Source organism: Schistocerca nitens, chromosome 5 (assembly GCF_023898315.1).
Source record: "Schistocerca nitens isolate TAMUIC-IGC-003100 chromosome 5, iqSchNite1.1, whole genome shotgun sequence".
In the NCBI taxonomy this organism is placed as follows: domain Eukaryota; kingdom Metazoa; phylum Arthropoda; class Insecta; order Orthoptera; family Acrididae; genus Schistocerca; species Schistocerca nitens.
The window spans coordinates 315427820-316541902 of NC_064618.1; the positions used below are offsets into that span (position 1 = coordinate 315427820).

The 1114083-nt window shown below is 43.1% G+C and overlaps 2 protein-coding genes and 1 long non-coding RNA gene across 4 annotated transcripts; 2 read left to right on the forward strand and 1 right to left on the reverse strand.

The window, feature by feature from the left end:
- Positions 1–516: 516 nt before the first annotated feature.
- LOC126260021 (uncharacterized) lies at positions 517–31977 on the reverse strand. Its single transcript, XR_007546593.1, has 3 exons — positions 31837–31977; positions 5064–5211; positions 517–645 (listed from the first exon to the last, which is right to left on the reverse strand). It is a non-coding gene; the product is annotated as an uncharacterized LOC126260021 (long non-coding RNA).
- An 87-nt stretch (positions 31978–32064) lies between these two features.
- Positions 32065–103256, forward strand: LOC126260020 (protein fem-1 homolog B). 2 transcript variants are annotated; one of them, XM_049957183.1, is made up of 10 exons: positions 32065–32513; positions 33863–34040; positions 34126–34491; positions 37571–37763; positions 51647–51968; positions 53063–53206; positions 80518–80735; positions 84830–84946; positions 85265–85371; positions 101478–103256. In XM_049957183.1, the coding sequence occupies exons 1-10, from the start codon at positions 32388–32390 to the stop codon at positions 101633–101635; spliced, it is 1929 nt and encodes a 642-aa protein (XP_049813140.1). In that variant the 5' UTR covers positions 32065–32387; the 3' UTR covers positions 101636–103256. The 2 variants fall into 2 exon arrangements, with proteins under 2 accessions (XP_049813140.1, XP_049813141.1); XM_049957184.1 differs by lacking the exon at positions 32065–32513 and adding an exon at positions 32742–32798.
- Positions 103257–194310: 91054 nt separating this feature from the next.
- LOC126260424 (gametogenetin-like) lies at positions 194311–919759 on the forward strand. The gene is made up of 8 exons (XM_049957753.1): positions 194311–194480; positions 413602–413692; positions 639384–639418; positions 758538–758747; positions 771755–771980; positions 786507–786895; positions 790987–791251; positions 915700–919759. The coding sequence occupies exons 4-8, from the start codon at positions 758611–758613 to the stop codon at positions 915883–915885; spliced, it is 1203 nt and encodes a 400-aa protein (XP_049813710.1). The 5' UTR covers positions 194311–194480; positions 413602–413692; positions 639384–639418; positions 758538–758610; the 3' UTR covers positions 915886–919759.
- Positions 919760–1114083: the final 194324 nt, after the last annotated feature.

Below are 1114083 nucleotides of genomic sequence, written 5' to 3' on the forward strand. Positions count from 1 at the left end.
TAAATAATCTGATATAAAAACATTAACAAACAGCTTTTGGAAACAAAGATAAGCAAAATATCTATTTAAACAAAAACACAATATTGATTAATAGCAAATACTGGATATTATAAAGGAATTAAAATCAAAATTTTCTTCTGACGTAGACAATGTTCCTCATTATATATTGAAAATGTACTGACTAAGCTCTGAACACATCTTTTCAACTCCTAATTGTGTAGTGGTAGTTTTTTTTTCAGAAAAATTAAAAATGGTGAAGGAAAAACTAAAAATGGCAAAGGTAAGGCCCCTGTTCAAGAAGGGAGACAAGACAAATGAAAAGAACTACAGAACAGTAACTCTGCTGTATTTTTTTTTTTTTTTTTTAGTATTGGAAAAAGGTGATTTGCAAAAGACTCATTTCATTCACATACAAAAATAATTTTGTATTAAGTACCCAATATGGATTTAGAAAATAGAAGTCAACAGAAATTGTCACTTTTTATTTTTTTAATGGACGCTTAATTGTAACAGACCAGAGAATATGTATTAGCAATATTTATGGACCTCAAAAAAGCCTTTGATGTGATCAACCACAACTTACTGCTTGAGCAATTGGAATATGTAGGAACTAGGTGGTTGGCACTTGAATGGGTGACATTGTACCTGTAAAGCAGAGAGAAGATGGTTAAAGTAACACATCAGGAAGAAAATATCTACACCTATCAATCAAAAGGAAAAGAAATCATGTACAGTGTGCCCCAAGGTTCTGGTTTGGGCCCAGTGTTGTTACTGATGTTAATCAATCACCTTGAGTCATCCAGCAACACCCAAAAATAAATAAAATTTGTGTGTGACACAAATGTGTTGATGAAAGGCAACACTGCTGCTGAACTACAATATGAAATACAAAACTACGTCTCACACATTTGTGAGGTTACAAGGGATACTGTAATAGTATAACTAATTTGCTGGATGTGGTAATGTTTACTGTGGAAGAATAGTGGGGGTGTAGCAAGTACAAGTCAATATATTTATGGAGTCACCTTCTTGATACAGAGAGGAGGCATCATATAACAGTTTCACATTGAATTACTTACTTACATAATTGTCTATGTCTCAGTGAATAACTTGGTACATATGTTAATAATGTAAGGTGTGCTTGTCTTGCTAATCATTGGATTTGCCGGGTATCTGATCACTGAAATAGGAGTACTCCATAAACATAAGAGATCTTCAAAATAGATAAAAACTCAAATTTAAAGCATAGTAGAAGGGATAATATTTTGGAAATTAAAGAACATGTTTTATATAAAAATTAAGTTGTAAGGATATTTGAGAACCTCTGCATAATAAGTTATTGTCTTTTATTGTGAAGGTACTGTTCAGTTTTCGATCAATGTAGAGCAAACTGAGTATTTCGTATGCCACACCTTTCAGGCAAAGAAGTGATTAAACAAAAGAAGAGGAGTGAAACTGCCAAATAGTGGAGTGCCCTTAAATATGTAAATAATCTGATGATTGTCTACAAAATAATATAAGGTATTTAGTTTTGCATATTTTAATATTGTAACATTGTAAATGCATGATCTACATCTACATCTACGTCCATACTCCACAAGCCACCTGACGGTGATGGCCATGTTTAGAAATAATATATCTGACTAATGTAGTGTCACGTGACCAGACACAGGACAGAGGATAGGGGACAAAGGTCGAGGTCTTTTGATCGTGGTCCGTTGGTGCGGTAAGGTCGGTGCGGCTAAGAGCCGCCGACATAGTATCACATGGCCATCAGTTTGTTTTGTGGATGTGATTTAGTAAAATAAAAAGGTTTTCATTCTAAACTGTTGTCGGTGTAAATCATTTGTGAATGATTGTGATTTAGACAAATAGTTGAATTCATTCATTGCTGTACTTAGGCTGGCTATTTACTCAATATAGGGCACGAATGCAATTGTGCACAACCGAACCCCTTTTGTAGACGAGTCATGATAAAAGATTGTGTACAAGCCTGAGTGAAGTTGCACATTGCAGAATGGTTCACCAGTAGCAATACTGTTGTTGAAACAGAGAGAACTGTTACAATGCATCTTCATGCCATTAAAATATACCTTCATACCACACAGGACAAACATCTATTAACATTAAAGAATTCTTTGAGATGCCTGAGGAATATATTAGCATTTAAAAGCTGTCTGTAGTTAAACATATTATTGTTTGCTGTGGTTTATCATGTGTAATTACATAGTGTATACAAGAAACAATACAATACTATATTACATTATATTATATTATAGTATAGCTTATTGCATGAACTTTTAGGATCTATCCTGATGTGATTTGGTACACTACCATGCTTGAAATGTATTCTGTAATGTACTGAGACTTGTTTATTATATTATTCTGTATGCACTAGTACATCCTTTATGACGAACCCAATGTCATTGTAAAACGATCTGTGATGAATAAAATTCTAAATTCTTAGTTCTTAACCCCTATTTAAATCTATTGCACGAATAATAAGCAATCGTGAACTGAACAAAATTTCTAGAAATGTGGATTCTGGAAAACATGAAGTGGGACACACACATCTATTACTTCAGGGAAAAGCTAAGCACAAATGCTATGGCATAAAAATAATTGGTAAGTGTACAACAAAAGAAACATTTAAAAATGTATGTTTTGCCGCAGTCACTGCTGTGATATGGGATAATTTTATGTTTTTGGGGTGGGGACTCAGCGATAAGCAAAAGCTGCTCCATGGAACAAAATAGGATCATAAAGGCAATTGAAATTACTGCACCCAAAAACTCTTGGAATCCCCTTTTTGAAGCACTCCTGATACTATCAGTGGCATGCCTGTGCTTTCTTGAGTTATTCACTTATGTACAGAAAATTTCAGAGGCTAAAAACAACTTAGTATGTACAAATCAAACAATCCACACACAAGACACCTGGCAAAAATTGGACGTTCACAGTCAGTAAGCAAACACAGCTCTCAGACGAAATGGACCACTTAACAGCTAAGTTCCACACCACATCAAGATAATAAAAAAAATACAAATTTCAGAGTGACTCTAAAAACACATCTGTAAGATAGGTGCTATTACACTCTTAAATGAATATTTGTTGGCATAAATTTAAATTATTTCCTTCTTTGTGTTATGTACGTAAAATTGCTTTTGTTATCTATTGTACTATATACAGTGTGGTCAGATAATGTCTGAAACGCTTGTAGGGATGTTGCAGGGCAGGTTGTACTTAGACATAAATGTTAAGAAAAAAGTCTGATATGTTGCACCATTTCAGAGTTATTTAGCATTGAAGTTAGCCAATCAGGTCATCGAGCATGCAAATTCAAGTTTCAGTTAATCAAAAAAAGCACTCGTTGGGCAACACCGCCCCTCGCAGGCTGCTTGAATGTGACCACACAATGCCCCAATTGGCTGATTTCAGTGCTAAATAACTCAGAAATGATGCAGCATATTGAATTTTTTTAAAACATTTATGTCTCAGTATAAGCTGCCCTGCAACATCCCTACAAGCATTTCAGACATTCTCTGACAATTCCGTATTGGATTGTATTATTATTTTAAGGTATTATTGCAATGGTTTGCTTTAGGGCTGTTCCATGAGAACATGAACATAAATAATAAAAATTTAAAAAAAAAAACTTATTATTATAAATCTGACTACCAGTTCTATTAGCTGAAACATCATTATTTTTTTTTTTTTTATTTGAAGCTTCTTTCTTATGGTAAAAACTGCTGGAACTGAACAAATATCATTATAACTTATCTAAAATTTCAGCTTCTAGTTACTGTTGAAGTCTAATTTCTTAAAGCAATGCAACAAAGCTTTGTAAATGCAAAAATTAACAAAATCTCTGAAAGACTATACAAATATCCTAAGCCAGTCCATTGCAATATTATTAAACTTAATTAATTAGTACAGTCTCCAGGCTGATTCATTTTTTGTTGCTGTCTCCTATCATTCCATTACTGAAAAAGCCTAAAAGTTGTTATTGAGTATCAATGCAATTTCATGGAAGGTTGAAAACAGGAATGCAAATATGGATTTGTGAGACAACTAGAAGCGTCATGGCAGGAAAAAGGAGTACTCATTTTAACTATATTTTATAATGGTAACAGAATGAAATACATGCAGTAAAGGTATGATATAAATGTAGTAATGTCATTATATTAATTTTATAATGGAATGACATTTATTTTACAATGGAATGACTGACATTTCTTGACTCTTCAGATGTTGCACATCAAATACAGAATGTTATATGTTGGCTATACTGCACTTTCAGGCAGTTGTATTTTGGGTATGCTGTTAGTGAAAAGGAAGGAATGTGTAAGAATAGGAGGGAAGTGCTGTAAACCAAGGACATAATTTTCAGGGAGAAAAAACACATATATGCAGTCTGTCTGAAGAGTAACTGCTGAAAAGTGAGCTAATTATCCTCTTTAGAAAACAGTTACAATGAAATGAGTAAATGGATGCATACTAAATGTAGAATGTGATTAGTTATTTTGAAGAATAGTCTTTCTTCTTCCATAATCTAGTGAATCACTGCACATACAAATTATAAACAAACTCAATATAGCCTTAAAAATTTACTAACTTCCTTGTTACTATAACAGAATGTTGGCTAGCTTTGAAGGTCACCATGAATTAGCCCTTAATGGTAAAGACATTTTTATCTATTGCGTTGTTAGAAGTCAAATATAGTGATGGTGCAGCCAGGCAATTTAAACAGCATTTCCTCTTTGCCTTCTTGGTATTTTTCGGGGAATATTGTGGAATAAACAGTTATGGCTGTCACATCACTTGGTCAAGGTGTCGTTGACAGGATTAGTGAAACGGTAAAGTGTTGATAATGGAATATCTGCAAAGCTGGGAAAAACACACTATCTGACACTGAAAAATTGCAAGTGAAAGATGTTGCACCATACACAGTTTTTTAATCTCTCTGCCATGCAAAATGCAGAGAATAAGAAGGAATATTGTCAACTGAGGATGGGAATAGTTCTAGTAGAGCAGAACAAAATCATCCATGTTGTTACACCTACGGTATTTCTCCTTTTATGGTTGAATACCAATATTACTCATTAGGGAATTAAACACAATTTCAAAAAGCAAGCTTCATCCAAATCAAATTCACATGATCTGATAATCCAGCTGTCTTTCTTCAAGGGGATTATGCTCTGGTTGCCTATGCTGTAAAAAAATATCAAGATTTTTGTGGTGATTTATGTTGAAATTATAAATATATAATTATAAATAAAAAATATAAAATATAAAAAATATAAATAATATTATATAATTATAAATATATAAAACAATAAAATTTAATTTGTTAGAAATAATTATGCAAACAGAAAGACATTTCAAAGGAAGATAAATGTTGCGTGGAAAAGACCAAACTGTAGAGAAAATGGCTGCACCAGCAATTCAGATCAGAGGAATAGTATCATTTTTAGCACACAGCAGCAAATGCAGTTTCCAAGTGAGAGCACCATTCTGTTATTATAAAGTGTGATTACACTGCCAGAGATTTTTTTAATTTCATTATTAAACTATTTGGTTAATGCCTGTATCTTCCATAACTTCTTGTTTCCCATTTATTCATCTCCATGATGGAATTTTTGTGGATTTTTATAGAAAATAACTGAGTTGAATTATTGTTGTGTTATAAATGAGAAAAATATGCATGTCTGAAGTATGTTATTCTTTTACCAGCAAGATTTTTGTGAACAAGTTTCATTATATGAACGAAATAAAAACTGTTACAATAAGAAAATTATATTTTTTTGCCTATGTGGAAAAACAGAAAAAACATTTGTCCTTTATAAAGATTTTTGGTAACTTTATTCCTTAAAGTGCAAAAAAAAAAGAAAAAAATATTGTATTACATGCTTAAAATTATTTATGGTACTGAACCAGTTTACTGTAATGCATCAGGTATTTAAGATTGTGTATTAATATAATAGAGGGAAACATTCCACATGGGAAAAATATATCTAAAAACAAAGATGATGTGACTTACCAAACGAAAGCACTGGCAGGTCGATAGACACACAAACATACACACAAAATTCAAGCTTTCACAACAAACTGTTGCCTCATCAGGAAAGAGGGAAGGAGAGGGAAAGACGAAAGGATGTGGGTTTTAAGGGAGAGGATAAGGAGTCATTCCAATCCCGGGAGCGGAAAGACTTACCTTAGGGGGAAAAAAGGACGGGTATACACTCGCACACACACACACACATATCCATTCACACATATACAGACACAAGAAATATGTCTGCTTGTGTCTGTATATGTGTGGATGGATATGTGTGTGTGTGTGTGCGAGTGTATACCCGTCCTTTTTTCCCCCTAAGGTAAGTCTTTCCGCTCCCGGGATTGGAATGACTCCTTACCTTCTCCCTTAAAACCCACATCCTTTCGTCTTTCCCTCTCCTTCCCTCTTTCCTGATGAGGCAACAGTTTGTTGCGAAAGCTTGAATTTTGTGTGTATGTTTGTGTTTGTTTGTGTGTCTATCGACCTGCCAGTGCTTTCGTTTGGTAAGTCACATCATCTTTGTTTTTAGATATAGATTGTGTATTAACATACACAAAACGACCTGTGTGCTATATCAAAGATTTCACTGAATGAAAACAGAAGAAAGATGGATGTGCTGTCAGGCAGCATCGTGGACTGCTGCCCCCATAAAGGAATCTACTAAGAACTAAGGCAAAAAATGCAACATGTTCTTCTAAGAATACAAAATTACATTGAAATTGGTTGCTTGAAATTTTGAGAATATGTCATGACTACTTGAAACTAATTGTGAATAGATACAAATTTCTTGTAGACCCCTGCCAAGTTAGTTGGTGCAGTAGTTATAATACTCAACTCACATTCAGTAGGAAGACAGTCAAAATCCTCACCTGGCCATTCAGAAGTAGGTTTTCCACAGTTACTCAAATTTATTTAAGATAAATGTCAGGATGGATCCTTTGAAAAAAAGATACAGTCTATTTCCTTCCCTGACCTTGTTCTTTTGAGCTTGAGCTCACAAAATGGATGTACACAGCAGCAATGGGGGAACATGCACACCTTAAAAAACAGTTTCCCAAATTTGTTTAAGATGAACATCAGGGTGCACCATTTGAAAAAAAAGATACAGTCTATTTCCTTCCCTAACCTTGTTCTTTTGACCTTGAGCTCACAAAATGGGTGTACACAGCAGCACTGGGGGAACATGCACACCTTAAAAAACAGTGCTCTTCACGAACAGAACACACACCTGGCCCCACCACACATGTAGAATGTATATATTTATGTAGTACTGGGAAGTCCTAGGTAGAACACAAAACTATGAAAGGCATAGAGGTAACTATTTGCTGTACAGTTAAGGCATTGAGTGGTCAACAACCCAGGGGCAGTACCAGGACACTGTCACTTGTGTGTGTGTGTGTGTGTGTGTGTGTGTGTGTGTGTGTGTGTGTGTGTGTGTGTTTGCGTGTGTGTGTGTGTGTGTGTGAAAGAGAGAGAGAGGGGGGGGGGGGGGGTTGTGAGTTGTTACTTCACTAGTAAGGCTTGTTTTGTGTTTTTCTTCTCTATTGCTTATCTTCAAACGAAGCTCACATATCTTTGCCACTATGAAACCACAGCATTGAGTCCATAGTTGACTATTCACTACTTTATATGAATGTGATTTATTTGAGTGCATCAGAGTAGCTATGTCACTGTTCAACTGACCACTAAAAATTCCAGTCATTTTCATTAATGAAGAATATGCAGATATGGTGTTCCTTTACAGCATCTGTGATGAAAGTGCTCCTGTTGCTGCTGAAGAATACTGTTCAGGCATGTTGAGTCCCACACCATCACATTTTTGCGAATGGTCTTACATATCGCATGAAATCAGAAAGCTGCACAGTATACATTTACCATCTGAATAAGCAGCCCAACAAAATCTGTAAAACAGCAATATATTTCTGTCATAACTCAGCATAGACCTACAAATGGCCTGTGATGACTTCATGTGCATCTTTATGTTCCATGAAGATGTTTAACCCAATGTTTGCTGACATAGTTACATTTAGAGGGGACAGAATCGGTAACACACATATTAACAATCCAAAGTCATAGCACAACAAACATGGAATGCAAGAAACTAATTTCTATCTTAATTATGTGTGGAGCAGCATGTTTGTGCATGTGGAACAGCATGACTGGTGATACATTCATAGGCATTGTTACTGGCAAAATACAATCACGTCCAGCTTTTCAAGAATAGGTTACTTGAGAGGATGTTCCTCTAACCACTTGGAATGCCCTGTATCTCCAGCTTGAAAGAGATCCTGCACATTTTACCATGTGTGTGGTGTCACATCTCAACTAAATGTCCCTGATCAGTGGACTGCTTGTGGTAGTACCTGTTTCAAAGGTCTCCAGGTGTAATAAAATTAGATTTTTGTTTACTGGACTGAATGAAAACAGAAGAAAGATGGATGTGCTGTCAGGCTGTATCATGGACTGCTGCCCTCATAAAGGAATGTACTAAGAATTAAGGCAAAAAATGCAACATGTTCTCCTAAGAATACAAAAGTACATTGAAATTGGTTGCTCAAAATTTTGAAAATATGTTATGACTACTTGAAACTGATTGTGAATAGATTCAAATTTCTTGTAGACCCCTACAAAGTCAGTTGGTGCAGTAGTTATGGTACTCAACTCACTTTTGGTAGGATGACAGTTAAAATCCTCATCTGGCCATTCAGAACTAGGTTTTCTACGGTTTCTAAAATTTGTTTAAGATGAATTTCAGGGTGGAACAATACAGTCTATTTCCTTCCCTAACCTTGTTCTTTTGAGCCTGAGCTCACAAAATGGATGTATACAGCAGCAATGGGCAAACATGCACAACTTCAAAAACAATGCTCTTCACAAACTGAACTCGCACCTGACCCCACCACACATAACAGCTGTAACACTTTTTCAGTAGTACACTTTTTTCCTTTCAATATTTCTTGTTCATTGATTTAGCATTAATTCTTGTGCATGTTGCATTCACATTGTAGACTATGTATTTGTGATTCCCCTTCGAATCAAGTACTCAGTGAGGTGGCTACAGAAGTCTCAATATAAATGATTTGCATTCGGGAGTACTGGGATACTAAAGTGAACACTGGGAACAATCCTTGGATTAAGCCATGGCCAACTTTATGCCCTATCCTCACCTATTCCTATCCTACTTTGCTAATGTTCTACATATGTATATATTGTTTCTGTAATGTATCTGACATGTCCAAAACTTTTGTATGGATAAATAAATAAAATAAGAGTAAGCGTGTGTGTGTGTGTGTGTGTGTGTGTGTGTTTTTTTCACACATTCGTACACAATATTTGTACTGCTACCCACAATTTGGAAAGATTTTTTTGGATGAATGGATGAATACACTACTGGCCATTAAAATTGCTACACCAAGAGGAAATGCAGATGATAAACGGGTATTCATTGAACAAATATATTATACTAGAACTGACATGTGATTACATTTTCACGCAATTTGGGTGCATAGATCCTGAGAAATCAGTACCCGGAACAACCACCTCTGGCCATAATAAAGGGTCGTGATATGCCTGATCATTGAGTCAAACAGAGCTTGTATGGCATGTTCAGGTACAGCTACCAATGCAGCTTCAACACGATACCACAGTTCATCAAGAGTAATGACTGGCGATTTGTGAGGAGCCAGTTGGACGGCCACCATTGACCAGACATTTTCAGTTGGTGAGAGATCTGGAGAATGAGCTGGCCAGGGCAGCAGTTAAACATTTTCTGTATCCAGAAAGACTCGTACAGGACCTGCAACATGCGGTCATTCATTATCCTGCTGAAATGTGGGGTTTCACAGGGATCGAATGAAGGGTAGAGCCACAGGTCATAACACATCTGAAATGTAACATCCACTGTGCAAAGTGCCGTCAATGTGAACAAGAGGTAACCGAGACATGTAACCAATGGCACCCCATACCATCACGCCGGGTGATACGCCATTATGGCGATGACGATACACGCTTCCAATGTGCGCTCACCGCGATGTCGCCAAACACGGATGCGACCATCATGATGCTGTAAACAGAATGCGGATTCTTCCGAAAAAATTTCGTTTTGCCATTCGTGCACCCAGGTTCGTCGTTGAGTACACCATCACAGGCGCTCCTGTCTGTGATGCAGCGTCAAGGGTAACCACAGCCATGGTCTCCAAGCTGCTAGTCCATGCTGTTGCAAACGTCATCGAACTGTTCGTGCAGATTGTTGTTGTCTTGCAAACATCCCCATCTGTTGACTCAGTGATCGAGACGTGGCTGCACGATTCGTTACAGCCATGCGGATAAGATGCCTGTCATCTCGACTGCTAGTGATACGAGGCCGTTGGGATCCAGCGCGGCGCTCCCTATTACTCTCCTGAACCCACCGATTCCATATTCTGCTAACAGTCACTGGATCTAGACCAACGCGAGCAACAATGTCGCAATACGATAAACCGCAATCGTGATAGGCTACAATCCGACCTTTATCAAAGTCGGAAACGTGATGGTACGCATTTCTTCTCCTTACACGAGGCATCACAACAACGTTTCACTGGCAACGCCGGTCAACTGCTGTGTGTGCATGAGAAATCGGTAGGAAACTTTCCTGATGTCAGCACGTTGTAGGTGTCGCCACCGACGCCAACCTTGTGTGAATGCTCTGAAAAGCTGATCATTTGCATATCACAGCATCTTCTTCCTGTCGGTTAAATTTCGCGTCTGTATCACGTCATCTTCATGGTGTAGCGTAAATTAATAACTGAAAAAGCTGATTGTCGTGTGAGAAGGAGAAGTAAACCTTATTCACAACTGAGAGCGCTTGGGCACTGGCCAGTAAAGTGAAACACCTGTGGTGAAACGTGTTCCTATTTGCAGTATGACGGAAAAAAAAAAATACTTGGTTGCATTTCACTTTATAGGTCCTTTTCGACCGTATGAAGTCACCTAGATGTATTAGGGAAACAAATTATGCACTTAAAGACGTATGAAATGACCTAGAATCCCGTTTTAATAATAAATTCATGCAACGCTGTGACTGAATGTTGATTTATTAAATTCCTCTCAAGCATGCAATTAGTAGGCATGGATCAAGTTAGCATAAATATTCGCCAGTCATCAGTGTCCATGTTTTCCTATTCGAATTTTTCACCGTTGAACATTTAAGAAATTTTCTTTCTGTGCCTGGGACAAGTAAGTGCTCTCAAGTTACGTTTGTTTCTAGGTATTACACGTATTACGACCCAGTTCATTTGCAAACTCGGTTTTAAGTGAGCAAAAGCAAAAAAAAATGTCTCCACTCTTTGAAGTAGCGTGGTTACCACACATGTAATTCATATATACACGCAGTTGTGTGCTGTGCTATTGAGCTAACAAGTGATGCAGCGGCCGTGACACACGCTCCTTTTCACGGTTATCACGCTGGCTGTGCACTTTCTTTGATGAAACCGGTCCCAAACCACTTTCTCTTCAGTCGTAAAACTGTTAGGTTTAGTAGGGCGGATTTATTAAATTCTCTTGTGAAATCCGTCGAGAGTGTCATGGACTCGCCTATACGTGAGATATTTTCTGAATCTGTCCTTCGAACTACCGCGCCGAGCGTGTGTACAGTACTTGCTTTCTCAGTGCGCTTAAGCAGAGGTCAACAAGCTTCGAAGGATGTTTCAAGATGACCGTGCGAACATTAACGCTTTACAGCAAGAAGTGTGGCCAACAAACGGTGCCCGCCAAATTTGGGTAGGCGTAGACCACAGCGACGTCAATCGAACATTCAACTGGTATCGTGAAACGAAACCTTCAAGATCTGCGTCGGAGTGGGTGCTCGTCATCAATAATTAACAATACAAGCGGATGATCGCTACCTGCAAATTATGGCTCGCATGTAACCAAGAAGAATACAACAAAACAGCGCGTTTCTTTTTTTTATGGGGAACTGGGAGAAGTGTGTCGGTCCAGGCAGTAGGCAGTCGTTTCCATAGTGTCAATCTGGTCTTCAGGCATGCATGACGAACAGCAGTAGAAACCCATCAGGGGAGGGGGGCGGGAGGCAGATATTCCAAGAGAGCAAGGGAATCTCGGCATAATCACAATTTTTAAAAATGCAGGAAACCCGGAATTAACGGAACACAAGTGTGACTTATTGTGTTATGCCTTCTTCTTCTTTTTTTGCCAGAATTTCAGAATTTACGATAAAAGTACAGTAAAATATGACGTGGTATATCGTTTCGTGATTGCGTAGCTGTTGTGTAGGTGTTTTTCGCTACACTAATAAAGTTAAATCTTCTACTTTGTGAAAAACTTATAAATTACTAGGGCTGCGCTCAAGCTCACACATTCAGATATTTTCGGTAAACGTTTATCTTTCTGAATTCTTTTCCTAGTTAGTAAGAAATAGTACAGCCATGTTTCGATTTTTCATTATCGTCAGAGTTCTTACCGTCGGTACGTTTGTTGTCCTATGCGACTTGACATTTCGCAAAGGTCGTCTTGTTGGCAAATAGTATCTCGTGTCCTGTTTGGCGTTTTTATGAGGAACCAGCATGTTTCTGTCATGATACAGCACTTCACTTCTTGTTGAAAGGAACAGTGAGTAATCCATAACGTAACAATATCATAAACGAAAATAACTCTTATCTCCCTGTTCTGTCACCTTTTCATGGCAGAACCACTGAATTGAATCACAAAAATGGTGATTGTGGGTGAACCATAAAATTTAACATATGTTCCGGCGAAATTTCTTGTGGACATATTTGAGACCTATATTGCGGCATGACTGACACTAGAACGAAGCCGCGGGTAAAAGCTAATTGAATATATAAATAAATAGGAAATGCTTACAGGTTCCACTCTCTTCATGTAGCAGGGTACAGCTGTGCTTCGAACAAACCAACAGACCCAATTTTCGGACACAGCCTGTAATAATAACAATGGCGTGTGACGAGTGCCTCCCGTCGGGTAGATAGGCCGCCTGGTGCAGGTCTTTCGATTTGACGCCACTTCGGCGACTTGCGCGTCTATGGGGATGAAATGACGATGATTAGGACAACACAACACGCAGTCCCTGAGCGGAGAAAATCTCCGACCCAGCCGGGAATCGAACCCGGGCCCTTATGATTGACAGTCCGTCGTGCTGGCCACTTTTTTTTTTTTTTTTTTTAATCTCATTTGGTTCGTTTTCGTTCGTTTCATCTGCTCGGTTCGGACGTCGCAAGACACCCGTTTCAGTTCGTCGTTGATCCATTAACTCAGTTTCTTTATTACAGAGGGCAGCTAACCCTCTGACCGAACACGCTGAATCTGGGATTTATCTCAGGCCGCCTGCATCGTGAGCAATGCCCTTTTTTTCTCATTTTGTTCTATATTGTTCGTTGTATTTGTTCATGGCGCTCGTCCAATGACACCCGTTCAGACCGTTCGTTTATCTGTCCACTCAGTTTTTTATTACAGAGGGTAGCTAAACCATGTGACCGAACACGCTGAGCTACCATGCCGGCACCACTCAGCTACTGCGGGCGGACACAGGCTGTAGAAAAGTTGTTATTACTTTTTCTCGATCATTTATTAAATGAAATGTCATTAAGACTCCCTGCAACTCAGCTACAAAGGATCGGAAATCTACAAAAATAGCTGACGCATAACTTTAATGATAAAGGTATAGAGCATGTTTTGCATATCTCCCTTGTTTTGTAAGTTTGAAGGGAGAGCTACAGACCTGACAAGAATATGGAAAATTCTCCAGTAGCGGTCTATCAAAGAGCAACGGCATTGCCAAATTTTACAGTCTTGTGTCAGTTGTACACATTTCCTGTAGCAACCAACACTACGAAGAGATCTTTCTCAATCATACGCCGTCCTGAAGACGTGTCTTCTCAGCAGGATGGCAGAAGATCGTTTAAATGGACCTGCACTGATGCATATCCCCTTGTGTGGGAAACACAATATGAAACTTTCACTGAATCATATGTAATAATGGCTATGATAAAATTATGACTGTAATAAAATTATAGTTCTAATATGTGTATCATAAGGGATAATGACTTATATATATATATAAGTTCTGGGAAAATTTGGAGAATATAATGGCCAAGATTCCAAAAGATGATACAAAAGTTCTACTCGGCGATTTTAATGCCCAAATTGGTAGAGAGAAAATCCACCAAAAAACCGTAGGCAAATATCCTGCACATAAATTTACCAATAAAAATGGTACAAGGCTCGTCGAACTATGTAAGCAGAATAACCTGAAGATAATGTCAACATCTCTAAGAAAATGTCCAAGAAAACAAAAGACGTGGAGATCTCCTATACAAGAAATTGGCGAGTTTCAAATAGATCATGTGGCGATTTCATACCCAGTACAAAAAGAAATTTACGACGTCCAAGTACGCAGAGGAGCAAACATTGATTCAGACCATTACCTAACTAGAATTAAAATCAAGTTTACAGCACGAAGAAGTCATCAGAAGAAAACAGAAATACAGAAATATGACACCAACAAGATTAAAGAATCTAAAGTAAAAGAAGAATGGGAGAAGGAAAAGGCAAACACATGGGAAGAATTTCATTCTAAAATCACGCGAATAGCTAAGGAAACTATTCCCTTGAAAAAGATATTCAAACACCCTTGGTGGGATTCAGACTGTGAAAATGCATTGGAAAGGAGAAAAAAGGCATTTCAAGAATATAACAGTAAAAAATCACAAGAAAGTCTACATTTATTTAACGAGGTTAGAAAACAGGTTTCAAAATCTATTAGGCAAGCAAAAAGGAAGTACACAAAGGCACAACTGGATGCCATAGAAGAAAATTTCCAAAACTATAATACAAGAGACTTCTACAGAACTTTCGCAGATAAAATACGAGGATATATCCCTCAAAATTTATGTTTCAGAAAACCGGATGGTAAATTAGCCCTAACAAACCAGGAAAACTGTCAAGTATTGGCTCAATATTTTTCTAACCTACTAAATTGCCCAGAACCTAGTTTAAGGTTTCCCAAAGAAATCTGTGCCAACGCTCAACCGGATTCATTACCACCAACACAGGAAGAAATCAAATGTCACATTAAAAACTTAAAAAATAATAGAACATCTGGCGAAGATGGCATTGTTGCAGAGCTATTAAAGAACCTAGGACCAAAGACGTTGCAAGAGCTCACAAAAATAATAACAAAAATATGGGAAACAGAAAAATTACCAGAGGAGTGGAAATGTGCCCTTATTCACCCATTACATAAAAAAGGAGACAGAACAAATGTCAATAACTACAGGGGAATCTCACTTTTACAAGTCACCTACAAAATTCTCTCAACATGCCTGCTGAAAAGAACACAAGAGCAGCTGGAATGCCAAATTGGTGACTATCAAGCAGGCTTCCGCCCCGGTCGCTCATGCATAGAACAAATATTTAATTTAAAGACAATATTAAAACACAAAGCAATTAGAAATGCCCCCATAATTTGTACATTTGTAGATTTTAAGAAAGCCTATGACTCAATTGACCGGCAATCTTTGTTTAACATTTTAGAGGAACTTGGACTTGACTCCAAAACACTAAGGCTTATCAAAGAATCACTGACAGACACTGTATCTAAAGTTAAATTCAGGGGAGAAATCTCTGAACCTTTTCTCATAAAAACTGGAGTACGTCAAGGTGACGGGCTATCTCCACTTTTGTTTAATATAGTCCTGGATAAAGTCATTAAGGAATGGGAAAAAGAATTTAAAAATCAATCCTACTGGAAACCAATCCATCTTGGTAGAACCAAAGACAACGTGGAGATATCTTGTTTAGCATTCGCGGACGACTTGGCCATACTTGCAGATGATGAAGAAATCGCCACTAAACAAATAGAGATCCTTAAGGAATGCGCGGATAAAGTAGGCTTACAAATTTCGTTTCAAAAGACAGAATTTTTCTGTACGAAATTCCATATACACAGTTTGAACACAAAATATGGAAAAATAAATAGAGTAAAACATTTTAAATACCTAGGTGAAATTTTGGAGCCAACCGGAGGAGAGAAAGTTGCACAGAAGATCAGACAACAGAAAATGAAGAGAGCATATGGTATGACACATGAAATATACAATAAAAAATGCATCTCCTCGAACACAAAAATCAGACACTACTGCGCAGTAATTAAGCCAGCAGCACTATATGCTAGTGAAACGCTCACACTCCACACAAAATGTGATTTAGAAAAAATACTAAAAGAAGAACGCAAAATTATGAGAAAGATTTTAGGTCCAAAATTAACAGAAGAAGGATACCGGATACAATCAAGAAGAACCACAGAAACTATATCAAACCTGGCAGCAGACATAAGAAGGCGAAGATTAAAATTTTATGGACATGTCACTAGACTTCCCCCCACACGACTCACCAACAGAATTCTCACTTACATAGAAAAAGTCAAATCAACAACACCTTGGATTAGCCAAGTAAAATTAGATTTACAAAAAGCAAATATTGAACTTAAAGATGTCAAAGATAGAAAAACTTTTAGAAATAAGGTGGAAAAGTGGAATGTATTGTCGGAGAAGGAAGCACTAAAGAGACCAGGAACAAAATGGACAGAAGAAAGAAAAAGAAAACATGGAGAACGAATGAAAGAAGTATGGAAGAAACGACGTCAGAAAGCTTTGCGTGATCCTTCTGGGTCCATTCGCGATAAGTATATATATATATATATATATATATATATATATATATATATATATATATATATATATATGTGTGTGTGTGTGTGTGTGTGTGTCTTAAAATTAGACTCACAGAGCCTAGAAGGACACGTTCACGCTTCTAACCCTTGTGCCCCCCACCCCCGCCCACTCCAAGAAAAAAATACTTTATCTGCCTCTGACCACGGTGCTTCATTAATAAGACTGGCGCTTCAAACAAGTGCTTTTCTTCAGTTCGAGAATATGTTATTGACGAAAGTGTTGTTCTTGTCGTAGTTTTCAGTCGGAAGTCTGTATTGCTACAACTCTCCACGCTAACATGGACAGATAAATTATATGGTAAATTATAATCCTATAGTCGAGACGGCCGAGGGAGATCCCTGACAGCTAGAACTGTTGCCAGATTTCAACAGCGAAGCGCATACGACTGCAGACGAAATCAACATACGTCTATTGAGCAGTGACATTAAAAAAATTTTCAATACCTTTGCTTATTGTTTCATTGAGTAGTCGTAAAGAGTGGAGTGTACGTAAGAAAACATCACGTTGAATTCTTGTTTTTGTTTCTTTTATGTGACTTGGGTCATACGTCTATAGGGCTGTGACATAAACGTTTTCAATACCTTTGCTTCCTGTTTCATTGAGTAGGCGTAAAGAGTGGAGTGTACGTAAGAAAACGTCACGTTGAATTCTTGTTTTTGTTTATTTTATGTGAATGGGTCATACAAGGAAGAGATAAACCCTCTTAAAACAGACGGTTGGCATGTTGTACTCTAGTATTTAACGAAACCGCTTTCATTCAAATGAGAACGACTGCATAAATAATGTTCCTGTGTTTCCCCGATTTAAAAATTGTTTTCTTGTTAAAAAACTGAAAGAAAACTGTAAAATATTTGATAGTGGATGAAAATCACACCGGTATATTCCAACTATAAAGAAGATTGTTTGTATGAGTATTGCTCTAGACAGTGTCCAACGGAACGAAACTCTTTATTCACGTATTGTTCTGAGACTGGCTAGAATTAAAGTTATGGTTATCTCAGTAAGAAATAATACTGGGTATTTTGTGGTAAGAACTGTGTAATGAATGTTAGTAAAATTTTTCTTTAAAGACTACGACAGATAATCTTGATTAGGAAGAGCGAGAATTTCTACGATTTTATCTGTGGAGAAGTAATTTTAGGATCTTTGTAGGCCCTGTTGCTCAAACCCGTAGACATAGTTCGTCGTTCCAATTTGCATTAAACTTAAAGTTATAATTGAAGAGTGCATTTATATTGCTTTTCCTTTTCATTATTGAAGGAAAACATCAATTATGTCTACAAAGCGTATTTCACTACAACAAAATTACTGCTCATATTGTTAAAATTTAACGATTCGAATGCAAACGCGACGTAACATCTTATTTCAGTGTCAACTCGTTGCCACGGATGGAGAAACTTATGGAAGAGAGAACTATAAGACGTGGCAGTCCACAATGAAGACGTAGCCTGTAGTATGGGTCTGCCGGCAGTGGTGACCGTGCGGTTCTAGGCGCTTCAATCCGGAACCACGCGACTGCTACGGTCGCATGTTCTAATCCTGCCTTGGGCATGGATGTGTGATGTCCTTAGGTTAGTTAGGTTTAAGTAGTTCTCATTTCTAGGGAACTGATGACCTCAGATGTTAAGTCGCACAGTGCTCAGTGCGCCAGTGCAGACATTATGGGTAACATAAATATACCTACAACGGGTGACAAAAATATAAAAAACACCAGAACACAATAAATCACAATGCCTAACGCGGTGTAGGAAAACCGTTGGCGTTCAAAAACAGCTTGGAACGGATAAATACTGGTCCTGTATGTTTTTCAAGGGAACCTTGTGCCATTCTTTCAGCAAAATAATGGCAAGTGCAGGTAAAGATCATGAATGTTTGTAGTGATCACGTACACTTCTCGCCAAAGTAGACCACAAAGACTAAATAATACTGAGATCTGGTGACTGTAGTGATCAGGAGGAGATGCGACAGCTCTCTCTTGTCTTGTGCTCAGAAAACCAGTCCTAGATGATGGGAGTTGTCGTCCTGGATCACAATCGGGGAGCAAATATTGTACCATGGGACGGTCAGTCAAAATGGTCATATAATACTCGGCAGTAATGCAACCTTGCAGAGCTACCATGGGGTCAATGGAATACCATGACATGGCTGCCCAGATTATTACCGAACTCCCAACATGCTTCTCTGATGGACCGTAAACAGAAGTTGTTAACGGTGTGGAGCAAAATAGGCACGATCAAATGAGTTTCTTCCTTTGCTCCATAGCACAGGTTTTATGGCCTGAGCACTACGTTTTCCTGCTAAGGGCATTTACGTCGCTAATGAGTGGTTTAGCGGATGAGTCTTTCCTCAGTATGCGACGTAAATCTTTGATAAGGTGCCTCTTGAAACACTGAAAGTTCGGGCACCTTGGTTATGGACAAGCACGCACCATACGAGCACCAGCAATTTGCTTGCGTTCGAATTCAGTTAGCTTCGACGTAATGAACTCACAACTGCACAGAACGCTGTTCTAACCACGACTGACACTTGCAAAGTGTTGAGGACAGGGCACAGGGTGCTGTTCGCGGCCAAATACACTACTGGCCATTAAAATTGCTACACCGCGAAGATGACGTGCTACAGACGCGAAATTTAACCGACAGGAAGAAGATGCTGTGTATGCAAATGATTAGCTTTTCAGAGCATTCACACAAGGTTGGCGCCGGTGGCAACGCCTACAACGTGCTGACGTGAGGAAAGTTTCCAACCTATTTCTCTTACACAAACAGCAGTTGATCGGCGTTGCCTGGTGAAACGTTGTTGTGATGCCTCGTGTAAGGAGGTGAAATGCGTACCATCACGTTTCCGACTTTGATAAAGGTCGGATTGTAGCCTATCACGATTGCGGTTTATCGTATCGCGACATTGCTGCTCGCGTTGGTCGAGATCCAATGACTGTTAGCAGAATATGGAATCGGTAGGTTCAGGAGGGTAATACGGAACGCCGTGCTGGATCCCAACGGCCTCGTATCACTAGCAGTCGAGATGACAGGCATCTTATCCGCATGGCTGTAACGGATCGTGCAGCCACGTCTAGATCCCTGAGTCAACAGATGGGGACGTTTGCAAGACAACAACAATCTGCACGAACAGTTCGACGACGTTTGCAGCAGCATGGACTATCAGCTCGGAGACAATGGCTGTGGTTACCCTTGACGCTGCATCACAGACAGGAGCCCCTGCGATGGTGTACTCAACGACGAACCTGGGGTGCACGAATGGCAAAACATCATTTTTTCAGATGAATCCAGCTTCTGTTTACAGCATCATGATGGTTGCATCCGTGTTTGCCGACATCGTGGTGAACCCACATAGGAAGCATGTATTCGTCATCACCATACTGGCATATCACCCGGCGTGATGGTATGCGGTGCCATTGGTTACACGTCTCCGTCACCTCTTGTTCGCATTGACGGCACTTTGAACAGTGGACGTTACATTTCAGATGTGTTACGACCCGTGGCTCTACCCTTCATTCGATCCCTGCGAAACCCTACATTTCAGCAGGATAATGCACGACCGCATGTTGCAGGTACTGTACGGGCCTTTCTGGATACAGAAAATGAACAGACTGCTGCCCTGGCTAGCACATTCTCCAGATCTCTCACCAATTGAAAACGTCTGCTCAATGGTGGCCGCGCAACTGGCTCGTCACAATACGCCAGCCACTACTCTTGATGAACTGTGGTATCGTGTTGAAGCTGCATGGGCAGCTGTACATGTACACGCTATACAAGCTCTGTTTGACTGAATGGCCAGGCGTATCAAGGCCGTTATTACGGCCAGAGGTGGTTGTTCTGGGTACTGATTTCTCAGGATCTATGCACCCAAATTGCGTTAAAATGTAATCACGTCAGTTCTAGTATAATATATTTGTCAAATGAATACCCGTTTATCATCTGCATTTCTTCTTGGTGCAGCAATTTTAATGGCCAGTAGTGTATAACAGCGCAACCTGCAACCTTGGCATGCATCCTCATATATGTTCAAGCATGCATTTCTCGCGAGGTTTCCAAACTCTTCTCCAACCCCTGTATGTACCGCAGAAGTAAATATAATTTTATCCGTTCATCTGTCGATTTTTAAGAGCGTGTCCAGAACACTGTAAAAGCAAAGGAAATATGTGATAAATTGACAGAAGTCTATGAAAATTCTGAACTTTCAAGAAGGATAGACTTGTTGAGAACACTTCTTACGATACGAATAGAAAATTTCTATTCTGTGGAAGATTATTCATAGTTCTAGCAAGCTGAATCGTCTTTCCAAGTAAGATGTGATGGTTCGCTTACATTCAGCTCACTGGGCTAATCCTGTACAAGTCGATAATCAGGGGTTTGAAAAATTCAAATATTCCAGTCAAAGAAGATTCGTTTAAGACAAAGTTACTGCAAGAGGTAAACGACAAGGTTTGCTGAAAATAATCGTTTGGTGGCATACCGGTAACTGCTAAGACTAAAAGCAAAGACTACCGGAATAATGTACGCCACATTTCCGAAATATCAAGACGTTACAAACGTGATAAGTATGGCACTTTGGCAAAAAACTGTTGGAGCAAAACCAATACTTGAGGCATCTGCAAAAGCAACAGTAGATGAGACGTTCTTCATGGCACCAGCACCAAGTAAGCTATTAAAACAGACTAGTACAGAGACTCAGGAGCATCTACACGTATATGGGAATTAAATTCGCCCAAGACAATAATCAGTTACCAAGTTATTGTAGCCAACAACGAAAATGTACCTTCACAAGAAATCGGCTGCACACACATGGCCTTGCGGGCGGTACTAAGGGAAGAATTAAAAGTAGGATGTATTTTATATTTCAAAATTAACCAAGAACTTTCTTTTCAGAAAGGAAAATAATAGAAAAAGACCTGTGACAAAAGAGGCTGTCGTATTTGTGAAATAGTGAAGATTCGTCTTGGCACCGCGTCTCTTATCAGTGGAATGTACAGCTGAAGCAAAGATGGCATCTTCATCACATTATGCTAATCTATGGCACAAGAAGCTGGGATGATCACATTCTGATATAATGGAAACGCTGTGTAAGAGTTTGGTCAAAAGAATGACAGATAAAGGGGCTATCAACAACCCCTGTAATGTGTTTGGTAGGTAAGCAGACCACACTTTTCCAGCGTTCTGCTTCTACAGTTAAGAGGAATCTCGAATTAATTCATGGAGATCCGTGAGGGCTAATGCATAAGATGTCAGTTGGAAAACCAAAACACTTACTAACTCTAATAGACGGAAATGGAAATGAACGTTCGGCGTCATTGGCCGGGAGGCCCCTTACGAGGCAGGTCCGGAAGCCTTGGTGCAGGTCTTATTACATTCGACGCCACATTGGGCGACCTGCGCGCTGGATGGAGATGAGATGATGATGAAGACGAACACAACACCCAGTCTCTGAGCGGAGAAAATCCCCGACCCAGCCGGGAATCGAACCCCGTAGGACGGCAATCCGTCACGCTGACCACTCAGCTATCGGGGCGGACTCTCTAATCGATGAATAAGCCTATTTGAGGAAGGTTTTAGTTTACACACTTAAAAACACGCATCAGGTACCAAACATAAATCGAGCTTTCAAGGAATCTGTCGTAAATCGAACACAAGAAAAGATTCATATCTTACGCATCAACAACGGAAAGGAGTTTTAAATGAAAATTAATGAATTTTCTGAAAAAAGAAGAAATCAGACATTAGACGACTGTGCTTCGCTCTGCATAATAAAATAAGACAATTCTTGATATGGCACAATTATTGAGGCTAACTCATTTGCTGAGTTCTGGGGGAATTGTCCATTAGCAGGCTACGCAGTCGCAACACAAAACAACGGTCGAAAAAAGCGTGGTCAGAATTTAGGCCATCGAAGTATATGTGGCAATAAAGCGCCACATTCCAAATGACATCAGGCGAAAAAGACACCAAAAACTAGTCAGAAATTTATAAAACAAAGGGATGACATTTACAGTGAAGAAATGGTTGGCAAAGATAGAGAAAATCAATCACGTCTAATTATTTATAAAAACAGAATTAACTATTCTTTCCAAACCCAAATAAAAAGGAGGACTAAGCAACAGGAAAAGGTAAGGAAGAAGTGGAATCAGAACCTTGTCCCCTTACTACTGGAACAAATACCAGTACACAGTGGTTAGACACTGGACTCACATTCGGGAGGACGACGGTTCAATCCCGCGTCCGGCCATCCTGATTTAGGTTTTCCGTGATTTCCCTAAATCACTCTAGGCAAATGCCGGGATGGTTCCTCTGAAAGGGCACGGCCGACTTCCTTCCCCATCCTTCCCTAATACGATGAGACCGATGACCACGCTGTCTGGTCTCCTTCCCCAAACCAACCAACCAACCAACCAGTACACAGTAATTTACATACACAATTACGAATGAAAGCAACACAGAAGATGGATAAGTGTGTTTCTCATTGTATTAAGAGTTACCTGGCTCAGACTCATATTCTTCGACAGTAAAAGAAGCATCATAGCTGCAAATATCGACACAATAAGTATCGCCAATTTCTGAAGAACATGCTATTAAACTTTTTTGCGACAGCAAAGAAGTGATCGAATTGTCAAAAACAAATGAATTTCTTAGGGTGACATCAAAGAGTTGTAATGAATGCTCGGCGCTATTTCATTCTATGTGCCAGGTGTTCACTTACATGTGTTCGTTGCATAAGGCATAAATAAATTAATATCTATCAAGCAAAACCGCCCGAACCATAAAAAATCGTGGGTTTCATTTAAACCGTCAGTGACTCCAGAATCTTACATTTCCTGTAACAAATCCAGCTTCACTGGGATACATCCCAATTTACAAAATTCGGTGAAGGATTTTGGATTTTCTTTTAAGAAAGTCATATTCACTTTGAGCTTGTGTAGCGAAAGTAACTTGGTCGACATTAAAAGTGGTGGTAAAGTATTGAAAGAATTCAGAAGTTGACGAAATAAATCTCGGGTGTACATCAGCACACCTGATGATGGCAACAAGATCGGTTGCCGAAATATTGTGTCCTTTGCACACTCACACCAGGCTGTTCACCCGAGATCTATTTGGTCATGAAATACGCCTGGAGAAATTGAAGAATCACCATTCATAAGTTAATGATGTCACAGGCGAGTCATGGTACAGCGTAAATAGCAAACACATGCAGTAATCGAGGGGCTGAGAGTACAAGTGGTGCAATTGCTTGCTAAAGTGAACTGAGTAAATGAGTCCCGAAGTTAAGTGGCTATTTATTGATTATGTGAGTTAATATCGAAACATCAGAAACTGTTTTCTAATGGTCAGTCTGTGTGTGTAGACTATAGCTGTAGGTATGGTTCGAGATTGTAGTGCTTCTGCGTTACTTTTTTTATAATATATTAAAAATACTTATACTCCTTGCATTTTTGGAGCAAAACAGGTACAAGTGCTAAAACATTTCCTTTGCTGTGCTTTATTCCGAAGATTTTTTTTGATATGACACACATGATAATCGTAGTACAACATGCGCTCATTATAAAACAAGAATATGTACATAATAAATGAAAAATTAATTCATAAAGCTGAAAAACAAAAGTTAAGTTAATAAATAAAGTAAAAACACCAAAACGAAAATATACTGGTGTGGTTCCAGCACTAAGAGAGATTATTCACTGTCAACTTCTATAATCCTCTCACGACCAGTGTCTTAACATAGAACCAGACATTTCCTTCTGTGGTATCACTTGGAAAATGCCCTTTCTGGGGCAAAACTCGTGATGCTGTATCACTGTGTTGTGCATCTTTCAACCTTCCTTGACTCCTTCTTTGACCATGTCCTCGTCTTTCTCCACTCCGTGCTTTTACATCCGTGGCACTGCTGTCTGGGAACCGGGTACATTGCTACAGAACTCAAACTAAATTGGAGGGATGTAGTTCCCCATTTCCCAAAGATTTTTCGACATTGCAAATTTTATTGCATACCCATCTTGATGCAGAGGCTACAGGACAGTTGCTGATGGTCGACCAATATTGTGCCTCCTAAAACCAACTTCAATAATTTCAAGATGACGTTTTAGTGAAAACTTTAAATGCACTGTTAGAGGATTTTCTTGGCTAATTGTGATCCTACTACTATTCCTCCACTATATTTTGTATACTTGAGTGTCTTCAGCAGCTTTGCCCTTTGTTGTGGCATTCATGGCTTTAGCTGAGAGAAAGTTTTGTGTTTTCATTTCCACTACGGAAGACTTTAGACTGACCTTTATCGTTGCTTCATTCATTCATTCATTCATTCATTTATTGGTCCATTTGATTAATTACATACTTAAACAGTACATTGAATATAGGACAAGTCAAAATTGCGAAAGGAACAGAAACACACACACACACACACGGAGAGAGAGAGAGAGAGAGAGAGAGAGAGAGAGAGAGAGAGAGAGAGAGAGAGTATGACAAAATTAATTACAGATAACAATCACAAATTACAAGTGACAAATATAGCTATTTGAATTTAACCATTATTACATAATCATGGTTTACAAGGCTATTTTTTGTAATTTAAAAATTCTTTTGCAAAGTAAAAACATTTTTCCACTAGAGATGACTTAAGATTATGTTTAAAAAAATTTTATGTTGCTGCGATTTTAAATCACTGGGTAGGTTGTTATATAGCTGAATTGTTATCTGTGATACACTTTTTTGGTACAGTGCTGTTCTATCCTGTATTGGGGAACAAATACATATTTTAAGTGTTTCATTGCATTATCAAATTGCATGCACGTCTGGCCAGGTTCAATGAACTTGTGAGTAATTGTGTCACTATGCTGAGTTTGCCCCAAGATGTACATCCACTATTTCAAAACTGTAACTATTTATGCAGACAGTAAATACTGCTATAACTACTCTTAAAAACGTACGTATCAGTCTACTGGACTGCTTTCAAAACACCGGTATGTGTATTGAAGCTTCATTAGAGATAGCAGCAATTCTCCTTTCGATCGCCGTTTCACTTGTACTAATTAGATTCTAAATGCGCTCCAGACAATAGCTTAGAGCCTAATCTTTATCATCACACAGTGTAGAAGTATGTTGGAAACTGCTTGTAGTCCTTTTACTCTGAAGAGACCGCTTAACAAATGTGCACTTAGATTAATTTCTTGTGAAATGTCACTTGTACATCTTGTACTCTCAGTCCCTCGATAAATTATTACCATAATCTAACGGTGGATTATTCCAGTGACGTTGCTCAAGTGCATACCGTCCAACACAGATTTTTATTTCTGTTTTTTTGTGCACTGAGTTGCACCTCTTGAAGCAACTCCACAGTGAATCGGTTTGCGACTTGTGGCCTTTCCTGAGCACTAGGATACTGTTAATATGCTCTTTTATCTTGATAAAATATATGTTCGTTATTTTTAGTGCGTTAGCCACTGGTTGCAATCGGTCAAATACTTTGTAAGAACGAAAGTAAGGAAGTTCCTTAACGCCCGTTTGTATCGAGGTCACTAGCGACGGAGCACATGCTCGGAATGTTTCAAGGATGGGGAGGGAAATCGACTGTCCCATTTCAAAGGAACCATCCCAGCATTTACCTGGAGCGATTTAGGGAAATCGCGGAAATCCTAAATTTGAATGGCCAAACGTGGATTTGAATTGTCGTTCTCCCAAATTCGAGTCCCGTCTGCTAACCACTGTGCCACTTTGCACGGTCGGTACAATGAAGGATGCCAGAATGAGACTTCCACTCTGCAGCGGAGTGTGCGCTGATATGAAACTTCCTGGCAGATTAAAACTGTGTGCCGGACCGAGACTCGAACTCGGGACCTTTGCCTTTCGTGGGCAAGTGCTCTACCATCTGAGCTACTGAAGCACGACTCACACCCGTTCCTCACAGCTTTACTTCTGCCAGTATCTCGTCTCCTACCTTCCAAACTTTACAGAAGCTCTCCTGCGAACCTTGCAGAACTAGCACTCCTGAAAGAAAGGATATTGCGGAGACATGGTTTAGCCACATCCTGGGGGATGTTTCCAGAATGAGATTTTCACGCTGCAGCTGACTGTGCGCTGATATGAAACCTCCTGGCAGATTAAAACTATGTGCTGGACCGAGGCTCGAACTCGGGACCTTTGCCTTTCGAGGGCAAGTGCTCTACCAACTGAGCCTCCCAAGCAAGACTCACGCCCCGTCCTCACAGCTTTACTTCTGCCAGTACCTCGTCTCCTACCTTCCAAACTGGTAGAGCACTTGCCCGCGAAAGGCAAAGGTCCCGAGTTCGAGTCTCCTTCCGGCACACAGTTTTAATCTGCCAGGAAGTTTCATATCAGCGCACACTCCACTGCACAGTGAAAATCTCATTCTGGAAACATCCCCCAGACTGTGGCTAAGCCATGTATCCGCAATAACCTTTCTTTCAGGAGTGCTAGTTTTGCAAGGTTCGCAGGAGAGCTTCTGTAAAGTTTGCTAACCACATAATACAATTGGTATTCTGATTTCCTCCAAGCATAATCTTCCTCAACAGATAGTTTTTCAAATTTTCGCAAGTTTGGAGACATTTTGCGCGAATAGTCGACTGCTTTTACGTTATTCGAACCACCTAGTTCACAGCCGATTCTCTGAACAACTTTATGTTATCCTTTACAGAGGCGACACTGTTTCCAGCGGCGGCTGCTGAGTCAGAGCACATAAGCACGTGAACACCCAAACTTTTGGCACCTTGCGGATTTATTGGTTATTTTTCTTTGAATGTCATTAAATGTAATGTAGATTCAGTAATCTGAAATACACGGCACTTATATCTACCCCGCTATGTCACATTGCTACCCCCTCTAGACTCTATGAAACTTGGTATCAGGGGCGCGAGCACGTCAGTTGTGCACGTTTTAAGAAGCTTCTGCACATGCGTGACTGGCATGACGTAATTGCCTTGTGTGTCAAATATATGCGGATCAGATAAACAATGTGCATGGGTTGTGGCGTGTACAGCTAGGCCTTACCACTCAACTACAAGTCAATGACACTAAATGGTAGCATACTCCAATCGCTTGGTAATTGGCGTAAATCCCGTTAGTTGGTAGCACACTCGTCAAATGCGTCAATTCACTCGACATATAGTAAAATTAAATCGGACGTCAGTATATGTTATAGCTATAGTGACAGAAAAAACTGTTTTGTGGGCTTCTGAATGAGTTATAGTATAATAAGTTTTGGATTTTATCATATAGTAATCCTTTTATATTCCAAACAGGAAGTGCACCAGTTTAGTTGGTTTTATCTACCTGTAGTCAGGTTACTATATTTGAAGATATTAAGGCGTTACTACCTGAATTTTATTATATCATTGGTGATGTAATTGGTTGGGTACTGTGTGGGTGACTGTACGGACAGGAAAAAGTGAATCGGCTTTCGTGTACAGTGTCGAGATGAATCGATTTTAAGAGCTGACAGAAAACTAAATTACCAGGATCTTGTACATTTGTCTGATAAAATAAAAAAAAGCACGATAACTCCCTCTTCCACAAAAATGCGAACATTGAATTCTCAGTGGTTGGTAAAGTAAACATCAGTACTCAGCTTGACAGTGTATAAGAGAGTCTGTCACGAAACATAACGAGCAAGTGGACTGGAATAGACATATCTTCTCCAGGACTGTATAACATTTTGCGGGCGTTTGAGTTAGCTTTACATCGTTATGATGAAACGGAAGATTCAGAAAACCTGGGGGTGTTTCGTAGGCTTGTGAAGTTTGAAGTTTGCTATTGACAGCTCAATGAAGGAACACTTAAAAACTGCAACTGTGTTTAAAGGTACTTCCAAAACAGTTCAAAATGAACTTCTGGACTGTATGCTAAATGTGTGCAGAGAAATAATAACGCAAGAAATTTTAACTGCGCATTATTTTGCTATAATGGCGGACAAAACAACAGATGTGTCTATGTACCATGCAACAGTGGGTGATTGTGCATAGATACGAACTTCATGGCTGTGTTGTGAAGAGATTTTGGGGCTTCATTAACTCTGACGCACAGGATGCTGAGACGTTATTTAAGGCGATAAATTCTGAACTGCAAAAGCACGCAAACGGAAAAAGGAAAAGGTGGTCGATCAGTGCCCTGATGGTGCTGCTGTTATGAGCGGAGGCATTAACGGTATTCAGGCAAGGACTGAGCAGGTGTATCCTAGGGCTTATTGTGTTCATTGCTATGCTCATCAATTAAATCTGGTCCTGCAAAAAGCTGCATCTATAAACTAATCTGCTTGAATATTTTTTTCTAATCTCTCCGGCTTTCCATCTCGTTTCTCCCGGTCGTCACACAGAAAAGTGTGCTACACACAGTTGTGTAGACTATACCACCATGGACAGCAGCTACAAGATGGGTGTTCAATATTCGGACAGTTAAAACAAAGGAAAGTCTGATAGAGTGTTTAGATGAAATTACCCTCTCTGATCGTGCAGATGGTTTAACCAGACGAGAAAGCTACGACCCGCTCTCCAGTTTGAAAGATTCTGCGTTCTTATTTTGGCTAGAATTTTTTCATTGGATCATGCCACATGCAAACATACTCTTCAGGCAACTACATCATCGGAATCTTGAAGCAATAACCGCTAGACAATATTTATTGGAGTTTGAAGATGCAATTACAGGAATAAGAAATATTGCCATTGCAGAAATTTCGTAATCTTGTGCAGAACAAATTCAGAAGAAAAGACAATAAGAAAATGAAGTAGCAGATACGAAAAGAAAGTTTGTGACGCCGTAATAAGTCATATGAATGAAAGATTTTTCATTCAAGAATTATCTTATGGCATCAAAATTGTTAGTTGTGAGCTCATTTTCTCTATTTTCGACAAATTTACTGAGAGGGAACTTGACATTACCGTTGAAACGTACCCGTGGTTATCGAAGGGGCAATGGAGAACAGAGCTAGAAGTTCTCTACAGCAGAAAACACTTTCAACGCGCAGGGGGCGCTGTTTCAGTGCTGCAGCTTTTACTACACAACAACTTGTATCTAGACACATTTCCGCAGTTATGTCAACTAATGAGGATAATTATAACAACTCCTCTTACAACAGTGGAACCTGAACGTTGTTTCTCAACAATGAAAAAGATAAAAACCTTTCCTCGAAATACAGTGGAAGAAAACGGGCTTTCGCCATTGGCAATGCTTGCAATTGAGAAAAAGTTTGTGAATCATATTAAAGATTTCAATCACAGAGTGATCGAGACGTTTGCACTATTGAAAAACAAACGCATGGATTTTCTTTACAAATAGGCACCGTTAATAATGTTGCTGAATAGTTTTCTTTATATAATGTGTACCTGCAGTACAGTTAGCGAATATTAATATTAACTTTTGTGTGGACTATACGGAAGGATAGGACATTTCATAAGAGGTGATTACACCGTTCTCCTGTATCAGAAACTGAGACTTGGTGAGTGATAAAACTTTAGTAATTTTAATATTTAGCTGACGAGACGGAGAGTAGTGAAAGCATATACATTATTTCGTTCTTGCCCTAAACTCTACTTAATTATGTACAAAACCACAAAATTTCACAAAACCGAGTCTCTCTTTCGTCAGACAAGTTATACATATTATTATTATTATTATTGACAACAGCTGCAGTTGTGTAAATTGATTTATAATAATAACTGTTGTATAGCAGATGCTATTTCACATATTCAAGTTGATATGAGTCTAAAAACTTGTGAACTCCCAAAACGTATACTCACGAGCCGTCACTGACTATTTCTGGCTTTCCGTACATTTCTAATTATTTTATGGCTTGCGCAACAGAAATATGACGCTGTATGCGGCTACATTAATACGAAAATTGCTATCGATCACAGCTGAAACCGGTAAAAAAAAACCAAAAAGATTATCGTCAGTTATAATAGAACAAAAGAGAGTCATCATATAATGTTTTGTGTGTGTGTTCTCAATTATGTATGATTCTGGCATGTTGCTTTGTGTACTTATATTCTTGAACTGGTTACAAAATCTGCGTATGAGTTTTCCTTACTGGTCAAATCGCACGTCTTAAAAGACCAATACTCGCATAATGATAAGTCGTCGTACCGTACTTACAGAAATAATAAGTGAGAATGAGGACTGTTTTTATACATATGCCTAAACAGGCTATATTTCTTTCTGACAGTTGCACAAAATGATAAACGGTAGAATTAGGAAAGTATGTAGATTATAAATGGGTTTTCATTAACATTCAGATATATACAAGGAATGGTGCGGATACACTGAGCACAAGTTTCCAGTATTTGCTAAGCAAAAGCTCTAGTTCTGTTTATTATAAATAAAAACTGCTTACAGTGATCCGCGCCTTATATTCTTGGGCAGACCTAATCTTCAAAAAGATCCACGCCAGAATCACCCTGCAACATTTATCATTCTAGTTAAGTTTGTTGTTGTTGTGGTCTTCAGTCCTGAGACTGGTTTGATGCAGCTCTCCATGCTACTCTATCCTGTGCGAGCTTCATCTCCCAGTACCTTCTGAATCTGCTTGGTGTCTTCATCTCTAGGTCTCCCTCTACGATTTTTACCCTCCACGCTGCCCTCCAATACTAAATTGGTGATCCCTTGATGCCTCAGAACATGTTAAGTTTAAACCCGTTAAATTGATGCTTAAATTTCCAGAAATGAAAAAGAAGTAACTTGCGAGGTTTTTCATAGATGATTAGTCCGTTTCAAAATTCACTCTTCATGAGAGAAATCATTATTTCCGCTATCAAATAAGATTTCTTGTATCACACACGTGCCGTATATTGCTCTAGTTGCACATACATATTTACAGTTAGTGAACGCCTATTATATTCGGGACAGTCCTGTCTCTACAAGGAGTATAAAGTCCATACTTCTTGCCGTTATTGTTATTAATGATTTTTCGTTCGTTCTTGTTTGGTCACGTTGCTCTCCTTTGGTTGACTTGCAGGTTGAGGTAAGTAAATGTACAGCAAGACTTACGCGCCGACTGTAATATCTCACATGTATTACCTACCTTTCGTAATTCGCACGTGTAGTTGTTCACGAATTAGATCGATATCCGCATGAGTATATCAAAGATCCAAGGATGGCGTAGCAAACTTAAAACGATTTTTCTGTGCTTAAAAACACTGCATGCGAGTCTCTCTGTAGTAAACTTTGGTTTATTACACCAGAAGTAGCGATAAAGCGTAATTGTTTTCTTTCTGGTGTTGACAATCAGATTGGAATTTAATTTTGTCCTGTGACTCTTCTACATAGAAGGCAGTGACTCAGCTGACTATTTTGCGCACAAAAAGCAGAAGTTCGCAGAAAGCAGTTGTGGTTCAGCAGTGTTGAGAAGTGGACGAGTGCGTGTGGTGCATTGCGGGGTTCCTATACACGAAGCATCCTTTCCCACTTTTTTGAAAAATCATACCCTTGGTGATACTTTTCGTGAGAAAGTTATTCATGTGTCTAAGGAGCCGCAGCATTTGCGGAGAAATTGTTCTATACGTAAACCTGCTTAATGTATGATGCATAAATCTATTGCGTGTCTTTGGACTCAAATTAGAACGTTTTTATAAAATGAGTGAAGTGTCAGAGACTCTAAAAAATAAGGTTTATTTCGCTGCTCGTGATGGGTGTGCTGTCCTTCTGTGCGCAATTTTATCAGAGAAAACGCCAGCAGAAGTACAAGAACTACTTAATCAAGTAAGTACTCCCGAAGATTCACACTATAAAACCATAGCTGATCGTCCTTAAGAATATTTTAATTAATAATTGTTTGTCGGTAATAGATTGAAACTGCACCTGCCTACGATAAAAATTAAAATACAGTGGACAAGCTTGGTGTGCATGGTAGAATTTGATATTGATGGTACGCGGAGTACGAAACATACACAAATAATGTAAACAATAGAAAGAGGTGACTGTAAGAAGTGTTAATGAGAGGATTGTGTACAGTGGTGTGTCTGTACCATACTGTTAGCCACATTGGTGAGCCTTCAGAGCCATTTTGTACTACAGATACTATAAATTAGCAAATGCTGGAACAAAAGAACATGTGCATTGTTAAAGTAGCGAGCTAGGCTCACGTTCCCTCACGAAAGGGTGACTCAGCATAGGCAACACTGCTTGTGACATACTTGTCAGTCTGCCAGGAACTACATTAAAAATTTAACAGGCCTTTGTCATGGGAAAGAAACTTGTTAACAGTGTAGATAAAATATGTATCCCAAGCTGAACTGGTTACCTATATACTCACACAGTAAGAACTGTTGTCATGTAAGGAAATATTAATATACAAACATTTTTTTTATGAAAATGCAGAAGTAGCATTGCCTTATATCATTCAAGACCTCATACCAGATGACTGGAAAGAAAATAGTGTAATTAACTAAAGACAGTGGACTAGACAGAGCAGAATTCTTTGTGGCACTTGATCTCCTCTCTTCTACTTCTTCTTCTTCTTCTCCAGCTGCAGGGTACATTATGAAAGATTGTTGAAAAGAATTGTATTGTATGTGTGTGCTTGGAACTTTACTTTTTTTTCCTATTGGGAATTTTTGGAGAAAACTGATTATACATTGCTCAGACTAACTCGTTGCATATATTAGCATCCCAAATAGTGACTGCACTTAGTGGCTTAAAGTCTAGATCACTGCCAGAAAGTCACAGAAGCAGTTTTTCTTCTGCTCATTGCTATATAGGCCTAAAATTTATTTTTCTTTGGTGGCATTAACATGGTGCACTGAGCTGGATTGAGTGTAGAAATATGAAAACAATATAAAAAGTTATGTATTTTTTCTAAACTGATGTTCCTTGCCTCAGGAATGAACCCTGTCTTATTTGCTTTTTAAGGATAGGATATTGCATTATTAATGTTTAAATAGTGCTGAAGCATAACTTCAATTGAAGTATGGCCACAGTTAACATGATACACCTGTACATTTGTTTAAAACAGTCTTGAAGGTTAAAGCTAAGTTTTACTAGTTGTGAAAGTGACATACAACTGCATAATATTTGAAAATTGCGTAATGATAGGCTTATTGTAATTGTAGCAGGTGATAGAGGAAGATGGACAGAAATGTACACCTCTTATTGTAGCAGCGAGACATGGACATGACAGGTTAGTCAAGATGCTGCTTTCCAAATGCCAACCTGACATAGAGCAAGAGGGAACTGTGAAGTTTGATGGCTATGTTATAGAAGGTGCCAGTGCATTATGGTGTGCAGCAGGTATTGTTTGACAAACAGTAAAAATAAAATTATAGTAGAACAGTTTCATTTCTTGTTGTTTTTATGTTCACTTCTTGTTTTCCAGGAGCCGGCCATCTAAATGTTGTCAAAACATTGGTTAAATCAGGTGCTAATGTTAATCATCCTACTAGAACAAATTCAACTCCATTGCGTGCAGCATGTTTTGATGGTCGGCTGGATATTGTGAAGTATTTAACAGAGCACAATGCTGATATTCACATAGCAAATAAGTATAATAATACCTGCTTAATGATTGCTGCCTATAAAGGTCATCTGGATGTAGTGAGCTTTTTGTTGGAAAAAGGTGCTAACCCAGATGAAAAGGCACACTGTGGAGCTACAGCTTTACATTTTGCCGCTGAGTGTGGACATGTTGCCATTGTCAAGGAGCTGCTGGACTATGGTGCACTTATAACAAAAAATGAAAATGGTACATTTGTAAGCTTATTTTTTGCATAAGATATTTGTGCATTTTTCATTATTGCTGTGTGTTGTTGTCATTGATACTCAGGAAGACTCATTGGAAAAAGTGTTAAATACATGTCCATAAAAGACAAAGTACTTTTTATTTTAACGAAACAGTAATTAAAATGGATGGTTTTTCCTTTGTAGGCTTATAAAAGTGAAACTCTCCCTGCCGATTCAGGTTTTTCGTCACGTCACTCACTCACTCTCTCCCACCTATCAAACCAACCTGTGACAATTTGTGTTGCCCTTCTTTGTGTAGATTCAGTATACCTGGATAGTCATATTTGATATTGATCCCACTCAACTGAGAAATTTTCTTGGGTGGATTGCCACAGTGTTACACTATAGGATTGGTATGTACCACAAGCTTTTATCTATGATTGTGCCTTTGTGATCATTCCATTGCATATCCCTACAAATTATTAAACCCAAGATAGTTATTACTGCTGTGACGGATAGGTCATCAGTGAACGTGATGACAGTTGAATAAGATAGCTGAGGATGACTTGTTTACCTCTCCACCTACATGCCACTGACATGCAAAGTGATTTTTGTAGATATCATCTATATTGTTGTTATTGTACAATGATCTCTTATACTATTACATAGGAACCATGCTATTCAGAAATGCACAACATTGTATAGAGCATTGGTCACCTTATGCATTCATATGTTCCTAATGTACCTGTCATTATGCGTTCTTATTGAAAACGTATCTGATTAACAAGTAGTAGTGGAGCCAGGTCCCTATACAGTTGGGGACGTGGGTGGAAAATAGTTTATTAAACCAGAAGTTTCTTTGCCAAGTAAAGGAGAGAAACACAATTAAGTAAATCAGGCTTACCAGGGATAAGTGAGGAAAATCTCAGAATCTTGTATAATGTGACATGCATATTAAGGCAAATCTGGGTTTTTATGTGTGACATTTTTCTATATCTACATTGGATGTTCTTTGTTTGGGTACATTGGTCTTTGTGGAACACCTTGTGACCGATTTTGGGATGGCATCTTCATCAGGCTCAAGCTTCCAACTTGTGTTTCACCATTATTCAGGCGGAATCATATTATAAACCGTTTATTAAATGGGAACTTCTTCTGGCCTTCTCCTCTTCCCACAGTTCAGTCACTGGCCCTCATTCTATCCAAAACCAATTGCTTCATCTCCTCAGCCATCCACAATGACAATATCTCCTCAGTATTTTCCCCTCTCAATGGACGGGTAGTATTGTGCCTCTTGTCCTAAAGCCCAGTAAGGATCCATCGTCCCTCAATAGTTACTGGGCAGTTAGTTTTACCAACATCCCCTGCAAGTTATTTGAACAGATGGTGGGTCATTGGCTCAATTGCATCTTTGAATCTCAGGACCTCGTGTCCTTACCAGTGTCCCTTTCAGGAGGGACGGTCTCTGGTCAAACATCTACTTTAATTGGAAACCTGTGGCCGGCAGGCCTTTTCCCAGCACCGCAATCTTGTTGAAGTTTCCTTTGATCTTCATCAGGCTTGTGACAAGGCTGGGCACCATCACATCATACTTACACTCCATGAGTGGGCTCTTTGGGGCCCTCTCCCAATTTTATGCACCATTTCCTGTCCCACCAGTCATTCCTGGTTTGGGATCACAAGATTCTCAGCTCTCTGGAGACCCATTAGAATGGCATTCCACAGGGCCCCAATTTTGCGGGATCCTTGCGGCTTCATGTAAATTACCTTTTTGCTCATTAGTGGATTGACGTCATATGGTCTAGGAGACTCCCATCATGTGGTGGTGTTCTTCAGATTCCCCCCATCAGGAATCTACCATCCTCTGCCGTCTTCATATTGGCTGTACCAGATTGACCCATGGTTTTTTCACTCCGTAATGAGCCACACCTCTTTGTAGTTGCCGGGCCCCTCTCGTGGTGATCCATACTTTAGGACTACCCCGCATGTTTTGGCCCTTCACTCTCAATATGGCCTCCTAGGTGTTAGTGGATAACCATCACATGGTTACGTCCGTCCTCCAGTTTTCTTTGCACAAGTGGTTTGTTCTTTCAGAGTTAAATACCTGAATTTTCCTCCGTAAGTGAAGTCCCTTGGTTAGGATTGGTGTTGGTTTGGGAGACCTTTGGTCTTGGCTCCACACTGATCAGTGTTCTCTCCCCTCCCCCCCCCCCCCCTTTTCCTCCACATTTTATCTGGTCTTCTGTGCTGTTTTGTTTCCCCTTTTCTTGTGTTTTCTTCTCCTGGTGTTGTCCCAGTTGCTCATCGTGCGTAGTGCCTGCGGGGCGGGGCACCTCCTGCTGCCCCCCCCCCCCCCTCATATTCTTTACTCTTCCTGCCACCCCACTGTTCCTTTTGCCTCTTTGTTTTCCCATTTTCTTGTTCCATCAACTCGACTGTGCTGTTGGTGTTGCTCCTCGCTCACTTTCTGTCGCCTCAGATCATGGGACCGATGTTCTCGATGTTTGGTCCCCTCTCCCTCCTTCCCAGTCAACCAACTAACACGAATAACATCTATATACAGAGTTCTCTTGAATTCTTTAATTGTATTGTTTTGAAGATAAAGTAGTTTCATCCATTGTTTCATTATTTGGCTCTAGCTTTATGTTCTTCTGTGATGATGTAGTTGCTTGTCATACAGAGGCCAATAATTTATTCATGCGGGCAGTGAAAAAGTGAAGACATTTCCATGTGGGTGAAATTTAGTTTTGTATCGTGGCATTACTTGTTTGATTTGCCAGAAATTTCCAACAATCATTGAGCAAAAATTATGGATACTTTGCTAATTTTCATTCTGTACATTTACCTACTAATACATGTGAACAAAAGGTGTCAGGAAAGTTGTCTTGTGGAAAAATGGTCATTTCATCCATATCCATTTTCAGAGAGGGAACTCCTACTCCTGAAAGCTGAGATATTGTTAGTAAAAAATTTATTGGGTGGAAATCCTCTGTATCTTTATTCAGTTAAAATTGGTGCATATATAATAACGGAATAACTCTGAAATCACATATGTATTTGAATCACTGCACAATATCAAATGTTGCACTTTGCTCTTTCAGGTATGAGTCCACTGATTGCTGCAGCTGAAAGAACAAGAGCAGATGTTGTAGAATATCTCATTACGAGGCCAGAAGTTTCTCGACAAGAGAAAATAGATGCATTAGAGCTGCTGGGGGCCTCATTTGCAAATGATAAAGATAATTACTGTCTTCAACGAGCTTATTACTACTTACATCATACTATGGAAATGAGGTTTGTACAAACACACTGCAATTTTATTCAAGGGAATGATTTGTAAGTGGCTATGCTAGGAACAGGCCATTTGGCACAAAGCCTGTGTAAAGTGAGGATTTCAGTTCTTAGAAATGGGTAGTTGACATAGATTTGCTCGGGTGTAGTAAATCCTTGAATCTGTTGCATTATATGGCCATTCAAGAGTGGTTTGTTTCGTGAATATATGTTCTCCACACATTACTACTGTATTTTGCAATTCTAATGAAATTCACATAATATTTTGGACCCACACTTGTAAAGTTAGCCAATAATGGATGAATATCTCGAAGATTTTTTATACGTTCAGAAGTTTTACACCATTCTTCAGTTCTTTGGCAAGGAAAATCAACAAACTAAAGACAAAAAGTGTTTGTTTGGCATGAAGGTGATGGCCACTGTGATTTCACCCTTGTACGAGTTCTGTTCAAAAGTTCTGGAACATTTGTAATTTCGTGCCAGTGGTGTATTGGAGTGAAATGCAGTTGGCATCCCTGCACATGGCTGTGTATGTGTAACTGCCAGAAGTTTCATTGTTGTATGTTAGTTAGTTAGTGTGTAGTGCTGCATTGAGTAGAACATTGTCTTGCACCATTGACAAATTTCAAGCTGGCAGAGCCAGAGGGACAATGCATCTTCATTCAGTTTTGCACAAAATTCAAAAAAACTTTTACAGAGGCACACGAAATCATGCAGGAAGCCTATGGTGATGAATGCTTAAGTCATAACCAGTGTTACAAATGGTTCACACTGTTTAAAAGTGGCTGGATGGAAGTTACAGATGACCCTCATTCAGGGTGCTCTTTGACGTCTACCGATGATGGTCATGTCAGAAATGTCGACAAAGTCATGTGTGCCAATCGCAGGCTGACTGTCCGAGAGAGTGCAGAAGAATGTAACATTTCAGTTGTCATGAAATCCTGACACAGCACCTTGTAATGCATTGTGTTGCTGCCAAGTTCATCCCACAGCTTGTGAGTCAATTTTGGAAAGACCTTCACCTTACAATCTGTGAAGAGCTTTTGGGTCGTGCAAATGAGAATGAGATGTTCCTTAAGAGAGTCATAACAAATGATGAGATGTGGGTCTACGGTTATGATGTTAAGACTTAAGTTCAGCCTTCACAATGGGTCATGAAAGGTTCTCCAAGACCAAGGATAGCTCGTCAGATCAGGTCAAATATCAAAGCCATGCTGATAGTTTTCTTTGACTTTGAAGGATTAGTTCATCATGAATTCACACCATAGGGAAAATCTGTTAATTGATGGTATTATCGGGATGTGTTGCAATACCTGCAACAAAATATGAGAAGGTAATGGAGTGAAATGTGGTGAGACAATTCACTGTTTTGAATCACAATAACGGACCCATGTACTCATCCTTGTTAGTGTACAACTGTTGCACAAAAAACAAAATCGCTGTGCAGCCTCATCCTCCTCACTCTCCAGACCTGGCCCCTGCGGACTTTTTTTTTTTTATATCCAAAGTTGAATACCCCATTGAAAGGATGAAGGTATGCAATGATAGACAAAATAAAAGAAAATTCACGGATGGCACTTCACACGATCTAGCAAGAGGCATACCAGGATTGCTTCCAGAAGTGGAAACAGCATTGGGAGCAGTGTATCTGTTGTGGAGGAGAGTATTTCAAAGGAGAGCATGCACAAGTAAAAGGTAACAGTAGAAAAATTTTGTGGACAGAGCTCCGGAATTTTTTGAACAGACCTCGTACATTATATCTACAATGATGTCACACATTAGAGACATGAACAAATAAAAATAATGCAGAATGTAGTTAATTAAAAAAAACATCAAACCAACTGGACAACTGTGGGAATTAGGGCATTTGGGGCAGGGACATATGAAATACACAACATTCCTAACTCTAAATTTATATCAAACCAAAAACTTATGCAAAAATCCAGCCAGCAAAGTCCTCCAAATCCCACAAAACCCAAGTAAATATAAATAGAGAAAGTGAATTCTTGGATACCAATATTCAAATAAATTTGCAAGATTCTGATACTGGTATCTGAAATTATTCTTGACCTATATAGCTCAGATGCAGTCCATGGTGCAACTCTGGTGTCTGTAGACAAACCAGTGGCCATGGCCTTCGTTTGTGTAAGAACTGTTACTATGTTTTGCGATAAAAATAGTAGGTGTAATAGTAGAGCAATGAATTGTGAAGTTTCACATTACCTAGAAAAACTTTTACTGAAACCTATCTTTTACTAAAAAACGTGTGTGGTGAAGACTGTTTATCACGTACACAAATTGTTGAATGGTTTAGGCGTTCCCAAGATGGCTGAGAAGATGTTGAAGGTGACTCACCCAGGATGCTCTCCAACATCAACAATGAATAAAAATCAGACAATCAGTTGAACTTTCGATTGATTGCGAAAATTTAGAAATTGACAAGGAATGCACAAAGCAAATTTACATAACCAACTTAATGTGAGAAAAGTGTGTGTGAAACTGGTGTTGAAAATTATCATGATTGAACAAAAAAAAGCTCATAAGAATGTTTGTACTGACATATTGAACCAGTGAAAATGATCCTGGTGTCTGGGAAAGAGTGGTAATGTGACAAATCTTGGTTTTTCACTTATTATCCAGAAACTAAGCACCAAACCTAACACTGGAAGGACTCAACCTCAGTGAGAGTGAAAAAAGTTCAAATGAGCAAATCAAGATTCAAAGCAATGACAGTGTTTTCTTTTCCATGGAATTTTGTGTCTTCACTGGGTTCCTGAAGCTCAGACTATTAATCAACATTGCTACCTTAAGGTTCTTGCTCAACTCCATCTAAAAATAAGGGGAAAAAAACCTAAATTGTGGATGAACAAATCATGGGTTCTGCATCAAGACAATGAAGTGGCTCATACCGCATTGTCTGTTACGAGGTTTCTAGCAAAGCACAGTGTTCCTCTGTTAGACCACCCGCCTTATTCACCTGACCTAGCACCATGTGACTTTATCTGTTCCCCAAGGTCACATTTGCATTAAAAGGAACATGATTTCAGTCCATTGGACTCGAGAAAGAAAAAGTGGCACATGTCATTAACGAGCTCACAGAGGGAGACTTCCAGCACTGTTTCCATCAATGGAAAATCCATCTGGAGCTTTGTAGGGTTAGATGAGGGAAATATGTTGAGGCTGACAGTAACTAAGGATGCATGTTTTTGAAGTAAAAGATTTTACAGCAATAGTTCCATTATTTTATAGCCACACCTTGTAGCTATTGTTGGAAAGCTAACCTGATTGAAATCACTAGAACACTCTCTGCACTACCCACTACCCACTAACCACAATAAGTCAAGATTAACTTTGACTAACAACGCAAACCAATTGTTCATAAAAAAGAAAAAGAACAACACCGGTCAAGTGTGATTAGGACTCTGGCTCTGAGGATTCTGTGCAAACTTAATTATGTATATTATATGTGTGATTATATATATAATTTTGTGTGGCTTAATGGCCTGGTGCAAGTCTTTCTATTGGGCGCCACTTTGGCAACTTGCATGTCCCTAACCTAGCCCAGTTATCCATCTTGGGCAAGGGGACCTACAGTTTCATATGGAATCTGAGCCAGATGTTGTTTATGGGAATTCCTCACATCACGATGTCAAAGGCTAGGTTGAAACAAAGACTGAAAAATCAATAATCTGACCAAGATTCGATTCTGCAACCCCTTGGTGTTTCCAGGCATGTGCTTTACTGCTAAACCACCAGGTCCTACTTGTATGTTGATTGTTGTATATAGGTTTTGATGAGTGGTATTGTGGTTATCAAAATGTGTGACATATGGCCTTATCTTTAGATTGCATTGATGTAGAAACTTAAATTTATCATACCACCAACCGACTGTAGAACTTGGATGTGATATAAATTTGCATCTGCCAATTCCTGAGAAAATGGGATCTTAACAGTCGGACAGACAGACAGACAGACAGACAGATGGACAACATAGTGATCCTATAAGGATTCTGTTTTTACCAATTGAAGTATGGAACTCCTAAATTACATTAACATCAATTTTGATATACGAGTAGCTCTCAATTACACACTTAAACATACATACATACATACATACATAAAACAGCTAAAACATATAATTGCACTTACCAGTCAGTCAACAACAAACCAGTCATCAACACAAAACCCAAATAATATATAATTAACAAAACTTACATTATTTATGCCTTCAGAATTAAAAAAAGGTGCATACAAAATAATCTTAATACCAATCTAGCACACAGCTCAATTGAAGTGTGACAGCAAAAGTAATATTTTATGAATACTGCTTTACAAATGGCCAGCCTAAACTTCTCAAACCAGGAACCCCTCCAAACAGATCACCAAACATTGTCATGCGAATAATGTACTCATTCTTGGTTTGAAACAAAGCAGCTTCGATTCATCTGGAATAATTCTCAGATATTCAGCCGGGTTCCATCATCTAAAAGGTGCGATATTTTGGCAAGCCACCTTCTTGCTATCTTCAGGTGTTTCTAGTGATTGGGTAAATCTGCTGGGTACCGCCTTTATATCGTCTCCCCCCCCCCCCCCCCCCTTGTTGCCGTCTCCAGCCAGCACCTCTGGCCTCTGGTATGGACCTGGTGTGGTAGTGGGGCAAGCATGGCACCAGGTTTCAATCCAGCATCCAAGACCTTCAGTAGTGCCAAGGCCAAATGTGGATTGCTGTGGGTGTGGTAATGATGCTTCTTCATCTTGTTCAGTTGTGATGGGAATGGACCTCCACATAGACTGCTGCTATGCTCATTTTCAAGTATGGGTCTCAGGCATTGCTTAATTGAAAGTCACTGTACTTATTTATGGGTCTGTTGCGCTGTCGGAACTCTACAGCTTCTTTGACAATAAAGTTTGGATTGTTGCACATCATAATTCATTGTATGTCTGTGGGAGATGCACTGCTCTGACTCAGCATACTGTGTCAGCTGAATGTTGTCTGTGCGATGTTTATGATCAGTGCATCTTTCCTGTATTGTCCAGATAGTATGGCATACATGCATTTTCCCACATTGGCAAGTTGTGCAGTAGACACCTGCTTTACTAAGTTTTAGGTTGCCCTTGACTGATCCTAAGAAGGTTTCCATCTTGTTGATGAGTGGAACATGCAGTTGATGTGTTTCCAGAGTATTCTTCTGATCACACGTCAAGTACCTCTATGAGAGAAGATGGATAGCAAAGTTAAGAAGCTTGACAAACTTTGGAACAGGAAGGAGTGCCTTTTGGCCCCCCTTGTATTTCCGCTGGGATGCTAAGAGGACTGAATCGTACCACCTTTTGTGAAGGTAATTGATCACATCAGAACTCCCGCCACCAGCCAGATCACCAGAAGAGCCAGCTTGGCCGTAGACAGGGAGAGGGGTCAGTACACCCGATGCAGACTCAATGAGACCTCAAGAGAAGTCTTCTCGTTTCACCTGCTGTTTGTGTCGACACTGTCCCATGACTTGTGGGTGTAGAGGGGTGCTTTTTGCTGGTCCCAAGCCAGCAAGACATGCAGTCAGCCACCTGCAGACAAGCTGCTAAGTATGAAAACCTTGCAGCTATACTATTGCAAGAAGAACCTTGGAGAACTGTTATTAACTGTGCAGAGAAAGTAATTTATGATGTTACCTCATCTGTGCTAGGGAAGGGGCTAAATTTTGCACTGACACCAATGGCCATACCAACAGCAGACTTTACCAGCACTGGGGAACAGGTTGCCGTTGCACTTCCACAAGATTCTGTAGAGGAATAAGATGTGAAACATGCTGTGCATTTACCAGGGCAGTTCCGCCAAGGAAGAAGATTATGATGCAGTCATCGTCCCAGTAGACAGAGGAAATTGTATGGTCCTGCTACCACTTCACATTTACAAACAAAAATTGTATGACCTATCAGAGTGTGAGACACAGGAGAACTGAAGATGATCCTACGAACAGAATGAAGAGTAAGACCATTGAGCTTCTCCAACACACATTCCCAGACAAGAAGGTGGTGAAGAAACTTTCTCTTCAAACAGCTGCACCACATAGACTTTATTTACTACCTAAAGTCCACAAGCAAGAAATACCTCTTCGTCCAATTGTTAGGAACATTGGCAAACCAAAATATGAATTAGTGAAACACCTGACAGCAATGCTGAACCCCTTTGTGGGCAAATGTTGGCACCACATATGAAATTCGGCTTATTTCATACAGCAGCTTCAGAACTTTAGACTGGGCCAAGAAAACCTCATGGTGAGCTTCGGCATGGTGTTGGCCGTCGAATGGCGCTAGCTGCGCAGCATTTGTGCACCGCCGCCGTCAGTGTCAGCCAGTTTGCCATGGCATACGGAGCTCCATCGCAGTCTTTAACACTGGTAGCATGCCGCGACAGCATGGACGTTAACCGTATGTGCAGTTGACGGACTTTGAGCGAGGGCGTATAGTGGGCATGCGGGAGGCCGGGTGGACGTACCGCCGAATTGCTCAACACGTGGGGCGTGAGGTCTCCACAGTACATCGATGTTGTCGCCAGTGGTCGGCGGAAGGTGCATGTGCCCGTCGACCTGGGACCGGACCGCAGCGACGCACGGATGCACGCCAAGACCGTAGGATCCTACGCAGTGCCGTAGGGGACCGTACCGCCACTTCCCAGCAAATTAGGGACACTGTTGCTCCTGGGGTATCGGCGAGGACCATTCGCAACCATCTCCATGAAGCTGGGCTACGGTCCCGCACACCGTTAGGCCGTCTTCCGCTCACGCCCCAACATCGTGCAGCCCGCCTCCAGTGGTGTCGCGACAGGCGTGAATGGAGGGACGAATGGAGACGTGTCGTCTTCAGCGATGAGAGTCGCTTCTGCCTTGGTGCCAATGATGGTCGTATGCGTGTTTGGCGCCGTGCAGGTGAGCGCCACAATCAGGACTGCATACGACCGAGGCACACAGGGCCAACACCCGGCATCATGGTGTGGGGAGCGATCTCCTACACTGGCCGTACACCACTGGTGATCGTCGAGGGGACACTGAATAGTGCACGGTACATCCAAACCGTCATCGAACCCATCGTTCTACCATTCCTAGACCGGCAAGGGAACTTGCTGTTCCAACAGGACAATGCACGTCCGCATGTATCCCGTGCCACCCAACGTGCTCTAGAAGGTGTAAGTCAACTACCCTGGCCAGCAAGATCTCCGGATCTGTCCCCCATTGAGCATGTTTGGGACTGGATGAAGCGTCGTCTCACGCGGTCTGCACGTCCAGCGCGAACGCTGGTCCAACTGAGGCGCCAGGTGGAAATGGCATGGCAAGCCGTTCCACAGGACTACATCCAGCATCTCTACGATCGTCTCCATGGGAGAATAGCAGCCTGCATTGCTGCGAAAGGTGGATATACACTGTACTAGTGCCGACATTGTGCATGCTCTATTGCCTGTGTCTATGTGCCTGTGGTTCTGTCAGTGTGATCGTGTGATGTATCTGACCCCAGGAATGTGTCAATAAAGTTTCCCCTTCCTGGGACAATGAATTCACGGTGTTCTTATTTCAATTTCCAGGAGTGTAGTTACTGTTATGTTTTGTTGTTTCAACCATAAGATTCAGCCATAAAATAAAGATTAATGATAATCGCCCCAACTGTAACACGTTGCGTTGTACAAGGAATGTGTAATAATACAGCTGAAGTGGTTTGTGATAATCATTAAAATTAGTGTCCGCCATGGTGCTAAACACGATCAAGATCATAAAATAGAGAGAGATACCATTATAAGTTACATCATTAGAGGCTCTTTTATAAGAAGATTTGCCTAATTAATTGTCATTTCAGGTTGCTTTTAGGTTAGATCAATAGATAAAGTGACGCTGCTATCACCAACAGAAATGATAACAGTACTTGATACCACTGTGCAGAATTTGAAGATGAACAACGAACTGTCCTGTCAGTACCCTTCTTCAACTCAAAGCATTAGGTTGTTGTTACTTTCTTCTTGTTTACAGATAAAGTTGACCTGTTAGTATGTTAGACACATTCTCTGTTTCAGCAAGGTGTTTCATCCAGATTCTATTGTTAAAACTTAAGCTGCGGTATTCCAGTGGCAGTTTAGTGATGGTGCAGTCAGAATAAGTCATGTGATTTGTTAAGTTTCGGAGGTAGATTATTTAATCATTCTCATCCGACACGCATCTGGGGCATCATTACTTCACCCTCCCACCATTGACAAGGAGAGCCAATGCCTGTCTGTTCATTGATGAATCATAATCGTTTGACCATATGGGGGAGTTAGCATAAGATCACCAGTCACGTATAAAATTAGGTGATAGACAAAATGATGTAAGCACCACACACAAAAAAATTGAGTTATTCAAGAAGCAACAAACCCATAACAGTTGAGTGAATTAGTTTGTTACTCGAATTATTGGGAAGTGTGAGAATACCAAGTAACAAAAACTCAAAACATAAAGCCCCATGGGTAGTGAACCCATTGCGATGTTGCAGGGTACTGAATCCCTCCCTCTCTGAAAAGGCCACGTAGGGTCGAAAATGGCCAGGCTTGGGTCTCAACCTCTGGTGTGGAACCAATGAGGCCAACAGAGAACCCCTCAGCAGGCCGACAACCGAAGGAGGCAATGCTGATGCCACAGGCTCTGCTAAGGGAACGGAGGCTGAGGCAACGAGGAGTCCGCCAATAGCAGTTCAGGCTTCAACTCCATCGGCGAGGGGGGAGGAGGGCAGGGGAGGAGGAGAGAAGATCAAAATCTGTGGTTTCCACATCAACAGGTGCAGGTGGGAGCCTCAATGGGGCCCAAGGCTGCAGATGCAGGGAGGAATGTGGAGGGTGTGGCAATGGAGAGACACATTGCTGCAAGCAGGAGCCCACCCTGGACTGATGACGTGATCATCCCTGCCACCCAACTGACCAGAAGAAGACTGTATGATGATGCCCCAACAGGGTGCAGATGCATCTGAGTTGTATCATGGATCTCCTGCTCCCTACTAACATTTGTCACAAACAACTGCTGACCCTTGTAGCCCACCACAACACCTGACAGCCAACCCTGCCACCAGCCAAAGGACTGGGCACAAATGGCCGCCACAAGAGGAAAAGTGGCGGGCCACAGTGGAGAACACTCTGCGGCTGGCTCCCACTCAAACATTCCGCTGAACCTGTTAACTGATGTCACGCAGTGTGTAGTCGAAAAACTTAAATACACATCACTGGAAGAGGCAGACACAGACCACTTCATTTGAGCCTTGAATACATGTACAAAACACTCCAGAGTAGAAGGCAGGTGAAATGGGGCCGAGTAATGTTATGAATTCAAAAGTCTGCAAACCCCCATGACACAAATCGCCTACCATTATTGAACACAGGATCCTGGGGGTCCCTAAGTGGCAAAAATAACTCCCATGGAGCAGCCTACTACATGGAGAACAGCTTGGCTATGTTCCGGACATTCAACAATGTACTGACCAACAACAGCTGCACGCCGTCCAAAATTGGACCTGCAAAATTGATTTGCACCCTGTCCTGAGGGTGATCTGGGACTGCCAAGGGAGAAAACTGGTGTGGTGAGGCAGCGTGGTTCTGAGCACAGGCTCCACAAGCATGCACCAGTTATTCGGTGTCATGATCGATTGCTGGCCAGTAGGCATGATATCGTACCAACAACTTCATGTGAGTTGTAGTCCTCTGCAGTGCGTGCAGTAACTGGATTATGTGAGGACACAACGCTGGGGATGGGGAAATAATCACTCGACAGCATTGCTCTTCTGTGGCAAGCATGAGGACCCCCTGGACAAGGATGAGTTGGTCACACAGGAGAAAAAAATATAAGCTATGCCAGATTCACATCCGAAGAGATGCATTTCGACCAGTGCATCTAGGATGCTGAAATAATTTTTTGGAAAAATGGGTCAGCAACCTTGGTGGTCATGACCTTCTGTGCTGCCAATGGAAAATCTGACAGGATTTGCTGCAACGCATCATCCAAAGTGAACGTGAAAGTTTCCTGCTGATGGAATTCTGGATCGGGTGCCCTCGGTAACTGCGATAGCACATCAGCATTGGCATGCTGGGCAGAGGAGTGGTAATGAATGCCATAGCAATAGTTGCTGAGAAGGAGGGTCTGTGTCCGCATTTGGTGGACAGTCCTGTTAGACAGCTTAGAATGAAGACCAAAATAAGGTAACCAGCGGCTTGTGGTTGGTGATGAGAAGGAACCTTGCTCTTTAAATAATAGCTAGTTCTGCCTTTTCCACCTGTAATTACTTGCACTGCACAGCTGAAAGTGTCTTCAATGCATGTATTGTGGGCTGTTCAGTGCCATCTGGGTTCCGATGGGACAGCACTGCACTGATGGCTTGCTGTGATGTCACTGGCAGGGTTAAAGGTTTACCTGACATAAAAGAAGTCAGGCAGGGAGCACAGCACACACACTGCTTGAGACTGAAAAGCCTGTCCACAAAACTTAATGCCCTTTTGGTGGAGCTGGTTAAGAGGATGAGAGATGTATGCGCCTGGGGAATGAACTAACCATTATGTGAAATCTTACCAAAAAAACGACTGGAGCATGTTCAGGTTCATGGACATTAGGAGGTTGAAGATGACTTTGATGTGGTCTCCAAAAAATGCACCTTTGGAGAGGAAAAAACTACACTTTTCCAGCTTGCAGTGAAGGCCATTCTCCAGGAGGTGTTGGAAGACTGACTGCAGGTTTTGTTAAATGTACCTCTCGTACTCTCTTGTATGGCCCATTACCTTCATGTCATAAAGGTAATTGATGCAACAGGGAACATACTGAATCAGCTGCTTCAATTACAGTTTGTAAATGCTCCACACCCCCCCGACAACCTCACCAACATCACCGCTGTCCATGTAAATGGATACAAATCCGCAATACATTGCGCATTGATCATCTGTTTAAAATTGTCGCAAAGGCGCATGATGCCTTTGGTCTTCTGACTCACCACCAACAGGTGCAATGCCTATATCCTGCCAATGCTATAACTTGGCTTTTACCTTGTCGTACATGGAGAAGGGAATGCTGTGGGGATGACAAAATTATGGCTTAAGAGAAAGAGGTGGCTCAAGATTTGTAAATGAGTGGATTCAGGCAATAATTGCACTTTGTCAACTATCTGGAAGTCAAAAACAGAAGGTGTTGAGTCCAAAAATAATTCTCCATCTTTTTGTGGACTCTTTGAAACTAGCAAATGGCCTCATGGGCGACAGGTACAGGGATGGAAACAGCACAACGGCTGCCTGGCTTGTGATCAGCAGAGCAAGGACACAAAGCTAATTTGCATTCTGGTTCATCAGTGCCTGCACCTGCTCCTCTTGCTGCTGCTGCTGCTGCTGCTGCTGCTGCCTCAGCTGTTCTTTCTGTAGGTGCAGCTGTTCCTGCCAACTTTGCAGAAATGCCATGGCAGCCCAAAATTAACACTAGGAAAATGGAAATAAAAAAATAGGGGTGTCACAAGCATAACAACATCTCTTTTCACCATTTTAGTATTGTGACAACATTGCAACACTACATTTTCTGCACAAGTAGTTCATGGGCCGACAGTGGCTTCATAACAACTGGGGAACAGAAGCCCATGAGAGGAATTGAAAACTTACTGTGTGAATCAATCTATGGGAAGCAAAAAGTCCAAAACCACATAGAGAGTTGCATGGAGATAAACTCAGCAAGTGATGGGCGTCGGCACCTAATGACTGAACACTCAGCGCTTGGCAGCTACACTTGGTGTGAAGGGAAATGCGAGTCCCCATACTACTCATAGCTTGCATCCCCCATGGCAGGTTTGCCCACTGTGCCAACTTGTGCACCATGAAGGAATTATCTGAATGGGACAGATTTTTGTAGATGTGATGTACACGTACAGACAAAGAAATGATTACAATTTCAGAAAAAAAATAATTTGATGATTTATTCAAGAAAAAGAGTTTCTCAAATTCGGCAAGTCAATAATGCATTGGTTCACCTCCGGTCTGTATGTAAGCAGTTACTTGGCATGGCATTGATTTAGTTGTTGGATGTCCTCCTGGGGGATAGGGATATCATTCCACATTCTGTCCAATTGGCATGATAGATTGTCAAGATCCCAAGATTGTTGAAAGGCCCTGCTCATAATGCTCCAAATATTCTCAGTTGGGGAGAGATCTGGTGACCTTGCTGGTCAAGGTAGGGTTTGGCAAGCATGAAAACAAGTAGTAGAATTTCTCAGCATATGCAGGAAGGCATTATCTTCCTGAACTATAAGCCCAGGATGGCTTGCCATGGAGGGCAACAAAACTGGGTGTAGAGTATTGTTGACACATTGCTGTGCTGTAAGGGTGCTGCGGACAACCAAGCAGGACCCTTCTGCCATGAAAAGAAATGGCACCCAGACCATCACTCCTGCTTGTCAGGCAGTATGATAGGCAACAGTCAGTTTGGTGTCCCATTGCTGTCCAGAGTGTCTCCAAACCCCTCTTTGTCCTGGAATCTTATTGTTGGAGAGGATTGTCTTCAGTGACAAGTTCCACTTCAAATTGAGCCCTGATGGCCAGTGAATGAGCACATCTTGTCTCATTTTAATCCTCCTCCTCCCTCTTTTTGTTCTTGTTCTTCAATACAAACTCTTCCCCACTACAAGCCCCATAAGATATTCTGGAATGATTCTGTGATGTCAGACAGGAGTCTAATGACATCGCAACCAGACCATGGCATGGGTATGACTGAACAGTTTGGTGTATTGTGCGCATTTAAGTTTGAAACTTCTGTCTAAGTCTTTATATCCTCTGATGATGTCTCCAGCATTAGAAAGTGAAAATGTTATGCATGGAAATATGGCTTGGAAAGTGGCCTAGTGCCACAAAACAAAAGTTTCCGGTGGTGCAAATACCAGCATCGAAAGCCTGACTTGTATTATTCTGTCATTTGCATTAAGCAGTTTTGGCAAATTGTGAAGAAACTAAGCTGACTTGTGATAAGAAGATTTGAACTACATTGCAGTGCAGTGCGATACCACAGGGCCACCGTGCTCAGTGACTCCCAGTGCAACCAAGTGAAGTTGCATCACCTAAAGATAAGGCCAGGGCAGCCCAAAAGGCCCCAGTGAATGTAACATATTTCTGAATGTTATTTTTGTTTCACACCATTTTGTGTTATTTTTCCTGTCAAAGAATGTAAGATGGTGCTGATTGTGGGCTAATTGTATTAACAAAAGTGTATCACATGCACTAAAACTTAAGGCAGTTATAAGCAGTATTCAAATTAAAAGGTACATAACATTGTAACAACTAAATTGGTTGAAATTCGCATATGCCGTTTTGGGATAACATAGTGGGACATGTAGGCAGTGGGAGCATGTGTCATCACCTCCCCCTAAAAAATTCAAACCTGTGCTCTCTGCAGGCAGGGTGATGCTCACCGTCTTTTTCAACACTCGAGTTCAGATACTCATTGAATTCCTTGAGATGGAAAAACCATTACCAGTGTCATGTACTGTGAGGGCTCCATAGCCTACTCATGTCCATCAAGAGCAAATGACCAGGGCTGCTCATATGGGTGGTGATTCTGCTCCATGATAATGCATGTCCATGCATCTCCAAGGTCACACAAAATGTAATGGCCAAGTTCAAGTGGGAACAACTTGAGCACATCCACCTTGCAGCTCAGACAGGGAATCCTGGCTCATGAAGCAGTGGGACAGTTGTGCTCAGGCTTCTGGTGATTACTTCGTCAGCTATACCTACAGTGTTGTTTCATATGTTTTCTTTTGGACACCCCTTATATTTAACTTTGTTTTATTTGCCTTTTCCTGGTACTGCCATATGGTGTGTTAAAAGTGATTTGACAGTCGTTTTCTTCTGTTCTACTTTCCAGGTACAGTGATCCAAATGACGTTGTGCAGAAGAAGCTCTGCAAACCAGTTCCAGCTTATGAAAACTGGGTGGAATGTCAAACACTAGAAGAACTGGAAGCCATTCAAAATAACCAAAATGCTTTACATATGGAATCCTTGGCGATTCGGGAGAGGATATTGGGTACTCATAATCCTGAAGTGCCTCATCCTGTTATCTTTCGTGGGGCAGTCTTTGCAGATAACGCTAGATTTGATCGCTGCATTGAATTGTGGCTCCATGCTCTTCATCTTCGTCAATTAAATAAAGTGTCAGTTGTCAAAGATCTACTAAGATTTGCACAGGTAAGTGTAGTTCTAATGCAGCTGTACAATCGGTCACATATATTTAGTTTATATTATGGCAAAAATTATGAACTCTGAATAACTGTGAGAACACTATGTTGCAAAATAATTATTGCTTGTTCTCAGTAACAAGCATTGTTTCCTGATTTTAAATTTGCTGCCATACTACATAATCTCTCTGCATTGTATTAGCAGCATGGCTTCTCATTATATTCTGCTCCATTTAAAAATTCATTCTCTTAATGTATTCGTACACAATGTGTTGTCTGTTTGGTGGTACAAAACATGTCTTTCCTTTTTGTTAGTTTTGACACAATAATGGCTAGAAATGTCAACAAGGGATTGATCAAAGGCAGGCACTTACCATGTGGATGACATGTTGGGCATCTCACACAAGTGTAAAGAAACAGACTGAAACACCTGTAAAAGTTGTGTGTGTGGGAACAGTGAGAGAGCAAAATAAGAAAAATTAAGTTGGTAGCTTCCACTTAGGATTTAATGAGCTACAGTAGGGAGATCTTAATGAGCAGCTATAATATGATTTAATATTTCGTTGAAGCAGTCTCTATACATATCCAAGGCTAATGTTCTCGGTGTTAGCAGGAGCTTCTTTTTACTGATCCCGTCACCTTCATTTGGACATGATACAGCAAATCTGCTCTCATAGTTTGTACATTACAGCAATATCTGTCTAAGTAGGAGGTTCTTTAGTAATGTCATTGGTGATAAAAGCTGATGGTTCATGGATTATTGGTAAATTATTGTGCTCTCATTAGGGTGGTAATGTTGGTAAGGATGTTTTTGCTTCAAAAGGTGTTCACTTCTAAGAGAAGTTAAGTATTTACAAGGGACAAATGACTGAAATTCTGATGTCTATTCCTTGTTCTTCCTTTTTACTGAATATATGCAGTGCTCAAGTCTGTAGTGAAGAAAATGGAGATCCTTCCTGATAACATACTGGTCATTAAACAAATTGTATTTGTTCCATTTTTAAAAACTTGTTGCAGTTTTGTAGGTACTATTATTATTTAGCTATTTGCTGTTTCTTTAATTCAGGACTCACTACAAAAATAAAATTTAATATTTGTTTACAGGTATTTTCGCAGATGGTTCATGTTGGAGTTGAACTGACATTTCCACATGTCGAAAATGTGTTAAATGCATGTGTTATTGAACTTGAAAGGAATAAAGAAAAGATGATCAATCCTGGTCCCAAGGATGATGTAGAGCAAGTAATGGTAAGAATGAATAATTAATGTTGGAAAGGAGTTAGTAATTATGTGTAAATCAGTTTGTTCAGTCATTCATTACTTTTTCCATACTCAATTTCTAACTATTGTATAAAGAGAGACAGTATTTAAAATTTGCAAAATGAAGATTAATCAGGGTGTCTATGACCGCGGACAACTGGGACATCCAGGAAAAATCCGGGAAAACCTGGGAATTTTTTTGAATTCCGGGAATTTCTCATTGTTTTTGCTCTCAGTTAAATTTTTGTAATTTTCACTGGTAAGAACCAATAATACTCTAACAAAGGATATTACTGTATCCTGCCACTGCAGCAATAAAACACGAACGAGAGAAAGAACTAAAATAAAACTTAAATTGCAAAGGAAATGCGTCATATACAGCAACAAAACACAGTGCTCATACAAGCATCTGCTAACAGAAAAATGTGTCATAGGCCTTAGGAAGACTATGCAATGCTTTGTAACAACAAATTGCCTCCGATGAGCATGACGTCACAACTGTTAATATTAGATTTGTTTTAGCAGTTACGAGTGGTATCATGCGCATGCGCGGTTGAGTAGTATCTTCTTCCGCTTCTGGCTACAGAAACGTGGCTGTTGGCTGTGTAAGCAGTCACAGCAAAAAAAAAAAAAAAAAAAAAAAAAACCACACAAAAGAGAGAGAGAGAGAGAGAGAGAGAGAGAGAGAGAGAGAGAGGTGCTAGGTGATATCAGGAAAAATGTTGCTGGCACATCCAAGCTGCCAAAGCTACCAGATTGCGCAGCAGCCCTGGATCTAGAGGAGGGGGGCTCAAATTGATTTTTTTGAGGAAAAAAATCTTGTTTCACAAAGCGCCTAGCATCCGGCGCACGTTGGTCTCTATCGATTATTCGTATGACTTGAAACTTGTCCCTGTTGGTTTGAACATTGTTGAACACATTCTAAGTTAATTTCTGAATGAATCTTAAGTTGATTTGTGAATGTGTGCATAGTGTACGTGATGTCTCTGTCAGTGGAAACCTCATCACATCTAGAAAGAAACTTTTCTGCAGACAAAAGGGGCTATATGAGCTGAGCAGAGTATAGCCGAACGAAAGAAAGCCAACCACTGTCTGATTATGTGGTTGATTTGGTTTGCGAATGACGAGCATTGTTATGATTACCAACGAAATCCATAGATTCAGAGTGCGAATAAATGACTAACAGGAATAACATGTAAGAAAGATTACGTATTATCTTCGCGGTGTATCCAAGAAAATGAAATTTTGACAGAAAATTTTTGGCCAGATCACTATACTAGCAAGGGCCAGTTTTAGTGTCCGGCTAGCAGCCGCTTTAAGGTTTATTCTGGAAGTAGCACGAAAAACACGTTGTATTAACACGTAACAAGGCCTAACCGGAGAATAATCGCGGGATAACTAAACTGGTGATTCTGGCAGAGTTAGTGAAGTTAACCAGCAAATAAGCTCTGACATTGGCAGGAATAGATAAAGAATTAATGATGACAACATTGTTTGTTAGAACGAGGAACGAGAAGAAACTGTGACATCACATAAATTATGGAAGAATATGACGATTCCAATTTTATATAAAAATTTCGCACTACTACTTTTCTATCTCATGCTTGAGAAACTGGAGTGTATGAATGAAGTGTAAAACTATTTCCTAACGTTAAGCTTTTTGCTTGTAGTAGGCCTAATAGGCATTTGATATGGATACTTTGTGAATTATATTCTGCCGTGTTATAAAAATGACCATTTCTGCCAAAACAGTCGTATTTATTTGGCGTGTGTTACAATTGCTGCATTATTATAAAGGCCTATTTTGTTTTATCTTGCAGACAGTGACAAAATACAGGTAATCAGGTCGAGAAACCACACCAGTCTTGGGCCTATTTGTAATTACAGCTTTTTCAGTATTAGACAATGACATTTCAATTTTTTTATGTAGCAAAACATTTGATGAACTGTGATGAGGTAACAGATCCTTTCACAGAAAGGAAAGCACACCATGTAAAGCTGTAGCAAGATCAGAGAGAAAAAAATTCTAGGATCTAAGGACTGAAGAAATGTGTACCGTCTTGCTTGTCTGTTCTCTTTACTGGTTTTATGTAGCCTAGACTTAATTTCATGTAACACAAAGCAGAAAGTTGTTAGCTAATAGGGAATAAAGAGTGCAGATTTTCTGAAGAGGTTTATTTTTTTAATTTTTTTTATTTTTATTTATTTTTTTTTTTTAAAGAAAGGAGTCTCAGGATGTCAAACCGGCCGACTGGAAGCAGGAGAGGCACCTTAGGACATTTTAATTTCCACTGTCCTGAATATGGTTTGATGGCATCCAGTACAAAATATACATGTTTCAATTCCACAGACCAAAATACAGTGACGTGCGATAGAAGAATGCTGTGTGAAGAGGTGTGGCACTGCACTTCGGCACTTTGGCAAATAACATGTTTTACAATCCTCGGACACATATGCTTTATGTATCAGATTCTTCAGAAAGATGTGTGCTACAAAATGAACATATTTTTGAAAATTCGATTTTTTTAAAAATTTTTGATGTCCTATCTCAAATGCTCGAGGGACGCCACTATCTACTATTGCCCCGGTTTGGAAATATCGTAGATATGGGTCTGATGTGCAGAGCAGTCTGAGTTACAATAGGGAACCAATAGGGAAGCGGGTATTCTCCATGTGACCCGTGTTTACATGTAGTGATTTTGCTGTTTCCTCTTTGTCTACTGCACTCACGTCAAATGAAAACAAAATTGATTTCTTTGGCTGGGAGCTATCACGTGAATTAAAACACATTCACATAATTAGGGAAGTCTAAAATATGTTATTAGTTTCAGATTTTATTTTATTTCCACTTTTCTGACAGTTGAGCATTAATTGTCACGCAAAACAATGAAGTTATTTTTATCGGTTTGCTGAAGAAATTTTCTTTTATTAATCTTTTCCACTAAGGCAGTCAATATATTTGTTTAAAAGGGTTTAATTTCAAACTAATTGCTAGTTTCAACTGTTCGGTGCATTTCGAGTGTACATTTTCATCTTCTAGCACGTATGGCAGTATGCCATAACAAAGAACCAGACATGAGATAACAAAGTACTGGTACCCAAGGAAATTTACATCGCGAAACCACATTGAAAAGCTTAATATCAGGTCGATGCCTACTTCACTGGGAATCTGGGACTCGTTTAAAAATCAGCTCGTTGATGACGAGCCATTTAGAAGAATTTATAGCCCAGAAGATCATACTTTTATGTCGTTATTAAAAAGTTTACTGGCACATTTGTGCCAGATGTGTGATACATCTTAAAATGTAATACGTGCATAAAAGACCAACATTATATGTGAAAGCTTAGCTTCTCTAGCAGCGTATCGGCCTTAGAGACCAATATTGTATGTGAAAGCTTTGTTTTTCTTGTATCAACATTATACAGGGTGTTACAAAAAGGTATGGCCAAACTTTCAGGAAACATTTCTCACACACAAAGAAAGAAAATATGTCATGTGGGCACGTGTCCGGAAACGCTTACTTTCCATGTTAGAGCTCATTTTATTACTTCTCTTCAAACCACATTAATCATGGAATGGAAACACACAGCAACAGAACGTACCTGCGTGACTTCAGACACTTTGTTACAGGAATGTTCAAAATGTCCTCTGTTAGCGAGGATACATGCATCCACCCTTCGTCGCATGGAATCCCTGATGAGCTGATGCAGCACTGGAGAATGGTGTATTGTATCACAATACGAGCACGAAGAGTCTCTACATTTGGTACCGGGGTTGCGTAGACAAGAGCTTTCAAATGCCCCCATAAATGAAAGGCAAGAGGGTTGAGGTCAGGAGAGCGTGGAGGCCATGGAATTGGTCCGCCTCTACCAATCCATCGGTCACCGAATCTGTTGTTGAGAAGCGTACGAACACTTTGACTGAAATGTGCAGGAGCTACATCGTGCATGAACCACATGTTGTGTCATACTTGTAAAGGCACATGTTCTAGCAGCACAGGTAGAGTATCCTGTATGAAATCATGATAACGTGCTCCATTGAGCTTAGGTGGAAGAACACGGGGCCCAATCAAGACATCATCAACAATGCCTGCCCAAACGTTCACAGAAAATCTGTGTTGATGACGTGATTGCATAATTGCGTGCGGATTCTCGTCAGCCCACACATGTTGATTGTGAAAATTTACAATTTGATCACGTTGGAATGAAGCCTCATCCGTGAAGAGAACATTTGCACTGAAATGAGGATTGACACATTGTTGGATGAACCATTCGCAGAAGTGTACCCGTGGAGGCCAATCAGCTGCTGATAGTGCCTGCACACGCTGTACGTGGTACGGAAGCAACTGGTCCTCCCGTAGCACTCTCCATACAGTGATGTGGTCAACGTTACCTTGTACAGCAGCAACTTCTCTGACACTGACATTAGGGTTATTGTCAACTGCACGAAGAATTGCCTCGTCCATTGCAGGTGTCCTCGTCATTCTAGGTCTTCCCCAGTCGCGAGTCATAGGCTGGAATGTTCCGTGCTCCCTAAGACGCCGATCAATTGCTTCGAACATCTTCCTGTCAGGACACCTTCGTTCTTGAAATCTGTCTCGATACAAACATACTGCGCCACGGCTATTGCCCCGTGCTAATCCATACATCAAATGGGCATCTGCCAACTCCGCATTTGTTAACATTGCACTGACTGCAAAACCACGTTCGTGATTAACACTAAACTGTTGATGCTACGTACTGATGCGCTTGATGCTAGTACTGTAGAGTAATGAGTCTCATGTCAACACAAGCACCGAAGTCAACATTAGCTTCCTTCAATTGGGCCAACTGGCGGTGAATCGAGGAAGTACAGTACATACTGACGAAACTAAAATGAGCTCTAACATGGAAATTAAGCGTTTCCGGACACATGTCCACATAACATCTTTTCTTTATTTGTGAGTGAGGAATGCTTCCTGAAAGTTTGGCCGTACCTTTTTGTAACACCCTGTATATATTAATTTAAACCATTAACTTATCCTGTTCATGTGTTTGCGCTACTTAACAGTTATGTTGCTATTGGCTGACTATGCCACGTATCTGAAGCTCTGAATATCCGCTGTCGTCGGCTGACGAGATCACGTGACATGAGCTATGACTGGCTTACAAATATGCATCGCAATCTCGATTTCAATGCTTCGGAAAGTAACATGCGGTGTTTGGTGGAATTCGAAATTATACTTTTGTAATACAAAAATATGCAGCTTACATGTTACTGCACATCAAACATCTTTTCAAAAGGTGTTTTTTCCCGAGTTTTGTTTTCTAAAGCGCCGGGAAATTCTACGCCCATGTATAAAACCATAACCATTCAAAGGACTGATAAGTTATACAGTTCTGAGAGAAAATATACTGTCAGTTAAAAGGGAAAAGCTATGTTTCCACGCAGGAGAAAGTGTATTTTTAACCGGGAAATCCAGGAGAAATCTGGGAATTTTTTTTTTCCTTGTGCACGTATACACCCTGTTAATAGAACAAAATAGGATTTGCAAATATTTCAGTAACTAATATGATGCTTGTTGCACTTCAGAAGTAGTACTAGACGTAAGTAGAGAAGGGAGGGAGAATCAGTATATAGGTGACGTGGTGCATGCGTGTTGAGGTTATATAAATCCCAGGTGAAGCGAGTCTTCCAAGTAACAGGAGAAAGAACCAGTGACTGAAAAGAAATAGCAGATGGTATCGCTTATGACCTACCTTCTAAAATTTGTAACATTCTACGCAATGGTAGATGTTAAAATTATAACAGAGATTTATGTAATGTAACTGCTCCACACCTGGGCTGAGTCGTCAGTGTGTGTGACTGCCACGCAGTGGACCCAGCTTCGATTCCCACCCGGTTTAGAAATTTTCTTTGATTGGGGCATGAAAGGGAAGCAGTGGTTGGGAAGGGAGTGAGACAGGGTTGTAGCCTCTCCCTGATGTTATTCAATCTGTATATTGAGCAGGCAGTAAAGGAAACAAAAGAAAAATTCAGAGTAGGTATTAAAATCCATGGAGAAGCAATAAAAACTTGAGGTTGTGATTCTGTCAGAGACAGCAAAGAACTTGGAAGAGCAGTTGAATGGAATGGACAGTGTCTTGAAAGGAGGATATAAGATGAACATCAACAAAAGCAAAACGAGGATAATGGAATGTAATCGAATTAAGTCGGGTGATGCTGAGGGAATTAGATTGGGAAATGAGACACTTAAAGTAGTAAAGAAGTTCTGCTATTTGAGGAGCAAAATAACTGAAGATGGTCGAAGTAGAGAGGATATAAAATGTAGACTGGCAATGGCAAGGGAAGCGTTTCTGAAGAAGAGAAATTTGTTAACATCAAGTATAGATTTAAGTGTCAGGAAGTCGTTTCTGAAAGTATTTGTATGGAGTGTAGCCCTGTATGGAAGTGAAACATGGACGATAGTTTGGACAAGAAGAGAATAGAAACTTTCGAAATGTGGTACTACAGAAGAATGCTGAAGATTAGATGGGTAGATCACATAACTAATGAGGAGGTATTGAATAGAATTGGGGAGATGAGGAATTTATGGCACAACGTGACAAGAAGAAGGGACCGGTTGGTAGGACATGTTCTGAGGCATCAAGGGATCACCAATTTAGAATTGGAGGGTAAAAATCGTAGAGGGAGACCAAGAGATGAATACACTAAGCAGATTCAGAAGGATGTAGGTTGCAGTAGGTACTGGGAGATGAAGAAGCTTGCGCAGGATAAAGTAGCATGGAGAGCTGCATCAAACCAGTCTCAGGACTGAAGACAACAACAACAACAACAACGGGGACTGGGTGTTGGGTTGTCATCATTATCATTGACATGCAAGTTTCACAATGTGGCATCATCTGAAAAGCTTCCAACTCGGCGGCTGAAAGTTGTGACAGTTGAACAACACCAGAGAGAGTCGCTTAAATAAAATCTAAAGAATAATAAAATTGAAAATAAAAATTTAGAGAGTTATTTAGTAGATATTTGATTTAAATTTTTATGGGAGTCCATTGGTAAATAAAGACAGTAATAAGGACATACTGAGGTGATGGATTGAAATGGATTTGTAGAGAACAGAATGTTGGGATAAAAATGTAAGGGAGGTAAAATACGTAAGTGAAGAAGAGAAGACATCATTGCATAATGGAAGGAAAAGAGGAATAAGTGATAAACGAATCTAACTGTTAATGGAAGGAGTAAGATGGCATCAGTACTGCAAGACAAAATGGAATGAGTGAGGAGCATGGTGGATTGGATACAAAGGAGGAGAAATATAAACAATAATGTGATACAGCAAGGACCTGTGATGTACAGAGAAGGCAGCATTACATTTGGTTTGTGCTGAAAAAAAGATGACATGTGAAGTGATAAGGAAAGGAAGTGGACTGTGAGGAATTTATTGAATTTAAGTATATTTGGATCTCTCTCCCCCCTTCCCTCCCTCCCTCTTCTCCCCCCCCCCCTCCCTCCCCTGCTTATTGCTATTTTGGATTATTTCCTTCTCATTTTTGTGTTGATGTACTTAATTATTCATCTGCTTCTCTGTTTCTTCCTCACTGCCATGCTTTCCTCTATTTATTCTTCCTCTTCGTACCATGTCTTGTCTCACTTGACACGAGTATTGTGATCCTCCTTCCTTGATTATGCAATGTGCTACTGTTTCTCTTCTGTCTTTTCTGTCAGTTGTTCCTGATCATAAAATTTTGATGATATTATTTCTGACCCCCCTGCGGGTTCGGGGGTAAGAATAGGCCCGCGGTATTCCTGCCTGTCGTAAGAGGCGACTAAAAGGAGTCTCAAATGTTTCGGCCTTATGTGATGGTCCCCTCTCGGGTTTGACCTCCATCTTTCTAAATTGTTCCGAAGAGCGAGCCAATTGGGGAAGGGCGCCTTACATGGTGCACTGTATCTGTCGTGCATTGAGACCTTTAGCTGGCTTTCTCATTGTTGCAATGGTGTCCCGCTTGTTTTCCATCTCTTGGGTGAGGATACGTCCCTGGGTGCGATTACCACGCTGGACTGTGCAGTGTTGCTTTTCGCTGTGACAACGACCTTATACATTTTTGCACCTAAGATCCAGCATGGTAGTCAGTCCGTTGTGGTGGGGCCGCCATGTACCCTGTTGGTTGTAGCCCCCTGACAACACAGGGATCGCTCTACTGATGCCTGCGCCGTTTACTCCCCATGTATGCCAAGGAGTAGATGCCCATCTCCCTGGGGCATCAGGACTTCCGGCAATGGCCATCCTGCCAGGTGGCCCTTGCTGTGGCTGGGTGGCGCCCATGGGGAGGGCCCTTGGTCGGAGTAGGTGGCATGAGTGTGGATGACACGCAATGAAGTGTGGCACATCATCTCTTGCAGGTGGTCAGCCACCAGCAGTCTCTAAGCGTTCAAGGGCTCATTTTAAAGGTAACGTTTATGACCCCAAATCGTTCCCATCCCTGGCCACACCATGGGAGGAACGAAAGCCAATGAATGACAGTGACATGTACTCGCCCAGGTATTTCGTCTGTACCAGAGCTGATGGGGAATCCTTTGTATCCGTGAAGCCTCAGTTCTTTGTAGAGCATTTAGAGGACAAGTTTGGGGAGGTAGAGGGCTTGTTCAAAATGCGCTCTGGTTCAGTTTTGATAAAAACGGCATCCTCCGCCCAGTCACGCAGGTTAGTTGCTTGTGACAAGTTGGGGGATGTTAACATTACCATCACACCACATAAGAGTTTAAATATGGTCCAGGGTGTTATTTTCCATAGGGACCTACTTTTGCAGTCTGATGACGAGCTGCGCGCCAACTTAGAGCGTAGGAGTGTTCATTTAGTCCGGCGCGTTCATTGGGGTCCGAGGGACAATCAGGTTGCTACCGGTGCCTTCATCTTGGCCTTCGAGGGTGATACATTACCGGAGAAGGTCAAGGTGATGGTCTACCGTTGTGACGTCAAGCCCTATATCCCTCCCCCGATGCGGCGCTTTAAGTGCTGGAAGTTTGGCCATATGTCTTCCCGCTGCACTTCCAGCCTCACATGTCGAGATCGTGGACGCCATCTCATCCCGATACTCCATGTGCTCCGCCTCCCATCTGTGTCAACTGTGGAGAGCCTCATTCACCTTGCTCGCCAGACTGCAGGATCTTACAGAAAGAATGCAAAATCATGGAATATAAGACCCTGGACCGACTGACTTACACTGAGGCTAAGTGGAAATATGAACGGCTACATCCCGTGCGCATGATGGCATCTTATGCCTCAACTGTCACTCCTGCTCCAGCTCCTTTAGCTGCACCACAAACAGTCAGCTCTCAGAATCAGAGGACCTCACCTGCCCCCTTGACGATGTGGGCACCTTCTCTCACTGTTGCTCCCACACCATCTACCTCAGGAGCAGCACCCACTAAACCACCGGGGACACCAGTTCCCACTTTTAAGCCGGAGAAGCGTAAGTCTTCTTCGGCTTCTCTCGCTCGGAAGGGATCCCTTGGGTCACTCCCTTCCCAGGTTCCTCCCAGCGGCACAGCAGACACCAACCAGTGGCTGAAGACGCCACAGGTCGCTGGTCGTCGAGCTTCGCAATCATCTTCGGTCCCGGAGACTGACTCCAATAAGCCCTCTCAACAACGACAACCAAAGGAACAGCGAGAGAAAACGACATTGAAGACCCGTAAGACCAAGGCACCTGCGGTGGCACCTACTCCACCGGTACCTACAAGCTCTGCGTCTGAGGATGAGGTGGAGATTCTTGCGTCCGCTGAGGACCTCGATCTCGCCAGTCCCTCAGACGCCATGGAAAGCACTAGCACAGGTGCTCAATCGGAGGCAGCAGATGACCCAGCGGCGTAATCTGCTTTCCCAGTTTAGTCACGCCTTTCTCAGACATGGACAATACCATCCTCCAGTGGAACTGCAGCGGTTTCTTCCACCATCTAGCTGAGCTCCGCCAACTTCTCAGCCTTCACCCTTTCTTCTGCATTGCACTTCAGGAAACTTAGTTTCCAGCAGTGCGAACCCCCACCCTCCGTGGCTATCGGGGTTATTACAAGAACTGGGCAGCTTATGTAAGGGTGTCTGGTGGCGTCTGCGTATATGTCCTTAACTCTCTGCACAGCGAGTCTGTCCCTCTACATACAGCTTTAGAGGCTGTCGCTGTTCGGGTGTGGACACCACAGGCTGTTACTGTCTGCAGTCTTTACCTTCCACCGGATGGTGATGTCGCGCAGCATGTCCTGGCTGCACTGATAGCCCAATTGCCGCCACCTTTCTTGTTACTGGGCGACTTTAACGCCCATAACCCTCTGTGGGTTGGGTCAGTGGCAACAGGTCGAGGCGCCACCGTTGAGCATTTATTGGCGCAGCTCGATCTTTCGATTTTAAATGATGGTGCCTCCACACACTTCAGTGTGGCACATGGCACATTCTCTGCCATTGACCTATCGATCTGTAGCCCCAGCCTCTTACCTTCTGTCCACTGGAGTGTGCATGACGACCTGTGTGGTAGTGACCATTTTCCAATCTTTATGTCACTGCCACGGCGTCACTCTTCTGGGGCCCCAGCAGATGGGCTATGAATAATGCTGACTGGGACTTGTTCTCCTCCATTGCCGCTATTGAGCCTCTCTCTAGTGCCGACATTGATGCGGTGGTTCACTCCGTCACCACCAGCATTGTTACTGCCGCAGAATCTGCCATTCCCAGTTCTTCTGGGTCCCCTCGGCGGCGGACTGTGCCCTGGTTGTCGCCTGAGATCGCTGAGGCGATTAAAGATCGCCGGTGGGCGCTACAGCGTCACAAGCGACATCCCTGCATTGAACACCTTATTACCTTCAAACGGCTGCATGCACGGGCCCGCCGCCTTATCCGCCAAAGCAAGCAGGAGTGCTGGGAGCGGTATGTGTCCACCATTGGCTTCCATGTCTCTACATCGCAGGTCTGGGCCAAGATCCACCGCCTCTATGGCTATCGGACCCCTGTCAGCGTCCCTGCGCTCTCAGTGAATGGGGCAGTTTGTACAGACTCCGACGAAATTGCCAACAGCTTGGCGGAGCATTTTGCTCTTAGTTCCGCTTCTTCCAATTACCCACTGGCCTTCCGCTCCATTAAAGAGCGGATGGAACGTCGGAGCCTTTCTTTTCGCATCCATCATTCTGAATCCTACAATGCTCCATTCAGTGAGTGGGAATTTCACAGCGCCCTTGCCGCTTGCCCTGATACCGCTCCTGGGCCGGATCGCATTCACTGTCAGATGCTGAAACACCTTTCAGTGGACTGCAAGCGACGCCTCCTCGACCTTTACAACCGTCTCTGGGTCGAGGGTGAGTTTCCGTCGCAATGGCGGGAAAGCATTGTCATCCCCGTTTTGAAACCGGGCAAGAGCCCTTTGGAGGTGGACAGCTACCGCCCCATTAGCCTCACCAACGTTCTTTGCAAGCTTCTCGAACGGATGGTGAGCCGGCACTTGGAATTGGGTACTGGAGTCTTGGGGCCTTCTGGCTCTGTCTCAGGGTGGGTTCCGTAAAGGCCGCTCCGCCACCGACAATCTGGTGAGTCTGGAGTCGGCCATCCGTACTGCTTTTGCCCGCCGTCAGCATCTGGTCGCTGTCTTCTTCGACATGCGGAAGGCGTATGATACGACATGGCATCATCACATCCTTTCTACGCTTCATGGATGGGGTCTGCGGGGCCCTCTGCCAATCTTTATCCGCAATTTTCTGTCGATTCTTACCTTCCGTGTGCAAGTCGCGGCCTCTCATAGTTCCTCCCGAGTCCAGGAGAACGGGGTACCACAGGGATCTGTCCTCAGTGTCTGCCTGTTTTTAATCGCAATAAACGGGCTCGCTGCAGCGGCGGGAAATTCTGTCTCCGCTTCCCTGTATGCTGACGACTTCTACCTTTACTACAGCTCTACTGGCATTGCAGCTGTTGAACGTCGGCTACAGGGCGCTATCCGCAAGGCGCAGTCTTGGGCTGTAGCGCATGGTTTTCAGTTTTCGACTGCCAAGACCCGCGTTATGCATTTCTGCCGGCGCCGAACGGTCCATCCTGAGCCGCGGCTTAATAGGCGTGTTGGCGGCATCTAAATGCTCTGAGATGCTTGATCCACACCCGCTGGCGCGCCGACCGATCTACCCTGTTACGGCTCTACCAGGCGTTAATCCAGTCCCGTCTGGATTATGGGAGCCTGGCTTATGGCTCAGCATCCCCATCTGCGTTGCGGGTGCTGTACTCCATCCTCCACAGCGGGATACGACTGGCCACTGGTGCCTTCCGGACCAGCCCTGTGGACAGCCTACTTGTGGAGGCTGGTGTCCCTCCACTGCGATTGAGGCGCCAAAATTTACTGGCCGCTTATGCTGCCCATGTTTTTAGCTTTCCCGGGCATCCAAACTATCGCCTTTTGTTCCCGCAATCGGTCGTCCATCTGCAGAACGTCGACTCCGGTCAGGTTGTACGATCGCGGTCCGCATCAAAGAGCTTCTCTCCGGGCTTAGGGTTTTCACTGTTCCACCTCCTTTTCGGGCCACTTTGCGTGCACCCCCATGGTGTGTTCCTCGCCCTTGCCTTCGGCTCGACTGGGCTCAGGGCCCGAAGGACTCAGTCCCTCCAGAGGCCTTCCGCCGCCGCTTTTATTCCATCCTGGCCACGTATCAGGGCTCTGGTGTTGTTTACACTGACGGTTCGTTGGTTGCTGGTCGGGTCGTTTATGCGCTAACTCTGGGGGACCATTCCGAACAACGTTCATTGCCGGCTGGCTGCAGCGTTTACACTGCTGAGCTGGTCGCCATCTTTCGTAACCTAGAGTATATCCGCCCCTGCTCAGGTGAGTCCTTCGTTATCTGTAGCGATTCCCTGAGCGGTTTACGAGCTCTCGACCAGTGTTTCCCTCATTCTTGTTTGGTGATGGCTATCCAGGAGTTCCTGCATACTCTTGCCCGTTGCGGCCACTCTGTGGTCTTTGTGTGGACCCCGGTCATGTCGGTATCCTGGGCAATGAACATGTAGACCGCCTGGCGAAAGAGGCCACCAGTAAACCATCTCTGGAGATTGGCCTCCCGGAGACTGATTTGCGGGCAGTCTTACGCCGCAAAGTTCTATCGCTTTGGGACACTGAATGGCGCAATCTGCCCTTGCCAAACAAACTCCGTCCAATCAAGGCGACGACGACTGTGTGGCGGTCGTCCATGCGGGTCTCCCGCCAAGTGTCTGTTGTCCTCCGCCGGCTGCGCATTGGGCACACTCGGCTGACGCACGACCACTTATTGCGCCGTGAGGACCCACCTCTATGTCGCTGCGGCTCCATTTTATCTGTGGTCCACATTTTATTGGAGTGTCGTCTTTTAGGTGTGCTCAGGCAGACGTTCGCACTGCCCGACACGCTCCCTGCCCTTTTAACAGATGACCCTGCTATGGCCGGCTTAGTTTTGCGTTTTATTCAGGCAGGGGTTTTTTATCATTTAATCTGAGTGTTTGTGTTTTATTTTATTGTTCTGTGTTGATTCTGGCCTTTGGCCTACGATTTTAATCTGAGTTTTTAATGTGTTTCTCGGTGGTTGGCTTGTCCTTTTTTTTCTCTATGGTCGGCCAACCACCGTCACACTCTGTGTGATTTTAGTTCGTCTTGTCTGGTCTTTGTCTCAGTTTCTCTTGTTCTGTGTCATCTGTGATCTATTCTGTTAATCGTTTTTATTCTCTGTGGGTGTTTTTAGTATTTGGAAAAAGGGACCGATGACCGTAGCAGTCTGGTCCCTTTAATCCCACAAACCAACCAACTATTATTTCTGGAATTGGAAACCCTGATTGTAAAAATTTGACACCCAGTGCTGCTTCAAAATTGAAACACTTCATAGAATTTTCTTGCAGCTGTTTTATACTGCTGCTGGTATCCCCATAGGAGGCAGATCATTGTGGCATTTCTTACAGTTGTGTTTCTTTAAATGAGTCATTCTTGACAGGAAACACAATAATAGAAGACATTTTATGCAAGCTGCATACCCAATAGACTTCGTTTTCATCTGCCACGAATAAAAAATTTATTCAGATTTCGCATTTTAGACCCTCCCATTTCTTCAATAGTTACACATTGATTTCAGTTTTGCTTCTTATTGAACTTGCTCCCCACAGTTCCCAATTTCATTTGGACACCATGAATGAGGAGCCTGTGCTGGCTGTAGTCACACAAGTCACAATTGTTTAACGTCTGTGGGTTTTGAAAGTACTTGGTATTTGATCATGGTGTCTACTCATCATTTGATTATGAATCTTGTGCTTTGTGCTGACTTAATCAGTCATGCAAGACTCTAATTGTGATGTTCCATGGAATCCACATTGTGACAAATCACAGCAGAATGGGATGTTTGTGTTGGTGAGTGTACACTTGAGTGGGGAGAAATGAGTCTATAGTCTGATTAAAACTACTTGATAGTTGATTTCTGACACTTGCCACTACAGTGTTGCCACATCAGCTACCAGCTGTCGCTCAGTTACAGGTGACATATAGACGTGGCAAATCACTTCACAAATGCTGTCAATGTATACGCTGTGAGGTATGACAGAAATGCAGGATGCTATGTTGACAGCTGATTTTAAGTATTCAAGGACTGAACTGCGGCAGACGACACATTTTGTAGCTCTGAATTTAAACTCATGTCCTAACCTGACGACAGTCTTGTGACGTGCAATCTGAGGAAAGGATGGTAAACAATCGTCGGCAGATGTTCGCTTTGTTCACCTACATAAGTAAGAACTGGAACGCAAGCATTAGATCATTACCAAGGCCCTTATATTCAGAATGCCAATGTATTCCACAATAGCGGTGAGGAAGCTACAAATTGGGCATCCATCAGTGTTTTCCGTAGGAATTCACAGAATGGCCGAAAATATTAGACTGTCACCAAATACAGTAGGTAGGGTGACATAATGTGTTTGGTGTACTCTAGTTGGTGTACTTCTAGTTGGACAGCATAGGCCAGCATAGAAGCTCTTAGCTGAGACAAATTCCTGGATAAACTGAAGAAAATGTTTGGCAACAATCAGCAGCAAGTCCACGTAGCAGAAGAACAATTGAAGAACAAGGCCAATATCATGGGGAATAACTAAGTCCTATGTACAGAATGTTTTGGCTCTATGCCACACTGTGAATCTGAATGTGACAGAAACTGACAAAATACCACACTTAATGAAAGGCGTCATAGAAGACATGTACCAAGCTCTTCTGGCAAAGAACATCAAAACAACTGAGAAATTGATAAAGTGGTGCTAGGACTTCAAGGCAATGTAACAGAAAAGAATTGGCTGAAAGAAGCACAACGAACTTCCAATGTGGTCCCTATGGCAGGTGTAGAAGATCACTCACAAGATTGAGTAAGCAATAGGTAACAGCCACGAGTGTTGACCTGTTATGTAACGTGGTGAAATGAAATGATTGTATGGCATTGTTGGCCGGGAGGCCCCATGCGGGGAAGTTCGGCCGCCGTATTGCATGTCCTTTTTAGTTGACGCCACTTCGGCGACTTGCGAGTCAATGATGATGATATGATGTTGAAGAACACCCAACACCCAGTCATCACGAGGCAGAAAAAAAAATATCCCTGACCCTGCCAGGAATCGAACCCGGGGCCCCGTGCGCGGGAAGCGAGAACACTACCGCAAGACCACGAGCTGCGGACATGTAAGGAGATAATAGAGTATGTTGAAGAAGAGGTGTGTTATCTTTCGTACCAATCTCCGCCAATGATTGAATGTGCCAGGAAGAATGGACTCAGCCAGTTGGACTTTTGCTGCAGCCGTCAAATGACAACCCAGCACCTGACCAACACAAATACAACCCACTCCTCTGCCAAGTATAATGCCCCACACAGGGTGTATACGACCCAGGACAACCGGGAGATCCGGGAAAGACCTGGGAATTTTTCATTGTTTTAGTTGTCAGTTAAATTTTTGTAATTCTGACTGTTAAGAACCGATACTGTAACAAAGGATATTACTGTATCCAGCTACTGCAGAATAATACTGCAGCAATAAAACATGAATGACAGAAAAAAGTGAAAGTAAAACTTAAATTGCAAAGGAAATGCGCCGTACACAACAACAAAACACAGAGCTCGTACAGGTACAAGCGTCTGCCAACAGCAAAATGTGTCAAAGGCTTTAGGAAGACTATGCAATTCTTCATGACAGCAAATTGCCTCCAATAGGCATGACGTCACAACTGTTTACATTAGATCCATTTCAACACTTAACGAGCGGGCTCATGCGCATGCGCTGTTGAGTCGAGTATGAGTAGTACCTTCTACCGCTTCTGGCCACAGAAATGTGGCTGTTGGCTGTGTTAGCAGGTGCAGCAAGCAGCTGCTAGATGCTTCCGGGAAAAACTTTGCTGGTGCGCCCAAGCAGTCAGATTCAGGCATGCACAGCAAGTCTGGATCAAGGAGGAGGAGGGGGGGGGGGGGGAGGGAGGGGAGATTAACTGAGGTATGTGACCTGGGTGGCAAGCATACAGTGCACATTGGTCGATCGATTATTTATAGATTTTGAAACGCATCCCTGTTGGTTTCTCAACATTTTTGAACAAATTCTAAGTTTCTTTCTCAATGAATAATAAGTTGATTTTTGAATGGTGCATAGTGTATGTGATGTCTCTGTTGAGGGAATCCTCGTCTCATCTAGAAATAAACTTCCCTGCAGACAAAAGGGGACAGGGCCATACAAGCTGAGCGGGGTAAAGTGAACGGATGAATTCCAATCACTGTCTGATTATGTGGTTGATTGGATTTGTGAATGATCAGTGTTGTTATAATTAATAGCAAAATCCATAGATTCAGAGTACCAGAGTGGAAATAAATGACTAACAGGAATAACAGGTAAGAAAGATTTTGTATTATCTTCTTGTTGTGTCGAAGAAAATGAAATTTTGACAGAAAATTTTTGGCCAGATAGCTACACTAGTAAGGACCGGTTCTACAGTCCCCCGGCTAGCAGCCACTTAAGTTCCATTCTGGAAGTAGTGTGGAAAACGCATTGCACGAACATGTAACAGCGCCTAACTGGAGAATAATCGAGGTAACCAAACCGTGATTCTCGTGGGGCTAGTGAAGTTAATCAGCGAATAAGTTTTGACTGTGGCAGGAATAGTTACAGAATTACTAATGACAAGATTGTTTGTTAGAACAAGGAAGGAGAAGAAAAGGGGACATCACACAAATTACGGTAGAAAATGACGATTCCAATTTTATATAGAACTTTCGTACTACTACTTTTCGATCTCATGGTTGAGAAACTGGAGCATATGAATGAAATGTGAAACTATTCCTAACATAAAGCTTTTTGCTTGTAGTAGGCCTAATAGTCATTTGATATTGGTACATAGTGAATTATATACTGTCATGTTATAAAAATGACCACTTGTGCCAAAACAGTCTCATTTATTTGGTGTGTGTCACAATTGCTGCAATATTAGAAACACTTGTTTTGTTTCATCTAGCAGACAATGACAAAATATACGTAATCAGATCAAGAAACCACACCAGTCTTGGGTACTATTTGTATTGACAGCTTTTTCAGTATTAGAGAAAATAATTTCGATTTTTCAAGTAGCAAAACATTTGACAAACTTTTATGAGGTAATAGACTCTTTCGCAGAAAGGAAAGCATGTCATGTAAAGCTTTAGCAAGATAGAGAGGGAAAAAATGCTAGGAGCTAAGGATTGAAGAAATGTGTACTGTCTTGATTGTCTTTACTTGTTTTATGTATCCTGTATCTAATTTTGTATCACACACAACAGCAAGTTATTAGCTAATAGGCAATAAAGAGTGCAAATTTTTGAAAGAATTATTGTTCTCCAGATTACAAATAATCCCGTCCAGTTCTCTCTCTCTCTCTCTCTCTCTCTCTCTCTTTCTCTCTTTTTTTTAAAAAAAAAAAGATGGGCAGGATGTGAGGCCAGCCATCTGGATCAGGAGAGGCACCACAGGACATTTTAATTTCTGCTGTCCTGACTATAGTTTGATGGCATCCATTACAAAATGTATACGTTTCAATTCCACAGGGTGAAATACAGTGACGTGCATTAGAAGAATGCCGTGTAAAGAGGCGTGGCACTGCACTGTCTTAAGTTTCCTCGAACACATATGTTTTATGTATCAGACTATTCAGAAAGATATGTGCTGCAAAATGAACATATTTTTGAAAATTCGATTTTTTAAAAGTTTTAACATCCTATCTCAAACACTCGAGGTGGGGCCCCATTATCTAATATTACCCCAGTTCGGAAATATTGTAGATCTGGGGCTGATGCACAGAGCAGTCTGAGTTATAGTGGGGAAGTGGGTAGTCTCCACGTGACCCGTGTTTACATTTAGTGATTTTGCTGTGTCCTCTTCGTTTACTGCCCTCACGTCAGATGAAAACAAAACGGATTTCTGTGGCCAGGAGCTATCCAGTGGATTAAAATACATTCACTTAATTACGGAAGGCTAAAATATGTTATTAGTTTCAGTTTTTATTTTATTCCCTCCTTTCTGACAGTCAAGCATTAATCGCCTTGCAGAACAATGAAGTTATTTTTGTGGGTTTCCTAAAGAACTTTGGCTTTTATTAATCTTTTTCTCTGAGGCAATCAATGTATTTGAAATGAAGTGTTTAATGCCACACTATTAGCTAGTTTCAAATGTTTGCTACGTTTCAAGTGCACAATTTCATCTTCTAGCACATATGGCATTATGCCATTGTAAAGAACGAAACATGGAATAATACAGTACTGGTACTCCAAAAACATTTACATCCAAAAAAAACACCCTGAAAAGCTTAATATCAGGTCAAGGCCCACTTCATTGGGAATCTGGACATATGAATGTGCACTTTAAATATGCACTTTAAATATGCACTTTAAATGTGCACATTTTAGTATTGTTCACGAAATTCTGATGCTCTTGGAGTATCCTATGACGTCTTGTTTCTTTTATGACATAATGTAAGATCTTTTAATGTTATACACATACGAACAATCCGGGCTTCCTATGTCATTGTAGCTGTGCAAGCGCAGTGGGGCCTGTTATCTGGTACTTTCTGGCAACTGCTGAAACGAACCTATTTCTAACAGGTTGCAGGAAAATATTGCAAATGGTGGTTTGAAAAGCGTTACTTTCAGAGTAAATTTCCTTTTATGTAAGTTGAACTATGTGCAAGAATGCATGATGAATTTCTTGAATCTCAGAGCATTTGACTCTCATTTAAAAATCAACTCTTTGATGATGAGCCATTTAGAAGAATTTCGAGCCCAGAAGATCAGACATTTATGTCATCAAAAAATTTTACTGGCAGCTCTGAATGATATTTCGTAAAGTGTAACACACACAAAAAGATAAACATTATATGTGAAAGCTTAGCTTCCCTTACAGTTTATTAACCTTAGAGACCAGTATTATTTGTGAAAGCTTTGCTTTTTTTACAGCAACACTATGTATATTAATTAAAACAATTAACTTTTTCTGTTTGTGTATTCGTACTACTGACTATATCTCTGCTCTGAATATCCATTGTCATCAGTTGGCGAGATCACTTGATGTGAGGTATGACTGGCTTACAGAAGCGCATTGCAATCTCGATTTCAGTAGTTCGGAAAGTAACATGCAATGTTTGGTGGAATTCGAATTTATACTTTCGTAATACGTAAATATGCAACATACTTGTTGCTGCCATCATAGATCTTTCCAAAAGGTTCCCCCCCCCCGTGAGTTTTGTTTCCTAAAGTGCCGGGAGATTCTACGTCCTTGTGTGAAACCATAATCATTCAAAGGATTGATAAGTTTTACAGTTCTGAGGGAAAACATATTGTCACTTAACAAGGAAAAAGTGTGTTTTCACCCGAAAGAAAATGTGTTTTTTTTTACTGGGAAATCCGGGAAAAATCTGGGATTGTTTTTTCCTTGTCCGCGTATACATCCTGCCACAGAAGAATAGACATTTGGAGAACAGAACATCACACTGATATTTTTTCACTGTGGGGTATGTTACTGCAAAGAGAGAGAGAGTATTTGATGCCAGTACACCACCAAACATCAACCATTGCAACAGTTTTTATTCATGCCAGTCAACTGCAGATGTTTAGTCAGCCTGTGGGACAAAACTCACACTGTACTCTGGGTGGGGTCACTTGCCAGCACACGATAGCTGTTCCTCGTCACCATACAGAGGTATCAGCCACTTGCCTAACTGCTGAATCTATCAGATGAAGTCATCACAGATAGAAATTCTCCATTCATGACAGTTACCAAGATGTCAAGAAATACCATTGAACTCATCAACAGCAGGCAACCTGTCCAGACATTGGTTGATGGGCTTACTTATCTGTAATATTGAACGCTTTGTTGCCAGATAAAGAAGATATGAAAGCTGTTGCCCTGAAAGTTGCAAATGGGAAATACATCCAGCTGAGAGGAACACGTATTGTGAAACCAATGTCCATTGACAGAACAAAGCCTTTCGAATTTGTCATTTTAATAGGCGGTAATCATGATTTTATTCTCAGTTAGTGCTTCTTGCCTGCATCACAAGCAATCATAGACAGCAGAAGATCAACTCTCCAGATGTGTAAAGCTGTTCAAACATGCACACGTAAGAGATTGCTCGGGGCAGTTGTTTGTCATCAGTTGTTTGTTTGTTATCACACCACCATCAATGACATGAGTTCCAGTCATCAATTGAGAAGCTCAGTTAAACTGTGAAGCTTTTGTGATTTCAAAAAGCAGTTCAGATTCACAAAAGAAATCATCAGTGATGATTGGATCGTCAAGGAAAACTTTGGATCATTAATTTGTATACAAGCAGTCACAACTCACTCCTAAAAGTCTGTGCATAGTGGCAGCAGAAACAGTCCAGGAAGGACATCTTGATGCCACTGACAAAGAATTGTGCCCCTCTGCCACTGCAAACAACGCATGGGAGGAAGCAGCTATCAAACTACCATTAGGATCTGGCCTGACTGAGGAAGAAAATCACAGAGAGTTCACCACTGAGTGCCAAATTTTGGTTGTCTTTGAATCTGGAGTGGAGAGAAAACAGACAAAGTGATCCATGGTAAAATATAGTAACAATACTGAGACTCGCCCACTGATAGGCAGCGCTCACTTAGGGCATCATCTGCTGGACGACTAATGATCCTGAAAGAAATGGAGAAGATTCTTCAAGATGACATTATTGAACATTCAGTGAGTCCTTGGTCCTCTACTGTGATCCTTGTGAAGGAGGACGATGGCACGTGGTGTGTCTGCATTGATTTCTGACAACTGAATAAAATCATGAAAAAGATGCATACATATGGCCAAGCATTGATAACATGCTATACTGCCTAAAGGAGCAAAGTGTTTATGAACTATGAACAAGCAGACAGGCTACTGGTAATTCGAGGTTGATGAGGCTGATGGCCAAAGAGGCTGCCTTCAAAACAGCTGATGGCCTCGACAAGTTCAAAGCTACATAATGTGGACTGTGTAATGCTCCAGCCACCTTCAGATGTTGATGGACTGTCAGCTTTGACACCTAAAATGGATGATGTGTCTTTGCTATGTGGATGACACCATTTTTTTCTAAGAAATTGAACATCTGAATTGCCTGACAAACATGTTGAACTGTCTTCAGACTGCAGACCTCTGCCTAATCTGAAAAGTGCCTCTTCCCCACCAAGGAAATAACTATCTTGGAGTACCTAGTGGAATGCCAGTGGATCACATTCTGATCCAGAGAAAGTGAGAGTACTCACAGATTATGACTCCCTGGCACATTCGTGATATGAGAAGTTTCCTTGGAATGTGCTCATACTACTGGCAGTTCGTAAATGTTGGCATATTCCTTGCAAGAACTACTGCAGGGAGGTGCCAAATTTTCCAGGAAACAAGTGCAAGAAAGATCTTTTCTTGTCCTTAAGCAGGCACTAACATCTCCTCCAGTCCTAGCACTGTATGGCGACAATGCAGGGACAGAACTTCACATTGACGCTAATGATTATGGGTGAAGTACAGTTCTAGAGCACTTCAGAAAGGTGCTGAAAATTTGACAGATTCCATTTCCAGAGTACTCCCCAAGCCTGAGATGAACTACTCTACAACTGAGGAAAAGTACCTTGCAGTTGTTTGGGTCAACAACTTGTCTGAGCTCCACTTATTTAACAAACCATTCACTTTTGTGATGGACCACCATTCTCTGTGCTTGCTGACTAGCATGAAGGATCCATTGGGTCGAGTGGCAAGCTGCAATGAGGCTTCAGGGGTGCTATACAAAAGTGGGAGCAAACACAAACACAAGGACAAGGACTGCTTTGTGAGGAATCCTTTGGCGGAACACAGCAGTGTGGGTGAAATCTGTCATTGCTGCACTTAATCACATTGCTGCTGAACAGAAGGAATATCCAGCACTGGTGAAAACCAGAGAGACCTTGAAGAAGGTGCAACCAGCCAAAAGAGAATTCAGATTAATAAATGGGACAGTGTATGAGAACTATGATCCAATGTAGCAAAAATGGTTGCTCATCGTCCCATTTCATCTATGGCAAGCTATCCTGAAGTTTTTCCATGATGCTCCTGCATCTAGTCACCTGGGATTTCTGAACACTCTAGACAGACTCAGATGCAGTTGTCACTGGCCAGGTGTCTAGCGACCCATTAGACATTACGTGAGCGTCGACAGGAGGTGCTTCCTCAGATGCTGATCGTAGTGACCAGAAAGTGAGGCTCTGCCAGTGCTGCCATACAGAGGATTATTAACAAGATGTAGATCCAGGGTACTGCAGTCAGCTCCGGAGAGAACTTCTGAAACAGTGGGTCGCTGTTTCTCCAGGGGAGGAAGCAATGCCGTGAGGTGTGGTTCGTGCAATGTGGCATAGTGGTTAAAGTTGCTGACTAGTGTGCTGCAGGTTGCCTGTACAGACCCTACCACCAGCAATTATTTATTATTTATCAATTCTGGAAGCTTCTCAAAATTCCTTGTGTTTATAACCTGATTGCGGTTATTACTTGACAATATTATGTCCAGTGTTAGGTGCTGTGTTATGGAGTCCCTTAGGGAAATAGTACCCAGGGCTGAAAGAAATGCATTGTGTAGTAGGTATATCTGCTGGAGGACCTCATCAGAGATGTTTGGGAAACTCTGCCTGCAGCTATTGAGGGTGCAAGATCCAATCATCTTCAAGTTGTGGCACATTTCGACATCAGTGTTGTCTCAGTTCGGAGGCCATCCTCAGTTCGTATGTGCAGGTGGCAGCAGTGGTGAAGACATCTCGCCTAGCACCCAGTGTGCAAACAGAGCTTACACTTTTGCAGTACCATGCCCTGAGGTGATTGTGGTCCTATGATTTGCAGCTGAATGGAGGGTCTCAACCAGAGGCTGTGATGATTCCATGACGGTCTTGGCTGCAAATTTCTGGACCTGTGTTGTGGGGTGGAAGGTTGTAGGATTCTCCTAGATAGGTCTGGGGGCACATCACACAGAGAAAGCAACTGATCAGGCAGCAGAGTAAATGTGGGGTACACATGGCTTTTTGTGCTAGGTTTTAGGTTGAGGTCCTATGACGAACGATTGCGAGTCAGTGCCCAGAGAACAAAATCAGATAATGTACAAAGTAGATATGATTCGAATGGAAATATTTTAACAGCAAATTGCCTGAGAATTTGTAACAAAGTCATTTGAATTTATATCCGTCCAGGAAAGCTCGCATCTGTACTTAGAACTGAAAGCTGGATGAAACCCAAAGCAGAAAGCTTGAATATTTAACAAGACATGGAGCTTACATCAAAAGACAATTAGACATCACAGTGAGTGCTCATTGCAGTGAACAAAAACATTACGTTTATTGAGGTCGAAGTTGGGTCTGACTGCAAAGTTATCTAGATGCGAGTAACTGACATAATTGAATTCAGATTGTCATTCAGGTGTGTTTTGAGAGTTTTGGAATCAGTCAATAAAGTCTATAAGTAGTAGCTTGGAATTACCCCGATTGTGCCAGTTTTACTTGGAAGCTAATTCAACCTGTTGAGTATATACTGGGACATACATGGATTTGTTGCAGGTGGTATGGGGCATAGTCTTTTGAAGTAGTTCTGAACACTTACTCCAAAAACTGTTTTGAGCAGCTAATGTGATAACATACCCGTAGTGGAAATATTTTAGACCTTGTAGGTACAAACAGGTCTGACCTTATCAGCATAGACAGGTACCGTAGCTACAATGGTTACTGAAAGTTAATACATCCATTAAGAATGCTAGAAGAGTTTTTATGCTGGAAAGAGAAGATAAGCTATTGTTACCACCCTAATTTTACGATTAATAGACATCATTTAATTCAAATATGAGTAATGTAGAGGAATTATGGGCAAAGTTGAAACTGATTGTAAATCACATTCTGCAGAAGCTGGTGCCCACTGAACAGGTTAAGGACAGAAAATAGCCATTATATAGCGCTGGTAGATAGACACAATAAAAAAAACACACACACACATTTCAAGCTTTTGCAACCCATGGTTGCTTCATCAGGAAAGAGGGAAGGAGAGGGAAAGACGAAAGGATGTGGGTTTTAAGGGAGAGGGTAAGGAGTCATTCCAATCCCGGGAGCAGAAAGACTTACCTTAGGGGGAAAAAGGGACAGGTATACACTCGCGCGCGCACACACACACATATCCATCTGCACATATACAGACACAAGCAGACATATGTAAAGGCAAAGAGTTTGGGCAGAGATGTCAGTCGAAGCGGAAGTACAGAGGCAAAGATGTTGTTGAGTGACAAGTGATGTACAAGGGGCGGAAACTTGAAATTGGCGGAGGTTGAGGCCTGGTGGGTAACGGGAAGAGAGGATATATTGAAGGGCAAGTTTCCATCTCCGGAGTTCTGATAGGTTGGTATCAGTGGGAAGTATCCAGATAACCTGGACGGTGTAACACTGTGCCAAGATGTGCTGGCCGTGCACCAAGGCATGTTTAGCCACAGGGTGATCCTCATTACCAACAAACACTGTCTGCCTGTGTCCATTCATGCGAATGGACAGTTTGTTGCTGGTCATTCCCACATAGAATGCGTCACAGTGTAGGCAGGTCAGTTGGTAGATCACGTGGGTGCTTTCACACGTGGCTCTGCCTTTGATCGTGTACACCTTCCGGGTTACAGGACTGGAGTAGGTGGTGGTGGGAGGGTGCACGGGACAGGTTTTACACCAGGGGCGGTTACAAGGGTAGGAGCCAGAGGGTAAGGAAGGTGGTTTGAGGATTTCATAGGGATGAACCAAAAGGTTACAAAGGTTAGGTGGACGGCGGAAAGACACTCTTGGTGTTAGCAGAAATTAATGTTCTTACAAAAAGATTGATTCATAGAGCATACAACTTCCACTGTCACATGTTAATAGAATATCTTGCCAAGAACCTGAGAAAATTCTGGTCCTACATAAAATCACTAAGAAGGCTCAAGGTTTCTTTTCAGTTGCTCATTGGGCAGTCTGGTGTGACAGTAAGAGACAGTGATAGGGAAGTTGAAACTTTAAATTTCATGCTTTAAAAACCATTCATGCAGGAGGATCATATGGAGATGCCATCATTTTACCGTGCCCTGGGCTCACGTATTGAAGAAGTAGAAAAAGGCATCGCTGATTTTGAAAGGCAACAGAAAGAGTTGAAAACAAGTAAGTCGTCAGGTCTGTGTGGAATACAAATTCTGTTTTATAGAAGCCGTCTCCCACACTGTCCCCATACTTAACTTGCATTCTCACAAATCTCTTACCTAGCTCAGTCCCAAGCGACTGGATAAAAGTACAGGTGACTCCTGTGTGTATGAAGAATTAAGGAACAGACCCGCAAAATTACACACCAGTGTCCTTAATGTTCGTTTGCTGGAGAATTTTTGAGCACATTGATATAGAAAGCATCACTCATGAAAAACTCATCTTGCTCTTTTCCCACATCATATCCTGAAAACAATGGGTGATTGACCATGGGCAGATTCCACATTCTTTGATTTCCGGGAAGCGTTTGATGTGTTATCATACTGTAGACTGTTAACGTAGGTTCGAGCTTATGGAACAGGTTCCCAGATATGTGACTGACTCAGAGACTTCTTAAGCAATAGAACCCAGGATGTTGCCGTAGATGGCAACTGTTCATTAGAGACAAGGGTATTGTCAGGTGTACCCCAGGGAGGATGCGACAAGGCCACTCTTGTTCTCCTCGATCAAAAACGATTAGACAGATTAGGTGAGGAGCAATCTGCAACTGTTTGCTGATGACACTGTAGTGTATGGAAAAGTGTTTGTTGTTGAGCGACTGTAGGAGCTATAGTATCACTTGGATATAATTTCTGCTTTGTGTCCTGTAGTATGGAAAAATGTAAGTTTATGTAGATGAGTGCCAAAAACAATCCTATAATGTTCAATATGGTTTTGTTGGTGTGCTTTTTGACAAAGTCACAGTGATTGAATATCTAGGCATAACTTGCAAAATGATGTGAAGTGAAATGAGCACATGAGATCAGTAATAAGGAGGAGCAAGTAGTCAAACTGAGTTTATTGGGAGAATTCCAGAAGCACATCTGTAAAGTAGACAGTATACAGAACATACGTATGACTCCTTCTTGAGCATTACTTGAGTGTTTGGGATCCCCATCAAGTCGGATTAAAGGAATAAATCAAAACCATTCAGGATATACTACCTGATATGTTAATAGTAGGTACATGTGAGTACTTGATAGGTACATGCTAGTACTATAGAAATGCTTCATGAACCAGATGGTAATTCCTGGATGGAAGAAGATGTTGTTTTCACAAAACACTGTTGAGAAAGTGTAGAGAACTGGTATTTGTGGCAAACTGCAGAGTGATCCTACTGCTACCCATGAACATCTTGCATAAGGACTGTGAAGAAAAGATAAGAGAAATCACGGCTCGTACAGAAGCATACAAACAGTTGGTTTTTCCTCGCTCCATTTTCAAATGAAACTGGATAGTGAATGATTAGCAGTGGTGCAAGGTACTCTGTGCCAGGAATGGCAAATGTACCTGTAGGTGTATAATATTTTATCTTGGTTTCAATTATGCAATTAAAAGTGTTCCCCTGTCATGCAACTCTGTGTAAGATTGGATAACTGTTTTTCAGAGAAACTGGATAGAGTGATATGCTGTGGTATTATTTGTTACATTGTGATGTATAGCTTTGTTTCAGTAAATATTTAGTGATTTGTTTCCACCTTGCTTATTTCCATATTCCTTTCACATCTTGATTGCTTCCGAAATTCTCTAAAATATATATTTCTTTTTGCAGGAAGAATTTGAAAGCAACATTACAACTGTTTTGTATATACTGGTCATCATAACAAAATTAATGAGAACATGTACAAAAAAAGAAGAGTTTCGAGTAAACAGTTTAGTTTATAGACTGAATAAGTTGAATGTAGCAACAAGAGAAGGAAAAACTTTACTACATTTATGTGTTGATGCGGAAACACCCGTTGATGATTTCCATACCAATGATGTATGCAAGTAAGTACTTTTATTGGAAAGAAATATCCTTAATTTCTTATGATATGTTACTTTATCTAATTTTTGGTCAATAATTTGAGAAATGGAAATATTGATGGTAAAGACGAAAATAGTAGCAGTGGCAACAACAATAGTGTTTGCTTTTGTTCAGGAGATTAGGGTGCTGCTCTGAAGTGGTCTTCATACTTCACATGTGAAATAATACTGACATCATACAGTCTGTCTTAAAGGTTTCCTTTTAGTTTAGAATGATGTCTCACAATTAACCACAGATTAATAAGTATGATAGTGTAACAATAGCTGTAAGAGCAAGAAAACTTAGCTTATTTACTGAAGCTGTACTACTATTTTGGCACCTACAATTTGAGCGAGCAGTATGCTGTTGAGCTTAACGAGTTTTAGTAAAAAATAAGAGGAGTCAGGTATGAAATTTCAATTGGTCTTGTGTAAACTGAAACTAAAGATGTCAGTGACTGTACACCAGGTTTCGTGATGCAACTTACATATCATGTTTGTTGCTGAGCCATTCTTATAAAGATTGCTACAGTATAAAATCTGACAGGATGTATATCCATTTTGTGTTGTGGAGTTACACCTCCAACCTGCCCTCAACATCCCTCCCCAGGTTCCTTCCCAAGAACCTTTCAGCAAAAGACAAGACAGCCATGCACAACTTTAAAACAGATCCAGACCTCATCATCCTCCCTGCAGACAGAGGCTCCCACCACTGTTGTGATGAGTCACAGTGACTACCTGACAAGAGCTCTGCCAACTGTCTTGACTCCTCCACCGACAAGCTCTGCCAGAGTGGTCCCATCCCAGAAGTCCAACATAACCTCAAATCCCTACAGAAATCTGTAGGCCCTTCCCAGAACCTGCCCCTGAGTCCATCACCCTCTTCACCCCAACAACACCTTGCACACCCACCTTCTACATCTTCCTCCCCAAAATCCACAAACTCAACAATCTTGGATATCCCATTGTTTCTGGCTTTTGTGCTCCCATTGAAAGAATTTACATTCTTGTTGACCAACACCCCCAACAAATTGTTGGAAACCTACCCTCCCACATCAGATATACGAACCACTTCCTTCACTGGCTTTCCACTATCCCCATCCTTTTACCTCATAGATCCCTACCCACCACTGTTGAGGCCACCTCCCAATACATGAACAGCCCATAAGCCCATGGCGTTGCTGCTCTCAAACAGTTTCTCTCGCAACATCCTTCAGAGTCCAAACTCATCATCACATTCCTTTTATACCTCCCAACTACTGAGCTACAACTACTTTTCCTTTGGCTGGAAGGTTTTCAAACAAATCTGCAGCACAGCCATGGGCAGCCGCATGGCACACTCCTATGGCAACCTCTTTGTGTGCCATCTTCCTAATTTCCCAAAACTCCCAATCTCAAGTCTGGTTCAGGTTCATCATCTGGCTCAAGTTGAAGACTCCATTTCCACATTCCTTCTCAACCTCAGTGCCTTTTCTCCAATCTGCTTCACATGGTCCTCCTCTATCCACTGTATCAGTTTCCTGGACACCCTCCACCTCTCTGATGGCTCCATCCACAACTCTATCTACACTAAACTCACTAACCACCAGCAGTACCTGCATTTCAATGGCTGCCATCCCTTTCACACCAAAATGTCTCCCTCGTACTGCCTAGCCACCCATGGATGACATACCTGCAGTGACAACTCCCTTGCCCAGTATGCTGAAACCCTCACAAAGGTCGTCGCATACAGGAAATACACCCCATACCCAGTACACAAACAGACTTCCTATGCCGTATCTTCAAACAGCCTCAATCCTCCCACCACCCCCAAGAACCAGCTACAAAGGAACGTCCTCCTCGTCATTCAGTATCACCGTGGACTAGAACAACCAAACCATATCCTTCACCAGAGCTTTGATTATTTCTCTTCCTGCCATGAAATGAGGGACATCCTACTGAATATTCTTCCCTCCACTCCTATAGTAGTGTTCCATCACCCACCCAAGCTACAAAACATACTAGTCCATCCCTACACCACTCCCCCTCACAACCCTTGTCAAATGTATCCTCTCCCTGTAGCAGACCAAGGTGCAAGATCGACCCAATCCACCCATCCAGCGCCTCTTATTTTTCTCACAGGATTATCCTATCCCATCAGAGGCTGTCATATACCAACTGTGCTGCAAACACTGTACAGCCTTTTATGTTGGTATGACTACCAACCAGCAAAACTTTTAAGGGAAAAAATAAGTTAATAAAATGTTGTGGTATAGTCTTAAATATGTTAAGGTATTTTCACAGTGTGAAAATAAGAGACGTGGATTTTCTTTCTTTCCCAGAGTTGACAGTCAGTCCATTCAAGTATGGCATACTTGAATGATCATGAGGGAAGTCGAATGCAGTTGTTCCCTGTGTGCAAAGTGTCTACATTGACATGTGCCAAACTTTCATGGAACATGCACCAAACAGTTTGAGCGAATATAAGCATCAGTTGCAGACCTCTGTTGAGAAGGAGCTGCTGACCATTGTACTCCATTTTTTTAAACTTCCTATGCTCGGTCATTGTGCTAGTTGGTCTACTGGTGGCACTCTGCAATTCATGAATGATTCCCTCTGCTGGTTTCATGCGATTTTTTTACAACCAACCTCTGCAATGCTCAGCATCGCAGTTCGTCATTGTATGAAGTCTGCCAGGTCTTGGTTCAATTGTGAATGTTCCTTCGCATTTACACTTTAGAGTCACATAATCAGCAATTCACTTGGGCAGCTTTAGAAGTGTTGAAATGTCTCTGATGGATTTGTTACTCAGGTGACATTCAGTGACTAGTCCACCTTCCAAGTTGCTGAGCTCTAATGACCAATCCATCCTGCTGTTATTGCTTCTCTACTGACAATACAATACTCTTCATCTACTTTTAGACTGGGAGATCCACCTTTTGTGAGATCAAGTGGTAAACTCAGCATTAACTATGGAGGTCTGGATACTTTTGGTCAAATAGTGCAGATATATTTTGCATTTATTTTTTGTGGGTTGGGATGTTATGGTATTCGGTCTCGCTACACTGACCTCATGGTTAAATAAGTCGTGTATCTGTCATGATGTCATTGATACTTCCATTTTTTTTCTTTTTTGCCCACTTTGCCTCCACATCTCCCCACCCCCTCTCCCCACTAGTGCAAGTAGTTCAGGTGTTGTCAGATGAGTAGATAAACCAGATTTTTGGAAAGCTTAGCAAATATTCATTCTTGTTTATATGCCCATCAGCCACTCAATCCTTTGTCTATTTGTTGAATGTTACCTACATTTCTCCCATTGTTTGTAGTTCATTAACGACTTTCCACTATCATATTAATAGTGTTTTTTTACTTATTTTTGTTTTATCATTTAACATCTTGTCAACAGTATGAACATAGGATCAGTCATCAGCTTAATTTTGAGCTTAACCAGAGGAAACTCAGTTGTGGCCTCACTGAGTATACATACATGTTAATTCTTTAGGAGATCCAAAGAGAAACTGGATCTCAATATCTGTGCCAGTTCTTGAACCTAGCACTTCTGATTCGTACCAAGTTAGTATCAGGACACTTTTATGACAGCTAAGTGTAGGATGTATACATAGTAACAAAAAATATTTACAACTTCTATTGTATGCCAGAGATACTTTGCAAGGTTTTTAAAGATAGTTGCATGTGAGGCCAGAAACTTTGTCTAAAGTTGAGCTTCACTTGGGTACGACAAAGGAACTATGGCTGTAGATAGAGGCATTTGGAGAAGAAGTTACCTGGAAATTGGATGCAAGGATATGTTTTACATGAGCAGAAATATAAGAATTACCTTTAATGTTCAAAATCATTATTGAAATCAGAAACTTAATATTTTTGGTTCACCTACTGTTGTATGATTATCAGAAGATTGTCAATGATTTATGGATGATTCATAATATGACAAGAAGTACATTTTTTAACTGTAAATATGGTACTGCATAAAATGAATGGGGAACAGCAAGACTGGATTATTTAAATTTGTTAGATAGAGCTTTGTGTTCAATGCATATCTTGAATCAATGGCTATACAAGTACTCGCAATTTATCCACAGATTCCCCTGTGCAACAACAGCTAAATTACTGATTCAGTGTGGTGCAGATGTGAACGCGATGGACAGTAACAGAAATACTCCATTACACGTGATAGTTAGCTATCAGAAGCCAATTAGGTAAGTTTCTTGTATCAGGTACATACATTTGACTCTAGAACAAAAATATATGATGTCATTTAGTGAATGATCTTATTTTTCATGTAAGTGTGCACACATGTAAAAAAAGAACTATGTGCTTGGGAAGCTCATTGACCTACCAAATTAAAATTTGTATTTGATATGATGAGTAGTATTTTGTTAACAGAAATCAGTGGCAACTGTGATTTCTTGGTGGTATTGTAATAATATTGTATCTCCAAAATTTAACATTCAATTCTCTTTTTTCCTGAAATATTGAGAAAAATGGATTCATTGTGTCTCACTTTCATTTTGCAGTGACTTCTTGACGCTCCATGCAATTATAATGGATTTGACTGAAGCTGGAGCTCATATGGACACAGTCAACAATCATGGGGAAACACCATTTCAAGCAGCAACATCAGGTATATGGCAGTTGTGAATTTTGTGGAGACATGTTGTCGTTTCACTACATGACCTGCAACACTACGACAGAGAGAGATTGAAATCAAGTAATCTAATATAAAAATGATGACATACAGTAATGAAAGTGTCTCTACAGCATGTATCATATAGTGTATTATGATGACCTCATCTTGTTCAGTTATTTTGAAATATAAGTCCAGCTGATTTGGCTTTTTATGAAAAGGAAAGTTGGTACTCACCGTACAATGGAGATGCTGAGTTTCAGATGAGCACAACAAAAAGACTGTCACAAATATGGATTTCAGCTGGTAAGGCCTTCATCAAATTTAGGCAAGAGACAAACACATACAAACTCGTGCAAACACAACTCACATACACGTAACTGCAGTCTCGGGCAACTGAGGCCACACTGTGAGTAGCTGCACCAGTGCATGATGGGAGTGGGTGGGGGTAAGGAGGAGGCTGCGCTGTGGAGGGGGAGGGATAATAGGGTAGGGGTGGTGGACTGTGATGTGCTGTTCCAGAATGCACAGGGACAAGGTGTAAAGAGGGTAGGGCAGCTAATGCAGTCAGGAGATTAGACGGAGGGCAGTGGAGTTTTGGGGAAAGAAGAGGAGGAGGAGGGGGGGGGGGGGGGGGGAATATAGCGGAAAAGAAGAGAAGTGAAAATACTGGGGGGATGGGGGTATAGCAGAATGGGTGCGATGGTGGAATGAGGGCTGTGTTGGACTGGAATGGGAGAGGACAATGACTAATGAAGGTTGAGTCCAGGAGGGTTACGGGAACGTAGGTTATACTGCATAGCAAGTTCCCACCTGTGCAATTCAGAAAACCTGCAGTCATTAAATGAAGGATGTCATGTTTGGCAATGTGCTCAACGACAGGGCGGTCCACTTGTTTCTTAGCCAGTTTGTCGGTGGCCCTTCATGTGGACAGACAGCTTGTTGGTTGTCATGCCCACATAGAATGCAGCACAGTGGTTGCAGCTTAGCTTGTAGATCACATGACTGGTTTTACGGGTAGCCCTGCCTTTGATGGGATAGGTGATTTTTGTGACCAAATTGTAGTAGGTGGTGATGGGAGGATGTACGAGACAGGACCTGCAGCTAGGTCTATTACAGGGGTATGAGCCAGGAGGTAAGGGGTTGGGGGCAGGGGTTGTTTAGGGATGGGCGGGTATATTGTGTAGTTTCGGTGGATGGCAGAATACCACTGAGGGAGGGGTGGGAAGGATAGTGGGCAGGACATTTCTCATTTCAGGGCACGAAAAGAGGTGGTTGAAACCATGGCGGAGAATGTAATTCAGTTGCTCCAGTCCTGGGTGGTACTGAGTTATGAGGGGAATGCTGCACTCGTATCTTCTACATGTTTCCTAAAGTCCATAAACCCAACCAACCAGGACGCCCCATCGTGGCCTGTTACTGTGCCCCCACTGAGAGAATCTCTGCTCTTGTAGACCAACACTTTCAACCTGTTACCCAGAACTTAACTGCCTATATAAAAGATACTAACCATTTCCTCCACTGACTCTCCACAGTTCATGTCCCTTTACCTCACGGTGCCCTGCTCATTATTATTGCTGCCACCTCCCTTCACACTAACATCCCTAATGCCCCTGGCCTTACCGCTATTGAACACTACCTTTCTCAACACCCAACAGATTCCAATCAATTAACCTTCTTCCTAGTCACTATGACTAACAATATCCTCAACCACAATTTCTTTTCCTTTGTAGGTATTGCCTGCAAACATATATGGGGTATGGCTATGGGCATCCACCTGGCCCCATTCTATGCCAACCTATTCATGGGCCACCTAGAAGAATCCTTCCTAAACATCAATAATCCTAAACCCCTCCCTTGGTTCAGACTCATTGATGACATGTTTGCAATTTGGATCGAGGGTGAAGACACCCTATCCACATTCCTCCAGAACCTCAACATCTTCCCCATTTGCTACACCTGGTCCTACTCAACCCAACAAGCCACCTTCTTAGATGTTAACGTCCACCTCAAAGATGGCTACATCAGTACCTCCGTCCATATCAGACATACTAACCACCAGCAATACCTCCACTTCGACAGCTGCCAGCCGTTCCATACCGAGAAGTCCCTTCCATACAGCCAAGCCACCCGTGGTCGTCACATATGCAGTGACGAGCGGTCCCTCTCGAAATATACTTCAGGGTCTCACTGAAGCCTTCACAAACCGTAATTATCCTCCCAACCTTGTACAAAAACAAATCTCCCATGCCTTATCTTCCCAGTCTCCCACTATCCACAGAGCCCCACCATCCAGCCACAGAGGAGCATTCCCCTCGTAACTCAGTACCACCCAGGATTGGAGCAACTGAATTACATTCTCTGTCAGGGTTTCGACTACTTTTCACCATGGCCTGAAACGAGAAATGTCCTGCCCACTATCCTTCCCACCCCTCCCACGGTGGTATTCCACTGTCCATTGAACCTACTCAATATACTCGTCCATCCCTATACAACCCCTGCTCCCAACCCCTTACCTCCTGGCTCATACCCCTGCAGTAGACCTACCTAGATGCAAGACCTGTCCCATACATCCTCCTACCACCACCTATTCCAGTCCAGTCACAAATATCATCTACCTCATCAAAGGCAGGGCTACCAGTGAAACCAGTCATGTAATCTACAAGCTAAGATGCAACCACTGTGCTGCATTCTATGTGGGCATGACAACCAACAAGCTGTCTGTCCACATAAATGGCCACCGACAATCTGTGGCCAAGAAACAAGTGGACCACTCTGCTGCTTAGCAAGCTACCAAACATGACATCCTTCATTTCAGTGACTGCGTCACAGCCTGTGCCATATGGATCCTTTCCACCGACACAAGGTTTTCTGAATTGTGCAGGTGGGAACTTTTTATGTGATATATCCTACGTTCCCATAACCCTCCTGGGCTCAACCTTCGTTAGTCACTGTCCTCTGCCATTCCAGCCCAACACAGCCCTCATTCCATCATCACACCCAGTATTTTCACTTCTCTTCTCTTCTTTTCCACTATATTACACCCCCCCCCCCCCCTCGCCCTCCTCTTCTTTCCCCACAACTCCACTGCCCTCGATTTAATCTCCTGACTGCATTAGCTGCCCTAGCCTCTTCCCACCTCGTCCCTGTGCATTCTCAAACAGCACATCACAGTGCGCCACCCCTACCCTACTATCCCTGACCCTCTCCAGCCCAGCCTTCTTCTTACCCAAACCCACTCCCATCATGCACTGGCACTGGTGCTGCTGCTCGCAGTGTGGCCTCAGTTGCCTGAGACTGCAGTCGTGTGTGTGTGTGTGTGTGTGTGTGTGTGTGTGTGTGTGTGTGTGTGTGTGTGTGTGTGTGTGTGAGTTGCATAAACGTTTATATGTGTCTGTCTGTTGTCTAATTTTGACAAAGACCTTACCGGCCAAAAGCTATCTTTGTGACAATCTTTTTGTTGTAACTATTTGTGACTCAACATCTCCGCTATATGGTAACAACTTTCCTTTTCATAATATTGATACGTTCCATCCTGGATCTTCCATTGCTTGATTTGACTTTTTATAACGTCACTGTAGCTATAGTCATTTTATTGGGGCAGATATTGCCTTGACCCTTTAAACTGTAATATGGTGTGGTATTACTTTGCACTCTAACCAACTGAATATTAAAGACAACTGATTTTCCTACAGTGGATCACGTCAGTGTGATGTATGGGGGGAACCCACAAGTAACCAGAATTTCTTTATAAAAATTGTACACCCCCCCCCCCCAATCCCCTCAAATGCACCTCAAGTATCCTTCAAAGTCCTCTGCATTACTGTTAAAGAATTTGTCCAGATGTTCATTCCAGTGTTGGAAGCATCTTTTAATTTTGTCCTCTGTGACATTTGCTGGCACCCTGTAATGTTGCGTTTTACATCTTTGACATCTGCAAAACACTTTCCTTTAAAGTCCCTTTGCATCCAAGGGAACAGGAGGAAATCGGAGAGAGCTGGATCTGGCGAACAGGGTGCAGTGTCAAGATAGTCACCCTCCCCCCCCTTTCCTGCGGGTCCGGGGGTTAGATTAGCCTCTGGGTATTGCTGCCTGTCGTAAGAGGCGACTAAAAGGAGTCTCTCACATTTCAGCCTTTATGTGATGGTCCCCTGTAGGGTTTGACCTCCATATTTCCAAATTTTCTTGAAGAGCGAACCAATTGGGGAAGGGCGCCTTACATGGTGCATTGTGTCCATCTTGCATTGAGATCTTTAGACCCCTTTCTCATCGTTGCATTGCAGTCCCACTCATTCTCCATCTCTTGGGCGAGGATACATTCCCAAGTGTGATTTCCGCCATGCACAGTGCAGTGTTGCTTTCTGCGCCGACGACGACCATGGACTTCTCTGTGTCTGATATCCAGCACGGTAGCTGGTCTGTTATGGTGGGGCCGCCATGTACCCTGTTGGTTGTAGCCCCCTGACAACACAAAGATCGCTCTGCTGATGCCTGTGCCGTGAACTCCTCACATATGCCAAGGAGTAGATGCCTATCACCCTGGGGCATCGGGACTCCTGGCAATGACCATCCTGCCAGGGTGGCCCTTGCTGAGGCTGGGTGGCGCCTGTGGGGTGAGCCCTTGGTCGGAGTGGGTACCGTCAGGGCGGATGACAAGCAATGAAACGTGGCACATCTTCTCTTGCTGGTGGCCAGCCACCGGCAGTCTCTTAAGTGTTCGAGGGCTCACTACAATGTGCAGATGTATGATCCACACCATGGGAGGGGTAAAAGGCTAAGGATGGCAGTGAGACTTATTTGCCCCAGTTCCTAGTTTGTATGAGAGCTGATGGGGAGTCTTTCATGACGATGAAGCCTCAGTTCTGTGTCGAGCATTTAGAGGACAAGTTTGGGAAGGTGGAGGGCTTGTCCAAAATGTGCTCTGGGGCAGTTTCAGTAATAACAGCATCCTTTGCCCAGTCACGGGCATTACTCACTTGTGACAGGTTGGGGGACGTTTCTGTTACCATAATGCCCAGTAAGAGCTTAAATATGGTCCAGGGCATTATATTCCACAGGGACTTTCTTTTTCAGTCTGATGACTATCTGCGTGCCAACTTGGAGCGGTGAGGTGTACATTTCGTGCGGCGCGTTCATCGAGGTCTGAGGGATAATCAGGTTGCCACCGGTGCCTTCATCTTGGCCTTCGAGGGTGATACATTGCCTGAGGAGGTCAGGATGATGGTCTGCCACTGTGACGTCAAGCCCTATATCCCTCCCCCGATGCTGGAAGTTTCGCCATATGTCTTCCCACGGTACTTCCAGCCTCACATGTCGAAATTGCGGAAGCCCATCACATCCCAATACTCCATGTGCCCCGCCTCCCATCTGCAGACGTGCCAACTCTCCCGATTTAAGCGGGAGACTCCCTATTTTTCCTTCTTCCTCCTGATCTCCCGACCGTGATGACTGATCTCCCAATTTTCAGAGCAGTTTCAATACTTTTCTTACTATTTGAAAATCCTGCGCCTTCAATATATTGGTGGATGACAAGGTATGGCTGCTACTTGTCTATGTTAACTTGGAATATTCGTGTTTGGAGTCGAATGAATATCTTTCAACTGGTGTCAATTTCCTCCGCTTCTGGTAGCACCAGCGCAATCGTAAAGTTATCATGGACAAGGAGTAGTCGATGATCGTTCCAAATGAAGTGATTAGCATTGTTGTGTCTACAAGGCAGTGTTGCCAAGTTGGGGGATTTCCCTAGGGGGAAGTTAAGAGGGATAGATGTTTCATGGGGAAAAATATTAAGGATTACTACCCTCCCCTCACCGCCCCTCCACTCGACATTTCATTCTTGACTCCCGTTTACTGCCCCCCCCCCCCCCCCCCCCCGTTCACTTACCTGACAGTGTGATAAATTATTTAGGGGAATTTGAAGTGCAATATAGGGAGAAACGGCGCGCTGGGGTTGGCATCACTGCTACAAGACCATTGTCTAGAACACAGGACCATTGTGTTCTCGGTTCTGCTGCGCGATTTGTGTGCTCTGTCGTAGTTGTTGGCTGCGTATCTTGGAGGTATTGATTATTTTTCGTGCAGAATGGCGAAGAAATACGATGCAGTGTTCATAAATGTGTATAAGGAAGAGTTTCCATGTTTAAGTGAATCTAGGAAGGGACAAAATTACGCATTTTGTAGTGTATGTAGATGTGACTTTTCAGTGGCTCATGGCGGGAAATGCGACTTTCTTAAACATGTGCAAACTAAAAAACACAAGGAGGATGTCCATTGTGTAGAACGGAACCAGAAGCTTAACTTCTCGTGTAAACCCCAAAATGTAGATTCTGTGTCCAATGCAGAGGCTTTATTTATCTCATTTATTGTAGAGCATAACTTGACTATAAACTGTGACGTCCATGCTGGGCCTTTCTTCCGCAAAATGTTTCCTGATTCCGAAATTGCAAAATGATATGGGTGCACCAGAACAAAAACAACCGCTATCCTTAGGGAAATGTACATGGAAGAAAAAGCAAAACTTATTACCCATTTGCAGTCGAATCCATTCGCTATTGCTACCGATGGGATTAATATAACGGACTTAAGTTATTCAGCCCTGAACTCAGTGAAATTCAAAATTGCCTACAATCTGCGCCTAATTTAAAAGGGGATGCCACTGGAGCTAATATTGTTTATCTTCTACTTTCAACTTTACGAGAATTCAGTATTCCATTAAAAAACTGTCTGGCTTTTTGTGCCATGCCAATATGGGTTGCATTATGAAATGAAAACATGTGATCATTTAACAGTGATTTATTCATCCAAAAACTGTGCCAATGTCAAAACAGAAATCTAATAGACTTTAATTTGTTTCCTCGGGTCATAATTTCGAACTGTAGTTCTCTCGAGAGTGCTTCACTTGAATGTGTGTGAATCCAAAGAAACCTGCAGAGCTCATCATTCATGTTGTTCAGCATGTTGAATGACAAATTATACAGTACGAAGGCTCAGGTATGTCCATTATTTGCTATTTACATGTAAATAATAAGGCAAACGTAATTGAGTTGTTACAGGTATTGAATTATTGCAACTTTAATCATCAAAGATGTGTTGTAATTCACAATAGTACACCGCTAAAATTCTCCTGATTTTTCACTTTTGAAAGTTGGCATGTCTGCATCTGTGTCAACTGCAGAGATCATAATTCATCTAGCTCGCCAGACTGCAGGATTTTACAGAAAGAAAGAAAAATCGTGGAGTACAAGACCCTGGACCGACTGACCTGCACTGAGGCTATGAGGCTAAGAGGAAATTCGAACGACTCCATCCTGTGCGAATGACTTCCTCTTATGCACCACTATGACAACAGTGATAGGTCAGTGAATCCCAGTCAGCTCTCCAAGCCATAAGACTACACCCCCCCACCCTCTTCCGTGGGGCCTCTACCCTCCCTGTTGCTCCTGCACCAACTACACTCCCCCCCCCCCCCCGCCCCCCCCCCAAACCATCGGGGACATCTGTCCCCACTTCTAAGCCAGAGCAGCATACTACTTCTTTGGCTCCTCTTGCTAGGGTCCTTGAGTCACTCACTTTCCAGGTTCTTACCAGTGGTACAGCTGACGCCCGCCAGTGACTGAAGCAACCACAGGCAGCTCGTCATAGGGCTTCACAGTCCTCCTCAGTCCCTGAGACTGAATCAGTGAAGTCCTCCCAGCGGGACAAACGTAACGGGCAGCGAGAGAAACCAAAAAAGCAAAAGACCCCCAAAAGCCAAGGCACTGCAGTGGAACCCACACCACCACTACCTACAAGAGATTCTGGCGTCCGCTGATGATCTAGATCTCACCGGACCCTCAGACACGATAGATATAGATTGTTCAGGCCGTGAGTCAGTGGCAGCAGGTGACTCTGAGATGTAAACTGCCTCTTTGAATGTTCAATGCCTTCCCAGCCTCACAATGCTATTATCCTCCAATGGAATTGCAGCAGTTTTTTCCACCATCTTGCTGAGCTCCGACAACTCCTCAGCCTTCACCCTTTCTTCTGCATTGCTCTCCAGGAAACTTGGTTTCTGGCGATGCAAACCCCCACCCTCCATGGCTATCGGGGTTATTATAAGAATCGGGTTGCTTATGAAAGCGTATCTGGTGGAGTCTGCATCTGTGTCCTTAACTCTCTTTACAGCGAGTGTGTCCCTCTTCAAACACCTGTAGAGGCTGTCACTGTTAGGGTGTGGACACCTCAGTCTCTTACTGTCTGCAGTCTCTATCTTCCACCAGATGGTGATGTCCCACAGCATGTATTGGCTGCGCTGATAGCCCAACTGCCACCACCTTTTCTGTTACTGGGTGACTTTTACACCCATAACCCTGTGTGGGGTGGATTGGTGGCAACAGGCTGAGGCACTGTCATTGAGCAAGTGTTGGCACAGCTCGACCTTTCTCCCTTAAATAATGGTGCCTCCACTCATTTCAGTGTCGTGTATGGCACATACTCAGCCATCAACCTTTCGGTCTGCAGCCCTTGCCTTCTACCCTCTGTCCAATGGAGTGTACATGACGACTTGTGGAACACCTCATCGCCTTTAACGGCTCCATGCCCGAGCCTGCCACCTTATTCACCGTCGGAAGCAGGAGTGCTGGGAAAGGTATGTCTCCACCATTGGCGTTCATACCTCTCCATCGCAGGTTTGGACCAAGATTAGGCAGCTCTATGGCTATCACACCCCTGTCAGCTTCCCTGGGCTTTCCCTGACTGGAGCAGTCTGTACTGAATCAGACATGATTGCTTAACTCATAGCAGAATTATCCACTGGCCTTCTGCTCCCTGAAGGGGCAGTTGGAATGTCGGAGCCTTTCATTTCATATGTGCCACCCCAAATCGTACAATGCTCCATTCAGTGAGTGGGAATTCCAAAGTGCCCTAGCTGCCTGCTCTGATATGGCTCCTGGGCCAGATAGCATCCACTGTCAAATGCTCAAACCCCCCTCGGTGAACTGCCAATGATACTTCCTAGACCTTTTCAACCGTATCTGGGTTGAGGGTGAGTTCCCATCTCAGTGGCGGGAAAGCATTATCGACCCAGTGTTGAAGCCTGGCAAGAACCCACTGGAGTTGGACAGCTACCGCCCCATTAGCCTCACCAACATTCTGTGCAAGTTGCTCGAACGCATGGTGAGCCGGAGGTTGAGTTGGCTTCTTGAGTCTCGGGGCCTTCTGCCTCTGTCTCAGGGTGGGTTCCGTAAGGGCCGCTCAGCCACTGATAACCTGGTCTGTCCGGAGTCTGCCATTTGTACGGCATTTGCCCTTCGTCAGCATCTGGTTGCCGTCTTTTTTTGACATGCGGAAGGCGTATGATACAACATGCTGACATCATCCTCACCACGCTTCATGGGTGGGATCTTAGGGGTCTGCTCCCGATTTTTATTCAGACTTTTCTGTCGCTTCGTTCCTTCTGCGTGCAAGTTAGTCCCTCCCATAGTTACTCCAGAGTCCAGGAGATTGGGGCCCCGCAAGGCTCTGTCTTGAGTGTCTGCCTCTTTTTAGTTGCCATTAATGGGCTAGCTGCAGCTGTGGGAACGTCCGTATCGGCTTCTTTGTATGCTGATGACATTTGCCTGTACTATAGCTCCACTGGCATTGCAGTTGCTGAACGGCAGCTACAGGGTGCTAATCGCAGGGCGCAGTTGTGGGCTGTCATGCACGGCTTTCAGTTCTCAGCCGCCAAGACCTGCGTCATGCATTTCTGCCGGTGTCGTACTGTTCACCCTGAGCCACGGCTTTATCTTGATGGCGAACCTCTTGCTGTGGTGGAGACGCATCGGTATTTGGGCTTGCCTTTTGATGTCCAGTTGACTTGGCTCCCTCATATTCGGCAGCTTAAACAAACATGCTGGCGCCATCTTAAGTTCTTCCTTGCTTGAGTCACACCAGCTGGGGTGCCGATCGGTGTACCCTTCTACGACTGTATCAGGCCTTGATTCAGTCCCGTCTTGATTATGGGAGCCTGGCTTACGGTTTGGCATCGACTTCCACGTTGCAGTTGCTTGACTGCGGGATCCGATTTGCAACTGGACATTTCCGCGTCAGCCCTGTAAAAAGCATTTTTGTATAGGCTGGTGTCCTTCCATTGCGGATCTGCTGTCAACATCTACTGGCCGCTTATGCTGCACATGTTTGTAGCTTTCCCGGGCATCCAAATTACCGTCTCCTGTTCCCCAACTCATTCGTCCATCATCCAGAACAACGGCTCCTGTCAGGGTGTCCGATTGTGGTTCGCGTCCGGGCTCTTCTCTCTGGACTTGAGTTTTTCCCTCTCCTACCTATTTTCTGGGCCTATATATGTCTACCCCCCTGGTGTGTGCCCTGCCCATGTCTTCAGCTGGATTTGGCACAAGGCCTGAAAGATCGGTCCCTCCTGAGGCCCTTGCATTGTAAAATCTGATAAGAATTCTGTCATGAGCTAGTGTCTAAAAATGTGTGTGTGTGTGGGGGGGGGGGGTGCAAGTGAGCACCAATGGCCTGGCCACACTGGTAACACCCGTTTCCATCAGATCACTGAAGTGAAGTGCTGTCTGGCTTGGCTAGCACTTGGATGGGTGACTATGGGTATGCCAAGTGTTGTTGCCAACTGGGGTGCACTCAGCCCTTCTGTGGCCAATTGAAAAGCTACTTGATTGAGAAGTAGCAGGTCCAGTCATGGAAACTGACAATGGCCAGAAGAGTGGTGTGCTGACCACGTGCCCCTCCAAATCAGCCTATTGACTGAGGATGACACAGCGGAATTTGATATTTTGCCTATCATTTATGAGGTCTGTTCAAAAAATTCTGGAACTTTGTCCAAACAATTTTCTGCATTTATCTATTACTAATTGTGTACAGTATCCTTTGAAATATTGCACTCCACAATTGATACACCCTCCCAGCGCCATTTCTACTTCTGGAAGCAGCCTTGCTATGGATCTTGCTGGAACATGTGAAGTGCCATTTGAACATTTTCTTTTATCTCGTCTATTGTTGCAAGTCTTCTTCCTTTCAATTGGTTTTCAACTTTGGAAATAAAAACCAAAGTATGGAGGATGAGGCAGCACAGTGATTAGCACAGTCATTTCGTTTTTTGTCCAGTAGGCAAGGATGAATGTGCAGTTATTTGATCATGGTACAAGAGCCTTGAATTGTCTTGCCATATTTCGGGCAGTTTCCTCTCACATTTTCTCACAGGCATCACAACACTTTCTGATAGTACCATCAATTAACAATTTGTCCCTACGGCTTGAATTTACGATAAACTAATCCTTCAAAGCCAAAGAAAACGATAAGCATGGCTTTGACACTTGACCTGGCCTGAAGAGCTTCTTTTGATCTTGGAGAACGTTTCCTGATCCGTTGTGAAGATTGAAACTTGGTCTCAACATCTTAACCATAGGCTCACATCTCATCACCAGTTAAGATTCTCTTAAGGAACATCTTGTTCTCATTTGCGCAATCCGAAAGCTCTTTACAGAGTGTGAGGCGAAGGTCTTTGTGGTCTTGACTCATGAGCCATGGGACAAACTTTGCAGCAACACGATGCATTCTAAGATCCTGTGTCATCCTGAAATGTTGTATTCTTCTGCCTTCTCTTGGACAGTCAGTTTATGATTGGCACACACAATTTCGTTGATGTTCCTGACATGAGCATCTTCAGTAGGCATAGAAGGGTGTCCTGAACGAGGGTCACCTTTAACTTCTGTCCGGCCATCTTTAAACAATGTGAACCATTCATAACACCAAATACTGCTTAAGCATTCATCACCATACGCTTCCTGTTTTCTTGAGTTTCATGAAAAATTGAATGGAGACTGTGACAAATTGAAATTCGCAAACTGTGCGGCACAACATTCTACTCAATACAACACTGAACGAGAAGAACAGACATACAACAATGAAACTTCCGGCTGTTACACATTAAACACAGGCATGTGGAAGGATGCTAACTGCATTTCTCTCCAACATACCATTAGCACAGTATTACGAATGTTCCAGAATTTTTTGAACAGAGATCATATTTCCAATACTGAAATGATACTGAACAGACTAGATGGAGTCTGTGGACCTGCTCATTGGCTTTACATAGGAACTTAATTTCCTAGTATTTTCTGAAACATCTTTTGCCAAAATGTGACAGTGAAAAGTGTTCTAGGCTTAACACATTGCTACACAAGTCGAAACATTGTAGCCATTTTTATCAATTTGAGATTCTACATTCTTAAAGGTTGAGCAAATTATGTATAAGCTATTTTTTGTGAAGCAGGATTAAATCCAGCAAGCGGCTCACTGTAATTGCAAGGGATCATGTCAGAAAGATCACTTTTCCTAAATTTTATATTAATTTACAAGATCATCTTGTTATCTTCACATCATTTCATCTATAACAGAATAAGGTTCCACACACAGATGCTAATATAACAACAAAAATAATTGTTTTTTAGTAAAATGTAATAGGATAGATTAAAAAATGTGCTCGCCAAGCAGAGGCAGGACAACACAAATGGAAGGTAAACCCATTTTTATGTGTGTGTTGTCCTGCCGCCACTTGGCGAGTAGATTTTTTTTTTAATGATCCAATTACGTTATAACTTCCCAATACGCTAGGGACCTGAAACTCTGACACCCGGATGACAGTGTAATATTAACTTGCTTCCTTGTATGGTGTGTGGTGAAAGGTAGTTTGTGTACCACTGTTATTTCCCCCTTTGCTGTTCCAGCCACAAGTGTATCGTGGTAAGAACAATTATTGGTAAGCCTCCTTGAGAGCTCAAGTCTCTCTTATTTTTTACGTTCATGATATTTTTGTGATATACACTGAGGTGAGAAAAGTCATGGCAGTAGTGTGATGTACACAAGGTATAAAACAGCAGCTGTCATTTGTACTCAGGTGATTCATGTGAAAAGGTGTTTGATGTGATTATGGCTGCATGACAAGAATTAACAGACTTTGAACATGGAATGGTAGTTGGAACTAGATGCATTGGATATTCCATTTTGGAAATTGTTAGGGCATACAATATTCTGAGATCAGCAGTGTCAAGTGTGTGTCTAGGATACCAAATCTCAAACTTTACCTCTCACCATGAACAGCGCAGTGGACGAAGACCTTTAGGTAACGACCAACTGAGAGTTGTGGCGTTTGCATAAAGTTGTCATTGATAACAGACTGGAAAACTGTGGTATGGTCAGATGAGTTCTGATTTCAGTTGGTAATAGCTGATGGTAGAGTGAGAATGTGTTGCAGGCCCCATAAACCCATGGACCCAAGTTGTCAACTCAGCACTGTGTAAGTTGATGGTTTATCCATAACAGTGTGGGCTGTGTTTGTGTGGAATGAACTTTGTTCTCTAGTTCAACTAAGCTGATCATTGACTGGAAGTTGTTATGCTCAGCTACTTGGAGACTATTTACAGTCATTCAAGGATTTCATGATCCATACAGCGATGGACTTTCATGGATGACAATCTGCCATGTTACTGCGCCACAGTTGTTCACAATTGGTTTAAAGAACAGTCTGGACAGTTCAAGTTAATGAGTTGGCCACACAGATTGCACAACATGAATCCCATTCAACATTTATGACGACATAATCAAGAGGTCAGTTCGTTCACAAAATCCTGCACCAGCAACACTTTCACAATTATAGATGGTCATAAAGGCAGCATGACTCAGTATTTCTGCAGGAGACTTCCAGTGACTTATTGAGTCCACGCCACATCAAGTTGTTGCATTGCACCACACAAAAAGAGGTTCGTCTACCTTCATCTACATGAATACTCTGCAAATCACATTTAAGTGACTGGCAGAGGGTTCGAAATGATATGAGGAGGTATCCCATGACTTCTCTCCCCTCGGTGTATACACAGTAGGAAGCACTATGTGGGTTGACTCGGATGAAGAGAAACTGAAATAAACATGAAATTTACCACATGTCTCTGTTGTAGTCTCAATATAATGTTTGAAATTGATTGAAAAATTTCACACACTTAAGACTAAAAACGAGAAATTGTTTAAATAAAAACTTTTTAATGTAACATGTTTGTAAAATGAACTAAAAAGTACAAAATAATTTCTACTTGTCCGATACAGATTCCTAATCCCATACAGATAATTCTTAAAATTTCTACCTTTGAATTTTTAATAGCCGTGATAATAGCTGTATAATTTAAAATGAAAGAATGTGGGGTACATGCAGCAGATAATAGTAAGGAGCAAAGAGAGTAGTTGTTGAGAAACTTTGGTAAACTATTCATTAATCAATTATCTATTACATGCACCCCACATTTTTCATATTTTTACAAGCACTGTCATAGCTGTTAAAAATTCATAAGCACAAATTTTCAAGACTACCTGTATAGGGTAAGGAATCTGCATGGGACTAGGAGAAATTATTTTATACTTTTTAATCCGTTTTAAAAATGTGTAATATTAAATGGTTTTATTTAATTTTCTGTGGAATAAGTTTGTGTCTAAGTATTTGGATTTTTACATTTTATCTAAAAATATACAATTATGACAACAATATTTGTTAAAGCTTATATATGCTTGTTAGCACCAGTACTGGAAAAAAGAAATGAATTGATGTTTGCAGCCACAGGTGGGTGAAAATAACAGTTAAAGTGTGTTTTGCTGCAAATACAAAACTACCAGAAAGTGAAGAGCAGAGATGAAAGTAATTGTGACATGTGCAGGTACATAACCTACACTGATTTAAGTGAGGGAAAAATGGAAATAAAATTGAGATCACACATGATAATTGTGTGAAAAAGTCCTGAATTTTCAAAGTATATAGTAAATGAAATTTTATGGTGATTTATGGAAGACTGGTGAAAATACTGGGTTGTCTCATAAGTTTGTTCACTTTTCATTACAGTGCAATCACAAAGAATGGCTGGAAACACACCTCACTGCAACACAGCTTACACACTTCACACACAGGGTTGTGCACAGTAATATAAAGGCAGATTGGTTTTTTTCACAAACTAATTACTTTCTACAGTATACACCATTATTGTCGACAATACATTGCCATTTCTCTGGAAGCATCATGTCCCAAATCCGGTCATTTCTCATCAATAGCTGCCTTGAGACGATCCAACTGCGAACGGTGTTTATCAGAAGTGATAGTCTCATTCAGAAGTAGTTTGTAATACAAGATGGCTGATGCCTTTGTAAACCCACCAAAGCAGTACCTTTATTGGATGCAGCCCCAGTTTAGGAACCATAAGTGGTGGTTGCCCTATCTTGCACCACAATTTACTCTTTCGGGTGTTATTGTACATTATCCACGTCTCATATCCAGTTACCAGCCATTCCATGAAAGCAGCATTCTGATTGTATCTCAATAAGGAGTCACAGATGGACAAGTGCGGAATCAAATTTGCTTCACTCAGTTCACAAGGAACCATTACATTGTGAATATTTACGTAAACCGGTTTCAGTTTCTGGCTGCAGTAGAATGAATGACATTGAGCTCCAACGCCAACACCTACATTGTCATTTGTAGATTGCTAACTACCATGTAATCATGATGCTTCACACCCATAATCATCTCCCCCCCCCCCCCCCCTGCCCCTTCTAGATTGCGGTTTGTCTGTTAGGGCGAAATTCCCAGCTCAAAATAACTAAACCACTTTTGACAAGCTTGAGCTGTTACTGTATCAGCCCTGTATTCAGTACAAATTTTATGCTGGCATTGTGATGCCATTTTCCCCTTATGATAGTAAGGTAGTGTGTAAGCAGTGAGATGTCAAAAATATTCCTTCTGGCTTTCCATAGCTTGTAAACACATTTTCTTGCTGTTCCATCCACCACCAGCACAAACACACACTGGCATATCCTATTCATGTTATTGACCTCTATATCAGACGAATGGTTAGGCAACTGTGTTACTCGGGAGGGGGGGGGGGGGGGCAGTTATGTGCAGAGTTTTCAGTAGCTATATATAACTTGTGGGCAAAACAAATGAACTTATGAGACAGCCCTACAGTCCTATACATTAAAATGTGTGGAACCTTAGAAGGTAAACATATAGTGTAGTTGTTACTTTGGTACTGTTCTTACATATTTTGACATTTTGACATTGTGTGTTACAGGTGTGGCAGAAATAATTCTGCGAACCCAAACAAAGTTAAGTTTAAAGTGCATGGCTGCAAAAGCTGTGAAATCTTTCAACCTGACCTATCAAGGACATGTACCACAGTCTCTGGAAAGTTTCATTGAATTGCATGGGCCTGCAGTTAAACAAGGATGACATAAATGATGTTCCTAGGACAAAATGCCTGTCGGGCACCATTAGTGTGAATTAAGTGTAAAATCACGACTTGCCAATTATTTTTTACTTTTTTACATTTGTAAAAAGTTTCATATTAGTGCACAGAAAAGTGACAAGACCTGAACTTTCATTGTAGCCTATTTACAATGGAGTTGTGTGAGTGTAAGGACTTGTTTGAATGTGAATTTGTGGACATCCTTTTTAATTTATTATAAGTAATGTTTGTGCTGTGCTGTTTGGATGTATGTACATAGGATTTGAAGCAGAAAAGGCCAGACAGATAGCCAGTATGTAATTTATTGTAAGAAATGTTTTTACATGAAGTTTGAGTTATTATTGGTGTTGACGTAACTGTTTCTGTGATATTATCTGAAGATAAGTAGATTAATGGCAGCATTTTTGAAATGGAATTGTCAGTCTTCAATAGCAGATTCTCTTGAAGTATGTTGTTAACATTCAACATTGCTTTGCTCTTGCATGATATACTGGAGCAAGTGAAATAAAAATCACTGTGATACTAAAGCAATGTTATTTTACAAAAATTCATTATTGGGTTCTTATGAACTGTATTTGATTCATTCTTGTAGATTTTCATCTCTTGTTTTTAAAAATGGTGCATTTCCCGTATAGTGTTGGTATTTTTACTCACTGATCAGTACCCATTGCAAAGACATGCAGTGTCTTCCTTTTTTCTGAGCATTTTGCAGAATATTCTGTTTTGAATGTTTTTTTACAGTGAAATAGTGGTGCTGTGTGTATTTTCATAGGATGGTGGTGACATTTCTGTATGGTTCTTAAACATGTGGACACTATGTACATTGAATTACCAGCAGAAAGATCATGAATATTCATTCGATAATGGAACTGGAAAGCTTTCACAGTTACACATATTTCATATTTTTCATAAATTTCTCTTGCACATACTCTCATTTTTTATTTTTCTTTAATGTGGCAGAAGTATTGACAAAATGTCATGTTGCTATGCTGTATCTGATGGTTGAAATCAGTTGATGTGGAAGGATCGAGAGGAAGGTGGGAGTCCAATACCCTCACTCTGTAATACATCACAGAAAAATTTGGGATTTAGTGTGCAATATTGACACAGACCCTGGTTATGAGGAATTGCCTGGCCTAAGCTCTCCTACTCTTTGTTAGCTAAATTTTGATAATGTTTCCACTACTCATACTTGAAAGTGTGCTGTGTTGGATTCCACTTATCACAAATACTTAATAACATTTTCAATTATTGCATACTACACATAAACTATATTAACAGTGCTGCATCATATAAAAAACTTTGTACTGCCTCTAACTGGTCAGCTACTACGTTTGTAAATTTTTCATTACAAATATGATGCTTTTATTCTGTGATGAAAACAAAAATAATTATTTACGTGTGGTTTTTGTTAGCTATCGGTGTTACTGCTTTTAAAAATATGAATTTCGGATGTATGTTCATGTTGGTAACTTTAGTGTTACCAGTCACAGTTATTACATTATTATCAACTTAAAACTAAATGAAGTACTAATGACAATAGTATCAGAATTAAAATTTTAGCTTGACTACATATATGGCCACTTCCCCCCCCCCCCCCCTTTTTTTTTTTTTTTTTTTTTTTTTTTTTTTTTTTTTTTTTTTTTTTTGAAAAAAGCAAGTTTATGTCACTGCTCCCTGTACGTAACATCTCCTGTCCCTCTCTCCTGTGCCCCTTTCCCCATGTTTCATGTTTCATGTTTCATATTTGCAATTTATTAATTAGTTTTCATTGTAATATGTGTGTTAATATTTTGATATAAACCAACATTGAACTTCCAAATGAATTTGTGTAGCAAAAGGATGTTTTGTGTATACTTGAGTCATAGCTTACCTTGAAAATTTTTGTTGTTTTAAGCTTTGTGGTACCTCTCTTTTACTGTCTTCAGTAATTCTGTGCTAAGTGGAACATCAACCTCACATTGTGTAGTTTGTTTCATCATCAGGAACACTGATCAGTAAGTGACCATTACTGTGCAGTGGTAAATGAATTTGAAATGAATGTCAGAATTATGGAAATTATCAAAGAAAAGCATATACCCTATTCCTCATACTTGTTGAATTGTAACATTGTCTACGTGATCATTAGCAAAATTTACATCTAAATGTAGAATTATCCAATTACGCCATTTAACTATGATTATTTGGCAGAGATCTTGCCTTACCTTGGTTAAAATGAATAATGAAAGCAATATGTTAACAAAAATTAACCCTTTCGCTGCTGTGTGTGTGTGTGTGTGTGTTATGTTGCACATCATCATCTGCTTGTGTCTGTATATGTGTGGATGGATATGTGTGTGTGTGTGTGCGCGAGTGTATACCCGTCCTTTTTTCCCCCTAAGGTAAGTCTTTCCGCTCCCGGGATTGGAATGACTCCTTACCCTCTCCTTTAAAACCCACATCCTTTTGTCTTTCCCTCTCCTTCCCTCCTTCCTGACGAAGCAACCGTTGGTTGCGAAAGTTAGAATTTTGCGTGTATATTTGTGTTTGTTTGTGTGTTTATCGACGTGCCAGCGCTTTCGTTTGGTAAGTCACATCATATTTGTTTTTAGATATATTTTTCCCACGTGGAATGTTGGGAAACATTCCACATGGGAACAGTTTGTTGCGAAAGCTTGAATTTTGTGTGTGTGTTTGTGTTTGTTTGTGTGTCTATCGACCTGCCAGCGCTTTCGAAACATTCCACATGGGAAAAATATAATATATTAAAAACAGAGATTCCATGACTTACCAAACGGGAAAGCGCTGGTAGATAGGCACAATAAAAAACACACAAACACACACACAAAATTTCGAACTTTCGCAACCCCCGGTTGCTTCATCAGGAAAGAGGGAAGGAGAGGGAAAGATGAAAGGATGTGGTTTTTAAGGGAGAGGGTAAGGAGTCATTCCAATCCTGGGAGCGGAAAGACTTACCTTAGGGGCAAAAAAGGACAGGTATACACTCGCGCACACACACACCTATCCATCCACACATATACAGACACAAGCAGACATATTTAAAGGTTTTTAAATATGTCTGCTTGTGTCTGTATATGTGTGGATGGATATGTGTGTGTGTGCGAGTGTATAACCGTCCTTTTTTTCCCCCTAAGGTAAGTCTTTCCGCTCCCAGGATTAGATTGACTCCTTACCCTCTCTCTTAAAACCCACATCCTTTCGTCTTTCCCTCTCCTTCCCTCTTTCCTGATGAGGCAACAGTTTGTTGCGAAAGCTTGAATTCTGTGTGTATGTTTGTGTTTGTTTGTGTGTCTGTCGACTGCCAGCACTTTCATTTGGTAAGTCACATCATCTTTGTTTTTAGATATATTTTTCCTACATGGAATGTTTCCCTCTATTATAACCATATATATAAAATCTCCTGCTACAACATTCCTCACAATCATGGGACATGCATACGTGCGCCACTTGGGTTTTCCCACAGTCTGAATGCATCCGGAGCCACTGAGTAGTAAGAGTACTGTGGATGAGTTACTTCTGTTTCTTGGTGAATAAAAAGTTTTGAATATTGTAACATATGTGGCTTGTTGCATGCTATCATTTGCCAGAAACCTCATTTTGACATCTTGAATGGTTTATGAGACATGATGATCGTTATGACAACATAATTCACTATGAGCAAGGACGTGAATGGGCATCCTTTGGATATAAAACCTAGTAACTTGAGGATGAAATGAGATATCCTTCTGCTCCCAACTTTATTTGAAGTTTCAATATCGTACCTACATTTCATTCGCTGCAATATCGGAGCTAAAATCAAACCATATGCAAATTTTATGCTATGTTTTTTTTTTTTTTTTACCTCTGCAGACTCTCTTAAAATTTTGTGCAATGGTTTGCTTTGATGCAACACAGTATGTATTACGGATAATGAAGAGAAAATCAGTTCTTTATTGAGTGAAGATATCAGACTGTAAGATATGCAAAAATCAATTTTTTTTCACCTTATGGTGTTCAAAAATTCAGATGATAAGTATGTCATATCACCCAGAACGCCATCTCTCGGCACAGGCACCAGCATTTTGAGCAGTACAGCCATAACAAAAGGCACCTCAGAACAGAATGCAAAGAGCATGTCTGTAGCAGCGAAAGGGTTAAATCTTTCACTGAAAGAACTTTTACCAAGTTGCTATTTGTTACATAGCACTCCTTCTCTGCCTCAAAATATAGTTACGTAGTAGGATGGAGATTGTCTCATGGCGAGTAGGTAGGTTGTTGAAAGCAGAGCAGTAACTTGCTTCACGCCATGATAGTATAAAGATTTTTTCTCAGCATTTCCTTTAAACCAAGGGAGTCATGCCGGGATTTGAAGCTGGTGTCTTAACCGCACACTGGTTTTTTTTCCTCCATTGTGTAAGCTGTGTTAATGCAGATGTGAAATTGTAAACCTGTTATACTACACTGTTGAGATTCACCATTTTCAAATGCAGTGCTTATACAAGTACCTTTCTTGAAGCTGATGGCTTCCTGGACAGCACAGTCAGTTTTTTAATAAAGTAGCTATTATGTTTATGAAATGTGACCAGTTTTTAAAATGTGATGGTATATATAAATGGATTAGGTGTATGTTAATTGTGCTTGATGTTGTATTGAGTGAGATTCCCAATTACAACTGTAATGTGGTCCATTCTCTCCTTCCTTCTTTTGTAATGATGGTGAAGTACAAATGCTGTGAACTTTTTGGCAAACACTGTCTCATTTACAAAAGTGTCATACACATAATAAAATAATGTACATGTTGTTTTGAAACTGTTGATATTTTTTTCCCTGCTTCATGACAGTTACTTAATTATGACGGAGAGAGCTTGGTTTAGTGTTACATCTATCAATTCTGTTTACAGTGTCCTTAGAAGAAACTACAATATGATGTTGCTTAGTAGATTCAGGAGTATTGGTAAACAGATTTTAAAATTTTCTTGGCATTGAAATGTAGGCCCCCTCTCTCCTCCTATCTCATCATCCCTATCCCATTACATTGTATAGCAGGTGTAGACAAAGAGAGCAATCTTATTATAGGGTGTGTACGACCCGGGACAACCGGGAGATCTGGGAAAAACCCGGGAATTTTTTCATCCGGGAGAAAACCGGGAAAAACCCGGGTTATTGTTTTTAGAATTCCGGTAATTTTTCCTTGTTTCAGTTTTCAGTTAAATTTTTTTTACATTCACTGGTAAGAACCAGTACTCTGACAAAGGATATTACTGTATCCCACTACTGAAGAATAACCCTTCAACAATAAAACATAAATGAGAGAAAAAAACGAAAATAACTTAAGGAAATGTGCCATAAGCGACGACGACACATAGTGCTCATGCAAGTGTGTGCCAACATCAAAATGTGTCAAAGGCTTTAGGAAGACTAAGCAATGCTTCATAACAACAAATTGCCTCCGATGAGCGTGAAATCACAGCTGTTTACATGAGATTCGTTTCAGCAGTTGCGAGCGGACTAGTGCGTATGCGCAGTAGAGTCGCGTTTGAGCAGTAGATGGTCCTGCTTCTGCCAACAGGAATGTGGTTGTTGGCTGTGCAAGCAGTCGCAGCAAGCAGCTAGATGCTACCGGGAAAAGGGGGCGCCAAATTCATATTCGCGTGGGGAAAAAAAAAACTTGTTTCACAAAGCGCATAGTATCCAGCGCACATTGGTCTATCGATTATTCATATGATTATGAAACGCACCCCTGTTGGTTTTTGAAAATTTTTTGAACACATCCTCGTCGCATCTAGAAATAAACTTTCCCCAGACCAAAGGGGACGGGGCTACACGAGCTGAGCAGAGTAAAGCCAAACGGATGAATGCCAATTGCCGTCTGATCATGTGGTTGATCGGGTTTGCGAATGATCAGCATTGTTATGATTACTAGTGAAATCCTTAGATTCAGACTACCAGAATGGAAATAAATGACTAACAGGAATAACAGGTGAGCAAGATTATTTATTTATATCCCATAAATCCAATACTGCGAGGCATTCGCATGGATGTAGGACGTGTCAGAATTATTACAAATAATACAAAAGAAATACATAAAAGTACCTCTTGAAAGAGACATTAAAAAATGGTAGATCTTAATAGTTAAATTAAAGACACAGTAATGTTAACAGTGATTGTGAGTATCGTAATGCACAATAGCACATCAAATTAGTAAATTAAAAAATCAATTACAGTTAACTCTACTGAAATATTATTCTACCGAATAAAAGGAATTATCTAATAAATACTGTTTGAGCTGTTGTTTAAATTTAGGAAGCTCGTGGATAAGTAATTTCAGTGATGGTGGGAGAGTATTTAACACCTTGCAGCTGATGTAATGGATTCCTTTTTGTACAATAGTAAGGTTTTTTGATGCATAATGGAGGTCCATCTTCCTCCTGGTATTGAGGGTATGGTATTGTACGATTGTCCATTTTAATCAATGAAACATTAATAGGGAGTAGATATATTGGCATGCAGTTGTCAGTATCCCTAATTTTGTGAAAAGGTTCCTACAGGAACGTCTAGGCTGGACTCTGCTCATTATCCTAATAACACTCTTTTGGGCAATGAATATTTTTTTGGATGGTGGCTGATTACCCCAGATTACATATTGTCTTATCGGTGAATCCAAGAAAATGAAATTTTGACAGAAAATTTTTGGCCAGATCGCTACACTAGTAAGGACCAGTCCCCGGCTAGCAGCTGCGTAAGTACTATTCTGGAAGTAACGCGGAAAACGTGTTGCACGAGTACGTAACAACGCCTAACCGGAGAATAATGGTGGATAACTAAAGCTGTGATTCTAGCAGGGTTAGTGAAGTTAATCAGCGAACAAATTTTGACCGTGACAGGATTAGCTACACAATTGGTGATGACAAGATTGTTTGGTAGAATGGGGAAGGAGAAGAAACGGGGACATTATACAAATTATGGAAGAATAAGACGATTCCAAATTTATATAACAATTTCTTAATACTACTTTTCGATCCCATTCTTGAAAAACTGGTGTGTGTGAATGAAATGTGAAACTGTTTCCTAACATTAAGCTTTTTGCTTGTAGTAGGCCTAATAGGCAATTTGATATCGGTACTTAGTGAGTTATAGTCTGTCTTGTTATAAAAATGGCAATTTGTGACAAAACAGTCTCCTTTATTTGGTGTGTGTTACAAAATTGCTGCAACATTAGAAAGGCCTATTTTATTTTATCTAGCAGACAGTGACAAAATAGACATAATCAGATCGAGAAACCACACCAGTCTTGGGTAATATTTGTGTTAACAGCTTTTTCAGTATTAGATAACGACATTTTGGTTTTTCATGTAGCAAAACGTTTGACGAACTTTGATTAGGTAATAGATTCTTTCGCAGAAAGGAAACCACGCCATGTAAAGCTGTAGCAAGATGAGAGAGGAAAAAAAGGCTAGGAGCTAAGAATTGAAGAAATATGTAGTTTCTTGCTTGTCTCTTGTCTTTATTGGTTTTATGTATCCTATATTTAATTTTTTGTCACACAAAACAGAAAGTTATTAACTAACAGGCAATAAAGAGTGCATATTTTCTGAAGAGTTCTTGTTCTCCCGACTACAAATAATACCATCTGCTATTAATCGCTAGGTGTGTTTTTTTTTTTTTTTTTTTTTTTTTTTTTTTTTTTTTTTTTTTTTTTTTTTTTTAAGAAAGAGGGCCAGGCTGTCAAACCGGCCGAATGGGAGCAGGAGAGGCACCATAGGACATTTCAGTTTCCACTGTCCTGAATATAGTTTGATGGCATCCATTACTAAATATACAAGTTTTAATTCCACAGAACGAAATACAGTGACGTGCGATAGAAGAATGCTGTCTAAAGAGGCGTGGCACTGCACTTTGGCACAAACATGTCTTACATTTCCTCGAACACACGTTTTATGTTTCATATTTTTCAGGAAGATGTGCGCTACAAGATGAACATATTTTTGAAAATTCGATTTTTTTTTTTAGTATTAACCCGGTTAGCAAATATCGTAGATCCGGGGATGATGCGCAGAGCAGCCTGAGTTTAGTGGGTAGTCTCCGCGTAAGCCATGTTTACGTTTAGTGATTTTGCTGTTTCTCCTTTGTTTCCTCTTGCGTTATATGAAAACAAAACTGATATCTGTGGCCAGGCGCTATCAAATGAATTAAAACACTTTCACTAATGACGGAAGGCTAAAATATATTATTAGTTTCACATTTTATTTTATTTCCACCTTTCTGACAGTCAAGCATTAATCGCCTTGCAGAACAATGAAGTTATTGTTGTCTGTTTGCTAAAGAACTTTGACGTTTATTAACGTTTTCGGCAGAGGCAGTCAATGTATTTCAAACGAAATGTTTAATTCCACAGTACTGGCTAGTTTCAACTGTTTGCAGCATTTAAAGTGCGCGTTTTCATCTTCTAGCATGTATGGCATTATGCCATAATAAAGAACCAAACATGATATAATACAGTACTGGTGCCCCAAGAAAATTTACATCCCGAAAACCACACTGAAAAGCTTAAGGTAAGGTCGAGGTCTACTTCACTGGGAATCTGGATATACGAATGTGCACTTGAAGTATGCATTTTAAATGTGCACATTTTAGTATGGTTCACGAAATTCCGATGCTTTTGGAGTATTCTCTGATGTCTTGTTTCTTTTATGACATAATGTATGCCTTTCGATGTTTTACACGTACGTACATACGGGCTTCCCACGCCATGGTAGCTGCGCAAGCGTGGTGTCGCCTGTTATCTGCGCTCTCTGGCAACTGCGGAAATGAACCTATTTCTAACAGGTCGCGCGATACTATTGCGAATGGTGGTGTGAAAAGCGTTACTTTAAAAGTAAATATCCTCTTACGTAAGTTGAACTACGTGCGAGAATGTACAGGGTGTTTCAAAAATGACCGGTATATTTGAAACGGCAATACAAACTAAACGAGCAGCGATAGAAATACACAGTTTGTTGCAATATGCTTGGGACAACAGTACATTTTCAGGCAGACAAACTTTCGAAATTACAGTAGTTACAATTGTCAACAACAGATGGCGCTGCGGTCTGGGAAACTCTATAGTACGATATTTTCCACATATCCACCATGCGTAGCAATAATATGGCGTAGTCTCTGAATGAAATTACCCGAAACCTTTGACAACGTGTCTGGCGGAATGGCTTCACATGCAGATGAGATGTACTGCTTCAGCTGTTCAATTGTTTCTGGATTCTGGCGGTACACCTGGTCTTTCAAGTGTCCCCACAGAAAGAAGTCACAGGGGTTCATGTCTGGCGAATAGGGAGGCCAATCCACGCCGCCTCCTGTATGTTTCGGATAGCCCAAAGCAATCACACGATCATCGAAATATTCATTCAGGAAATTAAAGACGTCGGCCGTGCGATGTGGCCGGGCACCATCTTGCATAAACCACGAGGTGTTCGCAGTGTCGTCTAAGGCAGTTTGTACCGCCACAAATGCACGAAGAATGTCCAGATAGCGTGATGCAGTAATCGTTTCGGATCTGAAAAATGGGCCAATGATTCCTTTGGAAGAAATGGCGGCCCAGACCAGTACTTTTTGAGGATGCAGGGACGATGGGACTGCAACATGGGGCTTTTCGGTTCCCCATATGCGCCAGTTCTGTTTATTGACGAAGCCGTCCAGGTAAAAATAAGCTTCGTCAGTAAACCAAATGCTGCCCACATGCATATCGCCGTCATCAATCCTGTGCACTATATCGTTAGCGAATGTCTCTCGTGCAGCAATGGTAGCGGCGCTGAGGGGTTGCCGCGTTTGAATTTTGTATGGATAGAGGTGTAAACTCTGGCGCATACGTGGACGTTGGCGTCATTTGGACCGCAGCTGCAACACGGCGAACGGAAACCCGAGGCCGCTCTTGGATCACCTGCTGCACTAGCTGCGCGTTGCCCTCTGTGGTTGCCGTACGCGGTCGCCCTACCTTTCCAGCACGTTCATTCGTCACGTTCCCAGTCCGTTGAAATTTTTCAAACAGATCCTTTATTGTATCGCTTTTCGGTCCTTTGGTTACATTAAACCTCCGTTGAAAACTTCATCTTGTTGCAACAACACTGTGTTCTAGGCGGTGGAATTCCAACACCAGAAAAATCCTCTGTTCTAAGGAATAAACCATGTTGTCCACAGCACACTTGCACGTTGTGAACAGCACACACTTACAGCAGAAAGACGACGTACAGAATGGCGCACCCACAGACTGTGTTGTCGTCTATATCTTTCACATCACTTGCAGTGCCATCTGTTGTTGAAAATTGTAACTACTGTAATTTCGAAAGTTTGTCCGCCTGAAAATGTACTGTTGTCCCAAGCATATTGCAACAAACGGTGTATTTGTATCGCTGCTCGTTTAGTTTGTATTGCCGTTTCAAATATACCGGTCATTTTTGAAACACCCTGTACCATGAATTTATTAAATCACAGAACGTTTGACTCTCATTTAAAAATCAACTCTTTGATGGTGAGCCATTTAGAAGAATTTCGAACCCTGAAGCTCAGACATCTGTCATTATTAAAAATTGTACTGGCACATTTGTGTGATATATCTTAAAGTGTAACACGCGCAAAAAAGCACAACATTGTATGCGAAAGCTTAGCTTCTGTTGTAGCCTATTAGTCTCAGAGACAAATATTATATGTGAACGCTTTTCTTTTCTTGTAGCAACCATAGAGTAAATATATCTGGAGTGAGCACTCACATGCGCAGAACAGATTTTGTGTTGTCAACATACATTGCCGGCCTGGTCACGTGATCTCGGGACGTCGTGTGTGTGTTCGTATAGCGCCCTGTATATTTAGAATGTCACTACATCCCTAGTACAGACGGATTCTTTTCGTACATGTCGTGGATTATTTATATATGTTGCGCAGACATTTTAACAGTATCCATTTGATACCGGGAACAAACCAGCTACGTAACTTTTAAGGGCAAGTGATATTACATTCAGCTTCTTTGCGATAGGTGTCATAGTTCAGATGCACTCGATTTTTGGTAGTTTTTGGTATGATACCGCACTTTATAGTATTACAGAGCCTGAAGTACATTTTTGCAGAGATAGTCCGGCAAAACGACTTGACAGTACGTTAGTACCTATGTTAGACTGTGTTAGTACTTTCGCACGAATTTACCACACATTAGCGATTATATCCCTGCTAATTCGTCCTTTTTTCTTGTATTGCTGCGTATTTATTTTCTCGTTTTTGCGACCTAAAGCACAATTTTTCATACTGGTGGCACATTGAGGTATTTATTTAATGCATTTTAAGTACTTGCTCCCAGTTCATTAAATAAATAGTAGACTGAGTAATCTATATACATAATTGACAAGTCACTGATAAATGCATGGAGGATAGTATTTACTGAAACAACTAACCTTTCCCTTTCCTGATCCACTAACAAATTTACGAGAGGAAGCGATTGTTTGTAAGCTTTTGTACGAGCCGCAATAACTATTATATAGTCATAAAATCGTAGAAAAATAGGTCTACAGAATCAAGTCTTAATTATAATGCGTCTCGAAATTTTTAAACGTATACAGTGTCTCTTACTAAAATGAAAACTATAATTAGAGGTATATGGAATGTACCCATGAAAAGTTACTATCCCTCCTTTCACATATTTTTCTTTGCATCCGTAGCAACAACAGTAATTCACCATCGCTATTACACTATCAACAAACGGTGAAACACAACAAAAACTCTTGGTATTATAAACTTCAAACGCTGCAGAAAGCACACACGCACAGCGAAGTCCCGAGATCACGTGACAATCCTGGTTTAATGTTGACAACATGCGCAGAACGCAATGCTCACTCCAGAGATATTTACTCTATGGTAGCAACCATGGAGGTATAAGGAGGGGAGATGGCACTATGGACGTCTGCTGTACGTCTGTTTGAAGCCGGTGGGCCGCCATGTTAATTGGTCAAAACAGTGACAGAGCTCTTGTTAGAATTGCGTGTTCTTCATATTTAACGTTATGTCTGCGAAATAATTTCAGATGATGAGTGTTACAATGTTTACATGCATAACACAACGTCAGAACAGCTTTTTCAGGTGTTTTCGTTTTGTTTTTAATGCGTTTTTGCCCCAGCAATACAACTGATTTGGTCTCGTTAACTTAAGTGTTTCTTTTGGATAAGAACTTCGAATGATGAAAAATAACAGTGTACAAAGCTCTTTTCAAACTCAAATCACCTTTTACTGTATTTGTGTCGATGTAAACTGAAAGCAGAACCCGAAAGCTATGCTAGTTTACATACCGGATGATATTTCTTACTCGTTTACACACTTATACAAAATTTCATTTGTAAATACAAACATCGTTTGTGCTTTGTCAAGAAAAATAAGCATATGAACCCACAGAGCCCTACGAGCTTCATTGATCGGAAATCTGAAATAAAATAAGAAGAAAATAGTTTCACAAAACGTAAACAATGCCGCACATCTCACGAATATAAACGACAATATTTTACGAACGGGGCCACTTACGCATGGAACGTGATTCCTTTTAACTTGGTAGCACTATTCCAACGGTTAGTACACCCGTAAACAACGCAAACCGGCATTTTAAAATGAAAAAACCTTCAGCAGCTCTAGACAGTAGCACAATCGGAAACGAGTCTTCTGACCAAACTGCAATGGCGGAGCTCGGTTTCTGTCGGCTTCAAGTTTGTGACGTCATGGCATCTCCCCTCCTTATACCTCCATGGTAGCAACACTATGTATATTAATTGAGACTATTAACTGTCCCTGTTCGTGTGTTCGTGCTACTCAACAGTGACGTTGCTGTTGGCTGGCTACATCACGAGTCCTATGCTCTGAATATCCGCTGTCATCGGCTGGCGAGATCACGTGACATGAGCAATAACTGGCTTACAAAAGCGCATCGCAATCTCGATTTCAATGATGCGGAGAGTAACATGTAGTGTTTGATGGAATTCCAATGTATATTTTCGTAATACGAAAATACACAGCATACATGTTGCTGCACATCAAAGATATTTTCCGACCGAGAAATTCAACGCCCTTGTATAAACCCATAACTATTCAAAGGATCGATAAGTTTTGCAGGGAGCATATACTGTCACTTAACACGGAAAAGGTGTCTTTTCACCCGGGAGAAAGTGTATTTTTTTAACCGGGAAATCCGGGAATTTTTTTCCTTGCCCATATATACACCCTGTTATTAACAGAAACAAAATTACATTATTTTGATGCGGTTTAAATACCATAACTAAAGGACAGTTTACACATTTTCATGTCAAAAGTTGATAGGAGTGCAGACATACTTTAATTCCTTAGTGCAGCAGAAACATAATCATTACAAGGATGACTAATATTTTGTCAGTTCCCCTATTACATATCTATTGCTACGCTTTGGGATAGAGACACTGAGAGCTACACTAGCAATTCAGTGAGCTGTGTCTATGTTAGTTGGAGTCATCCTTTCTGAGAGGTTGTAGTGACGTCATTAGGAAGGTACAATAATCAAAATTATTGGAATTGTTGAGTGACATTTAGCACAATAGTAAGTAGCTGTTCTAGACTAGTTATAAGTTTATTTGCCTTTTTAGTTGAATGCTGGTATTGTCAAGGCATGGAGGCAAACTTACTCAAATCATTTAAGCTTACCAATGAAAATTTAAATAGTAAACTAGATGCAAATATCGAAAATTTAAAATCTTAAGGATAACTGAGACTGATTTAAGTAACGAGCTAGGTTCTTGATTTGACAACTCTAAGGCTAGGCATACACTAAAGTAGAAATGAAAAATGTTAATCTAGAGACAGACACTGTGAAATCTTGTCATGCAAACAAACAAACAAATAATCATTTGTCAAATTCAGAATACACTATTTAAAATATTATAGATAAGTTACTTTCTGATGTAACCAAACTGACTGATCCTGTCACACGTCTATTAACTACAGAATTTGTAGAATTAAGTACCAAGTTAAAACAAACCTCAGGCTTTGATGTTATTTTATGTATTTTGAAACTGATACCTATTTACATCATGTAGACGTTACTGGCACTGCTGTTGCATCTTAGGTGTGGTGTGATAGTGTTTTCTTGGAACTGAAGATTTAACATGAAGTGAAATTTGTTATTAACACACCTGTTTCCTCAGAAATGGTGGATGATAAATCTATTTCAGAAAAATTGTTGAATTTCGATGTGCAGTGGCAGTTGAATTGATGGGACACGTATGTCACAGAATGTTGTTGTCAGTTTCATAGTCAGTGCACAGATTTAATTTACTACCATACCAATTCATGCGAAATGCATAGCAATTTTAGTATTATTCTTCATCAACTTTTTAATACTTTTGCGGTATTAAATGTAGATTACATGAAATGTAGAACGTATATGACAATGAATGTAGATGTAATTTCCACTGGAATGAGCCACTTATGAAAAGAGTGATGTCAAATTCACTTATACATTTAAGCTTAGATTCTATGCTATGTCAGTTAATGATTTCGAATACTTAAGTAACCTTAGAAGAAAGAGAAAAGGCATGCTTGAAGGCAGAAGGCCTAGAGCCTATATTAAGCAAATGGAGATTTTTAGCTCGACTAGATATTTGTATGAAATTCTTTTGGGTTCTCTTTTAGTGCCACCGGTGTACAGAAGTGCTGATTAAATGCACCAAAACTTTAGGTGACTCTTTCACCTGGACACATCAGCAGGTACAATTCTACATGTTATCCTGTTTTTGACTTCCTTCGACTGTCTTATATATTTTTTTTTTTTTTTTTTTTTTTTTTTTAGTACGGAAGAATATTGTTGAACTAGCCTAAGATGGTGATACAAAAAGAGGTGTACTTAGAATACAAATAGTGCGTAATGGCTTTCAGGTTTATGCAGGATAATAGACTAACACAGACTGATTCAAACTAGTCTAGAAATGAGAGAGAAGATATAGTGAGACAGTGCTGTCAAAAATAGGGCATTTCACTTTCTCTCACAGGCAGTTTGCGATGTCAGTACATACAGATGCAATAAATTACTGCTCAAATGTACCAGATCACTGCTGCTATTTAAAAGTACTACTTACATTGCATAGGGCAAATAAACTATATTAAATTAAATATGAAACATGAAAGCTTAGAGAACAGATTAAAGAAGAACCAAGTCTATTAGCAATGTGAAGTAAACATGGGAGTTAACCCTATATAGATGAGAAAATGACATGCTAACAATCAGTTTTAGATCCTATGTTAATTTAGCTGTGGGACATTTGAAGCTGCAATATCATGGAAAGGAAGTAATAAAAATATGTGCCTGGTGGTCTAGCAATAAAGCACTTGACTGGAAACCAAGATGTTGTGGGATCAAATCCCGGCTGGACTTTTGGATTTTTCATTCTGTGATTTAATCTAGCCTCCATCTCTCAATGATCTGAGGAGTTGCCAGAAATAACACATGGTTCGTATTCTACACTAAACTGTAGGTCCCCTTTTCCCGGTTGGATAACTGGGGTAGGTTAAGAATGTGAAAGTCGGCAAAGTGGTGTCCAAATGAAGACTTGCACTTGGTGAATGAGCCACACACAATTATTATTAATAATAATAATAATAAGCAACATTAAATCAGCCAAGCAATTGATTCTACGCACAATTGGAAAGCCCCTGAAAAAGATAAAATAGCAAATTTCTGGCTAAAGAAGTTCACCTCAACACATTCACATCTAACTACCCAGGCCTGCCAACCCAAAGTTTGGTACAGATTTATTGATGACATCTTCATGATCTGGACTCACAGTGAAAAAGAACTCCAGAATTTCCTCTCCAACCTCAACTCCTTTGGTTCCATCAGATTCACCTGGTCCTACTCCAAATCCCATGCCACTTTCCTTGATGTTGACCTCCATCTGTCCAATGGCCAGCTTCACACGTCCGTCCACATCAAACCCACCAACAAGCAACAGTACCTGCATTATGACAGCTGCCACCCATTCCACATCAAACGGTCCCTTCCCTACAGCCTAGGTCTTCGTGGCAAACGAATCTGCTCCAGTCTGGAATCCCTGAACCATTACACCAACAACCTGAAAACAGCTTTCACATCCCGCAACTACCCTCCCGACCTGGTACAGAAGCAAATAAGCAGAGCCACTTCCTCATCCCCTCAAACCCAGAACCTCCCACAGAAGAACCACAAAAGTGCCCCACTTGTGACAGGATACTTTCCGGGACTGGATCAGACTCTGAATGTGTCTCTCCAGCAGGGATACAGCTTCCTCAAATCCTGCCCTGAAATGAGATCGATCCTTCATGAAATCCTCCCTACTCCACCAAGAGTGTCTTTCCGCCGTCCACCTAAGCTTCGTAACCTCTTAGTTCATCCCTATGAAATCCCCAAACCACCTTCCTTACCTTCTGGCTCCTACCCTTGCAACCGCCCCCCGGTGTAAAACCTGTCCAATGCACTTTCCCACCACCACCTACTCCAGTCCTGTAACCTGGAAGGTGTACACGATCAAAGGCAGAGGCACGTGTGAAAGCACCCACGTGATTTACCAACTGACCTGCCTACACTGTGAAGCTTTCTATGTGGGAATGACCAGCAACAAACTGTCCATTCGCATGAATGGACACAGGCAGACAGTGTTTGTTGGTAATGAGGATCACCCTGTGGCTAAACATGCCTTGGTGCACGGCCAGCACATCTTGGCACAGTGTTACACCGTCCAGGTTATCTGGATACTTCCCACTAACACCAACCTGTCAGAACTCCGGAGATGGGAACTTTCCCTTCAGTATATCCTCTATTCTCGTTATCCACCAGGCCTCAACCTCCGCTAATTTCAAGTTGCCGCCGCTCATACCTCACCTGTCTTTCAACAACATCTTTGCCTCTGTACTTCCGCCTCGACTGACACCTCTGCCCAAACTCTTTGCCTTTACAAATGTCTGCTTGTGTCTATGTATGTGCGGATGGATATGTGTTTGTGTGTGCGAGTGTATACCTGTCCTTTCTTCTCCCTAGGGCAAGTCTTTCTGCTCCTGGGATTGGAATGACTCCTTACCCTCTCCCTTAAAACCCACATCCTTTCATTTTTCCCTCTCCTTCCCTCTTTCCTGACGAAGCAACCATGGGTTGCGAAAGCTTGAATTTTGTGTGTATGTATGTGTTTGTTTGTGTATCTATCAACCTACCAGCGCTTTCGTATGGTAAGTCACATCCTTTTTGTTTTTAGATATATTTTTCCCGCGTGGAATGTTTCCCTCTATTATATTTATATCATTAATTTGAACCCAACAATTACGTTTGTTATTGTCACTGTTGCATTTCGAAATCTTTTCTGGTGTCTTATTTTCTCTTTCTGTTTTTGCCAGTAGGTTCACTTTGTATTCACCTTCTCCTTTTTACCGTAATCTACTATACAATTTTATCCCCCCTATATATACTCAATAATACGTAACCCACTTCCAAACCATAACCAAAAAATTTTTTTCCGCTTTCAACACTACCGCTGCTATAAAATTCACCGTTACTAGTTCACAAACAGTTCCTTTCACCTATCAAACAACCATTTCGGCTAATTCTAATAACTTTCGTTTTACGTCCATTTCCGTTTTTCCCACATCATTGATCATTTTTAGCCGCTTCCCACAGGTTTCAACGTCATTATTTCTTCGTCAGACAATTGTTAGCCTCATTCTCATAATCTGCCACCATAAAACCACTCCCTTTAATACAGTTACACGTAGTTTTTTCGAAATTTTCCCGAATTTCTCCACCCTTTAACGTGTTTTGGCGGCAACACAACCACCTAACCTTTATGCACATCGTTGTCTACCAACCCAAGTTCACCACAGGTTCAACACAGCCCAGCTTTAACCAACACTATTTCGCCTTTTTCACACCAGATCTCCAGTTGCTTTCTAGTTCACCTTTATCTCCCCATATGTTTTTTTTTTTTTCATTTTCATTTCAGCCTCATGTTACACATTCCACCTTCTAATACCATGTCACCCTCACAACACCCCCACAACGACCCCATTAAATTCTATTTACATTCCCTCCGCAAACATGCCTTCTCCCTAGCCAGATTACGCTCCCATATTTTATTTTCTCAGGCATGTCTGACATTTGGCATTACCCCCAAAGGCCTCACATTTAAAGTTCCCATCTCTGGCTGCAACCCTTCTTTCCATCAGTCCCTATACCAGTTCCAAACTGAACAATCCATTTCCCTCACCCACCTAATCCTGCACCTTCACATCAACTCAGCCTCAATCTTTCCTCTCCCACATCCACACCGGCTGTTCAAAGCATCCTCGTACAGGCCAACCGCAAATTAGAACAGCATGCCACCCTCCACCTCAAAAAACTATCCAATCTCCTGGTTTACCACCTCCGGAAAGGCAACTCACTCACCCTTCACAACCTTTCCAGCAAACCTCAACCTCCTCTCATTGCACACAAACCCAGTCTGTCCCATCTACTCAATCTCCCACTTCCAGCTCCACTCCATCCAAAACCTCAAATTTCCAATCAACACAATCTGGAACCACAACACCATAATTCAGTAGTTAACCTTTCCTCCAAACCTCTCTCCCAATCTGAAAACTCTGTCCTATCCAAAGGCCTCACCTTCAGCCCCACTCCCAGATTCAACCAAAAAGCCCTCGTCAAAGATTTACTGTCCTAAACTCGTACTCTCTGCTGGAAATATCACTTTGCCACGAAGAAAAATGATCCTAATCCTACTCCTAATGATCCAACTCCCCAAGACACTATCCAAATTGAACCCTGCCTGGAACAGTTCCGTCCTCCGTTACAGCGGGACCCACCTCCTCTTCCTCAAAATCACCCTCTCCAAACCTTCCAGGAATTTCTGACTTCCAGCCTTGCTTCTCAATCCTTCTTAAAAAACCTTAATCCTACTCCCAACATCACCACTGCTGAAGCCCAAGCTATCCGTGATCTGAAGGCTGACCGATCCATCGTCATTCTTCCGGCAGACAAGGGTTCCACGACCGTGGTACTTGATCGTCGAGAGTATGTGGCTGAGGGACTGCGTCAGCTTTCAGACAACACCACATACAAAGTTTGCCAAGGTAATCCCATCCCTGATGTCCAGGCAGAGCTTCAAGGAATCCTCAGAACCTTAGGCCCCCTACAAAACCTTTCACCTGACTCCATCAACCTCCTGACCCCACCGACACCCCACGCTCCTACCTTCTACCTTCTTCCTAAAATTCACAAACCCAATCATCCCGGCCACCCCATTGTAGCTGGTTACCAAGCCCCCACAGAACGTGTCTCTGCCTACGTAGATCAACACCTTCAACCCATTACATGCAGTCTCCCATCCTTCATCAAAGACACCAACCACTTTCTTGAACGCCTGGAATCCTTATCCAATCTATTACCCCAGAAACCATCCTTGTAACCATTGTGCCACTTCCTTATACACAAATATTCCGCACGTCCAGGGCCTCGCTGCAATGGAGCACTTCCTTTCACGCTGATCACCTGCCACCCTACCTAAAACCTCTTTCCTCATTACCTTAGCCAGCTTCATACTGCCCCACAACTTCTTCACTTTTGAAGGCCAGACATACCAACAATTAAAGGGAACAGCCATGGGTACCAGGATGGCCTCCTCGTACGCCAACCTATTCATGGGTCGCTTAGAGGAAGCCTTCTTGGTTTCCCAGGCCTACCAACCCAAAGTTTGGTACAGATTTATTGATGACATCTTTATGATCTGGACTCACAGTGAAGAAGAACTCCAGAATTTCCTCTCCAACCTCAACTCCTTTGGTTCCATCAGATTCACCTGGTCCTACTCCAAATCCCATGCCACTTTCGTTGACGTTGACCTCCATCTGTCCAATGGCCAGCTTCACACGTCCGTCCACATCAAACCCACCAACAAGCAACAGTACCTGCATTATGACAGCTGCCACCCATTCCACATCAAACGGTCCCTTCCCTACAGCCTAGGTCTTCGTGGCAAACGAATCTGCTCCAGTCTGGAATCCCTGAACCATTACACCAACAACCTGAAAACAGCTTTCACATCCCGCAACTACCCTCCCGACCTGTTTCAGAAGCAAATAACCAGAGCCACTTCCTCATCCCCTCAAACCCAGAACCTTCCACAGAAGAACCACAAAAGTGCCCCACTTGTGACAGGATACTTTCCGGGACTGGATCAGACTCTGAATGTGGCTCTCCAGCAGGGATACGGCTTCCTCAAATCCTGCCCTGAAATGAGATCCATCCTTCACGAACTCCTCCCCACTCCACCAAGAGTGTCTTTCCGCCATCCACCTAAGCTTCGTAACCTCTTAGTTCATCCCTATGAAATCCCCAAACCACCTTCCTTACCCTCTGGCTCCTACCCTTGCAACCGCCCCCGGTGTAAAACCTGTCCTATGCACCCACCCACCACCACCTACTCCAGTCCTGTAACCCGGAAGGTGTACACGATCAAAGGCAGAGGCACGTGTGAAAGCACCCACGTGAGTTACCAACTGACCTGCCTACACTGTGAAGCTTTCTATGTGGGAATGACCAGCAACAAACTATCCATTCGCATGAATGGACACAGGCAGACAGTGTTTGTTGGTAATGAGGATCACCCTGTGGCTAAACATGCCTTGGTGCACGGCCAGCACATCTTGGCACAGTGTTACACCGTCCGGGTTATCTGGATACTTCCCACTAACACCAACCTGTCAGAACTCCGGAGATGGGAACTTTCCCTTCAGTATATCCTCTCTTCTCGTTATCCGCCAGGCCTCAACCTCCGCTAATTTCAAGTTGCCGCCGCTCATACCTCACCTGTCTTTCAACAACATCTTTGCCTCTGTACTTCTGCCTCAACTGACATCTCTGCCCAAACTCTTTGCCTTTACAAATGTCTGCTTGTGTCTATGTATGTGCAGATGGATATGTGTGTGTGTGTGTGTGTGTGCGAGTGTATACCTGTCCTTTTTTCTCCCTAGGGCAAGTCTTTCTGCTCCCGGGATTGGAATGACTCCTTACCCTCTCCCTTAAAACCCACATCCTTTCATTTTTCCCTTTCCTTCCATCTTTCCTGACGAAGCAACCATGGGTTGCAAAAGCTTGAATTTTGTGTGTGTGTATGTGTTTGTTTGTGTATCTATCGACCTGCCAGCGCTTTCGTATGGTAAGTCACATCATCTTTGTTCTTAGATAAATTATTTAACAGTTACATTGCACTTCAGTCATTACACAGAAATTAATGACACATACAACACAGAACAAAATTATAAATGTAGAACAAAAAGGCTGTTGTAAAGGAGCACGAGGATGTAAAGAGCAACTGATAATAGATGCAGGGGTGACATATCAAGCTAAAACTAAACAAAGTTCGCTACACTACGCATACATTGATTACCGAAAAGCTTTTGATAGTGTACCCCACTCATGGTTACTACAAATATTGGAAATATACAAAGTACTAAATATACAAAGTAATAAATATACAAAGTACTAAATTGATACAGTTCCTAAACATGGTAATGAAAAATTGGAAAACCACACTTAATATCCAAACAAATTCAAATAATATCACATCACAGCCAATACAGAATTAAGCATGGAATATACCAAGGGGACTCATTAAGTCCTTTCTGGTTCTGTCTTGCTCTGAACCCACTGTCCAACATGCTAAATAATACAAATTATGGATACAATATTACTGGAACATACCAACACAAAATCACACATTTGCTATACATGGATGATCTAAAACTACTGGCAGCAACAAATCAACTCAACCAATTACTAAAGATAACAGAAGTATTCAGCAATGATATAAATATGGCTTTTGCAACAGACAAATGTAAGAAAAATAGCATAGTCAAGGGAAAACACACTAAACAAGAAGATTACATATTGGATAACCACAGCGACTGCATAGAAGCGATGGAAAAAACAGATGCCTATAAATATCTAGGATACAGACAAACAATAGGAATAGATAATACAAATATTAAAGAAGAACTAAAAGAAAAATATAGACAAAGACTAACAAAAATACTGAAAACAGAATTGACAGCAAGAAGCAAGACAAAAGCTATAAATACTTATGCTATACCAATATTGACCAACTCATTTGGAGTAGTGAAATGGAGTAACAGACCTAGAAGCACTCAATACACTTACACGATTACAGTGCCACAAATATAGAATACATCACATACATTCAGCAACAGAAAGATTCACATTAAGCAGAAAGGAAGGAGGAAGGGAATTTATCGACATAAAAAACCTATATTATGGACAGGTAGACAATTTAAGAAAGTTCTTTATAGAACGAGCAGAAACTAGCAAAATACACAAAGCAATCACTCATATAAATACATCGGCTACACCATTGCAATTTCATAACCACTGCTACAACCCTTTAGATCACATAACATCAACAGATACGAAGAAAGTAAATTGGAAAAAGAAAACATTACATGGCAAGCACCCGTATCACCTAACACAGCCACACATCAATCAAGACGCATGCAACACATGGCTAAGAAAAGGCAATATATACAGTGAGATGGAAGGATTCATGATTGCAATACAGGATCAAACAATAAACACCAGATATTACAGCAAGCATATTATTAAAGATCCCAATACCATAACAGATAAATGCAGACTTTGCAAAACAACAAGTAGAAACAGTAGATCACTACACAAGCGGATGTACAATACTAGCAAATACAGAATACCCCAGAAGACATGACAATGTAGCAAAAATAATACATCAACAACTTGTCATACAACATAAACTAATAAAACAACACGTTCCCACATACAAGTATGCACCACAAAATGTACTGGAGAATGATGAATACAAATTATACTGGAACAGAACCATTATAACAGATAAAACAGCACCACACAACAAACCTGACATCATACTCACCAATAAAAAGAAGAAATTAACACAACTAATCCAAATATCCATACCCAACACAACAAACATACAGAAGAAAACAGGAGAAATAACTGAAAAATACATCCAACTGGCTGAGGAAGTCAAAGACATGTGGCATCAGGATAAAGTTGACATTATACCAATTACACTATCAACTACAGGAGTCTTATCACACAATATCCACCAGTACATCAATGCAATACAGCTACATCTAAACGTATACCGGCATATACAACTACAGAAATCTGTAATTATTGATACATGTTCAATTACCCAAAAGTTCGTAAATGCAATGTAACATATACCACACAGTTAGAAGGAAGTCACGCTTGATCAAGGTCCGCATCACTTTCCATTTTTAACCAGACATAACGTCTGAGAAAGGAAAGAAATAATAATAATAATAATAATGATTATTATTATTATTATTATTATTTCTCTTTCCTGTCTCAGACGTTATGTCTGGTTAAAAATGGAAAGTGACGCGGACCTTGATCAAGTGTGAATTCCTTTTAACTGTACGGTATTATTATTATCATTATTATTGCTGACAGTCAGTCAGGTGCAGAGGAGAACTTTTTTTTGTACAAAAGTAAGAAGGCTTAAATTTAGAAATCAAGTATGTGTTTAAGTAAATAATAAGTGTATTACCTCAAAAGTATATGTGAAAAATAGAAAGATAGGAAGATGCTTCTTACTGGACCCTTGTATATAAATTGAAGAAATTATTAGTTGTGTGGCTGGACAAATAGGATGATGACCCACACCAAAACGGGGCTTATAAGGATATATATACAGAGTCACTATCACTTTGAAAATTAAGTATTATTTGAGAGTATCTTTCTGCGGAAAATGAGGTATTTGATGGTTCCTGTAGAGGCAGGATACCAACTTAATTCAAAGTTGTAACATAGATTACCATACCTGTGCTTGGAGTCCAGTTTTAATAATGATCCAAGTGTTGGAACTTTGTAAATGGCAGTGCAACAACAAACTAAGGTATTATAATACTTGTAGAGATACTATAATACACCCCTAAAATATCTGGTAAAAGTAGCAGCTCAACAGTGCTAAATTAGTGGATCTTTATGATGTCTTAAGCAAGCACAATATGTGGATATCTCTCGCACATTTGTAATGCCTTTTTTATATAATTTTTTATGAATAAGAGTAAACTTATTTATTGAAGAACTCATACTGGCAAGCTCTATGCCTTTTATAGTCAGGTAGACATTATGATTGGGTTAATATAAAGTTTTGTAAGGGATGTCATTTTAACTAAGATTAGGTAGTAATCCTACTAACTTATGGGGGAAGACATCAGATAACCTCTGGAAGATGTAGAAACATAAATATCAAAGTAATGAAAATTGATAACCACTAGTCATCCAGTGGACATGGACAAGATACAATTAAGTTCCCTAAGATTATTACTCAATTAGTAGTCTTATTGTTGGCCATGCTGCATGTACGCTGAAACAGAAGCAATACATACTTTATTTCACAAATGGCAGATCATATGGATAAACGAAGTAATGTGTAACTCATTTATAGACAACACATTGTTGTAGCTATAATTTGAGATGCAAATATTAATTTATTATGGAGAAATGAACATTTGACAGAGAAATTTATATGCATTGGAACAAAATTCTCAATAACAAGTACATTGCAAGGATTTATGACAGTCTGCATGGGTAACCACAAGTAGACCATAAAAAGTGTGAGGAGATATAATGATAATAGCGGCAATCTGTAAAACATTTAATGACATTTAATTTTCTTAGAGGCAACATGGTGATGTTAGTTCACAATATTGCAAGAGAGCAACATAAGAGATTTATATGCTGTCCATGTTGAGCCGTGCGTGGCTTGTGTTCCTGCCATCATGTATTTTACTCCCTGTTTTTAACGTACTTCCACCTCACTATGTTAATTTAAATTACTACTGTCACTGAGTTGCTGCTTTGCCTGACTGTGGCCGGCACTAGCAGCGCGTATCAATATATCCCCTCTCGTAGAATCTTTGCTTGATTGCTATTGCTTCCTGGTCATTGTCTGTCGTAAGGCTGTTCGGGTTGCAAGTTTGAGTTGCGAGTTTGGGTCTGCCAGTCAGTTGGAACGCGTCTGGAGTGCAGTCCGGACATGCCAGTCGGGGAGTTGCAATGAGGCTCTAGTGCTGTTGGGATGGAGCAACAGTGAGGTCTGTGTTGACATGGCTTGCCCGACCCTTCCTGCGACGCGTCATTTGAGCCGGGCCATGGTCTTGGTGGATCGTCGGTCGGTTGTCCTACCAGACGACGCGTTTTGGCTCGCCGATCATTCATGACACCAAGTGTTCGTATTGCTGAAATTTAGCTGCCATGCAGTGGAATTAACTATATCGGTTGACTATAATTCAAGTGCACCAGCGGAATTTTTCTGCTTTGTGACCGCTAGTGTTCAGGTTACCTGCCCTGGCCACTAATGTAATTTCAGGCAGCATCCTTTCCTCACCTGTTGTCACTGTCCAACATGGTGTGTAGTTGACAGCTTAGTACATATTTCATTGTGGATAATCACGTTTGTAACATTTTGTGTTTCAATTCTCATATACTGATTGGTGGCAAACAAGTCGTTTTTTCGGTCGGTCTGTGGATCTCCTTCGGTTTGGTTACTGACGGATCAAGTGTAGTTCGACTCACTACTTGTCTCACCTAAGTGAACGAGGGCAGACTGACCCCCTGGAGGCTTCTGAGTGCCGTTGTCTTCATTGTCTTTCTCACCGTTGTTTAATTGTCTGTTTATAATCTATCATAGCCAATGATTAAAAAAATTCTTGGTTTTACTGTATATTATGTAAATTAAAGGCCTTCAGCTGCGTATGAGTAAGTTTGAATTTCGGCAAGTGGATATTTGCTGAAAGGTTATTGTCGTTGTGTTGTCTTTTCTTTTAGTGCATTTGAGCCACCTAAAACTTAAGGCTTATGGTTATAGTTTTTTTTTTAAATTTTGAAAAATTAATTGTGGGCCTTCAGCTTTGGAAACCTTATTCTTAAACTTACCTTTCAAGCTTAAACAGTGTGGGTTTCTGCCTTTGAACGGTTATGGTAATTTATTTTAAAATCTTGAAAGTTTTATTGTGGGCCTTCAGCCGTTTGTATTGCATCTTGTTTATGTTTGTCTGTCCACTTTTGCCTTGAGGCTTTCCACCCAGCTGCCACATATGTATATATATTTTTATTATTTTATTTGCAATTATAACTGCATGTTTTTACCACTTGAGATTATCTTATTGCTTTTAAGATTTCTTGTTTGGAGGCCTTCAGCTGTGAAAAATTGCTTTTTGGAACTCGTAGATGTAAAGGTTTGGCTATGTGCTGTTTTGGTTTAAAGGTGTTATTAAATTACAATAAATTCAATTTTGAAGTGAAACTGACCCCAACCTTATTTGGCCCTTTCCACAATCCTAATCGCCTGTACTGCCCAGCAGGCTTAGCGGGCGTATCACATGTTAACTATTATAAATATAAACAGTTTGTTATTAATTAAGGTAACTCTTTGTTTATTTAAATTACAGAATTATCATGATGGAGTCATCTCAGTGGGGGAGTATGAGGTGCAACATATCACATCAGGGAAAGTGATGTGTTAGTCCCATGTCTTTTTAACCGATGATGATTGTGACCTCTGGGAGTATTGTTTCATGTTTGTTAAATATTGTGTTTCGAATACTGTGGGAAAGTTTGTATATTTCTTATGTGCATGTTCACTAGTTGAGATGGCTGCAGCATATTTTCTGGTCGGGATGCCGAAGGCAGTATGTCTGCATGTTGAGGTACTTGCTGTTTGGCTGATTACTCTGTTCCATTTCTGTCCCACCTAGGAAATGCACTGCGGGCCATGGAAGAGTAGATAGTGATGTCAACGCTAAAGTCATGCAACATGTTATTACCCTCAGTGAGATATATTTGCTATGCATGGAAAAGAATTGTCAGTTGAGTGACAATAACTATTTAACTTGCAAGCATATTTCATGTGTACAAATATGTATGAGCTGTGATGAATTGTAACTGGTGGTACAATATATTTACATGTGAAAAGAATTGCTTTTTCCTTATTCATTAATTAGTTGAAGAAATAGGTGAGGACTCATTGTTTCCAGTACAGACAGCAAAATAGTAGCAGTCCACCACCATAAAATTATACAGTTTAACAGAAAATCAAGAGATATTACTTCGTCATTCAAAAGGTATCGTAACTTGACATATGATTACAATACCATCTAGTACCAAGTGGTGTTTTGCCCCAAGTTATTAAGACAGTGAACATACATTTGGTAGGAGCTGCATTCAAATCTCTGCTTGGCAATCCAGCTTTAGGCTTTTCATGGTTTCCAATTATCACTTAAGGAAAATCCACAAACAGCACTTTCAAAAGGAAATGTTTTTCTTCCCTGTTGTAATTTATTCAGTGACCATAAGATTGGCATGACAACTGAAGCATTCCAAATCATTGAAAATATACCATATATATTCATTTTTAGATATACCTTTGCATATTCCCTGAAATGACATTTTTCGGCATTGATTTATATTACAATTTATGCCTAACCATTATATCACTTCATTACCTCACATTTTTTATTTTTTTCTCATTTTTTTGTTGCAGTGTGTCTTCATTCTTGATCAATCCATTTTGCCAACAACTTTCTGTACCACCATATTTCTAATGATTTAATTTCTGTGTTTCTCGTTACCCCTGTGCTTCGAACATAGCTTTTTGTGAATCTTTTGTTTCTGGTTTCAGATTTTATACTTCCATTTGTTAGCAGCTGTTAATCTTTATAGAAAGTCCTTTTGCCATGTACTATCATCATACTTTGTTTAATTTCCTTATTTGTGTTGTATACTCTACTTCCTACGTAGCAAAATTTGTCCACCTCTTGAAGAATCTCTAGCTTAATTTTAATATTCACCATGTCCTCTTGCTTTGGATACTATGGCCTTTGGTTTCTTTTTGTCTATGTGGGTATTGTAGTCATCATCCAACAGCTGTTCCATTTCATTAAGCATCCAACTCAGAACCTAATCACTGTCACAGATTACTGCTGCATTGTCAGTGAACTGTATCACTCTGATTTTCTGTCCATGACAAACCATTCCTACATTGAAATATTGATCCACAAAAAAGATTACTGATTTCCTTTCTATCCTTGTAGTTGATATCACATTGCCCAAGAAAAAAAAGACATTATACTGTATTCTGTTCTACATTATTAAAAGCTTTCTCCTGATTAATGTATGCAATGTGTCTTTGTTTCCATAACTATACCTTCCATCATTATAATTAATAAATTTTTTTTCGAGATCCCCTGCTCCCTCCTACAAGCCAACAGGTCCTCCCATAATCTACATTCAGTTTTTTGTTCAATAAAATACTCTTTTGATGAATGCAATAGTTACCTGACTGTATCATGACTTTCACATCTACTTGCTGGTGCTTTCTTTCGAAGCATAACAATTACATTCTTTCCAAAATCTGATGCAATTTTCCCAGTTACACAAATTTCATTGATGAGCTCATATATTCATATGGTGCACTTTTGTCTCATGCCCATAAGATGCCCTCAGGTTTTTCTTTAGTGCCAGGTCATTGGTTTTTTGAAATTCACAAGTAAATCATGAAAGACCCCTATCTTCTTTGACTGTGTCCTCATTTTTCATTGGCCTGATTTCTAGTGGGCATGTATATAGACTTTGGCAGAATGTTGTTTCCATTGTATCACCATGTTTTACACATTCACTACCATTTGCATCTCTAAACATCATGTTCTGTGCTCCTCAAGTGACAGTCTGCGGGATCGCGCTATAGTTCTAACTAAGCGCGATCCGCCGAATTGCTCGACTTCCGGCGCCGCCATTGCAGTTTATCAGGGCGCTACTTCCTGCCGCGCCCAGCCGGCTGCTCATTATTTGCAGGAAGCGTGATGTTTGGCTCTGCTCTTATCAGTACTCGTAGGCAGCTACTGTATGTTTCGACGGTTTGCAGTTGCAAACATCTTTTAATCTTACCACATCTTTCATCCATCCATTCTTCAAAACTTTCCTACCCCTTGGTTAATTTCATTTCTGATTGACCTAAATTGTTGCTATTCATTCAGACATTTTTCATTCATTACCCTTTTTATATTAATTTCAGTAACTTATTGTTTATCCATGGCTGCATCTTTTCTGCCTTTCGACAATTCTAGTACTTTTTCTGCTACATTTATGACACTCCTTTCTAAGGCCATTCCATCAGTTTCCTGCATTAATATATTGTTCAACTGTTCCTCTTTCTTTCTTTCTTTCTTTTTTTTTTTTTGCATGTTGTTCTAAGGAAGTTTTTGTTTCCTCCAACTTTGCTTTGTTCTCATGTTTTGACTTTTTGAAATTTGTGACAGTTCATTCATACTAGCTTATAGATTGCTCTTGGAGTCCTTAACTTGATTTCTGAAGCTTTGTTGTACCAATATATTGTCAGTCCAACATCATTTTTGACCCCACAGCAACTTTCATGTCTACTTTTTTCCAAAAAAGGCACTGAAAAAATGTATTGGCATAACTTGTACCCAGCACATGACTCAGTGAATTTTCTGTCCTCTCATTTTGCTTGCTGAAGTTGAACTCTCTTTTTAAGTGTGGTTCCCTATCTTCATTGGCAACTGCATTCCAGTTTCTTGTAATAATGAAATTCTTGCCCCCCACTGACATATTTTACAAGTTATTTAATTACATTGTTATCTAAATTGTTGTATGTGTGCTTGTATGATTACAGTGTGTGTTAGATATCCATTTAATTTGATCTTAACATTATTTCTGTTTGCTGCAGATAATAATTTACTTTATTGTCAGTTTTCCTATTCCTTATTATTGTTACTCCTGCTCTGCCACTCTGTCACTACAAACATACCTCTTCTGATCAATGCATCTCGTGAATGCTTAAAATATCCCTCTGCCATCTGCATCCATTCCAGTTCTACATAGAGATTTTCAAGTTTCTGCCACTACCTTGGTATACAATGTTCCCCACCCTTATGTGAGACATTGAAATCTTTCTTCCTAAACTTTATTACTGAAAATATCTCATCCAGTCATAATAGTGAATTTCTTGTAGTGTAAAAGGCTGTGAAACAGTAAAAATTGAGTGCAAAATTAATAGGTCCTGGCTTGTTTTGGGAGATAAATATCATTAAATCATAATTGCTGTAAAAAAGCTTGAAAATGAGTTTGAAAAATTGAAGTGCGTATGGTAACTTGAAGGTTGTGCAGTGAAAGATAATCTTACAATCTTAGAGTGAACTAGAAGGAATAGAGAAACTGAATTAACTTGAGACATGAAAGGAGTAATTAATAAATCCATTATATATAGAAAATAGTGGAGTATCAAAGCAGGGAAGGACATTCCATTAATACACATCAAAAATGTAAGATCAACAATACAGGAAAAGATAGATTGCTACTTACTATAAAGATGACGCATTAAGTTACAGACAGGCGCAATTAAAAGATGCATACTCATAAAGTTTAGGCCACAGTCTTTGTCAGGAAAACAAAGGGAAACACACGCCATTAATTCACACAAGCAAGCACACCTCACACAAACAAGACAGCCAACTCTGGTAGCTTGGACCAGAATGCAACTATCAAGTGGAATGGAAGCAGTAGTCTGGAGGGGGTGGGGAAAGGGAAGGGATAGCAGTGCAGGAGTGGGGGGGGGGGGAGGTGCAGAGAGGAACACTGTGTGGCAGTGTGTACAGGGACATGAATGCCAAGAGATACAGTGTGAGGAGGTTGCGGGATGGGGAAAACAGAATAAGAAAGGAGAGGAGCAGGGAAAGACAGGTAGGTGCACTGGCAGAGGGTCGCAGATGAGAATGGGGAGCAGATGATAGGACAGAGAGGTGCAAATCATTGGGTGTATGGTGTGAGGCAGTATGTTACCATAGGTTGAGGCTGGGTTAATGAAAAGGAGAGGAAAATGTATTGTAAGGATAACTACCATCTGAACAGTTCAGAAAAGCTGGTGGTGGAGAGGAGGACCCAGATGGCTTGGGGTAGTGAAGCAGACATTGAAATCAAATATGTTATATTCAGCTGAATGTTGTGCCCCAGGTTGGTGTACTTTGCTCTTGGCCACAGTTTGGTGGTGGCCATTCATCCTGGTGGACAGCTGGTTGGTGGTCATACCCCTATATAAAGCTGTGTAATGATTGAAGCAGAGCTGGCAAATGACATGGTTGCCTTCACAGGTAACTCAGTCCCTGATGGGGTAGGATAAACCTATGACAGCAGTGGAATAGAAAGTACTGTGTGGATGGATTGGTTAGGTCTTGCACCTGGGTCTTCCCCTGGGATATGATCCTCGTGGCAAGGGGTTGAGACTGGTAGTGGCATAGGGACAGACAAGAATGTTGTGTGGGTTCGATGGGTGACAGAATACAACTTTAGGAAGGTTGGCAAGGATCTCGGGTAGGATTTCCTTCATTTCAGGGCATAATGATACGTAATCAAAGCTCCGGCGAAGAATGTGGTTCGGTTATTTCAGGCTGTAATGGTATTGGCGGGGGGGGGGGGGGGGGTTGGTGGTGTGAGGAGAAATGGCACAGGAGATCTGTTTGTGTACTAGACCTGTGGGGTAGTGCCTGTCTGAGAAGGCCTTAGGGAAACCCTCAGCATACTGGGCAAGGAGTTGTTGTCACTGCAGATGTGCCATCCCTGGGTGGGTAGGCTGTGCGGGGGGGAATTTTTGTTGTGAAAGGGATGACAGGTATCAAAATTCAGATACTGTTATTGGTTGGTGGGTTTAATACATGGCTGTGCTGTGGATTTGTTTGTATACCTTCTCTTCAATGGAGAAGTAATTGTGGGTTAGGATAAAGTTAGTAAGGAGTGTGAGAATGATATAGTGGATTTGGAGTCTGAAGGATATTGTGAAAGGTAGTGTTCAATAGCAGTAAGAGGACAGGTATGCGGGATGTCGGTCTATAGGGAGGTATCATCAACAGTGGTGAGTAGGGCTCCTAGAGATAAAGGGGTGGTGATGGTGAAGATTCGGTGAAGGAAGTGGTTGGTATCTTTGATGTTGGATGCTACATTATGGGCAACTGATTGGAGGTGTTGATCAATGAGGGCTGAAATTCTTTCAGTGGGTCCACAATAACCAGCCACGTCAGGGTGGAATGTGTGTTCTTATAGGACAACTATCCAAGGGTTTCCACCCAATAATATCCAAACAGCAGACTCTGCACACAATTTATTAAATTGCCAATACTAAACTCTTTTAAATAACAACAAATTCAAATAACTTGCAGAACTTAACAAATGGTTAAAAGAATGAGCTTTACAAACAATAACGGCGGCTTGCAACCATAAAATCAAAGAACCTTTTACAATAGTGCTTTTAGAGTTTACCCAAGAGACAAAATGCAGAAATAAGTTAACTTGGCAATACAACTTAAAATCATTTACCAAGACCTTTAAGAATGATAATGACACTTGGACCATAAAATCGGAAAACATGAAGAGCAGTAATAAAGTAAATAATAATAATAATAATAATGGCAATTTGGCACCATAAAATAAGAGAAATTTCTTCTGCAAGAACAAATTACAATGGTACTTCAAAAGATTTTACTCCACAGACCAAGATCCAATAATAAGTTAACTTGGCATTACAATTTAAAATCATTTATATAAAAATACTTTGAGAAAGATAATGGCACTTGGCACCATAAAATCAAGGAAGCACAACACACAACGAATAAATGTAATAACAAAATACTAATTTGATGCAACCAAAGGGCAAGAGCAACTCCCAATGCAATCACAGACAAGGAGCTCTTAACACTTCGGAGCCTTCCCACTAGAAACGATCCCTGAAATAAACCGCTGAGAGCTCGCTGACATGCCTCCCACAACAAACCAAATTGACGCGATCGTGTTGTTCAGGTCCCTAAAGACCACATATACCAAGCAGCAGTAGTTCACCATGCATATACTGTCCAAAACCCCCTTTCTTAGGCAGACTTTACCTAACACATCAAATGCCAAATATACCATACATGAACGCAACTCTGGGCAGGTAACATGATCCACCTACGTGAATTCCTTCAAAAAGGAACAAACAGGCACCACGAAAGGTAACACTGAGCAGACCGGGTGGGCAACGATCCACTCTGCGAGATAACCAAAAGATACTCCAGTTGAGCAAATAAATTAGTACCAACAAATATCGTAATGTGCCACAAACCCACAGCAAAAACTTCCAACGACGCCATCCCACATCAGAATGAAGTTCAGAAACCGCTGCTGGAGCTTCCAGCGGAAAATCTGACGAGTCAACCGAGCCCACACCCTAACCTGGCAGATGACTCCAAAATTAAGCGACTAGTTGTCTCCGGGTCAGAGTATCACTGGACCCCACTGGACCTCCACATCAGACAGGCAGGCAGAACAAGCACGCCGACTCCAATTATTCACCACCGCATGGCCAGCACCGCGGCAAGTCGCCTCCGCCCCAGACCAATCTGCTCATATTGCGAGGCACAACAACCTTAGCGCTAGTCACCAGTAGTTCAGGTAGAGATCCGTGCAATACCTGGAGACCGACTACCCTCTCGCTTTCCGCCGGCCACCGCAAACACACGCCAGCATCGTAATAGCAAATCACCACTGGAGCGCCACCCTCACCAGAACAGTGAACTATAATCGATTATAGCATGTGCTCTAAACAAGATCACAGTATAGCTGTGCGCGCCATATCACAGGGAATCTATGTTTGATTGGTTTGTGGATTTTGGGGAGCATGTAGAAGGTGTGTGTGTGTTTGGGGGGGGGGGGGGGGGTCACAGGGGTGAGGATGGAATTGGATCCAGGGGAGAGGTTCTGTGAAGGGCCTAAAGCTTTAAACAGGGTTTGGACTTCTGGGATGGGATCACTCAGCTACAGTTTATAGTTATAGATAGGGGAGTCAGATAATTGGCAGAGTGACTACCTGGCAGAAGGCCTAACCCATTTATCTGTCTGCTCCACCTATAAACCCTGCCAGAGTGGCCCCATCCCAGAAGTCCAACTCAACCTCCATTCCCTACTTAAATACTTAGCCTCTCCCCTTAATTCATTTCCCTCCTCATCCCTATGATACCCCACACACCCACGTTCTACATGCTCCCCAAAAACCCAGCAATTCTGGACACCTCATTGTGTCTGGTTATTTTGACAGAAATGAAATAATTTCGTTACTCATTGACCAACACCTCCAACAAGTTGCCTTTAATTTAGCCTCCCATGTCAAGGATACCAACCACTTCCTTCACTGACTCTCCGCCATCCCCACCCCTTTACCTACTGGATCCCTGCTCCTCACTGTTGATGCCCTCTCCCCATATATCAATATTCTTCATGCCCATGGTCTTACCACTATTGAACACTACCTTTCCCAACATCCTTCAGACTCCAGACCCACTACCTCATTCCGCATACACCTTACTAACTTTATCTTAACCCACAACTACTTTTCCTTTGAAGGTAAGGTATACAAATGAATCTGCAGCACAGCCATGGGCATCCACATGAAACCTTCCAATGCCAGCCTGTTTATGGGCCATCTATAGGAGACCTTCCTATCCTGCCAGAATGCCAAACTCCTTGTCTGGTTCAGATCCATTGATGATATCTTCATGATCTGGACTCAAGGCCACGACACTCTATCTTTATTCCTTAACAACCTTAAAATCTTCTCTCCTATCTGCTTCACCTGGTTCTCCTCAAGCCAGTGTTCCACCTTCCTCGATGTTGACTCCTCCTATCTAATGGTTCCATCTGCACCACTGTCCACATTAAACCCACCAGTCACCAACAATACCTACATTTTGACAACTGTCATCCCTTTCACACCAAGAAACCCTCCCATACAGCCTGGCCAACCGGGACAGGCATATCTGCAGTGACAAGAACTCCCTTGCCCAGTATACTGAGAGTCTCACCAAGGCCTTCACAGACAGGCACTATCTCCCAGATCCAGTCTGCAAACAGATCTCCCATGTCATTCCCCTCACACCTCCAGTCCGTCAACCACTGCCAAGAACCAGCCAGGAAGGAGAACATTCTTTGTCTCCCAGTTCCACCCTGGACTGGAACAACTGGACCACATCCTTCACCATCGGTTTGATTAACTACCATTGTGCCCTGAAATAAGAGACACCTCTTCTAAAGTGGTGTTCTGTCACCATCCCAACCACAACAACTTCCTAGCCCATCCCTGTGCCACTCCCAATCTCAACCCCTTGCCACAAGGATCATGTCCCTATGGAAGACCTAGCTGCAAGACCAATCCATCCACCTGACACTTACCATTCCACTCCTGTCACAGGTTTGTTGTACCCCATCAGGGGTGGGCCACCTGTGGAAGCAGCTATGTCATTTACCAGCTCTGCTGCAATTATTGCACAGCTTTTTATATTGGTATAACTACCAACCAGCTATCCACCAGGATGAATGGCCTGTGCCAAACTGTAGCCAAGAGCAAATTAGACTACCATGTGGCACAACATGTAGCCAAAAATAACATACTTGATTTCAATGTCTGTTTCGCTACCCAAGCCATCTGGCTCTTCCCCTCCACCACCAGAATTTCTGAACCGCGCAGATGGAGGTTTCTGAACTGCGCAGATGGAAGTTGTCCATACAACACAATCTCTGCTCCCCTAATTATACCGCCCCCAACTTACAGTAATGTACTGTCCCCACCCAACAGTTTCCACACCTTCTACCCTGTCACCTGCTTCCCATTCTAGTCTCCTATCCACTTTTTTTTGCCACACTTTGCCAATGCACACACCCACCTTTCCCTGCTCCAGTCCTTTTTTGCTCCATTTTCCCCTCTTCCCCTCTTCGCCTCTTCCCCTGTCCCACAACCTCCAAACGGCACACCTGTTGGCATTATAGTCCCTGTGTACTCTGCCAGACAGCGTTTGTACGCTTATATCGCTTCCTCTACTCCTCCCCCTTCCCCACCCTCTCCAGATTGCTGCTTCCATTCCACTTGATAGTTGCATTCTGGTTTGAGCTGCAGGAGTTGGCAGTCACATGTGTGTGAGGTGTGCTTCCTTGTGTGAGTGAATGATGTGTGTTTCAATTTCTTTTCCTGATGAAGGCTGTGGCTGAAAGATTAAGTGTAAGTGTCTTTTAATTGTGCCTGCTCTGCAACTTAATGTATCATCTTTACAGTAAGTAGGAAGCTACCTTTTCTTACAGTGTTGATTTCCAACCTGGAGTTCCCATTGCTTGAAAAAAAAAAAAAAAAAAAATGTAAGAAATGTTCACGAGATGGAAAGATCGAAAACTGGATGAAGGACATTATTGTTGGGGCAGTTCTGATAGAAACTGTGTATATCTTATAATTACTACATATAAAGTTAAACAAACATATTAGGTGCACATTGTATCAATAAAGCTGTTAATAAATACAACAGAGCTAAAAATGAGTGAAATTTTCCTTTTTCTCCAGATAGCATAAGGTGCATCAACTCTGCAGCAAGAAAATAAAATTGTTACATACCATGTTTGTGGAGTAATTTCTCATACCAGAAGTCTAGTGGGTACTGAAAGAGGACTCTTAATAATCAAAAAAACCATCAGAGTAATTTGTAAACAAATGTACTCCTTAGTATAGAAGTGTTAAAATATGCTGGCCGCGGTGGCCGTGCGGTTCTAGGCGCTTCAGTCTGGAACCGCGAGACTGCTATGGTCGCAGGTTCGAATCCTGGCTCAGGCATGGATATGTGTGATGTCCTTAGGTTAGTTAGGTTTAAGTAGATCTAAGTTCTAGGGGACTCATGACCTCAGATGTTAAGTCCCATAGTGCTCAGAGCCATTTGAACCATTTTTTTGTTAAAATATTTTTCAAAACCATAATTTGGATAGTTTTAAGCTATTGGTGCGAATGGTGGACTCCAGGGGGAAACAAAAGTCAATACGAAGTAAGGTAATGATTTGAAATCAGAATTAGCGGAAGTGAATGGCTGATCTAGATTTATTGGAAGGGTTCTGAGAAAGCGCAGTTTATCTGTAAAGTAAATCATAGGTAATACACTATTGTGACTAATTCTTGAGCACATTTTAGCAGTATTGTTGTAGCATTTGGACCTAGGACTGCAAAAAAAAAAAAGGTATAGCTAATATGAAAGTGTAAAAGAAATTATGAAGAAAGTTTCTTCAATTTTTTTTTTTTTTTTTTTTTTTTTTTACACTTTCGTATTAGATATACCAATCCTTGGAAGAAAGACTATTTAATTCTCAGGAAGCTCTGTTGGATCAGTTTAGACAAACCTGTAACTGAAGAAGAAAGTGTGACTTGTTATATCTCTTATAGGGATAATGAGATTAAAGTAAAAAGAGATTAGGATGTTTACAGAGGTTTACAGACAGTCATTTCCATCGCTCAGAACACAAACGGAACAGTACAGAAAAAAAAGATCAAATCAGATGAAGTATCCTATGTCAAATTCTGTACCATGGCTTGCAAAGTATTTGCCACGAAAATGTTTCATTGATGGCATGTTGGTGACTATCTGCATTTGGTTATCCTTCATGGCCTTAATTGCCACTGGGATGGCATCTTAAAGATGTTGACAGAGTCATCCAGAATTCTACATTGGATGTAGACTGATCAGCCAGAACATTATGACTACTAACTTACTATCAATATTAAACCCGACCAGGCAATAGCAACGTCACCTGGTAAGGGATGACTGCCAGTCAGACACACACAAGGTGTATGTAGTATCAATGAGCATGATGTCCGTGTGCTGAATGGGGAGAATGGGGAAGGCATGTAATCTATATGGGTTTGACCAAGGGTAGAGTGTGATGGCCCGGAAGTGGCCATGAGCATTTTGGAATCTGCACAAGGCCAGGAGTGTGGTGGATTGGTTTGAGGAACAGTGGCTAGTGCTGGCACCCCAACTCACCAGGTCTAAACCCAACTGAACATGTCCTGGATGTGATTGAACATGACTTCAGAGCTCATCGCCCCTTTCCTGCAGTTTATGGGGATTATGTGACTTGTATGTGCAGATGTGGTGCCAACTCCCTCCAGCAATCTACTGAAGCCTCATTGCTTCCATGCTGCCGCTGCTGTTATCCGTGCTAAAGGTGAATGTACCGCTTATCAGGTAGATGATCATAATGTTCTGGCTGATCAGTGTACACGTTTGTCTTTCCCAGTCCTCCTCACCATTTCACAAAGTGTCATTCTTCATCTATATATTCAGACCATTGGATTATATAGATGCTCATTTTTGCACCTGCTTTAACCACCTTGACTGCCAGTGGGCACAGCAGTGAAACCTTCATCACCGTGTGTTGAGAGGCATTCAACATGTTGATTTGGTATATGTTGTTACGGGCATTCCAATGGAAGGAATGTGTCGGAATGTTCTTTGTCAGTCTGAGAGAGCTCTTCGCACATGGAGGGAATAATAAGGTTTCTCACCTGGAAATCATTCACGGATCAGAGCACTTGGATCTTTCTCTGAAAATCCATGGGGCAGTGGTTGTTTCAAGGCCTGTAATTTCGAAAGCAGAAAGTGTCCGTGGTAGAGATTTAAATACGTGAAGTTCTTTGGTATTTCAGGTAAGTTGATCAGGCTATAAAACTGAACTCTGCCCGAACAGGCATAAAGGCCTCCAGTAACGACCGGCCGCCGTGTCATCCTCAGCCCACAGGCGTTGCTGAATGCGGATATGGAAGGGCATGATCAGGATATATCAACCAGTAAACCTCATTGCAGCTCTTACAATTTCACTGACAGTGAACTTTTCCATGTTAGAAAACAATATTGTTCATAGGTCTATTTACTGTTTTGCTTAGATCACAAAAGAAACTCATAAACGTTCAACATAACAAGGCACAAATAAATCATGCATTCACAATTACGGGCAAAGAGTTTACACATGTAAGCAGAATATGTGTAAAGTTCAAGTGCTAGTTTGGTTAGTATAAGAATTATCAGTTAGTGCAAGACACTAAAATATCGATAGGCAGTGTGAGGACGCTAAACAACAATTCATCTCGTACAAATGTCACACATTTAACGAAGGTGCGTAAGACCTGACCTGATATTTGTGGAGCTCTTTCGAGATTATTTTGTGTCGTCAGTCTTCTGACTGGTTTGATGTGGCCCTCTCTGCTCTCCTGTGCCAGCCTCTTTTATCTCAGAAGCACTTGCAACCTACATCCTCAATTATCTGCGAGATGTATTCTACTCTCTGTCTTCCTCTACAGTTTTTTGTCCTCTACAGCTCCCTCTAGTGGGATGGACGTCATTCCCCGATGTCTTGTCCCTTCTCATTGCCAGTGTTTTCCAAATGTTTCTTTCGTCTCCGATTCTGCACAGAACCTTCTCATTTCTTACCTTATCAGTCCACCTAATTTTCAACATTCGTCTGAAGCACCAGATTTCAAATGCTTCGGTTCTCTTATGATTCAGTTCCCCACAGTCAGGTTTCACTACCATACAATGCTGTGCTCCAAATGCACATTCTCAGAAATTTGTTCCTCAAATTAAGGCCTGTGTTTGATACTAATAGACTTCTCTTGGCCAGGAACGCCGTAGTTGCCATTGCTAGTCTACTTTTGATATCCTCCTTGCTTGATGTACATATTGAACAGTAGGGGCGAAAGACTACATCCGTGTCATGCACCCTTTTTAATCCAAGCACTTCGTCATCCATACTTATTATTCCCTTTTGACTCTTGCACATATTGTATGTTACACGTCTCTCCCTAAAGCTTACCCCTACTTTTCTCATAATTTCCAACATCTTGCACCATTTTTCATTGTTGAACGCTTTTTCCACGTCGACAAATGAACGTATCTTGATTTTTCTTGTTTTGCTTCCATTATCAACCGCAATGTCAGGACTGGTTCTCTTGTGCCTTTACCTTTCCTAAAGCCAAACTGATCGTCATGTAAAACATCCTCAATTTTCTTTTCCATTATTCTGTATATTATTAGCAACTTGGGTGCATGAGCTGTTAAGATGATTGTGCGATAATTCTCGCACTTGTCAGCTCTTGGCAGTCTTCAGAATTGTGTGGATGATATTTTTCCGAAAGTCAGATAGTAGCCCTATGTCGCCAGACTCACACATTTCACACACCAACGTGAATAGTCGTTTTGTTGCCACTTCTCCCAATGATTTTGGAAATTCTCATGGAATGTTATCTATCCCTTCTGGCTTATTTGATCTTAAGTCTTCCTCTTACTAAGGAGGCTGCCTACATTACGCTTGTCCGTCCACTTTTAGAATATTGCTGCGCGGTGTGGGATCCTTACCAGATAGGACTGACGGAGTACATGGAAAAAGTTCAAAGAAAGGCAGCACGTTATGTATTATCACGAAATATGGAAGAGAGTGTCACAGAAATGGTACAGGATTTGGGCTGGACATCATTAAGAGAGAGACGTTTTTCTTTGCGACGGAATCTTCTCACGAAATTCCAATCACCAACATTCTCCTCCGAATGCGAAAATATTTTGTTGATACCGACTTACATAGGGAGGAACGATCACCAAGATAAAATAAGGGAAATCAGAGCTCGTACGGAAAGATTTCCGCGCGCTATACGAGATTGGAATAACAAAATTGTGAAGGTGGTTCGATGAACCCTCTGACAGACACTTAAATGTGATTTGCAGAGTATCCATGTAGATGCAGATGTAGAGTAGCTCTCTTAAATTATGATTCTAATACTGGATCCCCTGTCTGTTCTAAATCGACTCCTGATTCTTCTTCTATCACATCCGACAAACCTTGCTCCTCATAGAAGTCTTCAATGTACTCTTTCCACCAATCCGCTCTCTCTTCTGCATTTAACAGTGGAATTTCCATCGCACTCTTAATGTTACCATCCTTGCTTTTAATTTCACCGAAAGTTATTTTGACTTTCCTATATGCTGGGTTAAGTTCGTCCGACAGTCATTTCTTTTTCGATTTCTTCACACTTTTCATGCAGCCATTTCATCTTAGTTTCCATGTACTTCCTATTTATTTCATTCCTCAGCGACTTGTACTTCTGTATTCCTGAGTTTCCCGGAACATTTTTGTACTTCCTCCTTTCATCGATCAAGTGAAGTATTTCTTCAGTTACCCATGACTTCTTCGCAGTTACCTTCTTTGTATCAATGTTTTTCTTTCCAACTTCTGTGATGTCCATTCCTCTTGAACTGTACTGCCTACTGAGCTATTTCTTATTGCTGTATCTACAGTCTTAAGAGAACTTCGAGCGTATCTTGTCATTTCTTACAACTTCCGTGTCCCACTTGACTGTGTATTGATTCTTGCAGACTAATCTCTTAAACTTCAGCCTAATCATCACTACTACAGTGTGATCTGAGTCTACATCTACTCCTGGGTACAATCCGCTTCAGAATCTCTGTCTGACCATGATGTAATCTAACTGAAATCTTCCCGTATCATCCGTCCTTTCCAACTACACATCCTCCTCCCGTGACTCTTGAACACAGTCTTCGCATTCCAGTACCCCATGACTATTAGATTTTCATCTCCTTTTACGTACTGTATTTGTATTACCTTTTCAGTATCCTCATATACTTTCTTTCTCTCTTCATCTTCAGCTTCAGCTTGGTGTTGGTTTACTTTCGATTCACACTAGCGCACTCTCTGACGTACCTTTCTATTCGTAACGAATCCTACTCCCGTGAGACCATTTTCTGCTGCTGTTGATTTTATCCTATACTCATCTGACCAGAAATCATTGCCTTCTTTCCATTTCACTTCTCTGAGTCCTACTGTATCTAGATCGAGCTTTTGCATTTTCCTTTTCAGATTTTCTAGCTTCCCTGTCATGTTCAAGATTCTGACACTCCATGCCCGACTCGTAGAACGTTATCTTTTCGTTGGTTAATCAATATTTTTCTCATGGTCAACTCTCCCTTGGCAGTCCCCTCCCGGAGACGCGAATGGTGGACTGTACCGGAGTTTATTGCCGATGGAGAGATCATCGTGACACATTTTTCAATTACAGGCCACATGTCCTGTTGATACACGTTATGTGTCTTTAACGCAATGGTTTCCATACCTTCTGCATCCTCATGCTGTCGATCATTGCTGTTTCTTTTGATTACCGATCAAAGACGCTGCTCCTTTTTTTTTCTGTAGTTAAAATATGTGTTAGCGGGATTGGAACCGTCGCGCCTCGTCCATGACCCTCTTGCACAGCGCGAACGCTAACTGCTTTTTTAAACTTTTTTTTTTTAAATTTGAGAGTAAAGGAATAGAAGGAATGATCTCGGGGGAAAAGTAAGCAAGGCCTGGCCAAGATGTCTCCTTCGCCAAACAGGAACATCTGGAAGGGGTAAATGGCCACAGGAGAACATTCATTTATTTATTGACAAAAAATAAATCAGCCTTTTCCATGACTTGTCCCTAAAAGAAAGAAAAATAAACACAAAGCTATACTTCTGTAACACGAACATGTGGCGTCAATACTCCACGGACGCCGCCACCCCATTCTCATGGCATGTCTTCTTGTAATGTCGTGTAGGTAACGTTATCTGTTTATCTCCTTGAGCGAATGTATCAAATTTATCTCCTGCGATGAATAATCGAGCTACGCAATGGATCGTGGAAGATGCTCCTCAAGAAGTTCGAAAAGCATTGACTGTACTTAGCGTTTTTCACAATAGCACAATGTCGATCTTTTAAATAGTTCCAAAAATCCATGAGTTCTATGACACCACCTCAAAATAAACAATAAATCGCTTGGCCTCTGATTCACGTGACAGCGTTGTGTTTCGTCCTCGGTTAATAAACTGCGTCCGGGTATAGGATAGTGAGGGAATCGACATAAGAGGGTGACATGCGTAAAAAGAGCAAAAATTTGACGCACAAAATACCAGATCTCTTCTGCCAGCCCCCACACACACATAAAGGTGAATCTGCAAGACGGATCCTATGGAGACATTCTCGAGTAATTTGTTTTGTGTTCACCGACAAGTACCAGGTCGAATGTACATCTGAATCTGCCGTTACGGCGGCGAAGATGTCGCTGGCCGTTGGTAAGCGAGAGACGGGGAGAACATCCCGTAGGTAGCTATACTCCAGATAAAACCTCCCAAAGTAGGAAAAGGATAAGCGCCACCGGAGGGTCAGGGGAATATGATGTTGAGAGCCTCCGTCAGTAAGCCCGTGATGCTGGTCGGGCATCGTCGCCAAAGCGAGTGGTGCATAGTAACGTATAGAGACACTGCCCAGTCATGAACAAGGCCAAGCCCGCCCCGTTCTTTAGGAAGAGTGTGGGAGTCGTACCGAACCTTAAATATCATTCTAGCGCTGACAAAGGAACCTAACGCCGCCGCGATGCTCCGAGCTGTGTGTTTAGGTATCGGTAGTGTTCGCACTACATGCGGAATTCGTGATGCCTGATAGACATTAACAAATTCGGTCCGTTGATGAAGGTCCAAAGCTCGAAGACGATGATCCAGAAGTCCAGCACAGAAGTTTCGCAAGAGGCTCCGTTGATTAATGGTAGTCGTGCGTGAGATATCGTACCTGAAGTCGATACCAAGACAGCGGATTTTATCCCACAGTCTGAGTGGGGCGACGCTTGCAGGTGTCATGCCAGTGCCAATATCCAAAGCGATCGATTTATGTACATTTATACGGCTCCCCAAAGCTTCACCATAAGTGACTAGCCAATCCAAGGCTCTGCAAACATCATGTTCGTCATGAAGAGTTAACATCAGATCATCTGCATACGCAGTGCACCTAAAAGTCCGCAGCTCGTGGTCTAGTGGCTAGCTTTGCAGCCTCTCAGGGGGTCCCGGGTTCGATTCCCGGCTGGGTGGGGGATCTTCTCGTCCCAGGGACTGGGTGTTTGTGTTGTCCTCATCATTTCATCATCATCATCATTTGTGACAGTGCCTAGAGTGGACTGCGAAAAAATGGGACCGTGTAAAAATTGGGACCTGGTAAGGGCGCTGATTACCGCGCAGTTGAGCGCCCCACAAACCAAACATCATCTTCAGAGCACCTAAAAACGAAGCCGCCAAGAGACAAACCCGTGAGGCAGTGTCGCAGACCGCATAACAAAGGTTCTAATGATAAAGTACATAGTATTGTCGATAATGGGCATCCCTGTCTAACAGAGCGGCGAATGTGCAAGGTGTTCGACAGTCTACCATTGACAAGCACTTTTGATGCACCACGTAGGAGACAGAGTACCACCTCGACGAAAGCGCCCAGGTAATGCATATTCTGAAGAACAGCAGTTAAGTAGAGCAAACTAGGTACATTTCGCAGTACGGCTTATTTCCCAGTACCATACATAGCTTTTCATTGCGAAATTGTACTAGCTGATTTTAATTACGAACATTGCGCCACAGATGGCAGCACCTATCAGCAATGTGCGGTAGAGAAAACAGCTATCGGAGCGCATTCTTGTGGCTGTAGTAGAACTTTTCCCAGCGTGGTTGAGAATATTTGCGGTGTAGCACGTGTTCGGTTACAGCTTTCTGGTTTTTTTTTATCGATGCTGCCGATATATAATCTGAAGTGTAAGTATAAGACTTTTATTGTTGGATTGCTCACAGTCCTCTATTTAATTTAAGGTCTTGTTCACAATTTTGACACCAATAATTCGCCCGTGATTCACTTTTGCCGGTACTGAATTTCTTAATGATTTGGTGCCGCTGGCGGGCTCGTAAAGCAGTACGAGAAGCGCGCGAATCAAATAAAAGAATATACTTTACTTGTTGTTATGCTGAATTGCTTTCATGATCTGAATGCAATACTGACATTCGTAAAGGAAGGCTTAAGGTATTTATCCATTTAATTTGTTACAGATGTTGTAAATATGGAGAACAGTACAGGAGAAAGGATTTGGAAGAAATTGTACGTAGGGTGTTAATGGAAGACTGGTCAGTTGATAGATCCAGCAAAGATTTTGGCATACTTTACAATACACTAAAGCATAGACTAAGAGTTTGCGCCGATCCTGCAGAATGTGCTCTCCTGAAAAAGGGGCGCCTCTTTTTTTTAACAAAGGAAGAGGAAACTAAATTGTTGAAGTATGCAATTGAAATGCAAGAACTAGGTTTCGGATTGTTGGCGAGTGATATGTGTTATTACGCCCACAAATCAGCATCAAAGACACCTCAAGGCAACCCATTTGGGGAAGAAAGAGACAAGGCAGGATGAGAGTGATGGAGTTCATTTAAGAAACGATATGGCTTCAGTTTATGTCAGCCAGAAAATCTATCATATTTCAGGGCCGCAGATTCGAATCGTTCTAATTTGAAAGTTTTGTATGATGTGCTAAGTACTGTGTATCAGAAAATAGGGCTCGGGACGAAGCCAAATCTAATTTGGAATCTAGATGAAACGGGATTTTCAATGGTGAATAAGCCGAGCAAAATTGTTTCACCAAATGGAACGAAGCGTGTCCACCAGCAGACTACTGCTGAAAAGGGAGAGACCACAACAGTTGTGATTGCTGCCAATGCCAAGGGGTAAACAATGCCTCTTATGTTTATTTTCAAGAGGATTTGTGTCACCGATAGCTTAAAGGAAAATGCTCCTCCATTGAGCCAGGTAGCAGTGTCAAAAAATGGCTGGATAAATTCGGAAATTTTCTTGGAGTTCTTGAAACACTTCATTAACCACATTCCTCACGCTGGTCCTGTTCTGCTATTGATGGAATCAAATTCTAGCCATGTCTCTCCAGAAGCTCTAAGATTCAGACAAGAAAATGGCATTATTTTGGTTACCTTTCCACCACACACCACTCAGATCTTGTAGCCGTGTGATGTGTCCGTGTTTGGTCCTCTAAAAATGGCTTGGAAAATGAATGTGAGAGACTTTATGAAAACTCGTGGTTACAAGCCTACAAGGACGGATTTTTACCATCTGTTCAAGAAGTCCATGGACGAAACTATAACTCCAGCCACCATCAAGAGTGGTTTTTCTATAACTGGAATTTTAGCCATGAATAGAAATGCCATTCCGGATGTCGCTTTGAAGGTTTCCCAATTTCATGAGACCTTTAATGCTGGGCAAGTAGAGTAACCTGAAAGAACAGTAGATGGATGCGTATCAGCAGAGCAAAATGAAGCTGTTGATAATGTGCCATATGAGACAGAAGCGTCAGCAGATCAAACTGAAAATATCCCGGAGGAAATTAACATGCCTCTTCCAAAATCCATAAAATAACGGAGAAAAAGGAAACACACACACCAGAGTTATTGCTGATGAAGGCATGTTGGTTGAAATAGGCCTAACGACCCCTGAAGGAAAGGAAGCAGACAGAGAAAATTCCAAATCAAAGGGGAATGTTCTGGCAAAGAGGAAACAAGGAAAAGTAAGCACCTCAAAAGCTAGAACAGGAAAACAGCAAGGGTGCAAACAAGTAGTTCCTTCAACGACACGACGTATGCCTGCATGGAGAAGATTAATAAGAAGTGTAGGAAAGGAAGGAAACATATGTTCGTCATGTGGTGGAAATGACGAAGATGATAATGATGGCCAAGAGTGGATTTGCTGTTCGAAGTGTGAGTGCTGGTTTCATCTGTCTTGCCAAAGACTGAAGGTGTACTGTGCTCAGTTCACATGCCGTTTATGCACTGCAGCGGATACTGAATAACTTGAATCACATTTCCAATATTAAGAACTAAATTCAACTACATTTTCGATTTTAAGATTTTGTATGACTGCAGTAACTAATTTTGTATATTTTGTTATTCATTTTTATGTTAAAGTATGTAGTTAAGTAATCATATTATCCTTGATTACATTACTTATAATAATTTAGTAATAGTAAACACAGTAAATGTTAAGTGTCGATGCGTTTGGTTTCATTAAATCATGTTCTGATGACACAAAAGGAATTTTTAAGAATTATAACTGCTGCTGCGAAATTACCCGAGTTCTTATTGATACAGAAAATTAGCACTATTTTTAAGAAAGCTTTTTTTGTATCTGAAATTTAACTTTCAATATTTACCATTTATACCATCGAATTATACCACTTGTACTTATCATTAGATACAAAAATTCCATTTTTAATATATATATTTTTTTTAAATTCTAGAGGCAAAAAACCTTAATACTGCGAAATTAGCCCAGTTTGCCGTACATATGACTGACTCGATCAATGCTTGATTGAAGTCTATCGCAGCCAGCCCTCCCGGTGCGCTATGCACCTTAGCAAGGACAATCTAGTCCCTGTAGCGGCACAGGGCGGCGCTGATATTATGCGTCCCACCCGTCAATCCTGATCCACTGATAGGACATGAGATGTTGTACGCCGAATTTTAGCTGCCAGTAGATGTGTGAAGATTTTAATATCGCACTTCAACAAAGTTAATGGTCGGTAGTCAGCTATGAATGATGATACCTTCCACAAACGCAGCTGGAAGTTGCACCTTGGTGTCATGAGCTCTTGACATATGGTAGTCCAATAGTCTCTGGAATGTCCTATAAAACTCCAAGGGTAACCCATCCGGTCCTGGTGACTTATTGGGTGCCCCTTTTCTATGGCATCCAACACTTCTTCTGTCACTCGTTCTAGCAGTTCCTGTTGGAGTTCCGGAGTAACCGCTGTGTGCGTCAAACCAGCGACAGTAGTAATGATCTCTGGATCAGATCTCTTCTCTGCATACAGGTGAGAATAACTTGTAAAGTATGCATTGCTTATGTCTCTTTGCATGACGTGATGGAAGCCATCTTCTGTCGTCACCTCATGGATCAATGTCCTGTGTCTGCACTTTCTTTCCATAGCTATATGGTACATCGAGGGCCGTTCATTGGCGATTCCAACCATTTGACGTATACGAATGATGGTCCCTTCCAGATGTTGATGCTAGGTTGACAGTCACCTGGCGGTCCGTTGATGGTGGCATAACGGAACACTTTCTGAGGATGGCATAGTAGAACTGCGACTCCAAGCTGCAACATCCCTACTGGAAGGTCTTCAAGGTACATCGAATACTTGGTTTGGCGCAGTCCAGCCACCACTGTAAAGGAGATGTATACGCTCCTTGTCGTTGTAGGCACAATGTCCACGTGTCTCCCGCTGCCTCTTGACATTCTGGTGAGGCCACGTGAATGGTGTTAAATTTCTACGGGCTGCGGCTGCATCTCACTTTTTGGCGTCGAAGCGTGATGATACAGATGTAAGCTGTGTGGTCAGTGAATGCTACTGGCCACAACTCGGCTGCCGTGACCGCATCCCTGAGAGAGCCGGAGGTGTATATCCCATCAACTCTGCTAGACGAATGTTCTGTAAAGTGCGCGAAACCATGTCTATCAGTATGGATGATGTCCCAAGTGTCTTCCAAACCGAGCTCGCGAATGACAGCACCAAGTACATATTGAAGTATTGAATCGAATTGGGGAGAACAGGAATTTATGGCACAATTTGACTAAAAGAAGGAATCAGTTGATAGAATTCTTCATGAAGCATGAGAGAATGGAGGGAACTATAGAGTGTAAAAATTGTAGAGGGAGATCAAGGCTCAGACACAGTGAACAGGTTCAAATGGATGTTGACTGCAGTAGTTATGCAGAGATGAAGAGACTTGCGCATAATAGACTAACGTGGAAGGCTGCATGAAACAAGTCTTCGGACTGAAGACCACAACAATTAAAACTTTGTGTTCCTCGTATTATAAGTTTTGTGACCGGTGTGGTGATTCGATATGTGCTCAGAAGCTTGGTTTAATTTCTTTCTGTGTAGCTAAGCAACCGCCTCCTTCGAGCTCCGCCGCATGAGCACTTTCCAACGTGTCGTCGCAACGGCGTTGTGCATGAACAAACTCTCAGTTGTTTATCACCAACAACTGCGGGATATCAATTCAAGAGAAATACTGTGTCGTGTGCTGCGTGGTTGCTATGAGCATTTTCTGGAGTTGAAAATGGCTCTGAGTGGGTGTGTGGTTCTGCATTCTACCAGCTTACTTGCCAGAGAAGCACGTCATTTGGCTTTGGTGGAAGAAAGCCCTGGAACTATGCCTGCTCCTTGTAGGTAAAGAATTTTCTGGCAAAGTTGAAACAGTGAGCCGTAGTCACCGTGGCTTGTTGGATTTTTTGGTAAGCATCTTAGTGTGTAGAATGTGCGAACAGTTGTTCGGAGCCATTCGCTGTGCTGTAGGATTTATTTTTAACTGCGTGTTATATTGTTTTCGGTTTGAGGTAACCCTTGTCCAGTTCCTGTCTATCGGATTTGCGCCTTTTTGGTGATTTACGAATATTATTAGTACTGTTCATATGTACTATATTTGGTACTCAGGATTTATGTAAGTTCAAATTTAAGTCCTGTTGTCATTGTTAGTTCAAATACTCTTTCTTCTATTTAAATAAAAGTTAAGTTTTGTATTGTTTTTATTGTTAGTCACTGCCTGTTGTGATCTGGTGCGTTTACTGTTGTTAACTGATGTGTTAACCAAACGTTTATTCGTGCCTGATATATAATTCTGGAACATTTGGTAAGTGATATGCTTTACGGTCTGTTCTAATAGTACCTGAATTCATACTGTGTTTTACTGAATTCATTTTGAGACAAAATCACCTAAGCGACATGCAGCTCTACGCGAGGTCACGATTTTGAATTTTAAATTAATATTCTTCAAATTTGAAATACTAAATCCCTATTGATGATTTTTGATGGTTATTAATTTACTCTAAGACAAAAAAATCGACGCACCTTGAAGAAATTATCCGAATGGGACTGAAATGGGTCGATATGATGTATATGCACAGAGAAACAAATGTTCACAATTTCAGAAAAATTGAATGATTTATTCAAGAGAACGAGCTTTACAAATTGAACAAGTCAATAACACGTTGATCCACCTCTGGCCATTATGCAAGCAGTTATTTGGCTTGTCATTGAGTGATAGAGTCCTTGGATGTTCTCCTGCGGGATATAGTTTCAAATTCTGTCAATTTGGAGCGTTGGGTCGTCAAAATACCTATCTGGTTGGAAGGCCCTGCCCATAACGCTCCAAACGTTCTCAACTGGGGAGAAATCCGCCGATCTTGCTACCAAGGTAGAGTTTAGCAAGAACGAAGAAGATCAGTAGACATCCTCGCCCTGTGCGGGCTGGCATTATCTAGCTGAAATTTAAGGCCAGGAAGCCTTGCCATGAAGGGCAACAAAACGGGGTGTACAATATCGTCGACGTGCCGCTGCCTTGTAAGGGTGTCACAAATGACAGGCAGATGGGTGCAGCTATGAGATTCAATGGCATCCCAGACCATCGCTCTGGTTGTCATGCCGTATGACATACGAGAGTCAGGTTGGTATCTCACTGCTATCTGGGGCGTCTTTGGCGTCTCCAGACAGGTTTCGGCCTAGAATCTCATTGACTGGAGTAGAATTGTCTTCAGTGAAGAGTCACGCTTCGAATTAAGGCCCAACGACCAGCGAAGACGTGCTGATGGTCTGGGATCCGATTTGATCTCATAGCAGGACTCCTTTGGTTGTCGTTCGCGGCACCCTTGCAGCACTGCGGTACATCGACGATACTCTACGCCCCGAATTGTTGCACCTCATGGCTTGCCATCGTGGGCTTACATTTCACCAAGATAATGTCCACCCGCACATGGCGAAAATTGCTACTGCGTGTCGTCGTGCATGCCAAACCGTACTTTATCTAGTATGGTCGCCGGATCTCTCTCCAATTGAGAACGTATGGAGCATTACCAGCAGGGCCCTCCAATTAGCTCGGGATTTTGACGATCTAACGCGCCTCCTCTGAGGAGGACATCGAACAACTCTGTCAATCAATGCAAGCATAATAACTGCTTGCAGAAATACCAGAGGTGGACCAACTCGTTATTGACTTGCTTAGTTTGTGAACTTCTTTCTCTTGAATAAATCATCCAATTGTTCTGAAATTTGTTTGTCTGTACGTCTTCATCAGTCCCATTCTGACAATTCCTTCGTGGTGCGTCGTTTTTTTTATATTAACTTGTACTTTCATCCATTTGTGCCTGTCAGATTGCATGCATTTAAAAATTAACTACAACAATTTGCATAATTTGCCAATAAAATTAATTAATCTGTTCTGGATAACATGTTACGTTTTTGTGGCCTGGCATCTCACCACTCGAAGATTCTCGCTTGCTAACGATTCCAGTTTTCCTTACAGCATGACCACACAGATTTAGAAAATCCAGTCCGTCCAGACCTCAAAACCTGTCTTCGTATTCTGACTCAAAGAGCTTCTCATATTTCCTCACGAGTCGATTGGATCATATTGTGGAAAATTCCACTAACGTACCATAAATGGAACACCTCACCGGCACGTCACGCGGACTTAAGGCAACTGGTTGGCTGCGGGCGGCCTTAGAATCCGATGACATAACCACTGTACTTCTCTCTCATTACATAAAGTATGTCTAAGCAAACACTTCAGCAGTACGGAGAGACGCTTCAGTCCTGTTCTTTGTGGTCTTGTGCACTGTCCGTGACTGTGCCGCCTGCGTGGGGACAGGCTCAAGTAACGCACCATCTGGATTCATTACTTGTCGGATTGTGCTTCCTGCTCCCGGCTTCACCTGCGCACTCCTTACTGCCCGTAGCGCCGTATGAAAAGCGATCCTCTATATGGCACGCTTGGGCGCCACCGTAACATCTACCGAGAAGGTGAAGAAAGCCACAACAGCTGGCAGCCGCATTGTTTTGCCCAGATGGTGTAGCAACTCATCGTCCCTCTCCTCTTTTTGCTTGCTCTTGCACTAACGTCTGCCTTTGTGGCGGCATCTTATGTCATAATGTAATTGTGGGCCCGCTTTCTAAGCCCCGGGTGAGTTGTCAGTATGTAGACAGTAGAAATAAACGGCGAAAAGAAAAGGGACCAGTGCGTAAGATCTCCGACAAATTAAAGGAGAACAACATAAATTTGTTTCGGCATCGCTTTCTGCGGTAGCTAATGTCTACAAGTTGTTTAGTAATAACTCTCGTCGTACAGTCTAAAGCAAGACGTATCATTGCCAGCAACGTGGCTGTTGATGTAGTTCTCACAGACACATCGCGGTGATGACCAACTGATGGCGTTTAATATTATGTTGCTTGACGTAAATAGTAAATATAGAAGTACCAAAATAAATGAAAGACGAATGAAATATGAAAGAAGTATTTGCAAAATACAGACAGGAAGAAATGTACTTAGCTAGTCTAGAACAAATAAGAAATATAATGTGTTCTGTAACAATTCTATGCTAAGCCCGCTTGGAAAACCGTGGGTGCTGAAATGCCGCTTCCGGGAGGGGAAGGTGTGCAGGCCCCGGATGAAACCCGCCCGGTGGATTAACGACGAAGATCGGCGTGCCGGGCAGCTTGGTTGTTGCTGTTGTGCGGCTTCCCACATCCCACTAGGTAATTCCGGGCTGGTTTCCGAGTTCTGCCTCAGTTACACGATTCGCAAACATTGAGAAAACGTTCACTCACTTTCTCATGAACAACCCTACACGCAGATAGTTGAGGTACACATGCTCCCCCTTTTTTTTTTTTTGGGGGGGGGGGGGAGGGGGGCAACGGAATGACACAGGAAGAGAATTCAACCACCTCTTAAACTAACCGTGTCAAATCCGTAAATGATCGTGCCTATCCTACACCGATGTGGAACAAAGGCACAAGCAGGTGAAGAGGAACAATTCTATGCTACTTCGGAAATTGCTGTCCCAACAATTAGCTCGTGTAAGCTGATAACATTCCACCAGAATTTCTAAAGTCATTGGGGGGGGGGGGGGGGAAGAGGAAGTGGCAACAAAATGACTATTCTCGTTGGTGTGTACAGTGCTTGAGTCTGGCGATATGCCATCTCACTTCGGGAAAAATACCGTCTACACAATTCCGAAGACAAGAGCTGACAAGTGCGAGTTTTATCGCGCAATCAGCTTAACAGCTCATTCATCCAAGTTGCTGACAAAAATGACATACGGAAGAATGGAAAAGAAAACTGAGGATGTGTTAGACGACGATCAGTTTGGCTTTAGGAAAGGTAAAGGCACCAGAGAGACAATTGATAATGGAAACAAGGTTAAAGAAAAATCAAGACACGTTCGTCGGATTTATCGACCTGGAAAAAGTGTTCGACAATGTAAAGTGGTGAATGATGTTCGAAATTCTGAGAGAAATAGGAGTAAGCTCTAGGGAGAGGCGGGTAATATACAATATGTACAAGAACCAAGAGCGAATAAAAAGAGTGGACGACCAAGAAAGAAGTGCTCGGATTAAAAAGCGTGTAAGACAGGGACATATTCTTTCGCTCCTATTCTTCAACCTCTACATCGAAGAAACAATGATGGATATAAAAGAAAGGTTCAGGAGCGAAATTAAAATACAAGGTGAAAGGATGTCAACGATAAGATTTAGAGAAACTTAACGTCAGGGTTGATGTTCACGAAGTAGATGAAGTTAAGGAATTCTACTACCTAGGCAGCAAAATAACCAACGATAGATTGAGTAAAGAGGACATCAAAACACACTAGCGCCGGAGAAAAAGGGCATTCTTGGCCAAGAGAAGTCTACTGGTATCAAACAGAGGCCATATTTTGAGGAAGAAATTTCCAAGAATGTACGTTTGGAACACAGCATTGTATGGTAGCGAAACATGGACTGTGGAAAAACCGGAACAGAAGAGAATCGAAGCGTTTGAGATGTGGTGCTAAAGACGAATGTTGAAAGTTAGACTGATAAGGGAAGGAATAAGGAGAGGAAAGGAATATGTTGAAAACACTGACAAGGTTCAAATGGTTCAAATGGCTCGGAGCACTATGGGACTTAACATCTATGGTCATCAGTCCCCTAGAACTTAGAAATACTTAAACTTAACTAACCTAAGGACATCACACAACACACAGTCATCACGAGGCAGAGAAAACCCCTGACCCCGCCGGGAAACGAACCCGGGAACCCGGGCGCGGGAAAACTGACAAGGAGAAGAGACAGAATGATAGCACATGTGTTAAGACACCGGGGAATGACTTCCATGGTACTAGAGGGAGCTGTAGAGGACAAGAAATTACATAGGAAGACAGAGATTGGAATACAGCGCTGTCCGGAGTGGCCGAGTGGTTCTAGGCACTACAGTCTGGAACCGCGCGACCGCTACGGTCGCAGGTTCGAATCCTGCCTCGGGCATGGATGTGTGTGATGTCCTTAGGTTAGTTAGGTTTAAGTAGTTCTAAGTTCTAGGGGACTGATGACCTCAGAAGTTGAGTCCTATAGTGCTCAGAACCATTTGAACCATTTGGAATACAGCCAGCAAATAATTGAGGACATAGGTTGCCTTCGACATCAAGGAACACTGGTATTGGCAGGTTGAATTATACTATAAATTGTTCTGTACAATTCTATGCAGAATCGTAAAAGCATTATACTGAATTATTTTCAAGATTCACGCTTTCAGCAAGAAGATAAGTACATTTGCAACATATTATAAAACATGTCAATATGAGACACGATTAATGAATCGAGAATATGGGGAAATTTCTAAAGCATTTTTCATAAATGTGGTCAGCTAGCACTTAACCCACTGTCACTGACGATTCTGTATTGCTTTGCACTTTCCCTTGTTTTGCTAAAGCATTATCGTTAGCTTCTACAATGTCTTACAATACATACATAAAAAACTCGACTATTTGTTCTAGATTTTCACTGAAGAGAACGTCTGCATGCGCAACAGAAAATTAAAAATAGTTTGGAGTATCTATATTATTAATACTGTTATTAATATTCTTAAATTATTATTATTGTCATCATCATCATCATCATTATTATGAAGCTTTACGAGCTACAAATCCTCTTCGCTGCAGAATGAAAGATGCTGAACGTCCTTTTTCTATCCTAACAAATAGTCATCCAGTCCCTGCCAAGTCTTACTTTTTTTTCAGATCACTTTGAATATTGTCACGGTACCTCGTGTATGAACATCCAGAAGGTCATCTTCATTTACTCTCACGACAGTCATGTTCCTGTAAAGTTCCTGTCCATTATTAGAGACTTTCGGTGTTTATTTTAACTACATTTCCCAACCATTATTGCAGACTTTCGGTGATTACTTTAACTATACAGATATTGGACTGCAGTTGTAAGAGTTGAAGGGGGTTAGTGGAAGCATTAGTTGAGAAGGGGGATTAAAACAATGTTGCAGTAAACCCCAATGTTATTCAGTCTGTACACCGAGCAAGTAGTAATGGAAACCAAGGAGCAATTTGGAAAAGGAATTAACGGTCAGCGGAAAGAAATAAGAAATTGTGGTTTGCCGATGACATTGTAATTCTGTCGGAGACAGCAAAGGACTTGAATGTACAGTTGAATGGAATACGGGGTTGGGTTGTTTGGGGGAAGAGACGAAACTGCAACTCATCGGATTAGGGAAGGACGGGGAAGGAAGTCGGCCGTGCCCTTTCAAAGGAACCATCCCGGCATTTGCCTGGAGCGATTTAGGGATATCACGGCGAACCTAAATCAGGATGGCCGGAAGCGGGATTGAACCGTCGTCCTCCCCAATGTGAGTCCAGTGTGCTAACCACTGCGTCACCTCGCTCGGTGAATGGAATGGACAATGTCCTGAAAGGAGGATATATGATCAACACAAAAAAAGCAAAACCAATTTAATCGAACGTAGTTGGATGTTTATGTCACCCTTCGCTTGCTACACATCGTATTTCTCAAAGTTAAGTATTGTCTTGTACTTTTCGTAATAAAACTCATTAATGCGATTTGCTTGAATTGTTGTCTAGCGATCCGACAAAGCAGGTTTCCTAGACACCCCATTTTCGATGACTAGGCAGGATTCAACAAAATGAGTTCTGCTATTTGGGCAGCAAAATAACTGATGTTGAGATAGAGATAGAGGTAGAGAGGACACAAAATGCGCACTGACTACAGCAAAAAATGCGATTCTGAAAAACGGAAATACGTTAACATCGAATATAGATTTAAGTGATTAGAAAGCCTCTTCTGAAGGTGCTTATGTGGAGTGTAGCCTTGTATGAAAGTCAAATGTTGATGATACGCAGTTCAGACAAGAAAGGAACAGGATCTTTTGAAATGTGTTGCTACACAAGAATGTTGAAAATAAGATGGGTAGATCGAGTAACTAATGAGGAGATACTATTTCGAATAGAGGAAAATAGAAATTTATGGTAGAACTTGACTTAAACTTGGGATCGGTTAATAGAGCACAATTTTAATCATAAAGGAATCCTCAATTTTGTAATGGAAGGAAGCGCACGACGTAAAAACTGTAAAGGGAGACGAAGAGTTGAATACAGTAAGCAATTTAAAAATACGTAGGCTGCAGTATTTATACAGAAGTGGAGAGACTTGTTCCAGACAGACGAACGTGGAAAGACGCATCAAATTAATCTATGGACTGAAGACCATTTTAGGAAATACATCTGCGTCTTTGAATAAGTCATAAATTCATTGTCACGTAACATTCCCCAGTCATTTATAGTGCTGTCCCTTAGGGGTCGAAAATACATCTTGCAAGTAGTTGTCCACAACTCTCAAATGATTAGGGAATTCGCTGGTCGTCGGGGCTCAGTTCGAAGTGGGACTCACAAGGAAGACAATTCTGCTTCAGTCAATGAGATTCCAGGACGAAGATATGTCTGGAGTAACCCCGGACAGCGGTAGGATACTAACCTGACTCGCCTGCCACACGTCCCGAAAACCACGGTTGGTAGTCTGGGGTATCATTTTCTTTCATAGCGGGATCCCTTTGTTTGTCATCCGCGGCACCATTAGAATAAAGCGGTCCGTCGACGACATTCTACGCCCCGTTTTGGTGCTCTTCATGGCAAGCCATCCTGGGCTTATATTTCAGCAAGATAATGCCCGCCCGCACATGCGGCGTTTCTACTGACCGTCTTCGTGCTTGACAAGCACTACCTTAGGCAGCAAGGTCACCGGATCTCTTCCCATTTGAGAACGTTTGGAGCATTATGGGCATGGTCCTCCAACCATCTCAGAAATTTGACGCTCTAACGCCTCAATTGGACAGAATTTGGCACGATATCCCTCAGGAGGAAATGCCAAGCCTAAAGATTGCCTGCATAAGGACCAGAGGTGGACCAGCGCGTTATTTTCTTGCTGAGTTTGTGAAGCTCTTTCTCTTGGATAAAACATCCAATTTTTCTGAAATTGTAATCTTTTCTTTGTCTGTGCACATCTACCGACTTCCGTCCCATTCGAATAATTCCTTCGTGGTGCGTCGTTTTTTTTATATTAACGTGCACTTTCATTTCTATAAGCACGTCTGACGTTACCTGAATAGCACCATTTCAGCACGTTGGATTGAAAGAGGAGGAGCAGAAGATGAACTTCATCGCCGGTGGCCTCCGAGGTCTCCAGACTTCACACCTCGTGACTATTATTTGTGGAGTTACGTAAAAGATCGCGTTTTTATACCCTTTATGCCTGACACTCTTGGAAGTCTGCGACATCGCATTGCTGAAGCTGTGAAGTCGATAACGAGAGACCAGCTGCTACGTGTGTGGCAGGAAATGAGCCACTGTTTTGATATATGTTGTGTAGCACATGGTGAACACATTGAATGCATAAAAATTTGAACTTTTCTCTTTCCAGCAACGTTGGAATTGTGTTTCTATCTTTTGCAGTTTGGAATCAATAAATGTTTCAAATCTGTTCCTTCTTTTTGAATAGCCTTGTACAATACCTTGATAAATGCCGCAAAATCACGAACTAGGGCGTTATAGTGATTAGGCTATAAAATAATAACTCTTTATAATACTGGCGCTCTTGTCAAAGCTATGTTAAGAATTAGTAATTTATTACCTGTAACACAATCCTGCTGTAACTGTTAAGAGCGTTCATGAGGATTTTCTTACTGCAAGGACATTTCGCCTGTACACACAAATACGTAAGCCCTCTTTTATATCATGTAACTTCCGTATCGATTTCTAGATTTGCGTATAACTGACAACAACAATTGAATATCTGGGAATTTGTCGAGTTATCTGTGTGCCCAAGCAGCATAAACAAGCGTCACAGATCCCCATTTCTATTGTCGATCGAGCGTTGTGTTGTGTTGCTGTTTATATGACTCGATTTCACCCTACTAAAGCTTTTAGTGAGGAGACGGAAACAGGCTTGGCCTTTAGTATGTGAACGCGTTTGTGGTTTGTCGATATTTATCCAAGTATGCGGGCTAATAGTTGTTCGATTTTATGATTTCTTTATTTGTGACATTGTAACGTATTTTATTATTGTTGTTTATTCTAGAGCCATTATACGCAATACAGTGCGCGCTCATAGCTCGCTCGTTTATCTGATGTTAACGAACTGCTCTATTAGTAGAGCAGTGTCTCGCTTGTATGTCTGGTGTAACGAACTACCCTCCCATGCTATATTTACATTCTTAGCGTCAGATGTGTTACGTACATATCCATATGCTTTTATCACTATCTTAACGAGTATACACTGATCAGCCAGAACATTACGACCACCAACTTACTATTGATATAAACCCGTCCAGACAATATTAGCGTCACGTAAGGATGAATGACTGCTAGTCAGACATACGCACAATGCATGTAGTATCAGTAGTGAGCGTGCTGTCCGTGTGTAGGATGGGTAAGGCGCGTGATCTATCTGAGTCTGGCCGAGGACAGATAGTGATGGCCTGGAGGCTCAGAACGAGCATTTCAGAAACTACACGACTTGTCGGGTGTTCCAGGAGTGCTGTGGTGATTGTCTTAAACACGTGGCGAAACCATGGTGAAGCCACATCCAGACTTCGCGGAGTTGGGCGGCCACACCTCGTTACAAGTGTCGGACGCTAGGTAGATTGGTAAAACAGAACAGGCGACGATCAGTGGCAGAACCAACATCAGACTTTAATAACAGGCAAAGTACAAGTGTGTCTGAACACACAGTGCGCAGAACACTCCTAACGATGGGCCTCCGCAGCGGACGGCCCAAGCAACTGTTAATGTTAACAGCACGACGTCGCCAACTACGACTGAAAAGGGCACATGACCATCGGCACTGGACTTTGGCGCAATGGCGGAGCATTGCATGGTCTGGTGAATCCCAATACCATTTTCACCATGCCGATGGGAGGGCGCGAATCCGTCGTCTTCCATGGGAACAGCACCTTGACATCTGTACTGTGAGACGGAGACAAGCTGGCGACCTGGCGGTGGCTCCATTATATTCTGTGAACATTCACGTGGGCACCCATGGCACAATGACGGCCAAGGAGAATCGTACAATGGCTGCAGATCACGTACACCCGTTGAGACGATGATGTTGCCTAACGACAGGGCATTTTGCAACAAGACAATGCGCCATGTCAGATGACCTGGGTGTGATGGAGTGGTTCGAGGAACACAGTGGCGAGTGACAGTTGATGTCCTGGCCCTCCAACTATCCAGATCTGAACACAATGAACAAAGTACCAAGTACAAAGTACCAAGCGGCCCTGAGATATATCACCCACCATTTAAAGTATCTTGCAGTAATTTTCGTGCAACCTATGCTGAGAATGACTCAGTCATTGGTCTCCAATCAATGACGTTGTCGATCTTCAATACCAGACACAGGCCCCACTGTACTACTTTAAAGCGATGGTGAAAAAAAAAGGATGTAATATTCTCATTCATCCCCTTGTAATGAACATTTGTACTTCCTGTCTGAAGCAAAAACCCAGTGTGGTTACAGAATCACTTGTCACCATCAAATAAAGTGTTGTTCTCTCATAGCGATTCTTGTCCACGTGAGTTATATACATGCCATTTCATTTAATTACGATTAATGCATTGAATCGCCTCTCTGAAAACTTTAACTATTTCACAGAAAGCGGAGGGAGGAAAAAATTCATTCTGGCTCCCAACGTGGGGCTACAAAAATGTGTTTTTAGTGAGTATTATAAGTTTTCTTCTTTCTGTTGAATGTCAGATGTTCGAGAATAAACCAGGAAAACACCACCACCAAAAGGAAAAAAAAATGAAGAAATTTGTCTGGAAGTAAATGTAAAGGTATCTACCTAGACAGGAACATTCTTTTAAATAATTCACTATATGCTGATGATGCAGTGATCCTAGCAGATAAGGAAGATGACATTCAGAAAAGAATCTACTTACTAAAACAAATACGTGCAAAATTTAACATGGAAATTTCAAAAGAAAAAACTAAGACAATGGTCTTCATGGGGAAAGAACCAAAATAGTGATAGATCAGAGGATTTTAGAGCAAGTAAACCATTTCAACTATCTCGGATGTGAAATGACATATGGCTACAGCAGAGATATTGAAATTAAGCTTAGTAATTTCAGCAGCGTATGTGGAACAATTAACAGAAACCTAAAAAACAAAATCAGGAAAGACACTCAAATTAAATTTTACAAAACTGTTGCAGTTCGCCCACTGCTCTATGGAAGTGGGACATGGGTGATTACCAAGAAGCAAGAAAGCCGGATTCAGGCACAAAAAATGAAATTCCTTAGAGGTGCTAAAAGTTGCACAAGAGAACACAGGCTAAGAAATCAAGATGTTAGAGAAGAACAGCAAATCTTTAGCCTCAATGCTAAAATTTGAGATTACAGAAGAAAATGGAACGAACATCTACAAAGAATGGAGAGTGAGAGACTTCCCTTAAAGGCAAGAAATTATAAGGGCCATTCGAGAAGAGACAGACGAAGACCCCGACAGAGATGGGTACCGCAACAGAAAATTCCTGCCTAATACCTGAAGAGAAGATGAAGATGATGTATTAACAATATAGGAAATTGTAAATGAATTTTTGTTGTGGTTGTTGCGACGACGCAAAGCAACACACTGTCAAAAAAGTAAGGGATACCGTAATTCTTTACCTTTTGTTCGACAATTTTTCAAACATTTAAGGAATAACTCAAGGTTTATGTCGAATTTTAATGGTAATTTTTAATTCTGCAATAATTCTGTACATTAATGATTAAAGTTTTCATACATGGCCGCTTTCATACTGCACATTGGTAAGATGTGCTTCACACGGACTAGCACTCGCCCCAGTTGTACGACGACGTTGCTAGCGACTACACTGACGAAACCTTTCTCTCATTTGCCGAGAGACAGTTAGAATAGCCTTCAGCTAAGCTAATGGCTACGACCTAGCAAGGCGCCATTAACCATTTGTAACGTTGCATGTACCTCAAGATAGAGTCTCACTTGTATCATACAGAATGCTGTATACCAAAGGACAATATAAAAGTTAAGTGTTCTAGTAGCTACGTTCTTTTCTTTATCACATTCATTACGAATCCTGTTCCAGACTTAACGCCAGACGGCGTGAGTTGACGCGTGCCCTTTCGGCTACTTCACTGTGGACTGGCTGCCTTAACAGTCCACTACATTGGCGACGCGGATTAATCAGGAACTTGTTCTTTCTCATTGCTGACATTTGCTTGTGTCATGGCTTCGCCACATTCTCCAGATGTACTGTCCGAATTTTATCGCTTGCAGAATCAGCAGACGCAGGCCTTATTGGATGCCCTTGGACAGCTCGTCCAGGGTCAACGTGCGCTGCAAACCGATGCGGCCGCCGCCGCTTCATCGCTACCGCCGCCACATCATGCGGTTGCACCCCCGTTTCGTAGCTTTGTGGCAGCCAACGAAACCTGGATGGAATGGTCCCGACAATTTGGATTTCATCTCGCCGCCTACAGAATTCAAGGTAATGAGCGGCAGCCGTTTTTGCTTTCGTGTGTAGGTGTGTCCACCTACCGTGTGATAGTGAAATTGTTTCCCCGACGCGACGTAGCAACTCTATCCTACGAAGAAATTTTGTCTGCTTTCGATGCCTATTTCAAGGAAACAGTCAATGTCGTTGCAAAACGGTATACGTTCTTTCGTACAAAACGTATGGCCGGTCAAACTAATCGGGAGTGGGTTGCAACATTGCAAGGACTTACTAGGGAGTGTGCTTTTGAATGTGACTGTGGACTCCCTTATTCAGCTACTATGGTGCGTGATGCATTAGCACAGAACGTTTCTGATGTTCGCATAAGGGAACAGATTTTGAAACTAGTTAATCCCTCCCTTCAACAAGTGATAGACATATTGGATAGGCAAGACACACTTGACTTTGCTCAGGAATCATTTGCAACTTCGCCAGCCGTGTGTCACATTATCCGGCCCACCGGGCCCGCTGCACGGAACGCTAACCTGCCCTCGCGCACGTCCGCGCAGCCACGTGTCCCGCGCAAGCAAGCAAATGCAGTGAAATCGTGCCCGCGGTGTGCAACTAGACATTCGCGTGAGAATTGCCCGTCACGCCAAGCTATTTGCTTTTACTGTCATAAGAAAGGACATGTTCAAAGTGTTTGCCAGAAAAAGCTCAGATCAGACAATCGCAACCATTCCAGGCCCTTTGCTTCGCGCCGGAATCGACCCAAGGACACTCGGGCTCGGGAACCTTCGCCCATGGACATTCATGTAGTTAGTGCCACTCCGCCCAGTGTTCCTCTCGCTAACAGTGACTGTGTTCGTCCCACAACAAGTGTGCGTCGACGTCGACGCAACTCCCGTCACGTCGCACGTGATTCTGTTCCAGTGTCTGTTCCTGTTGCACAAAACAGTCGCTCTTGTCGTCGGCAGGACAATAAACTTTTTGTAGATTTGGACTTTGCCGGACAAGTGATACCGTTCCAGCTCGATACCGGAGCTGCAGTTTCATTGCTCAATCACGCCACGTACAAACAACTGGGCGCACCTCCGTTGCGTGCCGCAAATGTTCAGCTCACGAGTTATTCCGGACAAGCTATCCCTGTGTTAGGACAGTGCACTCTTCTTGCCACATACAAGGGACAAACAAAACTTGTGTCATTTTACGTACTTCGTTCTTCTTCGGCGGTGAACTTGTTTGGTTTAGATTTATTTCGGTTGTTTAACTTGTCTATCGTCAATCAGGTCCTATCAGTGAATCAGACTGGGCCTTCTGCCAGTGTTTCTAGTCTATGTGACGAATTTGCAGACATTTTCGCACCGGGCCTTGGTTGCGCTAAGAACTATGACGCACATTTGGAACTGAAAGTGAACGCGCAACCGAAATTTTTCGGGGCGCGCAATGTTCCCCACGCATTGCGTTATGAGGTCGCCAACCGCTACGATATCTTGTATCGGTCCACTGCTAAGCACGGAAACGCCGATGCGTTGTCCCGTTTGCCTGTTGCTGAGGATAAAGCATTCGCTTCTTCCGAACTTGCTTGCATGTTCATTGATTCGGAAACCGATGACGTGGTCGAATCGTTTCCGATTGATTTTCGTCGTGTAGCTACAGCCACAGCTTCTGACCCTGTCTTTGCTACTGTTTTGCGTTTTGTTGCTACGCAATGGCCCTTGTCGAAGTCACGGATCGAGGATCCGTTGGTTCGCCGATTTTTTGCTCACAAGGAGAGACTTTTTGTACGACTTGGTGTTTTGTTGTTGCGTTCTGATAATGATCAGTCTAGGGTCGTGGTCCCACGTTCGTTACAGTCCTCTGTCTTAAAGCTCCTTAACCAAGGACATTGGGGTATAGTGCGCACAAAACAACTTGCTCGTCAGCACTGTACTTGGTTCGGAATCGATGCTGCGATTACGAATATGTGCTCTTCTTGCATGGCGTGTGCCGAACAACAATCCGCACCGCCGCGGAAATTCTTTGCATGGCCGAAAGCCACTTCCCCTTGGCAACGCTTACATATCAATTTTGCTGGTCCCTTCTGGAATGCTCGATGGTTGGTTGTTGTCGATTCCTTCAGTAATTTTCCATTTGTTGTCCGGATGTCTTCCACGACGTCTTCTGCCACCATCCAAGCGTTGTCTGCTATTTTTTGCATTGAAGGTCTTCCACAGACTATTGTTTCCGACAATGGCCCACAATTCATGTCCGCAGAATTTCAGTCATTCTGCAAGGCCACTGGTATTCAACATCTGACATCCGCGCCGTTTTCGCCTCAGTCAAACGATGCCGCTGAACGATTGGTCCGGACTTTCAAGTCACAGATGTTGAAATTGAAAGAGTCGCATTCTCAGGAGGACGCGTTATTGCTCTTTTTGTTTTCGTATCGCTCTCAGCCCCGCGATGGTCGCTCGCCGGCTGAGTTGCTCCATGGTCGTTCTCATCGAACCTTGATGTCTTTGCTGCATCCGCCGCATCAGGTTCCTGTGCTGCGGCAGACTCCTGCTTTTGCTCCTGGCGACGTTGCCTTCTATCGCAACTATCGAGGTTCACGGCGTTGGCTCGCAGGGCGCATTCTTCGCTGCCTCGGCCGCGCGATGTATTTGGTTTTGGGGGCCTCTGGTGAGGTGCGTCGGCATCTCAATCAGCTGCGCCTCTGTCGTCGCACGGGTTCTGCCGCTCCCCGTCTGCTTTCAGCGACGGTGCCGTCCGGTCAGCGCCCTGGGGACCCATCTACTGGCTCGCCTCATCCCCAGGTGTTACCGACGCTGCCTTCCAATTTGCCTCATGGCGACGCGCCGCCGCCGCCGCCGCCGCCTGTTCTCCCGCCGGCGCCGCCCGCAGTGGACGCTTCGCTGCAGCCGCCCGGCGCCTCCCTGGGTCACGCGCCACCGCTCGCTTCCCGTGACCAGCTGTCCTCCGCCATGGAACTCTTGCCCGCTCCGGCCCAGATGTCGTCATCGCGCGTCGGATCCCCCGACGCAATGGAGGTCGACCCTTCGGCCCCTCCTGTCTCTTTACGGGCGCATACACCGCATGTTGACGTGCACCCTGGACTAGGTTTTCAGGCGTTTCCTAGCTCCCCTCGGACCGAATGGCAGGGTGCGGGTGGCACAGACTCGCCTGTTGTTAGGCTCCCCACCTCATCGCATACGTCAACATGGGGTCCTCCCCACGGCGGGCGGAAGCCTTATCACACGACCGTCCGCCGATTTGCGGGGGAGGAATGTGGTGTCACCGCCAGACACCACACTTGCTAGGTGGTAGCTTAAATCGGCCGCGGTCCATTAGTACATGTCGGACCCGCGTGTCGCCACTGTGTGATCGCAGACCGAGCGCCACCACAAGGCAGGTCTCGAGAGACGGACTAGCACTCGCCCCAGTTGTACGACGACGTTGCTAGCGACTACACTGACGAAGCCTTTCTCTCATTTGCCGAGAGACAGTTAGAATAGCCTTCAGCTAAGCTAATGGCTACGACCTAGCAAGGCGCCATTAACCATTTGTAACGTTGCATGTACCTCAAGATAGAGTCTCACTTGTATCATCCAGAATGCTGTATACCAAAGGACAATATAAAAGTTAAGTGTTCTAGTAGCTGCGTTCTTTTCTTTATCACATTCATTACGAATCCTGTTCCAGACTTAACGCCAGACGGCGTGAGTTGACGCGTGCCCTTTCGGCTACTTCACTGTGGACTGGCTGCCTTAACAGTCCACTACACATAGCCTTCCATCTTGTCTCTCTGCATTGCTTAATAACTGCTGCTGTACGTAATTCTAGGAAGTATCTGTGTATTACTCTTCTTTGGCATTAACATATTCTGATGGACTGAATGATGCCAAAACTTGGGAAACCGCAGACCATGAACACGGATACCGAGATGGAAAGTCAGACGAAGGTCGACGGCGGCAATACTGCTGATCCGACAATGGAGACTGCGTACTCAGATACTGATGTATCGGAACTCGCGACTGCAAATTTTATTTGAGGAAACCGATGTACAACCGCAGGTCAGTGCGGAAGGTACACAAAACAGCTTCATACAATGATTAGCCACAATGATAACTGCTCCCGATACTGAATTAGCGCCAATGAGAACTGCTCGTGATAGTGAATTAATGAAAAAATTGGGCAGAAAATTTGGTCCTCTTGTGAAAAAGCAAACTGCTGAGATGAAAGAGAATATTTCTAAGATCTAAAGGAACAATCCACTAGAATAGATAACATGATGAAAGAAAAGTCTACGAAGATCGACAGAAAATTTGGTCGTATTGCGGAGAAGAAGGAAAATTTTGCTAGGGTCGAGAGAGGATGAAAAGTTGAATAACTTTAAGGACATTAATGACCAAATAACCACAAATCTAGAAGCAATCAAATCACAAAAAGACTAGTCTCATGGAGGCAGACCGCGAAATACCGGATACAGTGAACAAATTGTTTGAGGATGTTCAGGTACTAAAAAATGGTCGACCACAATAGAAACAATATGTCAAAATAGATGCAACCCGACACTTGAGCAGGAGCAGAAGATATGCACAGTTTACAAAAGACTTTAACCACTGGATTTCGGAAAATACTGAGATCCTAGAGAAAAAAAAAGTTCAAATGTGTGTGAAATCTTATGGGACTTTACTGCTACGGTCATCAGTCCCTAAGCTTACACACTACTTAACCTAAATTATCCTAAAGACAAACACACACACCCATGCCCGAGGGAGGACTCGAACCTCCGCCGGGACCAGCCGCACAGTCCATGACTGCAGCGCCCTAGACCGTTCGGCTAATCCCGCGCGGCGATCCTAGAGAAAGCAAAGAAGGAGATCCGTGCGGCGATAAAGCCCATTGGCACGTAAGCTGTTGAATTGGGAATCTCAGACGAAACCATTCGCAATGAGCTCGGTCACATAAGAAAAATACAGAAAATGTTCTTGCAGTTGCGAATAAGGGTAACTTCCAACTCAGTCTGAATGCCGATATTGAAAACTTGTGCCGGCCTGGAATTCGGACCTGGATTTGCCGCTTGTCGCGAGCAGTCGCCTTAAGAAATTAGGCTACCTAAGGATGCTTCGCCGCCAGACCCAAACTTCCATATGTCATCGTTCACGTGTCATTAACCCGCACTCTTACACTTATTGTAATTCCCGTTCTGGGGAGACATTTAATCGAAAATCGCTAGCCTGGTATCATGTATGCATATGCGAGGGAACAATGCATCGTACTTCTTACAAACACCGGCACTGCAACATCGCAATGAAAATAAATACTGACGCATAACTTGCACGAATGGTGTCAGCTCGTCACTGAATATGTCACGGATCTGAAACAAGAAGAGCCGGCCGGTGTGGCCGAGCGGTTCTAGGCGCTTCAGCCCGGAACCGCGCGACTGCTACGGTCGCAGGTTCGAATCCTGCCTCGGGCATGGATGTGTGCGATGTCCTAGGGCACTGAGGACCTCATATATTAAGACCCATAGTGCTCAGAGCCATTTTTGAACCAAGAAGCAGAAATGATTAAAAGTTCGCCGCGTGAGACACCCCATCCGCCAGCGTGAACAAATTAAAATCATGCAACATTTAGTCCATGTAGTCAAACTTTTTCGCACCATACGGTGCGATTAGTCCATGTGCAGAATGTCTATAGCGTTATACGACTCGATGGTGGCGACACCCACGTTGGCAGCCGTACTTCAGGAACAAAGTTTACTTAAGCACCGGCAGTTTCCACTCTTTACGCCTGAAAAGCAATATCTCCATTTTGTTGTATTCTTTCGGAGTTTTGGGGGAATTATGCCTAATACTCGGCGTAGACGCCAACCCTACCTTGGCCAACAAGATCGCCTAATCTCTACCACCTAGAATAACTCCGAAAGTATGATAGTAACTGAAAAGTTTGTGGGACAAATGTTGCATGGGACAACGGGGGCTATAATGTGTAACAGTAAGGTTTTTGAAGGTCAAAAAGGTGGCATGAACGTCCATTTACAGATTGTGTTCGAAGTGGTGACCATTGGTATCAATGCAGTGCTGCAATCTTCTTATCATGGATTGAGTGATATTCCTTATCACTTTGGCACTTCTTGAAGCACATGCTCTGACAATTCTCTCTCGTATATCGTGCAAATTGTAAATATTCGTCGAATACGGCGTATCCATCTAACGCACCATTGGCATGTAATCAACATTCGACAGTTTCGCAGTACCACACTAATAGGAACGGTAAGACTAGCACTGTCGAATCAAGAGAATGTGAATGATGTATTCCTTCAAAGAACAAACTGATATGCCTATCGTTGATGGAGAATGCCAACGACATTCAGTGAGAGCTAGAGACTTATACGTTGAAACATATCCTCAACGTCACCCTACACGCCCATCCCATGTGTATACTTTAATAGAGACATTACATGTACGTAATGTACTTGTTTATGAAATAACACTTCCTCAACACTTGGGGGTAATAAAAGATACGTTTAATAAATAAGGGAAAGCCCTACTGAGTCTATATTGGAGACCCATGACCTCAGCCACAGCAGCCTTGGCTGTGTGCAGTGCGCTGCTGTAGCGCCATTGGCTAATCATTATTACTCGTATAAATATAGGACAGACGATGATGAAAATGGTTACTGTACAGGTCTTTCTACAGAGGAAGCGTGTCAGGGCGATGGAATGTTAACAATATCTCATTTGTGAAACTATCTCCAATGCCGATCGCGGCGAAGGCCTCAGACGCCCCCAACCGAATGGTTCAAATGGCTCTGAGCACTATGGGACTTAACATCTGAGGTCATCAGCCCCCTAGAACTTGTTGTTGTTGTTGTTGTTGTGGTCTTCAGTCCAGAGACTGGTTCTTGCTACTCTATCCTGTGCAAGGTTCTTCATCTCCCAGTGCCTACTGCAACCTACATCCTTCTGAATCTGCTTAGTGTATTCATCTCTTGGTCTCCCTCTACAATTTTTACTCTCCACGCTGCCCTCCAATACTAAATTGGTGATCCCTTGATGCTTCAGAATATGCCCTACCAACCAATCCCTTCTTCTAGTCAAGGTGTGCCACAAATTTCTCTTCTCTCCAATTCTATTCAATACCTCCTCATTAGTTATGTGATCTACCCATCTAATTTTCAGCATTCTTCTGTAGCACCATATTTCGATAGCTTCTATTCTCTTCTTGTCTAAACTATTTATCGTCCATGTTTCACTTCCATACACGGCTACACTCCATACAAATACTTTCAGAAACGATTTACTGATACTTAAATCTATACTCGATGTTAACAAATTTCTCTTCTTCAGAAATGATTTCCTTGCCATTACCAGTCTACATTTTATATCCTCTCTACTTCGACCATCATGAGTTATTTTGCTCCCCAAATAGCAAAACTCATTTACTACTTTAAGTGTTTCATTTCCTAATTTAATTCCCGCAGCATCTTCCGATTTAATTCGACTACATTCCATTATTCTCGTTTTGATTTTGTTGATGTTCATCTTATATCCTCCTTTCAAGACCCTGTCCATTCCGTTCAGCTGCTCTTCCAGGTCCTTTGCCGTCTCTGACAGAATTACAATGTCATCGGCTAACCTCAAAGTTTTTATTTCTTCTCCATGGATTTTAATTCCTACCTAAAAATTTTCTATTGTTTCCTTTACTGCTTGCTCAATATACAGATTGAATAACATCGGGGAGAGGCTACAACCCTGTCCCACTCCCTTCCCAACCACTGCTTCCCTTTCATGTCCCTCGACTCTTATAACTGCCATCTGGTTTCTGTACAAATTGTAAATAACCTTTCGCTCCCTGTATTTGTCCCCTGCCACCTTCAGAATCTGAAAGAGAGTATTCCAGTCAGTATTGTCAAAGGCTTTCTCTAAGTTTACAACTGCTAAAAACGTAGGTTTACCTTTCCTTAATCTAAGCTGGAAGGGGTTGCCGAGCGGTTCTAGGCGCTTCAGTCTGGAACCGCACAACCGCTACGGTCGCAGGTTGGAATCCTGCCTCGGGCATGGATGTGAGTGATGTCCTTAGGTTAGTTAGGTTTAAGTAGTTCTAAGTTCTAGGAGACTGATGACCTCAGATGTTAAGTCCCATAGTGCTCAGAGCCATTTGAACCTTAATCTATTTTCTAAGATAAGTCGTAGGGTCATTATTGCCTCACGTGTTGCAACATTTCTACGGAATCCAAACTGATCTTCCCCGAGGTCGACTTCTACCAGTTTTCCATTCGTCTGTATAGAATTCGTGTTAGTATTTTGCAGCCGATGCTTATTAAACTGATAGTTAGTAATTTTCACATCTGTCAACACCTGCTTTCTTTGGGATTGGAATTATTATATTCTTCTTGAAGTCTGAGGGTATTTCGCCTGTCTCATACATCTTGCTCACCGGATGGTATTGTTAGGCCTGGCTCTCACAAGGCTGTCAGTAGTTCTAATGGAATGTTGTCTACTCCTGGGGCCTTGTTTCGACTTAGGTCTTTCAGCGCTCTGTCAAACTCTTCACGCCGGCCAGTGTGGCCGAGCGGCTCTAGGCGCTACAGTCTGGAACCGCGCGACCGCTACGGTCGCAGGTTCGAATCCTGCCTCGGGCATGGATGTGCGTGGTGTTCTTAGGTTAGTTAGGTTTAAGTAGTTCTAAGTTCTAGGGGACTGATGACCACAGATGTTAAGTCCCATAGTGCTCAGAGCCATTTTGAACCTCCTTTGCTTAGGTTTCCATTTGAGCCTTTGATATTCATGCAAGTGGTTCTATTTTCTCCAAAGTTCTCTTTAATTTTCCTGTAGGCAGTATCTATATTATCCCTAGTGATATGTGCCTCTACATCCGTACATGTGTCCTCTAGCCATCCCTGCTTAGCCAGTTTGCACTTCCTGTCGATCTCGCTTTTGAGACGTTTGTATTTCTTTTTGACTGCTTCATTTACTGCATTTTTATATTTTCTCCTGTCATCAATTAAGTTAAATATCTCTTCTGTTACCGAAGGATTTCTATTAGCTCTCGTCTTTTTACCTACTTGGTCCTCTGCTGCCTTCACTATTTCGTCTCTCAAAGCTACCCATTCTTCTTCTACTGTATTTCTTTCCCCCATTCCTGTCAATCGTTCCCTAATGCTCTCCCTGAAGCTCTCTACAACCTCTGGTTCTGTCAGTTTATCCAGGTCTCATCTCCTCAAATTCCCACCTTTTTTCAGTTTCTTCAGTTTTAATCTATAGTTCATAACCAATAGACTGTGATCAGAGTCCCACATCTGCCCCTGGAAATGTCCTACAATTTAAAACCTGGTTCCTGAATCTCTGTCTTACCATTATATAATTTATCTGATACCTTCTAGTATCTCCAGGCTTCTTCCATGTATACAACTTTCTTTCATGATTCTTGAACCAAGTGTTCGCTATGATTAAGTTATGCTCTATGCAAAATTCTACCAAGCGGCTTCCTCTTTCATTTCTTCTTCCCAATCCATATTCACCTACTACGTTTCCCTCTCTCATTTTTCCTACTATCGAATTCCAGTCACTCAAGACTATTAAATTTTCGTCTCCCTTTACTATCTGAATAATTTTTTTATATCTCATCATACATTTCATCAATCTCTTCGTCATCTGCGGAGCTAGTTTGTATATAAACTTGTACTACTGTAGTAGGCGTGGGCTTCGTATCTATCTTGGCCAAAATAATGCGTTCACTATGCTGCTTGTAGTAGCTTACCCGCATTCCTATTTTCCTATTCATTATTAAACCTATTCCTACTTAACCCCTATTTGATTTTGTATTTATAAACCTGTATTCACCTGACCAGAAGTCTTGTTCCTCCTGCCACCGAACTTCGGTAATTCCAACTATATCTAACTTTAACCTATCCATTTCCCTTATTAAATTTTCTAACCTACCTGCCCGATTAAGGGATCTGACATTCCACGCTCTGATCCGTAGAACGCCAGTTTTCTTTCTCCTGATAACAACGTCCTCCTGACTAGAACTACTTAAACCTAAATAACCTAAGGACATCACACACATCCATGCCCGAGGCTGTATTCGAACCTGCGACCGTAGCGGTCGCGCGGTTCCAGACTGAAGCGCCTAGAACCGCTCGACCACACCGGCTCATATTTGGCAGGCCTCTTGTGTACAACAAAAAATTAAAGCCTTAAGATATATCGGCTCATCACCCCTATCGTTTTGCGAATACCATCCCTAAAGTTCATGACGCGCGATCCTCTAAGAACTGACAGGATCGGTAGATAATTGAAAACTGAGTATCTTTCATCGTCACATGTGGCGTCCGCAAATGCATATTTTCCTAGAGATCGAGGAAACTTTTGCGACTGGCGTTTATCTTCACATAACGTAAACACTGCTCAGAGAACATGTGTTCGATCCCCAAAAGTCGGCTGTTTTATTTTTAATTTGTTTTCCTTTCTGTATGGAAGTTGGTAGGAATGGGAGAGTTAAGAAGGCAATCAATGAGGAATAATAATGAAGTAGGCAAATAAATTTGGCAAATGACTTGCATTATTTATTTATTTACCTACTGCTGCAATCCAGTGCAGATCGTATTTCCACATAGGCACAGCAAGCATTAAACAATTACCATTAATGTTCACTTCAAGCATTGCAATTAAGTATATTAAATAATCAGTTGAAATTAATTATTAAGAAAACAGAAAATTTATAAAATATTAAATGAAAAGGAAAAACACCCAAAACTATTACACCACGATACTACATTTGTTGATCACCTTCACCACCATCGCAGCAGAGTGTTTGCTGGAAGTTCTTAATTTTAACCGCTGGGAAACATCAGGATTAGTAAGAAATTAAAAATTTAAGCCTCGTTGTATCAAAGGGTTTCGAGTAATACTGCTGCGAATTCGTCTCGAGGGACCACAGACAGGCGACCGAGCCATGTTTGTTTACAGCGAATCGCGGTGCTGAAATTTATTTGGAGGTTTCAAAGCTGCAGTGTGCCTCTGGAAACCCAGCGGGAATTGCAAAACCGCGCGGACGTAACAACGATTCATAGCATAATAATTCATGATGAACTTTCTGCACAGACTTTTCGAGCGACTTTATTGTATGCGCGCTCTGTATTCAAACTAATTCCGGGAAAATAAATATTTTTCAATGTAAACCAACTCTGTCTTCCGCCAGATCTTCGAAAGGAACGATGTAGTTGCGCAAAGATTTCACTTATTTGGTGTTCTTGGTTCCACGAATATATAAGCTCGGCATGTTTATATGACAATTGCCATCCTTGTAGTTGTTCGAAGGAAAGTGAGGAGTGAGGGAGAGAGCCATTAAAAGGCAATCAGGATTAAAATTTAAATTCTTTACTAATCCAAATCATCTCAGATATTTATTTGCCTGTCCTGTTATTGATGCGTATTGATTACTATATTCACCCTCCTATTGCTACCAATTTAGGTATGGTAAGAAACAGAAACGAAAAAAGAAAAAAATCAGTGTGACGCATTTTGGAATCGAACTCAAGATCTCTCCTCCCTAGCCAGATGCCTTGGTCGCTGCACCAGCGGCGCTTCCATTATGGGTGCACAAGCAGCAGTCGTACAATTTTTTTTTTTGATTTATAGAAAAATGCCTTTTAACGGAAAATCGGGAAAACTAAATTGCGAATATCACATGAATTTGCTACTGTTGCTGCAGCGACTTCATGGTATTGTTTGACAGATGGACAGAGCACGAATGCTAAGTACATCTCAGTTATTGTTCCCACAGTGTTTTTATTCCACAGGCCATAACATACTGTGATTACGTAGGAGAAGGTATCCTGTGCTGTTCTATTACACCATTGCTGGAAACAGTAACTAGCGTAAAATACCTAATGTCATCGGACAGGATGAAACAGGCATTGCACCAAGGGAATAGATAGCTCTCAGAACAAAATTATAAGCACGTGTTCAATTGTGATAGAGATATCAGGGCACAATGTGAGTGTTCAATACCTCCCCTTTGTGAGAGTGGAACTGTTAGTGGTCCATCACAGCTGCGCAAAACAATAATCACTTCCTATCAGTAGTCGGCAAGATAAATCAGAATTTGTTTGGTAGAGGTAAATATAATGAGGCAACAAAAGTCATGAGGTACCTCCTGGTATCATGTCGGACCTCCTTTTTCCCGACGTAGTGCAGCAACTTGGCTTGTCGTTGGAGGTTCCCTGCGGAAATATTAAGCGACTCCGCCTCTACAGCTGTCCGTAATAGTGAAAGTGCTGCCGATGCAGGATTTTGTGAACGGACTGAACTTACAATTATATCCCATAAATATTCAAATGGGAATCATACCGTGCGATCTGGATGGCCAATCATTCGCCTGAACTGTCCAGAACGGTCTTTAAACCAATCGCGAAAACTGTGGGGAGGTGTCACGATGGCGCATTGTCATTCATAAAATTCCATCCATGAATAACTGCAAATGGTCTCCAAACAGCCGAACATAACCATTTCCAGTCAAAGACCGGTTCAGTTGGACCAGAGAAACCAGTCCATCCCATGTAAAAATAGCCCACACGCTTATGGAGGCCGGCCGCTGTGGCCAAGCGGTTATAGGCGCTTGAGCCCGGAACCGCGCTGCTGCTACGGTCGCAGGTTCGAATACTGCCTCGGGCATGAATGTGTGTGATGTGTTTAGGTTAGTTAGGCTTAAGTAGTTCTAAGTATAGGGGACTGATGACCTCAGATGCTAGAGTCCCATAGTGCTTAGAGCCATTTGAACCATTTGAACCATTATGGGAGCCACCACCAGCTTGCACAATGCCTTGTTGACAACTTGGGTCCATGGCTTTGTGGAGTCTGTAACACACGCGCACTCTACTATCAGCTGTTACCAACCGAAATCAGAACTCTTCTAACCAGGGCACGGCTTTCCAGTCGCCTAGGGTCCAACCGATATGGTCACGAGCCCAGGAGAGGCGCTGCAAGCGATGTCGTGCTGTTAGCTAAGGCACTCGCGTCGATCGCCTGCTGCCATAGCCCGTTAACGCCAAATTTCTCCGCTCTGTCCGAACGGATACATTTGTCATACGTCCCACATTGTTTTCTGCGGTTATTTCACGCAGTATTAGTTATCTCTTAGCACTGACAACTGTACGCAACCGCCGCTGCTCTCGGTCGTTAAGTGAAGGCTGGTGGACCTGCGTTGTTGGTGGTGAGAAGCGATGCCTGAAGCTTGGTATTTTTGGCACAGACACTGTGGATCTCGATGTAAATATAGAATTTAACAAAACTACCAAGACTGTAATGTTTAATTATTTAGTGATTGATTCAATGCCACCTATAGCTGCATGTGATCTTATATACACTCCTGGAAATGGAAAAAAGAACACATTGACACCGGTGTGTCAGACCCACCATACTTGCTCCGGACACTGCGAGAGGGCTGTACAAGCAATGATCACACGCACGGCACAGCGGACACACCAGGAACCACGGTGTTGGCCGTCGAATGGCGCTAGCTGCGCAGCATTTGCGCACCGCCGCCGTCAGTGTCAGCCAGTTTGCCGTGGCATACGGAGCTCCATCGCAGTCTTTAACACTGGTAGCATGCCGCGACAGCGTGGACGTGAACCGTATGTGCAATTGACGGACTTTGAGCGAGGGCGTATAGTGGGCATGCGGGAGGCCGGGTGGACGTACCGCCGAATTGCTCAACACGTGGGGCGTGAGGTCTCCACAGTACATCGATGTTGTCGCCAGTGGTCGGCGGAAGGTGCACGTGCCCGTCGACCTGGGACCGGACCGCAGCGACGCACGGATGCACGCCAAGACCGTAGGATCCTACGCAGTGCCGTAGGGGACCGCACAGCCACTTCCCAGCAAATTAGGGACACTGTTGCTCCTGGGGTATCGGCGAGGACCATTCGCAACCGTCTCCATGAAGCTGGGCTACGGTCCCGCACACCGTTAGGCCGTCTTCCGCTCACGCCCCAACATCGTGCAGCCCGCCTCCAGTGGTGTCGCGACAGGCGTGAATGGAGGGACGAATGGAGACGTGTCGTCTTCAGCGATGAGAGTCGCTTCTGCCTTGGTGCCAATGATGGTCGTATGCGTGTTTGGCGCCGTGCAGGTGAGCGCCACAATCAGGACTGCATACGACCGAGGCACACAGGGCCAACACCCGGCATCATGGTGTGGGGAGCGATCTCCTACACTGGCCGTACACCACTGGTGATCGTCGAGGGGACACTGAATAGTGCACGGTACATCCAAACCGTCATCGAACCCATCGTTCTACCATTCCTAGACCGGCAAGGGAACTTGCTGTTCCAACAGGACAATGCACGTCCGCATGTATCCCGTGCCACCCATCGTGCTCTAGAAGGTGTAAGTCAACTACCCTGGCCAGCAAGATCTCCGGATCTGTCCCCCATTGAGCATGTTTGGGACTGGATGAAGCGTCGTCTCACGCGGTCTGCACGTCCAGCACGAACGCTGGTCCAACTGAGGCGCCAGGTGGAAATGGCATTGCAAGCCGTTCCACAGGACTACATCCAGCATCTCTACGATCGTCTCCATGGGAGAATAGCAGCCTGCATTGCTGCGAAAGGTGGATATACACTGTACTAGTGCCGACATTGTGCATGCTCTGTTGCCTGTGTCTATGTGCCTGTGGTTCTGTCAGTGTGATCATGTGATGTATCTGACCCCAGGAATGTGTCAATAAAGTTTCCCCTTCCTGGGACAATGAATTCACGGTGTTCTTATTTCAATTTCCAGGAGTGTATTTGTCTCGGAAAAACACCTTTAGAGAGTTCTACGTACTGTAAGTAGCCTTTTTGTATATTGGCAGCGCTCTGCGCTCTCGGCAAGAGAATATTGAATTTCCAGAAGATTTCCGAAATGGATTGTCCTATGTCCAACTACCATACCGCGTTCAGAGTTGGTTAATTATGACGTCGTGCGGCGACAATCATGTCGGAAATCTTGACGTGAATCACCTGAGTACAAATGACAGTTCTGCCAAGTCATTGCCCTTTTATACCTTGTGTACGCGATACTACCGCCATTCTTATTTGCGCATATCACTGTCCCATGACTTTTGGCAACTCACTGTATTGAAACTACCTTTTAATTTTTTTTATTAAACACTGACCTACAGAATTTTCCCTGACAAAGGCAACTCAGACTTAACCTATTCATTTATTATCCACAATATACAAGCCCAAGGCAATCTGACTGCTATACATTGACAACTTGACTTCCAAAAATTAGCACATAAGAATAGCTCTGAATTGTAAAAAATCTTAACAATAATACAAATAAAAAAATATGAAATTAAAGAAATAAGAAACTACCTCCAACTCTGTTAATTGCCTAAACTCATTTCAATCACGAATCCCGATAGTGGAAACCCCATTCCGTTTGATAAGTCACTTACCTCACAGAAAATCTTCATAACACAAACTACAGCAATTACAGCAAGTAGCAACAACGGCCAGCTACGTAAAAAGATTCTAGCCACTACAATCTCTACCTACTTGGAGGCATATGGTTATCAAAAGAAAGATTTTGTTGAAGGTCAAACAATGTATTTAGAAAATTTCGCCTTATTCATGTGATATCCAGTTCCAAAAATTATGTAATTATTAATAATTCCACTGTCCAAACATTATCAGCCGTACATCAATCCTCATACATTTCCTTGCGTATATTCTTATCAACACATCATTTCATCTCACTTTACAATGCATGTCCTTCGAACATAGAGTCTCCACTAAGAATATCATATCCATACACTTCCCTATCCACTCACTAACTGCTAGTCCGTCCAACCACAGAATCTCCTGTCGAGAGCACAGTCAATAGCGCTGCCAACATACAAACAGGCTACTTACAGCATGTAGAACTCTCGAAAGCTGTTTTTCCGAGACAATTATACGAGATCACATGCAGCTACAGGTGAAATTGAATCAGTAACTAAATATTTAAACATTACAGTCTTCCATGGTCATGATGAAGCTTCAAGTTTACGAAGATAAGTGCAGCAAATATTATTTCTGTAATCAGTACTTGTGCACTGTCTTTCAGGTGTGGTCAGTTTCTGAACAGACTAAATATCGTTGGTGAAACCAGTTTACAAAAATGATGAAAGAAATAATGTAGACAATTATTGACCGATTTCTTTGCTACTACTTTTTCCAGATGACTTTTAGAAAGGAATGCATAGAATGGCAAGAGGACGTCTAAGTTCACATAATTTGCTGCCAGACTCCTAGTTTGGGTTCAGGTAAGGAACATCCACAAACAATGCAATTTATTCTCTTGTTTGCTAATCACTATCAGTGTTAAATGACAAGCCGAGGTCTCTGATTTAACAAAAGCATTTGACTGTGTGGACCATGTAACACCATTGCTGAAGTTACAACATTATGGGATTAGGGAAAATACGCGAGCGTGGTTCAAAATGTACACTCTACGAAAAGAAAGATGCAGCACGATGGAATTATTTGAATGGAACGGGAATCGGTAGACGCAATGTACATGTACAGACAACAAATAATTACAATTTCAGAAAAACTGAATGATTTATGATTAGATTAGATTTACTTACATTCCAATTGATCCGTAGCGAGTAGGTCCTCCAGGATGTAGAACATACCAAAAAAACAATACGCTACAAATATTTACAACTGAAAAAATAAGCTAATGTACCTTCCACAGGTAAAAAGTGAAATGATCGTAATTTTTTTAGTGAACACTATATCAAAGAATCACTTTACAAACACTCATTTACTAAGATCGCATCAATGCACTGAATTTAAAATTAAATTTTTTTTTATATATTTATAAGGTAATAAACATATACTAGAACTACTACAATACTTATTTGTAATGAACACATTACTGCACTGTAATGGTGCAGAAGTTAGATTGTACTTCCCGAATAATGCACACCTTTTTGTACAAGCGTAAATGACTTCAAATCCTTGAGAAGATTATTCTTATATCTAGCCCTCAAACGGAGTTGTGGGGTCCTTTTTGATACCAGTCAAACTGTACACACGTGCCATTTCCTCTGTTCGTCATTCTGTTGTTGGCGGTTCTACATACCTTCTCGGCAGTTGACAGTGAACCTCCTGACGAACCAGCAGCATTGTCGAGTTGTTCTCTTTCTCAGTGCACACCAGTAAAGTTTGGGTGGTGCCACACCGTACGACACCGTAAGTGCTTCTGTTTGCCCTACGTCAAAAGTTTACTTATCAACGAAATGTCATTTTATTTTTAGGCTTAGTGAGTGTTTTCATTTATTTTCAGTGTTACTATGGCTTCGAGCTGTCATTAACGTATGTCATTGCTCGATCAAAGTTTTCCAGACTTTGTGAGGAAAACGCTAGAAGAACTAGAAGAAGGAGAAGAGGGTAGCGATGCAAATGATCTGGACGATAAAAATGACCCTTCTTACTGCAGTGAACATGAAACTGCTTCAGAACAAAGTCGTGACTCTAGTGAATCAGATAAATTAGAGGGAAATAAACATAGAGGGGAATTATCTAGTTTCTATGGCAGAAATAGGTATAAGTGGTCCACTCTAGAACCTCAATGGAATGTGAGAACACCAGCCCACAACTTGATAATAAAAGTTCCTACACTGAAAGGCCATGCAAGCCGATTGGGAGACTCTTGCAGTCCATTGGAAGCGTGGGAGTGTTTGTTTACCAGAGATATGTTAGAAGAAATTAGAGTCATACCAATGTGAAAATTTCTTCATATTTTCTGATCAGCAGCGCACAGAACTTCGAGATATGAACGTCAATGAACTTAGGGCACTATTTGGATTATTATACTTCAGTGCCATTTTCAAATCTAATCATGAAAATCTGGAGTCTATGTTTGCAACAGACGGCACTGGAAGAGATATTTTCCGCGCCACACTATCCATGAAGAGAGTGCTGATATTGCTTTACTGACAAAGGTTTGATGATATAACTAGCAGAGATGAGAGGAAGAAAAATGACCCTGCAGCAGCGATTTCTCGGATTTTCGATAGAATGGTTCACAATTCTCAGGCATCTTATATGTTCACATGCATGCGTGGATGAAATGCTGGTTGGTTTTCGTGGAAGATGCGCATTTAGGGTTTATATGGCTAGTAAACCAGCGAAATATGAGCTGAAAATAATGATTTTAGCTGATTTCAAACAAATTACCTTCTGAATGCCTATTTATACACTGGAAAAGACAGTAATGGCGTTGGCTTGATACCAGAAGAAAAGAAATTTCAGAAACCTACTCAATCTGTCCTGAGACTAGCGAAGCCCATTTTCGTTACAAACCGTAAGATTACAGCTGACAACTACTTTGGCTCTATTGAATTAGTTTCGGAGTTGAAAAAACGGTAGTTGACCTATGTTGGTATTTTGAGGAAAAACAAAAAGGAAATCCCACCCGAATTTTATGACTTCACAAACGACAGAACATTGATTTCTTATGTCCCTAAAAAAGGAAAAGCTGTCATTTTGATTTCCAGTATGCATCATTCAAAAAGCACAGATCAAAAAACAGGAAAACCAGAAATAATTTCCTTTTACAATAGCACAAAAGGTGGCGTAGACTCTCTTGACCATAAGTGTGCTACCTACAGCACAGGCAGACGAACACGCAGATGGCCTCTTGCTGTATTTTATGCAGTTCTGAACATACTCGGAGTTAGCTCGTATGTAATACAAACGTCCTGCAATAAGTACATACCTATTTCCCGGTTTGTATTCATCAAGACACTTGCCACACAGCTTACTGAACACTATCTCAATGAAAGGCTGATGAATGGCAGACTACCAAAAGAACTAAGAGTAACAATCTCAGGACTTCTGAAGAAACCTCTGCCAAAATCACAAATATCCACTCTGGCTTCAAAGAGGAAATGATGTGCTCTTTGTTCACGTGCCAATGAGAAAAAGACAAACCAGTATTGTACCTGCTGCAGTCGCCCAGTTTGCCAAACCTGTCGTTCGGTTGTCTGTAAAGAGTGTGGAGAGGAGAATGCGGGTGATTATTGACGATTTGTGAAAAACTCTGTATCAATTCATATTTGATGTTCATTACATGCAGCTAATTTTTCAAACACTGTATATTTATCTCAAATTGGTTAAAATGGCTCTGAGCACTATGGGGACTTATCATCTTAGGTCATCAGTCTATATTTATCTCACAGCAATCTATTACTGTTTAGTGTTATTTCTGATACAATAAACTAGTTTGAATTTTTATATTGCATTTCATTTCAATGTTAAGCAGTGTTTCATAAACTTGTTTTCCTTTTGCGATTTTTATAGAGATTTTTTAGTTTAACTGAAGTTTTTGTTGTAACATAGGCAATTAAGGAATTTATAAATAAGTATTTCTAATGAAAGTAAAGTAAATTAATTTTCATGGATAAAATTGAGTGGTATCCTTTTGGACCCCACAACACCATTTATGATACTAAGAAGTCACCACTCCGTTTGAGAGCTACTATTGATTCCATGAATAGCGCTGTTCGTTTGAAAAAGTGATATATTTTTAATGACAAATTTCATTAAGGAATAAATATATTGGGAAGCAGCAGTTAGTATCCCTAGTTCCCTAAACAGGCTTCTGCAGGATGTTCTTGAGTTCACACCACATATAACTCTTGCTTGGCTTGATGAATGACCCCAAAAAATAATCCCATATGACATTATGGAATGAAAGTAAGCATAGTATGCCAGCTTTTTCATTTTTATATCCCCTATGTCTGACACAATTCGCATTGCAAGTAGAGATTCGTTAAGACGCTTCAGCAGTTCTGTGGTGTGGTCGTCCCACTTGAATTTATTATCAAGCTGTAATCCCAAGAATTTAACACTGTCCACTTCTTATATCTGCTTGTCATCTTAGAAGAAAGATTAAGGAAAGGCAAACCTACGTTTCTTGCATTTGTAGACTTAGAGAAAGCTTTTGACATTGTTGACTGGAATACTCTCTTTCAAATTCTAAAGGTGGCAGGGGTAAAATACAGGGAGCGAAAGGCTATTTACAATTTGTACAGAAACCAGATGGCAGTTATAAGAGTCGAGGGACATGAAAGGGAAGCAGTGGTTGGGAAGGGAGTGAGACAGGGTTGTAGCCTCTCCCCGATGTTATTCAATCTGTATATTGAGCAAGCAGTAAAGGAAACAAAAGAAAAATTCGGAGTAGGTATTAAAATCCATGGAGAAGAAATAAAAACTTTGAGGTCGCCGATGACATTGTAATTCTGTCAGAGACAGCAAAGGACTTGGAAGAGCAGTTGAACGGAATGGATGGTGTCTTGAAGGGAGGATATAAGATGAACATCAACAAAAGCAAAACGAGGATAATGGAATGTAGTCGAATTAAGTCGGGTGATGTTGAGGGTATTAGATTAGGAAATGAGACACTTAAAGTAGTAAAGGAGTTTTGCTATTTGGGGAGCAAAATAACTGATGATGGTCGAAGTAGAGAGGATATCAAATGTAGACTGGCAATGGCAAGGAAAGCGTTTCTGAAGAAGAGAAATTTGTTAACATCGAGTATAGATTTAAGTGTCAGGAAGTCATTTCTGAAAGTATTTGTATGGAGTGTAGGCATGTATGGAAGTGAAACATGGACGGTAAATAGTTTGGACAAGAAGAGAATAGAAGCTTTCGAAATGTGGTGCTACAGAAGAATGTTGAAGATTAGATGGGTAGATCACATAACTAATGAGGAGGTACTGAATAGGATTGGGGAGAGGAGGAGTTTGTGGCACAACTTGACCAGAAGAAGGGATCGGTTGGTAGGACATGTTCTGAGGCATCAAGGGATCACCAATTTAGTATTGGAGGGCAGCGTGGATGGTAAAAATCGTAGGGGGAGACCAAGAGATGAATACACTAAGCAGATTCAGAAGGATGTAGGTTGCAGTAGGTACTGGGAGATGAAGAAGCTTGCACAGGATAGAGTAGCATGGAGAGCTGCATCAAACCAGTCTCAGGACTGAAGACCACAACAACAACACATCGTATGTTAGGCATATACTCGTGCGACACCTCTTACAAGTTATGAACTACATGTCGCTTGTTTTTTCAAAGTTTAGTGACAAAGAATTGGCTAGGAACGAGTGATTAATGTCCACAAATATTTTATTAGCCGATCTTTCTAAGACTACATTTGATTTGTTATTTATTGCAATGTTTGTATCATCGGCAAACAAAACGAACTTGGCATCTGGTAATGTTACTGATGAAAGGTCACTGATATACGTAAGAAAAAGTAAGAACCCTGAGATGGAACCTTGTGGGACCCCACATGTAATTAGTTCCCAGTTGGATGATGCCTGATAGCTTAATACATGTCTCTTTCCTAATAAGATTCCTTGTTTCATCTACATCTACATTTATACTCCGCAAGCCACCCAACGGTGTGTGGCGGAGGGCACTTAACGTGCCACTGTCATTACCTCCCTTTCCCGTTCCAGTCGCGTTTGGTTCGCTGGAAGAACGATTGCCGGAAAGCCACCGTGCGCGCTCGAATCTCTCTAATTTTACATTCGTGATGTCCTCGGGGAAGCAATGTATTCCACACCTCATCCAGAAACGCACCCTCTCGAAACCTGGACAGCAAGCTACACCGCGATGCAGAGCTCCTCTCTTGCAGAGTCTGCCACTTGAGTTTGCTAAACATCTCCGTAACGCTATGAAGCTTACCAAATAAGCCTGTGACCAACGCGCCGCTCTTCTTTGGATCTTCTCTATCTTTTCTGTCAACCTGACCTGGTACGGATCCCACACTGATGAGCAATACTCAAGTATAGGTCGAACGAGTGTTTTGTAAGCCACATCCTTTGTTGATGGACTGCATTTTCTAAGAACTCTCCCAATGAATCTCAACCTGGCGCCCGCCTCACCAACAATTAATTTTATATGATCATTCCACTTCACATCGTTCCGTACGCATATTCCCAGATATTTTACAGAAGTAAGTCCTACCAGTGTTTGTTCTGATCATATAATTATACAATAAAGGATCCTTCTTTCTACGTATTCGCAATACATTACATTTGTCTATGTTAAGGGTCAGTTGGCACTATCTGCACCAAGTGTCTATCCGATGCAGATCTTCCTGCATTTCGCTGCAATTTTCTAATGCTGCAACTTCTCTGTATACTAAAGCATCATCCGCGAAAAGCCGCATGGAACTTCCGACACTATCTACTAGGTCGTTTATATATATTCTGAAGAGCAATTGTCCCATAACACTCCCCTGTGGCACGCCAGAGGTTACTTTAACGTTTGTAGTCGTCTCTCCATTGAGAACAACATCCTGTGTTCTGTTTGCTAAAAACTCTTCAATCCAGCCACACAGCTGGTCTGATATTCCGTAGGCTCTTGCTTTGTTTATCAGGCGACAGTGCGGAACTGTATCGAACGCCTTCCGGATGTCAAGGAAAATGGAGTCTACCTGGGAGCCTGTATCTAATATTTTCTGGGTCTCATGAACAAATAAAGCGAGTTGGGTCTCACACGATCGCTGTTTCCGGAATCCATGTTGATTCCTACAGAGTAGGTTCTGGGTTTCCAGAAATGACATGATACGCGAGCAAAAAACATGTTCTAAAATTCTACAACAGCTCGATGTCAGAGATATAGGCCTATAGTTTTGCGCATCTACTCGACGAACCTTCTAGAAAACTGGAACTACATGTGCTCTTTTACAATCATTTGGAACCTTCCGTTCCTCTAGAGACTTGCGGTACACGGCTGTTAGAAGGGGGGCAAGTTCTTTCGCGTACTCTGTTTCCTGACAGAGACATAATATTTTAACCATTTTGCGGTATTTCCTGTTACACCATAATATTCTAATTTACTTAAAAGGATATTGTGATTTACACAGTCAAATGCCATTGACAGATCACAAAATATACCAGATGCCTGCAAGTTTTTGTCTAATGAATTAAGTACATTTTCACTATAAGTGTAAATAGCCTTCTCAGTATTTGAACGCTTTAGAAATCCGAACTGCGAATTTGACAGTATGTCTAAAATTTTTGAGAATGCTGGCAAAAGTGAAATTGGACGGAAATTTGATGCTATTTCTTTATCTCCCTTCTTAAACAGTGGCTAATTCAAGAGAAAGAGCTTCAAAAATCGAGCAAGTCAATAACAAGCCGGTCCACTTCTGGCTCCTATGCAAGCAGTTTTTGGCTGGGCACTGACTGACAGAGTTGTTGGATATCCTGCTGAATTTTGTTCAATTGGCGCATTACATCGTCAGAATCCTAAGCTGGAGGGAGGGTGCTGCCCATAGTGCTCCAACCGTTCTCAATTAGGGAGAGACCTGGCCTCTTGCTGGCCAACGTAGGGTTGGCAAGAGCGAAGACAAGTAGTAGGAACTCTCGCTGAGTGCGGGAGGGCATGAAATGTACGTCCAGGATAGGTTTCCACGAAGGGCAATAAAGCGGAGCGTGAATATCGTTGACGTACCGCTGTGCTGTAACTTTGCAGCCAATGGCAACCAAACGGATCTTGCTATAAAAAGAAATCGCACCCCAGATCATCAATCTTGGTTGCCGGTCCATATGGTGGGCGACAGTCACGTTGGTATCCCACAAGTGTGCAGGGCGTCTCCACACACGTCTTTGCTTGTCATCGGGGTCAGTTCGAAGCGGGATTCATTACTGGAAACAGTTCTACTCCAGTCAATGAGTTTCCAGGCCGAAGACATGTCTGGAGACGACCCGGACAGCTGTGGGATACCAACCAAACTGTCGCTCTCCATACGGCTCGACAACCAGAAGTGATGGTTTGGGTGTCATTTCTTTTCATAGCATGACCTCTTTGGTTGTCATCCGATTCATGCTTACAGCACAGCGGTGCGTTCCCGATATTCTACACCCCGCTTTGCTTTCGCTCGTGGCAAATTTAGTAGAAAGCTTTTTTTGCGAGACATTTTTTCCCTTCCATCCTGCAGTTCATCTCTGAAGTTGAGAATTACTTTTCTGTTATGCGCTATTTATTAATGTACTCTCTGACGTTTTTTGTGTTTTATTATTGTACTTTAATTTATAATTCTACATATATGCTCTGCAAATCACTGTGAACTTCGCTGGGGAGGGTTCTTAGCAAAGTGCGACATGTAAGGTTTCTGCGCCACGTGAAGAGAATGCCTTAATGCATCTGCACATGCTGTAATCAATCTCGTCTTTAATGTCCCTGCGGGAGCGATACATGAAGACACACTGATATCCCTAGATTCTTCAATTAAAACTGGTTCTCTAAACTTTATAAGTAGGTTTCGGCAGGCTAATTTACGTCACTTATATAGAGCCTGTTACTGCAGCATTCTCGAAATTTCTCTCAAACATTATGAATTACATCGAAGGAAACTGCCTATTGACACACAGTCAACATGCGTTTAGATAACATCGTTCCTGTGAAACACAACTAGCTCTTTATTCACATGAAGTGTTGAGTGCTATTGAGGGATTTCTGATCGATTCCGTATTTCTGGATTTCCGGAAGGCTTTTGACATGGTACCACACAAGCGGCTCGTAGTGAAATTGCGTGCTTATGGAACATCGTCTCAGTTATGTGACTGTATTCGTGAGTTCCTGTCAGAGAGGTCACAGTTCATAGTAATTGACGGAAAGTCATCGAGTAAAACAGAAGTGATTTCTGGCGTACCCCAAGGTAGTGTTATAGGCCCTTTTCTGTTCCTTATCTACGTATATAAACGGTTTGGGAGACAATTTCCTAGATTCTTAGCTTTCAGGATGTCATGCGAGAACACATAAGTTATTTATTTCGCAAGAAAAAAAGTTACAAGCGTGGCACTTTATAACAAGTCGAAGAAGCGGATGGCAAACCATCTGCTGCTGGACCGTACCCAGGACGGTAATGTGGGAGTCCCAAATGTGATCCCTGAATCTCATTTATGGAAGGTAGGATTGAGTAACTTAACTTTTGATATTGGAGCAGTCTGCAGTGCTGGTTTGGTGTGTTCGGATTCAATTCATTTTGAATTTTGTGTGGATGCTTCTTCTTATTGCTATGTTATGTGTTTACTTCTGTTACTAATTTATCTCTGAATGGAAGGGGTGAGATGCATCTCAGCATACGCCAATGTACAGAGCAAAATCTCCTTAGAACCTCAGTCAGGGTCATCTCAGGTTATAATATTCTTATTCTATTTGATGCTTCATTCTATTTCATAGTATAAATTTGATAAGAAACGTTGCAGAAACCTTGTGTTGTTGTTGCGCTGTCATGGATTTCTACCTTGTTTCACAATGTCCTGGCATTCTGTTACGAAAACTGGTGATGTTGCGTACTTGAAAGATGGAAAAGTGGTGGTAGTTCCTGTTACTGGTTCAGCGGTCAGGTCAGGTTGTTTCCGTCCGTCTTCTACACTACTAGCCATCAAAATTGCTACACCAAGAAGAAATGCACATGATAAACGGGTATCCATTGGACAAATATATTGTACTAGAACTGACATGTGATTACATTTTCACGCAATTTGGGTGCATAGATCCTGAGAAATCAGTACCCAGAACAACCACCTCTGGCCGTAATAACGGCCTTGATACGCCAGGGCATTGACTCAAACAGAGCTTGGATGGCGTGTACAGGTACAGCTGCCTATGCAGCTTCCACACGATACCACAGTTCATCAAGAGTAGTGACTGGCGTATTGTGACGAGCCAGTTGCTCGGTCACCATTGACCAGACGTTTTCAATTGGTGACATATCTGGAGAATGTGCTGGCCAGGGCAGCAGTCAAACATTTTCTGTATCCGGAAAGGCCCGTAGAGGACCTGCAACATGCTGAAATGTAGGGTTTAGCAGGAATCGAATGAACGATAGAGCCACGGGTCGTAACACATCTGAAATGTAACGTCCACTGTTCAAAGTGTTGTCAATGCGAACAAGAGGTCACCGAGACGTGTAACCAATAGCACCCCATACCAGCACGCCGGGTGATACGCTAGTATGACGATGACGAATACGCGCTTCCAATCTGCGTTCACCGCGATGTCGCCAAACACGGATGCAACCACCAGGATGCTGTAAACAGAACCTGGATTCATCCGAAAAAATGACGTTTTGCCATTCGAGCACCCAGGTTCGTCGTTGAGTACACCGTCGTAGGCGCTCCTGTCTGTGATGCAGCGTCAAGGGTAACTGCAGCCATGGTCTCCGAGCTGATAGTCCATGCTGCTGCAAACGTCGTCGAACTTTTCGTGCACATGGTTGTTGTCTTGCAAACGTCCCCATCTGTTGACTCAGGGATCGAGACGTGGCTGCACGATCCGTTACAGCCATATGGATAGGGTGCCTGTCATCTCGACTGCTAGTGATACGAGGCCGTTGGGATCCAGCACGGCGTTCCGTATTACCCACCTGGACCCACCGATTCCATATTCTGCTAACAGTCATTGGATCTCGACCAACGCGAGCAGCAATGTCGCGTTACGATAAACCGCAATCGTGATAGGCTACAATCCGACCTTCATCAAAGTCGGAAACGTGATGGTACGCATTTCTCCTCCTTACACGAGGCATCACAACAACGTTTCACCAGGCAACGCCGGTCAACTGCTGTTTGTGTATGAGAAATCGGTTGGAACTTTTCCTCATGTCAGCACGTTGTAGGTGTCGCCACCGGCGCCAACCATGTGTGAATGCTCTGAAAAACTAATCATTTGCATATCACAGCATCTTCTTCCTGTCGGTTAAATTTCGCGTCTGTAGCACGTCATCTTTGTGGTGTAGCAATTTTAATGGCCAGTAGTGTATATAGGGCATGCACAAGACTTATACAGGCAGCCTCTACACAACACGCGTAAACAACACTGGGAACGATTTGTAACAACACAGACAGAGTGAGATATATGAGAGCAACCATATAACATACTGACAGAGAAGATAAAAAATCCCACTAGTTCTGGGAACTATAAAATGTAAATGCCGTGTGACTAGGGCCTTCCGTCGGGTAGACAATTCGCCGGGTGCAAGTCTTTCGATTTGACGCCACTGCGGTGACTAGCGCGTCGATGGGGATGAAATGATGATGATTAGAGCAACACAACACCCAGTCCCTGAGCGGAGAAAATCTCCAGCCCAACCGGGAATCGGCCCCGGGCCCTTAGGATTGACCCCTTTTTTTTATCTCGTTTTGTTCTATATTGTTCGTGGAATTTGTTCGGAGTGGATGTCCAATGACACCCGTTCAGGTTCTTCGTTGATCCGTCCACTCAGTTTTTTTTTTGTTAGTGAGGGTAGCTAACCCTCTGACCGAAAATACGTCTTCGACCACTTAGCTACCGGGGCCGGACTCTGGGAACGATAAGGCAGGACGACAGCGCGGTGACGAGGGGATGGAAAAATACAGCAGAGAGTCTGCTGTATAAACTGCTTCCTGACGACGTCTTTGGTACAGACACACAATATCATACAACACTAAGAGAAGACCTACACTCGATACAACACTGCAACTGTCAGCTGTTCTCTTGCGCATGAAGAGATTGCCTTAGCAATCTTGGACTCAAAAACAAAAGAGTTCGTGGACCAGACGTTATCCACTCGGAAACACGGAAAAAAAATATCACCGCAGATACCCGCATTCTCAACACCGTTGCTGAAAGGTGCCCTACGGCTGGACAGGGTAGCTACAGTATGGAAAACTTCCCAAGCATTCATTATGTAGAAATCTGCTGACAGGGATCCTTCAGATCCAAGGACTTAGGCTGTGTTCACAGAGGCATCGACAACGGTCGTCAGATACATCGCCAGAGGTCGCCAGATAACATCGGCGGACAGCGTGGTCATAGCGCGTCCGATTCCCTTCGTCTGCTTTTGGCAGGGTCAAGGAGATTGAATCTGTTCTATGTACGAAGTAGATTACAGTCGCCTCTGTGCTTGGATACTGGTGTTGCATAGCAGCTTTGCTATTAAACAGACGCCGAATGCATGAGAATGAGCTTTCCTGCCTCGTAAAGAATGTGGAGAGCACTATACACTCTGTCCTCAGTTATCGGAATAAACATAAAAGTTTTACGAATGTGTGAGACGACGGAAGAAACGTTGTTACATGTTCGAGATAATTCGCGGTGACCTTGAAAAAGCCGCGCGGGATTAGCCGAGCGATCTGGGGCGCTGCAGTCATGGACTGTGCGGCTGGTTCCGGCGGAGGTTCTAGTCCTCCCTCGGACATGGCTGTGTGTGTTTGTCCTTAGGATAATTTAGGTTAAATAGTGTCTAAGGTTAGGGACTGATGACCTTAGCAGTTAAGTCCCATAAGATCTCACACACATTTAAACATTTTGACCTTGAAAAGCAAGTTATAAACACGCTGTTTCGCTGAATTTACTTAAAGTTGTGCGGACGTACGTCAGTTAACCTTCAATGACTGTCTTTTAGCACACGAGTGAAAGATAAGTATAAAGTGTAGCGTAAGGTACTCTGAAAACCTAAAGCACTTAAAAGTGGAAACACATACCGTGCACCACATTTGCAAACCATTTCATATAAACAAAATCACTGCCTAATGGCACAAAACGCAAGTAAGCAGTAATAGTAATTTGTGGACAATTAATGACAACCTACCACAGAAAAGATCCAGCAAGTAAGATACGTCACTCTTTTCACTTGAACAAATATTTTTTGAGGTTATAATGTATGCCTAAAATTTCCATTAAACATTTTGCCTATTTGTGTATTGGAATTTGAGATTTCAGTCCACAGATTCGGAAATATAACCCGATTGCGACACACTGAAGTGTCAAAGAAATTGGTATAGACATACGTATTCAAATACAGAGATATGTAAACAGGAAGAATGCGGCGCTGCGGTCGGCAAGGCCTGTATAAGACAAGTGTCTGGCGTAGTTGTTAGATCGGTTACTGCTGCTACAATGGCAGATTATGAAGATTTAAGAGAGTTAGTGTTAGAGTAGGTGCACGAGCGATAGGAGCACAGCATCTCCGAGGTCGCGATGACGTGCGGACTTTCCCGTACGACCGTTTCACGAGTGTACCGTGAATATTAGGAATCAAAACATCAAATCTCCGACATCGCTGCGGCCGGAGAAAGATCGCACAAGAACGGGACCAGCGACGGCTAAAGAGAATCGTTCAATGCGACAGAAGTGCAATTCTTCCCCAAATTGCTGCAGATTTCCATGCTGGGCTATCAACAAGTGTCGGCGTGCAAGCTATTCAACGAAACATCATCGGTATGGGCTTTCGGTGTCGAAGGCCCACGTTTAACCTTGATGTCTGCACGACATAAAACTTTACGCCTCGCCTGGTCTCGTCAACACCGACAATGAACTGTATTGCCTGGTTATATGTTGGCTGGTCGGACGAGTCACGTTTCAAATTGTATTGAGCGGATAGACGCGTACGGGTATGGACACAACCTCATGAATCCATGGACCCTGCATCTCAGAAGGGAACTATTCAAGCCGGTGGAGGCTCTGTAACGATGTAGGGCGTTTTAGTGATAGGGAACCCCTGACACGTCTAGATACGACTCGTGACAGGTGACACGTACGTAAGCACCCTGTCTGATCACCTGCATCCATTCGTGTCCATTGTACATTCCAACGGACTTGCGCAATTCCCGCCGGCCGTGGTGGCCGAGTGGTTCTAGGCACTTCAGTCCGGAACCACACGGCTGCTACGGTCGCAGGTTCGAATCCTGCCTCGGGCATGGATGTGTGTGATGTCCTTAGGTTAGTTAGGTTTATGTAGTTCTAAGTTAAGTCCCATAGCGCTTAGAGCCATTTTTTGGGTTCAAATGGTTCAAATGGCTCTGAGCACTATGGGACTCAACTGCCGTGGTCATAAGTCCCCCATTTTTTGGGCAATTCCAGCAGGACAATGTGGCATTCCACAAGTCCAGAATTGCTACAGAACGGCTCCAGGAACATTCTTCTGAGTTTAAACATTTCCACTGGCCACCAAACTCTCAGGACAAGACCATTATTGAGCATATCTGGGATGCCTTGCAACGTGCTGTACAGAAGGGATCTCCACCCCACCTGGTAATCTTACGGATTTATGGACAGCCCTGCAGGATTCATGGTGTCAGTTCCCTCCAGCACTACTTCAGATGTTAGTTGAGTCCATGCCACATCGTGTTGCGACAATTCTGCGTCCTCGCGGGGGCCCTACACCGTATTAGGCACTTTCCAGTTTCTTTCGCTCTTTGCGTAATTTCAGCCTCAGGAATCCACAATTTCACTCTTTCTTGGAATAATCTTATCAGTTTCTCACGCTCTACATTTCGTGTGCGAGAACTTCGGTCGATTTGACCGAAGAAAAACTGATTTGAATATAAGCGATTGTTGACCGAACTCTGTACGTTCGGCGGATAAGATCGGCTATAGTGTGACCAGGCACGTAGTGGCATACTGATTTGAAATGATCGGCCGTCTCCGGCCGATGTCGGTCGTCTGCCGAATCCACCGATAAAGGTGTCACTGTGACCGCAGCCTAAGCGCTAGCAAACCCGCAGAGCTCTCAGGGACATGGACCAACACCATTTCCGCTTCAGAACCGGCAAATCCATAGATGATGCCTTCAACCATGCTCTACACGTAGTTCATATTACAACACAGAAATTCACCATGGCAATAATGATTAACATTGCCGGGGCATTCAGTAACCAGCAATGTTTCAAAGGTTAAGACGTCTGGAGGTACCGCAGCCACTGCATTTTGTGTGGACGGAGCTTGTAGCAGCTGAGGCCGGCGGTGTAAACAGCGGTAGCGCGTGGGAGCCGGGAGCCGGCAGCTGTTTGCCGCGGAGAAAGTGATCGCGGCGGCGCCGTGCCGCGTGCCGTGCGCCGTGCGCCGGGCGTGGCCGCCCCGTGGTGGGGAGGACACCGCCGTAGAAAGCTCCGACACCCCCACCCCCGCCGCGGCCCGCCTCCGGCGTTTTTCAGCGCAAAAAGCTACACCGCCGGCAGTCCGGCCGCGGCTCTGCACCCGAGTGCTGCTCCGCTCGCGAAACAGCCTCGCCTCACCTCGCACTGTTGTTGTGTCGGTCCCGTGTCTGTAGTGTGCGTGCGTGCCTCCGACGCGAGCCGAAGACAACGACAGCAGGTCACTGCCAGAGCCACCGCGGAGGACGGAGTCCTGCGGCCGCAGCAGCGGTAAGTGACGTCACAGTCGTGGCTGCTGGGTCTCGCGACGCCGCAACAGGTGGTTCGCTGCTTTGCCGGCGCGCAGGACGCCGCTGGAAGCCCGGCGCCGTTCAGTGAACTACGGCATCTGCCACTCATTCAAACAAGTTATCACCGTTATCGTTCATTTGCGTATTCGGTGTCGTGTGACTTATTTGTTGTTCCCTTCTGCGACCGGGAATGTGCTACTTAGCCAAACGGTGAACTTTAGTGATGATGTTCTCGAGCGACGCCTCACGATTAGAAACAAATTCTACGACATGAGTGGAGACACCTAACGAAATACTTCCAACTTGTGGTCTTTGAATTTATAGTCTCGAGGATCCATCACGTAGCAAAAGATAATGCTAACCTCTTAGGATATGTGAATTTGAAAAAAAAAAAAAAAAAAAATAAAAAAAGATGTCGGAATGGTGTGACAGTGAAAAATTTTTTGCACCGATTGCTACTTACCTCTTTCTTCCATGAGACTACAGTTTTTGCTGCACCAGTTGTCACCACAGGCGATCACTAATATGGTGTATTCCTGCAAATGGATGTTTGGGGGTAACAGAAGGCCAGATCCGTAATGTAAATTTTACGGCGGTGATCACAGTTATGAGGGGACCGGGTTCTCATGTGACATTTCCGCTTAGGGCTTCTTTCTGTTTTCTTCTAAGACGCCTTTTCCCCTGTGGGACAACGTCCTACACTGTAGAATTAACAAGTTAAGCAGTCGACGACACGTGTTTCCCAGTTTTTAGTGATTTACTTAGCTAGTGTTAGATTTGAACTTTAAAAAATACAAGAAACAATTACACTTAATTTATCACATTGCCTTTTACTCTCGTAAACATTAAGAATTTTTCAACATAATCTCAATTTATTTTTGTGTTATTACAAAAGTCATCTGTCAGTGGTGCTGTCTTGCCCGTCTGTAGCAGCAGGTCCCTCAATCACCACATGGTGCCATATCTCCTACTATATCCCACTGGACTAGACTCTAGTTGGATGCCTTCTCCAGTCCTCGCTCTATTAAGGTTATTCCAAACAGCCCTGCCATAATGATGTCCTGGACCAGTTTGACTCGTTTACGTTACTGGAAGTTGATTTCCACTACTGTGCACGAGCTTCACATGATGATTACGTAAGCTCTTTGGTTTTCTTTATAGAGCTCCTCTTTGACCAAAGAGGTGACCTGTAGTAAATATATCCATCAAATGGATGGTTGCTATCATTCACGCACTTAGTAAGTTCCAAATGGTTCAAATGGCTCTGAGCACTATCCACCCAGAGTTTCATTATGGTCTAGCATCGCCTCTTTTCTTAAACTAACAGCCTATTTGAAAATGCTGATGTTTTGTTAGATCTTGTTCTAGCAGAATATTTTTGAAGATGTTTCTCAGGCATTTCCCTTTGGAAATTTTCAATTATTTTGATTTGTCGCCTGTAAGTTGCTCTTGTGCCACATACATGCGCTACAATATCATTCTAAAATCTGTTGTAGTTGCTAGTGTCAAATTTACTGAATACTCCCACAGACAACTTTCCAAACGCTGCTTCAATTTCTAAGACCTGTCTGAAATCGCTCTGGACATAATTTTAGTCTGGAACCAGCCCAACATTCAATACGACCATTGTAAGGAACTGGATTAAAAATGGCAGAAGCGTTGGACACCGCTTCTTTATTCAGTAAAATGTGTCAATTCGCGCCGCATCTTCCTAGCGCTCTTTACATCGAACAGCCGGGCATCAGACTTTTAAATTCACGCGAGTCACTTCTATACATCGCTGGTTGCCTCAAGACATTCATAAGCGTTTTCCGAGTTTATCTGTGTCGTGAGATCATGTTACAACTACTCTCGTTTACGCCTAACATTCTTCGGAAAGCCATATCGATCACGCCGTTTTCTTTGATGTACTTTGCCGACTACACCAATTTTAATGTGCTATAATGATATGGCTCACTTACATAAAATGGTTTCGTCCAAATAGGTTGTAGCTTTACATCCTTAACAAGGACACGATGGGTCAAAAAATAAACTTTGTATGCATCGACATAGAACGTGTCCTCAAAAGTCCGTTAATATTTGAAATTTCAGTCCTTCAGGGAATAACGCAGATAGAGAGGTAAAAAGTGACACACATGCTTCAAATGACATTGACACAAAAAAGCGCCCGAAATGACCATGTGATACAAATGCAGTATTTGATTTTTAGCAAAGACGATGTTGTTTATTACAAATTCTGAACATGTTGCCCATCATTCATCAACAATACCTGTAGCCGAGAGACTATGTTGTGACCAGCACTGTTAGTCGTAAGAATTTGCCGTCGGATGTTACCTTTTAGCATCCAAAATGGGGCCAGACGATCGCGGTAGACTGGCGAGTTCAGGTAACCCCACCATCCTCACGGATTGAGGGCTGAGCACGTAGGAGCCCAAGCATGGCAGACTTGGCGGCTCAGCACGTGCTCCTCACCAAACGATGTGCACAACAGATCTTTCACACTTGTGGCAATAAAGGGTGGAGTGCCATCCTGTATAAAAGTCGTAACTTCCAGCAGGTGTTCATCAGCCAAACTAGGGATGATGCAGTCCTGCTGAATTCGGTGTGCCTCGCACCTGTCACGCTGACAATTTGAAAAGCAGCATCCCGCATTTGCCCGAAGAAAAATGGTCCGATCACAAGTGATGCGGTAAGACCAGACTACATCGTGACTTTTTCGTCATGCATTCGGGTTTCCACGACCTAAGGTATTCGGTAGGCCAAATTCTGCGGTTATGGGCGGTGACAAATCCTGGGAGTGTGAAATGGGCTTGTCGATCCAACGCCATCTGTTGGCCGGTTTCCGCACTTGTTTTTGGTGTCAATAAAACCCCATGTCATTTCAGGCATGTGCGTCACGTTTTACCTCTCTGCCTACATTTCGCCGTGAAGTAGTGCACTTGGAAATGTTAAAGGACTTTTGGGTCATCCTGTATATACTCCGCAAACCACTGTATAGTACATGGCGGGCGCTGCACCGTACCAGTTTTACCGATTTTCTGTCCTGTTCCAAAAAAATGACTGTCTGTATTCCTCTTTGCGCGCCCTCTTCTTATCCTTATGATCGCTGCGTGGGATGTACGGTATTGGCAACATAATGGTCGCACAGTCTTCTCCAAATACAGGTTCCCTAGATTTACTCGACAGAGTGTCGAGAGAAATATGTCATATTTCTTCCAAGGATTTGCACTTCAGTTTCCCTATCCGTTGCGAGCCTAACAGAACGTCTCCTAATTTGTTCAGTGTCTGTATTGTCACGCCTACTTAATAAGAACTCGTAGGACTGGCGTCTTGTATGCGAGTTCTTCTATAGAGGCTTTGCATTTTTCTTCCAACAAATCTACATCTTCCTTGCTCCTTCACTACACTGATTTTATGTGACTACACTATTTCATATCTCTCCTCAGTAGCATCCCTGATAACTTATACGACGTGGTGTACACCTTGTGTACACCCTTAGTTTTTCTTGTGTATATCAATGACCTTTCATCAGTAACATTACCAGATGCCAAGTTCGTTTTGTTTACCGATAGTACAAACATTGAAATAAATAACAAATCAAGTGCAGTCTTAGAAAGATCGGCTAATAAAATATTTTTGGACATTAATCACTCGTTCCTAGCCAATTCTTTGTCACTAAACTTTGGAAAAACACACGACATGCAGTTCAGAACTTGTAAGGGGTGTCCCACGAGTATATGCCTAACATACGATGACAAGCAGGTAGAAGAAGTGGACAGAGTTAAATTTTTGGGATTACAGCTTGATAATAAATTCAAGTGGGACGACCATACCACAGAACTGCTGAAGCGTCTTAACAAATTTCTATTTGCAATGCGAATTGTGTCAGACATAGAGAATATAAAAATGAAAAAGCCGGCATACTATGCTTACCTTCATTCCATGATGTCATATGGGATTTTTTTTGGGGTAATTCATCAAGCCAAGCTAAAGTTTTCCGGGCAAAAAATCGTGCAATAAGAGTTATTTGTGGTGTGAACTCAAAAACATCCTGCAGAAGCCCGTTTAGGGAACTAGGGATTCTAACTACTGCTTCCCAATATATTTATTCCTTAATGAAATTTGTCATTAAAACTATATCATTTTTTCAAACCAACAGCCCAATTCATAGAATCAATATTAGAAATAAGAATAATCTTCACAAGGATTTAAAGAGGTGTGCATTATTCAGGAACACACATTTTCAATAACTTCCCAGCAGCCATAAAAAGCTTAACAACCAGGGAAATTCAGTTTAAGAGAAGCCTAAAAGATTTATTGGTGGCCAACTCCTTCTAATACACCCCCCCCCCCCCCCCACACACACACATCTAGCTTCCGCACAATTTCAGTGCAGTAATGTGTTCATTGTGAATAAGTATTGTAGTAGTTCTATTACATGTTTATTACCTTATAAATAAAACAAACATTTTTCTAAGTTTTAAATTCAGTGCATTAATGCGATCTTAGTAAAGGAGTGTTTGTAAAATGATTCCTTCATATAGTGTTCATTAAAAAAAATGACGATCATTCCACTTGGGACCTTCGAAGGTACATCAGCTTGTTTGTTTCAGTTGTAAATATTTGTCATGTATTATTGTTTTTCTGGTATATTCTGCATCCTGGAGGATCTCCTCACTACGGATCAATTGGAATGAAAGTAAATCTAATCTAATCTAATCTAATCACTAACGTTGTTTTCCATGGGTACAAAAATTCAAAACAAATCTAACCTATATCGTGTTTTGTTTACGTTGTCGTTCACGGATGAGTGGTTTCTTAATTTAAAGCATTGAACATTTCTGTGTAACTTCACTAGTGTGAATGACGCTCACCATTTGGTAATCTTACTCTTATGCGTTCTTTTGTTGAATGAAAGCGGGACATTTGCTGAGTTATATACGGACAGGAGACACTCCAACTTTTCCCCGAGCAACAAAGAAAGCCCGGACAATTGGATAGATGGTCTTGTCGACAAGTTCTTCGTGAAAACGATCTCCATACTGCACCATTTCACTTGAGTATTATTTACATAGCGAATTTGTTTTGCTGCTAAAATGCTACGAATGAAGTGCGAGATGACTGTGTCGTAAGGGGCAGTTTACAAACAGAGTATTGCCGAATCGTGTTCGGACTGCATTTGTCTGCCGCGCGACGGTTTGGGGAAGCCTAGGAATTTAAACGTGACAAGATGAACAGAGGAGGTAGCGGTGGGGGTGGAGTAGGGGTGATAGGTGGGAGGAGAAATAAACCGCAGGGCGGGGGCGTGTTTACTATTGATCCACCTTTTCTGTTATGCTAGCGTACATCTCTCTGCTGCTGCAGACTGTGTAATTGTGGTTTTAATGTTCGACTCTGTGGTTAAGATATCTAATTCTCTCATTAGTGGAGTGTCAGAAAGAGACAGAACACCAATGCTATCCTGCCATAATAGCGCATCATATCACGGTATTCACACAGCAACCGCAACTGGGGCCTCAGTTGGACGCAAGCTGAGAAGCCGTCATATTTGCTTTAGTATTTCGCATCTCGCTAACACAAATGTCACTGGCGACGGGCATTTCCCGCTGCCGTGTGCACAAATAATTGTACAGCCACTGGACGGAAAACAAGTTGTTCAGCTCCCAGAAACCGTTGCTATAGGGAAGGGAATAATAGCTCAGCGTTATACTAAAATGTCAATAATCTACAGTTCAATGAAAGTTTTATGTCTTGCGGTAATGAGAGAGTGTGTGTACGTTTGTGTGTGTGTGTGTGTTTGTGCTGGAACGGGAATAATTACCAACAGATGTGTACAGTACTGGATGAGAGGTCGGCAAGGCTGTAACGTGCGTTGTGCCTAACTTCCCGTCGACGTAGAAGTCATTGCTGCTGCACTGTATCCATAAACATGCAAATGACTGTGTTATTGTTTTAGAATGTGCTTATTTCCTCGCATTTGGAATGGCGTGAGAATTTGCTGCTAACTAGTAAGTTCGTTTGAAACTGACAGAATACACATTAAAGGTAAAAAGAACGTCATTTGTCACGCATATGATTGACATTACGGCTGGATGTCCGCCCCAGACAAACACTTGTGAAATATTTGACGCGCATAGACATGCCATTTCCACTACAAGTGTCCGAAATGATTTAGATAAATCAGAGTATGTAAACGTCCTGATCATTTCGCATTGAACGTATCTGTACTATATCAATCCGAAAGTAGTAAATGAAAAATAAAGCGAAGGAACTTGGAAGCAAGTATAAAGGGCTACCATTCCACAGTTAGTTCTGTCACTGGAAATCTTTATTTCTATTATTAAGTAACAAGTTACCCGTCGTTGTACTGTTACTCATTTTCTCAGAACATGGAGGCATGAAGAATTGTTTTCTAGAATGTTTAGTCCTTCCTGAAATCTTCCGAAATTCTGTTCAACTCGACTAGCCTCGACCTAAATGAAAGTCAGCAATAATCTTTTTTCTTTTTTGAGTTATCAGTCTCGTGACTGGTTTGATGCTGCCCACCACGAATTCCTGTCCTTTGCCAACCTTTTCATCTCAGAGTGGCACTTGCAACCTACATCCTCAATTATTTGCTCGATGTATTCCTGTCTCTATCTTCCTCTGCGGTTTTTACGCTGTACAACTCCCTCTAGTACCATGGAAGTTATTCCCTGATGTCTTAACATATGTCCTATCATCCTGAACCCTTCTTCTTGTCAGTGTTTTCCACGTATTCCTTTCCTCTCCGACTTCGCACAGAAACTTCTCATTCCTTATCTTATCAGTAAATTTGCGGCCGGCCGGTGTGGCCGAGCGGTTCTCGGCGTTTCTGTCTCGAACCACGCGACCGCTACGGTCGCAGGTTCGAATCCTGCCTCGGGCATGGATGTGTGTTATGTCCTTAGGTTAGTTAGGTTTAAGTAGTTCTAAGTTCTAGGGGTCTTATGACCTCAGAAGTTAAGTCCCATAGTGCTCAGAGCCATTTGAACTATTTGAGTAAATTTGCTTTTAAACATCCTTCTACAGACCACATCGCAAAAGCTTGGATTCTCTTCTTTTCCGGTTTTCCCGCTGTCCATGATTCACTGCCACACAGTACTCTGCTCCAGACGAACATTCTCAGAAATTACATTGTCAAAATTTCTTCTTCAAATTAAGTTCTGTGTTTGACACCAACAGATTTCTCTTGCGCAGGAATTCCTTTTTTGCCAGTGGTAAACTGCTTCTTATGTCCTCCTTGCTCCGTCCATCATGAGTTATTTTGCTACCTAGATATCAGAATTCCTCAATTTCATATCATCTACTTCGTGATCCCCAATTCTGATTTTAAGTCAATTGCTGTTCTCATTTCTGCTACTTCTCATTACTTTCGTCTTTCTTTGATTTACTCTCAGTCTCTATTCAGTATTCATTAGAGTGTTGATTGCAGTCAACAGATCCTGTAACTCTTCTTCAACTCCACTCAATTCACCATGAATATTAAGCTCGCTATCGAACATTTGTTCTATTTACGTTATTGCTACTTCCATATAAAGACTGGACAGTAGGGGCTAAAGACTAGATCTCCTTACATACTTTTTAATCCGAACACATTCTTGTTCTTCCAATCTTATTGTAACCTCTTGGTTCTCGTACGTATTACATACTTACCCGCCTTTCCCTATAGCCCTTTCTCTATAGCTTACTTTCTGTGACCATGTGGCTAGTACCTTTATGATGTTCGTGTGTAGACTTCAATACACTGAACAGTATGTAATGGGCAGTGTCCAAGTTAATTAGTTAGTTTGTCTGTTACATGTTCCATGGATCCTTCGAAACGTTTTTTATGGAAATGGTGTCGAACGAGTAAATTTACGGGATAGATATACATGATTAGTTTTAACACTAATGAACATATTATATTTCTGTCCTACTCATGCAGCTATAGTTGAAAAGTAAATCTTTTTACAGTTTATTAGTTTTTAAATAGAAATTCTTCTATAAAATATAAATGCCGTGTGGCTAGGGCCTCACGTCGGGTAGACCGTTCGCCTGGTGCAAGTCTTTCGATTTGACACCACTTCGGCGACTTGCTTGTCGATGGGGATGAACTGATGATGATAAGGACAACACAACATCCAGTCCCTGAGCGGAGAAAATCTTCGACCTAGCCTGGAATCGAACCCGGGACGTTAGGTATGACAGTCCGTCGCGCTGACCACTTTTTTTTTTTTGTTTAATCTCATTTTGTTCGCTTTCGTTCGTTGCATCTGCTCGGGGCGGACGTCGTAATACATCCGTTTAAGTTCCTTGTTGATCGATTAACTCAGTTTTTTTTATTACAGAGGGCAGCTAACCCTCTGACCGAACACGCTGAGCTACCGTGCCGGCTTCCACTCAGCTACCAGGGGCGGATGATTCTTCTATGGCATAGAGTGAAATTAGATGAATTTGAAACTCTCATTAGTAATATAAGACATTTTTTGTTAACAAGAAAATGATCAAAAACTTTTGTTGATGCATATTGGACTCCTTTCTGAGCCACTGACAGTTTTAATAATAGGTTATAAAGATAATTATTGTCAAATTCTTGTCAAATCGTGATAAATTACATATGACATATGTGGGATAAATCCCCGTGCGTTACCAGCAAGATGAATGGCAGTGAGCACCGCATAATATTCTTACTGCTCTCTTTTGTGGAATCAGTGCTTTCTTTCCAAGTGGTGAGTTGCTCCAGAAAATTATTCCATAAGATATTATTGAGTGTGAACACGCAAAATGTGTTAGGATGTTGATTCGTTTGTTTCCAAGACTAGCAATTATACCAAGAGCAAAACTGGGTGAACTTAATTGTTCGAGCAGTTCAGTTCAAGTTCCCATCAATACGTACACCGAAAAAATTGGAGCATTTGATCCTGTTTACTAACTCCCGTTTTTGTGCTGCATCAGTTGTTGGTGTGACTCCACTTGTCGTACAGAACAGATCACAATGTTTTCTAAAAAATTTAAGGAATATCGATTTTTAGAGTTTACCTTAATAATTTCGTCTGTAGCTTTATCTCTAACGAGATTTGTTATAACACTAATATCGTCTGCAAAAAGTACCAATTCTGCTCGATGAATGTTAACTGGAAGGTCATTCACAAAGACATATATAAAGAATAAGAGTGAATTGAAATGAAACGCTGTGTGACTCGGCGATTTCTTCCTAGTCACTAAAATTTTCTTTCCTTCCAACGCTGTTTGCTTCGTTCAGTACAACTTTTGAGAGATTGTTTGTTAAGTGTGATTCGAATCATTTGTTTGTAAAGCAAACAATTCAATGGAATTTAAATTTTTCAGGGAGAATAACATGACCCACGCAATCAAACGTCTTGGAAATATCACAAAAAATTGGTAACGTTCCATTGTTTAAGGCGTGTAGTGTTTGATGAGTGTACAAGGAAGAAAGCAAGGAAGGAAGAAAGATTGGGCTTAACGTCCCATCGACATAGAGGCCATGAGAGACGGAGAACAAGCTCGGATCGTGTCAAGGACAGGGAAGGAAATCGGTCGTGCCCTTTCAAGGCAACCATCCTGACATTTGCCTCGAAAGATTTTGGGAAATCACAGATGAGTGTATAAATAGCAGTCTCTGTCGAGCATCCCTTCCGGAATCCAAACTGTACTGTTCTAAGAAAAAGTTTCTACTTAAATGTCATATTACTTTTGAGATCATCTCTTTCTCTAGTATTTTGAGTAATTCAGAAATGGCAAAATACGTAAATACAGTACTGTTTATTTGACAGACATTAGAACTGTTAAGTTCCAGTTCACACTCATTCTCGTCACTGTTGTTGCAATATCATTTTCGCTATGGTTGGTATCACTCTGGATTGTTCTCCACGAAAACTAAGAAAATGTGGTTGTAAATTCGTATGTGACAATGTTTCTTACTGTTTACATGGGACTGTTAACCTTATTCGCTTGAGGTAAATACTCCCAAACACAGTCTGTTCACCCAAATTACCAATTAAAATTTTTGAGTTTTTCCATTCACTTCTCCTTTACTCCTCGTCTATCTCATACCGATTTCTGTTCCACGTGAACAGCTCAAAATTCTGGCTGCCTGCATCCGCCTCAAAATACTCACTGACGATATGTAAAGCTGAAATTACAATGAAATGAATACCCCTAGCTGCACACAGGCGTTGATATAAGTCAACGGGGACAGTTGAAAATATGTGCCCCGACCGGGACTCGAACCCGGGATCTCCTGCTTACATGGCAGTCGTTCTATCCATTTTTTTCCCTTCATTTTGTTCGATATAGTTCGTTGCTTTTGGTCTGGGCGGACGTCACAAGACATCCGTTCAAGTTGATCGTTCATTTCTTGACTCCGTTTTTTTTTTATTGCAGAGAGCACGCAGCCCTCTGATCGAACACGCTGAGCTATCGTGCCGGCATCCATGTGAGCCACCGAGGACACAGAGGAGAGTGTGACTGCAGGGGCTTATCTCTGGCACGTCTCCTGTGAGACCCACATTCGTAACTTACTGTCCTGCACTACATTCATAGTGCCCCTGCGCATTATACTCATTACTCGCGGCTTTACTGCCGATTCCCGTAAGAGATAGGGCACTGTATGTGCATCCGCACAGAAGAAGATGATCAAATGGCCGGTGAGCTACATATATGAGGATGGTATCTGTTCTTTCGGACAGCAGATAACATTTTCATATAAATATGAAAAGCTTTGCGCTCAGTTGAAAAACTACGCACTGTCAGCTTTACTAGCCCCAACGACGTCTGCCATATTATCAAAAACATGTCCTTGGTAGATATGGTACGCCTACGAAGGAGGAAGTGAAAGATCGTACGATCTCCACGCTAAGTTATGTCTTTATGATCACAAGTTTTTCTGTTGTGCATAAGTGAAATCATCCAGACGACCTGAACTTAACGAGTTCTGCCTCTGATCTCTAATTGTATTCATATCGGGACATTTGGACCCTCAGATTATCATTTATTCAGACAAGGCCTCATGCAGCCTTTCTGGGTATTTATTATTTATTTATTTGTCATGTTTCTTGAGATCATGGGAACCAAAGCTACCTGATTATGGGACGGGTTAGTACATAGTTTACAGAATGCTGTTTAACAAATTTATAAACAAAAGAATTAAGTCATTAATAAGATATGAACAAAACTGCGTGATAGCATACAAATAAATAACGTATTACAGAGAAAAGCAGTGAATACATTGACTTCGTTACTATTCCAGCTCCTAGCTACCTCGGAGGATGGCGTTGGTTGGGTACAGTGAGCACTATAGCCATATTATTGTACAAATTAATGGAAATCAACCCCCCTCCCTCCCCCTCCCCCTCCCTCTCTCTCGCTCTCTCTCTCTCTCTCTCTCTCTCTCTCTCTCTCTCTCTCTCTCTCTCTCTGTGTGTGTGTGTGTGTGTGTGTGTGTGTGTGTGTGTGTGTGTGCGTGTGTGTGTGGGTTTTGTTGAAGAATAAGTTTGCTTGCCTTTTGCCGGTTGTTTACGGAGTCGGGATTGTTATACGCGTGTTGATAATGTTAGTGAAAGTTGGTGTTTCCTTATGCCATTCGTATACGTACAGCATAATATATAGAAATAAATACTTTGGTCGTGAGATACCCATGGCACATGGAAATAGGAACTGATAACATATAAAGCTACGTATAATTCTGGAATGTCAATAAAGCCTGGTACACATACGACTGCTTGTCCGAAGGATATCAGTGATCACTTTCTCTGATGACAGTGCTGTCTGCAGTGGGAATGAGAATGAATTACAGGATCTGTTGAACAGTCTAGTGAGCACAGAATATAAGTTGAACCAAACGAAGATGAAGGTAAAGAGGTGCAATAGAAATGAGATTATCGATCAACTTAACAGCCACGAAGTAGACATAGTTAAAGAATTCTGTAATCGTGGAAACAAAATATCGTGTAACGAACGAAGCAGGAAGATATAAAAAGAAAATTAGCAAGGGCAAAGAGGAGTATTCCTCATTGTAAGAGGTCTTCTAGTACCAAAAATGTCTTAATACCACAGATCGTATGGACTTGTATCATGGGCTGTGGGAAAACTGGAAAAGAAGAGAATGTAGAGGTTTGAGATGTGGTGCTATAGAAGATGCGGAAAATTAGATTGACTAGAAAGATAAGGAAAGAAGAGGTGCTAGATAGAATCGGTGAAGAGAGGAACACATAGAAAACACTGACAAAAAAATGGTTCAAATGGCTCTGAGCACTATGGAACTTAACTTCTGAGGTCATCAGTCCCCTAGAACTTAGAACGACTTAAACCTAACTAACCTAAGGACATCACACACACCCATGCCCGAGGCAGGATTCGAACCTGCGACCGTAGCGGTCGCGCGGTTCCAGACTGTAGCGCCTAGAACCACTCGGCCACCACGGCCGGCGAAAACACTGACAAGAAGAAGGGAAAGGATGATAGGACATTTATCAAGACATCAAGAAATAACCTCCATGGTTCTAGAGGAAGCCGCAGAGGAAAAGAATAATAGGGAAGACGGAGGCTGGAATACGTCGAACAAACAATTATTTGAGAACTTTGGTTACAATTGTTACTCTGAGACTGGCATATGAGAGGAATTCATGGCGGACCTCCGTAAACCTATCAGGAAACTGATTTCACCCCAAAAATACTGTGTCATTAACATCACGCAGAAAGTTCCCGTCTGAGATTTCCTCGAATACAGATGTTGTCTCAGCGTGTTTCCGAATCAGAACCTGACTGAAAGCACTTGGCCTTGAAGCCGAAACGGTGCTCCTCTGCAGACTGCAGTTAGTTCGCCATAAGGCGTGGAGCTGTTAGAAGCGCGAGGCGCCTCTTCCTGCATTCCCTTTTAATGTCACGCTACGAGTCGTCGCTGGGCTTTCCCAGCCGTTACACTGAGGCCTCTTTGCGTGGGAGTCGGGAGAGATTTGACCCGGCGGCTGGCGTGCAAGGCGTCAGATGGGCTCAACTTGCCTTGCCTTCTTCCCCTATTAGGTCCAGCTGGGTGGACCAACAGTCTGAAAGCTGATATCAGTGACTTCATCAATGAAACAGTCTTCTGCACTAGTTACTTATTTACTGTACCACTACGCGTTTCGATGGTTCACACAATTATTCTCGTGTGAAGAACTACGAAGTTATATTCTTGGTAATAATGCAATCCACCGACGCATTTTAATTGCAGGAAGTCAAGTGAAAACAGGTAGCGTATCTTCTTTTGAGGTAAAGTAGAAGTACACCTAAAATCTTCGCAAATTGAGGTCAGTTCGGATAAATATACAGTGATAAAAATAAATGATTCGTAGTGCCGAAACTTTAATATTAAACGCTGTAATCCAGACATACGTTGTGTTATCAATTCATTGGTTTGTTTGTAATATACAAACATCAAAAAACGTTTTGCAACACCTCGGTTCCGAGAGTTCCGAAACGTGTACAGAAAATTGGAATAGAGATCAACATAAACATCATTTCCGCACTTTTTATTGCTCATGAAAAGCACACACTGCATGTTGTACCACCATACAGCGAGACCTTCAGAGGTGTTCGTCCAGATTGCTCTACACTCCGGTACCTCTAATATCCAGTAGCACGTCCGCTTGCATCGATGCAAGCCTGTATTCGTCGTGGCATACTATCCACAAGTTCATCAAGGCACTGTTGGTCCAGATTGTCCCACTCCTCAACGGCGATTCGGCGTTGGTGTGTCACGTCGTCCATAAACAGCCCTTTTCAATCCATCCCATGCATGTTCGATAGATTTCATGACTGGAGAACGTGCTGGCCACTCTAGTCGAGCGATGTCGTCGCCCTGAAGGAAGTCATTCACAAGATGAGCACCATGGTGGCGCGAATTGTCGTCCATGAAGATAAATGCCATGCCAATATGCTGCCGATATGGTTTCACAATCGGTCGGAGGGTGACATTCGCGTATCGTAAAATATGGTTGCACTATCGGTCGGAGGGTGACATTCGCGTATCGTTCAAATGGCTCTGAGCACTATGGGACTCAACTGCTGTGGTCATAAGTCCCCTAGAACTTAGAACTACTTAAACCTAACTAACCTAAGGACAGCACACAACACCCAGCCATCACGAGGCAGAGAAAATCCCTGACCCCGCCGGGAATCGAACCCGGGAACCCGGGCGTGGGAAGCGAGAACGCTACCGCACGACCACGAGATGCGGGCTTCGCGTATCGTACAGCCGTTATGGAGCCTTCCAAGACCACCAGCGGTGTACGTCGGCCCCACATAATGCCACCCCAAAACAGCAGCGAACCTCCACCTTACTGCTGCACTCGCTGTACTGTGTGTCTAAAGCGTTCGGCCTGACCAGGTTGCCTCCAAACACGTCTCCGACGATTGTCTGGTTGAAGGCATATGCGACACGCATCGGTGAAGAGAACGTGCTGACAATCCTGAGCGGTCCTTTTGGCATATTGTTGGGTCCATCTATACCTCGCTGCATGGTGTCGTGGTTGCAAAGATGGATCTTGCCATGGACGCGGGAGTGAAGTTGCGCATCATGCCGCCTATTGAGTTGTAACAAGACGTCCTGTGGCTGCACTAAAAGCGTTATTCAACATGGTGGCGTTGCTGTCAGGGTTCCTCCGAGGCATAATCCGTAGGTAGCGGCTATCCACTGCAGTAATAGCCCTTTGGCAGCCTGAGCGAGGCACGTCATGGACAGTTCCTGTCTCTCTATATCTCCTCCATGTCCGAACAACATCGCTTTGTTCACTCCGAGGCGCCTGGACACTTCCCTTGTTGAGAGCCCTTCCCGGCACAAAGTAACAATGCGTACGCGATCGAGCCGCAGTATTGACCGTCTAGGCGTGGTTGAACTACAGTCAACGCGAGCCACGCACCTCCTTCCTGGTGGAATGACTGGAACATCGGCTGTCGGACCCTCTTCTTCTATTAGGCACCGCTCATGCATCTTTGGATGGTTTTTAGAAATGTGACTATTCAGCTACTAACAGATTACAGTGTTTTGTACAAAACGAGGTACAGTAACTGGGAAACAAAAACAATCTTATTTATAGTAACTACCGAAAATAAAATATAGGTATCGCACATATATAGAGACCCTCGATACGTGTAAGTACGAGATTAACAGTGTTAAAAAAGGGTATATGTAAATCCTTGTTACAACAATACTATGTAAAATTCGTGGAAGACCAATGTATTTTTAATGATTACATGAAAACATTTTACCAAATCATTTTGAGTAAATAGTAAATTTTTGTTAGATGAGTGTTTTGAGGTCTGCACATTTCTGTTCTGCAGTCTGCTAGAACGCTCTTTATACTGGTGGAGAAAGAAGATTAATATGTTTAAGGTTGACACCAAAATTTTTTATGTGTGTTCAGTTCTTAACACGCAAAAAAACTGTGGTTAAAATTTGCCGATGAACTGATGTCCACTATTTCAGCGTTTTTAGCTGATCAGAAAAAATAACATGATTGATAATCAGCGCAATTATTGATGTTATAATTATTATTATTCGTTACAGTCAACTTTGGACTACGCTAAGCATCAGTCATTTCTTGTGCTTTTTCTTGCGTTCTTCCCAGTACTTCTTCATTTTTTCTGAGTGGGCTTCTTTACGTTCTTGCGACCAGGTTGTTCCCGTCTTCTTTGATTGCGTTCGGTCTTTGAATCCCTGTATTTTGTTGATGGCATTCCTATATTCCATTCTGTTGTAAACTGTCTCTGATATAATGTTCATTTCTGCAATGTCTTCTTTTACTTCTTTCAGCCAGTTAATTTGTGTCTTTCTGCTTTCCATGTATTCCAGGATTTTTTTTGCCGTTCTTTCTGGTGCCATTCTTTTGACATGCCCATAGAAACTCAGTCTTCTCTTCTTAAAGGATGTTGTCAGTTTTTCAATTTTCTCGTATAACTCTTTATTGGATCGCAATTTATAATCTTGTCCATCCTTTTTAGGTCCTAAGATCTTTCTCAGTATTTTTCTCTCTTTTATTTCCAATTTCTCCAACAGACGTTTTCTGTTCAGTGGGATGCATTCAATCGCATACAAACTTTCTGGTTTTATTACCGCATTGTAGTGCCTGAGCTTGGCATTGATGGAGATCGACTTTTTATTGTATACATTTCGGCATAGCTGGTATGCCGTTTCCATCTTTATTGCTCTTTCCTGTAGTGAAACATTTGGTAACCCTGTCGGTGTAATCCATTCCCCTAGATACTTAAATTTATGGACTCTCTTAATTATTCCATACTTAGTTTGCAATGTCTGTGTTGGGTCTGTTTTGTCCTGTATCATCAGTTCTGTCTTTTCATACGATATTTGTAGACCTGTCTTCTCAGCGATCTCATGCAGCATTTCTATCTGAATCTTTGCTGTTTCGATGTCATCTGCCAATATTGCCATGTCATCAGCAAATGCCAGACATTCAATTTTTGTTTTATTTCTTCCTAACGTTATCCCATTTTTCACTCCAGCTTCTGCCATCTTCTTTCTCCATTCCCTGACCACTTTTTCAAGGACAATGTTAAACAACAGTGGGGAGAGTCCATCCCCTTGTCTAACACCTGTTCCAATTACAAACGGTTGTGACAATCTACCCAAAAACTTCACTTGCGATTTTGTTCCCGTAAGGGTTTCCTGGATTAGACTTCTGCTTTTATCATCAATCCCAAATTCTTCTAATGTGTTAATCAAGGTTGGTCTATCAATAGAATCATATGCTTTTTTGAAGTCTATGAATGTAATTACTAGATTTTTCGATGTGCGTGCGCGAAGTTGTATTATGGAGAGTAGACTGAATATCTGTTCACTGCATGATCTTCCTTTTCTAAACCCAGCCTGATATTCACCCAGTTCTTTCTCTACTTGATTTTCAATCCTGTTTTGTAGTGCCTTGGATAGGATCTTATAGGCCACTGATAACAATGAGATACCTCTGTAGTTATTTGCATTTGTCCTGGCACCCTTCTTATGTAATGGATGAATCAATGCTGTCTTCCATTCCTCCAGAATCTTCTCTGTATTCCAAATTTCTTCAAACAGCGCCTCGAAATTATTTATTAAGTTTTCTCCTGCGTATTTCAGTAGTTCCGCGACTAACGAATCTTTACCAGATGCTTTATTGTTTTTCAATCCTTTCAAGATCTCTTTAATTTCTTCTTTATTAGGTGGTTCAGAGTCTGGTAGCTTATTCTTAGGCTTCTCAAATGTCAAGGTTTCATCAGGTCTTTTGCAGCTTAGCAGCGTTTCAAAGTAGTTCGCTAGGTGTTGGCAATTTTGTTCCACACTGGTGATCAGATTTCCTTTTTCATCTTTGAAGCAGAGTGTCGGTGGTTTATATCTTGTTATTGTAGTTCTGAATGTTTGAAAGAAATTGCGTGTATTGTTCTTAGAAAATTCATCTTGTATTTTCTGTATTTGTTGTGTGTCATATTTCCTTCGTTCACTTTTAATGATTTTCGTCGTTTCACGTCTTTGCGTTTTGAACTGCTCCCAGTCAGTTGGCCTTTTGGTTGAGTTGTATTTCTCCCAAGTTCTGGCTCTTTTCTGTAGTGCTTTCTCACAGACCTCATTCCACCAGGGATGCTTTTTCTTTTTGGTTAGTAAAATTGTTTGTTCTGCTACGTCTCGTATTGAGGTTGCAATTTCTTCCCATTTGTGACTTTTGATTTTATCTGTCTTTTCCTTGTAGTCGTCTAAGACTTGCTGATTGAGCATTAAGTCCTGTACTCTATATTTGGCTATTTTTGTTTCGTCACTCTTGTGACTTCTTTCTGGTGTTAATTTCATCTTAATTTTGGTCAGATAATGGTCAGAATCAAAGTTGGCCCCTTTCACCACCTGTACATCTTGAATGTCCTTTGAATTATCATAACTTATTGTCACGTGATCAATCTGGAATTCGCCAAGTAATTTGTTCGGTGATTTCCATGTTGTTTGTTTTTTGGGATTCTTCTGGAATTTAGTTGTCATAATGTTCAATTTGAATTTCTCACAAAACTCTACTAATCTCTGGCCATTCATGTTAGTTTTAGTGTGTGCTGTAAACCTCCCTGTGCTTTTTGATAATTCGTTTCTTCCAATTTGTGCATTAAAGTCTCCTAACAGAATTGTAGTGTGTTGCTCAGGGATCTTCCCTATTGTTTCTTCCAGTTCCTCCCAAAATGTCTGCACTTTCTCTGGATTTTGTTGGTTGTCTTTATTTATTGGTGCATGGGCATTTATAAGTGTGTACTTTTCATTTTTATTTCTGAATGTTATCAATGATATTCTTGGTGATTTAGATTTAAATTCTAGTACCTTAGTAGAGAATGAGTTATGTATCACAAATGCTGTGCCATATACCCGAAGACCTTTTGTATTCTTTACTATCTGTGCTGGTTTCCCTTTATAAATCCTGTACTGGTCTGCCTGTACTGTATCCTCATCTGGGTATCTTGTTTCTTGTATAGCCAGAACTTTTAGTTTGTGTTCATCCATTAGTTTTGTCAGTTCTTTTTGTTTACCTGTTCTCAGCATTGAGTTCACGTTCAGTGTTCCTATGAACGTTTGATGTCTGTTCCTATGTTTAGCGTTAGGGATCATAGGACCCTCCGACTGGTCTGTTGCGCAATGATGCTGGGCCCCCGGATCCGAATGCCCAGCTTCGGTGGTATTACCACCACGGGGAGGAAACTTTCTCATTGCACCTTCCATTTCTGATACTTGGTTAAAGCTGTTGTTTCCAGAGGTATAATGTTATAATATTACTACTACGTTTTGAATTACGGAACCACAATATAGTAATAATATGAGACTGAATGAATTCATAGACCTGGCATTCTTCTTTGCTATTTATTGTTGACTTGGCAAATTGTATAGACTTTTATTATCATTAGCGTTATGAAATATTTGTATGCGAGTCAGTTCTGAATAATGTTATCGTTCACGGTTGCTTGTTCGACAAGGTTATCAATTTTCTTGTAGTGAGCGTTTGGCAATAAAAAGTTTACTTTTTTGTCTCTCCTAAAACACTCTTCCCCTCCTTGAGCAATATTTATGATGTAAATGATTGCAACTTTGTTACTTTTGCGATTCGGAAGTATTCTAAGTACATTTTGTGTGTCGGCTGCACATGCAACTCTGATGGATAGGGTGTTGTTTTACGTACTACAGTGTGTATGCAGTTGTTATACACTCCTGGAAATTGAAATAAGAACACCGTGAATTCATTGTCCCAGGAAGGGGAAATTTTATTGACACATTCCTGGGGTCAGATACATCACATGATCACACTGACAGAACCACAGGCACATAGACACAGGCAACAGAGCATGCACAATGTCGGCACTAGTACAGTGTATATCCACCTTTCGCAGCAATGCAGGCTGCTATTCTCCCATGGAGACGATCGTAGAGATGCTGGATGTAGTCCTGTGGAACGGCTTGCCATGCCATTTCCACCTGGCGCCTCAGGTGGACCAGCGTTCGTGCTGGACGTGCAGACCGCGTGAGACGACGCTTCATCCAGTCCCAAACATGCTCAATGGGGGACAGATCCGGAGATCTTGCTGGCCAGGGTAGTTGACTTACACCTTCTAGAGCACGTTGGGTGGCACGGGATACATGCGGACGTGCATTGTCCTGTTGGAACAGCAAGTTCCCTTGCCGGTCTAGGAATGGTAGAACGATGGGTTCGATGACGGTTTGGATGTACCGTGCACTATTCAGTGTCCCCTCGACGATCACCAGTGGTGTACGGCCAGTGTAGGAGATCGCTCCCCACACCATGATGCCGGGTGTTGGCCCTGTGTGCCTCGGTCGTATGCAGTCCTGATTGTGGCGCTCACCTGCACGGCGCCAAACACGCATACGACCATCATTGGCACCAAGGCAGAAGCGACTCTCATCGCTGAAGACGACACGTCTCCATTCGTCCCTCCATTCACGCCTGTCGCGACACCACTGGAGGCGGGCTGCACGATGTTGGGGCGTGAGCGGAAGACGGCCTAACGGTGTGCGGGACCGTAGCCCAGCTTCATGGAGACGGTTGCGAATGGTCCTCGCCGATACCCCAGGAGCAACAGTGTCCCTAATTTGCTGGGAAGTGGCGGTGCGGTCCCCTACGGCACTGCGTAGGATCCTACGGTCTTGGCGTGCATCCGTGCGTCGCTGCGGTCCGGTCCCAGGTCGACGGGCACGTGCACCTTCCGCCGACCACTGGCGACAACATCGATGTACTGTGGAGACCTCACGCCCCACGTGTTGAGCAATTCGGCGGTACGTCCACCCGGCCTCCCGCATGCCCACTATACGCCCTCGCTCAAAGTCCGTCAGCTGCACATACGGTTCACGTCCACGCTGTCGCGGCATGCTACCAGTGTTAAAGACTGCGATGGAGCTCCGTATGCCACGGCAAACTGGCTGACACTGACGGCGGCGGTGCACAAATGCTGCGCAGCTAGCGCCATTCGACGGCCAACACCGCGGTTCCTGGTGTGTCCGCTGTGCCGTGCGTGTGATCATTGCTTGTACAGCCCTCTCGCAGTGTCCGGAGCAAGTATGGCGGGTCTGACACACCGGTGTCAATGTGTTCTTTTTTCCATTTCCAGGAGTGTATTTCCTACAGTGTACATTTAAGATTGTTGTCGAAGTTGTACTGTTCTTTACGACAAATTTTAGGGTGTAATACAGCACGTCAAACTGGTATTAGAAACATCAGCGTAGACGCCAAATAATCCCAGTTTATGCTTCCATAGATTTTCTCTTCAGCCAAAACCTCCGGGTTGCATTACAGGTGGCGATTCATCTCTGAAAATGTCTCTTGCAGATCGAGACGAATTGTCAATGAATATTTTTATATCCAGAATGAATTTTCACTCTTCAGGCGGAAAACTGCCACGACTGATTAACATCTAGATTACTGATGCTATGATATTGCTACTGCATCTAAAACTATGGAAGCAGGGTATAGTTCCGATATTAGGTACAATGAATCCATATAACTGACCTCTGTTTTTGCTATTTATTTTTCACTAGATTTGACAATTTTGTAGGCTCTCTTCATTATTAGTTTAAGGAAATCTGAGTTATTTTATTGCTTATGGCTGCTTGTATGGTAATATTGAAGCTTCTTTCCAGATTCCAACTGTGTTCTGGACTAGGGTCCCAATTCTGTATCTTTCGGCCACTCTGCCAATCAGTTCAGTAAGCGCGTGCACCAAAGGCCTGGTTAACGAAGGAGCGCTCCCACGTTATTCTTTAAGCATTTTGGAAGCGATGCCACATGGTTCTAGCAAACCGAGGCGCTGCTGTAGGTTCTCCTCACACCAGCCAATCAAAATTCGCTGATTGGAGCATGCGCACTGCAGGACCACGAACCTGAAGTGGCTGGCAGCTGACACTCTTAGCATGTTACACTTAGCAATTCCAGAAAGTGTGCTTGGAGGATGTAGTATTGCTGAAATATCAGCGGAAATGTCGGAAGAAAATGAGGCTAGTAGGTTCACATCCCAGTGCCTGCATAATAACTGTAGGGTGTTTGACTGTGTTCTGGAAATTGTCATAAACGCCATATTAAGTCATTTTATTCTTATTAACGTTGGAATTTTATTCTGGACTTTAGGTTTCGGAAAATGAGTTAGGAATGGTGTGTAGTACCTCATTGTACAAATACATCTATAACAACACCTGAAAAATTGTTTCAGACAGTGTCAAAGAATAAGAAGATGCATAGAATGTGGTTGTAACTCGCTCTTAGAGATCCAGATGATGAAGCAGCCTACTTCCCTATATGATACATCAACTATTTTTGTCTTAAAAACAAAAATTAAAATACGGCTTTTCGAAAAAGTGTGGCGAACGCAGCTATTTAAGTTCATCGAAGTTTATATCATGCATGTGATGAATCAAAATGTTTCATATGTTGTGGTACAGTCTGAAAATATTATTGTGAAGACCTTTCATCTCCATCTACTGTTATTGAGGATTCGATCGCAGATAAATACTTGTGACAAGAAAGAGTGTAAAGATAATTGCTGCTAGTTTCATTCGCAGCAATTTAAGTCATACTGTTAGATTTCTGTCTAACCACACACTCGGAAATCGCTACGTATTCAGAAAAAAATGGTGAATTATTCGTGACAAGAAAAAATATAAACGTCACTGTCAGCTGTTTCACGCACAGCAGTTTCATCTGTAGTAATTTATCTTTTGTTTTTTTAAACATACAGAAGTTACGAAATCGAAGATACTCATTACTGCGAAAGCGCCCTCGCACATGTAAATAACAAAGAATATTGCAGAAAAGTATTTAATTTTCATGAATAACAAAGTCTCTGAATGTGTTACAAACAAGGAGGAGGGAAAAAAAGTGTATCCCCAGTGGGACGCAAACCTACGACCTTCGACACTGAAGGTTATTGCCTGAACCATTTGGCCACAACAACCAATATGCGCTATGCACTCAGTTTCTGCCTAGTTTGATGGAGAGGGACGGTGCGGGTGTAAGCCATAAATGCATGAAAATTTGGAAGGTTTCCACTATTAGGCTTCACAAAGTTCCTTTCTGTTACTACTTAAGAGTTGTAAACGCGTTTCGATGATTAATAACTGAACCATTTACAGGAAAAAGTAGGAAGTCACTAGTAATTTCAGCTAAGACTCATGTAATATACGTAAACAGAGCTGATGTCTTGAAATTTAATGATTTTTAAACTCTTAATTACATAAAAATTAGAGGTATTTTGTGAGAATACCGACTGAAAAAGTTTTTCTGCATTTGATGTTACAATCATTCACAGTAACAACAATAAAAAACATATTTCTTAGAAAGGAAAACAGTGTATTATGAACTCAAACATAATCACTAGATCCGAAACTAAAGCCACTCACTATTTCTAAAACAACAAATTCTAGCTGTGTAACATATCATACTAAACCGTACAACTGGCCATACCGAAACCTAACCGCCTCTTGGTACAGCTGTCGAAAAATCGGCAGCTGGACCGATTGGTAACATGCCTCAGAAGCCTACAGAATAGGAACTTCGGGTAACGAACCAAAAATCACGTAATATCGAGGCTAACCTATCGCACCGATCGGTATGAACGATACAGAATAGGGCTCCAGGACTCGAAACCTGGTGCTCTTCCTACTAGACGGCAAGCGTTCTATCGACTGAGCTATCCAAGTTGTTGAGTCCTGAGTCACGCTTGGATACCTAAATCTGCAGAGCACTTGCACACGAAAAGGAAAAGTCCCTTGTTCGAGTCCTGGTCTGGCACACGGCTTTAATCAGCCCAAAAGTTTGAACCACAGTAAACAGTCGCCGTGAAAGCCTAAATTGGATCTAGAAGTTTCAGTCGTAGTGCTGTTAGGTATTTGGAATTGATGCTCATTCATATAATAAACAGGAAGTGTTATCTCGTAGAATCGGGTGTGTTGCCAGTGGTCCACATCTTCCCAACATGGTACCCTACTGGCCATTAAAATTGCTACACCACGAAGATGACATGCTACAGACGCGGAATTTAACCGACAGGAAGAAGATGCTGTGATATGCAAGGTTGGCGCCGGTGGCGACACCTACAACGTGCTGACATGAGGAAAGTTTCCAACCGATTTCTCATACACAACCAGTAGTTGACCGCCGTTGACTGGTGAAACGTTGTTGTGATGCCTCGTGCACGGAGGAGAAATGCGTACCAACACGTTTCCGACTTTGATAAAGGTCGGATTGTAGCCTATCGCGACTGCGGTTTATCGTATCGCGACATTGCTGCTCGAGCTGGTCGAGATCCAATGACTGTTAGCAGAATATGGAATCGGTGGATTCAGGAGGGTAATACGGAACGCCGTGCTGGATCCCAACGGCCTCGTATCACTAGCAGTCGAGATGACAGGCACCCTATCCACATGGCTGTAACGGATCGTGCAGCCACGTCTCGATCCCTGAGTCAACAGATGGGGACGTTTGCAAGACAACAACCATCTGCACGAAAAGTTCGACGACGTTTGCAGCAGCATGGATTGTCAGCTCGGAGACCATTGCTGCAGTTACCCTTGACGCTGCATCACAGACAGGAGCGCCTACGACGGTGTACTCAACGTCGAACCTGGGTGCCCGAATGGCAAAACCATTTTTTCGGATGAATCCAGGTTCTGTTTACAGCTTCATGATGGTCGCACCCGTATTTGCCGACATCGCAGTGAACGCACATTGGAAGCGTGTATTCGTCATCGCCATACTGGCGTATCACCCGGCGTGATGGTACGGGGTGCCATTGGTTACACGTCTCGGTCACCTCTTGTTCGCATTGACGGCACTTTGAACAGATGTGTTACGACCCGTGGCTCTACCCTACAATCGATCCCTGCGAAACTCTACATTTAAGCAGGATAATGCACGACCGTATGTTGAAGGTCGTGTACGGTCCTTTCTGGATACAGAAACTGTTCGACTGCTGCCCTGGCCAGCACATTCTCCAGATCTCTCTCCAATTGAAAACGTATGGTCAGTGGTGGTCGAGCAACTGGCTCGTCACAATACGCAAGTTACTACTCTTGATGAACTGTGGTATCGTATTGAAGCTGCATGGACAGCTGTACCTGTACACGCCATCCAAGCTCAATGCCCAGGCGTATGAAGGCCGTTATTACGGCCAGAGGTTGTGGTTCTGGTTACTGATTTCTCAGGATCTATGCACCCAAACTGCGTGAAAATGTAATCACATGTCAGTTCTAGTATAATATAATTGTCCAATGAATACTCGTTTATCATCTGCATTTCTTCTTGGTGTAGCAATTTTAATGACCAGTAGTGTAGAAGACGGACGGAAACAACCTGACCTGACATCTGATAAAGACACCAACGTCGAAATGTCGTGTTGACAAGACACAGACCACAGGCAGTACATCTGATTCTACGAGATGGCAATGAATCGCCGGCATAGTTCAAAAAATTATGAACAGGAAGTGGTTCGAGTCCTAGTCCTGGCGCAGAATTTCAATTGCCATATGGGATATTAGCCACAGGCTGCTGCTGCTTACGACATCGTTGTAGTTTTGGCGAGATCGTAAGTCTGGTGGACGGTTGTAAGCCGAGCCTTCCGAAGGGTCGTTAACCTCTAGCTCCTCATTAGCAGTCCATGTTGCGGCGAGATTGATGGCCCAATCCCCGCAAAGCGGTCATTGCCTTCCCAGGTGCAGCTTCGGCAGTCACTGCCTGTAGCCGGCCGCGGTGGTCTAGCGGTTCTAGGCGCTCAGTCCGGAACCGCGCGACTGCTACGGTCGCAGGTTCGAATCCTGCCTCGGGCATGGATGTGTGTGATGTCCTTAGGTAAGTTAGGTTTAAGTAGTTCTACGTTCTAGGGGACTGATGACCGCAGATGTTAAGTCCCATAGTGCTCAGAGCCATTTGACCCATTTGAACCACTGCCTGTACGAAGGCAATGCAGACAAGCTGTGCATCTGTCTCGCTCGGCCTGACACGCATCCCCCGAGCGTGCACGCAGTGTGGACGATACGTGCCCGCCTGCGTAACGGCACATGTCGTAATTTTTGTGCAGCCGGTGCACGCTCTCCGGACGCCGGGAGAAGAATGATTCCCGCGCCGTGACGTAACGGCTCCGCTTTCTCGGCCGGCAGCTCACCTCTCTCACACACACATATCGGGATCCCCGTGCCACCGGTTTTGCCCACCCTGTCCATGGTGTACGACCACGCCGCGGGGCTTAACTTCTCGGTTCAGCGTCTCGATGTGTAGCAGCGTGTTACGTCAGGCCACACGATGATTCAGCGCTGCGGACTCTGTGAATCGGCACAAGAACAAGAGACCCGTCCGCTGGAGAAACGTATTACCACACAAAAATACACGCTGTTACTTACTCCGTAAGATCATTAGTTTATGCATCTTCAGCCATTCCTTGGGCCTCAAATTGAGGTCCGCCTCTGTGACTAAATAAAATGATCTTTGTTCTTGTTGTTGTGGTCTTCAGTCCTGAGACTGGTTTGATGCAGCTCTCCATCCTACTCTATCCTGTGCAAGCTTCTTTATCTCCCAGTACCTACTGCAGCCTACATCCTTCTGAATCTGCTTAGTGTATTCATCTCTTGGTCTCCCTCTACAATTTTTACCCTCCACGCTGCCCTCCAATACTAAATTGGTGATCCCTCGATGTCTCAGAACATGTCCTACCAACCGATCCCTTCCTCTAGCCAAGTTGTGCCACAAGCTCCTCTTCTCCCCAATTCAGTTCAATACCTCCTCATTAGTTATGTGATCTATCCATCTAATCTTCAGCATTCTTCTGTAGTACCACATTTCGAAAGCTTCTATTCTCTTCTTGTCTAAACTATTTATCGTCCACGTTTCACTTCCATACATGGCTACACTCCATACAAATACTTTCAGAAACGACTTCCTGACATTTAAATCTATACTCGATGTTAACAAATTTCTCTTCTTCAGAAACGCTTTCCTTGCCATTGCCAGTCTACATTTAATATCCTCTCTACTTCGAGCATCATCAGTTATTTTGCACCCCAAATAGCAAAACTCCTTTACTACTATAAGTGTCTCATTTCCTAATCTAATTCCCTCAGCATCACCCGACTTAATTCGACTACATTCCATTATCCTCGTTTTGCTTTTGTTGATGTTCATCTTATACCCTCTTTTCAAGACACTGTCCATTCCGTTCAACTGCTCTTCCAAGTCCTTTGCTGTCTCTGACAGAATTACAATGTCTTCGGCGAACCTTAAAGTTTTTATTTCTTCTCCATAGAATTTAATACCTACTCCGAACTTTTCTTTTGTTTCCTGTTATGCTTTTCAATTCTTTTATTTTCGAAGCATCCTCAGTGGCCTGTGATATATCTTCCTGCTTTGCGTATATAATACACTCAGTGTATCATAATTAATAGCGAAAACCGATATGGGTGCTAACATATGATAGCTATATAAAAAACGCTCCCGTAAAATGGTTTCACAAAAGCACCGGATGCAAAAAATTGTGGTAATTTCCTATGGGACGAAATTGCTGAGGCCATCGGTCCCTAGGCTTACACACTACTTTATCTAACTTAAACTAACTTACGCTAAGGACATCACACATACCCATGTCCGAGGGAGGACTCGAACATCCGACGGGGGAAGCCTCGCGATCCACGGCAAGGCGCCCTAGACCGTGCGGCTTCCCCGCGCGGCCTGCCTGCAGAGTACAGGGGCTGGACAAAAATAAGGTAACGACGCGAGAAACACATGCTTGTACATAAATGCAGATGCTAGCCATGGCCGGCCGTTGTGGCCGAGAAAAAAAAAAGAAAAAAAAAGCGGTTCTAGGCGCTTCAGTCTGGAACCGCGCGACCGCTACGGTCGCAGGTTCGAATCCTGCCTCGGGCATGAACGTGTGTGATGTTCTTAAGTAAGCTAGGTTTAAGTAGTTCTAAGTTTTAGTGGACTGATGACCTTAAATGTTAAGTCCAATAGTGCTCAGAGCCATTTGAACCTTTTTTTTTATTTTAGCCACGCCTGCAGGTTGCGCTGTTGCATTTGACCACGAACAGCATCTGTGCAATATACTCAAAACGTTGGTAGTGGTACTCATGGTCACAACAGTGCTCTGCGCTATGTAGTTGTGGATGCATGATGTCTGAGCTTAGTGAATTCGAACGTGGGCATATTGTTGGTGCTTGGTGGTGGGTGCTTCTGTAACCAATGGAGCGGAAAAGTTCGGTGTTTCGGAGACACCGTATCGAAGATATGTACCACATACAAGGAAAGCGGAAAAACATTATCCGCTGTGTCACAACGTGGACGACACTGCGTGGTGAGTGAGGGTGAAAAGGATTCCAACGAAACTGCAAAAGCCACTGCGTATGTTACAACCGCGAACCGTGTCATCATCAACACCTCGAACATCTCTTCTGTGTGACTTACGAGGTTACTAAAGTCTATATGTATGAACATAAACATACTTTTTATCAGTTGTCAGAGTAATTTTTGCACATTGTCTTGAAGTCCATGCAAATTATACAGGGCGTTTCTAAAACATTCATGAGATTTTACAAAACTATATTCCATACGCGAATGACGACAGAAACGCGGGATGAATTTTAACTTACGCATGGAGCTAAAATTTTACCTTGACAACAGCTGTAAGTCTCCGGATCACGTGATTGGCGTAGGTGCCTCCCTGGTTCAACTAGGCCGCCTTTTCATTCAGATGCAAGAATCATGTACCTGGACATGTTGGAGGTATGTTTTTTGCCACTACTGCGAGAACATGCCGAAAATTTTATTTCTCACCAGAATGCAGCACCTTTGCAATGGTATCTGCATGTAATGATGATTGTCTCAGCATCATCTCTCATTGCACCGTTGGCTTCCAAGATTCTTGATCCCACGATATGTGACTTTATTTTCTCTTGTGGGACTTCGTAAAATATTCCGTCCACGTGACTCCTCTTGTAACAACTATGGGTGAACTGCAACTTAGCATTGCAAAAGTAATGAAGAGTGTAACTCCAGTTACAGTCGCAGAAGTATGGAATGAATGTGATTATCGTGTAGATGTTTGCCGTACGTCAGGTGAAAGAAAAGTGAAGACTTTGATCCTAAATATATTTGTAAAAGGTGCCCCAAGGCTTTATGTGAGGGCATGTAAAAGATATATCGCTGTGAAATCGGATGGCCATTTTGGGGGAAAAAATGTGATTCTACGCGTAAGTTAACTTTCGCCCTAAGTTTCTACCTTCCTTCTTATAGAAGATATATTTTTTTGAAATCGGATGTATCTTTTTGACACTGACGAATGTAGAAGAAAAGTCGCAAATAATAAAATGACATGATGTGTATGATTTAAGCAGAGGTGGAAAATACCGCTTAAGTTGTACAGTTCCTTTCATTTTTCAGTAGTTAAAACACGCCGTGCTCTGCGCTCGCTGCTAGTAAATCGCGTCGTACACTCGTCTACAGCGGTGCTCTGCGTAACAGCACAAGGTTATAAACAAACCTGATGATGGACATGTAAGAGCCCGAAACCGGTCGTATTTAAACCACGGAAATAAAAAGAATCTTGCAACTGAAACGGTATTTTCAATCTCTGCTATAATGCTCAGTTGCGGATGTTCCTCCGGCATGACTGTTTGTGTATGATTTAAGTTCGACGATTATTTATTAGAATACAGTATAGTTAATTAACGACCTGAAGCGTCTGCCTCGTTAATAGGTAGTGCACAGTTTAACACTCAGCATACACTAATTTACAGCTGTTCACCAGGTAGTTTGCAACAGTCTGAAAAAAATCCCTTGCAAATCCACCAGCTCTTAACTGCCTGTTGAAAGGCGTAGGGGAATGTGGAGTAAAGTGGTCATTGCTTATTTTTTGCCGTGAACAGTGATGCTGCCTGCCGATAAATGGTCAAACTAGTTCTAATTTACACCACCACTCTTGTCAATGAGTTTTACAGAGGAAGTTTGTTCTGTTGATTTTTTGTAGGAGCTTTTCTGATTTGCAGTCGTCTGATGTAAGTCATTTATATTAGCCAATTCCTGCTACGCTCCAATAAGAGTTAGTTACGCTCATATTTCATGCATATTACCACAGATCAGATTGACTTCTAAACCTTTTTGTATACAAAGCTATCGTCCAGCTCTTTATCCGTTTGCGACGATTTTCAAGTAATTATATTATTTTAAACCATCTCTGTTCTTTTATATTTGGTCTGGTACAAAAATCTGATTGGAAACAGTCTACTGCAGGCGCTTGGTAGTGTTTCAGACGCTAAGGTACCAAGAGACCTAGAGAACAAGTCCAGAAATCAAAACAGCAACCAGTTGTGATGACACCGGCCACATTTACCCCTTAGGTGGCGAAAAGTCATCTCTATGTAAGCCTTAATGAATAAGGGGCAATGTTCTATTAATAACAATTGTTTGGTGAAAATCCAGTTTCCCTCATAGTGGTCACTTTACCACACCTTCTCCTGCTACGGTACTTCTTTCCAATACAAGAAAACATGTAAATGCTGGAATGGAAACATTCACTGTAAAGCAACTAGCTCCACTACTTGTAGCGGCACTTTTGGGATGTAGCTGCATTGCACTGTAATGGAGATGGGAAAGTGGTATTTCTTCAGAGTCTTAAGTAGGTTCGGAAGCGTTGACAGTAAAGCATGGAAGCTGCAGAGCGGTGTGTTTGTGAAGGAAGTCTGAAGCACTCTAGTTAGCGCCTGGTGCGCTGTTGTTATTATGTTATGTGGAAAGCTAAGACGCGGATGTGGCACTGCAAATTGGGACGGAGCGAAGAGGCAGAGGGTCGAGAACGGCAGCGGACCATGAAAGCGTTGCGACAGAGGTGCAAACTTTCGCACGATACTCTGGAGTCTGCGAGCTAGCGTTCTCGTGGAGCAAATGTCCGTAAAACCATCGCGCTCTGTTTGCATAGGAACGGTACCCGTGCCACCCGAAACCTCTGCCTGACTCAAAATGGTGCGACTTGAGTTCCGTTATGCCCATTTTTACGTATACAAAAAGCTTGCAAACATTCTATTTTAATGCGTGACGCCAACCCCTCAAGGACACCGTTAGCAAAGAGCAGTATAATGTGACAGGCGTTACTGAGGGGCATGGAGCACCGAAGGGGATCATTTCAGAACGCCGTAAAATTACCGCAGAAAAAGTGAAAGCAGTACTCAGTGAACACCTGAAAGATGCTGCTTAAACGAAACGTCAACGGCAGATCTGCAATCTTATGAACCTATAATCATTAAACGCAGCGCTAAAGCGAGAAGCAGGATGGTGCAATGAGAACGAGACAAGGGATCTCAAGACTGGAAGAAAGCGAAAGTCTGTGTAGTCTTTTGCAAGTGTCTGACAATGCCAAACTGCATTTACATTAGTATAACTTGGTTCAAATGGCTCTGAGCACTATGGGACTCAACATCTTAGGTCATAAGTCCCCTAGAACTTAGAACTACTTAAACCTAACTAACCTAAGGACATCACACACACCCATGCCCGAGGCAGGATTCGAACCTGCGACCGTAGCAGTCCCGCGGTTCCGGACTGCAGCGCCAGAACCGCTAGACCACCGCGGCCCATTAGTATAACTACTGGCATTTAGCACACGGGCATTTTAGGAGACCAGGTGCATTTTGCGAGTATGCTGATTGCTGATACTATAGGAACCGCTCGAAGTGCCAGTGCCCTGAAAGGGGAAAGACTTTGACAACGTTGAGTGGGGTATGCTCTTTGAAATTATGAACGTAGCAGTGGTAAAATACAGCCGAGAGAAAGGTTTTGTACAAATTCGACAGAAACTGGACTGCGGTTGTAAGAGTCAGAGGAAGTGAAAGAGAGGAAGTAGTTGAGAATGGAGCGAGTCAGGCTTGTAGCAAATATATGATTTTATTCTACGAAAAATCGAAATGATCGTATGGTATTGATGGCCGAGAATCCCCATCTGAGGAAGCTCGGCCGCCGAGTTGCAAGACTTTTTAGTTGGCGTCACATTGTGAGACTTTCGTGTCAATGATGATGAAATGATGATGAGGACAGCAAAACATTTAGTCCGTGAACGGAGAAAATCTCTGACCGGGCTGGAATCTAAGAGGGTGGACATTTTATTCATTGTGAACGTTGAACAAGAAGTTAAGGAACCCAAGAAGAAATATGGAAAGCGAATAAAGTTTAGAACTTGGAACATCTGTTGCAAGAAATGGATAATGTGTCGAAAAGAGGTTTCGAGATGAACAACAACAAAGGTAAAACAAGGGTAATGGGATGTAGTGAAATTAAATTAGACGATTCTGGGAAAATTAGATTAGGAAATGAGACACTAAAAGTAATAGTTGAGTTTTGTTATTTTGGACAGAAAAATAGTAATGATAGCCGTAATAGTGAAGATATGAAATAAATGATGGCAATAGGAAGAAAAGGGATTCTGAAAAAGATAAATATTGAATATCTAATGTACATTGACGTCTTATGAAGTCTTTTCACAAGATGTTTGTTTAGAATGTACCCTTCTCAGGGAGATAAACAGCAGAGACAGGAAGAGAGTAGAAGATGAAACTGAAGAAGCTCGCAAAATAGTTAACAGAAATAAACAAATATTTCATAAGTGACTTGTCGCATTTATCGGTATTTATATCCACTGTGAAGCAGATGTTTCGATTTGCGGATTTCTTTAAACTCACAACCGGTATGGCAGAAGGAGGGGTGGGGAGGGGGGGGGGAGGAACGGGAGGAGGAGGGGGGAAGACCTGGAGTTTGTCCAAGAAGAGACGTTTAACAATCTTAGCTCTAATTCACCTATGACAGACGGTTTTATAACACCCATCAGGCAATTCAGTGACCAAGACATCAACATGAGTTCACTATCATCATCATCATCAAACCTGTATAGTACGATCGTGGCGTTCTGACATTTATCCTACTGAAAGAAGCCACCGGTTTCGGGGAAGACATCAAGCATGAAAGGATGCAAGTAGTCTGCAATAGCGTTCATGTAGTGCACAGCTGTCACGGTTACTTCGATTACTACCACAGGTCCCACGTCCTCCCAGGTGAACGTACCTCAAAGCGTAATACTGCCCACGCCGACCTGCTTCCGTGGTGCGTTGTATGATTCTAGCAACCGTTCACCTCAATGACGGTGTATCCGGACACCATCATCGACCTGATGTGGCAAGAAACGTGATCCATCCGACCAGGCATCACGTTTTCATTAATCCACGGTGCAGTCTCGATGGTCGTGTGCTCAATGCAATCGGCGATGAATTCGGGAGGACGACGGTTCAATCCCGCGTCCGGCCATCCTGATTTAGGTTTTCTGCGATTTCCCTAAATTGCTCCAGGCAAATGCCGGTATGGTTCCTTTGAAAGGGCACGGCCGACTTCCTTCCCCGTCCTTCCCTAATCCGATGAGACCGATGACCTCGCTGTTTGGTCTCTTCCCCCAAAACAACCCAACCCAATCGACGATGATGTTAGGTGAACATGAGAATATTTTACTCTGTCATCAGATCTGGAACGGATCGCCGTCTAAAGGGTAAGTCTGCGACCTGCACTTTGTGTGGTGTGTATTTCCAACACTTCGTCGCCTGCTGGTGGTTTCACTGGTCTCCAATCACTTTCCACAGATGCTCGCGACAGTAACTCGCGCAGCGCAGACTAGGTTCACCGTTTCCGACATGCTCGTTCCCATGCGCCGGGTTACAACAATCTGCCCTTCGTCAAGGCCGTTTACGCCAGAGGATTTGCCCAGTTGTTGTCCATATCGTCGCTGGTGTGATTCCTGATTCTATTTTTTTTCTATATTGTTATCACCATTCCCCACTGTCAGTAAGTAAAACCGCTCTGTTGCCAAAGGTTTTACATATGTAACAGGAGTCTTAGTATTATATATATATATATATATATATATATATATATATATATATATATATATATATATATATATATATCCAGTGGAGTCGATGGATAAGTGTACGTAAGGAGTACAACGGGGCCTCACTACTCAGATTTTATCATCAAAGCCTGTAGATGTATAAAATAAGTGATTTTTTTTAAAAAAATACTTTCGTGGACAACACGTGCAATTTTTCAAACTTCTTAGAGTATTTTATATTATAGTTAAAATGTAATCAACGACGATAATGATAACGCTGCTTTGGTATAATGGTGACGTTATTGATGCATGAAAATGGTCATAATCATGGTGGAGATGGTACGGTGAGTGTGGTCACGGGGCCTTGTGGAACTACAGGTAGCGACTGAAACTCATTTAGAGGAAGATTGAAAATGAAGGGGTTGTGTGAGGTGCACCGTTGTGACGAAGACTGGAAAGGGGGTATGTCTCGGAATAGGTTTCATCGTTGGATAGTGGAAACTGCTCTTTTTTTTCTCCGGTCTGCTTGCTTACATGCCTTACCGTATAACATGCCTCAACGTCACCAGATGGCACTGAGTCTAGCTGTGGCCAGTGGTCATATTGCGTTACTTCACCAGTATGTGCCGTGAAAAGATCGTGAAGATCACACTTACAACGGAACATCCGTCTTGCAGCCGGATATGGTTTAAGTTTGTTCCGCAAGAGGCTCTGCAAATCGCCCTACGGTTCTAGCCGGCTACGAGAGTCCCATTTGCTATTTAGACGTAGTGTAGTGAGGGTTATGGGATTCAGCGTGCCGATTTGCCCAACAAAACTCTGCTTCCATTTCAGACCCACATTGCTTCAAAGGCGGATGTTCTAGGCAAGAGCAAATATTCACATTATTGTGCCTCACACGTGGATAATCCAACTTATTGTTTAAGCTCTTTTACATGACATTTTCAGTTACCTGACAAACCCACAGCTTCATTTAGGTTTTAGTAAGTTTACGTAGAGGAATTTAGACTGAATAACTTTGCTCATGAGATCACAAAAGTGTTGCTCTTTCTTACTACAATAATACTCGTTCAAAACATTTTCTATACATAGATAAGTACTTTCCATAGTGTTAATTTTGATTTCATTGACTGTGGCTCATTCATTTTACTATGGTTTTTTGATTGCTAGTTCGTGAATGCAGATAGCTAATCTTTTTTACAAGTTTCGTTTATTGCTTTAAAAAATAATTCGTAGCTTATATTGGTTTCTTACTCAGGCTTCAGAGTGCAATGGCTGGAAAAAACACCTGCAAAACTGTCTAACAGAAGCAAACGAATTATGCAGATGACGGAGGAGACGTTTTATGAAGACTCCGACACTGAATTCGACTCTGGTGATTCATATGTTCTTGACAAAAACGATCTGTCACTGGTAGAACACGACACAGACTCAGAAATATCCAAAAACTAGCTGGCCCAGGAAGTCGACCCAACTGGAAAAGTGGACACTCTCCATTCTGATGATAATGTCCCAGATACAATAAACACGGTGCAATGGCTGGAAAAACCATGAGTTGCAAATACCTGTGTTAGTTTATGTCAGGACTACCGGAGCGACACTGCACGGTATTTCTATATAGCTAAAATATTGTATGATTGATAAAACTTTGTTTAGGCTCACAGATTTTCTTTCTGAAATCGAAGAAAACAAAAATCTCCATGTTTCATCACTTCGTCTATTTTAAATTTTCAGATGAATCCCAGTATTCAACAATGTCAGAAAAAAGTGATATTCGCCCCACAGGCGGACTTTCCAACTGCCTATCCGCCTCCCTGCCGGTTGTTCCCCAGAACGCAGTGTAAAAAGATGTTCCTCTCTAAGTGTTAAAATTAATGAGATTCCAGTTCGTACGTAGCTATGCCAGTAGTTGTCCTTCCCGCCTTCTTCACGAATAGAACAGGAAATGAGGGGAAATGACAATGGTGCACGAAATGCCCTCCGCCACACACAATAATGTAGCTAGCGGAAGGCAGAGGATGTGCAGTGTAGCGCTGTCGGAAAGGTGTGCAGCCACATGCCCACAACGCACTCCGTGAGAACCAGACGCAAGGACGCCGCCATATGGAGGGAGGAAGTGAACCCTCGCGAAATGGGACACGGGATTCCGCCATTCGGCGTCGCGTTGCTGTCTGTCCGGCGCAGCGCCACCGGCTGGCGAATTCGCTTACAATGCGGGGCTGGCTCCCACACGGCGCTGCCAGCGGGCTTTGCGTCACCGGCCGTTGAGTAAGCGAGCAGCGAGCAGGCGCAGCCGTTGGGAAACGGAGGCACGGCGACATCTCGCCCGATCACTGACGAAACGGTGGCCCTCTGGCCCTGTTCCCCGGGGGCGCGGGACACCTGCGGGCGAGGTGCCTACCACACTTGCGGGGCACGGTCAAGGCTCACGGATCTGACACTGGCTCAGTACTGCGCTCCCATGCCTCCCATTTTCAATGCACTGAAGTGACAGAAGTCATAAGTTAGCGATATATAAAGATGGCGGTAGTATCGCGTATACAATGTTGTGTTGTTGTTGTGGTCTTCAGTCCTGAGACTGGTTTGATGCAACTCTCCATGCTACTCTATCCTGTGCAAGCTTCTTCATCTCCCAGTACTTACCGCAACCTATATCTTTCTGAATCTGCTTAGTGTATTCATTTCTTGGTCTCCCTCTACGATATTTACCCTCCACGCTGCCCTCCACTGCTAAATTTGTGATCCCTCGATGCCTCAGAACATGTCCTACCAACCGGTCCCTTCTTTTTGTCAAGTTGTGCCACAAACTCCTCTTCTCCCCAATTCTATTCAATACCTCCTCGTTAGTTATGTGATCTACCCATCTAATCTTCAGCATTCTTCTGTAGCACCACATTTCGAAAGCTTCTATTCTCTTCTTGTCTAAGCTATTTATCGTCCATGTTTCACTACCATACATGGCTACACTCCATACAAATACTTTCAGAAACAGCTTCCTGACATTTAAATCTATACCCGATGTTAACAAACTTCTCTTCTTCAGAAACGCTTTCCTTGCCATTGCCAGTCTACATTTTATATCCTCTCTACTTCGACCATCATCAGTTATTTTGCTCCCCAAATAGCAAAACTCCTTTACTACTTTAAGTGTCTCATTTCCTAATCTAATTCCCTCAGCATCACCCGACTTAATTCGACTACATTCCATTATCCTCGTTTTGCTTTTGTTGATGTTCATCTTATATCCTCCTTTCAAGACACAGTCCATTCCGTTCAACTGCTCTTCCAAGTCCTTTGCTGTCTCTGACAGAATTACAATGTCATCGGCAAACCTCAAAGTTTTTATTTCTTCTTCATGGATTTTAATATCTACTCCGAATTTTTCTTTTGTTTCCTTGACTGCTTGCTCTACATACAGATTAAATAACACCGGGGAGAGGCTAAAACCCTGTCTCACTCCCTTCCCAACCAATGCTTCCCTTTCATGTCCCTCGACTCTTATAACTGCCATCAGGTTTCTGTACAAATTCTAAATAGCCTTTCGCTCCCTGTATTTTACCCCTGCCACCTTCAGAATTTGAAAGAGAATATTCCAGTCAACATTGTCAAAAGCTTTGTACTCAGGCGATTCATGCGAATAAGTTTCCGACGTGATTATGGCCGCACGACAGGAATTAACAGACTTTGAACGTGGAATGGCACTTGGAGCTAGACGCCTAGGACTTTATATTTCGGAAATCGTTAGGAAATTTAGTATTCCGAGATCTACAGTGTCTAGGGTGTGCCTATATTACCAGATTTCGGGCATCATCTCTCACAATGATCAACGCAGTGGCCAGCGGCCTTCACTTACTGACCGAGAGCAGCGGCGTTACCTTAGAGTCATCAGTGCTAGCAGACGAGCAACACTGCCTTAAATAATCGAGGAAATCTATGTGGAACGTACGACGAACTTATCTCTTAGGACAGTGCAGGGAAATTTGGCGTTATTGGGCTGTGGCATCAAAAGACCGACGCGAGTGCCTTTACTAACAACACGAAATCGCCTGCAGCGCCTCTCCTGGGCTCGAGACCATATCGGTTGGATAACTGTGGTGTGGCCAGATGAGTGCCGATTTCAGTTGGTAATAGCTGATTGCAGGGTTCGAGTGTGGCGCAGACCCCAGTTGTCAACAAGGCACTGTGCAAGGTCGTGGTGGCTCCACAGTGGTGTGGGCTGTGTTTACGTAGAGTGGACTGACATGGACTTCATGTGCCCAAAAATGTCATCTCGGCCACAATGGTTTGAAGAACATTCTGGACAGTTAGAGCGAATGATCTAGCCATCCAGATCATCCGACATTAATCCCATCAAACATTTATGCGATATCATCGAGAGGTCAGTTCATGTATAAAATGCAGCAGCGGCAACACTTTCGTAATTATGCATGGCTATAGAGGCAGTATGGTTCAGTATTTCTGCAGGGGACTCCCAACCACTTGTTGAGAAAATGCGACGTCGAGTTGCTGCACTACGCTGGTCAAATGAAGTCTGACACAGTATTTGGAGGTATTATGTGACTTTAGTCACCGCCCTATGTTTACCAATATGCGGCTAGTAGCGGTACTGAGGAAGGGTTATCACCAAGTTGCAATTATCATCGCGAAACAAAAAAATTCCCTAATTAATTTTTTGTTTGGTTGCAGGTATATTTCCGCAATCTTAGTATACACTGAAATGTCCACGGTCCATTCCCCTATGGTTGCCGAGAATGGGAGTACCCCCTCCTTCCGTGTTATCCGGAACGTTTTTCTAAAATCCTTTACAGGAACTCTGCCGTCACCACGATTCCGCTGTTTTCCTGCAGCACAAATAATATAAATAAAACTGCTATTCCGGGTTGAATAACTGCATGTCCGGCAAATAACCAATAAATCTACAGGCTAGCTAAAACTACACCTGTGTCCTGATTGAAGTGCTAAATTGTTTCGTGGAACACTGCACCAATTTTCTGAGTGTTCCGCACGGTCTAAGGCGCCTTGCCACTGTGCGCGCGGCTCAGCTCCCCCCCCCCCCCCCCCCACCACCCCACCCCCGCACCCCGCACCCTGGTTGGAGGTTCCAGTCCACCCTCGAGCATAGGTGTGTGTGTTGTCCTTGGCGTAAGTTACTTTAAGTTAGATTAAGTAGGGTGTAAGCCTAGGGACTGATGACCTCAGCAGTTTGGTCCCACAGGAACTTCCCACAAATTTCTGAGTGTTATTCTGAATCTACCAGAGGGTCCAGAGCGTCTCCTGAAAGACTGCGTCAAGGTTCTGAGTCACTCCTAAGCCCAACCAAAGTGTCCTTTTGAAGACTGTGTCAATCTCCTCAGTCTAACCTAATTCTGTTCAAAAATGGCTCTGAGCACTATGGGACTCAACTGCTGTGGTCATAAGTCCCCTAGAACTTAGAACTACTTAAATCTAACTAACCTAAGGACAGCACACAACACCCAGCCATCACGAGGCAGAGAAAATCCCTGACCCCGCCGGGAATCGAACCCGGGAACCCGGGCGTGGGAAGCGAGAACGCTACCGCACGACCACGAGATGCGGGCCCTAATTCTGTACAGTGAACTTGACCAATGTTCTGTTATAATAATAGTTCTGTGTGGCTCGTCGACTTGGTGCAAGTCTTTCAACTGGCTGCCACTTCGTCCACTTGAGTGTCCCTAACTGAGAAATGCTACCAGGGAAAGGGGATCTTTAGATTAACGTTGTTTCCGAACCACTTTTCGTGCCTGGCGAATCTTCAAATCAGTGAGAGGTGAAGGATAGGTTAAAGGAAAATTGAAATATTCCATGGTTCGACCTAGATTCCACTTGGTGACATGGTGACATTTCGGTTTCCAAGCATGCGGTTTGTAACTAAACCACCAGGCTTGAGAACGTTCTCACTGAAATTATAAGCCTATCGGAAGGCTGTCGTGAAGAATGCGTTAGTGTCCTAAGTCAAACTATTATTTTTTTCCCTTTGAGTTATCGGTCTTCTGACTGGTTTGATGCGCCCCGCCAGGTATGCCTCACCTGCGGCAAACTTTTCATCTCGCAGTAGCAATTGCAAAGTATGTCCCCAGTTATTTGCTGGATGTATTCCAATCTCTGTCTTCCTCTACAGTCTTTACCCTCTACAGTCCCTCTAGTACCGTGGAAGCAATTTCCTGATATCTTAACAGATTTGCTATCATCCTGTCCCTTCTTTTTGTCAGTGTTTTCCATATAATTCTTTTTCTCGCCGATTCTGCGGAGAACCCTCTCATTCCTCTTCTTATCAGTCCACCTAATTTTCAACATTCTTCTATAGAACCAGTTCTCAAACACGTTGAGTCTCATCTGTTCCAATTTTCCCACAGTCCAGATTCACCACCATTCAATGCTAAGCTCCAAAAGTAGAGTCTCAGTAATTTCTTCCTCAAATTAAGGTCTAAGATATGCCCTTTTTGCCTGTGCTAGTCTGCTCTGCTTTTTATGTGCTGTGTTGGCAGAAGAGCCAACACCGTTTTGCTAGAGGAGGCCGAAATGCACGCGTTAATTACACGCAGACTGGCGTGAGGTCTGGAACAGTTAAATGTAATTAATATAGCCAATAAGGTACGTTGTTGCTGGAAAAAAAAAAAAAAAAAAAGCTCCGTCTTTAGGCCACAAGTGGCCCTTCCGGGACCGTCCGGCCGCCGTGTCATCTTCCGAGGAGGATGCGGATAAGGAGGGGCGTGTGGTCAGCACACCGCACTCCCGACCGTTAGGACGGTATTCTTTGACCGAAGCCGCTACTAATCGGTCGAGTAGCTCCTCAATTGGCATCACGAGGCTGAGTGCACCCCGAAAAATGGCAACAGCACATGGCGGCGGGATGGTGACCCATCCAAGCGCCGGCCACGCCCGACAGCGCTTAACTTCGGTGATCTCACGGGAACCGGTGTAGCCACTGCGGCAAGGCCGTTGCCTCGTTGTTGCTGGAAAACTTAACTTTAATCCATAATTGGTGTACATCGCTCTTGATGATACAAAAGTATAATCTCGATATAAACTGGTAATGGCGCCTTGCTAGGTCGTAGCAAATGACGTAGCTGAAGGCTATGCTAACTATCGTCTCGGCAAATGAGAGCGTATTTGTCAGTGTAGCATCGCTAGCAAAGTCGGCTGTACAACTGGGCGAGTGCTAGGAAGTCTCTCTAGACCTGCCGTGTGGTGGCGCTCGGTCTGCAATCACTGACAGTGGCGACACGCGGGTCCGACGTATACTAGCGGATCGCGGCCGATTGGGTCACCATCCCGCCGCCATGTGCTGTTGCCATTTTATGTACTCCTTGCTTCGTTCGTTATGGGTTATTTTGCTTTAAAGATATCGGAATTCCTTACCTAAGACTACTTTGTGATCATCAGATTCGATGTTAAGCTTCTCGTTATACTCGTTTCTGCTATTTCTCATTTCTTTTGTCTTCCTTCGATTTATTCTCAATCCATATTCTTTACTCATTAGACTCTACATTCAGTTCAGTAGATCCTGCAACTCTCCGTCACCTTCACTGACGATAGCAATATCATCAGAGATTCTTATGTTTCATATCCTTTCATCCTGAATTTTAATGCCACTCATGAACCTTTCTGTTATTGGCGTTATTGCTTCTTCTTTAACCCGAGCGACTCGTTTTTGGTCTTCCAGTCTTATTGTTCACTCTTGGTTCTTGTACCTATTGGACTAGGGGCGTTCAATAAGTAATACAACACATTTTTTTCTGAAAGCAGATTGGTTTTATTCAGGATTTCAATATAATTGGTTTTATTCAGGATTTCAATAGACCACCCCACTCTTTTAGCTACAAAACCCTGATTTTCAACGTAATCTCGGGTCAATACGACGGCCTTACACGACCTCTGTATGCCCAAGTGGTACCACTGAATGGTCGACGTCGAAGCTAACGTCTTGCTGCGTCAGTAACCTCCCCATCATTGAAGTACCGTTTCCCGCGGAGTGCGTCCTTCATTGGCTCAAACAGATGGAAGTCGGAATGTGCGGGATCCGATCTGTAGAGAGGATGAGGAAGAATAGTTTTGTGAACTCCTTTGGGTGCACAGACTTGTGTGAGGCCGTGCCGAAGTCGTTTCTCAGCTTTCTGAGGGCAGCACAGGACATTTCAGAGTTGTTTCTTGCACCATGAGGGAGAACATCGAAAAGAATCACCCCTTGGGAGTCCCAGAAGGTTGTCGCCATGACTTTACCGGCTGAGGGTGCAGCTTTGAGGACAGGTGTCACCACTCCACGGATTGCCTTATTTCCGGTTCGAAGGAGCCATATTTAATGGCATGTGACAATGTGTGACAAAAATGGTCACTATTAGCGACTCCGCACTGATGATCTGATGGTGACACACGCCTCGTCCAACGGCTCTCCGTGCTTTTGTTTGCTGCCAGGTCTCCGTAGACACTCTGCTAGCACCCATCAATGCCTGTGAAACTCAATGACAGCTCATGCTTGGAACCTGCTTCCATTACAGACGCCTTTTTGAAGTCTAGGTACAGCACCCCCGCATATCGGAATTTCATGAACATTGGCTGAAGCGGAGATACTCCACTATGTCCCACAACAAATTCCGCCTTTTTTCAAACGAAATGGCTGAGAAATAAAATGTGTTGCATTACTTAATAAACGCCCCTGTTACATTACCTGTCTTTCTGTACATGTTACTCCTGTGTTTCCCGAACTCGTCTCATGGTAGATTGGCCAGTATGTCAAATCCTGAATCGCTTTGCAGTATCTCGTGAACTGAGGGCCTTAGACATTTTTGATAAGGGTCACTGAGGTGCTGGAAACGTTAATCTCGGCTGTTCCCTTGCTGCTTTTTGAGAGAAGTGGGTTACATATCAGCACACGGAACTCAAGGTTAGATCCTCACTCGTTCACATAATTTCCATTACCCACCATAACATCACTATCACGACGCTTATACACACGTGACAACTACGCCTACGAAGAGATGAACTCTGTTCGACAAAAATGTCGGTTCCATAAACACACCTGATGGTGGTGTTAAACAGTTCGAGTTACTCACTAGGCGCTCTAGGCTAAGTCGAAGTTAGTTGTGGTCAGTTAGATCTTCGGTTATTAGTGTTCGCTGGCTACAGTAATCGGCCTTAAAAACACAAAACTCCCACGTTCCTCTATAAGGTACAGTCATATATCTGATGCTTCATTCACGGTCCAGAGGAAAGCAATGGCAAAATGCCTCCACTAGACGGGAATTTCAGACTTACTCCAAGTTCTTTGTCCTCGCCATTCGTCATCGCTGTTAAACAGACGTCATCAGTTGTAGGTATAATTAGGAAAGCGTGTAGTCGGGGCGAATGATCTCTGAAAGCATTGTATGGTAATGAACGAATAGGTAATGCGACACCATAAGGAAGCGAATGACAGCTACCAAGTGTTTCTCAACTTCTCAGCCCGACTGCTTTTTTCCTTTGGCCTCGGGCCTAGAGCCGGGAGCTCGCTAACATATTAAATGCTTGTCTCTGCACAGACAATAGGCCGTCGTCTAGCTGGGTGGCCAGCGTTCTAACGTACCGCTTTCGCTGCGACTTCTCCTAGCGGCGTCTAAGCAGCTGTAAAGATGGAGCAAGCATTTCTCTGTTCTCCACTCTGTAGTATCGCGTGCTCGCGTTTTCCGAGCACAAAGTAAACTGCTATTTGCAGATCTCAGCTCTCAAATACAGACCACCGTTATGAAGCTTTGGCCTTAACCATCTTTATTTTCTGTCGTTGTTTGGCTCACAGAGCAGAAAGTAGATTCAAGATGCTGGAAATTTTTTTATCAGACATTGGCCTAAATTACATAATGAGATGTTTTGTTATTACGCGTCGAAAAAAATGCCACTTGACAGTTATCTCTGAGAGAGATCTGATGTCTCAGGCAAGATTTGTTACTAAAACGGACGATGGATAATTGATAAAGAATCCATTTTAGGCGCAGTAAGCGGTTAGATAAAAGTATCAAAAGAAATTATCTAGTGTTAAATAAGCTGACAGAACAGCTGGTTTGACATTGCTAGGAGAATTCATTTTAAGTGTAATGAGCGGTTACATGAAAGTCTCAAAATAATTAGTGTGAAAAAAACTGACTGATAGCACTGCAAAAGGTGATTTGGCAATGCTAAGGCGTCAGATCTTCGCATGCTGTAGATTAAAAAATTTCTATTCCTGTACGCTGTTCATTTTTCCATTTGAGAACTTTACACGCCCCATATCAGAAAATATCCTTTGGATCATCAGTAGCTCGTTAATTCTTTGATAAAGGATAAGCGTAAGATACGAAATTGCTTATTAAATTGTCATCGATGTTAAACCCAAGCGATATTTGCTTGGATTCGTGTAGGCAGAAAAGTGAAACTAGAATATTTTGAACTTCTATCTAGCCATGCTTCTTCCCAATTTGATCTATTTTATAGCACCACGCCAGTTATTTCGGTAATCACGCAAAAGAACCAACACTGCTGAACGTCAACTGTGGTTCTTATGGTGGTATGGCATTACTGGCCGGGAGATCCTATCTGCGGTTGTTCTGCCTTCTCGTGCGAGTCTTTACAAGTATGTTGGACGTCCTAGGAGTAATGGTCAACATTCATATATGACAGAAACAATCATTCGATGCAAAAAGAATCAGTAAACATGGGCTCTGAAATGCGTACCTTATGAGCTATAAGTACTACATCTTAGATACTGTGAAACACCTCGCTTCTACTGCAAGAACTTTGTTTTCCATGTTTATTACGGAGTGGTAGCGTGGACCAAAATAAGAAAAAATTGTTCGGTAAAGATAGACTCTAAGACGGATACGTTCAGAGCTATGAGTACTTACTTATTCACTAGAAGAAATGTGTTTCGTACTAATGAAGATGAACACGTGCTCATAGCTCTTGAGGTATTCGCTTTAGAAGCCATGTTCACTGGAAATTTTTTTCTTGTTTTGGTACATACTGCCACCTCTTAAAATATGGAAAACAAAGAGCTTGCAGAAAAGAGATTTATTTCACAGTATCGGAGACGAAGAAGTGCTGATAGCTCTCAAGGTATCATTTTAGAGCTGATGTTTACTAGACTTCCCGAATGATCGTCTCTGTTGTATCCCTAAATATTGACCATTATCCTGGGACATCATGTATTTGACGCTAGTGAGGTTATTAGCGCATCTTTGTGATGAAAATGAGATGAAATGATTTGGGCAACACGAACTCCCAGTTCCCGAACGAAGAAAATCTCCGACCCGGCCGGTTATCGAACACAAGACCCCCCAATTTATATATGCAGCAAAGCTAACCACTTTTTGTATCGTTACCAAATTAAAAAATGTACAAGATAATTTTCTGACCACTAGACCACTAGTTGCGGACTACAATTATGGTGAAAGCTCGAAACGCACCGTGATGTTTGTAGGCATGTGTTTTCCTTTGCTACAGTTTTAGGAATAGTAATTGTTAGTAGGGCCAATAATTTCCCGGAAAAGATGGAAAAGCAACAAAAAGTGACTGATTCGATAGCCGCTTTTTCAAATCCGAAAGTCAGCACGGTATCCTTAGAAAATTGGTTGGAGGACAGAATAGACAAGCGATTACTCTCTTTTCGTGAAAATAGGCTCAAATGTGTCGAAATAGTTTAAATATAATATGTCAATGAAAGTAACAATACGTTGGGGATGACTTTTAATACGGAACCATTTACAAGGACACTCGATGACTTACATAAATAAACTCCATTACTTTGCAATATTAACTCCGATGGACAAGAGTGGGAAAAAATCGATTTTTATTTCTTGGTAGAAGCCTTCACAGCACTTCCCCCGAGTCATTTAAGCAAGAAATAAGGAAGACGAGCCCGCTCACTTCATAATCATGGCGCATCTTCGCTCCGCCATTTCTGACAATCAAAGTATTTTCTGGACCTTTTTCTACTATTTTTGCAAATAACATCTGCGATGATGCACAGTCTTTATAATTGAGAGGACGCCATTCCCACTGTTCGTCCGCAGCTCGTGGTCGTGCTGTAGCGATCTCGCTATCCACGCCCGGGTTCCCGGTTTCGATTCCCGGCGGGGTCAGGGATATTCTCTGCCTCGTGATGACTGGGTGTTGTGTGGTGTCCTTAGGTTAGTTAGGTATAAGTAGTTCTAAGTTCTAGGGGACTGGTGACCATAGCTGTTAAGTCCCATAGTGTTCAGAGCCATTTGAACTATTTGAACCCATTGTTCATGCCATTATTTGTTACTTGCTTTCTATTTTCATTACTGAACAGGTTCAGTTGGTTCAAATGGCTATGAGCACTATGCGACTTAACTTCTGAGGTCATCAGTCGCCTAGAACTTAGAACCAATTAAACCTAACTAACCTAAGGACATCACACATCCATGCCCGAGGCAGGATTCGAACCTGCAACCGTAGCGGTCGCTCGGTTCCAGACTGTAGCGCCTAGAACCGCACGGCCACCACGGCCGGCATTACTGAACAGGTAGAAATGATTTTACGCTTTCGTGCCGTTAATTGTATGGCGCTTATTGCTCTGCACGCAGAATATAGTATTGAAGCAGTATATGTTTCTCTTATGTTCAGTCTCGATATCTCAAGATGTTCACGAAATAAAACGGGTGTTACGTCTGACGCTACTCGCGCTGTATACGACCGTGGCTCATATGTGTTTTAACCTCTACTAGAGGTTCGCGCACTTTGTTGTATCCGCCTCATAGAGGCGCTGCCCAAGCAGTCAGGTGGGGAAGTCGACGCCGCCAGCTCCTGCCAGTGTCCTCGGTCACGTGTTTACACGCTGCTCGGCACCTGCGCGACCCAGACAAGCAATTGGCGCACGACGATCGCCCTTGACGGCGAGGTCTAGCGGGGCGTTTTCCGCTCCTTACGGCTCCCGTACTCTGGGCTTAGCAGCCAGTCCACCGAAGAGTCAAGCAGTATATTGCTCCCTCCTACGTATATCTCGCGAAGAGACCATGAGGATAAAATCAGAGAGACTAGAGCCCACACAGAAGCATACAGACAATCCTTCTTTCCACGAACAACACGAGACTGGAACAGAAGGGAGAACCGATAGAGGTACTCAGGGTACCCTCCGCCACACACCGTCAGGTGGCTTGCGGAGTATGGATGTAGATGTAGAACCCATTAAGACCCTTTTCACTGAAGGATATCATTAAGAAGCTAATAAACCAACGTAGCCTTGGGTAACAAATAGGGCTTCAGATAATCTGCAAGTTGTTCCATGAAATTTCTTCTGACAGCCGGATGTCACTAGCCTAAATGGAGAGAAGTCTTCCGAAGTAAGAGTGATTTCAGGTGTGCCTCAGGGGAGTGTCATAGAACCGTTGCTATTCACAATATACATAAATGACCTTGTGGATGACATCGGAAGTTCACTGAGGCTTTTTGCAGATGATGCTGTGGTGTATCGAGAGGTTGTAACAATGGAAAATTGTACTGAAATGCAGGAGGATCTGCAGCGAATTGACGCATGGTGCAGGGAATGGCAACTGAATCTCAATGTAGACAAGTGTAATGTACTGCGAATACATAGATAGATCCCTTATCATTTAGCTACAAAATAGCAGGTCAGCAACTGGAAGCAGTTAATTCCATACATTATCTGGCAGTACGCATTAGGAGTGATTTAAAATGGGATGATCATATAAAGTTGATCGTCGGTAAAGCAGATGCCAGACTGAGATTCATTGGTAGAGTCCTAAGGAAATGCAATCCGAAAACAAAGGAAGTAGATTACAGTACGCTTGTTCGCCCACTGCTTGAATACTGCTCAGCAGTGTGGGATCCGTACCAGATAGGGTTGATAGAAGTGATAGAGAAGATCCAACGGAGAGCAGCGCGCTTCGTTACAGGATCATTTAGTAATCGCGAAAGCGTTACGGAGATGATAGATAAACTCCAGTGGAAGACTCTGCAGGAGAGACGCTCAGTAGCTCGGTACGGGCTTTGTTGAGGTTTCGATAACATACCTTCACCGAAGAGTCAAGCAGTATATTGCTCCCTCCTACGTATATCTCGCGAAGAGACCATGAGGATAAAATCAGAGAGATTAGAGCCCACACAGAAGCATACCGACAATCCTTCTTTCCACGAACAATACGAGACTGGAATAGAAGGGAGAACCGATAGAGGTACTTAGGGTACCCTCCGCCACACACCGTCAGGTGGCTTGCGGAGTATGGATGTAGATGTAGATGTAGAACCCATTAAGACCCTTTTCACTGAAGGATATCATTAAGAAGCTAATGAACCAACGTAGCCTTGGGTGACAAATAGGGCTTCAGATAATCTGCAAGTTGTTCCATGAAATTTCTTCTGACAGCCGGATGTCACTAGCCTATTGCCACGATATTTCCGCGCAGATACTTATGGCCGTCTTCAGGCTATATTGGCGACAGTACATTGAGCTTGCTTGTTTAAAATTTCATAGGAGCACGGGTATCCAGTCGTCACCGCGCGTGCGTTGCTAGAGCGCTAGGTCCTCTGCTGCTCTGAGCAAAATCGCTGAATGACGCCGCCTATGCAGAGCACGACGTTTTTGTAAAGCAAGATTCCATGCGTTATCCAGCCGAAACATCCGTCCCGACTGATAAGGACCTCAGACGATTGTATTTCCACTGATTCAGTGGCAACACAGCCCCAGAAATTTGAAATATGGGCATTGTATTTCGTAAAATGACCAGCAGAAATACAGTATTCTGTGACAGTGGATTTCCTGGCTCGGAAGAGGCGGGTATGCCGCTGATGTTTCACGATACTCTCCTGAACAGTGCGCCTCGTTTGCCCTATATATCATTTACCGCACTCGCACGGAATCTTACGGAAACCTGCGTTGCACAGTTCTAAGTCGTCTTTAACTAATCCCAGAAGGGCTGTGATTTTTGATGGAGAGAGAAAAATCGCTTTAATCTTATATTTTCTTAGTACTCTGCCTATTTTCGCGGAAACGTTTCCGGTACACATACCGGAAATGTGGCAAGTAGGCTGTCGTCTTGAGGACCTCATCTTCTTTTGTTGTTCCTTTTGTATGTTTGTGGCGCTCTCTGTATCTGTTGAGATGAATATCCATTTCTATGGAGGTTATCTGCACCTGAGATGGTATGGGCTCGGTGACTCCTTGCCTGTAAGTACAAGTCTTTATGGTGTATGTTCTCTCCTGCGTCGCACAAAGACGTCTCAAAGCAGTAATCAACTCCTTTCTCCAACTCCATAGCAAATATTATGTTTTTATGTATCAAGTTCAGTTGTTGATGGAACTTTTGGAAACTGTCCAAATCATGAGGCCAAACTAGACTACCGAATCGAATGACCTGCACTTACAATCTTCCGTATATGACACGAAAATGTATGTTGTCACAAAAAAGCATTTTGTGGCATTGCTGTTCAAATGAAATGCCTGAGTAGCTGGGATTGCTAATGAGTGCTAATATGCTGGTATATGGCCGGCATAGAGGGAGGGGTGGGCTGGGGGAAATCGGAAGGGGAGGGGTCAAAAGGATGGCAGGCATGTCATTCGCAACCGCCAGACAGCGTGCTGGTAACTCTCCTTTTTCTCATCCATAACAACTCGAACACAGCACTGCGCTGCACAAGCATCCATGACACACATGCACTCGGTGTAGATATTGGCATCCTACTTCCGAAAGGGGAGGGGGACCATTATTTCAGTATTTTATATGAACAGCAATGAATTTCGTCCTAACGCTCGGTTTTGAACTACGCTGGTCGTCATCATCGTTGGTATTCGAAGGGGAGAGTGAGACGTGAATGTCAATCGTGAGACATTTAGGAGGAAGCACTTGTACAGTACGGAGAAGAAATAAAAAAAAATTGGCGGGGGAGGGCACAGACTGAAACGAAAGTAACAAATAGTAAAATATTCATGGTGTATCATAATTAACAGCGAAAACTGACACTGGCGAAAAATTACGGTACCGGTGATAGAAGTAAAAATGATCCAATAAACATGGGTTGGCAAGCTACCCTTTTGCGAGATAACTGCGTGTGTTTGGTAACGAACCTCCACTGACTTCAACATAAATATTGTCCCAGTTAGTTCAAATGTATCTGAATCATTCGACATCTTGCAAGATATTGCTCGGTAAGACCCTTCGATTACCTCAAAAATTAAAGAATTGTCGAGGATGTTTTATTATAGGGGATGACAGCCATCCCACACTGTAATGGCATTAGTTTCATCCAGGATGTTACCGATCTCACATCGATCACCTTGTAAGGCTTGTTGCATACATATCCGGCTTCCACGTAAACGGCTCAGCTACACGTTTGTCGGCTCCGTTCGTCCAGCAATCGGATGAGTGTGAAGCGACCGTAAGACAGTTCTCGAATGTGTGCATTGTCTTTTTGTCCAAAACCAGGAGAAGAGTACGGAAAATAATTTAGAGCCACCCTGGGAACGTATAGCTTGCCGCGGCTGCTGCGAAGTGCATGTTTCCTGTGTATGTTATGCATCGTCGTTGCTGGTGTCAACGATGTCGACTTTTCCCGCAGTTCGCCGTGAAATATCAACGACACAAGCAGTCATCATGAACATACAAACTGTTAAAACTGTTTTGTGTATAGGATGTCGGAAACTTTTAGGGCCACAATTATACAGACAACAGAGGGTCCTGAACTGAATACTTTGTTATATGGCACCAATGGTCAAAAATGAATAATACGACGTCTTAAGAGGAGGTTTACTATCTTTGGCCTGAAAAAAAGCATGTTCTTTGAGAGTTTTTTCTCGGGATGCAGATATCAATGTCAAATTTGGTCAAAATGTTTATTGATATTTCCTCTACCAACTGGAATTTTTTCGACCGGAAATGTCGAAGAGCAAAGGCGGAAGTGCCGTCGGAACGAAACAAAATTTCGATGTAGACCTCCAAGCGTGGTATGTCACAGGTCAGCCGGCTCGTCTAAAATCAAAATTGAGCTGACGCTAGTGAAGTATATAAGATTCTTTAGGAGTTGTACCTCGATTTTTTTGGACCATACGAAGCAAAATGGCGGCCATTTGAAAAAAATAGGGTTTTTTTCATCGATTTTTCGACTTCTTCACCCAAGTAAAAATATTTACAGTTGATGGATCGGAATAAAAGTGGTACAACTCCTAGGCGATTTAGTTAGCTTCTTCGTAAACAAAGAATCATGCCAATCGGTTCTTTAGATTTGAAGTTACCACTTCGAGAAAAAGGCGTTTGAAGTTTTGACTACATATAAATGCAATATTATGCAACGTACGTTCAATATGCTATCCCGGATCCATAAAATAGTCTTTCCTCTTCCTTATAGAGGGCGTTCTGCTCGATCTGGGCCATCCTGCGCTGCTCCAGAGCCGCTCATAAGGCCGCTGACAAGCGCTTTTCGGCCGCTTGAATCGGGTGGTCGTCCGAATGCTTGGCGAACTGCGTCGAATAGAGTCCCAGGGTGACGTCCATCGTTGTCATGGTCTTCAGAATTGCTGAATACCCTTCGTTGAAGCTGCTCACTGCCAGGAAAGTCGCAATCTCCACAGTCTTCGCACCAGAATGCAAATGCTTAGAGGCTAACTTCCAAACACACGCGTTCAAACTTTCATTTGAATTTTGTGTGTTTCTTCCCAAGCACCGGTACAATAACTCATCCTCCGAAAGAAAAAAACTGGTGCGTGAAAAAGGCCGATTTCAGGCAGGTGAATTTTTTGGTTCAACCACGAATAACAAACATTTCCGTTCCGTATTCGGAAAAACCGTTTCAGGAGTGGATGCAATTTTAAAAAAATCGATATTTTGAACCAAAAGATTGTAAACCTCCCCTTAAGCCGATAGTCCTCTTTGAATACATGAAAAATAGGTTATTTTCGTGATTTAAAAAGTGATGCTAAATCTGATTATATAGTTTTATTCTTTACCTCTTCCTTGTCTTTGAGAAATCATATTCGTGCGCACATCGGACACTCCCTGTAACCACTGCACCAGGCGGGAGGACTCCTATCAGCCGGAACAACGGTCATTGGCGGGATTTCCCGAAGCCCTCCTACTGGTTCCCTAGCAAAATACTTTTGTATACTTCTTTTCAACGTATTTTCTATAGGCATACGTAGGACAACTGAAAAATGTAAAGTTCTAACAGAGTAGTGACACGTTGAAACAAATGTCATTTTCTTAGCTCACAAGATCGAGGCAAAAGCGGCTACGTACGGTGACAGAGAATTCAGTTTAGAACGCCGGAATCAAATTCCGATCGAAATCGAATGTACCGTTCCCATTAATTTCAGAGATCGGTTTCGACAAAAACTCATTTAAAGCTTTGGGTTGCATTTTTTGCAGCTATTCCTGGACCATACAGTAACCCTTCAAGATCGTAAAGAAGGTTCTTCGTGGCCATGGTGGTTCTGTGGGCCTCTTTGGCAGCTTCTGTCATCCGTTACTCTGCTCGCTCGATACGCTTTTCTTCCATTTTTGGGCAGAAGTTGTAACAGGCTGGATTTTTCTCAAGGTCGAGCACGTTCATCATTTCCATAATACCTGTCAAGCCGTCACTGAAATTACATGCCGACATTTTTTCCCCTGCTGTGAATGGTTTCCGGAGACACTTTTCCACAAATCGCCTTTTAACTCGATAACGACGTTTCTGGAGAACTTGGGATGAACACTGCAACAAAGTAGACATTCCAGATAATATATTAAGCCAAAAAACAAAAATGAATTTTTTGAAAATTTCGAAGAGGATTACCCCATTCAGTGAGCAACTACTGTGACGCACATCTCTGAAAATTGCTTAGGTGTTTCCTTTTTAATTATGCATTCCTGAAGTGATATTTTGGAGGGAGAGAAGTGAACAAATTTAAAACTGTTCTTCCGTCATACGTTTTTTTTTTCTTTTCATGACAGTGCCAATACTTCATCTACAAAGCCTTGTCTCATTGTCGCAACGGACACGTTCGTTGGGACTGCCTGGTTCTGTGTGTATTGGCGTCCTATGAAATTACCGTATAAGGCAGCTTGTCATCGCTTTCAGTAAGCCTTGCTCGGCTGTAGAATTCCAGGACATGTGAAAGCGATACGAGAACAGAACGAGCGTTATTTGGTTGCTTACCGTTTAAAACGTGAAAGGTGACAGAAGTAGGTGCCCTACTAGTTGTCGGAATGTAAAGTGAAGTGCCTATTTTCAGGCTGAATACCAGCCTAGAGAAATGTCTGTATGTCTCACTGAAGTTAAATTGGTGGTTATTAGCGTCAACGGGTTGTAGTCTGTCACGTGAGGGTAGTTACTAAGTGGGTAACATTTGTTGTCTATGCCTGTCTGAGGCTGCTATCGAACAGGAAAGCAATACGTGTGTAGTGTGGTAGGATTCCTGCACTTAACTTAGGATCCACTTAGCAACTAATAAGTATACGAAACCCTCCGTTGCCAAATTTACCTTTATTGTAAATTTAATTAACGTGGAAGCCATAAAAACACCAAACATGGAGGCAATATCTACGCATCTAAAGGCTATTTAAAAAAGGAATAAAATCACTTAAATTTGTTTCCACAAGAGGAGAATACAACGTCCCAATTCGGACCTCGCTAACACATTTTACTGACATTAAACATAATAAGATAAATAATCATACATGTGACGAAAACAAATCAATAGCACTATCAATCTTTACAGATGAGAATACGACTATATCCACGAAGGTTCAAAATGGTTCAAATGGCTCTGAGCACTATGGGACTTAACATCTGAGGTCATCAGTCCTCTAGAACTTAGAACTACTTAAACCTAACTAACCTAACGACATCACACACATCCATGCCCGACGCAGGATTCGAACCTGCGACCGTAGCGTGGTTCCAGACTGAAGCGCCTAGAACCGGTCGGCCACTCTCGGTCGGCTACGAAGGTTCGCTCTCTGGCAAGGGAGATACTTATCTTCTTATCTTCAACATGTAAGGTGATTACAGTAAGCCCTAATTCCACTCGACAAACGTAGTAATGATATAAATATAAGCGAGACAAATGTGCTGAAGGAGGATAGCCGGATGTGCCGTAGTAAAAGGGCCACTATCAACCCCGTCAGGACGCGACCCCCGTGAACACGTCAGTTTCAGCTACCTGCAACATACACAGAGTCATTTCTATCTTCTTAAAAACAATTAACATGAAAAGGCACAACGCGTAACACACTAATAAAATATAAACGACTCCTTCACAGAACTAGCACCTCTTTAGACAAAGCAAACAACAGACTATTAACAACACGTTATTCCTGTTTTCATTCACTAATGTCGTATTGTATCTTATTCTGCGCTAATTCGTCACTGACGAAAAGAGTGTTCGTTGCACAGAAGCGTGCAGTAAGGGTATGTGGTGTCCGCTCTAGGCAGCCCTTTAGACAGTTGGACGTACTGACAACATCCTAACAGTGCATTTACTCTCTTATGAAGTTTGCTGCTAACAATTTGCCACAGTCTGAAAACAACAGTAACATACACTACCCATCGTTGTGCCATAGTGTCCCTCCTACCTATTGTTATAAAGAATTTAATCTAATATATAAAAATGAATATTGTTAGTTTGTCTTCTAAGCGTTCCCAAGCTATTCATTCTATTGCGATGAAACATTGGTGATTCGTTGTACTCAAGCCCGTGAAGTTTTCTGTGGAGGTAAGAACCACGTACCATCTTCAGAAGCTTAACTCAGGAACTTGTTGAGCCATTTCAATCAAATTTTGTATATACATGACCCATTATTTTTACTCGTATAAAAGTGTTGTGGGACTAATTTTCCCTCTCCAGCGTAGAGGTGGGGGCATGGTTGCGAAGACGTGAGTAAAAATCTTCGATAAGCTTCGATATTAGCATCCAATCCACAGTTTACGAGCTTGCTAGACTTATTAGTGACGGTCACTTTGACGTTTCACCCCCGCAGTTGAGTGTAGCGAGAGCGGGTGCAGGGATAGTGACATTAAAGTGTATCTCTGTAACGCCTGAAGGAATTTCTGCCAAAATTGGCACACGTAGGCCCTATCGCTTGCTGTTGGAAATATTTACTATGGCAGTAAAACATACCTAATGGATAATGAAATGTCAATAAAATTCTTCAGGGTATGTGACCATATGTCATTACGTAAAATTATCCGACGTTTCGACCACTGTTGCAGTGACCTTCCTCAGGGTGTTTCACTGAGGACAACATGTCGTGTCTGCTGTAGACGCTCTTTAAATAGTTGGTTATGTTGACCACAACCTCACAGTGCATTTACTCCCTTATGAAGTTTGTTGTCAACACTCAATCAGAATTTGAAAACAACAGCAACACTGTTTATTAGTGTTGCTGTTGTTTTCAAATTCTGATTGATTGTTATCAAGAAGGAAAAGTGATTTATGCTATCATTCAGGCTTAGTGTGGTACATAAAGGAGTGAGGTATTCAGCCATAAAAATCGTAGACCACCTACCCCTCGAGATAAACAATTTTATTAGTTTACTGGCAATGACAACGGCCACAGAAGCCTACACGCAGTGAAAGGATTCACAATGTCTTCTACTGCATTTTTTATGAATGTGTAGTAGTACGATTGCGTGTGTGTGTGTGTGTGTGTAAGTGTGTGTGGGTGAGTGGGTGCGGGGGTGGGTTGGTGGGTGGTAGGGTCGGTTGTAGAGGTGTGTGTGTGTGTTTTAGAGAACGAGAGAGAGAGAGCGAGAGAGAGAGATTGAATATAGTTAAGTATAAATCAGTCTGTGCACGTGGGAAGAAACAAACCGCTAAATAAGTCATGTAAATAGTCAGCATGTTTCAATATTTTCCGCTGACGTATATTATAATTGTAAATCTGACTCTTTCCGTATCGTATTTGTGGATAGACTGCACTTCATGAGGATTATTCCAAAGAATGTCTGGAAACTGCCTGTGCCTTTTCTGCGCGTAGTTTCAGGTCGTCGTTCTACATTACATAGCTCAGTACGCATACTTCCAGATATTTCATAAATGTGACTGCTTCCGGTGGCTATGTGGCAATTGTGTAATCATGCAATAACGAGTCTTCCCACTTATCTGTGGGCAGTGCACTAAATTTTGATGCCATTGAGAGTCAAACGCTAATATCTATATCAATTGTCAATCCTCTGCGGGCCTTCGTGCATGTCGCTATGATTTTGTAGCGTTGCGACTTCTCTATAAACAACGGCAGTATCTGTGAACAACCTGATGGAGCATCCCACGATATTTGCTAGGTCATTTGCATATGTTCGTAACGTTTTTCCATAAGTTTACACAACAGGGCTTAAGTCATCAACAATATATTCGTGGCCGAGCGGTTCTAGACGCTTCAGTCTGGAACCGCGCGACCGCTACGGTCGCAGGTTCGAATCCTGCCTCGGGTATGGATGTGTGTGATGTCCTTAGGTTAGTTAGGTTTAAGTAGTTCTAAGTTCTGGGGGACTGATGACCTCAGAAGTTAAGTCCCATAGTGCTCAGAGCCATTTGAATCATTTTGAACCTCTTCACTATTTGCAACGGTCTACCAATGATGGAGTAACTTTTCGATTCCGCGGCTGCAGAAATCACCTGATTTTGAGGTGAAGAACTCGTTGGACCACGTTTGGGGTGCATATTCATGGGGAAAGGAAGTTGTTTCAAGGCTGTTCGACAGAGAGCGGAAAAGAAAATCTATGGGCACAAGATTAGATTAATAAGTTGGGTGCAGAACGACTTCCCAACCCAAATCCTGTATGAATGAGGGGGGGGGGGGGGGAGCGTTATCACGGAGTAGCATTACTTCATGGAGTCTTCAAGTTAGTTCAGGTAGCACATATGCACATATGGCTACCGACTGATTTGTGTGATTTTGGCTTAGGGCATACCCATACACCCGGTTTTTAAACCTTCACCATTGCGTGAAAATGTCGCATGATGGTGGAGTGGTCACATTTCTTCACATTTGCCAGTTCTCAAGTAAACTGACGTGGATCATTATGGATTAACGATCTTAATCAAAACCTGAAGGCCTCCCTGAACGTGGAGAGTCACTAATATCGAAACAGCCCTCCTTGAAACGAGAAAACAATTTCCTTTTCGCGCTCTGTCAGATGGTACGGCGCAGATGTTTATGGCTGCCTCGACTGTTTTCATCTTTGTACTGAACTCAATCAGAAGAATATGTCGGAAATGTTCCGATTTTTCCACTTGGCACTCAATTTTTCAGCGCCCACAGCTCCACTCACTATCTACAAAGGACAAAATGACAATATGTAAACTCAAATAGCAACATTTACCTACAAATGAAGAATGCCAATCAATAAATAAACCCATAGTAAGCGGAATTCCAACGTGCAATACGAAAACGCTACGAACGTATGCACGTACCTAATATATTGCGAACATGAAGGTCCTACATACACTGGACAAAAGTATGGAAACACCGTGAGAAATGCATGCAGATGCTACTGAAGCGCGCAGGTGGCGCTGTTGGATTTGACCAGGAACGGCAACTGTGCAATGTTCTCGATGTGTTGACAGTGTCACCCATGTTTAGAACAGAGTTCTGTGTAGTTGCGAGTGCATTACGTCGGAGCTAAGTGAATTCGGAAGTAGACAGGTTGTTGGTGTCCTTATAGTTTGTAACCAAGGTGGGCGAAGTGTTTGGTGTTTCAAGAGACACCGTACCGAAGAATTATACCGCATACACGGAAAGCGTAGAAACATCATCCGCTGAGTCACAAAGCGGACGATAGTGTTGGCTGAGTGATCGTGATGGACGGTCATTGAAGAAGATTGTGATGAAAAATAAAGGATGACAGCTGAAAAAGTCACTGGAGAAATGAATGTCGCACTCGTGAACCCTGCCAGCATCAAACAACACCAAGTGAGCTCCATCAGCTGGGAATTGCAGGGCGAAGTGGAATTACAAAACCACACGTCAGTGATGAAAATGTCCGTAACAAGAAAACGTGGTCTCGAAGCCATAAAACATGGACAATGGAGAAATGGAAAAAAGTCTTTTTTTTGGGATGAATCTTGTTTCACACTATTTGCAACTTCTGGGTGACTTTACGTTCCAAGAGTGAAACACTGCGGGAGAGTAGAGATGTTTTGGGCAGCCTCATCATGGTACTCCATGGGCTGCGTGGTTACTCTGCAAGATCGCATTACTGCCAAGTATTATGTGACCATTTTGGCTGAACAGGTCTATACGAGGGTTCAACATTTGTTCCCTAATGGTGATACTGTGTTCGAAGACGACAGGACCCCTATTCACAAAGCTCATAGAGTCCAGAACTTGTTTTGTGAACACGAGAATGAATTGTCTAATCTCCCCTGGCCCCCACAGTCACCAGATCCCAGTATTATTGAGGCTTTGTCGTGATAGCTATCCTGCTTCATCATCGTAAGCAGAACCAGCCACTATTTTGCAGGGAGAATGCTATAAGATTCCCTTGAAAACCGTACAGGAGATGTATTTATTCATTCCGAGACGGTTGGAAACTGTTTTGAATGCCAACAGGTTTCGTGTCTGAGGTTTTTCCCTCCGTTAACAAGCACATGTTGAGCTATTTTTGCAAGGACGCTCCAGTTCAATCGCAAAGGTAGTCTGATATTGTATATGCACGTAATTTGTTCACTAGACGACAGTGTAGAACTGGACGCCGATATCTACTACAAACTGGGTCTCGCGGATGAACAGAGAAAGCTGGCTAAAGAAGAATGTGTGTGACCGTAATTAAATCAATGGGAGCAATGGAGCAGCATCATGGACGCTAACCAAAAAGGCGGAAAAAGTGCCAAAGAGATGGGAGAAAAACATTATGTAGAAAATTTATGTACAGGAGAATGGAAAGGAGGAAGTAACGAAAAAAACAGAAGACAGTAGTTGGACAAGGTACGTATAAATGATGCCAGAAGTAAGAGTAGTGAAGAAGGTACTGCAGCGAAAATAAGTAAGAGGAGCAAGAAGGACGAACTAGCGAAATCAAAGTGGTCCGGCGCGGCGGATTTGAACCGCTGTCCTGAATACACGTTCACCTGCTTACCACTGCGCCACTTCACTCGTTAACAAAGGAGAATGGAGGAATGTTGTACGAGAGATTTAAGTGTTTCATGGGTTGCAGCGCTGAGGAACAAGTGAATTGCTGTTTCTCTGGATTAGGGGCAGAATCTTTTCTCAGGCAGTTGCACAAAAGACGCCGCTACTTGGGACTCGTGTCCGTAAAACGTCGACACTGCTCCTGAACGTCCTACTTTCTCATAGTTCCACCGCACAGCGATGGATGAAGACTTTGTGGGGTCCCTAGAACTGATAACGAAACGTTTTTCGCTACTATTGGAAGCACCAGTATACGATCTAGCGAGTAAAATTACTTGTAACTGAAAGAATCTTCCAACAAGCAAGAGGAGAGCTCTTGAAACTTTTTGTCTTAACAGATAACAAAGATCGTCTTCCACCACTGAACTGCGAGCTCTTTTTTGTACAGTCGAGAACAAAAAATCATAATCATAGCAAACATGTATCCGACCGTCACTTTGTGTTGAATTATGGAGAGTATTATTTGCTTAGGAGTTATAATTCCGTTGTAAACCGTACAGTTTCTCAGCATAAACCGCCCAGGTTTCTGCAATAACCGATCCAGTGAAACGCAATCGCTTTTTTTGTTCTTCAGATTCTGGAGGCTAGAGAAGGAGGGGACCATATTTCCTGAGTTCCAGAAAGCTATTGGTGTAGTTCCACATCACATAGTTAATAAAGAACGTACTTACGGAATGTCGTACCAGACGTGCGTAATAATTCAAAACTAACTAGCGAATACGTTCAGGGCGACGATTTCATTTGCCACACTGGCTGTTACAGAGTTACGATCAACTGATTTTGGCTATTTGCCATTTTCAAGCGCGCACTCTTATACTCCTAAAATCACACCATCACCCTTAGTGGGTGTTTACAAGTGTACGTCTGTTATTTTAATACGTAACCGCTGTCCTAGTAAACACGATCGAGAACAACTTACCACATTCGTCAACGCTTTTAAATAACATTACTGCCATAGTGTCATACGCACGTAAACATAAAATCTCATAATATATCGCACAGAACGTTAGGAGTATTTATTTTTGCGAATGTACTATGGCAGTAATATTATTTTAAAGTGTTGACAAATGTGGAACGTTGGTCTCACTCATGTTTACTACGACAGATGTTACGTTTTAAATTTACAGATGCACATTTGTATACACCCACAAAGAGTGGCGGTATAAATTTACGAGTATAAGAGCCCGCACTTGAAATTGGCGCGCAGCTGAAATCAGCTAATAAATGACAAATGATTAAAAAACAGGCAACAAGGAAAATGGAATTCTCTGTCAATAAATTTGTGGCTGTGGCACCAACGTTCTCAATTAGGAAAAGTAGTGTCGAGTACACGCGAGGAATGTGTGCTAATAGAAACACACATCGATCTCCGATGCTGTTTGTGGACGACGCAGTTGTAGCCAGAGAGGGCGCATCGAGAGCATTTTATCGCGAAGTGGTGGAGTACTAGTCTGTGGTCAATACAAAAGCTGGTAGTTTAGTGACGACGAAACCAAATGTAATGTAATGGGCACAAACGCAGTACCACCACACTCTCAAAGATGGTATTTACTGTATTTTCCCTCACACTCCTCCATTTCCCTGCCTTTATTCATTTCTGTTTATGTTATTGATGTTGCTTAACTTCCTCATATATTCTGTAGTTACATTGATAATCTATAATTCTTTGTGTTAACTGGTTTGTGTATCACTTTCCATGTTTTATACCTCCTGAAGTAGCCTTGTCAAATACTAATTTTATTTCATTTTATTGGTTTTGTTAATTAATATAAACAGTTATATAGGCTTGCTGTTCCAGTTTTGCGTTAAAGATTTTCCTGTTTACTCCCTTTATATTCTTTTACTGTTCTACTTTTTACTTTTTGCACTGCATTACCATCACACTGTCAAAGATGTTATTTACTGTATGTTTCTGTTTCAATCTGAGACGTGTAACTTCTTTTCCAATATCGTCTACAAACATTGTACCTTCCTTGGGGACAATAATTAGTTAATATCTGAAGATGGCCTTGTAAGCCGAAAACCGGTTATCACAATAAAAGTAATACTGTAGAAAAAAACTAGCGTTTTTCATTTTTATAAATAAAAGAAGTGACCCAGCAGAGATTGACTATAGCAGTGACGATCAGTCGGCTATTAAGGGGAATCAATCATATAAATCCAGTCGTTGGGAAACAACATGTCACACAGCGATCCGTTCGAAGAACAATGAAGAATTGAAAAACTCGAAAAACTTTCATCCGAACGATTATTAAGCGTTATTTGCGCACCACTTTAGGAAGTTGGGTGAACGGGAACGGCAGAAAGATGGAACGACACCTCGGTACGGATTTGATTAGTCATCACGAGTACGTCACAGAAAAGTCCATCTACAGTGGTAATTAGTATCGGGTAGTATAAGGAAGAGGTACAGCATCGAATCAAGGACCACACAGTTCTGGAAAGGAATTCCACCTTATGTAAGACCCCGTATTATAGTTTCATTATTACGCAAAGATGTTTCAGTATTTTATAGTTTATCTTCAGATGGATATTTGTTTAGTTTCTTTCTGAAAAATTATGGTTACATGTTAACCTCCTGTGAGGCTTATATGAATTTTTGACTGAAAAGTATTTAAATATGCAAAGAAGCGATTGTCAAATATTTTACGTCAGTTTACATATGGTACATACTTAAGACAAATATCACTCAGTTGAGGTTTTTTATGTCTTCTTTTTACACTGTGCTTAAAAATTAAGTCTGGAATGCTAAATTTGGAAATAATACGCATATATATTTGCTCACGTGTCTCAAATGATGCGATTAGTTATGTCTGCTGGTGGGTTTATATCTATCTTACATTCTACAACTTACCAGTTTGCAAACGACGAAAGATTTTCTATTTTTCTGTTTTTCGCTCGTTTCGGACTGAGAACCGCTATTTATGACGTTGTTTAGTGTGTTACGTATGGTTTTTTGATGTTTTTTCTTGCTTCCCCTGTTTGTGACGTGTTAAAGCAATTATTTCTTTTGCTGTTGTCATTTCTTGATGCCACATACACATTCTGTATAACTGATCAGCAAAGCGCAAGCTTATTGTTATAGCTACGTGATGTTCATTTCCGTTCCGTGCTTGTTTGGGGAGTGCCGTGCGATTTCGAAGTGTTGTTTATGTTTCAGATGTTTACCTTTTGTATGTGTGTGTGTGCGAAACAGATAGGTAGAGAGAGAGAGAGAGAGAGAGAGAGAGAGGGAGAGAAGGATGGAGAAGCAGGTGAAGTGAGTGGTATTGAGGATGGGGAGGAAAATTTAATTTAGAGGATAATCATATTCTGAGTGGGGGTTGGGATGCTATTTATACAGTTCTTGCATATGGTTACCCTCTAAATTAAATTCTCCTTGCAGTTCTCCGCACCACTTACTCTACCTGTTTCTCCGTCCCTCTCTCCTTCCTTCCCTCTCTCTCTCTCTCGCTTACACACACACACACACACACACACACACACACACACTAATCGCGCGACACTACATAAACAAACAGAAATGAAACAAAAGAATACCACATAGTTACAACAACACGCGAATGGAGTCAAAAACTTTCCGCTTTGCAGATAAACTATATAAAATGCTTATATAACAGAAAAATGGCAACAACAAGGGAAATAAATGCTTTAACAAGTCACAAACAAGCGTAACAAGACCACAATGTCAGAATAAAGCGAAACAACGTAATAAATAGTGATTCTCAGTCCCAAATGGACGAAAAATAGAAAGATAGTAAACGTTTCGTTGTTTAGAAATTATGAAAGATGCAAAGCTACCAGGAGACATAACTAATAGCATCAAGAGAGGTATGTGAACAAGTACATACTGATATTATTTCCGAATTTAATATTCTACACCTAAATCTTCAAGCATAGCCCAAGTGAACAAAATATAATACATCAAATCAGTGACGTGTGTCTGAACGATATTCCATATGTACACTAGTGTAAAATATTTGATGCCAAGGAATCGCTTCTTTTCAAATGTAAACTGCTTCGAGCCAAAAATTAACTTACACAAGAGGTTAACATATAACAACAATTTTTGAGAAAGAAAATGAACAAAAATACCAAGTGCTGAAACAAGTATGTATAATAACAAACCATGCGGTTCTAGGCGCTTCAGTCTGGAACCGCGCGACCGCCACAGTCACAGGTTCGAATCCTGCCTTGGGCATGGATGTGTGTGACGTCCTTAGGTTAGTTTTAGTTTAATTAGTTCTAAGTTCTAGGGGACTGATGACCTGAGATGTTAAGTCCCATAGTGCTCAGAGCCATTTGAACCATTTTTTTATAATAACAAAAGTATAGAACGAAGAATTACGTGAGGCGGAATTCCTTTCATTTTTTCTTATCAAGCTTGGAAAATAAGAAGAGGTACAACTTCTGAAAGACTATTAAAGTCTCCTATTTCCTCCGACAAACGCCGCACGTGATGTTCTGACACTAAAATTAACAAAGTGCAGGTTTATATGTAGATGTGAACAGACATTCTTCCCAAAATCCACTCGCAGTAATATAGTAAGGTGATTCAATAATACACGTACGCAATGTATCTTTCTGGACATGGTACGGTTACGTGCGGTTGCGGATGTACAGAAGAAAACTGCGTAAAAGCTGTATATTTCTGGGGAATTGCACGGCGCCATGAGTGATGCAACACGTTTTCGCATCCAGGAAGACCTGGGCACTCGACACACTCGGTGAGGCCTACCAGACATTTGGTTTAGTAAGTGCTGCTGGTGAAAGCTCTAGGATTGCGTAATCAGCGATCGCTAACGAAGCCGTAGGGGGGTCCTGCCTCTTACAATGCAAATGCGTGGCCGGCGGACAGTGATATTTATTAATGGTGGCCGAAGACAGTGGTCTCCGCGTAAGGCGGCGATGTTAAGTGTCCCAGAGGCGCACAAACCTGTTTGCTGCTACTTGTGGCTGGTAAACTCAGACTGACGAGCATGGCTGTCATAGCATGGCGAAATACTGTGTTGCAACGAAAATAATAACATTTGATTCCAGTTCTATTTTTTCCATTGAATGACTCTTTCACCGTGTAGTGGAATGTGTTCTGTATTTGAAATTTCATGGCAGATCAAAACTATATATCGGGACCGGGACTCGAAACCGGAAACAGAGGTGTGAGGACGGGTCGTGAGCTGCAGCTGAACAGCTCGGTTCTCTTTTCCTAGTTATGCGGTTGTTTACTGGACCTCACTGGCATCTCAGAGTTCTCGTGCGTCGTAATAGAGTTCCGTTAAACAGCCACGGGACAATACGTGAAAATTCATTGCAGTTTTAACTGATGATTTTTATAAGGGCACATGCATTATATAGAAATATAGGTAACGATAAGGAGGAGAAATGAAAAAAAAATATGTAGCTCAGATTAAAGAGAGAAATGTATACAAAATTACAAATACTGGTGTACGCTTGCTGATTTGTGAGGAAAAAACGAGGTTATCATTACCTCTTGAGGTAAAGTAGTAGTTTCTGAGGCAATTTAGAGGGTGTATAAAAACTATCATAATCTATGAGGGTCATTCTAAAACTAAAAAACGTTTTGATCTAACGAACGGCGTATTTACCTCCCATGATTGCCACCGAGTCATGGAAGTTCCTAATTGTTGGTGTCAGTAGGACGCTAACAGCGTACACCAATTGCCGTTTACTGCTTATTTGTGGTATTTTAAAAAGTTTGAGATTCGTAATGCAAAACGGTTTCTGAGTGGAAAAAAAGTCCATTATATCGAAATTTACAGAGAGCAGAAGTTTTTGCAAGTGCGATGAATGCAATATCAGTTCAAAAAATGGCCCATCGTATTTATTGGCGGATGTACGAACATTCATCATGAAGAGCGATAAGGCCGACCTTCAGTACTGAGTGACGAACAAATCAAGGATTGGGGAGTAAATTCACTAGTACAGACGTTTCGTTGTTGACGTACTGAGGTTTTGCTTTCCAGAAATTTCACGATCACCTCTTTACCAAATTGTTAGTGGCGGTTTGAGCTATAGAAAAGTGTGTGCCAGGGGAATTCTCCGACAGATGCACACGAAAAACAACAAATGGGGAGAACTGCACTTACATTTATCACTCGCTACAAGGATGCCGAGGCATTTTTGAGCCGCCTTGTTACTGGTGGTGGCACCTCGGTTTCACATGAAGTCCAGAAACGAAGTGCCACTTAATGCAGTGGCACTCTCCAACACCCAGTAAAACTAAAAAAAAAAAAAAAAAAATCGAAGCAAATTGTGAGCACCAAAAAGGCTATGGCCACAGTATTTAACGATCTGAAGGATCATGATGAATGTTCGTACATCCGCTAATAAATACGATGGGCCATTTTTTGAACTGAAGTTGCATTCATCGCACTTGCAAAAACTTCTGCTCTCTGTAAATTTCCAAGGGGAGAGACCATAAAGTGCAGCAGTTTACTGTCTTCACCGACTACTCTCGTCGTTCGAAGCAAACGACTTGGATTGTTGTCCAGCGGTACTGTTCTTTACGATAGCGCTACAGTCTGGAACCGCGAGACCGCTACGGTTCCAGGTTCGAATCCTGCCTCGGGCATGGATGTGTGTGATGGCCTTAGGTTAGTTAGGTTTAAGTAGTTCTAAGCTCTAGGGGACTGATGACCTCAGAAGTTAAGTCCCATAGTGCTCAGAGCCATTTGAGCCTTTACGATAGCGATCGTCCTCTTTCTGTTGAGTTGACGAACAATTTGATTCGGCAGTTTAAGTGGGGAAATTTTGAAGACGCTCCTTGTAGCCCGGACTTGGTACCGAGTGACTACCACCTTTTTCCGAAACTAGATTATTATTTTTGAGGAAATCACTATGGAAATGACAACGAACTAAAAGAAGATATTAGTACTGTTCAGCAAATTGGTAGCAGCTGAGAGCGCAGAAGGCATAGGAAACCTTGTGGAGCACTGCGACAAACGTTTCAATTTGAAGGACATCAACGCAAGAAAATGGTTCAAGTGGCTCTAAGCACTATGGGACTTAACATCTGAGGTCATCAGTCCCCCAGAACTTAGAACTACTTAAACCTAATTAACCTAAGGACATCACACACATCCATGCCCGAGGCAGGATTCGAACCTGCGACCGTAGCAGCAGTGCAGTTCCAGACTGAAGCGCCCAGAACCGCTCGGTCACAGCGGCGGCGACTTGAAGGCAAAAAATAGCTAAGAGATCAAAAATATTGTAAAACAAGTTCTCATCCAGCATCTTGAATAAAGATACTTAGATAAACAAAAATTCTTTGCTTTTAGAATTATGCTCACATATTTCCGGGTTTATAATGGCTGAACATTTTTAATTATTTACTAGCTGACAAACGCGCACTATCCGGGTTTCATTTTGCGAATTTTCTATTAGAAACGGAAACAAAAAATTGACTGTGTCTGTAGCGTAATATCGAAAAAATTTCATTTCCACGTATTCGTGAAAAGAGCTTTGAAATTATGAAACAGTCGTACAAATAAATGTGCATAACATACCAATGTATAAATAAAGTAGCTTCACGTGTCTACACCGCCATTTTGTAAACGTCTCTAAGACAAAGCCTTTTCATAGCTCTATAGATAGCTACTGTTTTCACCTACATCTATTTTCTTTTCGCAGTTGAAAACTGTGAAAAGCGCTGCCAGGTGTCATGGATTTCCTTGACTCGATTGCAGGAGTCTCTTAATATCAAAGAGTAAATGTATTAAAACTTCTTGCATGATAAGGCAGTTTTTCACAGATCTCATTTTTTATGTCGTCATATCTGCTGAACTATGATAGGTAGGTGGTTATTAAATGGTTCAAATGGTTCCGAGCACTATGGGACTTAACATCTGTGGTCATCAGTCCCCTAGAACTTAGAACTACTTAAACCTAACTAACCTAAGGACATCACACACATCCATGCCCGAGGCAGGATTCGAACCTGCGACCGTAGCAGTCGCGCGGTTCCGGACTGCGCGACTAGAACCGCTAGACCACCGCGGCCGGCAGGTGCTTATTACCCCGACAACGATTGTTGCGTGATAGTAAGGAATAGGTGTACCAAGTTTGGTTGAAATCGGTCTATTTGTTTAGGAGGACACACACACACACACACACACACACACACACACACACACACACACACACACACTCAACCATTTTTATAATATGTATGGATTTATTTTTTTAACCAGATTAGGGCCTTTCTTACATCGCACCAGGGCTTCATACATAAAGTTTTTTACGTCATAGTAACCTAGTAAATAACAATTTTAATGTGGTAAATATAATAAAATAATTCGAGTATTATAGAGGTAATGTGAATAAATAGTACTGACCAAGAACCAATTCTGGATGTACTCCTACTCTTGCTGCCATTAATAATCATGACAATACTTATACTAATGACAGTAACAGATATAAAAAGAATTAATAGATATTCAAAATAGATATTTTCTGATACACGATAGCGGTTCTGGGTGAAGGGAAATTTAATGTGACTAGACCAGCTAAGAACACTAGGAAATGAGGGAGATCTGGTTGGAAAGCAGGATGCAAAGCGACAATGGTAGTGATTATTCATACTGGGTGGTAATAACCGCTTCAGCTGTATTTAGTTCTTTATTATTGGAGTACTAACGGTTTCGTGGCACTAAAAGCCACATCTTGAGGTGAACATTTAACTAAAACATTATAGCGGAAAATCTCGGAATCTTTTTACGCAACATTCATTGTCCGTCAAAACAAAACACCTCTAAAAGACGGAATAAAAATTATTAATATCCAAATACACATACCTGTGGTTGCCCCCCCCCCCCTTACAAGGTTGTTTGCAGTAGTCAGTATGGTTGCTTCAGTAGTATGTCACTATCATCTCTTGAAAATGGAGATATTATTCATTTTCCAATATAATGAGGGAGGCTATTCCAGAGTCGTGTTCCTGCTACCGAAAACTACTTCATAAATTGACTGAGTGATGGGGTAGGTTGGCTCTGAGCACTATGGGACTTAACATCTGTGGTCATCAGTCCCCTAGAACTTAGAACTACTTAAACCTACCTAACCTAAGGACGTCACACACATCCATGCCCGAGGCAGGATTCGAACTTGCGACCGTAGCAGTCGCGCGGTTCCGGACTGAGCGCCTAGAACCGCTAGACCACCGCGGCCGGCTGATGGGGTAGGACAAAAAAGGATGTTTCTCTGATGGGAACGGGTGTTTCTGCCATGTTGTTCAGGCAAGAGCTTTAAGGTCGAGGAGAGATGTGCGGGATAGTGTAAGATGATGATGATGTTTGGTTTGGTGGCAATCTGCACGGTCATCAGCGCACGTGCGAAGTTCCAATCTTTACACAGTCCAAACTCGACACTTTCACGAATGATGATGAAATGATGAGGACAAGACAAACACCCAGTCCCTGGGCAGAGATAATCCACAACCTGGCTTGGAATCGAACTCATGACACCGTGATCCAGAGGCAGCAATGCTCCCAAACCAAACATCAACGTACACTGTCCCACTACACCACGAGCTGTAGACTTGACTGACACTACAGAAGACAGAGTAAATGGAAATCTTTAGGCTTATCTGCATGCAACCAGGAGAGCTGTGCATATGATGATATAATACGATTAAAGAGTCGAACGTCACAGATAAATCGAACACAGGCGTTCGTAACCAGATGGAGGCGCCGTGAGATTTCCTGTGAAAGACTTTGAAAGGTAACATCCCCTTAATCAATAATTCCAAGTACAAGTGTTTGTACAAGTTTCTTTTTCAGGTCAAGAGGGAAGAGCTTTTCATATTTTTGTTGGCCATGGAGAGATGCTGATGTCTGTCGTTAACTGTCATTTAACAAAATACTCCTTCAAAGTTTCAGAATGATTTATGCAGGGTAGTGCCCCATTATCTGTTGAGCCATAGTATTACTAGCTTCAGATATGAAATATATTGCTTTTAACTTGTTTTGATATTGACCTATAGTTGCAGCATTAGTCGCAGATCAACGCTTTCCAAGGGAATTATTCTATCACGTGCCGTAGCCACTTGTAGCCCCGAGCTGTCGAATGAACATACAACAAACCTCCCTCAGTCAGTAATGTGAGAAGCGTAACACATTTAGAAACTCATGTTATAGACAAGAACTATGTTAACGCGAATACAGATAAAGCAACCGCATGTCAGTGGCAGGTGTAGAATTATTTATGCACAGAACTTCAAGGCAGTCACTTGTTTTCAGAATTACAACCACAGTTCGCGCCCGGTACCCAGCACTGACCGATCGAGTTCCTCTGTCACGTGTCACACTTTATAATCCTTTTTCACAGTTCTTATTTTAAATAACCTGTTCGATTACTCTGAAACCTTGAAGATTTGTCTATAACCGGTTTCGTAGTGAATGCCAGCTATAACCCGATCTTGTATAAGCACGCGCTCCCTCGTAGCTAATTATATGTTCTCAGGTAAGTCTTCGTTTTGTTTCAGTTTAGCCTCCTTTCTTTTGGACTGCTATTACAAATTGGCTCAGTAACCAGTGTCCCGTATTCTTCATTTCATCTTAACCTCACAACGCTTTCATCGTCTTTCTTCTGAAAAGAGGCCTTTTGATTCATTATTTACTTAGACACTGATTAAGATTACTATCCACCCCTCATATCTCGGCTATTTTTGTCATTTTGACGGTGTATCTTCTCTTAACAACACTTCTGTTATATAACGTTTTAATCGATTTAGTTCTCTTTGAGACAGATCTCGTGTTTATGCGAGGGAGGTTGGGTTTAAGTGATAGAATTTCTTCCTTCAGTTCCTCGGCTCTAAAGTTCCATAATACACATAATATCAGGCCTTTTGACTTAGCTAGGGCGAACCGAATACAGCTGGTTCCTAACACAAAAATTCCCTAAAATTATCACTGTTCAGTATAATAGACATTTGCGATCTGGCTGCGTTTCCTGTAAAACTTCCAACCACAATCAAGACACCACTTCAGCAGTGAAACAGTTGGAATAAACAAATAAAGCTGCACTTCGCTTTCGTTAATGGAAAAGTATTCATCACACTGTCGCTCATAGCTTTCCGTAAAATCAAAGTCCTATCATTGAACTAAACATGTTGTTTGTATTCTTCAAGAACAAAATACAACAAATCACCTTGTAATATCTAACTGTCCTTTAAAGCAAATCATTGACTACCAATGTTTTGCCTGGTCTGGCGCAAATAAAAGAATTACTTCAGTCAAGAATGAATACAGAACAATGACTGGCGTTTTCAAAGTTCAATTCAAGTTTTATTTTAGCTCGGCTACAGCGAGTATAGACTCCGTTCTGCCCAAATCAATGATTTTTCGTCTCCACCGGTCACTCATTCTCCGTCCACGTATTAATCCCTTGATGTATGCTAATGGTCGATGCATCATAAATTCGCATCTAAGACATCTTAAAAAAAAAATTAACAAAATAATTTTCCCCCTTTTGCACTGCTTATCGACCACTCTGCAAATATTTTCATTGGATCATCTCAATACCACGTCTTGAGCTAACATTTTGCCGGAATAAAAGCACGATTGTGCTGCGAATATAATCGGAGGTTTACACCCTTTTCCTGTTTTCCCACTGTCTCGTTGCTGTTTGTTGCTACAGTTCATAGGTGCAGTATCTGGAACGTCTGGCTTTAACTTTATATAAAGATTTTTTTTCCATCTTTCCCTCATTTGTAGTTTTAGTTACCCATTCAGTATTGCGTAATTTTACTTTTTAAATATCAGGATTTGTTCAGCTCTGCCGTATATGTTACCATTAGCTTGGAGATACATGATTTCAGTTTCGCTTCTGACAGAACAAACACTAATTTTCTTACATTTGCTACGCTTTATAGCCTTACTTCCTGACGATACCCTTTGATTTACATTGTCGTAAATAACGATATTCGTATCTTTCAAAGTATATTTCTGTCTTCTGCTAGGTTAATCATCAATATTAGCTGCAAACAATAAGAATTTTTGTTCCAAAAAAATCTTTTTTTATGAGGAAAATGTTAATCCAGTTTTAATACGTTTAGGCTGCGCATTGGGGAAAAAACTATTTCATTTCTTTTACATGAGCAGCTTTTTACGGCGTCGGACAAACTCATCATTACTAGCTCCACTGGTGTAGGAGTCAAGTTATATATCTGCTGAAGAAGGTCATTCTTGGTCTAAAACGTGGTAACTATAAACAAGCGTATTGCGAGTGCGGCGGTAATAAATATGGTTTTATGAATACAGACTCTTCGCTATTCTCTGTGCCAAATATGGCTCGCGTAAATGTCCGAAGAATGTCCTCCAATAAACTGATGTGATTAAAGTTATGGAATAACGTTATGCACCTACAGATATGGGGGTAGTATCGCGTACACAGGGTATAAAAGGGCAGTAAATTGGCGGATCTGTCATTTGTACTCATGTGATTCATGTAAAAACGTTTCCGACGTGATTGTGGCCGTAGGACGAAAATTAGCAGACTTTGATCGCGAATGGTAACAGTAGCTCGACGCATAGGTCATTTCATTTCGGAAATCGTTACGGAATTCAATATTCTAAGATGCACAATGTTAAGAGTTTGCCGAGAGTACCACATTTCACGCTTAATCTCTCACCACACGCAACGCGTAAATGACCGAGGGCAGTGGCGTTTGCGTAAGGTGTCGGTCCTAACAGACAAGCAACACCACCTGAAATAATCGCAGAAATCAATGTGGGACGTACGACGAACTTATTCGTTATGACAGTGCAGTGAGATCTGCCGTTAATGGGCTATGGCAGCAGACGGCCGGCGTGAATGCCTTTGCTTATAGTACTACTACACCGCCTGCACCGCCTCTCCTGGGCTCAGGACCATATCGGTTGGTCCCTAGATGACTGTAAAATCGAAGCCTGGTGAATGAGTCCCGATTTCAGTCGATAAGAGCTGGTGTTAGGATTCGAATGTGGCGCAGATCCCACGAAGCCATGTGAGCCGTGGCGAGCTGGCGCCAGTGTTATTTTGTTCATGTATCGTTGAGATCGATTGTCGTTGAGCTAAGTTATCTTTGCTTTTCGCGTGTCTTATCTTCCGGGTTGGCGGGTGAAAGGGGTTAGTTGTGAGCCTTCGACGGGTAACCCTCGAGATCTGGTGACATTCGCGTTTTGCCGACATGGGCAGCTTGGAGATACAAGTTCTGTGACTTCGCTGGGAAAAAAAATTTGAAGGGAAGCGGTGAAGTTGTGGAACCCGCTACCTCGTATTGTGTACCTGATATGGAGTAAGTCGTCGTAATTGTTTGTTCACCGACGCACTCAGAGATTTTAAACTTTATTATTATGATGTGCCTTTCATAGTCGAACCTTAAGACGGTGTGGAAGAGTACAGTTGGCCTAGTTAAACGGTGGCCGTTATTTGAAAATTTTCTCATAAGTTTTACTAGTGCTTTGTGTCTCTTGCAAACAAATGATTTTATGTTGCCGTTTTTAAAGCCTTCACTCTATTAATACAGTTGCCCATGTGTAAGTGAGTCAAAGGGTCTGCCGAGTGTTTCCATGTTTCAGAGTTATTGCAATGTCTTTGTGATTCGGGCAGAAACTTTTGATTGTGGCAGCGCCTTGGCGGAGTGTGAAATGTCATCCGAGGTCTAGGCCTGGCAGTGTTTAAGAACCTGGCCACTACCGGGAGTTGTTCACATATCGCCTTCCAAAGTTTAGCATTTATCTTCTCTGAACCAAGGCGGTTTAAGCTGGTGAATATATAAAGACATATTATGTGAACTTGTTTTCTTAAATGTTACGGACTGGCAAATGGCTAAACCGTAAACTGCATAGCATCTGCTGAGTTCCTTGTGTAGCTTTTTCTATTAATTTTTTATTAACACGTCTGAGCACGTGAACACTTATTTTATAAAGATCAGTGTGCCTGTTGAAGTTTTTTTATTTAAAGGTTTCTATCATGTTATGTAATGGCATCTCAGTTTGGCACTAGTGTCCATTTGATCTATTTTGAGCGAAGCCCAAATGAGAAGTTTGAAGTTCTCTTGTCAGTAACCCTGTTTTCTTAATTTGGAATTGTTTGTTAGAGTACTGAGTACGTTGGGTTTTTAACTGTATTTGCAAAGTTTTACCTAGTGGCTCGTCCACAGTTTGTAATTGTCATTTTTTTAAAAAGGGGTAATGTCAATAAACTGTCTTAATTATAAATTGTGACTACCAACCATGTTTCCATCCCTCTTCCTCTTTTATGATATTTAATATATGGTGTGTAAGTGTGGTACGATTAAGGAATTCACGTATCACCATGAACCCAAGTTGTCAACAGGGCACTGTGGAAGCTGGTTGTGAATGAGATTTTCACTCTGCAGCGGAGTGTGCGCTGATATGAAACTTCCTGGCAGATTAAAACTGTGTGCCCGACCGAGACTCGAACTCGGGACCTTTGCCTTTCGCGGGCAAGTGCTCTACCATCTGAGCTACCGAAGCACGACTCACGCCCGGTACTCACAGCTTTACTTCTGCCAGTATCTCGTCTCCTACCTTCCAAACTTTACAGAAGCTCTCCTGCGAACCATGCAGAACTAGCACTCCTGAAAGAAAGGATATTGCGGAGACATGGCTTAGCCACAGCCTGGGGGATGTTTCCAGAATGAGATTTTCACTCTGCAGCGGAGTGTGCGCTGATATGAAACTTCCTGGCAGATTAAAACTGTGTGCCCGACCGAGACTCGAACTCGGGGCCTTTGCCTTTCGGGGGCAAGTGCTCTACCATCTGAGCTACCGAAGCACGACTCACGCCCGGTACTCACAGCTTTACTTCTGCCAGTACCTCGTCTCCTACCTTCCGAACTTTACAGAAGCTCTCCTGCGAACCATGCAGAACTAGCACTCCTGAAAGAAAGGATAGCTTCTGTAAAGTTTGGAAGGTAGGAGACGAGGTACTGGCAGAAGTAAAGCTGTGAGTACCGGGCGTGAGTCGTGCTTCGGTAGCTCAGATGGTAGAGCACTTGCCCGCGAAAGGCAAAGGTCCCGAGTTCGAGTCTCGGTCGGGCACACAGTTTTAATCTGCCAGGAAGTTTCAAGCTGGTTGTGGTTCCATAATGTTGTGGGCTGTCTTTACATGGAATGGACTGTGTCCTCTGGTTCAACTGAACCGATCATTGGCTGGAATGGATATGTTCGGCTACTTGGAGACTATTTGCGGCTATACAAGGACTTAATGTTTCCAGACAACAATGAAATTTTTGTTGATGATAATGCATCATGTCTTCGGGACTCAATTGTTAGCGACTGGTTTAAAGAACATTCTAGACAACTCAAGCGGATCATGTGGCTACCCAGGTAGCCCGAGATGACTCCATTTATGGGTCAATTCGTAAACAAAATTCTGCACCGGCAGCACTTTTGCAATTATGGACGGCTGTAGAGGCAGCATGCCTCATATTTCGATTCCATGCCGCGCCGAGTTGTTGCACTGCACCGGGTAAAAGGGGGTCCGACACGATATTAGGAAGTATCGCATGACTTGTCATCTCAGTGTATAAGCATAAACGTTATCTCAGGCCCTCCTCGTTCTTATGTTTTATTTCTGAACATCCCCGTCTCATGTCTGACATAATGCTATCAACTTTTAATAGGACTAGGTTTTCTTAACTTTTCATCACTGCCAACACTATCCGTTCCACGGCTAAGACAAGTAACACGGTCATTCTATAGAGTGAGATCACCAGCAAATTCACAATGTACGTACTCGTATTCAATGCTGTTCTTGTAGTTAACACTTTTCACTAGCCGGACTGCAGTATGTGTCCCGAAGCCTCACGCACCGAAAACGATGTTGACTTACATAGTCACGTCAGCTTCTATCGCCCCGCGGTCTAACGAAGGTCGTCGAGACCGATGGTCTACCTGCGCTGATGAAAATGCGCGTGGAATCTGCCATCGCTTCTTACAGCGTCATCAGCGGCCACTCTGTCAGGCTGCAGTCTGTTGGTAGTTTGATGGCTGTAATAAGACAAAGCAGGACACCAATGAGTTCTGGGCGCTCAACGGGGTAAACGTGTGAATCAGATCCTTTTAAGGTCGACCAGCAAAATCCGTGATTTAAATTAGGCGGTCGGAGCAACAAATTCTATCTGGTGCGTGGTCGTTATCAGATTTCCTCCTTTGCCCTTAACACTCACAGAACCATTACGAGAAACATGCACGATAGCAATCACGGTTCTCGGTCAGGTAGCAAGTGAACTTCTAAATTTGAAGACGCTTATGTATTTGCCATAAACAAATACAGTTCATGGGCATCACCATTAAAAGTAAGCGAAAGCAAGAATAATCAAGTTACACTACTGTTGCGCAAAATCTTACAATCACTATTGCGCTTGGAATCGCAAGCAAAATATCTTCTACGCGAGATGCAGGGCACAGTTGCCGATCCAATAGCTTCTTCACGGTCTGCCGTTTCCAGCAGTCACAGTTGGTTCTATCCACAGGGGCCTGTCATTTGTGCGAATTACATCTGAACCTTCTAATTCCAGACGTATACACAGGGACGTGTCATTTCTGGGGGTTACTTCTGAATCTTCCAACTCCAGAACGAAGACGGAGGATGACCTACACATGATCCAATTCTATTCATGTCTAAGTGGGTCTTTTTCCGAAGGGAGAGCCCAAATAGTTATTCTCAAGTTGAGAAATCCGCAGTTGTTCCCCTGATGTGGCTGCTGCTGTTTGCAACGGTCTTGAGGAAACTTCTTATCCGTCTCAACCTTGGGGCTGCTGGAACGTGCTCATTTAATGGATGGGTTTCCAGAGGAGGCTGATTTGCCCTCTCTGCGTTGGCAACTACTTGACGACGCTATACCTGCGAGCTGGCGTAGGTTCATACAACCTGTAATAAAATCGTAAAGTTTATACTACTTTGTGGCTAACAGGAAACGTAACATGAAAGTTTACAGACGTTCCGGAAAGAAGAAACGCTTACAGCCATATTCTTCGTCTTTCCCTGCTGCGTTTGTCCTGTCTGTTATGCTCCCAAAATGAAAGGTATTCGTCGAGCCACAAAATGGGCACTATTGTTAATTTTATTTTGGCGTCCAAATATCGAGGGTGATTGTGCTGTAGTAAGACACCAGATTCGCTTTCGGGAGATCGGCGGTTAGTCAAATTCCCGTCTCGGCATTCAGATTTAAACTTCCCGTGCTTTCTCGGAATTGTTCAAGGCAAATGTCTAATTGGTTCCTTCGTCAGGACACGGACGATATCCATTTTTACCCTTACCCCAGTTCACGCTAGTGTTCCGTCTGTAATGAAGGGAGGAAAATCGAGGTACTGTCTGTTTGACATTCCCGTACTTTGATTAGTATGCTACCATATTTCAACTGTTTGTGTGCTGCGCTTCTGAGCCACAGATGGAGTCCGGCTTTCGCCTAGACAAATGTGGAAAGCCACGTAAAATCCGCAATAACTGTCCGGTGTACCAGACGCACGGAATTCGACCGCGACCTGCTTCACCTCTCTGTCTAGAAACCCGTCACGCTGTGAGTGACGCTACACGAGCCGCTCCCGCAATGGGCTTATAGTCAATATGTTACAAAATGGTGCAGTTTTTTAATTCAGTGACTAACCATATCATATCTCTGTCTTACACACACAAACGCAACACACACAAATGCAACACACACACACACACACACACACACACACACACACACACATTTTCTTTTATTTATTGCTGTTTCAAGACCAGCTTGCTTCAATGTCTGTTGCATGACACGCAAGTGACACTATATTAAATCTGTTAGTTTGTGGCAAAACAAAATACTTAATATAATAAGTACAATTAAATGAAATGAATAAAATGAAACTGGTATAAATATATTACCAAAAACAACTAAATCTCACCTTTGTACTACTATCTTGTCCTACTCTACCCACGTTCAAGATTTCATGGCTGTCTCGGATAGACTAAGCATTTTACCGGTCTCTTTCAGTGCATCCTATGCTACTACTCTACGTCTAATCTACCCAGTAGTCTCCGGGTTTCATATGTCTCACCAGCCCCGGGTCTTCGTTAAGCCCGTGAGGGTTACTTTATCCTAATTCTGATGCTGTATTCTGTTCGCTATTTACATAACATAGTACATAATTACTTACTATGTGTTGGTGTCACTTAAATATAAGCTAAAATACAGGAGGTTTCGATAAGGTGTTCTTCTCTGTAGCTTATAAAATAGCAAGTGAAAGGAATATTTATTTAGGGATGTACAGGTACGAAACATTAATCGTCTGCGCAGTTATGAACCATGTTTATTTAGTTATATTCAACAAAGTTGTAACAACGAATTATAATTTTTAAATAGAACATTATTATTTTTCTATTGCGTTGCTGGCGTATTTGAACCAAGTGCATACAAATAAATTTAATATCTATGAGTTATAACTTGGAAACAACAAATGTGATCCAAATAGCTTTACACCTCATCCGCTGTTGGTTTAGAAGCCAGATGTGCTTTCAGGGAAATGGCACTCGTTCTAACACTCCCTCAAAGGACTATTTCGAGCCAGAAGATGCATCTTGGCGCCTCGGTAGCTGCGGTGACCGCGAGACAGATTGTTAACCGAAGGAGCGCGGGTTCGATTCCCGGCCGTGTCGGTGATTTTCTCCGCTCGGGAACGGCGTGTTGTGTTGCTCTTACGTTCGTATCATCGTGACTGACAAGAAAATCGTCTCCGATATGGAGTCGTATCGTCTTTCCATTACTGTGACGGCTGAATGAAAACGAACCGTATGCCAGTAAATTGAAATAAAAAAGAAAGGTCCATCTGAATACAGCCAGTTAGGTACAGCATGTTGCATTTGCACTTACACTTCGACCGCTCCTTTGCTATGTAACTGAAACGGATAGAAATTGGTTTAAATCGATTTGTAAACTTTGGTTTCAATCCATTAGCTACTTGTTAGAGAAATCGATGTTGTATTTAATAAACTGTAATAGGTTGCTGCAACTCTCAGGAAAACAGGTAAACAAACTCTATTCAAAGCTCCGTAGAATGAGTTGCGTTTCTTACCTTTACCTGTTTCAATAAATATTTCGTTCACTTACTGTTTTGTGAGTTGCAGAGAAAAACGCCTTATCTGAAACAAACTGTTTTTTTCTATCGCATGGCATTATTACAAATCAAATTAATGCACATAAACTCAGAATAAGTTTCATAGTTAATCGAACTAGTAGTCGCATTCAGGAAGACTTCATCTTGTCTGATGTAGGCTCTTAATCAAAATCTCTGCGGTATACTCTGGAATGCCTTTCTGCTGCAAAGTCGAACTTCGGAGATGTGATTAGGTTCCATTTACACAATGAGTCTGCACATTTGCCATGGTTGATTCTAATTTGGTATAGAAACACCCAGGATTTTATTGGGAAGCCAAACCCAGTCGAGCCGGCCGGGGTAGCAGAGCGGTTCTAGGCGCTACAGTCTGGAACCGCGCGACCGCTACGGTCGCAGGTTCGAATCCTGCCTCGGGCATGGATGTGTTTGACGTCCTTAGGTTAGTTAGGTTTACGTAGTTCTAAGTTCTAGGGAACTGATGACCTCAGAAGTTAAGTCCCATAGTGCTCAGAGCCATTTGAACCATTTTGAAACCCCTGTCGGCCGGCCGTAGTGACCGAGCGGTTCTAGGCGCTACAGTCTGGAACCGCGAGACCGCTACGGTCGCAGGTTCGAATCCTGCCTTGGGAATGGATGTCTGTGATGTCCTTAGGTTAGTTAGGTTTAAGTAGTTCTAAGTTCTAGGGGACTGATGACCTCAGAAGTTAAGTCCCATAGTGCTCAGAGCCATTTGAACCATTTTTTTGAAACCCAGTTGACTTGTCAGAGCTACATGGGAATTTCTTAAAATCCGCAGTTGCAGTATCATCCCAGCCTCTCTTCCAGTATTTCCATTATTTCATATCAACCGAAATGGTATTTTTCTGGAGCGGAAACGGTTAATATGTATGGAACTACAGAAGGAACGAAATAGGTCGATCGTTCTGAATTTTTCTGAAGTCTCCAAAAAGTGCTTGTTGTCTTCGCAGTTGTGGTGGAGATATATGAGTTAGGACTGGTAGCCTAAAGATGGGCGTGCTCTTAATCGATCCCGAAGTAACTCACACTCCGTGATTTAGATCGATATCTATTTTACTGATGTGGAGGGCCTGTTAAGCACACGGGGCAGCAGTATTGTGTCAATGAATGAACCAGACCTAAAGCTGTTTTCGTAACGTAGGTACTGAAGAACCCTATGTGCTGCCTCATACCTTCTGTATGGTGTCACTCTTTGTACAGAGTTTTGCAACTATCTTTGCCAGGCGTCCCTTATAGCTTAACGTTCTGTCTAGACGCTTTTTTGAATGAGTTAAGGTGGCATATCAATGGGAAGAATCCATAAGGAAGTTTCGGAGCTCTATTTTTGAAAGTCTGTGTGCCGTTGTGTCTACGCACACACACACACACACACACACACAAGAGCCAGTGTGGGAGAACTGCTTCCCTAACGGCGTCTCTGCGACTATAGCGCGTGCCAATTACCACGGCGCTAAGTAGGCGGCCCTTACCTCAGGGCCCGTGAACGCACCTGCGCTATCAGCGGACGTGCGGTGGGACCCGGCACGATATCTCGGGGACGCAAATTAATCTGCGACGCCGACGCCGCCTTATCGCGGAAAGAGACCTTCCCCGCTGATGTGCGGATTGCATTGCGCAGGGTGTCGCCTGGCTGCAGGAAGCGTACTTTCCCGGGCTCTTTCGCAGCCTTTCCGGTTTGAGCTGTTATGACGGTTCCCTGGTTGCACAGTCGTCGTTACAAAAGCCAAAAATGCTGAAGGCGTCTTTTTCTCCGATTTTTGGTCTGGAATAACAAAAGTCCACTTATGGTTTAAATGCCATTCATTGATGCGTTTCGGACATACACTATGTGATCAAAAGTATCTGGACACCTGGGTGAAAATGACTTACAAGTTCGTGGTGCCCTCCATCGGTAATGCTGGAATTCAATATGATGTTAGCCCTCCCTTAACCTTGATGACAGCTTCCACTGTCGTAGGCATACTTCTAGTCAGGTGCTGGAAGGTTTCTTGGAAAATGGCAGCCCATTCTCCACGGAGTGCTGCTCTGGGGAGAGGTATCGATGTCGGTTGGTGAGGCCTGGCACGAAGTCGGCGTTCCACAACATCCCAAAGGTGTTCTTTAGGATTCAGGTCAGAACTCTGTGCAGGCCAGTCCATTACAGGGATGTTATTGTCGTGTAACCACTCCAACACAGGCCACGCTTTATGCACAGTTGCTCGATCGTGATGTAAGATGCAATCGCCATGCCGAATTGATCTTCAAAACTGGCAAGCAAGAAGGTGCTTAAAACGTCGTTGTAGGCCTGTGCTGTGATAATGCCGCGCAAAACAACAAGGGGTGCAAGCCCCCTCCGTGAAAAACACGACCACGCCATAACACCACCACCTCTGAATTTTACTGTTGGCACAACTCACGCTGGCAGATCAAGTTTACCGGGAATTAACCATACCTACGCCCTACCATCGTACCGCCGCATTGTGCACCGTAATTCGTCACTCCACACAACCTTTTTCCACTACTCAATCGTCCAATGTTTACGCTCGTTACACCAAGCGAGGCGTAGTTTGGCATTTACTGGCGTGATATGTGGCTTATGAGCAGCCGCTCGACCATGAAATCCAAATTTTCTCACCTCCTGCTTAACTGTCATAGTACTTGCAGTGGATCCTGATGCAGTCTGGAATTTCTGTGTGTTGGTCTGGAGAGATGTATGCCTATTACACATTACGACCTTCTTCAACTGTCGGCGGTCTCTGTCAGTCAACAGACGAGGACGGCCTGTACGCTTTTGTACTGTACATGTCCTCTCACGTTTCCACTTCACTATCACACCGGAAACAGTAGACGGGGGGATGTTTAGGAGTGTGGAAATCTCGAGTACAGACGTATAACACAAGTGACACCCAATCACCTGATTACGTTCGAAGTCCGTGAGCTCCGCGGAGCGCCTCATTCTGCTCTCTCACGATGTCTAATGAGGTCGCTGATATGGAGTACCTGGCAGTAGGTGGCAGCACAATGCACCTAATATGAAAAACGTATGTTTTTGGGGACGTCCGGATTCTTTTGAATAGTCAATCATCAGAATCTCCGCCAAAAACGTGATAATAATCACGACAGCACAGATACAACTTACACTTGTGGTTTGACTATTGTAAGTTCCCAGAAATTGGGCAAGTAGAGGACAGTGGATCAAGCAGATAATACTAAAAACAATGGTCGAGAAAATAGTGGTTTCCCATATACGACGTACACTGACAGAAAAAAATCACAACATCAAGGAGTTGCGCGAGATAAACGGAAGTTGGTTGGCGTGTTTCGGCATTTGAAAGATGACGTCTATTCAGATTTGAAGCCAGTCGCATAAGAGGGGCGGTATTAGCGTTACTATGATGATGCAATTGAGGTTTGTTTAAATACGCTCTGCAACGGTCGTGAGCGTTTCTTACCTCTGAGATTGAACACAGTAAGATGATGTTAGTGAAGAATGCTTTTAAGACGATAAAGACGCCACTATCAACAACTCACTGAGTTTGGCGAGGACGTGTAATAGGGCTACGAGAAGCTGGATGTTTCTTCTACGATGTTGCGGGAAGACTTGATAGGAATGATTACTGGGAGCGGTGAGAACGAGAACGTAACATTGCAAGAAGATCGGGCTCCAGGCGGCCACGTGGAACTACCGAGAGGGAAGACCATCGGATTCGGTGGATGGCTTTGGCTCATCGTACTGCATCTGCAGCAGCAGTTTGAGCAGCAGTTGGCACCACAGTGACATATGGAACTGTTAGGAATTGGTTACTTCAAGGACAGCTTCGAGCTAGAACTTCTGCAGCGTGCATTCCACTGACCCCAAACCACCGCTATTTGCGACTTCAATGGTATCAAACGAGAGCTCATTGGAGGGCACGGTAGAGTCTGTTGTGTTTTCTGATGAAACCTGGTTCTGCCCCAGTGCGCAGTGACAGCCGCGTGTTGGTTAGTAGGAGGCCAGTAGAGGGACTGCAACCAACCTGTCTGTGTCCTAGACGCACTGGGTATCCGCCATGAGTAATGGTCTGGAGTGCGATTTCGATGACAGCAAGAGCACTGTCGTGGTTATCCCAGGCACACTCAACGTCAGTCTGGTGATTCTACCTATTGTGCTGCCATTCATGAGCAGCATTCCAGGGTGTGTTTTCCAGCAGGACAACACTCGCCCACATACCGCTGTTGTAACGCAACATGCGTCGACATGTTCCTTGGCCTGCTCGATCACCAGATCTGTCTTCAATCCAACACGTATCGGACATCATCGGACGACAACTCCAGCGTCACCCACAACCAGCATTAACCTTTCCTGCATTGACCGACCAGGTGCAACAGGCCTGGAACTCCATCCCACAAACTGATAACCGGCACCTGTACGACACATTGGATGTACGTTTGCATACTGATATTCAACACTCTAGCGGCTACACCTCTTATTAATGCATTAGCATTTCACATTTGAAATGTCTTATCTCCCTCTTATATTAACCTTTGAACTTGCAACGTATATCACTTAAATGTGTTACCTAGACAAATGTATTTCGGAAATATCATTACTCTACGTTTATTATTTAATGATTCTGTGAGTTTTTTCCGTCAGTATTTTACGAGTGAGTGCATGAACTGCTTACATAACAGAGTCCCCGAGGATCCTAACTACAAATCTGCACTTGTGGTCAAACACATTTCAGCAAGTGTTCCACATGACCGCGTGTAACCTCCCCCTCACTTATCGACCTTAATGACAATGAAAAATTAAACCGCGTGTACCTAATGGAAATTTGGGAAAAGCAATCGTCACCGAAGATAATCTGTCGGTAAAGAGGGAGGAAAGGGTTACATCTAAATGAAAGGAAAAATGCAAATGAAATTGGTGGAAATTAATTTTGAAAAGGGGTAAAGTTAATAAAGAAAGTAAATGTGCGGTCGTTACGTTAACAATTAACTGGCGTTAATTAGATATTTGAGATTTGGGGAAAATTACGATTTCCAGTCCTATGGACAACTACTATAATAACTGAAAAAGAAAGGTTATTGCACATATAATTAGCACTAAAAGCGTGGCAACTGAAGGTTGACACGTGTTGTGTGAGAACTGAATGTTTGTCAGAAGTAATAAATTTCGCTACACTCTGACTTAATTTAGCAAAAGAATTAATAAAAGCGGAAAATTGAAAGTTAATTTAGTGACTCAAATTAATAGTAAACTTTGTTTCTCAAGCACTACGAAATTCAATAAAATAAGGTTACTCTTGGGCTACCTCAACAATCATTTCAAAAGCTACTTGAATCTACGCAATTTAGAAATAAGAGATTTAACTTTGAACTTGAATTAAATGATTCTGAACAATTAAAAACAGTAAAATTTAGTTCGTACCAAGCTGAGTTGCAGTCACAGGTAAGCTAAATTATGGTAATGAAACTCGCACTCTTAATTTCTGCTTTCGTAATCTAAATATTGTAGCCAGCTATGAATACTTTAACTGAACTTTGAAATTAGAGCAGTGAAATGGAATGATATTACTTTAATGCTGGCGTATGAATTTCAACGACACTCGGGTTCATTCCAGAAAAGGAAGGGACCCTGCTTGGTAATGCAATTGGGACAATGAGTAACAAAGGTTCATGCTAAGTTGCTGTATTTTTGTGATGCAACAGTTTGAAAAGCTGAGGTCTGCCATACAGTTCTAAAACTTTACGTGTTTTTAGTCTTGCTTGTTGGTTGATTGAAGGTTTGCAGTCGTCGATCGTGGAGGTGGCGACAGTCACTCATTGTCGGCCGTCGCTGTTGCTGAAGCTGGATGTTGGCGCGCCTTCTTCTCGACACGGTCACCAGGCGAAACAGGCTCTTGATGTGCGCCAGACTCAGCGTAAAATTACAAATAATATTTACAAAACAAACCAATTATACATCGACATAAATCCATATATATATATATATATATATATATATATATATATATATATATATATATATATATACAAATAGTAGAACAATTACAATATATAAAGACACAGAAATGTCATATCTTCAGGTAACAAAATAGGGAAAAAAAATTTATAGTACAATAGATGGAAATGGGAGGATATGCATTTCCGGCGTTAACACGGTTAAAGTGAAGTCAGGCGTCAGCTCTTCTCTCAACAATACCCATGCGTTAAAAAACCTGTGTTCCCCGAAAGCATTGACAACCGTCCACAAAGACTTCCCGGTGTTCACGGACGCAGTTAACAGAGGTGGAATACAGCAAAGGTTTTAAATATCCTCATGCAAAAGAACCCAATCGCTTCAAGTCGGCATAAACGTAGCGTTGGATATTAAACAGAGCTGTAGCATTGACAAGGCTGTACTTGTGCATACGTCGTATTGAGGAAACCGTTGGTTTTCGAACCTATGCTTATTAGGTTTATTTGCTTGTTTCATTGTGCTCTAGTCGCCGCTTTTGTTTGTGCGTGTATTAGTCATACACCCTGTAGATGACATTAAGAGTTAACGTTCTTAAATTCATTGACAAACAAGCTTATATGCCACAAAAAAGGTCATAGTACAGAGTGTCGTGTTAAATGATTTCAATCTTAGCATAGCTGCTAAACTGACCGCGTACTGCCGTTAAAAAACTAGCTATCATTACATGACACCAGATGGATTGATTGTGACGGTGTTTGGATCTTGCTTAAGAGTGGAGGAACAATTCTTAGCAAAAACAGTATCAGAAACAAATGTAACAAGATAATGCAGCTGTAAACCCTTTTAAGGAAAATTAAGGATTACAGTTCAAAGCGTACAAAGAAAAATACGCAGTGAAACCAAGTGATCTGAACAATGGATAATGGGAAGGGGAGGAAGGGAGGACAGTGAGGATATATTCGACGAACCAATCCTATCTCACAGAGATGAAGGCCAGGGATATGCAGCTGTGAAAACCATAGAGGAAAGACCCATTGTAAGTCAATGAGGTACTGCGCATATACATTATCCGATCGAAAGTATTCGGACATCTATTAGAGGACATTAATGTAGAATGTGCCCACTCTTCGTCTTTATGACGGATAGGGTCACTTTTTAATGAGATGTCTGAAAGTCTGTGGAGGGATAGCAGCCCATACCTCCTCAAGATCCGAACGCTGAAAAGGATCTTGGGCGCTGGGGTCTGGGCCCAAGTCGACGTTCTAACTCATGCTATAGGTGTGCCATTGGGTTCACGTCGACACTCTGGGCAGGCTAGTCCATTTCAGGAATGTTACTCTCCACAAACGACTGGCTCACAAATCCTGCTTTATAAGAGGGTACATTGTCTTGCTAATACGGAGAGACATCGTTTCCAGACAGTTCCTCTACTGTACGCTGCATACAGCGCTGTCAGATGTGTTTATATACTTCCACACTTAATGTTTTCTTAAGCGTAATAAGAGTACCACACACTAACCACGAAAAATAACCGTGCCATAAAAGAAGTTCTCCGTCCTTCACTGATGGCACCACGTAAGTTGGCAGGTATCGTACTCCAGGCATTTACCAAACCCGAATCCTTCTATCGGACTGCCAAAGCGTGTAGCGGGATTCATCACTCCAAACCACTCATTTCCAGCCATTAACTGTACAGTGGCGTCGCTCTTTCCATCACCTCAAGCGTCGCTTAGAGTTGACTACAGGAATGTGTTGTTGTGAGGGACTGCTGAACCATTCTACCACTTTTTTAAATTCTCTATTCAGCCTCACTTGATAGCTGGACTATTGCTAGCACTCTGGAATTCATGAGTGATTCCTACCGACTTTTTCATGCGACTTTTTACAATCGCCCTAAGCAATTCTAGGCGGTCTCAGTCCGTCAGTACATCAGGTCTGCCTGCTCTTGGTTTAGCTGTGGGCTTTTTCTTTTTCCACTTAATAATCGCGTAAGCAACAGTCGGTCTGGACTGAAGCGATGAAATACCTCAAATGGATCTGTTATTCAGGTACATTCAATACTAGTCCAAGTTCGAAGTCACTGAGATCTCCTGATGGACCCATTCTCTACTGAGAACACAATAGTCTCCGCTTCCTTTTATACCGGGGGATCCACCTCTTCTGACATCGACTGATTAGTTCCGCGTTACACAAAGGTGACAGGGTACTTCTGAGTGAATAGTGTACCGGACGAGGAAAGGGAGGGTGGAGACCTAGGTTATGGTAACAAGTACCTATAGTGTCTTACAATGCAACCTGTAATCTCCCCTCTCCTTCCTTCTTCCATCTATAGTCCACATTAAACAATGCCCAGTCCAAGTAATTAATAAGCAAAGTCATCTATGAAGATTTGAGAGGAGCGAAGATTACTTAGCTTGTCATGTTGAGATGGCTCCAGTTCTTCTTGTCTTGGGAGCTGATTCTTCAAGCTGAAAATCTAACATCAGGTCCTCACGGTTGGTTTGAACTAAATAAATTGGAAGAGTGTTGTTGCAGAATTTCTTACGTTAATATATTTTTCACTGATTTTTATCACATTTTAGTATATCATACAGTATTTTGATTATTCACATTAAGCCGAAATTACATTGTTCGCACCTGTTATACAAAACTACGTCCGAGCACATCAGACGTAGACTTTCGACTCTCACACTCTGCGGAAATGGCAATATTCCAAAATTTTTCTTAACAAATGCATTCCTACTAGTTTTCGTTACGTTATTAATTTAGATTATTATTTCACAAATGAATCCAGAAATAAACATAGAGCCGGCCGTTGCGACCGAGCGGTTCTAGGAGCTTCAGTCTGGTACCGCAATGCTGCTACGGTCGCAGGTTCTAATCCTGCCTCGAGCATGGATGTGTGCGATGTCCTTAGGTTAGTTAGGTTTCAGTACTTAAGTCTAGGGGACTGATGACCTCAGATGTTAAGTCCCATAGTGCTTAGAGCCATTTGAACCATTTTTTTAAAATAAACATAGTAAACAGTACAGGACTGCGTGATTAATAATAGAAATATTAAGTGTGCAAATGATGCGTAATTTTAAATGTTTCTAAAAAAATAATAATTTTAACTGTACATTCAGAACTAGTACTTACCGATTATAATATCGAAACTAAAATATTTTATAACGTAATTACTTTTCATAGATTTTAGATCGAAATATAACATACTGTGTATAAAATTATATGAAAGTCTTCAGAAAAGCAACTGAGATAATATTGACCTGTCCAAAATTCGAAAAATAATACTGGTATCGACAACTACTATTGATGAAAAGTAATGCCAGAGGGGGATGTCCCGTTACAAACAGCACTAACAAAAATAGCGTACAATAGATGTTGCTATTTTTTTAAGAAAAGTAAAATAATCTATTTTTATTAAGGTCATTTATTGGCTGTTTTAATATTTTTTAGATAATTTATTATACTATGTTTTTGTTAGTGCAGTAGCAATATAGTCCGTACGACTTCCCTTTCTCCTCGGCCGCACCCTTGGATCTGCGCCTGGTTACCAGGACTGGAAGACGAATCGCAGATGTTGCACGGTACGGACGATCTATTTTAGCAGGGTGGTGACAATGTTGTGGCAGATCAGTGTATCCTGTTAGCCCACACCGCCTTCTCCAAACTCTCCGCGCGGCGAGCAGCAGGTGGGACTCCTAACAAGGAGAGGTTGTGCAACCGGTATTGTGGTGGCCGCTCTCTGCACAGAATGCAGACCGCTCTCCCCGCGTGCCGGCTCCTTCAGCAGCTGCGGCGGAACCAGGCCCGCTGCACACCGTTGCAACACCCCAACACGTAACTCCGCTACAATACCGCACCAGTCTGAAAAAAAAAAAAAAAAAAAAAATACTTCGACATTAATTCGCTGAATGCGAATTCCTTGATACAATGTACGTTGGGTATAGGTCTTCTACACACTAGTGACATATCAAAATTATGTATACAGGGTTCAAAAATGTTTCAGATGGCTCTGAGCACTATGGGACTTAACATCTGAGGTCATCAGTCCCCTAGAACTTAGAACTACTTAAACCTAACTAACCTACGGACATTACACACACATTCATGCCCGAGCCAGGATTCGAACCTGCGAGCGTAGCGGTAGCGCGGTTCCAGACTGAAGCGCCTAGAACCGCTCGGCCACACCGGCCGGCGAAAAAATTATTTTGGGTGAGCAACAAGTGGGACACTCTGTTGATCTTCAACAGTGTCTGTTCTTTCAGATACGCGTGTAAGTGAAAAAAATGTCAGTCCTATAACACGTTGTCAGTGTTTTTTTCAGTCGTCATTCTTCAGACTTGCTGGATGCGGCTCGCCGCTAATTCTTCGCCGGTGGCAACCTCTTCGTCTCTGAGCAGCACTTTTCTCAGCAGTTTGTGGTATTGTTTCTACACTACATATCACATGTGACAATTTTACTGACAAAGACGAAACTCCAATCAAAAGTCTTTGGGGAAACGAACGACAGAGGCGAACAGGGCGAATGTTACCGTCCTTGCAATGGAAACAACGTCAGAAAAAATACCTACATATGTCAATAGTATTAAACCTGAAAGTAGAGAGAGTTTCAAAAAGATTCATCCATTTTGACAAGACTCTATCTTTTAAGCGGATGATGTGGTATATTTTTAACTTACGCATCGAAACTAAATGTTTATCTCGGCGCCAGCTATAAATTCCAGGTTCGTGTGATTACCCGCGAAGGTATTTCCTGATGCAGCCTGCTCGCTCGTTCGTTAATTAATGTGCGTCGAGTCGAGATGGCAATAACGTGGCAACGATTGGTTTATTCGCGTTCTCCGTTTCAACGGGTACAATTCAGTTAGAAGCATGAGGTGTGATTTCTGTCGGGAGTACGCCTCTGTTCCTCCTACAGGTCAAAGTACTCGACAATGGCACTATCAGTTTCAAGACGCTGGAAGAAAAGAAGAAAAACTGTGTAGTCGTGTAAGTTAATAGCTACACCAAGTTTCTGACTTTATTGTTGTGAAATCAGATGAATCGTATTGAAACACCCTGTCTTTATCCATTGATTCGTGGGAATGTTGTACCTAACCCCTTCGTGTGCTACAGTTCCTCTCTTTTCTTAGCTTTTATTTCAATAATTGACTTATGTTGTTTCCACAATCCTTGATTCTTCTTCTTTTTAACTTCTTACTATTCACATCAGTATGGAAACATCAAGAAATACAAGTCATTACAAGTAACTGCAGCTGATGCAGCAGATTTTTTTCATTTTAAAGACATTTAGGCGTTGACACGTTTCTCATCAATTTAACTTGAGCGACTGGCGGGCGAGTAGCTACTGTTTACTGTCCGCTTGTTCGGTGTGGGAACTGTGACACGTGTTTTCATCTAAGCCTTGCTCCAGTCTCTGCACGGACGCGGCTGCACCGTGTCTTGTCTAGAAGGTAGTTGGAAGTTAAAGCGGCCTTGGCCTTCGGAGGCTCCGAAGCTCGTCTTCCGCTTCAGTTTATTCAGCAACTTCCTCCCACTAAGAGCATTAAAGCTGAACCACTCCTTAAAGATTTACATGAAATTCACCGGCTCGCTGGAATTCAGTCATACTTGTAAATCGTCCGCAATTTCCGGGCTGTTGCGAGGAGTTGCTAAATAAAGAGGACATTTAAAATTAGGAGTTATTGTAAAGCTATTTTCAGTATTCTGATACTTTACAGGTGTGTAAAATGCATGCGGTGAAAATCAGTCCAGCATAGAATAAAACTTTTTTTGAATATAAAATTAAAACGAGTTTAGTGCTACATTCGAAATTCTGTATGTTTGTCCTACTATGTGCAACCCCTGTTTAAGGATATATTTATCATTTTCCTTCAACGTTTGATCAATTCTGAACGGAACAGTGCTTTTTCGACAGTCCTTTCCCCACACACATTTAATTTGAATTAAATTTTCTGGCTTGATTTAGGAAGCCGAAAAATACGAGTAGGAACAGGGTAAAAGATATAATGTGCGCATTTTGGTGGCATCTAACAGTCAATCCTGCTGTCAAACTCTCGCAAGCTATATTATGCCTTTGACTGCTATTAGCTGTAACCAAAATTGCGTGTAATTCTTTCTATGTGAATTGAAGCTGGAGAGGGTTGAAAGTCGTTCAAATGGCTCTGAGCACTATGGCACTTAACTGCTGAGGCCATCAGTCCTGTAGACATAGAACTACGTAAACATAACTAACCTAAGGACATCACACACATCCATGCCAGAGGCAGGATTCGAAACTGCGACCGTAGCAGACGCGCGGTTCCAGAATGAAGCGCCGAGAACCGCTCGGTCACAACGGCCGGCTAGCTGGAGAGGGGGAGAAAGGAAGAGAAATGGAGGGGAAGACAGTTGTCAGCTGTATCTAGACGTTACCCGGAATCAGCGGTGACGAGTGAAAATGTGTACCAGACCGGGATCCGAACCCCTTACTAGACACTTGCGTTAACCACTGCGCCACACGGGACTCCGTGTTATCGCAAATGTGCGGACGATCTGCATACCTCACGGCCGATCCACATTCCCATGGAGCACCACTTATCGCCAGCCCCTGTCCATTTCCTCCATGTTCGCTACTCAGAGATTCCCACAGGAGGTCGGACGTATTTGTGCATCCGCACTGAAGAAGGTGGATCCATTGCCCAGGTAGGCGTATCAATTATATAAATGCGTGGTGTCTGTTATTTCGGACATGGGCACACGTGGCAAAGGCTAGAAAATCATATTTGACGTTTGACTTGAGCATAGCTGCTCCAAATTCTGACTACTACTTTTCAGCAATGTAATTTTACATAAGTATCCTTTGTGCGTCATGAAAATTTTCATCTTGCAATGTGTTTTTTTGTCATACCTTATTTTCTGTGTTTTATTTTATAGGATTTGATAGCATTTCATTTTGATGATGATAGCCCTAGTAGTTCTCGAAAGCCAGGTCTGTGTACCTACCGTTTATGTGCAACCCGTTGGCTGTTTAATCCTACGTTGAAAATAGACAACACAAACTGTTGCGTTTGTAACAGTGTTGTGACCGGGAAGCATGGACTGCTGACGGCTGGGGTGGCAAGGTGTTCAGCGATGAGTAGGGGTTTCTGACTATCACGGATGACCATCTTTGGCGAACACGGTGGTCTGGGGCGCAGTCCCTCTCTCTCAGTGTTTTGCAGAACCAAAGCGGTGTTACCCCAGGCGTCATGGTGTGAGGACACATCGGGTATGTTTTAAGGTCACGGATGGCACTGATTGATGGTATTCTGACGGCACAACGGTACAGCTTCACGGACATCCCGTGCCCTTATATGTGACCTCTCATGCGACAGTATCGTGGCGCCATTTTTCAACAGGGCAATTTTCGTCCTCACATGACATGTGTCTCTATGAGCTGAAGTGCTGGCGTGACCAGAAAGATACCCAGATCTGGCTCCGACAGAACATAAGTGGGATTAGTTCAGATGTCATCTCCATCCTAATGGCAGTACCCACGACATCACGGATCAGTTACAATGGCTGTGGGTGAGCTTGCCTGAGGTGAGGATACAACAGCTTTATGACACTCTTCCCAACAATATCATACAATGAAGGCTTTCACGACCGGATGTTTCAGCTGCTGAGAATTTTTCCGGGTTGTATGGCCGTGGTCTATGCAATTCTTCAATCCCTGACGTTTCGTCCAAGGCTGCGTTGGACATCTCCGGAGGTGCTCCTGGTTGTGCTGAGCCTTGCCGACTGAGTCGGCGAGACTCAGCACAACCAGAAGCACCTCCGAAGATGTCCAACGTAGCCTTGGACGAAACGTCAGGTATTGAAGAATTGCATGCACTATGGCCATACAACCCGGAAAAATTCTCTACAGCTTCCCAACAATACTTTCGTCCAGTCATAGAGGGTGCAACGTTGTACTGGGAAGTGGGCTCATCGTACAAATTTGTTTCTAAATTTAGCTCGATGTCTAATTACTGAAATAACATCACATGCGTTCTCAAACCGTGAATTTCCATTTCATATCCTCCTCTTCATCTGCATGCTTCACTTTCTTTGGCAGGCATTGTATAATATTCCATAAAGAGTCTGTTGCTATAACGAAATGTCTACATATCGAGTGTCGGAGCTGATTTCTGGTCAGCTGTGGCCGAAGATGTTCTTAACGTATAACTATTATTCCTTTTGGTAATAGTGTCATCGCACCTATTTGTGTCTTCAAAAAATTGTCTTGTCTGTTATGGTGAAGCGCACTCTGATTTAAGTACATTATTCCACCACGAATCTTGCTTGTGGAACATCCAACTTGTCAATGTATGACAGTTCTTGCAGAATAGTTATTGCTCCAAAGCTAAATTCCAAATACTGTTACTCCTTTAAAAATTTAGTCATTGTAACGGCTTCGTCATCTCGCTGTGAAACATTAATCGACCTAGTCATTTATTCGGCATTACAACTAAAGAAAGTAATTGCATAAGTAATCGCTGTTTTTCGTCTATTAAGTGAATGTTTTTAATGCTTTACGCATAACTTTATTACCAACGTCTCTCCTCATGCTGTTTGCTAGATATCTGTAGCATAAATTACTACTTGCTCTTAGAGCACTAATTACCGTTTCTATGTAGCTTTTATCTCCGTTTTGACCTTGTTCACATGTCGCGCGAATATAGCTTTTCAGCCATTCCTAGTATCTTCTTAGTCTCTTTTGGACGAACACTTATTCAGTTATTCACTTTGATTTTGGCGTCGCATTTGAAAAAAGTATTACAGATCTTGAAGTCGTACACACCTTCTCTTCGATCGTAAGTGGTCATCAGCTCGCAGACTGTTTACTAGTAATAATCGTCCTGGAAGGGGTGTAGCATTATATTCTTTCAAACTGGGAACGGATCACCTAAGCAGATGGGCACTCCAGTTTAAAGTTGAAACCAAACCATACGGATAATTGGAGCGGTTAAAAATCATCTTGTGTCGGAATGAACCGTAGGACCAAAAGGCATCCAAACGCATAATCTCAATGAAGCGGTCATAAAAACTTAGCGTTAAAGATTAACATCACGTCATCTCACACAAAAATCACCTGGACACAAACAGTGAGGTATTAATTTTACGATCAGCAAGTGAACCTCTTGTATAGACTGAGGAAAATGGAAAAAATTCTAGGAAGTATAAGGTGTAGCATGGGGAAAATGAAGATAAAGGCATGGCGGAGATGAAACTGCAAAGATTTATAATTTTAATCTAATGTTGCTTCTACGGCTACGTCATTATAAATAGAGCACAAGTTCGTAGAAGACAAGATCAGGAAATGTCCATTTCGTAACGGAAATGTGCGAGGGCTAACGAATCATGTCTTCTCCCAACAGTAAATTAGTCTACCCCACTAGATTGGTTGCAATCAGAAATGTGTACTCAGATTTCCTTACATATGGAAAGTTAAAAAAATATAATCAGTGCGCAAAAGCAATATGCTGAGTGTCATATATTGCTATCACTAAAGAAATATCGTATAATCTAAGGGAACAATTCGAAAGGAACATTTTAGAATATGAGCTACGACAATATCACTACGTTGTCGACTGGGCCACTGGTGCTTTCATATCCCCAAATACACGCACTTCGAAATGTGATCCATTGTGCACAGCCGGCCGGGATGACCGAGCGGTTCTAGGTGCTACAGTCTGGAACCGCGCGACCGCTCCGGTCGCAGGTTCGAATCCTGCTTCGGGCATGGATGTGTGTGATGTCCTTAGGTTAGTTAGGCTTAAGTAGTTCTAAGTTCTAAGGGACTGATGACCTCAGCAGTTAAGTCTCATAGTGCTCAGAGCCATTGTGCACATCTTAGGCGAAGACACATAACATCATCAGTTCTCTCTCAGGAGGTGCGCTAACGTAGAACTAGTACTGTGACAATTGTTTCAGATGTGGAGCGTGAACTTGGAGCGGCTTTGCAAGAGGTGCGCGGCAGACAGTAACCGATTACTACGGCAGGACTTCTTGCACGGGTCCTGACGTTGGCGATTATTCTCAGTCTCCATTGAGAGGCGGCGGCGCTAAGGAATGTGAAAGCACACGGACGGACCCTTCTCTCGCGAGAATGGTTCGTAACGCCGGCCGCCGACGGCGGATAACTCACTTTGCGCGAGGTCCCGAATCTGCAAGTCTGCGCAGTGCTCTGCTTGCCAACCGCTAGGAACTGGCAGACCAGAGATACACATCTCGCGCAGACGAAATCTTAAAAACTAGAAGACAAGCTCGGATGGGACTGGGAAAGAGCAGTGAATCGGATATGCCGTTTTTAAATAACAAAATGGCTCTGAGCACTATGGGTCTCAACATCTGTGGTCATAAGTCCCCTAGAACTTAGAACTACTTAAACCTAACTAACCTAAGGACATCACACACATCCATGCCCGAGGCAGGATTCGAACCTGCGACCGTAGCAGTCACGCGCCTCCTGACTGAGCGCCTAGAACCGCTAGACCACCGCGGCCGGCTTTTAAGTAACAATCACGGCGATTTAGGAGAACCGTGAAACACCTAAATCTGAATGGCCAGACGGGGTACTGAACGCTCGTCCGGCCACATGTCTTACCCACTGCTTCACCCAAGTCTCAGTAAGAAAAGAGCGTATGAGGTGGTGCAGTGGTTAAGGCGCTGCGTATGACGGCGATTCAGATCTACATCCGGCCATCTAGATTTAACTAATTGTAAGTTCTCCTTATTTGCAAACATTTGCGTCGCCATCTTCTCCGGTGTGACACTATGGCCAGTATTACATAGTCAAATATCCATCAAATATCTTTTATAAAATCTAAGATCACGCACCAACCTTTATAAGAAGTACCCCACCAGACTGCCAAAGCTTTTTCTTCTACGACGTTCTTCTACATCGTAATGAAGGCCAACTCCACACACTTGACTAATATTCTGCATGCTGGCAAAACAAAACCGGCCCAGAAAATATTTTCATGCACCTTAAAATTGGCAACTCAACTTGTATCATCCACTGCCCGTCTTAAAGCACATGAAATATTTTATTTTGCCATTTTATGTGGCCCATACAAATCTTCCGTGTTCTCTCTGTTAAAAAAACTGCTGTTTCCTTCTATCGTACCAATGAACATAAAGCAATTTATCTTCAACTGAACCTACACACATCAAAAACAGTTTTGCATCACCTCGGTTCCAAAAATTCCGGGACCTGTACAGAAAACTGGAGTAGAAATCAACATAAACATCATTTCCGCCCTCTTTATTGCTCATGAAAACCACACATCGCATGTTGTACCACCATACAGCGAGATCTTCAGAGGTGGTGTGGTGGTCCAGATTGCTGTACACACCGGTACCTCTAATAGTCAATAGCACGTCATCTTCCATTGATGCATGTCTATATTCGTCACGGAATACTATCCACAAGTTCATCAAGGCTCTGTTGGTTCAGATAGTCCCACTCCTCAACGGCGATTCGGTATAGATCCCTCAGAGTGAGCCGCCCGAAGTGGCCGTGCGGTTCTAGGCGCTGCAGTCTGGAACCGCGAGATCGCTACGGTCGCAGGTTCGAATTCTGCCTCGGGCATGGATGTTTGTGATGTCCTTAGGTTAGTTAGGTTCAACTAGTTCTAAGTTCTAGGGGACTAATGACCTCAGAAGTTGAGTCCCATAGTGCTCAGAGCCACTTGAACCAACCCTCAGAGTGGTTGGTGGGTCACGTCGTCCATAAACAGCCCTTCTCAATCGATCCCAGGCATGTTCAGTACGGTTCATGTCCAAAAGAAAGCTAACAATCCACAATGATAGCCGAGACATCAGTCTTCTTCATAGAGATACTTGTTCCATTCACACCTCGCTTTCTAATTTAAAATCAACAAATTGAAATACGTTCACCACACTGTTTGTAACACACTTGGTTGCTGGACTCCATACTTCTGAAATGGCAGAAATGGGAAATTTTCACGCTGCCAATGTCTGTGTCTCGCCACGACCATTAATAATAACAATAATACTGTGTAGGCCTTATAGCAGTGTTGTAGCCGTTACATAGTTGTGTTGGGCTGTCAATTAGTTCTTTTATCTGATGCGAAATGAATAATGGAAGTTTCTCTTCCTTGCGAGAACTACCTACAACTCGCAGAAGGCATTTTCATGAGGTAATTGTGAATACATGTCTCAGTTTCACGGTTTTGCTGTCACAGATCCGCGATACGCCCTACATAGTACGTGAGTAGGTGAACCACATGACAAGATGTTATTCATATGTTCTTTCTAACCTCAAAGATAACGGGTCATGGGTTAATGCTGAAATTTGAAAAAAATGTGATTATTGATAACTTCTGCAATCAGTATTACAGTTTGAAAACTATTTAGTTTCTTAACCGAAATACCTACTAACACTTTTGTCCTCCCACAGAAAATATCATTTAACTCCTCAAGGGTTGGAAACCACTGGTCTACAAGATATGTACATTTACATCTACGTAGATATTCTGCAGGCCGCCGTAAGGCGCGTGGTGGAAGGTATTCCGTACCACCACTAGTCGTTTCCTTTCCTGTTCGAATCCCAAACAGAGCGAGGTTAAAATGACCATCTATATGCCTCTGTACGAGCCCTAATCTCTCTAATCTTATCTTCGGGGCCTTTGCTCGAAACGTGCATTGGCTGCAGTAGAATTGTTCTGCAGTCAGTCTCAAATGCCGTTTCTCAATAGTGTTCCTCGAAAGAGTGTCGCCTTCCCTCCAGGGATTCCAGTTGAGTTCCCGAAGCCTGTCCGTAACAGTTGCGTGTTGTTCGAACCTACCAGTAACAAATTTAGCAGCTCTCCTCTGAATTGTTTCGATGTATTTCTTTAATCCGGCCTGCTACCGATCCCAAACGCTCGAGCAGTACTCACGAATAGGTCGCACCAGCATCCTATATGCTGTCTCCTTTACAGTTGAACCACTCTCTCCTAAAATTCTCCCAATAAACCGAAGTCGACCAGTCGCCTTCCCTACTTCCACCTTCACATGCTCGTCTCATTTCATACCGCTTTGCAACGTTATGCGCATATATTTAAACGACGTGACTGTGTCAAGCAGGAGACTATTAATGCTGTATCAGAACATTACGAGCCGGCCGCTGTGGCCGAACGGTTCTAGGCGCTTCAGTCCTGAACCGCGCTGTAGCTACGGTCGCAGGTTCGAATTCTGCCTCAGGCATGGATGAGTGTGATGTCCTTAGGTTAGTCAGGTTTAAGTAGTTCTAAATCCTAGGGGAACTGGTGACATCAGATGTTAAGTCCCATAGTGCTTAGAGCCATTTGAACCATTTTTTGAACATTACGAGTTTATTTTCATACTCGTCCGCATAAACTTGCATTCTATAATTAAAGCTAGCTGCCATTCATCACAACAACTGGGAATTTTGTCTAAGTTGTCTTGCATCCTCCTACAGTCACTAAGCGTCGACAGAAAGTACAAAATAATGTAAATAAATAGGAAGAAAAACCAAGTACAACAGTCTAGACGTTTAGAAACGCCATCGGGGATCAGACGGCATGCAGTAACCGCGACCACGTGACGTGCTGGAGGACGGGTAAGCGCCGTGCTAAGCACAGGCGGCCTCATTGCATCCCGTAGCAATGCAGTGCCGCATGCAGGACGTTTTCGGCCCAAGGCCGCATTACGCATAACGGCGCGACGATGCGGGCAGTTTGATAGCACAGCGGTTCCGCTCGGTTGTGTTTCCGTACCCCGTCCTGCCATAACCTCAGCAGCTCATGGCCAACACTTCGCGCTTTCCACACGATAGCCAAGTTGCCGAGATGCTATTGCCGATACCGCCATTACTACAGGGGCAGGGCAGGAAAAATAGGAAGGGGGGGGGGGGGGAGGGTTAGCTTGCGCTACGATCTCTCCGTAGATCGATAAAATTTTCCAGGTACGTACATAAGGTGCACTTAAGTGAAAACGAGAGAGATGGAAGAAAGTAAGTAAAATGTTTATTATATCAAAAGTAGTCACATAACAGTTCATACATTTACCTCAGGGAGGATATAAGATGAACATCAAGAAAAGCAAAACGAGGATAATGGAATGTAGTCGAATTAAGTCAGGTGATGCTGAGGGAATTTAGGAAATGAGACACTTAAAGTAGTAAAGGAGTTTTGCTATTTGGGGAGTAAAATAACTGATGATGGTCGAAGTAGAGAGGATATAAAATGTAGACTGGTAATGGCAAGGAAAGCGTTTCTGAAGAAGAGAAATTTGTTAACATCGAGTATAGATTTAAGTGTCAGGAAGTCTTTTCTGAAAGTATTTGTATGGAGTGTAGCCATGTATGGAAGTGAAACATGGACGATAACCAGTTTGGACAAGAAGAGAATAGAAGCTTTCGAAATGTGGTGCTACAGAAGAATGCTGAAGATTAGATGGGTAGATCATATAACTAATGAGGAGGTATTGATTAGGATTGGGGAGAAGAAAAGTTTGTGGCACAACTTGACTAGAAGAAGTGATCGGTTAGTAGGACATGTTTTGAGGCATCAAGGGATTACCAATTTGGTATTGGAGGGCAGCGTGGAGGGTAAAAATCGTAGAGGGAGACCAAGAGATGAATACACTAAACAGATTCAGAAGTATGTAGGTTGCAGTAGGTACTGGGAGATGAAGGAGTTTGCACAGGATAGAGTAGCATGGAGAGCTGCATCAAACCAGTCTCAGGACTGAAGACCACAACAACAACAACAACATTTACCTCACTGTGAGACAAGTCGATCGCCGCGAGGGATTAGCCGAGCGGTCTAAGGCGCTGCAGCCATGGACTGTGCGGCTGGTCGCGGCGGAGTTTCGAGTCCTCCCTCGGGCATGGGTGTGTGTTTGTCCTTAGTGTAATCTGGGTTAAGTAGTGTGTAAGCTTAGGGACTGATGACCTTAGCAGTTAAGTCCCATAAGATTTCATACACATCTGAACATTTTCAAGACAAGTCGATCAATGCCTTCACGGAAAAATGTTGTTGTTGCCTACGGAATCATGACTGTATCCAAGCGTGAACTTCTTCGTACAAAATAAGTCTTTCTTCAGGGCTTGAAAAAGTGAGGAAATGTAAGGGCATCCGAAATGGCTCTGAGCACTATGGGACTTAATATCTGAGGTCATCAGTCCCCTAGAACTTAGAACTACTTAAACCTAACTAACCTAAGGACATCACACACATCCATGCCCGAGGCAGGATTCGAACCTGCAACCGTAGCAGCAGCGCGGTTCCGGACTAAAGCGCCTAGAACCGCTCGGTCATCACGGCCGGCCCTAAGGGCATCCCAGTGAAACTTCTGCTGTCTACTCGAAAAATTCTTGGGAATATATAGGTGGACCCACAAACAGCTGCATACTTGCCTACAACCATGGTTCTGTGGGCAGCTGCAAACATTTTTCCATAAAGGCACTGACCGTCTTCTCTCTTAATGGGATACCTACATTAACACTTATGACCATTACTTTTGAAAAAAAATATTTAGTTTACTTTCTTTTCGTCCATCTATCTCCTTTTAATTTGACTGACTTTCATTTGTTTTGAGTCATCAGTCTTCTAACTTATTTGATGCGGCCACGAATTCCTCTCGTCTGCCTGTCTTTTCATTTCAGAGTAACACTTGCAACCTACGTCCTCAGTTTTTGCAATCTGTATTCCAATTTCTCCCTTCCTCTAAAGTTTTTACCCACTACAGTTCTCTCCAGTTCCATGGAAGTTATTCCCTGATGTGTTAACCGATGTCCTGTCACCCTGTCTCTTTCGCTTTTCAATGTTTCCTATATGTTCCTTCCTTGTCCATTCTGCTGAGAATCTCCTCATTCCTTATCTTATCGGTGCACCTTGTTTTCAACATTCTTCTGTAGTACTACATCTCAAACGCTTCGATTCTCTTTTGTTGCGATTTTCCCACTGTCCGTAAATACTACCAAACAATGCTGTACTCCAAACGTACATTCTCAGAAATTTCTTCCTCAAATTAAGCTCCCTTAATCGATGAACGTTGTAATACTATCTGTTTAGCTGTGGATAATTTCATAGACCCAGTCCTCGAACTGAAGATCAGAACAACAACATCTGTTTATTTTGACGAAATATGAACCGACAGTAAATAATGGAAATCACTTCTTAATACGAGGGCTATCCACAAAGTACATTACGTTTTGGAATTAAAAATAAATAAAGTATTGGAATTTTTTAAATTATATACAGATGAAAGCCACACTTAAATACTACTTTTCTACATAGTTGCCATTTAAATTAAGGCACTTATCGTAGCGATGGACGACCTTGGAAATTCCTTCGTCGTAAAATTCGGCCGCCTGCGCCTTCAACCACGTGGTTACCTCTTCTCGAAGCTGTGCGGCCGGCCGCGGTGGTCTAGCGGTTCTGGCGCTGCAGTCCGGAACCGCGGGACTGCTACGGTCGCAGGTTCGAATCCTGCCTCGGGCATGGGTGTGTGTGATGTCCTTAGGTTAGTTAGGTTTAAGTAGTTCTAAGTTCTAGGGGACTTATGACCTAAGATGTTGAGTCCCATAGTGCTCAGAGCCATTTGAACCATTTTTTTGAAGCTGTGCGTCGTCATCAAAACGCTGCATAGCTAACCACTTCTTCATTGCTGGGAATAAGTGGAAGTCGCTCGGTGCCAGGTCGGGACTGTACGGCGGATGAGGAAACAACTCCCACTTAAAAGATTCGAGAACTTCACGAGTGGCATTTGCCGTGTGGGCCCGGGCGTTGTCGTGAATCAGCAAGATCTTTGAGCCCAACTTTCCCCTGCGCTTGTTTTGTATTGCTCTTCTGAGGTTGTGCAGAGTTTGGCAATACCTTTGAGAGTTTATTGTAATGCCTCTTTCCAGGAAATCCACAAAAATCACACCTTTTCTGTCCCAAAAGACAGTCGCCACGTGGTTGAAGGCGCAGGCGGCCGAATTTTACGACGAAGGAATTTCCAAGCTCGTCCATCGCTACGATAAGAGCCTTAATTTAAATGGCGACTATGTAGAAAAGAAGTATTTAAGTGTGGCTTTCATCTGTATATAATAAAAATTTTTTACAATACTTTATTTATTTTTAATTCCAAAGCGGAATTTACTTTGTGGATAGCCCTCGTATAAACAAATGTAAAACTTTTAATAACGTTTGACTCCACTATTAATGATGAGTGACAACTAGAGTTGGTCATGTCGAACAAAGAACTGGAGGTAGTAACTGAGGTGTAGCGCCTTGTATCGTTTCTGTGTGTGTGTGAGTGTGTGTGAGTGTGTGTGTGTGTAAGTCGGACAGTAGCTAGCAGGCAACTTCGTATACGAGTCATAGTTCTGAGATTACAGATGTGCGTTCTGACTATGCAGCAACTTCTAATAGAAGAAATACAGTAAATTAATATTGTCATGTCCATTAACTGAGTATTGAGTAAATATTAGTGTGAGAACTGTGGCTGTTTATGCTCTCAGGGGAAATTTCTTGAGTGCAAACTAGCCAGTTAATGGTCTTGGGAAAACTAGAAACATTTTACGATACCTCACTTATTTAAAGAAGGGGATATTTTTATATTTGTAGGTAGCACTTGCGATGCACTGAGAATTGCTTCATCATTCTATACAAGAAGGGTGTTAGAAATAGGCAGCACCAATTGTCCCACTGACTCATTAGTTCTTGCTTTAATAGTACACTTACAAAAACTAAATATCTTTTTTCTTTCGTATTTTTTTCCATTCTGAAGCTTAGTTAGGTTCTAAAGCTGATGATAGTGAGAAATGGGGGGCGGGGAGGGGTTTATCTAACTGAGGGGTAACTGGTCTCAGGAAGGTTGGGAACCACAGTTATAGACAGAGCATAAGTTCAATAGAAGGAAACCATCCTCGCAATTGTCTAAAACTCTGCAGGAAAAAAGATCTGTAGTCATGGGCAAGCTTTCTTACGTATCAACATTTAAAAAGTATAACTGTTTGTTGTAAGTGGTTGCAAAAATAAGACTAGCCCAGCAAACGTACACGTCTGACATAAGCGCCACATCAATTGTTTTCAAGTGTCTGCTTAGTATTTCGTGATTAAAATATGGATGTTGTGAGGTTACAAATTTACTTGCTGTATAGCTAATGTTGTTACAAAATGCCGTATATGGTTTCCAGACAGTTTTACTTTGTCCAACCTGAAATTAAGTTGGTACACGTAGTCACTAACAGACTAAAGGTGTTCACTACTTAGTCTTTCTAGTTTGTAAATGTACAAAGATAGTTGTATTGCTTTGAAAACGACGAAAGTGTTGGCAAACGCAAGATATAGTTGCAAGGGATCATGCTCCCACCAAGCAAATACACGGGCGCGTAGGACCAGCAACCTAGGCATCCGCCTCGACAGGCGACAATGCTGTTGGCATGATCTCTCCAGACTGACTGACCCGACTGCTACACATTTATGTTTTCTTAGTCTTTTGGTAGTACCTGAAGATGGAGCATTAGCCTTCGAAACATTGTGTAACAAATAAGAAATTACTGTCAGCTGAAGCGGATTTTATTTCGTTAATACGCGTATACTCCTCAGCTGCGGATGTTCGCCTGATCGAACATTTAATTCTACGTGTGACCATGTGTATGGACGTATGACGTAGTCCAGTGTTGTCAGTATTTCAGTGATGTTCCCTGTTGACTAAAATGGTTCAAATGGCTCTGAGCACTGTGGGGCTTAAATGCTGTGGTCATCAGTCCCCTAGCACTTAGAACTACTTAAACCCAACTAACCTAAGGACATCACACACATCCATGCCCGAGGCAGGATTCGAACCTGCGACCGTAGCGGTCGCGCGGTTCCAGACTGTAGCGCCAAGAACCGCTCGGCCACTCCGGCCGGCTGTTGACTAAAGAGCACCGCAAGAAACTGAAGCCTGACGTCGTTGAAATATTGCAAACTTTGGATTCACTTGTAGTCTCCATTTATAGACCCGCTCATATAGTGTAACGTGCAGCACGCTAGTTTGCAACATAGCTGGGTGAGTTAGATCCGGTCTGGATTAGCGTGGGCGATTAACGACTGTAGTTGGTGCACTGGCCAGCTTGAATGTGGTTTATAGGCTGTATCGCACGTTCGTTTAGGGAAATGCTGGACTGCTCCAAAATTTCCTCCTTTTTATTTTTGAGTCATCAGTCTTCTGACTGGTCTGAGGCGGCCCGCCACGAATTCCTCTCCTGTGCCAACCTCTTCGTCTCAGTGTAGCACTTGCAACGTACGTCCTCAATTATCTGCTTGATGTATTTCGACCTTTGTTTACCTCTACAGTTTTTGCCTTCTACAGCTCCCTCTAGTACCATGGAAGTCAGTCCTTTCGCTTCTCCTTGTCAGTGTTTTCCGCACATTCCTTTCCTCTCCGATTCTGCGCAGAACCTCCTCATTCCTTACCTTATTTTAACAGTCTACCTGATTTTCAACAGTCATCTGTTGCACCACATCTCACGCTTCGATTCTCTTCTGTTCCAGGTTTACCACAGTCCATGTTTCACTACCATACAATGATGTGCTCCAAAAATTAAGTCTCACGAATTTCTTCCTCAAATTAAGGCCTTTGTTTGATACTAATAGACTTCTCTTGACCACGAATGACCTTTTTCCTCTTTTGAAAACACGAAAAGAAGAAAAAGATCATGTACGTTCACATTCCATACACCCCTTACGATGTGTGAGGAAAGACAATTCTGGTACCACCATTCCCTCTTGGTGTGTCGGAGGAATGGCTGTCTATACTATATTTCTCTGACTTACCTGTGTTGACCGTTTCGCGAGATGTATGTGGGAGGAAGTGACATGTTGCCTGACTCTTCCTGGGAAGTGCTATTCCGAAATTTTGACAAGAAATTCTCCATGATCCTTAAAACCTCTCTTGCAGCGTCTGCCACTCGATCTGGGTGAGCAATCTCTGTGATTCCAACGCTTGTTAAACTAAACCATGCAGAAAAACATATATCTTTTTCGGATCTTCTCTATCTCTTCTTTTCATACTGCATATTTAGTCCAGTCTCTCGGCGTTTTCGTGACAAAATCCAGAACTTTTGTTCTCAACGGTTCTAAATGTTTTTGTAGTACGTTGAATTGGAATTTCATGTCTGCTACCGTGAGGAGATCGGCCTCACAGAAAAACGCAAAAAGCTTCCAAATTTTCGCACTTTTCTCACTTTTTGACGTGTATAGTCGATTATTATGGGTTTTAGAAGATCACCAATCTATACAAAATTAAAGTAGGCAAAATTTCTTACAAAATACACTGGTCGAGTCTGAGTCTCTGACGAGTGGTGTCGGCACTAGAGCACGCTGAAAAGGAGCAAATTTTTGGTACTTCTGTCAAAACGTCAGAAGCGTTCACTCCCGCCATCTACAACTTGTAAAATATACGTGTTATTAACAAAAACCCCTACACCAGGCGAAATTAAATTAAATTTTCCACAAGAAACGCCTGTAACATTCACCTTTCTCATAAGGGGTGAAGGAGAAAAGTAAAAATTACGACAAATCCTTTCTGCATCCTACAGCGAAACGACTATTCCCACCTGTCTAGCTCTCAGCGGTGCTACACTTGAGGTGCATTACGCTTAAAAGAGATTATTTTTAGTGATTTTATGGGAAAGCATGTTTGACGAAAACATTAAAATATTACAGTTACAATGTATTAGGTACGTGACACTAACAGAAAGATGAATATGAAATCTGTATGTAGTAATGTACATATGTCATAAATGACGGAATGTCGAGTCAAGTACTGGGTCATCACTTCGAGTAGGTTTTCCATATGGAAAAGAAAGAAGGCATTTTGTAATAGAATATGAATACTAAAGGCAGATACGTTATATGGTGAACTGTCAACGTATGAAGAAATAACTGTACTTACGTCATATGCACAGTTTCTATACTCGTCTCCGTTTGGCTGGCAATCTTTCTTGGGCATTAGGAGGTCCAGGTGATGGACCATGGACAATGGAAGGTCCAAGAAAAGCGTCAGCGGCAATGGAAAATCCACGGTGAACATTGAGTTTTCGCTGTTCTTCAACTGAAAAAAATTGTAATTGAATGACTAATGTGATGACAGAGAAAAATTGATTAGTAAAGATGCGTGATGCTGCAAAATGTTACTCTAACTAATTTCTAACTAACTAAAAGTAAAAAGAGTGCGGAGATTTTGATACTTTTTGCGTGTTTCTTTCAACATCCTACGAGGCAGCAAACATGAAATTCGGATTCAGCACCTCAAAAAACATACAGAACCAATGAGAAAAGCTCCCACAATTTTGTTACGAGAAAACCGCGATTTGAGTGCGCAAGTGAAGAGTCGCAGAATGACGAGCAATTCTAGAGAATTCACAGAACACATTTTCTTACAGCTACTTCTTTCGCGGATGACTTAAACTTACTTTTCACTGTTCCAGTGTATCTCAGTCTGGCATCTCCTTTCGATACAACTAACAGTATTTCAACGCGGCTATTCACACATTAAGTCACTGGTATTCTCTGACGGATGTTTTTGTATCCAGTGCTGTAATGTGTTGAATAAATTGAATTTTTTCTTTTACCAATCGCTAACTTACTGTTAGAGTAGTGAGGTTACGCAATGTCTTAAATATATTTGACACGCATTTCGGCTTAGCTGAGCTCTAATTTTCACTAAGCCATCCTAGATGCTGTCTTTCCATGGTTGCCCCAAAAACGTTCAGATTTCTATTCTTCCCCATGCTGTACTTCTTGTCATCTGTAACTACCTCGTCGTGCACAGCACGACTCCTCTGACCTCTAAACTTCCTTCCTCCTTTTTCTGATTAAAAACTGTCACGAGAGGGAAGCGATTTGAGGAGGAGGAGGAGAAGATTAGTGTTTAGCTTCCCGTCGACAACGAGGTCATTAGAGATGGAACACAAGCTTGGATTAGTGAAGGATGGAGAAGGAAATCGACCGTGCCCTTTCAAAGCAACCATCCCGGCATTTGCCTTAAGTGATTTAGGGAAATCACGGAAAACTTAAAGCAGGATGGCCGGACATAGGTTTGAACCGTCGTCCTCCCGAATGCGAGTCCTGTATGCTAATCACAGCGCAACCCCGCTCGGTTAGCGATTTGATAATCACACTTGTGTGGAACTATACATGTATAATAAATATAATTTTTTCTTTAAAAACATAGAGATATTAATTGTTTACTACACCTCCTTGAAGTCCTACACAGTAATTTAGCAAAGGGACGTTTCTACGACGGGGAGGCCAGAAAGGTGGAGCACACGATTCGATTTCGGCAGGATGACGCAGGAAATCAGCTGTGTCCGCTGTGCAGCATCTAAATTAACAGATTTACGAAAACCGTTGCAAACGTGATTCTAGATGTCCTCCGAAAAGAAGAAAGGAAGGAAGTTTTAGGTCAAACGTCACGTCGACAACAAGCTGGGTTTAAGGGAGGATGGGGACGGAAATCGGCGGTCCTCCTTCAAAGGAACCATCCCGGCATTTGTCTTAAGTGATTTAGGAATAGCAGGAAAACCTAAAGCTGAATGGCCGGAATGGGATCTGAGCCGTCGTCCTTCAGAATGATAGTCCAGTGTTCTACTACTACATAACCTCGGTCGGTAATAATTCAAAAACACGGATTAGCCGAGGGGTCTAAGGAGCTGCAGTCATGGACTGAGCGGCTGGTCCCGGTGGAGGTTCGACTCCTCCCTCGGGCATGGGTGTGTGTGTTTGTCCTTAGGATAATTTAGGTTAAGTAGTGTGTAAGCTTAGGGACTGATGACCTTAGCAGTTAAGTCCCATAAGATTTCACACACATTAGCACATTAGAACTAGAATGAAAAGTAGTATCTCTCAAACTCGTAAACCTGGCACTTGAAGGTACTATTAGCAGACACAGGGCCTCCCGAACAATCTTTATGTGTTTTTTGTTTGCAATCAATGGATCTCCTAACGAGATGAAGGATACTTGTCACTTGTAGTGATGAATCATCGTTTGAGCTTGAGGAAAGATAAACTCTACATTGCAAAAAACTTCCTCAGAAATGTATGGTTTTTATCCCATATCACAACGACTAGTTGATAATTTTCACTAAACTAAATCTGACTGGCTTTTACTGTATCAGTATGGTCATGGCTCTTAACTGCAGAATAAATAGATTGTGCCTTCATACTGCCATAGCTCTGCACGAGATTGCTTATGTGATTCTACCCCAAACCGCTACATCGAATCTGAATGATGGATCCTAGACTGATGGACAAGTATTGCAGGTATCATACAGTGTGTCCCAGGAGGAATGGTCAATATTCAGGGATATGACAGGAACGCTCGTTCGAAACAAAGTCCAATAAACATGGATTCTAAAACGCATTACTTAAGAGCTGTGAGCAGTTCTTCATCTTCGATACTGTGAAACAAATCTCTTCTACAGTAGGGAACCTCCACCTTGCTGCACTCGCTGGACAGTGTGTTTAGCGTTCAGCCTGACCGGGATGCCTCCAAACACGTCTCCGACGATTGTCTGGTTGAAGCCATATGCGACACTCGTCGGTGAAGAGAACGTGATGCCAATCCTGAGCGGTAGATTCGGTATGTTGTTGGGCCCATCTGTACCGCACTGCGTGGTGTCGTGGTTGCAAAGATGGACCTCGCCGTGGACATCGGGAATGAAGTTGCCCATTATGCAGCCTACTGAGCATAGTTTGTGTCATAACATGGCGTCCTGTGACTGCACGAAAAGCGTTATTCAACATGGTGGCGTTGCTGTCAGGGTTCCTTCGAGGCATAATCCGTAGGTAGCGGTCATCCACTGCAGTAGTAGTCCTTGGGCGGCCTGAGCGAGGCACGTCATCGACATTTCCTGTCTCTGTGTATCTCCTCCATGTCCGAACAATATTGCTTTGCTTCACTCCGAGACACCTGGACACTTCCATTGTTGAGAGCCCTTCCAGGTACAAAGTAAAAATGAGGACGCGATCGAACCGCGGTATTGACCGTCTAGGCATGGTTGAACTACAAACACCTGCCGTGTACTTCCTTCCTGATGGAATGACTGGAACTGATCGGCTGTCGGACCCCCTTCGTTTATTAGGTGCTGCTCATGCTTGATTGTTTACGTCTTTGGGTAGATTTAGTGACAACAGTCAATGGGATTGTGGTTCAAAATGGTTAAAATGGCTCTGAGCACTATGGGACATAACTTCTAAGATCAGTAGTCCCCTAGAACTTAGAACTACTTAAACCTAACTAACCTAAGGACATCACACACATCCATGCCCGAGGCGGGATTCGAACCTGCGACCGTAGCGGTCGCGCGGTTCAAGACTGTAGCGCCTAGAACCGCTCGGCCACACCGGCCGGCAAAAGGGATTGTGTCTGTGAAACAATATCCACATACAACGTGTATCTTCATGAGTTCTGGGAACCGAGGTGATGCAAAACTTTTTTGGATGTGTGTTTTTTTTCTCGCCGTTTCTGCGGAGAATCTCATTACTTATCTTATCAGTCCATCTAAATTTCAACTTTCTTCTGTAGCACCACTTCTCAGACGCTTCAATTCTCTTTTTTGCTAGTTTCACCACAGTCCGTATTTCACTACCATACAGTGCTGTGCCCAGACGTACGTCCTCAAAATTTTATCTTCAAATAGAGGCCAATGTTTGATACTGGTAGACTTCTTTTGGCCAGGAAAGCCCTCTTTGCTTGTGATGGTCTACGTGTTATATTCTCCATGCTTCGTTCGTTACATCCCATGAAAGTGTCTCGATGTTTGTAGTCTTCCTCTCATTATCAAGTGCATCTTCGAAACTGCCGCTCTGGAACCTTTACTACTAAAGCCACACTTACCATCATCAAATAGATCTTCAGTTTTCATTTCCAGTTTTCTATACGTCATCAGTGTCCGCATCTTGGAGGCCTGAGCTGTTAAGGTGATTGTGCGATAATTCTCTCTGTTATCAGTCCATGCTGTGTTCGGAGACGTGTGGATGATATTTTTCCGAAAGTCTGATGGTATGTATTAAGTCTCATACACTCTACACACAAACTTGAGTAGTCATTTGGTTGCCGTTTCCTCCATCGATTTCGTAACTTCCAAATGATTGTAATTTTGGGTCCCCTAAGTCTTCCGTATCGAACTCCATTTCTTCTTCCATCACGTCAGTAGACAATTTCTCGCGTTCTTAGAGGCCTTGTTCGTCGCTCCTTTTAATAGCGGAATTACCCCTGCACTCTTAACTGTGATACTTCTGCATTTGATTTCTTTTGCTATAGCTTTAAACGTCTGCTGCTCATCTCGAAAAACCAGGTACAGTATCAATGAAAAATATTCATTCATAAACAATGGAATAACTATTTATTTAAGAACTACAAAGTCGTATGTACAGATTGTTTATTGAACTTTTAAGAACTTGGGCCATAGCTGCGAAATACAATTTATTTTTCTCATATATTTATTTTACATAACATTTTACATTTTACATTACTTTAGCGTTTGATGTATGCGGCTCCGTTACGAAAGGTAAACAAGGGGTTTCCGAGGTCAGAGTTTCATGCATTTTGTTCATACTTATTAGCCACTTTAGATAAACGACCGACAAGAAAAACAAAGGCACGCACGGAGGTGGTGCTAGAAGCCTTGGTGCAAACTTTTATCATTTGTAGTTGGTCGTGTTCCAAGCTCCCTGTTGGTTTTTTCTCACCGTCAGACTCTTTACGACACTTCTGACACATCTCCTTAGGCAGAGCCTTTTTCCTTCCTTCAGCATTACCGTCTCTTTTTTACGCATCTTCTCCACGTATACCGACATTTTTAGCATCTAAGGGGCAATGTTACTTGCAATGTACAGTTCCTGAAATCAATACGCACTCATAATTTGAAAGATGATGAACGTTCATTTTTATTGACGCGAATTTCAATGGACTTCCCTCACCTGAATGAAGGTCAAGCAGTGCGACACAGATATGGTACGCGAACTCACACGACAGAATTCTGTTCGATATTATGTCAGATGTATGACGTCTTCGTGTCATTATTAGACATTTATAATTTAATTCGTCGCTGAGATAGGTACACAATGCAGTAAGCTTCATAGTAGCTAATAATTAAAATCACTGATACAATGCCACTTTCTCAGCACAAATAAATTACAGCAAAGGAGCTAAGTGCGTACAAGTATGCGCAGGTAGGTACTGTGTGTGTGTGTGTGTGTGTGTGTGTGTGTGTGTGTGTAGCCGAGCGGTCTAAGGCGCTGCAGTCATGGACTGTGCGGCTGGTCCCGGCGGAAGTTAGAGTCCTCCCTCGGGCATGGGTGTGTGTATTTGTTCTTAGGATAATTTAGGTTAAGTAGTGTGTAAGCTTAGGGACTGATGACCTAAGCAGTTAAGTCCCATAAGATTTCACACTCATTTGAACATTTGTGTGTGTGTGTGTGTGTGTGTGTGTGTGTGTGTGTGTGTATGCTTGTGCGTGTGTGTGAACGCGCACGTGAGTGTTAAACTGCGCATCCACTTCCAGTTACTTGATGGATATTGATGAAAAGAGCCACATAATTCAATATAGAGAGGCAGTCGCGCTCTAATACTTCCGTTTCATTTACGCTGAGGTGACAAAAGTCACGTGATGCCTCCTCATATCGTATCGGACCTCCCTTTGCCTACGTACTGCACCGACTCGACGTGGCATGGACTCAAGAAGGCGTTGGAAGTCCCCTGCAGAAATATTGAGCCATGCTGCCTCTACCGCCGTCCATAGTTGCGAAAGTGTTGCCGGTGCAGGATTTTGCGCACGAACTGACCTCACAGTTATGTCCCATAAATATTCAATGGAAATCATGCCGTGCGATCTGGGTGGCCAAGTAATTAGCCTGAAGTATCCAGAATGCGAACAACTGTGGCCTTGTGACATGGTGTATTGTCACGAAGTCCATCAATGGCGGCATATAGCGTCCAAATAGCCGAACATAACAATCTCCAGTCAATAGTCGGTTCAGTTGAACCAGAGGCCTAGTCCATTCCATGTAAACACAGCCCACACCATTATGGAGACACCACCAGCTTGCACAGTGCCTTCTTGACAACTTGGGTCCGTGGCTTCGTGGGTTCTGCACGACACTCGATCCCTACCATCAGCTCTTACCAACTGAAATTGGGTTCATCTAATGAAGCCACGGTTTTCGAGTTGTGTAATGTCCAACCGATATGATCTCGAGCACAGGAGATTAGTTGCAGGCGATGTTGTACTGTTAGCAAAGACACTCGCGTCGGTCGGCTGCTGCCATAGCCCATTAACGCCAATTTGCACAGCACTGTCCTTTAGGATACGTTTGTCGTACGTCCCACTATAATTTCCGCAATTATTTCACGCACTGTTGCTTGTATGTTAGCACTGACAACCTTACATAAACGCTGCTGCTCTCGGTGGAGGATGTCGGGCATAGTGTTGTCCATGGTGAGAGGTAAAGCCTGAAATCTGGTACTCTCAGCACACTCTGTGGATCTCGGAATACTGAATTCTTCAAAATGGTTCAAATGGCTCTAAGTACTTTTTTTTTTCACTAGCTGCTTATTTTTTATGACCCACCGTCTAATTTCTTATGGTGGGTCGTATGTTGCCACTTAGCCGCTGTGACTGGGTCCGGAGTCCGGAGTGACTGGAAGTAACACCACATCGGCTCCCGTCCCCACTGACACCGTTGTCCGTGTCCCGGCAAGTGTAGGCGGGCTCTATTTGTTTACATCCATTTGATATATTTTTTTTTGCAGCACTAGAACAACTTATAATACAAAATCAAGTGAGATATTAATAAACAAAACGGAATTAAATATTTAGAAAGAAGGAAGGGAGAGAATTGAATAGAGAAGAGATAGGTACAATATTGCCCGTCACCTGGTTGTGGGCGGCGGCCCGGGTCTTGGAATGACTCTCAAGAAGCTGGCCATCGCCCACCATGCCTTTAACATCTACCATCCTAAAAACTAACTTAACTAGAAGAGATTAGGGCACGTTAAAGCTAGAAACTAAGACTAAGACCTCCATGTCCAGCCTGCCAAACTATTTACGATATATAATAGAGAGGTAACTGATTTTGTGCTTGGCTCAAAGTTGCTAATGAAAGGGTACTTGTGGTAAAAGTAATAAGGTAATGACGCTAACGGTTTGCGTTGAGCCTACAAGGCTCCTGGTAGAGTACATCAGGCGCAAGCACCTCCCGGCCCAGCCGACAACACGACCTGAACGGTGGTTTTCCCCGATCTGCCATAGGTATCCGTCGGATTCGGCTCAAAAGAGAGGAACCACAATTAAGATCCTTCCATCCAGGCCGTGCGCCGATTCTTACCAGGAGGCGTAGGTCCCTTGAAGAGGTGCCTAACTTTAAGCTTCAGATCAGAAGTTATTAGTGTAGTGGAGGTTGAGGTATAGCCTGTGTAGGTTGGTTGTACAAACAATTCATGCTGAGCCAATGAGACTTATAATGATACGTGGTGTGGCAGTTAGCACCTTCCGGCCCCGCCAGCAACACAGCCCGAACGGTGGTTTTCCCCGATCTACCATAGGTATCCGTCGGGTTGGGCTCAAAAGAGGGGGACCACAATTAAGATCCTTTCATCCAGACTGTGCGCTTCCTCTTAACGGAAGGCGTAGGTTCCTTGAAGAGGTACCTAGCTTTAAGCTCTTATTAGACATGGAGGTAGTGTTAATTATTTACATATAAGGTGCAATCTGTTTTTAGGATTGTGTGTGACTTGTGCACCTCTTGTCGGTTGTTCCAGACTGTTCTTTGAAGTGGACTTGGTTGACACTATGGATCATCCGCGCTGGACGCTTCAATATCTGTGTTGGTTCCCTGGTCTGTATCTGTTTCTTCTTCATCACTCGTGGTGCTAATCATATCTGTGTCCCCGTGGGCATCATGATGTCTGTTTGGATCGACTTGCCTTCGGTCGGGTCTGTTGCGCAAGTATTCTATTTGTTGGATCTTCGAGATTTCGTCAGTTTGTTGAGTTCGTGCGTTGTCCGCAGAAGAAGACAGTGTGTTCAGGGGAACCTTCTTCCCCGCATGTGCATCTATGGTTCTGTTGGTTGAGAGATTTAATCTGTGGGCCCACGTACTGGCAGCAAAGCATAGTACTGACTCGAAGAGAGCGCAATGGTATGTTCGTGTGACTGACAGGGGTAGTCTGAATTGTTCCGAATTTAGCCTAGCCAGTTTGTGTGATATCTTTTCTGCTTTGTGTGTGCATATTCGCATGTGTTCGTGGAAGTTCAATCGTTCGTCAATGTATACTCTATACAATGTATCTAAGTACTATGGGACTTAGCATCTGAGGTCACCAGTCCCCTAGACTTAGAACTACTTAAACCTAACTAACCTAAGGTCATCACACACGTCCATGCCCGAAGCAGGATTCGAACCTGCGACTGTAGCAGCAGCGCGGTTCCGGACCGAAGCGCCTAGAATCGCTCGGCCACAGCGGCCGGCTTACTGAATTCTGTCATGATTTCAGAAGTGGAGTGCCCCATGCGTCTAGCTCCAACTACCATTCCGCGTTCAAAGACTGTCAGTGCCCGTCGTGCGGCCATAATCACGGCGGACACCTTTTCATACCTGAGTACAAATGACAGCTCTACCAACGCGCTGCCCTTTTATACAATGCGTATGTGCATATCGCTGTCCCGTCAGTGTTGAAGTGTGGACGCATGGACTTAGTGTTGCAGTTGCGACCGTGCAGAAAACATCAGGTCGTAACGTTAGTGATGTGTTTGTGTGAGTATCTGTACTTATAGCTCTTGCACCCTGTATTTTTGTTAAAGTGTTAGTGGATGAGGTTGACGATACTACCAACACCGCCAACCCCAGCCACTGGTTTTTGTGTCTGGTGCTACCGTTGATTCCTCCACTGCGAACTTAAGTGATTGAGGTGTGACAGCTATTGTGATGTTTGTGGAGATTATGCCCACACACCCACCGTCGTCGCGACTGCACAGATAGCCCCCCCCCCCCCCCCCCCCCCCCCCCTTTCCTCCATCACGCCGGCAGCGGAGCTGATCTCAAAGTTTGTGTATATGTCCCGGCTCGGCTAGTTAAGAACCATTCCCTGACGTGTGGGTCGCGCATAAAACGTCTCTGAATCACGTTGTGAATCTAGTCGTGTGAACTAGCAGTTTTTCCAGAGATAATTCATACACTTTCAACCACCACGGATCCCAAGTCAGTTTTGTTTTTTATTACTCTGGAGTAAGATATCAATTGAGTCCAGTTCATATTTACTAATTTGTTTCCGTGAGTAATTTGATTTAGTTACTTTTGCAGTCTGTATGCATTCGTTGAATCCTATTAAATATGTAAAAGGTTTATCAGCTTCCTTCATTAGTTCTTGAATGTTCACAGATATTATTGTCTATGTACTAGCGGATTATGGAATTTAGTAAACACTGGGAGCGTCTCGTATATTTCTGTTTTATTGACACAATTAAGTTCTTAAATTAATTAGAGATGGCACCGGGTGATCAATGAAAGGAGAGTTGATCCTAGTGTGTATTGTTTTTGGTATGATAACAGTCAGTCAGTAAGCCTACTACATTCCTTCGTGTACCTATCACCAAAGATATGCTTTCCCATGAAACTGTCCTTTGCCATTAATGTCGGTTAAGTTACAAACATGCCTCTGGCTGTTACAGTGTCTAAGCTTCTCAATTCTCACGACACGATATTAATTATGGGTTCGAATCCTTTCAATGTCCGTTCAGCACAAGTTTAATCTTTGAAGGGGCAGTATTTTTCACTTCTCGCTTATTAGCGAAATCACTTTGACAACGAGCGGCAAAGATACTAGTGTGATAAGGTCCAAACTATTCTCGGTCCCAATACTCTTTAATAATTCTCATACAGCGCATAAAGTCCTAATTCAACATCAAATTTTCCGTATTGTCAAATAAATCTCTTCACAATCGTAAGTATACGATCGTAGCTTTTCGTTTAACCGTACAATCACCATTCACTTGAATATTAATGTTCGTACACCCAGTCACCTCTAATTGACTCCGTCCCTGAATTTATCCCAAAATAATCTATTCTCCACCACTCCAATGTCTAATCCAGTTCTAAGAATGCAATTTAATTAGGCTTCTAATCCCAAAATTCCGACTACCACGGAAGAACTGCGAACACAATCGCCACCGCTGAAAACAAAAACTCAAGAGACCTAACAATGCTGCGCATTGGTTTATATATTACATTGAAAACAAAACGCAGCTCTGTTATGTCTTCCTTGGATTCCCTTTGTACTACTTTGCGTTACTCTATTTCGAATATCATCTCTTTGTTAAATTTAAGCTAACTATTACTTCGAAATACTACAAGCGTTTTTTGGCTCTTAGATCATTTTGAATTACAGAATTTAATCTAATACTCGTTTCTGTATAACCACTCTCTAAAGAGCGGTTACAAGATGTAAGTTTGAAGTGAACTGCTTCACACCTTGGTGGTCATGAGGACATTGTCAGAGTCTTTTCGTTCGAATGGTAGCGAATATTTTCGAATGTTGTACAAAATTCCTCGAATGTTCTAGAACACACCGTGGAAACTAAAAATACTGATTTGATCCGCAAACGGGCCAAATCCTCTTAACTGACGAGTTGGTCAATGAAGTAATGACATACTTACAACTCATCAAACAAACTTACCCGCTTGAAGAAAGAAACTTCGTAAGCAATAACTAGCCTTGTGAGCGAAAATTTTAGCAATAGAAAATGTAATTGATAAATAAATCAGTGAATACGGAATACGATACCAGGAGAACAATAAGTATTTAAATCCATTGATACAATGATGAATCAAGAGGAAGGCGAAAACTTTCCAATAGCATTCGTAAATTCGCCCAATATTCCTGGAATGACTTATCAAAAAATTTTCTGAACAACATCGTAGAAACAGAAATATTAACCGGGAAATAAAAAGGCAAGTTAGTATTCATACCACGATATCCACACATTTCAAGTAACATATCATTCGGTTTTAAAAGGTTCCAGTTTTGCGATAAGACTAGAGTACAGTTTGAGTATCAATAAAGCACAAAGAAAAACATTGAGACGCTACTAACTGAATTTAAAAGAATCGTGTGTCTTACACGGAGAGCTATACGTAACGTGTCCCTGTTCATCAGTACATTAGGTCACTTGGTCTTGGTTTACCTATGATCGTTCCCTCGCGTTTTCACTTGACAAACATATCGGTGCAACAGTTGACGAGGGCAACTCCAGAAGAGTTGAAATGCCCTAGCTGGATTTATTAGTCAGGCGACATTCAAATACAAAAAAATGGTTGAAATGGCTCTAAGCACTACGGGACTTAACATCTGAGGTCATCAGTCCCCTAGACTTAGAACAACTTAAACCTAACTAACCTAAGAACTACTACTACTACTACTACTGCTACTACTAGGTGATTATGCCCAGTGGACCGCACGCATCTACAAGTTTCCTCCTCCACTGTATTCTGTCCATTGCTGCTATCCGCCATCCGTTCACATCTATTGACACTTGGTTTAAATCTTCATGGAGTCCAACACTCCAACGCTTCTTGGGTCTCCCTGGCGGTCTCTTTACTGTAGGTGTGAAATCCAGGAGAAGCCATCTCTGATCCTCCATCCGGGCCACATGGCCGGCCCACTGCATTCGTTTGACTTTGACAGTTCCTGCTATGTTGGGCTGCATCTGTATCTGCATCCAGAACCGGACCGAAGATCTTCCGAAGCACTTTTCTCTCAAAAACAAGGAACTTATGGAAGTTATGTTCCCGGATACTTCATGTCTCACAGCTATATAGAACAACAGGCTGGATCAGGGTTTTGTACAGTCGAATCTTGAACTGTCTGGAGAGATATCTGGACCGAAGCAGTTGTGCTAGGCTGTGGTAATATCGGTTTCCTGCTTGCATTCTGGCATTTATCTCTGCTTCACATGACGAGTTCTCAGTGAAAAGTGCCCTTAGGTGTTCGAATTCTTGCACTCTCTTGTAGGACTGGTCCCCAACCTGCAGTGATTGTAGATGATCGGCAGTCTGACGATCACCATGTGTCATAACGACGTACTCTGTCTTGGCTTCGTTTATGTTTAGTCCAAATTTGCTGCCAGCCTCCTTTAGTGCTTTGGTCATTTGCCCCAACTCCTCTTCCGACCTAGAGAGTAAACAGTTATCGTCTGCATAGGCTAAGTAAGCCAGTCTCTTTCCTTCGATTTCAATCCCTTCGTTCTCTTGGAAGGTCTCGCGTACGATCTTCTCGAGGGCGAAGTTGAACAGGATAGGGGACAACACATCTCCTTGCCTGAGTCCTGTCACAGTTTCAAACTCCTTGGTTACGTGATTTCCCATCTTCACCTTTGAATGTGTTTCGTTCAGACAGATCTTTATCAGATTCATGAGTTTCTCTGCAGTGCCAAACTCCCTTAAACAGTTGAGCAGGCTCTTGCGATGTATGCAGGCATAGGCCTTCTTAAAATCAATATCACACACATCCATGCCCGAGGATTCACCTACAAGTCTGCGTTGGAAATCACTGAGCTTGCTCGATGCACCTGTTCTGCTGTTCCTGTTTCTCTATTGCCAACGGCATACTGCGCGCCTCGTGTTAAACTAACTAATCCGCCTGTTGTGATGTGGTGAACTGCGCATTACGCAGATGTGTCCGGCCCAGCAGACTGAGCTGGTGGCAGTGAGGGGCTCGGAAGTAACCGCCGAGACTCCTCGCCCCGGCTCGCCTCGTGTTCCGCTGCAGTAGCCTGGCTGGCCGCAGCGCCCAGTGCGGCAGGTCGCGCTGCGGTAACACGCGTGCTCTCGCGTGCCGGGCACGTCCGCGGCCTGCTACGTGTGCTGGAGTGTTACCAGCGGCGGCGCGACCCCTGCTGCCCTGTCGCAACCATCCTCCTCGCACAGCCAGGATCGCGCCAAGCTCTGACACTTCTGCCACCTCTGCCTACTTCTGTACAGTCCTCCCTTGTCCACAGCCAGCATTACTGCAGCTTTCGGGAAACAAAACTACCATCTACCGTAGCTGATGTTTATATCATAACGACTGTTTAGCAACAATGCGGGGGTCGTTTGTACCCCGGCCCACGGCGCTAGATGCGCTGAAACCTTTTACGCATGCGCGGAGCGAGCTTTGTCGACCAATTACAGCGCTCCCTACCACGTATGCGGCCCCAGGCATCATTAAATGTTAAACTTGCTTTGTCAGAGCACTACCTGTTTCATAAGTCGATTTTTGACCAGTTTATTACTTCTAACATGGATCGGTGGTTGAAGTGAGGATCATTGAAGAAGGGTGCAGTTTCTCCATCGCCTTCACAACAAGGGAAGTTCCCAGTTGAAATGAATGAGGAGGGAGGACAACCAAAGGAAGACTTTACATACATTTGAACATTTTTCTTCAGATTTCACGAAAAACCACACACACAAACACACCGACACACACACACACACACACACACACACACGACTGTTACGAAATATGCATGCTCCTTACACAACAGTAGCCAAATAGTGGAAGTGAACAGACCATAAGCGGCAGCTTGTCAACAGCGAACGATTTGGACGTGACGATTGCTCTTGGAGGAAGACAGCTCGATCGTGTGAAATTTCAATTACCAAGTAATTTCAATCAGGTTATTGTGTGTTGAACAAAAGGAGTAAATCCACTAGTAAGTGTCTGGATATAGTGGGAATTCAAATTGGATCGTTAATTTCAAGTTGTTTTCATTCATCTCTAAACCAAAGACTATTGACACTTCGTGGGAGGGGGGGCGGGAGGGGGATCATTGGAAACATGGCTCTTACATTAAGAAGCTTTCAGTTCCTATGGGTTTCGCTCTGAAATTTAAAGTTACTGTGCTCTTGACTAACTAGGGGTCCGCCATGGATTTTCGACTGAAGAAGGGGTCCGCCACCTGAAAAGATTAGGAAGCCCTGCTGTAGAGCGTACAGCGGATCGTCCTTCTTCTGCACTGATGGCCATCCAAAATGTAACAGCAAGAAGGTTCAAATGGCTCTGAGCATTATCGGACTTAGCATCTGAGATCATCAGTCCCCTAGAACTTAGAACAACTTAAATCTAACTAACCTACGGACATCACACACACCCATGCCCGAGACAGGATTCGAACCTGGGACCGTAGCGGTCGCGCGGTTCCAGACTAAAGAGCCTAGAACCGCTCGGGCAGAGGAAGTCTTGAACGTTGCGTGCCACTGTAGTTGCGCATTATCCTTTTGCAATGTGGCCATCGGCAAGCTCCGAAGGTACGGGAGGGCAACAGGTTCCAAAACTTCAGAGATGTAACGCTGGCTGGTAGGGAGAGGAATCCAAATACCCTGTGCAGAACCAGTAAGGCGAATCATAAGGCAACAGTTCAACAGTCTCTCACAACGGTATCTCCAGACTGTAACCCGAGTATCGTGTTGGCGCAGGCAGAATCAGGTTTCGTCGTTAGCCGGCCGCGGTGGCCGAGCGGTTCTAGGCTCTTCAGTCCGGAACCGCGCGACTGCTACGGTCGCAGGTTCGAATCCTGCCTCGGGGATGGATGTGTGTGATGTCCTGATAAGCCCCATAATGTAGTAAGAATTCTCCGTTATGTTGGTGGTCCTAGCTTTGTATGTGGATGGATGGATGGACGGATGGATGGATGGAGAGGGTTGTATAGGCGCACGACGGCAAGGTCTTAAAGCTTTATATGGGTAACATTTCCTCTTTCTATACGGTCAACCAACGTTGCTGCTGTACTGGGGAGGGCGGACTCACGAATGCAATGGCCAGCATACTTCCTGTATCAGAATCCGGTAGAACGTGAATGGGACCCTTACGTAGGACGTTAAGTGTAGAGGATGCCATTATCACCTATGTCCTGTCGAGACCTGTAAACTGCGTCCAGAAGTTCTTGGCAGCCTCCTGGCCAGCGTTCCAAACGGAAAAAGGTAATGATTGCTGCCCTCAGTGGCGATACTCATTAGTGATCTCGTGGCAGACATGAAGTAATGGCAAGTGTTACCATGGCAATTCTTGTCATTCCAATGCAGAATGAACGATTGTATGTCCTAGTCTATGGCTGAGCCATTTCCCCACCAGTTTCTTTCTTCCAGGAGTGCTTCTCCCGCAACTTCTGTGAAGTTTGGAACATGGGAGATGAGGTACTGGCGGAAGTAAAATACTGAGGGAGAGAAGGGGGGGGGGGGAGGAGGGAGGTCGTGAGTCGTGCTTGGATAGCTCGCGAAAGGCAAGGGTCCCAGATTCGAGGTACGATCCGGCATACAGTTTTAATCTGCCAGGAGATTTAATAACTTAGTCAAACTAATAGCGTTCATCACTAGGAACAGCCGTAACAGTAATATATGAGCTTTTCTGTTAAACAGTTTAACGTTCACCGCTATATTTTCAGACCTCCAGCTGCTTTATTGCTCTGAAAGCCGTTCTCCGACGAAGGACAAGTCTGGCAAGGTAATGTAGTTTCTTCTTGAGCGAATACTCGTAAAAGCGCAGTTTCGTGATGAATTACTCACGTACTTGTATTTGCAGTACCATTCTCATCGGTTTATGCTGAGATATGACGTCAGCTGCGCACAGCTTCTGAAACGAAGTGCAAGTGAACTATCTTATACAATACCTATTCCTGGAGTAGAATCTGACGGTTGGGAAAATAGTTTTTAATTTACGTAATTATGTGTACCAAGCACGTTGAGCTTTAGAGTGTTGTGTTTACTCAAAAATGTTGACGAACTGTGCCTGGCGAATGTAGGCATTGTTATTTGAGAAAACAGCGTATCTAATAGATGTTTCAAATATTTTACTGTCTCGGTTATTCTATAGGATATTTGTTTCAGAACTCCTACATCGCAGTCAGTTGTAATAAAATACCGACGGTACATAAATGGATATTTTTATATGATATGGATTAATACCAAAAAAAATTAAAATGTCCTCAGACAGCGTCACAATTGTGATTAGCAATATCACTAAACCACAGTAACGATCTAAGTTGTTGTCAGCGTGCAGAATTAAAATCTAGCAATTCAGTTGAAAGGGATCATCGACAAACATGTGAAGCAGAGCCATACTAGGTGGAAGCAGTACGTGGTTCGGTGATTCCAGAGGTTAGAAATTACGGTCAAACAGAAGGCGTAGTGTTGTATCATTTCATTTCTAGCGAGTGTTAACACTCTACAGCACACTAGTGATACGAATTCTCCGTTGTGTTGGAGGTCCTGGCTTTGTAAAGACAACATTTCCTCTTTCTGTGGGGTCAGCCAAAGTTTCTGCAGTAATTCTTGACTTTTGTAGGCTTCATCGGAAGACTGGTTTCATGCAGCACTCCAAGCTATTCTAACCTGTTCAAGTCTCTTCATCTCGGCATAATTATATGTCCGCTTGAACCTGTTCATTCTATTCGAACCTTGGTCTCCCTCTATAATTTGTAACCCCCACACTTCCTCGATTACCGAACTGATTGCCTGATGCCTCAAAATGTGTCCTCTCAATCGACCCTTCCTTTTAGCTTTTAACTTTTTGCCCCCCAGTTCGACTTCACACTTTCTCATAAATTATCCGAGCTACCCACTTAACCGCCAGCATTCTTCTGCAGCCCACATTTCAAAGCTTCTATTCTCTTCTTGTCTGTTTATGGTCTACCTTTCACTTCTGTATAAATCTACGCTCCAGGCAGACACCTTTAAATTTATGGTTTTACGGTTAGGGTATCCGCAGGTTAGGTACATGAATAATATTTTAAATTAAAAAAAAAACTTATTATTCTAAAAAGCATTTTGATAGATGTTAGCAGTTCCTTTGTGACAGGATCAAACATATCCGGTTTCGCGATGATTTAATCGCATCCTGAGGTGTATTCATATAACTAATTTAAGATTGGTTAATTAAAATACAGGTCTCACAACGTTCTGATGGTGTTAGAATTGGCATAACCGCCTAAACTGGATGGGTACCAGACGAAACATAAAAAATTCCAATGGGTAGCCCGCGCAGGCAGTGTACACGAGCACTGTGAACCGCGGATATGATGGAGCAGTGATGAAAAATCAAGAGATACCCGCAAAAGCCACATGGTCGTCTTCCTTGAGGCATAGTCACGTCTCCACCGTACTTTCAAGAGACTATTCATTACGTTCAACTGCACTTCTAAGTCCTTTGCCGTCTCTGACAGAAATGCGATGCCGTCAAGAAGTCATAAGGTTCTCTCTCGCAATTTTTCCTGGTTTCCTTTACCGCTTGCTCGATGTACATATTGAGTAACGTTTGGGATAGGCTACAACTCTGTCTCACTCCCTTCTCTGTCACTGCTTCCTTTTCATTCCCATCGACTCTTATAGTCACTATCTGATTTATGTACTAGTTGTAAATAATCTTCCGCTCCCCGTGTTTCATCCCTGCTACCTTCAAAGAGTGTATTCCACTTAAAATTGTCGAAAGCTTTCTTCAAATCTACGATAATGCTGTAAACTTATATTTGACTTTCTTTGACCTATTTTCTTATATAAGTCGTAGGGTCATCATATCACAGAATTTTTATTTTTATTTTAGGCTTGTTCCACCCTAGGCACTACCTAGAAATTAAAAAGCCAGAAGTCAGTCTTCTGTAAATCGTCTGGTATTCAAGTCTTTGGGGTATTCACCACCAGCCTCATCCACTACCTTGTAAAATAACCCAAAAAAGCTAACCTGATAAAGAGTCAGATTCTCCGAAGAGGAGCAGCATCAGTCACCGGCCATCAGTAGTAAAATCGCCGAACAGTGCTCACGGAAATCCACGAGGATGCGATGCCGCTGGAGTGTATGTAACAGTGAGTGCATCCGGAGGTCGAGTTAGCCCACACCTAATACCTGTCGAACCGATATTGCTTCGGGTTCTCAGACAGTTCGCATGGAATTATGGAGATGATGCGCTTTGCACTCAGATCGTCCGAAAAGTCCGTGCTCGATGTGTGCTGGTTAGCAAGGAGTGGACCGGTGCGGCTTCAGTGTATCGCACGTGGCCTTTGCTTGTTCCAGCGCTATATGGAGGGATAAGTACCGTTTTGTAGGCCAGCGTGGGTGGCCGGGCGGGAGAAACCGACTTTCGGCTTCCCTGCGCCGTGAGTCCGTTGAGTGCATGCCGGGTGCTTCTGTACCGCCCACAGTCCTTGACCGTGGTAGACGGGTGGGCTATTTAGTGCGGCAGGCGTCTCACTGAGAGAAAAGTGGTGTTGCTGCTTGCATTTGTACTCAAGTCAACTAGCTCGTGATCGCTTGCCGCAAATTATATCTTTCACCAATGAAAAACAATTATTTTCATCGTTTTCTTGCAGAGGAAGCCGTTCTACACATGGTCACGTCATCATAAAATTAAAAGCAACATCTAAAATTTCGCCCCGCAGTCAGATGTACAACTACTTTATTGGAGCAAGTTTCATGAAAGTCTCTTTTTAAGTAGTCCAATACTTAAGTCTGTCAACCATGAACCACATAAAATAGGCTTGTGGGTATGAAGCGGTCTTATTCCAGTGTGTAGTGGATAACGGAGGTAGATACTTCTTGTACCACTTGTGGGAAGAAAGATACTCGGTAAGATCTTAATTTCTCTGTTTTTCCGTTTGTGTTCATTTGACGAGGCGTATGTGGGAGGAAGTAATATGATGCGCGATTCCTCTCGAAACGTACTCTCTCAGAATTTCTGCAGTAAACCTCTCCGTGATGCACAGCGCTTCTCTTGTAACGTCTGCCACATGAGTTGCGGGTTGCACAATTTTTTGGACGTGCAGGGAGGTCACTCTGAGCATCTATTGTTCTGAGGACAGCGTATTTTGTTGTGAAGGTAACGCGGTCAACAATATAGGCATTATTATTGTCACTGGTGGCTAATGTGCGACATCTGAGAACTCATATTAGTTGTAGTATAAATGACAAGTAGATGCTGTGTTATTGTACTGTATTTTTAGCATCTTCATATATATCATCTGAGCATTTCCATACATTCTCGCGCTTACTAAACGATCCTCTGACGAAATTCACCACTTTTAGTTGGGTTTTGTATCTCTCCTATTAATCCAGCCAGGTAAGTGTCCCATAATGATGAGTAATACTCAAGTATTTTCTTCGACGACAGAAAAGCTGTATCACTTTAGACAAATTTTAAGGTGATTAGCGACTATATTGGCTCAAATGGCTCTGAGCACTATGGGACTCAACTGCTGAGGTCATTAGTCCCCTAGAACTTAGAACTAGTTAAACCTAACTAACCTAAGGACATCACAAACATCCATGCCCTAGGCAGGATTCGAACCTGCGACCGTAGCGGTCACGCGGTTCCAGACTGCAGCGCCTTTAACCGCACGGCCACTTCGGCCGGCTGTGATTATATAGTTACTCAGCAGTAAAACACTTATCTTCATCGACAAAATAATTTATCGTAGGATTTCATGATTAGTTTTGGGAGAATCTCATTATCATTATTGCGGCATTGAACTAGTATGTAAGACAAGATATTAAAAGCACTACATTGCAGCTGAGCGCAGACAAATCAATGCAAAGTCTGCTATCACTTCTTCATAACAGCATCAGTGCCCAAGTGACACAGGCAGTTCGCCATTTTGCAAAGAAAAGAATTTCTCTAGCAGCTGGCGTTACTGAATATAACCAATGACATCAGGCATTGTTAAAAACAACCTATATTATTCAGATTATATATGTAAAAAAACATTGTTACTAAATGGATCAAAATTGTACCAAAAAGACCTAGCCGCAAAGCGGATCGAAATAGAACATAGTAGCACAAATCGAAATAAGTTGGTACATAAATTTCAAAAAAAAAAAAGAAAAAAAAAGGTTCAAATGGCACTGAGCACTATGGGACTTAACTGCTGAGGTCATCAGTCCCCTAGAACTTAGAACTACTTAAACCTAACTAACCTAAGGACATCGCACACATCCATGCCCGAGGCAGGATTCGAACCTGCGACCGTCGCTGTCGCGCGATTCCAGACTGTAGCGCCTAGAACCGCTCGGCCACTCCAGCCGGCCAGAAACTTCAACTAAAATGCTTAAAAACATGTTTAAAAATGGCAAAATAGAAATTGGAAATAATCAACAAATATAAAACTTCAAGAACTTGGAAGGAAGGGGACAGAAGCATTTATTATGATTATGAGGAACAACTGGCATTGGTGGCCTAATAACAGACAGCACTTATAACAGGGAAATCATTAGTTTCAACAACACTGCAGTTCGGCTCTAGTGTGCAGCCGCTGTACGGTTGTGTTTCCCAACGATTGACATTAATTTGGTTGTCAATTGCCATTACTGTATGTGTTAGCTACTGGTTTTTTTGTTTTTGAAAATTGTCTTATGTATCTGCAATGTATTTCTTTATGTAATTTCATCAGTATTTTAAATTTGTTGCGATACAGAATATTACGTTTGTAGGACAACGAAAGAAAAAAACATGAAAACTAAAAGCTACGAAAGTACAAAACAAACAAGAGGTGGCGAGGGGAGGCCCCCAGGAACCTCTGGCCTAGGAGCGCCATTGTCTGTAAATCTGGGCCTGGCTATCAGCTTTCGAATTGCACACGCAATGCTATAAGTGCATGAAAATTACAGCAGATAGTCTCATGAAGCTAACATTAAAGTTTGGAATAATTTTAGGCCATGGAAGGTTGAACATCACACAAAAGGTGAAGGCTGTGCTGCAAGTCTCTTTTTTAGAGAGAGAGTGTTACAATGATACAGGGATGTATTAGCAGCTCACTAATATGCTAATACAATTGCATTTGTGACAGAATCTGAAGCATTGGTCTACTAAACGAGGGACTGAGGATAAGTCATGTCAATAGCTTACGAAAATGCACATTCTCGGTATTGCAAAGACACGGTAATTCTCATTTTACGAGCTGTCGATAAACCTTAAATTACATCAGTCCCCAAAAAATTCTGTAGTTACTTGCATACTCTCGTAGGTAAGAGTGTTCCGCATGTTAACTACACGACAAAATGTATTTGCATACTATCATGCTAGACGTTCGATTTGATATCTCGAACCTTTTAGAGACACGATGGATGTTATGAATATTTCATTTCCACTGTATCATCAGCCTGGGAGACCAGTTTTGAACGTGTTACATACAATCCATTTTCTCTACATTGCAGGTATACATAGATCTCCAAGTGCAGAAAAATTCAATATGTTAGCTACATTTCACATACAGCAATGAATGACTTAACATGCACCAGCGACACATGTTTTTCATTGCGGATTATCCAGAATTCTCTGTGTGTGCCTCTAGGTGAATGCGGAGTGCCAGCACGCAGATTACCAACCTTCTATGTGTTCCTACACTTCGCTGCCTGCAAAGCGCCTATTATCTGCCCAAAAGCCCCGGATCGTGCAGAAATATCTCTCTGCAGAAGTGTCACTCTGTGAAAGTATTCCAACCACAGAAATATTTGCATACAATGCTACATGGAACTGCACTGTTATCTAGCTTAAGGGTTGTATTCTGGTTCAGGGAAAGTTTACCCTCAAACAGCATATTCTATCCTGTGCTTGGAATGCAAGGCACGGTTCTATGTGTACGTGAGAGGGACTGATTCTTTTATTAGTTGTTGTTGTTGTTGTGATCTTCAGTCCTGAGACTGGTTTGATGCAGCTCTCCATGCTACTCTATCCTGTGCAAGCTTCTTCATATCCCAGTACCTACTGCAGCCTACATACTTCTGAATCTGCTTAGTGTATTCATCTCTTGGTCTCCCTCTACGATTTTTACCCTCCACGCTGCCCTTCAGTACTAAATTGGTGATCCCTTGATGCCTCAGAACATGTCCTATCAACCGATCCCTTCTTCTAGTCACTGTTGTGCCACGAACTCCTCCCCAGTTCTATTCAATACCTCATTATTAGTTATGTGATCTACCCATCTAATCTTCAGCATTCTTCTGTAGCGCCACATTTCGAAAGCTTCTATTCTCTTCCTGTCCAAACTATTTATCGTCCAGTTTCACTTCCATACATGGCTACACTCCATACAAGCACTTTCAGAAACGACTTCCTGACACTTAAATCAATACTCGATGTTAACAAATTTCTCTTCTTCTTTTATTTACTCACTGTAATTTTTGTAGTATATCATATATCAGAAGCTGGTTATGTAGATTATGACCAAAGACCGCAAATTACTAAAAATATATTTTTATTTGGTACTATTGTTAATTTGTTGCTCCTCCCCCGCCGATGTATCCTTTAGAGCACGTGGTTAATATTTTCTCCGAGACTCCGGTTGGAAGACTGAATCGGTGTCAGCGAGGTGGTCAGTCCTACTCCAGCAGACGAGCTCCTGGCAGCGCCTGCTCACAGCCTGCTCCTGGGAGGGAGCTGCCCCCCTGTGCTCGCCTCTCGCAGCCCCTTTTCTTGTTTCCGGGCGTGACATCACGTAATGGCGGTCTGGCGAGTGAAGGGCTGGGCCGCTGGAGCTGGAGCGGGCGTTGCCCCAGTGACCGCCGCTTACCGCACTGGAACAGCCGACTGCGGTGACCAGCCAGGTCGAGGACCGAATCACGCTCACATGCCGCACCAGCCGCCTTGCTTTACGAGCTCTACGCTGGTCGTAAAGATGCTAACGACCACCTCAGCATTCTCAGTGCTCACACCTTGAGACAATCTGCATAGCGCTCGCATCAGGAGGTCTGCTAATCCTCAAAACTTGCCAAATTTTCACGTCCTGTTCTCGCGGTATTCGGTTTTACGGAAACGACATAACCCTCTATTGATAGTACTGTGAGTAATGAAGGTAAAAAATTATCAGTGCTGTATTTTTTATTATGGGACATGCAGCAAGTATCACGTCACAGTAGTACATTATACAGAGAATTAGTAGACAGTATGCTGCTTGATATTTTATTTTTGTATAAAAGTTTGCCGGCCGGGGTGGCCGAGCTGTTCTAGGCGCTACAGTGCGGAACCGCGCGACCGCTACGGTCGCAGGATCGAATCCTGCCTCGGGCATGGATGTGTGTGATGTCCTTAGGTTAGTTAGGTTAAAGTAGTTCTAAGTTGTAGGGGACTGATGACCTCAGAAGTTAAGTCCCATAGTGCTCAGAGCCATTTGAACCATTTTTATAAAAGTTTATTTCGGCTTTATTGCCTTTATCATTACAGAGGCAAACAAGCGCATTTATTTGTATTTTACATAATATATAATTTATAAAGTTTTTCGCATTGAACGTTGTACTCACGTTCTGACGTTGTAGATGGACGTACGTTAACTTTGAATAAACTGTTACCGTCCGTCCCCGGTAGCTGAGTGGTCAGCCGGCACGGTAGCTCAGCGTGTTCGGTCAGAGAGCTGTTTGGCCTCTGTAATAAAAAACTGAGTGGAAGGATCAACATATGATCTTGACCAGATGTCATGTGACGTCCACAACGACCATAAACAACGATCAAAAACAACAAAATGAAAAAAAAGAAAAGAAAGTGGTCAGCGCGACAGAATGTCGATCCTAAGGGTCCGGGTTCGATTCCCGGCTGGGTCGGAGATTTTCTCCGCTCAGGGACTGGGTGTTGTGTTGTCCCAATCATCATATTTCACCCCTATTGACGCGCAAGTCGCCGAAGTGGCGTCAAATCGAGACTTGCACCAAGCGAACCGTCTACCCGACGGGAGGCCCTAGACACACGACATTTTTTTAAACTGTTACTATAGTTGTTGAATGTAATATTTTTCAGTAACGTTCTGCTGTCGTACGATGATTTGATGTTGCACGTATATTATAATGCTTTTTTTTTATTATTTTGACGGTCGCTTTACAGTCGTAGAAATTCAATATTGACACCTAATTGCTTATGCAAAGATTACAACCACATCACTAACAAAATGAAATGAAATGTCGTGTGACGAGGGCCTCCCGTCGGGTAGACCGCTCGCCTGGTGAAAGTCTTTCGATTTGACGCCACTTCGGCGACTTGCGCGTCGATGTATTTGCGGAACGGGACTGGGTGTTGTGTTGTCCTAATCATCATCATTTCATCCCCATCGACGCGCAAGTCGCCGAAGTGGCGTCAAATCGAAAGACTTGCACCAGGCGAGCGGTCTACCCGACGGGAGGCCCTCGTCACACGACATTTCATTTCATTTTGTTAGTGATGTGGTTGTAATCTTTGGTGTTTTGGTTATCCGTTATCCCTACATTGCAGTAATATGTTGACATATGTCCGTCTACAACATCAAGACGTGAGCGCAATATCCGAAGTAAGGAGCCTTTACAAATTATATATCATAAAAAAAAAACAAATAAATGCGATTTTCTTAAGATGTACTGTTGAAGGCAATAAAGCCGATCGAATCTTATATTCAAAAATAAAACATTAAGCAGCTTACCATCCGCTACTTCTCTGCTATATTTGTGTTACTTACAGATCAGAATAGACGTATTTTGTTACAAAATACATATCACCATATTTACATAACAAATTCTGTGACGTTTCAGTGATAAAGAAGTATTAAGTGTTGACTTCTGAATTATTACTGATAAACTTCTCTGACTTATGAAAATACAGCTTCTTCTTCTCCCTCATCTTCACTTCAAATTTTAGGCAAAATGCCTGTCCTGACGTCAAATTTTTAAGAACCTTCATCCCGGTCTTCCAATGTCCTTTTTTTCCAGAGGGCTTGTACTTGTTTACAATGACTTGAAATCTGTTTTCTTCCATCCGTTTAAAATGCTGCCTCTATTTGTTCCTATTTTTCCACTTTGTACATTCTCATTTCTTCTAAGGCCCACTGTTATGCAACCTTTGACAGATCTTAAGAAGCTCAAAAATGGTTCAAATGGCTCTGAGCACTATGGGACTTAACTTCTGAGGTCATAAGTCCCCTAGAACTTAGAACTACTTAAACCTAACTAACCTAAGGACATTACACACATCCATGCGCGGGGCAGGATTCGAACCTGCGACCGTGGCGGTCTCGCGGTTCCAGACTGAAGCGCGAAGAACCGCTCGGCCACTCCGGCCCGCCTATGAAACTCATTTCAGCCAACTATATGTTGCTTTTATCTCTTCCTTTTTCAATCTAATACAGCAAATCAGGCACAGCCATTGGTTTGTAAAACTTCAGCTAGTTCATTAAGGTTTTATTTATAGTTCCATACAGCACATGAAATTTATTGATTTTGTTCTCTACATCATTATAGTTACTTAAGTGATATCACACCCTATTTGTCTAAAACTGGAGACTTGTTCAGATGCCTTGTCTTCAATAAAAACTTTTTACCAAACTTTGTGATTTCCATAGTGAACAATAACTTTGATTTTGTTGTTATTGTGGTCTTCAGTCCAAAGACTGATCCGATGTAGTTCTCCATGCTATTCTATCCTGTGCAAGCCTCTTCGTCTCCAAGTAACTACTGCAACCTGTATCCTTCTGAATCTGCTTTCTATTTCAACTCTCGGTCTCCCTCTACGATTTTTACCCTCCACGCTGCCCTCCAATACTAAATTGGTGACCCCTGATGCCTCAGAACGTCTCCTACCACCCAATCACTTTTTCTAGTCAAGTTGTGCCACAAATTCCTCTTCTCCCCAATTCTATTCGGTTCCTCCTCATCTACCCATCTAATCTTCAGCATTCTTCTGTAGCACCACATTTCGAAAGCGTCTATTCTCTTCTTGCCTAAACTAGTTATCATTCATGTTTCAGTTCCATACATGGCTACACTCCATATAAATACTTTCAGAAAAGACTTCCTGACACTTAAAGCTATGCTCGATGATAAAAAATTTCTCATCTTGAGGAACGCTTTTCCTGCCATAGCCAGTCTACATTTTATATCCTCTCTACTTCGAAGATCATCATTTATTTTTCTGTCCAAATAGCAAAACTCGTCCACTACTTTAAGTTTATCGCATCATAACCTAATTCTCTCAGCATCATCTGATTTAATTCGGCTAATTTCCATTATCCTCGATTTGCTTTTATTGATATTCATTGTATATCCTGGTTTCAAGACACTGTCCATTACGTTCAACTGCTCTTTCAAGTCCTTAGCTCTCTCTGACAGGAAGTCAGAGACCTAAAAGCTTTTATTTGTTCTCCCTGAATTTTAATTCCTACTGCAAATTTTTCTTTCGTTTCCTTTACTGCTTGCGCAATGTAAAGATTGAATAACCTCGGGGATAGTTCGGAACCCTGTCTCCCTCCCTTCCCAACCACTGCTTCCCTTTCGTGCTCCTCGACACTTCTAACTCCCATCTGGTTTCTGTGCAAATTGTAAATAGCCTTTCGCTGCGTGTATTTTACCCCTGCCATCCTTAGAATTTGAAAGACAGTTTTGGTATAAGTGGCGTATGTTTTCAGACTGTAACACTGGCTTCCTAGTTTCTTATTGTGAAGACTTCGAGTGTTATATTTTCTCCCCAGAACATGCTACCAGGCTGCCGCCAGGGAAGTCCACTGAAGGGGCTTCCTCCTCACAGACTTCAGACCAGTAGCCAATTATATTGCAGCTAATTAGAGGGCTGTCTTTTCCCCTGTTGCACTGTTCTTGCGTTGCACTGTTGAGCTCTCCACCTTGTTATCTGAGCTGGCCCTCCATACCTATGTCCAGTGGAGGGACGGTGTTGCAGTACAATCAAGCCTCCACACACTGTGCTCTTTGGTGGTCCAAGGGTCGTTATTGTATATTTAGACCACCCCATTACATCTTAGGAGATCCCTCATCGTCACCAGAGGGACGCACCCGTAGGGATTACATTTTGCAGTGGTATCAAAATAAGTATTAATATGAAATATTTGATCTGAATAGTTGTTGAAAACATTTTTATGTTGCTCGTACGAACAACTTGGCTCTGAAATTTGTAGAGTACAAATTAATGTCTTAGCGCTGCAGTACAGATTCAGAGATAAAAGATAAAACCTTACTATCTTCAAAAATGTTCGGTGTATCTCGCCTTATTTGTTGCCACGTAATCGTCATCAGTGTAACTAGAGAAGCCACTCAGGCAACTACCATCATTCTCTCCATCTACTTCGCACGCCACACGAGGGAACACTCTCGTCTTCTTACTGTATAGTGCTGCAGGATTAATTTTCTATAAAAACAACAGTTTTCATGCGAATCTGACAAAATTTTAACAGATATTTAAAATAATATGCCTCTGTTCGTCAAGCAATGAAGAGCCGTCAGGCGAAGTGGAAATCAAGAGGTATGCATCGTTGACGTCGGTTGGGTGCAGTATCGACATAAGTTCCAGTGAGGCAACATAAAAGTTCTTCGGGAAATGGATTTGTCATATTGTGGTTTCTCGGGTCTTGGAGGGATACGCGTTTGGGAACAGTGTGTAGGATACTGTTGTACGCAGTAACGTGTACTGGATCAAGCAATATGAATTCAGTACATGATGACAGTCATCTTGTTTGCATGATTACACAAACCGTGCAACGTCCGACGCTATCTTCTGGTGGTAGCTTAGATTGCGTAACCATCTTCCATCGTGGTATTGTGTAACTACAAATGTAATCCATCCGCTATCGACTACTGTGTCGTTGGGTGGTTCTTTTTCAGTGTATCGACGAGAGCTGGTATTCCCATGTGATCGTATCCGCCGTGTCCATGTTTTTCTGCCTGGCTTTTGTAGCTCATGCCCCAGGGATTTCGCAGTTTGCTACATCTTTTGTGCTCTACTGAGCTCGTGTTGCAACAGTGCTCCTCGAGAATTTAGTGAGAACACTCACCCGCTCCGTTTCTTTTATCTGCTGATTTTTTTCCTGTTTATCTTTGTGTTAGAAGACTACTTTTTCTTCTGCACGCTAAGCTCTCTAAATTCTTATTTCTTGGACTGATAGCTGATTTCTGTTACGGGGGCTAACGTTGGTAATGGAAATAGACTAGTTCCTGAAATTAAGTTGAATTTGCTTTCCTGAGTACTAAGGTAGTCGGCGGGCATAACTTGTCATGTGGGTATGTTGCGTTTAAAGACAGATGAGCGCCGAGTGATGTAATGTCTTACAAAGCATTAAGAGCATTTGAATGAACGTTTGCAGAGATGTTTCTTCACGGGTTTGTGCCGACAAATTTTGTAACGTCCCCTTAGAAAAATTATAAATCACTGTCCTGGTAAACTTCTACGTTATTTGATTTTCAAACAGCTGAGCAAAACTTTTCTTATTCTGATCATCACTAAACTGACAATATTTTTCTTTTTTAGCGCAACGCAATCTGACTTTCAATAATCCCTACAAAAGAATGGCCCTACATCTTTCATGAATCACTTACCTACCTCATAAAAATCTTCGTTACTCGAACTACTGCAATACAGCGAACGCCAATACTGCCAGCTAAATAAAAGATTCTAACTACTGAAGGCATTAACTACTGATAGGCATAGATAGCAAATGAAAGATTTTGATACAGAACAAACAGTGTATTTACCTTAATAGCGTTCAAAAGTCATTATATATCAGTTCATGACATCCAGTCTTACAAATTTCCTTTTTCTGACGGACACACGTCCAGATCGTCCGCTCTCAAAACTCGCATCTCTCTCCCCACATCCACCACTGCTGGCGGCTCACCTCAAACTGTCCAACGCTACGTGCTGTTCACATCCAACAGCCCAACAGTACACAAGCGAATATTCCAACAATGAGTCCAACCAGTCACAGATTGCACACAGCACAGTCAGTGATTTTCATACAGAGTGCTACGTGGCGTTACCAACATAAAAACCTAAACAACCTACTTACAATTTCTTGCATTACTTCTCGTCGTATTGTAGTACAAAATGAGATCTTTCGCTTGCTTACTTTGTCATTCCGTAGTCGTAAAGAGATATACAGGGTGGTCGGAAATTCCCGTTACAGACTTCTGGGACTTGTAGAGGGGAGTGAGTACATCGTATTTTGAATAGGAACCCATGTCCGGAAACGTCATCCAACGAGACTACAGAGCGTCAAAGCTATAGGCGCGGGCGTCTGTAGATGTACGTATACACGGGGTGATTCCGTGATGATGTTACAGACTTTCTAGGATGATGTATTAATTTGAGGTAAGGATCCCTGTACCGGAAACGAACTCGACGAAAGTTATAAACGTAAACTCTTCTGATACCTCTGACAGTTGAATACATGTACCGGATCTTGTGTTGCGAAGAGTGCAGGGTTGATAACCTTCAGTGGTGGTAGTATGGACAAAAACGAGAAAAAATGTCCAATAAACGTGGGCTTTAAAGTACGTACCTTAACAGCTATGAACACTTGCTCAGTAGAGGAGATGTGTTTCACATTAGCGAAGATGAACGAATGGTCATAGCTCGTCAGGTATGCAATAATATGTTTATTGGACATTTTTCCTCGTTTTTGTCCACACTACCACGACTGAAAGTTACCAACCCTACACTCTTCGCAACACAAGATCCGGTACATGTATTCAACTGTCAGAGGTATCAGAACTGTTTTCGTTTATAACTTTCGACTCGTTAGTTTCCGGTACAGGGATCCTTACTTCAAATTAATACATTTATTGTTCTCCATCATCCTAGAAAGTCTGTAACATCATCACGGAATCACCCCGTGTATACGTACATTTGAAGACGCCCGCGCCTATAACTTTGACGCTCTGTAGTCTCGGTGGATGACGCTTCCGGACATGGGTTCCTGTTCATAATACGATGTACCCACTACCCTCTACAAGTCCTAGAAGTCTCTAACGAGAATTTCCGACCACCCTGTATGTAATTGTAGACAGACAGTACAGAATGCTACAGTCAGCATTTACCTGTAAAATGCGTTAAATGTGGTCGCAGCTGTGATCAAATGCACGTGCACGAAATGATGTTCATAGTAAAGCTATAACAGATTTCTCCATGCCGGGAAGAATGATTTTACTGCTGGAGTGACTATTCGATACGAAGAACAGTTTCATATGTTTTATCGTTGTAGTCGTTGCTGTGGGTGCAAAAAAATGGCTCTGAGCACTATGGGACTCAACTGCTGAGGTCATTAGTCCCCTAGAACTTAGAACTAGTTAAACCTAACTAACCTAAGGACATCACACACATCCATGCCCGAGGCAGGATTCGAACCTGCGACCGTAGCGGTCTCGCGGACTGTGGGTGCATCAGAGACCTTCTCGTAGATCCTTCCGAATTACATGGGAACCGAATGTTTTCCTTTTGTGGCAGGTTTAGGATGGTTTCTTTTTGTCGTGCATTAGACTGTGACCTCATAATCTTTTACATTACTGTCGGAGAATTTGAGTGGCGGGCTGTAGCTGATAAAGTATCTGTTTGAAAATAAACGTTCCGCAGTTAACACGTTGCTATTGTTTTAAAGTTTCGTCCTTAGCGACTAGTCTCGCGGTGACAGCCACAGTAAATCATTCATGACCGTCATGTGGGCCTATGGAAGAGGTGTGTTTTGTCTGGAGAATATGAGTGCTTACCACTAGGTCGAATGATCAATAAGGTGTACTACTTGTCATTTCAGCGTCATTTGCGTCAAGAGGTCCGGGAAAACGCGTGGATTTGTGCCAAAACAATTCATTCCTACTGTAGCACTATAATGCACCCGCTCGCAGTTTCTTGCATTTCCTTTACCTCGTGGCTAAAGACAGTACTGTAACGATGCTCCAGCTTCCATACTCACCAAAAACGGTGCTTTGTGACTATTTTCTGTTCCCAAAAATGAAGAAAAATTTGAAAAAGCTGTGGTTTTACGAATATAAAAGAGATGAAAAAGGCATCGTTGAGAGAACTGAAAACTATCCCAGGGATCGAGTTTCATAAGTGTTTGGGGGTTGGAAAAAGCGTTCTGTTTTGAAGAAGATAACATTAATGTTACCAAACCAAAGAAAAAATTGGAATAGGAAGTAAAGTTCAGGGAGAAGAAAGAGAAACACTGAGGTTTGCTGATGGTATTGTATTTCTGTCAGAGATAGCAAAGTACTTGGAGGAGCAGTTGAATGGGATAAACAGCGTCTTGAAAGTAGCAAATAAGATAAACATTAACAAAAGCAAGACAGGGATAATGGAATGTAGTCGAATTAAATCAGGTGATGCTGGGTTTTGCTATTTGCCAGCCGGCCGGTGTGGCCGAGCGGTTCTAGGAGCTTCAGTCTGGAACCGCGCGACCGCTACGGTCGCAGGTTCGAATCCTGCCTCGGGCATGGACGTGTGCGATGTCCTTAGGTTAGTTAGGTTTAAGTAGTTCTAAGTTCTAGGGGACTGATGACCACAGATGTTAAGTCTCATAGTGCTCAGAGCCATTTGAACCATTTTTTGTTAACAGCGAATATAGATTTAAGCGTTAGTAAGTCTTTTATGAAGGTGTTTGCCTTAGTGTAGCCATTTATGGAAGTGAAACATGGACGATAAACAGTTTAGACAAGAAGAGAATAGAGGCTTTTGAAATGTGGTGCTACAGAAGAATCCTGACGATCAGTTGGGTAGATGGTGTAACTATTGAGGGAGTACTGAATGGACTTGGGTAGTGAAGAAATCGGTGATCAAACGTGACTGAAAGAAGGGATCAGTTGACAGAAGACATTCTGGGACATCAAGCGTTCACAAGTTTATTACTGGAGGGAAATATGGAGAGTAAAAGTCGCAGAGGGAGATCGGGAGATGAATACAGTAAGCAGTTTCAGAATGATGTTGGTTGCAGTAGTTACTCGGAGATGAAGAGGCTTGCACAGGAGTAGCGTGGAGGGCTGAATGAAATCAGTCCTCGGACTGAAGACAACAACAACAACATTGATATAGTCGAATAAATAACATTATTTAAAAAAATACTCCCGTTATTTTGCACTGCCTCAAGAGACAGCATAAAGTAGGTTCTTTCTCGCGGGGAAGCATTCCGGGAACCGGAAATAGGTTAAGAGCGATCGTCAAGTCCCGCGCACATCAATGGCTATCGGCTATGAATATTTTACGAGAGAACCGAGAAGCCGGCCCCAGCGGACAGCAAGTGAACGGAAAACCTGTTAGGCGAGGGCGCTAGGAGGCAAGTGGAGCGAGCGCAAAATAAAAGTGCCAGGTGGATTCTGTGTCGCAGTTTTAGGGCCGACGAAGCGAAGTATGCAGCTTGCAGTACTACTGGGCTGGACAAATGCCACGCGCACTTCCCTCGCTGTAGTGCCGATACCAGACGCTTGCGTGAAATGTCAGCCCATCCGTCCAATGGATCGTTCAGCTGGTTTTATGACTATAGCGCAGGCCGTAGCGTCAGATTGATGGTCAACTGTGAGTAACGATGCTTGTCAGCAAATGGAGTCGGCGTTACGGTTTATTGCCTTAGCTGCGCTTTCGGTAACAGCTCACGTGAATTTTATGGCGTCTTGTCAACCGAAGAGATTAGGCGAAAGCGTACAGCTTTGAGCTACGTCCTTATCTCTCTTTTCAACTGCTCGTATTTTTTCGGAAGTAAAAACTGTGCTGCGTTAGGTGACAGTTGCTTCCTTTATAATGAAGTACTGCCTTGGTGACACTACTTCTGCCCTTCTCTTCCCACTCGTAAAGCTTGCTGCTAGACGGCGTGTAAAGAGGATAAGTGCAGATATTTTTACATGTGGTACCTTAATACACAAACAAATCAGTGTCTTAATTGTATTTTCTCGTGAACAGTCTTCCCGCAAACTCGTCACATAATTTACTACTAGAATTTTTCTGGAGGGTCGTAATTGCACCACTAAGTGAACTATGCTTGTCAGTAAAGACTAACCGTTTTGCGTCCACCTGACCTGCTGTCTGCGGGAAAGTAAGCATTAACTGCTTGCTCTTGCCACATGTTCTTGGACACACTAACCGATCTAAAAACATACTACTTCTAATATCCTGTATTAGTCTTAAAATAAAGTAAATACTGATGTAATATTTTTCAGAACATCGTCCTCAGTCACCAATAGAAATACTGCACTTATATCCTTCATACCTTATGTATCAGTAGCGAGCAGTAGATCATCGTTCGTGCGCGAACTTTCAATGGAGACCGACAGCTTTATTCTTAAGTTCCTTTAAAGCTTGTGACGCTGTACCACACTACAGATCGCTGCCAAGTTCCGAGCACGATGAATAAATTTTAAGATATTCAAATGGCTCGATTATACTCTTAGTCATAGAATACAGTATTATCCTGGCTAGTGAATGTTCATCGGCAGCAAGACTATTGCTCTTGTTCCGCACGTTGGGTGAGCAGCTGATGATGTTGCGGTATACTGTAAACTGTCTTCGTAGCGTGACTTTAGAGCATTTCAGGATGACTTGGACAGAGTCTCTATTTAGTGCAAGAAATAACAGCTTGCTTTTAAGATGAACAAACCTAAGTTATGCTGATATTCCTCTAACACTCGAGTGCCGTGTTAATGGTATCCTGCTTCAGTCACGTCGTTCAAATATCATGGCCTACCGCTGCGAAATGATAAGGAATTAAATGAGAACCTAAGATCAGTTGTAGGGTACGTGAACAGCCGATTTTACTTTATTAAGAAAGTACGGAGAAAGTGTAGCACACTTTTAGAGAAGACCGCTTACAGAACCTAACAATCATAGAAAACCGCTCGCTTATCGAAAGAGCCGTACCTAAAGGCTGGAAAGGTACAGAAGCAAGGAAATAGGAATAATCCGCTGAATTGCAGACTCATGTCGCTAACAGATTTTGGAACATATACTGTGATTGAACATTATTAATTATCTCGAAGAAAACGATTTATTGATAAACAGCCAACACGGATTCAGAAAACATCGTTCTTGTAAAACACAACCAGCTGTTCATTCTCATAAAGTGATGAATATATTTGCAGGGGATGTCAAAGCGATTGTTGTCTTTATATTTCCAGAAGGCTATTGACACCCTTCGTCACAAGCGACTTTTAACCAAACTGCGTGTCTATGGAGTATCGTCTCAGTTGTGCGGATGGATTCGTGATTTGCTCTCAGAGGGGCCACAGTTCGCTTTAATTCACGGAAAGTCATCCAGTAAAATGGAAGTGATATCTGGCTTTCCCCAAGGAAGCTTTATAGGAACTCTGTTGTTTCTGATCTCAGCAGACCTCTTAGATCATTTGCACTTGATTCTGTAATTTATCGTCATGTAATGTTAACAGATGATCAAAATCAGTTGGAAAAAGGCTTAGACAAAATATCTACCGAGCGAGGTGGCGCAGTGGTTAGCACACTGGACTCGCATTCGGGAGGACGACGGTTCAAACCCGCGTGCGGCAATCCTGATTTAGGTTTTCTGTGATTTCCCTAAATCGCTTCAGGCAAATGCCGGGATGGTTCCTTTGGAAGGGAAAGGCCGACTTCCTTCCCCATTCTTCCTTAATCCACTGGAATCGTTGACCTCGCTGTTTGGCCCCTTCCCCGGATTAATCAACCAACCAACAAGACCTCTGTATGTTGCCAAAAATGGTAATTGACGCTAAATAATGAAAAGTGCGAAGTCATTAGCATGAGTACTGAAAAGAGCTGCTAATTTTCGATTACACGATAAATCACATGAGTGTAAAAGCCATAAATTCAACTAAATACTTAGGGATTAAAATTACCAATAACTTAAATTGGAACGATCTCATAGATAATGTTGTGGGGAAACCAAGCCAAAGACTGTGATTTGTTAGGAGAAGACTTAGAAAATGCAACAGGTCTACTAAAGGGATTGCTTATACTACGCTTGTCCGCCCTCTCCGGGAGTGTTGTGGTGCAGTGCGGAATCCGCATCAGATAGAATTGACGGTGGACATTGAAAATTTCAAAGAAGGGCAGCTCGTTTTGTATTATACCGAACGGAGGAGAGTTTGGTACGGATATGATACGCGAACTGGAGTGGCTACCGTTAAAACAGAAGCGTTATTCTTTGCGGCAGGATTTTCTCATGAAATTTCAACCACCCACTTTGTCCTCAGAGTGTGAAATCACTTTGTTGGCGCCCTCTTACGTACACGATCACCATAATAAAATAATAAATATCAGAGTTCACACGGAAAGATGTAAGTGTTCGTTTTCCCTGCGCACTTTTCGAGAGTGGAGCGGTAGAGAAATAGCTTGAAGGTGGCTCGATGAACCATTTGCTAGGTACTTAATTGTGAATAGCACAGCAATCATGCAGATGTAGATATGACCTATTTTGTATTAATGATCGAGCATTTTGGACACTCGCCACATTAGATTAAAGGCAAATACCGACGCCATTCACAGGCGTGCTGCTATCTTTGTTCCTGGTCATTTTCATTAGAACGAAATTTCTGGAGGATAAAAGATTTCCCATTGCAAAACGCTATTGAAAAAGCATTTGACTTCCACACCAACGCTTATTGTCAAAAGTACGATCATGTGGGGCATCAAGCGAAATTTGCACGGGACTGAGGACTTTTTGGTAGGGAGAGTCATCGTCAGACGTAGAAGATACTCCTGGTATGACCAAGGGAAGTGTGTTGGGACCCTTGCTGTAAATGATGTACATTAATGACCTTGCTCACAATATTAACATTAAAAATGGTGCTTTTTACAGATGATGCAATTATCTATAATGCAGTACTATATGAATGAAGCTGCATAAATATGCTGTCAGATCTTGACAAGATTTCAAAGCGATGCAGAATTAGCAACTTGGTTTACATATTCAGAAATGTAAAATTTTGCACTTCACAAAACGAAAAAACGTAGTATTCTATGACTATAATGTCAATGAGCCACTTCTGGAATCAGCCAACTCATACAAATACCTGAGTATAACACTTTGTAGACATACGAAGTGGAATGAGCACACAGGTTCAGTCGTGGGTAAAGCAGGGCGCTAGACTTCGGATTGCTGATAGAATAGTGGGTAAGTCTACAAAGGAGATTGCTTATAAATCACTCGTGTGACCGGTTCTAGAATATTGCTCAAGTTGCGGGACCCGTACCAGATAGGTCTAACAGGAGATACTGAACGTATACGCAGAATGGGCAGCACGAATGGTCACAGGTTTGTTTAATCCATGGGAGAGTGTCACAGAGATACTGAAGGAGCTGAACTAGAAGATTCTTGAAGATAGGTGTATACAATCCAGAGAAAGTCTGTTAACAAAGTTTCAAGAACTGCCTTCAAATGATTACGCTCATATAGGGATCGTGAAGGTAGGAGTAAAATAATTACTGCTCGCACAGAGGCATTCAAACAGTCATTCTTCCCGCGCTCCATAAGTGAATGGAACAGGAAGAATAATAACTGGTACAATGGTATCCACCCTCTGCCACGCACCTCATGGCTCTTTTCGGAGTATAGATGTAGATGTAGAGAAGCAGAATTTGTAGGAGTATGCAGAATGATTTTACTGGAGATGAGGTATATCTCCCACAAGAACCATAGGAACAATATAAGAGAGAGGCAGACAGGTAATTGTTTCTTCCTCGCTCGATTTTTGAGTGGAAATAGGAAATGGAGTGACTAGAAATGGTACAAAATACCCATCGCCCTTTCAGCTTACAATGCCTTGCAGCCTGTGCATCGAGAAACGTTGCACGATGAGCACTCCGCACGTTTCCTGAGTGTGGCCACCACGCTGTCTGATCACCTTCATCGATTCATGTCTACTTGACCTGGGCAGTTCCACCAGGATAATGCGACACACCACATGTTCAGAATTGCTACAGAGTGGCTCCAGGAACACTCTTACATTTTAAACTCTTCCGTTGGCCAACAAACTCTTCAGACATGAACATTATTTAGCGTATCAGGGATGTCTTGCAACGTGCTGTTCAGAAGAGATCTCCACCCCTTCGTACTATGATTCGTACTATGATTTTATGGATAGCCCTGCTGGATTCATGATCAGTTGCCTCCAACACTACTTCAGACATTAGTTGAGTCCATGCCACGTCATGTTGCGGCACATCTATGTGCTCTCGGGGGCCCTATGCGATATTAGGCAGGTGTACCAGTTTCTTTGGCTCTTCAGTGTATATTTACAAAAACAGGTTGAGTAGCCCAGCTGCAAAAGCGGCTAAGTCAGTTTCAAAAGATTTTTGGGAAAAGCCGAAAAACGTAGCCTTGCTCTCACAGCAATATTACAACGGAAATAACCATAGCGACCAAATCATAACTGTCTCTATAATCCTACATTAACCCCTTATAAGTATTTTTATGCAAAAATTTGTACTTAGCCGGTTTTGCAACCGAATGGGCCAGTTAGTCGCTTCTGCAACCGCATCGGCGGCCAAGATGGTATGCAGTCGGTTGCAAAACCGGCCGAAAAATTAATTCCGGTGTTTATTTGGCTATGTCGGTAAGAATGGTAGATTTCAGTAGTGTACTAAAATAACGGGAAAGGAAGAAAATTAAACGAACAAAGTGCTGAAATACTGTTTTATTTTAAATATTTAAAAAGATTGAAACCTTTACATAAAAAACTAAACATGAACTACTACAAGATTCGATATTAATATTACTCAGATTTCAGTCTTAACACCTCTCATGAAAGTGAGAAATCATTGGAAACAAATCTTGGGAAAATGAAATATTGCAAAGAAACGATCACAAGGTAAAATGAAGTATACAGCGTTTAAGCTATGTTCGGGGAATCGTCGTCATCTAAGATCTCAAAATCAAGTCCTTCATCCTCGCCGTTTTGACATTCGTCTGTTTCCATGAACTTCTCATGCTCAAAAACATCAGTGTAGAATTTTAACTTTTCCTCCTCGGGCCATGTCTCTCCTCAGTGTAATTCTAAGAGCCGCTTGACGTCCATAACTTTAGCTTTTCTTCAGTGGGACGCCTTTTCGATTCTCCTCAGGAAGAGTTTCTTTCGTGATACGTTTGCCTCTTTTAAGAATAAATTTCGGCTCTTCAGTTTCAAAATTGAAGAATGCTTCTCCTTGCACAAGACATAATTTTCTGTTTGCTGTCTTCATGATGATAATTCTCTTCGACTTTTGAAACTGATGGTGCCAGGATCCAGGAGCTTTGATGACGTCAGTGGCGATCTTCTTCCAGTCTCTCACTTTGCGGTCATCTGAAACCCAAATGCACCACTGTGCCGACGTATACTGCAGGGTTTTCGATTAAGCTCACTTTTAAAAATTTTCTCTCCGTGTTTCCAAAAACTCTATCATTGGGTATAAAAAATGACCGACGATCGGCAACCACACTTCAACGCTCTCTACGTGTACTTGAGCAGCTTACAGGAATTAGAACATCAACATCCCAATCATTGTTGTATTCTTGTTCTGCCCACCGTATCCATCCGAAAAGAGACGTAGTTTCGTGACACCATGTAAATTGGTATTAAGCAGTTGATGGTGAAGAGGTGAAGCAATCTGATTCGAATCCATTGCAAATTCGTTCTCCAGTCAAATATGCAAGGTCACATTGTCTTTCGTCTGACTGCTCGTAGAGGAACTTCGGCAAACCTTGAAATTATATAAGTACATATGCCTGGAATAGTAAGCCGCCTGATCTGGGACTTTTAGAAGGACTAAATTTTTCTGGCAGTCATAACTTAAAATTAGTTGACCTTGGATGTCTTCCTTCAGTCTTTCATAAAAAACATTTCCTCGAACTTTGTGAGCTATAAGCTGATGCTCCAAATTTTTCTTTGCCAAGGCAATCGTGTTTTGTAGGGACGGACATGTAGAGCATGTGTGAATGTGGCTCCGAAGCCAATATTAAAATTATTGCAGAATATTGTCCGGTAGTAGTCATACTTTACGTCCAGATCAGGATGTTTGTCACAGAAGATGTTCCACATTATTTTTACATTTAATTCACTGGGAAAATATTGGCGATGTAGCATTTTTCCTCTAGAATGGTGACTTTCGATCGTCTTGAATTGTTCAATGTGTCTGACAACTGCATTTTTCCTATCTTCGTACAACTTCGTTCTTCTGTCACTTCCTCTTCTTTCAGCGGTTGCAGGTGAGGAATCGTTCATTATACCTTGTCAAATTTTGTTGAGTCTCATTTTTCTGATCTGAAAAATCCCCATGAAAGCCGCTCTGAAAACCCTGATGTTTATAGAAACTCCTTTGGGAGAATGAACTCCGTAAATAGTTGCTTTCTTGATTCTTTGTCTCCTGTAAGCTTAGATGTTCGAGGAGATGACACAGTGACATTCTGTCGAATGTAGTTGCTCTGCCATTCTCGGTTATTTTGTTCGTAAATTTTTTTTGTGGATCCGTCTTACGTCCTGCAAAGCGAGTTATTTACATTTCAGCTTTCCAGCAGGATGTTTACAGTTTCGCATCTGTGGAAACCCTGTCGGTTGGTAGCTACAGATAAATGAAAAACGTTATTGAAAATCAGCTGATAGTAGTTTTATGTCAATGCAATCAGAAGTTCAGCGTTTCTATTTCCAAGTACGTTGAATTTACAAGAAATGAGTTCCAGAAGAGGTTGGGAAATGTTGCTAGGTCATTAATTCTAACAACATTAAATACAAATGGCACAATACCGACTTAAGTACAAGAAGACTGACTTTTCTGAGTGTCTATGTTTGAGCCCATCCTGTGTAACCAGTTTTAGATTCCGATGCACAACTGCAGGTTTACTGCATCCCTTGGACCTTCACATTGACGATGAAACACGGAAATTGCATCGGAATTAAATACAAATGGAACAACGCCGACTTAAGTACAAGAAGACTGTCATTTCTGAGTGTCTATGTTTTGAGCCTATCCTGTGTAACCAGTTTTCGATTCCGATGCACAACTGCAGGTTTACTGCATCCCTTGGACCTTCACATTGACGATGAAACACGGAAATTGCATCGGAATTAAATACAAATGGCACAATGCCGACTTAAGTACAAGAAGACTGACTTTTCTGAGTGTCTATGTTTGAGCCTATCCTGTGTAACCAGTTTTAGATTCCGATGCACAACTGCGGGTTTACTGCATCCCTTGGACCTTCACATTGACGATGAAACACGGAAATTGCATCGGAATTAAATACAAGTGGAACAACGCCGACTTAAGTACAAGAAGACTGTCATTTCTGAGTGTCTATGTTTTGAGCCTATCCTGTGTAACCAGTTTTAGATTCCGATACACAACTGCAGGTTTACTGCATCCCTTGGACCTTCACATTGACGATGACACACGGAAATTGCATCGGAATTAAATACAAATGGCACAATGCCGACTTAAGTACAAGAAGACGGACTTTTCTGAGTGTCTATGTTTTGAGCCAATCCTGTGTAACCAGTTTTCGATTCCGATGCACAACTGCAGGTTTACTGCATCCTTTGGACCTTCATATTGACGATGACACACGGAAATTGCATCGGAATTAAACCTGTAATGAATATTTGAATATTACTATAAGCAGTGGTCTTCCTAACCTTTTCCTTTTCTCGACGTTTCGTTTCCATTGCTGTACATTCCGTCTTCTCTTCCTAGAAGCAGAATTTCTCGTGGAATCTTCCCTCTCATCATTAACGCAGTCCGAAAACAAAGGAAGTAGGTTACAGTACACTTGTTCGCCCACTGCTTAAATACTGCTCACCCGTGTGGGATCCGTACCAGATAGGGTTGATAGAAGAGATAGAGAAGATCCAACGGAGAGCAGCGCGCTTCGTTACAGGATCATTTAGTAACCGCGAAAGCGTTACGGAGATGATAGATAAATTCCAGTGGAAGACTATGCAAGAGAGCCTCTCAGTAGCTCGGTACGGGCTTTTGTTGAAGTTTCGAGTACATACCTTCACCGAGGAGTCAAGCAGTATATTGCTCCCTCCTACGTATATCTCGCGAAGAGACCATGAGGATAAAATCAGAGAGATTAGAGCCCATACAGAGGCATACCGACAATCTTTCTGTCCACGAACAGTACGAGACTGGAATAAAAAGAAGAACCGATAGATACTCAAGGTACCCTCCGCCACATACCGTCAGGTGGTTTGTGGAGTATGGATGTAGATGTAGAACGCTAATCTCAGCTCTGTTGTCGTCCGGTCCGTCGAAATGTACTTCAATAGTAGGAAGTTCCTCTTCCTTTCCATTTCGAACTGTGCTGCAATAAAACTGCCTACAAAGTCGTTTTAAAATACACAGTGGAACGAGTGTGCTTGTAGGTCTTTTTATTCCTTCCTACAATGTAGCAATAGAAGCAAAAGCATACGAGAATCTACTGCATACTGCCAACCTAAACATTTTAGTCACTTGTAGCAAAAAAATCGGAACTTTTAAAAAGTGTTACGTGTGACAAGACGATATGTTCGGTTCTGCAACCGTACCCTTTCCGGCGGACATTATCCCGTTAAGAATAATTGAACAAATGTCTCTGAGCACTATGGGAGTTAACATCTGAGGCCATCAGTCCTCTAGAACTTAGAACAACTTAAACCTAACTAACCTAAGGACATCACACACATCCATCCCCGAGGCAGGATTCGAACCTGCGACCGTAGCGGTCCCGCGGTTCCAGACTGAAGCGCCTAGAACCGCTCGGCCACACCGGCCGGCTACCCCGTTAAGACTCTGTCTCTTTTGCAACGCAATAGGATTTGGCCGCTTTTGCAACCTAATACGTAGAAAACATAGCCCCCTTTGCACCTGCATGCGATTTTCACTCCTCGTTTTAAAATACTTAGAATCGTTTTTGAAGCCTGATCGATACATTATTACATAGACCTTGAAAACCTGTACAAGAAAGTGCCTCTAACTCAATTTTAGATTTTTGATCACATAGCCGCTTTTGCAACAGGGCTACTCGGTTATAAAAGCGAGAAATCAAGTAGCTGAAAAATACGAGATGTACTGGGCTGTAGTGTTACAGTACCATTCTCAGAAGTGAAAGTGACTTTTATTGTATGTCGTTCGTAAACGAAAGAAGAAGCGCAAAGGCGCGCCTGGTCATGCCAATAAGGCGGAGCCAGTTCCGTGGCTGCAGACGGACGGGACGGGGAACTCAAACAGACTCGCTGCTATTGTTACGCCCAGACCGACTGCCGCCGCGGACTGAATTACTTCATAATGCATAGCCGGGGGCTCGGCAGCACCTGTTGCTGTGCTGGCTTTCAGAGTAGGCAGCGTGTTTGTCTTGCCCGTTAAGCGGACGCCTCGTTGCCTCAAAAGAACAAAAAATGACACTAGCTAGGACGCTTCGTGAACTGATAATAATCCATTCGCAAAGAAGGATCGATTTACGAGACCATCGAGCAACAGGATTGGACCGCTCACAGAGAAAATGCCAAGATATTATAGGAGGAAAAGACGTACCCGCCTTACAGTGTGTAAAGCAAAAGACAATATTGTTATTAATACGGAGAACTATGTAGGTGCACAAGTCATCTTGCATGGTCCATGAGTGTTCTGTGGTGGAGTTCTTAACTTTACCCTTAGCAACAATGATAACAATCATAACGGTAATGGCTGGGACACCGTTGCTCTAGTACGTGGACCGAAAGTCGATAAAGTTGCAGGTCTAGAAAGTTTTAACAGCTGTGACGTCATTGCTTATCTGATCGCAGAGGTCTACAACAGAGATATGGGTAAATCGTATTACCTTTCTTCGATGTCTTTGGTTCTCAAGACCGGAAATCATCGTAAAATACTTGAATCTGCTTCTGTGTCAATTTCGGCGAAAGGTGTTGACAACAGTAAAAAAATTAAAATCGTGGGTGATCTCACACATTACGGAAATTAAATAAATTATTTCCTTCCATTATCCTTACCAATACCAATAAAAACTACACATTGATCTTGACAAAAGCCGAGAAGCGGTTCTTCTTGGTGTTTTAGCTCTCTGGGGCACTCTGGGACAATGACAAAAAATTAGATTCAATGCAGCATTTATTACACAGTAATTACGTGACACGTACCGTTCGTCCAAATGTTCGGAGCCTGATTTTATTCCTGGTGTATAAGCGACTTCAGTGCAGGAACGACGGTCGCAGCTTGAACTAGCAACTGTAAGCAACATATGTGCATTCGATCAGTGAGTAGTGCGCACGCAGTGTTAACTAGTGGATGCGGACGCCTGTCGTGCCTTGATTGAAATCCGAAACGCGGACAGCTTTTTCCTAAAAAAAAAAAAAAGAAAAAAAACCACCGTCACAGGAGACGAAACTTTATGTTATCGACAGTAAACTACTACAAGATGACAAAGTGCATAATTCACACGAGGGGATGACGCTTTGACGACATCACCGACATTCGAGCCACTGTGAGGTGCGAGCTGAACAGCATCCCGCAGAAGGACTTTCCTGACAGTTGCACGTGGTAGCACTCACAAGCGTCAAAGAAACTGGCATAAGCATGCGTATTCAAATACAGAGATATGTAAACAGGCAGAGAAAGGTGTTGCGGTCGGCAACGGCTATATAAGAAAACAAGTGACTGGCGCAGTTGTTAGATCGGTTACTGATGCTACTATGGCAGGTTCTCAAGATTTCAGTGAGTTTGAACGTGGTGTCATAGTCGGCGCACAAACGATGGGATACCGCATTCCGAGGTAGCAATGAAGGAGGGATTTTCCCGTACGACCATTTCACGAGTGTACCGTGAATATAAGGAATCCGGTAAAATATCAAATCTAGGACGTCGCTGCGGCGGAAAAAAGATCCTGCAAGAACGGGACCAACGACGCCTGAAGAAAATCGTTCTACGTGACGGAAGTGCAACCCTTCCGCAAATTGATGCAGATTTCACTGCCGGTCCATCAACAAGTGTCAGCGTGCGAACCATTCAACGAAACATCATCGAATGCGCTTTCGGAGCCGAAGGCCCACTCCTGTACCCTTGATGAGTGCACGACGCAAAACTTTACGAGTGGCCCCGAACATCTCACTGCAAGCGGTAGTGATACGGCAAGTTCGAGAAGAGGCGATGGAAGCAACCTTCTCCTGCTAAGAAGTTTAAAGTTGGAAGTGTCGGTATACTACAGAAAATATAAGGTGATTATCACGTCAGAGATTTCAAACTTATGGCATGTTCCTGAAAAGATACCCTAAACTGAAGACTAAGATCGATATTGAAAGAGTATTAGACTATGTGGCAAAGAAAAGAGAAGGCAATAGAGTTTACAAAGGAAATCTTACGCTGTACTTCAATATTATAAAGTAGCGTGTTGGCATTTACAGTGTTGGGTATTGGACTTAGCTAATAATCTCGGGTGGACAAACGTTACACCGTGGCTGGGATTTATTGCTAATTTGAAAAACGAGTTTAGCAAAACTTCACGCCGTATAACTATGGCCCAAGCCGTAAAGATAAGGCCGACGAAGAAAAGGTGATTCTTCTTCGGCACTACAGCCCTTGGTGGGCCTTGGCCTCCTCAACAATGTTCCTCCATATCTCCTTGTTCTCAGCTTTTTCTTCCATCCACGGATCCCTTTCTTGGTAAGGTCAGCCAGTGCATTGTCCATCCATCTAGCTCTTGGTCTGCCCTTCCTTCTGGTGGAATACAGTCTGGCATTCATTATTCGTTCGGGCATCCTGTCTTCCGTCATCCTCTCCACATGCCCTAACCAACGTATTTTGATAAATTTCACTATATCTTTCCCTTGTATAAGCTCCTGTGTCTCATGGTTGTATCTCATTCTCCAATCTTCTGCCTCTCTCACAGGCTCATAGATTTTTCGTAAGATTTTCCTATAAAATGCCCTTAGGCTGTTACTGTCTGCTTCTCTCACTGTCCACGTTTCTGATCCATATATGGCAACAGGTTGCACAAGGGAACAGTATACCCTCAATTTCTTGTAATTAGAGAGTTCTTGAGTATCTTTGGGTTTGCATAATAGGCTTTGTTTCCAGCTTGTGTCCTTTCTTTAATATATTTTCTCATACTATTATCATTGGTTAGGAGGACTCCTAAATAATGGAAGCATCTAACAGCTTTGAAGCATTTATCAGAGATCTTCAGGTCCTGTGGTGTTCTTCTAGCTTCAGAATTGGACATAACCATATAGTTTGTCTTGCTTTCATTTTCAGTAAGTCAGATTCTTGTTCCTTCTGCTTCCATTTGTTCTTTAAGCGATGTTACATGGCTTGCCACGATGGCAATATCATCTGCATATGCACATATCTGGCTGGACTTCATCATTATTGTTTCTCAAATGGTTCAAATGGCTCTGAGCACTATGGGACTTAACAGCTATGGTCATCAGTCCCCTAGAACTTAGAACTACTTAAACCTAACTAACCTAAGGACAGCACACAACACCCAGTCATCACGAGGCAGAGAAAATCCCTGACCCCGCCGGGAATCGAACCCGGGAACCCGGGCGCGGGAAGCGAGAACTCTACCGCACTACCACGAGCTGCCGACTATTGTTTCTCTTTCATCTACTTTTTGTATGATACTATGCAGTGCTAAGTTAAACAGGACTGCAGAAAAGCCATCACCTTGTTTCACTCCATCATCAAAGTCAGACTGCCTGGTCATTCTGTTATTCACTTTTACTTTTGCTTTTGTATCCATCATTGTTAGCTCTATTAACTTTTACACAGTGCTGGTCTATCAATACTATCGAAAGCTTGTTTGAAGTCAACAAACAGGAAGTGGAGATCTATATCATTTTCATAAAAATTTTCCATTATTGGCCAGGCAAAGATCTCAAACATCTGTTGTTGAAGTCAGTATGCATTTGTCAGTGTGCATAGCATGATTAAAAAAATCCAGATGGGTTCTGTCTGGAATGGTGGTTAGTCAGTTCAATTATGAGTTTTTTCTGAAAGAAAGGGCAGAGAAACACTCTCTACTTTTCAGTCAGTTAACTGTGCATCACTCAGCTACACTACCAATGTTGCTGTATCTATGGACGGACGGTTGGCAGACAAACTGTATGCTTCCAAAGAACAAACGGGAAGTTTGAATCCCGTGTGTCAAAGGAAATAGGAAAACGGTGTCCCCAAAAATCTTCGTAGATGCAAGTATGATTGGGAAGATGACGAAAGAACATGTGAAAAATTATTTTTGCCAGTTTCGAATCCACATTTGACGAAAAAGCCACTAGTGCCTTGTGATTCCTGGTTTGGACTTACAGATGAACATACTACTGGACGCCTCAAGAGAAAAGACGTAGCTTTAAAAAACCATTCCATCTAAAACTACGAAGTATGCGCAACCTCTGCTCGTCTATTTCTTCAGGCAGTATAAAATATATGCCAAAAGAATAGCAAACTTTCTTTAACTACGTTACAGTAACATGCAGCCATACTGCATGAAGGGTTCTTTATAATGAAAATGCATTCTGTCATTTACAGTAATTATCTTTAAAGTATATAGACCAATGGTGCGTTATGCACTCTAGAGCGTCAGCTACGATATTCCTGACCCTACGGACAACTTCGAAAGTTTCACTGACGTGGCGTTCAGCACTGATATTATAGAACGTGCAGTTATGACACGTGATCAGCTTGCTTTCCTTCACTGCGCCTTTTCTTGTCATTCATATTACTTCGATCATTTTACTGAAGCGTTTCATTTGCATTTATAGTTACGATAATTGCATTGCATTTGACTTCTAGAATGATATCTACAGTGACATCTAGAGCGCGCATGCATCTTCCATGAAAACGACACCCACTGGTACGCTGAAAGGTATGTACTGGTCCTGTAAGCAAGCGCTGGAAGTACCCTGCAGAAGTATTGAGGCATGCTGCCTCTATGCACTCCGTAGTTAGGCCACAAGTGCCCCATCGGGACCATCCGACCGCTGTGTCGTCCTCAGCTGAGGAATCGGATAGGAGGGGCATGTGGTTAGCACACCGCTCTCCCGGTCGTTATGATGGTTTTCTGTGACCGGAGCCGCTACTATTCGGTCGAGTAGCTCCTCAATTGGCATCACGAGGCTGAGTGCACCCCGAAAAATGGCAACAGCGCATAGCGGCTCGGATGGTCACCCATCCAGATGCCGGCCACGCCCGACAGAGCTGACGGGAACCGGTGTATCCACTGTGGCAAGGCCGTTGCCATGCTGCGTCTATAGCCCTCCATAATTGCGAAACAATTGTGGCCTTGTGACATGGCGAATGGTCATCCATAAAATTTCCATTGTTCCTTCAGCTGGAGCAGGGGACCAAGTCCTTGCGATGTAAATACAGTCCACACCATTACAGAAGCACCACTACCTGCACAGTGCCTTGTTGACAACTTGCACCCATGGCTTCGTGGGGTCTGCACCACATTCGAACCCTACCAGCAGCTCTTACCAATTGAAATCTGGACTCATCTGCTCAGGTTACAGTTTTTCAGTCGTCTAGGGTCCAACCGATATGTCCACGAGACCAAGAGAGGCGCTGCAGGCGACATCGTGCTGTTAGTAAAATCATTAACGTTCGCCGTAATGTCCTGATGGATACGTTCGCCGCACTAAGTCCCACTGATTTCTGCTGTTATTTCACGCAGTGTTGCTTGTCTGTTGGCAGTGACACCTCTAGGCCGCTGTTGTCGGTCGTTAAGTAAAGGCCGTCGGCCATTGCTATGTCCGCGGTGAGATGTGATGCCTGAAATGTGGTATTCTTGGCACACTCTTGACTGTGTGGATCTCGGAACACTGAATTCCCTAACGATTTCCGAAACGGAAGGTTCCACGCGTCTAGCTCCGTATACCGTCCCGCATTCAAAGTCTGTTAATTCCTGCCGTGTCGCCACAATCACTTCGAAAACTTTTTCACAAGACCCACCTAAGAACAAATCATAGCTCCGCCAATGCACTGCACTTTCATTCCTTGTGTACGCGATACTACCGCGATCTGTATATATGCATATCTTTATCCCGTAACTTCTGTCACCTCAATGCAGTAATGCTAGAAGCGTGCTCGCTGCCTGCAACCGCCAAACAGCCAGCGTTCTGTGATAGGGGGATAGGCTGCCTCTTGCGTTTGCCTGTGTCAGTGAGCGGTAAAAAGAGGAAAGGCGGACCCGCCGTGGGTGTCAGAAGGGCAGAGGAAGCGCGACCGGCTAGCAAGGCAGCTGGCGAGAAAGCGCGTTACGCAGTGGCCCTCTACCAGCATGACTCTTGCAGATCTTCCTGCAGCCTGCGCCTGCTGCCATGCGCAATACCTGTTCCCTCCCTTCCCTTTCTTCGTTTTCTTCTTGTTCGAAAGTAACTCTATGATGTCTTCCGCAACAAAATCGACAGCTCCTGCTCTCAAATGGTTCAAATGGCTCTGAGCACTATGGGACTCAACATCTGTGGTCATCAGTCCCCTAGAACTTAGAACTACTTAAACCTAACTAACCTAAGGACATCACACACATCCATGCCCGAAGCGGGATTCGAACCTGCGACCGTAGCGGTCGCGCGGTTCCGGACTGAGCGCCTAGAACCGCTAGACCACCGCGGCCGGCGACAGCTCCTGCTAATTAGAGCTCATTACTTCCTCTGTTAACGAAGTTATCCAAATAATTTTCCTTCTTCTGACGCACATTCCTTATTTCCTGGGTAGTCGATAAACATATTTGATACTATTCGTTATACCAAACGAAGTAAGTAGAGATTGAGGTATCACAGTGGTATAAGGAAGAGTATGGCTCCAATTTGGGTCCTACTTTTCTGAACAAAAACTTAAAAAATGTATTCACGTTTATACACACACACGCAAAGACCAAAGAAATCATCAAAAGCGCAAATTCTACAATTGGGAAAACATTTAATAGTTCGCAACAAACTGTGGATGGATGGCTCCCAGGCAGCAGTGAAGTTCAGAGGATCCATATCCCTCACCTTTCCAATTAAAACAGGCTTACGACAGGGAGACGCTCTTTCATGTGTCTTCTTCAACCTTGCATTAGAGAATGTGGTTCGGTAGAGTAATTTACATCTATACAGTGGTCTCCGATTGGAAAACAGTGAAGTAAAACTCCTGGCTTATGCAGATGATATAGTGTTGCTGTGTGAAAGTGAAGAAGAACTGAAAAACATGTACAGATCTCTCAGGCACAGTGCCAGCAAAATCGGGCTTTTGATTAACCAAGAGAAAACCGAATATATGGAAATAGGTCGAGTCATAAACCCAAATGCTTACTTAGAAATTGACCAACATTCTAAATTCAGAAAAGTTCTCCAGTTTAAAAATCTTGGATCACGTTTCAACAGCAAAAACATCATAACAATGGATATAAATGAAAGAATAGCCTCAGGGTCAAGATGTCTGTACTCACTAAACAACCCACTCAAAAGTAAAGCTTTGTCAGCCACCACAAAGATGAAAATATACAACACTATTACCTGCTCCATAGTACTATACGGTTCAGAAAGCTGGACAGTAACAAAGAATGAAAGAGAACAACTGAATGTTTTCGAAAGAAAAGTAATGAGAAAAATCTGGGGTCCTGTGTTGGAGAATGGCGTATGGAGAATTCGAAAGAACAATGAAATTTATCAGTTAATGAAGCAACCCAATATCATCCAGAAATTAAAAAGTAGGAGACTGTAATGAGCTGCGTGGCCAGAATGGAAAAGAACAGAATCACCAAGAAAGCATTTGAAGGAACTCTCCAGGCAACAAGACCATTGGACCGACCTCGTACAAGGTGGAAAGATGACATAGAGAACGACATCGCAGCATTAGGAATTTCTGCAGGGTGGAGAGAGGCTGCGAGAGATAGAAGGTGGTGGAAGCAGATCGTTGATGCAGCGCGTGGTCTACGGTCTACAGGGCCTGTGACCGCTGAGAAGAGATAGAGAGTTAGCAACAAAATTGAAAACAGAACGTGAAGAAAAAGTGCCTTTATATTCTTAGCGCTGTGCTAGTGAAAATTCGAAAGATAAGAAGCCGAAGAACAGATTTAAAACCAGCAAAGGAGCCTCACATGTAAAGCAACGTCTACGAATAATTCTAAATAAAAATTTGGCCTATTATTATGTTATAGAAAATCACAAAGTGCCGCTTTTGTCCATTATACGAAGCAAAATAGTTTACACTTAAGTATGTATTTCAGGCCATTGATGTTTCCTCAAAAAAATTGGCGAAACACGTAGGGAAAGGTAAAATTAGTTTTATTCAGCTGCACCGGCGTGAAATATATCAACAAACATACAGATACAAGTTTAAAGAAAGGGCTTTTAAAGCCTGCTTTTGATTGACCTACACGTAAAATATTTAATAATAGGTTTGGTTGAGTTAAAGGAAGGACAGAGGAACAATATAAAAATATTGAAGATTAACATGTCTCTCCTATGAGTCGTCAGGCGCATATTCTCTAGTGTTTCAGCAGATTTTTGCAATTTCGGTTTTGCATTGTGTAGCTGGAGGCAGGCCAGACAAATAGTGTACATCACGTCTTTCATGCGATGTCCAGCGTCAACGGAAAGCATTGGTTTCATCCCCGTTACACACAAAATGATGTCTGGAGAGGAATTTTACGTTCCCACTTGATAGGGTGATCACAGATCAGTCTAGTAAGATATCTGTGTTATCTATATGTCTTAAAATGGACGGTAAAATACAAAAATAACCAGTACTCCAGCAGCAACCCCACTGAATGGCCGGTGCTGACTGCTACCGCCAAGCATGCAGCGCTACTGAGTCGCTGCTGGATTGCTGTTCATTCATCGTGTTTTATTGTCCATGTTAATGCACAGCGATAAACAGATTTCGGAGTAGAGTAATTTTGGAGCGCTCTATCGATGTGTTGTTGTTGTGGTCTTCTGTCCTAGACTGGTTTGATGCAGCTCTCCATGCTACTCTATCCTGTGCAAGCTTCTTCATCTCCCAGTACCTACTGCAGCATACATCCTTCTTAATCTGCTTAGTATATTCATCTCTTGGTCTCCCTCTACGATTTTTACCCTCCACGCTGCCCTCCAATGCTAAATTTGTGATCCCTTGATGCCTCAAAACATGTCCTACCAACCGATCCCTTCTTCTAGTCAAGTTGTGCCACAAACTTCTCTTCTCCCCAATCCTATTCAATACCTCCTCATTAGTTACGTGATCTACCCACCTTATCTTCAGCATTCTTCTGTAGCACCACATTTCGAAAGCTTCTATTGTCTTCTTGTCCAAACTAGTTATCGTCCATGTTTTACTTCCATACATGGCTACACTCCATACAAATACTTTCAGAAACGACTTCCTGACACTTAAATCTAGACTCGACGTTAACAAATTTCTCTTCTTCAGAAACGATTTCCTTGCCATTGCCAGTCTACATTTTATATCCTCTCTACTTCGACCATCATCAGTTATTTTACTCCCTAAATAGCAAAACTCATTTACTACTTTAAGTGTCTCATTTCCTAATCTAATTCCCGCAGCATCACCCGATTTAATTTGACTACATTCCATTATCCTCGTTTTGCTTTTGTTGATGTTCATCTTATATCCTCCCTTTCAAGACACTGTCCATTCCGTTCAACTGCTCGTCCAAGTCCTTTGCTGTCTCTGACAGAATTACAGTGTCATCGGCGAACCTCAAAGTTTTTACTTCTTCTCCATGAATTTTAATACCTACTCCAAATTTTTCTTTTGTTTCCTTTACTGCTTGCTGAATATACAGATTGAGTTACATCGGGGAGAGGCTACAACCCTGTCTCACTCCTTTCCCAACCACTGCTTCCCTTTCATGCCCCTCGACTCTTATAACTGCCATCTGGTTTCTGTACAAATTGTAAATAGCCTTTCGCTCCCTGTATTTTACCCCTGCCACCCTCAGAATTTGAAAGAGAGTATTCCAGTTAACATTGTCAAAAGCTTTCTCTAAGTCTGCAAATGCTAGAAACGTAGGTTTGCCTTTTCTTAATCTTTCTTCTAAGATAAGTCGTAAGGTTAGTATTGCCTCACGTGTTCCAACATTTCTACGGAATCCAAACTGATCTTCCCCGAGGTCCGCTTCTACCAGTTTTTCCATTCGTCTGTTATTAAAATGATAATTCGGTAATTTTCACATCTGTCAACACCTGCTTCCTTTGGGATTGGAATTATTATATTCTTCTTGAAGTCTGAGGGTATTTCGCCTGTCTCATACATCTTGCTCACCAGATGGTAGAGTTTTGTCATGACGGGCTCTCCCAAGGCCATCAGTAGTTCTAATGGAATGTTGTCTCCTCCCGGGGCCTTGTTTCGACTTGGTCTTTCAGTGCTCTGTCAAACTCTTCACGCAATATCTTATCTCCCATTTCGTCTTCATCTACATCCTCTTCCATTTCCATAATATTGTCCTCAAGTACATCGCCCTTGTATAAACCCTCTATATACTCCTTCCACCTTTCTGCCTTCCCTTCTTTGCTTAGAACTGGGTTGCCATCTGAGCTCTTGATATTCATACAAGTGGTTCTCTTCTCTCCAAAGGTCTCTTTCATTTTCATGTAGGCAGTATCTATCTTACCCCTAGTGAGACAAGCCTCTACATCCTTACATTTATCCTCTAGCCACCCCTGCTTAGCCATTTTGTACTTCCTGTCGATCTCATTTTTGAGACGTTTGTATTCCTTTTTGCCTGCTTCATTTGCTGCATTTTTATATTTTCTCCTTTCATCAATTAAATTCAATATTTCTTCTGTTACCCAAGGATTTCTATTAGCCCTCGTCTTTTTACCTACTTGATCGTCTGCTGCCTTCACTACTTCATCCCTCAGAGCTACCCCTTCTTCTTCTACTGTATTTTTTCCCCCATTCCTGTCGATTGTTCTACAACCTCTTGTTCTTTCAGTTTATCCAGGTCCCATCTCCATAAATTCCCACCTTTTTGCAGTTTCTTCAGTTTCAATCTGCAGTTCATAACCAATAGATTGTGGTCAAAGTCCACATCTGCCCCTGGAAATGTCTTACAATTTAAAACCTGGTTCCTAAATCTCTGTCTTACCATTATATAATCTATCTGATACCTTTTAGTATCTCCAGGATTCTTCCAGGTATACAACCTTCCTTCATGATTCTTGAACCAAGTGTTTGTTATGATTAAGTTATGCTCTGTGCAAAATTCTACAAGGCGGCTTCCTCTTTGATTTCTTCCCCCCAATCCATATTCACCTACTATGTTTCCTTCTCTCCCTTTTCTTACTGACGAATTCCAGTCACCCATGACTATTAAATTTTCGTCTCCCTTCACTACCTGAATAATTTCTTTTATCTCGTCATACATTTCATCTATTTCTTCATCATCTGCAGAGCTAGTTGGCATATAAACTTGTACTACTGTAGTAGGCATGGGCTTTGTGTCTATCTTGGCCACAATAATGCGTTCACTATGCTGTTTGTAGTAGCTAACCCGCACTCCTATTTTTTTATTCATTATTAAATCTACTCCTGCATTACCCCTATTTGATTTTGTATTTATAAACCTGTATTCACCTGACCAAAAGTCTTGTTCCTCCTGCCACCGAACTTCACTAATTCACACTATATCTAACTTTAACCTATCCATTTCCATTTTTAAATTTTCTAACCTACCTGTCCGATTAAGAGATCTGACATTCCACGCTCCGATCCGTAGAACGCCAGTTTTCTTTCTCCTGATAACGACGTCCTCTTGAGTAATCCCCGCCCGGAGATCCGAATGGGGGACTATTTTACCTCTGGAATATTTTACCCAAGAGGACGCCATCATCATTTAATCATACAGTAAAGCTGCATGTCCTCGGGAAAAATTACGGCTGTAGTTTCCCCTTGCTTTCAGCCGTTCGCAGTACCAGCACAACAAGGCCGTTTTGGTTAATTTTACAAGGCCAGATCAGTCAATCATCCAGACTGTTGCCCCCGCAGCTACTGAAAAGGCTGCTGACCCTCTTCAGGAACCACATGTTTGTCTGGCCTCTCAACAGATACCCCTCCGTTGTGGTTGCACTTACGGTACGGCCATCTGTATTGCTGAGGCACGCAATCCTCTATCGATAGGTGTGTAAAATTCCGGTTTAAAGATCGTTTTATTTGTCATGGGAAACAAACCGACCCTTTATGTTGACACTGGGCGAAGCATGAAAGACGTGACAAGCAGTAATTGTTTGGAGTGACTCCAGCTGCACAGTGCCGAAAACGAAATTTTACATATCTGCCGAAACGCCACAGAAAATGCGCCTGACGTCTATTAGGAGAGAAACCCGGAATATAAGTTTAACAAAGATGTTAGACATGTTGTATACAATTTCAAAGAGTAGTGTCACAAAGATAGTTATGAATTACACTGTAACAAACACTGCAAAAAAAAATGGGTTCAAATGGCTCTGAGCACTATGGATGGTTCAAATGGCTCTGAGCACTATGGGACTTAACTTCTAAGGTCATCAGTCCCCTAGAACTTAGAACTACTTAAACCTAACTAACCTAAGGACGTCACACACATCCATGCCCGAGGCAGGATTCGAACCTACGACCGTAGCAGTCCCGCGATTCCTTACTGCAGTGCCTAGATCCGCACGGCCACCGCGGCCGGCATAAGCACTGCAACCAATTACAACTTTTTAAAAAAATCGTTTTACTGTGCCGTTACTAGTTTCAGGTCTGAGCTCAACGTTGGACTCTAGCGGTGACGTTTTTGCAAATTTTACCTTTTTGTCTTCATGAAAAGCCCGCCTTTATATATTACAAGATAGAGATTTGATTTTCTTTTACAGTCCATGCTAATCGAGGAACTGAACTAAATGCAAGATGGAAGACATATTTGCTTAAGTAGGCTTACAATTTCTGAAACCTCTGTTTTGTTATACATTGAAAATCCAAAGAAACTGGTACACCTGCCTAACATCGTGTAGGGTCTCCGCGAGCACGCAGAAGTCCCGCAACACGACGTAGCATGGACTCGACTAATGTCTGAAGCAGTGCTGGGGGCAGTTGCCACCATGAATCCTGCAGGGCTGTCCACAAATCTGTAAGCGTACGAGGAGGTGGAGATCTCTTCTGAACAGCAGGTTGCAAGGCATCCCAGATATGCTCAATAATGTTCGTGTCTGGGGAGTTTGGTGGCCAGCGAAAGCGTTTAAACTCAGAAGAATGTTCCTGGGACCGCTCTGCAGCAAATTTTAGACGTGTGGGGTGTCACATTGTCCGGCTGGAATTGCCCAAGTCCGTCGGAATGCACAATGAACATGAATGGGTGCAGGTGATCAGACGTATCTAGACATATCAGGGGTCCCATTACTCCAACTGCACACACTCCACACCTTTACAGAGTCTCCACCAGCTTGAACAGTTGCCTCTTGACATGCAGCGTCCATGTATTCATAAGGTTGTCTCAGTACCAGCACATGTCCATCCGTCCATACAATTTGAAACGAGACTCGTCCGACCAGGCAACATGTTTCCAGTCATCATCAACAGTCCAGAGTAGGTGTTAACGGGCCCGTGCGAGGCGTAAGGCTTTGTGTCGTGCAATCAGCTCCGAAAGTACATATCGACGATGTTTCGTTGAATGGTTCGCACCCTGACACTTGTTGATGGCACAGCACTGAAATCCACAGCAATTTGCAGAAGTGTTGCACTTCTGCACACGTTGAACGATTCTCTTCAGTCATCGTTGGTCCCGTTCTTGCACGATCTTTTTCCGGCCGCAGCGATGTCAGAGAATTGATGTTTTACCGGATTCCTGATATTCACAGTACACTCGTGATATGGTAGTACGGGAAAATCCCCACTTCATCGCTTTCTCGAAGATGCTGCATCTCATCGCTCGTGCGCCGACTATGGCATCACTTTGAAACTCTTTTAAATCTTGATAACCTGCCATTGTAGCGGCAGTAATCGATCTAAGAACTGCGCGAGACACTTGTTGTCTTATATAGGCACTGCGGACAGCTGCGCCGTATTCTGCTTGTTTACATATCTCTGTATTTGAGTACGCATGCCTATACCAGATTCTTTGGCTCTTAAGTGTATGTGAAGGAAGACTTTTCATGAAGGCACAAATGTAAAACTTGCAAAGATGTCAACGCTACCGTCGGACTATGATTTCAGGCCCGAAACTAGAAACAGTACCATAAAGAAAGACTTATGGCTGGTTGCAGTATTTCCTACTGTGTACATTACGAAAAGAGCTGCAGTGTTCTCTAACTAGAAAGGATGAAGTAAAAAGACAGTTTTTCTGACCCAACGGCATAAGAAACAAAACGGAAATGAGTAGCTGCAAAAGCGCAACAAATGTGGAGTGGCTAACTTTAAATAACTGTGTATTTAAAATACCTGTTAAGATGTTGACATAGCCCCAAGTGCTGCGTCATTACCACAGAGATACCAAGGCAGCTTGTAAAAATTTAAAAAGCTCTTTGTTATGTTCAGAATTAAGAAAGAAGGTATAATGCAGCTCTAGTGAGCATGCATTCGTTTGTATGCACTTACGGATAGCCCAAATGATCACAGACTTCTTTGATTCGCATAAGGAACAGCAGAAACAGTGATGCAGTGGAGTAGTCGGGTATCTCTCCGCTTCTACCTCATGTAACTAGTCAGTACTGAAACATTTTATTTGTATCCGAGGCAGTACCTTTTCTAGTTTAAGAGCTAATCATTTCCTGCTGTCGCGCCATTCTCATTGTTTTATCTACGACTAATTAAAAATGTGAGTTAGCATATTGTGGAAAGCGGCTGGAGGGAAAATCATTAATGACTTGCAACTGATTTGCAACACTCTGCTGCATTCAATCAAGTGGCAAACGAAGATTAGGGTAATACAGACTGTATGTGCAGAACTGAATTTCAGATATCTTTATATTCAGCCTTTCTTTGTAGACAGTGCAGATCAGCTATGTGAGCATCATTTATCCGCAAACATCATAATTCACGGTGTAGGATTTAAGCGACATTAAATATGATGCTTACTGCGGTATTATTGTTTCTTCCATAGCAACTTTTCGCAGCCTTGTCTCCCATTTACAGTTTCTCATGCCGTCAGCATAGGAACAGCGTGATACGCCGGTACTCACGGCCTCCATCAACAACGGCGACGCTCATGCAGAGTGGCGTGTGCCCTCATGCAATAAGTGCTCAGAAATATTATCAGCGTTCATGCATGACATCCCAGAGACAGTTGCGCAAGAGAACGTAATTCCGCCGTCCACCTTCGCACATAAAATGAAACTTGCAGTCATCTGTTACGGAGATACAGGTTCTCAACACAACTTAACCGCCTAATGTCCTGACATAGTTTCTACTATAGTACTGCACGGGATTCCTGTATTATGATCTCCCTCGTACTTGATATCTATGCAGACGGCTTACTAAAAAGCTGGAAACTCTTTTTGGCATAAAATTTGGAAACCAGAGATATGTCATCATTTGCTCCCGATAATCGTTTAGTTATCCGGGATAGTGAGGATAAACGGCGTATGGCAATGTATATGGTCACCTAAGTTCTAGCTGCAGTTCGCAAATATCAGCCATCAAAATTGAAGTAATTCCTTTCCTTCTAAATTATATATTTAAATAAATAGTCATTAAAAGCATAACTGACGACAATATCGCAATCCATGTCTCCAGAATGTGATGACTTCAGTTCAAAAAATGGTTCAAATGGCTCTAAGCACTATGTGACTCAACATCTTAGGTCATAAGTCCCCTAGAACTTAGAACTACTTAAATCTAACTAACCTAAGGACATCACACACACCCATGCCCGAGGCAGGATTCGAACCTGCGACCGTAGCAGTCCCGCGGTTCCGGACTGCAGCGCCAGAACCGCACGGCCACCGCGGCCGGCTGACTTCAGTTACTACGAAGCAATACACAAGTAGCAACGCCGACATTACACTGAATAACTGTAGTGTCAAAATCTTTGTGTCTTTGGGTATTGTACTCTTTTTTTTATAAAAAAATTTGTGAAACAGCTATGTCAGTATGATACTGCCTTTTGCTATCGTTTGCTGGAGAATATCTGAATGAAGTATAGACCTTTTAAAGGGAAAGTGAGCAAGTAGAAAAAGAAGCAGAGAAAGAAAGAATAGGAGAAAAAGACTTCTATATTATTGTAATAGACATAATTCTGGTGTACAAATAAATGCCCATAGAAAACTAAGTTATCTCTTGCTCCGCCTCCGCCCCTCACCCCATCTAAAATTGAACCCAAGGGCTAGGGAGGAATATCAGAAACATACATGCAGGATTAAACATGCAATCTTTGTTTTTTGAATTTATTCCGTTGCAGATCACAATATTTTACACCAGGTAATTAATTTCGGTTTATGATGACCATCTTCAGACCTGAGTAGGAACAATTTTTCAATCACAGCAAGCTAATACATGTAGAAATGGCACAGTCGAAGTAATAAGCCACATAAGCTTCGTAAATGTAAATGAAAACAACGAATCTTGGTTGGCTTATTGCTCTGAATGTACCATATTTGCGTATGTTGGATCGATGTTATGTAAAACTAGTATGTACTCAGTTCTGAAGGTGGTTTTCGTCGATCGAAATTATTTATGCGGTGTAAAACATTATTGTCTGTAACTGGAATGAATATAAAACAAACTTTGCTTGGAGTACTGTGGATTTTTTCCGCGACTATTTCGCAACTCTTGAATAAATTTAACGTCTCGTTCTAGAACTATCGTCACTTAGAGCACTTCTTGACAGTTGTCAACAAAGCAGTTGGCCTTTAGCTAGAGCGAGGAAACACTCTGATGTTTGTTCGAAGTGAACTGAAAAGCAACGAAAGATTTAAGTCGATATTACCAGACGGAATTTCGATGAGCTGTTTCAATAACAGCATTACCCTGCCCTTCTCACCATCCCCTCACCCCTCACCACCACTCTCTCTCTCTCTCTCTCTCTCTCTCTCTCTCTCCTTCTTCTTCTTCTTCCTCTCTCTATCTCTCCTTCTTCTTCCTCTCTCTCTCTCTCTCTCTCTCTCACTCACTCTCTCTCTCTCTCTCACACACACACACACATATATACTCTCCCCCTAAACCAAACCATTCAAATTCCATTACTGTTGCTCCGCATTGTGCAGAGGAGCTATTGTTCACATTCTGATTGTAACAGAACTAACAACGGTTTGGCACAAAGATATTGCGCTACGGTTTTGCGCGAGAACGACTGCAGCCTTCAGCCAATCGACATGATTTCTGGCATGCCTTTTAGTTACGACTTTAAATGAGCACTTTTTAAAGTGTTTCATGTGCATTATATAGAAACAAGACGGTTCTAAATATCAATGCACGACAAATTCTCCTCTCTCGTGTCAGATCAGTTTCATAACTACCGATGCTTGATATAACAAACTTTTACCAAATTGTGATTGATGTTTGTTCAGAAATCTTGCCTTGAAAACATAGTTATAGCTGAAACATTTTTCTGGATTCTCCCTACATGCAAATAATTTGTCACATGGGTTCCCTGGCCGTTGACATTTAATTCGTGTGTAGTATGCAATGGCTGCGGGTTCTTCTGCTGTTGCCGTACTTGTCATTTGTAGCGAATAGCTTAGATTCGGGAAATACGCTATTCGCATGAAGTGTTTTCAGTGAATTGTTCCATTGAGGATCAGGCAGCGTTGCAGGATGTAACGGCGCCAAATTTCGCGGTTCTTCCCTCGCTTTGTCCCCATACGACACGCAGATGTCACTGACCTCACTGCGAGATTATTTGCTGAGGTCAACAGAGTGGCAGCATTCGAGGACGTTGTCACTGCATACGTCAGGTACAGATCAGTTAATTTACAGGGGTTACGACTTTCATCAATTCGGATCCGAAGCGTTATAGCGGGCACAATTTGATATTCAGTGTGTGTTCCTGCCTCACAGTGCTATTCAAAATACAGCGACAAGGAGATCATACCGCAAAGAGTTTTTTTGTAATTTTCGATATTTGTGGTACTTGGAGCTTAGAACTCAAATATCAGTCTTTCAATTCAGTTCACTATGACTCTAAAAAATTCTCGAGAAAATCGAGTTTGAAGTTTTCTGTGCGTCTTTAATATCCTAAAGTTAGATGGAGTTTTACACTTTCAGCGTAGTTCTGTGGTACACTGCTCACTTGTCACGTTCACATGGGTGGCTCAGGTTCGATTCCTGGTCAATGCATGTTGCTTGAAGCGCAAAATACATAGTGAAGAAAAAAAAATAATGTCGTTAGCGCTCGAGACTGGTAATCGTTGGTTCGAGTCTTGTTTAGGTCGTTATTTTTTCGTTTACCTTTTCATTTAGTTCTAATTTCTACATTATTTTAAGTATTTTAAGTACAAAACTCATCAAATATAAAGCAACACATACCTGGTTGTAATTTTTATGAAGAGTTTATGTATTCTTATTACAGGTGCAGTTTCCATTGCAAATATAAATTCTTAATTACCGATCTTTTATACAAGGTTGTTAATAGAGATTTTTTGAATTAAAAAAACCTTGTACATTTTAGATTTCACGGAAATGCTCGTAGAATATGCACTTTTGGTAAAAGACTTGTCACAGCTGGGAATCAAAGCCGTGCCACCAAATGTCAGGCGAGCATTATACCACAGAGCTATGCTTCCCATTGAAAAATCGACCTCGTTGGAGAGTATTAAAAAGCTCGTAATATTTCAAAGTTGATTTTCTCCATAATTTTTGAATTTTCTTCAGAATTTTTGAATTTTCTCCAGAATTTTTGAGAGGTGCATTGAACGGATTTGTGAAATTTGTGTTCTGAACTACACGTACAACATATACGTACGAGGCCTGTTCAGAAAGTAAGCTCCGATTGATTGCCAAATTGAAACCACAGCGAACATCAGAAATGTTTTACTTGTAACAATTAGCTACACCTTTCAGCTACTTCTCTACGTAGTCGCCGTTCTGACTTACACTTTTGTCATAGCGTTGTACCAACTTTTCAATAGCCTCATCATAGAAGGCAGCCGCCAGTGCTTTCCGCCAATTCTCCACGCTGGCCTACACCTCGTTGTCTGTGTCAAAATGTTGTCTTCAAAGACAGCGGTTCATGTGACCAGAGATGAAACTCAGGGGGAGACAATTGCGGACTGTATTGTGGGTAATCTCACATTTCCATTTGAAAACGATGCAGGAGCATCTTCATTGCCCCTGCAGAATGCGGCTGAGAATTGTCTTGAAGAAGAAACAGCACGACAGTTATGTAATGTTAGCTGCATAGCTTCAGGCGAAATTTCTCACCAGGCCCTCGTACTTGGCGGCAGACACTATTTTCTAGACATCTTTACGCACTCACTGCGAGCTCAGAAATGAGAAGAGCGACGTGATGCTAACTGGGGTTATACTAGAGACACTACCCAACACATCTGTGCAAAGCTTTATCGGATTTTCATAGTCGTTTCCATTTCGCGACCGATCGGAGCTTACTTTCTGAACGCCCCTCGTATATCCGATTGCTGTGTGATCGCCTCGTGAGTGAGGTCAAGCTTTTTTGTCAAAACATATTTTACATTTTATATGTTTGCACTTATAAAAATTTTGAACTAGAACGATAGATGAAGATCGCACACGGGAACAATTTTCAAGCAAGAATACTTACTTTCCGCTGGCAGTTTTGTTCCATATGCGCAGTCTAAAACGAACTCAAGGCTTAAATTTCCTACTAGCTACTTACTGCAACTTGGGCACACGAGAAGCAATGCTCGCCAATTAATTCTTAAGGAAACCTAAAAAAGGCTAACGACACGTATACTGCTTTCACTGACTCAAAAAAAGCATTTGATTGGGTGGGTTTGCGGCAGCCGATTGAGCTGCTGAGAGAGAGTAACAAATACTAAAACGACAGAAGACTAGTGCAGAGATTGTGTTGAGAAGAGCTGACTGTAATAGGACGTGGACACCAAGAAGATCCTACTATTAAGCAGGATGTACTGCAGGACTGCTCGTTGTCTCCTGTATGCTTCAATAGATACGTTCAGAGGGCATTATACGAAGTCAGATAAAAATTAGGACCTGTAGGGGAAATTAAAGTCCATGGAAAGAAAACAGGTTTGTTGAGATTTGCTGAAGATATCGCTATGTTACGTGGAGATGTGAAACAATTAGTGGCGACACTGGTCCAGATGGAAACCATTCACAGTTCTTCCCATAGCAAGAAAATTAATAAAGCTACAATCAAAACCTTAGTAATGGAGCACTGTTGCTCAGTGAAGAACTTTAGAACGTCGAACTCTTACCATACCCAGGGAGTAAAATTACGCAAGATGGTAGATGAAAGAGGGATATTGCAATTCGATCTACCAGGCAAATGCTGCTTTTAACAAGAGAAAATACCTTTTCATATCCAGCTGTGTAGACAAACATCTCAAGGGAGACCTCATAAAGACGTTCGTTTGAATTGTGCTGTTCCCGGGTTCGATTCCCGGCGGTGTCAGGGATTTTCTCTGCCTCGTGATGACTGGGTGTTGTGTGCTGTCCTTAGGTTAGTTAGGTTTAAGTAGTTCTAAGTTCTAGGGGACTGATGACCATAGATGTTAAGTCCCATAGTGGTCAGAGCCATTTGAACCAATTGTGCTGTTGTAGGGAAGTGAAAGATAGCTTGGGCAGAAAAAATATCAAATGAAAGGGTGCTCCATAGAGAGGAGGAAGAGAAGCCATGCAGTTGAAAACTTCTCCAAGCTATACATGAGTCAGCCCCCTATTGAGACATAATGGTAGCATTAAAAGTATCATTTATGACAGTATAGGGAAGAAAGGAAGAAGCGTAGTGAGACTGGAATAAATCAACCAGGCCACGGAGGATACGAGCAGCACTCTCAAGACGGTGGGCACTTTTTTGAAGCTAATATTTTGCTCCCATTGTTGACTTCGCACTTCGTCTTTAGCAGCGTAGTTTATCGAATTGCCTCGAAGATTCCTGAGGGCGCTGCAAGCGGCACTTTGGATGTCGCCACCATGAAGAACCTGGAGGCCGCCGACTAATGAAAACCGCCAGTACGGTGTTGTAAGCGGCAGGGTATCTGGGCATCAGTCTTCTAGTTCGAGGCTACTTCTAGTTGCTAGTTGGTGCCCAATGTTATACCGAGTTGTTGATAGCTGGCTCTACCGGTCAACATTGTATAAATAGACGGACGCCCGTGTCGAGTCTATGCTGATAGGACGGCTGCCACAAGTTGTCAACAGTGCATCATTTCTTCCCCCACAAGTTGAGTACAATATATTTACTTCGCACTTGTGTCAACCAATCTTTTGTTTGTCTATCTAGATTCCTACGGCGACAGATTTATCATCAGCAGCGAGGACGTAACATTTGATTTCTCGGAACCGACTCGCATCATAACATCGCCGATATTTCCCAGAAACTTCGAATTATACATAAATTTAACATGTGTAAACATAACTGCCCCCCTTGTAAACATATAAGAGGGAGAACAAGAGAAAGAAATGCGACAGAGGTACGTAGAACAATAAATCGAGTTGGGAAGCTGATCTACGATAAGAAGATAAATTAATAAGAATCATACAGCACAGCATCAGTTTTTTAATGTATTACTTACCTTTCCCGCATTTCTTTCTCTTGTTTCTAGTTTTTTTCTGCATAATTGTGCTACGTTCGCATACTTGAATCCCCAGCTCTCTTCTTGGACAGTATATTGTAATAATCTTTACACGGTTTATTTTCTATCTTTGTGTATATATACTTAGCTTATGAGAATTTATTTCTATTACAACCAGTTATGATGGCTTTATAGCTGATTGGGTGCCAGTTAATGCCTGTCATCTTTGCTAACTCTATGAATCCCTTCTTATATCATCCCTCCATCGCACGAGGTAAATCCACGGTTACATTTCGGAAGTAGTCTACTGTAGGTTTATTCTCGATGGTTTTATACCATCTTGTACAATGTTTCTCGCGTTTCGGTTACCAGGTATTTCACGCGTATTTGACGAAGACTCCTTGGCAACAATTATAATATTTTGTACGTGCTTTCCTATCCTTTTCGTCTTATATGTATTTTAGTATAGCAGTTTGAGGACAGGAACAAACCCGGTTATTATGTCCATTTTCTATTGTACTTCCAAATAAACCTTCCCGGGTGAAATGCGTCGTTTTTGAACCGGTAAAGAACGTTGTGCAGTCTGGGACAGTTTTAAAATATTATTCACATTATAAGGTTGCATTACCTCCGCGCTACGATGGATTGGAATAAATTTTATGCAAATGATTAATTTTAAACTACACTCTTGTTTAGATAAACTAGAACACCTTGAACGACTAGAGATAGGACGTTCATATTCACAGGACATGTACATTAGTATGTTCTGCAGAAATGATTAGCATTTAACCCATGTTGCCCACCGGTCAAGGCCAACATCGATATCGCGGATCAACACCACCTATCGGTAAAATGTGTATGCGGCTCTCCCTATAAACCGAAGGTAATGGATCAGTGTGACTCGGGCAGACGTGTAGGATGCCTCGCAGAAGTATGCGCGAACCGTCCGTCAAATCAGTGAGTTCGAAAGAGGGGGCATTATCGGTTTGAGAGAATCTGATGCATCCATCCGGGAAATTGCTGCTCTTATGCGACGAAGTGTTTCCGCAGTTTAAAGGGTGTGTGCAGAATTGTTCACGCGGGCCTATAATGCGGCGAGACGGATTAGGACGCACCAACCAGCCCCCTCCCCCGTCCCCCGAGAATATCGACATCTCATCCGAATGTCATAGTGTCGCGGACGAATGCAGGTTCTGTTTTTTTTTTTTTTAAATGATCCCCTCGTTTTGGTTCGCCGCAGGCAGGTATTGCAGCGACTGCATTCACACGAGACATACAGCGCCAACTCAGTGCTTGATGGTGTGGCGTTTACAACCACAAATCACAGTTGGTGAATGTCCAGGGCACCGTGACCAGTGTGACCTACGTGAACGACATCCTGGGACATGCAGCCAAGTCCTTTCTGCACGACACTCCAGACGCTATTTTTCAGCAAGACAACGCACAGCCGCATGTTGCTGCACGAACACGTGCCTTCTTTTTGTCACAGGATGTTTGCCATGCCCTTGCCCGCTAGAACACCGGATTTGTCGCCAATCGATAATGTGTGGGATATGGTGAAACGACGGGTGCAGTGCTGTGATCCAATGCCAACCACCACACACGAACTTTGGAACCAGGTGAATGCAGCACGGACGGCATTTGCGCCTTCCACGTGTCGATACCATCAACCATGGAACAAGTTATCAGGGCCCATGGCGGCCTCTGTGGCTGCTAGACAACAAGACACATACTGACCGAGGTGACTGAAATGCTAAGTACTTCAGCAGGGTATACTAATGCACGTGTACTGTGAATATAGACGTCCTGTCTCTAGTCGTTCAAGGTATTCTTTTTTTTTTTGGAAAATAAGTGTACATTTTCATAAATTTCAATGCACTTTCGAATTCTCTTGACAACACCACGTTCAGCGCTTCTGAGGTCCTCTTGCTGGTCTTTTATGCAGGCGACAGTATACATAGCCTGAACGTTCAATTCGTCCCTTCTTCGTAGGAGTAAGTTCCGGAGATTTGGTAGTCAAGAAACGCGACCATTTCTGCCGATCCACCTTCCGGGAATATTACATTTAGATGATGTATGACCTGACGACTAGAATGAGCAAGGACCCCCTCATGTTGGAAGACCATGCCCAACCTTATAATGATAGGAACTTCTTCCAATAATGCTGGAAGCTACTTTTCACGAAAGTTAGGTAACGGGGTTCTGTAAGATAATACGATAACACTACAGGAACTAACAACTGATTGCCTACCACATCACATCACATCACACATTTACAGTGAAGCTTTTGTCTCCTTTAAGGAATTTGTGTTTCCAGTGGAGTGCCGATGTGACTTAACGAGTGTTATTCGGGCCACCGCCGGCCGTTGTGGCCGAGCGGTTCTAGGCGCTTCAGTCTGGAACTGCGCGACCGCTACGGTCGCAGGTTCGAATCCTGCCTCGGGCATGGATGTGTGTGTTGTCCTTAGGTTAGTTAGTTTTAAGTAGTTCTAAGTTCTAGGTTACTGATGACCTCATGTTAAGTCCCATAGTGCTCAGAGCCATTTGAACCATTTTTCGGGCCACCAACAGTGAAACTGGTTTAATTAGTATACAGTAGTAATGGGATCGGCAGAAATGGATGCATTTCTCGGCCACCAAAGTCCCAGGGCTTTACTCCTGTAGAGTCTTGTCTTAGTGGGTGGTTGAAACGCCAAATCTACAAACAAAAAGCAAACACGAAACTGATCGATCGTTCGGACTGTGAAAAGTTCTGGTCTCAGAAGCGCTTCACGTGTATTGTCAAGAATAACAGAATATATTGAAATCGGAAATAGAATTTGTGAAAATCATCTTTTAACTTCATCAATTGCGTCTGTTTATGTCTTTGTCTGCGTTGCATTCCAACAGCTGTATGTCTGCGAGCAATTAAAACTGCATACACGTTTTATTCGAATTAGGCTATACTACCACCTTCAAAAATTGTTACTGTTCCTCCTGACATAGCCAGTACAATAAAGTGTTATAAAGCAAATGTGGACTGCAATGACAGCTAGAGGGGGTCTAATAAGATCTTAATTTTAACGAGGGATGCAGATTGTGCACTGACTGACAATAACTTAAAAGGTTTATCTGGTGTATTTTTTGTGCTGATCTCAGATAAAATATGTAAAATGTTCAAATTTTGATGCGAATTGAGAATTCCTGCGAAGTACGCAAAAGTTATGCACTCCTCCTAACAACAGTAGTCCTTTTTTGTGATGCTTTTTTGCCTACTACATGAAGTTTTCTTAGTTCAAAGACTGTAATACAACTACACTGAAGCGTCAAAGAAACTGGTATAGGCATCGCAGCATCACCGAGGTAGCGATGAAGTGGGGATTTTCCCGTACGACCATTTCACAGTGTACTGTAAATATCAGGAATCCGGTAAAAAATCAAATCTCCGACATCGCCGCGACCGGAAAAATATCCTGCAAGAACGGGACCAACGGCGACTGAAGAGAATCGTTCAACGTGACAGGAGAGTAACCTTTCCCCATTTTGCTGCAGATTTCAATGCTTGGCCACCAACAAGTGTCGGCGTGCGGACCATTCAACGAATCATAATAGGTATTGTTTTTCGGAGCCGGAGGCCCACTATTATACCCTTGATGACTGTACGACACAAAGCTTTACGTCTCGGATGGTCCCGTCAACAGCGACATTGGACTATTGATGACTGGAAACATGTTGCCCGGTGGAACGAGTTTCATTTCAAATTGTATAGAGCGGATGGACGTGTACTGATATGGAGACAACCTCGTGAATCGATGGACCCTGCATGCCAACAGGGGACTGTTCAAGCTGGTGTAGGCTCTGTAATGGTGTAGGGCGTGTGCAGTTGGAGTGATATGGGATCTCTGATACGACTAGAAACGATTCCGACAGGTGACAAGTCCGTAGCATCTTGTCTGATCACCCGCATCCATTCATATCCATTTTGCATTCCGACAGATTTGGCAATTGCAGGACAATAAGACACCCCACACGCCCATAATTGCTACAGAGTGGCTCCAGGTACACTCGTCTCAAAACAATAAACTGGTAACGAAGATCGCAGGAATCTTTTTATTCCATGATTACCGGTTTCGGCGAAACTAAAGCCGCCATCATCGGATCTTAGGACACGTACAGGTTACATCATCTGCGATCTTGGCTACCAGTTTATTGTTTTACAACCATCTAGATCGCTGCCACATGAGCACAATGTGCTCCCTACAAAACACTCGTCTGAGTTTAAACACTTCCGACGGCCACCAGACTCCCCAAACATGAACATTATTGAGCACATCTGGGATGCCTTGCAACGCGCTGTACAGAAGAGATCTCCACCCCCTCGCACTCTTACGGATTTATGGATAGCCCTGCAGGATTCATGGAGTCAGTTCCCTCCAGCACTACTTCAGACATTAGTTGAGTTCATGGCACGTCGTGTTGCGGGACTTCTGCGTGCTCGTGAGCTCCTTACACGATATTAGGCAGGTGTACCAGTTTCCTTGGCTCTTTAGCGTAGTTCCCTATACGCGCAAAAGATGTACTCTGGACCATGGTAATCTGCCCGTGTAAAGGCTCTAAACTTGGAGGAAAAAACGTACTATTCGATTCTTTCGTGATCCCAAAAAGTACTCCTGCCACCATATCACCCAACACTTGATTTTATGAAACGGTTTAGCAAAGCCCTATCAAAATTGAAGACGTACAAGTGCGTGACAAGTTGTTTTCCGAGACTATCAGAAACTAATGTGAAAGAAAGAGTTTTGATCGGACCGGAAACTAACGAAACAGGAAATATCTGGTGATAAAATTAGATACTGAAATATAAGCTTGGATATCCTTTAAAGAAGTTACCGAAAAGCTTATCAGCAACTACTTAAGTCCTGATTACGCGAATATAGTAAGAACCATTCCCTATAACTCAGTGAGCTTGAAGTTGCACTTTGTTGTCTCACATCAGAGAGAAACCCTTCGCATTTCTGAGTTTAACATATCAAAAAACATTAGGATCGTCAACAATGATTTTTAAAAAATTGCAAAGTAAAAATTTGATGACTCATCCGTTTCGAAAATATACTGCGTAGCAGAATATAAGAGTAACTTTTTTAACTCGTTATTGTCTCCCATTGTACGCTTACATTTTTAATTTGGCTCAAAGGCGCCTGCAACCTTTTTCTGTAATGACGCAAAAGTATGGCGACCGTTGTGTACGAGCGGTTCTAAGCGCTTCAGTTCGGAACCGCGCGACTGCTACGGTCGCAGGTTCGAATCCTGCCTCTGGCATGAATGTGTGTGATGTCTTTAGGTTAGTTAGGTTTAAGTAGTTCTAAGTTCTAGGGGACTGATGACCTCAGATGTTAAGTTCCATAGTGCTCAGAGCCATTTGAACCATTTTGAACCTGTGACTTCACGTTCGGGCCCGGCGGCGCTTCAAATAACAAGGAGTCGACACATGCGAAAGAAAGGCCATAGCTCAGAAGTTCTTTTGAGCTGTAAAGTGGGTTAAAGATGTCACATTGACACCAAATTTCACCACATTTCTGCTCAACTCCACCGTGTACATGTCGCAGAATGAGATGGTCGTTACACCTCCTTTAAGCCACTTTTCAACCATTCATTCGACGCTTCTGCGAGGGAGGTTGCTCAGAACCACGACATCCAGCGTGGTAATCACTGTTTTGTTGTGGGTGGCTCACGAAAATATTTGAAATGCGATACCGCTCAGAGAACCCGAAAAGAAGTCAGAGGGTGGGCCAGAGGTGTCAATGAAACCATGCCTTTCCCTGGGGCGTTCATTCACACACATTTCGCTGACAAAAACAACATTTCGCTGTGCGATGAGGAAGAGGAGGACATTCTTGGCAACGTTTGACACTGCTGACAGCCTGGGACGTTTCAACCCTTGTCTAAGGATATGTGGGGCTGCATCCCCCTTGCACATGAATGCGCAGTTTTTGCTTTCGTGTACAAGTTGGAATCAAGCGATCATTAAAAGCTATTCTATGAGATTTGAACAGTAAAAAGTAATTATCCTTTTTCAGTGCTCTTGTTTCCCGTTGCCTGGTGCGTGATTACGGGAGAATGCAAGACTAAAACGTGGGTGAATAAAACGGCAAAGGATCCCTTAAGGGCCGGCCGGAGTGGCCGAGCGGTTCTAGGCGCTACAGTCTGGAACAGCGCGACCGCTACGGTCGTAGGTTCGAATCCTGCTTCGGGCATGGATGTGTGTGATGTCCTTAGGTTAGTTAGGTTTAAGTACTTCTAAGTTCTAGGGGACTGATGACCACAGCAGTTAAGTCCCATAGTGCTCAGAGCCATTTGAACCATTTTTTTTGACCCCTTAAGGGCCCCTCTTACCCCAGCCAGTTCGCCAGAACTTTGGTGCCACCCACGCACCTTTGTTGAGCGCGCGACAAGTGCACATAAAAACTTCGAGATTAGTTCAGGCTAGCGGCTGCTCTAGCGCCTGAAGGTAGGCAAACCCCACCCAGGAGTAGTCGAAGGGTTTCGAAAACGTTATCCTTTAATTTTGTTGCACAGTGTAATGTCGTAGAACCACCGTTCGAAGCAGGCCGTTGAAACCACTCGCGTGGGTACCGCTAAAAGCAATTACGGCTCCGTGACATGTCTGCTTCATTGAACCACACAGTGCATACTACATCTGTTTTCGACGCGTTAATTGCGGCAGCGGAGAGAGACGACGGCGGCGACCCAGAGTCGCTAATGGGCGGCGGCAGTGTGGGTTTTTGTGAGGCGGAGGCACACGGGCACAGAGGGGCAGCAGCCGTCCGCGATGGGAAATTAACTTTCACCGTCCCCTGGTGGGACGTACGGTACAGTACGAGCCGTCGCTGCCCGGGCACTGCGGGAAATGAAAGCCACGTCCGCCCGCTACGACTACTCCGACGTTGTCCTTGTCGCTGTCGAACACTGCTCAAACCTGGCAGTAGCTGTCTGTACCTGTTCTGTACTGCCCAGTCACCCGTCTGAAGCCGGACGTCTCGAACCATTTCCGTCAAAGTTCGCGAAGCTCTTCTTTATTCAGTGTACTCTGTTAAGTTTTCCCTCTTGTCATGGGGATGCGAGTCGTGAGTGCCTGAGCGGTATACGATCATGCCTGTGTCATTAGGACGACTCTGCAAAAGGGTAGCGCTGATGGGGCTGCCGATCTTAAACATGTGAAGAGCGCACAAAAAAATCTTCCAACCGCCATGTTAGACGTTTGTCAGGAGAATAAATCTCTGCTTGTATATATCTGACTTCTATCGAAAAATTGAGAAGGTAGGGTACCACCCAATTATGCTGCTCACAGCATCACCGCAGAAATATATACTGCCGTTTACACAGATAGTGCCGGTACAGGTTTCTAACTAATAACTTCATCATATGAAATTATTGAATAATATTATAATGAAAATTGAGATAAAGATGAATGTTTCTGCATTAAATGATTTTGGTCCTAATAATGTTTTACATTCATTGTGTAAGGTTAAGTTTAGTTTATTTCAGATAATATTAATTCGTGATGTTGTAAATCAAAATATTGATGGGATTAATAATAGTCCTAGAAGCTGTTCACATTTATATTACATTTGCTGTTGCTTACATTAGTTCTTGTATACTTTTGTTAGGTAACATAAAATGAATGAAAATTAAAAAGAGTAACTTCGTAACTTCGAGGTGGGGGAAGATGGGGAAGAGGGGTAGGAGGAGGGCGCTAAAATTTCTCCAGGCTAGGGTGTGGCAGTCTGTAGCTCTGGCCCAGCCTGTAACTGGGTGCCTTATTAGGCTGGAATGTCCTCTGCACGTTGGGTTGACAGGTGTCCGGCTTCGCGGGACATATCCGCTTATTTACAGTCGTGTCCGGCCAAATATATAACTCCGGCTTGCTGCGTTTTATTAGGCCTTTTAGCAATGAAGCAGACAGCGCACAACAGAGGCCCGTTCCAAGGTAATGGCAGAAGCGAGAAGAATAAGTTCAAAAATGTTCAAATGTGTGTGAAATCTTGTGGGACTTAACTGGTAAGGTCATCAGTCCCTAAGCTTACACACTAGTTAACCTAAATTATCCTAAGGACAAACACACACAGCTATGCCCGAGGGAGGACTCGAACCTCCGCCGGGACCAGCCGCACAGTCCGTGACTGTAGCGCCCCAGACCGCTCGGCTAATCTCGCTCGGCAAGAATAAGTAAAAGGCTACCCACATATGTGTACGAACGTCACAAAAGTCATGGGGCACCTCCAAATATCATTCGTACCTCTTTTTTCCTAGCTTAGTGCAGCAAGTCGACATGGTATAACATAATCTTGTCATGAGCAACCAAGGCTCAAATGGTTCAAATGGCTCTGAGCACTATGGGACTCAACTGCTGTGGTCATAAGTCCCCTAGAACTTAGAACTACTTAAACCTAACTAACCTAAGGACAGCACACTACACCCAGCCATCACGAGGCAGAGAAAATCCCTGACCCCGCCGGGAATCGAACCCGGGAACCCGGGCGTGGGAAGCGAGAACGCTACCGCACGACCACGAGATGCGGGCGAGCAACCAAGGTTCAAATGCGAGTTACGAATGACAAATCCGCAGCATGGGGTGAAAAAAAGTCATGAGATACCTCCAAATATAGTGTCTGACCTCTTTTTTGCTGGCATAGTTCAGCACCTTGACGTGGCGTGGACTCAACAAGTCGTTGGAAGTCCCCTGCAGAAATATTGAGCCATACTGCCTCTATACCCATCCATAATCACTGAAGTGTTGCCAATACAGGATTTTGTGCACGAACTGACCTCATGATTACGTCCCGTAAATGTCCAATGCGATTCATGTTGGGCGTTCTAGATGGCGAAACCATTCGCTCGCGCTTTGCAGAATGTTCTTCAAACCAATCGCAAACAACTGTGGCCCGATGACCTGGCGCATTGTCATCCATTAAAATTCCTTTCTTGTTTGGAACATGCAGTCCCTGAATGGGTGCAGATAGTCTCAAAGCAGCCAATAGAAACCATTTCCAGTCAATGATCGGTTCATTTGGACCAGAGGACCCAATTTGTTCCGTATAAACACAGCCCACACCATTATGGATGGACCACTAACTTTCACAGTGCCTTGTTGACAGCTTGGGTACATGGCTTCGTGGGGTCTGCACCACACTCGAACCCTAGCATCAGCTCTTGCCAAATGAAATCAGGACTCATCTGCCCGGGCCACGGTTTTACAGTCGTCTAGAGACCATCCAATATGGTCACGAACCCAGCAGAGGCGCTGCAGGCGATGTCGTGGTGTTGGCAAAGTCACTGGACATAGCCAATGAACACCAAACTTAGTCACACTGTCCTAACGGATACGTCCCATATATATTTCCGCGGTTATTTCACTCATCGTTGGTTGTCTATTAACACTGACAACTGTATGCAAACGCCGCTGCTGTCGTTCGTTAAGTGAAGGCTGTCGGTCACCGTGTTGCCTGTGATGAGAGGTAAAGCCCGAAATTTGGTATTATCGGCAAACTTTTGACACTGCGGATTTCGGAATATTGAGTTCCCTAACGATTTTCGAAATGGAATGTCCCATGCGTCTAGCTCCAACTTCCACTCGCGTTCAAGGTGTTTTACCGCCATCTATATATGTGGATGTCGCTATCCCATTACTTTTGTCTCCTCAGTTTTCAACATTCGCTGCATACTTCGCCCAAGTGCAATGAAGACAGCTGACAACCAAAGCAATGTCAGCAACTTGCATTCGAATTGTTGCGACAAGCGACATTATGATCGTCCTCCTTTTTACCTAAACAATGAACCAGATGCCACGATAACGACAATGCTGCTGAGTTGCCTTCCATGCTTTTTCCAAATTACATGAAGGCGGAATGGTAGTTGGAGCTAGGAGCATGGGACATTCCATTTAGGAAATCGTTAAGGAATTTAGTATTCCGAGATCCACAATGTCAAGAGTACGCCGAGAATACCAAATTTCAGGCGTTACCTCTCACAATAGACAACGCAGTGGCCGACCGCCTTCACTTAACGACCGAGAGCAGCGGTGTTTGCGTAGAGTTGTCTGTGTTAACAGACAACCAAAAATGCATGAAATAACTGCAGAAATAAATGTGGGACGTACGAGGAACGTACACGTTAGGACAATGTGGCAGCAGACGACCGACGCGACTGCCCTTGCTAACAGTACGACATGAAGCGCTCTCCCGTGCTCGTGAGTATATCAGTTGTACCTGAGACGACTGGAAAACCGTGGCCTGGTCAAATGAGTTCCGAATTCGGTTGGTGTTCGAGTGAGGCGCAAACCCTACGAAGCCACGGACCCAAGTTGTCAACATAGGACCGTACAAGGTGGTGGTGGCTTCATAGTGATATTTGCTGTGTTTTATGGAACTGACTGGATCCTCTGGTCCAACTGAACGGATAATTGTCTGGGAATGCTTATGTTCTAACTGGAGATCAATTACAGCCACTCACGGAGTTCTTGTTCCCAAATAGCAATGGTATGGTTATGGATGTGATCAGAGGGTCACAACTGTTCCGACTGGTTTGAAGAATATTCTGGACAATTCGAGCGAGTGATTCGGCCACACGGATCGTGCGACATGAATACCATCGAACATTCATGAGACACACTCGAGAGATCAGTTCGTCCACAAAATCTTGCATCGGCGCACTTTAGCAGTGATGGAAGGCCATAGAGGCAGAATGGCTCGATTAGTTCTGCAAGGGACTTACAATGACTTGTTGAGTCCATGCCACGTCGAGTTGGTGCATTACGCCGTGCAAAAGGAGGTCCGACACGGTATAGGTATCCTATGACTTCTATGACTTCGGTATATGGTTCAAATGGCTCTGAGCACTATGGGACTCAACATCTTAGGTCATAAGTCCCCTAGAACTTAGAACTACTTAAACCTAACTAACCTAAGGACATCACACACACCCATGCCCGAGGCAGGATTCGAACCTGCGACCGTAGCAGTCCCGCGGTTCCGGACTGCAGCGCCAGAACACTTCGGTATATATGACATCCTCAACGCAGGCGGAAATGACGGAAGAAAACAGCATTACACTCATTTTCATACTAGAAAAGCCATAGTGTGTTGTCCTGCCATCTCAATTGTAGTGCTAAGTGAAGTATCGATAACTCTGAATGTACACTTCGGTTTTATACCGCGTAAATTTTGATATCATAGTTTTCAGGGTTTGTTACTATTTTACTTCTCAAATCAATCGTATGGCAAACGTATTTCTGAAATTACTTTAAAAAATACAGAAAGCAGATACTTTTTATGTAGTTTTGTCTGTACCAATACAGGTTTCGGGATTTCGTCCTTTTTCAGTTGGTTTAATACGTATTTAAATCTTCAGTTAACAAATCGTTAACATCGTTGGCCTGTGCAAAACAACAAGTTTATCTAACTACTAGACATCGCGAGTTTATTTAAAATATATTACTCGTTATACGCACCTTCTATCTGTTCTGCATGTTGTTGCTCTAGTTTTCCGCCTTAGTAAGGGTGGTGGAAACACTTTTTCTTTGTATAGTGCACATACACAGGGCAGTGTTTTTGTGTCAGCGAATGCGCAGAGCTGTGAAATGAAAAGAAGACTATTGTCACTGGAGCTGTTGCGTTAATTAAAACACATTTACTAACACAGCCACGGTGTAAGGAAGAAAAAAATATTGTGCCTGTTAAACAGCGCTTTGTTCTCATTTTCCGTTTCTATTTATTTTTAGCAAGTAATTAGCAGGCCAAGAGTCAAAGATCTTGTTGACCGTTGAAGTCGTTATTTTTGTTCGATTTCTAAACAAGGAATGCTCTCTTTACATATAGCTATCTGCTTCTTACGTCCTACTTGCTTCGTTGTTATTTACTATTGGTTATTTTCCTTGGAAAATTATTTAGTTTACTTCTTATTTTCATATTTTGATTTTAAATTTGTCACTAATTTTTGCTACTTCCTTTCTAAACATACCTTCTGAAATATAGTTTCCCTCTCGTCCTGACATCTTTATGTGCATCTTTGGTGCCTTCTCAGAGTCCCATTTTATTTCTCAGTGCTTGTAATTTTTGTCCTAAATTTACAGAATATCTGCTTTGGTAAAATGTAGATTGAGAGCTTATCATGTTTTATTGTCACATGTTCTTTGCTTGGTGTATTGTCTGTGACATCTCCTGTGAACTTTTTTAGATCCTCAGCCACATAGGTGCAACCTTTATTCCGTTTTTATCCTCTAGTAAACGAACGAAGAAGCATTATTCCGTACACTCGATATAGACATTTTGCTACTCCTGTCGTTCTGGAATCAGAAATTTATTGGCACCATAAAGGCATGCGGGGAATTTAGCAGGAGAGGAGATTAATTACAACTTGATATTGTGCAAATGTTTTCTTCAACGCTGTTTAGGCCTAGCATAACAGTGACCTTTTCACACTTGATTTCCGTTGATAGTGTGATAATTAGGTGCGTGAACAATAGGCTTCTTACTTTGAAATATATCAGCTTTCGTGCTGTGCTACATTAATAAGTAGCTTAAACGAAGGTAGACTGAATTAAAAAATCCATATAAGCATACGGTAAGCCTTTGAATCGCTGACGTACTTTCTCCCAACACTTCGTGACATCGGCCGGCCGGTGTGGCCGTGCGGTTAAAGGCGCTTCAGTCTGGAACCGCGTGACCGCTACGGTCGCAGGTTCGAATCCTGCCTCGGGCATGGATGTGTGTGATGTCCTTAGGTTAGTTAGGTTTAATTAGTTCTAAGTTCTAGGCGACTGATGACCTCAGAAGTTAAGTCGCATAGTGCTCAGAGCCATTTGAGCCACTTCGTGACATTACGTACAAAAAAATAGCGTTATTTGCTTTGGTGAGGAGGGAACCGAGGCTAATTCTAGAGTGCTATTTATATTTACGTCAATGATAACACTTTGCCTGACCGTCATTGAGTGGATTATAACATCCCTTTATTTTGTTTCCATTAATGTGCAGTTGAGGCTGGGAAGCCATTTTAAAACGTTTGCATGCATACAATATATGGAAATAGACATGCCTTGTTTAGATGCTAAGAACTCATCAAATCACATAAAAGTGTGAGCGTAGGAGGTTGGCGACACAAATTGGCTTCACAATTAGACGTGGTAGGAACCCTGTCCAGACGTGAGTGTCACATGCTCTTATTCCACGGAACGCTGCAGACCGATACGGTTTTAACTTCGGGATTTGCTGCAAAATGTGGCGAGCATGAATTGTATGCTCTCATCTCTCTTTCCTTTCCTAAAGCATGTTCTTGAAATCCGTCAAAATAATTGGTGTATTCAACGAAGAAACAATCATGAAAAAAAGAGGGAATGAAATTCAAGGTGCATAGATACGAAGATAATATTCGCTGGTGCCAATGCTGTCCTGTGTGAGAACGAAACAGTATTACAGGGTCATTAAAATGGAATGAACTATTGAGCATTGAATTCAGATTGAGATTAAACACGAAAAAGATGAAAGTGTTTGGAAGTAGCAAAAATTAGTGACAAATTTAAAATCAAAATAGGAAAATAAGAAGTAAACTAAATAATTTTCCAAGGAAAATAGCCAATAGTAAATAACAACGAAGCAAGTAGGACGTAAGAGAGAGCATTCCTTGTCAAAATACATCTACTAATAGCAAATACACATAATTTGTGGAAGACATTTCTGGCAACGTAAGGAAGGAGCACAGCGCAGTGAGGAACGGAACCATGGACTATGAGAAAATCAGAAATATGGAGAATCAAACGCGTTTGCGTTTTGGTGTTACAGAAGTATGCTGAAAATTAAGTGGACTCATAAGACGTGATGAGTTTCTCCCGCAGAACCAGGGCGGAAAGGAATACTGAGAAACACAGACTAGTTTTAGAGAGACGATGACAGGACGCGTTACGGCTTCGGGGAATAATTTCCGTAGTGCCACAGAGAGCCGTAGCGAAGACAGAGAGTTCAGTAAGTTCAATAAATAACCGACGACATTAGAGCAAGTGATACTCTGAGAGTAAAACGCGGAGTGGTCGCGTCACATCAGTCTGAAAGATGGAACCAAAATTTTGTGAGAGGTATAGAACAGTACAGATTCATTAACTTAGTCTAGCTAAAGAATAAGTACTCTCAAATGAAGCTGATCGCTGGGGTGAAGTTGACCGAAAAGTTAAAAAAAAAAACGTTAATGTTAAACAACTACAATCGGTGTTGAAACTTATTTTGTTTTAATTATTACATTTGCTCTACGGAAACTCGTAATTTATGGCAGCGGCCGAACTTCTGTCTGAATACTAATCGCGTTCAGAAGGACTGATCTTTTCAATTTTTTTAAAGATCTAAAACTTTTATTCGTGTGACTGAAGTAAAACCACTAATGTGTCTAGATCTTATGTATACCATGCACTGGCCCCTCAGAACGACAACTAGAGTAATAACAAAAGTTATTATATTATACTTACTTATTTGCAGATACATAGATTACACTTCCGAAATTCTTGGTGGAATCGTGGTGAAGTACACCACCTGAGAATCTTGGGGTGAAGTTGACCAAGCGTTTCTCTGATGAGCAGACATTCATGAATGCGACGAGAATGTGACCTAATGAACGCAGCAAAAATGTGACTTAGTGACGGCAGCAATAATTGTCTATAACAGTCTAGTTGTAAAGTGTGAAAATGATTGTTGCAGGTGTCAGTATGTTAATATATGAATTTTTCTCGTAAGCCAGAACTCTTTTTGTTGCATCATACAGTTGAGATTGTAAGAGTTTTCAGTGTGAAAATGCCGTTTGTCTACAAACGTAGCCGGCCGCGGTGGCCGTGCGGTTCTGGCGCTGCAGTCCGGAACCGCGGGACTGCTACGGTCGCAGGTTCGAATCCTGCCTCGGGCATGGGTGTGTGTGATGTCCTTAGGTTAGTTAGGTTTAAGTAGTTCTAAGTTCTAGGGGACTTATGACCTAAGATGTTGAGTCCCATAGTGCTCAGAGCCATTTGAACCATTTTCTACAAACGTAAATCGCGTGAACTGAAGAAATATAGTATGCATGTTAATTATTAAGTTGACCGCTGGGGTTTATTTGACCAAAAAGTTAATAAAAAGATTTCCGATACTGTAAAAAATTTTCCAAATCCAATAGTTGGAAGAAGGGTGCTTTTTTTCCCTTATGAGTTAACATGTGTGGTTCAATGTACAGTGAACGCGTTTTTTACGTGTATTTCTTCGGAATTTCATAGACCAAATATGTGGCCATATATTTTTGTCCTTAAACTATTTTTTTCTTCTGAATTTGATATTAAAACATAATTATTTGGTTGGCGCATGAGTTCGTGGCGTTTTTCCACAACTTCAGTAAATACAACAGATACACATAACGGAGACTTCAGTGGCCAATAATATATTCTCCTTCATCATTTACAACAGTCTGCCAATGATGGAATAAGTTTTCTGTAGACCGTAGAAATCACGTGGTTTTGAAGCGAAGAGCTCGTCGAGCCACGTTCGGAGCACATTTTCATGCGTTGAGGAAGTTACTTGAAAGTTGTTTGATAGAGGGCGGAAAAGGTGAAAATCTGAGGGCGCAAGGTCAGGTGAATAATGTGAATGCGGTACGACTTTTCAACTCAACCCCTATACAGTGCTTTTTGTCAGTCAAGTAGAATGCAGGCGGGAAGTTACCGTGAAGTACCATCACATCGCGCACTCTTCCTGGTCGTTGTTCTTGGACTGCGTCTGCAAGACGTACCAGTTGTTGACAATAAATGTCAGCACTGATGGTTGCACCAGCAACGGTACAGGATGAAAACCATCGGTATTGTTCTCGAGCCAGTTGGTGACGAGAAAGCAGAGATGCACATTTGGCCATCCGCTGATTTTTGTGGTTGTGGCTTCGAGCATGTGGTACTCATACACTCGATTTTTGAACGTTCCCCATTGCATGCGAACATCTCACGATGGTGGAATGATCGCAGTTGATCACATTTGCCAGTTCTCGATTGCACTGGCGTGGATCATTATGGATTAACGTTTTTAAACGATCTTCATCATATCTCGAAGGTCTGCATAAACGTGGAGAGTCACTATTGTCAAAACGATCCTTAAAACGAGAAAAACTTTCTCTTGTCCGGTGGCAGACACTGCCAAATGTTTCGACTTGCCTCCGCTGCTGTCACCCGGCTACTGAACTCAGACAGAAGATTATGTCAGCCGGCCGGTGTGGCCGTGCGGTTAAAGGCGCTTCAGTCTGGAACCGCGTGACCGCTACGGTCGCAGGTTCGAATCCTGCCTCGGGCATGGATGTGTGTGATGTCCTTAGGTTAGTTAGGTTTAATTAGTTCTAAGTTCTAGGCGACTGATGACCTCAGAAGTTAAGTCGCATAGTGCTCAGAGCCATTTTTAGAAGATTATGTCGCAAATGCTACGATTTCTTCACTTGGGACTCCATTTCCTAGCATCCACAACTCCACTAACTATCTCCAAATGACAATATATAGATTCAGATAGCTACAATGAATACAAATAAAAAACGACAAACGATAAATAAGCCCACAGCAACCATAATGGACAACAAAAACGCTACGAAGTTACGATTCAACTTATTATTACGTCAAATTTATTTTTTAGTTATTGATAAAGTTTCAGAACACTTAAAGTAACCATAGTCAAAAAAAATTCACAGTTATCACATAACGGATGATCAGTCAAATTCACTTACAAGTGGGGATAAGTTGAGCGAAGCAGCCTTTTTATTTTTATTTATTTATTTTTTCTAATATTCCTAACTCTTAGAGCAAAACACCATAAATTTTATTTCTACAGCTCAGTTGGCATTCTCTGAAAGAAAAGCGAATATATTCATTCTGTTGATTTCAAAAATAGTTAAGTTTAAATTCCAACAAATGCTAGTAAAAATATTTGTTTAAATATTTTACAGACAGGCCTGTTTCGGTTTATTGTCATTATCAAGTAACGTCCAGTTGGAAGTGACGACCATACTTTATCTGTGCTATGTAGCGCCGTAGTAAAGAACTATCCAAACTGAACTGTCAAAATATCTGATAAAAAATATTTTTACGTTTCGTAACTGCAAAAACTAATATACTCGTATTTACCAAGACAAGACAGAAAAAAATATACTATAGATGCAATATGGTCGTCACTTCTAACTAGAAGTCATTTGATAATGACGGTAAACCGAAACAGGTCTATCGTGTGAAATATTTGAACAAATATATTACCTTACTGCAGCTACTTTAGGAGCATTCATTTTCATCATATCTTACACTGACGTATACTATGCAGCGGGCCCAAAAGAACATAAAATATTATACTCCCGTTTATCACCTTAATTTGTTGGTGTTTAAATATAATATGAACATTTCCACTAATAATATAAAGGTTATGGTATTCAAGGGAGAATGCCCTATAAAATCTGACATTATAATAAATATGTAATATTGGAACAGATAAGCCACTTTCGGTATCTCGGCTGAGACTTAAGACGAAATTTAATCATTGAAATTGGCAACCAGAACCTGAAGTTCCACACAATCTCTGGAACGTGAAACAATTAGAAATATGTTTTATGGAACAGACACCTGGGTTTCCAAGCATGGAAAGAGAGAGAGGGGGAGGGAGAGGGAGAGGGAGAGGAAGCAGGGTCCAAGCTGCTGAATTTCTCCGTAGTGTTGTGCACCAGCAAAAATCATTTCAGAAATGAAGACGTTAGAAACAAATTACAAACTGATTCAGTCCGGAACAAAATACATATAAACAGGAACAGGTGGTAGAAACATGTGGATGGACCGCTTGCAAATAGAGTTTCAAAAGAAATTCTTGACTACAAAACTAGAGGGACATGACAGAGGGAAAGACAATGAAGAGATGGATGGACCTTGTTGACCGCAACAGGTGCAATTACCTAATTCATGAAGGAAGAAGAAGAAGAGGAAGAAGAGGATTGTTATTTTTTAACAATATTCGTTCTGCTATTATTATTATTTATTTTTAACCAGTATTGTTACTGCAAACGATCTTAGACACTTAAAGACAAATTATTATTAATACTATTATTATTATTATTATATAGTATTAATATATTGTATTGTTATTATTATTAATAATAATAACAATATAATTATTATCAGTATTAAACTGAACAGCGATACAACACAGTTTTATGCACAAATCCGTGGGCCGACGCAGTATAAGATCTGTAGCACTAGCCTGATAATCTGCTCAATATGAACAAATAAATAAATAAAAATTCTGTTGGAACTATTGATTATCGATAACGTCAGTTGTACCCTCCGTAGCATATTTAGCTGGTTATTTCGCTTCGTATATTTTTCAAAAGCTGACGCTCAGTTTAGGGTCAAATTTTAGTGCTCTAAAGATTGTAGATTGATCCTACAAATATCTACAGACGAATCGGGTGCTCCTCACGGTTAAATGGTCAAAGGAAAGACTATACAAGAACCCCAGTTGCGGTTCATCAGGAATGCTCACAGGATCAATCTCACTTTCTACCCTGTTACGTCAGTCTCAATGATTTGCGGTATTTATGTAGCTATCTGTTACTTGCAGGTTAATAATGTGTTACTTTTAAAGACGATACAATCATGTAGGTCAGATTTATTGTTTTAAACGACTAGTAATTTTTCTGGTTTCGTAGTGTCACAGATCGCGCAACTGCGGAAGAGAAATACGTGAAATATGGACGTGCGGTAGGGTTTTTAATGATTATGCAGAGTTTCTCGAAGTCGTCTGGAACTTGACTTGCGAGTGATTGATGCAGCTGGGTGTGGTTAGTCTAAGAATTTGCTTCGGCTGACCCCCGCAACATCGATTAGAGCTAAAGAGGTGTCGCGTCGTACAGTGAAATGCGCTAAGTTCTGCAGCTGAGATTGACGGCAGTATGATTTATGCACATTCATACGCCAAGGAAGATAGCCTTTTTCAGTTTTGTCGTCTATCTCTTGAGCTCCTTTGCCTAGACCGATATTACCTGTCGGATGCGCTCTGTCGTCTCCGCAGAGTCGTTTGCCTTTACACTGCCTAGCAGGTAGAAGACTCTTGTGCGGTATCTTCAACGAATGTTACTGAACATTTCTCAGTGGCTGCAAAGGTTTAGAAGTGATGAACAGACTCGCAATTTGTAAAAGGCTTGTTTCAGTGGTGTGTGAACAGTGCATGACACCGAACTCATTCCGTATGAAGACACTGGAGGGATGTGTGTTTAATGGGGTACAGGAATATTATCCCAGGCGCACGGATCCAGTCAGGATCACAGTTGCTTCTCTGGTATCTTTGCCTTTCCTGAAACTAAACTTTTTTCGTCCGTTAGGCGTCATTTTATCTGTGTTTGCGAGGTTCACTTGTCTCTCGGCAATGGATTAAGAAACCGAAAGCCGGTTGGCGATCAAATGAATATAATTTTGCAGAACGTCAGGAAATATTATTAACTGCTTTGGAATGCAAACAAGCATAAAAGTGACGAATGACAACCTTATAATTGTAAACAGTAAGATAATTTAAAAATGCTGACACGAAGCACTACATGTCACATATCAAAATATGTATACTTAAATATACTGAACCGGTTCCCGTGAGATCACCGAAGTTAAGCGCTGTCGGGCGTGGCCTGCATTTGGATGGGTGACCATCCAGCCGCAATGCGCTGTTGTCATTTTTGGGGGGTGCACTCAGCCTCGTGCTCCCAATTGAGGAGCTACTCGACTGAATAGTGGCGGCTCCGGTCAAAGAAAACCATCATAACGACCGGGAGAGCGGTGTGCTGACCACGAGCCCCTCCTATCCGCATCCTCAACTGAGGATGACACGGCGGTTGGATGGTTCCGATGGTCCACTTGTGGCCTGAAGACGGAGTGCTTGCTTTTTTTAAATATACTGACACAAAAAACAACACCAAGAAATAATTAATGTAGAGTAATGAAATTTCGGGCATACATTCGTCTGGGTAACATGCTTAAGTTCAAATGGCTCTGAGCACTATGGGACTCAACTGCTGTGGTCATAAGTCCCCTAGAACTTAGAACTACTTAAACCTAACTAACCTAAGGACAGCACACAACACCCAGCCATCACGAGGCAGAGAAAATCCCTGACCCCGCCGGGAATCGAACCCGGGAACCCGGGCGTGGGAAGCGAGAACGCTACCGCACGACCACGAGATGCGGGCTAACATACTTAAGTGATGAACGTTGCAAGTTCACAGGCTGATGTAAGCAAGATAAAAGCCATTGCAACTGCGAAATGCTGGTTTATTAATAACCGGTATAACCGTCACAATGTTGAATGTAATCTTGGAAACATGCATGGATTGAGTAGTTCAGGTGCCCCATGGCAGTTTGTGGGATGGATTTCCATACCTGGAGCACTTGGTCGGTCAATGAAGGGATGGTTAATGCCGGTTGTGGATGACGCTGGAGTTGTCGTCCCATGTGGCGCCCATATGGGCTCGACTGGAGACAGATCTGGTGATCGAACAGGCCAGGCAATATGTCGACATCCTGTACAGCATGTTGGCTTACAGCAGCGGTATGTGGGCGAGCGTTACCCTGTTGGAAAACACACCCTGGAACGCTGTTCATGAGTGGCAGCACAACAGGTCGAATCACCAGACTGACGTACAAATTTGTTGTCTGCCCGCGTGGGACAACCACGAGAGTGCTCCTGCTGTCATACGAACTCGCACCCCAGACCATAACTCAAGGTGTAGGTCCAGTGTGTCTAGCACGCAGACAGGCTGGTTGCAGGACCTCGACCGCCTCCTTCTAAGCAACACACGGCCATCACTGGCATCTATTCAGAACTAGCTTTCGTCAGAAAACGCAACGGAATTACACCCTGCCCTCCAATGAGTTCTCGCTTGAGACCACTGAAGTCGCAAATGGCGGTAGTTCAGGGTTCAGTAGAATGCACGCTGCAGGCTCCTGGCTCGGAGCTGTCCTTGAAGTAACCGATTTGCAACAGTTCGTTGTGTCAGTGCGGCGACAACTGCTGCTGAAACTGCTGCTGCAGACGCAGTACTATGCTCCACAGCCATACGCCGAACATGACGGTCTTCCCTCTCGGTAAAAATGTAAATGTCGTGTGACTAGGGCCTCCCGTCGGATAGACCGTTCGCCGGGTGCAAGTCTTCCGACGTTACGCCACTTCGGTAACTTGCACGTCGATGAGAATGAAATTATGATGGTTAGTACAACACAACAGCCAGTCCCTGAGCGGAGAAAATCTCCGACCCAGCCGGGAATCACAGCCGGGCCCTTAGGATTGACAGTCTGTCGCGCTGACCACTCAGCAACGGGGAGGCGGACTTCCCTCTCGGTAGAGCCACGTGACGGTCCGAAAGCCGGTCTTTTTGCGACTGTACCATCCCGTGACCACCGCTGTCAGCAGACATGTACAGCAGCCACATTCCTGCCAAGTCTTACTGCAGTATCAGAGAACGAACATCCATGTTCTCGTAGCCCTATCATACGACCACTTTCAGACTCACTGAGTTGTTGATAATGGCGTCTTCGCCGTCTTAAAGACATTCTTGATTAACTCCCCACCCCGCTCCCCCTGACAACGTCCAATCTCAAAGGTAACTAACGCTCAAGACCGTTACAACGCATATGTACAGCAAACCCGATTTACAACCTCATAGTGTCGCTATCAGCGACACTCTTATGCGACTTGTGCGAAATTTGAATAAATGTCGTCTTTCAAGTGTAGAAACAGTCCTATCAACTTACGTTTACCTCTCATAACTCCCTATGGTATTGGGATTTTTTTTCGTCGGTGCAATTATATGATATGTTATAGACTACTGATAATATCTAATATAAATAGTCGAAACATGTTCGTGAAAAGAGACTGCAAAAGACGGATAATATTTTTTCCATCTACCAGTATATGATAAACACGATTAGCAACATTAGTGATTTTGTTACGTGAGACTGGGCCTCGCAAGTGAGATGCCTTTCCAAAGCAGCCACATCAATGTCTCTGTGACTATCGATGGATTTAATTGTAGATCTGTGTCTATAAAATTTCTGGATGATATGGGAAAAAGATGTGTGCCACCCCCCCCCCCTTTCCCGCCTCCCTTTCAGTCATTTACAAGTTCGAAATAAGTGTTCAAGGAATAGAAAAGCAACTGAAATCACTCAACAGAGGAAGGTCCACTGGACCTGACGGAATACCAATTCGATTCTACACAGAGTACGCGAAAGAACTTGCCCCCCTTCTAACAGCCATGTACCGCAAGTCTCTAGAGGAACGGACGGTTCCAAATGATTGGAAAAGAGCACAGGTAGCTACAGTTTTCAAGAAGGTTCGTAGAGCAGATGCACAAAACTATAGGCCTATGTCTCTGACATCAAGCTGTTGTAGAATTTTAGAACATGTTTTTTGCTCGCGTATCATGTCATTTCTGGAAACCCAGAATCTACTCTGTAGGAATCAACATAGATTCCGGAAACAGCGATCGTTTGTGACCCAACTCGCTTTATTTGTTCATGACACCCAGAAAATATTAGTTGCAGGCTCCCAGGTAGATGCCATTTTCCTTGACTTCGGGAAGGCGTTCGATACAGTTCCGCACTGTCGCCTGATAAACAAAGTAAGAGCCTACGAAATACCAGACCAGCTGTGTGGCTGGATTGAAGAGCATTTATCAAACAGAACACAGCATGTTCTTCTCAATGGAGAGACGTCTACAGACGTTAAAGTAACCTCTGGCGTGCCACAGGGGAGTGTTATGGGACCATTGCTTTTCACAATATATATAAATTACCTAGTAGATAGTGTCGGAAGTTCCATGCGGCTTTTCGCGGATGATGCTGTAGTATACAGAGAAGTTGCAGCATTAGAAAATTGCAGCGAAATGCAGGAAGATCTGCAGCGGATAGGCACTTAGTGCAGGGAGTGGCAACTGACCCTTAACGTAGACAAATGTAATGTATTGTGAATACATAGAAAGAAGGATCCTTTATTGTATGATTATATGATAGCGGAACAAACACTGGTAGCAGTTACTTCTGTAAAATATCTGGGAGTATGCATGCGGAACGATTTGAAGTTGAATGATCATATAAAATTAATTGTTGGTAAGGCGAGTGTCAGGTTGAGATTCATTGGGAGAGTCCTTAGAAAATGTAGTCCATCAACAAAGGAGGTGGCTTACAAAACACTCGTTCGACCTATACTTGAGTATTGCTCATCAGTGTGGGATCCGTACCAGGTCGGGTCGACAGAGGAGATAGAGAAGATCCAAAGAAGAGCGGCGCGTTTCGTCACAGGGTTATTTGATAAGCGTGATAACGTCACGGAGATGTTTAGTAAACTCAAGTGGTAGACTCTACAAGAGAGGCGCTCTGCACCGAGGTGTAGCTTGCTGTCCAGGTTTCGAGAGGGTGCGTTTCTGGATGAGATAGCGAATATATTGCTTCCCTCTACTTACACCTCCCGAGGAGATCACGAATGTAAAATTAGAGAGATTCGGGCGCGCACGGAGGCTTTCCGGCAGTCGTTCTTCCCGCGAACCATACGCGACTGGAACAGGAAAGGGAGGCAATGGCAGTGGCACGTAAAGTGCCCTCCGCCACACACCGTTGGGTGGCTTGCGGAGTATAAATGTTGATGTAGATGTAGAAGTGTAGTTGCCGTAACGTTAAGACGGTGTGGAGAAAGTCGTAAACAGTTTATGTTTTGCTCGGAGTGTGTAGTGGTATCGGTTGCTGTACAAGTCGCAGAGAAAAAGGAGGTTGTGTGTTATCTGAACGTCCCCTGCCTTTCTATCCACGAAACCACTGTCGAGGAGCGCACTCGGACAGCGGAGGTCGGGAACGGAAGTGTGCTGGCTCGGTGGGCGTGATGGCCATCTGCGGAGAAAGTCCCCGACAGGCGACAGCGGCGTCCGTCACCCGCTGCCACTGCTCGCAGGCATTGTTGTCAGAGCGAGGCGTGCGTCCCCACCGGCACAGCACGGCACCGCACCCCAACTGGTGGCCCGCATCTCGTGGTCGTGCGGTAGCGTTCTCGCTTCCCACGCCCGGGTTCCCGGGTTCGATTCCCGGCGGGGTCAGGGATTTTCTCTGCCTCGTGATGGCTGGGTGTTGTGTGCTGTCCTTAGGTTAGTTAGGTTTAAGTAGTTCTAAGTTCTAGGGGACTGATGACCATCGATGTTAAGTCCCATAGTGCTCAGAGCCATTTGAACCATTTGAACCCAACTGGTGCGCGGCGTCTCCAGTGTACAGCTCATAATGTAGTCGCAATTCTCGGCAAGCGAGCAACGACAACACTGATTTCTGTGCAGTAGGACGATCCTTCAGGTTCGTGTGTGTGTGTGTGTGTGTGTGTAAAAGAAAGGAGGGAAGGTCAGTGTTTAACATCCCGTCGACAACGAGGCCAGAGACAGAGCGCTAGCTCGGATTAAGGAAGGACGAAGAAGGAAAACGGCCGTGCACGTCTGAAAAGGACCATTCCGGCATTTACCTTAAGAGATTTGGGGAAATCACGAAACACCTAAATCTGGATGGTCGTCTGTCAAATGCGAGTCCACTGTGCTAATCAATGCGTCACCTCACTCAGAGTATGTGTGTGTGTGTGTGTGTGTGTGTGTGTGTGTGTGTGTGTGTCTGCGTTTTCATGGTGCATTTCCTCGCGTAGGACGCAATGCATAACGAGCTCTTAATTATGCGCGATTTGAATGCATCCGAACACATTCCTGAACTGTAAACGAATTCTTATACCCTTGGAAAGAAGATTGCGAAGAAACGCAATGGCTAATAGATCAACAGTACTGTAACCTGCAACATTTACCCATCTGAAGATGGGCGCTTCAATCTGGAACCGCGTGACCGCTACGATCGCAGGTTCGAATTCTGCCTCGGGCATGGATGTGTGTAATGTCCTTAGGTTAGTTAGGTTTAATTAGTTCTGAGTTCTAGGCGACTGATGACCTCAGAAGTTAAGTCGCATAGTGCTCAGAGCCAACCGGACTGGAGATGTAGTAAACGATATCACGAACTTCCGCAGTCACTTCCATGGTGCAACTGTGAGAGAGTACTCAATCTGCTCACGCAGCATCATAAGGTGACGTAAATCACAAACAGTGGAATCTCGCCTTCTGAACTTGGTGAGACTATATGCCATTCGATAACAGAAAATCCAGAAAGTCAGAAAAAGTAGAGTAAGATGGGTTAAAAGTTGTAAAAATACAAGTTGTTTTTCTTTTCTCCTTAAATACACAAATATAAAGGCCGATAAAATAAAATTGGCCCATAAAGTATTTCACGGACCTTAAGATAGGCATCCAACCTTATAGCTTTCTCAACCTAGGGCAGACGTAAGCTGCGTTGCCTATCTTCAGATCCACGACCACCTTCTGAAAAAAACGGTGAATTTTGTACACTGAAGCAATTAGTAGGCCGGATTCGTTTATCTTTTGTGCAGCACGATCACTTAATACTCGTAGACGTTTCACCAGTGATAATTCAGCCGAAGTTGTTTCCACCTGACGTGGCAAATGAACCACCATGTTTGTCCAGTTGCCTTGTTGACTGTGTATGTGTCGTAATATCTTCAGATTGAGTGTCCATTTCGTAGCTAATACATCATCCTACCCGTCATTGTCTGCAAACAAACAAACGACGATACTTTCATCCTTCTTAATTCGCAGTCATTTACGTCTATAAAAACCTTTATCTGAGCATCTTCAAATCTTTGCGAATGCTTCAGTTCCAAATTCAGTAGCAGTGTTTCAACATTCTCTTTTAGCCAACCCACGTAGTGCAAGTAAATTTTTGTCCATGGGCACAACTATTTTCTTTCTCTTTGATGCAATTTCACACTCGCAATCCGGCCTCTGTGACCGAGCAGTTCTAGGCGTTTTAGTCCGGAACCGCGTTGCTGCTACAGTCGCAGGTTCGAATCCTGCCTCGGGCATGGATGTGTGTGGTGTCCTTAGGTTGGTTAGGTTTAAGTAATTCTAAGTCTAAGAGACTGATGACCTCAGATGTGCTTGGAGCCATTTGAACCATCACACTCGTAACTACGGAAGCAATGCGGTACTCAACAGTTGAGTGTCAGCTTCTTAACTGACACCTTGCCATGATCTGTGTGTTGCGGATGGCTGAATTTAAATTTAATATTCCTCGTCGTAGGGTGTTACCACTGTATCAGAAGTAAAGATCTGGACGAACCGCAGACTCGTGTTAATGACGGCCGGATAAACGAGTTTCCACTGTGTTCTCCTCATGCGAATGGTATCACGATCAGCAAGCCACTTTGTGCGAGAAACCAAGCAAACTGAATGATCAGTTGCTCAGTAGTATTCAGAAAATGATCACGTCATAAAATGCAACATCTTCCAGAATTATTGTAGACATTTTGGGAGAATGTAACATCCACGTAGAGTATTTATTCCCATGGAATGTACATAACACAACTGTGTAATTATTTTACATCACAACCGGTAGCCACAAATTACTGTGTATTTCGTCACAACTTTTAGTTGACTTCATGTAATTCTCAAGAAAATGTACGTAGCAGTATCGAAACCTAAGTCAAGCTTAAATACACTCCTGGAAATGGAAAAAAGAACACATTGACACCGGTGTGTCAGACCCACCATACTTGGTCCGGACACTGCGAGAGGGCTGTACAAGCAATGATCACACGCACGGCACAGCGGACACACCAGGAACCGCGGTGTTGGCCGTCGAATGGCGCTAGCTGCGCAGCATTTGTGCACCGCCGCCGTCAGTGTCAGCCAGTTTGCCGTGGCATACGGAGCTCCATCGCAGTCTTTAACACTGGTAGCATGCCGCGACAGCGTGGACGTGAACCGTATGTGCAGTTGACGGACTTTGAGCGAGGGCGTATAGTGGGCATGCGGGAGGCCGGGTGGACGTACCGCCGAATTGCTCAACACGTGGGGCGTGAGGTCTCCACAGTACATCGATGTTGTCGCCAGTGGTCGGCGGAAGGTGCACGTGCCCGTCGACCTGGGACCGGACCGCAGCGACGCACGGATGCACGCCAAGACCGTAGGATCCTACGCAGTGCCGTAGGGGACCGCACCGCCACTTCCCAGCAAATTAGGGACACTGTTGCTCCTGGGGTATCGGCGAGGACCATTCGCAACCGTCTCCATGAAGCTGGGCTACGGTCCCGCACACCGTTAGGCCGTCTTCCGCTCACGCCCCAACATCGTGCAGCCCGCCTCCAGTGGTGTCGCGACAGGCGTGAATGGAGGGACGAATGGAGACGTGTCGTCTTCAGCGATGAGAGTCGCTTCTGCCTTGGTGCCAATGATGGTCGTATGCGTGTTTGGCGCCGTGCAGGTGAGCGCCACAATCAGGACTGCATACGACCGAGGCACACAGGGCCAACACCCGGCATCATGGTGTGGGGAGCGATCTCCTACACTGGCCGTACACCACTGGTGATCGTCGAGGGGACACTGAATAGTGCACGGTACATCCAAACCGTCATCGAACCCATCGTTCTACCATTCCTAGACCGGCAAGGGAACTTGCTGTTCCAACAGGACAATGCACGTCCGCATGTATCCCGTGCCACCCAACGTGCTCTAGAAGGTGTAAGTCAACTACCCTGGCCAGCAAGATCTCCGGATCTGTCCCCCATTGAGCATGTTTGGGACTGGATGAAGCGTCGTCTCACGCGGTCTGCACGTCCAGCACGAACGCTGGTCCAACTGAGGCGCCAGGTGGAAATGGCATGGCAAGCCGTTCCACAGGACTACATCCAGCATCTCTACGATCGTCTCCATGGGAGAATAGCAGCCTGCATTGCTGCGAAAGGTGGATATACACTGTACTAGTGCCGACATTGTGCATGCTCTGTTGCCTGTGTCTATGTGCCTGTGGTTCTGTCAGTGTGATCATGTGATGTATCTGACCTCAGGAATGTGTCAATAAAGTTTCCCCTTCCTGGGACAATGAATTCACGGTGTTCTTATTTCAATTTCCAGGAGTGTAAATAAACTTCCGGTAACTGACTGGTTGTTTGCTTTATTATCCGTAGCACAATTGTGCCACGTATACTTGGTCTTACCCTGTGTAAGCTGTTTCATAGCCAAAACATAAAGTCAAAATATCATTTCAAAACGAATTAGGTTATTAATGTTTCTTCCTTAACGATCTAAAGGAATTGTAGTTGCCGGCCGGAATGGCCGTGCGGTTCTAGGCGCTACAGTCTGGAACCGAGCGACCGCTCCGGTCGCAGGTTCGAATCCTGTCTCGGGCATGGATGTGTGTGATGTCCTTAGGTTAGTTAGGTTTAATTAGTTCTAAGTTCTAGGCGACTGATGACCTCAGAAGTTTTGTCGCATAGTGCTCAGAGCCATTTGAACCATTTTTGAATTGTAGTTATTGTCTATTTTGGTAAAAATTTGTGGTAAGGTCTTATGGGACCAAACAACTTAGGTCATCAGTCCCCAGTTAATCTAACTTAAACTACCTTACGCTAGGGACAACACATACACCCTTGCCCGAGGGAGGACTCGAATCTCCGACGGGGGCAGCCGCACGGACCGTGACAAGGGGCCTCAGACCGCAGGGCTACCCCGCGCGGTTATTGTCTATTACCAAGGATTTATCGGCTGTCATACCCTGTGTATATGTTTACACAAAATTGTTTTAGTAATCAAATGTTCCACTTCGGTACAAGTTGTGTGTGCCCGACGCCAGTAATATTCTACATCTACAGGGTGTTACAAAAAGGTACGGCCAAACTTTCAGGAAACATTCCTCACACACAAAGAAAGAAAATATGTTATGTGGACATGTGTCCGGAAACGCTTACTTTCCATGTTAGAGCTCATTTTATTACTTCTCTTCAAATCACATTAATCATGGAATGGAAACACACAGCAACAGAACGTACCAGCGTGATTTCAAACACTTTGTCACAGGAAATGTTCAAAAAGTCCTCCGTTAGCGAGGATACGCATCCACCCTCCGTCGCATGGAATCCCTGATGCGCTGATGCAGCCCTGGAGAATGGCGTATTGTATCACAGCCGTCCACAATACGAGCACGAAGAGTCTCTACATTTGGTAGCGGGGTTGCGTAGACAAGAGCTTTCAAATGCCCCCATAAATGAAAGTCAAGAGGGTTGAGGTCAGGAGAGCGTAGAGGCCATGGAATTGGTACGCCTCTATCAATCCATCGCTCACCGAATCTGTTGTTGAGAAGCGTACGAACACTTCGACTGAAATGTGCAGGAGCACCATCGTGCATGAACCACATGTTGTGTCGTACTGGTAAAGGCACATGTTCTAGCAGCACAGGTAGAGTATCCCGTATGAAATCATGATGACGTGCTCCATTGAGCGTAGGTGGAAGAAACTAAAATGAGCTATAACATGGTAATTAAGCGTTTCCGGACACATGTCCGCATAACATCTTTTCTTTATTTGTGTGTGAGGAATGTTTCCTGAAAGTTTGGCCGTACCCTTTTGTAACACCCTGTATATAGGGCGGATTCCCAATATTACCAGTGTAACTTCTCCCCGTGTTGTACCGAAGGCCCATATAAGCCCGAGGAGAACGCTCCTATGCGCTCGTCTAAAGATGGATCTGCAGTTCTCAAATTGCAGTTGATGTGTACGTACGATAAACGTGACTTTTCACAGACAGTGCGCTTCCTTGTACAGGAAGTCCTCGAATCATGTTTGTGTCCATCTAAAAGGTCTCGGCCATCAGGCGGCAGGCGGAGAAAGTTGGTAATACGTCGTTTACGACACTCGTGACAGGCCGTCCGCAAAGCTTAGCGTCACTTCATCGGATCCCAAGACACCGTATAATCTTCTCTGGTATTTCTCCTTCAGCAGTTCCCTTGCTACCCTGTGATCTACTGATAGCCCCTAAAAATGTACATGTGCCTTGTTTACGACGGCTGTTCAGCATAAGTGTGTGTGTGTGTGTGTGTGTGTGTGTGTGTGTGTGTTTACTAACCTTGTTCTGGGGTGCTGTTTGGTTCCGACGATGTCGTCTTTCATATAGTACGTTGAACATCGCTCCCTCTCGTTTTACTAGGATGTTACAGTGCACTCAAATCAACAGGAAGTACTAGATTTAGAATAAATAATGGAAGACGAGGTGAAGAAACCTGCATTGCCTTAATGATGGGATGATTCCAGTATTCAGTTTGCCACCTGTAAAAACTCATTCCTTTGGGGTGTTTACGACTGTGTAATGGCAGGCACGTTTGCTCAAGTCAACTAACGTGACCTATTCTCGAAAAAAATAGTTGCAATACTCCTGTAGTGGTAGCGACTAGTCTACTGTTAACTCCAGTTGGCAAAAGTAATTTTCAAATCGGCTGGACATCAACGTTAATAAACACATTTGATACCTCATCTGTAGACAGGTGAGCGCTCAGACAAACCTTCTTTCATAAAGTACATTAACTCTGTATGTCCACACTTTGTGCCATGTTTCTACGGCTACTTGATATGGAACTGTAGAATTCATGGCACCGTGAATGACAGCATACCTATTTGTTAAACTCTGTTAAATCCTTTAAAGTTTATTTCACAGCCAATTCAAAGCTATTGAGTGCTGTCGGTTTTCTTTTATTACAATGTAATTTCTGAGTAACGGAGGATGACCATAAGGTCTGAAATCAGATAAGTTTTTTCTCATCGTAACAATCTAATAAATGGAAAATTTCATCCCTGAATACCTAAAAAGCGCTCAGTAATCATATTCTGGCGAGGTATTTATCTGATTTCGTTTCCCACTTTTCCCGTTTCCTAGTGGCAAAACCGTTATATTCTGTAAAATTCGAGTGATTACTGTGTTACAGGAAGGAGAATTTGCTAACGTCTCATTAGGAGCTGGAGGCTCGATCATCACTGGGAATTGTTGATTGTGAAATAGCCCCAGATGGTGCCATGATAAACGCACCTGCCTAAAAAGCAGGATATTATGGGTTCGAATCGCGACCCAGACACATCTTCATTCGTCGCCACTGATTACGCATAGTGTCCCGATGCAGCTGACATCAGTAATCCCTTCCCTTCCCTTTCTTTTCTCTCTCTCCTCCTCTTCAATTTATATGATCTATTTTTTACCAAAAATTTAAAAAAAGATTGTAGTAAAATATTTTAATAGTCCAGATCGCAAGTAATTAAAATTAACAAACGACTCTATGGTCAGGGCATCCGCAGCAGTGGTGGTACATTTTATAGGAAGAACTCCACAAACAGTTGTATCTTGACCAAATTTTAGGAAGGCATTTTCGGTTTCGTGGCTTAGAGCCACATCATCAGGTGCACATGAAAATTAAACCGTGGTAAACGATATGGCGGAGACTAAAACAACATTACGTGATAATTGACTTCGATTGATTACACAGGTATCTTCAAATCGATCATGAAAAAATAATCGCTCTGAAGAAGGCTGTATAATCTGCTGAAACTAATCATCACCGGAGGACCAAAGTGAGGAGTCTGGCCTGAACCCTATAATACTCTTCCGCACAAATCGTAAACGAGCAAAGGCAGATTGCACAAGAAAAGTAAGTAGAAGAGCATTTGGTTTACTTGCAAGTGTTTCACTGCTTGATTGACTTAAGTATAATATAATTGCTGTCAAGTGGACAGAGGCCATTACACTGTTTCGAAATCGAGGTGGACATGAGGTCTGTTAAGGTGGTAATATATTAGATCTAATGTGAATTGAAGTGGAGGAGGGAGACAAAGGAAAGGAAAGGGAAATGATTACTGTTGTCAGCTGCGTCTGGAAATTGTGCGGAATCACTGGCGATGAGTGAAAATTTGTCTGGGCCGGGATTCGAACCCAGGAGCTCTTAGGCAGGTGCGTTAACCACTCCGTCATCTGGGACACAGTGTTATCGCACCTGGCTTTGGGTTTATTGCTGTATGTTTAATATTATAACACCTGTGGACAACCTGGCGATGTTTTTATGTTACAGTGTTTCAGCAAAGGTATTTGAGGTACTAATCCCGAAATACTACCTGGCGTCCCTCGTTGGACAACTAGTTTAAGCAACTCGACGTAGAAAGTAAGGAAGCAAGTAAAAGTACCTTCGACTTCATTACAGACGGAGCATAAATTCGGTTTGGACAGTGATATGGCAGGAGTACGGCTGTATCCACCTGCCATTTTAGAGTTTATGTGGCCGTGCCAGACAATAAACCATTTTAAACAAAGAAGACGTCTCGCTGTCGAGTGAGTTTCGTTTTGCACCGACTGCTGTTGCGCAGAGCTGCTGTGGCGCTGACAGACGAGGTATTCGCATACAGTGACGCCAGCCGCACCCAGGGGCACTTTCTCTGCCAGCGCCACGGTCTGGTCCGGAATGTCTGCCCTAACCTGAAGCTAAGTAATGCCGATAAACCTGGCCGTCCGTATGTGAAGCAATAGGCCCGGCTCTAAAAAAATCGTCTTTGACGAGGAGCTAAAAACTTAATGTCGCTGTCGAAAGTGAAGCAAGAGCCTCGTCTTTGATGAGGCATTAAAAACTAAATATTGACATCCGAAGTGTAGCAATAGATACTGCTCCAAACGTCGTCTTTGATGTGACGTTAAAAACTCAATACTGATGTTAAATCTTTCGTTTTCTCAGTAGTTCACTTCGCATCTGAAGAATGTGGCCATTTGATACGCCGACATATTATGTCAGACTGGAATGCGGCTTCATCAAAACAGATCGAGGTCTCGGCTACAATTTAAAACACTGAGAAAGCACACATAAATTAATAACGTTGTAACATAATTCTCTTCACTGTAAGTCCAGAATTTTAGTGAGTCCCATCTAGTGCGATGCCTACCGAAACTTTGTGACTCCTGGGCTGTTTTAAGAAAAAAGAAAAAAAAATGTTTGTTGACGACGTAAGTCATGGTCTATAGGAAGGGATCCCAGACTTTTGTCACTGCCTACCGCTTGACGTTTTTATAAATTTGAGCGTACCACTTTATGTCTTATTCACTTTCTAATGAACCCTGAGGTGGGGGTGGGAGGGGGGGGGGAGGAATACGGAGAGTTTGAGTGACGACTGCTCCAGGGTAAGAACGATACGGGGAGGGGGGAGGGGGAGGGGGGGGACAATTTTCGACACCTTGCTCAATAATGACAAACACATACAGTTCGTTTGTGTGGCCATCCTCCGCAGCAAGTATATAAATACTTGTTACTAAAGTAACTAGCAGCAGGAAAAGGCAGTTTGATTTGCAAAACAAGTACATACAGTTCTTGCATCGTTCCGATCACCTACTGTGTGTGGTAGAAATGTCCCACATAGAAGTGATAAGGTTTTGTGGAAGCACATGTTCACATATGGTACTTATCTGTAGCTAATAATATTAAGGTAAATTAAGCCGTTTCTGATACAAATATTAAACCAGTAAGAAAGGAATTAGAATTAAAACATTTCTTAAATTTTTATATCCCAAATAATATAAACCTCTTGTGCAAGAGTGTGCCGGCCGGGGTGGCCGAGCGGTTCTAGGCGCTACAGTCTGGAACCGCGAGATCGCTACGGTCGCAGGTTCGAATACTGCCTCGGGCATGAATGTGTGTGATGTCCTTACGTTAGTTAGGTTTAAGTAGTTCTAAGCTCTAGGGGACTGATGACCTCAGAAGTTAAGTCCCACAGTGCTCAGAGCCATTTGAACCTTTTTTTGCAAGAGAGTAGTAAACAGAACATGGAGCACAGTAAATTAGAGACATAAAAGCAAAACAATTCAAAAGCAAAACACAGATCGACTGTAAATCACACTTGAAAATATAAGTAATAAAATTTAGGTGCTGATGACTATCGTTGATCTGTGCTTAAGAGTCTGGCCCGACTGAGCTCAGTTTAAGTCTCAAGTGTTCTTCAACACTAAATCTGCTTCTGTATTTACTTCTACTCACACATGAAAGCGGTAGCAAACGGTACGAAAAATTGGACTGCTTATTTGAAAAGAGAAGGGTATTCTGTTTTTGTTCCCATCCAAAAAGAAAGCAGAGTTTTCTTTTTGAAATCATCTTCCACGGAATTGTTGTTAGTTACTTTTTCTGAAAATAGGTTTCTTATCGTGTCGTATTTTGAGTAATGTTCCGGAAAGTACTAAATGTGTATTAATATAATACTTTTATCGCTCCGTTTTCACACTATCATTTTACTTTAAAAATAAAGTAACGTAGGAGAATAATTTTACTTACATCATTGCGTGTTTTGTTTATGTATACGCGTACCACCCGAAACGTTCTTGGGTACCACCAGTGGAACACGTACAACCATCACGGAACACTTGCTCTATAGCGCCTCGGCTCGTCTTCTCCGAGAACATCATTAACAGCTGTGAAAGGCTGATGCAACACTGTCTCTCTCACAGACTCCGAGAAAATGCTTTTCACTGAGGTGTGCGTAAGGTTATCAGTTACCGCCAATAGACAGTAACCGAGCTCATCTGAATGCGGACAATGCGTGTCGAACATGACTGTAAGTGCTGCAGGCGCAAGCATGCACACAACAGAAAGCTCCTGAAATGAGAAACGATTAGCAGCAGCCGGTGCTAGCAAAGAAGACCAGAGCGGCTAATTTTCTTACCTCACATTTTGCACTGTTGCTGTTCCTACTTCTTATTAGTATTCCTTTAGTCGTCTCGTTGGTTTTTGTCACGTTGACCGATTTATGCATACAGGATACCCCCAAACGTTTTGGGTCAAAGTTGTGCAAATGCTAGAGGAGAGCAGGCCGAGCGGTTGTAGGCGCTTCAGTCTCGAACCGCACTGCTGCTATGGTCGCAGGTTCGAATCCTGTCTCAGGCATGAATATGTGTGATATCCTAAGGTTAGTTAGGTTTAAGTAGTTCTAAGTTTAGGGGACTGATGACCTCAGATGTTAAGTCCCATAGTGCTTAGAGCCATTGGACGATTTGAAGCTAGAGGAGACTGAATGTGATAAATGGCGAAAGAAAAAAAGAGTAGTAGGAGAATATGGATTAGAGGAAAGGAATGAAAGAGGAAACACCATGGTAGATTCTTGTACGGAGCATAATTTAATCACTGCGACACTTCTTTTAAGAATCATTAACGAAGGGTGTATACTTGGACATTTTCAGATAAGTTACATAATGGGAGGACAGATATCTTTTGCACTGCAAGGATTTCAAGGAAGAAATGTGGTCTCTGACCGTGATTTACTGGTTAGAAACTGCAGATTAGAACTGAAGAAATTGCAGACATGGGTAAATTGAAAGAATCATTACTCGTTGAGAGTTTCAAATTTAGCATTAGACACTGACTGACTGAAACAAGAAAAAGGAATACCACAGAAGATGAATGGCTATCTTTTAGAGGTGAAATAATGAAGGCAGCAGAGGACAAATACGCAAAAAAACAAGGCCCAATCTAAATCCCAGGATAACAGGTGAGATACTGGACTGACGAAATGAGAAAATATAAGAACGCCGTAAATGAAGCAGGCGAAAAGGAATACAGATGTCTAAAAATTTAGATTGACAGAAGGTGCAAAATGGCTAAGCAGGTATAGGTAGAGAACATAAGCAGGATTATAGAAGTGTGCATGATAAGGGAAAAGACACTGCTGTCTATGGGAGAATTAAAGAGAGCTTTGGAGAAATACCTGTAAGTTGTGGCATGAATACAAGAGCTCAGATGGCATGCCAGTACTGAGCAGGTAAAGCTGGAGGGGGTAATTTGGACTGTACTTGGGAAATGGATACACTGTCATAGAGACGTAAGAAGAAGCTAATGAAGATGAGATGAAAAATATGAAACTGCTAGAAGAATTTGTCAAAGCACTGAAAGACCTACGCCGAAACAAGGCTCCTGGGACAGAGTACATGCTCTCAGAATTATTGAGATCCTTGGCAGAGCCAGTATTGCAAGCCTGCACCTGGTGTGGAAGTTATGAGACAGCCAAAGTACTCTCGACGTAAAGAGTAATCAACTGCAAAAAAAGCAAGTGCTGATGGATGTGAATATTACAGAACTATAATTTTAGTTATATGAGGTGCTTAAGAAAAGTAATGACACTGACAACACTGCGAGCCATTTGGCAACGCTGTGTTGTTCTGCTTGTGTAGACTATTGCGTTCATCCCTTCCGGATGCTCAGTCCGAGTTTCAGCTCCGTACAGCCATCACGTGCTTTTTGACAGCGCCATCACTGAAGTTGTGTTTTTGTAAAGTTTTACGAAAATGGAACAGCAGAATTTAGTGAAACGTTATGCCTCCAAGTTCTGTGTTAAACTTGGGAAATCCGCGAGTGTGACCTTTGAAAAGCTTAAACAGGTCTATAGGGAACTTTCCTTATCGAGAACGTAAGTTTTTCGCTGGAACAGCTCATTTTTGGAAGGGCGAGAAAGCGTCAAAAGTGTGCGTGCTCTGGTGAGATCAGACCGACAAGTAAGGATGATGGGTGACCAGTGAAACTTAAACACTTTCACCAAACATCAAATTTTTACCGAAATTTTGTACATACGAAAGGTTTGTACCAAAATGGTGCCGAAAAATCTCACAGCAGAGTAGGAGGACAATCGATATATTTGATCTTAAAAGGCGTTTCTATTGTTCGACAGCCTCTCTTTTCGCCTGATCTCAGTCCTTGTGGCTGTTTTCTTCCTCCGAAATTCCCATTTTGGGACTCTGGAGAACATTCGAAAGAATGTGACCGACATGTTAGAAGGTCCTAACAGTTGAAGCCTTACAACGCTGCTTTCAAGATTGGGAACTACTTTAAAGGAGACAACGTTGTTATTTGAGAAAAATAAATACTTCGGTAGACAAAAGATCAGTCTAACTACTTTTCTCGTGTAGCTTGTAGCTGCAAATAGTGAAAGAAATTATTCACAGAATACGAAAAAACCAACAGAAGCTGACCTAGGGAGTGAGAAGCTTGGTTCCGGAGAAATGTAAGAACACGCGAGGTGGAAAAAATAACAAGTCGGGAAAAACGTGGACAGAAGAAAGGAAAAGACGTCGTGATGAGAAGATGGAGTACTGGAAAAAATAGCTGAGTTTATTACGTCATACTAGTTGGTCAAAATGAAGGAATTACAAAAAAAATGGCTCTGAGCACTATGGGACTTAACTTCTGTGGTCATCAGTCCCCTAGAACTGAGAACTACTTAAACCTAACTAACCTAAGAACATCACACACATCCATGCCCGAAGCAGGATTCTAACCTCCGACCGTAGCGGTCACGCGGTTCCAGACTGAAGCGCCTTTAACCGCACGGCCACACCGGCCGGCAAGGAATTACAACAATAATAATATAATGTAATAATAAAAGAGAACCTCTTGCAGATTTGAAGGCCCATACGGAGACGACTGCTGTGTCATCTATTTGTCTGTGGTGTCACTGGGCATCATTATAGAAAGCCATGTGGCGCATCATTCTCCCGATCGCTAATGTCAGCCTCATGAGATGAAAGTTGATACTGCTCGTCCGGATATCTCCCTGATGGTTCTCACTCAGAATGAGTGCATCCTGTTCCAGTTCTTCCACTAAAAGCACATTAATATTACTGGAAATGTCATACTGGTCCTCTCCGTGGCGGTCAGATAATGCTGATCAGTCAGTGAAATTGGCGGATGAGTCGTAACGTACTTTTCGGCTGTGAAAGCTGTTAACATTAGTGATGGATCGAGCACAGTACTGCTTACAATAATGAAAATAAAAGATACATGCTGATACATTGACTCACCGAAGTGTTTCGCTAATCGAAGGAATTTAAAGTCACGACACTCTCAATATCATTCTGCCTACTGAAGGCATTGTGGTGTTTATACAAGTCTTTGGGTTAATGTCTGCTGAACCTATTAATATTCAAAGACGAATCCCTGTCGATGGAAAACAGCACAAGAAACCGAACTGCATATGAGAATCAGAACACGCAGTGTTCTTTGCATTTAGACGATATGTAGACGCCCGCATTATTTCCCCAACAGTACTTATAATTTGGCCGGCCGCGGTGGTCTAGCGGTTCTAGGCGCTCAGCCCGGAACCGCGCGACTGCTACGATCGCAGGTTTGAATCCTGCCTCGGGCATGGATGTGTGTGATGTCCTTAGGTTAGTTAGGTTTAAGTAGTTCTAAGTTCTAGGGGACTGATGACCACCGATGTTAAGTCCCATAGTGCTCAGGGCCATTTGAACCATTTAGTACTTATAATTTACTATGCTGATTGCCGAATAAATAACACGTTTAAAGAGTATGCTTCTTATTAAATCAGGGAAAGAGGCGCTGTGTTAACACACTGGATACCTATTACATACCTATGTTTTCCGTTATTTCCCTAAACCGCTTTAAGAGCACGGCCCATGTGCATCTCTACTCTTCACCCAGTCCGAACCTTTGCTTCAATGCCGTCATCGTCGACTGATCCTAAAGTCTACTCTTTCCTTTTCTTTCCGTAGCTTATTCCTGGACAGAACAAGTACTTCGCCAATCTTCGTGATGGTTGTTTCTCCCTTCAGCTGTACACTCTTTCCAATTTTTTTTCCCTGCAGACACTTACGTCGTTATCGGGAAAAAGAAATTTGTCATTAACGTTTAACCTCTCTGCAGTCGCGAGGCCATTAGAGACGGAACTCTCCGGTACAAACAGAAAGCGTCGAGAGGGGAAAACCTGGATGCTGAATCGCGTGTATTCCAGCAAATGCGTGGAGTTGCTCAGAAAACGAAGTAGAAGACTTCAGAGCAGCACAGTCTCACTACAATCTGGTCTATTTCTTTCGTCCTTTGGTGCAGATAGTGTCGCAAACTTTTCATCAAAGTATCCGTACATCTACCGATCTGGAGCAGTTCTATGTAACAGAAACTAGTAACTTGGCTTGGACGGCGAATGTTCACCTAAGCCAAAACTATCGTCAAGAGTGTCTCAGGGGGACTGTAGCAGGATTGCTGTTTTCTCTATACACACAAACAATGTGACGAATAGAACGACTTGAATAGAATACCTATTTGGTGTTCTGAATACGCTCCTGCTCTAAATGTGGAAAAAATGTAAGTTAATGCAGATGATCAGGAAAATCGATCCTGATATGTTCGAATACAGAATCAGTGCTGCGTTGCTGTACACGGTCACGTCAAGGCCTATAACCTTGCAAAGCGACATGAAATGTAACGATGACGTAAGATCGGTTGTAGGGAGGGCGAAAGGTCGACTTTGGTTTATTGGGAAAATTCTAGGAATTCTATAAAGTAGACGGTGTACACAACACTTGTACGACCAACTCCTGAGTACTTCTCGAATGTCTGTGATCCCCGCCAGTTATGATCAAAGGAAGATATCGCAGCAGTTCAGAGGCGTGCTTGATTTGTTATCGGTAGGTTCGATCAACACCAGAGTATTACGTATGTGCTCTATGAACTCAAATGAGAATCCCTGAGTGGAAGAGGACGTTTTCTTGCGAAACATTTTTGAGAAAGTTTAGAGAACCGGTAGTTGCAACTGAATGCGGAACGATCCCACTGCTTTCTCTCATCTTCAGTAACATGTCTTGATAACTGGCAAGATTTTTGATAAAGTTCGTGTGTTAGTGCTTTTTATTTTACCTGAAAAATTACTGTTTAATATGCTTAAGCAGGAAGATATTTCTCTCCCAGCCTCCCTCAAATAATGATTTATTAATATTTAGAAACATTATCAAATCTTGAGCATTTGTTCATTTTCAAGCGCGCAGTTGGATGTAGACACATCCTGCTAGAAAGTATGCGCCAAAAGTCACACGACATTTGTTTTGATTCATCGGTATTCTGACTGGTTTGATGCGGCCCGCCAGGCATTTCTCTCCTGCGCCCACCTCTTCATCTTAACTGTCACTTGCTGCCTGCGTTCCTCAATTATTTCATAGATATATTCAAATACCAGTCTTCTAAGTTTTTACCCTCTACAGCTGCCATGAGTGCAATGTACGTATTTTCTGATGTCTTATCACATCTTTGATCAACATGCCCCTACTTCAGTCTGTCTGTTCCCTCCGCCGCCGATGCTGCTGAGAATCTCCTCATTCCTTATCAGTCCATCAAATTTTCAACATTCTTCTGTAGCACCACATCTCACTCGTTTCGATTCTCTTCTACCCCATTTTCCCATTATCCGTGATTCACAACCATACAATGCTATGCTCCAAACGTACATTCGCAGAAGTTTCTTTGTTAAACGAGGGCCTATATTTGAAATCAGTAGACTTCTCTTGGACAGGAATGCGTTCTTTTCCTGTGCTAATCTGCTTCTTATCTCCTCGTTGCTTCGTCCGTCATGAGTTATTTTCCTTCCAAGTTAGTAGAATTCCTTAACTTCTTCTACTCCGTGAGCACCAATTTTGAAGTTTCTCGCTATTCTTAGTTCTGGTATTTTTCATTACTTTTGTCGTTCTCTTGTTTACTCTAATTCCTTGTTCGTTACTCATTAAAACATTCATTCCATTCAACAAATCATGCAATTCTTCTTCACTTTCACTGAGGATAGCAATGCCATCTACGAATCTCGTCACTGATGGCGTTTCACCAGAAATTTAAATTCCACACTTGAATCTTTCTTTTAATTAAATACTTGTTGTAGCTTGGATTCACAGTCACAAAATTTTTTTTGAAGGACATCATCTTTACGCCAGTGACTGTTATAAGTTTTTATTACACTATTGCAATATCGGCCTTAGCTTACATTACGTTGACATGGCATAAAGCCATAATATCAGCACTTGATAATGTCCTATGGCCGAAATTGCAACAGTGTAATAAAAACTTTTAACAGTCACTGGCGTAAAGATGATGTCCGTCAAAAATTTTCTTTTATTTCCTTCACAGTTTCTTCGATGTATAGATTTAACAACAGGGGCGGAAAACTGCAGCTCTGTTTAACCCCCTTTTTAATCTAAGCATTTCATTTTTAGTCTGGCAGTAATATTGTTCCCCCTTGGTTCTTGAACATATTGTATATTACCCACCTTTCCCTATAGATTACTCCTATTTTTCTCATAATGTCCAACACCTTGCACCATTTCACACTGTCGAGCGCTTTGTATAGGTCACAAGTCCTAAGCCCGTATCTTAATTTTTCTTGAGTCTCGTTTCCATTATCATGCGCAACGTCAAAACTGCTTCTCTGGTGACTTTCCTGGTGCCCGACTGACCGTCCTCCAACAGATCCTCAATTTTATTTTCTTCTGTACATTATTCCTGTCATTAACTTGGATGCCTGGACTGTTAATCTGATTGTGCATAGTTCCTGCACTTATCTGCCATTGCTATTTTCGCTATGTGTGGATGATATTTTCCGAAAGTCTTCAGTTTCACCAACTTGAATAGTTACGTGGTTAGCAGTTTCTCCAATGGTTTTACAAATTCTGATGAATATTATATCCTCTGTCTTATTTGATCTCAAGTCATCTTTTAAAATCTGACTCTGATACTGGATTCCCTACGTCTGTCATATCTACTACAATATCTTTTTCTATCACATCAGACAAGTCTATCCTCTCTCTCCTCCGCGTTTTACAGCGGAACAGCGGAATTCCTATTGCACTCTCAATGTTACCACCCTTGCTTTGAATTTCACCGACATACCATGCAAATTTACATGTTTGATATTTGAGTGTTTCCCTAGCCGCCAAACTGTTAGGACGCATATACGGCGGTCGGTCGACTATCGCGTGGTCCTCAGGGCCTGATCGCGATGTTTCCTCCCCCCCCCCCCTCTCTCCTTTTTTTTAATAGCTGATTGGAACGTGAAGTTATGATGGACGGATCACTCATAATCATAGGTTTATGAAGAAATCTCAGACAATGGAATGTACAATAACTAGAGCACCTACGAGCACCTACACTTTCGTTATGCCCATTTACGACCTAGTTATGTGTAAATGTGCTTGGCGTGGGACTTCAGATATATATTTATTAGGAGTACATGTGTTCATCAGTGTATGCTCTTAAAAAACTCGAAACTGACCGGTCGTGCTAAACGAGGAAGCTTATATACCCAGTCAACCTTGTCAAAAGTAAATATTTAGCGTGACTCTGATGTCCACATAGAAGAAATGTTTTCTTGAGAGGCCCTCACTCGTTCAATAATATTGTTGACCCATCATTATACTGAGGGTTAAGGGCGCGTATTGACGTTTTGTAAATGCTAGAATAATGACAAAAGGTATTGATGGCCCCAAAAACATTGTCAGTATTGTCAATACGTAGTCAACAATGAAGTGGAAAACTGATGGTTTGACAATACTCACCATTTTGATGTTGACAGAGCTTCATGAGCCAGCACACGGCTCAGTGTGTAGTGTTTAGTTCAGTTCGTCTTTGTGCATTTCATTCCTCAGATTCATTTTTTCAAGTACTCTTATAACGCAAATTTTAATAGAACTATGGAAGGGTATTCGTTGTTTTTATCAATTTACGGTGGTTAGTGAAGGATTCACTATGGCATTACTTTCTTTAATAATTAAAAAAAACGTAGGAGACCTCTTAGCTTATCGAATTAAACGGCGTCTAGAGAGTACATCGAAAAGTACGTTATATATATGCAATGAGTAGTAATATGTCTGCAAAATACATGTCTGTTTCAGCAAAACCTCACAAAACGTATGAAAAGTATGTTAATTACCTGATTATACCATTATAGGACAGATGTGATTACTTCATAGTCTTCAATAACAATTTTGCTATTATTGTGTTTCTTGATATTACAGTACTAACCTTAATGCATTAGAATCACATGCCTGTAGCCAGAAATCTCAAAGATACCTAATCTCCGTCGAGTGCGGTTGTCTCTCTCATTAATGTATTTTGACTCTTTATTTTACGTCATGTCGACACCAATAACCTGTTGTAAGAAGTTTCGACTCAACCGAAAATAGTTTATAAAATCTTTCGGGCCGGTGATTGTAATTCTAGCCAGTAAATTAACATATGGCATCGCTCCTTTTTTTTGAACCATTCTCGGAGCCATTTCCGCTGTTTCGCTTTCTTTTTGGCGTTCCACATCTTGACCTTGTAAAATCGCTTCGAGAACTGACAATATGACGGTGTGAGAGTCGCCTCAGTATGCTGAAGATTTGACAGAATAGATTGTCAATAAATACTGAATGTGTGCAGGACCCTCAAGAAGTTTTCCAGACCTGTCTGATTCTCTCTTTTCGTTTCTGTCTTCTTTTTCTGCATGAGCAATTTCTCACTTCCCTGTGCCTTTCAGCGCTGTACTTTCAGAAACTACTTCCTTAATTCTCGACCACAATAACGAAGCGTGCATTCGACAGGTAGGAGAAGCTAGTATGTGGAGAACTGAACAGACAGCTGTGGGGCAGAGAAACGTGGACGATAAAGAAGTACGGTGAAAAAAGGTCGGAGGAGAATGGAACGGATAAACCGGACAAGAAGCATTAAGAATGAAGACGTTTTGAGAGGGATTGGTGAGATAAATAATTTATTACTAACGAAGTTCATGCGAGGAGAACCCAAAATTGATTAATTTCAGGCCCTTTTCCAAGTAATATAAATAATTTTCTGTTCAGCGCAATAAAATAGTAATTTTTGACATACTTAATCGAAATTTTTTAATAAAACAGATTTTTTTTCAAAATAAGTAGTGAAAACGGGTGATCTCCATTCAGAATGGTTACAAGAACTCAACTTTTTTCCCTATAAATGGTGGTAAATATCAAAAGGGAAGGGCAGAGAATTATAGTAGCTTATGTGAGAAATATGAAACAAAGATATATAAAACCTATAACAAAGAACTTCTTCGTTAAGAATGGTTCCTGTGAGACTGATGAAACAGTCACATGCTTGAGCTTCAATACAAAAAAAGGCAGAAAGTGCATGTGGGATATTTGTTAATTGCCTCAAAAGCATCATTTAGATGAACGAAACCTTGATTAAAAGGTATGCTTCCATTCAATTTACCTGTGGAAAGTGCGTTATTTACTGTCAGAATACAGTGTTTTTGGCTATCAACACGTTTTTATACTGGAAGCTAGAATTCATTCCGTAACACCAAATTATATCTGAATTTAATGGCATGCGGCCTGGCCGTTCCATTTAACACTTACTTTTAGCCAGAAGGCCAATGTCGCCAACCGACCGTGGCATTGCAGTCTATTGTTCCTGTCCTTTCACTCGCCTTTTGTATTTTGCTCGTAAAGAGTTACATAATTGAATCAGACGCCAGATTCTTAACAAAAACCTTCGAAATGCACAGGATGCTTTATCATGTGGGTGTTTTTCGCTGCTGCTCGTTGTCCGAGGCACCATTCTTCTGTTTTCTTTCATTATTTGATGTTTAGTACATCTCGGTACACTTCACTGAACAAAATTAAAAAGCAATAGAATCTATATAGAATAAACATAGGAAAGATATAAATATCATAAAATTCTCTCTATATTTCACACATTAACGTCACACACTCGTAATTTTTTTATTACTTTTGTACTAAATTGAGCTTCATTTGAGAGTACAAACACATTTGCAAGCGAAGTTGACTCGTTGTTATAAAAGCGTATAATGTGTTGTATCACAGTTTCCGAACAGTAGGATGGACGTATCACAAGGAAATTGGTGGATTATTTCTTTCCTAAGATCTTCGTCGTAAACCGGGTAAAGAAGATAATCGAAGCGTTTCAAATGTGGTGGTACGGTAGCATACTGAAAATCAGCTAAATGATAAAAAATAAAGAGGTTCTCCCTAGAATCGGCAAGGAACGGAATATGTGGAAGATACTGACCAGAAGAAGGAACAGGATGACAACGTTTGTTACAACTTTGCTATAAGGTTGCAGTTCTTTGAAATTAGGGTATTTTAGCAATGACTTCAGAAATCTGCAATTTTCATTCACTGAATACTTGACGGTTTGTCTTAAAAACACGTATAAGCAATAAATTATTAGGCGTAAATTTAGTTATGAGTCATGTAATCAGAGGAAAGAGTAAAAGTTCGTATGTCTGCAGCAGGGCTGCAAAATACGTCTAGTAATGTTTTAGTCTGCGACGTCCTTCTGAGGTACTTTCATTATATCTCCGTAACACTGGCTGGAACATATTTCATAGGCCTGTTGCTGTCTCATTATGTTTTACTGAATCACTTCTTTAGAACATTGGTCCACCGAGGCAACATCACATGTTTTGTTATTCTCAGATGTGGAAATCTGTTTGTTCCCTGCTAAATAGCCTCCTCTCCGTGAGAAGTGCCTTTCAGACATCAATGAAAGTACGAGGGTCACTTTTTTTTTCAACCTCCGATAGGTCGCGTGATTAAAACCACAGTGAAAATACGACTAAGCTTCACGCAGATGCGTTGCGGTGTTTCTACTATGCCCATTGATCGCGTCACATCACACTTTTCTATTCTGAAGCCACAGTGAGCACGCAAAGATGCTTAGAAGAATAGCGATTTCAACCAAGAGTGAAGTGTCTGCTGAGGATTTCCGCCTGATCTCGTCGAGCTCACATAACGTAACTGTCATGCGTTCCCCTCTTCATGACAATGCCAGGCCTCTCACTGCTGGTACAACAACGACACTCCTGCAGAATTTTCGATGGAAAGTGTTCGACCACCCACCCTACAGTTGCTCCGTCTGATGTTCGTCTCTTCGTTTAAATGAACCGCTGGCTATAAGGACAGAATTTTGGCACAGAAAAAGACCTGCAGACCAGCATAGGGAACTGACAGCATTGTACAGGCGGCTGCCTTCCATCACGAGGATATTGGAAAGTAAGTACCATGCTACAACGAATGCCTAAGTCTGATGGCGATTATGTGGAGGTGTAGCTAAATGCTGCAAATAAGACATTTTTGGTTTTAACAGTGGTTTCCATTAAGGAGCTCAAAAAAAAGTAGCCCTCGTATATGTTAAATAAGTATATTAGGTACGGATATAATGATGAAAACATGATGTATTCAGCCGTAAATAGAAATATTAAAAAGGGTAGGAAGATTTTTCTGTTTAGCAAAAGTGACAAAAAGCAGATTACAGAGTACCTGACGGCTCAACACAAAAGTTTTGTCTCGAGTGCAGATAGCGTTGAGGATCAGTGGACAAAGTTCAAAACCATCGTAGAATATGCGTTAGATGAGTATGTGCCAAGCAAGATCGTAAGGGATGGAAAGGAGCCACCGTGGTACAACAACCGAGTTAGAAAACTGCTGCGGAAGCAAAGGGAACTTCACAGCAAACATAAACATAGCCAAAGCCTTGCAGACAAACAAAAATTACGCGAAGCGAAATGTAGTGTGGGGAAGGCTGTGCGAGAAGCGTTCAATGAATTCGAAAGTAAAGTTCTATGTACTGACTTGGCAGAAAATCCTAAGAAATTTTGGTCTTATGTCAAAGCGGTAGGTGGATCAAAACAAAATGTCCAGACACTCTGTGACCAAAATTGGACTGAAACAGAGGATGACATACTAAAGGCCGAAATACTAAATGTCTTTTTCCAAAGCTGTTTCACAGAGGAAGACTGCTCTGTAGTTCCTTCTCTAGATTGTCGCACAGATGACAAAAAGGTAGATATCGAAATAGACGACAGAGGTATAGAGAAACAATTAAAATCTCTCAAAAGAGGAAAGGTCGCTGGACCTGATGGGATACCAGTTCGATTTTACACAGAGTACGCGAAGGAACTTGCCCCCCTTCTTGCAGCGGTGTACCGTAGGTCTCTAGAAGAGCGTAGCGTTCCAAAGGATTGGAAAAGGGCACAGGTCATCCCCATTTTCAAGAAGGGACGTCGAACAGATGTGCAGAACTATAGACCTATATCTCTAACGTCGATCAGTTGTAGAATTTTGGAACACGTATTATGTTCGAGTTTAATGACTTTTCTGGAGACTAGAAATTTACTCTGTAGGAATCAGCATGGGTTTCGAAAAAGACGGTCGTGTGAAACCCAGCTCGCGCTATTCATCCACGAGACTCAGAGGGCCATAGACACGGGTTCACAGGTAGATGCCGTGTTTCTTGACTTCCGCAAGGCGTTCGATACAGTTCCCCACAGTCGTTTAATGAACAAAGTAAGAGCATATGGACTATCAGACCAATTGTGTGATTGGATTGAAGAGTTCCTAGATAACAGAACGCAGCATGTCATTCTCAATGGAGAGAAGTCTTCCGAAGGTGTGTCGCAGGGGAATGCCGTAGGACCGTTGTTATTCACAATATACATAAATGACCTTGTGGATGACATCGGAAATTCACTGAGGCTTTTTGCGGATGATGCTGTGGTATATCGAGAGGTTGTAACATTGGAAAATTGTACTGAAATGCAGGAAGATCTGCATCGAATTGACGCATGGCGCAGGGAATGGCAATTGAATCTCAATGTAGACAGGTGTAATGTGCTGCGAATACATAGAAAGATAAATCCCTTATCATTTAGCTACAATATAGCAGGTCAGCAACTGGAAGCAGTTAATTCCATAAATTATCTGGGAGTACGCATTAGGAGTGATTTAAAATGGAATGATCATATAAAGTTGATCGTTGGTAAAGCAAATGCCCGACTGAGATTCATTGGAAGAATCCTAAGGAAATGCAATCCGAAAACAAAGGAAGTAGGTTACAGTACGCTTGTTCGCCCACTTCTTGAATACTGCTCAGCGTTGTGGGATCCGTACCTGATAGGGTTGATAGAAGAGATAGAGAAGATCCAACGGAGAGCAGTCCGCTTCGTTACAGGATCATTTAGTAATCGCGAAAGCGTTACGGAGATGATAGATAAACTCCAGTGGAAGACTCTGCAGGAGAGACGCTCAGTAGCTCGGTACGGCCTTTTGTTGAAGTTTCGAGAACATACCCTCACCGAAGAGTCAAGCAGTATATTGCTCCCTCCTACGTATATCTCGCGAAGATACCATGAAGATAAAATCAGAGAGAGTAGAGCCCACACAGAAGCATACCGACAATCCTTCTTTCCACGAACAATACTAGACTGGAATAGAAGGGAGAACCGATAGAGGTACTCAAGGTACCCTGCGCCACACACCGTCAGGTGGCTTGCGGAGTATGGATGTAGATGTAGATGTAGATGTAAACAACATTGGGCTGTATAGTCTGCCAGATAATGACGCTGCTCAGAATTACTCGAATCGGAATGGAGTGTTATTTAATAGCAGCATTTTGTAATATCCAGATATGTCTTTCGTACAAGTTATCGAAGCTGTGGAGCACAGTTTAGACAAGGATGACAATATTGTTAGTTCCCTGTATTAATATCAATTGCTGGGGCGAGACGCCGTTATTGTACTATGACGAATTTAACCCTAAAGAACGACAAACCGTAATAAACCACTATCAAAAATTTTGAGAAGGATCCATTTCAGAAATGAGTCAGTTGAGGACGTTGTGTATAAGTGCTTTCTGTCAGATGAAAAGATTTTGACAGCAGAGTTTAAACCCCTCTTTTCTACTTCTTTGAGTAATTCACTCAGTGGGATGACTGAAAGAGATTTGTTGCATCAGATACGTAGGCGGCGATTAAATTGAACCACGTGCCTAAGGCAGCCTGCGCTCTGCATCCTATATTTACTTATTTATACATTTATTTCATGTGGGAAGCTCTGGGCCTTCAGACTCTCTATACTCAGTGAGCGAACATTAGCATTTGTATCGTCCTTGATCAATATATAATAATAATAATGGGGATGTATATATAAATGAAGATGTGGAGTTTAAAATGTCTCATACCAAATAATATTAAACAATTTTCTTATTGCGTCTTGTCCGATGTGCGTAGTGACATCTAACAGAAACGTATGGCAACAGTACAGAAGAAATCAACGTAGAAAAACAAAGTGACTATTCATAGGTAGAGGTGGAAATAATTAATAGGAAAAGAGTAGCAGATGAAACTGGAAAGAAGAAAACACAAATAGAAACGGAGGTGAAAGAGATACTACAGAAAGAAAACAGCTGAGATATACCGAAAGGGAAACTACGCTGATGATAAAATCCAAGACCTTAGTCTCCTCTTGAAAGCAGGGTAGTTATGGATAAGACGTAAGTGACAGGATGATCTGTTCCATAGTTGCATTGCTGATATGGAAAGGAAATGGAGAAGGGTACAGTGTTGTGCAAAGATGCAGCCAAGATTCTGGACATATCTGATGACATATTGCAGTTACGGAGTGACGATAGATATTTTATATGTGAGGAGAGGTGTTGAGGACATCAGGGAGTAATAAACCGATGGCGTAAGCAGAGCATATGAACATCAGATCGTCCGTCATATCAAACTTAGCTGACTACAGGAAGGACTCTTATGATCAAACAGCTGAATGTTGCACACCTACCTTACGCAAGAGTTCGTCGCTAGCTAGAGTCATCTGGAGTTTTCACTATTCGTGCTGTATTGAACCGCATCACAGTAGTAAAGACTTCGCAAGAATAAAACCGGTAGGCTGTTTTCATCCTTCATAAAAAAATTAATTAAAACTAGCAGTATTTTTTCTTTAATTTGAGGTGAAAATATTTTTCAAAATTTTTTGATTGCAGGATTGTACACAATTGTGCTTCAGAAAATTACTTCTCATGAATTTTCAATAACTAACACCGCTCAAATACTGCTCCGCATCACTTGTAGACTCACTATACTTCGATATTAAACTTCTATTCGCGTTTCTGGACCCTCTTGTTTCTCTTGAACTCTAGACACCGCCTAACTCGTTCCAACGTCACGAAAGACGCGTGCGGTCTACCTGGGATTCCCTGGCCGTTGTCGCGTAACTGTAGCTTTCAGAACTGTGTTGATTCTAGAACATCAGGAATGTCGCAGCCACAGGAAATGCATTGATTGCTAACGTCGATCTTCATTTAGCAGAGGTATCAATAATGGTTCCCTTACCACAAAAAATCTTGGCAGACCGCATCAAACCAGTGAGAAACTGATGCCCTATAGGAAACAATTGTTTATATTTATAAGTTTCACGTTTCGCTCTGTAGACTGTGGTTAGACGGACTGTTACAGGGGTCCTCCTCCATCCCTTCGTTGTGGTTTCCTGTGAAAGCTGGTCTCAGCCTTGCGACGTCCGGATGCGCCTGTTACGAGTTCCGCAGATCCGCGCTTTATACTTCCGCGAAAGTAAAACAGAAGCCCGCACAGTCCACTCAAGCACTTTGCATGCTGTTTAGCGTTTCAAGACCATCAGTCGGGAATTAGCGAAACTTTCTCCTCGGACGGTAAACATGCGCGAAGACGAACCAAGTGTGATGCAACCGGTAGACAATAGGCGTCCATAAGAACTCATCTCTCATTCCAGTATGTTGCAGTGTACTGTTTTCGATCAGCTCTGTGTACAGGATATAACAAAAAGATACGACCGAACCGTTACCATAGGTGCAGATGGAGAAGAACAAAATATATTATATGGCTGCAAAATCGCTTTATTTCTGTATTACAAAAGACCTCATTCAACCGGGTTTGGTGGAACTGCAGTTTATCCGGGTTATCGAAAGTCCCTATAATCTAAAAATATCAAGGATTAAATTTTCACGTAAGCACACAAATCATACATTATTTTCACATAGATGTTGATCAGTTATTGAACAAATAGTACAGGGAGCTTTACACACTGAAATAATCATGATTATTTTGAGCCAGATTCGTAACTCGATCATGCGAACGTTTCACCAGCCATAGTTCTAAGTTCTGTGCCATCAGAACGTGAAGCAACAAGTTTAAGCATCGTAGCGCCTGTATCCAGAGCAGCGCATGGAAACATACGCTTGACGCTGAAAGGCTGCACAGAAAAACTGACTCTTCTACCATCTAACAAAGTCAGCATTTAACGACCCTCCACCGCAGACATCAAAATTGGTAGAACATAGAATTTCCGTGTCTTCGCAACGTCTCCATGATATAATTCGGCCGTCTAAGTAAAGTACACTCATCGTACAAATAACTCTTCATGATGGTGACGTACTTATAAATCTGACGCAGGCAGAAATGCGTGAAGTATATATCCAGGTTAATCGATGATTAGTTTCTGAATCCCGTTACAAAAGCCAAAAAACATCTGTTCATTTCAGGAAATTTTATTGAAAGTGTGGAACCGAGGGCCAGGTGGAGAATGAGCTACTCAACGACGAGTACTTCGTATAGTGAAATTGTGTGAAACGTGCTTAAATTACCAATCAAAGATCAGCCGACATATTTTCAGTATCGCCAATAGAATTACCGTCTTTTTCCTTCCAGGTGAAGTACTGGAAACTGTCTGCTGGTCTTGGACTCCAGTGACCAACAACATGGCGAGAACCATCCATGCAACCGCATTCTTCTCTTCGACGTAAGTACTGCCAAGCGGCATATATAAATATTTCCTGCTTTAATTTCACGTTTCCGTTCATGAGAATGGCTTAGTTTCGAAGACCCAGAAATTTCTTTGGGACATATTATGCTGCTTTCTCAATGGAAGAACTTCACTCGGTTTCACTTGGCAACTGAAAAACAGGCCAAACCGCCTCACTACCTGAATGATGGATATTGTGATACGACAGGACTAAATGATTAAGAAAATTTCTTCATAGGCGTGAAGGCCACTTAACCTTTACAAAATTGAAACCGTTGTTTCCCTAATTGGTCAGCTAGGGACAATAATAATCGTCATTTAGCATTTTGCCCTAGCTTCTTTTCATCAACGCTCGGCGTTCACCTGTTCGTTTCGCGCCAGTTGGCCATTTGTCATCTCACAGTGTTCCAGAAGTCAGCTGTTCTAAGTAAGTCTCGGCCATGTACGTCTTCTGGTCCAGTGCATTTATGTTTAAGATCTTTCTTGAAATTCACACTGTTTTTATTTAGATTCTGACGTGATCTTCGTTTGAGATTATCTTCTGCAGATCCTGTTTTTGTAGCCTGGGCCAAGATTATCCTGCAGGATTTTCATCTCTTTTCGTTCTAATTCAATAGGTAAAATTTATCCTCATAACGCAAGAAAGGTGGATTTCTATACTGATGGAAAATCATTTTATTTTGTAAATGTCCATGGCGAAAGGGAGGGTGGAGGAAGGGCGGCTCTGGATCGCTGTTCCAGATTCTTGGCTCCTAACAGACACTTTACGTAGCACGTTCGACTGGATCCATTCTCTTAGGTAATCAGGATTGACTATTTAATATCTCGAGTCCATTCAGTGTCTGTTATCTCTGATGTTTGACAATAATTCAGTCTTCTTCCGTCTTTTTAGGGTATTTTTCTCCAACTTCTAAATAACTGTCTTTGATTTTTTGCCAACCTGTTTCAATTCTCTCTTCCATAAAGGTTTCCTCAGAGAGGACCTGGAATCTATTTTGTAGTTCAAAGGCAAATGTTTCTTAGATCTGTTGGTCTTTTAACCTTGCCACATCTATTTTCTTGCTCCTGTGATTGAGCTTGGTACTATTTGCCACTAACTTCAGTCTGAATTCCGCCAAAACTAGGTGGTGGTCACTTCCAACGTCTGCTCCCCTTCTATTTCTGACATCTAACAGAGAGTGTCAAAACTTGCGGCTTATGACTAAGTGGTCTATTAGGTTTTCGGTAACGTGGTCTGGAGAAACCTGTCTTATGGCATTTACGATGTGGAAACAATGTGCCTCCAATGGTCATGTTCAGCGCACGTATCTATCAACAGTTCACCATTTACATTCTGGTCCCCATGCCATGCACACCCATGATGTGTTCAAGCCCTTCATTTTCTGAACCAAATTTTGCGTTCAAGTCACCCATTAAAATTTTTATGTCGCTAGAATTATTTTGTCTAGGGGCTCCGTTAAGCTCTGTATAAAATGCATCTTTTGATTCTTCTTTAGCTATTTCAGTAGGTGCATAGCATTGAATTATAGTGACATATCGCACATTTGTTTTAAAGTGTGCGGTTATTATCCGTTGTAAGACTCGTTTCCACTCCAATAAGCTCTTCTTGCTGCTTTTAGATAGTAAGGGCCCTACACCAATTCGTGTCTGACCCGCATAGAACAGCGCTCCACCATTTTGTGTTTGGAATTCCCTAGATACTGGCCACCTTATTTCGCGTAGTCCAAATATATCTATGCTGTAGTTCTCCATCTCTTTTTGAACCTGCCTTAGCCTCCCTGCCTCTCTCAACGTCCTTACATTTCAAAAACCAATACGAGTTTTCCATTTCAGGCCAAAGGTCATTTCCTTAAGATCCATCAGGGTGTTTTTCCTTTTAGTTTCTGTGATATGTGCTTTTTTGGTTGTGCGGTTTATCAGCCCACAGTCCCCGACTGTCCTGGTGGGGCTGCCACCTCAAGGCCTTGACACCTGCCAAGGTTTTACTTCAGGGACTTACCCCTTAGATAGCTTGTCTTCACCGCGACTACAGAAAGCTATCCATCCCTTCGCAGTAGAGCCTATGTGCATAAAACGTTGTCCTGGTTTCCAAGGATCTTCCGCTGTCCACATCAAGGGACTGTACCTACTGCCACAAAATCACAGAGAGGAAAAGGAAAGGAAGGGAGAGTATAGGATGGGACATTAATACCATTTCAAAATTACACTTTCTCGGTTCCCACTACAGGAACTGAAGAGAGACCAAGAACATATCTGAGGACAAGTCCACAGCCTTAGGTCAGTGGTAGGACGCTCGACTCGTATTCGTTTGGGTTAAATACAGGTTTAGGTTTCCGTGACTTTCCTAAATTGCTTAAGTTAATAAGATCGCGGCAGATTTACGTCCCCTATCCAAGCTTGTGTTCTGTCTCTAAGGACGTTATCGACAGGACGCTAAATCCGAACCTCTCTTCCTTCCAAAGCTGTAGAATAATAATCGTTATAGGCAGAAGAGCTACTGTTACTTATGTAGATATCTATAAAATGTCTTATACATTTCAGATAATCGAAACCTAATTTTTCTTTAACCACAGCAATGCCAGAGATTCGTGGTTGTTTCATGCGGCCAAGAGAACGTTTTGCACTGTGTCAAACGGTGCTTCAAACAGTCGCTGTGTAGTAACTGAAAACAGTGAGAGTACAAGCTTGTTAATAGGGAGGAACCCTCATTGAAGCGTGTAAATGTTATGAGATAGAAGCTTTCCATTCGTGTTTGCTATACCAATTCCTTGCCTTTTGTGCTGCTCACTGTCGGTGATACTTTCTGCTACAGCTTTTCTAACAGTTATTATCATCTTTTCTAAAGCTCCCCTCCAGACTCTCTTAAAATTGCAAGCTTTGGCACGTAATTGCCAGCCGGACTTATTAGCTGAGCCCCAGACGTTATTTCGTAACGAGGCGATTCTAATAACCAGAAGGCGGTGTTTACCAGGAAGGGAAAGCAGTTTCGCGGAAATTCCCAACTCATCACAGTTCTTCACTCCGCAACTCTGACAAAACATATCACTGTTACGCCTTTTTGTGCCTGAAACAACGGCCTGAGGATTCCGAGGTACTCAAGATCAATACAGGGTGATTCTAAAGTACTTGTACTTAAACAAATTTTATTAATCAATATGTAATGGCACTGCAACTTATGTTACAATAGGACATAATTTCAGTACATTTCAATGTGACCACCTTGCATGTCTAGGCAAATTGATGATGTTCTTTCTGTTGCTATAACTTCCTTTTATGTTATCCCATTCTGATATATCACACCGAATTTACAATTTTCACTTCAGATAACAAATTACATTGTGATTGACAAGTTTAGAAAAATGCTTGCGTTTCCATCAGAGGCATGCCCACTGCTACTTACATTCTGCGATACGCACAATATTCCAAAGAGTTTACAAAGCAAAAGAGTTTACAAACCTTCCTGACAAAAGAAGGTTCTTTACTAAGTTATATCATTATTTTATAAACGAGTCCAGAAATAAATTTAATAATTCGCATTAGATTGTGCAATTAATAATAGGAATTTTAAGTATGTCAGATATTTTGTAATTTCAAACATTTTTAAAAGAAGAGTAATATTAACCGTAAGTACATATTGATTGTAATAAATTAATTTATTTTTATACATTTTAGCTTGAAATATGGTACATCGTATACAAAATCAAATGAAATTCTTTCAATGAAACAGCCGAGTATGTTCACTTGTACCAGGTTCGGGATTAATCCTGGTACCAACAGCTTCTATAAAAAAATGTTGTGTTAGAAAAGGGTGTCTCATTACATTGCTTAAAATTTTTCATCCTTTTTTCACCCTCTTAGGGGTTGAATTTCCAAAAACACTGAACGCGTATTTTTTTATTTGTAATTGAGAAGTCAAATATCAGTTTTCATGGATATAGTTGCAAAATACTTCAGGAGTTCTTTAAGAATGATTTATTTAAAAAAAACTTTCACCCACTTTTCCACCTCCTTAGGGTTGAATTTCCAAAAACAGTGAATCACGCATGTTTTCATTTCCAACCGAGAAACCAAATACCAATTTTCTGAGATTTAGCTTTAATAATGCTTTCACTATCAAATATTTTTATAAAACATTTCACCCATATTTGACCCCCTTACAGGTTGAATGACCAGAAGGAGGTAATGTTAATTTTTTGATTTCTAACAGAGAAGGAGAAAAACCAAATACAAACTTTCGAAGACTTGGCTTTAAAAAAATGCTTCATAATGAAATTTTTCCATAAAAACTTTCATCCCACATTTCACCCCCATAGGTATTGAATTTCCAAAAACTGTGGAACACGTATTTTTCATTTCTAACCGAGAAGCCAAATTCAAATTTTCACAGCTTTATCCTTAAAAATGCTTTCATAATAAAATAATTTCATAAAACATTTCATCACCTTAGGGGCTGAATTTCCAAAAATAATGAAACATGTACTTTTTATTTCTAACCGAGAAGTCGAATACCAATGGTCGTAGATGAAGCTTTAAAATTCCTTAGCAGTTCTTTAATAAAGGTTTCTTAAAAAACTCCCCCCCTCCCCATAGGGGCTAAATTTTCAAAAATGCTGAAACACCTATTTATTTATTCTTGCAGGGAAACTAAATACAAATTTTCGTAGGTCTAGCTTCAAAAATGCCTAAATAGTGAAATATATCCAAAAAAACTTTCATCTTGTATTCCGCCCCCTTAGGGGTCGAATTTCAATAAATCCCTTCTTAAACGACGCCTGTAGCATAAGATCAACACCCTTTCCAATTTTCAAGTTTCTTTCCTTTGTGGTTTAGGCTGGACAGTAAGGAGTCAGTAGGAACATTACCTTTTATATACAGGGTGAACATTAATAGAACGGACAAACTGCAGGGAAGGATTCCTGACTGTAAATGGAGGAAAAAAGGTCCTGCGAACATATGTCCGGAAATGGACGGTGTGCGTGCAACGACAACAAATCGTCCCGGAATACGGTACAGAGTTGCATCGCATCCACAACAGATGTTCAAAGTGGCCTTCATGGTATTGCAGGTGGCAGGGATAATAGCGGATGTCATGCAGGACACACATAATCGTACTTTGGCTTCCATCACGTTGGCGGGCCACTTGCCTGGAGCTTGTAATAGGTTTCGTCTCAGTATCCTGTACAACCCGGTCCTCCAAACCTGGTAAACACACAGTCCTTCACCTCCCTGCACGTTCGCCTGAAAGACCCCATGATCACACAAACGCCTAAAAAGGGCTTGAAATATTGTGTGATGTGGTTGGTGTCTGTGACGGGTACGTGTTTTGGTATAGCCACTGTCTAACATAACTGTCGCGACACTTCGCCTCGATTTTGTTGCCTACCGCGCAGGCAGCGCCCCAAGCGGCCAGTAAGTTAAACTGTGAGTTCGGCGCGATCGTGAAAGCGAATTGTGGTTGTTTATTTTGATTTCTACAATGGTTCTTACAAGCGGGAGCGTTTGTAGCGCAATAAATTGCAGTAACAACAGGAAGAAGACACCACAGCTATCTTTTCTTAGGTTTCCTAAGAATCCTGAGAGGTATATACATCATGTTACTAAACTGTATCGTCAGGATTCATTTGCAAACTACATATGTATTAATGATTAATGTTTCGTTTTAGGAGCAGAAAGTGGCTAGTTAATAGCAGACGAGAAGACCTTATGAAAAACCCAGTAAACCTGTATAATAATGTTAGGTTTTGTTCGCTACATTTCGAACAAAACCAGTTCATGAACACAGACAATAATAAACTCGTGTGGAATGCAGACCCACACTGTTTGACATCCCAAATAAGCCACCTCAACTGACGATGAAGAGGAAAGATTCGACAATCCATCTAAAGCTGTAAAACAGTCCTATGACACAGAAGCAGCCAGTTCAGCTCTCCATGTAACAGTGCCAGATTCGTGTGAATCGTCAGCACATACCTGCTTTGACGATGAAGTGGTTAGATTAAGTGCAGTTATTCGTTTCTTACAAAAGTATAATGTTTGGTATGTATTTCATGCACTTCTGTTGTTAGTCACTTAATTTTCCATGCTTCCTTCGTGTGATGACATTATTTCGTTAGCACCTTATTCAATGACAGATTGTTTGAAATTATTCAAATATTTGGTTTTGCGTGAAATGTAATGTAATCACCTCATTATAATATTTTCAACATATTTCTCCCACTATTTGGCAGTTGCTTGTCCCGCTCAGTATAATATAAAGATGAAGGTCGTATTTGTGACAACAGACGACGATGAAAAACACTGTAGGCCTACAGAACGATAAATAAACTGTAGAACGCTTTTGCATGTAGAGGTACAGGTCTGTGCTTCTTACGTGTGAATCTGTGTGGTTATATTCATTTGATATCAACGTGGTAAGGTGCAATTCTATCCAACGTCACAAGTGTTTCTTCACGAATGTGTTGTAGTTTGCCACTCGATTCATGGTTTTTGTCCATACTTGCGCTTATTTTAGAATCATTTTTAGAAATATATATGTCTTCTGATACTACACAAACCCTTGGAGGCAAGAAAATAACTCAAATATTTCGTAAATCACGTAGTAAATGGATGCAAAAGAAACGTTATGCTTACGACGCGTCTGACATTCACCTTACTCGTCGCTTGGAGCGCTAGTGTCGCTCCATCTGTCAAACGGTAACAACTTTGGCAGCAGTGAGTGTCGCGACTGTTATGTTAGACTGTGGTATAGCCGTGCTGCATCTCGACCGTTTCCATCTGCTTCACCGTACACAATCTCGGCCTGTTCACGACTTCAATACCGGATCATTCTGCTACTTACAGTACGCTGCGTCAGTCACACAGCATGCAAGACACAAAGACCACATGACACATGGTCAGAGAAACTGTTATTCGATAGCGCCATCTACCGTGGCAACAATGCATCTCCGGACACATGTTCGTAGGATATTTTTTCCTCCATTTCCGTTCATGCAATTTTGTCCGTTTTATTATTGTTCACCTTGTGTATAGACAGATTTTACTCGACTGATTATTTTAGTAGTCTAACAAAACACATTAATTACTTTTATTTCTTTAGTGATGATAAGTCTCAAAGAAAAAAGTCACCTTTTGGGAGGTTTCCCAAAAAGAGTACTTAGGAGACAACTTATTACTATTCTCAGTCGTAGTCGAACCAAGTTTTGAAAATAAACACTCGCAGGGCACAGATATTGCAACGATGATAACATTGTTGAGAATTTTTGTGCAAACACGGAAAAACGACTTTCATGTCTTGCCATTCTACAGATTGATTGCTTTTTAAAGATGTTACAGGGTTTGATAAGTAACGAGCTACTTCATCTGTTCGGTGTGTTTTATTTTTCTTTTGGCGGCCGTGGGATTGCTGTTTATGATGTTTCCAAACGTCATATTCCCTGTTACAGTAGTCGATGCAGCATCTTCCTCCGATTCACATGAGATACGTTTGAGGTTTTGTATGGTTCACCCGCATGCTGTTGGCTCTTGAAAATGCAGGTTTTTAAATTTTGGGTCCAATCCAGTAGCAATGACTGTATGGTCATTTAGTTCAATAACTTTTATTTAGCCTTCTCAGTAAAATGTCTTCGCATTATTTGACAAAATGAGACGGGTGTGTTACTTTTAAGTTCTGTTGACAAACATTTAATCGCTGGCATAATTGTGAATACTGTAACATACTTTTGTTCAGACACTTTTCTTGTGACGTATTCAAAAGCTGTAAAGATGTAAGTTGCATGAGTGTTTCCATCTCTACACCAGATGACATGTAAGGACCTGAAACACTGTCATTTACAATTTCAGATATCAGTTTTCTCAAACGTAAGAAGCGCTCCAACATGGAAAAGGCCGAATTCCATCTAGTTTTAACATCAGCAACAAGTTTCAGGAGTGAACCTTGAGGAATATTGTTTCGCGTTTGAATTTTTTTGTCTGACTGCTTAAAACTAGTTTTAATTCAATACACTATTTCTCTAACTTTATATGCAGCTGATTTAACGCCATATCATTTTGAAGCATGTCGACAACGAGATTTACAGTCTGCGCATAACACGACGAATGTTTCTCTTCACCAACAGTTGCTATTATGACTGCTAATATAGAACTGGCATCATCTGTCGCCACGGAACGAATTATACGTTATCAAAACTATACAGAAGTGCTTTCGACATATAATCAGCTGTATGTCTTTCGTTTAGTGCACGAGTAGCTAGGTTAACATCCACATTTCGCCGTTTGGTAGAGAATGCGCTGTCGCACCTAGGAAACCTCTTTCTCTCATTGTTTGAGTCCAAATATGTAGTGTGAGATAAATATTGTCTATTTTTTTACGACCTGGAATCAGCTGCGGCCACGCAAGTCTCATGTTTTTCTTGAGTCGTCTTTTTTAAATATTTTGTGCGAAACGCTTTGAAAGTAGCTTCAGCTCCTTCATAAGATATAAGAGCCTTTTCTTTCGGCCATGTTAAAAGACCGCACATCCTTGTGGATAAATAATACCGATGACTGAACTATTTTTTTATATTTTAAATCTCCCTCTGAAATAAGTCCTCGTTCAAAAGAGAGAAAATAAACTTACAAGGTAAATGTTAGGGTTAAGCACTGAAAATAACGTATTTATATATGTCGGACGAAATTCGCGAAATCGATTCTATACAAATGTTATCGAGTAAGTGTCGAAAGATTTATTCGATTGTAAAAGCTCTCGAAATTGAAAGAAAAGTACCTAATTGTTACTTCCCTTTATATGTATCGAAACATCCCTAGTTCAAGTCAACCTCCGGAATGACGATAGCTTTACCTTCCAACGAATATACTTTTTATGGTGAAACAGCTGTTGCATTTTAAATTCGCCTCATGCTATTGTAACACTAGCTGATGACGGTATTTGCAAACGTGCTATTCCTTAAAAAGTGACATGACTTGTGTCTGAATGTATCTTTATCTAGTTAGTAAGCTCGTACCCGAATTTATGGACACACATGGCAGATGCTCTTGGCTATTACTTGTTCACAGTATGTGAGAAAGGATCATTGTTACCAAGCTAGATTACTAGAACGAGAGAGGTCTGTACCTTCGGTCAAGAGCGCCGCGAGAGCAAGAAAGTTGGCTAATCCGGCACCTGAAAATGATCCCCGGCCGAGTGTTATTACCCAATTAGCGTCGCCGCCAGCGTGACGGTCAAGCGTGTTTTGTCCCTCCGCGAGCAGTATGTGGGTCTCCGCTCAACCGTGAAGCTCGCCGAGTGACCGAAAGTGGTCCAGCGCCGTATCTCAGCTGCTAGCCTACTTACAGGAGGCGAGCGTCTCCAGCACAATGGAAACACCGCCGGGCCTCCTCCTATCTGCCGTGGAGGATCGCTCGTGACGTCGTTAGCACACGTAGCTTTCAAGTCGAGACAACAATCTCAACATCCTTCAGACAATCCCCCATTCCAATAGCTTGAAGTATATGGCAAAGGCCACCAGAGACGTTGACCGCATTATTTTATCCGCATTATTTTATCGCTTGCGTGCTTCACACCCTTACACTGCTTGCAATGCTCCTTTAACTGTCGCGCGGCTAAGGAATGCTGATACACAGAGCTAATTAATCATTCTAAAACTGATTTCAGTATATACCGGCAGGGTATTACTGGAAAGTCTAGGCCAGGCATGGGAAACCTTTCGTGACCCGTGGATTTGATTCAGATTCTTACAACGAGCGTTCAGTCATTTTTCTCTGCTGATTTCGACTGAAAAAAATGCGGAATTTGTTGTGAGACATCGTCAGAGTCAGCCCCTATAGTTTCATACAGTTCCAGCTGATGGCGCCGCTACACATAGCCTTCAAAATGTCCTCTGTAACGGAGGTGCTTTCCAAGCAGCGAGTTGAGTTTCTTTTGGCGGAAAACCAGAGCAACACAGATATTCGTAGCTGCTTGCACAATGTCTACGGACACCTGGCAGTGAACAAAAGCACGGTGAGTCGTTACGCGAGGCATCTGTCCCATCTTCTCCGTGCCGGCCGGCAGCACACAGCTGTGACTACTGCAGTCTTGGAACGTGCGGACACTCTCATTCGAGGTGATCGACGGACGACAACCAGACACGTCGCAGCACAACAGGACGTTTCTCTGGTAGTGCTGACACACTTTTCCACCAGTTTGGGTACTCTAAGGTCGGACGTCGCACCTTCCGACTTCCATCTGTTTAGCTCAATGAAGGATGCGTTTCTCCTGAAGCAGTTGGAGAACGATTGGAGGTTATTGATGCAGCTCGACATTGGCTCCGACGTTGACCAATAGTGTGGTACCATGCAGGCATACTCTCCCTCCCGGTAAGGTGACGTAATGCCTTCACATTGGACGGATGTTATAATGAAAAATAGCGTTTTGTGGCCAAAAGAGTAGGAAATAATGTGGTGTCTTGAAATCCTGAATAAAACTAATCTTCTTTCTGAAAAAAGTGTTGTCTTACTTATTGAACCGTACTTAACTCGTGGGACGCATCGTCACAACCCTACAAGAATGCTCCTAGCCCCTGAAGTCAAAACTCTAACGTCCGTGACTTCAAATGGTTCAAATGGCTCTGAGCACTATGGGACTTAACATCTATGGTCATCAGTCCCCTAGAACTTAGAACTACTTAAACCTAACTAACCTAAGGACAGCACACAACACCCAGTCATCACGAGGCAGAGAAAATCCCTGACCCCGCCGGGAATCGAACCCGGGAACCCGGGCGTGGGAACGTGACTTCAATGTTCATAATGTAACTCACCGATATGAGCGCACCACCTTCCCGATATGCCATCCCAACAAATTATGCCTCAAAACACGTGTTTTCTGGAAAACATTCAGTTTAGGTTCACATGGAATTTCTTCCGTGAGCCAGACTGAAAGCAGTAGCTAGCCGCATGCGGTCGCGGTCGCGGTCGCTAACCGGTGGTGTAGGCAATCGTACAGCTTCTTTGGAGTGTAAGGACAAATATGGTGTAATGAACGTGTGTTATTAACGCACAATTTCCGTGCTAGCGGCGATTTCACTCATTCCATGCATGCCTCTACACAGTGCATACCGTTTGCTGTAGCCAGTAATTGAGACAGCGAGGCTGTTTATTCTCTCCCACAACCGGCGACGTCACATATGTGCAACAGACAGCTGCACAACAACCACGACCTGCTGGAGACGTCCTGCTACGCCATGTCAGGTCACGTGTCGTGATCTAATGGAACGGGGAAAGCTGGCTGCGTACTGACAACAATCCAGTATCATATTAAATCTACATAAGTCGAAACAAGGCCCCGGGAATTGACAACATTCCATTTGAACTACTGATAGCCTTGAGGAAACCAGCCCTGACAAAACTCAACCATCTGGTGAGCAAGATGTATGAGACAGGCGAAATACCCTCAGACTTCAAGAAGACTATAATAATTCCAATCCCAAAGAAAGCAGGTGTTGACAGGTGTGAAAATTACCGAACTATCATTAATAAGTCACGGCTGCAAAATAGTGACACGAATTCTTTGCAGACGAATGGAACAACTGATAGAAGACGAACTTGGGGGAGATAATTTCGGATTCCGTGGAAATGTTGGAACACATTTGACCCAATGACTTATCTTAGAAGACAGATTAAGGAAAGGTAAACCTACATTTCTATCATTTTTCAGAAAGCTTTTGACAATATTGAATGGAATACACTGTTTCAAATTCTGAAGGTTGCAGGGGTAAAATACAGGGAGCGAAAGGCTATTTACAATCTGTACAGAAACCAGACGGCAGTTATAAGAGTCGAGGGGCATGAAAGGGAAGCGGTGGTTGGGGAGGGAGTGAGACAGGGTTGCAGCCTAACCCCAATGTTCGTCAATCTTTATATTGCGCTAGTAGCAAAGGAAACAAAAGAAAAATTTTCAGTATGAAATAAAATCCACGGAGAAGAAATAAAAACTTTGCGGTTTGCCGATGACATCGTAATTCTGTCAGAGACAATAAAGGACCTGGAAAAGCAGTAGAATCGAATGGACAGTGTCTTGAAAGGAGAATATAAGATGAACATCAATAAAAGAGAAACTAGGATAATGATATGTAGTCTACTTAAATCAGGTGATGCTGAAGGAATTAGGTTGGGAAATGAGACAGTTAAAGTAGTAGATGAGTTTTGCTTTTTGGAGAGCAAAATAACTGATGATGGTCGTAGTAGAGAGGATATAAAATGTAGACTGGCAATAACAAGGAAAGCGTTCCTGAAGAAGAGAAATTTGCTAACATCGAGTATAGATTTAAGTGTCAGGACATCTTTTCTAAAAGTATTTGCATGGAGTGTAGCCATGTATGGCTGTGAAACATGGACGATAAATAGTTTAGACAAGAAGAGACTAGAAGCTTTCGGAATATGATGCTACAGAAGGATGCTGAAGATTAGATGGGTAGATCATATAACTAATGAGGAGGTATTGAACAGAATTGGGGAGAAGAGGAATTTGTGGCACAACTTGACCACAAGAAGGGATCGTTTAGTAGGACACACTTTGGGGCATGAAGCGATCACCAATTTAGTATTGGTGGGCAGCGTGGAGGGTAAAATTCGTAGAGGGAGACCAAGAGATGAATACACTAAACAGTTTCAGAAGGATGTGGGATGCAATAGTTACTCGGAGATAAAGAAGCTTGCACAGGATAGTGTAGCATGGAGAGCTGCATCAAACCAGTCTCTGGACTGAAGACCACAACAACAACAACCTGTAACATAGACATCTGCTGCTCCCTTGTTTGCAACGAAGACTGCGAGCTCGGACTATTTTTGGTATTTGACTTTGGCTGAAATTTCAGTTATGGACTTGCAGTATTGTTTGCCTAACCGCAGCTACATTGCACTCTCATCTATTATCGAACTTATGATGTATTTTGGATCAAATAAAGAGTATGGAAGCAGCATTGCAACACCCATTTTCCATCAACGCTTTTCCACCTGTAGGCTACGTAGAAACACTGACTTCCCGGTGAATCGGTCGAATGTGGCGGTGCACGTGTCAGACTTGACCAGTCACTGGAAATCAACGACTTCCACCTGTAGAGCAACCTGAAAAGATACACGTGGTGCCTGTAGGAGTTACATGGATCGCACGCCCATGCTGACTGTGACACCATTTGGATACAGAGTGATGAAATTCAACTAGTGCAACAGTCCATGCTGGTGATTATGTATACATGCCTCAATGGCTGGTGCGGGCCACTTGGAACAGCTCCTCTAGGCAGGAATAAAATGGCCGCTAGTATGGAAACCGTGTTGATTCTGGATGTACAGTCATTAGACCCAATTTGTTGCCTATTGTCTCACGCGTGCTGTAACGTTGAGCAATAATTCCCTCCGCAATTCCAATTTTACTAGGCAATAGTGACACGGATTCACATTGGAGATATCTACATTTTCAGAATGCTGTTGAAGTCAGTAGCAAAACAATTCAGTATTCGGGTTATTATCCAGTTCATATCATAATAGGGTAACGGAAAGAAAATTGATACGACTCGTTAGGCTACGTAATCACATGCAATACAGAAGGAAAGTCGTCATGAACAAGCTGGACAGAAATATTCCGCCTGCCTTGTGCACTAACTGGCGAATGCCTGAAGAAATTACTCCTACACATTGTTTCGTTTCAGTTTTGATCATCGACGTGATTCTGTCAAAGATCCGCCTAGTAAACACAGGAAAGTCTTATGTACGTACATCGCAATTTGTAAGAAAGCGTCAGGTGATGTCAATGGCTGAATTCCCCTCCCATTGACGCATATGATGTGTGAACGTCTTTAACACCAGCAACCCGTGTCTCTGATGGCTCACTGCACTAGTTCTCTATTATAATAAGCGACCCCTGGTTGGCGACACGAGTGTTTGCGAATACCTAGGCATCGATGAGTTTGGAAGTTATCTATTCGTACGCTGGATGTTCCGCTTCCAGAACTCAGCTCAGGTACTATAGCAAACCCAGAATAAACCATAGCCAGAGACTGTCGCATCTCAACTCACAGCTGAACGATGTTAACGGCGGTATCTGCTGTGTTTCAGCCAGCTCGACACCTGATATCCACCCCGTCCCTGAAACGATATCGACCTCGTAGGGAGTCCGTTGACAACTACAGCTTCTGCCTCCCACTCCGCTTTGGTTTGCACGACGGTGGTACAGTCATTTGGTGCTCAAAACGGGGTTTACCTGAAAAGTTTACTAGGAATTTTGAAAATGGATGTTATCGTAGATGTCGACTTGCTCTTTTGGAATTTGACTTTACCACCTAGTATCTTCGCCTCTGGTACCGCCATCTTGGAAAAATGGCGCCCAAAAACAGTTACTCTATTTTTTTAATTGTAAGATAATAACCGGCCGCTGTGGCCGAGCGGTTCTAGGCGCTTCAGACTGGAATCAAGCGACCGCTACGGTCGGAGGTTCGAATCCTGCCTCGGGCATGGATGTGTGTCATGTCCTTAGGTTAGTTAGGTTTAAGTAGTTCTAAGTTGTAGGGGACTGATGACCTCAGATGTTAAGTCCCATAGTGCTCAGAGGCCTCCCCCCCCCCCCCCCCCAGCTCGCTACTTGCTAACTACGGACAAGAGCTCACGTATTCTGCTTGATTCATCAGTACGAGTCTATATCCATTGCAAGTGAGTGAGGTGACTGTAGTGAGGGAAAAGGATTGGAGACTTTCCGTCGTGTTCAAAGAAAGGACAACAATTGTAGCAGACTATAGTACCAAATACACGAAGCTATCCCGATGATGACGGTAACATGCTTGAGTAGGCATGCTTGTCACAAGATAAATCCAGGTCATCGATGCAAACAAGAACCGCATCATTGGAATGTTGAAGATTAAATCTGAAGATGCGAATTTCATGGTCAAGAAAGTTACGGAAGATCTGGATACCCTGATAATAAATACGGCAATCAGTATTTCAACTGAATTTGGCTCCGCAATAGTTGTCGTCGAAGATGTAGATTTCATTCGTTTGACGGCTCTGTTTACGCGTTTATATATACCTTCGAACCAGGAAAGGAAACATTTCGCAACAAATATATTCAACAGAATCATCGGTAAAACAGCCGCAGATAACATTCTTGCACTCCCTAGTGGCAGTGGTACGCCGGCACGCTTTAACCAAGGACAAATAAAATGTGCTAATGTACTCCGCGAAAAACCAGATTTAAAAGAGCTTGTCCAGGTATTCAAAACCCAAAATGCTAACCCTGAGATCACTCACTGCTGAAGCTGGAGAACGCTTCCGTATTACATTATGAGGTTACGACGGCGTGAGAAGTATGTTGTTGTACAACTATAGATATACATGCGTTACAAAGCCAGCATTTACTACGTTGGGCTTAAAAGAGCAAATTACTTCTGTTCAAATTATGATATAAATTTCCAGCCTTTTATGCCTGCTAAGCTTGATAACGACTACTGACCGATACTAGTAGTGAATTATGCAAAATAAATAATAGCTTTCACCATGAATTTTAACAATAAATATAATATTGCATCGCTGCCATCGGCAGAATCAGCGACACGACAATATCACAAGACAGTTCACAGAGACACATGTGTGGACGAGCATTGTCATGTTCGAAAATGACACAATGATCTCGTCACAACAGAGGAAAGACATGAGGCCGTAGGATGTGTGCCATAAGAGTTACGTCAGTTGCTGTCAGACGTGAACTGAAGTCATACCCGATGGCTCCCCACTCATTAGCACCAGGAATAACACTGTTGTGCTTCCTCAGAGCATACTAGCCGACGATACCCGTTTGCGGTGGTGCAGACCGCTACTTATAGCTGAGCATAATGCGAAGCCACTTATCACCAGTCCGCGCTTCCCCATCACGTTTGTGATGCGATGTTAGAGACAGCCTACACATGGGACAGTAATTACCCATGCTGGTTGCTGCTAATCCCCGACCAACGATGCGGGATGGCACGGTGTTGCAGGGAGCCCATTACTTGTTCTTGGATGATGGCAGGCACAACTGTGAGCGGGCTACGAAGTGCTTGCCACGATACGGCGATCCTCCTTGTGGTGATCGATCGTGGTCTACAGGTACCTTGACGAAGCGCATGCCTGCTCAAGCATTCCCAAGCAATACGTCATCGGGCCATTGTCATACCCAAATACATCACAAATCTGGATACTCCACTTTTCGACCAGCCGGCCAAATGGAGACCCGCGACGTTGCCCCTTTCAGATTCAGTCAGTAGCTGATAACGCTGTCTCCCACGAGTATGAGTCATCAATATGGCTCTGAGCACTACGCGACTTATCTGAGGTCATCAGTCCCCTAGAACTTAGAACTACTTAAACCTAACTAACCTAAGGACATCACACACACCCATGCCCGAGGTAGGATTCGAACCTGCGACCTTAGCGGTCGCGCGGTTCCAGACTGTAGCGCCTAGAACCGCTCGGCCACTCCGGCCGGCCATTGTCATCCATAGTATTTCCATTGTATCGTGCAGAGAAGGCACTGATTGTGTATTTCCGCTGGCATACTTTACATACGACCACAATCTCTTTGGATTTAGTGCCAGGTTTCGAGACAAAGTTTCGCTTGTGGGAACTAAGCAGCCTTCAACATCGCAGTGGACAGTGGTCATATAGGGTTGGCTCGTCAATGTAAGTAGGTTCGTTGTCACTGTCTTTGAGGCTTTTCCCACTTTCGTGTATTGTCAGTAGTGATACTTACGAATGTATTACAGCAAGGGAAAAAGCACATCAGCAAATAGAACGTCATTGAGGTTATGCATCATACCGGGAACGTCGACTGATGTAACTGTGATGGTATTCATATGCGCCAGAAGTAGGTTAAGGTCTAAGTGAAGAATATTACAGACTGTTATTGCATTATTATACGATGACATAAAAGTCACAGGGATTAAAGTGCTTCATTCTGCATCCACCGGGGCTAAAACGAGATGCCGTTTGTAAGTTTCCTGCTTGAGTGACCAAAAAAATCGAAAGTTTCTATGATTGCTGCACGGAGCGTGACAAATCGCTATCATTACCAATGCAAGTTGTAGAATTAATTCTAATGAAACGGTGGATATCAACAGAAGAATGTTACCGATTTCGCTATATCCGGAACATGGTCCCTTTCGCTAAGAGGTGTTGTCAAAAATGCCTTAATAGACGAAAGTATTCACAAAGAAAACATGCGAATGACGTCAAAATAAAAGTAGAGAATAATAAGAGAAATCTTCCAGCGCGAAAACTGCTGAGTGATTATCTGGAATTGACGCTTGATTAAACGACAACCCAGTGCACGGAGAGACGGCAGTTTCAAAGAAAAGATTACGCGATGTTAATTGGTGAAAAAGCCTTCGCAATTGGGACTCATACCTGAGTCGAAAGCTCAGATTTTACCAGTATGACGAAACGGAGTACAGTAAAATATAAACTAATTGCGAGACCTTTCATACAACCTAGATTACTTTGCTACATCATAGAAACGAGATTATGTTGCAACTGACAGACGTCCTGAATAAAGCAACCAGTTTTTTTCTCTCAAACTTTTGGTGGTGTGCTTTGACGACACTAGGACTTCCTTTAAAATCCCCCTGATATTTACCTTGTCTGCGTTGAAAGGAGTTCTGAAGAAGTCCCCCTGCGTCTCGTATGACATATTCAGAATTCAGATATTCTCATTTCTTATTGGAAATCCCAGACGCTAGCGTAATTAAAAATAATAACAGATTTGAAACTTTGGATGAAATATGGGTCTACCAATCGACGCAAGAAACGAAGCAAAAGCCAATGCAGTGGAAAATTCGAATTCATCTGTCGAAGAGATTACGGCCACTGTTATCTGGTCTGTGAAGGATAATCGTTTTACTGATAGCTTTGCAAAACATTGCAGAAAAACTGACAAGTAGTACGTAAGTTTACTGGACAAAGCAGATTAAACAGTTGTGATGTAACGTGTGCGTCGTGATTTTTAAAATTTAGTGAATATATTTTATGATGTCTCAACCGTGTGCTGTCCTGTAACCATCACAGCTTCGTCTGATATTTGATACTATATCATTATTATGATTCACAGTCTCTTTCAGGCTAATAATTTTAACTTTGACGTCGACTGAACTTTCACCTGGGATCCTACATCATAGTCATACAGATACCAGATCTCGGTTTTCAGTAAATAATTCATTAATTACTTCTATATTGTCAGTTTCGCCTCATTTGAGGAAGAAGAAAGTTAAGAAACGAAATCCTTTTCCACGATCTCTTTCAGAAATAATCGCAAAATTCAGTTGCTGATTTTCTTCCTTTGCACTGAGAAGTATCGGTGATGTTTAAACGGAGACTCAAATTGGCCTATAGTTTCTTTCTGTAGTAGCAATTACACTTAAAAATAATGGTTTTCAACATTAATATTCCATAGGATTACTTTGCAGATAATCGGGCTGTGTAATTTTCGTTAACATATAGTTTGTAGCTCTTTCCAGTCCATGAAACACCATAATATGGTTCAAATGGCTCTGAGCACTATGGGACTCAACTGCTGAGGTCATTAGTCCCCTAGAACTTAGAACTAGTTAAACCTAACTAACCTAAGGACATCACACACATCCATGCCCGAGGCAGGATTCGAACCTGCGACCGTAGCGGTCTCGCGGTTCCAGACTGCAGCGCCAGAACCGCGCGGCCACTTCGGCCGGCTGAAACACCATAATACTCATTCGTAAAATCATGTCTTAGAAGTATCGCGACACCAAAGATATTTGGAGTAATTCTCGCAGAGAGGAAAACAGCAAACAGCCACTTTTAATAATGCTGTTTATTCGCCTACGCAGCGCCGTTACTAGTTTCGAACCAACAGGTTCATCATCAGATGGCTGTTTGCGTAAGATAGCTAGCTGTTGTTGTTTACATTAGTTTTCACTTTTATTCCCCATTGTGGTGAAAACTTTTTTGGGTTATCGTGCTCTGCAATCTAAAAGGCAATGTGACAAACGGCCGAGTCAGCTATAATTGTACCTAATAAGAACTGAAAAGAATGTAAACAAATCATTAAACTGAAAAAGTTTCACGTTAATGATTTATTTACATTGTCATCAGTCGTTATGCACAATTACAGATAAATAGGACTTTTCTGACATGGTGTGTCGGTTGTGAACGATCAGCAGCCCAAGGAATTTTCACCACATGAGGAAATTAAAAGTGGAAACTAGGGTAGACAACAACAGTAGCGTATCTTAACGCAAACAGCCGTCGGTTCGAAAACGGTAACGACGCTATTTTATGTGAATACATAGCATTATTAAAAGTGACTGGTTGCTTTTGCCTTTTTGTAAGAATCAACCTGTATTTTGTACATGACTACGGTTTCCATAAAATAGCACCAAAGATATACTTTTGACTTTTAGGACTTCTAAAAATGAAACAGTTTCTTCATAAACATTTAACTAGGTCGCTAAAATTCCACAATAAATGCAGATGAAATTATGTTCGTGTTGGGTGCATAATGTAGCAAATAACATTCAATGAATATTCGTTGTTTTCCATGAAATACTTTCACATACTTTATCCACGTAATAAAATGTTTCTTTTATAAATCATATGCTACAGACTTTCAGGGCTGGTATTTGCATTTGGGTGACTTTTGTTTTATGGACATTAAGCAGTGGTCCAAGGTAGATTTCTCTGCTTAACTACTCTTGGTGAAGACTGAGTAAATTTTTAAATCCATATATGACACACACTGTCAGTCATTTACTTCATTATGAGATCATAATCGCCGCATAACTTCAGACTTCTTGTTAGGGTGCACAGGCGACGACCATCTCGGTACTGTATCCGGCGACATGACAAAGGCGCGCTGCGCGAAGTTCAACCGTCGGCGTTCACCAGAACTCCGGGACGTGTAACAAGTGAAAACAAACAAAACTCTCCGTAGATTACATTAATTATATTATTAGAATAAATTCATCAGATTAGTTATACACGGTACTATGCCTCGTGCAGGCAGCAAAATTGTCTGTGGTACTATGCAACTTTTGTATTACAGGGCGAGTCAAAAGTCCTTGGACACCTTCATAAGTTGGAAGGGAAAACTGAAATATGATGATAGGAACATAGGTTTGACGTGGGGCCGCAACTTTTGGAGTGAATGTCATTCATGGCCGCCATCTTGAAATCCGACATTTTGGATTCAAATCATTTTTTTTTAATGGGAAGGGGGGTGTATGACACATCAAATGCCACTTGCTTTAGCTCTGGGATTGAGTTGTGTAATTTGTTTTTGTCTATCTTGTACAGTTTAGAAGTTATTAATGTGGTTGCGGCGACTACAGTTGCGCATTGCACGGGATGGACAACACGTAGAACATGTGTTGTAGCAGTCGGCATGAAGGTAAATTTCCCAACTTAGAACATTAATTACCTCTAAACTGTACAAGATAGATAAAAACAAAATACACCACTAAATTCCAGAGCTCAAGCGAGTGTTATTTGATGTGTCATTCACCCCCACTTCCCATTAAAAAAAAATGACCTCAATCCAAAATGGCGGATTTCAAGATTGCGCCCATGAATGACATTCACTCCAAAAGTTGCGGCCCCACGTCAAACCTATGTTCCCATCATCACATTTCAATTTTACATTTAATCTTCCAACTTATGAAGGTGTCCAAGGACTTTTGACTCGCCCTGTATTGTACGGTACTCAGATACTGTATAATGAGTTCAGTACTTGAGTACTATATAGCGATACCACCATCCTTCAGAGAGAAGCACCTACTCACAACGGTAAAACTCAGCTGTTTGAAGGCACAGTCACTGTAACATCCATCATATTCGCGAGTGTTTAAACCATCTTGTTTCTATCTATTCACATTTTTTTTAAAGCACTGTGACTAAGAAACGAATGGAATGAAAAGGCTGTAACGGTTGCAAACAATTACATTGCAACTCTTTCAGAATGAGCATTCGTATATGAGTTACACATACTGAAAAAGTGCGGTCGGACAATTTGCAGTGACCTCGAAGTTGAGTGAACGAAATGCGTTTTTGACCTATAAAACACAGGCTTTATTGCCTGGCCGATAACTTACCACCTTGCCATCTTACGCTTTAATGGACGTTACACTTACCTCCTAGCTGCGCAAGCACGTTTCGTGACTCTCATTAGTTTCCCTGAGGGCTGTGTTTAGCGGCAAGGATACACATTACTGCCGTGTATACCTGTACATTCCGTCTTGCAAATAAACCGAGTTATGAGTCGTCTGAGTTTCTTCCGTACCGTTCTGCCCTATGTCTCAAGGCCAGTGATTAATTTTACTGTGCTTGGCGGTACAGTGGATTCCCGTACTGGTGTCCTGAGCCGGCCGGTGTGGCCGAGCGGTTCTAGGCGCTTCAGTCTGGAACCGCGTGACCGCTACGGTCGCAGGTTCGAATCCTGCCTCGGGCATGGATGTGTGTGATGTCCTTAGGTTAGTTAGGTTTAAGTAGTTGTAAGTTCTAGGGGACTGATGACCACAGATGTTAAGTCCCATAGTGCTTAGAGGCATTTGAACCATTTGTTGTCCTGATGCTGGTCCTACGTGACTCTTTGAATCAGCTCAGGCGAATGTCTGCGTCGTTCCTTGTATAGATAGACCGGGGCCGACTTCCTCCTCTATTTTTCTTCAGCTAAGGAACTGCTTTGCCTCTAATGACCACACCTTCTGTTGTGTCTAGACAAGACAGCCTAGACACAATGAGAGGAAGCCGAAAGGCACGCGCTTAAACTCACGCAGGCTGGCGTGAGGTCTGAAACAGGATACGTAATGAATGCTATAAAGAAAAGTACGTAGCTTCTGGAATACTTAACTTTAATCCACATTTGTAGAACATCGCTCTTGATGATACATTAATAGAATCTCAATATCAATTGAATACGGCGCCTTGCTAGGTCGTAGCAAATGTAGCTGAAGGCTATGCTAACTATCGTCTCGGCAAATGAGAGCGTATTTGTCAGTGAATCATTCCTATGAACGTCGGCTGTACAACTGGGGCGAGTGCCAGGACGTCTCTCTAGACCTGCCGTGTGGTGGCGCTTGGTCTGCAATTACTGACAGTGGCGACACGCGGGTCCGACGTATACTAATGGACCGTGGCCGATTTAAAGGCTACCACCTAGCAAGTGTGGTGTCTGGCGGTGACACCACACCTTCGACCAAACATTAAGCTTTAAACTTTCTAAGCTTGCTTTTGTTAAATTTTAACACCTGCGGAGTATTAGACTCCTTTTTTTACTTTTTTGAGTCATCAGTCTTGTGACCGGTTTTATGCGATCCGCCACGAGATCCTCGCCAATCTCTTCGTTTCACAATAGCACCTGCAACCTAGGTCGTCAGCTATTTGTTAGATGTGCTGTCTTCCACAACAGTTTTTACCCCCTACAGCTCCCTCTTATTCACTAATGTCCTATCACCCTGTTACGGCAAGAAAAAAGGAATAAAAGTGAGCTAGTGTTAATTCTTTCATCCTTCTTTACCTCCTCTGCATTACTGCAGATGACTTGTCACTGAGCACATTTGTACTGTGCATGCAGTACACGTGAGGTGCCTAGTTGTTTCCACTGCCCTGTGTGGAATACATAAGTTCTTGTACACTTCATTAACCTGATGTCTTCATGATGATGATGTCCCCAGCGCAGAAAACAGCACGCAGGTCGTGGATTCTTTTTCTTGAGGCTGAAATTAACTTCGCAAGGAACTGCTGCTACGAATAAACTATAGCTCATTTGGGATGCCACTAGCGTTTTTATTGATGTAGACACGAGAAACTATTCTTGTTCACAACGTATTGAGCATATCTTTCCACAGTCATTATATCTGGCTAAAATAACACGAAATACATCCTGCCACAGACAACATGTCTGTCTACTGGGACCGTCAGAACCGGAGAATAAAATTACATGAATCAAATACTACTATTACTGTACCTAGCGACGGTCGGAACTGTAGTAAATAAAATTGCATGAAACAAATACTGCTATAACAGACAACATGTCTGTCTACTGGAACGGTCAGAACTGGAGAGTCGGACTGTCCCAGACACTTCGCGCGCCAAGCCAGCAAGGCGTGACCCGGACGCCACCGAAGTGCATCGGCAGTAATATCGTCAGTCTTTTGTTTTAGTAATGCTTTGATTTTAATAATTTTGAGATGACTGATTGATAGCTGGCTGTTGAGAGATGTTTATTTAAAGAAATGAAGTAATTTGGATGACAGGTTTAATTAATAATAGCAACTAAAGTTTAACGTTTTGGCGCCCTACCGCCGAACACAGCAGCCAATCACAGAGCACCAGCGTCATGCAGGCGGTCTTTCTCACGGGAATGGTACCGAATCTAACATCTGTCACCGGTACCTCATCCCACATTGCGTCGTCTCTATGCTTCTTGCATCTCCACTGCCCTGGGAATAGCTTCCTGGAGCCTAATATGATGGCTGAATAAGCCAGAAATATTACACTGTCCGTTCTTCTCGTCAGTGTGTTCCAAATGTTCGTTTCTTCGTCGATTCTGCGGAGAAACTCCTCATTCCTTACCAGTCCATTTAATTTCTAATAATTTTCCGTAGAACCGCATCTCAAATGCTTTGATTCTCTTCTGTATCTCCCTACCATACAATGCTCTGTTCCAGACGGATATTCTCAGAAATCTCTTCCTCAAATTAAAGCTTTTGTTTGATACTAGCAGGCTTCTGGTGGCCAGGAATGCCCATTTTGTCTGTGCTTGTCTGGTTTTTACGTCCTCCTTGATTCGTTTGGCGTGGGTAATTTTATTTCCAAGGTAGCAGAATTCCTTAATTTCGTCTACTTCATGATCATAGATTTCTGGTACTTCTCATTACTGTCCTGTTTCTTCTGTTTATTCTCAGGCCACCTTCTCTAGTCGTTATACTGTTGATTTCATTCAACAGATCCTGTGATTTTTCTACACTTTCACTCAGGATGGCAATGTCATCAACGATTTTATCATTGCCAATCCTTCACCTGAACTTTAACCCCCTCTTGCCCCTAACTTTTATTTCCGTAATTGATTCTTCAATGTACAATGTGCATTTCTGTCTTACGCTCTTCGTTATTGGTCTTCCAGTCTCATTGTTCGATCTTTGTTCTTCGAGATAGTGCATATTATCAATGTTTTCCTATAGCTTACTCCAATTTTTCTCATAAAAAATGGTTCAAATGACTCTAAGCACTATGGGACTGAACATCTGAGGTCATCAGTCCCCTAGACTTAGAACTACTTAAACCTAACTAACCTAACGACGTCACACACATCCATGCCCGAGGCAGGATTCGAACCTGCGACCGTAGCAGCGGCGCAGTTTCAGACTGAAGTGCCTAGAACTGCTCGGCCACATCGGCCGGCTTTTTTTTCTCATAATTTCGAAGACCTAGCACCAATTTAATTGCCAAACGCTCATTCCAGGTCGACTAATCCTATGTTCGTGTCTTGATTTTTCTTCTTTCTTGCTTCCATTTTCAAGCGCGACGTCAGAACTGGCTCTCTGGCGCCTTCACTTTTCCTAAAGCCAAACCACATCCTCTAGTTTCTTTTCCATTCTTCTATATGTTATTCTTGTAAGCAATTTTGACGCATGAGCTGTTACGCTCCTTGCGGGATAGTTCTTGCACTTCTCAGCTGTTGCTGTCTTTGGAATTGTGATGATGGTGTTTTTCTGGAAGTCTGTTGATACGTCGTGAGTCTCGCAGATTCTGTACAATAATATGAATAATCGTTTAGCTACCACTTCCCCCGATGGTTATAGAAATTCCGATCGAATGTTATCTATACCTTCTGGCTATTTAATCTTCAGTCCTTCAAAGCTTTTTAAAATTATTTCTCTAACAATGGAAATCCTATGTCTCCCATTCGGACTCTAGTTTCTTCTTCCTTCCACCATCTCACGAGTCTCTGAATCTACTCTTTCCACCTTCCACTCTTCTTTGCGTTAAACTGTAGAATTCCTATTGCACTCTTAATGTTAGCGCCCTTGGTTTTAATTTCATAGAAGGTTGTTTTGATTTTTCTCTGTGGAGAGTCAGTCCTCCCGACGATCATTTGTTTCTCGATTTCTTCACATCTTTCATGCAGCCGTTTCACATTGGCAGCCCTGCACTTCCTGTTTATTTGATTCCTAAGGGATTTATATTGCTGTATTTCTATCTTTTCCTAAACATTTCTGTTACCCAAGATTACTTCGCAGTTACCTTCCAAATAACTTTGTTTGTCTTTACATGCAGGAATGCTTTTTTTTTAGAGATGACCGACCTCTTCGACCGGACTGCGTACTGCGTTATTCCTTATAGTACTATAGATATCTTTAGCGAACTTCAAATGCGTCTCATCCTTCTTCAGTATTAGATACACTATGTGATTAAAAGTGTTCGCACAATCGTATGTAAAGTGAAAATGATCAGTGGATATCAAGAGAGCGAACCAGTCAGTATAAAAGCAGGCGGGGAGACTTTGTCCTTATTGAAGCAGTAACAGCAGAACTTGGCTGTCAACAGAGCTTAGTGACTTCAAACATGGACTAGTTATTGGATGTCACCTGAGTATGAAACCCATCACGGACTTTTGAACCGATATAAAGCTGCACTAGTTGACTGCAGGTGTTTGTGAAGTGGAAACGCTAAAGAACAACCACAGGTAACCCATCACCAGGCGACCTCCTGTACTTACGAACAAGAACCGTGGAACGTTGCGGAGGGTGGTTAAAAAATCACATCAAATTAACGAAAGTAATCACGCTTGAATCCAAAGCGGTACCAGCAGTCCAGCTAACGCAATAACTGTGCGTAGGGATTTAAAAAGAATGGTCGAGCAGCTCCTCACAAGCCACTCATTTCTGTGGGCAGTGCCATGTGGCCCTTGAGATGGTGTAAAGTGCTACGTCATAATGGATGACTGGAAAGTGGCTTGGAGTGGTGAATCACGCTACACCCTGTGCCAATCAGAAGGAAGCATTTCTTTAGGCGACTGTCTGGAGAACGTTGCGTATCGTCATGTGTAGTGCCAACAGTGATGTATGGAGGACATCGTGTTATGGATGGGCATGTTACCGTGGTTAGGATATGGCAGTCTTATTACGCTTAAGAAAAACCAGATGCAAAGAGGATACAATTACATTTTACAGCGGTAATGTTTGCAGTAGAGGAAGTACTCAGAGATGATGATTGATTATTTCAGCAGGACAATGGACCCAGGGGAAAGCCAGCACCTGTGAGACTGGTTTGCTAACAGTAACTTCTCTGAAATGAACTGGCCTGGCCAAAGTGCCCACCTGAACCCAGTGGCACACTTTTGGGATAAGTTATAACATCGAATTTGCTCCAAATCCCAGTACACAACATCACTAGCTTCTCTGGCTTCAGTTCTTAAGAAATGACATGCCGTTCCCTCGAAGACATACAGATACACCATTGAAAGTATCCCCAGCAGAGATAACGCCGTCATTATGCCGAAGAGTGGACGGAACACACATTAACGTCCGCCATTCAGTATCCTGATATTTTCGAACACAAAGTGTGTGTAATTAGCGATGAACTTAACATCAAAATTGGGTACCTTGTAGTAGACAAAGTTAAGGTATTGCTCTATCTTTGAAGCAAATAACATATGCCGGATGAAGCACGGATGATACAAGAAACAGCACAGGGAATGAGGGTATCCCATGTTCGAAGACGTCTACTAGTGTCTTACATGGGCCTTAATTTGAGGAAGTAGTTTCTGAGAATGTACGTTTATGGACCACAGCAGTGTATCGAATGAAGTCATGGACCGTAATAAACAGGAAAAGATGAGAATCGAAGCGTTTGTTATGTGGTGCTGAAAGTTAAGTGCACTAATAAGATAAGAAATGAGGATGTTTTCTGAAAAATAAGCGAGGAAAGGTATGTGTGGAGAAAACTGATTAGAAGGAGGGTCAAGACGACAGGAGGGTGAAAACTGTGGGGGAAGGCAGTGTGGAATACATACACAACCACAAACCACCTTACTTTGCATGGCGAACATTCATCTGCTATCATAATCCTTCCTCCCCTCCCCCCTCCCTTTTCCTGTCCCATAAAAATTGGCACATTTGAACGATGATGCTCTAATTTCTCTGATTTTCTTGTCGCTGTCATTTCGGTAGACATATATGGGACGAAATAATTTGCTGTGCACCTCTTCTTGACACATTCTCGAAATTTCAACAGAAAACGCCTCCATGAAGTATAGTGCCTCTTTTACAGTATCTGCCACTGGAGCTAGTTGAGCACCACTGTAACGTTCTCGCGTTTGTTAAATGATCCGGTTACGTAACATTATGCTCTTCATTGGATCTTCTCTCTCTGTCTTCTATTAATCCAACATGCTAAGACCCCAAGATTGGTGTACCAACTCAAGAATCACTCGAACAACTGTTTTGTAAGCCACTTCTTTCGTGGATGAATTACATTTCGTTGAGATTCTCCCAGTGAATCTCCTGACAACTGCTTTTCCTAATATTAGTTTTCGGTCAAACGAAGAATGGGAAACGGACAAATCGGATATAAGATTGTCAAGCGTGAAGCCTAGTTACGGAAAAAATATTTAATTGCTTCAAAGTGGTTGTCGTAATTAAAACTTAGTTAGTGAATTGGGAGAAAATTACAGAATGAATTTTTGTCGGCGATTTCATTGCCAGACGAACACTGGGAAATGGATAAATGGGGTATGACAGTTACCAAAGTGATGTATAGATTTGCAAAACAGAGTTTAATTGCTTGAAAGTAATTGTGTTAATTAAGGAAAAACATGATTATTAATTTTAGAGAAAATTCAGTTCTGATCTTTTTATAGCCTACAGAAGAGTGAAAAATGGACAAGTAGGATACCAGGTCGACCACCGTGAGGTCTAATTTTGGAAAACATATTTAATTGCTAGAAAGCAATCACGGTAATTAAGAAAAACTCAATTAGTGATTTGAGAGAAAACTGAATGCTATGTAAATGCAGTGATTATAAATTCATGTCTTCAAGGCCTAGATATTTGCACTTAGAATGTTACAGTGGTGTGATATTTAACTCTCAAAGTGTTCCCATCGAATAAAGTACAAAATTCCGCGCTTTTCGAGAACAGCAGACTCTAGAAAGACAAGTGAGGAACCGAACAAATTATCTTCTCGTTCTTTTCTTTTTGAACAAAACTTGAAAGTAAAAAAAATTGAAAATATGGTCAGATGTTTCATAAAAAGAGTTATGTAAAAGTAAGACATTAAGATAGACAAGGGAAACATTCGACACGCCTTTGAAAGATGCTGGAAATTATGTGTAGCACATAGGGTGTGGTTTGAGAGGTTAAAGTTCAATGTTTTACGTAGAATCTTAGAGTTTTAAAGCATAATAGACGGTATTGTCTGGTGTATCATGTAGACCGTGTAGCCTGTTGTTTATGGCTTTGACATCTTTCTATCATGCATGCCCCTAGAAGGCCTACTCTTTAAAACTCTAAGTTAAACATTTAACTTTAAATTCTCAATCGGCATCTCATTTGTAGTACATGATTTCGAGCATTCTCAAAGGTGTGTCAAATATTTCTCCAATCTGTTTTATTTCTTACTATTAGACAAACCATTTCACAAAACATTAGATCTTTTCTTTGAAAAAGTCATTTTCTTAGTGGGCATAGCTGGTTAATGAGTGGCATTTTGCACTAGTTACTGTTTCCAGTGGAATGTCGCGATTAGTGTAAGGTATACAGGAAATAATTGAGTATGCTGGGTGCAAGCGCTACCGCGAGCTGAATACGTTGGTACAGCTAAGGTGGTCGTGGCGAGATGCATGAAAGCACTCTGAAGACTGGCGACGAACCCCATCCCTCCAGTTCCCCCTCCCCTCATGCAGGCAGAAAGATACACACACACACACACACACACACACACACACACACACACACACAAAAGAGAGAGAGAGAGAAGAAATGGGAGGTCTGCCCCTGTGCGCATTATGAACTTCCCACAAGCGGCTGTTTGTTCAGGCGAGTGACGGAGGGTTTTGATGTGTAAATTGACTTGAGAGACTGTGTCTACTAAATTACCTTATACTTGCACTTCCTGATTCTAAGCTTTTTCCTGAGGTTGTGACTGACACTCAAGGTCTGGAGAGGAATTGGAAGTGACTGCTCAGACGAACTGAGCGCTTGTGAAGCCTTGCCCTTTGTTCTCGGCCCGGCCAGTTACACGCCGCGGTTTAGCTGGCTGGCCAGGACTCAGGCTGGGTGCGGCAGGAAGGGACACTCGGGAAGGAGCGGCCTGGTCAGGGCCACAAATCCACGGGTGACCTCGACTAGACGGAGATCCTCTGGACATTGGCCAGGTCTGTACTGATGTAGGGTACGTCTGAGGGGACACACAACACCGAATGGAGACCGAGGCGCGAAAGATAACATGACTATATTTTGTGTAGGCGGTGCCCCTCAGTTTGCAAGTATTTGAAAAACGCCACATTTCAACGGCCAAGAGCATATGATACATAATTATTCACAGCCGCTTCGGATCTTCAGAATATCTGCCTGTATCCTACAGTTATGCAACCACTTACAGCTTTCTCCTCACTTTTCTTCTTCCTTCTGAGTCCATATATTTACCTACCTGCAGCAGTTCTGGTTCTCCAGTTTTTCCCTATCTTCTGCAAGTCTTTTCAGTTGCGTGTATGTCGCCAGTTTCAGATCGTGTTTCAGATCCTGTTTCATCTGCTTGCGTACTGAAGTCTTTGTCTTATTCGTGCATTCTCCACAGGAAGTTTTCGTTCTGTTACTTCAGAACCAAGGGAGACAAGATGACCGACTCATTGGACCCTTCGTTCCATGACAGTCTCACAGAATGTCCCGGCGGAGGTTCGAGTCCTCCCTCGGGCATGGGTGTGTCTGTTTGTCCTTAGGATAATTTAGGTTAAGTAGTGTGTAAGCTTAGGGACTGATGACCTTAGCAGTTAAGTCCCATAAGATTTCACACACATCTGACTTTTTTTGAATCTCACAGAACGATTGTCGTTGAAAACAGCTTCAGTAGTCATTCTCTCTACCCGTAAAATCTTTAGAACTCGTCTGCAACACCACACCTCAAAAGCCATTAGTACCTTTTGTTCTGATTATCCTTCGCTCCATGTTTTCAAGCCATATAGAGCAACGGTCCGAATCAAAATTTTTACATACTGTTCCGTGGTGTCTAAACTAATATATTTCGCCTCTTTTATTCTACTACTCGGCTATTTAAAACTGGCGAGTTGCTTCCGGTCCTCTTCACCCAGACGTAGAATTTCTGCTATTGGAACTTGACTACATACAAAGATGTCGGTATTCTTACTATTTATTTTCGTATTATTCCTGAAAATACTTCCTTATGCCTTCTATGGCCTTCTGCAGACAGTTTTAATATTTTGTTAACACTTCCATATCATCTGTAAATCTAAGTCGAACGTGAGCAAGGACGGCTCTAGATCGAGTGCGGATGCACCAATGCACGATATTTTTTTGTAACGCTGCGGGACTTAGTGACTGCTGCGAGCAGTGGGTTTAATGGATGGGGCGCGCTGCTTGGTGCATGACAGGTTGAGAGTTGGTTTGAATGGGAAGCGTGTCCAGATGGCCGAGGCGCTAAGGTGGAAAGATAAATACCCATCTTACGTTCAGTACGACAGGGCTGTCCTCTCCACGCAATAGCGACAGAGCTGCTTCTGTATGGGCTGAAACAACGTCTTTCAGGGTTCACGCTGAGGGACACACATTCCAATGCCGCGCTTGTGCAGAAGAACTAGTCTTTTTCGCCCGTTCTGAGGAAGACATCGTATGGCGATAGGATGTATCGAGCGATATGGGAATGTGGCAGGCCTTAGCATGATAAAGTCTTGCGCCATGTAAATCGGCAGAGGGCTCCGAGAGAGGAGTGTGGCCCCACTGTGGACGATGGACACACTTCGGTCTTTGGGCATTGTATTTACCAAGGATGTCCGTCGTACGACGGCGCTGAACTTTAACAAGCTCTTCACTTTAACAAGCTCCTCACACAGGAGTCCGAGCCCATATCCTCCGAGCTTTAGATTTATCCAAAGGGCCGCCTTCATTAACACCCACAAGGCATCCTGGATACCTCATTTGGCGCAGATCCTACCGATTGCTCCAGTGATGGCACAGCGGATTCAGGCGGCCTTTGGCTGCTTCCTTGGTAATGGACTTCTTTTCAAGATCCGATATGATGCCCTCACCTTCCCTTCTGGGAGCGGGGGACTGGGACTTATCAATGTTTGAGCACATGCAACGAACGCCCTTTACATCAACACCATGTTCAAGATGTGGACCCATCGTCAACATATTTTCACCGGTCTCCAGGCGTCTCCATCCTGCCTGCCCCCTACTGCAATCGCTCACATCGGGTCTGAACTCTCCAACACCAAAACGTTTTTCCCCGATTATTTTTTATTTGTATGTGAAATCTTATGGGACTTAACTGGCAAGGTCATCAGTCCCTAAGCTTACACACTACTTAACCTAAATTATCCTAATGGCAAACACACATGCCCGAGGAAGGACTCGAACCTCCGCCGGGACCTTTCCCGATTAGGCCTATAGCTATGTGCACACGAATCTCCCCCGTACGAGGGCCCCTACGGCGCGTGATGTATACGATGAGCTGATGACGAATCATCCTCGGAATGTTGTTGATAAACACCGCCCAGGAGTGGCGTGGCCTGCGGTGTGGCGAGCTATCCACCAACGATATTTTACAACGGAGATCCTGCTACCTGGTACCTTGACGTAAACTAAAAGTTTCCGACGAGAAAAAGACTGCAAAACATTGCTCTAGCAGTCTCCACAATGAGCATGCGGTGTCGTGCGATGGACACGATTCGCCTGGAATGTGGACCTTCTGCAGATGTTTGGCTTCTAATTTCGAAGATGCATTCTTTCTGCCTCCGCTCACAATCCAGCCCAGGCTGCTCCTTCGTCCGGTTGCTGTCTACTTTCCCCAATCAAAGACAAATGCGATTAACTGGATCAGAGGACTTTCTGTGTACTGCCTTCTTCGGGACGGTCTCAAAGTGGTACTTGAATTTCGGAATTCTTACAGCAACTACACGATCAATTACAATCCATTGCCAGATATCGAGTATTTGTATGCTCATCCTTGTGATTGGAGGTCTGAAGAGCTTCGGCCGTTCGCTTAACGAAACACCTACAGCCGTCCTTATGATGTCGCTTACTGTATGGCTACAGTTCAGGTGCTTCAGTGCACCATCTTCAGGCCTGTATGCATAAATGTAAAGATAGCATCATCAACTTACCAACCAAGCAATAAGCAAAGATAGATTAAAAACAGAATAAGAAACAAGGGCGACACTCTACAAATGAATGATTACTGTAAATTCGCTTGTAGAATCTCGTCCTTGATTCTTATTCTGTTTTTAATCTGTCTTTGTATTGCATGGTTGGTAAGCTGATGATGCTGCCATTACTGTTTATGCATACAGGCCTGAAGATTGTGCATTGAAACAACAAAACTGGTAGCCATACAGTAAGTGACATCATAAGGACGGCTGTAGGAATTTCGTTTTACTACATTTCCAGAAATCGTCAGCCCTTTGCTAATTGCGTAACAATGTATTCATGTATCCTCCCCGCAACTGGGTAGTACCGAGTAAGAGAAGCTGATGCTGGTGGACACTTCCTTGAATCTCGAAATGGTCAATTGAACAAGAATATATTCCGTGAAGACATACTCGAGACCCCATGGTGGGGACCAGACAGTGTTAAATTTAATGACGTCTTCGAGTTGTCATCGTTCTTATATTGTACTACCGGCGGGATAGCCTCAGTCTGATTGTAATCTGTTTTGTATTGTTTGCTAATAAAGTGCTAAGCTGTCAAACACAACAAATGCATAATAGAAGAGCCTCTAGTTCGAACCTTCTTAACAGCATTTTTTTACTATCCTTTAAACTGTATGTTTTATGAAAACATGTAAGGCGAAGAAAAAAAACACAATCGCCTAATAAAAGAAATGAAAACAAAACACTAGCCTGTGGAAAGGCAGAGATCCCGAGTTCGAAAAAAACAAGCGTTTAAGTCAACCGTTCTAGATTAGTGGAACGTCCGGTTTCGAGTCCCGGTGAGGCACAAATTTTCAATCTTCACCGTTGATTCATAGGAAAGTTAAGTGGCTGATTTCAGTTAATATGTAAAATGATTGTCCTTGCTAGCACCGTTGTTCTTATTGAGAGTTTTATACATTCATCAAGCTCTGTAGTTGTTTTACGTCAAAAAAATAGGCATAATTCTGTAAATTCTATGAAAAATACACTCACTACTTTACATTGCCCCAAAAACGCTGTTAACTGGATACATCTCATTCATCCAGTAACACTTTCCGTAAACCTTTCAGTGGAAAGATGCAAACACAAATCAGCATTAAAAAGTACAAGCGTAAGAAAACATTCATACATGCGGCGAAAAGTAGTTTTCATTTTTAAATATTTTACATTCCATTAAAAATGAGGAATATTCTTGTGATCAGACGATCAAATAATTTATTCAAATTCATAAATGATGTTTGATTAACCGCCTGCAAAGATGTATCGCCCAGTGTAAATGTATTCTATGGATTATATACCTATTCAAATTAGAAGGTAACTTCGGTGATTCCAAAAACAGATAAAAATTAATAATTGCGAATCAGGGTTACCTTCTTCTGGATATTAATTTTTTTATTTCAAAAGTAAAGGTCATGTATCTACTGAGGAAGATATATATTGACTGTTTCATTGAATATTGAGACGCATACCATCCATCAAAGCAAATTTTTTTCCGTCTACTCAGGCTTTCAAATATGTCATACTTGCAACGGATTTGATCTCCTTTAATTTGTCGTTGTATCTTATCTTTTTCGATTTATTTACTGAGGATTTTGTATTCCTAAAAGCCTGTGTTGCATTTGACAGTTTATTTGCTGTCGTGCGCGATACCACGCTCTTTGCAGTTGGTGCAAAGAAAAAAAAAAATGGCCATGACAACACACAAAGTAAAATTTATCATTTGGCGTTTTTAACTTTCCTTTTGAAAGTGTAACTGGCGTTCTTGCACACAGCGCAGTAGATTTGAGTCGCAGACATCGGTTGCGTTAAGCCTTGCTTCTCTTATATAACCATATTTGAATTTCGTTTGGGATGTATTTATGTACACATACGTACTGCAGCAGGGTGTTATAACTGAAAACAAATATTACGAGTTTATTGTTAAAGTTCCTCAACTGATATTCTTTGAAGATAATTCCTTCAAATTCTCGCTTAGCATTTCGTAACACAGTCTGAAAAACTGAAAATGGATTTCAACTCCGTGCTGACTGTGAAGAAAAAAAAAGAAATGCACATCTCATTAAATTGCGAAAAATTTTATTCTTTCACTCATTTTGTCACGGCAGTCGACTGTTTGTCCCTTATTGGAAAGTATACGCTTTATGAAGAGCCGTTTTATAGCGCTATCTTTTCGCACCGAAACTTCTTATAGATACATTTTGTATGACGGACGTTGTTTGTATACAGATTTTCTATATGTAAACACTTTTATCTGGGAACATATGCTTATTGGAATAAAGATTGCATTGCACGAATAGAGAAACAAAGTATGCTTGCGAGTATTACAAACTGGACATGTCACATACAATACGTATGGTAAAACAGTATTACATGCAGGGACTCCGGTACATTAGTATTTGTTCAATCAGTTGCGCTCTACGTGTTGCATTTGGTATAAATAGTAATGGAAGCGAAGCGCCCTCTGCTGATGCTTGGGAGAGGTGCAGCGCTGTGGAGTGAGCTATAGAGGAAACCAATTTTCGGCGTAATCGAAATGAACTACTAGTGGCAGGCCATAGACAAATATAAACAGTTTATGCCTTAGTAGTTGAAAGCCATATATGACGAACTTCCAATGCAATATCACAGCATGCTGCCCGACGTCCAGACGTATCACGTGCGAGTTTGTGTAGCTGTTATAACATCCAGTAGGGCTCAAAGGTATCTGCTCTACACAGCGAGCACACCGTCTATAGAAACAGCTGAAGAACTAACGGGCTCATACATGGATTATGAGAATCATATTAATGCTACGGTTTATACTCCTTACCTAGAACATAACGGAGTACGGAAACGGTCAAACGATGCCTACAAAAATTATTATGTTTTTGTACAAATACAGAGCCCGTCGTTGAAAAAATTGTACTGTGTTGTGAGACTGCAGATTTCTAAATAACATATTATAAGTAGCGGAAACGAACACGGGTGTTGTGTGTCTGTGTAAGCATACTATACGTTTTCTACTAAATTTATGTCACAAAGTGGTTAATACAATACAGGTTTTCCATTCACTGTGTACGTCAAATTGAAAAATTGGATTGCGTTTATCTAGAACCAATTAGCGTACAAAAAAAAATAGACGTAATAGTGAGCGCTAAATCACAATCCTGTTGATGTAAATAGCTAAATATTAAAATAACCTAAATGTGCTTCCAGGAATCACTACATTTCTCACAACAGTATATATATATATATATATATATATATATATATATATATATATATATATATTAACAATTATCTATTTTTGTTATATACTATTGATGATGCTTAATACGAATAGGAGGAACACAATTGGTTGAAAGTACAATTAACTATTCAGCTGCAAAAGACGGATTAGCTCCGTTTGAACAGTAATATGCCGTAGATAGCATGAACAAAAACTACGCACATTGACTGCAGAAAAACGCAGCTCACACCGCTCTACCGCAAGGGCAAAAAAAGCGATATACAGAACTACCGTCCAGTCTCACTGGTGCTCATCTATTATAGAAACCTAAAACATATTCTGTACACAAACTAACGAATTATCTCGAACAGAATGACCCCCTCTATGCCGACCGGCATGGATTCCTAAAACTTCTGTCATGCGGAAACCACCTCGTACCTTTCTCGCTTGGCATCCTGAAAGTCGTGGATCAAGGAAATCAAGTGGATTCAGTATTCCTTATATTCCAGAAAGCATCCAACATTAACAGAGGCTAGATTCTATGGGCTATCAATTAAAATTTATGACTGGTATGAGAATTTCCTGATGTAAAGGATGCAGCATATTGTGTTTGATGCTTAGTCATCGACAAATGTAGAAGATGCTTCAGATATGCCTCAGGGAAATGTATTGGGACCCTTGATGCTCATGCTCTGTATTAATAACCCCCTTTTCGTTAAATGTTTACCTCATGTGTTACTGGCTCCGCTGTACCCAAGTTTTAACAAATTCATTTTAACTTTTCAGCCGGTATCCTACCTGACTTCGCAGCCATTACGTAAAGGAGGGAAATGGATTGTCAATCGTGTGAACTTTGCTCTGCGTGTCATCGTATTTTAACTGTTTGCGTATCGTATTTTCTGTGGTGGAAAGCGGCGACCAGCCTAGCATTTGTCTTAACGAGCGTGGGAAACCACCTAAAAACCACGCTCAGGCTGGCCAGTGCACCAGCCGCGCGGATTCGATCCCTGTCTGGCTCACAAGCTAGCGCACTGCTCGTTACGCTATGTGAACAAGTTGTATATTAGTGACCTGACAGACAATATTAGTGACAACGTCAGACATTACGCAGATGATGCAGTTATCTACACTGCTGGCCACCCGAAATTCAAAACCTTGAAGGAAGCATCGAAGGTGAAATTTGCAGCACACGTTTGCGGGAACGAGAGCTGCACATGATTAGCATTTCAGCTCGGGCGCATATCACGTGCGACACCCGCAAGCGCTGTGTAGTGGGGCAACAGATGGCCGTGTGGACGTAATGGAATTATTGTTTTGTGCGGTTGACTAGGGAAAACAGCTTCATTATGTGTCGTAGAAGACAGTGAGTGTCTCTCGAGCACGTTTCGGAGTTCGACCGAGGAAGAAGAGTTGCCTATAGAGATTGCGGATTATCCTTCGGAGAAGTAGGTGATAGTGTCGGACGGAACCAAATAGCTGTGATGCAGATTTGTAATCGCTGGATGCAGAAGGGAACGACGGACCGATGGGACCGATTGCACCCATCTAGTTGCACCGTTACACGTGATGACAAGCGTATTGTGCGCATGACAATGATGGATCGCTCTGCCACATCACGAACCATATCACAACAAATACTCTCTGTTGCACAACAAGCAGTGTCGTCGCGTTCCATTCGTCGTCGTTCGCAGCAGAGTGGTTTGTTCGCAAGGGGTCCACTGCTGCGTTTACTAGAGTCAACGCCATAGGCGCTTGCGCCGACTATGATGCGATGAACGACGGACATGGGCAACCGAACAGAACGACATTGTTTTTTTTTACCGAGGAATTCCGTTTCTGCCTGCACAACCACGATGGTCGAGTTAGAGTCTGGTAACACGCTGGTGAGAGACTGTTGAACTGCTGCCTTATGCGTCGCCATACTGGTCCTGTTCCCGGTATCATGATGGGTGGTGGTGTTGGATTCCACTCGCGAGCCCCCCCCCTCCCCCCCCCCCCCCCCCCCTACACGAATAGCCGGTACACTAATAACCAGCCTTACTTCTCTGACGTGTCGGAGCCTGTTGTCCTCCCATACCTTCAGAGCTTGCCGATGGCCACATTGCAACAGGATAATGTGCAACCACGCATCGCATGCATCGTTCAAGACTTCTTTGTCGCCCATTGGAGTCAGCTGCTGTCTTGGTCTCCATCTTCTCCCGATGTCTCGCCTATCGATGACGTCTGACCGATGATTGTGGAACGACTGGCCCGGAGTACACCACGATTTTGTTCGTTATTGTTCGTTGTATTTAGCTGTAGGGAACGTCACATGACATCCGTTGAAATTCGTTGGTGATCCCTTCACTCAGTTTTTTGTTACAGAGACCAGCCAGCGCTGACCGAACACGCTGAGCTACCGTGCCTCCTGCGCCATCTGGGACACAGTGCTTATCACAACTGCTCAGACTATCTCGGCACGCCTCACAGCCGACCCATACTCCCACTGAGCTCCACCTATCCGCAGTCTCTGTCCTTCTCCTCCATGCTCACTACTCTGAGATTCCCACAGGAGGTCAGACGTACTTGTGCATCCGCACAGAAGAATGTGGATCCATTGCCCATCTGTGAGAATCACTTACACGAGTGCGTGGTGTCTGTTCTTTTCGACAAATCGAAAAAAAAGTATCCTATGATTACAATATAACTGACTGACAGTTAGAATCAGTCAACTGATACAAATACTGATGCGTAAAAATTTGTTGGGGTATTCAAATGCAGTGATTGCACAAGCTCAGTCGTAGGTAAGGCAGGTGGAAGACTTTGGTACATTTGTAAGATACTGGAAGAATGTGGTCACTATACAGAAGAAGATTTCTTACAGATCACTTGTCTGTACCATCTTAGTGTACTTCTCAAGTATGTGGGACACGAGCAAATAGGGCCAGCAGGGTATATTGAATATATACAAAGAAGGGTGGCATGAGTGGTCACATCTGTCTGACCCACGAGAGAGTGTGATGGAAATTTTGAAAAACTGTTGAAGATAGAGACTACTAACTCCACGAAGGCATACTTACAAAATTTAAGAACCACTGTTATGTGAAGAATATTGGGGCATTTTTCAGTTCCATACGTTTTTGTGGCACTGCAGTTGATACTAACAAAACTTTAAACCAGTGACCTTTATAGTGAACAGATCTCTTCCCATATGATCAAGTGAAACGTTAAGACAAAATCTTGTAACGGAAACCAGTGATTATACGAATTTAAACAGGGCGGCCCAGTTAAACGTCAAATGTAGATACCATATCTTGCATAGATATAATGACAAAGGGTTCATGAGACTATAGAATAAAACTAAAGATCACAATAAAATCATTTTTGTTACTAAGTTGCGTGCACTTGGTTGCACTCATTGAATATATAATATAAATAATTATTAGGTGTACAATGGTTAAAATGAACTGTAAAAGACACATCATAATACCTTGGCGCAGGCGAGTGGAATTGGAAAGGAAACAACCAAATTAACTATGTCCACACAAACTGCTGATGGTTACCGAATTAGTTAAAAAACTAAAGAAAAGACACAGAAAACTACATATAAGCATCTTACTTTACTTACTTTTTCATGTCCAGAAACCAGTTATAGTCTTTCAGCCCAGTATTGGGGAATGTCCGTGGCTTCTTTCTTGTCCAGCCACAAGACGTCGAGGTTGCATCCGTAGGGACAATTTGGACATCCCAGGAGGTGTCCATGTCTCGCACAGCACCACAGTCGCACTTGTCGTCATCCACATTACCATGGTCCCACCTGATCATGTTTGTTTTCACTGGTGTCATCCCTGTTCTTACGCAGTTCAGGGTCCTCCATGTTTTCCAGTTTGTCTTGGAGCCGCCAGGCACTATCTGTCCTGGTGGTTAGTCAGGTGAGGTGATGATTATTCAACGGCCGTGTTTAAGAACCTTTTTACGGGATCTCAGTCTTCCAGGCTCGCACTCAATGCCAAACAGAGGATTTCGATCGTCAATGGCTTGTCTGAGTCTCTCTGTGAATTCGTGAGATGTTCTTAAGGAGCTGGGACTCGCCAGACCAGCAGCTCTGTAAGGATTTGGTAGAGGCGTAGGTTTCATACACGTTGCTGTGGTTCAACGTTTCATTAAGGCTTATATCGATCTTTTTGACGTGGGTTGATCTGGTCCATAGCTGGCAGGCGTATTCAGCTGTGGAGTAGCGTAATGCTTGGGCGGTGGTTCTCAGGACAGTATCAGTTTCCTTACCTAAGTGCATGTTGATTTCATTTAACTGATTGCGTGAATTAATTCAGAAAAGCAAAACTCTAACTTGAAACAAACGAGTTTGTTTTCCCTGCAACATGACGTATGGTAATGTGGTTCATGCTTACTCTGTTCTAAGTCTCAGGTGCAGAAGAAGGCTGCTGTGGCACCTAGAGTAATAAGTTCAGCATCAGCACCTATAGTCAGCTCGAAGACGACGTTGTGCCCTCTGTAGCTCTATGGCGAAAACATCTCTTCCTCTGAATCTTCAGGTTTTCGCGGCGCAATGACTGCTCCATTAAGTTTCGGGAATGCAGCCGCATGTATTCTGCTTCTACAGAATACATGCGGCTGCATTCCCGAAACTTAATGGAGCCATCTCTTCCTCTGACTATCCAATAGAAAGAGTGTATTTTCTCCCCTTCTCAAAATATTGCTGATTGTGCCAGCATTGGATTCCCATTGGCCGATTGTTGTAGACCTTTCAAGTTCCGACAAATGAAAAATGTATAAAAAAGCAACAACTCCACTTTTCCTAAAGAATCTGCTGTGATTAACCAGTAATACACATTTCCCTCTTTGAATGCGGCAGAAAACAGAAAATGTATCCCACTATGATGGTGGTTTCATTTTTGGCCAATCATAGCGACTGTACAAATGCAGTCACAGGTCTTCGTCCCCACTGCAAAAATAACGATTTTGGTGAACCAGTCCTGGGCTCCCTTCAAATTAAGACTCCTTTCAGATTTTCTAATGAATGATATTTATTTTTGGAAGAGCAGGAAAAAAAACCATAAATGCTGAATTTGTAATCATCATTTTGGTTGTCAAATTCACTGTAGACATAACAACAAATTTTAATTTTTAGTAGGTTGGGATATATGTTTTACTTTACGTGTGTGAATGATGAAAAGACACTCTAAGCAGATGAATTTTTCATTCAGAAAATCCTTACACACAGCTGCTAATCTTGAGAAGAGGCTGTAAGTAATCACATGTGAACTATGGAGGGGCTTAGGCCAACGAATTTCGGAATCAAAAGTGCACGGCCTCTGTAGAAGGCCTGCGAAACTATACACTGATGAGTTAAAACATTGTGACCACCTGCATAATAGCTTGTTTGCCCATCTATGGAACGAAATACGTCACTGATTCTGTATATAACGGATCTGACAGTTTGTTGGTAGGTTTCGTGGCATTAGATGTCTACGCACAGGTCACGAATTTCACGTAAATGACGAGCTGCCGGCCGGGGTGGCCGAGCGCTTCTAGGCACTACAGTCTGGAACCGCGCGACCACTACGGTCGCAGGTTCGAATCCTGCCTCGGGCATGGATGTGTGTGATGTCCTTATGTTAGTTAGGTTTAAGTAGTTCTAAGTTCTAGGGGACTGATGACCTCAGAAGTTAAGTCCCATAGTGCTCAGAGCCATTTGAACCAAATAACGAGCTGCTGATTTGCGTAATGGAGATGGTGCCTGATAGCGACCCAGATGAGTTCCACAGGATTTACATCAGGCGAATTTGATCGCCGAGAATTCATCGTGGATTCACAATAATGCTCCTCAAACCACTGTAGCACGGTTCTGACTCCGAGACATGGAAAATTATAATACTGGAAAATGACATGGCCGTCGGCTAAGACGTCAAGCGTGAAGGAATGCAGATGGTTCGCACCTGTCAGTGTGTCTTCGATTACTACCGCAGGTCCCATGTCAGCGCAGAAGAATGTCTCCATAGCATAATACTGCTATCACCAGCCTGCGTCCGTGGCGCGCTGCACGTTTCGAGCCTCCATTCACCTTGATGACGGCGTTTATAGAGGTGGCCACCAACCTACTGTAGCAAAAATGTGATTCACCCGAAGAGCCTATACGTTTCCGTTGATAGACAGTTGAATTCCGATGGTCCCGTGCCCTCTGCAATTGTAAATGACGATACTGTTGGGTCAACATGTGAACACTTAGGGATGATCTGCGGCAGAGTTCCATGTACAACAATGTACGATAAAAGATGTGCTCCGAAACACTTGTGCGTGCACCAGCGTTGTGCTCTTTCGGCAGAGATGTCACAGGTCACCATGTATCCTACTTTACCGAGAAGGCAAGCCTACGTACTCCACGTTCTGTGAAGAGTCGTGGACGTCCAACAGTTTAGCTCCTAATGGTAGTTGAACAATCCTCCTACCTCTTTCTGTAGATGCTAATGACATTAGCAAATGAATATTCGACCACCTTCGCTGTTTTGGAGGTACTTGTTCACAGGCTCTGCATAATAACGATCTGGCCTTCGTCAAAGTCGCTTATCTCAATGGATTTCCACATTTGCAGACCATATCTTCGCTAGGGTGATGCCCCATCCGTGTCTGCTCCGCTTGGTTTTGTTACTGCGTCATGTGCCCTTAACGCCACCAGGCGGCATCCAACGTCTTCATGGGCAGTGGTGATAATGTTTTTGCTTATCAGTTTGTACACATTTGAATTCAGTGTAGCTGTGTTCACGAATTATACACTCGGTCTGAAATGTGTGTATGAATTTGATGCACATGGCCTGCCAGTGTAGTCACCTTGTCTATCAATTTGAAATATATGACAATAAAAGTGTTAAAACATCATTTGCTGCTGACCTTTGGGTCCAACAGATTCTTCTCACCCTGAGTACATTTTTTGCATCGGCTTGCAGATCTCTACCTTTTAAGAATGTTGTTATGGTGCTTTCCAGAATGGAAGTTTACGACCTGCCGAATGCCACCTACTGTCCTCTTCAACGCTCTTATTGGAATGTGAGACACTATTCTGACAGTGCACATGCACTGACTGTGTGCCTGGCGGGGTTTTTGTCTCTCAGCGAGGAACGTTTTTACGATTTGCTTGCGGCTGCACTCCTGTAATCCTCACGGTCCCACAGTCAGTCAGTGGCCCCAGCTTGCAGAGAAACATTACATCATTCACCATGTTGTTGTTGTTGATGTTGTGGTCTTCTGTCCTAGACTGGTTTGATGCAGCTCTCCATGCTACTCTATCCTGTGCAAGCTTCTTCATCTCCCAGTACCTACTGCAACGTACATCCTTCTGATTCTGCTTAGTGTATTCATCTCTTGGTCTCCCTCAACGATTTTCATCCTCCACGCTGCCCTCCAGTACTAAATTGGTGATCCCTTGATGCCTCAGAACATGTCCTACCAACCGATCCCTTCTTCTAGTCAAGTTGTGCCACAAACTCCTCTTCTCCCCAATTCTATTCAATACCTCCTCATTAGTTATGTGATCTACCCATCTAATCTTCAGCATTCTTCTGTAGCACCACATTTCAAAAGCTTCTATTCTCTTCTTGTCTAAACTATTTATCGTCCATTTTTCACTTCCATACATGGCTACACTCCATACAAATACTTTGAGAAACGACTTCCTCACACTTACATCAATACTCGATGTTAACAAATTTCTCTTCTTCAGAAACGCTTTCCTTGCTATCGCCAGTTTACATTTTATATCCTCTCTACTTCGACCATCATCAGTTATTTTGCTCCCTAAATAGCAAAACTCCTTTACCACTAAGTGTCTCATTTCCTAATCTAATTCCCTCAGCATCACCCGACTTAATTCGACTACATTCCATTATCCTCGTTTTGCTTTTGTTGATGTTCATCTTATACCCTCCTTTCAAGACACTGTCCATTCCGTTCAACTGCTCTTCCACGTCCTTTGCTGTCTCTGACAGAATTACAATGTCATCGGCGAACCTCAAAGTTTTTATTTCTTCTCCATGGATTTTAATACCTACTCCGAACTTTTCTTTTGTTTCCTTTACTGCTTGCTCAATATACAGACTGAATAGCACCGGGGAGAGGCTACAACCCTGTCTCACTCCCTTCCCAACCACTACTTCCCTTTCATGTTCCTCGACTCTTATAACTGCCATCTGCTTTCTGTACAAATTGTAAATTGCCTTTCGCTCCCTGTATTTTACCCCTGCCACCTTCAGAATTTGAAAGAGAGTATTCCAGTCAACACTGTCAAAAGCTTTCTCTAAGTCTACAAGTGCTAGAAACGTGGGTTTGCCTTTTCTTAACCTTGTTCTTAGATACGTCGTAGGGTCAGTATTGCCTCACGTGTTCCAACATTTCTACGGAATCCAAACTGATCTTCCCCGAGGTTGGCTTCTATCAGTTTTTCCATTCGTCTGTAAGGAATTCGCGTTAGTATTTTGCAGCCGTGACTTATTAAACTAATAGTTCGGTAATTTTCACATTTTCACATCTGTCAACACCTGCTTTCTTTGGGATTGGAGTTATTATATTCTTCTTGAAGTCTGAGGGAATTTCCCCTGTCTCATACATCTTGCTCACCAGATGGTAGAGTGGCTCTGCCAAGGCTGTCAGTAGTTTTAATGGAATGTTGTCTACTCCCGGTGCCTTGTTTCGACTCATTCACCATACAGAAATGAAATGAAGTACTTACTGAATTTGCAATCATTGGTGTTAGTGTCAGTTACGTCTGTACTTTCATGCGTCGCTAGTAATTTGATTGATTTGGCTGTCTCATTTGAATGGTGGGTTATTAACTGAGATACAGAGCACATTTGGAAAGTATGTCCCACAACATAACGTCCCTGTAGGGACCACAAACACAAAATTAGATGAGCTACAGCACACACTGAGGCATCGCATTACGTAAACGGTTCGAATGGAAACGATCCCTAATATGTGGTACCACGTTAAACATCCTGTGCCACAAACTTTACAGAGGTTTGCAGAGTGTGTATGTGGATCAGGGTATTTGTGGCTGGAGATATTCTTTATGGTAAAGGATGCCCTTCTTTGCTTACACCCGGTACCCTCTGCTACAACAACCTGATGTAGATCCCAGGCGCTTGAGCTGTACTCCGATACATGTGGTGGCGGTGTTTTCTAAGCAATTTGTCAGCCCACTGATCCCAGCGTGGGGGGGGGGGGGGGGGGGGACCACGTGGGTTCTCTCACGTGAGGGTCTTCAGCGGCGGCGCCACCGCCGTGGCGGAAAGCCGCTTTCCAAGCTTTCACTCTCAATAAGCGCCCGCCTCGGCTCTCGGAGCCGATTACCAACAAAGGGTTTCCCGAGCTCCTCTCCCTCCCCACTTCTCCCCCCCCCCCCCCCAACCTCCCCGTTCTCCGGTAGGCGGCGGGCGACCCCTGGCTGCACTTTACGAGCCTGCGGTGGCGCCAACGGCACCGAGCTTTTACGACCTGCGCCGACTATGCCGATCAGTCATGTTCGGTTCTCAGAACTTCACCCGGTCGCCTTCATCTCCTCATTCGGTTGTGAGTGTGCAGTGTGTCTGCTGGCGGTAACTAATATCCATTTCCAATAATAAAATGACAACAGCCGTTATTTTGCTTTTATTTGTTAGACAACCAGTTTCGGCATTGCATTATGCCATCTTCAGGCATTCATATATCGAGCAACCCTCGTGTTAGAAACCAATGCAGCACTGTCAACTGATATCGTGAAATACCAGCAACTGGGTTTCTGACAACTGTCCAATAAGCGCACATGCCCGCGCGAAAAAAATCTTCACTATACCAGTTGAGTGTGCCGCATTGGTTTCTAACACGAGCATTACTCGATATATACATGCCCGAAGACGGTATAACGGAATGCCGGAACTGGTTGCCAAACAAACAAAACCAAAATAACGGCTGTTGGTATTTTGTTATTGGAAATCGACCAGCCGAAGTCCCGCACTCCGGACATAGGATGGAGTTACATTTAATTTCCATTTCCGCGGAAGGTCTGCCCTTCCAAATTAGAGAATAGTCTTCCTAATGTCTAAAGCAGTAGATGGTGCCCCACAGAATGTAGATGCTTACGAAACTCATGTTGCACCACCATGAATCAGCTGCTAGGATGAACTTTCATTACTGCTAATAGATTTGTTTGTTACAAATGATCACCAGGCGCCATGGATTTTTCATTTAGTGGTATAGTATTTGTCTGGATACATAGATGACATTCAACCCCACTATCTTTTCCTGGTTATCATTCTGCTGACGGATTTGATGTGACCCTCATAACTTCCTCTCCTGTGTCTCACCTATTTTATATGGGGTGTAGCAGGTGAAGTGCAGTTACTTTTGTATGTGGTATCTTAATATGTACCCACATCAGTGTGTTGTCTGTTTTTCTTCTGTTTCGAACAGTCTTTCTACAAACAAATCACAAACATTATGACTTCACTTTTTCTGAATGGCCATAACTGCACGTAACTATGCCTGTCAGTGTAGATTAACAGTTTTGCATCTATGAATCCACACTCCAGTACTTGATCCGCTGCCCAAGAGAAAGTAAGCATTAATCGGTTACTCTTGCCACACATTCTTGGAGGTAATGCCCAACTTACAAACATATAACTTGTAGTAGTTATTATTATTAGTCTGGCCGGCCGCGGTGGTCATGCGGTTCTAGGCGCTCAGTCCGGAACCGCGCGACTGCTTCGGTCGCAGGTTCGAATCCTGCCTCGGGCATGGAAGTGTGTGATGTCCCTAGGTTAGTTAGGTTTAAGTAGTTCTAAGTTCAAGGGGACTGATGACCTCAGATGTTAAGTCCCATAGCGCTCAGAGCCATTTGAACTATTTATTATTAGTCTGCAAATGACGTGAATACTGATGTAATGTTGTTTAGATACTGTCCTCTGCACTTGTATCCGTTACACCCGTATATTTCAATCTCTGTCTTCCTCTACAGTTTTTACCCTGTACAGCTCCATCAACTACCATAGAGGTTATTACACGTGTCTTATCTAATCCCTTCTTCTAGTCAGTGTTATATTCATATACGTGACGACATTGTGGAGAAAATCCTCATTTCTTGTCCAATCTTCCTTTCTTTGTGCATCATGTGTTAATTTGCGTGCAGTGTAGCAAAACTGTCTCACTTTGTCTACTGCATGGTCCCCACTTTGGATAATAAGTTTATCGCTAAAAGTCATTTACACTGCTTTTCACAGTTCTCAACTTTCTTTGGCCTACTCCTAGTCCACGTTATATGCTCACTATATTGCTCATTTCGTTATACATGTCCTGTCATTCTTCTTGAGTTTCACAGACTATAGTTCTGTTTCACTAAAGTTTACCACTAATATCCTTCCACCGTTACTTTCAATCTCACTCCTGACCCTTTATGTCATTTCCATGAGTGCTTGTCCCATGCTAGATTGAACAGTAGGACAAAAGACGTCATTCCTGGCTTGCATCATTTTTAATCCGAGCAATTCGTACTGGTCTTCCATTTTTATTTTTTCCTCTTTGTTCTATTACATATTGTATATTACCCGTGTTTTACAGCAGCTTATATGTACGTTTCTGATAATTTCGATCTTTGAGTAGTTTACGTTGCCGAACGCGTTTCCCTTGTCGAAAAATCCTACAGAAGTGTCTTGCATCCATTATCAAGCCCAACATGCATGGAATGGAAACGACAGCTCGGATCAATAAATACCCGTAAGTACACCAATAGTCAAAGCAACCGAGAAATGAGAGATAACATGAGACCCCCCTCTACGGTACCTTTACGTTCCTTAACGCCAAACTGATCGTCATATACAAGATTCCAAAATTTTTTGTCCTTTTTTATATAATTTTTGCCGGCTGGTGTGGCCGAGCGCTTCTAGGCGCTTCAGTCTGGAACCGCGCGACCGCTAGGGTCGCAGGTTCGAATCCTGCCGCGGGAATGGATGTGTGTGATGTCCTTAGGTTAGTTAGGTTTAAGTACTTCTAGGTTCTAGGGGACTGATGACCTCAGATGTTGAGTCCCGTAGTGCTAAGAACCATTTTTTTATATAATTTTTGTCAGCAACTTGGATGAACGAGCTGTTAAGCTAATTATACCATCTCTCATTTATTTGCGTTTGATGTTCTGGGGATTGGGTGGGTGACATTGTGCAGAAAGTCCGATGGTATTTTTCCAATCTCCAGTCTCAGTGCGGTAGCCCCCGGTAACGTTACACCAGAAACTCAAACTTAAAATCAGAGTCTGTTACTTAAATGTTAACATTGTTCATAAGATTCAATAGTTATACATCTAACAGCGAAGTATTCTAACTTTTTACAAGTAAACCAAGGTTGCATGCTTTGTACTACTGTATTATCGACGATATGGATCCTCTGAACAACTTCTGGATTGATGTATCAAGTTCTCTTGGGCAGCTAACGTTTCGAAATTATGTAGAGTCGGGATGAACGTATGTATCGACACAAAACTTCATGTACATGGTGATGATTTGCAGCAGTCGAAACTTCTATAACGAAGGTTTGTATAACAGCTGATGAGCTACGTCATGAGTTTCACTGAGCACTACATATATAGGATGAATATAGAGAATAATTCAGGACGAAACAGTCTGACGGCGAGACTTAATGCTTTGATAGCTAGTGTCTGGAAAAATAAAACTCTCAGGACAATAATTCACTTTTGGCTGCTGTTTCTCTATCCAATAACCTCCTATTTACAATATTTTGTCCATAGTGGACGAAGGGATACTGCAACCGTCCTGCAGAAAAGATTGTGTTGACGGCAACTTGCTTCATGTATTGGATGATTTTTGCTATCGCTAATTTCCTTCTCATCTTGAAATAGCGTATATTTATTGGTTCCTGAGGACAGTGATGTTGATGCTCGATTTTAATGTTATCACATAAAGTTGCAAGCTACCATCGCCATATATCTAGCGAGGACCTTACCGTGAATCTTCTTTGAGCACCATATCCTTACAGAAAGTTGGCGACCATCATGGAGTATTCTTCTCTATTTTTAGCTGTTCTAACCAAGGTGGCCTGGTCCGAGATGTTTCGGAGAATCTGCAACCATGAGACTCTTCAACCGACCACGCGCACGTTTTCCTTGTATCTCTCCTTCAATCATATGTTGTATGGAAGTTGTTGTTCTAGTTTCTAAAGATGTGCTCTGAATTTGTTACTTGATGGTGATTATGGCGTCAGCACCGTGAAGTAACTCGTTAGCCACATGATCTACCCATGGGATCCTCAGCACGCAACAGAAATCCATACTTCAAACTGCTTCATCCTGCTCGTGGGTGAGATTTGAATGGTCAAAGATCCCACTCCTTACAGCACTGGCGATAACATACTGCACTTCACAATTCGGCAAGATCGCAATTACGTATCAGATCTTTTTGAAAAGATACCCGTGCAGTGCCATCTTTAGTTTTTATCCTCTCACAGTGACACTATTTTGTTGTTAGCCAGGAACCTAGGTATTCGATATTGGTGACTTTCTAAAGAGAGTCCCCATCCAAGCGGACAGTCTGCGACAGCAATCGAAAAACACAATACATTTTTGAACTTACTACTGACGAACAAATGTAGCCCTATATCTAGAAATAACTAATTTTTTGTTGAGATTTCCATACATACTAATTCGTTCCCATCGTAGCGATTGCGTAAATGTTTATGAATAGCGTTGTCGCTGAACAATACCACATGTTGACTATTGCACATACGCCGGCAACACAATTGATATATCCAAAGCAACTGATATGGGACGTCTTTTCATTGAAGCTTTACATTTTCTAAGGGCACGCCCGGCTTATTTTGACTGCAGAAAACATTTTTTGGAACATCACAGGCTAGTTAATGTTCCTATCCAAAATGCTGTACTACACCCGTTTCGACATTATTGCCTCTTACGCTACGTTAGATATTAAACGTCTTTGGAGTTCTGTTTTTCTAACTTAACAAGCCTTTTTTATCTTTCATATTCTGCTATTTATGATTTTATTCTAAAATTATCACTGAACTGACCTGCATTTAAGATCACCATCGTATTTTCAGACAAGCATACTAGATAATCTATTCCAGTTCATTTGAAACAAGTTTTTTTTCTGATTGTAAACAAGTCTCGTATTCACGTCACTTTAATAGAATGTCAGTTAACATTTGTTCTTAAAAACCACCATGTTCTGTCTTATTTCTGGCTTGTAGTTACACCTTCATCTGAAGATGCTATGACCCCTTTTTTAATATAATTTGCGCTTCAAAAGTAAACAAACATTTATAAACTATAGTAGTAGCCCACTGTAAAGGATTCCGTCAATGCACACCTATTTGCCACATTATGTAGACTACTCATGTAGCAGCACAACATGTGACATAGCATGCCATACTGCTTACTATTTTAGAGGAAGCTATGACTTGACATATATTCTAATCTTTTGTGCTACGTACCCCTGAGTTTTGACGTAGAATATATCACTATTAGACCTTTTTTCCCCACATACCTCTGTAGATGATTTGGTTAATAAATCTTTACCGGCGATCAACAAAATCTGTTCTAGTGATCCTGCCCTATACTAAATCTGTTGAAAAAGAGGATAGTTGTAAACCAGGACCGAATAGCAAAGAAGAGCCGTATTACATTTGAATATCATGGCTGTATACATTAGGATACGTCCTCAGAGCAACATATTTTGACTGAAATAACTTACTGCCAACGGAGTTTGGGCTGACGTGAACCGCACCCACAAATATGAAACAGCCAAATCGAATAAGGTCGCTACATGAGTCCTGCTGACTCATAGCAGCTCGTAGTATACAGCCGGACATACGGGTTCAATCCCCTATTTAAGATTCAGTTATGACCTTCCCATTCGTCCCCCTTATTTTTTCTGACTTGCTCGATGCCAATCTCTCAAAGGTTTCTAATTGCTTTTTGCCTTTCTTCCTTATAGTACATGTTCTAACAACCCTACCACAACAAAGACCAAAAATTAATAATGATTGTGGTGTTGCTCACGCTGCTAAATACTGCATTTTCGGGCAACAACAAAGTTATTATGTGGCAGGTGTCATTAGAGCACAGTAAATAAAGTCATTTCATGTAATAATGAATAAACTAGGCACTCATCTTTTCGAGTTTCCCACGCTGGTCTCGTTGTAAAATCATGGCTCAATCGTCGAAAATCTAGGTGGTGATGCTTCCAAGCTCGGATGCAAAGAGGCCTAGGTTTTATTATGCGATATTCAAAAGTTTTATAGATGTGTTTCACAAACTATTCTTAAAGATTAAACCTTTGAAAGTTAGCACAATGGTGATGTAAAAAAGTAATCAGCACTCCGAATTTAAGTTACACTTCCTTTTTATTGCTTTTGTTGCAATATCACGTAACACACAAAACATCACTTCACAATACAAAACATGCTTGAAAACATCTTCCTCACTGTTAAAGTTCACATTTTATAAGCTGACTACAATATGCGTTTTTCCAACATGACGTCCAAGACCTGACTTTTTTAAGGTCCGACTGTCTAACTCTCTAATAATCGCTTACGCGCCCAAAAATCAGAGTTACAAGTACGATAAAGATCATAGTGACAAAAGAAAGAACACACATAAGAATAACATCATTGCAACATAAACATATCGATGTACCAAAGTATCTCTACATTAATGAAATCAAATCTGAATGCTCTCTCAGTAATATGTCAACTACTTTACAGAAACACAGTAGAATATTGCTGGTATCGAGAGGTTGAACTGCCGTAATGGTTACGTAATTCAAGTACCATTACAATGTCTATGCCTCTTATAAAACTGCAATCCATACAAAACGTTTGGCCAATCTTTCCTTCAGTTGCCCGCATCTCGTGGTCGTGCGGTAGCGTTCTCGCTTCCCACGCCCGGGTTCCCGGGTTCGATTCCCGGCGGGGTCAGGGATTTTCTCTGCCTCGTGATGGCTGGGTGTTGTGTGCTGTCCTTAGGTTAGTTAGGTTTAAGTAGTTCTCAGTTCTAGGGGACTTATGACCACAGCAGTTGAGTCCCATAGTGCTCAGAGCCATTTGAACCATTTTGAACCTTTCCTTCAGTTGCTGTTATCACACATAACTTTTTTTGTCTTCAAAAAGACGATATAGTATTTTGAAATGTGGTGCTGCAAAGAATGCCGAAGATTAGATGGGTAGATTGAATAACTAATGAGGAGGTGCTGAATATAATTGGAGAAAAAAGAAATTTATGGCACAATCTAACTAAAAGAAGGGATCGGTTATTAGGACACATCTTCATGTATCAAGGAATTATCAGTTCGGTAACTGAGGTAATACTGGGGGAGGGGGGAGGGGGGGATAAAAATTGTTGTAGAGGGAGACCAAGGCTCGAATACAGTAATCAAATTCAGATGGATGTGGGTTACACCAGCTATACAGAGATCACGAGACTTGCACAGAAAGGACTAACTCCCACCTACTCTCACACCTGGCCCCACGCAGTTTCTGTATGGTAGCAACGTACACGTGTAAACTGCTGGTGTGCTGACAGTGAACAAAATACAAAATATAGCAACGATAATGCCAAGGTCACATCGTTCGAAAGACAATATACAACAAAGATATACCCACTCATACGCATACGCCTCTCGTCTTATGGCAAGATCGAAGTGTAGTATCAAGGAAAGCCCCTTGGACATCATAACGCAATCTCATAATAATATGAGTATTTCATCTCAGAAACTTATGTGTATTGCATATGTACTGCATTTAATGTATTTAATTGCATTTAGTACATTTAATGTATTCATACTCCCCTTAATGTAAGCAAGAGTCCAAAACGTCAGTGCATACTAGGCCTCTGGCTACGGCTCGCTTAGTTGAATGTACTACACGTAAGTTTTTCAAATGAAATACATAACTTTGCGACAGCATATTATGAGCTTCGAGTGCCTTCCTACATGAAACCAGTCTTCGATCTGAAGACCAAAACACAATTTTTTCTTCCCGTCAGATGAACGCTTTGCAATGGTGTTTACTTTTTTCCTATTGTGATGTCCTCTTTCACTTACATACCTAAGCGTTTGAGTTGTATAATTTTTTCGTTAGATGTTATTCCGTTTCTCTTCCTTTAAATTGTCTCGATGACAATTATCTTGGGTTTCTTCTTATCAATGTTCGTTTCGAACTACTGGCATGTTGGGTACAGATCTGCTATCTTGTTAACGGGATAACAAGAAGGACAAGGTTTGACCCTGTCTATTCTTCTGTAGCCAACGGCATCTGTGACCATTTCACATCTCGTGTGCTCAACAACGACTCAGAATACCGTCATGCGCCTGATGCACTGAAACCTTATTACCCATTAGACATGGCTGAGCATTATTAGCAACGTGCTTTGTCAGACCAGACAAAAGACATAGACGCTTCGGCGCTGTAGACGGAAAGGGCACTTCGCTGTAGCTAATTACCGCCTCACGTCAGTTGCCTGAAGTAAAGCGCATGACGCGTCCAAAAAGAAGAGGCAAGGACTGCGGTCTCGTAACAGCTAATGGAGCTACTCACGAGCGAGCGTAACTTGCCTTGAACGCCCCGCGGCTACCTCTGTAGCTCATGGGTCCCAACTAACGTTAAATTTTCGTAAACAGTTCGCTTTTGGCAATTCAGCATTCTAATTTATCTGCTTTATTTTATCTCCTTATACCACTGTCGCCCTGGGGTCCAACTACAGTTATTTTAAACTGTAGAAGCAATCTAGACGTTCCTAAATTTTTATTTGTATGTTACGGCACTTTCCAACTACAGGTGCACATCTCGGATTTTAGACTGTCAACTTATTCCAGAAAATACAATGTCATTGGAAATTTTATGATAAATTTAGAATTTTTATTTGTGGGGATCCACAGCCTCCAGGTGGATTATAAACGTAAACATGGTCCGTAGTATCACTGTAACGCGATGTCTATTTAATAGTGCGATTAGTTAATTTCGACTAAGCGTCATTGTCAAGCACATTTGTAACGTCTGTATTTCATGTCATTTTCAAATGACTCTTAACTACAAATGTGCTCTACAGTGACGCTTGTTCGAAATTAGCAAATCGCACGATTAAATAAACATCGCATTACAGCCTACTACAGGCCATGTTTACGTTTATTAATTGAATTTAAGTCTGAAAATTGAAAAAAATCAGTTTATCAGGGAAATGATTATTAATGGGATAATTAGTTACTGTAGAATTTATGGCGGTGATATGTTCCTCAGAAATCCCGGTGAGCTACAGTCAAACACTGCTATTGGAGCAGCGATTCGCAGCCTGGGGTAAATACCCCTTGAGGGGGAAAATGGCAATTTCTGAAGGATAACAAAATATGTTCGTTGAAGATTTAATGACAGCTCTAAATTAATTTGTCAAAAGTATTGATAGACGTTAATATAACATCATCGTCATCATCAGCCATTTGATATCCACGGCTGAGTAAAAGCTTACGCCAGCTTTTTTCGTGCACTTGTTCATCTGCGGAACTTTGGAACACAACTCTTCTAATGAATAAGTGCTCGTAACTTTTAAGGTGTGCATTTTAGATCAAATATTTACAGGACATTTTTTCTTATTTTGGTCCCTATTATCACTTCCAATATATGGAAAGCAAAGAGCTTGCAGTAGAAGAGATTTGCTTCACAGTATCAAAATGAAAAATTACTCGTAGCTCTTGGGGTACGCATTTTCGACCCTATGTTTACTGAGACTTTTTTACTTCTAGTATGGTGTACTTTCAACTGTATCCGTTTATGCTACTAATTATGATACACCCTGTATACCTTACAGCAACGCCCTCAAGAGGAAATGTTTTGATCGCCCCTTATTGAAATCACTTACCACTGTGTTTTCCAGCAACATATCTAGACCCTCTTCGATTCCGTGACACTACATTAGAGGATCTAATTGGAGCTTGAGGCAGCTTCACACCGAACTGAACTCTCACCGCCAAAGAACATGTACAGGTCTGTAATTCCTGTCATTTGTCTATTGCCATGTCCGTAATCTATGGAATAAATTTCATTGCAATCACATGTCCCCTACTTGGTGTCACACTTTTCAGAAACGGTTGTGTATGAGGGGCTTTCATTAAGTAATGCAGCACACTTTTTTTCTGAAAGCGGCTTGGTTCCATTCAGGATTGTAAAACAATATACACTCCTGGAAATTGAAATAAGAACACCGTGAATTCATTGTCCCAGGAAGGGGAAACTTTATTGACACATTCCTGGGGTCAGATACATCACATTATCACACTGACAGAACCACAGGCACATAGACACAGGCAACAGAGCATGCACAATGTCGGTACTAGTACAGTGTATATCCACCTTTCGCAGCAATGCAGGCTGCTATTCGCCCATGGAGACGATCGTAGAGATGCTGGATGTAGTCCTGTGGAACGGCTTGCCATGCTATTTCCACCTGGCGCCTCAGTTGGACCAGCGTTCCTGCTGGACGTGCAGACCGCGTGAGACGACGCTTCATCCAGTCCCAAACATGCTCAATGGGGGACAGATCCGGAGATCTTGCTGGCCAGGGTAGTTGACTTACACCTTCTAGAGCACGTTGGGTGGCACGGGATACATGCGGACGTGCATTGTCCTGTTGGAACAGCAAGTTCCCTTGCCGGTCTAGGAATGGTAGAACGATGGGTTCGATGACGGTTTGGATGTACCGTGCACTATTCAGTGTCCCCTCGACGATCACCAGTGGTGTACGGCCAGTGTAGGAGATCGCTCCCCACACCATGATGCCGGGTGTTGGCCCTTTGTGCCTCGGTCGTATGCAGTCCTGATTGTGGCGCTCACCTGCACGGCGCCAAACACGCATACGACCATCATTGGCACCAAGGCAGAAGCGACTCTCATCGCTGAAGACGACACGTCTCCATTCGTCCCTCCATTCACACCTGTCGCGACACCACTGGATGCGGGCTGCACGATGTTGGGGCGTGAGCGGAAGACGGCCTAACGGTGTGCGGGACCGTAGCCCAGCTTCATGGAGACGGTTGCGAATGGTCCTCGCCGATACCCCAGGAGCAACAGTGTCCCTAATTTGCTGGGAAGTGGCGGTGCGGTCCCCTACGGCACTGCGTAGGATCCTACGGTCTTGGCGTGCATCCGTGCGTCGCTGCGGTCCGATCCCAGGTCGACGGGCACGTGCACCTTCCGCCGACCACTGGCGACAACATCGATGTACTGTGGAGACCTCACGCCCCACGTGTTGAGCAATTCGGCGGTACGTCCACCCGGCCTCCCGCATGCCCACTATACGCCCTCGCTCAAAGTCCGTCAACTGCACATACGGTTCACGTCCACGCTGTCGCGGCATGCTACCAGTGTTGAAGACTGCGATGGAGCTCCGTATGCCACGGCAAACTGGCTGACACTGACGGCGGCGGTGCACAAATGCTGCGCAGCTAGCGCCATTCGACGGCCAACACCGCGGTTCCTGGTGTGTCCGCTGTGCCGTGCGTGTGATCATTGCTTGTACAGCCCTCTCGCAGTGTCCGGAGCAAGTATGGTGGGTCTGACACACCGGTGTCAATGTGTTCTTTTTTCCATTTCCAGGAGTGTATTATTTCCCACTGTTTAAGCTACAAAACCCTATTTTTCAACATAATCTCCGTTCAATGCCACGGCCTTACGCCACCTTACTGGGAGGGCCTGTATGGAACCACTCTACTGGTCGTCGTCCGGGCCAAAGTCTTGTTGCAACAGCCCCCATCATCAACATACTGCTTCCCGCGGAGAGCAGCATTCATTGTTCCAAACAGATGGAATTTGGCAAGTGCGAGGCCTGGGGTGTAGGTTGGATGAGGGAGAACAGTCCAATGAAGGTTCGTGAGCTCCTCTTGGCTGCGCAGACTTGTGTGACGCCTTGCGTTGTCATGGAGAAAGAAGTTCGGTCGCATTTTAGTGCCGACTAATACGCTGACGCCGTTTCTTCAATTTCCTGAGGGTAACACAATATACGTCAGCGCTGATCGTTCCCCTACGGGGGAGGATGTCAAACAGAATAACCCCTTCAGAGTGGCCACGAGTTTACCGAATGAGGGTGCGGCTTTGACCTTTTTCTTCGCAGGAGAAGTGGTGCGGCGCCACTCCACGGCTTGCTGTTTTGTTTCCTGTTAGAAATGATGGACCCATGTTTCATCACCTGTGATGTTCGACAAAATATTGTCACGATCAGCATGGTATCGTGAAAGCAATTCCGAACAGGTGGTCCTTCGTTGCTGTTTATGGTCTTCTGTTAGTTGTCGAGGAACCCAGCAGGGACACAGCTTTGAATACCCCAACTGGTGAGCGAGAGGGTCAGGACTATCAACAGTCACGTCCAGTTATGCAGCGAGGTGTTTAATCGTGATCCGACGATCACCTCGAATGAGAGTGTCTGCACGTTCCAACATTGCAGGAGTCACAGCTGTATGCGATCAGCGTGCACGCAACGAGAGATCGGGCAGGCTTGTGCGATCTTGTTGCAATGATGACAGACGCCTCGCCCATCGACTCACCGTGCTTTTTTCACTGCCAGCACTCCATAGACGTTCTGCAAGCGTCTATGAATATCTTTGGTTTTACCCCAAAAGAAAATGCCAGCTCTCTGTTTGGAATGCACCTCTGGTATAGGCGCCATTTTGAAGGCGACAATACAGCGCTGCCACCTATTAGAACTTCATGAAACGATAGGAACTGAAGCGGGAATATTTCACCATGTCTCACAAGAGATACCGAATTTTTTTGAACTGAAACTGGACGAGAAATTAATGTGTTGCATTACTTATTGAACGCACGTCTAATAATCTGACGTTAGGAATATGAATTTCATTGGTAAACTTGCCTACCATTCGAGGTGGAAAACAGGTACCACCACAGTTACCTACTACAATGCACGACAGCAGAACTTCGTGTCGAAGGTGTTTTCAACCTCCGTGCAGAGGCCAATACCGGCCCACAGGTGGCACTGCCGGCTGGTTTAATACATCACATTCCCGCCGTTCCGTCCCCATAACTCAATAAGCGAGCTGTGCTGCCGTTTCTAATAAACGGTCCCCTCCCTACGGGGGTCCGCTTGCATTCTCCGACACCTGCGCCGAGGCGAGGAGGCCTTAGAATACTCGTGACCCAGTTCTTCGCATATATCCAGCCGTTTAAGAAATTTATTTTTGGCATTTCTGGGAAGTTCGTCTCGTTCGTTATTGAAGCTAGTTAATATTAGATTAGATGCGATGTTCGCGAGGAAATCCCTGAGGATGCGGAACATGTTAGAAACACAAAAATACAATATAATACAACACAATACACGTTTACGGTGAGCTGGTACGAATATGTTCTTTCGCCGATCCTGAGTGAGGGGATATCCGAAAAGTCACATTTGACATCTTCAGAAAGCCAACAGGCACGAACAATTATATATGACACGTCTAATGGTCCACAAAATAAAAAATTAGCGGCCCTACGACACTTGTTACACAGACTACATAATATCCCACTCAGTAAATAAAACGGCGAGAAAAATTACAAACAATACAAATCAAACCTACAAAAAAGGGCTATAACACCCATATAGTACAAAGACTCAACCGCAGTATCGAAACACAACTAAGGAAAAATGAAGACAGGCAACTCAAACACTACAGAACGGCATAAACAATAGTGACACTGCAGCACAGACAGAAACGCGTATCACTAACACTTATGACATAACTGACAGACAAAAATGGTATACATAAACATACAAAAACATATCAGTGCCCGAAATAACAAATATACTAAAGAGAAAAGGATTACTTATTGCTCACAGAACAAAAAACACACTCCAGTCACATTTACAAACAACAATAGACAAATCAAATATATACAAAGGAGCAGGTATGTATTAGTTATAATGTCGAGAGCCGGCCGCGGTGGTCTCGCGGTTCTAGGCGCTCAGTCCGGAACCGCGGGACTACTACGGTCGCAGGTTCGAATCCTGCCTCGGGCATGAATGTGTGTGATGTCCTTAGGTTAGTTAGGTTTAAGTAGTTCTAAGTTCTAGGGGACTGATGACCACAGATGTTAAGTCCCATAGTGCTCAGAGCCTTTTTTATAATGTCGAGAATGTGAATCATTATATCTGGGAATGACAGGCTACTCTACACGTGTAAACACACACGTTCAGCACACAGTGAAAAGACACAATGAACTGGTAGCCAAGATCGCAGGAATTCTATTTATTCCAGGATTACTGGTTTCGGCGAAAGTAAAGCCGCCGTCATCGGATCTTAGGACACATACACGTTACAACATCAGGGCAACCTGTATATGTCCTAAGATCCGATTCTGGCGCCTTTAGTTTCGTCGAAACCGGTAATCATGGAATAAAAAGAATTCCTGCGATCTTGGCTACCAGTTTATTGTTTTACAAGCATCTAGATCGTTCCCACATGAGCACAATGTGCTCCCTACAACACACAGTGAAAAGAGCAAAGTGTTGTAATAAACGTGGGTGAATAAACGCTGGAAATCGGCCATCTGGAGTATGGGGACCGAGTAAAAGACGTCTGCAGGACGACACACATGTACTAGCAACATTGCAATTCGTAAGTAATACAAATGGTAATTTATCCTCACGAAATGTGTGCTGGAAAAGTCGTTTCTAACCTGAAAAACAAGAAGAATAACACGAGAGAACGTAACACTGTAATATACTTGTAACTACTACATCATGCATTAATTATGTATAAAAAAACAAACATGTATTACAGGTAACCGAAGATGCTTCATAAATAAATGAAGCGAAAGGCGTATGACGTAAAACAGACTGCCTTTGATTTAGTTGTAAGGTCGGAACATACCTCCATGAAACAAAAATTCATTTACACATGTATTAAAGAGCTCACCACAAACATCTAAATACGAACAAACTGAAGCGCATAGTATCTGGGGTATTTTAGTTGAGCATCATAGATACAGAAACAGTTTACAAGGTTTCCTTACACGGATCGTATTAGCTACACTGCACAGAAGTTGTTGTCATGGTTTGCGGGAACAGCAGCCAGTACTAACGTAGACGAAACGAGAGACGAAACCCGGAACGCGAAAAGATACGGATTTACAAACAAGAGAAAAGTAAACGCTCTTTCTGTGGATACCACCGAATACAGTGCCACTCCTGGCACTGCCCAGTTGGATCGCTGTTACAAAGATGAACCTCCGTTGGTCCCTTCGATGTTTCTAGTGATGCGGTTGTATCAGGCTAATAATTCTCTTTTGAAGTGACGTGAACGGCAAATACGTAGGATACAAATTTTGTTAATTGTTCGGTGAGTTAATCAGTTGCTTTTGAAGCATACATTACTACTTGTCGGAAGTTTTTTTTTTCCACGAGAAATATTTGTCACCATTCGTTAACTTTAGTTGAATTTTTGAAGTTAATGCAGTATCAGCATAGTTATGAGGCATCTTTGCATAGTATATCGCATTGACTTTATCTTGGAATCACTTTTTGTCCAGTCATTTGATTTTTTTCTATTCCCACGCCATTGAGCGCTTCGTCAGTTTTATTCAGACACTAAGTGTACTTACTAGTGAACGCCTATTCAACAACATGGACAAAACAATGAACCACAAGCTTCTTATTGGACCTCAGTGAAAAGCAAATATCGAAACGGCAACAACAGTGACGGCAGGCGATAACAAAAAATGGCTCTGAGCATTATGGGACTCAACATCTGTGGTCATAAGTCCCCTAGAACTTAGAACTACTTAAACCTAACCGAAGGACATCACACACATCCATGCCCGAGGCAGGATTCGAACCTGCGACCGTAGCAGTCGCGCGGTCAGGCGATAACAGATAGTCTGTTCAATGAAGACCAAAAAATGTCGAACAAGGTGAAAACAATTCAGTTACAAATGTCTGTACAGTGCTAGGAGGGAGTGTCGTGAACAAAATACTGAAAGTACCTGTCGATCGGTGTAGCGTGGTCTTGAGGGGGAGGTCGAGGGCTTCTTAAGGTCACTTTTCTATGTCTAATAACTCGAAAATAGCGGCTTCCAGTGAAAATATTTACAGATATAAAATTGAACTCCATTAAATTTCCTGCAGGAAAGGTCCAGCTCCTTTTTTCTATAGGACTAATAGTTTTACACGTTGCAGAGGATGAAAACATCGCGGAGTGCTAAAAATAGTGTTTGAATAGTATAAAATTACTGGTTCTGTTAATGAAGTAAGTAGCACGTTTAAATGCAGTGGAGCCGTGTTAAGGGATAAATTGTGTGCTTGGGTGTAACAGGATGGAGGGGTGGGGGTGAAGGATAAAAGTGCGACGGGAGATAGATCGCTGGATTGTGAATTCCTTCTTCCATACGTCTGCAAACTGAAGAGCGAGCACGTGATTCGCTACTGTATCTACCCCATTACTTCACAAGAAGCTACTACAGTGTGTTTCACGAAGTTATACAAACCCTCAGTAGTGTGCTTAATGAATCACTGGCGACACACTGCCTAGCCATGTCCAGGGGTGTCCATTTTCCCAAAATGTGAGTTAAAAATATATGAATTACAGATATGACATATTAATAATACTAATGCAAGAAACGCTTGTGAACGGAATCTACGTTAATCTCTGCACACTGTTCTACTCTGCTAGAGGGGAAATTTATTATTTTTCATTACGTATGACAGTTGTAGCGCTCTTCCGAAAAAGGCAACTTCCCCATCATGAGCGCTGCTCGCTTTTTGGTTTGCTGACAGACTATATCTCCCCAGAATCTGCTGTCCAGTTCTCTTATGTGAGCGGACAAAGTAATTTCACTAAGCTAGTGTTTATATAGTGGAGTTATTTTCAGTTTATAAAATGACTACTTATTTGCGTTTGTTAAGTGAGCTATTACGTAAAAAACGTTCAACAAATGCAGCTGTCAACAGTCTGCCACACTGAAGAGACTGTCCCGAGTGTGACGTGCTATCAATATGTACTCCACAAAGTCGCTTTAATTGTCTCCACTACCAAAACAGAAGGCCTAATGATTGAAAGTGAATATGATGAATGATAGAGAACTTGCTTGAAAACATCTATTAATGACCATGGAATTTTCGTTAACAACTCTTTCTAAGACTACATTCTATTTGCTATTTACAGTATCTAACATTCGTATCATCTGCAAACAAAACAATCTTAGCATCTGGTAATGATACTCTTGAAAGATCATTAATATATCAAAGATCAATTAAGGATCTTCAGAAGAAAGTTGGGGGACAACGCAAGCAATTAGAACAGAAGACTGTTACCCGATATTTTACTTCCACGTTTGAGTTCACATCAGTCTGAATTATATTCAAAGGATTGAACATAATCTAGGTCACGATCAGCTTGAACAGATCTCATTCGACCGATAGCAGAATGAAAAGTTTTATCTGTTTTAATCTCTTTTTGCAGAGTTGTCTGATACGATTGGAATGCCACTTCATTGAATATTCAATGAACTGTGGATGAAGCCCGACCAACAGGCATTACATGCATTGATCAAAAATGATAGTCCATTGTGAGTGACTAGTTTCTAGCTGAAATCTAGATCTGCCAATAAAATTTAAAAAGGACGACTGATAGCTGAAATCAGTTATTTACAAGGCAATATAACAGTCGCTGCTTGCAACAGCCTTCTGAATGGAATGTAACCTGATGATTTTTTTTATTTCTAACCGAGAAGTCGAAAACCAATTTTTATAGACGCGGTTATAAAAATACCTTAGTAGTTCTTTAATAATGACTCATTTAAAAAAAAATTTCACCCATTATTTCACCCCCTTGGAGGATGAATTTTCAGAAGTACTGAAATATGTATTTTTTATTTCTGACCGTGATACAAAATACCAATCTTCGTAGTGCTAGCTTTAACATTGCCTTAATACTTTCGAAAAACTTTTCATCCCCTGTCATAAATTCCGAAAAACCTCTTTTTAAACGATGCCTACAGCATAAGATCAGCACTATCTCCAGGTTTGAGGTTTCTGTACTTCTCAGTTCGAGCTGGCAATGATGATTCAGTGAATCAGTCAGCCTGTTTCCTTCTATCCATAGAGATTTAGCCTGTATTTGTGTGAATGGCACGCTATGCTTTACCGTTTTTTCTTCTTCTATAATCTCCAGGAATTGAAATCCATGGAGAAGAAATAAAACCTTTGAGGTTTGCCGATGACATAGTAATTCTGTCAGAGACAGCAAAGGACCCGGAAGAGCAGTTGAACGGAATGGACAGTGTCTTGAAAGGAGGAAAGGAGGATATAAGATGAACATCAACAAAAGCAAAACGAGGATAATGGAATGTAGTCGAATTAAATCAGGTGATGCTGAGGGAATTAGGTTAGGAAATGAGATACTTAAAGTAGTAGGTGAGTTTTTCTATTTGGGGAGGAAAATAACTAATGATGGTCGAAGTAGGCAGGATATAAAATGTAGACTGGCAATGGCAAAGAAAGCGTTTCTGAAGAAGAGAAGTTTGTTAACATCAAGTATAGATTTAAGTGTCAGGAAGTCTTTTCTGAAAATATTTGTATGGAGTGTAGGGAAGTGAAACATGAACGATAAATAGTTTAAACAAGAAGAGAATAGAATCTTTCGAAATGTGGTGCTACAGAAGAATGCTGAAGATTAGATGGATAGATCGCGTAACTAACGAGGAGGTACTGAATAGAATTGGAGAGAAGAGGAATTTGTGGCACAACTTAACTAGAAGAAGGGATCGATTGGTAGGACACATTCTGAGGCGCCAAGGGAGAACCAATTCAGTATTGGAGGGCAGCTTGGAGGCTAAAAATCTTAGAGGGAGGCCAAGAGGTGAAAGACAGTAAGCAGATTCAGAAGAATGTAGGTTGCAGTAGGTACTTGGAGATGAAGAAGGTTGCACAGGGTAGAGTAGAATGGAGAGCTGCACCAAACCAGTCTCTGGGCTGAAGGCGACAACAACAGCAACATACTATATATATATATATATATATATATATATATATATATATATATATATATATATATATATATATATATATATAGGTCACAGAATTTTCTCTGTCAGAGAGTCAGCTTTTCCGATATTATTTTCTACTGTCGTAATATTTTCTGGCGTTTTCCGTTTTGTTATATGTCATCATGTTTCTTATAAAGTAATGGATGTAAAATATGGCAAGTTTTAAGGTCTTGTTGAGGTCTCAGCTTCGCCTATTCATAGGAAAAAGTTGAATATATTTTTCCGCTCCAGAGAGCGCAGTTATAGAAGGCTGCAGATCGTCATAACGGAGCTGAAAGAGTGAGTGCCCTGCTGCTCTTTTGCGTGGTAATATTGAATGAGAAAGTTATTTCTTTTCTCATGAGCAAGGGTAAGACTCTCCGCTTCGAGTGAAACCGTTTTATGCGCTTAGAGGGGACCCTGGAATTGGCGAGCGCTGGTTGCTGTTCGCTGTCAAAAGCAAATCGTGAGCAACGCGTTTCGCGTGACAGAGCTCAGCGCCTGGCTGTCTTATACACTGATCCTGTAAAAGACATTCTGGTAGAGAGGCAAGGTTTTCATTGCTTTCTTTCACTTGATTACGAATTTAATATTGGAGGATAAGCAACTACCGTAGCGTTTTATTTTCTAGATTCCCTGATGGAGTATTGGATTGGTCGATGTCTATTGTTAGCAGAAAAACCGAATGTAATATACCTGTCTATCTAAGATTCCCTACTGTTATTGTTAGCGTTATTCCACCTTATACTTTTAAACTGGTTATTGACGAAGGCGGTTTGACAAGTCTGGTGAAATTCCACGGACGAACGGAACATTTTCGTTACGCCTTCGTGGTTGCTAAGCTTGACTATTCCACGAATCGTATAAAGAATGTCAATAAAGTACAGCTTTCAGTTCACTGCTGACAACCGTCTGAATTGGTCAGTGTGTCGACTGCTATTGACACTAGAGAAAACCAAGTGTAATGCAGACATTAAATATTTTCATATGAAGGGTTGCACTAACAAACAAACAGAAATAGATGAAGCTCCACCATCATTGAAGACCATTTACCTTTGGATTAACGAATTTAAACGTGTCGGACAAACACCGAAGACGAAGTGCGCCCGGGCTGTCCAACTGAGGTCACCACAAAGGAAACCACTGACAAAATCCATGATATGGTAATGCCAGAACGCCGAATGAAAATTTGTGCGATTGCTGGGATTGTTGTCATCTCAACTGATGGAGTGCATAATATCCTGCATGGAGAACTGACCATACGGCACAACATTTCAATACAATGCCTAGCCATGTTTAATGGCTGTATCTATCATTACCACCAAAATGGCAGATATATTGATGGACAAAGGCTGGTGAAAGTGCACCGAAGAAGCAAAGACCATTTTGTCAAGTGATAAGAGTGGTGGCCACTGTTTTTTGTGATTCACAAGGAATAATCCTAATAGATTACTTAGAAAAAGGCAAACAATAACTGGATCCTATTATGTTTAGTTATTTATTTATTTATTTTTATTTTACACGTTAGTACCTAAGGGGCGAATTGAGGAGAAAATCTCCAAGGTTATGGAACGTGTCAGTACACTAACTTACAACATAAAAGTAATAACACATAAAATAAAATGTCTATGAATCCAAAAAAGACAAGGCGTAAGTTTATGTAAACACAATCAACAATATAACATAGGAATCAGCTTAATTTTTCAAGAAACTCCTCGAGAGAATAGAAGGAGTGACCTATGAGGAAACTCTTCAGTTTCGATTTGAAAGCGCGTGGATTACTGCTAGGATTATTGAATTCTTGTGGTAGCTTATTGAAAATGTATGCAGCAGTATATTGCACATCTTTCTGCACAACTGTCAAGGAAGTGCGATCCAAATGCAAATTGGATTTCTACCCAGTATTAACTGAGTGAAAGCCGCTAATCCTTGGGAATAAGCTGATATTGTTAACAAGAAACGACAGTAAATAATATATATATATTGAGAGACCAATGTCAAAATACCGAGACTAGTGAACAGGCGTCGACAAGAGGTTCGTGAACTTACACCACTTATTGCCCGAACTGCTCGTTTCTGAGCCAAAAATATCCTTTGATAATGGGAAGAGTTAACCCAAAATATAATACCTTACGACACAACCTGATGAAAATAAGCAAAATAGACTACTTTTCGTATCGAACTATCACTTGCTTCAGACGCCGTTAGAATAGTAAAAATGGCAGCATTAAGTTTTAGAACAAATTTTGGAACGTGGACTTTCCACGGTGGTTAGCAATCTATCTGAATACCTAGAAATTTGAACTGTTCAGTTTCACTAAACATATGCCCATTCTGTGTAATTAAAACGTCTGGTTTTGTTGAATTGCGTGTTAGAAACTAAAAACTGAGTCTTACTGTGAGTTATCATTAGTTTATTTTCTACAAGCCATGAACTTATTTCATGAACTGCACTATTTGAAACGGAGCCAATGTTGCACACAACATTCTTTACTACTGTGCTAGTGTCATCAGCGAACAGAATTACCTGCAATACCATGAGGGCATATCATTTATATAAATAGGAAATAGGAGTAGCTCCAGCTCTGATTCCCCCCCCCTCCCCCCCCATTTAACTGTGCCCCACTCAGATCCCACATCACAGCCATTCTCAACACGGTGAATAATGACCTCTTTCTGTCTGTTGTTAAAGTAAGAGGTGAACCAATTGTGAGCTACTCCCTGTATTCCATAATGGTCCAACTTCTGGAGCAATATTTTGTGGTCAGCACAATCAGATGCCTTAGTTAAATAAAAAAATATGCCTAGCATTCGAAACCTTTTGGTTAATCCATCCAGTACCTCACAGAGAAAAGAGAATACAGCATTTTCAGTTGCTAAAAGACTTCTAAAACCGAACCGTAAATTTGATTGCAGATTGTGTGAAATAAAATGAAAAGTTGTCCTTACATACACAGCCTTTTCGATAATTTAGCAAATACGTGTGGCATAGAAAAAGGACTAAAATTATCTCTATTATCCCTTCCTCCCTTTTTACAAATCGGTTTCAGTACTGAGTACTTTAATAGCTGAAGAAACTGACCATTCTTAAAGGAAAAATTACAAATATGGCTAAGTAATGGGCTAACGTGTGCAGCACAGTTCTTTAATCTGCTAGGCACTCCATCATATCCATGAGAGTCCTTAGTCATCAGTGATTTAATTATTGACTCAATCTCCCCCTTGTCAGTATCACGGAGGAGTATTTCAGACATCAAAAGCATTGTCCAAGAGAGTTACATGATTCCCTGTAGAAACAAAGTTTTTATTTAATTCACCGGCAGTGCTCAGAAAATGATTGTTAAATACTGTACATATATCTTATTGATCAGTAAAAGAAATATTTTTACTACGAACTGACTTTATATCGTCGACCTTGTGCTGCTGACCAGTCACATCTTTCAGAACTGACCATATGGTTTTAATTTTATCCTGTGAATTAGCTATTCTATTTGTGCACCACATACTCTTTGCCTTCCTAATAACATTTTTAAGCACCTTTCAATAATGTTTGTAATGGGCTACTGTAGCTTGATTATGAATACTTCTAACATTTGATATAATTCCCGCTTTGTTCTACTTGACATCCTTATCCCTCTAGTCAACCACCCAGGCTGCCTTTTACTGCTAGTACCTTGTTTAGAACGCTCTAACGGAAAGCAACTTTCAAAGAGCATGAGAAATGTGTTAAGAAAAACATTATGTCTGTCATATATGTTATCGGCACTATAAATATCGTGGTATTCGTGTTCCTTAATGAGGTTTAAAAAACTCTATTGCCGTTGGATTAGCTTTTCTACATAGTTTGTAATTATAATTATCATTGGTTTGAATACAAAAACCTTCTAGTGTTAAAATTTGTGCATCGTAGTCTGAAAGGCCATTCAGCCTTTTACTAACAGAGTACCCGTCCAGTAACGAGGAATGAACAAAAATAATGTCTATGGCTGTGCTACTGTTCCCCTGCATCCGGGTTGGGAAAAACACAGTCAGCGTCAGATCATAAGAGTTTAGTAGATCTTCCAACATCCTTTTCATTTATTGTTGAATCGTTTGAAGTTTGTGTTGGCCGAAAAAAGACCAAGGTTGGCACGTAAAAAAGTGCTCTTTCACCAGGATAATGCACCACCCCACATATGAACGATAACAATGGTGAAAGTGTATGAATTGGGCTTTAAACTGATCCCTCATCCACCCTTTTCACCAGACTGAGCCCCAAATGACTTCTTCCCGTTCCATAAGTTGAGAATTTGGGTCACTCGGAAGAAATTTTCATTAAATGAGGAAATGACATTTGCAGTCAACGAGTATTTTGCGAAATTTGACTGAAACTATTTTTCCGATGGCATAAAAAAGCTAGAGGCTCGCTGAATCATGTGTTTATCTCTCAAAGGAGAATGTCGGGAAGTAGTTTGGGTTGTTTACGAATTAAACATTTTTATTGTTTTTTTACCAGACTTACAACACCAACCTTGTTTATTACTGACGAGACTGTTGGTTCGTTCAGGCATACTTTATCAACATACTTGACAAAGAAAAGAAGAGTAGTTAGAAATTAAATTGGTTAAGTAATATTATGGAATGTTTAACTTTTCGTAAGTGATTTGTAGCCTTTCCACCGTCTCGACAATGGTGAACTTCATGAAGGGGATGAGAAATAATGTTAATTTTTTAATGTTAGGTACCATCTAAAACTATTTATTACCAGATCTAGCCGCAACTTCGCGTTCCTTCACACCATCAGAAACACTATCGTGCACGTTATTAAAGTGGCACAAATTAACATTTTCCTGACAGAAAAATACGCGACGGAAGCGACACGCGTTTTTCCTACTCAACAGCCAAACAGGAGTACATGTTTACATTGTTTGGCAAAGATAGGGCGTGTTAACTGTTAGTTTTAACGAGCAGTATTATTTTATAGGAGGAAATTACTATGGATCCTCGAAATATACGAGTCATGCTGAAAAGTAATGCCTCCGAATATTTTGTGTGAAAATTCTTAAAAGTTTTTAAATAAAACAATATAATAAACAATTACTTACACGTAAAATCACATATGTGCCCATTTGGTGCCATGCGGCGACTGACAAGTTGCACAGTGCACGAAATAGGTAACATACCTGCGCGAATAGATTTACACATAACAACCAGACATGGTGTAAACTATCAATCACCACTTTGTACTAAAAAAGGTTGTTGTTGTTGTTGTTGTTGTGGTCTTCAGTCCTGAGACTGGTTTGATGCAGCTCTCCATGCTACTCTATCCTGTGCAAGCTTCTTCATCTCCCAGTACCTACTGCAGCCTACATCCTTCTGAATCTGCTTAGTGTATTCATCTCTTGGTCTCCCTCTACGATTTTTACCCTCCACACTGCCCTCCAATACTAAATTGGTGATCGCTCGGTGTCTCAGAACATGTCCTACCAACCGATCCCTTCTTCTAGTCAAGTTGTGCCACAAGCTCCTCTTCTCCCAATTCTGTTCAATACCTCTCATTAGTTATGTGATCTACCCATCTAATCTTCAGCATTCTTCTGTAGCACCACATTTCAAAAGCTTCTATTCTCTTCTTGTCCAAACTATTTATCGTCCACGTTTCACTTCCATACATGGCTACGCTCCACACAAATACTTTCAGAAACGACTTCCTGACATTTAAATCTAAACTCGACGTTAACAAATTTTTTTTCTTCAGAAATTCTTTCCTTGCCATTGCCAGTCTACATTTTATATCCTCTCTACTTCGACCATCATCAGTTATTTTGCTCCCCAAATAGCAAAACTCCTTTACTACTTTAAGTGCCTCATTTCCTAATCTAATTCCCTCAGCATCACCCGACTTAATTCGACTACATTCCATTATCCTTGATTTGCTTTTGATGATGTTCATCTTATACCCTCCTTTCAAGACACTGTCCATTCTATTCAACTGCTCTTCCAAGTCCTTTGCTGCCTCTGACAGAATTACAATGTCATCGGCGAACCTCAAAGTTTGTATTTCTTCTCCATGGATTTTAATACCTACTCCGAACTTTTCTTTTGTTTCCTTTATTCCTTGCTCAATATACAGATTGAATAACATCGGGGATAGGCTACAACCCTGTCTCACTCTTTTCCCAACCACTGCTTCCCTTTCATGTTCCTCGACTCTTGTAACTGCCATCTGGTTTCTGTACAAATTGTGAATAGCCTTTCGCTTCTTGTATTTTACCCCTGCCACCTTTAGAATTTGAAAGAGAGTATTCCAGTCACCATTGTCAAAAGTTTTCTCTAAGTCTACAAATGCTAGAAACGTAGGTTTGCCTTTTCTTAATCTTTCTTCTAAGATATGTCGTAGGGTCAATATTGCCTCACGTGTTCCAACATTTCTACGGAATCCAAACTGATCTTCCCCGAGGTCGGCTTCTATCAGTTTTTACATTCGTCTGTAAAGAATTCGCGTTAGTATTTTGCAGCTAAAAAAGGTACTGAGAATTTTTTTTAGGTAGAAAAATGAAGGAAGATAGGAGGAAAGGAGAGGAGAGGCAACTTTAAAACTGAATTATAGCAATAAAAAGAAACATTAACAGACGATGATAAAATATTTTACATAAATTAATTATAAATTTGATGAGTGGAGGCCACTAACTAACTGTAACTATAAAACTTTTCTGAGGCACGTTCTTGAAACCTTCGAGATACTGTCTATTCGAAAGTTGCAATTGATCATTTCACATGTTCCCATCCGTTTTGAGTGTGCGTTTAAAAGTTTTCAGGTCTTCATATGGCTGTAATTTCCGCCCTTTAACCTCCTTGCACAAAATTACAGTTTCTCCTAAATCTTTAGGGGTATGATCAGTAATGGGTAAATATTGAGCAAATGTGGAGTGGTGCACATTACCACCTTTCTTTCGTAGTAAATGTTCTCTGTACTTTACTTCTGAAGAAGACAATTTTAAAGTTGTTGAAACCATGGTCACGGATTGTTAATAATATCGTCAACTGGTTGGCTGATTTTCTCCAATCAATCAATCACATCCGCCTTAGTATTAAGAAATTTACAACGGTTTTCAATTACGAAGTGTACACTGAGCAATGGAAATTAATAACAGGTAACCATCGGAGTGATGACCGCCCCTGTAGCTGAGTGCTGCCGCCGCGGTAGCTCAGCGTGTTCGGTCAGAGAGCTGGCTGTTCTCTGTAATTAAAAAAAACTGACTGAAGGGATAAACAACGACCTTCAACGGATGTCATGTGACGTCCGCTACGACCAAACATAACAAAGAATAAGGAACAAAATGCAAAATGTGGTCAGCGCGACAGAACGTCAATCCTAGGGGCCCGGGTTCGATTCCCGGCTGGGTCGGAGATTTTCTCCGCTCAGGGACTGGGTGTTGTGTTCTCCTAATCATCATCATTTCATCCCCATCGACGCGCAAGTTGCCGAAGTGGCGTCATATCGAAAGACTTGCACCCGGAGACCACGAAAATGGTGGTTAATCGCTATCCAAGAAGCAACAGACAGAAAATGAAGAGAGAAGATGAGAAAGAATGGAGAGATCGAGGCGTTTCTCGACAGAGATGCGTGATAAGGCGACAGCTGTAGGACCAACGCGACAACAAGAAAGATGAAGTGCTTACAGTAAAATGTCTGATTCATTACGAAATTATAGCGACTAAACACGAGAAAGTACGAATCTCAACCGTCATGATTTGAAATAGCAACTTTTAATTTTGTTACAAAATACACAGGATGTTTCCGTAAGAGCATAGAGGATAGCCTTTGTTTTAAATGGTGGTCGTTATTTCAATACTTAACATGTAGGTCAATATTTAACGTGGATTCAGTAAGGCGTGAGATCACAGAAAGTACTTAGAGAGGAGCAGCCTGCAGACAGTCTTTCTGGTATTTCACCGGCCGCTGTGGCACTTCAGTACTGAACCGCGCGACTGCTACGGTCGCAGGTTCGAATCCTTCCTCGGGCATGGATATGTGTTATGTCCTTAGGTTAGTTAGGTTTAAGTAGTTCTAAGTTCTAGGGGACTGATGACCTCAGATGCCAAGTCCCAAAGTCCTCAGAGCCTTCTGGTATTTCGCCTTTTATTTGTCTGTAGTCTGTCGTTGCTGGAGGCTTTCATCTTTTGCGACTGGTATCGTGTAAGCAGACTGCTTGGCGGCAGTCAAAATAGTCAGGGCGGCGAAGTAGTCACGCACCAACCACTTTATTCGAGTGCCGATTGTGAATTTGGAATAATTTTGCAGAGCCTGGTCTTATACTTCCTCCACTGGCCTTAGAGTATTTGCCGGCGGTTTCGATGATTGAGTTTGATCGACAATACAAACCACTCTTTATTTATGGAACTTGAGGTGGCTGAGAACTTTTAACCATTTTGCTGCAGTTAATATTGAGAGTCACGTATGGTGGACTTGTTTTGTCAGTGATTCTGTGTAATAATGAACTTCAGTTTTACATCGCGATTAATAGTGAGAATCTGCGCTATTGAATTTTTGCGACTGATGGATTGTTGAACTAACTTTGCTGCACCTGTTCAGTTTTTATTGTTCTGCTGCACTTCCACTATTTATCCTTATTTGAATCCGCAATTGTGTAACATCATCAGTCACAAGTGTATGAATTATTATCAATAAACATTTATTTAATTTGAAAGATAATGATCGTGTTTCAAAAACATCATTAATCCCTTGGGGACTAATACAGTTAATTTTTTTGAAATTACTTTAATAACCTGTCTACGAAATTATAATGGTCTAAGAGTTATATCTTTAGTGAATGCGTAGGCTTTAGAGCGCTGGTGTAGAACCGACCCATACTACACTGTAACGAGCCAGGCTAATAGTCTAGGTCTTTCATTGCACACACCACTAGCGGATTAAGAACCTTCCAGTAAGTGTACGCCCTTGGGTCTAGTGTGGAACAATGCCCCTGCGTTTCGTCGACTCGCCGCCTAGAGCTGACCAGCATTTGAGGCAACAGGAGGTGGTATCGACCTGGGTGCTACGATTCCGAGTACCCTAGCATACCCTCGGGGGCTGTGGTGGAAACGACGAGATACGTGAGAGGCTCTTGGCTGTTGCGACAAAGGGTCCTTGCTGGTGGGGCTTCTCTATTTGCGGAGGACGCCTGGGGGCTCCTAGTGTTTCTGTCTCTACTGTCTCTCACTTTTCCTCGTGTGGAGATTTCGGGAAAGAATCTTATCGAAACGGAATACTGTAGTAGCTTAAAGAAAAACACGAAAGAACACTGTCGGCAAATCATTCAGAAAATGTCATTGCCGTGTTCCTCTAGGAAAGACATATCTGTGTGCAAACACTTCGGGTCGTAATCAGGAGATAAAAGACGCTCCCATCAACGGTCAAAACAGTGCAGAGCCATACAGAGATTTCCAACAGTTCGAAATTATAATGTGTCGAGTGTCAACTATAACTAAAGTAGCTAACCACACACAATGTAATGTAATCGAATTAAATCACGTGATGCAGAGGTAATTAGATTAGCAAACGAGACCCTCAAACTAGTAGATGAGTTCCATTATTTGGGCAACAAAATAGCTGATGATGGCCGATGTAGAGAGGATATAAAACGTTGATTGGCAGAGGCAAGCAAAATGTTTCTGAAGAAGGGAAATTCGTTAACATCGCATGTAGATTTAAGTGTTAGGAAATTTTTTTCTGGAGGTATTTGTCTGGAGCGTAGCCACAGATGGAAGTGAAACATGAACGATAAAGAGTTTAGACAAGAAGAGAATAGAAGCTTCTGAAATGTGGTGCTACATAAGAATGCTGAAGATTAGATGAGTAGTTCACGAAAGTAGTGAGGAGCTACTGAATAGAATTGGGGAGACAAGCAATTTGTGACACAGTCTGCCTAAAAGAAGGGTTAGTTGGGACATACTTTCTGAAACATCAAAGGATCAACAATCTAGTATTGGAGCGAAGTGGGGGGGGGGGGGTAAAAATCGTAGAGGGAAATGAAGAGATGAATACAGTAAGCAGGTTCAGAAAGATGTAAGTTGTAGTAAGAAGGAACTGGTGATATCTACTGCATCGAAACTTTATGCGGAATCAGTGGCGACGAATGGTAATGGGTGCCGGACTGGTCCAAAACCCACAATCTCCCTCTTACTAGTGCCATCCAGACACAATGTTTATCACAATTACGCAGACTATCTCGGCACGCTCCCCGGCCGACCCACACTCCCACCTAATACCTATCTATCCGCAGTATTCTAATATTATGTATGAGATGAAGAGGTTTGCGCAGGACAGAGTACCATGAAGATCTGCATCAAACCAGTCTTTGGACTGAAGACCACAACAACAACCACAGTCTTTGAAATTATAAAAGAACTACAACATTTTTTAAAAAGTTGTTTGCATTTCGTGTAATCTGTTTATTTAATATATTTTTATTCTTCCCACTATCGCAATCTACAACTGTTCCAATAGATGAAATTTGAAATGCGACTTAAACTGTAAACTGCTTTAAAATGTTAGCAGAAAGTAGCTAACACACTGCGTCGGCGAGTGGGCCAGGAGCCGTGAGTTGACGGGAACGCCTGCGCGCAGGCAACCCGCGCGGCAAGGTCAGTGAGCCTGGTCTTCGTTCGGACCGCGGTCCGCCCACACAACGGCCAAGGCCGCGCTATTCTGGCGTTGGGCGCGCGACACGGCGGCTGAGTGGAACAACGGTGATTCACTCCCAAAATAAAACCACCACACTAAAGCGCTGCACCGTAACTTCCCACGCTACCCGACGTTTGCGGACTCGATACATTTGCTACAAATGTATCGAGTCCGCAAACGTCGGGTAGCGTGGGAAGTTACGGTGCAGCGCTTCTTCCACAAGAGTTACGAAATTCTCAGTCTGTTTAACTCATTCCTTCAGAAATACGTAAGATTAATCCATTGTAGCTAGCGATAGTCTCACGTGGTAAGGAGTCGTCCGTGAGAGCGAGCTCCACTATACGCGGAAATATTGTGTCAGTTTTATTTATTTATTCGTATGGCTAGGGCCCCCCGTCGGGCAGACCGTTCGCCGGGTGCCGATCTTTCAATTTAACGCCACTTCGGCGACCTGCAGTCGATGAGGATGATAGGATGATGATGAGGACAGCACAACACCCAGTCTCTGGGCGGAGAAAATTCCCCGACCCAGCCGGGAATCGAACCCGGGCCCAGAGGATTGACAATCCATCACGCTGACCATTCAGCTACCGGGGGCGGACATTGTGTCAGTGAGCAGATTAGACTAGAGGCGACGAAATAAGGTACATACCTCCCGTCTTTCTTTTGGATACAAAAGTTTGACCAGCACAGTTTCAGTTAGAAGTATTTTTGTTGGTTGTTACGTTTTAACTTATATATTATTGCATATTACTACTTTTAACATGAAATATATAATTAATTTTACGTAACAAAGGTAGTGAACCTGTGGTCGGAGAAGCCAGCTTAAGGATATATGGAAATAAACGTGTCTACTGCTTTGTCTAGCATTACTGTTTTCCAGCTTATTTACAACTAACATGGGTACAGGTTTACACGTACCGTGCTGTTTATTTACATGTACATTCTTTATTCCCTGCAAGGAAACAAGGAGGACAAGCCTGAATACTAGGAAGACATGATGCAGCAGACGGTCTGTATAACCACCTGTACTTGAGGTTCGTGCAAAGAGTTCTTCATGAGTTGTTGCACAACATACCCTTGGCTGTTCGTGAGAGGATGTGGATACAACATTTTTCGTTGCACCGCCTCACTTCAGTGTGGATGTCGGCAACCATCTCAATGCAGTGTTTCCTGGTCGCTGCACTGGAAGGGGAGGTCATATTCCATGGCCTGCGAGATCATCTGACCTGAATCCCCTTGATTATTTCCTATGGCGATATCTAAAGTTACCTGTGTGTGTGAGGCCCTAGTGGAAACGGAGACCGAATTAGTAATCAGAATTGTAGCTGCCTGTGATGTGAGTCAGTTTCAGCACATTTTGTAAGATACAGTACAAATGAACCGTTCATTTTGTCAATGTTGGTATTTACAGTTACTTTAGCTGTAACCAACGTAAATAAACAAGTGCACAGTAACGTGATTTTATTCGTATCATCTCCTTAAGTTGGCTTCTCCGACCCCAGGTGCCCTCCCTCAAATTGTTCAGTGGAGCATCCTCTATGCTCTTACGGAAACATCCTGTGTATTTTGTAACAAAATTAAAAGTTGCTATTTCAAATCATGACGGTTGAGATTCGTACTTTCTCGTGTTTAGTCGCTATAATTTCGTAATGAATTAGACATTTTACTGTAAGCACTTCATCTTTCTTGTTGTCGCGTTGGTCCTACAGCTGTCGCCTTATCACGCATCTCTGTCGTGAAACGCCTCGATCTCTCCATTCTTTCTCATCTTCTCTCTTCATTTTCTGTCTGTTGCTTCTTGGATAGCGATTAACCACCATTTTCGTGGTCTTTTTTTTCCTCCAGGAGGTTGTCATGAAAGTACTGCCTTTCTTCTGTTCTATCCGCAATACTACAATGGGTCTGTGTCGTTTCTCTTATTTCATTAACTAACGCAAACCACAGACGATGTAACACATAATTTGCAAGAGTCACAGGGAATGCCTACCAGGAAGCAACACCTAACAGAGAATGGCTTTCAGCTGGTGTGACTAATGAGAATGACCACGTTGGTGTCAAAGGTCAGTCGTTCTGCGTCTCAACGCTTAAATACTGTAGTTTTGGAAGCTGCAAAGAGTTCGACAAACCAAGAAATCCTACTACACTCTCCTAAGTATGTGTAACTAATGTACAGCTTACCAATTTTCAGAATGAAGTTTATTTTCAATGTTATAAACTGTTACCAAATAAGGTTCAAAAATGGTTCAAATGGCTCTGAGCACTATGCGTCTTAACTTCTGAGGTCATCAGTCGCCTAGAACTTAGAACTAATTAAACCTAACTAACCTAAGGACATCACACACATCCATGCCCGAGGCAGGATTCGAACCTGCGACCATAGCGGTCGCTCGGTTCCAGACTGTAGCGCCTAGAACCACACGGCCACTCCGGCCGGCACCAAATAAGGCCTGTTCTCAATATCACTGTCACGTCGATATACGTGTGACGTTATATTTGAGCTTATATAGCTGAGTAATATTCTTCTTGAAGGAACATTTCCTTAGACTGTTCGTTCCTTGAGGTGAAATATGATATTTTAATCTTTCCTTTCTTGATGTAGCGTACTTCGTCGTGTATCGCGTTATCAACATACTACACTCTGTCTGTCTTTCTGTCTGTCTCTCTCTCTTTTCATCCGGTTTTCTTGCTTGATATTGATTAGCTTACTCGAGTGAGTCATTATCTGTTTCGCCGTCTCACTTTATAGGTAATAAATTCGCAAAACATTAATACACGTGATACAAATGTCTTACTACTTTGCTAATGAACGCAGACGTATTGTGTAAGAATTTTCCTTTTAGATATACGGGTGCCGTTTTGAGACCAAGGCATTATATTTCACAAAAAAGTTTAATAAACAAAGGTGAGTGTTATTTCTGTGTATAGGTTTTTACTTTCAAAAGTCGTTAGATTAAAATCTTCTTTCAGTTAAGAATTCTAGCAGACTTAGCCGACATAAATGTAAATTTCACATTCTATCATCGAGAGAAGAGAATTTTGCTTTGTATAAATTGAGGAGCGGATGTAAAAGAACCGTGTTATGGTACAAAGAAAATTAATGTACCCAAATTCTTTGACAGTGTTATCTTGCAATGGGCCTTTCAAACTGTAGAAGAACGCCACAAAACTTAAGAAGATGTCAGTTTTTGCAATAATCGGGGTAAAGATATAAGAATGGAATCGGTGAATATACTAATGTGTGCATATCAACCAGTCACAAGGTCAATGAAACAACGTATTTCCATCACAATCAAGAAATTGTACTTTCATTCTGCATGGTGTCATATGAGAAACTTCAGAGATCTTAAAATCCATAGATTTTAAACAGCTGGTCTGTTTTCTTAACCGTTAATAAATGTCTCTTTTAGATTTTCGTCAGTTGTCACATTTATGATAGTACTCCAAAGTAGTAGTGGACAAGTAATTGTTATTAATAGAGACTTCACAACGTTCTCCTAGGATTGCATCAGGTATATAGTTTAGTGAACGTTTTTCTGAGTCTGAGGCTGACACATTTAGCTGAAACGGCAATAGGAGTCATTCCACACAAATTTCTTCTGCTGCTTCAGTGCGGTGAATACCGTCGGATTTGTGGCAATTCTGATGTCAGAGATTCTTCCTACTCGTGGAGCCTTGACACATACTCGTATGTGTGAGCTGTGCGTTCAAAACCCTGCGTAGTGACTCAGTTCTGCAGAGCTTTTCTCCACGCGTCTGAATCACAGGCACCGCGGAGACGCAAGCCAAATTCCGCGCATGCCTACCTGGTCGGCCCGAAACCGGACTGCGGTGTCTCCAGTTACGGTGCGTGGGCGAGTCTACCATTCGTCACTAGATACCAGTCTGACGCCGCTCTTCCTGGCCCATGAGTCTATTTGTAGATCTATCTGAGAGGCCTACTTCTGGCGGTGTCTCGCGTTTCTGGCTTAAACGAAATCACAAAACACCTTGCAGGGTTGCCCTCTTCGATCTTCTTCATGCTTATAGGATTTAAAGGTCTACATCTACATATACATACAAACATACACACATGCATACCCCGCAAGCCACCGCTAAAAATCATTCCCTTTTCTGTTCAACTCGCAAAGGAAGGGAGGGAAAAACTATTGTTTGTATGCTTCCGTAGGAGCCCTAATTCCTCTTGTCTTATCTTCGCGGTTGTTACGTGAAATGTACCTTGGCGGTAGCAGAATCGTTCTGCAGTCAGCCGCAAGTGATAGTTCATTAAATATTTCCAATAATTTTTCGCGAAAAGAACATCTTCTCTCCATGGATTCCCACTTGAGTTCGCGAAGCACTTCCGTAATATATACTCTGTCCGAACAGACCTCGAGAGACCGACCAAACGTCATGTCATCCTCAGACGATCGGCGTCACTGGATATGGATATAGATGGGCATGTGGTCAGCACACAGCTCCCCCAGCCATTGTCAGTTTTCGTAACCGGAGTCGCTATTCCTGTCAGACAGCTCTTCAACTCGCCTCACAAAGGCCGAATGTATCCCGCTTGCGAACAGTGCTCAGCAGACCCGAACGGTCAGCCATTTAAGTGCTAACCGAGCCCAACGGCGCTTAACTGCGGTGATCTAACGGGAATCGATATTACCACTGCGAGAAGGCCGTTGACCTCCTCCGTTAACACTCGTATATTTACCGAACCTGCCGGTAACTATTCTAGCAACACATCCCTTGCTTTAATTCGATCTGGTCGTGACCGCAAAAACTCGAACAGTACTCAATCATGGGCTGCACTAGTGTTCTAACGCGAACTCCTTTATAGATGAGCTCAACTTTCCCAGAACTCTCCCAATAAACTTAAGTCTACCATTCACTTTCCCTCTTAATGATCTTAAGTGCTCGTTCCATTTCATATCGCTTCGAGATGTTACGCCTGGGAATTTAATCCTCATGACTGTGTCAAGCAGCACACTACTAATACTTTACTGGAAGGTTATAGGGTTGTTTCTCCTACTCATTTGCTTTAACTTATATTTTTTCTACATTTAAAGCAAACAGTCATTTATCACACTAAATAGAAGTTGTATCCACGTCGTCACGAATCCCATACACTTCAGCGTCAACAGAGAACAGATATCTAGAATGAGCTCGAATAGTGTTTTTGGTTATTATTCTTAAGTTTGTAATTTGAAAACTGTTCATGTTTTATACGTTTGTTTCCCAGAAAAGAATTCCGCTGCTAAGAATGATTGCGCGTATGGAGAGTACAGACATGGGCCCTGAAAACAGGACCTCAGAAATAGCTCTGAGCACTATAGGACTTAACATCTGAGGTCATCAGTCCCCTAGACATAGAACTACTTAAACATAACTAACCTAATGACAGCACACACATTCATGCACCAGGGAGGATTCGAACCTGCGACAGTAGCAGCAGCATGGTTCCGGATCGAAGCGCCTAGAACCGCTCGGCCTCAACGGCCGGCGATAACAGAACTCTTAGGACATAACATGCTGATGATATTCTGTTTGTATCTTCGCATGTTCACACCAGTTCAATTGAGGCTCAGTGTTTAGTCCTAGAAAGTCTGTGTTTGCCACTCAGCCTGTAGAGGTGGCATATACATTTCATTGACAATGTGATTTTTACTCATCACACTGAATTTCATGGCATTTGTTTTCTTGGTGTCCAATGCCACTTTACTTCATATTGACTAATTGCACATGTCCTTGAGGATTTCATCTGGTTTTTTATTTTTTATTTATTTTTTTTTTTTTTAGAAGATGCTCTTGTTTTCTCAGTGATGATGTGTATTACCTCTGCTCTTTCAATCTCCTCTGCTAGGTATGATCGGAACCGGTCATTATGCTTCTTGTTCCTTATGCTCGTAGCTTATTTAGTTGAATCTTATGATCAACAGTATCAAAGGTTTTAGAAAGATCTAAAAATATTCATATAACACACTCATCTTTATGAAAAGTATGAAGTACCAGTTACCTGAGTTCTACTACTATGGATGATACTGTAATTCTACCACTTCGGAAACCAAACCACTTAGAAGTTTGTATTTATTTAAGTAATTCATTGATATGTCTTTCATAGTCGATTCTTTTATATTTGCGAATCATAACAGTAGGGAAATGGGTCGGCAGTTTTCTGTGTCTTCTTCTGTATCAATACTTCGTGCAATAATGCACTTAAAAGTTTGTGTAACATCGTTTTGCACATTAGGCCGCACCATTTTTAACTATACAAAGTGTTCTCAGGCTTCCAGCCGCGTCAAGTGGTTAAAAAGCCACAAGGTTTCGACCAATTACGCGCTCACTATTGTCAAGTGGAATGAGTGATGATGGGCTGTTAGTACGTCCTGGTTCGTACCAGCAGCCCATCTGTGGTCATTTCACTTATTAATAACCGGGAAGACTGATGACCATAGATGTTTAGTCCCATAGTGCTCAGAGCCATTTGAATAACCGGGAAGTATTTCGTAGAAAGCTCGTGGCGTTTTAACCATTGGACGCGGCTGGAGGCCCGTGAATTTTTTATACAATGATACCGCCGCGAAACTCTGCATTCTTTCACGGCATACAGCTATGATTAACATTGTATGTGGCGCGCCCGGATAGCCGTTCGGTCTAACGCACTGCTTTCCGGGCGATTAGTGTCGGGGTCCGGTGTGCCGGCCAGTCTGTGGATGGTTTTTAAGGCGGTTTTCCATCTGCCTCGGCGAATGCTGGTGGGCCTCCTTATTCCGCCTCAATTACACTATGTCGGCGATTGCTGCGCAAACACTGTCTCCACCTACGCGTACACCACAACTACTCTACCACGCAAACATTGGGGTTACACTCGTCTGGTGTGAGACGTTGCCGTCGGGTGGTTGGGGAGGAGGGGTGGGGGGCGTGGGGGGGGGGGGGGGTTCCACTGGGCGCCAAACCGCACGATAACCCTGGGTTCGGTGTGGGGCGGCGGTGGGCTGAGTGGACTGCTGTAGCCTGTTGTGGGGTTGTGAACCACTGAGGGCTTCGGCGGGGTGAAGCCTCTCCATCGTTTCGAGGTTCCCAGTTCCATACAAAACAATACAACATTGTATGTCATTTCGCAGATCGAACCAACTCTTGTTGCGCACTTGCACTGCCCAAGTAATAGTTTAGCTATATGCTCCCATTTCTGAAAAGATTTATGTTCAATATGGCGGATATATGAACTACTCTTCCCAGTGGAGGTTATCATTTCGTAAATTTGGCCGTTGTACTACTTTGGAAAGGGACTGATTTCCTGCTCCAGCCTTCCCCAATCTGAACTTGTGCCCCGTATCTTGTGATCTCGTCGTCTGGTCTTGCTTCATTCCTTAATGAATATGCCGATTGACGAGTGAGTTCGTGAGCTGTCATTTTTATTGATTGCTCATTCAAGGTTGGTTCATGAAATGGATACTTCGGAGTCCGTTAAGCAAACAGTTTAAGGGCTGCCTTCGTGTGGATGTGACTATTCTCACTGTGAAGTATCAGCTCCGTGAAGCGGCTGGACACGTACAGGCCATTACAGGCCATAATCGAACAGCAAATAGCGGTCTCGAGGCCGCAGGTAGACGCCCTCATCTTCCGGACACCGGTGACTTGCTATAAGCAGTGGGTCGAGGGACCTAAGCTCTTCACTCCCACGTACAGCTGCATGCACTCTCCACAGAATAACACAAACACGGGAAACAGTCACGATGACCGCCGTCCATTTGCGGCACTCACTTAGCTACACGCGCCGTTACAGGGACGCTTTTCCTTTCAGCACTACCAAGTGCAGGTGCAACTCTAGTGTATTCGTGACCTTGTCGCGACATCACAAGAGTGTAGGAGTGGACTGTGGACACGATTAGCTTCCTTCTTCCTGTCGTGAGTCGGGAAAAAAACCTGAGATACAAAATGAAACGAATACGAGCTCCTGATTCTGATACCAGTCCTCTGGCAGCTATTTCAAAAGAACTTCTAATAACTCTGAGACGAGATGTGCGAACTGAGCAGGAGCCAATTTAGTTTCTCATTCGAATATAACTAGTATCACAAGCTGCGACATTGTCGCGAATAAAACAGTGACCCGTATATACAATAAGTTTCCTTTAATTTACGTCTATGGTCACAAACGTTTTTTTAACAGATTACCGGTTTCGGTCTATAATGACCATCATCAAATGGTTCAAATGGCTCTGAGCACTCTGGGACTTAACTTCTGAGGTCATCAGTCCCCTAGAACTTAGAACTACTTAAACCTACCTAACCTAAGGACATCACACACATCCATGCCCGAGGCAGGATTCGAACCTGCGACCGTAGCGGTCGCGCGGTTCCAGACTGTAGCGCCTAGAACCGCTCGGCCACCCCGGCCGGCGACCATCATCAGATCTGTTTTATAAAAACAAAGTCCTAATGCATTGCAGATATAGTGGCATCGAGTCATGTTGCTGTTTTGAACCGTTGTGCTACTGACAACATGACTCGTGCATATGATGTTATTTATACAGGGGAACTCGGGGCGGAACGGGATACTTCATGTTTAACAGTTTGTATACAATAAGGGAACACAAGGAAACACTTCTTAAAGTTATAAAAAACACCTCGTAGTGTAACCTAATGTACCTTATTTTAAAATCACTTAAAACAATACATTTTGCATTTCCTACAATTTTTCAAAGAAAGTCTTGCATATTTCCCGTTCCGCCCCACCAACGGGGCAGAATGGGATAAGGTTATTTTTTGTTAAATTGCTGCATAAACGTTTAATTTGAATTACGAATATCGTATAAAACTATGACAATATGTTGTGTAAAAGGTAATTCAGACTAAGGAATGTATAATTTAAATAATTAAAAAGTCATTCTTCAAAATAACGAAATATTTTAATGCCATTCTGAAAAATGTGCAGTGCTTAATAACCACCAAACCACTAACTACTAGTCCCTTCGACAATAGTCACAAATCAGTATTTCCTCTTCATCTTCACTGTCTGTGCCAGAACATGAATCGTGTGCCCACTTAAACACCTCTGGCATGCGACCCAGCCCTCATTAGAAACGGAGTAGAAGTCCCCACAGTAGAGACACTCAGCAGCCTCTCTCTCTGATTCTCTCTTCTCCATAATCTCCTTCCTTTTATTTTTCTTAAGGTCTTTGATATCCTCTGTTTTGCTATTTTTGCGTGTACAGTTTGATATTTTTACCTTTAGTTGCATTGCACCTGACGTCTCTGTCATTGGTTGGTTCAAATGGCTCTGAGCACTATGGGACTCAACTGCTGAGGTCATTAGTCCCCTAGAACTTAGAACTAGTTAAACCTAACTAACCTAAGGACATCACAAACATCCATGCCCGAGGCAGGATTCGAACCTGCGACCGTAGCGGTCTCGCGGTTCCAGACTGCAGCGCCTTTAACCGCACGGCCACTTCGGCCGGCGTCTCTGTCATTGTTCATATTTGTGCACCCTCCTCCTTTCTGTAGGCCTACTTTACGTGCGACAGCATCCTGCAGTTCCTTCTTATAAGGAGAATCTGTTAATACGACGGTTTTTCCTTTTCGTCTTGTAGTCCGCCGAGTATTTTGATAGATTAGTGGGATTGGAATGACAGCCTCGGGCGATATCTGGAAAGCTGATTTCTTCGGCGAACATAGCTGGTTGGGAGTGTCTGCCATCCATGAACATCCTCGCTGGGTTTGCTTTCTACTTGCATCAAAGTATGACGGGGCAGAACGGGACACTATCCCATTCTGCCCCGTCTCGTTCCACCCCAAGAGCACTTTTGAGGTTAACAACTTTTATGGAGTGTAATAACTGACGTATTTAAACGCATTAAATAACTAAAGTATAACAAATGCCATGCACTTTAAGGGAATGTGTTATTTTAGGGTATACAATTAACAATTAACAGCTTACCTGGCGTTGAAATTCACCAAACATTAGAACAACGCAAGCGGTAACGTGACGGACAACAATTCACTCAGATCTCGCACTTCAAACTAAATCAAAATGGCTGCCCTCACTTCCCTTCCATTCGGAGAAATAGTTACATGCCCATAAAACACGTTGCAGCACTGTCCAGTGTAGAAAAGAGCAATTCCCCATTGTGCCCCGCTATCCCGTTCTGCCCCGAGTTCTCCTATATATATTTGACGATGCTGGTGCTGATTTTGCATTTAAAATTTGACGATGCCACTATATCTGCAGTACATTAGGACTTTGTTTTTATGAAACAGATCTGATGATGGTCATTATAGAGCGAAACCGGTAATCTGTTAACAAAACGTTTGTGACCATAGACGTAAATTAAAGGAAACTTATTATAACAAGTATGTTCCCTGCTGACTATTAAAATTAGAACATCATGAGGTATTTATATGATTGCGTGGTGTCTGCCCCACCATGCATTCATATAATTGATTCGACTACATGGGCAATGGATCCACCTTCTTCAATGCGGATGCACAAGTACGTCCGACCTCCTCGGAAATTTCAGAGCAGCGAGCATGGAGAAATGGACAGGGACTGCTGATGGGTGGCGCTCGATGGGAGGCCGTGAGACATGTCAGCTGTGACACACGTCGAGATAGACCGCGCACATCCGCTAACACTATGTCCCGGATAGCGCGCCGGCTGCAGTGGCCGAGAGGTTCTAGGCGCTACAGTCGTGAACCGCGCGACCGCTACGGTCACAGGTTCGAATCCTGCCTCGGGCATGGGTGTGTGTGATGTCCTTAGGTTAGTTAGGTTTAAGTAGTTCTACGTTCTAGGGGACTGATGATCTCAGAAGTTAAGTCCCATAGTGCTCAGAGCTATTTGAACCATTTGAACCGGATGGCGCAGTAGTTAACACACTTGCCTAGCAAGTAGGAGATCCCGAGTTCGAATCCCAGTCCAGCACACATTTTCATTGGCCGGCGTTGATCCCGCGTAATTTTCCGCTGCAGTTCACATTATTACCTTTCCTTTCCTTCCCCATCCTCCTCCACCTTCAATTTACGTATAAACTTGAAATAAATCACATTGCGAAGTTTCATCGTGCATGTACAGTATAGTAGGAAGAATATACACTGTTTACCTCCATTAATGTGACCACCGCCTATATTCGACGTCCACGTGCAATTAACACTCAGAGGGCAGCTGGTCGCACTAACAGTGGGCGATATACACTACTGGCCATTAAAATTCCTACACCACGAAGAAGACGTGCTACAGACGCGAAATTTAACCGACAGCAAGCAGATGCTGTGACATGCAAATGATTAGCTTTTCAGTGCATTCATACAAGGTTGGCGCCGATGGCGACACCTACAACGTGCTGACATGAGGAAAGTTTCCAACCGATTTCTCATACACAAACAGCAGTTGACCGGCGTTGCCTGGTGAAACATTGTTGTGATGCCTCGCGTAAGGAGGATAAATGCGTACCATCACGTTTCCGACTTTGATGAAGGTCGGATTGTAGCCTATCACGATTGCGGTTTATCGTATCGCGACATTGCTCCTCGCGTTGCTCGAGATCCATTGACTGTTAGCAGAATATGGAATCGGTGGTTCAGGAGGGTAATACGGAACGCCGTGCTAGATCCCAACGGCATCGTATCACTAGCGGTCGAGATGACAGGCATCTTATCCGCATGGCTGTAACGGATCGTGCAGCCACGTCTCGATACCTGAGTCAACAGATGGGGACGTTTGCAAGACAACAACCATCTGCACGAACAGTTCGACGACGTTTGCAGCAGTATGGACTATCAACTCGGAGACCGTGGCTGCGGTTACCCTTGGCGCTGCATCACAGACAGGAGCGCCTGCGATAGTGTACTCAACGACGAACTTGGGTGCTCGAATGGCACAACGACATTTTTTTGGATGAATCCAGCTTCTGTTTACAGCATCATGATGGTCACATCCGTGTTTGGCGACATCGCGGTGAACGCACATTGGAAGCGTGCCATACTGGCGTATCACCCGGCGTGATGGTATGGGGTGCCATTGGTTACACGTCTCGGTCACCTCTTGTTCACATTGACGGCACTTTGAACAGTGGACGTTACATTTCAGATTTGTTACGACCCGTGCCTCTACCCTTCATTCGATCCCTGCGAAACCCTACATTTGAGCAGGATAATGAACGACCGCATGTTGCAGGTCCTGAACGGGCCTTTGTGGATATCGAAAATGTTCGACTGCTGCCCTGGCCAGCACATTCTCCAGATCTCTCACCAATTGAAAACGTCTGGTCAATGGTGGCCGAGCAACTGGCTCGTCACAATACGCCAGTCACTACTCTTGATGGACTGTGGTATCGTGTTGAAGCTGCATGGGCAGCTGTACTTGTACACGCCATCCAAGCTCTGTTTGACTCAATGCCCAGGCGTATCAAGGCCGTTATTACGGGCACAGGTGGTTGTTGTGGGTACTGATTTCTCAGGATCTATGCACCCAAATTGCGTGAAAATGTAATCACATGTCTGTTCTAATATAATATATTTGTCCAATGAATACCCGTTTATCATCTGCATTCCTTCTTGGTGTAGCAATTTTAATGGCCAGTAGTGTATAAAGCGTGTCGGAGGGACACCGAAAACAGGGCAGTCGTTGCCGTCTTGCGGAAATAGAGCGATTTATCTGACTTCCAGAAGAGCATGATCATAGTCTTTTGCGCGAAGAGTGGAAGCAGTTGCGCGACGCCGCGGTTAAAGCACACCGTGCATGGCGAAATGGCGCTCAAGGGCCATCGATGACAGGACCGAACGACGGCTACGAGGTGTATACGGGCGAATAGAGGTGTAGCTGTGGAGCACCTGACTGCCCAGATTAACCAACTGCTACCAACAGTGTCTCCTCAACGACCGTTCAGCGAACGTTTGGTACGTACGGGCCTCCGCAGCAGGTGCTTGTTTCATGCACCCATGTCCATTGCTGTTCAGCAGCGACGGAGGTTAGAACTGGACGTCCACTGAATGGCGACAGGTGGCCATTTCAGATGAATCATGTTTTATGCTCCATTGGACAGGTGGCCGTTGGCATGTACAGCGTGAAACGGCTGAAAACCTGCAACAACTGTGGGAAGGGTCTAGTTCGGAAGGCATTTCCTGGTTAATCTCTTCATTCTTGAAGGCATAATGGGTCAGTAAAAGTTTACATCTGTCCTTTGGGATCAAGTTTACACTCACATGCAGTTTGATTCTCTCGGCATGATGTCATCTGCCAGCAGGACAATGCAACGTATCATAGAGCTCGCAGTGTCCGTATTTGTTTCAAAGAGCCCCGGGATGAGTTTAGTGTACCCCTGTGGCCACCAAACTCCCTAGATTTTAACCATATAGAGGATCTATGCTAACACCTCGCTCGGGCTGTTTGCACCATTGATGCTCAAACAAGAAACCTAGCGCAGAGGGCCACGGCAGTGGAGTCAGCATGGCTCCACGTCGCTGTCGGTACGTTCCAGACATCATTGACTCTGTTCCTACACGTCTCGCAGCGCAAATTGTGGTTATTCAGGCCTTTGACAGGTGGTCACATTAATGCGACTCGAAGGTATACAAATGTGTAGGTGATTTCGAGATATTCAGTGTGCACAGTACAGAGCTGCCAACTGTAGCAGCAAGAATTCTCTAACCCGGCTGGACATCGAGTCGTGAGCTTGGATGACGGACACTGGTAGATCATTCCATGCTGCTTCAACTCTTTGCCAGACTGCATCATTCATAGTGGCTGGCGAGTGGTGGCGTGCCACTTTCTCGGCAATACATTAGGTGAGAGATCTGGAGAACTTTCTGGCCAGAGTAACAGTCGATCACTCTCTGTATCCAGGTAGGTCAGGAAAACACGATCAACACGTGGTCTTGCGTTGTCTTGTTGGAAGATGTAGTCATGGTATGGAGACCGGGAAGATGGAGCCAGACAATGATCTCAGCATGGCAGAAATGTTACTGGCTATATCAACCGAACATGTTCGTGTTATGTGCACAGTAGCACCCCAAACCATCACGCTAGTTGACGGGCATGTACGACTAGGACAGACTCCACCAACTGATCCATAGTTTTGCTGTGCGTAGAACCAGGACTTGTCTGAAACGGTGGCACAGTGCCACTCAGAAGTACGCGGTTGTTAGGCACGCTTCTGTCGGAGCGCCTCTGTCTGCTGCCGTAAAGTGGACAAATGGTACTGCAAATGTTGTCTCATAGTCCATGTGGATACATGCATTGATACTAACAAGCCCATTTACAGGTTCACGATACCTGACAAACTATTTGATCCTTCACGGCTGAACGAGTAAAGTGTCTGCCATCTCGGGTGCTACCTTTGAGATACTGCGTGGCGGTAATATGGACCTCCTGACAGGTGGTCACATTAATGCGACTCGAAGGTATACAAATGTGTAGGTGATTTCGAGATATTCAGTGTGCACAGTACAGAGCTGCCAACTGTAGCAGCAAGAATTCTCTAACCCGGCTGGACATCGAGTCGTGAGCTTGGATGACGGACACTGGTAGATCATTCCATGCTGCTTCAACTCTTTGCCAGACTGCATCATTCATAGTGGCTGGCGAGTGGTAGCGTGCCATTTGCATGCCAGTTGTGCGACTCCCCCAATGTCAGCTGCAACATCGTGGAACCATAAACAGCAGTCTAGATAGGCTGCGGTCCTGCTGCTGTCAAATTCTGGAGCTACTGATAAACACTTCTTCAACGTAAACGAGACACAAAACAATCTTCTCAAGAACGAGCAACATTCAAATGGGATTAACGAAGACAAACATACTGCAAGAGGTGACAAAAGTACGGATACCTCGTAATATGGTGTCGGACCTCCTTTTGAACTGATTAGTGCGACAACTCGGTATGGACTCAACAAACCGTTGATAAGACTCCTGTAGAAATACTGAGCCATGTTGCCTCTCTAGCCATTCATAAGTGCAAAAGTGTAGCAGATGCAGGATTTCATACACGAACTGACCTCTCGATTATGTCTCATAAATGTTCGATGGGATTCATGTCGGGCGACCTGGGTGGACAGATATTCGCTCCCGTTGTCCAGAATATTCTTAAGCCCGTTGATATGACGCATTGTCATTCATAAAAATTACATTGTTTTTCGGAAACATGGAATCGTGGAATGGCCGCAAATGTTCCTGTCAGTGATCAATTTGGTTGGACCGGAGGACCTAGTTCACTCTGTGTGAAAACAGCTCACATCGTTATGGAGCCACCACCAGCTAGCACAGAGCCGTGTTAATTACTTGGGATCATGGTTCAGCGAGGCCTTTTGCACTGACAGCTCACACCATTATGGAGACACCACCAGCTAGCACAGAGCCGTGTTAATTACTTGGGACCATGGTTCAGCGAGGCCTTTTGCACTGACAGCTCACACCATTATGGAGACACCACCAGCTAGCACAGAGCCGTGTTAATTACTTGGGACCATGGTTCAGCGAGGCCTTTTGCACTGACAGCTCACACCATTATGGAGACACCACCAGCTAGCACAGAGCCGTGTTAATAATTTAGGCCCATGGCTTTGCAGAGTTCGGATTACACGCGAACCCTACCTACGCTTTTCCAGTCGTCTAGTGTCTTATCGATGCGGTCACGGGCCCAGCAGAGGAGCAGCAGGCGATGTCGTGCTCTTAGCAAAGGCACTCGCGTCGGTCATCTGCTACCATAGCCCATTAACCACAAATTTTGCCTCACGGTCCTAACGGATATGTTACTGTACGTTCCACATTGATTTCTCGTGTTATTTCTCGTATTATTGCTTCTTTGTTAGCACAGAAAACTGTACGCAAACGCCGCTGCTCTCGGTCGTTAAGTGAAAGCCGTGGTGGGAGGAAATGGCTGAAATTTGGTATTTTCGGCGCACTCTTGACACCGTGGATGTCAGAATACTGTATGCCCTAACGGTTTCCGAAATGGAATTTCCCATGCGAGTTTGTTAATTCCCGTCGTGCGGTCATAATCACGTGGGAAGCCCTATCACATGAATCACTTGAATACAAATGCCAGCTCCGCCAGTGCATTGCTCTTTTATACATTGTGTACGCCGTACAACCGCCATCTGTGTACGTGCATAAATCTATCCCATAATTTTTGCCACCTGGAGCTTTAAGAGATCAACATTAGATCACTTATTCACCCTAAGTCAAGCAACTGAGAAGGCGTGGGAATTCACTGTAGATGTCCACATATTATTCGTAGATTTTGAAAAGTCCTATGATAGCATACACCGACAGGCACTCCTAAATATAATGAAGGAATTTAAAATACCATCAAAATTAATCAGATTAGTTAAAATGTGTATAGATGAAACTTTATGTCGCATAAAGACACCGGTAGGAGAAACTGAAGATTTTAAGGTGTACACTGGACTGAGACAAGGGGATGCCATTTCACCTATTTTATTTAACCTTGTCTTAGAGAAGATTGATAGAGAATTTTCTAAAACCAGTCCATAAGGGATCCAGCTACAGGATGTGAACATTACAACACTTGCCTATGCAGATGATGTAGCACTAATAAGTAGTTCCAAAAGAGAATTAATCAGAATGATGCAAAATTATTACAAAATTGCTGAGAAAACAGGATTACATGTTAATGAAGAAAAGACAGAATAGCTGCCCATAAGTAAGAAAACCAGAAAAGATGCATCTCTGACTGTAGATGGATCCAATTTCAAGACTGTTGACCACTTCAAGTACCTAGGAAGTCTTTTTAGTAACAACAACAGAACAGATATAGATAGAGATGCCAGTTTATCAACAGCAAACAAGACACATTTTAGTTTCATCAAAATTCTAAGAAAAAGGTCACTTAGCAGTAACTTCAGAATCCGCTTATATCAATCGGCCATTATACCTGTGATGTTTTATGGATGTGAAACATTAATATTTAGAAAGAATGATGAAGAAAAATTGTTAATATTCGAAAGAAAAGTACTAAGGAAAATTTTTGGACCTGTATACGATGAAAATAACATGGAATGGAGAATAAGAAGAAATGAAGAATTAAGAGGGCTGTACAAACACCGTAACATCGTCGAAGTGCTCAAGAGGAGAAGGTTGAATTGGGCAGGCCATATAGCAAGAATGACAGAGAATAGACTACCTAGAATGGCATTCAGCAGAACAATAGATGGAAAGAGAGGAAGAGGGAGACCCAGAATCAGATGGCGGGATAACATTCGGGAGGACACAACTAGGATGAACAGCAAAAGCAACTGGACAAACAGCGCATTGGACAGGCAGAAGTGGAAGAGGCTCATAGAGCAGGTGTATGGTCGATAAGGCCCTTGCCACATGTAGAGTAAATTGAAGGAGCTTGCAACGCACGGGGAGTTTATTGTAAAATTATCGATATATTGAAAAATATCTATTGGTAGTCTCAGTCGACCATGAATTGCTATCTGACTTAAGTTGGCTCTGTTTAAACGCTCTGTTAGGCCCCCAGTATCATTTGCATCGAAATTGCCATTACACTCTAATTATTAAACAAAAATATGGTGATTGCTAGCTACGAAATCAATAATGCGGTGATTAGCATATGATACCAAATTAAGATTTATTCAGAAAACAGGATGAGCAATATTTCTAGCCTAACATTACAATACAATATACTCGCTAACCTAACTAGCCTATCATTACCACAATGCATTCTCTTTTCCTAACTACGTAAGTCAACACTGAACCCGCAAGTGACTCTATTGCAGATCTGGCTGAACGGACACAGACTCAGAGAGCACCAGTCAAAGAGATAGCGGAATACGAACTCATTTAGAATTACAGTGCCCTACTTTGGCTGATGATTGCTAATATCACCGTAATTCTGCGTGGTGGTTACGACGGTCGGCCCAGCCAACGTCGTGATGCCGTCTTTCCCGTGAGCGAGCTTGGCTTTAATCTCCAACGTGGACGTGGTTTTGCGCCCGTTAACTCCTGTACGTAAGTGTTCAATTGCGGAGTCCGTCACTAGTCAATAGTCAAGCTACTTGCACATATGCCAAGAGTAGTTGGTGGACTCAAGTGCGCGGCAGCAAAGGTACACTTCAGATTGCATATCAACACCACAAGTTAGTACAAATCTGTTTCTCTCCTCAGAGGAACAGATAATGCTACGTGTGTGGAGTCGTATGCTCTAAACTATTCAGACTGGACTCAATGCCGGTAACTTCTCCAACCTACTTCTCTCCACGCTCAGGGCAGCCAGACACCGAGACTGCTCTCTTCCACAGCCGACCCCAGAGTCCTCCTTCAGAGTTTTTACAAACCTGGCCGTTCTTCGCCGCATGGATCCGTGCGCGTTGGTAGCCAATCACGACACAGACTTCCATGTATCCGTGCGCGTTTGTACCCAACCACGACACAGAATTCTCCCGCGGTTACTGTTGCCGCCAAACTTTTTAACACGTATCTCTACGCGCTCTGCGCCAATCCCGCCACAGTCTTCCGCAAATATTCCACTGTGGCGCGAAATCGTCTTTCTCTCTTTCGCATATAGCTCCTTCTTGCTTCTTGTTGTGATGGCCCAGCCTCTTTGGTGGACTGAAGTGCCAGCCGACAAAGGGGTCCGGCCGCGGCCATCCCGCTAGTTTGACATGACATAAACAGCTTCCTTAGGGGTTCCGGCCGTGTTCCAGCCTTTGAGCCCATCTCATTACTCTGACATGACACACACAACTTCCTTTTCTGTGTCCATTCTCTCCTACCGGTGGGCCAATTAACAATTATTATTCGGTGTATTAGTACTGATTTAGCAAAATCTGCTACCTTACAAGCTTTAAGAGCAGATTGGAATTCTATATATAGTCGAAACAAGTGTCGTTGCAGTTGTCGGATAAGAAACTTGGAATGAAAGCTGGAGTACGAAGGCAAAAAGCCAAGACAGCTCAGAACAGGAGGGCGGATTGGCGCTAGACGAGGCACGTGACGCGTTCTGCCTCGCCACGCACGCGGTATTCCTGCAGCGGTAAGTAACTCGAGACCCGAGAGCGCCAGCCAGTCCGGCGCGTCGTCCTTGCCGAGCTGGCTCTGCTGGACGCTGGGTGCCTGCCAGCAGCTCCGCACGCACCGGGCCGCAGCGGCTCTGGCGTTTACGACGCACTTACGTCTTAATAACTTTCACCCTGCACGCAGGCTGTGAACGCGCTGCCGGCACTCTGTCGGTAGCGCCAGCCGAGTAAAGATGGACGGCCTGGAGAAGCCGGCGTTCCGGTCTTTATGCAATGGAGCGTGGCCGGGTCAGGTTTGTTTCAAGTGTGAGATCCACGTGCGCCATCACCACATGCGGAGATCGTTCAGCAATGTTGTTCTGAGAGATGCCATTCTTTTTTTCTTACCTTGTCCCGTGGACTATTTCTCTCATCTCTTTCAGTTTTCTGACATACATACGTGACACACACAGTGGTTACGGTTACTACAAGCCACACCACAAGTTGGGAAACGGGGCCAAATTTCTAGTAGTTTACTGTCGAGTTGACATTTTCACACGCAGATGTTTTATTTATATCTTATAGAAACTAGCAGTACGCCAATAAACAGCCTTTTAAACACGCCGCTAACGGCAATCAAGTAATTTACAGCAATGCAACAGTTTAAAATTTCTTTTAAAATCGGCATTCAAGTCATTTATAGCAATACAACAGCTTAAATTAAAAAAAAAACACACACACACACAGAAGCTAGCAGTACGGCAATAACAGCCTTTCAAAACACGCCGCTAACGGCAATCAAGTAATTTATAGCAATACAACAGTTTATTGTTGGAATATCATCAGAATATAACATATGATGGACCCGTGTAAGGCGGCCGCAAATTACCCACTCAGGGATGCTCAGGCTATGCAGAATACTGACCAATTTAAATACGCCCGTAAACACAATTGCCACTCTCAGGCTGGTCACTGCACCGACCTTTAGCCAGCGAAAGCTTGTAATAAGATGGCTTAACTTGCTGACAGCATTAGAGCTAACCTCATGCAAGGAAACATTACACCACACAGTCCTGAATGAGTGTCCACATGATCAACCAACAAGAAGCATGAATTTACTCACAACACACGACAGAATAGCGAAACAATTAAACTGCCATAACTACACCTCCCATCGGGCAGTAACGAGAGGAGGAGGAAAGATCACTGTCTTCAATTACACCGGTGCCGGGGACAGGAAACCCGATCGCCGGAGGCCACAAGGCAGAAGAGACACTGGTTACGCAAACTTATTACTTAATGATTAAACCTTCCACTAACTTAACTTGCAGTTATGCTCCAACAGGCAGTACACGACCTCCGATGGCCAGGATCCACACATCCGACCGCGCACACGTCGCCAGTGTACCCAACACGCCACGGTCACGCGACAACACGCTCTGTCACCGGAGTTCACGTCTTCTCTGCAACGTTGTCGGGTAATGACCGCTTCTTCTTGTTAGGTGTCTCCTTTTTTAAAATCCAGTGTTGAAACGGAGTATTTAAAGAAGCTTGTTAACGTCCCACCAAGGTCAAATGAGCAGCAACTACTCGTGGGGCGATTCTGTATACAACCAAGCCGCGGGGAGCTCTTCCGTCAACCCGACCCGCTCGTTACACACAACCGACATACATCACGTGGCGACTCAGTACAACCGACCACGCCTCGTCGGCGCTGGAGAGCCACACTGCCATCCCGTGTCCACCACACTCTCTCAGCGCACGCCCCTACTTCCGCGCCACCACACGAAGTTACCACCGGTCAAAGATCTCACTTCCTCCATAGCAGTTTCCCGGAAGCAAAAACGCAGATATCGATAACAGAGGGAAAAGACAACCAAGCATCTACTTAATGACAGACAACATATCAAACAAACATGTCAGGGGAAGAAAAGGAAAACAAATGCAATTTAAACATAAGGTGTAGCACGAGTGGATACACGGCTCAATCCGCCAGGATTTGCTCTTCTCAGAGTACCACACAAGCAATGTCTTCAGTTCTACACGGCATAGCGATATGCACGAATACAGATGGCGGTTGTATCGCGCACACATCGCATAAATCGGCAGTGCATTATCGGAGCTGTTATTTGTACTCAGATGATTCATGTGAAAAGGTTTCCGACTTGATTGTTGCCGCACAAAGGTCATTTAACAGACTTTGAACGTTGAATGGTAGTTTCAGCTAGATGCATGGGACATTCCATTTCGAAAATCGTTAGGGAATTCGATAATCCGAGATTCACAGTGTCAAAAATGTGCCGAGAATGTCAAATAGCAGGCAATAGCTACATCTACATCTACATCCATATTCCGGAAGCCATCTGACGGTGTGTGGAAGAGGGTACCTTGTGTACCTCTATCGGTTCTCCCTTCTATTCCAGTCTCGTATTGCTCGTGGAAAGAAAGACTGTCGGTATGCCTCTGCGTGGGCTCTAATCTCACTGATTTTATCCTCTTGGTCTCTTCGCGAGATATACGTAGGAGGGACCAAATTACTGTTTGACTCCTCGGTGAAGGTATGTTCTCGAAACTTCAACATAAGCCCGTACCGAAAGACTGAGCGTTTCTCTTGCAGAATCTTCCACTGGAGTTTATCTATCATCTCCGTAACGCCTTCGCGATTACTAAATGATCCTGTAACAAAGCGCGGTGCTCTCCGTTGGATCTTCTCTATCTCTTCTATCAACCCTATCTGGTACGGATCCCACACCGGTGAGCAGTATGCAAGTAGTGGGCGAACAAGTGTACTGTAACCTACTTCCTTTGTTTCCGGACTGCATTTCCTTAGGATTATTCCGATGAATCTCAGTCTGGCATCTGCTTTACCGACGATTAATTTTATATGGTCATTCCATTTTAAATCACTCCTAATGCCTACTCCCAGATAATTTATGGATTTAACTGCTTCCAGTTGCTGACCTGCTATATTGTAGCTAAATGATAAAGGATCTTTCTTTCTATGTATTCGCAGCACATTACACTTGTCTACATTGAGATACAATTGCCATTCCCTGCACCATGCGTCAATTCGTTGCAGATCCTCCTGCATTTCAGTACAATTTTCCATTGTTACAACCTCTCGATATACTACAGCATCATCCGCAAAAGCCTCAGCGAACTTCCGATGTTATCCACATGGTCATTTATATATGTATATTGTGAATAGTAACGGTCCTACGACACTCCCCTGCGGCACACCTGAAATCATTCTTACTTCGGAAGACTTCTCTCCATTGAGAATGACATGCTGCATCCTGTTACCTAGGAACTCCTCAATCCAATCACACAATTGGTCTGATATTCCATATGCTCTTACTTTGTTCATTAAACGACTGTGGGGAGCCGGCCGAAGTGGCCGTCGGTTAAAGGCGCTGCAGTCTGGAACCGCAAGACCGCTACGGTCGCAGGTTCGAATCCTGCCTCGGGCATGGATGTTTGTGATGTCCTTAGGTTAGTTAGGTTTAACTAGTTCTAAGTTCTAGCGGACTAATGACCTCAGCAGTTGAGTCCCATAGTGCTCAGAGCCATTTGACTGTGGGGAACTGTATCAAACGCCTTGCGGAAGTCAAGAAACACGGCATCTACCTGGGAACCCGTGTCTATGGCCCTCTGAGTCTCGTGGACAAATAGTGCGAGCTGGGTTTCACACTACCGTCTTTTTCGAAACTCATGCTGATTCCTACAGAATAGATTTCTAGTCTCCAGAAAAGTCTTTATACTCGAACATAATACGTGTTCCAAAATTCTACAACTGATCGACGTTAGAGATATAGGTCTATAGTTTTGCACATCTGTTCGACGTCCCTTCTTGAAAACGGGGATGACCTGTGCCCTTTTCCAGTATTTTGGAACGCTACGCTCTTCTTGAGACCTACGATACACCGCTGCAAGAAAGGGGGCAAGTTCCTTCGCCTACTCTGTTTAAAATCAAACTGGTATCCCATCAGGTCCAGCGGCCTTTCCTCTTTTGAGCGATTTTAATTGTTTTTCTATCCCTATGTCATCTATTTCATCTGTGCCACAGTCTAGAGAAGGAACTACAGTGCAGTCTTCCTCTGTGAAACAGCTTTGCAAAAAGGCATTTAATATTTCCGCCTTTAGTCTGTCATCCTCTGTTTCAGTACCATTTTGGTCACAGAGTGTCTGGACATTTTGTTTTGATCCACCTACCGCTTTGATATAAGACCAAAATATCTTAGGAAATGGTTCAAATGGCTCTGAGCACTATGGGACTCAACTGCTGAGGTCATTAGTCCCCTAGAACTTAGAACTAGTTATACCTAACTAACCTAAGGACATCACAAACATCCATGCCCGAGGCAGGATTCGAACCTGCGACCGTAGCGGTCTTGCGGTTCCAGACTGCAGCGCCTTTAACCGCACGGCCACTTCGGCCGGCATATCTTAGGATTTTCTGCCAAGTTAGTACATAGAACTTTACTTTCGAATTCGTTGAACGCCTCTCGCATAGCCCTCCTCACACGACATTTCGCTTCCTGTAATTTTTTGATTGTCTGCAAGGCTTTGCAATAACCTCACATCACCGACAACGCATTGGCCAGCAGCCTTCTTTAACGACCGAGAGCAGCCGCGTTTGCGTAGAGTTGACAGTGCTAACAGGTAAGCAACAGTGTATGAAATAACCGCAGAAATCAGTGTGAGACGCACGACGAACGTATTCGTTAGGCCTGTGCGGCGAAATTTGGCGTTAATGAGCTACGGCAGCAGACGACCTACGTGCGTGTCTTTCCTAGCAGCACGACATCGCCTGCAGCGTCTCTCCTGGGCTCGTGACACATATTGGTTGGATTGAAGACGAATGGAAAACCGTGACCTGCTCAGATTAGTCCCGATTTCATTTGGTAAGAGCTGATGGTAGGGTTCGTATGTGGCGCAGATTCCACCCAGCCATCGATCGAAGTTGTCAACAAGGCTTTGTGCAAGCAAGTGGTGATTCCATAATGATGTGGGCTGTGTTTGCATGGAATGGACTGGGTCTTCTTGTCCAACTGAACCAATAGTTTACTGAAAATGTTTATGGTCGGCTACTTGGAGATCATTTGCAGCCATTCATGGACTTCACGTTCCCAAACAACGATGGAATTTCTATGAAGGAGAGAGCGTCATGTCATCAGGCCACAGTGGTTCCGGAGTTGTTTGAAGAGCGTTCTGGACATTTCGAGCTAATGATATGGCAGCCCAGCTCAGCCGACGTGAATCCCATAGAACATTTATGGGACATAATCAAGAGGTCAGTTAGTGCACAAAACACTGCACCTGCGCGACTTTCGCAGTTATGGAAGGTTATAGAGGCAGCTTGGCTCAGTATCTCTGCAAGGGGCTTCCAACGACTTGTTGAGTCCAAGCCAGGTCGAGTTGTTGCACCAAGCTGTGCGTAAGGAGGTTCGACACGATATTAGAAGTTATCCCATGGTTTTCGTCACCTCAGTGTTTGTTCTATATAGAGAGTTTGTTTTAACTTGGTACCACAAATTATCTCGACAAATCCGCCTTGTCTTGAAAACAGGTTCATTATGAAAGGGTATATATCTCTGCTAAAACTCACCATACCCTAACTCCCCACCCCCACCTTTTGTTTTCAAATGGAATCCCTCATTTTATTGCAGATTCGGATTCTACAAGTTTTGGTCATATGTAAAATCGGTAAGCGGATCTAAATCCCCTATTCAGTCACTCGTTGACCACGATGGCACCGAAACAGAGGACGACCGAAGAAAGGCAGAAATACTGAATTCAGTGTTCCGAAACTGTTTCACTGCGGAAAATCGTAACACGGTCCCTGACTTCAGCCGTCGCACGGACGCCAAAATGGAAAATATTGAAATAAACGATATCGGAATTGAAAAACAACTGCTATCACTTAGTAGCGGAAAAGCATCCGGACCAGACGAGATACCCTTAAGATTCTACAGTGACTATGCTAAAGAACTTGCCCCCTTTCTATCAGCAATTTATCGTAGATCTCTGGAAGAACGTAAAGTACCTAGCGACTGGAAGAGAGCACAGGTCGTTCCCATTTTCAAGAAGGGTCATAAATCAGATGCGAATAATTATAGGCCTATTTCACTTACGTCAATCTGTTGTAGAATAATGGAACATGTTTTGTGTTCTCGTATTATGACGTTCTTAGATAATACAAATCTCCTTCATCATAACCAACATGGATTCCGCAAACAGAGATCATGTGAAACCCAGCTCGCCCTATTTGTCCAAGAAATTCACAGTGCCGTAGACACTGGCGAGCAGATTGATGCCGTATTCCTGGACTTCAGGAAGGCATTTGATACAGTTCCGCACTTACGTTTAGTGAAAAAAATACGAGCTTACGGAATATCGGACCAGGTTTGTGATTGGATTCAGGATTTCCTAGAAGAAAGAACACAACATGTCATTCTTAACGGTTCAAAATCTGCAGATGTAGAGGTAATTTCGGGAGTACCGCAAGGAAGCGTGATAGGACCTTTATTGTTTACAATATACATAAATGACTTAGTTGACAACATCGGTAGCTCCGTGAGGCTATTTGCAGATGACACGGTTGTCTACAAGAAAGTAGCAACATCAGAAGACTCGTACGTACTCCAGGAAGACCTGCAGAGGATTAATGAATGGTGCGACAGCTGGCAGCTTTCCCTAAACGTAGATAAATGTAATATAATGCGCATACATAGGGGCAGAAATCCATTCCAGTACGATTATGCCATAGGTGGTAAATCATTGGAAGCGGTAACGACCGTAAAATACTTAGGAGTTACTATCCGGAGCGATCTGAAGTGGAATGATCACATAAAACAAATAGTGGGAAAAGCAGGCGCCAGGTTGAGATTCATAGGAAGAATTATAAGAAAATGTGACTCATCGACGAAAGAAGTAGCTTACAAAACGCTTGTTCGTCCGATTCTTGAGTATTGCTCATCAGTATGGGACCCTTACCAGGTTGGATTAATAGAAGAGATAGACATGATCCAGCGAAAAGCAGCGCGATTCGTCATGGGGACATTTAGTCAGCGCGAGAGCGTTACGGAGATGCTGAACAAGCTCCAGTGGCGGACACTTCAAGAAAGGCGTTACGCAATACGGAGAGGTTTATTATCGAAATTACGAGAGAGCACATTCCGGGAAGAGATGGGCAACATATTACTACCGCCCACATATATCTCGCGTAATGATCACAACGAAAAGATCCGAGAAATTAGAGCAAATACGGAGACTTACAAGCAGTCGTTCTTCCCACGCACAATTCGTGAATGGAACAGGGAAGGGGGGATCAGATAGTGGTACAATAAGTACCCTCCGCCACACACCGTAAGGTGGCTCGCGGAGTATAGATGTAGATGTAGATGTAGATACGCCAAAAAACACCTAGGGCTTACTAAAAACATTTTTCCCGTTTTCGCGATTAAGAACCAATTCATTTGATTCTCTACTTTGTTCTAAATACACTCCTGGAAATTGAAATAAGAACACCGTGAATTCATTGTCCCAGGAAGGGGAAACTTTATTGATACATTCCTGGGGGCAGATACATCACATGATCCACACTGACAGAACCACAGGCACATAGACACAGGCAACAGAGCATGCACAATGTCGGCACTAGTACAGTGTATATCCACCTTTCGCAGCAATGCAGGCTGCTATTCTCCCATGGAGACGATCGTAGAGATGCTGGATGTAGTCCTGTGGAACGGCTTGCCATGCCATTTCCACCTGGCGCCTCAGTTGGACCAGCGTTCGTGCCGGACGTGCAGACCGCGTGAGACGACGCTTCATCCAGTCCCAAACATGCTCAATGGGGGACAGATCCGGAGATCTTGCTGGCCAGGGTAGTTGACTTACACCTTCTAGAGCACGTTGGGTGGCACGGGATACATGCGGACGTGCATTGTCCTGTTGGAACAGCAAGTTCCCTTGCCGGTCTAGGAATGGTAGAACGATGGGTTCGATGACGGTTTGGATGTACCGTGCACTATTCAGTGTCCCCTCGACGATCACCAGTGGTGTACGGCCAGTGTAGGAGATCGCTCCCCACACCATGATGCCGGGTGTTGGCCCTGTGTGCCTCGGTCGTATGCAGTCCTGATTGTGGCGCTCACCTGCACGGCGCCAAACACGCATACGACCATCATTGGCACCAAGGCAGAAGCGACTCTCATCGCTGAAGACGACACGTCTCCATTCGTCCCTCCATTCACGCCTGTCGCGACACCACTGGAGGCGGGCTGCACGATGTTGGGGCGTGAGCGGAAGACGGCCTAACGGTGTGCGGGACCGTAGCCCAGCTTCATGGAGACGGTTGCGAATGGTCCTCGCCGATACCCCAGGAGCAACAGTGTCCCTAATTTGCTGGGAAGTGGCGGTGCGGTCCCCTACGGCACTGCGTAGGATCCTACGGTCTTGGCGTGCATCCGTGCGTCGCTGCGGTCCGGTCCCAGGTCGACGGGCACGTGCACCTTCCGCCGACCACTGGCGACAACATCGATGTACTGTGGAGACCTCACGCCCCACGTGTTGAGCAATTCGGCGGTACGTCCACCCGGCCTCCCGCATGCCCACTATACGCCCTCGCTCAAAGTCCGTCAACTGCACATACGGTTCACGTCCACGCTGTCGCGGCATGCTACCAGCTCCGTATGTCACGGCAAACTGGCTGACACTGACGGCGGCGGTGCACAAATGCTGCGCAGCTTGCGCCATTCGACGGCCAACACCGCGGTTCCTGGTGTGTCCGCTGTGCCGTGCGTGTGATCATTGCTTGTACAGCCCTCTCGCAGTGTCCGGAGCAAGTATGGTGGGTCTGACACACCGGTGTCAATGTGTTCTTTTTTCCATTTCCAGGAGTGTACTTTCAGAAACGACTTCCTGACACTTAAATCAGTACTCGATGTTAACAAATTTCTCTTTCTCTTTCCAGGAGTGTAGTTGATATTATTGTTAAAAATTTCATGTAACTTTGCAAACTGATCGAAAACTTTTACATATGGACATTTAAAAGTCCGGAAAATACGCTACTTTTAACGTAACGTATCTTCCTGTTCCCTTCGGGGTTGGTTTCAGTGAGCCCCTACACCACCAAGTGCCTTAATCTTCATAGATTCCATCCACTACGCGCATACTTAATTCTTTGCACCGTGCATCTGTGTCATTACACGTCACTACAACTTTGACACATATGCTTTAAATACCTCATGAAAAAGCCGAGTTGTAGATAGTTCTCGTAAGGGGCCAGGAACTGCTTCTTCATTCCCGTTGCAACAGGTAAACGAACTGACAGCACAACATGACAATAACTATGTTATGGCAATGGCCGCATAAAAGGCATCTTCAGCGTGAAGTCTCACCATTGCAGCCACTTCAGAAGTAAGAAGTTTAGCAATAAAGTGATTTACAAATTGTAAGTGTAGTGCACGTTGATTTTAGATAGCGGAAGCAGAGCGTAGGTGAAGCAAGCATTGCTATGGAAAGGAGTGGTGCAGAAGAATCGTGTTCTGCAAAAGTCTCTAACCTCAATGCGGAGTGATAGTTTTCTTTGCAGAGAAGGAGCTGTAGGTAGCATTTGAGAAGCACTGGGATTGCTTCATCGTTGTATAAAAAAAAAGGCTGTCAGAAATGAGTGGTACCTGTCGCCTCATCGACTCATTAGTTCGTGGTTTAATAAAACTCCTAAAAAAGTATCATTTACACAGGAAGTTTGAACAGAAACGCCTTCAGTACAATGTTTTCGTTTGTTATTACATTACACTATGCATTTCGGACCCTGTGAGTCCATTTTCAGGTGCAAATTGTCTAATATATTTGCTCTTGAGTGATGTGAAATGCAATTTCCAAACAGACAAGGAAGAACATTTTTAACCTATTGAGATCAGCAGACCTTGGTCGCACACCAAGTCACTCAAGACACACATTTGTTTACAACTTCTTCTTCCTTGTTTGTTCGGAAAATGCATTTCACTTCACTCATGAGCAAACGTAAATCACTTATTAAACTATTTGCACCTGAAGATGGATCCACAGATTCCGAAATGTATCGTGTAATTTAATAAAACACAAGAACATTGCGACTGAAAGCGTTTTTATTCAAACTTACTGTGGATTGAATAGTCACGTTCACAGCTCCAAAACATGGGAAAAATTAAATTAAATAATATTTACCTTTCGTAACATTAAAAATACAAGTTAAATATACAAGTTAAATAAATATATCAACTTGTATATATAAATATACAAGTTAAAAATACAAGAAAATCCTTTTTATTCTAAAGTTTAGTTAGGTTCCAATGGTTTTGATACTCGGGAAAAAGGAGAGGGGGTAATAGCTAATTGACTGCACTCGGGGATAACGGCCTCAGAAAGGTTAGGAACCACTATTTTAGACCGTCGTATTCTCCATTACGTCTGAAATATTGTTATTTCGATGAAGGGACGTGTCAGTAACAACGCTGCAACTGACTACAGGTTCCATGGCACCTTCACACGGATATAATACTGCTATGAAAGAAGTAGAATGATTAACGTCTCGTCGACGACGGGATCATTAGGGACTATGTGGAGGCCCGGGTTGAGGAACAAAAAGAGCTACTCCAGAATCTGCCGCAAGCAATAAAAGCTATGAAAAACCTAAATGGCTTGACAGGAATTTGAGCCGTCCTTCCTCCCTGCTGCGTTTTCAGTCCCAGCTCACTGGCTGCTACTGTTACCAACGACCTCTGCGAGTTTCGCTATGTATGTATCAATCAGGTGCTCTCATGGAAGACGTTGTGTCTTGTGTGTTGTAACAAAAAGCGTGATTTGTCTGACTAGTCGCCTTACGTCTCATTGTTCATGCCTAGTCACGATGTTCCCACATACTGCAACCATGAGTCACGACTTCGCTGGTACAACAATGGAACTCGTGCGGCTCGTCCGTTATTACGCCCAATTTGCGACAGCTTGCGATGGATTGCGCCCTTTGGGATTCATGTGTATTTTCCATAATGGTACAGTGCTCTCATTTTCGCCATAAATTGTCGTCTATTAGCTGTTTGTTGTTTGTCCGGTTCCAGTACGTGCTAATATGTCAGCTCATAGGTGGCTAAGGTGCTTGTTCCAAAGCGGCGGACCATCACAATTTGTCATTTCGCAAGTCGTTTAAATCAGTAGCTTTCCCTGTTGTCTTAGTCCCGGTTGGCCTAATTCTTTCTTGATATCCTGTGCATAAATCTTCTTCCGCGCTATGTGCCTCGATTTAATCTAGGCGTCCTAGTTCTCACGGCAAGCGAGTGGTCATTACATTCTGATCGGCCAGTGTTTAACGCTGTGTCATTGGAAGCAAAGACATATTGTGGACGATAACCTTTATTCTAGTCATTGAGTGGTTATTGGCGAAGTGTACGATATGTCCAAGGTTATAAAACGCAATCCACATTTCATAAAGAGGTGGACTGCTACTAATACTGAACAACCAATGGTGTAGACTGAGGAGGCAAAAGCCATGGGATGCCTCCTAATATCGTGTCGGACATCCTTTCACCCGGTGTAGGGCAGCAACTCTATGCAGCATGGATTCAACAAGTCGTTGGAAGTCCCCTGCAGAGATATTGAGCCATGCTGCCTCTATAGCCGTCCATAATTACGGAAGTGTTGCCGGTGCAGCATTCTGTGCACGAACTGACCTCTTAATTACGTCCCATAAAGCTTCGATGGGATTTATGCTGTGCCAAATCTTTCGCTAAAACTGTTCAGAATGTTCTTCAATCGCGTACCACTGTGGCCCTGTTATTTCATTCAGTGTTGCTTGTGTGTTTGCACTGAGAGCTGTACCCAAACGTCGCTGCTCTCGGTCGTTACGTGAAGGCCGTCGCCCATTGCGTTGAACGTGGTGAGAGATAATGCCTCAAATTTGGTATTCTTCGCACACTTTTAACACTTTGGATCTCAAAATACTTAATTTCCCAACGATTTCCGAAACGGAAAGTTTCATGCGTGTAGCTCGAACTACCATTCCTGTCGTGCGGCCATAATCAAGTCGGAAACCTTTTCGCCTGAATCACCTGAGTGCAAACGACAGCTCCGCCAATGCGCTACCCTCAAAAAATGGTTCAAATGGCTCTGAGCACTATGGGACTTAACTTCTGAGGTCATCAGTCCCCTAGAACTTAGAACTACTTGAACCTAACTAACCTAAGGACATCACACACATCCATGCCCGAGGCAGGATTCGAACCTGCGACCGTGGCGGTTGCGCGGTTCCAGACTGTAGCGCCCAGAACCGCTCGGCCACCCCGGCCGGCTGCTACCCTCCTATACCTTCTGTAAGCGATACTACCGTCATTTCTATACGTGCATATCGCTATTCCATGACTTTGTAGCTTCGGTGCATAGCATACAGAGTAACAATTAATATTCGCCGAAAAGTATATCACAAATAAAAGTTATTTATATTGCAAAGAGTTTCTTTGATACCATTTTAAGGTATCGAGACCGAAAGTGATTGTAAAGTAAATTACTTTTATGAGCAATCTGTACTATGCTGTGTGGAAAAAACATTAATATACAATACCTGATCTCCAAAATCGAACATTTTCGCTAATAAGTAAGAACACAGATCAAATTTCATGATTTATACACTTTTGGTTTTCTATGAAAAAGGACTGCGCCTCCGAAATAGGTACGTCGGCCTGTCGGGCAGGCGGCCGCAGTGGCCGAGTGGTTCTAGGCGCTTCAGTCTGGAACCTCAAGGCCGCTACGGTCGCAGGTTCGAATCCTGCCTCGGGCGTGGATGTGTGTGATGTCCTTAGGTTGGTTAGGTTTAAGTAGTTCAAAGTTCTGGGGACTGATGACCTCAGATGTTATGTCCCATAGTGCCCAGAGCCACTTTTGTTGGGCAGTGGCTGTGTAAATGAACAGAGGAATCGCCAGTATTTTTATACGAAAGAAACTGAGAAGTTATCCTTGCTAAAATAGTTCACTTCTTAAGATAACGATAGCACATTTCCACTCGTGACGAAAAACAGAACATGCATATACTGAGAAAAGCCAGTGATTACGCGCGGAAAAAAAAAAACTATACCTGAAGAGAAGATAACACATGTGCATATTCGTCCTGCGTCAGCATTTTTGGAAGGAAACACACTATGTAGCTCCCCACCTTTCGCAGTGTGCTCTTCACATGTTTCATGTTCTCTGAAGAAGCTGAAACTACACCAGTTTATTTCCTTGCTAGTCTAGTGCATAATAGATATTCTTTCTCTGATGACAATGTAATTTCAAGAAACTGGCATTAGTGAATTCCGTCATCATTGAAACTACAGACTAAGTTTCAAATGTCTACTTACCTTACAAAAATTTGTGTGCATATCAGTTTCTCTATCAGTTTAATACATCAATTTTTAAATTTGTCCAGAACATTGGTATGCTTCACTTTCACTGAGGTGCCCTGACGTGGTGGTTTGAATGTGTTGTACCTGTGAATACAATAGTACAAGCGAGCAGCCGTACTCTCTGAGTCGAGAAGACAACTCCGATTCAATTTGGAGACGTGTTCTGACAATCTTGCATCACTGCATCATTAGTTTAACTCTTTCAATAATTCTAGTGCAAATGGGTATCAGTGAAGAAGGTGGTCAAACGCTACCGACACCTTATGTGTGCTGTTCGATTGGAATAATCTACACACGTAATACGTTTTATATCTCACCCTGTGACAGGGCGGGAGTGCCTGGTTGAGATAGCACTGGCTACTTGCATTCAACCATAAAATTAGGACAAGAGTGTAAAATACAGTTCTGTGAGCGTAAAAACGTGTTATATTCCCGACAAAGAAGTTATAACGGAACTGTACGTAAAAAGAGTTTATTTAACGTCCACTGAACAGTGGTATCTTGAGAGAAAGATTGTGCATTAGTTTTAGCGAACCATTGGGCAGACATGTACTAGGAGGAAAAATCTCAGAACCCACTTTACATGATTTGCAAACGTCGGTGCGAGTATACCTTTGCGAATAACATGCCGATTTTCTTATCAGTTCTTATTGGTTCAAATCTTACGCTCCGTTTCCGATATCTTGGGAGTTATATAGCAATTGAATTAAACTACAATTTCATTTAGATGGGAGGCTTTTTTTTTAAAATGGCTCTAAGCACTGTGGGACTTAACATCTGAGGTCATCAGTCCCCTAGACTTATAACTACTTAAATCGAACTAACCTAAGGACATCACACACATCCATGCCCGAGGCAGGATTCGAACCTGCGACAGTAGCAGGCGCGCGGTTCCGGACTGTGCCATTTATTAGTTTTCAAGCCACTGCAGGCTCATTCTGAGATGGAAGAGCTGCAGGAACATTATTCTCTGGGCTATGTGCAGCTGGACGTGGTGTGGGGGAAAATTGAGACATTATTTACCGAAATGTTTTCGGAACGAGAAGATTGTTATGTCTTAGAATACTTGCCTTGTGGTATCCATGGTAAATTGACTCTGATAACGTGCATTTCAACCAGCTTACAAACACACACACACACACACACACACACACACACACACACACACACACACACACACACACAGTATTTAGGTGCACTTGGCTTCACAGTAAAAAAACAAAGAACGTACAAGGAGTATGAACATGTTACATATCCCCCTTCTCATATCGCGATCTTTGATATGTGATTCATTAAATCACAGAATAAAATATTTACAAGCATAGATAATGGACTCGAGCGAACATTGTAAGCAGCACTTGTGTTCATAAGTTGACGACATGCATGTCCAAATCTATCAAAGTGTTACGGATCAGCAAACAGCGTGAAATCTTTGCTATATAATTAAAGAGTGAATGAGTTACGAGCTTACGTGTCAGACATAGATGGTCATAGAAAGTTGTAGGTGTGTATCTAAAATGAGCTTTTCTTTGTGGATCCACGGCAATATAAAATAAGTCAGGGCAAAACAGTTACAGAGGGAATAGTTGTTACGCGAGTAACAGCATGAAAACATTACAGACATCATGGCAGGCACAAACATTGGAAAGCTGTATTGTGCAAGAATAGGATTACTGATTATTTGTTGGTTTAGTAATAATAATAATAATAATAAGTTATACAGGAAGATGAATATATCTTATTACGCTCGTTTTTTAAGTTTTTTTTTGGTGCCACGATGCCTTTAAAATTCTAGAAGAAAAAGTTCTGTGTTGATGACTTTACATTTTCAGAAGTTAGTGGCCCAAGCCTCGTAAATATTTGAAGAACACCATGATACGGAAACTAGTTGTTAAATAAAGAAAGTTCATTAGCAATTCTTGGTGGTAATCATGACGTCCTTCATATTGTTTAATTTTGTTTATTAAGTATTTTATGAGGTGATTTCAATTTAAGAACACGTATCACAGTTATCCAGCTGTAACCTTTTGTCAGCAATGTGTATTTTATATATATGTTATGTATTACTTAGTGAATTATTTTACATTGCCAAGGCTCCACAAAGAATAGCTCAATTAATGTAGACACCTACAGCTTTCTGTGATCATCTTTCACAGATTCCAGTAACTGATTCACTTCTTAATTATGTAGTAAATATTTCATTCTATGTATTTACCTGTAACGCATTACATATACCTTGTAGACGATGAACACATCTACAACTTGTACACATTATCTATGCTTATAAACATTTTTATCCTGTAATTTAATGCATCTCATGTTGAAACGTCCCCTTAGAAAAATGTTATAAATGACACTGCTAGAAATCCTCTACGTTATTTGATTTTCAAACAGCTGAGCAGAACTGAACATACTCAGACATTTCTCTCTTTACTTATTCTGATCAACACTAAGCTGACACACAATATTTTTAGCGCAACGCAATCTGACTTTCAATAATCACTACAAAGGATTGGCCCTGACTAACAATAACCTATACCTTTCATGAATCACTTACCTCACAAAAATCTTAGTTCCTCAAACTACTGCAATACAGCGAGCGCCAATACTGCCAGCTAAATAAAAGATTCAAACTACTGAAGGCACTAACTACTGATAGGCATAGTTAGAAAACGAAAGCTTTTGATAGAGAACAAAGAAAGTATTTAACTTAACAGTGTTCAAAAGTCATAATACATATATCAGTTCATGACATCTAGTCTTACAAATTTCGTTCTGACGGACACACGTCCAGATCGTCCGCTCTCAAAACTCTGCCATCCCTCTTCCCACATCCACCACTACTGACGGCTCACCTCCAACTGCGCAACGCTACCCGCTGTTCACATCCAACTGCCCAACACTACAATAGTGAATATTCCAACAATGCCAACCAGCCACAGACTGCACACAGCACAGCCAGTAATTTTCATACAGAACGCTACGTGACGTTACCTACATAAAAACCTAAACAGCCTACTTAGAATGTGAAAGATCACGATGTGGTGAAGAGTGATATGTAGTACGTTCATACTCTTTTTACTTAAATGTTCTGTGTTTGCAACCTGTGAAACTGGATGTGTCTAAGTAATGGTGTGTGTGTGTGTGTGTGTGTGTGTGTGTGTGTGTGTGTGTGTGTGTGTAAGTGCATGAAGTGTACGTTGTCGGAATAAATTGTCACGTATTCTATGAGGCTCTACAATGTAAGTATTTTAAAACATAAAGATCTTTTCGTTTCGAAAAAATTTCAGTAACTTCTGCCTCAATACTTGTACTCGTTATTTTCACCAGTGCCAGTTCACTAGCGTCTAGCTGCACATGGTCCATTAGAGATGTCCGGCATGTTTCCGGACACGTCTTCGGCCTGAAATCTTATCGACTGGAGTTGGCTCTAACCACTATGGGACTTAACATCTGAGATCATCAGTCCCCTAGACTTAGAAGTACCTAAACCTAACTAACCTGAGGACATCACACACATCCATGCCAGAGGCAGGATTCGAACCTGCGACCGTAGCGATCGCGCGGTTCCAGACTGTAGCGCCTGGAACCGCTCGGCCACTTCGGCCGGCGACTACATTCTACGACCAGTTTTGTTGCTCTTCATTACTAGCCATCCTGGGTTTAGATTTCAGCAAAATAATGCCCTACCTTGGCCAACAAGGTCGCCAGGTATCTTCTCAACTGAGAACGTTCGGAACATTACAGGCACAATCCTCCAAACAGTTCGGGATTTTGACGAACTAATGTGCGAATTGGACAGAATTTGGCACAATATTCCTCAGGAGAACATTCGACAACTCTATCAATCAATGCCAAGTCGAATAATTGCTTGCGTAAGGGCCAGAGGAGGACCAGTGCGTTGTTGACCTGCTCAGTTTGTGAAGCTCTTTCTCTTGAATAAATCATCCAATTTCTCTGAAACTGGTTTCTCTGTACGTGTACATCAGATCTACAGATTTGCGTCCTATTTGGGTAATTCCTTCCTTTCTTCGTGGTGCTTCGTCTTTTTTTTTTTTTTTTTTTTTTTTTTTGTCTTAGAGAGTTACGAACGTTAAGTTCATTTGTGGGCCGGCCGGAGTAGCCGAGCGGTTCTAGGCGCTACAGTCCGGAACCGCGCGACCGCTACGGTCGCAGGTTTGAATTCTTCCTCGGGAATGGTTGTGTGTGATGTCCTTAGGTTAGTTAGGTTTAAGTAGTTCTAAGTTCTAGGGGACTGCTGACCTCAGAAGTTAAGTCCCATAGTGCTCAGAGCCATTTGAACCATTTTTTTCATTTGTGACCTGCTTGTGGTGTTTATACAGTGAATAAACCGAAAATCATGTTGAGAGTAATATGTTGAGTGGATAAAAGGGCGTAACAGGTGCGCCTTAGTACCACGGTGTTATCGTTAGCTGTTTCGCCGCTAAAAGGAGGAAGGGGCGGTGGATCGAGTTGCGGCCCAGTGGGTGGAAGATTCTCCTACCTTGCTTCCGGCCGGAGAGTTTTAATCAGGGGTCGCGACCTGCTTGGTTAACGATTATAAGCAGATGAAAGGCAGCCATTAAATCTTTCAAAGCAGGAACAAAAATGTGGCAGCGGAAGCTAAAAAGCGGTAATCGCGTAATTGTAAGAGCTTATTGGCAGTGGCGGTAAAAGCGGGACGGAAGAGAAATTTCTTGCTCACGGTTTGTTTGTTCCCAAAAATTTCAGAATCCATAGGCTGCTTTGTGAATGTCACTAGGTAAAATTGGAGCTTAGAAGCCAATACTACAAAACTCCAAACGTTTGAGTTTGTCTTAGAGAACGCTAGACGATTTCAAAAAGTATCAGTAATTTTGTAATTTGGCAAGTCGTATTAATACGATTCACGCGATTTTTCGTTGTTGTGTTGGTAAACATGTCTGAAATGTATCTGTTCACTAATAACCACATTAGATGTTTAGTCTGTCGTCAATTGTCAGGAACGTTACATGTCTTTGCTTACTAGCGGGGACTAGTGGGGATTACTGATTTTTTTAAATGGATCAGAGAATATGCATTAACTCCTGCTATAAAAATGAAAAAGTCCTCCTCCCCTAAACGAAGGCCCAGAAATCTGCAGTTTTGACCGTCACAGAAGCGATGGAGTCTTTGGTTGAGACTCCCCACTCAGCTCCAAACCAGAGGATCCCAATACGTTCTGGGAACAACGGTGCAAATTGTGAGCTCAGCTTGCACTCCGTGCGCGAGGCCAGCAGCCTTCATCACTTCCGCCAGCCGTCCGTGTACACTGAGACTGTGCTCAGAACCCAAGTGACAGGAATCATTGGTGCCGACGTGACCTGCAGTTTGCAGACGACAGCATCCTGTACGCTCGGTAGCCGCTGGCAGGACCTCCTCCGTAGCTCGGATGAGGCCCCTCCAGAAGACATACCGAGTGCACATTCGAATTCTTTCTCACCCTGGACGCTGTTTCTCTGGGAGTTCCATAAGGTACCTGGCATTGGACCGTCGCTAGCCCCGTGGACCTACCGGCGAGGTGGCGCAGTCGTTAGCACACTGGACTCGCATTCGGGGGACGACGGTTCAAGACCGCTTCCGGCCATCCTGATTTAGGTTTTTCATGATTTCCATAAATCGATTCAGGCAAATTACGGAAAGGTCCCTTTGAAAGGACATGGCCAATTTTCTTCCCCGTCCTTCCCTAAGCAGAGTTTGTGTTCCGTCTCTAATGACATTGCTGTTGACGGGACTTTAAACACTACTCTGCCGGCCGGACTGGCCGAGCGGTTCTAGGCGCTTCAGTCTGGAACCGCGCGACGGCTGCGGTCGCAGGTTCGAATCCTGCCTCGGGCATGGATGTGTGTGATATCCTTAGGTTAGTTAGGTTTAAGTAGTTCTGAATTCTAGGGGACTGATGACCTCAGATGTTAAGTCCCATAGTGCTCAGAGCCATTTGAACCATTTTTGGAACACTACTCTCCTCCTCCCTTGGACATCCTCGGATCGTGCTGAACGAGCAGTCACCTGTCCACTCTACATCTACATCTGCATCTATACCTGCATACAAACTGTGCAAACAATTGTGCGGTGCCTGGCGGAGGGTACCCTTTATCAATACTAGTCATTTCCTTTCCATTTCAACTCGAAAATGTAGCGAGGGAAGAACGACAGCTTATATGCTTCCGAAAGAGCCCTAATTTGTCGTGTCTTATCTTCGACCGAGCGAGGTGGCGCAGTGGTTAGACACTGGACTCGCATTCAGGAGGACGACGGTTCAATCCCGCGTCCGGCCATCCTGATTTAGGTTTTCCGTGATTTCCCTAAATCGCTCCAGGCAAATGCCGTGATGGTTCCTTTCAAAGGGCACGGCCGACTTCCTTCCCCGTCCTTTCCTAATCCGATGAGACCGATGACCTCGCTGTCTGGTCTCCTTCCCCAAAACCAACCAACCAACCAACCAACCAACCAATCTTATCTTCGTGGTCCTTACGCGAAATGTATGTTGGCGATAGTAGAAACGTTCTGTAGTCAGATTCAAATGCCGTTGCTCTAAATTTTCTCATAGTGTCCCTCGAAACGAAAGCCGACTTCCCACAAAGGATTCCCATCTGAATTCCTGAATCATCTCCGCAATACTTGCCTGCTGTTCGAAGCTATCGGTAACAAATCTAGCAGCTCGCCTCTGAGTTGCTTCGATGTCTTCTCTTAATCCGACCTGGTACGGATCACAAACACTGAGCACTACTGAAGAATAGGTCGCGTCCTATGTGCGGTCTCCTTTACAGATGAACCGCACTTTCCCAGAATTATTCCAGCAAACCGAAGTCGACCATTCGCCTTTCCTACCTCGTTCCCCACATTCCTCACATGCTTGTTCCATTTCGTATCTCTTGCAACGTTACGGTCGGATATTTAAGTGACGTGACTATTTCAAGCAGGACACTACTAATGCCGTATCCGAACATTGCGCGTTTGTTTTTCCTGCTTATCAACGTTAACTTGCATTTTTTCTACATATAGAGGTAGCTGTCAGTCACTACATCAACTAGAAATTCTACGCACGTCATCCTACATCCTCCTATGGTCACTCAATGACGACACTTACCTATACACTGCAGCGGCATCAGCGAGCAGTATATAGAGAAGAACATCGGACCTATCATACACTACGTGCCATTAAAATTGCTACACCAAGAAGAAATGCAGATGATAAACGGGTATTCATTGGACAAATATATTATACTAGAACTGACATTTGATTACATTTTCACGCAATTTGGGTGCATAGATCCTGAGAAATCAGTACCCAGAACAACCACCTCTGGCCGTATTAACGGCCTTGATACGCCTGGGAATTGAGTCAAACAGAGCTTGGATGGCATGTACAGATACAACTGCTCATGCAGCTTCAACTCGATACCACAGTTCATCAAGAGTAGTGACTGGCGTATTGTGACGAGCCAGTTGCTCGGCCACCATTGACCAGACGTTTTCAATTGGTGAGAGATCTGGAGAATGTGCTGGCCAGGGCAGCAGTCGAACATTTTCTGTATCCAGAAAGACACGTACACGGCATGCAACATGCGGTCGTGCATTATCCTGCTGAAATGTAGTGTTTCGCAGGGATCGAATGAAGGGTAGAGCCACGGGTCGTAACACATCTGAAATGTAACGACTAGAGTTCAAAGTGCCGTCAATGCGAACAAGAGGTGACCGATACGTGTAACCAATGGCACCCCATACCATCACGCCGGATGATATGCCAGTAGCCAGTATGGCGATGACGAATACACGCTTCCAATGTACGTTCACCGCGATGTCGCCAAACACGGATGCGACCATCATGATGCTGTAAACAGAGCCTGGATTCATCCTAAAAACTGACGTTTTGCCATTCGTGCACCCAGGTTCGACGTTGAGTACACCATCGCAGGCCCTCCTGTCTGTGATGCAGCGTCAAGGGTAACCGCAGCCATGGTCTCCGAGCTGATAGTCCGTGCTGCTGCAAACATCGTCGAATTGTTCGTGCAGATGGTTATTGTCTTGCAAACGTCCCCATCTGTTGACTGGGGGATCGAGACGTGGTTGCTCGATCATTTACAGCCGTGCGGATAAGATGACTATCATCTCGATGCTAGGGATACGAGGCCGTTGTGATCCAGCACGGCGTTCCGTATTACAGTCATTGGATATAGACCAACGCGAGCAGCAATGTCGCGATACGATAAACCGCAATCGCGATTGGCTACAATCCGACCTTTATCCAAGTCGGAAACGTGATGGTACGCATTTCTCCTCCTTACACGAGGCATCAAAACAACGTTTCACCAGGCAACGCCGGTCAACTGCTGTTTATGTATGAGAAATGGGTTGGAAACTTTCCTCATGTCAGCACGTTGTAGGTGTCGCCGCCGGCGCCAACCTTGTGTGAATTCTCTGAAAAGCTAATCATTTGCATATCACAGCATCTTCTTCCTGTCGGTTAAATTTCGCCTCTGTAGCACGTCATCTTAGTGTGTAGCAATTTTAATGGCCAGTAGTGTACTTGCATCGGCGCCTCGGACTGTACCCTTTTCTCTCGCCGTCTAAGACAACGTACTAGATTCTGTTACTGGAAACTTCTTCGAGCCACTGTGATATCTGAGAACACATTCGAGACCTTCGTTAACAGTCTGTATGTGCCACTATGTCAAACGATTTTCGTAATTTTAGGAATATGGAATCTACTTGCAGCCCTTCATCCATAGTTCACAGGATATTTTATGAGAAATGGCATGTGTTGAGGGTCGTCGTTGATGCACCGACAAATCGGGCATCTTCGTTCACTGCGTGATCATGGACACGTCCAAAGACAATCGGTCTTTACCGACATTCTGTAACGTCTTCTCGCAGACTCGGTCCCATACAGCAGACTGGCGTTGTCTCACACACCAAATACACACACACATACACACACACACACACACACACACACACACACACACACACACATCTCTTCAATGCCACAAATTAAGACAGTGGTGGAGGGTCAGTTTATTGCCTGCCGCCAGTTTTGCACCGTGTACAGCGCTCTATGTGACCAGACGTCCTGATTAATCCTGACATGTCCTCCTTTTTAGCTCTTTGTCCGGGGTCTGGGCGGATTTTTACAGTGTCCGGCATTTTCGCAAAGTTGAGCGTAATACAGTTAAATTTACAGTTCGTTCCGTTATATTGCTCTTTTCTTAAATACCTTAACTATTGGCACAGCCTTCGTGATAAACAGCACGAAGGCGGTATTAGTAGGTGGCACCAGGATCGTCGATGTTATCGTTCATCGAATGCAAATATCGATTATTTATAATGTTCATTTCGTATCTTGGATTTGTATTCGCTTGGCTTCCTGTAGTGCACGTGTGATTTGTGAGTGTAATTTTTAACCGAGTGAGTTACGTAAAATATTTGGCTATGCCTAAACGAAAGTGTACATTTTCTGATGTCCTTTCCTGCAAATATCCGGCTTTCAACAAGGGGAGAAATGAATTTGAAGCGGAATGCAAGATATATGGAGCTGGAACGTACGCCTCAGTGGCCAATAAAGGTAAGAAATAACTCGACAGATTAACTGTCACGGTTTTATTTCATTGTTTCATAGTCATTCAATTTATTTGTATTCGGAATGTTAAAGTGCAGTTTACATGTCGTCAGCTGCTGCTTGAATTGTAGATGTTGGTAGCGGTGCGTCGAATGAAGGGAGGTGAATGGTCTTACGTTTTTCCTTTGTAAACAATTCCGTGTTGTTGACATAACAAAACAATTGACACCACACTGTCACCACAGTCAGTGTTTTTAATTTAAAATAAAAATATATATATTGCTCTGGGAATCACCATCTGACCACCAGTAACAATTAGCTACTAGTTTTACCGGTAATTCTCGGCAGTGACGTGACTGGTCCAAAGCTTATGGGTGGTATCATCATCTGCAGTTGACCCGTTTGATGTGTCCTCTTTTTTCTTCCTTTGTCCTCCTTTTTGAAGCTGTTTGTCCTCATTTTCAAACAATTGCATCTGGTCACCCTACGTATACTCTCATCAAAATTACTTTGTGATTGACGTTTGAGCTAGTCGAGTGGTAAAGTGCAATCTGTCCATCACAAGGTAATTTTAATCGGAGTGTAATATTTTGTGTGGTGAGATTAATGAAGGTGTCGAAAGAAACCTTAGCAATTAAGTGAAAGTATGGAAATCGGGGAGGCCGCAAGGGGACACCGGTCCTTTCAGCTGCGATTTCAACCTAATCAGTGCAGCACGTCGCTCGGTTTCGTCACTCTAGCACCAGGCTCTAGAGGAATGAAGGTTCCAAATGGTTGGAAAAGAGCACAGGTAGTCCCAGTCTCCAAGAAGGGTCGTCGAGCAGATGCGCAAAACTATAGGCCTATATCTCTGACATCGATGTGTTGTAGAATTTTAGAACATTTTTTTTGCTCGCGTATCATGTCGTTTCTGGAAACCCGGAATCAGCTCTGTAGGAATCAACATGGATTCCGGAAACATGGATTGTGTGAGACCCAACTCGCTTTATTTGTCCACGAGACCTAGAAAATATTAGATACAGGCTCCCAGGTAGATGCCATTTTCCTCGACTTCCGGAAGGCGTTCGATAGAGTTCCGCACTGTCGCCTGATAAACAAAGTAAGAGCCTACGGAATATCAGACCAGATATGTGGCTGGATTGAAGAGTTTTTAGCAAACAGAACACACCATGTTGTTCTCAATGGAGAGACGTCTACAGACTTTAAAGTAACCTCTGGCGTGCCACAGGGGAGTGTTATGGGACCATTGCTTTTCACAATATACATAAATTACCTAGTAGATAGTGTCGGAAGTTCCATGCGGCTTTTCGCGGATGATGCTGTAGTATACAGAGCAGTTGCAGCATTAGAAAATTGCAGCACAATGCAAGAAGATCTGCAGCGGATAGGCACTTGGTGCAGGGAATGGCAACTGACCCTTAACATAGACAAATGTAATGTATTGCGAATGCATAGAAAGAAGGATCCTTTATTGTATGATTATATGATAGCGGAACAAACACTGGTAGCAGTTACTTCTGTAAAATATCTGGGAGTATGCGTGCGGAACGATTTGAAGTGGAATGATCATATAAAATTAATTGTTGGTAAGGCGGGTACCAGATTGAGATTCATTGGGAGAGTCCTTGGAAAATGTAGTCCATCAACAACGGAGGTGGCTTACAAAACACTCGTTCGACCCATACTTGAGTATTGCTCATCAGTGTGGGATCCGTACCAGGTCGGGTTGACGGAGGAGATACAGAAGATCCAAAGAAGAGCGGCGCGTTTCCTCACAGGGTTATTTGGTAAGCGTGCTAGCGTTACGGAGATGTTGAGCGAACTCATGTGGCAGACTCTGCAAGAGAGGCGCTCTGCATCGCGGTGTAGCTTTCTGTCCAGGTCTCGAGAGGGTGCGTTTCTGGATGAGGTATCGAATATATTGCTTCCTCCTAGTTATACCTCCCGAGGAGATCACGAATGTAAAATTAGAGAGATTCGAGCGCGCACGGAGGCTTTCCGGCAGTCGTTCTTTCCGCGAACCGTACGCGACTGGAACAGGAAAGGGAGGTAATGACAGTGGCACGTAAAGTGCCCTCCGCCACACACCGTTGTTTGACTTGCGGAGTATACAGGGTGTTACAAAAAGGTACGGCTAAACTTTCAGAAAACATTCCTCACACACAAAGAAAAAAAAATATGTTATGTGGACATGTGTCCGGAAACGCTTACTTTCCATGTTAGAGCTCATTTTATTACTTCTCTTCAAATCACATTAATCATGGAATGGAAACACACAGCAACAGAACGTACCAGCGTGACGTCGAACACTTTGTTATAGGAAATGTTCAAAATGTCCTCCGTTAGCGAGGATACATGCATCCACCTTCCGTCGCATGGAATCCCTGATGCGCTGATGCAGCCCTGGAGGATGGCGTATTGTATCACAGCCGTCCACAATACGAGCACGAAGAGTCTCTACATTTGGTACCGGGGTTGCGCAGACAAGTGCTTTCAGATGCCCCCATAAATGAAAGTCAAGAGGGCTGAGGTCAGGAGAGCGTGGAGGCCATGGAATTGGTCCGCCTCTACCAATCCATCGGTCACCGAAACTGTTGTTGAGAAGCGTACGAACACTTCGACTGAAATGTGCAGGAGCTCCATCGTGCATGAACCACATGTTGTGTCGTACTTGTAAAGGCACATGTTCTAGCAGCACAGGTAGAGTATCCCGTATGAAATGATAACGTGCTCCATTGAGCGTAGGTGGAAGAACATGGGACCCAATGAAGACATCACCAACAATGCCTGCCCAAACGTTCACAGAAAATCTGTGTTGATGAGGTGATTGTACAACTGCGTGCGGATTCTCGTCAGCCCACACATGTTGATTGTGAAAATTTACAATTTGATCACGTTAGAATGAAGCCTCATCCGTAAAGAGAACATTTGCATTGAAATGAGGATTGGCACATTGTTGGATGAACCATTCGCAGAAGTGTGCCCGTGGAGGCCAATCAGCTGCTGATAGTGCCTGCACACGCTGTACATGGTACGGAAACAACTGGTTCTCCCGTAGCAGTCTCCATACAGTGACGCGGTCAACGTTACCTTGTGCAGCAGCAACTTCTCTGACGCTGACATTAGGGTTATTGTCAACTGCACGAAGAATTGCCTCGTCCATTGCAGGTGTCCTCGTCGTTTTAGGTCTTCCCCAATCGCGAGTCATAGGCTGCAATGTTCCGAGCTCCCTAACACGCCGATCAATTGCTTCGAACGTCTTCCTGTTGGGACACCTTCGTTCTGGAACTCTGTCTCGATACAAACGTACCGCGTCAGAGCTATTGCCCCGCGCTAATCCATACATCAAATGGGCATCTGCCAACTCCGCATTTGTAAACTTTGCACAGACTGCAAAACTACGTTCGTGATGAACACTAACCTGTTGATGCTACGTACTGATGTGCTTGATGCTAGTACTGTAGAGCAATGAGTCGCACGTCAACACAAGCACCGAAGTCAACATTACCTTCCTTGAATTGGGCCAACTGGCGGTGAATAGAGGAAGTACAGTACATACTGACGAAACTAAAATGAGCTCTAACATGGAATTTAAGCGTTTCCGGACACATGTCGACATAACATCTTTTCTTTATTTGTGAGTGAGGAATGTTTCCTGAAAGTTTGGCCGTACCTTTTTGTAACATCCTGTATGTTGCTTCCCCCTACTTATACCCCGAGGAGATCTCGAATGTGAAATTAGAAAGATTCGAGCGCGCACGGAGGCTTTCCGGCAGTCGTTCTTCCCGCGAACCATACGCGACTGGAACAGGAAAGGGAGGTAATGACAGTGGCACGTAAAGTGCCCTCCGCCACACACCATTGTTTGGCTTGCGGAGTATAAATGTAGATGTAGGCTTGTGGTCACAGTCTGGGCAGATGAATCTGGGAGGGTTCGCCTGGAGGTGGGCCGGCGCTGTGGGAATGCCCCGGACAAAGGAAAAGCCGGCGATGGTTCGCCGCGCCGTGCGCCGGGTGCCGGGTGGCGGGTTCCGGCTGCGAGCCGCGTCCTTGCAGGGCGTGGCCGGCCGCACAGCTCCGGCGGAGCCGCAACCGCTGGCGGGCTGGCGGGCCCGCGCCAGTCGAGCTCGCCGCGCCATCCACGGCGGCCGACCGCAGCCCGACCCGCCCCAGCCGCAGCACCCATCCAGCGCCCGGCAGCTGCGCCGGTGAGTCACGCACCAGCTCTGCGCTCCCAGCAAAACGCTCTGCCCTTCAGGTAGTTCCAACTTCTTCCAGAGAGCGGGCGTAGCTCGTCCGTGTTCCAGTCTCCACCACGTCGTTGAGAGGTGAAGGCTAGACTCAAGCGTAAACTCAGAAATGTAAGGTCCGAGTTGTATCCGATCCCATGACCCCTTGGTTTACGTTAAACTATAGGTTCCCTTTCCTCCGTTGAATAACGGGTGTAGGTTAGCGAGAGGCAAGTTGTCAAAGTGGTCTCCGAGTGAGAGGCGTACTCCAGGCCTTTGAGCCACGCGAAATTATTATTATCCAGTCTCTATCTACCATGCGGAGTGGATCGTGGCACAGAAGGAGAAACAGTGGACGCAGCGAAGGCGATAAAACACACGGGCGGGATTCTGAACTCGTGCTGTTTACATCTTTAATGTTTCCACAATGTTTGGAAGGTAGGAGACGAGGTACTGGCAGAAGTGAAGCTGTGAGGACGGGGCGTGAGTCGTGCTTGGGTAGCTCAATTGGTAGAGCATTTGCCCGCGAAAGGCAAAGGTCCCAAGTTCGAGTCATGGTCCGGCACACAGTTTTAATCTGCCGGGAAGTTTCCTCTTTAATGTTGTTGATCTGTCAGTGCTCAGTTGCTATTAATAGACCAATGGACTGGAATACTGGGTGACAATTATGGAACTACATGAGAAAAAAGTACATTAGTTGTAAACTACGGCCTGCACACGCTTTATTCAACATATAAACGTTACTACAGATATTGGTATTTATGTATGACATGTTCGATATGCCTGCCATCATTGGCGATGATGTGGCGCGGTCGCATTGCGGGCTTCTGCACGGGCAAGTGTCGGAACATCGATGCTGTTGAATACCTCCTGAATGGCTGTTTTCAGCTCGGCAATGGTTTTGGGGTTATTGCTGTACACCTCGTCTTTAACACAGCCCCACAGAAAGGAGTCGCATGTTCATATCCGGAGAATATGGCGGCCAATCGAGGCCCATGCCAGTGGCCTCTGGGTACCCCAGAGCCAGAATGCCATCCCCAAAGTGCTCCTCCAGAACATCACTCTCCTACTTCGATGGGGTCGAGCTCCGTCTTGCATGAACGACGTATTATCGAAATCAGGGTCACTGGATAACGGGGATGAAATCGTCTTCCAAACCCTCCTGGTACCGTTCGGTAGTCACCGTGCCATCAAGGAACATCGCACCGATTATTCCGCGACTGGAGGTGGCACACCACACAGTCACCTGTTGAGGGTGCAGAGACTTCTCGATCGCGAAATGCGGACTCTCAGTCCCCAAAATGCGCCAATATTGCTTATTGACGTACCCATCCAAATGAATGTGGGCTTCGTCGCTAAAGCAAACCATTCACTTGCATACTAATTCCCATCATGTCCCGCGGCCAACTGTGCAGTTGGAATATCCTAACGCAAAGGGTTCAGTAGTTATGACAATTTTGTTTGATATAGTTCAATAACTGTCACCTAGTATGTTCACCGTTAACCTATGTGTCGCCTTCAACTGGCTATTAGCCGAGCGGTCTAGGGCGCTGCAGTCATGGACTGTGAGGCTGGTCCCGGCGGAGGTTCGAGTCCTCCCTCGAGCATGGGTGTGTGTGTTTGTCCTTAGAATAATTTAGGTTAAGTAGTGTGTAAGCTTAGGGACTAATGACCTTAGCTGTTAAGTCCCATAAGATTTCACACACATTTGAACATTCAACTGCCTGTTATCAACTGCCACTGATAATTACCATAACAACAAAACAGAAGCACCAAATTTGCGTGGAAGAAAATAAAATTTATGCATGTCAATTAACCCTAACCAAATTCGCTTTTATGCAACAAAAATTCCAGATAGCTAATAACATCACCCACCGCTTTGAAGCCTTCTTTCAACGAACGAGTTTACACTCATTAATCCACAACATTCGAAGAGGAAAACGGAAAAGTTTGTAAACAGAATTTGACGCCCAAGCACGGAAACGCACTATCAAATACCCTGTACGCTTTCCTTACCGGAAAAGTAATTTCGTTGATCACGAACTATCACTAACTCCAGATTGTCAAGATTGGAGGCACTCAGAACATGAACTCCGCCGCAAAGGGTGCACGACTTGACGCTTCAACCTTACAAGTGTTCTCCAGCACCCCCCCCCCCCCCCCCAAATATCCATCCTCCACCCTCCCCTCTCCTAGATTTCTGCGAGATCCAAATCCCTCTACGAAATTTATTTAACGTATAGGACTCTTAACAAGTCAGAACTAGCAGCAGGTATTTTCATTAGTCGTTTGCTGGCCCTGTCTATACCGCTTCTCTGAGGTGCTGCTTCCTGGCAGGACATTAGGAACCTTTCCTGCAACGTATATTAGAAACACCGGCCGTCGTTAGGAAAGTACCCTCTGTGTAAGCCCGCCACGTAGGCTCTGGCCACAGCCTATTTAGGAAGATTAGGGAAGGCCTAGCAGTTCCAAACTGAAAAAAAAAAAGAATCCCTCCTCCTCCCTGCAGCCGGGCCAGACGACCACAATACCGAACAGGGGCGGCTAGTTAATGATGTGCTACAGGTTTTGAGTTAGGCCGTCTTAAGCAACCGAATGAAGATAATATTTGCTTTTCGAGACCTCAATTTAGTAACATATCATCACTCCCCTAAAATAAATTACATTCATCTACAGCACTTCCTACTTAAATATATGACCATTGCTATATATAAGATATTCTAATTGCATTCATAATGTGTGCAGGGACAGAATAGTAGCAGTATAGTTACTGAGATGATGAACCCACGCCTTTCAGATCCATATTTACTGTATTGACCAAATCCAATTAAATACATGGATATTAACATAATTTCACCATACGGCACCCAGTCCAACTTTGCACGAAAACTGCAGTCAAATGAAGTTGTATGGTCACTGCCAAGTCACATTAAATAATGCAACAAAAGTTACGTGTAGTGAACTTCATTACTATCAGTACTGAATTAATTAAACTACAGTCAAAAATTTAAATTTTAGAACAGGTTTTTGACCTTGTGTAACACTACAAAATCAAACAAATCTTCTGTTATTAACAGAATTAGAGATTCAGTCAAATATCTTTTTCTGAACAATGACTTTACTTAATGTTTCAGTTACAAATTAATTACTCCACGGATTTTGTAGCAAACGTTTTTTCGGTATTTATGCTCGTTGTGTATTCTGTTGTATACAAATCTTTTCAGGTGAACAAGTAATAATGTCCTGTTCCACAACAGTTTATTTATTTATAGTCGTGTCAGAAGCACAAAGTATATAATCAACAGAAAGGAATCCATCGTTAACATCAGTTGATACACTGGTTGACCATAATTGACCACGTCGAATGCATTCGCTGTAGCCCTCATCAAGTCTCTCATGGCGCATGTGGCTGGAGATGAACACTGTAGTAGACTGTTTTTAGTCTGCCTAGCATCAAGCTTGGAAAAAACTCACTACAAAGGAAATCACTTCTGCAAGTTGGTCTTGCCTCTCGTGGTACTAGAGCATAGCCTGTTGAGAGCCTCCCGTGTCGTCCAGATTTCTGAATGGCTGGGAGGGAGCTTCCATAATTGTTGATAATACTAGAATGTTCTATGAAAAATAAATCTGCTTTATAAACTTGAATTAGAGGTCGGAACTTACTTCTACACGATTCAGTCACGAATATACGCAGTTACTGAAAATGTGCGAGAAATATACACGGCTTTAAGATCGAATACGTTATTAGTCCTGGTATCGTTTATTTCAGTATGTGGTATCGCAGTTGGACACAGTACAAGGCGACACCGACATTTCACCGATTGTCTTCGAAACTAATTTTCTCAAAGTGACAGAAATGGGACAGCGTCATGACTCAGAAGTGTCTAATCACCACACATAACGCTGCCGGCCGAAGTGTTCGAGCGGTTCTAGGCGCTACAATCTGGAACCGCGCAACCGCTACGCTCGCAGGTTCGAATCCTGCCTCGGGCATGGATGTGTGTGATGTCCTTAGGTTAGTTAGGTTTAAGTAGTTCTAAGTTCTAGGGGACTGATGACTTCAGAAGTTAAGTCCCATAGTGCTCAGAGCCATTTGAACCACACATAACGCTAAAAGTCTCATTCTGGAGCACTACGAGCACAATGGAGCATTTCTGTAGCCGCCTGACAATCACAGCCATCAGTACAAGCAGAGAACGTAACATGTTGTGCGGTATTGGGCAGCCAGGTAGGGCCTCTCAACGATTGAATAGTTCGGTATAGATCAACATGCTTTCGTTACTTGCTTGTACTGTATTTATGAGACGATTACATTGAGAAGTCTTATATTGTCGAGCAGTGTGAGTCTAATCAGGATGATTACTGAGCGATACATCAACTCTCCTCAATGTTTACACTGCTTACGGCTTATATCTCTGGCTGTGCTCCGAACCTGCGAAGTGGTTGCGAGGTCCCCCGCGCCTTTTATTTACGCTTGAGGGCCTCCAGTCTAATTATCATAACGAAGACGAAGCTGCTCGGTCTCGATATTTGTTGTCGGTGTCGACGTTAGATCACGCTCGCTTCTGCGCATCCCATAAACACATCACTGAGGCATCCGCTGAGCGTCAAGGTCGCGGGTACTGGATGAACCAGCGCAACCCGTCTTGAGGACGTCTTGCAGGCGGCCACCGTCATTCTTGAGTTCGCGATGTCCTTGCTCGCAACCTGCGGAGGTCATCGGTATCGTCTCTCGGCCCGCAGCTATGCGAGGGCTACTGGAGTCGCGTGTCGGCCACGTGCTCTTTGCGTAAGAGCTCCACTGAATGCATTGGACTTCCTTAGAGTTCCGCAGATTGATTGATGCGCAGTACACTAGCAGCTGAAAAAATGAAGCCCTTTAAACTTAATGTCAAGTCGACATCATTAGTAAACGGGCAGCATCCCGACTGAACAATTGTCAAGATGTGTGTATGGGAACTGCAAGTTTTGCTTAACATCAGGGTTGATATTCCGATTTATACTGCTCATTATTCCTTATATATTACTTTCCTCTCTGATAAAGCCTTACTTACCCATACAGGGTGTCTCGGGGATTGTAGTAAAATTATAGGCATGGTTGACGAAAGAAAATCAAACTATAGAAACTCTCTGTTGGTCAGTCATGGACAGAGGACATCGGCTGGTTAAGTAATTGTCGATGTCAATGAAATTTACCAACAGCCGTGTAACTTCAGATGAGTTTTTATTTTGAAGGCTACCATTTCAGCATTTCACTATGCCGTCTTCAGGCCCCATATGCATCTCTCCAAATAAACGAAATTGTCATATAGAGCCATAAACATCTGGATGTCGTGAATTCAGTCCTTACTGTAGTGCTTCATTCGGAGATCTGATAGCAACTTTGTCAAGTCTTCGAATAAAGCACTAGTGTAACGATCGAATTCACGACATCGAGATTTATGGCTCTATATGACATATTTCGTTTATTTGGAGAGATGTATATGGGGCCTGAAGATGGCATAGTGAAACGCTGAAACTGGTAGCTTTCAAAATAAAAATAAAATAATATAACATCTTAAGTTACAGGGGTGTTGGTAAATTTCATTGACATTGACAACTACAGAAACTCTGCTTTGGGATAAGGCACTTCAAACGGCGCACAGGTAAGACCCGTTTTTGTCACTGGATGTAGTCTGAACGATTAACTAAAAAGTTTGGATAGGGACATATGACTGTCGAAAGAGGAGGAGAAGGAGCGGGATGTTTTTGTTCGGAAGGAATGTGTCAGAGGAATGGGGAGTGTGATTTGATGTGTTTTGGATCATGATTTGGTTTTACCTGTGGTTATGATTTTAACGTAAGTAAATTGCTACTAAATCTAACTTTTAAACATAAAGTATTGGCATCATATTTACGGACGATAAATACTAACAAAAATACAATGGGATTATTGTGATTTTCTTTTTTTTGTGATAATCACTATTAAAAACTTCTGCGTTTTTACTTAAACTTCTGAATGCAACTGAACCTACTGAATGCAGATGAGTGCAACTTCATAGTCTTTACCACTAGACGAAATTGCTGAATTCATCTGAACCTACTGTCCCTTTGCTTGTTTTTATCATTTCACTGACCTACAGAATTTTCCCTGGCAAATAAAACTCAAACTTATTCTATTCATTTATTGCTCACAATATACAAGCGCAGCGCAATCCGACTGCAAATACTTAACACAGAAGAATGGCCCTGAATTAGAAGAAATTCTAACAATAACCCATACATTTCATAAGTCACTTACCTCAAAGAAATAAAAATGAGCGTATGGCATCGTTGGCCGGGAGGACCTTACAGAAAATCTTCGTGACACTAATTGCAGAAAATACAGAAAGCAGCAACTAAAGCCAGCTAAATAAAAAGATTCTAACTACTATAGGGTCTAACTACTAATAGGCATGTGGTTAGAAAGGAAAGATTTTGTTTCGGAGCAAACAATGTATTTAGCAGATTTTACCTTAATCATCTGACATCCAGTTCTAAAATTATATAATCGTCAATAATTCCATTTCCCAGACATTAGCAAATACATAAATCATCATTTTACAATCCACTTCGAACCAACATTAAATCTCCATGACGGATACACGTCCAAACTGTCCGCTCACGCTAACACTACTAACCTCCATCATTGCTATTAACTCTCAACTGCGAGTCCGTCCAACCACAGAGTCTCTTAGCGAGGGCGCAGAGCGCGGTCAGTGATATTAATGCAGTTTATAGAGCTGCCAACATACAAACACATAAACTTACAATGAACATAACAAAAAAGCCTCTTATATTATTTAAAATGTATTTGGCATCTATTTATAATCCACCGATCTGCAAGCTCATGAGCAAGAGGTTCTTTTAAGTAGCGAAGTTACTTAATATTTTCGCCTCTCTCCCTAAGGAACTAATAATTCAATACAATTGAAACAACCGTGAACTTAAGAACACACAACGAAGTACAAGAACTACGGGTAGTTGGTGATTTGTGCTGGGTATTTATTTTGTTTTAGTGTTTTATAATGAGTATTTTTGGGCAATTTTAAACATGATTTTGATTGAATGATTTTTTTTTTAAATATACACACCTGGAAATTGAAATAAGAACACCGTGAATTCATTGTCCCAGGGAGGGGAAACTTTATTGACACATTCCTGGGGTCAGATACATCACATGATCACACTGACAGAACCACAGGCACATAGACACAGGCAACAGAGCATGCACAATGTCGGCACTAGTACAGTGTATATCCACCTTTCGCAGCAATGCAGGCTGCTATTCTCCCATGGAGACGATCGTAGAGATGCTGGATGTAGTCCTGTGGAACGGCTTGCCATGCCATTTCCACCTGGCGCCTCAGTTGGACCAGCGTTCGTGCTGGACGTGCAGACCGCGTGAGACGACGCTTCATCCAGTCCCAAGCATGCTCAATGGGGGACAGATCCGGAGATCTTGCTGGCCAGGGTAGTTGACTTACACCTTCTAGAGCACGTTGGGTGGCACGGGATACATGCGGACGTGCATTGTCCTGTTGGAACAGCAAGTTCCCTTGCCGGTCTAGGAATGGTACAACGATGGGTTCGATGACGGTTTGGATGTACCGTGCACTATTCAGTGTCCCCTCGACGATCACCAGTGGTGTACGGCCAGTGTAGGAGATCGCTCCCCACACCATGACACCTGCCTCGGTCGTATGCAGTCCTGATTGTGGCGCTCACCTGCACGGCGCCAACACGCATACGACCATCATTGGCACCAAGGCAGAAGCGACTCTCATCGCTGAAGACGACACGTCTCCATTCGTCCCTCCATTCACGCCTGTCGCGACACCACTGGAGGCGGGCTGCACGATGTTGGGGCGTGAGCGGAAGACGGCCTAACGGTGTGCGGGACCGTAGCCCAGCTTCATGGAGACGGTTGCGAATGGTCCTCGCCGATACCCCAGGAGCAACAGTGTCCCTAATTTGCTGGGAAGTGGCGGTGCGGTCCCCTACGGCACTGCGTAGGATCCTACGGTCTTGGCGTGCATCCGTGCGTCGCTGCGGTCCGGTCCCAGGTCGACGGGCACGTGCACCTTCCGCCGACCACTGGCGACAACATCGATGTACTGTGGAGACCTCACGCCCCACGTGTTGAGCAATTCGGCGGTACGTCCACCCGGCCTCCCGCATGCCCACTATACGCCCTCGCTCAAAGTCCGTCAACTGCACATACGGTTCACGTCCACGCTGTCGCGGCATGCTACCAGTGTTAAAGACTGCGATGGAGCTCCGTATGCCACGGCAAACTGGCTGACACTGACGGCGGCGGTGCACAAATGCTGCGCAGCTAGCGCCATTCGACGGCCAACACCGCGGTTCCTGGTGTGTCCGCTGTGCCTTGCGTGTGATCATTGCTTGTACAGCCCTCTCGCAGTGTCCGGGGCAAGTATGGTGGGTCTGACACACCGGTGTCAATGTGTTCTTTTTTCCATTTCCAGGAGTGTATTTTCGCCGTGTCCGTTACCAATTGACTATAAAAAGATTTGTTATCTTTGGAGAGGCGGGCGTTGTTGTTCGGGTTGAAATATAGAGTAAATCAAGTTAATGCTGTTACCAGCAACAATGGAACGAATAGCAATCGTTAGAAGCGACAACGGAAGATTAGTACTACAGTATTGCGATGGATAATCTACTCCTAGAAGCGAAGTCTGGGTTCAGAATTACGTGACTCCATTGCTTGCACGACGTTATTTATGGTAGATGGGTAACTACTTCTCCACCAGTTGGATGAGTGCATTTTCACGGGTATTTTTAGGGGTGCTTATTTAGAATCTTCTCCCATATGATCACACACCATCTCCTCAAATGCTGCTTCGCGGGCAATTCTTTCTTGAGAATCTTAACCTGCTCTCCGTGGCTTAAAGATCCATTTACTTGTAATTTGCTGTCCACATCAATTGTTTATTCCAATTAGTCTACATACATCCGGGAACTTCATCTTGCTACTGCATATCTGCAAGTTTGTGCAACAAGTAAACTTTGTCCATCGTGGACTCATCACACAGGATAGTGTATTGCTTTTCAAAGTAGGGTTACCAACGTCAATGCGTCAGGCAGTTGTTTGTTACGAAACGTAACCAGTTTACAAACACGTGCTTCACGTACATTGCTCGTTCAAGAGTTCGTACTGCCTGATAGATTCTTTTCGGCCATTCATTATTTATCTCAAAATTCATGTTTATAATTTTAATCGTTCAGAAAACTTTGTAAAAATATATTTCCTGTCCCTCCCCTATCCGCTGATCTAGCTAGAGGTTGTGGAAACATCTATTACAGAGGATGGTTTAACGCAAAATTGTTTTCAATTCAAATGAATGGAAGACACTGATTATTTGCGTCCATTCATTATGCTTTATTGGTTTGATATTTATACAGAATCACACCTGACCTTGAAAAACCAATTTTGTAAATTATGATACAAAACAATACATACAGCAATACAGTTACTTTGTTATTTTTACGATAACGATAAGTAAATAAATAAAGTTTCAAGTTTCCAGGAGGTCACATATTGAAAATGAAAGACAGTTCTCACCTCTTCAGTGTATGAAAATAAAAAGAAACACATTCGAATCCTATAACCAATAACCTACATATCAATTTACTGCTGCGACCTGTTGGATTACAATAGCAAAATTAGTTTGTCAAGGGAATGAGTTTTAGATTCACGTATTTATAACAGTCTCCTGATCAGCTATTCCACTGATATTGTTTTTGTTTTCCCATGTACCGCACAGTTTTGCTTCATCAATTTTCAGGTTGCAATCATCTCTAAGGAGTTTTGTAGTCCTTTCAACTGTTTAACTGGAACCCCGAATTAATTGATATCTAGTTTTTTTTCATACCGTAGCTACTTTGGTCTAACGTAAGGGTTTTGAATAATGCTGACGGATTCTGTTCACGGTCCATGTTCCATAAGTGATATTTCGCTACAATGGCACACGCTTTTTCTACTACAACTGAGCCATTCGAGGTATGTGATACTGGTGTATTTGGAACCGTTTGAGGTGGTAACAGAACTATACAATACATCTTAGCTTCTGCCTCCTATGTATTCTCGTAGAGAACATTACTAATATTCTTTACATTACTGTAAATTGTATTTGCTCTGCTTCTCGAATAATTTAATCCGCTTTCTTCCAAGATACTAGGCACAATTCTGCTTCATCGCCAGGCACACCGTGTATACCAACCAATCTGTAGAGTACTTCTTCTACGATTTATTGTCTATTGTATCTCGAATCTCATTTCTCTAATTCCGTCACATCCGTATAAGGGAACATAAATTCTCATCATATTAAACTACTTACCTATAGCCATAATTAAAAATTCTCACGAGAATACTATAAGCTGCAAGATGCAGCGAGGCTTCAAATCATGTTTTATGCTGTATGTTATGAAAATAGAGAGGGAACTGCTGCTTATATTTTTGTAAAATTAGGTAGGTAGCGAAATAATGTGGACTTTAATCCAAAATAAGATGTGTGCAACATATTCCAAAGATCTAGGAGAATTAAAAGGTTGAAACACTTTCCTTGGTTATCTGAAGACAGCCAGAGAAGATATTGACCTTGTCCTCTTCGTAACAAAAATCAGTGTAATTTTCAAATAATGTCCTAGTTCTCAAAGACATCAAGTGACAACTGATGGATTCCTAACTCACCCGTCCCGAAGAAATATGGTGAATCAACAACAACGTCAATTTCGTTCTGCTGCGAGACGGTGTCCTAAATTAAATTATTGCGGTGATATTCACGACTCACACAATAAGCACCAGTGTTATCACAAATGTTTATGTACAGTTAACGAACATTGCACGGTGTACAAAATCATATAATTACTATGTTGTCTTATTAATGTAATAAGTAGTTTCGTAAGTAATGAATCACGTTTAAAATATTTCTTTTGCAAGAGATGAGCAAACGCTGTTCTCTGTTGTGAGATGTCTCTTCAAAATACATCAGTTTGATAATACAGTTTTACCTACGATAACAGATTTGTCTCAGGTCCATAAAGTCGAACTCAACCCACTGAGCTATTCCTGTTAATTTTGTTTTTTGGTTAAAGATAATCACAAAGCTCTCTGCTTCGAAACTTTCGTAGGCAGTGAATAACTCTTGGCTGTACTTTTAGTAAATCGGTTGGCTCACTCATTTAAACACAACTTCGTGTTTATACCCGACTTCCTTATTACAATGACACAGAACTGAAAGTTATGAATTTATTTGACATGCTTGATACAGATAAGCACGCAACAAAACGTGCTGACGCTAGCTGTGAATGCCAGGAAACGTATTCACGGGCAAACGCGTGTGGTATCGCTTGTTATGACGGCCGTTTCCATTCCAAGTACATTGCTTAACAGAAAGCGTCTGCTACCATAGGCACGAAGAGACAGATAACACCGATATCACAGGATTCCTTACTAGTTCTTTTAACGAGGGTTTGCTTCGTCTATAGTCATGTATTTGCGGCTTCAACTTAACGCGTTTTGACGTCCTTGTTTCGCTAAGCAGAAACTGAGTGGACAATAATGAAGCTGACGCGCAGACAAAGCAAGTTTTGAACATCTAGCTGTGACTTTTGCTTGCGTGTAGTATACGATCACTCGTCAATTGAAAGTGCAAATGTAGAGAGTAAATTCGCGACAGCTAGTTGCCTAATCGTAAGTTGTGTGATATTCACTATACGCCAGCTCTACACGCTGTGTTTACTAGAGCATTGTTGGTGCTAGGCATACAGCTGTGCAGTGTAAGTAAGTTAGTAGCTTCAAAAAATGAACTCATTGATAGTTTAATGTGATGGAAACATTGATTAATGTTTTTGGCTGTATTTTTCAATTCTGAAATGAACATTAGGCAAAACAGGGAGGTCTGATTCCGCAGAACCTCACCAGAGTGTAGAAAACCGGTGATGGATATTTCGTAAATGAACTTTGTCCAAGAACTGGTGAGACCGATAACAATATGAGAGACTGTGCACCAGTTACAATTTGGCGATTGTCTTCATATGGCTTGTTATCGATGATTTTTATAGGAATTTTATTTATGCACTTTGTAGTGCACTGTCAATTTATAAGCATCTTTGTACGAGGATTGGAACTTTAATAGTGGCAATTATTTATTTACAGCTCGTTCAAAATAGATACGTGTTTCAAAGTTCTGCTCAATCCTCAAAGTAGTCACCAGTATTGTGTATAACCCGTTGCCAGCGATGTGGAAGTCGTAGGATACTCTCAGCAGTGCCAGTTGTGTTGACAGTTGGAGCGGCGCGGTCTATTGCCCGACGAATTTGTAATAGTTCTGGAGCTAACGCCGTGAAGTGTTTCCTTCAGTTTAGAAATCGAGTTGAACTCACGAGGGCTCAAGTCAGGGGAGTGCAGTAGGTGGTACAGCACTTAACAGCCCAGTCAGTCAAACAAATCAGTAACAGCTTGCTCTGTATGTGCGTGAGCATTGACCTGCAAAATGATGGTCATGTCCTGCAGAGAAGTGTCATCACTTCTGTCTCTAAGCTGGTCGTAGGTTGTGCTCGCAAAATGAACAGCACAGAGTCAGAAGTGATGATACTTTCTGCAGGACCTGACCATCAATTTGCGGGAGAATGCTCAAGCACGCACAGTGCAAGCTATTACTGATTTGTTTGACTGATGGGGCTGCTCAAGTGCTACACCACCTACTGCACTCCCCTGACTTAAGCCCCCGTGAGTTCAACTCGATTTCTAAACTGAAGAAAACACTTCATTGCATTCGCTTCAGAATTACTACAAATTCGTCTGGCAATAGACCGCGCCGCTCGAACTGTCAACACAAATGGCACTGCTGAGAGTATCCTAAGACTTCCACATCGCTGGCAACTGATTATACACTATGCTGGTAACTACATTGAAGGTGAGTAAAACTTTGAAACACGTATCTATTTTGTAAGAGCTGTAAATAAATAGTTGTCACTATTAAAGTTCCAACTCTCCTAATTTATGTTTACAGTTCCTTGACTGAGGAACAGTAAGAATTCATAACGTTAATTTGATTGAAAAAATTAGAAAAATTAAGGTCTGTATTGTGGAAAGCACAGTAGGTTCAACTAAAAATAGGGCTCCAAATATTAGTACATCAGTACTACAAGTCGTCTTCTAAAATAAGCTGCAGCTACAATGTTGACAGATTCCCTCCTTTGTTTTTCATGTTACTATTCTCCTCTATATTGGGGCAGTGGCTTTCACTATTGTGTCAGACAACGTCAGCAAAGCAAAAGAATGTATGGAAGATACCGCAGAATTTACTGCTAAATGAGTAGTGAACGAACCGTATTGATTTTATGATTGTAGCATATACCGCTCGGACTGTAACTGGAAATATTAATAATTGATAATTTCGTGTTGCTCAGAGGCTGGGCGCAAGTCTTTCAATTGGACGCCACTTCGTGACCCTAATCTACCCCCGTTACAGAACTGAGGAACGGAGACCTACAGTTTAACGTGGAATCCGAGCCAATTGTCGTTCCTGGGGACTCCTTACATCGCTGACAGATGAAGCCTATAGTAAAGGCATACTGAAAATATTCTTGGTTCCACCGGGATTCGATTCCGGACGTATCATGATGATGATGATGGTTGTGGTTCGTAGGCCGCTCAATAGCGTGGCTGACTAGTTTCAGTGTGCTATTTGACTCGATATATTCTCTAGCCCTCGTGAAAAACACGAACTTATGAAATTACTCAAACTAAAAATGATGGATATATTTCCGACCAATTCTTACGTGTTTTATAAGTGCGTCTGTTTGTTTCAGTAACGTTGATGGCAATACTATTACTGCAACAACTTGCTATAAAATGTGGCCCGTGTAGAGACACCCTGAGACGCGATAGGCGTTCTGCGGACGGTAGCCGCGAGGCCGTCGCACTCGCCCGATCGTCTTTCATTACAGCCGGCTCTCCTGCTCGCATTGTGTTGTACCTGTATCCGCATTCTTCTCGGGGCGAGGAGGAGGAGGAGCAAGAGATCGAGGACGGAGACAAGATGATGAAGGGGCGCGGGCGAGCAGAGTTCGGCCGTGGCCTATGGCAGTCCACGGTCTGTGCAGTGCTCTCCCGTAGTCGGCGCTTCGCTTTTGGCTGCTTTCCGCAGACACCCACCTGTTTCCTATGTGGCCATTACGCCTAGTTATATGAAGGCGTGGTGTCTATTCTTTCGTATATGTCTGAAAGGATAAACACCACACAGAATCCGCAGCTGCGATATATTACATGTAAACTGAAGGCGGAGAGGGGAAGAAAGGAAAGGGGGGGGGGAGAGAGGATCAGTGATGTCAGCTGCATCGGCACATTACACGGAACCAGCGGCGACGAGTAAAAATATGCACCGGACCGGGATTCGAACCCGCGACCTCCTGTGCACTAGGCAAGAGCGTTAACCATGGCGCCATCCGGGACAAAGCGTTACCAGAATTGCACGGACTATCTCAGCACGCCTCACTGCCGATTCACACGCCCAATGAACGCCACCTACGCACAGTCCCTGTCCATTTCCTCCATGTTCGCTACTCTGAGAGTCCCACAGCAGGTCGGACGTATTTGTGCATCCGCACTGAAGAAGAGGATCCATTTCCCAGCTAGGCGACATGTCCGAAAGAACAGACACCTCGCGTTCATACAATTAATTCAATGAGTAACACTTGCACACTATTGGCTCAAAATAGACTGATGGATAGGCAGTGAAGCAACAGCCAAAACTCGTAACAACATTCCGTCGCAAGTGTATGTAATCAGCAACTGTCTTACCACTTTTTTAAAGGACATACTTTGCTCCTTCAGTCACGTTTAATAGCAAGAAACAAAAACTATGACACTTCCTGGCAGATTAAAACTGTGTGCCAGACCGAGACTCGAACTCGGGACCTTTACCTTTCGCGGGCAAGTGCTCTACCAGGTTCGCAGGAGAGCTTCTGTAAAGTTTAAAAGGTAGGAGACGAGATACTGGCAGAAGTAAAGCTGTGAGGACGGGGCGTGACTCGTGCTTCGGTAGCTCAGTTCTTAGCCGGCACAGTAGCTCAGCGTATTCGGTCAGACAGCTGCTTTGCCTCTGTAATAAAAAAACTGAGTCCAAGGATCGACAAACGAACTTGACCGGATGTCATGTGACGTCCGCAACGACCAAACACAACGATCAACAACGAACAAACTAAAAAAAAAAGTTGGTAGAGCACTTGCTCGCGAAAGGCAAAGGTCCCGAGTTCGAGTCTCGGCCCGGCACACAGTTTTAATCTGCCAGGAAGTTTTGTATCAAGCGCACACTCCGCTGCAGAGTGAAAATCTCATTCAACAAAAACTATGTGTTCCTGCCGCATGCTGCCATTATCAGGTCCCCATTTATTACCTACACATTTATTTATTTTCAATATTTTTCTTAATATGACTGAATCCTTTAGCTATATTCATAGGCATTGCTTTACTACTATCAATTATATTGTGTGAGTAAATCTGCCATCGGTGCAACTTCTTTTTCTTGTTGTGTTTACCAATGTACTCAGGTAGCGAAGTTCCATTGGTTCGGCCGAGAAATTTACTGTCAGATATAACCCAACAATTTTTGTTCGGTATTAGCCATATATTCGTATTACTTCAATATAGTGAGAATATAAATTTGAATTTATGGCACATAGACCACTAATGCCAATAAGAGTGACACTTCAGTACGTGGAAGATTATATTTTACAAACAAGTGATTTGCTTTTAACGAGAAATTAACTATTTACCTCAGTAGCATGTGCGCAATGATTCAGGATGTGATCACGATAGAATCACGTTCGTCGCCGTGAATAGCTACGTCATTACTGAATATCATTTCGCTTTCTTCCTCGTGTTTAGCTGCCTCAGCTTTAAATGTCCCAATATGCTTGTTACACTGTAACCAATCGATACATGTCGGAAGGTGGCTCATAACAGCCGGAATGAGTTCGTGATCACCTTCATCATAAATAAACGATCGGTTTTAACTCTTTGTCCTCGAAATACGAAACAACTGTTAAAAAATTGATCATCTCTTAAAAAAAGAATTATGTAATAAAATCTGTCACGGAAAGACAATTACCAATGGTTCAAAATAATTGTAGGCTGATTCGTCACTGACCTTCGCTAATGGACAAGATGTTGCTTTAACTACCTTGAGTCCCGATGGTATGCCATCTCAGGGCCGTAATTCTATTCTCTTGATACACCACAGCTAAGGTCACAGTTACCTTGTAACTGTAGGCAATGGAAAGCTAATGGACAGATGGATTATTCTTCTCCCTTCATTTCAAGTTTTTGCATTACACTAGTTATGGTAATTATGCTGTTTAGTTTCATCCTCCATATTATTTGCTCACGTTTTTCTGTAGGCCACGTAATTTTTTACCCTCATATGCACCGAACTTGAAAAAAATGTTTGCGAAACGGATAATGTTAGAGGCCGAGACGTCGAGGCCTGCCATTAGGCTGCTCAACTCATTTCGCTAGTAATTGCTGCCCAAATGACATTCAGGGGCTGCTACGAGAGACCTATAACCGGGGAGACAGCCGACTGTTTCCTGGACTTTGTTGGCCTACGACTGTAGCATATCAATTTGGGCCCTTGCTTTAAAAACCGAAAATGTGCCATATTGTTGCAGAAATGATTCTTACACAAGACGGCGGATGTTGTGAAATCGTGGGAATTTTACGACAACCTATTTCTACAGATAGTCCTTCGGAAAAACCTGAAGCAACACGCGATATATTGTGCTTTGCATCCTCCAACATTATGCTACGTTTGATAACTATTTCAAGCACGTCTGTTTTCCATGACGTATCAGAATGAAACATGGAATTCCACAACTGAAACAGGGATGAAGGTTCTGCGGAATAGAACTTTTATGGAACAAAACAACTATCGTCGTGTAAATGTGTTGTTTTGTGTTTTTTATTTTTAAATGTAGCTCCAGCTATGACTAAAAAAAATGTAATATTAATTTTTTACATAAAATGTACTGCGAGTATATTATTTTTATAACGCCCTACGTAATGGAATCAAACAATCAGTACTGCATTATTTAATAAGCACACAGAGTACTCAGCACATTCAGGCTAAACAATTTCTTTTTAGCCATAAGGAAGCTTGAACTAGAGATAATACCTGTAAGTAAGATATAAGTTTGACCATAGATATAATTTTACGATGTAAACACAGATGCCAGTCGGCAACATGGCGGATACTGTGCTGTTTTTGCGCGAGATACAAGCGGAAAAGTGTTTGTGCCACGTCTATAAACGCGAAAATGGAATCATGACAAACAGAGTAGAAAATAAGTCCACCTAGTCAGAAATATATAGCAAATATAGAACTCTTGAAATGCAGAAGCTAAAGGAAATTGTTATTTTGCACAGGCCAGCTGCAGCACGCAGTTGATATGTTCTAACGATGAAATTAGAGAATATTCAGATATGTAGATGGATGAAATCCCGAACTGCGTACTGGCAAAAATAAAAATACATAAAAAAGTTGCTGGTTGCTGTATTTCTTAAACCAATTTTACACAGAAATTTGTGGTTTTACATGTGGAGCGCTATCGGGCGTCATCTCCGCACGAACTACCAGCAACAGCTTGACCTGCATCTACACATGTGGTGCCACATACCTCCAAAAATTTACCAACGTCTTACGAAATCCATTCCACGCGAAATCACTGTTTTGTACTGCGTTCCAAAGATGGAACAACACAGTATTCAACAAGTGGTCATAATGCTTTGGACCATCATGCTTATGTCTGTAGTTGTATCACAGTGTTGTTAATACGTGGACATAATGGTAGACTGAACAAATTTGATCCTGACTTTTCTGCGTTACATAGTTTACGGCGACTGGTAGCACTCCAGCGCTTATGGTGTGAAATACAGTCCCCAGACGCAATACACATAGTTGGTGTCGTGCTGAAGCACTCTGCGGCAATCCGCGTCATTCGCAAACTACAACTGCAATACACACCCGCAAGCAACAATGTTTTCATTAAAGTACAGGACAGCACCTCTTGAAGACTATATCGGGCCGGGGAAGATCGTATCTCTAGATGGCGGTCTCATTTCCCCGTGAATGGACGCCCGGTGTTCCAGCTCCACACGCAACCCCGTTGTGTTGGCTGGACCAGAAACGTGATACAGGAGGTGCAGGAAAGGCGGCCAGTGAAAGCAATTTGTTTGCGGGCGCCGTATCAGAACATCGCCGCTGTCCCGGTCGGCTCACCGCAATTTCATAACACGCCAGGTCGGCAAAGGCGCTACTGTGTGTGTGCCTTACGTAAAGGCTACATCCAAACAGCAGTCATCCACTCCCTGCTGCCCAAAACAAAATATTTTATACAATGTTCATGCATAAAAACAGTAATTCTGTGCGTTGTGCTATATATAGGTCAAAATTTTTTTATCTCTAAAACAACGAAATTATATTTGTTTTTTGCTTGCTGTTATATTTCGCTTACTGATCGGAATATTTCATTAGGATTTTGGTTATGTCATTATTCATAAAGACCTCCTTGTCTGCTGTCAGTGAAAAACTGTTTCATCCACTGCATTAATTATACGAAGGTTTGGGCTATAGGATGGATGGCATTTGGATAATACACTGAAGAACCAAAGAAACTGGTACACCTGCGTAATATCGCGCAGAACCTCCGCTAGCACACAAAAGTGCCGCAACACACCGTGCCATGGACTCGACTAACGTCTGAAGTAGTGCTCCAGGGAATTCACACCAGTAATCCTGCAGGGCTGTCCATAAATCCGTAAGAGTACCAAGGGGTGGAGATCTCTTCTGAACTGCACGTTGCAGGGCATCCCAGTTATGCTCAATCATGTTCATGCCTGGGGAGTTTGGTGACCAGCGGAAGTGTTTAAACCTGGAGCCACTCTGTACCAATTCTGGACGTGTGTGGTGTCGCGTTGTCCTGCTGGAATTGTTCAAGTCCGTCGGAATGAACAATGGACATGAATGGACGCAGGTGATCAGACAGGATGCTTACGTACGTGTCACCTGTCAGAGTCGTATCTAGATGTATCAGGGGTCCCATATCACTCCAATTGCGCACGCTCCACACCGTTACACAGCCTCCACCAGCTTGAACAGTCCCCTGCTAACATGCGAGGTCCATGGATTCATGAGGTTGATTCCATACCCGTACACGTCCATCCGTTCGATACAATTTGGCCGGCCGGTGTGGCCAAGCGGTTAAAGGCGCTACAGTCTGGAACCGCGTGACCGCTACGGTCGCAGGTTCGAATCCTGCCTCGGGCGTGGATGTGTGTGATGTCCTTAGGTTAGTTAGGTTTAAGTAGTTCTAAGTTCTATGGGACTGATGACCTTAGAAGTTAAGTCCCATAGTGCTCAGAGCCATTTGAACCATTCGATACAATTTGAAAGATACTCGTCCGACCAGGCAACATTTTTCCAGTCATCAACAGTACAATGTCGGTGTTGACGGGCCCAGGCGAGGCATAAAGCTTTGTGTCGTGCAATCATCAAGGGAACATGAGTGGGCCTTCGGCTTGGAAAGCCCATATCGATGGCCCAGCACTGAAATATTCAGCAATTTGCGGAAGGGTTGCACTTCTGTCAAGCTGAACAACTCTCTTCAGTTGCTGTTGGCCCCACTCTTGCAGGATGTTTCTCCGGACGAAGCGATTTTGGGGGATTTGATGTTTTATCGGTTTCCTGATATTCACAATAAACTCGCGAAATTGTCGTACGGGAAAATCTCCACTTCATCGCTACTTAAGAGATGCTGTGTCCCATCGTTCGTGCGCCGACTATAACACCACGTTCAAACTCACTTAAATTTTGTTGACCTGCTACTGCAGCAGCAGTAACCGATCTAACAACTTCGCTAGACACTTGTTGTTATATAAAGGCCTACCGCAGCGACGTGTTCTGCCTGTTTACATATCTCTGTATTTGAATACACGCATGCCTATACCAGTTTCTTTGGCGCTTCATTGTGTATGCGGTACTGAAGCTCGGTATAGAAAGGGAGGGGGATAAACTAGGCCCTTTGCTTTTCAAAGGAACTATTTCGAAATTTCTCTTAACCGAGTTGGGAAAAAACGGCAAACGTGAAATATCAAAGTAGAAGAATTAACCCCCCCCCCTCCGCGCATCAAACTACAACGAATGAAGTGGCCCAATAAAGTGTCCCAACAGAATAACGTATGTAGATCAGTGGTGCAGCAGAAAAGTTCCCAAATTTCCCGTTGGCCTCTGCAGTTATCTGCAGGCTGTTGCCTCGGAGTGTAGTGGCGGCGGGGAAACTGATGCGTCGGAGGCGGCGCATCAAGTGTCGCTTGGTTCGGTCGTGAGCACTGCTGGCAAGGCACCTTCCAGCCTACCCGACGTAGGGCAACCGCGCTCACCTCATGGTGAAGGACTCATTATATCGCGTTCGCGTCATTCGTGGCTGATGGTGAACGTGGGGTCTAGCCGTCTCACCTCGCCCATTCATCCTACGACTGGACAAGTTACTGCTCCTTCAGTAGGGCCCGTGCGGGCACACGGGAGGTGTCCTAATTGTGAAGGGGTCTATTGTTGTACGCGTTATGAAGCCTCTTCCGGAAGCAGAATCCATGGCTGGAAAGAATAATGTCTCGGTATGGCATGGAGGATCTTCGGCATAATACTTGTATAAACTCTCGTTGTGCAGACATCATCAAATGGTCGAAGTTTCGAAATTAACACCATCTTCCTGCTCGATTTTTACGACCAATTCGAACATCAAGGAGATTAACGTTTCTATATGTTTGGAGGGGGAACCGTACCAAAATATGGAGGGGGTAATGAAGGATGCAGGATGCAGGCAACAACGACGACTATCGCTTCGGTTCTGAGTATACATGCTCAGTTCCCACTGACGGTTGGCAGTGAAGACTGTTAGCCTTCCTCGTGGGGTGCAGTATCGTACGAAGTACTGACGGAAGACCTATGGTCCGAAGCCGAACGGACTGTCTTAGCCAGAGAATCTGCTGATTCTGTAACGATCACGATTGCACATTACTGGCGCAGCGTTTCCGGCTTCCCCTGCACACGGCAAGATTACTTCCAGAGTGTATCTACAGTGGTAAATATTGTAACTGGCAACAATGGGGCATGCTGTTACGTACAACTAATACATGTGGATAGCTGTGGCTCTTACTTTATCATGTAGTATTTGTTGAGTCCCATTTTTCGCTCCTATTACAGACCAATACCGATTCTAAATTCTTAACTATGCCAAGTTGAAAGCGTCTGTTGTCTGTTCTCCTGTGTCAGGCTGCTGCTACTGTATCGCGTTCAAGGTGACATACATTTACATCCTTAATATGTCAGTTGTAATATGTACAACACCTGCCAATGTGGATGTTGCTAATGGTGAAAAGTAAAGAAAAGCTTTTTTAGACCACTCAAGTTTATTTTTTTGTAGCAGCAAATCTGCGATAATACAGGAAGGTCATTGGTTTAGAGGCTGAACATTTGCACGTTCTGGGCCTTTACGTACAAATCTAGGCAGATTGGATGCATCTTTTCAGGAATAAGCGAAACTAACCGCGCTGCAGCCGGTTTCTTCCCTTTGAATGTAAATTACACTGCACGGCTTGTGCGTATGGCATTTGCATTGGGCGGCGTTCCAGAGGCTACGCGGAAGGACCTCTCGAAAGGGGCGTCCTTGAATTTCGCGGACGGTGGCCGTCAGTCGTAAAGCGACCGTCACCGCTGCTACACTGCGTGCGCGAAATGACTGTGCGTTCGCCTAACGGCACCTTGATCCTAAAAGAACATGTTAAAATCGCCCCTCCTTGAAAGTGCTCATTTAGTTTCCCTGCACCTTCTGATAGGTGAAAATATAAACATCTGTGGCGCAAGCCCTTGGCTGTTGGCCTGACTGCAGATAGAGTGCAGCCTTTCTCCACCATGTCACTAGAAGGGGGAGGATGGAGAGCCTATCGGCCCGGCCACCATTTATCCCTGGGAATGGACCTCCGTAGTCATCTGATAGCAGGCTGAGTGGATCTGGGCCGTATTGTTGTTGTGGTCTTCACTCTGAAATCTCTTTTGATGCAACTCTCATGCTACTGTACCCTGCGCAAGCCTCTTGATCTCCGAGTAACTACTGCAGCCTACCTCCCTCTGAATCTGCTTACTGTATTCATCCCTTGGTCTCCATGCACGATTTTTACCCACACGCTTCCCTCCAGTACTAAACTGGTGATCCCTTGATGTCTTCTTTTAGTTATATCACAGATTTCTCTTCTCCCAAATTCTATTCAGTGTGTACTCATTCGTTACGTGATGTACCCATGTAATCTTCAGCCTTCTTCTGTAGCAACGCATTTCAAAATCTTCTATTTTTGTCTCAACTGTTAACGTCCATGTTTCACTTCCACACATGGCTACATTCAAATACTTTCAGAAAGGATTTCCTGACGCTTAAATATATACACGATGTTAACGAATTTCTCTTCTTCAGAAACGCTTTTCTAGCCATAGCCAGTCTAAATTTTCTGTACTTCGACCATCTTCAGATATTTTGCTTCCCAAATAGCAAAGCTCGTTTACTACTTTAGGTATCTCATTTCCTAATTTAATTTCCTCAGAATCACCTGATTTAATTAGACTATATTCCATTATCCTCGTTTTGCTTTTGTTGATATTCGTCTTATATCAGCCTCTCCAGACACTGTCCATTCCGTTCAACTGCTCTTCCAAGTCCTTTGCTGTCTCTGACACAATGACAATGTCCTAGGCAAACCTCAAAGTTTCTATTTCCTCTCCCTGGACCTTAATTCCTACTCCAAATTTTTCTTTTATTTCCTTTACTGTTTGCTCAATATACAGTTTGAATAACATCGGGGATAGGCTACAACCCTGTCTCACTCCTTTTTCAACTACTGCTTCCCTTTCGAGCCCCTCGACTCTTCTAACTGCCACCTGTTTTCTGTACAAATTGTAAATAGTTTTTCGTTTCCTGTATTTTACCCCTGCCGGCCTTAGAATTGCAAAGAGAGTGTTCCAGTCAACATTGCCGAAAAATTGCTCTACGTCTACAAAAGCTATAAGCGTAAGTTTGCTTTTCCTTAACTTATCTTCTATGAGAAGTCGTAGGGTCGCTATTGCCTCACGTGTTTCTACATTTCTCCGGAATCCAAACAGATCTTCGCCGAGGTTGGCTTCTACCAGCTTTCTCATTATTCTACAAATGATTAGCATTAGTATTTTGCAGCTGTGACATATTAAAGTGATAGTTCGGTTATTTTCACACCTGTCAGCACCTGCTTTCTTTAGAATTGGGATTATTATTTACTTATTGAAGTCTGAGGATATTTCTCCTGTCTCATAAATGTTGCTCAACAGATGGAAGAGTTTTGTCATGGCTGGCTCTCCAAAGACTAAACGAAAAAATATTTTCTTTCTCCCGTTTTGTTATTATTCAATATTTAATTTATTTCGCCAGAATGATTGTTCATTGTCTGATTCTAAACCATTGAGGTTATTCGTAATGCCATTATCGCAGTTGGAAACGCACATATTTTTTAAAAATATCAAGGGGTAGAAGACTCACACATGTGTCTTCTGATGTATGTTTCTTTTATTCTTGTTTTTTACATCAACTGCTGAATGTGACTCAATTGTTTCCGTGGGCAGGGTTTCATCGGCGCATTGTCGTTTATTTGATAGCTAAAGAGCGCTCATTTAGTGAGGCACATGCTACGAAATCTATGTAACTTCCACTTTACGGACCAGTTATACAAGACTCATAGATTTTGATCTTATTATATTGTATTGAACCGGGGACCTAGATACGACAGCGAGGCTTCGTCCCGCCGTAACGCTTAGCGGTTCACAACGCCACAACAGGCCATAGCAGTCCACCCACCCCACCGCCACCCAACACCGAACCCAGGGTTATTGTGCGGTTCGGCCCCAAGTGGACAGCCCCTCGGGAACGTCTCATACCAGACGAATGTACCCCAAATGTTTGCGTGGTAGAGTAAATGTGGTGTAGGCGTACGTGGAGACAGTGTTTACGCAGCAATCGACTACATAGTGTAACTGAGGCGGAATAAGGGGGAATCGAACCCGAAGTCGCCTAGGCAGATGGAAAACCACCTAAAAATATCCACAGGCTGGCCCGCACACCGGACGTCGACGCTAATCCACCGGGCGGATTCGTGCCGGGGACCGGCACGCCTTCCCGCTCGGGAAGCAACGCGTCAGACCGCGCTGCTAGCCGACGGGCTATCTCATTATAAAGCTTCATCCAGTCTCTGTCCACGTTTTTAATGTACGAGCATAGCGCGATACCACCCTCCTTCTCCGTGGTATCTAAATTGTCCCACAGCCAAGCCAGCATGTATTCGATAATATTTTCCGCGGTACCTAGAACTAGCTTGTGCCTAGCGAAAGCCCTTCCCTCTCCGTGAGCGTTATACTGTGAAAGGCGACTGCGCTGCTGGCAGAGTGAGCGGATCTAAGCGGCAGACCGTGGCTTCGAGTCCCGCCAAGTGCGTTGCGCCACCCAGCCCGTGTTCCTTCACTGTCTGCCTTTCTCTCTCTTTCTGTGTGCGACACACTACAGAATTTTCAGCACGGAGTGCAGCGTAGGTAAAGTCTGGCACAGTACGAACGAGGTTTGTTGTTGCCTCGATACTTGTTTGAGTAAAAAAGGAACAGCATAATTACTGTCACGTGCAACGCAATTAGATGCTGAGTAGTTCAGGTCTTCGTTACACAACGATGAGAGAAGGCAAAACCCCGGTGCCGGCATATAGCCAACTACTCTTGAGCAGCACAAGGCGGCTGCCGAGCTCAGGCGAACAGATCACCATCAACAGCGTCACACGCGTGCGTTCATCGACTCACTGGAGAGAGGCAAGGAATGTAATCCAGGACAGTGGCCCGAGGTCTGGTGGTCAGGAACTTTACTACACTGCCTTTCTTTCTGGTCCGTTACTCAGGGTAAAATTTTATTTCATCAAGGGAATTAGAACCGACTGCCTCAGTGCCGAGTGCCACCGCCGATGCATACGTTAGCAACCACGGCTATGGAGGCGGATTTGGTGATTCACTTTGTTATTAATACTCTAAGAATAATTTTATGAGGGGATACGTATGACTTAATCTACGCGAGTAGTCGTTTCGGACGATAAATAATTCACGAAAGAAAAGACGAGGTATGATCAAAAAATTCCGGAACATTCGCAATTTCGCGCCAATTGCGTGTTGGAGCGAAATGCGGTCAGCATACCTGCACACGCCTTTGTTTAATGTATAACTGCCGGAAGTTTCACTGTTGTATGTCTGTTCAGTGCCGTATTGAGTAGAACGTTGAATCCCATAGATTGCGAATTTCCAGATGGAACAGTTAGAGGACCAACGCGTCTGCATTAAATTTTACGTGGAACTCTAAAACCTTTACATAGACACACAGAATGATTCAGGAAGCACACGGTGATGAGTGTTTAAGCAGTGCCTGGTGTTACGAATGGTTCACACTGTTTAAAAATGGTCGGACGGAAGGTAGATATGACCCTCGATCAGGACGCTCTTCGACGTCTAACGACGAGGCTCATGTCAGGAACGTCAACGAAACTGTATGTGCCAGCCAAAGACTGACTGTCCGAGAGGTTGCAGAACATTTCGATTGGATCATGTTATGAAATCCTGACACAGTATCTTGGAATGCATCGTGTTACCGCCGAGTTCGTCCCACAGCTCATGAGTGAAGCCCAGGAAGCCCTTCACCTCGCAATCTGTGAAGAGATTTTGGAATAAAATGTTCCTTAAGATAACCATAACTGGTGATGAGAGGTGGGTCTACAGGTATGATGTTGAGACCAAGGCTCAAGCTTCACAGTGGGTCGGGAAAGGTTCTCCAAGACCAGAGAAAGCTCGTAGGGTCAGGTCAAAATGTCAGAACGATGCTGATAGTCTTCTTTGACTTCGAAGGATTAGTTCATCGTATCTTCATGGCAAGGGACAAACTGTTAATCGATGGTACTGTTGGGACGTGTCGCGACGCCTGCGAGAAAATGTGAGAAGGAAACCTCCTGAAATGTGACGAGACAATTTATGGCTCTTGCATAATGATAACGCACCCGCACATTCATCCCTGGTGTTGCCTTCCTATTGCCCAAAAACGAAATCACTGTGCTGCCTCATCCTCCGTACTACTTTTATTTTCAAAGTTGAAAACCCCGTTGAAAGGACAAAGATCTGCAACAGTAGACAAGATGGCGTTTCGCGCGATCCAGCAAAAGGCGTACCAAGACTGCTTCCGGAAGTGGAAACGGAGTAGGGAGCGGTGTATCAATAGTGGAGCAGAGTATTTCGAAAGAGACCATGCACATTAAGTAAAAAAGCGTAGAAAAACTTTGTGGTCACAGTACCGGAATTTTTTGAACAGACCTCGTATTCATCACTAGTATTTTCTGCGGGAAACGAAGATGGGGCAGTACACACATACACACACACACACACACACACACACACACACACACACACACACACACATACAAATTGAGACAAAACGCTGATTCAGTTGTATTAGGATGCTGAAGGAAATAGTGGTAAGCCGGCCGGAGTGGCCGTGCGGTTCTAGGCGCTACAGTCTGGAGCCGAGCGATCGCTACCGTCGCAGGTTCGAATCCTGCCTCGGGCATGTATGTGTGTGATGTCCTTAGGTTAGTTAGGTTTAACTAGTTCTAAGTTCTAGGCGACTGATGACCTCAGACGTTAAGTCGCATAGTGCTCAGAGCCATTTGAACCAAATAGTGGTAAACTATTCAGAAGAAACACCACGGTATTGGTACGATGGACAGATTTTAACCGTACTACACCCAAATGGAAGCTATATGTGTTAACTCCTTCACGCCTAGATTAGAGGAACAGAATATAGGAGAAGGCAAACAAGGAGAGAACAGGTCGTAATATAAAGTTACTGATCACCCGACTAAACGCCATTGCCCAGGGTTGAGGCCAAAGTGTGCTCTCAGAAACTCGTGGAATGGGGCCAAGTACTGCTTTTCACTGCGGTCCGTTAGCTATAGCTGGAAAAAAAAAAAACGAAGCAGAGAAATGGGCCTGAGCAACTGAAAAAAGTAGCGTCTTGCAGCATGTTAATTTACTGGATGTACCGGAAGCATAAACCTGAAAGACTTCATACACTATTCACGGATGGATCCTGCATCGTACGACAATTTATTAATGTTGATACGACATAAAATAGAAACCCAAAATACTTTAATGAGAATTCGCAGTCGTCATTGAAATTTTTGGCAATAGGCAGGTCGTTTGAATGCTTGAAGTTTAGTGCTGTGAGATCAGCAAAGACAGACACCAAAATTGTTACGGAAACCTATGAAGCAATTATAACTGCCCTGCAAGGAGATACTCAGGTAATACAGTGTTCGCCCTACGAAGACCCATAAAACTGTTTTCATTGTATGTTCAGTAATTCTTCGTACGAGATTTTTTTCTTTTACTTTTATCCATATATTCCTTTGAAGATTGATTTCACAGGGACTTTTTTTTTCTATAGCACTCAACAGACTCAACCATCATTTCTTTGTTCATTTAAGAGTAGGACCGCGAATATTTGGTGAGAGGAACAAAAACGAATTGAAAACATAAGCAGAGTAGACTAACAGCATGTGGCTGATTCATGAAACTTGTCCACGTCTCAGTGGTGAAAAATGTCTAACCGTCTGTTTACTCAACCTGACACGATCGGTATTTATTGACAATATTGATTTGGAGGTCATCAATAGCTCTAGTTTGTTTCTGATATCGATAATAACTCTATACGTTCCACTGTGAAGTGAACTCGGCGTTCTAACTCATTCCAAAGGGATTCCATTAGATTCAGTTCGAGACTCTGGGCGGGACACTCCAAATATGTGTAATCTCATGGGACTTAACTGCTAAGGTCATCAGTCCCTAAGCGTACACACTACTCAACCAAAATTATCCTAAGGACAAACACACACACCCATGCCCGAGGGAGGACTCGAACCTCCACCGGGACCAGCCGCACAGCCCATGACTGCAGCGCCTTAGACTGCTCGGCTAATCCCTCGCGGCAGGGACACTCCATTTCAGAAATTGTGCTGTCCACAAACCATTGCCTCACATATATTGCTCAATGATATGGTGCGTTGTCATGATGACACAAACAAGAATCGTCTCCGAACTGTTCCTCTTTGCAAAATGTATTGATATCGTGACGTATTTCGCGTGTCCTTAGGCGCAGTACGGGGATCACAAGCTAACGACGGAAAACAAAGCCACACCGTAACACCTTGTACTTCACTGTTAGCAGTACACGTGGTGCCAGGTCACGTGCCGGCCGGAGTGGCCGAGCGGTTCTAGGCGCTTCAGTCTGGAACCGCGCGGCCGCTACGGTCGCAGGTTCGAATCCTGCCTCGGGCATGGATGTGTGTGATGTCCTTAGGTTAGGGTTAGGTTTAATTAGTTCTAAGTTCTAGGGCACTGACGGCCTCAGAAGTTAAGTCCCATAGCGCTTAGAGCCATTTGAACCATTTTCATGGGAATAAAGAGCTAGCTGTGCTGCACAGATATTTTCTGCATCAGTGTTGGTTATGTATCAATAACTCATTTTCTTCAAGGTGATTCATAATGTTCGAGTACAGTATATGCTCCAAAATGCTACTGCAAATTGAGGTCAGTGGTATGGGTCTGTAATTCAATGGGTTACTCCTATTTCCTTTCTCGAATATTGGTGTGACCTGTGCTACTTTGCAGTCTTTAGGAACAGACCTTTCAACATGTGACCGGTTGTATATGATTGCTAAGAAAGGCGCTATTGTGTCTGCATACTCTGAAAAGTACCTGATTGGTATGCATCTGGACCGGAAGACTTGTCTTTCTTAAGTGATTTTTGCGTTATTAGTAGCGTGCGTCAATATTTCTGTTACTGGCAACACGTAAATACGTGCTCTCAGACACTGACCGCTTCATAATGTTACTGAACTTGTGAGTGCCTCTTAAGGCTACTGGGAGGGCACGAAAGGTTCGTAATACCTTCAGTTGGTCACGTTCTGAGAGCCACACGGGTAGTGTCGGAGAACATCGTGCTGTCAGGCTGGAGAGGAGCGTTGTTGCTGGAAGGCAAGGCAAGGCGAGGCGAGGCTTAGATGGCCGTCCTTGGGCTGGGCTGGACTGGGGAACTGGTCTGCCAGCCGCCCAGCCCCGCGGCCACCAGTCCGCCTGGCAACACCACACCACGCCACACCGCACCGCACCACGCCTGCCTGCCGGCCTGTTACCTGTCCGCATCACTACTGTGCCGACTTTATGGCGCTTCTTTTCGCAGCGTTCGACAGCCTCCACTGGAGCAGCAATCGCTCCTTGTTCTCACAAGGGAACATCCCCATCGCACCCCCCTCAAATTTATAAGTTGGCACAGTGTATAGGCCTTGAAAAACTGAACACAGATCAATCGAGAAAACAGGAAGAAGTTGTGTGGAACTAGGAAAAAAATAAACAAAATATACAAACTGAGTAGTCCATGCGCAAGATAAACAACATCAAGAACAATGTAAGCTCAGGAGCGCCGTGGTCCCGTGGTTAGCGTGAGGAGCTGCGGAACGAGAGGTCCTTGGTTCAAGTCTTCCCTCTAGAGAAAAGTTTATTTTTTTTATTTTCGCAAAGTTATGATCTGTCCATTCGTTCATTGAAGTCTCTGTTCACTGTAATAAGTTTAGTGTCTGTGTTTTTCGACCGCAGCGCAAACCGTGCGATTAGTAGGCGAAAGGACGTGTCTTCCCCAATGGGAACCGAAAACATTTGATCGCAAGGTCATAGGTCAACCGATTCCTCCACAGGAAAACACGTCTGGTATATTCTATACGACACTGGTGACGGCATGTGCATCACATGACAGGAATATGTTGTCGACCCACCTAACTTCTACACTTGGCGAATGGGTAAAAAGATTCTTCTACCTTGCCCGATTTAGGTTTTCTTGTGGATGTGATAATCACTCCCAAAAAAGTGATGAAAACATAAGAGTTTGTCCGATAATAATTTTCTGAAAATAAAAAATTAAACTTTTCACTCGAGGGAAGATTTGAACCAGGGACCTCTAATTCCGCAGCTGCTCACGCTAACCACGGGACCACGGCGCTCCTGAGCTTACATTGTTCTTGATGTTGTTTATCTTGCGCATGGACTTCTCAGTTTGTATATTTTGCTTATTTTTTTCATAGTTCCACACAACTTCTTCCTGTTTTCTCCATTGATCTGTGTTCAGTTTTTCAAGGCCTGTCCCCTGTGCCAACTGATAACTAAATCTGAGGGGGGTGCGATGGGGAGGTTCCCTTGTCAGCCTCGTTACATTTACGATTTCGCGATCTGTTACCATCGTTTTCTCATCGTCTTGGGCTACCTGTCTGCTCTTTCTTCAAAGACCATTGTTGAGTCATTCTTATTTTGGCTCTACCAGCGCTTTCTCTTCCTGTATCTCAACAGTCTTTCTTCCCCATTCTGCTCACATGCTCCTTGAAACTGTTTCTGTATTTCTCCGTCATGTTATCGCTTCAACATTCAGTTCTTTTCTAATTTCTTCATTCCTAACTCCTTTTTGGCGGGTACAACATATCACTCCTCTTAGAAACACTTCAGCTGTCTGCATTTTACTCTACCCCTTTTTGTGTTTCGTTTCCGTACAGCACAGACGTCCCAGCCGCGGTCTTTTTTGTGTTATCAGAAGAGCCAACACCGTGTTACGAGTGGAGGCCGAAACGCACGCGTTTTAGCTCACGCAGGCTGGCGTGAGGAGGGAAGAACTATACTGACATGGGGTCTGGAACATGACAAGGAATGATAATTCAGAAAGCGGATGTAATTAGTTTGATACTTAACTTTAATTCATTAATGATGAACGTCGCTCTTGACGGTACATGATTCACAATATTATCTGTTCAGAATACATTCTTGAAGATAGTAATTGTAGTAACTGAATAGGGCGCCTTGCTAGGTCGTAGCAAATGACGTAGCTGGAGGCTATGCTAAACTGTCGTCTCTGCAAATGAGAGCGTATATAGACTTTGAACCATCGCTAGCAAAGTCGGCTGTACAACTGGGGCGAAAGCTAGGGACTCTCTCTAGAGTAGACCTGCCGTGTGGCGGCGCTCGGTCTGCAATCACTGATAGTGGCGACACGCAGGTCCGACGTATACTAACGGACCACAGCCGATTTAAAGGCTACCACCTAGCAAGTGTGGTGTCTGGCGGTGACACCACAGTTTTATACAACTATTTTTGTTTCCTCTGTAACACCGTTCATTATAAACTGAAACTGATGATCCTTGTTGCCTATATTTCTATTATGTTGATACCTTACTTACTTAATTTCCTAAATACACTCTAAGACAAAAAAAGAAAAAGTAGGCGCACTGGCAAATAATTATTTGAATGCAACGGAAATCAGTAGATGTACATGTACAGACAAAGAAGTGATTACAGTTTCAGAAAAGTTCGACGATTTATTTAAGAGAAAGATCTTCAGAAATTGAGCAAGTCAATAACGCGCTGGTCCACCTCTGGCGGTTATCCTAGCAGTTATTCGGCTTGGCATGGATTAATGGACTTGTTGGATGTCCTCTTGAGGGATGTCGTGCCAAATCCTGTCCAATTGCCGCCTTAGATCGTCCAAAGCCTCAGCTGGCTGGAGGGCCCTGCCCATAATGCTCGAAACGTTCTCAATTAAGGAGAGATCCGGCGACCTTGCTGGCACAGGCAGGGCTTGGCAAACCCGAAGACAATCAATAGAAACTCTTACCGTGTGTGGGCGGGCATTATCTTGCAAAGATGTAAGTCTAGCATGGCTTACTATGAAAGGTAACAAAACGGGGGTTAGAATATCGTCGACGTACGGCTGTGCTCGAAGGATGTCGCGGATGTCAACAAAAGTCAACCTGCTATGAAAAGATGTGGCACCCAGAACATCGTCATATGGCACGCAACAGTAAGTGTGGTGTTCCCCCACTGTCTGGGGCGTCTCTAGATACATTTTCGGACTGAAAACTCATTGATTGCAGTAGCTCTTCAGCGATGAGTAGCGCATCGAATTGAGCGCTGATGACGAACTTCTCTTCGTGTTTGCCAAACGATACCTTGGTCAGCAAGATCGCCGGATCTCTTCCCAAATGATAACGCTTAGAGCATTACGGATAGCGCCCTCCAGCCATCTCGATATTGCGAAGATCCAAGGCGCCAATTGGACATAATATCGCATGATATCGCTCAGGAGGTCATCCGAAAACTCCGTCAGTCAGAGCCAAGCCGAGTAGTTACTTGCGTAAGTACCAGAGGTGAGCCAAGGCGTTAATGACTTGCTCCGTTTGTAAAACTCTTTCTCTTGGATACCTGATCCAGTTCTTCTCAAATTGTAGTCATTTATTTTTATGTACATGTACATCACATACACCCATCTCCAACCCATTCGGATAATTCGTTTGCGGAGCTTTGCTCTTTTTTTGCTCTTAGAGTCTAGTTAAAACTGTTAACTTATTCAATTATTCTGTTCTTGTCCACCCCCGGTAGCTGAGTGGTCAGCGCGACGGCATGTCAACCCTAAGGACCCGGCTTCGATTCCCGGCCGGGTCGGAGATTTTTCTCCGCTCAGGGTGTTGTGTTGTCCTAATCATCATCATTTCATCCCCATCGACGCGCATGTCGCCGAAGTGGCGTCAAATAGAACGCTCTACCCGACGGGAGGCCCTAGTTACGCGACATTTTATTTACATTCTGTTCTTGGTAACAATTTTTTACCTCGTTAGCTCAACTCCTTTACAGGCCTTTACCTCCGTTTTATTAACTCTGTTTTCCATGTTGTATTTTTTGTCCACAAGATGCAGCTTATGAATTGCACACTCTAATTTCCTTACGTCATGAAGTACAATAAACTGATCGTCTGAAAAATGGCAGGTATTTATGGCTTCATAGTGTGATATGTAGCTTGTTCTTAAGATGTCGTTAATGTATTGAACTACCTTCACAATTCTCTTTTATTCCAATCTTGTATAGCGCGCGAAAAAAACGAACACCTGTATCTAGCTGTGTCACCTCTGATTTCCGTTATTTTATTTGGTGATCGTTTCTCCTCATATAGGTCGGCGTTGAAATAATATTTCCGCATTCGGAGGAGAAACTTGGTGAATGAAGTTTCATAAGAAGATTCCGCCGCAACGAAAGAAACTCCTTTGTTTTAATGAAGCCCATCCCAAATCCTGTATCATTTCAGTGACACTCTCTCGCCCATTTCACCATAATACAAAATGGGCTGCTCTTCTTTGAAATTTTCCGATGTACTCCGTCAACCCTACCTGTCTCTTTAGTACATCTGTTACGTTTTCTAAAAGTACTGCCAATAAAACACAGTCTTTGGTTCCGCACATTTTTTATGTGTTCTTTCCAAAACAAGTTGTTCGTATTTCTAATTCTTAGTTAACACTATACTGAATTCTGTTTCTTACACAGCCTTCGACCTCACAACGTGACTGTTTCCTAATCTTGCAAGCACGAACGGAATGTATGGTGCCGTTGCTAACACGAGTGATGGTCCCATTGAAGCTCACTTGCGTCCCAGTGACTACGGCTCGGAAATGAAACATAACAACAGTTCGAAATAGAGACTTTACTTTCACTGCTGCACTGCTATGAAGATAGATAGGAGGTGAGAGTCACGTTGGCTGATCCCTGATAGTTCCACGTCACTAAATTTTAAGGTGTTTGTCTACGACGCGTTTCAGAAGCTTTTCCCTATCATTAGGTGGCAGTTCCGTAGCTCAGGTACATCGCTCCTGGGGAAATCATCTTTGTCTGCAGTCCATTGGTCTACGTTGTGTACTTTCCTCGACAGTGCTGGTTTCGAACTTGAGACAATCGTTGTTCACACACTACACCAGAGAAGCTCGTTGGGTACCTCCAGGAAAGTGCCGCTGAACATATCCGGGAAATGGCGAACCGATGCACGACGCCGAGTAGACGGGCTGAAAAAACAAGAGCGATTTGCCGGTTCGCTGGTGCGCGGCGCCACCCGCTTTCGCCCGCGTCCGTCATCGGAGGGACACCCACGCAACTCGACAGGCGTGTCCGGGGCAGGGGCAGGGGCAGGGGCAGGGGCAACGACCAGCTGAGCCGGGCCCTCTGTGATCCCTGTGCGCTCTCTCGGGTCGCCGCGGATTCGACGTCTGCCCGAGAACGCGCAGGTGGCTGCAGGCTCACGCCCTGCCAGAGGCAAGAGGCGAGAGGCAAGGACACGCCGGCCAGAGGGACTTCGCTATCCGCCACGCAGCTAACGGTAACGGCCCTCTTAAGTGGGAAACGGGATCGTGCGCAGCAAAAAGGAGAGTAGACAGACACGCCAACTAGACGGACCAGCAGACAGGCAACTAATCCGTAGCACTCCACAGGCAATGAACCACACGTGCAACTTAGTCAAATGGCTGGTGGCTGAACGACTACATACGGTGCACTCTTTTATTCTTATAGACCGATTGGAAGCAACTCGAAACACATGATACTACCACAATCAAGCTGGTTTCAGAAACAAGAAGAACACATGGGATCAATAAGCAATAGCGGCTCCCTTCATCATTCGCTGTGTATCTAACAGAATTCAAGATCACACGTATCAAATATAGAGATCAGCTGAGAAGTTATTGGAAATAACAATGGCACAGGCAGAACTTAAACGTAGCTGGAAGATAGCAATAAAGCAGGAACTCTTGACTGCGTGAGCCTTTTTATTTGAAATATCACGAATTTAGTTACGATTATCTAATTTAACCTTCTCAGGCATTGAAAAGCAACTTCATACAAGAATAATATGCTTAAAGTGTGTTGTAATTCACACAACAGTTTAGAAAGAACATATAACGCACTTATTCTTTGATATCGCTAACTTCCAAGGGAGCGAAATCAGCTAATCGGTAATATGGTATTCTTCTTCTTGTTCTTCTTCTTCATATCAACAAGAATTGTGCCTTATTGATCTGTTCCGGCCTCACAGGATTTATTCTTTGGTCCTCTGACGCTTCTTCTTTCGACTTGTTTCTATCTATTTGCTGCTTTTGATTCATACGTTCTAGACGCTCTTTCCATTTTTTATGTAGATGTATTTTCTCGTCTAGGTTATATATTTGCAACTGTTCTCTAATCTCTTCATTTCTAAATCCATCTCGTTGAAGTTATCCTTTTACGGACATCAGAAATTTCATTCCATCTCCTTGTAGGCGGCTTTTATCTCTCTCTCTCTCATTATCCAGGGATCATTTCCATAAACCGGCATAGAGAGACCGATTAAATTATGGAACTGAGCTGGGTGCCTTTCCGTGTTTCGTTTTTTAATATTATTCTTGTGGTGGCTCTTTTGATTTGGAACTTATATCTACGTGTCTGTTGTCGTCAAAAGACACATTATATCCAGGGTAGCTATAGATAGAGATTTGCTCAGTTAGTTGGTTATTGATAATTATTTTGCCTCTTAGGAGGTTTCTCGCTAAGGAAGCCATCACCTTTGCTTTGTTTCTGGAAATTTTGCCGTTTTACTGGATTAAGCACAGTTCCAACTTATGTAACGCTTTTTGCAATCCATCGTTGTTTTATCTGTAATAAATATTTTATTTCAAATAAGAAAACCGCAGTAAAGTTACACTTCTAAACATTTATTGTTGCTGTGGGTCCGAGCTTGAGAAAGAAAGCTTGAACTTTTTATGTTCTCATGATGTAGCGTTATTACATGTGTTCAATCCTGAAACTTACCATGGCAATTGAATTTGTTTTGTAGCACATTTTAAAACAGAAAGTACCGGAAAAATAAACGTTTTTGTGTCGCAGATGGCAAACTATAAGAATACGTTTAGAGAGAGAGAAAGAAAAAAAAAGAGAAAAGAACCAGACATGAGACTGCTCCTCATAGCATATTATTGCTCTGTTATTTTTCGATGGTATACTGTATGCTTACACACAAAAACGACCAACTCGGAGGCATTAAACGAGCAGTAGGCGGGAAGGCAGAATAGATGGAGTTCCCACTTGGCCTCGCAGAAAGAAAGCGTAAATGAACTGAGCGGTGCAAATAGTTTTTTTTTTTATCGTCAGATACGTTTTTCAACGGCAGGCAAAGCATGTAATAAACTGCTGCTCCTCTTCTAAGTTGATCGATTGTGATGGAGCTTGTCACAACGGAAGAATGGTTTGCAAGATCTAGAAACACTTGCGAACTAATTTGGTGAATATGCTGCCATAGTTCCTTATTATTGGAGCAGCCTCTTTCTTTGTCGTATAGCATCTGTGACACTTTACAAGCTCGATGCTATTTGTACATAAAGTATACAAGTTGCTTTATACTCTTATCTTTAAAAATAGTTTAATGCCCTAATTATTCGTTATCGCTTAAAAGAGACATGAAAAATGCATTGCCGGCCGCGGTGGTCTAGCGGTTCTGGCGCTGCAGTCCGGAACCGCGGGACTGCTACGGTCGCAGGTTCGAATCCTGCCTCGGGCATGGATGTGTGTGATGTCCTTAGGTTAGTTAGGTTTAAGTAGTTCTAAGTTCTAGGGGACTTATGACCTAAGATGTTGAGTCCCATAGTGCTCAGAGCCATTTGAACAATTTTTTTGAAAATGCATTGCTTAAACCAGAAAGACAGCCACAAACATGTCATTTTCCAAGAAAGGAAAGCCTTTTTATTATTATTATTCCGCAAAACTGTTATACTTCCACAAATTTCCAGTCGTACTAAAACATGTATAGATGAAGTCAAAATTGCCTTGAGTAATGCGGAATTACCATAGCAGTTTTCTTTGCTCTGCCGAAAGTTACACTGTATGTAGATATTCCATAGGTTCGGACGAAGAACTGTATGAAAAGGAAATTCTACATCTTCGGCATACCCGAATTTCACTAGCGAAAACAATGTGCAGTAAGTGAATTACTTCAGACCGTGTTTTCTTCTGAATTGTAACCGTCCTGTACGCGTTACGCCCTAACCATGTCTGCCAGGAATTTAGGTACGAGAAAATAGGAGCTGCGAAATTTTATTCCAGAGTTTCCATAGATAACCCTGCACGACAGCCATTTCCATGCTTACATATACCATACTCAGCGGGACAGCCATTGGATTGAGACTCATGCCGTCATACTCTGCTGCTGCCACTATCCTTTCAACAATCGATAATGGCAATTTCACATCAAAACCAATAACTCTCTTTACTGTTTCCCTCCTGTCAAGGATATCAGTTCGGGTTCTCTCCGCGACTTCTTGTCGAATACGACTGGGACAGTTACTGCGCCTGCCGGTGTGGCCGAGCGGTTCTAGGCGCTTCAGTCTCGAACAGCGCAACTGCTACGGTCGCAGGCTCGAATCCTGCCTTGGGCATGGATGTGTGTGATGTCCTTAGGTTAGTTAGCTTGAAGTAGTTCTAAGTTGTAGGGGACTTTTGACCTCAGATGTTGAGTCCCATAGTGCTCAGAGCCATTTGAACTATTTGAACAGTTACTGCTGTTATTACCGAAGCGTTTATCATCAAGTATTTCTGCGGCTCAGTCCGCTTTTTCCCTTATACTGTAGAGCCAGTGAAACACGGGCCATAAGCCAGTCGCTTGCAGTATGTACATGGAAACTGTTTGATACACACGTGATAACTGTCTTCAAAGCGGCTTCCTCTGCCACGAGTTGTCTTTTCGCAAAGGTACCCGTACCCCCCCCCCCCCCCCCCCCCCCTTCTTTCATCAATACCCAACCGCTGCTCAGCTATGAACCAACTATCACTGCCCGCCCTCTACGTCCGTATAAACAACGCAGCTGAACTGGCACCAAAAGCAAACAACAAATACCATCATGGTGTCGAAATTTCGATTTGTCTTTGAGTAGTATCATACGTATTATTACGACATAGAGACCAGTCATGCAGCTCATACTTGGACCTAGAAACACCTCGAGGATAGACCCAAGACTTTATTGTCTTAGTGACACCACCACATCTGCGGCTGTCTGTTGCAGACCAAGTCTCTAACACAGTACGAGAGAGTAAACTGGGCAATGGTAAAACATTGAACTCGCATTCTGGAGAACCACGGTGTAATCCCCTATTTGTCCATCAAGATTTAGACTTTCCGTGGTTCCCTACGTCAGTTAAGATGAATGCCCGGATGGTTTCTTCGAAAAGAACACGAACTCTTTGTAATATCCCATCCTCGTCACCACTGTGGTTTTGTACTGTAAGGAAGCAAGGGAGAGGATGTTTTTTTTGGTGGCCGGTATCCTCTTTCTATGACACAAATGCGCACGTATATTAATACGGTTCTTTATTTACATTAACTGTAAGTTTCACTTAACTGGAACAGAGTCCATGTTCTTCGGCAAAAGCTTATTTGTAACAGTCTTCTCTCAGACAACATCTGTAATCTCGGTATTACAAGCTTTAGTATCGCTGCTAGTCTCGATCTGGTAGTTTTCCGCTCGGTAGCTTGAGTGAGTCAGTGAGTGAGAGTGAGTTAGTCAGGCCCGCCGTTCAGCGGCGGCGGCCTAAATACATGGGATAGGCAAAATAAAGTGAACACATGGGCTTACTTGGGAATGGTTTATTAATAATCGGTTGGACCCCCATTTGCCCGTAACACAGCTGCGATTCTTCGTGGAATACTGGCGTAAAATGATTGTATATTCTCCAGTGGAATGATACCACTATTTGATCAGAACGTCTTCTACGTCCTATAGTGACAAGGAGGCGGAAATCTGCTCCGGAGTCTGCGCTCCAATACCACCCACAAGGATTCGATAATGTTCGAGTCCGGGGACTGCGCTGACCAGGGAAGACGCTGCAGTATCACGAATGTACTGTCCTGGCTGTGTGAATGAGTGCATTATCGTCCTGAAATATGGCATCATTGTCGGGGAACAACATTTGAATCATGGGGTGCACCTGATTACCTAAAATATTCACATGATCGTTGGCTGTAACACGTACTTTGAGAGTAATGGAGGGACCGGCAGAATACTATGATATGACTGCCCACACTGTCACACTTCTACCTTCATGCTTAACCGCTGAATCAAGCAATCCGGATTGTAGGCTTCTTTTGTCGTTCTCCAGACGTAAACCTGGCCTCATGTTGAAAATAACGAAAACGTTGACTCGTCGGACCACGTGACGTGTTTCCACTGATCAGCGGTCCAGGATTTATGCTCCTGACTCCAAGTTTTACGTTTCTTTGCGTTGGTTGTTGCCACTAATGGTTTCGGTATAGCAGCTCGTCGACTCGGTTTAGGGAGTTCTCGGCGGCCAGTGTCGATAGATACGGGGGTCTCAAAAAAAAAAAAAAATGGTGCAAATGGCTCTGAGCACTGTGGGACTTAACATCTGAGGTCATCAGTCCCCTAGAACTTAGAACTACTTAAACCTAACTAACCTAAGGACATCACACAGATCCATGCCCGAGGCAGGATTCGAACCTGCGACCGTAGCGGGGTTCCAGACTGTAGCGCCGACCGGTGTGGCCAAGCGGTTCTAGGCGCTGCAGTCTGGAGCCGCGCGACCGCTACGATCGCAGGTTCGAATCCTGCCTCGGGCATGGATGTGTGTGTTGTCCTTAGGTTAGTTAGGTTTAAGTAGTTCTAAGTTCTAGGGGACTGATGACCGCAGATGTTGATTCCCATAGTGCTCAGAGCCATTTTTTTTTAACTAGACTGTAGCGCCTAGAACCGCTCGGCCACCCCGGCCAGCCTGACCGCCAAACACAACCATCACATTACTATTACTGTTTACATTATTTTGCCTATCGCCTGTACATGCTGTCGAGAAGGCGTTGGCGGCGTGTTGCTTGTCGGTCTGTCTCTGGTTTTTCTCGTGATCCTGCACATACTATCGATCTTCGCAGTACATCTTTGCCGCTCAGTGTACTGGCGACAGCTTACGCCAGCACACTCTTTCCATCGCCCCGTTCTTGTCCTACCAAAAGTGCTGCTGTGTGTCTCTAACGACCTCGTCGTCGGCGGGACGGTGAACCCTAACCTTCCTTCTCGTAGCGGTTCGCGGAAATCCTGTGCGAGCGGACGGAACTCGAGTGCGCGCACGAGCTTTCTACTGCGCCCGCTTTGGAAGCTGCGGCCGCGGCTGCGGGTGATGTCAGCGCCTCGCCTCGCCTTTCGATTTCAGCCTCGGGCGGTCCGGCTCGAACTCGTCAGTCAGAGCAGCCCGCCGGCCGCTTTCCACGACACTAATAACGTTGACCTCATCCTCGCAGGAATGCGGCGCCTCCCGGCGAAGGCCATGGGAACGTTGCCTTCCGCTTGTTATTTATTGGCGGTCGGTATGTTTATTAATAGGAGCATCCTTCTCTGCTCTCCCCAAGAATTCAGCTAACACTTAGTCTGCTGTAAGCATCGGCGAGTCATGTTCTTCTGCGTCAACATTCCATACCAGACTGCGGAACGCTTTGGCATTACTGACGCAGCGAATTACTTAGGAAGGTACAGACAGATGCCGACAAATGCCGTCCATGATGAACCAAGAGTGCTGTGAGAGGAGAGCCACGAATAATTTGATCTTGCCCGTTTTTAATGAATTAGCATATGTACTGTTGTTATTAGCCAGTAGCGTCTTAACATTTTTTATTAAAATAGAAGAGACGTGCGAGACTTAAGTAACAAATTAACCGTTCAGATTTAGCCGAAATTGAACATCGATTTTTCTATGTTCTCTATGAATGGCATGTTAATCTACAAATTGTCTGCTACAAATGGAATTTCTTCCAGTCCATATGCGGCATAACAGCAAACCAGTGCTTAACAGTATTGGTTAAAAAAAGTCTTGGTTGCAATTTTAGTTTATTTTTATTTTTATTTTTCAACGACGCGTTTGGCGTTATTTAGGCATCTTCAGGTTATCTATTCTAGATGGACGCGAGAGGCACCAAGGTCTGCATAACGCGTTCCCATTCACTCGATGCTGTGAACGGGAACGCGTTATGCGGATCTTGGTGCCTCTCGCGTCCATCTAGAAAAGATAACCTGAAGATGCCTAAATAAGGCGAAACGCGTCGTTGAAAAATAAAAAAAAAAACAAAATTGCAACCAAGACTGTCATTAACCCATACCCTTCTACAAATTATTTAACGTAAACACTAAAATGCTTTCGCAGACCCATGTCGGCAGAACTGTGGGAAGGATGTGTCGCCGGCCGGGGTGGTCGAGCGGTTCTAGGCGCTACAATCTGGAACCGCGCGACCGCTACGGTCGCAGGTTCGAATCCTGCCTCGAGCATGGATGTGTGTGATCTCCTCAGGTTAGTTAGGTTTAAGTAGTTCTAAGTTCTAGGGGACTGATGGCCTCAGAAGTTAAGTCCCATAGTGCTCAGAGCCATTTGAACCATTTTTTGAAGGAAGTGTGACTTTACATGGTAAATTTGGGTGTAATGGCTGAAAAGAGATTAAAGTTACAATGACTACATCTGCAATAATTAGCGTTTATTAAGAAGACACGCAATAATCTGTACCATGGTGTATCTACAAATTCATGGCTAACTTAATATTATGATCCGGCACACAGTTTTAATCTGCCAAGAAGTTTCACATCAGCGCACACTCCGCTGCAGAGTGAAAACCTCATTCTGGATTATGGTTCATACTTTAGTAATATCAATTCAGTTGCTGCTTTTGGGTTACCATTATATGTGTAACACTTCTTCTTTTATCGTCCAGCATCTGCTGAATAATATTTAAAAACAGTCTTTTAATTGAATTTTTATATACAGACATCACCTCTCTTGTTACTACAAGCTACAGTTTTGAAATTATCAGGAGTATGTTTCCAGTGAAACCTACTATAAGCCCCTCATAGCTCCTCAGTTCACAACATGTCCGCCTCGATAGCTGAGTGGTCAGCGCGACGGAATGCCATGCAAAGGGGCCCGAGTTCGATTCCCGGTTGGCTTCGAGATTTTCTTCGCTCGTTGTTGTGTTGTCTTCATCATCATATCAACCACATCGACACGCACGTCACCGAAGTGGCGTCAACTCAAAAGACTTTCACCAGGCGACAGGTCTGCCCGACAGGTGGCCCTGGCCATACAACATTTCAATTGGCCCGCAGCTCGTGGTCGTGCGGTGGCGTTCTCGCTTCCCACGCCCGGGTTCCCGGGTTCGATTCCCGGCGGGGTCGGGGATTTTCTCTGCCTCGTGATGGCTGGGTGTTGTGTGATGTCCTTAGGTTAGTTAGGTTTAAGTAGTTCTAAGTTCTAGGGGACTGATGACCATAGATGTTAAGTCCCATAGTGCTCAGAGCCATTTTGAACCAACATTTCAATTCACAATATCAAAATATGAGGTGATGACTTAAGCTGGTTTCAAAACTCTAACTACTGATTTCTTATTCGAATCCTAAAATACAATTTCAGAAGGGTTGTGAGGTATCCATAGAAATAGCAAGCAATCACTAATGATGTGCTATTGTCATAAATGTATCTTACGTTTTCTGTATGAAAAGAAAGGTATTCACTTGGTATAAATTTAGGAAAAGGGCAAAGAGTTTGTTGTTAGCTGTCACGATCAACACTGCTTCGATAATCGACAGTAGGTTATCAAGTTATATCACAATCTGTAACACCTAACATAGGTCACGTTGTGCAGGTGATGATATGCCGCGGGTCACAGCTAATCAGACCGACCTACGCACTGTCGAGACGAAGACCATCAGCTCAGACATGTCTTCTGAGCTCTTACTTCCAAGATCCAGAACGACACCAGAGCCTCCCAGGTTCTTAGCCTGTTACGGACTGGGCATCGGCTCTGAACGTCCAGCCTCCGAAATCTTACAGTGTCCGTAAGAGAGATGAAGTTGCCTCTCCTTGTCCCCCTCCTTCATGTTTCTCCCCCCTGTGTCCCTAATGTGCTGACCCATCTCAGAACTGGCCAAGGCGAAACTGTATGCTTTACACGTTTGTTCAAAACATAAATGCATTGGTGAAGTTTGCAGAAAGTGATTTCAGTGTACGAAAGGATAAACCTTTCTCACTGAATCATTTCTACCCTGACAAAAGTTCTACTCCACTTTCAGGTTGATATCCAGATGATTACGTAGCGTACTCAGTCAGCATGTGAGAAATGGACAACTAGCTCCATCTCCAAGTATTTCAGAGAGATCTCTCACCATAAAAGAGTTTTGAGGAAGTAAAGTAGAAAGGAAACCCTTACTTTTCCGATATGCATATGTATAAAAAAAAGTATTTCAGAGATCTCTCACCATAAAAGAGTTTTGAGGAAGTAAAGTAGAAAGGAAACCCTTACTTTTCCGATATGCATATGCATATACAGAGGGAAGTTCTAGAGGATTACAGCGAAAAAGTTTTCTAACCTAAAGTCTCACATGTAGAGGCGCATTGGGTAGCATCGCAAAAGTAAATGAGGTCGCAGTAGCAAGATGGCGAGTGAGGAACCACGGCAGGCTATCGCGGGGCTCCGCACCGGATGGCGGTAACGAGCTTTGCTGAGTGGCGATACCATCTTGACGTACGGTTTCGCTTTTAATTGCGGCCGTCCTTAGTTTGTCAATCCCGGGAGCTGTCCCGGCAGCTCGGTCCACACACACACACACACACACACACACACACACACACACACACACACACACATGTTGCGGACTCTCTCCCGTGCTGGGCAAGTGGAGTGCACTGGCTTCGAACAGGATCTGCAGACAACCCGCTGCCCACTCGGTCTCCATGACAGTCAACCCTGTATTATCGGTTCTAAACCAATGTTTAATGTAGTTAAATGTGGATTAACTATTTACATAATTTTTTCGGCAAGTTGTTGCATGCAGGTTATACACTATCTGAGCAAAAGTATCTGAAGTATGTACACCCATCACTTTTCGATGGCTTGACCTCTGTTGGAGCCACTTTCAATTAATTGTCTGACTACTGAGCAATAGTAACTCATTCTTCCTCAAGAGCAAAACGAGGGAAGGTAGTGATGTTGGACCCTGTGGTCTGGAGCCAAGTCGACGTTCCAACACACCCTAAAGGTGTTCCATTGGTTTCAGGTCTGGACTCTGGGCAGTTCAGTCCATATCAGGAATGTTATGGCTCACATATCATTACTTCACGGATGCTGCTTTATGACAGGGTGCTGGTGCACACAATCATTGTTTCTGAACTGTTCCTCTACTGTAGACAATACACAATGATGTCAGATGTCTACATATCCTTACGAGTTTAGCGTTTTCTTAAGGGAACATTGTACGTGAAATTCGTTGAAATTTGACATTGTCTGTTTTCTACTCCGTAATGTATTTTGGACTTTCCTGAACAATTTGGTATATAATACATTAAAATCAGACAATTGTGAGACCTTCAAATAATATTTTGAATCCTGATGTGTGTCTGTCAAATTTCGCAGCTGCGCGTATATTGCCATAGTTGAGCTGTCATACGAGGTGTGGCTAGAAAAAAACCGGACTAGTACTGGTGAAACAGTAAAACGAATGCAATAAGGCTGAAAGTCACGTGTCCTGTCACGTGACTCTCGCTCCGCCTACTGCTCGAGTTTCATCTGCCTCTTGCACTCAGTCTGCCCGTGGCGTCTGTTTTAAGTAGTTGACGTTTTGTCTGTGCGTCGGAAAATGTTGAGTGTACAGAAAGAACAGCGTGTTAAAATCAAATTTTGTTTCAAACTAGGAAAATCTGCAAGTGAAACGTTTGTAATGTTACAACAAGTGTACGGCGATGATTTTTTATCGCTAACACAAGTGTTTGAGTGGTTTAAACGATTTAAAGATGGCCGCGAAGACACCAGTGATGACACTCTCACTGGCAGACCATTGTCAGCAAAAACTGATGCAAACATTGAAAAAATCGGTAAACTTGTTCGACACTTTCCTTGTCAACTCCTGTTAACTCAGACACTGCTCTGATTGTTAAACGGCAATCTTGTCGAACAAGTTTACCGATTTTTTCAATGTTTGCATCATTTTTTGCTGACAATGGTCTGCCAGTGCGAGTGTCATCACTAGTGTCTTCGCGGCCATCTTTAAATCGTTTAAACCACTCTAACACTTGTGTTCTCGATAAACAATCATCGCCGTACACTTGTAACATTACAAACGTTTCACTTGCAGATTTTCCTAGTTTGAAACAAAATTTGATGTTAACACGCTGTTCTTTCTGTACACTCAACATTTTCCGACGCACAGACAAAACGTCAACTACTTAAAACAGACGCCACGGGCAGACTGAGTGCAGGAGGCAGATGAAACTCGAGCAGTAGGCGGAGCGAGAGTCACGTGACAGGCCACGCGACTTTCAGCCTTATTGCATTCGTTTTATTGTTTCACCAGTACTAGTCCGGTTTTTTTCTAGCCACACCTCGTATCTTGGGAACTACACAGTCTGGAAGGCTGTGAATTGCTTTGTTTTGTGCCTACTGCTACGTCTCAGAAGCTGGCATTATGAATAAGGAAATCAGTCCTTTTTTCTGATACTAGTTTTCGTCAAATGAAGCTTGATTATCGGCTATTTTTGTAATAAGCTAACTTCTATTGCTTTTTATAAGGAAATAAAATGACTAAGCGTAAAAGTAACTCGGGACTGTCTGGGGACGCCTCATGGCCGATGCACATTCCCACCGAGCGCCACCTATCCACATCCCTGTCCATTTCCTCCATGCTCTCTACTCTGAGATTCCCACAGGAGGTCGGACGTATTTGTGCATCCACACTGAAGAAGGGGGATCCATTGCCCAGCTAGGCCTATAAATTAAATGAATGCATGGTGTCTGTTCTTTCAGTTGACGCCACTTCGGTGATTTGCGTCAGTGAAGATGATCGGATGATGAACGCAACACAACACCCAGGCTTCGAGCGAAGAAAAATCTCCAACCAAGCCAAGAATCGAACCCGAGCCCGTTACGGCATTCTGCCGCACTGACTACTCAGCTATGTAGACGGACGTCTTGTGCACTAACTGTAGCCTCTGTCATATATTTCACAGTGATTCACAAGTATAGATGCAGATGTATCGGAGGTACCTTTCTTCATTTGTTTGGAGTGGGCCTGTCACACTAAGATTTTACTCATATTATGGCTGCTGATCGTGTGAGTTCAACGTTACGAACTTTCTTTCATGCTCTTAAATTTCTGTTCTATGTTTTTTTTTTTTAATTTTAAGACTTACAATCGTCAGCTACCACTTTAATCAATACTGCTTCTCGTTCCTGCGTTGCCAAGACACCGCACCGACGAGGTAATTCATTTAGCTTACATTGTTCCGCGAACAGTGAGTTACTGTTCGTGCGAATCCGTCTGAAGCACTTTGTCTGAATCCCAGCCGTAAATCAGTTAACTGCTCCCTACAGCTAAATGGTGTTACATTAGCTAAGGGAACAGAGGGAAATCTGGAAACTTTGTTAGTAACAACACAAGCTCAATTTACTTCTCCCTTCTTGCAATGCATACAGAAAATTGCATAGATATTGCGATATACGTGACAGATTTAACGAATTGCTCGTACTGATTCATTATTCTCGTAGTGAGGTATAAATAGCATTGAGCTCAAAGATGTTCCTTTTTATAGCTTCACGTATTTATGATTATGGTACGGTCTTATCTAGTCTTAACGAACGAGTTAGCACCGTCCGTTATTAGCAAAATACATCAGATTACTGAAAAGTAGATCGTAACTTGGTTTACTGAGGATGGAAGATTCTATGTTGAACTTAAGTAATATTAGACATAATATCTGTTGAGATATATCGATTGCTATGTCTTTATTTTTTAAAAAAACGCCTTAGTAGCATTTTAATGTTAATATTGTTAGCATTTCGGTTGGTAGACAATCATCAGACAACATTTGAGGCAACACCGGGACTTTGCCCGTCCTGAAAAGCAGCGAGTTATGATACTAACAAGAGATGAATCACGTAAACCGGTAACCTCAGATTTTTCTGAAATCATTTAATATTATTGTTTGGTTCAGTATGTACTGTAAAGATATCCCTACTAAACGACGAGTAGTATCTTATCATATCAGTGTTTATTGCATCGATATTGCTCTTTAACTTGACTTGTCAAATGAAAATATAGTAACGTATGCTGTCAGCATAGTATATCTGATTCAGCGGCTTTTGACTCAACAAAATGCAGTAAGTAATTTCAGAGGAACTGCGATATTTGTACCCCAGAAGTTCTCCTGACTGCACTTCAACCTGGTGACCGTCTTGCACAGAACATGACACTGTCTCTAACATTTCGGTACGGTGAAGACGCAACGGTCGTTTACCTCTTCATTCTGTGTATTTCCTTATTTGCCTTTGAAATCACGTGGTATGAGAACCTTTTCACTCAGTTCTTAACCGTTTTGCGTCGCTTTCGAACACTCACCACATTCATCTGTAACTCATCACGGACTGAAAGAGTCGACTTCGAGAGTCACAGGCTCTAACCCGAATCACGCTTTGCAGTTCAGTTCGATATGCTACCGCAGCGTTCGTTATTACAAGTGTGTTATAGCCGAACTAATCTAAACACAAAGAATGATTTTTCAACTGCTGCGAAACGAAACTTGAGTTCCTGAATAACACCCGTAAGTTACTGAAATTATCATTCAACAATTCTTAACGAGTAATCTGGTAACAATTGACTTGATGTTAGGCTATTCATAACTCAGTTGAAGTAAAAACCCTCAAAATGGTGACTTCATGTACTAATCATACATCACACGTAAAAGTGAGTAGACGTTCTATAAAACATTGAAATTTGTAAATCACAGTAACTAAACTAAAATTTGAATACGCTGCTGTTGTAATCAGGACATTATAACGCTATGTGCGATAACCACCTTCTAAATTGGAAATTTGTTTTAAGTCTTACGGGACCAAACTGGTGAGGTCATTGGTCCCTAAGCTTACGTGCTACTTAATCTAACTTAAACCAACTTACGCTAAGGACAACACACACACCCATGCCCGAGGGAGGACTCGAACCTCCGACGGGGGGAGCCGCGCGGACTGTGACAAGACGCCCTAGACCGCGCGGCTACCCCGCTCGGCTAACCGCCTTCTAAGATTCGGATCTTCGTTAAGTATGATACTGTAATAGAAAAATTCAAGCATTCGCTCTGACACGTTCGACATGTATCCCGTCTAGATTTAAAAGGAACGATATTGCATGCACCATAAACATCAAGAAATTTGATCGTGTCATATATTATTCTGTGTCACAAACATCTTGTAAAGCCTTTTATGGAGTCGGAAAAGTGTCTATTATACGCCATAGTAACATAAGAAACCACTTAAAGACGTTATTGACTGGACAGAGAACAATCGGAGTGAATCACCGGAGATGGTAATTCACGGAATCGATGACAAATATGAATGACTAGATCGGAACTTTTATTTTATTTTCCTTGGACATGGGGAGTTTGAAACACTAGTGACCCATAATCAATGACTGAGTTAATTTCCGTACAGTTCAGGTATTAAATAACATTATTACGAGGGTGAGTCAAATGAAAACCTTAAATCTTTTTCAAATATTATTTATTGTGCGGAAGTGGTACAAGGCTGTATCACTTTTCAACATAATCTCCCCCACGCTCAATGCAAGTCCCTCGGCGCTTACAAAGTGCATAAATTCCTTTACAAAAAAATTATTTTGGTAGTCCGCGCAACCACTCATGCGCCGCGTGGCGTACCTCTTCATCAGAACGGAACTTCTTTCCTCCCATTGCTTCTCCGAGTGGTGCAAACATATGGAAATCAGTTGGGGCAAGGTCTGGGTTGCTCTGGGGCAAGGTCTGGGTTGCTCTCTTCGTTTCCGGTTGGTGGAAGTGAACCCAGGTTTCGTCCCCAGTAACGATTCTTGCAAGGAAGCCATCACCTTCTCGTTCAAAGCGCCGAAGAAGTTCTTCACAAGCATCAACACGTCGTTCTCTCATTTCAGGAGTCAGCTGCCGTGGCACCCATCTTGCAGACACTTTGTGAAACTGGAGCACATCATGCACAATGTGGTGTGCTGACCCATGACTAATCTGCAAACATGCTGCAATGTCATTCAGTGTCATTCGGCGGTTTTCCTTCACTGTGGCTTCAAGTGCTGCAATGTTTTGTGGTTACAACTCGTTGTGCCTGACCTGGACGAGCAGCATCTTCCACTGAGGTCACACCATTTGCGAACTTCCTACTCCATTCGTAGACTTGCTGCTGTGGCAAACATGCATCACCGTACTGAGCCTTCATTCGTCGATGAATTTCAATAGGTTTCACACCTTCACTACGCAAAAACCGAATAACAGAACGCTGTTCTTCCCTGGTGCAAGTCGCAAGTGGGGCGGCCATCTTCATACTGATACTGTGACGGTATATGTGCATCTGCACTATGCTGCCACCTACAGGCCATTCTGCGCGCTGTTTGTAGCACGCTTACCAACTTACAGGATAACGGCGCGAAATTTCGATTTGTTATTCCACATTTAAGGTTTTCATTTGACTCGCCCTCGTACGTATTTTGAGCTGATGACCTTCTGCCATTTTCTTTTGTGGTAGTAACTACTTCTTATTTTAAGTTGTTGGACTTTCTGTAATTGTTGGTTTTTATTGTTCCTGTGGAGAAAATGTTTACGTTAAGTAAAAGAAAATACGTTAAAAATTCCTATTGTCATTGGATGATTAACAAAAGATGATCGTGTTCCTATACAATGAGCTTTAATCCTGTTTCTTTAAGGTAGTTCACAGTCTTGCTTGTTATTTCGTGATTATTTTCTAATTTTATCAGATCGGCGGGATTGGACTAATTGAATACTTCCGTGATTAGAGGATTTTTGCGGCTTGCAACTCCTGTCTTACAGAGCCCCTGCAACTGACTGAGCACTGGGACTGGAGCACTAAGTTCATACGTCTGCATCTGTCAGTGGAAATTACCTTTCAATACCCATGCGTTTTCTACTGCCGGTCGGCTACTGACGGTAATCCTCTCACAATCCGACGCGTGCGGTGCAGTGTAGATTTTACGCTCTCTTTGTAATTAAAACTTCCCTCACGCCGTATACTTTTCATTTCTGTTCGCGACGTGCCACGCAAAGCCCCTCCTCGCTGCGTTTTCATATTTCCAATTATCACACACAGACAACTGATCTTCAGCTCGTTTCTCGTCACCGTGTCCAAATATGGCTCTCATTTCCCTAAGAGGATTGCTTTTCGATCAGATCGTCTGCATTTCAGCAGTACATTTTCACATTCATATCGCAATCATTTTTTCTTTCTCCTTCTACTATAATCCTATAATTCGCAGGGTTGGACAACCGGTCAGATAACCTTCTTTATTAATACGTGCATTACAATATTCTCAATGGGGTATCACATGTTAGAAACAGATCTCCACTTTTAAATTATTGCCGATATTTTCTAAATTGGAAGAAAAAAATAAGTGATTCTCTTGGAGTGGCAGCTCCTAGAAAGCCCAGACTGTAAGATGAAGCACTAGTATATAGAACTGACGAAAAAGTGTATTTTAATCTCTTCATCGTTGCTGACGATGTCATCTCAAAGACACAGAGCCACAGTAAATTTTATTACGTAAAATATTACAGATTTCTGCAGACTGTTTTTCAGTAATGTCGATTATTCGTACGACTAATAATCTATATCGGAATATACATTACATCATCAGACGTTTCCTGGAAAACAATTACATACATGTATATCGGTTCAGTGGAATTTTAGGAATGTCATTACGTAACACTTTAAGCAGCGTAAGGTGTTACATAACCTCTTTTCTAGAATTTATGAAAGCTATGAACACAACCAACAAAAAATATTTTAGATTCTATGAAATACGTCTACGCATTGATAGCTTATGACCAACAATATCTTGACAAAGACACAGGGGGACTTCAAAAAGTAAGTTATAATTAGTAAAACCAATCAGCATCGTGCGATATCTCATTTACATAAATGACCGCTTCGGGTACATTTAATCGACCATCTGGCCGCTTTCGGCACGTTTAATGACCGTTTTCAGATGATGAACACCATTGGGCTAGAGCTGGCAGCGTGGTGAACAGCTGCGTGTGGTCAGAACGGTAACTGCAGTAAATGAGATATTCTGCGAAATTGACTGTTTTTGCCAACTGATACCAACTGATCATCAATAACCTATCGTTGTTATCTTCTTACCATGTTGGTTAAAATCATGAAGTCAGTTACACATTATCATCGCAGGCCACGCAACTTTTATTCGGTGCTGTATTATACTTCACAGTAACATGCATACAAGACGCTATTTTTCAACATAATCGCAAAGTCTTTATGAGAAATGGGTCATGCTCAAATCAAATGGCTCTGAGCACTATGGGACTTAACTTCTGAGGTCATCACTCCCCTAGAACTTAGAACTAGTTAAACCTAACTAAACTAAGGACATCACAGACATCCATGCCCGAGGCAGGATTCGAACCTGGGACCGTTCCATACTGTAGCGCCTAGAACCGCTCGGTCACCCAGGCCGGCAATGGGTCATGCTACCAATCGTTCAATTCCTGACGACAAATATTCGCTCCTTGGTCGCGGAGCCATTCATGAAGCACTGTATGCTGGTTCACTTTGCTGGAAATGATGAAAGTCGTATGGTGCAAGATGTGGACTATATCGGGTGTTAGCATCCCCTACGTCTGTGCGACCTAGCTCAAATTTTGGCAGCATTTATTGTGGCTGGGCGCGATATTGTATTTGGTCCGTATACCGCTAGAATTTCACCGTGGGTCTGCGTGCAATTTAGACGTTGCGACAACAAGAAAGTACCGCACCGTGTACTTTCAACTCTGGAGTCCATTTCCAGTTGCCGCGCCATTTCAGTCGCACGTGGCGCGTCTGTTACACGCACCGCAGTAGAATTTTGTCTTCAGAACACACAAAACAATGTACTCTGGTAGTCTAACAATGTGCCATTCTGATTGCATAATGGTTTATCGCGTGACGACCTGTGTAACTTAGTGCAACTTTTAATATTGCAGTGCAGTGTTATTCTGAATTACGATGCGAAGTTCATTTGGAGATGCATGCTTGCATAATTCACAATTGCGAATATGGACAACCATTAGCTGTAGGATGGAATGACACCAATGTAAATTTGTGCCGGACCGGGTCTCGAACTCGGATTCTCCGCTTATCGTGAACGGTTGCCTTACGATTTGCTTGTGCGTGCAGACTCACGGCCAGACCCAAATTACCGTTTGTCGTCAACCGTGGAGAGGGGGAAATGCCCTTTCGAGTCCCGGTCCAGCACAAAATTTCATTGTCATTCCATTCTACAGCTGATAGTAGTCCATATTCGCAGTTGCGAATACATTTAATGTATTCGTGTAACTTAGTTGTGAAGTTCTTCCCCCTCCCCCTCTCTCCCTCGCCCTCCTCCCTCCCCCCCTCCCCCCCACACACAGACACATGACAGGAAATCGGCCTTTATCGGCCATCAATGCTTCAACGAATTTCAATGACTTGATATACAGGGTGGTCAAGAACAGTTTGATACGCTTGTAATGGTTAAGCAGGGCAGGTTTTACGCACTTATTGTGATTGAAGCTTCTCTCGCACCGAATACTTCTCATTTCTGTTCGCGACGTGCCACGCCGTTCCCGAGATAATTGGTATTAAAGTTAGTCAATCTGGCCGGTCCACGCGCAAATTCAAGCCACCTGCCGGATACTATTGGTGTCAGTTGCTCTCATAGCGTAGATGACGGCGCACGAGATTGCTCAGTATTTGGCTCTGGTTCGATTCTTAGTATCTCCTCATGCCCAGTTTTTGTATCGCTCTCTTGTTTGGTTTTAGGAAACCAAACGTAGAACGCGCTACGCAGGCCGCCTGAATTTATGCAAGCAATGGCCTGATTGACTAAAATCAATGCTAATTAACTCGTAAATGGCGCAACTCATCACATTTTTGTCTGCACAATTATTTTTCAGCACGAACTAACCTGTACCATCCGTACAATCTTTCCAGAGTAGTTGTGTCCAACCTGTAGATAAGATTGGTTTCCCATTCACATCCGATGATGGAATGTGAATTCCGAAATCAATCATTTACGTTGTACAAATAATATACGTTTATTAAATGCAGCCGGCCGGAGTGGCGTCGGTTTTAGGCGCTTCAGTCTGGAACCGCGCGACCGCTACGGTCGCAGGTTCGAATCCTGCCTCGGGCATGGATGTGTGTGGTGTTCTTAGGTTAGTTAGGTTTAAGCAGTTCTAAGTTCTAGGGGACTGATGACGTCCGATGTTAAGTCCCACAGTGCTCAGAGCCATTTGAACCACATTAAATGCAGCCAGAGGAAGTCGTTATTTTTCACGTGGGAATATTCTTCAAATAGCAACGAAGGAGGCAATGCACGTAACTACTGTCCAATTCGACAAGCATGAAAGAGAGAAACTTATGGTTGATGTGGATTCTCCAAACCACCTTTCTACTGTTCGGAAGTATCTACGCTTTTGCTGGTTTCTAAAGATCTAGTCAGCTCGCCGTATTCCTGTGTTGTCTGAAAGTTACATGTTTCTAACTGGAAAATTGCGTTCCTATAGCTTGTTATGTAGCGTTTAGCTGTCCACGCAGAGTTAATTAAACATGCTCTGGCGTAGCCTTTAGATAAATACGAATACAACAACGCACCTACCGAGCGAATTAACAAATTACAACACCACGTGCACGATATGTACTTGAAGCAACGCCTGAATTAATTTTCCTATAGGACGCGCAAGGATTCTAGAAAAGCAGCAGCAGTTTTAATTCTCAGTTTTAATTCTTTTTATTTCAAACAGACAGAAAATGTAGTCAGCACGTCAGCGAAAAGAACTGAGGTGTAAAGCTGCACACATTCAAAATGGCTACATTTTCGCGACCAGAGTCTCAATTTCTTGTCATGAAGGATACATTTCATCAGTAGTTTTACGGGAATTGTGGTGATCTGTTCTTACACATCTGGTGGCATATAACTCCTGTAACGTTGTCGAATCTATGCCAAGCTGTACCAATGTTGTATTGCGTTCCAAGGGTGGACCAGCACGTTATTCAGCAGATGAACACAAGATTCTGACTCTTCAGTACATTAATTTAGGTTCAATCAATGTTCTATCTCTCAAAGGCAGTTAGAAAAAGTTTGTTGAACCTGATATCAAACTTTACAGTGTTTGAAAAATTTTTAATGCAAACGTGTTATACGATAAAAACGTACCCCTACGTTGACGATTAACCTCTGTCCTCTCAGTTGAGGCCTGATGTTCTTTCCAAATTTCAAAACGTTTTACACTGAGGTCACGAAAGTCACGGTACAGCGATTTGCACTTACACGGATGTCGATAGTATCGCGTACAAAAGGGATAAAAGGGCAATGCCTTGGCGGAGCTGTTTTTTGTACTCAGGTGATTCATGTGAAAAGGTTTCCGAGGTGGTTATGGCCGCACGACGGCAATTAACAGACTTTGAACGCAGAACTGTAGTTGGAGGTAGACATTCCATTCCGAAAATCGTTAGGAAATTTAATATTCCGAGATCCACAATTTCAAGACTGTGCCAAGAATACCAAATTTTGGGAAACGGACAACGCAGTGGCCGGCGGCCCTCACTTAACGACCGAGAGCAGCGGCGTTTGTGTGGTAATGTCATTGCTAACAGACACGCAACTATGCGTGAAATAACCGTAGAAATCAATACGGGCCGTATGACGAACGCATCTGTTACGATAGTGCGGTGAAACCTGGCGTTAATGGGCGTTGGGAGCAGACGAGCGACGCAAGTGCCTTCACTAACAGCACGACATCGCCTGCAGCGCCTCTTCTGGGCTCGTGACAGTGTCGGTTGGACTCAGACGACTTGAAAACTGTGGCCTGGTCAGACGCATTAGGATTGCATTTGGTAAAAGGCAATGGTGAGATTAGAGCGTGGCGCAGCCCTACGAAGCTGTGGATCCAAATTGTCAGAAATGCACTGTACAATCTTATGGTGACTCCATAATGCTGTGGGTTGTGTTTTTCATGGATTGGACTGGTTCCTCTGGTCAAACTGAACCGGTCATTGAGTGAAAACTCCTCTTGTCAAACTGAACCGATCATTTAGTGGAAATGGTTGTGTTCGGCTACTTGGAGACCATTCGCAGCCATTAATGGATGTCATGTTCCCAAACAACGATGCGAATGATTTCGCCACCCAGATCGCCCAGCATTAATCTCATCGAACATTTATAGGACGTCATCGAGAGGTCAGTTCGTGCACAAAATCCTGCACTGGCAACAATTTCGCAATTACGGACGGCTATAGAGGCATAACAGCTTATTATTTCTGCAGGGAACTTCGAACTACTTATTGAGTCCATGCCACGTCGAGTTGCTGCACTATGCCGGAAAAAGGAGTTTCGCCACAGTATTATGAGGTTGTTGTTGTTGTGGTCCTCAGTCCTGAGACTGGTTTGATGCAGCTCTCCATGCTACTCTATCCTGTGCAAGCTTCTTCATCTCCCAGTACCTACTGCAACCTACATCCTTCTGAATCTGCTTAGTGTATTCATCTCTTGGTCTCCCTCTACGATTTTTACCCTCCACGCTGCCCTCCAATGCTAAATTTGTGATCCCTTGATGCCTCAAAACATGTCCTACCAACCGATCCCTCCTTCTAGTCAAGTTGTGCCACAAACTTCTCTTCTCCCCAATCCTATTCAATACCCCCTCATTAGTAACGTGATCTACCCACCTTATCTTCAGCATTCTTCTGTAGCACCACATTTCGAAAGCTTGTATTCTCTTCTTGTCTAAACTGGTTATCGTCCATGTTTCACTTCCATACATGGCTACACTCCATACAAATACTTTCGCCCGCAGCTCGTGGTCGTGCGGTAGCGTTCTCGCTTCCCGCGCCCGGGTTCCCGGGTTCGATTCCCGGCGGGGTCAGGGATTTTCTCTGCCTCGTGATGGCTGGGTGTTGTGTGATGTCCTTAGGTTAGTTAGGTTTAAGTAGTTCTAAGTTCTAGGGGACTGATGACCATAGATGTTAAGTCCCATAGTGCTCAGAGCCAGCCACTTTCAGAAACGACTTCCTGACACTTAAATCTATACTCGATGTTAACAAATTTCTCTTCTTCAGAAACGATTTCCTTGCCATTGCCAGTCTACATTTTATATCCTCTCTACTTCGACCATCATCAGTTATTTTACTCCCCAAATAGCAAAACTCCTTTACTACTTTAAGTGTCTCATTTCCTAATCTAATCCCCTCAGCATCACCCGCTTTAATTTGACTACATTCCATTATCCTCGTTTTGCTTTTGTTGATGTTCATCTTATATCCTCCTTTCAAGACACTGTCCATTCCGTTCAACTGCTCTTCCAAGTCCTTTGCTGTCTCTGACAGAATTACAATGTCATCGGCAAACCTCAAAGTTTTTACTACTTCTCCATGAATTTTAATACCTACTCCGAATTTTTCTTTTGTTTCCTTTACTGCTTGCTCAATATACAGATTGAATAATATCGGGGAGAGGCTACAACCTTGTCTCACTCCTTTCCCAACCACTGCTTCCCTTTCATGCCCCTCGACTCTTATAACTGCCATCTGGTTTCTGTACAAATTGTAAATAGCCTTTCGCTCCCTGTATTTTACCCCTGCCACCTTCAGAATTTGAAAGAGAGTATTCCAGTTAACGTTGTCAAAAGCTTTCTCTAAGTCTACAAATGCTAGAAACGTAGGTTTGCCTTTTCTTAATCTTTCTTCTAAGATAAGTCGTAAGGTTAGTATTGTCTCACGTGTTCCAACATTTCTACGGAATCCAAACTGATCTTCCCCGAGGTCCGCTTCTACCAGTTTTTCCATTCGTCTGTAAAGAATTCGCGTCATCTCAGTGTAATTGTGTTTTGCAGTCGCCTAAAATAGACGGTACGTGATTTGGAAATGAAACTATGCAAAAACTGCACTCTGTTGTCTTTTCCGGTCGGAGGAAATAAGCGTATCGAAGCACTGTTTCTGATACGAAGTTAGGTGAGGATTACTTCATTTTGTCTGTAAAACTGAACAGAGTGACATTACTGAATGGACTACAGCTGCGTTGTTCATTCGTGTCTGGTAATTAAATTCGCAGTGTCAATTCTGAAATACGCTAGTTCTTGAAGACTGTCAAGCACGTCTACCTTACGTCACAAAACATTTTCTGCGTGTGTTAGCGCACAATTATGTACAATGACAACCGTTATTTCGGCTAATTTTGTGGGCGCCATTGTGACAGAGTTGTGCATTACTGGTTAGTACGACAAAATGTCAAAAATTGTATGCTTACAGTTTATTTTGTTAGCCATAAAAATGTAAACTGTATATTCTGGAAGAAAGGTGGTATCCAGGTGGCTTACATTAATTGCTGTAAGGTGGTACACGACTCATAACAGGTGTTTATTTCTCCACAATATAATGTTATGACCACAGAAACACTACCTCAAGAAGTCGCCCTACAGGACAATAAAGCTAAGAAAGATTGAAGGATTTCGTTATGTAGCACAGTTTACATCCGTCTATATCGTCGGAATTACCAACTCACGAAGCTCGTAATCCTTTGAAAGGTCGACCTCCACTCCTGAACCCGAATACCCTGTGTGCAGACCACCGATTGCGGTCCGTACGTCTTTCCACTCTGTGGTTTCACCGCGTCAGACCTTATTACTGGCAGTTATAAAACGTATTTCTTAACGTAGCTAGTTACGAGACTAACCTTTCAAACAAACTGTTGCAAATATACTTCTTTCATTTTGTGAGAGCATTAAGCTCGAGCTTTTGCTATATTTGTTGCAATAAGAAATGTAATTACAAAGGATTATCTGGTGTAACCTAATAAAATCAGTTGTAACTTAAGTGTCTGATTGAGATCTAAAGGCGTTCATTAACTTACGCTTCGCTACTCGGAGTCAGTCATGGAGACATTAAGGAATTTCTCCGACTATAATGAATTTTACTTTCAAATTTGGTACGATGAACATACGTAAGTGCATTCAGAATTACAACATACGAATGCGTCTGAATTATTGCTGGTCTATTGGAGGCTATTGTAAAATGATATCATTGGTTTTAGAGAGCCAGTAAGTCTTTAGTTTATCGAAACTTTAAAAATCGTGCATAATACTTAACCATAGGAGAATATGCAAATATGCAATGTGTTATAATTCTAAATCATCGCTGCTGCACGATTGTCATCATTTGCAGCAGATGACACCATTTTGTTGGAGAGGCAGTAACAGGATAAATTGTTGACTACAATTTTCAGATAAATAATTAATGGTTCTCTACAGGTGGACGCTCCCTTAGCTGCGAAAAATTACAGCATATTCAGCCCTCGGCAACAAGTGTAGTAACACTAGCAATTAGCGCAGCATATGGACGGGAATCAGTGAACAGGTTAGAATACTTCTAATCTGTAGGTGTAATTACTACCGAAAATATGAGAAAATAATTTGTCAAAGAACTGCTTTAAGCAGATTTTTGGACATGGTAAGAAACATGTGGATGAAATGTTGTAACGTTCTTTGTAAGTAACTGAAATCCTTAAAAGGATGGCAGCACTGGAATGCTTACAAAACCGGACTTATCGTGTAGCGTGTTGTAAATGCAACTGGTGTGCTTACTCTGTTTTATTATTAGCAAAACTTTATACGAACTGATTGGGCAATGCAAGTCGCAATGCCAATAAAGAAATACAGTCACAGCAAAATACATTCAGCCTCTTAGGTACTGATTCCTTTGCCCCCCTTCATAACTGATAACTTTGGCCCCCGTGCTCATAATAAGTGAATAAAATTGTCTTGCCTCTAAAGCAGCAACGGTGGATCGCTTTATATTCTGCTCTCTCGTGAAGAAGAAAAAATATACTAGCTACATGCTCAGCGCTGTGCAATATACATGAAATTCTTTTGGCTTGGAAATGAAAACATTTTTGAAATATTGAATTTCTTTAAAAAAAAAAAAAAGATCTGGACAGGGAGGCGGTAGTGATTTGGGTGAATTACTAACACTGAATTCTTCAATAGTGAAGTTGTATTCGAAGTTAGGTTTGGCTTTTCCAAACATCTGACAGTTTTTCCAAGTAATTACATTACTCAGAAAAATTACATCCTTTTTACTAAATGAAAACTTTTCTTTGCCGTCCTCAGTGAAAGTGAAGAAGAATTACTTGGTCTCCTGAATGGAATGAATAGTCTAATGAGTTCAAAACATGGATTGAGGGTAAATCGAAGAAAGACGAATCTAATGAGAAGTAGTAGAAATGAGGACAGCGAGAAAATTAACATTAGGATTGATGGTCTCGAAGTAGATGAAGTTAAGGAATTCTACTGGGTAGGCATCAAAATAACCAGTGACGGACGGAGCAAGGAGGACATTAAAGCAGACTAGCATTGGCAAAAATGGCATTCCTGGCAAAGAGAAGTCTACTGGTATCAAACATAGGCCATAATTTGAGGAAGAAATTGCTGATAACGTACGTTTGCAACACAGAGTTGTATGGTAGTGAAACATGGCTTGTGGGAAAACCAGAACAGAAGAGAATCGAAGCATTTGAGATGTGCTGCTACAGACGAATGTTGAAAATTAGGTGGAGTGATAAGGTAAGGAATGAGGAGGTTCTGCGCAGAATCGGAGAGGAAAGGAATATGTGGAAAACTCTGCCAATGAGAAGGGACAGGATGATAGGACATCAGGGAATGATTTCCATCGTACTAGATGGAGCTGTAGAGGGCAAAAACTGTAGAGGAAGACAGAGATTGGAGTACATCCATAAAATGATTGAGGACGTAAAAGTTGCAAGTGTTACTCTGAGATGAAGACGTCGGCACATGAGAGGAATTCGAAGCAGGCCGCATCAAACCAGTTAGAAGACTGATGACGAGGGAAAAAGGAATATGTTCCCAGGATTGCCTGCTGATTCACCCATTTTTTCAGGGTCCTTAGGGCATAATAACCGTTATTCAGCCTTTGGTTAAAATGTGGCCCAGCATGTACCATTTCTTGTTACTTTGGATCTGGAAGTCCATTATTTATTCTCTAGACTGTTTAATTCTATGATGACGCTTAGATATTGGACATTTATGTTTTATGCGGGGTGAACATTTATTGCTACGATATTATTGTTATTTATAATTAGCTGATTTAAGTGGGACCAATCACAGACTTCCTTGTGACCGTATCTATTTCATCCTGAAGCTCTTTGTTCTTCACTTTTTGTTGTAACGGCTGAATCATCAACAAGCAATAGTTTTGTGAACCTATATTTTCAGTCTTCAGTCATTAATATAGATAAGGGTCCAGTCACGTCACATGCCAAGTGCACGACATAACCTTTTGTAATCAAACTATATGTGACTTCACACGAGTATCCTACGTAAAGCAGTTCAGTTATGTCGTTTTCTGTTATATTCGTACTCTGTGACATATGGAGTGAGCCCCTCCTTTTGTTACTCACATTGTTGTTGCCGCCACTATAAGCATGCCTGCTACAAGTAGTTTAAACGTGAATACCAGAGGTCACTCGAGCGTTGATTTGATCGATAACGGTGTTTCCCGGAACTGTGTTGCCTTGTTCGGTAGTCGCTCCCGGTAATGTGCAAAGCCCCTCCAGCCACGCCCGTTACGTCCGTGGTCACGAAGCGGCTGGCGATCCACTGTGCATGGTGTTCTAGACGCGTTCGGCTCTGCGACATCACTGAGAGTGGACTACATTTTCTATGCATGTTCGCATTTGTCAAGTATTCTGTCGTGTATCTAATATCTCAAAGGAGACCAACGTTACGGAATCGTACGTTGCTTTTCAGAATTAATGCAGTAATCACATTTGATAGACTAAACGGTTGGATTTATGAACTAACTTACTTGGGATGGGCAGGTATGTTCTGGTGGTGGGTGGTTGGATTGGATTGGATTGTTTGGGGGAAGAGACCAAACTGCGATGTCATCGGATTAGGGAAGGATGGGGAAGGAAGTCGGCCGTGCCCTTTCAAAGGAAACATCTCAGAATTTGCCTGGAGCGATTTAGGGAAATCACGGAAAACCTAAATCAGGATGGCTGGACGCGGGATTGAACCGTTGTCCTCCCGAATGCGAGTCCAGTGTGCTACCACTGCGCCACCTCGCTCGGTGTGGTGGGTGGTGTAGGAGATGTTGCCCCAAGTTTAGTTAGGGAACCTGAGCAGAGGATGTAATACCTGACTGGAACACTGAAAAAAAAAAAAATTCTTTCATGTCAGTTAAATGAATGTAAACATTAGTGCCTACGGAGAAGAATTGTCGATAGTAACAGTAGAAATGGGAATGTTTTGTATCGGAAGGTTGCGAATTCTGCAGGTTCAGCAGAAAAAAGAATCTGGTCGTGTTGAACACCGCAGTTGAACTGACACGAATTTTAATGATTAATGAAACCTACCTCAGCTGCATTATTATATATTTATTGTGTTAGGACCGGTTTCGTTCCCTGAAATTAATCAAGACTAAAACCAGAAAGAATGATCACAATCTTTCTGAATACCGCCTGGAGGCACGGTATACTACAGTGAACAGTCCAGATAGGGCCGCTATACGAGAGAGGTGAACGTGTAAACATAGTGCTTGGTCTCTTTGAGTACAATAATCGATGCAGCTATCATAACTGTTACAAGAAATGACAATGCCTCAAGTACAGGACTGGTATTAAAGTGTGAAAACAATTTAAAAATAGATACCAACAAATGTTAAAAAAACAAATATGCACAATAACAAGGGAACAGTAGACTGCTTACAGAAAACTGCATCGTCATTCGACATGTACGACAGAGAGTGAATAATTATAAAATACAACAACAAAGTAATTGTGTGAAATACACAGAATCTGTAATTACAATCTCACCGAACTATCACAACTCCTGAATGATGTCGTCACAAAAGACGAATTGTCATCGAGTATGTAAAAGAGCTAAAGCAACCAAACTGGTTGGTTTTCATCGTATATCTCTATGTATAAAAGGAAGTTTTCTGACTAGCTGACTGACTCACCATTTCCCAGACTAAGCCGCTAAGGACAGAAAGTTGAGATTTGGCGAGGTTGTTGATCTTGTACTGCCGGCATCGTTTTAGAAGGCATTTTTATCGAAATAGAGGTGAAATGTTTTGAGAGAATATGTCGCTATTACGGCACTTTTGCAGCTAAAACTGTGAAATCTGGTATCTGGTTTCTCGGTCAGGAACGAAATACGCGTTTATTCATTTTTGGAAGTTCAACACATAAGAGGGTGAAATAGTGGGTGAAAGTTACTTTTGAAAATAAATCATTGTTGAACAACTAAAGTGTTATTAAAGCTACAGCTATGAAAATTAGTATCTGACTTCTCGGATGGAAATAAAAAATACATTTTTCACTGTTTTTAGAAATTCAGCTCCTAGGGGGTTGAGAAAGGAGATGAAGGTTTTTATGGAAATAGTTCATTAGGAAAACGATTTTGAACCCAAATCTACGAAAATTTGTATTTGGTTTCTCGATTAACATAAAATATTGCGCGTTTCAGTGGTTTTGGAAATTCAACCCCTAAGGGGGTGAAATAGGGCATGAAATTTTTTATAACAATATTTTGTTACCAGTATGTTAAAATATTTTTAAAGCTAAATGTATGAAAATTGATACTGGACTTCTAAGAAAATATGTTTTAGAGGATGAAAGTTTCTCTGGAAATATCACTACAAGAAGTCAAGAAGAAAGGTTAACAAAGACCTCTGATTCCAGCTACCAGAATCGCTCTTTGGTCGTAAGTACATTCAGAAGAAACCATGCTTCTGTGGCCTTAATTAACGTGACTACAAGCGAGCTGTGTTAAACTTGCACCAATAATTTACAATGGAAATTAACAAACGTGAGTGGCTACACCAATCTTTACCGTCATTAGGTTGATAAAACCATGAGCGTATTTTTTTTGGGGTGACACCACCTAAACACTATGAAAAAGGAATTGCTTTTATGTGGGGAAACATCTGAGAAAATGCGCGAGACTCCTCTTATGAGAGACAGCCTGATTGTACTTGACGGAAAATGATAATGATTGTAGCGTGCAAAAGCTAATTTGAATTGTAGTACTGCTTGCGAACACTACTAACGTGCAGGGAGACAACGCTGCAGTTATCTCAGCTGGCAGAGTTTTGGTACACGAAGCCGGCCACTGGCTGCAGGGAGATTCAACGCACATTCCTGCTGCCCTGCTTTGGCCGGCGTTCGGCATTCCGTTGCGTAACTAATAACGTCTGCCGAGCCGTTGCTAAACGTGCTACGCGATAACTACAAAGAAAAAGGCGCTACCCCGTAATTACGTTTAGATTATACACCCGCGGCCTGTATTTCGTTTCATCTTTTTCGTTCGAGTGAAAGAGTAAAGTGAAATTAAGACCATTAATTTTCGTTTTCCTCCAAAGTCATGCTTTCCAATTCCGTAATATTAGATGTCGTATCTTATCTCCGCACTGTCGTCCGAAATACTTGCTAAGGAAGACGAAAATCCGAAGGAAATTACTTTCATCGTAATATATTTAGTTATACATAAGGATGCCACTTTTGACTTAAATGCTGAAGGTGTGTAAGTAGTACAATCTAAGTAGCAAGTAATTGTCAATTTACGTCTGAAACCTGTGGAATATGAACCATTTAGCACAATTATCGCGTTCTCGCTTTCACTCTGTCTTCATACACCCAACAGGCAATAGTGACCGCATTCATATTTCAGTCCATTCATCCTGATTTTGGTTCCCCGTGAAATGAGTCGAGTAGTGATGCATTTTCTTGAACAAATCCACTTCCAAACCCTCGCTATCCTTGTTCAACACGACTAACGTTACGCCACTGCAGAAAATGTCATCAGAGATCAGGAGGTACTGAATAAACAGTGACCGAATCTGCGGTCATCGTAATCAGCTAATTGACTTACTCTGCTGCAATGTACATGTACTCGAGAGAAGTACTAGCGCAGTGAATATCTGAAGATGGACACATCTGTTGATTTGAGCTATTCAAATAAATCAAGTAATATAGCAAACTGGTGCTGTGTCCCTTTCATGTGATGCTTACGTCTGCTACATAAAAGACACTACCTGTCGAAAAGTATGAAGCACCCAGAATTGGAGGAGGAAACGAAAATTTAAAAGGAAACAATGTGGTTCTACAGATTTTTTCAAGTCTCAAACATCTATGACGTATAGATGCAGATTGAAGCGAAGAAAAATTTATACTAACGCCGAGATTCGAACGCGGGTCTCCTTCTGACTAGGTAGATGCAGTAACCACTACGGCCCCATGGAAAAGTGGCTTTCATAACTGCATGGACTGTCCTAGCGTGTGTTCCTCCTCAAAATAAATTTCCATTCACAGCTCATTTGGAGAGCCTCTGCAATACTATTCGATTTGGGGGAAATGCCAGTTGGTCTGAGGCGTGAATGGGATTTAGATTGAGGAGGGAGGTGTACTAGTATAGTCCGTGCAGTTGTGCAAAGTCAATGTGCCAGGGTGGCGCAGGGTTTAGCACATCTGCCTAGTGAGCAGTATACCTTGATACAAATTTTTATTCGTGGCTTTTAGACTTGAAAAGGTCTCTAGAAACATATTGTTTCATTTGATTAAAGCATCGATGCCTGGGTTTCATGCAGAATCCTCCGTTTCCTGTGCTATTCCAGTTGGAGAGCCTCTGCAAGTTTTGGTGCAATACCAAGTCAGCTGAGGCGTAAATGGGACTTTGGATTGAGGAGGGAGATGTGCTGTTGTGCAAAGCCTCTGTGCCACGGTGACGTAGTGGTTAACGCATCTGCCTAATGAGCAGGAGACCTGGGTTCGAATCCCTACCTTGGTACAAATTTTCATTCGTCGCTTCAGTTTGACGGTCTGAGAGGGTATGTGGTGTTATTACGGTGCTTACGAAGTCGAGTCAAATTTACGAGCAGGATAGCCGTTTTGTGTACCAAGCACATCGTAACCTCTTCGCATCTGCGCCTGCCATTTGGGGTAAAGTAATGGACTCCCTGCAACATTGTTTCGGACATGTCCGAAAGAACAGATACCATCTTGATATAGTTAATTCTAACCGGCCATTGACCTTCTTCTGTGCAGATGCACATGCATTGCCCGAACTCTTACGGGACTCGGTTAGATTGTCTGCCACTGGCCGGAGTGGCCCAGCGGTTCTAGGCGGTACAGTCTGGAACCGCGCGACCGCTACGGTTGCAGGTTCGAATCCTGCGTCGGGCATGGATGTGTGTTATGTCCTTAGTTAGGTTTAAGTAGTTCTAAGTTCAAGGGGACTGATGACCTCAGAAGTTAAGTCCCATAGTGCTCAGAGCCATTTGAGCCATTTTGAGATTGTCTGCCGCGAGTAATGAGTGCAATGGGCAGGGACACTACGAATGTAGTGTGTGGACACTAAGTTGGGAATGTGGGATTCACGGGGAGCGTGCAAGGGATAAATCCCTGCAGCCGCACTATCCTCTGTGCCCTCGGTGGCTCACATGGATAGAGCGTCTGCCATGTAAGCAGGAGATGCCGGGTTCGAGTCCATGTCGGGGCACACATCTTCAGCTGTCCCCGTTGATGTATATCAACGCCTGTCGGCAGCTTAGGGTCTTGAATTAATTATCATTTCATTCCAGAGAGGTGCACGGTCACCGATAATATCTGTTCTTTCGGGAACAGATACCATCTCCATACATTCTTTGTCATCCTGCATCTTTGGTCGCAGAGTGGCAGCAGCCGGACGAGGGAATTACTGTCCCATGAGTAGGTTTCCGTTTAACACCAATGCACAAACAGCTACGTTAGGAGTGGTTCCGTGACGGGAGGCATGCACTCTTAAACATTGACGTCAGCCGGTCGAAGTGGCCGTGCGGTTAAAGGCGCTGCAGTCTGGAACCGCAATACCGCTACGGTCGCAGGTTCGAATCCTGCCTCGGGCATGGATGTTTGTGATGTCCTTAGGTCAGTTAGGTTTAACTAGTTCTAAGTTCTAGGGGACTAATGACCTCAGCAGTTGAGTCCCATAGTGCTCAGAGCCATTTGAACCATTGACGTCACTTTGTTTTCAGCAATGAATCCCCGTTCTCCACTACCGCAGATGATCTTCGTGGCGAGTATGGTGGTGATCTGGGAAGAGGTCCTATTCTTGTAATATTTCAGAGATACACGGCCGTTTCACTCCTGACGTCATGATGTGGGGAGCCATCGTGTGTGCTTTCGGGCTTGTAGTGATTGAGGAAACTATGGCGCTACAACTGTTCGTCACGGACATCCTGCGTCCTCGTGTGTTGCCTTCTATGTTGATTGAGATAATGCTTAGCTGTGGCCCTAAAAAGGGCTTGTCTATGGATGTTTCTGGTGTGAAACGATGAACCGTCATTTCCTGTCGCCTAGGATACGCCCGATTGCTTTTCTCAGTTGTAGTCCCCTTTCATGGTGATTATCTCTCTCTGGCAACAATAAGCACAAACTCCGATTAAATAGAAATCACGCTGAAGAGTACTCTTGAACATCTGTCAAAATACTACAGAATAAACTAGGCCAAACCAAACACACAAGTGTTTGCTAACCATCTGAGATAAAGGGAAACCACCGTCAAGTTAAAGATAGAATCGTCAGGGGTTAAACTGGAACACTGGGGTACTTCAAAATACCTAGGAGTAACACTTGGCAAATCTATAACGTTAAAAAAAAACAGTGCATGAATTTCAAATCGAAATTATCCACTAGGAACAACCTACTGAGAAAACTGGCCGGGTCACAGTGGGGCAGTCGATCTGAAAGCATCCGAGCTTCTGAAAATGCATTATGGTACTCCCCTGCAGAGAAACCTGTCCTGTTCGTTATAAATCAACACAGGCCATCCTGTTTGGATCAGTCAACACATGCCAAACAGGTGGACACTGCCCTAAACGTCACATGCAGGATAATAACAGGCTGCTTGAAGTCAGCTCCAGTCACCTTGCAGGAACTGCACCACCTCCAGTTCGAAGAGAAATAGCAGCCAACAGGCAAAGAACGAAACTGGAGCAGGAAAAAACGCATCCCTTGCATGGGAAACAACCCTACCCACAACGACTAAGGTCAAGGAAAAGTTTGCTCAGAAAATCGGAGAATTAACAACCACTGATGGAGAAGCCAGGCTGAAAATCTGGAGGGCTGAGACATCCCGTCCTCCTTGTTGGGAAAGATTTTCAGAATCTTTACCCCCTGGCCATGATGAGAAGTGGCCAGTCTGGAAGTCCTTGGGTACGTGGACAGATCATCGGTTAACTTGGAAAAATGGGGATACATTGAAGAGAACAAAACCCAGTGTGACTGCGGGGAAAAGCAGACTGTTCACCATATGCTTCAGTGTCGATTGTGTCCAGCCACCCGCACAGAAGAAGAACTTCACCAGGCAAAGGAAAATGCACTGTAATTGGTCAGATTTTGGTCAAAGATTATATAAACCGAGTTAATCAGTCCACAAACTAAGTTTTACGTATGTTTTTGACACGAGAATAATAATAATGTGTTACCTGTAATGCGACAGTATCATGGTAGCATTTTCCAACAGGACAATACTTGTCCACACATGGCACGTGTCTATAAAGTCTGCACGGCATTGAGGTATTCCCGTAGCCAGAAAAATCCCGAGATCTGTCCCTGACAGAACATGCGTGAGCGTCGTTAGGACGTCAGCTACATACCATTGCCATTATCCAGAATACTAAGAGCCGGTTGCAACAATTGTGGGTCAATGCGTCTCAGTGGAGGACACTACTGCTCTGCGACCCTCCTCCCATTCGAATCAGCGCGTGCATCCAGGCCAGAGAGGATGCAACATCGTGCTGATAAGTCGGCTCGTACTGACAAGTTGTTTGTACACTCCTGGAAATGGAATCTGTGGATCCATCTTCAGGTGCAAATAGTTTAATAAGTGATTTACGTTTGCTCATGAGTGAAGTGAAATGCATTTTCCGAACAAACAAGGAAAAAGAAGTTGTAAACAAATGTGTGTCTTGAGTGACTTGGTGTGCGACCAAGGTCTGCTGATCTCAATAGGTTAAAAATGTTCTTCCTTGTCTGATTGGAAATTGCATTTCACATCACTCAAGAGCAAATATATTAGACAATTTGCACCTGAAAATGGACTCACAGGGTCCGAAATGCATAGTGTAATGTAATAACAAACGAAAACATTGTACTGAAGGCGTTTCTGTTCAAACTTCCTGTGTAAATGATACTTTTTTAGGAGTTTTATTAAACCACGAACTAATGAGTCGATGAGGCGACAGGTACCACTCATTTCTGACAGCCTATTTTTTTTTTATATATATACACTCCTGGAAATGGAAAAAAGAACACATTGACACCGGTGTGTCAGACCCACCATACTTGCTCCGGACACTGCGAGAGGGCTGTACAAGCAATGATCACACGCACGGCACAGCGGACACACCAGGAACCGCGGTGTTGGCCGTCGAATGGCGCTAGCTGCGCAGCATTTGTGCACCGCCGCCGTCAGTGTCAGCCAGTTTGCCGTGGCATACGGAGCTCCATCGCAGTCTTTAACACTGGTAGCATGCCGCGACAGCGTGGACGTGAACCGTATGTGCAGTTGACGGACTTTGAGCGAGGGCGTATAGTGGGCATGCGGGAGGCCGGGTGGACGTACCGCCGAATTGCTCAACACGTGGGGCGTGAGGTCTCCACAGTACATCGATGTTGTCGCCAGTGGTCGGCGGAAGGTGCACGTGCCTGTCGACCTGGGACCGGACCGCAGCGACGCACGGATGCACGCCAAGACCGTAGGATCCTACGCAGTGCCGTAGGGGACCGCACCGCCACTTCCCAGAAAATTAGGGACACTGTTGCTCCTGGGGTATCGGCGAGGACCATTCGCAACCGTCTCCATGAAGCTGGGCTACGGTCCCGCACACCGTTAGGCTGTCTTCCGCTCACGCCCCAACATCGTGCAGCCCGCCTCCAGTGGTGTCGCGACAGGCGTGAATGGAGGGACGAATGGAGACGTGTCGTCTTCAGCGATGAGAGTCGCTTCTGCCTTGGTGCCAATGATGGTCGTATGCGTGTTTGGCGCCGTGCAGGTGAGCGCCACAATCAGGACTGCATACGACCGAGGCACACAGGGCCAACACCCGGCATCATGGTGTGGGGAGCGATCTCCTACACTGGCCGTACACCACTGGTGATCGTCGAGGGGACACTGAATAGTGCACGGTACATCCAAACCGTCATCGAACCCATCGTTCTACCATTCCTAGACCGGCAAGGGAACTTGCTGTTCCAACAGGACAATGCACGTCCGCATGTATCCCGTGCCACCCAACGTGCTCTAGAAGGTGTAAGTCAACTACCCTGGCCAGCAAGATCTCCGGATCTGTCCCCCATTGAGCATGTTTGGGACTGGATGAAGCGTCGTCTCACGCGGTCTGCACGTCCAGCACGAACACTGGTCCAACTGAGGCGCCAGGTGGAAATGGCATGGCAAACCGTTCCACAGGACTACATCCAGCATCTCTACGATCGTCTCCATGGGAGAATAGCAGTCTGCATTGCTGCGAAAGGTGGATATACACTGTACTAGTGCCGACATTGTGCATGCTCTGTTGCCTGTGTCTATGTGCCTGTGGTTCTGTCAGTGTGATCATGTGATGTATCTGACCCCAGGAATGTGTCAATAAAGTTTCCCCTTCCTGGGACAATGAATTCACGGTGTTCTTATTTCAATTTCCAGGAGTGTATATTGAACTTGATTATGAAATCATTGAAGTATCACCACAGGCTCTATAAATCCGTGAGGTTTCATCTCCTTCCCTCCAACCCTTTTGGGTGCTTCACATCTATTGTCAGGCAGTGCAGATTTATGTCAAACAACAGACCAGTCTCAGGGATGAAGAACGACATTAATTACAGGTTATGTGAATAGCGTCTGCTCTTTGATAGAAACCGGTTACAACATCCCCGCAAATTAATAATTATTCTCTGTTCATTTGTAATTAAATCTCAGACAACGAAATTACGTTCGTTAAGAGGTTGAAATTTTTACGCTCAATCTTTTTACGTCTACATCCACATATACGTGGATACTCTGCAAATCACATTTAAGTGCCTGGGAGAGGGTTCATCGAACCACCTTGACAATTCTCTATTATTCAAATCTCGTATAGCGCGCGGAAAGAATGAACACCTATATCTTTCCGTATGAACTCTGATTTCCCTTATTTTATCGTGGTGATCGTTCCTCCCTATGTAGGTCGGTGTCAACAAAATATTTTCGCATTCGGAGGAGAAAGTTTGTGATTGGAATTTGCGGAGAAGATTCCGTCACAACGAAAAACGCCCTTCTTTTAATGATGTCCAGAGCAAATCCTGTATCATTTCTGTGACTCTCTCTCCCATATTTCGCGATGATACAAAACGTGCTGTCTTTCTTTAAACTTTTTCGATGTACTCCGTCAGTCCTATCTGGTAAGGATCCCACACCGCGCAGCCGTATTCTAGAATATACTTAGTTACAGTAAGGGAACACCGGTTTTGGTTTGAATGAAAATAACCTTCAAGCAAAGTAAAAAGTATTTTTCAACCAATCTACTTACGACTTTATCTCACTGTCAAAGGCAGTATAAATATTACATACATTTATAATCTCAGACTGTTAATTTATAGTCAAGATTTATTTATGCAAGTAGTTAGAATTTTGGTCTTGGCCGATTATACAGAAAATGTCATCAAATAAAAAGTAGCTTCAACTTGAATGAAAACACAGTTGCTAACAGAGCTGCAATAATGCTGGGTGCCTTAGGCCGTCGGCGAATACACGTTAAAAGTCCTAAAAAAGATTTTTGTAGATGACTTTAGAACAAAAACTGTTACAGCATATCATTAAATTTATGTACAAAATAATAACAGTTGCATCATTAGTTAACGGAAATGCTGTCTGTGTTTATATTTCCCAGGAATTACAAATGGCAAGCGTCTGGGCGGAAATAACTAACAAGAATTCCAAGTAGATCAACAGAACAAAAGGAAGTAGGAAGAATGCAGCTCGTTCTGGGCTAATGTAATAAAAACCTTAGGTATACTGTATCGTAGAACATGGATGTAGTTACGACGTCACTGATGAACGTAGGTAACATTATAATCTTTTTGTTCGAACAGATATTAAAACGTATTATAATCTTTTTGTAGTCTATTACTTGGTGGTTTTATAAAAGAAGTGGCATTGATATATTGTGCCATTCTTTCGAAGTCCCATTAATGTCGAAGTGTACTACAAATAATCCTTCTCACGCAACGCGCTTTTATCTGACATATTTCAAAGCATTACGTAATCTCCTCTGAAAGTGCTTTCCCTAAGTCTTATACGTATGAGGATGGTTCTCCATCAAGGCCACAGACGATTCGTGGAGAGGTATTTATCTGCCTCTGATGATATCGCTTTCCTAAGCTCAGAAAACGAAAACAAATTCCGCCATCATCCCCGAGGCCCAGGTTATGCTGCCCAGCCGCTGAAGCGTGGCGTGCAGTGTTTGGAAATCCCCTTTTCCTGTTGCTTATTCACTAAAAACTCTGCTTCGTGTAAGACAACAGTAAAATGATTGTAAATTCTGCTCTGCATAGCACCATAATAAACTCCTGAACTTGTGTCTAAATCTGCCATTGACCGGAGGATATACGTATCACTGTTCGTGTACGTCATCTGTGCAGAGTGTCTTAAAACCTCAGGACGAAATTTTGCAGGTGTATAGAATGCTAAATTAAGTGTTTTGAGAAAAGAAACTAGCATTCTGACGTTAAGATTTCAGACGTTATGATGTCTTAGACCACATCAGTGTGAAGCACGTGTTCATAAATTTCTTATGTTCATGCCAGCACCTTGAAAAGCAATGCACAATCATCGGTGATGCGTCCATGGTGGAGTACAGGCAAAACTTTCGTAAATGGCATCATCTTGTTTGATAGAATTGATCACCGTGTGCAGAAACATAAAATAAATTGAATCTTTCAAAGTACAGAGAACTCGCGTTTTAGGTAAAGACTTATTAGTAAAACATTGTACCACATTTTAAATAGTTCCCAGAGGTAAAAACGTTTTGCGTGAAGTTTGCGTATAGTTCATTTTAGCTCATACCTCGCAGTGAATGAAATGTAAATAAGATATCGAAATTTTATTTTAAATCGAGAGCAGGACGATATCTTATTTCGTTCTCGAGTTATTAGGCTCAAATGGCTCTGAGCACTGTGGGACTCAACTGCTGAGGTCATTAGTGCCCTAGAACTTAGAACTAGTTAAACCTAACTAACCTAAGGACATCACAAACATCCATGCCCGAGGCAGGACTCGAACCTGCGACCGTAGCAGTCTTGCGGTTCCAGACTGCAGCGCCTTTAACCGCACGGCCACTTCGGCCGGCTCGAGTTATTAGGTTTTATATGCAAAGGACGGACCCATTCACGTCCTTGCACATCGCAAATCATGTTGTCATAACAACCGTCATATCTCATAAACGATTCAAGGTATCGAAAAGAGATTTTTTACAAATAATAGCACGCAATGAGACGCATATATTGTGTGATAAATACTCGCTCACAGCCGCGAAACAGCTAATTCTATCCAGGAAAATGCCGAGATGGCTCCTTTAAAAGGATACGATCGGTTTCCTTGCCAGTCCTTTCATAATCCGAGCTGGTTCCGTCTCTGATGACCTCGCTGTCGACGGGATTTCAAACTCTAATCTTCCTTTCTTCCTTTTAATTACAGCTAAGTGATTTGTTGCTATTTCTATCAATTAGTCGGAGAGTAATATCGTAGTACGTTGCACTTCGTAATTAGTAGAAGGGAGAGGATCTCGTCTTGCTACGCGAGATTTATAGGGTGCGCAGATGAGGTTCCTAACAGCGCGTGTTTGCCACAGAGAAAGGCAGTGCGGGATTTGCTGTGACGTAACTGAACCGCATGCCGTCACACTGAGCTAACAACAAGTAGGGCCGCGCAGCTACTTTTGCGGGGATCTGCAAACAACGGGCGAGCGTTCTTGCAGGCCGCTGCCACGCACAGTGGTTGCGGGGGCGGTGAGCGGCCGTACGGCTGCGCAAACAGGCTGAGCGCACAAAAGGCGGCGATGGAAACAACGCAGCGCAACGGAACGGGCCGGCCCAGTGAGTCTCGTAAGGGGTCCGGTGTTGGCTGCGGCACTTCCGTGCAACTAATCTCCGGCTGGTGGCCATTAGGGCCGAAAGTGTTGCTTCACTCCGTGTCCAGGAGTGTGTTCTTCCAGACTCTCTTCTTCAGCTTCATCCATTAAAGTAAGATAATAGAGCCACATACTAGGGACGCGAAAAACCGACCGGTTAAAACTGTACCGGTATTTTTAGTCCTGGACAACTATTATTTTCCGGTATTTGTTTGGTCTCGGTGACAACAGTGCTTTTATTTATTAATAACTGGTAAAAAATCGCTATATCATTGATAAAGTACACTGAGGCGCCAGAGAAACTGATCTAGGCATGCGTATTCAAATACAAAGATATATAAACAAGCAGAATACGGCGCTGCGCTCGACAACGCCTATATTAGACAACAAGTGTCTGGCGCAGTTGTTAGATCGGTTACTTCTGCTACAATGGCATGCTATCAAGATTTAAGTGAGTTTGAACGTGATGTTACAGTCGACTCTCGAGCGATGGAACACAGCATCTCCGACCATTTCACGAGGGTGCTGTGAATATGAGGAATTCGGTAAAACATCAAATCTCCGATATCGCTGCGGCCGAATAAAGATCCTGAAAAAACGGGACCAACGACGACTGAAGAGAATCGTTCAACGTGATAGAAGTGCAACCCTCTGCAAATTGCGGTAGATTCAAATGCTTGCCCATGAATAAGTGTCAGCGTCCGAACCATTCCACGAAACATCATCAATATGGGCTTTCGGAGGTGAAGTCCCACTCGTGTACCCTTAATAAATGCACGAATCAAAGCTTTACGCCTCGCCTGGGCCCGTCAACACTGGTATTGGACTGTTGATGACTGGAAGTATGTTGGCTGGTCGGACAAATCTCGTTTCAAATTGTATCAAGTGGATAGACGTGTACAGGTATGGAGACAACCTCATGAATCCATGGACCCTGCATTTGAGCAGGGGAGTATCCAAGCTGGTGGAGGCTTTGTAATGGTGTGGGGCGTGTGAATATGGGACCATTTATACATCTAGATACGACTCTGGCAAGTGGCACGTACGTAAGCATCCTGTCTGATCACCTGTAGTATGTTGGCTGATCGGACAAATCTCGTTTCAAATTGTATCAAGTGGATAGACGTGTACAGGTATGGAGACAACCTCATGAATCCATGGACCCTGCATGTAAGCAGGGGAGTATCCAAGCTGGTGTATGTCCATTGTGCATTCCGACGACTTCGGGAATTCCAGCAGTACAGTGCGACACCACACACGTCCTGAATTGCTACATAGTGTTTCCAGAACTGTCTCCTGAGTTTAAAGACCTCCGCTGGTCACCAGACTCACCAGACATGAACATTATTGAGCATATCCGGGATGCCTTGTAACGTGCTGTTCAGAACAGATCTCCACACCCTCCCGTACTCTTACGGATTTATGGACAGCCCTGCAGGATTCACGCTGTCAGTACCCTCCAGCACTATTTCAGACAGTAGTCCAGTCCATGCCACGTCGTGTTGCGGCACTTCTGCGTGCTCGCGGGGGCCCTACGCGATATTAGACAGGTGTATCAATTTCTTTGACTCTTCATTGTAGAAACAAGCACCACTGTAAAACAAATATAAGCACATCCTGACCCGGATTGGTAAGATATGTATCCTCCGTACAAAAGCAATCATACTCCGTGGGAAACCTGTTACTTTATCATCGTCGAATGCATCTAAAAACGTCTTTGTAACTGTTTGTTTACGTAAATTATTCTCGATGTATGTTATCCACGGAAAATTATGCCTAATGTTCAACACGTCTGAGACTCTGTACATATGTATCATCGGAAAACTGTAAATATAAATTCTTCCAAATTTCGTCTCTAACTACAAATAGAAATCGATAACTAACTAAAAATTGGCCGTTTTGTATATAGTGCAGTAAAATCAACAAAACAGGGCAGAAACTCACACATCGAAAACATTACGTAAAAATGGCATAGTAAACAGAGGAAACACACTTCAAAATGGGAATCATTTCTAGAAACGCGTCGTGTAAAACGTGAATAAAAGAAAATCTTGATTGGTAGCAGAAAAGCTATTTATAACGAAACCCGTTGTTTTCAATGTCGTAGGCTTTCACAAAACCATTTATAACAGACAAAATAAGATAAAAAGTTTGTAGTTTTAAATGATTAGTTTAAAAATGATTTGTTTCAATAATCTTCATATACACGTAATCACGTACAGTACATTATTATTATTATTATGTGCGATTGGACCCATACGGATCACGCAAAGCTTTTCCGATTCAATTTTTTAATTCTCCAAACTTCTCTCATTCTTTCCCCATGAATTCTCTTTCTTTCCTCTGTCCATTTTGTCCCCTGTCTCTTGCAAACTTCATTCTCGGGTTGTACTTTCCAACTATTGATTTTTTGCCTGTATACATTTCTGTTTATAACTTCTGAAGAATTTATTTGTGCATTTGCTAGATCTGTTTTGGTTTCTTGTATCCAGGGTATGGTTTTCAATTTTTCAATGTATATTAAAATTTTGTGGGAGAGTCTGGGTGTTGGGAGTCTGTGGATATGACCGTAAAATTTTAGTCTTCTTTTCCGGATGTCTGCGGCGAGGTTAGATAATTTTTCTGTAGTTTTCCGAGACTGTAACCTGTATCCATCTTCAGTTCTTTTTGGGCCAAGAATCTTTCTGATAATTTTGCGTTCCTCTTTCAGGATGCCTTCCAGGTCGCCTTTTCTATGGAGTGTGAGTGTTTCGCTGGCATATAGTGCTTCGGGCTTGATTACTGTATTGTAGTGTCGTATTTTTGAGTGAATGGACACTTTTTATTGTAGATGTTGTGGGTTTTCCAGTATGCTCTTTTCAGTTTTTGCAGTCGAACTTTTTGTGCAGTTTTCTCTCCCCCTGTGGGTTCTAGGACCTCGCCTAAGTATTTAAAGAATGGAACTCTCTCAATTTGTCCATATTTTGTAGTCAGTTTTTGAGTTTCAAATTTTGAGCAGATGAATTTGGTTTTTTGGAAGGAAATTTGTAGCCCAACTTTTTCGGCGCATTCTTTGAGAATGTCTATCTGTTTAATTGCTGTGGTCTCGTTTTCTGCTAGAATGGCCACGTCATCTGCAAATGCCAAGCATGAAATTTTAATACTATCTTTAGATCTTCCTAGTTGTATAGGCTTCCAGTAATTTTGATTCTTCAGTTCTTTTTCCCATTCTCGGATGACTTTGTCTAAGACAAGGTTGAAGAGGAGTGGAGACAAGCCGTCACCTTGTCTGACGCCGGTTTTGATCAGGAAGGGCTCTGATATTTCACCCAGGAATTTTATCTTAGAAGTTGTGTTTGTGAGCGTTTCTTTGATAAGGTTTAGGGTTTTCGGATCGAGTCCTAGCTCCTCAAGGATAATAAAGAGAGATTGCCTATCGATTGAATCATAAGCCTTTGCGAAATCAACAAAGGAACAAATGATCGGACTGTTTCTGACTGCTTTGTATTTTAGTGTTGTCTTCAAATTGAAAATTTGTTCTGCACAGGATCGGTGAGGGCGAAAGCCAGCTTGGTGTTCACCAATACTGTGTTCGAGTTGTTCTTGTGTTCGTTGAAGAAGACTAGCTGAGAGGATTTTATAAGTGACTTGGAGAAGGGAGATTCCTCGATAGTTGTTTATATTTGCCATGTCTCCCTTTTTATGCAGTGGATGAATTAGGGCGCATTTCCAATCTTCTGGTAGTTTTTCTGTCTGCCAAATGTCTGTGATGATTTGAGTGAGTTCTTTGAGGGAATTTGGTCCAATATTTTTAAGTAGTTCTGCAGTGATATTATCTTCTCCAGATGCCTTGTTGTTTTTCAGTCTATGAATATGTCTTTGGATCTCCTCTAGTGTAGGTGGTGGGGATTCTGGATTTGTGTAGACAGCAGTTTCTTGAGGGAATCTTGAAGAAGGTTCAGGGCAATTGAGGAGTCCGGAAAAGTATCTTGCCAGCTCCCCACAATTTTCCCGATTTGTGAGCGCTAGTTTTCCATCTGGTTTTCTGAAACATAGATTTCGTGAGCCGTATCCATTGATTCTCCCAGCAAAGGTCTTATAGAAGTCTCGTACATTATAGTTACGGGAATTTTCTTCAATAGACTCACACTGTTCCTTGAGGTACTTCCTCTTGACTTGTCTGATTGTTTTTGCCACTTGTCTTCTGGTGTTGTGGAAGTGATCTAGATTTTCTGGGGATTTTTTACTGTTATACTTCAGAAAGGCTTTCTTTCTTTCTTCCAGCGCTTTTTCACATCCAGAGTCCCACCAGGGGTGTTTTGTGTTCTTTTTCAATGGGATCAGTTCTTTTGCCTTCTTTGTAATTTTTGTTCGAAATTTTTCCCAAGAGTCAGCTGGTTCCTTTTCCCACTCCTCCTTCAGATTGGTTTCTTTGATTGTTCGTGTGTCAAATTTCATCATGTGTGTTTTCTTCGGATAGAATTTTTTTGGGGTGAATTTCACTTTAATGCGTGTTAAGTAGTGGTCTGAGTCAATGTTCGCCCCTCTGCGGACTTGGACATCATGGATCTCTTTTCTGTACGAAATAGGAGATGGCAATGTGGTCAATCTGATATTCGCCGATCTCTTGTATGGGGGACCTCCAGGTCTTTTGTTTTCTAGGTTTTTTTCTCAAAGATGTAGACATTATTATATAAGAACATGTAATGAATGCTGTTACGGAAAATTTAGTCACTGAAATGATTGTATCTCTGTCATTTTACATACTGTACTTTTTAGTTTCATAAAAAAGCATTGAAGGGAGAAATATTTAGTGTATACAAACTCTGATTTCTGTTAATTAATGTTTCCTAAACTAAAATTCCTAAAAATTCCAATAAACACCAATAAATAAGCATTTTATGCGTTTGGCTATTTTAGCTTTCTAGAGACCTGATGTATCGCATTTGATACAAGGCCTACAGTTACTTTCGATTGATAGAGACCTGCTGTATCACATATGATACATGACCTGTGGGTCGTGTATGGAATGATAATTTATCTATTTTCACTAATTATTGGCTTTTAGTAACACTAAGAAATGAAATATTAACAATTTTCCAATTATTTCTCTATAATTTTGATTTCAGGTCTCTATAGGTTATGCCGCCTGAACAAAAAACGCAACAAAAAGAAGGGGTTGTTTGATATAAACGAAAGTTGGTAGGCGTGTTTCTGAAAAGGTGATGTCTATTCAGATTTTGCGCCAGTCGCATAAGAGTGGCGGTAGTAACACAACAAGAGGTTGCAAATCAGGATTGCTTTAAATAAACGCTGTAACGATCGTGAGCTTTGGTTACCTTTGAGACTCGACTGGTGATTTAATGTTAGTCAAGAATGCCTTTTAGGCGACGAAGACGTCATTACCGACACATCAGTGAGTTTGAACGATGTCATGTAACAGGGCTAGGAGAAGCTGGCGATGCTGCAGAAAGACTTGTCAGAAATGTAGATACTTTAGGTGATTGCTGACAGCGGTGGTCACGAGAATGTACGGTCACAAGAAGATCGGTCTCCGGATGGCCATGTGGTGCTACCGAGAGGGAAGACCATCGTTTTCGTGGCTCTGGTGTTTCGTACTGCATCTGTAGCAGTATTTAGAGCAACAGTTGGGGTCGCAGGAACGCAATGAATTGTAGCGTGCATTGGACTGACACCAAACCACTGTCATTTGATTTGTGACTTCACTAGTGTCAAGCGAGATCTCACTGGAGGGCAGGGTGGAGGTCTGTTGTGTTTTCTGATAACTGGTTCTGTCTCGGTCCTAGTGATGGCCGTGTGTTTGTTAGAAGGAGGTCTTTTGAGGGCCTGCAACGAACCTGTCTACGTGCTAGACACTCTGGACCTACACCTCAAGGTATGATCTGGGGTGGGATTTCGTATGACAACAGGAGCAGTCTCGTGATTATCCCATGTACCCTGACTGCCTATTTGTACGCCAGTCTGGTGATTCGACCTTGTGTGCTGCCATCCATCAGCAGCATTCCAGTTGCTATTCTCCAACAGGATAACTCTCGCCCACATACCGCTGTTGTAACCCAACATCCTCTACAGAATGTCGACATGTTGCCTTGGCGTGCTCGATCACCATATCTGTATCCAATCTAACAAATATGCGGCATAATCGGATAACGACTCCAACGTCATCGACAAACAGCACAATCTACCATTTATTGACCGATCAAGTGCAACAGGCGTGGAACCCCATCCCACAAGCTGACATCAGGCACCTGTTCAATACAAGGCATGCATGTTTGCATGCTTGCATTCAATATTCTAGTGGTTATACCGATTATTAATATACCAGCATTCCTCATTTGCAGTGGCTTATCTTGCGCTTCCATTAACTGGTGGTCTTGCTAGGTTAATTACTTAAATATGTTACCTAGACGAATGTATTCCCCAAATTTTATTACTCTACATTAATATTTTTTTGGTACTGGTGTATTTGATTACAGAAAGGTATTTTTAATTCAGAGTAGCCGCGTGGTTTGAGGCGCCATGTCACGGACTACGCGGCCCCTCCTGCCAGAGATTCGAAGCCTCCCTCGGGCATGGGTGTTCTTAGCATAAATTAGTTTAAGTAGCGTGTAAGTTTACGGATCGTTGACATCGACATTTTGGTCCCTTAGGAATTCACACACATTTGAATTTTTTTTTTCATTCAGAATAAAGAAAATGAATGCTACAAATGTTACATGTATTTAGTCTACCATGTCAACGAAATAATAAAAGGGAAAGGAAGTTATGGCAACAGTAATAAATTGAAAACTTAACAATTCATTGATAGTTTACAATAAAAACACATAGGAGCTGACTGAGCGAGGTGACGCAGTGGTTAGCACACTGGATTCGCATTCGGGAGGACGACGGTTCACTACCGCGTCCGGCGGTGGTGGTGGTGGTGGTTAGTGTTTAACGTCCCGTCGACAACGAGGTCATTAGAGACGGAGCGCAAGCTCGGGTTAGGGAAGGATTGGGAAGGAAATCGGCCGTGCCCTTTCAAAGGAACCATCCCGGCATTTGCCTGAAACGATTTAGGGAAATCACGGAAAACCTAAATCAGGATGGCCGGAGACGGGATTGAACCGTCGTCCTCCCGAATGCGAGTCCAGTGTGCTAACCACTGCGCCACCTCGCTCGGTCCGCGTCCGGCCATCCTGATTTAGGTTTTCCGTAATTTCCCTTAATGGCTTCAGGCAAATGCCGGGATGGTTCCTTTGAAAGGGCATGGCCGACTTCCTTCCCCGTCCTTCCCCAATCCGATGAGACCGATGACCTCGCTGTCTGGTCTCCTTCCCGAAAACAACCCAACCCCACATAGGAGCTGATGTGCTGCCTGTGTTTACATCACATGCCTTTACCTGCCTGTGACCCTTGGAAACCAACAACTTAACTTGAAAAATAGAATGGTCCAGCCTCATTTTTCTCTCTTTAGCACTGACTATTTTCAGTGTTCAAACAGTGGTATGATCATCGGTTACAACATGATTTTTGATTGGAGTTTCAAAAATCAGAGAGAATAAGACAGTATCGTTGAGTTTTGTATTATCCAACTCGTCATTACTTTTCGATAAACGTAGAGAACGGGTCACGGACTGAGTTCTATTTATCTGTTTTATTTGATATTATTATTAAACGTGCCTTGAAAGGTTTAATGAGAAAGTCCAAGGGAGTGTTATAATTTTTCACTCTTTGTTTGGTGTCTATGTTTATTTCTGGAAATAAAAGCTGTAAAAAGACCGAAAATCTGTTATTTTGATCGGTTTTAATAGTCAGGTCAAACTGGAGATAAAAAAAGGAAACTGGTATAAGCGAAATTGCCATCGCTAACACGTAATGCATCCATGTAACTATCCCACTTCACAACATAAGAGAGAGATAAGAGATACAATACAGACGTATGAGCGCTCTCTTTGTAATGCATATGATGCTTAGTGGTGTACGTTCTTGTGTAGACTTACACGGAACGTTTCATTCGGTGGTGGTGGTGGTGGTTAGTGTTTAACGTCCCGTCGACAACGAGGTCATTAGAGACGGAGCGCAAGCTCGGGTTAGGGAAGGATTGGGAAGGAAATCGGCCGTGCCCTTTCAAAGGAACCATCCCGGCATTTGCCGGAAACGATTTAGGGAAATCACGGAAAACCTAAATCAGGATGGCCGGAGACGGGATTGAACCGTCGTCCTCCCGAATGCGAGTCCAGTGTGCTAACCACTGCGCCACCTCGCTCGGTCGTTTCATTCGGGACGGTATGGGTGACCCTCCGACCAACGGGGAGTTATATAGCGTCTGCTTGGATGCGCTTCACTCCTAGTTGTGGTTTCAACTCTCCGCCTTTCTGCTGATAAAAAAAGCTGAAAGTCTTCTTCTTTTGCTTATGCAAGAGCAAAAGGAATTCTTGTGCTGTACTCGTCGTAGAGGCGAAGTTTGACTGCGCCATAAAACTTTATGAATCGTTTACAGTTTTCATAAACATCAGTACTCATATCAATATGTGTCATGTATTTCTATGCCTGAGATTTATATTGTAGTACATCCTCCCAAATATCTATGAGGGGCAGTGAAATGAAAAACGAACACGCGCCGAAACGGGGCACTGGCGTAGTTACATTCAAAAGTAATCACCACACGCGATAAGACTTTTATCCTACTGGGAGACAAAACGATCACTTCCTGTTTCGTAGAAGGCGGTCAACTGCTGACGGACCCGCAGTCGCACCCATTCTTGCACTTACTCGTCCGATTGAAGCCGTCGTTCACGCATATCTTTCTTCTGGTCTCCAAAGGTGTGGAAATCACACGGTGAAAGATCCGGGCTGCACGGAGGACGTTGCAGTGTTTCCCAAACAAATTGCTGAAGCGATCCTCCTTCATATTGGCAATATGGGGGCGGGCATCATTATGCAACAGCTTGATTCCGTCCTTCAGTCCGAGGGCAAATGACAAAGCCATCACTCGAAACATCCCATATCTCCTCTACCGAAGAAATCCAAAGATTTTCACACAAATACCGGTGAGGTCATGATGACCTTCTTCTTCGATTGCAGAGGCATCCTGCACGTCGACTTCCTCGAGCGTGGAACCACAATGAAGACACTTTGCAGAAGCTGCGACGCGTCACGGACTCAAAACGCCCAAGAATGCTGACGGGTGGAATCATTCTGTTGCGCGATAACGCCTCCCCCCCCCCCCCCCTCACCAAAACTGCCAATTGCACAAAGGATACGCTTCAGGGTTTTGGTTGTAAAACACTGCAACATCATCTGTACAGCCCGGATCTTTCACCAGGCGATTTTCACATCTTTGGCGACCTGAAGAAAGACTTGTGTGGACGTCGGTTTCAGTAAGAGAGGAAGTGCAAGAGTGGATGTGGTTGCAGACCCGTCAGCGTCCGCCTGCCTTCTGCGATACAGGAACTGATCGTCTCGTCTCCCAGTGGGATAAATCTCTTAACGCTTGTGGTGATTACGTTATAATGGAACCATTGCATGGTCCCTCTGGGCGTTTTACTGTCCCTTATATGTTAGGTTTTGTATCTGAAAATTGAAAACTAATTAATATAGACTGGTATAAGTCGACCGTAAGGCCACTGGTGCGCTGCTACGGTATACAATTCAGTATAAAAATGTGTGTGAGATGTACATAAATTGGAAAAAAGCTACTTGATACAGAATTAAAGACAGCGGAAACACTCAAAATACAGTCGACAAGTCCGCAGCTCGTGGTCGTGCGGTAGCGTTCTCGCTTCCCACGCCCGGGTTCCCGGGTTCGGTTCCCGGCGGGGTCAGGGATTTTCTCTGCCTCGTGATGACTGGGTGTTGTGTGATGTCCTTAGGTTAGTTTAAGTAGTTCTAAGTTCTAGGGGACTGATGACCGTAGATGTTAAGTCCCATAGTGCTCAGAGCCATTTGAACAGTCGACATTAATGTAATTGTTGTGCCTGTGGGAGTCAGCACCGACACAAACAAGGAAGCAAGGAAGGAGACAAGTTGCGATGGCTGATGGCAGAAAGCCAACCACTTCCAAATTATTAGAATAATTTATTTATAAAAAGGAAAGATACATAACTTCTCGTTATGAAGTGGCTTCCTGTGCTTCCTACTTGCAATTACTTTTATTCACTATTACTACTCGCAGAACGCAGGCCAAGTATCATCTTCAGGTAATATTCAGTACCGATGCTCTCAAAGTCTGCGACCGAACTGGGGCCGACCAGCGATGGGCGGTTGCTAAATTCAGCGTTGACTGGGGGTCCTGAACTCGGTCTTCCTGGAGGCGTGGCGCTGCCCGCTCTTCCCAATGGCGCGCGTGTCAGCGCCTTTTTGACACCGTTTCGCGTCACTGCGCTGGTCGGTGTGCAGTCGATGCTGTAGCACTGCACACTAATGATGATGGATATGTAAGAGTATTACGCCAGTTGATGATGGGTGAAAACCACAACGCGTTTTGGCAGAAATGAGGTTATAAGAAAGCCGACCGATTACTACGTTTTTTTTCCAAGTATTTAATCCACAGCCTAGGCACTAATCCGCAAGTACCATAGCTAAATTAAGTCAATGAGTTGTGCTTTAGTGTTCAGCGAGCAGGGTAGAAGAATCCATGGTTTATATCCTAAGCTCTTCAGTGTCCCTGTTGCTCCTTCGTTTCCCGGAGAGCCGCGCAGGATTAGCCGAGCGGTCTCAGGCGCTGCAGTCATGGAATGTGCGGCTCATCCCGGCGGAAATTCGAGTCCTCCCTCGGGCGTGAGTTTGTGTGTTTGTCCTTAGGATAATTTAGGTTAAGTAGTGTGTAAGCTTAGGGACTGATGACCTTAGCAGTTAAGTCCCATAAGATTTCACACACATTTGAACATTTTTTTCCCAGAGGACTTTCACTCCCGCCTTAACGAGTGAGAATTCGAAACATTACGGACAGCGATTCGTCATCGTGCGGCTTCTCCAAGTCGGCGGTCTTTCCGGTACCGTTCGAAAGAGAACTTCGTGACGGCGCAACATACGAGCTACGTGCTCGCTCGTGTTAACGTATTCACCAACACGCCAAATCGAGTTATTGTGTAGCCTGCCGATGTGACTGAGCGGTTCTAGGCGCTTCAATGTGGAACCGCGCGACCGCTACGATCGCAGGTTCCAATCCTGCCTCAGGCATGGATGTGTGTGATGTCCTTAGGTTAGTTAGGTTTAAGTAGTTCCAAGTTCTACAGGACTGATGACCTCATATGTTAAATCCCATAGTGCTCAGAGCCATTTGAACCATTTGACTTATTGAGTATTCAGCTGCAAAGCTGGGCAACTGGCACAGCTAGACGCTTGTGGGAAAAGCCAGCGCACAGAATCCAAGTTCTTAGCTTCATGTATTTTAATTCGTCGTCTAGTGGACAGAGCACTGGTCTACGGTCCTGGACGCCCCGGGTTCAGTTCCGTATATGGGCGGTGATTTTCCCTCGTCTTGTCCCTCCAGGACGATTTCATTTGTTTTGATTTATTGCTCATTAGAGTCCTGTTGCCTTACATTTTATAACAGGCAGTTCATTTTACAGCTTTTCATGTAGATTACAAAATATGTTCCTTATTGCAAAAACAGAAATTATTGTTTCCGGCAATTACAATGGAAGTAACAATTAATTAAAATACATTTGAAACTGACTGAAAAAAACACAAAAACATTCAAATTTTAAAAAGATGTGATGATAGGAAAGACTTAGATAGAAAGAGAGAGAGAAATATTTTCCTATGTGACCAACCGTTGTCTGAAAGTCTCGGAACTACTTCGAGCCTTGCAGTCCAGGTTCACTACAGTTTAATTTACGGATTAATATTTCTAAACACTACTTACAAAAACATACGTACATACATTACGTATCACGTATCACGTAGCTCGTATGTTGCGCCGTCACGAAGTTCTCTTTCGAACGGTACCGGAAAGACCGCCGACTTGAAGAAGCCGCACGATGACGAATCGCTGTCCGTAATGTTTCGAGATACGTACATATTACGTACATTGTGAAAAGCGCAGTGTGTGAGTGTTAAGTATGTTATTTTTTGGGATTATTAATTAAACTTCAGTTGCTGTGTTATGTGTCTGCCGGCCGGAGTGGCCGAGCGGTTCTAGGCGCTACAATCTGGAACCGCGCGATCGCTACGGTCGCAGGTTCGAATCCTGCCTCGCGCATGGATGTGTGTGATGTCCTTAGGTTAGTTAGGTTTAAGTAGTTCTGAGTTCTAGGGGACTCATGACCTCAGAAGTTAAGTCCCATAGTGCTCAGAGCCATTTGAACCATTTTTGTTATGTGTCTTGAATTTTATCTATTACTATGCTTATATATTTAGTATTCAGTTACAAGTGTCACATACCAACGGCGGTATAATGACCAGGGGATGGATATGCCTGCTGTTTACACTTAAGCTAGAACAGGTTTTGTAGGGTTCATTGCATTACACTGCTTATTCTAATACAGTTTAATTGTTCTAGATGTTGTGTAAGGTTGTGTGCGGTATGTGTTGGTGAAAGTGTGCTGGAGGAAGCAAGGCCAATAGCTCGGTCATGAACCTGTGCCACGAACTTTAGTTTTAATACCAAAACGGGAGTATTGTATCATCACACCTTTGAAACGAACCATCACGCTAGTCACCTTAGGTGATTTAGGGAATTGCGGGAAACCTAAATCTGGATTGCCAGACGCCGATTCGAAGCACTGTCTTCCAGAATCCGAGCTCAGAGTTTTAACTCTGCGCAACCTTGCTCGGTGTGGTACTGCTGGTACTAGCACTTAAGGGTCTGTCGTATGAGAAATTTCTTTTCGGAAACCACAAATGGATAGTCGATAAAAGTAGATGTAGCGTTGATCATTGTGATTACTTCACAGCTTATAACACTAATAAGTATCTGAAGCCAAGTCGCAGGAAAGTACGAGTGACAGTTTTACGAGATCGGTTCCGTCTCCAAAACCGGTGTGGGCAGCGGTCGGATAGCAAAGCTCCGCAGCAGGTTCAATCGGTGCCAAGGACTTGCTTTATTACAGTTAACGATGTAAACAAAGGCCGGCAAAGAGGTGAGTGGCGTTAGAGAGAGAAGCCCTGCAGGCGCACAGGTTGTTGACCCAGTTGGTCAGGTCACGCTTCCTTCAGCAGCCGTCGTTGCGCAAGACTAGGCCCGGTGTCTTCACCTGGTGTGTGTGTGTGTTTGTTGTGTGTGTGTGTGTGTGTGTGTGTGTGTGTGTGTGTATGTGTCTGTGATCGCAGCTATGCTCATCCTTTATTTCTCTCTTTAGCTCTGAAGAGGAGCTACTTTATTCCAATGGTTTCTCCCGGTTTACGGAGGGGTAATTCATTACACAGCCAATAATCACTATTTTTATAATTTGGTGTTAATGTTAATAGTAAACTTGGTCGTTATCGCTTACAGCCGTGAAAATTATTTCTTCTTATATTTATTGTGATTGCAAATTCAAGTGTTACTGATTCTCAGGTAGGTACCCAAATTTTGTTATGCAACTTTCAATCGGGACCATACAAACGATTTTGTTGGCGTTACGTTTATTTGTGTACTGCAGAATTTGGACACCGTTCCCACTCGCTTGAAGTTTTGCGAGTTGTACCTCCTCTTCAAGGATGAATCCGTATCAGACAGCCGGCCGGTGTGGCCGAGCGGTTCTAGGCGCTTCAGTCTGGAACCGCGCGACCGCTACGGGTGCAGGTTCGAATCCTGCCTGGGGCATGGATGTGTGTACTGTCCTTAGGTTAGCTAGGTTTAAGTAGTTCTAAGTTCTAGGGGACTGATGACCTCAGATGTTAAGCACCATAGTGCTCAGAGCCACTTTTGAACCTATCAGACAGCGCAAAACTCTTTGGCGCGCCATCATTGTTTCGGCCATCCTGTATGGTGCGGCAATGTCGTCAATGGCCGCCGAAAAACTCCTGAAAATATTGCACTTAACACAAGTAATTCCGAGTCATAACGGACGACACTCTTTATACTCTCAACACATTAGACAATGCGTAGGGTAGGCATCCATCTACAACACCACCCACTAAAGAGCAGTAAGACTCTATACGGAAAAAACTTCATCCCAAAATCTCACGAATTCACTAGGCCAAGAGCCACAAAATCCGCTTCATAAATGGAGATGACTCTTCACTTCACTTTAGGGATTGATACCCATTTAAAAACTAAAATATTTATTGGGTGACAATTATTGAACTATACGAAAGAAAACCGGCATAACTTCTGACAGGTTTGCGTCAGAACGTTCAAACTCCATGGTTGGCCACGGGGCGTGATGGGAATTAGCATGCGCTGTATGGTTTGGTTTAGATACGAAGCCCACTTTCATTTGAAGCGAAATTGGCGCATTTGGGGGACTAAGAATCCGCATTTCGTGATCGAGAAATCTCTTCACCTCCAACGGGTGACTGTGCAGTGTGCAATGTCCAGTCACACAATAATCGGTGCGAGATTCCTTGATGGCGCGGTGACTACGGAACACTCCGTGAAGGTTTTGGAAGATGATTTCATCCCCATTGTCCAAAGAGACACTGATTTCGACAAGATGTCGTTCATTCAAGACGGAGCTCGATCCCATCGAAGCAGGAGAGTGTTATATGTCCTGCAGGAGCACTTTCTGGGACCGCGTTCTGGCCCTGGGATACTATGAGACCACTGGCATGGACCTAGATTGACCGCAATATTTTTTGGATCTGAACACATGAGACATCTTTTTGTGGGTCTCTATTAAAGACAAAGTGTACAGCAATAATCCCAAAACCATTGCTGACCTGAAAACAGCCGTTCAGGATGTCATCGACAGCATCAAAGTTCCGACACTTCAGCGGGTCATGGAGAATTTCGCTATTTTTCTGCGCCACATGATCGCCAATGATAGCAGTCATATCGAACATGTCGTAACCTAAATCCGAATATCTGTAGTGACGTTTACATGTTGAATAAACTGTATGCACGCCGTAGTTAATTTACGTTTTTTTCATATAGTTCAATAATTGTCACCCTGTAATACAGGGTGATTCAAAAAGAATACCACAACTTTAAAAATGTGTATTTAATGAAAGAAACATAATATAACCTTCTGTTATACATCATTACAAAGAGTATTTAAAAAGGTTTTTTTTCACTCAAAAACAAGTTCAGAGATGTTCAATATGGCCCCCTCCAGACACACGAGCAATATCAACCCGATACTCCAACTCGTTCCACACTCTCTGTAGCATATCAGGCGTAACAGTTTGGATAGCTGCTGTTATTTCTCGTTTCAAATAATCAATGGTGGCTGGGAGAGGTGGCCGAAACACCATATCCTTAACATACCCCCATAAGAAAAAATCGCAGGGGGTAAGATCAGGGCTTCTTGGAGGCCAGTGATGAAGTGCTCTGTCACGGGCTGCCTGGCGGCCGATCCATCGCCTCGGGTAGTTGACGTTCAGGTTTCACAACTAACCTTTTTCGTAGGACTCTCCATACAGTTGATTGTGGAATTTGCAGCTCTCTGCTAGCTCTGCGAGTCGATTTTCCTGGGCTGCGAACAAATGCTTGCTGGATGCGTGCTACATTTTCATCACTCGTTCTCGGACGTCCAGAACTTTTCCCTTTGCACAAACACCCATTCTCTGTAAACTGTTTATACCAACGTTTAATACACCACCTATCAGGAGGTTTAACACCATACTTCGTTCGAAATGCACGCTGAACAACTGTCGTCGATTCACTTCTGCCGTACTCAGTAACACAAAAAGCTTTCTGTTGAACGGTCGCCATCTTAGCATCAACTGACGCTGACGCCTAGTCAACAGCGCCTCAAGCGAACAAATGTACAACTAAATGAAACTTTATAGCTCCCTTAATTGGCCGACAGATAGTGCTTAGCTCTGCCTTTTGTCGTTGCAGAGTTTTAAATTCCTAAAGTTGTGGTATTCTTTTTGAATCACCCTGTACTATACATCGTTTCTCGAATCCTTTTCGTTTGGCACAGTGTGAAGTCAAAGGGGCAGAATGTCCTGTGGAACTTATGTTTATCTATATAACCAATAAACTTAAGCATTTATTTTAGATTAATTCCGAATTGCTATCGCAATGAATATTTCTTTTACTCCTGTAAGCAGAGATGAAATTGTTTGATGCTTTCAACAAACACATTTCTCTGAAAAGAAAGAAAAGCAACAGTTCCACTACAGTCAATAAAAATTATTGAGAAATTTTATTGTTATCACGTCATAGGTTTAACTGTCTTACTAAACACTACAAGTCCAGTTAACAGCTAAAAAGTAAACTGACGTAATTCTCCCCGGAAAGAAATTTTTGCGTCCGTTTAAGTACAGATCGCTTATGAAGAAAACAAAAGAGGAAAAAACGGCGATACTGTAGGTAATTATTAAAAATTGTATCAGACAATGCAAGACAATTTAAGATTACAGATTAATGTCCGTCCTGGACATTAATCTGTAATCTTATTTTGCTACATTGTATTCCAGACCACTTGTACACTATTCTGTATTACCATGTATCAAGTACTCTCGGTTTCTATCTTGCCTATTTTCCTGTTTATAGATTGCACTTCTGCGTAGCATCGTCCTCCAATTACTCTGTTTCAGTTATTTGATCCCTAATTCTAGGTCAGTTCTTCAAATGGTTCAAATGACTCTGAGCACTATGGGACTCAACTGCTGAGGTCATTAGTCCCCTAGAACTTAGAACTACTTAAACCTAACTAACCTAAGGACATCACAAACATCCATGCCCGAGGCAGGATTCGAACCTGCGACCGTAGCGGTCTTGCGGTTCCAGGCTGCAGCGCCTTTAACCGCACGGCCACTTCGGCCGGCTCAGTTCTAAGATACGAAGTATTTGAAAGTATTACTGTCTTTATCAACCTTCCATAGTTATAAATCCAAGGTAGAACTTTTCCACAGCATGTTTTCGAAATCAGTAAAATTTATGCTGCTTTTTAGAGCAAGTTGTGTCGCTTGAATACAAAATGATGCGTTCCTGGTGTTGCTTCTCTAATACCATCTGCACACACCAGGACTATGATATCCAAGCAGTACACATAAGACTAGAGAGATTAAAATTCCTGACCTAGTGCGGCCAATGCTAGATATACTTTGAAAGAAACGAGAAGGAGCATTGAGTAACCAGCTCCGTCCAGAACCTGCTTCTAAACCTTTTTTATTGGTTCGACGTTCGGCAGACGATGTCTAAAGTCAATGACCGACTGCATTTCATCGTGAAAATTTCCCCAGGCACCTTCAGGCAATAAGCGTTAGAACTTCTTAACAAATTTATGTAACTGGGCATCAGAAGGTGATTTAATTCACACATTATTAAAGAGCAGCGATCTGCGAACAATTTTGAGACTTTTAAAACTGCCGGCCGGAGTGGCCAAGCGGTTCTAGGCGCTACAGTCCGGAACCGCGCGACCGCTACGGTCGCGGGTTCGAATCCTGCCTCGGGCATGGGTGTGTGTGTTGTCCTTAGGTTAGTTAGGTTTAAGTAGTTCTAAGTTCTAGGGGACTTATGACCTCAGCAGTTGAGTCCCATAGTGCTCAGAGCCATTTGAACCATTTTTGAACTTTTAAAACTATTGGAACCTAAACGTACAGTTATGTTCTTTATGTTGTTACATATGCACCGATAAGACGTGATAATGCGTCCTATGAATTCGACAAGTTCTTTTTTTGGTTTCTCGTCGTTTGTCTACTCACTGGCCACAACATTCCGATAGGTTACAAGCCGGAGGTCTGTGGGCGCGGAAGTATTGTTTTGGGCTCAAATGAGGCGACTTTCATCAATGTCAGTTCAGTAACACGTTTCTCAAGCCACTGCAGCACGAGTCTGTGACACGGTTATCCTGTTGGAATATGCCTCCGCCGTCAGCGAAGACACCAAGCTCGAAGGGATGCAGGTGCTACGCAGTAATGTTCGAGTTAATAGCTGCCATGGTGCTCTCAGTTACCACCACTGGTTCCATGGAAGCCCACGTGAATGTACCCCCTAGCATAAACTACCCCTCCGGCGTGAATCCGTGGCACGAAGCATGTTTCAAGTAACTGTTCGCCTGGATGGCGGTGTGTCCTGACGCGATGACCGACTAGGTGTCACTAGAAACGTGATTCATCCGGCAGTGCGACACGTTTCCATTTATCCAATCTCCAATCTCGATGACACAATGACCACTGCAATCGTAGCGTTGTCGTTGTATTAACAAGAGAACACGTAGACGTCGTCTGCTGCGAAGCCTCATGTTCAGCAATGTGCGCTGATTGGTGTTCTCTGAGACACTTGCCGCGCGTCCTGAGGTGTTTTGTCACGGTCTGCGCAGCTGCCCCCGTCGGAGCTTCGAGTCCTCCCTCGGGCATGGGTGTGTGTATTGTCCTTAGCGTCAGTTAGTTAGATTAAATAGTGTGTAAGCTTAGGGACCGATGACGTAAGCAGTTTGGTCCCATAAGACCTTACCACAAATTTCCAATTTCTGAAACACTTGCGTTGCACATGGTGGTCATAACTGCCACAGATCGTGGCATGGCTGGGCAACGCTGGGCTCTCCATGTACTGAGATGAGCTGTGGACGTGCGGCACCATGTCACCTGCTTGTGGATTCACCGTCCTTGAACCATATGCTCTTAGTAGCACGCCAACTGCCTATCAGCTCGTTCCAGGAGCCTTGAGCTAACAATCTGCAATTTGTCCAAGTCCCTTATGTCAGTGGATTTCGGCATTTGCGTGCCGTATCGTCTCAAGAATAGTCCCCCATTCGTCTCTGTTCCCCTTACGTACTCTCCTTATCGCGTCACGTGCTCACAACGTCAACAGGCGCATTCAGTATCGCGGTAGGCTGTGGGCCGTGGACAGTGATCACAACGTTTTGGTTCGTAAGTGTATTTGTTGTAATCAGAAGACAAGGATTTATCGAATTTAACTTCTAGTCGACGTCTCTGTCATTAAGGGCAGAGTAGTACCTCATTTCAGCAAGGATGTCTCAGGAATTACAGAAGGGCAAACGATATTGAATGAATCAACCCGTCATTCAGTTAAACTCACTCTGTGGAAATAACTAACAGGACAAATCAGGGAGACAGATGGATTCCATCCCCGATGCTCTGGGGCTTGTGTCTAATGTCGTGCGCAGTTCACTTTTTCGCTTGTTGGGGAAGTCAAGGGCAGCAAGAAAAGCAGCCACGGAAGTGGCATAAATTGGGCCACAGGTGCCTGTTAGGGTCTCTGAAGCGTTCTTGTTGCGTCGGCCTTCTCGCGTAAAACAGATTAACGGCACAAGCCGTGCCGTGTCGCCCTAACTTGTGAGCCAGGGAGGTTGGACCCAGCTTGCAGTCCTGTATAATGAGGCCGGCGATAAATCTGCTCTGCTCGCCCGCCAGCCACCGACATATCTCTAGAACGGCGCTCCGGCCGCCGGAACAGCCGTACAGTAAGAGTAGAATTATCACAGGCAAACTTGCACTTCGCTCAGATAAGTATTCAAATCCAGTATACATCCGTCTGAAAAATGAAGGAATTTATCACGTTATCCGTACGTTGCGTATTAATGTCCTGGCAGACTATATTTAATAGTTAAGACACAAAGATATTACAAGCATTGGCTACGAGCGGGCATTGATTTAAATCAATGGAAAAGTTGAAAATTTGTACCGGACCGGGATTCGAACCGTGTTCTGTTGCTTACTAGGCAGATGCGCTTCTGGAGACAGTGGTCAGCGCAGCGACAAGGACTATTCTAGCTCGCCTCCCGTCAGACCCAAATTCTCAACGTAACCACACAATAATAATGTAGTGCCGCATGGCCATTATCGTCATTACTCGCGGAATTTCGCCGATTCGCCTAAGAGTTCGAACCTGGTATGCATCTGAACTGAAGAAATGATGGGCTGTCTCACCTTATGTATAAGGTAACCTCAGTCATTTTGCAGGTGATACAGTTATCCAGTAATGAAGTACCGCCTTAAAAAAAACTACACAATAGGAATATTCAGTCAGATCGTGAAAAGATCAAAATTGTCAACAGACATCCAGTGTTCAGAAATGTAAAGTTCTGCACTACACAATACGAAAACAAAAACATACTATACCATGATTACAATATCAATGAGATACATTTGGAATCAGCCAACTGACGCAAACACTTGGCTGTAACAATCTGTAAGCGTCTAAAAGAAAAAAAACCGGCACGAATAATCACAGCTTTGTTTGACTCTTGGAAAAGTGTCATGGAGGTGCTGAAGAAACTGAACGGGCAGACACTTGAAGACTTACCCCAAACTTCTGGCGAAAGCCTGCTTAAGTTTGAAGCAATCTGGGAACAGACTGCCATCCGCTACGTATCCTTACCGTAGTTGCCGTAAAGACAAGATTAAACTAATTACAGCAAGCGTAGAAGCATTTAAATGGTCATTCTTCCGGCGCTGCCCGCCGGTGTGGCCGTGCGGTTCTAGGCGCTTCAGTCTGGAACCGCGTGCCCGCTACGGTCGCAGGTTCGAATCCTGCCTCGGGATTGTTTGTGATGTCCTTACGTTAGTTAGGTTTAAGTAGTTCTAAGTTCTAGGGGACTGATGACCACAGATGTTAAGTCCCATAGTGTTCAGAGCCATTTGAACCATCCCGGCGCTCCATATGTAAATGCAACGGGAAGAAACCGTGATAGGTGGTACGTGCCATAGGCTTCACAGTGGTTTATAGAGTACAGTAATGTTCTTTATCCTATTCCTCCCAGGTGATGTGCCGTGTATGTCCGACGACGTAATTGACTCCCTGTCGGTGAAGGAAATATAAATCAGCTTCAAAAATGGTTCAAATGGCTCTGAGCACTATGGGACTCAACTTCTGAGGTCATTAGTCCCCTAGAACTTAGAACTAGTTAAACCTAACTAACCTAAGAACATCACACACATCCATGCCCGAGGCAGGATTCGAACCTGCGACCGTAGCGGTCTCGCGCTTCCAGACTGCAGCGCCTAGAACCGCACGGCCACTTCGGCCGGCAAATCAGCTTCATACGCCGCCTTACTTAAATACAGCTCTAAATAGGATCGAATTCCCGCCTTAACGTACGAATAGGATTAAGTAATTCTAATTGTTGCATCACTGATGTGGACGCTGTAGCATTTTGATTGCACTCATATGGATTCCAGCAGATGTTCCGGCAACTACACATTGCTAACAGTTCCAGATTTGCTTACAAACTAGTAACTTGTTACGAAATTGGAATTTCAGAAACGTCAATAGATGTATGAAAATCAGTCTCACAAAATGAAACACATAATTTCTGAAATCGTTGGGAGCTAGGATTTGGAAGTGGTAAGGTTCTGAGCATAAGAAAAATAATCTCTTAAATATTTATTTATACGCCACAGAGGTTAAATTTTAAGTTATAGAGATCACTAATACTTACTCGCTACAGAGCCCAAGTTAAGAAAGAGTAAGTACAAATCATAAAGTTCAGGGGAATACCCCAAATAAATTAATAAAATTAAAGAAAAAACAGTTTTTATAATAGAACAGAATTCCTTTTTTGAATGAAACCAAAACAAATTCTTGGAACTTTATAAGCATTAGAAAATCGCCCAGAGGCATTTACTGAATTAAACAATGATTTTACAATATGTTTAAAACGCCAAAGAGCTAAAAATAAAAGAATGTGTGACTTCTAAAATTATGAAAAAGAGCATTGACAAATCACCAGGCGTTACCAATCACAAAAACAAAATTCAAGCCAACCAAAGGGACTGAAGCATATGACTTAGGCAAATATAGTAACTATCTCTATTTAAGACGGCGCCCCAGACAGTTGCTCGATTCAGGACAAATTCTGAAACATAATATACACAGAGAAATGCATTAAATTTACATTACATAAATGGTAAAGAGTATAGGGGCTCCGAAAAAGACCGAGGAAATGAGGACAGACATTCCGCCTGACCCCACGTACCTGCAGTTAACAAAGTAGAATTTACATAACGTCATAAATTACGGCACAGATATGGACCTTTTTAACATTTATTGGCACGGAAAAACACTAAGAAAGACTGAAACCGGGAAAGTGCACGTACCGGTAATGCAGGTACAGATCAAGGTTAACAGGCAATAGAAAATTTTAAAAAAAAGCTAGAAAAAGCAATCACTGGTAGTGCAGGTGAAACATCAAAGATTTTGCCAACAGAATACGATAAAAACGTAACTCCCCTACACTCGAGGAAATGCTTAACTCGGGCACGTCCATATTACCAGGAGACTGACCCACGTTAAGGGCTCAGTCAAAGAAGGGGTAGCAGTGCAAGTCAAAACAACACACGGTAGAGAACATCAAACGAAGTTCTGCAGCAAAGCACAGGGGGTTTTCAAGAACCACGGCGCACATTTAACTGCATGGCACTCACCATTGTTCCTGCGCCGGGCACAGGAGAGTAAAGGACGGTGTATGTGGCCACGTCTACCACCCAAAGTAGCACAAAATAGGGCTGGTCGAAATACACATTATGGCTCGGCGCCGCACAGTTCGAGGGTAGCACCGATTCTTCAGTGGACAAAGGAACGCTACGCAAAGTAAATGCGGCCCAAGCAATTTCGGCGAGCTGACGTCCTCGGCTAGCAAGACCAGGCCGCGATCCAAAAAGGTTCCTTCTGAGCTGCTCAACCCCCAGTAGACAGACACTTGCGTGAGCTGCGTGCGGACTCAAATACCGCTCCACACGAGACGCCAGACAGCCGTTTATAGTCTCCTCCAACAATGACAGTATCATTGGGGAACTTTCGCATTACCTTTCTTCTGAAAGTCATAACTGAATTTGATGTTATTGATAAAATCTTGATAAAATCTGATAGAATACAGATTAGTTGTCCACAGAGAAATCCAGCCGAGTGTGACCACACAAAAGAATTACATCTGCGCTTTTTACTATTGTAGCCTCCTCATTCCCGAGCTTACGTTTTAGGAATGAAAAGTATTTATTGGTGGTCAATGCATTTTTCTGCGACAGAATATTATCAATACACAAACTTTAAAAAAAGTCTTGTGTTTCACCAAAATGTTAGAACATATTCAAAATTAATACCATCTACGTTAGAAAAGAGTTAAAACATGTACAATACTGAAAAAAACGCAGTATAAAACACCTAAAATTACAGATACCTGACACTGTCCGCATGAGAACGATCTCTTACCATGAAAAGTATAATCTTCTTGTTACAGAAGTTCCAGTTGTCCAAATCGCGGTGACTATATCTACAGAAGATTGACCTGGCAAAATTTTAGTTGCCAGCCTCAGATCATCTACGTACAAGACTCAAAGAAATCCTGGCCTTATGCAAATGCAGGAACTGTAACTGAGGCCGGACGGTGTGGACGAGTGGTTCTAGGCGCTACAGTCAGGAACCGCGCGACTGCTACGGTCGCAGGTTCGAATCCTGCCTCGGGCATGGATGTGTGTGATGTCCTTAGGTTGGTTAGGTTTAAGTAGTTCTAAGTTCTAGGGGACTGATGACCTCTGCTGTTAAGTCCCATAGTGCTCAGAGCTATTTGAGCCATTTTTGAACTGGAACTGAGGGTAGCAAAGCAAAATAAGTATTGTTGAACTGCGTTCTAAAATGTTCCTTTACAAAGGAAAATCCAGGAGTATTTCCCCAATTTAATTCTTACACCACTGCAAAGATGAATGACGTAGATGTTACTGCCAGTGGAGGAATAACTGAAATCACTAGAACTGAACACAAGTCGAGAGCCCAGTGATAGCCATGTCAGATTCAATACCGAACTTGCGACTTACTTATCTCCTCTTTTACCATAGTCATATTTCTCAAACATAAAACTTTTTACAGAAGTTGCAAGAAAGCACAGTTCACACTCTTCTACAAGAAAGGCATGCGAAAAGACAGATGAATCTACCAATACCCTTGCCATGGTTTCTTTTAAATCTTATAACACACACGGAGTGTGCCCGACGTAATGCAGCAACTCGACCTGGCATGGACTCAACTAGCCGTTGAAAGTCCCCTGCAGATATACTGTGCCATGCTGCCTCTGTAGCTGTACATAACTGTGAAAATGCTGCCGGTGCACGACTTTGTGTACGAACTCACCTCTCGATTACGTCCCATACATTCTTGGTAGGATTCATATCGCTCGATCTGGATGGCCAAATCATTCTCTCGAATTGTCCAGGATGTTCTTCAAACAACTGTGGTCACTGTCATGGTGCATTGTCATCCACAAAAAGTCCATCGTTGTTTGGGAACTTAAAGTCCATGAATGGATGCAAAGTACGTACAACAAACGTTGTGCCACTCTATACAGTGTACTGTCATTCAGTCATGAAGGTACAGGAGCTCAACTCATGGAACAGATGCATAGTGTAGCGTACCTCATATATTGACGATCAGGCAGCCATGAACATTGCGGAAGGAGGTTGTTAGAAAATTGCTTCAAATCAGCGGAAGGAATTGCTCGTGAGCTCAAAATTGCTATCAGCAGTCCAGTTAGCATAAGGACTGAACATGGAGAGTAAAAAAAAAAGGGGGCGGGGTACAGACCTGAACCCGATGGATTCGGATGACTCAGAACGTCGACTTTGCTCCAGACTCCCAACATCATTGCCCTCTCTGGTTTAAGCTCTTGAGGAAGAGACAAAGTCTTGTAGACCTCATTGATAGGTTCTCCAGCAGAGTTCAAGACACACTCCACGTTTATATCCAGTAATAGTTGTACATGCTACAATCAGGCACAGCGAGTTTAGTTTGTTTACTGAGCTAGAAAAAAAATTGAACGTAGCAGATCAGCTACAAAAGTTCTGAGGAGGACAAGAGGACCCGCATCACAATATTATTGTTGTGGTCTTCAGTCCTGAGACTGGTTTGATGCAGCTCTCCATGCTACTCTATCCTGTGCAAGCTTCTTCATCTCCCAGTACCTACTGCAGCCTACATCCTTCTGAATCTGCTTAGTGTATTCATCTCTTGGTCTCCCTCTACGATTTTTACCCTCCACGCTGCCCTCCAATACTAAATTGGTGATTCCTTGATGCCTCAGAACATGTCCTACCAACCGATCCCTTCTGCTAGTCAAGTTGTGCCACAAACTCCTCTTCTCCCCAATTCTATTCAATACCTCCTCATTACTTATGTGATCTACTCATCTAATCTTCAGCATTCTTTCGAAAGCTTCTATTCTCTTCTTGTAAAAACTATTTATCGACCATGTTTCACTTCCATACATGGCTGCACTCCATACAAATACTTTCAGAAACGACTTCCTGAAACTTAAATCTATACTCGATGTTAACAAATTTCTCTTCTTCAGAAACGATTTCCTTGCCATTGCCAGTCTACATTTTATATCCTCTCTACTTCGACCATAATCAGTTATTTTGCTCCCCAAATAGCAAAACTCCTTTACTACTTTAAGTGTCTCATTTCCTAATCTAATTCCCTCAGCATCGCCCGACTTAATTCGACTACATTCCATTATCCTCGTTTTGCTTTTGTTGATGTTCATCTTATATCCTCCCTTTCAAGACACTGTCAGTTCCATTCAACTGCTCTTCCAAGTCCTTTGCTGTCTCTGACACAATTACGATGTCATCGGTGAACCTCGAAGTTTTTATTTCTTCTCCATGGATTTTAATACCTACTCCGAATTTTTATTTTCTTTCCTTTACTGCTTGCTCAATATACAGATTGAATAACATCGGGGAGAGGCTACAACCCCGTCTCACTCCCTTCCCAACCACTGCTTCCCTTTCATGACCCTCGACTTTTATAACTGCCATCTGGTTTCTGTACAAATTGTAAATAGCCTTTCGCTCCCTGTATTTTACCCCTGCCACCTTCAGAATTTGGAAGAGAATATTCCAGTCAACATTGTCAAAAGCTTTCTCCAAGTCTACAAATGCTAGAAACGTAGGTTTGCCTTTCCTTAATCTAGCTTCTAAGATAAGTCTTAGGGTCAGTATTGCCTCACGCGCTCCAATATTTCTACGGAATCCATACTGATCTTCCCCGAGGTCGGCTTCTACCAGTTTTTCCATTCGTCTCTAAAGAATTCGCGTTAGTATTTTGTAGCCGTGACTTATTAAACTTATAGTTCGGTCATTTTCACATCTGTCAACGCCTGCTGTCTTTGGGATTGGAATTATTATGTTCTTCTTGAAGTCTGAGGGTATTTCGCCTGTCTCATACATTTTGCTTACCAGATGGTAGAGTTTTGTCAGGACTGGCTCTCCCAAGGCTGTCAGTAGTTCTAATGGAATGTTGTCTACTCCCTGGGCTTTGTTTCGACTTAGGTCTTCCAGTGCTATCACAATATTAAACCAGAGATATTAATTTATATAAGTACTTGTTCTTTGGGACCATACAGCGTAGACAGCCTGCTCGTAAATGCGGCCTCGTGTGTTGATGTAGGAAGCTACATGCGAGCACCTGTTTATAAGCGCTGGGGTCCGCTCCTCCCGGCAGACGGCGTCCTTGCGCGACCCACGGACCGTGCGTTTGACAGCGGCCGCTAATGCACTCCGATGGCCTCGTTCGCCAATCACCTCGGCGAACTCTGCCGTACACAACCGACACCCGGCCCCGGAAATTTTACGGCGTGGGCGCGGCGGAGGCCGCCGCGGCAATGGGATTGCCGTATCACGTGCGCGAGGTAACGACACGTCAGACAATATTTGTGTGCTCTCATGTTGCACGCCGTATTCAGAAACAGGCAATAAGTCGGCGGCGTGTTTGCCGAAGTCCGTTATTGGTTTCACATGAAGTGGGCAGACACTGAAGTTACTTCCGTCGTAGCAGCTCGCCTCAGTGTTTTTTTGCTGAAGTGATGCAAAACATATGTGACTTTAAGAGTGATGTATTTACTCTCACCCACACAGGAAAGTAATGTGCAAAGACTCCTCAAAATATTTTTCCTTTCTTTTGCGTGAGAAGGTAACGTTCCGAGCACATGCAGATGGTAGCACTGCATCCCTTTCAGCTTCCCACTAACGACACACCTAGTTAAGTTTGCAAGCTGTTGTTCATTGCGCAAGATATAGTGTTCGTGGCGATTTTGCAATGTCCACTTTACGGGAATAACGTTGCTACGTGTAACAGAGGATTATTATAATACTTAATCATATCCTATTCGAATGAGTATCGAAAGAAAACTATACTACAAAAAACAAAAACAAAAAAAGACGCGCCACGCAAGAATTATGTGAATACGATGAATGCGGCGGAAACCGGTAGATGTGATGCATATATACAGACATACAAATGATTACACTTCCACAAAAATTGGATAGTTTGTTCAAGAGGAGCTTCATAAATTGCACAATTCAGTAAAGCATTGGTCCACCTCTGGCCCCTATGCAAGTAGTAATTCGGTCCGGCATTGATTACTAGAGTTCTTGGATGTCCTCCCGAGGGATATAGTGCGACATTATGTCTAAGTGGTGCGTTAGGACGTCAAAATCCCGAGCTACTTGGAGGACCCTGCCTATAATGCACCAAACGTTCTCAGTTGGAGAGAGATCCGGTGATCATGCTGGGCAAGGTAGGATTTCTCATGCACGAAGACAAGAGATACAGTAGAAACTCTCGTCGAGTGCTATGGTCGCAGATTCGAATCCTGCCTCGGGCATGGATATGTGTGATGTCCTTAGGTTAATTAGGTTTAAGTACTTCTAAGTTCTAGGGGACTGATGATCTCAGATGTTAAGTCCCATAGTGCTCAGAGCCATTTGAACCATTTAGATACTCTCGTCGTGTGCAGGTGGGCATTATTTTGCTGAAATGTGAGCCGAAGATGGCTTACCATGGAGGGCCCATCACTTTCTGAGGCGTCTCCAGACACGTCGTCGTTGATCATCGGGACTCGGTTCGAAGAGGGACATCACTGAATACAATTCTACTCCAGTCGATGAGATTCCAGGCCGAAGACGTGTCTAGAGACGCCCACGACACTGGTGGGATACCACCCTGACTGTTGCCCGCTATACGGCTCGATGAACACGAGTGGTAGTGTATGGTGCCATTTCTTTTCAGAGCAGGACTCGTTTGGCTGTCATCCGCGGCACCTCTTACAACACAGCCATTTGTCGACGATATTCTATGCCCCGTTTTGTTGCCCTTCATGGCAAGCCATTCTGGACTAACATTTCAGCGAGATAATGCCCAACCGCACAGAGAGAGATGTTCTACCGTCTTTGTACTTTCCAAAACCTACTTGGCCAGCAAGATCGCCGTTGTCACCCCAGTTGAAAACGTTTGGAGCATTATGGGCTGGGCCCTCCAACTAGCTCGGAATTCTAACGATCTAACGCGTCAGTTGGAAGAAATTTGGTGCGATTTCCCTCTGGAGGACATCGAATATCTGTACCAGACAGTACCAAGCCGAATAACTGCTTGCTTGATGGCCAGAGGTGGACCAACGCGTTACTGTCTTGCTCCATTAGTGAAACTCATTCTCTTGAATAAATAATGCCATTTTCCTGAAATTGTAATCATTTATTTGTCTATACATATACCGATTTCCGTCCCATTCGGATAATTCCTAAGTGCTCTGTCGCTCTCTCTCTCTCTCTCTCTCTCTCTTTTTGTGTATTTGCTGCAAGGCTACCAAACTTTATAAGTAGGATGTTGAGGCTGTTCCTGTCGGCGACATTCCTGCAATGCAGCGGTACTATTGCCGTTCTGATAAAACAACTTGACCAGCATTGCACGGTCGTTCTTCTGAATAGCTATTGTATTCCGTACGGAAACGTTCTACCTTCCTGGTCCATTACACTAACAGTCACTTCACAAAAGAAATCAATACGTACCGCCAAGCAACAAAGCAGCATACTGACGTCAAAACAGGAAATATTTGACGTTACTATCGTTTTGAGCGCCATATTTTCACCTGGTCGCAGAAAGCGGAACTATTATTGTTTCAGCTTACTCCGCTAGCGCACCGATTAATATTTCAGCGTACTGCAATGTATACAGCCCACACTGCAGCACTCTTAACACCGTCATTTTAAATGCAACCAACCAGTACAAAGGAAGAGAGACAAATACGGAACGACGATACAGGACAAAAACACGGAAATCCACCGACCTGAACGATTTTGACAAAGAGAAGATTGTTATGGCCCGGCTCCTGCGAACGAGCATCTCGGAAACGGCGAAGCTGGCTTGCTGTTTGCGTCCTACTGCGTGAGCAGCCCTGGAAAGTGACTGAAGGACTGTGAAATCACGAGAAGATGGTATGGTATCTTATGTCCATGTGTCATCACAAATGGAGGTCGGACTCTTGCACGCTCTGCAAAGCAGGACGGTCAGTGATCTGTGCCAGATGTGATGACAGAGTGCAATGCTGTTACAAGCACAAGTGTTGCAACACACCATTCTGCGCATACTGTGGAACATGGGCCTCCGCAGCAAACAACCCCTAAATTCTTCCAAGTTGACACGATGACATCTCCAGTTACGATTACAACAGGCACAAATCATCGTGATTGTACCGTAGATCAATAGGAAAATGTCACGTGGTTGGGATGAATCATGTTTCACGTTATACCAAGTCGATGACCGCGTTTGGATACACTCTCATCCACGAGACCGGCTGCTCGGAACATGCACCGTGCCGAGGACGCAGTCCGAGGGGGAAATATTATGCTACTGGGGGGACATTCACCTGGGCTTCCTTGTTGCTGTGGCAGTATTCGAAGACGCCGTGACAGATGTGGACTACGTTAACGTTAATGTGTGCTACTTGCATTGCTTCATGCCTGAGATTTGAGCGCGCACGGAGGCTTTCCGGCAGTCGTTCTTCCCGCGAACCATACGCGACTGGAACAGGAAAGGGAGGTAATGACAGTGGCACGTAAAGTGCCCTCCGCCACACACCGTTGGGTGGCTTGCGGAGTGTAAATGTAGATGTAGATATTTCTTCGGCGACGATGGCATCTTCCAGCAGGATAACTATCCCCGTGGTAAGGCCGAAAAGGCGTTACAGTGAACTGATATGCATGACAGCGAACATACTTTGGCCTCTTGGATTTCACCTGATATGAACTTGATGAAACACATCTGGACATCTGGGGCCCTATCTGGCGCCAGCTCCGCGCTCACAAACTACATTATGTTATCAAAAGTATACAGACACTTGGCTCAAAATGACTTACCGCCCTCCATCGGTAATGCTGGAATCCAATATGGTGTTGCCCCACCCTTAGCCTTGAGGACAGCTTCCACTCTCGCAGGCATTCGTTCAATCAGGTGCTGCAACGTTTCTTGGGGAATGGCAGCTCATTCTTCACGGAGTGCTACACTGAGGAGAGGTATCGATGTCGGCATTCCAAAACATCCCAAAGGTGTTCTATAGGATTCAGGTCAGGACTATGTGCTGGCCAGTCCATTACAGACATGTTACTGTCGTGTAACCACTCCGCCACAGGCCGTGCATTATGAACAGGTGCTCGATCGTGCTGAAAGATGCAATCGCCATCCCCTAATTGCTCTCCAACACTGGGAAGCGAGAAAGTCCTTAAAACATAATGTAAGCCTGTGTTGTGATAGTGCCACGCAAAACAACAAGGGGTGCAAGCCCCCTCCTTGAGAAATACGACCACACCATAACACCCCCGCCTCCGAATGTTACACACGCTGGCAGATGACGTTCACCGGACATTCACCACACCCACACCCTGCCATCGGATCGCCACATTGTGTACCATGATTCGTCACTCCACACAGCGTTTGCCCACTGTTCAATCGTCCAATGTTTACGCTTCTTACACCAAGCGAGGCGTCATTTGGCATTTACCGGCGTGATGTGTGGCTTATGAGCAACCACTCGACCATGACATCCAAGTTTTCTCACCTCCCGCCTAACTGTCATAGTACTTGCAGGGGATCCTGATGCAGTTTGGAATTCCTGTGTGATGGTCTGGATAGATGTCTGCCTATTACACATTACGACCCTCTTCAACAGTCGGCGGTCTCAATCAGTCAACAGATGAGGTCAGCCTGTGCGCTTTTGTGCTGTACGTGTCCCTTCACGTTTCCGCTCCACTGTCACATCGGAAGCAGTGGACCTAGGGATGTTTAGGAGTATGGAAATCTCGCCTACAAACGTATGACACAAGTGACACCCAATCACCTGACCACGGTCGAATTCCGTGAGTTCCGTGGAGCGCCCCATTCTGCTCTCTCACGATGTCTAATGACTACTGAGGTCGCTGATGCGGAGTACCTGGTAGTAGGTGGCAGCACAATGCACCTAATATGAAAACCGTATGTTGTGGGTGTCCGGATACTTTTGATCACATAGTGTACCCCCGTAATTTACGGGAATTGCGTGACCTGTTCGTAAACAGCTGGTGTCTCATATATCAGAAAACGTGCCCTAGATTTTTCCAATCCGTTGTACGCAGAACCCCTGCTACACTGCATTCCAAACGTGGACCAAATAGTTATTAAGCACGTGGTCGTAATGTTTTGGCTCATTATTGTTTATTTACCGATGGTTTTATCCTCATTGTGCTTGCCCTGTTTTTTTAGCAATATTTAATATTTCGAACCTTTCAGACGGAAAGATTGGGACTGTAACCTATTTGCGGCAAGTGAAATTACATAATTACATTATGTGTTGGGGGTACTAGAAATCAAGCTTTTTACAACTGAATTCACTCTTACACATGGCGTGTCTAACAGTCCCTCTTATTAGTGTTCCTTCGTAAAGTTTGTGTGTTTTATGTTTTGTTTTTTTTCTCCAAATTTACTCTTAAATTTCATTATCTCTTGGTTGGTGCTATTGGTGTGCGTTGTGAATGCAATAAATACCGCATAGATGTAGCTCTTAACTAAAATCGTATTTCCTTTGTTGCAGGTGAAAGCTAGCCACGTGCATGGCTGCAGATTCGCGTAAGTAATGCTTTTTACCCACTTGTACCATGATGTAGCATTTGAAAACTATTCGCTTCATAATATCAAATGGGTTATTTCCAGTTCCCCCTACCGGTCGCGGTGGCCGCGCAGTCTAGGCGCTTCAGTCCGGAACCGCGCGACTGCTACGGTCGTAGGTTCGAATCCTGCCTCGAGCATGGATGTGTGTGCTGTCCTTAGGTTAGTTAGGTTTAAGTAGTTCTAAGTTCTAGGGGACTGATGACCTCAGATCTTACGTCCCATAGTGCTCGGAGCCATTTTTGAACCAATTACCCCTGGTTTTGGACTAACTTGTGCAAAGAGAGAAAAGGACTCAAAATTAAAACCAAAAGATGTCATCCTCACGTGACTCAGTGTGTGCGTGTGGTTATAGGTACAGAACACTGCGTAATGTGACTGAAGTTTCTAACGTTTCTCATGCGGTCCAAGGTTAGTTCAGCATGAATCACACAGTAAAATAAGTATAAACCATAATCTGAATTGTACAGTAATTATTTTTGTCTTTCTGAGTCGACATTATGTTACCAAACTGTCCCGAGACGATTTAAATTGCAACACCTGCGCCATTTTGCATTTGTTCGGAGAATTCATCTTTCCGGTATAAATATAATGATATTTGATTCCTTTCAGAAATGAAAATTCCACGCCTATACCTTCAGTCGGAACGAAGAAGTCTTCAGTTCGGAGTGCATGAAGTAGTCAAATATCTGAAAGATCATTTAATAGTGCTTCAATATCTGTCATACGCGATATGACGGCAGTTTAGTGACCCAGTGTTACCATACGTAACACATCAGCGACCAGCGACGGAGCAGTATATGTCGTCTTGCCTAACTCACTTCCTGAGAAACTAGTTAGTATGCGAAGCTATTGTACACAATTTTGTCGTTAGCCTCCAACCATGACTCAAACCTAAGCATCAGAATAACATTCACCTTAGCAATCATTTTATGCGAGATCACGACAGCAAGATGGTGGGCTTCTATTTGAGGCACATTTAACTAACGAGTGAATGAAATAAATGATGTTTATGGTGAATCGGTGTGCGACACGAGTTGTTGATAATCATTGTATTATTCCTCATAAGCATGGTCACAAATTACATTCTGTTAGGGAGAACGTGTAAGACAATTTATGCAGTTCTGCTCTAGGTAGGAGCCAGGCATTCGCCTGATTTGAACTGCAAGCACCTCTTTATATTAATAAATATAGGTGAACCGGGGTTCGCCGGCTGGAGTGGCTGCCGGTTCTAGGCGCTACAGTCTGGAGCCGGGCGACCGCTAGGTCGCAGGTTTGAATCCTGCCTCGGGCATGGATGTGTGTGATGTCCTTAGGTTAGTTAGGTTTAATTAGTTCTAAGTTCTAGGCGACTGATGACCTCAGAAGTTAAGTCGCATAGCGCTCAGAGCCAGTTTGAACTGGGGTTCGATCCAGATTTCCCTTAAATGCAGCGACTAAAGTGGAGCATTTTTTAATACACTGGAATCGTAATCCTAAGTAGCAGAAGAAAGAATATTAATGACAGAAACGTACAAGTCATTTCTTAAAGGAGATCATCGCCGCCATCGACAGCAAAATTAATCATTTATAAAATATTCTATTGCAGCTGCAATTTCGGCCATGTTGCCATTAACAAATGCAGTAGTTCGAAAAGTGCGCTTCAGGGCACATAAAAACTTTTTGCAGTGCTCCACTTGATAACGGACACACAGGCGAAATTGGTATAGTGAATTTTACAATAAATAATTTTGCGGTCAAAGATGACCGTAACTTTCTTTAAAAAATGTTTTCTGTCTGTCAGTCGCTGTTTTTATTTCGAAAACTATCGGTTTCGGGCAATATCATATGAACCGATAGTTTCATTAAGACTGGTTACTCTGTGACTACGAGATATGATCTGAAGTTGAGCGCCGGTGTCCTGTTATTACGAAGTAAAAACATTGACTGATAGACGGAAAACAGTGCTATTCTGTATACGGCAAATAAGGCTCCCTGTGCCAAATATGTCCATTTTTGTTATTACTTAAAAAGTTGTACGTCATTGTGTAGCCCACCGCTGAGAAATTAGTCAGTGCTAGTAATTGTTTGTGTTCGTATTTACAACGAACGGCATAGCTGGCTTCAGTTCGAAAGCGTATTCAAGAACACTGATAAAGTGTCTACTATTGCTTCTCTTCGGTATAGAACCGACTAAAAATAGTAGTATGAGAGATATTTTTGTGCATATGATATTATTGTAGCTGCATGTTCAAATGGCTCTGAGCACTATGGGACTTATCTGAGGTCATCACTCCCCTAGACTTAGAACTACTTAAACCTAACTAACCTAAGAACATCACACACATCCATGCCCAAGGCAGAATTCGAACCTGCGACCGTAGCAGCAGCGCAGTTCCGAACTGAAGCGCCTAGAACCGCTAGGCCACAGCGGCCGGTCAGAAACGTTATGTCGGTGTATTCTGCAAACACGTACAAAATCAGGTTGCTCTAACACTCACTCGCATGAGGTTCGAACCAGGTCAGAGAGATAGGATGGACGTCAAATGACACCACAGCGGATCCGGCTTAAACACCCTGCATCCTGTCGCAAACCCACCAAGCAAATACGATTTAAAACGGCTGCAGCACAGAAACTTTACGTTCTGGACATAGGGTCCAGTTCAAATTTTCGTTTACTCCGTCTCCTAGCCCTAGAAGTTTGTAAGGGTAATTTTAGAGCACTGTGTATGCTTTTACGGCGTTCGTGATATCTGCCTCCGTGCATGTACTGTACTTTTACATTCTCGTTTTCGGAAAATGAGCACGGAGGAGCGAACTCACGACGAAAGGGTTCGTGGAGGAGAACTGGTTCTGTCAGGGTTTGCAAAACACGTTTGCCGCCCAGTAGCTCCAGACAAGCTATTATTTTGAAATACGCCGAAGAGGAGAGTGTAAGTGTTTTATTGTTGGTGCGGTGGTGCAGTGGTGACGCAAGCTGCAGGAGGGGGGAGGGGTGGGGAGTGGGGAGCTGAGGAAAAACAGATAGAGCGCAAAGTATTTACGACAAGTGCCGTGGGAAAAACCGCGCGAGGCGATCTGCTGAGATGAGATGAGTGGAGGCGGCTGCACGCGGCGAGACACGTGAGCAGCGGGCAGTGGGCAGGCAGGCAGGCCGGCAGGCAGGGTGGCCGTGACCGCCAGGCCGCAGCGAGACGCGGCTGGAGCGAGGACGCCCGCCACGCCCCGAGCTCTGCCTCTGCACGCCACAGCTGGCCGTGCCGGCTCCACCCGGCAGAGACTAGCCGCAGCAGCTCTTCATACTGAAAGTCTGCCCTCTGGGAATGAACTTTAACCTGGCGGCTCATATGGTTTCCTTTCCGTTATTGTCATTTCATTCCCCTGTCCCACGAGCCGGCCGTTGTGGCTGAGCGGTTCTAGGCGCTACAGTTTGGAACCGCGCGACCGCTACGGTCGCAGGTTCAAATCCTGCCTCGGGCATGGGTGTATGTGATGTCCTTAGGTTTGTTAGGTTTAAGTAGTTCTAAGTTCTAGGGGACTGATGACCTCAGAAGTTAAGTCCCATAGTGCTCAGAGACATTTGAACCATTTGTCCCACGAGAAAAGGGGTTTGCTGCCAACGGCGCAGTTCGCTGCTCTTCAGCCAATGGATTACATAAAACGTCACTGGAGAACAGCACATATACAAAATATGGGGATAAAAGATGAATTTTCACGTAAGGGGAAAAAATTGGAGTTAAAATATACACAAAAAGGGGTAGTCTGACGAGGCACGTTTACATAAAGTCGACATACAGTTAAAATGGCACTGTAGGTGCGAATAGCATAATTAAGAACAGCGTTCACGCTTTGGGTTGGCGACACTGAACGCACACTGTACTTGTGGTACATACACGGCGAGCACCAAACACGACAAAGTAACTGCATTAAAAGTTAAAGGGCCTGCCAATGGAGGGGAGGACAGAGAGGAGGGAGGGAGGAAAGAGAGATGGGGGCTTGATGGAGGAGGTGCGGGGGGGGGGGGCAGGAGGCGGTGGAAGGGGTGGTGTCGGTATACACCAAGGGGCAGGAGATGGGGAAGGAGCGGAAGGACTGGGAAAGGAGAAGTGTGAAGGACGGGGGGTGAAGGAGGGAGGAAACAGCCGGGGGGGAGGGGGGAGGGGAAGGAGAGGCAGCACAAGGGAGGAGGGCAGGGAAAGAGGAGGGGGGTCAGAGTTGGAAGGAAGGACGAATATCTGGGCGAAGATGTTGGAAGTTCCTTTGGGAGAGAAGGTAGAGGGTGTGGAGACGGAGGGAGGGTGAGACACATTGCTAAAGGCAGAAGGCGGTGAGTAGAGAGAAACCGTGACAGCAGACACCATGGTGTAAGGGGTATCGGGGTGGCGGTTGATTTAGGGATACGGATGTGTTCAGGGAAAAGGAGGAGCAGTGGGAAGAGGATGAGGACATAGAGGACCCTCGTGGACGATGGGAGACGGATGCGGAAAGCGAGGCGGAGCGCATGGCATTAAAGGATTTGGAGGGCTTTATAGAATTTATGAGGGGTGGAGATCCAGTCAACATTGGCATAACAAAGGATGGGGAAGAATGCAGTCCCCATGTCTAGGCGGAAAGGAGTTTCAGGAGGCACAGTATACTGCGGGCTTTGCGTTAGATGGTAAGGAGACAGGGATTCCAGGTGAGGTGATGGCTGAGGGTGAGGCCAAGATATTTCAAGGTGGGGTAAGTTGGATAGGGCAGTCATAGATGGTGAGGTAGAAATAATGGAGCTGGAAGGGAGGGGGTGGTACGTCATATAATGATTGACTGGGTTTTAGAAGGATCGATTTGAAGGAGCCACTGTTTGCACTAAGTGGTAAACTGGTTTGGAGGGAGTGTTGGGACTGTTGAAGTGTAGGATAGAGGGAGGCGGTGTTATCAGAATGCTCATACGGTATTATGATTCTCTTGTTGTCTCTTATATCAAATCTGACCCACACGTAAGTAAACACAGTGTCACCGAGAGGAAATTTGGAAATTTCTGGTAAGATCTAATGAGACCAAACTGCTGAGGTCATCGGTCCCTAAGCCTACACACTACTTAATCTAAATTAAACTAACTTACGCTAAGGACGACACACACACCCATGCCCGACGGAGTACTCGAACCTCCAACCGTGACGTGACGCCCAAGACCACGCGGCTACCACTTGCGGCTCACCGTTAGGAGTAGAGTTTCATAGTGGCAACGATTTTCGCAGAACGCAATAGAAGAAACGAGAGGAGGGGGCGGTTAATCTGAATTAACCAAGACAAATTAGAATCCTCACTGTAGATCTTCCTCAAATAAATGGCACATCGGGCACACAAGTATCAGTAATCACATAGGAACCGAAAGTCGCAAACACTACGAGAGGGCGCTACGGTCACGTGAGGGCGTTGCTACACAAACACGGGCAAAGCGGTCGGAGACCGTCGCCATTCACGCCGTGGAAACGTTGAGAGTAACATGGCTAGCTATACGTACAGCGAAATGACTGCGATGGATTTGATTTGCGGCGCGGGCAGGTGCAATGTATCGTGCGAAATATCCTGATAGAAAGGTGCCGTGCCACACATTGTTCGCCACCATGTATCGCCGATTGTGCGAAACGGGTTCGTTCCATGTGTACACGCCTGATGTTGGTCGCAAGTGAACAACACGGACATTTGCGGCGGAGAAGGCGCCTCGAAAGGGTGCAGCGTACGCAGCGAACAAGTACACGCACTACTGATATACCCAACATTCCGTCTGGACTACTGTACACGGCGGGGGACTGCATCCGTTTAATCTCTAACACGTCCTGGTATTGCAACTGGGTAACTACAAGTAGTCCGAGGAGCGTGCTCGGATAGCCCAAGTGGTAAGTGCGACACTCGTGATAAGCGGGAAATCCGGGTTCATATGTCACCGTTAGGTATTATAGCTATAACCAACACAGCTTATGCTCAAAGAATTCGCAGTCAACGAATATATATCGAAAAGAAAATTTTTCGTCGGCTGTAGGATCGTCAAGTAAAAAGTGCTAACTTTGTAATTGGATAATGTCGTTTTCTCACTCTGTGTTACGAGCGTAATCTTCTTTTTATCAACAAGTTGAGAGAGAGAGAGAGAGAGAGAGAGAGAGAGAGAGAGAGAGAGAGCTGCAACTCATTACAAACGACCACGTCGCTCGATCGCTCGACAGTCCAAAGACTAATTTTCCTCGTAGTCAACAGTGTCATCACCTACTTTACCTGACAAAACGTTGACGCCATTTAAGTAGCTCATTCTGTGAAAATCTACAAACTTTACAAAACTGTATCATCCACGTTGTATGTTTCACAATAATTAAAATGTACTTTAACTGCACAATTTGTCATCATTATTTGCGCTGCAATTTACCGTTATCAGTGAGGCACGTTAAAAGAACTTGTCATTACGTAACGCCAATATGTGAGTCATCACAATGCTGTAAGCAGAAGGGGGCTAAAGACTGCTACTTTCTACTGACTGCAGTGGGTGATAATGTAAGGTTTTGATTTGAGACGGCCATCCGACAGGACTATCTGGAATGAGTGACCGGAGTCTCAGACTTTCGAACTACACGATGTGTAACGTCATGGGGCGAGGTGCGAGCAAGTAACCCGGATCTGCCTGTCGTCTCGCCCGATCTTAATCCATGTAGCGGACGTGCTTAGGGAATTCTCCTCACTGCACACGATAAAGTTCACTCTCGTTCCGTAACACTTGAGTGGCACGTGAAGACCAGATAACAAAGACGTAATGATGCCTGGAAATGCACTGCAATGCAGCTCCGTCTTGTAATTTGAGTTTCAATTCGTGCAGTACCTCGAAAGAGAAGCTGTCTTCGCGAGATAGAAAACCCAGAGGATCATGTATTTTACAGCTTTTGTCAGTCTGTTTTCCTTTACCGAGCTGTTGAAAGTGCCAACACATGTTTTTTTTCTATTTTCTCCTATCATGTTATTATGTATTTTGATTTTATTTTACGAAACCCCTTTTTGTTAATTTTTGCACTGCTCCCGTTGTCAAATTTACCTGGCCACTTGTTTCTCTGTATTTGTTGTAGGTGTCGTAATATGAGCGCTATCTTTAGTTTCGGTATCTAGTAGTATCTTCTGCATCTTAAGCTACTCGCCCTGTCGTTTATTCCTGACTATTTGTTTCTTTGTGTTATTTCTAGCCGGCCTTTGTGGCCGAGCGGTTCTAGGCGCTTCAATCTGGAAAGGCGCGACCGCTACGATCGCAGGTTCGAATCCTGCCTGGGACATATATATATATATATATATATATATATATATATATATATATATATATATATATATATATATATGTGTGTGTGTAACAGGTCATGTTTTTGAAGTTTTTATATGTTTTGGATTGTTACAAAGTTATGTCTCAACATAAAAACAAGAGGAATAATAATAATTTAATGAAAATGATGATAATAACTAAAAGGGTGGGGGGGGGGGGGTTGAAGGAAATATATATCCAGAAACGTACTATGTATCGATACCAATATTGGTACACTTATATACAAATGTCAATATGATCTGGAGTGGAATCAGAGCACGTTATCATTCTGTTTATAGTTTTTATGTTATTTTCATTTTTTGTGTGTGTTTGGGAACTGTCTCGGAAGAATACTGGGACTGTTACACTTTATGTGTTATGCATAATGATGCGCATCTTCTCGTCTCCGTCGCCGAGGCTGAACTGGAAGCTGCGTAAACGTGGAGCTGTCGTGGTATTGCACGTTCTACCTCGTGTGTCACTGTGATTTTGGTTGCACACACGCACTCTGTGACGCAACATTCGCATTCACACCTTCCACAGTAGTAGATGCACTCGTCAGACTTCGTTATTCACATTGACGCTCCTATGTTGATGCTGTGCAGGGTGGAAGGGGTTCTGTAATTGTCGTACCTCGGCAAATCTTTTTTCTGTTTTGCATGTCTGGAAATCGTGTTAGCAGCACTGAAACACTGTCTATTATTAACCACCGTTCGTTGTTTAATATGAGTTCGTATAGTGGTTGATTAGTCTCTATTGATTCGATTCAAATAAAGACGTCACAGTTAAAAATAATATATGTTATAAAAGGAGCAGAAACCACCATCGTTCGTGGAACTTATCGTTTATGGTTCGTCTGGTTGTAGCACATCAACTCAACCACGGATACTGGTGGTTTCTTCTCCTTTTATTAAAGATATGGTGATGATGTACAACGAAAGCATGATCACCGTACATTGCAGAGGAGTCTGAATTTGGTGGACTGTATCACCGAAACCGGTGGCAATTAAACAAAGCTAATACATTCAGCTGATTATTGTTGCTACACGTTTTAAAACAGCTGCTGTCTCATTATGCATTAAAAGATGGATTTACGGGAGAAGGTTCCCAGGTGTTTGACGAGATGTGGGAACTTAATCAGATGACGCAGAATACCCGGGTGAGTGAGGATAAATGGATACGAAAGCGAGCTGGAGCGCATAGCACTCAAGGATTTGGAGTGAGTGATAAAACTTGAGAGAGGTGGAGATCCACGCAACATTTGTACAGCAGCTGCGCGGGGTAGCCGCGCGGTTTAGGGCTCGTTGCTATGGTTCGCGCGGCTCCCCCCGTCGGAGGTTCGAGTATTCCTGCGGGCATGGGTGTGTGTGTTGTCCTTAGAGTTAGTTAGTTTAAGTCAGATTAAGTAGTTTGTAAGCCCAGGGACCGCTGCCCTCAGCAGTTTGGTTCCATAGGAACTTACCACCTACCTACAATATGTACAGCGGATGACAGTGTTGTGGCTGTGTGCCATAATAGTTTTCATGTTCGACCACTTAGTAGTTTTAGTCTATTGAGGAGTTTCTTTTGGATGATGGCCAGGTTGGTAACGCTAAATCTACAGCTGTGAAAAATGAGTACTGCAAATAAGAGAAGCTGTTTCGAGGAAACTTAGGATGCCGAAGCGAGATACGGAATGTTAATTACACTTACTGCTGATTCCCATCAAATTACACGATGTTTTCAAGGCAGCATTATGAAAAGCTACGCAACAGGAGAGATCGGACAGAGTTAATTAAGCGTTCGTTAACGAGCAAGTCTGAGGGAAGAGGTGGTGCCACGATGGTGTGGAGTTGAAAAGGCTCTGTGTACCGACCCGTCGCTGCATCGCCGCGAGGACTTGATTACCCAATTACGCACGCGCCCCTTTCTCGTGGGAGGCGTCGCCCGAGAACGCAGTTTGTGTAGTTAAATGGCCAAGCAGTTACGCCGCATACGAGCTCTCCCACACGGGCACGCTTCTCAGTTATTGTTTTCAGTTTCACCTGTGCAGGCTATGAAAAGACATAAACCTTAACAGTCGTAGGCGCATAACGTTCTTTACTTCTATTACATGTTGTTACACTAACTGTAATCTTTCTTTGGCATTTTTGTGTGTATAAACGCAGCGCTGTTGTTGCATTCATGTCTCTGTTCAGGGCCGGATCTGGCGACCCTACTTTCTTGCTTTTTTATGATTATGTTTTGCGACTTTCTAAGCTTTCCCACTGATACTCTTCTCGGCTTTGTAGAGAATCTCTAATAAGAAGATTTTGTTAGTGGGGACATAGGAAAGTCTTTTGAGCAAGTCTTGGAACAATGTGCTGGCCGGGTTTAAAACATGACGTTCTCAATCGGGAGACTTTGACAGTTACTAAAGGCGGAAATGTTAGGAACTTATGCAGTAAGAACAACACTCACGGCACTTGTACCGAGTGAGGTGGCGCAGTGGTTAGTACTCTGGACTCGCATTCACCAGGACGATGGTTCAAACCCGCGTCCGGCCATTCTGATTTAGGTTTTCCGTGATTTCTTTCAATCGCTTCAGGTAAATACCGGGATGGTTCCTGTGAAAGGGCACAGCCGACGTCCTTCCCCATCCTTCCCTAATACGATGGGACCGATGGCCTCGCTGTCTGGTCCTCTCCCCCGCATCAACCAATCGACCACGGCACTTAAAACACACGCAGAGTACTATCTACACTCTCTGATCAATAGTATCAGTACACCACTATTTAATGCAGAAGTGACTTATAGATGTCTCCCACCAGATGTAGGGGATCCCTACCTCCCAATACCTGTCAGGGCTCCCTTCCAGTCTAATCATCTACACCCACTTGATTCGAAACCGCACCCCTCACCACTCTTCCCTAGCCCCTCCTCCAAACATCCACCGACACATAACCCCTCCTACGCACTATCTCTGAATGCTGCGTTTCTATAATACGCTTCTCCTTGGAGGTTACATCCACTGATCTCTTCACTCATCTATGTATCTATTTTAATCAGTCAACATACTGGCCTTTCCATTTTACTTTATGCAGCTGTCGGTCTGGTTCTGTATATTCGTGTGGGCCTCTCATTTTCCATTCATCTGTGTCTATATTTTACCTAATCATCAAATCAAGCTTTTATATATTAAACATTTTTGCAGGGTGACTGTCAACGGGCGTCAAGCAATGTATAAAATACATGTTTGACCATGAACTGCTTTTATTATGAACCCAAGTATCAACCTGTTTCAGTTATGGCAATCTTCATGGATAAGGGTTAAAATGGTTTAAGCCACAATAATACATTTATCATTACTTAAATAATGTATAGAGCATATCAAGAATGCCGGCCGAAGTGGCCGTGCGGTTAAAGGCGCTGCAGTCTGGAACCGCAAGACCGCTACGGTCGCAGGTTCGAATCCTGCCTCGGGCATGGATGTTTGTGATGCCCTTAGGTTAGTTAGGTTTAACTAGTTCTAAGTTCTAGGGGACTAATGACCTCAGCAGTTGAGTCCCATAGTGCTCAGAGCCATATCAAGAATATGAATAACGACACAAACATACTAACGCCAACTGTACATAGAGCAGACGCCTCAAGATCGTTTCAACCATTGTAAAGCTGTCGAAGTCGACTACTGGTGGTGCGATTATGAGATGGAAACACGAGGGAACAATCACTGCTAAACCAATACCAGTCAGACATCATGCACTGACGCGGCAGGGAACGTCGAGCACCACGGAGGGTGGTTGAGTTCCAGAGTGCTAACAGCGGTCCAGCTAACTCAACGACTGTGACTAGAGAAGTAAGAAGAATAGCGTACAGTGGTCCAGCAGCTCCTTATAAGCCACAGATTCCTGCGGTAAGTGACTCGTCAGATTCCTGCGGTAAGTGACTCGTTGAGGACGCCACTGGACAGCGGATATCTGGGAACGAGTGATCTGCGGTAAGGAACCATGCTGTACCCTGTGACTGTTCGAGAGAAGTCCGCCCCTGGTAGCTGAGTGGTCAGCGCGACGGAATGTCAAACCCAACGGCCCGCGTTCGATTCCCGGCAGGGTCGGGGATTTTCTCCGCTCAGGGACTGGGTGTTGTGTTGTCCTTATCATCATCATTTCATCCCCATCGACACGCACGTCACCGACGTGGCGTCAACTCGAAAGAATTGCACCAGGCGAACGGTCTACCCGTCGGGAGGTCCGAGCCACTCGGCATTTCCATTTCCATCCGAGGGAAAGGTTTGGGTTTGTGGAATGCCTGGAGAACGTTACCTACCTTCATGTGTACTATCAACAGTGGAGTACAGAATAGGAGGTGTTACAGTGTTGGGGTTTTGTCCGTTGTTAGGTTGTGGTACCCTTAAGATAACGCCAAATGCTTAAGCATATGAACATAGTTCACAGCACCTAGTGCTGTGTACAGCAGTGGAATAGTTCGGTGACAATGACATTGTATTAACATGACAACGCACCTTATCAAAAGGCAGCATCGATGAGGCAGTGGTTTGTCGACAGTAACATTCCTGAAGTAGACTATGCTGTTGAGAGTACCTACCTGAAGCTAATGGAACTCTCTAGGGTGAGTTAGAACGTCGACTTCGCTCCAGACCCCACAGTAGAACATCACTACTTTCTTTAGTTTTGGCGCTTGCTATTAGTATGTTCGCTTCTAAAAGTCCTGTGTTGTCTACTGGAATTTATGACATGCTCCACACATGACACGTGTCCATTATTTAAATAATGACAGATGTAATGTTGTTGCTTAAACTGTTTTAACTCTAACCAGTGAAGAGGGACTGTGACTGAAACAGGTTGATATTTGGGTTTAAAATAAAAGCAGCTGATGGTCAAACATGCATTTTATAAATTCCATGACGGCTATTAATAGTCACTTTCCAAAAATGTTCTTTTTTTTTTTTTTTTTTTTTTTTTTTTGCATGTGAGACTGCAGCCTCTTTTACAGTTTGTGTGATACATGAAAATTGCTTATTGCTCTTATTTCGTTCCAATTAATTCAGATCTTCTTCAAGACATTTAAAAGTTATATCCACTGAACTCTTTCAAAGGCGTTTTCCCAGTCAACAGAAATTGGACAACATCTCATACCTTTTCTTTTATTCGGAACGGTCTAATCGGATCGCTTGTATCTTTGCCCCTTCTGAAGTCGATCTGTTATTCATCAAAAGTTGAGAGAGTACTTTTGATGGTTCAGATGGCTCTAAACGGTATGGGATTTAACATCTGAGGTCATCAGTCCCAGCTGGCCGGAGTGGCCCAGCGGTTTTAGGCACTTCAGTCTGGAACCGCGCGACCGCTACGGTCGCAGGTTCGAATCCTACCTCGGACATGGATGTGTGTGATATCCTTAGGTTAGCTAGGTTTAAGTAGGGGACTGATGATCTCAGATGTTAAGTCCCATAGTACTCAGATCCATTTGAACCATTTTTTTTCATGAGTCCCCTAGACTAAGAACTACTTTAACCTAACTAACCTAAGGACATCACACACATACAAGCACGAGGCAGGATTCGTACCTGCGACCGTAGCAGCAGCGCGGTTCCGGACTGAAGCGCCTAGAACCACTCGGCCATATCGACTGACAGTACTTTTGAATTCAGTCGCGAAGTTTTAATGGTAGTTTTGCCGAAAGAGACATCAAACTTATTGTCCTATATTCTTTACATCTCGTGGCATTTGTTTTCTTCGGTATTGGCAGTATCACTGTTTTTGTGGAGTCATCTGGCCACGCACCTCCATCAAAAACGCTACTGCATAAATGCAATATTTCCGCCTTTCCTTGATTTAAATCTTTGTTGAACTCAATCGGTCTTCTTTATCCAGTCGCTAGATTTTTACACTTCATGTCTGTAAGTGCCATCCCATCTTCTTTCGCCGTGACTGAAAATCCTTTGTCCTCTTCGAGTAATTCTTTTTCTTTATCCATGAAGAAAGCATGTGGAGGAATTCTTGACTCACATAATAATAATAATAACTTTGCTGCTCCTATACACTCAGTTATTTTCCAAGCAAATGATAGATATGTAGATATGAAGTGCAGACATCTCTCACTCCGGAAACACAGAAAGACTACATGAAAACATGCTGGCTACTAGCAGAAAGTAAGACTACATGAAAACAAGCTATCTACTAGCAGCAACGCAGAGCGCTCGCTCTTCGTAACGTAGCTCAGCCTGTCTATCTATAATATCTCCAGAGACAAAACATATGTTCTGCGAAAACCATTAAAGTGTGTAACGAGTGTGGTTGTGAGAGCAGCAAGGTCAGAGGAATCTGTTTCCACAAAGCAAAACAAAACGGCTTGGGAGCCGCCTCCGTGTGCCGAGGTGCGCCCCGTGGTTGCTTCGGCCTTGGGAGCGCTGCATCTCGGCACGTGATGCTGTGACGTCACTGGTGCTGCGCGACCAGCTGCACGTACACGTGCGAGCCGCGCGCCTCGACAGCTGTGTGCTCAGTCATTGGTGGAGCTGTTTGCATACGGTCTTACATACCTTAAACGCCAGCTTACTTGTCCGCAAATGCTGTCTGCTGGGAAAGTGGCACTGCTTCGAATCGTGTATGGTTTAAGCTACGTGCTACAGTGAAACTGGAGCCCCAGTGCCGGCCGGGGTGGCCGGGCGGTTCTAGGCGCTTCAGTCTGGAACTGCGCGACCGCTGCGGTGGCAGGTTCGAATCCTGCCTCGGACATTGATGTGTGTGATGTCCTTAGGTTAGTTAGGTTTAAGTAGTTCTAGGGGACTGATGACCTCAGATGTTAAGTCCCATAGTGCTCAGAGCCATTTTGGAGTCCCAGTATTTATCTATTGCTCCAGATAGAAGTCAATGAATAGAACGAATGTACCATCGTTTGGAGCAGTCAAATGGTTGTTCTTCTGGGACCATCCCTGTAGTCGCCAAATAGGATTTCAATAGCTCCACGCGACTAGAGCCCGAGGGGACAGACGTGTTGCTCGCTCAGCGGCGCAGTATCGTACCTTCGGGTCACTTTAGTTAGGAAACACGCTTGTTCGCTGCAAGACAAGCATCCAAGCACATGGTGCGACGATGTCTGGAGCACCACGGGTTGCCAGCATAGCCATCATTTTTGTAATTTCCCTTGTCGCACCACGTCCGCCTCAGTAGCTGCCCGGTCTGAGTGGCGGAACGCCAGCTGAAGGGCCCCAAGATCGATTTCCAGCCGTGTCGGGTTCTTTCTGCTCTCGGGTATAGGGTGCTCTAGTATTCTCACGATTGCATCGTAATACTTGACAGTCTGCTATTGAGATGGCTGTATGGGCAAATCTGGAAAGCCAAAAAGATTAATAAAAGAAGAAACAGGAAACGCAGCAGCAGAGAGAGGTGCGCCGACAGTGGTGCACCCAAAAGTAGTGGTCGCTGGAGTGACACCATGTCTACTGAGACTCATTTCTGAGTACAGCATCACCATGTATGTACATGTGTGTGAAGGCTCTAAGGGGCACGAACGTTGCCCGACTGCATTTGTCATCGTCAAATGGACTCAGCACCTGATGTGATGGTAAGGGGTCCCACTGGGAATAAAATACGATCATCTCGGTTGGGATAGTCGTTAATTAAGTCAGCATCCATTACATTCGTAACGTTACTGTGCTGTGTCTTCCAGGTCCCCATGACGCTATATTTCAACAAGATAACTCAAGACCTCACTTCGTCCTTTGTGACATGACCTACCTCGATATAGAGGTTGTTGCTATGTTGCTCAGGCCAGTCTTTCAGCCTCTGAAAATATTTAGTTGTGGGTCGCCGAGAGACAGGCATGTCATGACTCGTTGCCAGCTGAACTCTGGCATAAATTGAAGTGGCATGGAGTTACATATATCTAATCCAAGCCAGTTGACTCAGTATCCTGCAGGGTTAGAACCATTTCTGCCGAGGTGGTAGCCCTGTGTTCTAAATTTCGCCTGTATATACCTACACAGGCTGTAACGGCTGTAAGCGCAGATATTTTTATAAGTGGAACCTTAATATGCACACGCATCAGTGTATTGGTTGTTTTTCCTATGTATCGGTCTCCCCGCAAACACGTCACATTATTTACTACCTGATGTTTTCTGCATGGTTGTAACTTCACCACTAGGTGGACTACTCCTGTCAGTATTTTACATCCACGCTTCGACACTTCAACACCTGACTTGCTGCCCAGGGGAAAACTGCCATTAATGACTTACTCTTGCAACATGTACCTAAAAACATACAACTTGCAAGGCTATAATTGATAGTATCCAAATGACATAAATACTGATGTAATGTTGTTCAGTACACCGTACTCAGTCAGAAACAGAAATTTCTGTACTTACACCCGTTACACTCTGTGTAACGTACAAATTTAATTCTGAGTTACTTGTACTGTTGTGTATACTCACAGTAAGGAAAATTTTGGTTTTTTGCTGTCCTTACTGGTGTTGCAATTTTAATCACTGTCAGTGTGTTTAAGTGTATATCACCGTGCCGCACATAGCGTCACACTCGTAATGCAGAGCATTTAATTTATTTTTAGCTGAGCGCTTTAAATACGGTATGACAGATTCTGAATGGCGGTGAGGCTTGGAGTAGTAACATGTGGGTAGGACGTGGTCAGTGGGGCGGTGCTGAGCACTGTCGGCCGACTAGAGACTGTGCAGAGACGCGAGAGCAAGGCCGTCCGGTGCTGGGCGCGCCGCCTCTGCAATGTGAACCAGTTTTTCATCGTCCTACCTTCCCTCCCGTCTCCCCCATCCAATAAACATTCAGTGAGAGTCTTTCTTATTGCGGATGGCACGCAAAGTATTGATGTACCCTCGGTTTCAATTGCAGGAAATTGGCTACCAACGCAGTTAGTTACCACGAAGAGTGAAGTTTAAAGTTCTTTAGGCGGCGATTTTATTAGGGATGACCTGTTGTCTCTGTTGTGGAAATGAGAGATAAAGGTATTGACCACAGCCTGACGTGATTCAAGAAAAGCACAACAGGCCTGTACTTCGACGGCCTTATGGGCATTTGAGATCCCACATCCTGGGTTGTTAGTGTAAGATCTATAATTTTTTGTACCTCTCGGTCTTGACCCTCCAGTCTTATCAATGTGTCAAGGTGAGGATGGACTGGATGAGACGAAAGATTAAAGGATTCAGGGCATTTAATTTATTTTTAATCGTATAGAAAAATACTCGTCCTCCTGCGCAGTATACTGACGTCAAAAAAGTTTTGCATCACCTCGGTTCCGAGAGTTCCGGAACCTCTACAGAAAATTGTAATAGAGATCAAAATAAACATCATTTCCGCCCCTTTTATTGCTCATGAAAATCACACATTGCATGTTGTACCACCATACAGCGAGACCTTCAGATTTGGTTGTCCAGACTGCTGTACACACAGGTACCTCTAATACCAAGTAGCATATCCTCTTGCATTGATACATGCCTGTATTCGTCGTGGCATACTTTACACAAGTTCATCAAGGCACTGTTGGGCCAGATTGTCCCACTCCTCAACGGCGATTCGGCGTAGATCCCTCAGACTGGTTGGTGGGTTACGTCGTCCATAAAGAGCCCTTTTCAGTATATCCCAGGTATGTTCGATAGGGTGCATGTCTGGAGAACATGCTGGCCACTCTAGTCGAGCGATGTCGTTATCCTGAAGGAAGACATTCACAAGATGTGCACGATGGGGGCGCGAATTGTCATTCATGGACACGAATGCCTCGGCAATATGCTGCCGATTTGGTTGCACTGTCGGTAGGAGGATGGCATTCACGTATCGTACAGCCGTTACGGCGCCTTTCATGACTACCAGCGGCGTACGTCGGCTCCACATAATGCCACCCAAAACTGCAGGGAACCTCTACCTTGCTGCACTCGCTGGACAGTATATCTAAGGCGTTCAGCCTGACCGGGTTGCCTCCAAACACGTCTCCAACGATTGTCCTGTCGAAGGCATATGCGATACTCATTGGTGAAGAGAACGTGATGCCAGTCCTGAGCGGTCCATTCGGTAAGTTGTTGGGGCCATCTGTACCGCGCTGCATGGTGTCGTGGTTGCAAAGATGGACACCGCCATGGAAATCGGGAGTGAAGCTGCGCATCATGCAGTACACTGCGCACAGTTTGAATCGATGGTTCAAATGGCTCTGAGCACTATGGGACTTAACATCATCAGTCCCCTAGAACTTAGAACTACTTAAACCTAACTAAGGACATCACACAACACCCAGACATCACGTTTGAATCGTAACACGACGCCCTGTGGCTGCACGAAAAGAATTATTCAACACGATGGCGTTGCTGTGAGCCACAATCCGTAGGCAGCGGTCGCACTGCAATGATAGCCCTTGGGCGACCTGAGCGAGGCATGTCATCGACAACTCTTGTCTTTGTATGTCCTCCGTGTCGGAACAACATCGCTTTGGTTATCTCCAAGACGCCTCGACACTGCCCTTGTTGAGAGCCCTTCCTAGCACAACGTAACAATGCGGACGCGTTCAAACCGCGGTGTTGACAGTCTAGGCTACAGACTGAACTATAGACAGCACGAGCCGTGTACCTCCTTCGTGATGGAATGACTGAAACTGATCGACTGTCAAACCCCCTCCGTATAACTGGCGCTGCTCATGCATGGTTTTTTACATCTTTGGGCTGGTTTAGTGACATCTCTGAGCAGTCAAAGGGACTGCGTCTGTGATACAGTATCCACAGTCAACGTCTATCTTCAGGAGTGTGGGAACCAGGGTGATGAAAAACTTTTTTTGATGTGTTTAACTTGCCAGAAACTTATTTTCTGTACAGGGTGTCCCAGAAATGTTACGAGGACTTGTAGAGACTGTCTTGACGACCCAATCGAAGATAGGAACCAGTGTCCGAAAACGTCACCCAACGACTCTACAGAGCGTCGAACTTACCGAAAAAACCTAAGAGATTTCAGAGGGTCTCAAGAAAAAAAAATAATAAAGTGGGGATGGAAACCTGGGTCTGAAATCGTCATCTAACAAAGCAACAGAGCATCGCCTTCGTAGGGGACAAAACCTTTCCACTGTCGATTGTGGCAATCAGTCACGATCGCTGAATAACAACATCACTAGACTTTCCACCTTCAACCCGTCGGTGGACAGAGTCAAGTTTGCTGCTGCAGAGGGTGGCGATGTGGCAGGTACGGGCGCCTATAACTTTGACGCTCTGCGGCATTGTTGGATAACGTTTCTGGACACCGGTTCCTATCCTCAATTTGTTCCTGAGGACACCCTCTACAAACTCTCGTAGTTTGTTGCAACGTATCTGTGCAACCCTGTATATTTGGAGTCGCTAAAAAAATTAATTGCTTACGATAAGGTAAGCAATTCTGCAGACGGTCTCCCAAGGTGAAAGGTAGAACTTGAAATAATATGAATACAGAGGTATGTATGTCTCGGTATTGTTGACAGGAACGAGGAACGAGCTTGGAAGAAGGGGCGAGTCTGAAAAAAATGGGAAGAACCCGTGACAAATTGAATCCATGGGACAGTCTGTGAAGTATGCTTCGATGGGGTAATTGTAGCACACTGCCCGCGAAGTTACTACCCTGAATCAGTTCACAAGTTTGACTTTTCGTACATCAACATAGTATATTCTCCACGAGGGACGGAGACTTTTACATTCCTCCCTCCCCACCTCCACCCACACGCCCTCGTCATTGTATCATCCCTCAACCTCTCGACTGTTTCTGATTTTCGACATTTTTAGTTTTCAGACTGTTTTTGTTGCCCCACAAGATTGTAATTCAAATAACAAAAAATTATAATCGGTAATGGAATTACTTGAACAAAACTTAGATGGATACCGCTTTTTAAAGTTGTCTTTCCGCTTACAGTGCCTTTCTGCTATGAAAATGGGAAATATGTCGGAACGAAGGGTAGGAACAAAATCGATTTCGTGGCGTTGCGTTTTGGGTGGAAAGGTGGGAAGTAGAAGGGCCACGCAACAGCCATATCATATTAGAATGGCAACGAAACAGCCATTTATTCACACAAGAAAACAAATGAAATGTAATTGTATGTTAATGTCAGATCAAGAGTGTAAATGTTAACGTAGGAAATTAAGATAACACTTCAGATATGCCAATTATTCACACAAAGAAAATAAAACAAAAGAAAATGTACTTTAAGGGGAAATAAACAATAACCTAGGAAGTTTAGGTTACACCTCAGATCTTTTCGTCGAGAATTCTTTTCGGCAGCTGAATTTGCAATCGAATCAATGCGAAACGCAACAGCAGTTGTGACCAGCGACCTCAACAAACGTCCTCCACCTGAACTAAAAACAAGTGAACAGAAAGCTACCTAGTGAGAGGGCTCCTATGTCACCTTCCATGGTTTCAACTTACGTGCTGATATTTTTGTTATGCACAGTGGAGTTTCGCTTATCTGGTTCTCATTAATCTGGCTCTATGGTTCATCCATTTCGATATTTTTTTAAAAATTCTTATGTACTGTAACTGTAGTAATCTACATTCCGGAGATAACAGCGGCGGCAATCGGCGATGAAAATAATTCAATTTAAATTCAATCAAACACCACATGTGGATGCTGGAATGAGGCCTGTTAAGAAATGGACGTTGAGTAGCCCCCGCTTGTAGCTATTGTAGAACGACATCAAAGAGAAGAAGATGGACAAAATTAAACACTGAATACGATGGATAAAGAAGACTTGTTGAAAAACATTCCTTCTGAATTTGATTTTGGAACTTCAACTGGAAGGGAAGATTGATCTGCCATTAGTTCTGCTGGTGGCAATGTCGGCTCGTCGGAGTTCGTTGAAGTACAGGGCTATTACAAATGATTGAAGCGATTTCATAAATTCACTGAAGCTCCATTCATTGACATATGGTCACGACACACTACAGATACGTAGAAAAACTCATAAAGTTTTGTTCGGCTGAAGTCGCACTTCAGGTTTCTGCCACCAGAGCGCTCGAGAGCGCAGTGAGACAAAATGGCGACAGGAGCCGAGAAAGCGTATGTCGTGCTCGAAATGCACTCACATCAGTCAGTCATAACAGAGCAACGACACTTCAGGACGAAGTTCAACAAAGATCCACCAACTGCTAACTCCATTCGGCGATGGTATGCGCAGTTTAAAGCTTCTGGATGCCTCTGTAAGGGGAAATCAACGGGTCGACCTGCAGTGAGCGAAGAAACGGTTGAACGCGTGCGGGGAAGTTTCACGCATAGTGATGTGAAAGATTCAGTGTTTAAACCTCCTCTACCAAGAAACGTGCCAGAACTGCGAGCTCGCATCAACAATGCTTTCGAACTCATTGATGGGGACATGCTGCGCCGAGTGTGGGAGGAACTTGATTATCGGCTTGATGTCTGCCGAATCACTAAAGGGGCACATATCGAACATTTGTGAATGCCTAAAAAACTTTTTGAGTTTTTGTATGTGTGTGCAAAGCATTGTGAAAATATCTCAAATAATAAAGTTATTGTAGAGCTGTGAAATCGCTTCAATCATTTGTAATAACCCTGTATTTCTGAACAATTAACGACGTAACTGACGCGATGTGAAAAGACGAGGACGCTGGCTCTTGCATGATTTCTGATGACTAATTTATCTCTGTTTGTTCGCCTGCGGTAATGAAGAAAATGTTGACGGATTAGCTGTCGTAGTTGGCGCTCAATCTGAAGACATTATGGCACGTACAGAGGAAAGCACGAATGCTGGTGAAACGCCTGCTTGACCATGCTGCACATAAACGACGTAATAATCTGATTCATTTCAGTGCATAAAACCGACTGTGTGGGTTTTTTCCAATATCTATTCGAAATTATGACAATAATGTATAATTCGCATGTTTAAGTAAAAATAAACACAACGTGTTTTCGTTACATCCATTGTGAATTACGAACTTCATGTGTGGTTTAAATTTGGTGTTTATGTCGGTACAATACACAATAAGTCGGTTTTCGAATTTGGTACGATTTATCTATTGTCTCATCAAATAGTTTTCAAGCCGCTGTAGGCTCAACATCAGATCGAGGTGTTAAAGGAACATTACTATATATTCGTAACGTGGATCAAATGCATCTAGACGTGGAAGTAAAGGAAATGTAGTTAACGGAATGTTGACGAAGCGAAAAGATCTTTATTTAATGATTCTTATATTTATAATTTGTATTTTTCAAATTGTGTAAATAATTTGTCCTGTTATTTAATGCCTCTCGTGTCAAAGATCGCGATATGGCGAAGTGTGATACCGAGCATCTTCATGCTCTTCATATATAAATTTACTGTTTTTGTGCTGCGAACCAAGTGGACCTCAATATTTTGTGTGTGCGTATAAACTGAAAAAAAAAAAATGTAAATTCCCCTCGGAGGCGTCGAGGCAGTGTGATGTAGGTATCTCAAATATAACAATCTTTTCGTTTCCTAAACATTTCGTTAAGTATACAGAGTGTATCAAAAAGAATCATCCGATTTTTCAAAAAACCTTACTGTTATATTATTTGTGATATGCGCGTGAACAACGTATTGCTGGAAAGAGCAAACTCTCGAGCTACCGCTAGGTAGCAGCAGTGTGGGCCCACTTCAGTTCTAGTGAAAATGATTTCGGGACAACAGAAAGCGTTTTGTGTTCTACGTTATGCTCAATGCGGCAGTGCGGGTCAGTAGTAACTGTTCAGCTTGACTTTCGTACTAAGTATGGTGTAGAGCCTCCTGCAGCACAGAGCATTAAACGACGGCTTGAACATTTCCGAGAAACAGGTTGTTTGTGTAAAGACAAATCGCCGAGCCATCCCCGAATATTTCACACAGACGTCGAACGCAAGGAGTCCGCAGAAATCCGTTCGCCGTGCAGATCGATAGCTCAACATGCCCTCGATGTCCGTCAGGGATGTGTTGCGTCGAAAATTACACATGAAACAATACAAAATTCAGCTACTGCAAGCCCTTCGTGAAGGTGGCAAACAACAACGTGTGGAGATCTGTAATTTCGTTCTTTGTTAGATGGAGGATGACAGTTTCCTTCCACGCTTATTGTTTAGTGCTGAGGCAACATTCCGTTGAAATGGATGGGTGAACCGTCATAACGTGAGAGTATGGGATGCGGAACAACCACATGAAGTTGTACAACATGAGAGGGACTCTCCAAAATTTAATGCGTTTTGTGCAGTTTCACGGGGGAAGTTGTATGGTCCATTTCTCTTTGCCGAGAACACTGTTGCAGGAAGCACATATCTCGATGTGCTTGAGAAATTTCTTTTCCCACAGCTGGAGACTGATTCTAACGACTTCATTTACCAACAGGATGGGGCACCGCCACATTGGCGTTTGGAAGTGCGGGAATTTTTAAATCAAAAGATTACTGAACGATGGATTGGTCGCACTGGGCCAAATGATTCAGCCTTACATTACTGGTGTCCAAAATCACCGGACATCACTGTATGTAATTATTTCTTGTGAGGATTTATAAAGGACTCTGTTTGTATGCCTTCCTTATCAACAACAATTAATTAACTGAGACATTGCATAACAACAGCTGTGGAATCCTTAACTCAAAACATGCTCGTTGCAGTGTGGGGGCAATTTGAATACCGCATTGACATACGCCGTGCATCTCAAATGTTCAAATGTGTGTGAAATCTTATGGGACTTAGCTGCTAAGGTCATCAGTCCCTAAGCTTACACAATGCTTAACCTAAATTCTCCTAAGGACAAAGACACACACCCATGCCCGAGGGAGGACTCGAACCTCCGCCGGGATCAGCCGCACAGTCCATGACTGCAGCGGCTTAGACCGATCGGCTAAACCAGCGCGGCCCGTGCATTTCAAGGGGGCATATTGAACACGTATGAAAAGGTTCATCAAAAAACAAAATTCAATGTATCTGTTTATTAGTTTCAAAATAAATAGACATGCCAGATCGGATGATTCCTTTTGATACACCCTGTGTTTCCTTTACTTCCGCCATCACCGGGGCCATAGTATATGCCTGTGCTTGGTCCGTTCTTGTAACACCTCCATATGATGAGCCTAGTTAATTATAAAATAAATCGTATTAAATTGAAATAGAGAGTGACAGCATTTTATACCTACATGTATCCTGTACTTTAAGTTATCTACATAATGTCATTCTAATTTTTTCTTTATTTCCATATTAACACATTTTTCGATAAATCGCAGGACCAACGTTCACTAGTCCATATAAACGAGGTCCCATTGTATGTTTGTGACAAACGCAAGCGCCGATGGAGGTCTGTAGGCACCTCTTGCCCGAGCCTACCCGGTCTATGCGCAAATCCGGCCCTGGCAGAGACTACGGGATCTCACTGTAGTATTAGCGATGACCACACTACGTGGGACATGCGGTTCATTACTTCATTCACATGCCGTCGCTGTAATCCTTTATAGGGCCAGATTCGCGAGGCGCTGTTGCCTCAGCTTGCGGCTACACCTCATTAGGAGCAAGTCAGCGCCGTGTGTAAACATTACCTCGGTTTTGGGAAGCGGCAGCTCGCTGTAGATGTAGCTGCCCACGCCGCTCTCAGCATTCTGCGTATTACGCTGGTTGACGGCCGTGGGAAGATTCCCAGCGGTCCAGACAGACGCTTATGAATATGACTTGCGTAGTGCGCGCTGCCGGCATTGAGCTGTCCGGCGACCACCCGCCCCTTGGTGCGTGCGTAGTCTGTTTGTCTGGCTCCGTTCTCACGATGGCTGCTAGCACCACTGCCAATTCGGAGTGTGTTGGGGCCCAGGAATGGACTGTCTTACATTCTCCCGTCTGCGAGGACAAGAGAGTCACCGTTAAGGGATAACACTAACAGCCTAAAAAAATATTGGATGGAAGGAAAGGTGATAAAGAAATAATACTTGGGGTAGTTATCAAGCATATACACTCAAGAGACAAAAAAACTGGTACCCCTGCCTAATATCGTGTAGGGCCCCCGCGTCCACACAGAAGCGCCGCGACACGACGTGGCATGAACTCAGCTAATGCCTGAAGTAGTGCTGGAGGGAATTGACAACACGAAGGGCTATCCATAAATCCGTAAGGGCACAAAGGGGTGGAGATCTCTTGTGAACAGCACGTTGCAAGGCATCCCAGATATTCTCAATAATGTTCATGTTTAGGGTATCGGGTGGCCGCCAGCGGAAGTGTTTAAACTCAAAAGAGGGTTCCTGGAGCCACTCTGTAGCAATTCTGGACGTGTTGGCTGTTGCGTTGTCCTGCTGGAATTGCCCAAGTCCGCCGGAATGCACAATGGACATGAATGCACACAGGTGATCTGACAGGATTCTTACGCATGTATCTCCTCTCAGAGTTGTATCCAGACGTATCAGGGGTCCCATATCACTCCAACTGGACGCGTCCCACACCATTACAGAGCCTCCACCAGCTTGAACACTCCACTGTTGACAAGTAGGATGCATGTATTCGTGAGGTTGTCTCCATATCAGTACACGTCCATCCATTCGATACTATGTGAAACGAGACTCGTCCAACCAGGCAACATATTACCAGTCATCAAAAGTCCAATGTCAGTGTTGACGGGTGCAGGCGAGACCTAAAACTTCGTGTCGTGCATACATCAAGGGCACACGAGTGGGCCTTCGGCTCCGAAAACCCACATCGATGATATTTCGTTGAATGGTTCGCACGCTGACACGTGTTGATGGCTCAGGACTGAAATATGCAGCAGTTTGCGCGAGGGTCGCACTTCTGTCACGTTGAACGATTTTCTTCAGTCGTCGTTCGCCCCGTTCTTGCGGGATCTTTTTCCGGCCGCAGCGATGTCGGAGATTTGATGTTTTATCGGATTCTTGATAAACACGGTACATTCGTGAAATGGTAGTACGGGAAAATCCACACTTCATCGCTACCTGAGAGATGGTGCGTCCCGTCGCTCGTGCGCCGACTGTAACACCACGTTCAAACTCACTTAAATCGTCATAACCTGCTATTGTAGCGGCAGTAACCGATCTAACAACTGCGCAGACACGTGTTGCCTTATATAGGCATTGTAGCGCCCTAATCTTCCTGTTTACATATCTCTGTACTTGTATACCCATGGCTACGCCAGTTTCTTTGTATCTTCAGTGTGTTTAAGTATATTATAAACAATTGTAGGAAATTATTACGAAATGACGAAACTGCAGCAATTCTCCCGGGACATTGAGTGTTTGAATAAAGTTGTTAAATTTTCACCAAAACAGACAATCTTTGTAAATAAATATTGTGTAAATTAAGTAATCGAAAATCCTCTACGTTGTTCACTCACTCGATTCAGATGCAGTTGATGGTTGGAGTGCTGACGCATTATCTGGGCATCCAGTAATATTGGCAACTGATGTGTTATGCATAGGGATAATATCAACCTGGTCCGCAGCTCGTGGTTGTGTGGTAGCGTTCTCGCTTCCCACGCCCGGGTTCCCGGGTTCGATTCCCGGCGGGGTCAGGATTTTCTCTGCCTCGTGATGACTGGGTGTTGTGTGATGTCCTTAGGTTAGTTAGGTTTAAGTAGTTATACGTTCTAGGGGACTGATGACCATAGATGTTGGGTCCCATAGTGTTCAGAGCCATTTGAACCATTTGAACCAATATCAACCTGTACCGCATCAAAAACAACCTGAAGATGACGCACTGAAGCGTTGAAACTGGTAGCGACAAAATAAAATAAAATCATAAGGACGGCTGTAGGTGTTTGGTGGTTTTATTTATTCGTCACAAGTGATGCAATTGTCCATCATTCAGCATCAAACATTGACTCTGGTATTGGCTCTTTCCATTGCACCTATAAAGTGAGAGTTCTGTGAACAAGATATGCGAACTTCATGATGATTCATGCTGCCGGATACATGAAACGTTGCCTCATCGGAGAAACAAATATTTTCCAAAAAGTCGTTGTTTATGTCAATCTTGCCTAGGATATCCACTGCAATCTGATCGCGCTGAGGTTTGTTCGTAGGTTTTAATGCCTGAAACTTCTGCACCTTGTAAGGATACGGCCGTAAACTCTTCTGCATGACAATGCGCACTGTTGATAGTCTCATTTCCATTCTCTGGCCACCCGCTGCACCGATTTTGTCGGAGACCTTGTCGACGCCTGCCGTATCTTGTCCACGATACCGTCTGAAATAGATGGGCGACTCGCCCACTTTTTATAGAGAACACTACCTGTTTCCCTAAACGATGTACGCCAAGCCCGAATAGTTGGTCGTGATTCTGGTTGCCTTCCATACCATATTCCAAAATTTCGTTGCACTTGGGTGAACCAAGCCATACACTGTGCTTTATCCTGTGCCGTACTCATTTAATCAATTTTCAAGTTCAGTTTTTTATGAGTTATGTTACGTCGAAAACCATTTGTTACTATCTAGCATAGTTTGAAAGTTATTAAAGTCTTATAGCTGTAAAGATAATTTATGGACTCCCTGTTTTTAGTATCCTTAGTAAAATGAAAGTAAACTAGAAGACAGTGCAACAAAAATCTCTGAAAAATGAATGGAGAAAGATTACTTCACCAGATAAAAAGATTTCAAACAGCTGGGAGAAGAAGAAAGACCGAGGATGCGATATATATATTAAAAACAATGTGTAATTACGATTAATGTTGCATAAAACTGGTCATAAGTAAAATATATACTGACCAACTAGTAGAAGTTACACAACTGGCGAGCCTATGTCAGCTAGAGTGCACAAGGCGCATTGGTGGAATAATAGGAGCTGTTGTAATTATAAAGTCGAAAGAGACAACTAGAGGGAGCCAACAAGTGCTGAGGAACAAGAACTGAACAGCAAGCTAGATACAAAAAACTGCCAAAACCTACGTTTCAAGACGATGACAAAGTAATGTAGCTAAATAAATACAATATTTGAAAACGACATAGACATCAAAGTAGTAGGTCAACACGCTCTCATGATCTTCCATATTACTTTCAATGTCTGGCGTACGATGTTCGAAGTGACAAGTGAGCATTAGCAAGTGACTGGACGATCCGCGGATGAATCTCTGCTATTTTAGTCTTCTAGTTAATTAAAAACTTTGATACTACGGTTGGGGGGGGGGGGTGGTTAGGCGAGCCCCCTGCTGCATTCATTTATGGGCGTCCTAGTGTCTAGTCTTCAGATACTTCAGGAATTTCCGAAGTACCCTGTATGGAAACATCTGCAGACTCCTTCGGAGAGCTGTTGTGAATACAACGACATGGAGCAATAATGCCACAAGCTAATGGGAGACAGTTTTTCTACCTGATGTAAAGTGAACGCAGAACGAAGGTTAAGAATTCAGTTTCTCCACAGCTGTATAGTTCGTGCACATATTGCCGAAAGAATGGTAACCAGTGTTTTAACCCCAAGGATATAACTATCTCTACAGCCACTTGTGCAGTAAATAGTATAGTTTGTCTGCGTTGAGCAACCTCGTTGTAAAGGCGCGCAATGAATCTGCATCCTGGTTTTACAGCGCAGAGGCAGTTGCGCACTTCATGTCGCCATACCGACAGAAGCAGCCCCGTGTTCAGACACGTGAACGCTGCGATTATATCTCAGAAGCTATTATCGCAACTCAGTCTCCTTTTGCAATACATTTCCACTCTCTTAATTACCTACGAGATGCTGAAGACAATAGTAACGAGGAGCGAGACACATTCTATGTGTTATTTTGCCACCGAAGCGACCTTATGTGAGCGGACATCACCTCTGTGTTGCACGTAAGATTTCTTTTCCATTATTTCGTCGGAAGTTTGCCGAAATAAGCTTATCTATCACAACACAGTAAGCCACTCAGAGTCAGTACCATCAAGGTTAAGAGATAATGCTGTTCCCGTTCCCTCCACCCCCGACCCGCTTCCCCGAAAACTGATGTGCTCGTTCCTCTGTTCCCTCTGTTCTTAACCTACCAAAATACCTGTCGAATTGTTTTTATTTCAATTTTTGAGAGTGAATGTCCTTCTGATGCGCCTCGGTAGAGGAGACCCACAATTCTTGATCGGAAAGTAACTGGTCCAGATCCTTGTCGCCAAAGAAAGTTTCGCTGTTAGCTTTGGCCACAGCAGGAAAAATGGCAGTGGCACTGTTTGATAGCAGTAGGCGAGATTTTTTTTTTTTGGCACATGGTTTTATCGCGCCGTTTTTCCACATGGATGATTAACAAGAAATACTCAACGTACGTTTCATAAGCACTCAGTTCAATCATCGTCATTACGCAGCTGCACAAATCGGACAAGCAAAACTGCGAAATGACGTCCAAACGAAAACTCGACAGCAGGTGGCTGTTACTTTAAAGGAAGATGCTGTAGTGGACGTGCACCTACTATCTTTTCGGCATTGTGTTGAAGTGTTAACGGCAGCATACGCATGAAACTGTAAATCGCTAGTCTGGCTGTTGCCAGCTTCCGACCAGCATGATGACAGATTGTTGCAGGGAATGCATTGCTTGTTCTCGCTTGGCAGGTGCAGGTATGAAGTGGTCTTCATGTGCTTGGAGCGCAATACGGCGATCAGATATATTCAACCGGAACGTTGACCACGAGTATGCCTCCCCTCACGTCTCCGTGTGCTGCAATATCAGGGCACTGCCAACTCCGAATACCCCACAAACCTGGGCATTGCACAATTCGACCAGCCGGCCAAATGGAGGTCCACAATCAGACATCTTTCAGACTCTGCCAGGTGCATACAACACTGTCCATACTAGTACGTAGCGTCTCCGTGGTCCTTCACAATTATTAGCCAACATCTGACACGCTTCGCGCCCTCTACATACCCTATCAGACCTGATAACATCACTGGTGCAAAGTGGTGGCCGTTCTACGCGCCAATGATGTGTACCTTTACGAAGTTTCATTGACATCCGACTATGTGATCTGGATGATTCACTTTTTTGTCAGGCTGTGTAAATAACACTAGATGATTTGTTTATACAGCGAAGAATAGTCCCTTTATCTGCGAATAATTAATTTTTTGAATGATCTGTTTACTAAAATAATTATGTACATACGCTGACGTGACAAAAGCCGTGGTATACCGGTATGCACTTACAGGGGATAGGCAAAATAGTGTGAACATTTGTATTTACTTGGGAATAGTTTACAATGAGGGGGTGCACCTCCATTTGCCGGTAATAAAGCTGCGATTCTTCACCTACATCTACATCTACATGGATACTCTGCAAATCACATTTAAGTGCCTGGCAGAGGGTTCATCGAACCATCTTCACAATTGTCTATTATTCCAATCTCGTATAGCGCGCGGAGCTCTGATTTCCCTTATTTTATCGGGGTGATCGTTCCTCCGTATGTAGGTCGGTGTCAACAAAATATTTTCGCATTCGGAGGAGAAAGTTGGTGATTGGAATTACGTTAGAAGATTCCATCGCGCCGGCCGGAGTGGCCGTGCGGTTCTAGGCGCTACAGTCTGGAGCCGAGCGACCGCTACGGTCGCAGGTTCGAATCCTGCCTCGGGCATGGATGTGTGTGCTGTCCTTAGGTTAGTTAGGTTTAATTAGTTCTAAGTTCTAGGCGACTGATGACCTCAGAAGTTAAGTCGCATAGTGCTCAGAGCCATTTGTGAACCAAGATTCCGTCGCAACGAAAAACGCCTTTCTTTTAATGATGTCCAGCCCAAATCCTGTATCATTTCTGTGACACTCTCTCCCCCGTATTTTGCGATAATACAAAACGTGCTGCCTTTGTTTCAACTTTTTCGATGTACTTCCTCAGTCCTATCTGGTAAGGATCCCACACCGCGCAGCAGTATTCTAAAAGAGGACGAACAAGCGTAGTGTAAGCAGTCTCCTTAGTATTTTCTAAGTGTCCAGCCAATAAAACGCAGTCTTTGGTTAGCCTTCCCCACAACATGATCTACGTGTTCCTTCCAATTTAAGTTGTTCGTAATTGTAATACCTCGGTATTCAGTTGAATTTACGGCTTTTAGATTAGACTGATTTATCGTGTAACCGAAGTTTATAAGAGTTCCTTTTAGCACTCATATGCATGACCTCACAGTTTTCGTTATTTAGGGTCAACTGCCACTTTTCGCACCATTCAGATATCTTTTCTAAATCGTTTTGCAGTTCGTTTTGATCTTCATTATTAGTCGATAAACGACAGCGTCATCTGCAAACAACCGAAGACGTCTGCTCAGATTGTCTCCCAAATCGTTTATATAGATAAGGAACAGCAAAGGGCCTATAAGAGTACCTTGGGGAACGCCAGAAATTACTTCTGTTTTACTCGATGACTTTCCGCCAGTTACTACGAACTGCGACCCCTCTGACAGGAAATCACAGATCCAGTCACATAACTAAGACGATATTCCATAAGCACACAATTTCACTACGAGCCGCTTGTGTGGTACAGTGACAAAAGCCTTCCGGAAATCCAGAAATACGTAATCGATCTGAAGTCCCTTGTCAATAGCACTCAGCACTTCATGTGAATAAAAAGCTAATGCTGTTTCACAGGAACAATATTTTCTAAACTCATGTTGACTGTGTGTCAATTGACCGTTTTCTTCGAGGTATATATAATGATTCGACAGTCTCCAGTGGAATGTTATGCTACTCTTCTATCAGAACCTCTTCTATCTCCTGTAGTGACGAGGGAGACGGAAATCTACTCCTGAGTCTGCGCTCCAGTACCGCTCATAAGGCTTCAATAATGTTGAAGTCTGGGGACTGTGCTGGCCAGGAAAGACGCAGCAGTTCAAAAAAATGGCTCTGAGCACTGTGGGACTAAACATCTGAGGTCATCAGTCCCCTAGAACTTAGAACTACTTAAACCTAACTAACCTAAGGACATCACACACATCCATGGCCGAGGCAGGATTCGAACCTGCGACCGCAGCAGTTCAGTTGCATGCTCCTCATACCACGATTGAATTGTCCTGGCTGTGTGAAAGAGTGCATTATCGTTCTGAAATATGACTGTATTGTTGGGGAACAACATTTGAATCATGGGGTGCACCTGATCACCTAAAATTTTCACATAATCGTTGGAAGTAACACGGCCTTTGAGAGTAACTATGGTACCAGCAGAATACCATGATACGGCTGCTCACACCATCACACTTCCACCTCCATGTTTAACCGTTGGAATCAAGCAGTCCGGACTGTAGGCTCCTTTTGACGTTCTCAAGACGTAAACCCGGTACGATGCTCGAAATAACGAAAACGTTGACTCGTCGGACATATGATGTGTTTCCACTGATTAGCCGTCCAGAATTTATGCTTCTGACACCATGTTTTACGCTTCTTTGCGTTGTTTGTAGTCGCTAACTATTTTAATGTAGCAGCTCGTCCATGAATATTCGATTTATGGAGTTCTCGGCGAACAGTGTCGATAGTTACGGGGCTCGAAGATGGCTCTTGAACTCTGTAGTCGCTTTAGCCGTCGTTGTTTTGTGTCGTTTTTACACAATTCGTACTAGCGTACGACGATCTCTGTCATTTAATTTTGATTTACGCCAACTATTACGTTTACATGATGATGTCTTTCCATGTTTTGTGTAGGCTGTCATGACTATTGAAACTGTTGCTCTTGATACATTGTATAAGTTGGCTGTATTGGATACTGATGCTCCAGCTAATCGGGCCCCCAGAATCTGCCATCTTTAGAATTCTGTTAGGTCTTTCATTGCACGTCGATATCGTCCTTTGAATGCAAATACGAAGTGTGCACTACTCGTAAACAACCTGCACTGATGCCTAGTCCGTATTAAACACGCACAGTCCAGCGCGACACGTGCATTACTTGCGTTGTTGACCGTCAAATACTAGCTTCCCATTACTACTACTGTTCACATTATTTTGCCTAGCCCCTGTATATAGACGGCGCTAGTATCGCGTACACAAGTTATAAAAGGGCAGTGCCTCGGCGGAGCTGTCATTTGTATTCAGGTGGTTCATGTGAACGACCGGACCAGCGGCGTTTGCGTAGAATTGTCAAACAACACTGTGTGAAATAGCTGCAGATATCGATGTGGCGACGTACGGCTGACTTTCGTATGCGTTAGGACAGCACGGCGAAATTTGCGATTAGCTGGCTATGGCAGCAGACGAACGACGCAAGTGAATTTGCTGGCAGAACGACACCACTGCAGCGCCTCTCCTGGGCTCGTGAACATAGTATCGGTTGGACCCTAGATTACTGGAGAATCGTGGACTGGTGAGATGAGTCCCGATTTCAGTTGGTAAGAGCTGATGGTGAGGTTCGGGTGTGGCTCAGACCCCAAGTTGTCAACAAGGCAGTGTAGTAGTTGGTGGTGAGTTCAAAGTGGTGTGCTCTGTGTGAACATGGAATGGACTACGTCCTGTGGCCCAACTGGACCAATCATTGACTGGAAATGGTTATGTTCCGCTATTTCTAGATCATTTGCAGTCTTTCATGGACTTCATGTACCCAAAAAACGATGGAATTTTTATGGGTGGCAGTGCACTATGTCACCAGACCACAATTGCTCATGAATGGTTTGAAGACTATTTTGGACAATTCGTGCAAATGATTTGGCCACCCAGATCGTCCGACATTAATCACCCGCCAGGATAGCCGAAAGCGCTAACGCGCTGCTTTCTGGACTCGGGTAGGCGCGCCGGCCCTGGATCGAATACGCCCGGCAGATTAACGACGACGGCCAGTGTGCCGGCCAGCCAGGATGTGGTTTTTAGGCGGTTTTCCACATCCTACTAAGTGAATCCCGGGCTGGTCCCCACGTCCCGCCTCAGTTACACGACTCGCAGACATTTGTAACACATTCACACTCTTTCACGATTTACACTGGCCACAGACAGCTGGGGTGCACTAACTCTGTCCCGGGGGTTATGGGGTGGCGGCAGGAAGGGCATCTGGCCACCCCTAACAATTAACTATGCCAATTCCTTACTTAACTCTGCCGACCCTGCGCACACTGCGGAATAAAAGCAGCAGCAAAAGAAAGAAAGAAAGAACGAATCGCCCAACATTAATCAAACTGAACGTTTACGGAACATAATGGAGAGGTCACTTTGTGCACAAAATCCTGAACCGTATTTATGGACGGGTACAGAGGCAGCACGGCTAAATATTTCTGTAGGCTACTTCCAACGATTTTTTGAATCCATGCCGCGTCGAGCTCTGCATTATGCCGGGCAAAAGGAGGTCCGACAAGATATTGGGAGGTATCCCATGACTCTGGTGACATGAGTGCAGAAAGTGTGTCAATAATGGCCATCTATAGCCGATAGAGGTAGTACACGGCTCATTCATCGTCAGATATCGGAATATCCCGCGGTACAGGGTCACGTTGCCGAGGAACGTGCGCACGTTACTTAAGTAGCCGGCTTCAAGGTCAAGGTGAAGGGCAGGAGCAAGAAATCGTCTTCAATGACGCCGTGGCGCAGCGCGATGGCGCGTCTCCGCTCCTTCCGCTTCTCTCCGCACTCGCGCTGCGACGGAAGCCCGTGCGGTGCGGTGCAGTCTGCAATGCAGCGCGTGGCGCGGACGGCGGGGTTCCGTGGGTGGAGCCGGATAGCGAAGTTGCGCAAAACTCGAGCGGCTGCAGCCTTGGCGCTCCCAAACGGCGAACCGCTGCTTTCATTTCTCGCCGTGCGAGGTCCAGGGCGGCTGCGGAACTGAGCGCAATTACTTTGGCACTGGAGCCTGCGAAACAGTCGCTCCTTGAGCGCCGCGCGTATTGCGTGCTCCCGAGAATTAATGACTTCGCCATTCTGTCCTTGGCGGTGTTCTGATCGACCAACTTTTCAGCCAGATTGCTTAGGTCTGTCATGTAACTCATAAATCACGAATGAGGAAGAAGATTAAGTTTGACGTCTCGTCGACGTCGACATCATTAAAGACGAACCACAAGCCCTTATTTGGCTAGGGTGTCCCTTTCAATTGATATACGAACGTATTGCTACTGCCCAGTTTTAATCTGTCATTATCATATATATATATTTTATGACGCTGTTTTAAAATAAGAGCATTGCTATTTCACTAAAAGCCGAAGAATCTGCACTTAGAAAGAAGGATTTTGTGAGGAGAAAATGTGTTCTTTAGAGTTAAGGGATGTAAGTAAGTAATATAGGCTTCCATTGGGTAATAAATAGGAAAGGGACGATAGGTGTTGCAGTGGGCTGTGGGAAGACAGAATGGTGACCTCGACGTTGGCGATATCGTAGGCTCTCTAACTTTCATTGCCTTCTGTTTCGATTACGTCGTACATCGTCATCAAAGCCAGTCTTTCATTTATCTCCCTACGCAACAGTCCTAAAATTACTCGTCTGATGTCAAATAATCGGGCGTCGCATTCCAAAGGGCTGCTCTCTGTGAAAACATGTGTCAGTTTCTGGAAAAATCCATATTATCAGTAAGGTTCAGAAGTGAACTGCCACTCAACAGTTATTCGTATATGCATGAAATAACAGTGAGGATGTCACGTCATGGGCACATCGACGCCAACAGCGATGAGCCATCAGCTGAGGCAACAAAAGTGGGTCGCGCTTTCAACGTCTGTCTCTGCCATCGTCTTCAAGAATAAAACCACTGACTCCCAGGGTTGGCTCTATGTTCCGCTTATACAGGTGCAATAGTAGCGATTACAACTTCCAGCGGACGCGAAAGTGGCGTATGCGCGTAAAGGCGAGTTGGGCAGCTCTTACCAGCTCCGGCCCGCCGCGGTACCGAGTGACGTCACGTGGCGTGAGGTGAGATCCACGAGAAAGACAGGCCGGGGCGCGTACGTCACAGCACCTGAAGCTGCAGGTCTTACGAGGGCCATCCAGGAGCGGGGAGCTATTTTAGACGTGTTTAATAATTCTTGACTGCGCCTTTAAATAGATACAAGCTCTCTATACAACACGGCAAAGTTAACAACTTTAGTCAGTACGTTTTCAATAACATACTGATTTCCATTACGCCCTGCATGGAGCCGAGCGTTCGCGAATTGTGGCGGGCAAGACGAATAGTGTGACGTCACAAATCCGTGGAGAAGCCCTTTTTTCTCGCGCGCTCCGGCGCTCCGGCCGCCCCGTACGAAACGGTCGCTCCTGCCTCCTTACAGGTTTCAAGCAACCGTCTTTGCTTTCGCTCGATATCTCGGAAAATCAGTTGTGAACCTGCATACGCGCCAAGTAACTAAACAAAACCTAAATCATAACGAAGCTGGTAGCTGTACAGATATCACTGGAGGTCCCGGGTTCAAGTCCCAGTAGGGGCACACATTTTTCAACTGTCCCCGTTGATATTTATCAACGCCTGTAAGCAGCTGAAGGTCTATATTTCATTAAAATTTCATTCATTCGTAAATCATAATGGTTGGGCAAGTATATGAACATCGTTCGTCCCAAGTGCGCGTCCAGTGTCCTTTGTTGATGTTTCCTAGAAAGCGTCATCTCGTGTTTTCATTTGGATCAACGAAACGTGGAGCATTTGAATGTAACAGTTTTCTGGGGCCAGAAGGCAGAAAGTAAACCCTTTCAACAGACAGGTCTAAAACATTATGCTAGATTTATTATAGTTAACAGTGAAAACTGACGTGGGTGAAAATATAATGCAAGCAAAAACGTTCCAGTAAACATGGGTACGCAAGGTAGCTATTTGCGAGATAGTTGCAAATATGTTTTTACCACCCGCCACTGGCTTCAGCGTGAAATATTTGTCGTCTTAGTACAACTGCATTTGAAAACCAAATTTTTTGCTCAAGTCCCCTTCTAATTGGGTTCAAGTTCCACCCACAGCCTTTTCCAGCACGTTACATGTTATATTTATTATAGATTTGTTTACATTTCCTGTGTTGTTGGTACAGAACTTCAGTGAGCACACTAAATATGAATAGAAAAGTTATCAGTCAATGCCCACATGTACTGTTCGTTGGCAAAGCCGGTATCGACGGTCATGTCATTGTTATCAAACTTCTGGTAAGAAGGTTTAGCAAATAAAGAGAGCGAGCTGGGTTTCACACTGTCGTTGTTTTGGGAACCACTTTGATTCCCGTGGAGGAGGTTTTCATTCTTCAAAAATGTCACAATTTGTGAGCGTGAAACATGTTCCAAAATTCTCCAACAGCCCGACGCTTACAGTATTCTGCGTCTATTCGATGACCCTTTTCTCCAATAACGAGGAACGCTTCGCTCCTCCAGAGACATACAGTACACGGCTGCGAGAAGAGGGGCAAGTTTTAGAAAGAACTTGCCTTCTTCTATCAGCAGCTCACTTTCTTCGTCCGCGACATCCGGAAAGCAGTAGATAACACGCACCCAGGTAGACGCCGTGCTCCCTGACTTTGGGAAGGCATTTGTAACAGTTCTCAAAGAAATGGTTCAAATGGCTCTGAGCACTATGGGACTTAACATCTCAGGTCATCAGTCCCCTAGAACTTAGAACTACTTAAACCTAACTAACCTGAGGACATCACACACATCCATGCCCGAGGCAGGATTCGAACCTGCGACCGTAGCGGTCGCGCGGTTCCAGACTGAAGCGCCCAGAACCGCTCGGCCACCAGCGGCCGGCTAACAGTTCTCAACTGCCGCATAATGAAGGAAATAAAAGCATACGGAATATCAGACAAACTTGGTGATTTGATTGAAGAGTTTATAACAAACAGAATACAGCATGTCATAATCAACGGAGAGAAGACTTCAGACGTAAAAGTAACATTATAATTTCGGGCGTGCCCGAAAGAAGTGATATAGTAATGGTCCTCCATTACTTTTCTATATATGACCTGGATGATGCAGGGACTGGCAATTTTCTCTCAGCCGAAAGGAATGTAGACAGAAAGATCCTTTAATGTGTAGTTTCACGATCACTGGAAGCAGTTACTTCCATAAAATATCTGGGAGTATGTGTACGGAGCTATCTGAAGTGGAACGACCACGAAAAAATAATAGCGGATAAGTCAGATGGCAAATTGGGACTCATTGTAAGAATCCAAGATATGTAAACGGTAAACAAAAGAGTTAGCTTACAAAATCCTCTTAGACCAATATTTCAGCACTGTTCATCAATCTGGGATACTTATCAGATGGAATTGGTTGAGGAAATGAACCAAAGAAGAGCAGCACGTTTTGTTACAGGTTCATTTAGTAAGGGATAAGCAAAAGGGAAATACAAGTAATTCAGAACATATACAACAGCCAAGAGGGAACAATAGGACTGGAAGACCAAGAACGAAGTCCTCAGACTGAAAAGGGTGCAAAACAGGGCTGCAGTCTTTCGCCCCTACTGTTCAATCTATACATCAAAGGAGCAATGACGGAAAGAAAAGAAAGGTTCAAGGCAGGGATTAGAATTCAGGTTGAAAGGAAGCCAATGATATGATTTGCTGATGTCATTGCTACCCTCAGTGAAATTGAAGAAGAATCACAGGATACGTTCAATGGAGTGAATGGCCTAATGAGTACATAATATAGATTGACTTTAAAGCGGAAAAGTAAAAAAAAAATAATAAGATGCAGAAGAAATGAGAGTAGCGAGAAACTTTATACCAAATCACTGGTCACGAAGTAGACGAAGTCAGGGAATTCTGTTACCTTGGAAGCAAAATAAACCACCATGTACGAAACAAAGAGGAGGTAAAAAGCAGACTAGCGGCAGTCTACTGCAAACATAAGCCTCGGTTTGAGGAACAAATCTCTAAGAATATCCTTTTGGAGCACAGCATTGTATAGTAGTGAATTACGGACTGTGGGAAGACCGGTACTGAAGAGAATCGAACGTTAGAGTTGTGGTGCTACTGAAGCACCTGGTCACGAAGTAGACGAAGTCAGGGAATTCTGTTACCTTGGAAGCAAAATAAACCACCATGTACGAAACAAAGAGGAGGTAAAAAGCAGACTAGCGGCAGTCTACTGCAAATATAAGCCTCGGTTTGAGGAACAAATCTCTAAGAATATCCTTTTGGAGCACAGCATTGTATAGTAGTGAATTACGGACTGTGGGAAGACCGGTACTGAAGAGAATCGAACGTTAGAGTTGTGGTGCTACTGAAGCACCTGGTCACGAAGTAGACGAAGTCAGGGAATTCTGTTACCTTGGAAGCAAAATAAACCACCATGTACGAAACAAAGAGGAGGTAAAAAGCAGACTAGCGGCAGTCTACTGCAAATATAAGCCTCGGTTTGAGGAACAAATCTCTAAGAATATCCTTTTGGAGCACAGCATTGTATAGTAGTGAATTACGGACTGTGGGAAGACCGGTACTGAAGAGAATCGAACGTTAGAGTTGTGGTGCTACTGAAGCCACGTTGACAATCAGGTGCTCTGATAGGATGAGGCATGAGGAGCTTCTCCGAAGAATTGACGAAGTAAGGGACGTATGCAAAACGCCGACAAGAAGAAGGGACAGTATGATAGCACGTGTGTTAAGATATCAGGAAATAACTTCCATGTACTAGATGGAGCTGTAGAGCGCAAAAATTGTAGAGGAGGGCAGAGATTGGAGTGCATTCAGCAAATAATTGAGGAAGTACTACTATGAGATGAAGAATTTGGCGCAGGGGGGGGGGGGGGGGATCGATGGTGGGCTGTTTCAGACCAGTCAGAAGACTGAAGACTCTAGAAACATATAAGGAAATAAATTTTTTGGACGGGAAGCCACATTCTGTGGAACTGTAATTCAACTAGTAACTAAGCGCATAAAAAGCCAACGTCTAAAACTTCCAAACGAGTTTTTAAAATTGTGAACCTTCTGTCTGGTTACATACAGAGTTTATTCGTTTGAAACGAGAAATAATGCTGTTTCCTTTTGCATGACTGTCTACCTTTTCCTAGTGTGGTACTGTCAGAGGTTGAGGAGAACCCTTGGTTAGGTGATAAACTTCGGCTGCGGGATGTTTAGTGTTGCCCTTGCTCCACCATTTTCCGCTCGAGAACAAACCGGCGAGGCGGTCACAAACGAGCTGCATTTTTTCTCTACCGGTCGGTAAATAACTTTCCTGTACACTCGCCCTTGAACCTCAATACGAAGGGTTCCAGATCAATAGCCACGCCTCTACTCATTGCTCTCTTTTCTGTTTCCTTTCGCAAAGCGCCCTTGGCGGTCACCAACGCGGCCTCACGCCCTCCGCCTGTGCGTTCTCCCAGGTACTTGTGGCCTTAAGTCAGCCACGAATCACTGGTGGCTGTCGAATTAGAATCATATAGCACCCTTTAAGAAGCCCTTGTCATTTGGCAACATGGACGAGGTATGTAGTAAATGGTGGGAAGTATTTAGAACAGGAGAGGGGCAACGCTGGACTTCAGTATTACAGCGTACTGTTCAGTATACAAGTAGACTAGGGCAAAATGCTCATTATCGTAGCTCTAAAGTGCAACCAGTAAATATTACTGTTATGAGGCAACTGAACCTTCCCACTCAAATAAACACAACAATAACACACTTGCGTGATACAGGGGATCTAATATATCCACTGCAGTCCCATGCAACAGCTGTTGCTGATTTATTTCAATGGTCAACACAAAATCTCTTTTTCAGTTACAACAACAGTACACACTGTCTCTGTAAGATAATTCGCCCTTGAATCCAGATCTAATTTTGGAATTTCTGTACCGGCCTCAGTTTTGATGTAACAACAGTTTTGGAAATGATTGCGGAAGCTTATATGATATAATTATGTATCTGCCAAATGACACGCTCTCACAAAAAGACCTGCAGTTGGTTTAAAAAACAACCTATTAGTTCACAAAGGAACCAAGGTAACTAGTTACACAAGAATAAAGATAAGTAAACAATCAAGCTGAAGAATAATTTCTCCTCGGTTTGTCTCAAGAACGTCGGTGCGTAAGGACCAGCAGTCAGACAGTATTGCAGTAGTCCTGTTTCCTTGGCTCTGAGCACTATGTGGGCCGGCCGGTGTGGCCGAGCGGTTCTAGGTGCTACAGTCTGGAACCGCGAGACCGCTACGGTCGCAGGTTCGAATCCTGCCTCGGGCATGGATGTGTGTGATATCTTTAGGTTAGTTAGGTTTAAGTAGTTCTAAGTTCTAGGGGACTGATGACCTCAGAGTTAAGTCCCATAGTGCTCAGAGCCATTTGAACCATTTTTTTTTGAGCACTATGGGACTTAACATCTGTGGTCATCAGTCCCCTAGAACTTAGAACTACTTAAACTTAACTAACCTAAGGACATCACACACATCCATGCCCGAGGCAGGATTCGAACGTGCGACCGTAGCGGTCACGCGGTTCCAGACTGATGCGCGTAGAACGGCACGGCCACACCGGCCGGCCCTGTTTCCTTGAAAACACTTTTACATTTGAGAAATGTCATTGTGGAAAGCTGCTCCAAGTTCCGAGAAGAAGTCCAAATGGTCATTCAAGAACTGTGGTGTAAATGATATGTTATACCCCGCAAGTTTCTTGTATAATATCGGGGTAGTTATCTGCCTTATGGTTGTCTTAAATTTTTTTATTGACACTTGTCAAAGAGAATCACACCATTCTTTCAACATCATTCGACAAATTAAGTAAATGTGTATCAGAAATAATCCACATTCACAGGAGCCACTGCTTTCCCCAATTCATCACTGTGACACACAGGCCCTTTAGCAGATGATAAATTAGGATATTACACACTTTTCCTTGTTTTCGACGTGATTCCATCTATTTTTCTCAGACAGAAATATCAATCCGTTGTACTTAACAGTGCGTAAGGTATCCAGGATCTTAGAGATGGGACATGGAGCTAGTCTGAAGGAGGAAAGAATATTAAACTTCACGAGTTGAGAAGATATGTGCTGTTATTTCAGTGATCACAAAACTGGGTCAGATTTACAAAGAAATTGGCAACATCAGCTAACTTATCAGCATAACGTTGTACTCCCGCGGCCTGGATGCACGCACTCTTTGGGCCGTAAAGCGTTCCAATAAGCAGTTGTGTCCACTCCTGAGCTGGTCCTTGATATTGAGACAGAGCTGACGTCAGAACTGATCCCACAGATGTTCTGTTGGGGATAGATGTGAGGATCATGCTGGCCATGGGAGTACCTCATCACTACGCACACTGTCCATAGAGACACACGCCATGTGTGAACAAGCACTGTCCTGTTGAAAAATGACACAGTGATACTGACGCATGAGTGGTAACACACGAGGATGGAAGATATCCATGGCATACCATTGTGTCGTCAGAGTGTCCTCAGTCACTTCCACCCGTGACTGTAAGTCACAACTGATGGCTCTCCACAGGAGTGTCACATCTGTGCCCCTCTCCAGGTCGGCGCCATATTCGCTACCATGTTAATTTGGGGTATTGCAGAACCGCGATTCATCACTGGGCACAATGCGATGCCATTCATCAGCAGTCCATGCGTCCCCGCTTCGGCACCCCTCCAAACGCAGCTCTTGTGATGTTAAGGGGAGTCTACGCATGGAATTGTAGTTCCCTAGCTCGGTTCATGGTAGTCACCAAGTAATGGTGCTGGATGACACAAAATATTGCAGGAAGTACATTACTTATTCTCGGATGGCAGACGCAAATTTGAAGTGTTGGTCAGACGTGCTCAGTCGGGACCTTGACAACGAGCATAGAGTACACGTAGTGCAACAACAGGCTACTGTACATCGGTATGTGCCAAATATATGGGTAGTGTACGACTCGACCAGCCAGCCAATAGAAGCCAACAATTAGACCCCTTTCAAACTGTCATGTGCTGATTAGGCTGTCTTATGCGAGATTACTGCGGCATCTACGTGTCCTTCACAGTAATAGCTCATTATCTGACGCTCTTCAAGCGTCTTGTATGCCCTACCGGACCTGGTAACAAAAATAAACACGAACAACACTCTGGCGGCCGTCCTGCCTGTCACAGAGAATTGTAATTCTGATCATTTACATCCAGGCCAATAGTACCTACTTGTACGAAGTTGTTTTTGTTATTTTTACTGTGGCCTTCGGAGATTTCCACTCAGCCGGCCTCCAATACATGATATGTACAATACAAAAGGGAACACCGAATCACATTCATCACACACATGTAGCCAAGATTCAGATAGTATGTTTACAAAATAGTTAAATCATGATCAGCCCAAAATAATGGTTCAAATGGCTCTGAGCACTATGGGACTTAGCTTCTGAGGTCATCAGTGCCCTAGAACGTAGAACTACTTAAATCCAACTAACCTAAGGACATCACACACATCCATGCCCGAGGGAGGATTCGAACCTGCGACTGTATCGGTCGCGCGGCTCCAAACTGAAGCGCCTAGAACCGCTCGGTTACCCCGGCCGGCAGCCTCAAAAAGCACTTTGTATTTTTATTGACCAGTTTCTGTCTCCCTAGGAACAAGAGCATCGTCAGAATAAACACTGTAAGAGATACAGACTGAGATAATACGGAAATCTTAGAGTGACATTACGTAAAGTAGGTATTCTACTTCCAGTATGCTGACTTACGTTTAAAGTTGTCTGACAGCATCAAAGATTACCTTTTAAGTCACCATACTGGAAGTAGAATATGTACTTTACGTAATGTCGATGAAAGTTCAGCATATTATCTCAGTTCGTATCTTTCGTAGCGTATATTTTGATGATGATCTTTTTCATTTGAAGAGCAAAGTGGTCAATGAAATACGCAAATTGTGACTTGTGCCTATTTGCAAAAACTTAGTTTTAGCAGTATCTCCCTCCTGCAGGCAAAGCCTTCTCTTGGTAAATGATACGTTCAGCTATCAAAAAGTAACATGTACACTCCTGGAAATTGAAATAAGAACACCGTGAATTCATTGTCCCAGGAAGGGGAAACTTTATTGACACATTCCTGGGGTCAGATACATCACATGATCACACTGACAGAACCACAGGCACATAGACACAGGCAACAGAGCATGCACAATGTCGGCACTAGTACAGTGTATATCCACCTTTCGCACCAATGCAGGCTGCTATTCTCCCATGGAGACGATCGTAGAGCTGGATGTAGTCCTGTGGAACGGCTTGCCATGTCATTTCCACCTGGCGCCTCAGTTGGACCAGCGTTCGTGCTGGACGTGCAGACCGCGTGAGACGACGCTTCATCCAGTCCCAAACATGCTCAATGGGGGACAGATCCGGAGATCTTGCTGGCCAGGGTAGTTGACTTACACCTTCTAGAGCACGTTGGGTGGCACGGGATACATGCGGACGTGCATTGTCCTGTTGGAACAGCAAGTTCCCTTGCCGGTCTAGGAATGGTATAACGATGGGTTCGATGACGGTTTGGATGTACCGTGCACTATTCAGTGTCCCCTCGACGATCACCAGTGGTGTACGGCCAGTGTAGGAGATCGCTCCCCACACCATGATGCCGGGTGTTGGCCCTGTGTGCCTCGGTCGTATGCAGTCCTGATTGTGGCGCTCACCTGCACGGCGCCAAACACGCATACGACCATCATTGGCACCAAGGCAGAAGCGACTCTCATCGCTGAAGACGACACGTCTCCATTCGTCCCTCCATTCACGCCTGTCGCGACACCACTGGAGGCGGGCTGCACGATGTTGGGGCGTGAGCGGAAGACGGCCTAACGGTGTGCGGGACCGTAGCCCAGCTTCATGGAGACGGTTGCGAATGGTCCTCGCCGATACCCCAGGAGCAACAGTGTCCCTAATTTGCTGGGAAGTGGCGGTGCGGTCCCCTACGGCACTGCGTAGGATCCTACGGTCTTGGCGTGCATCCGTGCGTCGCTGCGGTCCGGTCCCAGGTCGACGGGCACGTGCACCTTCCGCCGACCACTGGCGACAACATCGATGTACTGTGGAGACCTCACGCCCCACGTGTTGAGCAATTCGGCGGTACGTCCACCCGGCCTCCCGCATGCCCACTATACGCCCTCGCTCAAAGTCCGTCAACTGCACATACGGTTCACGTCCACGCTGTCGCGGCATGCTACCAGTGTTAAAGACTGCGATGGAGCTCCGTATGCCACGGCAAACTGGCTGACACTGACGGCGGCGGTGCACAAATGCTGCGCAGCTAGCGCCATTCGACGGCCAACACCGCGGTTCCTGGTGTGTCCGCTGTGCCGTGCGTGTGATCATTGCTTGTATAGCCCTCTCGCAGTGTCCGGAGCAAGTATGGTGGGTCTGACACAGCGGTGTCAATGTGTTCTTTTTTCCATTTCCAGGAGTGTATTTCAATACAGTGATACATCATGCGTTACGAGTACCGACTACACACTTGTAGCAAATTGTTCACTAAGCACCAAACGCTGCAGCAATTCGGTTGTGGTGTGGTGTCGCAGTGGGCAGCCGAAAGTGATATGGTCGATGTCCTCCTCCGCGCCGCAGCCACATAGGGACGAATCAGTCAGTTGCAGCCGATAGAGAGGCAGCCGGCGCCGTCCGTGGTTAAAGCGGCTGCGGGAGACGGTAACGAGAAACTTTCTGCGATACAAACCAGGGGAGTACGACGGTTGTACAGGTGTATTTGGTAATACAGCTGCATAATGCCGTCGTCTTTGTTAGTACGATAGGCGCCACTCATTGTTCCCCGAGGTTCTGATCCACTGCCACACGTCTTGCAGTAGGTCTGTGTAAGAAACATGTTCGCACGCCTTTATCCCGTGGTGAATGGCACTCTGAGCGAGACCGTCGACATTTCCATTGCCCTTCATACCATCGTGCTGCGTCTCTACCCACAGCATTGTAATTTTCTTGTTACGACGCTGTAGTGCTGCAATAAAGTCTATGATCTGGTAAACCAAGTAATTGTTCGTGTTATTCCCTATGGGCAGTAGTGCTGATCGCGAGTCCGACAGACTAATGATCGCATCTACACTAATGGCCATAAAATTGATACACAAGAAGAAATGCAGATGATAAACGGCTATTCATTGGAAAAATATATTATACTAGAACTGACATATGATTACATATTCACGCAATTTGGATGCATAGACCCTGAGAAATCACTACCCAGAACAGCCACCTCTGGCCGTAATAACGACCTTGATACGCCTGGGCATTGAGTCAATCAGAGCTTGGATGGCGTGTACAGGTACAGCTGCCCATGCAGCTTCAAGACGATACCACAGTTCATCAAGAGTAGTGACTGGCGTATTGTGACGAGCCAGTTGCTCGGCCACCATTGACCAGACGTTTTCAATTGGTGAGAGACCTGGAGAATGTGCTGGCCAAGGCAGCTGTCGAACTTTTCTGTATCCAGAGAGGGGCGTACAGGACCTGTAACATGCGGTCGTGCATTATCCTGCTCAAATGTAGGGTTTCGCAGGGATCGAATGAAGGGTAGAGCCACGGGTCGCAACACATCTGAAATGTAACATCCACTGTTCAAAGTGCCGTCAATGCGAACAAGAGGTGACCGAGACATGTAACCAATGGTACCCCATACCATCACGCCGCGTGATACAATGTGCGTTCACCGTGATGTCGCCAAACACGGATGCGACCATCATGACGCTGTAAACAGAACCTGGATTCATCCGAAAAAATGATGTTTTGCTATTCGTGCACCCAGGTTCGTCGTTGAGTACACCACCGCAGGCGCTCCTGTCTGTGATGCAGCTTCAAGGGTAACCGCAGCCATGGTCTCCGAGCTGATAGTCCATGCTGCTGCAAACGTCGTCGAACTGTTCGTGCAGATGGTTGTTGTCTTGCAAACGTCCCCATCTGTTGACTCAGGGATCGAGACGTGGCTGCACGATCCGTTACAGCCATGCGGATAAGATGCCTGTCATCTCGACTGCTAGTGATACGAGGCCGCTCGGATCCAGTACGGCGTTCCGTATTACCCTCCTGAACCCACCGATTCCATATTCTGCTAACAGTCATTGGATCTCGACCAACGCGAGCAGCAATGTCGCGATACGATAAACTGCAATCACGATAGGCTACAATCGGCTCTTTATCAAAGTCATAAACTTGATGGTACGCATTTCTCCTCCTTACACGAGGCATCACAACAACGTTTCACCAGGCAACGCCGGTCAACTGCTGCTTGTGTATGAGAAATCGGTTGGAAACATTGCTCATGTCAGCACGTTGTAGGTGTCGCCACCGGCGCCAACCTTGTGCGAATGCTCTGAAAAGCTAGTCATTTGCGCATCACAGCATCTTCTTCCTGTCGGTTAAATTTCGCGTCTGTAGCACGTCATCTTAGTGTGTAGCAATTTTAATGGCCAGTAGTGTATATCTAAGCCATCAGCATATTTAAGACACACTAGAATTGAAGTGAGCTGCGCTTTAACTACCGAGGGAGCTGGAATAGGCACGGTGTTGTGTCTGTTCGTCACTTTGCGCTTCGAACGCCATCTGCAGTACGTGATCCATCTGTGTAGAGACGGTGCGCATCTTACGAGCCACTTAAAAAGTCCTTTAACAGTTCTGGGCTCATATTAGGTTTCATGTGTGGTGTATCCGTTCGTGTACGAAGTTACGTTGACGTCTTCTGGGTGCTTCACTTGATTTTGTCGAGCAGTTTATTTTCTGGTCGTTACCCAACTGGACGGTAGGAAAGATGCCGGAGCTAGTTGGATTTCTTGGAGCAATTCCATGTCTCAATTCCACGGCTGTAGGATGAGGTGTGTGTAGAAGATTGTATCGGGCAGAAAGTGTTGCTGCGGCCCCACATCCTCCTGCCGGCGCTATCAGGGAGCCTGGATCCTGCGGTGCCGAGGTCGCTACTGGAGCGGGGCAAGTCGTGACGTTGCCAACAGCATCAGCAGCAGCAGCAACAGCAGTGAGGCATTAAGGAATGGACGGTAGCAGCGCTGGCCGCCGGTCGTGACTTCTGCCCAAGGCTCCCGTGGATCCGCTCTGCTCCACATCTATGCCAATGTCAAGCCAGCGATTACTGCAGTATCTCATCGAAAAGCAACAACTCTCCAGTATTTTCTTGAATATCAATTGCCAACGGAGGCACTGGTGCGAGAACTACTGGCCGGTCAACGATGCTGAAGGTTACCATTTGGAATCGCTGCTGCTTTAGCCTTCACCTCTTTTAACAGTCAGGTTCTGAATAATTAGCTTACAACTTCTTGTTCTCTGCTAGGGATTCTACAGTGAATAAAAGGAACGCATTTGCTGACAAGGAGAGTGACGACTGAGAGCGAACACAAGTGGAATGCAATGGTTAACTAGGAGGTGTATTCGGCGCTGCGTCGGAGGCAGTACCAGGGAGGCAGGCTCCGAGTGACGGATTCACCCGAGTCGTTCATTGCACTCTGTCAGGTGGCACACTAGCTTTAGCAGAACTAGAGACGCTACTGACTTGCAAACCATCACCGTCATTTGGCTATCTGTCTTACGGCAGCTTCAAACTTCATAGATCTCCATGTTTCTTTCGTCTTCGTTCTTTGGTACACTCTGTAAGTAGGCTGTTTAGGTTTTTATATTGGTAACGCCACGTAGCGCTCTGTATGAAAATCACCGACTGTGCTGTGTGCAGTCTGTGGCTGGTTTGCATTGTTGGAATTTGCTATTGTAGTGCTGGGCAGTCGGATGTGAACAGCGCATAGCGTTGCGCTGTTGGAGGTGAGCCGCCAGCAGTGGTGGATGTGGGAAGAGAGATGGCAGAGTTTTGAGAGTGGATGATCTGGACGTGTGTCCATCAGAGATAGTAAATTTGTAATACTAGATGTCATTAACTGATATATATGGACCTTGCCGTTGGTGGGGAGGCTTGCGTGCCTCAGCGATACAGATGGCCGTACCGTAGGTGCAACCACAACGGAGGGGTATCTGTTGAGAGGTCACACAAACATGTGGTTCCTGAAGAGGGGCAGCAGCCTTTTCAGTAGTTGCAGGGGCAACAGTCTGGATGATTGACTGATCTGGCCTTGTAACATTAACCAAAACGGCCTTGCTGTGCTGGTACTGCGAACGGCTGAAAGCAAGGGGGATCTTCAGCCGTCATTTTTCCCGAGGACATGCAGCTTTACTGTATGATTAAATGATGATGGCGTCCTCTTGGGTAAAATATTCCGGAGGTAAAATAGTCCCCCATTCGGATCTCCGGGAGGGGACCACTCAAAAGGACGTCGTTATCAGGAGAAAGAAAACTGGCGTTCTACGGATCGGAGCGTGGAATGTCAGATCCCTTAATCGGGCAGGTAGGTTAGAAAATTTAAAAAGGGAAATGGATAGGTTAAAGTTATATATAGTGGGAATTAGTGAAGTTCGGTGGCAGGAGGAACAAGGCTTTTGGTCAGGTGATTACAGGGTTATAAATACAAAATCAAATAGAGGTAATGCAGGAGTAGGTTTAATAATGAATAAAAAAAATAGGAGTGCGGGTTAGCTACTACAAACAGCATAGTGAACGCATTATTGTGGCCAAGATAGACACAAAGCCCATGCCTACTACAGTAGTACAAGTTTATATGCCAACTAGCTCTGCAGATGATGAAGAAATTGATGAAATGTATGACGAGATAAAAGAAATTATTCAGGTAGTGAAGGGAGAAGAAAATTTAATAGTCATGGGTGACTGGAATTCGTCAGTAGGAAAAGGGAGAGAAGGAAACATAGTAGGTGAATATGGATTGGGGGGGGGGGGGAAGAAATCAAAGAGGAAGCCGCCTTGTAGAATTTTGCACAGAGCATAACTGAATCATAGCTAACACTTGGTTCAAGAATCATAAAAGAAGGTTGTATACCTGGAAGAATCCTGGAGATACTAAAAGGTATCAGATAGATTATATAATGGTAAGACAAACATTTAGGAACCAGGTTTTAAATTGTAAGACATTTCCAGGGGCAGATATGGATTCTGACCACAATCTCTTGGTTATGAACTGCAGATTGAAACTGAAGAAACTGCAAAAAGGTGGGAATTTAAGGAGATGGGACCTGGATAAACTGAAAGAACGAGATGTTGTAGAGAGTTTCAGGGAGAGCATAAGGGAACAATTGCCAGGAATGGGGGAAATAAATACAGTAGAAGAAGAATGGGTAGCTCTGAGGGATGAAGTAGTGAAAGCAGCAGACGATCAAGTAGGTAAAAAGACGAGGGCTAATAGAAATCCTTGGGTAACAGAAGAAATATTGAATTTAATTGATGAAAGGAGAAAATATAAAAATGCAGTAAATGAAGCAGGCAAAAAGGAATACAAACGTCTCAAAAATGAGATTGACAGGAAGTGCAAAATGGCTAAGCAGGGATGGCTAGAGGACAAATGTAAGGATGTAGAGGCTTGTCTCACTAGGGGTAAGATAGATACTGCCGACAGGAAAATTAAAGAGACCTTTGGAGAGAAGAGAGCCACTTGTATGAATATCAAGAGTTCAGATGGCAACCCAGTTCTAAGCAAAGAAGGGAAGGCAGAAAGGTGGAAGGAGTATATAGAGGGTTTATACAAGGGCGATGTACTTGAGGACAATATTATGGAAATGGAAGAGGATGTAGATGAAGATGAAATGGGAGATACGATACTGCGTGAAGAGTTTGACAGAGCACTGAAAGACCTGAGTCGTAACAAGGCCCCGGGAGTAGACAACATTCCATTAGAACTACTGATGGCCTTGGGAGAGCCAGTCATGACAAAACTCTACCATCTGGTGAGCAAGATGTATGAAACAGGTGAAATACCCTCAGACTTCAAGAAGAATATAATAATTCCAATCCCAAAGGTAGCAGGTGTTGACAGATGTGAAAATTATCGAACTATCAGTTTAATAAGTCACAGCTGCAAAATACTAACGCGAATTCTTTACCGACGAATGGAAAAACTGGTAGAAGCGGACCTCGGGGAAGATCAGTTTGGATTCCGTAGAAATGTGGGAACACGTGAGGCAATACTAACCTTACGACTTATCTTAGAAGAAAGATTAAGAAAAGGCAAGCCTACGTTTCTAGCATTTGTAGACTTAGAGAAAGCTTTTGACAATGTTGACTGGAATACTCTCTTTCACATTCTAAAGGTGGCAGGGGTAAAATACAGGGAGCGAAAGGCTATTTACATTTTGTACAGAAACCAAATGGAAATTATAAGAGTCGAGGGGCATGTAAGCGAAGCAGCGGTTGGAAAGGGAGTAAGACAGTGTTGTATCCTGTCCCCGATGTTATTCAATCTGTATATTGAGGAAGCAGTAAAGGAAACAAAAGAAAAATTCGGAGTAGGTACTAAAGTCCTCGGACAAGAAATAAAAACGTTGAGGTTCGCCGATGACATTGTAATTCTGTCAGAGACAGCAAAGGACTTGGAAGAGCAGTTGAACGGAATGGACAGTGTCTTGAAAGGAGGATATAAGATGAACATCAACAAAAGCAAAACGAGGATAATGGAATGTAGTCAAATTAAATCGGGTGATGCTGAGGGGATTAGATTAGGAAATGAGACACTTAAAGTAGTAAAGGAGTTTGGCTATTTAGGGAGTAAAATAACTGTTGATGGTCGAAGTAGAGAGGATATAAAATGTAGACTGGCAATGGCAAGGAAATCGTTTCTGAAGAAGAGAAATTTGTTAACATCGAGTATAGATTTAAGCGTCAGGAAGTCGTTTCTGAAAGTATTTGTATGGAGTGTACCCATGTATGGAAGTGAAACGTGGACGATAAATAGATTAGACAAGAAGAGAATAGAAGCTTTCGAAATGTGGTGCTACAGAAGAATGCTGAAGATAAGGTGGGTAGATCACGTAACTAATGAGGAGGTATCGAATAAAATTGGGGAGAAGAGAAGTTTGTGGCACAACTTGACTAGAAGAAGGACATGTTTTGAGGCGTCAAGGGATCAAAAATTTAGCATTGGAGAGCAGCGTGGAGGGTAAAAATCGTAGAGGAAGACCAAGAGATGAATACACTAAGCAGATTCAGAAGGATGTAGGTTGCAGTAGGTACTGGGAGATGAAGAAGCTTGCACAGGATAGAGTAGCATGGAGAGCTGCATCAAACCAGTCTCAGGACTGAAGACCACAACAATATATATATATATATATATATATATATATATATATATATATATATATATATATATATATATATATATATATGTTACCTTAATAGTGTTCAAAAGTCATTATATATATATATATATATATATATATATATATATATATATATATATATATATATATATAACGACTTTTGAACACTATTAAGGTAACTACATTGTTTGTTCTCTATCAAAATCTTTCATTTGCTAACTATCTGCCTATCAGTAGTTAGTGCCTTCAGTAGTTAGAATCTTTTGTTTAGCTGGCAGTATTGGCACTCGCTGTATTGCAGTAGTTCGAGTAACGAAGATTTTTGTGAGGTAAGTAAAGGTATAGGTTATTGTTAGTCAGGGCCATTCTTTTGTACTGATTATTGAAAGTCAGACTGCGTTGCGCTAAAAATATTGTGTGTGAGTTTAGTGATGATCAGAATAAGTAAAGAGAGAAATGTCTCAGTACGTTCACTTTTGCTCAGCTGTTTGAAAATCAAATAACGTAAGGGGTTTATCAGCACAGTAATTCATTACTTTTTCTAAGGGGACGTTTCAACTCCTTGCGGCCTAGTTACGTCATGCTGCATCTGGTATCTTCTTCTGCCCTTCCCCCTCTTCCCCGGAATGACATTTTCAGTTGCTGCTTTCCAGTTTAGCTTCCTCCGATGTTAGCTGCGCCGACCTGATTGGCTAACGCCAACAGAAATTATATCCGTAACGGTGCAACATATCGAATTTCTTCCTAAAAATTATTTCTCTGTACAATCTGACCAGAAATATCTTTACAAGCTGAAAATTCGTGGCAGATTAAAACTGTGTGCTGGACCGAGACTCGAACTCCGGACCTTTGCCTTTCGCGGGCAAGTGCTCTACCACCCAAGTACGACTCACGCCCCGTCCTCACAGCTTCATTCCCGCCAGGTAGAGCACTTCCCCGCAAAAGGCAAAGGTCCCGAGTTCGAGTCTCGGTCCGGCACACAGTTTTAATCTGCCAGGAAGTTTCATATCAGCGCACACTCCGCTGCAGAGTGAAAACCTCATTCCTTACAAGCTTCTCAAACTGTTTCTGACCACCCTGTATTTAATTTTCAGTGTTTAAGTATGAATAGCTATTACTGGAAGTACGGACCACTGAATTCTCTTTTCCTGAAGAAATACTCAACGAGTTATGGCAGTGGTTAAGATAATGGACTTGCATTCGGGAGGAAAGGGACTCAGTTGCCTTTTCGGACACCCAGATTCAGGTTTTCCGTGGGTTCCCGGAGAATGCCGAGATCTTCGCTGTGAAAATGACACTGTCGAATACTTTCCACATTATCGTTGGGCCCGCTCTTGCGATTCACCTCTAATGACGTTCGACGATAATCTGCCTCCCTTTCCTTCCAGAAGCAATCCAGTCATTAATCACAAATATGACTTTTCGTACTTCCAGGCCGTTCCCATAGCCTTTTGCATCTTGTGTCGTCACCTGATTAATTTATCAACTTTCGTGAAATTTCTTGGCCCGAAGAGCAAAGGATGACCAGAAACACTGCAACAATTACGACATCTATTGGAACCCAGTTTGTGGTCAGAGCTCACGATCGGGTTCAAAAATCATTTGATGAGTAGGTTTCGATTTTTACACCTCGGTAGGTTAAACTTTTAATGGGAGAGATAAGAAATTTTGGAAGTATGATGTCTGAGGTCTATATTTGAGAAGATATTCTGTAGTATAAAAAACTAGATGTCATTCAGTTCTCCACTACAGGTATGTTCCCCTACTGTTCAGCGATTTATTTGTTTCTATTTACACAAACTGAAAAATGTCAGTACATCATAGGTTTCAGCTGTTTTCGTATACTAAGATTCAGTTCTATCTTCTTTGTCCGCTAGTGCATGACGAAGTATCTTCTTCTACATCGTGCAATTTGTCTTTTTCATGGAGTGCATTCCTAATACTCTTATGAAATATGGCTTCATGGTACTTAATCAAACTATTGTGGTAATTTCTCGAAACCCTTTGTAGCAGCTTTGCAGTTCTCTTCTTTTTCTTGCACGCGACCAGTAATTTGCTATCGATATCCAATATTCTGTGTTTCAAGAGACCGTTCTTCACATTATTTATCAGTTTTTGAGTAACTGAATAAGTACACTACAAATGGCTCTGAGCACTATGGGACTTAACATCTGAGGTCATCAGTCCCCTAGAACTTAAAACTACTTAAACCTAACTAACCTAAGGACATCACACACATCCATGCCCGAGGCAGGATTCGAACGTGCGACCGTAGCAGTCGCGCGGTTCCAGACTGAAGCGCCTAGAACCGCTCGGCCACACCGGCCGGCAAGTACACTACAACTGACGTTCGACATCCCTTTACCTGAACGATACTAAAGTTAATATGATACCATACCCACGTTAGTTATTTTATTTTACAGCCCAAAGTCAAGTCGAAAGGCCACCCAATCACTTGTAACAATAAATTTATGGTATTCGCTCGGTGTGCAAACACACTGTCCTGACGTATAAAGCATACTGAGCACCAATATTTTTGCAGTGTAAGAGTGTCATTGCTTTGCAGCTGTATGTTATCGTCGTTAAGTAAGCACATCACTGTTATTGCCAGTACGTTCCCTCGTTTTCTCTATAAACAGGGCAACATTTCCCTGAAAAGAGCAGCCAGTTCGACATACTTGGATGTACGAATATTTTTCTGAGTTTTTTTCGAGAGTCTGAGTGTTTACTTTTCATGTTTCGTCGCAGTGAGTAACTCTCATTGATTTATCGATGAAAAAACAGAGCTCTGATAGCAAAGCAGACACTGCTATACGTGCCAAACGGATGGCAATTCTGATACAGAACACTTAATCGGATGCGTCAAAACAGTTACGCGTGATGTACATCGGCCCAACTGCTGCAAATTTGATTTTTTGTCAACCTTCTTTTTTATGCACTGCCGGATAATTGCAGTCCGGCCGAACGCTCTGGCTGTGATTTTGCACCGCTCGCTGTGTGAAACGAAAGCCCAGCTGATGGATGAGCTTCATTAGATTCGTGTTGCCACTAATGCGGTGTGTTTCTGGGCTAATTATCCGGCGCGCGCGTGCGAGTGAAACGAATTTGAATTCGTTAGCAGCTGATGCGTTTGCGAGCTGCGTCTGTGATCCACATATGCCGACCGCAATTGGTTGCACGCTGGTGGAGCACACAGAACGTTCCTGCCTATGAATTATGATACGGACATTTTCCGGAAATACAGAAAATACAGATTATTTGATCAGTTCTAACTCACCTCCTTTAAACAGATTAATGTCTTAATACTAGTAAAAAAAGCACTCCGTCTTCAGGCAAAAAGTGGCCCATCGGGACCATCCGACCGCCGTGTCATCCTCAGCTGAGGATGCGGATAGGAGGGGTGTGTGGTCAGCACACCGCTTTCCCAGTCGTTATGATGGTTTTCTGTGGCCGAAGCCGTACTATTCGGTAGAGTAGCTTCTCAATTGGAATCGCGAGGCTGAGTGCACCCCGAAAATTGGGAACAGTGCATGGCGGCCATGATGGTCACCCATCCAAGTGCCGGCCACGCCCGACAGCGCTTAACTTCGGTGATCTGATGGGAACCGATGTATCCACTGCGGCATGGCCGTTGCACTCGTAACACTACGGAAAATAGATGTTCTTGTATTCTGTATTTATCTGCTTCAGAGTGAGTGTTATGTAGTGTGACCTTTTGTTAATAAGCTAAATCTGTAGAGCTTCCTATGAAAATTATAAGTCGCATTTGAACATTGGAACGGATCATTATTGAATAGCAAGAGGACGCACACTGCACTCGCATTCGGGAGGACGAAGGTTCAATCCCTCATCCGGCCATTCTGATTTAGATTTTCCGTGATTTCCCTAAAGTGCTCCAGGCAAATACCGAGATGGTTCCTTTGAAAGGGCACGGCCGACTTCCTTCCCCGTCCTTCCCTAATCCCCCTAATCCGATAAGACCGATGACCTCGCTGTCTGGTCTCCTTCCGCAAAACAACCCAACCCAATCCAAGAAGACGCTGGGTCAAAGACACTCGATAGCGCTATATTTGATGCAACGCTTGGTCCACGTGGTCGCACGGTCCTACTTTATTATTATGATTTTTCGGAGTTCCGATTAATTGCTGTGACAGTAATAGGATATTCGACATTACCGATGAAGGATTACTTACTAGGAATTATTCTATGCAATCTTAACACACAAAGACGGAAGATTCTATACGACTAGTACATTCTGCGCGCACCAGCTTGTTCTGGCAAAACGCTTCAAAGTTAACTTCCAGCTCGTAGTTAGTTACGTATAAGAACAACCAAACAGAACTGTAGCAGAGATGTTTGTTTATCAAGTATTTATTGTACAAAATGGGAGCCCAGGAACATCACCAAATTAACTGCACTAGCTAATTAAACTTCTGTATAGGTTGATCGAAGCTGGCACCGGTGATAGAGAAGGAAGAGAACGATGATTTGTTACAAGATTTCTGTTGTGTTCTCTCCACTGGTGGATACTTTGTATTAGATACTTATTAGTTCCTGAGTAATAAATAAATGAAAAATGAGACCGTAGCGTATCAATGTAGAAGGTAGCGAGATAGTGTTTCCTTAGTCCATAGTATTGTACGTCCGCATAAACGTCAACGGAACGATATATGGCAGTGATTAAGCCAGTGCACTTGTATTTCAGAATATTCGGGTTCAAATCTACGTCATCCTAAATTGGATCTTCTATATTTCCCCGTAATCCGTTCAGGGAAAATGTGAGTATAGTTCCCGAAACAACGTTATCGCATCTGTTAATTGTGCCTAGGTCTTAAACGCAGCCAAAGCTCCGACACTGTTGATTTCGCTCTCGGGGAAATGGATTGTGTCTCTACTGTTCAAATCACTTTTAAGACGTTGTTTCAATAGCTATTCGCATATAAAGTTGCCGTAACGAGTGTCGATCCTTGTACCGCCTTCAGCATTCATATTCAGCGAACTGTGTTGAAGTGTGCAGCGGAAATCACATCCAGTACAACTATGATCGAATACAGCCCAAATCAACTGGCCATTTGTGCGCCGACAGAATGGGCCTATATCAGGGTTCCCGTAATTCGTGTTCTGCGGGAAGTAAATAAGTGCTCCCTGAAAAATTATTACAAATGCTCAGACTTTGTTCGTCATTTTGGTGATACTAATATTTTTTTAAAATTTTGATACGATTTTTGTGTTATTTATTATTTAGAACTGAAGTAATCACCGAATAAAATAAGTTTTTCTCATTTCTTAAATATTTTATTAACCTTAAAAAAAGCAAGGTATTCCATCTGAGTACCAGGATTTTGAAAGTGTTCTGTCAGAAGAAAAGTTTGGGAAGCCCTGGTCTAGAAAAGTCTCTGTAAAGCGCAAATTTTTTTTATTTCTACCGACTTGGTTATTAGACTAAGTGAGATGTATGTGGGAGGAAGTAATGTATGGAATGATGCTTTTGGTGCAATAACAATTACCCTCCCCCTCTCCAAGACGCAACACCGCAATTGGAGCCTTTCCGTGATACTCCAGCGCTAACTGAACCAACGTATAAAAAAATACGTAGCACTTCTTGGAGTATTTTGTATAAATCGTATGTTTAAGGTCGCAGAGGAGCTAACAACAGCCCAGAATCGAATGACTGTTTTTAAAGACACTGAATTCTTGGATGTAAAACATATCCTCAGAGCTCTTCCTCTGAGGCATAGTCTGGCGTCCGCCTTTCATACGACTGGTCCTCGCTTAACGCACTCAGGACGCATTCTCCTAAACATTTTAAATTTGTGTTTGCTTCCAATGATTAATTACTACATAAAGTTTACTTACCGCAATTGACGCTCAATAAGCTGCATTTGTTTATGTTGTGCGATATCTACAATAAATGTTGATCCTCTGTTGGTGTCTCTACCATTTACTACAATTTTCTGGCGTTGTGACTTCCTTATATACAACGGCATTGTCGACGACAGTCTCATAGAGCTTCAGACATTATCTATCATGATGTCAACTTTTTTGTCATCTGTCTCCTGACTGGCTTCTCTTGCGCCAACATTGCAACCAACGTGCTCAATTATTAGTCGGATACAGTCCAACCTCTACCTTAGCCCACACTTTAGCCCTAGAATTCTGTCAGGTCCCACAAAAGTTATTCCTTGACGTCTTACCGGATGTTCTATCATCCTGTCCCTCCTTCTTGTCAATGTTTCCCAAATATTCCTCTTCTCGTCCATTCTACAGAAAATCTCCGTATTTCTTATTTAATCAGTCCATCTAATTTTCATCATCCTTCTATAGAACATATCTCAGATCCTTAGATTTTCTTTTTTTTCCCGTTTTTCCCACAGTTCATGATTCACTGCCACACTCTCACAAATTTCTTCCTCAGATCGGTGCCCATGTTTGACACTAATAAACTTCTTTTGACCATGAATGCCGTCTTTGCTTGTGTTAGTCTGTTTTTTTTGTTCTCCTTGCTTCGTTTATCAGTCACTATTTTACTTCCAAGATAGCAGAATTTCTTCACTTTGCTATTCTCATTTCTGTCGTCTTTCTTCGAGATACTCTCACTCCATATTCTGTATCCATTAGACTATTTATTCCAGTCAACAGGTCCTGTAATTTATGTTCACTTTCCCTGAGGAGACTAATGTTATCTGCGAACCTTATCGTTAATATTCTTTCACTCTGAATTGTGATTCCAATCCTGAACCTCTCTTTCTTTCTATCAAAAATATCGCGGTACGTAATTACTGATGTGTCCGACTTCTTGGACACTGAGGTGGCAGTTAATTAGAACATTCTGAATAAGTAATACTTTATGGTTTAGAACGAAACTTATCTTTCCTCGCCGGGCTGGGCTGCAGCTATGAAATTGCACACTTGGACTTGTGGTTCAGAACACAGTAAATAAGCCACGATTACTGAGTGTCACATTGATACAAGTTCATAATGGCGTAATTGTGACTTCACTAGTCACCAGAAAATACGCACTTGTTGATATACACTCATGCTCATAAATTAAGGATAATGCTGATACATGGTGAAACAAAGCTCTCGTGGGCGGTTTGCGTGTTTAAATCACCTCGGAGTGTCACCATGCGGTGCATTTGACCTGCGGTCGTCGCACGGTGGCGCTGGCAGCAGTCCACATACGCAGAAGTGTGTTGGTGCATGTCAGAGTACGGTGCAGCGAGTAAGTGTGCAGACGTTTTCAGACGTGCTAATGGTGACTGTGTGTTGAAAATGGCTCAAAGAACACATATTGATGACGTTGTGAGAGGTAGAATACTAGGGCGACTGTAGTCTGGTCAAACATAGCAGGTCGTAGCACGGGCCCTCCATGTGCCACAAAGTGTGATTCAAGATTATGGCAACGATTCCAGCAGACAGGAAACGTGTCCAGGTGCTACAGTTCGGGACGTCCACAGTGGTTAAAAAATGGTTCAAATGGCTCTGAGCACCATGGGACTTAACATCTGTGGTCATCAGTCCCCTAGAACTTAGAACTACTTAAACCTAGCTAACCTAAGGACATCACACATATACATGCCCGAGGCAGGATTCGAACCTGCGACCGTAGCAGTCGCGCGGTTCCGGACTGAGCGCCTAGAACCGCGAGACCACCGCGGCCGGCCGTCCACAGTGTACAACACCACAAGAAGCTCGGTATCTCACCATTAGTACCCGCAGACGGCCACGGAGTACTGCAGGTAGCCTTGCTCGGGACCTTACCGCAGCCACTGGAACAGTTGTCTCTAGACACACAGTCTACAGACGCCTGAACAGACATGGTTTATTCGTCCGGAGACCTGCAAGGTGCATTCCACTGACCCCTGCTCACAGGAGAGACCGTAAAGCCTGGTGTCAAGACCACAGTACATGGTCATTGGAACAGTGGTCCCTGGTTATGTCCACGGACGAGTCCAAGTATAGTCTGAACAGTGATTCTCGCCGGGTTTTCATCTGGGGTGAACCAGGAACCAGATACCAACCCCTTAATGTCATTGAAAGGGACCTGTATGGAGGTCGTGGTACGATGGTGTGGGATGGGATTATGATTGATGCATATACACCCCGGCATGTCTTTGAGAGAGGAACTATAACAGGTCAAGTGTATCGGGACCTCATTTTGCACCAATATGTCCGCCTTTTCAGGGGTCAATGGGTCCCACATTCCTCCTGATGGATGATAACGCACGGCCCCACCGAGCTGCCATCGTGGAAGAGTACCTTGAAACAGAAGATACCAGGCGAAAGGAGTGGCCTGCCTGTTCTTCTCAAGACCTAAACCCCATCGAGCACGTCTGGGATGCTCTCGGTCGACGTACCACTGCACGTCTTCAAACCCCTAGGATACTTCAGGAGCTCCGACAGGCACTGGTGCAAGAATGGGAGGCTAGACCGCAGCAGCTGCTCGACCACCTGATTCAGAGTATGCCAACGCGCTGTGCGGCCTGTGTACGTGTGCACGGTGATCATATCTCTTATTTATGTCGGGATACACGCGCAGGAAACAGTGACATTTTGTAACACATATTTTCCGGGACGGTTTTCTCAACTTATCACCAATACTATGGACTTACAGATCTGTGTCGCGTGTGTTCCCTATGTGCCTATGCTACTAGCGCCAGTTTTGTGTAGTGCCATGTTGTGTGGCACCACATTCTGCAATTATCCTTAATTTAAGAGCATGAGTGTAGTTCTGATACCGTTGGCGCGTAGGCACAGTTCACAGGAGAGGGGAGTTTCTTCACTCTCCGACGGTTGACACGGGCTGTGTAACGGCGGATAGGCAACGTAACCACGTTACTCAGACAGGAACTTCCTGGAAGTGGCAAGCATCCGACCTCGAACAGAAGTGCCTTCCGGCCACTGACGACGCTATTTCAAGGCAGAGGCGCGGCGGTGGCGCCTCGGAACTACACGAGGCACAGCTTCTTCGTAGATTGTCATTGGCACCTCGTGATACCGTTTTGCTGTGCTGTATCTCTGTGGTGGTCGATACTTGATGCATCGTACATGACGTGTTTACTCCGTTGATAACTGAGTTTCATATAGTGTGAAAGTAAACAGTCCAGTTCCAAAACTGGTTTTCTGTCACATACCTGAGAGGACGAAAAAAAATGGTGCAAATGGCTCTGAGCACTATGGGACTCAACATCTGTGGTCATAAGTCCCCTAGAACTTAGAACTACTTAAACCTAACTAACCTAAGGACATCACACACATCCATGCCCGAGGCAGGATTCGAACCTGCGACCGTAGCAGACGCGCGGTTCCTGACTGAGCGCCTAGAACCGCTAGACCACCGCGGCCTGAGAGGACGCTGTGGCGGTTTTTGCGTATCATCAACATGGGCAAATGCAATGAATATTGATGATATGATACTCTATAGTATTCTGCGGTTTGAATTGACTCTGTTTTTTTAGCAGTTGCATTGATTTGATTTTGTAAACGATACTGACAATATTATACACTTGTATAATGCATTATTCACACTATAACTTCCCCCGGATAATTATTTTGTTCAAATAGCACAAGAATTCCACCTGACGTAGTGTAATAATGTTGACTGTAAGTTGTGTTCATATCACTAAAATTACAGATCGTACATCAGAGTTTATAATTTTTGTCTACGATGGATTTAATTATTCTTAGCAAATTGATCATGATCAACACAACACTGACGTATGCTACCAGTAATATTTTTCTTCGTGATTCGTGCGTAGTTTAATTTTGGCCTCATACATCAGCAATGAAATCTTGTTCAACAAGAAATACCATCAGTACTGTTCTTAGAAAATGCAGTCTGATTCGATTAATTTTTTCTTTTATAAATAGAGTTCAGTGCCACCGGTACACATTTATTTCTTGCACATCGGAATATTGTTTGCAGTTTCAAGTAATTTAAATTTGCCATTGTGGTAAAAGCTAAGATGGCGGCCAACAAAAAATAGGGGATTTCTTTTTTAATTAAGATTTTCCTTTGCTCAATAAATAATTAATCATTTAAATTGATGCCACCAATAAAAAAATTATTAAATTGTTTTGCAAATTAGTTTAACACAAACCCATGCTATTTTCAACTAGAAGTGCAGACGAAGTTGCTATATAATCGTAACTAACAATGGCTGCGCTTATTGCAGATATGATAAAACAATTAATACAAAATTATAATTAAAAGAGCAAGTGACTTTTCAATAATTAATCATAAATAGTTTTAACGCATTTTGGTCTATTTGTTTTTTTTACCAGCAAATGAACATAAAAGTACAATAATTTTATATTGAATGTTTTTCATTCAACAGACCTCATATCGACTCGCGTCTTGCGTCGGCAACGTACATCAGAAGAAGACGACAAAAGGGTACAAAACAAAACAAAAGAATGACATAGATTAACAAAGAATGTGAGACAAATATTGTCTCTGTTTTACATAATTATCATCTTTTTAAGAAATAATTACATAACTGAATGAATATCATTGAGTTACGTAATTTTCCACACGTTCATATTCCAACGCCAATCCTGACGCCGCTGGTCACGACTTCACAGGCTAATTTCGGCACTGTTAGTTACGACTGAGTGCCTCTGAGACGCAGGTTAGCCTTTGATCTCTCGCGGGTCTTCGTCGCAAGGTCGCTAAGCGCTGACCGCCCGATGATCTACGGGGCAAGCACGACTCCCGCAAAGTGGTGCCGGTGCGTCCCGGTTGCCCACGAGGGCGTGAAGGCCGCGCGGGGGCGTGCCGCGAGGCGGCGGCGGCGGCGTCGCCGTGTGCACGCTCTGGTGGCCAGGGACGCTCCACGGCTGTTGCGCAACGCCGCCCGCCGAGCCGAGTAGGCGCGACGCTTTCGCGCCGTCCTACATGCGGCCGCGAGGTCGCGACCCGCAGGCAGGCGCGGGACCCTCGCTGACATTGGCGGTGGACGCTGGCCGCCGGCTTTCTTTGCTTTTCCTTTCGTTTCGTCCGGTGCTTTACAGCCCCGCCGGCGCCCGCATTGAGATCCAAGCAGACGTCGTTGTGGAACGTGGGCCCTGACTCTACTGCCCAACTGACTGGTGCTAAGCGAGCGGGTGTACCTAAGCATTGGCAAAGAGTGAGGTTAAAGTACCTATTAGAACCATAAATATCGAGGTTTTTCTGTTGTTGTTGTTGTGGTCTTCAGTCCTGAGACTGGTTTGATGCAACTCTCCATGCTACTCTATCTTGTGCAAGCTTCTTCATCTCCCAGTACTTACTGCAACCTACATCCTTCTGAATCTGCTTAGTGTATTCATCTCTTGGTCTCCCTCTACGATTTTTACCCTCTACGCTGCCCTCAAATGCTAAATTTGTGATCCCTTGATGCCTCAGAATATGTCCTACCAACCGATCCCTTGTTCTTGTCAAGTTGTGCCACAAACTCCCATTCTCCCCAATTCTGTTCAATACCTCCTCATTAGTTATGTGATCTACCCATGTAATCTACAGCGTTCTTCTGTAGCACCACATTTCGAAAGCTTCTATTCTCTTCTTGTCTAAACTATTTATCGTTCACGTTTCACTTCCATACATGGCTACACTCCATACATATACTTTCAGAAACGACTTCCTGACACTTAACTCTATACTCGATGTTAACAAATTTCTCTTCTTCAGAAAAGCTTTCCTTGCCATTGCCAGTCTAGATTTTATATCCTCTCTACTTCGACCATCATCAGTTATTTTGCTCCCCAAATAACAAAACTCGTCTACTTTCTACAAAATATTGTCCTTGCCAAACCAGAGATTGTGCTCTCTCTCAAGTGGGGTCGGCTCTAAAATCGTATCTTTGTTACCATCGGAAATGGTATCTTTGTTGCCATAAAATAATCACATTACCAGTTTCTGTACATTGTCATCGAAAAACGAGTAATATTCACAAAAATACATAGTCCAAAGCTATAGAAAAATAATTCTTTCTACATGACTGCCAACAATGACGAAGTACATTTCTGTGTTCATATTATACGTCAGCTATACACTGTTTGATAAAAGGTATGTGGACTCTCCTATCTAACGCTGAATTGACCTGCAGATGTCGCGAGGGGCAGACCCGCCAGTATAAAAAAAGACGAAGAGAATTGCTTTGTTAGTAGACAAGCAGTAGCAGCAGTGATTTCGTGCGTGGACTAATCTCTAAAGCCGGCCGGAGTGGCCGAGCGGTTCTAGGCGCTTCAGTCTGGAACCGCGTGACCGCTACGGTCGCAGGTTCGAATCCTGCCTCGGGCATGGATGGTGTGATGTCCTTAGGTTAATTAGGTTTAAGTAGTTCTAACTACTAGATGACTGATGACCTCAGATGTTATGTCCCATAGTGCTCAGAGCCATTTCAACCATTTTTAATCCCTGAATGTCGCCTGAGTAACATATCAATCAGGGACATTTCAACCCTTCCAAAGCTGCCCAAGTCGACTGCTGGTTTCATGATTCTGAAGTGTAAACGCTAAGAAAGAACTACAGCTAAACTAAGACCAGACAGACCTCACTTATTGATGGGCACGGACCGTCGATCAATGTGGACGTTGACCGTAAAAAGTCGCATGAAACCAGTAGAGCTCCAAAGTGCTACCAGTAGTCCAGCTAGCACAACGACTGCACTTAGGCGTTAAATAGAACAGATCGAGAAGCTCCTCATAAGGCACACATTTCTGGGGTCAGTGCTAGGCGACGCCTGAGGGGGTGTGAAGAGGACGCCACTGCACAGTGAATGACTGGAAACGAGTAATTTGGAGTGATCACGCTATACCCTGCGCAATCTGGTGGAAGGGTTTAGGTTTGCCGAATGCTTGGAAACCTTACCAGCCGTTAACATTGAAGCACGGAGGAGGTGGTGTTTTTCGTGGTTGGAGTGTGGTCCTCTTATTGCGCTCAAGAAAATGCTAAATGCGGAACATATGAATACATTATACACCATTGTATACTGCGTACATTAGAGGAACCGTTCGGAGAATGATCATTGTATTAGCATGACAGTGCACCCTGTGATGTGTCACCAACTGTGAGGCAAACGTTTGTATAAAACACCAAATCTCAATTGGACAAGTCTGCTAAGAGTCCCGACCTGAACCCTTTTGGATGAGTTAGAGCGTCGACTTCAGGCTGCAGCATCCAACGTCACTACTTTCTCTGGTTGCGATCGTTAAGGAAGAATGGGCTACCATTCCATCAGACGTTCGGACACCTCACTGAAAATGTGTCCACCCGAGTTCAAACCATCGTAAAGACGAAGGATGGACATAGTCCATATTAATGTCCAAAAATAGGTGTTCGGATACTTTTGCTCAGATACTGAACACTGGATTGATTTATCATTGTTGACACTGATGATAGAGACAGAAGAATTTTCTATAAAAAATTTCTGTAAGTAATAACTCGATGGAAATAACGTGCCGTAATCTGTTTATATCTTTAAGCGGTTGTTACATAATACGAATATTTGAAGACTTTCGTATCGTATTGCGTCAGTCCTTAAGTTGCGCCAATACTCCTTGAGGCACCTTAAGGTATATGGTGGAGGTATTTAAGTAAGTCTCCATTTGAGTTCTAACACCTCTCATTTTCTACTCGTGGCCATTTCGCGAGACGCATACGGCATGAATTAACCCGAGGATAGGCCGAACAAGTGTTTTGTGAATTACACTTTTTTTAAAATTCTCCTAATGAATCTCAACCTGGCATGTGCTTTTCATACAATTTGATTTGTATGGCAGTTCAAGCTTAGATCGTTCCATGATGTTATTCGTAGGTATTTAAGTGTGGTTACTGTCACCCAGTGAGTCATCACCAAAAGTGTAATCGAACAGTAATGGATTTATTCACTTAATTATGAGCAATATGCTGCGATCGTATTTCCATGGTTTACGGGAATTATTCCAGTTTCACATTTTTCGAGGCTCATCGTCTATACTCCATGTTTACTAGGTTTCGACGCCGCGCCAATTGCCTTGCATCAGACTCTCTGGCTCTGAGCACTATGGGACTCAACTGCTGAGGTCATTAGTCCCCTAGAACTTAGAACTAGTTAAACCTAACTAACCTAAGGACATCACAAACATCCATGCCCGAGGCAGGATTCGAACCTGCGACCGTAGCGGTCTTGCGGTTCCAGACTGCAGCGCCTTTAACCGCACGGCCACTTCGGCCGGCCTTGCATCAGAGCGAAGCTGTGTTACACACACATTACACTACAATACGACTGCACGCATGGCTAATTGCCGCTATAGCAGTGCGATGTCTGTTGACAGTGATAATACAGCCTCATTGGAATTAAAATCGGTCGGTAAATAAAAATGAATGTTTCGGAGAGAATTGCCTGATTTTACCTCAGAACTGAATCATCCACCAATCGAGGGAGGTCTCCACTCCATTGTTCACTCTCTGACATTTTGTCAATCTCTCTTCTGTCTTTAGAATTTAATCCTATTTTTTGTTTCCTGCAAACGACACATTTTTTGAATTAGAAATGATGAGTCTCGTATTTTCTTTCTAACTCTTTCTTTCTTACTAAGTCAAATGGTATTTGACAGTTATATGTCTTTTCATCCACAAATGATGAGAAACTATTTTTGCATTGGCCAGTTTAAGGTACCTGTAAATTCCCTTCCCAGATTCTTTAAAGAATAGAACTCCCACCTAGAAAAAAAATAGTATCTCTCGAAATACGTATCGCACGGTGATATAATTTTGCAGCCACATTCAGTGATATACGTGTTTACTGACTACAACATCTTTTACTAGCAAAGAAGTAATAAATGAGAACATCATACGTCACGCTGAAACTTTACTGCTGGAACAGTGAAAGTGTAGTAAGCGATAATTTTTTTCCTTTGATCATTTTGTGGGGATGTCAGTGAGGAAAAGCTTCTTAAAGGCTTCAAATTACGTGTAAAGTTAGTTGAACATTGCTAACTGTTCTCATTCTCAAATAATGGATGAATTCATTTAGTGTAATTTGCACGTCGTGAATAACGCTACCTCAAAACATATAAACAGTTTGTAACTGTATTAATTGTTTTACTGTGTTAAACTTAACACAAGATTATACGTCTCATTGATCAGATTACACAGGATTTTAAACTTTTAAATTCGGTCTACAATTATACTAAAGATCAAATTTTTCTTGCCCCTGGAATCCGATAGATAGGCAACCTGCAATTCGGGCTGTGCACCATGTACTGGGTTAGCCATGTAGTAATATAAATGATTATGTATACATACAATTCTTCTCTCTCCCTCTCTTTTTTTTCCACAGACTACATTGCGACCGTAAAAAATTTGCTCCACATACATCGTGGATAGTTACACTCCGCAAACCATTCTGTGGTGCTTGACGGAGGATACTTTGAGGAAAACGCAGTGTCTGTGTTCCTCGGTACGCACTATAATGTCTCTTACCTTATTGTCTTGGTCCGTACATAAGATACACGACGGAAAAGAAAGTTATCGAACAGCCTCGACTACCATTTTCTCTGAGTTTACGCTATAGGTTTTCTCAAGAGCTAACCGTTCTTTTTCCACATATTCTCATTTAAATTTTCTGAGGTCCCTGTTATACCTTTACATTGGCCATGTCATCCTATTACGAGCCTGGGAGCACGACTCTTAATTCATTCCAACGTCTGTGGCTCTGCCTGTTTAATAGGGCCTCGTGCACTGAAGCAGTACTCTATAACGGCCCGCAGTTGCGTCATTTATGCGATATCCGTAACAGTCGCACTGTACATTCCCAGGATTTTCCCCCATCAATCTACCATTCACCTTCCCTATCATTGATTTGACCTCTTCGTCCTATTTAGTATCGCTGCGTGGAAGTTAAATGATGTGAGAGCCTCCAGAAGTTCGCCACTAATCTTGTAATCAGGTACCATCGAATTCTTTCTCTTCTTTATGTGCCTAATCTGTATTTACCCACATTGAAGGACAGTTGCGTTCGTTTCACCAACTGGTGTTCCCCCACACTGTCAAGACGACAAGGACAACATTTGATACTGAATGAAATAAGTTTACTGTTATCAGTCACTCGTAGTTTATTCCAACGATGCATGCGGAAGGTTTACACCCCCATCGTCATGTGTAATTTATTTGTATAAATATGGCATGTTTGTGTTCTGACACTTCTCCGCATTAGTGTTTTTGTTTTGCTATATGTCCTTTGCATTTATTACTTTCTACACTGAAGCGACAAAGAAACTGGTATAGGGATGCATATTCATATACAGAGATATGTAAACAGGCAGAATACCGCGATGCGGTCGGCAACGCCAGTATAAGACAACAAGTGTCTGGCGCAGGTGTTAGATCGGTTACTGCTGCTACAATGGCAGGTTATCAAGTCTGTTTGAACGTTGTGTTATGGTCAGCGCACGAGTGTTGGGAACAGCATCTCTGAGGTAGCGATGAAGTGGGGATTTTCCCGTACGACCGTTTCACGAATGTACCGTGAATGTCAAGAATCTGGGAAACATCAAATCTCCGACATCGCTGAGGCCGGAAAAAGATCCTGCAAGAACGGGACCAACGACGACTGACGAGAAAGAAGTGCAACCCTTTCTCAGATTGCTGCAGATTTCAATGCTGGGCCATCAACCAGCGTCAGCGTGCGAACCATTCAACGAAACATCTATATGAGCTTTCGGAGCCGAAGGCCCACTCGTGTATCCATGGTGACTGCACGACACAAAGGTTTACTCCTCGCCTGGGCTTGGTGGTACTGTTGATGACTGGAAACGGAGGGATGTGTACGGGTTTGGAGACAACATCAAGAATCCATGGAGCCTGCATGTCAGGAGGGGACTGTTCAAACTGGTGGAGGCTCTGTAATGGTGTGGTGCGTGTGGAGTTGGAATGATATGGGACCCCTGATACGTCTAGATGCGACTCTGACAGGTAACACGTACGTAAGCTTCCTGTCTGATCACCTGCATCTATTCAAGCCCATTGTGCATTCCGACGGACTACTGCAATTCCAGCAGGAGAATGCGGCACCCTATACATCCAGAACTGCTAGCGTGGCTCCAGGAATACTCTTCTGAGTTTAAATACTTCCCATGGCCACCTATTTCCCCAGATATCAACGTTATTGAGCACCACTGGGATGCCTTGCAACGTGCTGTTCGGAAGACCCCCTCGTACTCTAACAGATTTATAAACAGCCGTGCAGTTTTCGTGGTGTCAATTCCCTCCAGCACTACGTCAGACATTATTCCAGACCATGCCACGTGGTGTTGCTGCACTTCTGTGTGCTCGCGGAGACTCTACACGATATGAGGCAGGTGTACCAGTTTCTTTGGCTCTTCAGGGTAGAAGCCATCTTTTTCTACAGAGTGTGATTGTGCATGTGATCCATCTCGAGAAGGAACCTGTAACCATTGGAGATATTTTAATTTACTTATTTTACCATCACATTTAGTCAAAGTCTCCCACAAGACCACGAGCCATATGTTGAAATAATGTTTGGTTTTTCTAAGCTTGACAATGTCACACGTTATTTCAAAGCCGTAACACAAGATACACATACCATATTAACTCATATAAATTGCAGATGATGATGGGAGTTCAGAGTGCGGAAACGCTTTCTGGTAATAAATAAACAGTGATGCAGAACTGTGAACTTGTTGTTTCATTCGACATCAATAACAGTTACATCAATAGCAGTCACACCAATAACAGTCGCATTTAAACTTTCGATACTTCAGCCGGTCTACACTGCAAGTACCCCAGGAAAGAGAAAGACCGGTGTTTCGTTAAAGCAGACCCGGATATTAACGGGCAACAATGCATCATTAAGGAAACGTTTTGCACAGTCATTGTATGCTGCCAATTTAGTGTCACAGTTTGCAAATTACTCCTATGTAATATATTGTGCCATTAAAACCAATTGCCTCCAGCGTACCGGAGGCCATTAATCAAATTGGTACAGCCGGCTGTTCGTGTTAGGCAGCTCACGTCAGTAGTTTGATGAATTACGCCACAGTCCTCGTTTGTTTCTCAATGAACGAAATGATCTTCCATCGTAAATTACGACTTATACGTTGGATGCCACATTTTCCACGCTATATTTGAGAAGTGTCTTCGTAGTGGATTTCCCCTTCCTCTCGAGATTACTTAATCTACAATTTCGTAAAAGAAGTACAGGAACCTTGTCGAGAGTCGGATCAAGTGACAAGCGACTGAAACAAATTTTTTAACAAATTTGCTTCGCGAAAGAGGTATGATGATGATGATGTGTGGTTTTCGGGGCGCTTTACTGTTTGGTCATCAGCGCCCGAGATAAAGAGAGGAAATGTTGAAAGTAGTCGGGTACGACAATAGTTAAACGCATCACGTGGACTGTACAGTTCCATTCTTTTAGAAATACAATAGCAGTATGGCGTCCTTTGTGAAAGTTCCGAAACCCAAACAATGAGCATCTTAGATTAATATATTACAGTTTATTTGCACAAAAAACGATTTTGTGCCATATGTGCGGGCCGGGGTGGCCGAGCGGTTCTAGGCGCTACAGTCTGGAACCGCGCGACCGCTACGTTCGCAGGTTCGAATCCTGCCTCGGGCATGGATGTGTGTGATGTCCTTAGGCTAGTTAGGTTTAACTAGTTCTAAGTTCTAGGGGACTGATGACCTCTGAAGTTAAGTCCCATAGTGCTCAGAGCCATTTGATTCATTTTTTGTGCCATATGTCCTTCGAACGCAAAAATGATTTCAGCTGAGCTCAATATTCACTGGCAGTAGTTAAAGTGTCACGGCGTAATATTTGTGACATATTTGCATTCTTTATTCTTAATGTCACATAGTTTGTTTCATTGCGCTAACACAAACAGTAAATACACTTTCCATCAAGTCCACAACAGAGTGAAACGGAATTCAATGATTCTAATAAACAGTATCAGAACAAAACTGTGTGCCGGACCGAGACTCGAACTCGGGACCTTTGCCTTTCGCGGGCAGGTGCTCTACCAACTGAGCTACCCAAGCACGACTCACGCCCCGTCCTCACACCTTCTGCCAGTACCTCGTCTCCTACCTTCCAAACTTTACAGAAGCTCTCTGCCCGCGAAAGGCAAAGGTCCCGAGTTCGAGTCTCGGTCCGGCACACAGTTTTAATCTGCCGGGAAGTTTCATATCAGCGCACACTCCGCTGCAGAGTGAAAATCTCATTCTGGAGTATCAGAACAAATCAGGTCTCAATGTAAAAACCAAGTGAAGTAGTGTTCTGGGTAGCACACTGGACTCGTATTCTGCAGGACGACGGTTCAAATCTCCGCAAAGCCATTGAGATTTAAGTTTTCCGTGATTTCCCCAGATCACTTACTGCAAATACTGCGATGGTTCCTTTGAAAAGTGCATGACAGATTCATCCTTGCGACATTTCGACCTTGTGCTCCGTCTCTAATTACCTCGTTGTTGACAGGACGTTGAACACTAATCCTCCTTGTTTTCCTGAAAACCTCTCGGTTTAATTCAGGATTCCAGTAAATCACTCTTTTGGCTACAGTACCCTATTACTTCAGCACAATCTCCGTTCAGTGTGATGGCCTTACGCAACATTTACTGGAGGGCCTGTAGACCCGAATGGCACCACGCTACTAGTCGACATCGGAGCCAGTGTCATGCTGCATCAGTGACCTCCTCGTCATCCACGTACTGCTTCCCATCAGTGCATCCTACATTGGGCCAAACAGATCAAGTCAGAAGGTGCGAGTTCCGGGGTAGATGACGAGTAACAGTCCAGTGAAGTTTTGTGAGCTCCTCCTGGGTGTGTCAGCACTACCAGCAGGTATGTCCAGTTGTGCAGCGAGATGCTTGTTTGCGATCCGTTGATCACCTCGAATGAGAGTGTCCACACGTTTCAACATTGCAGGAGTCACAGCTGTGTGCGGCCGGCCCAGTTCGTGCGAGATCGGACTGGTTTTCGCGACGTTGTTGCGGTGATGGAAGACGCCTCGCCCAACAACTCTCCGTGCTTTTGTACACTGTCAGGTTTCCGTAGATATTCTGCAAGCGCCTATGGATATATTCGATGCTCTGGTTTCCCGCCAAAAAGCTCAATGACAGTTCTCTGCTTGGAACGCACCTCTACTACAGACACCATTTCGAAGCCTACGTAAAGCGCTTCCTCTACCGGAACTTCGTGAAACTATAGGGGCTGAAGCGGGAATATTCCACTATATTCCGCAACAATTCTGAGTTCTTTTAACCGAAATTGGCAGACAAAAAAACGGTTTGCATTACTTACTGAACTCCTCTTTTACACTGTATCAGGAGAATGACGATATTTTTCTTCTGCTTGGTCTCGGTTCTTGCCCAAAGACTCACTTGCTCAATAGGTACAGAAGATATTCCACAGGGGAAGGAATCGGCAGAACAGGAACGATTTTTTAAATTTATTATCAGGCCAGTTTAGTATATGTGAACACTGTATTATACACCAGAACGACTCTGTACCACGTATGAAAGTCACCACTGTTAATCACGTGTCATCCTGCATTGATAATGGAAATATAAATGTTCGAAGCCGGTCTTCGAATAAAGCTCTAGATGTCTGGTGGATTTTCTCCTCTTATAAACTGGGAACTCAACAACAGCTGCGAGCCCAGTCCTTATACAGACCAAGTCTTCGTCAAGCAACACCGTGACCTCCGTATCAGCTAAGAACCGTCTATCTACGAAGTCCTTCTTCAGTGGCAGTTCCTGAGTAAGTAATGGAAGCTATAATAGGGATGAGTTACTACTGCCAAATCGCTTTGGCATTGATGTGTTGGCTGAACTCATGGGCTTTCATTCAACTTTCTGATTTTATTTGCTGCCGATAGTAATAGCTCTATATGAAGATAATAACTGTTCTCGAAAGAATACATACCATTGATGACCGTGCAGCTTCTCTAGAATAAATGATAATTAATTGCAACCCTCAGCTGCCGACAGGTGTTATTGATATACCTCGATGAGGACAGCTGAAAATGTGTGCCCCGACCGGAATTCGAACCGGGGTTCACCAGCTTACAGGGCAGACGCTCTATCCATCTGAGCCACCTAGGACACAGGTGAACAGCGCCACTGCAGGGACTTATCCCTTGCACGCTTCCCATCGAGGTATCTCAACAACACCTGCCGGCAGCAGGGATTTGATATTAATTATCATTTATTCTAGAGAAGCTGCACGGTCATCAGCCGTATCTATTCTTTCGAGAACAATTACTATCTTCATATGTAGTTAAAGGCTACCCGGCCATTGACCTTCGTCTGTGCGAATGCGCACAGATTGCCTGAACTCTTTGGGAATCGTGACCTTAGTTGGCGGGAGTAATGAGTGCATGTGCAAATATCTACTAAAAACAGTACGTATGTAGATTGTGGGCAGGTGGGAATGTGGGTCTCACGGGAGGCGTTCAAGGGATAAGTCCCTGCAGTCGCCCTGTTCATCTGTGTCCTCAGTGGCACAGATGGATAGAGCGTCTGCCATGTAAGCAGGAGATCCCGGTTGTAGTGCCGGTGGGGGCACACAAGTTCAGCTGTCCCCATCGTGATGTATCAACAACACCTGTTGGCAGCTGAGGGTTGCAATTAATTATCATTTAAGTTAGTAATAGCTATAAACAATACGGAAAAGAAGCGAATAAAATCTGTTAGAATGTCATGCTTTCGGCCCCTCCCGCTGGAGGTTCGAGTCCTCCCTCCGGCATGGGTGTGTGTGTTGTTCTTATCATAAGTTGGTTTAAATAGTATGTAAGTCTAGGGATTGATGACCTCAGCAGTTTGGTCCCCAAGGAATTCACACACATTTGAACATTTTTAAATGTCATGTCTTAGGAGAAGGTTGAAGACTGGACGAGTGGAGGTGCTGTGTCAAATTGTGGAGAGAAGAGCTGTTTGTAACAGATTTACTAAGCTAAAGGTTTTGTAGAACCCATCCTCCGGCACAAAGGGATAGTTAATTTGATAATGGAGGGACGTGTGAGCGCTGGGGTAACATGGTAGATGGAGAACAAGGGCTCAGTAAGCAGATACAGTTTTAGGTAGTGTGCAGCAGTTATCTAGATATGTAAAGATTTGCACGGAATAGATCGCGGGGATTAGTCATACCAAACTTCGGACTAAATATAAAATCAAGTTAGAGCTTCGGCTAAGAAGCACGCAATATCAGACTGGGAGGCCTATTACGATACATGCGAGTGATACCATTTCATGTTGTTGATGCAAAACGGACACGATTAACATAACGATGAAATTTTCCTAATCTGGGAGCGCTTCGTTGTTTTCTTGCTCCGTTACACGGCCGCTAGCGGCTATTGCGACAACTCCAACGACGTGTTGACAGGGTGTTGCCTGCTGGGAAGACATTTGAATGTGAAAGCTGTAGCAGCGCTCGACAACACATCGTTAGCCGTGCTCCGTCTCAGTACGAATGCTGGTGCCTGGCTTGCCTACGGGAAGACACCGGCACCCAAGCGACCTGATAAACTGCCACTGTACGAGCAGCCAGTCCTAAGACATGTATCCGTGTTCGCTTCATTTGAGTCGTCTACTTCTACTGGCGCTGCAATAATATGTGCAATCCTATTGATATTCTACAGCGAAGAGAATAATTTTCTCGTCACATTAAGCGATCTAACGATTCCGAGATAGTGTCCCCTGGTCTTACGTCGTGGCAGCTGGAACCAGGGAGACCACGGTTCGACTCTAATCGAATGCATTTGGGTTGCCGTAGTTGCACAAAGATGACCTAGCTAGCACGGGACAGACGACTGTGGAGAACTGCGTCAAACTAATCTTCAGGCTACACCTACCTCTATATCTACATCTACTCCGCAAGTCACCACACAGTTCATGTCTGAGGGTACCTTGTAGTGGTGATAGTAATTACCATTTCTGTTCCTTTCTTACGCTTCCATATGAGACTCTATTTGCCTTGTCTTTGTGGTCGTTACGCAAGATATACATTCGTTGCAGAAGGATCGTTCTGTAGTTGTTGTTGTTGTTGTGGTCTTCAGTCCTGAGACTGGTTTGATGCAGCTCTCCATGCTACTCTATCCTGTGCAAGCTTCTTCATCTCCCAGTACTTACTGCAACCTACATCCTTCTGAATCTGCTTAGTGTATTCATCTCTTGGTCTCCCTCTACGATTTTTACCCTCCACGCTGCCCTCCAATGCTACATTTGTGATCCCTTGATGCCTCAAAACATATCCTACCAACCTATCCCTTCTTTTAGTCAAGTTGTGCCACAAACTTCTCTTCTCCCCAATCCTATTCAACACCTCCTCATTAGTTATGTGATCTACCCATCTAATCTTCAGAATTCTTCTGTAGCACCACATTTCGAAAGCTTCTATTCTTTTCTTGTCCAAACTAGTTATCGTCCATGTTTCACTTCCATACATGGCTACACTCCATACAAATACTTTCAGAAACGATGTTAACAAATTTCTCTTCTTCAGAAACGATTTCCTTGCCATTGCCAGTCTACATTTTATATCCTCTCTACTTCGACCATCATCAGTTATTTTGCTCCCTAAATAGCAAAACTCCTTTACTACTTGAAGTGTCTCATTTCCTAATCTAATCCCCTCAGCATCACCCGATTTAATTTGACTACATTCCATTATCGTCGTTTTGCTTTTGTTGATGTTCATCTTACATCCTCCTATCAAGACACTGTCCATTCCGTTCAACTGCTCTTCCAAGTCCTTTGCTGTCTCTGACAGAATTACAATGTCATCGCCGAACCTCAAAGTTTTTACTTCTTCTCCATGAATTTTAATACCTACTCCGAATTTTTCTTTTGTTTCCTTTAATGCTTGCTCAATATACAGATTGAATAACATCGGGGAGAGGCTACAACCCTGTCTCACTCCTTTCCCAACCACTGCTTCCCTTTCATGCCCCTCGACTCTTATAACTGCCATCTGGTTTCTGTACAAATTGTAAATAGCCTTCCGCTCCCTGTATTTTACCGCTGCCACCTTCAGAATTTGAAAGAGAGTACTCCAGTTAACATTGTCAAAAGCTTTCTCTAAGTCTACAAATGCTAGAAACGTAGGTTTGCCTTTTCTTAATCTTTCTTCTAAGATAAGTCGTAAGGTTAGTATTGCCTCACGTGTTCCAACATTTCTACGGAATCCAAACTGATCTTCCCCGAGGTCCACTTCTACCAGTTTTTCCATTCGTCTGTAAAGAATTCGCGTTAGTACTTTGCAGCTGTGACTTATTAAACTGATAGTTCGGTAATTTTCACATCTGTCAACACCTGCTTTCTTTGGGATTGGAATTATTATATTCTTCTTGAAGTCTGTGGGTATTTCGCCTGTCTCATACATCTTGCTCACCAGATGGTAGAGTTTTGTCGTGACTGGCTCTCCCAAGGCCATCAGTAGTTCTAATGGAATGTTGTCTGCTCCCGGGGCCTTGTTTCGACTCAGGTCTTTCAGTGCTCTGTCAAACTCTTCACGCAGTATCTTATCTCCCATTTCGTCTTCATCTACATCCTCTTCCATTTCCATAATATTGTCCTCAAGGACATCGCCCTTGTATAAACCCTCTATATACTCCTTCCACCTTTCTGCCTTCCCTTCTTTGCTTAGAACTGGGTTTCCATCTGAGTTCTTGATATTCTGTAGTATGTCACGAAAACCGGTTCTTTATCTCAATGGTATTAACTTTAACAATCAACAGCCTCAGTTGCACCGTTTACCTAGAATTTACCTGGGTTTCAGTCGGGATAACCCAACCTTCTTCAGAATAACAGTAACTACCGTTTGTCTATAGTGGACATCGTCAAGCTAAAACTACAAATCCATAAATTATCGTCAGACTATAAAACTTATCTGGAACTGCTTCGTCCCCACTTCGCGACCGCGAAGCGGCAGCCACGAGTTCTGAGTTCCAGTACAGCACAAACGGTAGTTATTGTTATTCTGAAGAAGGTTGGGTTATCCCGACTGAAACCCAGGTAAATTCTAGGTAAACGGTGCAACTGAGGCTGTTGATTATTAAAATTAAAATTAATATTTATACAGTTGTTGACAGGGCCGCCAAATGTTGAACATATTTATCTCAATGACTTTTAAATGACAGCGCTGCCGTCGTTGACTGTATGTTTTTTATTATCTTCAGTATTGCGAATTCTGTTGTTGAGTCATTACCAGGTGCAAATGAGAAGATACACAAGATTAAAGTCACGGGATAGCTATATGCACATATTCAGCTGACGGTGGTATCGTGCATGCAAGGTATAAAAGGGCAGTGCTTTGGTGGAGCTGTCATTTGTACTCAGGTGATTCATGTGAAAATCCTTCTGACGTGAATCTGGCCGCACGACGGCAGTTAACAGACTTAGAACGTGGAAATGTTATTGGACCTAGACGCATGGGACATTCCATTTCGGAAATCGTTAGGGAGTCCAATACCCTGAGATCCACAGTGTCAAGAGTATACTGAGAATACAAAATTTCAGGCATTACCTCTCATCACGGACAACGCAGTGACCTACGGCCTTCACTTAAAGACCGAGAAAAGCGGCGATTGAGTAGAGTTGTCAGTGCTGAAAGACAAGCAACACTGCGACAAATAACAGCAGAAATCAATGTGTGACCTACGACGAAGGTAAGAACAGTACGGCGAAACCTGGAGTTAATGGGCTATGGCAGCAGACGACTGACGCGGGTGCCTCTGCTAACAGCAGACATCGCTTGCAGAACCTGTCCTGGGCACGTGACCATATCGGCTGCACCCCAGACTACTGGAAAACCGTGGCCTTGTCTGATGAAATCCGATTTCAGTCGGTAAGAGCTGGTGTACTGTTCGAGTGCGACGCCGACACCATGAAGCCATGGACCCAAGTTATCAACAAGGCACTGTGCAATCGATGGAATTTTTATGGATGACATGTCGCCTTGTCACCGGGCCACAGTTGCTTGCGATTGGCTTGAACAACTCGAATGAATGATATGGCCAACGAGATCTCCCGACATAAATCCCAACGAACTTTTATGGGACATAATCGAGAGGTCACATCGTGCACAAAATCCTGCACCAGCAACCCTTTGGCAATTATGGACGACTATAGAGACAGCATGTTTCCATATTTCTCCAGGGGACTTCTAACGACTTGTTGAGTCCATCCCACGTCGAGCTGCTGCACTAGGCCGGGTAAAAGGAGATCCGACGCGATATTGGGATATATTCCACGACATTTCGCCACCTGAGTGTATTGGTGGCAGTAAGATAGTTCTGCAGGCTGTAGTGAATGCTGGTCTCAATAGACTTTAAATGATAATTTCATAGGATGTATGTTTTCTTTGCACTATTGCGATTTCGGGTTTTCAGCCGTTACCAAATGTAAATGGAAAGATATGTATTGATGTTAGCAAACACAGTGCTGTAGCGTGCACAAAACATGTCTGTCGTCCGCAGTAAAGCAAAGATCATCAGTTGTTTCTCAACAGAGTTTCGCGAAAAGTAAGTATCGTTCCCTCCAGGGATTCCAACTTGAGTTCACGTAACATTCCCGTAATGTTCTTGTGCTGACCGAAGCTTCCGATAGCAAACCTAGTATCACGCCTCTCAATTGCTGCGATATCTTCCTTTAATCAGACATGGTGGGGATCACAAACAGGCAAGCGGTATTAAGTAATGAATCTTACAAGAGTTTCGTACGCGGGGTGCTTTATAGAATTCCTTGGATTCTCCCAATAAACCGAAGTTGACTATTCGCCTTCCCTACAACCGTTCTTATATGCTCGTTCCACTTCATGTCGCTTTGTAGAGTTGGTCCTCAATATTTATCCGACATGACTCCGTTAAGCAATACGCCACTAATACAGTATTCCAACATTATCTTACATTTTTCCACATTTAGAGCAAGCTGCCACTCACCACATCAGAAGGAAATTCTCTCCAGGTAACGACTGACGGACGACCTTTCAGCATTTCTCACTAAATGGATGTAAGGGAACGTATTCAGAAATATAAGTTATACATGTTGCTGGGCGTGATCTGATAAGTAAGAATTTTTGCAGCCAACATCGCGTGTTGTAATATTTTTAGATTCTCAATGATCGGTTTCGACGCAGTATATCTGTCATTTTCGGATGCACAGTAATATTATAACCAGAAGAACCAAAGATGAGAGCTAGACTATCGAAATCCAACATTGAGGAAATAAAAATATTTCAATGCCTGATCTTGGCTGGCCACAAAAATTCTTAAGTATTCAAAATGCTTTAATCAGTTAAATATTCAGCTAAAATACATTACACATTAGGCAGATGTGGTTTGTTGAGCCATCTGTATCTGTTCATGATTTGGTACACAAGAATCACTTCACAAATGAAGAACAAATTATCGTCGGTGCCCGAGTGTCACCGTCAGAGACCAAGACGTCATCTGATAAATAGTTCAGATAACGACGCAGAAAGTTGTTTCATAGAAGGAAAATGACGGGCCACACATAGTTGTCTTCAACTTCGGGAATAATTCGAGCTATGTTTCTTTCCGTTCTAAACTGTTGGAGGCTGAACGTAAAACTTAACACAACAGGTCAGTCACACAAATATTGATTACATCGATGTGCATCGGTGAGTTAATAATGCTTAATTATGATATTACGGTACCCGTCTTGGTTAAAGTGTGGAAGAGCTGCCCAGACTCAAACGACTATCTTCTTTCTTAGCGCATTTTTCTTCACAGTTTCTACACGAAGACGATATGTTGCGATGATATATATTTGGCTGTGTCATGAAGCTGTAGTACTTAAAAGGGTAAATAAGGAACACATGGCCAGAAATGTACCGTTTGGATATAAAATAAATTTGAAGTTCGGATCACTTCCAGATCTCCCGTTTCGCGGCACGTTACGTGATGGTAGAGCTGTCAAGAACGTTATCCGGATCGCCTAATCCGATAAATATCAATTTCGCCCGACTACAGTAAATTACATAAACTGCAAAAAACGCTGTGAAAAAGTGAACCTTTCGTAACTTCAGTGACCTTATTGCACATATCACTTGCTAACCGGAATACATTGCTATGACACTAAGAGACCCCTTTCATCTCTGCGATTGACGCGGAGATGAAAAGGGGTGACATAAAAGAATAACTGAGGAAAGCCTGGAGCAATTTCAACCAAACTCAGCGTATATAGTACAGAAATCCTTACTTTTATAAAAAAAATGCTTTGGAAGTAAGATACCTCTACTAGCTCTAGGTGTGGAGTAGAAATGTCAAGGGCGAACTCTAAAAAGTCCGAAAACGACTTGATGGTCTTTTTTTCCTGTATTTAGTTAATTCTGAATGCTTTAAAAGTATGAAACGGAATCTGTCTCATCATACTTGTGTTGTGAATGCAAGCAGACACAACGAAATTTGCTTATATGTATTGTGTTAGGGTATAAACGCCGAATGGCCTGTTGGAGTACCGGTCAATGTACTGAACAACGTTACATCACTATTTACTTCAGTCACAAACTTAGGTGCTGCTGAGATTATCGGTCCGTAGACTTACACATTACTTAAAGTAACTTAAACTAACAACAACACACACACCCATGCACGAGGGAGGACTCGAACGTCCGGTGGTAGGGGCCGCGCAGTCCGTGACAAGGCGCCTCTAACAACGCGACCACTCCAAGTACCAGTGGCACAAGCAAGCTATTAATGTTTATTTTCTCCTGAGTCCTGGAATATGGACGCGTAAACGCACAATGGGTGGTTTATACTGTCAGGTTTAATCCACACTTCGTGGCACGGATACCTCCATCAAGAAAACATCAGATAACAGATTTGCGGGAAGACTGTTAGACGCAGAGAAAAAGCGACTAACACACTGAAGTGAGTACATATTAAGCTATCAATTATCTGTACCTGTACTGCTAATGCACTGAAGCACCGAAGGAACTGGTATAGGCATGCGTATTGAAGTACAAAGATATGTAAACAGGCAAAATACTGCACAGCGGTCGGCAACGCCTATATAAGACAAGAAGTGCCTGACGAAGTTGTTAGATCGATTACTGTTGCTGCAATTGCAGGTTATCAGGATTTAAGTGAGTTTTAACGTGGTGTTGTAGTCGGCACATGAGCGATGGGACACAGCATCTCCGAGGTAGCGACGAAGTTTGGATTTTCCCGAACGATCGTTTCACGGGTGTACCGTGAACATCAGTAATCCGGCAAAACATCAAATCTCCGACATCGCTGACGCCGAAAAAAGATCCTGCAAGAACGGGACCAACGGCCCAACGGCAACTGAAGAAAATCGTTCAACGTGACAGAAGTGCAACCCTCTGCAAATTGCTTCAGATTTCAATACTGGGCCATCAACAAGTGTCGGCTTGCGAACCATTCAACCATACATCATCGATATGGGCTTTCGGAGCTGAAGGCCCACTCGTGTACCCTTGATAACTGCACGACACGAAGATTTACGCCTCGTGTGGGCTCGTCAACGCCGACATTGGATTGTTGATGACTGGAAACACGTTGCCTGGTCGGACGAGTCTCGATTAAAATTGTATTGAGATGATGGACATGTACGAATGTGGAGACAACCTTATTTAATACATGGGGACTGATGACCTTAGATGTTGAGTCCCATAGTGCTCAGAGCCATTTGAACCTTATTAATACATGGAACCTGCATGTCAGCAGGGGACTGTTCAAGCTGGTGGAGGCTCTGTAATGGTGTGGGGCGTGTGCAGTTGGAGTGATATGGAACTCCTGATACGTCTACATACGACTCTGACAGGTGACACGTACGTAAGCATCCTGTCTGATCACCTGCATCCATTCATGTCCATTGTGCATTCCGACGGACTTGGGCTACTCCAACAGGGCAATGCGACACCCCACACGTCCAGAATTACTACAGAGTAGTTCCAGGTTTAAACACTTCTGCTGGTCACCTATTTCCCCAGACATATGCATTATTGAACATATCTGAGATGCCTTCCGACGTACTGTTCGGAAGAGATCTCCACCCCTAGTACTCTTACGTATTTATGGATTCATGGTGTCAATTCTCTCCAGCACTGCTTCAGACATTATTCGAGTTCATGTCACGTAGCGTTGCGGCACCTCTGCGTGCTCGCGGGGGCCTTATACGATATTAGGGAGTTGTATCAGTTTCTTTGGCTCTTCAGTGTGTATGTGAAATACGCGTACGCAGGCAGAGTCTCGTGCAATGTACGTGTATATCGCACTAATGGCTGAGTGGTCAGCGTGACAGACTGTCAATCCTAAGGGCCCGGGTTCGATTTCCGGCTGGGTCGGAGATTTTCTCCGCTCAGGGACTGGGTGTTGTGTTGTCATAATCATCATCATTTTATCTCCATCGACGCGCAAGTCGCCGAAGCGGCGTCAAATCGAAAGACTTGTACCAGGCGAGCGGTCTCCCCGACGGGAGGACCTCGTCACACGACAGTATTATTATGGCTTCGGGGGGAAAAAAAAAGACTTCGAACAGCTCAGAGAGGTATGGGAAGTTCACTCGTAGGCATCACTACGAAAGTTGGGATAAGAAATGAGTACATAAGAACAATAACAGGAGCTCAGGAGTAAAGAGTCTAAAATGGAAATGGGCAGAACTAATCGTACGCAAAAAATGACGGAAGGTGGACATAGGCAGTACTAGAACAGATTTGAAGGGAAGACGTAGACGACCCATTCTTAAAAACGGAAGAAGGAAGTCGCAAGTAAGAAGGAAGTCGCAGGTTTCAACTGGCAGAGAACAGCAGGAGATAGAGTGGCATGGAGACAGCGATAAACTCAGCCTTCAGTTAGCATATTGGTTACTGATAACCGCACGACCAGTCATCGAGAACGCCGCACTGCTGACCGGCCACTGGGTCGTTCCTACTCCAACAGCTTCATTGAACATCATTGTGGAAGAGCGTTAATGTCTGTTTCTCGAGACCGGGAGCGCTATGTCTGCTTAAAGTAGCTCATCAATTAGCCCAAGGAGGGTCAGTCATTGGCAGCAAGAGGAACTGAACGCTGGTTACCCGCGTGGAATCTCAGCACACAGTGGCAAGTGGACAACGTACGTGGCGGCCTGTCACGTTAGAAGACGTCTCGTACTTTGGGATTTACGGCGCAGCAGCCTGGTTGCAGTGCTTGCAGAGCTGGTACTCCGCCAGCAGAGGGACGAGCAAGAATGAGGTTTGGCAGCGGGCAGCCGGTCAGCGGGTCTAGGCCCCCGCCGGGTCGGAGGTCGAGGCCGGCTGCCCCACCGCGGCACGCCTCACTGCCGTCCAGCCTACGTCGGCTGCCAGCTCTTACTGCAGGCCAATCACACACAACGGCACTCCAGCCGATATTATTTGACCCAAACATATCTCGATCGTCGCCGTAGAGCAATTTCACAAGCGAACCCTAAAAATTTCAATTTTGTTTATGACGGATGTGAGATCGTGGCTGTGAAACTCGATGTTAAAATGTAAACTCAGCGACCCTACACAAAGCAAACGCACTAGATTTCTAGTGCTTCTTTTGACGTTGATCATTAAGGATCTTCTTCTGGCGTATAAAATCTTCAAACAACCTTCGGGGATGTAACTGAGTAACGTCATCGACCTCCGCCGATATTTCGGCTGGTGAATAACTCGTCATTTTGAAGGCACGAATGCTACAGGAGGGCGCCGACAAGAAAATTTAAACCCTCGTTTGGCGGTTCTACGCCAACCGGGGACCATGATATAGCACATGCAGAAAGACAACAAAGGCACTGTTAACAATTAGTGCCACCACAGAAGCAACGATGACCAAAGCCTGAATTTATCGATAATGGACATTAAATACTGTAACTTTATAATAATATATTTAACTTGAAGCAAACAGCATCGCAGAGACTCTGGAGAGTTTAAAAGTGTGTTTCCATCCAAATCTGAGCTCTTAGACATTGTGAGCATGGTTCTATCCAAACACCACCCATTGTGGAGAATCTTTTTCCCATTGAGTTGAAACAGAATAACTGTATTTTATTAAGAACAATTAAAGTGACCTTTAATCCCAAAGTAATTCGTTTTATAATGTCAAAACGTGCGAAATTTGTAAGAATTTTCTTTTATTTATTTATTTATTTCTGAGAAGACTACTTTGTATGTTGTAGCTACGGCGAAAGCAGTGCAGATTGTGAGGTTACAGGCACAAGCTTGATGTCTTCCCGTTGGAACAGTGCTGGCGAGCAGTCGTGATCGGATTAAAGTACAACATTTAACAGGGTTTTTTCCTTGCTCAGCAAGCTGAACAACCATGATCTAAAAAGAAAAAAAAAAACTGGCACTACAAAGTGGCAAAGAACTAAAAGTCACATAAACCCTAAGAGAGCCTATAGTGAACAGTAACTTTTACAGGAATGTTGTTGGCAATAGCAGCATTGCATCTTCTGCTGAGATGTAGTGTTTACCTTGACGGCATTTACTGCTATATCTGTAGGAAAAAATTGTTCAAATGGCTCTGAGCACTATGGGACTTAACATCTGAGGTCATCAGTCCCCTACAACTACTTAAACCTAACTAACCTAAGGATATCACACACATCCATGCCCGAGGCAGGATTCAAACCTGCGACCGTAGCATTCGCGCGGTTCCGGACTGAAGCGCCTAGAACCGCTCGGTCACAGAGGCCGGCTATCTGTAGGAAACGAGTTAACTATGTAAGAACATCTCGTCATTTTGTGTCCCATCGGGTGTGCGTAGGAGGTTTTGGACCAGATTCACCATCTATGTAGTCTTACCTTCTACTGAGGAAGTTAACTTGGTGTTTGTACAGGTCTAGAGGATCGGCGGGCCTACCTAAGCGGCGAATGAGTGTATTAGTGGACCGATGTGTTTGTCTGTAGAAAGACTGAGCAGTCTTCTTAAATCAGTCGATGACCTCCAGTTGACCGGCGGCATTTTGGTGGTAGCACGATGGAAAGTTTCCAGGCACGTGAAAAATTCTCCGTAGTGCCTTATTCTGGAGGGTCTGCAGCCGGTGAACGTGGGATTTCACTGCATTACCCCAGACAAAACAAGCATAATCCATCACGGGTCGAAGGAAGAGCCTGTCGATCTTGGTCGTAGACAGCAGTATGGCTTAGCCCCATATTACCAACGGTCAACAAATAGTGCTAACTCTCTACCTCTGTTGTTTGACTAGAAATAGAGCAGAATTTAAGCGGAAATCTCAGTCTCTATTTACATGGTCACTTGCTGATTTAATTATAAATGCTTCCTTAATAACGTTGCCCACGTAGCTGGAAGTGACGTCTGTAGCTCTGTGTCTATTCCGTATGTTGGCGCGTGCTATGGCAACGTTCTGGAATAGCAGATATGCTCATTTGTTGTGTACGTGTGTGGCGCTTATGCTCTGTACACCGGTCCAACATGGTATTGGTTTGCATAAGGCCGGTGCCTATCACATCCAGTTGCAATATCCAGACCTCAGTCAGTTCGTAAAGATCGCGTGTGGCTGGTGTCGAGAGCATGGCGTGACATTCACAGCAGATGGGCAAATCTGCAGCTATAGAACATTGCTTTCGTACTGGCCACCTTATAGAATACAGCCACACAGATTTTCTACCGTGCGCCTCCAGCTATTGGCTTAGTGGAGAGTCAAATATGAACTCTGGCGCTATGTGATGATTGAAATCCTGAGGCGTCTGTGGCTTTTCTGGGCCACGAGTGGAGGGTTACGCCACGAGAGGAGGCGGTGACGTGGCGGCAGTGGACGTGCCAGGTGCCATGGTGCGCCCCAATGAGTCCAAGGTCGGCGGCGCCGGCGTAGCTAGGCGACGGTGACCAGGCGTCGCATGCTGATGTCGCCGCGGCCTTGCGAGCCGTCGTCTGCCGCCCCCACCTGCCACAGCAGTCCCGTCTCCAGGCCGACAGCTTTCCAGGGGGGGTGGGGGGGGGGGTGGGGGTGGGGGGGGGGGGGAGCAGCGGCTGGAAAAACACCAGCGACGTTTAACCGCGATGTGTGAAGAACCTCTCATTAGCCGGATTACATTACCGGAAGCTAAATAAGTACATCATAACACGTTTTCCGTACCTAAGTTAATTTGCGTCTAAGGTTGAAATGATGCACGTGATCTAAAAACGTTCGCTGAAGTCACCCAGTCGTTGTACAACACTCTTGTCTACTTTACGCCACATGAAAGCTGAAGATTAGATGGCTACATCGTAAAAAGCAGTTTATCGAATTTCGTACAAAAGAACGTAAAGCCACAATTGAATTAACAGGAATGGTCGCTTGACAGGACACATTCTGAGACATCTAGGAATTTCCTGTTTTTTATGGAGGGATTATTTTGTATGGAGGAGAGTGGGAGTAAAAACTATAGACAAGACTATAAGGAATTCCCTGTACACCTCTGGACTTTCTATGGTAGGGGAGAGAATACTTTGAACGGTACTTAAATGGAAATTCTTATTCGGACACGATGAAAATGTTTAACAAAGAAATTTGCCAAACAGCCGTGCAAGTTGAGAAGTTATTTATTTTATTTTCGCTACCAGTTTCAGAAATTCAATATACCATCTTTAGCTTCCGTATGCATTTCTAAAAAATTATCGATATTGGCATACTGGGACTATCTGTTTCTAGATGTCGTGAATTCTCAAGTGCTTCCTTCGAAGACTTGATTGCAATTGAGCACACGTGCAGTCCAGAAATGGTGGTGAACGATTGTACGAGAGAAATGAAGAATTGCGAAAAAGTGTTGCGGAAACCTCTGGAAGCATCATTCCCAAGGTGCAAGCTATCGAGTAGGACGCGGAGATAGAAATTATTATATCATCTTCTCATCCCCGAAGAGAGTTTTCTTACTATAAACGGACAAATGGCTACTTGTTGGTGGTGGAAACTATCGATATGAGATATTTATTATTTTTAATGTTCCTCGCGTAGTATCCCATTCGAGATATATGCCGTGACTTCCTGAAACTGCATCAAGTTCGATGAATACTGACCTCTGCACAGTTCCAGATTCGTGATGTATGTTTTCCATATCAGAGGAAGTGCCGTGTCTATGGCGACGGACTCGTCGTTCTGTTACAGTGTGTTATTTTTGACAGCCTGTCTTTCGGCATACTTAGCGTGCGCCCATTCCAGAAATCTTTTTAGACAGTACAATTTGCCTTTACATCAATCTACACTTTCCTTCAATGTTAATCTTTTACCTCTACCATTACGATTCATGGCTGCAACTACGCTGAAATCGCAGATAACCATGCCATGGGGGTGTAAGAAGGCAGGAAGATTAGGTTTTGACGTCCCGCCGATGCCGTGACAACTAGAAACAGAACAAAAATACTGGCTGGAATAATATGGGGTAAGAAACTGCCAGTCTCGTTTTCAAAGAAACCATTCTGGCGTTTGTGTTAAACGACTTAGGGAAAACTTGTACATGTATATCTGGAAGGGTCTTTGCTCCACCTTTGTCTTGAATGCGAGTCCAGGGACTTGGCAATAGCTTCACAGTCTCGTGTTGAACGAAATGTGGAACTCGACAGCTCAGCTCTTCTCTTATCTTGCAACTCGAGATGGCTGCTTGTCGTACCATCTACGAGTCCACATGCACGTCGTTCCTTTCATAAATGAAATTTGGACTCCATTGTTCTCCTGCTGTGGTTACGATTATTGATCAATACTGTTTACACGCTTCCGTTACGGAGTTATTCAAAAGGCGTGTGCCTAATATCCCGTGTACCACATATCCAATTTTCGGTGCTTTGTGCAACATTACTGCGACCTGATTCCTGAGGATGACTCAGCGTTTCTCATTCTGGACCACGCCCAGGCCACTGCAATCGACCTGGACACGCTCTCGCCTTTCGTTGGTCGGGCGATTTCCCTCTCGAGATAATCGTCGCGGGGACTGGTTGCGGAACAAACAGAGCCAGCAGCAGTGAACTATGTCACACAGGCGAGCAGCTGATCCAGTGTTGTGCGCAGTATTTGCTACATCTTGGTGGAACTGATCTGTCAGTTGGACTCGGAAATTGGATTCCTATTACGTTAATTAGTCTTGAACTATTTGTTATGTCACGTTGACACGGGTGAAATGATACTGTGTGTCCTCTTCCGTGTTGTCCTATAGTTACAGGCCACTAGCAGTAACGTAGTGACCAAGATATTCATAAGGAGGGAAGTGCTTATTCCGATTTTACTACATAGTTCAAGAAATTGGCATGAAATTGGGATGCCTGGAGCTCAAAGTCCCCTTAAGCCTCCCGTAGGCCTATGTAAGAAATTCTTGGTTTCGCTAAACTACATTAACCGAATTCTTGGATGACCCTGTCAACAGATCATGGCAAAAATTACTTCTGACATCGTTCACCAGTTAAAGTAGTTTTCCACTTTTTACTATTAAAAGAACCTCAGTTCAAACACGTCTTTCTTAACATGTTCTCATTGAAGGGTTAATATGGGTGGTACTAAGCTATGTAGTGCTGTAGACCGTTTGATGTTTCTACAGTGGTGATTATATATATATTAAAGTTTCCCAGGAATAGTCTTTGACAGTTTACATCCGCAGTAATCACTAGGGGAAAGTTAACTATTGGCACAAGGGATTACAGGTCCAAAGGTGTTTAGAGTTGCTGTATGATTTTGATAATATTAAACTTACTCATATTTTATTGCATCTGAATTGTGGCAGCAAATATCTGTGAATGTACGTCCTAGCCACTAATTCTATTTCGATGTTCATGCATCGATCGACACAACAGGTAACTTCGTAATTGAAGAAATATTCGTTTTCATTTTTTTTAAATGCGATAGTAATCAAATAAAAGAGTCGCATGTTTCATCGTTGCCTTTCTATATAGTTATCAGGTGTTGCAGGTATTGTTGAAGAACGAAATGGGAACAGCGTTTAATTAAAAAGATGTAGTATGCTTGCGTGGCGACTATTTTTGTTTATCCCTCGCATGAAGGCGGGCTAGCTGGAATAAAAACTACTTTCAGAGCGGTCACCTGAAAATGAAAGTAGCAAAGCACTGTGTTTTCGTCGTCTCTCCCCTGATGGTAACACACATAATCTAACGTGTTGCACCTTCATTTACTGTGTTTCTTCTTCCTTTTCAGCCTGTATATTGTTATCCAAAGAGATTTTCAGTACAACTATCAAACATTGAAGGGAAGGACAACGTTATTTGTTAGAAAAATGTAACACAAATTTTAGTATGTTATATTCTTGTGAAAAATGTGTCAGACCTCTCGGGATAATTCAACATTAAACAACTGGCGAATTAACAACTGGCGAATATGCAAGAAGACGTTAGCTGTAGGAAGCGTTCATTATAGTTTCACAATCAATTCAGGAAACATGTGATTTCAAGATTTTAATTTGTTTATATCTGACTACAGTTGTGTGTTCCTTCATGAAGAGTAGTGTGAGACGTGACACGGAGACCAGTATAAAATTAGTTCAAAATGCTCAACCGCGCGCAAAGTACGCTCAAATTGTCAATAAAATGTTTCTAGGTTTGTGATCGCATTATCAACATATGAAAGTACCGACGTTTCTGTCCCTGTTACAATAACCATCTTCAGGATGTTTTTGTTTACACCCGGAAGAAGGTCGCTTGCAACAGGAATCGAAACTTCGGTAGTTTTATACATTGACAACGCGGTCACAAACCCAGAAAAAATTTATTGACTGTGACAATGGGCACAGAAGCCTACGTTTATACGCTTATACTGTTCGGAGCCTTTCTTTTGTAGGCTGTCGAACAATGCACTCGCGTTTGGCAGGGTTCAGAGTCTCATCTGGAAATTTATATTTGCATGTTGTTTAGCTTCTCTAAATCTTTTGCAGTAAATGTCGATATTGATCAAGCTGAAACAGGAAGCAGGGTATTTACCAGACAATCTTTGTGAAGTTTGAGCTTGTGCTCCGTCTCTAGTGACATCATCGGCGCGGGCCGTTTCGTTTCCTACCGTTAACACAATCCAAACCACCACCTGAAAGGTTCAAAGTTCCCATATTTACCTGCTGGCCTTTCTAATCCTGCAGTAGCATAAATGCTACATCTATCTTCCATCGACAGAATGCTGGAGGTATTGGCATTTAGAGCTTCTACACCTCACGAAGTACACATTACGGTCAGGGCTGCAAACGCGTGTACAAATCTTCATGCTAATAAGCATTCGGAAGTACTTCCAAGAAATCCCTCTACACATTATGCCGCATTTTGAATTAACCTTTCTAACGTCTTTTAACCACCAGAGTATCGTCATTTCTCCCAGAGAGGATGTGAAAGCAAAGTAGACGACGAACACAAATGTCTGTGGAAATATATTATGGAGTCAAACATTTTCGCTGTCTAGGTGAAGGATCTTGATCAAGAACAGATATTACACTCTGTACGTAACTGCTAAATTGGATTTATATCGGGAGAACGCGATGGGACATTAAGTTCGCGGAATTCAACCTTCTCGTAATACTGTGTCCGACTGCATCATCCAGTCGTCGTATAGAGACTAGGAGAAGTGCAGGAATGTTTTATTACCATCCTCAAGCACCATTTGATTCAACCTCCATCCGACAGTTTTCAAAGCAGCATTATTGGGTCCGACTCATACCATGAAACACAAAATACATGTCCTAAATCACTGTTATATTTCAATATGGCTTGTATATGCACGAGAACAATGAGCCTATGACCTGCGTAATATTCGAATCCGATCATCAGCGGGAAACATTAAGCACTGTAATGCATCTGCCATGTCTGATAGGTGATGGATTACGATTTATCTCCGACTAGCCTTTCGGCTGGTCGTCGCTAGTCATTAAATATTCACAATCAGCTATCGTCACGCATTTCGGTGAATAACTGTAGAGTCGTACGTGGCACCAGAAATATATGAATCGTGAATTTCCCCAATATTTCGCCGGCTGGAGTGGCCGAGCGGTTCTAGGCGCTACAGTCTGGGACGTCGTGACTGCTGCGGTCGCAGGTTCGAATCCTGACTCGGGCATGGATGTGTGTGATGTTCTTAGGTTAGTGAGTTTTAAATAGTTCTAAGTTCTAGGGGACTGATGACCACAGAACCCATAGTGCTCAGAGCCATTTTTGAACCCAATATTTCGTACATGAAAGCTATCAAAGCTGGAGTCTTTTGCTTACTTTTATGCCAACAATAGATGCTGGGTTAGAAAAGAGGATGATAAAGGGTACCAAGATTGTCAGAATGATGCTTCATTGAAACTCGTTAAAGTCCTGCCTATCCCAGACTGAACTGAATACGAACGAACGACCTCCTCAAACGGTGTGCTCTCAGCGCAGAGAAGCCAGCAGTCGGTCGAAAGGACCATGTCTTATAACCCCCTTTTTGTTTATGTTAACGTATGACACGGATGTGGTAAGTTTTCAGACATACATCGCGTTGACGTCTGTGATGAGTGTTTGCGCCCAGTAGCCTGTGTAGTGGATGATCATGGAAATGTAAGGAAGAGATGGGGTGATATCGAGAGCCAGCAACTTTCCTGCTCCTCTAGAACAACTCCAAAGAGACTGTCCAACTTGATGTCCCAGACTAACAAATTGATCGTCATCCCCGCCATGACGAGCTGTCAGCACGAGGCACTGCGGAGAAGTCTAAGATGCAACTCAAGGATTGTTTTAGTCAAGTAGCTTTGTCGGAGATGTAGTAGCATTTAAGCTGCAGTTCTACAACACAGGAACTGCAGCCAGTTCTAGGCACAGTATATAATTTCCTCAATGATTTGCATTCCGTCTGGATATCACAAATACTGTTACCTGAGGAGAATCGCTAGAATTTTACGGCGGCAAAATGTAAAGGCAAAGAGGTAGAACCTAAGTGGCCTGGATGAGTTGATGGCAGCTCACGGGTGTACTGTGTGAAAAAAAAATAACAATGTATCTATAGCCTACGATGCAAAACACGTTGTCGGTACTGCAAAGCTATGAAATTGAAGAGAAAGGCCGGCCGAGGTGGCCGAGCGGTTCTAGGCGCTACAGTCTGGAACCGCGCGACCGCTAGAGTCGCAGGTTCGAGTCCTGCCTCGGGCATGGATGTGTGTGATGTCCTTAGGTTAGTTAGGTTTAAGTAGTTCTAAGTTCTAGGGGCTGATGACCTCAGAAGTTAAGTCCCATAGTGCTCAGAGCCAATGGAACCATTTTTGAAGAGAAAAACTGATTTATAGTTTAACGTCCTATCGACGAATAGACCATTAGAACACAAACTCGTACTGGGCAGATACGGAGAAGGAGGACAGTTCTGTTCTTTCTTTTAATAAATTTAGAGACAAGCGTAAGTCTAAACCCCGCAGCTTCCAAATGCGAATAAAGTGGCTTAATGACGACGCCAAAGTGCTCGGTGTATAACAGTGAATTGCGGGCAGCAACAGTGGACACCGAGGCCTCCTGGAACTATAGAGATTTCCAGTGATGAGTCGCGTAAGAGGTATCAACAAAATTACCCTCCCACTTGTGGTATCACGCGTTGATACCACCTCACCAGCGTCCCAAGGTCGGTAAATGCAACGCACATTTCCGTCAGGCGCTTACAGTGGTCGTGCGGTATCTTGCGGATCCAATCGAGTACGTCCACTGAACCATACCTCCGGCGGCTCTCTACCATGAGTGTCCTCTACCGCCGCAATATAAGAAGGTGGCGGCAGCCACACAGCCATTCGCTGCGAGTTGCGGCCCAGACGCAACGGAGTCACCACCGATTTGCAGCCCAGTCGTAGCCCTCACTATCGCTCGGGCAGTGGTTAAGAGTGCCTCACCCTACAATGCTCTTGTTACTGTTGTATTATCCGGACATTATTGCTGCATGTTCATTTGTGAAGAGCCTTCGTACGCTTGGAGGAAACTACCAGTTAAGTAGAGCTTTTGTTTACTTATTTACTATTCATTTCTGCTCTTGTACAACTTCCCTGCACCAATTTGTAGCCCACCTCTCACTAATGTTGTGTTCGAAGTAGTACGCAACACTACTGTCATCAGCTCCAGGTATGATTTGGAAAACAATGGCGGGCGACCACGTGTACGACCATCCGAAGAATGGGAAGATCTCATTGCCGGAGAAACGAATATATTGACCTCTGCCATGAATTCACAATAGATCAAGAACATTTGGTCGGCCGCGGTGGCCGAGCGGTTATAGGCGCTTCAGTCCGGAACCGCGCAACTGCTACGGTCGCAGGTTCGAATCCTGCCTGGGGCAAGGATGTGTGTGGTGTCCTTAGGATAGTTAGGTTTAAGTAGTTCTAAGTTCTAGGGGACTGATGACCTCAGATGTTAGGTCCCATAGTGCTCAGAGCCATTTGAACATTGGTTTTCCAAATTCGCCTACTAAGGTGGAGACATGCTAGGATGATGCGTGAAATGCAGACTTTAAGAACTTCTGCCCTCAAGGATACATCTCCATCTACATACATACTCCGCAATCCACCATACGGTGCGTGGCGGAGGGTACCTCGTACCACAACTAGCATCTTCTCTCCCTGTTCCACTCCCAAACAGAACGAGGGAAACATGACTCCCTATATGCCTCTGTAGGAGCCCTAATCTCTCTTATCTTTGTGGTCTTTCCGCGAAATGTAAGTTGGCGGCAGTAAAATTGTACTGCAGTCAGCCTCAAATGCTGGTTATCTAAATTTTCTCAGTAGCGATTCACGAAAAGAACGCCTACTTTCCCCTAGAGACTCCCACCCGAGTTCCTGAAGCAATGCCGTAACACTCGCGTGATGATTAAACCTACCAGTAACAAATCTAGCAGCCCGCCTCTGAATTGCTTCTATGTCCTCCCTCAATCCGACCTGATAGGGATCACAAACGCTCGACCAGTACTCAAGAATAGGTCGAATTAGTGTTTTATAAGCGGTCTTCTTTACAGATGAACCACATCTTCCCAAAATTCTACCAATGAACCGAACACGACTATCCGCCTTCCCAACAACTGCCATTACATGCTTGTCCCACTTCATATCGCTCTGCAGTGTTACGCCCAAATATTTAATCGGCGTGACTGTGTCAAGAGCTACACTACTAATGGAGTATTCAAACATTACAGGACTCTTTTTCCTATTCATCTGCATTAATTTACATTTATCTGTATTTAGAGTTAGCTGCCATTCTTTACACCAATCAGCAAATCCTGTCCAAGTCATCATGTATCCTCTTAAAGTCACTCAACGACGACACCTTCCCGTACACCACAGCATCATCAGCAAACAGCCGCACATTGCTATCCACTCTCTCCAAAAGATCATTTATGTAGATAGAAAACAACAGCGGATCTATAACACTTCCCTGGGGCCCTCCAGATGATACCCTCACATCCGATGAACACTCACCATCGAGGATAACGTACTGGGTTCTATTACTTAAGAAGTCTGCGAGCCACTCACATACTTGGGAACCAATCCCATATGCTCGTACCTTAGTTAGGAGTCTGCAGTGGGGCACCAAGTCAAACGCTTTCCGGAAGTCAAGGAATATGCCATCCGTCTGATACCATTCATCCATGGTTCGCAGGATATCATGTGAAAAAAGGGCGAGTTGCGTTTCGCAGGAGCGATGCTTTCTAAGCCGTGCTGATGCATGGACAGCAACTTCTCTGTCTCAAGGAAATTCATTATATTCGAACTGAGAATATGTTCGAGAATCCTGCACCAAACCGATGTTAAGGATATTGGTCTGAATCATGAAATTTGGCAAGAGGAAAGATTTCATAGTGTAACCAAAGGAAAATATTTGAATATTGTTGATTTTCAATTGCGTCACACGAAAAATTTTTTGTCATTTGTTGTCAATAACTGAGTGACAGTTTCTTCACTACCACGTGGACGACTGTACTAACTGGCATTACCGATTTATGTCCAATGTAGAAGTAAATACTTACTGTATATTGCAGTCATTAACCTTGTGTAGAGGCTGGTCGAAGTGTACCGTATACCACCTTTGGGCTGTTGCCTAGTGACGGTGGTGTCCTCACGAAACGTATCAGCCATTACAGCTGTCCCTGGCCTCGAAACTACTGTGCATTCCTGGGACGCAACAGGTGTGACCGTCACAGCCAGAGTACAGTGGAGGCGGTTGTCATTCGCGCGAGGCGCCGCCGGGCTATTAGGACCCCGTTAGCGGGGGCCGTCGCACGGCGAGGCTGGTGCTCCTTTAAATTCCCGACGCCCCGTCGCACCTCCGCGGTCACCCGCCGTGACGCAACGCGATGAACTTGCGCGCCGCCCCGCCGGAATGTGTCCGCGTGGTAGCGGCCGCGGTGGTGGGGAGGCGGATGACCATCGGCGGCCGTGACCCGCTAGCGCCTCCAGCGAGCAGCCACCGCAAGCCGCCAGCCGGGAGCCGGCAGTCGGCTGCAGTTTCTCCGGTCGGTCGGTCGCCGGCGCGGTCAGTCTGCAGGCGCGCACGCCCACCACGCAGCCCAGCGAGTCGCCGGCAGCAGGTACGCGACACTCGGCCGCTGCGCTACTGGCGGCTCGCGGCACCTCTGGATCACGAGCCACACTTCTTGCCTCGAGTTCTCTGGACTGTCCGGCCATCATCTGGATATCAGCTGGCTGTGTTACCACCACGATCCCGTCTCAATTGGAATACTACGTTCGGAGTGTTCCGATTACCATTTTTTCGTTTGTCGCTGTGTCTTCACGAGTTAAACTGAGCTGTTTACTTTATTTTTTCATCTATAGATCGGTAATTTCCAAGAATGATTGTCAATCGAAGTCGCAAGCTCCAAACGATACATATCGAACGTGCGATCGTGAATCGATCAGTCGACTCTGGCGGGCGTTATGAGTATGTTTACGTTAGTCACTAAAGCAACGACAAAAGAAGAAAGTGATAAAAATACTTGAAATTGCAAAGGAGACGACTTACCTTACTCGTCGTAGGTGTTGTCGTCATGTGAAAGTCCATTACGGTGGTGTGGATGGATAATTTGGAAGAGACGAACCAGCTGTGTGGCTGGATTGAATAGTTTTAAGCAAACAGAACACAGCATGTTGTTGTCAATGGAGGGACGTCTACAGACGTTAAAGTAACCTCTGGCGTGCCACAGGGGAGTGTTGTGGGACCATTGCTTTTCACAATATACATAAATTACCTAGTAGATAGTGTCGGAAGTTCCATGCGGCTTTTCGCGGATGATGCTGTAGTATACAGAGAAGTTGCAGCATTAGAAAATTGTAGCGAAATGCAGGAAGATCTGCAGCGGATAGGCACTTGGTGCAGGGAGTGGCAACTGTCCCTTAACATAGACAATTGTAATGTATTGCGAATACATAGAAAGAAGGATCATTTATTGTATGATTATATGATAGCGGAACAAACACTGGTAGCAGTTACTTCTGTAAAATATCTGGGAGTATGCGTGCGGAACGATTTGAAGTGGAATGATCATATAAAATTAATTGTTGGTAAGGTGGGTACCAGGTTGAGATTCATTGGGAGAGTCCTTAGAAAATGTAGTCCATCAACAAAGGAGGTGGCTTACAAAACACTCGTTCGACCTATACTTGAGTATTGCTCATCAGTGTGGGACCCGTACCAGGTCGGGTTGACGAAGATCCAGAGAAGAGCGGGCCGTTTCGTCACAGGGTTATTTGGTAAGCGTGGTAGCGTTACGGAGATGTTTAGCAAACTCAAGTGGCAGACTCTGCAAGAGAGGCGCTCTGCATCGCGGTGTAGCTTGCTGTCCAGGTTTCGAGAGGGTACGTTTCTGGGTGAGGTATCGAATATATTGCTTCCCCCTACTAAAACCTCCTGAGGAGATCACGAATGTAAAATCAGAGAGATTCGAGCGCGCACGGAGGCTTTCCGGCAGTCGTTCTTCCCGCGAACCATACGCGACTGGAACAGAAAAGGGATGTAATGACAGTGGCACGTAAAGTGCCCTCCGCCACACACCGTTGGTTGGCTTGCGGAGTATAAATGTAGATGTAGATATATTCTTCCTGATACTTGTTCGTTTTTCGCATCGTCCGCAATGAAATTGTAACGGTATTCCAGCGTCGAAACTGTTCTTACGAAGTTTTACGTATTTCTCACCACCACAGTCTACACAGTCCCTTCTTTCCTCATCCGGTAATACTCCATATTTGCTATAAAAAGTCAAACAATTTTCTACGCTGCATAAACATGGAATTAGATTCTTCCATGTGAGAGAATCCGCCGAAGAAACGTCAAGAACACCAGACTTCCCACTCACTAACGACATAAATCGTCTGGGTTTCCCTAGCAACTCACAAATAATTCACGGAGGTATGTAATTTAGAGCAAGTAAGGGAACAACGGAAAACAGATAAAAATGACGATCACAACGCCCGCCACCGGGGTCACATAATCGAATTCGATCGCACGTTCGGTATGTATCGTTTGGACCCAGCGACTTCGATAGGCAATCATTCTTGGAAATTACCGATTTTTCCATCTTGGTAATCCAGACATTCTCCGTATTTTATCTTTTTTTAAAATTCTATTTAGTTGTGGTCTTCAATATGAAAGCTGTTTGGTGTAGTTCTCCTCTCTAGTCCATCTTCTGCAAGCCTCTTCGTGTCCGAATAATTACGAGAGCCCAACAGCCATTTGAACCCGCACACTGTATTCATACGTAAAAATTCCCTCTGCAATTTTACCCGACACGCTTCCGGTACCTAGTCGAGAACATTTTGAGGTTTCCGTACCTCAGCCGGTAAAAACGAACCCTTACACGATCACTTTCATGTCTGCCTGTCTGTTAAAACCCAGGAACGGGTGGATGTAACAACTTAAAAGTTTATGTAACATACTAATATCTAGTCCCTGAGCGTTGTAAAAAATTGAATTTTCAAAGTCGACGCAGTCAAAAGATACGGCCATTTAAGGCAAAATTTTGATACTCGAAAACTCACTCATCAAAACTTTAGCGTACTTCCCGTTGACCTAGAATCATGCAATTTGGCAAGAGGAAAGATTTCTTAGTGTATCCAAAGGAAAATATCTGAAAATTATTGATTTATAACTATGCCACATGAAACATTTTTTGTCATTTGTTGTCAAATTTCCTGTTTGTCAGTCCATCTGTTAAGCCCCCTTTTTCTCCGGAACAGGTAGACGTATGAAGTAGAAATTTATGCCACATACTGACGGCTATGGTCCTTTGGTGACACAGGAAAATTAAGTTTCTAGGTCAACGCAATCAAAAGATACGGTCATTTATGTCACATATCTTGATACTCGAAAGCTCATTCGTCAAAACCTGTAGGGTGCTACCGGTTGGCCTAAAAAATGGTTCAAATGGCTCTGAGCACTATGGGACTTAACTGCTGTGCTCAGCAGTCCCCTAGAACTTAGAACTACTTAAACCTAACTAACCTAAGGAGATCACACACATCCATGCCCGAGGCAGGATTCGAACCTGCGACCGCAGCGGTCGCGCGTTTCCTGACTGTAGCGCCTAGAACCTCTCGGCCACTCCGGCCGGCCGTTGGCCTAAACTCATGAAATTTGGCAAGAAGCAAAATTTCGCCGTACAACCAATGAGAATAATCCGAAAACTCTATTTATATACCACAAGGGAAAAATTATTTTTCATATTTGTTGTCAGATTGTCTTTCTGTATGTCCGTCTCTTGAGACCCTTTTTTCTCAGGAACGGATCGACGTATGAAGTCACATGGTCCTTTGGTGGTGTAGAAAAGTTAAGGTTCTAAGTCAATACAATCAAAAAATGTACCTATTTATGCCACAAATTTTGATAACCGGACACTCACTCATCAAAAACCTATAGGTTACTTCTCATTGTCCTAGAGTCATGAAATTTTGCAGGAAGCAAAGTTTAGCAGTACAAGTAAAGGAAAAAACCCTAAAATTGTTAATTTTTAATTATATCACTCGAAAAAAATTCTTCGTTTGTCATTTGTCACCCGACGTCAAACTTGAAATTAAAACAACCAGTAGTTCTGCATTCAGGCTGACTGTGGCGCAGTGATGAAAGTGAATTTATTGCTCATATGACGCGTTTCGGAATTTGTCCATAATCAGATATCCAGCAACGATTGATGCACTCAGATACGGCGTTTCAAGTCGTACGTAAAACGTCTTATCTATGTGCAGCAATCGCTCCTGGATATCAGATGATGGATAAATTTCGAAATGCGTCATGTGAACTGATTCCTTGCGTGATGTCTAACTTGTACCATTGCGACCCAGTCAGCTTGATTGCAGAACTACTGATATATTAACTGTCGCCTGTTTCCTGCATGACTTTCTGTCACATTTTTATTAGTGCAATTAAAACATTCTCAAAAATCTTGGTAACCCTGGGACCAATATCTTTCCGGTATCAGTGTCGATAACAGGCAAAAATGGTCGAGATTTTCGATTCCCGTAGTGAATGAACTGTCTATGTACATGATTAAGTTTGTAGGGAACCCTCAGTACGCGAGTCCTGTTAGCACCTGGCCAATTTTTTTAATTATTTTATTGTACTCATGTACCTTAAGATTGTTTTGCAGCAGTCCTCCACCCTAGTCCATCCTCTGAAATCTACAGCCATTTGAACTTGGTTGCTGTATTCATTCCCAGGAGCCCTGCACAATTTTTATCTACACACTTCCAGTGCCGGTTCGGGAACATTTTTTACACAAGCGAAATATCATTTGGTGCCCATCCCTCCATTTTTCCACGCAAGCGTCATATAATTAGTAGTCTCTTCTCTCCCTCCCTCCCTCATGTATTTGTTGCCGTTCCTTGATCTCTTGATGAGAACTGTAAAAAATGGTTCAAATGGCTCTGAGCACTATGGGACTTAAAGTCTGAGGTCATCAGTAGACTATAACTTAGAACTACTTAATCCTAACGAACCTAAGGACATCACACATATCCATGCCCGAGGCAGGATTCGAACCTGCGACCGTAGCGGTCGCGCGGTTCCAGACTGTAGCGCCGAGAACAGCTCGGCCACACCGGCCGGGTGATGAGAACTTTAAAAAAATCTAATTCGGGCGTGGAAATGGGTTATTTTTGTTACTGATTATCATAAAATTTTGCACTAGAGGTGCCTCTGGCTCCCCTCTAATCTTATCATAAAATTTTGCACTAGAGGTGCCTCTGGCTCCCCTCTAATCTTGTCGCCCAGAGTTGACACTCGCGTTACTTGGTCCTTAGCCGGCCTTGTGGCCGAGCGGTTCTAGGCGCTACAGTTTTTTTTTTTGCTTGGTCGTTAGACTGACCCTGCACACTTGCCTCCTTGCAACCTTGCCTCCATTGCCAAACTGACTTTGTGTCCTAGGATGTGCAAAAACGTATGGCACAGTACAAATAAAGTTATTATGATACTGTGCCATACATTTTTCCTCAATTCGATTCAGTCCCTCCTGGATAGTTATTCGATGTACCCATCTTTGACAATGCAGACTATTACTTGTTCTTTGATGGCGGGCGCAGATGTGAAGGGACTGTGATGTGCTTGGGGCACAATACGGTGATCCTAACTTGTGGTAGTCAGACATAGTTGACCGGAATGTTGACGAAGAGCATGCTTCCATGCAAAACAACATGGGCCACTGTCACATCTGAATCCCCAATAAATTTGGATATTGTACGACTCGAACAGCCGGCCAAGTTGAATTCCTTTTCAAACAGTGTCACGTGCTGTTAACGCCCTCTCACACAAGTATAAGACATCTCCCTGTGCTTCATTGTGGTCACTCAATATATGGCACTGTTCACATTGCTTGTTTGCCCTGCCAGGACCGGTAACAACACTAAACGCGAACAACGCTATTGAACACTGGTGGCTGTTCTACCTGTCACAGAGAATTGCAACTCTATAACCATTTACATACCCGCCGATGGTATATAAACGTACGAAGTTACAATGATATCCGACTGTGTTTTTTAGGTGCTTCGCTATTTTTCTCAGGCAGTGTATTTGAGTGGAAATAATGACTGGTTCATCATGCAGACTAGGAACTAATAATGCTTTACTCATCTTGGAACTTGTGCTCGTGCAAAGTAAACAATAAGCCTTATGGTGATGCAAAACACATCTGTTGTAGCGCCTGTCTCTGGATCATATCTGCAGTGCTCTGCGACTGATTAAACGAATCCATGCGAGACGGGTATCTCTTCTCCGGTTCTGCGCTACCTCTTCGACGAATCCTACATGGTAAAGGCTCTAGGACGTCTTGGAATGCATAAGAATCTTTGGGACGATGATTTTGTAAGCTACCTGATTCACAGTTGCATTACATTTATTTAGATTCTTCTCATGATTCTGCCAGTTGCCTTTCCTGCAACTAGTTTTATACGGTCGTTCAATCTTAAATTTATCTGGAAGCGTACTTACAGGTATCTCGCAGTATTCGATCACAAATAGAGTAATCAAACAATGGTGGATCATACGTCCTGGTTACGCAGACTGCGTTACGTTTTACTCTTGCTTACGACTCTAATTTATGAGATCCAAATGATTATGGAGTCTCTCTGTGAACGCAAATGGGGCCACATGAAATCGTTTTGGCTTTGTAAAAAATGGTTCAAATGGCTCTAAGCACTATGGGACTTAACATCTGAGGTCATCAGTCCTCTAGACTTAGAACTACTTAAACCTAACTAACCTAAGGACATCGCACACATCCATGTCCGAGGCAGGATTCGAACCTGCGACCGTAGCAGCCGCTGTGGATTTGTAACTGCTTCTTGATATCCTCTTACTGCAGTATACATTTCTTGCTTGCATTCTGTAGCACGAAGATGAGACCATCAGTTGTATAAAAAAAAATAGTTGTGCTGGAATAACAAATCCATAATGGATATCAGAAGATGTCATATTAAAGACAAACATTTTTTATTTGTTTACATTCAGTCAAACATGTGGGAGCTGCTGTCTGTGCCGTTTTTGAGAGTAATGTGTGCGCCATTATAAACCATTATAAACCCATTAACAATGAGTCGCTAGGCGATTCGAAAATGGTCATGGCAAATAAAAACTGAAGCGTCACAAAAGGCGACTGGTTGCAGTTTTTTATAAAACCTAAATATTTCATTTCGTCTGAGAATCGTAGTAACAAGGCTGCTCGGAATCTGTTAACGCCGTTCCCGTAGCCGCAAACTATCATTTAGCAGCAGAATTAGAGTATATACGGAGACACATAATGTTTCTCTTTTTCTCCACTGCTGATGTAATAGGAAAGGGGTCGCCTATTAGTATCGACTCTGGGCATTTGCTCGTTAGGCATATACATGGAGATGTAGAAGTAGAAAAATTCAAACTTCCTAGCAGATTAAAACTGTGTGCCGGACCGAGACTCGAACTCGGGACATTTCCCTTCCGCGGGCAAGTGCTCTACTAACTGGTAGAGCCAGTAGGGCTCTACCAGTTGGTAGAGCACTTGCCCGCGAAAGGCAAAGGTCCAGAGTTCGAGTCTCGGTCCGGCACACAGTTTTAATCTGCCAGGAAGTTTCATATCAGCGCACACTTCGCTGCAGAGTGAAAATCTCTTTCTAGAAAAATTCAGTTTGGTATTGCAATGAATGAAACTGATGGTATACACACTGCAGGTATTTAATTAAATCCGTTACAATATGTGCCGAATCCAATGGTAATGGCGTACATTTTCTGCGTGTAGGCTGAGATTTTTGCTGCCATAAACCTATGACTTTGTTTGCCCATTACTGAGTAAATAACTGTTATGTCTGTTAAGCAGTTAATTAATTCCATGTTCCACATATAGTTCGCCCAATCTCCATGGAAATAACGTGAAAATGTATAATTTAATAATAAAAAATATAAATAAATAAAAAATCGCACGTATCTTCCACACTACTCATGTTACTAGTGAAACATATACCTAAATTCAACAACAAACAGAAAATTCTTCATTTTCTATACCATTTGCGTTACTAGTTTTCATCAGTGTGTGCAGTTTTTAGTAAAAGACTGCTTCTGGTACCTGGTTCCACAATACCTTGTTCTTGTGGTGGCGCATAAGAAGCGTAGCGCGCTATACGTTACACAATGTACTTATATAAGCGATTGCTAGGATTGCTGCAGCCACTGAAGATGTGAGACATTCCCACAGCTTGGATCTGTAGTCTTTGGTTGCCTTGATGGCTTGATTCTGAACAGCTTTGCTTTAAAGAAAGGACCATTAACAGTAATGTACAAACCAGAACTAGTGTTTTGAATTGTTTTCCTTATTAGACTTCTTTAAAAGATACAAGAACTTCTTCAATTGTCTGCTCTTTGATACTGTTCTATATTAACGATAATACTAAACCTACATCCATAGATGCCCCATAGCTATCGCGTAGCTAATAATTTCCTTTGACGTTTTGCGCCATACGTCGGAATTCATCTTTCACGGTGATCTGGGGACATATGAAGCGGCTGGTGTAAGAAACCGTTGTGGAAACAGAAGACAAGTTCGTTGCTAGAATCGCCGTCACTGCTGGTACCATTGCGGACATGCCAGGAATCTTCGAACGGACACGAAACGACGATTTACTGCGTCCATACAGGCCAATGGCCTGCAGTTCCTGTTAATGCCACTGCTGTAAGGAGCATGCTAAACTACCTTCTGTGTAAATCGTTCCTAGCACCGGAAACTACCGTAGGGAACCATATGTACCATAACTAAATATATTTGTTTTGATTTTCTGTACCTTCTTTATTAATTTTAACAAATAGTTTCAGAGCACCAGAGCACCATGTATATACATATAGAATGTTTCAGAAGTAATGGTCAATATCCAAGGATATAACAGAAATGATCATTCGAAAAAAAAAGTCGATTAAACATGGGCTCTGAAACGCATACCTTAAGACCTATGAGCAATTCTTGATCTTCGATACTGTGAAACAAATCTCTTCTACTGCAAGCTCTTTGCTTTCCATATTTTGGAAGTTTTAATATTGACCCCAACAAGAAAAAAATCTCTAGTAAACCTGTGCTCTAAAATGCGTACCTTTTAAGTTATGAGCATTTGTTCATTAGCAGAGTTGTGTTTCAAAGCAGCGAAGATGAACAAGTGCTCATAGCTCTTAAGGTATGCATTTTGGAGCACTTGTTTATTTGATTTTTCTGTTTCGAATGATCATTCCTACCATGTCCCTGAATATCGACCATAACATCTGAAACACCCTGTATATCTAATGCCATTCATTAACTTCGTAAAGGCTGCAGACACCGTGAATACAAAACGGGTATGTGCATCGAACCACGGCCTAATTCCCATCAAACAAAATTCACCGAGGAAGCCGTCACTGTCTTTTACTGGTTCGTAATAACTTTTAATAGCTACCTCCGAAGCGTCGACAGGGAACGGCAAGCAGTAAGGCAGTGTTTTTCATTGTCAATGTAGAGGTGCCGTGGGCTCTTAGCGAAAGTAATGACGGCTGGTTGCATGTGATTACGAAAGTATGTCGCCACGAAATGCTCCCTCTTCAGCTGAGTCACTTGACATCGTTTCACTTTACCGACTGCAGTCTTGTTTGGCGGTAAAGAAAGGTGGTTGCGTTACTCAGGTACAGCTCTTTACATTTCAGATGTGGTTTCCATCCAAACGCTCTATGCAGGGAATCCGTTCGATACGTGTTCTGATAGGTGATCAGGCCGATATTGGTGTGACAAGAATCCACGAAACGATACTTCTCAACAAGTCTGTCACGTGAACGGAACGCTAGTGTGAACGAAGGAGATTCTCTTGAAACAGGGACATCATTTATTCTCTTTTTCTTAGTAGTACCTGTCCGCTATGAAAGGGGCGGTATGTAAAAACGTCTGGTGATATCTACTTCCCTCGGGGCATGTTTTCACCACATTTATTAAACAACAGAGGGTATGTCACTTGTATTGGTACACTCACTCCGTCATCAGGCTACGAGTGGCCTACCGGGACCATCCGACCGCCGTCTCATCCTCATCGGAGGATGCGGATAGGAGGGGCGTGGGATCAGCACACCGCTTCCCCCGGTCGTTATGATGGTATTCTTGACCGAAGCCGCTACTATTCGGTCGAGTAGCTCCTCAATTGGCATCACGAGGCTGAGTGCACCCCGAAAAATGTCAACAGCGCATGGCGGCCTGGATAGTCACCCATCCAAGTGCCGACCACGCCCGACAGCGCTTAACTTCGTTGATCTCACGGGAACCGTTGTAACCACTGCGGCAAGGCCGTTGCCTCGCCTGTATTGGTACAGAATCAAAATTTTATTCAGACTGCATGTCTCAGTAAAGACACTAGTTACAATTTAGCCTCATGGAGGTTCTGAGAGCTGCCCCGTGAATTTTCTCCATCATGGAAGGTGATTCTTCAGTATATCCAACGCAATGGGGAGTATTTTCTTCAACACTCTTACCTACTTTTAGCTTCCATACGCGTTTTCCATGGGCGTTCCATCTAAGGGTACATGTTTGCGAACAAATTATTTATAGCAAGATGTGAATCAGCTGACTGCTAACTATTCCGTAAATATTTTTATTAGAAGTTAAATCGGTTTGGGCAGGAACAACAGATATGTTACACAACCTAACTTGGAATCTTTGTAACGACTCAATGAAAACTTGGAAGTCCACTTACCTCTGCACAGATAATTTAATTATTGCCTCTTCACCTCATGTCTAGAAACGAACAATGACTAAGATGCATGACGTGGTCCATACTATCTAAATTCAGGTTCCAAAAGAATCGTGTGGTGATCGCATACCACACAAAAACGAGTCTTCTCCGGCAAGTTCTCTGAAACGGTGAGGTCGACTCTCGTAAGAAGAGTTTTAATGGCCATCGCTAAAGAAAACTCTTAGTGGTTCGAAGAACTCGATGCGTTTTGCTGCTGTGGCCTTCCCGTTACGTCACTTCGTTATTTCCCGGCGATGCGCCTTCCTTGCCTCAGCTGACTGTCGGTAAAGCGGGCAGCGGAATCCGCCTGGAGTCACCTGCAGTCCTCAAGGTCGCACCGCGCCAGGGAAAGTACGCCTTATTCACGTTCCAGTAATGCTAATCAGCGAAGGTGACGGATCAGCTGCGTGGCATTAACACAGGAAGGGCCAGTTTCATGACAGCGAGCAACGATGGTTGTTGTTAACTGGACAAAAGTGCCTTACAAACGTAGAATTGTTATTGGATGTGTTGACTTGGATATGGTGAATGATTTGCTTGTTTTTATGTGGAAAATGTTGCCAAACACTTTTTTTCAGTTAGCTGAGTCACCGTCGAATTCGCCTCCTGGCTAACACCAATCTACCATTTAATGCGGAATCAGCATGTAAACAATAGCATGCACAATCATATATTTAATGCGGAATCAACATGGAAACAATAGCATTCAGAATCATATAAACCTTCGTATGTTTATTTTTTCAACGCGTGTCTCTACCCTGCGACATTATTTATAAAAAAAAAAAAAGGATGCACAGCACCATTGCTTCTATTTGCATGTCATGAGACGTTCCTCAAAACACGAAGAACGTGGGATTTAAAGTAGGTGGTAACTCCTGAACTGTAACGTTTTTTTTCTGTGTTAGTCGCTAATATGATCGAAAGAGTTAAATTATGTTGCTAGACGGTAATACAAGCTCTCATAATCATACAGAATTCTGAATGCTTTGCGTAGAATATGTTCATAGATTTATGGTAATGTGAAGTAATTATGTCGTTATTTGCACGATTATATAGGTTGCAGCTCTCGCATCGTTTACGGCTGCGACTGAGAAGTGAAGAACTGATTCGAACGTAACGTCTTCACGTTGTATACTCCTCGAGAAAAGTAGATTCGAACGTAACGTCTTCACGTTGTATACTCCTCGACAAAAGTACGAAGAGGACTGTTAGTTTTAATAACCCTCTTCGTACTTTTCGCGAGGAGTAGACAATGTGAAGACACTACGTCCGAACCAATACAATGTTGATAGTGATACTTTCTTTAGTTGCGACATCAGTATCATTATCAACAACGTATTGTGGCACTCCGTCGCATATTACGAAAGTGCAGAAAATTTTCACGAAAATTTTAGGTCGTTCCTTCACCACCGATACCGAAACTGATCCCACGTGCTAAGCGGTCACAAAATAAGCTTATGCAAACAGGTATCTCGTTCAGGTCTTTATGGTTCAAATGGTTCTGAGCACTATGGGACTTAACATCTGTGGTCATCAGTCCCCTAGAACTTAGAACTACTTAAACCTAACTAACCTAAGGACATCACACACATCCATGCCCGAGGCAGGATTCGAACCTGCGACCGTAGCAGTCGCGCGGTTCCGGACTGCGCGCCTAGACCGCTAGACCACCGCGGCCGGCTCAGGTCTTTATCTATCATTTTAAACTATTACAAATCGTGACAAATGTTGAATCTTATGCGAGACTCTTTCATGTACTAAATCTTCTATGAATATGAGATTCAGCCGCCGGCCGGTTTGGCCGAGCGGTTCTACGCGCCTCAGTCTGGAACCGCACGACCACTACGTCGCAGGTTCGAATCCTGCCTCGGGCATGGATGTGTGTGATGTCCTTAGGTTAGTCAGGTTTAAGTAGTTCTAAGTTCTAGGGGACTGATGACCAAGTTCCAATGTGCTCAGAGCCATTTTTTTGAGATTCAGCCTTCACTGTTTCAAAGTACGTGTAAATGTCAGGCATTTTCCATCCAAACCCTCATAATTAACAGAATGTGCTGCCGAAAGTATTCCACCTGAACGAAATACGTAAATATTCATACTCGGAGTATCTACGCTGTATGTAATTAGTTTCCTTCTTGTTCGGATAGTTTCACTTCGCAATATCACCTATGAGACTATGTTATGACTTGCTAGGTCATAAATGTAAGTTGTGAATTAGAAATTATATGCATATGCGATACAAAGGTGGATAAATAAGGAGTAAGGAAAGAGGGAAGTTGCTCAGCTGAGCAGCAGCCGAAGAAAATCTCATTAGTGGAGTACACTGACAAGCCACGATAATACGACCGTTGCCAGCAGCCAGACTGAATGCAATCTGGGAGCGCTGCAGGGACGTGACGCGATAGGGAAAGCATATAAGTGCATGAGAAACAAATTTGTTATCATTGCAATGAGGATATGGGTTATAAGTGTGGAAACCCTCTGACACACGCGATTTTGACAAAGGGCAGATTATTATGAACCGGTGCCTGGCATCGAACTTACCGGAAACGACTAAACTGGACTACTGTTTGCGTTCCAGTGTCGTGAACATCTATGGAAATTGTTGGAAGGACGCTGAAGCCACTAGTGGGCGAAAAGATGTTGGACGGTGACGCCTCATCACAGAACGTGGAAGTCAGAGGCTTGCCTGCTCTGTAAAATAGGATAGGCGGCTGTCTGTGGCAGATCTGACGACAGAGCGCAATGCTGCTGCAGGCAAAAGTGTTCGGGAGCACACCGTTCAGTGCACACTGTTGTACATTGGTGGGTGGGTGGGGGGAGGGGGTGTAGGAGAGGGGGTGGAGGGAGGGGGTCCGCAGCAGACGACCCCTATGCATTCCCATATTGAGCAAACGACATCGTCAGTTACGATTCTAGTGTGCACGGAATCATAGAGACTTGACCGTCGATCAGTGAGAACGTGCCAAGTTTCTTGTTACACTAGGTCGGTGGCAGTGTCCCGATTCGTCGTCACCCAAGCGAACGGCTGCTCGCAACATGCACCGTGCCACGAACAGAGGCTGATGGGACCTGTGGTAGTAGTGGAAGGCACCGTAACAGCTATGGAGTAGGTGAAATTTATTGCGGACCAACTGCATTCCATCTAGCTTAAAGTCTTCACCGACGACATCTTCCAGCGGTGTAAGTGTCCTTGTTACAAGGCCCAGGTAAGCTTCTTAAGTTCTTGTGAACGCACACTCCACTGCAGAATGAAAATCCATTGTTATGCACCCACCTACGTTTAGGTACTCTCTTATTCCTTAGAATTCAGCAAAGATTGTGTATTGAACTGGGGACCTAGAAACGGCGGAGAGGCTTCGTCCCGCCGTAGCCCTCAGTGGTTCACAATCCCACCACAGGCCAGAGCAGTCCACCCACCCCACCGCCACCCCACACCGTACCCAGTGGACCCCCCCGGGAACGTCTCATACCAGACCAGTGTAACCCCAAATGTTTGCGTGGTAGAGTAATTATGATGAACGCGTATGTGGAGACAGTGTTTGTGCACCAATCGCCGACACAATGTAACAGGAGGAATAAGGGAAACAAGCCCGCATTCACCGAGGCAGATGGAAAACTGCCTTAAAAATCATCCACAGGCTGGCCGGCACACCGGACCTCGACGCTAGCTAATCCGCCGGGGGGATTCGTGCCAGGGACCGGCAATAAAGTCTTATAGACATGGGCTCTAAAATGCGTTCGTTACGAGTTATGAGGACATCTTCATCTTCGATACTGTGAAACAAGTCTGTTTTACTGCAAGTTCTTTGCTTTCCATATTTTGGGAGGAGGTAGGATCGGTCAAAACAAGGGGAATATGTTAAGTAATAATGGCCTGTAAAGTATATATTCTTATTCATCTCGCCTATTGTGAAACATCTGTCTTCCACTCAACAAGTGCTCGTAACTGTTGAGGTATGCATTTTACAGCCCATATTTACTAGACAACTTTTTCTTGTTTTGCTCCTTGCTACCTTCTCTCAAATTATGGAAGACAAAGAGCTTGCAACACAAGAGATTAGTTTCACAGTATCGAAGATGAAGAAGAGCACATAACTCTTAAGGTATGTATGTTACAGCCCATGTTTACTAGGTCCTTTGTTTTCAAACACCTTTCCTGCTATATCCTTCAGTATTGAATATTCCTCCTCGTGCACCTGTAGATCGTAGCCATGTAGTGGTAGAACTAGAAGCCACGAGGTTTTAGACTGTCTTTGAAGACAATGTGGGACGTTTGTTGCAAGTGACAGAAAAAATAAGATAATTACCAAAGAGCTTAAAGGTAAGAGTTTATGTATGCCAAGAACAATGTTGTTGACAGTTTTATCAGTTATAACAATGTTGTTGATAGTGTTATCAGTATTGTATGCCACTAATAAGGGGCGAATTTTTAGTGCAAAAACCATTTAAAAAGTGAAGGTACTCAACGACAAATGGGAATATGTGTCTTTGGAATTAGGAGAGGCAGGAATATGAAGAGACGGAACAGCCAATAGACTGGAGTAGGTGACATAACTGTGAGACTGTAACGGAAATCAGATTGAAACAGGCAAGACTTACAATCAAGCGAATGGATTCTACACTCCTGGAAATGGAAAAAAGAACACATTGACACCGGTGCGTCAGACCCATCATACTTGCTCCGGACACTGCGAGAGGGCTGTACAAGCAATGATCACACGCACGGCACAGCGGACACACCAGGAACCGCGGTGTTGGCCGTCGAATGGCGCTAGCTGCGCAGCATTTGTGCACCGCCGCCGTCAGTGTCAGCCAGTTTGCCGTGGCATACGGAGCTCCATCGCAGTCTTTAACACTGGTAGCATGCCGCGACAGCGTGGACGTGAACCGTATGTGCAGTTGACGGACTTTGAGCGAGGGCGTATAGTGGGCATGCGGGAGGCCGGGTGGACGTACCGCCGAATTGCTCAACACGTGGGGCGTGAGGTCTCCACAGTACATCGATGTTGTCGCCAGTGGTCGGCGGAAGGTGCACGTGCCCGTCGACCTGGGACCGGACCGCAGCGACGCACGGATGCACGCCAAGACCGTAGGATCCTACGCAGTGCCGTAGGGGACCGCACCGCCACTTCCCAGCAAATTAGGGACACTGTTGCTCCTGGGGTATCGGCGAGGACCATTCGCAACCGTCTCCATGAAGCTGTGCTACGGTCCCGCACACCGTTAGGCCGTCTTCCGCTCACGCCCCAACATCGTGCAGCCCGCCTCCAGTGGTGTCGCGACAGGCGTGAATGGAGGGACGAATGGTCGTCTTCAGCGATCAGAGTCGCTTCTGCCTTGGTGCCAATGATGGTCGTATGCGTGTTTGGCGCCGTGCAGGTGAGCGCCACAATCAGGACTGCATACGACCGAGGCACACAGGGTCAATACCCGGCATCATGGTGTGGGGAGCGATCTCCTACACTGGCCGTACACCACTGGCGATCGTCGAGGGGACACTGAATAGTGCACGGTACATCCAAACCGTCATCGAACCCATCGTTCTACCATTCCTAGACCGGCAAGGGAACTTGCTGTTCCAACAGGACAATGCACGTCCACATGTATCCCGTGCCATCCAACGTGCTCTAGAAGGTGTAAGTCAACTACCCTGGCCAGCAAGATCTCCGGATCTGTCCCCCATTGAGCATGTTTGGGACTGGATGAAGCGTCGTCTCACGCGGTCTGCACGTCCAGCACGAACGCTGGTCCAACTGAGGCGCCAGGTGGAAATGGCATGGCAAGCCGTTCCACAGGGCTACATCCAGCATCTCTACGATCGTCTCCATGGGAGAATAGCAGCCTGCATTGCTGCGAAAGGTGGATATACACTGTACTAGTGCCGACATTGTGCATGCTCTGTTGCCTGTGTCTATGTGCCTGTGGTTCTGTCAGTGTGATCATGTGATGTATCTGACCCCAGGAATGTGTCAATAAAGTTTCCCCTTCCTGGGACAATGAATTCACGGTATTCTTATTTCAATTTCCAGGAGTGTATATTGACCAAGAGAATTCTCGGGTCAATTTTAAGGCATAAGAACAGACCTAGGCGACTACCTAGTGGAAGGTGTGAAGGCGACATTAGGTAACATGGAAGAGCAGCATTTCTGCGTGTAGGAGAAGACCGCCATACATGGAGAAGTTAAGAGCAGGTCTTCCTCCAGCGGTAGGTCATTGATAGTCACCAACTGCATATTTCAGTGATGGGGCAACTGACTGGTTTTAATAACAAATTGGGCAGTCGATTGTAATTTTTTCGTTCAATCGGTTTTTTCATTCGAGTGAAACAAGTCTCTGCGACCACGTTAGCCATATGAATGTTGTTCACTCATTCTCCGGGTCTGAGTGGTTTCACTTAATGTGAGACAACTGGCTGACACGAGCATCTGACTGTTACGTCAGTTATACGAATGTTTCCGCTGAGACTCCAGGAGAATGCTCTATACTTGTTCAGCCTTAAAACTATACACGAGCTACGACTAGGGGTGTCAACTTGTTTTAGGAGCAAATAACGTATCATATTTCAAGGAGAGCTACATAAAAAATTATTTCTGAAAATGAAGGATTTTCAAAATTAATGTATTTATTTACTTAAATAGGAGTTTTTCGTACTTCTGGCAATACCTATCAACTTTTAGTTGATTTAAAAAATAATTGATGATACAACGTAAATTAATTTAAATTCATAGAAGTTCTCCCGCTATGTTCCTGACGGATAGCATCAATGATCGATAATTGTTTTTATGTAAATGTTGAGCTGATATAGGATACAAACTTTTTGAATGGTTCGGTGACTTAAGCACTTGCTTTTTAAGCATATACTACCAGTTGTTAGAAATATTTTTTCTCGAAAAGTTTTTTGTTATCGTTCTTAATATTCTTTGAATAGTTAACCAGCCTAGCAATTGCCTGGACGAATGTGTGGAATCCACCTGAAAGCCACATTCAGACTGATCCTCACAACTGACGTAAATATTGCAGACTGGTTTCACTTGCGAAGAAAGAATGAATAATCGAGTCAAGGGCCTGTATCGATTCTTTTCACTAGGTTGTTCCCAAAAAGTGATTTCACTAGAAAGAAATGAATGAGTAATAATCCAACAGATAAGCGAAACTACAACCAATTGAATTGATTTGTTTCATTAGATAATTCACCTATATTGTTTTCGCTTAAGGGAATGTATTAAAAATTCAACGACAACCGCATCAATCAATTGTTTTCCAACAACAGACTGAATAGATTGTTTTCATTTGCTGATGAGTCTACATAATAGAAATCACCTTTTAGTTCAATAACACAATTAAGTACCCTATACTGCTTTTGCACTGAATAAGATATAAGTTTCTAAACAACAATTCTTGTAAGGAACTTTTAGTTTCTTTCAAATTTAGCTTTGTTATCTGACAGGCATTTCATATCAGTGGGTTAGTGATCAACAGTTTTGGTAGCAGCGTTATTCACCCTTTAAAGCCAGTACCGCCATTAGACGGTTGTTTATTTACAGTGTTGCATTTACACTTGCACAATCATGATTTCGGCTTCAAAGTGCCATTATCAAATGTTTTAAGTGTTATAATTTGCCTAAGATGGCGTGCTGTCGTGTATTTTAATACGACAGTATGTCAACTTCGGCAATTTATAATTCTTAGAACACTTAACAATGGCACTTTGAAGCCGAAATCATGATTGTGTAAATGTAAATGTAACACTGTAAATAAACAACAGGCTAATGGCGGTACTGACTTTAAAGAAATATATTATGACTGTGGCCCCGCATAACGAAAAAAAATTGTTATTCCCGCTCTTATAAAGACAATCTAAACGAACAATAAATGCGTCTTATAGACTTTTTCATGCATTACTGTTCTAAGTGAAACACACTGATGCTGCTCCATCACGTTGTCCATGAATTCGCCTTCCATTAGATTGTCTCTAGATCTTTAATTATCTCTTCGATCCAATGAAGAACTTTACAGATCCATCCATCAGCCAAATCGCCTGGTAGTTCGATCAGAAACGAAGGTACTTTAAAGACGGAAGACCAATGTCCCGTGCCGAGCTATCGCTTTTCCTCGAAAGGCGTCGGTGGAGATCTCGTGGTTCGCCCACTGTGATGGCAGCGATAAATGACTTTCTCTTCGTGCAACCCGTGCGTTTACTGAATGTGACGTACGGAGCGCAGGCCTTGATGGGTGGCCAGATTACGCCAGGAACTGAGATGGAAGTCCGCTTTCCCGAAAGGCCGAATGCGTCGTGTGGAAACGACTCGGCGGCCCCAAGGTTGCCGCCCCTGTTTTCGTGCCGCGAGGAGATGAGTCTGAGGAGAGAGTGGGTCTCTGCTGCAGTGGTAGTGCCGGCTGCTTGACTGTGGCAGGAGATGAGCGATGCTTCCGTAGCTGCCACATTCCAAGTTACCGAATGTTATTCATTTAGTGTGACGATGGGGCTCCAGATCTGGGATGCCAGAGGTTAGGATCATGGTACATCTACAAATACAGTATACAACACATACCACAAGCTACCGTCTATTGCGTGGCAGAGGGCACTTTGCATCAATATTCGTGATTTTACGCTTTAACCGCATTTGAATATTTAGCGGGGGAAAAATGGCTATCGACAGATGTGAAGATAGGTCTCTGTCTCTTCTAATCTCTTTAATCACTCCTACCTGGTAAGTATCCCATATTGATGAACAGTACTCAAGAACGGTCGAACAAGCGCCTTGTAAGCCACTTCCTTCGTGGATGAGTTACATTTCCTTAAGATTCTTCCTATGAATCTCAGTCTGGCATCTGCTTTTCCTAAAATTTATTTTATATGTTCTCTCCACTTAAGGTCGCTCTGGATAGTTACTCTTATGTATTTTGCCGTAGATACTGTCTCTAGCAGTTTCTCATCAATAGTGTAGTTGTACAGTAGTTACATTCTTTTCCTGCGTATGCGGAGTGTGTTACATTACTTTTACGTTCAGGGTCATATGCTAGAGCCTGCACCATTCAGTAATCTTGTGCAGGTCATACTGCAAATCGTTGTTGTCTTCTGGCGTTTCTACTTCTTATCGATTACCGCATCATCTGTGAGCAGGTATCCAACGCGCTCTACTAGATCGTTTATGTACACTGTAAACGGTAAAGGTCTTATTACACTCCTTCGGATACTCCGGAAATTACCTTTAGATCTGTCGATTTTTTTCTGTTAATGGTAACGCGGTGAGTTCTATCTGCATGGAATTTTGATTCTAGTCGCAAATCTCCGATATTCGATAAGCTGTTTTTTTCTAAACAGCGGTACGGGACGCTGTCAAATACCTTCCTGAAGTAAAGCAACACGGTGTCAGCCTAAGCGCCATTTTCTGCAACGCCCTGGATCTCATGGAGGAAGAGAGTGAGCTGAATTTTGCAAGATCGACGTTTGCGGAATCCATGTTGATTTTTATAGAGGGTGTTTTAGTTCTCCAAAAACGTCACAAATCTTTGATCATAATATATGTCCATGGTTCTACAACACATTGACATCAGCTATATAGATCTATAATTATAAGCAGCTGTCGTATGGCCCTTCTTCAAACCGGGAATGAACTGCGCTTTTTTCCAGTCGCTAGACACACTTCGTTGCGCCAGCGATCTACGATAAAGTGTTGCTAGAAGGGGAGCAAGTTCTTTCGTATAATCTTTGTAGTATCTTACAGATATCTCATCAGGTCGTGGTGCCTTTCGACTACTAAGTGATTGAAGTCGCTTTTCTATTCCACAATCGGTGATCCCAAAATCTGCCATTTAGACGTTCATACGATGGTTGAAAGGATGGACTGTGTTACGATATTCTGCTGTGTAACGTTTTACTGGAAGAACGAATTCAGTTTTACCAGTCACGTATATGAACAGTGATCCAATACTGTCAAATGTTCTTTATTCCAGTCTTTGATCACAATATCAATTCTTTTGACGATGACCGGTTTCAGTTAATAATGACCATCCTCAAATCTACAATATAAAAATATACACACCTCGTGAGTAGTGTGTGTTTAATAATTTGATATGGATAACTGTATTCGTCTATTACTGTATCACAATTGGTTTCTATAATAGTTACCAATATTTAAAACTCTGCTTCATGAATTTGACCTAATGTGTTTTTATCAGATTGTGTTTCTTACGTAAATGATGACTACATCTAAGCCCACAGTAGCGACATCTATGTAGGATGTAGGCAAACATATTTCTGGTAGCTACTGTACTTCAGTAGCCAGTTGCAGAAATGACTGCGTGGACGATGTGGCCTATTCTACACCTTTTTTTTTTTAGATCTATGTGATGATGCTGTGCTGAGTATATTTATATGTTTTGACGATGCCATTACGGCCTTATCACTTTAGGACAAGGTGTAGAAAAGGTACGTTTTACCGTATTCTTTCTGTACATTTCCCAGGTTGTATGATAGTATATTGTGATACGTAATGCTGTATTGTGTTGAAAGACGCACTGCTCACGAGGTGTATATATTTTTATATTGTAGATCTTAGGATGGTCATTACTAGCTGAAACCGCTCATCGTCAAAAGAATTGATATTGTGATCAAAGACTGGAATAAAAAAAACATTTAACGAATTTAGTGTTTTTGCCTTCTTTCTGTTATCCTCTGTTTCGGTAGTAGTATGGTCTCTGATTGAACTGAGTAGATGGTTTCGAACTGCTTACTGATTTTACGTGACATCTTGGTAGCCATGGATCAAGGTAGTCGGGTAGAGCAGTATTTCTTGACTTGCGAAAATCACTTGATCAGTACTACAACTACGCTTGTTATCGGAAGTATGATCGTATGGACTATCAAGCAAAATCTGTGACCGGATTGATGAGTTCCTGGTAGGAAGGACGCACCATGTTATCTTGGAGAGTCATCGACAGTTGTAGAAATAATTTGGGGTATGTCCCAGGGAGCCAACAGCCTTGCTGCAGTGGTAACACCGGTTCCCGTTAGATCATCGAAGTTCAGCACTGTCGGGATGGCTGACCATCCGGTCTGCCGAGCGCTGTTGGCAAGCGTGGTGCACTCAGCCCTTGTGAGGCAAACTCAGGAGCTACTTGATTGAGAAGTAGCGGCTCCGGTCTCGGAAACTATCATACGGCCAGGAGAGTGGTGTGTTGACCACATTCCCCTCCATATCCGCATCAAGTGACGCCTGTGGGCTGAGGATGATGCGGCGGCTGGTCGGTACCGTTAGGCCTTCATGGCCTGTTTGGGAGGAGTTTAGTTTTAGTTTTATGTCCCAGGGAAGTGTGTTCTGTTCGTTCGTATTGTTATTACTGTTCGTATTGTATATTAATAATCTGGCAGACAACATTAATAGTAAACCTCAGTCTTTTTGCAGATGATGCAGTTATCGGTAATGAAGCACTGTTTGAAAAAAAAAAAGGAGTTTAGTTTTAGTTTTATGTCCCAGGGAAGTGTGTTCTGTTCGTTCGTATTGTTATTACTGTTCGTATTGTATATTAATAATCTGGCAGACAACATTAATAGTAAACCTCAGTCTTTTTGCAGATGATGCAGTTATCGGTAATGAAGCACTGTTTGAAAAAAAAAAATGCGTACATTTTCTGTCGGGTCTTGATAACTTTTCAAAGTGGTGCCAAGATTGGCAACGTGACTTAGATGTTCACGAATTTAAAATTTTGCTACAGTCAGAATCCGTCAATTCATACAAATACCTTGATGTAACAAACTGTAGGAATATGAAATGGAACAGTCGCATAATGTCAGTAGTACGTAAAGTAAATGAATGATTTCGGTTCATTGATAGAATACCATGGAAATGCAGTCACGTCCAAAGGGAATTGCTTACAAAACACTCAACACTCATGCTACGCAGCCAAGAATATTACAGACGTGTATGGGATTTGTGCCAAATAGGACTAACAGAGGATATTGAACGTATAAAAGGAAAGGCTGCACGGATGTTCACAGTTTTGTTTGACCCTTGGTTCAAATGGTTCAAATGGCTCTGAGCACTATGGGACTTTACAAAAAAAATGGCTCTGAGCACTATGGGACTCAACTGCTGTGGTCATCAGTCCCCTAGAACTTAGAACTACTTAAACCTAAATAACCTAAGGACATCACACACATCCAAGCCCGAGGCAGGATTCGAACCTGCGACCGTAGCAGTCGCACGGTTCCGGACTGCGCGCCTAGAACCTCGAGACCACCGCGGCCGGCGGGACTTTACATCTGAGGTCATCAGTCCCCTAGAACTTAGAACTACTTAAACGTAACTAACCTAAGGACATCACACACATCCATGTCCGAGGCAGGATTCGAACCTGCGACCGTAGCAGCCGCGCGCTTCCGGACTGAAGCGCCTATAACCGCTCGACCACAGGGGCCGGCTGACCCTTGGTAGAGTGTCACAGAAATGCTGAAGGAAGTGGCAAACGCCTCAAGACAGGCTCTAACAATACCAACACTTGCAAAGTAGGTTAGAAATCAAATTAATAATGTTGCTCACGTAGCATATGTTCGCTTTATCGGGCAACAACAAAGTTTTTGACTGTGGATAGTATCGTCAGAATGGAAATCATGAAGTCACTGTAAAAAAGTCATTAATTTTTGCACTTATCTTGAATGGATTCCCACGTACATTTCGTCGAAGTTGTTGTGGCTCATCTTGTTGATTCTAGGGTGATTCCACTTTGACTGCTAGAAGGTCCAGATCTGTATTTTAGCAGTATTTGAAGACCTAACAAATGCGTTTTTCAGGAAATTCTTAATGATCAAACAATCCCAGATCAGAACAATGGTATGGTAGAAATAATTTTTGACTAGGAGTTCACGATCCACATTTTTATTAAACTTCTTGTAAATTCACTTATACTTCTTCTTAATTGTCACATCATCAAGAAAACAGTTTTGTATCAATCATCATATATTTAATTTCGACTTTAATCAAACACAAGACTTGAGTGTTCTTTTACAAAGCGAAATAACAATTTACCTTCTGCAAAGTGAAACAAAGACTGCTGTGTGCGCATTCGCGCCATAACGGTTACAAGTAAGTCAAAGATTATGACAGTCTCACAGAAATGAACACACACACAAGAACCATATCACTGTAATATATCGATACATCGGAGTACCTATACATTAATAAAACCAAATGTGAATATTGTCACAAAAATATGTCTGTTACTTCGCAGAAAAGTAGTACGATGTTACTAGTATCGAGAACTGCAGTTGGAGTGCCGTAATGGTCACGTAAATAGAGAACCATTACAAGGCGCATACTATCCGGTGAAGACTCATTGAGAAAGTTTTAAGAACTAACTGTAAGAGATGATCTTAGGGATATTCTGCAACCACCTAAGTATTGTCCCCACAGGAATCGGGGGGACAGAGGCGTTTAAGCACTAATTCTTCCCGGTTTCTATACGTGAATAGAAGAAGAAATTGGTGCAGATAGTATCTGCATTGACCTTCGTCAATGGTACAATGGGAAGTACGGTCTGAAACGCACTTCACTTGGTTTGCTGAGTATGTGTGTACATTATCGACAGCGGTGCTATCTTCGGTGTGGAAGGACCCGGTTTGAATTCCGGCTGCATCCTCTAAAGTAGGGAGGCCTGGATGATGGTGATTATGATGATGATGATGATGATGATGATGATGTTTGGTTTGTGGGGCGCTCAACTGCTCAGTTATCAGCGCCCGTACAATTTCCCAACCTTTTCTCAGTCCAACCGCGCCGCTTTCGGAAATGATGATGAAATGATGAGGACAACACAAACACCCAGTGATGTCGAGGCAGGTGAAAACCCTTGACCCCGCCGGGAATCGAACCCGGGATCCCGTGCGAACGCGACCACGAGATCACGAGCTGCGGACAGGGAGGCCTGGGAGGTGGTCTTACTCAGCCTTGTGGATCCGAATGAGGAGCTGCTTAGGTAAAGAAGCAGCGACATCACGATTGTGTCAGTTGTGAAGAATCTTGTTTTCAGCGCTCATATCGTTTATGGGATTGTGGAGCGACCCCCGTTTCATGGAACCCGCTACAAAAGTTACGTGTCACTGTAGTCTTATGCAAAACCGATGAACGGTTCTCAGCTTTCCGAGCGAGAAGCAGCGTTGATGAATTGGGATTTCCAATGTAGATACAAAGGATCGGAATGTCGAGGTACATTAACGCTGCACATCGACCGGAGTCTCGAGAGCCGTTCGTCGAGACGGCGGTGATGACTGCGACGCTGATGGCTGATATCGAGGCGAGCTGTGCTGACGAGTGCTGTATTGTGTGTTGTGCAGGAGGCGGAGGAGAGCATGAGCTAGCAACAGGCGTGCAGGCGTGGACCAGCAGACAGAGCCAGAGCCAGTCAGCATGCTCAAGTGGCTGTCCGGGGCGAGGCCCAAGGGTCCGCAGCCGGCAGAGGTCGTTACCGACGACCCGCTCGCCACCATACACGTCGCGGCGGGAGGCAAGCTCGACGGGCCGCTCGAGATCTACGCCGTCAGCAGGTGAGACACTCCACCGCTTCGTCGTGGCGCCAACCCAACTATTCTGCCCACCTCACCAGTTACTTGGAGCCAGGGCTCTCCCAGCCAGCTGTACACTGCCGTACGATCATGGGCGTCCGCAGAAGGTATTGCAAAACTACACAACTGGCCATTAAAATTGCTACACCACGAAGGTGACGCAAAATTTAACCGACAGGAAGAAGATGCTGTGATATGCAAATGATTAGCTTTTCAGAGCATTCACACAAGGTTGGCGCTGGTGGCGACACCTACAACGTGCTGACGTGAGGAAAGTTTCCAACCGATTTCCCATACACAAACAGCAGTTGACCAGCGTTGCCTGGTGAAACGTTGTTGTGGTACCTCGTGTAAGGAGGAGAAATGCGTACCACCACGTTTCCGACTTTGATAAAGGTCGGATTGTAGCCTACCGCGACTGCGGTTTATTGCATCGCGACATTGCTGCTCGAGTTGGTCGAGATCCAATGACTGTTAGCAGAATGTGGAATCGGTGGGTTCAGGAGGGTAATACGGAACGCCGTGCTCGATCCCAAAGGCATCGTCTCACTAGCAGTCGAGATGACAGGCATCTTATGCGCATGGCTGTAACGGATCGTGCAGCCACGTCTCGATTCCTGAATCAACAGATGGGGACGCTTGCAAGACAACAAGCATCTGCACGAACAATTCGACGACATTTGCAGCAGCATGGACTATCAGCTCGGAGACCATGGCTGCGGTTACCCTTGACGCTGCATCACAGGCAGGAGCGCCTGCGATGGTGTACTCAACGACGAACCTGAGTGCACTAATGGCAAAACGTTATGTTTACGGATGAATCCCGGTTCTGTTTACAGCATCATGATGGTCGCATCCGTGTTTGGCGAAATCGCGGTGAACGCATATTGGAAGCGTGTATTCGCCATCGCCATACTGGCGTATCACCCGGCGTGATGGTATTGGGTGCCATTGGTTACAAGTCTCGGTCACCTCTTGTTCGCATTGACGGCACTTTGAACAGTGGACGTTACATTTCAGATGTGTTACGACCCCCCGCTCTACCCTTCATTCGATCCCTGCGAAACCCTACATTTCAGCAGGATAATGCACGACCGCATGTTGCAGGTCCTGTACGGGCCTTTTTGGATACAGAAAATGTTCGACTGCTGCCCTGGCCAGCACATTCTCCAAATCTCTCACCAATTGAAAAGTTTGGGCAATGGTGGGCGAGCAACTGGCTCGTCACAATACGCCAATCACTACTCTTGATGAACTGTGGTATCGTATTGAAGCTGCATTGGCAGCTGTACCTGTACACTCCATCCAAGCTCTGTTTGACTCAATGCCCAGGCGTATCAAGGCCGTTATTACAGCCAGAGGTGGTTGTTTTGGGTACTGATTTCTCAGGATCTATGCACCCAAATTGCGTGAAAATGTAATCACATGTCAGTTCTAGTATAATGTATCTGTCCACTGAATACCAGCTTATCATCTACATTTCTTCTTCGTGTAGCAGTTGTAATGGCCAGTAGTGTATAAAATTGTCATTTTAGAAATAAATGAGTTGGTCATTTCCGAGACATGTCACGCCATGAGAACAAAATTTTATAGGTGACACAAAAAGAACTTACTATAGCACAAAGGCTTGACGGTTGTCCATTCTGTATATGGATATAATCTCTACACTCCATTCTTTAGAAGGGGGACGGGGTCAAGTGCTTCATCCCTTTCTCCCCCCCCCCCCAATCCAGTCCCCCCTGCGGACGCCTATGCGTAAGACTATCTTTCTCTCAACACTATAGTGCTTCAGATAACCTGTATTGTAAGTACCGTAGTAAAAAGGAAGCATAGTTATTGTTATCTTCAGTCTGACGAAGATTGGTTTCATGCAACTCTATACTGTCCAAACCTTTTCGTCTCTGGATAACTATTGTAACCTTCAACCTCGTACATCCATTTGAAACTGCCTAATACATTCCTGCGTTGGTCTCCTCTACAGTTTTTACCCTCCACAATTCCCTCCGTTACCAGACTGAAGCTTCCTTGATACCTCAGGATACTTCTTACGAACCAATCCCATCATTCAGTATGATCCTGTAAATGTGCTATAATTTAATTCCTTCCCAATTCGATGGAGTGCCTCGTCATTAGTTATTCGATCTATCCACCTTCACGTTTCAAAAGCTTCTCTTCTCGGCCAAAATTTTTACCATCCTCGTCTCGGTTGCATACAAGGCTACACTGCAGACAAATACCTTCAGAAAAGACTTTCTGAAGTTTAGAATTCATGTTCTATACTAACAAATTTCTCTTTTTGGGAAATGTTTTTACGTGTTATTGCCTGTCTGCATTTTATATCCTCTCTCCTTTGGCCAGCATCAGTTATTTAGCTGTCCAAATAGCAGAACAAATCTACTACATTTAGTGTGTCATGTCCTAATCTAATATCCCAGTATCATCTTGTTCACTTCGAATACGTTCCATTACTCTTGTTTTAATTTTGTTGATGTTCGTCTTTTAACCTCTTTTCAAGACACTCTCCATACCGTTCAACTGTTCTTCCAAATCCTATGCCGTCTCTCCCTGTATTTTTTTGCTGCAGTTTGGCCTCAGTACAGGTTGTCGATGACCTCTCGCTCCTATATTTTATCGATTTTACTTTAAGAATTTCATAAACTGTATTTCGGTTTAATAAATCGCTTGAAGTGCCTTTAGACATACATTCAGCCACTGCAAGAATTGCTTTTTTTAACTAAATAATGTCTTATGTGTATTCGTCTACTTGTAATAAAAAGTAAGGTCAAGGTAGTGCCGCTATATTCATATTATGCAAATAATTTGGAACGAAGAAACAGACTGTAAAATGACGAAATGGTGGAAACTGTAACGCTGGAAGGAAATCGTTTACCTTTTAGAAACCATGTGTTTCGTTATCGAGTGATGGCCCACAATATATACAAACAACATGGACTATTAACTATTCTGAAAATTGCTTACTTTGGGGAGACTTCGTATCGTCAAAAAGAAAAGGATAATGAAATGTCTGTTTCGACCAAGGATAAAGCGTAAGATGCGACACTCCATTCATTTTATCTCTTGAACTATATCAGCTCTTGTTCAGATAAAACTTCATGTTTCTATTTTTTCTAACTCCTGGCGACAGAAGTTTATCTTATCCGAAACATCAACATTGTCAACGAAAAAGTTCTCTTTCACAGGTATTACGTTCGTCATGATACAGTCCCACTCGCAACTTTTTAGAATTCCATTTGGATGATATCACGCTGCTGCTGTTGCTAGATAGCAACTAACTTATAAATTATCCTCGTAAAACCGCGTCTCTACGCGCTAAAGCTTAAGGGGCAACCGCAGTTCGCTGGAAATTAGCATTATCTTCCTGGCGGTATTGTTCCAGAATAGTTGGATTTCAATGGCAAGTCAGACAATTCAGGTGCAGTTTGCAAAGAAAGTAAACATTTATTGAAAGAGAGAAATCTGTAGTCTGATAATTACAATGTTGTTCATTTTCCCGGCTGCGTAAAAGGAACGAGGAAGGTTAAGTCTTGACGCCCCATTGACATCCACGCCCGGAACGTCTCAAGGATGCGGAAGAAAACTGAGGCATTTTCCCGAAGCGGATTAAGGAAACCACGGAAAACTTATGTCTGAATGGCCCAATGTGGATTTTAACTGTCGTCCTCCTGAATGCGAATCCAGTGTGCTAACCACAGCGCCACCTCTCTTTGTTTCGGCAATACAGGTTGTGGCAATAACAATGATTGAAAACTATTTATGTTAGATTAAGAATATTTGTGTTATCAATGCGAAATAATTACTAAATATACTATTACTAACGTCTACAGTTGCACTCACAGACAACTCTTAACGAAAAGTTGTTAATAACAACCCAGTTTGCTTTAATTATTTTCTTTAGCAAAGGAAGTGTTTATTAGTAAAAGGATAAAATGACACATTAATCAAAATTGAATACAATTATTTGTTACGCTGGATGCCAGAGGCAACTATTTCAAATCAATGAAGTTGTCAAATACTCATTAATAAACAACGATCACATATTTAAAGAAACTGCAGATTTATGACTTAATTTGTCCAGTCTGAACTTAGGGGCAGTGTGGATGCGAATTCAGTTACTTCCGTTAAAGACTGTCTGGTGCATCTGGCGAAACGTTTTCATGGTACGGGTACATTACTGTGGCGTGCACACAGCTGAAGCGATGCGTCTCTCACGGCAACTCGCAGCTGGTGCCGTTGGTTGGACCTCGGGCTGTATTTCTTCTGTGTTGTACAGGAACATAAGAGGTATTTTTTCCCACACTGCAGTTTTCTGCTATCATCTGGAAGACATTCACCAGAAGGTGGAAATGTGCTACTATGCTATTATTTCTGAGATGCAGGAGTCCTATCTTCGTTTTTGTATAGGGATTTGGAAACTTGTCCGTCAGACACGAAAATCCCTGCCTGTAAACAAAGTGCAACACATGACACAAGAACAGATCTGTAATTCCTCAATGTACGCCTTCGTCAAGTGTCCCTTTTCTCACCATCCACAAAATATGTCCCCCTGACTTCTTATTAATCTGAGTTCACATCCATATGTGAACAAGGTCTATTTAATTATTACATTGCTGACTGGCACAGAGAAATCCGTTGAACCAAGAATACTATATGATAACGTCTGAATAAATCATTTTAAAGTAAGGAATTTAACACATTATTCTCACAAATAAAATATATATACTTGGTCTTAATGGTGAAGCAATGGCCCAGTTAAACAAAGACAGAAGGAGAAATTGGATGTTAGGTAGTTGAAACAACAGAGGAAGCACTGATATCAAATGATTCAGGGAGCCACAAAAAACCTAAAATAAATCGTGAGCAAGGGAGGATTTGAACACTACTCCTCCTGTAGTGGAATGCAGTGCAGAAATCACTCCGTCACTTCGGTTACTCAGATTGGCAGAACTACACAGAGCCTCTGGAATAACCTATCAAGAAGACAACAGCATTTCGAGACATAGTGGGAGAAAATACTTTCCCTTACGTCATCTTATCTTCCGTGATGTTCTCAACTGTGGTATTGGAACGTTGTTGGGATCGTTGATATCTTTTCTGAAATAAAATAGCTGAACACAGTTTGCCATTTCAGGAACTCTCATAGTTAAAACTTTTCACCTTCATGTATAGAATTTAGTTAACTGTCGATGAAAAGGCCTTTTTTCTGATCTGTGGACCTTCGTATTCCTGGGGAGCTATTGAAGAGTGACCCGCGGAAAAAACCATATATTTCTACTGAAATATTCTTTTGAATTCACCTGCCATCCTTCCTCCTGTTGTTAAATACATGAAAGCAACAAAAGCGAACGAGTCTGCTATTCAACACGAATGAAAAGTAACAAAAATATTTTTATTCGTAGAAGAGCTCTTGCTACATTATTTCTCTGTATGTTTGTCTGCTTTATGAATGCTAAGTCTTATGCCAACAAATTTCACCAAAAGAATGGTACGGGTTTGCCGTTTCGGTAATCGTCAACACGGTTTTTCATTCGAATACTTGAAAAAATCATAAATAATTATTTTTTCCGAAAGCAGGAAGGAAGTTCAATGTTTAACGTTCCATCAACGACGTGGTCGTTATAGACGGAGCACAATCTCGGATTGAGGAAAGATCTACAAGAAAATTTGTCGTGTTCTTTACAAAGAAACCATCCTGAAATTTTCGTTAAGCAGTTTTGGAGACCCCTGGAGAACCTAAATCTGGTCCGCCCAGACGGCAACTACAACCTACATCTTCCCGAGTGCTAGTTTTCTACACTTAGTTACGTATGATGTTGTGGTCACACACTCGGAAAAGTTTTACTGAAAATGTGTACATACTGTTATCGTGGTAGAGTAGAACCAGGTGTCATTCGGGCAGCAAGAAAGAAAACATCCTTATGAACAGTAGCAGTCTTTCTTCAATTTAGCCCGTACTTACAGCTTCGTAAGATCGTAGAGGATACATATCTTATGTTCGTAAAAGCAAACGACGTATATCATACAACAGCTAGAAATTTACATTAACATCGAATCTGTGGCGTAGTGGACACAGTAGCCACCTTTCGACAAAAGTGAGCCAAATGAGACCAAGGGATAATCAGGGCTTGCTTTGGAAGCAATGGACAGTATAATGTCTTTTAAATGGAGCCGCCGAAATTGTAAGTACATGATGCAATCGAACTAAAGAAGAAAGAAAGCTGGCTGTCCACTTAATGATAGCCGAATGTTACTTAACTAGCACTGTTCCGCAATTTCAACTGGTAGATCAGCTTTGGTAGTCATTTGGAAGGAATGTTTGGCTTCGGTTGTTAGAAAGAAAAACAGTTATTCCTTCTTACCGTACCTAATGACTACCTCGTGCGTCAATAAGCCGGAAGAAGTTGCACAAGGGTAAGAAACTAGATTGGTAGCATGGAGAAATTGGATAAAAATTTAGTAATCATATTTCACTGTTGCTGCCGCCTCTTCGGATCAAATGGGTTCAAATGGTTCTGAGCACTATGGGACTTAACATCTATGGTCATCAGTCCCCTAGAACTTAGAACTACTTAAACCTAACTAACCTAAGGACATCACACAACACCCAGTACTCTTCGGATCGCTTCTGGGAAATAGCTAACAAGCGCCTTCCAAAAATTCAGTGGCCAGTGCATTCCGTATCTTTATTCAGAGGAGTTAATGTACTATCTCGTTCCTCGTTCAGCATCTTTCAGAATACTCAAGTTAATGCAATGGACAAAATGAAAGGTAGAGCACCACGTCAATACTTAATATATTCTTGATAAACACAAAGAACCATCTGTAAAACATTAGCGCCGCTAGACCCTTTAGCAGACTTGTTAAGTACACTTAGGAAACGATCAAGAACCTTCAGTGGGTACGTTCCCTACTGATAGACAAGCATTTATGTCGTTTCCTCGTGACACTGCTTAGAGGTTAGCTTTTTTTTGTTCACCTTCTTCGTGGTCATGCAGCAAAGATGCAAAGAAGGAAGTTGAAGATTTAACGTTCCGTCAACAAAGAGGTGAGTACGGACTGAGTATAACCTTACATGGAGGCCACAACGGTGGCATCACGGATTTGCTTCAAACTTCGCACATCTTTAGTAGGCAAGTCGTAAGGTACACTACTCTGGCAATTCCGAGAAAAGCGCAAGAGGAGTTTTACACGTAACTGATGTAGCTTTGCGAATGTGCCAATCGTAAAAAATCATTATGGTCAAGTGATTATTGTTCGGGCTTGGCAAAAAGGGCGTGGGCGAGGCAATGGATCGAATCCTGCTAACAATTATTTTTTAATTCATATTGTTTCATCACTGGTCATATTATTTAATTTATATGAAATTCGAGAGGTAAAATAATGAAAAAAAAACCATATGCATTTTCATGAAGTTGTAGTGAAATTCATATGTTATTTCCCAGTGGCAGTTCATGTGCCAAGTGGAACGGTCGCATGAAACAAATGCAGACTGTTTATCCTCTCGCTTTTGCTATTTTCGTGAACAAATGATAATGCTGACACAGTCATAGCTACACTTCAACTATTTAAAAATGTTGACCTTCGCTAGTTTGTTTTATTTAAGTTTCAGTTTACAAGAAATATTTAAACGTACGCTATCTTTACAGGGGAGTTCATACCCACCCCTATATGACTTGGTGCGTAAGTGATGGACTACCAATCCAAACGTTTGTGAATCGATTTCTAGTCGGTCGTAAGATTTTTTTCTGTCACCTAGCACGTCTGTCCCCAAGGACAACGATTTATTAATGGAAAAAGAAAGAACGATGCACCTTATTTCGGAGTTCGTAGGTTCACTGGTTTCGTTCGTCAGTACAATTTTGTGAGGACGGCGAAACCATACCTAGTAAAGCATTGTTAGTTAGAATGATTTTTGTTTCGAAACGATGTGGAACAAGTCAGTTTACAGGATACGTATATATGATTAGCTTTAATGTTGATGAACTTATTACTTTTCATTTCTGCCCGCATCTCGTGGTCGTGCGGTAGCGTTCTCGCTTCCCACGCCCGGGTTCCCGGGTTCGATTCCCGGCGGGGTCAGCGATTTTCTCTGCCTCGTGATGGCTGGGTGTTGTGTGCTGTCCTTAGGTTAGTTAGGTTTAAGTAGTTCTAAGTTCTAGGGGACTGATGACCATAGATGTTAAGTCCCATGCTGCTCAGAGCCATTTGAACCATTTTTGAACTTTTCATTTCTACTCATGCGATTATACTTAATTTTTTTTTGACAGGATCAACATTTTTAATAAAACTCTGTCTCTGGAATAGAAGTAGAAATGATTTTAGGTTAGATTTGAAACTTGCTTTGCTACTTTTCAGTCATGTTATGTTCTTGGGCAAATGATGAAAAATTTCAATCGATGCATACTGAACTCCTTTCTGAGCCACTGACGGCTTTAATAGTGGGTAATAAAGATCCTTTTTTCTATTGTTATAAATATGAACATCACTGTTCTTCTCAAATTATGGTATTATTTAGAAGAATTTCGGAGCGAATATGCATATAATATGAAGGTGAAGTTAAACAGTCTATCTGCTTAGAGAGATTAATGCTGGTGAACGCCACATATTATTCTTATTGTTTGCTTTTGTGCAGTCAATATTTTCTTTCTAAGTGATGAATTACCCCATAAAATTTCTCCATAAGACATTATGTAATGAAAATATACAAATATATTAGGTGGTTGATTCGTTTCTTTCCAAGACTAGCAATTATACAACGAGAAAAGTAGCTTAATTTAATTCTTTAGCAGCTCAATAATATGCTTTTTCCAGTTCAAGTTTTCATAAACGTGTACACCGGAAAAATTGGAACATTCTACACTGTTTGCCGACTGTGGTTCATCTGCTACATCAATTTACGGTATACTATTTGTCATACAGAGATGAATATAGCGTGTTTTGTCAAAATTTAGGAAGAGTCCATTTCCAGAGATGCACATAATAATTCTTTAAAAACACCATTAAAATTTCTTCTTTTAATTACACTATAGAAAATACTGCGTCTAATAACAAGTTTTTTTGAGATGATCGTATTATACCATTATTAGTTTCTGGTCTAAAATCTTTTGTAAACTATGCATGACAAAAATATTGTTATATTAGGACACAAATGAAAAACTTGAAAAAAGGCATGCTTCCATCTGACGACGGCCTCAGGCCCAATACTTGTAATTGTGTATTAAAATTATTTCAAGAAAACTAAATGATGATTGCAGTATTTCCTACAGTGTCGTTTACGAAAAGCAGCTGCCGTGTTCTCCAACCAAAATGGATAAAATAATTTGTTCTGTTACTTTCTCTGTGGTGGCATTTATTATAGCACTAGTATTGTCTACAAAAAGCACCAGTTCTGATTGATAAATACACTCCTGGAAATGGAAAAAAGAACACATTGACACCGGTGTGTCAGACCCACCATACTTGCTCCGGACACTGCGAGAGGGCTGTACAAGCAATGATCACACGCACGGCACAGCGGACACACCAGGAACCGCGGTGTTGGCCGTCGAATGGCGCTAGCTGCGCAGCATTTGTGCACCGCCGCCATCAGTGTCAGCCAGTTTGCCGTGGCATACGGAGCTCCATCGCAGTCTTTAACACTGGTAGCATGCCGCGACAGCGTGGACGTGAACCGTATGTGCAGTTGACGGACTTTGAGTGAGGGCGTATAGTGGGCATGCGGGAGGCCGGGTGGACGTACCGCCGAATTGCTCAACACGTGGGGCGTGAGGTCTCCACAGTACATCGATGTTGTCGCCAGTGGTCGGCGGAAGGTGCACGTGCCCGTCGACCTGGGACCGGACCGCAGCGACGCACGGATGCACGCCAAGACCGTAGGATCCTACGCAATGCCGTAGGGGACCGCACCGCCACTTCCCAGCAAATTAGGGACACTGTTGCTCCTGGGGTATCGGCGAGGACCATTCGCAACCGTCTCCATGAAGCTGGGCTACGGTCCCGCACACCGTTAGGCAGTCTTTCGCTCACGCCCCAACATCGTGCAGCCCGCCTCCAGTGGTGTCGCGACAGGCGTGAATGGAGGGACGAATGGAGACGTGTCGTCTTCAGCGATGAGAGTCGCTTCTGCCTTGGTGCCAATGATGGTCGTATGCGTGTTTGGCACCGTGCAGGTGAGCGCCACAATCAGGACTGCATACGACCGAGGCACACAGGGCCAACACCCGGCATCATGGTGTGGGGAGCGATCTCCTACACTGGCCGTACACCACTGGTGATCGTCGAGGGGACACTGAATAGTGCACGGTACATCCAAACCGTCATCGAACCCATCGTTCTACCATTCCTAGACCGGCAAGGGAACTTGCTGTTCCAACAGGACAATGCACGTCCGCATGCATCCCGTGCCACCCAACGTGCTCTAGAAGGTGTAAGTCAACTACCCTGGCCAGCAAGATCTCCGGATCTGTCCCCCATTGAGCATGTTTGGGACTGGATGAAGCGTCGTCTCATGCGGTCTGCATGTCCAGCACGAACGCTGGTCCAACTGAGGCGCCAGGTGGAAATGGCATGGCAAGCCATTCCACAGGACTACATCCAGCACCTCTACGATCGTCTCCATGGGAGAATAGCAGCCTGCATTGCTGCGAAAGGTGGATATACACTGTACTAGTGCCGACATTGTGCATGCTCTGTTGCCTGTGTCTATGTGCCTGTGGTTCTGTCAGTGTGATCCTGTGATGTATCTGACCCCAGGAATGTGTCAATAAAGTTTCCCCTTCCTGGGACAATGAATTCACGGTGTTTTTATTTCAATTTCCAGGAGTGTATTAAGTGGAAAGTCAGTCACATACAGAGGGTGATTCAGCTGTTCCTTCTGAATCGTTTTATGCAACCCACAACGCCTTCAAAAACCATGCGTGAGATTTTCATATTACACTACTGGCCATTAAAATTGCTACACCAAGAAGAAATGCAGATGATAAACGGGTATACATTGGACAAATATATTATACTAGAACTGACACGTGATTACATTTTCACGCAATTTGCGTGCATAGATCCTGAGAAATCAGTACCCAGAACAACCACCTATGGCCATAATAACGGCCTTGATTCGCCTGGGCATTGGCTCAAACAGAGCTTGGATGGCGTGTACAAGTACAGCTGCCCATGCAGCTTCAACACGATACCACAGTTCATCAAGAGTAGTGATTGCCGTATTGTGACGAGCCAGTTGCTCGCCACCATTGACCATACGTTTTCAATTGGTGAGAGATCTTGAGAATGTGCTGGCCAGGGCAGCAGTCGAACATTTTCTGTATCCAAGAAGGCCCGTACAGGACCGGCAATATGCGCTCGTGCATTATCCTGCTGAAATGTAGGGTTTCGCAGGGATCGAATGAAGGGTAGAGCCACGGGTCGTAACACATCTGATATGTAACGTCCACTGTTCAAAGTGCCGTCAATGCAAATAAGAGGTGATCGAGACGTGCAACCAATGGCACCCCATACCATAAAGCCGGGTGATACGCCAGTATGCCGATGACGAATACACGCTTCCAATGTGCGTTCACCGCGATGTCGCCAAACACGGATGCGACCATCATGATGCTGTAAGCAGAACATGGATTCATCCGAAAATATGACGTTTTGCCATTCGTGCACCCAGGTTCGTCGTTGAGTACACCATCGCAGGCGTTCCTGTCTGTGATGCAGCGTCAAGGGTAACTGTAGCCATGGTCTCCGCGCTGATAGTCCATGCTGCTGCAAAAGTCGTCGACCTGTTCGTGCAGATGGTTGTTGTCTTGCAAACGTCCCCATCTGTTGACTCAGGGATCGAGAGGTGGCTACACGATCCGTTACAGCCATGCGGATAAGATGCCTGTCATCTTGACTGCTAGTGATACGAAGCCGTTGGGATCCAGCACGGCGTTCCGTATTACCCTCCTGAACCCACCGATCCCATATTCTGCCAACAGTCACTGGATCTCGACCAACGCGAGCAGCAACGTCGCGACAGGATAAATTGCAATCGCGATAGGCTGCAACCCGACCTTTGTCAAAGTCGGAAACGTGATGGTACGCATTTCTCCTCCTTACACGAGGTATCTCAAAAACATTTCACGAGGCAAGGCCGGTCAACTGCTGTTTGCGTATGAGAAATCCGTTGTAGGTTTCGCCACCGGCGCCAACCTTGTGTGAATGCTCTGAAAAGCTAATCATTTGCTTATCACAGCATGTTCTTCCTGTCGGTTAAATTTCGCGTCTGTAGCACGTCATCTTCGTGGTGAAGCAATTTTAATGGCCAGTAGTGTATCTTGCTCTCTATGCAGACACTATAAGTCCTTAAGGAAAATGAGCAGTCTCTTTTTGTAGAAAATTTAATATAGTTAAATTTTGTTTTGAGTTATGTTTCCACTGGAAGCAACACCATTGGAGTTGTTCAAGAAGGTGACTTTTGTACGTTTTCCTTGAACGACTGGGAAAAGGTCATGTAGTTTTTCAGTAGGACTATTACTTTGAAGGTAGTGAGCGACAGGATATGAAAATCGTGTGCGTCGAATTTGAAGGAATTGCGGGTTGCATAAAACCCATGGGTAGGGGCAGCTGAATTACCCGGTATGAGCAAGGGAATGGACTGAGAACTGAACGCTGTGGATTTCCCTTCTTGGTTTCTCTGTAGTTACTAAACTTTTCTCTCCTTCCACCATTTTTTGAACTATTGTTTACTTTAGATTGAAGAGAGCGTTACTTTACTTACTACAACTTACTCTTTAAGGGCAAAGAAAAACGGAACAAACATGTTATTAGAGTCTTTCGATAACGTCAATAAAATTGACCCCACAATATATTACTTCTCCTTTAGCAATAACCAACAGTGTATTTGCACAGCTTGTGATCATTTATTGAGAGTACGATGTGGACACGTTGGCATAAAGCGAGCCGTGCATCAGCCAGCACGCTTGCCTCAGGGTGAACCCCATCTTCGACGAGGGCGGCGGCTCCGCAGATCGGCGCGGGGGCGGCCGTTGCGACCGCGGCGGCTCTTCTGGGTACGGCAGCAGCGGCAGCGGGGGCGGCAGCGGGGGCGGCAGTGGAGCCAGGTCACCGTGCGCCAGCTCGTCCGGCGGAGAGTCCCCCAAGCAGTCCGCACCGCCCACCCCGGAGCAGGCGTCGCCCACGCGGACGCCGGCCACGGTAAGCGGCAACCAACTCGCTGCGCGAAACTCGCATCTCATCTGTTATGGGCAGCCAAGTGAAAACCGAACATCTGCCACGATGGAACCATGGAATGGTTCCATTCGAAAGTAATCGGCGCACGCGTTAAAACATTTATCCCACCGGGAGATAAAACGATCAATTCCAATTTGACAGAACGCCACTGACAGATCCACAGCCGCACCCGCTCTTGCGCCTCTTCGTTCGGCTGAAACCGGCGTCCGCGCATATCTTCCTTCAGGTCGCCGAAGATGTGAAAATCAGTCGGCGAAAAGCAGTCTGTACGGAGGATGTTGCAGTGTTTTCCGACCAAATCACAGAAGCCTAGCCTTCTTCCTACTGGCAGTGTGGGGGCGGGCAATATAGTGCAACAGAGTGATTCTGTCCAGCAGCATTCCTGGCGTTTTTACTTTATGGCGCATCGCAGTTCCTGCAAAGCTTCTTCATAACTCTGCGCATTGATTGTGGTTCCAATTTCGAGGAATTCCGCTAGCAAAGGGCCCCTGCTGTCGAAGGTCGTCATTGACTTCTTACGTAATAGAACCCAGTACGTTGTCCTCGATGGTGAGTGTTCATCGGAGGTGAGGGTATCGTCTGGAGTGCCCCAGGGAAGTGTGGTAGGTCCGCTGTTCTTTCCTATGTACATAAATGATCTTTTGGATAGGGTGGATATTAATGTGCGGCTCTTTGCTGATGATGCTGTGATGTACGGGAAGGTGTCGTAGTTGAGTGACTGTAAGAGGATACAAGATGACTTGGACAGGATTTGTGATTGGTGTAAAGAATGGCAGCTAACTCTAAAGATAGATAAATGTAAATTAATGCAGATGAGGAGGAAAAAGAATCCCATAATGTTTGAATACTCCATTAGTATTGTAGCACTTGACACGGTCACGTCGATTAAATATTTGGGCGTAACATTGCAGAGCGATATGAAGTGGGACAAGCATGTAATGGCAGTTGTCGGGGAGGCGGATAGTCGTCTTCGGTTCGTTGCTAGAATTTTGGGAAGATGTGGTTCATCTGTAAAGGAGACCGCTTATAAAACACTAATACGACCTATTCTTGAGTACTGCTTGAGCGTTTGGGATCCCTATCAGGTCGGATTGAGGGAGGACACAGAAGCAATTCAGAGGCGGGCTGCTAGATTTGTTACTGGTAGGTTTGATCATCACGCGAGTGTTACGGAAATGCTTCAGGAACTCGGGTGGGAGTCTCTAGAGGAAAGGAGGCGTTCTTTTCGTGAATCGCTACTGAGGAAATTTAGAGAACGAGCATTTGAGGCTGACTGCAGTACAATTTTACTACCGGCAACTTATATTTCGCGGAAAGACCCCAAAGATAAGATAAGAGATATTAGGGCTCGTACAGAGGCATATAGGCAGTCATTTTTCCCTCGTTCTGTTTGGGAGTGGAACAGGGAGAGAAGATGTTAGTTGTGGTACGAGGTGCCCTCCGCGACGCACCGTATGGTGGATTGCGGAGTATGTATGTAGATGTAGATGTAGACCTTATGTGGTGCCACTATTTCGAGCCCGAGAGCAATTGTGGAAGCATCCTATAATTGCCCGCCAAAGAAATCCAAAGCTGTTCATACAAGTTGCAGGGTAAAGCCAATTGTGGAAGCATCCCACAATGCCCCGCCAGAGAAATCCAAAGCTGTTCACGCAAGTGGCAGCATATCACTCGCCCCCACACTGCTAATCGGATGAAGGCTACGCTGTAGCGTTTTGGTTGTGAAACACTGCAACATCCATCGTACAACTAGGATCTTTCTCCGTGTGATTTTACAGCTTTGGCGACCTGAACGTCGGTTTCAGATGGACGAAAATGTTGAGGAGTGATTGCGGTGATTAATTTTGAATCTAACCATTCCATTGTTCCGTTGTGTTCGGTTTTCATTTGACTGCCCCTTATATATTACTGAACGGCTAATCCTGGTCACAGTCTCAGATGCAGGTAGCTTGTCTGAGGGTTTCGAGAGGCAAAAGAAATTTTTTTTCTGTATTTCATATTATTATTGACTGAACTTAAAAATATCTGATGCTGCCATAATCTTCTCATTAAGAGGTATAATCTCACGTTAAAGGCTAGCAATGTCAACAAACAACACGGTTCAAAAGGTTTAACACAAAAGTGAAGTATTAAAGTTAGAAACTCTCCATGTATCTTGAGTCAGCGTGACTCACAGTGCCCAAATTACCCATTATTCGTCCAGTAGTGACAATGTGAGTACTTAGCAACTGCCAACAACTTTATAAATAATGTCAGACCTGTTCGAAATTTCTTCTCGATGACACATTTCACAAAAGGAAAAAAGAAAAAAAAACAAGTTTATCGGTTACTGCATCCTGTGCACCACCTGAAGATGAGACTGAAAAGGTTCGTAAACCTGTTTATGGAATAGGTAACTATTTCAAAAAAGTGAGTACAGTTTTCTGTATTTATACTACATTTTCGCTGCTGATGCAGTAAAACTGCCGTATCAGGCAAGACATTTTAATTTATATCTTCTTTACTACTAATTGTATGCGCAACACATTTTACCACAAGTGTCCACATACAACACTGGATATATCTGCAAAATTATTTCATTGGTAGCCACAATATTTAGGAGCTATGAAGTCATAAACATTGAGATGGGTGAACAGCTACCTTCTGTTGAAAACGGGGCACAATTTACCCTGACTATACATATCCCGTGTGTGATAATGAGAGCAGTTGGTGACTTTCAACAAGCTTTAAAAATAATTTCAAATGTTTTCTATTTTCCTGTTCACACGCTTAAGATCAGATATTTAACGCGTTAACTTAGACGTCTGTAGCTGTTTTATCCAGGGGGGTTCGATTCGGGAGTGGGGTTACTGATACTCAATAGACAATCAGTCGTCATCAGCTCTTCTCTGCAAGTGGACATCCGTGAAAAGAAAACAAGTCTTCTGTTTACTACGTTAGAGGGCGCTGTGGTACGGCAACAAGATGTGTTGTGAGCAGACGAAATTACTATCGTGCGGCCGCAACTCTGGGTTCTTCGATTGCTCAATGAGGTGGCACGTCGGAATTGTAGCTCATGAAACATTCTGTCACTTTATTACATTAATAAATAAAGTAATTACTTAACTTGGAAACACTTCTTTGCCACAGGAGTACTGGATAATTTACAACTTTCATTGTCAAGCAAGCACTTGATGCACTAATTAACAGACTATTCTCTTGTGGTACAACGTTCAGTCTTTACTAAAGTACAAGTTCATCAGAAACTTTAACAATTCGTTTGTCCTACTCGATGATGTTGACTACTTCAACTGAGGTCATGAACTGGGCTGAACTCTTGCACTCTCGACACTGTATTGATCTAAGTGTGAGGGCGCTCCTAATGCTGAGACAAGAGGCATGGGCTTCTTGAGCGTCTCCCACTGGTTGTTGCGGATTGCAGCGAACCCTTGCTAATGTCTGTGGTAACGATTCACGTCGCCTATTTTTGTGAGGCACCGCATTCTCTGGACTGTACCGCAAGATGTACTTGCTGGTGTATTCCACTTTGAGAACTGTGCGTAAGTACCTGAATATGAGGCTATAAAAGGCTTCGACATCGACTGCAAATAATGTGCACAACAAATATAGATGAATTGAAAATTAGTATCATAAAAGCTAGTGTGGTCCAAAACAAACTAGGCGAAATTTGAGTTTCCCCGGAGTATCGTATCTTGAAATAACTTACGGGAATGCAGTCAAGTAATGCTATCGATAATAGTCGATATTTAGACTGTTGAACACGCTGTCATTTTCAAAACATAAAAACGTAATGAGAGATGACTGTACACAGCAGTTGTTGCATCGAAGTGAAAACCAAAAGGGTGCGTACTCTGAAAGACAACACACGAACAACTAGTTGTTTATTGTGTAGTAGTCTTCGCCATCCCAGCGATCCCTTGTTGCATTTGTACATTGAAAATGCGGAGTATTCATCTGTCGAAATATCAACGGTTGCAAAAAATGTTACCCCGCTGCATTCCCGTGAGTTACTGCGACAGAGCAAATACTTTGCAGTTTGTCCTTTATACCCTGTGTCGAACATGTGCACCCAAATTCCCGCAGTTACACTATCTCCTATATTGCCTTTCTTTCTTCTCGGACTCAGCGTAGTTCCCCTGCTTTACATCAACATATTCACTTTCTATACGAAAAATTTACAGAAATTTGTTCAACAGATGTCATACTGTTAAAGGCCAGTTACCGCGGATTTTTTCATCGGTTTTCTGTGCCTGTTCATTTCCAGCTTAAGACTCAGCCAGTTCCGTCAGCACTGTAAATATTCCTCTGCCCGCACTCAAACAGAGGACACACCGCAGCTCTATTCATTACATTCGGCCAATACATAGCACAAGTTTTGAGATGAATCTCGATAGATATATGAGATACTTTGCCAATAAAAGTCCTATTTCAGAATGGACGTCGTATTTGGCAGGGTTTTCAGTAGCAGTTTTCATTGTAAGCAGCTTCTGTAGACGAGAGAGAACCAGTGTGGCTACGTTACCGCAGCCCTAAGCACCGTGATCTACCGCGGTTTTGAGCGTCGTTACTGTTCCGCTCCCCCTCCCTCACTATTCCTCATGCGACATGAAAAGAGGGCTATCTTCCCCGCTAGCCTCGTATCTTCCAACGCACACATGGGAATGGATTTGTGAGCCCCAGGCAATCGCATGCAATATCAGTAACATTAGCTCCTGAGGTCTGAAGCTCAGTGCGAAGGAAGCTATTCTGGAAGATTACTGCGTCAGGTAAGAGTGTGTACTGAACAGTTGGCAGTAAAGCTCTTCGATCGATGCTTTTAGTAGCTCCATTACATTTACGGGTTAAAATGCACGCAATTCAGTGGTAATGTTTCATAAAGTTGTGCCACGAATAAGCTTTTTGTTTCCATTAGAACCATAATAAATTGTGACCGTAGAATGTAATTTTTATTTTGTTGAATGAGCTCCATATATCGAAAGGTCCAATATAGTGTTTCCTTTACTTTCCCAATTCCCATGTCTCACTTGCATGGCAATGGGAACTCCAGGTTTTGGTTTCAATAGCTTCATGTAGATGGGAGCTAGGAAAACATGCAACGGGAAATATAAAACAGTAGTGAGACCAATTATGATCCACGCAGCTGAGACAAGACCTGAAACATCAAAAGCTAGAAGACTTTTGGAAACCACGGAGCCGCGCGGGATTAGCCGAGCGGTCTGAGGCGCTGCAGTCATGGACAGTGCGGCTGGTCCCGGCGGAGGTTCGAGTCCTCCCACGGGCATGGGTGTGTGTGTTTGTCCTTAGGATAATTTAGGTTAACTAGTGTGTAAGCTTAGGGACTGATGACCTTAGCAGTTAAGTCCCGTAAGATTTCACACACATTTTGAAACCACGGAAATGAAAATTCTGTGGTGATTGTAGGAAGCAGACAGACAGACAAACAGACACAGAGAGAGAGAGAGAGAGAGAGAGAGAGAGAGGAGGGGGGGAGGAGTAGGAGAGAGAGAGAGAGAGAGAGAGAGAAAATTGACAGCATCAGAAAAGAATGTAAATTGGACACCGTTGATGAGTTGGTACATAAGAAATGCGTGAATGGAACGAACATATAGACATGATGGATGAAAGGAAGATTGTTAAAATCGTAAAAACTAATTACTAGTTGCTAAAACAAAGTCAACTGTCCAAGGCAAAGATGGAGTGACAACCTGAACGTAGACTGCAGGACTGTAATGAACGGGCTCTAGAGTAGGAAGAATGGAGGAAGAAGAAGATTATAAACACTAGTTGCAAACCAATATATTTCCCTTCTTGAAAAATGATGTGTCCTCAGGGAACAGAATTTCTTCTCTTTCAGTTTCACGTATCTTGCAGTCTAGATTTTGGAAATTTGTGGTAAGGTCTTATGGGACCAAACTGCTGAGGTCAACCGTCCCTAAGCTCACGCACTACTTAATCTAACTTAAACTAACTTACGCTAAGGACAACACACACATCCATGCCTGAGGGGGGACTCGATTCACCGACGGAGGGAGCCGCGCGCACAGTGACAAGACGCCTGAGACCGCTCGGCTACCCCGCGCGGCTTTTAGATTTTTGGCTGACTGATATTATATGTTGTTCTTTTTCAAATTACTTTAGTTTTGTGTTATTTACAATCAAACTGAATTCTGTTTCGTAATTTCTTGTATTTCTTCGTACTGCGGTGTCGTGTTGTGTACTGCTGTGTGGTATACAGCTTTTGTAGTGTAGTCCAGAATTACAAATTACAAAATTCGTGACCTACCAATGCCGCATAGTGTAATAGACCAGTAGTGTGTGCCTTCTGGATTCATGATGAACAGATATCTGTGGGCAAGATGTGTAAATGGTAGTACCCAAACTTCTTTTTAGTTGTTATTGTTATTACTATTTTCTTGTTTTAACGTAGTTATTTTATGTAGATTTTGCCCCCTTAAACAGCATGCTTAGTTATTACTATCACATTTGAAATCATGTTACAATATTGTGTGCTCTAATCATGCCAGTTCGTGTGCAACATTCTGTCTGTTTTATATAGATAACAGACCGAAAAAATGTTCACCTCTTCTTACTATCGCAAAGAAAATAATTCTACTCGTTCCGTTTAACGTTGCTTTCCTTTCTTCGTGTAATTTCACTTTTGCCATAAATTTGCCTTTTTTAAATTAGTTTTCGACGTTCACTCTCAGCCATAATCTACAAACCTTAGTTAAACCTTTTCACTATGTGATTATCTTTTTTAAATTTTTTTCTGCAATATAGTATCTTGATGAAATTGTAATTTCCGGGTCACTTTTATACTTCAAATCACTTTTAGAGTTCGAAAAGAATCATTCTGTATTTCTGAGTCAAACGTTTGCAATCATAATTGTATTTTGTTTCTATTTTTGCTTCACTGCACGTGAGCATTTCATTTGAGGAAATACTATGCACCAAGGTATAAAAAATGTTTAAACTCAAATTAGTAAATTCTTAATTAGTGACGCAATGCGTTTCGACCCATCACCTAGTTATCTAGTTAGCTGTAGAGGACCGGAGAAGGACAAGAAAGACAATCGGCCCTTCTTCTTCTCTCTCTCTCTCTCTCTCTCTCTCTCTCTCTCTCTCTCTCTTCTTTCCCAAAGGAACCATATCGGCATTTTGCTGTAAGTGATTTAGAGAATCCGCGTAAACCCTTTGATATGGACGGCCTTACGATGATTTTAAGCCCCCATTATCCAAGATTCAATTACTGCGTCTTAATGTGAGTGCTGGCTCGCTGGACGATGCATCTTTGTAGCTCCTCTGAGAAACAATTCGCATTGGCAGCAATAGGAGCTCGTAAGAGGAGCTACGTAGGGCAGGGCCCATGTGTAGACAGCGGGGTACATACTTTATGTTATGCGAAGCTCGATACGCGACACTAGAATTACAATTTAAACGGGGATTACTATTTACTGCGCCATTTAAGCCCGCGAATAATGTTCATTAGGAGGATTACGGCGGTAGTACGCTGGTAACTCCCCCCCCCCCCCCCTCCCTGCGCCATCCCCACAACGCCGGTCGCGCTAAGTTTCTGTCAACAAACACTGCTCGCTGTATGCTCAGCGATATACATACTGACTATAAGCAGCGGAAGTGACGCCTGGCAAGTAACTAAGAGTCACTCTATATTCAGTTTTCATTACAACTGAATGCTTATTGTGTTCAGTTCATAATACTATTAATATCAGGGCCATATGACTTAATACTGAAGTGCGTGCTAGAGAGACGTGGTGGAATCATCCCTTGCAAAACATGTTTACTCGACTCTTCCGGAATACTCATCGGGTTGTACTCCACAATCGAGAATTACCATGGTTACCAAACGGCTGAAAAGAAAGGTCATTCAAACCGGGTCAACACGAGCTGTTACCTCAACAAAAGACACTGAGTTAACAGCTCCAGTTGACCCGGTTTGAATGAGGTTGCTTTCCTCTGGTTTTGGTACAATTGCCTGTACTAGAGTGCAGAGTTGGAGGCGATGAATGTTTGTCGTAATGTTTCTGAATAGTCAGGAAAATATATTTTGCGGACTTCGATTACAACGTACGTTTGTAGCACGTGCCTGAAGAATCTCCGAAATCGATGCCACTACGACATAAAGAACACAACTATAAGCAAAACTGTGAATGCGGTGAAATCTCCTTCAGCTTGTAACCAGTAGCATTGAGGCTCCACTGTACCTAAGGCATAAAATTCAAAACTTCGTTGTTACTTTGACTAGCTTTCTCCAGTTTCTTAGTGTAACCTACGTTCTTTCGTTATGAATCATCTCTTGAGAGTAAAGGATCTCATTCTTTTTTTTGTCACTGACTCGACGTGGCCGCCAAGATTTCCCTTCCTCCGACACTCTTCAGCAGCACTTACAATCCGAAGTCCTCGATTATGTACGGTGTATATTCAAACCTCACTGTTCTGTCTTCTATCATTCCTTCTAGTGTCGTGCATGTTGTTCAATTTCGCCTTGCCCCTTTTTCCAGTGTTTTCCACATATTCTTTTCCTCGCAGATTCTGCGGAAGATCTATTCATTTCTTATCGTATATATTATTTTTCACGATCGTTCTGTAACAACGCACCTCAAACGCTTAGATTCTCTTCATACACGGTTTATTCGTAGTCCGCAATTCATTTCCGTACAATTCTGTGCTTCAGACATGAACTCTCAGAAATTTCCTCCTCATGTTAAGGTCCACTAGACGTCCTCTAACGAGGAATGTCCTCTTTGCCTGGGCTAGTGTGCTTCTCGTACCTTACTCTCTCTCTGCCATCCGTTATGATACTTCCAAAATACCAGAATTCCTTCACTTCGTGTGGGATGTGAACCTCAGCTGTGATGTTGAGATTATCGTTGTAATAAAGCCGCTTGGTGTAAAACCTTCAGTTGGAGGCCTCTCCGGCGACTTGCGTGTACATGAATAAACGACATCCGGCGTACTCACACGGTCACCCATCCAAGCACTAACCGATACTCACATTGCTTAACATCGGTGATCGGCCACGAACGTGTGTTACAAACGCGCAACGTTGTTGGCAGTTGATACTATTCTCATTTCTAATATTGCTTAACACGTCTGTCTGTCTTTGATTTACTATCAGTCCATATCCTACGCTTAATAATCTTCATACCATTCAATAGGTCCTATAATTCTTACTCATTCTCACAGAAGATAAAAATACCATCATTGACATTTCTACATCCTGAATTCGAATACACGTCTCAAACATTCTTTTATTTCTCTTCTTACTTCTTAGATATAAATGTTCAACAATAGAGACTTACATTACCGCTTTTTCCGTTTGTAATCCTAGGATGTCTCTCTCGGTCTTCCAGGCTTACTGTTCGTCCTCCGTACTTACACATATTGTTTCTATCCGTCTTTCCCTTTAGTGTATTTATCTAAGGATTTCTAATATTTTGCGCCATTTAATGTTGTCGAATCTTTTCGCTACATCTACAAATCTTATGAAAGTCTTTTCGTACGTTTTACGCAGCTTTCCACGATACCCACCCTGTACGAGATATTTCATCTACGTGTAACTACTGCAAATTGCGTCCATTTGGACCCCTCTCGTATTTCCTTCCCCTCCCCAAAGCTGCCAAATTATCAATACCTTAATGTCTCATAAAGATGTGTCCTATCAGCCGATACCTTCTTTTAGTCAAGTTTTCTCCCCAGTGCAGTCCAGTATCTCTTTATTATAAAGAAAATGGAGGGCTGCATCTTCGGACTGAAGACCATAACAACAACCTCTTCACTAATTATCTAATCTTCTCGGCCAATCTTCGATTCACACAGTTAATTTTCAGCATTCTTCTGTAGCAGCACGCCAAAAGCTTACGGTCTCTTTTTGTCTGAACTGTTTATCGTCTATATTTTACTTCCGCGAGAGGTTACACTCTAGAAAAATACATTCATAAAATAGTTCCCAACAAATTTGTGTTCGATGTCAACAAATTTTTCTTTTCGAGAAACGCTTTCGTAGCTATTGCCAGTCTGTATTTATATGCTCTCTACTTCAGCCATTGTCACTCATTTTGCTGAAAATAATTTTCTTATCTATTTCCCTCGGCATCGGCGATTTTAATTCGATTACAATTCATTACCATTATCTTACTTTTCTCTATATAAGTCGTATAACCTCTCTTTAACAAACAATCCATTTTATTCAACAGGTATGCCAAGTCCCTTGCTGTATTTGCCAGAATTACAATGTCAGCAGGAAACTGAAAAGTTTTTGTTGGTTTTTCTTGTCCCTGAACTATAATTTTCTTTCCAAATGTCTCCTTGACATTTTTATTCTTAGTTCAATGTACAGAGTGTATGTCATCATTGTCAAGTGCGATGTGCATCTTATAAAGGGAAGTTCCAACTTATCGGCAGACTGTTGTATGCCAAAGTATATTTCATTCAAATCAGTGTTTGATGTTAATAGTTTCCGAATTTTTCGGTGACCAAAGATATGTGCATTGACACTTCTCTCATCTGATAACGATCTAGAATGGCGGTTGATATTACCATTTCCACCTCCGCTGTAGATGTATCCACTATGACGACTCTTCGTTCCTGAATTTCACGGATTCGTCGTAATTATTGTCGATGCTAATAGGTTATGGGTCGTTGTAATGTAGCAGTTTCTGGAGTACAAATAGATACAGAACAGAATATCGCGGAATAAATATTGAAAATGCCCTAAGACAATTTCAGTCATAGAAAATTGCACACCAGATGTACAATGTAAAATTGCACACCAGGTATATAATATACTATTGTACACCACTTGTATCATATAAAACTGCACACAAGATACATATTGGAATAAACTGGAGATCATTTTTTTGTATTAAACACAAGGAGCAAGACGTGCTGTGTTCTTAGAATGTTGCTACTTATATATTTTCCCTTTCATAGAACCTACGAGTACATAAAGAAACATCTAAACTGTAGTGGTCTTCTTGTTCTTGTTCTTCTTCTTCTTCTACTGTGTGTAGACCACTATACACACGCCCTGCAGTAGTGAATGAAGTGACCCTCTTTTCTTTTTAGTCATTATCACTCCTCGTCTAACAGTCTGCATTCCATTTCTTACCACATTCCGCAAGTATAAATAATTCTTAGCGTCCACACTCACACTCTTAGCGTTTTTCGTGCATCGTGCAGCAAACCAGATCAACAAAAGCAATTACTTCTCTTTCTGGAACGCACTGTCCTTCAACTGTTCTCATCTTCATGTTCCTTTGGCTTACAGTGTTCATTTCGCCAGTCACAGCACTCATACGACAGTAAGCATACATGTACACTATTTTATAGATTAATTTACTCACTATACAACGTAGACGACATAATGAGAGAAAAGAAAGAGGAAAATAATAACCAATTAAAATTTCGTCTGATAGCGACCGTTCTGATGTCCCCACTACTTCCTATTTATTTATTTATTGCACCTTTAGAGACCTGTTACCTAATATTTTAAAACGGTGTTACATACTTGATATTTTGTTCGACATCCTTTTTGCAGTTTATGTTTTCTTTCTTTTTTTTTTTTTGTCTGCAACATTGGAGACAGAATAAATAATTTCTAAAGTAACAAATTTGAGATTGAAATATAAATAAAATTTTGTTGTTTCAAGAAGAATGTAAAAAGATGGTGGCATAGAGGCGAGATTTGTTAGTGCCATCACAGGTTGTGAGTGGAAGAGAATACCTCGAAATGGTTCCTTCGAGCTGGTGACTGCCAATCACAACAAAATAGTGTAAGTTACTAGTAGAGAAATGGTATTTCTAATGCTACGCATCATCATTCATCCATATACAACACTGGGTGCTTTCGTGGCCAGAATGCGAGCACCTTACACTACATTTACTCTGGTATTCGCTATCCTTAACTATTATTTAGGTGACACGTTCAATTTTTCAGTGCATTTTGGCATGTTATGTCAGATTCATAATTCTAGGTGTCTTTTTTTACTGTTGCTTATCTCCTCTATAGTGTCAGTTGGTGTCGCTGTCCACCCTCTGGAGAATGTTGTTACGCTGCTTATGTGCATGTCTGTTATGTCGTGTCCGGAGGCACTCTTCATGTACTTTTTTTAATGCATTTAATTGTCCCCATTGTTCTTTCTATCTTATTACAGTGTATACAGGGTGATTTAAAAAAACGTTTACAAACTGACGTGGCACATCGGGCATACAGCGAGTATCAGTAATCACATAGTAGTCGCGGGTCGCAAACGCCACGAGAAGACGCTACGGTCACGTGTGGGCTGGAATCGTCGAAGACGTTTGCTGAGCCATAAGTTCTCCCGAACCCACTTGATGGTCGATGGTCGCCTGTTTCTGGTATTCCTGCGCGAGGTTCTGCCGGACGGGAATGATGTTGCCTGCATTCGATTCAGCGCGACGGAGACCCCGTGCATTTCAACAGATAATTTAGCCCACATCTGCAGGCAACCTTTCCCGGTCGCTGGATTGGTCGCGGTGGCCCAATCGCATGTCCATCACGACCAACCGATCTGTCCTCAGTCGAGTTTTTCCTCTGGAGATATCTGAAGGGCCTCGTATATGAACTGTTACATCACCAGAGGACCTAATGGACAGGATCGTTGCGGCAGCAGCATGTCTTCGAGATACACCAAGTAACTCTGAGAGGGTTCAATGCGGCTTGTCTCGATGTATCTAGCCAAAACATTTAGCATATCCTGTAGTGGGCATCTACTTGTAGCATGTCGCTAAATAACTGTAGAGCCCGATGTGAAATCTGCCTGTATATGTTCACACATCAAGAAAAGTTTTGCTTTACCCGGGTTCCCAGAACTCCTAAAGATAGACGTTGACTGAGGATATTGCATCACAGCCACAGTCCCTTTGACTGTTCAGAGATGTCACTAAACCCGCCCAAAGATGTAAACAACCATGCGTGAGCAGCGCCTATTAGACGGAGGGATCCGACAGCCGATCAGTTCCAGTCATTCCACCAGGAAGGAGGTACACGGCTTGTGTTGTCTGTAGTTCAACCATGCCTAGACGGTCAATACCGATGTTCGATCGCGCCCTCATTGTTACTTTGTGCCAGGCAGGGCTCCCAACAAGAGGAGTGTCCAGGCGTCTCGGAGTGAACCAAAGCGGTGTTGTTCGGACATGGAGGAGGTACAGAGAGACAGGAACTGTCGATGACGTGCCTCGCTTGGGCCGCCCAAGGGCTACTACTGCAGTGGATGACCGATACATACGGATTATGGCTAGGAGGAATACTGACAGCAACGCCACCTTGTTGAATAATGCTTTTCATGCAGCTACAGGATGTGTTACGACTCAAACTGTGCGCAACAGGCTGCACGATGCGCCACTTCACTCCCGACGTCCATGGCGAGTTCCATCTTTGCAACCACGACACCATGCAGCGCGTTACAGATGGGCCCAACAACATGCCGAATGGACCTTTCAGGATTGGCATCACGTTCTCTTCACCGATGAGTGTCGCATATGCCTTCAACCAGACAGTCGTCGGAGACGTGTTTGGAGGCAACCCGATCAGGCTGAACGCCTTAGACTCACTGTCCAGCGAGTGCAGTAAGGTGGAGGTTCCTTGCTGTTTTGGGGTGGCATTATGTGGGGCCAACGTACGCCGCTGGTGGTCATGGAAGGCGTCGTAACGGCTGTACGATACGTGAATGCCATCCTCCGACCGTAGCGGCAACATATTGGTGAGACATTCGTCTTCATGGACGACAATTCGTGCCCCCATCGTGAATGACTTCGTTCAGGATACCGACATCGCTCGACTAGAATGGCCAGCATGTTCTCCATACATTAACGCTATCGAACATGCCTGGGATAAATTGAAAAGAGCTATTTATTGACGACGTGACCCACCAGCCACTCTGAGGGATCTACACCGAATGGCCATTGAGGAGTGGGAAAATCTGGACTAACAGTGCCTTGATGAGGTTGTGGATAGTATGCCACGACGAATACTGGCAGGCATCAAAGCATGAGAACGTGCTACTGGATATTAGAGGTACCTTTGCGTACAGAAATCTGGACCACCACCTCTGAAGGTGTCACTGTATGGTGGTACAGCATGCAATGTGTGGTTTTCATGAGCAATAAAAAGGGCGGAAGTGATGTTTATGTTCACCTCTATTGCTATTTCCTGTACAGATTCCGGATCTCTCGGAACCGAGATTATGCAAAACTTTTTTTGGTATGTGTATTTATGTTTCTATATAGTCTGAGTGTTGTGCATGTCTATTGTTCCCTTATTGCCCGTGGAAGAAGATAGAGTGTGTTCTTGGAACCTTCCTCCACACATATGCATGTAGGCGTCTGTCTCGAATTCACGCGGTTTAAGTTCGTGGGATAAGTTCAGTGTCCAGTTAAGTGCTATGCTGCGTGATAAGTGAAGTTAGTTTCCGCGTAGCCGTGGTGTTAACGCCTGACTGTCGGCCACAGATGCCGGCCGGCCGCTGCTCGTCGCTGCAGACGAGGTCTCCGGCGCCTCCGAGGCACGCGTGCTCGCCCCCGGGCTCGCCACCTCCCCCGCTCCCGCAGGCGCGGCCACCGCCTCCGGACACCCCGGCGCCCCCGCCCCCCGGGGGCAGTGGGTGCTCGCGGCTGTGTCCCATCCCGGAGGGCTGGCCCGTCGGAGTGCCGCGTCCCATCTGGCCGCCGAAGCACCTGGATGCGCTGTACGCCGCGCTGGCCAAGCACACTCAGCACGAGCCCGCCGTCACCGTCGCAGCCGCTGCCGCCGTCACGGCGCGGGACCACGCCAGCGACACCGCCTCTTCGTCCGCCAGCAGCGGCTTCGGAGATGACCACCCGCCTTGTCTCTCCACCAGGTACCTCAGCCTCTCACCTACCACACTATATACAGGGTGGTCTATTGATCGTGACCGGGCCAAATATCTCACGAAATAAGCGTCAAACGAAAAAACTACAACGAACGAAACTTGTCTAGCTTGAAGGGGGAAACCAGATGGATCTATGGTTGGCCCGCTAGATGGCGCTGCCATAGGTCAAACGGATATCAACTGCGTTTTTTAAATAGTGAAACGTCCCCTTAGAAAATATAATGAATTACTGTGCTGATAAACCTCTTACATTATTTGATTTTCAAACAGCTGAGCAGAACTGAACGTACTCAGACATTTCGCTCTTTACCTATTCTGATCAACACTAAACTGACAGCCAATATTTTTAGCGCAACGCAATCTGACTTTCAATAATCCCTACAAGAGAATGGTCCTGACCAACATTAACCTTTACGCTTCATGAATCACTTACCTCACAAAAATCTTCGTTACTCGAACTACTGCAATACAGCGAGCGCCACTACTGCCAGCTAAATAAAAGATTCTAACTACTGAAGGCACTAACTACTGATAGGCATAGTTAGGAAATGAAAGATTTTGATAGAGAACAAACAATGTATTTATCTTAATAGTGTTCAAAAATCATAATATATATATATATATATATATATATATATATATATATATATATATATATATATATATCAGTCCCTGATATCCAATATTACAAATTTACTCTTTCTGATGGACACACGTCCAGATCGTCCTCTCTCAAAATTCCGCCATCTCTCTCCCACATCCACCACTGCTGGCGGCTCACCTCCAACTGCGCAACGCTACGCGCTGTTAACAGCCAACTGCCTAACACTACAATAGCAAATTTCAACAATGCAAACCAGCCACAGACTGCACACAGCACATTAAGTGATTTTCATATAGAGCGCTACATGCTGTTACCAACATAAAAACCTAAACATCCTACTTACAATAGGAACCCCCATTTTTTTATTACATATTCGTGTAGTACGTAAAGAAATATGAAAGTTTAGGACGGCTGAAAATAGAGTAAGAGACGAAGTGTAGGACGTACACGCCTCATCATGGAACGTGGGCTCGGCTCTGAGCACTATGCGACTTAACTTCTGTGGTCATCAGTCGCCTAGAACTTAGAACTAATTAAACCTAACTAACCTAAGGACATCACACACATCCATGCCCGAGGCAGGATTCGAACCTGCGACCGGAGCGGTCGCTCGGCTCCAGACTGTAGCGCCTATAACCGCACGGCCACTCCGGCCGGCATGGAACGTGTGAGTCGGAGATTTGGTCACACTGTAAATAATGATAAGCGGCGGTCTCTGGTAGATCTGAGACCTGCCTACAGTGTAAAATGCTGGTGCAGGTGTGTTTCAGAGCACAGCGTCCAGTGTATACGTTATTAAGCGGAGGGTTCCACAGCTGACAACTTTTACGTGTTCTCATGTTGACCCACCGACATGGCGAACTGCGACTGAAGTAGTGACGGTATCATCGAGGTTGAGGCCGTGGATCAAAAAAAAGAGTGTCACTTTTTCGGATGAATATATGTTATTGTTACACCAGGCTGATTTGGAATAGGCCATCAGCCATGCGAACGTGGCCGGCCGGAGGCGCTACAGTTTGGAACCGAGCGACCGCTACGGTCGCAGGTTCGAATCCTGCCTCGGGCATGGATGTGTGTGATGTCTCTTAGGTTAGTTAGGTTTAATTAGTTCTAAGTTCTAGGCGACTGATGACCTCAGAAGTTAAGGCGCATCGTGCTCAGAGCCATGCGAACGGGTGCTCCAAACTAGTTTCGCGCCACGGGCGCATTCCGGTGGGGATAGTATTAGTTAATGGGGATATTCACCGGGGTTTCCATGCGCATTTGAAAGGAATAGAAGGTACCATTACAGCCTTTGACTACGTGAACATAACTGCAGAGCATATCCATCCCAGCACACTTGGCGTCCCCCTCACGACGAAGGCATTTTCCGTATCACAAGGCCAGATCGTGGCACGGTGCTTAGAGGATCATGACAGCGATGTTGATTCGCCAGACCTGAACCAGACGGAACACATCTGGGACAATGTCGGGCGCCAGGTTCTCGTGCACAAATCAACGACCAGTAATTTAAGCAATGTTCTTTTGAAAACAAAAATCTTGTAGTCCTATGCGTAAGTTAAAATACACCCCGAGTTTCTATCTCAAATCGTGTAGTAGATATACAGAGGGGTCCAAAAAAGTGTCCACTGTTGAAAAGTCCATAACTTGCAAACTAATTGACGGAGTTGTCTCATTTTTGGAAAAAGTGTAGCTTAGTAAGTCCAACTTAATGATATCACTGTAGGTGTTGGAAATGCTCACCATTAACATCCACACACAAACGATGCCGCCGAACTGCAGCACGAACTACTGACTGCGACGTGTTCAGTTGGATATTTGCAATTGAATGTACGATGGATTCTCGAAGTTCATCCAATGTGCGTGGCTTTTGTCGATAAATGACGTCCTTTAGTGTTCCCCACAGGTGAAAGTCCATAGGAGCTAGGTCTGGGGAACGTGTTAGGTCTGGGGAACGTGGTGGATACTCCACTGCACCTCTACGGCCTATCCATCTTTCTGGTAGGTTTTCGTCGAGATACGCCCTAAAAAGATTTTGGTAATGGGCTGGGGCACCATCTTGTTGAAAGTAAACTCTTCCGTCTCCATACAAGTCTCGGATGGCAGGTAAAATGGATGTCTGAAGCTTCTGAAGGTACAACTCACCGGTAACTGTGCCGTCAAGCCCCGGTAAGACAACCAACACCACACATTTACTCATGGCAAATTCACGGCTTTGTCTACATGGACGTTCGGATTTTCGGCGGCCCAGTAGATGCAATTGTGGCGATTTACTGTGCACTGAGTTTGAACTGTGCCTCATCAGACCACACAATCATCTCTGCAAACTCTTCATCGTTGTGCACCATGTTAGTAAACCACTCGCAGTACTCCATTCTACGATCTGGGTCCTCATCATACCACACAATTATCTCTGCAAACTCTTCATCATTGTGCACCATGATAGTGAACCACTCGCGGTACTCCATTCTACGATCTGGGTCGTCGTCGTTCATTGCGTGTAGCAATCGTCCGATGTAGCACTTCCACTTTGCTGTCTTCAGAATTCGCCGGACACTTGAGCGACTCACTCCAGTTTCACGGGCACACAGTCTCACAGACGTCTGTGGTGAGCAAGTGAATTGTTGTAACACACGACTTAAAATACCACTTCAAAACTGACTTCCTTTCATCAAATGTAAGCCTTGCGACCGCCTTGTGACTCACTCCAGTTTCACGGGCACACAGTCTCACAGACGTCTGTGGTGAGCAAGTGAATTGTTGTAACACACGACTTAAAATACCACCTCAAAACTGACTTCCTTTCATCAAATGTAAGCCTTGCGACCGCCTTGTTTACTCGAGTAACCAGGTGCAACTAAGAACAAAACACTGGCTATCTGGCGACTGTCATCTGACAAAACGAAACAACACAATACAACGCTTGTGTGAAGATTGCCGGAACTACAAACTATTACACTACCAAAGATGAGACAATTCCGTCAATTAGTTTGTCAGTTATGGACTTTTAAACTGTGGATACATTTTTTTGGACCCCTCTGTATATTACGAAATTGGATTAATCTTTATGAAACAAGAAAAAAACATATACAGTAGTTTTGCGAAGAGGGTTCGATGTGGCAACTTTAGCAAAAAGATTTTTATAATGTTACTTAGAATCCGTCTTGATTGCATAAAATGTTTATTCACGTGACCGGTTTCGATTCCTCTAGAAGCATCTTCAGCTCTGCAATTTCGGTTACAGGAGTAACCCGTGTGTGGATCCGTGTGTGGACGGGTTACTCCTGTAACTGAAATTGCAGATCTGAAGATGGTTCTAGAGGAACCGAAACTGGTAATGTGGATAAACATTTTGTGCAATCAAAACGGATTATAAGTAACATTATAAAACCACTGATTGCGGTTATCCCATCAGACTTTATGTCTGTTTTTGCAAAAAAAAAAAAAAGATTTTTGATAACGATTTCTGCAACAGGCTGGTGTGTGGAGAACGGTGTTCGGCGAAGTCGATGTCGTCGTCGCGGGAGAAGCTGCTGTCGGCGCGCCCGGACGCCGGTGCTGGCGTCGGCGTCGGGGGCGTGTGCAGGCCGCAGCCCGCGGCGCCGCACGGCAAGCGGCCCGGCGTCGCGACGGCGGGGGCGGCGGCGGCGGCGGCGGCGGCGGCGGTGGCCGCGAGCGGACACTGGCCCGGCGTCACGCCTGGCGACGTCTGCCTGCAGTCCAAAGACGGGGTCCTCTGGGTGAGTGTCTCGCAACAAACAACACGGCCGGCCCGCTACCAGTAACGTCCAATGAGGACAGCAGTATAGCACATTAAGTGAAAGGGTATCTGGTAATGACGTGGACTATCAACTCCATGGAGTGAAACATGTGTACGTGTATACTCTGCTAACCACTGTGGCGTTGATATTGTTGATACTGAAGTATACCGTTCCATTCCATTATGGAGCGAAGCGTCGAAATCTCTCATATCGCATTCTCAACAATCTCTGCGCGAGTTGTCGGTGTAAATCGAACTGAATTTGGGGTTGGGTGGGGTTGTGTGGAGGAGGAGACCAAACAGCGAGGTCATCGGTCTCATCGAATTATGGAAGGACGGTGAAGGAAGTCGGCCGTTCCCTTTTCAAAGGAGCCATCCAGGCATTTGCCTGGAGCGATTTAGGGATATCACGGAAAACCTAAAGCAGGATGGCCGGACGCGGGATTGAACCGTCGTCCTCCCGATTGCGAGTCCAGTATGCTAACCACTGCGCCGTGTAAATCGAGAGCGGCAGTTGAGTGGTAAGCCACTGGACTCCTGTTGCGGATGACGGCGATTCAGATTTATGTTTTCCGTGCTTTCCCGAAAGCGCTTAAGGCTAATGTCGTGATGGGTCTCTGCTGATTTCATTCCCCATCCTTCCTCTACCCGATGTTGTGTTCAAACTCTAATGATTTTGTCGTCAACAGGTCGTCACTTACCTTCCCACTCAATGCAAGCAGCAGGGTGTTACATATTCCAATATCCGTTACTTAAATTTAGCAAATCGGCGTTGCATTTCTCCCATGGTTGACTTCTCTGAGGATTTGTAATATACTTTTGTTTGAGGTATTTTGATACGGGTTTATACACTGCTTGACAACTGCTAAGAAATAACGGACACTTGTTAACAACCCCCAGTTGTTAGTTAGCAAGTGTCAGTTATTCCTTATGTCCGCAGCTCGTGGTCTTGCGGTAGCGTTCTCGCTTCCCGCGCACGGGGTCCCACGTTCGATTACCGGTGGGCTCGGGGATTTTCTCTGCCTCGTGATGACTGGGTGTTGTGTGCTCTTCATCATCATTGACTCGCAAGTCGCCGAAGTGACTTTAAAGAACGTGCGGTTCGGCGGCCGAACTTCCCGCATGGGGCCTGCCATACGATCATTATTATTATTAGTTCCTTATCAACTGTCAAGTACAGCTAACAGTTGCTACGGAACACCCAAACTAAGTAGTAGGAAATGACAGGACGCGTTAGCTGCAGCGAAGCCTGTCCACGAACGCTCTCTACGCATTCGGCAGCAGTTCATGCAGCACGGTGTTTGAGGAAGGTAGTTGTGGAACCGTTTAGTACGCGTTCAGTGTGGTACAGCGACATGTCTGCAAGACATAATTTGAGTGGTTACGAACATAGACGAGCAGTTGGACGGCTCGAAGTCGGTCAGAGTGTCACTAGTGTGACTACAGTAATTAGTGTGTTCAAGGCGATTAAAAAATGGCCACTGAAGGTGGAAATGCTATGTGAAAACGTGCCAGAGGTCGTAGACGAACAACCACACCGCAAGAGGATCGATACGTAGTCAATGAATGCCGTGCGGGATTAGCCGAGCGGTCTAGGGCGCTGCAGTCATGGACTGTGCGGCTGGTCCCGGCGGAGGTTCGAGTCCTTCCTCGGGCATGGGTGCGTGTGTTTGTCCTTAGGATAATTTAGGTTAAGTAGTGTGTAAGCTTTGGGACTGATGACCTTAGCAGTTAAGTCCCATAAGATTTCACACTCATTTGATCATTTAATACGTAGTCCTACACGCGAAAACGTACAATCACACTGAGGCAGATCGGTTCAAACCTTTCAACTGTCAGCATTTCGCGGCGATTTAATCAGGCCGGTTTGTATGCTCGCAAGCCTGTTAAATGGATACCACTTCAACTTCACCTTCGTGTGCGCTGTGGGAAATGATTCTGGCCATCAGTGGAGAGAGAGAGAGAGAGAGAGAGAGAGAGAGAGAGGGAGGGAGGGAGGGAGGTATAATATAATAAAATAATGGAATAAATGATAATAAAATGTTGAAACGCGTGGCTATTTAAAATGTATTGAATTAATGAGATTGTTTCGGCATGAATGACAAGCACAATAAGCAGGCTATGCCTGGAAATAAGTTGGTATTAGTTCATATTATTTTGCAGGGGGGGGGGGGGGGAAGTATTTTCTTTCTCCGCTGTAAATTTGTGCTTACCCTTATTTATAATGCTACGTTTGGTCGCCGTGTTCAGAAGTCTGGACCATGTTCCCATTGAGCTTATAGGATCTTCTTAATTTTCCAAAGTACACAGGCTTCAGTTTTTGTAATTATCGTACTATTTGAAATAACAACTCACACGACCTTTCTGTTAATAAAGCAATACTGTAGTTTTCTAAACGGTGTACGTATAAAATACATACTCCTCACTTATTCATAGCGACCCCAGAATGGCGGTCTACAATTACTCGCTAAAAAATGGCGTGCTTCTCACTCGTTCATAGCTGAGCGCGAATTCCCCCTTCCTACTACTGGTACAAGAAAAGCTCCTCTGTTTTTTAACAACTGAAAATAAAAAATACATGACGGTAGGCGTAGGCTCTACGCTGGGCTATCGCTTCATCTTTTCTCTTTGCCTTTAAAGGAGACGAAAAGAGAAATGCAAAAGGCTTATCACAGAGGGAACACGTTACGCACCTCAGAATGCTACTGAACGCCATTGTTATGGCCAAGGCGTTATGGCATGGGCACTGTTGCATATTGTTGCTTGAGATACCGTTACAGCTCAGTGGTATTGCAGGGAGATTATTCTGGATCATGTTCGTCTGTTTAGCGGTGCGGTAGGTGTCGTCTTTCTGTTTATGGACGGCAATGTCCGCCCACATAGGACAACTGAGGTGTCGGACACAATAGAAAGTGAAGAAATTGAACTTATGGAGTTTCCTGCGTACTCTCCGGACCTAAACCCTAAAGAGCATGTCTGGGATACTCTCGGCAGACGTGTTTCTCAACGAATGCCCCTTTCCGGAACCGTGCAAGAACTGAAAACCGCCTTCAGAATGGAGTGGGACAATATCCCCCAATGACTCCTCAACAGTTTGCTAGCCAGCATGAATAACAGCTGCAAAAATGTGCGTTACGTTATTCGCCAAGGAGGGCTTATTCCTTACTAATAGTCCAATATCGAACTCTACATTGGGAGTCAAGCCTGTGTCACACATGAACGTCATTTACATCTATCATACTTCTCTCCCAAGTAGTGAAATCTGTACCATTTTTTGTTATAAATTAACCACTCCACCTTTATTATGTATGTGCCTTGTTTCATGAAGTCCCTCATTGCCTGTGATTATTCTTGTCCATCAGGGTCTCTGTTCCTTAGCAACTGTCAAGCAGGGTACATCTTCCAATGAGCTATAAAGACCTGTCAAGCGCTTGTAGTCCCATCGATGTCTACTATCTGGTTCTTTCTCTTCTTTCGGATATTTCTTCAGGCTATTTACATTTCAATAGAACTACCGTCCTATAAACAAAGAGAAAATTCTAGATACTTCATTTTCATTTCGTTACGACGGTCCTGCGACGGTATTTATGTGTTGGGCCTGATGGTCTACTATTAAAGCAGCTGCGTGCGAACCGAGAGGTCGCTGTATGGAATCCTGGTCGGATCACGGAATTTTTCAGTCTGCTTTTAGTCCACCCTTCGCCTATCAACGACGGAAGAGTCCTCAGTGGCAACACGTGGTTCGTATTCCATATGAAACTGCAGATCCCCTTTCCCGATTGGATAACTAGTTTGCCGGCCGTCGTGGTCGACCGGTTCTAAGCGCTTCAGTCTGGAACCGCGCGCCCGCTTTGGTCGCAGATTCGAATCCTGCCTCGGGCATGGATGTGTATGATGTCCTTAGGTTTAAGTAGTTCTAAGTTCTAGGGGACTGATGATCTCAGATGGTAAGTCCCATAGTACTCAGACCAATTTGAACCATTTTGATAACTAGTTTACATCAGAGATACAAAAGTCGCCAAAGGAGTGTCCAATTGTGAGACTAGCACCCGGCCATTGAACCACACGAAATTATTATTATTATTATTATTATTATTATTATTAGCATTTACATGTAAGCAACAGCGTCATCAACGAACAATTAGCACTGCTGACTGTATCTGATAAGTAGTTTGCTCATACTTTAATATCTGTTAAACATCTGCCATTCTGTATTACTTACTGTGTTATACTAGTCGCAATTTGTGCTAACCGATCACATACACCCCTCAACGATAGGAATCATCTTGCGGGGCTGTCGCAGTGAAGCGTACCATTTAAGGTGTTGATCTAAAGTAGAAGAAATTGGGTCTGAGACATGGCTGTTCTGTTCACCAAGTGCACCTGGAGTCAAACATAATGCTTTCATGAGGTGGTCTGCTTGTAGTATACACATTCGTCACAGAGCCAAATAGTGTCAGGAAAGAGCTATGTCAAAAATACATCGGAAAAAAGATTAACAATATTTCATAACAATTTATTTAGCTGAAGTGTGAAGATTGAGCTTAATACTGAACTAAACTCCGTCCGAACACGCCTTGGCAGGCCCAATGGTACCGACCGGCCGCCGTGTCAACCTCAGCCCATAGGCGTCACTGGATGCGGATATGGAGGGGCATGTGGTTAGCTCATAAATGGCTCTGAGCACTATGGGACTTAACATCTGAGGTCATCAGTCCCCTAGAACTTAGAACTACTTAAACCTAACTAACCTAAGGACAGCACACACATCCATTCCCGAGGCAGGATTCGAACCTGCGACCGTAGCGGTCGCGCGGTTCCAGACTGAACTGAAGCGCCTAGAACCGCTCGGGCACACCGGCCGGCATGTGGTCAGCACACCGCTCTCCCGCCAGTATGTCAGTGTACGAGACCGGGACCGCTACTTCTCAATCATGTAGCTCCTCAGTTTGTCTCACAAGGGCTGAGTGCACCCCGATTGCGAACAGCGCTCGGCAGACCGGATGGTCACCCATCCAAGTGCTAGCCCATCCCGACAGCTCTTCGGAGATCTGACGGGAACCGGTGTTACCACTGCGGCAAGGCCTTTGGCGAAGATTGAGCTTATGTGTGTTTAAACTTTGGCATAGTCCTAAATCCAGTGAACAGTAACTAAGATCACTTGTATAATGCCCCGTTTGGGTCTTCTTACCGGTGTAGATGAGACCTGAGACACTCGTTGCGAACCTGTACTAATACTGTCTCTGAGTAAAGCTGCACGTCTGTTAACATTCATGTTCAGCGGATGCACGTCCACTTGGGAATTATTTGTGAGACGTAAGAAGGCTGCATAACTTAGTCCGTATGGTTTGCGCCCTTTCTGTAGTCGGACCACAGGAATGTTGCCCCTGAGAAGTAGGCAGGTGGCACCCTCCAACGCAGTCCGTGTCCCGCCCTGCCAAACGCCTTCCACTAGCTGGGGAGGCGGTGTCTACTGTGAGATTAGTTTACTACTATGGGTACAGCCTCTTGGCGTCCTTTACGCGTAGCAGTATCAATCACTCGCCCCTTGAGCTGACACCCGCACTCGTGCACGTCCAGAGGAAGACAGGAGAGCGTGATGTGGAGCAGCCGAGAAGTGGAGCGCCAGTGCGTCCTCGGCAGTGACTGACGGCGCACGATTCGGCGGGTAGACCGATGTGGTCGAAGAAGGCCGGCCGTGACGTGGGGGCGGCTCTCTGTCCGCGCCTCCCGGATGTGCGAGCGCCGCAGTCACTGCGGGCAGCCTCCGTCCCACCTCATCGGCCGGAGTGGGCGGCGTGTCCGGTATGCAGCGGGCGCCTTGCAACACCTACTGTTCACAGCCCACAGTGTGAGACCGAGGTGACGAAGCGACACCTTAGTGCTAAATGAGTGCTTCAGTTATACGGTAGCGCCTGTTGTCACGCAGTCGCCAGTCCCGAACACGCACTTTAGTCTAATGTGAATTATATATACAGGGTGGTCCATTGATCGTGACCGGGCCAAATATCTCACGAAATACGCGTCAAACGAAAAAACTACAAAGAACGAAACTTGTCTAGCTTGAATGGAGAAACCAGATGGCGCTATGGTTGGACCGCTAAATGGCGCTGCCATAGGTCAAACTGATATAAACTGCGTTTTTTTAAATAGGAACCCCAATTTTTATGAACCGCCGCTCGCTATCCGGCGGAAACTCCTCATGGTGCGACGGGTGTGAATTCCTTGCTTGTCCTACCTCCCCTGCGTACCCTACCGTTGCCCGACCGCCTATGGACCGTCTCTTTTTCCAGTCGTCCCAGGGCAACGAGACCATTTAAGATTCGTGCCACGCATTTGCTTGAGTCCCTTGGTGTGGAGCGTGTGGCACCCCAACTCCAGGGTTTTACCCGCCTACCTCCTTGGTTGCTCTAGAGGCCCAGCGTCCTTTTAGACTTTTTAGAGTACCAGAGGAGCTGCACCCCTGCGTTTGTTTTTACCTCCTTATTTTACGAGATTTTAAACCAGCATCCCGACCATGTACCAGTATTTACGGATGGCTCTAAACAGGGGGACTCTGTTGGTTGTGCTGTTGTTTTCCCTGATCGAGTCGTCAAGTTACGGCTTCCTGCGGCGTTTACCATCTTTGATGCCGAATTGTTTGCGATCTTGCGGGCATTGGAGCAGATGAGATGTGTTCCCAGTCTTAAGTTTCTCATCTGTTCTGACTCCTTGAGTGCCCTTCAGACCATGCAACACTTGTACCCAGCGGATACGGTCGTCCAGAACATCCATGATGCCCTACTCCACCTGCAACGGCAGGGGAAGGAGGTTTCTTTCTGCTGGGTGCCGGGGCACGTGGGTATTAGGGGAAACGAACTGGCGGATGTGACTGCCAAAGGTGCATGTTCCCTCCCTCACGTTGTTGAATGTGCCGTCCCCCTCCATGCTGTTACTACCCTTTTGCGTTTTCGTGTTATGCGTCAATGGGAAGAGGAATGGATGGCAGTCGGTGAAAATAAGCTGCGTCTGGTCAAGGCCACCACGCGGCCATGGCGTACGTCCTACCAGTCATGCAGGCGGGATGAGGTTCTCCTCACTCGCCTCCGCATCGGGCACAGTCCCTTAACGCATTGGTTTTTACTCCGGCGGGAGGACCCCCTCCCCCCCCCCCCCCCCAATCTGCAGTGCTTGTGGCGTCCAGATTACTGTCCGCCACATTTTACTTGACTGTCTTTTATTCTCTGGCCAGAGGGCGGTGGTTTCCTTGCCACCGGATTTGCCCTCTATTTTGCAAGACGACGCAACGACTGTGGTTAAGGTCTTACGGTTTTGTGTCCTGTCCAATTTGTTGCCTCGGATTTTAGGGAGAGGATTTTAATGTGCTCCTGGGTGACTGGCTCACCCAGGTTTTAGGTAAGAGATCCGCCAGTCACGATTACCTACTTGTTTCACTTCGATTTCTGTTCTCTTTTCCTTGTGTTTCCTTTCTTTTTTTAGTGGGTTTCTTCTCCTCTTGTTTTACCTCTGTATGTGAGGGTTTAGAACTGCCTCAGGTCTGTGTCTTTTAGCCGTTCTCCTTGTTCGCTCTCCGTCTTCGTCCCGTCATCGCATGTGTTCCTGTTTCTATGCGTTTGGGCGCTGATGACCACGCTGTTTAACGCCTGAAAACCTCAAACCACACACACACACACACACACACACACACACACACACACAAACACACACACACACACACACACACACACTACATATTCGTGTAGTACGTAAAGAAATACGAATGTTTTTGTTGCACCACTTTTTTCGCTTTGTGATTCATGGCGCTGTAACAGTCACAAACGAATGCCTCACAATTTTAGACGAACAGTTGGTACAGGTAGGTTTTTTTAAAATTAAAATACAGAACGTAGCTACGTTTCAACATTTTATTTCGGTTGTTACAATGTGATACATGTACCTTTGTGAACTTATCATTTCTGCGAACGCATGCTGTTACAGCGTGATTACCTGTAAATACCACATTCATGCAACAAATGCTCAAAATGATGTCCGTCAACCTCAATGCATTTGGCAATACGTGTAACGACATTCCTCTCAACAGCGAGTAGTTCGCCTTCCGTAATTTTTGGACATGCATTGAAAATGCGCTGGCGCATGTTGTCAGGCGTTGTCGGTGGATCACGATAGCAAATATCCTTCAACTTTCCCCACAGAATGAAATCCGGGGACGTCAGATCCGGTGAACGTGCGGGCCATGGTATGGTGCTGCGACGACCAATCCAAGTGTCATCAAATATCCTGTTCAATACAGCTTCAACTGCACGCGAGCTATGTGCCGGACATCCACCATGTTGGAAGTACATCGGCATTCTGTCATGCAGTGAAACATCTTGTACTATCGTCGGTAGAACATTACGTAGGAAATCAGTATACATTGCACCATTTAGATTGCCATCGATAAAATGAGGGCCAATTATTCTTCCTCCCATAATGCCGCAACATACATTAACCCTCCAATGTCACTGATGTTCCACTTGCCGTAGCCATCGTGGATTTTCCGTTGCCCAATAGTGCATATTATGCCGGTGTACATTACCGCTGTTGGTGAATGACGCTTCGTCGCTAAATAGAACTCGTGCAAAAAATCTGTCATCGTCCCGCAATTTCTCTTGTGCCCAGTGGCAGAACTGTACACGACGTTCAAAGTCGTCGCCATGCAATTCCTGGTGCATAGAAATATGGTACGGGTGCAATCGATGTTGATGTAGCATTCTCATCACCGACGTTTTTGAGATTCCCGATTCTCGCGCAATTTGTCTGCTACTGGTGTGCGGATTAGCCGCGACAGCAGCTAAAACACCTACTTGGGCATCATTATTTGTTGCAGGTCGTGGTTGACGTTTCACATGCTGCTGAACAGTTCCTCTTTCCTTAAATAACGTAACTATCCGGCGAACGGTCCGGACACTTGGATGATGTCATCCAGGATACCGAGCAGATCACATAGCACACGCCCGTTGGGCATTTTGATCACAATGGCCATACATCAACACGATATCGACCTTTTCCGCAATTGGTAAACGGTCTATTTTAACACGGTTAATGTATAACGAAGCAAATACCTTCCGCACTGGCGGAATGTTACGTGATACCACGTACTTATACGTTTGTGACTATTACACCGCCATCTATCACAAAGCGAAAAATGTGGTCCAACTGAAACATTCATATTTCTTTACTTACAACGCGAATATGTAATAAAAAATGGGCGTTCCTATTTAAAAAACGCAGTTCATATCTGTTTGACCTATGGCAGTGCCATCCAGCGGGCCAACCATAGCACCTTCTGGTGTCCCCCTTCAAACTAGACGAGTTTCGTTCTTTGTAGTTTTTCGTTTGATGCTCATTTCGTGAGATATGTGGCCCGGTCACTATCAATGGACCACCCTGTATAAGACAACAAGTGTCTGGTGCCACGGGGATTTACCCGTAAAACCGTTCCACGAGTGAACTGTGAATATCAGGAATCCGGTAAAACATCAAATCTCCGACATCGCTGCGGCCGGAAAAATATCCTGCAAGAACGGGACCAACGACGACTGAAGATAATCGTTCAGCGTGACAGAAATGTAACCCTTCCGGAAACTGCAGCAGGTTTCAATGCTGGGCCATCACCCCCGCGTCCAGTGTCTCCAGGAACACTCTTCTGAGTTCAGACACTTCGGCTGGCCACCAAACTCCCTAGAAATGAACATTATTGAGCATATCTGGGATACCTTGCAACGTGCTGTTCAGAAGAGATCTCCACCCACTCGTACTCTTACGGATTTATGGACAGCCCGGCAGGGTTCATGGTGTCATTTCCCTCCAGCATTAATTCAGACATTCACATGCTGCGACGTCGCGAAAAAACACAGTGACCCGTATATGTAATAAGTTTCTTTAATTTACGTCTATGGTCACAATCTTTTTTGTTTAACAGATTACCGGTTCGGGCTTTAATGACCATTATCAGATCTGCAGCGAGGGCGCTGATTATGTGCAGCACTATATTTTCTTTCATTTGTGGCTCTTTTAGCGATTTGTTTTATGTTGTTTAATATTACCCGGTGCAATATCAATGGTGTTTAATATTTATGTCATTGTCTAGAATATTGGCACTAGAGATATGTCAACCACTGTTTTTTAACTCTTCGTCTTTTTAACAATATTACTTTTGTCGTGTTCTTCTTTTTATTGCTTTTTATTACTGTAACACCTTTTATACTTTATAAGCTTATTACAGACTTTAGCTATTGTATCCCCCTTTTATTTTCGCTGTTTCACTTAATTATTGAAAACTAGTGTATGCCGACATTAGCGACATCTGAGCCAACTTGCAACACAAACATCTTGTGGCTACTGTACGGCAGCTTGTTTCAAACAGTAGTTTTACTGACAACATGACTCATGCATGTGATATGATTTATAAGTATTTGACGATGCTGGTGCTGATTCCGCATTTAACATTTGACGATGCCACTATGGCTGCAGTACATTAGGAATTTGTTTTTATGAAACAGGTATGCCTCTTCATATTTAAAGCGCACAAATGTAAATTTTGTCAGTACTACTTTTCAATTTGCTCTATGTATTGTTCTTAAGCTGCATAAAGTTTGCGAATTTATTTATATTTGTCCCATTTTTGCTGCAGATCTGATGATGGTCATTAAAGACCGAAACCGGTAATCTGTTAAACAAAAAAGATTGTGACCATAGACGTAAATTAAAAAAACTTATTAAATTCAGACATTACTCGACTCAATGTCACGTCGTGTTGCGGTACTTCTGCGTGCTCGCTGGCCCCTACACAACATTAGGCAGGTGTACCAGTTTCTTTAAGGCTTCAGTGTAAATTTAGGTGCTAGAAAATCTTTTCTGAAAATATGTTGAGTCTAACCTTGTACGAAAGCGAAATATGGAGAGTAAACACTTCAGACTCGAGAAGAGATTTTGACGTATGGTGCTAGAGAAAAATGGTGAAGATTAGAAGAGTGGCTAGAGTAACTAATGAAGAGATACTGAACCTGACTGGGGAGAAAAGAAATATGTGATAATAACTCGTTAAAGGAAATGGTCGGTTGACAGAACATCTCCTGAGGCATCAAGAAATAGCCATGCGGATGAGTGAAATTTGGGAAGTAAAATGTTCAGCAAAGACTAACCTCGAATACAGTAAGCAGGTTCAAATGGATTTAGGTTTCGGTAGCTATACAGAGGTGAAGAGGCATGCACAGGATAGACTAGCGTGTAGAGCGGCATAAAACAAATCTTCGGATCGAAGGCCACAACATAAATAATTGTATCTATACTCAAATCACGTTGGAGGTAACAAGATTCCTGTTTACAACTTCATTCGCTCCTTTCTAATGAGAATACGCTGCTAACGTGTGTAAACGTCGTTATCTGCAGTTGTGAATTACGTTATTGCTTTCCCTCTTTAATCGATTCGTAAGCACTCAAATGGAAAATTGTGGGAGAATTGATGAGAGTAATAGTGCACAGTGACGGAGAGAGAGAGGTCAGAGGGTAGGCGGTGTTGCGTCACGCCACATAACACCACGTCGCGCTCGCGGCGGCGGCGAGCATACGGGTTTTGAGGGAGGTGTCCGGCTGCCGGCTGTGGGGCCGGCCTGGATCCGCAGCGCAGTAAAGCCGCGCCGTCTTGAGCGTTGAGTCTTGAGCCTCCGTGGCCCCGTTCTGCGCGTTGCGCAACACGCAACCACGCCGCCAGGCGTTCGCCGCACGCAGCTCGCCTCGCACCGCGATATGTATGCTCTCCACGTCTCTCAGCTGTTTGACGCTGTTCCGGCCAGCTGTCGCACTGCAACGCAGCTCGTAAAGATACCTGGAGAACTAGATCCATACTGAGAGGGTGGAGTGGGATTAAAGGTCAGGGTGGAACGTTCTCGAAGAGATACGCTGACGTCATTGCTAGATCTCTTGAGTGGTTCAAATGGCTCTGAGCACTATGAGACTTAACATCTGAGGTCATCAGTCCCCTAGAACGTAGAACTACTTAAACCTTACTAACCTAAGGACATCACACACATCCATGCCCGAGGCAGGATTCGAATCTGCGACAGTTGCGGTCGCGCGGTTCCAGACTATTGCGCCTAGAATCGCTCGACCACTCCGACCGACGATCTCTTGAATGTGTTGATTGAAATAAACCGTCTACTGAGTACAGAACATGGTCCGAGACTAAAGTAAAGTAACGCCTAAATACTCGGTGCAGCAGGTATAAGATTGGCTACAAACTTGACATCAAACATGGAGCTTACAATGCACGAGGTGTCGTGAAATTCTGCTTACTTGGAAGTAGCGTAATACACAGCGGACGAAGTAATGAGTACATAAGAAGCACACTTGCCTACAGAAAGAGAGCATTCCTCAACGATACAGTCTGATAGCATCAAACACAGATGTAGCCTGAGGGAGATATTTCTGACAGTGTACAAAGGGACCCAAAAGTCCATTAACATTTGAGAAGTCAATACTTCACGGAATAATGTAGGTAGAGGGGTAAAAATTGACAAACATACTTGAAAACATACCGCCGTTTGAGTCTCGTACAGATTTCCGTATGGAGGACATAGTGATAGACATCCCTGGGGTTGTGAAGCAGGTGAATAGGTTGAAAATAAAAAAATCGCCAGGTCCTGATGGGAATCCAATTCGGTATTACAGAGGGTACTCTACTGCATTGGATCCTTACTTAGCTCGCATTTATCGCGAATCTCTTGCCCAACGTAAGGTCCCGAGCGACTGGAAAAAGGCGCAGGTGACGCCTGTATATAAGAAGGGTAGAAGGACGGATCCTCAAAATTACAGACCAATATCCTTAACATCGGTTTGTTGCAGGATTCTCGAACATATTCTCAGTTCGAATATAATGAATTTCCTTGAGACAGAGAAGTTGCTGTCCATGCATCAGTACGGATTTAGAAAGCATCGTTCCTGCGAAACGCAACTCGCCCTTTTTTCACATGATATCTTGCGAACCATGGATGAAGGGTATCAGACGGACGCCATATTCCTTGACTTCCGGAAAGCGTTTGACTCAGTGCCCCGCTGCAGACTCCTAACTAAGGTACGAGCGTATGGGATTGGTTCCCAAGTATGTGAGTGGCTCGAAGACTTCTTAAGTAATAGAACCCAGTACGTTATCCTCGATGGTGAGTGTTCATCGGAGGTGAGGGTATCATCTGGAGTGCCCCAGGGAAGTGTTATAGATCCGCTGTTGTTTTCTATCTACATAAATGATCTTTTGGATAGGGTTGATAGCAATGTGCGGCTGTTTGCTGATGATGCTGTGGTGTACGGGAAGGCGTCGTCGTTGAGTGACTGTAGGAGGATGCAAGATGACTTGGACAGGATTTGCTGATTGGTGTACAGAATGGCAGCTAACTCTAAATATGGATAAATGTAAATTAATGCAGATGAATAGGAAAAAGAATCCCGTAATGTTAGAATACTCCATTAGTAGTGTAGCGCTTGACACAGTCACGTCGAATAAATATTTGGGCGTAACATTGCAGAGCGATATGAAGTGGGACAAGCGTGTAATGGCAGTTGTGAGGAAGGCGGATAGTCGTCTTCGGTTCGTTGGTAGAATTTTGGGAAGATGTGGTTCATCTGTAAAGGAGACCGCTTATAAAACACTAATACGACCTATTCTTGAGTACTGCTCGAGCGTTTGGGATCCCTATCAGGTCGGATTGAGGGAGGACATAGAAGCAATTCAGAGGCGGGCTGCTACATTTGTTACTGGTAGGTTTGATCATCACGCGAGTGTTACGGAAATGCTTCAGGAACTCGGGTGGGAGTCTCTAGAGGAAAGGAGGCGTTCTTTTCGTGAATCGCTACTGAGGAAATTTAGAGAACGAACATTTGAGGTTGACTGCAGCACAATTTTACTGCCGCCAACTTACATTTCGCGGAAATACAACAAAGATAAGATAAGAGAGATTAGGTCTCGTACAGAGGCATATAGGCAGTCATTTTTCCCTCGTTCTGTTTGGTAGTGGAATAGGGAGAGAAGATGCTAGTTGCGGTACGAGGTACCCTCCGCCACGCACCGTATGGTGGATTGCGGAGTATGTATGTAGATGTAGATGTAGATGAAGATGAAATGACATGGGATTTTATTGAATCACGGAAGTCCACAAAATGACCAACAGGTGACGTTTCACATGATTTAAAAGCAATAATTGGCGTAATAATGAATTTGTAACAAAGACGATGTTGTTTATACGAAATGCTCAACAAGTCGGCCCGACAGAAACGAGTAACAACACATAGAATAAGAATTGGTATAGCATTACTGAGATAGTAAACTTCCTGTTGCCGTGTGTCCTGGCTTACGGTGCGCACGCGGCCAGCATACGTGTTTTGCGGGCAGTGTCCGGTCGCCGCGCAAACCGTGACAAGGCGTCCCAGAGCACGCGAGAAATAAAATTCTTCAGCCTCAGTTTCAACCGTTTAGCACCGACTATTCGTAATGCCCAAATAGTAGTATGATCCCAGACTACAACATGATTAGTGAGCAGAGTTTCAAAAAATTAGAATCAATAGCAGAATACTGGTGATTTTTTGTAGTACTCAACCACTAAATTTCCTTTTATTTCCCTATTTAATTTAATATGTTGATTCTATCTGTCTTGAAACAGAGTGACTCAATTTTTTTTTCAGTCTTTGTTCTAATTCTAAGTTTATTACGGAAAACACACACCAAAAAAAGTTTTTCGTCACCTCGGTTCCGAGAGTTCCGCAACCTGTACAGAAAATTTGAATAGAGATCAACATAAACATCATTTCCACCATTTTTATTGCTCATGAAAACCACACATAGCATGTTGTACCCCCGTACAGCGAGACCTCCAGACGTGGTGGTCCAGATTGCTGTACACAGCGGTACCTCTAATACCCAGTAGCATGTTCTCTTGCATTGATGCGTGCCATTCGTCGTGGCATACTATCCACAAGTTCATCACTGCGCTGTTGGTCCAGATTGTCCCACTCCTCAACGGCGATTCGGCATATATCCCTCAGAGTGGTTGGTGGGTCACGACGTCCATAAACATCGCTTTTCAATCCATCCCAGGCATGTTCGATGGGGTTAATGTCTGGAGAACAAGCTGGCCACTCTAGTCGATCAATGTCGTTAACCGGAAGAAGATGTGCACGATGGGGGCGCGAACTGTCATCCTTGAAGACGAGGGCCTCGCCAATATGCTGCCGATATGGTTGCACTATCGGTCGGAGGATGGCATTCAAGTATCGTACAGCTGTTACGGCGCCTTCCATGAGCACCCGTGGCGTACATCGGCCCCATATAATGCCACCCAAAAACAGCAGGGAACCTCCACCTTTCTGCACTCGCTGGACAGTGTGTCTAAGGCGTTCAACCTGACCGGATTGCTTCCAAACACGTCTCCGACGATTGTCTGGTTGAAGACATATGCGACACTCATCGGTGAAGAGAACGTGATGCCAATCCTGAGTGGTCCATTCGGCATGTTGTTGGGCCCGTCTGTACCGCGCTGCATGGAGTCGTGGTTGCAAAAATGGACCTCGCCACGGACGTCGGGAGAGAAGCTGTGCATCATGCAGCCTATTGCGCACAGTTGGAGTCGTAACACGACGTCCTGTAGCTGCAAGAAAAGCATTATTCAACATGGTGGCGTTGCTGTCAGGGTTCATCTGAGCCATAACCCGTAGATAGCGGTCATCCACTGCAGTAGTAGCCGCTGGGCGGCCTGAGTGAGGCATGTCATCGACAGCTCCTGTCTCTCTGTATCTCCTCCATGTCCGAACGACATTGCTTTGGTTTACTCCGAGACGCCTGGACACTTCCCTTTTTGAGAGCCCTTTCTGGCACAAAGCAACAATGCGGACACGATAGAACCGCAGTATTGACCGTCTAGGCGTGTTTGAACTACAGACAGCACGAGCCGTGTACCTTCTTCCTGGTGGAATGACTGGAACTGATCGGCTGTCGGACCCCTTCCGTCTAATAGGCGCTGCTCATGCATGGTTGTTTACGTCTTTGGGCGGGTTTAGTGACATCTCGGAACATTCAGAGGGACTGTGTTATACAATATCGTCCGCAGCTCGTGGTCGTGCGGTAGCGTTCTCGCTTCACACGCTCGGGTTCCAGGGTTCGATTCCCGGCGGGGTCAGGGATTTTCTCTGCCTCGTGATGACTGGGTGTTGTGTGTTGTCCTTAGGTTAGTTAGGTTTAAGTAGTTCTAAGTTCTAGGGAGCTGATGACCATAGATGTTAAGTCCCATAGTCCTCAGAGCCATTTGAACCAATTTTTTGATACAATATCCATAGTGAACGTTTATCTTCAGGAGTTCTGATGAGTGCAATAGGAATAAGAAACCGAGATTGGGTTGTTTCAGGAAGCGATTACTTTCAGCCTTTTTAAAATGGCGTGGAAAAAACCGATATAATCGAAAACGGCCGTCTCAGGGATAACCACCTTCCCTAGTCGGAACTGATCTGCTGCCTAACCCTTGAGTGGTATTTACGTCTTACGTTACTCATGCAGCAGATTTCCGTAGACGTATAGCTCTGTACATCTATAGGATGAACAGGTGCCGACAGTTGTGTCTAGTGGGGTCTCGGCAAGAGTGCCGGCTAACTCGTGCGCAGGCAGGCAGATAAACGGAGCCCGGCGTCTACTTTCGCCGCACGAGCAGCCACCGAGTCCTTGGCGGGTCACGAGGCCGGGTCAGCCGGAGGGGTTCTGCGACCGCCGCCTCGGGCGCTTCGCACACGAAGCAAGTGCAAAGTGCACACCGAGCCATCACTCTCTCCCTCCTTGGCTACCACAGTCGCAGTAAACTGAGCCGTTTATTGTTCTTACTGGCGAAGGCCACGACAGACTCCTTCGTGATTGCCCATTACGAATCTGTGTTGCGTCTTTTACGGCCTCTTTCTCTACAGTACGCTGAAACATAATCCAACTGTCTTATTTTAATCTTTACAGTGTTGCATCTACACTGGTGCACCCAGAATTCAATTATCTTGAATGTCTTACTCAATTTACCTGTCAGTTATTCTCGATGCGGTAATACGGGGGGGAGCGTTCCAAGCAGAGAGCTCTCAATGAGCGTCTTTTGGCGCAAAAACAGAGCATCGCAGATATTTACAGCCGCTTTCAGAGCGCCTACGGAGATTTGGCAGTGAAAAAAAGCACGATGAATCGTTGGGCAGGGCGCCTGTCATCATCTCAACAAAGTCGCGCACACCTGTCTGGTCTGCTTCGTGCCGCCCGGCCGCACACAGCTGTGACTCCTTCAATGTCGGAACGTGCGGACACTCTCACTGGAGGTAATGGATGGATCTGAATCAAACACCTCGCTGCACAACCGGACGTGTCTGTTGGTAATGCTGAGACATTCTTCCATCACTTGGGCTGCTCAAAGTTGTGCCCTACAGCCAGGATCTCTCACCTATCTTCAGTAAGTTTGGCCCAAAGTAGGATGCAAGCCGCGGGAACAGTACGTCGATGACGGGAATTTTATTGATGCAGCAATAAAATCTTCGACGTCGACCAGTAGAGTGGTACCACGTTGGCATACGAGCCCTCCCAATAAAGTGACGTAAGGCCGTCGCACTGAACGGAGAGTATGTTCAAAAACTGGCTTATGTAGCCAAAAGAGTGAGAAATAATACGGTGTACTGAAATCCTGAATAAAATCAACCTGATTTCAGAAAAAAATGTGTCCCATTACTTATTGAAAGCCCTCCTACTATTAGACAGGTATTTTGACATTCATATTCCTTGACTAGAAGAAGGGATCGGTTGGTAGGACATGTTCTGAGGCACCAAGGGATCACCAATTTAGTATTAGAGGACAGCGTGGAGGGTAAAAATCGTAGAGGGAGACCAAGAGATGAATACACTAAGCAGATTCAGAAGAATGTAGGTTGCAGTAGGTACTGGGAGATGAAGAAGCTTGCACAGGATAGCGTAGCATGGAGAGCTGCATCAAACCAGTCTCAGGACCGAAGAGCACAACAACAACAACATTCGTGTCTTGTCTTCCTCAGTACCACAGGTCGTGTTGTGTAGAGAAATACAAACCTGTTCACTCAATCCGCTGCTCAGGCATAGTGGCCAGAGCGAATAACGCTCTAGAAACTTTACCTATACGATTGCTATCGGTTTCTAAGGACTTGGTCATTCATTTGATATGAGAAACGTGTTTATTGTCGGTGTCATTGCCTATTACTAATGGGAACCACGGAGGAGGAGAGCATATCTACCATGTAAAGTGGATGAGCAACGCCAGATCTTCCCTAGGATTGCAAACTAATAATATTTATATAACGTATCTTCGTGTGGAACACGAAACTACTAAAACATCGTAACACTACAAATAGCCACACATAACATTTCTTAAGATATATGGTCCGCATCTCGTGGTCGTGCGGTAGCGTTCTCGCTTCCCACGCCCGGGTTCCAGGGTTCGATTCCCGGCGGGGTCAGGGATTTTCTCTGCCTCGTGATGACTGCGTGTTGTGTGCTGTCCTTAGGTTAGTTAGGTTTAAGTAGTTCTAAGTTCTAGGGGACTGATGACCATAGATGTTAAGTCCCATAGTGCTCAGAGCCATCTTAAGATATATGATATTCTATGCAATCTCATCTTCTGATCTTTTTAAATCATATTTTCTTAAAATCAGTCTTCTGATGCGGCCCACCACGAATTCCTGTTCTGAGCTAACCTCTTCGTTTAAAACTAGCACTTACCCCTAATTATTTGTTGGATATGTCCCAATATCTGTCTTCCTCTACAGTTTTTATCCTTTACTGCTCACTCTAGTAGCATGGAAATTATTCCCTACCGCCTTATATGTCCTGTAATTACTTTTCGCTTCCGCTGAGGATGACAATGCCATCATCGAATTTTGCAGTTATTATTCTTTCAGCCAGAATTTTAATCCCTTTTAGAGTCTACTAAGCACAAATCATTACTTGTAAATATTCATGGAAATTTCTGCAATTAACTGTTCAGCTAAATCATAGCATACCCGGACATTATCTCTATCCTCTCATCTCAGTAAGGTAGCGCAGTAGTGAGTTACTGCACTCGCATTCAGGACAACAACAGTTTAAATCCTCGTCCAGCCATTGAGATAAAGATTCTCCGTGTTTTTCCAAAATCGCTCATGGCAATTAAGATAACACATTCGTTTGAAAAGAAGGCGAGCGATATCGAACCCTATCCCCAGACTGTGCGTCATCTCTAATGACTACATTACCAAAGGCCGGCCGCGGTGGTCTGGCGGTTCTAGGCGCTCAGTCCGGAACCGCGCGACTGCTACGGTCGCAGGTTCGAATCCTGCCTCGGGCATGGATGTGTGTGACGTCCTTAGGTTAGTTAGGTTTAGGTAGTTCTAAGTTATAGGGGACTGATGACCACAGATGTTAAGTCCCATAGTGCTCAGAGCCATTTGAACCATTTTACATTACCAAAAGGACATTAAACCATTAGCTTCCTTCTATAGTTGGTGTTATACTGGTGCCGACAGCCAAGCGAAAATGAAGTTATCATTATTGAATATTAAATATGTATTATAGAACTGCCGTTTTTACTTTTTACAGCCGCGTAATTGACATTGAACCCTATCTTGGGCGACTGTTTTATTTTTGTTACTCTCTGACTCAGAAATATCAATAAGAGATACTGCAAAATGCAATATCTGTCGTTAAATTCTGAATCCCATTGTTTTCATGTTGAAAGTTTGTGTTCTTTTGTTCTCTTCGACCGAACCTGACTGTTTCCGGAGCTTATCAATAATGTGCTCTCTTTAACCTGTATCATGGCGGCGAACACAGGTTCATTTCGTCACTCCCACCATGGTGTTGTCACTGTAAATTTTTGACGTGATGTTCTTTGGAAGATGTTACTTCAATAAGAAGAACACAATATTGTATTCGTATTCGGATTGCGTATTATTATTGATCACTTAGATACTGGGTACAAACCGTTAATGTATCAGTTCCGCCATCTTTGTCGATCACTGAAGAGACTTCGGGAAACCGCCATCTTTGTCGATCACTGAAGACACTTCAGGGAACATTGAAATGATGACACTAGTGACATTCGCGTCGTTCTTGCACTCCCGATCTGATTTTTACAATATTTCTTAATTTTTGTCAATTCCACGCACACATCTGAGGCTTATCAAACGCCCTCTCTCTGCTATTGCTGAGGGTGCGTCCGCACACTAGGAGTGTCACACTGGTGTCCCTTTAGGATGGTGTAGCCACCTACTAGTCACGATTTGATAAAGGTTCAAAGTAGAAAACACAAACTTCCCACGTGTTAGTCTGGCGAGCACAATACTTTCTGGATAAATCCTTTTTTCACGGAGTTTTGTGAGCGAACAATTAGACCAAAGGGACATTGAGTTCTAGGGAAAATTCAGGTATTATTTAACAAATTAAAATTTGTGTTAATAAAAATCTGAGGTGATATCTTAGGTATGCAAAGGTGTGGTCTCCTTACACTTCTTAATTGCGTAACTTGCTCTCCAGGTATATAAATTGTTTCTCCTCTACTGTATCGTTTGTTTACACAGTTATTACGTTTGTTTTGTGTTCAGTCAATAATAAATAACTGCTTAATCTCATTATCTAGTATTTCCAGGTTTTATTTATTTCTTAACGGTGCAGCATGTTTATTTGTTTTTATTGTTCATATCAAGCACTTTCGTGCATTTATTAGATTGGTGCTTTCAAACTGAAACAACACTGGCAATAAGCCAATTTTAATATATCTTATTTCTAAAAATTCTGTTTATTTTATTTCACTTCTGTTGCAGATCAGCCCCTTTCCCATATGCCTCGCCCGTTTTTTCTCTTTTTTGTGAAAATAAATACTTCCTCTTTCACTTTTCTGTGTCTATTGGATATGGATAAATCACGAAGGTATTCTGTGTTTGTTTACTGTTCTTTCCATTACTAAGTGGAAAGTCGAAATTCCTTTCCTAAACTTAAAAAATTGTCTTACAAATCGATGTTCACTGCTTCTCCAGCCAGTCTTTACCCTTTTCGTGTATACTGTTTTAGATAAAATTTAGATGAGGGAAATTTTAAACTGGATGTGCGATAGATGCCACATTGATCAAAATATCCCTCTCGTCCTCATCAGTATTGGTAAATTCACAGTTCCTCGACTGTCAGGTTATATTCTTCTAGTATGTTTACCAGAGTTCGACTTTCCCACTAAAACACCTTAACGCCGCGTTCATTATAGGAATTTAGATTGCGTCTTACGGGTCCACGTAATCGCGTACAGTCACACCTGCAGGAAATCCGTCTTTCGTGCTCACCGTTCTTCTTGGAACGACTGCACCTGTTTCCCTTGAGTGCAACTGCGCACGGCTGCTGCGTGCAACGTGGACAAAGTCACTGCCCCGTGACGCCAGTTTCCGAGAATCGGATGCCTAGACTGCGTGTTAGCCATACGTCTTAAATCTACAGAATGAGTGGACGTAAGGCGAACAAATAAAAAGATGTAAACTGTTTTCGGTTCTAGGCGCTACAGTCTGGAACCGCGCGATCGCTACGGTCGCAGGTTCGAATCCTGCCTCGGGCATGGATGTGTGTGGTCTTTAGGTTAGTTAGGTTTAAGTAGTTCTAAGTTCTAGGGGACTGATGACCACAGCAGTTAAGTCCTATAGTGCTCAGAGCCATTTGAACCATTTTGTAAACTGTTTTCGTTACTTCCTTGCTTCAAAACCTTTTTATTGACACTTGGAAATGGGACCCTCCTTGTCGAATACATTGTAAAATGTGTGTTTTAAGGCGTAATTGAAAAATAAGTAATTTTGAATAAAATTGTTATCACGTGATATTATATTGTTGCTCATGGTAACTATGAAATCAAATGTAATAGTTGCACACTGCGAAATGCCGCTCTGTGAGACCAGTGTAAAAAGATAATATTTAGGTATTGGTATATCTTTCGAAGCCGTACGTCGCTGTGTCTTCTACGCTCCTGACGTCTACGCAGAGACCCCAATTCGATCGATCAGTTTACAACAGTGTAGAGAATGCCAAACTGGTGAATGCTTTCACGTACCAACAGTGTGATCGCGGGTTTACTAAAAATTAACTACGTGGTAGGACTAGTATTAACGCAACGAAAGACTTTTTTGCTCATATCTTAAATTTATGTATTCAGTACATACAAGTGTTTGAAACAAAAAGGACGATAGAACAGGGTCTAACGTCATAGGTAGAGCTTACGAACTGCATGGCATAAAATATGTAGATTTCAGAGAAATATGATGAAGAGCCCGGAAGCGCGTCGTGACGGGCCTTGCGTTTTCATTCGCATTTATAGCGTGCGTGCAACGCGGACAGTTTAAACGTCAGACCAAGAGCCTTCGAGTGTTTGTCACAGCGCTGGAACTCATTAATTAAACGCAGAATCTGAGGCCACTCTGCAAAAGCCTTTTGGACCGGAGATCAGTTGCTTGCGTCCTTTCTGTAGTAATCCACGCGAGCAACGACTTGTCTGGCAGACCTTGTCCACACATGTGCTCGGACTCTTCTTTGTTGTTGTCCTGAAGGCAGCTGCACTGTTTACTAGACCACCTGGAAGCACTCTCATGGCAAGCCAGTATCAACAAACTTTTGTTTGCAACCTTAGGTACCTGCTAGGCTTTCTTTTTATGTAGTTACATGAGCTTGGAACATGTTTATTGATTCCAGAATGAATATTTCACTTTAAAGCCGAGTGTTCTCTGGAAGATCAAAACTGTGAACGGGACAGGGTCTCAAACGTGGAACCTCGCCTTTGGCGAGCATTGCTCTTGCGTACTAACAACCCATCCTCACAGTTTCCACGATACCAGAGTGCCTCTCTCCTACTTTAAAAACTTTATAGAAGTTCTCCTGCAATTGTTTTTTTGATTAGCACTCCTGTTAATGTATGAAAATTTTTTATCTACATAAAAGTAGACTGCGTGGCGTAACACAATTTACTCGCAGAAATGTGCTATTTCGAAATTAGCTGTATATTTGACTGAAACAAAAGTAACTAGAAATAAATGCAAATGAGCAAGACTTCAGGAAAAGAAAGGAAGGAACATTACGGTTGAATGATTGAACGATACTTCGAATGCGAGGCCATTAGTAACTAAGCACAAGGCAGGACTGGAGAATGGTGGTGTAGTATATCGGCCGTGCCCTTTTCAGAAGCCGGCCGGAGTGGCCGAGCGGTTCTAGACGCTTCAGTCTGGAACCGTGCGACCGCTACGGTCGCAGGTTCGAATCCTGCCTCGGGAATGGGTGTGTGTGACGTCCTTAGGTTAGTTAGGTTTAAGTAGTTCTAAGTTCTAGGGGACTGATGACCTCAGAAGTTAAGTCCCATAGTGCTCAAACTCGTTTGAACCATTTTTTTGGACTGATGACCTCAAATGTTAAGTACCATAGTGGTTATAGCCATTTGAACCATTTTTTGATAATGTGCTGCATTCCTGCAAGATGTTGATTGTATACAGTTTGTATCATATTAGGCAAATGTGTTGCGCTGTATATTTGTCATCGTGCACAGTACACAACATAATGCTGTTACTGGTATAGGGCCGGCCGGTGTGGCCATGCGGTTCTAGGCGCTTCATTCCGGAACCGCACGACTGCTACGGTCGCAGGTTCGAATCCTGCCTCGGGCATGGGTTTTCGATTGTACACAGGGAATGTACAGAAATATACAGTCATGTGACGGGGTACTCTTTCAAAAAATACTGTGTTACTGTAGCTCAGTATTATCGAAAACTTTTTAGATATCTCGTAGTTTCAGTCGATATTAAAAACAGCTTCCACAATTCGCATTTCAAGGACGAAATCTGCTTGCTCGAGTAACGCGAGACAACGTAAAGGAAACTACATTGTTCACCGGCAGGAAGAAAAATCCGCAATTTTTTGCACGAAGGTTACAGTGTGCAGCTTCCCTATACAAAATGATGAGTGTACACGCAGTCAGAAAACTGCGTTGAGAACAAAGAGCATTGTGCAACAAAGGAGCCGAAAGGCAGGCGTGCGACGCGTCTTTTGGCAACGGCTGCAACCTTGGCGGCCGGCTCAAACCGCGGGGCGCGCGGCCAGGATGCGCGCGTGTCGCAATAGGGGGATTGCAGTCAAGGGCGCGTCTTGCACCACCGCGGATGGGCGCCCGATGACACTGGTAGCCAGGCGACGCGAGGTGCTGCGACTGCGACTGCGACTGCGCCGGCCGGGCCGAGTTCTGCACCTGCCCCAACTCCGCCGAGGCCGCCGGCATTCTTGCGCGCATTCCGCAGCTACCGCGACCGTATATATTGCAGTGAAAGGCGGCCAGCCCCTCCTCGCGCTCGTATGGCTACTGCAGTTATAACAACACTTTCTTTGCGAACTGACCTGTGGGTAGTGGAGCGGGCTGCACGCAAACCGGTGTTACTCAGCTAAAAAAGAACGAAAGGAGCTGTAACAACCCAGAGTCAGAAAACATCCATTAGTTGAAATGATAATATTAGTGCTTATTTTATGTAATAAAGACACTTCCACTGTTTACTTCCCTCATTATCTTAAAAACGTTCTTAGCATCTTCGATAAAATGTTCTCTCAGGTTTCATTTGTATGCCATTGCTATTTGTATGCTACGTTTAAGCGTTAGACTCGGAACTGGTCTTTCCAGACACCCACCCACATGTAATGATAAACATTGACACACATACACACACACACACACACGAACTCTACCAAAAACCAGGTAATTCAATGCAGAATTCGCATACAGCATGAATTACATTTGGTGAGCTGTCTTTTTAAAATAAACAAACAGTAACCCCTGCACTGAGCAAATACGAAGAAGGCTACAAGTTGGAAAAGTCGTTAGATTTAAATTAAGCATGTTGCTAAACCAGTTTCTACTAGCAAAATAAAAAGTTTGAATAGTTTTGTACGGTTTTGAGTTGTGGACAGTGAAAAAAGTGGGAGCAAGAAAATCGATTCTTTTGGAACGCTGGTATGGTTAAGGATCATGGGGTGGGGATTTCATGGACAGAAAAATTAAAAACGTGTGACTGTGTGGTGTGCAATGTTAAGTCACGGAATAATCGGTGCGGTATTCCTTGATGGCACGGAGATTAACGAACGGTACGTGAAGGTTTTGGAAGATGATTTCATCCCCCCTTATCCAAAATGACCTCGTTTTCGACCAGATGTGGTTCATGAAAGACGGAGTTCGATCATGGAGCTCGATCCCATCGAAAAAGGAAACTGATTGATGTCCTGGAGAGCACTTTTGGGATCACATTCTGGCTCTGCCGTACCCGGAGGCCACTGGCTTCGGCCTCCATGGGCCGCCACATTCTCCGGATCTGAACACATGCGACTCCTTTTTGTGGGGCTGTATTAAATACAAGGTGTACATCAATAACCCCAAAACCATTGCTGAGCTGAAAACAGCCGTTCAGGAGGTCATCGACAGCATCGATGTTCCGACACTTCAGCGAGTCTTGAGAATTCCGCCATTCATCTGCGCCACATCATCGCCAGTGACAGCAGATATATCGGACATGTCATAACCTAAATCCGAATATCAGTAGTGACATTGTCGTGTTGAATAAAGTGTGTACAGGCTTTAGTTTGTTACTAATTTAAGTTTTTTTCATATAGTCTAATAATTGTCGCCCTGTGTAATTTCCAGTATATGTTTTTGTTGATGCTCTAAAACAACTTCATAAATGCAAGAAACTAATAGTTACACAATAATTTCTGGCAAGTAACAATTTGCTGCTGCCATTTAATAAATATTTTCGGCACGTTTTATGATAAGCTTCAAAACAATTGTTTCCCACAATAGATAATTACATTCCACATTTGACGCAAATGTCACTTATCTGCAGCCACATTTCCCACATTTTGAGGCATTCTTTCCCTCAATGAAGTACAGCTCTTCAGGGCTTTCCATTTACATTTTCTACATCATCTACATCTTCACCTTCACAGGGGAATTCACTGCACACGGACGTCTTTTTTCCTAGCTACTGGCACGACTTCTTAAAGTTCTTGTAGTGTACCAGTCAGTTGCATCAAGCTCAGCAAGACAATCTTCAGTCACAAACGAGAATTAGTCACCTTACCAATCAGATAATTTCACGTTGCTGTCATTAAGAAGAGCTTCTAATTCCTCATGAGTTAATATTTGAAGCATGAAGTTCCTAGGTCAATGAAACCTCTAGTATCGTAGACTACATTTTTCGATAGTATTGCAAACTTTTGTTGAGCAATGTAGTTAACAGTAACTATTACATACAATATTTCATAAATATACATATGTTGCGTTTACACTATGCAAGGGTATTTACATTCTAGTAACAAATAACAAACTAGATACGCTAATAAAAAATCCGTCACAATTTTTCTAGCTTATTGTCTACATTGTGAGTTGTTCGATTGATTATACTTACAAGAAAAAATAGTTCATGTAGGATATACCGTTAAGTGCTCCTTTTTGCGGGAAACATGGCGTGATTTTAGTTTTCACGTTTACTCTTTGATTTTTCCAAAAGTGATAACATCTTCCATGATGAGCTTAAGTCAGATTATATATATATATATATATATATATATATATATATATATATATATATATATTAGTGAAAAACCGATGCCCTAGTAGCCATAATGGAACTTCGACTTATTCGTAAATATGACGTCCCAGTGTAACGGTTCCTTTCATAATGATGAAGGGATATAATCCAACAGGAAATGTTAAGTTTTACCAGGAAGGAGAAATTCATTTTCATATGAGACGAAAGCAAAGATAAAAATTTTCTGCCACTGGTTCTGAATGCAGATAACGAACAACAAAATACACGAAAGATACCGGCAGTCGGTTAACGAGCAAAGGCAGCAAAGCAGAACTGCCCGAAATGCTTTCTGCCCCATAATAAAACGTCTGATTCTTCTAATTAGAAAATTCTGGAAGCCGCTTTAAAACTTTCTGCGCTACGTCCGAATTAGCGATACCGCGCCCAGCGATATCGTGAGATATGACACAATCCAGTGATAGCAATTATTTTGTTTGCCTTTGTTGAGGTACGGCTAGTCAGCTAGTCAGCTCTCTTCTTCTTCATCATAATTATTACTCCTTATGACGGCGTTTTATCTACCATTTCGACAACTATCTGTTCACTTAAAATTATTCTTTTATACTGGGGGTCTCTCCTTCGACCATGGCGAAATGATATGTGCTCTGCACATGTTAAAAATGTTATGAACCACGCAGTTAGTGGCAGCTCTTAACTGAACTCCGTCCGAACAGGTCTCGGAAGACCAAACTGTACTGACCGACCGCCGTGTCATAGACATACTATAGGCATCACTGGATACGGATATGGAGGGGCGTGTGGTCAGCATACCGCTCTCCCGACCGTTGTGTTTTCTTGACCGGAGCCGTTAATTCTGTCTAGTAGCTCCTCAATTTTCCTCACAAGGAATGAGTGCACCCAGCTTGCCAACAGCGCTTGGCAGACCAGACAGTCACCCATCCAAGTACTAGCCAAGCCCGACAGCGCTTAACGTCGGTTTACTGACGGAAATCGGTGTTACCAGTGCGGCAAGACAGCTGTCTGTTTGGGCCAGCAGCTATAAATAATTCCATTCTGTAGTGTGTGTATATTATATTAGTGATGTGCCTGAGAGGCATTAAAATAATCTCGATTACCTCAAGCCAAAAAATCCCGATTGTCATATACAACAGTATTAGTATGTGGTCCTTGATAAGAGCTCTTACATGCGAAGTTGTAACGAATTACTAGGATGCAGCTAAAGTTCTTCATAATCAATTTTATGGGCAGTTACGGATCGTTTCAACAGGCACTCAATTAAAGGATGCAATTAAACAGCAGCTTTCTTCATTGCAGCGGCAGCCTTTAGAGCAAAGCACTAACCGTGTGGAGAAGGACAGTGTCTTTGATCTGACGCTTTCAAGACATCCTTCCTTCGCCGTAGATAACATACGGGAGTTCCTGGCAATAAAGGCGACACGTAGCTGTGTAGCTAAAGGCAATTACATTAAAGGCCGAGACAATGTTGACAGCAATTACGCAGTCTATTCTGCAGAAGTTAGTTACATCGAAGGAGAGAAATTAATGGTACCTTCGACAACAAGGTCGTTAGAGACGGAGCATTCGCTCAGATGGACAAACACCAGGAAAGGAATTTACCTTGTTAAACAGACCGTCGTAACTGTTTTAGGTGGCTGTCTAAGCTGTGGAAACTCACATGGCCGGACTTTGGCATATGGAGAGCAGAAATTCATAGTTTAAGGAAGGAAAATTAGTGTTTAACACATTCGTGACGACGCCCGAGTCTCACTTGTGACAAAAACGAATCATTCTCAAGAACTAAATCATCGTCATCGCTATTGTCGGAATCATTTGAATACACTGCTAATTTACGCTTATTTACAGTTCTAATAATTTCACTTCCGGTGAAATCGTCCTCGAAATCATAAGAACATTCATTCATACAGTCATCCGGATCTTCATTCTCAGCAGGAACATTTGAATAATCATCACCAAAAACCTCCGAAACTATTTCAGATTCGTTCAGTTTCACCTGGATTGGGCTATTTCTAAAAGCAGGAGGAACTTCCGCACGAAAATAGTAACTATTTGATGTATCAAAATACAATCAAAATGCTAAATAAGCAAACAGAATACGAAGGCACTCATGTTTGACATCGCTAAAAGAAGGGGCCTGGGTTCGATTCTGAGCCAGTTCGGACATTTTCTTCGCTCGGGGACTGGCTGTTGTGTTGTCCTTAACTTGGTATCGTCATAATTGACATTCCACTGTTGAGGTGGCTGTACGGGGACGTCCCGAAAGCCACAAAAAATGTTTGATACATTGGCTATTGATATAAAGACCTAAATAGGCGCAGTAGCTAAAATATATGACAGCTGATGCCAACAACGAAGAGTGTTTAGAAAACACGTGTAAAATAGGGATCCGTCCACAGTGGCTTGATATCTCATTGGCTATAAGATCATTAGATGGTGAACAGGAGAGGACGGAAACTGGCTGTGCCCTTTCAAAGGACACAATTCGGCTTGCGTGACATAAAGTAAAAACTAAGCCTGGATTCGTGAATTAGAATTTGAATCGCCGTCCTCTGGAATACGAATTCAGGATCGTACCACTGCTTAAACGAGGCTCAGCTCTTAAGGGACAAGTACACCTTTCATTGCAGTTACCTTCACACTTCCAAAAACTGCGATAGGTATATCGAGAGGTTTTATTCCGTCCCTCTTTCCCGTGTGCAGCCTTGTCGAGGTGCTGTAACTCAAACCAGAGTTGGTCACTGGTGAGAGATCAAAGCACCGCACCGGTCATTTCGTGTGAATAATTCTCATTCGACGGTCAAAATCATTAGTCTCCTCACTTTATGAGCGAAGTCCTTGGTATCAGTAAAGGGCGCATTGCAATTTGTAACAGCGTTTGCAGGGAGGCAATAGCACTGTATATTCTGATATATTTCGGTTTTCATGCTTCGAGAAAAGACGATCAGTGAGGCAAACGGAAACCACGAAAATTAAACACTCTACCACATTAGCTTTTATACTGAAATCACGCATGTAATTCTCACTTGATATTCATTTTCCACGCGCAAGTTGCCGGACGGTCACTTTGTATGACGTTATTCTTCATGGCGCTATATGCAGCTTCAATGTTCTATGCAGTGAAACCTGTCTTTTCCCAGTTTTCATGATCATAAGGCGTATGCTCAAGGAAGTTAGATGAAACTAGACGGCATCCACACAGAGAGAAATTGATAAACAGTCCAATATACAGCCGGTCTTGGAGAGGATTCTTAGGGTTCTGACTAATCCTTCTGACAAACAGTCTCTTAATCCCTATTTCTGTCTTGAATATTTTTTCAAAAAGATTAAAAACCCGTAATTGGCGCACTTTTATGTTTCACAGGACATTTGCTTTGTTAATGCGCCTAATGGCGGACATCTTTGGGGCTGTAGTGTTTGGTGAGCCAGATTGGTGAGAAAAAGGGTTGGCATGTGAAGCTGATATCAAATTTACAATCAGATCCAACACTTAACGTGCTCTGTCGATTAAGCAGGAGATTGGAAGCAAATTATGACAACAGGAAGATAAACTAGCTGCTACAACGTTTGCAAGATGTTGTCGATTTACACATGCACATAAATCGTCTGCTCTTACTAGAACGATAACTGTGACTGTGTAAGTGCTGAACGGTCGCTCCCAGAATACTCCATGCCTGTATTCCAGTACAGTTGATGTTGACTTGTGAATGTGCCGCTAGTATTCAATCAATGTTATGCGGACGCAGCGAGAGCAGAAACCTGCAGCTAAGAACCGGTTCAGGGCAAAGCAGGCCACCGCAGCTGCAGGCGTTGCGTTGTAAGACGAGAATAGTCTTACGCTTCGCACGTCGTTTACAAAGAATTGGTTCGCTGATCTTCTAGATTGGAATAATCATTCCAGCATACCGTGTCATGTTATTATTTTCGGAAATGTCAACACCGAAAGGAACAAACGAGATATCAATTACACGTAATTAAAGTTATCCTCGTGCCAAAGGTTGTCTTGAACATCTCAGTGCTTTGCTAGGGATGGTAATGTTTGAGATGGATGCCTTTGAAGTGATACACTCAGCCAAGCTGGCATTTTTCAGATTAACAGATCAATTTCAGAAAAGATTCATTGGAAAAGCAAGTGAAAAAAATCCTAGGACCAACAGAATCTCGAATCAAGGACCATTGGATTCGTAGAGTAGTACTTAAACACTCCAGTCACCAAGGCAGTAAAATAACATAAAATGTATGAAATTAGTATTTGATGAAACCAGCACATGTGAAAATGAAATCAGGTAGACTTCTAATGAGAGCCTAAGGAACAGCGTTACAAGCACTGCCTGCCCAGTTTATTCAGCTACACTACTTGTATGATGAACTTGCTTAGAAAAATGGTGCTGTGCTTCATGCGAGAGACAACGTTAGCAAATACGCTGTGTTGTCTTTAACGCCACTGTTGGAAATCGGCAGCGCTAGCGTTCTCCTAGTTAAATACCCTTTCACAAAAATGAGAGTGGTGCGATGTGGATTTCCAGTCATATATGTTCTCTATAAATTGCTATCATGTGCGTGCAAAGAGTGCCGAAGAGGAATATGAACTCTGGGTGGGAGCGTTTATCCTCAAAGGATATTCCGTTGGAGCATGTACTATTTTGTTTGTTTCGCATCTTGCTTTTGGTAGCAGAATGTTACTCACGTATTGTGCATCTTATTCTTCTTCATTTCAAAATTTAGGCTCTTTACTTGTTCCGACTACACATTTTAAAGACCATTCTTTTCTCCAGCTTCTAACGCCTGTTTTCCCTGACGGCTAGTAATTGTTTACAATGACTGGAATTATGTGGTATTCCATACGTTTAAGATGTCGCCACCATTTCTTATATTCCTCCACTTAGATGGTTAAGTTACATATTTCTGATTCTTCTTCTGTACTCTCATTTCATAGACTGATTTAGATTGTTTGCGGGTGATGCTGTCATCTACAGTCTCGGTAAAGTTATCAGAACACCAAAACCAATTGTATAATGATTTAGAGATGATATCTGTATGGTGTGAAAAGTAGCAATTGACCCTAAATAATAAAAAGTTTGTTATCCATATGAGAACTGAAAGGAATCCGCTGATCCGTAGCACGATCAATCATACAAATCTAAATATTTTGAATCCAGCTAAATACTTAAGGATTATAGTTACTAATTACTCGAGTTGGGATGATGACATAGATAATGTCGTACCGATAACTAACCAAAATCTGCTTTTTATTGGGCGAACACTTAGAAGGTGCAACAGGTCTACTTAAGAGATTGCTTACAATAAGCTTGTCCGCCCTCTTCTGGAATATTGCTGTACAATATATGATGCGTATCGGATAGCACTGACGGAGGTCATCGGTAAAGTTGAAAGAAGGGCATGTTATTTTGTTTTATTGCTAAATAGGTGAGAGAGTGGCACAAATAAGATACGTGAGTTGGCGTGGCAGTTATTGAAACAAACGATTCTCTTTGCGGCAGCATCTTTTCAGCAAAAATCAATCACCAATTTTCTTCTCCGAAGACGAAAATATTTTTTGAAGCCTACATAGGACGAAATGATCGTCGTAATAAAATAACAGAGATCAGAGCTCTCACGGCAAGATTTACGTTTTAGTTTTCCCCGTGCGCGACTGGAGAGTGGAACTCTAGAGAAATGGCCTAAATGATGTTCGACGAATCCTATGCCAGGCTCGTAACTTCGAACTGCGGAATAGTCACGCAGATGTAGATGTCCAGCGGCGAGAACTTGTGCTGAAATATCTGGAGGAAACTGATCTGCATCAGTACGGCGTAGCACCAGCAGGGCAAACCTCATCAAGTGCGGCCTTATGTATGAATATGATGATAAGGTGTTATGACCAAGATCAGGTTGTGGAACATCTCTTCACCTATCGGAACTGTATCAGTAAATGCATCATCGATGAATTATGACAGGGAAGCAAGGATGCATTAGATGTAGTCTAATTTTGGGCTGGAAAACTTTCATCTCCGCACAGGAAAATATAAAATAAAGTAAAATACCATTAAATATAATTCACTACTGGTGCGAAATGTTGCGACTCCGCTTGCTGCAATATGTTTTTCTTAAGACGCGCAAAGCGAAGTATCAGCAACTGCCACATGAACGCTTAGTGTATCATGTCATTTCTGGAAACCCAGAATCTACTCTGTGGGAATCAACATGGATTCCGGGAACAGCGATCGTGTGAGACCCAACTCCATTTATTTGTTCATGAGACCCAGAAAATATTAGACACAGGCTCCCAGGTAGATGACATTTTCCTTGACTTTCGGAAGGCGTTCGATACAGTTCCGCACTGTCGCCTGATAAACAAAGTAAGAGCCTACGGAATATCAGACCAGTTGTGTGGCTGGATTGAAGAGTTTTTAGCAAACAGAACACAGCATGTAGTTCTCAATGGAGAGACGTCTACAGACGTTAAAGTAACCTCTGGCGTGCCACAGGGGCGTGTTATGGGACCATTGCTTTTCAAAATATATATAAATGACCTAGTAGATAGTGTCGGAAGTTCCATGCGGCATTTCGCGGATGATACTGTAGTATACAGAGAAGTTGCAACATTAGAAAATTGCAGCGAAATGCAGGAAGATCTGCAGCGGATAGGCACTTGGTGCAGGGAGTGGCAACTGACCCTTAACATAGACAAACATAATGTATTGCGAATACATAGAAAGAAGGATCCTTTATTGTATGATAGCGGAACAAACACTGGTAGCAGTTACTTCTGTAAAATATCTGGGAGTATGCGTGCGGAACGATTTGAAGTGGAATGATCATATAAAATTAATTGTTGGTAAGGTGGGTACCAGGTTGAGATTCATTGGGAGAGTCCTTAGAAAATGTAGTCCATCAACAAAGGAGGTGGCTTACAAAACACTCGTTCGACCTATACTTGAGTATTGCTCATTAGTGTGGGATCCGTACCAGGTCGGGTCGACAGAGGAGATAGAGAAGATCCAGAGAAGAGCGGGCTGTTTCATCACAGGGTTATTTGGTAAGCGTGATAGCGTTACGGAGATGTTTAGCAAACTCAAGTGGCAGACTCTGCAAGAGAGGCGCTCTGCATCGCGGAGTAGCTTGCTGTCCAGGTTTCGAGAGGGTGCGTTTCTGGATGAGGTGTGGAATATATTGCTTCCCCCTACTTATACCTCCCGAGGAGATCACGAATGTAAAATTAGAGAGATTCGAGCGAGCACGGAGGCTTTCCGGCAGTCGTTCTTCCCGCGAACCATACGCGACTGGAACAGGAAAGGGAGGTACTGACAGTGGCACGTAAAGTGCCCTCCGAAACACACCGTTGGGTGGCTTGCGGAGTATAAATGTAGATGTAGACGTAGAATTAGTGTGTCCATACTCTGTAACAACTGGGTTTGTGGAGGTCTCGTATTAACTGCAGGGTGTGTTCAACATTACTGGAGGACTTGTCCATCCATCAGAAAACCCCAGCCTTAAGCTTGTACAAGTAAAGTGCAGATCAAGAAAGAGGTGTGGTTGCAGAATTTTACCAAAGGTCAGTCAATATATCCATGATATTCTAAAAATTCTACACAAGTCCAGTGTGCTTAGGATCTCAGTTACTAGATTTTTCCAGTTCTTCTTCTGATTTCTTCACTAACTGGGCTTTCACTTGACACGTTCCCGTAGATGTGCCTCTATTACATGTCTTGTTCCCTTCCCTGCTCTTTCCGTGTCTTCTTACCTCGAGCGTGAAAACCTCAGACCGAGACCAACAAATTCGGCCGTGGCTCGGGTTCTCTGCACTCGGCCTGTGACTGATCAGAGAAAATACCCCGCCGACCACAGGGAGCGGCGGCGCTTGTCCGGGTAGCTCGCGGTTACCACCGCCGCACCCGTGACGTCACCAGCCAGCGGAAACCACGGCAGAAGCCAGCGCTCCTGGCACGCACTGCCGTTCTTCAGCGCCGTTTGAGGCGTACTTCCGGTACCTCACAGTCGCAAACACAACAAAAATCGGCGAAAGCGTTCCGTCATGTTAGGACCGGATGGAGGGAGGGCGGGCGGTAGGGGGAGGGGTTGAGCGCGTGGAGGGGGGAGGAAAAAAGGCGCACCGCCTGGCAGTCCCGCGGTTCATACCGGACGGACTTTCTCCGAGTTCCGCTCCCAGGAAACTGCGCGCGAAGCCGGACGTTACCGCACAGTGCGCGGAATTACGAAGAAAATTAGGGAAGCCTGTAAGCTTTGTTGCGGTGACTCGCGGTCGTTAGACAGTCGTTATTTACTTGAAATACACTCTATTCACGGGAATCGCCAACTTCCCACACGTCTTCATCCTGGCAAGGGTCTTTTACAAATTATGCGGTAATACTTCCTCCTAACAACGCAAATAATTGGAAATGTTTGTTGATAATTTATATCTGGAGGTGTCATATCTACAGAGCACTCTCCTCCCGAACAGGCCATGAAGGCCCAAAGGTACCGACCGGCCGCCGTGTCATCCTCAGCCCACAGGCGTCACTGGATGTGGATATGGAGGGGCATGTGGTCAGCACACCTCTCTCCCGGCCGTATGTCAGTTTCCGAGACCGGAGCCGCTACTTCTCAATCAAGTATCTCCTCAGTTTGCCTCACAATGGCTGAGTGCACCCCGCTTGCCAACAGCGCTCGGCAGACCGGATGGTCACCCATCCAAGTGCGCAGTCCAGCCCGACAGCGCTCAACTTCGGTGATCTGACGGCTACCAGCGTTACCACTGCGGCAAGGCCGCTGGCGCACAGAGCACTAGAAAACGTGGAATTTCGTTAAAGCCGATGAGAGCGAATAGAACCTATAAAGTCAGTACAATGTGTACTAACCATAACAACTGTTAAACGTACGAGGACTGATCATTAAGTTATGTCACCACAAAAAGTGCACGTCTGCACCCCTGGCCCAAATTCAAATATACCGTCGCACCGCGCTATACAGCATGGCACAGCCCACCTCCACTTTATGTGCGGATTGTGTTGTTTCCTATAGCGGCGTACTACGGTACTGCGACCAGGAAATTCGGTGTACGCCACGACTGCAAATATTTACACACAAACAATAAAAACAATAACGTAAGTTTATTTTTTCGAGGTGATAATGAAAATAATACGATTGCTCCGTCTAATAATTATAAGTTGTTGGTTAAATCGAATCTGAATGTATTTTTCTTTTAAGTTTGGCTAACACAGGCTGATTTTAAACTAGTTTTTTATCTGTGAAAGCATACAACAATAAGTACGAGAGGCGTTCAATAAGTAATGCAATGCATTTTTTCTCGGCCACTTTCACTTGAAAAAATGCGAAATTTTTTGTGGGGCATCGTGGAATATTCCCGCTCCAGTCCATATAGTTTCATGAAATTCCAATTGGTGAGGCTGCTTTACGTAGCCTTGAAATTGGCCTCTACAAAGGAGGTACGTTCCAAGCAGTGAGCTGTTACTGCGCTTCGTCTGGTGAAAATCAGAGCACCGCAGACATTCATAGGCGCCTGCAGAATGTCTACGGAGACCAGTAAAAAAAAAGCATGGTGAATCGATGAGCGAGGCTTTCTTTATTTTTTACTCCTGACGACGATGGCGGAGACGGCCAACGAAAGCTCGAGAATTTTATTCGAATTGACGCTGGTTAGAAACCGAGAAGATTTTATTCATAATAAAATTTATTTGCAACTGATGGCTGAAAGTTATCCTTACAAAATGATGAAATTTGCCCTCAAAAACGCTTCCTTTGTGTGTCTATCCTCCATCTGTAAACGGAACGGGCGTAAACGTTCATATGTGGCACAGTAAATTGTAGGGGAAAGTGTTGTACGAAGAGTATAGTGTAGGCCTACGTGGAATCACTTGATGTGTTGGTCGGTGTTTCAATTTAGTGTCTGATTTTTGAAAATCAGATGAAGGAACGCTCACTAGAGATCGCCATAAGCATTTTCCACCACTTGTTTTTGTTGTTGTGAGATGTGCTTTGTGCAGCGTTTGCAAGTATTACGAGTTATACATTTTTAAGTGCTGCATAATATATTAAAGCTATTTAGAGATTACTGTTCATTCTTCAGTTACAGAGTTTAACGAGAGTTCTTTAGCGGAGAACTTTCACTGGTGAATCTCCATGTATTCTGCATTCTTTAACCAATTTATAGTTGCTTCAATATTGTATACACAAGTACAATTACGCTTGCATATATATCGGTAGTTACATATTAAACACACGTCTACCAGTCTGTGCGTTTCAGCTAATATACGAAGAGATCCACCCCCGCAGTGATTTCTGCTACAGCCCTGTGAGACGAATAGAATGTGCTGCATGGTGAAAGATCACTATCCGCTGGCTGCTACTGGAACGCAAGGATACGGACGTATTCCGAGATACATGCTCTAGCGTGCAGGTGCAGAACGCGATCTGCCGTGCCTGACCGCCATTACCAACGTCTATGTAAACAGAGGTATAGCAGCGTGTACAAACAGTTTAGAGCTGAGAAAGGTGCTGCAATGAACATTACATTACGGCTAATAGTATTTGAAATTACGCGGCTAACAGTACTCAAAATTACGCTGACCTACTGAACATTGAATATTGCGTAATTAGCTTCTCTGGCCATATCAGCTGAACGTTTGCATACTAATGATTATACACACCTCTTGGTCGCTAGGACAAAACTTCTTGTCTAAGGTGATGGAAATATTATACTAGGCTGTAATCAGTAGAGCTTAGGCGAATCTCTAATGGTTCTTTCGTCACATCCATATCAGTTGATAGTGTCTTAGTATGAAGTCGTTAACCCTGACACGGCTGTTGCAGACCTTATTTTCTACGCGTGGGTCAGCAAAAGCCTCGATACATTCGTGTTTTATGTCTATGAAAAGACCAGAGACCATAGAAATCCAAGATGGTGGTGGTGGTGGTGAGTGTTTAACGTCCCGTCGACAACGAGGTCATTAGAGACGGAGCGCAAGCTCGGATTAGGGAAGGATTGGGAAGGAAATTGGCCGTGCCCTTTCAAAGGAACCATCCCGGCATTTGCCTGAAACGATTTAGGTAAATCACGGAAAACCTAAATCAGGATGGCCGGAGACGGGATTGAACCGTCGTCCTCCCCAATGCGAGTCCAGTGTGCTAACCACTGCGCCACCTCGCTCGGTAGAAATCCAAGACAAAACGCTCAAGATGGAGAAAGTATACGGGAACTTATCATCACAGCATATTGCTTGGCTTGATACATTGGTTTCATAAGATCTGCACAGTGGTTGCCAAGTTAAAACTAATCACGACTACAAGTAAATTAGTAGAGCAGGCAGCAGAACCGCAAACATTGTTTGTTCATCTAGCAAACAAAAACACAAAGTAATAAACTTTCCCTCGCAGTACCTCTCGCCAGAAAAAAAACTTGGAATGGGTTAAAAGTTGCATTCTTGGTGAAACAAACATAATTAATTTCCACTGGATTTGAAATGCGTACAGTCTTCGTATTATCTTCCAGTGTCCACCTCTCGGTAAGTTCTACATCTAAATGGTACGCTTCATGTGAAGAAAGCAGTCCGTTGTAACAATAAGTGTATGTAACCAATGTTCTGTCAGAACAGCAATCAACTCATAACAAGCGTATACCCTGTTGCCATCTGCCGCTTTTCCTAACATAAAACTGACCATTTCTTTTGGTAGACTATGATAATGTATCTGTCTATCCTCTGGTCCTACTGTTCTCGTACACTACATTTGCCTAACGACTGTAATGAGATCAAGGAGAAAACACGAATGTTTTAATATACACCTTCGTCCCTATACTATATTTAGGTGAAACTTTGAATATAAACGCTAATGTAATCCCTAGCAATTTTATCCAACATTTTGAATGACTGCATAGTATCATTTTAACATGTGAAGCGCAAATCAAGCAATGGAATCTCTTTAACAGGAATTGGCTATTATTTCAGTCATTCTTACAACGCCACATACAAGTTACAGTATTAAAAAGGCTCTTGTGCAAACCTTTTCACCTCTGCATAACACTGCAAACTGTAACCGTTTGATCGTGCTTACAGTTCTCAAGCATTGGTCTCTTTCTGTGATTGTTACCCTCCACACTTCCTTCCATAGTTCAGTTGATGATTCCTTGATGTCTCAGGATGTGTCCTATCACTCGATCCCTTCTTTGAATTGAGTTGTACTCTAAATTTATTTTCGCCCGATAGTGTTCACTCCTCGCGCAGTAGTTACTTGATCCCATCTGGCCTTCAGAACTCTTCAAAGGCTATTTTTTTCTTCTCTGAACTGTTTACCGTCCACCTGTCACTTTCGCACTCCAGACAAATACATCCGGAAAAAACCTCCTAATGTTTATATTATATTCAACGTTTACAAATTCCTCTTTTTCAGAAATTCCTTGCTTGCTATTACTAGTCTCCATGTTACATGCTCTCTGCTTCGTGTATAGTAAGTTATTTTGCTGCTCGAGTAGCAAATCTCATGTACTACTTTTAGTGTTTTATTTCCAAATCTAATTCCCTCAGCATGCCCTGGTTTATTTTGGCTACATTCTACTGCACTTCTTTTGGTTTTGTTGATCTTCATCTTATAATCGCTTTTCTAGCTGCGACATGGTCGCTAATGGAACAGTGATCCAGAAACTGTAGAATAAATTTCTTTATTTCGCGTTTCTGATCACAAACTTGTTAGGTCCTCAGATAGTCTGAGTTTCGGTCAGCAATGACCACCTTCAAGACTGTTTAAAAACAAGTCCTAATATAATAGTTCCATAGCAACACGGCTCCATTATATCAGGATATGTTTTTAAATAGATCTAAAGATGGTCATAGCTAACCCAAACCAGTAGTCTGAGGATCTAACAAGTTTGTGGTCGGAGACGTGAAATAAATTTATTTTATACTACCTTTTCAACACAATATCTTTTCCGTTCAACTGCTCTTCCAAGTCCGTTGCTGACTCTGACTGAATTACAATGTCATGGGGAAAACTGAACGTTTTTATTCTTCTCTCTGAACTTTAATACCGTTACTGAATTTCTTCTTGGTTTTTGTAACGGTTTGCTTAATTTACAGATTAAATAACATCGGGGAGGGGCTTGAGGTGCTAGACCTGTAATCTTCTCAGAATTTCATTGCTTGCACATTCAGTCCGGTGCACGTTACAGAGGCTATGTGTACAGTAGCATTACGAGGATACTGTTTTTAGGGTTCTGTACCTTAATCTGTAAGAATGGAACTCTTACAGGCTCACTTTATTGTTCATCTCTCTGTCGGTCGGTGTGTCTGTCTGCCCGTCTGTTGAAAACCATTTTTCTCGCGGATGCATTGATGTAGCAAGTCTAAATTTATGTCACACACTAACATTTAATATTCCTCGAGGGTGTAAAAAAACTGAAGCTTCTAAGTAAATGCAATCAAAAGATACGGTCATTTATGTCACACATTTTGATGCTCGAAAACTCACTCGTCAAAACCTATAGGGTACTTTCCAGTGACTGAGAATCAAGAAATTCGGCAAAATCAAAATTACATAATAAAAGTAAAGGAAAAAATCCGAAACTTATGAATTTGTCATTACACCAAACGAAAAAAAAAAAATTGTACTTTGTTATCCGACTGTCTGTTTCTCCAACCGTTTGCCAAAGACCCCTTTCTTTAAGATACGTCAATTTTCGAAATAAGACTCGAGCATAATAGCATCGATCACAGACGAGAATCCCTTCCGTTGATATAGTGTATTACTTTCCGAAAAGGATTCTGAAAATTTTTGTGGTGTTGCTTGATATGGTCTGAATGGAGCCTGTAATAATGGCACAGTGGTTGGCACACTGCACTCGCTTTCTGGAGAACAACGATTCAAATTCCCATCCGGTAATCCAGATCTAGTTTTTCCATGATATCCCTAAACCGCTTTAAGGCAAATGGCGGGATGATTCCTTTGAAGGGGCACGGCCGATTTCCTTAGCAGTTTATACTACGAGGCGTGTTTTTTAAGTAAGTACCGTCTTGAAATTAAAAAAAGACATGCTAAAATATCTCAATAATTTTATTTTTACATGAAAGCCTGTACCTTAATCTACTTTTCTACATAATTTCCGTTAATATTGAGGCACTTGTCATAACGTTGTACCAGATTTTGGATACCCTCCTCGTAGAAGTCAGCCGCCTGACTTGTTAACCACTGCATCACCACTGTTTTGACTTCGTCATCGTCTTGAAGGCGCAAGATCGGGGCTGTACGGAGGATGATCTAGAGTTTCCCATCGAAAAGATGTGATGAGATCTTTGGTCTTTACCGAGCGAGGTGGCGCAGTGGTTAGACACTGGACTCGCATTCGGGAGGACGACGGTTCAATCCCGCGTCCGGCCATCCCGATTTAGGTTTTCCGTGGTTTCCCTAAATCGCTCCAGGCAAATGCCGGGATGGTTCCTTTCAAAGGGCACGGCCGACTTCCTTCCCGTCCTTCCCTAAACCGATGAGACCGATGACCTCGCTGTCTGGTCTCCTTCCCCAAACAAACCAACCAACCAACCAATCTTTGGTCTTATTCGCCACATGCGGACGGGCATTGTCTTGCAGCAAAACGATGCCCTTGTTCAACTTCCATGGACTGTTGTTTTGATTCTGGTGTGACCTAGGCCACCCATGTTTCATCACCCTTAACAATTTGGCTTAAGAAATCATCACTGTCGTTGTGGTACCGCTCAAGGAAAGTCAATGCACTGTCTAAACGTTTGGTTTTATGCACATCCGTCAACATTTTCGGTACCCAACGTGCGCACAATTTTCGGTAATTCAAGTGCTCGGCCACAATGCCATACAAAACACTGCGAGACACATTAGGAAAGTCATACCGCAAGGAGGAAATCGTAAAGCGTCCGTTTTCTCTCACGTTATTGTCCACTTCCTGCACCAAACTTTGATTAACGACCGAAGGACGCCCACTCTGTTGTTCATCACGCACGTTTGTACGGCCATCTTTAAATGCTCTCACCCACGTTCTTACCATTCCATCACTCATAATGTTTTCTCCGTAAACTGCACTGGTCTCACGATGAATATCGATCGCTTTTAGGCATTTAGCACTAAGAAATCTTATAACACCCCGTACTTCACAGTCGGCGGGACTCACGATTATCGGAGGCATCTTAAACACTCAGTACACAACGAAAACAAGGAAGAATCAGACTGTGATGGCGTCAGTGAGTATTTAAGGTACAGGCTTTCATGTACAAATAAAATTATTGAGATATCTTAGGACGTCTTTTTTTTAATTTCAAAACGGTACTTACTTAAAAAACACGTCTCGTATGTTACACAGCAACTGGTCCAGTACTTGTTTCAGATCAATCTGAACATCTTTCAGCAGCGGATGTAACGAAGTACAGTTGGCGACAAACGGTGTTGTTGTGGGGGTGGGTTGTTCCTTGGGCGTTTTCGTTCCTGTTTAGTCATTATCAAGGCAGACAGTGCGAAAAGCATGTACAGCTAGCACTTTCATAGCGAAGATTCTCGAATCCGGCCATAACTGGTGCCCCTGGCTCCAGTAAAGTGGTGTGCCAGTCGAAGCGGGTAAGCGGCGTTGCGCAACAGACGGAGCAGGTAGCGGGTAGTGGGTAGCTGCCAGATGTGGGGCGGCCTCTTGCTGAACGTACCGAGCCGGGAGACTCCCTTACGTAAGCAACCGGCGGTCCAGGCATACGGCCTGCTGGTCGGGGTTTCCTGTAAGGACGGTGGAATCCTGCCGGGAAGATGGCCGTTGCGAAAACGCCAAACTTGAATGCCAAAGTACCAGTGCCCAAGGGTTGTCGGCGCATTAAATCTACAGAGCAATTTTTTAATTAATGATGTTACTAAGAGCATCATTCTAAAGGTAAGCAACGTTTTGATGTGACGAGTCACGAAATGCCCCCCCCCCCCCACCAACCTCTACCTACACATACACTCTTACTCTGCACCCCCATCAACACACACAACCCCCACACCCCATCTCCGTCGCTGCGTCATATACTTTCCCAATCGTTGGTGCGAGTATGACGCTAACAGCGAACAGGGAAGCTCGTTCACTTTTTATTTGTGCTATTTTAAAATGTGTCACACAATTAACGATTCTACGATGTGAGATTTGTAGTGTAATACAGTTTCTGAATGCGTAATACAGTCTGTCCTATCGAAATTTACAGACACATAAGCGAAGTTTACGGAATTGTGATGAATGAAGATTCAGTTCGAAAATGCTGCGGTATGCAGACGAACGAATATTCACGATGAAGAACGATCAGGTCGCCTTCAGGACTGAGGAAAACATTCGGACAGGATAGACGTTTCACTGTTGATGGACTAAGCTTGTAGTTTCCTGAAATTTCATTATCAGTTCATGATATTAGAGATGACTTGAGCTATATAAAAGAGTGACAGATGAAGAGAAAAAAAATTATGGAAGCTGTATTGACGTTTCTGTCTCGGTACGCGAAGGACGGCGAGGAGTTTTGAACTACACTGTTACTGGTGAGGAGACCTGGGTTTCGCATAAAAGTCCAGAAACAAAGTTCCAGTGAATGGCATGGGATCATTCACAATTCACAAAACCAAAAAAAGCAAATATATTCTGAGCACAGAAAAGGTTATGGGTACAGTGTTTTTATATAGAAAGGGCGTCCTACTTTTCGCCTTTGTGTCTAGAGAAGAGACCAAATATGCAGAAGTACATTCCTAGAGTCGCCCATTGTGGCCGAGAGGTTCTAGGCGCTTCAGTCTGGAACCGTGCGACCGCAACGGTCGCTGTTTCGAATCCTGCCTCGGGCACGGATGTGTGTGGCGTCCTTAGGTTAGTTGGGTTTAAGTAGTTCTAAGTTCTAGGAGACTGATGACCTCAGCAGTTAAGTCCCATAGTGCTCAGAGCCATTTTTTTTTTATTCCGTCCAGCGTGGTGAATACAAGACTCATGACCTTTGATCCTCGTATTTAGTCTTCTTATATTCTTCTTCTTCTTCATTTTCTTCGTCTTTCTCCGTGTATTACAGTGTCGGTGTTGTTATATACACTCCTGGAAATGGAAAAAAGAACACATTGACACCGGTGTGTCAGACCCACCATACTTGCGCCGGACACTGCGAGAGGGCTGTACAAGCAATGATCACACGCACGGCACAGCGGACACACCAGGAACCGCGGTGTTGGCCGTCGAATGGCGCTAGCTGCGCAGCATTTGTGCACCGCCGCCGTCAGTGTCAGCCAGTTTGCCGTGGCATACGGAGCTCCATCGCAGTCTTTAACACTGGTAGCATGCCGCGACAGCGTGGACGTGAACCGTATGTGCAGTTGACGGACTTTGAGCGAGGGCGTATAGTGGGCATGCGGGAGGCCGGGTGGACGTACCGCCGAATTGCTCAACACGTGGGGCGTGAGGTCTCCACAGTACATCGATGTTGTCGCCAGTGGTCGGCGGAAGGTGCACGTGCCCGTCGACCTGGGACCGGACCGCAGCGACGCACGGATGCACGCCAAGACCGTAGGATCCTACGCCGTGCCGTAGGGGACCGCACCGCCACTTCCCAGCAAATTAGGGACACTGTTGCTCCTGGGGTATCGGCGAGGACCATTCGCAACCGTCTCCATGAAGCTGGGCTACGGTCCCGCACACCGTTAGGCCGTCTTCCGCTCACGCCCCAACATCGTGCAGCCCGCCTCCAGTGGTGTCGCGACAGGCGTGAATGGAGGGACGAATGGAGACGTGTCGTCTTCAGCGATGAGAGTCGCTTCTGCCTTGGTGCCAATGATGGTCGTATGCGTGTTTGGCGCCGTGCAGGTGAGCGCCACAATCAGGACTGCATACGACCGAGGCACACAGGGCCAACACCCGGCATCATGGTGTGGGGAGCGATCTCCTACACTGGCCGTACACCACTGGTGATCGTCGAGGGGACGCTGAATAGTGCACGGTACATCCAAACCGTCATCGAACCCATCGTTCTACCATTCCTAGACCGGCAAGGGAACTTGCTGTTCCAACAGGACAATGCACGTCCGCATGTATCCCGTGCCACCCAACGTGCTCTAGAAGGTGTACGTCAACTACCCTGGCCAGCAAGATCTCCGGATCTGTCCCCCATTGAGCATGTTTGGGACTGGATGAAGCGTCGTCTCACGCGGTCTGCACGTCCAGCACGAACGCTGGTCCAACTGAGGCGCCAGGTGGAAATGGCATGGCAAGCCGTTCCACAGGACTACATCCAGCATCTCTACGATCGTCTCCATGGGAGAATAGCAGCCTGCATTGCTGCGAAAGGTGGATATACACTGTACTAGTGCCGACATTGTGCATGCTCTGTTGCCTGTGTCTATGTGCCTGTGGTTCTGTCAGTGTGATCATGTGATGTATCTGACCCCAGGAATGTGTCAATAAAGTTTCCCCTTCCTGGGACAATGAATTCACGGTGTTCTTATTTCAATTTCCAGGAGTGTAGTACAAAAAATATTTTGGCAACGTTACTGACACGAAATGGTTCGATCGGCCTTTTGACGCCACCATTCCCCCCAGACGGAATTAGTGTACCCCATCTGTCTGCTTCCAGAGTAAGTGTCATGCTCAGGGTGAGAAAGTTATGTTAATGTTTGCATAGCGAGTATCTGAAGTGGGACTTGGGTCGAAGCCCCGTATTTATTTACACTCCTGGAAATTGAAATAAGAACACCGTGAATTCATTGTCCCAGGAAGGGGAAACTTTATTGACACATTCCTGGGGTCAGATACATCACATGATCACACTGACAGAACCACAGGCACATAGACACAGGCAACAGAGCATGCACAATGTCGGCACTAGTACAGTGTATATCCACCTTTCGCAGCAATGCAGGCTGCTATTCTCCCATGGAGACGATCGTAGAGATGCTGGATGTAGTCCTGTGGAACGGCTTGCCATGCCATTTCCACCTGGCGCCTCAGTTGGACCAGCGTTCGTGCTGGACGTGCAGACCGCGTGAGACGACGCTTCATCCAGTCCCAAACATGCTCAATGGGGGACAGATCCGGAGATCTTGCTGGCCAGGGTAGTTGACTTACACCTTCTAGAGCACGTTGGGTGGCACGGGATACATGCGGACGTGCATTGTCGTGTTGGAACAGCAAGTTCCCTTGCCGGTCTAGGAATGGTAGAACGATGGGTTCGATGACGGTTTGGATGTACCGTGCACTATTCAGTGTCCCCTCGACGATCACCAGTGGTGTACGGCCAGTGTAGGAGATCGCTCCCCACACCATGATGCCGGGTGTTGGCCCTGTGTGCCTCGGTCGTTTGCAATCCTGATTGTGGCGCTCACCTGCACGGCGCCAAACACGCATACGACCATCATTGGCACCAAGGCAGAAGCGACTCTCATCGCTGAAGACGACACGTCTCCATTCGTCCCTCCATTCACGCCTGTCGCGACACCACTGGAGGCGGGCTGCACGATGTTGGGGCGTGAGCGGAAGACGGCCTAACGGTGTGCGGGACCGTAGCCCAGCTTCATGGAGACGGTTGCGAATGGTCCTCGCCGATACCCCAGGAGCAACAGTGTCCCTAATTTGCTGGCAAGTGGCGGTGCGGTCCCCTACGGCACTGCGTAGGATCCTACGGTCTTGGCGTGCATCCGTGCGTCGCTGCGGTCCGGTCCCAGGTCGACGGGCACGTGCACCTTCCGCCGACCACTGGCGACAACATCGATGTACTGTGGAGACCTCACGCCCCACGTGTTGAACAATTCGGCGGTACGTCCACCCGGCCTCCCGCATGCCCACTATACGCCCTCGCTCAAAGTCCGTCAACTGCACATACGGTTCACGTCCACGCTGTCGCGGCATGCTACCAGTGTTAAAGACTGCGATGGAGCTCCGTATGCCACGGCAAACTGGCTGACACTGACGGCGGCGGTGCACAAATGCTGTGCAGCTAGCGCCATTCGACGGCCAACACCGCGGTTCCCGGTGTGTCCGCTGTGCCGTGCGTGTGATCATTGCTTGTACAGCCCTCTCGCAGTGTCCGGAGCAAGTATGGTGGGTCTGACACACCGGTGTCAATGTGTTCTTTTTTCCATTTCCAGGAGTGTAGCTGGATGTGGGAAGCGGCTTAAAAACCCCATCCAGGCTGGCAGGATCACCAGCTCCCTTTGTTAATCCGTGAAGCGGATTCACTCTGCAGCAGGCTCGCACAGCTGACTCCCGGAAGTGGCCCGTTAACGCGCTCGGCTGTCAGGTCTAAACTTGTATATTACTGTCTGTGACAATGTAGTGATGCCGAAGAGTAGAGAGGGCAACTGTGTTAGGCCGCGAGGCTGTTTCCGCTGCGGTTAGCCACGCTCTGCCGGGTGACGAGTCCCCGTTTGCTGGCCGGCCATCAGCCACAGCCTCGCCTCCTTCCCCGCCTGCGCGCTCAAGGCCCTCGTGCCGTTGACCCCTCCAGTCGGCGGAATCTTCTTCTCCGAACCACAGGAATCCGTAGCCGGTGCCCTGACACTATGTTTGCTGAGCATTTTCTGTATGGCCAACTGTGGACCAGTCCTTTTGATAACAGCTTGGGGAATAACATCGTTTGCAAACAAAACGAAATTAGTGACTGTTCTGAAGATTTTCTTTTTTCAGTGTTGGCAGTTAACAACGTCTGATTAGCGCCAAAATGGGAGAACGCGTAGACAAATCAAAGTACGTCCTAGAACGATTTTTTTACACTGCAGCGGAGTGCGAGCTGATTTAAACTTACTAACAGATTAAAACTGTGTGCGTGGTCGGGATTTGAACCTGGGACGTTTGCCTTTCGTGGGCAAGTGTTCTTCCGACTGAGCTATCCAAGCACGATTCGTGGACCGCCGTCACAGATGAACTTCCCCCAGTACCTCATTTCCTATACTCCCCCCCCCCCCCCCCCCCACTGCACATAAGTTCTCCTGCGTACCCTCCTGGAAGAAAGGGTGTTGCACAGAAATGCTTCAGCTTCAGCCTACGGGATTGTTTCCAGAATTAATCATCACTTTGTTCCGGAGGGTGCACTGATTAATCTAGTAGATTAGAACTGTAGATTAAAACGGTGTACCAGAGTGGGACTCGCACGTGGCACCTTTACCATTTCTCCGCAGTATCTTTTCTTCGAGGAGTGCTAGTTCCGCGAGGTATGCAAGAGAGTTTCTTTGTAATTTAGAAGGTAGGAGAATGGACACTGGCGGAAGTGGAGGTGTTTCGACCGGTTTGTCTGTCTAGCTTGGCTTGCTTAGTCGGTATAGCACTTGCGCACAAAAGGCAGAGGTTCGAATTCTGGATCGACACACAGTTATAATCGACCAGACAGTGTCGACATTATTTCTTTTCGTAAAGACATAAGTCCGACTGGCGGTGCCATCACCTCAGTGCAGCTGGACAATAACAAGAAAAGCATAATCTGCCGTAAACTTGTTCAGTGAAGTACCTTAGTGTCAGATTAAAATGATGACGGCGTCATCTTCAGTAACTGTAAGTATACACACATTTCGTCCCTGTTTCCATTCAAAAATAAAACAATTTTTTTTTGTTTTTGTTTTGTTGGGTTGACCTTGCACCTGACGTACAAGGTCACTGTAGCGCCTATTATACATGTGACAGAGAGAACAACCAAAATATAGGCGGAACGTACACTGGACCAAAATAATGATCCCAGACCTGGATTTTGAAGCCGTTCCTTCCAACATACGTACAGTAGCCGAAGAAGTCACTTCGTTAGAAAAAGTAGAAATCACTATTTTTAATTGTAAAACGTCTTGCTAAATTGATTTCGATAGAAGCTTGCATGCACAAAACGATTTTTATATTATATAACAGTGCGCTTTTACCGAAATTTTTCTTTAGGCAATTCGGTTTCCTTGTCGTCGCTTTGCAATGTAGCAGAAGGCAGCTCTGAAAATGTATACGAAATCTGACACAAATTGACGAAACTGGTGCTCCAAACTTGTATTCTTACCAACGTTCAATCAGAAGCAGTTGTCTGTTTTCTTCCACATATCGAAACATCTCTGCATGCCGTCCCACTAGTGCGATCTGCACGAAGTTCAGCATTCTTTCTATAGTAAAGAGACTGTATGCCTAAGCAGCCACGTTTCATATGATAAGTGCAACAACTTCCTCCGTTGTGAAGTAGGTACTTACAGTTCATACCCAGGAGCAACTCGTGTCGAATGTGTATAAGATTTGTATGGGAAATTTGGGACATGGGGATTAGAAAAGATCTGCATCAAATAGAAGAAGGGTGTTACTATGCCACAACGAATATCATAAGCACATACACAAGAAAATAAGGTAGAAAAAACTGGAAATAAATGCGGTAGACAAACAGGTATTTGTACCATAACAATGAAACGTAACGCTAATGACGCTGTTTGTCCGCCCACTACCGTTCTGAAGTGAGTTGCGGGTCTCTTACAGACGACAAGAAACACAGATCCAGGTAGCTGAGATGTTTCCTAGAACTATGAAAGCTTCTGCTAGAGCAGAAATATTAAGAAACAACAATCCTGGAGACGGGGCGTCCGCATTTAACACAAGAAACAAACCCAAAAACAACATGAAAAAAACTGACTGCATATCTCAACACAATGAACTGCGCCAGATTATATCACAAAGTAAAAGTAAACCAGTAGCGAGAAGAATTCTGGTTGGCCGAGGAAGAGAGGGATGTTGTAACAGGCAAAGGCTGACACATAGTATGCTGAATGTACGAAGAAGTTGGGAAAAATATTTGTGACCGTAATTTAATGATTCTGTAATTCCATCTTGTATAAATGGAAGATTTGGACAACGGCTAGCCGACGACTTGCAGAAAACATATCCAACAGCCGTAAATTTGTGGAATAATTATATTACGCTACCAGCTTCGCTGTCTCATCGGCGCCATTTTTAGGCCCCTAGACGAGAACGAGATAAGCCATCTAGTAGTTTGAGGTGAACTAAAGGAACCACGTTATAACAGGTTTTCGTAGGTATTTTCACAACAGACATGGACACTTCTCTCCTGATGTCGTTAGATGTCTGAAGCGTCCACGTCGACTGTGGAGATACCCACTGAAACCAGTTGATATAGTGGTTCCTACAGGAAGCACAAACGACTGGATGGCTTATCTCGTTCATGTGTATGGACCTGGGGAAACTGCTAACATATTGAAATTATTCCACAAACTTACGGCTGCTGGACATCAGTTTTCTGCAAACAATTTAATGACGATGATTTCTGGACCAAGATAGGAGGGTTGGAACTTAAATAGTGGCAACTATTTATTCACAACAGATACAAAAGAGTTACATCTTTGTACCTGTTACTGTCCTTCAAAGTAGGCACCAGCGTTGTGTAGAACCCGTTGCCAGCGATTTGGAAGGCGTAGTATACCGTTAGCAGAGCCTGTTCTGTTGATGGCTCGAATGGAGCGGTCTACTGCCTGCCGAATCTCTGGAACAGTTCTGAAGCGAATGCCACGAAGTGGTTCCTTCATCTTCGTAATCAAATCAAAGTCACAAGGACTAAAGTCCGGGGAGTATGGTGGATGGTATAGTACTTTCCAGTCCCATCGACCGAACAGAGCAGCCACAGCCTGCGCTGTATGCGCCCGCGCATTGTCGTGCAAAATGATGGGTGAGTTGCGCAGAAAGTGTCGCCGCTTCTTTCGCAAAGATGGTCGCAGTTAATGCTCCGAAAACGAACAGTAATACCGTGCATTGACGGTCTGCCGTGGAGGAACGCAATGCTTTAAGATAACACCATCACAGTCGTACACGAGAATCACCATATCTTTAGACCGCTCCATTCGCACCATCAACTGAACAGGCTCTGCCAACGGTGTACTACGCCTTCCACATCGCTGGCAACGGGTTCTACACAACTCTGGTGACTACTTTGAAGGACAGTAACAGGTGCAAATATGAAACTCTTTTGTATTGGTTGTGAATAAATAGCTGCCACTATTTAAGTTCCAACCCTCGTACTATAGTTAATGATTTATTATTTTTTTGATATGATGGTTGAAAGATTTTTTAAGTGACAAAATCGAACCGAGAGTTACTGTCACAGACAAATTCATCAATTATTTAACAATGAAATTCACCAAATAGCCGTGCAATTGAGAAATAATTCAAAGGCCAAGATCGCTTAAATACTGTTTACTTGAGGTCTGAAGTTTAGTTGGTCAGTCTCACCAGTAAATCTTTGCCTGATGATAACCATTGCCCGCCGTTTCTACATTCTACAGATATATTTGTGTGTAGCCGGTCAGAATGGGGTTTTCTTGGTATCGTATCAATGTTTTCCATTACTCCCCATTCCATTCGCTGAGTTGAATGGACGAACGAGTTCCATGCCGATGGGAGAGCACGTGGAGTGCCTGTGCATCTTGGTGCGTATGTTTGTTCCCCCCCCCCCCCCCCCCCTTGTTCCCGTGTCCCCTCGGTTTGTTTCTGACCTGGACTTCCTTAATTTCATGTGCCTATGCAGGTTTTCATGGTCGGTCCGTACTATGTTCATAAAGAGTGTATAGATGGTGAGAGCCTTTTATAGCACATTAGTACTTTTTTAGCGTTTACAATACCTAAGACCGTAGTGCCCAGACAGGTAAAGCCCAGCATGTAGGTTTTAATCACTAATCACATTGTATCTAAGTCGTGTTATGAATAGCTTTCTATGTGTAAATTCCTGACTTCCATAAATGAATAAGGGTAAATTATAATATGTAGTTTTGTATGGCGCTAATATGGATAATGCCTTTGCTTCAGATGTGTTTACTCTGTAATTGACGTTCTTTATAGTATATATAGTATGCATAGCATGTATAGTATGTACAGTAACTGTATGCGAAAGTGTTCTTTGCATGGGTATTTGGTGGTGGTTAGTGTTTAACGTCTCGTCGACAACGAGGTCATTAGAGACGGAGCGCAAGCGCGGGTTAGGGAAGGATTGGGAAGGAAATCGGCCGTGCCCTTTTAAAGGAACCATCCCGGCATTTGCCTGAAACGATTTAGGGAAATCACGGAAAACCTAAATCAGGATGGCCGGAGACGGGATTGAACCGTCGTCCTCCCGAATGCGAGTCCAGTGTGCTAACCACTGCGCCACCTCGCTCGGTCCATGGGTATTTGATTTGCAGTAATAGTAAAGTTGTATTGTGGTAGTAATGAGTGGCTATACGTGGGACTGTGCGTGCACTGCTTGGACAGCGGAATCTAGTGGCCGGCTGTGAACACTAGAGTCGCAGCAGGTAAACCGGCGCGGAATAGGGCAGTGTGACGCCGACCGTTGTTAGTCGAGCAGCAGTCATGTACCAAATAGTTTTATCTTGTGACTTTGGTTTTACATATCTGATGGAAAAGAATCACCATGAGAGCAGTTGTTTTTCAATTTTTTGTGAAAATGATTTTATATCAGCTGGTCTGCCTCATGTGCCGTTATAGGCAAATTGTGGGGCGGCATGTTGGAATTTTAAATGTTGGTATATATGTTTGAATGTTGAAACACTTCCCGGCCGATTATCCATATGTGGGGCGGCAGGTGGAATAATGTTGTTTAAAATGTTCCTATTATTTAGAATGTTATTTATGCTGTCTTTCGCCGTTCTCAACACTGGCTCTCTAACTACAATATTGGCTACCAGAAAGTGATTAGCAAAACGTGAAGCTTGTAATTAGAATTCCTAGTGCCCACTTCATCTGAGAATACACTTATAGTTACAGATTATAGCTCTGAGGAATTAGGAGATTGTCCGAGATTTATAATCAAAAAAGGTCTTGAAAAAACGTTCTGTATTCTGAAAGTCACAGATGAAAACAAAAGAATCCACACAATCTTACTAACAGAGCCGTTCAGAGTCTAATGCGCTGATGCAACTATAAATGCCCAAATTAAATGTTTAAATGAATGCTCGCCATAATTTGATGATTATGTTCATCAAACGCCACGCTAAAATAATGGTAGAATGTCTGTCCCGCGGCGGCACGTGAAAATACGACAATACGCAAACTGAAGATCGATAATTAAAGTCATCCCAGAATTAACACTTCACTCGAAAATGATTTCATGGTTACGCGTATCCCGAGTAACTTAATACGGCATCCGAGGCTGTTTGTAGCAATGATACCGACGCGACGCGACTCCCGACACAGATGACGTGCTATTCAGCGTCTGGAGAGAACTGGGGCCTGTTTTCCTCGCGCAGCGTTCTTATATATAAAGCCGCGGTGCGGACGGCTAAGGGAACGCCTGATCAAATCGGCTCTCCCGACTAGCCGCTGAGCTAGTAATGCACCACTTTAAGTTATTGAATAAATCATAGCTTCTCTTGCTGATGGCCGAAGAAGCTCTTAATTTAAATGTGCATTCAGCATACAGGTAAGTAATCATAATAAAATTTTGATGTGGCTAAGTTAAATATTTTGGGCGAGAGAATTAATTTAATTACACTGCACGCAGTAGACGAGCTCTGAACTGGCCCTTTGGAGATATGCTATCGCTATAGTTTTACAGGTATTCAAATGAAACTTCTCACATCTTCATAGTTATAGCGGATCTCCAACCTACTTAAATATAAACATCCTAGCCTTATTTATTAGCCTACTTAATCTATCTTGCTTCCTTAAGTTTTAAGACAAAAACCAGAAAATCATGAATTTCCACTAAAATTTTAATTTGTGAAATCCAAAGTACTGTTTTTATTAAATAATTATGAAAAATGAATCTAATTATAAATTTTTAACTTTCTAGCTCTTTTCTGTTGCGCCAATGATTTTTACAGAAAAACGTCCAAATTTCGAAAATGGTTAAAGTTATCGAACTGATATTCAACACATATTAATTTAGTATTACTCCTGACATGCTAGAAACATTTTAGATTATTTACTTGGTTTTTAAAGTATTGCGCAACATTTATGACGTCAGAGCTAGTTACAGCGGACTGGCTGGCACACAATGGAAAGACTGCTGTGAATTTACTACGGCGTGAGTAGGCTGCTTCCCTACAAAACGGTCTATAAATGTTAAGCTACATTCACGTATGTGGTACTGTACTAACAGTAATGTATATAGTGTAACTCATACAAGCCCTCCCTCAAACCTGTCATGTTATATCTTCACAGATCCAATGATGGCACCTTTAGTGTATTGAAACCGGTTATCCAGTAAACAGTATTTAAGCGATCTTGGCCTTTGAATTATTTCTACAACAGAGTGATCGCCCCACTACGCATTATGCGTCCACTTTTTTATTTTCGCTACCAGTTACGGCAATTCATTATGGTATCATCAAGGCCCCATATGCACCTCTAAAAAATAATCGATATTGGCATATTGGGGCCATATGTTTCTGGATGTCGTGAATTCTCAAGTGCTTCCCTCGAAGACATGACTCCGACTGCAAGTATTCGAGGAAAGCACTTGAGAATTCACGACATCCAGAAACATACGGCCCCAGTATGCATACATCGATTATTTTTGAGAGGTGTGTATGGAGCCTGAAGATGGGATAGTGAATTGCCGCAACTGGTAGCGAAAATAAAATAAAAAAACTTCTCAATTGCACGGCTGTTCGTCCAGTTTCATTGTTAAATAATTGACCAGCCGCTGTGCCATGTCCACAGTGTATCAACAGAGACTAATCTGTTGTGAGGAGAAAACAAAGCTGCCTGCACGATACTATCGTGCAGTCCCATATGGGTTACTGGAAGGTCGCAGCGCGTGGTATTGCCACTGGCAACTGAATTGCAGCGGCTTCAGCGGCTGGAGAGCCGTTCCAGTGGCGGGTCGTATGTAGCGCGGCTTGTCCGGCGGCCGGTAACCTACTTGGACGGTAGCCGGCCTGCCCATGATATAACTCTCGCTTATGCAAGTGACCGAGTGGAGTGGCGGTGCCCTGGTTCTTGCCATCGTAGGCACGCCGCAAGCCAGCGCGCCATTCTAGTTAAGTGGCTGCGCCTGTACTGCCGTCGAACCTGTCAACCACGGCAGTAAGTGACGCCAGTTTTCGAGAATGGAAGACCACCCCCACCTCCCTCTCCCCCATTACTTGTCGGTAGATTCTGATGTTATCGAACGTAGCGCCAATTTTACGAAGGGCTAGCGAAAATTCAATCGTCGACACTTCTACACAGGCGTGGGTATCGAGTTCGATGCCAAGGGAGGCACAGTTTGTTCGCGATTTAGTGAAATTTTCAAAATACATTCATCATCAACGTTTCCTTTATTATTTTTTTTTTTCGTCAGTTCGTAGACTCCTTCCATTGTAAAATCTCCCTCTTCTCCTCGCAAATTTAGCTTTACGCCACTCTGTTTCAGAGCGCTACATTATGTCTAGGATTTCTAATAACAACAACTATCACAATGAAATATTCAAAACATTCCCAGAATTTTTAATAACAACAACAATAACAATAAACTAAATCAATGTTTTAAATATGCAGGGTGACTCAGGAGGAAATGTGCATGCTTTGAGGGTGACAGTATTGGTGATTCTGAACATATAACTTCTTGTGGTTCAGAGAAAGACAGAGACTGGAGTACATCCAGCAAATAACTAAAGACGTAGGTTGTAAATGCTACTCTGAGATGAAGAGGTTGTTACAGGAGAGGAATTCGTGGCGGGCTGCATCAAGCATCAAACCAGTGAGAAAAAAACGTAACCGTGATTGAGTCCTTCCTCATGTTGCCAACGTCGTTTCGAGTACGCTGCAGAAGTTGCATTGGGAAGCCCTTGCACATCCTGCATACCGTCTCTATCTCACCCTATGCGATTTACATATTTTTGGAACTCCGAAGAAAGACATTCGTCACCGGCTATTTGCTTCGGACTAACAGGCGCACGCCCGTATATAACCATGGTTCCGTAGGCAATCGCATACATTTTTTCGCGAAGGCTTGTCTCTCAGTGGAGTAAAAGTATTAATGGATGTAAGGATCACTTTTCAAATAAGAAAAATAGTTGACTTTCGTCTTCTATCCGTCTCGTTTCCAGTTGCCTGCTCCTTGTACTATGCAGGCCAATAACTTGTGTTGAAGACTGCGCTACAATTCGAAGCGACACTATATCTCAATATGATCACCTGGATTCTGTAAACGACGGTCGGAACGTTCTAGTAATCATTGAATTCTTCAGCGACAGAAATTCTCCTTTGGTCATTGGACACCATGCAATATGAGAACCGATGCGTGAACTTCCTCATCATTGGAATGGCTCTGAGCAATATGGGACGTAACATCTGAGGTCGTCAGTCCCCTAGAACCTAGAACTACTTAAACCTAACTAACCTAAGGACATCACACACACCCATGCCCGAGGCAGGATTCGAACCTGCGACCGTAGCGGTCGCGCGGTTCCAGACTGAAGCGCCTAGAACCACTCGGCCACACCGGTCGGCCATCATTGGAATAATCTCTGCCTTCCTACACAACCCGCCCCGAGAAGAGGACGGTTCAGTTCAACGTCCTACTATCCAGATTAAGGTTTTGCGTGATTTTCCAAGTTGCAGAGGACAAATGCCGCGTTGGTTCCTGTGAAAGGACACGGCCGGTTTACTTCCTCATCCCTCCCTAATCTGAGCTTCTGTTCTCGCTCTAATGACCTCTTTGCCTAATCTCTCTTCCTTTTTTTCCAACTTTGAAATGGCGCCAAAACTGGGAACGTACCTCAGTCACGCACTGTTTGAGCATAAAACCCGCCACATTACTCTCTTCTGACAGTCCGCCACTACTGTTGTGCAGTGGTCTTAGTATGGGACGTCATGTTTAATTTACTTCCTGAAGTTCCTACGCAATCTCAGTGTCCTGGTAGGTACGCAAGGCAGGGGCAATGAGTCGTTTTCCCACCACGGTTGCTCTAAGCGAAGTCTTGTGAAACCGACGGCTTGAAGATGTACTTGCTTCTGTAGCTACACTAAGTGGTAGCGTGCATAAAATTGTTAGAACCATGTTTTTACGACGATATAGTGCGGAGTCGATAATGTCAAGTATTTTAATACCAGTCGCTACGTGGTTCTTCCACGTAGCCATCCCAAATTTGGATTCCTGAATTGTAAAGGAAACAAAAGCATAAAAGACGTGATTTTATACCTCCAATAATTCTCTTGGCTACCGTGCAGTATCGTGTTCTTGTTGCTTATATGCAATGACCTCCATTTCTACTCATCTCCAAATGTTTCCTGGAATGTGTTGTTTGCGTCGAGACTAAACTGCACATTGGATAACTGAAAGCAAATTAGAGAATACCGCGGAATTTGTCTCACATTACGAATACCGTGGCTAAGTGCTATAGACTTTCATATTTATTTGGCTGATCGTTCCATTTATAAAAAAATCAACAAGAACAAAGTTACGGTATTCAGGAAAGCTGGATATTATTGGTAGGAGTATGATCGAGCTGGCGCGCTCATGGGTCTAGTACTGAGAAGGATAAATGCTTGCATCGGAACAAATTGATACACATATCTTGACGTTTCCATTTAATACGAGGTGCATTCAAGTTCTAAGGCCTCCGATTTTTTTTCTCCGGACTGGAAAGAGATAGAAACATGCGCATTGTTTTAAAATGAGGCCGCGTTCATTGTCAATACGTCCCAGAGATGGCAGCACCGTACGGCAGATGGAATTTTACCGCCAGCGGCGAGAATGAGAACTGTTTTAAATACTTAAAATGGCGACGTTTTCCTTACTTGAACAGCGTGCAATCATTCGTTTTCTGAATTTGCGTGGTGTGAAACCAATTGAAATTCATCGACAGTTGAAGGAGACATGTGGTAATGGAGTTATGGATGTGGTGAAAGTGCGTCCGTTGGTGCGACAGTTTAATGAAGGCAGAACATCGTGTGACAACAAACCAAAACAAGCTCGGGCTCGCACAAGCCGGTCTGACGACATGATCGAGAAAGTGGAGAGAATTGTTTTGGGGGATCGCCGAATGACTGTTGAACAGATCGCCTCCAGAGTTGGCATTTCTGTGGGTTCTGTGCACACAATCCTGCATGACGACCTGAAAATGCGAAAAGTGTCATCCAGGTGGGTGCCACGAATGCTGACGGACGACCACATGGCTGCCCATGTGGCATGTTGCCAAGCAATGTTGACGCGCAACGACAGCATGAATGGGACTTTCTTTTCGTCGGTTGTGACAATGGATGAGACGTGGATACCATTTTTCAATCCAGAAACAAAGCGCCAGTCAGCTCAATGGAAGCACACAGATTCACCGCCACCAAAAAAATTTCGGGTAACCGCCAGTGCTGAAAAAATGATGGTGTCCATGTTCTGGGACAGCGAGGGCGTAATCCTTACCCATTGCATTCCAAAGGGCACTACGGTAACAGGTTCATCCTACGAAACTGTTTTGAAGAACAAATTCCTTCCTGCACTGCAACAAAAACGTCCGGGAAGGGCTGCGCATGTGCTGTTTCATCAAGGCAACGCACCCGCACATCGAGCTAACGTTATGCAACAGTTTCTTCGTGATAACAACTTTGAAGTGATTCCTCATGCTCCCTACTCACCTGACCTGGCTCCTAGTGAGTTTTGGCTTTTTCCAACAATGAAAGACACTCTCCGTGGCCGCACTTTCACCAGCGGTGCTGCTATTGCCTCAGCGATTTTCCAGAAGTCAAAACAGACTCCTAAAGAAGCCTTCGCCGCTGCCATGGAATCATGGCGTCAGCGTTGTGAAAAATGTGTACGTCTGCAGGGCGATTACGTCGAGAAGTAACGCCAGTTTCATCGATTTCGGGTGAGTAGTTAATTAGAAAAAAACTCGGAGGCCTTAGAACTTGAATGCACCTCGTATGACTTCAGCCTACCAGTTTATAGCTGTGATACAGTATCTATATAGGTTTCCTCTGTCCATGCCTGCCCGCCTTCACCACTTTTGTAGAGCTGGGATTGCGTATAATCTTGAGAAATCGATGGCATCGTGCCCTGTGGAACGAGAGCGACGAGGAAAATACTCCGCTTAGAAAATTTATAACATTCTCGATTTTCACTTCCTGGTCCTCCAGGATGGTGCTGGTAAAAGGTGTCAGACCAGACCGTTGTGCCCTCACCGCCGTCGTAAGGAAGCATCAGAGATAGCGCGGACTTTCCATCCTTCACGCTTGGACGACGGAGCTGCCACGTCCGGCAGCCTGTGTTCGCGCGCCGACCAGACCTGATGCTATCGCAGGACCACGGCGCCGTTGCCCACTGCAAATTTGGCCCGGTGGCTGTGAGGCGAAAAATCTCCGCCAGGTCGTGACTCGACGGCGTGCGACACGCAGGTCCGCCTAACCAGGCGAGGAATTTTGATGTAGGTGTCTTCGTAAGGAAACTGTTTACTAGAATTTGGAGAGCATGATTCCAACTGCCTGACAGGTATCATAATTCATTTCTGTGTCCGGCTTTAGAGGTATGCAGTGCAATGAATAAACTCTGCTCTTACTGCTTTCTTCATTAAGAAGACTGGTTTGATGCATCTCTCCATGCTATTCTGTGCAATCCCCTTCATCTCTTCGTAACTTCTGCGACGTACATCCATTTCAACAAGCTTAATGAATTGAAGCCTTGATCTCCCTGTAAAATTTTTGACATCCTCTGCCCCTTTCTTTCATTACCAAATTGACGACTCTTTGAAATCTCTGAATGATTCAACTGACCCCTTGTTTTAGTCAAGTTGTGCCAAAACTTCTTTTCTACTAGTTCGATTTAGTACAGTATGTACTTCTTAGTTACTCTATCTAGCTATCTAATATTACGCATTCTCCTGTAGCATCACATCTGAAAAGCTTCTATTCTCTCCTTGTCTGAAATGCATATCGTCCACGCTTCACTTCCGTACAAGAGTACACGCCAGAAAGGCTTAAGTTTACATTCGATGTTAACAAATTCCTCTTTTTCAGAAACGCTTTTCTTGCTGTTGGCAGTCTGCCTTTCATATCCTCTCTCCTTCAGCCATCACCATTCATTTTTCTGCCCAATTAGCAAAACTCATCTACTATTTTTAGTGTATCATGTCCTAATATAATTCTATCAACATTATCTGTGGTAATTCGACTACAAGACCTTTGTTTTACTCGTACGTTTATTGATGTTCACCTGATATCTCTTTTCGAGATGCTGTCCATTCCGTTCCACTGTTCTTGCAAGTCCTTTGCAGTCTCTCACAGACTGTCACTGGCAAATCGCAAAGTTGTTATTTCCTCTCCCTGAATTTTAATTCCGTTTCCAAAATTTCTCTTGTTTTTTTTTTTCTTACTGAGTCCTCAATGTTGCGATTGAATAACCTTAGGGAGAGACTGCAAGCCTGTCTCACTCCTTTCTGAAATTCTGATTCCCTTTCATGTCCTTTGATTCTTATAACCGCAGTTCGGTTTTTGTATAAGTTGTGGGTAATTTTTTCTCTCCCAGTATTCTATCCCAGCTACCTTCAGAATTTCAAATAGTGTGTTCCCGTCAGCATTGTCAAAAGCATTCTCTGAACATAAAAATCAGTATTTGTAAAACGTAGGCTTGCTTTTCTCTGTCTACCCTGCCTCGCATGTTTCTACATTTCTCCGTAACTCAAACTGGTCTTCTCGGAGGTCATCCTCTACCAGATTTTACATTCTCCTGTAAATAATTCATGTCGGCACTTTGCAACTATGACTTATTAAACTGGTGGTTCGGTAAGATTCACATTTGTCAGTACCTTCTTTAGAACAGAAATTATGCATTGATTTTGAAGCCTGAGAGTATTCTGGCTATTTCTTATATGTTGCATACAAGGTGGAATAGTTTAGTCACGGCCGGCTCTTCCAAGAACTCAATAATTCTTAGGGAATGTTGTCGACTCTAAGTAGTTTGTTTGACTTAGGTCTCTCTTGCAGTGTGGTATCTTCTATCTCTGCTCCATATAACACTGGTTTCAAGTTCTTAATGTTTTATAGACGCTTCAGGTATTCCTTCCATCTTTCAGCATTTTCTTCTTAAGTTAGAACAGGTTTACCGTCTGAGCTCTTAATATTCGTACGTTTGCTTCTCTTTTCTTCACACTTTCCTATACACTTCATCTAGCTTCACCTACACATGCGTGCTTCAACATCCTTGCATTTCCCATCCCGCCAGCCATTACATTTTGCACTTCTTTTCAATCTCTTTTTTTAGACGTCTGTATTTCCTCTTGCTTGCCTAATTTGCAACCTAATTATATATTTTCTACATTCATCGGAGAGATTCAATACCTCCTGCATTATCCAAGCATTTCTACTGCTCCTCGTCTGTAGCACAACGCAGCACTATACATTCCTTTGGTGGATGACACTTTTGACATCGTCCTATGGTACACTTTCTTTAGCTAGCCTTCGGAAATTTTTGAACATCGTTCACAATGCTGAAAGACAGAATATTTTGGCTCAAAGAAGTAATGCAGCGACGTTACGGTGTAATGTGCCGCATTATCAGCCTCGAGTAGCACAAATTCTGGTATTTAAGTGCTATAGTACGTCAAACTACTGTGTTTCGTCAATATGTGTTTATCCATGTACTAAATGGCTCAACTACTTAAACCTAACTAACCTAAGGACAGCACACAACACCCAGCCATCACGAGGCAGAGAAAATCCCTGACCCCGCCGGGAATCGAACCCGGGAACCTGGGCGTGGGAAGCGATCCATGTACTGTTACCTTTAATAATCACAATCTCGTTCTGGTATATACATGCTCTAGGATAGAGCAGTTCTCTACTTTACGTGATTCATTTTCTGAGACGCTCTATTTTCTAAGCTTGATTGCAGTTGATCGCTCTGCTTGGGCTGTAAGTTTCGGTTAGCGATGCGGTATTAAATTTTACAAGGTACTTTTCAGTTTATTGCCTGTTATAGAAAGAGGATACATGAACATGATTATGAGGACCGAACCTGGTTGGTTGCGTTTCTAGAAAGAAGAAGAATTTTAGCAGATGAGGTGATTTCTTTTACTAGGATTTCCATGTTCAGTGGGAAAGGGTATCATACGGGGTGTTCAGAAAGTCTCTCCACAGTGCCGTATGATTGTTAGCCGCGCGTGCCGTATGCCGCAGTGAATATACCGAAATGAAACTCACTGCAGTATCGTTGTTCGTTTATTATTTAGTGAAAAATATGGGACCCAAAATCCGACGTCTAGAAATTGGAATCCAAACTTCTGTTTTCACAGAATGAAGTGGTTCCTCATGAATACACAATTGATTTGCAATACTCCACATACGAGCGTTTTGCGAGTTCATTTTCCCGGATAAATGAAACCACGCCTCATCAGTGAAAAACGTCTCATTAATAATATCACTTCAATTTTGCTGAAAGAACTTTTTGAACCACTGACAATAATGCAGTTTCTTGCCATGATCAGTATATTTCAGTTCTTGCAAGACTGTCACTTTATATTGGAAAAGTTCTAATTTTTTTCTTACAGCTGTGTGGGCCGTTCAGACACTAACATCGATTTCCTGGGCGAGTTTTCTTACTGACTCGTTCGGACTCATGGACGTTTTATCAGAAATATCGAGTAGTTTATCCTCAGACAAAACGCTAGGACGACCACTTCTCGTTGCATCTGTCACTGAACCCGTACTTCGAAATTTGTTAATAAAATCTCGCACAGTATCGCGATGTGGGAGTGTTGTCTCCGGGAAAACTGAATTAAATCTTTGACGAACTGAAACTGTGTATTTACCGCAAGCTTTGAACACTTAATCTACTAAAAACACACGTTCTTCAATGGTTAGCATTTTAGCACTGACAAAAACGAAACAAACGAACAAAGGAACTAAACTTAAACGTTCACGTCAACACGTAACGACACACACCAACGATACTACTGACGCTGGCTGAGATAAACGAAACAGTGGAATGTTGGGAGAGTCCACTTGAAGGGAAGTAACCCAGCCAGGTGAACAATTATACGGCATGCGCTGCTAACAATCATACGGCACTACGGAGACACTTTTTGACCATCCCGTATTATTGCTTTTATGGAATTTTTGCGTGTTTCGCTTACAAATTTATATATAAAGCACAAGGTGAATAACAGATTGTCAAAGTTATGGAAGTAATGTGTTACCCATCCTTTTCAAGGTGTGCTACTGTAGATAACTGCAGCTGCCATTTCTTAGAATAGCCTTGCTGTGGTTCATTAGGCCGGTATTTCTCGTGGTGATTCTAGCGTTCCCACAAAGCGTATCGGAACTACCAAGTTTCGCTTTTAGCCTACCGAGGTCGCTTTCCGTGAACAATGGCTCGGGGCTGCGCGCCTTTCGACCTCGTCAAGGCAAGGGTCCGGTTTCCACATTGCCTCCAGCGCCATCGTTGCCAGCCATGTGGGACCGTAAACACAGTGCATCAGCCTTTAACATTCATGTTCAAGACGTCACGTCAACTTGAGTAGTCAGTTCCCCGATTCTTTTGTACACTGAACGTAACCGGGTGAAAATGCCTCATCATCAGCTAGTTCTGATTCCTTATCTGTCGGATATCCTTTGTGCTAATTGAAGCAAGGTGACAAGTAGCTCCATTGTGCAACGTGTTTATTTTACGATAAATAATTTCTTTATTCATTACAAGGATGGAAACCCAACTTTGCTGGTGTCTCACAGGTTAGAAACCCTTCAGCTCAGCTTGGCAAGGATGAACACGAAAATTGGCCACGACCAAGTTAAAGCAACCATTGCATATTAGGTGTGTTGGGGAAACCATGAAAACTTCACCCTAGACAGTCACACGTTGCTCTCAACACCGCTCAGCTCGAAGTTGATGGTTCAAATGGCTCTAAGCACTATGGGACTTAACATCTGAGGTCATCAGTCCCCTAGACTTAGAACTACTTAAACCTAACCAACCTAAGGACATCACACACATCCACGCCCGAGGCAGGATTCGAACCTGCGACCGTAGCAGCAGTGCGGTTCCGGACTGAAGCGTCTAGAACCGCTCGGCCACAGCGTCGAAATTGAATCATATGTCTTAACGCCTGTGTTACTTCTGTCAGTGCATTGTTTCAAACTGTTACAGTGACTACAGCGGCTATAGAGGTATTCATATGAATGCTGCTTGCGTTACGATACCTTTCTTTGCTTTGCATACCGGGAGGGATGTAGAGCCATGCCGACTCGGTCGAGCATCAAATGCTGCAGACTTACATTTGGCGTGGCCCTGCGAAGTCCTAATCACTCCTCAGTTGATAAAAACCGCCGTCATGATGAATGTGCAGTCTGTGTTAAAATCACGTACTGTCGTCACTTTACCGATTAAAATATGTTCCTGTTGGCCTATCTCAAGCAACAGACAATGCCAATCGTAAATGTTATCCAGGAAAGTATTGGGTCCGAAAGTCGGCACGCTGATGTATGTTTGTCACCAACATAATAGTAATCGTAGCAACTGACAACACAAGCTACGAGGCGACCTGCGTGTTGCTGCAGCGTGTGCCGTGGCTGAGATATCACCAACCATTTCTCACGAATGTGGCAGGTCTCTCTCATAAAGTTATTGCGTTCGTAAAAAATAATTATTATAAATTCCTAAAATGCAAATGGTTGTGTGGCCTGCAGGCCAAAATACAGTGGATGCGAGGATTGAGCACCTGCTATTTGCATTTGTACAGTTACAATTATTTACTTAGACAACAAGCCACACAAGAGTCATATAATCAGAAACATCACGAATCTGTAGATGCGTTTCTTCTCTAGAGAACAAATTTCTGTAAGAAAAGAAGAAAGAGGGGGATTATCGTCAACAGTGTAGTCGCCATAAACTGATTTACTTTTTCAGGACGATCGCTAGTAATCGGCTTAGGCCAACATATCCTGTGGCCCACAATCCGCAAACTACAGTCAGGAAGATGGAACTGGAATTGCCTTGCCGAGCGATGAATAACGCTTCCAACGCACGGCGCCAGATTCCTACTGGAAATGCCATCCATATTGCGGCGAATGGCGCGGCAGTAACACGGTCGGCGTTGGGTGCCCTCTCTGCAGGTGGCGCTACGTTAATCCCTAACTCGCCCTATTGGAAACCGATAGGCCACGCTCTTGCACGCGAAATGGAGTGCGCCTCCACCGCAGTAACTCGTATTTCTTGCTGCTGTTGTGTGTCTGTAGAGCTACATTTTCCCGTTGCATCTCTAGTGGGTAATTTGGGCCAAAGACGGTATGCAGCAGTAGCAGCAACTATACTGCGTCTTAGCGCCAACTCAGTAAACATCTGGAAAACAGCCCATCGATTCTAGAGGCGTAGTTCTTCCCGCCCATTCCTGCCAACAAGTCGTACGCTGTGGCTAAGAAAACCCTTCTGCGTCTCCAGAATCCCACTTAGTCATTCTTCACAACAACTAAGTTATTAGCATATTCTGTGGGTAATATTAGGTTGGTGCATAAGTTCGTAGCGTTTTTCCGTAAATTTAATAACCACAACAAGTAAACCTAACACTTTAGTCACTACTAATATACTCCCCTTCACTATTTACAACAGTGTACCAACAAGCAAGGTGGGGGGGGGGGGGTAACTTTTCGATTCGCGACTGCAGAAATCATTGTCGAGCCATATTCGGAGCGCATTTTCATCCGGAAAGTAAGTTCCCTGAACGTTGTCCGATAGAGAGCGGGAAAGGTGAAAATCTGACGGCGCAGGATCAAGTGAATAAGGTGGATGTAGAATGAATTTCCGAGCAACTCCTGTATATTGTTTCTTGACAGCCTAGCAGAATCGTGGAGTAGCATCACTTCACGCAGTCTTCGTGGTTGTAGTTCTTGGATTGTGTGTGCAAGATGTCTCAGATGTTAAGTGATGCTTACACTTCGGTGATACAATGGCGTAGTATAACCTCACCGTCGCTGTGGGACCATATGCATATAATTATCTTTTTTGGATGCACGCAAGTCTTTGTACGGAGAGCTTCTGCTTTGTTTGGACTCAACCATTCCTTTATTGAGATGCACAAATGGCAACCGGGCGATTTTTGTGATTTGAGCTCAGAGCAAGCGGTACCCACACACTCGATTTCTGAACCGTTCCCATTGCATGCAAACGGTGGAATGATCACAGTTCATCACATTTCCCAATTCTCGAGTACACTGACGTGCATCAGTGTGAATTAATGGGTTTAAACGATGTTCATCAAACCCCGAAAGTCTTCCTGAACGTGGAGAGTAACTAATATCAAAACGATCCTCCTTAAAACGAAAAAACCATTTCCTTGGCGTGGTTTGTCCAATGGAATTATCGCAACGCACGGCGCAAGTGTTTCTGGCTGCCTCCTTTGCTGTAACCCCTCTACTGAATTCAAATTTTCCGATTTCTCCGCTTGGCACTCCATTTCCTAGCGTCCACAGCTCCACTCACAACCTTGAAAAGACAAAATGACAATATGTAAACTCAATAGCAACAGTCAACTACAAATAAACATTGACAATCGGTAAATAAACTCATCGGAACAGGAGTACCAACATTCAAACAAAAATGCTACGAACTTATGCACTAACCTAATATTTACGACCTGTCGCTATGATATGGAACGGATGAGTTTTACATTCATAAAACATTGCATCTGCAGAATATATGGCAACATACTGACCACTTACGTGATTTCTTAACTTTTTTAAGAAGACGTTTTATCAAGCTTACAGTGATTTATACTTAACTACGTTCAGTATCTCCCTCTCTCTCTCCCCCTCTCTCTCCCCCGTCTCCAAAGATAACGTTGTCAACAGGACGTTGAACGCTAATCCTTCCTTCTCCCTCACACTTAATCGCACATTCATGAATTTTTCTGTGGAATAAAAGAAGTTCTCAAGCATTTCAGTTTGTGTTTTAAGCTGGCCGGAGTGGCCGTGCGGTTCTAGGCGCTACAGTCTGGAGACGATTGGCCGCTACGGTCGCAGGTTCGAATCCTGCTTCGGGCATGGATGTGTGTGATGTCCTTAGATTAGTTAGGTTTAATTAGTTCTAAGTTCTAGGCGACTGATGACTTCAGACGTTAAGTCGCATAGTGCTCAGAGCCATTTGAACCATTTGTGTTTTAAGTTAATTTTACTATCCATTAAGATTGGTGTGCATCTGCACTGAAGGGATTATTGAGCGTCATCGCCATAATTATATATGCGGTGTCTGTCCTTTCGTACACTTACGGGAATCGACGAGACGCCGCGAATAATGAGGCTATAATTAGCAGGGGCACTACATCAGTAGTCTGTGGTATAAGCTGAAAATTTGGGTCTGATGGGAGGCATGCGGTGTTAGTCCATACAATTGGGGTGACCTGTCTCGGGATGGCATAGTGGCCGGCCGTAGTGACCGAGCGGTTCTAGGCGCTTCAGTCTGGAACCGCGCGACAGCTACGGTCGCAGGTTAGAATCCTGCCTCGGGCATGGATGTGTGTGATGTCCTTAGGTTTGTTAGGTTTAAGTAGTTCTAAGTTCTAGGGCATGTATACCTGAACTATCGATGTCGGTGTTGGTCTGCTGTCGATTCTGATTAGAACAACCCGGTCACTGAACTGTTCACAGTAACACACCCTCTGCCCTACCTTCCTATTCATAACGAATCCTACACCTGTTATACCATTTTCTGCTGCTGTTGATATTACCCGATACTCACCTGACCAGAAATCCTTGTCTTCTTTCCACTTCACTTCACTGACCCCTACTATATCTAGATTGAGCCTTTGCATTTCCCTTTTCAGATTTTCTAGTTTCCCTACCACGTTCAAGCTTCTGACATTCCACGCCCCGACTCGTAGAACGTTATCCTTTCGTTGATTATTCAATCTTTTTCTCATGGTATCCTCCCCCTTGGCAGTCCCCTCCCGGAGATCCGAATGGGGGACTATTCCGGAATCTTTTGCCAATGGAGAGATCATCATGACACTTCTTCAATTACAGGCCACATGTCCTGTGGATACACGTTACGTGTCTTTAATGCAGTGGTTTCCATTGCCTTCTGCATCCTCATGTCGTTGTTCATTGCTGATTCTTCCGCCTTTAGGGGCATTTTCCCACCCCTAGGACTAGAGAGTGCCCTGAACCTCTATCCGCTCCTCCGCCCTCTTTGACAAGGCCGTTGGCAGAATGAGGCTGACTTCTTATGCCGGAAGTCTTCGGCCGCCAAGAAGGGTGTAAGACAAGGCTGTAGCCTTTCGCCCCTACTCTTCAATCTGTACATCGAGGAACCAATGATGGAAATAAAAGAAAGGTTCAGGAGTGGAATTAAAATACAAGGTGAAAGGATATCAATGATACGATTCGCTGATGACATTGCTATCCTGAGTGAAAGTGAAGAAGAATTAAATAATCTGCTGAACGGAATGAAGAGTCTAATGAGTACACAGTATGGTTTGAGAGTAAATCGGAGAAAGACGAAGGTAATGAGAAGTAGTAGAAATGAGAACAGCGAGAAACTTAACATCAGGATTGGTGGTCACGAAGTCAATGAAGTTAAGGAATTCTGCTACCTAGGCAGTAAAACAACCAATGACGGACGGAGCAAGGAGGACATCAAAAGCAGACTCGCTATGGCAAAAAATGCATTTCTGGCCAAGAGAAGTCTATTAATATCAAATACCGGCCTTAATTTGAGGAAGAAATTTCTGAGGATGTACGTCTGGAGCACAGCATTGTATGGTAGTGAAACATGGACTGTGGGAAACCGGAACAGAAGAGAATCGAAGCATTTGAGATGTGGTGCTATAGACGGATGTTGAAAATTAGGTGGACTGATAAGGTAAGGAATGAGGAGGTTCTGCGCAGAATCGGAGAGGAAAGGAATATGTGGAAAACACTGTTAAGGAGAAGGGACAGGATGATAGGACATCTGCTAAGACATGAGGGAATGACTTCCATGGTACTAGAGGGAGCTGTAGAGAGCAAAAACTGTAGAGGAAGACAGAGATTGGAATACGTCAAGCAAATAATTGAGGACGTAGGTTGCAAGTGCTACTCTGAGATGAAGAGGTGAGCACAGGAAAGGAATTCGTGGCGGGTCGCATCAAACCAGTCAGTAGACTGATGACCAAAAATAAAAAAAAAGGTTCTAGGGGACTGAAGACCTTAGATGTTAAGTCCCATAGTGCTCAGAGCCATTTGAACCATTTCATGGCATAGTGGTCGGCATATCTGCCGTGTAAGCTGGCGACGAGGGTTCAAATCCTGATGGCAAAAATTTTCAAATCGCTACACTGATATAAATCAATGTCACTGGCAGCTAGTGCCTTTAATTCCTTTACGTCTAGATCTATCAAATTGTTTATACCATTTGGTAAATGGTCAAAGATTATTGTGGCTGAATACTTCACTGGGTCCTGTGCCACACTAAGACTGAGTGATAGCGTAAATCACTTTTCTTCCGCACATTAACAGGAAAACGTGTTTCGGAACCCATAAAACCTGGAATATGGAGCAATGGAAGGAAGTAATGTCGTCGGATAAATCTTGTTTCACACTGTTTTTCAACTTCTGGCCTAGTTTACAGCCCACGAGTAACCATGGAGAGGGCTAGCTGATGATTTCGGGAGCCATATCTTCGTATTCCATGGACCTCACGGCTATTCTGCAAGGCCGCGTTACTACCAAGGATCACGTGACCATTTTGGCTGATCAGATATGTCCCATGATAGAATATTTATTTCCCAAAGATAATGCTATGTTCCGAAACTACAGGGCCGCTGTTCAGACAGCTCACATCGCCCAGTACTCGTTTTTTGACCACGGGGATAAACTGCCGCATCTCCCATGGTCACATTACTCAGCAGATCTCAATATTATTGAGACTTTGTGATCTACTTTGGAGAGAAAGGTGCGTGATCACTCTCCACCTCCATCATCGTTGCTTGTACTTGCCACTATTTTGCTGGAAGAACGGTATAAGAATCCCATGAACACTATACGGGATCTGTATTTATCCATTCCGAGACGACTGAAGCTGTTTTGAACGCCAGTGGTTTTCCTAGGCCGTGTTAGGTATGGCAACGTGCTTTTGCTGTTTCCATATTTTTGTCCAATCCCTGCATTTCTAAAGGTGCAGCACTGAACTGCATGTATTGTGTTGCACCTAAATTTAGTGATAGTCCAGGTGCAGAGAACCAATTATTAATTTTCAAGAAAATATTATTTACATTTTTAAATGTCGAAGTTACTCTATTGGCCTGCGTTGTAATAGGCCTAGTACCATCGTCAGCAGAGGGAACTATTTGTGCTTCTTGGATATATGGTGGAAGATCATTTATATGTAAGTGTCGATATTTCTAAATTTTTGCTCTCTGCGACTAAATTTCGCATTCTTATCTGTTCTCAGAAATATGTCACTATTAAATGTCTATCACAACGTTGTGTTAATGTCATATCGGTAATATGTTAAAAGTTTGGCGATTTAATTTTCGTAGCAGGATCGCCATTTAGAAAGTTATGTACACTTCTCGAAATAATTTATGCTATTTATACTATTTACGTGCTCAGCGATTCAAGTTTGAGGAAGAAGACTGGAACGAAACGATCAAGCGAATTCTAGCTCGACAATGTTTGGTTTGTGGGGCTCTCAACTGCGTGGTCATCAGCGCCCATACAAAATCCCAATTTTTACACAGTGCAATTTTTTTTATGTAGTCCAATCTAGCCACCGTCACGAATGATGATGGTGATAAATGTTGAGGACAACACAAACACCCAGTCCTCGGGCAGAGAAAATCCCCAACCCGGCCGGGAATCGAACCCGGGACTTTGACCGTGTACTGTAGGATGGCTACAGTAGCACTCCTCTTGTTGTGAATACAAATGGCCCCTAGCCAAAGGGATATCCAAAACATTTGACCCTACCTGTCTATCGCAAACGGAACCCGAGGCATGAGCCCGGAAATATTCCGTTTTTACGCGCGGAGTTTTGGAACGAATTAGGTAACGCATGCTGTCGTATGGATCCCGATAATGTGAATGGTAATGGTCTTATAACACGTCCTTGGAGTATACCCAAAAATATTTCATGTCTGAAGATTTCTCTCCGTTAACAGTGGCATGTCGTCTTATATTTACAAGCATCGTCTCTGATGATATCGGCGTCGACGGGACGTTACAGTGTGATCTTCCTTCCTTCGTTCATTTAGAATGAACTCTTCAATCCAACTTGTATAATATCCGGGAAGCACGTATTTTGTTCATTAACCAACAATGCAGTACCGTTTAGAACGCCTTCCGGGAGTCAAGGTACACTGCATCAGGCTGAGTGCCAGTTTCTTCTGTTTCCTCTGTCTCGTGAATAAAATAGAGCGAACTGGGTTCAACAGGATCGTTGTAATCCATGCTGATCGCTACAGACGTTGATAACGAATGGTAGCCAGTACATGAAAAATGATAGTATGTAGTTGGTATCTTGTTCTAACTGTGTAATTGTGCTTTCTGTATCTGTTGTGATTTATATGAAAATAAATAGAAGGGCATTAGTTTCGGAGTGACCCTCTTAGATGAATGCTCTGCTTGAATTCGGTGTACGGACGTGGTCTTTTGTCGTTCAGCAGCTGGTGCGAGGCATTCAGTCCGCCGCAGTCGGCGAGGGTAAAGGCGCTCGCTCGGAAATAGCATCGACCGGCCGGCCGTTGTCCCGTGTCGTCACACGCGGCACCGTGGCCCGGCGCCAAGCCGACGCGTGACAAATGACGATCGCAGGTGCCGCCATTGTTTCGCTCCCTTCCCGTTGTAGCGCACGTCCGCGCTAGACCGCCGCATCACAAAGCAAGCGCAAGACGAGCCTGGGAAGTACAACACTTTCCCGAGCAATGTTCTCGTAACACTGATACTGTAAATTCGAGAATATACCGATATGCGCAGAAGAGAAGGTTTTCCGTATCATTCTTCTTACAAGAGATGTGAATATCAATACCTCTACTTCATGGGTCGACGAGTATGTGTTTCTGATAAAGGAAGTGCAAGTGAATCTAGACACGGACGACCGCATTATATTCACGACAAGACCCTAACGGGCAAATTTCTTCATCCATGCCGGCCCCTGTGGCCGAGCGTTTCTAGGCGCTTCAGTCTGGAACCGCGCGACCGCTACGGTCGCAGGTTCGAATCCTGCCTCGGGCATGGATGTGTGTGATGTCCTTAGCTTAGTTAGGTTTAAGTAGTTCTAAGTTCTAGGGGACTGATGACCTCAGATGTTAAGTGCCATAGTGCTCACAGCCATTTGAACCATTTCTTCATCCATCCACTGTATGTACTGACTAAAATTTATTCCATCACATTTGCGCGTAATATGATAAGCCAGAGTTAATAGTACCGGTAAGTCTATAATTCGCTTCTCTTTGTTGCCTACATACTGGTGACGAAACTTTCTGCACCACCAGGATCCGAACTAGTTCCTGCTTGCTGAGCGCTACCACATCATAAGAATTTACCGTCTCATTGTGCTAGACAGTGTTTTGCTGCTATGGCAGGCCAAGTACACTACACTTGTGTATAGCCTGGACATTACTTACTATCTTAACTGCAACATTTTATGGCCGACTAGCCCCACATAAAGATCACCCTTCCTTAAAAAACGAGTAAGACCAAAATTAACATAGTCGTATATCAGTATTCTCAGTTATGGTACTACAGACAACCACATTTGTATAGCACATCATCATTTTTATAGAATTGCTATTGTAGATTGCCTGCTGCTTACCTCCCTGCTTGCTGGATCCAGTTTGAATTCTCCTATCAATAGTTAGTATTTGCCTAATACGCAACACAAAAACCCGAAATTATGGTTCCATATATGAAATTATTGTACTCTCTAAGACAAAAATAAATTACTCCACACCACAAAGAAATTACCCAATGGCATGGAAATCGGTGGATGTGATATACATGTACAGACAAAAAAAGATTACAGTCTCAGAAAAATTTGATGGTTTATTCGGGAGAAAGAGCTTCAGAAATTGAGCATGTCAATAACGCGAATGCCTACCTCTGGCCCTTATGCAAGCAGTTAATCGGCTTTGACTGACAAAGTTGTTGGTTGATCTTCTGAGGGATGTCGTGCCAAATACTGTCCAAGTGGCGCGTTAGACCGTCAAACTTCCAAGCTGGTTGGAGTTCCCGGCCAAAAATGATCAAAACGTTCTCAGTTGGGGAAAGATCCGGCGACCTTGTTAGCTTTGGCAAGTACAGAGACAAGCAGTATAAACTCTCAGCCGTGTGCGGGCGGGCATTTTCTTGCAGAAATGTAATCCCAGGATGGCTGGCCATAAAGGGAAACAAAACGGGCCGCAGAATATCGTCGACGTAATGCTGTGCTGTAAGGGTGCTGCGAATGAGAACCAAAAGGGCCCTGCTGTGAAATTAAATGCCGCCCAAGATCGTCACTCCTGGCTGTCGACCGATACGGCAAGTGGCTATCAGGATAGTATCCCACTACCGTCCAGCGCATATCCAGAAACGTCTTCGATGGCAATCCGGAGCTCATTTCGAAGCGGGACTCATTACTCTAGTCAATTATATTCCAGGCCGAATGTGCCCTATCCCACTGCAAAGGAGCTTGTTGGTGTACAAAAGTCATTGATAATCTGCGCAATGGACTCTGTGAGCTGAGCACTCTTTCTGTGAGCCGCCTATTAATGGTTCTTGTGGTCACTGAAGAGTCAGTTATACGTCGCAGCGATGGTAACAATGGTCTCGGGCTATAAGTGCCTCTATGACGATTGCCCGGTCCTCACGTTGTGTCGTCTCTCTAGGTCGACCTCTTCCTACTTGAAACTGTGTTTGGGTATGGTTCACCCATTCCTGCCAACTCCTATTCAAATTTCGAGTGATTCGCCAATTACTCGAACCGGCTTTTTTGAGCCAAGCCACACGTCCTCTCTTACATGCTGATATCTGCGTTTATTGTTCAAGCGCCTGTCAGCGAGGCACAGTTGTGTCCACCTGAGTACATGGAGTGAAATTCGCGAAGATTTTACGCCTTGGCATCGATGTGTCCTCTCTTTACTATCCTTGCCGGCTGCGCAGTAAAACTGCTCTGTGGAGCCACACGTTCATCCATCGGCCACCAAAGCTTACAATTTTGTAAATTCCGCCGATTTTAAGTGAGAGTTAATAGTAAGTCCTAATTCGCTTTCCTTTGATGCCTTTGTGCTGGTGACGAAACTTCTGCCATCATTAGGATTCAAGCTAGTTACCTCGAGACAAAATTATCTCGAGAGCTTCGAGACGGCAGCTATTCGACATTTTATTTATTGGGTCTGTGATTCCGTGTTGCTGCAAGGTCATTTCAACGAAAAACACTCTAACAAAAAAAAGCAGTTACGCAAACTGGTGAGCAGTTGTTCATGGATTCACGCCACCGCCTGCCATGACGGTATAATGTGATCTGAAGAATGTCGCATTTTCACCGAAATCGGTTTCCATTGCCAATAAATATTTTATTGCCGTCAAGACCGTTTTTAATTCAATTTTAATACTTATTCGGTGATTAAGATATCCGCTTCCTAAACACGAAGACGAATCAGAAACACGTAAACAAAGTAGGATTGGCCCCACACTGATCGTAACCACGAGTGCTACCCAGCTATTCATTCGATAATACTGCCTAAGCAACCAAACTGTTCCAATATATCTCGTAAAGAAACATCAGCCGGCCGCGGTGGCCGTGCGGTTCTGGCGCTGCAGTCCGGAACCGCGGGACTGCTACGGTCGCAGGTTCGAATCCTGCCTCGGGCATGGGTGTGTGTGATGTCCTTAGGTTAGTTAGGTTTAAATAGTTCTAAGTTCTAGGTGACTTATGACCTAAGATGTTGAGTCCCATAGTGCTCAGAGCCATTCGAAAGAAACATCTTACGATGTGTTGCAGAATAGGCGCGTAGAGACGATCTGTATGTGTCAGTTATAATCACTTTGCAAATGTAAACTCACAGCTGCTTTCATTCATCGCTCATTCTCTTTAGCCGGCCGCTGTGGCAGAGCGGTTATAGGCGCTTTAGTCCGGAACCGCGCTGCTACTACGGTCGCAGGCTCGAATCCTGCCTCGGGCATGGATGTGTGTGATGTCCTTAGGTTAGTCAGGTTTAAGTAGTTCTAAGTCTAGGGGTCTGATGACCTCAGATGTTAAGTCCCATAGTGCTTGGAGCCATTTGAACCATCATTCTCCTTCTCTCAGTATGTGTTAATGCAGCCACAGTCGTAACCACACGCCACTCACGAGAAAAACACACTTTCCCTCAAGAGCAGCCCATACGGAAGAGACCGAAAGAGAATGCCTTGTTTTCCTTCAAAGCAAACAAGCCGTGTGGGCCGATCACGCCCTCGCTATACATTGGCCAAAGGCACATAGGACTCAAAGAACTCGACTAGATACACTGTGTAGCCGAAGCAGCCGTGAACCTACGGTAAACGATAACTGTGTCACAGACACACTGAAGCGCCAAAGAAACTGGTATAGGCATGCGTATTGAAATACAGAGGTAAGTGAACTGGCAGAATACGCCGCTGCAGTCGGTAACGCCTAGATAAGACAACAAGTGTCTGTCGCAGTTGGTAAATCGGTTACTGCTGCTACAAGGGCAGGTTATCAAGATTTAAGTGAGTTTGAACGTGATGTTATAGTGGAAACACGAGCGATGAGACACAGCATCTCTAAGGTAATGATGAAGAGGGAATTTCCCTTTACGACCATTTCACGAGTGTACCTTGAATATCTGGAATCCGGTAAAACATCAAATCTCCGACATCACTGCGGGCAGAAAAAAGATCGTGCATGATCGGTATCAGCGACGACTGAAAAGAATCGTTCAACTTGACAGAAGTGCAATCCTTCTGCAAATTGCTGCAGATTTTAGTGCTGGGCCGTCAACAAGCGTGAGTGTGCGAACAATTCAACGAACCATCATCGATATGTGTTTTCAGAGCCTTTGGCCTACTCTTTTACCCTTGATGACTGCACGACACAATGCATTCTTCCTCGCCTGGGCCCGTCAACACCGACATTGGACTGTTGATGACTGGTAACATGTTACCTGGTCGGAAGAGTCTCGTTTCAAATTGTATCGAGCGGATAGACGTGTACGGTTATGGAGAAAACCTAGTGAATCCATGGACTCTGCATGTCAGCAGGGGACTGTTCAAGCTGGTGGAGGCTCTGTAATGGTGTGTGGTCTATGCAGTTGGAGTGATATGGGACCCCTGATCGCCTGAATCCGTTCACGTCCATTGTGCATTCAGACGGACTTGGGCAATTCAGCAGGACAATGCGACACCCACGCGTCCAGAACTGCTACAGAGTGGCTCCAGGAACACTCTTCTGAGTTTAAACACTTCTGCTGGCCACCAAACTCCCCAGATAGCATCATTGAGCATACCTGGGATATCCTGCAACATGGTATTCAGAAGAGATTTCCACCCCATCGTAATCTTACGGATTTATGGACAGCCCTGCAGGATTCATGGTGTCAATTCCCTCCAGCACTACTTCAGACATCAGTCGAGTCCATGGCATGTGTTGCGGCACTTGTGCGTGCTCTCGGGGACTCCACCCGATATTAGGCAGGTGTAGCAATTTCTTTGGCTCTGCAGTGTACTTGTCACTACACATGATGGAAGATTAAATTCATGTGTTCATTGTGCACGTCGAAGAGCCCAAGACGGCAAGAATCGGTAAAATGACGCTGCTGGTATCTGTGTCAAGTGTTACACTCATGTTTGTACCGTACATCTCCCCACCGCCTGCCTTCGTAGTTGTATACAATTCTAATAACGGTCTGCAAGCAAGAACTGCTTGAATATGTAAGCAGCTCATATGTCAGCATGCAGTGTGCGGTATGAGTCCTGATCAGTTTGGAGCGCTGCGTTCCTCTCAGGGCAGCTGCATTCTCGTTTCCTTTTGCTACTGCTGGGAGAGCTACGTGCTGCCCCGCTAAGAGCGCGATACATCAGCCGACGCATGCGCGCCGGGTTACCGTAGTCAGAGCTAATCTGCCGCTTCCTGTAGCGCCGGCTTTTTTACGACGAGCCGCACTACAAAACAGGCAAGGGCACTGCTGACACTTGCAGCTTTCACTATGACTCCACCTTAAGACGATACGCGGCAGAGCAGTTGCTCCATCATTCATCCGTTCGCTCGCACGGAGCTTTATGTATACTATTGGGTTCGTATTCGAGAAATGTGGGGTTCATATGCTCGTCTAGTTATTCTAATTTAGATTTTCTGCGGCTTCCCAGAAATTAGCCGTCAATTTCTTTCTATATGCTCCTCCGATTCGAAGTTGAGAACTGTCTTAACTGATTTATTGTTGAATGGACATCAAACCCGAAACTGCCTTTCTAAGTTTCCTTCTGTCCATCCAGGATTTTTTCCTCACCTTAACTATGAGTTGCTTTCAGCTACGGTGATTCCCATCTCTAATGTCCTCGTTGTGGACGGGACGTTAAACACTAATGTCCTCCTCCTCCTACGGTGACTAACTGAGGTACACTATGTGATCAAAAGTATCCCCACACCTGGCTGAAAATGACATACAACTTCGTGGCGCCCTCCGTTGGTAATGCAGGAATTCAATATGGTGTTGGCCCACACTTAGACTTTAGGACAGCTTCCACTCTCGCAGGCATACGTTCAATCAGATGTTGAAAGGTTTCTTGGGGAATGACAGTCCATTCTTCACCGAGTACTGCACTGAGGAGAAGTATGGATGTCGGCCGGTGAGGTCTGGCACGACGTCGGCGATCCAAAACATTCCAAAGATGTTCTATAGGATTCAGGTGCCGTGTAACCATTCCGCCTCGGGCCGTGCATTACGAACAGGCGCTCGATCGTGTTGAAAGATGCAATTGCCCTCCCCGAATCGCTCTTCAACAGTGGGAAGCAAGAATGTGCTTAAAACATCAATGTATGCCTGTTCTGTGGTAGTGCCACGGAAAACAACAATGGGTGCAAGCCCCCTCCATGAAAAACACGACCACACCATAACACCACCGCCTCCGAATTGTACTGTTGGCACTAAACACGCTGGTAGATGACATTCACCGGGCATTATGCATACCCACACCCTGCCATCGGATCGCCACACTGTGTACCGTGGTTCGTCACTCCACACATTTTCCACTGTTCAATCGTCCAAGGTTTATGCTCCTTACACCAAGCGAGGCGTCGTTTGGCATTTACCGGCGTGATGTGTGGCTTATGAGCAGCCGCACCTCCCGCATAACTGTTATTGTACTTGCAGTGGATCCTAATGCACTTTGGAATTCCTGTGTGATGGTCTGGATAGGTGTCAGCCAACAGACGAGGTCGACATGTACGCTTTTGTGCTGTACGTGTTCCTTCACGTTTCCACTTCTCTACCACATCGGAAACAGTGGACCTAGGGATGTTTAGGAGTGTGAAAATCGCGCGTACAGACGTATGACACAAGTGACACCCAATCACCTGACCACGTTCGAAGTACGTGAGTTCCGCGGAGCGCCCCATTCTGCTCTCTCATGATGTCTAATGACTACTGAGGTCGCTGGTATGGAGTACCTGCCAGTAGGTGACAGCATAATGCACCTAATATGAAAAACGTATGATTTTGTGGGTGTCCGAATACTTATGATCACATAGTGTATTTTCAATATACCAACGATATTCCCTCCGCAACTCCTGCGTTTTAATCCTATTGAACGTGAAGCTGTACTCATTGCAATGTTGCTTTGAACACAACGTTGCTTTGTTAGTCAAGACCCTACTCTGCTGAGCCTAGGTGGTGATCCAGAGCCCGTAAGTATTTCAGAAATTCATATTTCAACAACCAAGAGCTGCTGATGAATAAAAACTAAAATAGTTGCAGCCACACTGAGGTCTGCAACATGTTTCAAACAATGTTTCCCGCATCTACAGCAAACATCGGATAGCATTAGTTGTCGGAAACATTGTTTGAAACATTTTGCAGTGCCGGTGCGAATAATATTCATTAGCAGGCCTTGGTTATTGAGATATGACTTTTTTAAATACTTATGCGCTGTGGACCACCATCTACTCTAAACCTAATAGAGAGCCTGACTAATAGAGAAATCAGGTTACCTTCCTTTAGGAAAGTGGGTGCACCCAGCGACTATTATGTAACTTATTAATAATAGTGCAGCAAGCAGTCGTCTCTCTCTCTTTTTTTATTTTTTTATTTTTGCAGGTTTTGTCATGCAAAGCCAGATTTCGGCTAGTGCCTAGACATTGTCAGTGCACTATTTTTTTTTTATCTCGATGCGTGTTAATTCCCTGCTGTTTGGGCGTCAGTGACAGTTCTGTGAAAGAACTTTGACTGACGCCCGAACAACAGGGAACTAACATGCATCGATATTAAAAAAGGTTTTGAAATGTATCTCCAGTTCCTAAAAAACTAGGACTAGCAGTAAGTTTGTAGCACATTGGATTTGCTTTCTTGAAATTTCTGTCTTTATTTGAATCACATGGTGCTACCAAATTCTGACTCGGAGGATTGGACGCTAAACTTTTGGACTAGTACTTTGTTGACGCTTAGCTACACTAACATATGAAAAGCATACACGTCAGTCAGTACGATGGTTTATTATTCGCGTTACAACGTTACGTTCAATAAAGCGGTCGTCAACCCGAATGTTTCTTGGAACACTTATCCTGCGAGCTGTAAGGGAACCTACATCGTCCGTCTCAAATGTTCCGAGACTGATTTTATCCCTGGCGTATAAATGACGCAGCTTGAACTAACAATTGTACACAAAAGATCTGCATTCGACCAATGAGTTGTTAGCAGGCAGTGTTAAGAAGTGAAAGTGCGGCTGTAGTGTCACAAATCACATTGGAGCAACGTTTTTAAATCAAATATTGAAGAGTTTCTCCAGAATGGACACCTTCCACGACCTGACTGAAATTCAAAATGCGGGCAGTTCTTTTCTGAAAAATATCATATCGTGTGACGAGGCTTGGTATTTCAATACAAACCTATCAGAAAACGACAAAGTAAAGAAACTCACATGAGGGATAAACGCTTTTAAGCCATAACCGACGTTCAAGCCAGTGTGACGCTGTAGTTGAACGGCATCGTGAAGAAAGATTTTTGTGGCAGTTTCACGTGCTTTTATGAACGTCGTGAGGGTTGCACTCAAGTGGGGGAGGGGAGGGTGAGGGGAAAATATGTAGAACATTTCAAGCATTAAGACAACCATCTTAACTTTTCTTTATTTTTTATAAATCCAGCATCGAAACTTTTTGGGCTGATAAGGTACAGTTTGTCGTGGACCCTGAAACCCGGAGTGACATTGTTGACGTTTATTAGTCACTACCAGAGGAGAAAGACATGATAAGTTGAAACGCCCCTTAGAAAAATTAATGAATAACTGTGCTGGTAAACCCCTTACATTATTTGATTTTCACAGCTGAGCAGAACTGAACGTACTCAGACATTTCGGTCTTTACCTATTCTGATCAACACTAAACTGACACACAATCTGACTTTGAAAAATCCCTACAAAAGAATGGCCCTGACTAACAATAACCTATACCTTTCACAAATCACTTAACTCACAAAACTATTGCAATAGAGCGAGTGCCACTACTACCAGCTAAATAAAAGATTCAAACTACTGAAGGCATTAACTACTGATAGGCATAGTTAGCAAATGTTTTTACCTTAATAGTGTTCAAAAGTATATATATATATATATATATATATATATATATATATATATATATCAGTCCATGATATCCAATATTACAAAAAAAAATGGCTCTGAGCACTATGGGACTCAACATCTTAGGTCATAAGTCCCCTAGAACTTAGAACTACTTAAACCTAACTAACCTAAGGACATCACACACACCCATGCCCGAGGCAGGATTCGAACCTGCGACCGTAGCAGTCCCGCGGTTCCGGACTGCAGCGCCTAGAACCGCATGGCCACCGAGGCCGGCTAAGAAGGTACTGCACCGACATTAGACAACCGCTAAGATAAAGATTTGGGTACACACTGAGTGCTCCTGGCACCATATATAACGTTCTTTGTGTCAAAACATGTTTCGGCAGTGTAGTCAGTGAAGCGGCAGCTGTCTTTCCAGAGGTACAAAATAATTTGTTCTGGTCTTTCTCACGTCGTAAAAGTGTGTTAGTTTACAGAGGCGACAGAAGGGATAGTAAAGTTTTTTGGGAAGTCGAGTAAGAGGAACGCTTAAAACAGTGTTGCCACTAATTTATGTTCAGAAAGGTCAGACCGGTGCCCATCTGCCGTAAGAAGCCCTACCCAAACCAAGAAATGCAAAGTAGTTGCAGCAACGCTAGGAGCGCTCCGTCGAAACGTAAACAATGTCTACAAAGCAGTTGGCTCAGAGGAACGTCTGTAATTTTTAATAAAAATCTTGACACTAGCAGCAGAGTTTAGTGTCTGGGTGGTTTTCCTTTCCGAAGAGGAGTGTCTGGAGGAGTGCTGAGTTCCTCTTCTGCAATCGGGGACGTAAGGAATAGGAAGTAGTTGAAACTCGCCAGTCTATTCCGTATAGAATCGTTTAGTAGCAGAAACATATCAGTAATACGTTGTCATAAAACGCGGACGAAAAAGTAAAGGAAAAAATGCGTTTGACTGTTATTCATATCTGCTAGCTGAATTAAATAACTGTTTGGACCTTAGGCGGCAACAGATAGCTAGTGAAATGCTGACAGTTCACTTACTTCAAAGGCAGATTAGACAGAATTATAAAATTTATCGAGTGGTAATTGTGGCACCAACCAACTCTTTATTTTTCTTCATAGCCGAATTCCCATGGGACAGCAGAGACTAAGTTACTTCTTAGGAAAAACTGTGTAATTTGAGTCCAGTCAGAGGCCGGCTTGATTGAGAAGTTTTCGTTTCAATTACATTGACGGTAACTACGACAAAATTTCACACTGAAGTCAGTGGCGGCCCGTAATCACACATTCGAAATTATCTAGCATATGACTCCTTTGTAGACTTAATTATATAGGAACGTTTTTTTTTCTATAGATTACTTTCACCCGTGTCGGTTTTCACTGTTAATTAAGATATACTCTGTAAACACAGTCACACAGCCGCATTGTAGGTAGGAAGAGTTCTAATGGAATCCAACAGAGGTGTTCGATGGGAAACTTTACACTGAGGTAAAAAAGGTCATGGGGTAAATCCTAATACTGTGTCGGACCTCCTTTTTCCCGGCGTAGTGCAGCAATTTTACGTGGCACGGGCACAACAAGCTGTTGGAAATTCTCTGCCAAAATACGGAGCCATGCTGCCTCTATAGCCTTTCATAGTTGCCGGTGCAGGAGTGTATGCACAACTGATCTCTCGGTTATTTCCTATAAATGTTCGATAGGATTCACGGCAGACGATTCTATGCGCTTCAGACGGAACCACGCTGCTGCTACGGTCGCAAGTTCGAATCCTGCCTCGGGCATGGATGTGTGTGATGTCCTTAGGTTAGTTAGGTTTAAGTAGTTCTAAGTTCTAGGGGACTGATGACCTCAGATGTTAAGTCCCATAGTGCTCAGAGCCATTTGAACCATTTTTACAAATGACAACTCCGCCAATGTACGGGCCTTTTGTACGTTTTGTACGCGATTCTGCCGCCATCTGTATATGTGCAATTCGATATCCCAAGACTTTCTGAGTCGCTGATAGCTTGAATAATGGAGGTAATGGTTATTTTTCTTCTATAACGGACAGTCACGAGACAGATGGGAAAGGGTAATAAATTGTCTATTGTTTCAGGATGAATCGCCATTACTCTTGACACGTTTATCCCGTCTGAGACAAGACAACCAATGCCTTCATGGAAAGTGTTTGCTATTACTTTCGGAACCATGATTGTAGTCAGGCGTATATCTCTTCGTCTGAAGCAAATCGGCAGCCATGAATGTCTTTCTTCAGGCCTCCATAAATATGGAAATCACTTGAGGAGAGTTAGAGACTTTATGGAGGAAGTGTAAGGGCTTCCCAGCGAAACTTCTGCAGCGCACTCGAAACAACTTTGGCATCATATGGGCAGACCTGGATACAATCATGCTTCCGATGGGAACGGAAAACATGTTTTCATGAAGCGATTTACCGTCTTGTCTGACAGTGGGATGAATATAGTAACAGTCATGGCGATTACTTTTGAAATAATAAACAGTTCAATTAATTTGTTTCCATTTGTCTCGCTTTCATTTGAGTGCCTCTAATATTCTATAGGCTTTGGGCGTGGATATTATTCTCAAATTGTAAATTTCGGTAATGAAACTTACATGTTATACTTACTGTTTGCTTTTGTGCAATCACTAATTCCTTTGAAAGCGGTGAGCTGCGCCAGAAGAGTATTCCTTACGGCGTTATTGGACGGAAATATGCAAGATATGTTAGGAAGTGGATTCGTTTGTTTGAAGGAACAGCAGTCAGACGACGAGCGAAATTAGCTGAACATATTTGTTTGAGCATCTCTTCCAGTTCAAGTTTTCATCAATACGTATACACAAAAATTTGGAACATTCTACCCTGATTACCGACTAATGGTCAAGTGCCACATCAGTTGTTGACATGGCTCTATTTTCTGTACAGAACTGAATACGAGAATGAACGGCAGAGCTGCATAACTTTCTCGCGTTGTCGTCGCATACGTCGGCCGCTCCTTCCTGGTTATGAGACTCTATTCTCTATCGCTGTCGGCAAGTTTACAATGGCTCTAAGCACTATGGGACTTAAACACCAGAGGTCAGCAGTCCCCTAGACTTAGAACTACGTAAACCTAACTAACCTAGGGACACCACACACATCCATGCCCGAGGCAGGAGTCGAGCCTACGACCTTATAAGCCGCGTGGTTCCGGACTGAAGCGCCTAGAACCGCTCGAACACAGCGGCCGGCACGAAGCAGGTCTTTGGTGCGTAAAATAATGCATGTGGGGGAGAATATGGTTTGGAACTTGATGTTCGTGTTTTGTCAAGTTTCGGTTTTTTTCTCTACTTTCTAACCAATGGGGCCACGAGAAAATAAAATAACAACGATTCTTTGCATGCTTTGCATAGCAGCAAGCAGTATGCTTGAATATTTTCCCTCATTTATGACTCACCTTGTTGCATAAAACGGCTTGTAAACAAGTTTTCAGTTCTACAATGTTGTTAGTAGAATATATCGTTTTCTGATAGGAAATCCTCTCAATCCAAATTGTTACGTTCTTTGGAACGTCCTTTCATTCTTCGGCAACATTTCGGCGTCTTTTTGTCGGCTTCTTCGACACACGCACGGCCACAGTGCTGCCGGAAGCTGCCTGCTGAATAACGGCCCGCAGATCGTATCGCCGTAAGCTCCGGCCCGGGCTGTCTGCGCTTTACGCAACCCGCGGCGACGCCTTGCGGTTCCCGCGTCCTGTTCGCAGCCTCAGTTGCGTGCAGAAAGTTCTGCAAGTACCGTTCGTTCTGACCGCCGGTAAAAGGAGTAAAAGACGCTACCCGTTACCTGTAGCACTGGGTTCTCGTAGCCCCGTATCTAACACCTAGGTAATAATATGGGAACATTGGAATTAGCTTCTACTGTAAAATTTTTAATCGCTTAAATTTATACACGACAGCTATCGTTATACTGTATATGTTTCCCTCTACACATTATTAATACACACATCAAGAAAGTTTTTGAATCACCCCGACTCCCAGAACTCCTGAAGATACACATTGACTGTTAATATTGTATCACAGACACATTCCCTTTGACTGTTCAGAGATGTCACTAAACCCGCCCAAAGATGTAAACAACAATGCATGAGCAGCGCCTCTTAGACGGAGGGGATCCGACAGCCGATCAGTTCCAGTCATTCCACCAGGAAGGAGGTACACGGCTCGTGTCGTCTGTAGTTCAACCATGCCTAGACGGTCAATACCATGGTTCGATCGCGTCCGCATTGTTATTTTGTGCCAGGAAGGGCTTTCAACAACGGAGGTATCCAGGCGTCTCGGAATGAACCAAAGCGATGTTGTTCGTACCTGGAGGAGATCCAGAGAGACAGGAACTGTCGATGACATGCCTCGCTCAGGCCGCCCAAGGGCTACTACTGCAGTGGATGACCGCTACCTACGGATTATTGTTCGGAGGAACCCTGACAGCAACGACACCATGTTGAATAATGCTTTTCGTGCAGGCACAGGACGTCGTGTTACGACTCAAAGTGTGCGCAATAAGCTGCATGATGCGCAACTTCACTCCCGACGTCCATGGCGAGGTCCATCTTTGCAACCACGACACCATGCAGCGCGGTACAGATGGGCCCAACAATATGCCGAATGGACCGCTTAGGATTGGCATCAAGTTCTCTTCAACGATGAGTGTCGCATATGCCTTCAACCAAACAGTCGTCAGAGACGTGTTTGGAGGTAACCCGGTCAGGCTTCGACACACTGTCCAGCGAGTGCAGCAAGGTGGAGGTTCTCTCCTATTTTGAGATGACATTATGTGGGGCCGACGTACGCCGCTGGTGGTCATGGAAGGCGTCGTAACGGCTGTACGATACGTGAATGCCATCCTCCGACCGCTAGTGCAACCATATCGGCAGCATATTGGCGAGGTATTCGTCTTCATGGACGACAATTCGCGCCACCATCGTACACATCTTGTGAATGACTTCCTTCAGGATAACGAATAGCTTGTTCTCCAGACAAGAACCTTGTCGAAAATGCCTGGGATAAATTGAAAAGGCTGTTTATAGACGACCTGACCCACCAACCACTCTGAGGGATCTACGCTGAATCGCCGTTGAGGAGTGAGACAATCTGAACCAACAGTGCCTTGATGAACTTGTGGATAGTATACCACGACGAATACAGGCATGCATCAATGCAAAAGACGTGCTACTCGGTGTTAGATGAACCGGTGTGTACAGCAATCTGGACTACCACCTCTGAAGGTCTCGCTGTATGGTCGTGCAGCATGCAATGTATGGTTTTCATGAGCAATAAAAAGGGCGGAAATGATGTTTATGTTGATCTGTATTCCAATTTTCTGTAGAGGTTCCGCAGCTCTGGGAACCGAGGTGATGCAAAACTATTTTTTATGTGTGTAATAATAATAAACATGTGCCGTTACTCATGTAAATTTAAATATGTGTAAAGCACACAAATAGCGTTCTCGCTTCCCACGCCCGGGTTCCCGGGTTCGATTCCCGGCGGGGTCAGGGATTTTCTCTGCCTCGTGATGGCTGGGTGTTGTGTGCTGTCCTTAGGTTAGTTAGGTTTAAGTAGTTCTAAGTTCTAGGGGACTGATGACCATAGATGTTAAGTCCCATAGTGCTCAGAGCCGTTTTTTTTTTTAAAGCACACAAAATTTTATGAATATTTACTGTCTGAACCGGCATGCACCTGTCGAATGGAATGAAACTTTGCTATGCCCGATTTACAACAAGGGCGATGAATCACAATGCGCTAATTACCGAGTAATAAGCTACTAAATTCCTGCTACTAACTGTATGCTAGAATTATAAACAAGAGATTAGTACTAATAATGGAAGCTCGTATGTCAGGTGCAATATGGTTTTAGAAAGAGTAGGTCATGTTGAAAAGTAGATCACGCTCTGATTGTCTTTGCTGTTTGGCACTAGTAACCGAGAAATGACGGGAATATAGATTCCCAACATACTATGTTTTTATCGACTACGAAAAAACTTTTGACATGGTAAAGCAGAAAATGCTGAGGGAATCACTTAAGGGATCGGGAGTTCCAGCACAGCTGATTACAGAAATTCAGTCATTACTCAAAAATAGTAAAATTAGGATCCGTACTGTGAGAAATAGGACAGAATCTGCCAATATCAATCAAGGAATTAGACAAATGGTTCAAATGGCTCTGAGCGTTATGGGGCTTAACATCTGAGGTCATCACTCCCCTAGAACTTATAACTACTTAAACCGAATTAACCCAAGGACATCACACACATCCATGCCCGAGGTAGGATTTGAACCTGCGACGGTAGCAATCACGCCTTTCCGGACTGGAGCGCCTAGAACCGCTCGGCCACCGTTGCCGGTAAGGAATGAGACAAGACTGCCCACTGTCTCCAAACCTTATTAATATTTATATTGACTTTATCAGATGGCACATTGAGAAGTGATAATTTTAATTTTATGACGATGCTATTTGCTGATGATCAGATTATATTATAGGAGAATCTGAAGAAAAGGTTCAAATTTCAGTACACAAATGGAGTCAAACTACCACTAAATACGGAATGAGAATATCAACAGATAAAACAAAAGTGCTGGTATTTCAAAGCTTGGAACACATTACGCCAAAATTTTTTTAGAGGGACAAATAATTGAACGAGTAAGAGAGTTTAAATATTATGGGTACAATTTTAAATTCCTAACTCAAATGGTGTGGAGCTAATATTGGCTAGATTCAGACATATTTGCGAAACTACACAACGTACTGTTACAAATATAACTGAAATATCCTGACTCAACTGGAAAGACCGTGTCCAACGTAGGTCTAATGATACAATACATAAAGCGGCAAGAGTAACGTAGGACGTGAACAATTCTGTGGCGGAACGGGTCCAAAAGCCTAATCCCTGAAGACGACGACGATGATTATGATGTCGTCCCCTCTACATTAATAGTGGTATCAATAATAACAATAAATTGTCGTCCTTTACGTGCTTCTTGTCAAGGGCTATGACTGGTTATAAACGTTATTGGTACACTAATGATGATGGCATATCGAAACGCGCGTCCGCAGCTCGTGGCCGTGCGGTAGCGTTCTCGCTTCCCGCGCCCGGGTTCCCGGGTTCGATTCCCGGCGGGGTCCGGGATTTTCTCTGCCTCGTGATGAGTGGGTATTGTGTGATGTCCTTACGTTAGTTAGGTTTAAGTAGTTCTAAGTTCTAGGGGACTGTTGACCATAGATGTTAAGTCCCATAGTGCTCAGGGCCATTTGAACCATACCGAAACGCGTAGTGGTGTTAAAAACAAAAATGACGGAACCAGTGTACCAATAATAATAATAATAATAACTGGACTTCAAAGTTGGCGAATATCAAGCTGATTCCAAACCAAACTCACTTAGCCTACAACAAATTTTAGTTATGAAACAAATGCTCAGGCATAAACAGAGACTTACGACTTAGTGGTTCATAAGTATCTATTCGAAATTCTAAAGGAACAAAGTCTGTACCTGTAGTCAGTTTTATTATGACAATCGACCAATGTTTTTCACTCTTAACGTGGATTGCTTCCAGATTGCTTGGACTCTTTAACTTTCCACCTAAATTATGAAAATATAGCCATTTGATTTGTATTCTTGACAGCTAAACCTAACGATGCCGCTATACTGACGTGAAACCGGTGCTTGCGAATAAAGCACCTTCATACAGCTACGCGGTTTTTGAAAAAACATCATTCGTGATTTTTTAATTACCATATTTTTATGATAATTTGAATGGTTATTACGTGTTGAGTGTTTCTTATTGTCATTCACAATGTCTCTGAGCTGTGGTTTCCCTCCCCATAAGGCTCTTTGTATTAGTAAGTTATGTGGTAGCTCTGGGTGTTGGACTTGGTGCACAGCAAAGTATTACTTTGTAGCATGCCACTTTCAGCAAAAGATCAAACTACTATTGACAAATCTAACTACAGATGTGTCTCAGACTGCGGAATTTAAAAAGTAACATTCCAAAGTCAAATAGCTATTGTATCTGGTTGTTAGCTGGTCTCGGATGTTGTCTTCGTTGTCTTCGAAATATGACTGTTGCTCTGGAATTTAATGGTCGAAATAACGTGTAACTTTCCAGGACTGTAAAAGTTCTGTGATTCAGTTTCCATATTATCAAACACAGAAACAAATGGTCGACAAGAATAACTTCCGTCTGCTTCCATGAGCTACGAACTTCAATAAAATATAAAACACGTCTACCCTTCATAAACAACTTTAAATGACGCTGTCTCTTACAACAACTCTTCCAGCCAAACGGGAAAGAAGAGATATCACATTCGTAGGCAAAGACCCTAACTAATACGGCGCTGGCAAAGACAGCATTTACATTAAAATGTGTGTAATCTTTACTTAATGATTAACAAAATTTATTGTAGGTATTTTAAATAACTTTATATATAATTTATAGTTGTGTTTCGATTCCCATCGAATGTAAGTAGTAAAATACAAAATACAACATTTAAGCACAAACAGTTTTGTATGATTTTTTTTTTATTTCATGTTAGAGACTGAAAACCGATGAAGTCAATATCACACATGAAGTCTTATTTATTTGAATAGGTTACTAGTTTCGGCTAACAGTCTACTCGTCTTCAGATAATAAAACATTCTTGCTTAGTGATGGTGCTATTACGGCTTCACACATCGTTAAAACCTTTATTAAAATGACAACATCGTTATATGACTTAATTAAAAACAGATTTTCATCTTTCGTGGTCAGTGTATTTGAACTATGGTGATAAAGGTTTAATTTGTTACAACTTAGTAACTCATTAAACTCTGTTACGAAATGATGTAAGTAATGATTATTTCAGTTACCAAGTTGTAACGACACAACGCCTTATGACCATTGTTCAATTACACTATCTACGATCTATTATAAGGTTTTTAACTATCTCAAGCGTGGGTGTTGTCATTTTAAAGAAGTCTTAATGGCAACGACACTAATCGGTAATGTTTTATGATCTGGAGATGGCTAACCTGTTGGCTGAAACCAGTAATCAGTCCAAATAAAGAAGATTTCATGTGCGATCTTAACTTTAAGGGTTTTCTCTGTATGTACATCTTTTCAGAGATGGTTTCGCGACTCGGCTGTTCGATACAGGATGTCAAATTAAACACCTTTCAGCCGTCTAGTTTCCAAACTTATTTTACTTGGCTACCAGTTTCGGCGATTTACTACCTCATCTTCACGCTCCTGACTGACGTGTAGGGAGATTACACCTCGGTTCTGGTCAAACCAGGGGCCGGCAGTATCGGTATTAGTTGATTTCTGCTTGCTATAGCGATCATGTGCCGACTAAAGATGGCGTAGTAAATTGCCGAGACTGGTAGCCAAATAAAATAAGTTTGGAAACTAGGCGACTGAAAGGCGTTTCATTCGACATCCTTATGGGTTTTCAGACCCCAACATAGATAAAAAAATTTACAACAAATTGCGAATTTCCTGGTTGACAATGTCAACAAACTTGAGTTTTGTATGAGGTCACTGTCATACAAACGAAATTGTTTACCGGTATCACTTCACAATGTGCGTTAAGCCTGATTACATCAGAATGTAAGAACGTGTCGTTTCGAACACTTCTCAACTGAAGAACAAGTGCGTCCAGAAGTGAATGTTTGTGCCGAAACACTGGACCATAATTCAAGCTCCGTTGAACATGACAAGCAAACCGATCCCGGACTTGACGGAGAGGCTGAGTCGCAGACGAGCGTCGCCGCCGGTCGGATGCTGCAACCTTTGCGACAGAGAGAGCGCGGCCCCGCGGGTTGTGTATGGGCGTGTGCCCCCTAGGAAAACACTTTCGCCCCGAGCGTCAGTTTCGACAGACAGGCCAAACACTTTCGTGGCCGCTTTCTCCGCGGTGCGTCCCCCCAGCAGTCGGCAGTCTACAGTCTGCGTGCGGCGCCCGCCCCTGCCGACACCTTGCCGGGGCATTGTGTTCCTCCTGCTGGGCCGCGCCTTCTTCGCGAGGCGTGGGTCGCTCGAGAGCACCTGTCGTACTCTAAATGGTCCGATTACGATCGGCGGTTCATGTCGCAGCGCGCGTAACAGCTTCTCGCGAAAGCGACAGCTCGGAGCGATGTAGCTTCCGGCGTACCAACCCTTGTCTACAGTTCGATAGTAGGCTGCGAGCACATTGCCCCAGTCGTCAGGGAATTCCGCCGACTGTCGACATCGGCCGAAGACGGACGATTTTTACTACAGTACGGTCGCGGTTTCAGTGCAGCCGATCTCATCGCCCGAATACACTGACTTCGGACGACAATCCATCCAATGCAAATCATTTGGTTTCTTCTGTCGAATCGAACAACGTTCCCATACGCAAAACATGACTTGTGAGAACCTTTTAAGTTTGGTAACGGAAGGGAGTTGTGGCATCCGGAGGACGAGACATATAATAACAGGGATATGATTCGGAATATACACTGAGATGACCAGTCATGGGATACCTCCAAATGTCGTATCGGACGGCCTCTTACCTGGCATAGTGCAGAAGCTCCACGTGGCATGGACTCAACAAGTCATTGGAAGTACACTGCAGAAATATTGAGCCACGCTGTCTCTGTAGCCGTCCATAACTGCGAAAGTGTTGCCAGTGCAGAATTTTGTGCACGGACTGATCTCTATATTATGATGGGAGAAACTGATCTGGGTCTCCATGGTATTTATGATAGTAATCGAAGCCACCATGGCCTCTACAGACTACTTGACGTAACTGCGGACCACCTGCATTTTTTCATTCTTGGTATCTTCCCCGCCGGCGATAGCATCTTCCAATAGTTGTGTCCGTGAGACAAGGTCATAGTCATGCTACATTAGCCAGCCCCGTTGGCCGTGCGGTTTAACGCACGGCTCTCTGGGCGGGAAGGAGCGCCTGGTCCCCGGCACGAATCCGCCCGGCGGATTTGTGTCGAGGTCCGGTGAACCGGCCAGTCTGTGGATGGTTTTTAGGCAGTCTTTCATCTGCCTCGGCGAATGCGGGCTGATTCCCCTTATTCCGCCTCAGTTACACTATGTCGGCGATTGCTGCGCAAACAAGTTCTCCGCGTACGCGTACACCACCATTACTCTACCGCGCAAACATACGGGTTACACTCGTCTGGTGTGAGACGTTCCCTGGGGGGTCCACCGGGGGCCGAACCGCACAGTAACCCTGGGTTCGGTGTGGGGCGGCGGAGTGATGAAGTGGTCGTCGTGGGGTTGTGGACCAATGCAGCTGCGGCGGGGACGGAGCCTCTCCGTCGTTTCTAGGTCCCCGGTTAACATACAGTACAATACAATAGATGCTACATTGGTCTGACACTCAAGTTGATGGCTTTGCCACCAAATTCGCCTGATATGAACGCTATCTGAAACGGTGCCCGGAACTAGCACTGCGTCCACACACCGCCGTCCCTATTTACAGGAACCGTGTGGCCTGCACATAGAAGTCTGGTGCCACATACCTCACGAAAACTTGCCGACTCCATACAACACAGAATTGCTGCTGTATCGGGTTCCAGTTGGAGACTACGACACTATCATGCTAGTGCTCATGTTTCGGCATTTCAGTGTCCCGTTTTAATGTCGTACGGAATTTTATATGCTATTTCGATAGAGTGGTCCGACATCATTCTAGTGGTTATTTAACAGCAAACACGAAGAATAGCCAGTACGCCAGCAGGGATAACACCCCTCTGGCCCACTGTGGCTTCTACCGTCATCTAGCAGCGCTGCTTAGTCGCTACTGGAGTACTGGTTATTCTTCGTGCTGTACTGTCCCTGCTAAAAAAAATATCGATGAAATGAATATCGTTTTAGACTAATTGAGGATCGCTCTGGTGAATGGGCATGTAAAATTTCGGTTCAAAAATCATTTTGTTTTTAACGGAAAACAAACCGGCGCTTTCTTCCGACGCTGGGCGTCGCATGAAACACAATAAGCAGTATTTGTTTGGGGTATATATATATATATATATATATATATATATATATATATATATATATATATATATATATGGAGAAAAATGGAGGAATAAATTCAAACTGAGTTTTTCAAGACTGCTTTGAATTTATTCCTCCATTTTTCTACAAAAACGACTAAGCTGTACTACTTCCTATATTTGTCGTCCCATGTTTGTCTTCCGGGTAATTTGCGGATAACGTGATAGCACAGCAGGGCTCTGACGTGAGTTTGCGGCTCTGATTAGCACCACAGGGATTGCACTCTCCAGTGCTACCGTAAGAGGCGCCACCGTCTTCACAGCTTCCACCGTTACGTAAGTCGATCTTCTGTTGGAGCTTGCTTCCAATTTACGATCCACAACGAGATGACATCTTTATTAAGGAGATACAGTAAGGGCAAGGCGCAGCGCCATCTTGTGTTACATCGTGTGCGTCTCAGTAAATTGCATGGGAAAATTTATCGGGTATACTTGAGTAATGGACTGTCCATTAATTTACTCGCCAGCATGGGAAATTTTCTTGTCTACATACCTATCAGAGTGCCATAAGAACTATTATTTTATTATTCCATATTCTGGTAGATGAATACCTTCAGCCAGAAGTCATACTTCGTTTCCTGGGAAGTCGAGACTATTTCTTTCGTTCTCTGTGTCATCATCGATTTATTTTGAGCTCAGGTGTAACATACAACATACACACCCACCCAGCCCACATAACATATTTTCTTTCTTTGTGTGTGAGGAATGTTTCCTGAAAGTTTGGCCGTACCTAAAAAAGAAAATATGTTATGTGGATATATATATATATATATATATATATATATATATATATATATATATATATATATATATATATATAGAGGGCTGGGTGGGTGTGTATGTTGTATGTTACACGTGAGCTCAAAATAAATCGATGATGACACAGAGAACGAAAGAAATAGTCTCGACTTCCCAGGAAACGAAGTATGACTTCTGGCTGAAGGTATTCATCTACCAGAATATGGAATAATAAAATAATAGTTCTTATGGCACTCTGATAGGTATGTAGACAAGAAAATTTCCCATGCTGGCGAGTAAATTAATGGACAGTCCATTACTCAAGTATACCCGATAAATTTTCCCATGCAATTTACTGAGATGCACACGATGTAACACAAGATGGCGCTGCGCCTTGCCCTTACTGTATCTCCTTAATAAAGATGTCATCTCGTTGTGGATCGTAAATTGGAAGCAAGCTCCAGCAGAAGATCGACTTACGTAACGGTGGAAGCTGTGAAGACGGTGGCGCCTCTTACGGTAGCACTGGAGAGTGCAATCCCTGTGGTGCTAATCAGAGCCACAAACTCACGTCAGAGCCCTGCTGTGCTATCACGTTATCCGCAAATTACCCGGAAGACAAACATGGGACGACAAATATAGGAAGTAGTACAGCTTAGTCGTTTTTGTAGAAAAATGGAGGAATAAATTCAAACTGAGTTTTTCAAGACTGCTGCACGAGAATTTTTCACGTTCTTATGCTTCCAAATGCAAAATGAAATATCTTATTCTCATTTCTCTACATTATTTTTACCCGCTTCGTCTTTCCACACGAATATATGCCAATAATCGGCTGTGAGCATTTCACACTGAAACGAATGAAGTAATATAACATAGGCTGAATGCTTAAAAATCAAGAAATGAAGCAAGAAACATGTCTGTGAAGTCTTAAAAGTAATATTTACCCATTATAACATCACATTCTCATTAATCACTCTAAGTTTTTGTACTTAGACAAAAAGGTATCGTAGTTTCTCCGTTACCTACGTATACCAATAAAATCCGCAGTAAATGGACCCATGTGTCAATTTGTCTGTGGAATTTCTGGTAGTACAATCAGGATTTAACGCAATTAAAATTGTACGGATGATAAATGATTTTAATGTTTTATTAGGGGACGATTACAATGCAAGTAAGTAAAAGAATTTATGCATGTGTAAAACCGTTTAACTTCGGCAGTATCAAGCCAACCTGTTATTATTATTCGTATGTCGGCAAAGAATTTCTGTGTATGTAAAATAATAAGCACTAGAATTTGTCTAGTAGGAAATACAGTTATCACTGGAAATAATTTTTCCTGTTTTTAACAACTAGCAGCGATCACTGTTACACACATTTGGACGTTATTTTACAAAAGCATTACAAATGTTCTTGTACTCAAAAAGAACAATAATTTCGAGAGTTACTTCTTAAAACCCCTACGGTTTTTGTGTATATTTGCAGGAACTGAGACACTTTCTTTATGATAAACGTTGAGTTTTACTAACTGCGTAGTGAATTACTGTAAGTACTTTACTGTGCTTTGGGAAAGAGCACAGATGACAAGCATTTGCAAGAAAAACGTTGAAAACTAATTCACAAAGTTGTTATACTCATGGATTTCTGCCTAGCGCAAAATTGTAGCATGTATTCTGGGTTCAAACATAACGTCGTAAATGGAACAAAATGACATCCATGGAAACTAGCATTGGGTTCAAAACCACTACACTAGTGTTGTTTGGATACTTTGTCTTAAGTGCCGCGCGCAAAGTTAACCAAATGGGTCGGGTGTCCTCTGGGCATGTATAATAGGACCATATGTATTCATGTTATACGATGTGGACAAAAACTAACTGGCTCAGTAAATATCTCACGCACCCCGAGGTAGGCAACCCTACTTATATCATCCGCACCCAGGGCAAATGATATAAGTTTGGTTGCCTGACGTATGGTGCGTGAAATATCTTACGGCCAACATTATTTTGCCCACCCTGTACATCACGATTTAGAAATTAATATTAGTTACAAGCTCAGACTTTCCGCTGAAGCTGTTGCTCTTTACCAGGAGGTTTGAAATATATTAATCTTTAACTGTATGATTACTGAATCAGTCATGTCATACAACATCCTGGAAGTAATCATTTGTGGGGATAGGAGGTGGAAAGATCGTTAGGCCGTGAGGCAAATAGCAGGCTTCGATTCATTGGCAGCATGTGGGAAAACTGGCTTTCAACACAGAAACTAAGAGTATTCTTCAGATGCCTGGGTGCGGATCCCGTGGCCATCAAGAAAAAAAATTAGACCAAGAGGAACTTCCTCAGAAGCATAGAAGCACTCTGCTCATACTCCACCAGCGAATGGAACGTGAAGAAATCGTAATATGTTCTACAATGAAAACATATACTCTCTACCATACATTTTAGTACGATGCGCACTTCATACACAGAGAGAGGAAGCCGTATATGTCAGCACAGACGGGATTAAATATCTAAATTGTAAAATCCACAAAGCGTCCCATGCGGTTGCATATCTGACCCAGATTCAAAACAGTCACTTTTGTGTATTATTTAACATCGCAGATTTCCTTAATAGAATGTAAAAATAGAGGCCGTGTCTTAAAGCAACACCACAACTGCTGCTGTATGCGGCAGTCATTATTTTATACTTCACGCTAAGCTCTTTCTTCGCCAATGTAAAACTCGTTTAGAAGGTCTGAAACGCCCTGGAAAATGTCGGAGCAGCGCCACACCTGCGCCACTTCCATGGCCACGGACTCGATTGGTGATTACCTCTAATCTAACCCCAGTGCAGTTCAGCAACTCGTGCTGCATCGGTTCGCAGGGCTACCGCTTTATCGGTTGCCGGAGAATTGGCTGCTCAGCAATTTAACTCTGCAAGTTTCTCTCCGCTTGGCCTTATTCCTCGCCTTCAGTCGATGTTGCGCTGTTGGCAATCCGCTGCAACCTGTTCACGTATACGGATAGCTTCTCTCACTTGAATATTCGTGCCCCTGTTCTACGGAGCAGAAACCAAGCCTGTGCGATAAATGTTGCCGTTCGAATCAGACAAATTTATTATTATTTATTCATTTATTTTTTTCGTAATTTTATAATCTATTTACATTTTCAGATGACCCAAGATTACGCTGTACATCATCCTTATTTTTGAAACTTCCTGGCAGATTAAAACTGTGTGCAGACCGAGACTCGAACTAGGGACCTTTGCCTTTCGCGTGCTCTACCAGCTGAGCTACCCAAGCATGACTCACACCCCATCCTCACAGCTTTACTTCCGCCAGAACCTCGTCTCGTACCTTCCAAACTTTACAGAAGCTCTCCTGCGAACCTTGCAGAACTAGCACTCCTGAAAGAAAGGATATTGCGGAGACGTGGCTTAGCCACAGCCTGGGGGATGTTTCCAGAAAGAGGTTATCTCTCTGCAGCGGAGTGTGCGCTGATATGAAGTTCTGCAAGGTTCGCAGGAGAGCTTCTGTAAAGTTTGGAAGGTAGGAGACAAGGTACTGGCACAAGTAAAACTGTGAAGACGGGGCGTGAGTCGTGCTTGGGTAGTTCAGATGGGAGAGCACTTGCCCGCGAAAGGCAAAGGTCCCGAGTTCGAGTCTCGGTCTGCACACAGTTTTAATCTGCGAGGAAGTTTCATATCAGCGCACAATCCGCTGCAGAGTGAAAATGTCATTCTGGAAAAATCCTTAATTATAATTTTTCATTTGTGCCTATCTGTCCATAAATTTTCTTCAGTATTTCATCTTCTAATTAACGGCTGAATTGCTTGTAGCCATGTGGTCAGTGGTGTCTCTCCTCTTTTTCCTTCCTGGTGCTTCCCATTCCGTCAGCAATCTCTTCGCTGACGTCCTTTTCGTATGTATATGCTATATGAGTCATTTTTCTTCCACGAAATAAATAATCGAGATTGTGACATTCTTCCGGATGACTTCATTTCTATCTCTTCCCGCCTGGTTATCCCTGCATACCCTCTCCAGAAGCCCATCTCAGTTGCCATCAATCCGTTCATTAATTTGGTTTTAACTATCCATTAATTCTGATCCAAATGCCATAATTCTTCGAATAACAATTTGAAGATTTTTTTCTTTTGTTGCCTTTCTACTCTCTTGATCCCATAAAATACCATTTAATGTTCCCACATCCTTTAGTCCTGAATTAATTTCCTTATTTTGTTTACCATCTTGTATGATATTTACTCCTACATGTTTGTACTCTTCATTATGTGTGATTGTTCCCACCATTTCTTACAGTATCAAATCTTCATTTGTTACTGTAATTACCATTATTATTATCAGTATTATTAGTTTCGTATGGCATTACAGAACATACACAATAATTTCACATACACAATGAATTCACAGGTTATTGTTTCAATCTGATAGCCAGATTACAGCATTCATTGTCATGTCATGCAAGTATTTCAGAAGTTTAAGAGAGTACGGTGAGGATTCCTCCGCAATATTTTTTCTTCACTGTTCCTCCACACCAGTCTCACACATAGTACTTTCTAAACGAACCTTCAATATGTGGCCAAACTTGCCTCGCGCAGTTCGCATGTTGTTGAGTCTCATTATTTGCGACGGTGAACATCGAACATTGCAACTTTCGCAGTTGTTTTTCAAATTAGGTGGATATTGCGGGATGGGTGTTATTCCCAGTGTTCTTTCCACCTTTCGGTAGCATCGTATACATCTATAACCCGAAGATCGATCCGAAGTGGTTTGCGCAATTTCAGGCGTATAATTGATGAGGTCTGCAAAGCGATAATTAGAAATGAATTCTTACGGACGCTATCTTGCAGCTTGGCAGCTTTTCGTTTGAGAAGCGGAGGATCAATATTGGATTGGAAAAGGGCCATTACGTGGGAACCCGTCTGAGGTGTCAGTATTGGTGCTGCAATGCACCCACTCAAACGTACATTTATCTTGGCTGTGTGTGCGCTGTTTTCTCATGTAGTGGCACAATATTGAGCAGTTGAGTACACAAGTGAAATTTCTGCACTGCGTAGCGTATCTGCATTTGCTATTTTGTGGAGAAAATTTACTGTCCAGCCAAGCTTCTTTGACAGGTTCACGCAGTGCTGCCTGAATGACAGTGTCCTATCCAGATATAAAATCTGGCGCCCAAGGGGAAGAAAAATAGCTCCCACATATTGAAACGAAGCTTTTTCTCCTTAGCTTATAGAATGAACTGTTTTATATTTCCAGCTTCCCAAAAATCACTGAGATTGCTTTTACGTCATTAAAACGAAATTCTAATTATGGCAAAAGGTGCTCGTCGACAGCGTTATCGATCGTCGCTCTCTTTCTAATGAAGGATTTTGCTGTGCTAATAACGACACCGTGTCAATGATGTCAGAGTAACTTTGATTGGTCCTACTCTCTAATATATTCGTTACACGAATCTATTGCGCTTTTGACTGAGGAATCTTACTTTTTCCTTCTTCTTACCATACCCTGCACCCTACCCCCCTCTCCACATGCCTGTTAGCAGCTTCCGACGCGTCAACAGACACTACCTTTCTTGGGAGACATTTGACATTTCTGTCACGGGGCAGCGTAAATGTATGCTGGTTTTGCGTCAATTTCAGTATGACAAAAAGGCATCTGCCAGTCCAGTGGTGTCTTTCAGATACAAATATCACACAGCCACCGCTTACACGATTTTCGTTTTGAATGTTTTTATATGTTTATTTGATAAAAAAAGTATGAGTTTCCTCCTTGATGTAAGAAAGGAAAATCGATCATAGAAATCTCGAACCTAGGATGAGCGATTTACGTGTTGTAAGTCGTCGTGGTCTCCTGACCTTCATTGCTTACATATTCCGACCTCACAATCATGTTCTGCACATCAAGACGCTTCATTCGAACCCAAACTCGATAAGATAAAGTCAGTGTTGTATGAATTCAGGTAAACGATATGCAATTGACAAGTGAGCGCACCGTGGTTGAAATACTCGAGGCTGGCGTGCACACATACATTCCAGACACGACGGTCACAGAGGCTTTTAGTTCGGGAGAGAGGCCGCACAACGGGACGCCAGGCGCTTCAGAGGACGACCCAGCCCATGTCGGCCGGTGACCACCAGTAGCGGACAGCGTGGACCCGAGTGGAAAGGGGGGGAACAACCCCGTGTTCGGCTTAAAAGAAAATACCGCTACATTGTGTGGGAGCGGCCAGCCTACGCATTCTTTACACATAGCATGCAGTTTCAGAGATTTTCACAGGGAGACAGCAAACGCCAAACGCCAAAGCTACAAGCTTCCGGATTGGTCGCCTTAAACGAAACGTCATTCTCCCGTTTTAGAAGAGCAATGCTGATTGGCAGACGATATTTCTGACGCCTTGAGCTGAAGGAATAATGGTAGAGACCGAAAGATATACCCCTTCACGTCTGGCGTGGAGAGGCGCGGTTCCGTTGTCGCTCTTGGAGCAAGAACACGTAACGAGAGCGTGCGCGCTCGTACGTGGACTCGAAAGGGCGAGGAACAAGTCTCTCCTCAGTACTTCACTGGGAGAGCACCTCTGTCGAGATCGAATCAAAGGGCGACTCTATATTAAGTCCTTGCGATTAAGCGTTGTTCACTGTGTTGGCCGACACACTTATTGTGCGGTGTGAACGGACAGAGTTGTAGTTAAACGCCTGCGATCGAATTTTGAGTGGCATCACGGTGGACTGGTTATCTGACCAGTGTACCACGCCAATAGTTAGACTAGGGGCGAATAGGAATCCTTGACTTCATTAAGGCATAGGGAGAGTTTGATTGACGAAGGTCAACCCAGATAGAACGAGAGTTATCTTATTTGTTAGCAGCGAGCGGCGCAGACAGCAGTCATCGCAGCTTATGGTATTTTGCGCTACAGCTATTGCGAGCCCCATATTTCCTCCACAACAGTGCATGTAACTGCACTTCACACGCGACAGCCTCGACTATACCTGACAACATTCTAAAGGATAATTATTCAAGTTGAGTAGGCGCGCCTCTCAGCCATTCTGCCAAGGCAACCACCATCTTAAACTTTGTGTAGAAATTTCATTAGCGAATCCTATCCCTGAAAGGCAACTTCACATTCCGAAAAGAACCAGGATATAACTTGTTCAATTCATAACGAAAGGTGTCTTTGTGATTTCTCAGAATTTTTGCAAAATAAATAATAACTTTCGTTAGTTCCATGTTTTTCTTACACTAACTAGCACTACTCCAGTACCCAAGTATACCACTAGTTACGTAAGAAATTTTGTGAATTTTTGGGTCATTTCCTTACAGCGGACGACTCCAGAAGATATTTATTGCTGAACGTTTTTCAGGCATTTCTCTTTAGAACGTTAGAAGCGTCTGTCTCATTTCTGTAATAGTGTGGGCGGTGGAAATTGCATCTTGCAGGAGCCACAGGGTGAAGGGTACATCTCAGATTAATCCGTTGCGCAGAATAACAGAATAACAGATCAACCCCACACCTCAGAGTGTGGACGTATAAAAACGAGAACAACACGGTGAGCAGAAGGGAAGAGGTGGAGGCTGAGATGAGAGCCGTTGTCAGTGAAGACTGTGAGCTGACAGGTGGTGGTATTACCGGCTGAGATGCCGTTCTAGATTGACGGCGACAGACGAGCGCACCTGAACCGCAGTACGGACGTCTGGAGTCACGACCGCGTAGCGCCCTTGATGGCCTTTCACGCACGGTGTGCAGTTCAGTTCTTTGTCGTACAGCTTTCACTTTCCCTCCGCTCTTGTAGTCGCTCAGAGCTCTGCCACACTGTCATAAGAGACGTGTCTCTGATCTTAATAGGCCATCAGAGACGAGACGTAGTCGAATCTGCTTCGTCGAGATAGTATGTAACAATCTTGCTGAAATCACTAACTTGTACACTTTTATTGCACAAACTGAATATGGAGATTCAATAGTTTCTCGTACTCAGATAGTTGCGCCACACCGCATTCAGTTTCCAAACACTGTAACGGCGGTGAAAAAGATCAGCAGGATATTTACTACCCCAAATGTTACTTCAGAATGAGATTTTCACTCTGCAGCGGAGTGTGCGCTGATATGAAACTTCCTGGCAGATTAAAACTGTGTGCCGGACCGAGACTGGAACTCGGGATCTTTGCCTTTCGCGGGCAAGTGCTCTACCTACTGAGCTTCCCAAGCACGACTCACGCCCCGTCCTCACAGCTTTACTTCTGCCAGTACCTGGTCTCCTACCTTCCAAACCTTACAGAAGCTCTCCTGCGAACCTTGCAGAACTAGCACTCCTGAAAGAAAGGATATTGCGGAGACATGGCTTAGCCACAGCCTGGGGGATGTTTCCAGAATGAGATTTTCACTGTGCAGCGGAGTGTGCGCTGATATGAAACTTCCTGGCAGATTAAAACGGTGTGCCGGACCGAGACTCGAGATCGGGACCTTACTTGGTTTGTAAATGTTATCTGCAGTGCGTTTCGGAAAAATCCATCCGTTTTCACATGGTTGTACCTTCAACGTGAATGAAGATATAAACTGGTTAGGACTGCAAGTTTTATTTTCGAAAGAACCATTCGATTTTACGAGGATATATATTTTACAAACACCCACATACAATCGTAGTATTCTGAGATCAAAGTTTTCATTTATATTTCACAAATGTTCCGTGGTCTTCTACCTGACTCACGGCAAACATCCAGACGATCTTCAAACTTGTCCCATATTTTTGCGAGCATGTCCAGACTTACTGAATTCACTGATGTTCCTGTGCAGCATCGACGTTCACTTTAAAGTTATTGGAAGGGCAAAGTGTTTCACAAACCCCCATAAGAAAAGAAACCTACTGACTCGCTTGCTAAAGCACGCAATCTTCATCCCACAGGAATGTCTGAGACCATTTGATGCATCGGGTGAAACGTAGCAAAAAACATCCTAGCAATTTAGTAATTCTACGGGATATAATTATCAATGAATGACTTCAGTTATTTATGGCAGAATCTAATTAACTTGTGGATTCTCTTCTTCAGCAAAATGGCGGCGTTATGAAGGCCAGATGTGCTGTTTGACAATATAAGAGTGATGTCTCCTGGCGTTAAAAAACTTTTATCCGGTGTGCCTAGAAACTACAGGAGGCGGACACAGTCTCAAGTGGAGAGAGATGAAGGAGATTAAAGGGAACACGATTCAGACTCGTTAGACTCTGACCAGAACTGCACCTCTCCAGATTACAAGAACCGCTGCGCCAACGCACTTAGCCAACGGGGAACAAAAGAGATACGATTTTTTTTTTTTGAGTCATCAGTCTTCAGACTTATTTGATGAGGCCCACCACGTATTCTTCTCCTGTGCCAACCTCGTCATCTGAGCAACCCACGTCCTCAATTATTTGCTGGATGTATTCCAGTCTCTGTCTTCCTCTACAGTTTTTGTCTTCTACAGCTCTCCCTAGTATCAAGGAAATCATTCCCTGATGTCTTAACAAATGTGCTATCATACTCTCCCTTCTCCTTGTCAGTATTTTCCACATATTCCTTTCGTCTCCGATCCTGCGCAGAACCTCCTCAGTCCCCTTATCAGTCCACTTAATTTTCAGTATTCGTCTGAAGCACCACGTACGATATAATTCCTCAATTTTTGTCCATAGCGTGCAATACTTTTAAAATAGTTTACAGACTGTTTGGCTGAGTGGTCATGGCGCCTACCTACGAATCGGAGGACCTGGTCGTGTTATCTGTTCCCGATACTTCCAGGAATTGATGGGATGAGTGGAACGGGATCCCCCCCCCCCCCCCCCCCCCCAGGCTCTTGATGTCAACTGAGGAGCTACAATAAGTGAATGAAAGCGGCAACTACAGGGGCTGTAAAGCCAGCAGCGGTTGGGAGAGGAGTGTGCTGTTCCCATGCCCCTCCATATTTCTTTCTGGATCATTTTTTGGCGTTTGATGCTGCCAACCACGAATTCCCCTCCTGCACCAAGCTCTTCTTCAATTATTTATTAGACATATTCTAATATCTGTCTCTTTGACATCTCAACATATGTCCTAACATCTTGTTCCTTCTTCTTGTCAGTGTTCTCGTTATATATCTTCAATTTTTATCTCATCAGTCCAGCTAATTTTCAACATCTATTGTCATCGAAGAGATCCCTAAATTATTTACATTCTTCTGTATATTATTCTCCTGAGCAACTTCTATGCACAGGCTTAAAAGCTAATTGTTTGATAGTTTTCGCTCTTATCTGCCCTTTATATCTTCAGGTTTGTGGGAATAATTCTTTAGCGAACTTTATTCTCTAGGCATTTTTCACCGTTTGGCTGGCGTTTCTCCTGATTACTTTAGAAACTATGCAGGATTGTTATCTATATCCTCTGCCTTATTCGAATGACGCCATGTAGTAGATGATGACGCTGCAGCTGTTCGGCACTGCGCGATCCTCTGGGTCAGATCACGGATTTTTTATACTGTTTCGTGGTGCTAACAAGGGAAACTCTCCCTTCCCTTCCCCTCCCCCACCGCTTCAGATGTTTCAGTGGCCCGTCAAAAATTGAACGCAGGTCAAGCATGAAAACAGGGAGAAGGTGCACTGAACAGTGTTAAAAAAGCAAAATAGAAACAGTGAGCGGTCCAAGCACAAGAAGTGCAACATAGATCACGCTGGAACAGCCGCGATATCGTGGTCAGGTGGTTTGCCGGCACGGTAACTCAGCGTGTTCGGTCAGCGGGTAAGCTACCCTCTGTAATAAAAAAAAAAACTGATACAACGAACGAAAACGAAAAAGAAAAAAAAAACAAAAAAAGTGGTTAGGGTGTTGGACAGCAAATCGGGCAAGCCGTGTTCAAAATTCCCTCGCACCTTTTTTTCCGCTGTTCGCTGCCTTCAAATTTGTGTCTGTGTCTTGGTCTAACGTTCGTTTGCAATTTCGAGGTGTAAGGAAGGGTCCTATAATGAAAGCTGATTATGCGCAACCACTCTGTTAACAGCCGAAAGGAAGTGGCTTTCGAATGGCAACCACAAATGTTTGATGACGAACCGACAAGTCAACCGAATCCTCCACGAGAAAACAAGTCGAGCGTCTCACACACGGCGTTAGTGACAGTACGTGTGTCATATGATAGGTATCTCTTATCGACGCCCCTAATTTATACGCCTGGCCAGTGAGATGTGCCTCCTTGCTCGGTTTACGTGTTCGTATGAATGTCATGATGGAAGCATAATGGTTTGTCACATATGCTGCAACAAATGAATTCAACAGTTTAACAATCACACAGTTTCTGTGCATTCTGCTCAAACAAATTTTTTAACGTTTTTGAAGTTTCGTTACATTTTGGAAGTTTTGAATCTTGAATTCCTTTGTTGTAATATAGTTAAACGTCCCCTTTGGAAAATTATATATTACTGTGCTGGTAAACTACGTTATTTGATTTACAAACAGCTCAGCAAAACTGAACGTACTCAGACATTTCTCTCTTTACTTATTCTGATCAACACTAAACTGACACATAATATTTTTTAGCGCAACGCAATCTGACTTTCAATAATCCCTACAAAAGAATAGCCGTAACTAACAATAACCTGTACCTATCATGAATCACTTACCTCACAAAAATCTTCGTTACTCGAACTGCTACAATACAGCGAGCGCCAATATTGCCAGCTAAATAAAAGATCCTAACTAATATAGGCACTAACTAATGATAGGCGTAGTTAACAAATGATAGATTTTGGTAGAGAACAAACAATGTATTTACCTTAATAGTGTTCAAAAGTCATTATATATATATATATATATATATATATATATATATATATATATATATATATATATATATATATATATATCAGTCCATGACATCCAGTCGTAGAAATTTCCTTTTTCTGACGGACACACGTCCAGATCGCCCGCTCTCAAAATTCTGCCATCTCTCTCCCCACATCCACCACTGCTGGCGGCTCACCTTCAACAGCACAACGCTACGCGCTGTTCACATCCAACTGCCCAACATTACAATAGCGAATATTCCAACAATGCAAACCAGCCAGACTGCACACAGCACAGTCAGTGATTTCCATACAGAGTGCTACGTGGCATTACCAAAAAAAAACCTAAACAGCCTACATACATAGTTTTCATACAGAGCGCTACGTGGCGTTACCAACATAAAAACCTAAACAGCCGCCGGCCTGAGTGGCCGAGCGGTTCTAGGCGCTACAGTCCGGAACCACGCGACCACTGCGGTCGCAGGTTCGAATCCTGCCTCGGGCATGGATGTGTGTGATGTCCTTAGGTTAGTTACGTTTAAGTAGTTCCGAGTTCTAGGGGACTGACAACCTCAGAAGTTAGGTCCTATAGTGCTCAGAGCCATTTGAACCTAAACAGCCTACTTACAATAGTTCACACCCGTTTAATTGTTGTTTTCATTTCTGTGAGACGTTTGTGTGGTATCTCGTCTGCTCTCACTGTTCATCACATTTACTTGTGACAGTAAAGTATTTTTACCATGTGACTCGTATGCTACAACCAATGTATAGAATGACAACTGCCAAGACTACGGAAGGAGAACAATCTTTTCAATGACTGGACGGACAGTTCATAATGTTGTGAAAATAAATAAATAAAAATTATTGTCACGAGGGAGCACTGAGGTCGTCTCATCCGCTTAGCAATTTTTACAACATGACGACTTAACCACGACGCCGTGGCTCTTCCACTTCTCTCGATGTTGCACTTGTTATGCTTCGACCGTTCACTGTTTCTATTTTTCTTTTTTTTTTTCACAGTTCAGTACACCTTCTCCCTGTTTTCGTGCTTGATCTGAAATGTTCAGTTTTTGACGGGCTATCCACTGGCCCATCTTGCCGCTATATCTGAATATGGTGATGCAAGGATGTTTTTAGTCATATTCATTCCAAGTCCGAGCACTAGCCTAAGATTAGGAAATAAATCATCAACCATTTTTAAAAATCGGTGAAATAACTTCATACGCCTCTTCAGGCATATACACATACATAACATTTTGGTAACACCTGATAGCACTAATCACTTCGACCTCTGTCGGTCAATAGATAATAAGGGCGATGAAAGCGATGTATGTCCTTTCACGCATGTATATTAAGCCCGTTACAGTATTTGACCTTTCACGTCAACAGCTATTAGAACGTAAAGGTAGTTTGTATGTTCAACACTACATGCGTTCACAGAACTCACTTGATTAAGCTTCATGGTTCAGTACCTCAAGTACCTGATTTTAAGCCTGTCATACTAATTTGACCCTTTTATGGTCAATAGCGCTTAGAATTTAATATAGTAACTTTATACGCTTATCCAAGCGTAGTCATCAAATACTATCACCGACCCCAAGTAATTGAAAAATGGGTTATTCATCCCCCATATTTTAGCCTGTTTCTAGCTGATGGTATTTTGTCTGTCCTGCGTGCATGCGTTTTCACCATCCGTGGAATTTGCTATCCCACATATATAGTTTCAGCCTATCCACGTTATATAATTCTATAAAATCGTCCTCGAGCTATGACATTATACATACACACGCGTTAATTACCTGCGCCTTTGACCCGTTCATCGGATCACTTTCGTAACACATTTTATGCCAATCACATGGAAGAAGACGATTTCTCAATTTGCACATGCTCGTTCCTTTCTGACATTCTCACAGCCTAGCTGCCGGCGCCACCTCAGTTTAACTGAGAGCCCGCGGCCACCGAACGTTGGCTGGGGTGAGGAAGCACGCTTCTGACATTTGAGCTAAGTACAGCTATTGACATGGTACACAAGTACCGTTTATTTTACATTTTATGCAAGTATTAATCACTCTTGGGCGTTCTGTATTAATGTTGGACCATGCCTCTTTAGGCAGTTTGTAGTTTTAGTGTGTTCCGAAGAAGGCGTAGTTGTCCGCGCCGAAACGTAGGTCAACATCCGGTTTCTACTTGCAGTCGAGGCGTATTCTTTATAATCATTAAATTATTCACGATTGGTGACGCGCTGCAATGTTAAAAGTTCTCGAGTCTGAGGGAAGTTGCGGTGGGGAATTTCCCTTGTAAGAGTGTCAGGAAGGCCAGTGAACTGGACTCCCCAAGAGCGGAGGTCGACGCCCGCGGCCGGCTGCTGCAGTAGTGATCAGCTGAGCTGGGCGGGTGCCTCTTATAGCGCAAGGTCGCGCCTGTGGCCGCCCGTCAAGGTCGACTCCACTCGCGGAAAGGCCAACTGGCGCGCGGTTCCGGACCACTGGGAGTATCGCGGAAGTACTGGACTATTTCTGTCCGTCCCCACCCATGTTGGACTGGCTAGCGGACCACATTCTGAGCTCATTCGGGAGGACAGAAGCTATAAGAACGAGGGCCAGTCTAAAAATAAAGAACTTTTAATACTTGGTGGCAGGTTAAGTTGCTGGATTGGAACTCTAACCTCGGACCTTTGCCTTTTGCGGACAAGTCCTCTACTGAGTGAGCTATCCAAGCACGACTAACAACCCACCTTCACTGCCCTATTTCTGACAGTACCTCCTTCCTTCCAAACATCACTGCAGTATCCTTTCTCCTACGAGTGATAGACCCGCAAGGTGTTGAGGAGAACTTCTGTGAAATTTGGAAGGTTGAGGATGAAGTACTGGCAGAAGTAAAACTGCGATGGAGAGTCGCGGGGTCCATGTCTCCATTCGCAGCCGGATCGAAGATTTTCTTCTCTCTGGGAGTAGGTGTTTCTTGTCCGTTCGAAAGCTCAACTTGTTCGGTCAGGTGGCTGGCCACCCTCTGTTATAAAAAAACTGACGAAGTTCTCGTCGATGGAATTTGAAAGATATCAAGTGGCATCCGCACAGACCCACTGACGAAACATGACGATGAAACAGGTGGAAAGAAAGAAGATCAAAAAAAGTAGGAAGAGCACTTGCACATGAAAGAGAAAAGTACCAGGTTCGTGTCACGGTCCTGCACACAGCTTTAAACTGCTAGGAAATTTGAAATCTACGAACTCTTCTGGGAAGAACTTCAGTTTCTCCATACATTTTTATTCAAGATAAAGCAAGACAACTTATTTCACAACATATTTTGATATCTTAGCTACGTTTTGTCGTTGTCACCGTTCAATTTTAAACATTTTTCATAGCGCTCCACAGGTTTTCCTTAAGATGGTGATCACTCGGAGCCAAGTCCATTCTATAAGATGGATGTTGAAGAACTTCCCACTGAAACAGCCGAAGCAAGTGTATCATAAACGGAGCAGCTCGAGCCTACATGTTGCCAAGGTTGTTTCGACAATGTTGAAGAAGTTTCGCTGGAAAGCCCTTACGTATTCTCCATACAGTTCCGATCTCTTCCCACGCGATTTCGCTATTTTTATAGCCCCGAAGCCGTCGAATTGTTTCGCATGAAGAGATCCTAGCCTGAATACAACTACGGCCCCTCAAAAACATTTTTCCATGACGGCATTGGCAGTCTTGTATCACAGCGATATAAATGTATTGACAGTTATGGCGATTACTTTTTTGCAAGTTATCTTTTTCCATTTGTCTCGTTTCCATTTGACTGCCCCTTATATTTTTCTTTTTATGGTTTTGTTCGGGATCATGAATAATACTGTCCCGTTGAGTGGCGCTTTGTTTCTGGGCTTTTATGTGAAACCCACGTCCTATAACCAGCAGCAGTATGGTACAAAAAATTTTCGCGTTCCTTGTCGTACCGACTAAGCAAAGTCAGTGCAGCAGACATTCGTTGCGTTTTGTCTTCGTCTGTCGAAAGTCGACGTAACCATCTGGCACACACTTTTCTACACTTCACATCATCACTAACAATTTGGTAAAGACCTGATAGTGAAATATGAAGAAAGAACAAGCTCAATTCATCAGTAATGAAAGACCGACGGTCCATCAAATCGTTCTTGATCATGAATATTCATTCAACTGCCATTAATAATAATTCACCATTTTACACCTTATGCTCCTTTCACCACATTTCCATGAACTTCTATTACGTGTCTGTTAATTTCTCTAGGGGAGACCTGATTTCAGAAACCGCATTAAACTACAAACAAATAAACCATTAATTTTGTCACATTTTTTTTTAAATCGCGCAAATAAACTGTAAAATACCGGTGCTACTCGCTGTTAGCGTCATATTGGCGCCAGTGGTAGTAACGTCTATGACACGGCGTAAGAAGTGGGGGAAGAATTGCACTACTCATCAGATTAAAATCTTCTTTGCTTTTAGAATGACTCTCGTATTTTTAATGCATGCTACCAGTTTTATATTTTAATTGCATGCAGTGTGACGCGCTTAGAGCATATTTTGCTCGTAATCAGGCATATTACACACAGAGTACATAGTTTCTGCCCGGACCACGAATGAAGTTTTGGTAATGTACAATAGTTGGAGTTCATCGGCCTATTAACGAAGACTAACATAATTCCTTTGAAATAGGAGTCCATTCAGGTATTAGTTACAAATTAAGGGCTGCAGAACTTACGAAAATTTCGTGGTATAAAACCTTTTCCTACCAGATTTAAACAGCTGTTAAAATTCGAGACTGGGTGTGACGAAACTGTTAAATGAAGTAGTCATCTGCGGTGATGAAAAACACTGAACAGAAGTGCCGTATTTAATTCATACCTCGCTGATGAACGTCGAGTAAATTATATGCCACTAAATGTTGCCACAAAATTAAACAGTGGAGCTGTGGAAGGGAATCGACTGACATACTTTCAGAAAGAAAAGAAGATGAGACTGTGGCAATGACAGTAGATTTGTATTCGAAAGTATTCCGTTTCAATTCCTTGTCGTATAATTCCGTAGTAGCTTTTAGAGTTTTTTCTACATCTCTTGAGCGAACTTTGGAGTGGTTCGCTTATCATCGTTACATCTCGAATACAGCCCTCTCAGGAAGTGAATAATGGCCGCTCTGTCACTTAACACAGTATTCGTGAAAGTGGAGTGACATGGGGAATGTTGTTAAGCCATTTGTAATCTACCAACAGCGCGATATGTAAAATTAAGGACATCAACGGAAGTCAAGAAATTTGCCGGGATTTCCGAGGTGAATATCGTTGCAATCTCTTGTGAGCCTGGCTATGCGGGAGGTTTCGCTAAAGGACATAGTTTGGGCGTGAATATCATTTCAGAAGCGTCGTGTACATACGTCTTGGCGTAAAAGAGACAAGTCCTTATTCTATTCATGGCTAGTAGAAGCAGTACGAATACTTAAAAATAGACTCAGTTGTTGATTCGCAAACGGAAATAGTTCTGCTGTGACAAGAAAAACTTGCACAGACGACAAGGAAACGTCACTGATATACATTTTTAGATAACTCGTTGTTTTGTCGAAAAAAGTGGTTTTGGACTTCCTACAACGTCGAGGTTGCCACAGATAAAACTTTGATGGAAGTGTACAATATTTTATGTTGTTTGGGTGGCTATATTCCGCAATAGCTCCTATATATCAAATGAAAATCTTTTTTTTTTTTGTTAAGTGTGCTGCAGTTTAAGTGTGTGCCACACAAGGGGAGTTTCGCTTTCACTGACAAAACATTATTGGTGAAAGATCTGTAAATATAACACACATATTCATTTCTACATCATAACAATTATCGTTTCTGCTTATGATTGTGGCGTAAGATTTAGTTACAACGTTTATTACTCCTTGATATCTGTTGTGAAATTGACAATGTTTTCTCTTGTTGCTAGCAATGGATGCAGTCAAAAAAAAACGCAGTTGCTCTTCCAGCCTTCACACTCTTTTTCGGATCCTGCTTATTCTTTTGCTGCACACCAAAGGAAAGTAATGAGTGCAGTACAAACCATAGTAAAATTTCCATGAAGACAACTTCTGTGAAATTTTACGAAAGTGAAATAAAGTGAAAAGAACTAAAATTCAACAAAAGAAAAATCGGGTCCCTAAAAACAGAAAAATTTCGAAGGGTGGCGCAAAAACAGACAACAGCCTCTGTTAGCAAAGAGAGAAAAATTTGTCGACCTCAGAGAATGTAATAAACATACGTAAGTAAAAAAAGAACCTTTTTATAATCTGTAAATTTCAAAATTTAGAGACCTGATATGTACACGGTGTCAAATCAAAAGTATCTGGACATCTGTTAGTGCTCATTAACAAGGGGTGTGTCGGCAATCCGTCTTTACAACGACTTGAACTCCGCTGGGAACGCTTTCAATGAGGTTCCTGCATCTCTGTCGAGGAATGCCAGCCCATTATTCCTCAAGAGCTGGAACTAGAAGTGATAGCGATGTTGGACGCTGGGGTCTGTAGTCAAGTCGATGTTCTAACTCATCCCGAAGGTGTTCCATTGGGTTCAGGTCGGAACTCTCGGCATGCCGAACCATTTCGTTAGCGTTATTATCCACAAACAATTCCCTTACATGAGATGCTTTATGACTGGGTGCATTGTCATGTTGATACAAGCTGTCATCGTCTCAGAACTGTTCCTCTACTGTACGCACGACACAGTGTTATAAAATGTGTTCACACTCTTCCGTTCAATGTTCAAATGTGTGTGAATTCCTAAGGGACCTAACTGTTAAGGTCATCGGTCCCTAGACTTACACAGAACTTGAACTAACTTAAACTGAGTGATGCTAAGAACAACACACACACCCATGCCCGAGGGAGGACTCGAACCACCAGCGTTTTCTTAAGCGCAGTAATGGGACCACATCCTAACAACGAAAAATACCCGCGAAGGGTACCTCGTCTGTACTTCACTGTTGGCACTACGTAGTGTCATCCAACTATTCGCCAAACCCAAACCCTACCTTGGGATTGCCAATGAGTATAGTATGATTCATCACTCCAGATGACTCGTTTCTGCTCATCCACTGTCCAGTGTCGCCGTTTTGTACACTGCAAGCGTCGTTTAGTATTGACTAGAGAAACTTATGGTTTACGAAGAGCAGATCGATCATTCTACCTCACCTATTTAACTCTCTGCTCGTAGTCATTGTGCTAGATGGTCTTCTGGTGGCACTGTGGAGCTCACGAATGACTTTTTCCACCGATTTCATGTCATTTTTGAGAACCATTCCTGCAATGCTCGATGGTCTCTACTCATCAGTACATGACGTCTACCTGCTATTGGTTTAGCTGCGTTTAGTCCTTCACGTTTCCACTCCACAGTCACGTCAATAACAGTCGACTTAGGTACTTTTAGAATGACTGAAATGTCTCTCAGGCATATTTCATTCCAATGATATCCTGTTGTATTGGTGTGTCCACCCCTTGTAACATCTGTTGGTCAATTCCACTTTAGATGGGGGTGTCCGGACTCTTTTGGTCAGATGGTGTTTATAGAACCACCATTGATGATGCTTTGTCAGTAAAAGCGAAACGTGTCTGGTGTAACGCTCTCTTAAATTGCATTACGCTTACGACAGAAAAGAATAATATTTGATAGCAAATTTAGTTTACCAGCAATACTGTGCATTCGCAAACAACAAGCTGCAATCATTTACATAGCGAAGGCACTGCTGATTACACCTTGCTATTATGTGTCATTGCTTGTCACAAACTAGGCAAGTTACTGCCGCGAACCACATTCCACGTGGAAACAACCATGTTAAGTGGATTGCCGAAATGTAATAGCTAGCGAACATCACGACTGCAAATAACGTTAAAATATGCACCATTCCAGAGTTGCGGTTGGTGACTACCGTAACTGTCCCCGTGTTTCCATCTTAGTAACAGTAGAAACAGCCCGCGATCCAGCAGCCAGCGGTCCCCCATTTCGTCACAGAGGGCCCGCAATTGTTTGCGAACTATTGTGTCGGTGGTACGCATAGCCTGCTTCCGAGATAGCAAGACGAGATTGTCACGCAAGGTCCTCGCTCCGTGGCCACACGAAACTTCCGCGAGCCCGGCACGCAGCCGCACTCTCCACGGTGTACGCACAAACGGGCACGCACTCCAGCAGAGCTGCCGCGCCTTGACGTAACACTCGCTACCCAGACAGCGAGCCCGCGTGGGCACACACAGCTGGGGACGAAATAGCACGCCGTGACGTAACGGCCGATCCCGGATCTCCACGTGGCTGACTCACTGGAACCGCGTCAAGTGCGCCATTTCTTTCATTGTTCGATTAATGTAAGCGGTCAAGAGGGTCGCAGTGTATCAATTGCACTACTGGCCATTAAAATTGCTACACCAAGAAGAAATGAAGATGACAAACGGGTATTCATTGGACAAATATATAATACTAGAACTGACATGTGATTACATTTTCACGTAATTTGGGTGCATAGAACCTCAGAAATCACTACCCAGAATAACCACCTCTGGCCGTAATAACGGTCTTGATACGCCTGGGCATTGAGTCAAAAAGAGCTTGGATGGCGTGTACAGGTACAGCTGCCCATGCAGCTTCAACACGATACCACAGTTCATCAAGAGTAGTGACTGGCGTATTTTGACGAGCCAGTTGCTCGGCCACCATTGACCAGACGTTTTAGATTGGTGAGAAATTTGGAGAATGTGCTGGCCAGGGCAGCAGTCGAACATTTTCCGTATCCATAAAGGCCCGTACAGGACCTACAACATGCGGTCGTGCATTATCCTGCTGAAATGGAGGGTTTCGCAGGGATCGAATGAAAGGTAGAGCCACGGGACGTAACACATCTGAAATGTAACGTCCACTGTTCGAAGTGCCCTCAGTGTGAACAAGAGGTGACCGAGACGTGTAACCAATGGCACCCCATACCGTCACGCTGGGTAATACGCCAGCATGGCGATGACGAATACACCCTTCCAGTGTGCGTTCACCGCGATGTCGCCAAACACGGATGTGACCATCATGATGCTGTAAACAGAACCTGGATTCATCCGAAAAAATGACGTTTTGCCATTCGTGCACCCAGGTTCGTCGTTGAGTACACCATCGGAGCCGCTCCTGTCTGTGATGCAGCGTCAAGAGTCACCGCAGCCATGGTCTCCGAGCTGATAGTCCATGCTGCTGCAAACGTCGTCGAACTGTTCGTGCAGATGGTTGTTGTCTTGCAAACGTCCCCATCTGTTGACTCAGGGATCGAGACGTGGCTGCACGATCCGTTACAGCCATGCCGATAAGATTCCTGTCATCTCGACTGCTAGTGATACGAGGCCGTTGGGATCCAGCACGGCGTTCCGTATTACCCTCCTGAACCCACCGATTCCACATTCTGCTAACAGTCATTGGATCTCGACCAACGCGAGCAGCAATGTCACGATACGATAAACCGCAATAGCGATAGGCTCCTTCTTACACGAGGCATCACAACAACGTTTCACCAGGCAACGCCGGTCAACTGCTGTTTGTGTATGAGAAATCGGTTGGAAATTTTCCTCATGCCAGCACGTTGTAGGTGTCGCCACCGGCGCCAACCTTGTGTGAATGCTCTGAAAAGTTAATCATTTGCATATCACAGCATCTTCTTCCTGTCTATTAAATTTTGCGTCTGTAGCTCGTCATCTTCGTGGTGTAGCAATTTAGTGGCCAGTAGTGTAAATTCTTAACGACTTGTCACAACCGAACGAATGTCGAGAACTATGCATTAACTTCCTCTTAACACCTGAGTGTTCACTGATTATGTTCATCCTTACGGGTAAACTGAGACTCGCACAGTGACAGGAAACTGGACGTTTACTTTTAGAAAGCAGCGCTATGTAAATCAGAATATCTTAGCTCCATTCGAACCGTAGCTTATTTTACTACTCTGTTGATCTGAATACTACAAAACAGTTTTTCTAGAAATAGCAGCTCTACACATATACTTTACTGTTTTTATAGCCCCTGCCCCAGTCTATAAAAACGGAACCCTCATGCGATCGCTTTGTAGTCCGTCTGTCTGTCCGATTGTTAAGAACCATTTTTCTCAGGAAAGGATAGACGTGTCACGTTCAAATTTATATTACGTATTACGGGCTATGGTAAGCATTATCAGCTTCTAAGTCATTTCAGTAAATAGATACGGCCATTTATGTGACGTATTCTCATACATGAGAACTCACTCATCAAAACCTTTTGGATGCTTACCGTTGACATAGAATCACTAAATTTGGCAAGAAGCAGTTTTTCACAGTACAAGTGAAGGTTCAAAGCACTATGGGATTTAACATCTGAGGTCATCAGTCCCCTAGACTTAGAAATACTTAAACCTAACTAACCTAAGGATATCACACACATCCATGCCCGAGGCTGGATTCGAACCTGCAACCGTAGCAGCAGCGCGATTCCGGACTGAAGAGCCTGGAACCGCTCGGCCACAGCGACAAGTAAAGGAAAAAGTCCGAAAATTGTTACTCTGTAACTATATAACACGATTTTTTTTTATTTTTCATTCGTCTGTATGTTCGTCTGTCCTTCGATTAAGACCCTTTTCCTCTGGAACAATGTGGCCTATCAAGTTCAAATTTTAATCACATGCTAAGGTCATGTTCCCTTGAAAGCTTTAAAGTCAATGCAGTCAAAATATACGGCCATTCATGTTCCGTATTTTGATACTCTCAAATTCACCCATCAAAATCTATGGGGTACTTCCCGTCGATGTAGAATCATGAAATCGGCAATAAGCAAGGTTTCACATAACAAGTGAAGCAAAAAAACTGAAACTCGTCAACCTGTTTGAACTTACATTGGATCTATGACCCGTCAAAAACATAATACATGAACATTACTGCATGCAAATATAAAGTGTAAGTTGTAGTCATGTATTAGTAAGTAATAAAAAAAGTCTTAAATCCTCTCTGTTTACATATATAAACTTTTTTTATACGTCCCGGCTAGTATGAGGAACTACTGCAGAGATTTTGGTACGGTCTCGGAATTCCCAGGCAGAATTCCCTTGGCAGTATCGATATCAATAACAGGCAAAAATCGTTATGTTCTCGATTCCCAGGATAGATGAAAACACATAATTAAGTAAATACGGAATCCTCAGTCCGTGGGTCCTACTTGCCCCTGGCCAATTTTTACTTTATTTAGTATAATTATGTCATTCTTTTTTCGGAGTCATAGTCCCATACTCAAGATCTTACGTACAAAACTAGTACGCAAAGAGTGAGTCTTATCATAAAGATACAAATTTTGGTAAATTACACTATAACAGCATTATACTGCTACTAATGTATGCCGCGGAAAGAGGCCATTTGGACCTGCGGATGGGTTTGTGACCTTTGCATCGGGTTAGATTATAAAAGTCAGTGTCTTGGTCACATGTTACTTTATTGAAATATATTAGCATTGACTAAGCAGCCATCACCATATGTGATTACAGCAGCTACATATAACCCCGTAGACAACACATAATATTAACTACGAGCCTATCTGCCACTGTTGTGTCTTCCACGTTGTACCCGCTGCTGTTGCTGTTGTGTTTGTTGTTGCACACTTCCTTCAGAGAGCTGGTTTGATGTAACACTCCATGCTAGTCTGTTCTGTGCAAGCCTCTTCATCTCTGGATAACTAGTCCAACGTACATAAATTTGAAATGCATACTATATTGACCCTTTAGTCTCCCTCTACAATTTTTACCGCCCCTTCCCCACACAAAATTACAGTTCTTTGATGCCTCAGGATATGTCCTGTCAACAGATCCCTTCTTTTATTCAAGCTGTGTCATAATTCTATTTTTTCACCAATTCGATTGTGTACTTCCTCATTAATTACTCGACCTACTCATCTAACTTCCAATGTTCATCCCTAGCACCTCATTTGGACAGTCTTTATTCTCTTCTTGCCTGAACTGGTTTTTGTCCATGTTTCACTATCGTACAAAGCTACACTCCACACAAATACATTCAGAAAACGCTTCCTAAGAAGATTTATATTCGATATTAACAAATTCCTCTTTGGTAGAAACGCATTCTTGCTGAAGCCGTTCTACATTTTATATACTCTCTAAATCGGCCATCATCAGTTATTTTGTTGCCCCTATAGCACACCTGAACTGCATTTAATGTCTCATTTCCTAATCTTAGTCCCTCAGTATCGCTAGATTTTAATTCGACTACATTCCGTTACCCTTGTTTCACTTTTGCTGATGTTCATCCTAGAACAACATTTGAAGATACTATCTATTCTATCCAACTGCTTTTCCAAGGCCTTTTGCTGTCTCTGAGAGAATTACAATGCCATCGGCTAACCTAATTTTTTATATTTTTTCTCCCTGAACTTTAAATCCCTTTCAAAATGTCTCCTTGGATTACATTTCTGCTTGCTCAACGTACAGATTGGATAACGTGGCTAAAACCCTGTCTCACTCCCTTCTCAGCTATTGCTATCTCTTTATCTCCTTATATTCTTATAACTGCCGTCTGATTTCCGTACAAGTTGAGGATAAGTTTTCATTTCCTGTGTTTTATCCCTGTTATTTTCAAAATGTCAAAGAGTGTATTAAATTCGTGGTTTTAAGATATCACTGAAGGAAAATGACGATTTCTTCGAAAAGAACTGGTCGAATTGCTTCCCTGTTTTGTTCTCTTGCTCTAACCACCTCGTTGTCGTTGTAACGTTGAACCCTTTTCTACTTCCTTCCTTCTGGCTGTGGTTTTCACCACTTCCTGGAAATTAGCAAAATACACAATTTCAATTACAGATTTTATTTATTTAAAATAAGATTCTTTTTAATTACAAACGTTAATCCTTTTCAAATTTTGTTGGGTTTGAGCTTTGCATTGCATAATTTAGTCCTGAAAAATCGGAAATTAACCTGGTTAAGGAAAACGGTTAACCGTTTCTGGATTAAGTGTAAAAATTTTGGAATTTTTCTTTGCAGTTCCTTCACTTTTTTTGACATATGAAACCATGTGCGGTTGATTTCTTCAAACATTTTTTCATTCACTCTTTCCCAGCGAAATTATTGAGCTATTTGTAGTATATATGGTTAATTATTTCCATTATGACTGTTCTAGTTGCCGGCCGCGGTGGTCTCGCGGTTCTAGGCGCGCAGTCCGGAACCGTGCGACTGCTACGGTCGCAGGTTCGAATCCTGCCTCGGGCATGGATGTGTGTGATGTCATTAGGTTAGTTAGGTTTAAGTAGTTCTAAGTTCTAGGGGACTGATGACCACAGCTGTTAAGTCCCATAGTGCTCAGAGCCACTGTTTAGTTTATGACACCACACACCTCTATTACAAGCAGAATAGCTCCATATTAATTCTTGCCCTGTCACTGCTAACGAACGTGTCTCAATTTACCACTCATTATTTTAACTTTTCTTATTTAGAATCGCACATGAGCGTGGTTAATTTATTTATGTTAAAGGCCCTTTACAATTGATGAAAAGGAGCGTTTATTCACAGTAAAGATTGTAGCTAATTAGAACGTAATATTAAGGTCACTTGACGTAAGAGTAATCATTGTCACTCCATCACATTACTTCCGCGAACAGCGCACTCCTTTATTGTCAGTCAAAGATCTGTCTGAATTAGCGCGCGCGCGCCAGAGATGCAAATAACTTAAAAAATGATATAAAAACTCTCACACACTCATCGCGTTAGCATACACGATCCTCACAACTTGCTAATCTAGTAAGAAATTTATTGCTTATAACAAGTATGGCCGCAGTAATGACTTCAAGAGACATTCGCAACTGACAGGTGACGTCAATTGAGACCATAACTTTCTACGGTCAAAAAGGCATCTACAAATAAACTTTTGTGTCTCAGTATCTGTTTTATTCACTACCATCGCTAAAATGAAAGAGATTATTGACTCTTGTTCATCAAACCGAACGGAGCTAGAGCACTAGAATTACGAGTTACCATAAACTTCAAAAGTTCTGGTTATTATTCCACACATGCATACAGTCTCATGTTTCAAAATTAATTACGTCTCATTGCAATGGTCGGATTTAAGCTTATTCATAGTAATTCGAAGTCCTCTTCATAAACGAATTTCCACTGCGTTTTCAAATTTTCGAAGTGAGTAGTTCGAAAATTTCACATAAACAAGCTAAGAGTTGAAACTGCCTGGCAGATTAAAACTGTTTGTCGGACCAAGACTCGAATCGGGACTTTTGCGTTTAGCCGTCCTCACAGCTCCGCCAGTACCTCATCTCCTACGTTTGAAACTTCACAGAAGCTGTGTTACGAGACTTGTAAGACTAGCACTTCTGGAATTATAGACACTGTTACGACTTGGCATAGCCAGAGCTTTGAGGATGTTTCCAGAACGAAATTTTCACTTTGGTATGAAAATTTCATTTTGGGAGGGAAAATTTTCTGACAGAAGTTCATATCTAACTTCAGAGTTTCGATAAGATAAATTTTGTGGAAAAACACACAAATTCACTGTAGGGAAACGCCCAGAATTAGAACAGAATATTCGACCTGTCGGTAATCATCCCGGAGATCATTGTTTTTAATTTCCCAGAATTCTTACGTCAGAATAACGCAACTCTAACAACAGTGTTGGTGAAAATTGTTATGTGGGCTGGGAGCGAAGCGTGCTTACGTGGGATACTAACAGCGATGCTCCCACCCAGTTACTACGTAACTTTTATACAGCCAACAAATTAATTGCTGACCATTTATGAGTTAATTAACATGTAACGTAATGACAGACCTTTTTTGTTTTCCTTTAATCGAATTTTTATGTTGTTCAAAAATTGCAACGTCTTCTAAACTTAGCACGCTAATAAAGGCCAGTGAAGCTTGGTCTTTTCTGGATTTACTTCTGACCAAGAAGTGATTCTGGCAGCTAGAGTCGGAGATCTTTGTTAATCCTGCCTTTTACGTTCTTATGGCGATCTTTCAGTAGGAACTTTTACACACTAACTCAACTTTTTAAAAGTCAAGTATAAATTTCATAGATCTAACTTAAAGATGTTTTAATAAAATCAAATATTTCCAAAAAATTTCGGTCCCCTATTTCATCCCCTTAATAGTTGAATTTCCAAGAAACACCGAACACGTATCTTTTTTTATTTCTAATACAAAAGTCAAATATCAGTTTTCATAGATGTAGCTTTAAAAGTGCTTTTTAGTACTGTAGTAGTGATTTATTTTAGAAAACTGTCACTCACTATTGTTCCTCTTAGTGGTTGAATTTCCAAAAATGGTGATGTGTGTGTATTTTAATTTCCGACAGAGAATTCAAATACCAATTTTTGTATCTCTAACTTCAAATTAACCTTAATAGCGACATATTTTCCAAAACCTTTTCATCCCCTACTTCACCTCCTTTGGGGTGGAATTTCGAACAGCTCAGTAAACGATGACCACAGTATAAGGTCAACACCCTCTCCATATTTCAAGTTTCTATCCTTAGTGCTTTTGGCTGGCCAATGATGAGTCAGTGAATGAGTTAGTCTGTCAGTCTGGACTTAACCTTTTATATACGCAGATTATTACAACAAGAGCTCTCAGTTCTTATTGATTTCATTTTTCAGTATGATCACCTCACTTTTCAATGCCCTTAGTTCACTGTTATACAAATTCCTTCAGAAAAACAAGGTTCGCGTGGCGAGCACTGGTTCCTTCACCTGTTGATCGAAGCTCAATCGACGACCTCTTAGCTTTAAGTGAATCAAATCTGCAAATGGTTTGGCACATCAACAGCCACTCGTCTGTTATTCGAAATCAAGGCACGGACTCGTTCGTTGATGGCATCAGCTGTGGCTGTGGCATGAAGCCCTGCTCTTCCCTCGTCCTATACACTCGTTCGTCCACTTTGAAACTGTTCAGTCCATTGGTAAACAATTCGCTGTGACAAAACGTTGCTGACAGTTTTCTGCGAATTGTCGCTTCTAGTACACCATCAGCCTACAAAAAAGGGGATTACGGTACGGTACTCCTCTACGGCCGGCCGGGGTGGCCGAGCGGTTGTAGGCGCTACAGTCTGGAACCGCGCGACCGCTACGGTCACAGGTTCGAATCCTGCCTCGGGCATGGATGTGTGTAATGTCCTTAGGTTAGTTAGGTTTAAGTAGTTCTAAGTTCTAGGGACTGATGACCTCAGCAGTTAAGTCCCATAGTGCTCAGAGCCATTTAAACCAACTCCTCTACGGCGGGGAAGTCTTTAGGCCGCAAAAGCGAAAAACGGTCTGATGAGGCAATGCTGCAACCTACCACAGGCGAAGCCAACGGTGTCATCTAGTAGCTGGAGAGGGCACAAAGCCTTAGAGCCAACCATTTCTACAATGTCTCTCGCACCAACCTAAAGACAATAAGAGCGAAATTGGAGACATTTATTGACTAACCGTCGAAGTTTTCTTGCCTCCGCAACGCAGCCAGATGGCAGGACATTAAGAAAACCGACAAACTGCGGGGATGGGTTCTCCACTGGAAATGGAAGAAAAAAGGTCCTATGAACGTGTGTCTGGAAATGCATCGTTGCCAAGATAGTTGGTGCTGACGAATGAAAGTTTCTCTGACCACGTGTCGTCTGTTCCTTGCGTGTGGCAGGCTGTGTGATTTAAGCAGCGCACTGTGAGCAGAAAAATGGTCCGATGATGTTGTATGTGTATGGCCAAGCAGATCGAAACCTTCGAGAGGCGCCGGCCGCTGTGGCCGAGCGGTTGTAAGCGCTTCACTCCGGAATCGCGCTGCTGCTACGGTTGAGGGTTCGAATCCTGCCTCGGGCATGGATGTGTGTGATGTCCTTAGGTTAGATGGGTTTAAGTAGTTCTAAGTCTAGGGGACTGATGACCTTAGATGTTAAGTCCCATAATTCTCACAGCCATTCGAAGATTTTTTTGGTCGAGTGGCGGCACTGTCATACCAAAACAAGTACTCTCATAGTCACCAACCACGTCACACAACATTTCCACCTTTGGGTGTTTGTATGTTCAAGGATCCTTTCAAACAGACGAACGTGCAGAGAGGCGGTTGACTGTTCGTACACGAGATTTGGAGGACTGCGTTCTGCCTCTCGACCGTTTCCATATGTTTGGCTGTACACAAACACTGTCTCGTGAATACCGGACCATTCTGCGTCAATCACACAGCCTGCATCACACGAGGAGCACTTTTTCACTCATATTTTATGTGATTTATTGTAATTCCGAGGTGCATACCTTCAAAGTGGGTGAAGTCGCAACAGGGAGCCGAAATTTGCATCCTGACACAGTTCACACGGCTACCCCAGAATAGGAGATATATCGGGTTCCCCAAATTTAGCAACTGTGAAGCACTGTTACTGTATGATGATTCCGTGATCTTACAAACTTTGAAGTATGATGGAGAAGGGCAAATTTATCAATTTGAGCTAAGGGACACTGGTCCAGAAAGGACCGACTCGAAAGTAATAAGCGGAAATCATTGTGCCACGAGTATATCTGACGGTGGAATACATTAAGCCGTACGTTCTTGCTAAGAGTGTAGGATAGGCAACATTCAGAGGTGGTAGTATGGATCAAAACAAAAAAAAAATGCCTAGTGCATACAGACTCTAAAACGTATACCTTAAGAGCTATCAGCATTAGTTCAGTAGAAGTGTTTCTCAGCAGCGAAAATAAACAAGTGGTGATAGTTCTTAACGTATGGATTTTATATTCCATATTAACTGGACTTTTTGTGCTTGTTTTGGTACATAGAGCCAGCTCTGAAAGTTGCCTGCGATAGTCTTAGCAATAACAGGATTGGTGCATGTATTCCACTATCAAATATATCAGAATGATTTCCACTTGTAACTTACGATTCGGACGTTTCTGGATCAATATCCCTTACCTCAAATTGATACATTTACCCTTCTCTGTAATACCTGAAAGCTTGTAACATCATCAGTGAATCACGTGAAACCTCCCCTTGGAAAAAATTATGAATGACAATGCTGGTAAACCTCTTACGTTATTTGATTTTCAAACAGATGAGCAAAACTGAACGTACTCAGACATTTCTCTCTTTACTTGTTCTGGTCATCACTAAACTGACACACAATATTTTTAGCGCAACGCAATCTGACTTTCAAAAATCCCTACAAAAGAATGGCCCTGACTAACAATAACCTATACCTTTCATGAATCACTCACCTCACAAAAATCTTCGTTACTCGAACTACTGCAATACAGCGAGCGCCAAAACTGCCAGCTAAATAAAAGATTCTAACTACTGAAGGCACTAACTACTGATAGGCATACTTAGTAAATGAAAGATTTTGATAGAGAAACAACAATGTATTTACCTTAATAGTGTTCAAAAATTATAATATATATATATATATATATATATATATATATATATATATATATATATCAGTTCATGACATCTAGTCTTACAAAATTTACTCTTTCTGATGGACACACGTCCAGATCATCCGCTCTCGAAACTCCGCCATCTCTCTCCCCACATCCACCACTGCTGGCGGCTCACCTCCAACTGCGCAACGCTACGCGCTGTTCACATCAAACTGCCCAACACTACAATAGCAAATATTCCAACAATGCAAACCAGCCACAGACTGCACACAGCACAGTCAGTGATTTTCATACAGAGCGCTACGTGGCGTTACCAATATAAAAACCTAAACTTAGCAACAAAACAGCCTGCTTATACACGCTATCTCTGTCTCTCTCTCTCTCTCTCTCTCTCTCTCTCTCTCTATATATATATATATATATATATATATATATATATTGTTGTGGTCTTCAGTCCTGAGACTGGTTTGATGCAGCTCTCCATGCTACTCTATCCTGTGCAAGCTTCTTCATCTCTCAGTACCTACCGCAACCTACATCCTTCTGAATCTGCTTAGTGTATTCATCTCTTGGTCTCCCTCTACGATTTTTTGATGCCTCAGAACATGTCCTACCAACTGATCCCTTCTTGTAGTCAAGTTGCGCCACAAACTTCTCTTCTCCCCAATCCTATTCAATACATCCTCATTAGTTATGTGATCTACCCATCTAATTTTCAGCATTCTTCTGTAGCACCACATTTCAAAAGCTTCTATTCTCTTCTTGTCCAAACTATTTATCGTCCATGTTTCACTCCCATACATGGCTACACTCCATACAAATACTTTCAGAAACGACTTCCTGACACTTAAATCTATACTCGATGTTAAAAAATTTCTCTTCTTCAGAAACTCTTTCCTTGCCATTGCCAGTCTACATTTTATATCCTCTCTACTTCGACCATCATCAGTTATTTTGCTCCCCAAATAGCAAAATTCCTTTACTACTTTAAGTGTCTCATTTCCTAATCTAATTCCCTCAGCATCACCCGACTTAATTCGACTACATTCCATTATCCTCGTTTTGCTTTTGTTGATGTTCATATCCTCCTTTCAAGACACATACACACACGTGTGTGTGTGTGTGTGTGTGTGTGTGTGTGTGTGTGTGTGTGCGTGTGGGTATGTGCGTGTGTTTGTGTGGCTTTCTTAGGCTGCCTGATAGCTACTTGTATTTGTTGTTGATTCGTTTGTTCCCGCCAGTAATGCAGCCCCTCTGTCTGTTTTGCAGAAGCCGGACTTCACGCTGGACAAGGCGGCGGCCGAGCGGCTGATGCGCAACATCCAGAAGGCGAAGCGGCGCCGCTGCGTGTGCCACGCGGCCACCTCCTTCCTGGGGCTGGCCGTCTTCCTGCTTTCCGTGATGTTGGTCAGCCTCGCCATGACGGGCGGGCGGCGCTACTTCGGCTCCCTCTGATCTGGCCCGACCTGATCCGATACAGGCCGCAATCCCGCCTACGCTTCAGCCTCTGCGAGAAGGGACCGCCGACGAAACCTGTGTGTGTGTGTGTGTGTGTGTCCGTGTGCATTCCCGCTGCAGTGTAGCATTCGTCGTACCTGACTGCAAGACAATTTGACGCACTGGTGCTAGATGATTTCGTACCCGAGAGAAACAGAAGGCAGGAACCCTTCCACATTTAGAAATCCGTGGGACTATAAAGTGCTACAGTATTTCGCCCAAATACAAAATGCTCTGTCCATTTATAATCAGGAAAGAAAAATTTCCCCATCCTCGACATAAAACACATTTTGATACAGAATCTCTGCTTCACTTCGCTATTCGCTAAAATTTCATTTATTTCACTCAAGTCCGTGTCACGTAATAGTTAAATGGTACCACGTCATCTACCTAGACATCAGAGGCACATGATCACTACTTTTTCCCTCCAATCTGGATGTGACATAATAGCGTGAACGTTGAACATTTACTGTCTACAATTCTTTGACACCTACATACAATCGATGGTAGTAATAAGGTTCGAGTTTAACGTCCCGTCGACATCGAGGTCATCAGAGACGGAGCACAAGCTCGGATTGTTTCAAGGATGGGGAAGGACATCAGCCGTGCCGTTTCGAAGGATTCAGGCCCGTATTTGCCTGGAGCGCTTTAGGGAAATCACGGTAAATCTAAATCTGGATGGCCGGACGCGGATTTGAACCCTTGTCCACCCGAATGCAAGCCTAATGTTCTAACCGCTGCACCACCCCACTCGCTCCAAAAGTAGTCAGATGGGAACAGACTGTAAGTATCTTCAGCAACAATAGCTAACCTTTGCTCTGAAATAATCCTTCAGCAAAGGAGCAGACACAGTGTCATTGTTGAATCTTTTCGTTTTAAACCATTTTTTTAAGGAAAACTGACGTTTATGCTGTAAAAATACACAAACTTTTCCACGGTCATGAAAGAATTCAACTTCGCTTCTTCGAAACGTTTAAGCTTCGATTAACTTTTTGCTCGTATTAATACAGCGTTTTCCAATCTATGCGTTACGTGAAACTCATTTTAATGTCCATTTTAATGGTGGAAATCCTGGTCTGTTTCTGCAGTATGGTTTTTATGTTGTATATATGTTACAAAACTTAAGGTGCCTCACGTTTCTGATGATAGACAACAAAGTGCAGTAGTTGTGGGTGCGTTCTGTGATAAGGACGACGGTGGCGCTTCGAATCGCCTACTACTATCACACCTTGTACACTCGTTCCCTCACTACTGAGTTTAGCGACTACATGGTTGTCTCCTAGTCCACGATATAAATGTAAATGTCGTGCGACTAGGGCCTCCCAGCGGGCAGACCGTTCGCCGGGTTAATACAGCGCTACTCGCTGTCAGCGTCGCATTCGTAACGACTATCCAAAATAGTAAGTGGAAGCAAGGTTTAGATGTCATTCTATTTCTGTAATGTCATAGAAAAATTAATTTTCATTTCTTGGATGTTATGGAAAAAGTAACGTAGAGTTTGCAGAACTCTTTCAGGGATCTCCACGAAAACACAGGGTTACGCGGAACATAGTTTAAGAAAGCTGCGTTAATGGATTTCAAAACACAGTTCTCATTTCTGACACTGGCAGCACTGCATCACCAGTATGGAGACTTAATCCCGTCATTGTACCCTACTGAGTGAGATGCAGCACTGGTTAACACGTTTGGTCTCATGGTCACGAGGTGTGGGCGTACAAGTGAATCCACGTTCACATGTTCAGTCACCAAGATTTCGACTTTATCTGGCTTTCCTAAACCGAATAAGGTGAGCACAGGGATGGTGTATTTGAAAAGGATGCGGTCAGATTCTTTACCCATCCTTTCTCCAATGACCTCACCCGTTAGTAACACAGTAAACAATAATCTTCCTTCCTTATAACCATGTTTCATCCAAGACGTTTGTCTCTCCACTGCCCACATAAAAACTTGCCAGTAGTGAAGAAAAATTACGCACAGATTCTACGGCTGTACTACTTGTTTGCACGAATTTCATACATTTCCGTAAAGCCTTGTCCTAAAACATAGTCAGTGCCTCTTTGCCCTCAATGCATGAAGCATGAACGCCTACCTGCCCCCCCCCCCCCCCCTGCCTCACCCGACGACCGTGTGCCTTCTGTATCTCGGGGACTGCTCAACAACTTTCGCTACGCGTGCTGTGTGGAAACTGATAGCTCGACATCAGAGAGTTCTCCTCCTCTTTGCCGCGCTGGTGCTGCACCAAGCGGGTGCTTAGAGGTGGTTTTAGCCCCAGCAGAGGCACCAGTATCTGACCGCTCGACGTTTCCCCGTGAGATTCGGCTGTTACACGAACGACCGTTTGCGCGGAAGAATGGACAGAACGCTGCCATGTTGGACGAACCACGTCTTTTTCTTTCTGCGCACTGAACGACAGCGGCCTTCTCAGTTCCCACCTGCCCGGAGACGCGGTGAGGTAAAGGAGAGGCCGAGGGTCTGCGAAGAATTTCTGGTCTCCTTGTGATAAAAGAAAGACTTTTCATTCTTCGACACTGTCCGGCCCTCTGGTCAGGGCTATAAAGTATTTATTCTGTAGATATGTAGATACGTTAAGTCCGTAACCATTAAGTCATCAGGCTTGTATTATATATTTATTTAAGTAATTTAAAGGTATTTAAACATCAAGTACTTCTGAAACTGCATGTCGTTCGACAAATTGTGGTGTGAATGTGGCTAAAGTCTGGGTGTTGCAAATGAGCTGGTAATAATACAACTGATTTCATACGCTTTTTATTCGCCTGTACGGCGAGATACGCTTCACTACAAACGACGTTTCACCAGCCATCTGCGCCATGAAAAAAAATACCATATCATTCTTACTGTATGTGTGTCCGAGAAAGCAAAGATTTTTATGCTCATCTAGCCACGATTATGTATACCCCAATGGAAACTTTCGTTGTAATTTTTGAATGATTCTAGTATTACACTTTTCTGTTTCATCGTAACTACTTGATTACAGGGTGCAAATCCAATGTGTATACAATATTTTATGATAGCTTTAACGAGGCCCGGACAGAAACCAGAACTAAGTACGCTGAAGCACGACGAAACGCCTGATGTACAAGCCAAGTGAAATGTGTAAGGGACTTTTGGAGTGCGTGAAGTATTGGATGGCGGTTAACGCCATTGTGATTTTTGTATGTGTATTTCGTGATGTCACAGATGCTTGGAATGTCTGATACGTTTCAAGCTGCACTTATTTTCTATGTCATTAGAGTGTTAGATTATGAGTTTAGTATATAGGAGCCAGACTTATTCTGGCAAATGTGCCTATTCGGAATACTCCTTTTATGAGCGAACATAGCGGTTGCATGTGATCTTGAGTTTGGACGCTCCACCAAGTGCCAAGCTACGAATTGCCAGCGTTCTCCATCCTATGGACAGAATGTCATACGCATCCTAGTTTCCGTACTACTTGACCATCATTAACTTCAAAAATAGAAAACGTATGCGGAAATAAATATTTTTCTAACACTTCTTTGGTAAAAAAAATCATATTAGTATCTCTTTCTAAGTCTTCTCCACTTATAACGAGAGTATATTAGAAATTTCTTGTACATGTAGAGACATCCGGAATACGATACAATCTTACAGTAAGCACTCTATTTGCCAGTCTGGATGATTTGTGGTTCAAGGTTCCTTAATACTGCAGTGACTGTACGTTATAGCGAGACACAATGTCCTAGGGGAGACGCTGGTGAATCGTATTGTAGACTGTACGAATGAGTTCGAATATACCACCTATAGCAGTAAATGTAATATTTAACAATGTCAATAAAAATATCTGTATAACTAATGTTTCCTTCTCTCTTTTCTTCCTTACTCCTGGTATAAATAATGGATAATACACGATTCAGGAACTGTTGAATTACTTTCTCAAGTCTTGAAGCCGGTACCGGAATTACTCGTACCACCTTCAGCAATAGTCACCAAGGCGTCGCTTGTTGACAAACAGCCTCGCATCCAGTTGTAACTGACATAGCGTCACGTTACTTAGTGTCTCATGTTTACCTTGATAACTGTTTGTCCTAGTAGTAGGCAGTCACACAATGAATTAATGTCTTGCTTTTACTGAAAGGATTATTTGAAAATTCATCATCATCCAATCATTAGTGTTTACCTGTATTTTAATTTTGTACTTTAGTATTGTTTCTTTGGGGTAGGTAACAAGGAAGCATCAACTTACAAAATATGCCAAGAAAATACCCTTGAGAACTTGTAGAACAACTGCATTACGTTTGACCAAATCCTGCAAAAATACTGATACATTCTACATGAATAACTGATAAAATCATTACAAGTTCACGGTAGAAAGCAATATATCAAGGAGTTGCCGATGGAAAGCGCGCAGATTTAAGAAGCTCCCCATCAAAATCATTCCTCTGACATCCACTACTGCTCGTCCAGATCATCAGCGATACACATATGTATTTCTTCTGTACGTTTTCTGTCATCCATCCACCATCCAATCGGCTGTCATTTCTATCTTTCCCTATTTCTCGGAATCGAGTGAAGGACTTCCGTTTTTCATTTTCCATTTGTTCGCCTGGTCACATGACTCACTCGCCAAGGATTCGTTTCCAGTAAGAGTCATAATTACGTTTTCCACTGTATGTAGTTCCTTGACACATTTGTCTGTATCCCAGCGATGCATCATTTATTGGTCCTTGAGCACCTCTCAGTTTTTGAATTTTTTTTTCCCAACGAAAATCATAGTGCCACTGCCTCAACTGTAAAGTCCGCAATTCAGATGCATTGGAGATTTGAAATTTGTATATCTACTAAAAGCACACTAAGTCGTTTTTAATATTCTGTTTCTGTTCATTCAGTTGTTACTTCAATTTCTCTAAACGCAAAAAAACTAATGAAATTGTTAATTTATAGTATTTTCTTTTTGATACTCTCATGCTCATAAATTAAGGATAATTGCAGAACGTGGTGCCGCACAACGTGGCACTGCACAAAACTGGCGCTAATAGCACAGGCACATAGGGAACACGCACGACACAAATCTGTAAGTCCGCGGTATTGGTGATAAGTTGAGAAAAACGCCGCGAAACACATGTGCTACAAAACGCCACTGTTTACTACGCGTGTACCCCGACATCAGTATGGGATATCATCACCACGCACACGTACACAGGCCGCACAACGCGTTGGCATACTCTCGATCAGGTGGTCGAGCAGCTGCTGGGGTATAGCCTCCCATTCTTGCACCAGTGCCTGTCGGAGCTCCTGAAGTACCCTAGGGGTTTGAAGACGTGCAGTGGTACGTCGACCGAGAGCATCCCAGACGTGCTCGATGGGGTTTAGGTCTTGAGAAGAACAGGCAGGCTACTCCATTCGCCTGATATCTTCTGTTTCAAGGTACTCCTCCACGATGGTAGCTCGGTAGGGCCGTGCGTTATCATCCATCAGGGCGAAGGTGGGACGCACTGCACCCCTGAAAAGGCGGACATATTGGTGCAAAATGACGTCCCGATACACCTGAACTGTTACAGTTCCTCTGTCAAAGACATGCAGGGGTGTACGTGCACCAATCATAATCCCACCGCACACCATCAAACCACGACCTCCATACAGGTCCCTTTCAAGGAGATTAAGGGTTTGGTATCTGGTTCCTGATTCACGCCAGATAAAAACCCGGAGAGAATCACTGTTCAGACTATACTTGGACTCGTCTGTGAACACTGTTCCAATGACCATGTACTGTGTTCTTGACACCAAGCTTTAAGGGCTCTACTGTGACCAGAGGTCAGTGGAATGTACCTTGCAGGTCTCCGGGCGAATAAAACGTGTCTGTTCAGTCGTCTGCAGACTGTGTGTCTGGAGACAACTGTTCCAGTGGCTGCGGTAAGGCCCCGAGCAAGGCTACCTGCAGTACTCCGTGGCCGTCTGCGGGCAATGATGGTGAGATATCGCTTTTCTTGTGGTGTTGTATCCTGTGGACGTCCCGTACTGTAGCGCCTGGACAGGTTTCCTGTCTGCTGGAATCGTTGCCATAATCCTGAGATCACACTTTGTGGCACACGGAGGGCCAGTGCTACGGCCTGCCGTGTTTCACCAGCCTCCAGTCACCCTAGTATTCTCATAACGTCATGAATATGTGTTCTTTGAGCCATTTTCAACACACAGTCACCATTAGCAGGTCTGAAAACGTCTGCACACTTACTCGCTACACCGTACTCTGACATGCACCATCACACCTCTGTGTATATGGACTGCTGCCAGCGCCACCGTGCGACGACGGCAGGTCAAATGCACCGCATGGTAATACCCCGAGGTGATTTAAACCCGCATACCGCCCACCAGAGCGTTGTTTCACCATGTATCAGCATTATTCTTAATTTATGAGCATGAGTGTATACTGATGATACATTACTTTAGTTTTGTCTTCTGTATCAAGTTTGTTGACTATTTTATTTTTTACGCAATGTGTCTTGCAAACTGGAAGACCGCACCCACAACACTCAAACTAGGCGATTGTCACTCGTAACTACTCACACATCCACAGAGGTATCTTGCCAGTAAATGACAGGAATTACTTTCCGTGATGTGAGTTTTATCCCAGTCCTTAAGGATGTGGCCCACGGTGAGACCTGCCAGAAACCACAAGGTCACAGGAAATGAGTCGCCCAGTTTCCTTACTACAATAAAGACTATCAAAAAGGGTAATAGCATGAAACGTGGCTGTGCCTATCCACTATAAAGTCAAATCCTACATGGCAAAGCTTAAAGACTAGAAACAGATTCCTGCTGAAATATCTAGAGGTACCTACATCAACAGAAACTGCGAGACTACAACTCTGGATACCAGTGAGATCAGTGTTCGGCGTTTGCGGACAGACAGCTTTCGGTGAGTACTCTAAACCTAAGGTGGTACGTAAAGCTCAGAACAGACTGAAACGAGTAGGTGGATCCAAAAGGCTGAGGTACGAGTGAGAACTGTGCTTAGCTGCTTGCAGAAGTCATAAGCTCTTTCAAGTACTGAACAACGCCGTTAATCTAGCAGTACATATTTACAAATATCTAGTCGAATTACCGAGATTTTGACGACCCAAGATGACGATAATGACGATGATGATGGTGATAGGAATAATAATACAGTGCTGTCTGGTTGGTTGAATTGAAGTATTAGTCTGTTTGTGATCTACGTTAGGCTTTCCTACACAGGGAAATGAGCTTATCCTTACGGCCTCAAGTTGTAAAGCTCAAAACTTTTCTTAACTTCCTATTTTGCAGATAAATAAAAACGACATTTTCCGTAAATCAGAGAAACTTAAGAGTTGCAAAATTCCCCTTTCAAAACAGGACATTAAAAATCTGGCAATGGAAAAACCTCCGAAAGTGGATATAAAAATGTCAAATTGAATTTGAACTCTCACACCATCTTCTCGTACACAAATCATATGATTCCATACGCTGCGGCAATAGTTACAAAGGATTTCGTTCTGTCACGTAGGAAGAAGCTCATGCACAGATCTTTTCAAAATGAACTGAGCCTTCCATTTCTCTGTCTTATGTACACTACTGGCCATTAAAATTGCTACACCACGCAGATGACGTGCTACAGATGCGAAATTTAACCGACAGGAAGAAGGTGCTGTGATATGCAAATGATTGGCTTTCAGAGCATTCACACAAGGTTGGCGCCGGTGGCGACACCTACAACGTGCTGACATGAGGAAAGTTTCCAACCGATTTCTCATACACAAACAGCAGTTGACTGGCGTTGCCTGGTGAAACGTTGTTGTGATGCCTCGTGTAAGGAGGAGAAATGCGTACCATCACATTTCCGACTTTGATAAAGGTCAGATTGTAGCCTAACGCGATTGCGGTTTATTGTATCGCGACATTGCTGCTCGCGTTCGCCGAGATCCAATGACTGTTAGCAGAATGTGGAATCGGTGGGTTCAGGAGGGTAACACGGAACGCCGTGCTGGATCCCAACGGCCTCGTATCACTAGCAGTCGAGATGACAGGCATCTTATCCGCATGGCTGTAACGAATCGTGCAGCCACGTCTCGATCCCTGAGTCAACAGATGGGACGTTTGCAAGACCACAACCATCTGCATGAACAGTTCGACGACGTTTGCAGCAGCATGGACTATCAGCTCGGAGACCATGGCTGCGGTTACTCTTGGCGCTACAACACAGACAGGAGCGCCTCCGATGGTGTACCCAACGACGAACCTGCGTGCACGAATGGCAAAACGTCATTTTTTCGGATGAATCCAGGTTCTGTTTACAGCTTCATGATGGTCGCATCCGTGTTTGGCGACATCGCGGTGAACGCACATTGGAAGCGTGTATTCGTCAGTGCCATACTGGCGTATCACTAGGCGTGATGGTATAGGGTGCCATTGGTTACAAGTCTCGGTCACCTCTTGTTCGCATTGACGGCACTTAGAACAGTGGACGTTTCATTTCAGATGTGTTACGACCCGTGGCTCTACCATTCATTCGATCCCTGCGAAAACCTACATTCCAGCAGGATAATGCACGACCACATGTTGTAGGTCCTGTACGGGCCTTTCTGGATACAGAAAATGTTCGACTGCTGCCCTGGCCAGCACATTCTTCAGATGTCTCACCAACTGAAAACGTCTGGTCAATGTTGGCCGAGCAACTGTCTCGTCACAATACGCCAGTCACTACTCTTGATAAACTGTGGTATCGTGTTGAAGCTGCATGGGCAGCTGTACCTATACACGCCATCCAAGCTCTGTTTGACTCAATGCCCAGGCGTATCAAGGCCGTTATTACGGACAGGGGTGGTTGTTGTGGGTACTGATTTCTGAGGATCTATGCACCAAAATTGCGTGAAAATGTAATCACATGTCAGCTCTAGTATAATATGTTTGTCCAATGAATACCCGTTTATCATCTTCATTTCTTCTTGATGTAGCAGTTTTAATGGTCAGTAGTGTAACTGAACAATAAAGACGGATGACAGGAGCGACATAGGATATCTATAGTACTAAACCGCTTCCTCGGAAGCCAGTATCAGTTGCAGGTTACCTATCAAGCTGCTTTCCAGTTTTTAATATTTCGCGTAATATAAACAGAACAAAAAAAAAAAGAAGAACATGCTGTCTTAATCTACTCGCTAAGACACACGATCTCTGTTTAATGCAGTAAGAGAAATATTAAAATTAGAAACTGTGTGTCTCTTGATGCAGCGTAACTGGCGCCGCGCAGATGCCCGGAATTTATTCATACAGTTTCTGAGAATGAGTACATTTAGCCTCTGGCAACAAACGTCACACATAATTTCAAACCTTTATGAAACTTCATCTCGCTGACTCCGCTCTCTCCCCTCCCTCACCAGGCAAGAAATTTTAATTTATTACTTCCTCTCTACTAACTCTATTCGCAACACACATTGAAGTCAATATCTACTTGTATTACTGAATGTATGTACAAAATTAGTTCGTTGTACGTCATGTACTTTAGAAGATATAACGTTATAAACGTTGAAAAACATGAAAAAGGAGCCTTTGCTTACAATGAAGTTCAAATTACCCAGTTTATATTCATCCAGTATATCATAATGAGACACTTAACAACGTCCAACGAACTTTAAGCATGATTTCAAGATTTTCCTACAGTTTTTCTCGCTTACATACTTAAAGCCAATTGTTTAACGTATAAAATTACTTGTAAGGGAATGAGCCGTTTCAAGTTATTTTATACAAGGAAGTTCGATTCTTTAAAGAAATAAAGAGCTAAGGAAAAAACAAAGAAAGTAGTCATTGTCTGTAGTAAACAGAGCCTGAAAATATTATTTACTACTAATATTTATTAATAGAGTTTAAAAAAGTAAACGGCATCAGTAAACAGCCACTCAGTATTCTGAAAATATCCAAGAAAAAATACGCGCTTTGCAGTTTTTGCAGGCCGTTGTTTTGTCCAATTACAACACTACTATTGGATATTAAATAATTTTTTAGTGAATGTATTTATTACATTTCCAGACATAATTTCGAGTATGATCCTGTCCGCTACTATTTCAATACTTTTAAACAGTCAGTACTTTGTGTACTCTTTCAGGATTGAACCAGAATTAGTGTTTACCGATCTGACAAACTGACACTTTTTTTTGTACGCTGCCAAAGGAGAGAATGCTGCTCTCACGAAAATATTAGTTCTTTTAAAATATGAAATAAGGTCCATCTAGTCTAGGCAGTTGCTTTTTGTGGTGAACAGTGTGAAAAAGTTTGGAATACAAAGTTGTGCTTATGTGTCGGAAATAAAGTGCTAGTGCGACCTCAAGACCAGATGAGTGGAAACGCAGGTGACAACAAACGGTAAGTAATTACTTATTTACGTAAAAAATCACGACCTTAACTGCTTGATAATCTAAAAATAATAAACCTGTATCGTTATAGATCCCATGGAAGATGCCTTGGAGCAAGAAAAGGGTGAAACGCGTCTGGGAAAAATAAATTAAGATGTAGCAAGAAAAGGGGGTTTTATTTACAGAACAAGTATATGGTATTATGTTCTGCCAAAAATTAAGGCACTGCTAGACGAGAAACAGTTCTCTTTTGAGAAAAAATATGGTGAGAAATGGGCCACAATGTATTAAAAATACTATATCGTACTCCTGTAGTGCGATGGAATAATCGCAGACCTTGAAGGTTTACTAAACTCATTTTGGGTTTCAGTTGTTTATGCAAGAGCATGAGTTATTTTAATGATCAAAATAAATGGAGAAGGAATGACTTCAGTGTTTGCCACTCACATACGGCGTTAATTACTGTCCCTAAAATGTTACAGTTTCTGTTAAAATTACCTCATTTAGCAGGTCGCATACAGTAGTACATTTAGCAGTCAATAATAACAAGAAACTTTAAATCGAATGCTGCTAATGAAATAAATGAATCAAGGCGCGACTGAAAATAGTCTATATTGGGCCGAAGTTTACTTGTCTGTAACGAGCTGTGATTTTTGTTTCGCCTTAGTTAACATAATTGAGGATTTGTACACGTGACAAACGTAATTTAACAGTAAGCCATAATCCAAATACATAACTTTGTCAATTCTTAACTGGATATTTGTAGAATACAAAATATTTCTATTTCTGTCCGTAGGTTTTAATTTCGCGTAGTTTTTGTATTTGCGCTGAAAAACCATCGCCCCATTTTTGTTTTAATTTCTGCCTGAATGAAATTAACAAATACACGATCGTATGCTATGCGACACATTCGGATTTATTACTTGTGTCAAATTGTGGGCAGCCTTACTTTAGTCGTGAACCACATTTAATAACTCTTCGTATAATGAAAGCTGTTAATCCCTCGCAAATGCTAACATATTTGGGAGTAATTTTTCCGTGAAGAACAAATTTTAGCTCACAACAACATGAATGCTAACTTTTGTCAGAAATTAATCTTTTGGCTTTTAGAAAGTAATCTGTTGTCAGAGACGCTTTCACGTGAGGAGGAAGATTAATAGCTTCAATTTTCTTACTATTTTATACTAGTTTGGAGTAGTCAGTGTTAACACTGTTCTATAAGTAGCATTGTAAATGGGGAAAATGTTTGACAAACTTGAGCATAATAACACAAATGGAACTAAAAAAGTCTAACTAGTTGTTTGAGCTGAATAACATTATTTATTAATAATTTTAGCAAAAAAGTGGAACATCTGTTAGCTACAGAGTAATTATACATTTCACAAAAAGAGGGCAAGGCAGCAAGATTGAGACCAATGTGAATCATCAAAGAAATGATAAAGTGATCGGATAGGGAACAAGAAGAAACGGACGTCTCATTGGTAATTGAATTATACTTAGTACGCTTGAAACATAATGTAAGAATACATATAAATAAAACATACCAAGATAACTTCGAAAAACTTTAATAATTGCCTAAACGATGGAAACGAAATAAAAGCAAGATACTTGGAGATTCAGTTGTATATCTGTGGAAGAAGTTAAGAAAAAACGTATTTACGGTGTTTGTTTTCTCCAAACTTTACTGTATAAGTCGAGGCAGATTCTGACAGAATTATTTCCATAAATATAACAGGCGATAGAAACTGCAATTTCCCTCTCACCGGCACGCTAGAATGAAGATCACTTAGTAGCCTCTATCCAGAAGTCAGCCCGAAACTCCTAACTGCTATGCTGAAGCCTCAAGAAATAGGGAACTCTTTAGTTCACACAACAGTACATCTTTCAAGGTCAAAGAGAAATGAACATGCTCAACCATCTGAAAAAAAAAATATTAGGAGCAAATACCATCAAGTTTGTAAAAACATTTCATTTGATGTACTAAGTGATTGCCGATTAAATTATTTCGACGTGCTGAATCAATTGTCAAAACAGAGCTGCGCACATCAAAGAAAGCTACGTTAAGTTCATAGCTCAAGCTGCACACACACACACACACACACACACACACACACACACACACACACACACATACAGTTGTTACTAACGGAAAAATTACAATTACAATACAGGGTGACTATTACAGGTAATGAACGTAAGGGGTGAGGAGACGACAACAAAACAAGCAAATAATCCTAAGAAACAGAGACACAGAAATCAATGGTTTCACCAGTACGACGTATGCACAAGCGCAGCCAAGCCACATTACGACATCGTTGTCTAAGGCTACGATTATTTCGAGCTACCGGAAGGGAACGTAGATTACAAAGTGATAAACTCCATCGTTCGATTTATGATTATTTCGGATACCTAACTGCTGGTGAACAGCGTTTCAACAACAAATGTATCGGTCGTGGCTCGCCAGTATCATGGCATCCCAGATCTCCTGCGTCGAACCCGTTGGAATTTTTTTGTGGAGGGACATTTAAAAGCTTTAGTGTATTCCAGTCTTGTTGATAGTGTCGATAATCTCTGGGAACGCAATATGAACTATTGTCAATAAATCTGGAAGGCGCCTGGGATTTTCGGACGCTTAAGGACTGAAGTGTGCACTGCCCATGTAGAATACTTTTTGTAACATGTTTGTCCTCAAGTGTATATATATATATATATATATATACTGTGGATCCGCAGGGTGCCTGTCATCAAGTATTCATCTACACAGTCTCAATAGATCGTAACATGGCTAGCTACGGTGAAGAAAGTCATGTGATACCGCCTAATATCGCGTCGCGCCTCCGTTTGGCTAGCGTAGTGCAACAGCTCGACTTGGCATGGACTCAACAAGTCGGTGGAAGTGTCTTGCAGAAATATTGAGCCCTGTTGCCGCTACAGTCATCCATAATAATTGCGGAAGTGTTGCCGGCGCGGGATTTTGTGTACGAACTGATCTTTAGATTATGTCCCATATGTGTTCGATGCAGTTCATGTTGTGTGATCGGGGTGGCCAAATAATTTCCTCCAACTGTCCACAATTGTGGTCCGGTGACATGGCGCCGGTCATCCATAAAAATTCCATCGTTGCTTGGGAACATTAAGCCGGACATAGCCATTTCCAGTCAATGATCTGTTCATTTGGACAAGAGGACACAGTCCATTCGACATAAACACAGCTCACGCCATTATGGAGCCACATATTGCCTTGTTGACAACTTGGATCCATGGCTTCCTGAGATCTGCGCCACGCTGAAGCCCCATGTCGGGAACCATTCCATATGAATCACTTGAGTAAAAATGACAGCCCCTGATCATAGAATGAAAGCTTTCACAACCGGATGACACAGTTACTGGTAAACCTTTCAGGATGTGAGGTCGTGGTCCAATAAACTCTTCTGTTCCTGACGTTTCGTCCAGAACTGCGCCGGACATCTTCAGAGCCGCTCCTCCGCTGAGTCTTGCCGACTGACTGGTCGGACTTCCGAGAGCGACGTATATACTGTAAGAAAGGGGTCTTGGTCGAAGTAACACGTGATAAACAGAGATAATCCTTCTCAAAGATAAAACTTAACTGTCGATTGTCGTCTTGTCAAAGATAAAATTGTCTAGCGATTCTGCAGAGCTGCTGTCCATATGTCGCTAATTTTCATTGTCTCCTCTTTTCTATTAAAACTACCCTGATGCTTATAAATTTCAATGGCTTCTGTGCATAGTCGTGGACAATAATTTGGCGTTGTAGATGAAATTTCTGTTTCAGAGATCACTTCGTGGTTTCCTGACTGAAGAACATGCTCTGCTACAACTGATTTCTCTATTTCTCCTAGTCGGCAAACACTTCTGTGCTCTTTTAGCCGCGTATTTACTCTCCTCTTGGTAGTTGCAATATAAACTTTACCACACGTACACGGAACTTTGTATACACCACATGTCGGCAGAGGAGGGCGTTTATCCTTCACAGATCGTAGTACTCGGCTCATTTTCTTTGTAGGTCTACTTTTTGAAGTATGTACGACGCATCGCTGTGGAGCATCTGATCATAATGCCGTTGTCCACTTTCCTAGAGTGCTTTGCTGCTGAAATCTTCCAGAATATGCAGGTTGACATCTTTAAAGAAATCTTGTTTTAAAAGTTTCGTTGCCGACGCTGCAACTGCACGTATGGAGCACAGTATTGTAAAAGAATGAAAGGAGGATCCATCGGATGTCTGGAGAGGTAGAACCTGGAAGCACCTAAATGGTTCAAATGGCTCTGAGCACTATGGGACTCAACTGCTGAGGTCATTAGTCCCCTAGAACTTAGAACTAGTTAAACCTAACTAACCTAAGGACATCACAAACATCCATGCCCGAGGCAGGATTCGAACCTGCGACCGTAGCGGTCTTGCGGTTCCAGACTGCAGCGCCTTTAACCGCACGGCCACTTCGGCCGGCGAAGCACCTAAAAAGTGGTGTTATTGCAGTAAGTAAAAAATTAGTAACTGCGAAACTGAAGAGACTATATGAGGGTAAAAGTAAACAGAATACCATTACTAGAAGAAGGACAATTTACTGGATCTCCATGTATCAGGTCCAGCAGACTTAGGGCTGGAAGGAGCAGCGGACAAAGAAAAAGAAAAAACATAGGAGAGGTAGGCAAAGAATAGAAAACTCAAATTCATTCTGTAGGATATGCAAACAGGAGTACAGCAGAGATGAAAAAGTAACGCAATACGAGGTGTGGCTAGAAAAAAAACCGGACTAGTACTGGTGAAATAATAAAACGAATGCAATAAGGCTGAAAGTCGCGTGGCCTGTCACGTGACTCTCGCTCCGCCTACTGCTCGAGTTTCATCTGCCTCCTGCACTCAGTCTGCCCGTGGCGTCTGTTTTAAGTAGTTGACGTTTTGTCTGTGCGTCGGAAGATGTTGAGTGTACAGAAAGAACAGCGTGTTAACATCAAATTTTGTTTCAAACTAGGAAAATCTGCAAGTGAAACGTTTGTAATGTTACAACAAGTGTACGGCGATGATTGTTTATCGCGAACACAAGTGTTTGAGTGGTTTAAACGATTTAAAGATGGCCGCGAAGACACCAGCGATGACACTCGCACTGGCAGACCATTGTGAACAAAAACTGATGCAAACATTGAAAAAATCGGTAAACGTGTTCGACAATCAGAGCAGTGTCTGAGTTATAAGGAGTTGACAAGGAAAGTATTACGCAGATTCTTCATGAAAGTTTCAACATGAACAAAGTGTGTTCCAAAATGGTTCCAAAGTGTCTCACAATTGAACAGAAGGAACGCCGAAGAATGATTTGTTCTGACATCCTGGAAAACATTGAAAGTGATCCCACCTTCTTACAAAATGTTATTACTTGCGATGAATCGTGGTTTTTTACTTACGATCCCGAAACTAAACGCCAATTGATGCATTGGAAAACTCCTGGTTCTCCACGACAAAAAAAAGCACGAATGTCAAAATCGAAATTCAAGGCAATGATGATTGTTTTTTTTTTTGACATCAAAGGGATTGTGCACATTGATTGGGTACCAGAGGGACAAACAGTGAATCAGCATTACTACATTAGCGTCCTGGCTATCCTACGTGAGCGAGTACGGAGAAAACGGAACGATTTGTGGAGAAAAAAGTCATGGATCCTTCACCAAGACAATGCCCCAGCTCACAGTTCGTTGTCAGTGAAGACGTTTTTGGCAAAACACAACATTCCCATCTTAGATCATCCACCCTACTCACCTGATTTGGCCCCCTGTGACTTTTTTCTTTTCCCTAAAGTCAAGTCAGCTTTGAAAGGAACTAGATTTGAGACTGTTGAAGCAGTAAAAGAAAAAGCGACGGAAGTAATGTATGGACTTACCGAAAATGATCTGCAGCATTGCTATGAACAGTGGAAAATTCGTATGGAGCGGTGTAGTGACCGAGGAGGACAGTACATTGAAGGAGATAACATGAAATTGTAAATAATTGTAAATAAATGTTTTTCCAGCATCAGTCCGGTTTTTTTTCTAGCCGCACCTCGTATAAGGAAACTGGACGACAGCATCAAACAAATCGAATGAATTATGATTTAAAACTAGACCACTACCGACTCGATATTTTTTTTACTACTTGACACCATGATAAATTACACCACACACACAAGTTTTCACACCTTAGAACTGGGCAACTTTGTGACAGCAGCGCGCTCCAGCTCCTTATTCTTCAATACTGAAATTCGGATCAGTGTAAGGGGTGTCTCACCTAAACTTTTCATCGCCAGTATCTCTGGAACCACAACAGAATGTGACAAAGGGCTTTAACGGGTATGAATGTACGGCAGGGGCTTACGAAAGTAAATACTATGAGACATTCTACATCGTTTGCATATATTGGTTTCAACACAAACGCATGTTTTTTTTAATGGAGACCCCATATTATTCCGTACGTGGGCAAAAACATGAGAAATCACAAAATAATGGCGTTGGTTGCATCGCAATACGTCAGTTACACCTCGAGAAATTGGAACGCGAAGTTGACGCATGAAATGAACGAAACGCACCGTTATTTCACTTTCCGCGATACCAGCGCGACCCTTACGTTCCTCGTTACCTCGATGTGATTGACGTATTACGATGCGACAAACGCTGTACTTACTTACTACTATGTACACTGTTAATACGTGGTCTAGGAAACAAACAAGATCACGGTTTACTTGTACGTGCTTTACTGAACTTTTCTACGGTACTAAAATGGACATAACGGTAACGAAATATCGATAATCACCGGGAACAGTAAACAAAATTAATGACTCTCAAAGGATTGCACAGAGGAATACATACTATATGCATGTAGTTGTGCATCAGTTACACAATGGTACATACCACGTACAGGACATGTCACTGAACATCTTTAATGGCAGCGACATAATTGAACCGTTGCAGATGGTGCAACGCATACATAAACGTACAACAGTACCAATAAAATTATCATACATCTTCTCCGCATTACACAAAATGTACGTTGACGTGCAATCACTTGTTTCATAGCCGAAACGCTACAATGTATGTTCGAAGAGATCGCCATTTGCTTGGCATCACCGCTGGGCGCGCTCCATCACGGATCCACTCATGGCTGTCAGTGTTTTTCTCAAGTTTAAACTTGTTGCTAACTTAGATAATGACGATGAGTAAGTTAAATAATAGTTATTTAATGGAAGAAACAAGAGATGGCAAATTGACTCAGATATGATATGACAGTTCTTCCCATTCTACCTTCTACGTGTACTGTTACATCTGTTTCACAAGTTGTCTTGACAGTGGTAATACTTAATTTAATGTATTGATTAGTTCGATTATAATGTTTTCCCGAACTTGAGGTAACAGTGGAGATTGGGAGTTGATTAAAAATGTCATGGCCAGCTGCATCAGGTTAGAAGGATCAGTAAAACTTCGAGCCAGTCACACTAGATGCTGCGAAAGATGGTACTACACACAATTACTATCTTCAGATAGTATTACACGCAATGAAATGGTACAGCAAAGAGGTACATAGGAAGTTACATCTCGAGATTGATTAGATTTAGTGTAGTAGAACCTTCACTTATTTTTACCGCGTTTGTATGTTTATCTCGTCTTCACTTCCTGTATGCGATATAGCATTCGATTCAGTGTCTGTGCTTGTGTCTGTGTCGTTTGCTATCTACCGCTGATCTGTCAAATGTGGAGCCTGTCTTGTTCTAGCGTATGGTCTCTCCTGGTGTATGCTGCATGTAGTGCTCGCGATAGTTCGTCTGGGTTTTTCTTTATAGAGTTCTAGGCACCTTGTCTGCATATTAACTGTCTCATGTCCTGAGAAATAAATATGTCCTTGAAATAAATAAATACATAATGTCAGTGTTTGTAGTGTTACTGAATCGCAAGGAACGGTAATATGGGTTTACATGTTGACCATTGTTGTTGGGACCTGCTGGTACACCACCTCTTTTACACGTCCCCAGAGAAAAAATCCATGGGAGTGAAGTGCGGCGATCGTGCTGCAAATCCCTGAATGGGACTGCCTCTTCCAATCCATTGATGCGGGAATTGTTGGTTTAGCGCCTGTTATGCCAAAATGGCATTATGCCCAGAGTATCCATCATGTTGACACCACATTATTTCACGCAAATGAAGGGGTAGATCTCCCATCAGTCCAGGTAAGGTACATCTCAGGAACAGCTCGCGCGGTCGCCCAACGAAATACGGGCCAATGATGTGTCCTACAATACCACACCGTACTCTGACACTCCACTGACGTTGGTATTCAACCTGATGAATCCACGGCAGGTTTTCTGGTGACTAGTAGTACATGTTGTTTAAGTTGACGTTCCCATGGTTTGTAAACAAGGCCTCATCGGTAAACAGTACCCTCTGCATAAGGTCATGGCCTTGCCATAGAACCAGCCGATTGTGATCCTTGTCGCCATGGAGGCCTTGACGTAGCGCCACATGATATGGGTGGTATCTGTGCCTGCGTAGAATACAAATCACGCTTGTTTGAAGGATTCCCATATCTGCATTTCAAGAATAACTGTGTGAGGGCTTATTGCAGCGGCCGCTGGAACAGCTGCTTCATGTGTTACGCCTCTGCTCCGGATCCGCGTTCGTGGAGACAACCGCCCTGTCATGCGAAGCCTTCTAACAACATTCATGAAGGTAGCGCGGGTCTGATGGCGTCTGTTAGGTTACCTCTGGGCATACATCTGTGCCGCACGAGTGCCATTTTGGTGACATTTTCCATATAGTAATATCACGTCGACCATTTCCTCATTTGTGAATACCATATCGAATGCCTAGAACAGGTACAGGTAAATTAATATCGCGATTACAGCAGTGACACCAGTTACAGTGTACAGTACACCGGTGTCACGTACCTATATATACTTCGTCACAAAACTACCTGCTTGATAGTGATCTTTTTCCACACAGTGCCGACTACGGCCTATTCCTATGCATAACTGCAGAGGCTAAGGGTTGACCTGGGCGTTGTAACAGGGCGGCGTACACCGGCGAGTACTGTTCCGTAGTCTGTACAAAGATAACTTCAACACGCACGAGGGACACCGTTAGGTGCGTACATCATCAACGTCTATGGCAGGAATCCCTGTTATCACTTTCGGTCCTCGTGATAACACTGAAAGTAAGAATACCTACGTCAATCATACCGCGATTACGATCAAAGAGTGGGTCACGCTTGCACCGTGGGAAGTGCAATAGCGGCGCGTTTCGTTCATTTCACGCGGAAACATCGCATTCCAATTTCAGAGGGTGTGATTTTTCACGTTTTGGCTGCTTATGGAATAATATGGGGCGTCCATTAAAAAAAAAAAAAAAGAAACATAACTCTGTGTTGAAACCAATGTTTACACACGGTTTAGAATGTCTCATAGTAATTACTTTCGTGAGCCTCTGCCGTACATTCATACCGTGAAAACCGTTTATCAGTATATGTTGTGGTTTCAGAGATATTGGCGGTGAAAAGTTCCCTGAGCTGGTCACAAAGCCATTTCGTTTACTGGGTGACAAAAAGTGTTTACAATCTTGGAAACTATCTGTTACTGCCGATGACACTGAAAGCTGATTAACTGAAGGTAAAATGATAGTAAACCAGTTACATGTGCCGATCATTCTGTGTAAGAAGTAAATGTTGTAAAAAGTTTCTTCAGCCATAAGAAAGTGAAAAAACTTTTCCCATAGATTTAACTTTGTGTGAGCACACCCACTGACATAAACAAGTGTGACAGTTGAAAGTTTGGAAAAAAATCTCATTAATGTAATTAGAAACATTAGTTAGTGGTTTAGTACAAAACACGAAGTTCTGTTTCTCATTATAGTTTCGTTTCTAAATACAACATACTCTTGTTCAGAGTATGTGTTAAGTGTGTCATGACTTTGCTTTTTCTCGTGTCACTGAACTTGTAAGTGTCTAATAGTTTCAACTAATTACCTTGATTATGGAGGACTGAGTTAAATATAATTGGTGTGGCCTGGTTTTTTCCCCCTTACCGTGCCACTGAATACGTACTTAAATAACTTAAATAAACGTGTAAAATTTTTGTTAACTCACCTGGTTTAATGTAGTTAATATTTTCGCTTTTATTTTGTTCCTGTTAGGATAGGCCTGTAATTATTTGGATTTTGAGAAAATCAGAACAATAAATGTGACTAAATTGGCAAACAGTACGACACATGTTTTCTGTGCACTGATAACTCAAAAAACTGGGCATTTTTCTTTAACATAATTATGACTATATATCATAAAGAAATGCTAAGCCAGCCCTTCTTTGTGACAGATGGATTTAACTCTACTTCCCGTGTCTTATACTTCATGTCACAACGTTGTACTGAGTTGGAAGGTGGTTGGGGTATTAACTTTGTAGCAATTAATATTCTATATGCACAACAAACTTTCTTTTATCTCAAAATTATAATAAAGGTTATAAAATTCCATATAGTATATGGAAATTAAACTTCGTAGTACATGTTTGTATAAGGTTGTGCTACAAAAAGTGCTAGAAGTGTTACGAAGTTACCCAGTTTTACACTCATGAAACGTCTTTTACATGAGAAGGATATTAATTTTCGGATGGTCCTGTTCACGCCATTATGCCAATGCCCAGTTACCTGGATCCCTATATTATAACTGAAAAACAAATCAAATAAACCATCAAGTAAACACACTTCAGAGGACATGTACAGTTCATTACGAATCAAACAAGCCATTGGCTCTACACTCTTACTCATATCATAGATACACAATGACACACAAGGTCTCGATGTAATTTTTCTGATACCTACTGGCACACAAATAAACTAAAAATATCTCAGATCTTCCGATTGAGACGGAGTGAATGCCAGAGTTGAAAATTCCCTCCCAGATATTCCCAATGGGAGCCCGTAGCTCTTCTCTCAGCTGACTGGGAGTTGTTATAAAAATGCATTGCTTCATAACGGCCCAGATTTCGAACATTAGATTTTCGCATTAGCACAAGGAATAAAATGTGCAGTAGAAACCAGCCTCTACAATTTTATGTTTGTGACACAGTGGGCAGACCCATTTACTGAAGGATACTTGGTAGAAAAGAGGAAATACAAGAAGTAATAGGTTAGTAGTATATAGGTTAAGGCAACTATCGGCAGCTAACACGTTACTAGACGGATTAGTACAGGGAGAGATAAATATTGCAATATGTGAAATAGAGGGTCGCGGACGTAGAACGCAGTCGACGTATAGGAACAGGAGACGACATCAAGCTGACGAAAAGCCTGGTATTTTTAAAAGGATCTTTAATAATTTCGCAGAGCAAAGCACTGTTCTAACAAGTAGATATCATACAACATACGGATACAGGACATCGAAAAAAATGTGGTATACTATAATAATTTGTCGTATAGATTACCTACAATCTCAAGAGCTTACCACTATCAATACAGGTACAGGTATCAAATCTGCAATTAAAGTTCCGTTTCAAAACGCTGCAGAAAGAGAGTCACTGCTCATAAGGGGGTGAAATTTGAACAACATGTAATTTGATGCAAAGGGAAAAGTCATGGGGAAAAAAAACGAAAATTTGAACAATAGATGGCGCTGAAGGCGTCAGAATATCTGTGCCAGGAGATGCGCGGTACACTGCTGTTTCTCAGTTTGCGTCCGAGACGCACTCCATGAAGGATCGCGCGCTGCTGGCAAATTTTTTTTTACAAATAAGATGATTGTGCGCCAGTAACTCTCCAGAAGTTCCGGAGACTCATGGGTATGAAAAAAGGTATTGGTCCGATGTCTGATAATGGCTAGACAACATATTGCAAAATTCTAAAAGCCAGGTTCTTTTGGTGTACAATGTGCCAGAGGGAGGAAAGCAGTTGATCCGACGTCTGTAGAACATGTGGCCACAGCATTAGAGGGAGTGGTCGAGCGATGGTATGCAAACATATCGCGCACGGGGAACTGGCCGAACGTTGCACTTGCCTGCGAGCACAGTGCATAGAATGCTACGAAACATCCTCAATTGCCATCCATACAAATTCACCCATGTTCACGAGTTGCTTCCTGCTGACCTGCAAGCAAGAAAAACGTTCGTTCTGGAATTTCCTGCTCGCATGGAAATGTACAACGAGTGGTCATGTAACATTCTGTGGACAGACAAAGTCCATTTCCACCTCCAATGACATGTCAACACGCAGACTTGCAGAATGAGGGCAGCGGTGCCACTTCATTCTGCAAAGGTGATTGTTTGGTGCGGGTTGACGACATTGCTTATCGTAGGACCGTATTTTTTCGAGGAGGTGGGTCCTGCGGGTCCTGTTATATGTACCATCAGTGGTAAACACTATGAGAGTCATTTGTGCGCAGATGTCATTCCAACCCTTCAGTAGCGTGGAGTGTGGGTAGGATGATTTTTATGTAAGATGACGCTCCTCCGCACGTTGCGGCAGTGTAGTAGCTGCCGCAGAGGCATCTCGGTAATGCTAGAATTATCAGCCATCACTTCCGTACACGCTCGTCATCCAGATCACCTGATCTTAATTCGTGTGACTTCTGGCTGTGCGGTTATCTGAAACATGCAGTGGTCAGTGCAAACGCATCCTGAATTCTGCACGTGTGGTAAGTGACAGAGTTTGGTGTCAGTCACGCTGTTGACCAGTTTGGGAAATTAATTAGCACCACACAGAGATGCAAACAGAGAGGATGTTGGTTTTTGGAAAATAATTTTATGAAGGTCGATTTTAGAAGTGTGGAGATATTCAGGTAGTCTTCCTGTTGTAATGTTTCTTACAAACCGACCTTGATTGCAAAAATGTTTATTCACATGACCGGTTTCTGTTCCTCTAGAACCATCTTCAGATCTGAAACGATAATGATACTAATTTACTATTTCTGAAATGCAAACATTTTTCATCCTATCCAATCAACATCAAATATACCAGAATGTACCTGCAATTTCGGTTACAGGAGTAACCCGTCCACACACAGCAACCTTCACACGCCGCGTTACATAAAATTGGTTGTTAGAAAGCACATCATTTATATTAATTATAAAACTGCTACCGATAGGTGGCGTCTGGTACATTTGTTACATTATATATGCACATACGGTATTACGTAGATTTTTGTAATTTACTTTTATCTCTAAAAATACTTAATTAAAATCTGTAGATGGCAAGGTTAAAATCTGTACTTTTCAAAATTAACCTACACAGTAAAATTTTTATTTTTGTACAGTCTAAAAACAAAGGGCGATTTCAATATCCATGGCGCTGGTGCACACTTGTTTTCCTCCATGGTCTGCTTCCGTTGTTCCGGCCATTTCGGTGCTGTGCCGCGAGCCGTTCAGTCGTCTGATGTCAAATGGTTCAAATGGCTCTGAGCACTATGGGACTTAACATCTGAGGTCATCAGTCCCCTAGAACTTAAAACTACTTAAACCTAACTAATCTAAGGACATCACACACACCAATGCCCGAGGCAGGATTCGAACTTGCGACCGTAGCAGTTACGCGGTTCCGGACTGAAGCGCCTAGAACCGCACGGCCAACGCGGCCGGTCGTCTGATGTCCATCGCCGTGGGTGGGGCAAGGACACAACTGGAATAGAACCTCCCATCAGTGGAGTTAGCTTCCCTTCACTGTCGAGTACATGACTTTTCTGAAGTCGGATCTTCGTGAACCGGTGTGAAGGTGACTGCGTAGCAATGCATTACAATAATCTCAGGTATGTAGTTCCACGACAGAAAGACGTACGCGGACTGATTTAGAGTGTTCCATGAGGAAAGTGAATTTGTAGTGCTTAATAATAAACAAATTTAGTGATGAAATTCAGTAATTTACATACACTCCTGGAAACTGAAATAAGAACACCGTGAATTCATTGTCCCAGGAAGGGGAAACTTTATTGACACATTCCTGGGGTCAGATACATCACATGATCACACTGACAGAACCACAGGCACATAGACACAGGCAACAGAGCATGCACAATGTCGGCACTAGTACAGTGTATATCCACCTTTCGCAGCAATGCAGGCTGCTATTCTCCCATGGAGACGATCGTAGAGATGCTGGATGTAGTCCTGTGGAACGGCTTGCCATGCCATTTCCACCTGGCGCCTCAGTTGGACCAGCGTTCGTGCCGGACGTGCAGACCGCGTGAGACGACGCTTCATCCAGTCCCAAACATGCTCAATGGGGGACAGATCCGGAGATCTTGCTGGCCAGGGTAGTTAACTTACACCTTCTAGAGCACGTTGGGTGGCACGGGATACATGCGGACGTGCATTGTCCTGTTGGAACAGCAAGTTCCCTTGCCGGTCTAGGAATGGTAGAACGATGGGTTCGATGACGGTTTGGATGTACCGTGCACTATTCAGTGTCCCCTCGACGATCACCAGTGGTGTACGGCCAGTGTAGGAGATCGCTCCCCACACCATGATGCCGGGTGTTGGCCCTGTGTGCCTCGGTCGTATGCAGTCCTGATTGTGGCGCTCACCTGCACGGCGCCAAACACGCATACGCCCATCATTGGCACCAAGGCAGAAGCGACTCTCATCGCTGAAGACGACACGTATCCATTCGTCCCTCCATTCACGCCTGTCGCGACACCACTGGAGGCGGGCTGCACGATGTTGGGGCGTGAGCGGAAGACGGCCTAACGGTGTGCGGGACCGTAGCCCAGCTTCATGGAGACGGTTGCGAATGGTCCTCGCCGATACCCCAGGAGCAACAGTGTCCCTAATTTGCTGGGAAGTGGCGGTGCGGTCCCCTACGGCACTGTGTAGGATCCTACGGTCTTGGCGTGCATCCGTGCGTCGCTGCGGTCCGGACCCAGGTCGACGGGCACGTGCACCTTCCGCCGACCACTGGCGACAACATCGATGTACTGTGGAGACCTCACGCCCCACGTGTTGAGCAATTCGGCGGTACGTCCACCCGGCCTCCCGCATGCCCACTATACGCCCTCGCTCAAAGTCCGTCAACTGCACATACGGTTCACGTCCACGCTGTCGCGGCATGCTACCAGTGTTAAAGACTGCGATGGAGCTCCGTATGCCACGGCAAACTGGCTGACACTGACGGCGGCGGTGCACAAATGCTGCGCAGCTAGCGCCATTCGACGGCCAACACCGCGGTTCCTGGTGTGTCCGCTGTGCCGTGCGTGTGATCATTGCTTGTACAGCCCTCTCGCAGTGTCCGGAGCAAGTATGGTGGGTCTGACACACCGGTGTCAATGTGTTCTTTTTTCCATTTCCAGGAGTGTATTTATTAATTTCTGTAGTATTCAAAGAACTGTGACTGACGCTCGAACAACAGGGAACCGACATTATCGAGACTAGAAAATAGTGTAGTGATAATGGCTAGGCATTAACCAAAATCTGGAGTTGCCAAATAAAACTTACAAGAAAAGGACGACTGATTGCTGCGCTCTATGATTTATAAATAATATCACAGCCGCTGAGAGCACCAACTTTCCTAATGGAAGGTAACCTGATAAAGTTTCATATTATTGTGTGTATGCTACCTGTGATTGTGAATAAAACGTGACGTTACTTAAATGTCCTCCACGACTCTGCAAACACACTCTCGATCTTTCGACTAAATTTTCCTTAACTTCCCGGCCTACTTGCACCTCTAGTTCCAAAATTACGCCCTGAACCTCGGCCTTGAGCTCTGGAAGTTACCGTGATTGGCGCACCCACGAAATGTCAGATATCTCCAAAGAAAGAAATCACATGGTGTCAGGTCATAACATCTGAGTGGACAATTCACATAATCTTTGCGAGAAATCGTATGGCCAGGGAACTGCTCTTCCAAGTAGGGCCTCGCGGGTCGAGGCGCAATGTCATGGATTGCGCGGTCCCTTCCGCCGGAGGTTCGAGTCCTCCGTCTGGCATATGTGTGTGTGTGTTGTTCTTGGCATAAGTTAGTTGAAGTAGTGTGTAAGTCTAGGGACCGATGACCTCAGCAGTTGGTCTCTTATGAACTCACTCACATTTTCTAAGAAGGCCATTCTTGCAATCGATGCGTGGCAAGCCGGCCGTTGTGGCCGAGCAGTTCTTGTCGCTTCAGTCTGGAACCGCGCGACCGCTACGGTCGCAGGTTCGAATCCTGCCTCGGGCAAGGATGTGTGTGATGTCCTTAGGTTAGTTAGGTTTAAGTAATTCTAAGTTCTAGGTGACTGATGATCACAGCAGTTAAGTCCCATAGTGCTCAGAGCCATTTTTGATGCGTAGCACACATACGATCCAGTTCAGACCAGAAGAAATCTTTTAACAAACTGTAGTAGCATCCGCCGTCTACTGTCAATGCGTTTCCAGCACGATCTTCGAACAAATACGGCCCAATAGTTAACATCCTAGTCTTTAGGGTTTGCAGAGCAATGTACGAGGTGCGGCTAGAAAAAAACCGGACTGATGCTGGAAAAAACATTTATTTACAATTATTTACAATTTCATGTTATCTCCTTCAATGTACTCTCCTCCTCGGTCTCTACACCACTCCATACGAATTTTCCACTTTTCATAGCAATGCTGCAGATCATTTTCGGTAAGTCCATACATTACTTCCGTCGCTTTTTCTTTTACTGCTTCAACAGTCTCAAATCTAGTTCCTTTCAAAGCTGACTAGACTTTAGGGAAAAGAAAAAAGTCACAGGGGGCCAAATCAGGTGAGTAGGGTGGATGATCTAAGATGGGAATGTTGTGTTTTGCCAAAAACGTCTTCACTGACAACGCACTGTGAGCTGGGCATTGTCTTGGTGAAGGATCCATGACTTTTTTCTCCACAAATCGTTCCTTTTTCTCCGTACTCGCTCACGTAGGGTAGCCAGGACGCTAATGTAGTAATGCTGATTCACTGTTTGTCCCTCTGGTACCCAATCAATGTGCACAATCCTTTTGATGTCAAAAAAAAAAAAACAATCATCATTGCCTTGAATTTCGATATTGACATTCGTGCTTTTTTTTGTCGTGGAGAACCAGGAGTTTTCCAATGCATCGATTGGCGTTTAGTTTCGGGATCGTAAGTAAAAAACCACGATTCATCGCAAGTAATAACATTTTGTAAGAAAGTGGGATCACTTTCAATGTTTTCCAGGATGTCAGAACAAATCATTCTTCGGCGTTCCTTCTGTTCAATTGTGAGACACTTTGTAACCATTTTTGAACACACTTTGTTCATGTTGAAACTTTCATGAAGAATCTGCCTAACACTTTCCTTGTCAACTCCTGTTAACTCAGACACTGCTCTGATTGTTAAACGGCGATCTTGTCGAACAAGTTTACCGATTTTTTCAATGTTTGCATCAGTTTTTGCTGACAATGGTCTGCCAGTGCGAGTCTCATCACTGCTGTCTTCGCGGCCATCTTTAAATCGTTTAAACCACTCAAACAATTGTGTTCGCGATAAACAATCATCGCCGTACACTTGTTGTAACATTATACAAACGTTTCACTTGCAGATTTTCCTAGTTTGAAACAAAATTTGATGTTAACACGCTGTTCTTTCTGTACACTCAACATTTTCCGACGCACAGACAAAACGTCAACTACTTAAAACAGACGCCACGGGCAGACTGAGTGCAGGAGGCAGATGAAACTCGAGCAGTAGGCGGAGCGAGAGTCACGTGACAGGCCACGCGACTTTCAGCCTTATTGCATTCGTTTTATTGTTTCACCAGTACTAGTCCGGTTTTTTTTCTAGCCACACCTCGTAGTTGGTGCACCTTTCAACCAATAATTATCGTTATGATAGCTGGCGATAAGGTGATAGTATACACATTAATTACCTTCCTTTGACCTTCCTCTAGTCCTCATCATAGGGCACTTGCGCAGTGGCCGTTGTATCGATCACGAGTAGCGGTGCTTTGTGCCCTATCGGCTGTTGGCAGCCGTAGCGCCAAACGCTGTTGCACGCAGACCCGGCCGCAAGTGATTTCGCGTGTCCCGCTTCTCCGGAGTACGCCACCGTTTGTCGGCCCTGCTGCGGCCCTAATGAGATATCGCTGTCTGGCAAGGCCGATGCTGCGGCAACCTCGTGCTCCGCCACCTGCCTTGTTCATCAGTCGGCAGACGTGGTAGTTGCGTCGTGTTGCACTTCGGATGTTCCCGTGTGTTTCTGAAACATGCGCGGTGAAAATTTATTCGTCGTTTTAATCCATGCATTGGTGCCAGCTCCCGTCACTTTGGAATGTTGTTATTACACGCTCCAGTCACATTATGTGACCGCCGTCTAAGTTCGACGTCACCGTGTAATTACCTCTCACAAACGGACGGAGGCAGCACTAGCAGTGGAGTTTATGGAAATAACGTCAGGGGACGCAGAAAATAATGCAGTCGTTGTAATGCGGAAACGGAGCGATTCATCTGACGTCCAAAAGAGCACGATCATTGGCTTCCGGGCCAAAGGTGGAAGCATTTCCGAAACGTCAAGGTCTGTGAACCTTTCACGTGCCGCTGAATTTAAGGTACAGTGCCCGTGGCAAAATGGCGCTATCCAAGACCGGTGCCGAGGCAACAGTTGTTCACCACGAGCCACAAATTACAGAGGTGAACGATGTTGTGGAGGTTTGTACGGAAGAACAGACGCAACTGTTGAGCATCTGACCACCAAGGTGTTATCAATAGCGTCTCCTCAACGTCCTTCCGGCGAACGTTACTGCATATGGGCCACGATAGCAGGCGCCTGCTTCATTCAGCTGTGCTGACAGATGTTCATCGCCAACAAAGGCTAGAATTTGCACGCCACTGGACATCCACCAAGTGGCGACAGGTGGCCCCTTCACGTTTCACGGTCCATCAGACAGATGTCCGTTGGTGTGTACGGCGTGGAACATGTGAAAGAAAGCACCTTGCAACAAACGTCGAAAGGGTCCAGGCCACACGAGGGAGTGTCATGGTCTGAGGAATGTTTTCGTGGCGATCTCGTTACTCTGAAAGGCACAATTGTTCAGCACAAGTATGAATGTCCATCCCTACATGCAGTTTGTTTCTCCTCGACACGATGGTCGCTACCAGCAGGACAATGCAAAGTGTCACACAGCTCGCAGTGTATGTGCGTGGTTCAAAGATTACTCACGTGGACACGAAACTCCCTGATATAAACCGAATCGAGAATCTGTAGGACCGCCTGCCTCTATCGGGCTGTATGCGCCATGGATCCTCAACCGAAAGACCTAGCGCTACTGGCCACTGCAATGGAGTCTCCATGGTTCAGCATCTCTGTCAGTACCTTCCAGACTCTCGCTCTCTTCCTGCACGTCTCACAGCTATCCGCGGTTGGAAAGATGGTTTATTCAGGCTTCTGACGGGTCGTCACATTAATGTGATTAGATAATTAGATGTTAAGCAACCCACTCAATGCCCCACTTGTGTTCTGAACTGGAGGAGGAGGAGGAGATTAGTGTTTAACGTCCCGTCGACAACGGGGTCATTAGAGACGGAGCGCAAGCTCGGGTTAGAGAAGGATGGGGAAGGAAATCGGCCGTGCCCTTTGAAAGGAACCAACCCGGCATTTGCCTGAAAGGATTTAGGGAAATCACGGAAAACCTAAATCAGGATGGCCGGAGACGGGATTGAACCGTCGTCCTCCCGAATGCGAGTCCAGTGTGCTAACCACTGCGCCACCTCGCTCGGTTTTTGAACTGGAACACTTAACCATCAAGATGCAAACATCGGGTACTAAAGCACGTAGGTAGCGCTCCTCACGAAATCCAGAAGCCTCTTCCGCCATCTCCACTGGAAACACCATCCCCTGGCCCGGGAGGAGACATCACCGATTACACACAGCGTTCACATCAAATACAGACCGTCAGCAGGCGCTGCAGTCTGGAGCGGAGCGACCGCTACGGTCGCAGGTTCGAATCCTGCCTCGGGCATGGATGTGTGTGATGTCCTTAGGTTAGTTAGGTCTAATTAGTTCTAAGTTCTAGGCGACTGATAACCTCAGAAGTTAAGTCCCATAGTGCTCAGAGCCATTTGAACCATTTGAACAGACCGTCAGCGATATCCCGTAGAAAGCTACTTGATTTACCATTCGGAGAAAGCTTCTCGTTCTTTGCCATGCAGCAAATGACTTCCCTTCAACATTTTCAGGCCTGGCCCGCCATAATGGATACCTTCGCTGCCGAGCCACAGCGATGCCAAGCAAGCGCTTCAGGCTCGTTCGTCTCTTCCACCTTGTGATTGAAGCTGGCCTCCAGATAATGTTGGTTTCACTTTATGCAGCTGACTGACTTCCCGTCGTCCATCCTGGTCCGCCTCAGCCACAGCAATGCTCACGTAATCAATTGCGCGTGCGGTGAGCCTTCTCACGGCGGCAGTGTGACACACCACCAACGGTAACTCTCTGGTCATTGGCAAGGCACACGTGCGCTCGCTATGGCACAAATATACTGACGATGTTCGAAATTCTGCGAAAAGTAGGGGTAAGCTACAGGGAAAGACGGGTCATACACATGTACAACAGCCAAGAGGGAATAATAAGAGTGGACGACCAAGAACGAAGTGTTCGTATTGAAAAGGGTGTAAGACAAGGATGTAGCCTTTCGCCCCTACTGATCAGTCCATACATGGGGGAAGCAGTGATGGAAATAAAAGAAAGGTTCAGGAGTGGAATTAAAATTCAAGGTAAAAAGATATCAATCATACAATTCGCTGATGACATTGCTATCCTGAGTGAAAATGAAGAAGCATTACATGATCTGCTCACATGATCTGCTGAACGGAATGAACAGTATAATGAGTACAAAGTATGGATTGAGAGTAAATCGAAGAAAGACGAAAGTAATGAGAAGCAGTATAAACGAGAACAGTGAAAAACTTAATATCAGGATTGATTGTCACGAAATATATGAAGTTAAAGAATTCTGCTGCCTAGGCAGAAAAATAACCAAGTAGAGACGGAACAAAGAGGACATCAAAAGCAGACCAATAACGGAAAAAAGGGCATTCCTGGCCAAGAAAAGTCTACTAATATCAAATATCGGCCTTAATTTGAGGAAGAAGTTTCTAAGAATGTACGTCTGGAGAACAGCATTGTATGGTAGTGAAACATGGACTGTGGGAAAACAGGAACAGAAGAGCACCGAAGCATTTGAGATGTGGTGCAACAGACGACTGTTGAAAATTAGATGGACTGATAAGGTAAGGAATGAGGAGATTCTGCGCAGAATCAGAGAGGAAAGAAATATGCGGAAAACACTGATAAGGAGAAGGACAGGATGACAGGACATCTGTTAAGACATCAGGGAATAACTTCCATGGTACTAGAGGGAGGTGTCGAGGGCAAAAACTGTAGAGAAGACAAAGAGTGGAATACTGAGGACGTAGGTTGCAAATGATACTCTGAGATGAAGAGGTTAGAGGAATTCGTGGCGGACGCATCAAAGCAGTCAGAAGCCTGATGACAAAACAAAAAGAAAAGAAAAAAAGAAAAAAGCTGAGCATATATAAGACTGCGACACAGCTTCCAATAGACTTAATCAAGATAATGGGAAATCAAAAACTGAAAGTGAGTAATACAACTTTCATGAGATTTAATCAAGATAATGAGTAGAGTCAGGGGTGGGGATTCTTTATCACCAAACAAACTGTCAGTATTTCAAAGGGAAATTTTTCAGATCCGCAAATTAGGATAACCAAAATGCAAAACTTGTTGCTGGAACATATACTGCATTTTCGTTTGGCTGCACACACTTTACTGGTTTCCTCTAGGGTAGATAAGGTCATGCAGTTTTAATTAAAACTACGAAAAAATAAGTCATATAATTATCTTTTGTTTTCAGGTAAATTTTTGCAGTATTGGTACATAACGAATTCCCTACGATATCATATCACTGCTTGCCCCTATAGGAGCCAGAACAAAATGCCACAGAAAAATGATGTAGTGAAGTATCTCCCACTTATTCGTTTTGTCCATTAAAAGGGGAACAATGCTGCGGCAGTACATGTTGACTGGGTGGAAGTGTATGCTAAGGGAGGATCACATTACCCCACAGCGATCAGGTGGCGCCGTCGCTTCCAGTGTGGTCAGACGAGTCTAATGATGCAGAACCATGCGGTAGACTATCTCTCTTTGAAGAACACCGAATTACAGGAGAAGTCCTGGTTCTCAAAGATCAAAGTATCACAATCGAGGCGACAGTGGAAAACGTTTTGGATCAGTTTTCAGCGTGACTTCAGGCTTCAGTAAAACAGTTTGAGGCAAATGCCCATGAGAATCACTACGGTAGACCGGAAATGTGGCTCCAAGGGGTATCCAGAACATTGCCCACACTGAGTATGAACCGTCATCCGTGGTCAAGTGGGAGGTCGTTTGAAGGTGTGGCAGGCAGAGAAAGACTTTCCGGGGAGCCGATTGGAGGGCCTTCCCAGTTCATCTGATGAACAGGTTTCGAATGCTGTTTATAGCTAACAAAGTCCGTGAGCCAGATACAGTCACTCGCCCTGTTCCTGAGGAAGCCTAGCAGCCCAAAAGGTTTGGAGATTCACAGAGGACGGGATTATTGGTATCTGAGAGCCCCAACATTAGGCACGTAAAGGGATCCCTTAGTGGTTATGGCTGCTGAGGAGGGGAAATAATCCAGGTTTGTAAAAGCTGCTTTCTGACACCATGAAGAACACTGGGTGCAGTCGTCTGCTGGTGGTGACTCATGCTAGTACTAATGATGTGTGCCGCTTTGGAATGGAAGAGATTCTCTCTCTTGTTTTGGGCAGTTAGCTGAAGTGCTAAAGGCTGCCAATCTTGCTCGCCGATTATCGTCCTTTGGAACAGAACCGAGTGGAGGATCTGGCTGTACCCGGAAATCGGTTTATCACAAATTTTTAGGAAGGACCTAACTTTTGTGTACTACTTCGTGCACAACAGCAAGGAGAGGCTACAGAATGGTGCAGCAGTTGTCACCATAGGGAAGCAGAACAGGAGCAGTAATGATTAGTGTAAATATAAGTATAGTAAACGGAAGCGCTAATTAACTTACAGATTTCTCCAATCTTTGACAGGAAACATTACAAAAGAACAGCAATTAAGTCCAGCTATTTCAAGAAGCAAACTGAATGGCTCCGGGCAATGTGAGGCTCCTGCTATTAATGCAGGAGTGAGCTGTCGAAGACTTTGAGGCTCTCGCTACTAATGCATGTGCAAACTGTCGAAAGTTGACTAAGACTGAAGACTGTCGAAGATTGCAACTGAGACTGGGCCATGTAGGTGCCACCGGCCATCCTATATCGTAGCGGCAGAGGGCGCTCATAATGAGATCCACTGAAAGCATGGCTCTGCGGGTGCAAATCACTGGATCCGCCAGGTCCATGCGTGACCACTATTGGCGTCTGTCGGAAATGTGCTTTTCCGTTGACAACTGTGAGACGGCATAAGAGTGGTATCGACCTACGATACCACACCAGCCGTGTTCAGAAAGGATAGATTAAATGCAGTTGGTGGTGGTGGAGAGTATATTGCTGTCAGAAGTAGTTTAAAATTTCAGTGAATTACAAACATCAGCTGTGTACTAGACTTTCAAAGAAATCAACGGGGAGAATTGAAAATGTGTGCCCGACCGGGATTCGAACCCGATGTCTCATACTTACTAGGCAGGCGTTCTGATACCTAAGCCACCGAGTACTGTAGTGTAACGACGTAAGTTTCTTATAAATGATTTTCATTCGACATATGACCATGTGTAGACTTCGTCACCTACGTCAGTTACAACCCACTCCAAAATTATTTGTATTCTTTTTAAATTGTCTCAGAATGGTTCTTGAACGAAACTGTAAAACATCATTTGAGTCGTATGCGCAGAATTGGGTTGCGTAAACTTTTTCAATTTTAGATGTCGTTTGTTTCTCCTCAGAAATTATATTGATACACGTTATCTGATTTAATCGATATTAGGACCACATTGAATAAACTTTTTGAGATTCAAAGTCGCGATGAACGCTGTCAAAATTCAATAATCTTGTCAAATATATTATTAATTAATTCACATAATTCTTCATAAATAAATCCTCGGAACACGTATTTCAACTTTAATAGCATCCACTAGTTTATTATCTTCCTACATACAGACGTGAACCTGAGCCTTGACGAGACAAAACTAACATTTTCAATAAGATTAAACTTCCTATGATATCATTGTTGTACAAAACATTACAGATTCTCAATAATTTTATTTTTAGAAGCACGACGCAACAACTCGGTTTCAGGATCTTCTGTTGCTCTTTGGCTGTCGACCCGCGACGTATAGTGGCCAGCAATTTTCTCTCTGGTCCCGGCAGCGAAGATGCTGTCTCCGTTCGTTGCGCCGCCCTCTCCGTACATGAAACATAAAAAATAAATACAAAGACTTTAGACAATTCACAACCATTATAGATATTATAAAAAATACATAAACAAAACTAAATTAAACTTACATTCACCTGCAAACTGGGCTGACACTGGTGGATGGGTGACGCTTCAATTTCGTCCCACTACATACCCCACCCACAAGCTCAGTTTGTCAGGTTTTAACCGAAAATAAAACTTTTTCTATATACAATATTTAACTGTTAATACATTTTCCTCACATTTTACGTAAACTAGAGTCCTTGCTCTTAAATAGTTAATCCTTTTACCACGATATTGTTGTGACTATTTGTCATTTATTCTTAATTGTGCTATTATGGTAATTCATAACCGAATATATGGAGATTACTCCCTTTCATTAAATAGTTGCTAGTAAATACTAATTTAGTACGTTCTTTAACGTTGTTACATTAGGACAGAGCGTTCAAATTGTGATAGATTAGTTTCAGTTTTATTCAGTTACTAGAGTTATTCTTTCAAAAAATGTATATTACTAATAAATGGTTCAAATGGCTCTGAGCACTATGGGACTCAACTGCTGAGGTCATAAGTCCCCTAGAACTTAGAACTACTTAAACCTAACTAACCTAAGGACAACACACACATCCATGCCCGAGGCAGGATTCGAACCTGCGACCGTAGCGGTCGCGCGGTTCCAGACTGTAGCGCCAGAACCGCTCGGCTACCAGCGGCCGGCTATTACTAATAAGTTTCTCACAATAACTAATAGTACTATTTACTTTACGTCATTCTTTTCCCTAATGCCTTATTTATGCCTGAGGTCAAGAAGAAATCAAGCAAAACTTTCTTTATCTCGGCACGGCTTTCTTTACCTTCGGACACCCTGTTGGGTAATGGCAATTTATTTAGGAGAAACAAGCGAGAGAGCCCCGTTTGGTGTTTTCTATATTAACACTATTACAAATCTCTATTAAAGGCACTCTGCTATGTCCTCGTGAGCAATATAGCTCTGGACGCCCATGGTCCCTAAAATTATTAACCATCCCCTTTGGTTCCTACTATCCGAGTAAATATAAAATATACAAAATTCCTTCTGACCTAATAACAAAATTTCTTCCATATAAATCAACTTTTAGTTATCTCTCTCCTTTTGAAGTACCGGTAGATTATTGTAGATTACTTGTTTAAACTTTCTGTTATTTCTTTCAAATAACACGTAACTATCACGAAAACTTCACATGAATAAACTATGAACTCTCTTCCGTATGTAACATATACCAAATATTAACTTATTTAAGAATGAAGGGTTTCATTTCATCGACACTATATAATCCTTTAATGACACCTGATGAAGGTTCCATAAGAAGTAACGCTTTGGGATGTACGATCTTATGTACAACATATGGACCTTCAAAGATAAAGAAGAATTTTCTACATTCCTTATTGATCTTCGAACTTTTAGGATGAGATCGTACTAATACACGATCTCCTTTTCTCGTTCGGATGGATAATTCGTAGAATAACATTTTTCTTTCCTTTACATAATACGGTAACCTACTAATTAGGACTCGTAGTAGATGTCTTTCAATAATTGGTTCTCCAATTAATTTAGCACGGTTTAAATGCCATTCGAAATAATTCCTATAACCTCTCCACCGTTTAGAATAAGGAGGTGGGTCTAACAACTCTAAAGTTAAGTGTTGTTGTTTTCCTCTCGACCAGTAATTTTGTTTAAACTGCTTAACAAAATCATCCCAATCCCTAAATTCAGTTCTATGCAGCTTCTGCTTCTAAATGTCCTATTACAAATTGAATCCGTTTCTCATTACTCCATTTATGAGATAAAGAAGTTTCAAAAGCTTTTATAAAGATTATAGGGTGAAGTTCGCCTCCTGGATTGAATACAGGAAATCGACTTGCTACATTTGAATTTGTCGTTATATCATCCCAACATTCTGCGATAGACATAGTTGGATTTTGTTTAGATTGCAGAGACGGAGTTGCATCGGATTGGCTTGCCGTGATTTCTTTATTTATATTGTTGTCGTCCGAGCTAGCAAACACGATGCGACTGTTGTCTCTGATTACGTTATTACTTCTACTACTTGAAATGTTTTCATTATTATCTAATTCCGATAACCGTTTAGTAATTTCCTGTATTCGCATTTCTGTATTGGATACACGATTAGCTAATATCGATTCTTCACTGTGTTCACGATGTGAACGCTCTGTACATCAATGTTATTATCTTTGGCAGTCTCAAGGTTACTGCATATTTCAGTAATTAAAAATTTCATGTTTTCTATTTCGGTATGATCTTTTTCTACCCGATGAGTTAATATCTCTAATTCTACATTATCTATTGAAGAAATCTCCATAGGTCTGGTAGAAACCTCTTTAATAGATTCTAATAATTCTCTACGAACAGTTTCTGTTTGCATAGAAAATTCATCTTGTAACTTATCGTTATTTCTCTCTATTTCATTTACAACTAAGACCTTGACATTATCTAGTCTCTTGGTTAAGTCAGTAATATCATTTCGCATGCGAGCTTTTTCCTCACGCGATTCCTGGATATGTTCTTCTAACCTTTTACAATTATCAGCAATCTTATTACTAAGTCCTACTAGTTTTTCCTGCATTTCAACTTTAGAAGCCTCTATTTTATCACTTAATTCTCGACTGGTTTCATTAAGGTGTTTCTGTAACCTGTCTGTCGATTTTGTTAGCTCCCCTTTAAGTTCCTCTTTTAATCCAGCCGTAGATTCGTCGTTAGACTGTTTTAATCTAGTAATAGATTCTTCGTTAGACTGTTTTAATTCCTCTTTTAATCTAGCAGTAGATTCTTCGTTAGATTGTTTCAATTTAGCGATCGCCCTATAAAGGGATCTGATGCTCCTATCGGACATAGATTGCTCTTCGTCTGACATTTCACTTCCCGACATTATTGTAAGATATTAACTAGTTACACACGCAGACTTGTAATCAACAATCCTGTAAAAGCACACTCCCTATGTACAACACTCCACTTCCAACTTGAAACAAACTCACCGGACACTAATATTGTAGTTTGTAGTTCTCGGTGATCAGTGTGCTGCTATGGGCTGCAGAAGTAACAGCCGTCGATGCAGCCGCTGAGATGCCGCGACCCCGCTTCCGCAACCGGCAGGACGCTGAATCGAACACCGGAGACGTCACTGGCTGCAACCACGCCCGGCCGCACCGTAGACAGGCGAAACCCTCAGCAACTACTCTAATACCAGCCGGAGGGACGCCCCCCCCCCCCCCAGCTGACGTACTGGGCCTGTTAGTTTAGGGAGAAAAAAGGTTGTCGGGGTTTGCAGCGTTCAGCTGCTGCCCAACAGATGCGCCTTCTCGTGGAATAACTGCGTGACCGTACTGCTTGGCTGCGCTCCGTCAGATGCCCACATCCGCGAAGTCGCCGCTGGCTGGTGAAGGCTCCACGAAAACTCGCGTTGACTTCCGAAGGACTCTTGATGTTTTGTTTCGTACCTGTGTGCCTTAGTCGCACACAAGTCCTGTTTCCAAGGTCACCACGGTGTAGTGTAAAGACGTACACAGGAATTGGTGCGGCTTTGCAGACTTATCCAAAGCACGCCTCCCCCCCCCCCCCCCTCACCGCGCGCGGGCAGACGCATATTTTCAGCTACCACACACTACGAAATTAGTGTTCCCTGCCCAATAATCTGTAGCCGGCTCGGGTGGCCGATCGGTTCTAGACGCTACAGTCTGAAACCGCGCGAGCGCTACGGTCGCAGGTTCGAATCCTGCCTCGGTCATGAATGTGTGTGGTGTCCTTAGGTTAGTTAGGTTTAAGTAGTTCTAAGTTCTAGGGAACTGATGACCTCAGAAGTTAATTCCCATAGTGCTCAGAGCCATTTGAACCATTAATCTCAATGCACGTGGCAAGGCCTATTCTCGCATTAGTTCGAGAGTATGTGTGTATCCGCACAGAAATGATCAATTGTCTTAAATGATCACATTTGTTTACAGTGCAAATGACAGCACAAAAATAGTTCAAATGGCTTTAAGCACTATGGGACTTAACATCTTCCGGCTGCTGTGACCGAGCGGCCATAGTGACTTCAGTCCGGAACCGCGCTGCTGCTAAGACCGCAGGTTCGAATCCTGCCTCGGGCATGAATGTGTCTGATGTCCTTAGGTTAGTTAGGTTTAAGTAGTTCTAAGTCTAGGGGACTGATGATCTCAGATGTTAAGTCCCATAGTGCACAGAGCCACATGTCAAGAGTCGTATCTAGACGTACCAGGGGCCCCATATCACTCCAACCTCACACGCCCCACACCTTTACAGAGCCTCCAACAGCTTGAACAGTCCTCTACTGACATGCAGGGTCCATGGATTCATGAAGTTGTCTCTATACCCGTACACGTGTATCCGCTTGATACAATTTGGCTTAGGCTCCGAAATGTTTCGTTGAATGTTTCGCACACTGACACTTACTGATGGTCCGCCACATAAATCTGCAGCAGTGTACGGAAGGGTTGCACTTATGTCACATTGAACGATTCTCTTCAGTCTTTTTCTGCCCGTAGAGATGTTGGAGATTTGATGTTTTGCCGGATTCCTGATATTCACGGCACACTCGTGAAATGGTCGAACGGGAAAATCCCCACTTCATCGCTACCTCGGAGATGCTGAGTCCCATCGCTCGTGCGCCGACTATAACACCACGTTTGACCTTACTTAAATCTTGATAACCTTCCACTGTAGCAACAGTAATCGATCTAACAACTGCTATAGATTTACTCAGTAGATAACGTTGTGGTTCCAGTCAATTTACTGAAAACGTATTTCCCCAAATAATAGTCAAGTTTTAGGACTATAGAATTAGGTTTTTAGGCAGATTTTCCTTATTCCTTGTATTGTTTTGGTTTGACGGACATGGATATCTTCTGCAACAAATGTAACTAAGGAATAAATGTAATTTGAAGCATGAGCTAATATATCCACGTCTTTGAGCAGGCTTCTGCAGAATGTTCTTCAGTTACACGACAGATAATTAGCACAACAAGCCTTTGGACTAGCTTCACACGTAATTCTAAAACATGATAGCGTACGGCATTATAGGATGAGAATGAGCAAGGTGAGTCGGCTTTTTAAGTTTTACGTCATCTATGTCTGATAAAATTCACAATGCAGATAACAGTTTTTTCAGTCGTTCACGAAGGTCTCTAGTATATTCTTTCTAACTGAATTTATTGCTAAGTCGGAAACAATTTTAACACTCCAGTTTTCTATCTGCGAGTCCTTACATTTGATGCATATGATTGGTGGAAACCTCTTGTATGTTCTTGACTGCATATAGTTTTTATTTTTTTGTTTTTTGTTTTTATTTTTTAAGTTTGATGACGGTGAATAGTCTATAAACCACTTATTAACGCCCAGAAAAAGTTATTAACAGTTTTTTTATAAAATTATATTTGATTTCCTATTTGTGTTCATATCGTCTGCAAACTAAGCGTCTGATAATAATGTTACTGACGAAATTTTATTGATACACAAAAGAAAAAATAACAGCCGTAAGTTGGAATATTGTGGAACACCACATGTAACTAGTTTCAAATCGGATTACGACTGATAGCTTAGAATAAAATTCTACAGATACCCTCAGTTTCCTGTGAGATAGGTAGGAGTTGAATTGTTTAGCAGATACTGTCGTGAGACAATAACATTTTAAATTGCATAAAGGCCGTTATGAGTTACGCAATCAGGTGCCTTTTCTAGAAGACAGAATACAAGCACCGATACTATGCAATTTACTGTCGAATGTTGGAAGTACATGCTCCCAGAATGTATAAATATTGAACCATTAAAAATCAAAACTGTAATGTTGACAATGCGTTAGTTGTGATTGTTTTCTAAAAATGTTGACAATGCTTTCAAAAGTGAAACTGAATACAAGTTTGATGATATTTCATTATCCATGTCAGGTTTAGAATCTTAACTTCGTCATACTTCAACCATTCCGATGACGTTGCTGTGATAATTGACCTAATATAGAATTCGATTCCCTCGGCATGAATGTTTGGCATATAGGAATAATGATTTGAATTCAGAAATTAGGTCAGGCGACTGTTCTCGAAAAGCATGAAATCAGATTTTGGTGACTTTTCCTGTAATACATTTCCAGCTGTCACCTCATACATAAAGCAACCCGGTGATGGCTAAAGCAACGATTCTCATGCACTTTTTCTAGTATTTCATACTAATGCTGTGTTTTCTAATTACTTAGAAGCGCATTTAGAATGCTATCAAAGTATAATATCACTGCACACCACACAAATCGGCATCTGCAAGGTGTGATATAACTGTATGGAGCAACATCATTCATTTAGGAAGAACAAGTCGAGACTGCCTTATATGAGTTCTGAAGGAGGCGATCTTAAACTGCGCACAACTTGGAGTGACCACTTACCGACCAGTGGCTCATCTTTCTTTCCTCGTAGTTGTGGCAGGCCTCCAGTATGCTCGCGTCTTCCAGCGTAGGAAACTTGCCAGAGAAATAAACGACAATATTTATTGCTGCCAGCTGGAGTATGGGAACAAATAAACACATCTCCAGTACTATACATATCGACTAACAGCAGTGGAAAATCTTAAGTAACATCGAACGATAATTTCACGTCACCAAATTTGTGCTACAAAAGTTGATTCCAATCTGAAGAACAAGACAAAAACATGACAAAATTTAACATAATAACATATTGCAGCTAATACATAGTACATGAAACATGTGTTACAGGCTACTGAAGATGCTTCAGAAGCAAAAGAAGCAATAAACAACTGCATTGCATTTTGTTGCATAGGCGGAACATACTTCCATGAACGTTTAAGCAAGTAAGGAACGACAGAAAACAGAAAAAATGACGATACTATCTGGTGCGTTATTAAAACGGCGAGAGTGAACAGCGTCTTCCACTAGAGTTTATTTGTTTATTCATTAGGATGTCTCTGCGAGAGACAGAATTCAGTTTCATCCAGTGTGTATTTCAAAGAGAAGTTATTTCTATATGCAGAGGTTAGTAATTGTAGCAACAGTAGTAGCTGCTGCTGATGTTGATGTGATGTAAATTTTTTTATTCATCTGCGGATCTCTTTTAACAGAATATAGACATGTCATGGCTCTGCAGATTAAGAACAATAGAAAGTTCGTATATACAGGTATTTACATTCCTGAATGTCTAGTTTGGCAGTTACAGTAGTCGGCAGTGGCCTTATAACAGAACAATTCCGGTTACAGCAAACTTTCCTCTACGCGTAATCTACAGATTCCATCATGCATTCCTTCGTTATACGGTGGCCGCTCAACAAAAGTACTCAAATAAAAAAATATTACTTTACACGAGGTCTTGTTTTAAGGTCGAGTTGAGAATAAAATGCATTTCTGTCTTGTTTCTGAGTGGGTTGTTGTTACTGTAGCTGCAGTAGTACTTGTCATCACACTTGATACACCTCCGTGTGCTAGTCAACTTTATGTATCTCTTTTCATATATCCGTAGTTACTGCAACCTACATTCACTTCAGTCTGCATGCTGTATTGAAACCTGTTTTTCCTCAATAATCCCCCCCCCCTCCCCCTGACTCCTTCACTCACACACTTCCTGCCAGGATGATTCTGGATGTGTCTAATCAACCCATATCTTCTTTTAGTTATAAAATTTTGTCCATTATGAAAGGATCACTCATATATTGAAATGTTGAAATGCTGGTAAAATTGATTGAGAGTCCAATTTGCTGCCATAGCTGTTTTATTGTAGTCGCCCAGAGACTGGTACTAACGGTTTCATACCATGTACGTACATCCTCAGGTGTATGTAAGGTCTAATGTCCCATATTATCTAAATGGCTTAGTGTGTGTTCCATGGTGCAATGAGGAGCATTGTCTGATGCAACCATTAACGGCTGTCAAACTTAAAGCCCGTTCGTAGAGCGCCAGATGTCCCTGTGCTATCGTGAAACCGTCTAGATTGCTAAACATCTGAATTTTGAGAAGACAGCGGTATTTACACCGGTGTCTACTGCTCCAATTTTGACAACACATATATATCTTCAGAAATGGAAGGCGTGTTCCGGAAAGTGATGCTACACGCGCGGTGCGAAATGAATATTGACTCCACACAGCAGTGAGACCGTCCCAATAGGCTTCCTGGGTTAAAGGATGATTTAGCATCCGTGGAGAACATATGGAAAAAAATTGGAAATTTGTGGTAAGGTCTTATGGTACCAAACTGCTGAGGTCCCTAAGCCTATTCACTACTTAATCTAACTTAAACTAACTTACGATACGGACAACACACACACCCACGCCCGAGGGAGGACTCGAACCTCCGACGTGGGGAGCCGCACGGACCGTGACAAGGCGCTAGACCGCGCGTCTACCCCGCGCAGCAACATGCGGAACCAGGTGGCAGTAAAACAGCTCACGCGGGAAATTGGACTCTCAATTAGTTTTACCAGAATTCCAATATCTCAATATACACTGCTGGCCACCGTAAATGCAACACCCTGAAGGAAGCATCCGAATCAAGTGAAATTTACACCATGGGTTTGCAGCGATGAGATATGCAACTGATTAGAATTTCAGCGCAGACGCACATCACGCGCGCCTGTGGCGCCACCTCATAGCGCCATTTAAGGCTTGGCAATTTCGACGAGTGTACGTTCGGCACGTGTGTTTACCTTGTGGTTGTTTCACAAGACGATCAGTTATGCCTCGTAGACAACAGCGAACATCGTTTGATCAAGTATCCGAGTTCGACAGAGGAAGGATAGTGGCTTACCGAGATTGTGGATTATCATACAGAGAAATCGCTAGTCGTGTTGGACGAAACCAAACAACTGTAATGCGGATATGTGACCGTTGGTTGCAGGAGGGTACGACGGACCGATGTGGTCGATCGCATTCACCTCGGTGCACCACTGCACGTGCTGATAGGCAAATTGTGCGCATGGCAGTGACAGATCGCTCAGTGACATCCCGAACCATAGCACAGCACATTGCGTCTGTAACGCATCATCCAGTGTCTGCGTGTACCATTCGACGCCGTTTACAGCAGAGTGGTCTGTCCGCAATACGTCCATTGCTTCGTCTACCATTGACGCAGAACCACAGACGTCTCCGTCGCCAATGGTGTGATGACAGACGGATGTGGACGGCAGAATGGAATGACGTTGTCTTTAATGACGAGGCACGCTTCTGTCTGCAGCACCACGATGGTCGGATTCGAGTGTGGAGACACCGTGGAGAGAGGATGCTGGACAGCTGCATTATGCACCGCCACACTGGTCGTGCACCGGGTATTATGGTATGGGGCGGTATTGGATATTACTCTCGCACACCTCTGGTACGCATTGCCGGTACTTTAAATAGCCGGCGCTACATATCCGAGGTGCTGGAGCCAGTTGTCCTTCCTTACCTTCAGGGCTCGTCCATAGCCATATTTCAACAGGATAATGCGCGACCACACGTGGCACGCATTGTCCAAAGGTTCTTCGTCAATAACCAGATTGAATTGCTTCCCTGGCCGGCTCGCTCTCCGGATCTTTCGCCGATAGAAAACATGTGGTCCATGATTGCTCAACGAGTGACCCAGATTACATCCCCAGCTGCCACACCAGATGGTCTTTGGCAACGTGTGGAAGCTGCTTGGGCTGCTGTAACCCAGGAACACATCCAACGTCTCTTTGACTCAATGCCGAGACGTGTGGCAGCGGTGATCTCCAACAATGGCGGCTACTCTGGCTACTAATTCTGGCAGGAGCCACATGTCACAGACGTCTGTAAACGTAATCATTTGATACTTGGTCAACATGTTATCTACAAAATAAATCTTGTTGTGCTACCTCTTGTCTTTCTTGGTGTTGCATTTACGGTGGCCAGCAGTATATTTGTTCGAGTGATCGTTTCAGTAGTTATAATTATTTTGGCTGTGGATGCCCTACTTACAGGATTGTTTGCCATAAATTTTCTTTTTCCTAATTCGATTTAGTAGCTCTTCATTAGTTTCCCAATCCACCCCTTTTCAGAATCTTATATTCTCTTCTTGTCTGTCCAATTTATTGTCCACGTTGCACCTCCAAAGTTATGTTCTTGTAAATGTCTCTAAATTTGTTATCTAGAGCCACGTTCTAGTTCAAGGAAATACACGTTATTATCACGTCGCAGGGTGAGCGGAATTGTGATCGCGGATAACGTCTTCGCTTACAAGCACGATGTCTTCCAGTTAACGTCATTACTTTTTCAGGCAGTGAGGAGGAGGCTAGGGAGGCAGTGCAGTGACGAAAACGACAGTTGTGGCGGTTTAGAGAATTAGTGATCAGTACAGAGGCAACAATCAGTGGAAGTGAAAAATTTGATGTTTACAATTTTTGAAGGTTCTAAGAGTACTCTTGCACACGCTGTTTATATTTTTATGAAACAACCTATCCTGCTGTGAGAGCCGAAAAGAGAGCGACGCACCGATGTGGAAAATAGCAACTTCCCTAACCTAAGTGAAAGGGCATCCATTGTGCACGTTGAAAGAGGAGGTATTATGTGTAAACATCGAACTTTCCCACGCTCCTATGATTGTTTTACTTTTAAGCTGGATACGCTGTTTGTTCGTTTTTAAATTAAATATAACAGTAATCACTCCAGTCAATAGCTTTTCTTCCCTTACACAACTGAATCTAGGCAGGAGGAAAGTTTCGCTAAAGACGGAAATGTCAGACAGCCTACGAGCTGCTGCAAACCTCTCATGTCGTCAGATATCGGTTTGAATTATTAGCTCTTTCGATGAATCACAAGACATGACTTCATCTTTTCTATTTTTCTTTCCTCCTTCCTCCGAGATACAGTACTCTATTAGCAGCAAGAAATCTGAACGGTCAATTTTTGGCCTCACTGGACTCAGATTTCGATAATACGTCAAAAATACCGCAACGGCTACTGTGCCAGTGAACTTTGTGAATATGTTAATAAATACGAGGGTAATCGCAAAAGTGGGTCTCCTATTTTTTTTATAAGTACATAGACCTGTCTATTTCTACAATGGTTTACATCAGTTTACAGCTTGAACATTTAGCTATTTTTCGACATAATCACCATTTCTGTCGATGCATTTTTGTAGACACTGTGGCAGTTTTTGTCTCTCCCATGTTATACCAGCTCGCCGTCATGCTGTTCAGAAAGTTATGAACCTCTTCTTTCACCTCGTCGTCGGAACTGAATCGCTTTCCGGCCAAATGTTCTTGTAACTTAGGGAACAGGTGATAGTCACTGGGCGCCAAGTCAGGACTATAGGGTGGGTGGGTGATTATGTTCCACTGAGACTGTTGCAAGAGAGCAACAGTTTGCCGAGCGATGTGTGGGCGAGCGTTGTCATAGAGAATGTGTACGCCCTTGCTCAACATTCCTCTTCTCCGGTTCTGCACTGCCCGTTTGAGTTTTTTCAGAGTCTCGCAGTACCTGTCAGCGTTAATTGTGGTCCCAGTGGGCGTAAAGTCGACCAACAATGTCCCTTTCCGATCCCAAAAAACGGTTGTCATGACTTTACCAGCAGACTTTATTTGTTTGAATTTCCGCGGCTTTGGCGAAGAAGGATGCCACCACTGGCGTGATTGTTTCTTGATCTCAGGTGTAAAGTCGTATGCCCAGGTTTCGTCACCCGTGACAATTGAGTCCTGAAAGTTGTCCTATTCGGCTGCAAGGCGGTGAAGAAATGCGCGGGAAGCATCAACTCGTTGCCGCATGTGGTCCTCAGTCAGCACACCGTCCGGTAGTCCAATGTTTCCATTAAAATTCTGAGAGCGGTGCTTCGGGAAACCTGAGGAACCAACGTGCAGAGATCGTGCAGGGTGATCCGCCGATCTTTACGCATGCTTTGCTCGACCTTCAACACTGTCTCCTCAGAAACTGACGGCCTCCCGCTCCTTTGTTCGTCGTGAATTTCGGTCCGACCAGCTGCAAACTCTCTACACCACTTACGAACATTTTTGACATCCATGCACGACTCACCATACACTTCCGTCAGTTGGCGATGAATTTCAGTCACCGAAGTGCCCTTTGCGTTCAAAAACCGAATAACCGCGCGCAATTCGTACTTGGTGGTAACAACCAACGGGAGCTTCAGTCTCAACGGCTGCCAAGCCAAGACTGAGCGCCTCAGCGCGGCGTACGCATGTTTACACACAGCGCGTGAAGCACTCTTCATAACAGTGTGGCCAACTGCCATACAAACAGAGTTCTGTACTAATAAAAAAATAGGAGACCTTTCTTTTGGTATTGCCCTCGTATTATTGAAATATTTAAGAAATCAAATAACTACTTGCTTAAATACTAAACTGAAACGCAACTAAATATCCTAACTGCTTCAAAAATGGTTCAAATGGCTCTGAGTACTATGGGACTTTACATCTGTGGTCATCAGTCCCCTAGAACTTAGAACTACTTAAACCTAACTAACCTAAGGACATCACACACATCCATGCCCGAGGCAGGATTCGAACCCGCGACCGTAGCAGTCCCGCGGTTCCGGACTGAGCGCCTAGAACCGCGAGACCACCGCGGCCGGCTAAGGCCTAACTGCTTGCTTAAATACTAAACTAAAGCGCAATTAAATATCCTCAATGGTGTAAAGGATGCCAATAAGCAGAGAACGCCTAGATAACCTCTCATTTATCGAGTTAATGTTGACTGTGGTTAGTGGTTGTGGTATGTATTACCCGAAGAAATACAGCAACTGGCCACTTTTTTGTGTAGCCTTATTCATGGACAGGCGCATTTCGGGCATTCACAAATCTCTAATTGGCACAGCCCGCATCTCGTGGTCGTGCGGTAGCGTTCTCGCTTCCCACGCCCGGGTTCCCGTGTTCGATTCCCGGCGGGGTCAGGGATTTTCTCTGCCTCGTGATGGCTGGGTGTTGTGTGATGTCCTTAGGTTAGTTAGGTTTAAGTAGTTCTAAGTTATAGGGGACTGATGACCATAGATGTTAAGTCCCATAGTGCTCAGAGCCATTTTTTTTTTCTAATTGGCACAACGCATCAGATCTTCATCAATACAAAATTCCTGTCGACTGCATTTTGAACGCTGCAGATGCTTCTTGTTTTGTGATTCATTTTCTACAATAAGCGCCTTTATGTTTTGGAATAACAAAAATACAAGAATATTATTTACATATTCAGAAATATACTGTGAACTCTTAGCAATAATAAACTTTGAGCGAGGAAACTTTTAATATGAGCTAAGATTACCAAAATACTATGTGTAACCAGTGCCGCACAGTGTATTTAAGGAACCGCATTAAACCTCGGTCAAACGACTATCTTCGTGTCACGAATGTAACTGTAACACGTATCTTGAAGACGCTAGCTTGATCAAAACTAGTTGTTCCGGAATAAGTATACACTGAGCTGACAAAAGTCATGAGATACCTCCTAACATCGAGTCTGACCTCCTTTTTTCCCGTTGTAGTGCAGCAACTCGCTGTGGTGTGGACTCAGCAAGTCGTTGGAAGTCCCCTGCAGAAATATTGAGCAATGCTGCCTCTGTAGCAGGATTCTGTTCACGCACTCACCTCCCGATAATTCGCATAAATGTCCGAAGGGATTCATGTCGGGCGATCTGGGTGGCCGACATACTTCAAACCAATTGCGAGCAATAGTGGCCCGGTTAGATTTGGGAACATGACGTCCACGAATGGCTGAAAAGGTCTTCAAGTAGCCAAAGATCCAGAGGACCTACTCGATACAAGTATACACAGCCAGCCGGCCGCTGTGGCCGAACGGTTTTACGCGCTTCAGTCCTGAACCACGCTGATGCTACTGTCGCAGGTTCGAATCCTGCCCCGGGCATGGATATGTGTGATGTCCTTAGCTTGGTTAGGTTTAAGGGGCTCCGGAACGCCCTATACTTGCAATGTTAAAATAACGCTTATAAATTACATCTTTCCTCACAAAGTATTTGAGGTAGGAAGTTGAACTTTTTACAGATTATTTATTGGAATATGGGCTACAACTTAACACAGGGATTTTACAAAATTTTAGTTCAGTTATTAAAGATGATTTTTTTTCAATTGTAATGAAAATTCACAACATTTTTTTGCAATTTTTTATTTATATATTCAAAAATATACAGTTTTTTGGAAAAAGGCTGTGTTAAATTATGCAGAAGGTACTGTGTAACATTTACTGAAAGTTTGAAACAAATATGTTTGGAAGATCCTTAGAAAACATGTAATTAGTATGAGAAAATAAAAGTTTGGGGAATCGAGCGACAAAGATTGGATTAACTTTTTAGTGCATTCCAGGTCCATAGGATGGATTATGTTCATCCTCTGCAAACTCCTCCTCCAGCTTCCTGTTGTTCCTCCTCCTGTTTACTCTTGCTTGTATTTCTAGACTCTTTGCAGCCCTGTCTGCAGCCCGAAGGCGTTCCTTGTCTAAAGCAAGCATCGCTCGTACCATGTTAGAACCTATCTTCATTCCCATATTTCCAAATACCTTTGGCTTTCCATCATTTCTCCTTTTCTTAAAAGCCTTCAGAGGATTTCTAATAACTTTACTTTTACTCATTATTATACTTCAACAAAACAGAGACTCAAGAAAGAATTAATTACGAATATTTTCGAGATAACGACAGAGTAAATAAACATGAAACAATCGACAATCACACCAGCGATATATATTGAACCAGCACAGGTTAGCCATAACACATACTTTATCTCACATCACTAAAATGTACCTGATGAACACGGACGTTAATAATAACACCATTTGACAGCAGTTTAACAGCGCCACAGTGGGTCATGCCCATGTAGAACACATTTCAAAAAAAATTAAAAATAATTGTAGTATTCGGAATTGAATAAATTATATATCTATTAAAAGGTAATAGTCTGCAGATTCAGAAAACGCAAAAAAGTAAAAATTGAACTTTTCATGATTTTGAGCCTTTCCGGAGCCCCCTTAAGTAGTTCTACGTCTGGGGGACTGATGACCTCAGATGTTAAGTCCCATAGTGCTTGGAGCCATTTGAACCATTTTATACACAACCCCGGTCATTATGGAGCCGCCATCAGGGAACACAGTGCCTGGTTGACAACTTGGGTCCGTGGCTTCGGGAGGTCTCTGCCACACTCAACACTTACCATCAGCTCTTACCAACTAAAATCGGGACTCATATAACCAAGCCACGGTTTTATAGTCGTCTGGAGCTCAACCGATATTATCACGAGCCCAGGAGAAGTGCTGCAGACGATGTCACGCTGTTAGCAAAGGCACTAGCGTCGGTCGTCTGCTGCCATAGCCCATCAACGCCAAATTACGCCGCACTGTCCTAATGGATAAGTTCGCATACGTCTCGCATTGATTTCCGCGGTCATCTCACGCAGTATAGCTTGTCTATTAGCACTGACAACTCTACGCAAACGCCGCTGCTCTCAGTCGTTAAGTGAAAGCCGTCGGCCACTGCGTTGTCCGGGGTGAGAGGGAATGCCTGAAATTTGGTATTCTCGCTACATTCCTGACACTGTAGATCTAGAAGTATTGAATTTCCTAAAGATTTCAGAAATAGAATGTTCCACGTATCTAGCTCCACCTACCATTCCTTGTTCAAAGCCTGTTAATTTCGATCGTGCGGCCATCGCCACATCGGAAACCTTTTCACATGAATCACCTGCGTACAAATGATAGTTCGGCCAATTTCCTGCCCTTCTATATTTCGAGCACGCCGTACTACCGCGAACTGCATGTATATCGCTATCCCACGACTTTGATTACCTCAATGGACATTACAACTGATTTTGGTAGTTCTGCGATGCCGGTCTTAAATAAACGTTATGCAGAAGGGGCAAGATTTCTATACTGTAAATTTTATGTCATTCGAAAAAACTGCTCAATAATTTTGGTGTTTGCCCTGCAGGTTTGATTTGTCGTTGTAAAAACGATATTATCCGATAGAATATTAATTATCTACTGTGCTGCTGAGGATTCGACATAATTAGTTCATAGTTCCTTACTTCAAGAGTAGGTATTTATGCTCACTGCAGTAACGGGCAACGCAGCTTATATCGCTGTCGCTGTTACTAAATGACTTCTTTTTTTGAGTCACGTCTTGTGAGGGGTTCGATGCGGAATGCTACGAAATTCTCTCTTGCGCCAAAGTGTTCATCTCAGAGTAATACTTGCACCCTACATCGTCATTTGCTGGATGTATACCAATCTTTGTCTTCCTATACAGTTTTTATCGTCTACAGCGCACTCTACCCCCATGGCACGTTTTCCCTGAAGTCCTAACACACATCCTACCAACATGTGCCTTCTTCTCATCGGTGTTTTCTATTTTTACTTTCTTCGTCAATTCTGCGGACACCCTCTACATTCCTTAAATAATTAATCAGTCCCTATAACATTCAACATCGTGTTACAACGCCACATCCCAAATGCTTCGATTCTCTTCTTCTCCCATTTCGCACAGCCCATGATTCACTGCCATACAATCCTTTTCACCAGACATACAATCAGAATTTTCTTCCTCAAATTATGGTCTATGTCTGATACTAGCAGGCTTCTCTTGTACTGGTATGCTCTCATGGCCTCTGCTAATCTGCTTTTTATTCATACTTGCTTCGTCTGTCATGTGTTAATTTGTTTCCTAGGTAGAACAATTCACATTAACTAGTTCTTCCGTCAGATCTTGGTAGAACAATATAATAATAAATAGAAACAACAGTATTGTGTATGTTTTAGAGGATTTGTTTATTTAGCCAACCGCTTTTCGGCTTACAAGTCCATGATCAGGATTTAACTGACTATCGTCGTCAAACAAGTTTCAATACTTGTATACAAAACTGGAAAAGATGATATTCATCTAGACTGAGGCACAAACACATAGTAAATTATTTTTCCTTTGAGAGAGTCGTGGTTATACAATTAAAAAGGTAAAAAGTTGAACAATATATAAATGTAAAGGGGACAAACCAGGAAAAACATTAGCTCTAAAATCGAAAACAGTGTGTATATAACAGTTTAAATTAAATTAACAATACAAGTAAAATAAAATTAGTACAAGAGTACTAAATAAAAGCTAGAAGAGGTATTACATATGGAAATTGATACAGAGACATACTAAAAGATAGAATGCACAATTGTAACATAAAATAATTGAGTGCAAAGGCAATCGCAATAAAAAAAATAAATACAGGAAAATGCAGGAAGAGAAAGGAACAGATAGGAAAGGAAAACTGACAGGACTGAGCTACTGCAACATATCTGGTTCGGTATTAAACTCTTGATCATCTTCTGCAAAGAGTGACGATTCCTTGGTGTAGCAGGATGCGTCCTTATGAACAGATCCCTTCTTTTAGTCAAGTTGTGCCACAAATTTCTATTTTTTTCTCCGTTAGATACAATACGTCTTCTTTAATTACTAGAACTATGCGTCTAATTTTCAACATTTTTCTGTAGCATCTCATTTTAAAAGATTTTATTCTCTTTTTGCCTGAACGGCTTATCATCCATGTTTAATTTCCGTATAAGGCTACTCAACACAAATACCTAACGGAAAGACTTGCTAGCGCTTAAATTTATATTCGAAATTAGCAAATTTCTCTTTTTCAACACCACTTTTCTTCCTATCGCCAATTTGCGTTGTATATGCTTTCTACTTCGACCATCGTCATTTACTGTCCAAGTAGTGAAACTCATCAACGACTTTATGTGTCTCATCTCCTTACCTAATTCTTTCGGTATCACTTGATTTAATTCGACTATATTCCATTACCCTAGTTTTTCTTTTATGATGTTCGTTTTACAACGTCCTTTCAAGACACTACGCATTTCTTTCAACTGCTCTTCAAGATCCTGCGCCGCATAACAGAATGGGAGTGTCATCTGCAAACTTCAAAGTTTTTTATTTCTTCTCCCTGAGCTTTAATTCCCTTTCCGCTGCTTGCCCAATGTACAAACTGAATAATATCAGGGATAAGCTATAATCCTGTCTCATTGCCTTCTCGATCACTACTTCCCTTTCGTGTCCCTTGACTCTTATAAATGCACTCTGGTTTCTATACGAGTTGTGGACAACATTCCACTACCTCAATTTCTGAGGTAGCTTTATCCACATCTAGAAACATCATAAACGTAGGTTTGTTTCCTTCAATCTGTCTTCTAAGGTTCGTCGTCGAGCCAGTATTACCTCACATTTCCTTACATTTCGATGGAACTTAAATTGATCATCCCCGAGTCTCAACAGCTGCCCCGGCGAAATGTTCTGGAAGTATCTTGCTGTATGAGCAGACGGTCGATATGTATTATCTCAGTGACTGACTCGATGTAAAGGTTGCTTCAGGCTGTTTATTCTTTCAAGCAATAATTCAATACATTAAACTTCCAAGCGTTGCATCATTGTCGGATATGTCTCATTTCAGCGTTACGTCCCTATCCTCCCTTTCTCAAAATTACAGCCACACTTAGCGTGTTTTAATCGTCTTTAGTAACCTGTTTTGAGCTCTATGAATTGAATAAATTGAATCCTCAAAAGTTAAATAATCCAATAGCAATTAGTTATCCTTCAAATTGAAATACTAATGCGCATAATGTTAAATCGCAATATTTGCCTGCATGGAAGACGTAACAGAGTACTCGTTCTCGTGTACTTACGCAATGGAACTGTGTGATCATATAATTAATGGTTGATTTATGACTCTTCACCGAAAGGAGATTTTCAGATTAGAAATGATAAAGGTCATGATCATCATCATCACCATCATATCGCTATTGTTTCTATAGGCTACCTTCACTTTTCTGGCATGATCATCGTCTACTGCAGTGGTTACCAAACTGGGAGTATTTACCCCCTGAGGGGTAAAATGAAATTTTCTGAGGAGTGAATACTAAACTATTAGATTCTGTTTCAGTCACGATACTAAATTATTTTCAAAAGATCATTAGTATTATCACAATTTTGTAAGACTAATACTGATTATGAAAGTTACCAATAATTATTTTTTGTCAAATAGTAGCATTAATGCGGTGATGGTTACAGGTTTCTCACGTAGTCCAGTCACTGCACACACAGTTGTGCTGATGATAAAAATGAGACATACGCTTAACAAATGCTAAATATCTCAAAGTTGTAGATAGCATCTCTAGAGGTAAAGAAATTGTACTACTCCCTTCAAAACAGATAAATGAATTAATTGACGGCACGACACAGTAGTAACCACATAAGGGCTACTGTAGTGCTGTACACATTATTATTATTATTAGTAGTAGTAGTAGTAGTAGGAGTAGTATTAGTGGCTGTGGTCAGACAGAAAGCATCAATAGCCTGTAAGTCTTACGATTTCTGCCATTCCAGAAGTAAGGAATGCAGAGATCAAGTGATTTACGAACAATAAGTACAGTGCACGAATTTAAACTTGGTTGATTTTAAATGGGGTTGCAGTGTGAAGGTCAAGCAAGTGCCACAGTGAGGAGGAGTAATGCAGGGGAAGTAAGTTTTGTAACAAGTGCCTACCCTCACTGTACATATCTATCTTTCTTATCTGAAGTTTTGGGCAGCACTTGCGTTGCACCACGAATTCCTTTGTCATTCATTCTAACACTCCTCCGCCCCCCCCCCCCTCCCCATAGACACACATTGGTACACACAAACTAAATGTCATTCATCTTTTACCATTTAAAAAATAAAAGTGTTCCTAGGAAAGTCTTTCATTCCGCAGTTTGGTTAGGTGCTAAACCTAGTGATGATGTAGGGGAGGGGAGAGGGGAGGGAGGGGGGGCAACAGTCGGCAGAGGGGAGGGAGGGCGGGGGTACTAACTAATGCTAGCTACTGTCTGAATGTACTCAGGGGTAATGGTCCAAGAAACCTTAGGAACCACTGGTCTACTTTCTACTCCGTTACAATCTTACCTGGAGGCCTCTGGATACTATCGACTCACAGTCACCTTCTTTCTATGTTCTAGGTGAGTATTTATTTCTTACATCTCGCTTGAGGAGTCCATATATTTTACGTTCTATGCCTTTTTTTGAAACGGAAGTGTGACATGATGCACATCCCAATGGACCACTCACATTCGTAGAGGCACCTTTTTTTATATTTATAACTTCTCTCAGTTCTCAGAAAAGCATTCTGACGTTAAACAGAAGTATACTAACGGAAGTGAAGGCCTGTATTTCTTTAGCGAGTGGGCGTCCATGAATAGAATGTATATTACGTTAGAGCTTAATTACTCTACGTCGTATCTGCAGGCTGTAATCAAGTTTGTGGGCCTTGAAATTTACGGCGGAAGCGTCCAGTTTCCGAAATGAGACAAAACTGCCGCCGCCGCCGCCAGTTGGCTAATGAACAGACCAATTACGCCGAAATACGGCGGTGAGAGGCGGTACGTTTTAAACGCAACTCGTAAAGCTGGACGTGCACGGAAATCCGTTAAGACGGACTGCTGCAAGGCGCAGAATGCATCGCTAGGCCCCAGTGGGGAGTCTTCGCACTTCTGCAACCATTCCCATTGAAGAGCACGTATATTGCTGGATTGTCTACTACATTTGCACTCATTATTAATTGAATTAGAGATAGCTGCCATGTCGGACAGACAGATCTGCTGTCACCGAGACTAATGGAACTATTGCTGCTGAATACTATGAGATGGGGCATCGTACAAGATTACATGTGACCAGGGGGGATAATCCCTGTAAAAGACAAAACTGAACTATCGTCCGTGAAAGATAAAACTTACATATCGATTCTGTACAGTTACTGTCCATATATCACTATGTCTAATGGCCTCTCCTTTTCTTTTAAATTGTTTCCACGTTTATATACTCGTATTTCGACAACTCCTTTATAGAGCAGTGGATAATATATTGTCATTGAAGATAAAATTTTGGTTTACTTCATTATGCTCTGCTACATGTGATTTTTCTGCTTTCCCTAGTCGACAACGACTTGGAAATTTATCTGCCTCGCATGGCGCCGGCCGGGGTGGCCGAGCGGTTCTAGGCGCTACAGTCTGGAACCGCGCGACCGCTACGGTCGCAGGCTCGAATCCTGCCTCGGGCATGGATGTGTGTGACGTTCTTAGGTTAGTTAGGTTTAAGTAGTTCTAAGTTCTAGGGGACTGATGACCTCAGCAGTTAAGTCCCATAGTGCTCAGAGCCATTTGAACTTCGCATGGCGACAGAGAAGGTCCTTTACCCTTTAAAGATCTGAAGGCTGGACATATAATGAAACACGTTTTTAGACCAAGAAAGAAAATATGTCAAGACAGGCTTTTAGACCGATAGAGAGAATATGCCAAGCTTTCAGATTTGGAAAGGATAGCTAACCTGCATCCACTGGCAGCATGCACGGTGCATTAAATTCCATTAACTAGAAAGACAAGCGTTGAATTCACTTCTGAAAGAATACAAAAGTGTCATTTTTTCTGTTTTCCGTCGTTTATTAATTGCTTCAAAATTCATGGAGATATGTTCCGTCTATGCAAGTGAATGAAAATCAGTTTTGTTTATTGCCGTACGCGTTTCGCTTCTTTTATTTGTGAAGCATCTTGAGTAGCGATTTTCAGTGCTGCCAGCCCATATGCGTGATCCTGGAAATATGTCCATTAGTCCTCATGCTCCATTCAATTCATTCGCAGTTTTCATTTTCTGATATATGTATTTTCAGTGTGTTACACTGAATCAACGGAAGCTAACAGAGGTTTTCGCTTGTTACACTAACCTGACAGAGAAACAAACCTCGAACCAAAAGGGATAAACCTCTCCGCCCAGGTGCAAGGATCCTAAGCTGGTCATCCTGTGTTCCCCTCCTAACGAGAAGCACAAACCTCCTGCTTCCCAGCAGACGACAACAAACTCCGTACACACCGAAAAATAAACACAGAAAGATACGAAAAGACATTCATTCAGCCATATTCACGCACACACGAGGTAAAGTGAGGAAGGAACTTGATACAAGTGGATCAGGAAATGTAAAATAGAACATAATATATGAAAAATATTAATGTAGTGCAAAAAATCCATACATTTTACGTTTCATAGGCCTCATCATGCACCCGTCGTGTAGGGGTAGCGTGTTTGATTAGTAATCAAATTGTCATGAGTCCCGGATTCGAAACACGCCACTGCTAAAATTCAAATTATTAATCAGCATTGGGAGCCGAAGACTTCTGGCATAAGAAGTCACCTCTCATTCTGCCAACGGCCTTGTCAAAGAGGGCGGAAGAGTGGACAGAGATTCAGGGCACTCTCTTGTCCTTGGTGTGGGAAACTGCCCACTGAGGCGAAAGAATTAGCAATGATAAACGGTATGACGCTGCAGAAGGCAATGAAACCATTGCTTTAAAGACACATAACGTATATCCACAGAACATGTGGCCTGTAATTGAAAAAGTGTCATGATGATCTCTTCGGAATAGTCCCCCAATCGGAACTCTGAGAGGGGACTGCCAAGGGGGAGATGGCCTTGAGAAAAAGATTCAATAACCAACGAAAGGATAACGTTCTACGAGACGGGGCGTGGAATGTCAGAGTCTTAAACGTGGTAGGGAAGCTAGAAAATCTGAAAAGGGAAATGCGAATGCCCAAACTAGATATAATAGGGGCCAGTGAAGTGAAATGAAAAGACGACAAGCATTTCTGGTCAGATGCGTATAGCGTGATATCAGCAGCAGCAGAAAATGGTATACCGGGAGTAGGATTCATTATGAATACGAAGGTAGAGCAGAGAGTGTGTTACTGTTAACAGTTCAGTGATAGGTTTCTTCTTATCAGAATCGACAGCAAACCAACATCGACTATGACAGTTCAGGTATACATTCGGACGTCGAAAGCTGAAGACGTGGAGATATAGAAAATATATGAGAATATTGAAACGATAATACAGTAAGTAAAGGGAGATGAAAATCTAATAGTCATGGGGGACTGGAATGCAGTTGTAGGGGAATGAGTAGAAGAGAAGGTTACAAGAGAATTTGGGCTTGGGACAAGGAATGAGAGAGGAGAAAGACTAACTGAGTTCTGTAATAAATTTCACATAATAATAGCGAATACTCTGTTGAAGAATCACAAGAGGAGGTGGTATTCTTGGAAGAGACCGGGTGATACGGGAAGATTTCAGTTAGATTACATCATGGTCAGACAGCGATTCCGAAATCAGATACTGGATTTTACGGCTTACTTAGGAGCAGATATAGACTCAGAGCAGAATGTAGTAGTGATTAAGAGTAGGCTGAGGTTTAAGAGATTAGTCAGGAAGAATCTATACGCAAAGAAGTGGGATACGGAAGTACTAAGGAATGAGGAGAAACGGTTGGAGTTCTCTGAAGCTATAGATACATCACTAAGGAATAGCTCAGTAGGTAGTACAGTTGAAGAGGAATGGACTTCTCTAAAAAGCGCAGTCACAGACGTTGGGAAGAAAAACATAGGTACAAAGAAGGCGACTGCGAAGAAACCATGGATAACAGAACAAATATATCAACTGATCGACGAAAGAGGGAAGTACAAATACGTTCGGGGATGTTGATAAATACAGAAATACAGGTCGCTGAGGAATGAAATAAATGGGAAGTGCAGGGAACCAAAGACGAAATGGGGACATGAAAAATGTGAAGAAATAGAAAAAGAAATGATAGTCGGAAAGACTGACTCAGCATATAGGAAAGTCAAAACAACCTTCGGTGAAATTAAAAACAAGGGAGGTAACATTAATTGTGCAACGGGAATTCCACTGTTAAATGCAGAGGAGAGAGCGGATAGGTGGAAAGAGTAAATTGAACGAGTCTAGGATGTGATAGAAGAAGAAAGAGGAGTCGATTTCGAAGAGATGGAGGGTCCAGTTTTAGAATCAGAATTTAGAGAGCTTTGGAGGACTTCAGATCAAATAAGGCAGAAGGTATAGATAACATTCAATCAGAATTTCTAACATCTTTGGGAAAGTTGCAACAAACCGACTATTCAGTTTGGTGTGTAGAATGTATGAGTACGGCGTCATACCATCTGACTTTCGAAAAAATATCATCCACACAGTTCAGAAGACTGCAAGAGCTGACATGTGAATTATCGTATAATCAGCTTAACAGCCATTGCATCCAGGTTGCTGACGAGAATAACATACAGGGGAATGGAAACGAAAATTGAGGATGCGCTAGATAACGGTACGTTTTGCTCTAGGAAAGGTAAAGGAACTTGAGAGGGAAGTCTCACGTTGCTGTTGATAATGGAAGCAAGACTAAAGAAAAATCTATACATATTCATAAGAGTTGTAGACCTGGAAAAGGCGTTAGACAATGTAAAATGGTGTAAGATGCTGGCAATTCTGATAAAAATCGGGGTAAACTATAGGGAGTGAAGGACAATATACTCGTACAATATGAACAAGCACCAAGAGAGAGTAATAAAGTGACGACCAAGAACGACGTGCTCGGATTAAGAAGAGTGTAAGACAGGGATGTAGTCTTTCGCCCCTACTGTTCAATCTGAATATCTAAGAAGCAATCATGAAAGTAAAAGAAAGGTTCAGCAGTGGAATTAAATTTTAAGATGAAAGAATATCAATGATACGATTCGCTAGTGAAATTGCTATCCAGAGTGGAAGTGAATGATCTGCTGAATGGAACGAACAGTCTAATGAGTACAAAGTATGGACTGTGAGTAAATCGAAGAAAGACGAAAGTAATGAGAAGCAGCAGAAATGAGAACAGCGAGAAACTTAATATCAGGATTGATAGTCAGAAGTAGATGAGATGAAGGAATTCTACTACCTAGGCAGCAAAACAGCCAATGACGGATGGAGCAATGAGGACATCAAAAGCAGATTAACACTAGCAAAAAGGGAATTCCTGGCCAAGAGAAGTCTACTAGTATCAAACATACGCCTTAATTTGAGGAAGAAATTTCTGAGATTGTATATGGCAGTGAAACATGGACTGTGGAAAAACCGGAACAGAAGAGAATCGAAGCATTTAAGATGTGGTGCAACAGGCGAATGTTGAAAATTAGGTGGACTGATAAGATAAGGAATGAGGAGGTTCTGCACAGTATCGGAGAGAAAGGAATATGTGGAAAAAAGTTATAAGGAGAAGGGACCGGATGATAGGACATCTGTTAAGACATCAGGAGATGGCTTCCATATTTCTAGAGGGAGCTGTAGAGGGCAGAAACTGTAGAGGAAGAGAGAGATTGGAATATATCCAGCAAATAATTGAAGATGTGAGCTACATGAGCAGTAACTGAATAAAATGAAGGAAAAGTCTTATGAATCAACTCTACAGGGCTGTTTCACTCAGTATTTGACTATTTCTTCCAAATACTGTTTCCGCTCGTTTATCCTTAGCACTGAAAGCGTTGTAACACCCCTCCCGTTGCTTGTCTGATTTTTGCGTGTGTTCGCCCCTGACAAACAACTTACAGAGAAATTGGGAGTCGAACTGTACGCAAAAATAGATAACGCTATATTTAAATGTGGCCCTGTCACCCCTAATTAATCTGCGGTGATAGTGTTGACGATAAATCACATCTATTTTTATTTCCAAACATGAACGATCACGAACACTTACGGTGTTCAAATGGTTCAAATGGCTCTGAGCGCTATGGCACTTAACATCTGTGGTCATCAGTCCCCTAGAACTACTTAAACCTAACTAACCTAAGGATTCGAACCTGCGACCGTAGCAGTCGCGCGGTTCCGGACTGAGCGCCTAGAACCGCTAGACCACCGCGGCCGGCCACTTAGGGTGTTCAATGACATCAAACACATACACAAAAATAAAATAAAGCCAAAGGGTGAATTCAGGATCAACTACTGAAAGTAAAGGCTCTACTGAATCAGAATAATTTTATTATAACGTTCAGATCAATGCTGAATAAAACACAATGAACAATTTACAAATTATACTCCTAACTGGCATTGGCAATAACTGTGTTAAAATCGGTCCAAAACGCGATCACTTATAACATATATACGAAGAACCACTACACTCCAAAGTACCGTGAAACCTCTGTGGATACAGCAGTTGCAACTGATCCAACTATTTAACGTTACTCCTAACACAGGCCGAAGCGGGAGCGATCTCACCGTAATATTCCTGTTGTAGCGGCGGTCTCCGACGGCGACGGCGCGGCCGTGCGATCGGCGTGTGACGTCTCGTAAAGTACAATCCTACAGTATTCGGACAACAGACTGCTGTCCGTAAACTTCTCTAATTGCGACAATGTTTCCGTCAGCAATGAGCTGGCGCGGCTAACGTCCTCTCAGAACGAAAGACCAAGAGGGGAGACGACTTGGCTAACGTCCTCTCAGTACGAGAGCCCAGAATGGAAGACCTCTACCGAGAGTCCAGAAAGATCGCTCTTCGCCTTTGTTTTCTCACCTCAACTTTTACCGAGCGAATCACATCACTAGAAGATCTCAAAATACCCAGTTTGCCAGTGCCGACAAATGTACGGCCTGGGAATTGAACTCTTTTCCACTATTCTTTTATTTCTACAAAATTTTACAAGTAAACTCCGCCCTCGCCTGCTGGGAAGAACTACAGCTGTGGGCAATAACACGTTTACTGGAAGTTTGCTCCTAAGAGACCACTCGAGATTTTCCCGGCAAGATTCCCTGTCGTAGTGAACTCAGATTCTTGCATTGGAAGTTTGTTATTCGGAACTCCTGGCCTGCCCCACTTGAGTTACTCGAAGGCGTAGAATTTGTGTGACATAGGCGAGAGCACGCACAGGAAAGCCCGTCCAGCTATCCACTGCTCTGTTTTGGTAAACACTTGAACACCTGCAGCCGCGCGTACCTCAGAGATTGGCGGCCACTGTGGTCTCTCTAAACGGATTACAGACATCCCCCAGTTCACCATTCATACCGTCAGGCTGTGGCCTTCGGCGGCTAGGCGGGGACATAGCCGAGCTCTGTCTCGCGTACTGTCTTTCCGCAAAATCTTATAATTACAAAATCGCGGAATTCTCGCGTGCCAATGCGTTTCCACATAGATTTCCTACACCGTAATTTAGAGTATTACTCCAACAAAACCTAAAGTGTCACGTTAAATGGACTCATGTAAGGTGCAAGGCCGTTGCCGCCTTACAGCGTCATGAGATATTGATGATATTCACAAATTCTTACTCTCAAACTTGGATGTGTATTCCTCTGTGATTAGACTGTTCATTCTATTGAACAGTCTCTGAAATTCTTCCTTATTTTCACTGTACGTAGCAATGTCATCAGCCAATACTATCACTGTATCCTTACAACCTCAAGTTTAATGCGACTAGAGAACTCTTTGTTTATTCTCGACTTTTCTTCCTCTCTGTGCAGATCCAACAGTAGGGGCGAAAGACCACGCACCTGCCTTACACGTTTTCTACAGCGAGGAACAAAAGCCATGGGATATCTCATAATATCTGTCGGACATCCTTTTGCTTGGTGTAGTGCACAATTCTACGTTGCATGGACCCAACAAGTCGTTGGAAGTTCCCTGTAGAAATACTGAGCCATGCCGCCTCTATAGCCGTTGATAATAACGAAAATGTCGCCGGTGCAGGATTTTGTGCACGAGCTGACTTCTCGGTTATGTCTCATAAATGTTCGATGAGATTCATGTCGGTCGATACGGGTGGCCAAATCATTCGCTCGAATGTTCTTCAAACCAATACGAACAACTGTGGCGCGGTGACATGGAGCATTGTCATCCATAGACATCCATCGTTGTTTGGGAAAATGAAGTTTATGAATGGCTGCAAATGGTGTTCAAGCAGTTGAACATCCAGAGGATCAGTCAATGATCGGTTCTGTTGGAACAACAGTTCGTTCCATGTTAACGCAGCCAGGCCCTAGTCAGCCAATACCAGCTTGCACAGTGTCTTATTGACAACTGGAGTCCATCTCGTCGTGGGGTCTGCGCGACACTCGAACCCTACTATCAGCTCTTACCGAATGAAACTGAGACTCATTTGATCAGGTCATGGTTTCCCAGTCGTCTAAGTTCCAACCGTAATGGCCACGAGCCTAGGAGAGACGCTGCAGGCGACGTGTTGTTAGCAAAGGAACTAGTGTCGGTCGTCCGGTGCATAAAAATTAACGCCATATTTCGTGGCAGTGTCCTAAAGGATACGTTTGTCTTATTTCACGCAATGTAGCTTGTCTGTTAGCACTGACAACTATATGCAAACGATGTTGCTCTCGGTCGTTAAGTGAAAGCTATCGGCCACTGCGTTGTCCATGGTGAATGGTAACGCCTGAAATTTGGTATTCTGAGCACACTCGTGACACGGTGGGTCTCGGAATATTGAATTGCCTATCAGTTTTCGAAATAGAATGTCTCATACGTCTAGCCCCAACTTCCATTCTGCGTCCAGAGTCTGTTAATTCCCGTCACGCTGCCATAATCACGTAGGGAACCTTGACACGTAAACCACCTGAGTATAGATTACAACTCCGGCAGTTCTCAACTCTTTTATACCTGTACGCGATACTATCGGCGTTTCCATATGCGCATCTAGCTATTTCGTGACTTTTGTCACCTGATTATAATATGAGCATTTATTTCTGAGATTACAGTCTTATTCCTCCAAGATTTTAAACATGGCTGAAACAGCAACTGTTTAAGTTCTTCACGGTAAATGATAACAGCCAAACAGTTGCAGGATAAAGATCTATTAAAATTCTTGACCACGGTTTCGGTATATCTAAATATACCTTCATCAGAAGTAAAATACACCTGAACAGGAAGACACCTTCATTAGCAAAAACTTAGCATCTGACTGAGAAAAAACACTATTGCTTATGTAACTGTAAAATTACCAGAGTATTAAAAGCACAAGAACTTTTAATCACTTGCTAAAATCACATCCTGCAGTGGAGATACATAAAACAATTGTGCCAAAGGCGTCGTCGTAGTTAAAACATAATCTCCATTTATACAACATTATTATGGACAGAGGGTTGAGCATAGCATCATTACCTCGCCTTATTCTTTCCTCTTGATTTTTGTACATATTCTGTATTACCCATACTTCCATTGACCGTACGCCTGTTTTCATGAGAATTTCGAATATCTTGCTTCATTTGACAACGCCTTTCTTCCGTTATTGAGCGCAGCATCAGAGCTGCCTTCTTCGTGCCTTACCTTTCTTAAAGCTAAACTTAGCATCATTTAAGTGATATTCAGTTTTCTTTTCCATTGTTCTGTCAACTACTCTTGTCAGCAACGTAGATGCGCCAGCTGGTAAGCTGATGAATTGGTAGTTCTAACATCTATCTCTCCTTGTTATCTTCGGAATTGTGTAGATGATATTTTCCAGAAACTGTGATGATATGTTTCCAAAACAGATATTCTACAAACCAACATGAATAGTCCTTCCTTTGCCACTTCCCCCAATTGCTTTAGGGATTCCGAAGGAATGCGGTCCATCCCTTTTGCAATATTTGATCGCCAGTCTTCCAAAGCTTTGTTAAACTCTGTGTATAATAATGGGTCTTCTATGTCTTCTATATTGACAACCATACCTTCCTCAGTCACATCTTCAGGAAAGTCTTTACCTTCGTGGAGGTTCTCGATGTGCTCTATCCACCTATTACTCTCTAACTTAGCAGTGCAAATCCCAATGCACTGTTAAAATTGACGCCCTTGCTTTTTAATTCACCGAAGGTTGTTGTGACCTTTCTGTATGCTGAATCAGTCCGTCCGACGACAGTTTATTTTTCGATTTTTTCACACTTTTTCTGCAGCCATTTCGACCTAGTTCCTTGCACTTCCTTTGCTACCATTCCTATGTGAAGTGCATTCCAGTCACTAACTGAACACTTCTGTGCTTCCTTCTTTCGCCAATCAATTAAAATATTTCTTCTGTTCCCAACATGTCTTCACCGTTACCTTCCATGTACCTGTATTTGTCAGTCCAAAATCTGTGATTTCCCTCTTTACTGATGTCCATTCCTCGTAAATTGAAGTGTCTATGGTAGTATTCACCATCGCAGTACGAAAATTCTTAGAGCTTTTCAGGTGCAACTCATCCTTCCTCATCATACAGTATTCTATTTCTTGTCGTAGTGGTTATCCTGGACGATTCACTTAACCTTCAGTCTACTCTTCATCATCACTAAATTGCGATTCGTGTCAATATCTGCTCTTGGATATGCATTTCAATCTCCCGTCTGATTTCTGAATCTCGGTCTGACCACAATGTAATCTATCTGGAACCTTCTTACTCTCTCGTTTCTCATACCGAGACATCCACTGCTAAGGTGTCATTAGACAACATTAAAGGAGAGGAATGCGATTAGCACACCACTCTTCTCACCGTTGGTTTCGGTTTTCGGATTCGAAGCCATACGAGGCTACATCGATAGTTGTCTGTTATATTTCTATATTGACCAGTGTCCATTGGTTCCATTTGGTCCGTGTCGATTATTTGCGAGCGATTTTGTTCTTATCTTTGAACCTACTGATCGACTTTCATTATGGCGTTTTCTACGGTTGTGTATGTGCTGAGGCTTTTTGGCACTATAGGGACATAGACAATAGGGGCTTAGACTCGCAGTCGCTGGCCATGCTTTTGTAAATTTCGATGGCAACTTCCTATTCTGTTCGTGACTGTAGTATGGATAAGATGTTCTTTGTTATGAATTGGCCTGCTACTCAAAGTGACTACTTCTAGCTGAGTGACGAATGTGTGCGAGTGTGTGTGTCCAGGCGTCTCCGAGTGAACCAAAGCGATTTTGTTCGGACATGGAGGAGATACAGAGAGACAGGAACTGTCGATGACATAATTCACTCAGGCCGCCTAAGGGCTATACTACTGCTGTGGATGACCGCTACCTAAGGATTATGGCTCGGAGGAACACTGACAGCAACGCCATCATATTGAATAATGCTTTTCATGCAGCCACAGGACGTCGTGTTACGACTCAAACTTTGCACAATAGGCTTCACGATGCGCAACTTCACTCCCGACATCCATGGCGAGGTCCATCTTTGCCACCAAGACACCATGCATCGTGGTACAGATGAGCCCAACAATACGCCGAATGGACCGCTCAGGATTGGAATCACGTTCTCTTCGCGGTGAGTGTCGCTTATGCCTTCAACCAGACAATCGTCGGAGACGTGTTTGGATGCAACCCGCTCAGGCTGAACGCCTTAGACACACTGTTCAGCGAGTGCAGCAAGGTGGAGGTTCCCTGCTGTTCTGTCGTGGAATTATGTGGGGCCGACGTACGTCGCTGGTGGTCATGGAAGGTGCCGTAACGTCTGTACGATACTTGAGTACCTTCCTCCGACCGATAGAGCAACCATATCGGCAGCATTTTGGCGAGGCATTCGTCTTCGTGGAGGACAATTTGCGTCCCCAAGGTGCACATCTTGTGAATGAATTCCTTCAGGATAAGGATATCGCTCGAATAGAGTGGCCAGCATGTTCTCCAGACATGAACCCTATCGAACATGCCTGGGATAGATTGGAAAGGGCTGTTTATGGACGACGTGACCCACCATCTACTCTGAGGGATCTAGGCCGAATCGCCGTTGAAGGATGGGACAATCTGGCCCAACAGTGCCTTGATGAACTTGTGGATAGTATGCCACGACGAATACAGGCATGCATCAGCACAAGAGGACGTGCTACTGGGTATTAGAGGTACCGGTGTGTACAGCAATCTGGACCACCACCTCTGAAGGTCTCGCTGTATGGTGGTACAACATGCAATGTGTGGTTTTTATGAGCAATAAAATGGGCGGAAATGATGTTTATGTTGACCTCTATTCCAATTTTCTGTACAGGTTCCGGAACTCTCGGAACCGAGGTGACGCAAAACTTTTTGTGTGTGTAAATCCCGTCAAATGCGAGACACTTGCTGCGATCCGCTTTCTACTCGAGGAGGGAATAACACCTATCGAATTTTTAACGCGAATCAAAACGTATTACGATGAAGGTGTTATGAACAGTAAGTGTGTGTCGGAAGACTGAACAAATGTTCGTGGCGAACTGAGGAGTGGAAGACCTTCAAATCTGACTGATGAGTTGGTGCAAAACATTGAGGAAAATGTTTGTGAATACCGACGAGGGGCAGTGGACGAAATTTCCGCAGTACTTGGACAACTCTCCAGAACAGTCTTATACGAGACAGAAAACCTGGGATACTCGAAACTGTGCGCAAGATGGGTCCCCAAATAGCTGACAGAGCAGCACAAGGAAAATTGGGTGAATAGCAGGCGGTATTTCTTGAGTGACCAGTATTGGAAGGTGAGAATTTTCTGAGCTCTATTATGACTGAAGATGAAATGTGAGACCAAAAACCAGTCGTCACAGTGTCATCACACCAGTTTCACATCTGCAAAAACTCTCAAAAGTACAACTTCGGGCAAAAAAATCAGGGTCTCAGAATTTTGGGACAGAAGGCATCATTTTGATCGAATTTATGCCTCAGGGCAGACCATCAATGCTCAACGATACTGTGAGACTCTAAAGAAACTCAAGAAGAACATTGAAAACAAAAGGAAGGCAATGCTGTCGGGACGAGTGTGCTTGCTGTCTTCACACAGCCTTAGCAAAAAAAAAAAAAAAAAAAAAAAAGGTTCAAATGGCTCTGAGCACTATGGGACTTAACTGCTGAGGTCATCAGTCTCCTAGAACTTAGAACTACTTAAACCTAACTAACCTAAGGACATCACGCACATCCATGCCCGAGGCAGGATTCGAACCTGCGACCGTAGCGGTCTCGCGTTGCCAGACTGTAGCGCCTAGAACCGCTCGGCCACCCGGGCCGGCAGCCTTAGCCACATAGGCGCTCTCGGACTCATTTGTTTGGGATGTTTTCAAACCATCACCGTATTTACCTGACGTGGTGCCTTCAGATTATCGTCCTTTGACCTCCCTTAAAGAACGCATGAGTGGAATTAAATCTTCAACCGACGAGCGGGCGCAGAAGTAGCTTAAGTGGGGCAAGGAGCTGGCAGGAGAGTTCTTCGATGTGGCCAAAAAGAAGCTTGTGACACGACTCCCCACATGCAATGAACGGAATGAGAATTATGTGGATAATATTCAACAAGTGCATCAACAATACCTTTTAATGTTTTCAAATACACTGTTTCTAGAAAAGTACACAAAAAAACTAGTGCGCTTCCTTTCGGAGCATGCCTCCTAGATTTAAGAAGGGCAACCTTATATGCTAGTTTGAGCAGTCGTCTACTACTAGGTAGCCGACTCGAAATATCCATTGCTTGGAGTTCCTTTCGCTATGTCAGTTCGGAAACTGGTTGGGGTGGATCTGCATTCATTGACAGAAGCCATTCATGCCGGGTTTGAAACCAGTTATCATTTACAGGACGTGATATTCGCGTCCGGTCCCTGTCGGTCAGGATTTTTTAACGATCAACGTTCTTTACGCAGCCTTACACAGCTACGAGTGGTACGGCCTACCTTGCAGACACGTTGGACGGTCTGTGTTGTCACAAAAACAAATCACGCACTTTTATTCACGATTTCGTTTATGGGTAAATTCAAACACGATAGCTGCATCTTACTCCACTAATTCAATTCAACCGTCTAATAAATACCCGCAACTTCACTGCCGTAACGTACGTTAGCGGTGGAATGTTGTATGAGCGCCTGGTACCAGTTCTGCACCATTGCTAGCGCTCGAAAGCATTTAAGGGGGTGACTTTTTTCCGATTAGTATATGCGATAAAGGCTATTAGGGATTTTATGCAGGCATTGTAACAGGACAGTGCACTTTGTTGCAGCTTCTTGCTGTTTATACTTCCATCACATACCTGCTGCACTATCGCCTTCTGTTTAGTACTGGAGATCTCTGGATAAGGCTGCAGTCATTGTTCATTGAGCTGCATAGATTTCCAACCTTTCACCGGCCTCTGAGGTGAAATGTTCGACGCTGTAACCCCCCGCTGGCCGCTAGCGCCTGATGCGTTTGTGTGTGTGTGTGTGTGTGTGTGTGTGTGGGTGTGTAGCCGCGGGCGATTTCGCAAGGGCTGCGCAGGTATTGGAGCAGCTGCCGGCGGCACGTCATGCTGCGGCGAAAGGCTAACCCGCTATCCGCCGAGAGTTTCGACATCTGCCCGCGCGATCTCTTCCTTACAGCCCCTGGAATTCAGTGACGTCATGCAACCGCCAGAGTCCCCACACGATAATGTCCCACGCTGACATCTCATGGCTGTTTCCTTCAATTGACTGAAGTAACTGATCGTTATAGGAACCTGCGAACACTCCGGATCATTTGCTACGAATTTGCCCGCCGATGTGGCCGAGGGGTTCTAGGCGCTTCAGTCTGGAACCGCGCGACCGCAGGTTCGAATCCTGCATCGGGCATGGACGTGTGTGATGTCCTTAGGTTAGTTAGGTTTAAGTAGCTCTAAGTTCTAGGGGACTGATGACCTCAGAAGTTAAGTCCCATAGTGCTCAGAGCCAGTTGAACTATTTTTTTGCTACGAATTTATCATTCTTTAATAAGAAAACAAAGGCGCATATCACTAGGGGTAAGATAGATACTGCCTACAGGAAAATTAAAGAGACCATTGGTAAAAAGAGAACCACTTGCATGAATATCAAGAGCTCAGATGGAAACACAGTTCTAAGCAAAGAAGGGAAAGCAGAAAGGCGGAAGGAGTATATAGAGGGCGATGTTCTTGAGGACAATATTATAGAAATGGAAGAGAATGTAGATGAAGATGAAATAGGAGATATTATACTGCTTGAAGACTTTGACAGAGCACTGAAAGACCTAAGTCGAAACAAGGCCCCGGGAGTAGACAACATTCCATTAGAACTACTGATGGCCTTGGAAGAGCCAGTCATAACAAAACTCTACCATCTAGTAAGCAAGATGTATGAGACAGGCGAAATACCCACAGACTTCAAGAAGAATATAATAATTCCAATCCCAAAGAAAGCAGGTGTTGACAGATGTGAAAATTACCGAACTATCAGTTTAATAAGTCACAGATGCAAAATACTAACGCGAATTCTTTACAGACGAATGGAAAAAACTGGTAGAAGCTGACCTCGGGGAAGATCAGTTTGGATTCCGTAGAAATGTTGGAACACGTGAGGCAATACTGACCCTACGACTTATCTTAGAAGCTAGATTAAGGAAAGGCAAACCTACGTTTCTAGCATTTCTAGACTTATAGAAAGCTTTTGACAATGTTGACTGGAATACTCTCTTTCAAATTCTGAAGGTGGCAGGGGTAAAATACAGGGAGCGAAAGGCTATTTACAATTTGTACAGAAGCCAAATGGCAGTTATAAGAGTAGGGGGCCATGAAAGGGAAGTAGTGGTTGGGAAGGGAGTGAGACAGGGTAGTAGCCTATCCCCGATGTTATTCAATCTGTATATTGAGCAAGCAGTAAAGGAAACAAAAGAAAAATTCGGAGTAGGTATTAAAATCCATGGAGACGAAATAAAACTTTGAGGTTCGCCGATGACATTGTAAGTCCGTCAGGTACAGCAAAGGACTTGGAAGAGAAGTTGAACGGAATGGACAGTGTCTTGAAGGGAGGATATAAGATGAACATCAACAAAAGCAAAATGACGATAATGGAACGTAGTCGAATTAAATTGGGTGATGCTGAGGGAATTAGATTAGGAAATGAGACACTTAAAGTAGTAAATGAGTTTTGCTATTTGGGGAGCAAAATAACATATAATGGTCGAAGTAGAGAGGATATAACATGTAGACTGGCTATGGCAAGGAAAGCGTTCCTGAAGAAGAGAAATTTGTTAACGTCGAGTATAGATTTAAGTTTCAGGAAGTCGTTTCTGAAAGTATTTGTATGGAGTGTAGCCATGTATGGACGATAAATAGTTTAGAAAAGAAGAGAATAGAAGTTTTCGAAATGTGGTGCTACAGAAGAATGCTGAAGAATAGATGGGTATATCACATAACTAATGAGGAGGTATTGAATAGAATTGGAGAGAAGAGAACTTTGTGGCACAACTTGACTAGAAGAAGGGATTGGTTGGTAGGGCATATTTTTGAGGCATCAAGGGACCACCAGTTTAGTATTGGAAGGCAGCATGGAGGGTAAAAATCGCAGAGGGAGACCAAGAGATGAATACACTAAACAGATTTAGAAGGATGTAGGTTGCGGTAGGTACTGGGAGATGAAGAACCTTGCACAGGATAGAGTAGCATGGAGAGCTGCATCAAACCAGTCTCTGGACTGAAGACCGCAACAACAATAATAAGGAAACGGATTAAGCCGTCTTTGGAGACTGATTTCTTTTTTGTAATTCTTCAGCTTCGTGTCAAAATAGTTCACGGTCACAACATTTCGGCAAAAGACCAGTTTGCCAGTTTCAGGTGCGCTGATGAACTTACTGATGGGGGGCTGTCTCAGGGCCTTTTATCTCTTCCCCTGCAACTTGACTGCCGTGACGTAAGTCAGTGGTGGAGTGTCAAATGAGCTCCTGGTATCCATCGGCGGTCCGCTTACAACATCCCTTGCCCCACTTCTCCCGCCGACCCAATGTTCCATCATATCTTCGCCGCCTGTCACAGAGATGTCTAGTACTTTATTCCTCTCTTTGACCATTCAAATAGCGGAGTCCTGTGCCTTTCCGCTGGCAAGGCGCAGGACGTACGTACCCGCTATCACGATTTACAGCGGTTCCCTTACTCGAATCTCAATAGATCTCTTAATGACACTGTCCCATAATTTGGACATCAGAATGTTTGTGTGGTTATAGTCAAGTCCATGCATTTCCGTCAGGCAATTTCTGTAGCTGCCGACTTGTTAGGCTGCTGCAATCTGGCACAGCGTTGGTGATCTCGGCAACGATCTTCGACAGTACGCACCGTCTGACCTATGTAAGTCACCACATTTGCAGGGTATCTGATGGATCCCGCATTTCCGTAGTCCAATGTCATCTTTCACACTGGCAAGTAGTGCCTGTGTTTTTTCTGTTGGGCGGAAACCCGTCTTCACTTGGTGTTTCCGAAGAATTCATGCAGTGACCGCGTCCTCCTGAGAATCCTCTTCTGGTTCAGCCGGTTGTATAGAGCGTGTTGTACGTAGGACTCTCCGAATCTTCTCCTTGTAGACATTATTCCGGAAACCGCCCTCAGATGTGCAACTTCTTCGTTGATAGTTTCGTTCTACGTCTACATAGATACTCCGCAACCGGTGCGTGGTGGAGCGTACCCTGTACCACTACTTGTCATTTCCTTTCCTGCTCCACTAGCAAAAAAAAAAAAAGGGAAAAACGACTATCTATATGCCCCCTTATCAGCCCTAATTTCTCATGTCTTATCTTCGTGGTCCTCACGCTCAGTGTATGTTAGGGCAATAGAATCGTTCGGCAGTTAGCTTCAAATACCGGTTCTCTGCTCTCGCCTTGGTGTACTCTGCAGCCGGGTACTGTGCAGAAGCGTGGTTAACCAGCAAGCATGTAAACAAGGTGGACACCCAGCTCAAAGCTGCTATGAGAACCATAACTAGATGCATAAAGACTACCCCACTATATTGGCTTCCAACACTTAGTCATATAGCTCCACCCTCCCGGCGAAGACAGGAACCTCTGATAACGAAATACACAAAAATAATGAATAACCCCCTACTTCCTATTCATGAAGATGTCCCAACTTTGGAAAGAACACGACTCCGCTCCAGAAATCCCCCTTTAAGACTGGCCCAACAACTGTCAGCTGCCAACTTCAGCATGGATACTAAATGGCACGAGAGCTGGAGTGATAATGCCTCCCGTGACAACCGTGAACTTATCGGTCCATCAGAGAAACCCAAGGGCTTTGAACTTCCACGACAGCTATGGAAAAGCCTAAACAGAATCCGAACAGGACATGGACTATGTGCACACAATGTACACAAGTGGGGAAAGCTTCCCAGCCCTAGCTGTGACTGTGGGGCACCTAATCAAACAATACAGCACATCGCCCAGGACTGTGAATTAAGAGCCTACCAGGGTAGTCGGGCTGACTTCTTCAACGCCACACCCCCCTGCCTCGAATGGATCGCCAATTTGGACGTCAGAATTTGAAGACTTGTGTAACGCAAAAAATCTGCTGTGATGTTACCTTTTATTGTGTTTATGTATTATACTTTATCTGAATATATATCCTTAACTTACGTATTTTATAGTGTATTTTATTACATACACTCCTGGAAATGGAAAAAAGAACACATTGACACCGGTGTGTCAGACCCACCATACTTGCTCCGGACACTGCGAGAGGGCTGTACAAGCAATGATCACACGCACGGCACAGCGGACACACCAGGAACCGCGGTGTTGGCCGTCGAATGGCGCTAGCTGCGCAGCATTTGTGCACCGCCGCCGTCAGTGTCAGCCAGTTTGCCGTGGCATACGGAGCTCCATCGCAGTCTTTAACACTGGTAGCATGCCGCGACAGCGTGGACGTGAACCGTATGTGCAGTTGACGGACTTTGAGCGAGGGCGTATAGTGGGCATGCGGGAGGCCGGGTGGACGTACCGCCGAATTGCTCAACACGTGGGGCGTGAGGTCTCCACAGTACATCGATGTTGTCGCCAGTGGTCGGCGGAAGGTGCACGTGCCCGTCGACCTGGGACCGGACCGCAGCGACGCACGGATGCACGCCAAGACCGTAGGATCCTACGCAGTGCCGTAGGGGACCGCACCGCCACTTCCCAGCAAATTAGGGACACTGTTGCTCCTGGGGTATCGGCGAGGACCATTCGCAACCGTCTCCATGGAGCTGGGCTACGGTCCCGCACACCGTTAGGCCGTCTTCCGCTCACGCCCCAACATCGTGCAGCCCGCCTCCAGTGGTGTCGCGACAGGCGTGAATGGAGGGACGAATGGAGACGTGTCGTCTTCAGCGATGAGAGTCACTTCTGCCTTGGTGCCAATGATGGTCGTATGCGTGTTTGGCGCCGTGCAGGTGAGCGCCACAATCAGGACTGCATACGACCGAGGCACACAGGGCCAACACCCGGCATCATGGTGTGGGGAGCGATCTCCTACACTGGCCGTACACCACTGGTGATCGTCGAGGGGACACTGAATAGTGCACGGTACATCCAAACCGTCATCGAACCCATCGTTCTACCATTCCTAGACCGGCAAGGGAACTTGCTGTTCCAACAGGACAATGCACGTCCGCATGTATTCCGTGCCACCCAACGTACTCTAGAAGGTGTAAGTCAACTACCCTGGCCAGCAAGATCTCCGGATCTGTCCCCCATTGAGCATGTTTGAGACTGGATGAAGCGTCGTCTCACGCGGTCTGCACGTCCAGCACGAACGCTGGTCCAGCTGAGGCGCCAGGTGGAAATGGCATGGCAAGCCGTTCCACAGGACTACATCCAGCATCTCTACGATCGTCTCCATGGGAGAATAGCAGCCTGCATTGCTGCGAAAGGTGGATATACACTGTACTAGTGCCGACATTGTGCATGCTCTGTTGCCTGTGTCTATGTGCCTGTGGTTCTGTCAGTGTGATCATGTGATGTATCTGACCCCAGGAATGTGTCAATAAAGTTTCCCCTTCCTGGGACAATGAATTCACGGTGTTCTTATTTCAATTTCCAGGAGTGTAGTTTCATAATGTAATAAGTGTAAACCATGTGTGTAGCGCCATACGCTAAATAATAAATAAATAAATCTGTTCTCTAAATTTTCTCAGTAGTGTTTCTCGAAAAGAACATCGTCTTCCCTCCAGGGATTCCCATTTGAGTCTCTGAAGCATCTCCGTAACACCTGATGTTGTTCAAACCTACCGGTAACAAATCTAGCAACCCGCCTTTGAATTGCTTCCATATCTTCCTTCAAGTCGACCTGGTCGGATACCAAACACTGAGAGTATTCAAGAACAGGTCGCGCCAGCGTCCTATATGCGGTCTCCTTTACCCGCTCCCTCCCAAATTCTCCTAATAAACTGAAGTCAGCCATTGACCTTCCATACCGCAGTTCTCACATGCTCGTTCCACCTCATATCGCTTTGCAACGTCACGCCCAGGTATTTAAACGACTTGACTGTGTCAAGCAGGACACTAGTATTACTGTATCCGAACATTACAGGTTTGACCTTCCTACTCATCCGCATTAACTTTCATTTTTCCACATTTAGGGCTAGCTGCCATTCATTAACCAACTGGAAATTTTGTCTAATTCGTCTTGTATCTTCCTACAGTCACTCAACTTCGTTACCTTACCGTACACAAGGGCATCATCAGCAAACAACCACAGATTTATGCCCACCCTATCAGCCAAATCATTTATGTATATAGAGAATATTAGCAGTCCTATCACACTTACCTGGGGTACTCCTGACGATACCATTGACGCTGATGAACACTCGCCGTCGAGGGCAACATACTGGATTCTATTATTTAAGAAGTCTTCGAGCCAATCATACATCCATGAACTTATTCCATACGCTCGTAGCTTCGTTAACAGCCTGCAATGGGGCTTTCCGGAAATATAGAAATATGGAATCTGCCTGTGGCCCTTCATCCATTTTGCAGTGTACGGTTTATAAGATAATAATGGTAATAATAACAATAACAATCATAATAATGCGTGCCATGTATCTAATGATAGTCTTTTCCGGACACACACACACACGCACACACACACACACACACACACACACACACACACACAAGTAGTGTTGAAGTACATACGGTTTTCATTTTACATGCCAATCGCTTGCCTCAATCGCTTAGCACTGATCTCGTACAGCGGATGCAAGAGCCAGAGCCATTTTCGGACTATAGAACATAAAAATTCACCAGAAATGAGTAAGGTTAGTCCTAATAATCACTACAACAAGGAGACGTAAAGCGACTAATTACCTTCACTTTAATAAAAGGTAGTGCTACCAATCACTACAATAAGGAGACGGAAAACGACCAATTATTTTCATTTTTATAATAGTGACTCTTTCACTTGTTCTGTGCACAGTTACAATAATAGCTGCTGAACATGGCTAATATGCAACATTACCTAACAAAACATTCAAATGATTCTTACAACGGACGGTCTAGTAGCCACGGTTTGTTACTTGAGCTGTAGAAAGAGGAGGCGGAGTGAACTCACGATGCGCTGCCGAGACACAGATGAACGGCGTAAAAAAGTTGAAGATGAGCAGCGATAAAATAAGAAAACTAAGTCCATGTACCTTGGTACTGACTGCGTATGAACCACAGTCGATGGCCGCTATTACACGCGGAATTCTCAGATCGTAATGTTCATGGTAGAGCGGATGTTACAATGCGAAAACAGCATTTTAACATAGTATTACGTAGAGGATTATAAAGTCATGAGAGCTGTATTTTGCATTCCTTTATAAAGACATTAGAACGGTATTTTGCATTGCTTAAGAAAAGAAAGGAACATATTTGTCATTGCATATCGTTTCATAATCAGCTTTAAACTCTCTCACAGTGAGACTTTGCAAGCGTATCTGATAATAACAATATTGCAAGTGTCAGCGACGGTATGAGGTAAGTAAAAAAGGTAGAAACTATGATTGCAATTAAGTTCTTGTATGTCGAAGCAAATAAGTATATGTTTAAGAGTAGAGATGGGTAAACTCAAACGTATAACTGTTTCGAAACAAATGAAACAGTACAACAAACAATGAAACAGTTTGTGTTTTGTAAATTTATAGGCCTTCACATTATATCACTTTTAGTGTCTGCTGTATAAATATTGTCATAAAAACACAAATGAGGTGCCAGAGCGCCAATCATATCGCAGAAACTATGAAACTTTCACTTAGGCGTCTTGGCAGTTTCGTATATCCTGGAACAAACGCACTGCTTTCGTGTCATGTAACTTTCATATTTTCCAATTGGCTCAGGACAGACCTTGTATGTTCGACATAACAGATTTTGCCAAATTCGTTTCCCTGTATTCTAGTGCCTAATTTTGATAGGTTTTATGAGTGATAATCTGTATGTGCTCTTGAAAAGGCATATCATGAGATACAATTTATTGAGATAGCGTTCTGGGAAGCGAGGCACTGAATTAACATTTATGAGTGTGCCATTCACACTTTTCTTACAGTTAAATTTTCCATCGTTTGTCACATAGAGCAGGATGCAAAATGACTGACGCACACAGATGAAAAATTACCATAACAAACTGGAGCATATAGCGCAGTGGTCAAGAACGGCAGTTTTTCATCAAACATTCACAAGTTATCTGGATACGACTCTCAATATGTACACTTGATAGAAATGGATAACGTGTTAAAACATTTCAAAGTAACTGGAGTGCAGAGATAGATATGTTTCCTTGAAATATAAAATACAGACTAAAATTTAAAACAATTCATACAGTGTGATGACTTTGTGACACCTATATCATGGCAGATCGGGCTTTACACCACTTATAGTTCTTGCTAAAAAAGTTTGTATGAGGTACAGGTATATGAAGTTCCCTCAAGTACTCACAGCAGTCAGATATATTATCATTTTATTATAAACTTCCTCAGGGAATCAGAGATGAACGCCAAAAACAAAAGTATCAAAGTACCATTGTTGATTTGCCTGAGAATTATTTATGATACACAAGTATTAAGATGCCTATAGCATAACAACCAAACATAGAACATTTACAGAAATAAACACGCAAACATATACACACATAAATCAGATAATTATTCTCAAACACATAAATAAATAACATATTCAAAAAAATTAAACTCACTAAATGGTGAGAAAAAACGTAAGCGTCTGCTGTGTACAACAAATCTGAGAAAAATGTTCTTATAACGTAGCTACATGTAAGATTTAGCGGACTAAACAAAATACAGTCAAATACTAATTCAATGTCCATTGTCCAGAGAAAAACAAAATCAACTGAAATTTTACTATTTCCTTTCTGGGTAGATTTAGTGTACCTGTTCTAAGTTGTAGTTTAGAAATATCATTTTTGATACTTTTTCGCTTGAAAGAATGGATCGTCTGTCCGTTATTGTTTGCCCCTGCTTTGAATATATGCGCTCACGTGGAACAGAGTTGGCCATAATACCAAGACGCCGTTTCATAATTTCAAACAGCGTAGGAAACAACACATGATTTTCTTTCCACCACGGCAATGGATCTTGTGATCTGTGTATCAGTGGTATCTACATATGTTTATCAAGCTCGACTATACTTGCAGCACGTGGATTGTCTACAATCTGGATCAAGCCTCCTACAGCTTGATCAAAATCTTGCCAAATGTTGCCACTGCTAGAGTTGAATGTGCTCACCAAAACTGGTTTGACTGGTGGTGGATTGTCCGTAGTGGGTTTCTATTGTATTGCACAGCACTTGTTAATTATGGCATCTTTTGTTTCTTTTAATCGATGCCCTGTTTTTGGAAATCCATGCTCCCTGTAGCGAAGATCCAATAATGTTGCTTCACAAGCAATTGCTTTATCTGCAAACTTTTGAACGAGGCGGGTACAGATTGTATCCTCAAATTTAGCAATTTCTGTATTAATGGCTTCATTACTGTAATCTGTGTTTTTCAGTCTCAGACAATGACTTTGTAAACCTTTGCTTAATAAGATAACTATTGACAAGGTTACATTTCTGTCGCTGCTATTTTCTGTTGTGACTTCCTCAAAAGGAGATAGTATTTCACAAGATTTTTCAATAACTTACCAGTCTTCATTGGAGAGTTTTGTTTGTGAATCCACACTGAGGATGGCGAGGGTGCTTTGCAAAGGCTCTTTGATTTTCTAAATCCTGCCAAACATTTCATACGTGGAATTCCATCTCGTAGGGCAATCTTGTTTCGGTGTTAAAATAGGGAAGCCCATTTTCTTCTGAATATTGTGAATTTCTCAAGTGCTTGAGGACTTCTTTTGAAAAATTTCACCATTGACTTTACTTTTGCCATTGTCCTGTAACTGGTTCAAGGCTTGCTTGCACAATTAAATTCAGTGTATGTGCGAAACAACGTACATGCCACCATTTGCACATCATCACTGCCTTCACCATATTAAGTGCATTATCTGTAGTACAAGCTACAATTTTATAAGTAATACCCCAAGTTGATGTCACATTTTGTAAGTCACTGGAAATGATGTCAGCAATATGCTTGTCATGGAGTTTAAAACTAGGTAACAAATATGACTTCAGATTGCAGATTTCATCAATGAAGCGAGCAGTCACTGCAATATAATTATCATTTTTCACAGATGTCTATCCATCAGTCGTAATGCAGATGTAGGATGCAGCTTGCACTGTGTGATGTCGAACACTTGAGACAGTAAACTGTTGGAGAGTGTTTTTCGACTGGGAGGTACGTAGTTTTCATTTAATAAATAAGTCATTTTCTAAACCCTACACTCCCTGCTACATTAAATGGAATATATTCTTTAACAACAAGTCTTAAAATCCGTTCGTCTATTTTACCTCTTTTGTACGAAGGCACTGGTCCTGATACAAATCCAGTAATCTTTGTTTGTCTACCACACCTACCCAGAACTGAACCGGAGGAAGTGCTGGGCATTTCTTGCACAGATTGTTCATCTTGACGCACAGGCACTGAAATGGCAGATTCCGTAACAGTTGCTGTGGAAATTGAACTGGCTTCGTCACTGCCCAAATTTATAAAAACTGTTTCGAACGAGTTTCACTTAAATTAACTGGTGGATGCTCTGTTTAAGCAAGAAGTTGGACTACTTCTAAACGACAACTCTGCCGAGCACGAGTTACATTTAATTTCATCTTCATAAAACAATGCCACACCGGGCTTCGTAACGCCATAGCTGAAGACAGAAGAACCAAAACGAATGGAACTGGAGGCGGGAGCAAACTGCAGAAACAACGGATACGCTACTGGGATTGCCACATTCCGTTAGTATGGATAATATATTGTCCTGCTAATTTCAATGCACACAAAAGGGATTATTGTGGAAAATAGGCACATTGATTATAGACTCACAAATAACGCCACGTAATTCGAATAAATAACAAAATTCAACAGAAAAAAATTTTTGTCCCCCAAGGTATTTCGAACCATTACCATAAATCCACCATGCTTACCACCCCTTCCCGTTCACTATTACACCATCAATGATCCGTCAATCACATTGCTCGCAAGTATACGGACACACAATATATGTATATGTTTAAAAACTGCCACTCTACGCTTTTTTTATTCAAAATGTCGTAGGTTTCCTTACGGTTTTTATTATGATTACTGTACATGAATAGAGAAGCGTATGTTATGAGAGATGTGTAATTTAACTGAATTTTATTGTTTGTTAGTGTTTATAAAGCAGATATTACGCCTTTTCGGGACAGGGCAGTCAATTAGAAACGAAGCTTTATTTTCGGAAATCTCATCTTCATGCTGTTGTGTGTCAAAAAGATTTCGACACTCTTGAAAGCGTTTTATGAAGTAACATGTTAAACGTGTTTCAGCATCTGTGCCGTCCCCGAATCTCGTCCTAGACGAAGCGGAATGAAACATCACTGTTTCGATACAGTAAGTCCGTTCCAAGCGCAAGTGGACTGAAACAGCGTTATTTTGAAACATCGATACAGTTTCTATGTGTGGCTCGAGATTGAATCTGGTCCCGTTATGCGAGACAGAGCGCAATGAAACACCACTGTTTCGAAACAGTGAAACATAGCCGTTTAGAAACAATGAAACAGTTCCACGTATCGATACACTGTATCGAAACATAGAAATAGTGGCTACGTCTATTTAAGACAGTAAAAAATAAATTTAAAGTTATACAAGATATCTGATGTAACTATTGTTGTTACCAATGTCTTCTATAGCAAAAACTTGAGTTTTCTAGATAGTTATAGCTACTCCAGACATTCTGATATGTATGTTACGAGGGTTGTTCGGAAAGAAAGGAACGATCGGTCCCGAAATGGAAACCACAGTGAAAATTCAAACTATTTTCTTTGCACATTTAGCTTCATCTTCCAGGTAGTTCTCTACATAGTCGCCGCTCCGGCTTAGACATTTGTTGGAGCGTTATACCAAATTACCAACACCATCGTCATAGAAGGCAGCTGCCTGCGCTTTCCGATAATTTTCTACACTGGTCTACAGCGCGTAGCCTGCGCCAAAGTGTTGTCTTCATATCCAGCGTATCGTGTGAACAGAGATGATACTCTGAAAGAATCAATTAGAGCTGTTGAAAGGTGGCTACACTGAGCCACAGCGCCAGAGATCGCTAGAGAGCATTGTTCCGCCGCCTCCACTGGCAGTGATTATTGAGATGTCGTAGTGGGCAGTGCCTGTCGAGGACTCGTAGTAGTCAGTTCGTGTTCAGATGTGCTAGTAGAGAGTGCTTGCTGAGATGTGATACTGAAAAGTTCTTGTTGAGATGTGGTAATAGCGAGTCGTTGTGGAGATATATTGTAATGATTAGAGTGATTTTGGTCAATATATGAAGGTAACGAAACTTGATTTATTTTTCATTATTTCCATGTTTTAAATAATGCGTCATTACAGGTTCAGTCAACAAAGCATCTGGCTTGTGTTCTTGTATTAGAGTGTAATACTGGTTTTCTTGAGTAATTATGGTATTTTTATTTTCTTTAATTAATTCAGTATAAATGATATTTAAAATTTCTTGTGTTATTGAAGAAGAACCGTGCCAGATGCGTACGTTGAGTCATACTTCTACACACAGAACAGTTACACTTGTGCTTTGGTTTCGTAGGTTTTTATAGTTGCTGGGGACTTAATTAATTAATTGTGTTAATGAAAATTTCCATTTCATTCTTTGTTATTGTCTAAGCAGTCAGATTGCGTAATAATACTAGTCAGGGCCAACCGTTACGAGACTTCGTAATCGGACATACAGCTACTAAAGCAGAAATTAAAATTATTTTCATTTCATTTAATTAAGCCCCCATGCACTGTGTTGTGTGTGATCGAACACCTCCCATCGAAAAGGCTGCAGGAGCATCTTCGCTGCCACTGCAGAGTGCGGCTGAGAATTGCCATGAAGAAGGCTGTGCGTGGCAGTTGTGTTAGGTGGGATGCACTCATTAAGCCGAAGCCTCCCAGCGGGACCTCCTACTTGGCGGGAGACAATGTTGTTCTAGGCACCTCTACTCGCTCACAGTGCGCTCACAACTGAATCGAGCGTCTTGATGCGATCGACGGGTATACTAGAGACACTGCCCAAAACGTCTGTGAAAAGCCTCGTCGGATTTTCACAGTGGTTTCCATTTCGCGACCGCTCGTTTTCTGAATAGCCCTCGTATTTTGTATGAGTGTGTTACTTTGCCCATCAAAAGTTTAAATAGGAGCTAGCCACAAACCAATCCTATATATATTCAGTCAGAATTGAAGAATCTGTGGTAAAATCTGACTAAAAGAGGTGCAGCACTTTGAGAATGGGAGTTAGCCACAAGCTGATCATGTGATCAGAAGTATCTGGACACCTGGCTGAAAATGACTTAAAAGTTCGTGGCGCTCTCCATCGGTAATGCTGGAATCCAATATGGTGTTGGCCCACCCTTAGCCTTGATGACAGCTTCCACTTCCGCAGGCATAGGTGAAATTTCTTGGGGAATGGCAGCCCATTCTTCACGGAGAGCTGCACTGAGGAGGGGTATCGATGTCGGTCGCTGAAGCCTGGCACGAAGTCAGCGTTCCAAAACATCCCAAAGATATTTATTGTATAGGATTCAGGTCAGGACTCTGTGCAGGCCAATCCATTATGGGGATGTAATTGTTGTGTAACCATTCCGCCACAGGCCGTGCATTATGAACAGGTGCTCGATCGTGTTGAAAGTTGCAATCGCCATCCCTGAATTGCTCTTCAACAGTGGGAAGCAAGAAGGTGCTTCAAATATCATTGTAGGCGTGTGCTGTGATAGTGCCATGCAAAACAACAAGGGGGGCACTATAACACCGCCGCCTCCGAATTTTACTGTTGGCACTACACACGCTGGCAGATACGTCCACCGGGCATTCGCCATACCCACACCCTGCCATCGGATCGCCATATTGTGTGTCGTGATTCGTCACTCCACACAACGTTTTTTCACTGTTCAGTCTTTCAATGTTTACGCTCCTTACACCAGGCGAGGCGTTGTTTGGCATTTACCGGCGTGATGTGTGGCTTATGAGCAGCCGCTCGAGCATGAACTCCATGTTTTCTCACATCCCGCCTAACTGTCATAGTACTTGCAGTGGATCCTGATGCAGTTTGGAATTCCTGTGTTATGGTCTGGATAGCTGTCTGCCTATTACACATTACGACCCTCTACAACTGCTGGCGGTCTCTGTCAGTCAACAGATGAGGTCGGCCTGTACGGTTTTATGCTGTACGTGTCCCTTCACGTTTCCTCTTCACTATCACATAGCAAACAGTGGACCTAGAGATGTTTAGGAGTGTGAAAATCTCGCCTATCATCCAATCACCTGACCACGTTCGAAGTCCGTGAGTACCGTAGAGCGCCCCATTCTGCTCTCTCACGATGTCTAATGACTACTGAGGTCGCTGAAATGGCATATGTGGCAGTAGATGGCAGCACAATGCACCTAATATGAAAAACGTATGTTTTTGGGGGTGTCCGGATACTTTTGATCACCTAGTGTATATTCACTCAGCATTGCAGCATCTGTGTCAAGCAGAAGCTGACTAAAGGATGCGCAGCACTTTGAGATTATTTTAGTTAGGAGGTGCATTATAGTCAGTGAGCTGGGAGTGATTTGGTTATCTTTGTCATTTATGAAATGGCCTGTTATGGCTCAGTCAATGACTTTCAGACATATTAACTTTCATGGAAACCATTTTAACTAATCAAGTTCAGCGTAGTAGAAGCTGTGAAACGTAGTTTAAAAGCGAATTGAGATCAGGACCTGTTAGATTCCTTTTGCGCTCTTAATTCTGATGTCATTGCTTTTAATTTCAGGAAAGTTTGTTTTGATATTCTATATTCTGAATCATTCCTTCCGAACACCATTTCTTTTTCGATTCGGTGTTGAGCGCCCGTAAGCTTCTCCTCCTTTTCCGATTTATTTGCAGTTTTCCTGTAGCCATTTCGTCACTGCTTCTCTAAATATCCTATTTATTTCGTTCCTAAGTAACTCACATTGATGTATTCCTGCCTTTTCCGGAAAATTTTTGCATTTTCTCCTTTCTTCGATTAGTTGAAATATTTCTTCTGTTACTCGAGGTTTCTTACCCTTTACCTTCCTTGTGTTTATGTTTGTCTTTGCAACTTCTGTGATTGCCGTTTTTAGGGACGTCACCTTCTCTACAACTTAACTGCCTACTGTGGTATTCATTATTTCAATATCTACACTTAGAAAATTTCAAACGTGTCGCATCATTCCTCAGTATTTCAGTATCCCACTTCTTTGCACAGTAATTCTTCTGGACTATTCTCTTAAACATCGGTCTACTCTTCATCATCAACAACCTGAGACTGTATCTGCCCCTGGGTACTCCTTGCTATCCAGTATCTGATTAGGGAATCTCTGTCTGATCATGATGAAATCCTGATCGGATCTTCCTGTGTCTTTGGGCCTTTTTCAAGTATACTTTACCCTCGTATGATTTTTGAGCAGAATGTTTTTTTTTCTAGGTAATATTTATGTCAGGACTCAACTAATAATTTACTCTCTCTTTCATACTACCATGCCCATATTCTACAGTAAATCTTTCTTCTATTTCCTCCCCTACTACTGAGTTTGAAATCCCCATTATCACATTATATTTAAGTACTGAATTACACATTTGATATCCTTTCTCTATCTCTTCATCTTCTGCCTGCGACGTCAGAATGTATATCTCGTAAGGTGACTGTTCTGTTTAAAACTGGACTCCTAGCACAAATAAATTCCAACATGCCCGGATTTGTAAAAACTATGCCTTAAGATAAACAAAGTTATGATCCAAATTATTAATTAACGAACGTAGTCTGAATTTGTCGTGGGAAATGAAAGTATTCTGAGCAGTTCACCACTACGTTAATATTGCGACGGTAAACAGCAGGCGTGGCTCACAAAACTGAACTCATACATATACCAGCGAATATGTTTTAGCACCTGACTTACAGTCTATCAAACTGCAGTGAGGGTGTAAACACCGATTTGTGACTATAACAGTCAAATGAGAAACACTGAACTTATTTACTTCTGTAGAATCACGTACAGTATTATAGTTCTCGAGTTAATACCAGCTTCATACTCATCTTGTTTACAGTAAAACGCGCGTATAGATCGGGATACGTAATGTTTAGAATAGAGATGCTATAATTGAGGTGAAAGTATTATGTGATGATAGTGGAATGAATCAGTCAATACAGCCGAATGTTATGTATCGTATTGTGCGATTGTAAATTGTCTGCTGAGTAATGGAGTTAAGTAACAAATAAACGACCAGAGAAAGCAAACTAAAGAGAGAATATTTGTGCACCGCTGTACTGATAATTGAATTATGAGAGTATGTGAACCAACTACATGCCCTGTTTATGCACAAAACGGCAAGTGTTGGGCAAATGGAAATACGTTTTCATCATCTGAAGAACGTTCCCGTACGTGACACAAAGTATTTAATAAGCTAAACTGGGGAGAAGAGTGATTAAATTGGAGGTAATACTCTTCGGATTAACTGGATAAAGTCGGATTCTGTACTTAGCCTCGTAGTTTCTGACCTCACAAAGACCCAACACGTGTGTGACAAAGGGTAGACTTAAGTACGCTTGCGCTGCTCATAGCAATCCCACAACGTGAAACAGTGAAAATTTGGGGGTTTCCAGAATGAGATTTTCACTCTGCAGCGGAGTGTGCGCTGATATGAAACTTGCAGAAGTAAAGCTGTGAGTACCGGGCGTGAGTCGTGCTTCGGTAGCTCAGATGGTAGAGCACGTGCCCGCGAAAGGCAAAGGTCCCGAGTTCGAGTCTCGGTCGGGCACACAGTTTTAATCTTCCAGGAAGTTTCAGTGAAAATTTGACCAACAAAGGCAAGTAGATCACGAATGATAAACGAAATAGCTTTGCAGATACGAAATCCCTGCAGATAACCCCAACAACGAAAAACCATCTCACCAACCCGGAATCCAGCGGCAAGCTGCATTCAGCATCCGGCACATCCTCGCCTATCTGCAGTGCACACCACAGTACAAAGATTCCAAGGCTAAGTTCAGGTGGACTCGGTAGTGAGCTGCACTCTCATTGGCTCTAGTCCGGAAGTGCTCCAAAGCATGATTCTTTCAAAACCCCAAAAGATACCAATGTTTGTAGTTGATACTGAGTACACAATCATCCTCACATCAGTTCTGCCAAAACCAGCTGGCGTAGTACTACAAATGTAGAAGAAAGCCGGCCGCGGTGGCCTAGCGGTTCTAGGCGCTTCCGTCCGGAACCGCGCGACTGCTATGGTCGCAGGTTCGAATCCTGCCCCGGGCATGGATGTGTGTGATGTCCTTAGGTTAGTTAGGTTTAAGTAGTTCTAAGTTCTAGGGGACTGATGACCTCGATTGTTAAGTCCGATAGTACTCAGAGCCATTTGAACCATTTTTTGTAGAAGAAATAAAAACTAGTATTGAAAGTGGCAATTAAACAGCCAATATTAAACTGAAGTATTGGTAATGGTGTTGGCTTGCTGTCGATTCTAATGAGAACGACCATATCTCTGAACTGTTCACAGTAACTCAGTCTCCACCGTACCTCCCTATTCATAACTAAATCTACTGTCGATATACCATCTTTTGCTGCTATTCATGTAAAACTGTTTTCGTCTCACCAGAAATCCATATCTTCTTTCTAGTTCACTTCACTGATCACTACTCTACACAGATTGTACCTTTGTGTTTCTCTTTTCCGACTTTCTTGCTTCGCTATTACATTCAAACTTCTGACTTCCCACGTTCAGTCTGGTAGGATTTTGCACTTTCATCTGTCATTCGATCTTTTTCTCATGGTTACCTCCCCCTTGGCAGCTCCCCCGCCCCCGGACATCCGGATGTGGGACTAGTCTGGAATCTCTTCTCGATGGAGAGATCATCATTACAGTTTTTCAGTTGCAGGCCGTATGTCCTGTGAATACACCATATGTATACAGTAGTTTCCACTGCTTTCCACACCTCAAGCCGATGAACACTGCTGAATCTTCAATTTCTTAGGGGCAGTTACCCACCCCAAACGCAAGAGTTTGCTCTGAAACTCTGTCCCCCACCCCCTTTTTTTCTCAATGACTTTGGTAGAATAGGGTGGTTCTTAGATCACCACTAACAATACTTATTCAAAATTTAAGCGGTGACTGGAGAGCCAGGACGTTTTGATTACTTATAGAAGACGCTAGCCCCAAAACCATAGACACGGCAACGCGTTTAAATAAGCAATTTTGTTTATTTTGCTTGTCAGAGGCCAACCATGCATCTCAATCGGACTCAGGCCACTTAAGTAACTTACAAAGAGTACCTACATTTTGTAATATGTTATTGTACGATAAGAAAAGTTTACAATCTATGTCAGTTAGCATTTATGACTTAGGGCTTTGAGATACGGTTTTTAAAATCCTAAAATGCTGCTTCAGTAAAGAAAGGCGGCTAAAACACGTCTGTGATGTCGCTCAACTCGGTGGGTAGCCTGTCCGATTCCTGATAGTGAACGAAAGTTTCATTTCCCACATGTCCGGGCCCGGCAGTTGAGTGGTCAGCGTGACGGAATGTCAATCCTGAGGTCCCGGGTTCCATTCCCGGCTGGGTCGGAAATTTTCACTGAACATCAACATGATTGGCACTGCACCCAAGCTGCAACTCCTATGTGACATGCTTCGGGCCTCTGACGTCGACGTCGCCCTTCTTCAGGAAGTACGCATTGCCACACTACCACCAGTCTACGGCTACGACTCATACACGTCCACATGTGATCCATCAGGGCGTGGAGTGGCTTTCTACATACGCGAAGGAATCCCACTCACGGACACGACAATCCTTCCCTGTGGAAGAGGCATGGCTGTTACCATCTTCGACACGCGCGTCATCAATATCTACGCTCCGTCTGGCTCCACGAACCGTCGGCAGCGGTCCACTTTCTTCGGACATGACGTGGCGCCCCTGTTTTCTGGACGCTATGATCGCCTTATCATGGGAGGCGATTTCAACTGTGTCCTCCATCCGCAGGACCAAGTGCCTGGTTATTCGCCATGCCCGGCGCTGCTCACCTTAATCAACGATTTTCATCTAGTGGACGTTTGGGAGAAAATTCATGGCAATACCCCCGGTTTTACCCATTATACAGCACATTCTGCGAGCCGACTGGACCGGTTTTATGTCTCTGCTCACCTCGGCAATGAAGTCGCCCAAGCTGAACGATGGCCCCTTGCATTTTCGGACCATTGCGCCGTCATTTGCTCCCTGGCTCTGCCACCTCAGTCAGTGTGGCGCAGCAGAGGTTACTGGAAGCTTAATACCTCCCTCCTTAATGATCCACACTGCCGACAATGTATTGCCACTACATGGGCGTCTTGCGAAAGACGCCTTCCGCAGTACACATCCACGTTCCATTGGTGGCTCAAATGTGCCAAACCTGCGATCAGAAAGGCCTTCATACAATGTGGCAAGGAAGCAGCAGCATGGCATCGAGACACCACAAATTTTCACTACGCCGTCCTCCGTGAGCTCGATGCGCTCCTTCCATCACCAGACACCCACAGGGAACGACAACGTACTAAAGCTCGTCTCCTCTCTCTTCAACGTGCACGACTGCAGGGTGTCGTGGTGCGTTCCCGACGCCAAGACCTCCTCCACGACGAAACCCCATCCACAATCCATGCCGCATCCGACCATAGTCGTCGACGTCGGCTTTTCGTCCCCAACATCACGACCTCCGATGGTGTTCACCACACAACACAGGCGGCAGTCGTGTCTGCCTTTGCTGAACATTATCGCCAATTTTATGATGATGAACCGATGGCGACGCCCATTCCTGATGATCTCCGTCCTTCCCCTGATCGGACCCTCACCGTAGCGGAGTCAACGTCCATGATGTCTGCAATCACCGCAGAAGAGGTGGTAGATGCGATCAACAAAGGGGCCAAGAACAAATCACCCGGACCAGATGGTCTCCCAGTGGAGTTTTACCGGGCGTTCACCACGTTAATGCTTCCTCGCTGGACGGAAATGATTCAGGAACTCCGTCCTTCCCAATTCCACCTGAATTCGTCACTGGCATTCTTCTACCTGTGCCTAAACCGAAGGGAGGGTCTCATGTCTCTGCCTATCGCCCCCTTACGCTCTTGAATGCAGACTATAAAATCTATGCACGCCTCTTAGCAGCGCGCATACGCACCGTCTTACCTACGGTCCTTTCACCTGAGCAGACTGCACGTGGTTGTGGGGCCACCTTACAAACAGCCCTAGGAGAATGCCGTGACCTCATTGCACTGGCATCGGTTTGTCGCCTTCGTGCAGCACTGGTATCTGTCGATTTCACGAGTGCCTTTGATCGCGTTCGACACCCATTCCTCCTCATGGTGTCGACACGTATGGGGTTCCCATTGCTTTTTGTCGATGCCATTCGCCGGTTACTACTTCCCGCGGTCTCGATGGTACAAGTCAATGGGAGGCTTGTAGGACCGATCCCTATACGCCGCTCTGTGCGTCAAGGATGCCCTATGTCTACTTTACTATATGCCATTGCACTTGAGCCCCTCATCACTGGACTTACCTCTAGACTGCAGGGCCTCACTTTGCGTGACCACACCTTCCACTGTAGGGCTTATGCGGACGATCTCCTCTTTCTCACCTGCTCCTCCACGGAACTCAATGACGCCATCCAATGGATCCACCAGTATGGACGTAGCATTCTTAATGTCCGTAAATCGACTATGATGCCCATTGGGCGCGGCCTCCCGACTATGGTGCCGACCCCACTCCCAGTCAGTGCCACCCTTCGTTACTTGGGTATCGAATTTACGAGCTCCACACACCGCACAGTGGCCCTGGCTTACCGGCGGCTTTTGCAGTCGATTCGGCACCATGTCCGCGGTCAAGTGCACCGTAACTTAAACCAACTCCAACGTGTGTCCTATGTCAACATGTATGTCGCCCCTAAACTGGTACACGTCGCCCAGATCCTCCCAATGCCGTTACTCCTTGGCCGCCGCATCCAATCAGCCTTTGGATATTTCGTGTCAGCAGGGGCACTTTTCAAAGTCCGCTACAACACTCTAACACTGCCTCCTGCAAAAGGTGGCCTCGGACTCATCAACGTGCGGGCACGCTCTTCTGCGCTCTTTGTCCACACTCTGTTGCGGCACTGGCAGGGGCCGGTCCCGTCCTTAACACGCAGTCTCTTAGATATCCTCCAACCAGCTTCTCTCGATCCACCGATCAATGTGGCACCTATTTCTCCATTATTGTACTACGTCGCCAATTGTTTCATAGAACTCAGCTACATTCGGGCCGATCTTCCAGTCACCCGTTCTCCCCGTACAAAAGATTATTGTCGTTTGTTTATGCTGTCCAACCCTTGCGACCCCATGGTGCTCCAGCATCCTGACATTAACTGGCGCACGGTTTGGGGGTGTGTGCATGCACCCTTTTTACCGTCGTCTGTGTCTGCACTCTGGTATGTTTTAGTCTATGGAAAATTCCCGACTAATAGTCGACTTTATCGCATAGGACTGGCCACCTCCCCACTCTGCCCTGACTGTCAGCTCGAAGACACCGACGAGCACCGTCTTACGTGCCCCCTGAAACAAAACGTATGGCTCCTCATCCAACGAATCGTGGGCTTTTACCTCCGTGCCCCGCCAACGACGGTAACCCCGGATTTCCTGCTGTTGCCCCAGACATTTCACTACCCTCTTGCTAAGCACCATACCCTAATCTGGTTTCGAGGACAAGCTTTAGAATATCTCTTTCAGAGTGGTCCACATACAGTCCTTGACTTCTGGTACAAAGTTGTGACCGCGCATAACACCCTCACCCGAAAACCATCTTACCGACAAACTTTTGCCGGTTATCTCCGCAGCGTCTTCCTTGACCCGCCTCAGAGTTGGGGTGTGCCATGCCTACCTGTCACATGATGCAACACCCTTATCCACGTTCTCATGCATCGACCAAAAACAAACACAATTTTTTTTTTTTTAAGGAAGAAGACAGAATGTGTTATATTTTGTTGTATTTAATGTTTTTCTTTTTTAATATATATATATATATATATATATATATATATATATATATATATATATATATATATTTTGATTAACTAACAGTCATTTGTATATTTTTAAATGGTACCTTGAAGGACTCTTGCATGGTGAATATATATGTACTTTTAGTTTGTTCAATACAAATTTTTAAACAAAAACAAAAACAAAAAAAAGAACAAAAAAATGGAAAACAGGATATGTTTTATTTTGTTGTATTTAATGTTATTCTAATAATTTGTTTACCTAACACTCATTTGTATATGTTTAACTGGTACCTTGAAGAACTTTTGCTTTATGTATATATATATATGTACTCACCGTTTGTTCAAAAAAAAAACAAAAAAAGGAAAAGAAAAAAAAAGAAAAAAAAGAAAGAAAGAAAATAAAAAAAGTGGTCAGCGTGACGGAATGTCAATCCTAAGGTCCCGGGTTCCATTCCCGGCTGGGTCGGAAATTTTCTCCGCTCAGGGACTGGGTGTTGTGTTGTCCTAATCATCATCATTTCATCCCCATCGACGAGCAGGTCGTCGAAGTGGCGTCAAATCGAAAGACCTGCACGAGGCGAACTGTCTCCCCGACGAGAGGCCTCAGCCACACGACATTTCATTTCCCACATGAGGAGATGGCGCAAAACTCCTGATCCCTTATTAATAAAAATGAATGCAGACGGTTTCTTCCTCTCGCGTCAGTTCCGGTGTGCACCTGTGAACCATCGTCAGTGCAATAACATCATAGTCCTCTGTACTGTCTCTTTTGAGGGACTGCCGAAAATATCAGCTCTATTTGTAGGCAGGACGTCTTACAGATTTCTCTTTAGTGTTGACTGCCAAACTAAATATTCTAGTCAATTGTCCGATAATGAGTTCAGCATTACTTCACAGGGCTGTTTTTTCCATGGCCGCGGTAAGTCACGTACAATAATCCCAGACGATACTGGACGAATTAAACTGCGCCTCTACTACTATTACCACAGCCGTATGGCTAGGGTGCTTCCGTGCTACCGAATTTAGGATGTCATTTTGTCCGAAGTGAATGAATCTGGGGACCTGTTAAAAAATTCAACAACTCATACAACGCAACAAAACAAATGCATAAACTACCTTACATGCAAGAGGAATATTTACACTTGAAAACACCTAGCAGTACAGGAAAACTGTTGTAAGCATATTGTCATATCGCTGGCTTAGTTGTGGAGTATCTTTGCGGGCAGCCGCGTCTGTCGAGTCGAGCGCGGGACACGGAACTGTTACATTGTGTTGTGGGTAGCTCTGCATGTGAGAGGCATTGTTAGTACGGAAGTTGAAGTGTTGCTACAAGTGCTATTACAGTAAAGTGATGAAATATGGAAATGGTTCAGAGGAAAATGCGTCAAGAAGTAATTAAAAATGAGCAGTGCCGCCGATAACATATTGTGTATCCTCTCGTTGCGTGTCGTACCGTACAGTGTCAGTCATCCACGCCGTGTTCGGTCTCCCAGAATGAACTGAAGTGAATCAGTAGAAATTAGTTACCACAAAAGAGTGCAGTCAAGTGCCAGTGTCTTGCAGCGAGCGTGAGAACGTGCGTTCGATCATCGCGTTCCGCATTATCAACAATCAACCGCGCCGCGACGGTTACGCGCACGCTCGTACAACTGAGAACTGTGGACTGTAAAACTTAACTTTGTGGACAGTGTTAGAATCTATTACTAGTGTCAAGGAGGACTTTTATCAAATATATTAGTATGCGTGACGAGCGTAAGAACTTTCGTGCCATCATTCGGTTTCCGCATCATCAACAATCACCCGCGTCGTGTCGGTTACGCGTACGCTCCTTCAAGTGATGTTGTGGACAGATAATCATCAAGATTGTTAATTGGGATAAACATTTGCAGTTTAGTGTGTAAACGGTGCAATCTGTGGTTTCCATATCGTCTCAGAATATAGATGTTCATACCAGACATAGGACAGTGTTGTGTTTTAACGTTGAGTGGCTCCCCTAAACCCGCTTGCATATTTCGATAGATAATTTCAGGAAAACCAACAACAGTGAGGAGCAGAACAGTACGACAGCCGCAGGATTATCAGGAACGTGGTGTGGACAGGGCGTACTATCACGAAACGGCAACCACTTTAAGGTACCCGCACCCCCCCCCCCCCCCCTATTTGTACTCCCAGCCGTGTTACACTGTCCCATACAGTATCCAGTTCTATAAGCGTGACCACTTGGCAAAAGCCTGAATAATCATCTTTTGCAGCGCGGGCCCCTCTGAGATGTACAGGAAGAGTCATTGAGGTTCTGGAATGTACCGAAAGAGATGTGGAGCCATGCCGAACCAGTTCCGTAGCTAGCTGCGCTATGTTTCTCGGTTGAGGCGCGAACAGCCCGATGAAGGTGGCCCACAGTTTCTCGACTGGCTTTAAATCCGTGGAGTTTGGTGTCCAGAGGCGTACTGTGTACTCCTCCAGGTGCTCTCCGAACCATGCACGTACGCTGTGAGCTGTGTGCATTGTCAGTGCCGAGAAAAATAAAACTGCACGTAGAGGTTGACGTGGCCCCCAAGAATAGATGCATACGTGTGTTGATCCAGAACGATGATGTCACCCACGAAATTCCAAGAAAACATTTCCCGGACCATAATGCTCCCTCCTCCGGCCTGGATCCTTCTGACGATTGTTGAGGGGTGTTTGCCTTGAGACGCTTAATGATGGACACGCCAACAGCCTTCTATCTGATGGTGTAGAAAAAGAGATTTATCTGAAAAGGTCACCTGCTGCCACTCATTGGAGTCCAGTTGCGGCATTGGTGCAAATTCCAGCCTCCGTCGCCGCTGAACAGCAGTCAGCATAGGGGTACGAACCAGTGCCTGCTGCGGTGGCACATACGCAGCAACGTCCACTGAGCAACGGGTGAGGAGAAACTGTTGGTAGGCTCTTGGTTCATCTGGGTTAGTTGCTCAACAGTTGCACTTGTTTTCGCCCGTACATATCTCCTCAGCCGTCGTTCGCCCTCCTCATCTGTGGCCCTCGGTGGACCACCGTTGCCTCGGATCTGGTTTTGAATAGCTCTATTTTGTAATTCACGATATACATTAACCAGGGCGGCAAGCGAAAAGTTTACAAATTTAGCCGTTTCGGTTATGCTTCCACTCTTGTAAGGAAAGCCAAAATATTTCCCCGTTTGGACATCAGATAAATTTCTCGGTTTCCGCGTTAATACAACGAATGTAGTGTTTCGCGCATTCCAACTAAAAGCTTTTTATACTCTTCACTGCTAGTGCCGCCACCTCCATCTGTGACTGACTGTTGCTCTTTGACATCTAACGTGACAAAATCAATAGAAGTAACAACTCAGTGAACATGCTAGTAACTAAAATAATAAAAAACTACATTTGTTACTCTCTTCACTGAAAATCCCCGTCTTCACCGAGCAGGAGCCGCACACAGTAAAATACACATAAACTTAAGAAACGAATATCAAACTACATGTAGACACCACAACACATACAAAAGACGAGCAAAAACACAGCGACGGTTGGCAGCAATGTGAACAATAAATATACACAAGTAACAGACAGTTAAAAGTGAAAGTGAAGCGTTCAGTTGAAATGGATTCGAGAACTACCGAAAATCGAAGTCTTGGAGTATGCATGCCAATTACGTACAGTTCTGGGATTACTTTTACGGAATAATAAGAACAAAAATCATGAGTAGTCCCAAATAGTAATTTATCCTCTCGAAAATGGCTCTGAGCACTATGGGACTTAACATCGGAGTTCATCAGTCCCCTAGAACTTAGAACTACTTAAACCTAACTAACCCAAGGACATCAAACACATCCATGCCCGAGGCAGGATTCAAACCTGCGACCGTAGCAGTCGCGCGGTTCCAGACTGAAGCGCCTAGAACCGCTCGGCCACCGCGACCGGCTCCTCTCGAAACATGCACCCCAAAATGTTTTTTCTTATATAACTATTTGAGAATACGAAGCATCTATAATGTAGTAATTTATCTGTGATCATTATACATTGGTGTGTAAGACTTAAGGACGAAAGCAACTTTTGCACTATATGCCACTGCCATGTAACATAGCTCTATGAAATTTGGACCATACATAGAAAGATCAGCTACAGCATTGTACGGAAGACGGAGAAATACACACTGACATGAACAGAAATGATCCGCATGTTCAAAGACAATAATTACACAGAACTATGTTATTTTAAATTGCGGGCAACCGCAGCCAGACTTCCACAATTTGAAATAAATGAACTGTAATGGCTGTAGAATACTTCTATTGAAAGCCACAAACGGTTTCGTGCCACTAGAAGACGCATCTTCAGGTGATAAAAATTATTTCTAACTGATAATTTTGAAACTGGGATAACCACAGCTAAGACAGTTACAGATGACTGCTTGACACTTCATACAGTGAACATATTTTTAAAATAAAGGTGTTAAAACTATTGAAATGAAACTAAACGAAATGTCCACTTGTCCGTTGTAGCTGTATTTGCTCAGGTCACTTACAAACCCACAGATAAGACAGTTATACATGGGCTACTTGACACTTCATACAGTGGACATTTTTTTTAATAAAGGTGTTAAAACTATTACGATGAAGCTAAACGAAATGTTCAATTGACCGTTGTAGCTGTATTTGTTCAGGTCACTTACTAACCCATACAACCTGTTTCGCAACTTCTGAGTTGCATCTTATGGTGTAAATATAAATACTATGTCATGTGTTACAGAACGCCGCAGTGTAAAAATTGGTGTGGCTGCTTAAAGATTTCAGCACTCCTCGACTGGTAAAAAGCCATCGTCAAATGATAAAAAGAACCCGGTCAATGCTGGAAGTCACGTCTGTGTTGCGAACTGTACACCTTCCGCATTAAAGTATACTATTTTCGGCCTATGTCAAGCAACAAAATGCCCCTCATAGATGTTATTCAGGGAAGTACTGGGCTGAAATCCTTACCTAGCCAAGCAAAATGTTACAGTGTGGCATTCTGAAACCTATGACATAGCATTTATATTGGCACCAGAAGATACAACTCAAAAGTTGCGAAACCGACTGTATTGGTTTATAAATGACATGAAAAAATACAGCTACAACGGATCATTGGTCATTTCATTCAGTTTAATTTTAATGGTTTTAACACATGCACATAAAAAAACAAAAAAAACTGTTCACTATATGGAGTGTCAACCAATCACCTATATTTTTAATAGGTCACCGCCGAAGGTAACTGCCTTAGAACCATTCCCCATCATTCACTTTTTTGTAACCAAATAGTGCGCTAAAAGCGGCAGTCCTTATTTAAAACGAAGGGGATAGTGCAATAACGCCACAAGCAGGAAGGTGGCTGAGTGGCAGCAGGCAAGGCAGTGCTGACCACTATGCAACGGGGAAGATGTTTTCACTGAAGTCACAGCGATTCGTAATGGACGATGGACGTTAGAAGCGCTGGACGTGTTTATTAGTAGGGTGAGAGACTCCCACAGACGGCAGTGGATGCCCTTCAAGGAGCACCCGCGCTGACCATAAAGGTCCTAAAAAGTGGTTGCGCTAGGGTATCCTGTTCCTCCACCAGCACGGGTAACGTGTGCTGGGTGGTCGTTGGTGCCTGCGAACGTGCTGCAAAACGTCTCCCCAAAGCACGACGGTTGGAACTCAAATAGGGCAACTATTTATTCACAACCGATACAAAAGAGTTACATGTTTGCACCTGTTACTGTCCTTCAAAGTAGTCACCAGCGTCGTGTAGAACCCGTTGCCAGCGATGTGGAAGGCGTAGTATACCGTTAGTCGACCCTGTTTTGTTGATTGTGCGAATGGAGTAGTCTACTGCCTAACGAATCTCTGGAACAGTTCTGAAGCGAGTGCCACGAAGTGGTTCCTCCATCTTCGCAATCAAATCAATGTCACAAGGACTTAAGTCCGGGGAGTATGGTGGCTGGTACAGTACTTCCCAGTCCCATCGACCGAACAGAGCAGCCACGGCTTGCGCTGTATGCGGCCGCGCATTGTCGTGCAGAATGATGGGTGGGTTGAACAGAAACTGTCGCCGCTTCTTTCGCAAAGCTGGTCTCTGGAGCTGCTCCAAAAACGAACAGTAATACTGCGCAATGACGGTCTGCGGTGGCGGACGTAATGAGTTAGGATAACACTATCAAAGTCGTACACGAGAATCACCGTAAACTTAGACTGCTCCATTTGCAACATCAACAGAACAGGCTCTGCTAAAGCTATACTACGACATCCACATGGCTGGCAACGAGTTCTATACAACGCTGGTGACAACTTTGAAGGACAGTAACAGGTGCAAACATGTAACACTTTTATATTGGTTGTGAATAAATAGTTGCCCCTATTTAAGTTACTACCCTCGTATCACACATACGCACGATGGAACTGAAGTCAGAGAACGGGCAGGCCATTCCTTTCGCCGAATATCTTATCATTCCAAGGTCTATTCTAGCTGCGCTGCTCGATGTGGTCGCTTATTCTCATCCACAGAAATGGTTGTTGTTGTTGTGGTCTTCAGTCCTGAGACTGGTTTGATGCAGCTCTCCATGCTACTCTATCCTGTGCAAGCTTCTTCATCTCCCAGTACTACTGCAACCTACATCCTTCTAAATCTGCTTAGTGTATTGATCTCTTGGTCTGCCTCTACGATTTTTACCCTCCACGCTGCCCTCCAATGCTAAATTTGTGATCCCTTGATGCCTCAAAACATGTCCTACCAACCGATCCCTTCTTCTAGTCAAGTTGTGCCACAAACTTCTCTTCTCCCCAATCCTATTCAACACCTCCTCATTAGTTACGTGATCTACCCACCTTATCTTCAGCATTCTTCTGTAGCACCACATTTCGAAAGCTTCTATTCTCTTCTTGTCCAAACTGGTTATCGTCCATGTTTCACTTCCATACATGGCTACACTCCATACAAATACTTTCAGAAACGACTTCCTGACACTTAAATCTATACTCGATGTTAACAAATTTCTTCAGAAACGATTTCCTTGCCATTGCCAGTCTACATTTTATATCCTCTCTACTTCGACCATCATCAGTTATTTTGCTCCCTAAATAGCAAAACTCCTTTACTACTTTAAGTGTCTCATTTCCTAATCTAATCCCCTCAGCATCACCCGATTTAATTTGACTACATTCCATTATCCTCGTTTTGTTTTTGTTGATGTTCATCTTATATCCTCCCTTCAAGACACCGTCCATTCCGTTCAACTGCTCTTCCAAGTCCTTTGCTGTCTCTGACAGAATTACAATGTCATCGGCGAACCTCAAAGTTTTTACTTCTTCTCCATGAATTTTAATACCTACTCCGAATTTTTCTTTTGTTTCCTTTACTGCTTGCTCAATATACAGATTGAATAACATCGGGGAGAGGCTACAACCCTGTCTCACTCCTTTCCCAACCACTGCTTCCCTTTCATGCCCCTCGACTCTTATAACTGCCATCTGGTTTCTGTACAAATTGTAAATAGCCTTTCGCTCCCTGTATTTTACCCCTGCCACCTTCAGAATTTGAAAGAGAGTATTCCAGTTAACGTTGTCAAAAGCTTTCTCTAAGTCTACAAATGCTAGAAACGTAGGTGTGCCTTTCCTTAACCTTTCTTCTGAGATAAGTCGTAAGGTTAGTATTGCCTCATGTCTTCCAACATTTCTACGGAATCCAAACTGATCTTCCCCGAGGTCCGCTTCTACCAGTTTTTCCATTCGTCTGTAAAGAATTCGCGTTAGTATTTTGCAGCTGTGACTTATTAAACTGATTGTTCGGTAATTCTCACATCTGTCAACACCTGCTTTCTTTGGGATTGGAATTATTATATTCTTCTTGAAGTCTGAGGGTATTTCGCCTGTTTCATACATCTTGCTCACCAGATGGTAGAGTTTTGTCAGGACTGGCTCTCCCAAGGCCGTCAGTAGTTCCAATGGAATGTTGTCTACTCCGGGAGCCTTGTTTCGACTCTCGTCTTTCAGTGCTCTGTCAAACTCTTCACGCAGTATCGTATCTCCCATTTCATCTTCATCTACATCCTCTTCCATTTCCATAATATTGTGATCAAGTACATCGCCCTTGTATAGACCCTCTATATACTCCTTCCACCTTTCTGTTTTCCCTTCTTTGCTTAGAACTGGGTTTCCATCTGAGCTCTTGATGTTCATACAAGTGGTTCTCTTCTCTCCAAAGGTCTCTTTAATTTTCCTGTAGGCAGTATCTATCTTACCCCTAGTGAGACAAGCCTCTACATCCTTACATTTGTCCTCTAGCCATCCCTGCTTAGCCATTTTGCACTTTCTGTCGATCTCATTTTTGACACGTTTGTATTCCCTTTGCCGGCCGGTGTGGCCGTGCGGTTCTAAGCGCGTCAGTTTGGAACCGCGTGACCGCTACGGTCGCAGGTTCGAATCCTGCCTCGGGCATGGATGTGTGTGATGTCTTTAGGTTAGTTAGGTTTAAGTAGTTCTAAGTTCTAGGGGACTGATGACCTCAGTAGTTAAGTCCCATAGTGCTCAGAGCCATTTTTTGTATTCCCTTTTGCCTGCTTCATTTACTGCATTTTTATATTTTCTCCTTTCATCAATTAAATTCAATATTTCTTCTGTTACCCAAGGATTTCTATTAGCCCTCGTCTTTTTACCTACTTGATCCTCTGCTGCCTTCAGAAATGGTGTCAGGGGCGAATGCCTCCCTGAAAGGACGCACATGGAGAAGCAGATTACGCCTCCTACCAGAAAAATACCTGGACCACCAAAATGATCTCGTTCGACAGTGCTAAACTGTCATGTGTGGAGAGGCTGGAACAAGTAACGCAGCCGAAAGCACTATCGAACGCGATCGTTTTAGTGGTACAGGTTTTATGGTATTGGGAGGCATAACGTTGCATGCGCGTATTGACCTCCAAATCTTTGAACACGGACACTCACCGGTGAAAGTTATTGTGATACTGCACTCCTTCTCCATGTGCACCTTTTCAGGAGAGCATTCAGCCTTGACTTCTTTTTTATGAATGACTCTGAGCGACTGCATCGAACATCGCAGGTGGAGGATCTCTTCGAAAGAGAGAATATTCATCAAATGGACTGACCTGCCTCTTGTCCCGACTTAAAGCTCGTCGAACAGGTGTGGGATGTGTTGAGCAGACGTATTATACCACGTCTACATGCACCAACGACCATCCAGCACTTGCCACCAGCGCTGGTTGAGGAATGGACACTCGCAAAAAAACACCTTGGGAGCCTCATGGCCAGCATGAGTAGCCATTTCCCTTTGCGGATCTCACACACCCTGTTAAGAATCTTGTCCCGCCTTTCGTAATGTCCATGGGACCATCATAAATGACGGTGACTTCGGTGTACTGATTGTCTTTGGACAAAGAAACCCTGTAACAGTTTCACACGAGAAACAAGTTTCGACGTAGTGAACAGTGGGTTAGTTCTCAACAGTCTCACATGAACAGTATCAGTAGACACCAATTTCTGTTCGTCTTAATGCGTATTTCTTTCAGTTGTCTTCAGTACTATATGAAGCAGTTCTTTCTGCGTTAAGTCCAAGTTTCAAAGAGCTATGTTATGTAGCAATGACATATCGTAAGAAATTTATTTTTGTCCGTAAGCCTTGCGCCTACAATAACGGCATTATTCCTACAAATCGAATTGTTTTAAATATCATCAGTTTCTATCAGACAACGAAACATTAACCTGTGACATCTTGGTTTGATTGTGTCGTTCATGTTTAACGTGTTAATAAATATTTCTTCAATGACTGTTAGCCATGTGACGAACCGTCAGTTCCGTGAAACACATTGTTAGGCGACGAGAACTGCATGGGAATAAGAGCGAATCGCCGTGAGGCGGCGGTTCTGTCATCAGTACCTCGATTAATTCAAAAAGAGAGGGACGAAAGATTGTAGTGTTTAACGTCCCATCGGCGATGAAGTCGTTTCAGACGGATCACAGTCTCGGATAATACAACAAATCGGCTGTGTTCTTTTGAGGCGAATAATTTACATTTACTTAATCGGTGTACGGAAACTACGGAAAATCTGACTGTTTGGATCAAAGGGCATCAAAATATTTTGTATTACAGATTTACTCTTCCCGTGAATTTCCATTTCTCAGTCATTTTTTTCGCATTTAAATTTTTAAAAAACATGAACCAAACCATTAATGTGTTTCTCATATTTGATCGCAGTGATTTCAAAGAATAAATTCGCATTTCAGAAATATAGAAACGAGCTTCCTGAAAAAAGAATTAGGTTTGTGTTAGAAATCTCTAGTCGTTCGGCAAAGCCTCGACGAGTATTTCAGTTTCCTGAATTTCCGCCAGATGTCAGCATCTCTCGCACATCTTGCGCCATGTTTCAGAATTCAAGTATAATGAATGCCTGCTGTCACTTGTAACAGGTTGTCTGTAGTGGAAGTTTAATTTCCACATGCATAGCAGCTACGTTACTTAGGCGACGTAGCACACTAATTGCAAGTGGTTACTATAAAAACTGATCATGTGAGACTGTTTAGAACTAACAACCCATTGTTCACTAAGTCGAAACTTGTTTATCGCATGAGATTGTTAAACGTTTTTAGCGAATTTCCTTGGAATATGCAACGTCTCTAGAATAAATCAGGCTTTAATAAATGATATAAATATTCAACTAAGTAGTGTTTAACGAAGTAGTGACTCTTATGTGGTAACTGACGTTTCTCTACGACCGTAAAACTGCCTATATGTGAACAAGTACATTTTTGCGGCTACATTTTTATGATATTTTTCCAGTTTTTACCGCCGCTGCATGTACGTGTAAATTTAGAATCAACGTATTCAGTCTGCACCGTGTTCCTTCTCTTGTGAAATGTGGGTATAACCATTGTTGTCGATGCTTAGTGGAAATGGAAATGTTGCACGAGATCACGGACACTACACGGCTGCATTTTGAAGTACTGTTTTCTTCATGTACGTATTGCTCTCCTTTCGACTGCCATTCTGGAGAGATCATGCGTGTCGAAACACTTTAATGCTCGGGTAGCTACTTCTTAAAGCACACACATGTACATGCAAAAATTAGAGACAGATCATTTTCATAAGCAGTCTAACGAAATATGATGATATTCAATTACTATCTTCATTCATCAACTGAATATTAATTTTAACTGTGAGAAAGTAAAGGGGTTTAAATTAGGTTTTCACCCGAAACTGCTGCCGCCTATCTTTTAACACGATATTCGGCAGAGTTTATCCTCATCCTTGTACAAAAACACCTGGGATAACTAAAGTTCGGATGCAACTTCATGTGAAGTTTTAGGATGCTTCTATCTTACCAGCATTTGGGTATTCATAACTTAGAAAGCAGCTCGGTGTAATCACGCGTGAGAAACTGGCGAGGTGAAGTTGATTCTTGTGTGTGTTCAGGAATATCTGTAGCCGCGGAGTGTACCTCCAAGCAATCACGCCTTCTTGCTTTCTCCGCGTGTTTATCGATCGCAATTTGTGATGAGACAACACTTCATTCTCTAAACACGCCGCCGAAACATGGCTGCCTGGTTTCTGTGCGGGCGAAAGCTTGTATTCAGTCTGCAAAATTTCCAGCAAAATTTCTCTCAAGCCTAAGACGTATACGGCTTTTTTCCCTATTTTCAGCGTCAAATTTGCCAGCTTAATTCAAAGCATTCCCCTTTTCTTACTATCCTGCGTAAAATTTCAAGTTTTACTTACCTACCCCATCCAATGTCTTTACTATCTGGGCTGCGGCTTGCTGTCTCTCGTATCTCTTAGAATTTTTCTCATCTAAAGCTGCTTCGAATATTAAATTACTTATATCATATGCCGTTTGAAACTTCGAAGGAATCTTCATTCCTTTTGGTAAAAATTTTATACGTGCTTCATATATGATTTATTTTCAATTTTTGCTGTTAATCTCGTGTTTTATCAGGCAATCTAATTTCTTACACTCTACTGTAAAACTAAATTCAACTTGTTCCACGACAGTGGAATCAGTTGATGTCCGTGGTGGCTGCTCATACGAACCTCACTAAATTGATACAATATTTTCCTTAACAGTTGCTTTCTATTTAACAAATTAGTTTAAGTTTATTATATCTGTACATGTAGGTGTAATTTTCATTTTAATATACTTTACAGCTACCAGAAGCGAAAATTATCTGAACTTTCGCAGTTACGATGTATTTATGGCTCTGTGAATCCACCTTGAGGTAATGCACGCAGCTGTGGTTTTAATAATGGATCTACTTTCAATAATAATTGTCTGAATGGTTTGGTACTGTCATTCTAAATAATGTAGTACAATGAAGTGGTGAGGAGTTGTCATCTGTATATAAAAAGTAGTAGATATTTTAGACTGTTCATAGTGATTTTGCTTGTTTTGTGACAATCACGTACGAATATGATATGGTCATTATAACAGACTATTGGTTTTGGAGCTGGTCGTTAACTGCCTACTTGTGCAATTTAGTTTATTTACGAGGAAAATAACCCTTACCATACAACAGCCTGACCTGTCAGGTATCTAGTTTAGCAATAAGGAAATACGTTTGTAATGTCTCACTGATAAATAATACAGCGAACATGCAAGTTTCCATTTATCGATACTGGCAACAGAACATTGTAAGTTATTTACATAACGTCTTGTTAGCTGGCGCACATTGCCACATGTTTTGTAGGTAGTTTAACAGTATTTAACAAGAAGACAAGAAGGGACTTCAAGCAACGGTAACTGGTCCCCAGAAAGACCAGAGGACCAATCGGGGCACAAAGAAACAGTATATAACAAATTATCGTGTACAATCATTATCACAACAAGAAAAAACGAATTAACTGTTAACATGTAAAAATATTGAATGGTTGTGTTCCTTTTTTTGCATAGGTGGAAACATTTCACTAGGTAACTGAACAGTCAATGAAAATACCTGACCAGCCATTGATAGCTTTTATTAACAGTGTTCGATTCACCTAAGTTCAGAATATCTGAAGTTCTTCAGTCTCTAAATTTATACATTGACTGAAAGTCGCCCATAAGAGATCGAAATACATCGAATTAAATCGGTTAATGCTACCGACATGCGTGTCTTTGCCTAACAGATCGAAAACTTAGGGCTATCATTTCAGAAATGTCAAATTCAATCAGAGGCGGAAACTGCACGAAGAGTTATAGTTAACTGTAGCTGTCCCACACTGGTGCTAAACATATAAATTTTAGAGAAAAGTGCATTTACATTTAACTGAAGTCGGCCGCCGTGGCCAAGCGGTTCTAGGCGCTTCAGTCCGGAATCGCGCTGCTGCTATGGTCGCAGGCTCGAATCCTGCCTCGGGCATGGATGTGTGTGATGTTCTTAAGATAGTTAGGTTTAAGTAGTTCTAAGTCTAGGGGACTTATGACCTCAGATATTAAGTCTGATAGTGCTTAGAGCCATTTGAACCATTTGAACATTTTCACAATCATAATTGTACAATGATTGAAAGTAAGACTGGTGGTTCTCATAAATCTTCAAAACTAATCCAAAGCAATTTGATTAAGCAATGAGTAAGTACTGATGCATATGCTTTCACCTTTACAATAAAAGTGCCTCCCCTCCTGTACATTTTACAGATTGAAATTATGCAGACCATCTTTCCTATAAAAAAAATAATAAAAAAAAACAGTTCGATTAAAAAAAACTGGTACAACGCATAATTAAGATCACCCAAGCAGACTAGCACAGATTCAAAGATACACTGAAACATGAAGTAAGTTAATCAAGGCAAAGATTGTTTTCCAAAACCTAATGCATACAGAAGATCATTCTACATGAGAAAACCAAGGAATATCCACGTATCCTGAAACACTGATGGGGACAACAAAGACTATGTTTTCCAAGATACATTTAGCCTCAACTCTGATCCTGAAGTAGAATATACAATAAATGTTCGTTATTTAAGTATATGCAGCCCAAATGATAAGCATGATCTTAAAATTTATAGGAAGCCCGTAACCCATAACATTCTACATGCCACAAGAACGTGCAAAGATTACCAACTACTCCTTAGACTCTCAGTAAAATAGAATCACTTTGTAGAAATGGATTAATAAAACAGATTGCTACTGTTTATCTCTATGCACTCACATTAATAGATGATGAAAAAGAAAAAGAGTAATGGACAGAGAAAAAATTAAGAAAACATACTGCATACATCCCACTTTTAGGTAACATTTTACAAAAAAGATGTCAACCTCTTTAACCTGCGTAAAAAAGCAATAGCTTTCTCATGCAACAACAAGCTGTGTCACAGATTCACGTCTGTGGCAGAACTAATCTTACCTTTATCCACGCTGCATGAAATTGGCTGAGGTCTGCGAATGTATAACGAAATTTATAAAACGACACATTTTCAGTTGCAGTCACGATTATTTTCCAGCTGTTATTTACATGCTGTTGAAACACGTAGTTTATAAATTTGAAACCAATGATGAAAGTTCACAAAATCCGTTGTTTACAAAATTACCTGTAATTAAGATTCTGTGCAATACATAGGACAAACTCGCTGTAACTATTAAGTTCGAGAAACGTACATTGCTGAGCCAAACGTTACGCCCATATGGTTAATAGCATGTTGGTCCACCTTTGGAGCGCAGTAAAGCAATGATTCTGCGTGGCACGACGCATTCGACAAATCCTTGGTAGGTTTCAGGAAGTATGTGACACCAGACGTCCACACACAGGTCATGCAGTGGCCGTAAAGTAAGGGGCGGTGGATTGTGGGTGTGGAGCTGACACCCGATAGCGTCCCAGATGTATTCCGATCACGAGGATTTGGTGAGCAGGACACCTACGTAGGTTCCCTGATATGTTCCTGAAACCGTGTTTCACGCAACCGTTTGCCTCGTTGAAGGCGTATGTGGACACGGCCATCGTTATGGTGTAACAAGAAATGTGATTTATCCGACCAGGCGACACTTTTACATTGATCTAGGGTCCAGTCTCGACGATCACGTAACCACTGTAATCATAACTGACGATGTCCTTTGGTCAAAAGAAACGCGTAGGGGTCGTCATGCTTCTAACAACGAACTCTGATATTGCCAAGTATTAAGAAGAACTACAAATCATAAAAGATTCATTGACAGTAGAAAATGTTTTACAACATAAAAAGTACGAAAGAACCGTGCACCTATATGTAGAATCATTTAGATTTTCATAATTAATAGAAAAAATTACACAGAACATATGCAAATCTATGGGAGGTTGTCGCTGTTAAGGGGTTTAAAATTTTTTGTAACTTTCAGAGCTTCTAAATATCAAGTAATACCAACTCGATGTATGTTGAACTAAGTTTTCCATCTTAAATTACCTACAAGATTCTATTATAATACAATAAATGTTGACAGAGCATATTTTTTTGTTGTGGTTTGTTTTGTACGTATGAAACTTACAAGGAACCCCTTGAGTGCGAATTTGCAGAAAGCAAATGATGTTTACGCCCCACATATTGTCCACCATGCTGCTAATGGCAACGGTGGGCAGGACTGGAGGTATCCAATGGTGAGCACAGAATGAGGCTGCGGAGCGCAGTTGAACTGCTTAGTCCGCGGGTTACTAGCAAAAGTGCTACAATTCTAGTGGTGTTGATGCAAAGCAGAGCATTGGCAACAATAAACAAAGCAAATATTGCAATATGTCTACAACAACAGTTGACATTTCGTCAGTAAAGAACTCAAGGAATTTCTCAGAGTGAGAAAGAATTGGCTCATGGAATATCAGCTTTTCTTCAAGATTAGTAAGTGGAATGTGTGGTGTCGTATACGCTCGACCGTACAGACAATGTACATGAGCAGTACAACGATGACTATACTTGCCTGATAGGTGAAAGTGGTATTAAAACAGGTGTCGAGTGATCAACCACAGCAAAATCAGAAAAAAACACCAATTATTATCTGGTTTTGAGTGAAGACCGCAGCAATATGAGAGTGTAATGCGTAAAAAAAGCTGCAGGTGTTCAAGGGAGGACAAGGTGCATTTGTTACAGGAACTGGTGTTCGAGCTTATCAAGGATGCTCTCTACAATTTACAGAATGTAACAATATTACTCGTATGATAAGGGAAGTTGCTACTTAGGTGTGAGTTGCGTTTGCTTGAGTGCGTGTGTGTGTGTCTGTCGTCTATTTTTGACTAATGCCGTACTGGTCAAAAGCTAATTTTTGACAGTCCTTTGTTGTGCCTAGCATTTCCGCTGTATGGTGAGTAGCAACATTCCTTCTCATAATATTGTTACATTCCATACTGGATCTTCCATTGTTTTGATTAACAGAATGTGCGTGGTAGAGACCTACCACATCATGCACATCAAATTGCGCGCTATATACTTTACAATTATTTCAAGGGAAGCAGCGGTTGGTTACATAACTTCAATCAGGGCAAAATAATGGGAACGTATAAGATAACGGAATTTAAAACATAGCGTCACCTTGATGATGCACAGCAAACTGCAGAAGAATATATATGAGATAAACATACCCTGTCGTTCAGTAAGGAATTTGGTCAGGGATTTCCTCTGCCTCGTGATGACTGGGTGTTGTGTGATGTCCTTAGGTTAGTTAGGTTAAGTAGTTCTAAGTTCTAGGGGACTGATGACCATAGATGTTAAGTCCCATAGTGCTCAGAGCCATTTGAACCATTTTTCAGTAAGGAATTTGTTTTCACCTCCGACCAATCGGTATTTGAAGAGGAAATGCATATGAAAACAATCCTGGAAATTAGAGGTACAAGAGAGTTTTATTAAGATCAACCAAGATTAACGCGTTTGTATACAAGTACGGTGACTGTTAGTCTGGATGGAGTGCGGTGAGAAGTTGAAGCTGCTCTGTCCCCTATGATCCCCTCTCCCGTGTGTGATCCTACAAGGGCAATAGAGACAGCAAGCAAGAGTGGGAAAATCCACGTAAGAGAACTACAACTACGGTATGAGCACTGCCTTTGGCCAACAGCTGATCTACACTCACGCTCATAAATTAAGGATAATGCTGATACATGATGAAACAAAGCTGTGGTGGGTGGTTTGCGGGTTTACGAGTAAATGACTTCAGGGTATGACCGTGCGGTGCATTTGAGCTGTGGTCATCGCATGGTGGCGCTGGCAGCAGTCCACATACGCAGAAGTGTGTTGGTGGATGTCAGAGTACGGTGCAGCGAGTAAGTGTGCAGACATTTTCAGACGTGCTAATGGTGACTGTGTGTTGAAAATGGCTCAAAGAACAAATATTGATGGCTTTACGAGGGGAGAATACTAGGGCGACTGGAGGCTGGTCAAACACAGCAGGTCGTAGCACAGGCCCTCCGTGTGCCACAAAGTATGATCTCAAGATTATGGCAACGATTGCAGCAGACAGGAAACGTGTCCAGGCGCTACAGTACGGGACGTCCACAGTGTACACCACAAGAAGACCGATACCTCACGATCAGTGCCCGCTGACGGCCACGGAGTACTACAGGTAGCTTTGGTTCAAAATGGTTCAAATGGCTCTGAGCACTATGGGACTTAACTTCTGAGGTCATCAGTCCCCTAGAACTTAGAACTACTTAAACCTAACTAACCTAAGGACATCACACAGATCCATGCCCGAGGCAGGATTCGAACCTGCGACCGTAGCGGTCCAGGTAGCTTTGCTCTGGATCTTACCGCAGCCACTGCAACAGTTGTCTCCAAAGACACAGTCTACAGACGAGTGAACAGACATGGTTTATTCGACCGGAGACCTGCAAGGTGCATTCCACTGACCCCTGGACACAGGAGAGCCCATAAAGCCCGGTGTCAAGAACACATTACATGGTCATTGGATCAGTGGACCCAGGTTATGTTCACGGACGAGTCCTGGTATAGTCTGAACAGTGATTCTCGCCGGGTTTTCATCTGGCATTAACCAGCAACCAGATACCAACCCTTAATGTCTTTGAAAGGGACCTGTATGGAGTTCGCGGTTTGATGGTGTGGGGTGGGATTATGATTGGTGCACGCACTCCGCTGCGTGTCTTTGACAGAGGAACTGTAAGAGGTCAGGTGTATCGGGACGTCATTTTGCACCAGTACGTCCACCTTTTCAGGGGTGCAGTGGGTCCCACCTTCCTCCTGATGGATGATAACGCACGGCCTCACCGAGCTGCCATCGTGGAGGAGTACCTTGAAACAGAAGATAATCAGGCGAATGGAGTGGCCTACCTGTTCTCCAGACCTAAACCCCATCGAGCACGTCTGAGATGCTCTCAGTCGACGTACCGCTGCACGTCTTCCCACCCCTAGGACACTTCAGGAGCTCCGACAGGCACTGGTGCAAGAATGGGAGGCTATACTCCTGCAGCTGCTCGACCACCTGATCCAGAGTATGCCAACCCGTTGTGCGGCCTGTGCGACATGTGCATGGTGATCATATCCCATATTGATGTCGGGGTACATGCGCAGGAAACAGTGGCGTTTTGTAGCACATGTGTTTCGGAACGGTTTTCTCAACTTATCGCCAATACCGTGGACTGACAGATCTGTGTCGTGTGCTATGTGCTTATGCTATTAGCCCCAGTTTTGTGTAGTGCCACGTTGTGTGGCACCACATTCTGCAATTATCCTTAATTTATGAGCATGAGTTTAAGTAGCTTGTTTTGCTTTTTTCTTGTTCTGCTATAAAAATCAAACTCCTTTAGAGCAAAATATCCCTTCTGAAGAACGTGTGCCATTGCATTTCATATAACCTGGAAGCACTGGAATATTTCAGCCTCTCGATGTTTGTTTTTTCAGTGCATATAAAACATTTTACTGCACTATCTATACCTACGCCTTAAAGGATAGCCAGTTTCACAATAATCTCTATGACAGACTGTTTCGCATTCGGTTTCATCAGTTCTCATCACCCCGTTATACTGATATGATTCTATATGCATTCCTTAAGAGTGGATTCCTAGCTTATCGTCCTGCACGGTTTGTAACTCGCAAGGAATTGGCCTTCGATCTTGATGGTGAGAACCTTTATGATCACTATGGCGTGCTATTTTCCATTCGCTGTTCGTGGTACAATTTAATGGCTCTTTCTGAACATTTCTTAAACGTCGACGACATCCATTTTGTGAAATTTTTTAGAAATTTGTGGTAAAGTCTTATGGGACCAAACTGCTGAGGTCATCGGTCCTTAAGCTTACACACTACTTAATCTAACTTAAACGAACTTACCCTAAGGAAGTATGATAAGCCTTATATGGTGACGTTCTGTCTTCATTTCCTTAATAATACGCGATAGGAATGGACATTTTGGTTGGTATCTTGGTTGCAAGAAATCAGACCAATCACATATCATTGAGCCATCAACTTCAACAACCTGAAAAAGAGTGCGTTTCGCAAGCGCATCTTTTATTACGTCTGTCCAGTCCTTTGGGATCTCATCTTTTGTTTTATGTCTGATGAGGCCCATGTCTTTGTCACTTTCCAGGTATGAATGTCCTCTTACCGGGAATGTCACACGAATTGATTCAGATCGCTTTGCGTGATGGACAAGATAATGGATGAACGTGTAGGGTGAGTTCTTGTTTTAGCCACTACATGAGTCACAGAAGATTTCCAAATTTTTAACCTCAGGATCCAGAAACGAAGTAACATAATGATGCAGGAAAGAAACCACTTGAACCTTTCTTCCCTATAGCTTCAGGATAAACACAAAACCCTTCATTATTGTTTGAGAGTCGATGTATGTTAAATAGATATAGAGAAAGAGAAAGCTGTCGCTTATAATAGACAATGTTGGTGCTGATGTTTGGACATGGAAGAATCGTTCGAAATCCATACATATAGATTCTTTGTTTGTAAACTTTCTGCTTCTCTGTCGAGATTGCCTTTTACGCTGATAGAATGCATCAGCTTTACGGCGGTGCAGTTCATATTCAATCTTCTCTCTCTTAATATTACTTCGAACGTCCGATCTTTCCTTTCCATCTGTTGCATGTATGAGTTGTGCCTCTAGAACTATGAAAGTTACAGAAAACTTATCACAAGTACTGCATGTATCACTTCGAGGGAAACCGAATGAGATATTAAATTTTGCATTAAATATTTTACGATAAGTTTCATATGATGCAGAACAAGCAGAATGTGTCTCTTGAAACATCTCGAACATCTTCAAGATTGTGAGTTCTTCAGGCAAATATAGTTTCCGTGTTTTATTTATGCTGCAATGGCTGGACCGTCCTTTAAATGGCTTGATGTGAGCCGGCCGGAGTGGCCGAGCGGTTCTAGGCGCTACAGTCTGGAACCGCGCGACCGCTACGGTCGCAGGTTCGAATCCTGCCTCGGGCATGGATATGTGTGATGTCCATAGGTTAGTTAGGTTTAAGTAGTTTTAAGTCCTAGGGGACTGATGACCTCAGAAGTTAAGTCCCATACTGCTCAGAGCCATTTTTGAACTTCATGTGAGCGCAGATGTTTTGCTCTGTTCTGTTGAAAGTTTATGAACTTGGTTTCTGTGTTTCCCTCGTTTATGAACTGGCGCCATGCCTTCATTTTTTAAGGAATTTCTGACGGTTTCTAATCTTTTGGCTCTGAGCACTATGGGACTTAACATCTGTGGTCATCAGTCCCCTAGAATTTAGAACTACTTAAACGTAACTAACCTAAGGACATCACACAACACCCAGTCATCACGAGGCAGAGAAAATCCCTGACCCCGCCGGGAATCGAACCCGGGCGCGGGAAGAGAGAACGCTACCGCACGACCACGAGCTGCGGACTTCTAATCTTTTCTTTGAAACACCAAGCAAGGATATAAAATCCTTTTGACAAACAAACAGTTCTGTCACAGTATTGTCTCTAATTACTCTGACCTTATAATGAAGTGCATAAACACGCAAGGTAGCTACTGCCTCATCTTTGCGAGGCCTTCGGCGTTGTACATTGTCAAAAGTAATCAGTCCTGTCAGGTAACAACTTTGCTCACTGCAGTGCTTCAGAAAATTGAAATTTGATATTAATTTAGAATTCTCTGCATCAGTTAGCAAATCAGTACAATTCTTCTTGCAGCTACAATGCTCCCCTATTTCATGTGGCATTGTTCTTAGCTTTTCAGATACTTCACATTGTCTACCGTAGCTCTGTCTTGTTCTACACTTACCACTGCAGCTTGACTCTGGATATTCCATCACCAGTTGAAACACCGACCTCAGTTGGATTTTACACCACACCACAAAGCGCTGAAGCGATTGCCAAAGCTGCTCTGTGTTAGCACAAATCACGAAATTTAGTTCCACCATAGCACAAAGCAAAGAAGCTAATGTCAAATCTGCTCCGTGTTAGCTTCGATAGTACATAAGAAGGATCAAAAAAGATGTTGCACTTAACAATGTCAACAATGAGACTTCCATACAGGCAGACAAAAAATCAATACAGCTCAGAAATCCGCACCTGCTGGACTTCAGCCTTTCTGTCTGTGTATTGGATGGACTTGATCCGTTTCCTCCGTGTATACCATATTTTAATCTGGCTACAACTCCATGACCACATGACCATGCCCATCACATTCATTTAAGTTCACCCAACTGAAAGTACATCTGATGAACTTCATAATGAGACCACTAACTGATTTTCGTGAGATTTGGACTTAGCCCCTTCTTCCCGTGTAGTATATATATATATATATATATATATATATATATATATATGATCTTATAAATTAAAAAGACAATGTGGCTGACGTTGTGCACAACAACAGCAGAGGACTGCATAACGTCTAAACAGCAACCAGTGTCAACATTTATTAAAACCATTTCAGAGATGGTTGCGATATGCTATTTGGAGTGCCAGAGGCACTACCAGGAAATGGAAACGGGATTACTTACTTGACTTATTGCTTAAGATATTCTTACAACACACGATAATATCAAGCTTCTTATAAAGATACATTGGCTTAGTGCTTAATATAATCTTATAATACGAAGATACAATCCAAGACACCCTTCTCAAAGTGTAAATACAACCATTTTAGGGCACATAGCAAAACCTGATTCGAAAAATAATCACACAAATGCAATAATACAATATAAAATCGTAATACACTCGCAACTGATGACTTACATTATACAGGGTAAACAAGAATCCCACCGACTAACTTTCAGAGGCTCTCAGGGATACCTTCTGAGTATTTCGGTTTGAAGGACTCACGGTCTCCGGCGGATCCTAAGAGAAATCTGGCAAAAATTATTAAAAATTAATAAGTTAAAAATTTAAGACGAGTTTTTACTTTAGGGGTAACACATTTGTACTGACTCTGGCTTAACCTATGTGGCTACGTTATATTCGATAGTAAAGTCATTATGCTTGTGAATTAACATGAGCGTAGAAGGGCTCAAAAGATAAAAAAAAGCAGTAATCTCTACATTAATGAGGAATTCAAAATAGAGCAGAATACTGTTATTGTGAATACCAAAATACTTAATTTTGTTTACATATCTGGGATCGGATACTGTCCATCAAATGGAATCAACAACAGGCAAAACACACAATACAGTGCAGTGCTAAAGCCCTCATGGGACGCGAAAGTATTGTGATGCGGGTGCCGTAGGTACGAGAAGAGCTCATCATAGCGTATTTGTGTCCGTCTTCCATTGCATTAAGTGAATCCATACACGAGGTGCATATCAACTCTTCATCAAACAAATCTCTCCATAGCACTGCTGCGTATCACTGTTAACTCACAACTAAACCTGCAGGTAAACAAAAACTAGGCAGAACCCAGCAGTACTAAACGCAAACCCGAGAGAAACGGGTTAAAGAGAGCATTACTACTGTCAACAGCAGATACCGTGAGCCAATGAAAACAATAGACACAGAGCATACCGTCGACATTTGGACGGTAGTACTGTGTGTTTAGTGCAATACATACAGCAAGTTAACTGCGGCAAAAAACTAAACTAAAGCCATTAACTTGGTAACGAACTACCGGAGACCGTCGGTCCATTAAACCAAAATACTGAGAAGGTATCCCTGAACAATATCTGAAAGTTTGCCAGTGGAATTGTGGTTCACTCTGTGCACGTGCGAACATACAAAATTAATGGGAATTACCTGGCAACTCTGCGACACCCAAAAACCAACACACCCACATGAAATAGAGTTTAGAACACTCTCGACAGTATACCATACCCATTCGTAAAACAAAACAGTTCTTATGACATATTATTTAAAATGGATTATTCAGTAAAGTGTATGGAGGGAGGGGGGGGGGGGAGAGAATAAAGCTGGGTGGGAAACTGCGGGGCTGAAGGAGGAAGGAAGGGAGGGAGGTGGAAGTGGAAGCAAAATGGTAAATTGGTATGCTACACTATGTACATAAGCGTATATTACAATACTATATACATATCCGTAAAGGTTGATATTACTGTGGTCTTAATAATTACTTCTTGTGAAGACCTCAGGTTATGTACACATTCTTAAATTGATATACCAATACATTTATTTTACAATAATAGATGAGAGAAATCTATCAAAAATTATTTAAATTTAACAAGTTGTAAAATTTAAGACAATTTTTTACTATGGGAGATACCACATTAGTACTGACTCTGGCTTTATATATATGGCTGTGCTAAATTCTGTAATACCATCGTTATGATTGTGAATTAACATGAGCGTAGAAGGGCTCAAAACATACAAAAAAACAATAATGTTTACATAAATGAGAAGTTCAAAATAGAACAGAACATTGTTCTTGTTAATACCAAAATACTGAACTTCGTTTACAACTCTGGAATCGGAATTGTCAAGACGAAATATTTTGAAGGTTATCGATGTGTTTTTGTAGATTCTTAATTCATTGGTGTTAATTAAAACATCGTCTTTCAGATGAAACGTTATTTAAATCAATGTATTTTGACCTCCTGCTTCGACCGACATACAGTTGCTTCAAATGACCTTCTTAGACGCTTTTCGAAAAATATATTGAGTTGTCAGACTTGAGGTGTCAGACTTGGCTGGATTAGTTCATGGGAGGTATTCACCACGAAACCCATTCTACTTCTGCGAATAAGAGGTGGTCCTGACCTCCAGTACATGTTAGTAATGTTAGATACAATTTCTAAGACATAATCAAAAATTAATTTCTTGAAACGCACTATGAGAGCAGACACATTAAACATGAGTAAAATCACTGGTACGAAAAGAGACGAATAACTTCAGACAATGTTATAGTGTAGTCAAAACTGCCTGTAACGTAATGTCACTACCAAGTCTTTATGCGTGAAAGTTTTGGTACGATCAACGAAGAGCTTTCCGTATGTAGTAATCGATTAGATATAGTTAGAGTCCATGCAAACGGTCATAGATTGATAAGGGTGAAGAATTCAACAGAATGTTCTAATATTTCTGCAGTTACCTCTCTTTATTTCCCCTAAAACACTTGTATATACTCACTAACGGGCTTCTGACTACAACCAAAGTGCAGCCTTTCGTTCGCCACATCACTAGGAGGGGGAGGGAAATGAACCCACCGCTCCCGCCGCCTTTTACCCCTGGGGAAGATCCCTGGTACACGATCTGACAGCAGGTTAAGGCCCTCCTAGAGAGAGTGGAGCGAGGAAAAATCCCCGTTCGTACTCGGTATAGAACACAGGACCTTCAAAGCCGCTCTACTCGTTACACCACCACGGGCATCTTTACTTCGCTAAAGCTTTTGTGTACATGTGGAGGTTTATCCAGAGTTGTTTGTTGCCTTCCCTTTCACGTTACAGTCTCCATGCAAACTCATTAGCGAATCTCAAAAGTTCTTTCAGAAATACGACGTTATAACTCAACCGGAAAAATGTTTCACGTTCACATCACTGGCAAAATTTTATATTATCAATGAAATTGAAAAGCATACCGGGGAGTATCACTATATTGATGCTAATTCCTATGTAACTACACAAAGCCACGCCCTGAATTACTGTGAAGCGGACAACACCACAGTGTTAGAGAAACTGATTTTCAAAAAGTTGAGGCCTCTCATCTCACGAGCTGCTCAGTAGAAAACAATCTCACTTGCATTTTGACAAAGTGTCATCAAAATTTATGCCTGTTTCACGTTGGACTCGTTTCAGGAAATGTTCTACGCAGTTCTCAGAGGCCGGTTGTATGTAACATTTTCCCCTTTGTCGAGTACAGTGTTAATAACGACGTGGCCCCTACAAGAAATTAGCTGCATCTCATCGTGAAGTTGGCAAACATTACGAACACCGTAAAGGAGGTCACTATATTTACGGCGCGTGGCAATCTTTGTAATTAGCCAGTCACACTTCAGTGAAAGTATGTTGGAAATGAATTACAGTCATAGGTTGCCACTTTTATGACAGGCCAATATTCCGTAATTTATACCTGCTTTTAACCTTATTTTATGAGGAGATGAATCTGGAAAATATCTCTAAATGTTGCGTAGCAACGCAGTGGTGTGCTTACTGGGAATTACTGTACTGTATCCATGCCGTAAACTCTCTCGCATTTACAAGTGTCTCTTTTGTATTATTATTATTATTATTACTATTATTATTATTACTACTGTCATTATTATTCTTATATAAAATGGTGCAAGCTGTTCGAGATTCTGAAAAAAGTAGGGGTAAGCTATAGGGAGAGACGGGTCATATACAATATGTACAACAATCAAGAGGGAATAATAAGAGTGGACGATCAAGAACGAAGTGCTCGTATTAAGAAGGGTGTAAGACAAGGCTGTAGCCTTTCGCCCCTACTCTTCAATCTGTACATCGAGGAAGCAATGATGGAAATAAAAGAAAGGTTCAGGAGTGGAATTAAAATACAAGGTGAAAGGATATCAATGATACGATTCGCTGATGACATTGCTATCCTCAGTGAAAGTGAAGAAGAATTAAATGATCTGCTGAACGGAATGAACAGTCTAATGAGTACACAGTATGGTTTGAGAGTAAATCGGAGAAAGACGAAGGTAATGAGTAGTAGTAGAAATGAGAACAGCGAAAAACTCAACATCAGGATTGATGGTCACGAAGTCAATGAAGTTAAGGAATTCTGCTACCTAGGCAGTAAAATAACCAATGACGGACGGAGCAAGGAGGACATCAAAAGCAGACTCGCTATGGCTAAAAAGGCATTTCTGGCCAAGAGAAGTCTACTAATATCAAATACTGGCCTTAATTTGAGTAAGAAATTTCTGGGGATGTACGTCTGGAGTACAGCATTGTATGGTAGTGAAACATGGACTGTGGGAAAACCGGAACAGAAGAGAATCGAAGCATTTGAGATGTGGTGCTATAGACGAATGTTGAAAATTAGGTGAACTGATAAGGTAAGGAATGAGGAGGTTCTACGCAGAATCGGAGGGGAAAGGAATATGTGGAAACCACTGATAAGGAGAAGGGACAGGATGATAGGACACCTGCTAAGACATGAGGGAATGACTTCCATGGTACTAGAGGGAGCTGTAGAGGGCAAAAACTGTAGAGGAAGACAGAGATTGGAATACGTCAAGCAAATAATTGAGGACGTAGGTTGCAAGTGCTACTCTGAGATGAAGAGGTTAGCACAGGAAAGGAATTCGTGGCGGGCCGCATCAAACCAGTCAGTAGACTGATGAAAAAAAAAAAACACATATTAGAAAACACAGTTCCGTTCTTCATCGCCGAACGCGCTGCCACCCCCTGGAAACTCCTGGGCTGTGTAGATGCTGCTGTACACCTTGCACCAACTCCTGTCTCTTTAGAAATAAAATTCCATGCCCGCACATATTCAACTATGCTCCTCAGTGCACGTTAAAAACTGCCACCCGAGAGAGATATTGAACTAAGGAGAATGACAAGACCTTTCTATCACGCATTTTACACCTTGACACATGATTTCCTTGTAAAAGCAGTAAAACGTGACAGGGTGTTGTAGTCGTCCCCTTTCATTACTACCAACTACTCTGATACCTCTAAGTAATATTTAATTGTGTAGTATGCGTTACTTATGAAGAATGTTATAGCTGCCTGTTTAAAGAGACGTATTTCAGTAATCATTTTCATTTCCTTTGGTATTTTGTTACACAGTTTTATTCTCTGACAGAAAGTGCTGTTCGTGTGTAGTGTATACAATATCGGGCTTGAATTTCGTCAGCGTCGCTTTCGGGAGTCTGCAATGTTATCACGTAGAATCCGAAATTAAGTACGTGTTACCGGAGCATGGTCTTCAACAAAACTAGCTCTTCACAGTGAGAGTACGTTTATTCAGCAGGAAGCAAGTGCATGCAGAGCTGACCTGCCTGCCTCAGTATGGAGTGCACCTTTTCATACATACATGGAATGTGTTAGTAAATTTCCGTGTTCCAGCAATAAGTATGTTCCAGAACCTCGTAGGAATAACAAATATTAAAAGGCATGTGGTTGCAAGACGTGAGAATACAACCAGTGACACGCCTGTGACCAGCCAGCGACTGTAACCGCTACACTACAGCAGATCACGTACTGAACGGCAAGTGGAGTGCATAGTCGTATGCCGTGTGGCACCAAATACGTTGTGGGAGCCTTCTGGGTAACGAAGAAGACACAGAACCGAACACACGGAGTCCACCCCTTAAGCTGTCTATAGACCGTACTGCTCCGAGCATGTACTGAAACATTAATGAACCAAAACACTATGACGACTGCCACCGCGAGGCTGAACAGCACCTAGCGGCGTTACAGGTAGGCGACAAGGAAAATGTCTAAGTGAAGCAATCCATTGTAAATGAAAACATCGAGTGAACAGCACCTGTGTGACGCTCAAACTGGCATTAAAATATTATAAAGTGTGCAGCTGTTATTTAATTACTACTAGTCTTTTCCTCGCAGCTTCGACCACTTATCTGTTTGACACATGTACTGAACACACCTCCTCCTTCCGCTGTCTCTGCCCACCTGTCCTCCATCTCTTTGTCCACCTCATCCTCCCACCTGTATCTGTTTGTTTCCTCCTCACCATTCTGTCCTCACCTCCTCCTCCCATTGTCCATTTCCTCCTCCCTCCTTACTCTAACCATATCTTTCTTCCTCTCTCTCTTTCGTCCTCACCGCCCTCTCTCTCAATCCTCACCTCCCTCTCATCCTTCACCATCTTCTAAGTACCTTTCTACATCTTCCACCTGCCTCATGCATCTCCCCCTCCTCCCCTCTCTTTGATCATTTCCTCTTCCCCCTGTCCATCCCCGCCTCTATCCATATCAGTCTATCGCCATTCATGCTCAGCAGCATGTGCAGCACCTGCAGGTCAGTACTATTCCCACGACAAGTCTGTCATGCTGAGTGAGCTACACATCTGGGGCTTGAAAATCATTTCGTTGCCCCTGAGATACAGGCTGTCGTGCAAAGTAGGTCGACAAAGCAGGCCACTACTACTCCAACACAACACGCGTATCGTGTGGGGGAGAATACATATTGGGTCCAAGAAAACCATTCCAGTCTCTGGCATGTAGGCTGCCCTGCAAAGATGGTTGATTTAGCAGGGCGACACTGACCCCACACATCATGCCTGGCATATAGGGCAGGCCATATACCAGAGGATGAAAAAAAAAAAAAAACACACACACACACTGTTTCATATATCTCCGAACCTACACTGGAACTGGGAGGCTGTAAACCCCACAGTGCTGATGTTTGTAGGGCCTGCTGTTTCTGTGCCAAACTTTGTTTAAATTGATCCAGCTTATAAATCGACCTGGAAAGCCATAAGTGTCATATCAAAACAAATCGCCGTATAGTGGAATATATTGCAGCAGCGGACAACATGCAGCTGACCAAAACAACAATGTAATTGGAAATATAAGCCAGTTGAAGATGGATATATATTGCAGCAGCGGACAACATGCAGCTTACCAAAACAACAATGTAATTGGAAATATAAGCCAATTGAAGATGGGTATGGTAGCCCAAAACCATTAAGGCATTGAAATAAATTATTTGCATTATTCACTCACAATCTTGAATGGCTGCAGAGTCCACAGGATCTGAAATGGATAAAGCAACAAAGAAAGTCAATGATCAAAGAAGGGGTGTAATTATAACAGTAGCAAGCTGTGAAAGATAGTAACTCAAATGATGTACTAAGGAGAATTGAAATATCAGCTGTCTGTGTGGCACTGTTCCTGTAAGGGTAGATAGGCCCATGAGACAATCTGCATCTTCCCCTGACGACGATCATCAATTGCAAGACGCAGCGTCTCTGAGCTGCAGTTGACATCTACAGTGGGCAAGGAAGCTAAAGTGTTAAAAAATGGTGATATAATAGCGCATGCTTGACTGTAGTCTCAGCCTCCGAATACAATATGCTTCGACTTTTTATTATTTAAAACAGTAAAGTTTGACAGAGACAACAAGATGTGCTGTGCACATTTGGAGGTTTCCTCTTAGGTTTCTTAACTAAGGACATAAAGTCCACAGTGTAGCCGAACCACTTCCATTGAACAGAAAGTCAAAGAAGTAGGTTTCGTAATATTGGACAACTATGCGTCATTATTAGCAATTTTAAATTTACATAACATTCACGTTTTTGTGTGCAGTGAGGTATAGACTGTTAATTGTCACACAGTTCTCCCTCTCGTCCCCTTCCGCAGCTCAGGACAAGACTGTGACGTGACGTCTAAAACAGGGAAAGTAGAGTTAAATTCATCTGTCAGGAAGGTGGACTGACCTAGTGTCTCTTTATGACACACAGTTATAGCTTTGTTACAAATTTGTCCAGTTTTATGAGTTTGGTTTTATTCACATACAGAGAAACATTTACCACAAAATTTGCGAACTTGCCGATTTTATTAAAATCCAAGTAATTAGAGGCCTATCCTAACTGAAATAACATAAGAATGAAAAAAAGTTAACTGCTTTAAGCAAGGTATTTAAATGAAAAAGTTATACCCTTATTTAGACGTCTGTTCAGTGGAATCGAAACACGTAGTAATGCTCACATTTAACACAATATCCTGAAAGCGAGACAATTAGTTCAAACTGTTAGGCATTTAAAAGTTCGATGTTGTCCGTCCGTCTCTCTGTCTCTCTGTCCGACAGTTAAAAGCCTTTTTTTTTCAGAAACGGATGCATCAATTTGAAATGTATATCAAATCCTGAGGCCTACGGTCCCTTGGCAGCGTAAAACGTCGAACTTTCTAAGTCAATGGAGGCAAAAGACACGGCCATTTACGCTATGTGATCAAAAGTATCCGGACACCCTCAAAAAGATACGTTTTTCATATTAGGTGCATTCTGCTGTCACCTACTACCAGTTACTCCATATTAGCGACCTCAGTAGTCATTAGAAATCGAGAGAGAGCAGAATGGGACGCTCTGCGGAACTCACGGACTTAGAACGTGGTCAGGGATTGGGCTGTCACTCAGAAATTCCAAACCGTATCAGGATCTATTGCAAGTACTATAACCGTTAGGTGGGAGGTGAGAAAACTTGGATTTCATGGTCGAGCGGCTGCTCATAAGCCACACATCACGCCGGTAAATTCCAAACGACAGGAGCGTAAACATTGGACGATTGAACAGTGGAAAAGCGTTTGTGGAGTGACGAATCACGGTACACAATGTGGCGATCTGATGGCAGGGTGTGAGTATGGCGAATGCCCGGTGAATGTTATCTGAAAGCGTGTGTATTGCCAACACTAAAATTCCGAGGCGGTGGTTTTATGATGTGGTCGTGTTTTTCATGGAGGCGGCTTGCACCATTCGTTGTTTTGCGTGGCCCTATCACAGCACCGGCCTACATTGATGTTTTAAGCACCTTCTTGCTTCCCACAGTTGAAGAGCAATTCGGGGATGGAGATTTCATTTTTCAACACGATCGAGCACCTGTTCATAATGCACGGCCTGTGACGGAGTGGTTACATGACAATAACATGTCAGTAGTGGACTGGCCTGCACATAGTCCTGACCTGAATCCTATAGAACACCTTTGGGATGTTTTGGAACGCCTACTGCGTGCCAGGCCTCACCTACCGACATCGATAGCACTCCTCAGTGCAGCACTCCGTGAAGAATGGGCTGCCATTCCCCAAGAAACCTTGCAGCACTTGATTGAACATATTCCTGCGAAAGTGGAAGCTTACATCGAGGCTAAGGGTGGGCCAACACCTTATTGAATTCCAGCATTACCGATGGTGGGGGCCATGAACCTGTAAGTAATTTTCAGTCAGGTGTCCGGTTACTTTTGATCACATAGTGTATGCAACATATTTTAATGTTCGCAAACTCACTCATCAGAACCTATAGAGTACTTTCCGTTGGCTTAGAATCATGAAATTTGAGAAAAAGGAAGGTTTCTTGGTACAACGAAAGTAAAAAATCCTAAAACTGTAAATTTGTTACTATATCACACGGAATTTTTTTCTTTTTCGTTTCTTACCTGACTCTCTGTTTGTTCGTTCGTCTGTTGAGACCCCTTTTTCTCAGGAACGGGTAGACCCGTCAAGTTGAAATGTATAGTCCTTTTCGGTGTAATAAATATAAGCTTCCAAGTCAGTGCAGCCAACCGATACGGCCATTTAGATTATACAGGGTGTTACAAAAGGGTACGGCCAAACTTTCAGGAAACATTCCTCACACACAAAGAAAGAAAATATGTTATGTGGACATGTGTCCGGAAACGCTTACTTTCCATGTTAGAGCTCATTTTATTACTTCTCTTCAAATCACATTAATCATGGAATGGAAACACACAGCAACAGAACGTACCAGCGTGACTTCAAACACTTTGTTACAGGAAATGTTCAAAATGTCCTCCGTTAGCGAGGATACATGCATCCACCCTCCGTCGCATGGAATCCCTGATGCGCTAATGCAGCCCTGGAGAATGGCGTATTGTATCACAGCCGTCCACAATACGAGCACGAAGAGTCTCTACATTTGGTACCGGCGTTGCGTAGACAAGAGCTTTCAAATGCCCCCATAATTGAAAGTCAAGAGGGTTGAGGTCAGGAGAGCATGGAGGCCATGGAATTGGTCCGCCTCTACCGATCCATCGGTCACCGAATCTGTTGTTCAGAAGCGTACGAACACTTCGACTGAAATGTGCAGGAGCTCCATCGTGCATGAACCACATGTTGTGTCGTACTTGTAAAGGCACATGTTCTAGCAGCACAGGTAGAGTATCCCGTATGAAACCATGATAACGTTCTCCATTGAGCGTAGGTGGAAGAACATACTGACGAAACTAAAATGAGCTCTAACATGGAAATTAAGCGTTTCCGGACACATGTCCACATAACATCTTTTCTTTATTTGTGTGTGAGGAATGTTTCCTGAAAGTTTGGCCGTACCTTTTTGTAACACCCTGTATATTTTGATGCTCGCAAACTTACTCAACATAACCTTTGGGGTACCTCCCGTTATCTTAGAATCCTTAAATTTGGCAGGAGTCAAGGTTTCACAGCACAGTCAAAGGAAAAAAGTCCGAAAGTTGTTATTTGTAATTATATTACACGAAAAAATACTTCTTTTGTCATTTGCTATCCGACGTCAAACTTAAAATTAAAACGATCAGTAGCTCTGCTTCAGGCTGACTGGGCCTAAGTAGTAACAGTCAAACATGAGGAAAGGAATGACTCATTTCTCATATAACACGTTTCGGAATTTACCCTTCACCAGGTATCCAGGAGCGATTACTGCTCGTAGATATGGCGTTTCAAGTTGTATGCGAAACTAACATCCGCAGAATACTTGCAGTAATCGCTTTTGGATACCTGTTGATGGATGAATCCCGAAGCGCTGCATATGAGCAATATAGTCATTCCTTGCATGATGTTTCACTTTTACCATTAGGACTCAATCAACCTGAATGGAGAACTTCTGATTATTACAACATGGTCGCCTGCCTCCTGCATTACTTTATAAATCACATTTACATTACTGAAATCAAGACATTGTCGAAAATCTTGGAATCTCTAGGACCGATAGCTCTTACTTTCAGTTGGTCACCGCATGAAAATTATCGGCAGTAGCAGAGTTGTCGAGAAATCTATAAACAGTTTTTCCACCTACAAACAACATGGTTTTGTGGCCAGCTCAAGTGTAATGCACGTGCTTGTAGCTTCCCTCACTAATCAGAGCACGATGGAAGAACACACTGCAGCACAGCAATATCCTGAATGTTGATCCGAGTTACAGTATTTAAGAACAAAAATCTGGAGCCTGATATTGTCACAAACTTCCTCAGTTTGTACAGTACTTTTTAACTTTATTGTATAACTGGTTTCGACTCTTCCTTTGGGCCTTCTTCAGATACATTTATTACGCATTATCTCGAAGCGCATATCACCGTCTGGCAAAGACACAATTAATTCCACTAAAACTAATACTTTTACCTGAACCTTTGTCGAATGATCGACTTGGGCTTCGGAGTAGTTCGTAATTAATGAGTGTGAGGATGACCCAAAAAAGGATCGAAATCGGTTATCAATTAGAATAAAAGAAGGACCAGATTACTATTAGAGAGCTTTAGATTTTGTACTAAAATTAGACCTACATAGGAGATAACAACGGCTGCAGTTAATGATTGGTCATAAGCACTATCGCAAAATCGAATCATTTATTACTCGCCGTCTACTGGAAAATTTAACTCGTTATTTTAGGGAGAAAAAAAGGCGCGTGATCGGGAAGGTCACAAGTTTCATCTTCAGAAAAACTTGACGTATTACTTGCTGACACGTAAAATTTTGACTGCAGATCCGTCTCCAACATTGAAAGAAGTCTGATAAATCATAAATCAGAATTCTGTACTTATCATCGTATTTCGCACGAAGAATTGTGCATGAGCATGTTGTTGTTGTTGTGGTCTTCAGTCCTGAGACTGGTTTGATACAGCTCTCCATGCTACTCTATCCTGTGCAAGCTTCTTCATCTCCCAGTACCTACTGCAGCCTACATCCTTCTGAATCTGCTTAGTGTATTCATCTCTTGGTCTCCCTCTACGATTTTTACCCTCCACGCTGCCCTCCAATACTAAATTGGTGATCCCTCGATGTCTCAGAGTATGTCCTACCAACCGATCCCTTCTTCTAGTCAAGTTGTGCCACAAGCTCCTCTTCTCCCCAATTCTATTCAATATCTCCTCATTAGTTATGTGATCTACCCATCTAATCTTCAGCATTCTTCTGTAGCACCACATTTCGAAAGGTTCTATTCTGTTCTTGTCTAAACTATTTATCGTCCACGTTTCACTTCCATACATGGCTACACTCCATACAAATACTTTCAGAAACGACTTCCTGACATTTAAATCTATACTCGATGTTAACAAATTTTTCTTCTTGAGAAACGCTTTCCTTCCCATTGCCAGTCTACATTTTATATCCTCTCTACTTCGACCATCATCAGTTATTTTGCTTCCCAAATAGCAAAACTCCTTTACTACTTTAAGTGTCTCATTTCGCAATCTAATTCCCTCAGCATCACCCGACTTAATTCGACTACATTCCATTATCCTCGTTTTGCTTTTGTTGATGTTCATCTTATACCGTCTTTTCAAGACACTGTCCATTCCGTTCAACTGCTCTTCCAAGTCCTTTGCTGTCTCTGACAGACTTACAATGTCATCGGCGAACCTCTAAGTTTTTATTTCTTCTCCCTGGATTTTAATACCTACTCCGAATTTTTCTTTTGTTTCCTTTATTGCTTGCTCAATATATAGATTGAATAACATCGGGGAGAGGCTACAATCCTGTCTCCCTCCCTTCCCAACGACTGCTTCCCTTTCATACCCCTCGACTCTTATAACTGCCATCTGGTTTCTGTACAAATTGTAAATAGCCTTTCGCTCCCTGTATTTTACCCCTGCCACCTTCAGAATTTGAAAGAGAGTATTCCAATCAACAATGTCAAAAGCTTTCTCTAAGTCTACAAATGCTAGAAACGTAGGTTTGTCTTTCCTTAATCTTTCTTCTAAGATAAGTCGTAGGGTCAGTATTCCCTACTAGTATTCCCTACTAGTTGATGGCAAGTCAATCTTCGCATTATGCACTAACTGTCAGTGGAATGAAAACCCACATCATCTCAAACAAGTGGATAAAATCCAAGCTCATGGTCTCTCAACGTTTGGTTATCCGAACATAAATACATTTTTATAGTTTCATGGAATAATTGTATCATGAAAGCTCGTTGAGTTCCAAATGTGTGTGAATGTTTTGTGAACACCGAAGAGATTAATACATTTCGAAAGCAGAAATAGAAATCGTCGAATGATTTGTTAAATCTGATAACTGAGAACAGGAATCTTTCGAAAGCGGACCACTACTTCAATACTGGAATAATCATACATGTAGAACACACGATTTGTATGGTAATTGCATTTTCGTAGATACGAACACGTTTTCGCACGAGTGAACGGAATGCAATCACTGTAGAGCGCTTAACTCTTAGAAGATCACCTGACTTGTTCCTCCTTTCCCTTCCATATGTGGACAAGTGATTTTTCTCTCATAACCTACATATTGGCATTCGCCGTACTCACACATATACACCCACCTACCCACATTCACATACAAACACACACGCAGACACACACACTTTACATATACATTAAAATACAAGATGCTTGAAGAGAAATTGTAAATATTTGAGTACATGCTGTAAAAACAATTTAGTAAACGTTGTTTTCATTTGGTGCAGAGTTGCTCGTTAATTGTTACTTGGTATCTTTAGATTCACTTTATTTTCCCATCCTCCTACAACTGAGTATGATAACCGACACAAAATACACTTCATTTTATTTCATGGCCCTTTTCTGGAAAAAAGAGCCACAGTCTGTTTCTCTTCCGCTACAGGATGATTGCTCTACATGTGAGAAAATGTTCTAAATATTATTGTTAATATGAGTTCATATGAGTAGTATAACGAGTCGCTGAAAAATAGAATTCCTGCCTCCATTCGGCTCAGACCACAGTTTAATTTTGCAGTCGAAATGAATACTTTGTAGGACAGTAGGTAGGTTGAACTGACTGAGGCCAGAGACTCACGATCTGTCGGCAAACATTATAAAAAAGTAGTACGCCAAGGAGAAGACAAGAGCAACTGATGAAATAAATGAAACTAAAAATTTAGCAGCCTTTACACGCAGTGCAGATGTCACTAGGAGGCATCTGAGAAGTACGAGAGGAATCAACGAAACGAATGTTTTGCGAACACTACATTCCATCGGACTTTATACCATTCAAATTTTGCTGTGTCTCCAGCTTCATGCCAGTAACTTCAAAAATTTGTTATAGTTCTCTGAATGTTGTCTACGAAAAGCGAAAACAGATGCGATACGCGTATGAAAAATTTTGTTTAAAGAAGTCGTACCGTTTACTAGTTGATGGCAAGTAAATCTTCGCATTATGCACTAACTGTCAGTGGAATGAAAACCCACACCATCTCAAATAAGTGGATAAAAACCAAGCTCATGGTCTCTCAACGTTTGGTGTGTTTTTTTGAAGAACCCCATCATTGGTACCTGTTTTATTGCTTGGTACCTAAATACACTCAAATATCTAGAATTCTTAAGAAACACAGCCGCCCCAGTTATTGGAAGACATCTCACTGGTCGTAAGGCAATCAGTGTGATACCAACGTGGCGGACGTACCTTTCATTCCGCACAGGTAATGACAGACCCTCCTAATAGAGCATTTGGAGAGCATTGAAACGGTCGTTCAGGAAACGCAAAATGGTCTTCATACTTACCAAACTTAACACTTCCGTATTTTTATCTGTGGTGAAAATGAAAGAAAGGGGTCTGTTAAGAAACACCGACGACTGTCGAAGGCATGAACGGCTTTATAACATGGGCTTGTGCTGCCGTTAACTCCAGACGAAATTCAACTTGCAGTATTGTTATTCTAGAATACATAGCTTGTAGCAATGCTCCAGATCAACGGTTTGAGCACTTGTGATGACAATTGTGATAACAGACACACGAACCGTGCCTGAGTTACGTTCTTGCTTATATTTAGTGTATTTGGGGCAACATTTGTAGAGCCTTTCTTCCTGGTGGCGGGATAGAGATTTGCGGCGCTGCATCTTGATACTATTTCATCAAGTCCCTAAAAACATAAGTTGTTGAAGTTCTGTTAGAAGCTTCTATCAAATTCCATAGAAAAAGTACGTAGTTCTATTAGAGAAAAACAAAGTCGGTGAATAAAAACGACAAAAACTGATTCAGCAAATTCACCATATTGTTCGCTGTATTTCGATGAAAACAGAACCTCGATGTAGCTATTCTTTGTGGAGATATATTTGGGTTGGCCTGTGTTCAATGTTTCGCCCTATATAGCTCGATCACGACGTTTGAATGTAGGACAGAAAACATCGCGAGTGATTAACATGTATTTGGGACTCCGTGTCACTACCGGCGTGGCCCGCTGAGACTAAGAAATTGGAGGATTTCTAAAACTAGCGAGTGGGCACGAACTGTGCGCGGGGAAGAAGACATGTGAGTCACGAAACGTTTCTGTCGCTCGCTGTCCGCTAAGGGTGACGAATTGGAGGAACACGAAAAGTACAGTTTTAGTCTGAATCCGTCACGAACTGCGTTCGCAGAAGAAACGAAAAGGAACATCAAGTGTCCTACTATATTCATTACTCAGCTCTAGTTGCAGCTGTAAAATACAGGTAGTTGAATACAGATACATAACGATTAGTTCTAATGTGATTTTAAAAAATTCCAGTCCAATGTCAAAGAATAATTTAGCACTCTTCGAAACATTACCTACTACTCTTCATCTGATGGTATATTGGTGTACATTACGTATGACTTTTCTTCCGGTGTATAGGGGTATCTGTAAAGGAAATTTTCATCTAGGAAATTTTTAGTTCTTAATTCGACAGTAGTTTCTGTTTTGTTAATTGTCTTTGTTTTCAATGTGCAGTTATTGCGTATTTTTTATTTACCAGTCTTCTTAATACAATTGTAAAATGTGAATGCACCAGGGGAGCGGGCGAAAATTCCGCACTTTTATAGTTTTAAATAATGAGAGTACTTGGAGTAAGTGCAGTCTTTGGGATAAGAGTAGTTGTGGGAACGAGGACAAAACATCTTTAAAAATGACCCGAAAGATGCGAAATAATAATCATGAATTTATGATACATCCTTGTATATTTATTTTCGTGCACATAATTTTGAACAAAATTCTTTACAAAACTTTATGACCTCTCGGTGTAAACAATATTGGAGGGAAGAATGCAGTCCTTGTGAGTTTATTGTTTTTCATTTTCTTTAGGTAGTATAAATGTTAGTTGATGTAGTTAACCTTGAAAAGCCCACGTACAACTGCCAGTGAGTAAAGACGGGATTAGGTAAATGCAATCCAACTCTTTGCAGCGTATGGGTTAGAAAGTAGTCTTCGCTTCGTACTCGGTACACCACTAACGCCACTGTAAACTCTAACTGTATTTTGAGCTTTAAAGCACTTCGTACTTTATGCTACAGAAGCAATAAGTGAATAATGTGAAAAAATAGAAAGATAAACGACTGTCGTGAGGAGTGATTCTGCATGTAGAAAAGTCAAAACAGTCTTCAGTGAAATGAAAACCTAGGATAAATCTTAAGAGTACAATGGGAATTCCACTGATAATGCAGAGCAGATAACTAACAGGTGGAAGGAGTAAGTTGAAGGCCTCCATGATGGTGAGGATTTGTCTAATCACGTGACAGAAAAAGAAACAGGAGTTACAGGAGAGATAAGAGATGCAGTATTAGAATGAGAATTTAAAAGAGCTTAGGAAAAGATCAAATAAGGCAGAAGGGGTAAATAACAATCCGCCGGAATTTCTAAAATCATTGGGGTAATTGGCAATAAAACGATTACTCAAGTTGGTGTACAGAATGTATGAGACTGGCTATATACCATCAGACTTTCCACACAGTTCCAAAGACTGTGAAAGGCGACAAGGGTGCGAAGTTGGTGACAAGAATAATATACAGAAGAATGGAAAAGAAAATTGACGAACTGTTAGATGACGATCAGTTGGCTTTAGGAAAGGGAAAGGCACGAGAGAGGCAGTTCTGACGTTGCGATTGATAACGGAAGCAATACTAAAGAAAAACCAAGGGACTTTCAAAGGATTCGTCGTCCTGGGAAAAGCTATCGACATTGTAAAATGGTGCAAGATGTTCGAGATTCGGAGAAAAATAGGGGTAAGCTACAGGAAAAAACAGGCGATACACGGTATGGACAAGAACAAGAGGGAACAACGAGAGTGGAAGACCAAGAACGAAGTGCTTGGGGCGTAAAACAGGGATGTAGTCTTTCGCCCCTACCGTTCAGTCTATACAATGAAAAAGCATTGACGGAAATAAAAGGAAGTTTCAAAAGTGGAATTAAAATTCGGGATGAAAGAATATCTGTGATATGATTTGCTGATGACATTGGTATCTACAGTCAAAGTGAAGAAGAGTTACAGGATCTGTTGAATGGAAGCAACAGTCTAATGAGGATAGAATATGGATTCAGAGTAAATCGAAAAAAAGACGAAAATAATGATAAGTAGCAGAAATGAGAACCGCGAGAAGTTTAACGTTAAAATTGGTGATCACGAAGTAAATTGGGGTTTGGATTTCTGCTGCCTAGGCAGCATAATAATCCATTATGGACGCAGCAAGAAAGATATAAAAAGCAGACTAGTCCAGGGAAAATCGGCATTCCTAGTCAAGAGAAGTCTACTAGTATCAAATATAGGCCTTAATTTAAGGAAGAAATTTATGAGAATGTACGTTTGGAGTACAGAATTGTGTCTTAGTGAAATAGGGATTGTGGGAAAGCCGAAACGGAAGAGAATCAAAGCAATTCAGACGAGGTGTTACAGAAGAACGTTGCAAATTAGGTAGACTGTAAAGGTAAGGACTGACGAGGTTCTCCATATAATCGGCGAGGAAAGGAATGTGTGGAGAACACTCACAAGAAGGGACAGAACGATGGAACACACGTTAAGACATCAGTGAATAACTTACATGCTACAAGAGGGAGCTGTAGAGGACAAAAACTGTATCCAGCAAATAACTGAGGACGGAAGTTACAAATGTTACTCTGAAGTGTGAAGGTTAACTGAAGGGAGGAATTCGTGGCGGGCCGCATCAAACATTCAGGAGACTGATGGCTCAAAAAACAATCAATACCTAAGGGCACTACAGAAGAAGTAGTTACAAATATACTATTGTGTTAAAAGATGCGTCCAAAATATGTTTTGCATTCAGAATGTTTGTCGTGGCCTGTACGACAGGCAAAGAGTTCAGGGACTGAGGTTATGGCCGCATAACTTACAGCTTTAACTCGATAAACGGTTTCAGTGAGCACGTTACATCGTAGTAGCAGTAGGTAAATTACAATTCAAGGCGACAATGACAAATATTTTGTCGTTTCGAAAATATTATTCGTTTAGAATTTGTACTGCGGCAGAGATAACGGACTATTGCGTGGTCACGTTAATTGTCTATGACAATTTTGTAAACAATTTAAACAGTTAATAAGTACTTTAAAACAAATGATATTGTATTTGTAACAAGATATTATGAAAAGGGATTCTCTTATTCGTGATTAATAAGTTAATTTCGTAAAATATAGGTATGAAACTGAGTATCCATGATGTCCTTTTTCCTATGACAGTTAAGTAACTTTTATGTTAAAATTTTCAATAAATAGTACGTTTTAGCGTTAAATCGGTATGCAACGTCAGAAGCCGGCTAAAGCACCTTTCTAACTATGTGACTTGAGATTAATATATATGATGTGTCCGAATACATGAAACTTGCTTTGCAAATGCACCCCTGTTGCTGTATTTGTGTGTAATGTTAAGCTATTGGATTTATACATGAAACTTGACTTGCAAATGAATTCTTGTTACTGCATTTGTGTGTAAGGCAAATCTGTTGGGTGTATGTAATCAAATACTATGCCTGTCAAGTCAAAGTTAAAATCTGTATTTTGTAATCGAATATGTAACCAAGAAGTCAATCGAGTGTGGAAATATGGAGTAATAGATAGAAATATGTTACTGGTAAAATGGTTTATGTAATGGGGAAACAAGGAATATTTTGAAGCAATGGTAAGAATGTAAAATCTTGATAAAAGTGCTGAAGGAATATTTCAAATGGAAGGTGACGCAGTGATATCGTTTTAGATAAGTTGTCAGACTAAGGAGTATAGATCGCGTTGGTGAACTTCATCGACAAAACATTACCATATAAATTATTCAAAGGCTGTGGAAGAATATCAAGAAATAAGAGAAGCCGCTTGGAGTGCGGAGGAAGAAGGGGAATTAATTACCTGATGAAGAGCAGCAAGAGAGAAGAGAAGAACAGAAGGAATCAAAAACCGTTTCAGGGTGGACGGGAACTATGTAAGATAGAAAATATTTTGTGTAACTATTTGAACCATGATTAAAAACTTGTTAAAAATGTAGCGGCGAGTGCAGTCACGAGAAAAAATTTGTCGGCGAAGTGGAAGGCGCACGTGAACCGTGTCGTGCAAACAAACTGTGCAGAATGCAAGAACTGTTTATGAATAAGTGACTGTTATGTGGACATTCTTATTAGGCACACAAATTAGAATTGGCTTTATTATTTGTGAAGGCGTAAGATGTAATTTGTGTGTGCACTTCACCTGAGCAAATGTGATAACAGTATGGCTCCCCGTTGTTAGAAGGCAGCGTTAGTGTTTCTCACAAAGTGCTTCATCTGAATCAGTAACTAAATTTTCCAAGGCATTTTAAAAACGTTTAATATACAGTGAACTATTGTTTGGAACGGAATCTTCCGTGTATTAACTTAATTTTCATAGAAGTTAGCACATTTGAACTGGAAACTTCCCAGTTTTCCCAGCCACCTCAGCTCAGCGGTAGCAGAACCGACCAGCGGTACACTGCAGCAACCGACAGTTTACAGCCGGAGGTAGCAGAATCTCAGAAATACATTTCTTGCAGCAGATAGGAAACCGCAACGACAGCATATTTACGACGACACCAAACGTCGCGGTCTTCATTAAATGAGTTTAGACAAGGGAATTAATTGAATCTCAAAACATTTATATGCAGTTGGAAATGAAATAATAAAATTAAGTTGTACTCACAGAGCAAGCCTTTAAAAAACAGATTCAAGTAAACGGTAGCCAGTCCAGCTTTATTAAAGTACGCAGTCACTTTCATTTCTTAGCACAATAAAACTTCTGTGTAGTACCGATACTGTCTCTGATTTAACTTTGATGTCACATTAGCTTACACTGGCTACAGAGCGTATGAAATAATAAGACATCTGTAAATAGTAGAAATTCTCATTAAGTTCAGACCCTAATTGGTAAATAACACATACTCACATAAAATTCTTATGATAGATGTTATTATTATTCTTGATTAATGAATTGTTGTCTGACTCGCATTCGGGAGGACGACGGTTCAATCCCGCGTCCGGCCATCCTGATTTAGGTTTTCCGTGATTTCCCTAAATCGCTATAGGCAAATGCCAGGATGGTTCCTTTGAAAGGGCACGGCCGACTTCCTTCTCCGTCCTTCCCTAATCCGATGAGACCGATGACCTCGCAGTTTGGTCTCTTCCCCCAGACAACCCAACCCAGTTGTTGTCTGGGTTAAGTGTGTGAATGTGTGTTCTTACTTGTGTTGCTTATGTAGGAAATGTGAGACTGTGCAGTAAGAGAGAAGTTTGTTTATCAGTGTATGTTGTTATCGATTAGATGGACGTGAGTGAAGTTTCAACAATGTTTTACGAGCATGCAAAGGAGTTCTCCCACTTAAGAGATTGTAGTGGCAGTTGGGTACTGCAGAGAGCAACGTACCTATCAGGCATGGTGAAGCGTTCACTCATTCAGTGAAAATGGTATCAAGATAATACACAGGTACAACAACGCCTGTTCTGTTTTACTTGATAAAACGGAAATCATATGTAATTTTATCATTATATGAGAAGCGTTTTTTCCCATATAAAACACATCTCAGTACCTCTCGTCTCATATCAAATATCTCTCGTCATTGGGTGACCGTAACACAAAATCTGATGCATTCGGTGCCTTGGATGTACGTATGCATGACCGTAAATCTTAGTTTTCTTCTCCATTTCAGCCACACCTTTGTGTAATAAACTACGCATAAAAATCCTCTTTTCCAAAATCATTCAACGACAGGATTCAACAGTTCCTCTTACATAGGCGTATCCCACCTTTCTTCCTTCTGTTCACCTGACAACGAGTACCTACTTTGTCAACACTCATGTAGCTTTCCTCGGTGCTATTTCTATCACTGCTTCTCCCTCGATTGCTTTACTTTCATTATCACATTTTTTTCTGCTATTTCTCATGCTTCCTCAGGCTATGTAAGTTCTTGGCCAGGATTCAATCCTTTCATACTTTCTATTAATTTAGAATTACTCTCTGGTGACAGAACTATTATAATAAATGCTGTACCTATCACATTATTCATCATTGCAATAATTATAGTCATTATTACAATTAATTTCTTTCATATGAAATTAGTTATGATAGTAGTTATAAAAAACTGTAATTCACTTTCCACGCACAACGCAATGTTAACTGAAAGAGCATTATTTCCAATGATGAATATTGAGATATAAGAGTCGCCCTGAAAAATTTGCTTTTACCAGGCACAATTTATATTGTCATAATATAATAACGATAAAGAGTGGGCTGAAGTTTAAGAGAAACGCCAGAAAAGACTATTCCACGAGGAAATAGGATGCGGAAATATTGATGAATGTTTGAAGTTCTCTGAGGATTTAGATACGGCGGTAACGGATACCAAGTAGGCAGTTCAATTGCTGAGTAATGAACATCAGTGAAATGGATAATCACAGATGATGAATAGACAAATACAAGTAAAAGAATGGTCACGGCAAAGAAATTATGACAATCAAAAGTTGTATTTCAATTGATTGACAAGATAAGGAAACGTAAAAGTTACCAGGAAAAGAAATAAATCCAACAGAACGCACTCAGATGAAATCAATAGGAAGGGGTAAAAAAAAATGTAGAGGAATGGCTGCAATAAAAATGTGAAAAAATCGAAACAGATAAGTCGTTGGAATTAAAGATTCAGCATATGGATAAACCAAAGAGACTTTCGGAGGATTTCAAAGTAAAGGCGTCAACAAGAATGCGAAAGGGGTTTCACTATTAACACAAAGAGGAAAGTGATACAAGGAAATATATTAACGTTCTCTACAAGTTGTATGAACTGCTTGATAACAGGAGAGGAAATGAGTTCGCTTTCTAGGTTGTACGGGATAGGACGAACAATGAAATTACGACAGGGGTAATGGAATGTAGTTAATTCAGGAGAGGGTGATGAAATTACTTCAGGAAACGAGACACTAAAGACAGATCAGTTTTATATTTGTGTAGCAAAACAGATGACGATGGTTGAAGTAAAGAGAATATAAAATAGGTATGTACTGGCAACAGCAAGAGAAGTTTTCTACAAAAGAGAAACTTGGTAACGTAGATATAAATTTAAATGTTAGTAAGCTTTTTCTAGAGACTTTTGTATGTATTGTACTAAACTGAACTGAAATATGGACAGTAGATAATATTGACAACAAATTTTTGAAACGTGGTGCTACAGAATAATGTAGAAGGTGGCGACATTGGATAGCTAATGAAGAGATGATACATAGAAATGAGGACAAAAGAGCCTTCAGTTTATCAGACAGTTGTACAAGGAATTACATATCGGAAAAAATACTGTGAGCTATGTCTGGGAGACTTGGTTTTATTTTTTATTTTTGTGATCTGACATCGGAGTTATCAAAAAGCTTCCTGTATGGATTATAACTATAAAAAATAGAGTGCGGTCAAGAGGAAAAATTTAATAATTGCTAGAATTAATATGAGTTACCCTCTCCACATCTCATATTCTTAGTATTCTATTAATTCTCCAGTACTTGCATATTTTACTTCAGAGGAATAAATGACTTCCCTTAATGTTCGCCACGTCAATTCATACCATCGTCTTCACAGGACTTAATCTATACTAGTTTCCTAAAGGGCTCGCAAGTAGATACATTTTAGTTCATGTCGAGCAAGACACCAATTATTCATTTTGACACACACACACGCACACAAACACACACACACACCATGCAATGTTTTCTGGAGGTTTTTCTTGGTTTAAGGAAAATGCCAGACTGTAAATCCTTTACCAAAATTATCCCGGTTAGGAACCCCAAACTTCATTTCCAGCTCCTGGGGCCTGGCTGCACTCCACAATGGGCTGTAATTTAAAACTGATTTTCCCACCAAAAAGGCAGAACGAATTCTCACTCTGCAGTGGAGTATGTGCTGATTTAAAACTTCCTCGCAGATTAAAACAATGTGCCAGACTGGGACTTACTTCCGCCAGCATATCTATTATCAAATACTTTGCGGGACTAGCACTTCTGGAAGAAAGGATACACCGGAAAAATGCCTTACCAACAGTTTGGAAGGCAGGAAAGATATATAAAGCTGCGAGAGCGGGGCCTTAAATCGTGCTTGGGTAGCTCAGTCGGAAATGCACTAAACGTAAACTCAGTCTTTTCACAGATGATACGGTTGTCGGTAATGATGTGTTGACTGAAAAAGGAGCCGCGTGGGATTAGTAGAGCGGTCTTAGGCGTTGCAGTCATGGACTGTGCGGCTGGTCCCGGCGGAGGTTCGAGTCCTCCCTCGGGCATGGGTGTGTGTGTTTGTCCTCAGGATAATTTAGGTTAAGTAGTGTGTAAGCTTAGGGACTGATGACCTTAGCAGTTCAGTCCCATAAAATTTCACACACATTTGAACATTTTTTTGAACCGAAAAAGTTTGCGCAAATAATCAATCAGCTCTTAATAAGAGTTGAAAGTGGATCAATTATTTTTTTAAATCTTCAGAAATATAACATTATGCGCTTTACAAAAAGAAAAAAAATGTAGGATAATTTGACTGCGATACGAATGAGTTACAGCTCGAATCAACCAGTTCATACAAATACCTAGGTGTAACAGTTTTCAGGGCTAGGAAATGAAACGACCGCATCCGCTTAGTCGTAGATATAGCTGATAGTAGATTTCGGTTAGCTAGTAGAACACTAGGGAAATGCATTCAAAGATGATTGCTTGAAAAACACTCGTTTGACCCTAATAATATACCGCTCACGTGTGGTTGACCCGCACCATTTGAACTAAAAGGGGACGTTGAACACAGTGGAAGAGGGTCATCAGGAATGGTCATTTTCTTTGACCCATTGGATAATGTCACAGACACGCTAAAAAAACTGAATTGGCCTACACTTGAATATAGACGAACCCTATTACGTGAAAGTCTACTTAAAAAATTTCAAGAAACAACTTAGTGATGAATCAAGTAATATGATATAATCCCCTAAGCATTGCTCCGATATTGATCGCGAAGGCAGCAAAAATATATTGATGCAATCATTCTTCTCGCGCTCCCTATGTGAATGAAAGGAAAGAAATCCTAATAACTGGTACTATGAGTACCCTCTGCTATGACTTAATAGTGGTCTATAGAGTATGGATGTAGATATAAATATATGTGAGTGTAGGCTTCCAAAGCCACTGGCATCTTCAATAAAATTTCTCCATGTATCTGTAGCCGTCGTCATGTTGTTTTGTGCGCTAACGTTTCGGACAATGTTGCAAGCTGACTTCATCGGCGTGCCGTATTTTACTCCCTCGAAGGCCACTTGCAAAAAAGTCTGAAACTTTATCGTTCAGATAACATGAATATGCCATCGAATACCAGGAAATACAATGCCTGAAAAAAATGTGAAGCACCCAGGAGAGAAGGAAACTAAATGAAACTTCACTGGTTCAGAAGGAATGTCGTGTCATTACAGTGATCACAAAATAGTCTCAAATTCACAAAGAACATGGCAGTAAGAGCACATTTACCAGAATGACGTCAGACACCTGGCCTGGATGCTTGCACTAATTTGGTTGGAATGGGTGTTGTACAGCTGTTGTATCCTGTCCAGGGGCAGGCTGGACCACAACTGTTGTAAATGGTCATTGATATTCTGTATCCTGACACTGGAACAAGATTAACTCTGGCACAGCTGGCCGCTGTGGCCGAGCGGCTCTAGGCGCTTCAGTCCGGAACCGCGCTGCTGGTACGGTCGCAGGTTCGAATCCTGCCTCGGGTATGGATGTGTGTGATGTCTTTAGGTTAGTTATGTTTAAGTAGTTCTAAGTCTAGTGGACTGATGACCTCAGAGGTTAACTCCCATAGTGCTCAGAGCCATCTGAACCATTTTTGAACTCTGGAACTGATCCCACACATATTCAGCCGGGAACAGATCTGGGGACCACGCTGGTCACGGGGTACCTCAATATCATGCACATAGTTCCTAGAGACAAGCGCCATGTGTCGCCGATCATTGTTCTGTTGAAAAGTCATAAGAGGTAACACATGAGGATGCAGGCTGCCCATGACGAACCATTGTACCGTCAGAGTTTCCTCTATTACCACCAGACGCGACGTGAAATAATATCAAATGGCTCCACGCACCATTTCGCTAGACATAACACCACTGTGCCACTCCAAAACATTGGATGACTGAGACCTCTCCCCATGCCACCGCGATACTCCTCATCACTAAACGCAATGTGGAGCCATTCATCGGGTGTTCATGATTGCAGGTCCTGGTACTTCTCGAAACGCAGCCCCTTGTGTTGTGTTGTTAACGGCAGCCAACATATGAGACCGTAATTCCCTAGTCCGTTGCTGCCACTCTCCGACTAGTGGTATGGGATGACGCAGAAGGCTGCAGGGAACCCACTGCTTCTCTCAGGTGGCAGCGCAGATGTGAAGCGGTTGCGATATGCTTGGTGCACAATAACTCGATCCTACCTTGTGTTGATCAGACATGATTGACCGGAACTTTGATGACGATTATGCCAGATCTCACGTTACCATCCACTCCTGCATCTGGTACTGTGATATACAAATGCGCCGTACATATGTATACTGCACGATTCGAACAGTCGGCCAAATAGAGGCCCACAGTAAAGCCTCTTTGAAAGAGTATTAGGTGCTGATAATGCTATCTCATACGATTGCGTGGTGTTTTCATGTCCTTAAAAGTGATCAAGCAACATTTAAAGTGTTCACGCTCCTTATAGATCCACCCAGCCTGGTAACAATGAGAAATTGCAGGTCACTCTCACTTCTGATTCGGTGTTATGCCACTTCATGTTCTTAGGGAAAATGATCTTTACTGCAAATTTGACTTCATACATCATGATGGTGGTGGTCAGTAGTTAATGCTCTTGTCTTCGTTGTCTAGGGAAGGAATAACGGTAAGCTTTACCTGCGTTCAAAGGAATAGGGTGCCGATTTAAACGACTGCAGTAAGAGCCCACAGCGATGGTGAGCCGAGGGAAGCGCGTTTTTTCTGCGAAACCTGGGGGAGACATTTCCGGACTTCCGAGTTCTGTGGTCTCATTGTGCATGCACTTTGGTTGGTGCTGGCGCTGAGAAATCACCGCTGCAATGGCCCGCGCATTGTAGACCGGCAACAAAGCGGAGGATGGGCCTTTATTAGGCAGGAAGACGACAAAACAACTGTGAGCGTTCTGCGAATTTCTGTGGGACAGGGGCACTGGCGCCTAGACGTCCAGACTCTGTTACAAAACATACATGTGAAAGCACGAGGCTTTTAGCGAGTTTATGGCCATTCTTCGAAAACTTTGAAATGGATGCACCAGGGGAGATAACAAGCTTTAATGGTGGGATGTAGTTCCATCCGGGTCATGTTGTTAGCAAAAGAAATGGCAAACGTGTGGGAAAGAGGCCTCGAAGCTGAATTTCTTTCCTTTTCTCCCAATTAACTTTAAAGTCTCTGATTGGTCAAATCGGGGTATGCAGAGCAAAGCCCGCTCTCCCAGCTTCGAATGCTGGGCTTCAACTCGTGATTGGCTTGTGATAAAGTGGGGGAAGTCTAAGACGTAAATGTGCTTTGCTACCGAGCTGAGGAGGAAGCGGACGGAAAGTGCAGAGGACATTCTTGTACTGGCGGTTCACTAGTAAAGAATTGCAGGTCTCTACCTAAACGGTGAGACTTGTGTCCTTTGCTAGTATGCCACTTAGAGCCTGTGCCAGTCACCTTCTGAACTGTCAGAGGTACTGCTTCTAGCATCACACACACAATGAGTCACGCATAGTCGTGCCATGAAGTCAAATTGGTTTGGCAGACCAGCAAACAGGTCCACCTGCACACTGGAATCCACTGGGCTTTCAGAGGCTCATAGGGATGTACCTACATTCTGAATTAACCGAACGTGAGACTGCGTACTTGCATTTTTCGGGCGAGCGCCACTAATAACAGATTGCGACCGTCCATGACTTCGGTCGCTAAGCGCATCGTGGTGTGCAGCCCTGATCAGCAGGAGGGTAAGCTATTCACTGCTGCGGTATAGGGCTCCAATATATGTTTCTCAGCACCCTGTTCTTTCGAAGCATATTTTTATTTTTGGAATGGTAGAATATAGATGCTTGATGGTGGCGTAGTTTTCGTGCCATATCCCTGATTCACGTTCATGAAGTCAGATAAAGCGATTAGTGTTCTGGTTAGTGTTGTGTGTCGATCCCCAGCTGATCACTTTGTCCACCATAGAGCCCGCGTTAGTAAAAGCGTTTGTCAAATAAAGATGTTTGTGTGGAGTTTCTTTAGTCATTTTTTTGTCTTGTTATGTTAAGATTGAATAAATCTATTGTCACATAGATCGCAACTTATCCCTGAGTTCTGATTAACAGTACCTTCCCATTTTTTAAAATTAAAGTCTAGATCTGAAACGTAAGTAGAAGGTTTTCATTTGGCGTCCCCTGCCAGGATCTCTTACTTTATTAACGTTATCTTTCAGCAATACTTTGATGTGTCGGCAGCTGGGCCAACACCTTGTAAATAGAGGTGGCTAAAAAGGCACGCGAGACTAACGCAGACGGGCGTGAAGTACTGGAACAGGAAACGTAATTAATGCTATGAAGAAAAGAACGGAGTTTCTCATATACTTATCTTTAATGTCTTCTTGTACATCTCTATGGTGAACACAAGTGAGACTCTAATTACAATCACTGTAAGGCTAATGGCGCCTTGCTAGTTCGTAGCCATTAACTTAGCTGAAGGCTATTCTGTCTCTCGGCTAATGAGAGAGAAAGGCTTCGTACGTCTAGTCGCTAGCTCTGTCGTCCGTACAACTGGGCTGAGTTCGAGTCAGTCTCTCGAGACCTGCCTTGTGGTGGCGCTAGGTTTGCGATCACACAGTGGCGACACGCGGGTCCGACATGTACTACAGGACCGCGGCCGATTTAAGCTACCACCTAGCACGTGTGGTGTCTGGCTGTGACACCACATACTTAATACGAACAACATTAATGCACAGCGGTGGCCATAGTACCTATCTCAGAGAATTATATACCCGTCCATGGTATGCAAGTGTACGACGTCACACTGACTTCTGACCATGTCTTCTGAATGCTTCACATTATTCTTAGGCAGCGTATTTCACAGAAGAATCCATCTGATTTTCGTCTCCCTTAATAGTACTGTCACATACGCAGTGCATTTGAATATGTTGCGTAGAGAATACAAGATTCCTGCACAGAAAAATAATGCAGGGCAACAATATACACATCAACATTTATGCCCAAGCTCGATGTAGTGACCTTTTGACTTACGGGTTTTCGTCTTATGGAGCCGGCTATCTAGGCGCAAAAATTGGAATACTTACAATAAAAAATTGAAAGTAGCATTGTGAAATGTAATCTTGTGTTTGTAGGCATCAGATTTCCTTGTCATACAACAGCATGCTATCTACATCTACATCTACATTTATACTCCGCAAGCCACCCAACGGTGTGTGGCGGAGGGCACTTTACGTGCCACTGTCATTACCTCCCTTTTCTATTCCAGTCGCGTATGGTTCGCGGGAAGAACGACTGTCTGAAAGCCTCCGTGCGCGCTCTAATCTCTCTAATTTTACATTCGTGATCTCCTCGGGAGGTATAAGTAGGGGGAAGCAATATATTCGATACCTCATCCAGAAACGCACCCTCTCGAAACCTGGCGAGCAAGCTACACCGCGATGCAGAGCGCCTCTCTTGCAGAGTCTGCCACTTGAGTTTATTAAACATCTCCGTAACGCTATCACGGTTACCAAATAACCCTGTGACGAAACGCGCCGCTCTTCTTTGGATCTTCTCTATCTCCTCCGTCAAGCCGATCTGGTACGGATCCCACACTGATGAGCAATACTCAAGTATAGGTCGAACGAGTGTTTTGTAAGCCACCTCCTTTGTTCATGGACTACATTTTCTAAGCACTCTCCCAATGAATCTCAACCTGGTACCCGCCTTACCAACAATTAATTTTATATGATCATTCCACTTCAAATCGTTCCGCACGCATACTCCCAGATATTTTACAGAAGTAATTGCTACCAGTGTTTGTTCCGCTATCATATAATCATACAATAAAGAATCCTTCTTTCTATGTATTCGCAATACATTACATTTGTCTATGTTAAGGGACAGTTGCCACTCCCTGCACCAAGTGCCTATCCGCTGCAGATCTTCCTGCATTTCGCAACAATTTTCTAATGCTGCAACTTCTCTGTATACTACAGCATCATCCGCGAAAAGCCGCATGGAACTTCCGACACTATCTACTAGGTCATTTATATATATTGTGAAAAGCAATGGTCCCATAACACTCCCCTGTGGCACGCCAGAGGTTACTTTAACGTCTGTAGACGTCTCTCCATTGATAACAACATGCTGTGTTCTGTTTGCTAAAAACTCTTCAATCCAGCCACACAGCTGGTCTGATATTCCGTAGGCTCTTAGTTTGTTTATCAGGCGACAGTGCGGAACTGTATCGAACGCCTTCCGGAAGTCAAGAAAAATAGCATCTACCTGGGAGCCTGTATCTAATATTTTCTGGGTCTCATGAACAAATAAAGCGAGTTGGGTCTCACACGATCGCTGTTTCCGGAATCCATGTTGATTCCTACATAGTAGATTCTGGGTTTCCAAAAACGACATGATACTCGAGCAAAAAACATGTTCTAAAATTCCACAACAGATCGACGTCAGAGATATAGGTCTATAGTTTTGCGCATCTGCTCGACGACCCTTCTTGAAGACTGGGACTACCTGTGCTCTTTTCCAATCATTTGGAACCCTCCGTTCCTCTAGAGACTTGCGGTACACGGCTGTTAGAAGGGGAGCAAGTTCTTTCGCGTACTCTGTGTAGAATCGAATTGGTATCCCGTCAGGTCCAGTGGACTTTCCTCTGTTGAGTGATTCCAGTTGCTTTTCTATTCCTTGGACACTGATTTCGATGTCAGCCATTTTTTCGTTTGTGCGAGGATTTAGAGAAGGAACTGCAGTGCGGTCTTCCTCTGTGAAACAGCTTTGGAAAAAGGTGTTTAGTATTTCAGCTTTACGCGTGTCATCCTCTGTTTCAATGCCATCATCATCGCGGAGTGTCTGGATATGCTGTTTCGAGCCACTTACTGATTTAACGTAAGACCAGAACTTCCTAGGATTTTCTGTCAAGTCGGTACACAGAATTTTACTTTCGAATTCACTGAACGCTTCACGCATAGCCCTCCTTACGCTAACTTTGACATCGCTTAGCTTCTGTTTGTCTGAGAGGTTTTGGCTGCGTTTAAACTTGGAGTGAAGCTCTCTTTGCTTTCGCAGTAGTTTCCTAACTTTGTTGTTGTACCACGGTGGGTTTTTCCCGTCCCTCACAGTTTTAGTCGGCACGTACCTGTCTAAAACGCTATATATAGATCCATTACAGTTGTAGACACTCAGCAGATATATTTGAGACACAACTTTCACACACGTCTAAGACAGGTCCATTGTTTGCTGGGTAAGAAAACTCTTTACGATTAGCAACCCTAACCTATCCTTCGGAGTCTCGTAGTCAAGAATGTCATAGTGCTTTTTCTTTTCCCTTTACTTCTTGCTGCCCCATGCGGTAGTTACCTACAAAATGAATCAAAACTGCAATATATATATATATATATATATATATATATATATATATATATATATATATATATATATGGTGACAATTATTGAACTATATGAAACAAATTTAAATTAGTTACAAACTACGGCGTGCACACACTTTTTTTCAACACGTAAATGTCACTACAGATATTCGGATTTAGGTTATGAGTAGTTCTATTGCCTGCCATCATTGGCGATGATATGACGCAGACGAATAGAGAAATTCTGCATGGCCCTCTGAAGTGTCGAAACATCGATGCTATCGATGGCCTCCTGAAAGACTGTTTTCAGCTCAGCAATGGTTTTGGAGTTACTGCTGAACACTTTTCCTTTAATACAGCCCCACAAAAAGGAATCGCATGTGTTCAGATTCGGGAGAATATGGCGGCCAATCGAGGCCCGTGCAGTGGCCTCTGGGTACCCCAGAGGCAAAATGCGTTCCCCAGAGTGCTCGTCCCGGACATCAAACACACTCCTGCTTCGATGGGATCGAGCTCCGTGTTGCGTGAACCACATATCGTCGAAATCAGGGTCACTTTGGATAGTGGGGATGAAGTAATCTTCCAAAACCTTCATGTACCGTTCGGTAGTCACCGTGCTATCAAGGAATATCGCACCGATTATTCCGTGACTGGACATTGCACTCACACCCGTTGAGGGTGAAGAGACTTCTCGATCGCAAAATTGTAGATTGTCTGTCACGCAAATTTGCCAGTTTTGCTTATTGACAGATCCATCCAAATGAAAGTGGGCTTCGTCGGTAAACAATGTATGCGCATGCGCGCACTAATTCTCATCATGCCCCGCGGCCAACCCTGCAGTATGAACGTACTAAAGAAAACCGTCTAGAAGTTATGACGATTTTATTTCATATAGTTCAGTAATTGCCACCATGTATCATGTCATCATTCTGATTCCACACAATAGTCTCATTGCTCAGAGGTACACTCAGTTTTCTCAACTTCCGTTACGAACAAGTGCGATTCAGGATTTTCTGTTTTTAATAAGTGATCTTAATCAGAATAATATGCTTTCGCAAGAGATGTATTCCTTATCTGCTTTTTAACTGTGACGTAGTGAGAGCGAAAATTTGTTGAAAGCAGCGCGAGGGTTTATTTTCATAGAAATATTAAAAAAAATGTTTGGAAAAAAGAATGAAATGTTTTGTAAAATGATTTGGCTATAAGTAATAAATAAAATAGACTACAGAAACATTTAACGTGCCTTTGAATGGTGCTCTAAGTCATGTACAGTAAATCAGGCCCCTCAAATATTTTGCTAATCTATTTTATTGAAGACGAAACGTTCCACAACATATGGATAATTTGGGGTGTAAGAAATGGGAAGGAAAGGCGATGGGAAAAAGATAGGAAGCAAGTAATGACATCCAGCCCATTTTCATGTATTTGTCGCAGCAGCTTCATTGCATGTGCGACAGAACAGACACCACTCATATCGATAATTTCACAAAACATTTGACCTTTCCTTCTAATTTCTACTTTTGTTCAGAAGGCATCAAGTATGATATATTTAAACACTAGTCGGTATTTTTACATTATTAACAGTATTTTAATTAAAGGAAAGAAGTTTCATTTCATTCTGTAATTTGATATCTATTTTGTTCTTTCTGCATGAAAGAAGAAATTCCACAGTTTTTACTGTAATGTATGCAAAATATTAGGTCTTGAGGAGAGCGACTTTCTGGCACTTTATTTACGTAGCTAGCAACAGTTGTTCCTGGAACATTTCAGTATCCAAGCAATGTTTCAGTTTTCCCTGTTATCTCTGATTACTTTCAAGCAATGAAATATCTTCTTGCAAAATTAGACTTCACGCCGGTTAATTCGATAGGACATTTATCCATTTCTCACTCTTACTTTGTTCTACTTGTCTCTCGTGTTTTTATCTTCTTTTTTTCTTTTTTTTTTAAATTGTGATTTCATTCCCTTGCTCCATATGGGCAGGGGAGGACTGCCAGCAGCATAATCCATTGTTCTTCAGTCGAGTGACATTACAGTTACAAAAAGAGATAACTATACATTTAAAAGGCGAAAAAACGGGGGCATAAGAACATAATAGGTGGAGACACGGATACGTTCATTGTGGGACAGTTAAAGAAGTGAATAAAAAGTTAAAATACACATAAAATCCCCTGAAGATACTTGTCTCTGCTTAGCTACTTACTGTTATTCCTGCTTTTCTGTATAGCAGGAGTGGGAATATCCTTTGTGTCTTTGTAGTATTCTAGCTGCTTCAGTAGCACAAGATCGAGCTCATGGTCAGGATATTTTAAATTAATGGATTTAATGAGCCTTGAGCCTTTGAACTTGCGAAACTGTATGTTATTTGGGAGCCAAAACTATCCGGGCAGACGAAATTCAGCATCACTGCGCCATCTATCGCCTGCGGAGTGTAGCGCAACCACACGAGTAGGAAACGAGTGGCTACTCCTCGTGATGAAGGAACGGAGCCTCACGCCATCTGTAGCTCGGCCCAGAAGACACATCGTTAAGCAACAGGCTTGGCCTCATTTTCTCTGCTGTTAGCGCAACTGGTGGTCTCGCGGCCTTCTTTACTTCTGTTCGAAGATCATCTTGCTCGCTTTTCTTTTTTTTTTCCAAATGTTCAAATATGTGTGAATTCCTACGTGACCAAACTGCTGAGGTCATCGGTCCCTAGACTTAAACACTACTTAAACTAATGTAAACCAACATATGCTAAAAACAACACGCACACCCATGCCCGAGGGAGGACTCGAATCTCCGGTGGGAGGGGCCGCGCAATCCGTGACATGGCATTTGTTTTCCTAATCGATAATTAGGCATTTAGCTACAATAAAAATACACAAATTATTGCATGCACGAAAGAAAGTAATTATGCTGAAGTTCCGCAGGTGATTTTGTTAATCTCCACTTACTCTCTAAATACTCATTGCTCCCTGTCATTGTTTTTTTAAGTGCATCTTTCATTTTCCCTAAAGTTCTTCATTCAGATCGGTGCAAAAAACTGAAACTCAACAGACTGGAATTTACATCTGTGTCTTGTATGACAGTTCACGCGAAATCAGAATGGTTAAGCTCCTCTGTGGTATTCGTCCTTCGGACAGGTACTACAGTTCTACAAACTTTCGGAAATGACATTACGTCCCCTAGTGACTGTAATCACAAGTGGAGTGAGGTAAAAATGACTCCACATGCTTTCGTAACAGCCCTGATTTCCTTGCCCTGATTATGCAGCCCTTATAACCGTATCTACGTCGGTGGCAGTGGAATCGTTCTGCTTTCAGTTGCAAATGCGGTCTCTAAACTTTCACAATAACGTTTCGGGAACAGAATGTCTTCTTCCCTCCAGGAATTCCCATTTGAATTACACTTATGCTCATCGAACCTACCGGTTACAAATCTAGCAGGACAACTCCGAATTGCTTTGATCTCTTCCTTTAATCCGATCTGGTAGAGATCCAAAACCCTCAAGCGGTATTCAAAAATGGGTCTCACAGATCTTCAGTACACGATCTCTTCTATAGATAAACTACACTTTCATAGAAATGTCCCAGAAAATCGAAGTCGACCTTTCCTGCAACTGTTCTTACATGCTCGTTCCCCTACATATCGCTTAGCAACGTTATGCCTAGATATGGTATTTAATACACGTGACTGTATGAAGTAGCTGACCACAGATATCATCCAAGTTATAAGGTATACTCCTACAACCAATCAACAACGACACTCTTCTGTACATTGCAACATTATCAGTAAACAGTCGCAGACTGCTGCTCACACCATTCGCCAGATCGTTTATGTACGATGTCTGTTGAAAAAATTCCAGAATATTCCTCATTCCGCGCCAATGGTGTGTTGGGACGAAGATCGGTTGTCATCCTCGCACACGCCTGTGTTTAATGTATAGCTGCCGGACTTTCATTGTTGCATGTGTGTTGGTTATTGTTCAGTGCGTTATTGCGTAGAACGTGGTATCACACACTTGGCGAATTCCGAGATGGTAGGGTTGGAGGAGCAACACGTCTGCATTAAATCTTGCGTGAAAATCAAGAAAACCTTTACAGAGACATACCAAATGGTGCGGAAGCCTACTGTGATGAGCTCTTAAGCCCTACTTGGTGTTACGATTCGTTCAAACGGTTCAGCATAGAAGCTTTTCTGTCTCAAGGATATGTATTATATTCGAATGCTCGGTAAGCATTAAGGATATAGGTCCTTAATATTGCGGATCAGTTCTTTTATCCGTCTTATATATGAGTCACCTGCGTTTTTTTCCAGTCGCTGGACCAGACCTACAGTTTCGCGACAAATGCAGGTTGGGCAACGAACTAGTGTCAAAGTAAGGCCGCACTGGGATTCCATCCGGATCTTGCGACTGTTTTGTTTCAGCTCTCAGTAGCTACTCAATACCAGGGATCATATTTTTATGTCCTTCGTATGGCAGTTTCTGGCATGGTCAAATCATTATACTCATATACATGTGCGATTCCGGAAAAGAAGAGAATCGAAGTGTTTGGGAATTGGTGTGGGGATGCTGAAAATTTGTCTGACTGATGAGTAATGAGTAGGTTCTTTGCAGAATGGGTGAAGAACATTTGGGAAACGTTGACAAGAAAGAGGGATAGGATGGTAGGACATGTTTTAAGGCATGAGGGAATAACCTTCATGACACTACAGGGAGCTGTAGAAGATAAAAGGAGTAAGGAAAAAAAGAAATTGGAGTACATCCAACAAATAATTTGAGGAGATAGAGTGCAAGTGCTATTCTATGATAAAGGTGTTGTGACGAGAGAGGAATTCGAGGTAGGACGTACCAAGCTAGTCATAAAGCTGATGACTTCAAAAAATAATAAAAAATTCGGTTCTCCCCCGCGAGTGAATTTTTAAACGTGAAATTTAAAACGTCAGCTTTTCTTTTGATGTCGTTTATTGCCACACCAAACTGGTCGACGAGTGACTGAACAAAAGCCTTCGCCCCGCTTAGTGATTCTTTAGTAGAGCCATGATTTTCTCAAGGCCTCGGCAACATTTTTCTGCAACGTATGGCAATGGAATTTGTTCTAGGTCGTCCATCTGACGGCTTCCTGGGGCAACAAAAATTTCATTTTCAGTATTACATTTAGTTTGTAGGCATCTGACTTCCTCGTCATACATCCCACGCCATACACACATACATTAAAATCACAGACACTCAGCATATACACTTGAAACGTGACACTCACTCACTGCGGTGAGAGTGGTCATTGCTTGCTGGGTGAGAAAAGCCTTTCGGATTAGGAAGCTGAAGCTATCCTTTGGGGTCTCGCAGCCAACAGGGCCGAAGAACTCTTTTTCCTATACAATACATTATTTTTCAGAGATGTTCTCAATTTTCCGAATTTGCTTTACGAAAACATGTCACTCAGATTTCGCACGGTTTAAAAATTCAACATGCTGTCATAATCTACTCGCTAAGATGTATAATCTTACGTTAAATTCTTAACGCAGTAGGTCCAGCAGTAAAGTTAAAACTGTTTGTACGGCTTGATGCAGAGTAACTCACTCATCCAGTAGTTCAGAATGAGAACAATAACCTACATCTAAGTAACATTACACGTTATTTGAAACATTTTTGAAAAAAATTTTCGCTGAAATCAACAAAATAATTAACGGAGAAAAGTTTATCTTTGACTAAATTTCGGTGTACGAGCAGTAAAATTTCAGCATCAGGCATTACTTTTTAATTTATTACTTCTTTACTACTAACTCTAATTGCAACACAGATTACAGGCAGTACCCACATGTACTACTGAAGGATCCTGAAAGAATACACGACTGGCCATTAAAATTACTACATCAAGAAGAAATGCAGATGATAAACGGGTATTCATTGGACAAATATATTATACTAGAACTGACATGTGATTACATTTTCACGCAATTTGGGTGGATAGATCCTGAGAAATCAGTACCCAGAACAACCACCTCTGGCCGTAATAACGGCCTTGATACGCCTGGGCATTGAGTCAAACAGAGCTTGGATGGCGTGTACAGGTACAGCTGTCCATGCAGCTTCAACACGATACCACAGTTCATCAAGAGTAGTGACTGGCGTATTGTGACGAGCCAGTTGCTCGGCCACCATTGTCCAGACGTTTTCAGTTGGTGAGAGATCTGGAATGTGCTGGCCAGGGCAGCAGTCGAACATTTTCTGTATCCAGAAAGGCCCGTACAGGACCTGCAACATGCGGTCGTGCATTATCCTGCTGAAATGTAGGGTTTCGCATGGATCGAATAATGGGTAGATCCACGGGTCGTAACACGTCTGAAATGTAACGTCCACTGTTCAAACTGCCGTCAATGCGAACAAGAGGTGACCGAGACGTGTAACCAATGGCACCCCATACTAGTCCATGCTGCTGCAAACGTCGTCGAACTGTTCGTGCAGATGGTTGTTGTCTTGCAAACGTCTCCATCTGTTGACTCAGGGATCGAGACGTGGCTGCACGATCCGTTACAGCCATGTGGATAAGATGCCTGTCATCTCGACTGCTAGTGATACGAGGCCGTTGGGATCTATCACGGTGTTCCGTATTACTCTCATGAAGCCACCGATTCCATATTCCGCTAACAGTCATTGGATCTCGACCAAAGCGAGCAGCAGTGTCGCGATACGATAAACCGCAATCGCGATAGGCTACAATCCGACCTTTATCAAAGTCGGAAACGTGATGGCACACATTTCTCCTCCTTACACGAGACATCACATCAACGTTTCACCAGACAACGCCGGTCAACTGCTGTTTGTGTATGAGAAATCGGTTGGAAACTTTCCTCACGACAGCACGGTTTAGGTGTCGCCACCGGTGCCAACCTTGTGTGAATGTTCTGGAAAGCTAATCATTTGCATATCACAGCATCTTCTTCCTGTCGGTTAAATTTCGTGTCTGTAGCACGTCATCTTCGTGTGTAGCAATTTTAATGGCCAGTAGTGTATATCGTTATACGAGACATAGATTGTGGCTGTGGTGGACTGGCTGGTAGAGCACTAGGCCGTCCTCGAGGAACCGGTTGAATCCCAGGTAGGAGCGGGGATTTTCCATAGTTCCAAGTCTGCTACCAGATGAGTGCCGAGGATGTTTCCCGGGGATAAGAGGAGACAGTGGCGATGGTTCCGCCACATTCCGCTCCTAGTGCCACGGTGAAGAAAGGGCGCTCTTTACCGGCACTCAGGCCGCTAGCTCTGTTGCAGGTTTCCACCACAGACTTTACCTTCACGATACAAAGTTCAGGAGACATGATGTCATAGGAATTGAGAGACGTTAAAAAGTAGCTTTTCTTCAAACGGATTGCAAATTACTCGTCCATGAGAGCACGATTCTTTAAAGAATCGGGCGTGGCTGGTTACAGGTTGGAAATAAATGATTTCCATGAATTTTCTGAGTAGGATGTTAACGACAGCTTATCTGCTGTTTCAACAGAAAAACTCATCCTTCTTGATAAATTTACTAAAGTTAGTAACCATCGTGGCTATGATGACATTGCGATCGCTAATCCTTGTCTAGGTTCTGGTCAAGTCATACCTATTTCTGCCTATGAGATGTAAAATATTTCCATTACTTGTTGGTTGTTAAACTAGCTGCTCATGACAGTGTTTGGAGAAGCGTTCAGAAATACATCGCAAGACTATATGTCCGTACCACCTGCAATGAATCCATAGGGCTCTCGGTCTATTCTCCGTAGGATAAAGTCGCCTCCATCTGACATTGCATGATCGGGGAACCTCCGCGCTACTGAGCGTAGATTTTCTTAGAGTGACTCTGCAAGTGCTACAGTGGAATAGACATGCCAATAAAAACATCCGCTGATTAATTTTATTTCACTTAGACTGGTTATCGCGTCCAGATAACTTCACTGTCACCTCAGTAGAAATAACTGCGTATTGACTGGCGACCGTTCATCACAAATGGACTCCACTCTGTTAATCAAGTTGCTGCTGCCTCTGTTTATTGCATCCCTGCCCTATCAGGGGGAATCCTACCACAACGCTGATCTAGAAATTTGCAGCAGATACGGTCAAGAAATAGACGGAGACTCTGGTGGAGACTCTTCACTCGGCTCCAAACCGCGGAATCACAGTCAGTTCTTGACATGATACAGCAAATCGTAAGCTCTGCTAATAACCCCCGAGCAAGAACATCGTCCTTCACCACTTCTGCCCGTTGCCTGTGTAAACTTAGAACGGTCTCAGAGCCCAAGCGACACACGTCATGGGTGCCAATATGAGCCACAATTTGCAGATGACTGCACCCTGCACCTTGCACATTTCGGATGAGTCTGCCCAGGAGACATACCGAGCGGACATTGGACTTCTTTCTGGCGCTGTACACGATTTGCCTAAGAGGTTCCATAACGGCCCTAAAATTGCAAGCCGGCCGAAGTGGCCGTGCGGTTAAAGGCGCTGCAGTCTGGAACCGCAAGACCGCTACGGTCGCAGGTTCGAATCCTGCCTCGGGCATGGATGTTTGTGATGTCCTTAGGTTAGTTAGGTTTAACTAGTTCTAAGTTCTAGGGGACTAATGACCTCAGCAGTTGAGTCCCATAGTGCTCAGAGCCATTTGAACCATTTGAACCTAAAATTGCAGCTCTCGATAACCGGCAAATCTCTCTGTCGTTGCGCTTTTTCGCACCATTCCGAAGAAGCGGCCACTTGTCCAATCGCATAGTGAATGGCTGAGACCAGACAGCCAGTCCCTCATTCAATTTCAGCTTCGAGCGACGCCAAAGCGTTACAGCCTGCCTCTTATTCTGTTGAGTGTGATCCTACACGTGTCGGGTATGCTGAAAGGCGCCTCGGCAGCTGAGCTCCCGGGCGAAACAAGCAACGATTGAGGTGTCCCCTGCGAAACGCCAGTTTCTCCACCGCTACTTGACCCCAAAGCAGCAGCGTGCAGCCATGTCTATCTGTTGCTGCTGGCCCGGGCGGTAGCTTAGCGCTTCGTAAGGTCAATCCCCATCACTTTAGCCTGTTCTGGTTAATAATTGGTTTTTTATCATGAAATGACGATCATCACATCGTTGGATGCATTGGTTATTTGACTGCATGGTCTATATGAAAGAACTACGTGCTGCAGTCAGCTAGAGCTTAGGTGAAAGTTTCATGGGCGATGTTTCATTTCCTGAGATTTCGTCACAAAAAATCGCACAAAAAGCTCGTTCTTGAAAGACCTTAAATGTGTCATTACACCAAAATATTGTATGCTCGGAACATGCAGTTTTATAAACGGAAGCCACCAAATGCGACACGTGAACATTACACGGATTTAAGCTAATGCGGAATTTGCTGGATATGTTTTTGTCTGCTAATCGCAGCACGAAGTGTGTTTTATTTTCTAACGACTCTACATCACAGCACATGATTGATGGGACAATTCAATACGCGAACATCAAAGGTCCCAGTCCCTGTTCGTCACACGAGTATAACCTGCCAGGAAGTTTCAAATCAATGCACACTCCTCTTTAGAGTCAAAATTGATTTGGAGTTTAATTCACACTCCGCGAATCGTATCTATTCTAAAGTTATGTGCAGTACACTACATAGTGGTTCATGATGTAGTGCCAAAATAATTGTATCTGAGCTTTTGTTAATGAAGTCATTTTGTTGGCTTCGGCAAACAACAACAAAACTACCACCTTTTATCCTTGAGTTTCACTACAATTTGGTCCTTCACCATAAAAGTCACTACAAAAAAATAGTGGACATGATACCGAAGGAAACAAACACTTTCGGTGTACTACATACTAACGTGACATCACTTGTCCTGCTCTGTGATTAGCTGATACATGTAAATCGAGCAAACGTCTTACCACATTAAACATATCTGAACTTTAACTTCTATGTCTGGTAGTCTTCCTATTTAAACTTGGGACTTACGAAAATATGCTGCTTTAACGCGACGTCCTTCAAACCCAGGAACGTCGCTGGCCAAAAGAGTAATAAGAATGTTTATGCAGACATACAAAGTAGCACTTAATGGGAGGAAAATGAGATTCGCCACTTCATTAAAACTGTGACATGACTCTGACTTACTCTGAGTATAGTTGTCTCTCGTTCAAAGGTTCCATTCCTATCCACCTACTACTGCGACATACTCTATTATCTCTCCTTCTCAGAGCCGCCCCTGACGAACAACACATAAATTTCGTCCAGCAACAACCACCTAGAAAGACAACTTCTCATCTTCTTATTCATTGGAAGTGGATTTAACTCCACCCCCCCCCCCCCTTTCACAGTATCCCTTTATGCACTACAATAAGTGCCTTGTTTTCATTTTCTACAGTATCCCGGACACAACATAACAGTTATGGAAACCGTTGGACGGCTATTCGTAGTACACATTACGTTCAAGCTGACACAGCAGTCACAGGATGGCGTCTGCAGCACGTGTTAGACTCAATTCAAGCCACCAAATGAACTCGGTTCTGGGTTAAGTTGTGATACAGTGAAAGTGTGGGACGAAAATGTAACACGGATATCTGGGAAGTACCCTCTGTTTCCACGTGCATGGGTATAGTGGGTGGACAGGGACAGTCACTGCACTGGAACATGTTGTAGGTCAGTGTCCTTAGAACTGCGACAGCGAGTAAGCCGAACTCCTTCTGAAATGAGAAAAAAATTAATGCATCGACGAACCCTGCTGTGCCGAGGCCACGAGAACACAATAGCCACCGTCTACCTTCTCACACAGGTTGCCGCTTAACCAAAAACAGAACCTTGACACGCACTGCCTGCTAATGGACATCACTATAGTACACCATTCCACATTCTTACATTCTCGGGAAGCGTTTGACACGGTACCCCACAGCAGACTGTATCAATATGAAGGTGGTCGAACGATATATGGAGTAGGTTCTCAGATATGTAAGTGGATTGAAAATTCTTAGTAGAACCCAGTACGTTGAACTCGACGGCAAGGGTTCGTCAAGGACAAGGCTGTCGTCAGGAGTGGCCCTGGGAATTAGGATAGGACCACTCTTATTCTCTATTTACACAAATGATTTGACGGACAGGGTGTGCAGCAACCTGCGGCTGTTTGCAAATGATGCCGTAGTGAATGGTAAGGTGTCGTCGTTGACTGGCTGTAGGATGATACAAGACTACTTAGACGTTATTTCTAGTTGGTGTGATGAATGGTAGCTTGCCATGAATCTAGAAAAATATAAATTAACGAAGGTGAGTTGGAGAAACAATCCCGTCATGTTCTAACACAGCGTTAGCAGTGGGCGGTTGACACCGTCACGTTGATTAAACGTCTAGGAGTAACGTTGCAAGGCGATGTGAAATGGAACGAGTACTTAAGTATGGTAATAGGGTAAGCGAATGGTCGACTTCGGTTTATTGGGAGAATTTTAGGAAGTGTGGTTCATCTCTAAAGGGGACCGCGTATGGAACACTAGTGCGACCAATTCTTGATTTTTGCTAGAGTGTTTGGGACCCGTATCATTAAAGGAAGACGTTGAAGTAATTTAGAGGCGGTCTGACTGATTTACTACCGTCAGGTTCCGTCAACACTCGAGTATTACGGAAGTGTACATCTTCATGTTTTCACCACGCAGTAATTCAAAAATGGCTCTAAGCACTATGGGACTCAACTTCTGAGGTCATCAGTCCCCTAGAACATAGAACTAGTTAAACCTAACTAACCTAAGGACATCACACACATCCATGTCCGCGGCAGGATTCGAACCTGCGACCATAGCGGACACGCGGTTCCAAACTGAAGCGCTTAGAACCGCACGGCCACACCGGCCGGCACGCAGTAATTGCTCGATTAAATTTCGGGTGTGCAGCCACATACCTTCCACTATTTCTAATATGCTTTTCGGCCATCATCAGAGTGAGCCGAAAGTGAATGGGTATCTCGACTTAATATGAAGCTGGCCGAACGGTATATGGCCGAAATGTTAGAAGTAGTGGAATTTATACAGAGACAGGCCCGAAGCTTAACTGAGGATTACAAAGATGCTTCGTGAACTCAAATGGAAATTCAAGGACGGAAAACGATATTCTTTCCTCTGAATATTTTTGAGAAAATTTACAGATGGCGGCTCATCCCTATGTCCAGCGTCCTGTCTCTCCCCTCCCCCCATTGTCGTTCGCATCCTCCTACAGGACAACGGTGCGGCATTTCAGGGGCGGGGGGGGGGGGGGGGGAGGAATGTGCTGGCGTAAGCTGTCACGAGCAAAGATGAAGTGCGAAGTTCGTTTAGTAGGCGCTGGATCAAGCGCGCCTCCATGAGAGAGACACATCGACAAGGAACAGGCCGGCATCGCCCTCTCGGAGCATGTGCTTAGGCCGCCACCACTCACTGGCGGCATCACTCATTCATCCAGTTTGGCGTCTGTCAGTTTACCCGCAGAGCGGGTTTAGTTCGTCACAGGCTATGATAATAAAAAGCGACCAGTTTAGTTACTATAGCAGGACTAGTTTACCACAACCAGAATTGTAGTTTACTAGCAATGAGAAACTAAAGTTGGTAATGGCAAAATTACCGATACTGACATCACATCAGTCTGCAAGGGGACTGCTACTGATGAGCTTGCATCACAAAACATGGACTCTATTCAAGTTAAGTAAATGTTTCCAATTCATGTAAATAAAGAACCATAATAATACACGTGTACATTTGTGTTGTAGAAGAGGACACCAGTTACCCATACCAACATTCTTCCCTTGCTTCCTTAGGTACAAGACTCAACAGTTACGTTGCAACCAACTTCAAGATGAAGATTTATTGAATAGGATTGATTTATAAGCACAAGTACAGTAGCTGTACACTGGTTCTATGTATTATTACAAAGTTTAGGAAGGGGGGGGTTGTTCACTTTGGCGCTTACACCGTTTAATGTGCCTTTTTCAGGACAATTACAATGTCCTTATCATATGATACCTATCTATACCTTAGTTAACTTCAGCAAGCAATTAGGCAGTGGGGATGAGGCTAGGCAGTCTTTATTATACACAAACACTGGCATACAGGCAGCACACCCACCAGACAGCAGAGCACATGTACTTGTTGCATACACACTCTGCACATGCAACCATCAGCGACTGAATAAACAGCAGCGGTTTCGCCGTTCTCCGCTTCCACCCAGCCCAGTGTCCATGTGAGAAAAATCCTGTGTAGCTCCCTCACACAGGCGGGAATTCTTGTCATCGCCCCCCACCCCCTCCCCCTATGGTAGGTGCTGTAATCCCTCCCTGATGTCTGCTGACCCCCCATAAAATGTACAGCAGACTGACTGTGCACCATGGCACTATAACTTGTCACCCTATTATGAAAAGACGAGTTCTCAAGTTATAGTATATCACTCTGACAGTTGCATGTTTCCATTTTAACGGTTTTCGTTGAAGTTTGCTATATACATGATGAACATAATATACCACTCCTCCGCTAAGCTCCAACTTGTCTGCCACCCCGTCATCCTGGTATTGACTGTCACCATGATTTATTATGGATTCTGTTATTATCCACATTAATAATGTTTTGAAGAACTCTGTTATGTACATTATCAACATTGTGGCGTCATCCAGAAATCGTGGTGCCACAGCCAAGTTGGCAACTCGAATCGATTCTACATACATTAGTGAGGTCTTGTTGTAGTCCGTAATGTCTGTCATATGGGAGGCGCTCCTGAAGACCACGCCTCCCCTCTGAGCATAGCAGTGCCCTCATACTGAAGACAATATAGTGTCAAGCTGGCAAGAGATGTGTCATAATGTGACCTCATCTGAAGGAGTAAACATCACCGTACATGGACAAGGTGATAATTAAAGTTTCTGATGGACTTCTTCATTTAAATGTGAAACGTAGTACTGCAAGAGAATAGTTAATCTGTGCATGAAGTGATTCTTTGATAGTAAATAACAGCTGTCACTTATCAAGCAGTCCTGTGCCAAAGATCTGTGGCTAAGTTAAGTAAATATTTCGTTCATTTGCGTAATTAAGTTAACTACTATTTCATGTTGAAACACGTATGTTGTGTGGCGGCGATGGCGAGGCATGGCAGTCTCTGACCAGAGAGCTATTTGGCGGTCCAGTAGCGCGAGCCAGTTCAGTTCGAGAGTAGTAGCGCATGCGATATGACGTTGTCTGTGGTAGTAGCGCGCGAGAGATAGTCGCAGTTGTGTGTGAGGAGTCGGCGGGCGTCGACATGGCACTCTGGTCAAGATTCACGACAAGGTATATTTTTTAATAAGGTAATGAAGCAGCATTGCGCACATTTGATAATGTAATGTAAATTAACCTTAACTAATTTGTTCAAGAATCGCCCCAATAATAATTTTTGTTTTCAAACCAAGCACTTTAACAAAACAAACATTTTATTGAAAGAATATTTTCCTTCCATTTCCTTTAAAGAAAAGTTTCCCTTAAATTCAAAATTTTTGCAATGCATTTCCTTCGAGCTATGGCGAAAAATAAGAGCAGATGCAGTTTTACTGAGGTAAGAGTTTCAGTTTAATTATTGAACAGGGCCTAAAGATCGACATTTCGGTCTATTTGCATTTTTATTGTGACTGAGGTTTCATTATCATTGAATTGACTTTCATTTTTGTGAGGAACTTATACTTGGGTCAGATTGCTATTATATTTTCATTTAATTGTCATTGTCTTTAAATTTAATTGCTGGGAGGTTACACTAGATTCTATTCTCGTTAACATTTAAATTTTGTCTTTCAAATTTCTCTGGGGAGCTTACACTTGGCTCCATTTCTATTAAATATTGTCTTTCGAAATTTTGTGGGGAGGTTACACTTGGCGACACCCGGTCCAGGATCGTATTTCGTTGAGAATCTTCTGAATCGTAACCAGATATCTGCTCTTATTTTGCTTAAATATAATTAGGATTTGGCGCAACGCTTTTACTAATTTTGTGACTTTCTTTCCTCAGATCATCGGCAATTCGTTGCTCTGTTGTATTTGTGTTTGTTGCCTTTTGTATTTGTGCTTATTTCTTTTGTGAATAATTGTGACTATTGTAAAAATGCCGCGAAAGACTATGAATAGTGTATCGCGAGGTATTATGAATGAAATTACCGATTTAAACAACGTGACCGATAATAATTGTGACACGCAGTATACTGATGACAATCCTGCGTTCACTGACAATCAATGCATTCCAACCACTAATGATGATTTTTGTCTTAATGATGAACAAACGAACTCGATTGTGTCTTCTGTTGATTTGACGACAATCGATGACGCGGGACGCTCTATTGTAATGAGCGCTGCGCAGCTTAACACAACCGGTTTACTAAATTCACGTGACGTACACACAAATTTGTCTAATGAAATTGAACAGGATACACAAAGTACGACGGATTTATTTAATTCCGAAATAATGTCTGACAGTGTACATCCGACTGACAAACCTTTTTGTAAATTACAGAATGGCCAAATGGTCGCACAAAACGCGACAATTGCAGATACGCAATCAAACAGCACAGAGAATAGGAATGCTGATTTGGGGTCGAATCCAATTATGGCATTCTTGCTACAAATGACTAAACAGTTTAATGGAAAACAAGACAAACTTAGTGAACAGGTCAGACAACAGAATGAAAAATTAGACAATAATAATGAAAAACAAGACAAACTTAGTGAACAGGTCAGACAACAGAATGAAAAACAAGACAGTCTTAAAGAAGATCTCAAACAACAACTTAGTGAGCAGAACAAACACTTAAATGAAAAATTAGACAACAATTCCAGGGAACTTAGTGAACAAATTAGAGCCGTTGCCGCGCAGTGCCATGACACTAAGGAACAGTTACGCGAGGAAATTGAGGCTTGTTCAAGAAAAAGTAGCGAAGAAATTAGGTCTGTTGCTCAAGAATTAAGGGAAATGCAAACAGCTACAACAGAAACACTTAGAAACGAAATTAGCGGAGTCGCTAAACAATGCTCTGAAAAGGCTACACAATTACGCGACGAGTTTAAAGCAATGACAGCAGAACTTTCGCGCACAATGGATGAAAAGATTGACGCGAAATTCGACCAACAGAACTCTCAAATTAACGAACGTCTTAGTGTTCACATACAAAACAGTGATACGCGTTTCCGCAAATTCATACAGGATCAAAATAAAGTAAAACGACAAGTAATGGAAACAATCACAGCACAGAGACAGGAAGACAAACGTAAAATGTTTGCGAAGGCAAAAACATATGTAGACAACAATATTGCTACGGTATCGGACAAAATTAATACCATCGAACAGTTGAACGCGGAATTACGTGATGAGATTTCTGACCTTAAATCAAAAACAGATACACACACAGCAGATATTCAGATAGTGACAGACAGATTCGAACAATTAGAACTTACACAGGATTCCGATGTAATTCAAGCTGACGTTAAAAAACTGAACGAAACTACACGTAAGTTGCAAAAACAGATTAGTGCGTCTGATTCTAAAACCGATGATCAGGTAAAAATACTGACTGAAAAATGTGATGAATTGGCCAGTCGTATTGACGCTATTGAAAGTAATAATGACAACAAATCAGACGATACTTCACTGGTTTCATTTAACCAAACACCTGAATTTCAAAATTTACAGCAGACAATTAATGAGATCGATTCGTCTAATAACACGTTGCGTAGAAAGTTGTCAAGTTTACAACAAGAAGTAACAGAGATGAAAAGTATTTCAGTTAATAACACATCACAGCAGACGCCACTTTTCGAACATTTGCCAGACTCACGCAGTGAGTATAATTTAGGTAATCAACAGAGAGTATACGACTTAGATTCTGAACAGACGCATACAAATAGATTTTCTTACAATCCTGATCCTGTTCCATCATACAGAGACGATAATTTTGATTACAAACATTTTCTGTCAGTAAGAAAATTTAAAGTGTTTAAAAATGACAGAACACAGATTCATCCGCTAGATTGGATACAACAATTTAGCTTTGCCTTTCCACCGACTTGGCCCGTAACACATAAACTTGAGTTTATTTGCAGTTTTTTGGAAGGCGAAGCGGCAACTCGTATGAGACCGATCGCGAGACAATGTTATTCGGTAGAAGAATTTCAGAATGCCTTTCTGTCAGAGTATTGGTCGAAGACGACACAGCGCGGAATTAAAGATCAGTTAATTAGTTTACCAAATTATGAGAACACCAATTTTCCCAGTGTGACGCAATTTTTTGAGCATATGGTCCAACACAACCAGTACTTAAGTGAACCATACAGTGAATCTGCACTCATTCAATTATGCATTTCTAAATTGCCACGATCATTAAGAGTGTCACTTCTAACGGGTCAACAAAAGGAAAATATTTCAGCATTCAGAGATCTGTTACAGCTCTTGGAAGTACGACAATCTGATTATTCTTTTGTAAATAAAAATTTTTCTTATAATAACCAAGGTCAGCAAACTTACAGTAATTACGGTCAACCACGTAGTTTCAATAGCAAAAGTAACAGCCGCTTTAGGAACGACAACCACCAGAACTTTGATAGCAGGCAAAATTTTTTAATTATCGGTATCGTCAAAATTATGAGCAACAGGAACCACATTTTAGTAACAATAGACGTTTTCCACCACAACAGCATGAAAGTCAGCCGGTTAGCATACCTAACCAACAATGGAATGCACAAGGTCAACCAGGCTTTAATGTTTCGTCGCGTGCACGTACAGTCCCAGGTACAACAAATAGTAACGCACGGGAGCAAGGAAATAACTACGTACAGAGAAGACAGTATTTCAATTCCTATCGCAATGCACCGTATAGGAATGACTATCACGACAGACGTAAAAACAATGAATACAATTATCAGCGTACGTTTAATAACAGTATATCTTACGAGCAGCAAAATGATCAGGAACAACATATTCTCATGAATGAACCCGACAGTAGGTATCATCCAGAACGTAATACGTCTCGAAGAAATAGTAGAACAGTTCAAATAGTCGAAATGCCACAGAATCGTCCTGACAATAATAATACGTCAGATAGAATTTGACTAGATACTGTACAGGTAGCATCTTTCAATAACACAAGCACTACCTTTGACACACAGAATATAGTTCACGAAAATGTAATTACTTTTGACGATATCAGAGACACTCTTTTACAGGAAAGACCAGTTGTTCAGAAAATCATTTCACATCCTGTCATCGAAATTAAAATTGGGTCATCGAAATTTTCAGCAGTAATTGATTCTGGATCACCTATGTCAGTTATAAATGAGGAAACTTTTAACGAGTGTAACAAAGAGAATACCTATCCTACATTACCTTTAGGCAAAACGAAAGTGAAAGGAGCAGTATCGAGTAAAGGTGTAGACGTTAAATTACAGACGCATTTATCATTTTGTATTGCAGGTCATACTTTTCACTCAAATTTTTGGATTGTTCCTTTATTGACAACAGATGTTATTTTAGGTACTAATTTTCTCGTACAACACGACACTGTGGTTGATTTTCAAAATTCTTATTTAATGTTGAAGGACGAAAATGTACAATTGGCTTTAGAATTTCAGCATTCTTTATCTGCGGAAGAACAAACAATTAACCGCACAGAGGTCATTTCCGCAACACGTAACATAGACTGTAATTCTGCATTGTTCACAGACACGTACGTACATAACTATAATACTCCAGACGAAGCTGACTACGACGTAATGCAGATGATTTCCGATAAGGTTAAACAGAGCAGTGCAAATACAGACGACGAACGCACGCAATTACACAAAATTCTTTTACAGCAAGCTCCAGTTTTCGACAACATTCCTGGTACTATGTCCGGATTTATGTATGAATTTCATGTCAAACAGCACGACACATTTAAGGCAAAGCATTATCCCATTCCATATATCCATAGAGAACAGGTTAAAAAAGAATTGCAGGATATGCTTGACCAAGGAATTATTGAACCAGCAGTTAGTCCGTACATAAACCCGCTGCATATTGTTAAGAAAAAGATGGCTCACTTCGCCTCGTACTTGATTCACGTCACATCAATGACATAATTATTAATGAAACAGATCGACCACAGACATTAGAGGAACTTCTACAGAAATTTCACGGTACTGCTATTTATTCCACATTAGATTTGAAATCAGGATTTTGGCAAATTCAGCTCCATCCGAATTGCAGAAAGTACACAGCTTTTCTCTGTTTTGGCGACTGTTATCAATTTTGCAAATTACCATTCGGGTTAACTATTTCCTCTGCAGCTTTTATTCGCGGTTTGAACACAATACTTCCGACAGAACTTAAGGACAGAATTACGACGTACGTAGATGACATTCTTATCGCAGAAGCTAACTGGCGTGAACACAATCTGATTCTTGAACGACTGTTACAAACTTTTCATGCACAAGGACTCACAGTTAATCTCAGTAAATCGCATTTTGGTAAAACTTCTATAAAATTTCTTGGACACATAATTTCAGCAGAAGGCATTGCGCCTGATCCGGAAAAACTTCAAGCTCTACATGACAATACTGTTCCTACGACGAAGAAACAACTACACAGTTTTTTGGGCTTAATTAACTTTTTTCGCAAATTTATTCATCACTCTGCTTTAGACACACCTAGATTATGCCAATTAACAGTTAAAAACACTATTTGGTCATGGGATAAGCAAGCACATTCTGAATTCGTGAACCTGAAACATGCTTTGTTGAATGCTCCACTTTTATCGCACCCAGATCTTACCAGAAATTTTTCCATTGCCACCGACAGTTCTAACACCGCTTTAGGCGTACACATTTTTCAGGAAATTGAAGAAGATGGCTCAACAGTAATTAAAAACATCGCATTTGCAAGCCGCATTCTGTCACCTGCTGAGCGAAATTATTGTTACAGAACTGGAAACGTTATGTGTTGTATGGGCTTTTACGAGATTTCGGCACTTTCTTTATGGCAGACATACCACCGTTTATGCAGACCATAGAGCTATACAATTCTTACTTTCGGCTAAATTCACTCATGACAGATTAAGCAGATGGAAACTTTATTTACAGGAATTTAATTTTACAATAGTTCACATTCCCGGCACACAAAATGTTGTAGCAGATGCATTATCTCGTTCTCTCAGCAACAATCAGCAAGACGTCGCAACCAACTTCTGCAAAGCAAATTTCAGCGTCATGTACATTCAGCAAGTTGCATTTGAAAATTTCATTTCATCGTCATTACAGGACATAGCACGAGAGCAAAGTAAAGACAATGTGTGGAAAGAAATTAAAAACCTATGGCAAGATAAGAATAATGTTACGATTAGAAACCACTACACTGTACGCAATGACATTCTGTTTCGCCGCTCTCATCCAGACAGCAACAATTGGTTATTATGCATTCCTGACGAACTTGTTAACAAATTAATCTGGTACACTCATTTAAGCTACGCACATTACGGAGCAAGAAAATGTTTTCTTATACTGAGAGAACTGTTATTTTACCAACATGGAAAAACGTATACGACGAGTTTTAGCGTCATTTAAAATTTGCCAGAAAGCTAAGTCAGACACCACTTCACACATTCCTTCATTATATCCCATTGTACCTGTTAAATTAAGACATATGGCCGCAGTAGACATTTTTGGTCCAATTCCGAGAACTAACAGAGGTTTTTGCTACATCTTTGTCGCTGTTGAACTCACTTCAAAATTTGTTACTTTCACTCCGTTACGCAAAGCTACTGCTAAAACTGTTTCGAAAGCATTTGTAAAACATTTTCTATTTCATGTAGGGCATGTGATGAGAGTAATTTCCGATAATGGATCACAATTTCGTTCTGCTATATGGACACGCATGTTACGAGCTAGAAACATTTCTCCGATTTATATATCCAAGTACCATGCTTCTTCGAACCCTTGTGAACGATTAATGAAAGAAATTGGTAAACTGTGTAGAATATACTGCCACAAAAGACATATTGATTGGGACACACACATATTCTCATTCCAAGATGTAATTAATTCCATTCCAAATGAATCCACTATGCTATCTCCGTCTGTTATACTGAAAAACGTTGAACTACCAAACAAAATTAAAGAATTAGTAAACTTTCCTACATCTCGTCGATTACGACACCACGAAATAATTGAGATTGCGCTGAACAACATCAAACGTGCCGCAGAGCGCCGGAGAAGACAGCAAAAACAGGTTTGTACGCGCCGAGACTTTCACATTGGACAGAAGATATTAGTACGAACACACTATTTATCCAATAAAATAAAAGGTAAGTGCAGTAAATTTGAACTTCTATACGCAGGTCCATATCGGATTCGCAGCATTCCTCACCCCAATGTTGTACATGTCGAAACTCTGAGAACCAGAAAATCGAAAGGAAACCACCACTTATCCAACATAAAACCCTTTATTGAGTGAACATACTTTACGATTTATCACACTGTAATGCTATTTACTAATTTTTATGATCATTTCTGCAATTATATTCACGTGACTAATTATTGATGACTATCGTATTTTTTTCTTGGCAAGTGCCCGGCAAGGTAAGGTTAGCAGGTCGCTCTTCTTGTCGTTACACATCAGACCGTGCATATTTTTCCAGATGAACTTACGCATTTTATGAATAATTATGCAATTCTATGTAGTGACGTATTAATTTTATCAAATTCTCTCTCCATTAAAGTCTTTAATTCTCGCCTCTATTAACTACACTACATACAAGCTGAACACAACGAACGTCACATTTTGTCTTTTTTATGTACGATTGTTTTCATGTTTTGTTTGTATGCACTGTGAAATAGTTAAGGTATAACACACCATTTGACTTTGAAATTTTTTTGCCCTATGATATCTCAACGTCGTGACTGTTTTACATTTTTTTTTTTGCTCCTGCATTGTGATATTCTCTGTACATTTTTGCCTTTGAACACTGTCTATGCTTTTGACATACTACGTTTTCTGTCATGTTATGCTGTATGCTTAATTATGTCACCATTAACCAGTCATTATTTAGTGGGTATATGATTTAAATGCAAGGCATTAATCTTTGTTCATCAATTTCAGAAAGAAATGATACGTAAAGGACATAAATTAAACAAAAATGGGAATTTCACATACGGAATAAACGAAAGAAGATGCAAAAACCTTATGAGGAAGAGTAAATGGATCAGAATTAACAAGCATTAACAAGAATATACTATGCACATCGTAGAATAGCAGTCTTAACTAATTTTTTCTTTCAGAATACAAGGCGATTGATGCAGGCTGTCAGACAGAACTACACATCTTAGTTTTAAGTGATTAAATATGCTAGGGATAAGGAATAGTTGTGTAATGAATAATGAAGTGATTTTTTGCAGATGATAATGAATGCTGATGAAGAGTAATGATGAAGAATATGCTACTATGAATAATGAAGTTTTTTCTTTACAGGTGATGATAATAATGAAGTTAAGGTAATACGGATAATGAAGTTTTTCTTTACAGATGAGGATGATGTTGAAGTTTATGTATTTATGCTATGTAGTTATTTAAGTATTTGTTGCAGTTTGTTTTGACAGTATGTTTTATATCGTATGGTATGATGACTGAAGGTTTTGGAAAGGACAGCTATGGAACACATTTTCATACACATTTCACTACCTGTTAATTCGAAGTTCACTACTTTTCAGTATAGTCTACGTTTCTTCTTTCAGCTCAATAATCCATTTTGTATTTTTTTTCTTTTCAGGAGAAGCTTTTCATGAAACTTACTAAACCTGTTACTTATTATACCTGTTCTAGTACTTGCATTTTTATTTTTTACCCATTTGTGTCTATCATTTATAAATGTGATCACATATACTGCCTTGTTACATAACTTTGCTACAGATGACGAATGACGTTACCTATCCTCATTTGCAGCAATAGGTTAAAAGCAAATATTGTTATGCCTCAGCAATTAATTATCGATCCCAACGCAATGCATTGCTAGCACAAAAACAAAAAAAATGTATTACCAGTCCTAAATAATGCTACTAGTTTAAGAGAATTCTGAATAATACTGATCAGCTCTGAATAGTATGTAACTTCAGTAATGACTTCTTAATGATACAAAAAAATATATATATAAAATAATGCTTTGTAACTGGCAAATAACTGCCACTGTTTATTGTAATGAGACTACTTATAATGCCCATGATTATTAATGCTATGACTGTAATTAACTGATTTTTAATAATGACTTCTTAATGATGTGTATCACCAGTTTCAAATAATGCTACTCATTTAAGAGAGTTCTGAATAATACTGAATGATGAACAATGTTTTATACTATTCAATACTTGCTGGCCATTAAGTGCCGATAATTAATGTAACTAAATGAATTATGTTATTAATTATGCCATTAATTAGCTCCTGTTTTCAATGATGACTTTTCATGTTTTGGTAACTGGCCAATGAGTGCCAATAATTTGTATAACTCAATGAATTATGTTAATGCTATGGCAATAATTGACTCTCCTTTTCAATGATGACTTTTGATGAACATTATTCTGTCATACTAAATGTGCTTAGTGACTGGCCAAGGACTGCCACTGTTTATTGTAATACGATTATCCATGATGCCAATAATTTAATTTTATGAACATTATTCTGTAATACTAAATACATGGTACAGAAATGTTCAATAACTGGGCTATGAATGCCGCAAACTACTAATGTAATCAAGATTAGTCTGTGACTTAATGTCCTTCACCTTCTGACCTAACTACCTGGAATTACTGTAATATCCATTTGTCCTATCCATCTTCATAATCATGGAGCACTATATTTGGTTTTTGCACTAATTCTACGTTGGTGTGCCTTGTAAGAGCGTGGTGTTGACACGACATGCTGTCCACCACTGTGTGCGATGAAGACGTTATTATGGTCCCACTGTTTGGTGTACCTGATGTACTGCCAAAATGATAACAGGAAATATTACTACGACATTTCAGTGTCTTGGATACGCTGATAAATACCTCTGGGAAAAGAACTGCAAATTGTCTCACTTGGTGGTGTAATCCTGTGGAAAGATATAGACTTTCAGTGCAGCTGCGTGCAACCTAAGTGCTACAGCCATGATGCAATCCTTCCTATCCCTTCCCTAATTCTTGTAAAATGAAAAAGTCATATACAGTGCGTGTGCACTTCCTTTCTTTTGTTAATAAGATCAGTTATCCTGAAATTACTAAAGACTTGTGTAGTGCATGTGCACTTTATCACACTCCTTGATTTGTTTGTTTGTTGTAGAAAAATACTAGAGAGTACTACAGTCCGTGTGCACTTTTGTCATTTGTCAATATAATTTGTACTCATTAGGTTTATTTGTCGTTAAAATATTAGAGAGTGTTTCAGTGCGTGTGCACTTTATGCCATTTACACTCATTACGTATATATTTTGTGGTTTTCTGATAAGTTCTGTACTACAGTGCGTGTGTATTTTTGCCGTTTATTAATATATTTTCTGATTTGCTGATATATTCTAAACTGCACGGCATGTACACTTATGTCACTTGTCAAAATGATTTTTTGCCATTATGTTTATTTGTTACGAAAATGCTAAAGAGTTTTTCAGTGCATGTGCACTTATGTCATGTGTTAATATGTTTTCTACTGAACTTCAGTGCCTGTGCACTTTTCTCATTTTTCAATATGATTTGTACTCATTCTGTATACTTTTTATGATTTCCTGATATGTTCAATACTTCAGTGCGTATGCACTTATGTCATTTGTTACTCATTGTATATACATTTCGTCATTTGCTGATATGTTCTCAACTGCAGTGCATGTACACTCATGTCACTTGTCAACATGATTTTTTTGCCATTCTGTTTATTTGTTCTTAAAATGCTAAAGAATTTTTTCAGTGCATGTGCACTTTATTATCTATCAAATAATTTGTATATACATTTTTCTGATTTGCTAATATGTTTTGTACTTATATTTTCTCTTTGTCTGAAAGGTTTTGTACTCGGTGCATGTGCACCACATTTAATTCATGTACTACATCTGTATATATGCTGTAATTGTAAATTTAATTAGTTAAGAAAAAATTTTGCCGCGCTTGGCAAGTCCAAATGACTCACCATCGCTGCCAAATTTTTGCCCCCCAACTGGAGGGTTATGAAACACGTATGTTGTGTGGCGGCGATGGCGAGGCATTGCAGAGTCTCTGACCAGAGAGCTATTTGGCGGTCCAGTAGCGCGAGGCAGTTCAGTTCGAGAGTAGTATCGCATGCGAGATGACGTTGTCTGTGGTAGTAGCGCGCGAGAGATAGTCGCAGTTGTGTGTGAGGAGTAAATCCTGTTTCTGTACACATTAGGGTAATCACAGTGCATGACGCAAACCGTTTGCAGGTTTCAGGGGATATATCGAACCAAATGTATACGAAATTCCTGTAAAGTGTGAATGCAAAGCAGATGTCGAGCAGCGTCACAGATGTGTTAAAATAACAATAAAGAAACAGGACGTGTAGTGCCTCAACTGATAAGTTTCATTGTCACCCGTCTACCAAATTTCGACAACTTTTCAAAATCACCATCTAAATACCCATTTAGATTATTACAGTAAAAAAATATTCTTTAAGCTGTAAGTTAGATCAGCGGTGGCGCTTTGCAACATGCATGTGTTTTGTAGTAACTTAAATGTGATTCCGTGGCAGAAAATCGAAGAAGTTAATTCATAAGCACATCAGTTACACAGAACCATAAGCCTAAACTTTCTACTTATTATAAACACATCTGCCGATATGCAACCATCAATAAAATGGTACTCTGCACACTTAAAGTGCTCTGTAGTGAGCAAATGGAGAATAATATTTTATATCTATCGCTGTCACATTATTGTTCCTGTACAGGAGAAGTATTAGTTTGGTCTTGCGAGTTATTTGTGAAAGGATGTAATTTATTGTCTGGAACGTAATGGCCTGGATTCCTTCAACGGTAAATCTATCCATGATGCACAACGCCTACCTTGTCGCGATGTTCTCCGTGTACTTTTTTTATATAGTTTTTCCACTTTAGTTCGCTCCAGATTGTTACTTCCAGGTATTTTGAAGATTATTGCAGTCTCCAGAGACGGTGAAATTATATGGTAGTGGATGTCTTATGCTATGAATACGCAGTATGTAACATTTACTTGCGTCAGGTTCTCCCTACACGTACTATCAATCCTCCAATCCTCTGCAGTTTTGCTAGGCTTCTGGCGTCACTGCCGTCTTATAGATAACCTCTACTTCTGCGAACAACCTTTGTGTATTACGATAAGCGCTCTGCATGTATTTTCTACACACATATTTACTTTCCACCCTAAAACACCTACTTGTGGACGAATTTCAGAGGAGCATTAGAGTAACACTTATATTGTAGCTTGACAGCGACAGTGAAGAGCCAAGGAAACTGGAAAACCTGCCTAATATCGTGTAGGGCCCTTGCAAGGGCACAGAAGTGCCGCAACACGACGTGGCATGGACTCGACTACAGTCTGAAGTAGTGCTGGAGAGAATTGACACCATGAATCCTACAGGGCTATCCATAAATCCATAAGAGTACGAGGGGGTGAAGGTCTCTTCTGAACAGTACATTGCAAGGCATCCCAGATATGCTCAGTAATGTTCACGTCTGGGGAGTCTGGTGACCAGAGGATATGTTAAACTCACAAGAGTGTTCCTGGAGACACTCTGTATCAATTCTGGACGTTTGGAGTGTCGCATTGTCCTGCTGGAATTGCCCAAGTCCGTCGTTATGCACAATGGACACGAATGGATGCAGGTGACCAGACATTATGCTTACATATGTGTTACCTGTCAGAGTCGTATCTAGACGTATCAGGGATCCCACATCACTCCAACTGCATATTCCCACACCATTACAGAGCCTCCACCATCATGAACATTCCCCTGCTGACATCCAGGGTCCATTAATTCATGAGGTTGGGTCCATACCCATACACGTCCATCTGCTCTATACAATTTGAAACGAGACTCGTCTGACCAGGCAACATGTTTCCAGTCATCAACAGTCCAATGTCGGTGTCGACAGGCCCAGGTGAGACATAAAGCTTTGTGTTGGGCAGTCATCAAGGGTACACGAGTGGGCCTTTGCCTCCGAAATCCCATGTTTCATTGAATGTTTCGCACGCTGAGACTTGTTGATGGCCCTAATTGAAATCTGCAGCACTTTGTGGAAGGGTTTCACTTCTGTTACGTTGAACGATTCTCTTCAGGCTTCATAGGTTCCGTTCTGGCAGGATCTTTTTCCGGCCGCGGTCATATCGGAAATTTGATATTTAAGCGGATTCCTGATATTCACAGTACCACTCGTGAAATGGTCGTGAGGTAAAATCCCCACTTCATCGCTACCTCGGAGATGCGCCGACTATAACACCAGGTTCAAATACACTTAAATAGTGATAAGCTGCCATTGTAGCAGCAGTAACTGATCTAAAAACTGCAGCAGACACTTGTTGCCTTACATGGGCGTTGCCGACGGCAGCGCCGTATTCTGCCTGTCTACATATCTCTGTATTTGAATATGCATGCCTATACCAGTTTCTTTGGGGCTTCAGTGTATATTGCATCCTTGTGTGGTAAAGTGATACGAACTGCAAAACCCAATCTATATGCACCGCCTTTGATGACTGTGATCCCGTATATGGGTTATCAATTGACTGATAAAATTCTCCCATTACAAAATGAGTGGTGTGTGGAGTTCTAGACTATTGATCCAAGTTCAGACTAAGTAGAAAATTTAAAAAAAAAGCTTACTGTAGGATACCATTTCCTTACAAAAATCAAAGTAAGGCACCTTATTTACTGTTGTTATTTGCAGAGCATTGCCAAGTGACAATGTTTATTTGTTTATAGAAGTAGTTCTACTTTTACTTCTGTATTTAGACTATGACTTTTTTCATGCGACTGGAATTACGAGTACACCCAGGAAATTAAAAATATTAGCCCTCCCCACCTCTGCATCCAACATATCCACCATGGCCTCACTGATTTCAACTTGTGCACCCCCACCACCCTAGAAAGACAGGCTTGAGCAAGTTCCATTTTAGGCACTGGTTTCAAATTGGTAGCTCTCTCCACCACTCCAGACTTACAAGGGCTATGAATGGTGGACACCAGTTGGAGTTGGGAGGGGTTGCATGTGTGTGTGAACCTATGAGTGCAGTGTTGCTGTTCGTAAGTTCGTTTTTTTTGACCAGTTGTAGATCGAAACACATCAATGATGGAATAGCGCTAGACCTCAAGTTTGCCGTCTTAATTGGACTAGAGAGTGTCCAAAACTGTAGAAATTTTCGGGTCAATAAAATAGAGTGGAGTCACCTGTCTGAAAATCTGTCGTAAATCGAAACTCAACTCACCGCAGAATACAGCCCACATGAGAAGTAGACACTAACGTGTTATCCAGAAGAGATATCAAGACCAACAGCAGCAGTAGTCATGTTACCATCTTCATAGCAACAGTGTTTGGTGGTACAGCACTAAAACTACTTTACCATGAGACAACACATAGTGTGGTATCATGTGTCAATACCACCCCATAGGTGTTGTTACATTGGTAATGGAATTGAAAGTTTCCGTTTGATGCTGACCGCAGTCGTGCAGGATCTGTCGTACCCATTGCTGCATGTCTGCTGAGCCCACACCTCCAGCAGCTCTGTCCTTTGATCCAGCGGCAGCCATCCAGCCTACTTGTGCACGGAGCCACTACGCTACGATGCCTTTGTTCGTACATAAGACAGCTAGTCACATCCTAGTTGCTACTAATGAGCTGGACTCTATTTCTTGATGAATTATTTGCATTGCTTCATCTTATGCTTGTAGGAATACTATTTAAGTAAATATTCTGTTTGTTGTGTTAACGTGGTCGCTAGTCATTTCTGCTTCTGTCCAACTTTCCTACAACGCCTCTCTGTCGCCCCCTTTCCTTACCATCATGTATGGAGTCATACAGAACAAATAGTGTATTTTTCCAAAATTTAAGTGTTTCAAACACGAAAGTGTACATGATGCAGTGTCTTTCACCATTGGGAGAATATACCATTTAATCTATATTGTAAAAAAAAAATTTTACAATAAAGTGGTGGAATGTATAACGTGACAAAGTTTGTGTGCATGTTGAATGGCATGATTGTCTTGCTAAATGTGAACATGATTATGTGCACACAGAATTTAATGAGTACAAATCAATTATTTGCAAAATATTGCTATATAGTGAATCGTTGTGATCAAAGACGATTAATCATGTATTAATAATCCTTGTGTACTTGAGAGTTTTACAAAACCTAAAATATTTTTAACATTTCAACAGATATTTAATTTCTAATAATACATATTACGTTTCCATGCATTACTTTTATACATGAGCTGCTGATCCACTTTGAATTTATTATTATTATTATTAGTATTATTATTCCTATTTGGTATGCACTACTGGTGTAAGGTTGCCTAGGAGTGAAAGGACAGGATCAAATAAGAACTGAACATCATTCGTATCAAGATTTTATAAACACTTCTCAGTAAAATATCTTTATCCATTAGGCCAACAGAAACTTGACATATTAAGTCAAAACTGTTGGATCAGATAAAATTATTTAAGAACAATTACTGATAACTGATCAACAGTGTTATCAATTATTTCACTGAGATCAAATAACAAAATGTCATTCATGGGAATATGAAGAACGAAAGTTTAAGTTTACAACAAATGGCCAAGGCAACCACCCCTGCTTACACCTGATAGTAAGGAAGTTCAGCAGCCAACTGAGATTCAGCTTCAAATAATGCCAAAAGGCAGAAACAGTAAATACTAAATCATCATACGAGATGGAAAACATAGGCAGAAGGAAGACGAAAAGGTTTGGCTGGTGAATCTCTTCCATGTAAACACAAGCTTGATTTACAGGTATAAGTATAAAAGTACTAGAACCATATGCGCAACAAGATTTGCCCTGGTGAGGTGCATAAGCTTGCAGGCAAGTTGTACCAGTAGTGTCAATATGTGAGCCCTGCGTATTTGTTTTCATCAGTATAAAACACATCAGTTGTAACAGTAGTGTTACATGCATGTTTTATATTCGGTATCTTCCATATTTTGATAAATAAAAGTCAAATTTTACTTTTGGACGCAGAATTGAAATTTTTCGTTTGCAATCAGTGATCTGTAGTCCTACTTGCCTCTTACAACGAGCAAAATGTTTGTTAACGCAAAGTGCTACTCTACATGCCAAAATATCTACCTGGGGAGGAACCTGCAGCATACAACCACTTGACAATATTATTTATAGTCTATGCTGATATTTTGTATTCCCCTGCAACATCTAAATTTCTCCATACACCGCGTTTAAAGTAATTTGTAGGCGTTGCCTTCACATCTGCAATGGCTTGTTCTTTTTCCAGTACCTGTTTATATTCCTCCACTGCAGCAATTATTTTTGTCGTATACTTCAGTTTTCATTTCTTCAATATTGTTCTATTCTATTTCCAGTTTTTTTTGCTCAAAGATAACATAATACTATCTGGTTTTACTTCTAATGTGATTTAAAAGTTTATAAACATGTGCTGACACTGAAGGTCAGACGATAAGGTAATTCCAAAGGCTTCTCAGCCGCATTACTGTCACACCAACAACGGGTTAAGCCATAATGACGTTGCTGTTGAAATATATTCTGTTCAACTGTGGCTCTCCTGAGGTCACCCAATGTGTGAGGAGGTTTCCTGTGACGACACACTGCAAGTTGCAAAATTCATTCCAAGTGTGCTTCATTGGTTTCTTACTAGATAAAGATGTTCTTGAGATTGATATGGTGTGTTCTTTGTATCATCATACTGACAGACAAACCTACCAGTGGAATGAAGGCTGTATGCTGAAGACACTGCATAGAGCTCAAAGTACCCATGACAGTGAATCCAGGCATACATCCATACACGATACCAGACCAGAGCATCACGCACCCACTTCCCTGCTATATTCATTAGAGTGTACTCCAGTACAATGCTTAACGATGATCATCAGTATCAGACAAATAATCCTGTACTCCTCAGTGAAGAGAACCTGACACCAGTGAGCCATCCAGGTGTTCCTTTGCTCAACATCTTTGTGCACTATTGTGCTTTGCGGGGAAAGGGTTAAATACTGTTGTTTGTATTGGGAATATAGAGGCCAAACTGATTGTGTAGAGACAGTTGAATACTGTCTGAGTCAACACAGTCCCCCCATTTTTTCTTTTCGAGGTACCCAAAAGCCCTAAATTATAGGTAGGCGTCATCAGCAGATGTTCAATGCAGGCAACAACAGTGAAGCACATGTTCGATATTTTGTGTTTCATGACAGCAGGTGAATGTTTGAAAGATGTCTCTGTGATACATGGCATTTAGGTGGGCAACATCCCATCCCTCTTGCCATAAAGTAAATGGAACAGCCGCTACCACAGCTGCACCAAATATGCTAGAATGTCTCCCTCTCTGATAAAAAGTCCTACTCACACTTCGGCTCATTGCTATTTCCATTGTGGCATAATGGCTAGTGCATCTGTCTAGTAAGCAGGATATGTGTGTTCGAATCCCAGTGCTGATACAAATCTTAATTTATTGTTTCAGCCTAGATCATCACTATAGATAAAGGTGAGACTCAATTTGTATCAGGAACATCAAATGTATGTGATTAATATACACATCAAAAAAGTTTTGCATCATCCCAGTTCCCAGAACTCCTGAAGACAGACGTTGACTGTGGGTATTGTATCACAGACACAGTCCCTTTGAGCATTCGGAGATGTCACTAAACCTGTCTAAAGATATAAACAACAATGCATTAGCAGCGGTTATTAGGTGGAGGGGGTCCGATAGTCGATCAGTTCCAGTCATTCCACCAGGAAGAAGGTAAACAGTTCGTTTTGTCTGCAATTCAACCACGCCTAGACGGTCTATACCACGGTTCGCTCGCGTCCGCATTGTTACTTTGCGCCAGGAAGGGCTCTCAACAAGGAAAGTGACCAGGCGTCTCGGAGTGAACCAAAGCAATGTTGTTCAGACATGGAGGAGCTACAGAGAAACAGGAACTGTCGACGAAATGCTCAGACTACCCAAGGGCTATTACTGCAGTGGATGACCGCTACCTACGGATTATGGTTCGGAAAAACCCTGACAGCAACGCCACCATGTTGAATAATGCTTTTCGTGCAGCCACAGGACGTCGTGTTACGACAAAAACTGTGCGAAATAGGATACATGATGCGCAACTTCACCCCCGACGTCCATGGCGAGCTCCGTCTTTGCAGCCTCGACACCATGCAGCGCGGTAAAGATTGGCCCAGCAACATGCCAAATGAACCGCTCAGGATTGGCAACATGTTCCCTTCACTGATGAGTGTCGCATACGCCTTTAACCAGACAATCGTCGGAGACGTATTTGGAAGCAAGCCGGTCAGGCTCTACGCCTTAGACACACTGTCGAGCGCATGCAGCAAGGTGGAGGTTCCCTGCTGTTTTGGAGTGGCATTATGTGGGGCCGACGTACGCCGCTAGTGGTCATGGAAGCCGCTATGACGGCTGTATGCTACGTGAATGGCGTCCTCCGACTGATAGTGCAACCATATCGGCAGCATATTGGCGAGGCATTCATCTTCATGGACGACAATTCGCGCCCCCGTCGTGCAAAACTTGTGAATGATTTCCTTCTGGATAACGACATCGCTCGACTAGAGTGGCCAGCATGTTCTCCAAATATGAACCCTATCCAACATCCCTGGGATAGACTGAAAACGGCTGTTTATGGATGACGTGACCCATCAACCACTCTGAGGGACCTACGCCGAATCGCCTTTGAGGAATGGGACAATGTGGACCAACAGTGCCTTGATGAACTTGTGGATGTCATGCCACGACGAATACAGGTATGAATCAGTGCAAGAGGACGTGCTACTGGGTATTAGAGGTACTGGTGTGTACAGCAATCTGGAGCACCACCTCTGAAGGTCTCGCTGTATGGTGGTACAACATGCAATATGTTGTTTTCATGAGCAATACAAAGGGCGGAAATAATGTTTATGCTGATTTCTATTCCAATTTCCTGTACATGTTCCGTAACTCTCGGAACTGAGGTGATGCAAAACTTTTTTTGATGTGTGTATAACACCTAAGTCGAAGGTACAGGCAGGAGTAAAATCATTTCACTTATTGCTAGGATGCTATTCCAATACTGCAAAGCCTTGGAAATACTGCTGCAAATTTAGAAGGGCAACAGCAATCGGCTATGGTGTGAGTTGGAATTTATTTTGGGGCTAGAGATGTACTAAGTTATTCTGTGTAACTATAGTAGTCCCAGTGACAGTGTGGCATCAGGGATAGCGAATTTGCCTATTATGCTACAGTCCGGCTTTCACAGCTGTGCAGTGCAAGATGTGCTGCTTTTTTTCTGCCTGTGGAGTGCACGTGCTCGCCGTTGTTTTCAACAGTTTTCTAAAACCCACACCATGATTCACTTTTTGTTATGATTACACCAGACCAAAGCCTTTGGCAATGGAATGCTTCCTATGTGATGAAGGTAAGATCCCGGCTTCTGACTTTATGGGCATCCATTTGTCCATTTTGAAAGCAGCACGCTGTACTTCAAAGTAGTCAGTGGCACAGCATGTGAACGAATTCTTCCTGACACCAAACATGGATTAGCTTTTGCCATGCTGACAGTAATGTCAGCATAGTCATTGTCGAACAGCTTAGCTTGTGCATGTCCAACATATGAGTCCCCGAACTACCATTCGAGCTCCCAGAAGAAGACATTATCGCGGTACATGATCATACCGTCAAATGCAGGGCACAGTTCCAAACATATTCCATTCTTAACGTGCCATGTTACATACCAATCAGCAGGTGACGCACAGTCAGTATATACAGTGGCAACGCAAGAACTGTTCCAGATGAAGCAAAGAAGACCACCTGAGGTCTTAGGATCTTCAGCGGCACATCACCCCATAGCAGACCACTGTTGTGGCGTCTCCAACACTGATAACGGTTTTACTGAAGAGTTATGTATCAGCACTCTCTTCCCCACACACTGACCATCTTCAGCCAGCACACATACCCTTCGAGCTGCCACGGATAACGCCAGGGTCGACACATCACGTCACAACCTGACGTGAATTCAGGGACACTACCAACAGCAATGACTGGCAGTCCCCTCCCAGCCGATGATATGGAGGCCACGTTGCTCATCATCCCTGTATGGCCTTCATCCTAGACTGCAAAGAGTTGCTCCCATCTTCCAACACAGAGGGATGGACATCTAAATAATGTTCAGCTAAACGGCGCAAGAAGAGCCATTGTATGGTCTCAGAACACGACAATTAGCCCAACTTCCCTGATGTTTCTGAGGCTGTCTGACTCGATGAAGCTATAGAAAACCTGCACGATGGCCAATTACGACATCTTCAAGCTGGATATGTTGCGTTGGCACTACTCCGCTGGCTAGCCAAAGGGATGGCAATCACTTCATGAAAATGCATATCGACAGCATTTATATGTCAGGCTACACCTGCAGGCGCTATATAGCACGCCTCTGCTGTGACCATTACACTCTTGGAACTAATTTTAATTGTGTCCAGCATCCTAAGAATCAAATGCCTCACCACAAAACCTGTTAAGAACAGCGCCTTGTAGTCCACTATTTGTTGCTCAGCGACACTTGATGTTCAGCATGGGAATGCACCTGGACATGCTTACCAAACAGGTCACTCCATGAGCCATGATGACATGATTTACATCTCTCAGGAATTCACATCTGCATTCCAAGATGGGGAACATTGTCACCATGCTCAAACAGTGGAACTGGGATGCCTCCCTTGCGCACAGCTTGCTGGACATATTTCAGCCAGTGCCAGTAGGCAACATCACAACCCATCTGGCACACATTTCTGAGTTCATTGTAGACTTCAGACCACTATGCCTACATCTGCACTATTATCCTCCAACAACAAGTGGTGTAGGGCAGTCATATTCCGAGGACATTAAACACCTCCATCTTCATGATCCTCATTGCCTGCAGTGAGTTACTGAGACCTGGGCCACCTGTGACCATTGTGACCTTTGCTTGCCTAAGTGCCACACAACTTTGAATTGGTGGCTGGAATGTTACAACCCTGTCATTTGACCACATTGATTCAATATGGCAAGCAAGTAACTCTGTAGAGCTGGATCTCAACTTACTATTTCTGCACCATTCTCCACAACCTCAATACTCAGCTGTCCTCCCCTTAATCTCAGCGTGTATGCAGCAGGATTCAGGTTAAAATAGTGACACAGACACTCTTAGACCGCAGGCGTTAGATCTCTTCTGTACAATGTACCAGGAGGAGACCACCGGCATCGATGCTGAGGAGGTTACATTATCACATGTTGCACACATCCTTGCTGCTGCTGAGGTGAACAAGCTGATAAAGGAGGTTACATGCCACGAGATCAGCAATGCAATCAAAACAAGTGATTTGAATAAGTCGCCTGGCTTTAACGGGTTGTCAGTAGAATTTTATCGTGCCTTCCTTGTGCTAATGGTGTTACGGTGGGCAATAAATCTCCTGAAGTGTTGACGATGGACAATGCTGTACTGCCACCTTTGTCAAGGGAATTATGGAATTATTATACCCATCCACAAACTGATGCTAGGAGCAACAGCAACTTGCTACAGCCACATAATTCTATTTAACGTATAAGATTTTTGCACATCTCCTGGTGATGCATTGCCGTAAGGCTTTATCTTGCGCACCATCCCCAGAACGGGCAGCTCCAGGTGTCCCAGTTAATATATAAATTGCCACAGGGGAATGTCGTGATGAAATTGCACTGGCAGCAGCATGCAGACTCTGCCAAAGTGGTTGCCATTGATTTTGACACTGCATTTGACAAGGTATAGCATCATATTCTGTTCTCCGTCATTGGCCAAATGAGTTGCCACCACCCTTCTTTGCCACCAACCGGCGCCTTTACAGCAGCACAAAATCACTGAATCAGGTCAATGGTTGTTATGGTTGGTCCAGTGACCATACGCCTCTCTGTAAGGCAAGGTTGCTCTCCTTCAACACTACTACATGCCATTACCCTGTAGCTGCTCATCAGGAACCTGATAACACAACTTTCTGGTCTCACGTCACGACCGCACGTTTTTGTTATGATGCATTTTCAGATGGGCTCCTGCTCTCAGTTCACTCATGGACCAAAGGACACATGGTACTTGGATTAATCTCAGTGTCCGGAAATTCAGTGGGCAGTACCATGTATGTGGCTAAATCCTCAGAGATGCCCACTGGTCACGCCCTCTCACATGACAACTTAGCACCCCACCTGAGTATACAGAACCTTTGATGCATTGTGATCATTTTCACATCTATCGTGCATCGAGATGCTGCCATCAATTTTGGGTGTGCCCACATGGCAGTGCGACCAAGACACCTTCAACAAAAAGGTTCAAATGGCTCTGAGCACTATGCGACTTAACTTCTGAGGTCATCAGTCGCCTAGAACTTTGAACTAATTTAACCTAACTAACCTAAGGACATCACACACATCCATGCCCGAGGTAGGATTCGAACCTGTGACCGTAGCGGTCGCTCGGCTCCAGACTGTAGCGCCTAGAACCGCACGCCCACTCTGGCCGGCACCTTCACCAACTCGATTTGTTATATGTTGAATACCTCAATCAACATGTGGCATCAAGATGGTCCGCATCACACAAGTGCTCCAACTCCCATCAACTAGAGGACACAGCCTACAGGCCATGTTCAGATACTTTCTTACAGCCAGTATGCTCTTTAAGGTCCGTTACGTAGTGCCCACGCTACCCCCATGAATGTGAGGGCTTTGGCTTTGCTATTCGACTCTGAGCAGCGTCTTTGCACATGGATATCATGCTCAAACAATGGAACTCAGACACCTCCCTTACACACAGCTCATAGACATTTTTATGCCCATGTCTATATTTCCACTGGAGCCTGTAGGCCACATCACACCCCATCTGGCACACATTTCTGAACTTATCGTAAACTTCAATTACAAAGTCCATACTCAGCATGCATCTACCTTGAAACAACGATAAAAGAGCATATTGCCCATAAGAAAGTATCTGAACATGGCCTGCAGGCTGCGTCCAATAGTTCATGGCACCTTGTAGCATGTGGAAATTCAGATCAAAGCCTTCATGCAATCAGATTGTCAGATGCTCTGGTTTTATAATTTTCCATGTCATGGACAATGACGTTCACCACTTGGATCCGTTAGACTTTTATCCATCCTAAGGACACTCATTTCCCCACCACTTACTCATATAGTCACACCTTGACTTCTGGCAGTAGGTACAAATTATGCAAGCTAGTAGCTAGCTAAATACCTCAGCTGGATGGTGCCACATGTGGTCAGCAATACCACCCCCTTGCTGCCATTTCAGACAACCTGTGCTACATTTCTCTATTGTACCACACAGCAGGGTAGATGCATGGACACGCATGTGTATATCAGGCCAAGCCAGGCATTCCCCCAAGGCTACTGTACCCCTCCTTGGTTTCCCTCCTCTTATGCACTTCTGCCCAATAGTGGTGCCAGGGACACTCTGGTCCAGCCTCACATGTTGACCCTTGCCCACTGCCCCCACACCCTATCCACCAAGCAGGGGGATGCTTGCAAGTCTTACCACATCTCTGCCCCTTCTTCCCTCTTTGTCTGCAATCTCACACCTTTTAGCTTAATTTTACTTTTCAGATGTTTATTGCACACACACATCATTAATAAAGAGTAGTATGTGCCTTGTTCCTAAAGGTTAGAGAACTTCCTTTTGAAGGGCAAAGGTCCCACATAATACACTCCTGGAAATTGAAATAAGAACACCGTGAATTCATTGTCCCAGGAAGGGGAAACTTTATTGACACATTCCTGGGGTCAGATACATCACATGATCACACTGACAGAACCACAGGCACATGGACACAGGCAACAGAGCATGCACAATGTCGGCACTAGTACAGTGTATATCCACCTTTCGCAGCAATGCAGGCTGCTATTCTCCCATGGAGACGATCGTAGAGATGCTGGATGTAGTCCTGCGGAACGGCTTGCCATGCCATTTCCACCTGGCGCCTCAGTTGGACCAGCGTTTGTGCTGGACGTGCAGACCGCGTGAGACGACTCTTCATCCAGTCCCAAACATGCTCAATGGGGGACAGATCCGGAGATCTTGCTGGCCAGGTTAGTTGACTTACACCTTCTAGAGCACGTTGGGTGGCACGGGATACATGCGGACGTGCATTGTCCTGTTGGAACAGCAAGTTCCCTTGCCGGTCTAGGAATGGTAGAACGATGGGTTCGATGACGGTTTGGATGTACCGTGCACTATTCAGTGTCCCCTCGACGATCACCAGTGGTGTACGGCCAGTGTACGAGATCGCTCCCCACACCATGATGCCGGGTGTTGGTCCTGTGTGCCTCGGTCGTATGCAGTCCTGATTGTGGCGCTCACCTGCACGGCGCCAAACACGCATACGACCATCATTGGCACCAAGGCAGAAGCGACTCTCATCGCTGAAGACGACACGTCTCCATTCGTCCCTCCATTCACGCCTGTCGCGACACCACTGGAGGCGGGCTGTACGATGTTGGGGCGTGAGCGGAAGACGGCGTAACGGTGTGCGGGACCGTAGCCCAGCTTCATGGAGACGGTTGCGAATGGTCCTCGCCGATACCCCAGGAGCAACAGTGTCCCTAATTTGCTGGGAAGTGGCGGTGCGGTCCCCTACGGCACTGCGTAGGATCCTACGGTCTTGGCGTGCATCCGTGCGTCGCTGCGGTCCGGTCCCAGGTCGACGGGCACGTGCACCTTCCGCCGACCACTGGCGACAACATCGATGTACTGTGGAGACCTCACGCCCCACGTGTTGAGCAATTCGGCGGTACGTCCACCCGGCCTCCCGCATGCCCACTATACGCCCTCGCTCAAAGTCCGTCAACTGCACATACGGTTCACGTCCACGCTGTCGCGGCATGCTACCAGTGTTAAAGACTGCGATGGAGCTCCGTATGCCACGGCAAACTGGCTGACACTGACGGCGGCGGTGCACAAATGCTGCGCAGCTAGCGCCATTCGACGGCCAACACCGCGGTTCCTGGTGTGTCCGCTGTGCCGTGCGTGTGATCATTGCTTGTACAGCCCTCTCGCAGTGTCCGGAGCAAGTATGGTGGGTCTGACACACCGGTGTCAATGTGTTCTTTTTTCCATTTCCAGGAGTGTACATACATTAAAAATGGCTAGGAAACACAAAAATGTAAGCAGGAGACCCAGGTTCGAATATTGGTACTGGCACAAATTTTAATTTGTTGCTACAGCTTACATCATTATTGTAGGTACTTTGGCAGCTTACACTATATGATCAAAAGTATCTGATCACCTATTAGTGGACATCAATATGGACTATCTCGAGCCTTTACCTTGACGACTACTGGAACTCTGCTGGGGATCTTTTCAACGAAGAGTCTGAATGTCCATGGAGGAATGGCAGTCCGTTCCTCTTCATGAGATACTGATATTTGACACTGGGATCTGGAGCGAAGTCGACGTTCTAACTCATCTGAAACGTGTTTCATTGTATTCGGGTCGGGATTCTTGGCATACCAGTCAATTTCAGATATGTCACTGTCCACATACCACTGCCTCGCTGGTTATCCTTCGTGACAGGGTGAGCTGTCACACTGTAACAGTCATCGTCTCCTAACACTTTCTCGACATCACACAGTAAGCAGTTTGTTCATATCTTTTTGTATTTAGCGTTTTTTTAAGCGCAGTAAGGCTGCCATATGCTAACCATGAAAAACACCCGCGCACTGTAACATCATCTCCTCTGCACTTCAGGAGTATGTGTATTACAAGGAGCTCATCGAACATTGTAACTCATACCTTTTAACATGCTACACACAGCCATTGTGCTAGCTGGACTTTAGAACTCAAGAGTTATTCCTTCTGCCTATTTGATGGGATTTTTTACAATTGCTCTTCACAATGCCAAATGGTCCCATCTATCAGTACACAAGGTCTGTCTGGTCTTGATTCAGCTGTCGTTATTCCTTCACGTTTTCACTCCACAGTCACATCACCGAGACTTGACTTGGGCAGATTTAGAAAGTTTGAAACGTCTCTGACCAATTTGTTACTCAGATCACGTTCAATGACTAGACCACATTCAAAATCACTGAGTTTTTCTGACTGACCCATTCTGTTGTTATTGCTTCTCTACTGATAATATTTTTTTAGCATGTTTAAATCCTCTCCCCTTATGGAAGAGGAGCAGGCTATTCCAGAGCAAGCTATTTGCTATTTACTAGCAAATGAGTTATAGATAACAGTATAGCAAAGCCGGTATGAACACAGTTTTAATTTATCGAATGCCCCTAGTTGTTAATGTGGCATCGTCACACTTTCGATATCAAATTAACTGATTAAATTGATCAATTAGTTACTCCTGCTTCTCATACATGGAAAAAGGCGGAAAATTCAAAATCGGTGGGAAATTCAAATTTTCCTGGGAAATTCAAATTATCGTGAGAAACACAAATGGTAATTACATTTCATTGAAAGGGTAAAATGGTGCAGTCTATCAAGGATGACTACTAGAACAGTCTAACTTCTTACTCCTATTGGCAGGAAATCCTAAAATTGGTGGGGAATTCAAAAATCGACAGGAAAATTCAAATTTTTCCCTGTGGTTGTGAAGCATGGTAGTTGAGGAGGGATAGTTACCAATGATCGAATGCTAAGGAGTAACTCTAGCCAATCTCATCAATAACTGCCGGATGTAGAGAGTATATTTTCGCTATTAGTCTAGCACAAGAGAATTGCTCCAGCTAGGGAAGGATGGGTAATAATACGACAGCAAACTATCACTGAAGCGCAGGGGAGTAGCCATCCGCAATCTACAGGTGAATAGCAGCAGAAAGGAACATAAGAATGGGTAACAATATTACACTGTCCTAGTGATGCTATAAACCCATCCTCCTACACACGGCTAGCAGCAACATTGGAAAATGAAACACACTTATATCTACTTACGAGCCGCAAGTCATGTCCTAGCCAACAGAAACGTGGGAAATAAATTGTACGATATTTTTATGAATGTAGTCCTCAATACCTTACCTGAACAAGGTATCTCAAGAAACAAAACTCGCCATTCACCTGCCATCTAGTCCAGTGCCATCTGCGGAGTGTATTGTGCACCTGAAGCCAACCGAGTAGAGCCTTTCTTTGCACCTGCCCAGTCGTGATAAGCTAAGCCATAGCTTCCATTTGGCCGAGTCCTCATGGGCATGCCTGCCGCTGACTACTGACCGGCGTCGCTAGCTCCTAGCACATTGCAAGACAAACAGGTGCAGTTTGGATGTAGAGCTATAACTGCAATTTCACCCATGACATAGACTCTCCAGTTTAAAAAATACAGTTTACCTAATACGAGACAGGGATGTTGTTGACCATACACCTCGAATTTCTCACGCGAAATTTAGATTCCTTTTTATGTGTTATTTTCGAAGGCAGTAGAAATCAGAGCGTACTCACGTTTTCACATAGCTAAATTATCTTTACGTGTTGATTCTTAGTGTGAAAGTCCTGTATGGCATAGGCTACTTTTCCTCTAAAGCATTTTCTCACGTGCTAAGAAAATCCGGTCTTATCAGCTTTATATCTGTTAGGTCTTGCATCGGAGGGCTATGATATCAAACTCATTTTTAACTCATGACGAGGACCTAATAGCATGCTCTACCTCTGTCACAGGATACCTCCTCACTTTCGAACTCTCTCAACGTGGTCAAACGTCTCATCACCTACGAAGTCACTTAAAGCAGCCAAATTACAGCACAAAGGAGTTATAAATCTCAGCTTAACATTACATTTCACTTCATACACTCGGTAACACATATGACTTCATTACGATGGCTATCTCTCCTTATGTAGGTGTAAGATTGAAATTTCATTATATAGCGCCCTCTCAACGAGAAAACGCCTGATAACCACTTCAACTCTTGAATCATGTATTCGGCAATCTCGCCCTCGCTTCCAACCGCCCTGTGGCACAAAACTGATTGATTAATTAATTAAATTTATCATGAGAGTCCCTTTGCATGCTGAGTAATTTTTTCCTGCAGTCAGATTATACTCCCGGGATAACCGTTACAGACCCTTCAAAAAGGGTTCAAATGGCTCTGAGCACTGTGGGACTTAACATCTCAGGTCATCAGTCCCCGACAACTTAGAACTACTTAAACCTAACTAACCTAAGGGCATCACACACATCCATGCCCGAGGCAGGATTCGAACCTGTGACCGTAGCGGTCGCGCGGTTCCAGACTGAAGTGCCTAGAACCACTCGGCTCAGAGTGCTCAGAGCCATTTGAACCATTTTGTCTCGTCAGTTGGTGTGGTTGGGATAAAAAATGGCTCTGAGCACTATGGGACTTAACATCTGTGGTCATCAGTCCCCTAGAACTTAGAACTACTTAAACCTAACCAACCCAAGGACATCACACATATCCATGCCCGAGGCAGGATTCGAACCTGCGACCGTAGCAGTCGCGCGGTTCCGGACTGCGCGCCGAGAACCGCTAGACCACCGCGGCCGGCTGTGGTTGGGATATACGCGATGTAGAACGTACTCAATACCAGAGATATACCTTCTTGTGGAACTCCTGTCTGGGATGCGAATGTCGCTGATGTTTCTTCTGTACTCAGTAGGTCCTTATGGTTTGGTAGAGTTAGGTAGGCTGGTACTACTTTCACCAGTTTTGTGAGGATTTCCTGTTAGCTTAGTTTGAGGATTAGTTTCCTGGTGCCACATTTTGTCGAATGCACTTTCTATGTCGCAAAACACTGCGAGTGTGCATTGGCTATTGTCGGAGCTCTACGTAACGATGTGACGAATTTGGAAAGGGGGTCATTTGTTCCGCTCGCCCGAACTCGGTAATGTCTATCTGCTGGTGGAAAACGAAATACTCGAATCGTCAGTTCTTCCATAAACGCCTCCTGAAAGGCGTGCACTAACTCGTGGAAGACTAACTGCACAAACTCTTCCAAATCTGAACGGAGCGAGTGCACGACCTCCGCCACTATTTACAACGCCCTAAAAGAATTTTGCAAATACTGGACCAATGAAGAATATGAAAAAGAAAACAAATTATACATAAACACGAAGTTTTACTACAAGCTTCACATGCAAAAATATTTCCTTAAAACAACAGCATTTCTTTTATCATATGTTCTGCTCATTACTGCTTTTCACAGGGTGAAAAGTATTTAAACCGACAAACTCTGCGAGGTTGTAGGGGACATCAAAACACATATTTTTCCGTAATGTCATTTTTTCCTACTATGAGTATTTAAACCAATAGTGGACGATTTCTCTGGCGGCAACTTAATTAAAACAACAAGCACTTTTCCATTTTTTATGACCAAAAGACAACACATTAACGCAACCCAATTTCAATTTCAGTAGATTTTCAAAAATGCCTCTATTGACACGTAAACGAAGGTTACACCAAATGGTTCAAATGGCTTTGAGCACTATGGGACTTAACATCTCAGGTCATCAGCCCCCTAGAACTTAGAATTACTTAAACCTAACTAGCCTAAGGACATCACTCACGTCCATGCCCGAGGCAGACTGAAGCGCCGAGAGCCGCTCGGCCGCACCGGCCGGCCAAAGGTTACACCATCAAATCATGTTCTGTCTGACACAGGCAAAAACCCTAGGATTATCCTGAATTGTTCCTGCTGCTGCTACTATCCAGGCAACCAGATCCACCTCTGATGCAACAGGAGTTGCCTAAACAAGGTTGCGTATCTCTCCCCACACAAAAAGTCCAGAGAGGACATATCTGTGGACCGAGCAGGCCATGGTACAGGACCACATCTGCCAATCCACGTTTCTGGGAACCGTCGGTCTAAGAATCGACGCACACGACGACTGAAATGCGCCGGCGCTCCGTCATGTTGTAACCACATACGTTGTCTTGTAAGGAGCGGGACGCCTTCCAGCAATTCTGGCAATGCTCTGGCGAGAAAATTGTAATAGTGCCTGCCATTTAATGGCCTAGGTAGCAGATACGGCCCAATTAAACAGTCCCCAACAATCCCGACCCACACATTAACGAAGAGCAACACTTGATGAGCGCTAGTAACTGTGGCATGTGGGTTATCCTCACTCCAAACATGCGAACTGTGTATGTTGAAGACTCCATCACGCCCGAACGTTGCTTCATCGGTAAACAACATAGTGGATGGAAATGTAGGATGCATTTCACACTTTTCCAGGTACTACTGCGAAAATTGTGTTCTGGGTGGATAATCAACTGATTCCATGTTGTGGACTCACTGTAAGTGAAATGGACGTAACAATTGCTCTCGAAGGACTGTTCTTACATTCGTCTGATTCTTCCTCATGTTAAGTGCAGTTGCACGAGCTCTGACTGAAGGCTTCCCGCTCCACATGCTGCAAGAGAGCTTCCTCAAATTGCAGCGTACGTACCGTGCGACGGCGTCGCTGTCCAGGTAATCCGCTAAATGACCCGGTCTGACGCAGACGTTGGTACGCAGCAGCAAAGGTCGTATGATACGGGATATGGCGATTAGGATAATGTTGATAAACCCGCTGTGCAGCTCGTCCGTTGTGGTGCGCTACGTAGTACGCATCAACCATATCAGTGTACTCACTCCAGGTGTATCACTCCATTAGTAAACAGAGACAATACACTACTACACTGGTGGACAGCAGTTGCCTACAACTGAAGAGCGTAATACGCCCTCTAACAACTGAAGATCGTAATACGGCCTCTAACAGCTGAAGAGCGTAATACAGCCTCCACCGGTTTAAATAATCCTCATAGGAAAAAATGACATTAGGAAAAACTCCCAGAGTTTGTCGGTTTAAATACTTTTCACCTTGTATGAAATGCACTTCACAAATTCTAAGTTGCCAGTTCTACCATTTCTGACTACATCTAATTTTTGTTGTAGTTAAGCTAGCGTCTTACAGGTTTTTGAGTCCGTTTTCACCATATGGCCATTTTTTTGCAGAGTTAATTCTTATACATCTACACCTACACATCTACACTACTGGCCATTAAAATTGCTACACCACGAAGATGACGTGCTACAGACGCGAAATTTAACCAACAGGAAGAACATGCTGTGATATGCAAATGATTAGCTTTTCAGAGCATTCACGCAAGGTTGGCGCCGGTGGCGACACCTACAACGTGCAAACAAGAGGAAAGTTTCCAACCGATTTCTCATACACAAACAGCAGTTGACCAGCGCTGCCTGGTGAAACGTTGTTGTGATGCCTCGTGTAAGGAGGAGAAATGCGTACCATCACGTTTCCGACTTTAATAAAGGTAAGATTGTAGCCTATCGCGATTGCGGTTTTTCGTATCGCGACATTGCTGCTCGCGTTGGTCGAGACCCAATGACTGTTAGCAGAATATGGAATCGGTGGGTTCAGCAGGGTAAGACGGAATGCCGTGCTGGATCCCAACGGCCTTGTATCACCAGCAGTCGAGATGGCAGGCATCTCATCCGCATGGCTGCAACGGATCGTACAGCCACGTCTCGATCCCTGAGTCAATCGATGAGGACGTTTGCAAGACAACTACCATCTGTAGGAACAGTTCGACGTCGTTTGTAGCAGCATGGACTATCAGCTCGGAGACCATGGCTGCGGTTACCACTGACGCTGCATCACACACAGGAGCGCCTGCGATGGTGTACTCAACGACGAACCTGGGTGCACGAATGGCAAAACGCCATTTTTTCGGATGAATCCAGGTTCTGTACACAGCATCATGATGGTCGCATCGGTGTTTGGCGACCGCGCGGTGGACGCACGTTGGAAGCATGTATTCGTCATCGCCATACTGGCGTATCACCCGGCGTGATGGTATGGGGCGCCATTGGTTACACGTCTCGGTCACCTCTTGTTCGCATTGACGGAACTTTGAACAGTGGACGTTACATTTCAGATGTGTTACGACCCGTGGCTCTACCCTTCATTCGATCCCTGCGAAACCCTACATTTCAGCAGGATAATGCACGACCGCATGTTGCAGGTCTTGTACGGACCTTTCTGGATACAGAAAATGTTCGAGTGCTGCCCTGGCCAGCATATTCTCCAGATCTCTCACCAACTGAAAACGTATGGGCAATGGTGGCCGAGGAACTGGCTCGTCACAATACGCCAATCACTACTTTTGATGAACCGTGGTATCGTGCTGAAGCTGCATGGGCAGCTGTACCTGTACACGCCATCCAAGCTCTGTTTGACTCAATGCCCAGGCGTATCAAGGCCGTTATTACGGCCAGAGGTGGTTGTTATGGGTACTGATTTCTCAGGATCTATGCACCCAAATTGCGTGAAAATGTAATCACGTGTCAGTTCTAGTATAATATAGTTGTCCAATGAATACCCGTTTATCATCTGCATTTCTTCTTGGTGCAGCAATTTTAATGGCCAGTAGTGTATATGTAAACTCTGCAAATCACACGTAAGGGCCTGGCGTAGGGTTCGTCGAAAGGCCTTCACAATAATTCTCTATTATTCAATCTCGAACAAGGCCCGGAAAAACGAACACCTATATCTTTCCGTGCGAGCTCTGATGTCCCTTATTTTATTATGATGATCTTTCCTCCATAAGTAGATCGGCGTCAACAAAATATTTTCGCATTCGGAGGAGTTAAGTTGCTGACTGACTTTCTGCTGCAACGAAAAACGCCTTTGTTTTAATGACGTCCTCCATAAATCCTGTATCATGTCAGTGGCACTCTCACCTGTTTCTCGGTAATGCAAAACGTGCTACTCTTCTTTGTACTTTCTCGATGTGGTCCGTTAATGCTATCTGATTAGGATCCCACATCGCGCAGCAGCACTCCAAAAGAGGACGTACAAGCGTAGTATGTAGGTATCAGTTTATTCATGGTTCAGACTTTTCAGGAGCCTGAAGATCTTTGAGTGAGGAGATTCACACGAAGCTTTGAAAGGGGAATGAAAGTTTTCACAAGCGTTAGTTATTCTGCACAAGCAAGTGCAAACTGTTGTGCAAACGTGAGGAGGAAATGGCGCAACTTCTTCAATAATGTAATTTTGAGTTATGTAAACGGTAAATTTGGTGAGTTTCTGGACTCTTGGCTACATGCTGACCAGATCAGAAAAACGTTAGGAACACCTTGAGAATCTAAGTAACTAAGCCCAAAGATGTAATTCAGCCACTGGCCTTTTAAACTGTCTTGGTCTTGTATTTTTGTTTGTATTTTTCGCCACCTAAAATACGTAGAACAATAATGTTTGTGGAAGTTTGAAAGGCAAAAGTTTTTTAAGGTCCACGACTAAAGCGTGAATGATGTATCGCTAATTTTAGGAATACCTGTATACTAATGTGTTTTAAAAAAGCCAGTGGTATTCTGGCCGTTTATCGTTCAACAGTAATACGGCGTTCTTAAAATAACAGTTGCAATTGCACTTACGAAGCTTGATCCAGGTGAAACTGACAGTAAGTGATCTTGACTTATTGGAAAGGAACCTTGATACTCTCATGGATGGGCTGTTCGAAGTCGGTTACCACTGTTTTTGGGTTAAAAGATCTTTGCCTCCTCCTGCATTCATCTTGAACACGCTTTATAACTTTCATACCTGTTTCTTTCTTTCTGTCCCTTATAAGGCTGAACACTAATAACATGTAAGAACCTCAAGAGTAATTGTGGCTCGTGAATAACGGGAGAAAGCTTTTCGCTGAATACTGAAAAGTAACAGCCATCAATATAGTTCACTGCTGACGTGGGTATCGTAGATTGGAGTATGTTGAATAAAATAACATGACAATTTTCCTTATAATTATTGAGGTCAAAGGCTTCGCCTTTTGTAGTAGTCACTTCCATCAGCGACAAGCCAACACGAATTACCATCGGAGATTTCGGCAGTTTCGGCATACTCTCCAAACGAGCATGAGTAATACTGTTGCAAATGTACGGTACCTTACATTCTCCGTCGCTAACTGCTTCACGGTTTTCGATTTGTCGTCTGCTCCTTTGCATATAAGCACTGAGATCTTTCATTCGAAGCTTCACTATTTGTTTTAACAGAATTCGGCAACATTCTCCTGTTTAATACTTGTTCTGCAGCTGATGTGTAGTCATGAGTGCCTTACAAACGCGAAACTAAGTTTTCGCCGCCTACTGTAAATAATTTTACAGAACACAGCGAATTTTTACCACAGCATCGCCATCCATTTTGTTCAGTTTCTAGGTTTGAATTTATAACCATCGCAGGTTAAATATTACCTCAGTCACTATAAATAGGATGCATGACGAGCTTTTCTCTTCGATGACGAACTTAACTACACAATGTAACACTATATGTTTCTTCACAAATGTTAGAGAGTTGCTCTCGTTCACAGGACTGACAAACTCGGCGAGGGCCTGGGAGACCATTCCTGTTGATTCATGCCTAGGGTCGGGTAGTCCTGCTACCTGCGTATAAACTTACCGAGTTTGAGTGTGGGGTTAACTCACCCTTTCACTGTACCCTCCTTCTGGTCATTAAACGTTCCCGATCTCGAGTCTGCCCCAACTGGTGAGCGAATGCACCTGGACCCTGCTTGAATCAAGGGGAGGATTCTGTTGTTCTCTGCAAAGTGTTTGAGCCAATCAGTTATGATTCTTTCGAAGATGGTTCCTACTATGTCTAACAGATAAATGGTCTGTATGGTTGGGGGTATGTCCTTGGTTTGTCCGGCTTATTGTCATCACCGTCTTACTTACCTTCCAGTTCGTTGGTATGGTTTCATGGATGATGCAGAAGCTCAAGAGTATATTCAGTATGGGGATGACGTGTGTTGGGGCTCCACGGAAGTGTAGTCTTCTACTGTCATTTCGTTTTAGAATGGTATGTCGTCGTGAGTGGAAAGCGTCGCTGATTTTGGTATGTGGTTTCATTAATCAGAATGTGCTCGCCTTAAATCTCTACTGTTGCCATTGTCGGGATTATTGTTAACCTTTTGAGTATCAGTAGCTTCTTTGAAACCACTATTTCATTTTTTTGAAGTCCCAGTGCCTCAAACAACAATCGATGCTATTGCAAGAGAGAGACATTTAGTAATACACTAAGGTACTTCTACGAATGTAGTGCGTTGTAGCAATCACTTAAAGCGCTCAAAGTAACAGTCAGCAAGGAGACTGTGCTACGTGATTGTAGTAGACTACGACGTGTTTTTATAATGGTAATCGTATTGAGGAGATAATTGACAGTGAAAGGAAGTATATCTAAGGCCATTGTAACGTAAATTTGAGGCAAGACTACCGCTGTTATGAGTGGTTTCGAAATGAAACCACTATAGCAGTATATATTTTTGATATACACTGCTGGCCACCGTAAATGCAACACCAAGAAAGACAAGAGGTAGCACAACAAAATTTATTTTGTAGATAACATGTTGACCAAGTATCAAATGATTACGTTTACAGACGTCTGTGACATATGGTTCCTGCCAGTATCAGTAGCCAGAGTAGCCGCCATTGTTGGAGATCACCGCTGCCACACGTCTCGGCATTGAGTCAAAGAGACGTTGGATGTGCTCCTGGGGTACAGCAGCCCAAGCAGCTTCCACACGTTGCCAAAGATCATCTGGTGTGGCAGCTGGGGATGTAATCTGGGTCACTCGTTGAGCAACCATGGACCACGTGTTTTCTATCGGCGATAGATCCGGAGAGCGAGCCGGCCAGGGAAGCAATTCAATCTGGTTATTGACGAAGAACCTTTGGACAATGCGTGCCACGTGTGGTCGCGCATTATCCTGTTGAAATATGGCTGTGGCCGAGCCCTGAAGGTAAGGAAGGACAACTGGCTCCAGCACCTCGGATATGTAGCGCCGGCTATTTAAAGTACCGGCAATGCGTACTAGAGGCGTGCGAGAGTAATATCCAATACCGCCCCATACCATAACACCCGGTGCAAGACCAGTGTGGCGGTGCATAATGCAGCTGTCCAGCATCTTCTCTCCACGGTGTCTCCACACTCAAATCCGACCATCGTGGTGCTGCAGACAGAAGCGTGCCTCGTCAGTAAAAACAACGTCATTCCATTCTGCCGTCCACATCCGTCTGTCATCACACCATTGGCGACGGAGAAGACGTCTGTGGTTCTGCGTCAATGGTAGACGAAGCAATGGACGTCTTGCGGACAGACCATTCTGCTGTAAACGGCGTCGAATGGTACGCGCAGACACTGGATGATGCGTTACAGACACAATGTGCTGTGCTATGGTTCGGGATGTCACTGAGCGATCCGTCACTGACATGCGCACAATTTGCCTATCAGCACGTGCAGTGGTGCTCCGAGGTGAATGCGATCGACCACGTCGGTCCGTCGTACCCTCCTGCATCCAACGGTCACATATCCGCATTACAGTTGTTTGGTTTCGTCCAACACGACTAGCGATTTCTCTGTATGATAATCCACAATCTCGGTAAGCCACTATCCTTCCTCTGTCGAACTCGGATACTTGATCAAAAGATGTTCGCTGTTGTCTACGAGGCATAACTGATCGTCTTGTGAAACAACCACAAGGTAAACACACGTGCCGAACGTACACTCGTCGAAATCGCCAAGCCTTAAATGGCGCTATGAGGTGGCGCCACAGGCGCGCGAGATGTGCGTCTGCGCTGAAATTCTAATCAGTTGCATATCTCATCGCTGCAAACTCATGGTGTAAATTTCACTTGATTCGGATGCTTCCTTCAGGGTGTTGCATTTACGGTGGCCAGCAGTATATATATATATATATATATATATATATATATATATATATATATATATATATATATATATATATATTAAATTTTAGGCCCATATTTGTTTGTAATTTAACTATTGTTCGTTTTACGCATTATGAGTTCATGGAAGTTCGAGGTTTGGGATTGTGTCTAGGAAAAACGCGAAACTGCTTTAAAATATATCTCATGAAATGACATTTGGTTCAAAACTGTAAGTCCCAGTGGTTCCAAACAGAAACCACGACTTTAAAATAACTGTTTACTTTATGTAATTTCTTCCTGTATTCGTTGCTTACAATGATAATAAAGATTAATTTTGTACTCAAAAAAATTAAAATTATGTTCCAAAGTGAAATCACCTCTTCAAAATAATTATTTTGTTTTTGCCAGTCATTCCTTATATTCGTTGATATGATGAAGGCAATTATATGTATTGTTGGGACTCAATGGGTTAACTGATGCTCTACATTGTGTCTGCGGATTTGGCTGGAAAGATGGTGTTGCAGGTATGAGAATATTTCCTGCACAATACTCCTTGCCTCTTTTCATACTGGCGAGCCCATCTCAAATGAAAGCATTTGTCAACTACGCATCACACATAAAAGTGTCCTTATACTTCTAGTCAGAGATTGTATATCAATGGCCTCTGACGTGGAAATGAGATACCCGACGAAGTATGTACTTGCCGACAATTTCTGGAGAGTATTCATGGTCTGAGATAAAACCCAGTAAACATTATGGAGCTTTCGTGACTGTGGACTCGTAGCAGATGTTGATAATGTCACACTCCTAGGAATCTCAATTGATTCAAAAAATGGCTCCAAGCACTATGGGACTTAACATCTGAGGTCATCAGTCCCCTAGACTTAGAGCTAATTAAACTTAATTAACCTAAGGACATCACACACAACCATGCCCGAGGCAGGATTAGAACCTGCAACCGTAGCAGCAGCGTGGCCTAGAGCGTAGAGCCTAGAACCACTTGGCCACAGTGGCCGGCGAATCACAATTGACAACAAGCTGATGTGGACCACACACACACACTGTACATGCGTATTCTAAGCTCGCAAGAGTATTTGAGCTCCACAGGAAGCTCAGATGTATGATAACTCAAATGTGTGACAACAAATCAATACTTAATCACAATATACACTCCTGGAAATTGAAATAAGAACACCGTGAATTCATTGTCCCAGGAAGGGGAAACTTTATTGACACATTCCTGGGGTCAGATACATCACATGATCACACTGACAGAACCACAGGCACATAGACACAGGCAACAGAGCATGCACAATGTCGGCACTAGTACAGTGTATATCCACCTTTCGCAGCAATGCAGGCTGCTATTCTCCCATGGAGACGATCGTAGAGATGCTGGATGTAGTCCTGTGGAACGGCTTGCCATGCCATTTCCACCAGGCGCCTCAGTTGGACCAGCGTTCGTGCTGGACGTGCAGACCGCGTGAGACGACGCTTCATCCAGTCCCAAACATGCTCAATGGGGGACAGATCCGGAGATCTTGCTGGCCAGGGTAGTTGACTTACACCTTCTAGAGCACGTTGGGTGGCACGGGATACATGTGGACGTGCATTGTCCTGTTGGAACAGCAAGTTCCCTTGCCGGTCTAGGAATGGTAGAACGATGGGTTCGATGACGGTTTGGATGTACCGTGCACTATTCAGTGTCCCCTCGACGATCACCAGTGGTGTACGGCCAGTGTACGAGATCGCTCCCCACACCATGATGCCGGGTGTTGGCCCTGTGTGCCTCGGTCGTATGCAGTCCTGATTGTGGCGCTCACCTGCACGGCGCCAAACACGCATACGACCATCATTGGCACCAAGGCAGAAGCGACTCTCATCGCTGAAGACGACACGTCTCCATTCGTCCCTCCATTCACGCCTGTCGCGACACCACTGGAGGCGGGCTGCACGATGTTGGGGCGTGAGCGGAAGACGGCCTAACGGTGTGCGGGACCGTAGCCCAGCTTCATGGAGACGGTTGCGAATGGTCCTCGCCGATACCCCAGGAGCAACAGCGTCCCTAATTTGCTGGGAAGTGGCGGTGCGGTCCCCTACGGCACTGCGTAGGATCCTACGGTCTTGGCGTGCATCCGTGCGTCGCTGCGGTCCGGTCCCAGGTCGACGGGCACGTGCACCTTCCGCCGACCACTGGCGACAACATCGATGTACTGTGGAGACCTCACGCCCCACGTGTTGAGCAATTCGGCGGTACTTCCACCCGGCCTCCCGCATGCCCACTATACGCCCTCGCTCAAAGTCCATCAACTGCACATACGGTTCACGTCCACGCTGTCGCGGCATGCTACCAGTGTTAAAGACTGCGATGGAGCTCCGTATGCCACGGCAAACTGGCTGACACTGACGGCGGCGGTGCACAAATGCTGCGCAGCTAGCGCCATTCGACGGCCAACACCGCGGTTCCTGGTGTGTCCGCTGTGCCGTGCGTGTGGTCATTGCTTGTACAGCCCTCTCGCAGTGTCCGGAGCAAGTATGGTGGGTCTGACACACCGGTGTCAATGTGTTCTTTTTTCCATTTCCAGGAGTGTATTATACACTGTTGCACAGCCACATCACATGGAATTTTGCTGTGGAGACTCTACTCCAAGTAAAAACCTATTGCTCCTACAAAAGTAAGCTATGAGAATATCTTCCATCACTTAGACCCATTTTCAAGCAGTTGAAAATAACGACAGTATTTACCCAGTATGATTTCAACTCTCGGTTGTCTACATAAAAGGAAAGCAAGGATCCTTCTGTAAGAGGCAAGAGATTCACAACACACGAAATAAGAACGAAATTGGTATTTCAAGCTGTCGTCTAAGTAAACGATGGACAGTTTTCCCACATCAGCCCTGAAACCAAATACCACCAGATGTTCGAACATTGTCTGTGATGACTTCAACAGGTAGACTGACACGTGCACCGAGCGAGGTGGCGCAGTGGTTAGCACACTGGACTCGCATTCGGGAGGACGACGGTTCAAACCCGCGTCCGGCCACCCTGATTTAAGTTTTTCGTGATTTCCCTAAATCACTTAAGGTAAATGCCGGGATGGTTCCTTTGAAAGGGCACAGCCTATTTCCCCCCCCCCCCTCTCCTTCCCTAATCCGAGCTTGTGCTTCGCCTCTAATGACCTCGTTGTCGACGGGAAGTTAAACACTAATCTCCTCCTCCTCTGACAAGTGTGCTCAAGCACTGCATTCTGTAAATGCATTCTTCTCTACAAGTGGAGCAAGATACCATCACATGTGAAGTCACAAATTGGAAACATTTAAGAGTTGCAAATTGTTGTTTATAACCATTGTTTATAACATCAGTGTTGTATAATGCTTCTTGTCAGTTACCTTAGTTTTAGTGGTTATTTTAATACATAATCGAAAGATGCGACGCAACCTGACCAGAAATCAGACAGTGAATGATGTTGACTTAGTAATAGTAATATGTTCTAATATGTCTGTA

What these genes read in the sequence shown, in the direction of transcription:
- LOC126260020 (XM_049957183.1), top strand. Translation starts at nt 32,388, where the DNA reads ATGAGTGAAGTGTCAGAGACTCTAAAAAATAAGGTTTATTTCGCTGCT. An exon ending in TACAAGAACTACTTAATCAA is followed by an intron (nt 32,514 to 33,862) that starts GTAAGTACTCCC and finishes TTGTAATTGTAG; the next exon opens with CAGGTGATAGAGGAAGATGG. An exon ending in TATAACAAAAAATGAAAATG is followed by an intron (nt 34,492 to 37,570) that starts GTACATTTGTAA and finishes TTGCTCTTTCAG; the next exon opens with GTATGAGTCCACTGATTGCT.
- LOC126260424 (XM_049957753.1), top strand. Translation starts at nt 758,611, where the DNA reads ATGCTCAAGTGGCTGTCCGGGGCGAGGCCCAAGGGTCCGCAGCCGGCA. An exon ending in CCACGCGGACGCCGGCCACG is followed by an intron (nt 771,981 to 786,506) that starts GTAAGCGGCAAC and finishes TGTCGGCCACAG; the next exon opens with ATGCCGGCCGGCCGCTGCTC. An exon ending in CCAAAGACGGGGTCCTCTGG is followed by an intron (nt 791,252 to 915,699) that starts GTGAGTGTCTCG and finishes TCTGTTTTGCAG; the next exon opens with AAGCCGGACTTCACGCTGGA.